We start from the raw sequence: 1,153,433 nt of genomic DNA on the forward strand, positions 1-1,153,433 counted from the left end.
GGTCCAACTCAGGGAGTCGAACGCCTTATCTATGTCGGCCAGAAGAGCTGCCGCTGGACGACCAAGTCTATGTACTCCCGTCTATGTACTCCCGCAATAGCTTTGTGAACTCACTTAATGTTATGTCTGGTGGAGCGTTGTGGCATGAAGCTCCACTGATCGAGGTGAATGAGATCTTGGATGCATGAACGAAGGCGATCCGCCTGGACCTTCCCCAGGAGCTTAGGCTCAAAATTGAGCAACGAGATAGGGCGGTACGAAGCCGGGTCGTCAGGAGGGGGGTCAGGCTTGAGGAACACCACAATCTCAGCATGTCGCCAGTCCGTGGGTAGGATACGCAGTTCTAAAGCCTAATGCAGTGCCTCGAGCAGATGTGGACCTAACGTCGTGATATGTAGAAGCAGGAAATCGCTGGAAAAGCCATTCGGACCTGCGGCCTTGCCGGGGTGAATGCTCGATAAAGCCCTCTTAGTTCGTCTACCATTATAGGGCTATCCAGCAAGTCTTGTATTTGATCGGAGAGTTTACAGGGAGGAATATCCAATAAAAATGAATCTATAAGAGACTCCAATATAAGCACCCATATGTTGGTAGAGAGTGGAGTAAAATGATGCAAAAGCCTGCACCACCGTCTCTGGGGAAGTGCAGAGCATACCGTGCAGGACCCGTAAGAGGGGTACTTGAATAGGGGTTGACCTAGCCTGGCATAGCTGATGAAACATTTTGCTGGACTTATCGCCCCATTGGTAGATCCTATGCTGAGCCGCAAGCCACGCTTCCTTGGCCTCGTCAGTGAGGAGCTGATGGATTTGTTGTTGAGTAAGTAGGAGATTGCGCAGAGAGCTTGGGTCTGACCCTTCTAATACTTGCGCCTCTAACTGGCTTTGACGCTCTTCCAGCTCAAGTATCGGAGTCAGGCATCAACGTTTCTAGCTGGTGCGGAAGCTTATATTGACTCCCCTAATCGACGGCTTGGGGACCTCCCACAGTACTATACGCGATGGGGATGAGTCTAGATTAAACTGAAGATTTTACGTAGTGTCGTGTCGTAGAGTCTCCTGATATTGGACGTCACGGAGAAGCCACGGTGATATTCGCCACCTGCATGGGGCCCGCTGAACCTGCAAGCGTAACTTAATCTAAACGGGTGAATGGTCGGAGAGACCCCTTGGTAGGATGGAAGTATGCGATAGTCTGTGCACAAAGCTGTGTGGAAGAAATATGTAGTCTAACCATGATAGTGTATTGTGTACGGCCGATGCATAAGAGAACCCCGATGTCGTAGGGTGAAAAGTACGCCATGTATCTGACCATCCCAATGTGTGCGCCAGAATATTCAGCTTGGATGTGGAAGAGGGTTTGTCAGGTCTCACTGCGCACCACCTATCTTGCAGAGCCATCACAACGTTCAAGTCGCCACACAGGATTGTCAACCAATCGGGGAGGTCATCCCAAAGCTGTGTAATTTTATTCACAAATGTTTGTCCCAGGAGAGGGGCATAAATGCTCCCAAACGTTATCCGTTTCCCTGCAACTGTGCCGGAGACTACTGTGAATCGCCCACCAGGATCTAGCCAATGTATGGAGATGTGGATCGGCACGTGGCGATGTATTAGGACCGCTGTGCCCCGGGCGCCCCGTGTAAACCCTGAATGACACACCGTGGCAAAGCCGAATCTACTAAGGCATGGAGTTTTATTGTCCAAGAGGTGTGTCTCTTGAAGCAGCAATATATATCTGTGTCATTTCGTTTTGCTTAACGGAGTACTGCCCCACGCTTGATTTTATTCAGAAGGCCTCGTACATTCCACGATATTATGTTCAGTTCTCCCAGCAGAGAGTTATGTGTTTGTTGTGTCATCAACCCACTCCATAGTCTATATCTGCATGTACAATACTGTCGGCATGGGACGAATCTGTGTGCTCGGTGTTCAAAACCGTGCTAACAAAAAAAAACAAAAAAAACACCAACCCTCCCCAATACTTCCAGAAACAAGGAGTACCTGTTGCGTTAAAGACATTACTCGGGCCTCAAACGTGAAGCCCAAAGCAGCCCCACCAACAGAGGCCACCCATCCCAACATTATACAACATAACACCTAATGTACAGGGGTGTGGACTGTCATCCCCTAGAGACTGTGTGTGGGACCCCAGTTACTGTATTTTCAACCCCAGCAAGGAGGGCCAATAGCCGTATTGCTTGACTATGTGTCCGTCTGAGCCAGGATCACTCGGTTGTCTCGGCCTGAGCGTGGGCCCTGCAGTTGGAGCGAGATCTTTGCCGCCGTCTCGATTTGCCTCTATTCTGTCGACTTCTGTGCGAGCCCTGCGAGGAGTCAGAATCCAACGGAGGCGGCAAGTGTGGTTTGAGATGCGCTCTTCAATCAGTCCATGCAAATACCTCCACGGGAAAATCAAAGAAGAACGATTTAGAGTCAAAGATTACCTTCATTCTGGCGGGATATAGCAACATATAGGACAAATTAAGTTCTCTAACTCTGCGCTTCGCAAGCAAAAAAGGATTGGCTTTGTTGCTGTACAAGTCTAGTATAGTCAGGGAATACCATGATTGGTGAGAATTGAAAAGCATTTGGTCTTTATGTGTCCTGGCTTATCTAAGTATGGCATCTCGATCCACATAATTAAGAAGTCGAACAATCACAGGTCTCGATCGTTCTCCCGTTGGTGGTTTCTTGGTCAAGGCTCGGTGGGCTCTTTCAATCACGAAGCAGGTGGACATAGCTTCGGGTGGCAATAAGGATTTAAGCCATCCAGTGAGAAAATCGTCCATTGACGTGCCTTAACACCCCTCCGGAAAACCTACTAGGCGTATGTTGTTGCACCTTGCCCTACCTTCGGCATCTTCAACCCGTGAAGCCAGTTCCTGGGTCACGACTGAGTTTGCTGACCTTCTTCTGGAGGGTCGTCACTGTGTCTTCCACTGTGGAGATTCGGATTTCAGCCTCCTTGCGGTGGTCCTGACGCAGGAAGGATACCTTGGAGCCGAGCTCATCAATCTGGGCCTCAAGTGTGGTCCGCAATTGATTAATCGCCGCCAGCAGGGTGGCTTTATCAGGGGATGGACCTCCAGCACTCTCGGTTCCTGGGCCCGTAGTGGTGTAGTTATCCAGTGTGCTTTGCTTGTAAGCGGCTGTATCCGGCTTGTCTTTACCCATTGTGGAAAGGAGATGCAGGCTGATTAAAGGAGGGGGGGGGGAGAAAACATCCAGGAAGGATAGTCTTGAGTTCTCTCTTGCCGTGTTGCTGATTCGTGTCCCCAGGGACCATCCCCTGACCCGGTAGCCGCCCCCGACTGTAAGCACAGAGAGTCAGTATGAAGGGCTCTGCCTCGCCGCACCCAGTGCCGGGTCGTCCCCTATGACTAATTGAATGCCATGGCAGAACTATCTGGCAGTGCTTTCCATACCCATGTGGCCTGATTCACCACACCTCTCCAGAGCCCCAGCGAGCCCCCGCGCTGCTATGTAGAGGCGTGAAACGGAGGGTAGTGGGCCCCCGCGCCGGAGGAGTGTTCCAAAATGGGGCCGGGTTACCTTCCAGGGCGCCTCAATGTTTTCAGGAATGCCAGCCTGGTATGTGGCCAGCGTGCCCGCAAAGCAGCCCCTTCACCACAGGGTAACCTGCCCCGGGGCTCCGCCTTCAAGGAAGGGGGCTGGGAGGGGAAGAAGACGCCCCCCATAGTAAACAATTTTAAGAAAAATCACACAGAGCATACACTTGTAAAGCAATGTGTTCTAAAGCTTTATCCTTGTAACCACAGAGGCAACGTGTAAAAAACTCCCGGAGCCTGTAGAAAGATATGGGTTAGAGTTCTTTATTAAGTTTTGCCAACACAGGCTCCGACAGAAACTTGGAGCGTAACTGACGTGGCTGCTGCAAGGTCATCAGCTATCAACTGTCAACTTGGACGGTTGGCAGCTGGTGACAGATCAGACGGAACGGTGTCCGCGCAGGGACACATAGGCGCAATGCAGTAACGGTGTCCTCGCAGGGACAGAAGCATGTCAATCACAACACATCCCCCCTTTAGAGGAGAGAGAAATGAAAGGGAGAGAGAGAGAGAGAGAGAGAGAGAGAGAGACAGAGAAAGAGAGAGCAATGAAAATGGGGTTACCGAACACAATGCATACAGTAACAATTACTCACAAATGAAAGTTTAACTGGTGGTACCATGAGCCTTCCGGCCCGGCTCCTGCTGATAGGCAAAGGAGCGTCATGTAAAGGTATAGAAGGCAACTGTCTTCTAACTCTACCTGGCGTACCTAGGTCTTGTGGACTGTGAACTGGTTCAGAAGTAGGCTGCGTGATATTGCTGTGAGCCATGGCGTGGGGTTTAGGAAACTCATAGTCAGAATCAAAGTCTGATGCGCTATGGTGTGTTACGCTATGTTTGATGTTTTCGGGACACTCACTTGTATGTTCAGTGGGCAAGGTAACTTTTGGGTTCCCAGTGGGTTTTCTGTAAGCAAAGAGGGCGGAGAAGTGCCACACCCTACCATCGCTCAACAGTGCGGAATTGCAGTACACCTTACGCACTGATAGGGGTGAGGTGTATCTGTCTTGGCCCTTCCCTATGTGACCACTTCTTTTGACCTTGACAGTGTCCCCAATCTTTAGCTCCACTTGTTTACACCTGTGCTTGTTGTCGTATTTTTCTTTGCAATTTGTCTGTGCACGCACTAGCCTTTCTCTGACAAGATGGGAGGACCAGTGTACTCTCTTGGATGCCTTGACCCAACCCACATTGTCCTTGGTCAAAGGAGTCCTTCCCTGCATGAGCTTGAATGGGCTGTGTCCTGTGGTTTCGCAGGGTGTGATGCGGTAAGCCCACAGTGTTTTTAGTGTCTCCAGTTTCCAGCTTAGGCTGTTGCTATTAGCTATCTGGACAATTCCTTTGATTACTCTGTTGAATCGTTCAACAGCACCATTGCCCGCTGGGTGATAAACTGATGTGGTTTTGTGTACTATTTGGTGCCTTTGTATGTAACTCTTGAATGTTTCAGACATGAATTGTGCCCCGTTGTCACTGACAACTTGTTTGGGAAGACCCTCCCGTGCAAACACTTCATCAAGGAACTTGATTACACTATGCGTCTGGCGTTTTCACAAAAAGTTCAGGCCATTTAGTGTAATGATCAATGATGACTAATACATACCACTGTTCTAGATTCTCAGGTATGGGACCCATAATGTCCACACCTATTCTCTCCCATGGCATAGTTGGGCATGGGATAGGGTGCAAGGGGGGTCTGAATGTTACCTGTGTCTTATCTGAGTTAATGCAGAGTGTGCAATTCCTGACCATTCTCTCCACCTCTAAGCTAATACCTGGCCACCAGTCATTGTTTTTGACCCTTTTTTTCATTTTTGCAATACCTAAATGTCCTTCATGACACAAACTTAGTATCCTCATTCTGAGGCTTTTGGGGGGTACCACCCTACCACTCCTTAATAAAAATCCATTCTCGATTGACAATTCGTCTTTCACCTCCCAGTAGTGTCGTAGAGGTTCTGGTAATTGGCCTTTGCATGTCCATCCCTCTTTTATCATTTTTAAAACTTGACTTAAAATGCTGTCTTTGTTTTGCTCCGTGAGCCATTCTTCATTTGATATGCCTTTGAACTGTTCTAGTACATTGGCTATGCTTGTCTCCTCTGTTTCTGAGATGAGGTCCTTGTCTGTTGTTCCGACAGGCATCCTGCTCAAAAAGTCTGCCACTACATTCCTCACCCCCGGAATGTATTGAATGTTGTACTGAAAATCAAAAAACGCACGGATAGCCTGGCCAATCTGGGTGACGCATTGTACAACCCCTTTGTAGTAAACACCTTGGTAAGGGGCTTGTGATCTGTGCATATCGTGACATTACTGCCCCAAACAAACTGCCTGAAATGTTCTAAGGCCCACACGCACGCTAGTGCTTCACGCTCAATGACTGAGAATTTCTCCTCAGCAGGGGTAAGCGAACGTGAAGCAAAAGCTATGGTGTATTCCACACCCTTGGTATCTTTTTGTGTGAGTACAGCGCCCAAACCCTTTGCGCTTGCGTCTGTAGTAACAAAGTTGCTTAGTGATGGATCGAAACCTTGAAGAGGTAAGGCAGCGCACATTTCGTTCTTGAGGGTTAGAAAGGTTTTGTCGCACTCTTCCGTCCATTCAAACTTGTTCCGAAGTTTGAGCAGTTGTCTTAAATCATATGTTTTATGTGAAAAGTTTCTAATGAACTTAGCGTAGAATTCCAACATTCCCAGGAAGGACCGCAACTCATCCTTGTTTTTTGGAACCGGAGAGTCAGTTATGGCTTGGAGGAATTCTCTTTTCGGGCTGATGCCGTCACCAGTTATCTTGTGTCCCAGATAGTTGACTGAGTTGCTTGCAAACTTGCACTTAAGGTGCTCAGCAGTTAAACCCTTTTCATCCAAGATCTCCAACACCTGTTTGACCTTGTCATCATGGTCTTTCCTAGTCTTTCCCATCACAAGGATGTCGTGGAAAAGTAGCATGCCTGAAATTCCGTTAAAGATGTGGTGCATCAGCCTCTGCAACATCGCGGCTGCCGATGCCAGACTGAATGGTACTCTAGTAAATCGGAAACACCCGAAAGGTGTTACGAAAGTGGTTAGCTTTTTGCTTTCGCGATGCAAAGGCACCTGGTGGTAGGCTGACTTCAAGTCGATTGTTGAAAACCACTTTATGCCTTTGGTGATTGCTAACATTTCACTTATCTTTGGAAGGGGGAATTGTTCCACCACAATGTTGTTGTTGAGGTCCCGTAGGTCCACACATAATCTCAATTTTCCATTTGGTCGTTTCACGACTACCAGAGGGGCGAACCACTCAGAAGCATCCACTCTTTCTATTATTCCGTCTGCTAAGAGTTTTTCAAGTTAAGTTTTTACCTCATCTCTTACGGCGAATGGAAGATTCCTGGCTTTGTGTACGACTGGAGTTGTTATTGGTTTGACCTTGATTTTATGCTGGTATCCTTTTAGGATCTCCACTTTTCCACTAAATACTTTTGGAAATTTGTCTAGTACAGATTTTGCATAGTCTTCATCACCTGCTATGCTTAATACAGGGTCTGCCTTGCTAGGGTCCAGGATTATTCCAAGATTGCCTTGGTCCATCCACCCTAGTACAGATGGTCCCACTTTGGAAACGTAAAGTTTACCGTCAGACTCACGGCCTTTGAATACAAAATTAAGTTCCCTGTATCCGCACACATCGATTGGTTCACCAGTGAACGACAAGATTATGATGTCTGCCTTTTCAAGTTGCTCACCTATGATGGATTTGAACTTCTCCTCTCACACCTTTCTGTTGACAATTGTATATGGTGAGCCTGAATCTGCAACTATGTTGATATCTACACCTCCAATTGTCATGCTGCAGATAGGTTTTCTAGTTTTTGTTGTACATGAAGAACCAACACTGTCAACTTGCTCTTCTTCAATGTTTAGTATAAACATGTTGATATCGTCTTCATCAGACATGTCTTGGATATCTGCTTCAACTGCTTCCACCATCTTTACAGAACGTGAGTTACGTCTTCTGCATGCTTTTGAAAAATGACCAATCACACCACAATGTGTACACTTCACATTGCGTGCTGGACATTTCGCGTCATTAGCCATATGATATGTGCTCCCACACCTGTAACAACACCCCCAGTTGCTTGTCTGGCCTTTGTTAGGTGTAGGTTTAGGATTTTGTTTGTTCCAGGTTCGTCTTGGATTGTGCCTCTGCTCTGTCACTTTATTAACTGTGTCATCCTCTTTTTTTTCTTTACTCTCATTCAAAACTGCCTTTGCACAACGGCCTGTGAGCTCGGCTTTTCTTGCGATATCAATGATGTTTTGTAGGGGGTATTCACCCTTGGCCCATAAATTGTCCTGGATGTCCGAGTTGGAACCCTGCATGACAATTTGGTCTCTTATAAATTCGTCGTGCAGATCATCAAAACGACAGTTGATGGCTAGATTTTTTAGTGCGGAGACAAAGTCGTCAATGGATTCATCCTTACCTTGTTTTCTATGAAAGAATTTATATCTGTCCACGCCAACACAAACTGTTGGTTTGTAATATCCATTAAGGTCTTCTATAGCATTGGTAAAGATATCACCCTCATTCTCTGCTCATATTTTCTTATTTATTGCATTATATACTTTAATTCCTCCTGCGCCCAAACAATGCTTCAGCATTTTGTATTTTTTTTCTTCTTTCACCTCTTCATCCTCTACTAATGTAGAGATGTAATTTATAAAATCTTCTCTCCATTCCTCCCATTTTAATGAAGGTTCACTGCCTGCTCGTAAGAATGTTTCAGGTGGGGACAGGTTCCATACATAACCTGATGCCATGCTGGGTATTGTGTCCTTTCCAATGCGTATTTGTTGTTCTTTTTTTTATGTAGTCTATGCGGCATAAGGCTTTACTTCTACAATCACTACGGTAGACTGCCTGCCCTGTCAAAGTTTTTGTTAGAATGTAATCGGGTAAATGGAATGTGCTTCAAAGTGTTCCTGACAATTTCTCAACGTGCACAATTATCCGATTTTTTTTTTATTGCAGATTTATGCTTTTTTTTGTTTATACTCAGCGCTTTAATTATTTTGTGCCTTCCCATTTCATTTTAACCCTTGTATTACCTTTATTTTCCGTTTTCAGCATGTTTTTCTTTTTGATGAAGCCGCAGGACGCTGGTTTCCATTTCAGTCTCCGTTGTTTATTTTTTTTAAATGGCGCCGATGAGTGTGCGTCTTGCGTCACATAAATAAGCTAGACCTTGAATTTTAATCTTCCAAGAAGTATCCTTGTACCAGCGTAAGTACGTGTGCGCTTACGTCGTGTAGCTACAGCTGACTGTTACGTTGAGGACAGCTGGCGGTTGCTCCCGATATTTTGACTGCAAATGACGGTTGAACTGTCAATCTTCATTTTTTTTGTGATCTGTTCAGATCCGTGACAGATTCCTACTTAAGATTTTTTAGATGCGAAAATTAAGTTAACAGGCAAGTTGAAGGCTAAATTGCCCTGCATGTGCTCTTATAGTGCACGTAATTTAAAAATCAATCAATCAATACATTTATAGAGCGCGCTACTCACCCATGAGGGTCTCAAGGTGCTGGAGGGAGGGGGGATCTGCTACTGCTCTAATAGCCAGGTCTTGAGGTGTTTCCTGAAGGTGAGATGGTCCTGGGTCAGTCGTAGGTGTGTGGGGAGGGAGTTCCATGTCTTGGCGGCTAGGTAGGAGAACGATCTCCCTCCGGTGGTGGTTCTGCGAATCCGTGGGACGGTGGCGAGGGCGAGGCTGGCGGAGCGGAGCTGGCGGGACGGAGTGTAGAACGTGAGGCGATTGTTGAGGTATTCGGGGCCCATGTCGTGGAGCGCTTTGTGTGCGTGGGTGAGGAGCCTGAACGTGATCCTTTTGCGGACGGGGAGACAGTGCAGGTTCCTCAGGTGGGCAGATATGTGGCCGTGGCGTGGGATGTCGAGGATGAGTCGTGCGGAGGCGTTCTGTATGCGCTGAAGTCGTTTCTGAAGTTTGGTTGTGGTTCCTGCGTATAGGGCGTTCCCGTAGTCCAGTCGGCTGGTGACGAGGGCCTGGGTGACCGTCTTTCTGGTTTCGGTGGGGATCCACCGGAAGATTTTCCGGAGCATGCGCAGGGTGTTGAAGCATGAGGATGAGATGGCGTTGACTTGTTTGGTCATTGTGAGGGAGGAGTCCAGGATGAATCCCAGGTTGCGTGCGTGGTCCGTGGGTGTCGGTGCGGCGCCCAGCGCTGTGGGCCACCAGGTGTCATCCCAGGCGGATGGGGATTGACCGAGGAGGGGGACTTCCGTCTTGTCTGAGTTCAGTTTCAGACGACTGAGTTTCATCCATTCCGCGACGTCTTTCATTCCTTCCTGGAGGTTGATTTTCAGTTGAGTATCAGCTGGGTGTCGTCGGCGTAGGAGATGATGTTGAGGTTGTGTTTGCGTGCGATGGCGGCGAGGGGGCTCATGTAGATATTGAAGAGGGTTGGGCTGAGCGAGGAGCCTTGTGGTATGCCGCAGATGATCTCGGTGGCCGCGGAAGGGAGGGAGGCGGACTCTCTGGGTTCTGTCGGAGAGGAATGAGGTGATCCAGTCCAGGGCTTTTCCTTGGATCCCAGCATTGTGGAGGTGGGTTATTAGGGTGCGGTGGCAGACGGTATAAAAGTCGGCTGAGAGGTCTAGGAGGATGAGAGCGGTTGTTTCCCCGTTGTCCAGCAGGGTCCTGATGTCGTCGGTGGCTGCGATGAGGGCGGTCTCGGTGTTGTGGTTGGCTCGAAATCCGGATTGGGATCGGTCGAGGGAGTTGTTTGCCTCGAGGAATGCAGTCAGCTGTTTATTGACGATCTTCTCGATGACTTTTGCCGGAAAGGGAAGAAGAGAGATGGGGCGGAAGTTCTTGAGGTCTTTTGGGTTCGCTGTGGGTTTCTTCAGAAGGGCGTTGATCTCTGCGTGCTTCCAGCTCTCTGGGAAGGTGGCTGACGTGAGGGAGTTGTTTATGACGTTCTGGAGGTGGGGTGCGATGATGGTGTCGGCTTTGTTGAAGATGTGGTGAGGGCAAGGGTCAGAGGGGGAGCCTGAGTGGATGGTGTTCATGATGTGGGTGGTGTCTTCAGTGCTGACGGGAGTCCAGGTGCTGAGGGTGGTGGTGGGGGGGCGTTGATTTGGTGGCTGGAGGCGGAGTCTGGGTGCCGAAGCTGTCGTGTATATCGGCGATCTTGCGGTGGAAGAACGTGGCCAGGGAGTTGCAGAGGTCTTGCGACGGTGTGATGTCGTTGCTGCTGGCGCTGGGGTTGGTGAGCTCTTTTACGATGCTGAAGAGTTCCTTGCTGTTGTGGGTGTTGTTGTCCAGCCGCTCTTTGAACGATGCCCTTTTGGTGGTGCGGATCAGCTGGTGGTGTTCGCGAGTGGCGCTCTTGAGAGCTGTCACGTTTTCTGTCGTCCGTTCGTGGCGCCAGATTTTCTCAAGAGTTCGGCAGGATTTCTTTGATTCTTTGAGGTCGTTGGTGAACCATGTGGTTTTCCTGTTGCCGGCCTTGCCTGGAGGGTTCTTCAGGGGAGCAAGGGCGTCGGCGCAGTTGTTGATCCACTGTGCGAGATTGTGGGTTTGCTTTGTTGGTGTCAGAGGTGTCGGTTGGTGGGTTCTGGCTCAGTGATGTAGTTAGCTAGTCGCTGGTGACTTTGCTCCAGCATCTGCGGGGGATCTGTTGCGGGCGGTGGTGGGATGTAGTCTTAGTGAAGGTGAAATGGATGCAGCTGTGGTCGGTCCAGTGTAGTCCGGTGGAGTGGCTGAAGGTGACGTGGTTGCTGGCGGAGAAGATGGGGTCGAGCGTGTGGCCAGCGTAGTGGCTGGGGGTGTTCAACAGTTGCTTGAGTCCGAGGTTGGCGAGGTTGTCGAGCAGGGTGGTGGTGTTGTTGTCGTTCTTGTTCTCCAGGTGGAAGTTCAGGTCCCCTAGGAGGGTGTATTCTGATGAGGCGAGGGCATGTGGGCTGATGAAGTCGGCGATGGTTTCACTGAATTGTGTGCGCGGGCCCGGGGGTCTGTAGATGAGGGTTCTTCTGAGGGTGGTCTTGGGGTCGGTGTGGATCTGGAAATGTAGGTGTTCGGCGGTGGTGAGGGTGTCTTCGGTGATGGTTGTGACGCTGATAGTGTTCCTGTAGATGATGGCGATTCCTCCTCCGGTTTGGTTGACGCGGTCCTTGCGGGTGATCTTGTAGCCGTCCGGAAATGCTACGGCGATGTCGGGGGCTGAGGAGGCGTTCATCCATGTTTCGGTGAGGAAGGCAACGTCCGGTGCCGTTGTATCGAGGAGGTCCCAGAGCTCGACGGCGTGCTTGTGGATGGAGCGGGTGTTGAGTAGGATGCACTTGAGGTGGTTGTTGTTGTGGCTTGGTCCGGGGGGCCGGGTGCAGGTACGGAGGCAGGTGAGTTTGCAGGCTGGGCAGGTGAAGGGTCCGTGGGTGCGCTTCGGGGTAGCTCGGTAGCAGGCAGGTGCTCGTCCGGTGTAGAGTGCGTTGAGGGTGGTGGTGTCGTATCTCAGTCGGGTTTCCTGGATTTGGCATGGGCCAGGGGTTCTGGCGCTGGGCGTGGTCCAGGCGCGGACGGGCGCAGAGGAGCAGCTGGGAGGCAGGAGTGGGGCAGCGAATGGGAAATCAGCGGGGCGGGGCCGCAGGGACGCAGCGGCGGGAAGAGGCGGTGAGACAGAAGGCAAACGGGGGCAGGGGTGTCACAAAAGGGCACAAAAGTACTCAACAGTAATGGCAATGTGGGAAAATAAAGGAATAAAGGTTAGGACAAAGGCAACAGGTTAAGAAAAATGACGGAGTCAGGCAGGCACAGAAAACAAGCAGGAACAGTCAGACCAGCGCAATGGCAGCGGGACAGCGGCACAGGGAGGACCGTGTGGGGGCTGAGAATCCTTTTTCGCTCTTTTCTTTCTCAATTTTTTTCATATATTTAATTTCACGCACACAGCACTGCTTCACTGACTGACCTTGCCGACGTCTGTATGAGTAAAACTAGGATTCTTTTTCTTTACTTCAAATATTATTTCCTTCTTCAAAATTCTTCCTTCTGTTCACTATTATTTTTTTTATGCTTTACTTTGCCATTTTTAATCTTTTGTAATGATGATTGTCGTCTTCTTTTCCATAATGCAGCTTTAATCGGTGGGTTCTTGTGTTGGGGCGCGTCGCCACTTTGTAAAGAACTCCCAGGGGCTGTAGAAAGATATGGGTTAGAGTTCTTTATTAAGTTTTGCCAACACAGGCTCCGACAGAAACTTGGAGCGTAACTGACGCGGCTGCTGCAAGGTCATCAGCTGTCAACTGTCAAACTAGGACGGTTGGCAGCTGGTGACAGATCAGACAGAACGGTGTCCGCGCAGGGACACATAGGCGCAATGCAGTAACGGTGTCCTCGCAGGGACAGAAGCATGTCAATCACAACACAACGATATCTAAGTGGGTGACACTTCTTGTTCCACAGGCCTTCAAACTGAGGAATCAGTATAAAAAGAAGGCGAAAGCGCAAGTACTTATGTTTACAAACTTGATTTAAACTGCAAGACAAATACTTCTGAGATATACCCAATGAAGTAAGAGAGGTAGAATCTGAGTGCTTGTAAGCCTGTAGGCGGGCTAAATCTATTTGCCTTGAGATGACCTTCAGGGTCTGCTTAAAAATACCTTTCCGTGTCAACTGTGGCATTCTTGAATGCTTCAGTAAGAAAGGTAGATTATTCTGAATTATAGCGTTACTGATACCTGCAATGCACAGACTTTAATTGGAGGTGCATGACAGGTGCATCACGTTACATATTTGATGGATGTTACAGAGAATCTTCCTTAGCATTAATGCAGTCGCATACATAGTTTATAACTGCTTCTATATGTTTTAACATTAATTCGATTAAAGCAAACTCCAACCAAATTTTACAGTGAGGGGTTGAAGTGAGGAGGCCAAGCAATAACTTAATTTTATTAATCTAAAGTGTTGCCAGCTCAGCTTTTCATTTATACTTAAAAATCATAGAAGCATGCAAAAGAGATTTCAGAAATAAATAGGTTTCCTTGATACCCATTTTTCATTACATATATCACCATATGAATTGGTCTATACTCAGTTCATAACGAAAAACCATTTTACTGTGCAGCTCAGTTGTTGCTCTGGGTACCTAGGGTGCTTGGAGAACCTACTAACCCTATATATCCCCACTTCCTGAAAGGTCTTGCAGATGTAATGGTATATTGCTATTGTAAATCGGGCATTGTGACAAAAAGTAACAGATTAAAACGTTCTCACAAATTGTGTGTTTTTTCCTACTCGTTCACAATATTTCTTTATTTCAACAGTTAATTTCTTTGGGAAATCCTTGAGGGATCTACACATATGCTGAATTCAGAATGTTGTCTATTTTTCAGACATCTATAGCTTTCCTGGATCACCCATGGGTTTCACACTAGTTTCGACCGAAAACTGTCCGTCAGTCAAAGAAAAGTGTATTTAAACCGATGGTCTTTAAACAACACAATTACACATATAAACACCTTATATTCGACCACGAACTGGAAGTAGGTTGAAAACACACCAAAAAAAGGAAAATTACTAACCTATTTGAGAAGTACCAACGGTATGGAAAAAATAGGTTATTTGATTCAGCTCGACATGTTCCTGAAAAGTTGAAAAAATAAATGATGACTAGCACATCAAACCGTTCGTTGATGCAATTTGTAGGGGTGAAAAAACAAATACTTTTATCTGGAACACTTTAAAAAATAAACAGTGTTTGCATTTTAACTGCAGGTTATCTGGAGCACTTTTTTTTTTACCAATCGACAAACCCTGGGTACTTTTAGAAGCCCAAGGATGTCAGAGTAAAAAAGAATCCAAATTTGGCGTGGATACCTACGTGGATAAAGAATAAAGTACCCCAAACAAAAAAGGGCGTGGTGGGGGTAGAGGTGAGCAGTAAAGGATCATAAGGCTTCATTTTTGGCTGATAGTATTGTTCTGGGGCTGTCACGTAGTATTCCAAATGACAAACTACCCCCCCCCCCCCTCTCTTCCTTTCAAGTTGAGAAATGCAGAGGGAATTCTAAGAGGAACTTACTCCACTTTCCTAACTAGTAAAACCAATACCTCTAATTGGGTGTAGTATATTGAACCTTTTGACGGCCTTTAATATGCAAACTGATCTCAGTCAGTTTTTCTAGTTACCATAAAGAAATTAAACACACAGGAGTTATGTTTACCCTTTGGAACGCTCGTCGCCATATTGGAATAGGTCCAATTTCTTTCCAACAGGAGTAGGCGAGTAAAAGCGCACGCTGATAATTTGATGATTTTTTCACCGAGACTTGTTGTGTGCGTTTTGTTTTGCGTTTTTTACGAATACTAAGTTGTCTAAATGTTGAACTGAGTTCGTACATGTTTTTTTAAAAATATTTAGCTACAATCGTTGCCGTTATCATTGGAATGAAACGTGGTTTCATGGCTTTTTGTGACAGATGTATTCCTTAGAATCGGAGACGGTCTGTGCGTGCCAACCAGATATGTCCTCCTTCAAAATTTAGCATGATACATTCGCTCTTGAAGGAGGGAGGAGGCGCTCTCGTACAACGACACGGGAAATAGCTTTTATTGGTTGAGACATAAACGTCACTCCGTAGTAAACCAATGAGGAAGCACAGCAGTGGGCTGTTAAAATCATCGGCGGGCGGGAAGTCTGTCGCATTTCGCGCTCAAGTTCTACGGAGATTGTTGTGTCTGTCATTTGAGTGTCGGCGCAGTGTTCCTGACAACATGGTGCGAACTAAGGCGGATAGTGTCAGTAATACCGGTAGCTACCGCAAAGGTAAGCTCCTTTGTTACTTTTAGGAGAGCTCTGGAACATTCTCCCCTCTCGGATGGCGGAGTATTGCTAAGTTAACTTGTGGTGGTGAGATTATAGGTTTTATAAAAAGTGTGACGCTTAGCGGGTGTTATTGTATCTTTCTCGATACATATAACATGTATCTTACCTAAGGTGTGAGTGGTACTTTGCCTGCCTCCCACCCCCCCAAAAAGTAGGTAGAAAATTCAGTAAGGTTATAACATATACCTGGGAAGTCTTTTCCGTGCAGAGTAGGTTCTGTCGCCGATTAGCATTTTTGCCGACCGAGGTAAATGATATGGGGAGATGGGGTACTATAATGTAACCGGGTATCATGGTGTATGACGAGATCGGACTAGCTTATATGGTACTAAGGCAGCGCCCGATGGGCTGGTCTGAAACTTTTTGTGGGTTTGTTTCATGATCTTTGGGGCGGGTTTTACTGTTGATTTCACTAATAATAAAGCAAACTGTGCTTGCAGTAAGCTCAAGTTCATGTATCAAGGGGTGTGTGTTTTGCTGTCTAATTCCAGATTACTTTTATTTTGGTGATCAAGCGTAGTTCTTTCCCAGCCCGACCCATATCCGGCTCCTCGCCAGTTATACACAGTTGCTAACACCTCTGCCGCTATCCCAGAAAGGCTGTAGAGGTGGGTTTTTATTTTCTGCCGTGGTAGACAACTGTGGCTACTGTAATTCGACAAACTATGCTGCAGTGGGTCCGACTGTACACCCCGACACCGAATTTATCACCTGGCGTTAGCGTCTGACATACAAGAGTCCCTCTACAAATTGGACAGGAGGGGCTGCTAGCTTGCTTCTCTGCCGTAACGCACGCAAGGCCAATGGTGCAGCAGTGGCATCGAGGCCAAGGGAATTGCAATAACTTCTATATTTGATTACTCCATCCGTAAATAAGGAGAGCATTTTCATTGTTTTTTACTTGCATTACACGTCACAATTGTGTAAACTGTCACTTTTTCCGGAAAACGAGCCTTTTCTAAGCAGGAATTATGACTTTGGAATAGTAGTATATCATGGGTCAATATGTCTTGCAACCGTAGTTTACTTTCCTTTAGCCCAAGCTTTCTCAACTCTTGTGGTGGTTGTTTCGTGGGCTTGGTTCTCAATGGCTGGGCGTTTTTAATGAAATATGTAAAGCTGCCTCCCTTTGCTCCCGCCCTCTGCACGTCCTTTTAAAGGGCGGGCAGAACTCTGTTTGGCGGGACCTCTGCCCGCCAATTCCACACAGGCCTTGAGCGCCATCCCGCCTCCCTGATGATCGCTCATTCACCTCGTTTGTACATCCTCTGAGTATTAAGTACTTTTTACACAGCCCATCTCGGCGAATGGTATTGAGTAATACTACTGATTTTTAAAATGCTTCTCATTTATTGCAACTCTTCTATTCCATAGAATTAAGCTTGCGCTCCAATATACTCTTGTACGCCGTAGCTGGGTGATTAACTTGTGTGCTCTTTACTCAGCTGTTGCTGCTCGAGCTCCACGGAAGTCGCTGGGTGCTAGCAGCGGTTCTCCCGGCAACTCGTCGACCTCTCCGACCTCAAAGAAGGGTAAGTTCGCCACAAACTGTTAAATTGAAATGTTAAGGCCCTGGGGAATAAAATTGCATTAACGGCACCAGAATATAAAGTTGAATGAAAGTGTTCTCTTCGGCTTGCTATGGTTAAGTAAATGTAGCAGCATATAACTTTAACATACTTAATTGGTGCCACAGACGTTACTGGTAAGCCGATCAAAAGGGATATCCTTTGGCACAAATAATGAGCTTGCAGTAAGATCTAATATAGTGAGTAATCTTACCATGCATATCCTAGTTCAAACCCAGTTGTTTCATTCATTCATCTCAAACTAAGGAGGATTGTATTGCGTGCCAACGGGAACACAAAGCAACACAGTTATAAACTAATAAAAATCTGGTTTGATACATTTATTAATTCTACACAATACATTAAAAACGCAAAATTAGTTTAGTACAGACAGTAAATAGACACAAATCAATAAAAATGAGCAACTTAAGTTCATCGCAATCAATTAAAAACAAACAATTTAAAAAAAAAAACGAACAAATGAGTCACTAGCTAAGACAAACACAATATGTCATCAAAAGTATAACACATCTGTCAAAACCCTATGTGGGACGTAGAACCTGGTACTTTTGTGCTTAGTACTCATTGACTGTCGTCCGGTGAACAGATTAGTGTAACAAGGTAAGCGTCGACGCGTTTCGATGGCTTGATTATATTTCCATCTTTCTCAAGACCAAATTCATGACTCTCATTTCATGTATTAAAGAGCACCCGAGAATTTAGCTTATCATCCGTACCGCGCCATTTCTACCAGGGACGGTTTTCTACCAAACCCTAATTATAAGAGGGACCAAATATATCGACAACTCTATTAAGAAGCTACACAAAATCCATGATAAGAGGACAAAGAATAGCTTCTAAATCGCGCACACCCTTTTCCAAGGTTGGCCAATACATATTATTACAGTCCTTACAAGCAGATTGGACAACGAAAAATGAGTTTTAAGTAACCAGAACACTGCATTTTTTGGAAAAAGTATTAACTGGAAAAAGTAGTTCAATGTTATGGAAGAATATTCCTAGGACCTTGCAGACCACTGTCAAGATTCTTCCAAACAGTTAGTGTAAACCACTGACTAATTACATCGATGGTAGCCCGCCTATATTTTTAAAAAGGTACAGACTTTTTATTGTGCTAAATTCTCAGGTGCTCTTTAATACATGAAATGAGAGTCATGAATTTGGTCTTGAGCAAGATGGAAATATAATCAAGCCATCGAAACGCGTCGACACTTACCTTGTTACACTAATCTGTTCACCGGGACGACAGTCAACAAGTACTAAGCACAAAAGTACCAGGTTCTACGTCCCACATAGGGTTTTGACAGATGTGTTATACTTTTGATGACCTAGTGTTTGTCTTAGCTAGTGACTCTCCTTTGTTTTTTTTTTTTGTTTTTTTAAATTGTTTGTTTTTAATTGATTGCGATGAACTTAAGTTGCTCATTTTTATTGTGATTTATTATTGATTCGTGTCTATTTACTGTCTGTACTAAACAAATTTTGCGTTTTTAATGTATTGTGTAGAATTAATAAATGTATCAATCAAACCAGATTTTTATTAGTTTAGAACTGTGTTTCTTTGTGTTCCTGTTGGCACGCAATACAATCCTCCTTCGTTTGAGATGAATGAATGAAACAACTGGGTTTGAACTAGGATATGCATGGTAAGATTACTCACTATATTAGATCTTACTGCAAGCTCATTATTTGTTCCAAAGGATATCCCTTTTGATTCACTTTATAGTGCCCTACTCCTTTGGTCTAGAATGGGCCCCTCTTTTCCTAGATAATGTTACTGGTGAGCCGCCTTCCTTCAGTTAGTGTAATGTGAATGCAACATTCCCGTCCTTAGTCTTGACCGTCAGCACAGCTCACTTAGTTTAACATAATATTATGGGCTACAGCTTGATCGTCTGTGTTGGAGGCTCCTGGGTTTGCTGAGGTTTTTTTTTCCACCCACTCCTGTTTTTGTCCTTGGTGCTGGGCAGTACTTTATACTTTAAGAAGGATTTAAGTCATGCATTTTGTTCAGTGATAAGAGTTTAGAGCAGCTGTCAGTTAGTCGGCGAACTTCACCTAGTCCATGCATGTTCTTTGTGCTGCCATGCCTATATGTGTCATTTGATAAATGAAGGGGAGATACCAGGCCTATTCCGTGTGGAGCTATTTTGTTTCTCTATAGGACAATGTAATCTATTGCTGCTGACCATTTTGCACATTCCAGGAGCTTTATAACTCACAACTGGTTTGTTAGCTTGACTTGCTGCCAGGGTAAGGCCTGTTCCCATGTCTGGTTGCTTAATACAATATTTGAAGTGTCAAGAAACCAGTATTGCTCCTTCTGTTTTTGACACTGGGTGTGAGAAGTTTGCCTGATGTATGATGTCACTAGTTCTAGTGTACACCTTATATCAGTCCAAATACCCTTATGGTGATTGGTTGTAAAGTCAACCCTATAGACCAGCTATCCTAGTGGTAGCATGGACAAGAGCAGTCTTAGGCTAAACTCTGAATGGCATGTGAAGCCAGCTGTGATACCATATATAATCCCTTGAATACCAAATGAAAGGACACCACAACAGATATATATATATATATATATATATATATATATATATTAAAGTGTATTTATTCTAATCAAACCCTCAGCACTCTTTATGAGATTAGAGGTAAGTACAACAGTCTTATTTAAGCATACATTAAGTAATACAGTTAGGCCCTAGGGGCCACGCAAACCATATACTAAGTAAGTGGTTTAAGGACCACTGTCACGGAAATAGGATAGGCCTAGGGAATCGCTGGGGCTACACTACACTAGCAACAGTTAGGAAGTGGGAGGCCCACGGGATTCAGGTGCAGAGTGGAAACACTCACGCGTAATGCGTAAAAGTCGATAGAAATAGTAGTTGTTAGCAATTAACAGTTTAAGGACACTTCTGAAGCAGCTAGAGAGTCGAGACTCTGAAACTAGACCCTAGGATAGTCACTACCCTTGTGAGCACCGAAGTACCCAAGTTACCTAGCCCACAGGCTGCGGGTGCATAGGTGTAAACTTGCGTCGGGTTTCGTCGTGGACTTCTATGGATGCCTGAAGGAAAGTTGCTGACAGGCAGTCAGTGAAGAGTGTCCGGTGGATCCCAAGGCTGGGATCAAGAAGAGAGGAGACCTGCAAGCAGAAGGGACAGAGTCAAGGTCACTAGCCAGTGACCACGTGGAACCAGGAAGGAACCAGGCGATGTCGTGAAGATTGCAGGTGAAGGTGAAGCTTGTCGCTGCAGCCACGAGGACCAGGGAACGTCGGACGACCAGGAGGCGAGCTGTCCCACGAAGGCTCTTGCTGTCGGCGGCGTCGAAGTTGGACTAGGACTCACCAAGCCTTGGCAAGCGGAACCCACGAAGAACGGACGACTTGCTTCTGGTGCAGACCAGGGAGGTCTGGGGTGCTTCTCTTTTGCAAGGAAGCGGGAGCCAGTCTGGAGGAGCCAAACCAGCGGTGAAGATTTCTGGATGCGTCGTCACAAAGGCCACTAGCCAACGGGCAAGCAACCGGACAGACGCGGCAAGCAGGAAAATGCAGAAGGGCCCCACGCAGGACTCGTGGAGTGTGGGGGCTGATCTTTGGTGCAGATTGGGGTTGGGGCTTCTCAATCCCCGGTGCACAACTTCGAGGGTGCCTCAGAAGCTGCGCTTGAAGATACTAGCCACTTTTCCCCAGGTAGCCGGTCCCACGTCTCTCGTCGCCTCCACGGATCTCAGCTCGGCTGTGGATCATGGTCTGAGAAGTCTGGAAGTCAAGGCTCTGGTCGGGCTCTGCAGTCGGTCCCTCGTAGAACTTCAGCAAAGCAAAGGGTAGTCTCTTGATTGTGCCTGTTTGCACAGGGTAGCCACTCCTTGGCCACAAGGGAGATTTTTCAGTCTTCTTCTTTCGTCGAAGGTCCAGAGTTTCTGTTCAAGTTGCAGGTTCAGGATAATCTAATCTCCTGGGGCCCAGCTACCACTCTTATACTAATCTGGGGGCTGGGTTACCTGCTAGGTCACGCCTTATGGGTGGGACCTGGGAGGGGGTGGTTACACCCCCTTCCCTTTGTCCAGTTTCGCGCCAGGACTGGGGCTGGAGTGCCCCAGCACTGGTTTGAACTGGACTATGCATGGGACACCTTGTGTGCCCCAGGCAGTGTCTCATTCCTTTCAGCCCTCCCTGCCTCAATACACTAAAGTCTGTCTGGGGAGGTGCTAGCACCTCCCCAAGCAGGAAACCTACTGTCCAAGCCTCACTTGCCGTCATCACTCCCAGCAGCAGGAGGTCAGACTTGTGTCTGTGGCAGCAGCATCCATTTTGTGATGCTGAGGCTTTGGTTAGAGTTAAACAGCAAAGTAGGGTTTTAACATGTCTCTCCCTCTAGAAGGGGGGGAATAATATCCTCATCACCAGAAATGGTATGGGGGTATTATTCCACAGTGTTAGACACCTTACACGACATGTTTTGATAAAGCCAAACCATAGTTACCATAACCGTTTAAGATTATAAGGTTCTTTAAGAGTATATGGTAGGCTATATCATAGAACAGCTATAAGGACATGGTTCCGAAAGCTGCAGACAGGCTCAGCTCATGCTAGAGCACCATCTCACATGTTACCAAGCACTCTGCCTCCAGGATTGTTAAGGCCTGCCATAGGAGTGGCTGATGGGTACACATGTGTCTATTTTAAGGGTAGATATGGGTATACTATATCTAAGCAAGGGGTGATTACACGACCTTGCCCCAGCTGAGTCATCAGCCAGTTGTGTCTGATTGGAAGGCCAGACCAGGGGTGGCATAATACATGCTGCAGCCCTTGGGAGGCCTAGGGTACATCTATGCCCTGGGTACCTAGGGTACACTGTACAGGGTCCAATAAGGTGATCCTTACCAATTGGGAATGTACCTAGGGTACATGGAGTACATTTTAAAGAGAGAGCAGACAGCCTGAGACCCTGAATGGCAGGATCTCAGGCCAACTAAGTCGAAAAACCAGCTAGACACTAGGCAAAAAAGTTGGGGGTAACCATAGTCAGATATCCACCTTCCTACACTGGGCACCAGTTGTCTCGTGTCTCCAGTATACTTTGGCTGGATATGTGTAGTAGGGAGGAACATTTTAAGGTACTTGAGCAATGGCTCTAGCTGTTGCTTTTGGCAAATGGGTCGCAGCATTGTCACTTTCCTCTAGCTATTGTGCTTGAGTAGTTTTGGTCTGTGACACTGCTTCCGGTTCATTTCTGTTTAGACGCCCTTTTGTTGCATATTGTGCTTGTTACTGTTTTAGTTATCTAGATGCAGCGAGTGTCACTTCCTCTGCTGATACCTTGAGACAGTGGCTCCAACTGTCTAGACCAGCTACCTAATTTTTTTTATTAATGTAAATGACTCAACTGCAGGGTCATGGCACTTGAAATTATCCAACCTATGGTGACATATTGTGAAGTGTATTAGTGGAGCTTGTATTCTTCTCCCCCACACCCCCTGTATTGATTTTGACAGAACTAACCCACGTCACGATTTGTAATTGGGGTAACCTACCCAATCAAACTAGGGGTAAGGCTCCTGCCTGCAGCAGCTAGTGTCCTCTCCACAGGATTTATATTGTGCCCTGTGTTTACAACTCGGGTAAGTATTCTCGTCCCACCATTTCTATTCTTTTACCCTGGAGGCCCAGGCATTCAGCAAGGCAGGTGGCCAGAAGTGCATTATACAGAGGAGTGATTGCTAGTCACCCCTTGTCAATAGCCCCTAAAACTCAGTAGAGCAGGGTTCTGTTCGATCCTGCCCCCACATAGTCCTTACCACCACCACCTCAATGCTTTGTACGCCAGAAACTGCCTCTAATGCCCCCCCCCCCCCCACCTGCTGTGGGGAGTCCATTGTGCTTCCTTGACAGCTTTCTTAAATGTGCCCAGAGCTGCACCATCCGAGTAGGGCACCGAAGGCATTCCCTTGTGTACATATTCGCATCAGCAATGCCTTCCTAGCCAAGCATAATAGAGCTTGTATTTGGGGAACCCTCTGCCACCTTGATCCAACTGATGTAACTGGTATTGCAGTGCCTTCCTCCACCGGCCATGACCCCAAGTCTGTCGGTACTCCCTCTAGGTCGCTTAGTGTGAACCTGATTAATCGGTAGTGCCCCAAAGTAATACACAAGTTTGGGTAGTACCAACATCTTGGTTATCACTATCTGCGACTAAGGGGGGGCCTACCAAAACTGCACCAACTGCAAAATGGTGCTTGCATCCACAGTAGTTACCCTGCACAAGTTCACGAGCTTAATGTAAAAATTCACTTGCATGTATTTGATCGTATTGCAGTTCCGCTCCATAACTGTCAATCAGTCCCTGCCTCTCCCCCCCCCCCCCCCGGTCGGAGCGGAAACAAACCTATTTTGGCTTTAAGCTTGAGGCCAAAGATCTTCCTGAGATCTGAGTATGGCCAGCACGCCAAGCATCGTCCCACATCACAAAGTTAAAGGGAAGTATTTTCCGCATACGAGGAGACTGTCCCAGTTGCTTCACTGGGTACTCTCCATTCAGAGCCAGTGTCCTAAGGACTGCATGGGGTTCAAGGACCAATGGAAATATTAAGGAAGAGAGCGGGCACCCTTGTCTTGTACCCCTCTGGCACCCTTAAAGAAGACACCATGTAAGCAACACTCCAAGAAAGCCAGCTGGTTCACTCCCACCCATTACTACCAGACGTCTTGAAAAGATGGAGGAACAATACCCCAGAAACCCACACAACCTTCAAATCTGCCGTCCGCGCACACAACCTTCTCCTCAAAACCAAGAAGAAAATGTCAGTCCAAGGCTGAATCTTTGCCAGTGCACATGACCCCAAGAAATCTGCCATCATCAATGAGTTTACCAGGCTCAACAAAGACCAGACGTCCCACCCTTCCAAGACCTCTGCAACATACTCTGCAGTCTTCCACCACCGGATCCGGCAGATCTGCAACTGCTTAGACACCCAAGACCATGCTCACCCCAACAGGTTGTGCTCCACTCACCACACTACACACTCTAGCATCCACTCTTGAGCCCTATTGGCTCCCTGCCTGTACCACATCTTCCATAGAGCAGCCGCCTCCCCCAACTTAACTGCTTCATCAAAACCGCTATCTTCCCCAACTCATGGAAACACGCCAAATTCAATCACCTGCTGAAGAAGTTGTCTGCATTCCTCAGGAACTTCAGACACCTGCCTCCTCCCCTTTCCAGCTCAGGTCATCGAAAAGGGCTCCAGCTCAACTCTGACGACACCCAAGTAGTCATCTTGGGACCATCCCCCTCAGCCTGGGACAACTCCCCTTCTCCCCTCCCTTCTTAGTGCCTTGAGTAGCTGCGCTATACAAACTCCTGATTGACCCTGGCTGATATGGAATTGTGATTATGGACCCTCCACATGCAGGAGCTATATCCAAAGTCTGATCATTGGGCCAAATCCCATGTGCTTGAGCACCACGCCCAGGATTGGCCATACTACTGTATCAAACTCTTTCTTGATGTGTTATCACATCATAACCAGTGGGATGACTGTCCGAGTGCATTCCATGATCGAAATCCGGCTCCTTATATTATGGAATGTGTTCCTTCCCCGGATAAACCTGAATGTACAAGTGCTCCCACCACTTGAGTGAACAGATTGGCCGGTGTTTGCCACCACCTTGCAGTCCATATTGAGTGATGATATAGGATGGTATGTCCAATTGGTCACGATCCAGCTTGGGCAAAACTCTCGGTGCCTCATGCGGGGTAAAAACCCGCAGTCTTGGCCTCAAACCTTTTAGCAGTTTCGGCGCTAGATGCGCCTAGTGATTTAACATTTTACAGGGAGACCATCAGTCCCGGGCATCTTGTTGTGAGCCAAATGGTCCATCACCACATACACCTCTGCTACACCGAGCAGCTCATCAATGACCCTCCTCTTTAGAGGGTCTAAGTGCTGGAGGAAGGATCACATCCAAGTAGGAGTTCAATCCCAGACCGCCCTCCGCAGCCGTATAGAGGTTAGTATAGAAGTCAGCAAGCACTGCAATAATAGAAGCCTCTGATGTGGTCAAGACCCCTGCAACCTCACCACACCTTGGAAACGGGCTGGGGAATATAGGAATCGTTGGAGATTACGGTCTAACGTCATAGGGGTGATGTCCGACATTTCTTCCCCGTCCGCTCAGCATCATCCACCTACTAATCAAGAGCGCTGTGGGGAGGCCCCGGTGATTGGAACCAAGCCACCTCTTCCTTTCTATAGTCTGGGAAGTTGCTGCGGTAAGTTACTTGAATCGCCCCATTCTATCCTATTAGCCACCTTATGCTTGGTCCTTCAGAAATGTCTCACCACAGCCTCAACCAACCGGGAATGGCTTTTTTCAAAACTCCTGAAAGGTGTTTTGCAGCGTGAACCTTTCTGGATTCACTAGGCTGTGCATTATTCCGCGATCTGGTGGTTGGGTCTGGATTCGTAGTCTTTCTTTTGTTATTTTTGTTTTTGTTTTTTGTAGCCGAGGTGGGCGTCTACGTCCCACCATTTGGTGCACCTCTCGTGACGACGGCGTGCTTCCTGCGGAAGTCCCACCTTTGGGGCGCCATCTTCAGATTCTTTTTTCCGCTGTAGGGTCTGGATCGTCAACGAGAAGCTCGAGTTTGAACGAAGAAAAAAGAGCACGAGTTTCGTCAAAGGAAAATAAAGCAAAGACCACAGAGGAAGAACCTCAATCTTCGACGTCCAACGGAGAATGCGCACTCAGGAACTCTGAGCGCAGGAATGGACAAAATCGCTTTTAAATTCTGCCGTAACTGCCACCACAAATGCGCGCAGAAGGGCCAACATCCGGTCTGCAACCGTTGCCTGCCTATCGACTACGAGAGCAAGGACTGCAACACCTGCTCCGCCTTCACGTCAAAGACCCTGCGGGTGAGAGAGAGGCAGAGGAGAGCCAACTTCAACATGGAAGGCTAAGGCCTCGTCTCTGTATGACCTGGGCCTCTCCACCGACTAAGACCACATCGCCGAGGGACTTGATGACTTCACGGTCGCAGAGACCGATCAGAAAACGTCTGATAAGGTAGGAGAGACGTCGAGCACAAAACCCCCGAAAGGGCCCCGAAAACCATACACTGACTCAAAAAAAAACAGAGACTAAGTCCTCGAAAGGAACACCGGCGCCGAAAATTTCGACTACCGCGAGTGGATCCAAGGACGATCGGCCCACCTGGGATCCTTCGAGAAGGATTCCCAGGTGCCGAAGACCGCCAAAAAACAAGGTTTGTCGAAACAGGCCCACGAGGTGGTGCGTTGGACTTCGAAAGTCAAGGCCGCGTCGATGCAAGCTCCGTCAAGACCAATGCTCGATGCCAGACATGCCTCCGAAATGGAGAAGATAAAGAGGAGGCGGAGATGGAGAGCATCCTTCAGAGGAAGAAGGAGTTCGATGAAGAGATTCACAATCCCAACGAAACCGGCAACTGTTCTCGTCGAAGTCTAGGAGCAGGAAGAGTTCGATGCCGAAGATCAGTCGAAAGCTCCAGAAGAAGGGGAAGAAGATCTCTATTATGAGGGAGAGGAGAAGGAGCAGTCTATCTACGGCTCTGCACCGTCTACGACGCAAGAGCTGGAATGGCAGGACCTCTACGCTGAAGAGCCCGTAGAGACATCCTTCGAAGCCTTCACCGCCAGATGTTGTTGGGACGTACAACATGGTCGTCAAAAGCACGGCTGCAGCTTTTGGCGTGAAACTAGAGGAGGAGAAACCGAAAGCAGATTTTCTACTCGAAACACTGCTACCCATCCAAACTAGGAGCCAGTTCCTCCCCATGCTCCAAAGTGTGATGAACCAAGGGAAAGAGGTGTTCAAGGACCCAGCAACATGCCGATCCATCACGCCCAGAACAGAAAAGAAATTCAAACTCTCCTCACAGGACCCTCCATATATCAAGGGATCTGTCACTGCTGACTGCATTATTGCATCCACGGTCAGGAAAAGGGCCAATGTCCCGGCGACCTCGGGCCAACTCCTGACAAGGAGAGCAGAAGGATGGACCCCACTGGAAGGAAAATAGAGGAACGCCGCAATGCACTGGCGCATGGCGAACTCTAATGCGCTACTGAACAGGCACCAGTACCAACATTGGGACGAGATGGCGGACGGCGGACCTAATCCAACATCTTCCCGAACAATACCAACAAAGGGCTTCCCATCTAGGGGAAGAATATAGCTAACTCATGCCTTAAGACGGCATTGGACGGGGCAGAGACATCAAGCAGACTGATGGCGATCGAAATAACTGAAAGGAGGCAGGGCTGGAATTTCAGGATTCAAACGAGGTCCAGAATAATGTACTGAATACCCCTTTCAACGGAGCAACACTGTTTGGGGCACCGGTGGATGAGAAGCTCACTTAACTCAAAAAAGAGAATGAGACGGCAAGGTCCATGGGGGCCCTGCAATTCAGGGGGATGCGAAGAGGTACCCCGACTCGGAGACCTTACGGAAGGGGAGGTAACCAGCTGGGGAACGTCACATCAAAGTTTCCAGCAAGGCGAGAGCCACGGCCAACCGGGGCAGCAGAAACAAAACTGGCAGTACCAGCCTAGAGGCCAGTCCTTTCACGGTAGGGGGAACGGACGAGGACAAAGAAGAAGAGGGGGGAGACCAACCCACCTCAAAGTGACTTCGCACGGAGAAGATTGCTCACCCACAATATACCTCCGAGGGTGGAGCACAAAAAGAACAAAATGGAGGGGGTACACAAACCAAACTCCTACAAGCATGCAACACCAGTAGGCGGAAGACTGAGGCTTTTCCTTCGGGAATGGCAAAAAATAACTACAGACAAATGGATACTCAACATCATTCAGTACGGATACTGCATAGAGTTGGAAAGGAGCCCTCCAAACAGAAGACGAAAAATAAGGGAACACTCCAGACAGGAGCTAGCACAACTCGCAGAGGAGGCACTACAGCTGCTCCAAAAGGAGGCCGTAGTACCAGTACCTTTCAAGGAGAGGAACAAAGGAGTGTACTCTAACTACTGGTACCGGCTTGGAGCCTCAACATATTACTTATGGAACTTATGAAGGCGCCCTTTGAGCCCATTCACAAGGCCTCCCTTCTAATGCTAACAATGAAGACCGCCTTTCTGGTGGCAATAACCTCACTGCGCAGAGTAAGCGAGCTGCTAACGCTTCAAGAGCCCTACATCCAGATATACAAGGACAGTCGTAATGACAACGGACCCACACTTCATGCCAAAGGTGGTGTCAGCATTCCATATAAATCAGACCATTCAAATACCAAGTTTCTTTCAGAACCCAGCAACCAGCGCAGAAAGGTCACTGCACACTCTAGACGCTAGAAGGGCGGTGATGCACTACATCGAGAGAACCAAAGAACACAGGAAAACCAAGCAGTTTTTTGTGTCCCTCACAACGAGCTTCCTGGGTACACCAGTGACAAAAGGCACCATCGCACGATGGATTGCACTAACAATACAATTCTGCCACAAACAGGCGGGGCAAGAACTATCGGAGGGGCCACGGGCCCACTCAAGAAGGGAGCAACAATTGCCTTTCTGGCAAATACACCCATTCAAGACATATGCCTGGCGGCAACATGGGCTTCGGTGCACACGTTCACCAAGCACTACTGCGTGGATATACAGATGCACAAGTAGGACAGAAGGTGCTCCAACATGTATTCAACGCTCATCTTCCATCCAGCCGCCACAGAGCTAAGAAACCGCTACAAAATCTGTGCACAGCGTAGTGAATCCAGAAAGATTCACGCTGCAAAACAGTTTCTTACCTGTCGGTGTAGTTTTGCAGCTTGAAGATCTTTCTGGATTCACTAGCGAACCCACCCACCTCCGCCAGGAAGATGAGGCAGTAGAAAAAGGTGGAAGGACAAAGACTGAAATAACAAGTTAATACTGAAAGGATATATAAAAGGGAAAATTACTAAAACGCCTAGGGTTAAAAAGAGAAAGGAAGGGGGGGAAAAACCCGAAGATGGCGCCCCAAAGGTGGGACTTCTGCAGGAAGAACGCCGACGTCACGAGAGGTACACCAAATGGTGGGACGTCTACGCCCACCTGGGCTACAAAAAAAGACTACGAATCCGGACCCAACCACCAGATCGCTGAATAATGCACAGCATAGTGAATCCAGAAAGATCTTCAAGCTGCAAAACTACACACAGGTAAACTATTAGTTTTACGCAATGAACTGACTTAAACTCTTGACATTGCAAATCCGCAGCAAATGACACTGGTTGCCATGTTGAATGAATTGGACTTACCGATCGACTCTACTTCAGACCTCTCAGGCAGTGGAAGTCATCTAATCAACATAAAAAAAAAATTCCATGTAGATATCCTAGCAAAATGGGCTTGAGTTGTCGTCAGCAAAAAAACACTTCAGCTTAATTCAACGGTGTCCTCTGGTGTGATTATGCATGAATTTGAGGCCTGATCAACATGGAGACTGTATCCTGCTTAATACTTGGAGGGGCAGTTTTCTAGGAACAGATGGCAACTCCTCAAGTGGGGTAGCAATGATTTGCTGTTTTTGTTCAAAAGTGTCAATACACCTACATGTAGAAACCTCCCAGAAAGAAGTTTCACTGGCCATAGTGCTACCGTGCTTCCTAAATCTCCAGTGCATGTACAAAGTAATCTTTGACCATTTACAACTCCAGTTTGGAATCTGCGCCCTTCCCACCCCCTACACACAACATGGCGGATCCCCGTGTTCAGGCAAACTGGCAGCAACATCCCCCTACAACGAAGGAGCGGTGTGATCAGTAGAATGCAAATACCGGCCGACTATAACGAAGAATCTCATGCCTCCATTTCTAACAAAAGCATCCGGGGGGGGGGCCATACATCATCCACGCAATACACCTTTATACCACTCTACACCTTTATCCCCTTTTTTGTTTTTTTTAAAATTCTTCCCCCCCCCCCCCGCCCCCCCCATTCTCTCTTCCCTTGCCTGCTTTTTTTTTTTCTTGTGTCTAGTTTTTGCTACTCTCGTAACACACACCTTCGCTCCTGCAACTCGGATAACTTCTAACTATGCTGTGGAACAATGTTCGTTCTTCATGTAAAGCGCTCTGATAACCTCCGGGTCCAGCCCGCGCTATATAAAACTTTTAAGAATTAAATCTGCAGGTATGCAGCTTGTTAGATTACCATTGTTTAAAATTTTCAATATGGCCAGTCTACAAGCTGCTCCTGTCCAGGTTGTTGAATAATTTAAGCATGCAGTTGTGATAACTTGGCTCGTCCACTGCTGATATTCGGACGTCTGCCACTGAAGTCTCATCAGAGGTGCGGTGTCCAGCAGTATTGACCTGTCAAGTGTTTTCAGCTCTTTCAGTTTCTAGTCATCTAAGTAGTCCATACTTTGATTCCCTGTCTGTAGGGCTCACTTTTTTCATTCCAAGCCTCTGTTTTATGCTTAATATTTGCTGATCAATAGAACAAATAGTGTGTGGTTTGCTCTTCGCAATAACCTTTTGAAGACTGGACTCCACAACTACACTGCTAAATCAATGGAAGTCTTTGTTCACATCACCTGAGCTTCAGGTCCACATTATAAAGACTACCATAACTTGTCGCCCCTCCCTGCTCTGTAAAGTTAATTTCTTTCTCCGAATTGGACTTAAGAACTGATCTATAAGGATTGGAGGAAATGTCTGTAGAGTACAGCGGACGATGCTGAATTTGACTGCAAAATCCACAAACCAGGCTCCCCACTTCCTGTGTTTGTGCATCCCTTCAGCTTGCTGTCTCATGCTTATGGTATTGAGCTAAATCTGATACTCCACTTTATCTGAGGTGGGTTAAAGATCCCTTTAAGTCTAACGCGTACTGGTTGCTCTAATAAGGCAGTCTTAACCCTTTGCTGTCTGCTGGTTATTTAGATTGGTTCAAAACCACCTTTTGTGCCTGCAATTTTGTGACGCTGATTACAAGCCCCTTCCATTTTAGCCAGTTTAAATTGGCAGGATTATTTGGTGTGCTGTGTTGTAATTAAGTTTAACTTGGCCCCTTAAACATTTCTGTAGGTATCTTCCAATGCCCATTCTCCTTGCTAGAAACATTTCTTCCTGACCGATTTCTTGTAGCAATGAAAGTAAGTCAGGGTTTATGACCCCTTATATGTTGCAACTGAGCATGATTTTTTGAGCAAGTAGAGGAACAGAGTATGCAGGAGTGGCATTTGACCTTTTATTTCCCACCCAAATGTCTTTGGAGACCTATCAATTGTGTAGTTTGGTGGCCAATCATCATCAAATCTATCCTAAGGCAGTGAGATGAGAATATTTGTCGCACCTGGGGTCTGTGTTAAATGCTTTTTATTGCAATAATTTTCAAAATGTAGCGGTGTCATGCTCATTTATCAGACTTTGTTCCAGACCTCATAGGTTTGCACCTTTTAGTCTACTCCCCTGCTCACCTTGCTTTCTGATATTTATGAACCTAAGCTTTCTGTTTGCCAGTATCCTTATCTCGTTTCTGCAGGGTACAGAAAGGCCTACATGTTTGGTTTACTTTGAGAAGCAGTTACTTGGATTTACAAATTACCAATGGAACTTAATAGTACAAGATGCCCCAGAGAGTTTCTAACATAACCGTTTATTCTTTCAGCTGAGAGCAAATATGCTGGCGGTAATCCAGTGTGCGTGCGACCAATACCCACATGGCAGAAAGGAATTGGTGACTTTTTTGGTGGCCCACCCATGATCAGACCGGAAAAGGAGAACCTTCAACCCTCAGATGATGAAGCAGGTGAAAGTGGGTCTGGGAAGGCAAAATCCAAGAAAAAAAAACATGTGAACTCTGATGATGAATGTGCAGAACCAAGTGGCTCCAGCAAAGCGGTCAAATCTAAGAAAAAGAGTAAGCCATCAGATGATGGTGCAGGAGGCAGTGGCTCTGGCAAAACTGAAAAATCCAAGAGGAAGAAGCGCAGTACCACAGATGAAGGTGCAGGGGGAAGCGGAGCTGGCAAGGCACCCAAGTCTAAGAAAAAACAATTGCCTTTGGATGATGAAGGTGCAGGAGGAAGTGGATCTGGGCAGGCGTCTAAATCAAAGAACTGTGTGGTCTCGGACGATGATGATGATGAGGAAGGTGAAGTGGGAGAAGCCAGCAGACCAAAGAAAAAGAACCGCGTGTCATCGGATGATGAGGGAGCAGGCGGTAGTGGCTCGAGCAAATCAAAGAACCACACTGTTTCAGACGATGAGGGAGCAGGAGAAGGTGACTCCACGGCACAACGCAAGTAAGTTTCCATTGCTGATTGTGAGGATTTTTTTAAACCAATGGTAGATCGTTAATGCAACTTGGCGGCAAAACTGGAATATTACACAACTACTTAGTTGCTTGAGCTATCCATGCCTAATTCTATCTAACTGCACTATTGGTAATGTGCTATTTGATGTCTTAAAGTTAACCGGGCCATACTAATACTGCTGCCAAACTTGCATGGCCCACCTTGGGGGGGGGGGGGGCATGCGTTCTTTGGCTTTAGCTACATCATTAGACTGCCTGCTCTGTGGCAGATTTGCTCCTGTTGCATGTTTGTTGGTTTTTATATTGCTCTTTACTGCTGTAAAGCTACTGCCAAGCAGTTGTGTTGTGAGTTGGAGATGATAGGGAAACTTCGGCACTTCCTGGTGCATCTTGCCAAGCAGCGGAACCACAGGATAAAGGTGCAGCGGGTTTGATAATGAGTAGCGATGCAAATAAGGGTCAGATGTGGGTGCAATACAGGGAAGTGCTGCAACCAGCAAAGGTAATACAGTGCAACCAGTATAATGTAGGTTGCATATTTTATAAGCTTATAAACGCCATAAAATCTATGTAAATTACTGCACACAGATTCTACATACCATCGTAGAGCGCATACATTTCTTAAATCTGTAGTATTAAAAATAGTTTTGTCGTTTTGGTATAGGTGGTATTTTGTGTAGATGACATACGTAAAATGCTTGCCTCATGGGAAAAGGCCTACATCGAAACCAGCCCATCTCCTTGGTTGCCAGTTAGTGCTGTGCAGTTAATCTTGCGTAGCAGCAATTAAAATGCTAGTTATTGATGATTTTCAGCTGTAGATAATCTAATTTCTTCTACCCTACAGGTCTCGTCCACTCTCCCCTGAACCATCGGATGATGAAGGTGCCGATAAGGGAGACGATTGAGTAAATCTAATATCAACATTTACTTGCTGGTTTTGTTGGTCAGGTCCTGAATTCTTGAAATGTACATTTGTATATAACTTTTTTAAGTTCACGCCATTCAAACTTTGTACAGTTTATCCAGTTTATAACATGAAATAAAAATGTATATACGGTTGTGGCTTATTCTATAATTGCAAATAAAACCATACATTTTTCATCCACGGTTTTATTACTATAAGAGTGTCAATGTTGCATGCTTTGTCAGGGTGCAGGTTTTCATTTTTGTTTATTCTTGTTGCCGGCTTTCTAATGGGTAAAGCAACTAAGGAAAACTTGCTTTAATGGTGCATCATTTAAAGGCACTTCCAAATTGCATTTTCAAATCCTTTTTTTGCGAAATAGTTTTTATTGGTATAGACATATCACCACAGTTGCCTGTGTAGTAAAATTAACAAGGATACAACCTAGACTATCCACAACATGGGATTTAACATTAAGGTCCGTCACTTGAGATGAGCAATAATGTAAAAATCAACATGCCAGGGAAATAACTCCAAATATCATTTACCTTGTAGCCAGTTCGTAGATGGGTCCAAAGGTAGGAATCTCACATGGCTCTTTCCCAAAAACAGCGAACAACCCTCTATCTTGCAGTCTCTCCCCCCCCCCCTCCCTCCTGTAGGAATCTCAAACAATATAGTAGTATGGCAGCCCTCCCATGTTGCCTTGCGGCCACTGCTCGTCCCCGGTGGTTATTGTTGGTGGCAGGGGAGGGGGGGGGATCAGTAACACAGACTAGAAACCCGGGTATTTTCTCATAAGTCACCCCAAAAAACCAGCTAGATCTCCCATGTAACGGTCCGAAACATCCCCGTGCTCTGGTCCCCCTGGAAGTCAGCCAGTATGGTGCCCAACACCCATGCATAATCAATGGGTCTCCTACATGGTGCGCCTCGCGAAGCAATCCCTTCCCATGTCTCCTATTCCAATACGTCCACTCTCCAGCCCTCTAATCTGGGACCCTCTGCATGCTTCCAGTGCATTGTAATTATGTTTGGCGAGCACTAAAGCTAAGTCAGTCAACTGAGTGGTGACTTCTGTGTTTAGTGGGTCGAGGGTAGCGACAAAGGATAAATCTGGGCTTGAGTCGGAGCACGAGTCGTAGCTTTTTCCAAAAGGCACACTTCAGTCCACTTGAAGGTCAACCAAGGGCACCTCCAGATCATGTGGAGGATAACCTTTGTGACCAGGCAGCACAGGGAATCTGTTGGGGTTGGTGGAATATAGATCAGCTTCAGATGTGTGTGTATATATATATATATATATTGCGCAAGGGGAGAAATGCGTCCTCTAGCAGCGCGTTGTGTAACCTTGAGACCAGTTGGGAGGTGTCAGAGAAGAAGCAGCAACTAGCGCCTGCCCCATACTCTGTGCACTGCTGCGGACCAGGTACCCTACAGCAGAAACACCTGCTGAGATGTCACACTGCAGACAAATCAGCAAATGGCCAACACACACAAAACTGACCCACAGCTTCTGAGTCTAGCAGGTGTCCCTCCTTCACACTGTAGTTAGTACCTGCAAGGGGGGGGATCTGAAGACTAGGGGGCTATATCTGCCTAATGCTGAGAACCCTCATCCAACCGGTTCTGAATACTGTCGGGCTAGGTCTACACATATGGGTGGCCTGCCTTGGTTTGAGTATAAGGGTCCATAGCTGCTGCAAACTGGGGTGCTCTGGCATCCTTCTTATCCCTGGGTTTCCCTCGCTGGAAACTAGCCCATACACCACTGCAGGTGCATTGCCAAATAATAAACCCGTGGCAAACATCTCCATGTCTGTCGCCTGCGGCAGTTAAGGCAAACTGATTCGCTGCGGTTCCATATTCCATGTGAGATCAAGAAGAATGGAATCTAGTTCTCTGAACGTAGCATGCAGTCACTAGTAGCAGTACTGCAAAAAAAATACTAGAGGTGGGGCAGCACCATCTCTGCCATGGCTATTCGGCCCTACATCATGAGGGGCAAGGTCTTTCAAAAACACTAGTTCATATATTGCCCTCTAAGAGGTCTGGGAGAGTTCAATAGATCCAGACCCTGCGATACTGCACCACCGTCTGCTCCCAACTCATGTCACCCACGCCTGGTGGTTCCCTCCTCACTGATCAGGACTAGACTGGTCTTAAGCCAGTTCACTGGGAGGCCAGACACCTCCCCAAATACAGCGAGTAAATGTGTCGCCCTCAGCCTTCGTGCAGGTAAAGCCCCATATCGTTGGTATAGAGGAAGCTGGCAGGCCCCTGCCTTCTGAATGCCTGTGGATCCATTGACAGCAAAAGGGACAGCGGGCATCCCTGACTGGTGCCCTACACTGACCATGTGCTACCAGTACTGGTTCTGGCAACTGTGCCGCGTACAATCAAAAAGGTCTAGTAGACAAAACTGCCCCAGTCCCATCTGAATCACGACGGCATGGAGGAAGCTCCAATGCAGGCTAATGCCTTTTCTATGTCCATGAATACTCCACAGAACGGGAGCGACATATTCCCCCCCCCCCCCCATCCATGTCGGATGCACAGCCTTAATTTCCGATGCATTTCACAAACGCCAACAACTTCATCATTTTATTTTTTCATTCTCAAATTTATGATTTCTTTATTTTTTTTTTCTCACAAGAGAGGCGCTTACATCATCACTGGATTCTAAATGGTGCAGAAATGCTAATCCAAGCCTTATCCTGCATCATGAAAGTATGCGTAAGTTTTATTCAGACATCAATCTTGTTTACCCAATGCATTTTGGGCCTAATATCCGGCCCTTCGGGGGTTTATTAATCTATAATCGCAAAACACACTGATTAGACTGTTTAACCCAGTCCCACTCATTAATGCACATAACCACCCCTGATGTTCCCCCAAATCAACGTTTTCCTGAAGAAGAAAAACGTAGCTTAATGCTACCCCTTTTGAATGGATACCTCAACTTTCTGTTACTAATCCAAAACTACCTTTCTCCCCTCGTGCTTCTCATCAAGTGCAACCTCTGTGTTCATTACATTCCCCCCCCACCTTACAAACATTCGCTCGATTTCCGTGATGCAAACTTCCTGACTACTTTATCATGTTTATAGATTAATAAACCCCTGACGAATATCCCAAAATGCATTGGGTAAACAAGATTGTTGTCTGGATAAAACGTACGTATACTTTCATGATGCAGGATAAGGCTTGGATTAGTATTTCTGTTCCATTTACAATCCAGTGATGTAAGCGCCTCTTGTCATTGGCGAGAAAAAAATATCAACCAATGATACATTTTGGTGAATAATGAAAAAATAAAAAAACTTTGAGACCAATGAAGTAGTTGTTGGCATTTGTGAAATGCAACGGAAAAGAAGGCTGTGCATCCGACATGGGGTGATACGTCGCTCCTGTTCTGTGGAGTATTCATAACAGCGAGGCTTTGGGCTGACCACGTTTTCCGGGTAGTACGCGGAAGAAGAGAACAACAAAGACCCTTAAACGATTTTAAAAGGTGTGCACTTTGTCACTTTCGCAGTGAAATATATTTTCTATGTCCATGAGCATGTAGCCAGCGCACACACCAGTTGTACCTCACAGGGCACTTTCTGTAATCTGGTCCCAGGTCATTAAATGGATAACTAAGGCGAACTGTAGCAGTGACCTAAAAATTCATTGATCTTCCTCAAAGCTGTGAACCGCGAGCTAGAATTATACCTTGTGTCGGCGGCCTTACTGGTACCCGCCTGTATTGAAGCTTCCATGCGCTGACTTGCAAATTAATAATTAAAAGGGTGCTTTTAAGACTAGCCATATCCAACATCAGTCCCCAACTTAGTATTGTAAAACATTCTGTTCTCCACAAATGTATTTTGGTAACTACAAGAAACTTCATTTATTGTCCTTACTTAACTTGCAGTGTTTTATTCGGTGTTTTGGGTAAGGGTATTGAATACCTGAACTTCCTCTAGCAGACCTGCCAAATAAAAAGCACAGAACTCTCCAAGAGGCCCTTCTGCGCCCACTCTATCAAACCACCTTCTCCCAAAAAAGAAACCTTGCTGAGAGACTGGTGCTGATGTCCTGAGGTGTTTTAACACCTCTTAATGGGTATCAACTGATTAGAGCTTGGAAAGACACAACCTGGAAAGAGCCACTCTTTGCGGTGGCTTCCAGCTCATGTTCCCTTTCACTGTGTGGTAGTGGCTCCTCTCGAGATATTGTGATGCAAGGTGGCACCGTGAGAGTTAGTTGGTCTGCTCTTGGATAGGACACAAGTAAATGTTTTCTTATTTTAAAGTTATAAACTATTGTCTAATGGGTTCACAAGATTAATATTATAAGCTCCAGTGATAGCAAAAATACAAACTGAGGCAAGAGTTGCGTGACAAGTGCCTCATTTAACACTTGGAAGAAACCACGCTACCCCATTAACTCCTTGTGGTGTTGAAGAAAAAACCAGCAATTGCCAATCTACTATCTTTGCAAGAAAGTTAGATACTTGACCGTTTTCGAAAGACAACTAGACTTACTATAAAGAGCAGAGCGCAAAATATATAGGGCCAGATGTACATGGGTTTGTGATTACCCAATAGCTAGTTTTGCAATTTGTTATTAGGTAATCGCAGACCGCTATGTGCTACACTGTGTTTTACACTGCGATTCCCAGTGCTTTTCAAATAGACCTACCTCATTAATTTGTGGCCCATTGGAAATTGCTAAAATCACAGGGATGGTGGCTGTTGTGGTCTGCAGACCACCAAATCTGTAAATGCTTTTACAAAAAGCAATGCTTTTTAAAATGCAGCCAGTTTTCCTTAAAGGAAAATGGAATGTGTTTGAAAGTTGTTTTTACTGCTTGCTCTTTAAAAGGTTTTTACAACCAATCAAAAAGGGGATGGGTTCCTTGAGGACCCGTTACTATCTGCAAATAGGTTACCACCTACTTTAAGTAGGTGGTAAAATGTGAATATTTTGTGGATGCATTTCGGTCGCAGAACACATCACTGAGTCGCTATTAGGAAGGGGCCCCATTAATATGCCCCTTCCTAATACTGAATCACTGACCCATTTTGCGTTTCAGTAATAGGTTATTGAATCGCAAAATAGGGTTGGGTTCCTAGGAAAATGCTTTTTCTGGTCACAAGTGGCCCAGTTGTGTGAATCTGGCAGTTTGTGACCTTAAAATGTTTTTAAAAGAAAACCTGCTTCTGGTCTAGTTTTGTTTGAAGGGCCACCATTCTTTGTAATTGATCCAGCCTATCCGTATTTAGTGCAAGTGGGCTTCAAACGATATGAGAACGCTCCATTTTCTAAAATGAGTCCAACAGCACAAATATTGATATTTTTGGCCCATAATGTCACAAAAACGACACCATATCACAAAAAGCACTATCTGCGGACGAAGATATAAATTCCTGCTGAATTTGATTTAATTCCATTCAGCCGTTTTTGTTGTAGCCCTGTACCTGGTGGGCTAGTTGGCCCCCAGGGACCATCAGGACTCAAGGGGAATTAATCCCCCAATTTAAAACGTGCCAGGGGGGCGCGTTTGCACAGTGGTGAAGGGAGGGACCGGGGCCTAACATAGAAAGTGTGCATACGCACCCCCTGGCACATTGTAGATTGGGGGATTAAGTCCAATTCAATCCTGAGGGTCCATGGGGGCGAACTAGCCCACCAGGTACTTCCAGTATGTGCCAGGGAGCTGCGTTGCAGAGAGGTGCTGAGGCCACGCCCCTTTTTACACCTCTGCAATGCAGCTCTGTGGCACTTACTGGAGGTAGCTGGTGGGCTAGTTGGCCCCCAGGGACCCTCAGGACTCAAGGGGATTTAATCCCCCAATTTACAACGCTCTAGGGGGTGCGTTTGCACAGTGGTGCAGGGAGGGGGTGTGGCCTGATGTGACAAGTGTGCAAACGCACCCTGTGGCACGTTTAAAGTTGGGGCATTAAGTCCCCATGAATCCTGAGGGTCCCTGGGGGCCAACTAGCCCACCAGGTACCTCCAGTAAGAGCCAGGGAGCTGCGTTGCAAAGAGGTGGTCCAAGGCCATGCCCCCTTTTACACCACTCTGCAATGCAGCTCTGTGGCACTTACTGGAGGTCGCTGGTGGGCTAGTTGGCCCCCAGGGACCCTCAGGACTCAAGGGGATTTAATCCCCCAATTAACAACGCTCTAGGGGGTGCGTTTGCACAGTGGTGCAGGGAAGGGGCGTGGCCTGATGTGACAAGTGTGCAAATGCGCCCCGCGGCGTGTTTTAAGTTGGGGGTTTAAGTCACCTTGAATCCTGAGGGTCCAGGGGGCCAACTAGCCCACTAGGCACGTCCAGTAAGCGCCACAGAGTTGTGTTGCAGAGAGGTGTGAAAAGGGGTGTGGCCCCAGACCGCCTCTCTGCAATGCAGCTCTATAGCGCTTACTGGAGGTACCACCAGGGGGCGTGGTTTCACAGTGGTGAAGGGAGGGGGCGGGGCCTGATGTGGCATGTGTGTACTTATGCCATCAGTCCGCCAAAACCCAAGCACTTATAAATTCACCATGCACTCTTTAGAGCACTCTAATCATCCAGTTACTACCCATGCACTAACTCATGTACTGCTACAATACCCTGAGCAGTACCCATGCAGTCCAGCCATCGCCCTGTCACTACCCATGCACTCCTCCAATCACCCAGCCAGCACCATGTACTTATCCAATTACTCCACCAAAACCCAAGCACTTATAAATTCCCCATGCATTTTCCTTGCAGTACTCTAATCTTCCAGTCAGTACCCATGTGCTCATGCAATGACCCAAGCACTAACTCATGGCAAATACAAGAAGGTCATGCTAATCACAGGGGTACCCCAACGCATAGTGTTTCCTAGTGTGTGTAGGTGTTTTCACTGTATTCTAAGTGTCTTTTAGCATAGCATTGGCTCCGGTCCTGGTTAGTCAGTCAGTTACCACCAGTACTCATCAGTGAAAAGTTGGAATGACCCAGGCACTAACACATGCACTGTTACAATCCCCTGTGCACTGTCCATGCAGACCTCTAACCACCTACACAGTACTGATTCACTCCAATTACCCAGGTTGTCCCCATGCAGTCCAGAAATCACTCTGTCACTACCCATGCACTCCTCAAATCACCCATCCAGCATCATGTACTTATCCAACCACTCCGCCAAAACCCAGGCAGTTATAAAATCACCGTGCACTGTCCTTGCAGCACTATAATCATCCAGTCACTACCCATGTACTCATGCAATGACCCAGGCACTAACACATGCACTGCTACAATACCCTGAGCAGTACCCGTGCAGTCCAGCTATCTCCCTGTCACTACCCATGCACTCCTCCAATCACCCAGCACTATGTACTTATCCAATCACTCCGCCAAAACCCAAGCACTTATAAATTCACCATGCACTGTCCTTGCATCCACTCAGTACCCATGTACTCATGCAATGACCCAAGCACTAACTCATGGCAAATACAAAGAAGGTCATGCTAATCACAGGGGTACCCCAACGCATAGTGTTTCCTAGTGTATGTAGGTGTTTTCACTGTATTCTAAGTGTCTTTTAGCATAGCACTGGCTCCGGTCCTGGTTAGTCAGTCAGTTACCACCAGTACTCATCAGTGAAAAGTTGGGGGCACAGGAGGGCTTTCTGCTCCTCTGTTGGTTCTTTCTGCACATCTCTTGCTACTTCCTGCACTTTTGTTTGTCTTTCTGGACTTCTGTTGACTCTTTCAGCATTTGTCTTCTTTCTGCGCTTTTCTTCCTCTTTCTTCACATGTCCTACCTTTGTAGGCATAGTTAGAAATTAGCATTTAAAAAACAATTGAAATTCACTGAAAAAAACATAGGTTTCAGGTACGTTATAGTTAGAAATTTGCATTTCAAAAACCTTAGGTTTCAGGGACGTTCTAGTTAGTTGGACATTTCACTCGTACAAAACCAAAGAAATTCCCCTGTTAGTTCAGCTAACTATAACTCGCGCCCCCGCAATGCACTGCTGATGACATCACATTACATCATTCATGACATGGTCAGTGGCATCACTGATGACCTCTCAAATGACATCACTTCAAAATCTGATACATCTCCTCACACTCTAATATAACCTTCGATACACCCACTGTAAAATAGAGACTACCATTTTTTTAAACCATCGAAACACCAATACCAGTTACTACATATGCACTCACTGATTCCTAGGTCTACACACACCCACTCATTCACCCATACAATCACTCGTACATAGTCCCTCATCAATTCAACTCTATCATATGCACTCGTACACCTATACAGACACTCACCCACCGCCACTCATCCATAGTTACTCACACACCTAGTCAGTCATGCAAAGAATCAATCACACTCCCATTTCCTCACCTATTCAGTTGTACACAGAACACCTCACTTATTCAAACATATACTAACACATACTTACTCTCTTATACAGTCACTGATACCAGTACACACTCATCCATACAGCCACTCACACAATCACTGACTCGCGTATAGTCATTTATATACTCCAACTCTCACATACACTGCCTTTTACAAAGGACATGTACCACTGAGACATCCAATCTCTCACTAACACAACTATACACACACTCACCCACCCATACAGCTGTTTCCACATGCACTCTTGAGCCAATACACCCAGTGAATCAACCACTCACACATCTATGCACAGTCACACACCTCCCATCCACCTACAAACACACTCAGTCTCCCATACAAATACTCAGGCAACCAATCAATAACCCATATAGACAATCATGTAGCTACTGACCAACACATGCAGCAGCTTACACAACAGACCTACTGATACACATTCAGACAGTTTAGTCACTAACCCATGCATTCAGTAACACATTTAATCACTCACTTAAACAATCAGTCACGCACCTACTAAATCCTTCATCTAGACGCTTATACACCCACTCATTCTTCAATACATCGTGGCATATTTATAAAACCTATTTAAACTTTACAGAAATACACAGATGCCAGGTACAAGAAAGAAAGCAGAACCTGTCCCGAGAGGGGAGGGGGCTCCATGTACGGATCCTTAAGAGTCAAAGGCTTTCTTCAAGAGTTTTGCGTTCTTTGCCTTTTTGAAGATGGAAACTTTTCTCATTACTATTTTTTCTGTATGTCAGGATCTTGATCAGATTAGTGGTATTTGATCTGAGCAGGAAACAGGGTGTAGGTATGCAACATAATACTGTGAACAAAGAGCTATAAAGCAAAAGACACACAATTGATCGATGGAATACAGAACAAATCAAAACCTTCACCTCCAGTCAAGAAATCTGGGTTAAATCCATAATTTATTTGCTCACCATGCCACCCCAGTTTAGACCTGGCCATATGCAACTCAGTCTTGCCCCTGTGCCTCATGGGAACAGTTCAGCCCGAACTGCCAAGCCAGGTCCTCCCTGGACCGGAAACGAGCATCCTAGGACCGGTTTCGTGGTTTCACCCCTCATCAGCTAGGATAGCTTGAATCCAGTGGCACAGTGAGCCCTGGACCCACGTCTGGGCATACCTGGTGCACTTAGGGCGAGAAAGCAAAAGACACACAATTGGTGGATGGAATGGTAGTTGTCAGGGTATTCCCAGACGTGGGTCCCTTGCTCACTTTGCCACTGGATTCAAGCTTGCCTGGCTGATGAGGGGTGTTACCCCGTAACCGGTCTCAGTATGCTTGTTTCCGGTACAAGGAAGATCTGGCTTGGCAGTTTGGGCTGGACCATGAGGCACAGGGTCAAGACTGATTTGCATATAGCTGTGTCTGAACTGTGGTGGTGAAGTGAACTAAAGAACGATGATGGATTCAACCCAGATATGTGACTGGGGGTGAGTGTTTCAAAAGTTTCAGCACTCCGTCCATCATTTCCTTGTGTTTGCTTTGAACAAAAAGCCATGGCAATTGGCTTAGGGTGGGGTTAATGTGATCTTGTTTTTCTAATTCACGTAAATTTGTGCTGCTTGGATCTGAATCCTTTAGGGGGGGGGGGTTTAATTTCATTCGTTTCTACCCCCAAGTCACCATAAGTTGCACTTAAAACACACCGTTTTTACTCGGTAGAGGCCGTCGTAGTGACGTCGTCCACCAGATGTGACGTCGACGGAGTGCATATAAGCTCTCCCCTGACGCACTAATACCAGATTCTTCCTCCGGCCATTTTTCGGCCTACTGTGACAATTTAGTGGACAGAATAAATGTTTGCGTGCGCAACAACCAGATTCACAAAGTTTTTATAGAGTTTTAGGATTTGTTCGGTGCTTCTGGGGTGACGTATCGGTCCCTATACGTCATGTAATATAATCAAGAGTAGCACATTCAAATTTGAGTGTGTCCCCCTGGGCACTCGGGAAGAAGAAAAACGTTTACAATTCTTCATATGTTTTGGCAATTTTATTCATTGCTTTGTTTAGACCAATAAAGTTTTCAACGTTGTCAATTCATTGTTTTTCCTTAACCCCTTCGACGCTCATGACGGAACGGTTCCGTCATGAGCGTCGGTTGAGCTGTGCTCATGACGGAACCGTTCCGTCATGACCACTCCTGCGCAGGTAACGGTCAGCACAGCGGGGGAATCCGCCCCGCATGGAAGGGGTTAAAGTATATACATCTTTTCATGACATCAATGTTTGTTTGTAATCCAATGCATTTCGGGTTACTGCGAACACTTCGTCAGGGACAAACCTGTAAACGCAATCAGAGATGAGGAGGCTTAAAAAAAATGTTTTGGAGTCGTGTAACAATCTATTCACAGTATTTGCATTTAAACATGTCGTACTTCAAATTCTGTCTAGGGGAGAAAAAGTATGCCTCGATTGATTCTGGTACACATGCTTGTCAGATCAGCATTTACGGGGATTTGTGTGTTTATTTCCTGCCGTGACGCTGGCTGTAAAAGTTAAAATGGCTGTTTGACATGGTTTTAACTATGAATGTATTTGATAGAGTTTTACGGTAAAAAAATGACCGGTTGAGAATAGTTTTACAGAAAACGGTGCGTGAACGTTTTAATGTCATGATGACATTTGGAGAATTAAGTGTAAGGTACTTACATTTGGTGTCCGTGATTTCAATAGTTCAAGCGTCTGGTCGCTATCTTTCGGTATAGCATGTTATGTGGTTTTATAAATGACGGACTCATTGAGTGTGTGGAAACTAAAGAGGGATTCTAACGAATCATACGCGTAAGCGGACTGACAGCCATGTTGGAGCGGTACGCAAAACATTGGGGGATCGTGTGTTTTATGGTGAACATAATTATTCGTGTATTCAAGTGAATTTATTTACTCGTATAAAAGCACTTGTTAGTAACGATGCTGTTTAAGAACATGTGTTATAAATGTTGGTGTTAGTTAGGTGGCCATCTTGAACTGGTATGAATAACCTGTAGGTCGTACTGTAATGAATATGATGTTATTAACAATGCTGTTTAAAGAACACGTGTTTGCATGGGTTGAACCTAACATATAATTGTTAGTGTTGGTTAGGTGGCCATCTTGGAATGGTGTGAATAGCCTATAACTAATTATATATACTAATCAAAGGTCATACTGTAAAAAAATTATACATGCATGGTTATAGAGTAAAAATACACAATCAAAAATATTCAGCGATGATGTTAATTTAACAATGGGAACTCAATAATAAATTTCAGTGATGAAAGATTTCAGAAATAAAAAATTTCATGGTAATCTTTATAGATAACATTGATATTCGATTCGGTCATTAAGTCCATGTGGCTTGAGGGAGTCCATTTTCTTGATCCAGTAGTTTTCTCGTTGCAATAGAAATTTGGTGTTATCTCTTCCTTCTTTTTTCATTATAATTTCCAAGATTTGGTATTTCAGTTGACTGATGTTGTGAGAATAATCTGTGAAATGTGCTGCTATGCTAGATTTGACGTGAGTACGGATGTTTGATTTGTGTTCGTTTAATCGAGTCTTGATTTTCCGTTCAGTCTTGCCTATGTAGACTAGGCCGCATGGGCATTTGAGTAGGTATATCACATTCATTGTGTCACAGGTGGCTGTGACTTGTAGTTTAATGTTGTAACCTTTCCGTGGATGTGTAGTAGAAGGTCCTCGAATGATGCTGTTACAATTGTTACAGTTGTGACATGGTAAGGTGCCTTTGTGTGTTGTTTTTATCCTTTCGTCTTTGATTTTTAGAATTTCACCCAAGTTTTTATTTCTTGTGAATGCGAATGTTGGAAATTCATCGAATATATGATTGAAGTCTTCTTCTTGTCTTAGGATTGGCCAATGTTGTTTGATAATTTTTTTGAATTTGTTGCTTCCCGTGGAGTACTTGGATACAAGAACATTCTGTTTATTGGTACTCTGAATGGATTTTTGTAGCAACTGGTTTCGTGTCTTTTGTTGGGAACGGGTAATAGCTTGTTTGATGATATTAGGGTATCCTCTTTGTTCAAAACGTTGTCATTTCTTGTATCCTTTGGTTAGCTAGTAGTGGTGATGAGACAATACGTTTAACTCGAAGTATTTGTGAATATGGCAGGTGATTCTTAAGAGCTTCTTAATGAAAGCTGTTGTAGTGTAACATATTGTTACGGTCGGTTGGTTTCCGATGTAGATCTGTGTGTAGTGTGTTGTTGATTTTAGTAATTGTTACATCCAGGTATGAGATGGTTTTCTCTTGAATTTCATATGAAAATTGTATTCTCTCATTAATAGCTTAGAGGTCGTTAAGAGCTTGTATTAGTGTGTCCTTGGGTCCATTCCAAAGGATAAAGATGTCGTCTATGTAACGCACGAACATTTTGTTGTGTGTGTTCCAAGGAACTTTAGATATGTTATGCTCTTCTTCGAATTTCGCCATGAACAAATTGGCATAGGCTGGTGCGGCACAATTGCCCATAGATGTACCGGTCGTTTGTAAGAACCAGTCTTGTTTCCATTTAAAGTAGCTTTGAAATAAGGGAAAGTGCAACAGTTTCATTAGAAAGAGTTGCATGTCATGGTTGATGTCAGAATGTGTCAATGCGTGTTCGATGGCTTCTATTCCTAAGTTGTGTGGAATTGACGTATATAATGTTTTTACGTCAGTACATAGGAATGTTGATTCATGAGGTTCAATCTGCGTTTGGTTTATTAATAAGAGAAATTCCGTGGTATCCTTAATATATGTTCTCATTTTGGCTACGCTGGGTTGTAAATATTTGTCTAAGAATTGTCCTATGGGTTCATGTAGGCTCCCTTTTGTTGACACAATTGGTCTGAATGGAGGTTTATGCACATCTTTGTGGACTTTGGGTACCATGTATAATGTTGGACTTTTTGGATTGTTCTGTATAAGGAATTTTTTTTGTTTTGTCATTGATGATCCCATCATGGTGTGCTTCGTTAACAATTGTAGTCAGCAGATTCAAGAATGACTGAATCCGTTTACAGGTTTGTCCCTGACGAAGGGTTCGCAGTAACCCGAAATGCATTGGATTACAAACAAACATTGATGTCATGAAAAGATGTATATACTTTAAGGAAAAACAATGAATTGACAACGTTGAAAACTTTATTGGTCTAAACAAAGCAATGAATAAAATTGCCAAAACATATGAAGAATTGTAAACGTTTTTCTTCTTCCTGAATTTAGTGGACAGAACAGTGTGCCATCTACCTCTGTTAGGTATCAAACCTTGTGGGTCCTGTGGTTGGCAAATGCCTGCCACTGACCCACACACTGTATGTGGTGCCTGGGGAGCACAATGACTCCGAGCAGTGCGGCTCCTGTCAACTAGCAGTGCGGCTTTCGCAACCTTCCAAGACTTCCTGTTGACCTCTGTCTCCACAGCCTGATCGCAGGCCCGCTCCACACTCCATCGACATCCCGAGGTAAGTACAGACACTAGCGGTTGAAGTCTAGGCATTTCCTGACTTCACCGCGTAAAGCCTCTTCGGTTGAGGAGTCGATACACAAGTCAACGCCTTGCCTCCCTACTTTCCTTGGAGTCGGTGACTCTGACCAAGATGCAAGAATATTATAATTTTCTTCATGCTATGTTTGGATCTTCACCTTCCCCTGAAGAGCCTTTGGGTTCAAAGAAGCCACAATATTGCTAATTCTGAAGCCTGAAAAGTGCTAAAAAAATTGTGACTACAAGATTTATACTAAGATCTTGGCAGACAGATTAAATGGGATGATGGCTGAGCTAATAAATGACTATCAAAAAGGTTTCATTCGGGGAAGATTTTTGAAAGATCTGACCTTTACATTGGTTGACGCAATAGATCTTGCGACCACTTACAATCTTCCTCTTGCCCTGGTGGCCTTGGACGCTACCAAGGCCTTTGACCGTGTAAACTGGGTCTATCTGATAGAGGTAGCTGACTCCATGAATTTAGGTACACATTTTTGTAATGCTCTTGCTGGTCTCTATAAAAGCTCCAGAAGCCAGGATTTTAGTTAATGGTTCTTTAACTCAACCTGTAATAATATCTAGAGGAACTAGGCAGGGTTGTCCTCTGTCGCCTCTGCTTTTTAACCTTTATATAGAGCCATTGGCAAGAAAGATCACAGAGGACCCCGACATTTTACCTTTTAGTTTCTCTGGTTGGGAAAAGAAACTAGGGCTCTATGCGGACGATATCGTGAGTTTAACAACAAATACTTCGACAACTTGGCCCCGTTTGATGGCTCTAACGACAGACTTTGGGAAGGTCTCAGGTTACGAGGTCAACAGTGGTAAGTCTGAAATTATGTCTTGGACCATCGAGGGGGTAACTGGCAAGGACGAAATCAGGTATCTGGGCGTCATGATATCTCATGACATTAATAAAATAGCAAAACTCAACTGTGATAAAGCCCGAAAGGAGATTATAAAACTTTTGAAAACCTGGTCTCATCTCCAGCTATCACTTTACGGAGGAAGTAATTTAGTCAAAATGGTAATTCTCCCAAAGCTTCCCTTCCTCTTTGACGTTATTCCTTTGCCTTTTAAGACGGATTGGATCAAAAAGCTACAAGGTGACCTAGGTTCTTTTATATGGGCGAGTAAAGGACCAAGAATAGCTTGGAATAAGCTGAGGAGAAGGATTGAGAAAGGAGGCTTAGCCTTGCCGGATTTACTTTTTTATTCATGGTCGTTTCGATTAAAAAATGGGTAGTGTCTTTTTAACTCCCCAAGTCCCTCTATGACAGGAGGCCTGTGGTTCACAATAGCGAATCTTGAGCAAGGAGTAAAGAGGGTTTTCTCTTCAAATATGCTGACCCAAATTTTGTTTTAAAAGGTCAGGTTGAAGATCTTAAGCGGGCTAGCTCCTTTCTGGGATAGTCCTGGCTCCCATGAGTGGACGAAAGGCATTCTCGCTAAACCATTGTTAGAGGGGGGGCCTCACACAATGGGACCAGATAATTAGCGAAGGTGAGCTTATTTCCTGGGAGAGTTGTAGCCAATTAACAAACTTCGCCTATCTAGGTTTAAATACGCTCAAATGCGAAGTTGGTTCTATGACCCACTAACCAAGATAGGTGAACAAAATGATTTGGAGTTTAAGCTGAAGCAACAGCCAAGCCAAAAGAAGGAGTTAGCGACCAGCTACTGGCGGAAATCGGGGATGGAGATTTTACACTTCCTGTGGAACTATGGGGAAAATACTTGCCGGAATCTTCACTGGAAAAATACTGGCATGGATCTATGTCTATGCTTTTTAAATCGGTTAAGCCTGCACACCTGAGGAGAAATCATCTTCTTTCCATCCATAGGGCATATTGGTCACCCTTGAAACTCAAAATTTGGGAGAGGAGGTGAAGTCCACTGCCCGAAGTGCGGTAACATGAAAGCAGACGACGTCCATATGTTTGTTGAATGTATAAAATTGCAAGCTTTCTGGAGCGAAGTATGTAGGGCGCTGTCTCAAATGCTTAAGCTGCATGTTAAGGTAAGCATTTTACTTGTTATCTTCGGTCAGTTGGAGCCTGAAGTTAAACCTACCAAAGATCAGGCAAGGCTTATCTTTTACATTGCATTGTTAGCGCGTCGGGAGATCTGTAAGTTATGGGTGTCCCCCCTTCTCCCCTAGTTTGGACAATTTGTTGGTTTCGATTAAATACATAGCCACCCTAGATAGGATGAGTACTAGAGATGTTAACTTTTGGCTTTCCTTCTTTGAATGGTGTGATGTTTTAAATGACAACAGAAGCGATTCAGCGGTCCTATGATTACGCCTTATCAGCCTCATCAGGTATTTGGGTTTAGGTCCTTGTTGTCTTGTCTGTCGGTTGGAAAGTGAGAGGGAGGTGACAGACAAATGGACTGAAGGGTAAATGAAGTCCGAGTCCAAGGGCCATCAGAAACCTCGATCTCCCTCTCTACTCGTACCTACCCGTACTGCTGGAAAGCACAGGAGCACAGGCATCCAGATGCCCATTATGTGCAAGTAGAAGAACGCCATTGTTTTTTCTTTCCACTATTAGAGGCTTATGAGGACAAAAAAGAAAAAAAAAGGTTCCATGGGCATTCTAAAAAAAAGCAAAATGTTCTTCAGCCACGACTTCCTATCCTCTCAAATGTAATGGAGTCTGCATCTGCTGTGTTTAGAAGAACATTAACCCGACAAGCTCCCTGCAACAGGTAATCCTACCAAATCTAATGTATTTGGACAAGTGGAACATTCAGTTCTCTTCTAATATACTTTGAAGTTATTACGGCTTACAAAAAGGGCCCTTCCTATGGTACTATTTTATCTGTAACAGTGATTAAAAGATCTTGGGAAGCATTACAAGTTTTTGCCTTCAATTATTAAAGCAGGAAAAGTATCTCTTCCATTGTATCTAAATATGTTTACTCACTTTTAGGCCATTTATGTTTTTTGCTGTATCTTAGCTGGAAAGCAACTTTTCTGGTAGTGATTACCTCATGATGTGTATGTAGTTTTTTTTATTCAAAAAGAGTGGTCGTGGGGGCGTGGCCAAGATGGCGGTCAGATGAGACGTGCATTCGGGTCTCTCCGACTCTGCCAAAGAGATAGCAGCAGGTAGCACAGTCCTGCCGTATCCACAGCGCCAGGAAGTAACACTGGAGAGGTGGCGGAGAGTCCCTCCCCCCGCTGCCGGGAGGGCCTGTCCGTGATCATGGACACCCTGGGGTGTTTCCCAGTGCTGAGGCCCATCGAACGAGTAGCTACGTGGCAGCCGGGCTGAGGAGGGCCGGCAGGGACCTGCCCTACATGCTGCAGGGTGGTTTCTGCCTGGAGAGGACCCTGTGCTGTGCTGGAGGTCGGGCCGGCACCCGTGCCCTGAGGCAGCTGAAGGGGTGGCGCAGAGGGCTTGGAAACGCTCAGAAGATGGCAGCGGGACAGCCGGCGGACCTGGCTGCCTGCGACAAGGCCCTTCGAAAGGCTGCAGCGCTGACATAATTCTATTTCGACGGGGAGGATGAGGACATGGAGGCATTGAGTTCTCCCCAACGCATCACGCAAGTGGCACAGAGTTAGGCGGGGGGCCCCCACGAGTATGAGACAGCAGAGGCTAGACGGCCCGGGTGCGGCCTAGCTCTCGAGTAGGCCCCTGCTGTGTAGATTGTGAGGACAGGCTGCGACCAGTGTCACCAGTGGGGGCCAGGCCCTGGGGGGCCCATGAGGTTTTAGTGTGGGGGGTTGCTCCCACGGGGCCCCTGGAGCCACCTGCGCACCCTGAGGTGAGTGCACTGGCCCTGGAGTGGGGAAGGAGGACTGCTTGAGGCCACCAGCTAAAAGAGAGAGGAAACTTCCTGCCCTGCATGAACACCGCCGCGTCCTCCTTCTGCTTGCTGGCCTGGTGGCAGACAGGGGTGGCCTGCGCAGGACTTCCTCAAGTGACTGACGCCTGGCTGGTTGCTGCCCTGTCCCTGGGGGGCCGCTCCTGGGGTGCCAGGCCGCCTGGGCCCAGTGCCTGAGAGTTGTATGTGAGGAGCTGGCTCTATTACTGGATGCAAGTGGACTTGGGGCGCTGTGGTGCAGGGGACCCGGAAGTGTGAGGATGCACCTTTGTCTTGATGCAGAGCGGCCACCATCGAGACCGGGGGCCCACAGGGAGAGCTTGCCTTCTGCACATTTGCTGGAGGCACCGGACTGCCTGGGGAACGCTGATGGGGGGCTGGTCGCCTAGCCATGGGGTTACGCCTCGAATGCTCCTAGCCTGAATGGTGCGCTGTCCTAGGGGTCGTTTGAGCTTCCTGCGCAGGATCTCGTGATCATCTGGACACATCCTATTGTTAATGCCCGTGAGGGGTGCTTGTCCAGCCTGTACATTCCTGCACTGGGTGGGGGCTCTGAGGCTGGAGATTTGCAGGCTCTGGCGCCCCAGAGTTGGTTGGGCTGACTGGTGACCCTAATCATAAGAAGGACTAGTTCCTGAGGGACATGTTTACCAAATCTATAGCGGTGGGGGTGCCCTCCAAGTCCCCCATGTCTGATGCGTACCCCCAAGGAGAGGCTAAGGATATGGATGGGCTGGCCACAAAAGATATTATGGCATCTCTGTTCTCTTCCCTGCGTGACGACCTGCAATCTATGAAGGCTCATCTCTCTGTGGACTTGAAGGCGATGCGTCGAAATTTGGAGGAGGTGGGCGACAGGGTGGCTGAGCTGGAGGACCGCGAATCTGGGAGAGATGAGGAACAGGAGATGATGCAGCAAGAGATCATCTGGCTGAAGGAACAGCACGTCGAGCTGCAGGCACACGCGGAGGACTTCGAAAACTGGTCCTGCCGGAACAACATTCGAATCAGAGGTGTGCCGGCCCAAGCAGTGGGAGAGGATCTGAGGGGGCTACATGGTGGTGCTGTTCAGCCACATCCTTGGGTCCCCCGACGGAACAGACATCCAGATTGATTGGGTGCATAGAGTTGGCTTGCCTAGCTCAGAAAACTCCTCTCCTGCGGACATACTTGTGTTCGGGCACGACTTTCAGCTTAAGGAGTCGATCCTTCGCCAGGCCAGGGCGGTCCATCCTGTACAGTTCAGTGGCCTTGCTCCTGTGTTGTATCAGGACTTATCTGTGATTACCCTACAAAAGCGAAGAGATTTCCGCCCTGTTACGGCGCTCCTCAGAGAGAAAGGGATATCGTACTCATGGGGGCACCCTTTTTGTCTCATCTTTTATGATGAGGGCAGACCTGTCAACTGCGGTCCCTTAAGGAGGCTCTTGAGGTTGTGGGTCTCAAGGAAGAGGAGGCTGTGGCGGGTAGGTCTGACTCCTGGTCATTTAAGGTCATAGCCAGCATCGCTGGCATAAGAAACGATCCTCCGGGAGACACAAGCCCGACACAGCCACCATGGTCAAAGAAAGACAGGCGGTGCTCACCACTCTTGCTGTCTTGCCATTGCTACCGTAGACTCCCTGAAACCGCAGTAGAATGTCAGGTGGGAGGGTACAGGGCATTCAGGGTCTGGGTCACGCCATCTGTGCAGTCATCCTCTTTTCACCCCCTCCCTTGGGAGCTGTGTCCCCCATTGGGGGAGGTCTCGACTCAACCAGCCAACGTCCCGTACTTGTTTTCTCACTGTGCTGGACTAATGTCACCACCAATGTTCCCTCTAATTATTCTTACTTGTGTGCAGCAACAGAATGTTTGTGTGCACCTATTTCTAGCTTGTGAGCGCAGCCGAGTGATGAGATGTGCAACTAGAAAAATCGACTAGCTACCACTGGAAGGTTGATAAGCATCGGCAATATCAATAGGTGTGGTTTATATATAAAATGCCTCCTTAGTCGTTGATGAGTTTAGGTACAGAATAAGTTATCATACATGCATTCTGTTACTCATTTTTGCACGAATGCATCTATTCATCAGAGTCACTTTTATATTCACTCATTTACAAAACTCCAATAAAGTGCATGCACAAACTCATCAACATATGCAATAAATTAAAAGAATAAAAACAGAAAAAAAGAGAACGTATTATCACCTAAAAATGACAGACATATACTTGCAGTAACAAAACTAAATAAAGCAGCAGGTGGTAGCCTTGCAATGGTACTGTACACTGTGTGTTGTTTTACAGTTGCATTTCATTGTCACGTTTAGAACCAACATGTGAGATCTAATGTAACAAATTACTTCTGCAGGCTTTAACAAGGTGTAATAACAATCCACTCTTTAAGGTCTATTGGCTTTAACAGGTGTGTTTCATAATAAATAAATCAGGCCTGCAGCCTATGTCACAACATTTCACAAGAGCTAGATCAGACCTATGGCATATGAAATAACTTGTCCCAATGAAACAGTCAGGTCCATAGCATTTGTCATTGGCTCATCACTGTAATAGAGGCAGGGTAACTGCACTGTGCATATACTTTACTACAAGCCAACCATTAGTAAAATTGCTAATATATACAAAATTAAAGTTATCTAGAAAATAACTTCCCCTACCCCCCAGAGAGCCTAACAAGGATTATTTCAGTACAAATCTTCTATTCCCACAGTTTATTCACGTCGCCAATACCAAAACCCTTGCCTACTACAGTATTCTGTGAAATTCCATGTAAATACTATAACAATCCCCAGTATAGGCCTATTGGCTTAGACAAATTATTTCACAAGAACCAAGCTAGGCCTACTGCCTTTGTCATATCTTTATATAATAAATTGATCAGACGTTTGGCATCGGACATAACTTTTCCCAGTTTATGAATCCGGTCTATAGTCATGTTGGTTGGCTTGCTTCACATCATAACCGGTACAGTGCGCAAAAGCTTATAATCAGTGTGCATAAAGTTATAGAATTACAAATGTGATTAAAACTTCTGATTCTCTCTCACAGTAGTCAATTTCATTAGAATTCAAAAAGACCATTGCAAAGGGTTCTGATACTTGGAGTTTTCCTAAGCATTTGCAGACTATAAGCAGGGCCACAGGAATTATGCGATTTTACGGTTGCAACATTTTCTGCATATTTATGGATTTTCCGCATTTGCCACATAATCCATCATCTGCTGCATTATCTGCAGAGTTTAGCAAAAAAAATTATTTCTAGCACAAACAGATAATAAGTTACTAAAATTGCGGCGACACAAGTTGTCACACAGCAGAGGGCCCTGTGCAAAGGTTGTCTGGCCCTCTTCTGTTGTTTATTACTGTATTTGGGAGTTGAACTTGTACTGATAAGGTGATCCCTTTTTAAGACAGCATTAACCTGTGCACAAATACCAAAATAAGGATGCAATACCATCACAAAATGTGCTGCATTGTGCAGCATAATTTGCCTTCTATTGCAGCATAATTTAGTCCACCCTAACACAAAATTTGGTCTTCCCTGACCACAATTCCAGAGGCCCGGACTATATGGTAATAGTAATGTGGTACTCCTCTCTGTAACCAAGGATTAATTTTACTGATTATTTTTTAAGCTATGAAAATCTGCAACAGTGAAAATCCGACGAGTTTTAAATCACATATTAAGTTAGGAGCTACCAGATGGTACCGTGCAGACTTGGTACCTGGCGCCACTGCACCTGCCGCACGATTTCTATCTATCTCACCCTCTAAAACAAGAGAGGTTTAAGCATTGAAAATACACAGGCCTGTCAGCTAGTGAGTTTTAAAACTATCAGCGTCCAAAACTGATGGCTTTCCTTTAGTTATGATGTTTCAGCCTCTGGGATATTACTGGTGGCTGTCACCTGAATGGTGAATGTGTGCCCCAACTTCCTGAGTATGTTAATTTTGACTGCCAGAATTCCCAATGCATCCTTCAGATTGGTATATTGGGCTACAGTGTGTACTATGATTGCTTTCCTGCCGCTTCTGGACTGCCCTTCACTGAAGGTGTTTACCTGTGGGGGATTTCCCTGACTTGATTGCAGCCGGCGCTCGCGTCTCAACTAGATCAGCCAATACGCGTTGATGAGGTGGTCGCGGCTGAAGCCCACATTGGCGCCAGGGCCGGACACGTTTTCGGCTCAATTTTAGAAACCTTTCTGTCAGGAGCTAGCTCCCCTTCTTACTTAACTCTTTAATTGTTTCCTCGTCTTGGGCGCTTTAATGGACTCAATAATGGAGGCGTCCATATCCGTGATACTTAAACCATTCTGGAGACTGTGGGTCAATCGGCCTTTCTCAACATTGACGCCAAACTCTTCGCCGGGATCTGGCTTCCCGTCTAAACCTAGTCATGCCGGGGCTGGTCGATCCTGACCAAGCAGGCTTTTATCTCACAAGACAAAGCGGAGATAACACTAAAAGGCTATTGCGCCTCCTTGATATCATTCGAGAACCACACAAAAAAGAGGTGTTTTTCCTCTCCGTCGTGCAGAGCAGGCGTTTGACCACGTCCACTGGCCCGACATGCTTGAAACTCTCCACCACTTTGGCTTCGTGGACACCTTCATCAAGTGGAACTACTGTATCTATAGCACCCCCATAGCCTCTGTCCAAGTCAATGGGACGTCTTCTGCTATGTTTCCAATAGCGCGTGGTACCTGCCAGTGATGCCTTCTCTTGCCACTACTTTCTGTGCACTACATAGAGCCGATGGCACAGCGAATTAGAGACAGCCTGCAAATTTCTGGCATCCGTTTCAGCACTGACACTCACACCATCAGCCTTTATGCTGATGAGGTCATCCTCTCGCTAACGGACCCGATGACGTTCTTACCACCCCTCCTTGACAAGCTGTGACTATTCGGAGAAGTCTTGGGATTTAAAGTCAACCTTGAAAAGTCTCGATTTACCTTGGTTTGGACGATGGAAGCCGTACTTTATCTGGGTATCCAGCTCGCTTCTACTATAGCAAAGATGTTAGCGGCGAACTATAGGACCCTCCTTGACCAGACAGATAAGTCGCTCTCCTCTTGGAGCCTGTTGTGGTTGTCCTCGGTGGGACGCATAGCCGCTGTTAAAATGATGGTACTTCTGCGTATTTTCTATATCTTCCAGACCTTACTGCTGACTCCTTCGCCCTCTATGCTGCGATCCTTGCAAATTGCTATAAATGAATTTGTTTGGGTTGGGAAAGGACAGCAACTTAATTATAAACAGCTCTCACAGCCCAAGGGGGAGGAGGTTTAGGGCTCCGCTTGATCATGCAGTATTTCCAAGTCACGCAACTCCACTTTCTTGTTGAATGGAATAGACCTTTCTCCGAAAAGCACTCGTCCTTCATGGACCAGATGGTCGCTGACGTAAATATCTGGCGGGAAGCATGGCTGTCTTGAAAAACACAGAGCTTGGGGGCTGTACTCCTCACCGGTGACGGCTACGATGTTGAAAGTATGGGACTACGTTACCCTCTGGCATGGCTTAACGATGTTTCCTTCCTCGATGTCACCGATTGTTGATAATCTTGACTTTCCCACTGGCTGCGGCTTGGTGGTGTTCAGCTGCTGGCGGGAGTAAGGGTGAACACAGGTGGGCTCCCTCTTCGACCCCCTCGGGGATTATCCCCTTCAGCCAACTTCGACAGGACTACTCATCCCCGCGTCTGATGTGTTTTACTATCTGCAGCTGCGGCACTAGTGAGCTCTCCAGGTTAGAAGTCAGCGGCTTCCCGCCCCTTTACTGTTTTCGAGAAATGGCTGGTCAGTAAGGAAGGAGATATTCGCCATATCTCTGAACTCTATGCTCTGCTTTCCGCGTGTAAAGCCAAAGACCAGTTACGCTGGAGGGAGGAATTGGGGTGCTCATTTTCCTTGAAAGAATGGTGTGATATCTGGTATTAGGTACACCATACAGCACACAACATGGCTGGTACGGAGGCGGCCTACAAAATAGCTTTCTACTGGTATCTCACACCAGCACGTATTCACAGATGAAGCCAGGGTCGATGAGAGAAATGATGGAGGGGCTGTGGGCAGACAGGCTCTCTTCTCCATCTCCTGTGGCATTGCCCCAAACAATCTAGATTCTGAGAGCAGGTCATAGATGACATCGATTTAGCGTTTGACAACACGCTTCCCCACGTACACTCTACTTGGGCTGCTGAACCCTCTGACCTTCCCGTTGCATTCGCTATGGGGTCGCCAGATGGCCTTAGCGCTAAATGCTGCGCTGAGTGATCCTCACGCACCGGGGATCTGAGAGCATCCCGAACCATACTTCCTGAGAACATAAGCTCTGGCATACCTTAGCAATAGAGCGACTATCTCTCATAGTGGAGGGCAGAGCAGCAGCCTACCCTGATCTTTGGTCCCCTTCATCCGAATTCTCTCTATAGAATTTAAGGAGTGACTTGCCCCAAATATCTGCAGATCTTATACTTGCTCCCCCCGCGAAACGCTTTGGTGGCATAAACTCTCCTAATAATATGAGTCACCTGGCAGTGGTCCATAAGGGACACAACTCTATAGGGCGTGCAGAGACTATTTGATTCTGGTGCTGAGTAGGGGGGGTTTATGTTCTCTTGCTTTCCTTATTTGTTTATTGCAAAATGGTCCCTGCATCACTGCCGGCATTTGGGTTGTGGGCATGCCGCTGTGTACTACCAGCTCTCTATTGTGCTCTATGCCGGCCTCTGGTTGTAGGCAGAAAAGATATGTTATGTCAGTGGTGGACCACAATAAAGAGAATTGTTCCACAAAAAAAGAGTGGTCATGAGAACTCATCGAGATTTCCTACAAACAAGAATATTTATTAAGTTGTTTTATTTAAAAATCCCTTTTCTCTAACAGAGACAGCATTACACACACTACAAGTAAGGACAAAAGGGGAAAAAAAACAATGTACATAAGTCATGGCACTGTCTGGACAGGTCTTGTCTGTATTAAAGAATTGATTTCCAGGTGGAATGTGTCTCGCTAAGCTTTTTGCTATCAGAAAGCTTACTAAATGTTACCTGGTCATACCCGACTGCTACACTCAAGCACTTTGGCCTTGGTGTTAGATTTTGCTTGTGGGTCCTCAGCAGTTATGGCCACCCAGCTGCATCAGTCAGAGTGAATGGTTATCCTTCGACCACACACGGTAGAGACACACGCCAGGGATGTCCACTCTCGCATCTACTATCCGCGTTATATATGGAACCTCTGGCTCAGAGAATGGGGGAGAGGAACACACCATCAGTCTCTGTGCTGACAAGGTTCTGGTGGCTCCGCACAACCCATCTGTCTCACTCCTGGCTTTTGTTGGTGAATTAGACATATTTTCCCAAGCAGCAGTATTCCAAGTAAATGTCGACAAATCCCTGACACTTAGCCTATCCCTCTCAACATCTACTCTGGAAGACTTGACACACAGATTCCTATACAATTGGCACCTACATCTATCCTGTACCTAAGGATTCAATTAACTGCCAAGGCCCAGTCCGCTGCTGCTCTCAACAATAAGAATTTGACACACCAGATAAAATCAGATTTGAATAGATGGAGGCCCCCGCCTCTCCTGGATCTGCCTAATCGCAGCTGTAAAGAGGTCGATCCTACCCAAAATTCTGTTCCTTTTTCAGGTTCTCCCTTTGGAGCCCCCAACTGGAACAATCCAGTCCCTCCAACTTCAAATAAACTGCTTTGTGTGGGCTGATGGTGGCCCTCAAATGCGGAGAGACCATAGCTACTGATTGCCAAATGGAGGGGATCTGGGCATTCCAAACCTTTCACGCTACTACCAGGCAGCCCAGCTTAGGTTCCTTCTGGAGTGGTTCAGTGAAGAGTCTGAATAGCACTGGCTTTTTATGAACAGAGCGATGGGGAGACAATACCAATGCAGGATTACTTTCCTCCATAGAACCTCGAATCCCAAGAGCCTTTGCTCTTTTCCTATCACTAGAACTTCTCTAGAGGCTTGTGACAGAGTGGCTGAGACTGCCTTACCCTGTTTTCCTCATCTTTGACACCCATTGCTGGTAACCCAGATTTCACGCCAGGTTTGAATTTCAAAGATTTCCAACTGTGGTGCCCGACAGGACGCCGCTCCATTAGCCATTTATTCGACATGAAAGGCCAGATACCCTTTGATTACCTAAGTTCTGACTACGCCATACCTGAATTGGAGTGGTTACACTATTTCCAAATCAGACATTGGGTGATGCATCCTTCAATCCACCCTAACGCTCACTGCCCCCTTACCCCCTTACCCCCTTTAAGAAATAGCTACTTTTCAAAATGACAAACACTCGCCTTATAACGGAACTTTATAGCCTCCTTCACTACACAGCCTAAACCTGACAGCCAGAAATGATGGGAGACAGAATTGGGCTGTTTGCTGTCACTGAAGGAATGGGGGGCATATACAAGTGCACCTGACACACCCCGTAACATAACAAGCATTGAAACCGCAACCAAGAATGCTACATACTGGTATCTTACACCTACCCATCTATACAGAGGCAATTCCGCTCGACATGCGGATTGCTGGCGTAACTGTGGCTCCCCAGGCACACTGTTACATCTCCCATGGGAGTGCCCAAAACTCACTTCCTACAGGACACAACTGCTGGACGACATTGATCTAATTTTGATACACAACTCCCTCATTTCCCAGCTTATTTCATAATAGGATTACCCAACGCACTCATGTTCCCTCTTAAGTCCAGGCGGGGAAGACAAATTGGGCTGGCTCTAGGGGCAGCACTGCAGAATATTTTGTCACACTGGGGTACAGAGCAGCTACCTACTTATCACGGGTGGTTACATCGACTTTGGTACATCATGAGGATGGAACACCTGACTCTCTGGCTCTTGGCTCAGGGCGCTTCGTTTCCTGAATTGTGGTGCCCGCATGACTCAACACAAGGAAGCGCCGTTTGAATTGATGCTCTTACATCCAAGATGCTGCAGGATCATCCCTTTCTCATAAGCCACAAGGTTCCTTTTGGGGAAGTGGTTGTTTGGTGCTTGTTTTTTTTTGATAAGCAAATTTTTATTTTTGCAAATAAACATTCAAAAATATATGGACAACCGTCCAAGCGAACTGGCATCAAAAGATATTGGATACAGTCAGTGACCTTCATCAGCACAACCTCCCGCCCCCTCCCCGACCACTTCACTCCCCCCACCCGCATTGACACCCTTAAATTATACCCCCCAGCCACTTCCCCCACACTCTGCGAAACGTCTTGGGGCTGCCCCGTGCCGAATACATTGTGCGCTCCTGCGTTGCGCACCAGTCCACCCCCCTCCTCCACGTAGCACATATGGGGGGTCAGGCCGCTTCCAGGCGGCAGCAATATCTCGCGTCACTACCACCAAAGCTGTAGTGAGGAAAGCTTTCTCATGACGGGAACCGTCCAGACCGTCCGTTATCCCCAGCAGAGCCATTCTGGGATCATGAGGAACCTCCCACCCCAGGATTTCAGTCAGTTCAGCCTCAATCTCGCCCCAGTAGGTTCCCGGGCACGGGCAGGTCCACACCATGTGGAAGAAGTCCGCCGGGTCCGCCCCACAACGTGCGCATGAAGCGTCTGGAGAGAGACCCGCACGGTGAAGGCGCTCCGGGGTCAGATAGGCAGTGTGCAAGTAGTACAGTTGGATGAGCCGCAGCCTGGCCGAGGAGGTGATCAATCTAGGTGCCATAAGGGCGTCCCTCCAGTCGGCCTCATCCAGGGGCCCCACCCAGGCCTCCCAGCGCACCTTCGTGACCTCGCAGTCCATTGGGGTGTTATTGACCAGGGCCCGGTAAATACGGGAGATACCCCCCTACCCAGAAACCCCATCATCACCTGCGCCTCTGGCGGGCTATGGTCAGGGATCCGCGAATCCAGCGGGACGTGGGACCGAACCGCGTGGCGCAGCTGAAGATATTTGTAAAACTGTGAGGGGCACAACGAGAAGCGAGCCTGAAGCTCCCGGAAGGAGCACATACGACTCCCCCACCACAAATCGCCTAAGCAGGAGATCCCAAGGAGGTCCCACGCCCGAAAGCCCTCCAGGCCCGTGACCTCCTGCAGCCAGGTGCCATGCCAGAGTGGTGTAACGCGGGTCAGTTTCCCCGACCACCGGGTATGCCGTAGAGCCGCACGCCAGGCCAAAAAGGGGGCCCGTACAACATCCGGAAGCGACCGAGGAAGCCGCGCCCCGTAGAGCCTATTTTGAATAGAAGGGAACCCCAGTATCTGTACCTCCAGCCTGTAGGCCGGGTCGCCCCAGCCGCCCGAGAACCAGTCATGGACCACCAGGAGCCGAGTCGCAAGGTAGTATAAGTAGAGGTCGGTCATACTCATACCTCCATCATGTGATGGAATCCGGCACAGGCCGAGGGCCAGACGGGCCCTACCGCCACCCCATAGGAACTTGGTCGCCATACTGTCCAAGTCCCGGAACCACGGACGAGGGAAAGAGCAGGGCGTGTTTTGCAGCATGTACAGGAATTTGGGAAGGATCATCTTCTTATAGGCAGCAATCCTCCCCAACGGATTCAATGGGAGCGATTGCCATCTCGCCAGGTCAGATCTGGCCTTGTTGACCACAGGAGCCACATTAAAGGGCCCAGCAGAGCTCCGGTAGAAGGGTGACCCAGATACCCAGGGACTTAAAAGATAGCCTCCGGAGGGGAATATCGGACTGCCAGTCGAAGCAATCTCTAGCCGGGTGCAGCGGAACTAAGACCGATTTCCTGGGGTTGAGACGGAGACCCGACGCCCGACCAAACCGGCGAAGAATCCCACGCACAATAGGACCAGAAGTAGCGGGGTCGGAGAGGTAAAGGAGGACATCGTTGGCATATAGAGCTATTTTATCGGGGACCATGCCCGGCTAGTCCCATCCACGAAGCGCCGGGTCTGAGCGGACCAGGACAGCCAAAGGTTCCATTGCCAAGGCAAAGAGGAGGGGCGACAGCGGGCAGCCCTGACGTGTCCCTCTCCCGATAGAAAACGGGCGAGAGAGAGCCCCATTCACCAACACCCTGGCCCGTGGAGCCGCGTACAAGATCCGAACCATGGCGCGGAATTGAGGACCGAACGCCATCCTCTCCAACACCTCGTCCAGGTAGGCCCACCCCACCGAGTCAAAGGCTTTTTCGAAGTCGACCAACAACAAAGCCAGATACGGAGATAGGCGCTCTCGGTGAGCCATGGCGAGATGCAGGCGCCGCAAGCAGTGTAGAGTTCCCCGGTTCGGCATAAACCCACACTGATCCGGGTGGATCAGCGAGTCGAGGTAAGGACGCAGCCGCTGCGCCAGGATGGTGGCGTATATTTTGATTTCAGTGTTAATAAGAGATATCGGTCGGTAGTCCGAGCAGGACCGCGACGGAGGCTGCGTCTTAGGGAGAAAGACTATCGTAGCCGTGTCCGTCTCCGGAGGGAACGAACCCCCCTCTATCACCTCTGCATAACGGCCCAAAAGCTGTGGAGCGATGGTCTCACGGTAGTGGGCATAGTACTCCTGTGGGAAGCCGTCCGGACCCGGGGTTTTCCCGGGAGCCAGGTGGCTGATGGCGTCGTCAATTTCTTGTAGGGTCACGGGCAAGTCGAGGGTCTCCCTAGCCTCACGCCCCAAGCACTGCAGCTCCGCACCACCTGTTCCCAACAGCTCCCCAAGGGGGATCCCGGGCTCCCGAGCACGGTACAGCGTGGAATAATAGTCGGCAAAGGATTGGGCGGAGGCCGTGTGAATCTCACCGGAGGGGCCCGCAATCGCGTGGATAATCCTGCTGGACCTGGGGTATGTGGCCAACCGGTGGAGAAGAGCACCGTTCTTGTCTCCCCAATCATACACCCGCGCCACCGAAGAGCGCCATAAAGTTTTCGCCGCCTCCATGGAGTGCAAGCGAATTTCGTCCCGTAGAAAGGCCAGTCGTCGCGCCCGCCCGGCGTCATCCAAAGTCTCCGGGTCCCGCTCAAGCTCCAGGGCCTGCGCCTCACACTCCGTAAGCCGCTGGAGATGCTTCCGGCGCTGCTGCTGCACAAGACCTTTAGCCGCTCCCCTAATAGTCGCCTTCCCAGCCTCCCAGAGGACGGCCGCGGAGGAGACTGATCCCACATTATGGCGGTAGTAATTAGAGATCTCGGTTCCAACCGACTTCCGGAAGTCCTTATCCTGGAGGAACCATGCGTTCAGGTGCCACACAGGGCGGGCGGAGAAGGGAGGTGGGCCGAGGGCCAGAAGCAGTGGAGAGTGGTCCGAGAGGCCCCTGGGAAGAATGCGGGCATCTTGTACCCCCGCGCATTCAGTGGATGGGACAAAGATTAAATCAATCCGGGCGTGCGAGTGGTGCGCCGCCGAGGTGTGGGTGTACTGGCGGGCCTGCGGGTGCCAGACCCTCCACACATCACAAACCCTGGGCCTCGGCCCAGCCCGATAGTAGCTTCGAGCGGGTAGCCTTGGCAAGGGAGACCGGGCCCGTCGCATCCACACTAGGCGTATACACCGCGTTGAAATCCCCCCAAGACAAGCGCGGCCGCCGGGAGCGTGGGAAGCAAGTGTGCAGTGTAGGAGAGGACGGGCTGCAACTGGGACGGGGCCGCATACAATGAGACAAAGGACAGGGGACGCCCCTCAAGGGCCCCAGAAACCGCAACCGCCGTGCCCTGGGAGTCGGAGTGCACCTGGGCAAGAACGAAGGGAAAAGTCCGCCGAAGCAGGATAGCCACTCCCCGGGAACCCCTAACGAAGCCGGAGTGCCACACCCTATCATGCCCTTAACGAGCAAGAAAGGGACAGTTGTTGCCAAGAAGGTGGGTCTCCTGCAAAAGAAGGACATCAATCCCCTGACGCTGAGCGTATTTAAGGACTGCCATGCGCTTGAAGCGGTCCAGAAGACCGTTGACATTCCAAGACAGAATGCGCATGGCGGCCTTGGGAATGTTAGTGTCAGCCATCACCCCAGGTCGGAGCGTCTAGTGTACGCAGAGGAGGGACGCCCCCGGAGCGTGATCCCAGCAGGGAGACCGGGGGGGGGGACGCAGGCGCAGGGGCTCCCCAAGGGGAGAGACCCCGGGAAAGCAGGCCAGCGGGAAGGTCAAGAACGCAATGATGCCATAGAACGAAAACACGGAGAAGGATCTCTCCAACCAACAGAATCCTCCATAGGAGAAAGAAACAACCCCAAAACCACCCCAACCCCCCACCCCCCACCCTATACTTCGAGAACGGAAGCATCTGTCGCCCTAACTGTGAAGAACAATGACCAAGCTAAAACGCTCGGGCTTGAGCACCTAGTGGACCCCCAAGTAACCGGATAATGACCAAGTCCCCCGCCCTGGCCGAGAGCTATCTCTGAAATGGAGCACAGAAGTCCAAATACTAACATTGGCGGCCCGGTAAACCATCCCTAGTCCCCCAACAATCAAATAAACCACCTGCAGCAAGAGCGAGTCAAATAACTGGACTGCAAGAGAGGTCCGAGGTGTCCACTTGTCCAGCAGGCGGGGCCACAGAGCCCGACCGCCCCGGGGATCCAGCCCGGCAGTCCGCAGCCACAGGGCTGGCAGGGGCGACCGAAGAGGCAGGGGAAGCTCCAGAGGCCCGACGCGGCCGTCCCATGGAACGTGTGACCACCACCTCTCCTTCCGCATGGCCTTGGGGCACGGTGCGCGTCCGACGACGGGTCCTGGATGGCCTGGATGTAGTTGGTCCCCTGCGACTACTTGGTGGTGAGCCCCCTCCAGGTCAAAGCAGCGGATGTTCCTCCGTCAGCCAAGTCCAAGCGGCCCGGGGTGTCTCAAAGAAGATGGCCTTGTGCTGAAAGATGACCCGAAGGCGGGCCGGGAACTGCAGCTGGTATTGGAGACCCAGGGACCGCATCTTCGTTTTCACCTCCTCGTAGGATCGCCGCTGCTCCAGTACCTCCCGAGTGTAATCCGGGAAGACCATGATTTTGAAAGTGGAGAGAGTCGGCACACCTGGCCTCGCGGAGAATGGCATCCCTGTCTCTGAAGTTAAGGATCTTAAGAATGAAGGGGCGGGGGGGTGCCCCCGGAGGCCTCGGGGCCAAGGAGCGGTGGGCCCTCTCAACAACAAACCAGGCAGAGAGGCTGTCCGCCGGCATCCAGGAGCGGAACCAGCCCTCCAAAAAGTCATCGGCCCGACTCAGCCCCCTCCAGGAACCCCACCAAGCGGAGGTTACTGCGACGCGCCCGGTTTTCCGCATCCTCGGCCCAGTGGATGGTGAGCTCTCGAACCTGATCCTGCAGCTGACGGATGTCGTCCTCCGCTGTCGAGATTCACGATTCGGCCTCCGAAATGCGGGCAGTAGCATTGCGCAAGTCCTGGCGGAGAAGGGCAACGTCCACCTTGACCTCACCTACCATGCCGTACAGGGAGGAACGGGACGCATGAATGGCCTGCAAGATCGCCGCTAGATCCGTGGCAGGGGCCGCCGCCGCCTCCCCAGTCGAGCCAGGCCCCTTGTCCGAGGTCGTGAATTGGTCAATTCTGGTTTGGGTGGCCGCCGGCGCCGGCTTGGAGGCCCTGTCCTGCCCATGATGGCCTCACGCAGTCCATGGGGGGCAACCGCACCCACCGGTGGGCCCCGCAGAGGATCCCGACAAGCCCAGGGGGACCGAGGGTCAGGGCGGCAGGAGGAGGAACGGGTGGATAGAGTGTCCACTCACCCGGGTGGCCGGCAGATCCAGGCCCCGCAAGTCACCTCCTGGGGCGCTGCCCGAAATGAAAGCCGAGCCCTCTCCAGGGACCGCCGCCGCTCCGCGGCCCGTCGGGGTCCAAGGTGATACGCCGCCACCTCACTCCGCCCGCAGCCGATGCGGTCACCGCCCGCAGGGCTCCGTACTTCTCTACTCCACACCAGCGAGTCAGCACTGCAGGGCGGGCCCACGGGGCGAGGATGGAGGGGGGGAGAGATGAGGGAGCCGGGCCCCTCGACCGCCGAACGCGGCCTGACACTCAGGGACGGCCCCAGGCCCCACAACGCCTCCTCACGGATCCAGACGTGCGCTCCTGGAGGGGCTGCAGCAATTGGGGGGGGGTGGAGGGGGGGAAGGTAGCCAAGGGATCGCCGACTTCCCCCCTGGAGCCACCACAGGAGCCCCTGCACCGCCTCCACGGCGCTGCCGTCCGCGCCGATGCCGCCTCCACCTGGCGTCAAGCCGCCCCACAGAAGCAGCTCCACTCCCCAACCGGCAAGCAGGATCTGTAGAGCGCAGGCCAGTATCGAGGGGGGGGGGAAGGCTGCTCCCCCCGTGCCCCCGGAGGCACAGGGCCTGGATACCTCATGGGCGCCGCGGGCTCCAGCAGTCCTCGCCGCCGGACCTCGCTCCAGGCGCTCCGCGTCCACGCCCCGGGCCCGCTTCAATCACGGCTGGCGGCGCCCGGGGAGGACCGGAACGCTTCAAAGTCTTCCCCCAGGCTGCGGGGCTGCTCCACTTCGCAATGCGCCCCTCTGCTCCCGGTCAGGGCGTCTAGGAGCGGACCAGTTAGAAGAAGAAGGGGCCGGGCGCTCGGAGCCGCTCCGTTAGGCGGCCATGTTGGTCCAGCGCCCCCAGCCTGTTTGTCGGTGCTTGTTAAATATACTTATATATGTATTATATCTTGAGGGCTGACTGCCCATATCTTGCAGATTGTTGATTTTTTAAAACAATAAAAGATTTGAAGCATAACATGAGATACATGTTTTAAAGTGCTCTAGGGGAGTTCATTCATATATTTGATTACGGTGATGTTTACTCATAATGTAGAACTAGAATTACAATGAACATTTTCTTCTTTGTTCCCGGGATTAATAATTTTTATGTATGGCCACAGACAGCTTTTGCTGTTGCAAGATCTCATGACATCAATTCTTCCTAATGTACAATAAGAAATACGGAGAGCATGGTCGTTGGGTTAGCCCCCTTCAGCCATTGTCTTTCATGTGTTTTTCATGAGCTCCCAAGACATGGTTACATTGTCCTTTTTGTGTTTCCATTTGTTTTTGGTCATATGGCATCAAGATCATCAGATGCAACATGATTTGCAGCTTGTAATTAAAATCCAACATATATTAAATCCAACATATATTCGTTGATGTATTTACTTTGTAGTTACAATCAGGCACGCAACTTCTATAGGGCTAAAAAGCCCTCCCGCCCCCGTCGTATCTCAACCTGGGCTGCTGCAGCTTGAGCTGCTGTTGGCTCGACTGGTCAGTGTCGGAGTCTTATCTCCGGCACTCCCGAGTTTTTCACAAGTCTTTAAAGACCATTTGCATATTTACATACCCTTGAAAACTGGTTACCGAGGCTTAGTATTTTTCTGGTTCCAGTACCCCCTGGGCACCCTCACTCAGCCTATTCCTTATATTTGTAGTTTACATTTACTGCCATAGTGTGAGAATGCATTTAATGAAAAGGAAGATAAAGTAGGGTTGCCAGAAGAAAATGCCATCCATGTGTTGTTTAAAGTGCCTGCAAAGACCTCCTCTTTACACTAAATAGGGTTATAAATAAAAAAAGTATGTATTCATTTGTAATGTGACTTTTCTGTCTTTGTTCCCTTTAATTATCAGTCACGGATCATTCAGGCAGCCCTAGAACACAATTAAAAGTGCTTTCTATTTATATTTGCTGTTCGAAGTATACACAGATAAGTGCTGAAAATACGGCTTTAGGTAACTGCTTATTTTTGTACCGTCTGGGACATCAAAATAATGAGCTGGCCACCCTAATCCATAAGACTGGAAGTTTGTTGCAGGGTCAGCACATTATTTATTTCCTCCACCCTCGATTCCTTATTAATGTCATAATAGCAATAGTTTAACTTATATCTGAAATCCTACGCTGCTGTCAATAACATGCTGAGTTACTTCAAGTGTCTGGGAATGCACCACTCCTCATTCTCGCCCTTCACTTTCACGCTCACCCTGCACTCACGGCGATCACAATGCACTCACAAAGCACTTGCATTGTTCACCCTGTACCTCACTTGCAGTCTCACGAGCACACTACTCACTCTGCACTCATGTACTCACCTGTCCCCCTCACTGCTCAATCTGCAATCTCACTTAAACAAGCCCAACACTAACCATGCATTCATTCATCCCACTCTGCACTTAGATCCGCACCCAAATTCATATGCTCACCCCACTCACCCTACAGTCACTTCTCTTACCCTGCTCTCACACTGTTGCATCGCTCACCGTGCACTCACATGGGCACACCTGCCACCCAAACAGAGCAGAGGGTTAATGTGCCTGCTACAAAGAAAGTGTACCATGCAGATCACGGAACTGAGTGTGAGTAATATTTGATTAGCGCTATAAAAAATGAAACTTTTGTCAGAAAGGTGCTATAGAGAGATGAGGTGAATTGTTGATGAGTGGTAGTGAGGGAATTGATGGAGAAGGAGGAAATGGGTGAGGGGCGCCAAAAACGATGTTGACTGTGTGTAACCAGTGCTAAGGCCAGTCGTGGCTGGGAGTGATAGCACCCACCTCCCCTCCCCCCCCCCCCCCCCCGAAGTTCGAGTCTACAATGAGTTTACAATCATGACAACATGTTGATTTTGATGTTCCAAAAATAATGTTATGATTCTGGACATAGGCATAGCTATAAGCAGGAAGTTACAGTTAAACTCCCCTTTAGAGCAAATGTATTCCAAGATGATCAAACACAGAATCGATTCCAAGATGGATATGAAACATCAACGCCATTCCAGGACGTCTCTATCTAAGTCCTGCTCGTTCCAGCTTCTTCTAGTCTTCTCAGCTCTAGTCCAGTCCTCCCAGATCAGTCTCCAGCCTTCTCCAGTCCTACCAGTGCTGTTCCAATCCTGCTAGCTTCAGCTTGCCCCAGTTCTGCTGTTAACCCTGATTCTAAAACGTTAGTCTTACAAGAACTGTTCGACTATTGGGACCCAGCACTTTGGAGGTGTTTCGTGTCTTTCAGCTTTTTGCTACTCATATTGTCAGGCACTACTCACCAGAGAGTATTCTCTCTGCAAGTCATGTCACACCTGAAACAGAGAGTGTGCAAAGTGGAATGGCTCCTTCTTTCCTCAGAGCTTCTGAGAAAGAGACGAACAACTGACCCCTATGTCCAGCACTTGACAAGTAAAGACATGCAAGCATACAATTTCTTAAAGAAGCATTGAAAGTATAGGAAGTTTGACAAAATATTGATTATGCAACAATATGCTGGGCACACTTTATGAGTTCACCCCTTACAAGACAAATTCAACTTCTGACTCCTTTTCATACCCATTTTCTTTGAGGATACAGCTTAACACTGCAAATTTTCTCAGTTCTGCATAAGGGCGCTACTTCATCTTGTAGCCCAAAATGTTGTTTCATTATGAGAATTTTTGCTAGGTGAATTGAATGCAACATACACAAAACCGTTCGACTTTTAGCAAAAACCTCCATTAAAAAAATCCAGACTGCCGAATTTCCCTTGTGAGTTGTTGGATGGTTTTATTTCGGAAGAGTAAGGGCGTGGCAATTCTGCAGTACACCACTAGATGTCCTCAAAGTCTAATTTGTGTTCTTATCGATATTTTCCAGAAGGCTTCATTTCTTTTGCTTTTATTAGGTTTGGCTTGACATCCTGGCTGCCATGTGCCATTATGTCATTTTTTATTTCTGTTCACTCAGTTATCGATGACTCTCTCTTTACGTGAAGTTTTGAGAGATAAACGTCTATTGTGCAAAATATGAACAGGGTTAACGTACCCAATACAGAAACACTATAAACATCGCAACATGGGAAAATATAGGTCGAAGCAGCTGACTTGGTACATTATCAGTCGTAGTTTTCGTTCGATGCCTAAATCACACTCTGTGTGAGGCGGGCTCCTAAAGCCCAACCCTTCAGGGATCCGCGGGGGCATTAATCTGAAGACAAATGATTGATTATCTGTGAGATATTGAAGACTTTGGGCCTACGTAGAACATCTTCGGGAGCGGAGTTTTATATAGCACGACTCGACTCGAAAGTATTAGAGCGACTTACGTGAGCACCAGTTACATCACCCAAGGACACAGTCATACTTTTTTAGGCACCGGGAGAGTGAGTGATTTGCTCAGAATCACAGGATGTCGAACCGACGCCGGGACTCGAACAGGGTGTCCCAGTTCCAAAACTGGCAGATCTATCTGTAACGCCACACCCTATCTAACGGTTATAGGGTCCGACAGAACACCAACAGACATGTATCAAAGATACTTAACTCAATGTACACCTACCTGGGCAGGGTGTTTTCCCAAAATGTGTGCACCATTTGTGCGCCATTAATGCAATAAAGCTTCAGCACACCTTGGGGGATTAAACAATTTTTATATAACCTCAGGCAGGAGACACATTACACTTTTAAATATATAGGCTTTTGGGACCTCGCCAGCCTCTTCCTCAGGCATGAATCGATCAGTTTTGCCAAAACATTCAATTACGCCAGAAGAAGGAAGATAAAATAAGCATTGGCATAGCCAATAGGTCCCGCCTTTGGTACCTTATAAGTATTTATTTATGCAGCACAATATCATTGGTACAACAGCATCAACTGTTGCATGGCTAAATACTTATAAGGTCCCAAAGGCGAGACCTATTGGCTATGCCAATGCATGTTTTGTTATGGGGGGGCATAAATAACAGGAGGGTGAAGGTCAGTCAGTCAGTCAGTTAGTGAGAGTGAGTGAGTGAGAGAGTCAGTCAGTGAGAGAGTGAGAGAGTCAGTTAGTCAGTTAGTGAGAGTGAGCGAGTCAGTCAGTGAGAGAGTGAGAGTCAGTCAGTCAGTGAGAGTCAGTGAGAGAGTGAGAGTCAGTGAGAGAGTCAGTCAGTGAGAGTGAGAGAGTCAGTCAGTGAGAGTGAAGGAGTTGAGAGAGTGAGTCAGTTAGTCAGTGAGTGAAAGAGAGTGAGTCAGTGGGATTGTCAGTCAGTGACAGTGAGTCAGTCTTTTAGCGAGAGTCAGTCTTTTAGCAAGAGTCAGTCAGTGAGAGAGAGTCAGTGAGAGAGAGTCAATCAGTGAGAGTCAATCAGAGAGAGTCAATCAGAGAGAGTCAATCAGTCAGTGAGAGTGAGTCAGTCAGTCAGTGAGAGAGAGTCAGTCAGTGAGAGTGAGTGAGTCAGTCAGTGAGAGAGTGGAAGAGTCAGTAAGTTAGTGAGAGAGAGTTAGTCAGTCAGTGAGAGTGAGAGTCTGTCAGTGAAAGTGAGTCAGTCAGTAAGAGAGAGTGGGAGAGTCAGTCAGTGAGAGAGAGTCAGTCAGTGAGAGTCTATCAGTGAGAGTCTGTCAGTGAGAGTGCCAGTCAGAGTGAGTCAGTCAGTGAGAGAGTCAGTCAGTGAGAGAGAGTCAATCAGTGAGAGAGAGTCAATCAGTCAGTGAGAGTCAGTCAGTCAGTGAGAGACAGTGGGAGAGTTAGTCAGTGAGACAGTGTGAGAGTCTGTCAGTGAGAGTGAGTGAGTCAGTCAGTCATTGAGAGTCAGTCAGTCAATCAGTGAGAGAGAGTGGGTGAGTCTGTCAGTGAGAGTCTGTCAGTGAGAGTGAGTCAGTGAGCGTGAGTCAGTGAGAGTGAGTCAGTCAGTCAGTGAGAGTGAGTGAGTCAGTCAGCTAGTGAGAGAGAGTGGAAGAGTCAGTCAGTCAGTGAGAGAGAGTGGAAGAGTCAGTCAGTCAGTGAGAGAGAGTGAGCCAGTCAGTGACAGTCTGTCAGTGAGAGTGAGTCCGTCAGTGAGAGAGAGTGGGAGAGTCAGTCAGTGAGAGTCTGTCAGTGAGAGTGAGTCAGTGAGAGTGAGTCAGTGAGAGAGTCAGAGTCTGTCAGTGAGAGTGAGTCAGTCAGAGTGAGTCAGTCAATGAGAGAGTCAGTCAGTGAGAGAGAGTGGGAGAGTCAGTCAGTGAGAGCCTGTCAGTGAGAGTCTGTCAGTGAGAGTGAGTCAGAGAGAGTGAGTCAGAGAGAGTGAGTCAGAGAGTGAGTTGGAGACAGTGAGTCAGAGAGAGTGAGTCAGTGAGAGTCTGTCAGTAAGAGTCTGTCAGTCAGTGAGAGTGAGTGAGTCAGTGAGAGTCTGTTAGTGAGAGTGAGTGAGTCAGTCAGTCAGTGAGAGTGAGTCAGTCAGTGAGAGAGAGTGAGGGAGTTAGTGGGAGAGTCTGTCAGTGAGAGTGAGAGAGTCAGTGAGAGTCTGTTAGTGAGAGTGAGTCAGTCAGTCAGTGAGAGTGAGTGAGGGAGTCAGTGAGAGTCTGTCAGTGAGAGGGAGTGAGTCAGTGAGACTGAGTCAGTCAGTGAGAGTCTGTCAGTCAGTCAGTGAGTCAGTGAGAGTGAGTCAGTTAGTCAGTGAGAGAGATTCTGTCAGTCAGTGAGAGAGAGTGTCAGTCAGTGAGAGTGAGTCAGTCAGTCAGTCAGTGAGAGAGAGTGGGAGAGTCTGTCAGTGAGAGTCTGTCAGTGAGAGTCTGTCAGTGAGAGTGAGTCAGTCAGTGAGAGTCTGTCAGTGAGAGTCAGTCAGTCAGTCAGTGAGAGAGTGGGAGAGTCTGTCAGTGAGAGTCTGTCAGTGAGAGTGAGTCAGTCAGTGAGAGTCTGTCAGTGAGAGTCAGTCAGTCAGTCAGTGAGAGAGTGGGAGAGTCAGTCAGTGAGAGAGTCTGTCAGTGAGAGTGAGTCAGTCAGTGAGAGTCTGTTAGTGAGAGTGAGTCAGCCAGTGAGAGTCTGTCAGTGAGAGTGAGTGAGTCATTGAGAGTGAGTCAGTCAGTGAGAGTGAGTCTGTCAGTCAGTGAGAGTGAGTCAGTCAGTGAGTGAGAGAGAGTGGGAGAATCTGTCAGTGAGAGTCTGCCAGTGAGAGTGAGCGAGTCAGTCAGTCAGTGAGAGAGTGGGTGTGAGAAGTTGGCCTGGTATATGCTGTTCACTAGTTAAAGGGGACACCTTGCACCCGTACAATTCGACTCTTATGGTAGTAGGTTTAAGACAACCTTTAAAGAAAGCTATCCTAGTGGTAGCTGTGGAGAGCAGCCTTCAGGCTAAGTCTTTAGAGGAATGTAAAGCAGCTTGTTTTACCTTAGAATCTCTTGAATCACTAAATGAAAGGACACCACACAGGTATATATATCAAATATATATGTATTTATTACTAACAACTCTCTGCTAATCTCTTTATGAGATTAGAAGTCAGTAACATATGCACAAATCAACATTTCACAATAAGTTAAGCACAAATATGGCTGGGGCCCTAGGGGCGTACCAGACCATATACTAAAAAAAATACTTAGAGATAACGACTTGCAAGGGGACAAGGCCTAGGGCCTTCAGAAGCGCTGGGGCCTCATGAAACCACCCAAGGCAGGTAAGTAAAGGACCCACGGGAGACGCATGCAGTGTGAGAACACAGCCGCGAATCCCTATTGACTTCAATGGAGCAAGTTGCGATTGGAAATTTAGAGTTTAAGGATACTTCGGGAGAGTCTACAAGCAAGTCACTTACAGGGTAAGTAGTTCTAGAGCCAGTACCCATAGGAGCACCGTAGTGCTGGAGTTACCTTACCCAGGGAAGCCGGGTGCATAGGTGTCTTTTGGGGTCGGGTCGCCGCGTCATTTTCAATGGGAGCCAAAGAAGACTTGCTGCTTGTGACGACAGGAGAAGTGTCTGGTGGAATCCAAGCCTGGATTCAGAAGAAGGAAGACCTGAAAGCAGAGGGGACAGTGTTCAAAGTCACTTGGCAGTGACCCGGGGCAAGGAAGATGGATGCCCACCGTCGTCGGGTGATTTCAGGTGATCCACGGGTGTCTTGACTCTTCGGCCACGAGGTCCAGGAGGTGTCGACGACAACCAGGAGCTAGATTCAGCGTGTCCCATGAAGTCTGCAGCTTACTGCGGTGTTGGTGACCAGATTGGAGCCAACAAGCCTTGGTAACAGCAAGTCTTGTGGAAAGGATAAAAAGTCAGCTGTGCAGACCAGCAAGGTCTGAGGGACTCACCCAGCAAGGGTAAGTCAGGACAGGCCTGGAGCAATCAGGGGAGCACTTTGGAACTGTAGAAAAGTCTCCGGTGGACCCACAAGCCAACCAGCAAGGGATCGCGAAGACGCCTCGGGAGGATTCACTCAACAGGGGCCCACGGTCACTCGGGAAGGGGTAGGCCTCTGATATTCTAAGGGATTTCTGCTGGAGGCTTGGACCACACGTGGTCCAATGCACAAGTTCGTAGAACATCGTGAAGGGGTTGCACTCGAAAATAGTGCCCAGGGGTTGCGGTTCCTCGTCACTTGTGGGGTCCACTTGCCTCAGCATCGCTGGGGACTCACGATGGCCTTAGAGAAGTTAGGAAATCCTCTTCCTGGCCTTCAGGGACTTCGGACTCCGGCGGGAGCGGGAAGGTTTGCGACCCTTGATTGTAAGATTGGGTGCCTGCCAAGTAGGGGAGTCACTCCTTGACTCCAAGGGAGATTCTTCCATCTTCCAGAGGTAATGGAACATCGAAGGTCCAGGATTCGTCTTCAGAGCGTCGTCCAGGGGTATCTAGTTTGCAATGGCAAGGGTTCCCTAACTTACACTGAAAGGAAGGAAGGGACTAGCTTTATGACCCCACCGATGGGAGGGTCAGGGGAGTGGGTGGCCACACCCACTTCCCTTTGTCCAGTTTTGCGCCAGAGCAGGGGCAGGTAGCCCCTGAGCCGGTTTGAACTGGTGTATGCACAGAGGAGCCTACTGCTCCCCCAGTGTAGGACTTCAAAGCACTCTAGGAGTGCACCCACCCAGCCCCAATACACTAAACCCTGTCTGGGAGGTGGTCACACCTCCCTGTGACAGGATAACTATTGTTGGGCTTCCTCCACTGCGAGTTTCGGTCATCAGCAGGAGGGCAGCCCATTGTCTGTGACTGGTGGCATCCATTTTGTGATGCCAGGGCTCTGCAGGATTCTACCATGTTTCAACAGTAGGTACATGTCTATCCCTCTAAAAGGGTGGGATCATACTCCCACACCAGTTACTGGTGTGGAGGTATGATTCCAAAGCGTTTGACACCAAACACGACATGTTTTGATGCAGCCATTCCAAAGTTAGCATTTACCGCGAGGTTATAATGCACTTAAGAGTATATGGTTTGACCGCATTCACAAACACCCCCAGAGAATGGACTCTGAGAGCTGCAGAGGGGCCCTGCTCAGGCAGAGGCACCCCCTCACATGGAAACCAAGCACCCTGCCCTCAGGATTGATGGGGCCTGCCTTAGGGGTAACTGATAGGTTTAAATGTGTGTGCAGGAGAGAGATAGTGAACCTATATCTCAGTGAGGAGTGCTAGCACCACCTCACCCAGGCTGCAGTAGCAGGCCTGTGGTGTCAGATTTAGTCTGCTTCCAAGGGATGGCATAATACATGCTTCAGCCCCTGGTAGGCCTGTGAAGTACCTATGCCCTTGGTACCTAAGGTACCATATACTAGGGACCCATAAGCCACCACAGTATCCAATCACTAGTGCACCTAATATGCACTCCATGTTGTTTAGAGAGAACAGAGAGGCTGGGGTCCTGATTAGCAGGGTCCCAGCCAGACTATAGCCAGAAACCAGTGTAAACATCAGAACAAAAGTGGGGGCAACATAAGAGGCAGATCCTACTCTCCTACAGTTGGAGAGTCAGTCAGTGAGAGAGTCTGTCAGTGAGAGTGAGTCAGTCAGTGAGAGTCTGTCAGTGAGAGTCAGTCAGTCAGTCAGTGAAAGTGAGTGAGTCAGTCAGTGAGAGAGTGGGAGAGTCAGTGAGAGAGTGAGAGTGTCTGTCAGTGAGAGTCGGTCAGTGAGAGTGAGTCTGTGAGAGTGAGTCAGTGAGAGTGAGTGAGTCAGTCAGTGAGACTGAGTGAGTCAGTCAGTGAGAGTGAGTGAGTGGGAGAGTCAGTAAGTGAGAGTGAGTGGGAGAGTCAGTCAGTGAGTGAGTGGGAGAGTCTGTCAGTGATAGTCTGTCAGTGAGAGTTTGACAGTGAGAGTGAGTCAGTCAATGAGAGTCTGTCAGTGAGAGAGTGGGAGTCAGTGAGAGAGTCTGTCAGTGAGAGTGAGTCAGTCAGTGAGAGTCTGTTAGTGAGAGTGAGTGAGTGAGAGTGGGTCAGTGAGAGTGAGTCAGTCAGTCAGTCAGTGAGACTGAGTGTCAGTCAGTCAGTGAGAGTGAGTGAGTCAGTCAGTGAGTGAGAGTGAGTGGGAGAGTCAGTGAGTGAGAGTCTGTCAGTGAGAGTCTTTCAGTGAGAGTCTGTCAGTCAGTGAGAGTGAGTGAGTCAGTCAGTTAGTGAGAGAGAGTTTTGAGAGTCAGTTAGTGAGAGAGTATGAGAGTCAGTGAAAGTCTTTCAGTGAGAGTGAGTCAGTCTGTCAGTGAGAGAGTCTGTCATGAGAGTGAGTCAGTCAGTCTGAGTCTGTTAGTGAGAGTGAGTCAGCAGTCAGTGAGAGTGAGTCAGTAAGTGAGAGAGAGTGCGAGTCAGTGAGAGTGAGTGAGTCATTGAGAGTGAGTCTGTAAGTCAGTGAGAGTGAGTCAGTGAGTGAGAGAGAGTGGGAGAATCTGTCAGTGAGAGTCTGTCAGTCAGTGAGAGTCTGCCAGTGAGAGTGAGTGAGTCAGTGAGTGAGAGAGTGGGTCCGTCAGTCAGTGGGAGAGAGAGTCAGTAAGAGTTTGTCAGTGACAGTGAGTGAGTCAGTGAGAGTGAGTCAGTCAGTTAGAGTGAGTGAGAGTGAGTCTGTCAGTCAGTGAAAGTGAGTCTGTCAGCCAGTGAGAGTGAGTCAGTGAGTGAGAGAGAGTGGGCGAGTCTGTCAGTGAGAGTCTGTCAGTCAGTGAGAGTCTGTCAGTGAGAGTGAGTCAGTCAGTGAGAGTCTGTCAGTGAGAGTGAGTGAGTGAGTCAGTCAGTGAGAGAGTGGGAGAGTCAGTCAGTGAGAGAGTCTGTCAGTGAGAGTGAGCCAGTCAGTGAGAGTCTGTCAGTGAGAGTGAGTGAGTCAGTCAGTGAGAGTGAGTGAGTCAGTCAGTGAGAGAGTGGGAGAGTCAGTGAGAGAGTGAGAGTGTCTGTCAGTGAGAGTGAGTCAGTGAGTCAGTGAGAGTAAGTCAGTAAGAGTGAGTCAGTCAGTCAGTGAGACTGAGTGAGTCAGTGAGTCAGTGAGTGTGAGTGAGTGGGAGAGTCAGTGAGTGAGAGTGAGTGGGAGAGTCTGTCAGTGATAGTCTGTCAGTGAGAGTGAGTCAGTCAGTCAGTGAGAGAGAGTGGGTCAGTCAGTCAGTGAGAGAGAGTGAGAGAGTCAGTGAGAGTCTGTCAGTGAGAGTGAGTCAGTCAGTGAGAGTGAGTGAGTGGGAGAGTCAGTGAGTGAGAGTGAGTGGGAGAGTCTGTCAGTGATAGTCTGTCAGTGAGAGTGAGTCAGTCAGTCAGTGAGAGAGAGTGGGTCAGTCAGTGAGAGAGAGTCAGTCAGTGAGAGTGAGTCAGTCAGTGAGTGAGAGTGAGTCTGTCAGTCAGTGAGCGTGAGTCTGTCAGTCAGTGAGAGTGAGTGAGTCAGTGAGAGAGAGTGGGAGAGTCTGTCAGTGAGAGTCTGTCAGTCAGTGAGTCAGTGAGAGTGAGTCAGTCAGTGAGAGAGATTCTGTCAGTCAGTGAGAGAGAGCCTGTCAGTCAGTGATAGTGGGAGAGTCTGTCAGTGAAAGTCTGTCAGTCAGTGAGAGTCTGTCAGTGAGAGTGAGTCAGTCAGTGAGAGTCTGTTAGTGAGAGTGAGTCAGTCAGTGAGAGTGAGTCAGTCGGTCAGTGGGAGAATGTCAGTGAGAGTCTGTCAATGAGAGTCTGTCAGTGAGAGTGAGTGAGTGAGTGTGAGTCAGTCAGTCAGTGAGACTGAGTGAGTCAGTCAGTCAGTGAGACTGAGTGAGTCAGTCAGTCAGTGAGAGTGAGTGAGTCAGTGAGAGTGAGTGGGAGAGTCAGTGAGTGAGAGTGAGAGTCTGTCAGTGAGAGTCTTTCAGTGAGAGTCTGTCAGTGAGAGTGAGTCAGTCAGTTAGTGTGAGAGAATTTTGAGAGTCAGTTAGTGAGAGAGTGTGAGAGTCAGTGAGAGTCTTTCAGTGAGAGTGAGTCAGTGAGAGTCTGTCAGAGTGAGTCAGAAAGTCTGTCAGTGAGAGTCTGTCAGTGAGAGTCTGTCAGTGAGAGACTGTCAGTGAGAGTGAGTCAGTCAGTGAGAGTGAGTCAGTCAGTGAGAGTGAGTCAGTCAGTGAGAGTGAGTCTGTCAGTGAGAGAGAGTCTGTCAGTGAGAGAGTGGGAGTCAGTCAGTGAGAGAGTCTGTCAGTGAAAGTGAGTCAGTCAGTGAGAGTCTGTTAGTGAGAGTGAGTGAGTCAGTGAGAGAGTCAGTCAGTGAGAGAGTGTCAGTGAGAGTCTGTCAGTGAGAGTGAGTCAGTGAGAGTGAGTGAGTCAGTCAGTGAGACTGAGTGAGTCAGTGAGTGAGTGAGTCAGTGAGTGAGTGAGAGTGAGTGGGAGAGTCAGTCAGTGAGTGAGAATCTGTCAGTGAGAGTCTTTCAGTGAGAGTCTGTCAGTAAGAGTGAGTCAGTCAGTTAGTGAGAGAGAGTTTTGAGAGTCAGTGAGAGAGTGTGGGAGTCAGTCAGTGAGAGTCTTTCAGTGAGAGTGAGTCAGTGAGAGTCTGTCAGAGTGAGTGAGTCAGTCTGTCAGTGAGTCTGTCAGTGAGAGTGAGTCAGTGAGAGTGAGTCAGTGAGTGAGAGAGAGTGGGAGAGTCTGTCAGTGAAAGTAAGTGAGAGTGAGAGAGTCAGTGTTAGTGAGAGAGTCAGTGTGAGTGTGTGAGTGAGAGTGTGAGTGAATGAGATTGTGAGTGTGACTGAGAATGTCAGTGAGAGTGTCAGTGAGTGTGAGAGAGTCAGAGTCTGTGAGAGTGTCAGTGAGAGTGTGAAAGAGTGAGAGTCTGTGAGAGTGTCAGTGAAAGTGTGATAGTCAGTAAGAGTGAGTCAGCCATTAATGCAAGGCATTTGCAGGTAGGGTGAGTACTCTAAAGCTCTGCTTTCATTGATTGTGACAATGGTTCGAATATAAAACCAGTACATGTTTGCAGAGTTTAACGATTTGTGGCTATTCCTAATGCTCTGAGGATACTACATTATTATAAGCAAATAAATACGTGCAGAACAAATAAAAGAAACAATTAAAGTGAAGACTTGAATCCGCATGTTCTGAAAACCTGTAATATCCCATCTTTCAAAAGAGCACAAGCAGCAGCTGTTTTAAAGCACTTGTGCTTGTGCTGGTCATTGCTACTTTATATTAATCGATTTAATTTTAAAGAAATTCAATTAAGATAGAGAGACAGCACATCGGGTAAGGATTACAACGCACCTGAGAAAACACGTTAAACTCTTATCTTCTCAAGCCCGTGGTGCGTGCGTGCGCGCGCATCCGCGCTGACTTCACATTTTCAAGCACTACACTCGTGTTTGTGGCGCGCCGCTGCGCACTCCCGCAATGTGTATTCCACCACAAGCACGAGTGCAGTGCTTGAAAAAGTGAAGAACGACGGCTAAAGGCCCCCCTACGCAGTGCATGTGCGCTGCGTAGGCGAGACCTAAAAGTGTCAAAGCGCAGGAGTGGAGCATGTTTTTGAAGTTCTTAAGGAATGCAAAATATTAACATAAGAAAATTATCAGCTTTCACAAACAGTGTAGACGAATTCCCTAGTAGGAAGTTACTACCTAAAGGTGTTTTATGACTACAAAATATGTTTGTAAGCTGTGATTCTCATTTCTTGCATAAATGGGTATGTTAAAGAGAATAAAAACTGCTATAATGTGGCACAATCTATTGCCTGGGTGCCAAAGATTCATAAGAGTACTTGCAGGAAACCAAAAGCTCTGTTCACATGTGTGACCAATGGGAAAGGGTGGGATTGATGCCTGTGAATGACAGACAGCTGCCTTCATGCAGGGATGGAGACTCCGACACCCGAAACCATGAAACTAAAAGCGTCACTGCACTACAGTAAATACCACCATATACCGCAATGGCAATGAAGGGCTTTAGAAAGGTAAGCCCTGCATCCTACATCACAGTTCAGAAAGTTGTTTTACTGCCTGGCTTCTGTCTACTGCTTCAGAACGAGGTAGGGTAGGAAGCCTGGGACAGGCAGCCCAGACTTAAATATATCGATTTGTTTAGAGATACAATCTTATCTCTAAACAAATCGATCTATTTAATATTTGTGCAGAAATGTGTAGAAATTTTAGTGAGGTGCAGCCCCAGAACCCTAATGGAGAAACCGCCCCTCTACAGCTGTTAATTCCAGATCTTTCAGAGAAAAAGTGATGTATTTGGCACATAATCATTTACTGGGAGGGCATTTTTGACAGTAGAAAACAGAGAAAGCCATCCTGGAACACTTCAATTCACCAGGGATATATAATCATATCAAGAAGTATTGTAGGTAATTTGTCATGCGTTAAAAGATGAGTTGAAAGCACCCTCCATGGGCCCCTTTATATCCTTTGCCCATCAGCTCAGCGGCTTAGCTTCCAATATTGCAATTGCACCTTTTTTTTCTAATATGCACTTACCAGAACTGTAATTGCTGTTTTTTAAAATTATAATTGCTGGATATCAAATTGTGCTGTTGTTAACTGCATCTCGCTACTATCGGCATAGCTACTTGCAGATTGGCTAAACGGGGACCAAGCAAAGGCCTTGTTGGGACGCAGGCATTGGAAGGTGATTTTTCCCCAAGTCCATTTGAAGAGAAACACAGCGTGGATGCACAGCAGGCGTGCATAAGGTGCACCAAAGGCAAGCCCGTCTGCGCATATCCGCATCCAGCCGGGAAGGGAGCCAGCCACCATGACCAAAAAATCAGCTATTTTTCGGATGAGCTACAGAAACAACAATTATCCCCTTCACTCACTATATCCCTAAGAAAATTAGATTTATTAAATATCCACGATACCAACCCCACTACTTGCAATCACACCACACCTCTGCCACCCTCAGTCTTAATAGCTCCATAACCACAATCTACAAGCCAAATACTACCCAGCGTTTGGTGACTTATCTTAACACGCTTTCTGTTTAAACACCAGTCTGAAATATTCTGTTTATTAGACACAGAGGCACCTAATCTGCTATTATTAACTGAGACTTGACTTACAGATGAGTCATACTCTTGTCAGCTCTCCCTGATGATTATTACATCTTACAAACTAACAGGGCAGCAGGGAAGCTGGGTGGTGGCGTTGCAGCAATAATTAAGAGAAATCTTAAATTTATCAAGCTGACGCCACTAAACCTTCTGTTAGTGGAGAATTTAGTAATCAAACTAGAATCTTCCACTTCATCTCTGACATACATCCTCTTGTATAGACCTCCAAATGATATGCAACATTTCTCTCAGTCTCTAGCAGAATCAATCTCACCCTTATTAATTGACCAAGCCAATATATTATTAATTGGTGATCTAAACTATTGGGCCAATCAGGAAGTAGGTGGGTAACAAGCAGCTGACGTTACGTAAACACATAGTAACCTAAACCAGGAACAGCAGGTATATCAGCCTACGCATATCAAAGGCCATACCCTGGATCAAATTTGGACTACCTAAGTACCCTTGAAGAACTTAAGCATTGACCCCTGCGTCTGGTCTTACCACTATTTGATCTCCTTTACATTATCAGTCCTCATTTCTCATAAATCTTTGACTGGTCCTGGGATTCTATCTAGGACAGAGGTCTTCAAACGTTTTTGCTTTGAGCCCCCCCTAAGCAAAATGTTTTGAGGTCGGGCCCCCCTCCAAAACTTTACAGCAAGGATTGGGAGAGCAGGACGGACATGACTGCGTGCAGAAGGCGTAGCTTATGAGATCATTTCAGGAGTACTTTTTCTATAGTTCATAAACCACACTAAATTTGAGACTTATAAAACAGCAAATGCATCAAACAAAAACATGTATTGTCCCAAAAACTGCTTCCCAGAATTGGGTTTGTTTGTGAGCCCCTCACACCCTTAGACCCTAATGCAACTACACCTACTGTACTAATGATAACTGCAGTCCTGAGTAGCAGGCTATCTCCTCTGCATATTTCACCTCGTCCCCATCATGTCTGACCATCACTCCAATCTTGAAACAGGCTCTCTGTCCTGTTAAAAAAAAGAGCTCCCATGTTGTATCCCTTTCTTCTGCGAGGGTGCCCTTGGTCGTAATACTAGAAAGGAAAACAATCTCCCATGTCCCTTTTTTAAAGGTAGACAGTCATAACGGTGATGCAGTGGGCTCCTCAAACCCCTGGGCCCCAGCCCTGCTGCATCTGCTTCATTAATGATAACCAACAGTGGCCACTTACACACCTGGCAACAGTACCTGCTGCACTGATGAACGGCCCTTTAAAAAAAAAAAAAGGAAAAGGCCACTTATAATGTTGCCTTCTTTGGGGGGTATCGCTCTGAAGAAGCTTTCTCTGGCCATTTGTAAATATAAACATTAGTCTCCATCAGTGCTCTCTATTCTGGGCCATCTATTTGACAACATCCATGAATCTCACTCCTTTTCTCTTTCTCCTGGACCATTACTCTGAGGCCCCAGGGGTCGCGAGGATTAGGACTCTGCATCTGAATGCAACCCAGCTGGCCTTCTAACTGCCTCCCCATGGACATAGCCATCACAATAAAAACTGTCCCTGAACAGTTAATGCTGACTTTGAGGTGCCTCTGCCTGAAAGTGAAGGATGTGGGGGTAGTGCAGAAAGTTAGAGAAGAAACCAGCCTTCTTACCAGCCTTAATTGATTGAGTCACTTAAAGCCATGGTCACCAGAATTATGAGTTTCTGCGGCAGCAGCGTTTTCCACATAATTATGAGTTTACCGCATTTGCTACATAATCCATCATCTACTGTGAAATCTGCAGAATTTAGCCAAAAAAATTGATTCCAGCTCAAATGGAACAAAAGTTACTTAAAACATGACAGTGTTTAGGAGCAGTGGAAAGCCTTCTGCAAAGATTGAATGGTAATCTTGTAGCGCCTTATTGCTGTATTTGGGTGTTAAACTGGTACTAATGAGGTGAAATATTGCTCCTAACAGCATAACCATGAGTTAAAATGTCAAAATAACGAAGTAATGCTAACCACGAAATGTGCTGCATTGTGCCGCATAATTTATCTTTTCTTGCTGCATAATTTATTCAACCATGCCACATAATGTGGTCCTCTCCTGCTGAATAATTCCAGTAGCTCTGCTTAAAACTTCATGGTGGCAAATATATATTCTGTTTGAGATGTAATGTTGGGGTGTTAGCTGAGTTCTGGAATAACGGAGACACATAAAAATGTCTGCATTACTCATTACTAAAAACTATATTTTGTAAAAACTTGTTTTATCTCAAACACTGCATCAATTTGCAGCACCCTTGTTTAAACTATGTGAAATACTGTTTTAAAATACTGACTTACATATTTACAGTGCTTTCTTCCACAGACTGTGGCCTCATAGTACTATAAACAGGGGCACTGGAATTATGTGTCAGGAGATGGCCAAATTATGCAGCAGGGTTAACAACATTTTGCAGCAAGCAAAGGCGAATTATGCTAAATAATGCTGAACATTTTGTGATAGCATTACTGAATTATTTTGCCGTTTTTACACTTGTTAACACTGTCCTGGCATATTTCCATTCAAAAGTACCAGTTTAATTCCCACATATAGCAATAATGCACTTAAATTACTGTGAATACACATAACGAAGACTTTGTTTTTAGCAACATCTTTGACCCTGCCAGCACACCCAGTGACCTCTGACCCCAAGGCACACCAATCACAGTTTTGACTTCAAGGGCACTGAGTAAATGAAGACAGTCTGGAAATGCAGCTTCCAGGCCATCTGCATATACATGTGTTTGTAGAGGCATTTGCACCCCCTGGGAACCCATCCACGCCCCCCAGGGGGGCGCGCCCCACAGTTTGAAGACCTCTGATCTAGGAACTGGTCCCAAGCTAACTTGATGTCCCTTGGATATAGATAAATACGAGGAAGCAAAAGCAGGAAGGCTTGTGGAGGCAAGCAATGTACATGCACCCCTTTGCAAAACTAAACGGACTAGACGCCATGACGCCAGCAAATGGTTTTCAGATGATTTAAAAATAGCTAAACTGGAACTCTGGTGCTCTGAACGGAACTGGCACCATTTTTATTCTCCTGATCTCAAAAACATCTCGTCAACTTAAAGAATATAAACAGTCGATCAGGCTAGCTAAAGCTATTTTATTCACTAGTACGATCTTAAATGTCCCCAACAAATCTAAAGAGATTTTAAAAAATGTTTCTGACCTCTCAAACCCAGAGTCAGACTACCTATCACGTCCTCTCAAAATCTTTGTGACTCTCACAATTCTTTTTTCATTAATACGATTATAACCATTAAAAAGAGTATTGCCGGGGCGTGGCCAGCCAAGATGGCTAAGTGGACATGATCCACTACGGCTCCGCCATTGCTAACAGCAAACGTTAAGGCAAATTACGGTGATTCAACCCGAACCCCACCCAGAAGTCCACCACAGGGTGCAGACGGGGCCAGGGGGGGCCCAAAAAGCTCAGATGGTCATGCAAGCTGCAGATTTATAGCTAATTCGAAAGCACTTTGCCTGAGGCAAGATGGCGCCTGGACATGGAGGTAGGTAAGCCAAAGAGACAGCGGCATGAGGGGGGTCCCCATATGGACAACCGCACACCGGGGTACATCCCAGACACTGCCTGGAGCCGGCTGTGAAAAGCGGAGCTGGTGGGAGAGTCGTAAATGGCGGGCCAAGATTATGGCTAGTGCTGCCCCTTATGCCGGGAGGCAGCGTTGCCGAGCTGCGACCGCTGCGTTTCCCGGCTCTCTGGCAAGTGATCACATCTTGAGGGAAGGGGAGTGACAGGGCTTACATGGGGAGGAGTCGGAATAAACTGTGAAAGCATCGGCAAAGCCTAGCTGCCCATCGACATTACATGCCTGACGCTGTCATGGCGGTGCGGGGCCTCAACAGCTCTAGAAAGGGCCCTGCCGGGAGCAACAGTAACATTTCAGGGCAGGATCCCCCCCACAGTGGATTCCAGTGATAGACCACCTCCTCTTCCCGATCCTTCTGGGCTCCAGATGCCTGACCCTTAAATGGAGGATCCCAGGGACAAGATCCAAGGCCTGCCTCTGGCATGAGACTTTTGATCGACACTGCTGGCGATGGTATGGATACCTGACACACACAGTGGACTCTGCTTGGGCTGGTGGGGATCAGTTTTGCAGTGTAAGGCTGGTGGAGATAAGGGCACAACTCAAGCAAGTGAGGACTTACCCTATACTGAACTGCTCTGGGATGGTTTGCAGGCAACCCCATAAGCCCGAGATTGTCTCACGTATAAAAGTTAATATATAAAACAACAATGAAACTGTGAATGACCACTTCACGATCCCACGCGAGGATGATACTGCAGAGAATCGCGCACCGACTCCCATATCTACCATATCTCTGGCACCCAAGGACAAACCCGCCTTAATGCCTCTGAAGAAACAGCAACACAACAGATTATCCAGTTAATTCTCTCAAGCAGGAACACATGAGCACACAGCGAACCCTCCTTACGAAGGAGGACTGTTAGATTTGGGGGTCTCTAGTTGTAAAGCATTTGTGACCACACTTTTCTCATGCTCAAACTGCATTCTCTTTTCTTCCAGGGCCAATATCCTAATTTCCAATTGCCCATTCATTTTGGCCAGCTCCAACTCATGCATCCTATTTCTGTCCCTGTCCTCCAGCTCCTCTGGGTACAGGCTTTTGGCAGAAACACTGCCACCTGCTGGGGAAATTGCTCTCCTTCCCCTTGGACCTGATGGCCCCTCCAGCTGCCCATCTGCATTCTCATCCCCTTCCTCAGTCTCAGGGGTCTTCCTTGCTTCTACCCAGGCCCTCAGCGCCTTGTAGAACTCATCCCTCCTGGTGAGTCCGGTAATTAGAACTTTAAATTTCTTGCAGAAGTGATTCAGCTGTCTCACATTGTAGCATTCCAGTTTCTCCTCTTCCCAATCAAAATGAACAGATGCTATAGATGCTGCTTTCTCCATGATGGTTAAACTTGCCAAAAATAGAAAAACCCAGGAAAAAGAAATCTACCAAAAGTATGTGGTCGCGTTTTGGTCTGCACTCACTAGTAGTGTTCACCAATCACTGTACATGAGTCACAAATGCAAGTCCAGAATCCTCACCGCTGAACAGCAATGTTAGATTTGGGGGTCTCTAGTTGGCAGAGGTAGGTACCTTTGACAAATAGGGACCCTTGCGTCTAGTCAGGGTAAGGGGGTACACTCCTAAAAAAAACCCTGCTCACCCCCTTGGTAGCTTGGCATGAGCAGACAGGCTTATCTCAGAGGCAGTGTGTAAAGCATTTGTGACCACATACAGTAATCAAGTGACAACACTACAGATGGAGAGAAAACATGCAGAGAAAACAATCACACACCTGACTCCCTAAGATGGCTAGTCCTTGAGGCACACCCTGGGATCACACATAAGGCTCTGTACAAGATTGAACAGAGATGGGTACACCGTCTTAGGGCAGATTCTGAAGGACTCAATGATCATATTCCATGGGCGACACTCAATAACAGATAGATTACCCTCCATTCCCTGTGCGCTAGTACACCCCTGTACACATAAGTCGCATGCTGTGACTATCTTTCTATCGCCCCTGTTGGCAATTTTAGCTTCTCCTTCCATGCAGCCTTACTTTTTGGAGGTTCTCCTTAATTTTTAATTTTTTATCTGTAACCTTCTCTCATCGGGGTATAATTACCATTGATCATTAGCCATTACTCTTTGCATATTAAGATTAACTACATCTTAAGATGGCCGCCGTCTTTGACATACCATTCTCCCAGCTCTACGCCGGAGGCTCTGACTCCGCACACACCTCCCGGAAGCCGACCAGACTCCGCCCACACTGGTTAGCATTTCAGTAAGGGACCTAAACCAGTGCTGTCCTTCCCGGTTCAAGCGGCGCCTTGGGTAGGTTAACGGCCAGTCCCGGCAGCACCTAACACGTAAGTGTAACGACTTTGTTTACGTGTCCTCTGATTTGCGGTAGTTGTTGGCAGCTGGATGTGTGTGCACCCGTGATTGACGGACACGGCGGTTGCTGCAATTAGAGTACCGTAAGTGTTCGCGAGTGACTATGATTACGCTGTGGTCTTTCCCTCCCTCTTGAGGCTTCTACTTTTGGCGGCCACAGCAGGTTGCACCAGCTCGGTGTCAGTCGCATCTTCCGCGTACTTTGTTTGACCTTTAACGGGTGACAGGGTTCCGCTGATTTGCTGCTTTGCATCCATTATACACCACCACCCGATGTGTGGGCTTCTTGGGTGCAGAGATAGCGTACCGGCCATTCCCAGGACACCCTTGTGAGGTCCGGCGATTTGGTGGTTCTGCATGTGTACTTTCCATATCTCACCAGCTGGGATCTTACTATGCTGCTGCTGAAGGTTGAGTGCACCATTGCCTCACTTTGACATTCGCTGGTCCCTGAGGTTCACTCTAGCGCTCAACCACGGCTCTGTGTCACCGCGCATTTATCTCTCCTGTCATGGCCGCACTACGGGTGACATTTCTTCATTTGTACTTGACCGCGTGTTGGGATAGTAGCCCTGTTCCTTACTCCTTCTACTCATTCCCTGTTTCCCACACAGGACACCAGAATCTTGGTGTCCGGGCAGCGCAGCGAACACGGATAGAAGCAGGGATATACACTCTAATAGGTGAGTGCCCTGTTACTCCAAGGTGTTAATACCAGTTCTATTCTGTAGCTACCATTATTTGTCCAGTATTCTGATTTTTAATGGTTCTTGGTTTTAACCTCACCCCCACGTATAGTTTTTACTATACTTTTTTGCTCAATTACCCACACTTGACCACATCTGGCATAGTCTATTATTAATTTCCCCCCCAGGAAGAGAGACTTTGTTTGTAATCTACGTTCGGATTACCATACTTCTGTCTTGGTTACCTTATTTTTCTCTTTTTTTAGGTTCCCAATTGATACATGGCGAGACCTTTTTCCCACATCATAGGTGGTAGGTAATATATGCATCCACCACACTGTGTAGATAGTTAAACACTTTTAATAGGTCCTGAAGAATTGCCAAGGATCACTAGGACCGCTAGGCATTAAACATGTTGACCTCCACAGAAGAGCATAGCTAAGCCGAACCTTCACGTCAGCTAGCTGCCACTCTGTTTTTGTTTTTAATCAAGTGGATAGCCATCCTTAATAAAGTTTCATTTTTGGATTATCCAACTTGTTTTAATCACCAACACTTACCCACATCTACACCACTAGACCCCACACACACACTTCACCATACGGCCAGGAACAGAAGATCTCCGATAAAGAGCCCCTTTAAGGGTGCCCGTCGGGAATTGCAGCGCCGTCCCGACGAGGAGCAGGTCCATATGATGAAGCATGACACCTAGCTTGCTTGGTGTGTGAGGACCCTAGTTCCGACTAGAGGAATTCCCTTCCTCCTCCTTACGGTCTCCTTGTCACCTACACCCTCTCTCTTCCTTCCACCTGAGGAACTGCATACTCTTCATTTTTTCAACACTACAGATGGACACCACACAAGTTGTATATCAAAAATAAGTATTCCTTATATAGATTTACCACAAGACCACAAACGACAAAAATCCACAATACTGTACTTAAAATGGCAGAATTAGCATAGTTCTCTTTAGGTGTTAAAATGCGACACTTTGAGTCAATGTACCTTTGAATGCATAACACTATACAACAAAAGTGTTGCAGGGAAGGTGATGTGTCGGTTCCTGACACGCAGGAACGGTGATGCGTCGGTTTCGTACTGCGCTTCCGTGACGATGCGGCCCGCAACGCCGTGATGTGATGAAGATCCGGTGCAATGTAACAAAGATGGCGTCTTCTTGATGCGACACGATGCGTGCATGCCCGACGGCCGTGCGTCGACTCAACGATTCTTCTGAGCCGCGACAGGCCCTGCGACACGCTTCTCCGATGATGCGAGACGTCTCGACTCGATGCGACAGCTGCAGCGGCGACACCCTTGTTCAGTGATGCGACGACAGTGGCTATGGCGGCGACACTCTTCTTTGATGATGCGAGATGCTTCGGTTCGACGTGACAGCTGCAGCGGCGACACCCTTGTTTAGTGATGCGATGACAGCGGTTGTGGTGGCGGCACGCTTCTCCAGTGGTGCGAGGCTCTTCGGCTTGATGCGACAACTGTAGTGGGGACACCCTTGTTCAGTGATGCGACGACAGTGGCTGCGGCGGCGGCACGCTTCTCCGGTGATGCGAGACACTTCGGCACAATGCGACAGCTACAGAGGCGACACCCTTGTTCAGTGATGCGACGACACCGGCTGCGGCGGCGACACGCTTCTTCGATGTTGCGAGACATTTCTTTATGATGCGATGCGACAGCTACAGCGGCAACTCCCTTGTTCAGTGATGGGACGGCACCAGACTGCACACAGGCTCTGCACTGGCAATCCTTAAACACACTTTTACAGGCTGCTTATGTGGGTGGCACAACCAGTACTGCAAGCCCACCAGCAGCATTTGGATTACCAGCCCTATGCACTCCTGGTGCACTGTACTAGGGTCTGAGAGGTAAACCAAACCAGCCAATCATGGAATCACTAATTCATACATCAATTTACAATAGGGAGCACTTGCACTGTGGTACTGTACAGCAGTGGTACAGTGCCCAAAGCATCTAACACCAGCAAAAATACATGAGGCAACAGCAAAAAATAGAAGGGAGACCCACGCCAAGGCGCCAGGTCTAACAAGGACCTACTCGCGTCACTGCAGGATTTCAACAAGGAGCTTCGGAGGGAACTGAAAACGGATCTGACCTCTTGGCTGGAGACGCTACAAGCAAATCTACATAGCAAACTTACTGTACTTCAACAGGATGTGGGCTCTGTTGGTGCATGAGCCCTGGAACTCGAAACCAAGTCTGCTGAATTAGAGCAACAAACTGGGCATCTGGAAAAGTCGATGGGCGTACTCCGCCAACAGCTACAAGCGGCAATCCTCAAATGTGAAGACATGGAAAATATATTGCGGCACGAAAATGTTCGTATATGAGGCCTGGAGGAAGGGATTGAAGGCCCAGACCTAGAGGCCTTTGAGAAGGGTTTATTTATAGAGCTCCTTGGTGGCCCTACGCCCAAAGTGAAGATTTACAGGGCTCATCGTGTGGGACCACTGACTTGGGTGAGAGGGGAAGGCCCCGGGATGTTCTAGCCCAGTTACATGCCTTTAAGACTAAACTAAAGAAGCCATCCTTTTAGCAGCCCTGAAGGTAGAGACAGTCACTTTTCAAGGAGCTTCTTGCACACTCTTTCAAGAAATTGCCCCGGCGACACTATGAAGGCGAAAGCAGTTTTGCCCAGTCACCGACAAACTGCGGAGCAAACACATTAAGTATCGATGGACATACCCGGTTGGTCTGGCCTTTGAGTTTAACAACAAATCCCAACATGTCACTGGCTTAGCCGAGGCCTTGTCACTCTTGGACATTCCAAATCCAAGCATATCTTCCACTGAAGAACTCCCGGGCACCTCCGCGGGCTAAACTCGCGAACCCCAAAACTCAGGGCAGTGGCTCTCTCGGCATCGCCCACAGCAAACTAAGAAAAAATAACAGATGACTGCCTATACTGGTCTTATAGCGGTGGGCCGCTGGAGTTGGCGCACTATAAAAAGTTAATACTATCAGCCTGAGGAAGGGGGACCAACTAGTGCCGGGCTGAATACAGTGATTGTCGGATAACCACGGAGAATGAGTAGAACTATCGAGATGCCTGGTGGATCAATTGGTAACACATACTTATAATCCTAGGTCTGATCACTTCATTGTTATTACTTACCTTAACCTCGTCTGCTATCAAGAGACATGGATAGCAGTGTTAGAAGGACTCGCCTGTCATGCTTAAGAATTATACCCAACATGAACAGGTTTGGGGATTAAAAGTTGTAATAGTTATATATTTGCGATCTTTTCTTTCTTTTCAGAGAATGGACAGTATGTTGTGGTTGTGGGGAAGGGTCAGGGATGTAGATATGTGGGGGAGACCGGAGGCTTGCCAGGTCAGGGGGACGTTGCGCACTGCCCCATATGTGTTCGGACGGCAGAAGACTAAGGGAGAAGCTAGATGAAGTAATAGGATTTTACTGTAACTATGGTGATCACTACACTTACTTTGAATGTTAAGGGCCTCAATTCGCCGGCCGAGCACTACAAATTGTGGAAATATTTATCAAACCAATGTCACGATGTGGTAGCTATTTAGGAGAAAAATCTAAAAATAGATGAAGACCATAAATTGAAACACAAAAGTTACCCCATGATATTTAAGTCCTCAATTTCCTCTAAACATAATGGCGTAGCCCTCCTATTCCATTTCTCATTACTTAATATTAGTCTTTTGGTTCACTCTATGAAAAACTTGAAAGTTAACATTTTTAACTATGCTGAAAATATGCAACTCCTCCTCACGAATGATAATATCCCTAATTCCAAATTGCATTTTCAGGACACCATGCTGTTCACCTGGGATTGGATGTACAGCAACCACCTGAAACTAAACTCTGATAAAACAGAGATAGTAGTCACCAAAAATTGGGTCGACCTCTGGAGTCACTCCTTTTGGCCCAATGAGATGGGCTCCCTCCACATCTCCTAAGAAGGCGGCAAGAAGTGTTGGCTTCATTACTGATGAGGAGCTGTGTTTAAAACAGCATATCAGGTCAGTGATATTATCCTGCTTCTTCCAACTTTGCAGAATTAAGAAGATTAGGAAATTCCCTACTACTGACACTTTGATCCAAGTCATATTTGCCTTAGTCAGGTCAAGAATTGACTACACCAACTCCCTCTATCTGAAACTTCCCAAACATCTTACACAAAGGCTCCAGTTGATTCAAAACCAGGCTGCTCGGCTGAGTTATCAACTTCCCAAACATTGTCATATCTCTCAAGTGACAAGAAATCATCATTGACTCCCTGTTGCACAGAGATCTATGTTGAAATTATGTTGCACTATTTTTAAGGCTTTGCACATGAATAGTCCAACTTTCATCAAATCTCAGATCCATAAGTATTCCTTTGTGCCAGCCCAATAATACTCAAATAACAAAGCTCATGATTGAAATATTCTCCAGAGTAGGGTTTCCAAAAGAGATCTTAATCAGCCAGGGGAGCCCGTTTACTTCAAAATGAATGGCTCAGATTTGGCAACAACTACGTATGCACCAGATTAGGACGGCAGCATATCACCCACAAACTGATGGCCTGGTTGAACAAAATAATGGCGATGGGAAAAAGGAAATGTGATTTGATGCTATGTGTAGCCTTATTTGCTATATGATACAAAGAGCAAAGGAGTAAGGGATTCTCTCAGTTTGAATTGTTGTTCAGCCAAAAACACGCACCCTGCTTGATATGGCCAAGGAGGCCTGGGAACAGGAAAAAGATGAATCTAAAATCTTTTAGAATATGTAAACTAATTAGAAACAAGATCACAAGAGATTAGAGAAATAGTTAGGAACAATTTAGAGAAGAGTCAACAAGGACAGAAAGCCCTTTACGATAAAAAGGCCAATTTTCCCCGGGGGATTATGACTTGCTAATATTCCCAAATACGGAAAATAGCTCTTAAATCAGTGGCAACAACCTTTTAAAATACTGGAGAAGGTGACTTCCGTCACATATAAGTTATAGATTAATCAAGTGAAAAAAGACATTCAGATATATCATGTGAATCTCCTGAAGAAGATGGAAGGCCCCATCCACGCTTTATGTGGCAGTGCATACTGATCAGTGAAGAAAAGGTACCCAAATTTGATCCCAATCTCGGTGAAGATAAATCACAGGATCTCCTGCATTGTCTTCAAACATGCCCAGATATATTTTCATTGACTCTGGGGTGCACTCATGACATTCGATCACTACAGGGCCCGGAAAATGTGTCCATTTAAAACCATGTAGAGTCCCAGAAGCTAAATGGGCAGCAATAGAGGAGGAGGTACAAGACGTGCAACAACTAGAAGTAATAGGACCCTCAGTAAGCAAATGGAATTCACCAGTGGTATTAGTTCCAAAACCAGATGGGTCCATACGTTTCTGTATAGACTTTAAAGAAGTCAATAAGATATCTAAATGTGACACGTATTCCATTCCTCGAAACGACAAAATGATTGAATGCTTGGGACAGGCCCAATTCGTAAGTGAGTTAGATTTGTGTAAAGGGTATTGGCAAATCCCATTAAACAAGGAAGGCAGAAATAAAAAAGCATTTTGAACCCCGGGTGGCCTCAATCAATTTACAGTACTACCTTTCGGATTAGGCAGCGCCCAGCCACATTCTAAAGATTGATGAATACTGTGCTTAAAAAGCGCAAGAGGTATGCTGCTGAATATATTAGCAGCATCACAATACACTGTCAGTCTTGGAAAAAACACACATCCCATCTAGAAGTGGTGCTAAAGACTATAAGAGACGTGGGTCCGAAGGTCAATCCAAAGAAAAGTCAATTGGCAGGAAGACAAGTGAAATACTTGAGGTACCTGTCTGGTAAGGGAGTCATTCATCCTCAAGTAGTAAAGGGTATATCTATACCAAAAGTTCCACTTCCAAAGACCAAAAAGAGACTTCCAAGCCTTTTCATGTTTAGCAAGGCACTACTGACAATTTATATCCTTCTTCCTCCATTGGGGCACTCCCTTAACCTACCTCTTAACCAAAAGCCCAGGAGCTGACAATGAATTAGGGCAACCATCCCCTGCACCCATGAAAGCATTTGAAAAACTGAAAGAGATACTATCCTCCGATCTGATCCTACACCACCCCTGATTTTTTGGAAACATTAATTCTACAGACTGATGGTTCCGGGGTGGGCTTAGGAGCAGTATTATCCCAATTAGACGATGATGGGAACAAAAAGCCTATTCTATATATTAGCCGTATTTTATTTCCTAGGGAGTGCAATTATGCGATTGTAGAAAAGAAAGGCTTAGCCATATAATGAGCCATAAAAAGTATTCGGTATTACTTATTACCCTCTCAAGTGGATGGCTAAAAAAATAAAGTCAACAATTCCAGGATATTAAGATGGTTCCTGTCCTTGCAACCCTTTAGGTTTAAAGTATGTCATAGGAAAGGAAAGGAACAGACAAAAGCAGATTATCTCTCTAGAAATCTGCAAGAAGTATTTCTTCCTAGGAAGAAAGTAAGGGACAGGAGATGTGAAGACGGGGTGGGAGCAGCCCTAAAATACTTACCTTATGGGAATGAGGAGAGTCCGACGACACTAACACCCACACAGCATTAAGGGCCATATGTAGGTAGCTAAATACCGGTCGGTAACAGCTGAAATTCGGTAAATATCCCGTTACCGACCGGTATTTAGTCAATTGAGATGTAGGAGGCCAAAAAGAAGGTTTCGGTAAATATGAATCGGTAAATACCGGTTCATATTTACTGAATTCTAATTTACCGATTCATATTTACCGAATACATATTTTCCGATTTGGTAAATATGAAGTGGTAAAACGAGAAAAGAGATGTAGGTAAATTCGGTATTTAAGAAATCCATGAAATTCGGTATTTAAGAGTCGGTAATTAACACAGATTGAAAGCAGGTGGTAATCAGCAACAGTGCATATAAGCAATCCCAAAATGCAACAGCGTGGACACCATGGCTGCTCTGTATGTGATTGCAAGGCGGCTACGTCTACAGGCAGCAGGTCTGAGGATTTGGAGACGGGAGGAACGCATTTACAGACAGCGCATCACACTCTTTCAACAGACTGAGGCTGAGATACATGAAAGGTACAGGCTACACCCACAAACCATCATGGACCTGATAAGGGACCTGCACCCACTCCTGGACCAGCCAACAACAAGGGTGCATGCCATACCACCACATGTGCAGGTTCTCTGTAGCCTACATCTACTTGCATCTGGCAGTTACCAGGGGGTGATAGCTGCGGTAGGCGGGGTATCCCAGAGTTGCCTGGCCCGTTTCTTCAGGAAGTTCCTGGATGCCATGATGCAGAGAATGCAACACTACATCAGCTTCCCAAACACACAGGCTGAACTGCAGAAAACCAAGACAGACTTTTACCAGATGGCACAGTTCCCGCATGTCATAGGCTGTATTGATGGCACACACATTCCAATCTGCCCACCAGCAGCCACTGAGCACATCTATAGGAACAGAAAGTCCACCCACTCCATAAATGTGCAGGTAATCTGCGATGCAGGCAACATAATCACTGATATCGTGGCTAAGTTTCCTGGGAGCACCCACGACTCCTACATCCTCCAGAACAGTGGGATCTACACACGCCTGGTTGCCGGAGAATTTGGAGAAGGATACCTGCTAGGTAATACACTGTGACGCTCCCTAATACTGATTGCAAATGATTGTATATTGAGGCACGTGACTAATGCTACTCTCTTACTCACCTAGGCGATAGTGCATATGCCGTGCGGTCATTCATCCTCACTCCCTACCTACACCCATCAACCCTGAGTGAAAGACGATATATTGTGGCACATGAATCAACACGCAACGTTGTGGAGCGCACGTTTGGACTATTGAAAAGCAGGTTCCGCTGCCTCCACAAAAGCAGAGGCGCACGCCAGTACACACCCATCATCTGCTGCAAGATCATTGCCACTTGTGCAATGCTGCACAACCTTGCCACGAAGAGAGGTACAGAGGTGGAAATAACTGAGTGTGAGGACAATGATGATGAGTCTGCACAGCCAGAGCCCAACGCAGCAGGAGTGGCAACAGCAACAGATGGGAGAGAGAGACGGGATCTGCACAGTCAGAGCCCAACGCAGCAGGAGTGGCAACAGCAACAGATGGGAGAGAGAGACGGGCAGAGATCACATGCAACTATTTCTGATTAAGTAAGGGGACACAGCCAGTAGTTGGATGCCATGACGTAGTTTAATCATGTGGCACTACGCCACAACACAAAGGAAAACCTGTCCCATCAATAATGTGCAATTACTATTTGTGAGTCAAGGGTTACTTCACCCAATTGTCTCATGCTATTGTGTGCAGCATTAGTGTCTGCGCCCACGCACTCCAGTGCGGGATGCAATTGAGTGTGCGTCCTCACTGGCTGTGGGACCAGTGCCAGCCCCATGCCGCCTGCTGCTCCTCCGTGTGTCTGGGACAGGGGGGGTAATGCTGCTCCTGCTTGTGGTTTCTTCGCTGTCCCCAGCATCCACAGCACCAGTTGTGGCAGACTGGCTGGTGAGCAGCACTTCTAGTGCACTGGTGACCCTCACCATCCCCCTTGACACGTCAGTGCTGCAGTGTACAAGGCCCTCCTGCATTGCCACCGAGCGCCTGCAGAGCAGCGAAGTGGCAGTTGCCAGCCGGTTCACTGCCCGTGTGTGAGGGTCTCTCCTCTGATGTTCCTGGCACCGTGCTGCCATGTCCTCATCAAGCTTCGAGCACAGCAGCATGACGGACTGGGACATGTCCCGCATGCCTGCAGCCATCTCACCCATTCCCTCAGCCATAGCGCTGATGCCCCTGTCAATATTTACAAAAGTATCATTGAGGCCCCGCATTTGGCGCTGCACCGACATCATTGCCTTTGCTTGCAGGCGCTGTATTTTGACCATGGTGGCCTCAAGCCCTGAGAAGACGCCATGGCTCTCACCTTGTGGAGGTGGACTTTGCACCCGAGCCTTGCGGCGACGTCTGGCACCTATGTGTGCTCCCTCAGAGGCGGAGGGCACACTGGCATGGCTAACATCCAGGGGCACAGTGGACGTTTCCGCCCCCCTCGAGTCTTCAGATGAGGACTCCGATACATCCAACCTGGCAGCAGCACGCCTCCTCGACCTGGGCAATGCAGGTGGTGATGATGGCGGTGACTCCAGCAGGAGTGGCGATGCTGGCTGGGGTGGTGAGGCTGGCTGTGGTGGTGAGGCTGGCTGTGGTGCTGATCCCTGGCCAGAACTTGTGGTGGCCTTCTCAGAGCTGTCCTTCCGGTGTGCCCTCTCTCCCTTCTCATGTGCAGTTCTGCGCAAAGTATCGCCTGTGGACAGAAATGCAACATCAGCTAAGTGTACCTGAAGCACAGCATTGCTAGCATCACAATACATTTCTGAAACACTCTCTCATTGTCCTCTGCCTGCTTCTCGCTAATGTGTGTAACATGCCTTGTTGTTCTGTGCTATTCGTCTCATGTTTGGGGTTTCAGGGACTACATCTCCCATCATGCATTGCTAGAATGCACTAACACCTGTACTGGAGTGGGATTCTCATTGCCCATTTGGGGAGTTGGGATAGGGGTAGGGGGGCCACATTGCTGTGCATGCGTCTTACCTTGTTTGGTGGCGGCTCTGGCAGAGCTGTCTACATCCCAAATGCCCACGACACTCTCGGGCTCAATTGTCGTCTCCACCAGCTCCTCAAGTTCTGTCAGGGCAGGTGCCCTGTTCCTTCCCCCTCCTGTCCGGCTGGCCTCTTTCTGCAGTTCCCCCATCTTCCTCTTTGTGACGATACGTAGGTCGTACCACCGCTTCTTCAGCACGTCTATGTCCCGGGGGGTCACTCCAATTGCATTGACCTGCGCCTGGATTCCCAGCCAGATCTTCCTTTTCTCCGACTCAGGCACTTGCAGGGACTGCTTCCCAAACAGCTTCTGGTGCTGCTTGACCACCTCCTCCACTAGTACCTGCAGTTCCTTTGGGCTCAATTTTTGTTTTCTCCTCCTTTCCCCTCCATCTCTCTCTGTCTCCTGGCTGGACATTGTCAGTTACAGCTTCACAATCAGGCACTGGCTCCCTTGCTCTGCTCTGCACTACCAGCCTCTCCAGAGTCTGTTGATTGTGTGCACCTGCCTGGGTGTGGCCACTTCCTGGTTGGGTGGGGTTGGCCTTGCACAGGATTGGCTGATTCATCAAGTGATGTATATTTGAATTACCGATTCGGTAAACTCCGATTCGGTATTTACCGAATCGGTAAATACCACCTCGGTATTTACCGATTCGGTAAATACCGATTCATGATTCCGGCCGGTATTGTGGATTCGGTATTCATTTACCGAATTTTACCGAATCGGTAAATTTTACCGAATGTTTACCTACATACTATTTACCGATTCATAAATACCGATTCGGTAAAATTCGGTATTTATGAATCGGTAAATAGTATGTTACCTACATATGGCCCTTAGAGAGAAAACAACACACTTAGGAAGGGGGAGGAGACCTGGGATCAATGAAGAGTAGAGTGGGATGTAAGAAAGAACACAGAAATAAACCAGTGAGGGGGCAGAGACAGAAGGAGCAAAGAAAATTAATTAAGGACTCTGGTCAACAGGGATGAAGCGGGGTTTAAGAGTAAGAAGGAGAAGATGATAAGGAAGGAAGAGGAGGAGAGGCACGGTAAGACGAGCAAAGACACCACAATGGGGAGAAGTATACGAAGGAGGAGTTGGAGGATACCACTGCCGCTGCCGAGGAGGCCCAGTGAGAAGACCGACACTCTGAGACGCCAAGCCAGCCCAATGACGACCAGCTGAAGTCAAAGGAGAAAACTTGGAGCAAAGCAGAGGAAGACACGTGAAATAAGGACTGGTTGGTGCCACAGTCAACGCGAAACTCCCACCACAACAAGGGAGAAGAAAGAAACATGCAGAAACACTGACCCGGGTGTTCTTTATTGATGAAAGGGTGTTTGTGGCATACGACCGGTGGACTCGGGAACCGAAGAAATCGATTTCAACTAAAGAAATGTTGGGCCCTTACACAAAGACAACATCCGAGTGATACCTGTTTCACAACTTTTATCTACCATCTTTGTTTTCCTTTTTTTTCTTTTTCGTTTATTCTGTTTGGCTTCTGACTGATTATTGTATTATCAGCTCATTAAAGTAATCATTCGCAAATCAGTAAAGCTTTGGAAGTGGTATTTCTGCCCATCTCTCCACAGAGAGGAATGAGGGGACTTCTTATAGAGAAAGTTATTTGAAATAATGTCTCATAGTGGGCAGTCCAGTGAAACGGTATCGGGCCACTGCTTTGAATTGAGTTGATGACAACAAATATGGGGTCATGTAGATTGGTCAGCCGAATTGGTGGGTTAATTATTCAGTAAATGCTGCTTGAGGGTGTGACTAAATCATTTAAGGTCTAAAGGCCACATCCTCTACGCAGTCAGGCCATAGATTATAATCTCTTAGTACCACCAGGTTTTGTTTTTGGAGTAGCAAAGCGGACAATTTTTCTACTAAGGGTAAAATGTTTGACGCTGACTTGCTGAGGAGCTAGGACAGCGGTTTGCGACAACAAATGCAACTTTTCCATTGCCTACTGAGCATTTATACTTCCATGTCTCATTGGCTTGTGGCACCCAGTGTCAAAGGCTGGTCTTGTGTTTGAAAAATTGGTTTTTTACCTTGCTTGGATCCAAGATAAGACCTTTGGCTTAAATTTGTCTGTTTCATCTCCAGCTGGATGAGAAATTAAAACAAGACCCAGACCAAACAGTTAAGTAACTAGTTATGTCAATTTCCATAGGGAAACGTTTGTAACAGATAAAAAAAAATACTCTGGCTGCAGGAACTCAAATCAATCAGGAACAAAGACGGTAGAGAATATTAGCCTCACAGGAACCATCTAGAACAAGCAATAAAGCAGCAACACTGTGACGCACTGAGCAGTATTCAGTGTTGCCACAAATAGTAAGGTTTCACAGGAAGCATGCCATGACCCAGAAGATTGTCAGACATCTCAGAATGGGAACATAATTCAGTGAAATAAGTGAATCATCATTATTCCAATTGAAATTCTATGGATCTGGATTTGGCTCTTGCCTTGTCTTCCTGAGATGTGGAACGCACCCCAAAAACTCAGTGGCTGGCCATTGTGATGCTCCGTTGCAGATTAGCAAGATGCGCTGATGTGATCCTCTAGCTCTGGTCTAGACTGCTGCAACCCTCCACAGCTGACAGAGACGCCAATCAGGAGTCGGCTCTGCAGCGTCGAACAAGTCTTCCTGATACCGCAGCCAGGAGACACCTCCCAGATCACAGTTAAGGAAAGTACTTACAGCCAGTTTATGTTTTACACTAATTCATAGAAGATTATTTCCAGCCTTCCCGCAACCTTCTGTGATCGATCCTTCCTACGAATTTTGAAGCGGGCAGGACTAGTATGTCAATAATTGGGCTTCTGGCTTTTTCTAGCCATGCTTCAGTTATAAAGAAAAGGTCTACCTTGAAATTCATAGGAAGGTCAGTCATTTGATGATGGTGCTTATGGGCAAACCTTGGATTACATAATAGGGCTTTGAGGTGGTTGTTGTTCTTAGCCAGTAAGTAGGCATAAGAGACTTTGTGCAATGGGATTGGATGGTACAAATTCACATTTTTAACATGTGAAAGATGTTGTTACTTAGATCTATCTTAGTAGATAGTCTTCCCATAAAGCAGACAATAGGAACTAGCATGCTAATTGACCACCAAAAGCATTTTGGCACATTGTTTGGTATATGAAATGCTATATAAATGCATCTTAAATACAATGTAATACAATCTCCAGGACAGTCTGGAACTGGGTGACAGTTTGATGAAAGCAACTTTGTAGCGATCCACACCCACTCCCTCGACTGAGAAAATATAACCAAGGAATTTGATTCTCTTTCAAACGCTCACAGTTGTCTTTGTTGAGCATGAGGCCTTGTTGGGAAGGTTCTCATCAGTGGCTGATGATGTTTATGACATTTTTGGCACGAATGTAGAAAAATTCATGCTTCCACCCACCCTGGCAACAAGGCCAGTAGTGAACTAAGAGGCAATGCAGGTATGTGCACCCTCTGGGCTGCCTAGGTTGCTATTATACAGAAACAGTATAGTTTATTAAGCCTTTCCGTGCTCATGACGGAACCACTCCGTCATGAGCCACGGGTGCCGTGTGCTCATGACGGAGTGGTTCCGTCATGCTGCGGCCGTTGGCGGCCGCTCCGCCCACGCGGCGCTAATTCCCCGCCTGTGCGGGCGATTAGCGCAGTGGGCAGAGACGTGACGGAACCACTTCGTCATGAGCACAGCTCACCCGTGACTCGTGACGGAGTGGTTCCGTCACGAGCACAGCTGCACCGCAACTGCCCCCAAACCCCCCCAGCGCCGCGGCGGAATTCCTGCCGCGGCGAAGGGGTTAAATCAAACACAGAAGGTTTTGCACACACAAATCCTGAAGGCTTGTATTTGGAGGTCCTCTTGTATGTGATAATTAAGTAAAAGAAGGGAAAATTAAATATAACAATTCCCAGGATCACACAGTTTGATCAGGTGGGGAAGCTAGGATTGGTCCAGATTTTCTGGTTTCACATTGTGCAATTCAGCCACTAGATGCACATGCCTCGCCTCCCCTACACCCACCTCATCTCTCCCTACCCCCGCGACAGCCACCCTCCTGGCTTCAATGCGGTCCTCGGTCACATCTCAGACCAAACTTTTTGGCCCTTGGGAAAATGTTTGTGAGTACCCATGCTCTAAAGTGTGCATGCAAATTCCAACCATGGTACATCAGACCATACCATACCATATCATTAAGGGAATAAATGATGTTGCTATGAAATTGGAACTACCTCTTACCTTACGAATCCATCCCGCCCATCACGTCTCACTGTTGAAACCTTCCACCCCTGGAACCCAAGGTCCCTCGAAACCGCTGGCTAAATGAATGAATGATGAACCTGAATTTGAAGTGGAGGCTACTCTGGATTCCAAAAGAATACATTGTAAATTGCATTATTTGATTCATTGGAAAGGTTATGGGCCTGAAGACTGTACTTGGGAGTCCGCCGGCCACGGTCACGCCCCTTGCCTACTGCAGTGCTTCCACTGCCGATAGCCAGACAAACCCAAATCGCCAGAGAGCAATAATGGAGGGGTACTGTAACGCCTGCACACAAGCGGACAGGAGTGACGTATGCGGCAGGGGCGGAGCACTCGGTCCATAAGACGCGTGCTCTACCACAGAAAGCTGCATGCCGTTCTAGTTGTTTTCTGCCTCAGCTTCCTGACGTTGCCCCATTTACCGCACTTACTAGTGGTCATCGTGTTCTCCAGAAGCATTCCTCGTCGCATCAGGCCCTCCTGCAAAACGTTTTTCCCTCATCCTCTAACGCGGATCTCTTTGTATTTTCCCTGTAACTGGGAAGAATCTGTTGTCGGGCATGATCTGCAATTTACGACAGGAAGGAAAGACACCATTTAAGCCGGAAATGAGCTTACCTAGTAACGCGCTTTGAGCTCTTGACGTGGAGAAGTGTGGCTCACTGGTTAGAGTAAGCAGACCTGGAAGCAGAGATCAGCCCCGGACCAGGGTTCAATTCCCGGCTCGGCTGGGTCTTGAGTCCATAAATTGTCCATGGACTCGATAATTCTCGCTCCAGTGCATACTCGATTCATGGGTTCACACTCTGCGACTCTGGGCAATAGCTTGCTTAATCTCCACAATGGCCCCTCGCGGTGGGATGCCTGGCTTTCACCTTGTGGATGCCCTGCTGGGGTATCTCACAGGGGAATACCACGACGGGTTCCCTAAGCAAGCGCTTAGAGACCGGTTGGTGATTTGCGCTATATAAATATCTGTACATTTACATTTTACATTTACATTTACATTCTAAAGACCTTAACTCTTATGCACTTATCTGATAGTGTTCTGCTCTGCAGTGTTTTCATTTTGGTTTAAAGCCCTCCTGTGTTTGTTCAGTCTGGGGAATAACAGAGAATGCAGTTAACATTATTTGGGATACAGTGTGAAGCATGTGCAGTACTGCATATATTTAATTTGTGTTTGCCTGCATCATATAGAGATGTCCGGATCCCTTACTAATGATTACCTATATGTATAGAGCATGATTTTAATGCGTTCTGGCTTGTAGGTATTATTTGTTCTTTAGTCATGCTATTCTGGAGCGCTGCTTCCTCGCAAGAAACCTGATGAGACATTACTAGAGGCATTGTAGATGGGACTCCATGATATATACTCATTTGCAATTGTAACCCAGTACCGTATTGAATTGCCTTTGACCAATGTTCCTCTTGTAGTCATAGATGTGCTACAAGTGCCATTTCTCGTTCCACTTCACGTTATATGGGAAAAGGGGTATTAACAGGTACACACATATTGACAACTCTGAACTCTCTAAAACGGACGGGGCTAAGGGGTTGCATTAGGTGTCTTAAGTTATTCATGTACTTCTGGTTTTGTCCGTAAGGAGAGACGCCTAGACGGACCCTAGACAGACACTTTCCAGTAGCGCAGTCTTCTGAGGATGTCACCTTTCTTTTCTTCTCCCTTCCCATTTTCCCCATTGGTCGGGTTTTGGTTTTGACTTAGTTGGGCCACCCTGTTCGTTTGAGAAGTGTGGGCCTTACGTTGTGACCTCTGTTTTACTCTTACAGAAAACCCAGGTGAGATTCCTGACACCTACCTTCTCCTGAGGAGCAGTCACTCTAGTCTACTGCTGCTGCCTCTTTTTGGCTGCCTAGCCTCCAACTACATCCTTGTGTATGGTCTACAATATGGAAGGTGTCGCGAGCCAACCCGGGATCTCTCCAGGGTATCTGTTACGCTGCTGTGCCAACTCCTCAGATTGTCAGACTTTGGTCCTGGCGGCTGGCAGTTCCTAGGGCTGATACCTGGCATTAGAACTTATTGATGGCGAATGTATTTGCTGAATACCGGAGTGATGGAGTGTAGCCTTCACAGATAACATTTGCACCATTCCCCTTGCAGGCCACACCAATTTTGATTGAGTTTTTTTAGCAAGCGTATCGTGTTTTGTATCTGAATTTCTTATACTATACCACCTTCTGCACTAGAAACTTTGGTATTTTTGAGTGACTTCAAGGCTTCTACCATAAACTATTAAAATATACTAACTTGACAAATGTGGGTTACTTTTCTGAGCAAAACTCCTAGCTTTTACCATTAAGTTAGGAGCATTTACTTGAGTTCTGTTAAGGCACTTGGGGCAACGTACATGACCGTTAGGTTTTGGAACTCGGAAATTGCGATTTTCAGCACTGACTTTCTATATTTCTGAATACGCTGGTCTAATAAACTATGACAAGGCTATGCCGGCTCATAGAGTCCTTTTATTTGTCCCCGCTAATTCTGCATTTTCATTATCTTTCGTGTATATTTGCTACTCCTTATTTTGGTACCTATTTAACCTGGGGGCATCCTCTCATGGTAAAAGTTCTATGGCTATGATGTCCTATGTTTTCATTCTCAAAAGACTGGGAATAACTGCTATTAAATTTAGAATACTGCCTTTATTAATAATATTATATTTTCCTCCTTCGAACATGTAAATGTTATCTAAAGTGTGTGTAGTTTGCAGAGCTAGGATTGTGTAATAGAATCTTCTACTGCTTCAGGTAAAGTTAGATGAGGTTTGGAGCAACATTTTTCTAGAGCACCAACATTTGACAGCAAAACTTTCTACCCCAAGTTACTCTAGTATATAATCAGCAGCTTTTGTCCGTAGTCTAGGGGACAAGTTAACCCCTTCGGTGCTCATGACAGAACGGTTCCGTCATGAGCCACGGTTGAGCTGTGCTCATGACGGAACCGTTCCGTCATGACCACGCCCGCGCAAGAAACCGTCAGCACAGCGGCGGAATTTGCGCAGCATGGAAGGGGTTAAATTATTACTGCATACGACGTTTATTCATTTCCAAATAAACATTTGGAGATGTCAAGCATCAGATCACGTTGTACAAACATGTTGTCTGTGTCTATTTGGGGCTGGTTCGGTCGGTGCGTTGCTTTACGACATTTGAGGTTCGACATTTGTTATGTTCGAGCATCACCTAAGTCTATTAAGTATTTTATAAGCTTTGTATATGCAATGGTTTTAATTAATCAAGCATAATAAATTGGTTTGACTTGATTTGTTCTGACACTTTTGACACAGTACAAGCAAGATAAGAAGATGTAAAACCTAATTCTATGTCAGGACAGGAGGCTCCGATTATGCTTTCTCATTTCTTTACTAGAAATGCGCAGCAGCCAATAAAAACACAGTATAAGAAAAAAAAAACTACAATACCCATAAACACCAGGGTATGACGTATAACCATAGAGTCCACAGTATATAAGGTATTATGGCAAGTACAACATCCTCTTTCTTTGCTGCTCCGCAGCCAGTTAAGTGCTTATTTTCGTTTTCAATGCATTTATTGTGAATTGTGTACAGCTTTGCTAATATTGCTCTTCGCTGCCAGGGTTTCATGTTTGTAGCGCGCATTGTTGTTCAATTGCCATGGTTACGCAGTTTTTTCTGCCCGCGCTGTTGTTTTCATCTTCGCTCGCCGCGCGTGTCTTTTAATGTGCGGGGAGCGTGTGGTTCACCTCCCGTTGCCGGGCGCCTTGCGCCCGCGTCTCGAGTTGTGGAGAGGGAGACAGGGGCTCGGAGACTCGCGCTTGTGCTGCGAGTGCTCCGTCTTTTGAAATACTGGGCGGCCGTTACCGCGCATGCGCGGCGGCCATATTTGTTGATTACAACAGGTGTTTCTCGCCTGTCAGAGCGGTCGCTACGCGCCGAGAGCCCACTGCCTCAGTATTTCCCCCTTTTTACGGCCATTTTGCTATTCTACAACGTTTGGGCTGTATAATTATGCATAGGCATTGCCTAGAGTGCTAGTTTTTTGTTTACAGCAAGCCCTCCCTCCACATTTGAATTTTGTTTACTTAAAGTGTTCAGATTTATCTACACTTCGGCTTGCTGTGGGGTTTTTTCACTCCCCCCTGCATTATGCCTTTGGCCACTATTGATTTAATTGTTTATTGTGGGCATTGAATACTGTTACACTTTGTGTCAGCATGGAAGAATATTATGACGAGGATGGTTATTATTATGAGGAGGATCCTTCTGGCTCTTTGGAGCATGACTTGGTGGAAGCTCTAGATCAAGGGGTGCAGCACTCCGTGAATAAGGCGCTTGTGCGCGCAATCAATCCTTTGAAGCGACATTTGTCTCTGTATGCACAGCAGCAGGGTTGGTCACCGTCCCGTGCGTCAAAGTCCCCTGTCAATCTTCATAAGTCTGATTTTCAGCGGTTGGCTAAGACACTGTCTTCGGACACGGCCTCTATTAAAGGGTCGGCTGGGACCTCTTTTTCATCCTCCCATGATCCTGATGCTGATGATGCACATTCCTCCTCGTCTGAATTTGAACCACCTCCTCGGAAAAGGGCTCGCAAAGAGCATTTTGTTGACGCTCCTTCCACTCCTCCCATTCTTACATTTGAACCTTCAGAGATTATGCATCCCCATTCCACTTCTTGGCTACCTTCACCAGCGGTGGCGGATTATGTCCAATCCCACATTCGCCAACCTTTTCCTCAGGATGCCCGAGCACGCATGAGATCTGAATGTCCCCGTCCTGATCTGGCAGATCATTTAGCCGACACTCCGGAGGTTGACCCTACCATGGTCACCTACCTGAAGAAGTACGCAAGAGACCCCAAAAAAGGTTTGGATCGATCTTGGCGCTCCTGCCAGGATAAATTATTAGATTTATTGGGCCCACTCACAAAAATGTTGGATTTGGGTGTTCTGGCTAAAGAATCATCGGCTCTTGTTAACCCGGATGAACTCATTCAATGGGCTCAGAGAGCCATATGTCAATTGGGTAATGCCAATTGTGCGCTTTCATGCGAAAGACGCCGCTCCATCCTTCTCCGCCTGGACCCCAGGCTAGCGGAGCTCTCCTCTTCTGAGGCCGGTCCCTTGGCTCAGGGGCTCTTATTTGGTCAACCATTCCTCAAAGAACTTTCCAGTTTTGTGGCCACTTTCAGTGGCCTTGACAAAGCCCAGGCCTCGCTGCGGCGGGCGTTTCGGCCGGTTTTTGCAAAGGCCGGGCGTCTTAGGGGACGTTCGTTCGGCCGCGGATCCCAGCAAAATTCTCAACGAGGATTTCAGTCCCACAGTGGCGGTGGACAGGATTCCGGCTTCACCACCCGTTCAAACTTCTATCCCTCCCGCAAGGGAAGGGGACAATTCCGGAAGGGTCGCTTCGGAGGACAGCAAGGAGGTCATCACGACTCCAATACTTCAGGTGAGACTGATTCCTTTTTCCGATGTGGTTTTGGGGGGAAGGCTCCAGTTTTTTCTCCACAATTGGCAACTAATCTCCAGCGATGCTTGGATTCTCGAAACTGTTCAGGGCTACAAAATAGAATTTTATCAGCCCATGCCTCAACCTCTCCTTCCTACCCCGTTGATCTTTTCTCTTCGGGATCGGGAGATCATCTCATCAGAGATCGTCTCTCTTCTTGCGAAAGGGGCTATTCTTCAAACTACGCGCCATCCCAGAGGGTTTGTGAGTTCGGTGTTTCTAGTTCTGAAACGAGGGGGCGGTTCCCGACTGGTCCTCAATCTAAAGGAGTTCAACGGCGGAGTGTTTTACCGACATTTCAAGATGGAGGGGATCCATCTTTTGCGAGATCTTCTCCGAGCGGGAGATTGGATGGTTCATCTCGATCTCAAAGACGCCTATCTGTCAGTCCCAATCTTCAAGCCACATCGGCGGTTTCTTCAGTTCCAGTGGCAAGGGAACTGGTTCGAATACCAGGTCCTTCCGTTCGGCCTCTCGTCGGCTCCGTGGTGCTTCACGAAACTTCTGAAGCCAGTGGTGGAACACTTACGCGCTCGGGGTCTCCGCATGATTGTCTATCTGGACGACATTCTGATCATGGCGGATTGTCCTCACAAATTGATCCTGCATCTCGATTGGACGATCGATCTTCTCCAATCCTTAGGGTTTCTTGTGAACCCTCAGAAATCTGTCCTCCTTCCTTCTCAGGTGATGGAGTTTCTAGGTTTCCAGGTCAATTCTCTGACCTGTCAACTTCTGTTGCCCTCTCAGAAGATTCGTTATATCAAACGGGAGTTGGTATCGATTATCTCCAAACGGATTGTGTCATTGAGGTCTATAGCTCGTGTAGTCGGTCTATTAGCGTCCTTAATTCAGGCGATTTTTCCAGGTCCTCTGCATTACAGGGCATTACAACGGTTGAAGATCCATCATCTTCAGCAGGGTCTTCGCTATTCAGATCAGATTCCTCTGTCAGACGAGGCGAGATGCGAGATGCAGTGGTGGCTGGACCACATGGAGGCCTGGAATGGTCGAGCCCTGTTCGGTTCTTCTCCGGAGATAGTGATCGAGTCAGATGCCAGCCGGTGGGGCTGGGGAGCCCGGTGCGGTCCTATTTCAACGGGGGGTCGTTGGTCCCCGCAGGAGTTGTCTCTTCACATCAATTGTCTGGAACTCCTGGCGGGATCTTTTGCGATTCGTTGCTTCACGCCTCTTCAGGCCAATTGTTGCATTCTTCTCCGCATGGACAATGTGTCCGCGGTTCGTTATGTCAACAAGTTGGGCGGCACGAGGTCCAAGCTTTTAGCGGAGATCGCCAAAGATTTTTGGCATTATTGTCTGCAAAGGAAGATCACTGTTATTGCAGAATATCTTCCAGGCCGCAACAATCTGATTGCGGATTGGCATTCACGTCACCTTCGGGATTTTAGCGACTGGAGACTTCATCCTCGCATCTTTCGTTCCCTCAGTCGGTTTTGGGGGCAGAGTCACATCGATCTCTTTGCCTCTCGCCTCAACGCGAAACTTCCCCGATTCTTCAGTTGGAGACCGGATCCGGAGGCTCTGGCCACGGACGCATTTCTCCAGACCTGGCCTGCCCTGCTGTGCTATGCTTTTCCTCCGTTCATGATGATTCCGAGAGTCCTGGCTCGAACAAAGCGATTTCAGTCAGAGCTGATTCTGATTGCTCCTCTGTGGAGGGCTCAGGCTTGGTTCCCAGTTCTTCTGGAAATGTGTTGTGCGGTGCCGATCCTTCTTCCCCAGAAGTGGAATCTGTTCCTGGACCCTCTCGGGAATCCGCATCCCCTAATCCAGTCAGGCTCTCTCCGTCTTCTGGCTTGGTGACTTTCGGGGACCGTTGGTCGGTCCCAGGCCTTTCAAGCGACGCTTGCAAATTTATCAGTGAATCTTGGGCACCCAACACTCACAAACGCTACGCAGGTTCTTGGAAACGATGGTGTGATTGGTGTGTTCAACGGGAAGCTGATCCCGCTACAGCGGATGTCTCTCTAATTATTAATTTTTTAGCGTCTCTTGCCTCTTCAGGCTTAGCTTATCGGACTGTTAACAACTTCCGTTCTGCCATTTCGGCAGGCCATACTCCTCTTGAAGGTAAACCTGCTGGTGAACACCCTTTGATTACTAAATTGCTCAAGGGTATTCGCCTGACGACTCCCCCTTGTCCTAAATACACTTCTTTATGGGATGTCTCCATTGTCTTGAATTTTTTGGACGCCTGGCCTTCCAACTCCTTGCTTTCCCGCAAACAGTTGTCAGCCAAACTGACCATGTTACTATGCCTTGTCTCTTGCAGACAGGTCTCTGATGTTCGGGCCTTAGATTTGGCTGGTCGTTGTTTTACTCCTGGGGGTGTCACTTTTCGAATTTCTCGTCGTACCAAGACGAATACTTCATTGATATCCTATCCTTCTTTTCCTCTCCGTCCCAACCTTTGTGTGGTCCAATGTGTCAAGGATTATGAGGTAAGTACTGCTTCTTTACATTCTGATTTACAGGGTCAACTGTTGATTGCTTTGCAGAAACCCTTTCGTCCTGTTACCCCAGCTACTTTAGCTCGTTGGGTGCGCTGGCTTATGTCGGAAGCCGGCATTGATGTGTCTATTTTTGGGGCTCATTCAGCACGAGGAGCTATGGCTTCTAAAGCTTTTTCCTTGGGTGTGACTTTGTCTGACATTATGAAGGCCGCAGATTGGTCTTCTGATTCCATGTTTAAGGCTTTTTATTATAAACCTATTGATCATGTTGCCTCAGTAGTGGTGGATAAGCTTTGAACAAGCATAATCGGAGCCTCCTGTCCTGACATAGAATTAAAAATTTGCTAACATTCGTGACAAGAATTTTCAATTCTATTAAGGACAAGGAGGCAAGGATTATCCCACCCATTATGTTTCTTCTGATGTATTAATTTGCATTTATACGGATGTTTGCATATGTATTATCTATCTTCTGCTGTTATATTGCTCTCTGATATTTTTTCCCCCCCTTGTTACATTTTATTATATTGGATGTATTTTACGGCAGTCTGTCTCTTTTCAGGTTCTGACCCGAAGTGACAATCTTACTGCATCTTTTGGTTTCATCTGCATCCGATGGCTTGTGGCTACCAGAGTCCTGTCGCCTTCCAGTGCTGTGCATTTTGCCTTACGGACTCCTGCGGCTTCTGATGGTGGTCCCTCCTGTTGGTCGTCGTGACTCTTCATCTGTTTCCTTCTATTTGAACTGTTCTCCTCACCAAAGAAAGAGGATGTTGTACTTGCCATAATACCTTATATACTGTGGACTCTATGGTTATACGTCATACCCTGGTGTTTATGGGTATTGTAGTTATTTTTTTTCTTATACTGTGTTTTTATTGGCTGCTGAGCATTTCTAGTAAAGAAATGAGAAAGCATAATCCTCGCCTCCTTGTCCTTAATAGAATTGAAAATTCTTGTCACGAATGTTAGCAAATTTTTAAGTCCCCACCAGTGCAATCCAACCCTCTAATCTCAAGGCCAGGCTCTCTTAGGGTCTCTGGTGAGGCCTGTGTACCAAAGTACCCACGAAAGTCCATTAATGCTGATAGAGCCATTTGATTCATCCAGCTAACCCAAGCATCAATTGATTTTGCTGCACAGGGTAGATGGCGCAATACTCATTTTTTTACAGTTCATGCATGTACTAGAAAATATTTTCATTGACACTGCAGCCCTGGTCACATGAGGTTTCGACCACTGAATAGATGTGAGCCCCAGAAACGAATACAGGGCTCTCCTTAGCACGTATTGTTTTGTTGCGGGGGGGGGGGGGAGGGGGGGAGGGGTAGGGAGGGCGGGAGAGGAGTGTAAAAATAGAATGTATGTGTTTTTTTTCGATGGTGGAGGATGGGCCTCTTATCAATAATCACAATGAGCCCTAATTATGGTCCTGCTTTGTTTCTCTTTTTTTTCCTATACTTTTTCAATAACCCGTTTTCTAACACAGGCTCGTGCTCTCTTATTTGTGAATTCTCTCCTCCCTCACCCCCCTTCTAGTATGCCTACCCCCCTCTCTAGATCCATTATTCCCCTCTAAAGTCGACTGGGGGATGTCTATCGGAAAATCAGAGAGTCCATCACTAAATATTTTATGTACCAAAACTTTGTCACATTGTAGGCTTTTTAAAAACTGTAACTGATTCCAATTTCGGCCATCCATCATTACCTTTAAGCTGCCTGGTAAAGTGCTCTGTTTGTCTATTATGAAAGCACAGAAACAGTGTGAGCTTCAGGAGCCAAGTTAAACTTGTCTTTCTGGAATATATCAATATTATCTAACTTGTTATCAATAGTTCATTATTTTTGTAGCAGTTTCTGTAACAAACCCACGTGTATGTTCAACTCCACTGACAGGTATTGAAGGGCCTCTGTAGTCATTTTTAATAAAGGAAGTCATTGACTCAAGAGTACTAATGACTGAGTCTTGTCCTTCCTCTACTGTAGTTCTTTTGCTTAGGTTTTGAGGCCAATTCGAGAAGAATAGACCCTCTTTCTAAGTAGGCAGCTGTAAAACATTGTTATGACCAAACTACAGGGCTTATTGCAAGATCAAAAGGCTCTAAGTTAAAACCTGGCGCCAATGAACTTCCCAAGAATAAAGTATTTGTCAGACACTAGAGCACCTCCTCAGTGGCGCTGGAACTGGGGGTGCTGCTGCACCCTCATAAACCCTCTGTGGAGCACAGATAGAAAATGATCGGTTAGAGGCATGCGTAGGGACATCATTGAACACACTGCTGCTATTTCTCTTAAACAGAGAGCAGTGTTTACTATTCCTTTCACTTTCTGCATGCTTAGGGTAACCTGTAATTTTAACTAGTGGCAGTCTTGCTGGGATATAGGTGAAGGGAAGTGCCATAGCATCCCAGAGGTTTGCTAACACATACATGAATAAAGATGTTGTTGCTTGACAACGTCAATTACAAATATCTCAATCTGTATGTATTAGGATAGTAAGAACAATCACGGCACTTAAATCAAGTGATGGCAGTAGGCAGCACCCCCTCGCTAATAAGTGCTCCAGCACCCCTGCACCTCCTGGGCATCCACTTTACGCCCATTGGTCTGAGACAATTCGGTGTTTTTTACATGTACATTTTGTTTTCTTTTTGCATTTGTGACACTACTTCTAAATGTACTTGTTTTCTGCTGTTATGCTTCCGAAAGGAAGGGATGTCTCGGATAAATATCAGGTAAAATGGAAATAAGATTTTAAATAAGGCTTCCAGTTTGCCTTTTTTTTTTAACAACAGATTTTATTGATTTTTTGTAGTACTAGATGGGCCACGCCCGGCAAATAACGTACATTTGAGAGGCAGATTGTAAAAGCGTTAGGTACTGAAACGTGTACACCCTAGAGGTCTGCGGAACATCGGACCGAAAACAGCCCCCATCCTCCTCCCCCAACCACGCACCATACACACCATAAAATACATGACATAAACACCTTGAATGAGGTTCCGTCCACATCTGTGTAACTCTATCACATTAAACTGGCGAGTCATTCACTACTAGCCGTTCGAGTGGGTCCCGGTGTACCAGCTGCGTTAAGAGGGACAAGTCAATGCCTCGGTATTTGGCCCACCTGGCCCAGATCTTCCCGTGCTTCTGTGGACAGCCTCTTGCCTGAAACACAGCAATTTCAGCAGACATGCATCCATCCATGGCCTTTTTCCAATTCGCAATACAGGGGGGATGTAGCCTTCCAGTGCTGTGCAATGTCTCGCTTAGCCAATGTGAGGCCCAAGAACAGAAAGTGTATTTTATATCTGTTCCCCCCAATATCATCCTTGCTGTGTAGGAGTGTCAATCTAGGGTCTGCTGTAATGTCCCATGCTAATACCCGCCCCATACAAGACAAAACACCCTACCAGAAGTTTTGCAGTGCCCCGCAACTCCACACAGTATGGAGAAACGACCCTTCTTTCGAGTCACAGTGGTTTTGGTGTGTGTAGTGAGGGTTTGATAGATGTGCCGGATTTTGTGGGCCCCCAGATCCCCCATCAACAACCGACCCTCCAACGGGTGAAACTCGGTTAAAGACGTGAAATGCCGTATCAGGGGGGACAGAGCATGACGGAGCTGTAGGTACCTATGGAACTGTGATTTGTGAAGGTCGAAATCCTTCTGCAACTGCTGGAAGGACTTAAGCGTGGGCCCCTACATTATATCTCCAAGCGTGGATATCCCTATATCGTCCCACCTATGAAACCCCGCTAATGTCGATACAGGCCGAAGGTGTGATCCCTGCCAGAGGGGAGTAGCACTGGTCAGCATGTCCCACCAACCCATAGACCGGGCCACCCGCCTCCATATCTGGATAACCGTCCGACAGGCCGGGGGAAGTGCCTCCAATGACGAGCAGCTGTACAAGAGGTGGAGCAGCAGGGTATGCCCCATGAAGAGCCTCTCCACCGCATAGGCCGGGTCTACCTGAGAACCATACCACCATTCATTGATCACCAGGAGGTGGGAAGCCCAATAATACGCCCGAACCCACGACGGGAGGATAGGATACGGGTAATTCTGCAGCCGATAAAGCAAGCGTGGCAAAGACCCCATTCCAGTTTGCCATTTTTACTGATTTATACAGATAAATAGAGACAGAAAACAATCTATTTCCTGCCTGTATTTCTTTTTAAAAAGCAGAAAAATACAGAAAATCGAGCTTCTTGTAAATGACTCTTCTTGTTGTCCTTCATGAATTCCAGACCAAATGCTAAGCGCATAGACTCTATGGGGATTTAAAAACAGGATCAGATTCCCTTAAATATAAGCATATGTTAACATATATGTGTATATAATGCTAATATTGACCTGTCGGTGTAGTGTTTTGTTATATCTGACTGCTTAATTTCCTAAAACTTGACAGGCATCAAGGTATGAGTACATGTTCATCAGTTAAATAAATGTGGAAATATACAATCTTACTACTCCTTTTATTCTCAAAACATAAAATAAATATGAATAAATACCAATAAAATGGCCAGAAAATGAATTTGGATAAATACAGACGGAAATGTTAAAAAAATAAATACCATAAAATCGGGAGCCGTAATTTTAAATTACGAGCATGAATTCAATTTATTGTTGTGATTAGGTTCACCCTCTCTTCCATTTCCTAATGTGTTCCTATTTTTGGAGGGGATAATGTTTTGCTAACTCATCCCGATATGGCCTGTTCTTTGCAGCCATGTTGGACAGATGCTTTCAACATTTTTGTACTAGGGCAGCGGTCCTTAAGCTGTGGTTCAAGGACCCCGGGGGATTCACAACACCTACTCAAGGGGTCTGTTACTGTGTAGAACATTTAATAATATTAACAGATTAAATAAGTGTATATAAATAAAGAAGATAAAGAAGCAAAATGTAGAACTGGAATTTTTAAAACATTCTATAAATATGAAGGAGTTTAAAAGTGTAGGCCAAAAATTCAGTTGGTATCCTCAGATAGATTTGTGGAAGCGGTGAAGTTCTTTAAATAGAATATAGCGTGAATGATAGGTGGCCTCAATTGAATTTAGAAAAGCACCAACCTTCCGTTAATGTTTTTTTTTATATTTGTTTAATAATTAAATAAAATATATTTAATCTTTCGTGTATTTGTTTGATGGATGCTTATTTCTGTACTGTTTTGTGGTTCAAATCAAAGAAATTGCTCAGGCCAGGGTCCCCGACTTCCATAAATGATTCATTGGGGGTGTTCGGATTCCAGTATGATTCAATGGGGGGCCCCCAGATTACAGTAATGATTAAGTGGGGTTCACAGAATTCAAAATGGTAGAAAGAGGCATTGCCGAGGTTCAAAAAGTCTCCCCAGACAAATACTGGAATGAAGGATTCTTTGTCCTTTGGCCCCTAGGCTTGAATCAGTTACCCAGAAAGGAAGATTTGTTTCACTTCAACCCTTGGACAAAATGAACTATACCACTTACAGGATAATTAGCAATTAACTGCTTTAATATGAGTGTGGTTTAAGGGAGACACATGCAACGGCTCGGGTCTTTTCCCTTGCCAGTCGGCATCTCAGCACGTTAGCTTGAGGCTGATGTGTCACTGATGCTCTGTGGTGGGGTCTGCGCAGATGAAGGATTAGGGGGATTGGCCCAGGGCGCCGTCAATCAAGCTGAAGTCGAACAGACATTTCCTATCAGGATTTGCCCAAGACTGTACCCGGTAGAGAACGCTAATCTTTCCATGAACCCCTACCTCAGGTCTACGAGACCACGACTGGGAGAAGGAGCGAGGAGAAGACAGGGAAGGGAGGATAGAAACAGGCACAGGACACGGCGGCTCCCTTTCTGTACTTTCAGCCTGACGCCAATTGCCTCCCTCACCGGTCTCTTGTGCTTGTACTAATGACAAACCACAGTGACGTAATCAATGCATAATATATTGCCAATGAACTGGTAAGTAAAGTTTCTATGCACCTTACCAGCCTTCGTAGTTGTAAATGTAGTAAGAACTGTCCAGGAAGACCTAGAATCCAACCCATCATCTCTACAACTGGAGAGTCAAGACAATCACAACACTCAGAAGCTAAATTGTAAGTACCAATGCGAGGGGAACCGGAGAAAAAAAATAGAGTGAAGTATGGACAAACCACAAAAGCCTCGAGATTCTCTATTGATTGCTTCTTATACTGCCTTCACCTGCATCAGCCCGGGAGACACAGTGCATCACCCGGAAGTGTATTACTGAAACCTAGCTCCATGTCAGTCAAACTATAAACACAATACTAGGCCCCACCAACCAGTGTTCCAAAGCTTTCATGAACGATGGTGTTTTGTAAAGCAGGAAAGTAGGATCAGCGTTCCTCCCTTATAATGTGGTTTGTTCTTAAATGCGATTGTGTCTTGTGACCTGTATGTCTGACTACCCACCCCTCACCCTGTAAAGTGCTATTGTATTGATGCAGCGTGGAATGCAAAATCCCTCCCTCCGTCACAGACCGCAAATCATATAGACACACTCATTCACTACTTTCGCTGGTGGGACCATAACACCAACATTCATTCCCTATTGGCCTGTGTTTCTAAGGAGGTGATTATTCCATTCGCTGTAAATGGAAGGAAATACCTGTTTGTCTCCAATGAGCGATAGATCCACCTAACCTTCTCTCCCTCATTAAGACCTGAACATCACCTTTAGTTTTCCTTCCATGGATAGGCCATGGATCTGCTAGTTGCAGGTTTGTGTATTTTCTAATTCTATAATTACTTTACATCAATACATTCTATTGAAATAAACAACTCGACACAATTCTATAATTCATAAATCGAATTTATATAAATAATGCAAGCAACTTCATTAATTAATTTAGCAGTTGATCATCATATTTACCTATTCTGGCTAAATGTCGTCCTCTAAGTCAAATTTAGATCTTTTGTCTCTCAATGCCCATGGAAAGCAATTATTCAGTTCATCAGGAACATGGGCATCTGATCAGTTCGTCAAAGATTCAGGGAAACAGCTGTCCTGCAGTCTCACCGTCCTCTCCGTCAGCATAACGTCAGGAAATCGAAAAGCGCGCTGAACACCTCTATTCTATCATAATTTATAGTAAAATCACATTCCAAAAGTATCGAATATTATTTTAGAATGTCTCTGATTGGTCAGTCAAATTTGTTCAGCAGGGTTCTCACACGGTAAATGTCTCTTTAGATGTAGTTCATAATTTTTCCGGTCCAAAGTATCTTTTTATTGTTTCTTTCAGGGAAGCTGGCTTGCTGCCCAGAACGTCCTTGAGGGGCACAGTCGAGTTAGGGTCGCGTAGAGGCCACTGTTGCTAGCGGCGACGCATGCGCACTTCACCCAGAGACTTTCGTAATGGAGTCAATTCATCAGCTAGGGATGTCAGCCATTTTGTGGCCACTCCAAATGGTCAACTTAAGCAAAGAAACCCAAAAACGTAATTAATACATAGAAATGACTAATAAAATGTTATTCCCTCGCTAATACCCATATGTGTGTGTATTTATCTAGCCAAAAGCAACACTCAATGCGGTTTATACTTACTAAATAAAGCACGAATCACAATTACATCACCAAAGCAACATATATCATGCAATGTTCTAATTATCTAACATTAGTATGCGTACGAAATTTAGTTTACGTCATTAATTAGGCCATGCAGATGCAAATCCCATGTGTATTTCGGTCATTAATAAGGTTGATTAGTTATTTCCACATCACTCCAAACCATTAGTACAATTATAATTAATTAATCTAATTAATAAAACGACATGCAAAATGGGGTGGGTATACAAAATTTTGCATAACCCGCTCCAGCAGTATGTGGTGCAAAATGTCAGTTCTGGTGCTGCTGGAACTCTATATGTTCAGACACACATCCAAACCCTTGATACATCTGGCCCTTGGTGTTATAATACTTCCATGAGAAATACTGATATCGTAAGAGTTGCTTTTTTAATCCTGGTGCAGTGGTTCTAGAGGTCGGAATGGCAGATAACACTGTAATACTGCTTAGTTTCCCCCTTCCAAACTGTGCAAACCTATATATTGTGTTTTTACCTTGCGTTTTTGCCAGGGTTTAGCGGCAGACCTTTGTGCACGATGAGACACTGGGCCTGTGTGATGGGTTGGCAAAGGCTGTATTCCTGATCAGAAGGTGGGAAATAGTTGGCAAAGGGATGCCCCCCAGAGTAGCAATCCACCTTACACAACTACATTGATCACTGGGTCAACAGAACATATCAGACATTCCTTGTACCCTCACTCCCACAACACGGCGCCAAAGTCATCAGGATTCACCTTAACAATATGTTACACAACACAACCTGCAAAGTAGAATAACTGTTCACGCAGCTCTCAACTTGTCACCTATCGTGGATGGCATGTGTTCTGTACGTCTCAGACCCACAAACTTCTCTTCAGTACCAGTTTAAACCCTGTGGGGGCCTGTAGGCAGTCAAAATTGTGCCCCCCCCCTTGCAAATGATCTCCTAATGCCCAATGCACCAGATTTCTTTACAAACTGACAGCTGTCAAAAAGATGAGCTTTAAGAGACCAACTGTTATGTGAATCTGATGCCTCTGGTTTATGTACTTTAAGTTGTTAATGGCTACATTACATTAATACAGCATTTTCTCTATAGAGTCTTTAATGTTAAGTTTTTGTTTCTTTCAGTTGATTGTTTTCTATCTTTTGGAAACAATATTTAAGAACACTTGATTGTAATTTTCTTTCACGATCAAATCAATATTATGTTGATTTGTTGTCTTGGAGCCCCTAAAAGGAGTGAGGCTCATAAACCAGTGCCTGCTTTCAGGGGCGGCCTTAGGCATGTGCAAGCTGTGCACCTGCACAGGGCCGCCAAACCCCAGGGACCGCCTGGCCACGAGGAATCGGATACAATACATATTTGTGGCGGCCCCTGGCAGGGATTTGGCGGCCTCCGGCTTCCACTAACTTCCGGGACCCCCTACCTACGCTCCCTGCACAGGGCCACCATGAGTCTAGAGCCGCCCCTGCTGCTTTGCCTATTTGGTAATCCAGAACAGCGTCTCTTCTTCAGCGGCCTAGGCTGCCTTGCGCTGTGTGCGCTCCACACTTCGGGTGCACTTCTCTTACTGAACATTAGCACTGGACCTGCGTGCCTGCTGACAGTTTTATAGCCGGGAGAAGAGTGCAGCACTGCGGGATCATGCATAAAACAACACAATGCTAATCTTAAAAAATATGACATCAGGTTAGAAGTTATGTTGTAAATGGAGGGTTTAAAATATGTGCGGAAAAGGAAACGCATATAATTTTTTGGGTGGTACTAAAGAGATCCCTTCCTGAAATCCCACCCATCATGCTGTTATGCTATGTTATGTAATGTGTTTTTTTATAGCTCACTATTCACCTGGAAGGGGTATCCTTGCGCTGAAAGCAGGAGCTGCATAGGTTGATCCAGGGCTGTCGATTCAGTTTCTTGCTGAATTCAGGAACTGAGCAGGTGGCTTTGATATGCAGAGGCATGTCGATCCAGGATTTAGGAGCGAGGTAGGAGAAGGAACGGATCTGGTACTGAGTATGCGGGGTGCGTGGCTCTGCAAGTAGAAGTCTGGATAAGCGGAGATATCTGGTAGGGTTTTGGAGGTTTATGTGGCTATTGAAGTACGTGAGGCCAATGTTCTGTATTGTGCTTGTTTGTGGATTGGGAACCACAGGAGCTCTTTGAGTTGTGGAGGGAGTTGAGTACGGGGTGGGATGTTGAGGGTGAACCTGCCCCAGAGTTTGTATTGTGTGGAATCTTCTGGTCAGCTGATCATTGATTCTGGCATAGAGTGCGTTGCCATTTTCCAGCTTGCTGGTGAGGAGGGTTTGTGTGATGGTTCGGCAAGTGTTTTTGGGGAGCTATTTGAAGATCCTTTTGAGCATCTTGAGTGTGCGGAAGCAAGAGATAGAGACTGCATTCACTTGGCTGAGGTTCTTTGTATGTGTTGCTGGGAAGGGTGTGGGTCAGAGTTTGGCAGGACACAAGGTGGAGTCCCAGAGCAAGGTGTTGTTGCTGAAGATTACTACTTCTGTCTTGTCTGTGGTGAGCTTCGGGGAGTTGGCTTCCATCCATCTTGCAACCTTGGTCATGCAGGCGAAGAAACTGGTCTGGATGTTCGGCGTCTTGTCAGAGAGGGAGAGTATGAACTGGGTGTCATCAGTGTAGGATATGATGTTGAGTCCGTGGGTGCAGATACATAGCTGCCAAGTTTCAGGGTACTTATGTGTGACATTTCCATGGTTTCAATGCACTTATGAGTGACATTGAATTGCCAAATGTGTAACGCTTAGAAGGATTTTTTCTTGCAAGTAAAACCAAGCAATGAAGTGCTTTGAAAGTGATGAATATCAAATATGACAAACTTTTAAGCAATGAGAAGTTCTAAAAATATATTGAAACTATTCTGAAATTGAAGGTCCCTAACGTACAGCCTCTTTCTAACATGACCATACTGCAAAAAAGAATTGTGGCACCATTATTCATCGCAATTAAGACACACCATGAGGAAATTTACAGGGGCCTGTGAAGCCAAATACTTAGCTTGACAAGACAACAATCATAGATAAACTCTCTGCAGTAGGCAGCAGGCAAGAGACCAGTGCATCCGAAAATATAATGAAATTAAGAAAAACATGTCTCTTGCTGTCAGTATAATATACCTAAAACTGGAAGGGAGCATGGGCGTCAATTCACCAAAATGTCTGGGGTAGCGGAAGTGACATCACACACCATTTGACCCTTACTTTGACTCACATACACATGCCTATGCATACACACACATTCATACACTCTCTCTCAGATAAACACACTCACCCTGCAAGCACGCTTACAATAAACATTCAAAAGCATTTTTTACTTTCCTTAGGTGCCAGATAGGGGTATATTCCAGCAAATTATACACCATTTTTTATTAGAGTAATGGTGAATAATGTTATTCACCATTTATGTATTAAAAAAAAGTGACATAAAAACAGGAAAATGAGCTCCAGCCAATGTCCATTAGGACGACTTGCCCCTGTGTTGCAGCTATTGATTTTGCCACCTCTGAGTACAGGGGTCCCAAAGGCAGTGTCAGGTGTCACAAGAGGCAAGCCAGGGTTGCAACTGCACCCCCTAAATGATGTCCTTCGAATGGCAGATGAATATGTTAATGTGCATGCTGCAGAGATGAGTGACCTCCAGTACAGAGAGAGTGCATGATTTACCTGACTAGACTGTGGCAGCAGAAGTGCCTAGGGCGTACTTCTGCTAGGATAAGCATCTTCCTGAAGAGGTGAAGGCTGAATAGTAGCGGACAGTCCAGTTGTGAGCTGTCAGAGAGCGCACCTGGTCTGCCAGTCAGACTGGAGAGGAAAGTTAAAATCTCCTGAAGAGATTTGCCCTATATAATACAAAGCTGGCGACTAACTCTATGTTAATGACTCAGATGATCAGGAAGAAGAATTGAGTATTAAATTGCATCAGATGATTCTCCAAAGTAAGCATGAACAAGCTATATCTCTCTATACTAGCTTAAATCCTAAAAGGGCAACCCTAAGCCAAGAAGCATTTATTAAAGTTGAAATCAGAAAGGTGTCAGCTGTCGGAGTCTTCAGTAGTAGGCACTCCAACCATGGGTCAGGTAGCATAAAGCCACGCAAGCAGAAGCATAGATCTGTTCTTAGTGAAATCCTAAGATGACTCTCCTGTACCTCACTATGTTCAGCATAAAATATCAATTGCATTCAGGATAGATAATCCCATGTGATCCTTGCTAGTGAATTTCCATGGTTCTGACACAACTGGATACTTGCACCACCTCTCCCACATCGATAAGTTGCAATTTCGTTTGTCCTCGGTCATTCGTCTCTTCTCAATTAGAACTCACCTCCTTGCTCGATACCGCACTTCTCTTTGCCAACTTCGTCTTCTCATACCTTGCTATCTAATTAAAACAAAACCCTTCTATGCTTACTAATGGTGCTTTGTGCATACCTGCAGTGGAAACAAAATACAAGCAAATGCACTCTAGTCAATAACAGTCACAGGGTTACAGAATATGTGCACATTTCTACACACACAATAAATGCAGCATCTCAATACATGTATAAATTGTAAAGAATTACGAAGATGTCATTCTAACTGCACCTGCATGGAAATATTTCTTGTTACACGTACAAATGTTCAAACATAAGTTTACACATACACATTCTAATTTATTAACTTCACAATGGGACACATTTTGTTAACTTCTCCTGCCACATTAGTAAATACATGTTATATAGACCTTTATTAATCATGTTCTATACACAAATTCTTCAGGTGGAGTTTTTTAAATATGCAATACTCTATTTTCCTTAGTAACATTAAGCACACAGAATATATTTGAGTGCTGACTAATCATGACTATGATGCACTCCCACGGTATCTCAGATGGGATCAAGATTAAACTACTCTAATTCACCCTCTGGTGGTGAATCAATCTTATCTCTTGACTTTAGAAGATTAACCAAGTTAAACCTTTGTTGTGGCAATTGCTGGTCTCTTGAACTCCTCCAAACGCTACATTTCATTTTAATATTCATTCTGTTTCCTTTCTAGCTTTAAGTCTTGCTTTTTTTGAGAGACCCCCTTTCTTCGCATTGTATCTCCTGTACACCTTCACACCCGCAATCAAGATTACTGCCCAAAGAGCAATCATCAACGACGTTCTCAAAATAGAACCAACTATACCACTTCCCAAATCTGCAAACCATCTACCTACAACAATGAATACATGTCCTACTGAATCCCAAACACCATCTAATACTAATCTACTCACTTAATTATGTAAATCAGTAATATTCTTTATGAACTTCTATAGGTCCTTACTTTTGTCTTGGACGTAAGTGCAACTCTGTCGGACTTTCAATATCTGACAGACTCCGCCCTCTTTCGTGAGCAGAATGTCTAACGTAAGACGGTTCTGCAAAACCATAGATCGAATACCAATTATCTCAATAATTACAAGCAATAAAGCTCCAGCTGTATTAGTAGACAACTTAACTGCAGTGGAAAGTTATCTAATCTTAATGTCATTCAATATCACCCCTACATTTGGAATTATTGTGCCAAAGATACCTCCCGTGATCTCTCCAGCAGTGGCACTTCGTTTGCACCTAGATTTCACCTCCCAAACAGGATGATCAAAATCCTCCACATGATATATCTTCGGAAACACTACTCCTACATTACATGTGCCATACCATTTGTTCAGCAACTTAAAATAAGCATTATTGCAACAAATAAAATAAACTCCAGGAATCATACGGTCTGTTCCATCTAGAAATAACTTCCAAGATCCTTGAACTTCAAAAGTATGATCACACTCACTTTGCCCTACAGGAATACTATTGTATTCATTCTTCTTATTGCGTATACATAATTTCCCTTGGTGTTGCCAATCTAATGTCAATAGTCCACTGTTCCCTTCAGCTTGATGATCTACCTCTTCCTGTGACCAACTGGTAACACAAACACCTTTAGCTGCGCTAGTCTTTACTGCTCTATACCTATCCTCTATCTGCTCCAGGAATGTATTTTCAATGTCAGTAAGGATGCAAGCCAAGTTATACCTATGTGCGCAAGCAGTGTCTAATATGTTAATTGTGGCAAAATATCTACTAACAGTTTCTGAAACCTGAGCATAGGAATTTCGGTTCAAATGTTTGAACAGCGGGACTTCTAAAAAGACAATCAAAATTAGAGTAGTAATACTGAAAATGACCATGACCATAGAAAATACTCAACAGTAAGCTACATGTAATGCCATATGTCAATGATATGTGATGGTATGTGATGCCCTCAGCCACAGTAGAAGGTAACTGCATACAAAAATAACAGTCCCTTGCGTCCATTGTATTAACGTACTCATAAAGCAGATTGCAGATTAGCACAAGCATTTAATGTGCAATCTCCTCTAGATAAATCAGTATGTAGATTCTGCCCCTCTAATTAATATAACCCTCCACCTACTTTCTGTGATGGTTTCTGTGCAGATGTATGGCTCTCTTCTTTGACCTTTGTTGAACTCAAACTTAATTCTACAATAAGCGCTATTAAAGCTAGTACTAAAATTATTAATATTGTGCCTATTAAATACCTACTTCTACAACTAGTATTATTTGTTGCCACACTATTTAGATTCAGACCAAGTGGGGAGAGAAATAGTAATAGAATCTTCTCTGTCAGTCTCCACCTGTGCAAATTGAAAAACAGTCTTTAATTGTGCTCACTTTATTTACAAAATATATACAATTTTTCTGAGGCTTTCCTATCCCTACTTAGTGTTCTTCTAAATGTGAACCCCAATTTTATTCTTCTTCCACTTGGAACTAGGTATTCTTCATTTAAGCACTCAACAAAGTTCATTTATCATCTCTCATAATGTGAGGACCATGTTCATTAATAAGCGTCTCAAAGATCATTGTTCTCAGTCCATCAACAAGCACAAGAGACTCTTCTGGATTGGGGGCGTGGCTAGCGAGCCACAATGGCGGACGCGACTCTGTAGTCGACTTATCCTGTAGTCGGCGATCCTGAGGTGCTGCCTTCGTCACTAATACCGGCGGCAAGGTGCTGTGAGGCGGCGGGGGTGCCGGTGGAGTCCCGGAGAGCCGCGGTGACGGAAATCGGGCTGCGGAGCATTGGGGACACCCGAGCCGGAGGGCAGCGAGGCTCTCCCCCGGAGAATTGGCCGGAGATAGCCGCGGAGCGGCGGCAACTGCTGAGTGGGGAAGAGCGGCTTGTAGGGGCGATCTCCCCCCGGCTACGAAAGCCGCGGCGTGGAGGTGGTGGAGAAAGCTGCGGGCGCACTGGCACTGCGGTGCTGGAGGCGCCGGAAAGCGCCCTGTGATGAACTGCCGCTGATGGGGGCGCCCCAGTGCCGGTGGGCGTGAGGACCAGGCCCTGGAGGCGGTACATTTGGGCACTGTGACCGGTGGAGGGGATCGGCGATCTACGCCCGCTGGGGGCTGCAAAAATTCACGCACTTGCGGACTGCCGGCAACCAGACACATTGGACTGGCGCTGGGGGCAGAGGGGAGACGTGAGACCCGAGTGGCGGCAGCCATATTGGGACCTGCCCGCTGAGACTGCGCACCACACGGCGCCACAGCCTGGGAAGCTTCGGAGGCGACTGCATCGTGGCGGGAGAGGCGGTGGACAGCCCCCTTCGCCACGCGAGAAGGAACAGGTGAGAGTGGCCCCCTGCGGGTGCCCGGCGCTGCCAGCTAAGTGCGGTGAGGACAGTGGGGCTGAGAGGGGAGCATGTGGACCTCTGACACCGTGGGACACATAATGAGGTGGGCCCGTCGCCACTGCGCTTCAGACTGAAGGAGAGAGTCGGCGGGGAGCGCTGGGGAGCGGCCGCTGTTGTCCCGGGGCGCCGCCGTGGGCGCTGGGCCTGCGAAGGGAACTGTTGGTTGTGCTGCGGCGAGAAGTTGGGGGACCGGCGCCTGCGGTGAAGTGAAGTCGGCGGAGGGCGAGGGTACACCTGGAGATCCGCCCTGTGGGGGGGCGCCAGTGCCCCTGCCTGAGGAGACCCTGCCTGGCCGCTGCTAGCCGCCCCGGGAGGTAATTGCCTTCTGCGTACTGAGGTGCGCTGCCTTGCCTGGCTCCCACTGGGTGCGATACCGCGACTGCAGGCCAGGGGGACTGGACCGTGGTCCCTGAACGAGGAAGCGGTGCCGGGGGGCACACGAGGGGTCGGGCCACCTTCTGGAACCTGTTGCGGACTCCACTGACGAACTCTGCCTGCGGCTGGACGAGTGTGGCAAATCCTGTGCCGATAGACCTGGTGGGCCTTCCCTGGGGGCGCTGGCCGGACGGGTGCCGGCTGCGGTCTGGCGGCGGCTGTCCTGGAGCGGTTGGTGAGAGGACGTCACGGGTGCAACTAGTCTTCCGGCGATTGGTGGCGGATGCCCACGGCGCAGCAACTAGTGATGGGCCGCATGCGCGCCAGGCTGCAGCAGGGCCCACAGCAGGCACCGACTCCTGATCGCGCCCGCCATCACGAGGGGATGGAGGAGGGTCCGACATCGTCCGCGGCGCTGGCGGCCAAGATGGACTCTGTGCTGGCCGCAGTGGAGAGAATAGGGACAACCTTGGAGCACACTAGGACGTCACTGGAGAATCGCATTGATAAGGTCACCTCGGACTTCACGCTCCTTCATGCAGACCACCGCAGATTGGCGGACACGGTTGCCGCCCAGGGACAGGCGCTGACGGAGCTGCAGCCGGTCGCTCGCAGTCACGCTGCTGCTCTACAAGACATGTTGGATCGTATCCACGCCTTAGAAGACAGGGCGGAGGATGCAGAAGGGCGCTCCCGCCGCAATAATGTCCGCGCCGTGGGCCTGCCGGAGGGAGAAGAAGGGCGAAACCCGGAGCAATACGTGGAGGACTGGCTGCGTGCAGTCATGCCGCCTGGGAAGCTGTAGACCCACTTCGCGGTGGAAAGAGCTCATTGTGTGCCTGCCCAAAGGCCGCCACCGGGAGCCCGGCCACGCCCATTCCTGTTCAAGCTGCTGAACTATAGAGACCGGGACGCCATCCTCAGAGAGATCCGTAACATGAATGGTCTTTCGGTGAGCGACAGTCAAGTGATGCTTTTCCCGGATTACACCGCGCTGGTGCAGCGCCGCAGAAATAATTACATGGCAGTGAAACGCCAGCTTCGCGAGCTGGCGCTGCCGTACTCGCTGCTGTTCCCTGCTAAGTTGCGTGTGGTTGATAAAGGAAAGACTCACTATTTTGACTCCCCAGCGGAGGTCTGGAACTGTCTAGAGGAGAAGGGACTATGGACTGGGCAGAGGCCGGCTGACCCGGGCGACGAAGCCCGCCCCAGTAGAGGAGACAGGCGTCGTAAACGACGTAGAACAACACGCGAAATGCCGGCGCGGTCAGTAGCTCCAACGCCGGAGAAAATGCGACAAGAGCGTCGGAATGTGCTGCAGGCGGTCATGACACTGGCCAGTCCGAGTCAGATGGACTCATCGGACCAGGAGGTGCGGCCCGAGGTGCTAGTGAGCGGGTCAACGTCTCCGACGACATCCCTCTCTGAAGCTTTCGGTGGGCCGGTGGTTACCCCACAGACTGCGGATGGTATCCTGGACTGAGAGATGGCCTGAGGACTATCGCTTGTGCAAGTATCTTGAGGTTGTGTAACGCCCTGAACGTCTCAGGATCGTTTAACAGACACGATAATGAGAACGCAACCACTTGTGAAGGTTTAGTTATTTTAATGAAGGCAAAAATAATACAAGGAATAAACAAAGGTTATAGTCACTGGAATCCTCCAGGCTAAGTACGTTACCAGCCCACAGCACGGATGGTCCTAACCGTCCTCTGCATATACGCCGATCCCGGCGTATGCCAACAGAGGGCAGAAATGAAATGGCCGACAATGCCAATCGGTAGGCTGCGAGGGGCACGAAGAGTGTTGGGGAGAATCGAGGAGTCAGGGAAACACCCAGCCGGGGTCTCTACCTGAAGGGAGCAGCCGCTCAACCTCTTCCTCAGACTGCACCGGGACGCGGAGTCACCTCCTGGTGATGCGTCACCGATACCCCAATCACAAGCAAAGAAGACTGAACCGAGAGCAGCCGCTCGATCGATCCTGTGGACTTCCGAGTCTGTAACGCGGCAAACACCTCCTGGTGTGCGTTACAGCTGGCAGTCCCTGTATCTCTGGTCGGGCTGGGAGTTATGACTCCAACCAGCAAAAGCGCACTGCGCTTTGACTCAGCCGAGTCAAAAAGCGAAGCTCAATGGTTATCCGGTAGAGCTTCCGGGTCCTTCACAGGTGACGATGGGGCAAGACACGGCCCAGGGAGTAACGACTCGACCTACCTCCGTTCTTGCCTTACTGGAGCACCACTCCGGAACACTGCTCTTCACTAAGCAGGTACGTCGGTGTAAACACAATATCCGACAGCGTTGTACCTCCCGGTTCCTCCCTTTATAGGGCGTGTTTTCCTTGAGTTATGTAACAGCTCTCCTGTTTACATAAGGGCGTGTTTTCCTTGAGTTATGTAACAGCTCTCCTGTTTACATAAGGGCGTGTTTTCCTTGAGTTATGTAACAGCTCTCCTGTTTACATAACCTCTCAACCGCTAAGCATCCTGGGAGATGTAGTCCGTTTTCGCTGGTTACCGTTTTCCTCCCCTCGCATGACAGGAATTCTTGACAGTACATCCTCCCTCTCAGCGGCTCCCCACGGGTCCAGCGCTGGCAGGAAAACGCCGATGGAACAAGGAGACCAAGCGCGGAGCATGAACCCCTTCAGCCGGTTCCCATGACTGCTCCTCCGGGCCATAGCCTTTCCACGCAACCAGGTACCACAGCTTCCCCCTGCGCCATTTGGACGCCCGTATGCCCGACACTTCATACTCCACCTCCGACTCCACGCATACCGGCCTAGGTGTCCCAGACGGCTTGGAGGGTGCTGGTTTGAGCAATGATACATGAAAGACAGGGTGTATCCGCAATGACTGGGGCAAGCACACCTTCACGTTCACGGGACCCATACACTTGGTAATTCGATAGGGGCCCATGTACTTGGGATGGAACACACTGTTCTTTCGAAACCTCATGTTTCTTGTGGATATCCAGACGTAGTCTCCAGTGCGGTACAGTGGCCCGGGCCTTCTCTTCCTGTCTGCCGCAGCCTTGTATCTTCTCTTGGCCTCTATTAGGACAGCCCTTGAGCGCATCAACGTGTCTTTTATGTGTGCCACCTCCGACTCCACGCATACCGGCCTAGGTGTCCCAGACGGCTTGGAGGGTGCTGGTTTGAGCAATGATACATGAAAGACAGGGTGTATCCGCAATGACTGGGGCAAGCACACCTTCACGTTCACGGGACCCATACACTTGGTAATTCGATAGGGGCCCATGTACTTGGGATGGAACACACTGTTCTTTCGAAACCTCATGTTTCTTGTGGATATCCAGACGTAGTCTCCAGTGCGGTACAGTGGCCCGGGCCTTCTCTTCCTGTCTGCCGCAGCCTTGTATCTTCTCTTGGCCTCTATTAGGACAGCCCTTGAGCGCATCAACGTGTCTTTTATGTGTGCCACCCTTTCCGCTGTGGCGGGAATCCTGTCCTCTCTGAACGGATGTAGAAATGGCAAGAACCTGGGATGTTGGCCATAGTTGCTATAGAACGGAGATGACTGTGTGGAGCTGTGAGTGGCGTTGTTATAGGCTATCTCTGCAACCCATAGCAAGTCGACCCATTCTTCCCTGCCCTGGTCCACAAAACATCGCAGATACTGTTTGAGCGTTTGGTTCAGGCGCTCGGTTTGGCCGTCCGTTTGAGGGTGGTAGCTGGTGGACAGGGCGGTCTTAACATGCAGCGCAGTGCACCAAGTCTTCCAGAATTGCGCAGTAAACTGCGACCCCCGGTCCGACACGATCACCCCAGGTAATCCATGCAGTCGTACCACATTCTTTAGGAGTAGTGACGCCAATTCCCCGGCCGTAGGGACTCTCTTGCAGGGGATGAAGTGCCCCATTCTCGTCAAGTAATCCACCACCACCAGTATTGCCGTCATCCCCTGGTCTACCGGTAGGCCCACCACGAAGTCCAGTGATATGCTATCCCATGGTCTATCCGGGGTCGGAAGTGGATGTAAGAGCCCTTGGGTTCGGCCATGGTCGGCCTTCATGGTAGCACACGTAGGACACTCCTGTCCCCACCTCCTGACATCCACTCTCATGGTTGGCCACCAGAAATGCCGTCCCATGCTAGCCACCGTTTTTTCAAAGCCCAAATGACCTGCGCATGGAGAGTCATGGCACCAGATGAATGCTTGTTTCCTTAGCCTAGGCGTGGGTATCAATAGGCACCTGCCCTTCAGGGGTATCCCGTCCTTCAGCTGCCATTCTCTGTGACTGAGGAGCCACCTCCGCCATGCGAATGACCTGATCCCTCTCTTTATTCCCCTCAGGAAAGTATCCGGTTGGATAACCCCCAATACCATCCTCGGGGAAATGATGGAATGCTCGGTCGCAGGCAATGGTTCCTTAACTGCAGATTGACGGGACAGGGCGTCCGCCTTCCGGTTTTCCGTCCCCGGCCGATATGTGATGCGGAAGTTGAACCCCGCAAAGAAGATCATCCACCGCAGCTGTCTGGGAGAAAGGTGTCTTGTGGCCGTCATGAACTGTAGGTTCCGATGGTCCGTGTACACCGATACCACATGTCTTGCCCCCATCAACCAATGCCTCCATTCGGTGAAGGCGTCCTTGATTGCGAGAAGCTCCTTCTCCGCAATATGGTAGTTGCGTTCGGCGTCGTTGAGTTTGCGGGACATGTACGCAACGGGATGAAGCACCCCTGTGTCGTGGTTGCGTTGGGACAAGATAGCCCCCAGCGCCACATCCGATGCGTCCGCTTCCACCACGTAGGGGAGATCCGGATCGGGGTGAGCCAACACCGGCGCCTTACCAAAGGCGCTTTTCAGGGCCTCAAAGGCTTTGTTCGCTTCAGGGGACCAGACAAACTCCTTGGACTTCCTCAGTAGCTGTGTGATTGGGGCCACCAATCCTGAAAATCCATCTATAAACCGCCTGTAAAAGTTGGCGAAGCCAATGAAACTTTGGACGTCCTTCACGCTTTGGGGCACCGGCCATTCTTTCACCGCCTTGATCTTTCGTTCTGCCATCTCCTGTCCCTCTGGACTCAGCATCACTCCGAGGAATTCCACGGATGTGACGTGGAAGTCACACTTGCTGAGTTTACAAAACAGCATGTTTTCCCTCAGCTTTTGGAGCACAGCTTTGACGTGGTGTACGTGCTCCTCCACACTGGACGAATAGATGAGGATGTCGTCGATATATACGACCACGTAGATATCCAACTCCTCTCTGAATACCTCATTCAAAAAGTACTGAAAGGCTGCCGGGGCGTTGCACAGACCGAACGGCATGATGAGGTACTCAAAAAGGCCGAACCTGGTCTTAAAGGCGGTCTTCCACTCGTCTCCGTCCCTCATGCGCACCAGATGGTATGCCCCTTTCAAATCCTACTTGGTGTAGATACGAGCTTTCTTGACCTGTTCCAGAAGTACACTGATGAGAGGCAAGGGGTACCGATTCTTTACGGTTATCGCATTCAATGCCCTAAAGTCTACACAGGCTCTCAGCTCCCCATTAGCCTTCGGGATGAAGAAGAGTGGCGAGGCGGCCGGAGACTTGGACGGGCGGATGAATCCTAGCTTGAGGAGTTTATCCAGGTACCCCCGGAGATGCACGTTTTCAGGCTCCGTCAGGGCATACAGCCTGCCGCTGGGAACGCTGGCCCCTGGCACCAGGTCGATCTGGCAGTCAAACTGTCTATGTGGTGGTAGCACTTCCGCCTTCACCTCATCAAATACATCCTCAAAACTGTGATAAGCCTGGGGGAGAGCCACATCTTTTTCTGCCGCTGTAGCCACCGTCTGACTCCCGCTCTCATCTGCGTCAAGGGATTCCGTTCTTATTCCACAATGCAGGATGCAATACGGTGACGTCAGTTCGATGCGATGTGTTGGCCAATCCACAGAGGGGTTGTGTTTCTGTAGCCACGGCAATCCCAATATGACGCCATATTGGGGCGCTCGGATGATGTTAAAATCGATTTGTTCCAAATGGTTCCTCCCACATCTCATCGGAAGGACCCCCGTGTGCTGCCCGATGGGCCCCGTCACCAATCGCCTTCCGTCTACAGCATAGACGTCTTCGGGTACAGCTTTGGGAAGAAGCACTAGCCCTAGCCTGCATGCCTCGTTGTGGTCCATAAACATGCCAGTGGCCCCTGAATCCACCATGGCCACAACGGGTATCCACTGGTCATGCACTCCCACGTGCACCGTGAGAAACAGGTGTCGTTGTCCCTTAGAGACCGAGTTGGAAAGTGAAGGGATGGATGAGTGACTCCGAGATGCCCCTTCTTTGGTCTGGGAGTCCTCTAGTTTTCCGCCGGTACGTCCACCACGGCTGTTACCGACCGGTTGGCCCTATAACGTGACGTCTTCGGTTTGGCAGGGCATTCACGTACGTAGTGGCCTTTTTTGCCACAATATAGGCACAATCCTTGTTTACTGCGTGACTCTTTCTCCGTGGCTGTGAGGCTCGCTCGTATTGCGCCGATGTCCATGGGTTCTCCCTTGGATGCGGTGGAAGTTTCAGGACTTCCCACTGTCACATAGGATGGAAGGGAGTTTCCTTTTCTCCCATGATCCCCCTTTCTTTCACTTAGCCTATGTTCCAGCCGTAATACCAGGTTGATAAGGCCCTCACATGTCTTGGGTTGTGGGTCAATATGAGCCACGGCGTCCTTGAGCTCATCGCACAGCCCGTGATGGAAGAGCGCCTTCTGTTTAGCAACAGGCCACTTGGTTTCCGCAACCAGCCTTCGGAACGCGTTGAGATACTGCACCAGGTCGTTGGATCCCTGTCTCAACTCAAGCATTTCACGGTCCGCCGTGTACGAGTCAGCCCTTCTGTCGAAGACTTTCAGGAATTCCTCGCGAAAAGCACCCCAATCACATAAGATGGGGTCGTCCCTGCTCACCAGAGGTACGGCCCATTGTGCCGCGTTTCCAGCCAAATAGGATATAAGGAAAGCCACACGAGCCTGACTCGTGGGGAACGCCCTTGGTTTGCACGATAAATGTAGCGCCACTTGTGTGAGGAATACCTGCACTGTGTTAGGATCCCCACTGTACCTCTCTGGTGTTGCCAAGGGGACGGCTACCGGCATTTCCACTACTACCGCAGGGGTCTGGTTCGTGAGGGAGGTGCTGGGCGTGAGCGGGTCCAATTGGATAGCATCCAGTCTGGCTTTTACATCGGCTGTTTCTTGCCTGGAGGCAGCCAATTCGATTTGCACGGTCGCTAAAGCAGCCAGCACATCATCAAGTGTTGCCATGTCTGTTATCGACCGGGAGACAGTTAGTGTTATTAAGGTCGGATATTTTGTAACGCCCTGAACGTCTCAGGATCGTTTAACAGACACGATAATGAGAACGCAACCACTTGTGAAGGTTTAGTTATTTTAATGAAGGCAAAAATAATACAAGGAATAAACAAAGGTTATAGTCACTGGAATCCTCCAGGCTAAGTACGTTACCAGCCCACAGCACGGATGGTCCTAACCGTCCTCTGCATATACGCCGATCCCGGCGTATGCCAACAGAGGGCAGAAATGAAATGGCCGACAATGCCAATCGGTAGGCTGCGAGGGGCACGAAGAGTGTTGGGGAGAATCGAGGAGTCAGGGAAACACCCAGCCGGGGTCTCTACCTGAAGGGAGCAGCCGCTCAACCTCTTCCTCAGACTGCACCGGGACGCGGAGTCACCTCCTGATGATGCGTCACCGATACCCCAATCACAAGCAAAGAAGACTGAACCGAGAGCAGCCGCTCGATCGATCCTGTGGACTTCCGATTCTGTAACGCGGCAAACACCTCCTGGTGTGCGTTACAGCTGGCAGTCCCTGTATCTCTGGTCGGGCTGGGAGTTACGACTCCAACCAGCAAAAGCGCACTGCGCTTTGACTCAGCCGAGTCAAAAAGCGAAGCTCAATGGTTATCCGGTAGAGCTTCCGGGTCCTTCACAGGTGACGATGGGGCAAGACACGGCCCAGGGAGTAACGACTCGACCTACCTCCGTTCTTGCCTTACTGGAGCACCACTCCGGAACACTGCTCTTCACTAAGCAGGTACGTTGGTGTAAACACAATATCCGACAGCGTTGTACCTCCCGGTTCCTCCCTTTATAGGGCGTGTTTTCCTTGAGTTATGTAACAGCTCTCCTGTTTACATAAGGGCGTGTTTTCCTTGAGTTATGTAACAGCTCTCCTGTTTACATAAGGGCGTGTTTTCCTTGAGTTATGTAACAGCTCTCCTGTTTACATAAGGGCGTGTTTTCCTTGAGTTATGTAACAGCTCTCCTGTTTACATAAGGGCGTGTTTTCCTTGAGTTATGTAACAGCTCTCCTGTTTACATAACCTCTCAACCGCTAAGCATCCTGGGAGATGTAGTCCGTTTTCGCTGGTTACCGTTTTCCTCCCCTCGCATGACAGGAATTCTTGACAGGTTGCCCGATGTCCATGGGGGGGTGGAGGGAGAGCCTGGGCCCTGGAACTAGCCTAGTGGTCCTACCGACCTGGGAGGGGGAACTGTTGTGGTCACAGCCGCTCGTTCAGGATGGGTCTTCCCAAGGGGGAACAGTTGATGGGGGTGGTTCCCGGGGGACGCTTGTCTGCGCCACACTAGTCGCACCGCTCACCACTGGGTAACACTCCTTAGTGGCACACCACACTTGGATGGCACACGGGGACAACGGCGGCGAGCATTCATCCACACGCCACTTCCCCCAGGTCACACCCTGAGCTAGTTTTCACCTGCGTAGGGTTACGTAAGTTTGGACGGACACACTTGTGCGATTCGCCCCAGCCGTTAAATACTTGTTATTGTTATGTTGATATTGTTACCTCAGATCACAGCTCCCTTCCTTCACTGCAGCGCAAACTGGCTGCCACCAACCCCGAGCCCGGTCCCCCCCAACACAACACAGCTGCGCCATGACACGTGTTAACATTATTACGTGGAACATATGGGGTATGCACACTCCCACGCGGAGGTACTCCGTTTTCGCCTACTTACAGCGACACTCAGCCGGCATCGCACTATTACAGGAGACGCACATGACACAGTCCGAGTTAGAGAAGTTGCGACGGCGCTGGAGAGGCCAGGTGTATGGCACGGTGTACTCGGCACATGCCAGGGGCACCCTTGTGTGGGTCAGAGCGGGCGTCCCGTTTGTTAGCGAAGACGTGTCTGTGGACACTGAGGGTAGGTACACATTGGTAAGGGGAACACTGAATGGCCAATCTGTGTTACTGGCTTCGATCTATGCCCCGAACGTTGACCAAATACCCTTCCTCGCACGTCTGTCGCTGGCAGTGACGCCGTACGCCGGACTCCCCTGGCTGATTGGAGGGGACTTTAACTCTGTCTTAGATGTGCATCTGGACAGGTCGTTCCCTCCGCGCGGTGCGGCGGCCGCTGCCTCCACGGCCCGAGCGTTGGTCGACTGGCTCTCACAATGGGGGGTACTGGATATTTGGCGTACTCGGTGCCCCATAGATCGAATCTATTCCTATTATTCACCTACGCATGACCTACATGTGCGGTTGGATAGGATAGTGGGATCCCCGGCGCTGCTGCCGCTGGTAGAGAGCGCAGAATATTTGGGGCGCACACACTCTGATCATAACCCCCTGAGGCTCCGACTTAGCTGGGAAGCGGGTCGTCCTCCCATACCCACGTGGCGACTCCAGCCTACGGCGCTGGAAGATCCGGACTTCCGCTCTTCAGTGGAAAACGCGCTCCTCTCCTATTACGAACTCAATGAGGGCACAGCGAGCGACGCGCGGGTGGAATGGGATGCGCTTAAAGTAGTGATTCGCGGTCATTGTTTAGGGACCACATGGAATATGCGGAGGCAGATAGCGGGGTCGCTCACCCGTCTCAAATCCCGGCTGCTGCAACATGAGCGGGAGGGGGAGGGGGGCGGTGCACGAGCACAACTGTTGGCAGAACTGCGCGCCGATCATGCTGAGCTCCTGGAGCGCCTGAGGTGTCTGAATTATGCGGCACACACGGCCCGCACGCACGCATTGGCTGACAGGGCAGGTCGGCTACTCGCCTGGCTCTTGAAACAGGAGACCACCCGAGCCCCAGTCGCGGCGATACGTACGCCGGAGGGAGAGGTTATGTGCACCCACCGGGACATTCATAGGGTCATGACAGACCATTATGCACAACTGTACAGTGCGCGAGGACACTGCTCGGGGGATGATCTCGAGCGGTTTATTGGACAGGCACAACTGCCTAGTAAATATTGTTATATATTTAAGTGCTATACGCTATATCAAACTCAGATTGAATAATATACAAAAAGAATATCAAATGAAGAAATAAAAGTATTTTTCTAATCAAGGTTTTTGTCTATATGATTAGCACTTTAGTGGTTACATTTCATGATTTACATTGTATATATATTATTTTGTATATTTATCCACTTGTTTTAGTTCTTTACCTACATGGTCATTTTCCCTACGTATAGCAAGTTTATTAGTTGTAGGGGTCCCCTTTTTTCCAAAGAGCAACTGCCTACGGTCACTGCAGAACAATTGGAGGCCCTCAACTGTCCTCTTACATTGGAAGAGATAGGAGACGCCATATCCTCAATGGCATCTGGAAAAACTCCGGGCCCCGACGGGCTGCCTACGGAGTTCTATAAAGCCTATCGTGAACATCTGGTGCCGCACCTCCTCAAGGTATATAGGACGGCGGCTGAGGCAGGAGCACTACCTCCCTCGATGAGTGAGGCCTATTTGGTGTCTCTACCCAAGCCTGACAGGGACCCTACGGACCTAGGCTCTTACCGCCCGCTGGCGCTCCTTAACACGGACTGTAAGATCCTAGCTAAGCTACTAGCGGAGCGTTTGGCGCCAGTGGGTGCACACTTAGTCCACACAGACCAGAATGGGTTTGTGCCAAAGCGCAGTACGTCCTTGAACCTGAGGAGATTTTTTAGGGTGGCGGCAGACAGTACACGGGAGTGGCCCAGGGCAGGCTGCCTGATACTAGATCTGGAAAAGGCATTTGATTGCCTGGAATGGCGGGATCTTTCGGCACTTCTGCTGAGATTCGACCTTGGCTTGGGGTTCCTACAACTGGTGGGTCTCCTCTATAAAGATCCTAAGGTGCGGGTGCGACTGGGGCCGTATATATCCAACGCCATACCGATCTGCAGGGGAACCCGACAGGGATGCCCACTGTCGCCGCTCCTGTTCGCTCTGGCGATGGAGCCCCTGGCAGCGGCTCTACGAGAGCGGACGGAGGCTGGCATACCATTAGGGGACGCTGTACATCAAGTGTCACTTTATGCAGACGACCTGTTGGTGTATATACGGAACGTCGACGACATTCCATCTCAGCTGGCCCACATCCTGCGTGATTTTACTGCTCTTTCGGGGCTCCGGGTGAACGCCAGCAAATCTTACCTTTACGCTTTCGACGAGGGGCGGCAGGACCCTGGATATGTCTTAAATGGCACCAGAGTGCAGTGGAGGGGTGACACCTTCCGATACTTAGGACTCCACATTTACCGTCAACCGGCGGACCGAATAGATGGTAATCTGGGCAGGGCCTTCACGGCCATTAAATCCTAAGTACGCTTCTGGAACACGCTTCCGCTTACGGTCACGGGCAGAGTGGCACTGTCCAAAATGGTAATTCTCCCGCGGCTCTTATACTATTTCGCTAACCTACCTTTTTACATCCCAGCGGCCTTCTTGGCCAAGCTGTCGCAACTCCTTAGGGACTTCATCTGGAGGAATAGCCGACACAGGATGTCCCTTAAGAAACTATACCTCCCTACGGACCAGGGAGGGTTGGCTGTACCCTGTTTTGAGCATTATTACCTAGCAGCCCAATTGCAGTGGATAGCACGCTGGTTCGCGGATAGGGGTCGCGAGGACACTGCGTCCATGGGCCCACCATACACACTTGAGCAATTGTTGGTGCTCTTCCACCCGGCCTCCAGAAGTGCAATCCCAGCCCCGCTCCTCCTTGCGGTGGCGTACCGATGTTTCCGCAGAAACCTATTCCTTACTCGGCACGTGCTCCCGTACGCGCTAGCGTTGCCATTGGAAGGCACCCCCAGTGGAGTGGGACCGCTTACCTCCCTTGCGCTCACACAGTGGCGAGAGGCAGACATTCAGACCCTAGGAGATCTGTACCGAGACGGAGAGCTCCTTTCGTGCGACTTGCTGGTGGAGGAGGGGGGACTACCGCCCGGACAGTTCCTGACCTATCACTCCTTAGTTAGGACTTTGGTTGCTCGGTGGGGGGACATAGCCGTGGAGCCCGGCCAGCACCTTACTATACAGTACTTGCACGTCTTGGGAAGGGGCCGCCGTCTGATTAGGTGGTTTGCGGCATCGTTGAGGACGCACACGGCGATTACCCTAGAGCCGCTTAGGCACAAATGGGACGCGGACCTGGGGAGGCAGTTGACAGATAAAGATTGGGAACGCATACTGAAAGGCCCGGTGCGCATCCCTAGAAACATGCGCCTCCGACAGATACAATTATTCGTTATCCATAGGGCATATCTTACTCCCGCGGTTCTTAACAGTTACTACCGTCACGCGGACGCAAGGTGTCCTAGATGCGCTGAACCGGGGGCCGACCTCATACATATGCTGTGGGGCTGCCGCAAATTGCACTCCTACTGGCGTGCAGTTCATGACTCCCTGCATACTATAACGGGAAGGGATATATCATTTGACTGGGTGGTCTACCTACTGCACAGGACGCACACAACTAAGGAGACGTCTAGGTTTCTGGATTTAGGGCTCACGGTCGCAAAGCGCCTCATAACCAGGAGGTGGAAGGCACAGGACCCGCCCCATCCGCGGGCATGGGGGCGCTCACTTGCTGCATGGGCCGGAGCGGAGGGAACTGCCATTAGACGGGAGGAGACACTGGGGTTGAGGAAGACGCCCATAGCCCTGTAGTGGGAAGAGCTACTTCAGGTGCTCAGGCATGCTGAGGAGGGGGATGGGAGGGATGAGCAGGTGGGGGGGAGTCGACAACACGACGGGCACCAGGAGATCTGTCGGAGTGACCTCGTAGGGTTCCACACACAACTCGCACCTACATTGAACGAGGGGGGAATACGCACCTGAACACACGATTATGTGCCGCAGTTTCCTCACTACATGCAATCGGGGGAGAGGGGGACTACACGGGGGCAGGGACAGCGATAGGAGCAGTGGAGCTGGTCTACTTTTGAGGTGGTCGAGGTTTTCTATGTTTGTTTCCTTATTGTTTTTGGACAGTAGCTGTGGATTCGGCTGCGGGACTCACCGGGATATCCTGACGAGCCCACGCGGGGGAATGCACATATCAATGTTTGAGATTTATGCCTCATTAGGGGTTCAACGCAGCTGGGTGGAGTTCTTCATGCTGTGACCTAACTATGTACCTTTTATGTGCGCTACGCCCTGCTGTTATACTCAGGGAGCTCGTATGTTAATGTACCGAATTTCTGTACTGGTGTTTGGAAAAACTAATAAAAACAGATGTTAAAAAAAAAGAGACTCTTCTGGATTCAGATAGGGAAATTCAGTCTCATTCAGTACTGAGTTCCTCAAAGTACACAGTCTGGTCGGTAAGGAAGTGCAAATGTAAAGAGATAGTTCAAATCAAGTTCTGTATGTTTCAGAAGAATTTCCACTGTTATTCCAGAAGTCACCCTCGTTGTCATTAGTAGCAAGATAAGTCCACTCAGGAGAAGAGTACCTCCAACAGGGCACCCAATATAATTAAATCAATTAGGGGTTTGTATAGTGTGGCTACTGACCCGTGAGGGTCTCAAGCGCTGGGGGGAGGTTCAGTTGAAGAGCCAGGTCTTGAGAGCCTTCCTGAATTGGGTCAACAACGCGGATTGCCCGAGGTGGAGGGGCATGGTGTTCCAGATCTTGGCGATGAGGTAGGAGAAGCATCTTCCTCCCCTTCTGGTCTTGTAGATCTGTGGGAGGGAGGCCAGGGCAAGTTGGGCATAGCGAAGTTGTCTGGCGGGTGTGTGAAACGTGATGCGGTGGTTCAGATATTCTGGCCCTGCGTCATGGAGAGCTTTGTAGGCATGTGTGAGGAGCTTGAAGGTGATTCTCTTGTTAATTGGGAGCCAGTGGAGTTGTTGGAGGTGTTGTGTTATGTGGCTGCGGTGGGGGATGTCGAGGACCAGTCTGGCTGTGGCATTTTGGACGTTCTGTAGTTTCCTGAGCTGTTTCTGGGAGACACTGGTGTAGAGTGCATTTCCATTGTCGAGTCTGCTGATGATAAGTGCATGGGTGACCGTCTTTCTGGATTCTGTGGGGGATCCATCCGAATGTCTTTCGCAGCAGGCGAAGCGTGTGGAAGCAGGGGAGGGTACTGAGTTGACGTGGCAGTTCATTGAGCGTGAAGAGTGCAGCATGATGCTGAGGTTGCGTGCATGCTCTGTGGGGGGTTGATCTTTTAGATCTTCTGAGATTTGATCCTTCACCTTCGTCTTCAATCAGCTCTGACTCACCAGAGACCTACGATATGAGTGCAAGATCTTTCAGAGGATAACTTCAACCTTCTCCTCTCTTTATTCTTTGGCCAGCTTTCTTCCACCACCACAAGTGATGCCACAGCACTAGTTCATTCTTTGGGATCAGAATCTGTTTCATTCACCGGCACAGCATCAGCTTCTTCGAGTTCAGATTCTGCTTCAGAATCATCGAGAACCCTTTCAGATCGTTCAAGTGCTGTCTCAGGCTGTGTCTGGTCGGCCACAGCTTGGATGACCTCTACCCAGATCTCTACCCATGGCCTTTTGACCAATGCTGGTGTCTCTGCTGGGAGAGGTGCTGTTTCTTGTTCAAGGGTACACGGGACTATATGATTTTGGGACATATGAACCCGATTAGGAATACCACCACACTTCACAGGAATCATAGTGACCAAATTCACCTGGTGTGGACCATGCCAACGAGGCTCGAGATAGTTCTTGCTCCCATGTTTGTTCCCCACTACCCAGTCACCAGGACTAAGGTCATGGCACTGCTACTGATGTGGCAGTGCTGTTGCCACTTCAACCTGGTGAGACACAGAATGAACCACGTCAGCCAATCCTTTACAGTAATCGAGCACCAAGTCGTCAGTGATGTTTACAAACACATTTGCAGGCACAGCAGGTAATCACATCGCGCTCAAATGATTATCTCATGAGGCGACAGTCCTGTTCTTTGATCTGGGACACTGCTAAAACTCACCAGCCCCAAAGGCAAAGTATCATGCCATTTCAGAGATGTCAAAGCTTTAGCAAGTGTGGATTTCAAAGTGCCTTTGACTTGTTCCACAATACCTGAAGCTTCTGGCTTATAACTGCAATATAATCTCTGCTCCACTTATAAAGCTGCACATAGCATTCTCAGGACCTCATTATTAAAATTAGTTCCTTGGTTTGACTCTAAAGAGTTCCCTTAATAACAGGTTAGCTACAGTGATGCTATCACATCTCCTAGTCGGGTAGGCTTCCACCCAACATGAAAAGACTCATACCACTACTAAAATGTACCTCAATCCATTGCATACTGGTATCTCAACAAAATCCAGTTGCATTCTGTTAAAAGAACCTCCAGATCTCCCTGTGGGACTCATTGCTGACAAATCACACATTGGTAACACAATGCCTCAGTATTACTCGAAATTTCAGGTTAAACCAAGTCTGTCCAAACAATCTCACCATGGTATACATTCCTACATGCATTGACCCATGATAGTACCTCGTCAATGGTGGCAACAAACTATTAGGCAGTATTGGTCTTCCATCTCCTGAACCTCAAATGTCATCTCGTTTTACACATCCTGCTCTGATCCAGCCTTGCTAACTTCCTCTTGCAACCTCTTCACTTTCTCCCATGTGTCAGCAATTGTCATCAAAAGGTTGAAATTGGTTTAATCTGTTCCCTCATTTGTGTATTAACATTGAAAGTAAAAACATTTAGTGCACAGTAACGTGCAACTTTGTTGGCATAGCGATTTCCAATTATCACAAAATCGTTTCCTTTACAATTGGCAGAGCGCTTAACAACAGCAACTTGTGCCAACATCTGCAGAGCCTCTATCAGTTTTCTCACATTTCCTCCATTGCGGATCGGGGACCCTGATGAGGTCATAAATCCTGTCTGAGACCATAACTGTCTGAAGCTGTGAACTACACCTAACCCATACTGACTATTAGTGAATGGTTTAATGTTTAGCTGGTCAGAAACACAGCATCGCCTGGTAAGAATGGTCAATTCTGCCACCTCCTTGAAGCCAGGCAGCTTCCACCACTCCCGTAACATTACAGACATCATAAGCAGCCCCCAGGTTTCCCTCATTGTCCCTGAGATAAAAGCCATCCACAAAAAGGTTGTAATCAGATTCAGCCAATGGCTTGCAGAAATGTCGAGACGGGGCTTGGTGCATAGTTCAGTGACATCAAGACAGTCATGCTCTACTTTGATCTCATCCACATCACAATCGGGTAAATGAAGCAACGTAGCAGGGTTTGGGACCGAACATCTTTTCAGGATAACTTTCTCAGCTGCCAAAATAGTCTGTTCATACCTTGTGAGCCTGCTATTGGTTAGGTATTGAGTACGAGTTAGAGTCAACAACATATCAAGTGAGTGGGGTTAGTAGACAGTCAAAGGCTGACCCATTACAATGCTCTAGCTCCTCTCTATGCTGACACCTGTTGCAGCAACAGATTTGAGACATCCAGGCAACAACGATGCTACTGGATCCAGAGTAGCTGAAAAAAAGGCTGCTGATCCACGAACACTTCCATGATTCTGTGTCAAAACTGAGAGCGCACAACCATCTTGTTCACTGCAAAAGAGCGAAAATGCTTTGTTGTAATCTGGCATTCCCAATGCGGGAGCATGACAAAGGCTTTCTCTCGGCTCCAGGAATGCGTTCAAACAATCACTGTCCCAGGGCAACGGATCGGACACGTCTTTATGTGCCATCCTGTGAAGAGGCTTGGCCATTAGGGAAAAGTTGTGTATCCACTGGTGACAGTAGCCCACCATTTCCAGAAATATTCTGACTTCTTTCTGCGTGTTAGGTAGATTAATTTGCATGATCGCCGAAATTCTTTCTTGTGACACCTTTCTCGCACCTTTAACAACGTGATGTCCTGAGTAGAGGACTTCTGTCATACAGTACTATAACTTGCTTAGGGACACATTATGTCCATTCTCAGCCAAATGGTTCAGTAGGACAATTATATCAGTTTTATTGGCATCCCGAGTGTTATGCAATCAAAAGGTCATCAATACACTGGATTGAGACAGAATTATAGGGCATGAACAGAGACTCCAGATTCTTCTTCGAAATTTGGTTGAAAACGGCACCACCTTGGAACGCGATTCCCCAGCCGGAAAGTGAACAAGAATTGACTTTCCTCATGGAGGGCAACTTAAAAGAAGGCCTGAAAAAGATCAATGACAGTGAACCATTCAGCCTCACATTAAATCTTAAACAATATAATTGATGGATGCGGTACCACGAGGCAAAAAGGAACCACTATGTTATTTATATTCCGAGATCCTACACTGTTAGGTCCTTACCGCTCTGCTTCTGCAAGCCCATAATGTATGCGTTAAATGTACTCCCAAGGATCTCCTTCAAAATGCCTGGCTCAGTAATAGTCTCAATCACAGGGGTAATTACAGCAACGGTCTTGGGTGTCAGGTTATACTGTGAGGTTTTCGGGTATTCAGCATTTGGCTTAACTTGGGTACAAACTGGCTCAACCCCTCGTATGAGTCCAATGTCCTTTCCAGAAAAACCCCAAACTAGGTCTCTCACTGTATCTCTGAGATCTAATGGTAAGTCTTCCACTGTCAACATGGGGAACAGTGAGACACCCACGTTCTAGCTTGCCAGTTCAAAGGCAATGTCCTCATCATTCGTCTGAAGCTCAGTACCTATCAGTGTAGAATAGATGGGGCAATATAAACTGCACAGCAAATCACTTCCTAACAGGGACACAGGACTAGAATCGCCCACCACAAATTGATGATTATAATCTCCAAATATCCTTGTCTTAACACGCACATCTTCAGTAAGGGGGTTTGACAATCGTTGATTTGCAACTACTACAACTTGGATTGTTTTTCCCGAGAGGGGTAGGTTCGGAACCTCAGCTGTCCTGACAGTAGAGCTGGAAGCACCAGTGTCAATTAGGAAAGTGACATTGTGGCCATTTACATCAGCATCAACGTACAGTCCACTCTGGTCTACCTCTAAGACTGCTCTAAGTGTACAGCCTTCCTCCTCCTTCAGACACTGTCATAAGTACTGATCAGAGCCATACTCATTAGATGTGTCAAATACAGGAAACTGTAGGTACCGACCATTCTAAAGGGACATATTCCGATTTCCATTCATGTCTATGTTCTGATTAAATCGAGCACTATTTACAGCTTGCTTTGGCATCAGGTGCTGTGGTATTTGCATCATAAGATCTTGAAAACCTGCTGAATTTTTACCCTGGGTTTGATTAAACCCTCGATTCTGTTCTCGATTTGCAGGACTATAGCAAAATTCACGCTCCCAGTGCCCTAACTTGTTACAATAGTGACATGGGTTCGACTTCTGCAAAGTGGCAAGATCAACTCCAATCTTGGGATCTACTAGAAGACCTCTTCCTTGTCCCTGAAATCTTCCACTTTGTTGCATTGGAGTCCCAGACTCCTTGCATAGGGGCAGTATTCCCCACATAAGGCTGTCCCTGACCCCTTTGAGCAACCTTCATCTGTGCTACCATCAACTTCTCCAACTACTTTTTGTGCTTCATCTCAATTTCATCACAACAATACTTTGCGTAAGGCAGAATTTTATCAACAGACTTATCCCGCCAACAAATCAAATGTTGTTGTATCATCATACTAATTTCAGGTCTCAGCCCAGTCACAAGTCAGGACACAAACTGTCCCATATCCTTGGGTTTTAGGGTGTCCATCCCACTTTACTGTTTGAAAGCCTGCAACAACCTTCCATAAAATGCATGAATTGTCTCATTAGGTTCATGAGTCATCCTGTCAAGCTTTACCCAATCAATATCCTGCAGTGGCACTTTAGCTTTTAATGAAGTAATCACCTGCTCCTACTCCTTCATCACTACAGGTGATGGATCATATGTCACTGGATCTCTCTAAGGCTCACCTTCGGGCCATTCTATAGCTATTATACATGCTGACCACAAATCACTGGAGACTACAATTTCGAACAACATATTCAGATCAATCCACAATACATTCGAAATTTTCACAAATCTATCAACCTGTTTGTACCACTCTACAGGCTTTTCCCTCCTGCTCTGGTAATCATTAGTAAAAGCCACCAGATCACCTCTTCTCCGAGGTACATGCACATAACCTCCACACAGTGCATCCTGCAAAGGGAAAGTCTTGACACCCATTCCCATTTCTCTCAAAGGAGGAGGTTCTCCTGTTGTTCTATTAGAACCCTTTCTTCTCGCCCATCTTTTTTCCCATTTGTATAATGTGCTTCAAATCCGAATGTTCAGAATTAACTCTTGAATTTGGGTCTTCAGTCTTTGTAATCTCAGATAGATTCTCTATGTCCTGATCGCTAAATGCAAGTCTATGATTTCTCAGTAAAACCTTTGTTCGTTCTATGTCAACATCATATCACTGAGCCAAATCCGATAATTTTTCATGAGCCTTTCTCGCTCTCCTAGTGACATCTTTGCTAATGAATAACAATTCTTTCTATTGGTAGGTATCTATTTGCTTAAGCTCCAAACTCCCTGTTATCATTTCAATCAATTCAGTTTTCAATGTAACTACTTTTATCAGATATACATGTACAGCCAATATTATAGTTCCCTGACTCACCCCTGCACTCTGATTTTCATTTGAGTCATTATTATTATGCTCCTTCAACCATTGCTCTAGATCCTGGACATCAAATAGATGTTGACTCTCAGAAGTCCCTTTTTGTGTAGTGCTGTCTTGGGGCATTCTATTTTGTACATTTGGGAGAGTTTCACATACAGGGAATCCATACCTGCCAGTCCAGAAAAAGACCTTAAAAGTCTGAATCCATACTGTGCTACAGAAGGAACTGCCCTCGCAGCACACTGTGAGCATGCATTCATTGGGACCAACGGAACAAATTGCATCCTCTGGTTATCTGCTCCTCTTTCTGATACCCTCGCTTCTGTAGAATCAGGCTCGCTCTGACTTTCATCCCCAACAGGACTAGGATCGTACATAGTGACTACAAGTCCAATAGTAACCAGTACTGTAAGAGCATCCGATCATTTCGAAGCAAAATTAGTGGTACAATTTTGGACCAGGGACTCCCTCTCCCATATTTCCTCCTGCTATAGTCTGTGTCATTCCAGTTGATATAACCCCAACAACACCAGGGCTAGAAGAAACCGGTGGTGAAACACCTCCAGAACTACTATTAAACTCACATTTCCTCTACTGCCCATGTGCCTCTGTGCTTATATGGGAGTGGACGTTCAGCTAAAAGTCTATCCAAATGGCTGTCACCTGCATCAATGCACTGTCTGCATGTCCTTCTCCTTTTTCTATTACTTTCTGCTTCTCTCAGCATGTTTTCCTTGCTTGTTATGGCAGGGTGTAATCTCGCTCCCTCAATCATGTCTACTCTCCACCTCTCCTGTTGGTCATCCCATCTCGCAACTGTACGCACCGCTTTCTTCATTCACCCTTGATCTTTGTCTCTTTGTTTTACATGCACAGCATGTTCCCATGTATTAAACCCTTCAAACCGTGTAGACCCGCCGTGATGGATTAATTGCAAACAATATCCCTCTCAAATGGTCAATTATTCTCAAATTGAAAGTACAGTAGTGTGGAAACATTAATGCACCTTCTTTCTCTGTGACCTTGTGCCAATTCTTAAGCCAAATAATAGTATGGAGCTCTACTTTCATTGCCAAATAATGAGCCGGCATATCCTCCAGTGCCGCTTCATCGCCAATCCTAATAGGCACACTTACATCTCCTCGTATCGTATCTCTTATTGCTTTAAAGATCTCAGTTTTCAATCATTTATTTCAACAATTTCAACTCAAATCCAAATTAAACAAGTTTTAAGTTCCACGGCAAAACGATCGCTAATAACAGCACAGCATCCAACAGACAATTTCAACCAATCCCAGTGCTGGGTTACACCAACCAACCTATCCCAACGCGGCACACTCTGACATGACTCTCACTCCTTGCAGCAGTTCACTCTCCTTCACAATCTTTCCCACACTCTCCATTTGTTCACATTCTGTTTATACTAAACCAACAACTAAAATTGTCCGCTCCGCTAAAAGAGTTGATAGACTCAATCACCCAAAGAACACACATTCACAGATGAAACCGCTCCCAGCTGGGAATCACTTAAATCGTTATAGCTTTTTCGCCAAAAGGTTCACCACACTAATCACGAATATATCTTGCATAGGAAAGTTCTCAGTCTCAATTGGGCTGTCGACAACATCTCACGCAAAACCCCACAAAATCTTAGCAGATAATTACAACATGGTGTCTTCTGCACCTTTATTATATATCCTGGGATTTTAGGTAACTTCGGACCAGATAACAACTTCGGCAACTTCTTCAACTTCGACAACTTAGCACCACATTCACACAACTCTCACAACATCTCTGCCAGATAGCACACAATCAATATTATAACACAAGCTAAGCATAATCCTCATGCACGCATCCCTAACTATACTCTCTCCGCCGTAACTCTTTCAATGCACACCACTGGAACTCTGTCTATTCTCCACATCTCGATTCTGGACTAGGGCCACTGGGGTTGTGTTCCAGACTAGGTTCTAACTCTCTTTACTTCAAGAGTTAACTATCCAACAATACTACCAGTTTGAGTGGAGCTCAGGCCCACTGTCAGGGACCTGGTCTCTAGGACTCTTAACAACACAGGATCAGAACAACGCTTAGTTCCCAATGCCCCTCTCAAAACATACCTGCTTGGTTTAGTAATCCTTCCCAAGTAAGTACCAAGGGGGGAAAGGGGATTGGGAATAGTAAAGAGAAGAGACTGTCCAACTGGTATTCTGCCTGCTCTGCTGGGTCTTCTTCTTTCTTTGCAGAAAACAAATTACAGTTCTAAATATCATATTATAACCTTTATTATGCAGTTAACATAAGATAACTTATCTTACCAGGAATACCTAGAAACTAAGCCTCTCTTCTTTATTCTTCTCTATGTAAGTTGAAAGTGTTGACAACAGGAGATGCTATTAACTTGATTCATTCTCTCTTGCAGGATGAGACTGGTCGCCTCCAATGCCGTACTCTTAACACTGAGAAAGACAAGGTAAGTGTGGAATTGTATTGCGATGGACTTGCGGTTATTGGGCTCCCCCTTGTGTTTTGCTTTAACTCACTTGAATTCATTCTCCCGGGACTTTGGATAACACCCTGAGTATTGTATTCAATTATTAACCTCTTTGAACTAAAACTGTTACCTGAGATTTACTAAGAACATTTAGTTGTATACTTAGGATTCTTATTAGCAACCTAATAACTAACCTTCTTTAACGAGACTGTAATTGCATCATGTCTGCAGTTTAATACGACGTGAGGAGCAATTCCTGCCCGCATCAATTTGCTGACGACTCTCTGACTAGAAATCACTTCTTATTTGTAATGCGCAGGTGAAACCCAAAACAAGTTTTTTGGGAATGCGCAACTATAAACACTACTCGCCCAGACTGTCAAGGCTGAGACGATACTCTCTGACGTTATGCGCCTGAATAACTAAATCTGCTTTCAGGCATTTTCAACTTAAATACACTAACCTTGGAGTTGGGGTTGACACCGGAACCGCCGAGGCTAAAGTGCAGAGCCGTCACAACTACCCTAACAGACTGACACGACGGAGATGAGCAGGTAAGCTGTCACTCAGGTTGAATCTCTGGTGAAGTGCGCCGTGGAATGTTGGTGCGCGCTTCACCACACCTGGGAGTTCTAGAGCAGACTAGACCGCTAAACAGTGGACTCGCTGGTGGCCATGTTGGAAATCCAGCGCCGCCAACTAAAGCCATAGCGGGACCCCAAGTTTCGTCGGTGGGGTTGGGTGCAGAGACAACAGCTACAGTAGGGTCGTGAGGAGGAAACCTCTTGTGAACCCTGACACACACTCAAACATTTATCTCCAGATTGATGATCTTTATAGCTGCATGAGAAGTAGAGGGAGAAAACTATCACTTGTTAACATCTCAATACAGTGTAACCAAGTGGTCACACAATAACCCACGCGACTACTTATCTGAGTTTAGTAAGGTTTAATTATACATTTTGAAACAAATCAATATAAACCGATCTCAACAAATATTATATAGAAATACAGGTAGACCAAGATAAGTCCAAATCTCCTAAAGAGATTTGTTCTAAATAATACAAAGCAGACGACTAATTCTATGATGACGATACAGATGATCAGGAAAAAGAATAGAGTTTTAAATTGCATCAGCTGATTCTCCAAAGTAAGCACCGGCATGCTATCTCTCCCCACACTACCTTAAAAGGCAACCCTAATCCAAAAAGCATTTATTAAAGGTGAAATCAGAAAGGTGTCAGCTGTCCGAGTCTTTAGAAGAAGACACCATTGACAGTTGTCACGGATCAGGGGTGAGCGGGCTTAGGGAAGAGAAGGGGTAACCGCATCGCTCTTCGGTGTCCCTTGTTGTTGTCCCTCCGCTCTGGCTGGAACAGGAAGCAACCAGACTCCCCTAAGCATTGAAGCGTTGTGATTGTTCTGAGCACCGACCAGGGAATTGGAGCATGGGCATGTTCTCCACCCAGGCTGTAATGCAGCCTGGGTGGAGAATATGCAAAGTGTGCGTCACTGTTTGGCCGGCCCGAGACTGCCGGCCAAACTTCCATGCACACTGTGACGGGGCTGGGGATGTGGCAGAGAGGGACTCACCTGTTTGGCCCTGTTGGTCAAAAGACCCCACTGTACCCCTTTGTGTCCTCACACAGGCTGACGAGGTACCTGATAACCTCAAGGACTGGACTGCCTACCCGTCACGAGCCCGGATGCCTGAAGAGGGACACGGCGCCTTTAAGAGAGGAATCCCGTGGAACGAGACTCCTCCCCTGCATGACGTTTCCTGCGGCGGGACTTCAAAGGTGAGCCGCATCAGGAAGTTGACGGACGGCGTTTCTTCGGAGTTGGAGTACGAGTTGGAGTGGAGGAGAAGAGCGGCGGTGAGAGAGGAGGATTACGGGAGATCGGAGGAGAGCGTACCAGACTGGCGAAAGGAGTGGAGACCGGAGCAGACGGAAGGACCACGAGCGGACATCGAAGAAGCTGCAGGAGTTGCACCCGACAAGCCAGGAGGCCAACGATCCGGCGAATCGCCCTGCCACGTTCCCGGGGGAGGAGCGTGGCTGGAGCAGGTACGGGGGAAAGTCGCAGGCTGGGTGGGGAAGGGAAAATCCCTGTAAAACCGTCACAGCTAAAATCCGACCGGCCTCACTCCTGTCGTAGCACCTCGAGCACTAGAGCACTTATCAGCCCCCTTGTTTCACGGTGTCCCTCACTCCTGGCCCCTTCATTCGCGGAAGCGAGGCAGCACGCCTAATACTTGCTTTCCTTTTTCCTTCTGTTCGGAATAACGGTGACGAGAGACCAGACCGAACCGAGAGCCTTGACTGGGACGACGAGTCCGAAGCCCGCAGACGACGTACGGCGATATCCTTCCTGTCTACCTCAGACCAACAACAGTTCCTGGTGTAATTAAGACTGTGTACCATCTAACAAATAAATCTACGTCTGTCAGACTTCAACCGCCTTGTGTGACGTCTCTGTGCCCCGAACCCACTACACTGGTGTCAGAAGTGGGATCCCCACCATCTGAATGGGAAAGATGGACGCCCTCATCCAGCACCTGGTCCAGGGGCAGGAGAAACTGGAGTGGGCCATTCAAAGACAGATGACGTCGGCCCAGGCGGACAGAGAGGTGTTTCAGACCACGATTAATGCCCAGTTGGAGCACCTACAGAAAGCCGGCGCTGTTCCGCCCCTCACGATACCCGTAGAACAGCGTCCTCATGCTGTCCCGAACCCGTCAGGGATCGCCCTGCAAAAATATCTTCCTGGGGATGACCCCGACGTGTATTTGATGAACTTCGAGAGAGCCGCCAGGGCGCTGGGGTGGCCTGAGGAAAAGTGGCCGTTCTTTTTGGCCCCCCTACTAACCGGAGACGCCCAGTTCGCATATCAGGTGGCTAACCCGACAGGAACTGTACCATACTACACAGTGAAGGAAATCATCCTTGATCACCTGGGCCTGGACGGGGAAGCATATAGAGTACGTTTCCGCAAAGCACAGGGCTTGCCAGGGGAGAATCCCAAGACCCTGTTTTTCCGACTCAAGATGGCAGCCGACAAATGGCTGAAGCCCATGACGAGCTCAAAGGAAGAGGTAATGACGAAGATATACCTCGAACAGTTCATGGAAGCATTGCCATATGCCACCCAGAGGTGGCTGAGACAACACTCCGGACTGACACCGGAACAAGCCATAGAAATGGCCACCAACTACTCCAGAGCCCAGCCCAGAGTCGCCGGATGGGAGGGCGAGAAGGGACACAAAGGGGGGAATCTCGGAAAAGGGGACAAGAGACCGAAGGGCATCCCCGAGCCCCTTAGGCCCAGACCGATGCGCGTAGAGGGACCCCCGGTCAGAGGGCCCCAGTGTTTTGAATGCGGAGAATGGGGGCATATAGCCAGACTTTGTCCCCGGAAACGCAACGCAGAGGAACCGATGAAGGTCGGATATTTGCCCAAGTCCATACTATATTCAGCGGAGATGGGGAGCTCCTTTTATGTGAGTTTACGAGTAAACGGTAGGGATGTCAGGGCATTGCTTGATTCTGGCTGTCGCCAATCGGTGGTACAAAGACATTTGGTATTGCCCAATCAGTATATACCCGGGGCTGTAGTACACATCCGCTGTGTACATGGGGATGTGAGGCCCTACCCTCTGGCTCAAGTCACTCTCCATCCCCGGGACATAAAACCCTGTACCGTAAAAGTAGGGGTGGTGGAATCCTTGCCCGAAGAAATGTTACTAGGGGTAGACAACCCGGAGTTTCTGTCCTTATTTACGGGGTCCAGTCGGGTGCCACCTCTAAGAAAAGGGGAAGTTAGTACAGCCCTCATGTCTCCCGAACCCTGGGTCCTGGACCGTAGTTTTAGATTTGCACAGGCCAACGACACCACCCTTTTTAATGCCTGGGAAAGCGCCCATATGTCCGACACCCAGGCGACTAAACAGTATCCATGTTTTCTCATTAAAAACGGGCTCTTATACAGGGAGGGAGCAGAAGGGGCTACTCCTCAGTTATTGGTTCCCGTCTCCTTTAGGGAGCAAGTCCTCTTCTTTGCCCATGCACACCTGACCGCCGGCCATAGTGGGAAAGAAAAGACCACGGACAGCATAACCCATTTCTTTTACTGGCCGGGCGTGTACAAGGATGTATACAACTACTGCATGAGATGCGAGACGTGCCAGAGGAAGAACACACATCGTCCTCCTGCAGCCCCTCTCCATCCGTTACCCTCCATCGGCACGCCTTTTGAAAGGGTCGGAATGGACCTGATCGGACCCTTGCCGAAAACAGCGAAGGGGCACGTGTACGCGCTGGTAATAGTGGACTATGCTACCAGATTCATAGAAGCCTTTCCGCTACGAACCCCGACTACGGTACAAATATCGGAGAAATTCGTGGAGTTGTTCGCCAGGGTGGGGTTCCCGAAAGAGATCCTCACCGACCAAGGCGCCCCCTTCACCTCTAAGCTTATGAAAGAGGTCTGCAAGACGCTGGACATACACCAGTTACGAACCTCCGTATACCACCCACAAACAGACGGCCTCGTGGAGAGGTATAATCAGAGTCTAAAGAACACGCTGAAAAAGATGCTCACCTCGGAGGGCCGTGAATGGGACCGGCTGTTACCCCTCGCACTATATGTCCTGAGAGCACAAAAGCAGAGTAGCCTGGGCTTCTCGGCATTTGAGCTCTTATACGGACGACAACCCAGATCTCTGCTGGAGATCACAAAAGATGTATGGGAATCGGAGGGAGAAGAAGAACAAAGGACGCTCCTGGACTACACACAGCAACTCAGATCCAAGTTAGAGAAGTTGAGGGCTCTCGCCTGTTCTAACCTGGAACTACAGCAGTCCCGACAGAAGAAGTATTACGATCGCGGAACCAAGCTCCGTAAACTACAGAAAGGGGACTGGGCCCTGCTACTCCTACCCGGGATAGCCAACAAACAAAAAAACGAGTGGACAGGACCCTATGAGATATTGGAAACGATCGGAGACACGACCTACCGGCTACGAGTGTCCCCTACCAAAACCCAAACATATCATGTGAACTTGCTGAAGAAATGGATTGGTCCGCCCCCTAAAACCGCACAGCTTCTCATACCGACGAGCCATAGCCCGACAAACAAGATCGATGAGTTAGTCGTGAACGAAGGTTTAACCCCACAACAGAAGAAGGAGCTCAGAGATGCATTGCTACCATATAGAGACATCTTTTCGGACCTCCCTGGTAGAACTACGCTGGTAGAACACACTATCGAGACCCATCCTGGGAAAAGAGTAAAACAACGACCCTACCGGATCCCTGCTGCACGACGGGAAGCCATCCGCAACGAGGTACACGAGATGCTGAAGTTAGGAGTGATCCAGCCATCAATGAGTGATTGGGCTTCGCCCATCGTGATGGTCCCAAAGCCGGACGGGTCCAGGCGCTTTTGCATGGATTTCCGCGCCTTAAATGCCATCTCGGCGTTTGACGCCTACCCGATCCCGCGAGTAGACGAGCTCATCGAGAAACTCGGAGACGCGATATATATCACCACGCTTGACCTAACAAAGGGGTATTGGCAGGTGCCCCTTCGGAAGGAGGACAGGAAGAAAACAGCGTTCATCACGGAAGAGGGACTATTTGAGTTCACTGTTCTTCCGTTCGGACTGCATGGGGCACCTGCCACATTCCAGAGACTGATGAACACCCTACTCCGACCCTACAAATCCTTCTGTTCCGCATATCTGGACGACATTGTCATTCACAGTACGCACTGGGAGGGACACTTACAGCACGTCCAGACCATCTTGGCGGCACTAAAGAAAGCAGGACTACACGTCAATGCGAAGAAGTCTCGAGCCGCTTTTCATCGAGTGAAGTACCTGGGGTTTGTGTTGGGGGAGGGTACCATAACACCCCAGACGGAGAAGGTTAGGGCCATTGAGGGTACCCCCTTCCCCCACTCACGGAGGGATCTAAGAGCATTCCTAGGACTGATCGGTTATTACCGACGGTTTATCCCTGACTTTTCCAATTTGGCCGCCCCCTTGACCGATTTGCTTAAGAAATCGGCCAAAACCCGCGACCTCATACACCCCTCCCCCGCAGCCGATAGGGCCTTTGCAGACTTGAAAAAAGCCATAACGTCCCAGCCGGTGTTAGCCTCCCCTGATTTTAACAAACCCTTCATTCTGGCCACGGATGCTTCAGACGTGGGGATAGGGGCTGTCTTGTCTCAGGTGGGGTCGGACGGGTTGGAACATCCTGTGCTATTTGTCAGCAGAAAGCTCTTTCCCAGGGAGATGAAATACCCCACGGTGGAACGAGAGTGTCTGGCCATCAAGTGGGCTGTCGATAAATTGCAGTACTACCTTGAAGGCACTTCCTTCGTACTATACACAGATCATGCCCCGTTACGTTGGATGTATCAAAATCGGAGCCTCAATCCCAGGATATTGCGCTGGTTCCTTTCCCTCCAGCCTTATTCATTCACAGTGCAGCATAGGAAAGGTCGGGACAATGGGAATGCGGACTTTGTCTCTCGTGTCTTCCCTCTCCCCGAACGGGAGACGCAAGGGGGGGAGGTATGTGACGGGGCTGGGGATGTGGCAGAGAGGGACTCACCTGTTTGGCCCTGTTGGTCAAAAGACCCCACTGTACCCCTTTGTGTCCTCACACAGGCTGACGAGGTACCTGATAACCTCAAGGACTGGACTGCCTACCCGTCACGAGCCCGGATGCCTGAAGAGGGACACGGCGCCTTTAAGAGAGGAATCCCGTGGAACGAGACTCCTCCCCTGCATGACGTTTCCTGCGGCGGGACTTCAAAGGTGAGCCGCATCAGGAAGTTGACGGACGGCGTTTCCTCGGAGTTGGAGTACGAGTTGGAGTGGAGGAGAAGAGCGGCGGTGAGAGAGGAGGATTACGGGAGATCGGAGGAGAGCGTACCAGACTGGCGAAAGGAGTGGAGACCGGAGCAGACGGAAGGACCACGAGCGGACATCGAAGAAGCTGCAGGAGTTGCACCCGACAAGCCAGGAGGCCAACGATCCGGCGAATCGCCCTGCCACGTTCCCGGGGGAGGAGCGTGGCTGGAGCAGGTACGGGGGAAAGTCGCAGGCTGGGTGGGGAAGGGAAAATCCCTGTAAAACCGTCACAGCTAAAATCCGACCGGCCTCACTCCTGTCGTAGCACCTCGAGCACTAGAGCACTTATCAGCCCCCTTGTTTCACGGTGTCCCTCACTCCTGGCCCCTTCATTCGCGGAAGCGAGGCAGCACGCCTAATACTTGCTTTCCTTTTTCCTTCTGTTCGGAATAACGGTGACGAGAGACCAGACCGAACCGAGAGCCTTGACTGGGACGACGAGTCCGAAGCCCGCAGACGACGTACGGCGATATCCTTCCTGTCTACCTCAGACCAACAACAGTTCCTGGTGTAATTAAGACTGTGTACCATCTAACAAATAAATCTACGTCTGTCAGACTTCAACCGCCTTGTGTGACGTCTCTGTGCCCCGAACCCACTACACACACTTTACAGAGTGCCCACCACTCCTCCTCCTCCTCTGAGAGCAATGCAGACCGGTTCCGCATAGCTGCTGCGGCGGGAACAAATAAAATGATAATAACGAGTTATTATCATTTTATTTTTCCTTTATTTCCACTGCTGAAAGCAGTGGGGAAACGCTCCTCCGCCTTAGCGGAAGAGCCACCACTGGAAGGCACTCCAACCATGGGTCAGGTAGCATAAAGCTACACTAGTAGAAGCATAGAAATGCTCTTTGTGAAATCCTAAAATGACTCTCCCTATCCCTCACTACGTTCAGCATAAAATATCAATGACATTCAGGGTAGATAATCCTAAGTGATTCTTGCTAGTATATTTCCATGGTTCCGGCACAACTGGATACTTGCACCACCATTCCCACATCATTAAGTTGCAACTTCGTTCGTCCTTGGTCATTCCTCTTCTCCTCTATGAGAACTTGCCTTCGTCTTGTTACCACACTTCTCCTTGCCAACTTCGTCTTCTCATACCTTGCTATCTAATGTAAACAATACCCTTCTATGCTAACTTATAAGGCTTTGTCCATACCTGCAGTGGAAACAAAATACAAGCAAATGCATTCTGCATTGAAGGTTAAATACAAATTATCTGTTAGATTTCTAATGTGAGCATGAACTGAACTAGAGTGTCGAGGCCCTCTCTAGTCAACTTTAACAGTGTACAGGGTTACAGAATACGTGCACATTTCTACACACACAATAAATGCTGCTTCTTAATACATATATAAATTGTAAAGAATTACAATGATGTCATTCTAAATGCACCTCCATGGAAATAATTCTTTTTACACGTACAAATGTTCAAACATAAGTTTACACATACACATTCTAATTTATTAACCTCACAATGGGACACATTTTGTTAACTCTGCCTGTCACATTAATATATATATATATATATCAAATAGACCTTTATTTATCATGTTCTAAACACAAATTCTTCAGGGAGAGTACATTAAATATGCAATACTCAATTCTCTTTAGTAACACTAATCACACAGAATATATTCGAGTACTGACTACTCATGATTATTTATGATGCATTCCTACATTATCTCAGATGAGATCAAGATTACACTTCTGCACCTCTTATATATGAAATAATCCATCTTTCTCAAAACCACTGTCCAAGCTTTTCTTACAAACATATATTAATGCCAATGCTGCTTGAAATATCCAGATATTACTTATTCCTTCAAATGAACAGAGGAGAGCCTATGTTTCATCAGCCCATGATTCATAGTAGTTGTGCTGGAATCCTGCAATATGATTGTGCATAAATATGGTCCCCACCGCTCTTATGGTTTTCATGAAAGTTACCATTGGGGGGAGCAGCAATCTCCAGAACACGCACTCAATTTTATGAGTGCACTCCACAAATGCGCTCAGGCAAGTGATACACTTGTGTTTCAGCAGGAATTATCAGGACAGTGTGGGTGCAAGGTGTGGTTCTCAAGTTTTCCTTTTCGCCGACTCTTCTACATTTATCATGTCTCAACACTCTCCTTTCACCTCTGATCACTGTGAACCAAGGAGCTCCAAGGAAGGAGGGAGGTGCTGAGGCTCTGTCAAATTACATCTAAAGAAAGTAAGTGTGTGTGTCTTGATGAGCATCCTTTACAACACAGGGCTGTAGTGTCTTGTGAGTTAACGATGACAGGACTCTTTTAGCTCCTGATGGACTCTTGACTTAAGTGTTTGGGTGTGATGAATAGAGTTTATGTTTAGAACATTGGGTTCGCAGTTACATGCAATGGAATAAAGACGTGTAATATCAAGCTCCGTATGTGGCATATTTATTACGAGTATACAGGCTGGGGAGGATGCTACAACTGGCGACGACATAGGAGATATGTAACCCAAAGAGCAACAGTGCTCTACCAGGGAGTTTCCGTGGTCCAGCAAACTGCTCGTGCTTGCCACATGTGCCTCAGTTGAAGTGAAGATCGATGTTTGGAGTCAAAGTGGCCAGGGCCGGCTTTAACACTGGTGGCGCCCTGTGCAACAATATTTGTTGGCGCCCTCGCCCCCCATTGCCACCTCTAACACGGATTCCTTCACTAGTGCCCTTCAACAGTGCCCCTCAAGTCTCCATAACCACTGTCTCTCAGATTTATTTCGTTTTATAGCACCACTCATACCAGTGTAAGGTGTCAGAGCACTTTACATCACACACACAATGGACAGAGACAATCATGTGTGTAAATCAGAGTTTAGGAAATGTTACATCAGACAGGACTACAAGGTGTAGTGTAGGAGTGACATGTCATCAATACTGGTAGGCAATATAGCTTAAGAGTCCTTATTCTGGAAAAGCACAAATTCAGAATTTAAAATGTGACAACATTGTTAGGGGTTCACTTTAATAATAAGAATTGTTTTCTGCCCAAATGAATCCTTTTGGGAAGATTAGCATAATGAAAGACTCGGCAAAAAAACATATAGCTCTAACATATAAGGCCACAAAAGAGGTACTGTGCCACCATGCAACACAGAGCCATAACACATACAGAACGTTAACATTAAAGGCAGCAACCACCAGGTACAGAGAAACACTAAAAGCAGCGACAGACAAGGGCGAGAAAGTACTAGCAGCGAAAGAGCCAAATACAAAAATATGAGTTGAGACATTATTGTAGTACTTACCAAAAGCTTTGTAATGAGTTATCATACCACTGCTGTGCACACCGTGACTTAAGTAGAATACCCAGGTTGTGATTATAGAGCTGCTGATCCCTGAAGCAGACACCAACGAAAGTGCCGGGTGCGTGCCACACAACTCGAAAGTCCTTCAAAAATTAAAAAGCTCCAATGGCCACGTGAAAAGAAGCTCTACCCATTCTGATTGGCCATAATGACCCTGAAGCAAGCACGTCACAAGGACTTACCGATGAGATGAATAGTGCAAGTCCAGGTGGGCAGTATAGACTCTCAACTTCAGTAAGTTCCACAACTGGTTATAGAGCCACCACCTTCCTAAATCTACTGCCTCCATTTGGCACTGCTATAAAGCAGAATATTGGTGACACATGGACTTCCTGTATAGAAGCATTTGAGGATTTCATTGATGCACTGTAAGAAACAAACAACAAGATTGTCAAATACCTTAAGAATCTTATCAGTGAGGTAATAAAGAAATAACCGCGACCTGATGAAGTCACATACCATCAAATCAAAGAAGTATTATATCTCAAGTTTAATCCAATGCCGAATGTTGATTACAAAAGATATATTTTCAGTCAGGAATAACAGAAAGCTATTGAAACAATCCACAAATTTGTTGAGAGACTTAATGCCCTCATCAAACTATGTAAGTTTAATTAATTCAATGATGAAGAAGTTATATGTCTAAGAGTTATTGACGGATGCTTGTCATATTGATTCAGACAACAAATGCTGAGAGAAACCCTTAGTCTGGTGCCAGTTCTCCTGGCTGCCATCGCTGAGGAATGTGCTGATCGACAAACTGCTGACAATGAGGCCATAGGTGCACAGAATGAGTCAGTCATGAACATGAAAAGTAAGCAGAAACACAAATCTGAAGGACACAAAGTAATGTCTCTAATGAAAAGAAACTGTGCTTTAGATGTGTATTTTTGTTCCCACATGAAGGTAAATGTACCTTCATTGGACAAGTATGCAAAGCTGTGGGAAGGACAACCATTTTGTTATGGTTTGCAAGGTGAAGGAAAAGCTAAGTGCTCATGACGAGAAGAGAAAATGGACGCCCGAATGTTCCAAACATACCCAAAAGGCCAAGCAACAACACCAGCTGAGGCAAACGGACACCAAACAAAGTTGATAGTCGTCTAAATTGTTGTCTAAGAGTTCTTCAGTTTCCTTGTCAAGTGACAGTGAGAAAGACTAAGGTGCGATGACGATGTTTATCTCATAAAAACTTGAGCATGTCGGACTGGCGACATGAGTCAAAGAATAGTTGACGAGTAAACTCACAAAAGTCATCCAAATATTGTCTAAAAATTACACTGAAAGTAAAGGGTTGCTCCATACCTTTATTATCGACAGTGGTGCATCAATAAACATTATGCCTGAGGAGAAATACGATGAACTGTCTCCATTGCCCCATCCCACACCAATAAAAGACTAAAGTGTATACCTGGGCTGCATCAATGCCACTAAAGAGTCGTAGCAACCATGAAACACAAAAGGACAAAAGCAAAGGCGTCCTTTCATGTACTTCAAGGTACTGTGTCAATTGCCTGTTTACTCAGTCTCAATACTGATGCTGAAATGGGACTGATATCTGTGAGCTACAACATGAATACTCGTCACGAAATAGTAAGTCAGTTTACGTTGTTGTTCCATGGATTGGGAAAACTTAAGACCATGAAAGTGCAACTGCATATCAATTAGGACGTTTGCCCTGTTACTCAAAGACATAGAGGAATTGCATTTCATCTACAAGAAGCTGTTGAGAAAGAGCTTGAGATATTGCTAAACCATGTTATAATTGAGCGATCTACTGGTCTAACTCTGTGGTTTCCGCCCATAGTGGTAGTGCCCAAAAAGACAGTGAGGGAGCGGTACTCATTTGTGTTGGTATGTGTCAAGCCAACAAGGCAATTGAAAGAGAATGACATTCCGGTCTGCACATTGCTGACATGATCACATAGCTAAATGGTGCCAAAGTCTTCTCTTGCCTTAATCATAACAAAGGGTATCATCAATTGGAACTCAAAGAAAATTGCAGCTACATTCCCACCTTGTCTACTCATACTGGTTTGTTCATATATAAACGGCTAAGTTTTGGTGTGTCATCAGCTGCCGAACTTTTTGAAGATGTCATTCGACGTATCATACAACCTGTCATGAATGCCTTCAATTATAGTGATGACATATTAGTTTTCAGAGCCACACAATACACGAAAAAGCTCTTACACAAGTATATCATTTACTTGCTAATGCAGTTTTAACTTTGAATGCTGAGAATTGTGAGTTCTACAAAACTCAAGTTTTTTGGCCATATAACTTCTGATGGGGGCATGATGTCGGATTCTGCTAAAGCACAAGCTTTGTCAGCCACCAATCCCCCACAAGATGTTACCATGTAACGTTCACTCCTTGGCGTGGCCAGTTTCTGTTCCAGATACATACATGATTTTGCCACAGCAAGTGCTCCCTTAAGAGACTTAACAAAAAGAAATGATTCATTTTACTGGTAAGACGAATGTGAACAAAGTTTTAAGAAAATCAAGCATGCAATTGAGAACTCCACTGAAGTGGCCTACTTTGATCCATAGCTCCATACTGAGGTTGTTGTTGATGCAAGCCTGAATGGGATGGGCACGATCCTTGCCCAACACAATGGACACCCGAATGCTTGAAGGCATAGTGTGGCATATGGAAGCAGACATTGGTCACAAACTGAATGCTCCTATTCACAACCTGAGAAAGAAGGTTTAGCAGTGGTGTGGGCTTGTGAAAATTTCCATGTATGGAAAACCTTTCACTCTAGTAATGGATCATCAAGCATTGCTTACCATCTTTGGCAAACCAAAAGCCAAGATGTCCCTTAGAATTGAACGTTGGGGTTTGTGACTACAAGAATATGAATACACTATTGTGCACCGACCAAGGAAAGATTTAAACACTGTTGACTATTTTTCAGGAGTGTCAGTACAGTGCCATGGTAACCCTTCCAAAGTGGCCAAAGCCTGTATTAACTTCATCGTAAGGTCCAACGCACCTGCCACTATTTCATTAGAACAAACCACTGCTGCCATGAGCAAAGATAGTGACATTTTGATGCTAAAATACATTATTGCACCTCAATCCTGGAAACAGCACATTCAACCTCTCATACATATCAATGAATATCAAAAGCTAAAAATTTGAAAAATGAACTGTCCATTACTCAAAAAGGTATTGTTTTACAAGGTTCAAGAACTGTCTTGCTGAAGATTCTACAACAGACACACAATTGATTGACGGAATGCAGAACAAATTAAAACATTCACCCCCAGGCAAGAGATCGGGGTTAAATACCTCATTCTTTTCCTCACCATGCCACCCCAGTTTAGACCTGGCCATATGCAAATCAGTCTTGACCCTGTGCCTCATGGGAACAGTCCAGCCCGAACTGCCAAGCCAGGTCCTCCCTTGGACCGGAAACAAGCATCCTAGGACCGGTTTCGGGGTTTCACCCCTCTTCAGCCAGGATAGCTTGATTCCAGTGGCACAGTGAGCCCAGGACCCACGTCTGGGCATACCTGGTGCACTTAGGATGAGAAAGCAAAAGACACACAATTGATTGACGGAATGCAGAACAAATCAAAACATTCACCCCCAGTCAAGAGATCTGGGTTAAATCCATCATTCTTTTGCTCACCATGCCACCCCAGTTTAGACCTGGCCATATGCAAATCAGTCCTGACCCTGTGCCTCATGGGAACAGTCCAACCCGAACTGCCAAGTTAGGTCCTCCCTGGACCGGAAACAAGCATCCTAAGACCTGTTTCGGGGTTTCACCCCTCTTCAGCCTGGTCTAAACTGGGGTGGCATGGTGAGCAAAAGAATGATGAATTTAACTCAGATCTCTCGACTGGGGGTGAATGTTTTGTGCTGCATTCCGTCCATCAATTGTGTGTCTGAAGATTCTATAATAAAAAGTAATTGATGTGGCCCATGAAGGACATCATGGAATTGTTACCACTAAATGAGCTCTCCAGGATCGAGTTTGGTTTCCTTATCTTGATGAGAGAGTTGTAAGAGAGATGAAGGCCAGTCATTTGTGCAAGTATTATCATCGAAAACTAATCAACAAGCCTTCAATATGTCTGATTTATCAAAACATATATAGGAGAAAATCCCTGTTTATTTCTTTAGTCCTCTTGACAATGGACATCACCTGATGGTGGTCAGCGATGAATACTCCCATTTTCCATTGGTAGAATATCTCTAATTGACCAATCAAGAAAGAGTAATCGAGAGGTGAGATGGCATTTTTGCAACATAGGTTGCTCCTTCAATTCTAAAGTCTTGACAATGGCCCACCCTTCAACAGTTGAGAATTCAGACACTTTCTTAAACATATCGATGTGAAGCATAAGAAAAGCACACCTCTTTGGTGACAAGAAAAATGGCTTTTTCAAACGCTTTATGAGCACTCTTAAAAAGACCGTCCAGCGAGCAACATTGGAGAAGCCTGGTCTGAAGTCTGCTCTCCATGGTGCACTTTGAGCTTACCTGTCGACTCCTCAGTAAACAACAGGTGAAAATCCTGCCACCCTGATGTTTGGGAGAGCCAAGACAACCAAGTTACCACAATGAACCATAGAAGATCTACTACAGATGGTGAACTTCGTCAAACAAACTTGCACTGTAAGGAAAAGATGAAAGCGTTGATGTGCCAAATATATCCCTTTCAATAAAAGTGATCAAGTATTGGTGCAACAACAAAGAAAACGCAAATCCGAGGCTCCCTTTCAAAGGTGTGACTAGTAAAGGACACCTGGTGACTGCTCATTGTCCTGCAAAGTCCATTAAGCGAGATTCTTTGCACTTTAGGCATTTGTCTCATCATTTGCCAGTACCTAATATCAGCGATGAGACTAGTTAGATTGAAACTGTAGAGAGCCCCTTGACTGCGCCTTTCCGTATATCATCAGTGATGTCATTTGAGATGTCATCAGTGATGTCATCAGTGATGTAATATGTGACGTCATCAGCAGTGCATTGCGGGGGTGCGAGTTATAGTTAGCTGAACTAACTATAACAGGGGAATTTCTAGGGTTTTGCACGAGGGAAATGTCCAGCTAACTATAACATCCCTGAAACCTATGGTTTTTTCAGGGAATTTCTAAGGTTTTTTAAATGCCAATTCCTAACTATAACGCCCCTGAAACCTTTGGTTTTTTCAGTGAATTTCAAAGGTTTTTTAAATGCCAATTCCTAACTGTAACGTGCATGAAACCAAAGGTTTTTTAAATGCTAATTCCTATCTATAACTTATCTCTGAAGATATCATGTTTAATGATTTTGATTGGATTTCTATATTTTTCAAATTCAATATGTCAATTTCATTGATTACATTTTTTTTAAATACTTTTTTATCACCATTTTACTTCACTTATTTTTTCAATTAATTCTTTTAAAAATTAAAAAATATTATTTGAACTTAATGGGTTTTTCAAACATATTTTTTTATATTTTTCATAATATATTTTTTTAACTATATGTGCAAAACTTTATTTAATATATATTTTTTTCAATGTTTTTGGATCCGCGCACCCTATGCGCACCGTTCTCGATCCCTACGTGATAGCATCCGCGCATGGTACGAGTTGGGTACGTGTATAGTGCGCGATCGCAATGCAACCGGTACGCGACTCCCAGCCTATACGCGACACGTTCGATGTACGTAACGCGACGTTTACGCGCTTCCGCGACGCGTCATCTGCGTCTATGACGCGGTAGGTGCGCGGATCCCGCGAAATATTTAACATTTAAAAAATCATATATATATATGTATTTCATGTGTATATTAATTGAAGACAAACTCTAAACTAGTCTTAAAACTAATATATTTTTACATCTAATCCTATATTTCTTTTTAATTCAATTTCGCGGATGCGCACTGGGTGCGTGCTGCGTACGCGCAGGGTGCGCGGAGCCCATGTGACCTGCAAAAAAAGAAATTTGATTGGTTCATTACACTTCCTATTCTAACTATTGAACGACCCCACCCATTTCAATCATTCTTCTTTGACCTTCTTTAGAACACCATCTCTTTGGAGAGAAGAAGATTTTTTAGACTAAGTTTACACTTAGCTCTAACTTTTTTCAACCAAAAATGGCTTCAGGGCAGCAGGCATCACCTGCGTCACCTCATACTTCTGAGGATGAATTTTTGCCGGAGGCACCACTCAAAAAACTTTTTTCTTCAGTGGTGTGGAAATTTTGTACTTTTCCCGAGGGGCAGAATAAGACCAATGCCACCTTGGTCACGTGCAAGATGTGCAAAAGAGTCCTATCGAGAGGGGATCCTAACAAGAAATACTCTTGCGGCACGGCAAGTATGATGAAGCAAATGAGGACCCTTCATTCAAACAATCTTGCACGAGAAGAGTGCCGACGGATGAGAAACACTCCTGCGCCACCCACCTCATCGCAGCCGAGCACATCAAGAGTGCATCCATCAGCCCAAACCTTGGACATCCGTCCTCAATTTCAATTTTTAAAAGTGCTCTGCACTAAGTGCAATGCGACTTTGTGCTATGGTGAGCAGTCGATCGATCTGATCTGCCGCCGCCAAGAAAGTCACATTTGCTAGTTTTTTTTTTTTTTATTGTTCCTTGAAGTTCATTGTTTGGTTTCTCCTGTTTTGTTTTGTTTTTGGGTTTTTTTTGCAGAAAAACCCAAAAAATTAAAAAATTGTACAGAAATCCCCCCAAAAATTATAAAAGAAGAAAAAAAAAAAGTTCTTGTAAGAACTAACTTTCCTGGTTAAAAAAAAGAGCTACATTTCTTTGTTAGTGTTAGTTTAGATGAATGTATGTGTAGTATGTAAATGACTGAATGAATGCATTAGTAGCGTATGGTGAATGTTTAAGTGCAGAACTATGAGGAAGTGCTGCAGCATCACACAGTAACCTCTTTAACTGCAGTGTGCTGTAGTACTTCCGAAGCACAGGGATGCAACATATGTACATGAATATGTTGCAAAGCTATGCTTCTCTCTGCACGGCTGCTTAAACTGCAGCCATGTGGTGACACAGGCAACCTTGCACCATACTGCAGACCTCATAATAGTGCACTGTGGTGGCAATGACCTAGGCACTTTGACTGGGGTAGGTCTAGAAATGCTTATGAAGGACACCTTTGCAGAACTGATTTCACTTTTCACTAAAACTGCCTTTGTGTATTCTAACATATGCCAAAGGCAAAAATGGAACTGGTCCGATCATTTTTGTCCACAGATTGAGAAAGCTAGGAAACATGTGAATAAATCTGTTTCTGCTTTTCTCCGAGACTACAGAATGGGGTCCATTTACAATAACAATCTGCGCTTTCATATGCAAGAGATGTATAGGAGAGATGGAGTACACTTTACTGATGAAGGAAACAGAGTCTTCCTCAACAACTTTAGACTCTGTATAGGTACTTATTTATAAGTACCAAAAACTCAGAATGAACACAACGGCTCTTTTTAGAGCCACTCAAGAACAAAACAGTTAAGCTTAATCTTTATCTCCCAACAATTGAATTTTTTTTTACTTGGATCCGCAAACCCACCGCGAGAGAATCCGTGCATCCAACGCTATAGGATGCGCGCACCATGCGCGCATTTCGCCGTTTTTCTTTTTTTTTAAAAGGGGGGCCCCAGGGGGTCCTTCTGGGACCCCCTAAGCACCTCTAGAGGGTCAGAGTATTTCCACTCTGCCCCCTTTATATGTTTTACACACTTTTTCCCCTTGCTTCTTCAGCCTCGCTTCTACCGAGGCAGAAAATGGCCGCCAACAGTTCCTGGTTTCGAATGTAGAGAAACACTCGACAGCCAATTAGCATTCAGTGCGCGATCGGGAGGGTGCGTGCATGGTTCGGGGAGGGTGCGCGTACGGTGCGTGTACGGTCTACGGATCCTCCGCTGCCATAGATATTTATGTACTTTTAACTCTAATTTTCTCAGGAACTATTGAACGGATTCACACCATATATGCAAAAGGCACGAGTCTGAACTGAGGACTACTTCTTTGCCAAATTTGGTGTCATTCCGTTCAGCGGTTCGGGCTGTAGCTGCGACAACAGATCCTATGGGAAATTGCATGGGGAAAACGCGTTTTGGGACCCCCCTTTTTTCTCGGCCCCCGCTTGACGAATCACCACAGAACTTTCAGGGTAGGAGCGGAGCGGAGCTGGCCAAAAGTTTGGAAAATTTCGCGAGGATTCATCAACCGGCGCCAGACTTATTGGGAATAGAATGTTGCGGATTTCCTATGGAAAATAGGTCCTAACTACCGACCGCCAGTAGATAATATTTATATATATATATATATATATATATATGTATAAAAATTCGTAGATATAATTTCATTTTATAATTGTAATTTTACAATTTGTGTGTGTAATCCATTTCACAGACTTGGAAATTGGTTTCATCTTATTATAAGACTAGATTGTATTGAGAAATAGATGGACTATTCCTACAAAATGATGAAATGATGAATAGTATATTGCACTTCATGTTGTCCATTATTAACTGCACTGTCATTTTAAAATGTTGGTGGTATAAATAGAACAAAATGGCATCAAGCATTTGTTGTGAAAAAGACCGCTGAGAAGGTCGAGACGCGTTATCTAAAGCCACAATAAAAGCCGATTACAAGCGAGGCTGAGCGTGTTGGAACCTGTTGTTGAAATATATATATATAGAAGGAGGAGCAATAAAGACCATTGCCACCATTTCCAGGGTTCGTGTTTCTCTGTTCGCCTAAATGGAAGTTCGGCAAATTCGTGTGGTTTTTGTATTTGTATATGTATATATATATGTATATATATATATATATATATATATATATATATATATATATATATATATATATATATATTCACTGAAAAAACCATGGGTTTCACACACGTTATAGTTAGGAATTAGCATTTAAAAAACCTTAGAAATTCACTGAAAAAACCATGGGTTTCACACACGTTATAGTTAGGAATTAGCATTTAAAAAACCTTAGAAATTCAGTGAAAAAACCATAGGTTTCACACATGTTATAGTTAGCTGGACATTTTACTCGTAAAAAACCAATGAAATTGCCCCGTTATAGTTAGTTCAGCTAACTATAACTCGCGCGCCCGCAATGCACTGCTGATGACGTCACATATTACATCACTCATGACATGGTCAGTGACATCACTCATGACATCACTGATGACATCTCAAATGACATCACTGATGACATCACTGATGACATCATCCAGTGAATGTGTGTTTTTCTGAAAATTAAATATGTTTTATATATGTATATCTCAAGGTCGATGGAAGAATAAATGGGTATATAAGTGTCTAAATGGATGATTTGTTTTTGAAAAATTGATTGTGTAACTGACTGATTAAGTGTATCTCTCACTTTGTGTATAAGTGGCTGCATGGGTTGGTGAGTAGCTACATGGGTGTCTATATAGGTTATTAGTTGTTTTTTTGAGTATCAGTCTGAGTGTCTGTATGGTACGGTGGGGGGTATTACGTAGTGCATAGATGCGTGAATGAGTGACTCACTGTTTGTATGTGTTGAAGACAGTATGTGTGCAGGACTGTATGGGTGGATGAGTGTGTGTATGGGTGTGTTAGTGAGTGAATGACTGTCTCAATAGTGTCTTCAGGAGTAACTACATATGTTTTAAACTAGTATATGTGACTATTGGTGTATATATGTGAGTATATGTGAGAGGGAGAGATTGAAAGAGTTCCTGTATGAATAAGTATGTGTTTCTGTAAGTGATTGTTTAAAAGACTAAGTATGTGTAAGTTTCCGTAGAAGTAAGTATGGTGGTGTGTGTATTACTGTATATGCAAGTAAATGTATGTTTTATTCTTTATTAGCATGAGTGACTATGTGTGTGAGTAACTCTATGGATGAGTGGCATTGTGTAACAGGATGTATAGATGTATGAGTACATATGATGAGTGAGTACATGTATGAGTGACTGTATAGGACTGTTGGTGAATGAGTGGATGTGTATGTGGATCTTAGAATTACTGAAGAGGTTGTTGTAACTGGTATTGGTATGTCCATTGTTTTGAAATTTTTAGTCTCTATTTTTGAATGTGTGTATCAAAGCTTATATTAAGGTGAGAGGAGGTCTGCCACTCTATCACAAGGATGATGTCATCAGTGATGTCATCAGTGATGTCATTTGAGATGTCATCAGTGATGTCATGAGTGATGTCACTGACCATGTCATGAGTGATGTAATATGTGACGTCATCAGCAGTGCATTGCGGGCGCGCGAGTTATAGTTAGCTGAACTAACTATAACGGGGCAATTTCATTGGTTTTTTACGAGTAAAATGTCCAGCTAACTATAACATGTGTGAAACCTATGGTTTTTTCACTGAATTTCTAAGGTTTTTTAAATGCTAATTCCTAACTATAACGTGTGTGAAACCCATGGTTTTTTCAGTGAATTTCTAAGGTTTTTTAAATGCTAATTCCTAACTATAACGTGTGTGAAACCCATGGTTTTTTCAGTGAATTTGCAAGGTTTTTTAAATGCTAATTCCTAACTATAACGTGTGTGAAACCCATGGTTTTTTCAGTGAATTTGCAAGGTTTTTTAAATGCTATTTTTTTTTTTTATTCTTCATTTTTTTCAAACATATTTTTAATTTAATTTTCTTATCTTTTATAAAGACTATGCTTAAATTTTTAAAATCCTTAAATATTTTTTTTATATATATTTTTTAAAATAAACATGTAAAATTTATTTCCAGATTTTTTTTTTTTTTTTTTTTTTTTTTTTATAGTACGCGTACCGTAAGCTCACGGTAAGCGTACGGTTTACGCAACGTCCGTAATCTATCTACGCTGCTTGCGTATAGTTACGTACTTTGCGTAGCCGCGCGTACTGCGCGTGGGACGCGTGCGCGCTTACGCAACACGCGCACGTTACGCGGAAGTGCCGGGGAGTGACTGTTATGCGCATGCGCGCAAGCGCGTGTCTTTTTTACGCGCACGCGTACTTTTTGCCGTAAGCGCACCGTAAGCGTACCGTAAGCGTACGGTAGGTCATGTGATCATGAAACACAACTTTTGATTGGTTGAAAGTACTTTCAGTTCTAGAACTCTCCTACACCACACCCATTCCCCTCATTTCTGCTTGTGATCCCTTGGGAGAAGGAGCTGGTTTGTCTTTGGGATACGATGGCAGAACAGCAGAGCTCTTCTGAGAGTGAGGCTAGCACCAGCAGCACTGTCTTGAGGCAGAGAGCGAGGAAAGTAAAGCCTTCTTATGTTTGGGATTATTTTACTTTTCCAGAAGGCCAGCAAAAGGTGAATGCACCCTTAGTTACTTGCAAGCTGTGTCAGCGTGTACTTTCTAGAGGTAATCCTAACAGGAAGTATTCCTTTGGGAATCACACCATGAAGAGACACCTCCAGGATGTACACAGAAGGACACATGGTCATCTTTTTGGAGGTAACTCTTCAGAAAGACGAGCCAGTACATCCACAGCAGCTCAGCCTGGACCATCACCTGCAGGGCAGACTCCTTCTTCTGCAGGTCAGGTGAGCCCTTCATCTGTGGGGGGAGAATCTCCTTTTGCTGGCCCTCTGGAAATTAACCCTCGGTTTGCGAGGGTTGAAGTACGGTGCGCCACTTGTCACGATCTAATTACTTATAGGGAGACCAGTGTTTCCCTGGTGAACAGTAAAATAGATCAGCACACTTGTCGTACCGTCTAATATTCCCAATCTTTCTTTCCTCTGTCCCTGCATGAACACAACGGTTCTTTTAAGAGCCAACCTTATCTTTCATCTTTTTTTTACATGTTTTTAAAAACTTGTTTTTTTTTTTTTTTACCGTACGCGTACGGTAAGCGTACCTTTTTTTTTATTTTTAAAAAAAAACACTAAAAATCATTTATCACATTAGAAGGTCCTTGAGAGACTACAATTATTATTATTGACTTACCATACTCACTCAAAAAAATATTTATTCATTTGTTTTTTTTAAAAATAGTTTTTAAAATGGTTGTAGTTTCCGAAAATTTTCTATATCGATCTGAAAAAAAAGAAACAAGTATTAATATTTTTAAACCATTTTATAATACAGTACACATATTTACATTTTTTACCAAAAAATATTTTTGCCTTATTTTTGCTGTTTTCAGAATATATTGCATTTCACTATAAATTGTGAAAGCAATTGCATTCATCATTTTACAGCGGGCAAAAAAAAATAACAATCTCAAAGATTGTATTAAAAAAGCCCAGAATCTCTTCTCACTTAAACTTATCATTACAGAAATGCATATTATTCTAAAAAAATATCATCTAAAAACAATACTTTTTTCTTTAAAATACCGTCTGATATGTTTGTTTCAGAAGTATAATCACAAAATTATATCTCAAATAACTCCAAAATACATCTGATTTTATTTCCTTTAGGCCAAATAGTATTTTTTTTTTTTTCCTGGAATAAATTTCCAAGGGAAAACCATTAAAATTCTAAAGTTTAATCTGTCCAGATCTCACCAATTCTCTGTAACATTTTGGTTCACGAAAATTTTTTGAATAATTTATTTAGTCCACAATAGAATTGCTTACTTTTCCACATGGCCAAATAGTAATTTTTTAAATCATTCTTGAAAAAATTTCCAATGGCAGTCCAATAGCATTCCAAAATTTAAAATGTGCAGAAGTTACCGATTATCTCTAAATTATTGGTTTTTCAAAATTGCATTAAAAATTAAAAAAGTCCACATTACAATTGGTTATCTTTCCTTTAGGCCAAATGATAATTTTAAAAATCTTTTTTCTACAAAATTGCAATGGTAATCCAGTAAAATGGTTAAATTATTTTGTCCAGATCTTGCCAAATCTCTCTAAAATTTAGGTTTCAGGAAGATTAGATAGGAATTTGCTAAATCAAAAGGCAAACGTTGTTTGAAAATCAATTGGGAATCATTACACAGTGTCCAGCCTTTTTCACATTTTAGATAAACTGTGTAATGTCCAGAAGTAACAGTAGGTCCATCATGGAAAATTATTGCAACAGTTACAAAAGTTTTTCCTGAAATTGATAATTGCTGTCCTGTAAACTTCTTTATTAAAGTATCCAATTTTGATCCATCAGCTCTACATCGTTGCATCATTAAAATTACATACTGTCCGTATTCCCTTAAAATTAATGTTGATAACATGTCAGAATTACACTCACCACATTTCATGCTATGATTAGCATCTTTAACTAATTTTGCAAAAGTGACTGTTTTACTCTCTGGCAATGTCAAATAAATAAACCTTTCATTATCAACAATAGAGCCACATATATTATAACAATTATCACAACTATGTTCCCATTTATAAGAGAGACCAAAAAAAATGTCAATGGGAACTCCTTCTTCTTCCACTACCTGAAGAAAATACATCAAAAATTCGTGTGCATCTTGCTGTTCATTTTGAGAAAACTGTGTTCGTCCTGAACATACATCTAAAAGTTTTCTAATATCAGTAGCACTTTCTATTTGAGTTTTATCTTTACTCAGCTTTTGAAAAAGGAGACTGAGCTCTGAACAGAATCTTTTTCCCTGATTTACTATTATCTGCTCTTGCAAACTTTCCAGATAAAATGCAACATTCAGCACTACATTAGCGTAGCAGTTGACACCAGAGCTATTTTCAAAATGACATCCTACAACCTGTTCTTCATTGTCCTTTTTCTTTTTGTTTGCAATTACATCACTCCTCTTTTTTTTCCTCTTCTCTACATCCTCATTACAGATATTCTCATTTCTCCTTTTACGAGAAACTACACGTTTCTCCAACACAGGATACTGACCTAAATGAGGAGCATAGCTTCTTCTTAATCTATTATACTCCTTTACACAGTTTGTATCAGCACTAACTTTTGAGTCATCAAAGTCTATCATGAATAAACCTGATAATGTTTTGACTCGTGACAAAGCTACATATGCCATACCTTCTTTGAACACAGTTGAACCAATGTTCACAAATGCACAATCTACAGTCAATCCTTGAGACTTGTGGATAGTTACAGCATATGCTAGTGAAAACGGAAACTGCTTCCTACGTACATATAAGTCTTTCACAAGCATGAAACGAACTGAACAACGACAAATGTCTTTAACTTCCTCTATCTGATCAAATTTTATTTTTAAACATTCAATTCCATCTTTTTTCTGATAATTAATAAAACCCACAACTCTTCCCATCGCTCCATTCACTAAGCCTTTCTCAACATCCAAATTTCTCCTTAAAAACACTCTACAGTTCATGCAAACATATAGATTTTTTTCTAATCCTGCTGTTTTGGAGATGTTCTTCTCTAGTGAGTCCAATTTATTTTTCAGTTTGCCTGTTACTGTGACAGTAATTCTTCCATCCTCAATTTTGTCCACTGCTTCCAATTTCCTGATGTCTTCCTTTTCCAATTTCAAAAGCTCCTCATTAAATATTGAGCATTCACGTAGAGTTGGCATTAAACAGATGACACTTTTGTTTTCTGCAATATTCTTGTATATTTTCTCTGCAACTATTTCTTCCTTTGGAAATAAATTATGTAGCAGCCGACTCTGTAATGCTTTTTTCCCAACTTCTGTGAGTAGTCCAATCCTGATATCTTTCAGAATACTTCCATATTCTTCATCGTTTGCTTGCCTCATATTAGTTGTAAGTTCCTTGTACTCAAAGAAGGACCAAATATTTGTATTTCCAATGCTTCCCAATGACTTCTTCGTGTCTTCATGTGTCACAGTATTAAACACTGGTTGTCCTTTAACTGGAGTAAGTTGCAAAAGATCCCCAAAAACTATGACGTGTTTTCCACCAAATAACACGTCATAGTCTGTCTTCAAAATTTGCTGCATTCTTAAATGCACAAAGGCAAGCATTAAGTTTGATACCATGCTCACCTCATCAATAATGAGAACTTGCATCTTCTTCAATACTCGTGAAACTTCCAAGGATGCTTCTCCAGTTAGCTTGTTGAATTGTATTTTGTTCTCATGCTCCACTGGTAACATTAGCAAACGATGTAAGGTGATTCCTTTTATGTTATATGCTGCTAACCCAGTTGGAGCAGTAACCACACAAGACAAAGTAGAATCCGTTTTTTGCTTTAGGTAGCTTCTGATGACTTTAATTAGGAAACTTTTTCCAGTGCCAGCTTGTCCGCTTACATACATCCTGATTGGATGAAATGATGTGCATGAGCACTCTTTTTTGATATGTAGAAATCCGTGATCAATTTTGTTTTTGATCTCTTCATAAATTTGTTGCTGCTCTTGATTCAGTTGTCTTTCCAAATTTTCTAAGTCTATAAATTCTTCTTGAGCTTGATTCATAGCCGTTTCCACTTCATTCATGGCTATTGATGCTTCATTTTCAACGATTGGTTGTCCTAGGGGATCTTGACTGTGTGTTCCTGAACTTTGGCTGTCCTGAGAACTGTCTCTAGCTATTTCTGCTGCAATTGTAGTTTCCTGTTCAATTTCTTCATTTAACATTTGCAGATAAGTTGAGAATGTACTGCATTGTATGCTGTCTTTGCAAGCATTAAAAGAATCTTCATAGCTCTGGAATTCTCCCAGTAGTTCATCCTCTGTACGCCATGGTTTAAACAACTGTAAAAGAGCCAAGTAGTAAAATTCTTTCTTGTCGGTAGTGTCGCAACTCAGCTTCCGGTGATTTATCAAACTTCCTTTGGTTTGCTTCACCAAACATCCTTCTTCACCAACAACTTTATATTTTCCACTGTTGATGTCTTCTGCAGCTTTCCGTGAATAAATGTAGTTCTGTAACACTTCATAGAGACACATGTTCTCCAGATGATGACTTCTCTTGGGATAATATGTGTCCAACATGTTTGTTTTCAATATGTCTGTACTTTCTGGGTCATTCTCAGCCAAATATTCAATTTCTCCAACAGATTTCAGTACCCGATTTCTCATTGCTGCAAGGCCTAAACTTGCCCAAATTATTCTTCTTGACTTCGAGTAGAGACTTGCAGAAGATAACCTATCTGAACATTCGTAGGATCCAATTTCTCGATGCGATAACATCTTCAAACTGAAACTGTACAGCTTCTTACTGACAGTCTTCTCGTGAGAAATCTCTTCCCACATTTCCTTCAATTCTGTTTTTTCTGATTTCGTAATGTAAGACGTTACATATCGAGCAACAGCAATGGAATTGTCAGCAACATACTGTATATCCATGTTAGCGTTCCACATGGATAAAATGACTGGGTTGTAGTCATTTATATTTTTTGATTCTTCTTTTCTTTTAAGGTTGTAGGTATTCTTAGGTGATTTTCTTGTGATAGTATGTCTCACAGCTGACATAAAACTGTTGACTCTTCCATTTGTAAGAACAGGTCTAGGAAATCCAAATCGACATTTAGTGTAGTATTTTTCTTTGCTCTTGTATTTCCGTCGACAGTATTTTCCACACCGATGACTTTGGAAACGTAGAACTTGCTCCTTTAACTTGTTCTCTTCTGTGCTTTTAGGTATAGCACATGTTGCATATTCTTCAATGTAAGATAACACTGCTTCATCAGTATCAGTTCCAAACTTTGGGGCATCCTTGATCCACAGCAGCATATGAATATGAGGAGCACCTCTTGCCTGGTACTCTTTTCTCCAAAAGAAATCCACTACTTCTCCAAGAGGTGGATTTTTTTTATTGCAGATGAAGGACATCATAGCCTCAAATCTATGATTGAAATATCTGCAAACATTAACCGGATCCAATGAGCACAGTTCTCCTGCTGTCTTGTATTCGATGTTTTTAATGTTTGAATTGGCCTCTCGTAGAAAATCCAGTAAATCATCCCAAGCGTACTCGGCACAGCTTAGGGTAAGGAACCATGTTGGTGTTCCTAAATTGCGTAACATGCATTTTAGTTCACCATGGCGTCGGTACCAATATTCATTTGTCCCACGCTGACAAGCCATCAGATTGATCAGTTGTGTTTCCAAATGATCATCTCGGTGCTGCACTTTCTCCATAAAATCCTTAGCAGACACATTTTGTAAATGTACTCCACTTTTTAAAATGTGATTTACTGCATAAGACAGTGCAGACAAGTCGCTTTCAAATAAAAGATGGAACAAATAAGGAATACTTTGTCGAAATCTGGGATCTTCAGCATATAGTCTTGTAGTTCGATACTCTGAAGCTGGAATCTGTTCTGGACGTTCATCGTATCGTCCTCCTTTTCCTTTAGGAAACAGCTGGGGAAAACATCGAGCTTCCAAGCTCTCCTCCCATACACTCACGGGATTTCCTTTTGCTTTCTTCATCTGAAAGAGATCAATATTGTCTCCCATAACTTCTTTCGAATGGAGAGGATGTATGCTAAAATGTTCATAAATTTCTTCTTCCTTTGACTTGTCCACTTTTTCAATTTGTCCAGTTGGTGTTTCTGTGTCTCCTTTTAAATCTTCTTCTTCTTCTTCTTCTTCTATATAAATTGATTCATACCATTTGTTATTTTTTTTCAAATACAAATTTGCTCTTTGTACTTTCCGCACATCTACCAGCTCCTGCCAAATCTTCTTATTCTTTGTAGGTACACCATTAACCAGAATAATTAATGGTTCAGTTTCCAAAGTATCCGCATCAATAGTTTCCATATTTTTTTTCAAATCCAAGGGCAAATACACCACTCTACCTTTTAAACCTCTCAGTAAATCTGAAGGAGGTAATTTACCAGTTTTGGGCTCCATACGTACTATGGTCTGGAACGGATGAACACATTGAATGAGTATAGACTCATATGTATTTAATTCAGAAAGTTCAGCAGGAATAGCATCCAATTCTAAATTATTATGTACAGCTCTGGTCGGCATTCTATTTTCCTCTAACTTGTTGTAGCAGTATTTACAAATACTCTGATCTTCACCCAATTCAAAACAATTTTCAAGAAATATATATGTGGCAAAATCCATCCACTTATAATTATCTTCATTTTCACTCTTTCTGTAGAGATCAACATTCCTAGTTTGTTTTCTATAATGAGTTCTGCGGCAACAAATACAAGTAACATTTGGTCTTTCATTAGAGATTATTGCAAATTTTGTTATGTGATCATTAAATGTCTTACTTACACAAGGTTCTACATTCTCTTCCACTTCTGCCTCATTTACTGTGTCCTTCTCTGCACTGTTTTGTTCAGGACCAAAGTAACAAAACTGAATTTCATCAACAACCTTCTCTACATCTGATACCGTTCCTCGGAACAGAGCCCTATTCAATTCATTTAACTTTATTGCTGGACTTTTGGCAAAATACAACCGTCTCACAAACTTTCTCATTTCAGTATGATGAACAGCCAGCATCCTAAAATGATGGAAAACACTATTGCACACTTTTCTAGATAGACAAGCAAGAGAATGACCCTGCAAACCAGTATTCTCTCTCACTCTGCATGGATCCAGACTTTGAAGCACCTTAATCTTTTGTTTTACACTTTTTTTACTATATTCTCTTAGAAACTCTCGAAATCTGTCAATAGATTCCTGACGCACAGTGCAAATACTACTACAATTCCAAGTGTACACTGGGGCTTTAGGACGTCTCCCCATTGCCTCATCTGCCATCACTTGTACCTCATCTCTTGGAACCATTATCTCCTTCTCCATTATGCAACCATTTTTTACTTCGTATGAACGACCTCTGGTGTCAACTGCATGCAGCAAACTATTACTTTGAAAATAGCTCTCTTCATTAAAAAAAGGTTCACTACTTGAACTATGCATCCACTTTCCTAAAAACACTTTACAAAAGTTTGTTCTGTTCACTACTCTTTTGCTTTTGCTTTGTGATTTCAGTACATTAACCATTTTATCTAATGTACGCATCCTATTCAAAATTAATATGAATAGTTTCCTTTTTAATTCTAATGCTTTTGCTGCAATGGCTTCAATTTCTTTTTTTCTCTTGTAATATTTAGCCTTTTGCTTATATTTCTTTATATCCTTTATCAAATTGGACATAACTCTTCTCTGAAACATTTTTCTACGTATCTCTTTAAATGCTGTTTTTCTGTTTATGTTAAACTTTTCAATTGCAGAAGGTATATTTGCATTAACTAAATTCTCATTTTTTTGCTGTTCTCTATGTTTTGTTACATTTTTCCGAGAACAGACATTTTGTACATTTTTCTTTGTTTTGAATATTTTGTTTAGAAATTGTTTTTTTTGCTTACCAGAAGATTTTTTCTTTTTCCCATCATCAGCATCTTCTACTAACTTTGGTCCTCCAGTTGTCTTCAAATATAGTTTTTTTTTTAGCGTTTTTTGAACTCGAGATTTTGTAGGCATCTTAAATTTTGTTCACTGTTCTTCAGTAATACCTGAAAAAAACTAAAAAAAAAATCCTTTATTGTATTTAAATATATTACTACATTTCTTTTCACAATAGTCACAAAACGAAATTTCTTTGCCAATTTGAATGCACACAAACTGCTCTTTTTTTTGGGCAAGTGAAAATCTCTTTTACAAACTGTCACATTATGAAACCAAGCTGTTTTTTCAGACCACCACCGTGTGTATTCTCTGTGACTGCCTACACTCCAGCAGGGGCAACCAGCCTTAGTGATGCTGAATGTATTTGCATTACAGACTTAAACCTGAAAACCCCACTCGCTTCTAATTACTGTGCATGACTATACATGGCAAGCACATGGGTGTGTGCTAAGCCTCTGCTTCTTCCCCCAAAAATTCGCTCCCCCTTTCCATCTACTGCAACTGTGAAATCACCAGAGCAAGACGCAATAAATCTCTGCCTATAATTCTTCTATGCACACAGAGTCATGTTTTCACATTAGTGCCAAAACGAAATTTCTTTGCCAATTTGAAAGCACACTTACTGCTCTTTTTTTTTCGGGCCAAGTGAAAATCTCTTTTTACAATTTGAAATCACTTTTACAGACTGACACATTCTGAAACCTTTTTTTTAAATTTATTTAAATGCACATGTCCAAGCTGTTTTTTTTTCAGACCACCACCGTGTGTATTCTCTGTGACTGCCTACACTCCAGCAGGGGCAACCAGCCTTAGTGATGCTGAATGTATTTGCATTACAGACTTAAACCTGAAAACCCCACTCGCTTCTAATTACTGTGCATGACTATACATGGCAAGCACATGGGTGTGTGCTAAGCCTCTGCTTCTTCCCCCAAAAATTCGCTCCCCCTTTCCATCTACTGCAACTGTGAAATCACCAGAGCAAGACGCAATAAATCTCTGCCTATAATTCTTCTATGCACACAGAGTCATGTTTTCACATTAGTGCCAAAACGAAATTTCTTTGCCAATTTGAAAGCACACTTACTGCTCTTTTTTTTTCGGGCCAAGTGAAAATCTCTTTTAACAATTTGAAATCACTTTTACAGACTGACACATTCTGAAACCTTTTTTTTAAATTTATTTAAATGCACATGTCCAAGCTGTTTTTTTTTCAGACCACCACCGTGTGTATTCTCTGTGACTGCCTACACTCCAGCAGGGGCAACCAGCCTTAGTGATGCTGAATGTATTTGCATTACAGACTTAAACCTGAAAACCCCACTCGCTTCTAATTACTGTGCATGACTATACATGGCAAGCACATGGGTGTGTGCTAAGCCTCTGCTTCTTCCACCAAAAATTCGCTCCCCCTTTCCATCTACTGCAACTGTGAAATCACCAGAGCAAGACGCAATAAATCTCTGCCTATAATTCTTCTATGCACACAGAGTCATGTTTTCACATTAGTGCCAAAACGAAATTTCTTTGCCAATTTTAAAGCACACTTACTGCTCTTTTTTTTTCGGGCCAAGTGAAAATCTCTTTTTACAATTTGAAATCACTTTTACAGACTGACACATTCTGAAACCTTTTTTTAAAATTTATTTAAATGCACATGTCCAAGCTGTTTTTTTTTCAGACCACCACCGTGTGTATTCTCTGTGACTGCCTACACTCCAGCAGGGGCAACCAGCCTTAGTGATGCTGAATGTATTTGCATTACAGACTTAAACCTGAAAACCCCACTCGCTTCTAATTACTGTGCATGACTATACATGGCAAGCACATGGGTGTGTGCTAAGCCTCTGCTTCTTCCACCAAAAATTCGCTCCCCCTTTCCATCTACTGCAACTGTGAAATCACCAGAGCAAGACGCAATAAATCTCTGCCTATAATTCTTCTATGCACACAGAGTCATGTTTTCACATTAGTGCCAAAACGAAATTTCTTTGCCAATTTGAAAGCACACTTACTGCTCTTTTTTTTTCGGGCCAAGTGAAAATCTCTTTTTACAATTTGAAATCACTTTTACAGACTGACACATTCTGAAACCTTTTTTTTAAATTTATTTAAATGCACATGTCCAAGCTGTTTTTTTTCCAGACCACCACCGTGTGTATTCTCTGTGACTGCCTACACTCCAGCAGGGGCAACCAGCCTTAGTGATGCTGAATGTATTTGCATTACAGACTTAAACCTGAAAACCCCACTCGCTTCTAATTACTGTGCATGACTATACATGGCAAGCACATGGGTGTGTGCTAAGCCTCTGCTTCTTCCACCAAAAATTCGCTCCCCCTTTCCATCTACTGCAACTGTGAAATCACCAGAGCAAGACGCAATAAATCTCTGCCTATAATTCTTCTATGCACAGAGTCATGTTTTCACATTAGTGCCAAAACGAAATTTCTTTGCCAATTTGAAAGCACACTTACTGCTCTTTTTTTTTCGGGCCAAGTGAAAATCTCTTTTTACAATTTGAAATCACTTTTACAGACTGACACATTCTGAAACCTTTTTTTTAAATTTATTTAAATGCACATTTCCAAGCTGTTTTTTTTTCAGACCACCACCGTGTGTATTCTCTGTGACTGCCTACACTCCAGCAGGGGCAACCAGCCTTAGTGATGCTGAATGTATTTGCATTACAGACTTAAACCTGAAAACCCCACTGGCTTGTAAATACTGTGCATGACTATACACGGCAAGGACATGGGTGTGTGCTAAGCCTCTGCTTCTTCCCCCAAAAATTCGCTCCTCTTTTCCATCTACTGCAACTGTGAAATCACCAGAGCAAGACGCAATAAATCTCTGCCTATAATTCTTCTATGCACACAGAGTCATGTTTTCACATTAGTGCCAAAACGAAATTTCTTTGCCAATTTGAAAGCACACTTACTGCTCTTTTTTTTTCGGGCCAAGTGAAAATCTCTTTTTACAATTTGAAATCACTTTTACAGACTGACACATTCTGAAACCTTTTTTTTAATTTTATTTAAATGCACATTTCCAAGCTGTTTTTTTTTCAGACCACCACCATGTGTATTCTCTGTGACTGCCTACACTCCAGCAGGGGCAACCAGCCTTAGTGATGCTGAATGTATTTGCATTACAGACTTAAACCTGAAAACCCCACTAGCTTGTAAATACTGTGCATGACTATACACGGCAAAGACATGGGTGTGTGCTAAGCCTCTGCTTCTTCCCCCAAAAATTCGCTCCCCCTTTCCATCTACTGCAACTGTGAAATCACCAGAGCAAGACGCAATAAATCTCTGCCTATAATTCTTCTATGCACACAGAGTCATGTTTTCACATTAGTGCCAAAACGAAATTTCTTTGCCAATTTGAAAGCACACTTACTGCTCTTTTTTTTTCGGGCCAAGTGAAAATCTCTTTTTACAATTTGAAATCACTTTTACAGACTGACACATTCTGAAACCTTTTTTTTAAATTTATTTAAATGCACATGTCCAAGCTGTTTTTTTTTCAGACCACCACCGTGTGTATTCTCTGTGACTGCCTACACTCCAGCAGGGGCAACCAGCCTTAGTGATGCTGAATGTATTTGCATTACAGACTTAAACCTGAAAACCCCACTCGCTTCTAATTACTGTGCATGACTATACATGGCAAGCACATGGGTGTGTGCTAAGCCTCTGCTTCTTCCCTCAAAAATTCGCTCCTCTTTTCCATCTACTGCAACTGTGAAATCACCAGAGCAAGACGCAATAAATCTCTGCCTATAATTCTTCTATGCACACAGAGTCATGTTTTCACATTAGTGCCAAAACGAAATTTCTTTGCCAATTTGAAAGCACACTTACTGCTCTTTTTTTTCGGGCCAAGTGAAAATCTCTTTTTACAATTTGAAATCACTTTTACAGACTGACACATTCTGAAACCTTTTTTTTAAATTTATTTAAATGCACATGTCCAAGCTGTTTTTTTTTCAGACCACCACCGTGTGTATTCTCTGTGACTGCCTACACTCCAGCAGGGGCAACCAGCCTTAGTGATGCTGAATGTATTTGCATTACAGACTTAAACCTGAAAACCCCACTCGCTTCTAATTACTGTGCATGACTATACATGGCAAGCACATGGGTGTGTGCTAAGCCTCTGCTTCTTCCCCCAAAAATTCGCTCCCCCTTTCCATCTACTGCAACTGTGAAATCACCAGAGCAAGACGCAATAAATCTCTGCCTATAATTCTTCCATGCACACAGAGTCATGTTTTCACATTAGTGCCAAAACGAAATTTCTTTGCCAATTTGAAAGCACACTTACTGCTCTTTTTTTTTCGGGCCAAGTGAAAATCTCTTTTTACAATTTGAAATCACTTTTACAGACTGACACATTCTGAAACCTTTTTTTAAAATTTATTTAAATGCACATGTCCAAGCTGGTTTTTTTTCAGACCACCACCGTGTGTATTCTCTGTGACTGCCTACACTCCAGCAGGGGCAACCAGCCTTAGTGATGCTGAATGTATTTGCATTACAGACTTAAACCTGAAAACCCCACTCGCTTCTAATTACTGTGCATGACTATACATGGCAAACACATGGGTGTGTGCTAAGCCTCTGCTTCTTCCCCCAAAAATTCGCTCCTCTTTTCCATCTACTGCAACTGTGAAATCACCAGAGCAAGACGCAATAAATCTCTGCCTATAATTCTTCTATGCACACAGAGTCATGTTTTCACATTAGTGCCAAAACGAAATTTCTTTGCCAATTTGAAAGCACACTTACTGCTCTTTTTTTTTCGGGCCAAGTGAAAATCACTTTTACAGACTGACACATTATGAAACCACCATGTGTAACTACAACAAAAACAATTCCCATTTCTATTATTCATTTCTTAAGTTACCACATACATCCCCTCTCAAACTGTAAACTCACCTTTAAAATTAGTTAGTTGTGAAAGAAATGTGACACTCAAACAGCAGAATATCAGAGCCAGGATCTCTGTTGTGTTCACCTCTCTCCTCTCAGCAGAACCAGATAATGGCAAACTTTCCCTCTATTTTTCCACACATATACATGTAAGTTTCAAATCTCAGTGCTTCCCCCTTTTTTTCAAATGTAATGACACATTTCTATTGGTTGAAAACCAACCCTTTTCCAAAAGTACCCTGCCCCCAACTTGACTTCTGCCTAGTACCCTTCCCCCAACTTGACTTCTGCCTGCTACCATAGCAACAGCTCATGGAACACTGCTGTGTGCAGTTAGGTCAGAAGTTCGACACACAATGTTTCAATTCCACAGAGCAAGAGTGCTTGACTTTTCAAACCTAACAGCAAATCCATAGTACTGTTCTTTGGTTACACATTTTTTTGTACCAATACAAAACATGCTTGTATTAATTTTCACATACAGCCTAGTTTTTTTTCTAGAATGGTATGAAACAGCCAATCAGTTCTTTTTGTTTTGTAAAAAATATGTATGCCTCCATTTCCAAACTGTCTTTCTTTTCATATTGCCATTCTACTGAAAGACACCTCCTGAGTGCATCCAGTTCTCCTTTGAAGATGTTCACAGTGTGGATTGTAGGGCACAGCTATGTCTTCTGGAGTGAAAAGTTTGCAGAGAAAACAGATATGGTGAGAGACCTTGCTTTGCCAAATGTAGACATTAAATGGATTGGTCAGAGAGGGTTAAAGTGGCACCAATTGATGCCATTGGTGAAATCCTTCATTCAAATCCAACACCCTGACCTCATAATAGTGCACTGTGGTGGCAATGACCTAGGCACTTTGACTGGGGTAGGTCTGGAAATGCTTATGAAGGACACCTTTGCACAACTGTTTACACTTTTCCCTAAAACTGCCTTTGTGTTTTCCAACATATGCCAAAGGCAAAAATGGAACTGGTCCAATCATTTCTGTCCACAGATTGACAAAGCAAGAAAGCACGTCAACAAATCTGTTTCTGCTTTCCTCCGTGACTATGGTATGGGTGCCATTTACCACAACAACTTGCGTTACGACATGCAAGACATTTATAGAGGAGATGGTGTGCACTTCAATGATGAAGGGAACAGAGTCTTCCTCTTGAACCTTAGACTCTGCATCGGTACTTACTTGTAGGTACCACTAAAAAAATGACTCCATAAACACAACAGCTCTTTTTAGAGCTCCCTAATTTCTAAACTCTTAAATCTGCTTTTCATTTATTTATTTTTATTTTTTTTACCGTACGCTTACCGTAAGCTTACCGTACGCGTACCCCGTGATTTTTTTTAAAATCAATAAATGTTTTCTTTGTACTTTTCTGTCCTTCTTTGACCCCCTTACAATTGTTAGGGGGTCTGTAACTCTCCTCATTGCCCCCTTTCCTTGTTTTCACTCTTTTTTTTCAGAGTGAAATACACAAAATGGCGGCCGCCGCTTCCTGGTTTCGGCCGATTCGAATGTTTACTAAGATCTAAGAGCCAATCAGAATCGCGCTCGCGCACGCCACCGTACGCTTACCGTAAGCGTACGGTAAGCGTACCGTAAGCGGGCTCAGATATATCTATTGATTTAAAGGCTATTTTCTCAGAATCTACTGAACAGATTTACACCAAACCTACAAAAGGCACTTCCTTGACCTAGGGACTACCTCTCTGCCAAATTTTGAGTAATTCTGTTCAGCCGTTCAGGCTGTAGCTCGTTCTAAAGGTCCTATGGAAAAATGCATGGGAAAAACGTGTTTTGGGACCCCCCTTTTATCTCAGCCCCCGCTTGACGGATCCCCCCGAGACTTTCAGGGTAGGAGCGGAGCGTAGCGCCCCACCTATTTTGAGAAATTCGCGAGGATTCGTCGACCGGCGCCAAAGTTATTCAAAATAGAATGTTGAGGTTTTCCTATGGAAACGTGGTCCTAACTATAACTACCTACTGGCGACCGCCAGTAGTGTGTGTGTGTGTGTGTGTGTGTGTGTGTGTGTGTGTGTGTGTGTGTGTGTGTGTGTGTGTGTGTGTGTGTGTGTGTGTGTGTGTGTGTGTGTGTGTGTGTGTGTGTGTGTGTGTGTGTGTGTGTGTGTGTGTGTGTGTGTGTGTGTGTGTGTGTGTGTGTGTGTGTGTGTGTGTGTGTGTGTGTGTGTGTGTGTGTGTGTGTGTGTGTGTGTGTGTGTGTGTGTGTGTGTGTGTGTGTGTGTGTGGGTTTGTGTTACTATCCTTGTGGGGACTTGGGTGTGATAACACACTCACGCTGTGGGGACTTGATCACACTGTGGGGACCTGAACCCAGGTCCCCACAAGGCAATGTCTTCTAAATGATAAAAAACGGTGTCAGGAACATCTGTGCCAATTTTTACAACTTTTAAAAAAATTGCCTTGTGGGGACCTGTGTTTCATCAAGTGTGTTTATATTTCTGCTCAGCTCTGCCTCTGTAGGCAGGAGGCGGTACTGCAGTCTTAAACACACTTTGCATTTAAACACACTTTGCTGACTAGAAACAAACACTAGCAGCAGAAAGGACAGACATTTGAAAGGAAAAGCTGCATAACCTTGTGTTTATCCAAATATTTCACATGCAAATTAACCTTTTCTTTATTTATTAAAATTAAACTTTATTTACATGAAGTATTAAATTTAGATTTTTGTGTCTTAATATTGTTAGTGGTTTTATAAATATTGCTAAAAGCAATTTGGATCAGTTTCCAATCCCACAATAATTTACTATTGTCGGTAGATTCTTAACTGTAATTAAAGAATGATGGTGCACTGCGATACAATATAAAATGGTTTTATCATTTTTGGCAAATAACTTAAAGCCATCAATGCTTATTGTTACATTTTAATGCTTGTACAAGGAATTCAGAGTTTTCATGTTGCTTTGCCTTTGTTTACATATTAGTATGCTATCCATTATTGAATAGGTTCTTTTAGATGATAGCTTGATGGGAAACAGCCTTTACAACATTGCCTGTACCACGAAGCCAAAACCATACATACCTTTACCATGCAGGTACATTTTTGTTGCTTAACCATGCCTCCCTTTATCGCGCATTTTTATATATATATATATATATATATATATATATATATACACATATATATATATATGGGTAATGAGTGGGCAGTGGTAAAGGGTGTAATGGTGTTTACAGGATATAGGGGTGAGAAGTGGTAGAGGGCAGGAAGGGTCATTTTATAGCTTATGGGGTGGGTAGTGCTAAAGGGTGGTGAAGGTAATTTCAGGGTTTAGGAGTAGGTACTGGTAAGGGTAGACTTTAGGGATTATATATATATACTCTCATATCTATGTGAATATATATATATATATACATACATATATGTGCATTTGTTTAAGGCAGTACCACCTGGTGTGTCCGGGGCAGAGTTTAGCAACAAAAAAAAAACACACATAATGAAACACAGGTCCTCATAAGACAATTTTTTAAAAAGTTGTATAAATTGGCACACATGCTTCTGGAGTCATTCATGTATTGTGTAGAAGACATTACCTTCTTGAAGATTCGTCAAACTGTGCCAAAGTTATTAGAAAAACAAAATATGCTTCATCTATGGGAAAAGTTGGTCCTCACAGGTTTGGTGTTTGAACAGCTTGTAGTCCCCAAGGGATTATTTGTGGTCTGATAGAGATTATGGCTGGGATATAGAGTGGTCATATTGAAGTCCTCCCAGGGAAGATGGGGGACCAAATTCAAAACCCAGGTTGGTGTGAGATTATATTGAGGTGCACAACAATCATGTGAGGTAATCACTGGGATATTGTGTGATCACACTGAAGCCTTTATAGGGATAGTCCACTTTTGTAACGAAGTCCTCATAGTGATAGTGTGCGATCATAGTGACAGCCTCACAGACATAGTGCATGTACATACCGAAACCTTAACATGGATGTTGGGGGTTCATACCAACATCTTCTCAGGGCTGAGGCATGATCATATTGATGTCTCCGATGTATGGCATGTAATCATATGGAAATGTCCACATGGATGCAGGGATGGTGGGTGATCTTACTGGAGGACTCACAGGATGTGCTGTAATGGCCAGAGCTGCCCATTTTGAATCTGGGGAACCAGGTTTGAGTCTCAGCATCAGCTCAACATCCTGTGATTCTGGGGAAATAACTTAATCTTCCTGTGCCTACCAAAATATGAATGTGTCCTTGTGTAATGTAACTGCTGCTCATGTAAAGTGCTCCAATACCTTCGGGGCGAGTTTGCGCAATATAATGCTACAAAAAAAAACTGAACTGCTAACATGGTTCTTTGTTGTCCTCTTGAATTCCCGTGGAGATAGTGTGTGATTGTATTAAGGTCCAAAAAGGAACAATGTGTGAATGTATTGACGTTGTCACTGGGTTGTTGTGTGATTATATTGAAGTCTGCACACGCAAGGTTAATGTATTGAAGCCTGAACAGTGGTGGTGTGTCATAGAAAAAAGCCAGAATGAAGGTGTGTAATCATATTGATGATCTCGGGAGCATGGTGTCTGATTATACTTAGACTTTCTCAGGCGTCTGTGTTGTTATCTTCAAGTACCCACAGAGCTGCTGTGTGATAATATTGACGTCCTCAAATGGATGGTATGTGATTATATAGAAATCCCCACAGGAATGCTGTGTGATCAAACTTAAGCTTTCCATGGATGCTTTGTCATCATACTGTCCCCATAGAGATGCCATTTGATTATATCTAAGTCCCCACAGGGATGGTGTGTGATCATATTGAAGTCCCCACAGGGATGGTGTGTGATCATATCGAAGTCCCCACAGGGATGGTGTGTGATCATATCAAAGTCCCCACAGGGAAGGTGTGTGATTATATCGAAGTCCCCACAGGGATGGTGTGTGATCATATCAAAGTCCCCACATGGATGGTGTGTGATCATATTGAAGTCCCCACAGGGATGGTGTGTGATCATATCAAAGTCCCCACATGGATGGTGTGTGATCATATTGAAGTCCCCACATGGATGGTGTGTGATCATATTAAAGTCCCCACATAGATGGTGTGTGATCATATTGAAGTCCCCACATGGATGGTGTATGATCATATAGAAGTTCCCACAGGGATGGTGTGTGATCAAACTGAAACCTATCCAGGGATTACATGGTTATATTGAAGCCCCCCAGAGCTGGTGTGTGATCATATTGAAATCTTCAGAGGATTTTGTGTTATAGTAATAACGTCCTCACAGGGATGGTGTATCTTCATACTGAAGTGCCTGCAGTATTCTATGTTATCATTTTTGAATTCCCACAGGAAGAGGTGTGGCACCGCGGCCAGGGCGACTGACTCTGGAATCTGGGGATCACGGTTCAATCCCCAGATTAGCCCATCACCATGTGACTCTGGGCAATAGCTTGCTTAATCTTCCAGAGGGCCCCCAGCGCCTAGAGACCCTTACGTGTGATTGTTCGCACATTACAAATGTGGATATTATTATAGTGTGTGATCATATTAAGGCCTAAACAGGGACAATGTGTGAATATATTGAATATATTGATGTTGTCACTAGGATGTTGTGTCCTCTCAGAGATAGTGAATGATTATATAGAAGTCCCCACAGAGATGGAGTGCGATCATATTGAAGCCCCCACAGGAAGAGTGTGTGATCATTTTAAGGTCCAAGCAGGGACAAGGTGAGCATATATTGATGTTGTCACTTGGATATTGTGTAATCATATTGACGTTTTCGCAGGCATGGTGTGTTAGTGTATTGAGGTCTGCACAGTGGTGGTGTTTCACAGTGATTGCCCGTAGGGATGATGTGTAATCATATGGAAGCTATCACAGACATGGTGTCCAATTATACTGAGTTCTTTGCAGAGTTCTGTTTTACCATCTTGAAGTCCCAACACAGATTGTGTGTGATCATTTTGAAGTCCTCACAGGGATAGTGTATAATCATATACAGATCCCCACAGAGATGGTGTGTGACAATTTAGATGCCCCGCCACAGGGATAGTGTCTGATCATATTAAGGTCCAAGCAGGGGTAAGGTGGGAATAGATTGATGTTGCCACTTGTATGTGTGATAATATTGAAGTCCTCACAGGCATGGTGTTTTATTGTATTGAAGTCTGCTCAGTGGTGATGTGTCATAGTAAATGCCCCATAGTGATGATTTGCAATCATATTGACTCTCTCAGGGGCATGTTGTCTGATTATATTAAGGTCTTCTCAGGGTTCTGTGTGATCATCTTGAAGTCACCACAAAGATGGCATATGATCATATTGAAGTCCCCACAGAGATGGTGTGTGATCATATAGAAGTCCTCACAGGGATGGTGTGTGATCATATTGAAGTCCCCACAGAAATGGTGTGTGATCATATTGAAGTCCCCACAGAGATGGTGTGTGATCATATTGAAGTCCCCACAGAGATAGTACGTGATCACACTAAAACTTGTATGGGGTGACATGGTCATTTTGATGTACCCACAAGGATGCTGTGCAATCATATTGAAGTTAGGTCTGGAAGTAATTTTAATTATGCTGGAGTAATCTGAGTAATTTTGGTAAATCCGCATTACACTTTGACATGGAATTAGCAATAATAATGCATTTACATCTGCAAGGATGATGAAGAGTAATTTGGGGGGAAAATAACAAGTGTGAGTGGTTGCTTGAACTGCTGGTTATATTGTGTTGCATATAGCATTATTTTCTTACCACATAAAGCATTCCTGTGTCCATTTTGGATGCAAGTGTTTATTTTGTGCTTACAAACTCATGCTAGATACCATCAGTAAGTTGGTGGAAAATCCCACCCCAAATCCACATTTAGCGAGCAGCTGTTCTATCATGCTGATCATGTTCTGTTGCAATTAGTGCTATTTCGTAGTGCAATAGCATCCTCGCATCCATTTTGGAAGTGAATGGGCATTTTATTTCTCAGAAAATAGCACCAATTGGAAAAGTACTCTTCTCGCGTAATTCTGCATAATAGTGCTGAATTTTAGAAACCTGCACAGGGATGACATGGTTGTATTGATGCCCCCACAAGGATGGTGTGTGATCATATTGAAGTCCTGAGAGGGTTTTGTGGTACAGTAATGATGTTTTCACATGGGTTGCACATATTTATATTGAAGTGCCTACATGATTATATGTTATCATTTTAAATTCCTCACAGTGATAGTGTACTATCATATTTAGGCCCAAACAGGGACGAGATATAAATGTATTGACATTGTCACTTGCATGTTGTGTAATCATATTGAAGTCTTCACAAGTATGGCTATTATTGTGTTCAAATCTGCACAGTGATAGTGTGTCAAAGTAAAAACCACCTAAATAATGATGTGTAATCATACTGAAGTTAGCACAGACATGCTGTCCGATGATACAGAGATCCAGTCAGGGTTCTGTGTTATCATATTGAAGTCCCCACAGAGACTGTGTGTAATCATATAAGAGTCCCCTTAGGGATGGTGTGTGATCATATTAAGGTCCAAGCAAGGACAATATGTGAATTTATTGATGTTGTCACTTGAATGTTGTGTCATCATATAGAAGTTACGCCTGGAAATGTTTTTAATTACACCACAGTAATCTGAGTAATTTTGGTAAATCCTCATTACTCTTGATGTGGAATTACAGATCATAATGTAATTATACTTGCTTGCGCAATTAAGAGTAATTTGGGGGGAAAATCCTACCACAAGAGCACATTTAGCAAGCGTGAGCGGGTGCTCATGATGCTAGATATGTTATGTAGCATTTCGAGCTATTTTCCTTTTAAAAATAAATATATACATATATATTGCATTTTACATGACGTTGGTGTGATTTGCAATACATTATTTTAACTCTGTGTCAGGAGAAGGAAGTCAGAAATCATGCAATCGATTGTGGTCCCATATCCCCTGGATATATGTACATTGGGGTCCCCCGCCCTCAAAGGCACCTCCCGACTCCTGGGTAAGACCAGGTGCTAGGCCTAACAGGGATATAGTATTTGTCAATAATGGGCCAGTGACACAAGTTTTGATCCCTTGGTTATCCTGTCTACTAACAGTACAGCAAAAGGTACAGTGTATTCACATCTTAACATAAACCGTTTCAATCAACAATAAAGAGACAAGGTAATACAAGGAAAAGAATAAAACAAAGAAAATATACCCGTCCTCCCAACCCCCTTGTGTGAGTGTCTGTATGGTTGTGACTCAGTTCACTACTCTATCTCCAATGGCTATTTTGCTCCTCATTGAAGGTCACGCTATAGATGGAGAGTGTACTGCTTGTTGCCACCTGAGGATAGTCCCTGGGTGGTGCCCACACCTAGATATCTGATTGTCCTGCTAAGGGTTATGATCAGGGGCACTATAGTGCTAAGAAACTAGTGCTAAATACCAGGAGTAAGTTGGGGGAAAATCCAGCCCCAAGTGCACATTTAGCGAGCAGCTGTTCACGCTCACTATTCATGTTCTGTTGTATTTAGAGCTATTTCTTAGTGCTAAATGCAATCCTTACATACTTTTTGGATGTGAGGGGGCATTTTTGCGCTAAGAAAAAACTGACAAATGCAGAATTACTCTTATCAGGTATTTCCACATAATTTCACAGAACTTCTTGGTAATGCTGCTTAATTACGCTACACAGAATTACGCAAGATATGTGTGTGATCATATTAAGGCACAAACAGAGACGAGGTGTGAATATATTGATGTTGTCACTTGGATGTTGTGTGATCATGTTGAAGTCCTCGCAGGCATGGTTCGTTATTGTATTGAAGTCTGTACAGTGGTGGTGAGTCAGAGTGAATACCGCATAGTGATGAATTGTAATCATATTGAAGCTTTCATTGGCATAGTGTCTGATTATAATAAGATCCTTTCTGGGTTCTGTGTTATCGTCTTAAAGTCCCCACAGAGACAGTGTGTGATCATATTTAAGTCCTCACAGTGATAGTGTATGATCATATTGAATCCTTGATGTGAATGTTGTGGGTTCATGCTAAAATCTCCACAGGTTTGAGTTTTGATCGTATTGAAGTCCTCAAATGTATGATGTGTGGTCATATTGAATTCCTTAGAGGATTTTGTGTTATCATAATGATATTCTCTCAAAGATGGTGTGCTACCATAAAGAAGCACTCACATGCATGGAGTATGGTCATATTGAAGAACCCTCTGTTATCATCTTGAATTTCCCACAGGGATAGCGTGTGATCAAATTAAGGCCCAAACAGAGATGAGTTGTGAATATAATGACGTTGTCTGTGGGATATTGCAGGATCATATTGTAGTCCTCATAGGCATGTGTGTTATTGTTTTGAAGTCCGTACGGGGGTATGTCGTAGTAAAAAACCCCATGATGATTAATTGTATTCATATTGAAGCTATCACAGACATGGTTTCTGGTTATACTGAGACAATCTCAGGGTTCTGTGCTATCATCTTGAAGTTCCCACAGAGATGGTGTGTGATCATATACAAGTATCCACAGGGGCGGTGTGGGATGATATTGAAGTACTCATTCACAGTTATAGTGTATGTTAATATAGAGGTCTGCACAGGGATGGTGGGTGATTATATAGAAACCCCCACAGGGATAGTGTGTAATCATATTAAGGTCCAAGCAAGGACAAAGTGTGAATATATTAATTTTGTCACATGGATGTTGTGTAACGATATTGAAGTTACCCCTGGAAATAATTTTAATTACGTCGGTGTAGTCCGAGTAATTTTGCCAAATCTGCATTACTCTTTGGCGCGGTAATTTCGATAAACCTTTCATAATTAAAAGTAATTTGTTTTTTGTTTTGTTGAAACGAACCATTATTGATAAGGGTTATTTCAGCAAAACAAAAAATCAATGGCCCTGACTTGGTGGAAGTTCTCTTTTGTTTCATGTTCAGTATAGGTTGACTGGCCACGTAGTGAATGGGCCATTGGTCAAAGGTTTCCAGTTTACAAATGTTTACCATATAGTCTTCTAAATTGCACCTGCTGAGAGCTTGTTCAAATAGTGGGAAACCTGCATTCACCTGTTATGTTCTTTAGGTAGACTGTGATTCAGCAATACGTACGAAGTGACAGTACTGTTTCATGATTTATGATCCACAAAAACACAGTGTGAGTAAAATTTCACTCAACTTATACCATGGAATAAATGTTGAAAGAGATAGTAAAAAAAAAGTCAAGGAAAAATAACCACACTGGATGTCAACACACATACATATGTTTGAATGAGATGCAGTGCTACTTCCTGGGCTTAATTCCTAAAATCCTCAGTGCAGGCTGAAGGCTAAATATTTAAGTCCCAAAGCAATAAATCCAGAAGGAGGTAAACATCTAATCCCAGGAGCTGGGGCCTACATAATGCTAGTTGCATTTTGTTGACTTGCGGTGGAATATTTACAATAAAGTGGTGAAGTGTGTTCCAAGAAGGCTAACAGCACACTTCGTCACTCTAAAAACGCAGGGCTGCACCATATTCACAAGAATATGGTACAGCCCTGCGTTTCCCCCTGCACTAACATTAGCTGCCTAGTGCCAACTCAGGCACCCTTGCACCATAGTGCAAGGGTGCCTGTGTTGAGGGGAAGATGTTTATGTGCAGGAAAGTCTCCCTTCATGCACATAAACAATCATTAAATGCCGTTTTGTAACTTCTATGTGTGCTGCTTAATGCGGCACACATAGAAGTTGCAAAACTGCATTTTAAAAAAAAATTATTACTTATGTGCAGGAAGGGGGATCTTCCTGCACATAAACAATCATAGTCAGCTCGCTATTTCTGTGTGTGCTGCACAAGGCAGTGTGCTGCACAAGGCAGCACACATGGAAACAGCAAAAACTAGAAGAAATAAATAATTTCTCCTCGTTTCGCCTGTTTAAGCCCAGGTTTTCCCTGGTCTTTACTTTGGCTCTGCCTCCTATTTAGGCTGCCCTTGTAAATAGGGGGCAGCGTCAAAATCAATTACTGTTGCAGTGGAATATCCACAGCAACACCCATTGCCCTCCCCTTTCACGCTAAATACAGCATGAAAGGGTGCCTTATTTATAAGGCGCGGCCCGTATGACCATCACAGTGTCACTGAAAGTGACGTTGTGGTAGCAATAGGGGCTTGCAAATATGCCCCGCAGAGTCAGAAGTAGAGTAGAGGTATATAACCAAAGAAGTCAGTTTGCATCTCGAGGAGAGAAAATCAGGATACCAGGCAACGATGGGGTGCTGGCTTCCTCAGCCCTCATAAATACCTAGCTGAGGACTAATGGTCAATGCTGTGAGCAACTGAAGAAAACAATGCATTGAAACTCAGGGAAATTGCACTACAATCTTGAATTATTTCTCAAACTGTTATGTGCTGGTGCCTTTACTCTCGATGTTTGAGGGTCATAGACTAAAGGATTTATTTGTACAATCAAATTTGTTTAGTTTGTGTTTCCTTTGTAAGTGACACTTACAAAAAGATTATATATGTTTAAAAAATACTGGAGTTATATTGTGCATAGCCCATCTGGCAGTATACTTGTACGAGCACTTTTAAGCACTTTTAAACGTTACATATCCGTTGAGCTACAAAATACAGCAAAATTAGCTCTTTGCAGTTTACAATCATGCCTTCTGGTCATTCATGGAGTACATATGAAATGTAGACTGTGGCATGCATGTCGTTTTCATTGTACTAAAAAATGAAACTTCCTTGATAGTTTAAGTAAATTCTGTGCCGTTATTATTTCAGATATTGCTCACAGGTCTCCGCCTTTCCTAATCTTTCTTCCCCTTGTAATTCCAAATGCAAATAAAATTTGGTTTGAAGGGCTGGGGGAGGTTCCTGTAATTCTGTACTTTGTAAGGCTCAGCGCCTTGAATGTGACCTCTGCCTTCCAGGCTGAAAAGTTAAACACAAAAGTCCCAATATGTATATGTTAACACCTTAGTGACTGCTACTCAAAGTGTTTCCCTAGAAACCTTTGTGTTGTTAATACAGCTTACTCAACCTGTCCCAGACTGGTGGACGTTTGCTTTCTTTACTGTACCCTTGCTTGCAGTCTCATGTTACATGTTGTGCCCCCTTGGAATTGCACCATGGTGCATGGACTGTGTGGCATGCACGACATGGTGCATGCCACACTGTGCACACATGTGCTGGAGCCTAACATATCCACTGCTGACACCGCTGCCGCACTGCACGCCCACCCTAGATCTAACTCGGAATCCGGCAGGTGGATTCATCATGGTCTTGGCGGTCTTCCTGGGACCCCGCAGTGGTGGTCCTATAAGAAGACCGCCAAACTCTTAATAAGGCCCGTAGCAGTGGAAATGTTGAATTGATATATTCTCTGACGAGGTTTGGTGGAGCTTTGCCAGAGATCTGGGCCCCAGATTTACAACTCTTTGTACTGTATTGCGCAAACGATAAAAAAATGTGCAGTGCCATATCTATAGAGTCATACGTCAGTGATGTCACTGGGTGCACATTTCAAAAACTATGTTTTGCTCTATTCTAAGCACTGCAATATGGCTAAAATGTAACAGGTGTCAGTGTGAGAACTATATTCAAGGTATATCCTCCAGAACAAATGTTATCATCTTGACACACACGCTGTGTTAATCCATGTAAAATTTATGATTTCATTCAAAGCACACATTATACTTAGACATATCACTGGATTTTCCCATAGCTCCTTGTTTGAGCTTGGCTTCTACTGGTTTAAGGAGCTGATGCAGGTCTGGGCCTGTCTACTTTAGAAGATCTGGATTTGCGTTAATCAAAGGCATCAACCCAGAGGGTTGATACTTCACAATACAAAGTGATTTTAGCATTGCGCAAACAATTCTCTGCAATCAAATACTATCAAATGCTTTCATTGCTCATAGTTATTAGAAATATTGTTAATGCAGATCCAATGTCAAATACAGTAAGAAAATGTGTTTATTATGTGAAATATGTGTGCCACAGCATCTCCATCCCAATGGATGGTGACTGCATTGAACATGGTCTATTCTTTGCTGTGCTGGTTTATCTACTACTCACCTATGCTGCTTTTGCGTACATGCACAAGTCCATGCTCTGCGGTACATGCAGTGTTCCTCCTTGGTGGAGAGCAGCAACTCTCATCTAGCCTACTCTATCCCACATCTGGCCTACGCCTGAAGGACACTAATAAGGGGTTTTCAAAATTCACATAATTTGGTTTTCCGTAATTACACAAAATGCTAATTTAACATTTTGGGCTATAATTTAATATGAAATGCATCCTCACTGCAGCAGATTTTGGTTTGAGAATGTGTAGGAAGTTGGCTCAATGGTTGAGGGGGTGAGAACTCAACTAAAGCAACAACTACAATCCTTGTCAGAGTGAATCACAAAAGTCACTAAATGAACCTGTGCTTAAACCTCTAGTAGCTTGGCACAAAAGCAGTTAGGATAAACTTAAAGGCATTGTGTTAAGTATTTATGCAGCATTAAACAGTAATACATTGAAAACAAAACACAAGAAGAAAACCAAATGAGAAAATTGAGTAGAATTTAATAATTAATTTGACAATAAAACAAATTAAATCCAAGCAGTAGAACCAGAGCAATGATTTTTTTAAACATTTAGGTGAAAATAGCGCCAAGAAGCAGAAAGCCCTATCTGTGGGTATCCGGTCGCACTAGACTGGGACAAAGTCACAAGTTGAGGCTGACTGTGATAGAGCGCAGGCTGGATACAGGCAACAGGTTAGTCCTGCTGAACAAGTTACCTTCTCAAAGTCTGGTACGCAGAGTTCGAAACCTCAGGATTTCACCGGAGGAGCACAACCCATGCCAGCAAAGGGTTGAAAACCCGGTGAAGCTCCTCTTGGGGCTTAGGAACTCCCTCCAGCAGAGACCAGCAAAGCTCGGGCAGGTATAGTTGCAGGCACAGCCAGTTGTAGAAGGTCAGATGGGCAGTTGCAGGGAGACCTCTGGAGCATGTGGTGTTCCTGTAGGACAGAACAAGATGACATCCAACTGACCCTTGAAGTCATTCAGGTCTTCCTGGGAACAAGTAGATGGCCATCTCTCTTTCAAGCAGCAAGGCAGGACTGAAACTGCAGGGCAGTCCTCTGAGAAACAAGGCAAGTCTCAAGTATCAGGGCAGTCCTCTGGTAGGCAGAGGGCAGCGCTGTGAGAAGCCAGGCCGGCCTCAAACAGCAGGGCAGTCCTTTGAAGTACAAGGCAGTCCTTTTGAATCCTTCCATAGGTCCTGGAGTGACTGAATAGTTGGTCTTAGGGTCCAATATTTATACATGGTGCCAGCCTTCGAAGTGGCAGAAACTTCTAGGCACTTCTACGTATGCTTTCTGGAAACTTCCTCCCTTCCCCTGCCCAGGGTCCAACAGATCTTGGGTGATAAAAAATTGTTGTAAAGTTCTTTGTTAGTGTGCTGAAGGCAGCCCCTTTGAAATGTAATTGGAACAGGTAAGAGCTGCACCTCACACATCCTAGCAGATGGCCCTGTAGTGTAGTTCCTATATCCCCGATAGGCTCTGCACATTGGAATAACATACACTATAGATTTGACATAGGACTAAGGTCAGTATGTCTCTTTCGAGTATATTAAACTTAATTACTTGTGTGTGCCAGCTAAATCAGAGGTCACTAGAAACTTCTCGAATATACAAGAAGGGATTAGTCTCTGACAACCGCATAAACACGACAACTTTGTTTCCTTTTAGAATCGGAACAGTCTCAGAATCGTGGAAACAATAGATAACAGTTTCACTCAGTCAATCGTGCATGCTTTGTTTCTACAGAGTTGCACAGAAATAGAGAGACGGGCATTTCAATAAAAGGGTTTATTGAACAGTCTTATTTCTCATGCAAGAGATATGAATTGCTACAATCATAAGACAGACTGCAAAGTACAATATGTACGAGGTTAGCAGTAAGATAAAATAATACTGCAATAGCATGGTTTGTAGCTATGACATATATTAATCAAAATACATACATAATTAACATAAGCTAAAATGTGATACTCATCTGATGCTTCTAAATTGTTCTACGCCAGTGTACCTAACCTAAGTGCAGTACGAGGTTGAAGTATGTGCCATTTCTAAAGTATAGCTAGCTATATTTTAGTTTAGCCAAGAGTTGCCAAAAGTTTCTCTAAGTTCTAGTCAGCTCCATACCTTAGAATGAGAGAGGTTGGAATCTCTTTTCTGAACTCGATAGTCTAACCCCCCGCAAGGGAAGTCGGAGAGCACTGGAGCTGGATTCTCTGCAAGGAGGATGGCAGCGTCAGGTCAGTGCATCAGGCTGGATCTCGATCTCCTTCCGAACTTGCCGTGGCGAACTGCTTAGTCTGGGTTGGATCAAATCCTCTGGGAACCGCAATTTGCCAGGGCAAGTGCTGGTATATTTATACCTTGAAGGTGTCTAGGAATGCCAGTATTGATGTAAAAGTCGGGCAGAGGAACATCATGAATGAACCCCTAAGGAATAGATGTTCATGCATACTTAATGAGTTCTTGGAGAAATCAATATTCAAGCCGAGGGAAATTCCTAATGGCTTAAGGGTCTGGTTTTCCAAGAATTTGTTGTGACTTGGATGGACGGATGTAGGTGGCCATGCCTGTATTTGGTTTGTACGGACAATGTCTAAATAAGGGCCAGATTTCTATGTCCAAATAAGGGCAATGTGAATTGTACCTATATAAGGGCATAAATCGGGAAACCTATATACGGAATCTAAATCTGCTCACAACAGCCCATGATGCTCAAACCTAGTCCCCCTTTGTGTTGCTGTTTGGGAGGAACATACAAAAGCCAACAGCTATGTTATTCACAGTCATGTGACTCAGGACAGAGGCTGCAAGCACCAAATGGTTAGACAAGACAATGCCAACTTTCTAAAAGTGCCATTTTCTGAATTGTAACTTAAAATCAGACGTACCATTGAAGAGGATTTTAAATTACAATTTGTTCGAGGTCAAACAAGATATTTCTACCTATTCCCAATCAACAGTTAGTACTTATTAAATGTAATAAGGTAACATAATGTTATCCTACATGAGAGGCACGCCTCACTGTAGTGAAAAAACTGAATTCAGGAGGTTTTTACTTCCACGCCATATAAAACTTAAACGTACAAGTCCAATTCTTTTAATACAATGCACCCTGCCCTATGGGTGATTAGGGCCTAACTTAGGGGAGACTTATGCATTAAAAAAGGAGGTTTAGGCCTGGCAAAATATTCATTTTGCCAAGTCAAATAGGCAGTTTAATATTACACATATGGCTGCAATGGCAGACATGCAACATGTTTTAAAGGGCTAATTATGTAGGTGGATAGTAGGTGCTGCAGGCCCACTAGTAGCATTTAATTTACAGGCACTGGGAACATGTAGTACAGCTTTACTAGGGGCTTACAGGTAAATTATATGTGCCCATTGGGTGTACACAATTTTACCATGAATAAAGGAGTGAGCACAAGCACATTAGCACTGTTAGTAGTGGTAAAGTGCACAGAGTCCAAAGGTCACCAAAAACAAAACTCAGAACACAGGAGGGGTAAAGGCAAAATGTTTCTGTGTGACCCTGCTGGGAGGTCAAAATCCAACAGGATACATTTCAACAAAAGCAAACTGCTCAATTTGTGTTAATTTGTATACAGCGATCGGTGTGTAATTATGCGAAGTGGCATAAAGGTGTAATTACGGGAATTTCGCATAACAAGAGTAACATGAAAGTCATGAAATTCAAAGAATTATGCCAGCATAATGTTAATTCTATGCATGTCTAGCACTAAGTTGCATATGTGCACTATGTGTGCATGCACACAGGTCAGCTAGAGTCGTCGTAGTGTTAGCCAAGCATAGAAACTGGTAGGAACTGATGCAGAGCTATTAATGTGACAACATATACTGACTCTGGATCAACTGGCAGGTGTCATTAGTAGTAGGGATCGGCAGGGGCTGAGACTTTGTATACCAATGTAACTTTTGCTTAATAAAAAACAGTAAGAACAACCAGTTATGTTGTTACTTAAATACTCTGCAGTTTTACATCCCTGGCCTCAATGAAACATAAGTGGAACTGTTAACTCCATCACAGTGAATAAACAAAAAACCCTAAATACTGAGAGCTCTCTCACACCTATCACAGACTAGCTGTCACACTGTACCAGAAGCACTTGCACCAATGAATGAATGGATAGATAAGTAGAGGCATAAGTAAAATGGTGAATGATCGAGTGCATGGATGATGAGCGTTTGAGTGCATGAAGGAATGAATGGAAACATCCAAGTCTGAACCATTGGTTTGTATACCGCTGTTTGGTCTTTGTATGCTTGATGATCAATTCCATGCACAACCCTTGTTTTATGGAAATTATAATGTGCTTGGTTCCACCTTCTTTAGGAGTGAGCAAAGCTTTTTTATCCTGCAAAGACTTGCAAAGTTTCTGACTGCTGCTGTCCAAGACGTTTGCAATTTGGCCTACAGACTAATATTCACTTTGCGACCCATAGACAGAAATACCTGACCACTTTTGAAGGTGTTTGTTTTGTGGATTACACCCATGCTGCTTCTAGATGCCCTGCTGGGTGCATATTGATTACTTTTGGTACATTCAACCCTTCGGTTCCTGTGGATAATGCCTATGCCACCTTTAGGAGACCCCCACATAGGACTGTTGTTAGATGTTACATCGCAAGCCTTCTCATTGGATCATGCTACTCTTGCTCCCTACAAAGAGACTGACTACCAGAGTAACTTGTAATCCAACAGCAACTGAAGCTAAACATGTCCCACTCATATACTAGCTACATCTATCTCATTGCCTTATCAGCCTCTGCCAAACCAGTTACTACTTGACCTCTTTGAGAATTATAAAAGATATCTTCAATCTCCTTACCTCTACTCTACCTTTCCACCATTCTGCTGTGCATTTACCTCCCCCATGTCCCTAAACTCTCACTAAAATCTCAGGTTTTCCTTTCTCTTCTGTCTTAAATACTTCTTCATCTGAACTACCACAAGAATCAATTAAACATTTTTGACTTGCCATTAATCTCGAAATGAGAGCTATCCTTTTTGACCAAAACCTGGTTAAACAATTGTTTACTAGTACTGCATGAGATAGTCACACTTAAATTTCAAATACTGACACTAAACCACAAGAGGAGGAACAGCTGTTGGTTTCCAATAATCATTGCAAACTAGTCTTGAAGATATCATCATGTCACATTGTGAATGACTCCATTCTGCTTCACACCCTCATGCACCTTCTTGCTTGCATTGCTGAATACCAAAAGATCACTGCCAAACAACCCTCCTTGGTAACCTGGATATCTGGTTTGACCACATTTTCTCCCATACCATAAATTAGCATGGCAAGCCGGGAGGCTCTTAACATTATTAAGTTCATCAATGGACCCATACACACATTTGACCACATTCTGTATGCACTATTCTTCCCATCTGGCCTCATCACAAAGCTAGGACACCTAACGATCATCTGGAGCAACCACTATCTCATCTCTCAAGGTTCCCACAAGATCAAGCAATACACAATAATGACCTCAGCCATCTACAGATAGTGAACAGGTTTAATATCTCTGCACCTGACTCATCTCTCGGGAGTCTCACCTTCCAACTAAATAACAGAAATGAATCAGCTTCACAAATTGCTCTCAAAAGCTTTTGACAAATGTGTTCCTCTTTTAATATCCACATAGAAACCATATTCATGAGAACAACTAGCACAACAAAAAGATAAAATGAAAACAGAAATCACTTCATCTCAAGTAAAATTTATGAAATCCATCATCTCTGTGATAAAGCCCTTCTTCGGTGTTTTAACAGGTTCTACATATCCTATATTAGGAAAGCGAAAATAACAAGCCTGGGAAAAACACTGAGCATTGCCGTGAGGGGAGCGGCCTTTCAGAACTCCGGTCCCCAGCAGCCAGTGGGGCTGCGACGCTTCTCCCTGCACCCGGAGGCGCGATAAAGTTGCTGGCGGGCTCCCGCAGCATTGGAAGCCTGGGAAAAACACTGAGCATTCCCGTGAGGGGAATGGGTGTCCAGAACCCAAGTCACCAGCAGTCAGTAGGGCTGCGACGCTTCTCTCTGCACCCGGAGGTGCGATAAAGTTGCCGCCGGGCTCCCGCAGCACGGGATGCACGTGGGCGGCCTGGGCAAAGTGTGTTGTAGTACTATTGTTGAGGCTTGATTGTTTAATTGGTCTCATGGGGAAAAGGAAAGGGACTGAGATTGGGCTGTGTGGTGCTACTAGGAAAAGATCTAAAAACGGCCACAGTCACTTGTACAGGGAACTGGGTGTGAAGGGAGAGAAGGGGGGCCAGGAGAGGAAATCCTCGGCCGCATTGAAAACATTGTTGCCGACTGTGAAGAGTTGCTAACTTCACCTGCACAAATTCCTGTTACCCCCACTATTGATACCAACAACACCAAGTCCCCCTGTCCCCAAAACTCCACCGGACCTACCGCTATAGGGTATGGGAACATCCCCAACCTATTTAAGCAAGAAAAATTAAAATGTCCCCAGCTGCAGATGTGCGCAATAGTCACACCTCAAGCTTCCCGTATGCCCAAAGGGAAGCGAGTCTCTCCGATAGCGCTACACTAGATGAGCTCCCTTTGAGTAATCGTTATGCCCTCCTTGCTGACAAGCCACCCATCACCAATGTGCATACAGACACGGATCACACCCACTCAATTAATAATGACTTAAGTACAAACTCATTGCAGGGAGCAAGGGAAGTTGATAACGGCTCCATACCCTCTAACCTTGATCTTCAGAGGGAGATTATAGCCTTAAGAAGTAGCGTCGAGGCATTAACCTCCTTGGTATCCAAACTATCAGCAGATAGACGGAAGCAATAGACTACACTTACTGCCGCCATCACTACAATTATCTGCATTATCCAATCATGCTGGCTCAAAGACGGAGCTTCCAATGCCCCTTGTGAAGCAACCTGATTGTAATGCTTTATCTTTGCATTCTGACTACCAACCCACTCACAGCACCAGAGAAACCAAAAGTACATTTCTAGAGTAACGTAGGTCAAATGTTGATCATGGTAGGAAAAGTACAGGCCTGCCACAGACCCAAGGTGGGCATGGGCTAATGATAAGGCCAGCCTTGCTGAGCATGGCCACATGTTGCAATAGGGTGTCCCTACCTCGCCAGCCTTCTCTATTATCTCATTGCAGGCAAAACAATCTGTTCTCTCTACCAATTTACATGACCAATGTTCCTAAAGTAGACCTAAATTGTATTAAGTACGAGAATGTTGAATCTTTAAAAAACAAAGCCAGCCATTGGTTGAGGCATACCGGGGAGTGCAGATCAGTAATTAGAGATGACATTGTATCTGCCAAAAGGTGCTTCTCAAATCATGGTACAGTTGATGCAATAGAGCTAATCTTAGCTTCTGAGCACCTGGTACATGATCTAATTGCCCTAGAGGCTAGATCTTTCCCAATTCCATCCACAAAAATTAGGCTGAGATTAAGCATCCCCTCAATACCAGACCAAGCCGAAAATGCACGCCAGATTCTTGGGGATTCTCCTATCTCATCCCTATTGCAGAATGACTGACTAATCTCAGTCCCCACCAAGGATCCTTTGAGTAATACTACTATAGGCCCTATGAACACCACTGACCCAGTATACTCTTATCTTGATGAATCTCCCAGCGAGCCAGTGAGTACGTTACCTTTCTTACAGATGGCCCAAGATTCCGACCCACTATTAGTGTCAAGTGATTGTATCCGGGCCAGCGGCCCGGATACAAAAGTTGATTGCCAAGCATCGCCTAAATCGAATGTCTCAATTCCTTTTCAGGCTCCCATTCCTAAAGGTAATGAGCAAATGCTGAGAATTATTTCATGGAATGTGGCGGGTATAAGGGGGAAGCTTGATTGCCCGCATTGGCTGGAGTTTATCTCTCAAACTGAGATATGTACTCTCCAAGAAACCTGGAGTTTGACCCCTACATTCATTCTAAGGTTTAAATCTTTTCATAGACCAGCAATACAATCCAAACATGGCCGGTCTTCAGGAGGGCTACTTACATTTGTAAACATTACACTAAATTACGAAGCAAAAGAGTTGGTTATCAATAGCCCGGATATTCTTGAAATTAGGTTAACCAATGGCAAGGGTAAGACGGCCGATATATATAACGTATATGCTAGGAGCACTAGAGGTGGTAGTTCTCCAACCCTCCAGGTCCTGGGTAATTTATTGGAAGCCAGGCATGAAAGTCATCCACTAATAGTCGGTGGTGACTTCAACGTAACATTTGAGCCACTAGACTGGGATGAGGCCAATGACGTGAATGAGGAGGACAAAGTCTGGAGGGTACCTCCCCTGGAGCTTACTCTGATTAAAAAATGCTCGCAAGCTGCTCTCCAGTTGAATGCGATATCTCTAGAATATAGGTTAAGGGCCACTAACAGTAGAACCATCTCAGACAAAGGAGGAGGAATGACCTTCACTGGACCAAATGGGTCAAGTAGGATTGACTACCTACTGGTGGATTTGACACTTTGGCCCTTGGTACAGGACATGGCCATAGTCCCGTCCTGTGATAGTGATCACAACCCCCTTATTCTGTCTTTTTTTTTTTTGTAAATTCTTTTTATTAAACCAATTCGACTGAGATACATCAATTAAATCTTAGCAGGCGACTAACTGTTATTGTTTCGGCAACAATTTCTCATTACAATATATTGTACAAGCAATGTTTCTTTGCGGCTAGGGGGTTCCACAAGCCTCATCTTCCGCCTGCTGGCTGGGTGGGGAACACAAATCCCCTCTATAATGGTTCCAGGCTCCCCACACCCTGCTCCACTTCCCGGGACATCCCCTGGCAATAAACACCAACTTTTCCCTAAACATGCACCAATCTAAATCCTCCTTCCACCTTTCCAAAAGGGGCGGCTGGACTGCACCCCACAATTGCACGATGTTTCTCTTAGCAATCATGAATGCCAGTGTAGCCCACTGCTTAGTGCATGCGTTGAGGTCAGTCGGCTCCCAGACATTCAGCAAGCACCGTCGCGCCTCTGGCTGCATCTCAACCCCTAATACTGCACGCATGGTACGATGTATGTCCCTCCAATACGCCTCGATCCGCTGACAGCTCCACAGTATGTGCATGAAGGTTCCAGTGTCCCTGCACCCCCGTTTACACTCTCCACTCTCCGCCCGCCCCATGTGCATCAGCCCGGGGCCCGTTACATAAGTCCTATGCAATATTTTTAGCTGCACTAATCTAAGCCTGGCTTGCGCTGCCACCACCCTCGGGGAGGAGACCGCTTCTTGCCAGTCTTTATCGTCCAATGCCAGGCCTTCACTGTTCCACTTGCTCTTAAGGAGCTGCAGGGGGTCCTCCATATTGTTGATTAACTTCCTGTAAATAAGGGAGATAGTCTTCTCTGGGATGTGCCCGTCCAACACCCTGGTCTCTAGCGGGGAAGCCTCTGGCAGTGTATCATCCCTAGGGACCTGCGCCAGCAACGCATGACGAATCTGGTATTCTGTCTTTTGATAACCTCTGGGGAGACACCGGGAGTGAGCCCCCAATATCATTAAGCACAAAGTCTCTAATCCCCACAAATAATAAGCGCCAACTTAAATGCCCTGTGGTTTTGGCAGACGAATCTAAGGCCGAATCGATTAAGGATGCCTTAACTGAGCATTTAGCGACTCTCATATCAGCGACCACGGATTCGCCTATACAGAGCAGTTGTAGTATCCTCCATAGGGAATTTTTTGATCGCCTGCCCTGCTTTTTTCATGCCCCTATTAACAGGACCTGGATATCACAGGGAAGGCTTCTGGGAAAACACGCATGGTTTAATAAAGAGTGTAGGGCCCTGAGAGGGAGACTGACTGTTGCTATTAGGAATAGAGATCCAGCTAGTATTTGTAAAGCCAGGAAGGAATATAAATAGGTGCAGGGAAAACCCAAAAAATAATGGGATAAAAGGAGATGGGAAGACCTAGGGGAGGCCATTGGGCATCCTGACAGTTGGATGTTTTGGTGCCTTGTGTCTAAAAGCAACTTCGAACTTACACCTCCCTTGGCAAACAACGTTACGGCCGTAGAATGGCATAAACATTTTAGTGAGGTATACTCCAGTGGTAACACTATTGACAGTTCCCAGATGCTCCACAATATAGGTGTTCCAACATGTACCCTTACATTTACTAGGGAGGAGATAATGCACTCTTTAGATGCTATTATCCCTGCAAAAGCCCTCAGACTCGATGGCATCCCTGGCGACCTTTTTTCGTGTTGATAGGGGCAACTGGGCAACCTGTTTCATGAAACTGGCCAATGATATTGCTGGCGGGGGGAGTATTCCGGACACATGGAAGGGGGCGGAAGTAGTACCCATTTTTAAGAGAGGGGACAGGTCGTAGCCCACCAACTACCGTCCAATTAGCCTGATAGATTGTGCCCAGAAGGTCTTCTGCCGCTCGCTCCTAGCTAAAATCGAGACCTCGATGGATGAGAACGACATTCTCTCTCCTCTCCAGGCGGGCTTTCGGCAGAAAACCTACATCATCGATCAGGCGTTTCGCCTTGTTTTTCTGTATTTGAAGGTAGTCGTGCTGGGTAAAGGCAGCTTATCTCTTGCCTTTAGAGATGTAAAACAGCTTTCTACCTAGTCCCCAGGGATCTACTTTGGCAAGTCCTTCCGGACATGGGAATGCCTTTGGAAATTCTAGAACCACTGATCAATCTACATAAGGAAAATGTTGCCTGCGTGAGGTGGGGAAATCAGGGGCAAACCACTGAGCCATTTAAGGTCCGACAGGGGGTACGCCAAGGTGTGTCTTGGCCCCCACTCTCCCTATATGTAAATCAGGTGGCCGACCTCTTGTGTTCCATTCCGGCCGACGCCCCCTCCCTGGCAAATCATAAAATAGCCACAATATTGTTTGCGGACGATACCCTTTTGGTGTTCAAAACACCCATGGGCCTACAAAAACTTCTAAATCATTTAAGGCCTTTTCTGATTTGAGGGGTCTGGTCATCAATGCTACTAAAACTAAGTTGATGATGCTAAATCCCCATAAATCCTTTAAAGGTAACTTGGTCTTAGACAATGTTCCGCTTGAGAGGATTGGTTCTTTTGAGTACCTGGGAATCAAGTTGTCCAAGGGAATGGCTTGGAAGACACTCTTAGAGAAGGCGTCCCTGAAATTTTCCCAGTTAACTGGGGCTTTGCGGCGGGAGCACTGTCTTTCTCATACCAAATCTGTAGCCCCTCCCCTCAAGTTGTACAGTTGTGAGGTAGTGAGTAGTGTGCCTTATGGGGCATAACTGTGGGGTTCAATAAATGTAAACACTCTTTCAATAGTGGAAAACAAGTTCCTCAGGAGCTTGGTATCACTTCACCAAAGCACTCCTCTTCTCCCCTTGAAACTTGACCTGGATGTCAAGTCTATTAATGACCAGGCGAGTCTATGCCCACTGCTCTTTCGGCATAGATTGGTCACTGCCCCTGAGCTGGCCCACTATGCCGCTGCTTTTACCGAAGTTTCTGTTCTGGACAAAAACCATAAAATTGGGTGGATTACACACATAGACACCATCTGGGCAGGCATAGGTGTGCCTAAGGAGCTTAATGGTCTCCCACCCACATACTCTAGGGACCAATTAAAATCTCAGGGCCTTATTTATGAGGCCTTGCGACAGTTTTGCGGTCCCGTTGCGTCACTTTTCGTGATGCATCGGCAGCGTAAAACATGCCTCCCGGTGCACCCTATTTACAAAGTGCCGCATCTAAGCAGATGCATCACTTTGTAATTCCCTGCGCTACATTATACCTGCATCAGGTATAATGTATGCAGGGGGGCGTTCCCACGTAAGTAAGCCTCGTAGAAGTGACGCAGTGAATTCTACGAGAGTTCACTGCGTCACTTCTAGGGTGCAAATGAATCAAAAAATAACGTCTGCTTCACAGCAGGCGTAAGACTGACGCAGGTCCTTTCACCTGGCGCTTGCCCCATGTGAAAGGACACATTGATGGAGTTGCGTCACTTTTGTGGCACACTCCAGCAATGCTTCACTTTTGCGCCTGCAGATACGTCAGAAATACTGACGTATCTGTAACTCCTTGCGACATGATGCGTCATACAGCAAATATGACGCATCCATCATGTCGCAGGGAGGGCGCACTGAGAAGTGACGCATCGCTGCTTTCACGCAGCGATGCGTCACTTCTAATAAAAGAGGCCCTTAGTATTGGGCATGGGTAGAACAGAAGAAGTTCCTGAAAATTCGTCATGGCTGTTTAACTGGTGTTTTTACTGATATGAAATCCATCAGCCGGCTAGAATGCTATCTTGATTTTATTAAGGTGCCGGCAGACAGGAAATTGTATACTCAGTTCAGACATGGCAGTCTACCCATTAATGTCTTCACTAATTCCTGGCTGACAAATAAAGCACAGCCTAAGGGCTGTCCCTCCTGTTCATGCCCTTACGAAACAATAGGCCACGTCCTTTTTGCTTGTGCTGCCTATGCCAGACCTAGAAGGAATTGGCTAGCTCCGTTATGTAGACAACTTGGGACACACAGCCACAAAGATGCCCTACGTATTTTAAAGTCAGATGCGAGACCACTCTATGCTTGTGCAATTGCAAAATTTTGGGGCCAGCTTTGGGCTATTAGAAGGAGGGCTTTAACTATTTCCCCGACTAGCATGAATAAAACAAACTGAAATCATATCAGATCAGTCCAGATGGGTGTGTTTCTTACACCCGTACATCGTCCTTGTAAATAATTGGTTTTTATGTCATTATTTTAAGCTTTTTATACCTTTTTTTGGTCACTCTGGGCATGGGTTTTTAAAAATGGCTGATGCTGCTTTATCGGGCCGTATACACCAGCTATCGAGATATAAACAATATTTATTAATGCATTAGCACTTTAGCTTGGGTCCCGATAGGTAGAATCATTTAATAATGAGATCTGTCTAGTCTTGATCTTTTTCTGTGCTTGTACAGTTGTATTAAGAATTTGTTAATTCTTATTTTTCTTTTTTCATTTTTAAGAGTTTATATATGGAGCATTTTATAGTACCCTTTACCCTGAATATTATTAACCAAGATTCACGTGTTTATTTATTTTATGGTACTGTAATACCGAAATAAAGACTTGATGATGATGAACATATTGCTTTAATCAGTTCTCCAATGCCAAACAACCTTCAAAGGAACATCCGAGGAGCCTAAAAGAATTCCACAGTTCTGAGTGCAACACCACAAGGATTACCTAATTGGATGGTTTCTATGATTTCTTTGCAGCTAAACTTGGTGCCAGAGGACAGCTACAGGGGCATCACCTCTGGATAAGAACACTAGCCACCAAGTCCACCAGGACCTATAATCTGAATACATCAAATGATAGACACTGGTCTTTCGCCTCCTCAAAACAACTCCCAGCCTCTAAATCCTATGATCAAATGGTGGCTCCGCAGGCTCACAGTCAAAAAAGCTTTGAAGGACAACTTAACTTCAACCGTTACCACAATCCAAGCGATAACTATTGTCAACAACTTCCTATCTTATCCCAACTTCCTCTCAGCCTTTAAGGTATCATACATAGAAAACCTCATAAGAATAATGTTCTAGATGCATAAAACATGAAATGTAATGCTTTGTTCTTAGGTAAACTGATGAAAAGAGCATTGCTCACTCAGATCTGAAACGTATTGCAAGAAAAAAGTACATTTTAGATCAATAATTTAGATTTCACACTTGGAGAGGCACAAACTCTACTCTGATTTCCATTTGAGAGAATGTGAAAACCTCTATGGACAGCAACAGAGTTGCTGCATTTCTACTGCTGGTTCTGACTGCTTCTTTTGACACAGTTCTACATTGCTCCATCTTGGTGAAACTAGGGGAACTTAGCGTCAATGGAAGTATTTGTGAGGGAATCTAGTTATACCTTTCCAATAGATCCAGAATAACCTTGGTGCCCACATAACTAAATTTCAACATTAATGATGCTGTTCTTCAAGAATCAGTCATCTCATCACTGCTCTTCAAAGCCTACCTAAGCCCTGTACCTACATGAGTCCCTTAACCTAACATTCTACAACTGTGCTAACCACATGCAGGTAATCATAAAGTTGGGAAGCCAGAGGGATCTGGACACCTCAAGTCTAAACCACTGCCTCCAAATCACTGACCAAGGGATGCTGAGAATTCACCTTAAACTTACCTTGTCCAAAATCGATATCATAACATGCAGCGATTGGAAGAACTACTGGCCTACAAGTATCTGAAGTCAGGAACAGGGTGCCGCAACTCTGATGTTGACAGAAGTGAGAAACGTTGGAGTTACTCACAAGCTCCTGGCTACTATCTCACTTTTTCTTTCTTCTCTTGACAATGCAATGGACTGTAGTCCAGGGCCTTGTCCTTTCTGCTCCTAAGACTCCAACAAATCCATCTTCATGACCACTTCACCTATTCTCCGTGCTAACTTCCAATTACCAGATGCTCTGGTTTTAAGACTTAACTGCATTACCTGTAGGGCCATTTATAGAAACAGACCATCAAAAATTAGAACTACCAGGGGAATCAAGAATCCAACACCCCAATAATTCCTCATTTTGCCTGATTTCAGAAGGTAAGGACCCCGGTTGAAAAATCTAGCTCTGTGGAGTTACTGCAGAACCTATATTTCCAATAGGGATCAGCAGCTTCAATTACAGGTCCCATTAGAATTAACGAGGTTACCCTTAATGAGGGCCTCAGTGTACTTTCTCTTGGTTTTGCTTCACTGCATGCCAAGGCACAGTAAAAATAGTCATGATAAAAACACAACTGTGGTTCTCATGCATGGCACAGCACACACACTTGCATGACGTAGCATGCTATCCCTCTTAAAGTGCACTTTGGTACTGCATCAGTGGATTGAAGCACTATTTAAATGTGACTATAACATATCACCAAAAACATCCAGTCACACACATTCAATTCCCATGAAGCCCAAATATTCTTCATATAATCAGTTATGTCAAAGCCTCTTTTGATACCACTCCTGCTTTTCAAGTCCCCCGAGCATGCCCTCCATTGATTCTGGTTTTCTTTGAAAACTGTCTTATGGTGGGAAAGGACAAGATGAGCATGAAGTGAGACTTACAGTGTGTCTCCTCTACATGGGCTTTTCAGCACCAGCACCCACCCGGCTTAATCTCAACCCCCTTCTCCAACTGGTTTTAGATGGAAATAGGGGGTGACTGCAGTGGCCAGGTTTGCAGTGCAGAATTACCACGGAGTTGGAATTCCGGGCTAAGAAACCTTGGAACGAGGTGTTGACTGACTGAGCAAGATTGCAGACAGCAATTGAGAGAAACTGGACAGCTGCAATGAGGAGAAGCAGGGCCTCCAGCTTGATTGGGGGACCCAACAGAGCAGTGGAGGTCCAGTGTAGAGAGCAGAGGCATAGCTAGTGTGTCATGGGCCCTAATGCAAGGAAGGAAATGAGCCCAGTGACTGTTGTATGAACTGTGAAATACAGTAGTAACAAGGGCTCAGTGGGCCCCTCAGGGATCTGGGCCCAGAGCAACCTCACCTGCAGCACCAATGAAAGCTACACCCCTGGTAAGGAGTCCCTTTGCCCAAATATGGTGGCAGTTCATGGTGAATAATGCTGAGGGGGCCTTTGTGGGAGTGGTAGAGCTGAACATTGGCAAGCAGCTCAAGTCCCATAAGAAAGGGTTTAGGCTGCTCCCCTATTTGGAATCCTGATGGAGACAACATGGATGCCTGCAGCCCGGCACAGAGGACCTGCTTAAATGCGCATTTAGGAGTAGTTATTGTTAGATGTTCATGTGGAGGGAGTATTTTCCACAAGTAAGAATTTGAGATGGAAGAGAGGAATAGTGTAAGTTAGGAGAAAACTGAAACCAGAGGGGGCTGATGGATCTAAATCTGAGTGTAATCTTGAATGTAAGAGGGTACTATAACCAGCATAAATGTTGTGATACTTTCATCATAAGAAAACATGTAGGACATACATTTCCAAAAATAAAATATATTTTTTTGTAATTGATTTGTTTTGTATCCCTAATGGCCTGAAAGTAAAATGTACTATGTCATTGATGTTCATTAGTTCCCTTGATGAACATTGGTTTCTCCCATAGGAGACAGTGCAGCAGGCCTATTGTGACTATTTCACAGAGAGGGCTAAGCATCAATGGGAATACAATGCCTTCCTTACTGCAGTAGCCAGATTGAAGTCCAGTGATCAGCTCCAGCTTCAGCTCAGTTAACTTGCAGGTTTGTGCCCAGGCCAGACTTCAGGCCAAGACTAGTGCAGATTGGAAATGAATGCCCAACTGAAACAGCAAGCCTTTACCTGAGACTGCAGACTTGAGCCAGCCTAAGAATGTTTGCCTGTGTTCCCAAGTCAGATCTCATGCCTGTGCCCAGCTCCAACTACAGGTATGTGCCTAAATACGACTGCAGTGCTGTGCTCCCTTGGCAGCAGCAAGTCTGCAGTTTAAGACATAGAGTTGTAGTCTCATTTGGGCACAGGACTGCTGTGAGATCTGGGCATAGGGGTCCAACCGCAGATGGGCAGAGGCCTGCATTTGGAGATAGGCACCTGCAGTGAGATCTTTGTACAAGATTGCAGTCTCATCTAGGCACTTTTGCAGTTTCCGTTGGTGTAGTGCAAGGCTCAGACAGCAATTGTGCCAAGTTCATGCCTCGGCAAAAAGAAAAACACAACACTGAACTGGCTACTCGTACCCTGAATGGGATAAATTGAGAATTTAATTATGAGAGTCAGCAAGACTGGGTCATTCCAGGTAACAAGGTGTGCATGTCACCAAACGTAGCCTCTTACTGAAATCCTGAGTTATAGACATGTTAATTACAAGAGATCAAGGGCCAGATGTACGACCATTCATTTTTGGGAGTCGCAAATTGTGTCAATTTGCAACTCGCAAAAATGAATGTACAACTGTGTCTCAGTCACTGTTTGCGATTCACAATGGGTTCGCAAATTGCATGCCTCATTAATATTCATGAGTCTGTCACAATTTGCGACCCCACTGGGAATGGCTCACACTCATTGGTATGGTGGCCTGCTGGGGTCAGCAGACTACTAAGTCTGTGACTGCTTTTTTAATAAAGCAGGTTTTTTTTTCAAATGCAGCCCGTTTTCCTTAAAGGAAAATGGGATGCATTTAAAAAAAGAAAAATTAAACTATTCAGTTTTATTTTTTAAGGCAGGCAGTGGTTCCTGGGACCACTGCCTGCTCTTAAAAATATGTACGCACCCATTCACAAAGGGGAAGGTGTCCCTTGGCGACCTCTTTCTCTTTGCGAGTTGCTTACCACCCTTTTAAAAAGGGTGGTAAACTGTGAGTGTTTTGCGACCTCAAATGCGGTCGCAAAACAATCTTATATGGGTAATGGACTCGCTATTAGGAAGGGACGCCCCTTCCTAATAGCAAGTCACTAACCATATTTTGTGAATCGCCAATAGATTAGCGTGTCGCAAAATATGGTTTGTACATGGGGTGACCTATTTTGCGGTCGCAAACGGGCGAAATTCCCGTTTGCGACCGCAAAAAATGGTCGTACATCTGCCCCTAAGTCACCAAAATTGCAGGCGCTCAACTTGTTTTTTGTAATTTTTGGCATTAAGATGCTTACAGCCATACATTAGCAAATGGAAAAGCTAAACAGCAGAATATAAAGAATGGAGTCCGGAATGTTAGAGATTCCAGTTTTTTAGGGTTAAAGGTCCTAGTTAGCTAGTAGGCTTGCTAGAAATCAGCGCACAGAAACCATGTTTGCATCACGTAATGGAGCATATTTTTAGTCAAACATTTTACAGACAAACTTCAAATTACTGAAAAATCACAGGCACATCACAAGCCCTGTGTGTTTTTCAGAAATATCCAGTGGCTAATGCAGGTGTAGAGATGGTATTATTTAACTTAAAAAAACTTTCACATATTTCAAATGTGACATTTTGCATTTTTTCTATCGATGTGCTCGGTATTATTTCCCTAAAAACTGATTAATGTCTATTTTTAGGGTGAGCTTGTTAGAAATGCTCCTAATCACGGGTCTGAGAATCAAAGCCCTCTTTCCCTTTGGCTGCAAACCTGAGAAGATTTCGAAGGTGCCCCATCTTCAGAGGCGCCCATCCCCCTCCTGCAGATATGCCAGGCGAGGGCTTCTTTTGTCTTGCGTGCGGCCGAGGAGCAGGTGTGAATGGGCGATTGCCCAGGCAACTCACTCTGCATGAAAACAAAAAGTCGCTTCCAGCCCCACGCCCAGGTGTCTGCAAGTGGACTGCAGTAACGTTTCAATAAACATTCACCCTGACAAAAGCACCGCATACAGGGAATGTCCTGCATTGAAGAATAAACGTTATCAGAGCTGTATCCCTTCACCATCCTTTCTTTTATGTAAGAAAGCGCAACTTGCAGAGGTGTCCTAAGAAAGGAATTATATTGCATTTTCAAAGTCAAAGTCAAAACGTATTTCTAAAAGCAGTGAAAATATCAATAACATGGTCTTAAATGCTTGTTCGTACACTAATGCTGACTGCATGCCAATGTGCGTTTTTGGAGCTTGATCTTTCCAATTAAATGTTGGCATCTTTCACGAAAGAACTCTTCACAACAGCACTACACGAGCAGCATTTCTTTTGGGAAAATACTTTCAGTGGGCTGGTCTTTACATTTCTAATGGTGTTCTGCCACAGATTTAATCACCTATATTCAGGGCCATCAGAATGATATGATTTTTGGCACGCGGCGTTTTCCGCTATTATTTAAGGATTTTCAACATTTGTGACATCACAATTCATCTGCTGCATAAGAGGCAGATTTTAACAAAAACATTTGTTTCTAGCTCAAGTGGCTTAAAAATTACGAAAACTCAGAGATGCATGTTGCCACGCAGTGGAGGGCCCTTCACAAAGATCAATTAAACTGAAACTGATGAGATTAAACCTTTGTCAGTAATAAAGTGCAAACATGAGAAAATAAAGTTATACTGTCCCAAAATGTGCTGCATTATGCAGTAGAATTTGACTTTTCTTGCCACATAATTTAGTCAACCCTGCTGGATAATTTGGTTCCCCCGCCTCATAATTCCAGTGGCCCTGCCTATGACGTGCTGGAAGGGATCTATGCACGTCTCCATAGGCAACTTAAACCATGAGCTACTTCATTTCATTAGATTTTAGGTCACTATGCACCTGGATGTTTGTTGTACATGTAACTCGGGCTATTGTTTACAAACATACATATTGGTAATTAGGGGGAAATATTTTTGAAAGGTTTCCAATATGATTTTGAATCAAGATTTGGAATTCTAAAAGGCATGACAAGAATACAAATAAGATGCATCAAACAATGCACATCTTTTAAATTGTGTTATATCTCTGAAACTGTTAAATAATCCTATGCATTTCAATTACTTGTATGTGGTATTCAGCATAGAAATAGTCCAATTGTATTTAACAAAGTTCCGGATACAATGTAAAATGGTGCCCCAGTCATCAGACTAACGTTCTCAGATATCCAGATTTTATGTGATGTCTATGTTACAATATGGGCAACCCTTAAATTCACTTCAAAGATTACTGTAGACTTGACCATAGCCATGCCAGCATGAGCCAGGGCTGTCCACTTGCCACTTTCATTTAAATATATACATAAGTGACCTTGCTAAGCCGGGTGGTTGTTCAAGAGGCCCTTCAAAGTTGAGGAGCAAGCATATCTCATTCCTGCATTAAGCTGACCATTTGGTACTTCTTGAAAGTACAATAGTGGGTCTGCAAAGCTAGGAGATGGCAATTAAGGTATGACCTCGATGCGCGGAGGCAGGATCCTCCTCCGTAGTCCCTGTTAGATACAAGGAAAGTGTTGTTCACAAACTTCAGCGAGACACTGAGGACTCTTCATCTTTTTGTTACTGCTCCGGGTGGAGCTTACAAACAGACTCTAGTGCCTGTGACAGTGGGCTGTGGCGGGGTCCCACTGATGGATATTGGGCATGTTACAGGCGTCCATACTCAGCTCACTGTCCTGGGTCATAAGCCTGTTTGCTGAGTGACAGTGACACCACCAGGCTTCATCTGTGAGGACCTCCTGAGGTATTTCCTTCATTAACTGCAGGTTCACCCTCCCCTCTGTGCAGGGACTTCGCATCGTTCAGCCTTCAGGCACTACCAGCTAATACGAAACAATGCCTGGACATGCAGACTCCCTTATGCCTGAATTCCACTTGTTTGACCTCCTCACAATAATATGCAGAGCGGTAAGCCCTCCAGAGACAGATCTGTCATGTCCCTATGGTCCATGCCTTCCTCAGCGAACATGTCTACTAAGTGGGAAACATCAACACAACCCCCGGGAACTCTACGACCCATCCAATCACCCAGGACTATATGGGCACATTCTTAAATTACATTAGGCATTAAATTGGCTCCCTTAAAGTGGATTTCAAAAGCTACATGCTGGACTTCCTAAGAGACATCACAGAGGTGAGCACATGGGTGGACTACCTCGAGCGTACCATGGATAAATGCTCTGGTGCCGCATAATTGCTTTGGAAGACCAACAGATCGAACTCCAGGCTAAGCAGGAAGATTTCGAGAACTGCAGCTGCAGGAATAACATATGCATCCGGGAAGTCCCTCGGGATGCGGAAGGGGAGGACATCATGGCCTTCACAAGAGACTTACTCCAGACCATTCGCGGAAGTTTGGAAGACCCCTGATCCTAGATGAAGCCCATCGTACTGTGGCTATTGCAGGTCACCCGGACACAACCCCGACATTCTAACCCGAGTTTTTTCAGGAAAAAGAGACTATCCTTAAAGTGGTTCAGGGTAAGGGTGACCTGGTCTTTTGCGGTCACACCCTACAAATCTTTCAGGACCTCTCTTCAGTGATGCTTAAGAAGTGGAGGGACTTCAACCCTGTCACAGAGAAACTGTGGGAACAAGGCCTCAAATAGCAATGGACTCACCCCTTTTGTTTCCTCTTCCAGTGGATAGGCAAACAACAGCTGATGCACACCCCCTACCGAAGACAAATGCATGCTGGCCTTGCCCGAGGGGTCCTCAGACCGGGAATCCTCACTTGCTGCTCTGGAGGATAAGGGTGGATGGTGCCTGACTTTGAGCACAGGTGGCATGTGCGTTCTTCACCATCTTGGTACTTGCAGAACATGATGCCGAAATCCACCCAGCCCTTTGTGAGTGATTCTTGACTGCCTTTGGGGCTGTTTGCACAGAACTTCCATCTTCTGCTGGAACCCACAGCATTTCTCAATCTGAAAAGTGCTGTGTTAGTGCTGTCTTTATGCTCACAATAATCAGTAGGCATAGACAATATACTCAGCAGTTTCTATGAACCGTGATCAATTTTACGTGTGCATTGTTTTATATATATAGCTTTGGAAAAGAACCTTTGGTCGAAATGCGTCAGTAAAATAAAGAATTTATTTGGACTAACCTGGAGTGCGGGCTATCCTTGCGGCGCAGCGGATATATATATATACAACCTTCGGTCGATTTTTCTTTTCCTCGGCAAGCAGACGCGGACCCGATTTTTAGTGCTTACAATAGCTGTTTAATGTCAGCCATTATGCGTTTCGGTCCAAGAAGGACCTTGATCACATGACAACGCCATCAGAGGTGACAGACCATTAAAAATGCTACAATTTTGCACGTGACTGCTAGTGCATAATAGACATAGAAAACAAGTTAAACATATTCTCATGGGTTTTCAGTGTCGCTCATGCTTTTGTTTCAATTAACAAATGTATGAATACTAATAATCACAGGATCAAATGCCTATTGACAACGAATATTAAAATTGTCACAATTTAATGTTTGAAGGTTAAAAAGTATTATTATATAAATAAATAAATAACCTTGAATATAATAAGACACTAAAATATTTAAAATGTCCTAATAGATCATCTAAAAACGTTTTTAAATGTTGTAAAAACATTAGTAAATATTGTGATCTAAAAACAATTTGTTTTTTTATAATCATTTTATTCCGTTGGCTCATATATGGGTATTCATATGATGTAAACAATTTCAGGATTAATCCAAATTAGATTTGTTTATTGGGAGCGAAATTCTACTGGCATGAGTGCAAGGATCAAAAGTTCCTAATTAACAGTATATAACCCTAAATAACAAAAAGTGCTATGTGCTGATTTTGAATAGATTAACCTGTTGTCCAATTGGTCTATAAATAAAAATAAAAAAAACCCTTAAGTGTAAAATATTAAAGTGCATAAAGTGTAGTGTGTTAAAAAACCATTATGTTAACTGGTTTTAAGTGACACAGCAGCATATATTTACATCAAAAATTATGTATATCCCCTAAATTTAACTATCAAGATTTATGTACTTTAAAACACTTGTAACTTGATTGGGGGACGATGTAAATTTAAAGTTCAGTGGACTAGAACGATTTACATCGAAAGTTGGAATATAATGTAATTAGTACCATTTGGTAAAAGGACGCGCAGAGTTCTGGGAATATAAAAGATCATTTTTATAAACAGGTATACAGGTCTTCTGTATTATTAAGACCTCCCGGAGATTTACTGTCCATATTGAGAATATAACGAGTTTCAAGTCTTCTTAGCCAGTATTCCCTGTCTCCCCCTCGTTTGGTTTTGGGTATGGCATTTATCACAAAATATGAAAAGTCTTTTAAATTGTTGTTGTGGACTTCTGAGAAGTGCCTGACGACCGGATAAGTGGGGTCATTATTATTGATTTCCCTAATGTGTTGCAAGATTCTTTTGTTAACTGGTAATTTGGTACTGCCTATGTATTTTAATGGACATGTACATTCGAGAACATATATAGCGAATTCTGTTTTGCAGTCCAAAGGTTTATTGATTTTTATCTCTTGTTTACCGAAGGCAGTACAATAACTTTTTTTGTTAATGCCATATTGGCACGCTTTGCACACTTTGCATTTAGTAAATCCATTGGGAACCGCTAACCAGTTGGCATAGTTGGATGATTCAGGGCTACTGGAGACTAAACTATTATACATTGAAGGTGCCCGTTTATAGGTAATGCTAGGTTTAGTAGGTAGTTCATGACCTATGATGGGATCATTTTTGACAAGAGCCCAATTTTTATAAACAATTTTTTTGATAGTTTTTTCTTGGGCACTGTAGGTAGTGATGAGTCTTAACTCATCAGGACTGGACTTTTCAGTCTGTATCACATTTCTTGATTTTTTGGACACTAATAGTTCTTTCCTGACTAGATCTTGAGTTTTGTTGATTGCTTCTTGTATTATTTTTAGGGGGTATCCTCTAGCTAAAAATCTGCTTTTACTTTGCCGTTGATCTTGTACCAGACCTTTTTCATTGCTGCAGATTCTTTTCAAACACAGCATTTCTCCATAAGGAATGCTGTGTACAAGATGCCGTGGGTGAAAACTGGAAAATTGCAATACCACATTACCCGCAGTTTCTTTTCTGTAAAGCTTAGTTTCCAGTTTCCAGTTGGTAATATAGATCTCAATATCAAGGAAATTGATTTTTTGATTGCTTATGGCAGCAGTAAAATTTAGATTAATTTCATTTTGATTAATCATGGTGACCAAACTCATAGCTGACTCTTCTGATCCATCCCACACGATAAATAAATCATCTATATATCTATAATACATTTTCACATGATCATCAAACTGTCTTCGGTGTGTGTGTATATATATATATATATATATATATATATATATATATATATATATATATCCAGACGAAAGCTGCACCAACAATTGAGGCACCACACATGTGCGTCTTCAACCTTTTTATTTCGGCAAGTTGCAGGGAAATCAGGCTCAGCATCACAGCGTAAGTTACCAAACATGTTTCGGGCTTCCTTCGCCCTTGCTCACTGGTATTCCTCGGGAGGAACAGCACAAAAGTTTCCCGCCGCATTTGCAGCATTTGATAGTGTAGTCCCGCCCTGTGGGCGTGCCTCGCAACGGCATGCTGGTCTCGGTAGTTTTGGGCTGATTCTCATCACTCGTGGATATCGCTGTGTCTCCCAAACGTTTCTTAAACCCCAAGTGGGTAACTGAAAATGTCAAGTCTGGGTCCCTGCTCCTGATCTTGCCAAAAATGGTCACGCCATTCCATTATGCACCAATACAATCAAAGCGCACTGGAGCTGCTCGTCCGCAGCGGGGTGTCTCGCGACCTGGGCAAGGCCGCTAATATATCCAGACGAAAGCTGCACCAACAATTGAGGCACCACACATGTGCGTCTTCAACCTTTTTATTTCGGCAAGTTGCAGGGAAATCAGGCTCAGCATCACAGCGTAAGTTACCAAACATGTTTCGGGCTTCCTTCGCCCTTGCTCACTGGTATTCCTCGGGAGGCACAGCACAAAAGTTTCCCGCCGCATTTGCAGCATTTGATAGTGTAGTTCCGCCCTGTGGGCGTGCCTCGCAACGGCATGCTGGTCTCGGTAGTTTTGGGCTGATTCTCATCACTCGTGGATATCGCTGTGTCTCCCAAACGTTTCTTAAACCCCAAGTGGGTAACTGAAAATGTCAAGTCTGGGTCCCTGCTCGTGATCTTACCAAAAATGGTCACGCCATTCCATTATGCGCCAATACAATCAAAGCGCACTGGAGCTGCTCGTCCGCAGCGGGGTGTCTCGCGACCTGGGCAAGGCCGCTAATATATCCAGACGAAAGCTGCACCAACAATTGAGGCACCACACATGTGCGTCTTCAACCTTTTTATTTCGGCAAGTTGCAGGGAAATCAGGCTCAGCATCACAGCGTAAGTTACCAAACATGTTTCGGGCTTCCTTCGCCCTTGCTCACTGGTATTCCTCGGGAGGCACAGCACAAAAGTTTCCCGCCGCATTTGCAGCATTTGATAGTGTAGTCCCGCCCTGTGGGCGTGCCTCGCAACGGCATGCTGGTCTCGGTAGTTTTGGGCTGATTCTCATCACTCGTGGATATCGCTGTGTCTCCCAAACGTTTCTTAAACCCCAAGTGGGTAACTGAAAATGTCAAGTCTGGGTCCCTGCTCGTGATCTTGCCAAAAATGGTCACGCCATTCCATTATGCGCCAATACAATCAAAGCGCACTGGAGCAGCTCGTCCGCAGCGGGGTGTCTCGCGACCTGGGCAAGGCCGCTAATATATCCAGACGAAAGCTGCACCAACAATTGAGGCACCACACATGTGCGTCTTCAACCTTTTTATTTCGGCAAGTTGCAGGGAAATCAGGCTCAGCATCACAGCGTAAGTTACCAAACATGTTTCGGGCTTCCTTCGCCCTTGCTCACTGGTATTCCTCGGGAGGCACAGCACAAAAGTTTCCCGCCGCATTTGCAGCATTTGATAGTGTAGTCCCGCCCTGTGGGCGTGCCTCGCAACGGCATGCTGGTCTCTGTAGTTTTGGGCTGATTCTCATCACTCGTGGATATCGCTGTGTCTCCCAAACGTTTCTTAAACCCCAAGTGGGTAACTGAAAATGTCAAGTCTGGGTCCCTATATATATATAATTTAAAAAAAAAACAGCAACAAATAAATAATTTAATCAGAATTAAAATACAAGTAGGAAAAAGCGTTACACTTAAAAGGGGTTACGTTTACTCTTCCCACTCCAATGTAAAAAAAATCTAGGAAAGTGTTGGACTTAGGGGCAGTTAAACATACCATTCCTATGCCAATCTACATAGCAGTAGGGAAGGTGTTGGGCTTTGGAGGGGTTAGATTTACTATTCCCACCCATTTCCAAGCAACACTAGGAAAGGCGTTGGATTTTGGCAGGGTTAGATTTATTATTCCCACTCCAACACAAAAAAATTAGAGGAAATGTTGAATTTTTGAGAGTTCAGATTTACTATTCCCACTTGAACATAAAAAATATTAGGGGAAGTATTGAATTTCAGAGAGGGTATTCCCACTCCAATGTAAGCAATAGTAGGAAAAGTTGCTGACAATGCAGCAGGACTTTAGAGGGGTTAGATTTACTATTTCAACTGCAATGTTAGCAACAGTAAGAAAAGTGTTGGACTTCAAAAGGTTACATATACCAATCTAATATACAAATCTAACACAGAATAACTTAAAAAAAAATTAAAATACCTAAAATTATTTAAAACATGTTTAAACTTAAAAATATATAATATATACATTTAAAAAAGTACATTTTCATTTAAAAATTAAATACATAAATATAAATTAAAGTTACCTACCTCCGTACTACAAAAAAAGAAGCATAAACCCCCAAAATTGAAATGACTTTATAACTAGAACAAGCGAACTGATTAAATGAAACAAATACAATTAAAAACAATGATAAATATAAAATATAGTTTATAGATCTTATTAAAAACAATTAACTACTAAATAAAATAAAATAAAAAACCATCTATATTCGGACAAACTTTGACCATAAAAGCTGAGAATAAAAACATTTATATTTTTAATAACATAAATAACACATAGAAACAACATAGGAAATTGAGATGACTTTATAACTAGAACAATAGAACTAATTAAATGAAACAAATACATTTAAAAACAATGATAAATATAAAATATAGTTTATAGATCTTATTAAAAACACTAATCAATTAATTACTAAATAAAATATAATCAAAAACCATCTATATTTTGTCAAACGTTGACCATAAAAGCACAGAATAAAAACATTTACATCTTTAATACCATGAATAACACATAGAAACAACGTAGAAACATAGTTTATCATTAAAGTGCATAGGTTCTTCTCAATTTGATAGCAGCAATGATATAACTAAGAGCAGCAGTGCAAACATCAAATGATGGTAGACTTCGCAAATAAAGCAACCTCTCTTCATAAGAGTTAAAGTGCCTCTTCAGAAGAACGGGAATTAAGAAGCGCAGTCTAGAAGAGTCATATAAGGTACAGAAAAACATCAAATGTACGGTGGATTGGGCAGTAACAGAGTCACAAGAGCAACATGAGAGAGAGTCAAACCAGGAATCCTCTAATGGGAAAGCCAATAGGAAGTGAACTGTATTTATCCACAACCTAGTGAGATAAAATCTATGCTCTGAATTTGTTATTCATTTTAGGTAAGGCTCCATATCAGAGGATGTAGAAATCAGCATATATCTTGTGACTGAGGGCATATCAAGGGACTTTTCTAGTCAAATTCCCTTTTTAAAACGATTCACAGCTCCCTTTGACTTTCATTTTAAGGTTGGGACTAATACTTTACGGTGAATCAAAAAGATGACTGTACCCCATGCTGTAAAAGGTGTTTCATACATAACCCTGCCATGGGATAGCAGTCTTGTTATCTAGTTTTAAACAATCTATCAACACGTTCCTTGAAAAGTTGGCCTTTGGGGAGCTCCATAGCTTTAACCACAATAATAGTGGTGCCATGGAAATCTTATCCCCCATTGACCCTATTCCCAATTCCAGGTGTGCAATGAGACGCAAAGAATTTCTGGGAATGGCCAGAAACATGCACAAGAACCTATTCTCGACTACTTGAAATTTCATGCAGGGAGCAATATCTTAATGGAGACTTGAACATTGCTATAACTACACACTATCTTTGTAGGGACTTGAACATCACTATAACCACACACTATCCTTATAGGGACTTGAACATCGACTTGAAAATCACTATAATCACACACTATCTTTCCAGGGACTTGAACATACTTACCTTCACAAACCATTCCTATAATCATCCATTATCTCTATGGGGATGTAGAGAGCATTACCTTCACACACCATCTTTTAAGAACTTGAATATCCCCATAATCACACAGTATATCTGTTGAGAACACAACAACAATCACTCTCTAGGTGGAGGCTTCAGTATGCCTACAATCACACACTGTCTTTGGACTTGAGCATCAATATTTTTAAGCACTGTGTGGGGACTCTAACATTAACTTAACACATTATCGCTCTGGGTGTGTGAACATGATTACATGCACACACTATTTTGTGGGACTTGAGCACACCTATAATCACACACTATGTATGTGGAGGTTTGAACATGCCAATGTAAAGACTAAGAGCCTGATTTACAAACTGCACTTTGTAGTATGTTTTGTAGTACTATAATAGTACTACGAAACATACTACAATGTGCTATTCACAAACTGCACTTTTGTAGTAATTTACACTTTTGTAATAATTCACTACTTCCAATATTTTCTATAGGATGGTGTTACAGTACAAGTGATTGGTGTTGAGTAGTGCTCAACCTTTTATAAAAGTGCAGGTTTTTTCAGAGGTGTAATATACTACAAATTTGAAGTTTGCAAATACTGAAAACGTACTCAAAGTGTAAACTTACTCAAAAGTATAAATTACCTTTGTGACTCAGGCCCATTATCTCTGGAAATGAACATCATTATCTCCACAAGCAATCTGCATGGGGACTTGAAAATCCCAATAATGATCCTCTTTCTATGTGGGGTCTTCACTATCATTCTAATCCCTCATTATCTTTGTAGGAACTTGAATATCACCAACATTGCACATTGTGTTTGTAGGTCGTAAACAGTGCTATAATCCTACACCATTACTGTGGGGACTTCAACATCACTGTGATCACACACATTCTTTATGGGGACTGAACATTACTATACTTTCATACTATCTCTGTGGGGATTGAAAAACACTATGATCACACACCAACTTTGTGGGGACTTGAACATCACTATGATCACACACCAACTTTGTGGGGACTTGAACATCACTATGATCACACACTATCCTTGTGGGGACTTGAACTTCACTATAATCACTCAATATCTTTGAGGGGACTTGAACATAATTATGTTCACATACCATCTCTGTGGGGACTTGAACATTACTACAATCACACACTATCTGTTTGGACTTGAACATCTTTATCTTCACACTGTGTAAGTGGAGACTTGAACATTATCTTTACATTCTAGTTCAGTGGGGAATTTAACTCAATTGTCATCACACTCTATCTTCACACTCTGTGTCTACGGCGACTTAAAAATCCCAATATTCACTCATTAAAAATCATTATATTCACACTATCTGTGTGGAGCCTTAAACAATAACTTTATACATTATCTCAACAGGTCTTGAAAACATGTATCTTCACATACTATCCTATCTCTGTTGTCTCTGTGGGGACATTAACATTGCTATAATCATGCATATCTTTGTGGGGACTTTGAGATAATTACCTTCCAATGTCATGTCTGTAAGTAATTGAACATTTCTATAACCACATACTATCTGTGTTGATCTGACTATCATTATCTTCACACTCTACCTCTGTTCGTACTTCCATCACAGTTGTAGACATCATCTCTGTAAATACTCTGGTGCCTCTGTGATCACATACCATCTCTGTGAACGTCATTACACACCATTCCTATACAGCCATCGCATACCAATTCTGTTGGTATCTTCACACACCATTTGTATGCAGACATTAACATTCCATTCCTAGAGAGATATGCTATAGTATTTACTTTGACAAAAATGTAATTACCTAATGAAACTCTTGAATCCACTCAGCCTTTGAGCACTAAGCAATGGATTAAACACAGTTTTAAGTGCCTTTCTGTGAGTATGGTATGTCATATTTTGACATATTTTAGAATAATCTACTGATTCTAAACCTGTTGTTCGGGGACTCTCTAAAGGTCTGCAACACTTTCTCAGGAGGTCCGCAACTGTTTTAAAAATTAAATAATATTATCAAATTAGCAAAATACATACATAAAAAGCAACATTTTTAAAATTCATTGTAAAATTGAAGGAACTAAAAAAAATTGGGGGCTATAGCGGAAGTAAGTATACCGATTTCAGTTTTTCGGAGCTGTGCAAATATAGTAAAAGGAATCTTGTATGGATGATTGATGTTCTCAAATGAAGCTTTGGTATACACCAACCAAAATAGGAAGCAGTTGAAGCACACAAACAAAATAATATGCTAGCATCCTATATATTGCTTTGTCTTTTAGAAAATTACTGCATTTTGAAACTCTCCAACCTTCAAATTAAAATTACAGCTTTGATTTTTGCCTGCTTTTGTTTATGAATGTAATAAAATATTTAATACATTTTTAATTTTGATTGATATAAACTTGTTTCTGTATTTTTGTTTTTAATATCAAGTCATAGAAATTGCTTCGATGGGGGTCCCTTGAATTCAGTAGTGATTCAATGGTAGTCTACAAAATACAAAAGGTTAAGGACCACTGGCATAGTCCACCTTTTGTGTCTCCTATAAATACATCAATTCAAATGTGAAGGGATTATTATGTTATTTATATGTATTATTGATAAAATGAACATTTAGGCATGCACCTTTGACTGTATTGAATCAGAAATGATGATTATGAAGCAGGTCCCCACAAGGATGGTAGCACATGTTTAAGTCCCCACAAGGATAGTTCTGTGCGCGTGATTAAATAACAATATATTTGTAAATTTGAAGCAGGATCATGAATCATGAATTTTTTCTTAACATTTTTCTGCCATTGCTATATTTACAAAACATTGGGAAAGGTTAGTCCCCACAAGGCAGGTATTCACACATAGTCCCCACAAGGATGGTAACACGTGTATGTGTGTGTGTGTGTGTGTGTGTGTGTGTGTGTGTGTGTGTGTGTGTGTGTGTGTGTGTGTGTGTGTGTGTGTGTGTGTGTGTGTGTGTGTGTGTGTGTGTGTGTGTGTGTGTATATATATATATATATATATATATATACCAAGCTAAGAAAAGAGTCCTAGAGCATCTACGTGCTATAAAAAAACATGACATTCAATATCCTGTAGCCCGTCACTTCTTTAACATACATGAGCAAAATGAAAAACTTTTATCCTATGTTGTTATAGATGCAATTGCACGACACGAAAGAGGAGGTGACAGAGAGCGCCATTTAAGATGCCTGGAATCAAGGTATATAATTGACTTTGACACCGTGATGCCCGAAGGACTCAATTCGTGCGAAGAAATGGCTGTACATTTGTAAAAACTACGAGTTGACATGTTTTCTGTAAAAAGAAGTAGAGATTTTGTTAGAAATGTACAAATCTCTGTATAAGTTTCTTGATGTATTCAGTACTATTTCAGTATGTGGGATTTAGCCATTGCAGTTTAATTAATTGATGTTGAGTTGGATTTCTTTATTTCCCAAAATGCAAGGACCGTGGTTATGGGCTGATTCTTGATAAATGACCAGGATAATTGGCATTATGTTAGTTTGATAGACCAGAAATAATAAGTGTTTGTTAGTCAAACTTTATTTATGGATATTAATTATAATGTAATCTTGGCCCACTTGGGCGAGACTGGCAGTCATTGACTAGTAAAATGCGGAGGGCAGATCTATAACCCACTTGGGTTCATAATTTTCAACGATCTGAGAACTAAGCTATGAAGTCAATGACTAATCAATGGTCTTTTTCATCTCGTGCAGTTGATGTTACCAATGCTTTATTGCAACAGCATACATAGTCGGATCGTATTCTGATCTTACATTTCAATTAGATTGTCTGAATTGCAACCCACTGGGGTCTATATAGTCCTGTGATGACCATCAATTGTACAGTTACAAATGTTGAGCTGGTTACGATACTTAGAATCAACAATGCTTTATTGATTAATACAAATGGAGGGTTTGCATGCGTGCCGATATTAGTGCACACATAATTTTGAACGCAATGATGTCCTAACGCACAATGTCGAGATATGGTACTACAGTAAATAAGTGTAACCGAGTATTTATGACTTGTGCCTCTTGATAAATGGTTTCCCTTGAATTTGTAAATTGCAAATTATAGTACAATACAACATGCCAAAATGGCGCCTATATTTGCAAAAGAGATCCCATACAACCTTTTCAGTCCTTCCTCAATGTTATTGGTTGAGGCATGATGTAAATACGGGAAAGTAAGATGTCCGCCATACCGTGAAAAAGCTGTCAAGCGAAACGCGTTGGTGAGGCGCTACCTTGCCCATTAAATCCTTTCAACAAAGACTCCTGTGTGTCCTGGATTGCTTTTGTAATAGCAAAAGTTGGTGTCTGATATGTTATATATATATATATATATATATATATATATATATATAAGCTCCACAATTCCCTTGTTTTGTAGAAGGAAAGACGGCACTCACGGGACTTCGTTACAGCAATGGTTTATTTGTTAAACCGAAAACAGACGCGTTTCAGAATAGATCCTTCATCAGTGTTTACAGTACGCGCTGTGAGGCGCCATTTTAAAACATCAAGTCAATTGTCATCGAAACAGACAAGGGCTGGCAACACGCCATATTGCGAGCGCCATCTTGGAGAGGTTGTTATTACATTGCCTACTATGTCACAAACAGTCAATATATCTTATAAAACAAAGAATATTCATTGAAAATTCATCACAAATTCATTTGGTCATATATTGTTGCTGTCATAGTGATCATACATCCAATTATAATCTCGCCGTGTATCGGCCACTTGCAACCTGTTATCCCAGGTTGCAAATCTCCCACGTCAGTTATTATTATAGCCGTGTATTGGCTAATGCTGCGAATGTCAATTTCATGATTTCAGTCAATGACAGTGTTTCAAATCCCAAAAGAAAAATATTTGTTTAAACAAAGATTATTCTATGAACAAAAGTTTCATTTCATTAGTCAATAGGTGGCATTAATTGCCCAGATGAACCGTTAACTCTTCTCCACCATTTAATCCATTAGGGGATTTTGATTGGAGATCTATAATGTATCGAGATTCCAATCTTCTCAATTTCAATACTCTATCTCCTCCCCTGATGTCAAATGGTACACAATCGATGCTAAAGTATTGCAACAGATCCCTGTCGCTTTTATGTTTAAGGGCAAAGTGGCGTGCTACAGGATAGTTAAAATCTTTTTTTGTGATCGCACGCATATGTTCCAGCACTCTTAGTTTCACGCAGTGTATGGTACTCCCTAAAAAAAATACATCTTTCAAACGCAAATCAACGTTCAATCCTATAATGCCAAGAGACAGTATTGACATTTTTAATGATCAAGTTATTAATGAAATTAAAAAACTGAATTATAAGTTGATGCAAAGCAATTCGAAATGGCACCCCAAGGATAGGCAGGTCAAAAAAGTATTGACAAAAATACAAAGCAACAAAAATGTGATTGTCAGGAGTGCAGACAAAGGAGGTAATATTGTTTTATGGGACAGAAAACAATATATGAAGGAAGCATTATCCCACCTAAATGATAGAACCTGCTACAAAACCAGCAATTGGGGTGCAGTGAAAACAATCCAAAATGACTTCTATGGCAAATTATTGGCTTGGAAATGCGCAGGAACTCTAACTATGGATGAATATAAATTCATCCACAAAGATAATCCTACGATACCCAACATCTATTTCATCCCTAAAATACACAAAGATGCCAAGAACCCCCCGGGTCGACCAATCATCTTGGCCCAAAACAGTTTGTTGGAGAATGCCAGCCAATACATAGACTTCTTTCTTCAGGAACCAGTACAATCATTACCCACATATATAAGAGACACTAGCAACTTTCTGCAAAAAATCAACAATTTCGAATGGCAGAAAAGTTATCTATTAATGACTTTGGACATAGTGTCCTTATATACGAGTATAAGGCATATTGATGGCATAAGAGCTTTGGAGCATTTTTTAGGGAAAGGGAAACCAAGACTTTCTGCACATAGCATGATGATAAGTGATTTAACAAAATTTTGTCTGCATAACAACATTTTCTTATTTGATAAAACTGTCTACCAGCAGACACGAGGCGTGGCGATGGGGGCCAGCTTCTCTCCCAGCTATGCATGTCTTCACATGGGCTGGTGGGAGGAGCTGGTCCTCGGCGTGACGCACCGTTCGGTGGTGGAAAAACATGTCAAACTGTTACACAGATACATAGATGACATTTTTCTTGTTTGGGATGGACCGTTACAGGATGCTCATAATTTTGTCAATAGCCTTAATATGAATGAAATCAACTTAAGCTTTACGGCAACAATTGACAATCATAACATAAATATTTTGGATGTTGAGGTTTATGTGAAAGATGGCAAATTGGAAACAAAGCTTTTCAGAAAATTGACGGCAGGGAATTCATTATTACATTCGTCGAGTTTTCATCCACGACATTTGATTAACAGCATCCCCTACGGGGAAATGCTAAGAATCAAACGTATCTGTAGTAGCATGTCTGATTTGCAAAAGGCACAAGAAGATTGTAAAAAAAGATTTCTAGACAGAGGCTATAACATAAAAACCTCAGATCTGGCCATTGCAAAAACAATGAAAATGGAAAGGGAGCCACTCCTGGTTACTAAACCTAAAAAGGATTCTACTAATGAATTGCGATTAATTACCACCTATAATTTACAACACAAAACCATTAGAAATATAATGCAGCACAACTGGCCAATAGTGTTAGATGATCCAATATTAGGATCACTGCTGCCAAAAAGCTTAGGGCTAACTTTCAGAAGAGCTCCTTCTGTGAGCAATAGTCTAGTTACAAGCAGCCCTGAGGTAACAGAATCTGTAAATTGGCTCTCTCAGAGAAAAGGTTTTGTGACCTGCAAAAACTGCAAAGCATGCATTCACGGTACTAGCAGAAATACTTACAAAACTCCATTCAGTGAGAAAGAGGTGGAAATAAAGCAAGCTCTACACTGTAAATCGGATTATGCCGTATATGTTTTAGAGTGCACCTGCAATCTTAAATATGTAGGTAGCACAAAACTTCCGGCTAACAAAAGAATCCTACAGCATCTTAGAGCTATTATTAATAAGGACCCCTCTTACCCAGTCGCCAGACATTTTCAGGAAAAACATAATAGCGACCCCAAATACCTGTCATATTATCTGATTGATGCAGTACCTAAAAACAGAAGAGGAGGGGACAGAGAAAATACATTACGCAAACTTGAAACCCGGTATATTTTAAATCTAGACAGTAAGATACCGGGAGGTCTCAACGCTACTGAGGACCTTTATACCTGTATTTAAACGGGTCAATTCTTTTAATACCAACTTTTGTGCAATATACTTTGCCTATAAATTATAAAGCTATGAGATCTCGGCAACAATTATTTTCAGTTCCCCTCATACACATATTCATATATATATATATATATATATATATATATATATATATATATATATATATATATATATATATATATATATATATATATATATATATATATATATATATATATATATATATATATATATATATATATATATATATATATATATATATATATATATATATATAGTTTTTAGTCAGATTGAGTTTGTAACTCATATGTTACCATGACAGATTCAGCTATTTACTGTCGCTTGATGCCCCCTTGTTTTGATCAAATTTTAAATTACAAAAATTCTTTTCTTTTGTCTATTTTAGTATATTTATCAAGCACGTGGTGTTACACTACACTTTATTACCAGCATTAATTAATGGTCAAGCAACATCCATCTGTATTACGTTTCCCCTATTTTATAAGTTATTTTAACTTATAACAATGTCTTTATGCATTTATGCGATTATGTTTTAAAGATGTCAGATTTTAACATCGAAACGTAATTTTCAGATTAGTATGATAGAGCTTTGTTTTAATATGACATTTTAGAGCTATATTGAGCACATTTAAATTTTATGCACAGTGATGCGATTATTTATTAATGTGTTTTTAATGCTTTATAATTGAATGATATTAGACATTTATGTTTTTAATAATATCTAACCTGGAACTAGATTGATTTATACTATGTCCAGTGAAAAAAGCAAAGCACACATACACTCTTACATTTTTAGTATTTTTACTTGTAATTAATTAGGAGTATTTCGTTGCTTTCCATGTTGTTTTTTGCACTTTGCACTTTTGACACTATAAAATGGCGGTTGAAGCCTAGAAGCGTTGTCATGTGATCAAGGTCCAGGAGGGACCGAAACGCGTCATGGCCGACTAAGCAAAAAATAAATTAACCTGCACTGAATCGTGGTCCGTGCCTGCTTTTGTATCTCGGAGACTGGGGAGCGGAGTAAGCAGCATAATTGCATATATATATATATATATATCACCTACTGGCAGTCGCCAGTAGGTAGTTATAGTTAGGACCTATTTTCCATACGAAATCCGCAACATTCTATTTGGAATAACGTTGGCGCCGATTGACGAATCTTCGCAAAGTTTTCTGAACTTTTGGCCAGCTCCGGTCCTCTCCTATCCTGAAACTTTCACGGTGATTCGTCAAGCGGGGGCCGAGAAAAAAGGGGGGTCCCAAAACGCATTTTCACCATGCATTTTCCCATAGGACCTGTTGACGCAGCTACAGCCCGAACTGCTGAACGGAATTACACCAAATTTGGCAAAGAGGTAGTCCTCAGTTCAGATTCGTGCCGTTTGCTTAAATGGTGTAAATCCGTTCAGTAGTTCCTGAGAAAATTAGAGTTAAAAAGATAGATATATCTGGGCGGAGCCTAACCACACATCTCATCGTGAGATCTGATTGGCTGTCAGTACTTCATCCAAGAAGTGTTGGCAGCCATCTTGGGACCAATATACATGATAGCACCTCATTAAAAAGCATTGCAGTTAATAGAAGGTTTTAAGACTTTAGTTACATTATAAATCATTTGTTGATGGTACCATACTCATTTTAGGAATTGTGGTGTGTTCTAAGGTGATGTTACCATGTGAAAAAGCCTTCTGCTGTGATATCATGAATCATGTTTGAGAGAAAACTATTTTCTCATGCTTTTCCCACAGAGGTTTGGAAGGTGATCTATAAGCTAAACTGAGAGCATATTTTCTGTAAATTCACATTATCTTTCTCAGTCATGTGAGAATGAAGTCTGACATTCTTAGTAAAACATGTACATCCAACAAGGGCAGAGACTGTCAGTTGATTCCTTTGTGTTCTACTGCAGCTTCCCAGAGTGTTCTAAAGAACAACTAGAGCGCTAACAGTCTTACTTATGACAAACGTATTGCACACCTGAAGCCATCTTGATTGGAATAAAGTGGTAACTCTTAAAACATTTAATTTAAAAAGGAACAAAATGAGGGGGTTCATTTTGCCATAGAAAGTATGATTAGTGCTGTAGAAAGAAAAATTAGGGCACATTGTGAGTGACGTCTCAAATCCTCTTCTATTTCATTAAACAATTCTAACATGCAGACTGAAACATGCACTTTCAATACCAGCAGTAGACTTCCCTGGTGAGCAGTAGCTTTACTACAGTGATCTAATAAGCAACTAGAGTGCTAACATTCTGAATTTATGGCAAATGTGTGACACATCTGAAAGCCTTCTTGATGGAATCAAAGTAAAAAACTGAAAGTATTTCCTACTGAGGAGACTGCAGTAAATGAGGAAATTAGGAAACTTCATAACAAATAAATCTCCCAAGATGGCCACCAGAGACAAAAGAGCCCAAATGTAGCCCAAATATCACCCAGATGTAGCCCAAGTATAGCCCAATGACAGAATGTCCCAGAGTGTTCTTAAGAACAACTAGAGCGCTTACTGTATTACTTATGACAAAAGTATGGCACACCTGAAGCCATCTTGATTGGAATAAACTGGTAACACGTAAAACATTTAATTAAAAAAGGAACACAATGAGGGGGTTCATTTTGCCATAGAAATTATGATTAGTGCTGAAGAAAGAAAAATTAGGACACATTTTGAGTGACTTCTCAAATCCTCTTCTATTTCATTAAAAAATTCTAACATGCAGACTGAAACATGCACTTTTAATACCAGCAGCAGACTTCCGTGGTGAGCAGTAGCTTTACTACAGTGATCTAATGAGCAACTAGAGTGCTAACATTCAGAACTTATGGCAAATGTGTGACATATCTGAATACCTTCTTGATGGAATCAAAGTAAAAAATTGAAAGCATTTCCTATTGAGGAGACTGCAGTAAATGAGGAAATTAGGAAACTTCATAACAAATAAATGTAACGCCCTGAACGTCTCAGGATCGTTTAACAGACACGACAATGAGGACGCAACCACTTGTGAAGGGTTAGTTCTTTTAATGAAGGCAAATAAAATACAAAGAACAAACAAAAGTTATAGTCGCTGGAATCCTCCAGGCTAAGTACGTTACCAGCCCACAGCACGGATGGTCCTAACCGTCCTCTGCATATACGCCGATCCCGGCGTATGCCAACAGAGGGCAGAAATGGAATGGCCGACAATGCCAATCGGTAGGCTGTGAGGGGCACGAAGAGTGTTGGGGAGAATCGAGGAGTCAGGGAAACACCCAGCCGGGGTCTCTACCTGAAGGGAGCAGCCGCTCAACCTCTTCCTCAGACTGCACCGGGACGCGGAGTCACCTCCTGGTGATGCGTCACCGATACCCCAATCACAAGCAAGAAGACTGAACCGAGAGCAGCCGCTCGATCGATCCTGTGGACTTCCGAGTCTGTAACGCGGCAAACACCTCCTGGTGTGCGTTACAGCTGGCAGTCCCTGTGTCTCTGGTCGGGCTGGGAGTTACGACTCCAACCAGCAAAAGCGCCACTGCGCTTGGACTCAGCCGAGTCAAAAAGCGAAGCTCAATGGTTGACCGGTAGAGCTTCCGGGTCCTTCACAGGTGACGATGGGGCAAGACACGGCCCAGGGAGTAACGACTCGACCTACCTCCGTTCTTGCCTTACTGGAGCACCACTCCGGAACACTGCTCTTCACGAAGCAGGTACGTCGGTGTAAACACAATATCCGACAGCCTTGTACCTCCCGGTTCCTCCCTTTATAGGGCGTGTTTTCCTTGAGTTATGTAACAGCTCTCCTGTTTACATAAGGGCGTGTTTCCCTTGAGTTATGTAACAGCTCTCCTGTTTACATAAGGGCGTGTTTCCCTTGAGTTATGTAACAGCTCTCCTGTTTACATAAGGCCGTGTTTCCCTTGAGTTATGTAACAGCTCTCCTGTTTACATAAGGGCGTGTTTCCCTTGTATGACAGGAATTCTTGACAGTACATCCTCCCTCTCAGCGGCTCCCCACGGGTCCAGCGCTGGCAGGAAAACGCCGATGGAACAAGGAGACCAAGCGCGGAGCATGAACCCCTTCAGCCGGTTCCCATGAATGCTCCTCCGGGCCATAGCCTTTCCACGCAACCAGGTACCACAGCTTGCCCCTGCGCCATTTGGACGCCCGTATGCCCGACACTTCATACTCCACCTCCGACTCCACGCATACCGGCCTAGGTGTCCCAGACGGCTTGGAGGGTGCTGGTTTGAGCAATGATACATGAAAGACAGGGTGTATCCGCAATGACTGGGGCAAGCACACCTTCACGTTCATGGGACCCATACACTTGGTAATTCGATAGGGGCCCATGTACTTGGGATGGAACACACTGTTCTTTCGAAACCTCATGTTTCTTGTGGATATCCAGACGTAGTCTCCAGTGCGGTACAGTGGCCCGGGCCTTCTCTTCCTATCTGCCGCAGCCTTGTATCTTCTCTTGGCCTCTATTAGGACAGCCCTTGAGCGCATCAACGTGTCTTTTATGTGTGCCACCCTGTCCGCTGTGGCGGGAATCCTGTCCTCTCTGAACGGATGTAGAAATGGCAAGAACCTGGGATGTTGGCCATAGTTGCTATAGAACGGAGATGACTGTGTGGAGCTGTGAGTGGCGTTGTTATAGGCTATCTCTGCAACCCATAGCAAGTCGACCCATTCTTCCCTGCCCTGGTCCACAAAACATCGCAGATACTGTTTGAGCGTTTGGTTCAGGCGCTCGGTTTGGCCGTCCGTTTGAGGGTGGTAGCTGGTGGACAGGGCGGTCTTAACATGCAGCGCAGTGCACCAAGTCTTCCAGAATTGCGCAGTAAACTGCGACCCCCGGTCCGACACGATCACCCCAGGTAATCCATGCAGTCGTACCACATTCTTTAGGAGTAGTGACGCCAATTCCCCGGCCGTAGGGACTCTCTTGCAGGGGATGAAGTGCCCCATTTTCGTCAAGTAATCCACCACCACCAGTATTGCCGTCATCCCCTGGTCTACCGGTAGGCCCACCACGAAGTCCAGTGATATGCTATCCCATGGTCTATCCGGGGTCGGAAGTGGATGTAAGAGCCCTTGGGTTCGGCCATGGTCGGCCTTCATGGTAGCACACGTAGGACACTCCTGTCCCCACCTCCTGACATCCACTCTCATGGTTGGCCACCAGAAATGCCGTCCCATGCTAGCCACCGTTTTTTCAAAGCCCAAATGACCTGCGCATGGAGAGTCATGGCACCAGATGAATGCTTGTTTCCTTAGCCTAGGCGTGGGTATCAATAGGCACCTGCCCTTCAGGGGTATCCCGTCCTTCAGCTGCCATTCTCTGTGACTGAGGAGCCACCTCCGCCATGCGAATGACCTGATCCCTCTCTTTATTCCCCTCAGGAAAGTATCCGGTTGGATAACCCCCAATACCATCCTCGGGGAAATGATGGAACGCTCGGTTGCAGGCAATGGTTCCTTAACTGCAGATTGACGGGACAGGGCGTCCGCCTTCCGGTTTTCCGTCCCCGGCCGATATGTGATGCGGAAGTTGAACCCCGCAAAGAAGATCATCCACCGCAGCTGCCTGGGAGAAAGGTGTCTAGTGGCCGTCATGAACTGTAGGTTCCGATGGTCCGTGTACACTGATACCACATGTCTTGCCCCCATCAACCAATGCCTCCATTCGGTGAAGGCGTCCTTGATTGCGAGAAGCTCCTTCTCCGCAATATGGTAGTTGCGTTCGGCGTCGTTGAGTTTGCGGGACATGTACGCAACGGGATGAAGCACCCCTGTGTCGTGGTTGCGTTGGGACAAGATAGCCCCCAGCGCCACATCCGACGCGTCCGCTTCCACCACGTAGGGGAGATCCGGATCGGGGTGAGCCAACACCGGCGCCTTACCAAAGGCGCTTTTCAGGGCCTCAAAGGCTTTGTTCGCTTCAGGGGACCAGACAAACTCCTTGGACTTCCTCAGTAGCTGTGTGATTGGGGCCACCACTCCTGAAAATCCATCTATAAACCGCCTGTAAAAGTTGGCGAAGCCAATGAAACTTTGGACGTCCTTCACGCTTTGGGGCACCGGCCATTCTTTCACCGCCTTGATCTTTCGTTCTGCCATCTCCTGTCCCTCTGGACTCAGCATCACTCCGAGGAATTCCACGGATGTGACGTGGAAGTCACACTTGCTGAGTTTACAAAACAGCTTTTTTTCCCTCAGCTTTTGGAGCACAGCTTTGACGTGGTGTACGTGCTCCTCCACACTGGACGAATAGATGAGGATGTCGTCGATATATACGACCACGTAGATATCCAACTCCTCTCTGAATACCTCATTCAAAAAGTACTGAAAGGCTGCCGGGGCGTTGCACAGACCGAACGGCATGACGAGGTACTCAAAAAGGCCGAACCTGGTCTTAAAGGCGGTCTTCCACTCGTCTCCGTCCCTCATGCGCACCAGATGGTATGCCCCTTTCAAATCCAACTTGGTGTAGATACGAGCTTTCTTGACCTGTTCCAGAAGTACACTGATGAGAGGCAAGGGGTACCGATTTTTTATGGTTATCGCATTCAATGCCCTAAAGTCCACACAGGCTCTCAGCTCCCCATTAGCCTTCGGGATGAAGAAGAGTGGCGAGGCGGCCGGAGACTTGGACGGGCGGATGAATCCTAGCTTGAGGAGTTTATCCAGGTACCCCCGGAGATGCACGTTTTCAGGCTCCATCAGGGCATACAGCCTGCCGCTGGGAACGCTGGCCCCTGGCACCAGGTCGATCTGGCAGTCAAACTGTCTATGTGGTGGTAGCACTTCCGCCTTCACCTCATCAAATACATCCTCAAAACTGTGATAAGCCTGGGGGAGAGCCACATCTTTTTCTGCCGCTGTAGCCACCGTCTGACTCCCGCTCTCATCTGCGTCAAGGGATTCCGTTCTTATTCCACAATGCAGGATGCAATACGGTGACGTCATTTCGATGCGATGTGTTGGCCAATCCACAAAGGGGTTGTGTTTCTGTAGCCACGGCAATCCCAATATGACGCCATATTGGGGCGCTCGGATGATGTTAAAATCGATTTGTTCCAAATGGTTCCTCCCATATCTCATCGGAAGGACCCCCGTGTGCTGTCCGATGGGCCCCGTCACCAATCGCCTTCCGTCTACCGCATAGACGTCTTCGGGTACTGCTTTGGGAAGAAGCACTAGCCCTAGCCTGCATGCCTCGTTGTGGTCCATAAACATGCCAGTGGCCCCTGAATCCACCATGGCCACAACGGGTATCCACTGGTCATGCACTCCCACGTGCACCGTGATAAACAGGTGTCGTTGTCCCTTAGTGACCGAGTTGGAAAGTGAAGGGATGGATGAGTGACTCCGAGATGCCCCTTCTCTGGTCTTGGAGTCCTCTAGTTTTCCGCCGGTATGTCCACCACGGCTGTTACCGACCGGTTGGCCCGATAACGTGACGTCTTCGGTTTGGCAGGGCATTCACGTACGTAGTGGCCTTTTTTGCCACAATATAGGCACAATCCTTGTTTACGGCGTGACTCTTTCTCCGTGGCTGTGAGGCTCGCTCGTATTGCGCTGATGTCCATGGGTTCTCCCTTGGATGCGGTGGAAGTTTCAGGACTTCCCACCGTCACATAGGATGGAAGGGATTTTCCTTTTCTCCCATGATCCCCCTTTCTTTCACTTAGCCTATGTTCCAGCCGTAATACCAGGTTGATAAGGCCCTCACATGTCTTGGGTTGAGGGTCAATATGAGCCACGGCGTCCTTGAGCTCATCGCACAGCCCTTGATGGAAGAGCGCCGTCTGTTTAGCAACAGGCCACTTGGTTTCCGCAACCAGCCTTCGGAACGCGTTGAGATACTGCACCAGGTCGTTGGATCCCTGTCTCAACTCAAGCATTTCACGGTCCGCCGTGTACGAGTCAGCCCTTCTGTCGAATACCTTCAGGAATTCCTCGCGAAAAGCACCCCAATCACATAAGAGGGGGTCGTCCCTGCTCACCAGAGGTACGGCCCATTGTGCCGCGTTTCCAGCCAAATAGGATATAAGGAAAGCCACACGAGCCTGACTCGTGGGGAACGCCTTTGGTTTGCACGATAAATGTAGCGCCACTTGTGTGAGGAATACCTGCACTGTGTTAGGATCCCCACTGTACCTCTCTGGTGTTGCCAAGGGGATGGCTACCGGCATTTCCACTACTACCGCAGGGGTCTGGTTCGTGAGGGAGGTGCTGGGCGTGAGCGGGTCCAATTGGATAGCATCCAGTCTGGCTTTTACATCGGCTGTTTCTTGCCTAGAGGCAGCCACTTCAACTTGCATGGCCGCTAAAGCAGCCAGCACATCATCAAGTGTTGCCATGTCTGTTATCGACCGGGAGACAGTTAGTGTTATTAAGGTCGGATATTTTGTAACGCCCTGAACGTCTCAGGATCGTTTAACAGACACGACAATGAGGACGCAACCACTTGTGAAGGGTTAGTTCTTTTAATGAAGGCAAATAAAATACAAAGAACAAACAAAAGTTATAGTCACTGGAATCCTCCAGGCTAAGTACGTTACCAGCCCACAGCACGGATGGTCCTAACCGTCCTCTGCATATACGCCGATCCCGGCGTATGCCAACAGAGGGCAGAAATGAAATGGCCGACAATGCCAATCGGTAGGCTGTGAGGGGCACGAAGAGTGTTGGGGAGAATCGAGGAGTCAGGGAAACACCCAGCCGGGGTCTCTACCTGAAGGGAGCAGCCGCTCAACCTCTTCCTCAGACTGCACCGGGACGCGGAGTCACCTCCTGGTGATGCGTCACCGATACCCCAATCACAAGCAAGAAGACTGAACCGAGAGCAGCCGCTCGATCGATCCTGTGGACTTCCGAGTCTGTAACGCGGCAAACACCTCCTGGTGTGCGTTACAGCTGGCAGTCCCTGTGTCTCTGGTCGGGCTGGGAGTTACGACTCCAACCAGCAAAAGCGCCACTGCGCTTGGACTCAGCCGAGTCAAAAAGCGAAGCTCAATGGTTGACCGGTAGAGCTTCCGGGTCCTTCACAGGTGACGATGGGGCAAGACACGGCCCAGGGAGTAACGACTCGACCTACCTCCGTTCTTGCCTTACTGGAGCACCACTCCGGAACACTGCTCTTCACGAAGCAGGTACGTCGGTGTAAACACAATATCCGACAGCCTTGTACCTCCCGGTTCCTCCCTTTATAGGGCGTGTTTTCCTTGAGTTATGTAACAGCTCTCCTGTTTACATAAGGGCGTGTTTCCCTTGAGTTATGTAACAGCTCTCCTGTTTACATAAGGGCGTGTTTCCCTTGAGTTATGTAACAGCTCTCCTGTTTACATAAGGGCGTGTTTCCCTTGAGTTATTTAACAGCTCTCCTGTTTACATAAGGGCGTGTTTCCCTTGTATGACAGGAATTCTTGACAATAAATCTCCCAAGATGGCCACCAGAGACAAAAGAGCCCAAATGCAGCACAAATATCACCCCGATGTAGCCCACATGTAGCTCAATGACAGAAGTGTGCAAAACACTTATTTTTTGTGTATTTGCAGTTTTATATAGTGCAGACTTGTCAGGTATTGGAGTGCTTTATATGAGCATTGGTTACATCACACAAGATCAAATTCATTTTGGTTGTAGACATGGGGAGATTAAGTGATTTGACCAGAATCACAGAATGTTGAGCTGAAGCAGAAACCGCAACCTGGTTCCCCAGTTGCAAAGTCTGCAGCTCTTGAAGTAACACCACATCCTCTCCCCTAAGTGCAACATTTAATCAAGTGGTCAACTGGATAAAAAAACATAAAGATTACAAATAATTTAAAAGTTCTTTGTCGCTATTTAAAAACTCAGAAAATATGTCCTCATTTTCGTTTTTAGAGCACTAACCATAGTTTTGATGCAAATAAGACCCTCTCATATATGTAATTTTTAAAGGAAATGCTCTAGGTATTACAGTTTTGATTACATCAAGATGACGTCAGGCGTTCCACACTTTTGTAATAAATATAGAATGTTAGCAATCTAGTTGTTCATTGGGATACTGTTGAGAAGCAGAGGCCAGGGGCACGGGCTCTGAAAATTGAAGGCAGGTAGGAGAGTGCAGAGGCAACAATTTGACCACACTGGGCAGGCAGGAAGGGCAGTGGCAGCACCACAGACTATGGAGGGCAGTGGAAAGGGGGGCAGGGGCAACAAACCAACAATACAGGACTGGCAAGAGAGGCTGTGGCAATATAATAGACCATTGTGGGCAGAACGAAGAGGCAGTGGTAGTACAACCATACATGCCAACAGACCCGTCTCAGCCAGGAAACGTCCAATGTATTTAAGCTCAAATGGGCTTTATTTGATCTGTCTCCTGTCTACAATCTCCTCTTTTTCAATGTAACTCAAAGGGGAAAATCAATTCCCAAGTTTTTTTTCAAAATCTCCCTCTTACCAAGTTCAAAATGTTCGCAAGTATGGTACATTGGATCATGGTAAGCAGGAGGAATTGGGGTAGGGACATGGACTCAGATAACAGAGGACAGGAGGGACATTGAGAGGTGCACCAAACTGACCCTACAGGGCAGGCATCAGGGTTTGCAGCAGCACAATACACCACACAGGGCATGCGGGTCGGGAGTGCAGCACAACAATCCATAGAAAGCAATAGGGAGGGGACAGGACCATGCACATGGACAACAGAGAACAGAGGGGAAAGAGGCAATGGTAGCTAGCTGACCATAATGGACAGACAGGAGAGAAAGCTGCAGCATAACAGACCATAAAGGGCAGGAGGGACGGATCAGGGGCATTACAATGGAACAGACAAGCCAGGAGGGAGGGAATAGGGGGTCTGCACATGGAAACAGAGGGCTGGGGGCAAGGGGGCAGGGCAGGAGCATCAAGATGACCATGGAGGTCAGGCAGGATGGGCACTAGAAACAAGACACACCATGGAGAGCAACAGTGAGACTATGATGGCATACACACAGACCATGGAGGGAAGGTGGGAGGGGGTCAGGGGCAGCTAGCTGACCACACAGGGAAGGTGGGAGGGGCCATGGCAGCACAGAAGACCATGCATGGCAAGCGAGAGGGTTAGTGGCAGCCAAATGGCTATGATAGGCAAGAAGGAGGGTGTAGGGGCATGCACAAAGGACCATGGAGGATAGAAGGGAGGGTCAGGACCTGGGCACAGACAAGAGAGTTCAGGGGAAGGGGCCTCACAACAGACCGCGTGGGGCAGGCAGGAGGAGCAGTTGCAGCACAACAGACCAGGGAGGGCAGAAGGGTGTGGCAGTAAAATGGACCATGGAGGACAGGAGGAAGGGGATAGAGGCATGGCATGTGGGCAGGCAGGGTAGAGGTGGCAGGGACAGGTTACAGTCATCTGACAATGCTAGGCAGGTGGGGGGGTGGCAACTCAACAGAACACTCAGAGTAGATAGGAGTGGCAGGTCCATGGAACATGGTGGGCAAAAAGGATGGAGCAGGGGCATGCACAAAGACATCGGAGAGCAGGGGGAAGGAGAAAAGGGGCAGCAAGCTAAGCACAGAGGCTAGGCAGGAGGTCAATGATGGGCCATAGAATTGGGCAATGGAGGGCAGGAGGAGTGGACTGGTACATCATGCTAAATGGAGGGCAGTGGCAGCAAATCAGACCGTGCATGGCAGGAGGGAGAAGGCTAGTCCATGGATTCAGACAACATAGGATAGGGAGGAGGTGGATGGGGCAGCAAGCTAACTGTTCTGAGAAGTTGGGTATTAGGAACTTTATTGATTTTAAAATGTGTGTCTGTGCGAACTACTTAAAATATGAATAAGTATGCAGCATAATCTCACTTTTATTCAGGAAGAAGAGGACGTTTTCGACTGTGACTCCGGGCTCACTTGGCAGAAACACCCCCTGACCCTCCACCCCCCATCGCAAAATGTAATGCCCGTGAAAAGGGTAGGTGGACGCAGTGTTATATAGAACATAGTCCTGAGAGCACGATTGAAAATGAAAACTAGATGTAGTATATGGTATACACTATGCACCAAAAAGTGTGATATAAGATGAACCGGGGTGTGAAATATAATATGCAATACATTGTGCGCAATGACAGATTCTTTGGAGAGCACGAGATAGCACAGGGACTAGCGCGAGCTATGCGATATGCGCCTTGGAGTGTAATATGCACAGGGCAGTGTTGTGTAACCTAACTAGTCTCTAAAGTTGTAATATAAAATATTACATGGGGAGTGTAACGTTGCATATGCACTGTGACAAAGATATGGATCCCAGATTGTAATATGTATGGCATAGCGCTGTGCGTTATAACATAGGCATCGAGGAAGGCACGTTAGATGGGGCAATATAACCCATGCGAAGGCAAGTGTGGCATGACATATTCACGGGGTGGTGTTACAGTGCACATGGGCTAGAGAGTGTCATAGCATACACACTAGCTAGTGGAATACAACACAGAGGTGTGTGGCACTCGGCGGGCACTGGTGGGTGTAACACAGCATTGGGCTCAGCCAGGAGCACGCTGTGACTCTCAAGTGAGGTTTGTCTCCTTTCCAGAGAGTAAAATAAAAAGTATTACACTTCCGGCGGTGGATGTGTGTTTTATTAACCGTGAGGGGGGTTTCTTGCATAGTTTGGTCGAATTTTTGTTGACTCCCCTTTGAATGGCTTGGTGTGCGTGTGTATTAAATGTGCCCGTCAATAGCTACCCTTGTTTGTATAAATAAACGACAAGGGTGTCTACTTGGAGAGTACCCACAGGCGGGGGTGCCGGGATTAGGCACGGTAGGGCGTCAGACACGTCAGAGCTTCACTAGCGGTGTAAATACATTCCACGTGGATTCATTGTATGCTTAGTCGCCTTTTAATGAATATCACACACATCGTCATGGTGATAGGTACATACGGTTTGTCCAGGTCTTTCTATAAATATATATTTTTTGAAAATAATAAAACACAAAAGCCAGCCCCGGGGGATGGGGTCCCCGGGGCCATAAGTGGCCTGAGGAGGGGGGCAACGCAGTCCCCCTCCTAAAGAATGAAGAAAAAAAAGGCCATGACCAGGGGGTTGGGGTCCCCGGGGCCAATTAAGGCCTTGGGAGGGGGGCCACGCGACCCCCTTCCTTTTTTTTTTTTTTCAACAAAAAAAATGAGGGTGCAGGCCCTGGGGTATGGGGTCCCCAGGGCCAATAAATTAGAAAAAGAAGGGGGGGGCACACAGCCCTCCTTCTTAAAAAAATAAAATAAATAAATGACCGGCATCGCGCCGGAGGCCACGCCCCCTCCTTGCAGCACTCTGCAAACGCGCCCCCTGGCCAGTTATAAGTTGGGGAATTAATTCCCCTTCAATACTGAGGGTCCCTGAGGGCCAACTAGCCCAACAGGCATCTCCAGTATGCGCCAGGGAGCTGCGTTGCAGACAGGTGTTCTGAGGCCACGCCCCTTTTTACACCTCTATGCAACGCAGCTCTGTGGCGCTTACTGGAGGTACCTAGTGGGCTACTTTGACCCTAGGGACCCTTAGGATTCGAGGGGACTTAATCTCTCAACTTAGAACGGCCACAGGGCGTGTTTACACAGTGGGCAAGGGAGGGGACGGGGCCTGAGGTGACGTGTGCAAACACGCCCTGTGGCGCGTTTTAAGAGCTAGTTTTAATCCCCTGCCCTATTATATACTAGGGGCTTACAGAGGAGGTCATGCTAATCACAGGGGGGGCCCAATGCATAGTGTTCCCTAGTGTATGTAGGTGTTTTCACTGTATTCTGAGTGTCTTTTAACATAGCACTGGCTCTAGGACAGGTTAGTCAGACTCAGTTACCACCAGTATCCGTCTGAAAAAGTTGAGGGTATAGGATGATTTTGCAACAAGGCTTCTTTCTGCTCTTCTGTTTGTTCTTTCTGCACGTTATCCTTCCTCCTGCACCTTTTTTTGTCTTTGAGGACTTCTGTTGCTTCTTTCTGCATTTCTTTTTTTTCTTTCTGTGCGTTTTTTCTTCTTTCTTCACATGTCCTATCTCTGTAGGCATAGTTAGAAATTAGCATTTAAAAAAACGTTGAAATTCACTGAAAAAAACATAGGTATGACCATTGTTTTGAAAATTTTAGTTTCTATTTTTGAATGTGTGTATCAAAGGTTATATTAGGGGGAGAGGAGGTCTGGCACTCTATCACAAGGATGATATCATCAGTGATGTCATCATGTCATTTGAGATGTCATGAGTGATGTCACTGACCATGTCATGAGTGATGTAAAATATGACGTCATCAGCAATGCATTGCGGGTGCGCTAGTTATAGTTAGCTGAACTAACTATAACGGGGGAATTTCAATGGTTTTGTACAAGTGAAAAGTCCAGCTAACTATAACGCCCCTGATACCTATGGTTTTTTTCCAGCGAATTTTTAAATGCTAATTCCTAACTATAACGTGCCTGAAACCTATGTTTTTTTCAGTGAATATATATATATATATATTATCTACTGGCGGTCGCCAGTAGATAGTTATAGTTAGGACCATGTTTCCATAGGAAATCTGAAAATTCTATTTTGAATAACTTTGGTGCCGGTTGACGAATCCTCGCGAAATTTTCAAAACTAATGGGGCGCTCCGCTCAGCTCCTACCCTGAAAGTCTCGGGTGATTCGCCAAGGGGGGCTGAGAAAAAAGGGGGGTCCCAAAACGCGTTTTCCCCATGCATTTTTCCATAGGACCTTTAGTCGAAGGTACAGCCCGAACGGCTGAACAGAATTACTTGAAATTTGGCAGAGAGGTAGTCCTCAGGTCAGGGAAGTGCCTTTTGCAGTCTGGTGTCAATCTGTGCAGTATTTCCTGAGAAAATAGCATTTAAAAGCATATAAATATCTATACGCGCGCACCGTGCGCGAGCGAAATTCTGATTGGTTGATAGATGTCAGTAAAGATTCGAATCGGTCGAAATCAGGAAGTGTCGGCCGCCATTTTGTCTGTCGCACTGAAAAGGAAGGTGGAAAAAAGGTGGAAAACGTGAAAAGGGGGCAGGGAAGAGAGTTCCTGACCCCCTAGCGTTTGTCAGGGGGTCACAGAAGGACCCCCAAGGGTGAAAAAAACATTTTATTATTTTCGAAAAAAATTGCGGAGTGCGCGCACGGTGCGCCCAAAGCGCGCGCACGGTGCGCGCACGGTGAAAAAACTTGAAAATTAATAAATACATAACTTAGCATTTAAAAAACCGTACAAATTCACTTAAAATACCATAGGTTTCACACAAGTTATAGTTAGGAATTACCATTTAAAAAATCTTGCAAATTCACTTAAAAAACCATAGGTTTCACACAGGTTATAGTTAGGTGGACATTTCACTCGTAAAAAACCAATGAAATTCCCCCGTTATAGTTAGTTCAGATAACTATAACTCGCGCGACCGCCACTCTATCACAAGGATGATATCATCAGTGATGTCATGAGTGATGCCATTGACCATGTTATGAGTGAGGTAATGTGTGACGTCATGAGCAGTGGATTGCGGGCGTGCGAGTTATAGTTATCTGAACTAACTATAACGGGGGAATTTCATTGGTTTTTTATGAGTGAAATGTCCACCTAACTATAACCTGTGTGAAACCTATGGTTTTTTAAGTGAATATATATATATAAATATATATATATATATATATATATATATATATATATATATATCCGTAGATTTTTATTTATTTATGGTTCAGTTCTATTTATTGTCATTCCAAACAGTGGAAATTTCAATAACACAGACATCTTGAAGCCTCTCGAGGTCGCTCATCAAGTCATGCAGATCTTGGCATTCAAGTATCTTAACAAACAACTCCCATCCCCAAGCCCTCTCCCTCCCCCACCCATCCTCACTCACTTTGTATCATCTGCTAAGTGTAAGACAACAAAATTTTGTAGCTAACAGATGTTTAGTCAAGTTTTCAAGTCCGTCTCCGGCAGTCGTAGGAGGCAGAGATATTTAGGGCAAGTCAATTCAGTGTGAGAGCAAAGACAAATGGGGGTGCCATAAATCTGTGAAGGATGCACCATGGTTGGTAAGCGTTTTTATCCATGCCTAGGATATGCCATAGCCGGTGAAGCCATCTGGTATGGGTGGGTATCTGCGGTGTACCCCAATGTGAGATGATATTCTATAAAGCTGCCCTTAGCGCCAGGCCATTTTGTTTCCCCATCTGGATTTTAGAGGGTATGTTAGAGGGTTAGATAGGCCTAAGATTGCATAGGAGGGGAACCTTGGCATTAGGATGCAGGTCGATATTGTCAATCGCTTGTGTCCAGTATAGGAGTAGCCGCAGGTAGTCCCAGAGTATCTCTACCAAAGAGGGATGAGGATCTGGATATTCTGATGGATTCAGACACACGTGACACCAAACCCACTCTTGAGACCTTCCCCCCTCTGTCTCTGGAAACTCTGCTAACCTTGCTGTCCTCCGTCAAGAGTGGCTCTCCTAGGGACCCAGTGCCTCCAAATATTTTTTAAAAAGTAGTGTCCACCCTAGCTCCTAACGTACTGAACCTGATCAATGTATCGCTAGACACAGGAACGGTCCCCCCCGAGCTGGAAAAAAGCCATGATCAAGGCTCTACTTAAAAAACCAAACCTAGATCCAGCCGAACTAGGAAATTACCGTCCAATATCCCTTCTACCCGGAATAAGTAAAGTGACTGAAAAGTTTGTTAATCAGATACTCTCATATTTTTGCGAAACACATCATCTGCTTCACTCCTCCCAAACAGGGTTCCGTCTCCATCAGAGTACTGAAACGGCCCTGCTAGCAGTTATAGAGGAAAGCAGAAAAATTATTGACTCCGGAGGTTCCACAGCCATTATTCTCCTCGACCTAAGCGCAGCATTTGACACAGTGAACCACATGACCCTAATTCATCGTCTGAGAAATATCGGAGTCACTGGCACTGTGCTTCAATGGCTGCGCTCCTTCTTAGAAGGAAGAACCTTTCAGGTTTTTGAGTAGAATGTTTTATCCGAACCTGCCACCTTAACTAGTGGGGTCCCGCAGGGCTCCTCACTTAGCCCGACCCTCTTTAACGTGTATATGTCCCCACTAGCAGCCATCGTAGCCCCCTCAGGAATCCGCATCGTGACCTATGCGGACGATACGCAACTGGTGGTTGCATTCAACCAGACGGACCCTAACTCCAACAGTCTCCTCACCTGCCTAGAAGACATTTCAAAATAGATGGATATATCCCAGCTCAAGCTAAACGGTGGAAAAACAGAGATTATGGTGTTGGGTAACCCCTGCAGCTTCCAACCCCACCAAATGTGGCCATCCAGTATAGGCCCTCCTCCCACCCCCAAGACCGAGATCAAGAGCCTGGGCATCTGGCTGGACCAGGGCCTGAATTTCAGGACACAGGCCAGGAAGACAGCAGCAACCTGCTTTGGCCTGCTTAGAATGGCCCGAAAAATCCTCCCTCTTCTTCTCCCACCATCAAAAAAGGTATTGATACAATCCCTCATACTTTCCAGGCTGGACTACGGGAACACACTTTATCTGGGCTCCTCTTCATCAGTAATTTCCAAACTTCAGCAAGTCCAGAACAGCGCAGCCAGATTATTAACAGGGACATCCAACAGACAATCAGCTAAACCATCAATTCGCTCCCTCCACTGGCTCCCCGTGCAAGAACGCATCAAATTCAAAACTCTGTGCATTTCTCATAAAACACTGTCAGGGATAGGCCCACCCATCAACTCAGCCTTGATCCTCCCCTATAAAGCTAATAGGAAACTTCGATCAGATAAATTGCGTCTTGCTGAGGTACCCAGAATAAGAAGGGCCAGAAGCGGCAGACGGCTGTTTTCCTACAACGCCTCCAAGCTCTGGAACTCCCTCCCACTCCATCTACGCTTGAATTCCAATTATCAGACCTTTCGCAAACAACTCAAGACTCTGCTGTTTCCCTAGTCCGTCCCCTTTCCATGATGGTCTATAGTGCTGGGACACTCCCGGGTAGCCATGCGCTCTACAAATGTAGATAGACCAAGATCCCCTGTGCCCCATAGCTCCTCCAGCAGTCCACACTCTGTTCCGGGTTAGCTTTACGAAGACGTACAAGGGTATAATACTAGTATGTAACCACTTTAGTGAATGTTTCGGTGAGAGGTACATTACCAGCTGTATGCCAGGCTCGGAAATATATCTCCTCCCATTCTTGAGCGGTAAACTGCCTCCCTAAGTCCCTTTCCCAGCGGCTTTGTACATACGTCTATTACGTTGGTTCAAGAACACATATACCTCGGATATGAGTCGCCTCCTCGAAGTTTTAGTGATCAACCATCTCTCATATGGGGTGAGGTGTCGCTGTGCATTAGACCTGTTGTGCAGGTGTAGTAACCAATGGCAGAGTTGCATATAGTGTAGGCATTCAGTTTCAGAGAGGCCGAAGTCTGTGCATATTCATCAAACATGTGTCCCTAGAGCAGCAGTCAGACTGCCGCCACCTTGCAAACGACCCTGGGCCCACACCTGGTGTGAAGTCCGGGTTATCCAGCAGTGGAGATATGGATGAGGGGAAGGAAGTCAGTCCACACAGAACACTAGTCCGGTTCCAGGTCTCCATCATCACCTGTGTGATGGGGGCTAGATATTCGCTCCGAGGTCTATGCATCTTCTTTAGGAAGGTTACTTTTCAAAGTGATGTGCCCACCACCGCCCTGTCCTGAAATAGCCAAAGCTTCTCGGACTTAGTTCAGTTCTACTCCACTAGGTAGCGCAATTGTGCTGCCTGATAGTATAACAGAAGGTCTGAAATGCCCAACCCTCCAGCCCTGGGGAGAAGAAAGCTTGGTTCCTTCTTCATGCTTGTTTTTTTCCAAGCCAATTGTACTGTAGAAATTCCGCCTACAGTTTAAGCATCATACCCTTCAGCGGGGTCAATGGGAGTGTTTGGAAAAGATATAGTATCTTTGGCAGAACGATGCCCAGCCAGGAAATCTGGTGATGTTTCCAGCAGGCTAGGTCGCTTCGGACCTGCTAGTATTAAGATTGATAGTTAAGAGAGTAAGTTTGGGGATGAGGGCTACAGAGGTGGTCAGCATCGTGGCCGGTATCGACTCACGAGCGGTGAATGAGTTGTATAGCCACATGAGAACAGGAACGATGCTAGGACAGAAAGTCTCGTAGAAAACAGATGGGTAACCATCCAGGCCTGGGGTCTTTGCAAGTTTCAGACAGGAAATAGCTGAAATAACTTCCTCTAGGCATATCTCACTTTCCAGCGACTCTGCCTGATCCGGGGTAAGAGGGGACGTGCGCGCAAACTGAAGATACCGGGCGCTGTCTGCAGGATCAAGGTGTTGGCTAGAACAGAGGTGTACGTAGAAATCCCTAAAGGTGTCTGCTATGGTTCTGTCCTCTGTGACAAGTTCTCTGCCCAGTGTACATATGGAGGATACCACTAGAGCTTGTTGCTGAGCGTGTAACTTATTAGTTAGATGTCAGCCCCACTTGTCCCCACCAACATAAAAAGTGTGGCGCAGGCGAAGGGCAGTGTATTCCATCTGGTCTAAAACTATGCCCGCAAGTTGGGAGTGGAGAGCCGACAGTTGGCGCCAGACCCTTGAGGCGTCTGTGTGCTGGTGTATGCGTTCTAGCTCTTTGACTTGATTGGTGAGGTTCATCCTATTGTCAGCTTATGAAATCACAATGAATTCCCCCCTAACCACTTTTTGAGGGCCTCCCACAATGTAGCGATGGGAATGTCGGGGTTATCGTTAACTGCAAGGTACTCAGCTATAGCTCGTTGGACATGCGTCACCACCTCAGGACGTTGTAACATTGTTTCTCTTAGTCTCCACAGTCGAGTGGGGTGCTCCAGTGGGAGGAGAACCAACGAGAGTATCACCGCAACATGATTGGTGAGCGTTGCTATATTTCTGTCTCCGTGGTGAATTTGTGTATGTCATTCGTGCCTAGTAGGTAGTCCAATCTAGCATATGTTTTATGCGCATTGGAAAAAAATAGCGTTTGCGTGTGTCAGTGTAGGAAAGGGGGTTTCTGTTGCAGTAACCCCTCCACTTTTTGCCAGACTACTGATGCATTTTGACTTGATGTGCCCTGGGTCCCTGCCAATCAGGTTCTCGGGGCCTGTGTTCTTTCCCAAAACTAACCCAATTGGCATCTCTAGCCACAGGACAGCCCTGGCAAATGGTACCACAGGTACCCAGGACACTGTGACCAGGGAAGACCTCTAAAGGCTGTAACAATTATTGTGCCACCCTTAGAGGCCCTGTACTGTAGTGTAGTTCCTATTTCCCTTATAGGCTCTGTGCATTGGAATAATATACACTATAGTTTTCGCATAGGACTAAGGTCAGTATGCTCCTATCGAGTACATTAAACTTAATTACTTGTGTGTGCCAGCTAACTCAGAGGTCATTAGAAACTTCTTGAATGAACAAGAAGGGATTCGTTTCTGACAACCGCATAAACATGACAACTTTGTTTCCCTTAGATTCGGAACGCGTCTCAGAATCGTGGAAACAATAGATAACAGTTTCACTCAGTCAATCGTGCATGCTTAGTTTCTCCAGAGTTACACAGAAATAGAAAGACAGGTGTTTCAATAAAAGGGTTTATTTAACAGACTTGTTTCTCGTGTAAGAGATATGAGCTGTTACAATCATTAGACAGTAAGCAAGATATAATACGCACAGCTTAAGCAGTAAGAAGAAATAATACTGCAATCGCATTGTCTTTTAGCTATGACATATAATCATATATACATACATAAATAACACGTGCTAAAACGTGAATACTCGTCTGATACGTCTAAAATAGTCCTACCCCGGTGTACCTAACCTAAGTGTACTGCGAGGTAAAAGTAGGTGCTGTTTTCTATAGTATGGTATATACTACGTTTAGTATGCCAAGAGTCCCTCTAGGTTCTAGTCGGCTCCATACCTTTAGAATGAGCGAGGTTGGAATCACTATCCGGGTCTCAAACTCTAAAACCCCGCGTAGGGAGTCAGAACACTGGAAGCTGGATTCTCTGCGAGCAGGGATGACAGCGGCCAGGATCTGGTCTCTTCCGAACTTGCCGTGGCGAACCGTGCAGTCAAGTCGTGCTGAGTCGTGCCGTGGTTTGCCATGGTAAGGGAAGGTATATTTATACCTGGAAGGTGCTTAGGAATGCTAGCATTGACGTAAAGTCAGGCAGAGGAAGACATCATGAATGAATCCCTAAGGAATAGTAGTTCATGCATAATAGATGAGTTCTTGGAGAAATCAATAATCCTAGCTAGGGAAAGTCCCGTTTGGCTTAAGGGTCTGGTTTCTAAGAACTTGTTGTGACGTGGGATGGATGGATGTAGGTGACCATGCCTGTATTTGGTTAGCATGGCTAATGCCTAAATAAGGACTGGGATTCTGTGCCTAAAAAAGGGCAAAGCGAATTGTGCCTATATAAGGACATGATTCAGGGAAACCTATATACGGGTATCTAAATCGAAACACAACACCCACTCCATTGACGAATGATCGATATTACTAAATGCTAAACATGTTAAACACATAAAATTGAGTATCGCATGTTCCCTCAAAACATTTGTAAAAGCATACTAAAAGATGTTGTTGTTAAAAGTGTGCTACACATGAAATGCAAAGGTGCTGTACATATTAAAGCAATGTTTCATTCTAAGCATATATTTACAGTAAATGCTAAGAGAATGAACAGAAATATATATACACATATGTAAATGAAATGGACCAGTTTTACAGAAAGGAAAAAACATTCCAGAGCCATTTCACAACATGATTACATAAATGTGGAAAAAGGTGACAATTTGTCTGAGAAGTCTGTTCTCTATGAATAGTTCTGCTGTAAGCAGAGCTTTTAGCCATAAAAGAAAAAAGTCAATATTCACAAAAGTGCGATCTTTAGGAAAGTTCCACATTTAGTCTTTATGTTTTGACAAAATGAAGGCCAAATTCATAGATTTTATGGTACACTGTGAGCCAAATCAAAAGTTATTTGAAGATGCTGGGGAAAACATGAAATCCTCTAATCCTGTAGACAAAAAGTCGTCTATTGTTGTCGGTGATAGGTCGATAACCTTGTTTAGGAGGCTAACTGCACATAGATGTGATGCATCGTCAGTAGCAGTGTTCGTTGATACCTGTGTGCCTGTTGATCCATCTCGTACCTCAGCAGTAGCATGTTGCGTCTGTGAGATCTCAATGAATGCCGTCATCAGGATCGGTAGCCTCTGGGGATAACACAGAGCATGGGCCGTTATCGGGTCCAGCAGAGTATCGATATCCGTTGGCACGACTGATGGGAGTGTTAGACAGATGTCTAGCACGCATTCTTCACCGCAAAGCAGGCAGCGTAGAACAGGTAAGATGCAATCTTGCCAGATTGGTCTGACCGACAGAAACCATGTGGTATTTAGTTCTCGTAGACGAGGTAAAGCCAATAGTTGCACTATGCGCTCACGACACTTCCTTTCCAGGAGAGCATTCTCCAAGGTGCTGGGAGTGATGCTGGTGGATTGGCTTGCCATAGAGTAGCAGAAGGAATAAAAATAGGATTCCTGCAACGAGTGCTTGAATTAGCGGCAGACCACCAAACACCGAGTGCATGAAGTTTGGAATGATTCCAAGGACTGCTAGAAAAGGTGTTAACAGTCCCGAACATACGGTCTTAAATACATGCACAATACCGCTCGTATAAGACATGTTTAAGATACGTCCCAACATTTCTGTGAAATGTGTAGGGCAATTTGTCCTTAACAGAGCCTGTATCTCAGCCGAAGTCCTTGCAACTTGTACATCATCGATTTCTTTGGCCGAGGTCAGAGGCACAGTTTGTTGTAAAAGAATGGTTTTTATTCTGCTTAAAGTATCAATACGTATAGAAGAGATGTTCAGTGAAGGTCATAAAGGCAACTCCCTGACTGTGTCTATTTGGGGGAACAAGACTTGCATACAGCAAGTGACCCTGGAAGTAACCGTTACTAGATATGGGATACCTGGCAACATGCCACAACAGCTGTGATCATTCAACATGAGGTAACTCCCATTTGAAAGTCCAAACGTTGGATTAATCACAGCGGCTGGTGAACCTTGCAGGTGGCAGGATAAATTTACAGTGGAACCGCTATAAGCCCCGTGTAAACTAATATCCCGACATATGAGTGAACCGCTCAGTGCATTTTCACAGTGTGTACCACTAATAAACACTTCACGCCCCCCACTCCAACATCTGTGTGTATGAGGTAAATCCCAGGATATCCTGATGTATTCTTTACCCAACCTTTCATATTTGCCTACTGGCATGTGTTTAAGGCAATACTGAAAATGGAAAGTTGTAACAGGCAGAGCTATTTTGCCATGTATGATCCATTCTGTAGCTGGTCTTTCTGCTACCGTAAATGGCAATTTTTCCAGTTTTTCAATGCTCAGCACTGTATACTTCGCTCCCCTTAGTGCCAGCTCGATCTGTTTTTCAGGGAGATTGTAATCAGAAAACAGAAAAGACGTGTTGATGAAACGCCAAGGCACATAGCCTGTACGCAAGTTTTGTAGCGTCCAGCCTAATGACAGAATAGAATTGTTTTGTTCACATTTTTAAAGTAAAACATTTCTGGATTGGATATATTGTACCCTGAAAATATGGAAACTTAATTTCAAACGTTTTAGAGCTACGCCTTGGTGGTGTAGGACAATGTTCCCATTGGTTATACATAAATACATTTCTAGGTGTTGCAGATTTATGAAAGAAATGATGACCATAGTGGTTGTAACAAAAAGCTGTTCATAGTCTGTTGAACCCTCTAAGTATTCATGGTTGAAGAATGCAGCAGATATTTCTAGATCAGACATCATGTTATTAACAGTCTCAAAGTCCCAATCATCAGAATAGGTACTAGAGGTAATAAAGTCACTTAATGATACCTTGAATAAGTGTGGAATCTTCAAAAGTTCAGACGGACCGAATCTATCATAATCCGTTTTGTCCCAAACTATACCATCCAGTATAGGAACGGCTGTAATGTTCACTGCTGACAAGTCTCTCGCTTCACGATGGGATGATTTGTGTGGTTTCAAAAGTAAGTTCACATTTTTACTTCCTGTGTCCAAATGAATATATTTTCCATCTATCAACACGCTCAGAGTTATTACTAAAGCTAGCCAAAGTAGAAAGAAAAATATTCCAGAAATAATCCATAGTTCAATCCATGGTGAAACCAGATAAGTCTTTTTCACGTGTTGAAAAAAGTCTTGTGCTTGTTCTTTGAAAATTCTTTTCACTGGCATCGTTTCAGGCTCGCTGGGATCCTCAGAAAACGTATCAAAGTTAATGAAATAGCCAGAAGCAGTTCTGTCAATGGTTGAAATTGCATCAGGATTTGTTGAAATCGCTGGAACCAGTGGATCACTTGCTACGTTGGTATAGATCGGTGTATCAGGACGAACTGTTATTTGGGTTTCAAGAGGTATGAGTTCCATAGCATTGTTGCTTAGTCCTTCATTTCTTACTGTTGGATTCTCAATGGTGATGAGTCTTTCAGTTTGACCCTCTTGGATAATAGCTAGAGTAGTACGTCTGCTACTTGGTTGGAGTCCACATGGCCTACTGCTTAATATCGGCCACATAGTGTGGTTTGATGAGGTCGTTGGACACAAATCTTTTCTCCTTTTTACCAGCAAGGGGCAGCAGAAGTACTGTTCTTGATCCGTGGATTGCTAGGACAGGTACTGGTTGTCTGTAAGAAGACCCAAATTCCTTCTTGTCCGCAATCTTTTCTCTGACTAGATCCCCATGCTTTGGGATCCAGACAGGCCTTGCTGGGACAGCTGGATTATCCCACGTGGTGGCTGGCTTCAGGAACACGTTGCTTTGTTTTGATCTTAGTTCATTTAAGTCCTGTAAAACAGCCAAACGATCTTTGATATCAAATGGTTTATTTTCCACCACTGTGCCTTTACATTCAAGATCAGGAACCCACATTCTTGTCCCAAATAGGACCTCATATCGAGTGACCCCCCCCCCAGAGAACCTCTTGGCAAATTGTTTAATGAGCGTTGGACCCCATAAAGATGTTTAACCCACCCATCACCCGAACCTAATACCTTAGTTGTTATAGACCGCTTTATTTCCCATTTTTTTCTTTACACAACCGAATTTCCCTCAGGATGGAATGGAGAGGAGTATCGCAATGCAACGCCCAAACTGGCCATGGCTTCATTGTAGGCTCGAGAGCTAAACGCAGGGCCCTGGTCAGAATGTAGTGTGCCAATTGCGTATGTGCCGATAAAGACCCACAAATCTTTTATAACAGTTCGAGCGTCAGCCGACGTGCTGAGGCCACATCCATAGGAACCTTGAGCACGAATCTACTGCGACCATGATATATTTATAGTTACCATCCCTTTGCAAGGGACCGCAGTGATCCAGGTAAACACAAGCTAATGGTTTCTCTGAAATTAACAGGGGTGTCTGCGCAGGACGTTTCACTGTAGAGACTTTCATCTTCTGGCATATTTCACATTCCAAAACATAGTTTTTGGTCTGTTTCCTAATGCCGGGCCACCAATATCTCTGTTTTAATAATGATATTGTGGCGATAAAACCTGCATGGGCAGAGGCTATCCCTTCATGTGCTGCTAGGATTAGTCCAATCTATGTTCCTTCCATGTTTGGAATTACCCTATCCCCCACTCCAGGGTTTTGAGCAAACGGAACGTTGTTCGCATCAATTATATACGGGTATTTGAGTGGAAACTTTTTAGGTAACGCTGCACAATTTCCTTTGCTTGAAGCATTGACAGCCAACAATATCTCACTGTCTATTTTCGTTTTTGAACGAGTGATCGCAGCTATGGAAGACGTTTGCAAAGCCCCCTTTGCGGCTTCGTCAGCCAATGAATTCCCTGCAACGTGAACGCCCTCACGTTGGTGACTCAGCGTGTGTATCGCGTGAGTGTTTTGTAGTCCGTTTCGCAACTGAATTACTTGTTCCCAAAGCGTTGTATGCTTGATTGTGCCACCTTTTGCATCTTTGAAACCATTTTGAAGCCAATTCTGTAAATATTTATCTGTATGATTGTACACAGTAAAAACAATCACACACTATAAGTGTGGGGAATTTGCGATCTGTATTTTCAAGTGCTAATTTGAATGCTTGTAGCTCAGCTCGCTGAGCTGTACAATCTCCTAGAGTTGTGTTTTAGTGACCATCGGTCGGAATTTACCATTGCGCATACAACCTTTAACGATCCCGCAGGCTACACTGCAAGCTTGGTTACCCCCCGTAGCGGGTTGTACTGATCCGTCAGTATAAATTATAAATTCATACTGGTCAAGAGGGAGAATCTCAATAGGCAGAGCACATTCGTGTTCGTATTGCAGGAATGCTTGTGTTTTTAAATAAGGCTCAAAAAAATATTCAACATCTGTTGCAGCAAGAGAATTAACCCATTGTATCCATCTTGGATGTAAAGCTTTTGCATTTGGAATGCTCGCTTTTGTAACCGCCTCTAAGGCTGGTACCGGAGTTACGACAATAATGCGTTTCCCCTGAGCTAGAGCTCTTTCTTTTGATACAGCGGTTTGAACTGCTGTAAGAATGTTTTCTGCTGAAGTGAAGCGCATTTCCGCTTGTGTATACAAATGTGATTTGTATGCAATTGGTACTTTTTCACCTTCTTTATTAGTCAAGTTGGTGAATCCGCATTGACGCAAACTTTTTCGGATCACTAAATTGCGTGTATTTACGCGTGTTTGTAAGTGATTTGTTGCTAACAAGTCAGCTTGTAGTGAACGCAGGATTTCTGTGTTCCTGCGCCCAATCTTTGATTTTGAAATCAGGTTTGATTAGTTTGTAGAGAGGTTTAACCCTTTCTGCGTAATTTAGAATGTAAGTTCTTCCAAAATTCAGGAAACCTAGAATCGACTGTAAATTTTTCTGCGTTTTTGGAGGTTGGAGCAGCGCACACTTTTCTAAAAAGTTAGCTGCCAGGCTTTTGCCTTCACTTGAAAGTTCATATCCTAGGAAAAGGACATTGAGATGGGCAATTCTTGATTTTTTTAAGTAGAATTTATAGCCCTCAGAGGTGAAGCCCAATATAATGGTGTTCACCCTGTTCAAGTGCCTATCCAGGTCATCGTCTGTCAGATTGATATCATCGACATATGACAATGCCTCGTCATCAAACATTTGTAGTAACTCTGTTACTCTTGCTGAGAAGAACCCCGGGCTGTTCTTGAACCCTTGTGGGAGTCGACAGAAGTGACGCTGAGTCCCCATTATTGAGAAAGCTGTCAAATACCTACTTTCAGGTGCTATGTTTTGACAAAAGAAACTATTGGAAATATCCAATGTGGTTTTATATTTTTTACGCACAATGTTATTCATTAATGCTGTACTGTGTGCAATTTGCACGGCAAATGTTTTAGAACAAGTATTCAGGTGTCTGTAATCCAAAACTAGACGATATGTGTTGTCTGGTTTGGAAACAGGAAACAAAGGATTGTTCATTGATGAGGTGCATGTTTCAATCACCTATTGGTATTCAAGTTGATCTAAGATCTCCCTGACCTATTTTTTAGCTTCTTGCTTAATTGGGTACTGCCTTTGAGCAATAGGTTGACATTTTAATTGGATTTTATGGTGAGGTGAGTCCTCATCCCATCCTACATGATTTTTGTATAATGCTGGGGCCTGGGCTACTGCCCATTTCCTGGCATAAGTATATTTTAAATGTATAGGAACATGGTTGGAGAAGGCTGGCATAATGATGTCCTCGCCATGTGGGCACTCCCTGACAAATTCTGGTGGCGGGCTGATTGTGGGCATTTGTGAGAGTATTCCTTTTAATTGCAGCGCATGACGGGCGCTGTGATTAACAGGAATACTTTCACAAATGCCCACATAATTCACATGCAACATCCATGTACATAGCTGCCAAGGTGTCAGATTGCTGTGTGTTACATATTCCTAATTTTAGTGTATTTATGAGTGAAATTTCAACGACAATGAGTGTCACTTTTTTGCGAGCAAAATCAAGCAATGATGACCAGGGAAACCTATAAATATCAGAAATTACACTCGTGTGCGCAACAAGAAACTCCTTAAGGTCTAGAAACCGCTGTAATCTAATCAACTTGCAAAACAAATATCTAACAATGATATTAAAACTTCAACTTCGACCTGCAGCAGGAACATTCCTAATGTTAATTTTTTACACTTACCAAGTCTCTTAGTCACAGTGCTGCAGCTGGGAATATGGAGCCATGGGCCTTCGTTGTCTCTTGGAGTCCATCACCCTGCTTGGCTGCATACAGCTGCTGACATTTGGGATACATTCTCACGTGGTGACGACGGTGAGAGGTGCTGCTAAGTCGCGAGAGCCCTGCTTGTGCCTTTTAAAGACACTCAGTACCTCCTCTCAGACTCACACTGACCGGACACAGCCCATGGGGACCCCCCACGACTGGGGCTGGGCAAGAAGCAAGTGTCATGGTCAGGAGGTGACTGGTCGAACACTGGCTCCTCCTGTTTATTTAATTCTGCACAGGGGCACAAATGGCAATTAACTCTTGGGGTCCGGGCGGGCAGGAAACTGAGATAAAAATAACTCCGAATATTTTTTGCAGTGCCTGCCTGGGGCTTCATGTTTACTTTTTGGACTGATATGCACTAGTAATTCTATCCGAAGTACCTCGAGTGAGCTTGCAGTACGGTCTGCACATTGGCAAAACGGTCTCTTTTATTTTTTTCAGTTCTTTATTGCAGTTCTTTATGGTTATGGGTGGGTTGAGGCTAGGTGTCACCAGCCTAGGGAGACTTTCGTTAGAGTTTTTACTAATAAAAGCCTGGGAGTTCCAGGCCTAGGGGCTATAAATAGTGCTGCTTAGGCCCTCGCATGTCGAAGCAGGTTTCAAATAGTCCCGTGAGCTTAAACAGGATCAAACTCATCACAAAGGCCCAAAGAGGCTCTGGAAAGACGCAAACTAATGTCTCGTTGGCACTTTGAGAGCACATGCCTGTAAATTCTGTTCTTGTTTTCTCTAAACGATGTCATTGGAATGCTCCAGACACATAGGATGACATGAGGTTAGTGTCCCTTCACCAAGGCCAGTAAATGCTCAAAAGCAGGTGGGTACATTACCACTGAACGGCGAGCTTAGTTGTGAGAGGCTGAATACTAAAATATACAATTCTCTGACAGTCTTCATTTTTTGTGTCACACACTTAACGACTGCAGCATGTTTCCTATACTCCAGGAATAAAAAGACATAAAAAAGAAAACTGTCAGGTCTGAAAATTCCCCAGCCAACCCACATAGGTCAAAGCTAGCCAGGACACTGTATTATTTCAAAACATGTCTTCAGCAGTTCGGCCCGGTCGGCGCACCGACACCTACGCAGCCAGTGGCACAGATCACACAAGCAGGCTGTCACAGAGCTACACCAGGCTCTGCTGACTGGAACGCCGTTGTGTCACTATTAAAAGTAATTTGTTGGACCGGCATCACAGTCTCAGTCATGATCGGAGCGGCCCAAAACAAGATTAGTACTACAACTAGTAAATCTGTTGCGCAACTCGTTCGTTGCTGAAAAGCCGTAAAGACTGACTGCAGAACTTCAGCTGCATTAGAGGTAGCTGACGAGCGCGCGTTAAATGATTTTATAATTTACAAAAGCCCTTTTTTATTAGTAGAAGTAGCAGAGTGAGAGCTAGCTCACTGCAGCCACTGACTCACTTTACTTACTTCAGAAACGCCGGCCGCCCGGGCGCGATTAAGATTCTCGGGCTCAGCAGCAGCTGCACAATGGTGTACTCTGGGCCGCCGAGGTCGATGGGTTGGGTCATTTTTCATGTAAAATTTACCGAGGTGCCACTGGCTGCAGCCTCCCACAATTTAATCCCCAGAACTGCAGCCCCTCGCTCGCACCGCCGTTCTCTCTGGATGTGATGTAAGTCATCATTTAATGCGGTGCCGCGCGAATCGTATTGTTACATTGTACCAGCTAGACCTGCAAAGCAGCTCAACCAGCCCCCAAGCCTGCCGGGAGCAGCGCGCATGGAGCAGCGCACATGGCATGCTCCACTCCAGCTTTAGTTTCAGTCCGAATTATTAGTGCATGATTAGGAGCCAGCGCTAGGATTATAAGCCAACAGGCCCTATACTTATGCATGACTTTGCATTTCAGTGCGGTGATGCGGACCACCACACTGAAATGCGTTAGTCTAATGCCTGATGCGTGATACTTAGCAGGCCTGCATGTAAATCCAGATGACCCACACTGAATGCAGAAAAAGCTCAAAACCAATTTCTTCAAAAAGCACTATATACTCACTTCATCAAACTTGTAAGTGAATTAACGTCATTCAATTCACAGAGCCAGATAGAGTTATAGCACCAACATTCAAGATAAGAGGAAGCGGAGGGTAATGTGTGAAATGAAGGTTTGTTAAATGGTTCCAGAATGACACGTAGGAGTAAACACCATGTTACAGCGGCACACGTAGAAGAATCAGAGAGCTGCATAAATTGTCAGCTATGCATTTCTCTAAAAGCTTCATGTGTTGTACATCCGAAAGACATTGCTTTTCCTTCATCCCCTCGGTTGTTTTATTTAAAAGTTCAAAAGACATAAATAATAAGTTTGTGCTTTTATTGCCATATGATTCATAAGAAAAAGCCAGAAGTAATCATTCCACAAGATTAGAACCAATACCCCCTTACATTTAAATGATTTACGCCCAAAGCCGTCATCTGGTAGTAAAAGAGAGATGGCTGTGGGCCCCTCATGCCCTTGGGCTTAGGGGCCATTAACTTTAAACCTTTCCCTAGCCAGGCCTTTCCAGGTGTCGCCTATAGACAGCCTTTAGCTGTTGTCGAAGATGTATTATGGACACAGGGGAAGGCAAAAAGCAAACTAAAATACCCCCCCCCCATTCGATCGGTACCTCAAATGCCATCAGGAGAGTGAATCTTGTAAGGTCTGTCCTCCCTAGAAGAGGTCCTTTCATCCCTCCTATCTATTAATCTCTCCACCCTTTAAGCCTTTCATCCAGTGTCCATTTCACCTGTCTATTCATGCTCCCATCCGTCTTTCTTTTCATCTAATCCATCTATCCTTCCTTTACCATTCCATCCATCTATCCATCCATCCATCCATCATTTCACCCACCTTTTATCAATCACCCATCCTTTCACCCTTCCATCCAGGTTTCCATCCATCTATCCAAACATTCATCCTTCAATCCATTCTTACGTGCACCCACCCATGGAAATATAACTTACTCTTCCATCTCTCAAACCTTGCACCTTTGTATCCATCCTTTTATTGACCTCTCCTTCTTGTCTCAGTTTCTTCCTTCTTTTCATATTTCCTATATTTCATTCTTCCTTTCTGCCCTCTCTTTCTCTTTTCCTCTATTTTCCTCATTCTTTCTCCATCTGTTATGGTTTCTACCCCGCATTTAGAAAAGAAATGCAGCAAGTTTTTATATAGTGCGAACTCAACCCAAAAGTATTGGAGCGCTTCACATGATTTATTATTATATATTTGTTTGTATGCATGGGGAGATTGATTGATTTGCCCATAATCACAGGATGTTAGGCTGACCTGAGACTAAAAACCCATCTCCTAAATCGACAGCTCGAGCATTAAGCCACAACCCCAACCACAAGAGCGGAAGTATTTTCAATATTATATACAACTTGATGCAAAAAACAACCATTGACAAAGCCAATAGTCTTGGCTTCTTGTAGGTGTAATGTTACTTGTATTATATATCTGAATGCAATGACAGAAGCAGCAAAATATCAGTAGGGTGGCACACTATGCGATGCACATATTTTTTGCGTAATTGCTTTTAAGCCACACCCTTAATTGCATCGGTAACGCCCCTTTGAAAGATCCCCGAGTATTTTCATCCAACTCAAAGCCCTGGTCTACACGCGCGGTCAGGTTCTTGGCGCACATAGCCTTGGCTGCAGCACACAGAGAACTTACTCTGCCACACACAGAGGAAAATAATTAGAGGGAACATTGGTCCTAACCCCTTGAAAGTTTTTCCCAAAAGAGTGCTTTCACTTTTCTTGGTATGTCTCCCTCCATCCGGAGTGTTATTTCATATAACTTTTGTGGGGAACTAACCCTGGTGTTTACAGTTTCAACTCTTATGTACTCATTCAAGTCCACTGTCTCCAGAAGTTCTTTCAGGTTCTGGCGAGCTATTGTTACTTCTGCTGCACTGTGCAGCATTGTCTGAGCCCATTCTCCGTTCTTGAGTTGTGTCCTCAGGATTTTCGGCATGTCTGATCTTCAGACCTGCTACCTTTTTCTTGGTGAATTGAGGTTTTTGTTTGTTTTTCTGAACGTGTTGATCATCTCTGGACTTCACGCGTTCTTCTTTGTGATCTGACCGTCCTCTTCTTTCGGATGTCTGTGAAGATGTCTGAAAGGTACGAGAGGAGCGTGTATCAGTATCTTGATACCTGTCAGGTTTTTTCAATTGATCCCTATTCCTGAGGTTATACCTCTTATCAGAGTGCTCCTTTTGAGGAGACCTACCTCATGATTGAGAACGTTTCTCTTTTGAATGTTGTTTTTTGTTTTCCCACTTCTTTTTAGAAGATGTAGGATTGTGTTTAATAGAGTCTTTTTCAGGACCCTCAGACAGTTGTGGTTTAACTGTGTCATACTATTAATTCTTTTTTTTTTTTTTGCAGAGTTTTATATAGCACGAACTTGACCCGAATCCAATCAGGTATCAGAGCGCTTTCCATAGCACCAGTTACGTTACATGAGGACACACATTCATTTATTGTTGGAAACAGGGAGATTAAGTGATTTGCCCAGAATCACAGGATGTTCAGCGTCATTACCGAGACTCAAACCCAGTTCCCCAGGTCCGAGGTCCAGCGCCCTAGCCGTTAGGCCAACTCCTCTCCTTGTAAATGATTAAGTAATTCCTTATCTGACATTGCCTCAATGTCAGGATGAGATATGTAGCCGGCTAAAATCGGCCATGTTGCTCCTGGTCTACCTAGTGGACCGAGCCTGGTAATGTGATTGTAATGTTTTAGGGCGCCTTTAAACCAGAACTGATGCTCCTGGTACGTGAGTGGAATTTCAACATCCTCGAAAGGAATGTATTCCTCAGGTGGTTCATCTTCTTTGAAGAAGTGAAACATTTTTGTAACTGGATTTGATTCTGGGAATGTAATCCACGAATAGAATACCTCTGTCTGAAAAGATTCATGTGCCTCTATCACAAAAACTGCTCTACCACCTCTTGGTGTTAGGCCATGTTTTATACGTTTTAGAGTGATGACTCTCCTTAAATTTGGATGGATGTTGAGAACACCCTCATCGGTTTCATTTAAACCTGTAGTATTTAAACTTGTTGCGGCTTGGTCAAACGCAGTCTCTGTATCAGACATTTTGTTTAATGAAAAATGTAGAACAAGTTTCAAGGAAACAAAGATAAGGTGCACAAACTTTTGGAACACAATATCCTTCAACGTTGAACAAACAAAACAGCTAATACATAGGATTCTCGTCCTACTCAGCTATGGCGGATATTATCCCTACCCACTCCAGACGTCTTATGGAGATTTATGTGTAGGGGTCTCTGAGAAAAGCATGACTGAGTTACTTCAGTATCTAGTGTTGAATTAATGCCTTACCAAACCGTTGGGTGCCATGTAGTGTAGTTCCTATTTGCCTTATAGGCTCTGCGCATTGGAATAATATAAACTATAGTTTTCGTATAGGACTAAGGTCAGTATGCTCCTATCGAGTACATTAAACTTAATTACCTGTGTGTGCCATCTAACTCTGAGGTCACTAGAAACTTCTCGAATTAACAACAAGGGATTAGTTTCTGACAACCGCATAAACATGACAACTTTGTTTCCCTTAGAATCTGAACGCGTCTCAGAATTGTGGAAACAATAGATAACAGTTTCACTCAGTCAATCGTGCATGCTTAGTTTCTTCAGAGTTACACAGAAATAGAAAGACAGGCATTTCAACAAAAGGGTTTATTGAACAGTCTTGTTTCTCTTGTAAGAGATATGAGCTGTTACAATCATTAGACAGTAAGCAAGATATAAGACGCACAGCGTAAGCAGTAAGAAGAAATAATACTGCAATAGCATTGTCTTTTAGCTATGACATATAATTATATATACATACATAAATAACACATGCTAAAACGTGAATATTCGTCTGATGCTTCTAAAATAGTCCTACCCCGGTGTACCTAACCTAAGCTTAGTGCGAGGTAAAAGTAGGTGCTGTTTTCTATAGTATGGTATATACTAAGTTTAGTATGCCAAGAGTCCCTCTAGGTTCTAGTCGGCTCCATACATTTAGAATGAGCGAGGTTGGAATCTCTATCCGGATCTCAAACTCTAACACCCCCCGAAGGGAGTCAGAACACTGCGAACACTGGAAGCTGGATTCTCTGCGAGCAGGGATGACAGCGTCTGGTCAGTGCTTCAGGCCGGGATCTGGTCTCTTCCGAACTTGCTGTGGCGAACCGTGCAGTCAAGTCGTGCTGAGTCGTGCCGTCGTTTTCCATGGTAAGGGAAGGTATATTTATATCTGGAAGGTGCTTAGGAATGCTAGCATTGACGTAAAGTCAGGCAGAGGAAGACGTCATGGATGAACCCCTAAGGAATAGTAGTTCATGCCTAATAGATGAGTTCTTGGAGAAATCAATAATCCTAGCTAGGGAAAGTCACGTTTGGCTTAAGAGTCTGGTTTCTAAGAACTCGTTGTGACGTGGGATGGACGGATGTAGGTGACCATGCCTGTATTTGGTTAGCATGGCTAATGCCTAAATAAGGACTGGGATTCTATACCTAAATAAGGGCATAGCGAATTGTGCCTATATAAGGACATGATTCAGGGAAACCTATATACAGGTATCTAAATCGAAACACAACAGTACCTTTACACACACACACACACACACTGTCTTTGCAGGCTTCGTGTTTTGCTGCAAAACAAAGTGAAGAGTTCGACATGGCACACATCTCTGTGTGCCATGCCTACAATCCACAGCCCTGGCATCGGTCAGTCACCCCTCTAGCTGGGTGCACTATACCAGTGGTGAGGGTACAGGTGCATGAGCCCTGTGTCCCTACAGTGTCTAAGTCCATTCTTAGACATTGTAAGTGCAGTGCTGCCATTAAGAGTATGTGGTGCTGTGAGGTTGTCATTATAAACTCCACAGCACCATAATGGCTACACTGAACACTGAGATGCTTGGCATCAAACTTCTCAGCACATTAAACCCACCCTGATGCCAGAGTGGGATTTCATGAAAAATGCACACAGAGGGCATCTTCCTACCACTAGTGTTTAGGCTGAGTGGCTGCTTTCAGCTATCACCAACAGATATGTTTCTGGACCCGTGGGTCGAAAGCCTGCTGCTCTCTGGGTCCTGAAATAATGCACATCCTGGGATGAGGTGCCAATCCTCCTCCCCCAGGATGGGCAGGGTTCACAAAGGGGAAGCTTCAAAGGCTGGCTGCCTTTGTGAGCTTTCCCAGGCCACTTGCTGCTCTCATCAACTAGTCCCCACTGTTTCTGATCCTCACTTTGGGCGGGAGAACCGGCAGGAAAAACAAGTGAAGAAGAGAGGTGTGCCCAACTCTGCCAACTCCACTCCTCAGGTAGGGCAGGCGAGCTGAAGCGCAACTCTCAGTCCACGCCATCTTGAAGATGGGAGGACTCAGCCAACCAGGTACAGGCTCCTGTCCCCCTCCCACTGGAGGGTGGAATAATTGGGGGTGTACTCACCCCAGGGAAGGGACCTATTGGTCCCCCTAAATCTAGTATTGAGGGGCACCCCTGAACCTTGCTTCCTCAGACAAGAACCTACAACAAGAAAAGAAGACGGACCGAACAGCCATGCCGAAGAGGAAGACAAGAGGAAGACGCCCACTGACTTGGCACCAGCCCTACCGGCCTGTCTCCACCTCGAACCTGCTCCTGCGAAATCCCAGTGTGTCCTGCAGCCAGCAACCTCTAAAACCCCGGAGGACCTGCCTGCCTTCAAGCACAAAGACTGTGTCTCCCGTGAACACTAGATTTGTTCACCTGCAACCTCTGGCTCCGGCTGGACACCACAAATCTGCCCCACTCTGAACCCGCCGTCCACGGCCCGAGCTCGAGTGGGCAAACACCACGAGGAGGCCACCTCAGCGATCCTGCCTCGAGATCCAGTGACCCATGACCTGGCTCAAGCCTCCAGCCGACGCCTGCATTCTAAATCCAGAAGGCCCACCTAACTGTGACCAGGAGCTGGTAAGAAGATCCAACCCCAAAAGGCACCTCTGTACCCGACGCCCCATGGCCTTGTGTGCCCAAACCAATGGTGCCTAACCAACCCCTAACTTCCCAACTTACCTTCCGAAGTGGTGGTCGCACCCAGAAGACCTTCATCTCCCTGCCTGCAGCTCTTTTACAAACCGGAGGTTTTCCATTGTAACCAACTTCCGACGTCGAAACAGCACCCTGCACCCGGCTGCTCTAGTGCCACTGAGGGTGCACCATTGGTGCTAATCTGTTTCCCCATTTGCCCTGAGCTAAAGTCCAGGAGCTTAGCTCCCACAGCCGAGTGGCCTGCTAGCGGGCAGCCACCAACCGGAGGCCCCCTAACCCCCAATGGATAACATTGGGCCTCAGCACTCTGCACCCGGCCGCCCTAGTGCAGCTGAGGGGGTAATGAGAGTGCATCGTTGACCCTGGGGGAACCCTTGTTCTAACCCCAGAACCTCAACTCAAAAGACTGATAATTTAGCTGGTAACCGTTAACTTCATTTCTCTCCATAGGAATCTATTGACTATTTTTCTCTGAAAAATTTTCTAAGTGTGGAGTTGATTTGTATGGATACCAAAAAAGTAACAACTGTGCAAAACTATTTTTACTTACCTTTTTCTAGGAAATATCCCAATGTGATATCTAGACATATCACACTGATTAGAAAAAGTAATCTTAAAAGTAACATAAAAGTAACTTACCGCGTCGGGGGCAGAGCTTGGGAACATGGCGGCCTGCTAGGTAGCTGCTCTCCGCTAACCCTCCCAACATGAACTCCCACCGATTATGAAGGCCCTTTGATGGATCGACATAGGAGCAGGCTCCAGTTCTATGTGCTTTGTTGTTGGCGCCAGGTTCTCTTCCGCCCGTCTCCTCGTGTTCGCTGCCATTCCCTACGGTTGTTTACCTCACTGCTGTTGTTGCGGTGAGGTTGTGAGGCTCGCGCACCGTGCGCATACCGCCTGTGCATACCTGTTGGATACCAGTCTGCATGCCTCGTGAGGCCCAGGTCAGTGTCAGTGTCTGTTCCGGATCCTTACCGGCGGTGCCCCTGTGTGCGGCCATTCAGGCGGCGTGTTGGTGCTCACGTCCTTTCTGGCGTTTTTGGCTTGCCTGGATGTGCGTGGGATCTGGCTTGGCATTTTTTAGGGCTGCCGGTGCGCTCGGGGAGTCCCGGGCAGCATGCTGTGACCTATCTCAACCCACTGAGCTGACCCTTTGCTCCTGGGTCGGCTCAGGCAGAGTCAGCACACGTTGTTTCCTGGAGAGATCCCAGTGTGTTGGCTGGATCTCAGTGGAGTCGTGTCCCCTGCCTCTGGGGACCCAGGAAAAAGGCCCATCGATAGCCTGCCCAGCCAAGGACTTAAATCAGGTAAAGAGTGATGATTTGAGGCATGCTACAGATTTTAGGTTTATGGAGCTAGTATTTCCACATTGCAGGGGGAAAAACAGATTCCTAAGAGGAGTGAACTAACAGTACAACATAAGGCACTCTCTTCTCTTCCCACTAACTCCATTCCTGACAGTGAAGCACTTGTAGATAAAAGGTACAAATTGAGATCCAGCACTTTTTTTTGGAAGGGAACCTGCCCCCCAACGAGATATACAGCCCAGACAACCCTCGGGGGTCTCGTTGAGTAAACAGAAAAACAGAAATCTGCTAGCAAAGACAGGGAAGGTTACCCCTTTAAAGCAAAGAAAGAAAGACTGCCCCAGTACCTACGAAGCTGACCCCCTCACTCAGATCTTGCTTTAAATTAAATCCTCAGGGTGTTATGGAACCCATAAAGCAGGCAGTAACCTTGCCAGGAGGATCTCCATCACTAAACCCATCCATTCCTACTTCAAATAGATTTTCAGCCCTTAGTGACCTGGTTCCAGCACCTGGAGTTAGTGGATTGAAGGAAGGAAACCTGATAGCAAATACACTCTTAGAGGCGGCTCCTAAGGTCACTCCAGGCTTGGACCCAATACAAGGGATGTTGAGCCAGTTGTCACTAGAGATCAAGGAGCATTTTTCAACTTCAGAAATTGACCCCAAAAAAATCCAAGTAACATGTAGCAGTTTAGAGGAAAATCTTTCAGTATTAGCACATCGTATGGATGAACTGAAGAACAAAGTAGGAGAGCTGAGGTTAGACGTGAAAGGTAATACCCAAGAAGTGGCCAGGCTTAAGGAAAGGGAGAGGGATCTATCGGACAGACTGGGGAGGCTTGAAAACAACTCTAGAAGAAATCATATCAGGATTCTCGATCTAAGAGAAGGACTGGAAGGGGACAAAATTAAAACCTTTGTCATAGACATCTTGACTAAAGCTTTCCCACACATTGCTTCCGCGTCTGCATGAGAAGCTGAGAGTCAACGGGTACACAGGGACCCTTTTCAACTCAACCCTGGACGGAAGAAGCCTAGGAAAATCTTGGTATATAGTCAATCATTTCTTCTTAAGGAACAACTACTGGGGGCAGCCCTTAAACATAAGAGTATCCAGGTACAAGATGTATAATTCAGAATAAGGTCACACATCTCACGTGTAACAGAGGATAGAAGGTGGGAGCTGGGCAAGCGGATTGACACTCTGAAAGAATTAGGCGCCCAAGTGCAGTTAAGGTTTCCTGCCTTCCTGAAAGTGATGTGGGCTGATAAGATGGATAATTTTTCCGATTTCCAGAGGAAGTGGACAGTTTTCTGGCACACAATAAACCTCCAGCTAGCAAAGGCATTTAATTTATGTATGGAGAGAGTTCAGTGTTTGTTGCATGGAATTTTTTTTTTTTGAGGGGTTAGCGGATCGCGGTTCAAATTGGCAATTGCCAATAGGTAGTCAGGGAGGGTTCCCATAGGTGAGGTGGAAGGAAAGTGGGGGGTTGCACGTGCATGGGTGGGGAACATTGGGAAAAAAGGAAAGAAAATTGTAAAAGGGTCCTTATTTTATATAACCATTTTCTGTAGATGGAGTTTGGCATGGAAACATGATGGGGTTAGATCTGGTCTCGGAGGAGCGGACCGTCTAGAAATTTTATGTTGGAATGAGAATGGCCTGAGAGTCAAAAGAAGACAGCGACTGGTCCTTCAATATTTGAAGGACAGTCCAGCCAGGATTCTCATGCTTCAGGAGAATCATCTGTTACGGTCAGAATGTAAGGCATTGTTTGATAAGCAAAGATGGGTAGATAAGATTGTAGCCTCGGATCAACAATGCTGTTCTAAAGGAGTTGTTATAATTTTTTTAATGAATTCTGGGGTAGAGCTTATTAAATATCAAGCAGATGAGAGAGGGCGCTGGGTAATAGCTGAGGTTAGGAATCACGTTACTTCTTATACGTTGGCCAACTACTATGGTCCCAACGAAGACGATATTACCCCTTTGAATAATCTCTGCCTCTCCCTGGCTGATTTTGAAGGTCCCCATATATTTGGTGGGGATTTTAATGTCCTTCTAAATAATAAAATTGATAGATCTTCCCCCCGGACACAAATTGCAGCACCACGGGTTACAGCTCATCTTCTTGCAATGCTATGCAATTTCAACATCTGTGATGTTTGGCGGAAGAAAAAGGGTGACGCCAGGGATTATTCCTTTCATAACAAGAAAAACGGCCACTGCTCGAGGATTGATTATGTTTTTATAGAACTCTCGGAAGTAGGGAAACTAAGGGTAATAGAGTACTTACCCATCCATCTTTCTGACCATGGTGCAATAGCCTCGAGTACAGAACTCCCCTCAAAGCCTCCACCGAGGAGATGGACCCTGAATAAGAGACTTCTCCTACAAGCACTCATTCTAGATATGATAAAGAGGGAAACAGCTATTTTCTTTGAGCATAACTCGGATTCTGCCCCTCGACACATAGTATGGGACTCTTTCAAGGTCTGGCTGAGAGGGATTTTAAAGGGTGCCGCTGCTGGCTGGGTTAGATCTGAAAAAAGGGCTATTGCTGATTAGGAGGAGCAATTAACGTCAGCTGAAGCAGTTAGGCAGGCTTCTGGCACTGAAAAAGGAAGCTTACTGGGGAAGGTCAAAGATTTGCAGCAGAAATGTAGGCTTAAAACCGAAGAGATCATGCTGCAGAAGTGGGAAGTAAGTAAAATGAGGGACTTCGACCAGGGAGAGAATTGTGGTAAACTACTTGCTATGAAGAGCAGAATTGATAGATCCTGCAACTATATTAGTAAGAGTAAAGTGGGTAGCCAGTTCGTGGAGGACAGAGGTGATATTGAACAGGCATTTGCTGAATTCTTCCAGGACTTTTACCGGGAGGATTTATTGGTGGATGAAGACACCTTAGACCAATGGCTTGTGGGGAAACAGCTTCCAAAGCTGAACTCAGATAGCCAAAAATTGCTCACCCAAGATATAACAGGGAACAAAATCCTCACTGACTTTAATAAAGCTAAGAAAGGGAAAGCTGCAGTGCCGGATGCGATTCCTAATGAGATTTATGCTTTACTGACAGACGAAATTAGAAACTATTGAAATTCTGAGAGGCACCTCTCCTTTACCAGACTCACGGAGTGAGGCTGTCATTTCACTAATTCTGAAGCCCGGGAAGGATCCAACCCAGTGCCAGTCTTATCAGACAATATCATTATTAAACTGCGATTGCAAGATCATCGCTGGGATACTGAATGTCCGTCTTTGTAAGATCGTAGGGCCGATAATACATGAAGATGAAAAGGGCTTCCTTCCGGGGAGGCTGATGCTGGATCTTGTTTATACTTTAATTGGCTCGATAGATCTGGCAACAGCACAGGGCGTTCCACACTCAATCATCACCATAGACGCAGCAAAAGCCTTCGATAGAGTAAACTGGCTTTACTTGAGTAGAGTCCTGAAGGCTTTTGGTTTTGGTGAGATCTTTAGGGAGGTCTTTAGGAAAATCTATAAAGCTCCCCGGGCTCAGATTGTGGTTAATGGTAACCTCACTGCTTCAGTTTCAATAAAGCGTGGTACAAGACAGGGGTGCCCATTGTCTCCCATTCTTTTTGATTTGTACATTGAGCCTTTGGCCCAAAGTTTAAGGCAGAATAAAAAGATCCTCCCCTTAGTTGTAAATGGCTTTATGAGGAAGCTAGCCCTGTATGCCGATGACTAGATCATATCATCATCCAATGTCAATCATACTTTATCTGAGTTATTTATTGAAGTACAGGCTCTTGGGAAATTGTCCGGCTATGAGGTCAATGACGATAAGACAGAAGTCTTGGCCTGGAACATCGCAGCTCAGGGGGTGAAGCTCTCTAAGGAGATAAGATATCTTGGAGTAACCATAACTCAGGACCTCAGAGAAACTCCTAAAATAAACTTGGAGAGAATCTCCAAGAAGGTGGATGTACTACTGAAAAGATGGCAGAATCTCCCGTTAACTCACTTTGGGCGGGTTAATTTGATTAAAATGTGTGTTCTCCCCAAGTATGCCTACCTATTTAATAATATCCCATTGGAGTTTGATAAAGGCCGTTTACTTAAAATACAGAGCAAGATCTCTTCTTTTATAAGGGCGGGTAAAGGGATTAGGCTGTCCTGGAAGAAACTAAGACGTAAACTTTGACATGGCGGTATGGGCTTACCTGATCTCCAGTTGTACTGTTGGGCATACCAATTAAAGAATTGTAGGATGTTATGTCTTAGGCCAGATAGTACTCTGATTGACAGCATGTTTAAAGCTATGTTGTCGGACTCTTCCAAGGAGGGTTTTAGGTATAAATTCAGCGCTCCCAAATTCTTTTAAAAAGTTCGACTGAAGATCTTACATGCGGCGGCCAAGCTATGGTTTGACTGTCGTTCCTGTTTGGGTTTGTCTTACTACAGTAAATGGCCCCAGTATGGGACTCCCCAGAAACACCAGAGTGTCTTTTGGACGCTTTAGTTCAGCCACTAAAGGATGCGGGTGTTGCACGCTGGATGGATATTGTGGACGGTAACAAATGCCTATCATGGGATATCTGGAGGAATCTAACTAGCGGTACACTTTCCAGATTTAAATACTATCAAATTTCAACATGGTGTAAGAGCCAACAGTGGTACTCCCCGGAGGACAATTTAATGGAGGACGAGCTGCAAGATCAGAACCCAAAAAGGAAAGAAGTAGCACAGTGGTACAATCATCTCCTTGATGCAGCAGACAGAAAGCTGGAATATCCTTATTTGGTCTGGGTGAAATACTTGCCGAACAAGGAGCTGAAAAACGTATGGCAAGTATCTTTGGAAATGCTTTACCCGTTGATCAAATCTGCTGCACTAAGGAAAACCACTTTTTTACGCTTCACAGGATATACTAGACCCCACTTAAACTTTCCAAAATAAAGGGCAGTGGAGAAGCAAAGTGTATGAGATGTGGTGCTCAGAAGGCAGATGACATCCACATGTTCGCTTCCTGCCCCCTGATACCGGAGTTCTGGGGCAATGTGGGTAAGACCTTGTCAGACATCCTGGGTAAAGAAGTGGAGGTAAGCCCTTCTGAAATTTTGTTTGGCGTTGCCTGATGGGGTGGAAGGCCTTTCAGGGATGCAGAACAAATTTGTGTTTTATTTGATCCTCTTGGCAAGGAGGGAGATTTGTAAGAATTGGTGCTAGGTGGCACCTCCTACATGGAGAGGTTGTTAGAACTATAGAGAAAGAACTGCGCTTGGGCGATTTTGGAATCTCTTAGGTCCTGATTAGAAGGGAATGGTTGCACTAATGTGTCCAATGATTATACCTCTTGGTCAGATCATGATGTATTGTGCGGGTTGGCTCTCGCGAGAACATCAGCTGAGACCGGGCCCCAAGTTACGAGCAGCAGGGATGGATTAGACCGCGAGGTTGCTTATGCTCTGGAGATTATACGAGGCCTTAAAAAATCATTTAGAAAAATAAGTCACTTATCTGTAATTTTCATTAGAAAGTATATGTATGGCATTTCACAGTATTGCATTACCAGTAATTCAAACTGTAACCATTTTAAAGTACATTTACAATTGCATTTCAAACTGTATATTTACTGTAAAGAATTTATCAACTTACCTATGCCGGGCTTGCTTGGTTATAGAAAATAAAATAACTAAAAGAATATTTTTAAACAAAAACAATTGGTCTGAAGTTCAGTCTTTGAGTGGGTGATTTCATTTGCTGACTGAGTGTGTACAACAAATGTTTAACACTGTCCTCTGATACCGCCTTACTACTCAACCACACTACCACAAATAGAGAGTAAGGTTCTATCTAACTTTACCTCTGCCTACCTTTGCGGTTCCACTGGACTCTGTGCACACTATACCTCACTTTGGTATAGTATATACAGAGCACTTCCTACAGTCAGTGAAAGTCCCTCCATAAGTCTCGGAGTCCCAAGTCTCTCAGTCACCCATGTCCTCCTTCCGATAGTGCCCCCGCCTGGCCGTGTCTCTGTGTTGACCTGTCTAAGATATTGTTGAATACCAGGTTGAGGTCTCCCCCAAGCAGGTCCCTCCTCTCAGCAGTAGACATTACCTCCGCCAGTGCAGTGTGTAAGAAGGCCTCCTGCCCTTCATTCAGAGCATAGATAGAGCCCACCACCATGGGCTGACCCCCAGCGTAAATTGGTAAGTGAGAAGCCTGCCGCTCATTTTGTCCCCCTTTTGTCCCCCTCTCATTTTGAAGGAGCGCGCTACCAGTATGGCCACTTCTGCTGTCTTAGTAGAAGCAAAGGCGAAAAACTGGTAGGCAAGGTGCGTGACCTGAGGTGGTGACAGTCCTTCGAGAGAAGATGAGTCTCCTGAAGTAGACATGTCAGCCCTAGTTTTCTAAGTACGACAACACCGCCCTGCATTTTACTGGGTTGTTAAGCCCCACACATTGAGAGTAAGGACCTTAAGTATCATGGTTGGCATTGGATCGGTCTACAATAATAGTGGCTATATAATACGGTAGTCTGCTTAATCCAAGGAGACCACTAGCTGATGTTGCTGTCCCTATAAATGTTGTGTGGTCATCCTGTTGTGTTCGCTGTGTAGGAGAGAGTAAGCCCCAACAAAAAAAAAATGTTTAAAGGAAGAAAAAACTATTACTAATACTGGAACATCAACTTACATTCAGTCTCACAGTCTTGCAGTTCTGCGAGGTTAACAATAAGGGTCCAGAAGCTATCTCCGCTGTGTCCGGGTGGGCCGTTTCCCCTCTTGGACCGCGCCTGCACCAGCTAGATCACCGTTCCCCCGGGTGGAGGGAGAGGGAATCCGACAACCTCCCCTCCTTGGGCAAGTCCAGAGCCTGGACCTGACATACCTCCGCCAATGATCTCAATTGTAAATGTTTCCCTTCCAGGCGAAAAACAATGTGGAAAGGGTGTCCTCAAGAATAGGCCACCCCCTTGCTTCATATGTGCATAGTGACAGGTCGAAACTCTCTCTGTTTCTGCAGTGTGATTGCCGCCAAGTCCTAGTAGAGTGTAGGGGTCTGGCCTCTAAAGTTGATGGGGTGCTTCTCCTGGGCTTTACCAAATATTTCTTCCTTGACTTGGAAGTCATGAACACATTCTACAATGTCCACTGGTGGAGACGTATTTGAGCGTGGTGTTCCAACACAGTGTACTCGGTCGATCTTTATTTCGGTTTCCGAGGGTGCCCCCAGGACATGGCTGAAGAGGCTCCGAATGTAGCTAAAGAGGTCCTCCCCCTCCACTTTAGTAGTTAGGCCTCGTATTCAGATGTTATTCCGGCGGGATCTGTTCTTGAGATCCTCTGTATGACCCTGTAAGTCTATATCTTGCTCACAGATGCAGATGATCTTCTGCTGGAGGGATTGAAGCTCCTTCTCCCAGCCATCCCCCTATTCCTCCAGAGTCACAACGCGGTCCCTGAAAGAGTCCACATTCCTCCTAATTTCTTTGATGTCCTGGGAGCTGTCTCTTTTGACAGCTTGTAAATTGTCTCTCAATGACGTGAACTGGGATTCCAAGAAAGAGCGCTTCACTGACTTCTCCACTGCGCCTTTGTCCTGGCACTGCAGAGTATCCGAGGAGGAAGGGCGGTCACCAGAAAGTCCACCGGAGGATTGGGAGAGCATCTCTTTGAGGGAGCGGTCCTTTTTGGCGCAACTGGTCGCCATTGTCAGCAGCTCGTGTCACAGGTCTCCTCCAATGCTGTCACTCCGAGGGCCTAAACCAAACCGTCACTGCCCAGAGAGTCCAATAAGATAATATTCGAGGTGGAACAGGGGCCGACAATCCTGGTTGGGCCCCCCTCTGGTTGTTCTCTTAGGCAGACACTCGCTGGTAAATTCAGTGTCCGCACCAGACAGGAAAGGTCCCCAGCACACTGTTCATGGTATTCCATCCAAAGAGTTCCTTGTCCTTGATAAAGGAAGTATTCCAATAAGAGAGGTTTAGGTGAACATTATCCCATCCTGAGGGCGGGGGGACCTGACAGTCATCGCTGTCCACTTGCGTGGTCCCTGGACCCCAGACCCCAGCTTGTGCAGGGGTTTCCTTTCAGTTGTGCGGGATGCTTCTGATGGGGGGAGGTCGGTATTCTGAGTGTATCGCCAAAGGCTGCTGAAAAGGCCTCCTACCCCCCCCCCCCATTGGACAGAGGCCGACATAGTTCACTGCCCCCGGTGATGTGTCAACAACAGACAGAAGGGCCTCTCCGCTGGCCCACGGTGGGGTCACACCAGCTGGTCCCCACCGCCGCTCTGCAGTGACAGCCTCCGTTAGTTATAATCCCCAGGATCGGACGTCAGACCTCAGTTACAGACTATGCAGGAAACACGGGAGTAGGGCCCTCCCAACTGCGAATGCTCCCCGCTTGGGCTCAGCTACTCACTGCAGTCACCTCACAAAAGGTCTGGGCCCACACCGCGTCTCCAGCCACGGGATGCTCCTAGACCGGCGCGGTCAGCTCCAAAGGGTGGGACGGACGTCAAAGCAGTTACCAGGGCACCCCGGGTTCCCCCCCATCCACCTAGCCTTGATCAATCCCTCGCAGCAGCTGAAAGGGTACCATGATTCAGTTGTTCTCCTGCTCCTGGAGGTGAGGTAGGCCACTAGCGGCGAGCGGGACAACCATCAGGGTAACACAGCATCTGCCTCATGTGGCGACTCCTAGAGGGTCGGCCAGGTGACGCAGCATCGCCAGTGGTGGGTCTCACCCCAGCCATGGTTGTGGTTGGAGTTGTCGCTGTCAGCCTCTGCGTGTGTGCATGGGGAGCCGGGGTGCAGCGGCAGTTGCAAGCAACCCTCCGAACCTGTCCTGCTCCTTTAGCCATTATGCAGTGCTGCATCTGCCATCTTGTTGCACCCTCCTCTCTTGAGCCCGGGCCCTTGCTGTGGACCTCAGTTTATGTTGGCGAGCTTTCTGACCTGGCACTAGGTGCACTGCTGTCCGCACCTCACCAGGCACTTGTCGGGGTTCTCAATTTGGCAATTGGAACTGTGGATATGGCTTAGGCCGGCAGTGGGTACGGGGAGACAGAGAGACATGTCCTATTCGTCTGCCATCTTGGCCACGCCCCTTATTTTTTAAATAACAAGGATGGAGTTGTAGTGTCTTGTGAGTTAGCGATGACGGGACCATTTTGGTTCCTGATGGTCACAGTAGAACTATGATGTAAGTGTTCGGATAAGGTGAAATGAGTTAATTTTAAGAACGTTGAGTTCGCAGTTACAAGCTGAGGAATAAAGACGTGTAATACCAAGCTCCGTGTGTGGCATATTCATTAATGAGTACCCAGGCTGGGGGAGGACGCTACAAGGCGAGCACAGCACTCCCTGCACTGCTATTAATACAGCTCTGACGGTCGCGGTCAAGTCCCAGCTTGTGCCTAGGCCCTACTCAGAGGGCTCAGGTGGTGTCAAGGCGGTAATAATGCGTGACAATGCATTTTAGTGCGGTGATGCAAACCACCTCACTTAAATACGTTAGTCTAAACCCTGATGCGTGGTACTTGCCAGGGCTGCGGATGATGCTTGTGAGTGGGATAATGTAGGCATAGAACAGGGTGGGGATGAGTGAACATCTTTGTGGAAGTCCACAGATGAGGTTGACAGCGTTCGAGGTGAAGTGGCCAGGTCAGTCAGGAAGGTGTGGTCTGTCAGGAAGGAGTAAGTATATAAGTAAGTTAGTAAGTAATAATTTATTGTTTGAGTAATACAAAACTTTACAATTTCCATTTAAAAAAAAAAAAGTAACAGCATAATTCATGATTAAAGATCAAAATAGCATATCCTAAAACATTCATTCATTGTATAAAAATAGTTGGTGCAGTAATCAGTAACGTATAATCAAGAGGGGGACAAGAGAGCTAGTTATTTTACGAGGTCCTGTTCTACTGCTCCCAATAAGTACATAGACAACCAGAAAAGAACAGTTCCTCCTCAAGGCTAGGGTAGTAAAATTTGCTACCGGCTTGCTGTTATTTGGTCACGGGAGGGAAATCTAAATTTCAGATCTTGTTGCCCTCACACACCTGGTAGGGTGTCATGCTTCATCATCGGGCGCTCCTCGTCGGACCGGCGCTGCAATGTCCGACGGGCCTGGAGGCATCTTTGGCGGAGATCTTCTGATCTGAGAACGCCGTATTGTGATGAATGTGAGTGGGAATATGGAAGTCAGTGATTACTGATTAGTGTGGGGACTAATAAGACTAAAATAGGCCCTGGCCCCTAAATAGTTTTAATTGGTTTTGTGTGGGGCTGGGACTAAATAAAACCAGGGGGGCTACTATGGAGATTCTAGGTATCTGGGTAGCCTTTAGTGTTTCGTGTCTGCTATGCTCTAGATCGAGCGACACTTCTTCAGGACCGTGGATAGATTCGTTAGTAAATAAACCTCGGATCTGATAACCGGGCAAGAGGATCTATCACAATTAGAAAAGTGTCCCTGATTCAGGGTCTTTACATATCGCCTCCACCTAAATAGATGGAGACAGAAACAAGAGGACAAAAAGCACACGTGCCATTAACAGCTCAATCAGGGGGTTAATATCCAATAGTAGAGCAATGGAGTCATATCAACCCCTCACAAAGGGCCAAAAAGGTCCCTTATTACATTGGACAAATTAGAGAAAGGTTAAAAACATGAACTAATATAAGACCAGACCAAAAACCCTCATTGAGATACAGTGTATATATATAAATATATATATATATATCTAAAGCAGGATAAGTCCATACGGGTGTACATATCACCAAGTTTAGGTGATTCATGAATGCTTACCTCAAAGTGGAGGGGTAGGAGGCTTCATAGGTGAAGGAGTAGCGACCGGACCTTTTGAACGGTCCCACTAAAAGGAAGCAGTAAAGGTAACAGTACAAGAGGTGGTAGTACCAGGAAGATGGCATATTCTTGAAGGTGTACGATACCACACGTAAGAACCAGTGAATGTGGCAAGGACTACATCATCATGCATGTGAAGACAAAAGCGCGGGTGGCGACGATTGCCAGAGTGGAGACACTCGTAATGATAATACTAGGGTGACGGTGTCCGCAGTTAATCAAAGTCGTGGGTGTGCCCGCGTGTGGTCGGAGATTGTATTATAATGAGGTGACATCCGATATCAGCCACGAGTACACGGTGCTAGAAAGGGATTATTCGTAATGATAGTACTTGGGTGACTGTACCCGCTATTAACCACAATAGGGAGTGTGCCCGCGTGTGGTCAGACTTTATTTTTTAATGAGGTAACACCCGAAAGCTGTCACGAGTCTACGAACCCAGGGTGGAGGTGTAGTGCAGACTGGACACACAGGAGAGACTACGTAAAAGGGACGGTGCTTGCGTATTCAGAGTGAGTGTGAGAAATCAAATGCGAGGTAAAAGTACCACGCGACCATCAAGTGGTGGCTCCCAAAAGATTACATAGTTAGGACTGGGCTGCAATGTAGGATCCTAACCGGAGTACGGGACGGGATAGCCGTATCCGAGGCAAGGGGCCCAGACCCAGTTGAGAGTTCGAACGGGGGTGAGCAAAACTACATCGTAAGTGTCAGACATATTCACGGGGGTCCAAGATGCGGACACATAGTAGGGTAGTGCAAAGGCGCATGCTGTATACACTTACCAACAAACTGCGTGGGTTTCGCCTCACTCGACAAACGCTCAGCTCCTCACCTGGATGTTGGCGTCTCCGCTCCCGGGGTCCTGTATTTGAATCAGGAAGCAGGGACGTAGTCGCGCGATAGTTCCACGGTGGGCAGCCATATTGTCCAAACCAGGAAGTGCCTGACTCTAACGTAATGGGTGATAGAGGGGATCGGCAAAGTGCAGCAGTGCAGGGGGGTGGAGGTTATTTGTCACACTAATAGAGGTACCGAGAAATTATAAATAAAAATGGAAAAGTGGTAACGTTCTGCTGAAACGCTACGTCTATGTAAAAGCTCCACAAGACAAGTTAATTGGCACGGGGGATTACGTGACAATGGAATATTGCATAACTCAAGTAAGAACCCAAGTGATCTAAAAGTATCACAAGTAAAATGTGAAACAGGCAGGGCTAAGTGGAGGACAAGGAGTTAATAAGATCTCCCAGGACAGGTTTTAAGGCTCATAACCATGAGTGCATCATAGGTGTCTGAAAATATGGTGGCAGTAGGGTCAGACTATGTATTGTATGTATGCTTGTGTACTCTGTATTAAGTTAGTTGAGACCCTTTTCTTGAGTAGACAAACGAAAAATCCATCTTTGTTCCGTTTCGAATAGTTTTTTTGCGGACCATGAGATGTTACTTTCAATCACAGTCCAGTGTAATTTGTTCGCTCCGTGTGGGTGCATGAGGTAGTGTGTGCTCATTTTTGTAGTTGACCTTCCACAACGGATGTTGCTGCGGTGTTCCATAATCCTTGTTTTTACCGGTCGTGTAGTCATGCCTATGTATTTCAATTTGCATGGGCATGTAATGAGATACACACAGTTGTTAGAGTTACAGTTCGTGTGACTTCTTTGTGTCCATACTTTTCCTGTCTCCAGGGCGAGTTCCTTAGTAGCCTTTGTAAATTCACACACCCCACATTGCCCACAGGGGTAATGACCCCTTACTGGATTAGTGTCCCACAGCGTCCCTTGTTTGGTTGTTTTCATTGCCTTAGGGCGAATGTGTACCAAGATGTCGCGTAAGTTGCTAGTACGTTTGTTGGCAAACCTGGGTATAGGTATAGATAGACAGACTTCCCGTGGCCAGGGTCTTCCAGTTCTTTTTGATAATTTTCTGTATGACATTAGATTCTGATGTGAAGGTTGTGACACACGTGGAGAAGTGTGGCTCAATGGTTAGAGCGGCAGACCCTGATGCAGAGGTCTAGCCCGGGACCAGGGTTCAATTCCCTGCCTCGGCGGGTCTTGGGCTCAAAAATTCCACGGACCTGATAATTCTCGCCTCGGTACCATTCCAATCATGGAGTCCCACTCTGCAACTCTGGGCAATAGCTTGCTTAATCTCCACAACGGCCCCCACAACGCTAAGGATGCCTGGCCTCCACCTTGGGGGTGCCCAGGAGTGGACACCTCACAGGGAAAGCCAGGATGGGTTCCACAGCGGTATTCGTACAAGCGCCTTGAGACCCTTGCGGGTGAGTACTGCGCTATACAAGTATCAATTTACATTTACATTTACACGTCAGGATGCCTTCCGTTTCCTTTATTTTAGGTTCTAGAAGGGATTCTCGGTTATTATTGAGTGCTCTTTTGTTGGACCTTTGTATAATGGAAATAGGATAGTTCCGTGCTCTGAGGTTGTTGCTCAGGGTAAAGGTATGAGTTGACAGACGGCCTTCATGAAGGGTTATTGTAAGATCAAGGAAATGGATCTCAGTGGAGGGGATGGACCGGGTGAATTTCAGATATGGGTCCAAGGTGTTAACCCAAGAGAAGAATCTGTTGCACGTCTTAATATCTCCTTTCCACAGGATGAGGATGTCATCTATGTATGTGGAGGCCGTCTGTCAACTCATACCTTCACAAAACCAACTGACCGTAACAGTCTACTCCTCTACGAGAGCCACCACCCAAAAGCCTTGAGGGATAACTTGCCCTTCGGACAATTTCTGCGCCTTCGTAGAAACTGCGAAAAGACTACCGACTATAAAAAAGAAGCAGCTACCCTGAGCAACAACCTCAGAGCACGGAACTATCCTATTTCCATTATACAAAGGTCCAACAAAAGAGCACTCAATAATAACCGAGAATCCCTTCTAGAACCTAAAATAAAGGAAACGGAAGGCATCCTGACGTGTGTCACAACCTTTACATCAGAATCTAATGCCATACAGAAAATTATCAAAAAGAACTGGAAGACCCTGACCACGGGAAGTCTATCTATACCTATACCCAGGTTTGCCAACAAACGTACTAGCAACTTACGCGACATCTTGGTACACGCTCGCCCTAAGGCAATGAAAACAACCAAACAAGGGACACTAATCCAGTAAGGGGTCATTACCCCTGTGGGCAATGTGGGGTGTGTGAATTTACAAAGGCTACTAAGGAACTCGCCCTGGAGACAGGAAAAGTATGGACACAAAGAAGTCACACGAACTGTAACTCTAACAACTGTGTGTATCTCATTACATGCCCATGCAAATTGAGATACATAGGCATGACTACACGACCGGTAAAAACAAGGATTATGGAACACCGCAGCAACATCCGTTGTGGAAGGTCAACTACAAAAATGAGCACACACTACCTCATGCACCCACACAGAGCGAACGAATTACACTGGACTGTGATTGAAAGCAACAACTCATGGTCCGCAAAAAAACTATTCGAAACGGAACAAAGATGGATTTTTCGTTTGTCTACTCAAGAAAAGGGTCTCAACGACGCGGTCCCCTGGACTGAACTAACTTAATACAGAGTACACACGCATACATACAATACATAGTCTGACCCTACTGCCACCATACTTTCAGACACCTATGATGCACTCATGGTTATGAGCCTTAAAACCTGTCCTGGGAGATCTTATTAACTCCTTGTCCTCCACTTAGCCCTGCCTGTTTCACATTTTACTTGTGATACTTTTAGATCACTTGGGTTCTTACTTGAGTTATGCAATATTCCATTGTCACGTAATCCCCCCGTGCCAATTAACTTGTCTTGTGGAGCTTTTACATAGACGTAGCGTTTCAGCAGAGCGTTACCACTTTTCCATTTTTATTTATAATTTCTCGGTACCTCTATTAGTGTGACAAATAACCTCCACCCCCCCTGCACTGCTTCAGGTGGGTCGTCCACCCTCGACATCCACTTTGCCGATCCCCTCTATCACCCATTACGTTAGAGTCAGGCACTTCCTGGTTTGGACAATATGGCTGCCCACCGTGGAACTATCGCGCGACTACGTCCCTGCTTCCTGATTCAAATACAGGACCCCGGGAGCGGAGACACCAACATCCAGGTGAGGAGCTGAGCGTTTGTCGAGTGAGTCGAAACCCACGCAGTTTGTTGGTAAGTGTATACAGCATGCGCCTTTGCACTACCCTACTATGTGTCCGCATCTTGGACCCCCGTGAATATGTCTGACACTTACGATGTAGTTTTGCTCACCCCCGTTCGAACTCTCAACCAGGTCTGGGCCCCTTGCCTCGGATACGGCTATCCCATCCCGTACACCGGTTAGGATCCTACATTGCAGCCCAGTCCTAACTATGTAATCTTTTGGGAGCCACCACTTGATGGTCGCGTGGTACTTTTACCTCGCATTTGATTTCTCACACTCACTCTGGATACGCAGGCACCGTCCCTTTTACGTAGTCTCTCCCGTGTGTCCAGTCTGCACTACACCTCCACCCTGGGTTCGTAGACTCGTGACAGCTTTCGGGTGTTACCTCATTAAAAAATAAAGTCCGACCACACGCGGGCACACTCCCTATTGTGGTTAATAGCGGGTACAGTCACCCGAGTACTATCATTACGAATAATCCCTTTCTAGCACCGTGTACTCGTGGCTGATATCGGATGTCACCTCATTATAATACAATCTCCGACCACACGCGGGCACACCCACGACTTTGATTAACTGCGGACACCGTCACCCTAGTATTATCATTACGAGTGTCTCCACTCTGGCAATCGTCGCCACCCGCGCTTTTGTCTTCACATGCATGATGATGTAGTCCTTGCCACATTCACTGGTTCTTACGTGTGGTATCATACTCCTTCAAGAATATGCCATCTTCCTGGTACTACCACCTCTTGTACTGTTACCTTTACTGCTTCATTTTAGTGGGACCGTTCAAAAGGTCCGGTGGCTACTCCTTCACCTATGAAGCCTCCTACCCCTCCACTTTGAGGTAAGCATTCATGAATCACCTAAACTTGGTGATATGTACACCCATATGGACTTATCCTGCTTTAGATATATATATATTTATATATATACACTGTATCTCAATGAGGGTTTTTGGTCTGGTCTCATATTAGTTCATGTTTTTAACCTTTCTCTAATTTGTCCAATGTAATAAGGGACCTTTTTGGCCCTTTGTGAGGGGTTGATATGACTCCATTGCTCTACTATTGGATATTAACCCCCTGATTGAGCTGTTAATGGCACGTGTGCTTTTTGTCCTCTTGTTTCTGTCTCCATCTATTTAGGTGGAGGCGATATGTAAAGACCCTGAATCAGGGACACTTTTCTAATTGTGATAGATCCTCTTGCCCGGTTATCAGATCCGAGGTTTATTTACTAACAAATCTATCCACGGTCCTGAAGAAGTGTCGCTCGATCTAGAGCATAGCAGACACGAAACATGTTGACTCTGTCAACTAAAGGCTACCCAGATACCTAGAATCTCCATAGTAGCCTCCCTGGTTTTATTTAGTCCCAGCCCCACACAAAACCAATTAAAACTATTTAGGGGCCAGGGCCTATTTTAGTCTTATTAGTCCCCACACTAATCAGTAATCACTGACTTCCATATTCCCACTCACATTCATCACAATACGGCGTTCTCAGATCAGAAGATCTCCGCCAAAGATGCCACCAGGCCCGTCGGACATTGCAGCGCCGGTCCGACGAGGAGCGCCCGATGATGAAGCATGACACCCTACCAGGTGTGTGAGGGCAACAAGATCTGAAATTTAGATTTCCCTCCCGTGACCAAATAACAGCAAGCCGGTAGCAAATTTTACTACCCTAGCCTTGAGGAGGAACTGTTCTTTTCTGGTCGCAGTAATCAGTAAAACAGTCTTTTGGTCATTCTTTGTACAGACGACTGTCCAAGAGTTTTACTTATACTGTTGCTTAAGGTGCCTAAAAAAGAATAAACAAGGGGATAAGGATTACGGAGACTAGGAAAAGTCAATATTTGAGTCTCTGTTAGGGGACAACAATGCAGTGTTCGGTTGCTTTAAAAAAAGCAGCAGTGGTGTGATACTGATGTGTGTTGTTCTCCAGCATCTGTCTTCTGGATAGAGGTTGAGCTGGATAAATGATATTCACTGAGAGGTGGGACTATCGGAGTTTTTTGATCGCGGTAATAAGGATTACTGATCACTTGATGCAAGAGCTTTTTCTCCTGCCGCTTCCATAAACCGTACAAAGCGACACAACAACTGTACATCTCCACCTCCAAGGCATGCCTTCACTGCTTGTCTGCATGTTTTTATCCCCCTGCTTAAGAAGATGGGCTTGTCGCGGACACGATGGCAAAGGTCGTGGGCTCACTGGTCCCGCTTAAACCCAGGTGGTTACTACTAATGATCTAGGGGACCACTGACTGGTCCAGATATAATGAGATCTGGCTGGCACTGGCAGCCGGGGTGGCAAAAAGAAACATAGCCAGTGGCTGGGGGGCGCAGGCTCCTCCGCAGCGGGACCAGTGGTTGCGTGACCTAGATTGGTGCCAGAGAGATGAGGAGACTATTTAGAAGAGTAGAGGTTGCACTAAGAAATGGAAGACGGTTTGGGGGGCGTGGCAGAAATATAGGGCGATGGGGGGTGGGTTGGGACCTGGTTTTTAACAGTTGAATGCCCAGCTTGTGTCTATGCCAGCCTTACATTGTACTATGAAATGTTATTCTACCACATGCTATATGAACACTGTCCTGTTATGTCTGATAATATGAGCACAGTTAATAAAAAAAGATTTAAAAAAAAAAGAAGATGGGCTTCAGTAGCTGCCACCATTTAACTTGTAGTACTCTGCAGATGCACAATAAGTGTAATACACGCTCATTGACTTCCACGCATAAGCGGCATGTAGTCTGAGCCGGAGATTGTTTCCAGGGGGGAAGATACAGCAGAGATGGTAGAATGCCCATTCGATAATGAAGGTATTTTTCTTTCTTTCTCCTGTTGAATCCCGCACCTAGATAAGGTTGCAGAGCAGACTTAACATAGCTATGCACAACGAACCATCCAGGGGACCTTTCTGTGAGTGATGCCTTGTCTTCTACTAGGGATAGTCTTTTCACAGACTTGTTTACTAGTTGTTTGAAACATTAATGGGTCTCTGAGGCTGCCCAGAGATCCTCGAGGCCCAAATGGTCTATTGATGCTGTCAGGTAGCTCATAGCTGGGGATTCCTTCTTTAAGTGGATTTCCTTCCATAGATGGGAGTTCAGTGTTCCTCCTTCGGCCTTTTTAATCTTATGCCAGCACTTGACATAGGCTCCTTTGCGGGAAAATTCTTGGCTCTGTAGGCCGAATTCCAGCCTTATTTGGGTTGGCGAGGCGTACTTGGGTAGATTGAAAATCATCCTAGCCGCTCTTGAGACAGTTCTGTCTAAAATAGCCACGTCTCTTCCCCTCAGGCCCCCGCTCCCATAAGTTATAGCTGGAATGAACTTTACTTGCCAGATTTGTAGCAGTGGGATAAGGCTTGGGCCGGCAGTATTTTGTTTAATGGATTTTAAAGCTGCTGCAATCGCTCCCAGGTACTTATATTCTTCAACTTCTTCTATTGTTGTGTTGGCAAATTACCAGAGATAATTAGAAGTTGTCTTTTTTGGATATAATCACATTACCTTTGTTTTATCATAGTTGATGGTTAGACCGTTGGCTCTGAGTGTCTACTGGTTGTGTTTAGTAGGTGTTGAAGACCAATGGGAGTTCGGCTAGTCAGTACGAGGTCATCTGCATACAGCAGGTTGGAAAGAGGGAGCCTTCCCATCCTTGGTGCATGTAAATTACAAATGTCCAGTTCTTTCGATATGTTAGCCATATACAAGTTGAAGAGCATTGGGGCCAGCACACACCCCTGTTTAAGCTCCATGGTTGTTGGAATTTTTCTGGACAGGAAGTTTCCATCTCCTAGCTTTACTTGGACTCACGTCTTGGTGTGTAGAAGTAATAACTGGTTTAAAAGAGAAAATGGTATTTTCTTTTCCTCAAATTTATGCCAAAGTTTGTTCCTGTCAATTTTTTCGAATGCTGATGAGTAGTCGATAAAGCAAAAAAAGAGAGTGCATTTTGCTGATTTGGCCCCATCTGCTAGTAGGAACAGGGCAAGTATATTCTTTGTTGTTCCCGTGCCTCTGCAAAAACGCATTTGATTGATGGGGATATTTGATTTTTCTTTAGCCCAAGCGGTGAGGTCATCCAGTAGGAGGCCAGCATATTAGTTGGCCTCAATGTCAATTAAAGCTACAAGCCTGTAGCTATTTGCTATGTTCTTGTCCCCTTTCTTGTATATTGGGGATATAATAGACCCTCTCCAGGAGTCCGGGATATTGTCTCCTTCTGAGATATGTACGAACAGCAGTAGTAATGCAAGGGACCAGTAGCATCTGTGGGATCCCGTTAGGGCCCGGTGCGCCCTCCAGCTTGCATTTGGCTATCCTGTCCTTAATCTGAAGAGTTGTAAATGAAAGATGATCATTTACCACTGGGACAGATGGATCAGAAAAGGTTGCCTCAGAGATGTTGCGGGAGCTCTGCTTCACTGGTGAATTAAAATGAAGCAGCAGGTGTGAGGCCCAAGCTTCCTCTGTCAGATGTGATTTAACTCTTTATACGTTCTGGTTGTTTAGACTGTTTATTGTTCGCCAGAATCTTGCGCTACTGTTCGACTTTGAATCGTGCAGTGATCTAGCCCACAGATTTTCGTCTGATACACTTTTCGCCTGCCAGATTGCTTTTTTTCTTTTTTGATTTTATTGCGTTAGCTCCTTTGAATAATGGGATCTTGTCCTGTATGCCGAAGTCTGCGTGGTGTTCTATTTATTGCTTTCTTGAGCTTTCGCAGGTTGGAAATTTGGAGATCAAAAAGTGGTTCTCTTGATGGTCATATGAACCATTGGACGTTAGAGCTGAACGAGCGCTTGCTGTGTGCTTTTCTCCTAGTGTTTTGATGAATGATTCCCAGTGCGTTATCACATCTGTGTCAGTCTCTTCCCGATTTTTCTCATAGTGACTTTGCTGAAGCCAGCAGTTCTTCTGGATGGTTGGTTTTGCATTTGATCCTCTTGAAGATGTCGGTGTGTATGGACTCTTGATCCTCAACAGGCTGATCTAATGATGGTCTTGATATTCTTATAGATGTTTCCTGTGGCAGATTGTCACTTTGATCCTGAGTCCCTACCTGGAAGCCTGCAATCTTGCTGAACAGTGGTAAAGTTACAAAGGTATAATCTATTAGCGTACTTGCGGCTGCACTGTAAAAATTTTGCCCCGTGGGGCTGATCTCCCGGGAAGCGCCCATTTAGTGCCACAAAGCTTAGATGTTCCAGTTCCTTTACAAAGTTCATAGCAAGTGCTGTTTGTTGCTTTTTGTTACTCTGCTCCTGACACAGAATGTTCCAGGCCGTATATTGGTCCTCCAGAAGTTTGTCCCTCTTTTGTGGCCCAAGTAGGTGTATGTTGAAATCACCTGTCAACAGTAGGTTGGACGTTGATTCTTCAGAGAGTATTCTGGTTATTTCTGATCCCACCATTTTAACTCCTTTGATTTTTTCACGCAGATGTATGTAAATGTTTAGGAGTAATATTTGTTGTTTGGTGTTGCCATCCTTTATATTCACTCTGAGTCAGTCAGTCAGTCAATAACTTTATTCGATATATAAAATATCATAAAAGTATAAAACATTATAAAAATAATGTTTAAAATAAGAAACCCCGGCAGCAGCGGGGTTCCCATATATACAAGGAGAAATTTTAACAATGTCTAGAATGACATAATTCGTAAGCCCCAGAAAAGGGATATTCTACAATGAGTACAGTATAGAAAAAGGACAAATGCAACAACAGTAGACGACTTTTAAATAGGGCTGGGGACTGGGGCATAGGCAAGGGACGTTGGAACTCAGCTCAATAGCTAACACTTCTTAAGTAGCCTCTGTCTGATCCTCCAGCCCCCCCACCCAAGAACTTAGCAGTCCCACAGATGACACTGGGGACTGTCGTCTCATAGGTTAGGATGCGCAAGGCCACCCTATACGACCTACAGCCCAGATTTATGCATACAGGTTTCAGCCATCTAGATCTGACCTGGCTGTAGAACCGACAAGCAAAAAGAAAATGGGCGATGGATTCCGTAGGGGAGGCACAACCTGGGCAGCCCTTAACAGCACCCTGCTCACCACTCCACCCTGTCTGGAACTCGTGTATTGGTAGAGTACCATATCTCAGCTTGAGGTAAAGAGACCTATCGCTTGGGGACTCGATCAGGTCCAAAAAGGCCTCCAATCTAGGCATAGGTTTAATGCCTAGGAATTTCTCACTGAGGATGCCTCTCTGGAACCTCAAGGTAACAGCATTGATCCAGTCCCAATAGATTTTTTTTACGATGGCTTTAGGGGGGGGCTCTGGTTCTCCCAGTACTCGCCTAAACCTAGCTCTACCACCAGTTTGTATAGATTGGATACCCAAGAGATCTTAAAACGAGCTCCAAGTTGGAGTATGTCCTTCAGAGCAGATGCATACTGGCCTAGATCCGGGGACCTTCTGAGCCTGACCCAGTATAATAAAGGGCGCAGTCTTGCCACGTCACTTATGGGGTATCTACCAAGGTCGCTGCGGAGGGGAACTAGGGGAGTGGACTGGGGGAGTGAGACTATGTCTCTGAAAAACTTGTTTTCCGATTTAGTCAGATCTGTGACATTGTCAAATCCCCAAAGTTCCGCACCGTAGAGGGATGCTGATAGAGCCTTCCCCTGGTAGACCTCAATTTCTGCAGCAATTGGGCGGCTGTATGACAGCCTCTGGTGTCTCGCTATGGCTCCCGCTGTTCGTTTATGACACAGGAGCATTTTAGACAGATGAGGGGCCCAATTCAGCTTGTTATTAACCCGCACCCCAAGATAGTCAAAGGCTGTCACCAGCTCCAGATTAGAGTTATCCACCCTGATATTATTCCTGAAGCTTTTGGAAGGGGACATAGCCATTAACTTAGTCTTAGATGTATTGATTTTCAGGCCCCTAGTATTGCAAAAGTCAGTGAAGCGAGTCAAAGGTTTTTGGAGGCCCATAGGGCTCTTGGAGATCAGCAGCGTGTCGTCTGCAAACAGCAGGGAGGGTGTTTTTTCCCCACTCAGGGTTGGCGCATCGACCCCGTCAACCCTCAAATAGTCTGCCACCCCATTTATAAAGAGGGAGAACAGGGTCGGCGCCAAAACACAGCCCTGTCGGACCCCTCTCCCTACTGCTATTCTCTCGGTCATCTGTCCCTGGTGGCCCCACCTTACTCTTGCAAAATTACCTTCGTGGAGCCATTTGAGGAGGTCCAGGATTAGGGAAGGGATACCAAGGTCAGCCAGAACTTGCCACAACTTTGAGCGAGGTACCAAATCAAAAGCTATCTTGAGATCGATGAAAGCCAGGTAGAGGCTGCCCTTTTCGATGGTTACAGATTTCCAATATATAGTACAGAATCGGAAGACCTGGTCGATTGTACCAACCCCTTGCCTAAAACCTGCCTGAAGATGGGACAGGATACCAGCTTCATCAATCCAGGCCCTGATCCTGGTTAAGAGAACCCTGCCGACCACTTTTTAAATCACATCAATCAAACTGATTGGTCTGTAGTTGGCAGGGTCCTCTCTATCTCCTTTTTTGTAAATGGCCACCACCTCTGCCCCTTTCCAGGAATCTGGTACAGGGTGACCAATTACGATGCTATTCAGGGTTTGTAGGATGAAATCAGCCCAAGGTTCTCTGTCATGGAGAAGAAGGTCTCCAGGGAGGCCATCAGGTCCAGCTGCCTTACCCGGAGCTATCATTTTTATTGCCGAGTAGATCTCACTGAGACTAAACTCGCCACCCCCCCCCCCCCCCCGGGGAGACTACGAGCTCACGGGCTGGACCAACAGAGGAGAATCTTCCGGAAATGAATATAGACCGGAAAAATGATCAAACCACTGGCGCCCAGTTATATGGTTCAGAATTGGATCAGCCCCACCCCTCGCACTAATGTTTATAAGGTCCCAAAACAAGGTCTGGTCTTTGCGTCGTACTGCAGATTTTAAGTCCTGCCAATGATCTTCCCAGAGTCTCTTAGCTTTTTTTTATAGAACTGTAATATGATTTTCGAGCACAAACAATGGAGGGCTGATCCCTTGATTTTAAAGCCCTAGCAAGTTCCTGCCTCCTTGCCCTACAGTCACCCGAAAACCACAAGTTTTCCATGTTTGGTCGGGGTGGCTTGCGTTCCCCGTTTGGGTTTATTTAAAAAAACTTCCCCACCTTTTCGATTGTATCAAGATATATCTCTTCAAAGCCTCTAGATGGCGGGACATCAGGAGGGCTGGCCATGACAACCTCCAACAAGCCAGTACTTTCCACCACGATGTTTTTAATCCTGGCCAAATCTATCTCACGCTTGGCAACTCTAGACCATTTGAGTCGTCTATTGCAGTTGGATGGAACGACCTCTCTGGACCAGTATAACTGGACTCCAGTGGGCGCAATAGACGTAGTAGACATTTCGCGCTTGAGTTGCATGGTTAGTGGGTTGTGGTCGCTCTCCTGCCTGGACATGACTTCCATGTCAATGAGATCCTGCCACAGCTCAACATCCAGCAAGATGTAGTCTATGCGCGAAGGGACCCTAGTTCTAATAAACGTGGGTGCTCCCCTGATGTCAGAGCGGGATCTGCCATTTGTCGCCCTTAGATTAAACTCCAGGGTTAGGGCAGTGATTTGGACAGCCCTTTGTCCATTTTTTAAGTGGCGAAAGACCAAGTGGAGGGATACCTCGCTTGTGATCAACCCCCTCCGTATCCAAAATGTCATCATCACCAAGGGGCTCAAAGGTGCAGTTGAGGTCACCAGCTACTACAACACCTGAGGTGGTGGAGAGAGCTGAAAGTAGGGACTAAAGGAGTGACAGCGTGGGACTTTCTTGCGCACCTGACGAACCTCTGGCATATATGTTGAAGATTTCTAGGGCAGGAAGGAATTCAGACCCACCAGCTGATAGATGGAGAATATCATGGGACAGGTTGGCATTATGCTTAACTATCCAGTTCAGCTCTATATTCACCCAAATTAGGAGCCCCCCCGATGGGCGCCCTCTGGGGGAGCTAATTGCCGGAACAAAATAAGTTGTGTACCCAGATCTGTGAATGGGTTCCAGGCACCAGGTTTTCTGGAGAAGGATAATGTCGAATTTACTGATGAAATCATTCCACACAGGATCGGTGAGATTCCTTTTTAAGCCGGCAATATTCCAGGATAAAAACTGGATAACTCTTGGGGAGTGCGAGATGGATGAGGAGACAACCGCTCCATCCCTACTTATTGTGGACCCCCTAATTTGCCCCCCCCCCTATAGCCACACTTGAGCTAGCATAAACAGCTGGGCTATCCCCAATAGGGTCCAGAGGGAGGGCAAAAAACTGCCCTGTGCCCTCTAATAAAGGACTTTCAGGAGTAGATAGAAGGGTATTTACATGGGGCCTGGATAGTCAGTCCACCTGTCTTAGGCCTGAGTCCACCTGGTCGCTATACTGGGACCAGACCAAGGAGCTACGAATTTGAATGGAGGAGTGTGCGGGTGGTGAAGTCCTGTGTTCCAGCAATATTAGATTTTCTGCTAGGGCTAAATCTCTAAGCTCGATTTCCACGCAATCCAATGATGAATCCACTCTAGATAGCCGCCGCACCCTCAATATATCATCTCTGATGATTGATCTGCAGCCTCTAGTGTGCCTCACCCTATGGATGACTTTATTATGCAATGACTCACTTCTTTCGAATTCACCTGGATTGGTCATTTTCGGTACATGTGTCATATAAACCAAAGGCCTTGCTTGGGGCTTGGTAATACCTAGGACCCTCGGCCGCCAAGAATGGAAAGGGGCCGTGCTCGCCCCTAGTGAATGAAGAGATTGCGTTGCTACCTGTCCTAGCCTGGGAGTGAATATTTGGCACCCTATTAGTCACCAAATTTCACGTAACGTCAGCAAAGGACCTAATAGTGGAGAGTGGCTTGGTATTACCCTCTCCTGGGGCCAGCTGAAGACCTGACGGGGGTTGGATGGGTGGGTGGCACCCTATCAGGTGGTGAGCTGGGTTCGTCAAGGTTCGGATCAAGAGCGGAAAACCTGTTGGAACATAAAACAGAATTATGTGGGGACTCAGGAGTGTGTAGATCTAGAAAAGTGGCCTGCTCAGTTGACATGGTCTGTACTACGGTAACTAGGGGCTCAACAGGGGTCTTTGGTGGAGAGGTGGGTAGGCCATGCGCGTTCGAATTCTGCTGTGAATTAGAGAACATCGAGGGAATCACCTTTTTAGGATTTTTAGGAATGGTCTTTGCCACTTTGCAACCCCCTTGCAAATTGGCATCCAAACTCCCGCTCCCAAGCGTCACCTCACAATCATTGACAATTTCCTCAATTCTAGACAATACACAATTCATGGCAGAGTGGGTAGTATTTTTAGCCTTTTTCCCTCGTTTGCTGCTGGCCTCCCTCTGTGCTCTTCCTCTTGCCCATCCTGAAGAGCCCAAGCTCCTGCACAGAAACTGAAAACAAGTTCCAAAGAAACAGTAGGCCAATTGCAGTCCAAAGATAGGGAACGTCTCTGTATGCACAGTCTAATTGGCGGTAATATATTCAAGCGTTTTTAAAGCAGGTCACAGTACCTTGGAGCTTGTTGCACTTTTCAGGGGGGTGGCCCTGCCCGGCCTCCACCGGCTCCTAACGGCCACAAACGGCCCGCCCTTTGCCCGGGCTTAGCCCGGCGTCCGCCCGCGCTCGTCCCGCGTTGCGGGAGGCGCTAGGCACTGAAATAGGATCCCCGGTAACAGGGGGCGGGGGCCTCCACTGGTCGTGCTGCCCCTCAGGCTCCTGGGGTGAGTAGTTTCAAGCGCTGTCACCCACGCTGAGCCCTGTTTGCTTTCTCTTTCTCTGCCGTTTTTCTGCTCTTATTACTTCTTGCTTCTCTTGAGTCTCTTGCATCTGCACTGAGCTGGTGGTTCTTGGGGCCCCTTCTCTTCTTGTTCCTGAAGCTGGCATGGGAGACCAAGCAGTGGGTTATGCAGTGAGTAATACAGCGAGCTTGCAAGCTGCCTCCTTAGTCCTTCGAGACTCCTTGGGCTGGCCGTCCGTTTATGCTTTCCTTCTCGCCGCCTTTCCACTGTTTTACCTCGCACTCCGAGCCCCCACAAAACCTGCTGAATTCAGGATGCAGAATGGGTGCAGGCAGATGGGCGGATGGGTGGGTGGGGGCAGGCTGGCTTGTAAGCTGTGACCGCTGAGGCCTCCCGGTGATGTCTTCCTGGAGCTGCGGCAAACCAAAGCGGCAAAATAAAACCAGGACCGGAACCGGCTCCCTTGTGGTATCTCCACTGTCTCCTCTATCCCCTCTGTCTCATACACGTTGCCACAGCGTGAGCTCCGTGGCTTAAGCTGGACATGGGGCTTGCGGGCTCCAAAAGGTCCCAGGGGGGTAGCCGGGGGTCTGGCGATGTCTAAAAGCACCGAGCACACTACTACTGCTACTGCTGTTCGGAGCTCACTGCTGCTCACTCTCGTGCTCACTCTCGCGCTTCTGCGGCTCTCTGCTGCTCTCTGCTGGCCATTACCGGAAACACACTGGAAGGAAATGACCGGAGTGCTTTAATTGCATTTGTAGAAGTTGTGATAGTGTCAACATCTTTGGTTGCTGATATGTTCATTATTGAGGAGTAAATTGTTAGACCGCCTTTTAGGTGCCCAAATTTAGATCCTTTTACTGCTGGAGTGAGGTGGGTTTTAAAAGCAAGTAGATGGAAGGGTTCTTATAGCCATGTCTCTTGTAGTAGGATGAGGTTGAAGCTTTGCAAGTAGTCCAGAAGGTCTCTATCCAATGTTTTATTACCCAACCCATTTAGAATCCAAGAGCAGATTTGTAGGTGATGATCGCCTGAATGGTAGTTGTTTTATTTTGAGTCAATTGCCTTCACTTTGCTGATTTATTGTTCTTGCTAGCCAGGTCCAATCTTCCAATCTAATTGTTCGGTCCTGGTCTTTTCATTCTGTTGGTCGTGCGTCCGTGCTGCGGGCGCCTTTATGCACAGATTGTGGCTGCATGCCTGTTGATGCGGTGAATGGATTTGCTTGCTGTCTTTTGTTTGGTAACAGTGGATCCAGGTAGCCCGGCTTTTGATGGAGGAGTATTTGTATTCCCCATGCCTTTAGTTGAGGCTCTTCGTCCAGAATCCTTCTCGCTGTTTCCTCTGTGGACCAGGTTGTCTTTGTTACTTCTCTACTAGAGAGATCCTTGAGGTTTTTAAATTCTATTCTTTCAAGATTGTGTGCGCTTATATCCACCAAGCTCCTGAATGCTTGAATTAATGGAGGATGTTCCCTCTGTTGAGAATGTCTTCACACCCTCTAGACTTATATTTGGGTATAAACAGGATGGAGCAGTTTTTAAGTTGTGGCTGATTGGCAGTAGGGAGTTTTGCCTGGATGGTTGAATCTTCTTTAAGGTGGGGGTTGGAAACGTCCACTCGAGCTCTGGAGTCTGCCCTGGCCATGGTGATTGGTTTTCTTCAAGTGGCTGGCCTTGCATGTCTGTTCATGGTGGAAATAGCTGGAGTTCTGTTATTTGCGTTCTTCACGCTTTCTTCTGATGCTTTTATAGATGGCTCCGGTAAATCGTCCACTGCCCTATCCAGTATGGGGACTGGACCCCCTGAGATTCAGGTAGCCAAGTGGCTTGCTTTCTTTTATCCTTCTGGAGAAGGTGATTCCATAATTTTACTGGCAGCTTGGCATTTTGTTCCGAATCTTGCGCAACCTGTTTGGAAGTATTCCATTACGTTCTTCTTCTTTTTTCTTCCTTTTTTCCTCTGCTTGCGACTATGTTTTGGATTCTCGTTTCTCACAGTGTGGGACTGCTCGGAGGGTTCTATTTCAAATTTTGTTGGTGAAGATTCCTCCGGATGGAGATGATAACTGTGGTCTAGGTCCCTATTTTGTTCTATAGTATTGTGGCATTCATTGTATCCTTCAGCTCCGGCTCCCTCACTTATTCGATCAGCTGCTTTTTAGGAAAAGCTTGTCAGTCTGGTGTTTGAGTGGTTAGGTTTCCGTGTTTCATTGTGAGAAACGTTTTGGGGGCCTTCTTCCCATTCTTTGATGACCATATTCTCCTTGCTGCTGATTGATTCATTTGTAGGCCCGTTTAAATGAGCCTCTTGAGGTGTTGTGCTTTGACTTTTTGATATTTTCCTGATGTCTGCGTGGATGTCTCCCATTACCGCTAGAATGTTGGAAAGTTTGTCGACTATGGCGAAGCATGTACAGTGGGGTTGGGATAATTGCGTGTCTGCCTGAGCCCTTTTGATCAAATTATTCATGTCTGCTGTCAATATTTGGCACGTGGATGGCCACTGAGTTAAGAATGGATAATTGAACGTCCATCTTGTCTGAGTGATACGGCATTGACTTGATGGATAGCTGCATGGTGTCCAATAAAGATTTCCAGAGCTTTTCGGAGTCCAATCGATATGCACCTTTGGTGTGAATTTGGTGGACATGATTGGCCTTAGCCTGCCTGGAGCCAGAAGAGTAGGAGAGTTTGTGCTAATCTTGTTCATGAGTTATTTGGGTTAACTCGCCGGCTGTATCGTTGTTGGAATCCTCTATGGTTCCCATTTCTAAGACTCTAATATTGGCTTTTGAGCGGATAGGTGATTGATTGGGTTGTGTGTTAGGAGAACCAAGGGTGTCGGTGCTGTCAGTGCTGAAGAAATTGGTTATGGTTGGTGTATCCCCATGTGGTCCTCTATTGTCGTTGCTCCTTAAGCTCCTCGTCCCAATGGGGCAGATTCGGGTCACTGTGATTCCAGACCTGTCTCTGTGCTGGAGTTGCTTGGGTCCTTCAGGTTCCATGTCTTTTGGAACTGTGGCACTGGTTGAACGGATCGTTTCTGTTCCTCATTGTGAGTAACATCATTGTGTAATGACATGGGGCCATGGGCTGGGCTTGCTGGAGACTCTACGAGTAGCTCGTTGAGAGTTGTAAATGAGAGGGTTAAGCTGGAGGCAGTTGTTAGCGCTTTTTCAATTTTTTGAGTATTGTCTAGAGTATCGAGAGTCAAATTTGTTCTTCCTGGAAGAATTATGATGTTTGGTTCAAGGGGTTGACCTGAGCCAGGGTCAATCTGGTCAGAGAATGCACCTGCTAATGTTGTCTGATTAGCTACGGATGCTATTACCGTTATGGGTGCTTGGGTAGATCTGGTAGGTCTCCGTTTATTAGGTCAATGGTTTTCTCCTTGGAGACTAACCCCCCTTGTTGTCCTTCTGAACATGGAATGCTTATAGCTCTGGTCTTATTTTCTTCTTTATCTTGGTCTGGTGTGTCTGCCTTAAGGCATTAATGGTCTGATATCATTGGGCACAAGGGGGAGGGAAGATCGTTGAGACTTTCATTGCTTGTGCAGAAGGCTGCCCCAGCGTCCCTCTGGAATGCAAATTTTGTGTATATCTTCAGCTGGTAGCTACTTTTTGTGGTTCTTACGTTCTGTTCAGTGCCTACCGGGCCAACGTCTACCAGAGACAGGTGATGGTATGTGTTTTCTTCCCTCGTTGAATTCTCCTTGCTGACTGTTTCATTTAAGCCTTTGCTCCTTTTTTCCTTTTATTAATTATAGATGTTGCAGTCCGTCTCTCTCTGCCTGATCTCATCTCCTTGTAGCCCTTGTACACCTATGGTTCCCTATAGTTCCTTACAGTGCTTGAGGTTTTTTCATTAAGAGTTGCGCCTGATGTATTGATTGTGGTTGATTATAAGTTGGTTAAAGTTGCCCGTCTACTTTCTTCATCCTTTTTCCCGCTTGTTCTTTGTTGTTTTGCTTTTGCCCGTATGTATTTCCCTTTTCCATTTGCTTTTATTGTATTTTTTTTGCTGTTGGGTTGAGCAGAAGTGCGGACTGAGGAGGCAGAACAAGCTCAGGGTTGTCCTTTCCGTCCTGTGCTTCCCCCTCAGAAGTTCACCCGGGTTTTCGGGCTATTCGGGACTGTGTCCTTTAAGTGTAAGCTTTTTCAATATTCTATACAAGCCATAGTTGCTGCTTATTTGTCTTATGCTAACCACAGATTTTTAACGTACTGTTTTTAAGCCACGCCCTCAATTACATTGGCCACGCCCTTTTGAGAGACCCCCCCCCCTTCAGTTTTTTCATCCCAATTAAAGCCCTGAGTAGATCTAACAAAGTGCGGGTCTTTGGATATCAATTCAATTCAATTCAATTCATGAAGCTTTATTCGGTTCATAACATGTGATGACCATAAAAGCACACAGCAAAACACAGAGATACAAAGATACAGACTAAAAAGAAACACGTTTAAAAAATCATACTTTTCCTATAATAAATAGCTTTACAAATAAAACTTGCAGTATAAAAACATATATCAGGGGAATTCATATTAAAAAGCAACCTCATTGCATCTTCCATATTAAAAATACCATATTTTAAAAACATGGGTTTTAAAAATTTAATCCTTACATTCAAGAACAGAGTGCAAATAAGCATAAAGTGCATACTGCTTTGTTTGGAGTGTCCGTCGCACGGGCAAGGGCCAACAGGGTATCTTTTTTGTTGGGGGAAGGCCACCAAGACATGCACCATTCCTAGCCTTAATCTGGTTAGGACAAATCTATGCGCTGGGCGGGTTACCATGTTTAGGTACTGCTGAAAACCCTCATTTTCAGTGAATTTATTATATAGTTGAACAGTAATAGAGGGACCAGACTCAACTAAACGTTTTTGGGTTCTAGACAACAAAAAGGATTTTTTCATATCATGTTTGACTAGAACTCATGGGGAATAACAATCTAATAACAAGTTCAACCCAAAAATAGCCTGATAGCTCTCGACAACATACTTAAGCCAAGGGATTTTCATACAGTTATCTAATTTAAAACAGTCCTTGATAACAGGTTGGTTGAACTCAGTCTCTTCCTTAAGCCAAATTGCTTTGTAAAGTGACAGGGGTCTAAGGGAAACAAGGTCACTCAAATAGGCAGCCCCGACCTCTTTATGAATTAGCTCTGTTGAGGCAGAAGCGGGAAGATACATTAGTTTCTTGAGGAAGGTGTTTTCTTCCCTCTGAAGACAACCAACGTTAGAATAACCCCACAACCCTGCCCCATATAGGGCAATGGAGACACTTTTGGCCTTATATATCTCCATCATGTCTCTTATTCGTCTATCCCCTATTTTTGCGGCAAATTTAAATATGCCGTAGGAACTTGTGGCCATTTTAGTTCTTACATTTATTAAATCCTGGGCCCAGCTACCATCGTCCGAGAAAGTGACACCCAAATAGCAGAAATTTCTTACTTGCTGCACTTTCACTCCTTCTATAAAAAAGGTGTGGTTCTTACTGGGCTTAGGCCCGCAAATCATAATATGAGTTTTACTTTTATTTATCAATAGCTTCCTCTCCCCTATAAATTCGGAAAACCGATCCATCAGGCGTTGCAAACCAATAGGCGTCCGAGATTGGAGCACAGCATCATCCGCATAAAGCAGAACCGGCACACCTATCCCGGTAACCTGAGGAGCATCAGCCTTAACTGTTTTCAGGATGGTTTCCACCCCATTAATAAATAAAATTAACAACAAAGGGGCAAGGACACAGCCCTGTCTAATTCCCCGTTTCACACAAAAATTCGGGGTACACTCCCCATTGACCCCATATCGAACGCTTGCTTGCATCTTGTTATATAATCTAGCAAGGAAGAAAATAATTTCCTTAGGGGCGCCTAATTCTAACAAGACTGACCAGAGAAGCGGATGATTAACTAGATCAAAAGCGCTACTTAAATCGGCAAAGCAAAGATACAAATTGCCACGCATAGCCTTGGTATACTTGCCGATTAATAGTTCTAAGTTGAGGCACTGGTCCAAGGTCCCACGGCCCTTTCTAAAACCATATTGGGAGTTGGCAAGAATCCCATTCTCCTCTGCCCACGCTTCCAATCTAAACAGCAACACCCTGCTCATAATCTTCACCGATGAATCCAACAGGCTAATCGGTCGATAATTACAAGCTAAAGCCTTATCCCCCTTTTTATAGATAGGGACAATAATTGAGTCTCCCCATGTGGGCGGAATCAAAGTGGTTACCGCTGCATTGAGGACCAAAGTAAGTATTGGTCCCCAAATCCGTGGTTCGGCCTTATAGACATCAATAGGGACTCCGTCGGGCCCCTGGGCCTTTCCCCCCTTGCTAGCCTTAATACTGCATTCCACCTCACCGAGGGAGATGTCTAGTGGAAGCATGGGCCAATGCCTTTGCTCATTATCAGTCGAGACACTATCTTGAAAAATAGATGAGAAATGTGACACCCAGGCCTCACTTCCCACATGAGAAGAGAGTTGGGGAATTGTATCATCATGTAGGAAGGGGGAATTAATAGTAGACCAGAATAAGCGGCTGTCCAAAGTTTCTGCCGCCTGAGTTAAGTTATCCCAGGCTTCCTGCTGTAGTTCTTTTTTCCTTCTAGTTAGTGCCATTTTGTAATCATATCGTAAGAGTGTGACTAGATTCTTGTCCCTTGGGGTAAAGGCTAGCGCTTTTTTAAGTTGGGAAAAAAGGGCTGTACAAGCATGATCAAACCAACCCTTACCCTTACCTCTCATACCCGGCTTATTTCCCGTAAATATATTATTAATAATCAAATTGATATTAATAAAATTAGTCACAACGGAGATAGCTGAACACCCTGGTGTTAGAATGGTATTAATATCTTCCAAACTTTTAGATATGATTATAGGCACTACTACTGCAGATTTTTCCCCTTTCCACCTAAGCCTAGTTCCGTTAGCTCTATGCGGTTCAATATTAGCTATGGTTATTGGCGCTTTCTGGTCTCTGCAATTCCATGACTCAATTTGCATGGTAATGCAATTGTGATCACTCATGCTGGAAACATCCTTTATCATGATCGAACACTGGGGCATTAGACTAGATGAAACCAGAATATGATCAATGCTAGAACTAGCGTTCCTCCCAGTAAATGTAGGGATAAAATAACCACTAGCCTCTACATCAGGCCTCACCAGCTCTAAATCATAGGTTGCCATTATACTATTAATGGCCTCCCCATAGGTGTTATGTGGGAAATGAGGCGGATTTTCGCCACTATTGTTTTGTACCCCACAAGCCCAAGAGGAGGACAAACTGCATATTGTAGAATTAAAATCACCTAACCAAATAAGAGTAAGAATGCATTTTGCTTCTGCTACAAGCTTCATGAGGGTCCCATCAAGCTCAGCTATTACTTTGTGCCGGGAATTGTTAAAAATATTATTATAGAAATTTATTAAAAGCACTTTAGAACCTTCTGTTAGTCGCACCCAGAGAATTTGGGAATGGGTACCAACTGTTAGATGTTTAACAACCGTCAACTTAAGGTCTACTGATATAAGAAAAAGCAGTCCCCCCTTTGCTCTTCCATGTCTAGACTCAGTAGCATCCAAGCTATAGCATATATAACAATCAAAGCAAGGTTGAGCAGTACACCAGGATTCTTGAAGACAAAGAATATCATGTGATCTAATCAGGACCTCCCATCCCGGATTGTTTTCCTTAGAGGCCCAACCGGCTATATTCCAGCTAGCAATAGAGATACCCCTATGTGAGCAGTTATTAAGCTCATCTTGAACAGTATTGGGGATGTCTCCATCGCAGCATAGATCAATCACAGGCACACCCAAGCTGCTAGCTACATCATTAATCGATTCCAAATTACCCCCAATAACATTTGCTACTACTGATCCACTGTTAATAGTTCCCAGATTATCATTAAACTGGGGATCCTCATGAGCTAACTTAAACCCATCAGAATGTTTAGACAGACCGCTAGGAATAACGGTCGCCTGAGACCTGAATGTCTTCTGATGTCAGTCATTCTGATCTAAGGAGCTCAGGGATTGGTATCTATTCTGAACAGGGATTTCAAAAACTAACTCGTAATTGGGGGATAATAATCTATTTCTGTTTATGGTATGATTAGGAGGGGGGACTCTATCCCTGTTACTAGCATGGGGCGGCCTACTAAGATGGTTGTAAAAATAACCCAAAGGTCGTACAGTTATGTCAGTCTCATTCTGTGATATAGAGGCTGCTCTTAGCAGGACCGTCGCAACATGCTGAGGGTGTTGAAAATTAACAATAACACAATCCCCCCTACATGACTTCCTTGTGTTTCCTATCCAGCTAACCCTTCTTGTAGTTATAATTTGATCAAAGAACTTTACCGGGAACCCACAATGCTTATTTAGCCAGAAGGTTGTTTTATTTTTTAGTGAGTCCTGCGACTCTAAAGAGGTTCTAGTCCGGCCAAGATCTAAGCAGGGGACATTGGATAGGACAGCAACATAAGGTGCACACTCAGGTGGGAGGTCTACAGATCGGTTGTTGTTGGGTGCAGCTTCCCTAACTGGTATAGCAGTCATAACAGGCTCCTGCACAGTAGTGCTTGTATTACAAGCCTGTAGTTCACTCCGACTTGCCGGTGCAGGTACTACTTGGACCTGCTTTGTCCGACCACCTGCTCGTGTACCTAGTGTGGCTACTTGCACAGAACAGGCGCTTTTATTAGTCGGTTTTATGGCAGGTTCAGCTCTACTACCATCCTTCACTGAAGGCCCATGGTGTTCCATCTTAGTCATAAGCCTATCTAGGGCACTCCCCAATCTAGACACTTCGGCTGTAAGTTCATCTATTTTGGTGGTTAATGGCTTAACAATCAGCTCAAATTTACTCTCGATATTACCAACTAGTAGATTAAATTGCACGGTATTAATAGTAACTGAATTGTCCTTAGCCAAGGTCCCTTTTTCACAAACAAAGTTCTTGGATGCAGGTTCGGCTTTTCTTCTAGTAGAATTTCCTCCCCTGTTAGTTCCTCCCCTGTTCCTCTGTTAGTTACTTTTCTGCATGCCCTCACTGCATGCGGGGCCAACGGGCATTGCTGTGGGACAAGCTCCGGTACTACCAATAGATCTTCAATCAAGGCAGAAACCGCTGGGGGATCAGAAACTGCTACAGGTAGAACTTCGGAATCACAATGGGTGACCACGGACTCAACAGTGTCAGTTATTTCTTCTTCACGGGGTCCCAAGGACAGGGGCAGAGCAGGCAAATTATCTCGCCCTAAGGATTTTCTGCGGTCACTGTTTATCTTGCTTACAACTTTGACCAGATAGTTATCCATGGTTGACTTTTGTTTGGTCATAGTGGCATTAATTGGATTACACAACTACTGCGTAACAACAGGCTATGTGTTGCAGGGCTGTTAAACTGATATACGCCAATCCCCTGAAACTGGAGGCACACACAGCTCGCAGGAACTATCAAACAATGACAAAGTGCTTACTGGATTCTGGGAGCGACGACCAAAGGGGATGGCCCAGCCCGGCCTCAGAGGGCCACAGAGGGCCCGCCCTTTGCCCGGGCTTAGCCCGGCGCCGCCCGCGCGCGTCCTCGCGGGACGAGGGACCGAGCCCGCCTTTAAGCGCCTCCTGGCGCGGGATTGTGAGGCGTCCTGCCCCTAGGAATGCTGGGGGTTGTGGTCCGGTGGAGCAAAGCCCAGCCCCAGTAGAGCAGGAAACACCAAACAGCCAGCTGAGGACAAACAGCACACATGTCATATTCGTGCACTAATCGGATAGGGATGGAATGGGAGACAGTGTCAAAGGCTGAAAGGTTGAGGTATGTTTTCACTTGTGCTGAAAACAAAACTTGCCAAGCTGTAAGACTCACTCACCCAAATACAAAATCACAACGGCAAAGGCTCAATGGAAGCTCAGACACCATGGGGCCATTGGTGGTCCCCGATTGAATAAGCTTTTATAACTAAGCCATAAAAAAGTGCATCAGTTAGACAGACCAGCCATAAGGATATGTGGCCAGCGTGATTCTGACTACTGAAAATGTCCATGACCCAGTATATAAATAAATCAGCAATAATATTACACACAAATAGTCAGTCTGATTCCTTCCATACATAGATAATTCTCTAACCCGGTGCCAGATCTCTGTCAGCGGGATAAATAGTCTTAGTTAGTCCCTTTATATCATTTAACAAATTGGTACATTCTGAGAGTTGTAGTCTCCGTTTACTTAACAAACGCGCCTGGTGGAAATAGTTTCTAAAAAGGAAACACGGTCCTGGAACTACATTAGCTAGAACGTTTTTACATAAGTAACTACGGTCAGCCAACAAAAGTGCAGTGGCGCGATTATCGTCACTAAAGAAATTAAGGACAGGGTCTGGGGAAGGGGGTGGGGACCGACCGTGACGTCAAATGCAAATACTTCCGCATAGTAACTGCCCGACTAACGCGGTTGCTAAGGGAGGGGTTGAGCGCATTGAGCTATTCCGCGCTGACCCTAACCCGGAAGCAGTCACGCTGACCGTGGTCCCACCCGTCTCTTCTTTATCTGCTGCTAGAGGAGGGCGGCGCTCGTATTAGCGCTTCCGGTCCCCCTCCCTGCGGCGGCCAGAGGAGAGCGTAGAAGCGGATGGTGCGAGGCCTGAATACGGGGCGAGGCAGGAGAGGGGGACGGGATACAAGGGAAGAAGAAACTTAGAGGTGGCCCCCCAGGGTGCTAGAGCGTTCAGGAGGATCCTGGAGGAGGAGCACCGGCTGCCGAAGGGGGCCGTAGCCCCCAGGATTATCAGCCTCGAAGACAGCCAACAGCAACCACCACAAGGTACATTTCCTACACCTCACCGTCATTGTGACTATACCAGGCACCCATCTTCCCATTCACTGGTCACGTTGACAGCTGTTTTGCCACTAACTTTGACAGTTAATACCCTTCCGCAGGTTTCCCAGTACAGGCATTACCACATTTATTGCAACCAGTTTAATAGCATCAAGCTTTACGCCGATATCTGTTTACACCCTCACAAGGATATTAACGTACGTGCACCACCTTCCGCGTAGACTCGGGGTAAATGTACCGCCCTTTAGACAGCAGACTGTATACATTAGCTCTCACACAGCAGTATTAAGTTAATCAACCCACAAACAATAGTATGGACACCAACCCCCCAGGCACTACTATGAAGCTATCTGTTACCCACACTGAAATCCAGAGCCATCTGTCCCAACCGAAAATAGTGCCCTTACAAGACTGTGCACATCATTGATGCCATACGTCAACTTTGCGAACACACCAGCCCTTTACAACAGTCCTTTAAACATGCCAGATCCCCATACCACGAACACTTTAAGAATATAAGACTTTCACTTTTCTTCGGGCTGTGACGTCGTACTACGACATTCATCTGTTGCTGCTGGCATTTACTACACATTACTCATGCTCACCTGTACTCATTACGACCACCCATTTTATCTGATGAGGAACCCTTAATCTTCTCAAAGACCTTGATATTTTACCGATAACTTGTTTGGTCCGGTTTGTCATTTTCATATGCTCAGTTGCTCAAACCTGGGAAGAGATAACTTGTGGAGTAGTCATGAGTTTGTCATTGGTACTGCAAGAACGTTGGCTATCCCTACCAAACTTACTCTTTATGCCTTCACAATACTACAGCAGTCCAGGTACGTCCAACACCGTAAAGCAATTTGATTATGCTAATGGTCTCCTCTATAAAGTAAGAACCACTATCGTAAAGACCCTAATCGTTTGAACTGAAGGGATTCCTCCATCATGTCCAAGGCATTGCATACCCTTCATTAAATATACTTAATACCTGTCGCAGCAAAATGTATATAGTGTACCCTTACGATTGTTTAATCGGTAGATCCTTATTAATGACAATATATCCCTTCCAGAAAATGATGGACCCTACAAACCTCTTGTTAGAACACCTGGACCCTTCCAACTCCGAACTCTAATATCATTTGTTATTGATAGTAATGTCAAAGAGTTGGTTTGCAAAAAAACTGAATGTGTTGCTAATATATTAGGTATGGTTACCAATCCCGCTGACAAATGAGCACCAGAAACACGCCTCAAACGAACTTTCCTAGCCAAAATGTACCCGCTCACCCCCGCTTTAAAAACAAGAAGTACCGCACAGACGTGAATCAGTTCTTCACTTCATTAACACCGTAAACATCAGCATCAGTTCCTGTACCCCGGAAGAGAGTGCTAATATGCTGCTCCATCCGCCATACGACTTCCTTCCACACCCATAGCTCACTCCTCACCCTAGCAAAAGCCTCCCGGTTTCGCCCCAACACAACTTGCCCAGAGAAAGGCCTGTTTACTCCAATCGGACACAATCGTGTACTGCATCCAATCCAGACTCCACCAGGGACTGACGGCCCTCAACGACAGGCGGCCAGCAGCCCGGTCACAATTAATTACTCAGCCCCACTCGCTGCCGCCATCAGACCCAAAAGCACTCTGTACCCAGTGGAGGTTCTTCCTTGTGAACAGGGTGACACCCATCACTGGGAGTTGGAGGCAGTGGATTCAGTCACGCCCACGAATGGTTCACTCCCACAGATAGAACTATAGTTCCAGTGTGGACCCACATTGACTCCTTTTATTCATAAATTTGCTTCTTTTTACGTATTGATATGAGGCTTGTTTACCTCGCGCCCATTGTTATGTGCATATTCATGATCGACGTTGGATGACCAGGCAGTTTGCATACTTCCTTGTTTGTTACGGAAGGGCCTATTTGGAGATGTGGGCGTCTGCCCTGTTGTTTTGCTGAAGTAGGAGTCGTTATTTATTGGGGTTTGATGTTTTCGGGGTAAGCTTACAGTTCAATAAAGCTTGCACTGTCACTAGTTTAAGGAGCGGGGGCTGGGGTTTTGTTCTGGTTTCGCCTCCTTTGTTGTAAGGCCTGCAGATGCTGCTTTTCGTTCCGTTTGGTGGTGCGGCCGTTCATTGTCTTTTCCCGGGGGTGTGAAGGGGGCGAGGGGAGTTTCCTGTCCATTATTTCAAAACTGTGTTCTCTAATAGTTAGTTATTTTTTTATATATATATGTATCAACCTGCTGTGATTCACGGGAATCCCTCGTACTGTCAATTATTGTATGCCATAAGCAACGTTTTTTTTTTTATATATCAGCACTGCCCTGGTCATATGCAAACAGATGTGAAGCATTACAAAGAGCGATTTCTATTCAATGCTGACGTTTGGTGACCTCCATTTTAACGCACTTGGTGAAATCTAATCATAAAATCCCATGTGCGCTTTCAGGCATTTGCCTAAAAAATCCCTCGGTATGATTACAAGCTAGGAAAAGGACCGTGCATTGAATTTCACCCGCCTTTGTCCCATTCCAATTTACAAATGTGGTAGAAACGTCATTGTTTGAAGGGTGCTGAGAAAGGAACGACGTAATATACATTGCAAATAACACCCATAGCTGATTATCAAACCCTGTGCGTTGTTTTTTTTCTATAGACTCTTTTCTACAAGTATTTGTGTTTCAGCGACCTTGTTCTTTAATCCCTTTTGTGGCCGGGCGGGAACGGCGCTCCTTGTGGGCACGTCCCTGATCTTTAGGAGACGTGCCTGTGCTTAGGGAGTGGCCACCTTTGCTTTGCTTTTTCTTGTTAACGAGGGCTGCCTTGTTTGTATACTGACCGCGCTGCATGCAAGTCATCCCGTGGAGCTAGGAGAAAGTGTCCGCCCACCTGACACATCCTTTGCCGAAAGGGATACAAAACACAGGTCGCTTGCTTAAATTGGATTTTAGTGTTCGCTTTGCCTCTTGTGCTATGGAGGATATAATCCTGTTTTACTATGGGCTAGAGAAGCAAAAATGTACATGCTCATCCTTAAGAAACATCCATAATAGGCCCGTGTTACTGAATCCACGGAGTACACGTACAGTCCTGCATCACATGGGTAACCCACCCTCGGTGTCAGCCAGTTCTATATGAGAGAACCCCCGGCATGACTGCTATTATATCATCAGATCACAGTGTACTTTTAAGTAACTTTTGCCATGTCCACCTACTGTTGTTAGGGTCAATTAACGCATGTGTAGCACTGGTGTCTTTGTTTCAACACCATATTGCGAATGTTTTTCAAGATCTTTTAGTCTGAGCAGAAGAATGATGACACCCTTGGTCTAAAAACAGAGTGGTTTGTAGGTGACGATGAGGTGGTATGCTGGAACACATCAAGAATCCTACCCTGTATATAACCTTCGTGCCCCTGCACCAAATCAAAGTCGTGTCGCCGCCAGAATGGCCGCTGTGCCTTAGTATTCATTGCGGTACGTTACTCAGACAACCTGCTGATGTCAGGTGATGCTTCAGCAGTGTGACACACGCATGAGTCAGGGCGCTCTGTTTCTGTGTACAACAAACGCGAGCTGGCTCTGTTTTGTAGTCAGAAGAACACTCCTCAAGAACGTAAATACAGGCATGCTGTGCTGATTGCGACTTTTCAGGCCAAGTAGAAATTACTTAACCTGGCCTCCATATGTGTCCAGTGTGCTATGGGAGTACGATAGCTGAGGGGGCGAGTGTCTGTAGGAGATGTGTATAGATAATGGAGCATAGATTCACTTCCTAGCAGACTGGGTTCCGACTTTATTTACTCGAAGGTCCAGCGCAGGCAAGCTTTAAGTAACATTTGCAGTGTAGCTTCTTGAGGTGCAGTGTGATGTGGGTTCATCTGGGAAACTCGAGGACGTCAATAATGCAGGTTCTCATTGACAGTCACATGGTAGCTTGTGGCGATGAAGGGAGGTGATGCAGATCTCATGATGGAGGCCTAGGTCTGAGCATGCTATGCTGAGGTCTCGCAGTAGGTGAGATTACTCTTTCCTGCAAGAGTACTTCGTATTTATGTGAGTCGTTGCTCTCCTGGTTGGATCGCTGTCAAACGAGTGAAGAAAGCATACGGTCGCATTCCTGAGACTGTAGTGTGGCAACTTACCATGGTAGCATTTGTCAATTACCGCACGTAGAAACTGCATCATAGAGTGCTGTTAAGGTGTCTGCTGGGATGGGGTGCTCTAAAGTTATGACTCGCGTGTCAATCATAGACCCAACATGGCTGGATTAATGCCAGACTTTCAGGAGAAGCATATAAGTTGAATAGTACATACAGGTTGGTAATGCAAATGTAACTCATTTATATATTTAGTTATTTTGCAATCGTAGTAGGAGCCGAGAATAGCCACAATAAACTTTGATCGAATATCACACCAAAGAAGTCCTTTGTATTTAGGAATCAAACCAGATGCTTTACATAGTCCACTTTATAAAATTATTAGTTATTGACATTTCCACCAACCATAGTTAAGTGATGCGACAATTCAATTTGCAGTTCCTTCTCTGGAGTTTGGTTTTATTATGTGGTTGTTTTTTAGTATTCTCTCATACTACTGTGATCAGATTAATAAAATCCTCATTTAGACATCCACCCCTTGCTGCAATCGTGGGCTCGTGCAGAGGGAGCTGTAGTATCTAGCCTCTGGTCAGTTTCTGTAATATGATAATTCGATATTCTGATGTCCTGTTCCCCTTACTCTGGATCTGGGTTATCAAACGTCAGCCCAAGAGGCCAGGGTTCATGTCAGATTGTCAGGTTATCCCTGTGACGTGCAAGTAAAGTCAATAAAGCTGATATACATTCTCAGTGGTTTTCCTAAAATTCAGGTGCTTCTAGACCTACAATAGACATTCCTTTTAGAGTAACTGCTAGCCATTGGTATGTTTCTCTTGCCTGCGTGCGATTACTGTATAGGCATTTGCTCTTTTTTCTTTGGAAGGTGTTTGAGATGGCAATTGTACATTAGGTGTTCTAGCATGGCCATTTGGGCTAGGATTATTTTAATTTTTACGGCTTCCTTTTCCATTTCCTCCAGACTTGCATTTCCTTCCCTCTAGTGAGTGATGTCACTTTCTGGTGAGGCAACGTCTCTTCACCAGTCATCCTGGATGGGAAGTGACACTACCGTTTGGAGGATGGGCACCGTAGAAGTAAGGAAGTACTTGTTTTATAGAATAAGCTGAAAGAAAAACATTTGAAAGGAAGTCTGCCGCACTGTCACAAAAGTATGCCTAACATTTCCTAAAGGAAACAAAAAAAGAAAATGTAATAAATATTCATTGTTGACCTAGTTTGTAACATATGTACGTTTTTTAAATTAATTCAGTAAAGTTCCGTCCACCTGCATATAACGCTTTAACGCTGGTTCTCCTAGCATAATGTATTGTTTTTTACTTTAAATTCGACCTGATGTTGAATTTCCTTTTCCCATTACTCTCGATAAGATTCAGTTGTGTGATCTTTTGTGGTGCCCTTTTCTGTGTACTGAAATGCATGTAATAACAATATAGTAGCTCTTCACCATATACACCCTATACAGTATTACATTTCCACGGATTGTCGTTTTAGCTGAATAATGGTGTTTTGCACAGGGTTCTTAAAGCTAAAATCTGGGTACCCCTTCTGCTTCCAAATAGTGTTAGTTAATACAGCTGGACCGTCCCTATTGCAGCAAGACCAAGTCTTATTTGCATATAGCTGGGTCTAATTTGATGTGTTCTGGTGTGCCACAAACAATGTATTGGGATGTGGCTCTAGTAAATTGCTAGTGGCCAAGATTGATTCAAGCACTCAATGCGTCACTTTTTTGTAGTTTATATTGTGATGCCCTTAGTGTGTGTTTTGATTTGTTCTTCATTCGTCCATCATTTGTTCTTTTTGCATTTGTCCCCCTAAATAGGAAGGGGATGCTCAGGTGTGGTCCCCGTGCTCACTATGCCACCGGATTCAATCTAACCCGGCTGATAAGGGGTAATGCCCCGAAACCGGTCCCAAGATGGCTGTTTCTGGTCGAGGGACGACCTGGCCTGGCAGTTCGGGTTGGACTGTTCCCATAGGGAGTAGGGTCAAGACTTATTTGTATATGGCTGGGTCCAAACTGGAATGGCGAGCAAATAAATATGGATTTAACCCAGAACTGTGACAGTTTTATTTTGTTTTTTTCATAATGCCTCTGTTAGCTAATAATCAATAACTTTTAACATGTTGGTAATACTTTTTAACTTACCCACTCGCATAATTGACGTGTTTGGGCCATCTGTATATCTTTTTCTTTGCTACATGCTGTAATAACTCAAATACATCTTCTGTTGCTATATTTGAAGATAATTGTTTTTATAAATATGAAGTAAAACCAGATGAAAACGTTGGAAAATGCTTGTATCCCAAAAGCAGTTAGCTACCCCTGTTGCTGGACTACATAGGTTCTGCTTGTCTGCAGCACTGGAGCAGAATAGTATAAAAGTGGAATACTTTAACGTTTTTTGGTTAAGAATAGGTTTAGCTGGTGGCATGTGTAATAGAGTGCATACAAAGGCTGCACCTGGGATGCCTGCATCTAAGATGCATCTCCTGGAAACCATGTGGATGGACTGTGCATAGACCATAGAAAAGTTATATAGAATAGTGCCGTTTTCGGTTGGTCTAACTGTGTCTAAGTAGGGGATGGTCAACTGGAAGTTAAGACAACTGAGGTGTTGCTCGGCGCAAATGCCATCTCTTCGTTCTGTACCACCTAAACCCTTGTATTAACATTTACCTGTACAATTTCCAAGTGTTGGAGAAGGTTCAGCCCGAATGATGGCATTCTGTAGTTAAAATATTTGTCTCCCTGCTTAGGTAACATACATAAAAGCTCTGGTTCACGTCTGACGCACTCCATTCCTGTTATCACTGCAACTGCATGAGGTAGGATTAACAAGTGATTCAGCAGCGTTCTTGATCTATGATCATTAAGCCCCAAGATGTTAGATCTTAGATAATGTGAATTGTGGAATATCACAATGAATAAAAACATATCACCCATTCCAAATATACTGGACTTTTACTATTTCCTTGGCATTTGTATTCTCCTTCTCAAACTAGGAGAAAGGGCAGGATTAGGAATTTGTTGATCATTTTCTATCTCTTCTCCTCTGGGGAGCAGCCTAGAATTCAGACTTGACCTGCTAGGTCACAACCAGGCATGTGAGGTCGTTCCCCATCTATGACATGTTATCCATAAAGACTGAATGGGGGACGCGAAACATCTCTCACTTATTGCCGTGAGGGGAACGGCTGGCCTGGTACTTTGTTCTTTTTGCCTTACCTTCTACTGGTCACGACGAGCTGCCGCCAGACTTGCCTCTAATCTATCATTGCCGTGAGGGGAACGGCTTGCCTCAGGAACTACATCTCCCAGAGGTCTTTGCGCAAGGAGCGCTACTCGGCATTAGAGGGCGCTAGAGCCCTTTATAAGGACTACACGCATCCCGCTGCGCGAGACGCGCACGCCCGGGCGAAGCCCGGGCCAAGGGCGGGCCCGTCCGCGCCCCTCAGAGGCTGTTGGAGGTTGGGTTGGGTCATCCCTCTAACGCTCTTGGGGCCCTGATGGTTCCCCCTTAATCTGGTAACTACGAATTGGATTTGTCTTGTTATTTACTTTTGCTTGTTTGACCTGCCACCCTCTTGTCATTAATTTATGCAAAGTTTGTCACAATGAATAGGAGGGTGTACTAACAAGACGGTCCCGCTGTCAGGGAGGGGATAGCGGGCACCCTTGACCAATTTATTTTAAGAGCTTCCTCAGTATTGGAAAAGGAGATGGCCAACACGGAGCGTAGACTATCATTAGAATCTTTGCCGACCAAAAGATCTTCCCTTGGTTCTTTGGCCACTTCTTGCTCCCCTGCTCATGCTCCGTTACCTCCTATACAAACAGAGTCCATTGCCCCTTCTGGCATACTTCTCCAAAACTCAAGTTTGTTATCAGATATTACCTCTACTCCCTCTATCCCGGAGCAATTAGTGACTCGTAATATTAAGAAAAGAGTTCCTACCAGAGCCACTTCGGCTAGTAAATCTAAGTCCTCTAATGCTCTCCCTGATCCCATTGCTAAAAGGAAGAGGGGTGCTGGCCCTCAGAGACCTTCTGCAGCCAAACCTCCGAGGCTTAATACCCAAACCAATGATGTGAGTTCTATTACTGGCAATAGACAGGATTCTTCCACACTCCCCGACTCTAACGCTCCATTTTTCAGAGATTCTAGCCTTCGAGGCAGCGAAGACCTGTGGTATAGACTTGAAAATCTTATGTCCACTCTATTGTCTCCACTGACACATAGATTAAGATTAATAGAGGAAAAGCTGTCGCACCTCACCTCGACAGTCAGTAATGGGAACAGGGAGGTTTGTATTGTAGATTGTACAAAGCCCACCCCGGGACCCCCATCCAACACTACCATCTTCAGGTATAATAGTAACTCTCAAACTCAGCCAATAACAGACACTTTAAGACCATCAACTAGGGACTCAGATATCCGGGGTAAAGATTTAACGAGATTATCAATTTTGAATCATAAGTCCTCTTCGCCCCCTGGGAACTCAGCTGCCTTGTCCGACACACCGGGTGAATTTGCACAAACTTCTTTGGGCCCCTGTAAGGAATCCAACTTGCCCGTAGTTGATCTTAGTAATGGTCTATCCCATAATTGCAGAAGGGGGGCAAATAGTTTTTCCCAATCAAGGGCTGAATCCCCTCTACAAGTCCCTAAGGTTGGTAATAGAAGACTCCAAGGTTCTCGGTTGATTGATGGACCCTTTCATCTCCCTCCCGCGGCAGCACCCTTGTTTGTTATTTTGGCTAATGTCCCACAGTGTCAAAGCAGTAACCTCGAAACCACCGAGCAACTGATCTGTAAAACTAGACACTGGCTTAATTCCAAATTAAAGGGAGCAGGATTCTGGGATGAAAATATTCTTAACCATATGATTATGGTCAGACGAATTATGTGGGTTGGTCCCCTCAAGAAGGAAATGAAGGGCGACTGTGTGATAGTCAATTTTGACAACACTCAGTCTCCCAGTGTGATATTGGATGTTCTGGGTGGGTATGCAAGGCCAAGGGATAATTCAATTGTGGTCCTGCTGCTTGGGTTTTTTTACAGGAAAGATCCTTATCTTTCCTTTATCCAGAAACTCACTGTGGGACTCGGCCCACAGAGAGCAAGCCTGAGATCTGCCACCAGTTTATGGGAGGCCCCAGTACAAAACATGTTCACACCCCTATCGGACTTAGAGGCTTGCGACTGACAACCACAATGTGAGTTGGTCGTTCCGGATCTCATTGAGGAGCTCGGAAACGGCCATAATTCACAATCACTTCCTCTAGTTGGTCCACCTTCCGACCAAGGCTCCTTAATATTAAGAGCTCAATTGCCCCCTTTTGCAGTGGTTCCACAGGCCCCCATTGAGATTCTCCCTAGCGGAAGCCTATCTATGTTGTCTTGGAATATCGCTGGCTTGACTTCCAAACTTCCCTCTAACGATTGGTCGAATTTGGTAGACATCCACGACTTTATTGCGTTACAAGAAACATGGTCATTATCTATCATCCATCGACCGGGCTATCTGGCTTACGGGAAAGTGGCCACTACCAAAGGGAAAGGACGACCTAGTGGGGGTCTTTTAACATGGATGAGGCAGCATTCATCGTTTCAGATCAAGGAAATTACCTTGGATAACGATGATATTCTGGTTCTGAAAGTTAAGGATGGTGTGTTTGCATTTAACCTGATTAATATCTACTCGAGAGGTCAACCGGGGGGCAGATCTTCGCCAACCATTCAATATCTTTACACTTTCATCAATGGGTTAGCAAGCCCCAAATCGCTGGTTATAATGGGTGACTTTAATTGCACATTTGAGCCCCTGGGGTTTGAAGACGGTAAACTTAGCATTGAGGAGGATAGTAATTGGGGTGTTCCATCTTTATCCTTAGTTCCTATTAAAAAGTGGACTGAGGCCGCCCTTCAACTAAAAAGTTTCTCTTTGGGGTGTGGCCTGAGAGCTGTGAATGGGAGAACTCAATCAGACAGCAATGGTAGCAATACTTTCTTTAACGGGAAGAGTGGGAGCAGGATTGACTATATCCTTGTTACCCTGGGTCTATGGTCTACTGTGCAGGATATGGTCGTGATCACTAGACCAGAGAGTGATCACGAACCTCTATCCATGAGGTTAGTAACTAAGTCCACAGTAGGTACTGGCCCTCCAAGGGAAATGCGGGTCGGTGATATTGAGTTATCAAAGAATTGTCGACGACTAAAATGGGCTAAAGTAATTGACAACGAAGGCATCCAAAGTCTGCTTCGTAAGTCACTAGAAGATTCGCTCCGGACTCTATCAGCTTATAACTTTTTAGAAGATCCTCCTCCTTGTCTAAAGATGGAGCATGATGCACTTTTTGACAAACTGAAATCATTGCTCACCCTTAAAGAGAAGGCAAAAAATTCCATTTGTTCCAAATCAGCCAAATGGTACAATAAAGATTGTTCCGCAGCTTTCAAATCGCTCTCTCTAGCAATTAAATCTAATGATATCCAGGCTATTAAAGTAGCTAGGGTATCGTACAAAAGAGTTCTATCTAAGGCCAGAGAGCGCTTGGATAAAGAATGATGGGAGGAATTAACAAAAGCCTCAGAAGAGAAGAATTGGCTGAAATTTTGGTATTTAATAAAATGGGGAAGTGGGGTGTTTGAGTCTACCCCACTTAACAATGTTCCCCCAGATAAGTGAGTCTCTCACTATCAAGCCCAGTTCACCTGCTCTCTAACCCCTGTGTCTGATTTTACTGACATTGTATCTACGGAGGTTTTAACCTTCGGTTTGCAGAGATTGAAAAAGCTATTGATGCCGCGCCGGCAGGTCGGGCGCCAGGTCCGGATTGCATCCCCACGGATCTTATTAAATTTGATTAAAAAAACTGGGCCACTTATATTCTTTTTTTGATAAATGCTTTGGCTCGGGGTGCTCCCTTGCCTACTTCTTGGCTAGGTGCGGAAATTATACCTATTTTTAAAAAGGGAGACCGTTCCAGCCCATCCAACTACAGACCCATTAGCTTAATCTATTCACTCCAAAAAACCGTGGCCAGATCGTATTACTTAGGGTCAATGAATGGATTGACGAGTCTCAGGTATTGTCCACTTTTCAAGCTGGGTTTCGGTCCCACGTTAGTACAATTGACCAGGTTTTTAGATTTTCTATGATTTAATGGAAAACGGTCATTTTAACGGGGGGAAGAACCCTGTTTGCTGCCTTTGTAGATTTAAAATCTGCTTTTGACCTAGTTCCTTGTAGCAAGCTGTGGGACTCTCTCAAGGAGGCAGGTATGCCATTGGCGCTTTTATTGCTCATTGTCGAACTTCATACCTCTAACTATGCCCAAGTTATATGGGGACAACAGGGTGAGCTCACTGACAAAAATTTCTGTCAACAGGGGCGTAAGGCAGGGGTGTGTCTTAGCCCCGACCCTGTTTTCTCTGTTCATCAATAGGGTTATCTCTTATTTTGCTAACCTCCCAACTGATGCACCCTCATTGGATGGCTATAGGGTCCCACTCCTTATGTTTGCAGACAATACGTTCATATTGTCCAAGACTCAATCTGGTCTGCAACGGTCCTTAGACAGATTCCTGGACTTTTGTAATGACCATGATCTGGCCATAAACGTAGATAAGACTAAATATATGGTGATGCACAAAAGTAAAATAATTAAGTGTAAACTGTCAATGAATAATATTTCGTTGGAACAAATGGATACGTTTACATATCTGGGGATCACCATGGGCCATAGGCTGACCTGGAAGCAACAAGTTGATCTACTCGTCCTCAAACATAACCAATTAGCTGGGGCCTTACTAAAAGAACACAAAGCCTCACATACTAAACCGGTGGGACCTGCCATTGCACTCTATAATGGGAAAATAAGAGCCTCAATCATTTATGGGGCAGAGATATGGGGTTATGACAATCTTTACCACCTAGTATTAGCCCAAAATAAGTTTCTGCGCTCACTGACCAGTCTCCCTCAGTCCACATCTATTAAACCTCTTCTGTTAGATCTGGGTTGTAGGGCGTTCAATGACGAAGCTGGTTTTAGACCCTTTTCTTACTGGAGAAGATTGTGGACAACCCCAGAGCTACTCTCGTATGCAAATGCGATTTGGTACATTAAAGACCAAGATAAGTCTAGTAGAATAGCCTGGCTCCAATATATCAAGGGTGGCCTGTATGATATGGGATTGGGCCACCTTTGGTTAGACCCCAGGGGCAATCATTTCCCCAATAAACAGGACTTTAAAGCCCTATACTGGGAATCTAGGCTTGGGACAATAAGATCTGGGGTTAACAGCTTCTCCCTATCTGGTCTTTTAATGGACCATAAGTACATTAGTAGCTTTGAACCATACTGGAACTTTATTTCTAGACCTGAAGATCGTAAACTATTCCATCAATTTAGAGTGGGGTCTCTCCCACTTAAATCTTCTAGAAATAGATGGAAGGATGGTCACAACAGGTTTTGCCCCACATGTCCCACACAGGCAGAGACAATCATTCATGTCCTGTTTGTGTGTCCTGCCTATGCTTGCCCCAGGTCTACCTGGCTTAAGCCGATCTGTTTAAACCTAGGAACCAGATCATATAAGATAGCATTTCGTATCTTAAATACAAACACACGAGAGGACATAGTCATTGCGATGGCTAAATTTCTGAGCTGGTCTTGGGCTATACGCATATCAATTGTGAAGAAGGCAACCCTTCCAGCACCCTCTATTCTTGACATTTAATTGTATAATAGACCCAGTTGTGTTTTTTTCTCTGTCTAGTTTTATGATGTAAGGAAAGACTGCTATGTTGATTTAATTCTTTTTTTTTTTTTAGCAGAGTCTCAACGGGCTGGACCCAGTTATGTATTGCTCTCTTAGGATTTTAAAGATTTTGTATTTTTGTTTTTTCTACGAAATTTCATGTATTTGTTTTTGAATTTTGTTTTTTCTTTTATTGCTTCCATTTTAATCTTGTCATAGTGTTCTTTCATGATGTAACAATCGAATAAAGAATGATTGATTGATTGACTGAATGGGGTTTTCTTGCCAAACTATGTGGTAAAACCCTTACTGAACTGTTGTCATGTAGGAGACTGAGATGATTGGCTTAATTTTCTAAAGGATTCCAAGTGTAATAAAGGTTCTGTGTAGATGAACCCTCTTCATGTGTTCACATACCATCCCTCACACCTGATCTCCAAGTACATGTCTTGTGCTCAAATCGCCATTACTTTATCTCTTTGCAAAATAAAAAACACATATCTTTACTTTACTTGTAAATACTATACCTCCAAACTGTGAGGCATAGTGGTCAATGTGTTCTGTGCTGTGTACGTGAAAGTTTACAGTCAAACTTTTAAATCGAGACTTATTTTTTTATACCACCATAAGTCTTTGATTATTGACATAAAATATTTTTGTTCAAAAATACAATCTTAATTAACTCTTGTCGCAGAAAACCTTCATTTTTTTAATACATATTTTTAATTGCTTTTGTAGATAACCTATTTCAATGACCGTATACAGGAATCGCATTCTGATATACGTGCAGCAAACTTTAAGAAACATTTTACCCCTACACAATGTATCCATGTAATGCATCAAGAATTATCTACAAAATAAACTGGCAAAATATAGATCCACCCACAACCTCAACTCTTGATTTTTCTTAAGAACGATTACAATGAGAGAAACCCACTCAGAACTGTCTGTAGGCTCAATGATGCCTTCAGAACACAAGCATCCAAATGAGATTTTTACTTCTGACGCACACCTAAAGGAACCATGCAAACCTTGTGCTGAATAGGCACAGCTCCTTTTTTAAGTTTAATTTTGTGAGTAAAACCTTTAACCTGACCAACTTTGTTATGAAAACAGTTTGGTGTTAAGCTTCAATAGCATCCACACTAGATTTGTCAGCAGTCACAATTTTGATTTAAATTTCCCTTAATTGAATTGGACAATCCGTACCTGAATACAAAATGACACCCAACTTCCCCAGGTCATACCACCATACTATGTTTTTACTATCAATGGTAGCATAAATCTTTGTAACAACATTGCGCCCTTTAAATTCCAAATTCTCTTAAAAAAATATATTGATATTAAAATTATCGAATGCCTTGGGATTAGTATCAGTGTTTTTCAGCTTGACACCTACCCAATTTTCTTTTTAAAAAAATCAGAAAAAATGGTAATGGGTGAGCCTGGGTTAGACATAACTTCTAGAGCCACGTTCCCAATATGAACACCCAAAGGTGCTTTAAAAGGAACACCAACATTACTGACAGTGTGATCAAATGAAGAGTCATAAACAGTAATAAGTAAATTCTCTAAATCATGCTCGACATTAGATATGTTATTAACCGTGGTATTAAAACCTTTTTTAGGTTCTCTGCACACATTCTGAAAGTGACCATACTTGCCACATTTAATACATTTCATTCTTAAAGCGGGACAATCAGAACTATTAGCCAAATGTAATTTTGAGCCACACCTATAGCAGCTAGGTTTGGTATCTTTTGCTACTTCTGTTCTCATAGAACTTTTAACAGACTGTATAGCACAAACAGGAGAAGCAACTTTATTCTCTTCAGTTGTGATGGCTTTGGCAGATTGAATAGATCTTTCAATACATTTCGCTAAATCCAACACTAAAGCCAATGTAGGATTACGACAGGCTAATAGCCTCTCTTCTCTTGCACTTTTTTAGATTCACACTTGAAAACAAACTGATCTCTAATGCAGAAATCAACGTTGGCTCCAAACTCACAATTTGGAGCCAACACCCTAAGGACTGCAACATACTCCTCAATAGTCCCATCCGCATGTTTTCTTTTATGAAAAGTATGTCTTTCTATCATAACTTTAGGTTCATCTTCAAATTGTTTCTCCAATCTTGCTACTGGTGTAAGATTTTCAAAAAATGCTATGGCTGCTGTGCCCAGAAAACTAAATTGAATCGCTTTCTTCCTGTCAGGAGAAAACCCATTCCTATCTATACCTACAATATAATTTTCAAAAGTTTTAAACCATTTTTTTCACCGCAAGTTTGGTTTACCAGGAATCTATACGAAAATTGCAGGTTGATTATAGTATTGAGAAGTCGCCATGCTACAGTAATATAAGTAGGAAGAACAATAAAATAAACTGAATTAGCATATATGTGCAACTAAACGCCACTCCGGAATAAAAAAATGTCTACAGCCACAGTTCAAAAAGAAGCAAACAGCAGAAAACAGGGCATCAAATCTGCACATTACATAAGTACTTGCCAAAAGTGTGCATATCACTGTTGAAATAATATCCCAAGAAAATATATGTCAAAGTGTATGTGTCACTAACGCAGACACACCATCAAGAAACAGGCTAATGTAGCCGAGGAATTGTGCGCACCACTGTGATGCACAATAAAAATTGAGGACAGAATAAGATGCCCAGCCGAAACAGAATTCCTCTGAAATAGTGTGCGAATCACTGAAACGCACACACAGCCGCTCCGATGACTCCAGTGAATAACTTGAAGAAATGCACATGAAGCTGCGTCGATGACCTCAGTAACTTGAGGACTAGAACGCAAACAGCTCGTGTGTAAAATGAAGCACTTCCGTCAGCATCCAAAATGGCCGCCACGTAACGTGGTTTACGCGTGCTTTCTACAGTAAATAGATCACACGCACACCTCCCAGGACACGTTCGTCGAATTCTCAAGTCACTGAAACAATGCACAAAAAGTCAAGCGCTGGAACGGAATCTTCGCGTGCAGGAATCTTCAGTGCATGCAGGCATCCACGAGCGTACAAGGCCTCAACCGCCAAACGGTAATTAACCAATTTGTTCACAGTACCTTGAAAGCGATAGCACGTTAAGTCCAGAAAGTCAAAACTTGCTCCTTCAGTGTGCTATGGTCACTTCTAATAGAAATCCTCAGAAACCAAGTAAAAAAACGGCCTGCTGAGTGAAAATGAAATTGGCACAGTGAGTCAGCACTAGCCACTTGTCACCATTGTAAAGAAGCGAAGTAGTCGAAATATATATAAAATAAGATTATTTAATTGCTATAAAGTGACCCCCTGGTGCAAGAGCTAAAGGAGTCCAGCTCCAGCAAACTCCAACCGCTTCTCTCTTGAACTTCAACCAAAACTATTACATAAGTGAATTACAATTACTTCAGAGAATTCTGAATGACATAGATAAATTCCACATTACCTCACAACAGCCACGAAAGAGAAAGTTGTTGCAAGGTTAAATATTACACAAATTTAGTTGCACAAATAGAAGGGACAAAAGTACGAATTACCACACCTACACAATGTATCAAGAATTATCTACAAAATAAACTTTCAAAATATAGCTTAGCAACTGCGCAGGCCGAAGGGACAGCATAACAAACATTACAACTCCCCCACTCTTGTGACATCTTACCACAAAGATGAATTAGGATAGTGAAAACCATACTTCACTCCTTCACGTATTAAGAAGCAAGTCATCCAGGACCAACCCTTCTGCAGAGAGAGACTGTTCCCAGCTGGGGACCACCTAAGACCATTGCTGTAGACTTGAGAGTAATATGTCATACTACAGAATGTTGGGCCACCATACATATAATCAATAGTTTCATAAATAATACTCACAACATCACGGCGATCTAATGTCATTTTTAGAGTTTTTCTGTAAAATCTTTCAGGATTGTGTCCCAGTAAGCTGCCAGTAGTACCTCTCCTTTCCTTCTCAGGGAAACGTTATACATACAACCTGTATAGGCTCTTTCCCCCACCCTCATAGACGAAAACATATTTAACATATACATAATTTAAAAACACTTAAGTTCTGTTGCCAACCATCAGTTAATGTGGTTCTGTCATTCATCAATTCTTTATGTACTTGGTGAACAATATTCTTTTCCTTACTGGTTGACACAACTCTTAGTGGTCCAGTTCACTTCTCCACCTCCTCGGGTCAGACAGATCATATATAACTAGGGCACGAGTTGGGGGTAAACGTGGGTGGACGGTGTCCACCCACTTTTTTTCACAGGGTGAACGCCGTTCGTCCTGCCAAGAATTTGGGCCCCACTAATTAATGTCCTGAACTCGTCCCGGTGTACTTTCCAAACACCGGGACACTTTCAGAAGCGCCTGCACTTATCTGCTTTCCATCTCCAATAAGAAACAACGTGCAGGCGGGGACGGGGCTTTCTTATTAGGTCTCGCCTGAGCCAGCGCATGCCCTGCTCTGGCGAGACATTTAGTGAGTGGGCTTTTAAAAAGTCCGACCACAGCTTTTTGGGTGGCATAGAGCGTGCAGTTACGCGCACAATGACTAGCAGAGGCGCCATCTGGCTTTCCTCTCTCGTCATGGTGCGCGCACATCGCTCGCGATCACTTTCACTTTTGCCGCACACACCACTCGCAGGCTTACCTCCTGCTCCCCCTCTCAGTTAACAGTTGACTTTTGCGGCCGCGCTTGTGTTTTATCGGTTGTTTTTTTTAACTTTCGGCGCGCGCGTGCACCACTCGTGTGCTTGCCGCCATCGCCACCCCGACCCCTTTTGCTTGTTTATTCCTTGGTTTGTGGATCCCAGCCAGATATGAGGTGTGAAAACCTCCGAAGAAAATGTCATTTATGCCACAGGGAAAAATAATAAATATCAGAAACATATGCAAGAATATTTCTTATTTTGGCTGTTCGTTCTCGTTAAGTTAGCAGTGGGACTGTTGGTGTCTGCCTTAATGAGGAATCTTTGTGATAAAAGGCACGGTCTATGCTGCTCAGCCCTGCAGGAGGAGACTAATCTGTTTACGCCATGTCCAATCAGCCAGCTGCTTAATTGCCGTGCACGTGCGATTCACTAGATCAATGGCGCACATATCTCCTAAACGCAGATGGCCGCTGGTTAGCAGGAGTGCCCTTCAGGAAAACCGACGGGTGATACTAGAGGCCAGGGCAGCTGTGGCACGAACAGAATCACGAATAGTTTACAGTTTACAGTTTGCAAGGAAAACGTTTTTTGTTTGGGCGAACTGCATATATTTCTGTTTGCTTGAAGGAGTTTATTTTTCTTTTCAACAGATCTTTGGGAACCAACTGTAATACAAGCCTGTTGTTCATCCAGATCATTAGGGGGAGGTGCACCAGGTTTGTTTTTTAAAGCCAAAAACGAGATTTATTGTTAAGATAGAGCATAAAAGGGGAAGGTTTTAAGATTTATTTTCATCGTGCTCTTTTTTGTTTTTCGAATGCCCCTTAGCAATCCGTTACATGTACGCCGGGGCTGCATACATGACAGAGCAAAAACACTTTACAAAATGACTGTTTTTACAAATAAAATATCAACGCTTTGTTTAAGACACCTAAGGAACAAAGGGAATCCAACCCCTTCTTAAGAGTGATTGCCCTATGCGGATTTCTGAAAATGTTAGTAAATGTGGCGATGAGTGGTGTAACTAAAAATTGTGTCCCCCCCCCCCCCACTACCCACTCCCCGCCTTCCCTCAAGGGCTTTAAGTGGGCCGGGTACTGCACCGCAATTCTTAAAAGCAGGTGCCCAGACAGTCCCTATCGGGCTCTCCGTTGTTGCACTCGCTCAGAATGGGAAACAGAATCTTTATTCTGCAGCAGTTCGCTATTTTTTATGTTTAACTTTTAATTTTTGGAGAGTTCTATATTGCAAAACTCAAAGTGCTTTACATGAGCACCAATAAGGGCATATTCATTTATTTTTTTGGTAGGCACGGGCGAATAAGTGATCTGCCCAGAAATGCAGGATGTTGAGCCAACGCTGAGACTCAAACCCGCTTCCTCAGCTCCAAAGTTGGCAGCTGTAGCCATTACGCCACAACCTCTCGAGCAAGAACTAAAGCATTTTCAATGTTGTATACAACAAAGTCATAGTTGTATGCATGCATGTAGTATATTTATCTTATGCAACTAACAACCTTTGACAAAGCCAATAATCCTGGCTTGTTGTAGGTCCCACCCAGTTTTTCCATCCCACTTATAGCCCTGTCTCTCCCTATAATGTGATGAGAGGAGCCTGACTTTCCCATATCTTGCAGCACAGCTATTCTTAGACATTGAGCTGAATGGGGACCCCATGAAGGTTTTGGTGTCCTCTGAAGGGCTAAGGGACCCCCTTCATTGCAGGAGCTGCAGGGACCATTGTTAGGCCCCCAGTAGTAGGCTGAGCAGAATTACAGCGAGATTACAACTAGTATACAGTTTAAATAACAAGTTCTCTTCTATTTTGTGACATCACCTGAACTTATCAAATATATTCGATTGTAGTCCAGAAAACGAAGTCCCCTTAAGTAAAGGCAATTCTGGCACCTTATTGAAGCAGAGGCCATTTTACTGGAATAGATAAGCACTCGTCTGTGTAATTGCCAGGTCTCCTCTTTGACGAACAACATTTTATTTTTTCTTGAGGTCGAGCCGGGGCAGCGCATGCGCTGCTCTGCCTGCTGTATTCGAGTATGGACTTGAAGTCCTGCCTACTCTCCGCCCATATTTGTCATCGGCTTGTGTCATTGTCCTTTGTAAATGCTGACTTCTGATTCCTTATTAGGCTGCTTAGTCCCTCCTTAGTACCGCCTTCTCTTCATTTGTAACCTCCCATGCGGACTTGCCCTTTTACTTCTGTTGTTACACGGTAGGTCCTATTTATTCTGTAAGCACTATTTTATTTATTGAGTTTCTCCCACTGCAGGCACAACGTGCTTACCTGCACCATTCAGCATGCCATGCGCGCTTTCACTTTCCAAGCAGCTCGGAAAAATGGCGTCTGCTTCTTTGAAATGAAATAGCTCTCGCATTTACAAGAGTTTGAGATGCAGCAATTGTAAATGACAATGCCTTTAAATCATGTGTTAATTATCAAAACAGATAAACGGCATTGTCATTTACAATGCCAATAGCTTAAACTCTCACCGATGCAAGACCTATTGCATTGGAAAAACTTGGTAACACTGATTGGACATTGGTTGCACCTCATTAGCACCAGTTTAACACCCAAATATAGCAATAAAAAGCAAACAGGTGACCAGTACAGCTTTGCTATAGCTCTTCAATCCCTGGGGGTACAGTACCCAGGATAATGTGATGCATGGCTAAACACTTAAGAGGTCCAAAAGGCGATACCTATTGGCTATGCCAATGCTTGTTTAAGACTCCTACTGGGCCCATAACAAAGGCCGAATTTGAGGGGTCATCAGGCCTCCTTTTGTTCAGTCTCTTGGCTGGGAGCAGTCAGGAGCCTCATACCTAGATGCAAATGAAGCAGATGGGGAACAAAGGTTAGCACTTCACACATACTTAAAGGCAGCTTTTCACTTTGTTCAGTCCCTGTTTAGGCCATATGCATGCACTGTAAGAATATCAGATGTGTTGGTCTTTCCTGGTAGTTACACAAAGCAAATTGCATTTATATTGAGATTACTTCCCTGAGGAGGCTTTGAAATAATTTCAGTACCACTATTATTTCTTGTATAGCCCTACTCGTTCCAATGCAGGGTGTCTGAGCGCTTTACAGCAACACGTGCATATTACATGTACAATAAATATGTTTGTAAATGAATGCATAGGATGTTACATAAAACTGGGGTATTGCAAGTTGTAGAATTCCCAAATCATCTTCCATAGCTCACTGTGCTATTGTCCTCGAAATGCGCTCAAACGTACACATGCTATACCTCCCTTAACATATATGTGAGGGCTTTAGATCTGATGTCACTTCTTGTGATACCACTTCCTGTAAAGTCGTGGCTTGTGATGCCACTTTCAATGATGTCAATTCCTATGATGCCATGTGTGATGTCGCGCGCCCTGATGTCACCTGCATACTGCCAAACTAGGTCAGTGCCCCCACTTCTTTCTTTTTAGGACTTGTGCCCTGTTTATAACGTATGATCTACTTTAAATGTATACCTTCACTTATCTGAAAAAAGACTGCTCCTTAACCAGCAAATATGCAATACAATTCCCAGCACGTCTAATTTGAGAATTCTTATGGAATACCCACTTCTTTCTAACTGTGACGTCTGCATTGGAATTTTCTGATACAAGAGCCAGGAAAGTGGGAAGCCGTCGCAGTATTCCCCCCCTCCTCCCGCCACCCACACTGAACACCTGGGAGTAATCTTGTTACAATATTTGTCACTTTAATACCCTATGTAAGCACGAAGCTGCCTCCGATATGTAGTGAACTGTTTTGGGCACAATTGTTGGGTGCTTGGTGTGCAATGTCTGCTCTATAGAATTAGCCAAACCTTTATATACCAGGGTTAGACAACACTTTTTTTCATGCAAGCAAATATAAGAAGCTGCACTCTTGTATGTTGCAGGGCTTTTCTGGTAAAAGATGTATGCTATCCTGGCCTTAATGTAAAAAACATGATGAGCACTGACTTTCAAGTGTGTATGTTTAAGTCTTGGTTCCCATGGAACTAATATTCTAAATGGTGACACAAGCTAACTTGTGTGCTGGATTGCAATATTTCAGTGCCAGGGTGGCATTTGTTATTAACTAAAATAACACCAACACAGCTGAAAGGCATATTCCAGTTTCCACCCCAGGGAATTAAGTGTAGTGATGAGCACTGCAGGCCATCTAGCCATGCACAGAACAAGCCTGAAATGAAGGAGGAAGCAAAAATGATTAGAGTTGTCTGCCATTGGAGCGTTTGAAACTGAGGCATTTTTGCGTTCTGAGGTGCAGATACGAGACTTCACTGAAGCTTCCTCCACTTTTCATAGGAAATTGTTTGGGAGAAATGTATAAAAGCGCCCAAGAATTTGGGACGGGTTGACATGGAACCTTACTTGTATCCGACTGCAGGCCTGATTACTTTCTGATGTGTGTGAGGATGGTTACATCGCGCTACATAAAATAGGGAGATTACGAATAGCTCAGCCAGTTGGCCCTAACTCTTAAACATACACACTCTGAAAAGAGTACCTTTCATGTTGTACTGTAAGACCTGGCTTGCATGTAGGTTTTACCAGGAAAGCCCTGCCGTAGATGATGCTATAAAATGTCTCCTAATTGCTGAGTTCTAGTATCCTACTTACCCGGACCTGTCAAGCAAACCCAGCCTCCCCCGAGCATGGATCGCAACATATAGGTCTGTTCTTAGTTAGGCTACATTTTTCTGCTGGTTGTTAGTGGGGGCGGATTCAAGTCTGTGTTTGGAACCAATGTGGGCAGGCAATAGAATTTTTGTTTTCAGTACGCTATCAATGCTGAGAAACTGTTGCACCGAAATGAACATGAAACACTTATAATGCAAGATGCCAGTAGTGTCTTATGGTGAGGCAGGTCCACCCGACTGTGCATACAACAGTACAATTCAAGCAACCAGTTGCTAGAACTTCCGTTGCTATATGAATGATTTGAAATGTGACCGGCCCGAATAACTTAAAAAATATGTGACAGGAACAGGCGTACTTGGGTCAGCATCAAATAGATAATTTGCTATTGCAATAGATGCATCTTCATCCAAACACACAGGCCGTGTTTCCAATAAATGGAACCACCATAGTATTTTCTCTTCATACTTCTCGGGTATGCATGGAGTGGCTACTCGAACACATATGTCCTTAACTTTGAATTATACTTGGAAATAGCTGGCCGATATAGAACTATTGTCAAGATTGGCAATATTGGTGCAAAATACATAGGCTCCTGCAATCTCTTTATAAAAGCCTGTCTCTAATTTCCTTATTACAGATGACTTGAAATGTCTCTACTCATCTGTTAGAAAGACGTGATGCAGTGGCTCAATGGTAATACGTTATTGCAGTTGACTTCTGCTGCCATAATGCCTGCCGCCAGAATCAGTAGCCAAGTGGAAAAGCAGGTCACAGAGCATTATTAAAGCTTCACTTTAAACAACGAATCTGGAAACCGGCTTTTCTGTCTTCTAATCTGTTTGTTCTGAATGAACTGTAACCAGGAGAAAGGAGATATTTATAGGAACTGCTTTATGTTTTTACACACTTTGGGTAATTATAGGAAAGGGAGAATTTAAATTCGTGTTTCTTAAATCTTTATGCAACAAATATCTGCTTTTTAGTGTCTTTAATTTTACATTACAGATTCACCATGTCTGGAAATGTACTATCTTTTTCATATGAAAGATGGTCTCAAAGGATTAAAGTAGTTTATGGCAAGGGTGATGGTGAGACCATCCATTATAGGGAGTAAAGTCCCCCTGCCATTCATTATAAGGATGTTGTAAGCCATCTTGGAGTTACATGGCCTTATACGTTCCTGTATATGGTCACGGAACTCCTCTGTGACTTGCAATATCTTCATAATGTATGGCCAGGGCTACTTTATCCATATATCCATTGTTAATGAGTACGGCCTCCACACCAGCAGCCCTGCTAAGTACCACGCATCAGGTGTTAGACTTGCGCAGTTTAGTGTGGTTGTCACCGCACTAAAATGCGTAGTCGCGCATTAGCACCCCTTCCAACCACTTGCTTGCTGCCTGCAGCAGCTGGCCGGGAGGCTCGATGGACGATAAGGGTAAAAGCAAGAGGAGCACGTAGCAGCGCGGTGACTGTGTGCTTAATCTCTGTGAGCCTCGAGCCTCCAGAAAAGAAGTCTGTCTACCACTGCCAGTTGTTTTAAACATCCCATCTACTAGCGAAGGTACAACCCGAAACTGAAAAAAGAATTTTAAACCATGATTGTAATGCAACAACTAAATGCGACACATCTTTTATTAAGTGCACTGTGTAACCTGCAGCATTTGCACAATCTGTTCTGAGAGGTAGAAAGACCACTGTTGATATAAAATATGACCGGTGGTAATGTAATATAACTATGCTTCCACGAAAAACAAAGTATTTATTTCTGAACAGCATTTTGCATTCTTAAGAAACTAAGGTGTATTTTTTGCCTTGTGGTCGTTTTTTATGTTCATGTACTAAAATTCCATAATGGCTAACTAATAATACCACGGAATATTCTGCACTCTAATCTTTTTTTATTGCATAATGTGCAGCACAATTTACCTTTCGTTGACATGCTGTTTAATCAAGCCTGCCGCATATTTTTGTCTTCCGTTGTCATATAATCAACGGTCCTGAGTTCTTTGCCTAACTCCAGGCTGAATTGTAAATAAATGTCACTCAATATAGGCAGGAGACGAAAGTACTATTTTAGATATTCCCATCGATAGGCCAACTCTAATAGGGCCCACACCGAAGCTGCTAACACCATTAAGCAAGTCATGCAAGAAAAATAGGGTTTACAAATGCTTGCGTGCACAGCGCCCAGTCCTCTTAACAGTTCACTTTCTACTTGTTGGTGCAGTGACTGTAGATTTTGTCTCAACTACTAGTTATCAGCAGTCCTGGGTAATCAACACCAGGCTGCTTCGTGGACCACTGTCTCTGCACTCTCCAATCACCCTCACCTTAAAAAGCACCTCTACATTCCTGTGCAGGGGTTGCCGGCGTTTCCGGCTTGAAGCATTCGCTTAGATTGCACCTTCAGTAGGAAAATACTTAAAACCATTATAATATACTTGGGAATTAAAGCCAGAACAGTGAACACTCCAGCCACACTGTGGGAGTCCTATAAGGCATAGAAAGCGGGGAGAATATATCTTGATGGAGGCAGCAGCACTGCACACAGAATGTGAGTGCCTCAACAATTCAGAGGGGAAATTGGCGAGGTTATAAGATAGACAATATCTGATGTGATTTACTTTCACCATTATCTGAAATGAGCGATGCAGCCAGGGAGACAGGTAACCAACTTCACCCAGAGACTCGCAAAAGCCCCAAAAAACGGGTGACCACGATGGCTGTGGTGCACACTAATAACAGTGCTGAAAAGCAACTAGATACAGAAGACTCTAACTCGTATGTCCCAAGATAATCAGGTGACTTTCTACCCACCGAAACTCCTTAGGACCCTCCATGCGTACTATGCATCTTTGTAGGTCTATAGGAACAGCCACGCTAGAGCAAACTGCAACATACCTTGGTGGCTGCTATCCTTGCGTGGATAGTAGGGTCCCGTACGTGAAATATTGAATTCGCCTATCGCAAAAAAGGACCTAAAACAGGTCAATCAGTCTTTAGTGAATGGCAAAGCCCACTGCCCTATTTGAGGTTCTGTAGAGTTCAACAAATCACTTGGTTATTTTCTGACGCCTCACCTACTTCATGTCTATGAGGAGCCTTTGAAAATAGGTATCCACTCATCACTGTCCTGCCTAAGGCAGGTAAGCCTCTGCAACAATTAATCATTAAGGCCTCTCTCTCTTTTATATACTGACAAGATTGATAGCCAATAGACTTATCTGTCTGATTTTGAAACGTGTCCTCCTGGACTGGTCCAGTTGTAGAGGATTACCTGGTAGGAAAACTTTCCACAACACTCCCACAGTAATGACCATACTGAATGATTTAGTAGCCCCTGCCCCCCAAAAAGGAACAGCACTTTTTATGACACAGACAAGACCTTTGACTCCCCTGAGTGACCTTTAAGTCAAAAGTACTCAGATGCCTCGGATTAGGCAAAATATTACTTCAGATAATCAATCAGTTCATTTGTAGAGAGCACTACTCACCCAAGAGGGTCTCAAGACGCGGGGTGGGGGTGCTGCTACTGCTCGAACAGCCTGGTCTTGAGGAGTCTCCTGAAGGCCAGCAGGTCCTGGGTCTGATGTAGGCGGATGGGGAGGGTGTTCCAGGTTTTTGTGGCGAGGTGGGATAACGATCTGCCGTCGGCGAGCGCTCCACTGATGTGGGCGACGGTGGCGAGTGCGAGGTCAGTGGAGCAAAGCTGGCGGTTCGGGCGTAGAAGGTGTCGTTTGTTGAGGTACGCTGGTCCGGTGTTGTGCTTTGTGAGCGTGGGTGAGGAGCTTGAAGGTGATCCTCTTGTTGACGGTGAGCCAGTGCAGGTCTTTCAGGTGGGCTGTGATGTGGTTGTGACGGGGAATGTCGAGTGAGGTATGCGGAGGCGTTCTGTATGCGTTGTAGTAGTTTCTGGAGTTTGGCTGAGGTTTTTTTATTTTTCTTATTTTACAGAGTATTATATAGCGCAAACTTGACCCGAATCGGGTATCAGAGCACTTTACATAGCACCAGTTGCATTACATGAGGACACATTCATTTTTGTTAGGCACGGGGAGATTAAGTGATTTGCCCAGAATCACTGGATGTTCAGCGTCATTGCTGAGACTCAAACACAGTTCCCCAGATTCCAGGGTGACCGCCCTAGCCGTTAGGCCAACTCCTCTCCCATTTAACCATTCTCGATTCCCAACAATGAGCAAACTCGATTCTCAAGTACACCGCTAAACAATAGTGCCACTCTCCATGGCTGGACGAGTGGTGATTATCATGGCAATCGTTGTACTTGAACTATTGCATTTATTCCTCAATATTATCACGGCATTATTACCCAAAACTTTTTTTTTGAATATCAGATCAACACTCCTGCCTCTCATTTGGGCTGGGAAACAGTAACAAACACGTGGGGGGGTCGGTCTGTCGCTCTAATTTTAAAGTGTATCTTTTAAAACCGCTTTGTATTGTTAATCACCTTTTATCTCTCTTTGGCAATGGTTGGCTTTGTTGAAAGTGTGCTGTTCACTTAGAAATGTAATGAAGTTAAAAAGAAACAAAAAAGTACTTATTAGTGGCCTTTGGTGGAGGGTCTCGAGCCGCCTGATCCTTGAAGGATGCATTCCTCCTCCTGCCATCTTCCTGAGCGCCTGGAGACTGGTGGAGGAAGCAGTTGTCGTCTTCCATTTCTGGCTTCCCATGTTGGGTCTTTGATTTCACACATGCGACAGAGTGCTTCTCCTAATGCTGCGCTGCCTCTAGGATGCTCAGCGCCAGGATAACCTTAACAGATACACATGCTATAACACAAGCCACCTAGCCAAGTGTCATCTTTCAACTTGCGCTGCATACAAAGTAACTGCTACTTTAGCATTCTTCTAGTCTTAGCGCATTGATTTGCAGTTGCGTTTGTCTACTCTAATGCTTCATACCCCTGGACAAAGCTCTTTTACCGAACATAGAACACACACTATCCTATTATACCTTTCGAATCGGGAGTTAAAGCTTATTTGGATGCGTATGGGTTCTGTATGTGCACGCGATGGCCATTGATATGTCGGCACACTCTGCCTAGCATCCTTAGGGACCACGGGGCAATCCATCTTCTCTTGGCACTGCTGATACCCGCCGTATGCGGAAAACACCTCGATAAAATGCCGTGGCATTACAAACTAAATCTAATCTAGTATTCCCTGTCGCCTCACAACTGCGGGGGGACTGGCCGTTCTGAAGACACCAAAATGTGTGTTGTGACCCTGCGCCTAAAAAGTAAAACCTTAAACCGCGCGGCCGGTTTCAAATTGAACATTACCCGCAATGATCGTTGTGTGCAAAAAAAACAAATCTTCTAGATCTCGAGGAGATTGAAGCGCCTGTCATTGACTATAGTCTTTTTCTTTCTCACGACTTCATTATAAGGAATGCAACTGTACACGGCTGAAACTACCCTTTGCCCCCGTGTCACAGGACCGTGTCATTGGATGCTTTAGGTCCTGGTCTGCGGTTTGGGGTGACGCTAACACGTTCAATGTGCAGTCACCTGGGTGCGAATATGAAATGCTAAAACGAGGCGGCCGCTGGAAAGGTAACAAAGGCAAATGCCAGCCCTTCCGCTCGAGTCTTTGTGGCGCCGCTTGAGGCGGCCTCTCAGCCGTTCTTGGCTGTGTAATTGGTATGGTTTAATTCGTTTCCAACCGGTCCTGCACGCTTAGTTTAAATCCTGCTATCCTGTACCGAGCTGGTAACTGATCCTTGGCGCGGATGAATGAAGCTAGTAGTGAATGATGCTCCTATCTCAAGTCCTTCATTTGTGGCGGCAGCTGTCGAGCTCTCACTGCGCTTCTCTTTCGGTTTGCAGCGCATCCGGAGCAGGATGCGGTCATAGAGCTGCCAGACGGTAGCTTTCTGGCATCGAGCGAAGGGGCTGAGGAGGCCAGTGTGTTTGGACTGGAAAACGTCTGTGCTTCGTTGGACTGGTCTTAATCCTGTGCCTCTTCCTGCCGTTCGCGGTGGCATCGGCAGGGGCTGCTCCCCGGGCTGCTCCCCTGTTGCTTAAAGGCAGAACAAGAAAAATAAAATTGTTTTTAATCATCATTATATTTTTCAATGACTCGGCCGAGTTTGTTGGATATCTCCAGGCTATTCCTTGGAGAAATCTGCAGGGCTCAGGAGCAGAGAGGCTCCCAGTACCTGTTGGAGCGTGAAACCAACCCTCTCCGCCCAATCCCAGTGCTTGTCTCATGCCGGGAGTAATAGCATGAGAGAAGTGCTGGGATTGCGTGGAGAGCTGGGAGCCAGTGCTCATGGGAACTGCAGTGCCGGGAGCAGAAGGTAACAAATGTATTAGTTTATTTCTCCCCACACTGCTCCATCACGTAGAATGGGCAGCAACTGCGACTGGTGCCCTGTACTCCATTCAAAGGCAGAGGTCTTCTGACGTGGCTCTAAATTAATGTATGTGCTTCTGACATGGCTAGAAACTGGTTGGATGGTAATTCATCAAACGCATCCAGTGCCTTTGTATTGTAGATTCTGAAAGAGCTGCAGGACATCAGTGGCTTTTTAAATGTGCTGATAGCATGCCTTGTAGCACCTTTTAATTGCCTTTTAGTACACTCGGCAGCAGTTGTATTGGGCACAGCTGCATAGTGGTGGACAAACTGCTGAGATAAACACTTTTAGAAGAAAAATCTGCTGAAGTAGAATTGAAATGCCACCTTTGACAAAATGTCATATTATCCTCATCTGCATGAACATGTGCTAAACTCCAAACATGGTCTTTTGGCATTCCACATCCTACTGTAAGGCTAGTTCTGACAACTTTAAGCATTTTGTAATATATACATTGCTTCATCAGAGTGATACAAGGATTGCCCTCATCAAATTCCTGGAAAATTCATTGTCACCACTGGCATTTCTTGCTACCAGACCTAGCATTAGCACTGTGCGAAAATAGCATGCAAAGTTTTTATGACATGTCTAACCCAGATAGATTTTCTTACACCTGGTGCAACTATTCAGTCCACTGTCTGTCAAATCTTACATTTCAAGTTGGTTACTTTGGAGGGTCTCTGCTGCTGCAGACCAAGCATTAGGAGCTCACTGTGCCAACAGTTTAGGTTAAAGTATAAACAAAAGAGATATAAAAGCTATAGAGTTCTCAGAATACACCTGCAAAGCTTTGCTTCACCTTGGTCTGGCCACATCACCTAGGCCCTGAATGAGCTCCTCTTCACTCACTGATTTAAAAGTAAGCCTTGTACATCAACTACAGAGCATTTGGTGAGAGCCTGGTATGCAGTGTCAATAAAATAAAGGATGCCTGGTACCATCGGACAGAAAGACTTTGGAACTGCTGTTCTGATTCTCGTACTCTTGCATCTGAAGGGTGGTTGTGCTCTGATCCATGACCCTCCCAGACTCCACACTGGCACCACTTAGAATCATTCTACTCGCTGCAGCATGTCTCTTCCAGGGCCTGAAGATATATTAGCACATCATCCTCCTTCCTGGTGGAATTCCATTGTCTCCCCTTGCCAGCCCGCACCGCCTTCAAAACCTGCTGTATCATTTACAAAGCCATATGACCTGCTCCCCGCTTATCTTGCAGACAAGTTCGATATCTCTGTGACTCTTGGCACACCCACAGATTGGATAGCACCAGCCTGCAGACTAAGAAGTGTAAAAAAGAAAGGTAGCAGGCCTTTTCCATCTGTGCACCTAGGATTAGGAACAACATCCCCATATCCATCAGGATTGTCCCAACTGCTTCAATTTAGAAAAGAGTTGAAAACTCACCTCCTCAAACACTACATCACGATGCTCAAATAGCCAAAAAAACTGTCTACCTCTCCTATCACTTGTTGACTTTATGATTACCTTACATCCTACAGCACTCTGCTGCCTTTGGGCTAGGCTCCTGCTACAGCTATACCACATACCTAGGCTTTTCTGTTTTCAGTTTCTATTTTTGGTAAATTCTGGTGGGTTTTTTCCAGTGTTTTCAAGTGATTTCAATACCTTAAACTGTGGTTATCAGTGGTTAAACATTTTTGCGCCATTAGAAAGTGTTTTTCTGGTGTTTATGGAACGTTTCGCTTCTATTATTGCTTTCTGCACTGATAGCGCATGGTATATAGACACTGTTCGTACAGTGTATATGAGGTCCAAATATATTTTTACAAATCAAACTTATTGTAGTACACCATACAATACTTCAGTGAATCTTTGGGCATGCATGCTCACTCTTTCATTCCCATGTAAACTTTTATCTGTGAAAAGGCCCTTTCAGCATTGGCACTTGAGACCGGCAACGCCAAAACAGCCAGTACAATAATTGCTAACTCTGGCCACTATCCTAGCTTTCCATGCCAATACTGGTGCACCTAAAGATTGCGATTCTCTAGGACAGGTTCTGTAGAAAATGCATTAAACTGGGCGCATATGTCCTCAGAGTTATTGAAGCGGTCAAAAATGAAGCTGCACTTTTGGAAGTCTGGAGAAAATTCCCCTTTCCGCTAGAAAAGTGGGCTGATGTGTTAAGGGGTTTTACCCATTCTCTGTGGGTAAATTTGATTAAACATATTGGTAAAGATTCTTATGAAACCAGCTATTTTACTTATCAGTAAAATAATCAAACATTGCCAAAATATCAAATATGATTTTGATATTTTCTGATTCTCTACAGTTTATAAAATAAACAAGACCTAAAACATGCTTCTACACCCTGCATCTTTGGACCAAAGACAACAAAACTGAAAAAAGCAAAAGGAAGAAGAAACAATTTTTTTGTGACATCCGTAAACAACACCATACAAGCAGAATAATGTTAGCCCAGTCTTTCTTGCTGCTCCCTTGTATAAAACAGTTAAATTGTACTGGCCCCTTCAGGAAGAAATACAAACGACTATTTCACTCTCCTTTTACTTTCTTTGAATGGCATTTAGTTTTTGGTTGGGCAGGTGTTTTTTTAGTGTTTATATGTTTACACTGGTGAGGGCTATTTTCCTTTCAGTGGGGTTATATCAATTATAGGTTTTAACCTAAAACAGGATAGTCTACACCAGGGTTCCTCATAGTACGGCCCGCGGGCCGCTGGCGGCCCGCCCAGCCTTCATTGGTGGCCCGCGGACCTTGATCGATGACAGTACACTTCCTTGGAGGGAGTAAGCAGGAAAGATGGCCGCAGGAGCAAACGTTGTGAATACGTAGCGTATTCACGTTTCCTCCTGCGGCCATCGTCTCTGCTTACTGCTTGCATCTGATTGGCCTGCCTGCCTCTGACGTCACATGAAGCTCACGCCCTTTAAAAGTCAGCTGTAACTAGCGCTAGTTACAGCTGACTTGGACCTTTCGGTGAGCTTCCTGTGTCCCTCTTCACGACGTCCATCCTGCCCGCAGCCCCGGAGAACCTTCACAGCAGCGCCTGCACAGGTATGTTTATATTCTTTAATCGTTTGTGCGCGAGACCAGGGATACGAACGTGCTTTTTAATATAGCGAAGCCATGCGACCAGGAAAATTTGTCATGTATATTTTCCTACATTTAGCCCATATGGCTCCTGCGCGCAGCCTCCCCAAGTCCCTATAACTGTGAGCGCATGCCCCAGTGACGGCCTCTAAGCCTCCGAGTCTTCCCTCTCTTTCGGTCTCGCTCCTCAGTTAGGGAAAACCAAGACTTCAGGAAACCGGTATTACCTTCTCTTTCCTCCTTTCCTTTATTTGCTCCCCTGTGAAATGGATCCAAAAAAGAAAACATTTTTGCTGGAAACATCTTTTTCTGACACCAGTGCAGCCTCGGGGTGGAGAGGAATAAAACATTCCAAATGTCAAAAATAAATAACTAATTAAAGCAAGTCGGTGGTTGCAAGGTGGCCAGATTGATTTATTTACACCTAAACACATTAGCGCCATGTTACAGTGTTTGCCAGTGAAATGATACTTGTGTTTTCTCCCCTCTTTGAACAACATTGTTTTCCCTGTGTGGGAAAGTGCACCTTGCCTGGAGGTACTGAATGGGAATTGGAATTGGAAAACGAAATGTATACAGCGTCTGTGTGTTTACGAATGTGGTCTTTTTAAGCCATACCGCCTATGTTTTAAAAGTTTTTTTTTTTTTTTACTCTAGCTCCGCCCCCCACTGATCCCGCCCCCACAGACTCCATCCCTATCAGTGCGGCCCTTGGGCACTAACCACACTGTAATTTTGGCCCCTGACAGAAAGTTTGTGAGTACCCCTGGTCTACACATACCTATAGTTTCCAAAGTTAGTGCCACCAATGTGCCTTAATAAAGGGCCCGAGATCAGGTGCTTCCTGCATAATCTAACCTGCTCCTGAAACACATAGCTTAGCTTCCTTATTTAAAACAAAAGGCTCAGATGAAGACCTTGTTCATTTAACATTTTCCTGATCGCTCCGAGACCTCCTATCTGAAGGAGCATACCCTTCCTATGCACAGTTTTCTGAGGGACTAAGAAATGATCTCTTTTGTAGTTAGCGACACTAATTTTTTTTATCAAGTTTTTTAGGTTTTTCATTTTTTATACAAACAGAATAACATACATATTGGTACATGACTGTGAGTGATCACGTCTACAACAAGTGTGGCAAGTAAAAGAATAAAGAACTCCTAAAACGAAACAAATAAGATGTAACTGCTGCAAGCCTGGTCCTGGTTTGTAGTGTTCCCTGAGCGAGGGCATTTCTCATTGTGCTGATTTTGGAGATAGTACTTGGCAGTTTGTTCACCTCACGATGTGGTGGGAGGCAGGTGGGGGCTAGGAAGGGGCCGTGGGTCGGTGAAGCTGGGGTGGTCGTCAGTATGGAGTTTGGCTGTAGATTTGTGAGGTTGCATGAGTGTATGTGCCTAAGTTAGGCTAGTCACCTATTTTATGCAGTCCCTAAAGGAGAAAACCTATTGTAGCTTTCATGAGATATGCGCACCAGCTTGTTGGAAGTAGGAGCAAGACTAATTTGGGAACAAAGAGTTTGCGTATCAGGTTACTAGTTGCTCTCTTGTCAGTATGGCCCAATTAGAGGAGGCGGTGGCCGGCTAACCAGCGGGGATGCCTATTGGAGTGTCCCACCAGGTATTAGTGTTTAAAAGTCTGAGGCCCCATGGGCTTCCTGTTCCATAAGAGCAATGTGACTCTACACACTCCATTATTCCAAACGAGATCCCCTAACCTGTTATTCAGGGTGCGAAAAAGGCTCTTAGGTACATGGATTGGCGGGTCAGAGAAGGGCTAAAGCATTCTTCGAGTATCCCCATTTTGGGCAGTGTAACATGACCCTCCTTTCAGTGGAAGCGAGCTCTACAAAAGGGTCTGCACTAGGAGGGAGGATTCATCCTTCATCAGGTTCCCATCCAACATGTCTTTAATAGAATTATATATGTTAATGTCGAGGTAGCGGAAGGTGGAATTGCTCCATGCTACTGGGTGACCGCCTACTGTTTAGCATGGGACATATGAGGCTTCTAGGGAACAGGCACTGATTTGCTCAGTTGACTCGTAGCCCTGAAGCCAGTTTATTGGTGTTCAAGTTGTGCGCTGCTTTATTAACCCCTGCAACGATCTCCCTAAAGCAGATCAATACATAATCTGCATAGAGGGACACAATGTGTCACATCACCAGTCAGTATGCTCCATTCTCTTCTGGTGCAGGCAAACAGCCAGGGGCTCAATCGCCAGTGTGAAAACCAGGGGTAAGAGCGGACACCCCTGTCGCGTGCCCCTCTTTACAGAGAAAGGGACAGAAATTAGTTTTTCAATTTTGACTCTGGATGTCGGGTCCAAGTACCGGAGTTTAATTGGATGCAGCATCGTTCAGCCCATTCCCACCTTGTGGTGCACACCAAAAATGCAGTCCCAAATTATTGTATCCAAAGCTTTCTCCAAGTATAGTGTAGGCAAGTGGAATATGGCCACCTTGGCAGCGCCTCTTCCAGTAGGCTGTGTAGGCAAGGTATGTTCAGGGACGCAAGATAATCCTACCGGGTATAAAACTGTTCTGGACTGGATGGGCCAATTCTTGCATAGTGCACATTAACTGTATTGCCAGGACTTTGCTTAGAATCTTGTAGTCGCTGCCAAGCATCTCCAGCAGCCTGTATCGGTCACAGCCTCGTTTAGGAAGAGAAACCAGAAGAGGTTCCCACTTAGAGGGAGGTAGTAATACATCAGTGGGCGCAGTATTGTATAGCTCCGCTAGTGTCGGTGTCAGTAAGAGTGTTTTATAAAATTAAATTAGTAATCCATACGCGCTGGGAGTTTTACCTGTTGTAGAGTACCACACAGTTTTGTGGATCTCTTGCGCCTTGATTGGGCTTTCTAGTTTCTTAATCTGAGCAGCTGTCGGGGCAGGCATGATCACCTCATGTAGGAATCTGTAATGTGTGTTGGCGAGGCGGAATTCTGGGGTATTACTGGAGTCTGACTTATGGAAGACTGCTGCAACCATGATCATTAGTGACAAGCAATGTCTTTGACACCATAGGTCTTCTTGAACTTCCCACAGAGCTTAAAAGTAGGATGACAACATGCATGATACAGAACAGAAAATAAATTAAATACATGTCACCAAGGCCCGGCTGATCCACTTACCAGTGCAGTTTTCTAATGAGTAGCAAGTTTTTCTGCATTTGAAGGTAAAGGAGTTTGAATTTAAGTAAGAAATTGCCATTTATTGTGTAAACCCATCTGCCTAGAAATGGCCTTACTATTCTTTTCCGGTGGGCTTTAAACGTTGGGACAAACAGTAATGAAACATAATATGGTAGTCGAGTTATTTTAGAAGCCCAGACCGGTATTGTTCCTTTGTGCTGTTTGTCCTCTAACACAATTTGCCCCAATTTAGTGTAATACAATTTAGGGTTGAGTGCTGATTACAGCGACACCTATATTGTGGTTTCGCTATCTGACAAGCAGTGAGCCAATGGATGGATAAACTGTCTTAAATTGAATTCTCCTAAGACAGAAGTCATCCAGTTTGACAACAATGCCTCTTTCTGGTCCCCCGCTTGGTGACCAGACTAGCTAGGCACCCTACTGATGCCGGTCAAGAAGGTAAAAAACCTCTGCGTTCTGGTCAATGACATACTAGCATTTAAAGAGCAAGTTAATAAAGGTTTCTCTGCATCTTTCTTTTCTCTGTGCATTGTGAAGTAAATTGCTAAATTTTTACCATCAGACCTGCTAAAGACTATCGTTATTGCATTAATCTTCTCCAGAGTAGACTACTGTAATGGTTTGTATCAACATCTGCCTAAAAAAAATCTTTGAACAAATTGGAAATCTTGCAAAACTCAGCAGCCCGGGTGCTGTGGAAGGTCCCAAGATTTGGTTCGGCCTTACAAGCTGCTATTAGTAGACTTCATTGGGTATCCGTAAGGAAGCGCATAGTTTTCAAGGGCCTTTATACTTACTGCCTTTAAGGCACTTGACGGCCTATGTCCTGCCTATTTGAGGGATTGATTCAGATTGCTTCGAGCTAGCTCCGCCAGCAACCTGGTAGTTCCTTCAAGTAAACTGTCCTTGTGGGTAGGCAGGAGTTTTGTCATCTGCACCGTCCAAAATTGGAATGGTTTACCTCCAGAGCTAAAAGCTGCCACCTCTCTCTTAGGTTTTAGGAAAGCGTTGAAGACCGGGCTGTTTAGTCATGATTAGCTGAATCTGGTCAGCAACTCTCCTGTCACTGGTAGCGGCAAGACGCCTGCGTGTATATGTTGCGCTTTACAAATCAAAAAATCAAATACAGCAATGTTCTGATAAGTGTAGCTCGTGAGAAACCTTTTTCTCTCCGCATCCTACATTGTTGTTTGCATGTTCTCATTTTTTCTGTAAACACGGACCAGCGGTGTTGGATATAATTCTGTCTTTCACAGGAGTGTCCCCTTCTCTCTTCCTCTGGTGCCCAGCACTCTGACCAGGCCAGTTCTAGTCTATACCGAGCACACATCTAAGTTAGTTACTCACACCGCCTGCTCCATGTTTGTCGGCTACTGACCGGGTTAACCAGTGAACATGGCAAGCGGCAGCAGAACTGGATCGGTTGCACCCACCCATGGCCTACTGTACTGCTAGTGTTAGCGTCACCAGTGTGCACAGCAGCTAGCCTGTGCCCAGCCTACGGACACCAGCCAGATATAACCGCAAAGCACGTATGAGCCTCGCATCTGCGGCCGAGCCGCAGTGTGGGAACCAAAGAGAGGCTGCCACTGTTAGGGCCACGTCCTCTGATCACTGATCTCTCAGCTAACCATTTCCTTGACCAGACTGAGACAGCCTTACAGGAGCTAATTTTGAAGGCTGATTAGGTGAGATTGTGCAATACTGAGCCAATCGGTAATGGATTGCTTTTTGAAAACCTGAAATTTCGTGTTTATTGGGTGAAATAGTTACGAAACATTACAGACTTATAGAAGCTGGTTGTGTGAGCTAAATAGCTCAGTGAGCCGGGCATGTGGTGCAGAGATCGGTTTATGAGTTATTGTCAAAAATTTGAATGATGGAAGATGTTTAGAATGCACGTTACCAGTGGCTCTAATCATTAGTGTGGTTTTCATGGCTGCTAAAGTAACCTCTGTACCACTCTAGTTAACATACCCTGTGAGAATGCAAATCATTTTAGGTAATGTCCATAAATTGTTAAACCCTTCTTCCAACTTATTGTAGATTATTATAGCGTTACTGCTTTCAGCTTGAGTCAAGAGTTAACAAGACCTCAGTTACGATGAACGGGCTGTATCTGTACCCATAAACCTAGTCTGTTTCGATCCTCAATACTTCTTTCCAGTTAGGACAGTTTTTGTTTCACACACTCTCTCGCTTGCTCTCTCGCTTGCTCTCTCGCTTGCTCTCTCGCTTGCTCTCTCGCTTGCTCTCTCGCTTGCTCTCTCGCTTGCTCTCTCGCTTGCTCTCTCGCTTGCTCTCTCGCTTGCTCTCTCGCTTGCTCTCTCGCTTGCTCTCTCGCTTGCTCTCTCGCCTGCTCTCTCGCCTGCTCTCTCGCCTGCTCTCTCTCACCCGCCCTCTCTCGCGCCCTCTCGCCCTCTCTCTCGCCCTCTCGCCCTCTCTCTCGCCCTCGCTCTCTCGCCCTTGCCCTCGCTCTCTCGCCCTTGCCTTCGCTCTCTCGCCCTTGCCCTCGCTCTCTCGCCCTTGCCCTCGCTCTCTCGCCCTTGCCCTCGCTCTCTCGCCCTTGCCCTCGCTCTCTCGCCCTTGCCCCCTCGCTCTCTCGCCCTTGCCCCCTCGCTCTCTCGCCCTTGCCCCCTCGCTCTCTCGCCCTTGCCCCCTCGCTCTCTCGCCCTTGCCCCCTCGCTCTCGCCCTTGCCCCCTCGCTCTCTCGCCCTTGCCCCCTCGCTCTCTCGCCCTTGCCCCCTCGCTCTCTCGCCCTTGCCCCCTCGCTCTCTCGCCCTTGCCCCCTCGCTCTCTCGCCCTTGCCCCCTCGCTCTCTCGCCCTTGCCCCCTCGCTCTCTCGCCCTTGCCCCCTCGCTCTCTCGCCCTTGCCCCCTCGCTCTCTCGCCCTTGCCCCCTCGCTCTCTCGCCCTTGCCCCCTCGCTCTCTCGCCCTTGCCCCCTCGCTCTCTCGCCCTTGCCCCCTCGCTCTCTCGCCCTTGCCCCCTCGCTCTCTCGCCCTTGCCCCCTCGCTCTCTCTCGCCCTTGCCCCCTCGCTCTCTCTCGCCCTTGCCCCCTCGCTCTCTCTCGCCCTTGCCCCCTCGCTCTCTCTCGCCCTTGCCCCCTCGCTCTCTCTCGCCCTTGCCCCCTCGCTCTCTCTCGCCCTTGCCCCCTCGCTCTCTCTCGCCCTTGCCCCCTCGCTCTCTCTCGCCCTTGCCCCCTCGCTCTCTCTCGCCCTTGCCCCCTCGCTCTCTCTCGCCCTTGCCCCCTCGCTCTCTCTCGCCCTTGCCCCCTCGCTCTCTCTCGCCCTTGCCCCCTCGCTCTCTCTCGCCCTTGCCCCCTCGCTCTCTCTCGCCCTTGCCCCCTCGCTCTCTCTCGCCCTTGCCCCCTCGCTCTCTCTCGCCCTTGCCCCCTCGCTCTCTCTCGCCCTTGCCCCCTCGCTCTCTCTCGCCCTTGCCCCCTCGCTCTCTCTCGCCCTTGCCCCCTCGCTCTCTCTCGCCCTTGCCCCCTCGCTCTCTCTCGCCCTTGCCCCCTCGCTCTCTCTCGCCCTTGCCCCCTCGCTCTCTCTCGCCCTTGCCCCCTCGCTCTCTCTCGCCCTTGCCCCCTCGCTCTCTCTCGCCCTTGCCCCCTCGCTCTCTCTCGCCCTTGCCCCCTCGCTCTCTCTCGCCCTTGCCCCCTCGCTCTCTCTCGCCCTTGCCCCCTCGCTCTCTCTCGCCCTTGCCCCCTCGCTCTCTCTCGCCCTTGCCCCCTCGCTCTCTCTCGCCCTTGCCCCCTCGCTCTCTCTCGCCCTTGCCCCCTCGCTCTCTCTCGCCCTTGCCCCCTCGCTCTCTCTCGCCCTTGCCCCCTCGCTCTCTCTCGCCCTTGCCCCCTCGCTCTCTCTCTCTCTCTCTCTCGCCCTTGCCCCCTCGCTCTCTCTCTCTCTCTCTCTCGCCCTTGCCCCCTCGCTCTCTCTCTCTCTCTCTCTCTCGCCCTTGCCCTCTCTCGCTCTCTCTCTCTCTCTCTCTCTCGCCCTTGCCCTCTCTCGCTCTCTCTCTCTCTCTCTCTCGCCCTTGCCCTCTCTCTCTCTCTCTCTCTCTCTCTCTCTCGCCCTTGCCCTCTCTCTCTCTCTCTCTCTCTCTCTCTCTCTCTCTCTCGCCCTCGCCCTTGCCCTCTCTCTCTCTCTCTCTCTCTCTCTCTCTCTCTCTCTCTCTCTCTCTCTCGCCCTTGCCCTCTCTCTCTCTCTCTCTCTCTCTCTCTCTCTCTCTCTCTCTCTCTCTCTCGCCCTTGCCCTCTCTCTCTCTCTCTCTCTCTCTCTCGCCCTTGCCCGCTCTCTCTCTCGCCCTTGCCCTCGCTCTCTCGCCCTTGCCTTCGCTCTCTCGCCCTTGCCCTCGCTCTCTCGCCCTTGCCCTCGCTCTCTCGCCCTTGCCCTCGCTCTCTCGCCCTTGCCCTCGCTCTCTCGCCCTTGCCCCCTCGCTCTCTCGCCCTTGCCCCCTCGCTCTCTCGCCCTTGCCCCCTCGCTCTCTCGCCCTTGCCCCCTCGCTCTCTCGCCCTTGCCCCCTCGCTCTCGCCCTTGCCCCCTCGCTCTCTCGCCCTTGCCCCCTCGCTCTCTCGCCCTTGCCCCCTCGCTCTCTCGCCCTTGCCCCCTCGCTCTCTCGCCCTTGCCCCCTCGCTCTCTCGCCCTTGCCCCCTCGCTCTCTCGCCCTTGCCCCCTCGCTCTCTCGCCCTTGCCCCCTCGCTCTCTCGCCCTTGCCCCCTCGCTCTCTCGCCCTTGCCCCCTCGCTCTCTCGCCCTTGCCCCCTCGCTCTCTCGCCCTTGCCCCCTCGCTCTCTCGCCCTTGCCCCCTCGCTCTCTCGCCCTTGCCCCCTCGCTCTCTCTCGCCCTTGCCCCCTCGCTCTCTCTCGCCCTTGCCCCCTCGCTCTCTCTCGCCCTTGCCCCCTCGCTCTCTCTCGCCCTTGCCCCCTCGCTCTCTCTCGCCCTTGCCCCCTCGCTCTCTCTCGCCCTTGCCCCCTCGCTCTCTCTCGCCCTTGCCCCCTCGCTCTCTCTCGCCCTTGCCCCCTCGCTCTCTCTCGCCCTTGCCCCCTCGCTCTCTCTCGCCCTTGCCCCCTCGCTCTCTCTCGCCCTTGCCCCCTCGCTCTCTCTCGCCCTTGCCCCCTCGCTCTCTCTCGCCCTTGCCCCCTCGCTCTCTCTCGCCCTTGCCCCCTCGCTCTCTCTCGCCCTTGCCCCCTCGCTCTCTCTCGCCCTTGCCCCCTCGCTCTCTCTCGCCCTTGCCCCCTCGCTCTCTCTCGCCCTTGCCCCCTCGCTCTCTCTCGCCCTTGCCCCCTCGCTCTCTCTCGCCCTTGCCCCCTCGCTCTCTCTCGCCCTTGCCCCCTCGCTCTCTCTCGCCCTTGCCCCCTCGCTCTCTCTCGCCCTTGCCCCCTCGCTCTCTCTCGCCCTTGCCCCCTCGCTCTCTCTCGCCCTTGCCCCCTCGCTCTCTCTCGCCCTTGCCCCCTCGCTCTCTCTCGCCCTTGCCCCCTCGCTCTCTCTCGCCCTTGCCCCCTCGCTCTCTCTCGCCCTTGCCCCCTCGCTCTCTCTCGCCCTTGCCCCCTCGCTCTCTCTCGCCCTTGCCCCCTCGCTCTCTCTCGCCCTTGCCCCCTCGCTCTCTCTCGCCCTTGCCCCCTCGCTCTCTCTCGCCCTTGCCCCCTCGCTCTCTCTCGCCCTTGCCCCCTCGCTCTCTCTCGCCCTTGCCCCCTCGCTCTCTCTCGCCCTTGCCCCCTCGCTCTCTCTCTCTCTCTCTCTCGCCCTTGCCCCCTCGCTCTCTCTCTCTCTCTCTCTCGCCCTTGCCCCCTCGCTCTCTCTCTCTCTCGCCCTTGCCCTCTCTCGCTCTCTCTCTCTCTCTCTCTCTCGCCCTTGCCCTCTCTCGCTCTCTCTCTCTCTCTCTCTCGCCCTTGCCCTCTCTCTCTCTCTCTCTCTCTCTCTCTCTCGCCCTTGCCCTCTCTCGCTCTCTCTCTCTCTCTCTCTCTCTCTCTCTCGCCCTCGCCCTTGCCCTCTCTCTCTCTCTCTCTCTCTCTCTCTCTCTCTCTCTCTCTCTCTCTCTCGCCCTTGCCCTCTCTCTCTCTCTCTCTCTCTCTCTCTCTCTCTCTCTCTCTCTCTCTCGCCCTTGCCCTCTCTCTCTCTCTCTCTCTCTCTCTCGCCCTTGCCCGCTCTCTCTCTCGCCCATGCCCGCTCTCTCGCTCTCTCTCTCTCTCTCTCTCTCTCTCTCTCGCCCTTGCCCTCTCTCTCGCTCTCTCTCTCTCTCTCTCTCTCTCTCTCTCGCCCTTGCCCTCTCTCTCGCTCTCTCTCTCTCTCTCTCTCTCTCTCTCTCGCCCTTGCCCTCTCTCTCGCTCTCTCTCTCTCTCTCTCTCTCTCTCTCTCGCCCTTGCCCTCTCTCTCGCTCTCTCTCTCTCTCTCTCTCTCTCTCTCTCGCCCTTGCCCTCTCTCTCGCTCTCGCCCTTGCCCTCTCTCTCGCTCTCTCTCTCTCTCTCTCTCTCTCTCTCTCTCTCTCTCGCCCTTGCCCTCTCTCTCGCTCTCTCTCTCTCTCTCTCTCTCGCCCTTGCCCTCTCTCTCGCTCTCTCTCTCTCTCTCTCTCTCGCCCTTGCCCTCTCTCTCTCTCGCCCATGCCCGCTCTCTCGCTCTCTCTCTCTCTCTCTCTCTCGCCCTTGCCCTCTCTCTCTCTCGCCCATGCCCGCTCTCTCGCTCTCTCATGCGCACGCGTTCATGTTTCCCTAGAAAATAGTTTTTGGGTTTGCTGATAACTTTGACACTGTTGGGTGAATATTCCTTTTGGTTTTTTAAACAAACTTTATTGAAGTTTACAGGCCTGTATACACGTATTCTGCAATAGGTTCATAGTAAAATACATACAATGAGATGAGCAAGATCGCCATCCTGGATGACACTATTATAGTAACTAACCCATACATATGGTTGCCCTCCTTTTCCTGCACCCAGTGATCCCACTGTGCGAAAGTCGTTAGTGGTCAGTTCGGTACTGGCACTGACTGTGAACCAATTCTAACTCCTCAAAACTACCCCCCACCTTTCCCTCCCCCAGGCATGTCACTTAGTCAGCATTAGAGACTGGGTTGGGTCTATTGCACTTTAGTTTCATGAATGTGCCAAGAATAATACTTCAAGAACTATTCCGCTATGGAGGCGGGGTCGCCCTGCATACTACACATATTGCCTTCACCAGCCTCAGAGCATGGGGGTAGACTATCTAATCTACCACCTCGGGAACGGCAATCATGGGAGTGCCATCATCACTGTCCGGAATCTTTAGGAGCATCACCAAGGTTTCCCATGCCTTTGCCGCTTCCAGCGCTTTCTCACTTCTTGCTCTTTTCACCAATTGCAACCTAACTATTCCATCGCACTACGCCCAATTAATGAATTCCTTCTTCCATCTGGCTATGGTAGGTCACCTCTGTGCCTTCCAATGCATATTGATTTCTCACTTGGCCAACAAGAGGCCCATGTCTATGAATTTGCTACCAATCCTATTTTTAGTCGTGAGGGGGAACCAATGCAGCAGACAGGGCCCTATAGCTGGCTCCAACTCCCGATCTCAGTCAGTCAAGTCACTACATCAGACCAATAATTATCTAATTGCGATCAATCCCAAAACATATGGCGAAAATCCGCTCCTTCATTGACATGCTGCTGTGCGGGTGTCAAAGTATTTATTAGTTTTCGCTGGGGTGAGATAGGCTCTATGCAATATATAAAAGTGCACTAATTGAAATCGGGCATTCCTGGAGCTCTACCACGCCCTCTCCACAAGATCGGCCCAAGTCTTTTCCGGGATTTCCACCCCCATATCTTCCTGCCATTTAAGTCGTAGCTCATATAGGGACATCAACATTTCATATGTCTATATGGGCATGTGACCGCTTTAAAAGTTCCTGCCGCCGTCACTATGTATTGACACCCCAATGATGTCTGCGGTTCTATGAGGCCTCCTTTCCAATGTTTACGGAGAGCCGCAGTAAGTGGGGAGTGCAGTAGGAAGTCCCCCCTAAGTAAGTCATAGCGGTCCTGCAATTCGTGAAAGGGGAGCATAGTGCCATCTTCATATAGGTCCAATACAGTGGCCAGACCCTTCTCTTTCCAACTCGCCATTCCCCTCCAGGTACCTCTATGAGGTAGAGCCTCACACATGACCAGAGGGATGTGCGGTGCGTATGGAATCTCAATCCGTGCTAGTTTCAGACTCCTATTCCAACACTGCCTCACTACTTTGAGATCCCCTGGGAGATCTTTGGCTCGAACAGGCAATTTCAGGACAATTTGGGAGAAAACTCGGAGTGCCAAGACATTATCCCTCATGTCTCCGTTCCTCGGAGACGAGCTGCAACCATCTGCGTGAGCCACTGCAATTGAGCTGCCAGGTAATAGACCTCAAAATTGGGCACTGCTAGGCCCCCCTTTGATCGCGATCTCATTAGGATTCTCCACGCCACCCTCCTACCGGTACACCATAGAAAGACTGTGATCATGGTCTTAAGTTGATCAAAGAATCGCGCCGGTATCCAAACCGGTAAGGTCCCTAAGTAGTACAGCAGTCGTGGGAGAGTCACCATTTTAAGTAAAGCGACTCTTCCACCTACTGATAGAGAGAGCGCTCCCCAAAAATCGAAGCTGCCCTTCGTTCCCCGTATTGCCCTACCTATGTTGCCCTCCCAACAAGTCTCCCTGCGTTTGATATATTTGCGTCCCTAAATATGTCAGACATCTGAACTCCCATTTACCCCCGTCAGTTTCTTGCGGGCCATCTTTGTCACTAATGGTCGGGAAGAGACAGGACTTCGTCCAGTTTACCCGAAGCCCCGCCACCCTGCCAAGGTCACAGAGCAAATCCTACGCTCCACAGAGCGCTTCACCCGAGTTCGGCAGGAACATTAACAGGTTGTTCGCATAGAGGGCAATATGGTGACTCTTTCCATGTACCTGTAGGCCTTGATAATATTGACCTGTCCTAGCCTTAACCGCCAGTGGCTCCACTGCCAACGCAAATAGAAGGGGGGATAGTGGACATCCCTGCCGCGTTCCACGGTGTACCTCAGATGTCGGATATCAGCCCACCCGTTCTAACCCTCGCCGTGGAGTTTTTGTATAGTAGGGCCGTCCATGCTATGAATGCATCCCCAAGACCAAATGTATTCATCACCTGGAACAAGTAGTGCCATTCAAGACTGTCAAATGCCTTTTCAATGTCCACAGCAAAGACAGTGGCCATGTCCTTTGGATAGGAATCTGCCTCTAGGATCCGCAGTAAACGTTGAACATTAAAACCCGTATTCCTGGACAGGATGAACCCTGATTGATCTTTATGTACTAACGTCGTCATATAGGGAAGAAGACGAGTGGCTAAAATACGGCTCAGGATCCTATAATCTGTCTTAAGCATAGAAAGCGGGCGATAGGCGGTTCTGTCACAAGCCAGCTTCCCAGGTTTCAGCAACGGGTTAATAACAGCCTCCCGCGTCATTGCAGGGAGCTGTCCCAACTGTTTTGCATCATTCTATAGCTTGACTAATCTAGGGGCCAACTGCTCAGTGTACATAAGGTAAAATTCAATCGGTAACCCATCTGTCCCAGGTGTCTTGTTCCTAGCCATGTGCTCGATAGCACCTCTCACTTCCCCAAGTTCAGTATCGCGACCCAGCACCTCCGCCTGTTCCCTAGTTAGATATGGCAGGCTGTCTATGTGCAAGAATCTATCCATGTCGTCCTCTATCAGGGTCCTTTTACTTTTGTACAAAGCTGCATAATGCATAATACCCTGTAACTAGCCACTCCAAGCCGGGTTAGGCAACCACGCCAACAAAGCCCCCGATTTGCCTCTTTCTGCTTGGGCACGTGTGATGTATTTTTTGTAGTCAAAGCAGTGCAGTCATTCTATTTGTACTGCTACAGCCTCTTTTTTGCTTCCAGAAGCTCCTCTTGCTTGCTTGGCCTCTCAAGTCGGTCTCGCTTTACCTCCCTAAGGCGCTGATGTGCCTCCTGCACTTCCAGCAAGAGTACTTTGCGCACCCCGCCACGTCCGGGATACAGCGACCCCTAATAACTGTTTTAAAAGCGTCCCGTTCTACTAAAGAAGACGTCGCCGTACCAGCATTTTTTGGGAAATACTGAGCTATGGAGGTACCCACTGTTTCACGAAAGACTTGGATCTTCTAAAACTGCAGGACATAGGCGCCATGTAGGCATTTTAGGCCTTGTACGAGACCACTGCACTCGCAGTAGGAGAGTATTATGATCTGACCGTGTTCTGGTGAGGTATTCACTACTCTGCACTCCGGCGCGTACATCCAGTGAACATAAAATGGCATCTAGACGAACATAGAGTTCATGCAGCGCAGAGAAAAAAGAATAGTCCCAGATCCCAGGCTGTTGGGCCCTCCAAGAATCTACCAGGCCCCACCGTTCCTGCCAATTGCGTCTGGCTTGCGCTATATTATGAATGGGAGCAAAGGGTGAGAGCGATCTAGGACAATATCAGAAATGCAATTAAAATCCCCCCCCCAATCAGTACCGAGCCTGTGAGAGTTGGCGCCAGTTTCCCAGAAAGCTGTGACAGGAAGGCAGGTTGCTCCGTGTTAGGAGCATATATGTTTCCCAAAACGATGCCTTTGACATCTAGTGTCACAGTGACCACCACATACCTGCCTTCTGAGTCCGTAATTTGATGCGTGCATTTGAATGGCACCCCCACCCGCACCCAAATCAGTATTACCCTGGCAAATGCTGAGTAGTTAGTATAAAACGCTTGGCCTCGCCAGTGGCGCTGTAAGGCTGCTCCTTCCTGCGCCTGTATATGAGTCTCCTGAACCCCCCTGCGGAGTAAATATGCATGCATTTTATGGCGCCGCAACATTAAATGCATTCCCTGCACATTCCATGATATAATTTTAAGTCACTTGAGGTACCCAACTCTGCAGGTCAAAGAGTTTTCTAGTTAAATCATCCCTAGTGACTTGCCTGTTCCCAACAAACCCTTTAAGTAAACTAAACCCCCAACTCCCCAGGATAGTTACTGTAAAACTAGTACCCATCCAAACCATATTAGAATACACAAAATCCTCTGTCAATTACAGAGGCACAGGGGAGCGCAGCTGTTTCGAGGCGTCTCCTCTAACCATAGTGCTTCCGCCTTAAATGAAACAAATTAGCCCAGTGTTTATAACAGTCACTGAATGTCTAATTACCCTCCAAGCTTCATGGCCGCCCCATCACACCACATGAGTTCAAATAATATCATGGGCTGTATAAGGAGTTACCACTGGCATCTTCACACTGTCGCTATGGGAGGTGTCTGTATCGTTGTCTGCTGACTCTGGAAGAGCGGCCTCCTCCGATGAGTTAGGGCATCGACCCTGCCCCAGTGCCGCCACTGCTTGCAAAGCCTCAGCTCTCTCCTTTTTCGTCTGTGATGAGGTTTATTCAAGGTTCTCCTAAGGGATCGTCGTCTGGATCGCCTCGCGGGGTGCGCAGTTGGGCGTTCAGCAGTCCCAGGGCCCTGCGCCCCTGGCGTCTCACCTTTATAGGCCTCCAAGCGTCCCCGGGAGAATCAAAGTAGTGAGTGTTTCCCTCCAAGATAACATCCAGGCAAGCTGGAAACATCAAGGCATATTGGAGGCCCTCTTCTCTCAGTGTTTTCTTGACCTCCGAGTAGGAGGCCCGCTTCCTCTGCACCTCCATTGTGTAATCCCGGAAAAGGGTGACCTTGCTGTTGTCCACTGTCAAGGGGCCCCCAGCTCTCGCACTTTGCAGAAGGAGGTCCCTATCACGGAAGTAAAGCAGGCCGGCCACCACGAGTCTCTGAGGTCTCCTGGGGCAACGGTTTAGCAGGTACTCTATGAGCTCTCTCCAACGTATAGAAGGCGGACGAACCGTCAGGTGCTACCACAGTCTTGAACCAGTTCTCCAAGAAAGAGACCATATCGCTACCTTCTGTTCCCTCCGAAAGGCCTATGACCCTGACGTTGTTTCTTCGGTTGCGCCCTTTCGCATCTTCAGCCGTACGTTCTAAGAAGCACACCCTGTCCGTAAGGGCAGCCATCTGCTGCTCCAGTGTCTTTTGCACCGGTTCCAGTTCTGCTATGCTTAGTCCCTTTAACCCTCTCCGATAACTTATGTTCCTCTCGCAGTAGGCCATGGCCAACCGCAACAGTGCTGATGTCCTGATGGAGGGTAGCGTTCGTGTCCGCTAAGGCCTCTAGGATCTTAGCAAGTTGTTGCTGTACTGGGTCTTCCGCGGCAGTCTGCGACTGTTCCTGGGCACTCTCTTCTGGGACCTGGATTGCCCCGATCTGACGGCCCCTAGGCTTGCCCATGTTGACAGTGTTGCACTAGACCAAAGCGTTGCAATCACCACACAGTTGCCTCCAAGTCGCGGCCCAGCGTCACCTAGGTAGATCTTCACAGCGCACAAGTGCCCCACTAGTCGGGCTCCAAAGCCTCTCTCAAATGTTCGGCTCTGTCGAGAGGGCCCCGCCGTAATCCCTCAGACTGGTACAGGCATAAGCTCACCGCGAGACAGACTGCACAGTTCATGGGGGACACCACTATTCCTTCTGAGGCTCCACCATTCATGCCACGTGGCGCAGCGGTCGTCGCTCAGCCCGTCTGTTATTGAGGGTAGGCAACAATCAGAGGGCCCCCCACTACCTTCCAACAGCAATTGCTAGTCACTGGACCCAAGTTCCAATCACCCACCAGGGGTTAAATCACCTCTGCCCAAAGGCCCCAGGTCCGGCCGCTGCTGCTCGCTGCTCCAATCACCCCTGCGGTGCTCGTGGCGCCTTGTCAGACAGCCTCCTCCAGGTCTCCCATGCTGCTCTGCTCCCCCCCTAGGCAATCACTCAGATCAGGTGCCCGGGAGGTGGCACCGTATTCGCTTGGGTACACTGATCCGGTCTGGTAGCGTGTCACACGGCACTGGGCCTCGCTGCGCACCTCAGGCAGCCATAATTCGTCCTCCGGCTGGGTCCTGAACACGGCCTCTCAACTCCACCGTTAAGGGCGTGAGCCGGGGGGCCAAGCACGGGGGAGTTCATCCGCACTTCCCTGTATCCAGGCGGTACTTCAGGGTCCGTCTCAGCATGCCTCCAAGTTCACCCGCCCGAGAAGAGAGGGGGGCCCACCCAGCGGACCCCACTCACAGCCGGGTCTCGCTCTCTGCTGCAGCGCTGGCGTCTCAGGAGCCGATCGGAAGGGCCCTCGCCGCTGCTTATGCCTTCAAAGCGCTCACCTCCACGCAGACCTCCGGGGGGTGGGGGGGGAAGCAGTAGTCAGCCGCTTAATATGCACCTCCGCGGCGGTGGCAATTCTCCGGTTTCGCGATGCGTGTCTTCGCTGCCATTGCTACGGCCGTCGCTACGCACTTCAGACCGCCGGTCACAGCTCCCGGCCTCCGTCAGCAGAAGTCTGCAAAACTCACCCAGGCGTACCTCTGATCACTCCGGCCTCCCGGAGGGTTCCAGGAATATGGAAATCGGCCCCGGCTGTACAATTCTGAAGGATTAATTACAGGCTGATGCAGAGCTCTCGGCTCACGCGTCCGCCATTAGCCTTGGCCAAGCCACTCCCCCTGTTTGGTGAATATTCATGAAACGTTTTACAATAAAAGTTCATCCATCTCTGTTTCCTCCTGGAACATCTTGGTGAGATCTGTTAAATGAAGGGGGGGGGGGGCGGTTAGGTCCCAAACACTTTTCCCCATGTAGTTTCCCATAGGAATTTTAAACAGAGATACAGCCAAAATAGCAGAACAGAATTAGACCATATTTGGCAGAAAGCTAGATCGTGATTCAGAAACCGTGCTTATTGTGACATGATGTAACTCTGTTCAGTAGTTTATTTAAATATTTTTTTATCTAGGTTCAAAGTGTGTGTGTGTGTGTGTGTGTGTGTGTGTGTGTGTGTGTGTGTGTGTGTGTGTATGTATATATATATATATATTCACTGAAAAAACCATAGGTTTCACACAAGTTATAGTTAGCTGTACATTTCACTCGTAAAAAAACAATGAAATTCCACGTTATAGTTAGTGCAGGCAACTATAACTCACGCGACCGCAATCCTCTGCTAATGACATATGTGTCTTTATGAAAAAAAAATATTTGTAATATATGTATAGCTAAAATTTAATGGAAGAAGACATGGGCAAATAAGTGTCTAAATACAGTATTAGCATCAGCAGAGGATTGCGGTCGCGTGAGTTATAGTTGCCTGCACTAACTATAACGTGGAATTTCATTGGTTTTTTACGAGTGAAATGTACAGCTAACTATAACTTGTGTGAAACCTATGGTTTTTTCAGTGAATTTGCAAGGTTTTTTAAATGCTAATTCCTAACTATAACGTGTGTGAAACCTATGGTTTTTTCAGTGAATTTGTACGGTTTTTTAAATGCTAAGTTACTTTACGCCGTTCGTGCCGTGCGCGCCCACTTCACGCAGTTCGTTCCGTGCGCGCACGGTGCGCTTCGCGCACCGCGCGTCCACTTAACGCAGTTAGTGCCGTGCACGCACGGTGGGCACGCGGTGCGCTACGCGCACTGCGTGCCCACGTTACGCTGGATGGGCCATGTACGCACGATGCCCTTCGCGCCCCGTCCGCACACGGAGGACATATTATGCGCTTCGTTGTGAAATGTTTTCTATTAAATGTTTTCCTCCACCCCTCAGAGTGCGAGAGAGAAAATGGCGGCCGACACTTCCTGGTTTCGACCGATTCGAATGTTTACTAAGATCTAACAGCCAATCAGAATCGCGCTCGCGCTCGGCACCGTACGCGTACGGTAAGCTTACGGTGCGCGCTCTGAGCGCGCTTACAGATATATATATTGATTTAAATGCTATTTTCTCAGGAACTACTGAACAGATTTACACCAGACCTACAAAAGGCACTTCCTTGACCTGAGGACTACCTCTCTGCCAAATTACAAGTAATTCTGTTCAGCCGTTCGGGCTGTAGCTGTGTCTAAAGGTCCTATGGAAAAATGCATGGGGAAAACGCGTTTTGGGACCCCCCCTTTTTTCTCAGCCCCCGCTTGACGAATCCCCCCGAGACTTTCAGGGTAGGAGCGGAGCGTAGCGCCCCATTAGTTTTGAAAATTTCGCGAGGATTAATCGACCGGCGCCAAAGTTATTCCAAATAGAATGTTGCGGATTTCTTATGGAAACAGGGTCCTAACTATAACTACCTACTGGCGACCGCCAGTAGGTAATAAATATATATATATATATATATATATATGTGTGTATATGTGTATATATATGTATATATATGTGTATAATCAACACAGTACTACTGTGGACTGCCGCAAGCTCAAAATTCTCCATCTGTCTTTCTGACTGCAACATGGAGAGAAAGTTGTGGCTGCCTTTGTATTACTCTGACCATGTAGCTTTAAAAACAAAAGTGTAGCGGTACCCTGACCCAGTGGGGTCTGTGTCCCAGATAGACACCCCCTCCCCCGGGTCAAAATAATTTCCCCGCTGTGTGACTGTACCGCGGTAATACCGCATGACTCGGTATTCCCCTGTGTAATTTTACGACAGTACAGCGGCAGCATGAGGAAAAGCAGCAGGCCTTTGGACGCTGCAAGACCATAATCGGTTGGCCAGCAACAGGGTCTTGCCTGCCCGTGGCGAGTTGGGTGTGCAAGGCCTGGCTGCAGCAGCCCCCCCCATGCTGGTCAAGGCCTAGGAGCGTGTGGTGGGAGGGTGGATGCGCGTGGGTTGTGTGTAAGTAGGGCCTGGTCACATTCAACCCGATTCTGCACACGTAGTTGGGTTAACTTAAGTAACTATAACTTGCGCTCTTGCCATGCATTGCTTCACATATTACATCACTCACTATATGTTCTATAACATTATTGACTATTTCAATGAAACATCTGAAATTACATCATTGATGACAAAACTACATGGCGGGGGCTGCGAGTCATAGTTAAGCTAATGTGAATGTCCTTTTTTGTTTTTAGTTTTTTTTTTGCGTTTAACCTTGAGTAATAAGTGGGATAATTAGCAGTGCATGGCGAGGGCGTGATTCAACTTCTAAATTTCTATGGTTGTGTGTGAAATCTGAACCTAACTACAACGTCCTTGTAACATTTGTTTTTTTTTGTGCATTTCTAAGGTTTTAATTAATTCTAATTCCGAACTAAAACGATTTTAAAGCTATTTTTTAACTATAAAACTTACGTAACCCTTGTTTTTTTTTTTGTGTGACTTTCTAGGCTTCTTCAACTTAAAGGAATATTTAATTACCGTATGTTAATCTCACTTCTAGCAGTGCACGGCCTTCGCCCATCCGCGATGGCCCTGTGGGCAACTACCCAAAGGCAGTCAACCTGGGGAGGGGGGCACTCAGCCCCCCTCCCCGGGCCAATTTTGGCCTTGGGGGACTAAATCCCCAGGGGCCCGCCACATTTTGTTAGGAGATGGGGTATCTGTGCCCCCCTCCCTGGGCCATATTTGGCCCCAAGGACACTATCCCCCAGGGCCCACCACTTCATGTGGAAGGAGGCACGCAGTCCCTTTCCCTGGGCAGATTTCAGGCCTTGGGACCCCAACACCCAGGACCTGACCTTATTGTAAATGAGATGGAGTGGTACGCCGCCCCCCCCTACATCCCCCCCCTCCTCAGCCAATTTCTGACCCAGGTACCTCACCTTCTGGGGCCCGGCCATATTATAATGGGGAGGGAGTCATGCAGCCCCAGTCCCAGACCCAATATTGGCCTCGGGGATCCCATCCCCTGGGGCCTCTGCCCATAATAATGGTGGAGAGGGGGACATGCAGCCACCTTCCCTGAGCCGATTGCAGCCTTGGTGACCCCATCCCCCGGGGCTGGGCCAATGATTAATGGGGCAGGGGGCTACACAGCCCCCTCCCCGAGCTGATTTCGGCCCCATGGACCCCATCTACAGGGCCCAATAAAGCCCACCCAGGGCACCCACTGCATTATAGTTGGGGGCTGCAGGTGGATTCTCAGTGCACCTTTGGGCCCACCCACCTTCCCGCTTCCAGTGGAAGCTGGCATTGCTCCTGCCCACAGGGTCAGCTAAAAAATGTTGCTCACTTCGGATGGGAACAATTTTTTCATCTGTTTCTCTGCCCGCTTCACACCCCTTCCCTTCGTTTTTTTTAATGGCAGGGCCCTAGGGGTGGTAGCCCCGGGGCTGAAATTGGCCTGGGAGGAGGGCTGCTTGCCTACCTCCTACTTTTTATTAAGGCAGGGCCTAGGGTCTTTGGAGCCGAAAACGGCCTGGGAAGGGCGTGGCGGGGAGGGGTGCATGGCCTCCCCTGACCCTACATTTGGCACTCAAGCTATGGAACCCTCAGCCACGTGAGCTCAGATTCCTGGAAGCAGAAACAGGTTCCAGAAAAATCTGAAGACCTGGCTCTTTAATCAATACCATAAACCTCCTCTGGCTTCTGCTTCGGATCCTACCACCAGTGCTGGGAGGACCCTGGGCAGCTATGTGCTCTAGAAATCCCTAAACATAAACCACACTTTTTTTATTTTACACTGGATTTGCTGTAAAATGAAACAAACCAAACGCTTTTGAACCCCAGATGAAGTTCCTGTAGGACTCCGCCACCAGTTTGGGTATTCCTTCCCTGCCTCCTTATTTTCTTACTGTTTTTTCTCGGGACTCTGCTGAGTCAGAGTTTCAAGATGGCTGCCAACACTTCCTGGTTGAAGTGGTGCCAGACAGTTAGATCTCACCAAGAGACTTGTCGGATCTGCAAAGGATTTGCATCTCTAGATAATTTATAAATCTTTTTTCTTTAATAACTCCAGAACTAATGAACCGATTTATTCCAAATTACAAAAAACATGTTCTGAACCTAGATCTAGTTTTCTGCCAAATTTGGTGTAATTTCGTCCAGCGGTTCAGGCTGTAGTAGTGTCTAAAATTTCTGTGGGAAATTGCACGGGGGAAAATGCATTTTATTCCTCCCTTTTTCCCGGCCCCCGCTTTGTGAATCGCCCCAAAACTTTCCAGACAGATACTGAAGGGATAGATGTACTAGTTTTGTAATTGTTGTGTAAATTCTTCGAATGGCGCCAAAGTTATTAGCAAAGCAAAGAATGCTTTGTCTATGGAAAGTAGGTCCTAGCTATCATTGCCTACTGGTGACCGCCAGTAGATAGTTCTAGTTTAGCAACACATACATATATCTATCTTATGCCTATATGGCCAAACCGCAATATTATTATACATGACTGACCTATTCTATTATTTCTCGCCAGTAGATCTAAAACACACCATTGTTCAAAACTCCCTTCTACAGCACTATGTAGAACATTCTTATTCGAATAGTATGTTGTGTTAAGTCGGCTTGTATTATTATAGGCAGATTTCCCCATATCACTTGGACACCATGTTTTCCACACTGGATTTTTCAGTAACCTGTCTTTACTATCTGGTGTATCCATCCAATTAGTTCAATTGAAGGAGCCAATCACTTATAGCTTCCAGAAAGCATTATGTTGACGAATGAACACACATGCCTGCTCACATGGTGTCCTGACAAAAAGGAGCGAGGTCTCAACCCTATCACAGGTGAAGCTGCTGACATGGGTTCCTGCAGCACAGTTGTAAAATCAATTTACCTAAAGCATTGAGGTTTGTTCAATACATAAATTTCAACATCCTTTTTTTTTTTTTTTAAACGTAGCGACCTAGCTATCTACTATGTCGCTCATGTCTCTTTTCCCATATCTTCCTATCCCACTTACTTTAATCATCTAATGGAAGCATAGCGAATGTCAAAAGTAGGCGTCCAAGTAACTGCATATCAATTCATGTGTCTGATTTGCCCTGTCACTGCTGCTCACTGCCTCTGCTGTTGCTTGGATATACTCCTCCTCAAGTAATGGTTGCTAATGAAGTACAGCTCTTTTACTAGTTCTCGTTGCATTGTTAATTGCTTTTTATATGCAGCATAGAATATCTTTAGGCGTTTGCAATTTTTACCGCCAGTTTTGAAATGGTCTTTCTCTGCTTTTTTTAATAGATGAAATATAGGTTGTTTTGGGGCATACCCTTGCATTGCTTCTGCTAAAACATTTTTACTGTTCATTAAAATATTATAATGTGCTTCTTTATTTACTCCTCTTGCAGTCCTCGGGGCAATAGGATTGTCTTACTATGATTATTATTAAATTCTTGTATAGCGCATTGCTACCTGTAGGGTTTCCCAGCGCTTAGATGAAAGACTGAGGAGAAATGCTAGAATTAGCCAGGTTTGAGACTCCTCTGCATGAGGGGAATATTAAAATAATCACGTTTGAGGCGCCCTGCGGAAAGCCATTAAGAGAGGTGTAGCAGCGCAGGTATTCCGGGAGAGCATTCCACAATCTGGTCCAAGTGAGGAAAAAGAGCAACCCACTGGAACGTATGAATTGCATTGAGAAACCACAAGTCCCAACATGCACGTGAGAAACTCACCTGAGAAACCTTATTGGAAGGCAATAAAACTAATTAGCATGTGGGAGGAGGGAGTCTCAAAATACTGGTGCATAGTTTTCTGTCAAGCCTGTGAACATGGGCCGGGAGACCTGAAACTTGTCGGGCAGAATGATCATCTGAGCACCAATGCCAGGTCATGCTTTGCATAATAAAGAACTTTGAAGAGTTATCTTTATTAAGTGCGTCTTGGTTTTGGGAGAAAATTTGGGAGGAGGGGGGGCTCAAATAAGGCTGGAGTTCGGTCTCTCACAAGTCTTGGTCAGGCAAGGATCTTACATCATCTGCTGGCATAAGATCAGAAGCGCCACTACAAACACGCTAAATCATCTGCTGTGGCATGACATCCAGAACAGGGAATCCTCCCAAGCGAGAAGCTATCTTCAGACAGCCCTGGAAACCACCAGGCTCAAGGAACTCTGGGACACACAACTCTGCCATCTAACCTTTAAAAAACTGGTATGGAAATTCATAAAACAAATTTCCATGGTGGAGGACAAGCCAAACTTCGCAAATAGATCTCATGCCTGGATGACCTTGAACTCCTACAAATCCATTGCACCACAAACATTCTTTAATCAAGGCTACCCCTAAGCTATAAAAATGAATTTTCTAAGGCATAGATTGGGCTTCCTTCCGTGTGCTCAGCATCTTTCACCATGGCTGAGGGCAACAGCACAAAACATGTGCAGTCTGTGTAGCACCAAGCAAGGAGATATTTTACATCTAATTTGTTCATGCAAGGAATTGCATCAAGAACAGCTACACCGCCTAAAAGCACCCCTTCAGCAGAAAGGCATCCGCACCAGGAGGCAAGCGGTGCTGGCCTGCCTAAACCCGGAGAACACACAACTGAACTGTAGACTGGTAAAATACCTAATGCTAGATGAACAAAAAATGCCCAAAATGCCGAAACGTTAATATACTTTTTTTTTTTTTTTTCAAAAACCTTTATTGTTCCATCGAAGAGTACACCGCTATTCAGCCAACAACCCGGAGGCAGGCAGCTAGTATACGAGGCGGAACTCCGCCCAAGCATTTGAGATCGTACTTTCAAACGGCAATACAGCATTTTACTATGGAACAAACAAAACAGAACTAATAAAGAGCCCGAGTCGAAGGAAAGCAAACAGTAAATGATCGAAATGACATAATCATCTTCACGCTGCGCCCACAGCCCGCCCAAACAGAGCAAGCGACAGACAACCCCCTTCAGAGAACGAACCCCAAATCTCAGATCACTTATGCCAGGCGGATCTCCACTTACAGCACCCCACAGTCGAACTCCAACCTCTCCACGTCATTTAAGCCACGATCAGCCCGCTTGGTCATCTTCCAACGCTGTCGTACTAGCCAACCAGTCTACCAGTGGCTGCCAGATATCTACAGGCCGCGAGCGCTGCGGCAGCTGGTCCCAGTATGAGGTCAGCTGCTCCCTACAGTACACCGCCGATCTTATCCAGGCCTTCACGTTTGGCGGCATTGTCTTCTTCCAGTGTAGTGCTACCTGACGCTTAGCAAGTAATAATAAAATGGCCACAAGCCTACGTGAGGTCTTGGGCACATTTCTAACGAATCCCAATAGGGCCACAAGTGGGTCCGGCCCCAGTACCATCCCCACGATCTGCCCCACGGCATTGAAGACTGCAATCCAGAAGTCGCGTATGGGGCCACACACCCAGACAAGGTGATAGAACGCGGCATCCTGCGCACCGCATCTCCAACAGCACGCATCAGGCCGCAGACCCATCCTACACAATTGAGTGGGCGTCCGGTAGGTCCGGTGCAGATAGTTGAAGTGTACCAACCGCAGCCTATAATTAGGGGATAGGTTTTCAAGTTGGGAGCAACAGTACTCCCACTGCTTCTCGGTAATAGATATACCCGCTTCAAGTTCCCACGCGGATCTGGAGTCAGTGTGCGCAACCGGAGCCGTGCTTTGAGTAGCTCTATAGATCCGTGTGATTAGTTTGCGTGCGGAGGAGTTTGAGAGTACGTCCTCCAAGGCCGCAATCGTCGGCGGAGCCTCTGGAAACATAGGGTACCTGCCCTTGCAGGCGGACCGCAGTTGATAGTAGAGAAGAAGCTCCGAGGCCGTCGGTTCCGGCGCTGCCGCCATGTCCCGCACTGTGAGGAAGGTATCGTCCGGGTACAAGTCTCCCGCCACCTTCAGTCCGCAGGCCTGCGCCCGCCGCGCCACTGCCGCGTCCGTCAATGGCCCCAATAGTGGATTATCCGCGAGGGGCATACTCGGCGCATATAAGTCATCTACGCCTGCACGTTTGGCAATGCTTGACCAGGCCCAGCGTACCATCTCAACAGTGTCAATGTCGTCCCTGGAGCGTCTGTATCTCTGATATGCCGCTGCACGAAGGGGGCAGGGGGCCGCAACATCCATCTCGATGGCCACGTGCGGCTGGTAAGGGATCGGGTGCTGCCAGTAGTGCAGATATTGGGCCTGAGCACTGTACGCATATAGCTCCATGTCCGGGGCCGCGAGTCCCCCCTGACGGAAGGGAAGTGTGAGGAGGTTCCAGGCCACTCTGGGCTGCTTACCCGCCCAGACCAGTTCAATCAAGGCGGAGCGGAGCCGGCGAAAGAACGACTTAGTGAGTGGCACGGGGATGTTTACGAATAAGTAAAGAAACTTAGGAACGACCACCATTTTAGCAATTGCTATGCGGCCCATCAGAGATAGTGGCAGCGCTTTCCAGCGCTTCACTTTGCACTCCAGCCATTCCACGGCCACCCCAAAATTGGCCAGCCATATGTCCTGTATCGATCGGCTAAACCGTATGCCCAGGTATTTAATCTCATCAGTGACCCAGTCAATCGGGAATTCCGTGTGGCATTGACTCGTACCGTCCGTCAGCGGGAACATCGCCGACTTTGACCAGTTGATATCGATACCCGTGAGGCCGCTGTACCTTGTCACCTCACGCATCAGTGGGTCGAAGTTTTCCAATGGATTCATCATATATATGGTTATGTCGTCGGCGTACATAGAGACCAGCAGGCCACGCGACGTGAAGCCGATACTGCGATGAGTGTGGTGTTGGCGCAAACGAGCCGCCAGCGGCTCCGTCGCAATAGCGAACAGCAGTGGCGACAAGGGGCAGCCCTGCCGAGTGCCTCTTGTTATGGGGATCGGGGAAGACGTCTGACCATTAACCCGTACCCTAGCCGTCGGGTGATTATAGATTATTCCAATACGCCTGGCAAAGGAGGGGCTGAAACCCATGCGAGTGAATAGCGCCCGTAGGAATTTCCACTCTAGTGAGTCGAACGCCTTAGTGGCGTCAAGCAATGCGGCCGCGGCTTGTACCTTGGGATCCAAATAATGCAGGAGCCCAAACAGCACTCTTAGATTGTGGGAAGTGGACCGCCCCATCACAAAGCCCGACTGATCGGACAACGCTATCTGAGGCAGCATAAGTTTCAGGCGGTCAGCGAGTAGTTTCGCGTAGATTTTGGCGTCAAGATTAATTAGCGAGAGTGGGCGATATGAGTCCGGGGTAACAGGATTCTTGCCAGGTTTAAGCAGCGTAATGATGAGGGCCTCTCGCATCGAGGCAGGGAGGATGCCAACCTCCATCGCTTCCTCAAAAACATTATGCAAGCGAGGGACCAGTAGGTCTGCGTATTCCTTGTAGAAGGCTGCCGTCAGCCCGTCTGGGCCTGGTGCCTTGCTGAGCGGCATAGCGGCTATAACCGCTCGAATGTCCTCCTGCGTGAAGGGGAGGTCCATATATTGTCGGGCACTATTACTGAACCACGCAAGAGCTATGGTGTCCAGGTAATCACTAATAATAGTGTAGTCAGGGGACACCTTAGAGGTGTACAAGTCCTTATAGTAGTCTGGCATCACCGCCAGTATAGCCGGAGGATCTCGAATCACTGCACCCCCCGACTCCTGTATCTCAAGAATATGCTCCGACCCGCGTGGCGGGCGCAGCAGATTTGCTAGTGTTCGGCCAGCTCTATCACCCTCTCCGTAACGCCTGGCCTGAGAATCCCTGGACAAGAACCTGACCTCCCTCTCAGCCTCCTCTTGATACTCGGTCAGTTTCGTCCTGAAGTCTGCACTCGCACCACCAGACGGGGTTGCCACCATCGCAGCTTCAAGTCGAGCCAGTTCAGACTCCAACCTGCCGAGAGTAGCTCTAATGGAGCGTAAAACCCCAGTTTTTAGCGCCATACAGTGGCCTCTTGTCACAGCTTTACAGGCCTCCCAGAGCACGCCAGGTGAATCTACTGAGCCCTCGTTTAGTGCGAAGTATTCCTCCAGTTTTTCCCGCAAAGAGTGCTGGAAGACCTGGTCGCGCAGAGCCCGGGACGGGAATCTCCAACTAAACGGCTGAATGTACTGCGGCGGGGTGGATATCGTTAAGCAAACCGGGGCATGATCAGAGAGTGACCGCGGCAAGTGAGTCACCTCTAACACCGATGAGTGCAGATCTCTGGACAGCAGCCAGAAATCCAATCTGGACCAGGCAGCACGATGAGCCGTGATACACGTACCGGCGCGGGTCTCAGGGTGCAGTGTCCTCCAGGAGTCCACCAGCCCTGCCTCTTGTATAATATGGCCAAGCGCCTCCGACGCCCTAGGGTGATGTTCCCGAGTGGTGCCCTGCCTATCTGCAGCATCTGACAGTACCACATTATAGTCTCCTCCCCACAGTATCGCAGCAGGTCCACAGTTCCGCACCTTATGCCACAATCCCTCGTAGAAATCTGGATTATCGTCATTCGGGCCATAAACATTCACCAGAATCACTCTCGCGCCGCACAGCGAACCTACCAACAGAACAAACCTGCCCCCCACGTCCCTGATTTCCTCATGCGTCCTCCAGTGAAGCCCTTTTCTGATAAGTATCGCCACTCCTCTAGAGTAGTGAGCGTGAACTACCTCACCCCATCGGTTGTGTCTGAGCAGCTGCGCAGCATTGTCCGTCAGGTGCGTCTCCTGCAGAAGGCAAATGTCCGCACCCTTCCTAATCAGAAAGGCCTGTATCAGTCTCACTTTCCGCCTATCATTCATGCCCCGTACATTCCAGGTAATACACTTTATGCTATTCACCGCACCATGCGTGTTAACAGAGTTCGGGCAAGCCGCAAGCATACACCTACCCCCCAGTCACCCGGCCAAGTCACGCCAAATCTCGAAGCACGCATTTCCAATCCAGCGGGTCCCAATATATGAGGGCGGCAATGCCACAGCAATCTGCACGCCCGCCAACAGGGCAGGGAACCTCCACCAGGCACCAAGCAGGGAGATAGAACTCGAGCAGGCCACGGACCCGTTCCTCGCTGCATCGATTCCTGCAGCCCGTCCCTGTCAGACAGCACACATCCCACCCGGCCAGCTGGGCAGCCTGCCCGGTAAATACCAGTACACCTCTTGCTAGGTGACTGTCGACATGACAGCGCGCTGCGCACAACGTGCGATTCAATAGCAGTTTTCGCCACCTCCGACCCGGCTCTGAAACTTAAATAAAACACAACAAAAACCCCCAGCCCCAGCCAAACCCCTAACCCTCCCGCTCCAACCCCCCAATCAGGTTGTGCAATGAACTCCCTGGACCCCCTCCCAACTACAACAACTGTAACTACAGTCTCTAAATGTGAACAGTGAATGGGAATCATCCCTTGAGGTACGCAGGTTGGCCACCTACAGGCCCTGTACTTGTGACAGGGCGATCGAGCGCGAGACTAGTGTACCAGCTCAAGGACCATCCCCCCCCAATCCCGCAGCCCTGCTCAGCTCCCTCATAGCATCTGAAATTGGAACTCCAGGGAATTAAACATTCTCAATATGGCCCAGCACAGCGTAGACAGGCGACACCCAGCGATTTAACAAGATGCAAACAGGAGTAGTCATTCAACGTCACTTAGCCTGTCCCGCTGGTCCGGGTCAACTGCCGGCGTCTGAGCCTTTTGGTCCTTTAACAGTTGTTTGGCATATTTCATAGCCGCCTTAGCGTCAACAAAAAAGGATGGCTTACCGGGACCTTGGACCCGGAGTTTAGCAGGGTAGATGAGGGAGTATTTGGTGCCCGCCTGTTGAAAAAGTTTCTTCGCCGGCAAAAATTCCCTTCGAGCGGCTTGAACCTGCATCGTATAGTCCGGGTATAGTGCAATGTGGTTGCCCCTGTATTGCAAGTCCGATATGTCCCTTGCCATTCGTAAGATCACGTCCCGGTCCCTATAATTCAAGATTCGTGCAATAATAGGCCGGGGCGGTGCACCGGGTTTAGGCCTGGGCCCCAGTGATCTGTGAGCCCTCTCGACCAGGAACATCGGAGACAATCCCGACCCAAACAGATCCTTACACATTTGTTCAACAAAGAGCTCCATGCTGGTTATGTCCGTCGTTTCCGCCACACCCGTGATGCAGACGTTGTTGCGCCGCGAGCGCGCCTCCAAATCCTCATTTTTCTGCTGAATGAGTGTTAGAATCTTCTCCATGCCCCGAAGTTGGCCGGCAAGGCCGGTCTGATTTTCCTCCGTGTCGGCCACACGTGTTTCGAGCGATTCCACTCTCCCCTCTTGTTTGTCCATGCGGGACGTGATACCGTCCATGCGGGCAGCCAGCGCATCCATTTTGCCATCGATGCCATGTAAGCTTGTTTTCAGTTCCTGAAACATGGCCTTAATGTCCGCCTCCTGAGCACCACTCTGGTCCGCTCGAGAAGATTCGGCCTCACGGAGGTCTGGGTCTGGGTCCGGCGGCTTCTGCTTGGACTTGTCGAAAGTGATTTTCGGCTGCCGCGTGTCCGGTTTGCCCATGGCCACTCACCAGCCGTCACCCGGCGCCGCGAGTATGCCCTGGCGGCCGCGACCAGTTGCCGCCGGTCGCCGACCCTCAGCGTCTCACCGAGGGCAGCAGGGCGGTTAGTCCCAGTAGGTAGGCTGAATGGCTGGGCCTCCAATAGCGGGGCGCGCACCCTAAGCAGAGCAGGCGGGGAGAGTCACAGCGCAGGCCGCCGGAGCAGGACAACCTTAGTACAGCCGTGCACTGTCCCAGGTCAACGCTCCAACCTCACCACAGTATTGTCGGGGCATGTACGGCAGCCGACCTCGTCTCTACGATCGTCTCCCTGGAACCTTCGACCATGGGACTTCTGCTTCAGGCAAAATGGCCGCCACTGCGATCAGCCGCCCGGGGCCGTCGCCGTGCGCCGTCGTGCAATCCAGGGGCGGACGTTCGGCGGTCTTCCACACCAGCCGCCGCTTCCTCAGCTTCACTCCGACAGCCGTAGGGGGTGAGACCTTCGCCGGGGTGCGCGTTTCTTTGGGCGAGCGAACAGCCTCTGCCTCACCCCTCGGATAGGTTTCGGGCACTCCACACGCAAGGCCCCGGCTCTAGCGAATGGTGTAGGCCGCCACGACTCCGCGCCGCCCGCGGGCCGCTCTCCGTCCACAAGCCGCCGACGGGGTCAGAAAAGCCAGAGCACAGGGCGGACACCCAGGACTACCGTCTCGGGCGGGGAGGACCGAGCTCGCACCCCAGTTCAGCTAATAATTGAAGGATTTCTGTGCTCGATCGGCGGAGCTGCGGTTTCAGGCAGCCATTCCGCTCGGCAGCCAAGCCACGCCCCTTCCAACGTTAATATACTTAACATAAGGACGAAGCTCTGGTGTTGCTCGACGGCCTGCAGATGGGAATACATTTTTTCCTGACCACACCAAGGACGGACCACTAGCACTTTAGTAAATAAACTTGGAACAGGCACAAACAATTGAAGAACAGGCGCAATATGACACTGGTCTACGGATAAGTCTGGTAGGAGCCAATAAGCGATGACTGCACTTTACCTTGCGAACTGATGACTTTCATCATTGTCAGTACTGCTAACTCTGATTTTAAACTGTCCAGCACTTTTATATCTTGGGTTTTAACTGATTTTACTTGAAGATATCTCTCTCCCTATAACATATTGGTAAAAAAACGTGGCAATGGCTGATGAAAAAACACTGGATATTCGTTTTTTAAACTTTTCTTTTTTATTTCAACTTTTTTTAAGGCTTGTATTGCAATGGTTTTTGGTAACTATGCAAAAATAGTGTGTGTGTCTGTCACACTTCAATTTCCTTGGTAGGTTGTCTATTCCAAGACCAAACACCATGTGCATACGTGTTTGCCTTTCACGTGAACAGTATTATTAACTTTATTCTGTTCTATTTTTTTACTGTCTAAATAGAAGTCACGTTTACCACTTTTTGTTGTATTATACTATTATTTCGTCTTGATGTAAATCGCCCCGTCACACTCGGGCCTAGTGCGGGCTATAAAAAAACCTTTAAAAGGGTACATTATTCAGAGGTGCTCATTGGTCTGATTGAAATCTGAGTTTGTGCTGATTTAAGGCCGGTGCTTTTTTCCCTCTGCTTTTCCCAGTTGATATTAGTCTGTGTGACTGCCTTGCTACCCAGAACATATGAACCGTCCAGTTGGTGGGTTTCCGGTGATTCTGTGTGCGGTTTGTTTTTCGGTTCAACTGTCGGCGGCAGCGCTTGAAAGGGCGCACGGCCTCTAGACCCGAAAGTGGGCGGCAGAGCAACCTGACGCGCAGAGTGACAGCTGCAGCCTCGTGGGGCGGGGAGCAGGGGGCGGGCAATCTGGGAACGTGCAATCTGGGACGTTATCTTTTGTTAGGCTGCTACTAGCGTAGATACAAGCGAGGTCGAGACCGTCTAACTTATTCTTTCAAGGCCCTTCTCGATAGAGGTTTTCTTGGGATCAGATTCGATTTATAATCTGCCTTACTGAATTCACGAACTCGTTTTTCTGGAAACCCCTCGGGAACCGGTGGAAATGTTTTGTAAGCAGAATGTGCTTGACAGCAATGTTTTGTAAGTGGGCTTCAGTATTTCCAGCTTCCCTCCGCTACCCCCATCATTCAAAGTGAACGAATTCAATTTTAATTGTCATGGGTTCCTTTAGAGCTAGAAAAACGAACGTATTAAGAAATGCCTTGACTATCATAGCTGGTAACTTAGGCATTCGCCTTACTCTCTTGTCGGCAAGTGATTGTAATTTGTCATTTAAAAAAAAAAAATCAAGTGCCCAGAGGACAGATGAGGAAGGGCGTTTTATACCTCTTTAGTCAAACATATTAATTTATACTAAATTGTATTTTTATTGGGATGTATTTATAACCTTTTTGTATATTTACTTCGCGAGATAGTCTGTAGCGGATTTGCACATCTGAAAAAATGAATTTAAAGCCGAGTGGATTGTTTTAAATTGCATGTCAATTAAACGTAAGCAATCTTTAGATTGCCTTTGTTCTGCTGAAAAACTCCTGGTTGGCAAGTTCCTGAGCCGCAAAATCAAACCCTGAAATCTACCAGGCAGTATTAGGTCTCCTTTGACCTGCACCTGGTAAAGTTGTGATGTTGACTGAGGTAGGAGGTGTGTTGGGGCAAGGGACTCAAAGCAGCTCTAAGCATTCACGTTGATATTGGGTGCAGCGTGAGGTTTTAGGGTTTGAATGGTTTGCTTTGTTACCTCTATTCTAATAAAGTAATCATTTCAACATTTCTTTTCCTAGGATAGGAAGCCACTGCAGCACCCTAGTAAAACTCATGAATGAGGTGAGATTGTGTACTACTCTGGAGTGTGGATAATTTGAAATGTATATTTTAGTTTATTCAATTTTTCTGATACGTTGTGTCATTTTATGCAGTTTTTACGTGGTGTAGTGTTAACCATATCCTTGGCCACTTGGTCAATCTGTGTTCTCAGAGGACAGATTAAAGTCGATTTTTTTTGTCTGTCCAATTCGAGATGGAAAGACTCAAGTGTTGAACATCTGTTGGTCTGCAGAGTGACTTTTATCTTATATGCTACCCCATGAATGTAGGGGAACAGTAACAGAGTTTTTGTGAATTTCACGATGTTTGACATGTTATGTTAATGACATTTGTAAAGCCCCCACACACACCGGTCTGCTTCATGACACTGGGGTGGGAACGTTGGTGTGAGTGCTATAAGCACAGGTTTAGTTGTATACTTGGATGAAAAGCCAGATTTTTAACAGTTTCCTGAATCTTTGGTAACATGAGACCAATCTAAACTCTGGGATCAAAGAGTTTGATAGGTGCGATGACAGTCTGGTGCTGCCAGTCCTCTTCCTTTGAATTTTGGTACAGACAGATACTTTATATGTGCGGAGCGCAGAGTGCGTTTGGGGGGTGGCCTTCTGCATTTGGGCGCTAATGATAGTCAGACTTTTTTTGTTGAGTGTTTTCTGGATGATGCAGCCAGATTTTAATATTGTTCTTTGTGCCACCGGTAGCCAGCAGAGGTTTTTTTTTTTAATCAGGGGTGATGTGGCATTGCTTGGGCTGTCAATATATTAGTCAGGATGCCTGGTTCTGAGACAACTGATCTATGCATTGGTGCTTTTCCTGCTTTGTGTTGTGTAAGGTTCTGGGTCAGCCCGCCACTAAACCTATATCCTCTATGACAATGCTACCTGTACTTGTGGGAGTCTCTTTAAGTCTGTGTTTAGGCAGTTGGTTTTGAGCCCTCCCTTAAAACCTGTTCAGGTGTCCGTCTTTGTGCTAGGTCTGTGATACGTTATTTTCTTGCCTTGACTTGTTTTAGTTTACTCTTAGATTCTGGTGCTTCCAATGTCCCCTCTCCCCCCCCCCCATCTTTTTCCAGACACATTAAAGTTGAATCCAATTGCCCCCTCATCTGATTTCTTGTTCTTGAGTTACTTGTCTCGGTGTTCTTGAATCTTATCGTTCTACTAAACTGATGTCACTCTTAACGAATGTTCCTATATAGAATAAAGAGCTGACCTCAGAGTGCGTTACCTTTGGATTTTTGAATATATATATATATATATATATATATATATATATATATATTCACTGAAAAAACCAAAGGTTTCACACATGTTATAGTTAGCTGGACATTTCACTCGTAAAAAACCAATGAAATTCCCCCGTTATAGTTGGTGCAGGCAACTATAACTCACGCGACCGCAATCCTCTGCTGATGACGTCAGATATTACATCACTGTATTTAGACACTTATTTACCCATGTCTTCTTCCATTAATCTTTAGCTATACATATATTACAAATATTTCTTTTTTATAAAGACACATATGTCATCAGTGATGTAATATCTGACGTCATCAGCAGAGGATTGCGGTCGCGTGAGTTATAGTTGCCTGCAGTAACTATAACGGGGGAATTTCATTGGTTTTTTTACCAGTGAAATGTCCAGCTAACTATAACATGTGTGAAACCTTTGGTTTTTTAAGTGAATTTGCAAGGTTTTTTAAATGCTAATTCGTAACTATAACGTGTGTGAAACCTATGTTTTTTTCAGTGAATTTGTACGTTTTTTTAAATGCTAAGTTATTTATTTATTTTTCAGGTTTTTCACCGTGCGCGCACCGTGAAATGTTTTTTTTTTTTTTTTTAAATTCGCGAGGTGCGCGCACGGTGCGCTTCACGCACCGTGCGCGCTCTGTGGGCGCTCGGTGCGCTTCGCGCACCGAGCACCCACGGGTCGTAGTCCGTGCCGTGCGCGCTCAGTGCGCGCACCTCGCGATTTAAAAAAACCCAAAAAAAACAATTGTTTTTCTCTCCCTTGGGGGTCCTTCTTTGACCCCCTGACCAAGGCTAGGGGGTCAGGAACTGTCCACTCTGCCCCCTTTTCAAGTTCTCCTCCTTTTTTTCCAGCCCCTCAGCTTGCGAGAGACAAAATGGCGGCCGCCACTTCCTGGTTTCGACCGATTCATATGTTTACCGACATCTAACAACCAATCAGAATTGCGCTCGCGCCCGACAGGGTGCGCGCACAGTGCGCGCACGGTGCGCGCGTATAGATATTGATATGCTTTTAAATGCTATTTTCTCAGGAAATACTGAACAGATTTACACCAGACCTGCAAAAGGCACTTCCTTGACCTTATGGCTTCCTCTCTGCCAAATTTCAAGTAACTCTGTTCAGCCGTTCGGGCTGTAGCTGTGTCTAAAGGTCCTATAGAAAAATGCATGGGGAATACGCGTTTTGGGACCGCCCTTTTTCTCGGCCCCCGCTTGACGAATCACCCCGAGACTTTCAGGGTAGGAGCTGAGCGGAGCGCCCCATTAGTTTTGAAACTTTTGCGAGGATTCGTCAACCGGCGCCAAAGTTATTCAAAATAGAATTTTGAGATTTCCTATGGAAACTAGGTTGTAACTATAACTATCTACTGGCGACCGCCAGTAGATTATATATATATATATATATATATATATATATATATATATATATATATATATATATATATATATATATATATTCACTGAAAAACCATAGGTTTCACACACGTTATAGTTACGAATTAGCATTTAAAAAACCTTGCAAATTCACTTAAAAAACCATAGGTTTCACACATGTTCTAGTTAGCTGGACATTTCACTCGTAAAAAACCAATGAAATTCCCCCGTTATAGTTAGTGCAGGCAACTATAACTCACGCGACCGCAATCCTCTGCTGATGACGTCAGATATTACATCACTGTATTTAGACACTTATTTACCCATGTGTAATTCCATTAATCTTTAGCTATACATATATTACAAATATTTATTTTTCATAAAGACACATATGTCATCAGTCATGTAATATCTGACGTCCTCAGCAGAGGATTGCGGTCGCGTGAGTTATAGTTGCCTGCACTAACTATAATGGGGGAATTTCATTGGTTTGTTACGAGTGAAATGTCCAGCTAACTATAACGTGTGTAACCTATGGTTTTTTAAGTGAATTTGCAAGGTTTTTTAAATGCTAATTCGCAACTATAATGTGTGTGAAACCTATGGTTTTTTTCAGTGAATTTGTACGGTTTTTTAAATGCTAAGTTATGTATTTCTAAAAAAAAAATTTTTTCAGGTTTTTCGCCGTGCAAGCACCGTGCGCGCACGGTGCGCTTCATGCACCGTGCGCGCTCTGTGGGCACTCGGTGCGCTTCGCGCACCGAGCACCCACGGTTCGCAGTGCGTGCCGCGCCCGCGCAGTGCCTGCCGTGCGCGTGCAGTGCGCGCACCTCGCGATTAAAAAAAAAAAAAAATTGTTTTTTTCTCCCTCGGGGGTCCTTCTGTGACCCCCTGACCAAGGCTAGGGGGTCAGGAACTGTCCACTCTGCCCCCTTTTCAAGTTCTCCACCTTTTTTTTTCACCCCCTCAGACTGCGAGAGACAAAATGGCGGCCGACACTTCCTGGTTTCGACCGATTCGAATGTTTACCGACATCTAACAACCAATCAGAATTGCGCTCGCGCACGGCAGGGTTCGCGCACAGTGCGTGCACTGTGCGCGCGTATAGATATTGATATGCTTTTAAATGCTATTTTCTCAGGAAATACTGAACAGATTTACACCAGACCTGCAAAAGGCACTTCCTTGACCTTATGGCTACCTCTCTGCCAAATTTCACGTAATTCTGTTCAGCCGTTTGGGCTGTAGCTGCGACTAAAGGTCCTATGGAAAAATGCATGGGGAAAACGCGTTTTGGGACCCCCCCCTTTTTCTCGGCCCCCGCTTGATGAATCACCCCGAGACTTTCAGAGTAGGAGCTGAACGGAGCGCCCCATTTGTTTTGAAAATTTCGCGAGGATTCGTCAACCGGCGCCAAAGTTATTCAAAATAGAATTTTGAGATTTCCTATGGAAACTAGGTTGTAACTATAACTATCTACTGACGACCGCCAGTAGATTATATATATATATATATATATATATATATATATATATATATATATATATATATATATATATTATATATATTATCTCCATGTCAGAGTCCAAGGACCATACAGTGCAATGTCCAATTTGCTGTTATAATGAAAAGTTGCTGTGTTGAATTTGTATTTAAGTAGCGCTTACGACCCCTGACGAGGCGTTGAAATGCTTTTCGGTGAATAGAACACTACTCTGTAACCCAAAAAGGATTAGTGGTGAATTAGTATAGGGAAATATTAATGGATTTGAGCGCTGGACAGGCAAGCCTATTAGTTGCATTTTAAAGGAGGATGGAGTGATAGTAGAGGCAAGTCTAGAAAGTGTTTATTGGGAGAGCATAGGAGGTTTGAGATGAGATTTTTGTTATGGTGAAATGTTGTGAGAATCATTATATTGTGTGTAATTAAAGAGTATTGGAATGGGTGGCATTATGATATGTAATTGGTGTATACTGTAGTCTAAGGTTGGTGTTATGAGATACGATGTAGCTTGATGTGGTTTGAAGTGTTAGCACCAGTGGTATCATTGTCAGTATGTTGTAATTTATAGTTATACACAGTGGTTTTTGAGGTTGTGATGGTAATTGCTAACATCTACTTTGTAATGGAGTTGAATGGTGTAGTAAATGACATGTGGGTCTGGATGTACACTGGCATGTTATGAAGCTTTTAATTCTTTAAATAAAAAAATATATATATTTTTATTGGCCGCCTCAACAAGTATCAAATGTTATGAAGCTTTGTTGAAAAATATGGTCTGGTACCAAATTCGCTAATTGTTCTTTTAAAGGAATTGAACCAATCTTTATTTGCTAGAAACATAGAAGAAAAACTGTCCACAGAATGCATGAAGCATAGGAACTTGTCTCCATTGACTCACTTTACTTGTCACAGTATCCCATATCAAATGCTGCCTTTGTATACCATGAGTGCCACTTATTTGGTGTTGTCGTTTCCGTTTCCCGTGATTTGTTGTACAGTGGTGTAAAATAGTTTCTCCTGGTCTGATTGTGTTATTTGGTTGGGCATGGTTCCTTTGTGATTATTAGTATTGTGTTATGGTATGAAGCAGGGTGATAGGATGTGTTAAGTAATCATTTGGAAGGTAATGAAGCCCTCATCAGTACCCCATTCATGTGCATGTACAAGATTGGATGTAGCTCTGGCAGGTGTAATTGGGTGCTTGAAATACACCTGTCCTCAGTCTGTCTCATTGTCCACGTTGGTCCCCTTGTGTAAGGATATTGGGGTGCTAATAGTGATCTAAGTAAAAAGGCAGCTGCTTAAAAGGTAATTTGTGGTTTGGTCAAGTTAGGTTTCCTGGCGATTAAGTAATTGGCAAATTTTAGGTGTTTGGGCTGTCTGAAGAGTATATCCGCACTATGCTAAAGTTTCTAAGGGTTTCCTTGAATGCCACCAGGCATAGTCTCTTTGTTGGTAGGCTTGTGTTTCAGGCTGGCGACGATGGAGCTAAATCTGACGTTTCGTGAAGTCCTGACAGCACTGGAATAGTTTAAAAAAAATGCTGCACTCAGCGTTTTTCCTGTCTGGCTTTTAGAGGTGGAAAGGAGAGCTGAGAAAAATGAATGTTGACGAGTGAAGCAAGGAAGCCTGGGGCTTCCCTTCTGCCGCCTGTTAAGAAATAAGCACGTGCTGCCTGTTCCACGAGATGAGCATTGGATCTGCAGTGAGCCAGAGGCACCTAAAAACACATTTTTTAATTCTATGCATGCGTTTGCTTGTCGCTTTAAAAAGTTGTTGCTTAAGACCGTTCACCAAAACCTTTTTTTTTTTTCATGAAGAATACACTAAAATATCGTGTTTTTCTTCTGGGTTCGGCATGCTACTGCTTTATTCTGATTGCTGGTGAGGGAAGGCACGTTCTGTGTCAACCGGTGTTTTTTGGAAAGTCTCTTTTTATAGTTGTCGGCCGTGTGTGAACAATTCTTGTCGAGGGTCTACCGATTGGATTTCAGAAGCTTGGCATACCTTTGGGTGCGGATAAGTGGAGAGGCATTGGACTTAATCAATGTCGAAGTACAACCCACACACGCATTAACTCCACTTACTGTGAGCGTACAAATCCCCATTGCCAGCTATGACTTCATATGCAATGTATCTAGTATTCTATCACAAGCATGGCAATTCTATAAAGGTAAACCATTTTAACTTCTACGCTTTTATAGCTTTAATTTTAACAGTGCATTGTATAGTGACTTGGATCACGAAATTCAAATGTTTTACTTTGTGTATTGTTCAAAATACCTTAGCAGCAGTTCTCATTTTGTGTAAAACAAAGAAATTAACTAAAAATGAATAAAAACATTCAGGGGTCTCGAGGTTTTTTTAGGCGCCTCCCTCGTGCTCTGTCAAATGCTAGCTTTGCTCAATATCAAGGCTGCCTGCTGGCTCTGATACCAGCACTGTATATTTCCTGTCCTTTTCCCTTGCTCTTGTCTTTTTCATCCTAGCTGTCTCCTTTTGACTTAGTTTCCTTCCTTTTCCATGGCTCTGCACCCTTTTCAGAGTGTCTTTCTCGTTCGGGGCTGAGTCTGATGATGAAAAGTAAGTTTTGGACCCCAAAAAACAGTGTTTGTGCCCTCCATCGTCAATCACGGGCCCAAATTAAGCACTGCCCAAAAGGCATGGACTTCAAGACTACCTTAAACATGCACATGGGTAAAAACAATAACGGTTATTCTTAATTATTATTTACCTATTTGTGCCCCTTCTCTTGGAGTAGAACTGTCAATTTTCCTTAGGTTTTGAGCAAGTGCTATGTGTATAATAACTATGATGCATTATTTCGCCTATAATCAGGCGTTCATAAGCGACCTAGATCCGTGTTTGCTTTCAGCTCTATGCCTCGTTTCTGTTTAGTTCCTGTTTTTTTCTTGTTCTTCACGCCTTGCGTTGTGTGGAAACAGACTGTTGGAGCTGTAACTTCCTCTTGGCTCAGTCTGTGGTATTAAATCAGCTTCTTTCCCTCCCTTGCTGAAGGTCCAGGAATGTTATGTCTGTGCAGTTTAGTTTGCCAATGTTGTTAAACGCACACGTGTTCGGTTTGTCAGGAGCGCTTCAGGCGTGTGCCAACCACAACTGCAGGATCCGGAAGCTGTTTAGTTTTAACTCGTTGTTCGTTCTACTTTATTTCTGTGGCACGTGCTAGTATGCTAGAATGATACAGAAAAACGTCGAGAAACTATTAAGTCAGGATTTGGGATGGATTTTTGTCAACTATAAACGTTACTACCAAGAATACTTTCGCACAAGATGGAGGAATTTGCGGAAGGGCAGCTGGTCGAAAGCACAAAATCACAGAAACAAGTTTAACACAGAATTATGAGCAGTACAGTGGTGGATGTGGGAGTAGTACATGGCTTTTCATTTTTTTTCTTAAGAAGGTTTTCACGTCAGCACCCCCAAAGAAAAGTTGCTTTAGAGTTGTTTGTTTCAGTGCACCTCCCTCTTGCTTCTGGAAGTACACGGTAACTTGGCTGGTGATGGACACTAAGCTGCATGAAAGACTGCTTTGGGTGATGCCAACCTTGATTTCCCATAATGAAGTTTGTGGATGACCAGGGCTTTAACTACTAGTTTTGTGATGCCTGAGGATGAAAGATTTACATTTTCTTACCACCCTTAATTGATATTTCGTTTTATTTACAGTGCTCTTGAGGTGATCGTCCGTTTGGCACTTATTATCCATACCAACATCAGTAATTTAGCCTTTTTTATTACATTGGGTAGATTTCCAGAAGGAAGAGGAACTTTGGCCAACTCTGTATCAGGGATTATCTTTAGATGGAGATAGAAGCAGAACTATAATTAACAAAAAAGAGAGAGAGGGTTTTATATATAGCAAAGGGAATACTCCTAGTCCCCTTAAGGTATTCGTATCAAACAAAATAAGGTGTCTACCCTGAAGACCTAAAATGTCCATGTGGTATAGAGGAGGACACACAAAAGGAAAAAGGAGAAAAGTTTTCTTTTTCTAAAAAGACCTCTCATTCACCAACCTAGTTGGTGACATGCTTCATCATTGGGGCCCCACCCGAATAGCCAAATGTCCTTAGCTTGCAAACAAAGGTATTAAAGGGTAATATTGATGATCTTCCCTTAAATTATAGTTCCAACCAGGGGGTGAGATTAAAATGGAGTAACATAAACCCTGTTGAATTTGAAGAGAATATTATACGATCTAATTTTGACAAGGTCATGATATGTTTGTCCGATGTTCCTAGGTCGGAAGAGGTCATACAGAGCTTTGAAGATATCTGTAAAGATGTGGCTAGTAATTTGACTAGGACCATGAAGAGGAGAGAACAGTATGTAAAATGGTTTAATGCCGCTAGCTCTAAGGCCCAAAAAGATCTAAAAAAAAGCCCTGCCTTTGGTCCCTCGTGCCGGGGATTTAAATTAGGAAAGCTAGACAAACCTACAAATTAGCAATTGGGAAGAGAAAAGACGAGTTAAGAAGCCTCGCATGGGATGACCTGGAGAGAGCTAGTGCTCTCAAGGATTCTAGAGGCTTCTGGAAAGTCATAAATCGTCCCATTTTCACAAATGTGGTTAGGAATATGGAATCGCTAATAACTGAAGACGCATGGGTAGTTCATTTTACGAACATTTTTAATCCTAAGGGTGTTTCATTGCATGACCAAAAAAAAGATATAGCCATCCACCTCGCCACTGCGAATAAACTGAGTCTGTCCATTACGATTGGTGAGGTTGAAGATGCATTACTGAAGGGTATTGCTGCAAAAGCACCAGGGCCCGACGGCGCCCCGTTAGACATGTTCAAAGGTAATCCCCAAATATGGGCGCCGCTGTTGGCGAATATTTTTAAATCATTGATAGTGGGCCGCATACCTGACTCATGGAAAGAAGCTGTGGTGGTTCCAATATACAAGAAGGGCAGTAAGAATGATCCAATTTGCTGTAGGCCTATTTCCCTAATTGACGCCTCATGCAAAGTCATGGGGAGGGTGATTCTCGCCCGCCTTGAGCTCTGGGCTAATGAGGCCGGCCTGATATCCCACTCACAATACGGCTTTAGAAAGGGTATGGGTATGAACGAACAATGCCTCAACCTATCCCTAGTTATGGGTAAGTACATGAAGGTCAAGAGAGGATCGAACCACTTGGCCTTCATGCACTTATCCAGTGAATTCGACACAGTTAACGGGGGAAGCTGCTTTTACTTATGGAAAAGATGGGTTTTGAGGAGGCACTTATTACCCTTTTGCGTAGGATGCATTAATCTACCTCAGTTTCTATACGCTATGGATCGGGTGGAGAAAAATCTAGATCTATTGCATCCACAGAGGGTGTAAGACAGGGATGCATTTTGGCCCCCTTTTTTTATTCCTATTATACACAAACGGGGTGGAGAGATTTTTAACAGAGCAGCACTTGGATTATCAGACTGTAGGAGATAACGTGGTTCCCTTGTTATCTTGCGCGGATGACACCGTACTGCTGACATTAACGGGTAATAGCCTCCAAAAAGATCGCATTTACTGATTTTATGACGGATTTGGATCTCAAGGTTAATTTTAATAAGTCTTTTATTATGGTCTGTGGTCCTAAAAACACAAAAACAAGAACATTTGTGGTAAATGGTAGAACAATTGAAAAGGTCCCTTTTTTTACATATTTAGGGAATGTTTTTAATAGTAAATTAAATTGGGACAGTACGATTGCGACTAGGGCCAAAAAGACGAGTAGAACTATAGAGGGCCTGTTTTTCTGTGCGTGCAAATTAGGTCAAAAGCCAGTGGCAGAAATACTTGTCTTATATAAATCAAAATGCCGGTCAATTACGACTTATGGGGCGGGAATTTGGGGGAAGTCAAAAAACCAGCCAATTACAAATTTTGGAAAACCGATTTACAAAAAGATTGCTGATGGTTCCCATTAGCTCTCCCTCCAAATGTTGTCATTCTGAGCTGGGATTGGATTCGCTTGGATAGATTTAAATTGGCACCCTTGATTCTATGGGGGAAAAGTGTGGTCCTCGGAAGAACTATCATTTACCAGAGCAATCGTAAGGGATTGTTTAAGTTTAGGAAATGCATCGTCTATTCCTTGGCTTTGCTATGTTAAAAATGCCCTAAGCAAGATTGGCTTAGGAAATTATTTTGAAAATCCTGATGGCATACCAACTAACAATAAAATAATGATTAAAAATGCCTATTATAACAAGTTAGTTTCATCTTGACTGCTCGATGAGACCCCATCCCATGGTTTGCCAAATATCCAACAATTCTACTTATCCTTTAGTACCCATATACATTCCTGCTTCCTTTCGAGGAGGTTCCGTCTCTGCACATTGCACTTTCTTGTGGCTTTTCCCAATCAGGTGAGCTGGTGTAAGAGACTGACTCCCTGTCCTTGTGATAACTTAGCCGAACAAAGAACAATGCACCTTATGCTGTTTTGCACTATATATAAAGATATAAGGGCTCGTTTTATTAGGCCAATCCTGAGGGAAATTGCCCCTTGTTCATATCAGGAAGGTTTTAACTATTTACGTTCTTTGTCCAATACCGTCCCATGTTGCGCTGTGCTAAATTTTACTAGAACTGTTTTGCGAATCAGGAAAAGATATGAAATGTGATAAGCAAACTGTGAAATAGGGCCTTATGCAATTTTTATTAACTATTTATTATTACACCCATGGATTGATACAAAGAAAATGGTAGTTTATGGAAAACCCTGTGATGAAATTTTATGTTGTTTTGGGCATATTTGGTATGTGTAATATGGATTAATTTTAAGTACAGTTTTATTATTGTAACCATGTACTTTTATGTTTTATAAGAATCGAATAAAGTTTTTCAAACGAAACGACAGAGTGAATTTAAAAATTCTTAATTTACCTCCCTCTGTGTAGTGCAATTATACTTAAACTTCTGTTTTGGCACTGTGTGATCCCTTAGATTTATGTTCTCGTTTTCCCTAGCTGTGCTAAAGATACTAAAAGGCAAAGCCCTCCACCACCTCCCCCTTTCTACAATCTAAAGGCAAAAAAAAAATCCCTAAGCCGAGTGTTTAATAGACTGCTTAACCTGTTTTGTGGTTTGAAATTGTTAGTAAAGTGTATGTAGCACTCGATTTTGACTGAGGTTTTTTTGTAAGTGCACGAAAAGCATTATTTACTAGTATTATATTTGGGCCTTACTTGCAGAGTTGCACAGGACCTGCAAAGTGTGTATTTTTTCTTTCTGCATCCAAGGAAATTCTGAGCTCACGAACAGCTGTCTCTTCTACAACCCCTCCGTCCTGCATACCAGTTTCTGCTTTGCTGATTGGCCCACTTGGCACCTGACCAGGCCTTTGCCATCTCCTAACACCTTCCATAACCCCTTAAGTTTGAGGTCACATGTTCAAAATAGGTTTCTTATTGGTTGTTGCATCCCTGTTCTGATTGGTGGCTAGGGTTTGCATTGGACCGAAGGCTTAGGGTTCCGATTGGCAAGGGTTCCCATTGGTAAAAGGTCACCTGATCATAAGGGCTATTCAACCTTTGGGGTCAGGGCATTTTAGCCCAGGCGTCGAAGCCAAGGGTGGAGAGGACAAGGGCAGTTGTCTGTTTGGGTCGGGCCTAGGGTGAGAGATGCTGCCCTTTTTAGGCCGCTAACTGTCTGGTTGCGAAAAGACTTTGTGTGGGTATTATGAAAGTTTCCCTGGGAATGCATTCCACCTATTGCTTACCTTTGGCTTTGTGGTTTGTAGCTCACATTTTCTGGGTTTGTTTGTCTGTCCAGCATGTCGTCTTCCCTCCAGTGGAGCAAGGCTTGTTCTTAAGTGTTCCTTTTCTTCCACGAGTCCTTCGCTTTCTGTAACTAGACCTTTGAATCTTGTTCTTTTCTTTACACATTTGCTGTGCATTCAAAGACAGAGGTCAAATGTCAGGCTCTGTCTTCCAGGGAGCTTGATGATTACTTTTCTTTCTCGGACTTCAAAGCGAGAGGATTTATTTGACAAACTTTCCGGTTAGAGGGAAAGAAACATTTTTTCCTAGCACACAACAAAAAGCAAATGTCTGTAAATAAACTGCATAATTTTCAGAATATATAAGAATTAGTGAAGCACTTCTTTTTGGGAATTTGAAAGTGTGGTGGAAACAATTATTTTAATACAATCAAAACAAATCCGTACACTATGTAATGCCATTTATACACCATTTGTGCGCTGTATAGTTTGAACAGTAAAACTGTATGTGCTGATTAATAGTATTTTAAATTGAAAACGTGCTCTGTAATGGCAGTGCGCTAAGACCATGCATACTCCACTCTACGCCCTTCCATGACACACTACGGCCCGGCGTTCCTCTTTACGCCCCGATGTTCCCCTCTACTCTGACACACGTATTCCACCAAAACCCCTCACACATACACCTTCCACCCTCAACAAACATACACAACATAACATGCCCCTGTTCACAATCTGATCTGTTACACAAAGCTACACTACAAAAACAACTGCACAGCTCGCCACCTCACTCTCAATCACTATCCCCACCACCTGCACACAGACCAACAAAATGCCTTCTCAGCATGTTGGACGAGGATAAGGATGAATATATACTACTTGTATTCCAGTACAGTTAGCATCACCAATAGCCTACCTGCTACAAGCCCAAAGGATACTACTCGCCCTTTCAGAAATCAAGTCTACGTAACCACCAAAATACAATCTCTAAACTGCCTAAGAATAAATGCGCGATCCCTTTCTAAAAACAAGCACTGCATCTACGACCTACTCAGAGACACAACCTGACTTCCTTTTTATAGCCGAATCATGGTTGTTGGATGGCATGGCTCCAGTATTGCACAAAGCTGTTCCTCCAGGCTATCAAACTCTCACACATAATCGCATAGGCAAAAGAAGAGGCGGTCTAGCTGTTGTAATCAAAGAAACTATAAATCTCACCAAAGCTGGAGATACTAGATTTCCATACAAGGTTGTGAGGCCCCTATCACCAGATGTAATCTTACATCAACTTTCTCCTACAATTTCTTTCTTTACAGAACATCGCCTAGCAATGGAACATTCCCAGACACATTTCTAGACACCGTTCCAGACCTTCTGGCACTGCACTCCAACATATGTGACCTAAACATATGGTTTGATAAACTTAAAATGCCCATCTCTGAACTATCATCACTAACTTAGACAGACTGAACCTATATCAGATCATTCCCAAACTCACAGACCTCACTAGACACATTCTGGATGTTGGCAACCACTTTCCAAAGGATTACTCCAGTCATGTCATCAGAGAACCATCGGCTAGCTTTCCAACACAAAAAACACACCACTCCACATTAAGGCCAGTTTATCAGCAAGCACATATTGACCTTGGAACAAACTGAATTTTGAGGACCAAGAAACACAACGAACATCCAACACAGATCTGCACACAATAAACGCGGTAGAAAAACTCAGAGTGGCCATTGGAAGCCTTTGGCATTTTAATTCCACTAAAAACAACTGAACTTACCAAAACAAAACCAGCACCTTGGGTGAATGAAGAACTAAAAAAGTAAAGCAACAAATTGCAAAGCTGCAACATGCCTAGCTCCAAACAAACACCTGAGGCAAACTTAGTCCACACAAACCAAACCGAATATAAAACTAGTCTATAAAAAAACTACTATTCAAACAGAATTCAAAAGTCAAAATGTACAAATAAAGAATGTTATAAAATTCTCAGTTTCATAAACCTAAATGGACAAAACCTAACCATCCTACTTCCCAAGAATTTACTGACAAATCATTACACAACCAAAGCAGATATGTTGGATTCCTATTCAAGCCAAAAGAAAACCACCAGCGCTTTCCCAACAACCCCCAAGGGTTGGTTAACTCTTGCTCTGTATTTCTAAAGACAGCTATCAAACTGATTTAATGAATCTTGTCAAAGCAAGCAGGCCCGCCGACTTGCCATCTGACCCTTGGCCACCACAACTTTGCAAGAACATCCTTTTAACAAACTCTGCTGCCTTCCTAGTCAGAACAATCCTCAATCGTTCCTTGACATCATGAGTTTTCCCAAAGACTTAAAAAAAAAAAAAACATATGCCCGTAACAAAGTCTCTAAGTTCCTACTACATCTTGCGTAGGCCCAGATTCCATCTTGGTTCATGGAGACCACCATCCTCCCTAACTTATACAATGAAGCTGCCGTATTCCATGATTTATGCAGAATCAGCGTTTATTCTTAGTACAGTGTGTGGTACTGTGAATAACAAAATAAGTGTTGTTGCTGGTTCCACGGTGCCATTAATTCCTTTATGGGGTTCTTATTAACCCAAAAGCAATGCTTGTTTGTCAGTAACACATTGAATAGTGTCTTGGTGGGCTACAATATCTTGTTTTTCACATTCATCACTGGTGCATTAAACCAAGTTTACCCGTGTCACGTGTGGGTGGGTAAGCACACCTTGTAGCTGTTATGCCAAAGTCATAACTTAAGCAACTAAAGACCTATTTCAAAAGGACTAATCCTCAGCAAACTAATAGAAAGAACCACACATACCCAGATGTCTCAATTTATTGAATATAACTCTATACTTTGACTTCCAAACGTGATTCCATCCAGGAAGAGGCACAGAATCTGCCCTAATCACCATCTGAGATAACCTTAAAAACAAAGTTTACTGGTTCGCTGCACTACTTTTGTACCTTTCAGTTCCCTTGGACACAGTTGATCATGACACTCTAATACAAAGTCTGTGAAGCTGGCATAGAGCGGACTGTGCTCAACTGGATCACGTCCTACATTCAAAGCAGAACAAGTGTCATCCATAGTTTTCCTTTCCCATCCAAACCCTACATCATAAAAGCAGGGATCCCTCAAGGCTCTCATCCATGCCTTTCACCCTCTACATGAAGTTCTTACCAGTAATGATCAATGAATTCCAGCTCACCTACTGTAACTATGCAGATGACATACAAATGCTTCTTAAACTGGAAAGCCCCAAAGACATTGTAAAGTCAAAAATCTTCAGTTGCCTCTGAGGCACTGATCAGTGGATTACATGGAGCCATCTCAAATTGAATGCATTCAAAACTGAAATACTCACCTGTGGGGATTGGAAAAAACGACTCACTTTCAATCTGGCCTGCATTACTATGAAAACTTTGTGACACATCTTCCTCCACCTAGGCTTTCCACACAATGTGCAAGCAGTTCTCTCTAGTGTGGTAAATATTTAGTTACCGGTACTATTTTTTATGCGGTAAAATCTATCAAGAATAACTCATTAAATATAAGAGGCAGAATCCGTGGTATTAGAGGTTTTTTAAAAGGCTTTATTCTTATAAAAAGGGAGACAATTCGAATTGTGGGCCTTCTATTCCATCACCACGAAAGTTCAGGAAGGAAGGAACCTATATTATTGACAGCTAAGCGGTTTTATAGAAAATGTATTACAGTGAAACAGATGCAAGAGGCGTGATAGCTGATAACTCAGATAAACTGTACATACGTAACTAAACATGGGTGTAACTAAAATACGTCATTTAAACATGATGTTACAAGTGGGTGGATCCATAAAAGAATCCTGCAATGTCAGCAGAGATATGTGGCAGAGATGCGCGCGCAGCTGCATGACGTGTGATCGACGTGCAACTAGAGGGTGAAGGAGACTTGACATTTTAGCTCTACATGTGGAGACAGAAGTCTGGGGTTATGTCAACCTAATTCCAAATCATATCTAATATCCTATGTTTAAAGAACTGTGTTATCCAAAAGGAAAGGTCTCTTAGGATAGAATCTTATTCTATACTGACTATACTGACTGTTAGTGCGTGTACAAGCGTCTAAGTGTCTACACTAGATGCGAGGGGGTAGGAATATTCCATGGTAACGGGGCTATGAATTACTGGCATGGGGGCAGCGAAGCCTGGCCCTTTGCACGGTAGCTGGAAGAATGTTTACCTAAACTACTAGACAGGAATGCATCGGATGAGGAGCGAAGGAGATGGTCTCGAAGGTGAAATACAGTTTTTGGCAGGCAATATGGTGGATCAGGCACCGTTAGCCGCGCAGGGAGTAGGACAAAGTTCATGGTCACGGATGCAGGCTCAGACTGGAGCTTTCAGAGGCAGAAGGCAGGAAAAGGCTGGATGACAGAATTCGGGCCTACTCGCCTGAATCTGTGAGATGTGGAAAGTGAACCACATAAAGTTGGTGGCCTTTCATACTTTAGGAATGGAATATCTGACCCGTTCATGGCGAATCTGAAAGAGGACATGTTGACGGTGGACGCACATATATTTGCGTCTTCAGAACTGGAGCAGGAGGGAACATACATGTACTTATAGCATGCACATGGAGCCGTTGGGGTCTACGATAGGGGACATAACTGACCACAAAATTCATATTTCCTCATTAGTACTGTCTAAACTTGCTTACGACAATGGCCTCTACCTTGAATCCCCTCTATCAACTATGAAAAGACTACAATAAAATCAAAACGCTGCTGTCAGTCTACTCCTACATCTAAAGCCACAAGTCCACATCTCCTCGTGTGATAAGCCTTACATTGTTTACTGTTTGCCAGAAGATCTGTTTTCAAGCTGTTTTATATCACCCACAAAGCAATACTTGGAGCAGGATTACTTCTTCTGGAAAACAAATCACAAAATAAATACAACAAAGAAACCTCTGCTCCATATTGGCGCCCTGCCTCAAAATCCCAGCATACCAGAGACAACCATGAGTGGAACACCTTTCTCTGTCAAGCACCCAAACTATGAAATTCATTACACCCAAACATAAGATCCACAGATAACCATCTCGTCTTCGGAATATTACTCGAGCTTCTTCTTCCCTACATGGCCAACATATTCAAAATACAAATGTAGAGCAGTAGTTTGCACAAGACACCAATGGTGCATTAAGTGTGTTTGTAAACATGCTCTTTGATTATATGTATTTCTTTGTACAAATGCACATATTACTGACAAAAATATATGCTTTCTTGTTTGCTTAATAAATGTACAAATGTATATATTTATGATTAAAATATATCCACAGTATTGCTTAAAATGTATATAGGTCATTATATGGTTATGTATGTATATGTGTGTGTGTGTGTGTGTATATATATATATATTCACTGAAAAAACCATGGGTTTCACACACGTTATAGTTAGGAATTAGCATTTAAAAAACCTTAGAAATTCACTGAAAAAACCATAGGTTTCACACACGTTATAGTTAGGAATTAGCATTTAAAAAACCTTAGAAATTCAGTGAAAAAACCATAGGTTTCACACATGTTATAGTTAGCTGGACATTTTACTCGTAAAAAACCAATGAAATTGCCCCGTTATAGTTAGTTCAGCTAACTATAACTCGCGCGCCCGCAATGCACTGCTGATGACGTCACATATTACATCACTCATGACATGGTCAGTGACATCACTCATGACATCACTGATGACATCTCAAATGACATCACTGATGACATCACTGATGACATCATCCAGTGAATGTGTGTTTTTCTGAAAATTAAATATGTTTTATATATGTATATCTCAAGGTCGATGGAAGAATAAATGGGTATATAAGTGTCTAAATGGATGATTTGTTTTTGAAAAATTGATTGTGTAACTGACTGATTAAGTGTATCTCTCACTTTGTGTATAAGTGGCTGCATGGGTTGGTGAGTAGCTACATGGGTGTCTATATAGGTTATTAGTTGTTTTTTTGAGTATCAGTCTGAGTGTCTGTATGGTACGGTGGGGGGTATTACGTAGTGCATAGATGCATGAATGAGTGACTCACTGTTTGTATGTGTTGAAGACAGCATGTGTGCAGGACTGTATGGGTGGATGAGTGTGTGTATGGGTGTGTTAGTGAGTGAATGACTGTCTCAATAGTGTCTTCAGGAGTAACTACATATGTTTTAAACTAGTATATGTGACTATTGGTGTATATATGTGAGTATATGTGAGAGGGAGAGATTGAAAGAGTTCCTGTATGAATAAGTATGTGTTTCTATAAGTGATTGTTTAAAAGACTAAGTATGTGTAAGTTTCCGTAGAAGTAAGTATGGTGGTGTGTGTATTACTGTATATGCAAGTAAATGTATGTTTTATTCTTTATTAGCATGAGTGACTATGTGTGTGAGTAACTCTATGGATGAGTGGCATTGTGTAACAGGATGTATAGATGTATGAGTACATATGATGAGTGAGTACATGTATGAGTGACTGTATAGGACTGTTGGTGAATGAGTGGATGTGTATGTGGATCTTAGAATTACTGAAGAGGTTGTTGTAACTGGTATTGGTATGTCCATTGTTTTGAAATTTTTAGTCTCTATTTTTGAATGTGTGTATCAAAGCTTATATTAAGGTGAGAGGAGGTCTGCCACTCTATCACAAGGATGATGTCATCAGTGATGTCATCAGTGATGTCATTTGAGATGTCATCAGTGATGTCATGAGTGATGTCACTGACCATGTCATGAGTGATGTAATATGTGACGTCATCAGCAGTGCATTGCGGGCGCGCGAGTTATAGTTAGCTGAACTAACTATAACGGGGCAATTTCATTGGTTTTTTACGAGTAAAATGTCCAGCTAACTATAACATGTGTGAAACCTATGGTTTTTTCACTGAATTTCTAAGGTTTTTTAAATGCTAATTCCTAACTATAACGTGTGTGAAACCTATGGTTTTTTCAGTGAATTTCTAAGGTTTTTTAAATGCTAATTCCTAACTATAACGTGTGTGAAACCCATGGTTTTTTCAGTGAATTTGCAAGGTTTTTTAAATGCTAATTCCTAACTATAACGTGTGTGAAACCCATGGTTTTTTCAGTGAATTTGCAAGGTTTTTTAAATGCTATTTTTTTTTTTATTCTTCATTTTTTTCAAACATATTTTTAATTTAATTTTCTTATCTTTTATAAAGACTATGCTTAAATTTTTAAAATCCTTAAATATTTTTTTTATATATATTTTTTAAAATAAACATGTAAAATTTATTTCCAGATTTTTTTTTTTTTTTTTATAGTACGCGTACCGTAAGCTCACGGTAAGCGTACGGTTTACGCAACGTCCGTAATCTATCTACGCTGCTTGCGTATAGTTACGTACTTTGCGTAGCCGCGCGTACTGCGCGTGGGACGCGTGCGCGCTTACGCAACACGCGCACGTTACGCGGAAGTGCCGGGGAGTGACTGTTATGCGCATGCGCGCAAGCGCGTGTCTTTTTTACGCGCACGCGTACTTTTTGCCGTAAGCGTACCGTAAGCGTACCGTAAGCGTTCGGTAGGTCATGTGATCTTGAAACACAACTTTTGATTGGTTGAAACTACTTTCAGTTCTAGAACTCTCCTACACCACACCCATTCCCCTCATTTCTGCTTGTGATCCCTTGGGAGAAGGAGCTGGTTTGTCTTTGGGATACGATGGCAGAACAGCAGAGCTCTTCTGAGAGTGAGGCTAGCACCAGCAGCACTGTCTTGAGGCAGAGAGCGAGGAAAGTAAAGCCTTCTTATGTTTGGGATTATTTTACTTTTCCAGAAGGCCAGCAAAAGGTGAATGCACCCTTAGTTACTTGCAAGCTGTGTCAGCGTGTACTTTCTAGAGGTAATCCTAACAGGAAGTATTCCTTTGGGAATCACACCATGAAGAGACACCTCCAGGATGTACACAGAAGGACACATGGTCATCTTTTTGGAGGTAACTCTTCAGAAAGACGAGCCAGTACATCCACAGCAGCTCAGCCTGGACCATCACCTGCAGGGCAGACTCCTTCTTCTGCAGGTCAGGTGAGCCCTTCATCTGTGGGGGGAGAATCTCCTTTTGCTGGCCCTCTGGAAATTAACCCTCGGTTTGCGAGGGTTGAAGTACGGTGCGCCACTTGTCACGATCTAATTACTTATAGGGAGACCAGTGTTTCCCTGGTGAACAGTAAAATAGATCAGCACACTTGTCGTACCGTCTAATATTCCCAATCTTTCTTTCCTCTGTCCCTGCATGAACACAACGGTTCTTTTAAGAGCCAACCTTATCTTTCATCTTTTTTTTACATATGTTTTTAAAAACTTTTTTTTATTTTTTTTTACCGTACGCGTACGGTAAGCGTACCTTTTTTTTATTTTTTAAAAAAAACACTAAAAATCATTTATCACATTAGAAGGTCCTTGAGAGACTACAATTATTATTATTGACTTACCATACTCACTCAAAAAAATATTTATTCATTTGTTTTTTTTAAAAATAGTTTTTAAAATGAAAATCTCTTTTTACAATTTGAAATCACTTTTACAGACTGACACATTCTGAAACCTTTTTTTTAAATTTATTTAAATGCACATGTCCAAGCTGTTTTTTTTTCAGACCACCACCGTGTGTATTCTCTGTGACTGCCTACACTCCAGCAGGGGCAACCAGCCTTAGTGATGCTGAATGTATTTGCATTACAGACTTAAACCTGAAAACCCCACTGGCTTGTAAATACTGTGCATGACTATACACGGCAAGGACATGGGTGTGTGCTAAGCCTCTGCTTCTTCCCCCAAAAATTCGCTCCCCCTTTCCATCTACTGCAACTGTGAAATCACCAGAGCAAGACGCAATAAATCTCTGCCTATAATTCTTCTATGCACACAGTCATGTTTTCACATTAGTGCCAAAACGAAATTTCTTTGCCAATTTGAAAGCACACTTACTGCTCTTTTTTTTTCGGGCCAAGTGAAAATCTCTTTTTACAATTTGAAATCACTTTTACAGACTGACACATTCTGAAACCTTTTTTTTAAATGTATTTAAATGCACATGTCCAAGCTGTTTTTTTTTCAGACCACCACCGTGTGTATTCTCTGTGACTGCCTACACTCCAGCAGGGGCAACCAGCCTTAGTGATGCTGAATGTATTTGCATTACAGACTTAAACCTGAAAACCCCACTCGCTTCTAATTACTGTGCATGACTATACATGGCAAGCACATGGGTGTGTGCTAAGCCTCTGCTTCTTCCCCCAAAAATTCGCTCCTCTTTTCCATCTACTGCAACTGTGAAATCACCAGAGCAAGACGCAATAAATCTCTGCCTATAATTCTTCTATGCACACAGTCATGTTTTCACATTAGTGCCAAAACGAAATTTCTTTGCCAATTTGAAAGCACACTTACTGCTCTTTTTTTTTCGGGCCAAGTGAAAATCACTTTTACAGACTGACACATTATGAAACCACCATGTGTAACTACAACAAAAACAATTCCCATTTCTATTATTCATTTCTTAAGTTACCACATACATCCCCTCTCAAACTGTAAACTCACCTTTAAAATTAGTTAGTTGTGAAAGAAATGTGACACTCAAACAGCAGATTATCAGAGCCAGGATCTCTGTTGTGTTCACCTCTCTCCTCTCAGCAGAACCAGATAATGGCAAACTTTCCCTCTATTTTTCCACACATATACATGTAAGTTTCAAATCTCAGTGCTTCCCCCTTTTTTTCAAATGTAATGACACATTTCTATTGGTTGAAAACCAACCCTTTTCCAAAAGTACCCTGCCCCCAACTTGACTTCTGCCTAGTACCCTTCCCCCAACTTGACTTCTGCCTGCTACCATAGCAACAGCTCATGGAACACTGCTGTGTGCAGTTAGGTCAGAAGTTCGACACACAATGTTTCAATTCCACAGAGCAAGAGTGCTTGACTTTTCAAACCTAACAGCAAATCCATAGTACTGTTCTTTGGTTACACATTTTTTTGTACCAATACAAAACATGCTTGTATTAATTTTCACATACAGCCTAGTTTTTTTTCTAGAATGGTATGAAACAGCCAATCAGTTCTTTTTGTTTTGTAAAAAATATGTATGCCTCCATTTCCAAACTGTCTTTCTTTTCATATTGCCATTCTACTGAAAGACACCTCCTGAGTGCATCCAGTTCTCCTTTGAAGATGTTCACAGTGTGGATTGTAGGGCACAGCTATGTCTTCTGGAGTGAAAAGTTTGCAGAGAAAACAGATATGGTGAGAGACCTTGCTTTGCCAAATGTAGACATTAAATGGATTGGTCAGAGAGGGTTAAAGTGGCACCAATTGATGCCATTGGTGAAATCCTTCATTCAAATCCAACACCCTGACCTCATAATAGTGCACTGTGGTGGCAATGACCTAGGCACTTTGACTGGGGTAGGTCTGGAAATGCTTATGAAGGACACCTTTGCACAACTGTTTACACTTTTCCCTAAAACTGCCTTTGTGTTTTCCAACATATGCCAAAGGCAAAAATGGAACTGGTCCAATCATTTCTGTCCACAGATTGACAAAGCAAGAAAGCACGTCAACAAATCTGTTTCTGCTTTCCTCCGTGACTATGGTATGGGTGCCATTTACCACAACAACTTGCGTTACGACATGCAAGACATTTATAGAGGAGATGGTGTGCACTTCAATGATGAAGGGAACAGAGTCTTCCTCTTGAACCTTAGACTCTGCATCGGTACTTACTTGTAGGTACCACTAAAAAAATGACTCCATAAACACAACAGCTCTTTTTAGAGCTCCCTAATTTCTAAACTCTTAAATCTGCTTTTCATTTATTTATTTTTATTTTTTTTACCGTACGCTTACCGTAAGCTTACCGTACGCGTACCCCGTGATTTTTTTAAAAATCAATAAATGTTTTTTTTGTACTTTTCTGTCCTTCTTTGACCCCCTTACAATTGTTAGGGGGTCTGTAACTCTCCTCATTGCCCCCTTTCCTTGTTTTCACTCTTTTTTTTCAGAGTGAAATACACAAAATGGCGGCCGCCGCTTCCTGGTTTCGGCCGATTCGAATGTTTACTAAGATCTAAGAGCCAATCAGAATCGCGCTCGCGCACGCCACCGTACGCTTACCGTAAGCGTACGGTAAGCGTACCGTAAGCGGGCTCAGATATATATATTGATTTAAAGGCTATTTTCTCAGAATCTACTGAACAGATTTACACCAAACCTACAAAAGGCACTTCCTTGACCTAGGGACTACCTCTCTGCCAAATTTTGAGTAATTCTGTTCAGCCGTTCGGGCTGTAGCTCGTTCTAAAGGTCCTATGGAAAAATGCATGGGAAAAACGCGTTTTGGGACCCCCCTTTTATCTCAGCCCCCGCTTGACGGATCCCCCCGAGACTTTCAGGGTAGGAGCGGAGCGTAGCGCCCCACCTATTTTGAGAAATTCGCGAGGATTCGTCGACCGGCGCCAAAGTTATTCAAAATAGAATGTTGCGGATTTCCTATGGAAACGTGGTCCTAACTATAACTACCTACTGGCGACCGCCAGTAGGTAATATATATATATATATATATATAATCTACTGGCGGTCGCCAGTAGATAGTTATAGTTAGGACCGTGTTTCCATAGGAAATCCGCAACATTCTATTTTGAATAACTTTGGCTCCGATTAACGAATCCTCGTCAAATTCTCAAAATAGGTGGGGCGCTCCGCTCCTTCCCTGAAAGTCTCGGGGGGGATTCGTCAAGCGGGGGCTGAGAAAAAGGGGGGGTCCCAAAACGCGTTTTCCCCATGCATTTTTCCATAGGACCTTTAGTCCGAGCTACAGCCCGAACGGCTGAACAGAATTACTTGACATTTGGCAGAGAGGTAGCCCTCAGGTCAGGGATGTGCCTTTTGAAGGTCTCGTGTAAATCTGTTCAGTATTTCCTGAGAAAATAGCATTTAAATCAATATATATATCTATAGGCGCGCTCCGAGCGCGTACCGTAAGCTTACCATACGCGCACGCCGCCGTGCGCGATTCTGATTGGTTGTTAGATCTTAGTAAACATTCGAATCGGTCGAAACCAGGAAGTGTCGGCCGCCATTTTGTCTCGCAGTCTGAGGGGGTGAAAAACAAAGGTGGATAACGTGTAAAGGGGGCAGGCTGGACAGTTCCTGACCCCCTAGCCTTGGTCAGGGGGTCCCAGAAGGACCCCCAAGGGCAAAAATGTATTTTACATTTTTTATGAAAAATCGCGGTAGAAATGGAAAAATCACGCTAACTACGTAACGTGGGCGCTCGGTGCGCGCAGCGCACGCTGAAAAACCGTAAAATAAATAAATACATAACTTAGCATTTAAAAAAACCGTACAAATTCACTGAAAAAACCATAGGTTTCACACACGTTATAGTTAGGAATTAGCATTTAAAAAAACCTTACAAATTCACTTAAAAAGCCATAGGTTTCACACATGTTATAGTTAGCTGGGCATTTCACTCGTGAAAAACCAATGAAATTCCCCCGTTATAGTTAGTGCAGGCAACTATAACTCACGTGACCGCAATCCTCTGCTGATGACGTCAGATATTACATCACTGATGACATGTGTTTTTCTGAAAAAAAAATATTTGTAATATATGTATAGCTAACAATTAATGGAAGACGACATGGGTAAATAAGTGTCTAAATACAGTATTAGCATCAACAGAGGATTGCGGTCGCGTGAGTTATAGTTGCCTGCACTAACTATAACGGGGGAATTTCATTGGTTGTTCACGAGTGAAATGCCCAGATAACTATAACATGTGTGAAACCTATGGTTTTTTAAGTGATATATATATATATATATATATAATATATAGTATTTGACTACATACTTATGGGTCTCTATTATGAGCACCCATATTACAATATAAACATGATTATACAGAAAGTATGTTTAAATGTTAACTATTCAATACAAAGTACTTACAAAATCATAAAAATAATATAAAATACAAATACTAATGGAAAAAACCCGAAATAAAATGTGTATGCATCTCTATATTTACTAGAGAAATGAAAAAATATATAGATTAAAAAAATATTATACATATAGGTATTGCTTTATCATTTAATAGCATATAAGGTGATGAGTGTCTATGCGCTTATTTTCCTATTATAACACATTTCAATATGATTATAGCAATTATATCCATAAGTGCTTTACTATTGAAATATTGGGGGACAAATGCATTTTAAAAAACTATTAACATTAAAAAAAACTTCATTTACAGCAGAAACTGAAAGGCTGCGTTTGTACATATTTATACATGCATGTACATATAGGTCTTTACCTAGAGTAATTTTATATCTCCTGATTATGTTGCATATGCACATCATATTAAAATCTCTATATATGTATACCTCCTATTGTAGTTATGTAGCTACATATTTGTATGTTTTCCTCCCACTACAGGGAAAGTTATCTAATCTCCCCAAACCTCCTCAAGCAAACACTGACTCATCCTGTTCCTCTTTCATCCCCTACCTCCACCATCCCAAGCCTCCTTTACTAATATGAAGACCCAAATCCTTTCTAAACTCTTCCCTCTATCCATCCTTTATCATATACATCCAACTAACCGACTCGCATGTCTAACACTCCCACCACTCCCAATAACAGTTTTTATTTCCCTCTACTAATCCACCTTCGGTTCTTGAGTAGCATACTACTCACCGAAAAGCGCTTCAGGGGTAGAACGCACTATATAAATACAATTTACAATCTCTTCTTCACTGATTGAAGTTTTTCTTGGTCTGTTTCTGTAATAAATGGCCCAGTACTCTTCTTTCGTATTTAGAGAGGGTGGAGTGTTTGCCTTTCATACAACTTTCTTTCGTTCTTGTTGTTCAACTTTTCAAAGTACTATTTGTGTTGAGCGCTTGGTGTGTTTTTATTTTTGAGAGATGCCATTAATTCCATGGATAAAGATATGGTCTCATGGTAATTGTCCCCTGGTACGCAGTCCATGGTGCTTTGTCAGATATGGGAGATGATCTCAGAACACAGTGTCTCAACTGTGTTGATCTCTCTGGTCCAAAGTTCCTCATTAATTGGTTGACCAATGTATAGTTGATGAAAAATTAAATCAGTAGGTCATTTGAGCATTCGATGTCTAATGGTTGCTGGACACTAATAGACCTATGTCTTCTAGGGCAAGAGCTATAATGTATCACCTTTCATATAGATACGTTTGAAGGAGAGTTCTTCAGGGTTGTTTATGGTAAGGATTTTTTTTCAGGCACGCAGTTATGGAGTTCAAATGTTTTTTAGTATTGGGCATCCCCTTACTTTGCAACTTAAGATCCTTCTTAACGCTTCCAGTAATATAGGCTAGACACTGAATCTGTCTTTTTGTTTTTATTGCAAGAGTTTCTTCTGTCTTGTTTTTCAAGAATACTATTCAGTAGTCATAAATGAATCTAGGATTTGAGATGTTCCGTTAAGTATTGTAGAGAGTAAAAACTGGTGGGCGCACCCTGTGGGTGGTATGTGAAGAGGATTGGAGCTAGAACAGTTGATTGAATGGCTTTCTTATCCCCCTTTCCCGGTTTCGTATTCATTGGCTGGCTTCTCTATTTTTGTTTTCTCCCACCTCTGCAGAATTTCTTCTTTACTGTTCTCTGATTGGGTTACTAGTGTCCCTCCATTGCTTGCATTCAGGTAACATGTTTTCCCTTTTCTTCTAGCTCCATAGGCATGGGTTATGTTTTCTGGCTCTCTTACATGTGCTGTCACCCTCAGTTTCTCCCCCTCCTGCTCTTTGTTGCTCTTCTCCGCTAGTGTTTCAAAAAAAAAAATCGCTACTCCCCACCTCCCTTGACATTGCTGTTGCACCTCCTGTTTGGCAAAGAAGCATTTTTCTTCTTTTGACCAATACAGAAAAATAGTGGCTATAAAGAATTAGTAAAGCCAATACTTTTGCATTGCTTTTAAAAGGAGACAGATTGGATATGGCAGTGCTTATGTTGTCATGACAGAATTGGTTTATGAAGACTACCAGTGATGGCCTTGGTCAAGCTTTAAATATTAATCTGCCAGAGAGATTTAGTTGTAGAGCTATGCAGCAATTGATGAGGATCTTGCCAGACGTGCTTTCACAAGGATGCTGCCGGAAGGCACAGGAGGTGGTTGCTGAACTTCCATTGTCTCTGTTCCACTGACATGAATGGGTCTGGTCCTTGCGCAGTATTGTAGAGCTTGGAGCTTAGTAAAGCAAAATGGAATGGTATGTCCTGAATCCTCCTTCGCATCTTTTCTTACCAGCAAGGGGTGCTTCTGACAACCCCACTTACTCTTTGAAAGAAGCGGCAGTTTTGAGTTTATAATCATAACTCTAATACTGCACTTGGAGATCATACAAGTGGCATGTTTTTGGTGCATTTGTGGTGTAGGACATATAATGGCTGAGAGCTTTAAAGTGGAACAATCCTTCATGTGCTGTTTCAGTGCTCTTGAACATGGGCGGCAGGGAAGCACAGTTAAAAACTGGTAAAGAATAGATTGAGGAATGCTGAAATTTCAAGTTATTTAAAAGTCAGGCTGAAAGCCAGATTTAGATGCTTCTCCCAGAGAGTGGATGGCCCTGGTATCTGTGACAGGAAACATTTCAGCCAGGACGTTGTTTGAAGATGGTGTCCACCAAATGGGTTCCTAGAAATTGAATGAAACATGCTGAAGGTTAACTAATAGTCATTCTACTTATTCACTGGTGCTTAAAGACAAGAACATCTAAAAAAAACAACAACCTCTAATTGATGAAGCACCTTATACCATGCATTTTGCTTAAGTGAAAACCTTTGGGGGCCTTTGAATACTGGTCGTAGTGAGGATGCTGTTGGTAGGACAGTATTTCCAATTTGGGTCTTTGGGTGAGAAACTAAAAAGAGGTAATGTTTGACTCTAGGAAGCAAAATGTAAGTTGTTCAACTATAACCTCCGCCTGACTGTAGGCAGTGCTACGATCCAGTTAGGGATTGACTTTAGGAACAGTATCGAATTGGAAGTAGCCATCTAGGCTGATTTAAAGCTCCTGCAAAATACAACAGCAATGTCGCTAACCACCCTAAGGGAGTGTGATCGTATTTCTTCCACACTGTGTTCCCTCTATTCGTTCCTCGCCTGGAAAATGGTGCTGTTTAAGCTTCTCAATTGTTTATCATGTTGCTTAATCATCATCTCAGTGAGCTTATGGTGTCCAAGGTCTTCTGGCACAAACCTTTCATGTATACTTTATTGGTAACCGAGGGATTCTGTTGGCAGTCACAAGGCACTGGAATATTCTCCTCTTGACCTTTGTTCTGAACCTTCTTCAAAATTTTAGTTTTAAAGACTAGGCGACTTGACTTGTGGTTTCTGTAGATCTCTTCAATTGTGTGTTGATGCTGCAGCATATGGGCACATAATAAATAACAGCATCATGTTTAAAAATTACCAATGATCCCTACAACATACTCCGTACCTTGTTGATTAGCAGCTGTTTTTAGGATTTTTATGGCTTTGGGTCACATCTCCCCCACACACTCATCTACTTAATGCTTGAATCTTAGTAATGATAGAATTGTTTTAGATTTCGTGTCTAAGGCTCCACCACACCTATCAGTTCACTTTGCTAGGAGATTTCTACTAGATATGTGAAAAACCTGCTTGTCCCACAGGTCATGGTGCCAATACTATTAACTTCTGCATGAGAACCCATTTCCCTTGGAGGAAGGAGGACTGCGCCGGACACCAAACCATTACAAGATGTGCATGTTTTGCTTTCCTTCTAGGTTCTATATCCAATGTCGGAAACAATACGTTCCTGCTCCAGGCCTCTGGTACTGGACTGTCATGCCCTTTACGAAGCAGATGAGCAGAGCACTTCTAGGGATACTTTTGCACTATAGTCTTCCAAGTTTGCAAAGTCAAGGTCATTACATACAAGATGAAGCAACATTGGCAAGCCACGCTTGATAGGGGAAGGCTATGTGATTGTTTTAATTTAATCCAATTTATATTCAAGTTTGAGGGGTTATGTTAGCAATGTTATCACTGTTTGGGGCATTGGTTTGACCTTGTAGTGCTGTTCCTGAATCCATTTCAAGTACGTTTCTTTAATTAGTCAGGGTTTATATACACATTTAGTATCTATTTAATGTGTTTTTGTCTAATTTGTTTTCCTTTTCTACCTGCAAGTATTCCATTAGAGTCCAGACTTTGCCTGCTATTAAAAGCTGAGTAAGAGTCCTTTTGACCTCTCCTTCCTTTTTGTGCAGGAATGTGCTTAGCTAAATTTGGTGGTGGATCTGACTTGGTCCTTGCTAACCATAGTCTAACTGCTTCATGCCACAGATTCTCATATGGATGATCCCTGAACCATGGGAGATTTCTGATGGTATTTTAAAGGCTGCTTCAAGTAAGATGTTCTATATATCCAATAGTATGAACATTATCCCTTTCAGATCTATCATATGTACATGTGTTAGTATTAAATGTGAAAAGTTTGAACTCCTCTGTGCTTGAAGCCTACCTCAAATCACTCCAAAGCAGCCATGGCATGGAAATGTTCCTCGAACGGTTGCCAACCAAATTAAGTAGCAACATTTTCATTTGCAATAGCAGAACAGTGACATTGTGTGAAGTAACCACAATTGTACGGATTCCGCAAATAGGGGTCACCAAGGCGTTCGATGACCACAGGTCAGAACTTCTCCAGCTGCTAGATTTGCTGAGAAATTGCCTTATTTGTTGCGTTAATCCCACCGTCACTTAAAGTTCTTGATTCCCTCACCTCCACTTAATTTAAAGCACTTCTGTATGCCTCACCTAAAGTCAAATGAACTTAGCATGCGATCTGTATTTGGTCCCTGGTTTTTCTCAGAGCCGGGTTTGCCTCTAGCAATGAGTCTTATAACTTTTTTTTTACCCTGGACAACAGTAATTTGCTCTGCCAAACTGAGTGGCACTATTGCCTTTTTTGACATGCGTTCTCATGATCAGCCTAGTTCATTTAGTTGATCCTTCCTGTAAGACTGCATTCTTTAAATTAAACTGCAGTGGGCACATGGGTTTTAAATGGAACCCTATATATGCAGTTTACAAATCTTACTTTGTGGCAAACTCGCGTAATTGACCACCACAGAAGAGGGGCAACTAAATGGGGGTGGATGAAGCCAAAGATAATTGTGCAGTTTAATCATAAATGATTAATTTTGCCAACTGGTTGTTGGCCGAAATAAAAACATTAAGACTTTCTACGAATAGAATGGTGGGTTGTGTATATTGTAATAACAAAGTGTTCTGCCCTTCTGTACTGCTTCCGTAGCAGTTCCTTGTAGAGAACTGTCTGACAATTTGAACTTGGAGGAATCATGCTTGTTTCGACCTGAACGTTATGTAGCGTAGATAACATGCATGAACATTTTGATGTTTTTTGCATGCATGTGAATTATTTAAATATGTTTAATTTAAGTATGACATGCAAAAAACATCATCACAATATGGAGTCTTGTCTCCTATTACATGCTCCCACTGCCCTTTCTGTCATATTTCAGCTTCTTAGTGCCTGCATTAAAAAAACGTTCCATGCAAAGCTCCCAACTGCTCTTTGAAGACAGGCCTCTGCCAAAAGTGCTACAATATAAAAACATTTAAAAATGTTCATGCACATTAACTGCTTAACAAAGAATCACACGCTTGTTTTGTGCTGAAGCTGGGTTTAAAACTTGCTCTCCAGGTTCTATTGTTAGAAACCTAACCGCAAAACTGTAACTAAACTGATGTAGTTTGACATCCACCACAGACTAAGTGCGCTGCACATATACGTGCTCCTACCTTGATTCCCTTCTTCCATGCTAATGAGAATTGTGGCAGGCATTCAACGAGAAGGTGATAGTTGAAGGAGCAATGCGACTGCTTAACACAACAAAGGCCTGCCATTTCTAAGGAAACTTAAAGGGGAAGTTCCAGTCTGTGCATATTGTGAACTAAAAGCCTCCCAATACAAAAGTCCAGTATAGTTTAATCATTTTTTTTTCAATGAAATTGTTTGTTTTAACCAATTGGAGAAAACGAACTGTTGTAACGTTCTATCACTTTTGCTACTTTCGGCCACATTTCAAGTTGGCAAAACGCATTAGCAAAGCATAGTATTTCAGTGTTGTGCCGGAATGATTTTGAGATTTTGTAGCGATTGCCATTTAGTGCTGAAAATACATGTTGGATGTACCGTTCCTTTTAAGGCAAACACAGATTCAACCCATGCCAGTCCATTTCCTGTTGCCTTCTGTTGGCATCCAGAATTCTGATCCTTTCACACTGCCCAAGTTGTTGACCTTCCCTGCTCAGTAAAGTGTGCCTTTTTCACTGACGTTTGTTACTTTATTTGTTTACACCTAATGTGGATGGATGATCTGGGTGGGCTTTATGCAACATTTCCCAAATGTGTTGAGGATTTGTTAATCTTCCCTGGAGAATATATTGAGCTTCTGGAACCTGGAGGTGCTCATGCGAACAAACTGGTGGATAGAGAGCAGGAGAACCAATAAAGGTTATTGCCAGTAAATCTCCTTTGTACTTTCACAGTGTGGAGAAGGGTAAAAATGGCTTGCGCTGCTGTGCAGCATAAAAAAAAAGAAAAAGACCATAGATCGTACATAGTCAAAACATATTGGCTTTGCCAATGCATAGTTAATGCAAACGCCTGTAAAGCATTGTTGAAAAAAAATATATACTGGAAAAAACAAACCAATCTTAAGCAATCTTTAAACTGTACATTGATTTCAATTTTTCCATCTTTATAAACTACTTATTTTATTTGTAAAATACTTCTCAATCTGCAACCTCATGTAAAAAGAATGTCAGTGTTAATTTGAAAGAAAGAATTTGCCATAGCCTAATTTACTTACCACAGAACGTGGAACTGAAACAAATGGTAGAACCACTTGGTGTTCAGCAGTAGCTCAGGAAGCAGGCATATGAGTCCTTTTCAGTCATTCTAATTCTACCGTCTGCCTGGGCTTTAATGCAACATTTGAAATGCAATAGCTAAAAGAAAATTAAAAAAAACCCTGCCCAGTCTGTTCTTTAGTCAAACCTTGGCAAATATCTTCTTTTTGTGACGAGTTGAGGATGAGGAGCGACCCTGAGGGTGCAAATGTTGGGGATGTGATGGGGAAGCAGTGCATGGGGTTCAAAGAAGTAACACATGCACTCCGTTGGAGTGCGCAAAGAAAAAGAAAAATGTAGTTCCCTGATGCTAGCTGTGGAAGGATACAAGTCCTCTATTCAACAGGACTGTTGAGAAGCCATGCTCCAGGAGATTGAAGACGAGCAAAGAGGATGGAAAACCATTGAATAAGAAGCCAGCTGATCAGGGCAAATAAATAATGAGCACTGGTCTGACCCAGAGCTTATTCTTAAGCATTGGTAATGTACATAATTGTCTTCAACAACAAATAGATGTATGCAGTTTGTAGGCGAGAGCAAAAAATGATAAAGCGCCAGAACTGCGTAAAATTGGTAAAGACCGAGCTAATGGTCTGCTGGCTAGAAGCCTGCAACTTGGATTGGAATGAACACACTGCTGGGTCGAAAGAGATGGTTGAACGACAGTGAATATCTTGCTGACTGGAAAAGCCTTGTTTGCCGATTTATTTTGCTCCAAATTTTGATTTTTCGAATAGTTTTTTTGTGCCTAGATGTGAAGATCTGTCTTGTATCTGCACTGCGGTTGCTCATCCATTCACCGCTATAAGATGCACCACCAAATATCATTTTGTCTCGCTCATACATAAAATACATTTGGATGCTTTTATTGCACAAAATGTAGAAATAATCTTCTATAATCCATGAAAATTACACTATAATGACAGCTTCTTCAGAGCTTCGCCATAATCTGTTCAGTTCCTAAGATCTGTTGAGAGCTGAAGCTAAGCAGCAACATTCAAATTGGAAGCCGGGCCCATTGTTAGGTGAATATTGCAGGAGAGGCTTCAAACATCTCTAGGCTTGGTCATTGTTCAATTAGAATTCTATTTGTGAAAGCTAATATCTGAGCATTCGTAATAGTCATGGTGCCTTCATAATCCGCATGACCACAGTGCATGGTTTAATTAACAGTGTCTGTTCAGGACTACTGAAAATTCTAAATGCAATAAAGGCTTATTGTGTGCTCTGCCTTGCTCACAGTAGCTTCAGCAGTTGTTTTTGTAGCAACCTGTATATCTTTTGTCTAAATGAGTTATTCCTCACCTTTTTGTTTTTTCTTCTAAAGGTAGTCGTACAATATAGTCCAGTATTTCGCTTGCTGTATTACATAGTGCTTTCACTTCTTAAAAGCACTGTTTTCGTGCATATTGGACTGAAATAAACAAGTTATGTAAACAAAATACTTATCGGTTAACTCGGGTAATTTGTTCCTGTATTACTATCTGTAGATTCTGATGACATTCACAAACCATTCAGCCATAGGCCTTGTGGATTCTCTCCAGAACCCCTTGATGGTGCTATAGGACCATATAGACCCCCATAACCATTGTCTCTTCATATATGCTTATTAACTGTCAAACACGCACTTTTTTAAGGAGTGTTGTGGTTAAGTACTTAGGATACAGCAAAACCATTAATATTCCTTTAACTTAAACTGCAAGAACCTTATGAACCTAAAAACCACTGAAATGTGCAACTTGGGGATGCACTCATAACTTGCTCCCAGTGCGCAGCTTAAAACCCGTCAGTCCATAGATGACATCACAAATTATATCAGTGACCTCACTAGTGATATTACATATCTCCTCACAATTAACATCGGTGTAATCTCTGCAAATCTTTGCGTGTGTTTTGTGTTCGCCAATGTTATGTGCTGTCCTTTAATGTTATCACATCGTCTCATCTTTGGCTAGGTCCTGCATCCATCCCCTTAGCCTATTGCAGTGCACAGCAGAGGTTGAGCATATGGCCTGGCCCTGCAGACAGCTATTGTGGGCTGCTCAACCCCCAATAACCATAGTGGGATGTAAATTTGTATCGAGTTTAGTCCAGTAGAGAATTGAAAAGTAGAGTTGACAGACTGCTCGATACAGAAGTACCAGTTTCTAGTTTCATAACAGATTTTCTTTAAACTAGAGCAGAGTCAAAATGAAATGTCCTTGCCTTGAGACATTCTATTCTGTATCCGGGTTTTCTTGGTACAGTTACACTACCATATATAGCACTGTTAATGAGGATTTCATTAGTGAGATTTGATGTAATCAGATATGGTATTTGAGTTTTAATTTGTGATGCGAGACCATGACCACTCATTTGGGGTGATCTATAGATGTGTTGGTAACCTTGCTTATAAAACACTGATTCCGTTTATTTTGAGTTGTTTCTTATGATAGACAAGGGCCACTGTACACTTGCTTTGGCTCATCTCTGTTTTTTTTCAAGGCAAGTGTGGTTTGGTTGAAGTCTTTATCAAAGTAGAATAATCGTAGTTGTTGCATTATGTATGTGATTCTTCTATGCATTAGTGGTCAGTCTTGTCATATTGGTCCTCTCAAGTACATAGTCTGTCTTATGTTTGTTCTCTTTGAGAGACTTAAAAAAGCTCTGTGGCAGGAATACCACAACAAAACACATCTGTGTGCTAATTGGATATTTAGGTCTCCTCACTGGACCTTATTCACAAGACTCATCCAGACTTTGATCTTATTTGAAAATATGTAAAGAACTTGAATTGTAGTAGTAGACTGTCCTAATTCTAACTGAGGTACAGTAGCTGTAGAATGGTCTTTGAGACTGACCTTTGTCATGTTGGTTTTTCTGTTCTTGCCCTAGAATATGGCGTGCCAGTGCTTCTTACTCTTAATTTTACATATGTTTAATCTTGTGTTTAATGGTCCTGCGTCTGGTAAGCTCTAGTCAAAGTAATGTTTATTTAGACCATCGGTCCTTAAACAATAGAAATAATGGAACATTTCCTTCTTTCCATAATACAATATTATCATATGTACGCAGTACCATAATAAATACTTATTTCCTTTCCTAATCTATCCTGTTATCCTAAAATTAATTTAATAAAATCTTGGTTTTATATACACTAAACTTTTTTAGCCTCAGACCTAAATCTCCCCAGTGCACATGCAATATCCAAATAGATCATTTCCATTAGCAATTCTGCTGCCTGTGCATGGTTCTTTATACCATATTTTATAAATACTGGTCGTAAAAACAATTTCCGTGTATCAAGGACCTTAAGACAATCTAACAATATGTGCAAAATAACGCATTTCATATCTAAACTACATGTGCAATTTCCTTCAGGATCCATCATAACCTCTTTTATCCAGGTATTCAGATAACTAGGGTTAATTCCTATTCGTAGTCTTAAAATTTCATTCCGCAAATAGTGGTTGGGTAGTATATCTATATACAGGAACTGTTGATTAGATTTCCAAGATGTAATCCAAAAAAACACAGATTTCCTCCCCTCCAGGCATCTGTAATCCTGGTCTCGTGACATTTCCTTGCCCAGCACCTTCAACTCTCGTCTTGCGATGTCAGTTGCAAGTCCTGTGGATTCAGTTTAACTCCTAGTTTCCCGCATACTGTCTCTATCATTTTCTTAAACCTCAGTGCCCATTTCAATTCACTCTGCAAGACTTCCCTTTTGCACCATTCTGTTTTTTGCTCCTCCCCATTTCCCAGGCATTTCCAAAATCGTATTAATGCCATACTTACCATTACCTCCCAAGATACCATTCCTGTTTCAATTCTTACTGCCTGTATCATAGATCTAGGTAGGGATAATATTTTTTTAATACATTTTCCCTCTTCAATATCCCATCTCCTTTTACCACTCCTGTATGTACTTCAGCTCCATATTGGAACTGAGGTGGTATCTTGCCAATATATGCATTTAAGACCAGTTTATCTGACTTTTCTCCATACTTCTTATTAAACTTTTTCAACCCACTATCTGAGGCCAGGGCTTGTATCTTTAACGTATTCAGATGAGTTTCCCATTTTAGGGATCTTTCAAACCATATCCCCAAGTATTTTTACTCATTCACTTCTTTCTCTTTAGTAGAGCCCAAAAACTAACTAAATTTCCTCCTTTTCTTGCCAAAGCTTAAGACCTTTGTTTTATCTAAATTCACAACAAATTTTTTCTGATTGCAGTATTTGTTAAACAGCATCGGCTTCCTCTGCAGACCCATCTCTGTTCGATCTAAAATTACCAGATCGTCTGTATAGAGTAGGCAATCAATGTGTTTGCCATCTAATTTAGGGCTAGCACCCCGCACCTTCTTTAGTATGGTTGGAAAATCAGCCGTGAACAAAGAGAAAAGCAAGGGGGCCAAGATACACCCTTGTATTAGCCCATTTTCTGTTGGTATTTTCACTGACCGTGTCCTCTCTTAATCCAAGATAACCTGCGCCCAATTATTCATATGGAGCTCTTGTATAATGACCAGAAGATCCTTGGGCATGTTAATCGCTATCAACATCTCCCACAACAGATTAGAGTCAACCAGCTCAAACGCTGCCCCAAAATCGATACGCTGTAGTCCATTTTCCAGTGCCTTTATTTCTGTGAATTTCAGGCTCATCGTCCTTTTGAAGAAAGTCCCTAATCTCTTGTCCTGAAGTCGGGTTTTTTCCACTACCCTGATAAATGGAAAAAATGGATATTTCTGTCTTTCTTGTTCATGGTCCCAGTACTTGTCTCTGAAACCCACTAAGTTCCTCAAAATGGCCGAGGTGCGACTGTCAAAGTCTGGTGTCATCCATATATCATGAACCATAATCAAGGTGAAGGAGTTGTTGCCTTAATCGTTGTTCTCCCACCTGCACTGCTTGCTCCACCACAACACCAGCAATGTACGCGTCAGTGCAGCTGTTAATTGCCCACCCTTCAGTTATGGGCTAGGGCTGAAAGTGAGAATTCATTGAGACTGCGCAATTAAGTTATTTCCCATTTGCGTGTGGGTGTTAGCATGTGGGTATTAGCGCATATTCTCACATCACTCAACACAAGCGAACACACACCCAATGATCATGGTGGCGTCATGTCCCTGATATTAATGAGATAATGCTGCCATTAACTACTGCTCACCTGCAAATCTAAGCATTTTGCTTGTCAGTGGTAACCTAGCACTAAACTCCAAATACAAATAATTCTAGATGAGTGACAGTGAATTCTGGTGATTTTTCTGTCCGGGCAGGTCTGACTGACCACATACAGACAGCAACAGTGAAGTTCGAGTTGATGTCACTCACAAATTATAGCCTCCTAATTCACCTCATAGGCGTGCTGTCTTTTATGTTTCTTGTGGATGTCTTCAGTAGGGTCTCTCTCTACAAGTTATTGCTAATCTAGTTGTAGAATCTAGCTACTTTTTTAGGTCGAGCCTCGCGGCAGCGCACATGTGCTGCTCGCTTTGCGAGGCATGCTATATTGGGGTATGCACTGGAAGCCCTGCCCACTCTCGGCCCATATTTGTTGTTGGCTTGTGCCGTTGTCCTTTGTAAATGCTGGCTTCTGACTCTTAAATAAGCTTGTTAGTCCCTCCTTGGTACCGCCTTGTCTGCATGTGTTACCTCCCATAAAGACTGGACCTTTTACTGGTGGGGTTATAAGGTCTGCTTTATAAGTTGGTGAGCGCTATTTTCATTCATGCTGTAACCCTAGTCCACCCACGACATCGCTTCTTTAATGCTTTTCACTTATTCCACCCTTGACCTCCCATCACCTGCCCGCTTTTATATTCTAGTATTTATTTAATTTACAGCGTGGTCTGCTTCAACTATTGCGGCCACGCTTATTTCTTTTACGGCGTGGTCCACTTTCAAGCGGCCACACGCCTTTGAGAGACTCCCCAGTTATTTCATCCTACTGAAAGACCTGGTTATGTATGTACATGCTTGCGTGTACATTTACTGTTTCGATCACATTAGTTACAGAAATACAGTTAAAGGTACATATTTGAAACTAAAAAAATCCAGGATCATTCCCTCCAGATCATGGTTCTCCTCCGACATCAATGATGAAAGAAGACAGCTAAGAACCGCTGAAAGAATTTGGAGGAATAATCCCTCCGCCCTCCATCATGATAAACTCCAAGTAGCACGCAGGAAGTACAAAAAACACATTAAGAACCAAAAGACGGCTTTCTTCTGCTCTGCTCTAGATTCCGCTAAAAACCGTCCCAAGGAGCTCTTCAATATCATCCGGAATCAAACCTCTAATCCTACACCCTCCTCAACACCGGCATCCAAAGAACAATGCGACAACTTCGCCATCTTTTTCAACGACAAAATCGCCAAGATTGATCTCTCACTCGGCTCAAATCTCCTCCCCTCCACAAGATCAATTCTAACAAAACTCTTGTCGGCTCCTCCGTGAACCACCCTAAACACTGGTCCTTCTTCACTCCCATCCAGGAAGCAGAGATAATCAAACTAATCTCCAATACTAAACACTCATCCTACGCCCTGGATCTGCTACCTCATCACCTGACCAAAGACATGAAGCTCGTCCTAGCCCCACTATGGTCCAGGATCATTACCAGCTCACTGAGCTCTGGAATCGTACCTGACTGCCTCAAAGTTGGCCAAGTCACGCCACTGCTGACAAAACCAGGGCTAGACACTGAGGATCTGAATAACTTCAGACCTGTATCGAACCTACCTCTTTTGTCCAAGATCTTGGTAAGATGTGTACTCCCCCAGTTGACCCAACATTTGGATGACATCAATCTCCTTGATCCCCATCAATCTGGCTTTAGAAAAGGCTGCAGTACCGAATCCGCAATCCTCAATGTCCTAGACGATCTACTCAAATCCCTTGACTCAGATCAATGCTGCCTTCTCATCCTCCTAGATCTATCGGCCGCATTTGACACAGTTGACCACAAACTGCTTATCAACAGCCGGTCTTCAGGAGACGTTCCTCCACTGGTTCACTTCCTTTCTCCACAACCGCCCACAAAGAATTAAAATTAAAAACTTCGAGTCCGACCTCCACCCCGTCATCAGGAGAGTTCCTCAGAGGTCAGTGCTCTCCCCGCAGCTTTTCAACATTTACATTGAACCCCTAACCACTCTACTCAGGAAATCCAACATCCCCTTTCACTTATATGCAGACGACACGCAGCTTTATCTGGAAACCACTTCAATTGATGACATCCAAAGACTTAACACAACGCTCATGGAGGTTCAACACTGGCTCACAAGTAATCACCTGAAAATCAAGAGAAAACGGAAATATTCCTCATCTCCAACAAAGACAAAAAAAAACAAATCGAAGAATGGCTCAAAGCAATTGACGCCCTCAATGGTAACCTCACCTTAGCGGATTCAGTAAAATCCCTTGATCACCCTTGACCCGAAACTGGACATGAGACACATTTCAAGAACCGCTAAAAGTGCCTTTCCCAACCGGAAACTACTACATAAAATAAAACCCTTCCTTCCACCCAAGGACCTTCAACACGCCCCACAAGCACTAGTGCTCTCCAGAATAGACTATGGGATTGCGACCCTGACCGGGACAGCAAAATCTCTCCTTGCCCCCCTGAGGACAACCTTCAATGCAGCTGCCAGAATGGTTACGGGTACTAAGAAATTCGAACACATCTCTCCTACTCTCCAAGAACTTAAATGGCTCCCAGTTGAGTTGCGAGCCAGCTTTAGAACCGCCTGCATCACGCACAAAGCGCTACATACAGGCAAACCGGAATACCTGGCTGCCAAACTTAAAAGGGCCGGCCAGGCCAGAAACCTCAAGAGCTCCAACTCTTTACTACTCATCCCGCCAAAAACTTGCAAGCAGAAAATCGCAGCCAAATCATTGTCTGGAAACGCACCGAAAATCTGGAACTCCATCCCCCCCCCCCCCCCACATCAGAACAACCCCCTTGTTTACAAAATTCAAGACACTACTCAAAGCCCTCTTCCTTGACCGCTCTCGAACAAACCGATGGAGCATAGGAAGTTCCTCAGCCAACGCCCCACCCTACCTTAATGTGGGACCGATGTCACTGTCACGGATCATGAAAACTTTCTTTGTACAAACCAATTGAACAATGAATACGCTGTGATGATAGTCTGGTTTATATTGCATCCCACTCCCCTTTGCTTATGTACCTGTTCCCCACCCTGCGCGTTCCCTCTTGCTCTACCTATTACCTCTGCTGTCTATTCGCTCATAATTGTATATGCTGTAAAGCGCTCCGATACCCCCGGGTCCAGCCAGTGCTATATAAAACTCCCAAATAAATAAATATTTTCAGTTAATCAACTGACGTCTTTCTTCCAGCATCCTAACACACCATAGCAGTACCGAGTACATGGTACACATTTCGCTTATGCCCATTTTAGTGTCTGTCATGAACAAGGATTAATGGCGAAAGAGCGGACTGTGTTTACCGACAAACATCTGAATTTTGAAAGAGTGCACAGCTGCCGCGCACCCTGAGAAAGACCACTTTTCACCGGAAGCAGCTCAAATAACAAACAATCCCTTAGGCCTGGCATGATGACCTAACATTATTTGGAAAAATACTTTCAGGAAGGGACCATCTTACTTTCTTTTACTTCATTCCAATTCTATCCATGTTTGAGGTAAGCGGAGAGCGTCAGCCTTCTTCATTTCGTCCTAATTCTCCTTTTATCTGACGCCAGGCAACCTTTAACTAGTCAAGAGCCCGGAGTCTGAAAGCATGTTCCATGCATTTTTTTTATTTACGCCTATCCATCAGCACTAATAGTTCTAACACTGCGTTGCTGAAACTTAGATTTTGTTAACATCCGTAGCGTAGTGCAGGACAGCCTGCTCGCAGCTGCTGGTTGCCAAGCAGTCAGATGTCACTTCTATGGGTAGGTAGAAATGCTTGTTGTACAATGCAATAGGTCTTGCATTTACACGAGTTTCAGCTATTGGCATTGTAAATGACCATGCCTTTTATGTTTTGGTTTTTAAAACATAAATAAAAGGCATTGTCATTTACAATGCCAATATCTTAGTCAAATGTGAGACCTTTTGCATTGCAAATGCTTGTTTTCCCTTTTTCTGGTAAAGTCATGTTCAGGTTTGAGGGTAATGTTAAATTGTTTAGTTTCTTCCATTGTCTGTGGCTCTTGTAGTGCTTTGACTTTTCTGTTGATGTGCTTTTTTTAACTAGACAGTTTAAGTTGAAAATATGACTTGGTGATGATTCCAGATTATGGTGGAGTTTCCCGTTATCTTGGCATGTCCTAGAGAGGTGAATATCGCATCCAGTGTGTGTGCTGTTGTGTGTGTAAGTTGATGCAGTTTTAGGGCCATAGAGTTTGATGTGATGGATCTTTCTTGTATTAGTAAGGACAGGAAAAACAAATGTTGTGATTTAGTGTGATCTCCATCACAACATTAATAAAAACATTCCTTGTCTGGAGGGAATGAGCAGGACAAGTGGTGAAATCTTCAATATCTGTTTTTATTTATTTATTTTCTACACAACTGAAAGACCACCTCATGTTTCTCTTAGGTGTTCATCCTATTCTGTAGCCTTCTGTAATCGGGCTAGTAAACGATATGGGTGGAAGAGGCTTTACCCCATAGGACAGTCAGTGAGCAGTATTAGGGAGCTGCTGCTTGCAGTATTCTCTTCATGTTGTATTTTGTCATGTGTGTGCTGCACATTATATGAGGGGGACTGCTGCTTTAACGTTGTCCTCATTGTCATAGGTAGCGTTGTCGTAAGTAGTGTAAACCGCATCACTGCGTCTGTCACATCTGTTTCAGACTCATTCTTATGACAGTTATTGGAATCTCCCACAAATCTGTAGACTGGAGTGCAGGTTATATCTTCAAATTCTCTCCTGGACCTTGGAATGTGTTTACTGCTGAGCTATGCATCCTCCCAGGATCCCACCCTTGCTTGGTAAGTTAGGTAGTTGAAACTTACCAAGCACTTACAAAGAGCTTACAGCCTGTTCATTACTTACCATTGGTTGGTTTTATGACACTCATTCGCATACTTCTCATTTGATGGCTTTCCTTGTATCCATTGTGTGATTTGGAGCATAGTCTTTGTCCTCTTGACTGGCTGGTTTGTGTACTTCCTGTTTAACTGTTATCTAACAATTTATTTCTTGTTAGCTAAGCACTCCATGTGTTTTCCAACCTATCCTTCTGTTTCTCTCCCCCCTACAAAATACTGCGCCATCTTTGTTCTTTCTAGCAGCTTCTCGCGCTCTCTCCTGTGTACTTTACTCATCCCCCAGTGCTTTGTGTTGCTGCCTCACTTGTGTGCTTCTTCCCCTACCCCGTGTTACTTTCTCCCTCATGTGCTCCATCTGCCGCATATTGCTCTGTCATGTGCTTCATCTGCCCCATACTTTCTCTCCAAAGTGCCCCCTCCCACTCTTACTTCCAACACTATACCCCACACGCTCCTCCATTGCCCACCCATTTCTGCTGTTCTTTTTTAAAATGTATATTGTAAAAAAAGTTTATATTTTGCTGAGGGCCAGACAAGAAATCGCTGCTAGCCCTCAACAAAAGCACTTTAGCTCAATTAAATTTTTTTTTTTTTAAATTGACGGATCTAGGTTGCACCCGCCATCTTAGATAGGTCAATGAAAAAGATCTTCGATTGGTCAATGAAAAAGAAAATGCCACATGCTTCTTTCTGTAATTGCACTAGTGTAATGACCTATGTTTGTGTGTACAGAATGTCACTGCCAATAGTGTTTCAGTGCCTTTTTCTAGATCGAACCTACCAGGTAGCAAAAGATCTATTGTATTCCTCCAGTGGGTTTATTTGATGGCTTGCGCTTCTTGTTTTTTTTCCACTCATTGAACATAGCCTCTTTACAATCCTTTTGAATGACTGACTTGTGTCCTTCCACTTCCAACAATTGAGGAACTACTTTTTGCTTTTTCAATCGGCACTTCCTGAGTGCATGTGTTTGCTAGCTCACTCCTTGTGCTGCTTCAATCCTCAAACAGACCCTCTCGACGTGTTGCTTGCTACACCTCCCAGTCTGTTAATGCTCAGCAATAGGTACATTTTGCTGGGGCATGGATGAAAAGCATACTTTAAAGGTTGTTTTTGTTAGAGTTCGCCTGCACAGCACTTTCTCTGTACTTGCAAAATCTTTATAAATAAAAAAATCTTAAGAGGCTTACAGCTAACCCATTACTTACCATTTGATGGCTTTCTTGTCACTCATTTCCTTGCTTTACATTGGTTTCTGTGTGCAATTTCCTGTCTGTTTCCTGTCTCCCTTCATGTGTTTGTATTTTCTCTGGAGCATGAACCAAGTACCTCTTCAATTTGATTTGTTCATCTGCAACTTTCGTTGATGGACCTACTTTTTTTTCTTTAACGAAACTGCGTTAAGTTTCTGCCACATTGCCACCGACATAGCTGCACTGAGCTGAGGAGATCTCAAACAGAAGCTGTATTAACATGGATCTTACAACGTTCTGCAGATCTTTCTGTACCGTCCTCCTCGGTCTCATCACCTTCCTTCTCTGGCTGCCCCTGCCCTTCACCAGCACAGACAGCAGACCACGTCCTCTAAGCCCACTGCACTGGCAAAGTTATCTACCATGGGCTGTACTTCATGTTTCCGACTGTGAAAGCCCCCAATACCGTCCCTTCTAAGGTCCTCTTGCAAAATGCAAAGAAATGTGAAGAGGCATTGGCACAGCCAATACGTTTGACCTATGCAAGTTCTATTGGCTTTGTCAGTTTTTTTTTTGTTCCACTTGTTGCAGGGCAGCCCGAGTTGTTGTGTAACATGGCTTAGAGAAAAAAAAAGTGTTATGACGTGGCTACTATACAACATGTAAAAACATTTTTTTTTTTTTACAAAGATCTTGTTTAGACATATCAATTATTTGCCAGTTCTTGTATTAATTTTGTTTTTGAGTATTAAGGGAAAAATGACTTTTGATCATGTGCTTAAGTGCTTTTCTATTGTCTTTTTTTCTGTTTGTACATGAAAGTGTCAGCATAAACTGTTCTAACAGGAGTATGGCTTGTGTCGGATTAGCAAACTTTTGATGTAGTGATAACGTGACCACCGCAGGTAGTCGGTTGTGTGCGTGCAGATCTCAAGTTAAAGTTGATTGCACAGAGGCATTTGTGCAAGTGAGGACATTGTTTAATAGACGGCAAACCATTTGCCTTTCCTCAGGGACTCGAGTGTCTTGTTGTTGTGAATAAATGTGCAGGTGAACTATGAGAAACGAGGTGTACATCTGAGAAGGATCCAAGCGGCTGAGGTGGCTCTGGTCAGTAAGCAAGCCATAGAAGGCAGCTATTTTAAATTGCTCAGAGTCCCCTTAATTGGTAATGTTAGCCAAAGGAATTGCGTGATATTGAGATGCTGAACTTTGAAAGATGGTGAGGTAATGTAAATTGATACATGATTTGTTCGTGTGTTTCCTTAAACTTCCGTTGAAGGGCTATTATGTCCACAGGGCATGACAGTTGGCTACGATATGCAGGCTCTTGGCACTGGGTGTATCCTAATGTCCCCACCTGCCCCTCTGCTTGATCCCATGGAATTCTTTCCCCTGTTGGCAGTATTCAGCTGTGCACTGCAGGCTTCATGTACTAGGCATTACCTTTAGCCACACCTGCTCCTAATACCAGTGCCAAAACACCTGCACTCGCTATCCGTTGAGCACAACACATGCTACTATACGCAGCGGGCTATGGGCATGGACATTGACCACAACCTATGTGCAGTGCCAATGCAAGCAGTGCCCTCTGCCATCAGAGCATGTGTTGTAGCCAGACTTTGTATACTGTGCCCTTACCAGGAATACCCACTGGGCTTGGAGTTCAGGCATACATTTTAATGTTCGCACTTTTAAAGAATTCTCTGTAGGAATTTCAGAGGAAAATTGCAGCGTTTGTGACTAAAAGTTTGCATTCATTTTTCCAGTCTTTACCCAATCCTTCAAGCTCCAACACGTGGATATATTTGGGTTTTCAAGTGTTTTTTGTATTTTTTATGAGGAACCACACAAGACTCGACCCCAAATATACCTTTTTCAGGTTTCGCCTGAGAGCGCGCATTCACTGTCTGCAAAATCTTTTGTTTGCAAAAAACCTTAGAACGTGCTGAGAGGCCACCCATTACTTACCTGGCTTCAACATCACAGTTTCCTTGCTTCTTCTTGGTCAATGCCTTGTGTTTGCTTCCTACTTTCTCCTGGAGCTTTGGCGTGTCCTGCCGTGGCGCATGCACTAAGAAACTGGTCCCTTGCTGCGGCTAGTGTCCTTCTACTGTCTGCAGGTCCTGCAGGTATTTTTTTTTAATTACTTTTTTACATGCACTGAATTAAGACTGCTTGTTTCCATTCCCTCCCTCCCTCCCACCGTCTGTACCTTACCAAGCTCCCACTCTGTTGTGTTGTGCTCCCTACCTCCTTCATCCCACACACCTCCGTCATGTTGATTGCCTCCCGGCCCTCCTCCTGTTACCGGTTGTGATGCTGCCCCTCTGAACAGTTTCCCTCCGGTTCCCCCAGCCCTTCAGTCCAGCGCACAAAACATTATACAAAACCAAATAGCTTGCTTGGATGTAAGTGCCATTCGACTTTGTTTAATGTTTATTAGACATATTCCACAGCACCGCCAGCTGTTGTGCATAATGGCTTAAAGAGAGAAAAAAAGTGCAGTGGAGCGGTAAATGCTGGTCATGTCACAACTTTTTTTCCTTTACTTTAAACCATGTTGCATAGCATGTGCAACAGGTCTAAATAAAAAACTCTGTTAAAGTCAATAGATCGTACATTGGCGAAACCTCTTGGCTTTGCCAGTGCTTGTTTCATCTCCCCCATTCTCCATATTGTGTGAAAACACAAGCATTGACAAAGGCTTTCATGGCGTTGGGGCAAGGGCTATCTGGTGCGCTCACTCAGCTGGTGTCCCGGAGGCCAATAAATCTGCTCCCTGGGCTATTGCAGAGGAGCACATGGCTGGATCCTGTGAAAGTGAATTGGGTATTGGGAAGCGGTTCCCTGTACATTCTGTCACTTCATTATTCTTTTTAAATTCCGTTCAGTGGTACTTCAGTGAATAGGTTTCGTTTGAGCGAACATAAGATATGTTTGCTTTTCTTTGTGTATTTATTTTTTATAGTTTAATTCTTTTATTGCACACTGCAAAAAGGAAAATTCACAGAAGCCGGGCCACATTGTCCAACAGCAATACTGAGCAGTGCATTTTTAAGCCAAAAGCAACATAAAAGGAGAAAAGAGCAAATACAATCCCACCCACCTCCCTAAGAAGCAGAAAAGAAAGAAAGAGGAATACCTGAAAAGAGCCACCCCCCACCCTTCCCGGTCCATATTAACGAAGTAGCGCCGTACCAAGCGGATCAGTAGTCCTGCAGGCGTGCCAGCCTATGCAGGGATGTTTGGCGACGTAAGGCGTAACATGCGAAGATACCTCGGGCTGTAAAGCTGCCGTAATTCTTGCGCGAGAAGTGAGAGGAACGGCTGCCACAAGTCGCTGAAGGAGGAATCTTTCCCAGCTAGTGTGAGAAATTTTTTCCATACCTAGTACGTGCCATATTCGTTGGTACCATCCGGAGTGTGCAGGTATGCGGGTGGTTCTCCAGTGAATTCATATATTCTGAACTGCTGTGCCCAGTGCTATAGCTATCTGCTTCTCACGCCTAGATTTCAGTGGGTAAGTGAGTGGATTAGGCACCTCCAGGAAGACATAAGCGGGGAACCGAGGAATTTCAGTGTTGAGGTGTTTGTCCACGTCATCAAGAATGTGCTTCCAATAGACCTGAAGATATTGGCAATCCCATAATAAATGGACCAGTGTGCCTCTCTTCCCACAACCCCGCCAGCAGTCAGGACTTTGCGGTGGGTCAGTTTGGTGGAGCCTCACCCGGGTGTAATACCAGCGATAAACCAACTTGGTGAGGGTCTCAGTGAGGCCTATCTGTGTTGCGGTATGGTGCGCTCGGTAGCAAGCACCCTCCCATTCTACAGAACTAAGGGAACGATCCAGGTCTCCCTCCCAGCCCGCGTGAGCCGCATGGTAAGTATGGGTATATCTGGACAGAAGCATCTTATAAAGGTCTGAAATTAACTTCTTCTCGGAAGTCAGCGTAATGAGCAACCGTTAGAATGTGGTAAGGAGTCTAGTGGCCTGGGATCGGTTGTCAGGATGCATAGCCCAGTGTCGGACTTGTAAGTAGTGCACGCGTTTGGATTCCGGTAGGCTGTAGTCTGCCCGAAGCTGCGGGAAGGTGATGTCACCCTTGGCAAACAAAAGACCTAGTGCTCGACAACCGGCTTCCCGCCACCGGCGGTAGGGTTGATGGCCCATCTCTGGGCCAAAGTCAGGATTGTCCACTAATGATGTGAGTGGGGATGGGAAAGTTGTTCCGGTCCCAAACTGTGAGAAGTGAGCGAGTCACTTCAGAGGCGTAGAGATTGGGAGGGCGGTGAGTCTTCGATAGGAAGGGTATTTTCATGAGTGACGTGCCGGCTACGGCTCGATCTTGGAAGAGCCAATGTTTTTCAGACTCAGCCCGGCTCCACTCTACCAAGTATCGGAGCTGAGTGGCGTAGAAATAAAGCGTGAGATCTGGGATTCCTAGGCCCCCTTCGTGGGGTGGGAGAAATCCAACCGTCCATTTGAGTCGCAGTTTGCGCCCTTGCCAGATAAAATGGGAAAGCTCCGACTGCACCCTATGAAGCCAACTGGTTGGGGGCGGCAGGGGAAGCGTCTGAAATAAGTAGAGAATTTTGGGGAGCATTGTCTTCTTAATAGCTGCCACTCGCCCCAGCCAAGAGATCTGATGATGTTTCCACCTCTGCAACTCAGTGCGAATGTAGGAGAGAAGAAGGGAGTAGTTAGAGGTACGCATGGCCTGTAGGGTCGGGGCCAGTTGTACACCCAGGTAGGGGAACGGTATCTGCGGACAATTGCAGGGGATGACAAGCTTGCAGGGCCTCCATCTCGTGGGGCGGCAGGGAAAGATTCATCGCTATGGATTTGGACAGGTTAACCTTCAACCCTGAGGCGCCGGCAAAGACATCTAGTTGCTCCCCAGCGTCTGCTCAGGGGTTTTCTAGGGTGATGAGCACGTCGTCGGCATAGAGGCTAATGGTGTGCGTGTCTCCCCCGAAGCGGATGCCCATAATCTGAGGGCTGTCTCTAACCCTCTGAGCCAGAGGCTCCATATAGAGCGCGAAGAGCAAGGGTGACAAAGGGCATCCCTGCCGCGTGCCTCTGTTGATAGGGAATGGGGTGGAGGTGTGCCCGTTGATCTGTACTGTGGTGGTGGGGGATCTGTAACAGTTAAAAATATGCGTCTGCATCTTTTCCCCAATGCCAAAACGGACCAGCGTTCGTTCGAGATAGGCCAGTGGACCCTATTGAAGGCCTTCTCTGCGTCTATGGCAAGGAACATATATTTCCCAGGGGTGCGAGAGGCCTTCTCTATGAGGTGCGTGACGCGTTTTGCATTGTCGCTGGTCTGTCGCTGCGGGATAAACCCTGCCTGGTCGGGATCCACTATTCCCTGCATGTAGGGGGCAAGCCTGGAAGCCAAGATGCCAGTATAAAGTTTCAGGTCTACATTTAAGATGGGAGATTGGCCTATATGACCCACGCTCTGACTTGTCCTTTCCTGGCTTAGGGAGAACGGCAAGCACCGCTTTTAGCATGGAGGCTGGAATCGATCCAGTCGTTGCAAATGAATTAAAAAGCCGGGTGAGCAAGGGGGCAAGGGTCGTGCAAAACTGCTTATAGAAGGCAGCGGTATAGCCATCGGGGCCGGGGGATTTTCCCAATTTCAACCGGGAGATGGCCGTGATAACCTCCTCCAGTCTGATATCCCTCTCTATATGGGATGCTTGATCTGGTGTCAAGGCGGGGAAGACGGGCCTGATCGAGATATTCCTCAATGTCAGTTCCATCAAGCGGTTGTGCATCATAAAGTTGAGCATAGAAATTACGTAAAGTCTCGGCAATAGCCGTGTTCTTCGAATGCAATTCTCCTGCGTCATCTGGGATTACCCGGACACCCTCATGCAGTCGCACCGCTGGGAGTGTGTTTGATAGGAGGCAGCCACATTTGTCTCCTCCCATGTAGAAAGTGTCGGAGCTGCATTGCTGCATATTTTGCCTTGTCACGATCAATGGCTGTTAATTGTGCTCGGGCAGCCGTCGGCTGCATCCATATGCAGGGTGCCCCGGTGCGCAGGTGCATCTGCTCCAATTTCCTTACCTTCTGGGTCAAATCATCTTTGTTTTGCGGTCCGCATTGTCTGCGGATGAAATGGCGATGACCTCACCCCGAAGAACTGCTTTGAGAGCCTCCCAGCACGTGGAAAGGGCAGTATCTGGGTTATCGTTATGTGCAAGGAAGTCTTTTAGGGCATTCTGTAGCTTGGCCACTGTGTCAGGTCTGTGCAGTAGAGTATCTTGGAAGCGCCAATGCCGAACCGGGCGTTGGAGGTGTGGGAGGGCTAGAACAACTTCCATCGTGGCATGATCAGAGAGGGCAGCCGTCAGAATGTCCGTTGAGAGCAGGGCGTCGCGCAGTGCCTTAGACCCCAGGAAATAATCTAACCTAGCATAAGTTTTGTGGGCGTTGGAGTAGTATGAGAAAGCTTGTGACCGGGGATGTTGGTGTCTCCAGAGGTCTGTGAGGTCTAGTTCACTGAGTCTGGTGAGACCTGTGGGGGAAAGGGCACCTACCTGACTCGTACGCTGCGCTGACCTATCTAACTCGTTGTCGAACACCAGGTTGAGATTCCCCCCCCCCACCCCCCCTCAAGATATTACGGTTGTGCGTTGCCATAACCTCAGTAAGGGCTTTGTGCAGAAAATGTTCCTGACCTTCATTAGGTGCATAAATGTATCCCACATGTATTTTTTTTTAAATTTATTTTTGAAGTTTTATATAGCGCGAACAAGACTTTTGCGAGTAACAGAGCGCTTAACAGGTTATAGGTGCAGTTCTGAAAGTCATAAAGATTAAGCTATACATAGGGACAAACTAAAGAGTAACAAACAGTCACCAAACATAATATAAAACATGGCCCCCCACAAGGAATTGATAAGTGAGCAGTCTGCCCTTTAACGCCACCCCTTTCTGTAGCACCTTCCCTTGGAAAGTCCCGGAGACCAAGATCACTACCCCAGCCGTCTTGGTAAGCTTGGAGGAGAAGAATTGAGTCGGGAATGCACGGGACCTAAGACGGTGGCAGTCCTTAGCGAGAAGGTGCGTCTCCTGAAGAAGGCAGATAGCCGCCTTTGTACTCTCTAAATCGGAGAGGAGAGTTCTGCGTTTGATGGGATTATTAAGACCTCTCGCATTGAGCGTGAGTATCTTAATAGAGGCCCCCCGCATCTAGTGGCCGAAGATGGGTTGATGCCAAGCAGGAGCAGCAAGACTGCATGGACCCCACAACGCCAGTGCAGGTGGTAATAGATTGTGGCACTCCTCGGACCGGGCCCCCCTTCCCCAAAAGAACAGACGGCGGAAATGAGCGGAGAGGAGGACAAAGCAAGAACCCACAAATGATAAGTCCAAGAAACTAAGGCACAACAGGTGCCAGAGAGAATCTTAAGTTCAGTCATTAGTCTGTCATCCAAGGATGACCAATGAAGAAGTCTATGGGGGTGTGAAGTGGCCGATGGGGAACCCCAACCTCCTCTCCCCCAACCTGGACAGCGGCAAACCACATAAAGGATATAGCATAATGGCCAGACTCAGTCACTTCATGTCTTTGCCAGGGCGCCCGGCAGTGCCTCCAGGACAGCTTGCTGCTCGTGCTTGACCACTTGCGAATTCGGGTGCCCCGCCGTCGTCTACGCTGCGGTCTCCATTTTGGCTGATCGTCGGTGGGGCCGGGATCTGTGCGTTCGTCGTCCTCCGAGTCCTCTGGAAGAGAGATCCCCAGTAACTTGCTGGCCTCAGACAGGGAACGGAGCTGGAATAGTTTCCCCTCGTGGCGGAAGACGAGGCGGAATGGATGTCCCCAGGAATAGGTTATGTTGCGCTGGCGCAGAGCCTCTGTGATGGGCCAGAATGTCCTGCGTTTCTGGAGCGTAATGGCAGCTAAGTCTTGGTACAGGCCCGGTGCTTGGTTGCGGAAGGTAATCGGATGAAGCGACCTAGCTTTTCCGTAGGATCTCTTCCTTCATGCGGAAGTCCTGGACGCAGACCAGGATTTCTGCCAGGGGCGCCAACACCCTGTGTGCTCTATCCAGTTTCAGATCGGAGTCCGGCGGGCTGCCCAAGATGTGATTGAAGAGGGCACGTTCATATCCAAAAATGTCTCCGGCTTCCTCATCCGTGCCCACCCCTCGGATGCGTATGTTATTATTTTTTTTTTTAAACAGTGCTTTACAGTTAAACATTGGCATGGCAACAGTTCAGCACTCCAATTATAAAAGTCAGACCTGTTGGCTTTGCCAATACTTTAAAAAAAAAATGTTTTTAATCTTTTGCGTATATTAAACAGCACCAGCAAAATATACTGCTTTTTACCATTGTTGTTCAGCATCATCAAAAAGCATTGTAAAGCTAGGAAGTCCCACAGGTGAGACCTACTTGCTTTGCCAGTGCTTGTTTTTGTTGTCTGTAGACAAGAGACTCGGAAATGGTGCAGCAAAGCAAACAAGGAAACCACAATATAAGGATTCTGCTAGGGGCTGGACCATCAGCCTGAGAACGTAAAACGGACGCTACAAGTGGTGGCTCCGATCTGTGGCATGACTTCACAATATGCCAAAAATGCCCTGCCTTGGTGTCATCCATTGCAGGGGCCGGGCACCATGAATAACACAGCACACCAGTGGTTGTAACGTGTCACTTTTCAAAAAATTTCCAAACTAAGAGTAGATCGCCTTATGTCCTCCGGTATTTCATGTGGTCAATTAGTATTGGAGGTTGGTGTTTGAAGAGGAGAGAAGATGCTTTACTACTGCTGGTAATCTCACTAGATGGGTTGATATGGTTGGGCTCTGAACCCTTTAACATTGAGGTGCCTTCATTGAATAAGTGCATTTTGTTTGGTTGCTAGTCCTACTTCGCCTACTCTTTAGCATGCATTGATGCTCAAGAAACACTCCTAATAATGACAATTCCTTGTTTTCACCTCCCCCACCTACTGTCTCAACCTATCCTTCCTTACAGCTGTACTGATAGGTTTTACATGGGATATTGTGCTAACTTTCTCTTTTGTCCAACCTCAGGCTGGCATTTCTCAGTTGAGATGTAAATTGTGTGACCCTGCGCTAGTTTGCAAATTCTCTTCAGTCGTTTGCTGTATGAGGTTTTTACCTTGTTCTTTGATTTTTCCTCAAATGTTTTAATGTATTTTGTTAGACGGCCCACTCAGTTACAGATGTAGTACCAGCCAGGTAAACAATTTTGTATAGTGCTTTTTGTGAGTGATGCGGCATCTTCCACACTGTAGAAATGTATTTTGGTTACCTAACCGAGGACAAAGCTATCTAGAAACGAGCAGGGTTCTTGGTCATTCTGAGGTTTGTACCCAATTTGAACTACTGTCCTCCCCTACTGTGACTACTTCCGAGTCCAGCAGATCACTGAATAGGGGGAGTAGAGCACTTTCCTCTAAGAACTTATCCGCAAATTCCTAGACTAGATCCTTCCCTGTGCCTTCTTTTAGCTGCAATTGCAACTTTCAAACAATACTAGGCCAACTAACTTTAGAGTAGTTTCTCAGCATGTCTCCTTTGTCATCATGCCCTTATCCAGAATTTCTCACCAGATGAACATGAAACCTTTTCCCAAAAAAAGCCCCTTCTTAGAAAGACAGTAGTTCAGCTTGGAAGTCTCTCAGCTCGTCAAAATTATACATCTAAGTTTTTTTTACCATGTTTTTAACTAAACTGTCAACTTGAGAAACCCACAGAGCCGATCTATCAAGTACTTGCAGTAAAAAAAGTCTTACTTGTCAAACAGTACGTGTTCTGTGGCTTTCCTAAAGTAATTTGTAGCCGTGGAAATCTATGTACTGTGAGGCGAGGTCTTGGTGTTTGTCATTTAGCCAGTCTTACCAGAAGAACCACATTTTTTGTCATTGCTTTCTGTTCTCCAGCAGTCACAAACTAACTGAAAACACATTTTTGCTTGACCCTTTTCGAAGAGCCTTGTGCCTTCGAGTTTCTCAGCCTGAGAAGAAAGATGAATGACCCCTAAGCTTCAGGCCTCCTTCAATGTCCAAAGCCTCAGTCCATCTTCTTGAGTCCTAGAGTTAGCTTCTGGCATGTCAAGACACTTCTGAAGAAGACTTGCTTAATGTCACAGGTTAAGCCTTGAATTACTGCCAGAGGAATAACCAGTTTGATGCCTTTACCTCACCTGTGAATGTTTTCATTAAGTGGAGAGAGCATTGTGCTGTAGGTTTGTCTGCCCCTCAAAAAAAGAAAAAATAATCTTCCCTGGGGCCTATTAGAATGAGAAATATGACAGGGGGCTTAATCTATTTCGCAATATTTATTATCTCATAACACTATTCAACATCTGTAAAATACAGCTACCAAGAGACCACACCTATGCATGGGTCACATACAACAACATTTACAAACACCAGCATTCCAAACAAAGCCTTAAAAACAAGCTACGAGAGGCCTAAGCAGTGTTCCTTTTATGATATTTTCGGGAGGAACATTAATGTTTTTCATAAGTCAACCCTCCTTAGACAAAGTTGACATTATTATAGTTGTAATTCTCTAGGACCATCATCTGACAAAACCATAATGTGGGTCATAATCTTCTACTACAATGGTGCTTGTCAAATAATATGTACAAACCTTTTAGTTAGTCGCAGATGCTTCAAAAATAAACAAAGAAAAACATCAGTCCGATTTACACAAACCCCCATATGAGAAAAAAAAATTAAGGTCGATATCTGTTTACGTTAGCTTAATAAAGGGATGTGGCAAAATGAAGGAAGACAGACCTTCAACCTAAACAAGCACTGATAAAGGTCCCTTTGTGTCAGTAACCGCACACCCTTAAATTAACAGCAAACATGTCTGCCCTTGGACTTGTGACCCTGATAACAGTCTTGTGTTCAGCTGGTAAGCTGGAAAATAAGCGGGACCCAACATATCCTCGTAACAAGTTTGAATAATCTTCCAAGATCCCGCTCTTCATTGCCATTCGAATGATAGACTACACAAAGATAATATAACCCCACGCTTCCATTCATTCACAAAATGTATATTGAAATTATATGGCCAGTTCTTCACTGCGGTTGTCAAGGCCACTACAATTCCTCTGCTGCCTGAAGACACTGGATCTAACTTCTCATGGAGAGTACTGCATTATTTTCTAAATATTGTCAGCACAGAGCATGAATACTCTCTGGAAAAGCCATAATGTGCAGATACCAGACCAAGTCTTTTAGATGCTCATTGTACTCCTTGTTTCTTCCGAGCTGCTCAAATGTTGGTTTTACGTGCATCAGAGAGCAGACAGGAGCTGTAATGCTGATCAGTTCAAAATATTATCCAATGACAATCCCGGGAGGAGAGCACAAAATAGGAGTCTGGAAAGTGTTTCCTTGTTTATGCTGGGAAATTATCTAACCCACTCTTATTCGACAGCTGTCTGACATTAGCTGGCTTTGGATGCAATCCTTATTCAGGTGTTTGGCCATCGTGTCTGCCTTAGAAAACCGAGCGGTGAAAGGAACCAGAATGCTTTCAGAGGAGGAGCAGCAGAGGAGAAAGGCCCGGTCATATTTTAGCTGTTATGCGGCTTTATGGGCCCAGTGACAGTCTCTGGATAATGAGTCTCAGTGTATGGGGGTCAGGGTATGCCATAGTATTATGGACGGCATCTCCACAGTGTGACTGCTGTGAGACTACCCCCTAAACTGTGTAACGCTGCACAGACCACAGCATTAATTTCTGTTTTTACCCCAATTTAGATGACAATTTGGGACCTTTGATGTGGGAGTGTGTTAGACCTGTCAGCCCTTTGGGTGGTCCCTCCTCATCATTATTTATTTTGTCCCACTTTTGCCTCAAACCCTGTTTGAATTTTTCCTTTTTGGGAACCACCAGACTTTTTAGTGTTGCTGCAGATTCAGGGAGCCATTTTATCTACCCCTGAAACTTCTGTCTGAGGGCCTGGAGCACAAAATGGTGGCCACCTGTGACATCACCAGCATCCACTGGAACCTACCAGCACCTTCCAGAACATTCCAGAACCCTGTGACAGTTGGAGGCGGTTTGGAATGTTGGGGAGTTAAGCGAGAGAGTTGGCAGTTGGAGCTGGCAGTTGGCACCTGACTGGTGAAGAGAGAGCAGCACAACAGTGAAGGAGGAAGGAGTGAAGCAGCAGGGGTGGAAACTTGTGCCTGGAGTGGGGTCCATAAACCCACCCTTGATACTTGTCCCTACTGATGGATCCCAGCCTGTAGCCCTGTGTGGGAAGAAGCCAGAAAAACTCATCCTAAGGACCTGGACAGCAGGAACAGGCCTTAGAAGCAGAAATCAGCAAGATCCTGACCTGGAAACTGGTTTCCCTGGAGTCCGGCGTCGAGTAGCCTAAGACCTGGAGCCCGAGGTGGAGAAGCGGCGCTGACTGAAGTAGCAGACGTCGTACCCGGAGCCGCCTGAGGTCGTGAGAGGGCGCCGACGGAGGTCGTGAGGAATACCAGAGGTCGAGGAGGAAGTGAACCGAGGTCGAGTAAGCGGCGTCATCGGAGGAGTGAAGTCCGCCCTCCGGAGTCGTCGGGGACCGAGGTAGAAGTGTACCGGAGGTCGGGAGTGAGGATCGCACTCCGGAGTCGCCCGGAACCTGAGAGGAGGAGCACCGGAGGTCGGGGGTGAGGATCGCACCCCGGAGTCGCCGGAAGTCGACATCGAGGCCAGGCCGGCCGACGTCATCGGAGCCGAGAGCGCCATCGGACCGGAGCCGCCCGAAGTCGACATCGAGTAGAGACTGCCCGACGCCGTCGAATCGGAGGTCGAGATCGAACCGAGGCCGCCGACATCGGACCGGAACCGCCTACCGGCGTCGTCTAGAACTGACATTGTGCCGAGGCCGCCGAGACCGAACCGGAACCGCCTCACGGCATCGACACGACTCCAGCGGCGTCGGAACATCAGAAAAAGGGCAGTAAGTGGAGTAGAGGGCGCCTAAGGCCCTGTGGAGACCTGAGAGACTGCTCTAAGGGGCTAAGGAGGTGCTGGAACCAACCTGACTGTGCCAGGGGTGAATTGGGACTAACCTAGAGAGGTTGTGTGGAGAGAGAAAGCCAGGGCACTGGTATTCCCCCCTTGATCTACCTCAGTTTAGGCCTCAGCCTTGTCCCAGCCAGGGAGTAGAACCCCTTAAGCCTTCCACAACCCTACAAGCTGTGCCTGGGCCAAATCAGCCCTTAGGAATTGAAAAGTGATCTGATTACATGAGTGCTGCTGTATACTTTTAATTATCTATTGGGGGCACTGTATTTATTGTGGTTAACCTATTTATTGCTTCACTATATTTATTGGTCCACAGGACTTGTTGGTGTACAATATTTATTGGTTCAGTATTTATTGCCTCAGAATATTTAATTGCCTGTATTACCTGCACTTATATTTATGTCCCTTGTATTTATGATCATCCCTATTTATTGAATCTCCAGACAGTATTTATTTGACCTGCACTATTTAAATTTGTATATTGTGATTGTCTTATTTATTTTCCCAATCAGCAACTAAGAGAAAAAGATAAAGATATTTTCATAATTTTTACGGTGTAGTCGTTTTTGGAACGGATGCACGCATGGTTATTGTATGGGTATATTGTATGCTTAGCACGGTGCCTGTTTCCTGACCACTCGAGCCAAGCTACCACAGTGTGTTCGGGGAGTCCACCACCACCCTGCGGAGTGGGAGTGGGCTGTTTCCAACATAAATTGGTGTTCAGTGGTGGGATAGAGCTGTGCCTACGTATACTCAACAATAACTGTGGGTAGTCCATAGGCCTACACCGGGAGTTTTCTCAAAGCGGCCTTCCTAATTGTGGGTTTTTGTTTTTTCCAAATTTACTCTGGTGGTGGGAGGAGGTCTTATTAAAGGTACCCCCCTGCATTGTTACTGCACAAAACCTGTCCTCTAACCTGAGTGGGCAAGATGGAGTTTGTACTAGAAAATCTAGAAACGTACACTGTGGCCCAACTCAGGGAGTTTTGCCAGCGGGAGGGGGTGTACTGTCCCCCAGGAGCAAAGAAGGGTGCACTCCAAACCAGCTTAAGGGCTTGGGGGGAGGCACGCCGAGAAAGCAAGGCTGAGGAGGAGGACAGGGATAGAGAGCCTGACCCCGAGGGGGCTGAGATGTACCAACCTGAGGTGGGGAACCTGTCAGCAGGGCCCAGAACCATTTCTAGGAAGGGCAGCAGTGCCTCTAGCGGTGGCTTGTCTGAAGTGGAGCTAACGGACTGGAGGGAGAAAAGACAGCTCACATGGGACTTAGCAAGGCTGGAAAAGGAGAAGGAGGAGCAGAGGATGGCCCATGAATTACGACTGAAAGAAATAGATCTTCAGATCTTGAGAATCGGGGCACAACCTGTTCCTAATGGTGGCAGCCAAACCCAAGAGATCACCAGGGAACCTAAACCATACCTGCCAAAGGACATAGTAGCTAGCTATGGGGTGGGTGATGATATCGCCAAGTGGCTAGCAGCCTATGAGGTCTCGTTGAGGGCCCATGGGGTTCCAGAGAAGTACTGGGGAGGGGGATTGTATAAGTACATGCCTCCAGCTGGTAGGGATGCTTTATTGGCCCTCGAAGAGGATGAGCAAACCCACTACCCCACCATGAAACTGGCGCTCATCAGAAAGTTTGGACTAACACCTGAAAAGTACAGACAGAAGTTCAGGGGTAGTCACAAGCTGGGCACGCAGAATTGGGTGGACTTCCTGGACTATGCGAAGAAGGCACTGGAAGGTTGGATTCAGGGCAGTGAAGTGAGGAACTACGAGGGGTTGTTTGACCTAGTACTGAAGGGACACCTGCTCGAGAAATGTTTCCCTGAACTGCGGCAACACCTGGTGGATAGCAAGCTGACCAGTCCCCGGAAGCTTGCTGAGGAGGCGGACATTTGGGCTAGTACCCGGGTGTCCACAAGGGGGACTGGAGGGGATACTCAAAAGGCCGGACAGGGCGCCCCCCAGAAGAAAGAGGGAGGGGAAAAGAAAAAGGAGTTCTCCAAAGGCCCCCAAAATAACTTCCAAGGGAAGGGAACAGGATTCACCCCTAGGGCTAACCCGCCCAGAAACCCTAATCCTGGCCAGAGTCAGCAGCCAAGGGTTGTCCATTGCTATGAGTGCGGTGGCGTTGGACACTATAAAGGAGATCCGAAGTGCTTGAAACGACCACCCCCTCCCACTGGAGGAAAGACCCCCGGAGTAGCTAGTGTAGTGCTCGGGGAGGAGATGCCCTTAACTAAGGGAAGGGAGTGGGCGGGTGTCACTTTAGTGTCCCTGGGAGAACGGGAGATGGTTCCTAAGATCCAGGTGCCCGCAAATACCGCAAAGTATGGGCAATGGGTCACCATCAACGGCCAAAGAGGGGAGGCTCTGAGAGACACAGGAGCCAGTATGACTATGGTGCGTAGCCAACTGGTGTCTCCAGAGCAGGTAATTCCCGATGTACTCCACCCAGCCGCGATGGCTGACGGTAGAACAGGCCACTATCCCGTGGCCGAGGTTCCCTTTGAATGGGAAGGGGTTGCAGGTTCACTTCGAGTTGCCGTAAGCCCTGCCGTGCCAGTCGATTGTCTGCTAGGGAATGACATGGAGCACAACGCTTGGAAGGAGGTGGAATACCGGACTCACACCGAGATGCTGGGTACACCTGATTGGGCCTGTGTTAGCACAAGGTCCGCGACTACCCGAAGAGGGAGTTCATTTCGGCTGGAGCCTGGAACAAAGGCCCAGCCAGCTGCCAGTCAAGGGAAGAACCGAGGACAGGAGGAGCCTGCCTCGGCGTCTCCACCCCGTAGGACGGATAGGCCACCGGAGGTGGTGGACCAGGAGTCTGCGGAGGGGGACGTTACCAACCTGGAGGACCTACCTATCCCGGCCGAGTGGCACGTGGAGGGAGGCCCGTCCAGGGAGGAATTCTGCCAGGGCCAGAGGGAGTGCCCTACCCTTGAGGGGCTGAGGCGACAGGCCGAAGCCCAGGCAGCAGGGAACGTTGAAGGGAACTACAGTGTTTACTGGGAGGATGGCCTCCTCTACAGTGAACCCAAGGCACCCCTACATGGATCGTCACGAGCCTTGGTAGTTCCTCAACGTTATCGAGCCTTCCTTCTGGAGTTGGCTCACGAGATACCATTGGCAGGACACCTGGGGCAAGACAAGACCTTCGCCCGTCTTGTCCCACACTTTTATTGGCCTCAGATGAAAGTGTCGTCCGATACCTACTGCCGGACATGTGTGTCTTGCCAAGCCAGTGGGAAAACAGGGGTGAAGCTGAAAGCTCCCCTGGAACCACTTCCTGTCGTTAGCACCCCCTTTGAAAGGGTGGGCATCGACATTGTGGGTCCGTTAGATCCGCCAACATCAGCTGGTCACAGGTTTATCCTGGTCCTGGTGGATCATGCCACACGGTACCCAGAGGCAATACCTCTGAGGACCATAACAGCACCTGTTGTGGCTAGGGCCCTGATGGGAATCTTTACCCGAGTGGGTTTTCCCAAGGAAGTTGTGTCCGACAGGGGGACCAACTTCATGTCAGCGTATATGCGGGCAATGTGGAAGGAGTGTGGAGTGACATACCGGTTCACAACTCCTTACCACCCCCAGACCAATGGTCTGGTGGAGAGGTTTAATAAAACCTTGAAGGGCATGATCAGAAGTCTGCCTGAAAGCCTGCGGAGGAAATGGGACGTCCTCCTACCCTGTTTACTTTTTTCCTACAGGGAAGTGCCACAGAAGGGAGTGGGCTTCAGCCCCTTCGAGCTTCTGTATGGGCACCCTGTACGTGGACCTCTTAACCTGGTGAGAGACGGATGGGAAAGAACTCCCAGAAAGCTTCCCCAGGATGTGGTGAGCTACATGCTGGCCTTCCGGAGCCAAATGGCTAAGTTGTGGAAGCAAGCTTCTGACAACTTGGAAGCCAGCCAAGCAGTAATGAAGGCGTGGTATGACCACAACGCTCACCCGGTGGAGTTGGAGCCTGGCCAGAAGGTGTGGGTGATCGAACCAGGAGAGCTTAGTGCCCTCCAGGATCGCTGGTCAGGACCCTTTGAGGTGTTGGAGAAGAAGGGTAAGGCTACCTACTTGGTGGACCTGAAGACCCCTCGCCAGCCCCTGCGGGTGCTGCATGCCAACCGCCTCAAACCCCACCACGAGAGGCCCGAAGTCATCTTGATGATGGTGACTGACGGAGGAGAGGACGTGGAAAGCGAGCCTCTCCCTGATCTGTTTGCGTCTCAAGAGAAGGATGGGTCGGTGGAGGGAGTGATTCTCTCCCCATCTCGAACTCCTGAACAGCAGGAGGACTGTCGCCAGGTCCTGGGGCAGTACTCTTCGTTGTTCTCCCTTGTCCCGGGTAGGACTCACCTGTGCGTCCATGACGTGGACACAGGAGACAGCCCACCTGTGAAGTCCAAGATCTACCGGATGTCAGACAAGGTGAAGGCCAGCATTCATAGTGAAGTCACTAAGATGCTGGAGCTAGGAGTGATTGAACCTTCTAGCAGCCCCTGGTCTAGTCCGGTGGTGTTAGTACCGAAAGCTGCACCACCGGGTGCCCAACCAGAACTGAGGTTCTGTGTGGACTATCGGGGACTGAATTCAGTGACCAAAACTGATGCTCATCCGATCCCTAGGGCGGATGAATTGATTGACCGGCTGGGAGCTGCCCAATATCTAAGTACCTTTGACCTTACTTCAGGGTACTGGCAGATCTCGTTGACTGATGGAGCAAGGGAAAGGTCAGCCTTCTCCACGCCCAATGGCCACTACCAGTTCTGTGTGATGCCCTTTGGGCTCAAGAACGCACCTGCCACGTTTCAGCGCCTGGTAAACCAGATCCTCACCGGAATGGAGAGTTTCTCTGCTGCTTATCTGGATGACATAGCCGTCTTCAGTAACAGCTGGGAGGATCACTTGCGTCACCTGCAAGCTGTTCTCCAGGCCCTGAGACAAGCTGGATTGACGATCAAGGCCAGCAAGTGCCAGATCGGGCAGGGGTCGGTAGTGTACCTTGGACACTTGGTGGGTAGGGGAGCGGTGCAACCCCTCCAGGCGAAGATCGAGGCCATCATGGCCTGGGAACCCCCCAAGACACAGACTGAGGTCCGAGCATTTCTGGGCCTCACGGGATATTACCGCCGCTTCGTGAAGGGGTACGGTACCATCGTAGCCCCCCTCACGGAGCTCACGTCCAAGAAACAACCTCGACGGGTAGTCTGGACGGAGGCTTGTCAGCAAGCCTTTGAGAGATTGAAGAAAGCCATGTGCGAGGCCCCGGTCTTAAGGGCCCCAGACTTTTCCAAGGAGTTCATTGTCCAGACAGATGCATCAGAACATGGCATTGGGGCAGTGTTATCGCAACTCAACGAAGAGGGTCTGGATCAACCCGTGGTCTTCCTATCCCGGAGACTACTTCCCAGGGAACAGAAGTGGAGTGCAATAGAGCGTGAAGCCTTTGCAGTGGTATGGGCTCTGAAGAAGTTGCGGCCATACCTGTTTGGCTCGCACTTCCTGGTTCAGACCGACCACAGACCCCTTCGTTGGCTGATGCAAATGAAGGGGGAGAATCCCAAGTTGTTGAGGTGGTCTATTTCCCTACAGGGAATGGACTTTCAGGTGGAACATCGGCCTGGAGTGGACCACGCCAATGCAGACGGTCTCTCGGTATTTCCGCCTTAGTGATGAGAACTCCCAAGGGGTTGGGTAGCTCTCCCCACTTTCAGCTGGGGGGGACGCGTGTTAGACCTGTCAGCCCTTTGGGTGGTCCCTCCTCATCATTATTTATTTTGTCCCACTTTTGCCTCAAACCCTGTTTGAATTTTTCCTTTTTGGGAACCACCAGACTTTTTAGTGTTGCTGCAGATTCAGGGAGCCATTTTATCTACCCCTGAAACTTCTGTCTGAGGGCCTGGAGCACAAAATGGTGGCCACCTGTGACATCACCAGCATCCACTGGAACCTACCAGCACCTTCCAGAACATTCCAGAACCCTGTGACAGTTGGAGGCGGTTTGGAATGTTGGGGAGTTAAGAGAGAGAGTTGGCAGTTGGAGCTGGCAGTTGGCACCTGACTGGTGAAGAGAGAGCAGCACAACAGTGAAGGAGGAAGGAGTGAAGCAGCAGGGGTGGAAACTTGTGCCTGGAGTGGGGTCCATAAACCCACCCTTGATACTTGTCCCTACTGATGGATCCCAGCCTGTAGCCCTGTGTGGGAAGAAGCCAGAAAAACTCATCCTAAGGACCTGGACAGCAGGAACAGGCCTTAGAAGCAGAAAGCAGCAAGATCCTGACCTGGAAACTGGTTTCCCTGGAGTCCGGCGTCGAGTAGCCTAAGACCTGGAGCCCGAGGTGGAGAAGCGGCGCTGACTGAAGTAGCAGACGTCGTACCCGGAGCCGCCTGAGGTCGTGAGAGGGCGCCGACGGAGGTCGTGAGGAATACCAGAGGTCGAGGAGGAAGTGAACCGAGGTCGAGTGAGCGGCGTCATCGGAGGAGTGAAGTCCGCCCTCCGGAGTCGTCGGGGACCGAGGTAGAAGTGTACCGGAGGTCGGGAGTGAGGATCGCACTCCGGAGTCGCCCGGAACCTGAGAGGAGGAGCACCGGAGGTCGGGGGGGAGGATCGCACCCCGGAGTCGCCGGAAGTCGACATCGAGGCCAGGCCGGCCGACGTCATCGGAGCCGAGAGCGCCATCGGACCGGAGCCGCCCGAAGTCGACATCGAGTAGAGACTGCCCGACGCCGTCGAATCGGAGGTCGAGATCGAACCGAGGCCGCCGACATCGGACCGGAACCGCCTACCGGCGTCGTCTAGAACTGACATTGTGCCGAGGCCGCCGAGACCGAACCGGAACCGCCTCACGGCATCGACACGACTCCAGCGGCGTCGGAACATCAGAAAAAGGGCAGTAAGTGGAGTAGAGGGCGCCTAAGGCCCTGTGGAGACCTGAGAGACTGCTCTAAGGGGCTAGGGAGGTGCTGGAACCAACCTGACTGTGCCAGGGGTGAATTGGGACTAACCTAGAGAGGTTGTGTGGAGAGAGAAAGCCAGGGCACTGGTATTCCCCCCTTGATCTACCTCAGTTTAGGCCTCAGCCTTGTCCCAGCCAGGGAGTAGAACCCCTTAAGCCTTCCACAACCCTACAAGCTGTGCCTGGGCCAAATCAGCCCTTAGGAATTGAAAAGTGATCTGATTACATGAGTGCTGCTGTATACTTTTAATTATCTATTGGGGGCACTGTATTTATTGTGGTTAACCTATTTATTGCTTCACTATATTTATTGGTCCACAGGACTTGTTGGTGTACAATATTTATTGGTTCAGTATTTATTGCCTCAGAATATTTAATTGCCTGTATTACCTGCACTTATATTTATGTCCCTTGTATTTATGATCATCCCTATTTATTGAATCTCCAGACAGTATTTATTTGACCTGCACTATTTAAATTTGTATATTGTGATTGTCTTATTTATTTTCCCAATCAGCAACTAAGAGAAAAAGATAAAGAAAGATATTTTCATAATTTTTACGGTGTAGAGTCGTTTTTGGAACGGATGCACGCATGGTTATTGTATGGGTATATTGTATGCTTAGCACGGTGCCTGTTTCCTGACCACTCGAGCCAAGCTACCACAGTGTGTTCGGGGAGTCCACCACCACCCTGCGGAGTGGGAGTGGGCTGTTTCCAACAGAGTGAGAGTACGTTGGAGTCAGTAGCATATTCTAGTGTCTGCCTGTAAAAGTATTAAAACAGTCAGTAGTGTATATGACCCTAATTTTTTTATGGCTGCACGGCAAGTGTGCATGGGATTTTATCGTTTTTTTAGGTCTCGTCTAGGCAGCGCTTGCGCTGTCTCTTCGAGACATGTATTCAGGATATGTGCATAAAGCTCTGCCTACTTCTCACCCATCTTATTAATTGGCTCATGTCCCTGTCCTTTGTAAATGGTGGCTTTTCATTGGTCATTAGGCTTTGTAGTCCCTCCTTAGTACCTCCCTGTCTCTTTTTGTAATCTCCCATGAGGACATCCCTATTACATGTGTTACACCCTCAATTTTAATTACAGCCTCAAGGCACTATTTTCTTAAAGCCTTCAGACAGGACACTCACTTGGTCCTAAACAAGGTTGGCAGTGGTTCCTTTACTCGCAAGCACATCTCACATTTATATTAGACCTTCTATAAATGAGTACAACCTAATCCGAAATTAATGTAATAATTCTTTTGCCACATTTCAAAGCTACTAATTGTATATATTGAATGTACTGTGATACTGTCTTGCATGCAATGCATTATGGGTAGGGTAGATTACCCATATCTTCAAAGTTTGATGCTCACTAGGGATCTCTAGGCGCAGCTTCCGGTACTGCACCTACACATCTCCCATTTATATTAGACTGTCTAAAAATATCCCTTCATCGGCTCCACATAGAGTACAACTTAATCGGAATTAATATAATAATTGTTTTGTCACATTTCAAAGCTATTAATTGTATATATGGACATAGCTTATTTGAATGTACTCGTCCCCCCTGTCAGTGCGCAGTTTCTGGTTCAGATACATCAATCGTCACCTTCCACAATACCATATTTATTTGTCAGTTGTTGGTAACAAACTTGCCAACAAGTGCGTAAGCTATCCCATTGAGCTTTTACCTGTGAAGGTAAAAGGTTACGTTAGTCAAATACATACAGTAAATAACTACATTTCAGATGGATACTTCTGCCTGTGGATTCCTCTCCTTCTGAATACCCCCTGCACCAGTATTCCACGGAAATTCTTTCCTAGCTCTCCCACGTCGACGTCATAATGCCACGGCTCCGCTCGTGACTCCGCATGACGTCACCGGAGCCATAAGAGGACCTCGTTGGTGTGCTGACGTCAGTTTCCTTTTTTCCGCGCCGTCGACACGCAACGGTTTTTCTAGGGACTCTCCATTTTCTATAGAGAACTTTGCATCACTGGAGGATTTCCAATGGCTACTTCTAGGAAGACTGGGTTTAAGCCCTGCAGAGAGTGCGGTGGTCACATGTCAATCACTGACCCGCATGATGATAACCTTTGGTGCTTATCGTTGGATCACGACGTCGATGAATGCCAAAGCTGCAGGAAAATGAAAATGATTTACTATATTTAAAGAAGAAATCTTCTATTAGCTTCTCGTTTGCTTCTTTTGGCCAGGATTGCGTTTTCGCTTTTTTTTCACAGTTAACACATCCAGGTTTGAGAAAAGAAATTTTAAGGGTTCGGGTGGGATGTTATCTTATCTATTCATCCCACCTATATACGACTGGGGTGCAGAACAGTAGTGGTCTTTGTCCCTGCCCTTTGAAAGCTAAATGTACTAGCACGCAAATTCTTATGGACTGCGTTTTCTATCTTGCAAATCGGATCAAGTTTTTAAGACCTTTGTTTTTTAAATATGATGTTCCTCATTGGAACAAAGCGGTGGAGTTATTGTCTGAGATGCGATATTTAGATGTGACAGTTGGGATTGCTTGGTTTTTACGATCTGTTAAACAGAATTTTAAAAATGTAATGGGGGTGGGGCGGCGAGGAGGGGTGTTCATTTAAAGGTTTTAACTGTAAAGTGTGCTTTTTTTAGAATGTTTTATGGACAATTGATTAAATAAAGTTGTTTTTGAACCTGAACCAAAAGCCATTAAGGAGCACGAGGCTAAGCAATTTATGGCCAGAGCCAAATAGGAGAAGAGGGGTCATAAAAAAGCGACTTCGTCATCTTCTCATACTTCGAAATCGAAAAAACATAAACCTAAGAGGAGACCTGGCTCTTGGCGCTGTTTGTCGAAGGTCAGGACTTCGAGGTCGCCTTCTCCAGCTATGCGACTTCGAAGAAAGGACTTTGTTTCTCCTTCTCCGACTCAATCTCCATGGGTGATGCCGGTTCCATCTCCGGCTCGAAGTCGCTGGCGTCGAAGGGCTCTTCATCGCATGAAGGTTCTCCGGCTCCTGCTATGTCTCAGACGCCCAAGGAGTCGTCTCCAAGCCGTGTGGCTTCACCTGTGCGGTCACCGTTCCCGGCTCCTCAGGCTCCAGTTCAGCCTCCAGTGGTTCCTCTTCAGGAAGGTACAGATCCATATTCACCTTTTCCTGTTCCTGGATCAGACCCAACGCATTTTCTTAATGCGATGTTTGGCATGTTTGCCAGGGCCTTTACTCCATCTGTTGCACCTTCGGGCCCTGTGGATCCTTTGGCCTTTATCTTGGGTGTTAATCACCACTATCCTCAAGCACCCTTTGTGCCATTCTTGCCGTCGACTCCGGCTTGGCATTTCCCGGCACCGAGGTCTTCCACTCCGGCTCTGCGGAATCCAACGGCTGTCGAGTCGGCGCCGCCTCTAATTCGATCGACGCCGAGGTTTCAAGTTGAGGCTCCTCTATTGATGCTGTTGATGTACTCACTGGCGCCGCGCTTGGCGCCGCCGACGCAGATTCTTAAACAGCGCTCTAGGAGAGAGGTGCAGAGACTCCTTGAGGGTGAGGAATATGCACAGGATCAGGAGGAAGGAGAAATTGTTGTCTGTGGATGAGTTTGAGGGCTTACAGGAGGCCAGTGGGTTGGCTACTTCTCCTGAATATGATCTTTCTTCCCCGAAGGCTGGAGTTTTACAAGACATTGCTCCTTATCACGTAATCAGGAAGGCAGCTGAATTGCTTGATCTGCAACTTCCCTCAGCGTAGGTAAAATCTAATATCCTAACGAAGGTTCTTAATCCTTCTTCAACCTCTGAACCGCTGCTACCTTTTAATGAGGCCTTAACGGAGCCGATAATGGAAGTTTGGCGGAAGCCCTTGTCTGCTCCTGCAGTTTCTCGTTCCATCTCAAGAAGGTACAGGCCTGTTCCTGGGGATCCAGCTTTTCCATCACCAGAAAGCTTGGTGGTCCAGGCTTCTTGTTCAAAGCAGTCTTCTGGTTCTTTCCCTACCATACCTGGTGATAGGGATTCTAAAAAGCTGGAGCAGGCAGCAAAGAAGGTGTTCTCTTCTGTTAGTATGGCTCTGAAGTCCACTAATGCAACCTGTCTTCTTGGGAGGTATATCCATGCTCTGATGGACTCAGTCAAGCAGCTAGCTCCAAAGTTGCCGGAAGAGGATCGAAATAATTTCTTGGAGGCCCTTTCCGATTCTCAGGCTGTGGCCCGTCAGGTCATACAATTGGGTCTGGACACTACTGACTCTGTGGCTCATGTGATTGGGTCTTCTGTGGCGACAAGAAGACAGGCTTGGCTTAGATCGTCTGGATTTTCACCTGATTTTCAAGCGACTCTGCTGGATTTGCCCTTTGATGGGTTAAGACTATTTGGTTCAAAGGCTGACTCTGCCTTGCAACGTTTTAAGGAAAGCGGGGCTACTGCAAGGTCTCTGTGCCTCCAGGTGAAGTCCAGGGGATACGGCTACAAGCGGTATAGTGGTTTTGGAAGAGCTGCTTCCTTTCGTGGCCGCCAGCAGTCTCAAGACCAGCAGCAGGAGAATCCTTTGTACAAATCGTACAGAGGGAAGAATAAAGGGCGTCTTAGGGGAGCCTCTCGGTCTGCAGGATGCGTATTTTCATCTTTCCATCCTGAAGTCGCATCGGAAGTATCTCCGGTTCACAGTAGCATCGCAACACTATCAGTTTGGGGTTCCTCCGTTTGGTCTCACTTCCGTGCCTAGAGTCTTTACGAAGGTGATGGCGGTGGTAGCGGCACATCTCAGAAGGTCAGGGGTTCCTGTTTTCCCCTACCTGGACGACTGGCTGTTGAAAGCAGAGCCTCCGGAGTTGGTGTTGTGCAACTTGCATGCAACAACACAACTGTTGTTCAACTTGGGTTTCTCGATAAATGTACCCAAATTTCACCTGGTGACTTATCAGCGCAGCCTGTTCATGAGGGCAATACTGGACACTTCTGTGTGTTGAGCATACCCGCCTCCACAGAGGATTCTCGACATACAGGAAATGATTCCTTTATTTCACGATGGAGCGGTTGTTCCTGTCCTGAAGGTTCTACGTCTGCTCGATCTGTTCTCTTCCTGCATACTGTTGGTCAGTCATGCGCGCTGGCACATGAGGGCACTCCAGTGATGCCTCTGCAGGCAGTGGTATCAACACAATGGAGATCTGGGGAGATGGTCAGGATCTCCAGAGAAGCTGCAGCGGAGTTGACTTGGTGGGGTGCGAAGGGCAACTTGTCTCAAGGAAAGCCCTTTCAGCTTCCTCCACCTGTGGCCACAGTGATCACGGAAGCCTCCACTCTAGGGTGGGTTGCTCATCTGGGGATCTGGAGGTCAAAGGTCTTTGGTCTCCAGAGGAAAGGTTACTTCACATCAACCTTTTGGAATTACGGCTCTGGTCCTGGGCTCAGAACCATCAGATTTGTGTGTTTGCAAATCATCTGGCCGGTGTGCTGAATGTTCATGCGGACAGTCTGTCGGAATTACTCGGCCGATCACGAGTGGCGGCTTCATCCGGAGGTGGTCCATCACATCTTCCAGATGTGGGGGTCTCCTCGGTTGCACCTGTTCGTCTCCCACGAGAACGCGCACTGCCCGTTGCTTTGCAGTCTCCAGTATCCGATGCAGGGAGCGCTGGGAGACTCGTTTCAATTGGATTGGAGCTTACAACTCCTTTACGTGTTTCCTCCCATACCCTTGATTCCTCGGGTTCTGAGGAAGATTCGCCAAGACCGGGCCCAAGTCATATTGATCGCTTCGGATTGGCCAAGAAGGGTGTTGTATACAGAACTTCTTCACCTCTCATCGCACCCTCTGCTCCGTCTCCCTCTCAGGGCAGAACTCCTCTCGCAGTCGGAGGGGCAGGTTCTACACCCCCACCTCCAGAGCCTGCAACTTCATGCCTGGAGTTTAACGGGGCAACCTGAGTTCCTTCTCTCTCCCACCGGATGTGGTAGATGTTATTTTATCGTCCAGGCGACACTCCACCAAGTCTGTTTACTCATCGATATGGTCTAGATTCGCTAAATGGTGTGGAGAGAGATCCATTGATCCTTTAAAGGCCCACTTGTCGGATGTTCTTTGGTTTTCGCTGTCCTTGGCCCAGCAGGGTTGTGCTGTGGCCACTGTTTAGGGCTATTTGTCGGCTCTCCTTTGTTTGCCAGATCGTCCGTCTTTATTTAAGTCCCACATTGTCATGAGGTTCATTAAGGGCCTTACAAATAAGTTTTCTCCCACTCCTTTCATTATGCCTCAGTGGGATTTGAATCTCGTTCTTCCCTTTTTAATGAGTTCTCCATTTAAGCCTCTTCATACTTTTCCTTTGAGGCTTCTTTCTTTTAAAACGGTTTTCTTGATTGCCATTACCTCGGCCAGGAGGGTAAGTGAGCTTCAGGCTCTTAGTTCGAAGCCTCCGTTCTTGACCATTCATGCAGACAAGTTGGTTTTAAGGACCAGGGATGCTTTCCTTCCCAAGGTGGTTACTCCTTTCCATATGGGACAGTCCATTACTTTACCCACCTTTTTATCCTCCCTCTCACCCTTCCAAGGAGGAGGAGAGACTTCATCGTTTAGACCCTAAGAGAGCTATCGGCTTTTATTTGGACAGAACAAGTGATCTGAGACTGGATGATCAGCTCTTTGTAGGCTATATTCGGAAGATGAAAGGCAAGGCTGTGCACAAGCGGATCCTCTCCAGGTGGATTATCTTGTGCATCAAGATTTGCTACGCCTTGGCGAAGAAGGACCCGCCTGAAGGTATCGGAGCTCATTTCACTAGAGCTAAATCTTTTTCTTCTTCTGCTTTGGCTAGAGGTGTTCCTGTAATTGATATTTGTGAAGCAGCAACTTGGGCCTTCCTCCATACTTTTGCAAATAATTACAGCTTGGATTCGGAGGTTAGGAGGGATGGCCATTTTGTTCATTCTGTTTTGCAAGATATTTTGGTCTAGTCGGGTGAACACCCTCCTCCGGGTGAGGTACGGCTTTGGGATTCTATTCAGAAGGTGACCAATCCACAGGCAGAAGTATCCATCGGAATAACAAGTTACTTACCTTCCGTAATGCTTTTTCTGGTGGATACAATATCTGCCTGTGTATTCCTCACGGTCCCGCCCTCCTCATCGTTGTCCACCTGTTTCTACCAAGAAGATGCTCTAACTGTTTATCATGTGTTTTTTAAATATGACTTTGTCATGCTTATGTTTTAGTAGTGGGAAATGCTTGATCTGTTGCTATTTCTCCATGCCTTTTTTGGTTATGCATTTGTGTGTATGTATGTGTGTATGTATATGTGTGTATATATATATATAGAAGGAGGCGGCAAGGGTTAATCATCAAACTGACTTAACATCTGCATCTGAGGGAAGTTCAGCAGCAGAAAGTGGATCAGAAATCGAAAATCCGAACATAGCCAAAGCAAGTACATCGCGTAGGCACTCCCTCACAGACGAAGTTGATTTTTTATGCATGGAACGGCTGCAATCTCTCAGACCAAGAAAACAACAAACCGGGGAGAATCAAGAACAATCAAAAACAAAAAACGGAGAGAGAGGAGAAAAGCCCAGAGAAGAAGGATCATACAAAAAGTATCCAAAGAAACAACAGAGGAAATACTGGAAGAAATAAATCCCAGTACTGCTGATGCTTCCAGTGATATGACAATCATCAATTTAACTGATATGATTCTGAATAAAGCTGAATTACAATTACTAGCTTTGGGCCTCTCCTATTGCCCGGAAAGTACGTTTAATTACTCCAAGTCTAGAGTTGACATCTACAAAAGTGTCAGGAAACTAAAATTGAAAAAATACCATGCACAGGTGAAGAAAAAGAATGTAGCAACTGACACAACGTCAGGCAACAAGGAGGGTCTGACCCAAATAACAGACAGCGAATCCAATACCATACCCAATTCTGAATCATTGATTGACACACTCTTCGAATTAGCATGTGAAGGAACTCCAGCAGGTGAATCTCATGAAACCTTTTCTAATAACACTCTGGCATCGACAAGCACAACAAGGGAGACTCCCTTCAAACCACCTTCCTCGTTTTATCCTCTGATGTTGAAAGACACCATTGATATATTTCAGGAAAAAGTGATTACTGAATTAAAAGCCCTAAATAGAACAACATATAATGGGCCAAGACGCAGCAAAAAGAATGTACAAGAATTACAATATCATTCCCTGATAACAAGAATTAAAAATGACAAGGAAATAGTCGTGCGTGGTGCTGACAAAGGAGGCAATGTGGTACTTTGGAAAAGAGAGGAATACGTTAAAGAAGCCATGAGACATCTAGAAGACAAGTCGTGTTATGGAAACAGCAACAGAGTGGCCTGGAACGCGACGCAAACTTCTTTCCGTATTACCTTGATGGCATGGCGAGAAAAGGGCTTGTTAACTTCAGACGAATACAAATACTTGTGGAAATCCAATCCAACAATCCCGATTCTTTACTTCATACCGAAAGTGCACAAAGACAAAACCAATCCTCCTGGCCGACCTATAATATCTGCCCGGAACAGCATCTTTGAAAACACTTCTGTATATGTTGACTATTTCCTACAAGATCATGTTCAAAATCTAAGGTCATATATTAAAGACACTGGTGACTTTCTTTCCAAAATCAAGAACTTTAAATGGAGCAATGAATACTTCTTAATTACCCTTGACGTGACGTCACTGTATACCTCTATCAGACACAATGATGGACTACGAGCCATGAAATACTATCTAGCGAAGAAGGGATCACAATATGAGGAACACAACAAAATGCTTGTCAATATGGTTGAACTGTGTCTCATGAACAACATTTTTATGTTTCAGAACACCATGTACCAACAACTGAGAGGCGTAGCGATGGGGGCCAGCTTCTCCCCCAGCTATGCATGTTTACACATGGGCTGGTGGGAGGAGCAGGTCCTCATGGTGAAACACTCTGAAACATTTGAACGCAACATCAAATGCTGGCTGAGATTCATTGATGATTTGTTTCTGGTTTGGCAAGGCACTGAGGAGGGAGCTTTGGAATTTATTGAATCACTCAATAGTAATGACCTCAATCTCCACTTCACATCCAACACTAGCAAGACCAATATAGTCTTTTTAGATGTAGAAGTATATGTTGAAGCAGGCAAATTAGAAACTAGACTTCACAGGAAAGCCACGGCGGGAAACACCATCCTACATGCAAGTAGCGCGCACCCAAGTCACCTTATACAGAGCATCCCTTATGGTGAGCTCTTACGCATTAAGCGCATTTGCAGCCATCCAGAAGCTTTGAAAGTGGCGCAACAGGAATGTATCAATAGATTTAAGGCCAGAGGATACAACAAAAAATGCCTAGACAAAGCTCTCACCAAGGTTAACCTCCCCAACAACAATAAGACACCGGCCACTAAGACACGGCCCAGGGTCCTTGACAAGTGTGTTGATGATTTCAGATTCATCTTGGACTACAATCAGCACCACATGTCAGTTAGAAAAATCATCAACAAACATTGGCACTTTGTCAAGCAGGACCCTATCATAGGCACCATGGTACCAAAAAAACCATCATTGACTTACCGTAAAGGGATTTCCATGAGGGATTCTCTTGTTGACAATGACCCATGCGGAATCTCAGCCAAGGGATCTTGGTTGGCCCAACGATTAGGCTTTTTTAAATGTAAGACCTGTAAGGCCTGCCAGCATGGAGTTTCCACAATGAGCTATTCCACTCCTTTTGGCGGTCCAAACAAAGTCATTACCAAAGCCCTGAACTGCAAGACAGATTATGTAGTTTATGTCTTAGAGTGTCCCTGTAATTTAAGGTACATAGGTAGTACTATACTACCAGGCCATAAAAGGGTACTTCAACATTTACGTGCTATTAAGAATAAAGATCAAGCATACCCGGTAGCACGGCATTTCCATGAAAAGCATGAAGGCAACCCCAAAGACCTCAAATATTTTTTCATCGATTCTGTAACTAGAAACAAAAGAGGGGGTGACAGGGAAAAATCTCTGAGATTATTGGAAATGCACTACATCTTAAATCTGGATAGCAAACATCCAAATGGACTCCATAGCTCGGAAGAATTACATGCGAGTCTTTAATGAGGTCTTCTATCCATAATTTATACATTTCCTGAATATTTTAGCCTTCTTGCCGTCCTATCCAACTACAGTTGCTTAGATTTTCAATATCACTCTAAGACACAATCTTTTATTAACAGTCACAACCATGAGGGTATTGTGGTAAAGACATATTTTATGTTCAATCACAGTCATAAGTGAAAGGCTTATTGATGCCCCCTTTTGTAAGATCTACCTCTCCCTTTCTCTCAATCACATTAGTTTTTATCACGGTGTTTTTAGGTATTTTTTAGCACTCAATCAAATATAAAAGTTTTTTTACATGTACTTATATCTTATTTTAAGTATATGTTTTTAAGTAAAAAAGCAAAAAAGAAAAAATAGATCTCAACACTATGGGTATCAAGTCTTGCACTATTATATGTCATCTAGTAGGTGGGCTTTAACAGTGGTTCAACAAACTTACAAATTAAAATATACGCTCATATTGAGCTGTTGGGCCAGTTAACTTAATTTAACTTATTGTAACTCATTTAGCTATCAGTCCACGGATTGGTGAGACTACAGGTGATTCAACATTGTACACACGAGAATATGGTCAATTGATGGTTTTAAAATATTATGATATTTTTAATATTTAATATTTAATATTTAAGGATTGATATTTATTGTGTATTTTTATATGTGTCTTTTATAAGCTATATTTATGCACAGTTTATATATATTTTTAACTTTTTCTAACTATCTCAATTGTGATTCGTGTTACGCAAATATATTTATTTTGATATTTATGCACATAATGGAAATCCCACTAAATGATGGCTCTAATATTGGAGAAACAATATGCTGCACTGGCTACAATAATTTTATCTCATCAAATTTTGATCAACTTGAGCGTAAATATTATCTTTTGTTATTGCATGTTATTTTATTTTTATCTTTCATCCAATAATATTAATTTTTTTCTGGATTTCCATGTTAAAAAATTGGACCGAGTTTCTTCAATGAATACTGTGAATAGTTTGCGTTGAACATTACAGGATTTATCCTGAGATTAATGTAATAGTCTAAACAACAACGTTATACTTCACATTTGTGTTGATTAAAGAGTCACAGGAAACGAAATATACATGGAAAACCACTGTTAAAACACTGCCCAATCGGATGACGTGATGTTAAATGTAATTTTCCTTTAAATACCGCATGTCATTGGTTAAACTGCGTCATGTGATCAAGTCCCCCAGGAGGGATGAAACGCGTTATGGCTGCCTGGTTTGTTTTGGTTTGGTAAATAAACCGATATTTGAAAAGAATCCGTGGTCCGTGCTCCCTTCTGCTCAGCTGGTCAGACACGAGAGAGGAGAGTGCTCTGCTGATATATATATATATATATATATATATATATATATATATATATATATATATATATATATATATTCGCATCAACAAATACCTCCTTCCGTACTCGAATGGACCCTGGGGGAGTGGCGTACATGCCGGCGGAGATGAACCGGCTGTTCAATAATTGTAGTTACTCTGTTGCAGTAAGTACGCTCTCAGGAATCAAAGGAACCAGAAATGGTTTCAGAAAAACTGCTGTTTATTCAAACACAACTCGTTTCGCCGTCTGGCTTGGTCACGTGTTAGTGACAACACTGGAAATGCCCGCATATATACCACATTGAACATAGAAAGAGGACATCGTGGGAAAGATGATAATAATAATATTCCTCGCAGGTTCTTAACGTGAGACAAAAACAATGTCATATGCATATTAAATTCCAACAACTATGCATATTCAATCAAAATGACATCTGATTATAAAAGGAAATTGTCAACTCGTGCAATGTTGTTGAGTACTAAACAGTAACGTAGGACTACAAATCACAGATAAAATATGCTGTTTACGGCAATGCTCAATGTCACCCCTTAATAAAGTTGTTTTGCCTTCAATTCACGTCTGCCTAGAATGTATGACCGTGCACTGCGAGTAACTGCTGAAAAAGTCTCTCAGATCTAGCGCGTTCCACCAAAGGATAATCCTTCGTTCTGATGCGCACGGAAATTACGTATAACCTCTACTATCAAAGAGAAAGACTGCAGGATCAACCTGTATGCTAATGACAAGTGTCACGTGTCACTGTTATAACATCCAATTATCACGATGTCCACCCAACAGAGCCCTGTTGGCAAGTGCCTCAAATATCCAGTTAGTCTGCTTATGTGGCTAGCCAGGGACCCATAAAATATCCCACAAATGACGTGTGTCATATTATATGCGGTCTGATTTATAAACAGTGTGTCGTGCTCGTTAGCCAAATAATAAAATGTGAATGAGAAAAAAATATAATAAAGTGCATGTGAACACTATTTAAATAACAGAGACATCAGATTCCGTGAACATACGCGGATGCTCCTCATGATGGTGGAATACTGTTTGATGAACAATATTTTTTTGTTCAATGGCGCCCTCTTAAGACAGGTAAACGGGACGGCGATGGGATCGTGCTTTGCTCCCAGCTTCGCCAACCTTTTCATGGGAAGCTGGGAGAACATACGTTCCCACCCATCCCTACAACAGGATTGGAAACTGGTGTCGGTGTGGCTTCGCTACATCGACGACCTGTTCATCATATGGAAGGGCTCTGCTGAAGAAGCACAAGAGTTTATTAACAAACTCAATAACTATAAACTCAATATCTTCCTCAGTGGGACAATCAGTAAAACACAGGCGGAATATATGGATGTCAAACTGGAAATCATTGACAACCGAGTACACATCCCTGTATCGCAAAAAGACAGCGGGCAACAGTGTCCTTCATGCCCTCAGCAGCCACCCAGAAACTCTCAAGTGGAGTATCCCTTTTGGGGAGCTGCTGAGGGCAAGAAGGAACTGCAACACTGAGGAGGCATACAAGCTGGAAAGCCAGAATATTACAACTAGGTTCAGAGAAAGAGGGTACCCCAATTGGGTATTAAAGAAGGCACTGGCCAGAGCAGCAGGAACAGAAAGGGCCCAGACCATCTCTGACATACTTCCTACAGCCAACACAGAGGAGGAAACCACGAGAATGATTATGACTTTTGGGTCAGACTCTAAGATCATCAAGAGAATTATCACACACAACTGGGGTATCCTCAAAAATGATTCTGTGATTGGAGGCAGTATGCCAGACAGACCCAGTATTACATACCGCAGGAATAAGAACATCAGGGATTTGCTCGTCCATAGTGACGTCACCATATACCCACCCACAAACATACAAGGACTTGAGGGGTTTTATCCGTGCGGCCACTGCAGGGCTTGCAACAACAGTGTATCACAAAAAAAAGTATCGTATAATGGGATAAATAAAAACATCACCCAATTCCTGTCATGCAGCTCCGTGTATGTCATATATGCCATCGAATGCACTTGCAAAACTGTGGTATATTGGCAGCACCACCTGCATGGCCAAAAAACGCATACTGGAGCACTGCAGAGCCATCACCAATTATGACCAGAAATACCCCGTGGCACGACACTTTAGGGAGAGATACTGTTCTAACACCAAAGAACTACGTTTCATCCTCCTAGAACAGGTAGAGAAAAACCCCAGAGGGGGTAACAGAGTTTTAAAGTTGAGACAAAGAGAATCAAAACTTATTATCGATTTTCAGACCAAGACCCCGGGTGGGCTAAATCAGGAAGAATTGTCCGTACATCTCAAGGAATGAATTGCATATTATAATTCTATGATTACTCTGTTGCTGCTCTTTTGGTATTACATACATATATACATCCTCTCATTTCATGTCTGTATTGATATAGTGTTTGTAATTTGTACATAAGAAGCATACACTGTTGCTGCTTAGATTGACCTAATTCTAATTGGTGGTTTTATGTTTCAATTACAGGAAAGGAAGAACGGGGTCTAGACATTTGATGTCAACCCACACGATCCCTACAAATTTCCTCCCCTTCACTTTGTTTCGTCCTTCTTCCTGCAGCAATATCAGTGGCATTATTGCACTTTGTTTATTATTATATTTTTTTCTCATTCACATTTTATTATTTGGCTAACGAGCACGACACACTGTTTATAAATCAGACCGCATATAATATGACACACGTCATTTGTGGGATATTTTATGGGTCCCTGGCTAGCCACATAAGCAGACTAACTGGATATTTGAGGCACTTGCCAACAGGGCTCTGTTGGGTGGACATCGTGATAATTGGATGTTATAACAGTGACACGTGACACTTGTCATTAGCATACAGGTTGATCCTGCAGTCTTTCTCTTTGACAGTAGAGGTTATACCGCAATCCTCTGCTGATGACGTCCGATATTACATCACTGTATTTAGACACTTATTTACCCATGTCTTCTTCCATTAATTTTTAGCTATACATATATTACAAATATTTTTTTTTTCAGAAAGACACATATGTCATCAGTGATGTAATATCTGACGTCATCAGCAGAGGATTGCGGTCGCGTGAGTTATAGTTGCCTGCACCAACTATAACGGGGGAATTTCAATGGTTTTTCACGAGTGAAATGTCCAGCTAACTATAACGTGTGAAACCTATGGTTTTTTAAGTGAATTTGCAAGGTTTTTTAAATGCTAATTCCTAACTATAAGGTGTGTAAAACCTATGGTTTTTTCAGTGAATTTGTACGGTTTTTTAAATGCTAAGTTATGTATTTTTTTTTTTTTAAGTTTTTTCACCGTGCGCGTACTGTACGAACACGGTGCGCTTCGCGCACCGTGCGCGCGCTGTGGGGGCTTGGTGAGCTTCGCGCACCCAGCGCCCACGATGCGTTGTTCGTGCCGTGCGCGTACGGTGCGCGCACCCCGTGATTTTTCGCAAAAAAAATATTATTTTTTTTACCCTTGGGGGTCCTTCAGTGACCCCCTGACAAAGGCTAGGGGGTCAGGACCTGTCCATCCTGCCCCCTTCTCACGTTTTCCCCCTTTGTTTTTCATTGCCTCAGACTGCGAGAGACAAAATGGCGGCCGAAACTTCCTGATTTCGACCGATTCGAATGTTTACTGACATCTAACAACCAATCAGAATTGCGCTTATATATATATATATATATATATATATATATATATATATATATATATATATATATATATATATATATATATGCTTTTAACTGCAATTTTCTCAGGAACTAATGAACAGATTTACACCAGACCTGCAAAAGGCACATCCCTGAACTGAGGACTACCTCTCTGCCAAATTTCAAGTAATTCTGTTCAGCCGTTCGGGCTGTAACTTGGACTAAAGGTCCTATGGAAAAATGCATGGGGAAAACGGGTTTTGGGACCCCCCCTTTTTCTCAGCCCCCGCTTGACGAATCCCCCCCGAGACTTTCAGGGAAGGAGCGGAGCGCCCCATCTATTTTGAAAATTTCGCGAGGATTCGTCAATCGGCGCCAAAGTTATTCCAAATAGAATGTTGCGGATTTCCTATGGAAACACGGTCCTAACTATAACTATCTACTGGCGACCGCCAGTAGATAATTTAGTATACTATGTATACATGTGAAAATGTCAGTCCGCCCATTTGCCTCTGTGGCATGGAAAAAATGGGTGGAACTGACTTCAGCACGCCTCTTATCGCTCCGGTGACGTCATGCGGAGTCTCGATCGGAGCCGTGGCATTATGACGTCCTCGTTGATGTGGGAGAGCTAGGAAAGCATTTCTGCGGAATGCTACCGCAGGGGGTATTCAGAAGGTGAGGAATCCACAGGCAGATATTGTATCCACCAGAAAAAGCGTTACCAAAGGTAAGTAACTTGTTCTTCTCCACCTTTCTTCATCTGGCTTCCCCTCCCCCCCTGTCGTCAACCGTTCCTGGGTTGAAGGAAAAAGGACTAAAACAGGTTAGTATCCCCTCCAGGGTCCCAACCCCCCCCCCCCCCCCCCCCCCGCAAGGGTAAAAGGAACCACTTTGGGTCCTCCGTCGTCTTCATCTTATCCATCCAGTGCTGCGTAGTCGTGCAGGAGGCTGTGGATCATCTTATGGCACGCCAGGGTAAATGTCTCCTTCCCTACTACCAGGCGGATCTGGAAAACAGAAGAACATCTTTAAAACAGCACAGGTGCTTTCAGCAGTTCTGGAGGTCACTCAGTGTGTGTGTCCCTGGGAACAAACCATACATCAGAGACCACAGTGATGCAGGGCGTAAGTATCCGGGCCCTAAGCTCTGTACCTAAGGCCTTCAGCAGGTCCCGTGTGTATGTGGGCACTCCCAGAAGAGATGGTATGTCGTCTCGTCCGCAATGCACCCTCTTGGCCAGGACTTGTATCGGTTGAGTCCTCTTGCGCTCACAGGAAGTCCTGCTTGGATGGCCATCCATGCAGTGTCTTTGTGCTGATTAGTCAGGCTCTTGGATGCGACGTTTCCACACACATGGTCCGCTGTGGCAGAGAGAAGGGCACCGATTGGTTAGCTGATGTCCTTTGCTCACATCTGGTGTTGGACAAGCTTCGGGGTCCATGTGGCGGGGCGGCAGCCTCCAGCCCAAACTCCTGCATGAACTTCTCCACTTCCCTGTAGAACCACAGGGTCTCAGAGTTGTACGGGACGGAGTTCACTCCACGTTGGCAACAGGAAGAATCGTGCCATCAGAAAGCAGACTTGGCTCTTGTCTTTGGTCTTCAGGGTGCTCCTCACGCAGTGGCACATGAAGATTCCCCTCAGGATGGTGGCAATGTCTGGCACTCCCTTGTCGTGGGTCTTGAAAATAGTGCTCTCTTAACCATGTCCATCTTTGAGCGCCAGATGAAGTAGAAGATTATTCTTGTAATGGCCCTGGCCATGCGGGACTGCACAGTCAACACCTGGGCGACGTATTGGAGCACTGCGAGGTTGGTGTTCCGCAGGACCAAAGACTTCCCTTTGATTATCCGCTTCCGGAGGCTCCAAAGTTCCAGCTTCTGCCTGGTCAACACCAGTCTCCTTTCCCATGTCTTCTCCGGTGCACGTTCTCTGCCGAACCAGACTCCCAAGGATCTTCAGGAAGTCCTCCTTGATGGGGAATGGCAGTGGGTCTTGGGTGGGGGTCCAGTGTCCGAAGAGTAGTGTTTCCGACTTGGCGCTGTTTATCTTCGCTCCTGACGCCTTTCCAAACTCGATACAAGTCCTCTCCAGTTCTTACAGATGGTCCGTCCGCGCAGAAGAGTGAGACATCATCCATGTAGGAGGAACACTTCACTTCGCCCTTTCCGTTGCTTTCTGAGGCTATGACTCCTCCGATGTTCTGTTCTGTCTGATGCGTTCGGCGAGGAGTTCAATCAAGCAGATGAACAGAAGAGGGGAGAGCGGACAGCCTTGCCTGACAGCACTGCGAAGGGGTTGGTTTTCCTGCCGTTAACCAACACCCTGCTAGAGAGATCTCTGTGCATTGTGGTCACCACGTCACAGAAGAAGCCTCCCAGCCTCAGTGCTCTAAGTGTCTGGTCCATGAACTCATGAGAAACGCGGTTGAAGGCCTTTTCCTGATCCAGGCTGACTAAGGCCATCCGAACCTTGTGGCTCTTGATGTTCTCGATCGTGTCCCCCACCAGGGCCAGGCTGTACGCGACTTGCTGACAAGGTATCTCACAAGTCTGGTATGGGTAGACCATCTATTACCTTCTTTAGGTGGTTGGCCATCACCTTCGTGAGAATTTTGTAGTCTGCATTGAGGAGAGAGATTGGCCTCCAGTTCTTGAGGTCTTCTCTCTCTCCCTTCGTCTTGTACAAAATTGTTATCATACCCTCTCACAGGAATTGCAGCATACTGCCCTTGCCCACCATTTCATCATAGAGGTCCAGCAAAGCCGGCCCAATCAGGTCCCACAGTTCGACATAAAGTTCCACTGGGAGACCGTAATTTCCATGTGTCTTGCCTCTCTTTGAGGTCGTAGCGGCCAAGTGCAGCTCTTCCAGAGTGAAGGGCGCGTTCAGGCCCTCTCGCTCTCTCTCTCTTCCGGACCCAGTGACTTGGAAATGCCCTCCAGGATACTATACTCCTGGGCTCTCTGACTACTTCAGTGAGTAAAGCTCACCATTAAAGCCGGTTACGACTCATTACTTACTCTTTCTCACCTTGGAGGTTGCCCTCCGAGTTCCGAAGCTCTACCAGAGTTGTGCGGGCTGAGTGAATTTTCTTGAAGGAGTTGCATTTCTCGTCCTTCTTGAGGTTCTCATTTTTTTTAAAAAAATGTTTAAAACAAATTTCATTTGTCAAGCGGCACATATACTGCAGGGCCCTGTACCCCAGGGACATCCGTACAATCGGAACATATATCATTGACTGACATTTTGCAGAGTAGTCCTCAAGAAAAATGAACGGTAGTACAATCAAGATCTAACACCCCTCCTCTCAACCCTCCATCCCCCCCCCCCCCGCTGATCGCACTGTACACCCACTCTAAACAGAACCATTCCAATATTAGAATACAAATACCCAACAAGTTCCACCATCCACCCCTCTCCCTGAATTCTCCCCTACGAACCCAATCTTATAAACACGGGTCTCATTCAATCGGAACCGGGTCTAGGAGCAATCCCCGATAGTCTGCCCACCTTTTCCATATTTTAAAGTGTTTTAAGGGGCACCCCCTGGCAAATAAGATGGGTTTCTCTAGGCCCATCCACAAGTCTAGGCCATTCTTCCATGCGGTCAATGCAGGGGGCCTCGGTGCCTTCCACGCCCTCGCTATGTCTCTTTTGGCTAATGTAAGACCCAACAACCACAAGTGGCATTTATAGACGTTGCCGCCTTTCCCCTCCATAACGTGTAAGAGTGCTAGTTTCGGCGAGCGGGGAAGATCCCATCCCAGCACCTTCGACAAACCATTGCAAACCCCCCCTCCAGAAACGATCGAAGGAGAAACACTGCCAAACCGTGTGTATTAATGTACCTTCCTCCCGCTCACAGCGTAGACACACAGGGGAGGCAATCGACCCCACCTTCCATAAACGCATACGGGTGTAATAGACCCTATGCAGGTATTTAAACTGCACCAGGCACAAGCGCACCGCTATGGCTGCTCCTCGCCGGGCAGCTAGGGCCTCCACCCAATCCTCTTCCTCCAAGGGGCCTACATCCCCCTCCCAATCCTCCCAGAGTTTCTGTAGCGTGGAGGAGCAGTGGATAACCAGGGTTTGATATATCCTGGAGATCTTACGGTCTAGGAGTTCTCCCATAAAAACGTTGGCCTCCAGGGGACTAAACTCAGCCAGGGACTCCAATCCCACCAGGGTGGGTAGCAGGGCATGTCGCAATTGCAGGTACTTGAAGAACTGGAACCTTGGCATATGAAATTCTGCCTGAAGGTCCTGGAAGGATTTCAATACTGGACCCCTCATGACATCGCCCAGGGCCGATATCCCTATCTGATCTCAGCCCCGAAAACCCCGCAAGGCCGCTAGTTGTGGGAGCCGTCTATTATCCCAGAGGGGAGTCTCCCGCGTTCGTGTATTCCACCACCCCATCCTACGCAACGCCTGCTCCGGAACACAACCCTTGTTACCGAGGGCAATGAGGCCCACAGCGATGCAAAGTAGAAAACCCTGTGTAGCGAGTGATCTCCCAGGAGCCGCCTTTCCACTACGTATGCCGGGTCCTTCCGATCACCATACCACCATTCATTCAATACAAGCAAATGAGACGCCTGATAGTATGACAGGATATCTGATGACGCCAGTCCCCCACAGCAGGTAGATAAAAAGCACGTCCGCAGGGCCACGTGTACCTTGCCCCCGTCCCACAAGAACTGCCCAAGAGCTGCGTTTACCTGCCTAAACCAGCGAGGAGGAATCGGATATGGGTGGGTCTGTAACTGATAAAAAAAGGCGAGGGAGCGCGACCATCTTAAATATGGCCGATCTACCATAGTCAGTGGCATGCGGGGACCAGGTCTTAATATCTGCACGTACTTGCTCCCACACCGGTACCAGGTTGCGCTCCCAAGCAACTGCAGGCTCATGTGTTGTGAATATCCCCAAATATTTCCGTCCTCTCGCCGCCAGCTGGATTGACTATGCCCAAGCGCCTAAAACTTCCCGACTTCCGAGCATCCACAACGTAGACTTGCGGGGATTCATATAAAGTCCAGAATTCTCCCCAAAAATTTGCATTATGCGCAGAAGTCGTGGCCCCATTCTGTCCACATTTGTGAGGAAAAAGAGGACGTCATCCGCATATAATGCAATCCTGTCCGACAACCACTGAGCCCATTCAAAGTGCGGAGATTTTTTTATTGTTTTGCTGAGCTTTGCGTTGCGCGACTACGCAAATTCCGCCCACCCCTAATTATGGGTAGAGTGAATTTGCCATATTTTCAAAGTTTATGATGCTCACTTGCGGTGCTGCACTTAGACATGCAGTGCTGGTGGCTTGCTCACTAGGGAGCTCTAGGAGCAGCTTGCAGTACTGCACTGAGACATACAGTGCTGGTTCCTGGCTCACTAGGGAGCTCTAGGAACAGCTTGCCGTACTGCACTGAGACGTACAGTGCTGGTTCCTGGCTCATTATGCAATCATTTGCAATGCACTAGGTCTCGCATTACTAAAAGTATGAGCTATTGGCGTTTAATTATTATTTGCAAGGCCAATACCTCAAACTGTCATCAATGTGCGACTTATTGCATTGCAAATGCTTGTTTCTTTTGGGGGTTGGAAATGGCGAGAGAGAGGTGTATAAAGGAGATGTTATTTTTTTCACTCACGTCGGTAGCTTTTTGTCACAAAGGCAGCTCGTTATTCATCACATAGAACTAGCTCAGGTGTGCGAGTACTCCTATTAAAAAAAAAAAAAAATCCTGTGCTAGCAAACGTAGTTACACACACTTTCTCAAATGCCAGTTCTCCTGTAGAATTCCTTCATGCTATCAATACCTTAATTTACATAGTACCACCTCACCCACTTAAGGCTTTCAGACAGCTTTGAAAAATTGCGACTAAAGAAAAAGACTTGGTGCAATAAGATGACATTTGAACTGCAATAGCAGGAAGCTATACTTTTTAATAAAAGCCTTTCGGAAAGTGCTTAAAGAATACTAAATTGACTTGTGGGGGTGAAACATTGCTATTGCTGATGTGCTCTCCCCTAGCCATGGAGGATTCACACCTCGTAGTAACAGTATTCTTCTCACTGTACCAACTGAGGCCTCCAAGTATAACTGGATAGCTTTGCACGGTGGACGATGTTGTGATCTTAGACCAGAGGACTCTTTGCTTGAGTAACATGGTTTCTCCTTTTTTTAGGTCTCACTGAGTCAGCGCCCATGCGATGCTCGGAGAGACTTTAGTAGGTGAGTTTTCAAAGTGCTGCTGGCTGGCGACAAGCTTGCGTTCGCGCGAGCGTGCATGCACCAACCGCCAGCCTTCAGCGCCATCCGTCTTTCCTCTTGCTTGCTCCCTGCCTCTGCCCCTCCCCCTGCCTTCGCGCTTAGACTATTCTGAGCAATAATTTAGCAAACCAGCAGTCGTATCTCAACAGCAGAGTCACTCTTCAATGAACCTGCATTGGCACAATTTAATGTCATTCTTCTCAATGGTGCAGCGCTGGAACGTATTACCAATAATGTCAGTCTTTAATAAACCAATTTGACGACCTTTTAAAAATAGTTCTTTAAAGAACAGGTACATAGGCATGGCGATTATGTCTTTAATGGACCAGTACGGCCATTTATCAAGAATAGCACACTATAATTGTACAGTAATGGCACATGAAAGATCCATATATCCTTGACTAGTGAGTACACACATTTCCGGCGCTGTAGATCATGATAATCGGTATTCGTGGCTTAAACCAACCCGCTTTACATAAAAAATAGGTTTGTTATAGCAATCCAGGAAAATGTAGTTCAGATCGAAGGTCTCTGGCGCTGTAGCCACAGGGAAAAATGCTGCTGCATGTACGGAATATTAGGAATGTGTGATATGCCGCTAGTGAGAGACCGCTACATAACATGGTAATTCCGTTTCAAGAACAGTCAGTAAATTAGAGAAATGCTCACAAAAAGGTTGGTACCACCGAATCAAAATACGTATGTTTTACATGCATCAAATGAAAATTAAAAAATCACATAGCCTTGGTCTGTAACAGTCCGTTTCACAACATACCTCTATCTCTACGAACAATGATCCAAATAAAAGATCAAGGTTGTGAACAAAATCCTAATACTGTATGTGCACTGCCTCCCTGTGAGGAATCAAATCCTGACCGCCAGCCCCTCCCCCATCGTGACCCAGGGTCAGGCTCTTACCGGCATCACTTTGGGACCACCCCAACCACACAACCACCTACCCACCTGCCCCCCCCCCCCAACCCCCCGCATCCCCCACCCAACCCCCCCACACCCACCCCCCTATTAAGTTCCCGCTAGGGCTGGAGCCAAGTTTTTACGAAGACCCGTTTTTACCTTGGCAGGAAGGGAGGGAGGCGCTTTATACGAAGGCAGAGCTCCATTGTCCAAAGACACAAAGCTTGGTGGAGTGTATTATATTTTCCCTGGGATTTGTTCTAATCCTTTAACAGTGTATCCTCGGTCTGTAAAACCACCGCTTTTTACTAATCCACCCGAAGTGGCAAGTAAATCCCCATTGTTTATGGGGAGTTTTTACTAAGGACAAATGCCACTAATTATGTTTAAAAATAAATAAATGCATGGCTAGCTGCAATAAGGGAATGCCAACCTATGCAATATCTGGTGTTCACGTTGGCTCCAGCGGCAGTGTTTACGCACTATCTGGACGTGCATGGTGTGTTCCTGCACTGGGATGGTATGAAGGACGATGGCAATTTACATTCTTTTTTTGGTTGGAATATATGGCTGACAGCCTGCTGACACTGCCCTTTTCATGTGTTCCAACATAGCTGCAATTTTGGTACCAGGAGGGAGCAATGACCTTAGTGCTGCACGCGCCTTCCCGATGTTGTCTCTTGTGCTTCCCCCGTGGCATTGTACATAAGAACTGGTTTTATCCATCAGCTTAGAACTACTATTTTATCATTTCTAGTTGGCGGAAAGCTGAGCTGGTCCAGCTGGGATTCAAACACAAGACTGCAGATTCTGTTAAGATCCTAACTGAGCGCCTACTTCAGAGTTGCCTGAACCAGTAACCTTACCAGATGACTTGTTTCAAAAACTTTATATCCAGCCTCAGGAGCGCATGGCGATGCCAGATATTTTATTGTGGGGATATTTATATAGAGCCACAAAGCCAAGACACGAGAGGGGTGATTATTTCATTCTTACCCTTAGTACTGCAAAGTGAGGGCTCCCCCGGACCTCAGTCGAGTATCAACACAAGAATTCTTGCAAACCTTTTCTTCAATACCCTGAGTGGCATCTGCTTATTTCACTATTACCAGCCTCAAGACGATGGTCACCGATGCTGTTAATAGGATGACGTGCGTCTTCCTAGCCGCGGCTTTAGTTAATAAGATTCTACCTGATCCCTTTCTCTGGACTGCGGACAACCGCAGTCGGTTTATTAGTGGCGCGGTCCCGAGAAAAGCATTAAACCGGTGTAAGCAACCCTAATTCATTGGCTGCAGACAAAGATTGAAGTCCTGTCTTATTGAGTCACTGTAATGAGTTGCTGTACCCCAGCTTGATCGACACCCCCCCTGGTCCCTGGTAGTCTTGTGACCAGGGGCGTATCATCAGCCTTGCAGCCGGAGCAGGGGTCGTTACCTTGCTTGTATTGGGGCCCATGGTATCGTTGCTGCGCCAAAGCGTATAATTTTAGTGTCCTGCCAGCAGAGCCCGAAGGCAGTACTACTATAAAACGTTTATATTCTAACCTCAATTGGCCCGAGGAAGCAGGGCATTTAACGCCGAGCACCCCCCACGTCCCAGTCCTCCACTTGCTACATTTTTTTTAATTGGATCAAACAATTAAATTAACGGCCTAATTTTTAAAACTTATTAGGTAAAAAGCCGAGTGTTTACTCCGGGGTCCAATTCTAAATGCATGATTGTTTCCAGTACTAAATGTTGTGGCACAGTGCCTAGGAGCATGTATGTACCGATTATAGTTTGTGCCGCCCCCTTGAACTGGGATGGCTGAGGACGCCTCAGCCCATCGATCCCTGAAAGCAGCTTACAGTCCCAAGCCCTCCAGTGCCCTTCAGTGCTGTCCTGCTATGCTGTGCGGCGGTAACCGCTGCATCTCCTCAGTAGTAGGACGTCCTCTGAGGCCGTACAACTCTGAGCTCGTTTCACTGTAGAAATGAGTCTTCGGAATCCTTTGCAGATGGAAGAAGGGAGGTCGTTTTCTTACTGCACATACAGTGCCCCGTGTACCTTTTCTTTAAATTAAATGTTTGTAAGAATTAAAACATTATTTAGCACGTATAGGGCCAGCAGCTTGTTTACGTACTTTGGAACTTACCAGAAAGCTCTAATAACTTAAGCATGTACTAGAAGGTATGCATGCATGTTTGTACATAATTTATTTGGTGTAAACCTAGCCAAAAGGCAGCAGAGCGTTGTACAAGTCAAAGACGAGCATAAAGTGGGTTGTGGACGTTTCATGCATTTTGATGTAGTTTTTAAAACGAAGGCAGGTTATTTCAATGCAAATCGAATTTTCTGTAGTTTTTCTTCCGTTTCACTTGCTCTCTTTACTACTCTAGCTGTTTAGTGGTTATGATGCTGACTTTACAAATGCTTACTGCGCTGCTCTGCCTGGTTTTTCATGAATCAGCCCCAGACTTGCAGCCACGGGAGGGGAGTCTCAGCTCTATCCCAGCCTATCTACTCTAGTGTGTTCTTACTTTATATTTGGAAGACTCATCTGTCTTTCAACGTTTCTCAGTTTTTCTTTTTCACTGTCCATACTCTCCTTGTTTATTCCTGTCGCTCACTCCACTCAATGTCTCTCGTGTCTATATCGACTTTTCTCTCTTCCGTCTCCTCCTCAAAACTTACTTTTTCGTGGGCCGTTTCTTTCTTTTAGTTTCTCAAGACCTTCATTTTCTTTTACGGTTTCACTCGTTCTTAGTCCCTCCTCCCCATTTAGTTCTCGCTTAACTCTTTATTCTCTGGTTCTATTGAACTTCGTTCGCTCGTCAGGGTAGGCTACAATGGTCAAAGTACAGCTAATAAAAAAATAGTATTAATAATTTGTGGCCTTTCTTCTTGGATAGCACAGTTTTCAGGAATAAACATACAAGCAACTGGATTGATATGTTTTGGACGTTTCTTGCTTGATGACAGGAAATCACAACCCGGGACAGGTGTCTGTTTTCTTGATGCTAAACAATTACACTGGGAACTTTTGTTTCGTTCTCGGACAACTTCTCAAATGTTTCTCAGCTACACTGCACTTTGGACAAGGCCGAGGGCAATCCCCTCAACACTGGGGCCCAAAGTCCTTTCCAGCTGCTTGTCCCCACTAGAAAGTGTAAAGGCTCCCTAAGGCTTACTTTGGATTATTTCTCCTGAGCTGGGCAGTGGTTGGAAAGACCTGGTTAGCAATGTTAACATGGCCTAGCATGTTGGCTATATTCAGTGCCTTTAGAATTATGTAGCAGTGGAGGACAAAATCGGGGAGTACGGTTCATTCTGATGGAACCAGTAGGCGAATGAGCATGTTGGAGTGCTACTTAGAGGCGCATGAATGTTTTTCTTAAAAGGAGCACATGTGAATGAATCTCAACAGAGATGGAAAGCTCCACCTTTTTCTGGGTGAAAAATATTTGAAAAATAACTATGCCATTTATAAAGGTTGTAAAAATGAAATTCCTTATGCAATTCTGAGATACCTAAAAATGCTTCTTTTCCTGCAGTATTCAGCATTTTTTAATTTTCTTTTTTAAAACTATGCTTAGCAAACGAGAATTGGTAAAAACCAATAGAAAGGCACCCGAATTATACAGGCCAGACCTATTGGCTTTGCCAATCCTTGTTACACTTCTTAGTCTGCAGTCTGAAGGTGTCCTGACTGTGAGTGTGCAGAGACCCACCAGACATGGTGAGCTTTTCTGCAAGATAAGCGGAGGTGATGGTCGTGATGGCTTTGTAAAGGATTCAGCTGGTTTTGAACATGATGCAGGCTGGCAAGCAGAGCCAATGATGTTCCATAAGTATGGGGGGGTGATGTGCTCATATTTCATCAGACCTTGGATGAGATTTGCTTCAGTGTGTAGGTTGTCCTTAAAAGGTAGTTAAAGGAGAGAGCGAGGATAGTGTGGGGGTACGTACCTATCCCCAAACATAAGCTATAAACAAACGGCGTGGACCGACCTATTTGAGAGTGGAGAAAGAAGAGGAAGAAGGCTGACTTTCCTGTACTCAGATTTACAGAAGTGCCTGAAAACCATTAGGTTTTTTAAAAAAACCCTCACCCACCAACCTAGTTGGTGGCATGCTTCATCATTGGGGTAGCCGAGTGCCATCCGGTTGTGCTACGATGCCTGATTACAGCGGTGCTGGTGTTGTGCAATATGTGAGGGAAGTAGTGCAAGTTAAAAATTATCTCTGGGAATCCTTGCCAAATGGTTTATTGTTAGCGGCCCAGGATAAAGTTATAAACGAAAGACAACGTTGGAGAAAAATGATCCTTGTTGTCACTTTAGAAGGTCTACATGTTTCAGCCCCTTTAAAAAAAATGAAGGGCTTTCTTTAGGACCGTGTGAGAAGAGTGAATGTGGCAAAATTACGCCACGTGTAAGGTGATATTTCAACACACTCGCTAAGGTGTGTTGTAATGGGGGTGGTGTGTGTATACTTGCGGACCCACTGATAAAAACTTGTAAGGAAAAAGAAAGACTAAAGACAAAACCCACAACATGAATACAGCATAAAATGTAATCTTTTCTTAGCAATATTCATGTGCCACTGTGATTGTCTTGGTGAGTGGGCATGGGGGTAAGTCGGTCAATAATATGGACAGGACGAATTGCCGGTCGTGCATGCCCTTCCAGTATTATGCTCCCTTATTGTGCAGGGGTTACCGGGTATAGCGTATTAGAGGCATGCTACTACATATATTTGTATATGTAATAATGGACAACAGTGTTACACTGGCTACGTGTTGCTGGTAGCTTTATCAGGACCCGGGAAGAGCGCCCATCTGTAGTCACACACTATAGGTGAGAAGGGTGGAAGGAGAGTTAGCATGAAAATACTTGTAAGGTCTCGGTAGTATTCGGGACTGCTCCGCTTGAAGTGATGCCTGAGCATGCTGTATTTAAAAGGAAAAACCTTACTTCGTCAAGATAGGACACCCGCCTGTGGCACCTGTTCCGGTCTCCGCTTGGTCCTCGGTGTTACTGGACGCACTCGGAAGCCGGGTTGAAGTACCGGTACCGGCCGGTCATCGGAAACGCGTCATCGTGTGAGAGAGCACGAGACGTGATAAGACTAGACTGTTTCTATGTGGGTGCATGCTGCGCACGCGTGCAAAAGAAAAACTGCACGAGACGTCTAGACCGTCTCAGTAAGGGTAGCTGCTGCGTATGCGTGCAAAGAACCTATACTCTGTGTGAAAGGTGCATATTAGTGGCCCCCAATACTCCAGATTGGTGCTGTGTTGATGTAGAGCTGGTGTATCTAATGTAAGACTGGGATCTGTATTGAGGGTGTGTAGCAATAGAGACAAGTATATTCTGAAAATTAAATGCATGGGGCCTCCCAAATATCGTAGGCCGTTTCCCTTGCGGTTACTGCAGTGTCTGTCACCTAACAGAACCCACCACAAATTTACAATTAGAGCCAGGCAAGACATGGCACATCAGAAAACACACCAATTGCAATACAACTAATGCCATCTACCGCATTATTTTCCCCTGCGGGCTTGTATACATCGGCATGACCAGCCGCAAAATCAAGACCTGAATATGCGAACATCCTAGCACCATCCGATGTAAGAGAAACCCGACACACATCACCAATCATTTCTTAGAAATTGGACACACTACCAATGACATGCGATGGGTAATGATCGTCACGCTAGACACTAAACTACCCAACCTACAGAACCGCCTGCTGGAGAAGAAACAGCGATGGTTTTACCGCTTGTCTACCCACCTCATAGGCCTAAACGACAATATCCCCTGGAACTCTCTCAACAAATCTCCCAATCTTTGATGCCACTGAGATCAATACCAGCCTGCCTACTGGCAACACATACCCTTTCTGGGAAGAGTGTAAAAACGCCACCCATGTTACTCAGAACTGGGCATGTCACTACATAACAAGGGAGAAAACACATTTGTCAAACCTATGGCACTCGCAGGACCAACTTGCCATCATATTGACTTACAGAATATACTGGTGTATCTATTGCTACACACCCCCAATACAGATCCCAGTCTTACATTAGACACACCAGCTCCACATCAACACACAGAGGCTCTGCACGTCAAGACTTTAGTTTTTAAGGATTTTGTCTTTTGTTTCTCAAGTAACAGCTGTAAAAACACAGCTATCGTAGAGGTTAAAAGTGTACGTGACAGTGAGTATACCTCTGGTGCCACTGCACCTGCTGTCCCAATGGAAGACAAACCCTTGAAAACTTAGAACACTATGGCTATGAGATGAATATGTAGGTGGGTGAATTAATGAAGTAGTGTATGTTTAATGGGTTTGTGTGTGGCACAGTGGCAGTGCAGTGTTCGTCCAGAAATAACTATGCTTGTAAATATTGCTGCATTGTCATCCTGCTGGAGAGGAATACTGAGATTAGGTGGTGGGGGAAGTGGGGGTGGGTAGGTGTGCACCAAAGAAGATAATGGTGGTGATGTACAAGAGCATAGGCACCAAGGAGGATCTTTATCCTTACATTTGCCCCTTGTGATTTAAATGCACAGCAAATGTGACCAGATCAGAACAAGATTTAGAGGCCTGTTTACCGAAAGTGCGATCTCGGAAGGATTCAATCGATAAGGTTTGGGCAAGGGAAGGGACTAACTCAAGCTGGACAGCCTAAAGCAAATACAGCCAGCAAATGGAATCAGTGAAATGTGAGTTACAAAGCCAATGGTAAGCAATGTGTGGCCTGCATTCCCAGGGAAACTTTATGAATGTCCGCAAGATGTCTACCGCAAAAAAGACAGCTGTGCTGTCTATTAGGCTTCAACCTAAATATGATCCTTCCCCTTTGCTCCATTTGTAAGCCATACACTGCGCCAATCAAGCATCCATATGCCTAGTATTACATGTGTGCTACAGGGGAATGAGAAGGAAGAAACAAGCTGAGAAAAGTTATAGTCTAGATGGCTACAAAATGAGCGGGAAATCTCTACATGCCACTTACCATCAAATATTTCACCAAGTCACTAGCCTCTTTTGCCATTGTCACCCTGCTCTTCACATCACTGGACTATGGCCTGGGAAGGCTATAAGGGGCCTTGCTTATTGTGTACACGTGTGACCACACTGTCCTGGGCACTCCATGGTCTAAGATAGCACCTACCCGCCGGTGTATTGTACTGGCATCAATGCATGCTGTCAGATCAAACATGCCATGTTTAGAAAGTTAATGTCAATTGTCCTTTCTCATACTGTTGTATTGCATTGTCTGTTGTAAAACGCTCTGAATCCATTCTTAGAGATGGACATGCATTGTTTATAATCCCTGATTAATCATAATGCATCCATCATTCCTTGGTGGGTATCTACCAGGGGACGCATGCAAGTTAATGTAAGTGGAACAAAGTGAAGCAATGTGATGGCAAGAGTATTTCGGTAAAATACATCTGAACAGTCTGTTTGGGTCAATGAAGTGAATTGTTGCATTGCTTAGTGCTAGAAGGAAGAATGGTGGAAAGAGAAACCATGTTTACTTCTGGTTTATCAAAGTAACATCTAAAACGAAGTATCTGTTAAAAATTGGGGGAAGGAAGGTGTTCATATCAGAGGGTTTTTCTTATAACGCAGAGCTCTCCTTATACCCCACTCTCCCCCCACGCCCCCCCCCCATGAAAGGACACTATATCTTGGGTGAAGGTGTCCGATGGATTTTGAGGGAGAGAGTTCAACTTTACATTAGCTAGCATTCGGTGGTGCCGTCTGTGAAAGGGGATCCAGCTTAGTTTGTCGCTGTACAAGTGAAACCGTCACAAAATAACCAGTTTTGTATCCTCGTGCCAGATGCCAAGGATGGTGTGGCCATGTGGTGTGAGCAGGACAGATGAACATTTGGTGAAGCTCTGTGTACTTTGAACGACAGCTTTAGTGAACTCAAGACCTGTATTTAGCACTTATCTGTGTTGTGCAAAACATTTTTGCATGGAATGCTCTCTTGTGGGAATCCTTTGTAGCTTTTCACTGAGTGTGTACGAGAGCGGTTCCTGAGAGGAGGATTCCTGGCGTGCAATGCGAGACAGGAAGAAAAACCTAACTTGGTCGGCGGCCTCATTGCAGCCGCGAGGAACAGCCGCGAGGAAAAGCCCCGAGTCTTGGGAGCGTGTGCTGCCGAGTGAGGGGGCCTCGTAACCGGAATCACCTCTGAGCCAGCGCGCTCTGACAGCAGCGCACTTGAATTCCTAGAGGTAACATCCCATCGGGGCACTAACTCGATTGGTCCAGCCCTCCCCCCGCTTGTTTTCAGCGCGAGTTGAGCTACCAGGAGTAGGCAGTCTGCATCATGTCAGATCGAAATCCCTGTGTTATTGGATAAATGCTCTTTATCTGGAGCCCAGAACCTTTTAAGCACCTGAATAATTCATCAGCCTCCCCGGCAGAATGCGGCAGAGGTTGGCCTTTGTTGGCGACGCAGGCTCTGCTCTGAGCCACGGCGACGCCCAGAAGCTGAGCGCGGCGCTGTTTCACAGTAGAGTTGTGCATCTTCCTCTCTTTACTCCCTTAAAGCTTCCGTTATGCCCATGCTAGTTTTGTTTTTATCGTTTGTCAGGCCGTGGCAGTATACGACGCAAGCCATTGACGCGTGTCCAGTGGCTAGCAAGGTCGCCGTGGGCCCTTGCAGGACGACGTTTCATAAGAGACCCTAAGCGTAAGCGTGGCAGTCGGTTCCTCGGCCCCTTTGCCCCGATTTCACTGCACCTGCTGCACCATTGATGGCTACTTCGCTGTGTGTGTATATAGGAAATATTAGGAGTATTTATCAAACAAAAATCGCAAGCCACGTTCATGAGTGTTAGCCAAATGACATCATTTCAGTTCACATTTCATTACTACTGAAACCTCGAAGACGAACATTGACTGGTTTTCGTGATTTTTATGCACTCCTTTCGACACGAGTATATTGGGAGTACTAGCAACTCCATCCAGAGGTATAGTGCCGTGCGATGGGGTTCTAGGCGCTCTCGCATATATGCAAAGAGTCTAAGGGTCAGTCCTGCACTGCACGAGTGTAAATTACAAGCCCGACTGCCCTACCAAATATCTTTTAATGAAATGCAGCGGCGTTTTCTGCTATATTTGGACTAATAACACTGCCAATTGTGTGGACATAGGCTTTTCAATTCCTTGGGTACCTTAAACTGCTTTTTAGTCATCTTTTTCTCCAGTCTCTTATTTTAAACTGATTCTCAGCAGCCACCAAACTTTACTTTGCTTGGAAATCCTACATAGTGATTTCGGTGATGGAACTATAAATATGAAAAGCAAATAGTTCGAGGAGCCCTACCTGCTCTTACTCACCAGTCTTAGCTAGTTTGAATTCCTTTCCTGAAAGAATACTAGGACAGCTCCTTTTTATAATTTTTTAGGGAGAATACTGTAGGTGAAAATGCTCGGCAGCTGAGACAAGATGACCTGGAGGTAGGTGACGTTGCTTTGTATAGGTTTTTAGTTTCTCTTATCTACTTTATGCTCCTACTTAAACTTCCACTCCATTGCCTACTAGTAGATCGAGAGTAAAAGAGGAGCACGTCTATTTTCATGTCTTTCCTTTTCCCTTTTTTATCCCCGTTTTTCTTGTGCTTCTGTCAGCAAACGTTGGAATGGGCCATATTCCCGTTCTGTGGTACTGTCTGCCTACCTAAACGTCAGGTCTGATACAACACTTGAATATTCAGCGCTGCTCTTTTTCTCTGAGGCGTTCAGGCAGTTGTTTGGCCAGTTGGCTCGTTTGACATTGTGAGAATTTATGGAGCAGTTGTTCCTCTTTAGAATTCCACACTAGCAGCTGTTAGACATATTGGGAAGTCGGATCACAGCTGTTACTCCGATATGATTTTTTTTTTTCTGTCCTCATTTTGCAAGGTATCTTACTGGGTTAGACTCTAGTCTCGCTAGATCTTACCGGAGGAAACCAGACCAAAGACCATAGAGTGAGACCGGAAGAGTGGCTACCCACAAGTATACTACTGTTTCCAGTTCCATCTCCTTTACAAACTAGGCCTGCCGGAGGATAGGAGATAATATGGCCAACATAGTAGATGGCATAATCATAGGACTCACGTTTCTTTCTCTCTCCATTTTATCAACGGAGCCCACACTTTCTCTCTGCTTTTTAGATCGCATGCCATGTCTGATTCGCTTATGTAAATAATACTCCTAAGACAATCTGGGAAGGTCGGTGGATTCTCAGATTTCCATAACCTGCAAATTTCACGCCTAGCCAACAGCACTACATAAAACAAAAATTTTGATTTAACCGCCGTAATTTGTGCTCTTTGGTCCAAGCTTAACCCCCAAAAAATTATACATGGGCTTACTTTAAATTGTGTCCCAATGGTTTCTCCCAATAAATCACTGTGCCCATGATGAAAAGTATGGGACTCTCAAAGTTTTTCGCACATACATCCACATATGTAGTTCTGACTTCAGAATCTTGAACCTCACCTTTTAAAAAAAACTTGGGGTCGCTATATTTAAAAAGAAAATAAGTATGACCTTGTGAAACATCGATCAGCAGTGCATCAAAAAGAGCGCCTAACATTGATTTATCAGTTTTATGAGATACACAGAGAGAGAGAGAGAGACACAGAGAGAGAGAGAGACACAGAGAGAGACACAGAGAGAGAGAGAGACACACAGAGAGAGAGACACACAGAGAGAGAGACACACAGAGAGAGAGAGACACAGAGAGAGAGAGACACAGAGAGAGAGAGAGACCTTAGCCCTCTAAAGATTTCAAACCAATCTGACAGCCTCCCATTTATCAGTATCTTGGCTTTAGGACCACAATACAAATTCTGCACCGCCCATATCATATTCTTTGGGAAACCAAAACTTCGCAAAGCCTCCCACAGGTATGGCCAGTGTACCTGATCGAAAGCTTTAGCTGCATCGACTGCCACTACGGTCAAGGGTGATTTCTAGGCCTCCGCCATATCTATAGCTCCCAATAACTGAAAGGTCAATTCGTTTAGTTGCCTCCCTGGTGTAAAACCTCTTTGATTGGGGTGGATAACCTCATGTATTGCCTTAGCTACCAGAGACGCAATCATTTCAGAAAAGATCTTGTAGTCTGTATTTAATAAGGATATCGGCCTATATGGATCTATCGTCCGTGGATCCTTATTTGATTTCAGAATCAAGGTGACTGTGGCCTCTGACCAAGATTCAGGGACCTTCTTCCCACCCATATATATCTCGTTAAATAAAACTTGTAAGGCAGCAATTAGTGTCTATGATACAAAGAAACTTCCACCGGAAGACCATCTGGTCCAGCTGCCTTGCCCTTAACCATTTTATTGCACTGAGCTCTTATCTCCCTCTCCTTAATCTCTCCTTCTAGGGCTTTCAGTTTCTCAGTAGTTAGCCGTGGGAGTATTGTCAACTCAAGCCACTCCTTTGTCATCTTGACTGGGTAAAATATCATCTTTATATAAATCATTCATAAAACTACTGGCCTCCCTACAGATATTGGAATAAACATTAAGTAGGTCGTCTGATTCTCTACTAATCAGCTCCTGGATAGTGTTCCTTGCCCTATCTGCCTTCGCCTTCCAGTCTAATAGAGATCCACACTTCTCTCCATAGGCAAAATGCTCGAGTTTACTCGCTTTCCACTTGTCAAGTGATCTTTTGTCATCTTTGCCCAGGATGCGGCTTGTAGCCCCTCTAACTCTTTGCTTAGGGCATGTACTCTATTTGGGTCCTCCATAGATGCCTTCTGTAGCTCTCCTTCTTTATTCTTAATCTCTTTAATTATATTCTCTCTTTCTTGTTTCTCTGCCCGACTTTTCCCTACCATGATAGATTTTAGGGTTCCCCTTAAATATGCTTTAAAAGCATCCCACACTATATTTCCTTCTGCTGAGCCCTGGTTAACTATAAAGTAGCTCTTAGATTTTTCCCTCAAATCTCCAACTACTTTCTCTTCTAAGAGAATCGCCTTATCTAGAGTCCACCTTCTATTCTCCCCTTTCTAGTAATGCCTTAATGATAATACCACAGCCGAGTAATCAGACACTATTGCTGGGATATGGGTCACGTCTATCCCCTCTCCACATAACTCCTGGTCAAATAAGAAATAATCTATACGGGAGTGGTTTCTATATTTTTTACTATAGAAAGTGAACTCTCTCATATCCTTTTTCTTGATTCGCCATTAGTCAACTAAATTAAGTTCTTTCATAATGCTTATCAGTCTGGAAAAAGTTTTCGGAGGGTTAGTATATTTTACTTTCGAGGTCTTATCCAATCCTTTATTTAGAACTAAATTAAAATCTTCTAGTATGATGGGGGCTGTTGTCTCCAATAAACAGGACTCCAATTTATCCAGGGAATCTGGCTTATCAGTATTTGGCCCATAGTATACAGCACACACCAGGGGCCTACCTTGAACTAAAAGAGTTGCCACTAGCCACCTACCCGAAAAGTCTGATTCATAATGAAATAATCTTATTTCATAATTGCTCTTGATAATTATGGCGACTCCCCTGGTGCTCCCTCTCTGGTCGGAACAAACCACCTCCTGCACCCATCTAAGTTTTCCAAAACACTGCTTACACTCAGCTCTTTCCAGGTGAGTCTCTTGTAATAATTTTGTTTGAGCCTCACTGTCCATGACCCGTGACACTTTCTTTCTGGATCTTAACCCGTTTACATTCCAAGTTAATAAGTTGACTTCTTTTGCCTTATCTGTACTCATTCTATAGGGTTGAATCATCTAATATAGATCTTAAGCCCCCCTAGTATTAGGCCTAACTGGTTCCCCCAGAAAAAGTCGAGAACAAAATTGATGAGGACAATTTTTATTTTTCTCCCACTGCACCCCACACCCAGTGCCCCTCTTCACCCCCCTCCACCCTAGGAAACCCCCTTTCTACCTTTTGGGCGATGCAATCCGCCCTTCGTGAGTCCCCATCCCACAAAGGAGAGGGAAGGAGGAAGCAGACAAGAAAAACGAAAATCAGACTATCTACATCACCTTAAGACTAATACTGTACCCCGGGAGGTAGTCTCTCATCTATCCATTTGCTGTATGAAAACATCCACTTCCTCTGGGTCACTAATATTATACATTTTATTCCGCCACAATATTTTCAACATAGCTGGAAATTTCAGTTGTACCTGAGCTCTCTTCTCTCGTAGCTTGCTCATCTTTTAGCCCAATTCCCACTGCCTCTGGGCCGTCCTCTTACCTAGGTCTGATCTTATCTCATACGAAAAGCCCTCATGCTTTAAGGTGCCCTCCTTCAGTGCCCGTCCTAATACCAGCTCTTTCACTGTGAAATTCAAGAAGTTGATTAAAATCTTTCTCAGTTTTCCTGTCTGGGTGTAATCTAAAGGGATCTCTATGTGCCCTCAGGGTCTCTTTCTCCCAATCGATATCTGATCTATCTGTCACGATTTCCCTCAAAAGACCGCATATGAAAGTCTTGACGTCTCCCTTCTCTGCCCCCTCCGGGATTTTAAGGAACCTCAAATTATTACGGCGAGATTGATTCCAGTCTTTCCATGTCCTCTTGAAGCACTCTGTTTGGTTTCTTTAATGATTCGATATCTTTAGAGTTTTCCGAGACCGTAGCGGACAATGTTTTAACTTCCTCTTCCAAGATACTGGTACGCTGTGCAATATCAAGTTTTTCCTCTAGTACTTCGCACTTGTGTATCCCCTTTTGATCAGACTCAGATATTTTAAACTTCTCAAAAATGCCTTGCCTTAAATGCAAAAACAGCTTTTCCATGGAATTTTCACCTCCCCCGCCTCCAAAACCGGTTAAGCTCTCATCACTATTCTCCCCATGCTGAGTTTACCATCTTTCCTATTTTTCTGTTACTTTGCGAGGGTTCTACGCTTACATGTGGAGAGATAGGTGGGCTAAAGCTGAGACCCGGGTTAGGTCTAGTAGTGAGGCTAGGGCACAGGCTGAGGCCAGGGCTAAAACCTGAACTAGGATTAACTATCACCCTATCGTTTTTAACTTGCCGCCCGTCATCGCTCAGGGCTAGTACGGCTAATACAGTAAACTAATTCTCCACAGGAAGAGGGGCTGGTTGCGACTGCTTCATAAGCTTATTCCCCTTCATTTGTGAACTTTCAACATGTTCCATTCCATTATTTTGAAATACGACCTTAGGAAAGGTTTCACAGGAACTCGCACTTCCTTTTGACCACAACGCCGAGGTTTTCCTCCACCTTTTAAAGCTTTCTTTTTGGGTGAGGCTGCAGTAACTGCAGATACCTGCTCTTTGGGCTCCCCCTTACCCCCCCCCACTCCCCTTTTCACTCTTTGCCTTTCCACTCTTTGCCTTTTTTTTTTGACCTCAGCTGGTACCGGCTCCTCACTCGTGTCTCAAATTCAGTTGATGTGTTCTCCGCAACCTTTTGCACCGAACACAGCTCACCTAAAGATTTTGATACAGTGGGGTTATTTTCTTCCCCTTTACCCGTACCTCGGGCCACACAAACTGCACCTTTTTTACTCTCGCCCCTTAAATCATGACCTGTTCCTATAACATTCAGGGGAAACGCCTTCATCGACCTTGGTGCCTTCCGAGGCCCCCCCCCCGTACCTGTGGGCTCTTCATCTTCTCCCTCTTGCTCCCAACAACCTGCCAACTTTGAAAGTTTACTTGCGTGCTTCTGAGCATGGATATTTGCCGGGCTTTGTTGCCGCTCTTCGCTGTGCTCCCAGCACCGGCTCGCGTCCTGATCTTCCTGACCTTCCTCCATCGACCCGGAAGCCTACTGCCACAATCACCGTTCTAGTTTTCCGTAAGAACCCAGCAGCTCACTGCCAGACCCCATGTCACGTTTCCACTGCTGGACCCATGTGTTCCGGGTCTTAGGAGCTCAGGTACATAATAGCACAAAATATTTTTTTTTTTAATAATTCGCTATATTGCTATGCCTGATAATAGTAACTGCACATCATTTCTCAATTCCTTGCCTCCTCTCCTCACTCCGTTCGGGGAACTCCCACGACTGGCGTCAGCCCGCCACCATCTTTCCCTGATGGCCGTTCCGCATAAGCACAGGTAAGAATTCTTTCTAGCACCTTCCTAGACTCTGCAGTTAGGCCTGCTTGGTGGAGCCTCCAGCTCACCTGGTTTAGCTGGTACCTTGATGCCCTTTAAGAACTTATGAGGTGTGGACCTATTTCTTGGCTCTGTAGAGCTAGATAGTAGAAGCTATGTGCTAGCACGACTGCAATCAATGTCTGTATATTGAAAATAAACTGCTGTTTGTTTCTTGGCCACCACATCTTTGATTGTTAACATCTTGAGTCTAATCAATTTTTTAATAATCCCATGAGGTGTTTGAAAGTTGTGGTAATATGGCTTGATGTTCTTTCTCCTCATAGCTTCTTTTTAAAGATCCTTTGCCTACTCCTGCACTAACCCACAGAACATTCTTGCAGAGCAGTTTTTTTCAGGTTACTAATGGTCTTGATTAAGTTTCAGGGACACAGTGGTCATGCACACCACCTGTGACTCCTAGCACGGACTCCTGTCTCCGGCTGCAAAGAGAAGCACCAGGAACAGAGGAAACAAGATATTTTCCTCTTCCAAAAAGGCAGCTTTTGGATTTAAACAGCAGTTGGTCCAGGCTGCTCTTGGTGGGGATAGACCACAGTTGAAACTTTAAACAATTTCAATTTGTCTCATAAGTTAAGGGGTTTGCTATGGTGGTCTAGCAAAGTATATTCAAGGACCCTAGGCCCAAGAGTCCACCAGGAAGGAACACACTTCACATGCAGACTCACTGGACAGTACAATTAAGTGCTGGGACGAATGTCAGCAGTCTGTGCCCGTCTTCCTGTGAGTTTGGACGGAATGTATGAATGAGGTATTTCTAGAGTGCACGGCTACCTTGGTGGAGTTGTCCCGTCGCTAGCGGAAAGCTCACGTGTGAGTCGAGTAGGCCAGCAGTTACTGCCCGAAGAGCCAGGGCTTTAAAGCTCTATGGAATTCTGTTTCTGATTCCAGTAAACGCAGATGGAGTGGGAGGGAGTTCCAGAGGTTAGATGACTGCACCACGAGTGATCTGCCGCCCAGTCTTGCTTTGCGGTATTTCAAGAGTCGCTGAGTTGACTGGTACAGCTGCCGCCTTTTTTAGAAGTACCCTGGTCCCAAGCTTCTCGTGGCCCTAAATACAAGCGTTAGTGATATAGATTCAATCCTCCTGGATATAGGAAGCCAATGAAGTTGCTTCAAATGTGGAGAGATGTGGCGCAAAGGTACCTGCCTGATTAGCCTTGCCTTGTGTTTTGGATTAGTTGAGCCTGTGCAGTAACTATGCAGGTAGCCCCAAGTATAGGCTGTTTGCATTGTCCAATGAGGACGCGACTAACGCATGGACTACCGTCTTTCGATGGACTTCCGATAGGAAGTGTATACATTGCCAAATAGCCTTCATCTTCCAAAAACAGGTGGACAAGAAATGCCGTATCTGGGCAGAAAAGGACAGCTCTTTGTCCAGCCTGATTCCAAGATCCCTGGCAGCCTCTGAGAAGGGGTGGAGGTGGATTCAATTCCGACGGCCACCATAGACTGGGCGGAGGCTGAAAAACAAGACCTCAGTTTTCTCAGCGTTTAGTGTATGGCAGTTCTTATGCATTCAACCTAGTATGTCTTTTAGGAATGCCTTAAAATTGAGTAATGCCTCCTTTAAAGGCCAACACCATTTGTCTTGTCCGCATAGGACAGTACTTTCACGCCCCAGGCTTCAATCTGCGTAGTCAGAGGGGCGAGGTAGATATTGAGGAGCAACAGGCTAAGTGCCGACACCTGCAGTACCCCACACCTCAGTGGTTTCGATGAAGGGACACATTGTTGGGAGCGATTCTCCAAAAAAGATCAAAACCAGGATAGTAGTGAACCACACACTCCATCCTGGTGGAGTCTGTGGAGTAAGATAGTGTGAAACCATATCAAAGGCTGCCGATAAGTCCAGCAGCACCAGCATAGCCGAGGTGCCTTGATCCATAGACTAAAAGTAACAACAAAAGTACCAATACTGATACACTTTTACTCCACTTTTTTATGTGGGGACATTTTGAAAGGAAACCAAAATGAACAAGGACCTTTTGTTTAGTCGATTTAATCAATCTATTTTAAACGTTTTGTTTTCAATTTACCATATACTTATGGTGTATTTCCACGATTTACATAAAACAAATAACAAAAATTAGTAACTGTACATATATAGACTTATTTACACATTGCACCACAATCATATCCACATTCACTCCCATACCACACTGGACAGTCCAGAAACAAACATACTCTCTAATAATACAATCAAAATTCACTCTAAAGACACAAATTCGAATAGGGCCATAGGGAAGTGTTATACTCGGTAGAAAACAACACAGAAATTACAAGTGGTTCTTTGAGTCCTTTAGGCCAAAAGTTTAGGGTTGACGCGTTTCAAGCCCCTTCTACTACTGGTGCTCTCATCAGGACCTGGGAGCTGTGATTGAAGTTCACTAGTGTGTCCACCAGACCTCTTGTTGTCTGAGATGTGCAGAAGTGTTGGGGCGGAATTAGTCTTAGATCGGGGAGCTTTGGAAGGAAACAAATCTTCTCGTATGTTCCGTTTTATTTGTTCCGTCGTGATTAGATCACTGTGTTCGTTGCTTCTCACTCGTCAAACTCGGAGGAAATGAACTTCCGTGAAGCTGTGGTCTGATGATAATGAGCGGGAGTCAAAAGACCTGCTTCCAAACCACAGGAAAGATACCAGTCTCAAGGGAGGTGTTCCAGGTCTTGTTGAGTATCGGATTTAACCAGTATGCCAGTGAACTAAAAAGGTGGGCAGGACAAGGGTTTCCTGGAGATTTGCATTTCAGTAGTTCAGCTAATGTTTCCTCAAGGGGAAGTTGGGCAAAAACTGACAATGCGGTGTTCGAGTCTGAGAGCGACAGGGTGGTGGGGGGGCTACTCTACACAGGAAAATGTGGAGCGGAGGGTTTAACTCTTTTCCTAGATGCTTGCTTTAGGGGTGCTATCGTCTCGAGGCATCCGCTACCCATTCGTTGAACGCAACGGAGTCCTTATCTGGGTCGCCTGTCAGCTGTGGCCGCTACTTTGAAAGTGCCCGCCCCAGAGACTCTGCTGTAGCTTTTCGCCAATCCATTATTTTTTTTTTGACAGTGGGCCAACGTTCTGAGGGTCCGGCCTCTAGGCTAAAGGTGAATGGTACTAGCAAGTGGTCAGACCAGGTCAGGCAAAGGGGGAATGCCTAATCTGAGATTCGTAGTGTTCGAGAAAATCAGATGCAGCATGTGGTCCTGCACTATGGGTGGGTGCAGAGACCAGTTGTTTGAGGTTAAGGCCATCCAGAGTTTCCAAGAACTAGGACGGACCTGAGGAAGTTGCTCTGGAACTTGTTCAGTCTGAGATTCACATTTCATTGGTTAGGTTTATAGCTTGTTTTTGCTGATGCTCATCTGAATGCAGGAAAATTGATTATATGCAGTGCCTTTGTGTATTCTGCTACCATGTCCCTGACTAATTTATATCCCGTTGCTCTATTGGGGGCAAGGTGGTCTCCTCTGTCTTTCTCCTCTGTCTTAATGCTACAGTTTCTCCTTGTCTTGCGCTTTGAGTAGATGCAGTGATATCCTGCTCATTGAGTTCCGATATCCTTTACATGATCTCATTCTTTAATAGCCGTTAGCTGGAGTCTTTCAGAGCATGAATAACGTTCTGCCCTTGCACTTATAAGATTAATTTCAAGAACATGGCTTAATTTGTTTCGGCTGTTGTGACCTGAAGTGGTGGTCATACTTACTGGCGAGTGAGTTACGAGGCTTTTCTTCCAGAAATTATTTCTTCCCTTTCGCGCTCTTCATTGAGGTCTGTTCTCGGACGTCACTGTAGACGACTAATCCATCCGAAGACCATGTTCACAGCCATCAGTGTAGACACCTTCTTTCCCTTGCACTACCTAACTGATTGCTCCTTCCTATATGTCAACAACATTGTACATTGAAAACTGCTTAAACTTCCTTTATCTTATTCTATTAATATATTGTTTGAATGCCATCCAAAGAGCCATTAAATGGTATTAATTCACCATGCTTAGTTTTTTTTAAATGTTAGGCACAAAATATTAACCCCTTCGCCACGGCGCGAATTCCGCCGCGGCGCTGGGGGTGTTTTCGGTGAGCGCGGCGCCGCTGTGCTCATGACAGAACCACGCCGTCATGAGTCACGGGCGAGCTATGCTCATGACGGAGGGGTTCCGTCATGAGCAGGGAAGGGGTTAAGGTCATTGTTTACCTTTTCATTACGGCTATTTTTGACAACAAGGCATTTTCCATCAGCATAGAGTCCGTTTTCATGACATCTGCCTCAGGTGAAACTAGCAGTTTAATAAAGTGACACGGATTAGAAAAAATAAGCACTTATGCTGCGATCCCAGAAGCAGTGCTTTTGGAATGAAGGATGGTCACACTTTTTTAATTTTATTTTTTAAACAAAAGTATAATCCTGCTAAACTTGGCTTGAATGGCAGGTACATTAAATCCAGGCCGAGCTGTAGGACTTCCATGTATGTTGAATAAGGCACTCAGACTACTTTAATAGATTACCCGCCCGGTTATTACTATCATCATTGGATTCTGTTTCCCAAGCTGTAGCTCCGCAAAGCCGTTTAAACTATCTTTTTCATATATGGCCTTGACAGTTATTTATGTGATAAAGTACAACAAGCCCTATATTTATTGCACTTTACCAAGCAGTTCTGTGGCCGAAAATGGAAGCATGAAGCCAAAGGCAGATTACATTTCTAATGTCATGGAATTCTGAGGTGACTTGCAGTATCCGTGAAACATACTGCAGGAGGTTTTTTATGCCTTATAATACATTCTCACACCAACACCCTTCCAGCACACCACTTAAATCCTTGGTTTCTTGCTCTTTCATATGACACAGAATGAGTGCTGTCCTAGATTAAACACAGTCTAATCTGAAACTAAACATTTCAAAAGGCACGTAGGACATTGTTGCAAAAAGATATTCGAATCAGTTTAATGTAAGTCATATTAAAAGTGCCTAGGCTCATAATGTGTAGAAAAAGGCAGATACTTTATTTTTCATGTAATGACCTTTAATATGAAAAAATAAACATGTTGCCATACTTTTCTTCTTCCTGCTCTCCACTGGTTGTTTTAGGAAAACGGACCATAAGAAGGAATTTATAGTTAAGTTTTGATTGTGGTGTGTAATCTGCAATTTTGTTCTGTAACCTCCTTTTTCACATTGATTTCGGACTCTGGCATAAGTATTATGTCACAACTGTCAAGATTTCTTTCGCGTTGCAAAAAAAAATCAGCAAATACGAGCATCTTTTCTGTCTAGCATTGTTCATGAAGACCAAAGTAAACTTATCCCCCGTTGATAGTTTAACTAGTTATGGTAATCACATTTTAATGATCGTAAAATTGAGAATACAGAGGAGGGCCTTGTGACATATCTCGCCAAAGCCTTCCTCTCGATTTTATAGGTGTGTATTTAGATTGTTTTAAGAAATCTAAGGAATGGGATAAACTTAGTTAAACTGTTACAACCGATTGATAAACTAACTAAATTTAAAGCCCAGCAGTTTTGTGCACCTCTCTCCACTGAACTTTGTACTTTCTGAGGAACCCCTGGCTAATCCCATGTGGAAGCATGCTTCATTATGCATGATTAAATGGGCTTTCGATAAAGTATCACTTATATCCTACTGTCGCTGCATCACTTATCCCTGGACCATGCTGGGAGTCAACAAGCAGCATTCAGGTTTAACCCATCCCGCGTTCTTCCTAGTTCTAGTAACCAATTTAGTGGTGTATGAAATGCCATGTTTGTGTTATTTTAAAGTGGTACGATTTCCCAGTCTCTATTAGTGCAGCCAGGTGTTCAGGGTTCAGCTTTTCGCTGGGTCTGAGGCAACACCATCCTTCCTGTTTTCCAGATAGAGACCTATGGGACCCCCCCCCCCTTATATCGCTCAGTTTTGATGCCCATTGGAACAGGGGTGAAGGTTGTACACTGATTGCAGTTGGCCTAACCTCACTGCCAGCCTTGCTCCTTCGGTGCCAGACCGCTCATCTAAGTCATTGGAATTCTGAGCTTTGCCAATTTAAACAGAGCAGTGAGCTTCCTAGACTCTGCGGGAACTTAAGATACAAATCAGAGGACTGATTGCAGTAGATGTCTGTGTGGAATCTTGTCATCCCAGCCACTTTTCCTAAAATTCAAATATCCCGAGTATTGATAGGCTAGACAGAAAAGGTCTGCTTTAGGCTGTTTATATCTGCGACAATCTAGGTAGTGTCAGAATTAATTATATTCAGTAAGATTAGTGTATAATATTGGAAGTTCAGAATTTTAAAATCAGTTTGTGCCTGGAGTGTATCGACGTGGACTAGTTTGTGCAAGTAGTAATGCCAGATTTCCTCTTGCATTTAAAATCCCAGTTTCGCCTCACAGAACTTATGGAGGGGTGTACCTTAACCACACAAACCTCTGCAAATAACCTATATAGGCTTGAGAACCATCAGTTGCCGCTACTAGAAGTGATGAGTTGAGTCAGTAGTTTAAGCTAGTGCTTCAGGTAAGCAGTGGGCATTACAGGTGAGTGAGCAGGCTCAGGGTAATGGGACTCTGGGGACTAAGGTGTGTTGGTGGCTTCGGGTATTAGGCAGGTTTTGGGCTTCTTCTAAAGGGTCTTCAGATGAACGTTGTGTGTTGCAGCTACAGGTGAGTAGTGAGGCGTCCGGTGAAACTACAAGTTATCTTTGGTAACACCTTTTCTGGTAGAATCTCTAACCTCAGATTCCTCACCTTGTGAATTAACCTTTCACCAGACTGGATCAAGAAACTTTAAATTAATTGCTGTGCATGTAGGTAGGTGGTATCATGTGGCTCCACATCTGAAAGAAACCGTTAGTTATAGATACCTTACCTTAGAATTACCCCAGGCGTCAGACTGGAGCTGAAAAGTTTTTCGTCAGCAGTACCCCTGCGCGTCGGAAGGTGGCGCCGGTCGACTCCGCGTTCATCGTGGTCGCCGGGATGACGTCGCAGTAGCTACATAGACGCTGCCCTCGTGCGCTGACATCAGTTTTTTATTTTTCTGCGCCAGGCAGCACAGATCCAGAGAGAGTGGTACCTCCAGCCACTTTTTGTCGACACCGTTTTCGAGTGTTCGACTCCTGGTGCGCGCCAGGGATGCCCAGCTTCAAGGCTTGCGGTTCCTGTAGCCGATGTGTGCCTGTTTTGCCTGGAGCGCGACCATGACCCCAAGTCGTGCTCCGACTGCCAGACCATGAATCCAAAGTCTTTGAGGGAGCAGTCCCGAAAGCTTCTCGAGGCCCGGCAGTCGGCTCCATGCCATGCAAGGTCTCGGTCGCTTGGGAGGTCAAGGGACCGGTTGTGGAGTCGTCACTCTTCTTCCAAGTCTTCGTACTCTGGGTCAGGTAAGTCGAAGCACTAGAAGAAGTCGTAGAAGCATCGTCTCTCTTCGACTTCTCCCCATCCATCGGCCGATGCGACGAGGGATAGGGTGGTGCCCCTCCCATGGTTCTGCGTGCAGCACGCGAAGGGTGGACTCCGGGTTTCCCTCCCTTCCTGGGACCTGGAGCAACCCCTGCCCAGCTTCGCCAATTTTACGAAGCGATGCATGCCATCTCGTAACTTCCTGACGGAAAGGGGCCAAGTGATTCTCTGACCTGCGATGGACTGATGGTGGTAGTGAGGGGTAGTCTCGAAGGGGAGGGAGTAGCCCCTTCAGACTATCTGCAAAACCTGCCTGTCTGACGTGATGGTGTACCAGTGAGGGGGGTAATGGCGGATCCTGCCGCCCACTGACAACTGGTGACCCTGAAAGGGTGGACTAGGAAGGCTTGGAGGCTGCTGCAGAGGGGGCACTAGTGGACTGGCCTGCCCGCTGGCCCCCAGACCCACAGCGTTTGGTTCCATGTCCCCGGCCGCGCAGAGGCTTGGTAGCTTGCGCCGGCCTGTGGTGTTGGCCTACTTGTTCCCAGATTGCAGTGAGCAGAGTCCAGGAAGTGGTAAGGAGGCAGACTAGTGTGGTCTCTTTCCTAAAAAAGTTTTTTCTAAAACGATTTCCCCTACCTGTTATTGCATCATCTTATTTTTTCTCTTGAAATTTTTTTACCTGCCTTTGCCTGTTTGTTCCAGTTTAAAATTGTAGTTTTAACCTGCCAGTGATTGCATAATTTATCCCATGTTTTTGTGTTTAAACTTGTGGTTTTTCCTGCCCGTGACTGCTTCCATTTAACCTGTTGAATTGTGGGATTTGCAGTCCAAACTCTGTAGTTTTTCCCTCTCATTCCCCATGACTATCGGTTTTTCCCTCCAAATGTCTCCTTTGCTCTGTGCTAAGACCTGTATGTTAAGCAGTGCACCACCAATCCTTTTTGGGTTCCAGAGTAGCCTGCTACTCACCAACAAAGCGTTTCAGCACCTCATCGAGGTTACAAGCGCTATATAAATGCAAACCTTTCTCACCCCTCCCCAACCCTTCTTAATCCAAATAACTGACTAACATATCCACCACTCATATTACTTTATATTTCACTACACTAATTTTCAACACTAATCCATTATGGGTTCCGGAATAGCATGCTACTCGCCAGAAAAGCGCTTCAACACCCGATCAGGGGTAACAGGCGCTATATGAATGCAAACCTTTCTCTCCCTTCTATCCCTCCGCTATCCTTCTCCTCCAAATAACTAATATCCACCACTCAAATTACTTTCATATTTCACCATACTAATTCACCACTAATCCTTTATGGGTTTCCGGAGTAGCGTGCTACTTGCCAAAAAAAAGCGCTTTAACACCCCATCAGGGGTAAGAAGCGCTATATAAATGCAAATCTTTTTTCCTCTTCTGTCTTTCTGCTATACTTACGAATCCAAATAACTGACTAACATATCCAACACTTAAAATTTACTTGCATGTTTCACTATACTAACTCAACACTAATCCTCTATGGGTCCCGGAGTAGCGTGCTACTCGCCGAAAAGCATTTTGATGCCTTGTCAGGGGTAGTAAGCGTTATACAAATGCTATTACAATACAAATGCAATTACAAAAGTAGATGGTTTATCAGGAAATGCCATGTATGCAGCTTCCATTGCATATTGTAGTCTGTGATGTGCACGTGTGTGTAGCACCAGGTTAGTCTGATTCACTTTAAAGTAATTTAGTGTTATGAATATGTCCTCTTCAAATAGGTGACCTATGCACGCCATCCTTGCTTTGCCACTGTATCTCTGGCAATCTTATTTCCTTTGTTGTTGGAAGCATGGGATTTTGGAGCAAAGAGAAGTATAGCAAATACAATCTCATCTGGCTTTTCCTCCTACTAGCCTACCACCACATCATATTTGTATATCTAGCAGTTGGTATCAGAGAGGTCTGTTTAAGTTAGTTTTATCGCTATTTGTGTTTGTGATGTTCCCAACTTTACCTGATCATGTGCAACTACTAAATGAGGTATATGGCAGTTTGGTGAAAGCCAGAACCTTCAAAATATAATCTCTCAAAGCGAGGGACTGTGAAATTCCTCTTGAAGTATGGATGGACAAGTATCTCCTAACTCAGCCCTGGCTGCTTCTTAACCTAGACTTGTTGGAAAAGAAAGGCCTGTAGTTTGAAGGCCAGGGGCGTAGTTTAAGGGAGGTATTTGAGGTGTTACACCCCCTAATGTATTTTCAGATCAATAGTTGGGTACAGGTGCTTTAAGTCTGGTATGGTGAGGTGTCAGTCAATGCATGCAAAAATCCCAGGTGAAATTCGACAAACAAAACCACACACACTATCACTCATCTCGGTTTTGAAAGCCCTAATTTTTTTTTTTCTACAAAACATTGTGTTTTTCACTTAGTACTCGTACCATTCTGCATTGCACTCCTTACTCACTGCCTCTTAATCCTCTCTCATGCCCCCTGCTTGTGGTATAATGTATTTTAACATTATATGCCAGCGTGATTGTCGGGAAATCAGAAGCTCACAGCCCTCCAGACTTACTGATCAAGCTACGCCCCTGAAGAAGGCCTTGTTCAGCGAAACGGGAAGAAGTATAAGAATTTGGGGTTTGTATAATCTGTATGATAGGTACCCTACCTGCCAGGGAAAGAGGAAGCGTGATCCATTTCTACTTAATCCATCTCTATATCCGTTTCGAATTCTCTTTTGTGACTGACTTTCTCACTGTGCACATATATTCCCAGATACTCCACAAACTCATTGCACCATCGTAGCAAGCAAGTACTCGGTGTCAGTTTGCGTTGTGCTCACTATGAGCAGGAATATTCCCAGCAGAGGTAGGTTGGACCTGGGTTTTTAATAGACAAAAATGTCATCTGCATACAAAGAAAAGTGAATCTGTTTTATTGGGAAGAAGACACCTCTGTGCGAGTGAAACTCAGGCAGTCTGCACATTAGTGGCTTTACTATTGCAGCTAAGCAAAACGGAGAAAGGGGGCTAACTTGGGACGTGCCCCTCTATATTGGAAATGAATCTTCATGCACGGATCTTTTCAACGTGGTCTGCATGTATCAACTGGATGAGACTAATTATGTACTTGCCCAGCATCGTTCTATTTTGCCCCGTTGGAGTCAGACCTTCTGTGCGTCTAACAGTATAGAGACTGCCTCTAGCTCTGCTCATGGTGCAGACTAATGTATTTCCTGTCAATCATTTTCCAGTTATTTGGAAAGTTTTACCGGTCTCCTACAGGTCACATTGTGCAGCTGGGCCTTCCCGAATGTGTGCTGTTTTGTTTAACTGTGATGTGTATAGTTGAGCTTTGACACATCCTCTTGATCATTAGCAGTAGTCTCTCAGCATTGCTCATGCTGGCCGTTTCAGCCTGGCCTCAATCTATCCACTGTAGCAGCCTTAATGAGGGTGGAGGGCACCTTGTATGATAGGTTACCCAGCGTTGCAGGGCCCATACTTCAGGTGCACCCCTGGCAATCCACTGTTTTAAGATGCAAGCCGGACAACTCTCTTGCATGCAAGGTCTCCCCTCATCTTGCTACCTGTGCATGATGAGTCACCCCGCCATGTCTTCCATCCGGCGTCCCGGGAAATAATGCCAAGGCCCCAGGCTCTCCACAGATCCGCGGCGCCCTTCAGTCTAGCTGCGGCATCCCGACAATCCATTATTCCCCTCTATTGAGTCTTAACTCTGGTGCCTGGGCTGGATTACAATGTGTTGTCTTCGGCATACCGTTCCCAGAACATTCCTGGTGTGATGGTGCAGATAAAGAACCTATTGGTGTGGATTATTAGACGTGTAGCTGCCCTATCAGGTAACCATTTAGTTGGATGCCACACCACATCCCTAGTTTCTAAAGTGTACTGCAAGGGTCTGTCTGGTTTACCCGCTTTGTAATGGCCTCCCTCTGTAGTTGGTGGTGCCAGCTTTAAAAAGCAGCATGTATAGGTGTTCATGTAACTACTACTTTATGTGGTGTTAATGCCAAACACAACTGTCACAATCTCTTAAAACTGTTGTGTATTGCACAGTATTTAGTGAGCTTACTTTCTTTCTAGGGAGAGTAGTTGTGATGGTTTTGGTTTCTTTTCTTTCTCATTTGTATAGTGTTGCAGAGCTTCCAATGTTTGTTTGCGTTCTTCATTTTGTATGCCACGCCTCTGTACATAAATTGTGGTTTCACTGGCTGAACAGATGGTGATCATCTCTGGAATTCATCAAAGCGTTCTGCCCGCTGGTTAATACTAACTGGCATATGTACAAAGGCCACTTAAAAAAAAAAAAATACATTGTAGGTGAATTGAATTCTAGTGCATTAAGTACCACTCTTAAATGTAATATATTAATATTCTTGTAAATTTCCATATAGTTTTAAATTTCTTATTAAACCCAGCGAATGAACATTGTGTATGTCCTTTTTAGTAGCAAGCCTTTCATATGAAAGGGATCAACAGGACACTCAGACTGAAATAAATTAGAATTTCAAATTCAACATTTCCGTAATTTAAAACGAGTGCTGGGATTGAGTGTTGAGCTTGGCTGCTACATGATGCACTATTTAGAGACACCTGCTGCTTTGACAGATGCATCCTTCGTGTGACACGTCTGGGCGCTTGGCAGGGAAGGCCTGTGTTCTGGAAAAGCCTGCAGCGAGGAAGAGCTGGCACTTATCCCATAGTGATCACAGTACAGAATGCCTTCCACCTGCGTCATGTTGGAGCTTGTCACTAGTGATCATCTGGGAATACGGTCTGGGCTTCTGAGGGTTCAAACATGACTAGGTCTCTTGTCTTTTATTACTTTGGTTTATAATGTGCCTATCTGATCAAGTGCCTTAAGTTTTTTATATGGTGTTTACATTATCAGAAAAAGCTCTGTACTTTTTATACATGTTTAGGGGGTGCTTGTTTAGGCATGCCTTGTACTTCCTTCCCACAGATAAATGTTACATTTTTATAGTTGTTCAATGAATATTAAAACGAAAGTTGAATCCCTATTCTTCCCGTGGAGAACATGTTGTATTTTATAGTGTAAAAGATTCTTGTTAAAGGTCGCTTGAAGTGGTCTCCTCATTCGACTTGTAGTTCTCTGTGGTCTTGTATCCCTCTTTAAAAGCAAATGAGTTAGTCAGGTGACATTGCCTGAACCTGCTTTAATTACCAGTTATTGGTAGTCTAGGTTTGGCCTTTAGGATCCTGCCACTTTCCATTTCACCTATTATGCAGTCATATTTGGTATGTAGCTGACTGTGAACATAGGACTATTGCTCTTCATGACCGAGTACGTTTTCCACATCATATCAATAATTTGAGACCTATTTATTTTGAATATACGTATTTGGGCTCGGAGATCCTATTGTCATGGGTGATTTTAATTGCGGAATGGATTATAATATTGATTCCACTAATTGCCAAGCAACAGCCTTGATGATTAGAACTCAAGCTTCAATTCCTGAAGCTGCATGAATTAGTGGACGCTTGGAGGACATTACTACCTGTAACTCCGGGGTATACTTATTATTTTTCTCCCCATAGGCAGTATTCTCAAATCGAAATGATATTTGTCAAGAAACAGATGTTAGAAGGGGCGAAGATAGATATCTGCCCTAAGGTTACCTCTGAACATAATGCTGTCATACTGACCATGGCGAAAAGTAGGGGAAACGCGCCGCCTGTTCATATTCCCGTTTTTTTTCTCGTGGATTTGGAATAACAGGAATATTTAAAACACTCACTGATAGAATTCATATGCATTAATAGGGGTACGTCTACTATGGCTACTGTGTTCGATTGTATGAAGGTCCTTATAAGGGGGATTGATACTTTAGTTTATTATTAAACAAAATAGACATAGGCAATTTGAAGTGGCCCAATGCCAGCAGAACTGCACAAACTTAGAACTGCAGCATGCACAGGCAATTGTACTTAAAGATGCTGGGGCACAGACCATAATTTGAGGCTAAATGAGACCCGGCAAATACTTAATAGAGGGATAAATGAGAAGATGGCTGGCAGTTATCAGAAACCTAGAACATTCCAGTACGAGTACGGTGGGTGAGTTGGTCACCTCCTTTCCCATCAGATTTCCGACAAAAAAGCCAGCTCAGCTATCAGGTGCATCGTGGGGGATGATGGTTGGGAATATACTTATTCACAGCAGGTTGCAAAACAATTTGCTTTCTTTTATCAAGGGGTATATAATAGGTCGGATAATAGTAATAGACCACTTTTTGCTGTCTATCTCCGGGAGAGTGGGATGCCCAGATTAGATCCCTTTCAGGGCCTCTGTTTACAAGGAGATTGAGAAAACCATTATTGCGCTACCATCTGGGAAAGCAGCAGGAGAGGATATAATTCCCCTTGAATTTGATAAAGGCTTAAAGGAAATTTTAGCCCCAGAATTTAGAGATTTGGTAACATATATCAATAACGGGGTAGATGTACCTGCCTCATGGGGGGTTGCTAATATAGTAGTCTTCCCTAAAAAGACAACCCACAGGAGGAAAGGAGCTCCTACCTACCAATGTCTTTGATAAATGCAGCCGCTAAAGTTTTTTCCAAAATACTAGCTATGCGTCTTGCCCCCCTTAGTCTCAGAGCAGTTGCATGGTTTTGTCCTGGGCAGACACACTACGGCTCATACCAACACTGCACTTTTACTATTTGATGTTGCTAAAAAAACTTTAAACCCAGATTGGAATGATGTTTGACACAGAGAAAGCCTTCTGTAGGGTTACATGGGAATCACTATTGTTGACTATGGGATGTTATGGATAGAGGGCAGATTTATAGCAATGGTGCAGGCATTATATAAGAACGTGACCTCGAAAGTATTGTGGGGGGGGGTAAATCCTCCTCTCTATTCTCAATACACAGGGACAGGCGTCAGGGGTGCCCTCTCTCCTCTCTGCTGTTCGCTCTTTATATCGAACCCTATCTCAGGCTTTTAAAGTTAAATAAGGGTATACAGCCAGTAAGAATGAACGGCATAGAGCTTAAAATAACAGCATATGCTGATGATATTGCAGTATTTGTTACTAACCCAAGTGAGTCTGTCAAACTTACAACTACGGAGGCTGAGCGATTTGGAGAGTCTTTTGGTTATAAATTAAACTTATTGAAAACTCGGATAGTTCTCAACTTCAATCCACCAACCCTGATGAGTGGAGTTACTGACACTGCCACACGCCTCCGCATACAGCTGAATAGCCAAGTGGAAGGATAATTAGGCGAAATTGTGATCTCCTTTTTAAAGAATAGTTATAACTAAAATGCGGCAATGGCATCGGCTCACATTAAGCATCTTGGGAGGATTTAACATCGTTAAAATTAATTTATTATTTGTTTCTTTATTTGTTCCGAGCTATACCACTCGCCCCTGACTACTTTTTTGAACGGCTTCAAGGTGCCATTTGTAGTTCCTTATGGGGTTATAGGAAGGCTAGACGAGCTATCCACCTCCATGAAGTTACCTGATATACAAGGGGAATTTAAGCATCCTGATTTTAAGTTATATTTTTGGGCTTCATTTATTGGTCGGATTCAAAGCTTACTGACTAGACATAAGCCCGGATCGACTGCATTTTGCTACCAACTCGCACTTGGGCATGAAATTAGGTACTTGTTACATAAACTATTAGACCCAAATTAAGCGTGTCAGGTTTAAGGTGGTTAGAGACGCTATCCGAATATGGTGGGAAATATGCACTAAATGCTCCAGTCCATCATCAGTACACTTTTACACTCCATTATGGGGCAACCCGTCATTACCAGACACATTTCATGATACCACGGGGCAGTCCTGGGGCGTATGAGTTTACATAACACGTAAGACAACTGTATGACATACACGAGATCCAAACTTTCTCTTGTCTCCAAGAGACATATGGGTTGTGACAAACTGCCAATTTTTCAAGTATTTGCAGATCCGGGATTATTTCGTAGACAGATGTGAATATAATAGTAACAATAGAATACCTAAGATTTTAACACACCTGTATCATCCAACTATGGAGATATGTTGTACAAAGATGAGCACAGTGTATCGATTGTTTATGGGAGATGCCTTGGATGATGGCGTGCAGATGGCAGCAAGGTGGTCTCAGCGGCTCTTGATTACAGTCATTGCTACTGAAATACAGAACGCTCTTGCAACACTAGATCAGGCATCAATCTCTGATAACCTTAAGCTGCCGCAGTTTAGAACAGTATGCATGGTTTACCATACGCCAGAGCGTATCTCTAAGTGGATAGTATCTGGGACATCAAAGCCAGTATACTACTCTAAATGCTGCCTTTTGGCATCAGATATAGTTCAGATGTTAGCTGATTCCCCTGTACTTACAGAATTTTGGGATAATATATTCCAGTTGGTCTCGGTTCAGCTTGGCTCTGAAGTTTCTTTTAATAGTAAAGAAATCTTATTGGGTTATAAGACCGGGTTGGATAATAGCCTTAGCTTTTTGTTCTCAATTATAATAGTCTGCACGATTATGTATTGCCACCTAGAATAACATGATTTTAGACCCTGCTTTGCAAACTTACGAAGGCGAAATGGAAGTCGCTAAGGCTAGCGGACATCTATATAGAAAAAGTAGAAAAGATCTGGTCTCACCTACATTGGTCTTAGGCTGTATATGATGACATTGAAAGGGGTTTTAACCCAGCTTTGTTATAAATAATTGTAAAGCTGATTATTGTATACTTTGCTCGCCTATAATTTTGTATCAACTAATGTTTTTGCTTCCTGTTGGTTTTATGTACTTGACGTTGTTTCTTAATGTATGTTAACATTGCAGATTTTTTTTCTCACAAAGATGGTTTCGACTCCCTTCAAAGGGGAAGAAAACCTAATAAAAAATGTAAACAAAGAAGGAAATACGTATTTGGGGTGAAGGAGGAAGAATTGGAGGACTCCATTGATGTGCTGTTAATGGGCTGCTCAGTAAAGGAGACCAATGCCAGTATTAGTGTAGTGTTGTGCAACATCTACTGAGTTATTGAATCTGCTCTCGAAGGTATAACTTATTGCTTTCGAAAATAACAGGTTGAATTGAGTGGTCAACAGTGTTTCTGAATGGATTTCTAGGCTCATGATTTTGTGCTCATTCAAATCTGTTTTTTAGGTCTCGCCTAGCAAACGCAGCGCATGCGTTGCTTCGCCTTGGTGTGAGACTCTATTGTCGCTTTGGGGCGCAAAGGGAGACAAACCATGTGCGCGCACGGACAGGCGATGTGCGCACGCATGGCGTCTCCTCTCCCACCGCGCGCTTGATTCAGCTCCTTCATGCGCCCGGACAAGAGATGTGCACGCGTTTGCTGTGTGGGCACGGCGCTTCAGAGCACTTTCACTTTCTTTACGAACTTTCTTTACGGCGTTTCCTAGGTCAGCACTTGTTTTTCTTCACGGTCGGTGGATACGCGCTCAGGCTCCATGCTGTGCAGAAAAACATCAATGTGGGCATGATATTGTGAAAGAGTACATAAAGCTGGCGCGAGCGCTTCTAAAAACGACCATTTTTGTCACCTATTGGTCAGAGCATGGAGAATAGAGCGCGTGAAACATCACACTGCTGCGCATCTCCTTTTGTGTAAGTTGCTTGAAATAGTGACCTGGGGTTGTCACTACCACAGGCACTTCCGTATTTATTTTCATACTTTAAAACTGTTGGTTCTGCTCGCATTCACGAGGAAGTGTCGTGGTTTAAGGATCTTGCTGTACATCACACAGAGACGTAACTTGCAGTGTTGGCAGCTTCGCACGAGGGTCATACTTGATTCCCGGGGGTGAGTGACCACATCTATGCATAATACAACCCAGTTTTGTTTCTAGAAACTAACAAAGTCTGTGAATGAGTGAATAAATGATTGATGGGTACTTTCATATCCCACCATCAACTCTCCGGTGTTTTCGAGTGTGGAAGCATGCTTTTCGTCTCGCCTATTGAGCTGTCTCGCCTATTGAGCTGTCTCGCCTATTGAGCTGTCTCGCCTATTGAGCTGTCTCGCCTATTGAGCTGTCTCGCCTATTGAGCTGTCTCGCCTATTGAGCTGTCTCGCCTATTGAGCTGTCTCGCCTATTGAGCTGTCTCGCCTATTGAGCTGTCTCGCCTATTGAGCTGTCTCGCCTATTGAGCTGTCTCGCCTATTGAGCTGTCTCGCCTATTGAGCTGTCTCGCCTATTGAGCTGTCTCGCCTATTGAGCTGTCTCGCCTATTGAGCTGTCTCGCCTATTGAGCTGTCTCGCCTATTGAGCTGTCTCGCCTTTTGAGCTGTCTCGCCTTTTGAGCTGTCTCGCCTTTTGAGCTGTCTCGCCTTTTGAGCTGTCTCGCCTTTTGAGCTGTCTCGCCTTTTGAGCTGTCTCGCCTTTTGAGCTGTCTCGCCTTTTGAGTTGTCTGCGCATTGCTCAACAGCAGCATTCTTCTACTGAATCCAAGGCTCAGAACCTGGGGGAAGCTGTGGAGCCAGGCTCCAGTCCGGCAGGAGGCACAAACATCCTGTGATTCTGGGCAAATCACCTCCTCCTCCCGTACCTAAAAAAGGCGAATGTGTCCGTGTAATGCAACTGGTGCTCATGTGAAGCGATCCGATACCTTGTGTATTTGAACCTACGTATTTGGAGTAACTTATAACAAATAGCGCGGCAGCTTGAGCCAGAGCGAAGAAAACCATGAAAAGCGATGCTGTGTCTTCATGCCAAGTGCAGTGTTTTTTTTGTTTTTTTTTTTTGTTTTTTTTTTTTATTGGCAAGTGGTTTTGTGTTAGTTTGGCCGAAAGTAGTCTGCTGGCTTCTACTTACACTCTTAAAGTGATAGAGCGACTACTCTGCACATTGAAAGTTAGGGAGTTGTAGTGATTAGATCAGAATTATAGGATCCGTGGCTGAAGTACTAAACCCCAGGTCATAAGCCGGTCCCAAGGTTGATTTCCAGCCCCCCCCCCTCCTCCCAGTACTCCTTTACATGTCGTGGGCTCTCTCTCGGCTCCTCATTAACACCCTTCTGTCTTTCCCCTCTGCTTGTTTATTTAAATCGCATTACCAGAGGTCAAACCTGCAAATGTTACTACATTACACCCACAGTGAGCACCATACACCTCAGCAAGGACTGCAGCTTTGTTATTAAAGAGACTTCGATGCTCACAGATCCCTCGATGTTAGACTCTGGGACCAAGAAACACATTTGCAGTGCAATAGGTCTCCCATTTGCGAGAGTTTGAGTTATTGGCATTGTAAATGACATTGCCGTTTATTTATGTTTTGAAAACCTGCAAGCGGTGCTTAAACATGCACTTTGTACTTAGAATTGTTGCTTACGAGAAGTCTGGCAGTAACTGTACCTCTTTTACTGCCCTCCTTGCTTCTCGTAAACGATTAAAAGTACAGAGTGCGTGTTTAGGCACCGCTCGCAGGTTTTCAAAACATAAATAAAAGGCTCTGTCATTTACAATGCCAATAGCTCAAACTCTCGCACATGCGAGACCTATTGCATTGCAAATGCTTGTTACTATAATGCTTCTGAAGGTCTAAGATTAAGATTTTTGGAATATAACTCTGCTAACCTCCAAAACTTTTCTCTGACCAAAACATACCTCTTCTGCATGCCGAAGGGGACATTCAGACTGTATAATGCTTCTGACAGTGTTGCCTTTACAAATCATCCTTTGTTGCGTCAAACTTTGGAGAATGTGAGGCAGGTTAAAGGGCACTGGCACATTGATTGCCGTGGTGGAATAGTGTAGGTGGTTTCATTTGTGTTCTGGTACATAATTAGCCTGGGGATGAATACTAGACTCTTGACCTGGGTCATATTTTGAAGGTTGTTCTTTAGGGTTGATTCTCCAAAACTACATCTAAAATTGAAACTGGCAGGTTGCTTTGGGTGGCTATTCGGGTCTACCTCTGAGGCTCATGTTAATTTTAGTATTTTGTTTTATAATGTGCACAATTAGTTCTCAATGTGGTGGTGCTCAGCACTACTGGGAAGTGTGAAATAGCAAGTTGCCTAATTTTTTACCCAAAATATCTACACAATCATCTTCAAGAGATGTGATGATCATTTCTGATCAACATATGTTAGGCCACAGTGCACCGTTGTTTGTCTTGAACTTTGAGCTGTTGACATTTATTTTAAAACTGGTTCATTCCTAGGGGGACTTTTAAATGCCCAATAAACTCATGACTTGTTGCATTGGGTGCACATACAGCCGGTGCACTGTCCACAATATTGTGTCTTTGTTATAGTAAGGTATTTATGACTCTTACAGTCGCACGTTAAGGTAGTGTGGCATTGGGAAGCCTTATAGACTGCACCCATTGAAAGGGAACATACTTTGAAGAAAAAAAAAAACTTTCATAACACTTTTCCACACATCGGCAAGAGTTAGGTCTTTGCAAGAGTCGGATGTAGTCATTCCAAAGCCGCAAACGACCAATCACTGTAGTACGTATTAGACCTACAGTCTTACTTAACAAACAACAAGCTTCATATGAAGGTACTGGCCAGAGGACTGGCAGGAGTGCTGCTGGGGTTATGGTTCATGAAGGACTGACAGATGTTTGACAATATATGGAGGGTAGCTCATCCTGTCGGTCTGAGAAGAAAATATAGATGGCCCTAGTAGCCCTCGACACAGAAAAGGCCTTTGACTGAGCGAGTTGGCCATTATTGTGTGAAACAACCAGGATATTTGATCTCACTGAGAAAACATTTATAAAAACTGTTATGGCATTCTACTGCATCCCAGGGTCAGCTTCCTAGTAAATTGGTCGATTTTATTTTCATGTTAACTCAACAGATGACCTATCCCTCTGTCTGCACTTTTTGTATTGGCTGTCAAGCCTTTAGCGATGTCTATGAAATGAGGCAAACTGAGCAAAAAAGTAGATTTTGGAGGGTGGGGGGTGGTGGACACCAAATATCTCAATTTGAGAACAGCACAATGTTTGTAAAACGCATGCACGCCCTGCATTCCGTGTGAGAATTCCTCATAGAATTTAAAGAGGCATCAGGCTATAAATCAACATGTACAAATTTGTGATACTTGGGTAAGGAATAAAAGTAGGTCTTGAAATTGTCCAATCCTTATAAAGTAGCTAAAAAAGCGATGCGACATGTGTGAGTGACTGTCACCCCTCCCTCTCCACAAATTTGCAAACTTTGATGCTGATATGCTACTTCTTGTCTCAGAAATAAAAACGAATCCGAATAGTTAGAAACGCTTATACAATTCCTGGCTGAGCTGAATCACAGCTATAAAATTGAGTATTTCTATACGCCTTGCATGCCCTCTCATAAAGGATCAAGAATTGTCTACTACTATTTAGAGGCCCTTGTCTTTGTATGTCAAGACAAACCCTCCCTGACTCTTTGCAAAACGAATTAGGTCTATGAAGCGAGAAAAGGGTCAAAGGTTCCCTGATGTAGACCCTTAAAAAGCAGACCAGCTGAGAATTTTAGGCGATTGACATTTAAGAGATTTAAAAACTGATCCATTATAGCCAAGGTATTAGCAGGCAAAACCTAATGGGATGTAATATGGAAACCAAAATTAAACCGGCCTCAAATATTATATTGTAGTCCGATCACTAGCACTCTGCTGGATGGTTGGGACTCGGTGGCCATTAAACTAAAGTTGACAACATAAAAGTCGTCACACATGCCTGTGCATTTTAATCAACTGTTTACACCTGTATGGAACAAAATAGTATTGGCGGCGACTATAGGCTCCTGGGAGACATGTAGGAGGGAAGTAAAATGAGTGTTTGAAAATGAGTTTCAGGTACAAACAACTGAGACTTTGGGTGCTCCATGCAGCAAGCTAGAAACAACCATGCAGGAAACCCAATTGTAGAAAGTGATCAAGTTATTAACCTGTGCTTTGAGAAATATATGTTCGAGGCATATGAGCTGCAGATCACACACTTAGCATAGATCGCCATCTGGTGTTGGGCCTGGATGTTTGCACTTGTGTTTGTCCTGGAAAAGTCTTTGGAAGTCACGGGATAGGTGACTCCTCCTTTGGACTATAGTGCGCATGGGCATCGGCTCCATCCTCAGATTGTTTTGTTTCCGCCATCGGGCTCGGATGTGTTTGTCGCGCTCCAGTTCGGAACAGTTACTGATTCCACTTTCGACGCGCAATCCTTCGTCCTTTCGACGGTATTGTCTTGATTGCGAACCCTAATTGTCGCGCATCTCTTCAAATCGAAGTCCTCGATTCTGACCATCGGCTAAGGACTTCGGGCCTTACTTGACCTTGGCTTCTGGCTCATGGAAAGGACGCCGTTCAAGAAGTGTCCTCAATGTGGGTCGAAGTTTCCCCACACCGATCTGCATGAGGTGTGCAACCTCTGCTTTTCACCAGAGCACGAGGCCAGAGACTGTCCAGCTTGTGGCTCTTTCCGCTCCAAGAAGACCATTCGGGACTGACGCGCGTGAAGAACCATGGCTCGCTCGTCGATATCAATCCCCGATGGCATCTTCCAAGAGGGCGTTGACGTGCCGGAGCGAGAGCGGGTTGAAGAAGGCCTAGTCAGCGCCTCAGAAGCCGATGAGTCCAACGTCTAAAATCATTCCGGCGCAGCGGGTCGTAAGTAAGAACGCCGACCCCCTCCCTGCACCATCGAAAAAGGCTTCGGTCACACCTTCGGGCCCAGGTGCACACCGAGAGACTGCTTCCCATGCCCCGCCCTCGGACCCGGCAAAGAAGCCTACTAAGCCTTCAGGCAGCTCGGGCTCCAGTCTGCCTGCCGTCGGTAACTAAACCCAATCACCGGCACTGAAGAAGAAAAGGCCCTCCTCCTCCCTGCCGACAGCTGCTTCCACATCCAAGCACACGACACCAAAACCCACAAGCACCGACTCGTCGACACCGAAAAGACATTCTGAGCTGAACAAAAAACCACTCCCGAAGGGTGCGGATTTGGAGCCAAGGAAAGTCTTGGAACCGAAAAAACAAGTTCCACAGGCCACAGAGACTGTAAAAACCTCACGGTTCCAAACCAAAACAACACAGAACCACTACAGAGTCGGTGCCGAAGAAGCCTATGGAACCGAAACGATCGGCACCGAAAGACCAACCCCCAGCAGAAGAGGTGTTCACACCAGTCCCTGCTCAAAAGACTTTAATAAGGGATCCTAAAACTGGTCAATTGACTCTTAGTTCTAGAAAAAGATCACAAGATGCGCCTGCACCGGCTCCGCCACCTAAAAAGAGGGTCATTACCACATCTCCTCTAAGAGTCCCTTTTCCAACTCCTCCTCCACGACCACCTCCTCCTCCACGACCACCTCCTCCTCCACCTCCCCCACCACACCGTTCTCCTACACCATCTCCTACACCAGTAGACGATGATGACACCTTGGATGACATAGGGGAGGGTCCGGGCGATGTGCCGCTAGGGGATCCTAGTCCACCTTCTTCCCCAGACCCCTGGGATGATTATAACACGCCAGATGTCCCTAATGTTCCACAGGATGACATCTACCCCTCCAAGCCTTCCCCTCCGGAGGACACCATGGGCTTTAATCAGCTCGTCCACAGAGCTGCCCAGTACCACAGGGTTGCCTTACATACAGACCCCATAGAGCAGGATTTCCTAATGGATACATTGGACACCACTCAGAGATCCACCTCAATACTTCCTATGCTTAAAGGGGTTAATAAGCATGCACCTGAAGTCTTTAAAGATCCTGTTACGGCTCGAGTTATTAACCCCAGGATCGAGAAAAAATATGAAGCTGCCCCTGCTGACCCAGCTTACATTAAAGGCCCAGTACCCTTAGACTCCCTAGTAGTTTCCAATGCTAGAAAAAGGGCCAATTCTCAGACATCAGGTGAAGCTCCACCACCCAACAAGGAGTCTAAACTCTTGGACGCCTCTGGCAAAAGAACAGCCTCACAGGCGGCTAACATATGCCGCATCGCCAACACTCAGGCGCTGTTAGCCAGGTATGATTGGGCGCACATTATGATGAACTAGAGTCCATAATGCTGCACCTCCCAGATAAATATAAAAACAGGGCCAATAAACTCATACAGAAGGGTAAGCTTATCACCAACACCTCCACCCGTTGCGCTCTCAATGTGGCAGACTCCACCTCCAGAGCAGTAAACACAAGTGTCCTTTTGCGTAGGCATGCCTGGCTACGCATCTCGGGTTTTAAACCTGAAGTTCAAAGTTCCATCCTCAACCAGCCATTTGATCAGGAGCACCTATTTGGCCCAAGTGTAGATTCAACCCTTGAAAAGATTAAAAGGATACGGACACAGCTAAATCAATGGGAGCTTTGCAGTTGCAAGCTCCCAGACGTTCCTTTCGTCGCTCACCTTACAAGGGCACCCCCAGAGGCTACTCCTCAGACAACCCCTCCACCTCTTACAAGGCTCCCGCCCAGTCTACGTTTACCAGAGGTTACCAGAGAGTAGGCTACAGAGGCAACAATAACAAAGGCAGAGGCAAGACCAACAACACCCGCTCTGCCTCCACCCCTACCCAATGACTTTCCTTCTCTTCCCCCAGACCATTCCACTCTGGTCGGGGAAGACTACAACAGTTCCTGCCTGTCTGGACCAACATCACTACAGACAGGTGGGTGCGACAAATAGTTCAATCAGGTTACTGTCTGGACCTTACTTCTGTCCCCACACATACCATCCAAACAACGCCTAATGTCGTCAGAACACTTTTCTCTGCTAAAGCAGGAGGTGATCTCCCTCCTACAAAAGGGTGCAATAGAACCAGTTCCCCTGCACCAACAAAAAACAGGAGTTTACTCCCTGTATTTTCTCATACCAAAGAAGGACGGCTCTCACAGGCCTAATTCAGACCTCTAAACCTGTACATACAATCGCACCACTTTCACATGGTTACACTCCAGCAGGTCCTTCCTCTTCTTTCACAAGGCGAATTCCTTGCTACACTAGATCTCAAGGACGCCTATTCCCATTCACGCAGCTCACAGGAAATATTTAAGATTTGTAGTGGACGGTCAACACTATCAATTCAAAGTACTACCTTTCGGAGTCACAACAGCACCACGGGTATTCCCCAAGTGCCTAGCGGTAGTGGCAGCCCACTTAAGAAGACAACACATTCACGTCTTCCCATATCTGGACGACTGGCTCATGAAAGCCAGCTCATACAGTCAGTGTGTACATCACACTCGCACCACTATCCAACTACTCCACAACTTGGGGTTCACAGTAAACTATGCAAAGTCTCACTTACAACCGTCCCACATACAACAATACCTCGGTGCCACAATAGACACCTCAAAAGCATTAGCCCGTCCCATGCCGGCCAGGATAACACGCATGCAAGCTCTCATAACCAAATTTCATCCTCAACACTCTCTCTCCCAGCACGAGTGTTCATGCAGCTAATAGGGATGATGGCCTATTGCATGCTTATAGTACCTCATGCAAGACTCCAGATGCGTCCTCTCCAAGAGTGCTTAGCACGCCAATGGAACCAGGCTCAAGGTCAGCTAACAGATCTGGTGTTGGTAGACGGTCGCACTCCTCGATCTCTGCAATGGTGGAACACCAAGAACCTTTCCAAAGGGCGACCGTTTCTAGAGCCAGTTCCACAGATAGTCATGACAGTGGACGCATGGCTCTCCGGCTGGGGGGGCGCACCTATTACATCACACCATGCAAGGCAGGTGGACTCCTCAACAAAAGTTACTCCACATCAACCACCTGGAGCTACTATACATTTTCCTAGCCTTAAAGGCTTTCCAAAAACAAATATCAGGCAAAGCTGTCGTTGTCCGCACAGACAACATGACAGCCATGTACTACATACAGAAACAAGGCGGGACACACTCTCTGCAGCTCTCTCAACTGGCACAGAGCATATGGAGATGGGCTATACCCCAGAACATCTTTCTCCTGGCTCAACATGTCCCAGGAGTCCAACACCATAGCCGATCTGTTAAGCCGTCCAATGCAACAGATTCACGAGTGGGAACTTCATCCACAAGTTCTTCAGCCATTCTTTCAGATGTGGGGGCAACCAGAGATAGACCTCTTCGCCACGCATGAAAACGCCAAATGCCCAAGATTCGCCGCCAGGTTTCCACACCCATTGTCCAAAGGCAATGCGATATGGATGAATTGGTGAGGCAGATTTGCGTACGCTTTTCCACCTCTCCCACTCATTCCAATGGTGGTGCGCAAACTACAGCAACATGCACTCACTCTCATCCTAGTTGCTCCAACTTGGGCCAGACAACCATGGTACACCACATTACTGTAACTGTCTGTAGTTCCGCACCAAAAACTACACCTCTCCCCACACCACCTAACCCAGAACCGTGGAGAGATCAGACACCCGGATCCAGCTCTGCTCAACAATGTGATCTGGCTCCTGAGGTCTTACAATTTGGTTACCTTAACCTTCCCCCTGAATGCATGCATGTCATTAAAGAAGCTAGACGTCCCACCACTAAAGCCTGGTATGCAGCCAAGTGGAAGTGATTTGTAATATACTGTCATACCAACATCAATCCCCTAGACGTGTCTATCCAACACATCATAGGTTACCTACTACATCTCCAAAGGTGCAACTTAGCCTACACATCTATTAGGCTGCACCTCGCTGACATAGCAGCCTATTTACAAAATAGACAACACCTATCACTTTTCAGAGTGCCTGCCATCAAAGCCTTTATGAAAGACCTCAAAAGGATAATTCCCCCCAGGGTACCACCCTCACCTTTGTGGAATCAAAACATTGTTCTCACAAGACTAATGGGTCCTCCCTTTGAACCTCTACATAAATGTGATCTCCAATTTCTAACATGGAAAGTTGCTTTCCTAGTAGCTATCACTTCTCTTAGAGTTGGTGAACTGCAAGCTTTAACTATTCAGGAACCTTTCCTACAAATCCATCACAATAAGGTTGTTCTCATAACCAATCTAAAATTCCTCCCTAAAGTCATTTCTCCTTTCCACCTCAATCAGTTGCAAGTGCTCTTCTCACAGCCACAGACAATCGCAGAAAGAGCTCTTCATACCCTAGATGTCAAAAGAGCATTGCTTTATTACATTGAAAGGACACAACCTTTTCGTAAGACCAAACAACTTTGTGTCATTCTCACCACCACACAAAGGCAACCCCATATCAAAGTCTGAGATAGCTAGATGGATTGTTAAATGCATACAAATTTGCTATCACAAAGCAAAACTTACTTTCTGTTCCTCCTAAAGCCCACTCTACACGAAAGATAGGGGCTTCAATGGCATTTTTAGGAAACATTCCCTTAGATGACATCTGCAAAGCAGCTACATGGTATACTCCGCACACATTCACAAAACACTATTCTGTGGATGTGCAAACAAACAACAAGATAGTGTGGGCCAGGCTGTACTCAAAACACTATTTCAAACTACTGCAACAGGTACTGGTGGTCGCCGCTAGGGATGGGTACTGCTATACAATCTATGCTGTGTGTGATCTGCAGCTCATATGCCTCGAACGGAAAATGCTACTTACCAGTATGCATCTGTTCTTGGCATGTAGAGCTGCAGATCCACACACGCCCACCCGCCTCCCCGGCTACCTTTATCTATTCCAGTACTATCTTATTTAGATACAGCATACACTGGCATCTTTCTGTTTCTTACAAAACTCCATCATTTCCCTGCTGGCGAAAAACAATCTGAGGATGGAGCCGATGCCCATGCGCACTATAGTTCAAAGGAGGAGACACCTATCCCGTGACTTCCAAAGACTTTTCCAGGACAAAAACAAGTGCAAACATCCGGGCCCAACACCAGATGGCAATCTATGCTAAGTGTGTGGATCTGCAGCTCTACATGCCAAGAACAGATGCATACTGGTAAGTAGCATTTTCCATACACAATACCTACTATTAGCAACCCCATTAAATAAGGTGATAGTGGAGTCCTGGGTCCTACTAGGAAAAAGTATTAGTAAGTGAGATACATATAGAAGCATGGGGTTTTGTGGAATGATATCAGTAGACATAACAAATACATCTAACATGATGTCCACATTGAAAGTGATGTCTGGATAGTGCCTGACCACAGCCAGACTACATGCAGTGTTTTTAGGAATGGCCACCTGCTATTGTGAGCAGAGAAAGGCACCTTACTGGAAAGGCGTTCTTGCAGCCATAAGTGAACTTGTGATACCTGATCACAGACGCTGCCAGAAGGATGGGGCAAAGGCGGTAGGGAGTGAATGGAGAGTGATGTTTCAACTTTTAACACGAGCCAAGGTGATTCTTGAGAGCTACTGGAAAAAGAAAATAGATCCTTCCCTACAGTTGTAGTTGAGGCAAAAATATGGGACAGCGTGACCTTGGAACAAACCTCAAACAATAATGAAGGCTAAAGATGACTTATCTGCTTGGTTACAGGTGTTGAGCTATATGGGTGAAAACAATAGGCATCCTGCATGTCTTCCAAAACTCAAGCACTCCACTTGTGTGTCTGAACAAACACCTTTGGGCCACTTATTCCTTAAGCTGGAAAAGAAAGGAAGGCAATAGAGAAAGTACATAGTTACCATAAAACTACAACCTGTGCAAAATACACCCACTGGAAGGGAGGAGATGGAAATCGACCTGAAGGGGTGTAGGGGAAAGGAAGAGTATGGGTTAAGCGAATTTACTAGGTACAAAAAAGCTGTACAAATCATTATTGAATGCGTTGATGAAGACATGAATACACTCCATATACTATCAATTGTGAACTATTAATAGTTTAACGTATGCCATATATACTTCATATTTTGTCTTCCATTTTTTGACTGCCTTCAACCTAGCAGTCAAAAAACGCAGTTAACTCAGCAAAAGTTCAAAGGGAAAAATGGTATTATCTTACTTTCCCCAACAGGATAAGGCAGCCTTTTCAGATTGAGCCTAGAGGCATGTGCTGCTCTGAGAGGTATGCTGTAATCCCTCTGGGCAGTTTGAACACACCCACCACGCAGCCACCGCTTTTCATTGGTTGCTCGGTCTGCCTTTATAAATTCCATAGTTTTCGTATGTGACTAGAGCACATTTGTACTTTTGATATGGACCATATGTTTTATTACGCACACTACTTTTTCTTTTGCTTCTGCTTGTTTTGTATTTTCCTGTGTCACTTTGCTTCCGCCCCCTCCCTTTGTCCTTGTTCACTTTGTTCTCACCACCTTCCCGCTGTAGTTTGTTGTCTTTCTTCCTGCCCCTTCCGTTGTCTGTATTACCTTTGTTGTCAACGCCTCCCATTGTCCACGTTGTCTTTGTTCACGTCCTCCTCCTGCCATACTTTCTGTTGTCTTTTGTCCCGCCCCTTCATGTTGTCTGTTTCGTTTCTTCCCGCCCCTCCCGTTGTCCGGTATGCCTTTCTGCCCGCTCCCCTCCCTTTGTCCGTGTTGTCTTTCTTCCTGCCTCCCTCCTGGGCTCACCCGTGACCTGCACAGCCGTAACTACCTGGGGAAGTGGTGCAACATCTGCACTGGACAGGTGCAGGGTGAGTCGTGCTTTTACAGAGGTTATCATGTAGGGCTACTAGTCTACTCTATATGGACCAGCGGTGCCTTATTTTGACCATTTCCAATTAAAATGCATTACTTCGAAGTGCATCTCCCACAATCTTACTCACAGTTAAAGTCTGAAAGGGGTTATTTTCTTTAAAAACGCTCAGTCATGTAGGTGAACTTTGCAATTCTTGTGCCGCACATGCCTCTGTGTAAGAACCATACTCCACTCTACACAGCAAAGAGAGCGGGCTGGTCAGCTCGGCTCATCTGTGAGCATTGCGCGCAGTATGATTTTTGTATCTCCCACATACTTTGGTTTGTCTCCTTGTGACCATCTCATGGTCTTCTATGTTGTGATCCTCTGCGGGGTACTCATTTGTATGCTTTTCACACACAGTACCCTCTGCCACGTCACGGAAGCAGCTGTTTGCTGCACTTGTTTTTTTGTAGGCATGGATAGAGCTAACACCGAGACTAGAACCCGGTTCGCCAGTTCCAAAGCCAGCAGCTCTGGATGCTATGCTGCATGTTTGTGTTTCCCGGTCTAAATGATCCGAGATCCCAGAACACAGACCAAATTCCAGATCCTGGATAAGCTACTCTGTCATGGCACCCTGTGGGCTCTGAGTATGGTGAGTAATGGTGGAGCTCACATCATGCACAACTGTCTGCATATTTATTTGTTTGCGGTTTTTACACAGCAAGTTCGTACCAACAATGCAGTTTTGCCCATCTTTGCTCATGACTTTTTTGTTGTTTTTCTTTCGAGGGTACACAGGCAGCCATCATCCAGCAGTCCAAAGGGGAGTGTGTCCCCTTGATGGAGGGGCTGAATTAATCTGTTCATTAGGGCTGGGCAGTACAGTAGGGAAGCTGGTCCCAGAAGAACAATTCTAAATAGCACACACACTTTAAAATGAATAAGCATTAATACGATAGTATTCCATAACTTTAGGTTCAACGTTATTAATCACATTGAACGGATGCTCCTACATCAACAAAAAATATAAAAATGTGTACCAAACAAGTGCCCCATGCAAAAAGGGGGAGAAAGGGGGAAGGTAATGTGAATCAAGTGAGGGTTGAAGGAGTGAAAAAGGAAGGGTAGTGACACTAAATCCATCCCACCATTATTTACAGTAAAACTGGCTTTTCTCAGCCTCACAGTTTAACAAATAACAAATACATAGCCATTTGTTTGTAATCGCACAGTCGAAAATCACAGTTGATCCACATTACCTTCTCCCTTTCTCCCCCTTTTTGCGTGGGGCACTTGTTTGTTACAAATTTGTATAATTTCTGTTGATATATGAGCATCTGTTCAATGCGATTAAATAATGTTGAACCTAAGGTTATGGAATATTATCGTATTAATGCTTATTCATTTTTAAGTGTGTGTGCTATTTAGAATTGTTCTACTGGGACCAGCTTCCCTACTGTACTGCTTTATACCCAGGTCCCAGTGGCTTATTTGGGTCTACCCTTTCTCTATAACTACATTGGTCCTGGGTGGCAGGTATTGTGGATGTGGACGCTTCCTGTGAATACACTAGCATTGTTGAGGTGAGGAGGCTACCTCAAATCTTAAACTGCCCCCTGGTAGTTGAGCACAGTTCACCTACTCCATAGTCTGTATTTAATTCTAGTTCTCTTAGTTAAATCAGGGGACTTTGTGTCATCAAGGAGGCAGTGTTCTTCTTCAGGGCTTTTGTTTAACACTCTAAAGTATTCTGGAACTTGTAATCTAGCTGCACTTCCCTTACTACTACTGTGGCATGGAGTGATAAGGAGCTCCATATCAACGCCTTGTCAGGGGTAGTAAGCGCTATATACATTTAACACTTTCTAACAGTTTATTAGGAAAGTTATTAACTTTAGCCAAATTTAAATAGTGAAATGATGCTTCAAAGAAATTGTACCTAATATTTCACTGTAGTTTAGCAAAACCTTTTTTTTCCTAGTTGCATTTATTTATGAAAATTTATTTTTAAAGCAAAGAATCCTCAATCTTCCTTCCAAGCTTTTGCATATATTTGCATCTAAACAGAGCATCCTGGAAGCATTATTTTCATATTCAACTTTGCAAACGTGTGCACACTTTTTTTTTTTTAATACTGGAACCACTGTCTGTAGTGCAGTTGGAATTTACAACACTTCCTTGGAGCCCTCACCCTAATAATGAAGGATGTGTATTAAGGCCCTACAAGTTCGAACAGCATTAACCTATGGGCACAAATATTACCTTAACTACTGATCCATATTGTGGTACTATAATCTGGCAGCCAAAGGGTTTGTGCTGCAGGTGGTTGGGCCTACTTGTCTCGAGGACAAAATAAACATGAAAACTTGTCCTTGACCCTGAACAATGTCCTGGGCTTCAGGCTCAAGTAATCCCACACCCCTGCATCATGTATTCATGTATCAGACTGCACCACCCAGTGTGCAGTAATTATATAGCTCTTCAATTTATGGTGGCACAGCACCAAGGATAATGTACTGCACGGCTAAACACTTATAAGGTCCCAAAGGCGAGACCTATTGGCTATGCCAATGCTTATTTGTACCTATGCTGCAGTGGATCTGAGCTTCATTTCCTGTTCTCCTGCGATGCCAGTTCGTTATAGGGGTGAAGACCAATCACAAAATCTATGGCAACCTAAGTTAGAGATGTGCTTACAAAATAATTGAATAACATGGGTGAAAAGTTGTTGCTTATAGAAGTTGCAGCATTAACATTAATGTAAAACTTGACGTATTATTTTTATTTTATTGAGAAGTTTTATATAGCGCTGGCCAGACCCGTGGGTATCGGAGTGCTTTACAACATTAAAAAAAAATAATAATAATTTTGCAGGATAATACAATAGGTCATGGTATATAGTATTGTTTCTGAGGTCCCTGCGTGCTGTGCAACATTGAGGTATGGAAGATCTGAGAAACCTCAGTGGGTGCACAAGGTCTTGGGTTGAACCTCTTTCAAGGAGGGAATGAGGAGGAGGGGAGCGGGGAAGAGGTAGATTTGAGTATATCAGTGTCAAGATACTACAGAGTGCAGGCTTGTGACCATTGGCGGCTGTTACCGGTTCGGGAAGGCACGATTGAGAAAGAGGTCTTTTAGGAGTTTCTTGAATTTGACAAAGGAAGGTAGTCCTGATGTCGATTGGGATCGAGTGCCAGATTTTGGGCGCGTTTCCAGCAAAGGATCGTGCGTCGGTTTTTTGTTTGCGTGTTTTCATGGGGATGAGAAGGGTGTTAGAGCTCCTGAGGTTACTTGTCTGACCAGCTCTCTTGAGTTTTGAGGCTAGGTAGTCTGGTTTCCGTGTGCAGGGCTTTGTGCGTGAAGCAAGCAGTTCTGAAAAATGCGTAAAAAATGTAAACATTTCCACAAAACTACAACCTCTGCTGAGGGTGAAATCCATTTCATAAGCCTATTAAGGTCCGTTCGAATGGACATTTCGTTGTGAAAGTTGAAAGGCCATCACGTGGCTTGTTTGGTGGTTGTTTGAGTTGAATCTCACTTTATCCGCAGAGGAACGTAATGTGAATAGAATCCTGCATAATTGTCGACACTCATCCCCAGCGGCATGCTGGTGCTGTGTAAAGTTAATTGGAAGCCACTTATCCTCCTCTCCAGAATTAGTGGGCAATCTCTGCCGCCCCCTCCTGCTATCATAGCTGGATTGCCTGGAAGGGGAAGCTCGGTACAAGATGTGAACAATAAAGAACATCCTGCGTTCGAGTGGGTAGTCGCTGGAAAGCTTGCACATCCCAGAAACTGATCTGCTGCACATTAAAGGTAATCACTTTCACAACTCCCTTGGCACAGAATAATGAACAACTTTTATTAGCCTCCTATTTAATCAATCTTGGAGGGAAGTTTGCTTTACGGAATAAAATATTAACGTACCTTTGGTGGAGAAATATATTACTCCTCAAAATTGCCTATTTTTTGGGTGGGATCGTTTGGGAGATATTCCGCTGAGAGTACTCCGTTTGTGAGTACGTGAACTTTTGAAAAGCATGATCGATGAGATATATATTGTGGGTTTCATTTGGGGGTATAGAGTTTATTAAAATGTCTACTTGCCCAATGACACTATGCTTCGGAAGTCTACTTTTCCTATAAATCTACTTTTGCCATAGTGTTTTCGTATTAGGGCCTTGATAAGACCCACTCACATTATGGCGTGGTCTCTATTCCAGCAAGGCTGTGATTATGCCCCATCTCTGATTATACCAAACTTTCACTATACCAGAGATCTTTTTCTGTCAGATCTAGCAAATATTGCATTCTTCGACTAGGCAAGGCCCCTCTTTATGTTGGAGATCAGTTTATGCCAGCTTTGTGATAACAGTATGGCTCTGAATATGCCTGGACTTCAATTATACAAGAGTTATGGTTATCGCAGAGTTCTGTATATCAGTAGCCTTATGATGCCATTGCCCGTTTCGTAGCTGAGTTTCAAGAGTAAACCTATATTTTATTGCTTAGACTTATTATTTAGTCGATCATATAAAATGTTATGTAATTAAACTCCGTTTATAATTGTGCTAATAATCAAATAAATCACTCGCAATCTGATCTTATCGATGAGAACACGCCACAATGTGTTATCGTGGCCAGATCACTCCAAATTACTGCACCTCAGTTCTCTTGTTTATCCAAATTGTAAGGTTATAGCAAGTGCTATATCAGTGGATGGGCATTTAAATTTTATAACTAGACGAAGTCTGCAAGGTGGTGTCACAATCAAAATTTTAAGTTCCTTATTCTTTTCACATGTGAGTTTGTTTTTACATGTGCAAAAGATGGTTCTGCACTTATAAAAGAATGTATTCACACACACATGATGATCGCAAATGTACTTCAGGAATACTGTCTTCCAGGCCTGGAATGTAATTTGATTTTATACATGCCCCAAAAACGTACTCGTGGGTATTTATAAACATGACCACTTAAAAAGCAGATGTAAAACCTTTAACAGGATCAGAAGAAAAAACCCCTGAAGAGGATGGTGGTGTAGGGGAAGAGGTGTTTCCTCGCAGAAAATAATACTTTCTATTTGCAGAGGAAAATATAGTAAGTGCATTTTCTTCTGCTTGACAGATTTTACCGGAGTAGATGTACATAACGTTTGCTGGGATTATGCGTGGTAAATGTGACCGTCAGATATTTCCAGGCACCGCTCTGGAAGCGTTTTTAAATTCCTGAAAGTTCTAAACCGGTGTCTGCAACCTCGCCATATATCCCGCTGTGTAAGGAGATTGTTAGACATTCTTCTAATCCACTCAATAAAATAAGAGGAGACTGGCATGGTGGTTGCAATATTTGAAAGCTGAATGCACAGCTTAAGCGCACTTCAGAGTTTTAATTTTCATCTTGGAGCTGAGGGCTTTGCTGCATCCCGTCCGCCTTATTACAAGTGCATTAAGAAACAAGCATTGGCATAGCCAATAGGTCTCGCCTTCGGGACCTTATAAGTGTTTAGCCATGCAACAGTTGCATAACTAAATACTTATAAGGTCCCAAAAGCGAGACCTATTGGCTATGCAAAGCGGCCGCGAAACTAATTGCAGTAAAGCGCGCGCACCCGCGCACATCCACTGTAGCTCTAGGCTGGCCTGGTTGCACTTTTTGGAGCCCTCTCAATAAGTCTCGCCAGACTAGCGCATGCGCTGGGTCAGGCAAGACCTAAAAATGCACAGGATTTCAGTCATATCAGTGTACCAACCCGCGAAACCCAATGTCAGGCCTTGAGTCTTATGGGAGAGGGAGACTGAACTTTACTCCAAGAGAACGCAATCCCAATTAATTATATGCTGAGCCCATACATCTGTACCCCTTATGGATTTCTTACTAAAACCAACCACACCACCACTAAACCAATACAGTTTGTGTCACTTTGTTAACCTGGTCTCACTCTCCCACAGCCCTCAAACCACTGGACAGAATGTCAAGCATCAGTTCAATCCATGCAAGACCAAGGCTATGCTTCACTCAACAGGATTTTTTACTGTTTTTTTGAGAGAACAAGTTTTGGTGCTCTGAAACGCCCTCAGTTATGCCTTCTTAGTAATAGTGCTGCAAGGTAACAAAACACTTCCATGCTACCTGATTTAATTTGAAGAATCAAGAACTTGTTTAGTACCGCGCAGCTGTCTTTCTTGTATACTTTGTTGTTGACTGAGCTTGGATGCAGTCATTTTGACATGGTGTGCCAGATCAGCCTTCTAATTCACAGTCAAGCAATATGTTGCTTGCTAGCCATTAGGATCATAGTCTTACTTTTTTGCTGCCCATTGCAACCTACTTTAGCAACCCCCTACATCTCTGAACATTATCTGCGCAGCAGAATCCATAGGGACATCTACACGATAATTACTGGTGTCTTGTGGTCTAAGTCTCGGTTTCTAAGCTCAAGAAAACCCCATGATGCAAAGGGGAGGATACCAGTAGGGGAATTGCATTCCAAGTAAGCTGTTGAAATATTATTTTTAATACATAAGTTCAACCCAACCTCCTCCATTGCTCATCTCGACACCTGCCTATCCTAGTATGACTGGACCACAACCTATGAATAATTGACCATAAACAATTGCATGGAAGCAGCCATGTTTCTTCTAATAATTGCAACCTGCATCAAGACTATTTTCATAACTGTTGAGATGGAAGGGACTCCAAGTAATACTGACATTCAGTTTTGTTTGCCTAACCATAGAGGAAGGAGAGAAAGATTGAATTATTCCACATTAATACCTTGCCTAAACCTTTAGAAGCAGGCGATTTCTGTAATGGGAACCACACCTAAAATAGACAGTACAAAAAGGGTAACGTGAAAGCAAACATTAATATGAGACATACTTAAAATCCCATGTATGTGCTAGTATATGCCTCAATAACAACTGTAAAAAACCTAGACTAATGGCAATATCAACTGAGTAAATTGGCGCTTGGGATATTTCATAAGATGCTGAATACTAGTCTAAGAGTCAACAGTAAATACACGGCTAATAACAGTGGGAAACAGTGAAGACCTGCTCACAGAAAACATAGTGGGGAGGGAAGAACACATCATTGACTTTTCCTTCAATTTCACTTGTTTGGGAAGGTCACAACTTCAGTGAAAAATACCGGTTGGCCTAGAAATCTCATGTGTTGGCATATTTCGCATTTACTAACCGCCTTATGAAAATTGATCAGTAGCTGCTTCTCAGGTCTCTTGACAATCAAAATTTACAACCATTATCCCAGGATCCTCATTCGACCATATGTTGGACCTTCTCTCCTCCCCGTAGTGCTCTTACAATTGATGTTGTTCATTGTGTCCCAAAAGTAGCCTTCCAACTTCAAGCTTCTTGAAACTGATCCCAATTCCCTCCAGATTATTTACCCTTCCAGCCGATCAAAAATTGGAACTAAGAATTATAATTATAAACTTCTCACAGGAGTCCCTCAAACCCATAACACCTGATGCTTCTCAGGGATACATCTTCAAGCAGATTCCTCATCTTACAAATTATCCTTCTTGGCTTCAGAATGGTCTGGAAAGCTTTTTCCCCTCAGTAGCTCTCAAGTGCTGCCAGGTGCTGCCACGTGGCTCCAGCTGCAGCTCTGTCTCAGACATTATGACACCAGAATATATTAGATGCAAACTGGTACATTGGTATCCATTCCTGTTGTAAAGTGCCACATGGACGCATGTCCTGAGTGCTGTCTCGTTGTCTTGTTGCAGGGATTCTGCTCAAGACAGAACTATGCTTGGGACCATAGAACTTCAGAAGCAGGGACTGAGTCGCCGTACCCCTTAGTTACCATTAGCCAGAATAAGACTACCTATAGTATCTCACTTGCCCTCCTAACCATATCCAGAGCGACCAGTGAGTTGTCACCCCACAACACAACACTCCCGACCCTCTCCGGGATCATAACAGGACACCCCCTTTCACTCTAGTCCACAATTAAATATAACGTAGACACAAAAGGAAGTTTGAAATGTTTATTTCTATCGTACTCTAGAATGCAGTATTAGTGCCACAATCCTAAAACAAATGCCTAACAAAAATGCAGTCGGCATAGTCGGTAAACCATATATTATGCAAAGCCCTGTCATATAATAAGACGGGCTAGCCTATCCTCGGCCCCTTCCACTTAAGCGGAATGATTATGTAACAAAGAACTGTAGGATTAGTAGCGGACCCCGTACCTTAGCATGCACAGGTGGACGTTCTACATCTAGGGTATCCTCTCAAAGTATTTTTCTCGATCTGTTACATCACTGTGCATGCATATATGACAAGGCTTATATTCTCACAAACAGCTACACTCATGTGGTGTGTCTAGGTGTTAGTGCCTGACCAAAACAAAATAACAAGATACATTGCTGTTTGACCTTGTCTGCTGTGTTCAGACTAAATCCCAGGAAAGAACAGAAGCCAAAAACAGCTACAATTTCTGCGTGAAAGTACAATGTGGCACAAAAATAAGCATGTTTATATAGTAAAGTGTGCAAAGCAAATGCGGCCTTTAATGTGCACATTTGAGCTAACATGGAGAAAAGCTACACTGGGCCATGCGCTAAACACATGACTATCTCATTGGTAAATTCCTCAGCATTAGACAATGACTAGATCAAATGTCTCTTCCAAAAATTTGAAGTTTCAAATGTTTCAATACATCCCTTTCTTATTCATATGCCAAGTGCATATGGTAACTTGGGTTGGAGCACAATGCTGCGGCCTACAATTCTTGTGCCTACATGCATCCAATGGCCAACATGGAACAGGAGGCCAAGTTTTCTGACTAAAGCCTGGTAGATAAACTCCTGAGCAAAGTACTTCATCCACATTCAAGTCACCTGTGATGGAAGTCTTCTTTTGCCTTGAGGTCTTGCTCTTGGGACAGTTCTGAGTCGCACTGCTGTTCAACAATGCTGAACTCTTGCTATTCGTCAAAGATGATCTCAACAATAAAAAGGGTGAAGCCAATGTTGTGTGGTCCTTTTACTGACCCTTTGCTGATCGAAGCATTCTGGCTTGTTGGAGTGGATCAGTTATGGATGGCTACTGCAAGGGGGAGCAAGTTCCTGTGACTTAGTGACCTCGGAGTCTCTGCCCCGGATGCCATACCTCCACAGACTCCAGAAATGCAACCCTCGAAGCTGTCTACACGACTCTAAAAAACGTCTGTCGGAAGATATTCGTGTTACGAGGGAAAGTTTAGGCAGACTTGAATGATGTCAGGGCTCCGATTTGCCCAGCTGGAGATTTTTGTTTTCAACCTTAATGCTCTTGTTCGTGTCTGATAAGGCTTATTCTACAGAGGATGGTGATTTGAAGGCTGGTAACCTTATTTTCAGTTTTAACACTGATGCTGGTTTATTTCTGAATTTATAAAACAGGCGTAACCTGGACATGGCCCCTTTTCATTCAGCCCCTGTTTGGTGCTGATCTGGATGTCAGTAACGCTGCTGCCCGCAAAGCAGGCCAAGAAAGGAAAGTATTACACGTATGGCAAAGGAAACGGTCAAGGCAAATTTTAACAGTAAACCATTACATGAACCTCTTCCTGGGTCCAAAGATTCGCCTGCTTGGAGATATTCACGTGCAAGAAGCTTTTGTATAGGGGGAAATTGAGAGACACTGGTTGGAGATGGAATGGCGTGAATCACTGAATACACCCTTCTAGCACTGCATGGTGCCAGCACGGCACACTTTTTGCCTTTCACTCAGAGTTCCCAATTTGTAGAGGTGTCCTATTCTCATTCCATTTTTGCCTATTTCAGTATTGTTCCCAAAATCCTTTGTGAACATAAGCCCAAATTGCCCATTCGAAATACTGACCATTTAACTGTGGTGACTAGATGTTTGCAGGGCTCTTAAACATTTTTTTTTTTTAATCATTTTAAGTTGTACACACAACTCATGATACTCTGTTATCAGAGGAAATCTACAATATCGAAAGGAACAAAATTGGAAGAAGTATCCATTCTGGGTGAGAATGCATTTACCAGTAATATCACATGCTACAAAGCCTACGGGTCATAATAGAAAGACAAAAAGGAATAAAAATATGGGAGGAACCAGGATATATAAGTATCATAATGGGCATGTTTGTATCCGTAGCACACATGCCCCTTGGAATCTAGAGAACATACATTATTGTATAGTAGGTTTGCTTATTGATTCTAGCTGTTCTTGCTGCATCAAATAGTCATGTAGTGGTTGGCATATATATTTGGACCGAGTGGAGGGTGGCTGTAATGAAGAATACATTTCGCTGGTGGCGCTAGAGAAGGAAAGGCTGGTTATCCATCCCTTAACTATCGGACAATGCCTGCTGCCCTAATTCAGATTAATTTCTTGCTTCGCCAACAGTAGTACCAATGTGGTAAACCTGCGAACCCCTTTAGGCACATCCGGACATATCCCAACAGTGCCAGGAGCGGGTTGGGGGATAGGTTTTTTTCCCCCCAGCTTTCATTAATGATGGGTCCCGCTCTCTGTCCAGAATCCCCCTGTCTGGGTGCATGTCCATGCAAGGTGTGCAAAGGCGGCATCATCAAGGTGGCATTTAGGACAGCAAGAAGACCTGGTAGTGTCCGGTTTAGCCGAGGAGTGATGTGTAGTGTAAGCACACATAAGAAAGCTTGTGTCTGTGATTGATAGAAACCAGTTTCCTTTACTGACAGCAGTAGTACCAAACCTGATCTGACATGGGCCGATGCAGATCTTGCTCCCTGTGTTCCTGATGATACAGTCCTGAATTGAGGAGGGCCAGGCTGGTATGAAAGAGCTTGGTAACCAGATGCCCTCCCATCAAAGTTATCTATCGGTACAGTCATTGGGGCGATAGCTGCAGTGGCAAGTGGATAAGAGGGGGTCTGTCCATGCTACGCACTGTGCATGCTCCGCAGGACTAAATGGTCCATACTGGTGGTCGCCACAAAACGTACATCAGCAGCATGGGAAAGTACGTGGCCATCTGGAAAGAGATCCCTGTATGTACTCAGTACCTGTCACACAAGGGTGTTTTTAACAAGGGTTTGCAATGCCCGAGGCAACCATGGGTTATCCACTATGGGTAAGAAGGTAGTGTATAGCAGCTCACCATCTAAGACTCTAAGGAGCTTACTCCATGCCCAGTTAGTGGTAGAAAGGGTAAGATATCGTTGGGATCATAAGGGATCCCTTGCAGGAGGATGGTGCACAGCAGCACTCCCTCTGCTTGGTCTGGCTCAGGCCTGTCGTAGAGTAGAGGGGCATCGCTGTGGTACCAGTGATGGGCATATTGGCACTGCACATGTGGCACGCTGAACCCTTCCCACTCAGAGGAGTACCAAAGTAACCCACCACACTCTGGGCCTATGACCCGCCCAGAACAGTTGTCGGAGCAGACTCCGTAGTGTGGCAAAGAAGGCATTGGTTAGGGGCTAGGGACATTGAGAAAAAGATATATACCAAACTGGGGAAAACCACCATCTTGAAAATGGCGACACGACCAGCCAGTGATAGCGGGAGGCATATCCAGCCCTTAGTCTGTCGTTAATCTGTCCACTGCTGAGCCATAGTTTATTTGGAGTACTTGCTCCTCATCCCTATGGATGTGAATACCCAAATATTTGACGGAATTCATGCACCACTGCAGTGGAAATTCGCTCGTCATACGTGAGTGGGAATAGTTCTGACTTCAAGTTTATTTGTAGGCCAGAGGGGAGTCCTTGACGCAAAAACTCATGCACAATGGGAGCTAAATTATCTGCCGGGTGGCTGAGAAAAAGTAAAACCTTGTCAGCGTATAGTGACAGGAGCAGCGGACCAGTGTGAAACTGCAGGCCAGTTTGGAGATGAGCCTGCCAGAAGCGGGTGGGAGTAAGGGAACTAATGAAACACCTCCCGGAATAATACCAGAAGAGGGCATTATCCCTTGAAAAAAGGGAAAAACAAGTGGCAATTAATGCCTGAAATCAGCATTGAATGTCACAGACAACTGGACATGGTAACAACCCTAAGACATTCCTGGCTTCGGGTGTCCGGATTCCTGCATGAGGTGCAAGCCACCATTATTAACACACCCTTTATCGGAGAGTACCTATTGAAAAACAACAATGGAATTCCAAAGGCCACGGGTGTACTGCAATTCCGCAGGCACCAACGAAGAGGAGCAATTCCATGAGAAGACCAACAGAAAGGAGTAACCCCCAAAGCTCCACACCACAATTCTCCTGCCAGCAGAAAGTAACACCACAAACAGCACTGCAGCAGTGACAGTTTTCCACAGCCAGACCTAAAGCACAGCATGTGAATACAGAAAGTTCTTCAAGCTTCTAAACCACTCCAACAGGTAAGTAACAATTTCACTATCCCATACTCTGTGCAAGCACAAAAACTTGTAATTCGCTATTTCAGGCTATGCACATGAGAAATCCCCTATGGCTCCTTCAGGCACTGTAACATGAATACAATTGAACAATCCTAGATACCTATTGCTCCCTAGCACAAGTTAAGTCTGACAATGGTGCAAGGAAGTGTTCGAGGCATATGAGCTGCAGATCACACACTGAGGATAAGATCGCCATCTGGTGTTGGGCTCGGATGATTGCAGGTTGTTGTTGTCTTCGGAGAAGCCTTTGGTCACGAGGTTGGTGACTCCTCCCCTGGACAACAGTGCGCATGGGCATCCACTCCATCGGCAGATTGTTTTTTTCCGCCATTGGGTTCGGATGAACTTTTTTCCGCTCCAGCAGAAAACTTCCAGCAATCGATTTAACTCTTTGATTTGTATTCCATCGACGTCGACATCAACTCGGACCGGTTCCGGAAGCGGCTGATGGACAGGACACCCTTCAAAAAATGCCCCCAGTGTGGAGCGAAGTTCCCCCACAGTGACCACCACGAGGTTTGCAACCTCTGCCTGTCGCCGGAACACAACGAGTCCACCTGTCCAGCTTGTTCCGCTTTCCGTTCGAAGAAGACCCTCCGGGACCGAAGAGCTCGACGCCATATTATGGCCAAACCAGCTCCAGAACCGGAGGACATCTTTGCTCAAGATGTTCCCGAAGACGACACCGAAGATCTCGAGATCGTGTCCGAAGCCGACGATTCCGATAACCTCATCACTCCAGGGCAGCGTGTGAGTACCACCCCCCCTGCCCCTGCCCCATCCAAAAAAGCAGTGGTCAAGACTCCGCCAGTTGGGCCCAGTCGCGACCGGAAATCCTCTTCAGAAGCCCCGCCCTCGGGCCCGGCTCCGAAGACATCTAAGCCTGTGGGTGGCTCGGGCTCGAGCAAACCTCACCTAATTGTGCCTTTAACACCCTCGGCACCCAAACACTCATTGTTGGCACCGAAACAGGCTCCAAGACCGAAATCTCCTTCGGCACAGAAACGTTCCTCGGCACCGAAGTCTCCACCGGCACCGAAACGTTCTTCAACATCGATGCCTAAAAGTCCATCGGCACCGAAAACTCATTCGGCACCGAAACCTCAATCGGCACCGAAACCTCAGTCGGCACCGAAAAATCAGTCGGCACCGAAAAATCAGTCGGCACCGAAAAATCAGTCGGCACCGAAAAATCAGTCGGCACCGAAAAATCAGTCGGCACCGAAAAATCAGTCGGCACCGAAAAATCAGTCGGCACCGAAAAATCAGTCGGCACCGAAAAATCAGTCGGCACCGAAAAATCAGTCGGCACCGAAAAATCAGTCGGCACCGAAAAATCAGTCGGCACCGAAAAATCAGTCGGCACCGAAAAATCAGTCGGCACCGAAAAATCAGTCGGCACCGAAAAATCAGTCGGCACCGAAAAATCAGTCGGCACCGAAAAATCAGTCGGCACCGAAAAATCAGTCGGCACCGAAAAATCAGTCGGCACCGAAAAATCAGTCGGCACCGAAAAATCAGTCGGCACCGAAAAATCAGTCGGCACCGAAAAATCCATCGGACCCGAAAAAATCATCGGAGCCGAAAACTGCGTCCCCGCCGAAACAAGCTCATAAAGACCCGAAGCGGACGTCACAGACACCACCTTCGGAGCCAGATGATCTTTTTCGACCAGATCCTACTCAGAAGCGGATCTACATCAATCCTAAAACGGGACATGTGACTGCCATCCCATATAAAAAGCGGAAGCTGGACACTACACCTCCCCCAGCTCCCATACGGAAAAAGGACTGTGCTACTTCACCACTTCGTCCTTCCTCTCCTGTTTTACCTCCTAACCCGTCCCCCCCTCCTCCTCCTGCTTCTCCTTTACCTTTACCTTTACCTTTACCATCTCCCTATCATTCACCTCCTCCACAGGATGATAATGATGACTTAGGGGGAGGGGCGGACCCTGATTTATTTGATGATCCTGCTGATCCAAACGACCCTTTTACGTTCCCAGACCCAGCACCCATGGATGACTGGTCTTATCCTATACCTGACATGCCTGACCCCACTACCTACCCTTCCAAGCCCTCCCCTCCTGATGACCACCTAGGGTACGGCCAACTTATAAATAGGGCAGCAACGTTCCACGGCGTTACAATGCACACAGACGCCATTGAAGAGGACTTCCTCCTTGATACCTTTGAGCAGTCACAAAAGACTGTCCACATACTGCCCATGATCAAAGGGGTTATAAAGCATGCTACTGAAGTCTTTAAGGACCCTGTTCGAGCTAGGGTGCTCAACCCACGCATCGAAAAAAAGTACCGACCAGCCCCGCAAGACCCTGCATACATTAAGGCCCAGCTCCCTTTAGACTCCCTAGTCGTATCAAATGCCAGGAAGCGCGCTAACTCTCAGGCAACTGGAGAAACGCCTCCCCCAGACAAGGAGTCTAAGCTTTTAGAAGCCTCGGGCAAACGGGTCGCCGCGCAGGCGGCTAACCATTGGCGTATTGCGAATACCCAGGCCCTGTTAGCCAGGTATGATAGAGCGCATTATGACCAACTTGAGGACCTTATGCAGCATCTGCCTGAACCTTTTAAGTCCCAGGCCTCTGACCTCATCCAAGAAGGCAAATTAATATCTAATGCCTCCATTAAATGCGCCTTAGATGCAGCAGACACTGCTTCTAGAGCGGTCAATACTGGCGTCTTACTCAGACGACATGCCTGGCTCCGTATTTCCGGTTTTAAACCGGAGGTTCAAACCGCAATTCTTGCTCAACCTTTCAACCAAGAGCAGCTATTTGGCCCTGCAGTGGATACTGCATTAGAAAAAATGAAAAAGGATAATGAAACTGCCAAGTCTATGGGAGCACTGCAGTCTCAACAGAACCGGGGTTCCTTTCGTCGCTCCTTTTATAGAGGAGGCTCCAAAAACACATCAACTGAGACCACGTCCACCTTTAAAAATTCTGGACAAACATCCCCCAACAGAGGTTACTTCCGGGGAGGTTATAGGGGAAACAATAACAAAGGTCGAGGACGGGGCAATAACAACAACACCCGCACCTCACCAGCCACCAAACAGTGACTTGCCACCACTCCCCCCAGACCATTCCACTCCGGTCGGGGGACGACTCCAACAATTCCTGCCTGTCTGGACTTCCATCACCACAGACAGGTGGGTAAGACAAATTATCCAGTCTGGCTACTGCCTCGAACTCATACAATCCCCCCCAAACATACCGCCCAAACAACGTCCAATGTCCTCGCATCATCTCTCTCTCCTCAAACAAGAAGTTCAATCCCGGTTACAAAAACATGCGATAGAACCAGTTCCCCTTCAACATCAGGGAAAAGGGGTATATTCTCTATACTTCCTCATTCCCAAAAAGGACAAAACACTAAGGCCCATACTGGATCTCAGACTACTAAACCAGTATATACATTCGGATCATTTTCACATGACCACTCTCCAACAAGTCCTCCCACTTTTACAACAGGGAGACTTCCTCGCCACATTGGACCTCAAGGACGCATACTTTCACATCCCTATGCATCCCGCTCACAGAAAATATCTACGATTTGTGGTAGATGGGCAACACTATCAATTTACAGTTCTCCCATTCGGAGTAACAACAGCACCCAGAGTGTTCACCAAGTGCCTAGCAGTCGTGGCAGCGCATCTCAGAAGACAACAGATCCATGTCTTCCCCTATCTGGACGATTGGCTCATAAAAGCCAATACATACCAAAAATGCGTTCTCCACACTCATCGCACGATTCAAACTCTCCACGATTTGGGATTCACTATCAACTACCCCAAATCCCACCTACAACCTTCCCACTTACATCAGTATCTAGGAGCAACCATAGATACATCCAAAGCCATTGCCTATCCCAGCACAGCCAGGATAGCCAGTATACAAAATCTCATCTCTCAATTTCAAACTCATCCATCTCTTCCAGCAAGAGTGTTCATGCAGCTCCTAGGCATGATGGCGTCGTGCATCTCCATAGTCCCACACGCACGACTTCAAATGCGTCCCTTACAAGAATGCTTAGCACAACAGTGGAACCAAGCTCACGGACAACTTACCGATCTGGTGTTGGTGGACAGTCGCTCACTTCGATCACTGAAATGGTGGAACACCATCAACCTGTCCAAAGGGAGACCGTTCTTAGAGCCTCTTCCACAAGTTGTGCTAACTACAGACGCATCTCTCACGGGGTGGGGAGCCCACCTCCTCCACCATACCACTCAGGGCAGATGGACCAGCCAACAAAAACTGCTCCACATCAACCACCTGGAACTCTTAGCAGTGTTCCTAGCACTAAAATCCTTTCAAATTCACCTAAAGAACAAAACTGTCCTCATACGCACAGACAACATGACGACAATGTATTATATACAGAAACAGGGAGGGACACACTCTCTCCAACTGTCCCAACTGGCACAGCAAATCTGGAGATGGGCAATTCCCCAAAACATCTACCTGTTAGCAGAACATCTCCCAGGGATCCACAATCAAGTGGCCGACCTCCTAAGTCGCCACACACAACAGATCCACGAATGGGAACTACACCCCAAAGTTCTACTCCCCTTCTTCCAAAAGTGGGGACAACCAGACATAGACCTGTTCGCCACCGCCGAAAACACAAAATGCCCAACCTTCGCCGCCAGGTTTCCACACCCACAGTCGAAGGGCAATGCCCTATGGATGAACTGGTCAGGCAGATTTGCGTACGCCTTTCCGCCTCTCCCACTAGTTCCATTTGTGGTACGCAAACTGAAACAACAGTCACTAACACTAATACTAGTGGCTCCCACTTGGGCACGTCAACCGTGGTTCACCACACTTCTGGAACTATCTTTAGTTCCACATCAAAAGCTACGCCTCTCCCCGGATCTATTAACCCAGAACCATGGAGAAATCAGACACCCAGATCCTCAAACACTGAACCTAGCGATCTGGCTCCTGAGGTCCTAGAGTTCGGTTACCTCAATCTCCCTCCAGACTGTATGAATATCATAAAAGAAGCCAGACGACCTACTACTAGAGCGTGTTATGCCGCTAAATGGAAACGATTTGCCATCTACTGCGCTAATAATGACATACACCCATTGGATGCTTCCATCCAAAACATCATTTGCTATTTACTACACTTGCAAAGATGCAACCTAGCGTATTCCTCTATACGATTACACCTAGCAGCCTTGGCAGCCTACTTGCAAAATAGGCAACACCTGTCCCTTTTTAAGGTACCAGCCATCAAAGCGTTTATGGAAGGTCTCAAAAGGATTCTTCCCCCAAGATTGCCACCTGCCCCAGTGTGGAATCTCAATGTGGTTCTAACAAGACTCATGGGCCCCCCATTTGAACCTATGCACAAATGTGAATTGCAATTCCTAACATGGAAGGTAGCCTTCCTTATCGCAATCACTTCCCTGCGCAGAGTAAGTGAAATACAAGCCCTTACACTTGAAGAACCTTTCTTACAACTACACCGTAACAAAGTGGTTCTTAGGACAAACCCTAAATTTCTTCCAAAAGTGATTTCCCCTTTCCACCTTAACCAATCAGTAGAACTACCGGTCTTTTTCCCAAATCCAGACTCGGTAGCTGAAAGGGCCCTACATACCTTAGATGTTAAAAGAGCTTTGCTTTATTACATCGACAGAACAAAACGTTTTAGAAAGACAAAACAACTCTTTGTTGCTTTCGCGCCACCACACAAAGGCAACCCGATCTCCAAATCAGGAATAGCCAGGTGGATAGTTAAATGCATCCAAATATGCTACCTCAAGGCTAAACGTACACTCACAGTTCCCCCTAGGGCGCACTCCACGCGTAAAATAGGGGCTTCTATGGCCTTCTTAGGCAATATTCCCTTAGAAGACATTTGCAAGGCAGCCACATGGTCTACCACGCATACCTTCACTAAACACTATTGTGTTGACGTACAGGCCAAACAACAGGCCTCCGTGGGCCAGGCTGTCCTAAAAACTTTATTTCAAACTGCTGCAACGGATACAGGCGACCACCGCTAAGGGGAGCACTGCTATATAATCTATCCTCAGTGTGTGATCTGCAGCTCATATGCCTCGAACGGAATATGCTACTTACCAGTATGCATCTGTTCTTGGCATGTAGAGCTGCAGAGTCACACACGCCCGCCCGCCTCCCCGGGACCTGTATCTGTTCCAGCATCCGTCTTACTTAGACATTACACATGGACATCCTTTCTTTCTTTTCTATATACTCCATCTTTTCCCAACATGGCGAAAAACAATCTGCCGATGGAGTGGATGCCCATGCGCACTGTTGTCCAGGGGAGGAGTCACCAACCTCGTGACCAAAGGCTTCTCCGAAGACAACAACAACCTGCAATCATCCGAGCCCAACACCAGATGGCGATCTTATCCTCAGTGTGTGACTCTGCAGCTCTACATGCCAAGAACAGATGCATACTGGTAAGTAGCATATTCCATCCTGCTACAATGTAAATTTCTGCTACTGATGGACCTGTATTATGAATTCAATCTAGTGTAGGGAACTAAGCAGTTATTTTTTTGTAAAACCCCCCCCCCCCCACAAGAGCAAGCTCCTAAAGTAAGTGACTCCGCACATCAACCGTCCAACACACCACCAGTGGAAGGCAGCGTTAGGGGACTCTCTTTAGGAATGGAGGAAAGTCATGTCAGACAAATGGATACTCAACATCAGCCAGCACAGCTATTGCATAGAACTTATGAAAATGTCTCTAGGCGTAAAGCAAATGAAAAGATCACACACACGAAGAAAGAAATGTTGTATCTGCAACACTAAATGGAAGAGCTCCTGCAAAAACAGGCCTCCAACGAATGTCAGCAGGGGAAGTCATCCACTTGTTTTCTGGTACAAAAGCCAGACTCATCACTGTCTAATTCTGGATCTTTGCTTCCTAAACAAATTCTTAAAGACTCTAAAATTCAAAACACCACTTGAGGTGGTCATCCCGCAGTAGCGGGATTAGAATTATTTGTCAGCAGTATACCTAAAAGATGCTTATTGGCATGTTTCCTTGAACCACGAACACCAAAATGTTCCTATGCTACGTCGTGAACGAAGTTCCTTATCATTTCAGGGTGCTCCCTTTCAGCATCAAATTAGCACCAATTTTGCTTACAAAATGCTGAGCAGCTTACTTGAGAAGGATGTGCAGATGAGCTGTAGAGGAGACTGCTTCCAAAAAAAGTGGGTCTCTAAGGCAAGATGCTGTCACTGTGTGCCACTTGAGGGCAGGGCCTCACTATCTTACACTGTTGAGCTGATATGGTGGCCATCAAGCAAAATGTAGTTTTTTCCACCCCCCAAGTCGAATGCAGCCTATTTTGTTGCTGATTTTGATGCACTTTCTTCATGCTTAATCCTCAAGTGAGTGTATATAGCTCTACTTTTTTTTTTAAACTGCCCACAGTTGTGATTTATGCATCCGATTGTGCCTAACTTACTTCTCATCCATATCTCTCAAAATTCTCAGATTTGACCTCTGTGACACTGGTCCTTGTTGCTTTTCTCAAGGGTTGTTACAGGATGACATTAAACCGTGCAGTACCACAGACGACCTCTTACGTCTGGAAAGCTGAATATCTCGACCTTCCACTAAGGTGGTTCTCCTTACTACGATTACGCTTCTTCCAGTCATTCTGCCTCCACCTCAAAGTCTCTACCTGTTCACTATTGCCTATCACCCCACATTTAGGACGCTTCAGTTATTTCTAATCTGTTCTTGAAAACTGCCCATGGGAGCTAGGGGAGGAAAGGTTGGAGTTCGGGAAGACGCTCGTGTAGTGAGGGCAAAAACTGAGCAGGAAAGTATGGGCTGCAGTGCAGTATCTGTCCTGAGAAATAAACCGACTTGATAGGCTTGATATGTTAGGATCTCAGTAAAATAATACCTCTTCTGTATTGTCCCCTCCTTCCAACTTGTATGCATAATGTATTGTTTTGGGCCTTTTTGACTTTTATTTTGTAAATGTTCTCTGTTTAATTAACATTTGCATGAAAATGTGATTTGTCCAAATGTATGAAAGCATTTTGTTAAATGACTACATTAAGCACATGCAGTATAATTCCATGAGTGCAGTACTTTGTGTTTTTATTTTTTTACATTGCATGGCTAGGTTTTGTTAGCAAGTTTAAATTGTGCCCAAGGTCTTAATGAATCTTCATATGTTAACACAAATGGCGAGTTTCGGTAGGGAGTTGAACATGACAGCCGCGTGTAGCCTCTGTTTATGACTGTATGGTGGTCGGACACCCCACACTTGCAGGCATCCAGGTTGGGCACTAGCTCCGCTTGTTACTCTATCTTCTACATAGAGCTTGAATACTTGGCAGGATTTCCAGGGTGGTTCTTTTTTAGTCGCAAAAGGCCAACTCTTCCAGCAGAGAAGCTTCCTATTTTATGATATTAATGTTGCGTTTTAAGTTGAGCACCTAGTAAAGTGACATTTCAAGGTATGCATTTGGTTTCACCTTTAGTAAGATCGTACATGTTCACCTCTTATTCATGCTATGAATTTCGTGGTTGTCCTTGATCATGTGTTTATATCGTCGTGAAAAGGAGGTACCCCGTTTATCCCCCTCCCACTTAAAAATTACATCTCAGCCTTGAATGTCCCAGCATAATACTGTAACACTGCAAGAACAAGTGAATTCTTTAATGACCTATATTTTGACCAGATGGTCATGGCGATTAAGGTTCACTTCCACTGGTTATGTCCGAGATTTCATACTGCGTTTTGTAGTGGAGAAAGCACCTGCCGGGCTGTAGGGCCCTTATAATGTAATTGCTTAGCCAGAAACCAAGGATTGCAAGGGGATACTTGTGTGCTTTTTTTTTTTTAGCATTTGATGAAAAGTAGTGAGTTACGCATGTGAAATTGCTGTTGCTTAAACAATCAGTACCTAATGAAATCAGTAAAGCAAACCTGTTCTGAAGAATTTGTTTGAGTTCAACTTGGAGTACCTCGCGGCCATAATTCTCAGCTTTATGTACTTGACTGCCCCAAGTAGTACCCGCACAAGAAAAAAATTACATTTGGTGACAATACTGTCATTTTTTTCTGGTCTCCCTCAAATTGTTCACTTCTCACACGAGTTCACTTCCCACTAGTTTTTACCCGAAGTCATGACATTAATGCATTGCATTAATTGCAGCATGTTTATGTTGCAGGTGGTGTACATCTACTCCTCCATGGACATCTGACTGGTCAGAGCCTCATATCCAAAGGATGCCAAAGATGACTTCCAGCTGGTAAAGTCCTTTTGTTTCTACCTTGTATTTCTGAATAAAGCTGAGCCGTCACTGGTCGTCACCCATTGCCTGCCAGTATCAGACATGCAGATGCTTCCCATCACTGTCTTTACCAAAGTTTCACCTCAGCGTGAAGTTTCAGAGGTAACTTCAGAGAACCTCTGCGTTGATAGTGTCCTGTGTGCAGATGGTACATTTGCTCGGAATGTGATTGCACAGACAGTTCTGTCAGTGCTGGAACTAGTAAAGCAACAACTAGTCCTTGCTGTTGCTCATCACTTACTCTCTGAGGAAAAGGAATGATCTACAATTACCTCTTTTTTAAAGTCTTTGTCAACTTTATTTTACTGCATGTGAAGTGGCCCATGTGGTGGACTCCCTCGGAGCATAGTTGGCACCCTTCACATATTAAGTTTGCTCTCTAGAGCAAATCTAGGAGGAATGGAGCGCTTTACAGAGGAACAATTATTGTAGCTGTTGCAGCTTGCCCATGAGGTGCTGCGTATAGGCTAACATTTTGTCTGCACATCCCTGTGTACAGTTTAAAGTAGATTTCTGAAATACTGATGGGATGTGGAGATGAGATATGTATTTGTTACTGTTCGGCAGTTTTATACATTAAACTTATTTTAATTTTGCTTGTGCAATTTAATTCATGGTGAGACAAAGTGACTTGTCCAGTGTCACATCGTTTTTGTTAAGTGCTAAAGCTGACATTAGAGCCCTGGTCTCCGAGATAGTTAGGATGAACCAGTACTACTTAATTGCTTATGGATATTTAAAAAGAAAATGCTGGCTTGCTGTGGACAAAGCCAATCACATCAACTTTTTAAAACTAAGGATGATTTTGTCATTTGAATAATTGTTTTACAAGTAGAAGTGTTTGGATCTACACTGATTACAAACACTGTGATCATTATTTTTTTAATCAACAAAGGAAATAGCACTTGTTCACCACGACTCATGCAAGCTCACAATTTTGTGCTCTGAAGTTAGCCCTTTGGATTGATAATGACAATGCCTCCCTGCTGGTGCAGTTGGATTTAACCTCACTATTTTAGAACTGCCATTTTTAGAAAGGAGACATTTCTCTGCACTTACTGCTCTATGTGCCTGGCAACCTGTCAAATACACGTCTGGGTGACAGCTACATTTGTGCATTCCCTCTGGACAGCCACAACACAGGACACACAACTGCATCAGCATTCATCTGCATTCTGATGGGTGTTGCAGGGCTGGGAGGGATGGGTAGACACTCCACTTGAATAGGTATTGACTGCCCTGCCTACACACAGTACTTCTAACCCCCCACAAATAGCGTGGTAGTCAGGACTGGGTCAAAAGGGATCCTTGTGCACTTCAAAGGGCTCCTTTGAAGTCACCCCCTACATCATAAACACTTTTCGGTATAAGTACTGGAGCTCTGACGCCCCTAAAATGAGACACCGCATGGGACTTGTAAACACACTGCTGCCTCTACATGTGCACATTACCAGAAGGACTGCTGTGCTGCCAGGAGGGACTGCCAGTTTGCTAACCGCTTTGCTTTGTTAGCTTGCTGCGTGCTGTGCTCCAGGAGGGGCTGCCTCTCTGTGACCTGCCTTGTGTACTGGCCTGCTGCCTGCTACCTCTTTGCTGTGTTAACTACTTGGGTCCTCCAAGTGCTTGTTGGCTTGCCTCCTGTTTACGAAGTCTCAGCCATAAAATTCACCTGACCGCCAGATAGTGTCTCTTTTTTTTTTTTTTTTGAAAAACGTTTTTATTGGCATTTATACGGAAAGACATACACAGGCACAGGTGGTAACGCCATCAGCACAGAGATTTACATAGCAAGCGCGCTCAGTCGTAGCCTTCTGGACCTCACAGTCTTGTGGGCACCCAGGCCACCCAGCCCTATCCTGAGTAGGGCCACCGGTGTGTGTTCCCGGGAGCAGCCATTGTGCGTGTCCTACCGGAGCGCGGCCTGATCTCTGCGCCGCAGGGGCGCCGCGCAGTGTGTTTGGACCCTTGTGCGTAGTGTCGCGAAGGCGAGAGAAATGCAGCCAGTGGATAACTATGAACGAACTGGGGGCAAGGAACCAGGGGGTTGGGAAGGGTGCACTATGTCGGCTATCAGGAATGCTTGTAGCTATGCGCTCGAGAGCTGGACCAGCGTGAGAGAGCAAGGACAGAAAAGGGGGGGGGGGAGCCAGGGGGGGGCGGACGCCGGGAGGGGGGAGCGCGCCGGGGGGGCCGGGGCACCAGCCGCAGCCTATGAGGGGTCCGGTGGCAGAGCATGCGGCACCTGCCACTGCGAGGCCCCGGGCGTTTGGACTGCCCGCGCCGCTCCCCGGGAGGGCTCTGCGGTCGCTGGCGCCCCCAGGGGATCTATCGGTTGAGTACTCGCTGCAGCCGCTGTTTCCTGCGTGAAGGAGTGCAATAACATGGCCCAGGGCATGGAGATCGGGTGTTTGCGCATCCCTCGGGCCTCCTCCGTTCTAAGTGCGGTTTCCTCCGCCTTGCCCCATTTCTTGACCGCCCCCACCCATGCCGCCGCCGGGGGCCCCCCCGGCGACTTCCAGTGCATACCGATGCATCGCTTAGCAAGGAGCAACATTAAGAAAGCGAACCTCCGTTCCACTTTCTGCGACTTGTGACGGTCATGAATCCCCAGCGCACACGCCTCCCATGTGTCAAGGTCTCGGAACCCCGTGACCACTTGTTGGGCAGTGTGAATTGTGTGCCAGTAACTGTGTAGTGTCGGACAGTCCCAGAACATGTGCTTGAACGAGGCCGCGGGCTCCAGACATCTAGGGCAGCAGAACGCCCCGTCAGGGTAATATTTCTGCAGCTTTTCAGGTGTTAGGTACGCCCGGTGCAGAACATGCAGCTGTATATTTTTAAAACGGTAATTGCGGGACACTTTTTTGGTGTATTCGAGGGCCCTAGCCCACTCCCTGTCGTGTAGGGGCCGCTGGAAATCATCCTCCCAGTGGTCCCGGAGGGTCGCTAACGTAGGACTCCGCAGGGCTCTCACCGCTTTGTATATCCACGTGACGAGATGGCGGCCGGGACCCATCTGCAGTATCGCGTGAATGACCGGGTGTGTGGGGGGCTCCGCCTCCATCCTTCCCCACTGCCTGTGGCAGTCCGTGAGAAGCTGCCGGTGCCGGAGGAACTGTCCCCTGGGCAGCTCGAAGTCTCCCGCCAGCGCCTCGAAGGATTGCAAACTGTCACCGGAGAACAGCATTCCCACCTCCGTTATCCCATGTGCCGTCCACGCCCGCAACATTTGTTCCGTGTAGTATGCCCGGCCCCTAGGGAGCCCCACCAACGGCAGCAGCGGGGAGTACAGGGGGGTGTCCCGGTGAAGGCGATGAACTCGCGCCAAGCAGGCGCGCGCCGTCATGACCTGAAGGGGCCGGGATACTGGCGGTGCTGCACCCGGCAGCAGCATGCGGTGGACGGCCGGGGTCGGGATCCGCCCCGCTTCCGTGATCAACTCCTCCTGAGCTCGGCCCGCCGTCCAACGCGACACCCACTGCAATTGGGCGGCAAGGAAATACGCCTCGAACGAGGGAGCCGCTAACCCGCCCTGATCCAGGGGCAGTTGCAGTTTCGCCAGGGCTATCCGCCGGCGACCGCTGCCCCAAATAAGGGTCCCGAGCAGAGTATCCAGCTCCCGGAACAGGGATCGCGGAGGAACCACCGGAAGATTGGAGAAGAGGTACAGCAGGCGCGGGACCAGGATCATTTTAGCCACGGCTATCCTTCCCGGCACTGCCAGGTGGAGACCCTTCCAGAAATGGACCTGGGAGCGGATGGTGCCCATCAGCGCACGGTAATTCCCCTCATATATATCCTGCGGTGTGTGGTACAGCTTAACTCCGAGGTAGCGGACCGCCTGGGGACTCCACGAGACTTCAACGTCTCCCATTCGTATCGGTCCCTGGGGCACAGCCTGTGTCAAGGGGTAGACAGTGGACTTGGCCCAGTTCACCCTGAGGCCCGTCACCTCTGCAAAGTCATGCAGGATACGCGATATCGGGGTCAAATCAATCGTGATGTCCCGGACGTATATGAGTACGTCATCGGCGTACATCGATACTGCATGGGTAGAATTGCCGATCGGGATGCCCCATTCCCCGCTCTCCTCGCGCAGCATGATCGCCAGCGGCTCCATCGCCAAGGCGAAGAGGAGGGGAGAGAGGGGACACCCCTGTCTGGTCCCGCGCTGGATCGGGAAGGAGGCCGAAATGAGAGGGCCTATGCGCGCTCTGGAGCTGGGCAAGGAGTAACTGAGCCGGGTGTAAGCTAACAGTTTGGGTCCAACGCCCATGCGCAGGAGGACCTGAAACAGGTAGGCCCAGGAAAGCGTGTCAAACGCTTTTTCAAGGTCAAGCACCAGACACGCCGCCCGGGGGAACCGCTCCCGCACCTGGTCCTGCACATGGAACAACCGCCGTATGTTAGAAGAGGTGTGTCTGCCGGGCACGAATCCACACTGATCCGGGTGAACCAGCCGTGGGAGGACCGTGGCGTACCTGTCAGCCAGGGCCTTCCCAAAGATTTTGTAATCCGCCGACAACAGAGTGATAGGTCGGTAGGAGCCTAGCTGGTGCGGGTCCCTATCTGGCTTAAGGAGGGACACTATGACGGACTCGCGCATGGAACGAGGCAGGACTCCCGCGTCTACAGCCGCTCGGAGCTGCAACTCAAGTTGCGGGACCAACTGTGTCGCGAACGTCTGGTAAAAGTCTAGGGGGAAGCCATCGAGGCCGGGGGCCTTATGGGTGGCTAATGCCTTCATGGCGTGGCGAAGTTCGGCCGCCCTGATAGGGCGATCGAGGTCCTGGCGCGTATCGCGATCAATGCGGGGGAGCCGAATACGGTCCAGGAAGGCCGCCGGGGTCGCAGCCGACGCCACGAGACAGGGGCTTGTGTATAAGCGCATGTAGTGCTCTTGGAAGGCCTGAAGTATCTGCCCCTGCGAATGCACCAGGGTGCTCCGGACGTCATGGATGGCCGTGATGGTCGGGAGGCGCGCGTCCTGTCTTATGAGCCACGCCAGCAGGGCACCCGCCCTGTCGCCCTCTGTGTGGGCCCTAGCAGCGTAGGCCGCGAAATTAAACCGGCGCATGCTTGCCAACGCCTCGGCGTATGCAGTCTCGGCGCTAGCCTGCGCGGCCGGCGTGAACCTGGCCGGATCCGTCTCTTTAGTGAGTGCGGCCAGTGCCTCCTCTGTCCGCAGAATGTCGCCCTCGAGGACCCGCCGGACCCCCGTAATATGTCGGATGCAATTGCCACGCATCACAACCTTAAAGGCATCCCACTCCGACGCTCGGGTACTAGCTGTGCCGGCGTTCTCCCGGAAATAATGACCGATGTGGTCCGCCAAGGTCTGGCGGAAGACCGGGTCTTCAAGGCTGTCCCGAGGTAAGCGCCACGTGGGGACAGGGGGATGTGGCGGGCGCCACTGCAGCGTGATTGTGTGGGCGTCATGGTCCGATATAGTTCTACCCAGGTAGTCAGCGTCCAGAACGGTGGAAAGGACGGCGGGGGAACAGAGGAAACAGTCCAAGCGCACTCTGAGGTTGTGCGGACGGGAGTAAAAGGAGTATAGCTTAGTGGTGGGGTTCCGAGCCCGCCAAGCATCCGCCAAGGACCAATGGTGCAGCCAGGCCGTGAACCGTTTGGCTTGTGTGACGATGGGGGAAGCGGGGGGGGGCGGATGGGAGCGATCCAAGGTGGTGTCTTGCACGCAATTATAATCGCCCCCCAGGATCCACGGCACCTGCGCGTATGCGCTTAAGGGGGTGGATAGCGCGTCCCAAAATTTGGACTGGTCCACGTTCGGCCCATAAATGCTTCCCAGTAAGAGCGTCTGGCCGTCTAATCGACCAAGTAAGAGGACATAACGACCCTCCGGATCTATTACGTGCGATATCTCCTGAAAAGGAACCCCCGGTCGCACCCATATGAGGGCACCGCGGGCGAATGCAGAGTAAGTCGTAGCATACAAAGTCCCACGCCAACGCCTGCGCAGTTTCGCCACCTCCCCCGCCGCAAGGTGGGTCTCCTGCAGGAGCGCAATGTGTGCCTGGTGCCGCTTGATGTATGCGTATGCAGAGTATCGCTTGCGCGCCGTGTGCATGCCTCGCACGTTCAGTGTGAGGAGTGTGATTTTACCGGCTTGTGCCATCAGTGCATGTGGCTAACGCGCTTCGCAGGGCCGGTCAGTTGGGACCCCCAGAGGCCCCCCGGCGCCCATCCCCGCGCCCCCCCCCGTGGGTCCCGCCCTGCATCGTGGGAGCGCAGCAGTGCATGGGAATGGACATAGTGCAAAAGGTGTACGTGAGGAGGGAGAGGTAAACTATGGTGAGGCGAACGGAACTTGCCCCAACTTGGAGGACCTATCGCCAAGCGCGGTACGTCCAAACTGACTCCCGGGTTGTATGGGAGCATGAACCTAGTAGGAAGGGGGGAGTTCGGCGGCGCCTGCAGCGGGCTCTACGGGTGGGCTGTGTACGATATCTAGGATGAGCCACTTGGGGAATATGGGCGCTGCTGAGGAGGGATAGTTCCCAGGGCGGCGGGGAGAGCGCTACTAGCGCCGGGCCAATAGTAACAGGAAGCGGGGGAAACGGTGGCCCAGGTTGCGAATGTGTGTCCCCTTGTCCATAGTCACTCATATCAGATCGTCGGCCGTTTGCGGGGTGACTGAAGGCAGGGCCCCGGAGTCAATCCCGGACTGTGTCGCCTCACTGTCCTCTTCCTCCTCTGATGTGAAGACATGGGGGGCCCGCTCCAGGTCCGTCGCCGGGGAGGCCGGACGTAGGCCCTCCACCGCTTTGATGGCCTGTCGCCTTTCCAGGACGATCTGCTCCAAGTCCGGTGACCCCAAGGTGCGCGACGGCCCCCCGGGGGTACCCTGGCGGCCCCGTCTACGCGAGCGCTGCCTCCTCCGGCCCCCCGCAGGCGCTCGCTGTTCATTAGGGCGCCCGTTCCTCCGGGCCCCCGTACAGTTCTGGTCCGCCCAGTCGTGTGCCTCCTCCGGCGTTATAAAAAGTGAGTGACCCCGCCATGGATGATCTTCAGCCGGGCTGGGAATAGGAGAGAGTACTGTATGTTTTCTGCTCTAAGGCGCCGTTTCACCTCCAGGAAGGACGCCCGCTGGCGCTGGACTGCCCGTGAGTAGTCGGGGAAGATCATAACCGTGTTGTTTTCAATGCGTAAGGGGCCCGCCTGTCGGGCTGCTGGCAGTACGGCATCCCGGTCCCTGAAGTGGAGGAATTTGGCCAGCAGCGGGCGAGGTGGGGCTCCCGGCTGCGGCCTGCGAGCTGGCACGCGGTGCGCCCGCTCGACAGAGAAGTAGGCCGTTCGGTCCTCGCCCGAGGTGAACGACTTAGTCCAAGCTTCCACGTACTCCACCGCATCTGCCCGTTCAATTCCCTCCGGCAGCCCAATGACGCGGATGTTGCAGCGTCGAGACCGCCCCTCCAGGTCGTCAACACGCTCCTCCATGGCGGACATGCGACTCAACAAGGTACGCATCGAGTCCTGGTGGGTGTCCACCATAGGCTGGAGGTCGGCGACCGCTTTGGCGTTGTCCGTGACTTTATCCGCCAGCTTACGGTGATCGTCGCGGAGAAGATTGACGTCCGTAGTGAGGGTGCCCAGCTGCTGCTCCAGCGAGAGTCGCGACTGTTCGATCGCCGCCAGGACCTGATCCAACTTGATCGACAAGGACGGGTCCGCGACCAACCCTGCGGCCGCCGGGGCCCCTCCCCGAGTACCGGACGGGCCCCCCGACGCCGCTCCGGATGCTGGCACCACCGCCCTGGACTTGCCCATGATGGCGACTGGCGAGGCTATCGTAGGCGCGGATCAGGCGCGAAATCCAGGCTAGTTGAGACCGGGGCCAGTCCCGGTGCTCCGTCGTCACCCCCCCGCCGGGCCTCTTCGCTGGCGGAGCAGGTGTCACCCCTGGCGCAGACTCCCGTCGTCCTGCCCCCGCGGCCTGCGCCTTCCACTGCGCGTCCTTCAGACCAGGCCCGGGGCCTCCTCCAGACCAGTAGTGCGCCGTCCAGGTGACCAGGCCACCGTCGGTGCCTCACAAGTCCCACGCCTGTTGCCCCGCACCTCAGGTCGATCCCAGGGGAGCGTCGCCGGTGGATCGAAGTCCGGGCAGCACCTCCGGGTCCCAGGGGCCGACGCGCACCCCACAGTCGCTCTGCTTCGCCGCTCCACTCACTCCGCCGGGCCGCCACTCACCGCCATCTTGAAGTCAGGCAGACGCTCTCGTTGGTGATATCCGAGGCTCCTTTCCCGCAGAAGTCGTCCCCCCTGGGGGGTCGCCGCCTCCAGCTCCGCACACCGCCGGCACCTTCGTCTTGGGGCCTGGTCCGCGGGGGCCGCCCACACCCGCGGTGGACCGTAATGGCGGCGCTCCTCTCCAGCCGGTGTCAGCGGCCGTGCCGCTCCCCCGCCAAACTGCTCCTCCACACCGTGCCCAGCTCCGTCACTCCGGGCGAACCTCGCCTGAGGTAGCCAGCTGGTGTCCCCGTTCTGGGATCGCTGGCCGTCAGTAGCCGCGGCGGAGCCGGTTGGGCGCCATTTTGCGGTCGGCTCCTCCACGCTCGGGCAGCTCCCGCTGCGATCGCCGGCCCCCGGGAGCCGATCCGCTACCGGAACCTCAGCGCCGAACTCTCCACGCCGCCGGGCAACTATAGGAACACATGGGTCGCCCCCAGGCTCCACGGGAACAGGCGAGGTGAAAGCCCGATCCCGGAGCCTCAGCAAGACGCGTCCGTCTCGGTGGCCATCTTAGCCACGCCCCCCGCCAGATAGTGTCTCTACAGTGGTTGAGAGTTCTTCTCTGACCTGCATCTACTGACTACGAGGACTCATCGATCAGTTTTGCCAGCCAGCAGCTGAACTCTTGCCGATTGAATTGCTGTCACTCTCATAGTGGCTGCTGCGCCTTTCAGCATGGCTCCACTACAACATGTTGCCCTAGTAACAAGGGGTGTGTCCCGAAGTATGAGGCTCATCAACCATCTCTGCACACTCGAGCCTCATGCCAGGTTATCTCCAGCATCTCTGATGGGACTTGCAAAGGCACAGGTAGACAAAGGAACAGGGGGGCTTTCTGACAGGGGACATGAAACTTCAGACGCAACATCACACAGACTTTGACTCCAGGAAAAGAAAAAAGTGCACAATACTAGGAAACAAAAAAATTGAATCAGTGATGGCATGCTTCTATTAAAGGCTAGAAATTAGAAACACTAGTTCCCCGAAACACTGCACTACACAGACTCTGGCTAGCGCCAACCTACCTTGTTTGGAAGGCTACAAAATCCCCCATCTATACATTATTTTTTTTCTTTGATTTTCAACAAACCATCATACAGTTATACAGGATTGCTTTTGACTTTGGCAGGTTCTTAGAAAAGAGATATCAAGTATATGAATAGTCAAGCTGACAAAATACATGTTCAATCATCCACATAAGTTCTTAACATTTGTCAGACAATAACAATATGGTCAAAGAATTCAAAATCCTTTTTCAAAGAAAAAACTGTTAAATTAACACAACTTAAAAGAAAATAGAGAAGCGTTTGAGAGAGTATCTGTCTGTGCCATGTTGTATAGTTAATCTGCTGACATCATTAGTATGTGTGTGATACTGGAAATTTAAGTGCGTCTGCGTGAGCCAGTTCAGGTCAATTGGAGTAGTTTAAACCCCTACTCTGCACAATAATGCATTATATATTAGACAGTTTTGTAAAGGATACATAAGCGCCTAAATATCTTACAATAACAACTCTCCCTCATGCGTGTGTCATCAAAGCTTATTCAATTGGGATATGTAGAGCACTTCTAATCAGCTGTGAGGGTATCCAGATGCTAGGTTCTTGCTGGGGTCAGTCGAAGAGCCATTTCTTGAGTCCCTTTCTGAATTCCGTGAGCGAGTGAGCTGTTTGGAGGTGGAGGAGATCATTTCCGGACTTGGTGGGGTCGTAGAAGGATCTTCCTCCACTGTGGCTTCGGCAGATGCAGGAGGTGTGGGTGAGGGAGGCGGAGCATAGGTGTTTGGAGGGTTTGCGAAGGTTCATGCGTTGGTTGATGTATGCAGGTCTTTGGTCATGGAGGGCTTTGTAGGAATGTGTCAGCATTTTGAATTCGCATCTTTTCTGGATGGGGAGACAGTGAAGGTTCCTGAAGTGGGGGTGCTGTAGGTTCTCTGGGGAGGTTGAGGAGGAGTCGGGCAGCTGAGCTCTGTATCATCTAGAGTCTCTTCAGGAGTGGGGATTCTTGTATAAAGTGCACTACAGTTTCCTGCCGGCTGGTGATTAGGGCTTGAGTGATAGTTTTTCTGGTGTCGGCAGTGAGCCATTTTAAGATCTTTCGGAGCATGCGAAGTGTGGAAGCAGTTGGAGGAAACTGCATTGATTTGGCTATTGCTGGTGACTTTGCTGTCCATGATGATGCCACAGTTGTTGGCGTGGTCTGTCGGTGAGGGTCCAAGTTCGGAAGGCTGCCAGGTGTTGTTCCTGAAGATCAATACTTCCGTCTTGTCTGTGTTGAGCTCCAGTCAGTTTGTATTCATCCACTCTGACTGTCGTCATGCAGTTGTGGAAGTTAGTCCGTGTGGTGGAGGGGTCTTCTGAGAGCAGGAGCATGAGTTAGGTGTCATCTGTTTAGGATATGATGTTGATCCAGTGGGTTCTGACAATGTTGGCCAGGGGCGTCGTGTATGTGTTGTACCGTGTGGGGCTTAGGGAGGATCCATGAGGAACGCCGCAGATGATGCTCATGGGTTTCGAGGTGAAGGGAGTTAGGTGGATTCTCTGGGTTCGTCCTGTGAGGAAGGATGCGATCCATTTGTGGGTCTCTCCATGAATCCCGATGTGGCGGAGTGTATTGAGGAGTGTGGTGGGATTAGGTGTGGAATGCTGCTGAGAGGTTAAGGGCTGCTCTTTCTCCCTAGTCAAGGATGATTCTGATGTCATCTGTGGCAGCAATTTTGGCAGTCTCTGTGCTGTGGTGGGCGCATAATCTATTGGGAGATGTCCAGCAGGCTGTTTCTGTCCAAATGTTCGGCGAGTTGATAGCTTTCTCAATGACTTTTGCGGGGAAGGGGAGTAGAGAGATGGGGCGGTAGTTCTTGAGTTTCTAATGGTAGGCGGATGGTTTCCTGAAGAGGGGAGTCTGCCCTATGCATGTTTCTATCCTTCTGGGAAGACTGCCATGGTGATGGATAAGTTGAGAATGGAGGTGAGTTTGCAGCTGATTTCCTTGCTCCCGAGGTTGAAGTCTTGTTGGGGGCAGGGGCCTGTGGGTGCTCTGGAGTGGATGGAGTTTGATTGCTTCGGTACTCTGAGTGATGAACTGTTCCCATATCAAAATGATCTGTGCTGTAGTCCCAAGTTCTCACATCCCACATGCATGTCTCTCTCTACTTGGGCAACACCTGCATTCCATCCCATGGCAATCTTGCATTTGGCTAAACTCGATGCAAAATCAAGGAATTTAAGTCTGTTTATTCTTACCAGCTCTATGCAATTTACACAGAGAACAGAGCTTGGGAGTCACTGGTAGACCCACACCTATAAGGTAAATATTAACAAGAAGACCTGTGTACAAAAATGCAGTATTATCCCACAGTTCCAGACCATTCGATAAAAATTAGCTTGAGAGGCCCCCAGCGCAAACAAACCGCAGCAGCACCATGGTATATCCTGGCAATTCTGGCTGGAGCAGAATTGGTTGGATGCAAATATCTTGCGTGTATTTGAGTTGCTATTAAATATCTTTATGTATTCTAACATACATGCTTAGTCTGCATGCGATATTCCTTTGTGGAGATTAGTTTGCCTTTGCTGCTTAAACTTTGTAATAATTAAATTAAAGGCCGGTAGTAGCATGGGGTTAAGCATAGACGGGGCTCTCCTTTACTCCTATGATTCAGAAGTTACATAAATACATCATTTTATGGACACTCAGCAGCCCCCAGATCGCTTTAGTGGAACTTCAAATGTAAAATTCCCAGTCAACCAAATCCCTCTGGCAGCTCTTTGAAGGAACAAAGCGACCCATCCGTATACAGCTCTCGGACAGTCTTTTCATCTAAGCCTCTAGCCTCACTCTCACTGTAGTGAAAGACTCCATCCCTCAGCCTCAGGAGAATCTATAAGGGTAACAGGGAATAGTATTGTCTTCAGAATCTTTGAGGCCCTGGGCCAAACATACTTTGGGGCCCCCATTCAGAACAACCTTGAATTGTATTGCCTATTTTCTGCCAATTCAAGTCTGCATGAAGGAAGCAGTGTATGATGAATGCCAAAGTGAGATTGCGTGATAGAAAGATCACATAATCAGGGGGCCCCAGGGAAGGTATGGGCCCTGGGCAATTGCCCACTTTGCCCATGCCTTAAAACGTCTCTGCCCGGGGAGTATGTTATCTGCGAGCCCATGCGGTGCAAGTATTTTTTCCAGCACCATCTGGCCACATGCAGGGCACGAGGATACTTTGAGATCATCTTCAGCTAACCCATCAACAGTTCCACAGTGGACTGCCCCTGGAAGCAATAGCACATTTTGAAAGACTCTGTACACACAGCCTCATCTATCCGACACATGGGCCATAGCGGCTACTCCGAGAGGTAAGCTTCATAATTGGGTGTGCCCATGTAACCTGCAGCCAGTGGGCGAATAACCTTTGTCAGAGCCAACCCATGCCTATCACAGCCCCATATCTGTGTACCGAATAGTGAGTGCAGTTTTCTATAAAACTCAACCAGAATCTGGGCGGGAGTGGTGGGGTTACTGCAAAATAGTAAAACATCCGAGGCGGTACCAACATTTTCGCTATCTCGAATTAGCCCATCAGTGAAAGCTCTAGTCCTGTTGGTCATGGCATCAATTGCCTTACCGCCGATAAGGCACTTCCCAGCTTACCTCGTGAATCATTGCTAGTTATCACAATATATACAGACTTCCAAGAGCTTAAACAAATCAGGCTATCACTGAAGTTCACAACCCAGCTTAGTCTGTCCATCCAAAGGAGGTTCGCGCCATAAGGGAAAAAGGTTTTCACTTCCCCAATTCCTTTTTCAAGCCAGAGACTTGCGCAAAATCTGTCAGCACCCACATAATTTCTGGCATGCATATAGGGTAGGGATGCCTATGAACAACAATGCATTGTCTGCATAGAGGGAGATAAAATATGCCTCTCATTGAGGTGTCTTGAGCTTTAGTGTGCAGCCTAATGGTTAAAGGCTCCATTGCCATTGAAAATAACACCAGATATAAACCCACCCCTGCCTTTTGCTTCTGTAGACTAGGCACCGTTCAGATACTATCCAGCAAGTAGGACCCTGCAATAGTGGCAACGTGTACAAGAGACTGATCTAATTCAAAGTTCCTTCACTTTAACCCAAACCTTGAGTTGAGAGGGCCACAGGACAGTATTAAATGCCTTTTCACCATTTAGTACCAAGTCGATCGCATGATGGAGGCGGCAAAGATTTAATTGGGTATTTAACCCAGGAATAAACCTGTTCTGATCAAAGTGCACCGCTGCCCAATCAAACGCACCGATCTATTTGCCAATACTATCCCAAGTATCTTATTTTCTACAATAAGCAACGAGATTGGACTATACTAATGGCTCTTAATGCTACATTTTTATTTGAAGGTTGGAGCTTTTCAAAATGTAGTTTTATTTCTGAAAGGCAAAGTGATACGCAAGTCTTTTTTGCTAAGGGTGTATGCTCTTTTTCACCGCATACCAGTGTTGCTTCAGTTGAGCCCATTAATTAACTATACTAGATTCTGCCTGCTGTCTTTGCACTGCTCCTATGAGAATCCAGGTAAGAATATGAAGTTATTTTAGCTTCCATTTTCCAATTTCTTCTTCACATTTTAAAACTTTTAACCCTCAACGTTCGCTTAATATTAATATGTACTTTGCTAATCTGCTAACATTAGGTAACTTTCTAAACCGTTGCGGGAACTCTGAGTAGGTGTTGCGGAACACAGGTCAAGAACCACTGGTCTATATGATTTCATATCCAGTAGATCCTTCAATAACGACACAGCAAGGAGTCCCTTGTGGACAGCACCAACAAGCCTTTACCAAAGACTTCCTTGGCAGTTTTGCTTTGTATTTAGCAAAGAATTTGAATAATCGTTCATCTAATCCAAGTGTTTTACCCAAAAGCCAAATGGCGTATAGCTTTCTCAAACTCCTTCGTAGAAAGCGACTTTCTAAGCTCCACCGCCTGCTCGTATGATAGTTTCAGCAAGGAAATCAGTTCCAGGTGCTTGCCCGCTTTTGTTAAATCCACTGGGGATGGCAAGGAATGGAGCCCTTAGGGCAATAAGCAGAGTTGATTTGTTTCTGATTATGAACTTGGTTTTCCTTGACTCTGATTGTATAGCACATAGTGACTTCCGATTAATATATTGCCTGATCAGCCATGCCAACAGTCTACCGGATCTATCACCCTCATGATGACTCTTGACGCATGCACTCTATAATCCATTCTTAGTATTCACACCAGGTCTGCTTATTTTACCTGTCTGTCCACAACAGTGCCATAGCTAACACAGGTTAGGTGGAGGGCTCATCCAAATCCCACTGTGAAACACCACAGAGACAATCTACTTACTTGTTTGACATCCACATGTCAAGTTTGGGATTGTGTGCATGCCTCCTCCTAGCGAGACAAACCTGTAAGGATAACGCCTTCCAAACCACTCGCTATACTACTTAAAACCTCCATAACATAATTTGAGACATACATGATGGCAGCATCATTACCACAGAAACTACTATGGTATTCACTGGGTCCCGCAGCAATACACTTTAATGCTTGCATTTCTTAAATGTACTTGCGTACCCTGAGCTGATCTTCACCGAGACTCTCAGCGGGTAAATGAATATTGATGGTACTTAAGGACCACCAGGCTTGTGTAGTACATTCTCCTGCCTAGTGTATGTTGTTGACTTTATTAATTTCAGCCTGGTTGATGGGCTGCAAATCATACAGTGCGTCACCCGAAATGGACGAAATCTCAAAATCCCTGGTGATTTACCCAAACAGTGTTTTGTCCTCTTCTCCATCTGTAACCATTCAGCATGTTTACATGTTTGAGCAGGAGAAGCCAGGACTGTCTAGCAGTTGGATACGGTGTCATTTTGCTAAATACAGGCTAGGTCCATGACTGCCAGTATGAACTTCAAGAGAGTGAGGGGGCGGTCTTGCAAGTTCTGAGACCCAGCAGTAATTAAAACTGGACTGGCCTTTATTCATATACTTAAGGCAAATAAATGATGACATTCTTAGCAATTACTGTAACAAGCATTTACAATGCAATAGGTCTCGAAATAGCTAGATTTTGAACTTTGGCATTGTAAATAGCAATGCATATTATAATATTAAAAGGCATTGTCATTTACAATACCAATAGGTCAAAGTTTGGCAAAAGCGAGACCTATTGTATTTCAGAGCGCGGTGTCCGTGAAGCGGGTGCCGCCCTCACCATTCAAGTTTAAAAAAATTGTAAGAAAGCGCGTTGTCCCAGAAGCAGACACTGCATTCATCTTAAAAGTGATTAAAAGGTTTTTTTAAAACAGCTACTCCATTCGACCAGGAGTGCTGTGGAGGCAGGGGACAGCCACTTTTAAAGTTAGAGCGGCATAGCACTCCATACGAAAAGTGGCCGCCACTGCAAATATAAGAAGCTGCCGCCATTGTCCCCATTAGTCAAATAAAATAGTGCTCACTGACTTATAACGCAGACCGTGTTACAAGTCAAGAAAAAGATCCAGTCGTTATGGGAGATAACAAATGTAGACAAGGCGGTACCAAGAACTAACAAGCCAATTTACGAATCAGAAGCCAGCATTTATGAAGGATAATTACACAAGCCAATAACAGGTATAGGTGGAGAGTGGGCGAGGCTTCAAGTGCATTCTCCAATACAGCATGCCTCGCAGAGCAGCACAGCCGTGCTGCCTCTAGGCTCAACCTAATAAACCTATAAGGAGATCCATGTTGGCAATGCAGCCACTGTTTAAATTTCACGTGTTTTACTTTCTTACTTTCTCTGAGTGTCTGCTTTTTTCCAGACGATGTACTAATCAGGTTTTTTCATGCAGCAGTGACTTGTTTGGTGCATTCGGTGAACAGGGTCGTAATGAGGTGTCTCAGTGAGTTCTAGTTGTGAGTGTTCATGACGAAGCACCTTTATGGGTCTGAGGCACAAGGTATTGGGAGTTCCTTACAGTAACTGACGCTGTCCTTAAGATCAGCATCCAATGGTTGGCCTCTCTGTATAGCTCCCACAGTAATGTTCACATATGTGCTAATTTTGATCCCGTGGAGATGTGTTTGAATGAGGAAAACAGCTGTTGAAACATTGACAGTGCCAGACGAAAAGAAAATGCTGTGCTTAAGGGAGGATGGTGATGTGGAGGAGATGACAAGAAGCCCTTGAAAAGTCAGTGATGAAGAGAAAGTAGAGGACACGTGGCGTGAGCTATGCAGATTAAATTAAATGAAATCCAGTATTTGTTAAGCGCGAACAATTACCCAAGGGTGTCTAGGCGCTGGGGGCCGTCGGGATGATTAAGCGAGCTATTGCCTAGAGTCGGGAAACGGCCACTACAACGCGGCCGTTTCAACGCTTGACCTTAACCACTCATGCATAACAACGCATGCGTGGTTACCACGTATAGCCTTTACCACGCATTCCTTTACTACGAGATACGTAGTAAAGGAATGTGTAATAAAGGCTTAAACGTAAAAAAAGGGGGCTGGGGGGGGGTCTCCCTCCCACCCCCCCCCCAAGAAAAAATAAAGCGTGTTAAAAAAAGGGGGTTTGGGGGGTATCCCCCCCAAAAATTCACCTGTTTCTGTAGGCAATCGGCGTCGTTAAGAGGAAACTGAAAGACATTTCCACTTCCTCTTTACGACGTGCGACGCACCACCGAAGAGCCTGAAGAAAAGAGGACGTGGAGAGGTAAGGGGGATTTAATTCAAAAATAATAAAGGAATGAGAGAGTGATGTAGTGCAGGGGATATTTAATAGAAGGGTTTGTGGGTTGGGGCAGAAGGTCGCACAAGGGTACAGGGAAGGGGTGATATATATACTTTTTTTAAAAAGAGAGCAGGAGGGGGGAGGGCACAGAGGAGCAGTGAAAGGAATAAGGGTAGGGATCAGAACACCTATACCAAGAAAATGCCATTACCACGCATCGTTTTACAATGTAAAGGTATGCGTGGTAAAAGACATTTTCGTGGTAAAGGTTATGCGTAGCAATGGCATTCGCGTTGTAACGCATGCATTGTAAAGGCATAGGTTGCCACGGAATGCGTTGTTACGTCATACAACCCTTAGAGTCACATGGTGCTGGGCTAACCTGCCGCCGGGAGTTTAGAAACATTTGGGGATAATTAGTGGCTAGCAGAGTGGAACTCCGGATTGCCATGCGAAGGTAAGAGCGGCAGTGACAGACATTCCGAAGACCAATGATCAACCCTTTTACAGAGCTTGGAAATGTTTAATTATCGGTCTCTTATTTTCAGGGTTGGGATGTTTTCGGTTCAAATTATGAAAAAAATCATTGTTTTACTCCTTTATCGGATACTACTAAGTCTGGCTTGTTTTAGGCGAATACGCGTTGTTGCTATACATCCGGGTGCAATAACCGAAAATTCAGATTCGCGGAAAGCCTGGTTAGTTGGCGCGTTGTCAAGGACAAGATTCTATGACGCTTTAGGTCGCTCCCTTCTTTTCATAGGCCACACCTCTGTGGCCGGGTCCCAAAGTACACACCTCTATGACCATGTTCTTGTTAGGGACCTCGACCACCTTTTTAAACAGCCTAAAGCATTGCCGGCATGAGTCTGATGACAAAGTATGAGGCGCGTGGGCCCAATCCCTGTGTGTAGTTATTGCGACCTTTAGCAGTACAAAGCTTCCTAGTATTGCACGAGCTATAAATAGCCTCGCGGGCTTCCCCCTCCGACTGAACTGATTGATGCCGGCGGCGCGGGCTCAGCCCACGGTGATTCCTGCGCGCTGCGCCGCCCCGCCCTCCTTCTGCTCGAGGCAGGACCCTTTCCTCCCCACCCCAAGGTTTCCCTCCGGGCTCTCTCCGCCCCTTGCAAAGGATACAGAACAATGGGCAGAAAACGGCGAGGCCACCGCTCGCGCACGCAGGCAGCCGTTTCCTCTCAGCTACGATTAAGTGGACGTGTTCTTTGACGGTTGAGTTTTTGGGGGTTACTGGCTTCACGGTTTATCTTTTATGTTCTTGTAGCCCTCGACCGATAATTCACTGCATCGAATGCCAAGAATTGGCCCCTGTGCCAAACAAATACATTTTTATTTAATACCGTCCGCCAGCTGGGCATTTCTCAGTAATGTATAACTAACAATTCGTTCAAACGTCATATGTCGAAGGCCAGTTGATTCAACAGGCACATGAACATGACAGGTGCGACAAAGAAAGGGAGTGAGGCGGACGTTTTCCGCAGATGGAAAATGTTCTGCGCGGTTACTTACACGGATGACAACTCGGTGCGTTCCTCTTATTCGGCGTGGAGACGGAGTGCCACACTAAATGTAACTCAGATATGAGTCGCCCCGACATTCCTCTGGAATATTTCAATTTTACAAAACTTATTTACAACATAGTCGTTTTTTGGGCACAGGGCAGTTTCGCACGCAGGCTTTAGTCGGTGGGGGAAGTTGAGCGCTATTGAAACTGCTGTCAGGGAATGTCCACCGAGCCTGCGTGCCCACGGCGTGATGATGAGTGGCCGTTGCTCTGAAGACCCCCGGTCCTAAAACCACCAGTCCGTGTGGTTACGAACTTGGTGAGTTATCTTCTCCCGCAGTGCAAAGCCACACTGATCTTGGTATATAGTGGAATACTGTGGGGCACATAGAGAGCGGAAGCCTTGTTAATGAGAGCGCTATTTCTAGGCGCTGCGCAGCGGCAACACTATTGATAATAAGGTTCTGCGCAAATCTCTATAGTACAATACTATAATAGTCGAGTAAGGTGCCCAGGCCAGTTTTGGAGGACAATTAATATGTTCATAGACCACTTAAGTCCAGTCGACTGTTGGAAATCCGACCCCTGGCATTCAGACCCATTTATCATGGTAAATGCAGCATAAGCTGCTCATTTGACTATAAAGCGTGTAAACTCGGAAACCCTGCCAGAGTGACCTGCGTTTTGGCTGGGGCTGCGGTTATTGCCCTCCTCCCTTACCGCAGGCTTTGTTGGTGCTCCCTCGCTGGGTCCAGGCTCGCCGCCGCCGCCATTTCACCCCGCGGCCCGGAGCGATGAAAACTACATATCCCAAGTGCCCCGGCGCCCCTTGACGACACGTACGCGCCCGGAGGCGCATAAGACACTTGCTTTCTCCGCGTCGCGGGGCGGGCGCCGGGCTAAGCCCGGGCAAAGGGCGGGCCCTCTGTAGCCCTCAGGAGCCGAAGGAGGCCGGGCCGGGCTCACCCCCTTGACTTGTAATCGTTCTGACTGAGCATGGTTGTTTGTAATTGCGGTGATTTCCATTAGAAGTGTAACGATTTACTGTTTTTAAGCTAGAGATCATTGTGACCTTCGTTGTTAAGTGGTCGTCTTATTAATTATACTATCATGAATGAGTCCTCTAAAAAAGGTACCCTTGATGGGTATTTACTGAAAGTTAACTCTGGTTTAGATCGGGAGGCTACTCTTGCAGAACTTAGGGCTAGGCGTCGCTGCTCTGTTGAGCACATTAAAAACATGTCCTTGATTATAGCCTCTCCTTCTGAAGCCATCTCCCCAGACATGAGTGCCCCTTCTCCCCTAGAGTCTTTTCAACTCTTGGGTAATGACGACTCTCCAATTCCTTCCAGTAATTCAATCATGAGGGATTCATGTAATGACTTGTCCCTAACTGCTTTTCCTTCTCCTATTGATATAACTAATGTCCCGACTGTATCAAATGGGCTGTTAGCACAAGTTATCGAGCCGCTATCTCACAATGACATTGCATCTAGGCAACCTACATTGTCAGGTCCATTGCCCAGGAAAAGGAGGAAGATAGATTCTGAGTCACGTAAAAACAAAAACATATCCAGTTGTAACTCTACTTCAGCTCTTCCTGAAAAAGATCTTGATGACAGTGGTGAGGGTTTGATAATTTGGAGGAAGCTTGGCGCTCGAGCGTGTACGTGGTTAGTCAAGTGAACAAAAATGAACGGTGCCACTAGGTCAGGGGTGACAAACCCAATGAAATTACCCCTGCAATGCGTAGGTCAAGACCTACAACAAAAACTGAAAATGAGATCCTGTGCACACGTATGGGTAATTGGCTGGTCCTGTATGTATTCAGTAAATGCCAGAAAGAGTCGGACAATTTCTTTGTAATGGATAAACACTGGTCGACATCAGGTGTGTTGCGTGCAACAATTCCTTTAATGAAAAGTTTCAGTGCAATATACAAAAGAAAATTGATCAGCCGACACGTGTTTCGTCATAACGTGTAGCTGTTGTGACTCATCAGGGCTGTACGGGAGTAAAAGTGTGTATCAAAAAGGACCTCGATACGAAGTCACTCGAGGAAAAGGACCCGCTGAGGAGACGGCGGGAACTAGGGTCGCACGGATGACGCTAAAATAGCAGGATCGGTTGAAGAGCGAACTCGGGTACGGGAACAGCTCGTGATTCCAGGGAGTCTGGAATCACGAGCTGTTCCCGTACCCGAGTTCGCTCTTCAACCGATCCTGCTATTTTAGCGTCATCCGTGCGACCCTAGTTCCCGCCGTCTCCTCAGCGGGTCCTTTTCCTCGAGTGACTTCGTATCGAGGTCCTTTTTGATACACACTTTTACTCCCGTACAGCCCTGATGAGTCACAACAGCTACACGTTGTGACGAAACACGTGTCGGCTGATCAATTTTCTTTTGTATATTGCACTGAAACTTTTCATTAAAGGAATTGTTGCACGCAACACACCTGATGTCGACCAGTGTTTATCCATTACAAAGAAATTGTCCGACTCTTTCTGGCATTTACTGAATACATACAGGACCAGCCAATTACCCATACGTGTGCACAGGATCTCATTTTCTGAAAAAGATCTTACTCCCTGCATTGTCAATGCATCTTTTCGCGGTAGCACTGCATCCCGTTCTACTCAAGATACAATTGCTGTGGACTTATTGGATAAAATTGACAAACTATTAAAATCACTTATGCTGCCAATTGTCGAGAGTTTAAAGACCATCGAAAGAAGGTTCGAGAAAGTAGAAACTCTAATGGGTAGTAAGAGGGACTTAATTATGAGTACAGCAGATCCCCCATTAGCGCTTCCTAATGTTTCAGCTTCTGTCACACCATCTTCTACTTTACCATCATATGAGATAGTTTCTCAACCTGACATGAGTACAAATGAGGAAAGGAATAGTTACGCAGGTAGAACTATCAATTCTAAATCAAATTATCCAACTAAGGACAGGAATAGCACAGTAGAAAATATTCCAAAGCACGGGGGTCTACCGTCTGATAGAATAGGTCATAATTTGGATCCCTCGGCTAAGATATGTGGTCCTTTTTCTATTAATTTACCACCAGAAGCTGTTCCTCTTGCAGTTGTGCTCGCGGGGGTTCCCACATTAAAAACGGACGCTACCGAAGGGTATCTACAATTAAAAAACAAGGTCATTCATTGGCTAGGTCTAAATCGTCCTCTCCCTTCGTATATCAACGGGGAAATTTTACATGTAAGGCGTTTACCTTGGTTGGGCAATATACCAAAAAACATAAATGGGGATGTCATCTTAATTAATTTTAGGGACTCTAGAGCTGTCAGCCATATTTTAAAATGGAACACAAATCATAGGAGGTCTCTTATCACCACGTGGGAATTAACCTACTTTTTCCCAAGAACCAGGCCAGTCTTTACCTCCAATTTGGGGGTTTCACCTCATATTCAACCTACTCCTTCGATTCAGTTGAGAAATCGATATGAGGTTTTAGAAAACCTAGAGGACGTAGACTGACTCAATAACTACAAGGCCACGACAGTGCCATCTGATGAGCCATTGACTGACCCATCTATTCTTCCCAACGAGCCAAGGAATGTACCATTGGCAGTAGGAGTAGAGCATTGCTCCAATCAACTTATTGACCCTGATCCTCCAACACCAGTTAACGACCTGGCTAACATTCAGGAATTAACGGGGAATCTATTCTCATGGAATATTGCAGGGTTGACCTCCAAACTGGAATCTGTGGAGTGGATGTGTTTTGTTAATAAATTTGACCTATGCTTATTCCAGGAGACGTGGTCATGTGAACCCCGTTTCGCACAGGGATATCCGAATTATTTTGTCCCTGCGTTAAAAGGACTTAGGGGTAGACCCATGGGGGGCCTAACAATTTGGGCTCGCCAATCTCTAAAGTTGGCCATTAAGGTTGTTGACACTAAGAATCTGGACATTCAACTAATTAGATTGGATTCAGATAAATTGGGAAGTTTAGACATCTATAATGTTTACGTTCGGAGCAAGAGGGGAGGGAGGTCTGAGGTACTAGAAGCCCTGGTCAGTCTTATTGACACACAATCGTTGAATAATAGTATTGTCATTGCGGGAGATTTTAATAGCACATTTGAACCCCTGATAAGCGATGACGATTTATTTGGCGACGAGGAGGATCGACAATGGGGTGTCCCTAAACTAGAGCTTCCTCCCATTGTGCGCTGGACTGCTGATGTTATCGGCCTAAATGCCCTATGCTATGAAAAGGGACTAAGAGCCCTAAATGGCAGGACTAGTGGAGACAGGAATGGGACAAGTACATTTGACAATGGCCGACATAACAGTAGAATTGATTATGTGTTATGTAGTTTAAAATTATGGCCATTGATATGTGATATGAAGGTTGTAGGGAGGATCGAGAGTGATCACAACCCCTTGTGCTCAACTCATAAATGGTGGTCTCATACCAACTCGTCCATAGGTTCTCCTGTGTCCGTACCTCCCCGGACTGTTCCCACTAATGATATGCGGAGATTAAGATGGGAAAAGGTAGCAATTAACCATCAGGCTATTGCTGATATCAATAGCCATGTTGATACAGCTATATTAGCCATAGAGCACTGTAATACACTTAGCACTGGCTCTGACAAGGTAGGACTACATAATTTCCTTTTTGGCACAATCAAGGAATATTTCCTTAAACCTGTGAAAAATAAAGGTGACAGAGCCCCAAAGCTTGCTAAGTGGTATAATGAAGAATGTAGGGAATCAAGATTTGCTCTGGGTAAAGCTATTAAGGGGGGGCAAATAACTTTAATCCAAGTTGCCAGGAAGAACTATAAAAATAGTATACTCAAGGCTAAAAAAGCTTGGGACGAACATCACTGGACCGAGCTAAAGGCAGCTAGTGATAGAAGGGATTCTTGGCTGTTCTGGCACATTGTTAGATGGGGAAAATCAGGAGGCCCTGAGTCCCCTCATAACAATGTCCCTGAAGCAGAATGGATAAAAAAATTTAAAAATCAGTATGCCGCACCAAATAATGCAAACCTGCCCGAGGTAATTAGTGTAGATTTTCCAAAAGTAAACCTCTTTGATCTTGGTGAAATTATGATGGCCCTTAACACGGTTGCTTGTGGACGTGCCCCCGGTCTTGATGGAGTGCCAGCCGATCTATTTGTAAATGATAAGGAGCGCTGGTGTTTGTATATCAATCACCTTATTAATGCTATTGCTCTGGGTGCAGCAGTTCCAAAATCCTGGCAGGGTGCAGTAATCATCCCTGTGTTTAAGAAGGGCGATCGATCCCTGCCAGGTAACTACAGGCCTATAAGCCTCATAGATACCATTCAAAAGGTTGTGGGACGTGTGATCGTCAATAGGCTCCTGGATTGGGCGGAAGAGACCAATGCCCTTTCAACATTCCAGGCTGGCTTTCGACGATCCACAAGTACGGTGGACCAGGTCTTTCGTTTTACCTTGCTACAATGGAGGACGGTTGTGCTCGGTAAAGGAAGCTTGTATGCGGCCTTTGTCGATCTGCGGGCTGCTTTTGATCTTGTCCCCCGATCTAAGTTATGGACGGTCCTCCAGAAGCAGGGACTTCCTAGTGATTTACTATCTATGATAATGAGGCTTCACAAATCTAATTATGCCAGAATCCAGTGGGGGGGGGGGATTAGGTTCGGTAACCTCGGACTTCCCTGTCGAGAGGGGTGTCCGGCAGGGTTGTTCGATGGCTCCAGTTCTTTTACACTTTATATTAATGATGTTGTTGCACGCATGACTTCTGCACAAGTGGATGCTCCCTCTTTAGCTGGGATTAAAATCCCTATTTTAATGTTTGCTGATGACACGCTCATCCTATCTAAAACCCCTAGTGGATTGCAGCGTGCTCGGTCTATCTTTGATCAATTTTGTGGCGAGTATGGCCTAGAGGTAAACGCCGCCAAAACTAAGCTTATGATTTTTAACCCTCATCGTAGTTTCAAATCAAAAATTATCTTAAATGATCGACCGCTAGAGGTAGTGAACACCTTTACTTATTTGGGCATGTACATATCTAGTGCGAAGAGCTGGCGGCATCATATTGAAATCGCCACAATTAAACACAGGCAACTGGCCGGTGCCATCAGCACAGAGCATAGAAAATCCCTGACTAAACCTGTAAAACCAGTTCTACAGGTTTACCAAGCAAAAGCTCTGGGATCTGTACTTTATGGCGCCGAGCTGTGGGGTTTCGAGAAGATGGCTGCTCTTCAAACCTCAGAGAATAAATTTTTTAGGGCCATAACAGGCGTCCCCAAAAGCACTCCATTGCTGCCCCTTAAGTATGACTTGGGCAGAAGAGCCATTTTAGATTTGGCACAACTTCGTCCAATTCTGTATTGGCGCAGGTTATGGTCAACCCCTGCGCTTTCTCACTATGCCGGAGGTTTTTTAGACATCATAAGAACCGATGTCCATCACAAAATTGGATGGTTAAAATCGCTTAGGATGTCCCTGTCTGAGCTCGGTTTGAGCTCACTCGGGGATGATCCGGTAAGTTCTACTTTTCCATCTAAAAGTACTTAAAAGATTATCTACTGGGAGATGGTCGCCCGCCGGCATTGGAGCAGCTCCAGTGCTGGCACTATGACCGGAGAGTTCCTAGAGGCCAAGATGTATCCCTATCTTGAACCATATTGGGATATTATAACAAAGCCCAGAGACAGGAAACTCCTTTTTCAACTGAGAGCAGGTGCACTTCCCCTCAAATTTCTGACATCCAAGTGGGAAGTGGGTTCCTGTGATGGCTGTCCTGTTTGTGGTACTAACAAAGAAACTATCGGACATTTTTTATTTGCTTGCAAACTCTATGCGGCACCAAGGCGTACATGGCTGTCTCCGATGTGCAAAAATCTAGGAACAACTAGCAGTACTGTAGCTTTGTGCATCATATGCACCAGTACATTGACCTGGATTTCTGTAGCCACTGCAAAATATTTAGGATGGGCGTGGACGATCAGACAGAGACTGCTAGTCGCTTGACTATTCTCTTGACTCAGGAGAGACTGCTAGTCTTCTGACTATTCTCTCCTATGTTACTTTTCTGTATTTTATTCCTCGTACTTTGTTTTTAAATTTATCTCTATTTTATTCTTTCCTTGTTTTTAAATAAACAACATCCACTGTCAATAGTGCGGAATGTCTTACCTAGGGTTTTTAATACATCAGAAATTTGTTGAAGCAAACAAATATCATCTATTGTTAATACACCATAATGCTTTACTTACGGTCGTTATTAAGTCAGAACTTGTTTATGTATGCTTTGTATCGATCCCTCGTTTGAATTTAATCCTCTTTTTAACTTATTGTATGAAATTGATTACTGTAATTGTATTTTGCTTTTATGAATGATATTCGAATAAAGCATACTTTGAACTTGACTATAAAGTCCCCATTGAACATTTCTCTAGTAATTGACAGTGAGCATGCAAAACCCATGTAGAGCTCAGTCCCCTTCCAGGTATTTATAACGTTTTGCGCAAAATTGTATGATTCTTAGGTGCTGGCCACAATAAATGAGGCTAGAAATTGCACATGAATCGTAAATGCTTCAAACTGAGAACCTACTGTTTCAGAAACATAAATCCCATATGTTTCGTGTTCTTGGCCTCCAACTTCCCTTCTTCTGTTAACTTCATGTACTCCCACGTCTCAGTCCCATGCATCATATTGGTTTCTTGCTCCTACAGCAGTTTAAATCACCATTTTTAAATCATAGCTGATGCACTTAATTTTTCCTATAGGATAATCTTGCCTTCTGATATTTCTCCCAACTGGTTCCTCACCTCACGAATATTCTGCAGACACCAGGCTCAATCTGGAAATATTTCCACAGTGAAGGCTGTCCAGTGAGTTGGAGGCCAAAGCCATCACTCTTCCTTCCTTCAGGTAAGTCATTGTGCAGGGAAGGCCCCCATTTGGGATCTTCCCGCCAAAAAAGCAAGAAACGAAATAGGAGGTAGTCCTCTTCCTCCTCAAGGAAATTGTCTGACTCCTAGGTCCATTTTGAGACTATGCTTCTCCCTCATTACGGTCACTACTTCATCACCATAATCGATTCCAGTTATGAACAAGATGACGCAGAAGAAGTTCCTATTTCCATCTGTTGTCCCATCTCAGGTGAAGGCCTTTTGCCACGTAAAACATTTCATTTGTTTCATGTTGTATTGTTACCCTCGGATTAATAGGGCCAAGTGCCTGCTGTGGCGATTGCAGTGATTTCAGCCCCAGTACCACCTGACTATGCCCCTTCAGAGACTCCACCATAGCCCTGTTTCTGAAGAAGCTCCAGTCTGCTACGTAGTGGACCTTTCTATAATCAGAAGTCCCTACAGTGCGGGGAGAGGTTTGGACGTCGGCGAAGATGGCGGCGTGAGCCTTCATCTCCTCCCATGGTGTAGCTCAAGCCTGTATTTTTACCCGTGTTCCGCGGGGACCGATGCCTTCCTTGGTGAAAATATAGTGGCAGAATGTATGGGGAAATCATTGGTGCCGTTTGAGGAGATTGAGCCTCCAGAAGGGTGCTACCCACAATAGCACAGCCCGGCCTCGCATTTGAATACATCTGACCGCTTCGAGGCCGTAGCTCTGCTGGGACTGAAAAAGTGAGCTGGAACGAGTTAAAGAATGACCGGAATCAACCCCATATGAATGGCGGGGCAACGCAAGACAACTACTGAGCTGACGGATACTAAAGAAAACTCATACACCGGCAGGAACTCTACTACTCCATTATTCCTCAAGCAAAGCTGCGCGCGCTCACGCCTAAAATGGTGATCTCACAATAGTTAGGTGTGCCTCTACAGCCCACATATGCGCACAAAAGCCAAACCAGGGTTTGGGCTCCAATCAGTAAGGCTGAGCCTCAATTAAACAGAAAACAGGAATGCCAGTACTGATACCTATTCAAAAATTTCAAAGACAACACATTGAAACCAAACAACGTTGTCACTAGACCTCTTTTTCCGTCTGAATTAATCTAAGTTTATTTATCCACATCACATTTCAATGGATTTTAAGATCAAAGTTTTTTAGAACATTAAAACCTTTTTCAACACCACACATGTCCCAAGCACCAATTCAAATACACATCTCTTTACCATTCAACAAATCACTTACATTACACTTGTCTCCATTCATTCCTCATACTTTAGTCAACCTCCGACAAATCATTGTCACCAAGCAATCCAGCAGCAAAACAACCAATACAACTACACTCCAACAACAATCCTTAGATAATCACAGACTAAATACTTTTCATTACAGGCCAAAGAAATACAACTCAAACAGTGTGGGTATGTATATGTGTGTATATATATATATATTCAAGCAAAATGAACACAAGGTCAAAACATTCTTATCGCCAAACCAAAAAAACAGGTCTACGCGTTTCGAACCCCCTCGAATACCAGGGTTCTCCTCAGCTGCAAAAAAAAAAAAAGAGAACTTTCTTGTGGTCCTATTACAATCAGCCGACAGTCTCTCTCTTTTCTCTATGCCTCTCCAGACGCCATCAGCTTACCTTAATTAACCGCTAGATCTGCCGATCTAGTACTTTGCTGGTAACATGGCTCTGAAAACAAACAACAATTGTCCATAAGTGACACTCTATATGTAACTGGGTTAAATGTCATTGACATTAAAAAGAGCTCATCTTACTTTCGGTGTGGTGGTCAAACGCTCTCAAAGAGAGTTTGAATCTGTTTGTTTACTCAATTTCAGGAACGCTTTCCTGAAAAAGTAGAAACAAACATACATTAATCCCTTCGCTGCTAGGCCTTTTCCCCTCCTGTGCTAAGCCTTTTTTGGACTATTTGGGGTAGTGCGCGCTTAGGCCCCTGTAACTTTTTAACCACATTAGGTATCCACGCCAAATTTGCGTCCTTTTCTTCCAACATCATGGGGATTCTAAAGGTACCCAGGGAATGTGGATTCTCCTAGAGGGTTCCCAGAAATTAGTCCAAATAAAGCAACATTTTGTTTTTTTTGTGAAAAATGGGAAAAACTGGCTGCAAATAAGAGTCTGGGTTTTTCTCTGCAAATGGTATCAAAAAAGGGTTTGTGGGGCTGAAATCACCATTTGTCCAGCTTTTAGGGAATGACAGAATTTTGTCAGAAAACCAACATTGTTTACAGTTTTGGCATTTTTCTGGGACATACCCTATTTTTGCTATTTTTTGTGCTTTCAACCTCCTTCCAGTTAATGGTAGAAATGGGTACAAAAGTAATAACGGCTCCTGGAAAGCTATACATTTTTGAAAAGTAGACAAAATTCTGAATTCAGCAAGGGGTCATTTGTGTAGATCCATCAAGGTTTCTTTATAGAAACTACCAGTTAAATATAGGAAAAATTAAAAATTAGTTGAAAAAAGCAGCCTTTTGTGTCAACGTTTTCACCTGTAACTTCTAATTATGACATCTCTTTGAAAGCAATGTACCGTTACATCCGGTGGACCTTCCTGGTTGTGGGGATATATAGGACTTGTAGGTTCACCAAGAGCCCAACGAACCCAGAGTAAAAAACTGAGCAGCATTTTGTAATGGTTTTTTATTATGATCCGGGTATATAGCAATTATTGTGGGAAAATGTATACATGGAAAAATCGGTATGAAAGACACCTATGTATTTCTGAAATGGGAACAAATTACAGAGTTTAGAAACAGTGCATATTTTCGAAATTGGGAATACTCATACTAGCATTAGAATTAATGGTCATTTTTCAAAATGACTTTATGTAAAAAAAAAAATGTCTTTCATTTGGAAGGGAGAAATGCATAAAAAATCAATAGGTAATAACAGTTGCTTTACAAATCTGAACTACCCTAAGTCTCCCGATAAAAATGGTACCTCACTTGTGTGGGTAGGCATAGTGCCCACGACAGGAAGTGGCTCAAAACCTAACGTGAATACACCACATTTTCACAATGAAAATGTACAAATTTTTTGCGAAGAGTCTAGCTGTAGTTTTTGAACCCTAGCTCTGCCGGCACCTTGGGAAACCTAGCAAACCTAGACATTTTTGAAAACTAGACACCCAGGGGAATCCAGGATGGGGTGACTTGACTGCCTCCCACCATGATCTGTTACCCTGAATCCCTTGCAAACCTAAAAAATTGACAAAAAAAACAAATTTTCTCGACATTTCTGTGGTGGAAAGTTCTGGAATCTACGTAGATCCACAAATTTCCACCCATCCCGCGTTCCCCAAAGTCCTACGAGAAAGATGGTACCTCACTTGTGCGGGTCTGCCTAGTGCCCGCGACAGAAAACGGCGCAAAACGCAACGTGGTCACACCTCAATTTTGCAGTGAAAAATGACCCTTTTTAGGTCTCAGCTAGCGAAGGCTGCGCTTGCGCAGTCTCGCTCGTGAGATATAATGACTTGCAGAAGAGGGGCTTGAACCCGCCCCTCTTCTCCCCTCTTCTCCATTGGCTGGCCTCTTGAATGCTGGCCAGCCATTGGAGAAGAGGTTCGTCACTCCGAACAGGCCCAGTCCTTTTCGGATTCGGGGGCGTGTTTTTTGCAACTTTTCTAATTATCTCCTCCAGCCAGTGGCAAGAGGAGAACACGCTCCCGAATCCGAAATCGCTGCTGCCTTTCTCCGTGGCATTTCTGCTTCGCCTCGGAGAAAGGCGGTGGTGTGCTCGTCCTCTCCCCCTGCTCTCGGGCAATCCTTGTGCTGCCACACGTCGGACCCTGCGTGCAACCCTGCTCACCTCTGGTGCTGATCTTGCTGAAGATGTCCCTATCGAGTGGTAAGACTGTTCTTATCTTCTTCACCCCACCGACATCTTCACTCGGCGCTGATCACACCACGCTTCCCGCACCTCTAGCATGCTTTTCAACCCTCAGCATTAGTGCGTGCCTCTACTTTTTGTGAACTCGCTTCCTATGCCTCAGGCAGTGCTCTGCCACTGTTTACGACTGTTGTGGTTTCCGCTGGCATATACGCTACTTTTTTCGTCCGTGGGTGGTCTTTCTTGTGCCCTTTTTTCGCAGAAAACCTTCCTCTGCTACGTGTACATGGGGTGACATTTTTCCAGCGTATGGTCTTTCATCTCTTTTTTAACTCCGTGTTCTCCTAGCCTTTGCAGTCTTTTTTCTAATGCCAATAGCGTCCCTTTGTGTATGTAGTATTTCTTCTCTTCCTCTGTACTCTGGCAGTTTCTATGTACGTTCATCGTTCCTACCTCCGTTGACAGGGTAGCGTCACTTCCGGGTATGCTGAGTTTGCCGGCGCCATTTTGTGTAAGAAGCGGTGGTGCTGTTGAGTCCTCCCGGAGGTTTTAGGTCACAACCGAGGCCCAAGGCTCCGGACAGTAGAATGCCTGCCTCACCCCTCCGAGTGGCCGTGGTTTGCTCCAGTAACCAGAATCGGAGCATGGAGGCCCACAACATCCTCAGGTAAAGGAGAAAGGCAAAACCACCCTTTGGAACATAACATCGGATACTATGGACTTCACAGTCTCACGGGTAGGGACTCGAAACTTAATCAGCCACCGTCGGGGAAGTGGTGTCTTTTTCTGGGCATGGCATCATCGAGTACTGGCCGATATAATTTTTTTTCTATGGGGTACTGTGACGTTGAGCCCATGGTAGTATTTGTTTCCTTTTTTCCGAAGTAGGACACGTAGCATTATCGGTTAAGGGGAAGCTTTAACATCTAGCATTATTTTTTAACAGGGTTACACGTCTATCTCTTGAGAAAGGAACGTCGTTGGGTACCGGCATGTAAAGGGGACACGGGCTTTCCCCAGCAGACGAGGAACACTATAGGGGCGCCTCAACAACTTATTGTATTGGTGAGGCGGGCATAATATCCTTTAGTATGGACCGAGGAACAATATGCCGTGATCCCAAGGGTGTGGCCCCTCTGTAGTGCGACGGAATATTAGACTTTTTAGGTATGGTGAGAGGAAAATATTCCTTACAGTTAAAAGGGACACTGCAAGAGGGAGGAATCTCTGATTGGTATAGCGCCCCAAACGTCCCCCCTTCAAAGCGTTAGGTACAGAGCATGTAGACAGAGGAGGGTGTTTGTGTACGTACAAAGTACTTTCACTTAGATTGTCGTGTCTGTGCACTTGTTTATATTTAGCTTTTAGAACTGTGAGCCAATGATGAAGCTTCGAGTTTTGGTCTTTTTTAGTTTGAAAAATTAGAAACGACAGAGGATTTGCTCCAGATTGGTTTCTTCACTTCAATTGAGCAGTTTTTTTTCTTTTTTTTGATATATAGCACAGGTTCCTATTGAAAACAAGCAGCGGCAAAGCCTGTAGGTCTCTCCTTTATCATGAGTGTCAAGCTGTTGACTTTGCCAATGCTTGTTTGTACAGCACGGTTTTAAATAAATTTTAAACAAAACTTTTCAAAATATTGGAGGAGAAACATGTATGTACTTTAAGCTATCTCAAAACAACATTTGAATTCAATATTTTCAGTTTTTATAAACATCAAGGTTTAATTTTCAAATACTCTTCATACAGGAAACTCTGACTAGAACTTCTGAATTAAAAAAAAAAGCCTGTTGCAGGTGATCCAGCTTAAAAATAGTACAAATAGCTTGTTGCAGGTGCTTAAAAGAACATAATAGCTGGGTTAGGCCTTATATAAAAAGTTTCAGAATGTCAAATAAAATGCTTGCAAAGCATTAATTTATTTCCCCAGAATCCAAAACTGGAATAAAATATGTTCCAAACATTTGGAGCTCTGCAGCAGCTCAGGAATTAGATTTATGGGCCTCTATGAAAAATAGAACTCTCCTTTCAGTCCTGCTAAATACACTAAATACAAAGACCCTCAACAGATGCTGGATGAAGTCGACTGTAGCATAGAAGAGAGAACAATACATCTGAAGCGGGCATGCGTTATCGTCTGTGTGAATTATAGGGAGTGTGTATTCCAGTTCCTAGGTGATTTCTGATGTGCTAGAGTTTTAAGTGGAATTTGTTACAGTTTCTAGGTGTTTTCTGATCCTTCTGAGTACTATGGGGAGAGTGTCCAGATTCTACAAGTTTTTGTACCTTCCGCCTTCTAAGTGGAGTGCTTTCTAATTTCACAGTGCTTTCTGGTCTGTCTGATTTCTAATGGAACTGTGTTCCAGTTTCTAGGTGGTTTCTTCTCTGCCTCAGTTTTGCAGAGTAGTATATTTGTTTCTAGGTGCTTTCTAATCTTCCCAAGTTTTAAGTGCAGGTTCTTCCAGTTTCTAGGTGCTTTCAGATGGGCCGGGGTACTAAGGGGGGATGTGTTCCAGCTTCCAGATGCTCTATGATCTGTCTGAAATCTAAGGGGAGTGTCTGACATGTTCCAGATGTCTTTCTCCTCTTGTGGATGGTAAACAAAATAATGTCATGAGCAATGCCAATAGCTCTAACTTGAACAATGCCGAGACCATTGCATGGTAAATGCTTGTTTGGCAAAGTGACTAGCTGTAGTTTTTTAACCCTAGCTCTGCCGGCACGTAGGGAAAGCTAGCAAACCTATATATCTTTGAAAACTAGACACCCAGGGGAATCCAGGATGGGGTGACTTGAGTGCCTCCCACCAGGGTCTGTTACCCAGAATCCCTTGCAAACCTAAACAAAACACATTTTCCCCACATTTCTGTGATGGAAAGTTCTGGAATCTGCGTGGATCCACAAATTTCCACCCACCCCGCGTTCCCCAAAGTCCTACGAGAAAAATGGTACCTCACTTGTGCGAGTCGGCCTAGTGCCTGCGACAGGAAACGGCGCAAAACGCAACGTGGTCACACCTCAATTTTGCGGTGAAAAATGACCCTTTTTTGGCAAAGTGACTAGCTGTAGTTTTTTAACCCTAGCTCTGCCGGCACCTAGGGAAACCTAGCAAACCCACACATTTCTGAAAACTAGACACCGGCGGCTTCCAAGAAGGTATGGCTTGCGTGGATCCCCCAACGTTTCCTTACCCAGAATCCCTTGCAAACCTCAATTCTAGCTGAAAAAAAATCACTTTTTTCACACATTTTGGTATGGGAAGGTTGTGGCATTACCGGGCTCACACAAATTTACCACCACCCAGCGTTCCCCCAGGTCTCCCGATAAACATGGTGCCTCACTTGTGTGGGAGGCCCAAGTACCCGCGGCAGGCAAGGGCTCAAAACGTTGTGAGGCAAAATCAACATTGCCTATCAAAAAATGTTTTGGGCCCTTGCCTGTCGCGGGTACTTGGGCCTCCCACACAAGTGAGGCACCATTTTTACCGGGAGACCTGGGGGAACACTGGGTCGTGGTAAATTTGTGCGAGCCCGGTGATGCCACAACTTTCCGACAGCAAAATGTGTGAAAAAAGTGATTTTTTTTCAGCTAAAATTGAGGTTTGCAGGGGATTCTGGGTAAGGAAACGTTGGGGGATCCATGCAAGCCATACCTCCCTGGAAGCCCCCGGGTGTCAAGTCTTCAGAAATTTATGGGTTTGGTAGGTTTCCCTAGATGGCCGCCGAGCACCGGGCCACAAACCCAAGTGACCCCCCTTGCAAAACCAGGTGGTTTTGCGATAGGCCATTTTGATGTCGCCTCACTACGTTTTGGGCCCTTGCCTGTCGCGGGTACTTGGGCCTCCCACACAAGTGAGGCACCATTTTTACCGGGAGACCTGGGGGAACGCTGAGTGGTGGTAAATTTGTGTGAGCCTGGTGATGCCACAACTTTCCCACAGCAAAATGTGTGAAAAAAGTGATTTTTTTTTTTTTCAGCTAAAATTGAGGTTTGCAGGGGATTCTGGGTAAGGCAACGTTGGGGGATCCATGCAAACCATACCTCCCTGGAAGCCCCCGGGTGTTTAGTTTTCAGAAATGTATGGGTTTGGTAGGTTTCCCTAGATGGCCGCCAAGCACCGGGCCAAAAACCCAAGTGACCCCCCCCCCCCCTCCCCCCCTTTGCAAAACCAGGTGGTTTTGCGATAGGCCATTTTGATGTCGCCTCACTACGTTTTGGGCCCTTGCCTGTCGCGGGTACTTGGGCATCCCACACAAGTGAGGCACCATTTTAACCGGGAGACCTGGGGGAACGCTGGGTGGTGGTAAATTTGTGTGAGCCCGGCGATGCCACAACTTTCCAACACAAAAATATGTGAAAGTGTTTTTTCAGCTAAAATTGAGGTTTGCAGGGGATTCTGGGTAAGGAAACGTTGGGGGATCCACGCAAGCCATACCTCCCTGGAAGCCCCAGGGTGTCTAGGTTTCAGAAATGTGTGGGTGTGGTAGGTTTCCCTATGTAACGGCTGCGCTAGTGCCCTAAATCCACAGGTAGGCATATTGCTAAAAACAACTCTGTGCCTAGTTGACTTTCTGCCACCCGGGGGGTGGGGCATCGGGGGGAGGGGGTTGCCCCGATATGCCCCCAAGGGGGGCAGAAACACTGTGGCTATTTTTTGGGGGGTGGGGGCATTGGTATGCCCATTCTGGGAAGCCCCCACCCCCACACATAAAAAAGCCAGCATAATCGTTGGCGTCCAGTGGGCTTTTTGCCCCCCAAGGGGGGCAGAATGAGGGCTACTGCCCCTATCTGCCCCCCCCCGGGGGGGGGGCAGAAAGTCCACTAGATGACAGGGATTTTTTTGGGCAAATTTTAATTAGGGTGGGGGCTGTTCAAAACGGGCATGCCAATGCCCCCACCCTAATTAAAATATGCCTAAAAAAATCCCTGGCGTCTAGTGGGCGTTTTGCCCCCCGGAGGGGCAGATTGGGGACTACTGCCCCATCTGTCCCCCGGGGGGCAGGAAGGCTGTAATTTTTGCGGGGAGGGGGTGGGGGCATGGCCGTGGCCGTTTTGGGCAACCCCCACCCTAATTAAAATTTCCCCCAAAAACTCCCTGGCGTCTAGTGGGCTTTTTGCCCCCCCCCCCCCCTGGTGGGGCCGATTGGGGGCTGATGCCCCCATCTGCCCCCCAGGGGAGGCAGAAAGTCCACTAGGCGCCAGAGTTTTTGGGGTAAATTTTAATTAGGGTGGGGGTTGCCCAAAACGGGCATGCCAATGCCCCCACCCTAATTAAAATTTGCCCCGAAAATCTCTGGCGTCTAGTAGGGTTTTTGCCCCCCGGGGGGGGCAGATTGGGGGCAACTGCCCCATCTGCCCCCAGGGGGGCAGGAAGGCTGTAATTTTTGTGGTGGTGGGGGCATGGACATGCCCTTTTTGGGACCCCCCACCCTAATACAAATTTGCCCCCAAAAAATCCCTGGCGTCTAGTGGGCTTTTTGCCCCCCCGGTGGGGCAGATTGGCGGCTAAAGCCCCCATCTGCCCCCAGGGGGGAGCAGAAAGTCCATTAGATGCCAGGGAGGTTTTTGGGCAAATTTTTATTAGGTTGGGGGCTGCCCAAAACGGGCATGCCAATGTCCCCACCCTAATTAAAATTTGCCTAAAAAATCCCTGGCGTCTAGAGGGCTTTTTGCCCCCCTGGGGGGGTCAGATTGGGGGCTACTGCCCCATCTGCCCCACAGGGGACCAGGAAGGCTGTTATCTTTGCGGGGGAGGGGGGTGGGGGTATGGGCATGCTCGTTTTGGGAGCCCCCACCCTCATTCAAATTTGCCCCCCAAAAACTCCCTGGCCTCTATTGGGCTTTTTGCCCCCCTGGCATGGCAGATTGGGAGCTAATGCCCCCATTTGCCTCCAGGGGGGGCAGAAAGTCCACTAGACGCCAAGGAGTTTTTGGGCAAATTTTAATTGGGTTGGGGGCTGCCCAAAACAGGCATGCCAATGCCCCCACCCTAATTCAAAAAATCCATGGCCTCTAGTGGGCTTTTTGCCCCCCCCCCACCCCCCTGGGGGGCAGATTTGGGGCTACTGCCCCATCTGCCCCCCAGGGGGTAGGAAGGCTGTTATTTTTGGGGAGGAGGGGGTGGGGGCATGGGTATGCCAGTTTTGGGAATTCAAATTTGCCCCCCAAAAAACCTGGCATCTAGTGGGCTTTGTGTTTCCCCCCCCCCCCCCACCCCCCCGGCAGGGCAGATTGGCGGCTAATGGCCCCATCTGGCAGAAGGTCCACTAGACGCCAGGGAGTTTTTTGGACAAATTTTAATTAGGGTGACGGCTGCCCAAAACGGGCATGCCAATGCCCCCCACCCTAATTAAAATTTGCCCAAAAAATCTCTGGCGTCTAGTGGGCTTTTTGCCCCTCCGGGGTTCAGATTGGGGGCTACTGCCCATCTGCCCCCCAAGGGGGGCAGGAAGCCTGTTATTTTTGCGGGTGGGGGCATGGGCACGCCCGTTTTGGAAGCCCCCACCCTAATTCACATTTGCCCCCCAAAAATCCCTGGTGTCTTGTGGGCTTTTTGCCCCCCCGGCTGGGCAGATTGGGGGCTAATGCCCCCATCTGCCCACCAGGGGGGGGGGCAGAAAGTCCACAAGACACCAGGGAGTTTTTTGGGCAAATTTGAATTAGGGTGGGGGCTGCCCAAAACGGGCATGCCAATGCCCCCACCCTAATTAAAATTTGCCTAAAAAATCCCTGGCGTATAGTGGGCTTTCTGCCCCCCGGGCGCAGATTTGGGGCTAATGCCCCCCAAGGGGGGCAGAAAGGCTGTACATTATGCGGGGTGGGGGCATGGACATGCCCTTCATGGGCAGCCCCCACCCTAATAAATTATTGGCGCAAAGTAAATTTCCCTGGTGTCTAGTGGGCTTTTTGCCTAAAGACTAAATGACTCTAAAAATATTTGGCGGGAGCAAAAGCCCTTGCCTAAGGGGCCGCTCCCCCCTCCCTGGTGTCTAGTGGGTGGATCCCTGCTTGGGGATCGCCCTCCTGGGGCGATCCCCAAGCAGGGGTCCACTGGGGGGGGGGGTACCATTGGAAAGGGGAGATTCTCCCCTTTCCAATGATAACTCTCCCGTCTTTCTACGTGCCCGGGGGGCTGAGATAGCCCCCTCAGCACATACAAAGTGAAACTGAAATGAGCCTAAAGGCTCATTTAAGTTTTGGTTTCTGTGCAATGAAGACAGCGCGACGTGCGCGCTGATCTTCATTGCACAGAAACCAGGGAGGGGGCCTCGGGAGCTGGGGAAGCTCTTCCCCAGCTCCCAAGGTCAAAGGGATTAAATAGAAATCCCTCTGCTGTCTGCAGCAGAGGGATTTCGTGCCCCTGGCCTCATGACGGAATGGTTCCGTCATGAGCACAGGGGCACCGATGCTCATGACGGAACCATTCCGTCATGAGCATCGAAGGGGTTAATCAAACGCTCTGGTGTAGGGCTATATGGTGCCGGGTGTCTATAAAATACCGGGTTGAACTTAATTAAGATTTCGAAGGGGGGAACTTGGTGACACCGCTCTGGCGCTCTACTCTTTTTTTTTTTTTTTTTTTTTTTTTTTTTTTTCCCCCAGTTTTTTTTCTTTCTGAAACAACAAATCGCGACCTAAGTTGTACCCACAGCAATTAGAAAACATCGGACGGGAGAAAACTCCCAAAGTATGTAAGGGCAAGGACTTCGATGGCATACCTTCCAGCGCAAATTGCGGGCGTTTGGTGCTCCAGGATGTCCTTTGTTGCTTCGGACCGCAGGCTGTAGTGTGGATCCGTTATGGGGCCGGAAGCTTGTTCTTTGTAGTTCGCTATGTTTCCGGTTGGGCGTATGGCATTGTGGGAAATGTAGTTAAACCCTAGGCGTTTTAAATTTTACTTGAGACGACCAGTTAACCATATGAATTCAAAAGGGGCACAATATTTGCTTAATGGGATATTAAGTACGTACATGTTATTCAAGCATATATGGAACCCAATCGTTTATTAAAAAACGGGCTGATGAATACGCAAAATGTTAAAAGGCCATTTCCCCGTCTCAATTGTAAAATGAAAATGGGCTCAATCAAAAGGGCTTATTAGGATGCCTCTATAATGTCTTTGGCCTGGAGTTAGAATTCTATATTGGAGCCCAATTAGTAATAAAATCGAAGCTAAAAGTAGCTTCTGAATAGATAAGACTCCATGTTTATAATCCCTGCTTGTCCAAATGGTATTTTATAGTTTCTGCTACTAACATTTCTTGTTAAACAGATGCGGCGGGTAGAAAAATCTCATCCGCTGAAACAAGTATTGAATTGGCCAGTTTTTAGGGATGCCAAGTACAGGTAGATGTCTATAGTGCCTCAGCCTAATTTATAAATCTCCGAAAGTTCATTTAACCTGTCAATCGCCGTATTAAATTTCACAATCAACATTGCCTCTCTGCGGGACAGTTTTAGCTCCAAGTCGCCACCCCTGTCATCTTGTTCTACCTTGGAAATTACTGTCTATTTTAGATCTTTTTCAGAGTGTGTATTTTGTTTCCAATGAGTCACCAATGGAGCTGTTTGGAAGTTTTTCCGTATCCTTGATTTGTGCTGGGAGATGCTGAATCTCACCTCTTGATTTGTTTTGCCTGTATATAACTTGTTACACGGGCACAGTATTCCATAAATCACATTCCTTGATTTGCAATTGGTGAATGATTCATGTTTCCAATGGATTGAATTGTGTGAACAATGAACCTTCTTTGGTGGTTTCACAACATATACATGTTCCCCATTTATGATGGCCAGAGACGGGGGAGGGGGGGAGGCCTAAATAATCTGTTAACGAGTTTTGTTTCATTTGCGGTACAGCTGCTCTGACCACTTGATTGGAGATACTCCTTTCTTAAACGCAAAAAGGGGTGTTGACATTAGAGATTGATCCAGGTTTTTGACTAAATGCCATTTTTGATGGATAACTTTCTTAAGACGGTTAGAATTAGGGCAGAATGTTGTTGTTTAAATGATACATACCCAGGTTCTGAGGGACACAGCGTTGCCCCATTATTGTCTAATCGTTTTCTGCACATATGTGCATAGCACGACTAGCCGGAGTATTGCTTTAATTCACATTAAATCGACGCACAATAGCGGTGGTTTATTTGTGTCTGCCACAACATTCGCGGCATTATCTCCGAGCACAGAAGGCTGGGTGTGGCTGCTTGTAACGTTGAAAAGGCGCTGAAACTGAAGCGCGATTAGCGACAGGCAACAAGTGGCAATCTGAGCGATAGGCAGCAAGTGGCGCATCTGAGTACTTGAGCGCTAACTTTCGCCAACGCCTATGCAGTTCACTATGTGCCCACACGAAATGGCGGGAAAATCGGCACAGCTGTAAAATTGATCAGCACGAGGGGCGAAAGGCGCATTTGAGGGAAAACCAATAACCTGCATCCAATAGGAGTTAATAGTACGCTGCCCAAATGTTCTTGTACTAATAAATGTCAAATAGTTGAGTTAAGGAGAACCCTGTGATGCATCTTGATGCCTGACTTCAAAATGGCTGCTGCCATAGGAAATAAACCTAGCCTCAAGCTTGCCTGACTGTAAGATGGCTGCTACAATAGTCAGTTCTTCGCATATCTAGACCAGACCTGCTTCAAGCCTGTGCTGCTGGGCCTTGCTGCTGAGCCGTTCCACCCTGATACCGCGGATCTTATGGTCTTCTGATCCTCTGGCCTTGCATATTATAAACAGGCCTAAAAAAACTAATAATAAAACAGCCGATAGCCTACACTCCACAGGCTAGTCTACAAGCAGACCAAGCTAAGTAGTTAGGCGAACCAGTCTACAGACCTGCATGCACACAAGCTACAAGCCACAAACTACAAGCTAGGCCGCAAACCAGCCTAAGTAGTTAGGGCAATCAGGACAATCAAGATAAACGCCATGGCCAACTAGACAATGTGTACTACGCGAACCAGGTGCTCTGCATAGGAAACACGATCAACGCCAAAATGGGCGACATTATCTCCCTCAGGGATGTCTCCAGTGAGGGATCGACCACCCCCAACTCTGGCGGCCGCAGCACCACTGACAGAGTCCGCAGTCGTGGCCATAACAGTGTATTTATCCAGGTTGTTCTTCTGTGTAGAACTAAGTCCCTTGTTCCTCACCATGACATCAGGGGTCCCAATGGTGTCCGGCAGCGAACAAGTGCCAGGACTGACTCCGTTCACCGTTGCCCCTCACAGCGCCACCAAGGGTTGCCCACCAGACCCCACCAAGTGGGCTCCTATGCGCCGTACTCCAGCTCTCTTATTACCGTGTGTCTCCATCTGCTCCGTCCCTCAATAGTGGCTGCAGTCTGGCAGACTGTCGATCCTGCATTGGGACTAGCACTTACAGACCACACACAATCGTTGTTAAGGGCAGTTCAAAGTCCCGCCCAACAGGGCCCCAGCAGGTCACCCCTAAGCCCGGCCGACAGCAAGAAGAGAGATGCAGCCTGACCATTCGCTCTCTCCTTGGAATGATCCCCATAGGCGTCTCCAAGGCAGAGCTGGTCTATGGGGCCCCCTTCATCCCTCCCAGGGCCCCCAGGCTGTAGCAGGTGGAGCAGCTGGTCCCACACTCCTACCAGTTCCGACCCGATCACCTATACTTCTCAAGATATAGCAGTGAGGGAAAGGAGCCTCCCCTCAGACAGCATCCGCGCTGGGCCATCCCCAGGGCCTGCCATGCGTCCCAGTTGGAGGCCACAGATGACACAGTTGGGGTTGATACCACCCCCCCACCAGTCCACTCCTCGCCCCCACCGGTGCAGCCCCGCCTGCCGCTGGACTAGAGGATCAGGTACTTGAGAGTCCTGCAGGCAGCTTCCGTGACGATGTTCCCGGGGCTCTTACTTTGGTTGCGGCAGACCCCATCGTGGCATGGGACAGGTGCTGCCCAAAGCCTTCGCAGCTACAACTCTGTCTCCAGGATATTGTAGCTCTACCTCTGGCAGCGTCCAGGATCATCCATTGTCTTCATGCCAGAAGGAGTGGGGGTGGGGGGGCACCGTATCTCAGGCCGCTGCATGTTAGTTTTCAAAGTCTGCCATCTTGAACGGGTCTCGTGGGCGCAGAGTCAAACACAGATTGTTCATCTACAGTACACTCATCAGCTGTAGAGCCCTGTCCGAAGGCTAGCGACCTACCAATGTCTGGAGCCTGTAGATTTGCCTGGCGCAGTTTCAATTGAATGCGGATGTAGGGGGATTAGTCGCTCATCTATTGTGGAGCATTTCTGGACCCGTGCAAGTTCGCTCAGCTGTTTAGCCCTGTGAACGCCGATCTTGTTTTGCTGAATACTTTGCTCTTTGCACATTCTTAGTACTGTAGGAACGTAATCAAATGAGAACGCTGATGCCATTCTTTTAAAATAATCTTTTGGGGTGATGTGATGTTGTAACTCGATTTTTTTTATATTTTAATTTGAAGTTGGAAGCACAGGGTAACTGGGGGAATCGAACTGTGATCGAGGGAACCAGGAAGTGGGAATTTTCATTTGTTTGAGATCCGCCATCTTGGTTAAGGCGCGGTCTAGCTCTCGAATCACGGAGGAAATAAAACGGGACGCTGCGCTAGCGTGCCGCTGGCACGCCTAAGGCAAGCCCGTCCGTGCCTCGGACGCGACTGACTATCTTGGAATCTGCAGCAGGGGTAAGATGTCTATTAGCGCAAACAACTCACGTATTAGTTATAATAGTAGAGATCTTAAAGATCTGAATATCTGTGCGAAATGTTGCCCCCACTGTCTCTCGGTGGGCTCTATGAAAGCATGGAGCTGTGAAACATGCCAGTGGACCTTCCCCCGACCACCGTTGATGTATCCTTTCCGGGTGAACATGTGCTTGATCAGCCTATGTCTATCAATCAGCGAGTTAACAATGATTTAAAGCTGATGCTTTTGAATACCCGCTCTATGAAACGGCACGAATATCAAATTATCGACCTTCTTTCTGAATCTAAGCCTGATGTGCTGTTTCTTACAGAAACATGGCTTCATGAAGGGTCTAATCCCACTATTGCCAATGCCATCCAACCCAATTATCTTATCGTAAGGAATGATCGTGTTGGGGGACGAGGTGGAGGAGTGGCGATTATTCATAAAAATACGCTCACCTGTACTACCCTTCCTAATTTTACCTTGGAGAATGCTGAAAGCCTGAGTTTCCTTTTAAAAATATCTCCCCATCATTCTATTGCAGGGGCTTTAGTCTATCGACCTCCTGGTCAGGCTAAAAGCTTCCTGGAAGGTTTAAACTTTGCTATTGCCCCTCTGGTCGCTAAATATGAACAGTGCTTAATCCTGGGTGATTTTAACATCCATATGGATTTCTCATAATTTGGACTCGATGAAACTGTACGAATCATTAAATATGTTACATTTTTCTCCCTCTGTTACTCATCCCACCCAGCAAAAGGGACACATATTAGACCAAGTTTTTTCAACTGAATTAATTGAAATGGCCTCACCTCTTCCCCCTGGTGTGGTCAGATCATCACTTATGAACTTTTAGCATTAAGGAAACATCGGCCCAATCTTCTAAGCTTTATGCAGAACGGTCTAACAGTTTTAGGTCTTTTAAATCAATGACCCCGGCAGCTGTAGGAGTTTTCCTGGAGGCACACCCTTTTTCTTTTATGGATAGTCTCACACTTGATGTATCTTCCCTAGAAAGCTGGCTTGAAACTTGTGTTAACATTGCCCCTCTCAAAACCCGGGTAGCTAACCGAGGCAGACCATCCGCTCCTTGGTTCACGGAAGATCTCAGGAAGAGTAGGAGCTTCTGTAAATGTTTAGAAAGGAAATGGAGACAGGATTATGATACACGGGCCAAGCAAACATATAAGACATCACTAAAAGCTTACTACAATAAAGTTCGCCTGGGAAAAATGAATTTTCTCACCGAAAAAATTGAGAAAGCAGGAAATAAAAGTGAAGTACTCTTTAAAGTTGTTAAAGATTTTACGGCCCCTTGTGCCATAAAAAAATCCTTTTACTCCGACGAAAGAATGGACTGAGAGCATTGCTCAATTTTTTTGCACCAAAATCTCCTCTTTACAGGCCACTTTCGTAGCGGCTGGTCCTGACCTTCATGGGAATTTGGATAGGCTTTTCCTACAGTCACCTCCGTTTGCGACCTGCCTAGTACAAATTCCAGCACTCTTGCTAGAAAAATCCTTACACCTTCGCTCTCTTAAGTCAGGCTCTCCTGTGGATCCTTGTCCGGCAAAGATACTGGCCTCGATAGCAGAGGTAATCAACCCGGCAGTTAATCGGGTGCTGAACCTTTCATTATCTAAAGGGACAGTACCGGATAGCTGGAAATATGGGAAAATTCTTCCTCTTTTAAAAAAAACCCTCTGCCGATCCTTGGACAGCAGGTAATTACAGACCCATTTCACTGCTCCCTGCCCTATCCAAGACCCTGGAGAAATATGTAAACCAGGTTCTCGGGGAGTTTGTAGAATCCAACAGCATCCTTCACTCTAGCCAATCAGGCTTCCGTGCTAACTATAGCACCGAGACGGCTCTCCTCGAGATATCGGAGTCCATAAAAGTCACCTTGGACAAAGGTGGGAAAGCAGTATTGGTATTGCTTGATCTATCTGCGGCTTTCGATAACGTACCCCATGACCTTCTTGATCGTCTTTGGAGGTGCGGTATTGGTGGCAATGCCCTACAATGGTTCCGGTCCTAGCTTACCAATCGCCAGCAGACATTCTGGTCCCCCCCCCTTTTGAGACCCCCATTCAATCAATGAATGTGGGAGTTCCCCAGGGATCCATCTTGAGCCCCACATTGTTTAATGTGTATGTGGCTCCCCTGGCATTGTTAGTTGAACCTTTTGGTGCTAGAATCGTCTCTTATGCCGATGATACGCAACTACTGTTCACATGTGCCAAGGGCGAAGCTTTGGATGGGAAGATGATTAACCTAAGCCTCTCGGCGGTATTTAACTGGTTTAATGTAAACCAGCTACGATGTAACTCTGAAAAATCAGAAATGATTTTTTTCGGCTGTTCACCGGACGATGAATGGCGTGAATGGTGGCAATCTAATATGTCTCCCCCAACTGTCCTGGCCACTAAGGTCAAGAACTTGGGTCAAATTGGACAATAATCTTTCTATGAATGCCCAGGTTCAATCGGTGGTGGGCACTTGTTTCGGTCTGTTAAGGATGATGCGAAATTTCTTACCGTTACTCTCTATATCCCACAGGAAGATAGTCATGCAAGCCTTAATACTATCTCTGCTAGACTATGTGAATGTCCTATACTTAGGCCTCCCTGAGTATTTGTTTAATCGGCTTCAGGTCGCTCAGAATGCTGCTGCCCGAGCGATTTTTCTAGCTGACAGTCGTACTCATACGACCCTTCTTCTTAGAACACTTCACTGGCTTCCAGTGCGTAAGAGGGTATCTTTTAAGGCACTGGTATTGGCCTTTAAGGCCTTTCATAACGTCGGTGCTCCTTATTTGAGGGTTAGATGCCAGCAGTATGAACCCGTACGTAATCTACGGTCCTCATCCTCCTGTCTGCTACTTACCCCAAGGTTCTATCGTGCCCGGTTGGGAGGTCGTTCCTTTCAGGTACTGGCGTCTGCACTCTGGAATAATCTACCAATTGAGCTGCGCCGGGAAAATGATCTCCTGCGCTTTCGCCACAAACTAAATACGCTGCTGTTCTTATGACCGGCGATCTAGGTTTTTGATTGCTGAGGGTTCTTGTTGCGGGTTCTCTATGTCAGCGCCGGGACACTCTCGGGAGTAGCCATGCGCTCTATAAATACCCAGTAACATTAACATTAACTTGCATCACTTTCACAAACAACTACAGCAATGCGTCACTTTTGCAAAAAGAAAACGCCAATTATGTGGTGTATTGCTCTACATTTTGTGATATTATTATATTATTATTTTCTTTTTTTTCAGAATGTTGACACTACCTTAGCAAAGATTTCACCTAATTAGTACCTCTTCAAGACCCAAACGCAACATAAATCTCCTGAAAGATGACCAGTCAACCTTTTCGGAGAGCCTCTGCTGTGGGCAACGTGGTGCTGCTTTCTTAGTACATTTTGATTAGTTTGAGCTAGAATCAAAACATTTCCTACAATCTGCTAGTTATGTAGCAGATGATTATATGGCAAATATATGAATCTAGAAATATGCAGAAAATGCTGAGGCTGTAGAATTGCGTAATTCCACAGCCTCTGACTAAAGTAGACCATAAATGGCCCCCATATTACACAGTTTGGTTTTCAAGGCGCTGGTCTGTGGGTGGCATCTCAGAAGTGTTCCCCTGCATAGTTTTTGGTCCTGAAGAGTGGCATCACAATTTGAGATTTAGATAGGCCGCAGCCTACAACAATAGTTAATTTACAATTATTTTTAAATGTGGGGGAAAACTAAAAATAGTTTTTGAAAAAGCCCTCATAGGAGAGAGGATGTGGTCTTACGACTAGAGTTGTCAATCAGGATGCTGGTGATCCGCGTTCCTGTCTCTGCGTGGACGCTCAACATTCTGCAATTCTGGGAAAATCACTTAATCTCCCCAAGCCTAACAAAAAATGAATGTGTCAATCTGTAACGCAGCTGATGCTCATGTAAAGTACTCTGATACCTTTGGGTCAAGTTCACGCTGTATAAAACTCTGAGGGGGGGGGGGGTGGAGTGGGGAGGGGATGTGTCTGATATGTCAACATATAAAGGAAGCAAAGTCAATAGGTCTGGCGCTGGCCTTTTGGCTTCAGCAATTCGTTTATTGTGTCATGGTTTCCAAAACTTTATTTTTGGGGAAGCTGCTGGGTCCTCCTCAATCTGGAAAAAAACAACAAAGCACACTTTATCATAGTAGTTTGTGGCACTGAAGAGAACTACCTTGTGTATGGGTGTGCTCTTAATCAAAGTGCAGCATGCCATTACCTACAGTGAATCAGTTAATTCCTTAAGTGGGTTGACCGAGGGCTGGAGGGGTGTGGAAGAAAAATGTGATTGACAAAACACCAAACTAATAGATGAACTCTGGCTGAGAACCTCTAAAAGCAACCATGTTATACATGTAATTTTGGGAAAATCACAAGTTCTCAGCCAACATCAGACTATAAAAGCCAATCATTCCACATTGATTGCCAGTCTCTTGCCTTTGCTAAAGGTTTTTAAAAACAAATAATAGTTTGGTAAATTTTGGACAGCTTGATTTGTGGGTGAGAAGATAAAAAGATCGATAGAGAGGCTTGCAATGACGGATAGCGGTTTGTATAACAAGATAGTTTAGCATAGAGGGATGGATAGATAAATTGTGTTGATTAGATAGATACATATATAAATAGACTGTTGCATAAATAGATGGATAGCTAGACGTAGGGATGCATGCATTGAATGCTGCATAAATAAAGACAGTTGCGTATATAGATTAAAAATGGATAGAGATGGTTGCATAGCTAGCTAAAGAGAATTGCATTTATGGAGATGGTTCGATAGACACACATGGATAGATGGATAGATTTGCTACAAAATATAGAGCTGCAGAGAAAGATGGATAAGGTTGCAAAGAAAGATGTAGATAGAGGGGTATGTAAAGATAGAAACTGACACAGGCAAAAAGAGAGACTGACAGGTAGCTAGACAGGATGGTAGATACATATACAGATAGTTGCATAGATATAGAACAGCAAATTAAAATAAACAGCACAACTTCCGTTATTAAAATAGGTACCTGTCTGTACAGGCACGACTTACAAAATCACTGAAAGCAAATTAGAAAGTCATGCAAGCAGAACATAGACTAAATTGGTTTATACGTATAACTGTAGTGTACAATTAAAATGCAAACCAGCAAGTAGTACAGTTGTAAGAGTAATTAATTGCATGCATACTATAATGAGGACAACATTATAAGAAACTGTTTAAAATTGACACAATCTGGTATGTTGTGAAATAGCAGTCAGATAAACAAAGGCCCATCAAAAAAAAAATTCAACTGGATTAGAACAGACAAGTTGATAAAGCTGGAATGTGCTCTGTGCTCACATGAAGAGCTGGTAGAAAATGTCCTGACGGCAAGCAAGTTGGCGCCGTAATTTGCCTCGACGTCTACCGAGACCAATGCTGTTTTTGGGCAGAAAACTTCTTTTCAGACCTCCCACATCCTCTAGAGGTTGACAAAAGAGCCCTGGTGGAAAACTGACCTTCCCCTCGCTCTGGCTGTGTTTGCTGGTGCTGTATCTCTTCCATCCAATGAAGGTGAATCTTCTCCCTTTCACGTAAAATGTGTCGTGAAATTCCTGCAACACGAGAATGTGGTAGACAGGTGATACAGACCTTGTTAGGGTCTGTTTACTGTTTACGCCTTCTTCCTCTCACATCTTGGGCAATTATCAAACAATGAAGGCATTTTATTTGATTAAACACCTAACTTTTCTGTTAGAAAACAGAAAAGGCAGGGAAAATAAGACGTTGAATAAAGGTGTAGTCACCGATTTCTAGAGAGAATTTTGAGAGAGCATTGAGAACAGTTAGCTGGTTCCATACAATTACAAGAGAAACACCATTGTGGAGGGGCTCGTGGTTTAAAGAAATTGGCAAACTGAGGGTTCGTATTGTGGGATCTCGACGGTCTGAGATCTCTTGAAACACAAAGTTCAAACCCTTGACTACCTTTCGAGTAGAATACAATCTGCACATGTCCCAATTTCTTAAGTATCTCCAACTGGAAAAAGCCTGTTTGGCTGAAGGACTGGTAAATGTAAGGGGGCATGGTAGTGCCACTGGGTCTTGTTAGGGGATAGAGGGAGTCTCAGGGTCAAATTAAAAAAAGATTTTTTTTTTTGTGATTCCATGGATTTGCGGCAATGCCCAGTTTGACCTCCTAGTGAATTGCAATGGATCTGTGGATCTGCTAGGCTACAAAAAATGTTTTAAAAGGGATTTTGTTGCCCAAACCCACGCTGCGCATAGCCAAAGGCATGGTGTGTGTGGTAATCTACCTCCTACTTTACATAAAAAAGCATAGAAGTTCATTGAAACAACCAAAGATGCAAGTGACGTTATAGTTGGGAATTACAATATCTTTTTTTTAAAATTTTAATTCACCTTTAAAAAATCTAATTCATTGAAAAACAAAGTTTAAATGGACATCATAGTTAGATGAAAATGTCAATTAAAACATAATGTTGACACTAATAAAACCAGTGAAATTCACCAGTTATCTCAAGTAATTATAACTACTACTCTAAAGTAACTTTAACTTGAAAAAAATAGTTACTTAATATCATTTATTTTCAGTGTTAAAGAGTATCTCCCATAAGTCATTGAGTTTATGTAGCTTTGCCCTTTTTATAAACTGTTTGTGTTCCTTATTGGTTTTTTAGGTCTTGCCTGACCCAGTGCTTGCGCTGGTCTGGCGAGACTTAAAGTAAGTGCTTTAAAAAATGCTACCGCCGGCTACAGCTTGCAGTGCATGTGCGTGGGCGCGCGTTTGAGCAGAGGCGCCATATGGCATTCCTCATGCTCATTAAGCGCATCGCGCGATCACTTTCACTTTTGCGTCGCAAACCTTTGTAGGTCTGGTTTACACCATATTTGTGAAGCCCTGCGTTTACATGTTGGCATATAATATCCAGAACTATCAGCTTTGCCAGTGCTTGTTTCTAGCGATGCTAGAATCGCTTATTGATATTAGATTTGCTCAGTTACACGCATCTTTAAAAGTGAGCTTCCACTGAAAATGCAGCTATCTTTCATTTAAAATATTCAGGAGTGGTAAGATTTGTCAAGTATGTACTGTAGAGAGAATGATGCATGCAGAAATGCTAATCTCTCGACTAAGGGTTTTGTTTTATTTACATGTCGGCACCATCAAGTAACAAAAATTCGTACTGCAGCCTGAAAGTACAATTCAGTCGAATAAACAGACGTTTAATTCCTCTGTAGCTTAAATTTCACGCCCCTTCTATAATGGCAAGCAGATTTCTCGAACAAGCTGCCAATGCACAACATGCGTGCACGGAGATTGGCTGCATAATCTTCCCCACTTCCCCCATCCATCTTGGTCTAACCAGGCCTGCCAACCTGAGAAACGTTTTCACTGCGGGAGATGGAGGGATTTGGACAAGGGTATTTCTTTTAGCTCACTCACTTCACTACCCAAACAGCCTGGGTGGGGACATGGAAGGGGCACGGCAAAGGAGATGGGTGGAGCTTAGTGCCCGTTGTTACCCAGGAAGCTTACCCTGCCCCTTTATGCATTTTATATAGCGCAAACTTTACCCAGAGGTTTCAGAGTCCTTACAATAACAAAACACAAAACAAAGGCCTCTGAGCTGCCTCTACTACTCTGAAAAGGATTCGGAACCCATCATGAACAAGGCGAGCGCAGAGCCTGCAACAAACGAGCTGCAGAGCACACCTACTATATGCTTACGTTTCCATACGTAAGCAAACTATTGAAATCGTGGATACCAGTTGAATGCTAGGCCTGCCAGGTACTCTTGAGAAGTATCGTGTGGCCTAAATGCAAATTGCTGACACAATGGGTAATCAAGAATACCCTCTCTATAAGGACTGCGTCAAAGTAAAAAAAAAACAGCTTGATGTTACCGCCTTGTCACCAGACTCGGGCCCTCAAGGGAACACACAAAGACACTCCGCATGACGGTTAGAATGATAAAATATTTATTGTCTCTGCTAAAAGTCACACACTGTCTAAAAAAAAGTTCACAATGTGTATTGTGGCATGCCATGAGGACCAATCATATGCTGGTACAGGGAGTAAAATCCACACCTAAGTCGGGTAGCATAATGCCAGCATGCCTTTACAAAGCACAATATTGTGCAACGTAAACAAAAGCAAGCATTAACTTCAAGAGACCGTTGTTTTTAGCACAATAATATGAAGTGACTGCTTGTTCCCTTGTTACAAACACCATGATCACGAGACCAAGACCCTGAGTGACAATGACGGTTATCCTTGAGGTACCATTTTGCAGTGGAAGTAACAACAAACAGGACCCCAGGACTGAACTGTGAATATCGGGGGCTGTATTACGCATGATAGCGCCGGCGCTAGTTGTTGATGTGCGCCAGAATATGCGCCCGATCGCACTATGAAGGATCGGTTTATAATGGGCAGTGATGTTGGCGCAGACTTCGAGCTCTGTTTGTGTGTTTGCGTCTGTGCGCATATTGTATTAGCTCACAGACGCAAACGCACATAAACACAAACCTATTCTGGCGCACATTGACAACTAGCGCCGGCAACGTCATGCGTAATACGGCCCCAGGAGCGCTGAATCTCAGGTGAAGTTATATCGAAGCAAGCTACAAAACCAAAAGCTTTCATGGCTGCTAGGTTTTAGGATAGCAAGGAATCCTCGCTGGCACCAAAGAGAACCACCGCTTGCTTCAGTTGCCAGCAGGGCTCTTGGATAACTAGTCCGAAGACCTTTTTATGTTGGACTAAGTTCAAAAGGTCTCCACAGCCAACCGTTTAAATGATTGCACTGCTTGGAATCTTTCCTGCCCATATTGTAATGATGTTTCCCCATTTGCTTGCATTTTGTGGATTCCATTTCACATAAGTTTACCAGTACTCTGCTGTTAGAGGGCTCGCACCCACAGTTATTTCAATGCACCTCTACTGGAGCCTACGGCAGAGGATCTTTCCATGCTCTGTAAATGCCAGCATAGTTCGATAAAAGCGCTTCCTTGGGGAACGGACCATCTACGCAGTTAGAAAGGAAAGCCTCATGGTTGAGCACCAATTTAACAAAGACATTTGAAACCCGAAGAGTTTGTGTTGATCCTTCAAGCTCTCGCTCGCCCATAAATGGTTACAAAGAGGATATCATCCAATGTGACATGCTGGTAGTGATTCATGAACCTCAACATTTTACTTCTGTTTGATAAGTCAAGAAGACCTTGCAAATTATAGAGGAGGGTAACGGTATGATAATTTTGGTCCTCTTCACTCATCTACCCATGTACTGCCCCCTACTCTTCTTTATTATCATTAAGGATGCTGACTTGAAGCATTAAGTCCTGGCATGGCTAGATCTGGAGATAGGGTTTCTCTTGTTCCATGCAACTCCCTGGTACCACATTTCCCCAGAGCAAACTTTTGCTATGGTTAGGTTTGACAAGTCATATCTTTCAGGTTGAGTATTTGGTAGGCCTGATATTTATTTATATCTATCATGTGGGTTTAGCTCAAATATTTTTGCACCTGTTAACATTGTCCTCATTGTCGGTGACCTTATCCAGTTCTGGGACCAGTCTTGGCTCATTTACTTTGCATTTATATGTAAATAGCTTTACTTGTTTTGGCCTTGGCGCATAGGGAGATAAAGTGATTTGCCCAGAATCACAGGATGTTGAGCCTACGAGGAGGCTCGAACCTGGCCCCCTCCGCTCCAAAGTTGGCTGCTTTGGCAGTTATGCCACACCTTCTCCTTTGTTATATCGACTTTAAAAAAAGAAAAAAAAACTTGTACGATGATTAAAAAATGTTAAGGGTATGTGGGCATGCCAGTGGGGGATAATGTACTGCATTGCTAAACACTTATAAGGTCCCAAAGGCGAGACCTATTGGCTATGCCAATGCTTGTTTTTTAATGCGGTTTTATTGAGAGAATAACCAGAGGTTACAGGGCATCAGCAGAACTTTACAATAAGTTGTTTCCTCAGAGCAGGCAAACAGTCGTGCGTCTTATTGATCATTTTCCGCACATTTATACAGCTATGTACTACAGTAATGTGTGCCAGCAATTTGAGCCATGTAGCTCCAAAGTAAAGACCTAAAAGGAGGAAAGAGAGCGAAAAAGGAAAGAAGACAAGAGCAAAAAGGTGAGAAGGAGAAAGAGGAGAGGATGCTAGCCTCTCAGTGGAGGCAGCATCGTTCCCCAGATGCTGGTTGTTTAGTTAGTGCACAGGTTGTGAAAGTCCGGCTCAATGCATTCACTCAGTGTTGAGGCGGGTCCACGTGGGCCAGCAGGTTAGTGCAGAGGTAACCCTGCAGTGGTTCCCATGTGTCTCTAGGTCGAGAATGCATGGGCTTGAGTGCCCAATAGTTAGTAAGCTGGCCTTGACAGAATGTTGTCACCTAACCAATCAGTCAGGCGGGGATAGTGCCTCCTGCCCCAGCACATGGCTATCAGTCTTTTGGCAAGTAACAGGAGCAGAGCTGCTAGCCTCCGGTGAGGGGCTAGGACATGTTGCAGAAAGCCTAAGAGCGCTATAAGAGGGGAACGCTCGAGCCTATACTCAAGCATTTCATCTAGAGCATCAAAGATATATGTCCAGAAACCTGTAATCGCCGGGCAAGACCAGGACAAGTGCAAAAAATCCGACGCCGGTAGCGTGCGCACCTTTTATCATCCCTCAGACCTACTCTATGCAGCCATGTGGAAATTCTATAGAGACTGAGGATCTTAAAATGCAGCAGCCGCAATTTGTAGTTGGGGGACAGATCTTTGGCTTGCATGCAGCAGTGGGCTCATTGTGCATCTTCTATGGGGTCCCCAACAGCTCCTCCTAGCTGCTACGAGCAGCTGGTACACAGATTGGCGCTGCGTGCCTGCATACTAGCGAGTGATTAATTTATGCGGCGATGGGTTGGTTAAAAATTACTCCTGTACCTGAAATGTGGGGGGTGCGACGGGAAAGTGTTGTATCTTGCCCTCAGCTTTGCACGGAGCTGGAAGTTCGTCATTTTGTCGAGGAGGACACATTCCTCTGCCGCTAGAGCATCTACCATGTCAACAAAAATCCCGTCAGGGAACACGTCCCCCCATAGTGCGGATGCCCAGCCTGTCGAGTCTTCTGCAATCTCCTGAGTCTTCGTCAAATGGCGAATCTGATGGTGCAGCCGGGGAATAAAGGGAGCATACATCTCCTACTGCGCAGTTCTCTCCAAGCCCAAAGTGTGCAGCCAAAAGTGTCCACCACCACCGCGCGTGATCTAGACTGCGGCTTATACAATACACAGCAGTGTGGGAATGGTGCGGTCGCGCTCGGTGCAACTTGCGCCATGAACGGGTGGAGAAAATCCAGTGGTAGCTGAACTGGGCCTGGGCACAATTATAATAAAGCTCCATATCGAGTGCTCCCTGTCCTCCCTGCTTGAAGAACAGAGTGAGGATCTCCCACAAAATCCTGGGCTGCTTACCCGCACAGGCAAGCGTAATTAGGTTGGAGTGCAGAGGTGAGAGGGAGTGGGAGATTAAAGAATACATACAAGAACTTGGGGAGCACCACCATCTTGGCAATAGCCAAGCACCCGCAGAGGGAAAGCGGGAGCGAGATCCAGCGTCCAATCCGGCTCTCGAGCCAGTGCATAAGTCTCCCGTAGTCGCACTGCCACAGCTCATCGGTCCTTTGGCTCAGCCAGATCCCAAGGTACTTCACTGAACTAAGAGCCCAACTCGGGGGGTATTCTGACTGGAACCTGTCCGTGGCTGCCATAAGCGGGAAGATGATCGATTTCCCCCAATTGACAGTTACCCCGGAGAAAGCCGAATCGTATAATTTCTCTAAGGGGTCTAAATTGACTGCAGGGTGCTTGACGTATAGGGTAACGTCGTCCGTGTCAAGGGACACAAGCATCACCCTGGACACAAACACTAGGCTGCAATAGGCATGGTGCTACTGCAGCCAGGCTGCCAGTGGCTCCAGAAAAAGAGAGGAGACAGCGGGCACCCCTGCTGGGTGCCCCGAGATACAGGGAAGAAGGGTGACACAAGGCGCGCTGATGGAGAGGAGTATAGGAGGGCGATCAATTTCAAGAATTTAGCACTGAGACCAAGCCGGCTCAGGAGAGCGTACATATATGGCCACTCTAGAGTGCCGAAAGCCTTAGTGGCATCAAGCAAAACGACAGGCATCGCGGGGTCGATCTCCTGCACAGTGGCAAAAAAGGTGCGAAGGTTGTGAAGTGGCTCGTCTGGGGATGAAACCGCACTGATTGGGTCATAGAACTAAGGGGATAAGATGGAGCAAACACCCTGCAATGAGCTTCGCCAGAATTTTATCGTCTAGGTTAATCATTGACAATGTAGGAATCACATATGAGTGGTCCATTGTCTGATTTCAAAATAGTGACTATTAGGGCCTGCCTGTGTGTGGGAGGAAGATCCCCTCGGTCCAGGGATGCATCATACATGTTGATGAGATGGGGTGCAAACAGAGAAGCATATTCTTTGTAGAACGCAGCCGTAAGGCCGCTTAGGTCTGGGGCTTTATCTCGAGGGAGGGTACGGATCACCCCGATTACTTCCTTCGCAAAGAAGGGTTCGTCTAGGTAGCGCGATGGCCACAACGAACACTGAGGTATGCGAAAAGACTTGTCAGCAGAAATCCAGTATATCAATTTAAAGTCCCTTCAACTCCTATGGTACAGCACTTTATACCGTCGTGATGAACAGTACTCTGCATCATTGAAGAGAATTCATGAGGTGGAAGCATAAAAAACATAACATTCTAGTGGTGGCATCCTAATATTTGCAATGTTCCAGCCTAGATGACCATCAGGTCTCTGTGTTCAGTACTCTAAATCTCAACCATGCAATTAACCTGCACGCTTCTCCAAGATTACCGTGCACATGAATGATTGGTGTAGGAGAAGAACACTGATGCTCCTCTATAGCATCATTGAGACGGGGCTTTGTATTTGGCAGATGGAATTGGCGTGTCCCCATGCTTACCTCACAGGAGCATCAGAGGAGCAAAAGATGTGCAGAAATATAAGATATAGACAAGAGGTCACCTCTGCAAGATAGGAGGGGGGTGGGCGTACACTGCCTCACACTCCAGCACTCAGTTTACCGCATCATGATAAATGCAGTGCATGATAACACTTTCTTCGGTGTCAGGATTTAGTTTTTCACCCTTGTTGGTGCAGCCTGTGCTGTGTATCTCAAGACATGTGTTTCAGGATAATTGTCCTTCAGTAGAAAGCAACACTTTTTTTGGGGGTGCTGGAGATGCTACCCAAAGTCTTCTCATGTCTCAGTACCACTCGCCGAAGGACAATTATCCTGAAACACGTGTCTAGAGATACACAGCACTGGCTACACCAACAAGGGTGAAAATCTAAAGCCTGACACCGAAGAAAGTGTGATCATGCACTGCATTTATTATGATGTATCGGGGCAAACTGAGTGCTGGAGTGTGAAGCAGTGTGCGCCCACCCCCCCACCTCAGCAAGATAGATTATCGTCCTTGTGGGGAAAGTTGAAAAAAAACCACCCTTATTGTAAATGAGACCTAAACAAGTCAGACAAGTTGGTTGGCTCCACATCATTTACTGCTTTTCCTATGAGAATTGCATACACAGTCTGTGGAGCATTCTCAAGGTACCTCACAAGCAACAGCAGTCCGAGGTTAGCCCCCACTACACTTTTCATCCTATGGCAACCAGGGAAAACCACGCACACATGCCAATTTGTTTATAAATGTAGTCTTCTATTAAATCGCCAGAATCATCCCTCTCAAGGTTACGGGACAGCTGAGCAAAACTGCGCAAGGTGTCATTCTCCCCCGGGTACTATGGAAAATGGTTGCTCTTAAGAAGCCATGTATGATCTTTATAAGATTTATTTTTTTTGTTCCCCCTCTAACAAAGTTGCATGTAAGTGAGCAAGTATCATTTACCTTGCTCTATCTTATTCACAATCGCTTGTTTACAAACTTAACATTTTATCCATCCTTTTGCTGTGTATCTCTTCACTTTGTTTTTAGGTCTAGCCTGGGCAGCGCATGCGCTGCTCTGCGGCATGCTGAATTAGAGTATGGACTTGAAGCTCCGCCCCCTCATAGTTTTCATTGGCTTGCGTCATTGTCCTTTATATATGCTGGCTTCTAATTCATTAATAGGCTGGTTAGTCCCTCTTTAGTACTCCCATGAGAACTGGCCCCTTTACTTCTGTTGTTACACGCTGTCTTCTTAAGTCTATAGCACTATTTTCTTTAATGAGTTTCTCCTACTGCAGGCACGACTCATGCTTTTCTGCAACATTCAGCGTGCCATGCGGGCTTTCATTTTCCAAGCAGCCCGAGACAATGGCGGCCCCTTCTTTGAAGTGAAATAGCTCTCGCATTTACTAGAGTTTGAGCTATTGGCATTGTATATGACACAGCCTTTTGTTTGAGTTAATTATCAAAACATAAATAAAAGGCATTGTCATTTACGATAACAATAGCTTAAACTCTTGAAAATGCGAGGCCTATTGCGTTGCAAATGCTTGTTGTCTTCAATTTGGGGTTGAAATGCGTTGGCAGCCTGACCAGAAATACTGAACTTTATAACAAAAGGAGAAACAGACGACCTTGTGGCTTCCAAAAGTAGAATTGAGAATGAGATTCGACTAGGGGGTCTCCAACCTTTTCAGTAGTAAGAGCTACATGTGTTCAATGGAAATCATTCAGAGCTATTAATATTATTAGTGCCATTCACATCAGAAAAGATTATATTAGCTGCCACCCTATGCAAGATTACCAGCCATGATCACCTCCGTGCAGGATTGCCAGCAGTAATGTAAAAAAGGCTTTGTCAATTTGGAATGCCTCTAAAAGAGTAATACATAATTCAGCCACGACTGCATTGCCCCTGGCATCAAGGTAATATTAGTAATGAATCTCTCAGTGCTGCATGATTATCAATTATCAGTGTAAAATATATTTTGTAAATTAAGGGCTTTTTAAATTACACACATTTTCATCTTTGTTTAGTTATATGTATATTCATTCATCCAACCAAAAGCTTGCATTTCAGTAGGCTGGGTTGCACACAGGAGAGCTACTCATAGGTAGCTGGAGAGCTACCAGTAACTCGCAAGCTACTTTTTGGAGAAGCGTGGATTAGACCCTTTTCCTTCTTCAGTCTCCATTCCATTCCTCCAGAGTTCGTTGTTTCTTTCTGAACACAACAAATAAGTACCAAAAAACTGCACGTTATATGTAGTGGTGTGCTCAATTCGCGTTATTTCCAGTTGTCTAAATACATGATATTTTTGGGAAATTAAGTGAAATTACATAAACCACGAACCCGGCATTTAGCATTATTTTATTTTTTTGTGGAAAATGCATTCACATAACAATGCATTTTGTGCGAAAAGTAGCACTAAATCACATGTAACGCAAATAGCAGCCACTTGTGTTCTGTTTTGTTTGTTCTTGTGCTCCTGCAATATGATTCTAATTACAGTGGACGGAAATTTCGCAAAGTAGTGTAATGGCATATTTTTGGGCATTTTGCATAATAAGCACTATGCAAAGCACTGGAAATTACTCAAAATTGCGCCAGTGTACATAGAGAAAAACTCCAGCACAGTCTTAGTGATATATGCGCAGTTACTCAATTTTGAGCATCCTCATCAATGGTTGCAGTCACCTTTGCACCAATTAATATGAAGTCAAATATCACTGATGTTTATACGAAAATAAAATTGCCTTAACTCCACTTTATTGGGCACAGATTCAGAAAGGGGATGAATTTTTGTAAAATATTTAAATTCAATTTAATTGTGTTGGAGATTCATAGGCCTGTAACGCCGCACTGGCACTGTTCTAAAGAAAAGCTAAATGGGATTCTTGTGCTTGGTATAATTTTTTATGGGTTCAACCTGACTTGACTTTTAAGGTGCCGGACTTTATTAACCTTAAACAAAACAAATGAGTTTAGAACCGTGCAGTTTTGAAACAGCTTTGTGCTCTTAAAGTGAGGGTGTGTTATATATTTTTTGCATTTGATTGTTTGATACACATGAAATGTTTGCTTTTATAAGTTTCGTTGTCATTTTCAAAGCCAAAAAGCTAGTTCTTAACCTGATTCATTGATTATGTTCAATCAACCTTAAGAAATTGATGGGTTGTTGTGAGGGGTGGCAGTCTGATAAATCTTTCGGGCATTATTGTAACAGAAACACGGTGTGTGCATTCTGGGCTGAAGCTAATGTGTTTAGTAATTTAGTTTTGGCAGCATACGTTTGTGCCCTGAGTTTGCTTCTGAAACTTCGTGTTAGCATACCCTAGTTACTGCTCTGTACACAGCCAGATGAATGCATAGGTATGTCGATGGATCTCCTGTTAACAGCCTACCAGTAATGGTAGATTTCTGTGTAGTCCCCCTTGGAGATTTCAGACTAAAATAGGACGATTTAAAAAAACAAATTGTTTGAGTGGTCAAGTTCACTGTTTATCTCAAATGTTCACCTCTCCCCTGTTCCTGGAAAACGTAATTTTTATTATTTGATATTTTAATTCCGTGCAAGGAATGGTAGATCCACCTAGCGATCTACAGAAAGGTCATATGGAGAACATGCCCCTACAGTCATTAGCTGCTGAATCCACAAATGCCAGACAAATATACATTAATCTGTTTCTCTTACACGTTATCATCTTTTCACCAAGAAGGCTATACTTTTACCCAATGAATTGTACTACCTTCAACACTATTCAGAGCTTCATTTGCACTCTGTTACCTTCCATATATTTAATTACCTCTGCAAATATGCATACAGGGGACATATTCATCTAGATATTTCTCCCAGACCCATTAACAGATAAGAGCCTACGCTCATTGCTTGGTATGCAGCACTTTTTCCAGTCAATGACAACACATGAGAAGTTAATGTTGTCAAATGTACCCGCTGATTCTATTCTAACTCAACCACTGAACACCCAAGAGGGATGGTTTTGTGTGTTTGTATGCATGATTTGTTATTCCCTTACCTGAACCAAATCGAGGCTCCCTCTAAAGTGCTGGTGTTCGGTAGGGCTCATCTTTTGCTAAGCAAAACCATAACCAATTAGTTTTACTTACTGTGAAATGCCCTATCCTGCTCGGGCACCACTTCCTCTCCGCCCCCACACCAGAGATCATGGAACAATTTGCAGCATTTACAAGATCATGTCAGGTCTGATGCTATCCCACTCAATGGAGGGTTGATTGAGGTTGAGCCAGGCTTGAAACAGTGCGTGGATGTTTCCAGGTTAATGTGCAGTGGAAACCTCGCAGATTCATGTTCCGTGTAGGTGAGGTTCCTGTTTTTTTTTTTTTTAACCGCTAGGTTATGTTACTGCCAGCAAATTTTCAGTGGAATATATTTACTTAACATTCAAAGCAGTGTGCATTTAATTGCTCGAGTCAAGAAACAAGCCTCCCCCTGCGCTTAGGAGGAGCTTCATTGAAAGGCAGAGGAAGTGGGATCTCCTCTATCGGATAACGCCACTTTTATGGTTCCTGAAATTAATCTCTGGTGGCTCCTGCCGGGAAGCTGGAGCAGGCACTTGAAACTTTAGCTGTGTGGAATGTTTTTTCTGTAGATCGATGAAAGGCGGACTCGGATCTTGAAGAGAGCTGGTAATTAACCCAGTAACGTGTTCACCTCTACATATGTAGGAGCATTTTGTCTGTTTGTGTTCGGTTCTCAAGGCTGCTGTGACCTTGCACCTGCTGCTTGTTGCCTGACCTGCCTTGTTTTTAGCAGGTCACAAGCTTGCCTATAGATCAGTCTGTCTACATTTTCGGAGCAGCCTCCACTAGTCACTCCACTTACCTCATACACTGTGTACACAGGCCTGTATCAAAGAACGCTGTATTTTTCTTTTGGAACTCGGGTTTTGCATGCGTCTGTATGCCGCCTTAAGACACGTACGAGGGAGTTTGTACCATCACATTTTCTTGGGAGTCCTAAAAACATTTGTTTTACTATTTACTCCTGCCTTAAAGCTGCCTGTTTCATTTACATTGATTACTTTCTAGCCTAGTTCTGTTTTTGCACCACTAAGTAAAAATGTATCTTAACAATTGAAAGAGCTGGTATGGTAGGCTACCCTAAGTACCCCTTTTACTTTCACTGAGGCAAAGCGAGCCCGAGACATCTTGCACCGTTGCAGCTTGTGAAACACACAAGGCATTGCCACCCGTAAGCTTATACTAAGGTGTTTAGCTTCCATTTGGTGGAGCAGGTGCGGTGGCATTGTGCCCACAGTCCTGAAGGGCCACTGAATACTGATTATTGCTGTATTTTAGAATTTGTACAGTTACCTAGGGATCCATTTTCTTTCTTTCACAAGGGCCCATGACCATGGCTACCCTACTGTGTATAGTTTTCGTGGGATGCCACAACAATGACCGTCTAAACGGACAGTGTGAATGTGTCTTTACCCTCAATTATCTGGTGTACAATGGATGAGTCACTGCCTTCGAGTGGGAGTTTTTTTTCTTACAGTAGCCTTTCTATGTTTCTAATGTCATGCACTTTAAACTTAAATATATATATATTGTTAACTTAAGGCTGATCATTGATGGACTTGTGTTACCTCGTCGTTCACATGCCTGATATATTCCGCAAACTGCACACGCTATGCTGTTTTAGGGTTGATTTTGCATAGTCACTTAAGATTGTTTGTCAAAGCATTTACTTTGTGTCTTGTGTGCATATTGCATAGACCATGTTTAGGCCCTCCTGGATCATCCTTTGTTTTTAGGTCTCGCCTGGTGTTGGAGCACGCATGCGCCTCTCGCCTGCGAGAGATATTGTATATAAAACATTTCTAAAAGGGACTGTAAGCCCCGCGCCTCATTTCAATTGGGTAGCGTCAGCGTTTATGGTAAACGCTGGCTTCCCATTGGAAAGGAGAGAGTTTGGTTGCCGCCCTGTCCGTTTTTTGGATGGCACCTCTGGACACCATTGCCTGCTTCACGGCTGTCGTGAAGACTATTCTTATCTGCTTGTTTATTTAACAAGCAGATAAGAGAAGTCTTCACGACAGCTGTGAAGCAGGCACAGAGCACAGAGGCGCACGGGGTCACGGGGAGGACAGGGGGATCCCTGCACACTGTGTTTTTCTGCCGAGGCAGCAGCGTGTGGGTTCTCTGTGAAACGTGATTTTTTTAAATCTCTTTGCTTGTTCTAAGTCTTTCTGTTCATAATAGAAACGCAAAGCTGCATGCACCGGTAGAAAATCAAGACTTGGTGCACTAGTCACACCTCACATGGGGGACAATCTGACATCTCTGTGAGGAATGAGTCAGCTGCTTCCATTTACCAGCTTGTGAACGGACAGCATTTTATTTTCACACAATCTCTAGGCTCCCGTTTAATCACATCAAGCCCCCGCCCGGGCTGGGTACTAAAAAACCACATGCTACGGTAACGGGACAGATATGACGGTCAATCACAGCGCACGTTACCTTGTTCATCCCATGGTTCCTACCACGGGAGGAGGAGGCGGCGCACAACAGCAACCCTCTGTGACTGTCTGTGATAAGGTTCTGTGTGCAGACACAGCAGTTTAGTGTGCGCTGTCGCCTCTCCTTCTACGCGTGTCCGCAGGGCCTCCACCCTCGATACCAATGGGATTTTCCGTATGACTAGTTAATGGGGCAAAAACAGAGCTGGACCGTCTGACATGCAGCTGAACTAGTTGAGGGCTGCCCGGAACCGCCTTCTCGAACTCATCATCTTTCCCTTGCCTCCTATTGCGCGCAGTGTTAAAGCCAGGCCCTTGACGCATCTCTATTTTTTTTTTTGTTTAAAATATTTTTATTGCAGGAATCCGTAAATCGTTACATAACCGGCCAACATTATATATCACGCCCGATCAATGAGACGCAACCCTCCGTTCCCCCACCGTAAGTTACTTACACAGCCATTCAGCCCACAACCCTAGGGTCGGGCGGCGAAATTCAATGGGGGCTCAGGAGGATGTCGAAGCTGGCCCGGAGAACCCGCTGTCCGTCATCTGCTTTTCCAAACAAACCCATAAACCCAAAATAACACCCCACTCTTGAAACACCCCAAACCCAGGTAAACCCTCCCCCTCCCCCCGCCATCAGCGCGCGGCACCAACCGCCACAGGATCTCCAAAAGGACCCACGGGGAAAGCAATAGATCTGAAAAGTGCAATCGTCTATCGGGACTCAGGGCGAGCCTCTTCCTCCAGCTCAGAGTCGCTGGGGGCGCCATAATCCCTAAGGGCCTGCACCAACATCTCCCATTCCAGCGCTGCCTCCTGTGCCTTCTCATTACGCTGCCTCCAGGCTAGCTGGTATCTGAGCGTACTCTCCCCCGCCGCCCACTTCAAAAATTCGCTGCGCCACCGGCTTCCCGTCGGACCAGCTCGTGCCTTCCAGTTCCTGGTCACCTCCCGTTTAGCAAGGAGTAGCCCCAGATCAATGAACTTGCTAGAAATTTTATTTTTGGGGGTATGAGGGAACCAGTGCAGGAGACCCACCGCCGCGTCAAGCGATAAAGATCTCCCCGTCGTCCCCTCCAGGGTCTTCCCCACTTCCTCCCAATAGGATGACAATCCCGTGCAGGCCCACAGCATATGGAGGAGGTCCGCCTCCTGGGCCGGGCACCTGGGGCATTCCGCCGAAGTCGTACCAAAATATCGCCTGATTTTCACCGGCGTCAAATAGGCTCTATGGAGCACGTAGTAGTGGACCAATTGAAAGCGGGCGTGGCGTGTGCCCTTCCAGGCCCTACGCACTAGCTGGGCCCAGGTCGTCTCCGGGATCTCCCTGCCAATGTCCTCCTCCCAGCGGTTTCTCAAAGTGGTGAGGGGAGCCATCCCCTCATTGATCAGTCTGCCGTAAAGGCAAGTGACCGCCTTCACCGTGCCCGCAGACATCATCACGTATTGGCATACTGGGGATAAAGGAGGTTCCTCCTGCCCGCGTCTCCAGTGCGCCTGGATCGCTCGAACAAGGGCCGAGTGCAGCAAAAAGTCGCCGCGGGGAATCCCGAAGCGCTCGATGAGCTCCTGGAAGGGCAAGAGCGACCCGTCCTCGTATAGATCCCCGATTAGCTGCAAACCGGCGTCCTCCCAGGTCGCCAGCCGCGACCAATCACCCCCATGGGGCAGAGCCGTTAGCATCCCCAGCGGTATTTCGGGCGCGTACGGTGTTCGCAGGTGGCCCCGGGCGTGAGCTCGGTTCCAGCACAGGCGGATAGTCCGCTCCTCCATTGACAAGTCCTGCAAGGCCAACCGTTGTCTCATCGCTATGAAGGAGAGAACATGCCTGGCCATGCCCGTTCCCCTCTTTTCTTCGGGGCCCCGGAACTCCCGGGCGATCTCCTGGGTGAAGGCCTGGAGCTGCGCCGCTAAATAATACTTTTCGAAGTCCGGCACCGCAAGCCCACCCTCCTCCTTCGGCCTCAGTAGGGTCTTGAGGGCCACCCGCCGGCGGCCCGAACCCCAAAGGAATCCGACAATCATGGATCGTAAAAGTCGAAACGTGGTCGGTGGGACCCAGATCGGTAGTGTCCGGAAATAATATAGCAACCGGGGGAGCGCCACCATTTTAAGCAAAGCAATCCTCCCAGCCACCGAGAGCGGTAGCGTGGCCCAAAAGCCCATACTGCCTCGAAGTGCTCGAATGCCCCGGGCAATGTTCCCATCCAGGAGGCCAGATGGTTCATGATAGACATACACCCCTAGATACTTAAAGCAGTCGGGTTCCCATCTAATCTCCCTACTCAGAGTAGGGGTAGGGGTGCCCCTGCGGACCGGGAAAAGACAGGTCTTAGTCCAATTCACTCGGAGGCCCGAGACCTCCCCAAACTCCGTGAGCGCCGTCGCAGCCCCATGTAGGGCATCTAGTGGGTCTTCTAGGAAGAGCAACAGGTCGTCTGCATACAGTGAGATGTAATGCGGGCCCGAAGGAGTCCACAGGCCCGTGTAATGGGCTCCCGACCGGAGATGCAGCGCAAGAGGTTCCACCGCCAGCGCAAAGAGCAGTGGGGATAACGAGCATCCCTGCCTCGTGCCTCGTTCCACCGGATATTGTGAGGAAATCAGCGGTCCCGCCCGAACCCTGGCTGACGCCGAGGCGTACAGAACCCTGGTCCACCTGATGAAGCCCTCCCCGAGGCCGAACCTCCGCAACACAGTACAAAGGTAGTCCCATTCCAGGCTATCAAAAGCCTTCTCTAAATCCACTGAGAGGACAACCGGGCACGGGGCGTCCACAAGCGGTTCCCCTAGCAAGCGGAACAACCGGCGAATATTCATGGTCGTGTTACGCCTGGGGATAAAGCCAGCCTGGTCCTCATGTACCAAGGAGCTCATGTGGCCGAGCAGCCTCGAGGCCAGGATGCTGCTCAATATTTTATAATCCACCGTCAGCATCGATAAGGGACGGTACGACCCCGGATCGGAGGAATCCCTTCCAGGCTTGAGGAGCGGGACCACCAATGCCTCACACATCGAGCCTGGGAGACGCCCGAGCCTCCTCGCCTCCCTGTATACTACCAACAATCTAGGGGCTAGGAGATCGGCATAGGCCGCATAGAACTCCACAGGAAGACCGTCCAGGCCCGGGGTCTTATTTCTCGCCATCTTTTTGATGGCGCTACGGATCTCTCCCAATTCTATGTCGGACCCCAAGGCTTTCGCCACGTCCCGCTCCATTGTTCGGATCTCTAAAGGCCGCAAATAGTTATCGAGCAGGTCAGGGTCTCGGACCGAGCGACTGCGGTATAAGCGCTCGTAATATTGCCGGTAGCAGCTCAGAATCGCAGGCTGGGTGTACACCTGGGTTCCGTCTGCCCTGCGCATGGACGTCGTCAGTGAGGACTGCCGCGTAGGGTTGGCCAGCCATGCCAACAGCGCGCTCGACCTATCCCCCTCTGCGATGGACCGAACCGTATAGGCCTTATAGTCAAAACAGCGGAGCCGTTCGACCGCCGCCGCCGCCGCCTCCTTCGCCTCCGCCGTGCGCGCCTGCAATTCGGGGCGCCCGGGGCGGCGTAACTCCAACTCGCGGAGTTTTCGATCCGCTGCCTCTAGGTCGGCGAGGATACTTCGCCTCACGCCGACCTGTTTAGAAATGCAGTACCCCCTCACCACCACCTTAAAAGCGTCCCACTCTAGCGCTCTCGAGCTCGCGGTGCCACGGTTGGACGCAAAGTACTCTGAAATCGTATCACCTAGGTCCGCCTTGAAGACACTGTCCTCAAGGATCTCGGGCCGTAATTTCCAGGTGGGCACCGCCGGCACCCCGGGAAACCAGCCAAGGTCCAACAGGAGGGGGTTATGGTCAGAAATGGTTCTGGTCAAATATTCAGACCGGACCGCTGCTGAAACCAGTTCGGGCGAGCCAAGAAAACCGTCCAGTCGAACGTGCAATTCATGGAGGCTCGAGAAGTAGGAGTAATCCCTGGTTGTGGGGTGTTGCGCCCTCCAAATATCCGTTAGACCCCAGTGAGTCTGCCAGTCCCGACGATCCCTAGCCAAGCGACGAACCGGAGAATCGGGGAGGGGTGGATGCGAGCGGTCAATATCTACATCCACTACTGAGTTGAAATCTCCACCGAGCAGGAGGGGTCCGGAGAGGCAATGGGCCAACGAGCCCGATAACCTGGAAAGGAAGGCAGTCTGGTCTACATTAGGAGCATACACACAGCAAACGTTTAGGTCTCTCCCTCCCAAAGTCCCCGAAATAGCCACATAACGCCCCTCTGGATCTATCACTGTGTTCGTGACCTGGAAGGGAACCCCAGCCCTAACCCAGATCAGCGCCCCTCTGGCATACGCAGAGTACGAAGTGCAAAAGACCTGCCCCCTCCACCTACGCTGTAAGGCCGCCCCTTCCGCCTTGTTCAGATGAGTCTCCTGCAGCAGCGCCATTTGTATTCCCCTACGCACTAAGTAAGCGTGGACCTTGTGGCGCCTGGACATAGTGTGAAGCCCCCGTACGTTCCAAGTAACACATTTCAGATTAGCTACCTCAGCCATTGTCCCATATTGTTCTCGCAAAGTCTCCCCATCCGGGTCCCAACAATAACAGGACATCGATCCTCACAGCACTGATGGCGGCCATTTTCCCCAACCATAACTTAACAACCCAAATATGAATCAACTCCCCATCCACCCTCCCCAGAACAGGACCCAAATAGCACCATCTAGTTCCCATCCAAACCATATTCTCCAACTATACCCTACTAATCCTACAGTCGCCACCGCAGGAAGGCCTTAAGGGCCAGGTGCAGGCCGGGCGGAGGCAGTGGGCCCTCGACGCTCAGGCCACCAGGACTAACCGAAGCCCAAAACAGTGTCACAAATAAACCCCCTCGGGGCAAATCCAGGGCACCCCACCCTCCCTACCCTGGTAGTCAGCATCTCTGATCGACACCCGCCACCCCCTCGCCGGGCCCCCACCCAAAGTGAAGAAGCTCACCCCGTTACCCCTGTCCATCCAGAAGGTCCTCCGCCGATTGCGGTGTGATCACCGGCGTATGGTCACTGTCAGGCACGGATTCCTCGGAGTCCGTTGGACCCTCCTCGTCCTCAGGGACCGCTTCCTCCGCAATGGCAGCGTCCCGTGAACCAGACAGCACTGATAACACCTCTAGTACTCCCTTCCGCTCCGTCGATGTCTCTACAGTTGAGGGACCCCCCGAGCGGCCACGGCGACCCCGAATCCTCCTGGATCTCCGTCTCTGCTCCGGCTCCGCCACCTGTCGAGGCGAAGAGCCGGATCCACCTTTCCCCGCTCTATATAGTTCGAGCCAGTGACAAACATCCTCTGGGGTATCGAAGAACTGAGTTTTGTCATCGACAATTATGCGGAGCCTCGTAGGATAGAAGAGCGAGTATTGGATACCCTCGCTCCGGAGCTCGCGCTTGACCGCCAGGAAGGAAAACCGTCTGCGTTGAGTTTCATAGGTGTAATCCGGGAAGATGTTCACCTGGCTGTTCGCCACTTTAAATGGCCCATTATGTCTGGCGACATTGAGGATGAAGTCTCTGTCCCTGAAGTGCAATAATCGCGCCACCACCGGTCGTGGGGCACGTCCCTGCTGCGGTGGCCTCGCCGGGACCCGATGGGCCCGCTCCAGGGTGTAGAAGGAGGATAGACCCTCCGGGGCCACCGTGTCTCGGAGCCAGGCCTCCAGATATGCCACCATGTCGCAATCCTCAATCTTTTCTGGCAGGCCCACCACGCGGATGTTGTTCCTCCTGTTACGGCCTTCCGCGTCCTCCGCCCTCTGCTCCAGGACCGTAATCCGGGATAAGGCATCCTTCATATCCACGGCCAAGGTCCGCTGTGCCGGCTCCAAGGTTTTCACCGAGCCCTCCACTTCCTTGACCCGGTCCGAAAGTTTGCTGTGGTCCGCTCTAAGGAGACCCAGGCTCGTCGCTACCTGGGCAATGTCCTGCTGGAGGGCCGAGCGCGTGGTCGCTATTGCCTCTAGGACTCGGTCAAATTGCTGCTGCAGTGGTGCACCGCCGGCATCCTCGGGGCCCCCGCGTTCCTCCTTGTCCTGGGTCTCCGAGTCCGAGACAGCTGGGGCAGTCCCCTTGGCTCCTCTAGGTTTCCCCATGTCGCCGGCCGCTCTCCGTGCAGGTCTCGGAGCGGGCGCCTCCGAGTTCAGGCCCCGGCTATGACTCCCTCGGGTGCTAGGCCTCAGGTCGAATGCCGGAGATCCCCGTCTCCAGGGCCCGTTGGATCGTCTCAACCTTGGCTCACGCCACCAACACGGCGTCCGGGGGGCCCTTGACGCATCTCTAATGGGTCTTGTAGTTCATCTGTCTTCAGACACCAGCAGGGAGGCAAGGGCACAACTACAGTCCCCGGCGTGCACTGGAGCAGCGCGTGACTCACCAAAATAAACCGGTGCTCAGGGAAGTAGCGCCTTTCCCTCCCACAGCACATTCCTGGTACAGTGAGTAACCAGGGACAGCTCGTGCTCTTCCGCTTCCAAGACCGGACAAGCAGATGACACTCTGCTGTCCCTCCATCTCGTGGGCGGGAGTACTAAGCTTAGGCAAAAGGCGGACTGTGCTAAACACCAGTTTCAGTTATCGCAAAGGCATGGTGCTTGCCAATGACGTGCACCACGTGTTCCTGTGATAAGTGTACACAGTTGTCCCTGTGCATATGTGTCGCAGCGTATCCCTGTGTGTTCAGAAGTATTGTACCTGTGTCTTCCGGCTGTAGATACAGCATGCTACGTCATCCAGTGCACGTCCTTCTGTTATAAATAATCACATATGTGTTTCGTTCTGTATCCCTGTTGTGGATGCTGTGTGTACATGTTTCGCACATTGCCTGTAGTATGTTACTCCCCTCCCCGTGTGCGTATACATCAATATTTGACTTCTGTGACGCATACTGCGTGTTTCTGTCATAGCTACTGTACCACTGTGTGCCTTACCTGTTGTATGCCTGCTACGCTCTGTTGTGTTACATACCGTGCCTTCTGTGTGCTACAGTCACCTACGTAGTGTACCCTTGTGATGCCCGCCGTGGACGTATGTTATATAGTGACATAGTGGTTACAGGCAGTAGTCTGCTCCTGTCCCAGATATAATACACCTTTGTTATGCAGTCTGTTTTGTTGTGTGGCACACAGGTGCTATCCGTTGTCTGTGACTCTCCCAGACATAGTGTAATTTTATGACGTATGCTGTGTCCTGGTGTTACACACAGCGCCTCCGTGTGCTACCCGCTGTCTGTGACTCTCGCAGACATAGTGTCTTTGTGACACGTGCTGCGTCCTTGTGTTACACGCATTCTCTCCATGCTGTGTCTTCCCGTCACAAATATAGTGCATCCCTGTGGCCTTCAATTGCCCCGGTCAGATATATTGTGTCCCTGTTCTACCTGTAATGCGCTGTTGTCACAGATAGTGTACCCATCCCCCGTTTCTGGTGTGCTCGCGTCATAGTGAGTGTATCCCAGGGCCACTAAGTGCGTGCCCTGTGCTGCCTGCCACAGTGGCTGACCGTGGCGCATACAGCTCCTACGGATGCGCTGTATCCCAGCAAACTTTGATGAATCGAAATTCACAACTGAGGCTGTTAAGTTCGCGCTTTATAAAACCCCAAGGATAAATAAAAAAATTGCCATTTACAATGTGAATAGCACCAACAAATACAAGACCTATTGCAAAGTACAAAACATTGCCATTTACAATGCCAATAGCTCCAGCTCCAACAAATGCGAGACCTATTGCATTTTCAATACTTGTTTTGTCTAGTGTTTGGCCTTTTGCATCCATTCTTTGTGTTTGAAGTTTGAGTGTTGTGTCCTGATGCTTTGGCCTCTGGTTGCATGGCATGTTTTTCTTGAGCGTGTGTGAGAAACGTTTTCTCTGCCTTTATCCATGCTGTACATGTGTAAATTGGGAACATTTTTCACTATACAAAAGCCAGACATATTAGCTTGGTCCGTGCATAGCTGCGATTGGGATGGTAGATGTGTCTGGCGGACTTTGTGTGGGTAAACTACCTCAGCACTAATTTGTGATGTAGTTTTCTAAGTATTACACTCCGGGGTAACTAAGCCTTTTGGGTTGGTAATTGTTGAACCGCACGGGTGCTTGACACTCGTCTTTGTCACACTTGATTGCCTTTTGAGAATGAGGCCAGCTATGGGGTCTCTAATATGTCTACGCCCCCAGTTTGTATTCCACTTGCTATCAACTAAGGTCTACTTAGCTTGATTGCTGGGCAGACCCTCTAGTTTATTCTGACCCATTCCTTGAGTTGTGCAGCCCCTTAAAATTGCCGTAGAGTGAGCTACATTTTGCAGGCTCTCAAGCTGACTGATCTAAAGTCACACAATAGCCAATCTTTGTAGTGAGGCCAACAGGGTGAGTAGCAGGAAGCAGAGTGTCTTCAATGCTGCGCTCTGCCTACGCTGTGTTTACTGTTTTTGATAAAAAGATTTCCTTCTCACAAGTAACCCTGGGCGTAGTACGCGAAGTAGCACTTCGCGAAGCTACGCAAAGTGCAGTTCGCACTACGCGAGCTACGCGTAGCACTTCGCGAACTGCGTAGTACCTTGTGCGCACTGTGCCAGATGTCGTTTTCAATGATTGCACAGTGCGGACAAGCAACCGGCACTGTGCAATCATTGAAAATGGCATCTTGCACAGTGCGAGCTGTAGTTTTCTGCTGCTCGAGTAGATTTTTACTCGAGCGGCAGCTTTCTCAACGCGAACTGGTAGTTTCTCATCGCGAGCGGTCGCGAGCATACGCGACCACTCGCAATGAGAAACCTGACCTCCTCGCGTTGGGAATCTCGCCGGGAGGTTTATTTTCCATGCTCGCGATCGCCAACTTGATGTTGCTGATCGCGAACAAGGATAAAGTCTCGCCGGGATGTCATTTTGCTTGCTCGCGGTCGCCAACTTGACGTTGAGGACCACAAGCAAGCAAAAAATGACCGCAGCACTACGCAACACTACGCTACGCGTGTTCGCACTGTGCTACGTGCAGTTCGCGTAGTGCGAAGTAGCGCAAACTTCGCAAAATACGCGAGCATAGTGCTTTGCCCAGGCTTACTCACAAGGCAGAAGTAGTGGTGGAAATATCGAGACTTCGGTTTCTGTAAATCATTATGGGAATATTGCAAAAAGTGTGTGTAGCCCCGTGAATGGGCCCTAAACTGTTTGGCACGTGTCACTGCCTTCGAGTTCAGTGTTGTTGAATCAGCACATCTTTCACCTGTGACTATGGCTGTCTTACCCACTCTATGCTGGATGTAAAGCAGTGTGTGATGATTAGCTCGGCACGAATTTGTGCTTCCACGTTCAGTAAGTGCATGCAGTGCTTTCAAAAGCTATTAAGTCCAATGTGGTAGTATGAAATAACACCTTACAAGAACTATGGACTGTGATGGAATCCTGATACTTGGAGATTCAATTAGTACTGCCTTCTGAATTGCCTAGTACCCTGAATGAGGCTAAGACTATGGCACACTAAATGTCTTGCGGGTGCATTTATCTTTAACTTTGTGATTCTTCTTGCTTCATTGATGTTTAACAAAGGACCTAGTGTCTGCCTCACTTGCTCCAGGGGATTCGCTTCTGCTGTTTGCTGGCAAGATCTTGGATGCCCGATCAGTTGATTTCTATTCTGGCAGATGTGGTCTTTGGGGTATATCTACATGATTCTCTCTTTGCTGTTGGAATGAGGATTCCAGCACTGTGACGTCATTGGGCAGCAAAAGAGCCATAGGTTACCTTTCATGCTTCCATTTCATTGCATGCTCATTAGAGGTATCACTGGACACCAGGACATGCTTCAATGTGAACCGTTAGATAAAGGCAAGTGATTCCTCGTCAACAAGTGAGCATGCCTTTAACAAGGTCAGACCACACCTGTACCGCAAGAGAAAGACTTATTGCCCCGCTTCACTGGCACTGTTCCCAATACCCTTTCCTCATGAATAACTGTCTGCTGCTGTGTCGCATTTCAGTGCATTCTACGAATCTTGGCTATTTGTGAAGTTGTGCTTGCCAGTCCAGCAACTGTGATCGCTGATCTTGGATATGTGCTGCTCTGTGCAAATTTCCCCCTCGACCCGGCACCCCTACATGCAGACCGAGGTTTTCTGTTATTTTATTGTATACATTGCCATCCTTCAGTCGGATTTGTCGTTTTTGTAGTTTAATAGCGTGACTGTGTACTCTAATTCTGTACTTTGGGTCAGCCCACATTCTTCCTTTCTACATTCTTCCTTTCTGCCGCAGGGTGGTTGTTGGTTGGGCTGGAGTAGGAAATCTACCATGCCCTCCTCAGAGTCCAGTCTTGTACATGACTCTTGCAGTGATGTCACAATCCACAGGTTTGTCATGGCCCAGGAGAGTCTGCGCGTACCTTAGGAAGTCTGACGAGGAGGATATGAGCTTGACTGAGAAGAGGGAGTGCTGTTGTACCATGAGCCCCCCAGTCCTGTGAAAAGGAATGCTAATCAGACAACAGCGGTTAGCTTACACTTTGCATGTAGGCTGTAGAGTCATTCTAACCCCTTGCCCGCTAGGTAAGCATTGCACAGTGTTATTTCGGGATTGTGTGCACCAATTATTACTTTCTACTTTCTATTTTCTAGTGGCACTAGACACTTTGATTGAAATATTTGGTCAAAAGGAAATAGTCCAAATACAAACATGCCCAAAAAACTCCTTGAATTCCTCAGCCCTCTCATTTCCTGTTTGTTCTTCCTCCATCACATACTGACATTCCCAGTCCCTTACCTCTTCTGTACCCAGTAATGCAAACTACAGAACTGTCTACTTTAGCTGCGCTTCTCTGCTGCTTTTGAGCCATGAGTGTACTTTGAAATTACTCATAATAATCAAATACCCATCTCGTGTGTGGGTGAAGCAAGGAGAAGAGGGAAAGGAGCCGTCTCTATGCTAGCATTATTAATATTTCCCCCCACACTAGCTTCATTGTGTGCACAGAAAAGACAAGGGTAGCTGCTCGTCTAAAGTCTGGAGTATTGAATACCTTCAGGAAAAAGGCCCTAAACTCCTCATTCTTATACGTTACATTCAAAACAGTCTGATAAATATCGCCCAAACTCTGGTCTAGTCTAGCAAATGGGGACATTTATAAACCTCCTGTTTAAAACGAGTTGGTAATCTGATATAAATCTTACAAATACATTTTTTTTATTTTAGCTTTAACAGGGCTTCACCCCTACACCTGCTATCAGTGATTCACATTCTATTAAGCAGGGGATACCTATCCAATTGCTGCTACTGTTGATGTTAATGAGCCTCTATGCAGTTGATGTCCCACAGCATGTGATTTGAAGCATGTTGGTTGGCTGAGGTTTGATGGCTGAGACTGATATTTTGTTAAGCAATAAAGACTGCATGGGAAGGGTTTTGCTTCAGTAACATGGTGCAAAGTTCTGTTTGTGATTATTTTCTGGAAAGAGAGATACGTAGTTTGTGGTTGTACTACATTCATGGTGCAGTGCAGACGAATACAACTTTGTTTTCTTCATCGTACAGTGGGATGAGGTAGGTTTTGTTGCATCTAAATGGCTGGACTTCTTAAAGGCGTTCTTGATTTGTGGTTTTCAGCCTGGTATTTATCGGATGCATTTGCTTTTTCACCATTATGTATTTTTGTAAAAATAAATATGAGATGAATTCAGTCTGTTCCTTCGGTGTTCTCCAAATGTACTTGCTAAGAGTGATAGATGTAGTCTTCCATTGCTGACCTTCAGGCTCTCATTAAAAAAATTGCCTCTCATAATGCTTTATTCAACTCCTCTTCCCTTCATTGCTGGTTTTGCTATATTAACAAAGTTACATATGTATTTGTTTTGGATTTTATTGACTTATGTTTTTTTATTCCTTTCACTGTAGGTTACAAGAGATCCTCTCAGGAGTGCCTCTATGGACCTAGGGAGGTTTCAACATGGTGGAGAAAATGAACATGTGGGTCTGGTTTTAACAGCCGGTCAGACATTTCTATGACTGCTGCTGAGCATTTCACAGCGATCCTTTGGGATATTTATCAGAAACACTTTAATTTTCTTCTAGTCCCTCGTTGAAGGAGGGAGACTTTAAGTAAAAGACTCTGCCATTATTTGGGCAGAGCGGTTGTGCTGTTGGATCATGGACCATAGTAACAGGGATAAGGATGAACGGCCGCGGACAACAAAAGCAGTGCCCTCACGGAGTGGCCATAGCACTCGGCCATCCAGCTCCACGACATCTTCCGGTGTTCTTATGGTGGGACCCAACTTCAGGGTTGGCAAGAAGATAGGATGTGGGAACTTCGGAGAGCTGCGACTAGGTAACAAGAGCATGGCAGTATGAGTGCATGGGATTTAATCCTGCGGCCAGAACATAATTATACTGTTTTTTTGGTTTCTTGTGGAGAGAATCTAGGATAAGCAAGCGTATAAGGTTTCTCTTATAACATGGTGCGGGGAGTGGATAAATCTTCCTTCTTGTGGTTTCATTGATTTACAGAATTTGCAGGTGTGATAGCACAAATATACACATCATGCTATGCAGTTTCTTCGATCTTTCATTGCTTTGCCACTCTCTGCACCCAGAAAACCATACCTACAGTTTCTATGGTGCACCTTTCATTAATAATTTTTATTTTATCTTGTTGTCAGTCTGCTGATCCCAAACGGTTAATGTGGGTTATCTCTTTGTATCCTTAAAATGTATAGCATAATCACACTTCCTGAGTGAGACATGGTGTTGGATGGAGTGTCTAACGTGAAGACATCTGCTTGTAATGTTATAAGAAACTATTTCTCATTATTTTCTTTGAGCCTGGTCACCAAGATGTGCGGAAAGACAATATTTTATTTTGAAGGACTACTGTGCTACTTAGACTGATTATTAGTAATCACTGCTAATTGTCTGCTTTTTCAAGTGAAAGTTGAGTTACTTTGTCTTCTTCCAAATTGATTTTTTCTGATTGATGCTTCTAACCACAGATTGCTCACCTTGAGCATTTCCCCAGGTGCAAACTGGATCCAGATGATTTTTTCGGTATAGCTCCAACATGCCAGCAAGTGGCGGCATGCAGCTTCACGTAGGCTCCACTCAACACTGAAAGGGATGGCTGGAGTCGCCTATTGGCACTACCCAAGCAGAGAAGTTACAAGGATGCCAGGGTGTGTCCCTTGGTCTCACTCCCAATCCCCTATCTAGGAGCTGATTCCGATGCACCCCGAATTTCAAGGTTTATTGATGACGCCACACAGATCGAGGCATTTATAAGAATGTCATGCTCCACATCTTTGGCATCCTACCAGCTCACTTCTGTTAATACTGACGATAGGCTCAGCTCCATTCTCTGTCTATAATGAGGATTTGATTGTCTATAGTATAGTATACTTATGTAGTTGATCAGTATTTGATCTAATTTTATCAAGGCACCGCTAGGCCGTATGTTATTGAAGGTATTAGTTTAGCCTAAATACCAGATATCGTAGGAACTATGGCACCAGCTCCATATTGGCTTGCAAAATGTTTGACACCCCTGCTATATATCTGTATTTGATGGCATGTTTAGTAATATGTTGAGTCCAGTTTGAATCTTCTTGTAATTCAACATGATGATACAAATAATTCTTTACGGTCTATTTTGTGTTAATCAACCAATTATAGCTCAGGTGTGAATTACCGAAGCTCATAATTTTAGTTCTGTCACAGTAAACATTCAAATTGTTAAGGTTATAGAATTTTAGGCATTGAAGACCTAATGGGATCTTTGAGAATAACACCAGGCTATATGCCTTTGGCAAAAATCATTGCATGGCCAAGTTTCAGAACGTGTCCATTATTACTATTATTTAGAGTTTCCTGAAGAACAGCAACATAAACGGGGGGGAAAAAAGCTGGGCTAGTGTGCATTCTTGTTTTAGTTCATTAGATGTTTGAATTCTGGGTGTCAGACCTCTTCCATCGCTCAATTTAACTTTGGTGTATAAATGCATGTAAGTTGTATGAAAGCTTCATCTATTCCACAGCTAGCCAATTTATACCAACATTTTTTACGGTCAACCATGTCGAGTGTTGGAATAATCTATGAAGCAAGCATAAAGTTTTCGTGTCTTTTTTGTTTAAACGTTATTAGCAAGACAGTAGCTGGCAACAATATTGTCCATGGTTGAACAACCAGCTCTAAAACCTATTTGGTGGAATTAAATGTATTTTCCTGTTGCTTATTCTGCTACTTATTTATGTAACAGTTTCAAGAAGATATTGTTCATCGTAGCCAACAGAGTTATCATGCAATAGCTGTTGGTTTCCAATTTCAACCCTCGTTTATAAATCAGTTGAATGATAGAGCCTTTCCAAGATTCCTTAACTATGTGTGTATGAAGAATGGTGTTCAATACAGCAGTCAAAAGGACAGCCCAGCACGTTTTACTTTTTTTATGATGCTGGTCAAAATGTAATTTGGGTCAGAGGCACAGTGTTTTTGCCTCTGTGATTATACCTCTAATTACTTCCAAAATGGTGCCATGAATCTTCTTTGTATACTTTTCTTTTTGTGACTTTGAGCACTAGGGCCATACAGTTGAAGTATTTGTTATTTATGTGATATTCCCCTTCACATTATGCTTTTGACTGCCAGATTCTCAGACCGAAACGTAACCAAGTTCTTACTATAGATAGATTCCTAAAGTTCAGTTCATAGATGCAGTTATTGTTGTAGCTGTCTCACAAATAATTGATCTCTTTAAGTCCTCTTTTTAGTGAGTGTATCTCTTGGTATAAGATTTGACTATTGAGCAATCATAATGCCTTTCTTAATTTTTGTTATGTTCGCTTTGTTTTGGATAGGCCGGTTTTAGCAGGGTTAAGATTCATCTCTCATGTTTGGACTCCTGTAAGCAGTAGAGAGGAAAACAAAAGCTGTTTTGCAAAAGAGGGTCCAATTCGTACACCCGAAGTTTAGAATTAATATTGTACATATAGTTGATATATTTGATTTAATAAAGGGCTATTCCCATAGATCATCAATTTTGACAGGAAGCTTACAATTTGAATTAACTGTTTTTATAGAGCTCAGTGTAAGGTTTGCATTATCTGAGTGTTTCCTGGGGCAAAATTCTTTGTGCATCCGTTTTAAGGTAATTATTTATTATTATTATTTTTATTTATATGGCGCACGAATCATCCCCAAGGGGATCTCTCGGCGCCTGGGCGCAGGCTTCTGCAGCGAAATGTATCCGTTAAATAGCCAGGTTTTTAAGTGCTTCTTAAAAATAGTTAACGAGGGGCAGGAGCGCAGTTCTAGAGGCAATGAATGCCAATGTTTCGGAGCCAGATAGGAAAAGGCAAGGCCCCCTATCTTTACTTTTTCTATTTTCGGCACTAAGAGAAGCTTTCTGCTGCTAGACCTTAAGAGTCGCGATGGTATGTACCATTCCAGATTTTTCAAGAGGTATTGAGGTCCCTGTCCATGGAGTGCCTTGAATACTAAGCACAGAAGTTTAAAAAGTGCCCTTTTTCTAATGGGCAGCCAATGAAGCTCTTTTAGTAGTGGCAAGGATGCCGTCCGCGGGGGTTTGTTTAAGGCTAAGCGGGCGGCCGTGTTTTGCACGACTTGTAGCCTGGAAAGTGGGTCTTTCCTTGACCCCACCAGGAGGGCATTCCCATAATCCAGTCTGCTTACCAGAAGGGCCTGGATCAGAGCCCTTCTGGCGGAGATAGGAATCCACGGGAAGACCTTCCTTAACATGCGCATTAGTCCGAAACATTTACCCAAGAGGGTTTTGATCTGTTCTTCCATGGATAGATTGTTATCCATTAAGATACCTAGGTTTGTTACCCCTTTTTTGGGGAGGGGAGCTGTTCCTAATTCCTCTGGCCACCACTCATCTGTCCAAATCTCTGCTTCTTTGCCAAACAATAAGATCTCCGATATGTTGGAATTCAGCTGCTGATAGTTGTTTTTCATCCATTTGGAGATTTTCATCATGCAGCTCTTAAATCTGTCTCTGGTCACCATGGGGTCCTTCTCTATGGGAATAATCACCTGAGTGTCATCAGCATAGGAGATGGTTTGGAACCCACAAGATTTTATAATGGTGGCCAGGGACGACACATAGATATTGAACAGGGTGGGGCTTAAAATAGAGCCCTGAGGAACCCCCTTATCCACCGCCGAGGTCTGCGAGACAAATGAATCCAGTTGAACACATTGCGATCTATCCGATGATAAACTCTGCAGCCACTCTAATGCCCTTCCAGTGACACCACTCTCTCGCAGTCTATCCAACAGGCTTCTGTGAGAGATGGTGTCAAAGGCTGCTGACAGATCAAGAAGGACCAGTACCACCGAGGTCTCTTCGTCCAGCAGCATTCTGATGGTGTCAGTTAGTTGTGGTTCATGATCACTTGCCTTTCTTTTCCCAGTCATAAAATCTTGAACTTTAGCAAAGTCAATAATATGTATGAGCGTGTAGTCAATAGTTTTACTTTCGCTCCTCATGTTAAATGTAGCTTGAGTTGGATGGTCTGCTGAGAACCTCCCATTTAAAATGCGAAACATGAGATCATAAATGAAGGTTATAATCTGTTAGTTGAGTTGTAGTTGAGTTGTTAGTTGAGTTACTTGAGTGGATAAGCACTTTATTTTGGGAATGTGATAAAAGGCATCTTTCACATCAGGGCTCGAAAAATCTCACATTGTCGAGGACAAGCTATTTTTAGGGGCTACTGCCTTTTCTGGTGAATTGAAAATCCTCTTCTCTTTAGTCACAGAATAAAAAGTAAATGTAGGAAGGCATCTGACTTTTTGACCTCTGTCTCTGAAAGCAGAGCAAATGTGACGAGATCAGATTTAAGGCATCTTTATTGCTCACAAAATGAAAAAGCAATAAAAATGCCTTTAAATCTTATCTTGTCACATTTGCTGGCTTTTAGATACAAATCAAAAGTCAGTTTGTCTTCCTACATTTAGTTTTCTTTCTGTGACTAAAGTTAAGATTTTGTAAAGTACTGTGAGAACTGAACTGTAGAAAGGCTGTAAAATGTTAGGCTTTTTTCAAATACAACACTGAAATAGCTAAGTGAACTATTCAGTCATTTCATACATATTTCGCTAGTTATGGAGACCCATTTTTGTAATTCTGTGGTGAAAAAGAAATATTTTTATAGGATCAAAGCAAATAAGAACAATTTAGTTGGTGATGTGCAAATTTTAAATGTTGGCTGAAACCCAATTTCCAAACATTGTTTGTGCTGTTATCAGTAAAACTACATGTTCGTGGGAAAGTTTTGTGGGCATTTCAATGGAAAATATGCTGCCTATAAATGACAGTGCACTACCACATCATGCTTTGGTAATATATTTATGAAAAGTGAGTTTTCAAACATGAACTGGGAATTATTACTGCTCCTGCCCAGATGATAATGCTATTAGTAAACTAAGGCAAGCCAGGGATCATGTGTACCCTATATATTGTCTTGATTCTTGTTATACAGAAAGCAAACATTTAAATAAAGAGTTTTTGTATTGCTGAAATTGTGAACTTGCATATTTGAAGGTGCTCTCTTATGTGATAATAAGGAAAAAGGCAGCTCCATAAGACTAAATATTTGCCTAGAATCACTCAATTTGTGACCAGTTCACATGCCAAGTATATTACAGTTAGGTTGAGTAAATTATTAAAGTTACTAGACCTGAATCTCTAGTAACATTTTATGATTTTTCGAGCCCTGCACATTATCAAAAGCAGATGCTTGTAAAAGATTAACCCTGAAGTCACCAGTGATGATTAGTGGTGCATGAGATGTTTTTGATTAGTCTTTTGAGGGTTTTTAGTACAGGAGGGAATCTCATTTGATCCTTCAATAGTTGAGGCGCGATGTAAATGCGGAGTATCAACAGTTTGGATTTGTCTGGCAACTCAATAAGAATAGTTAATACATGTGTAGTTTTAGAACTTTCTTCAGTTTTTTTTGTATTGAGAGTAAGCCAACCCCTTCTGTTCTTGACATAAATGAATTCATAAACTTCATAATTAGAAATTCAGCTAAAGTCCCTTCTCCAGGTTTCATGAAGGCAAATAATTTGGTACAAGGCAAAAAAATGTATCCAATCAAGTCCACTGCATTTAAGTTTGCAATACAGGCATCTATATTCCATTAAGATCTGAAATGCATGCTGTATCTTATAGTTAGGACTTGCCCTATTAGGAATTTTTTATTTCTTTGTTATAATTGTTACTACTATGATGGAATAGTAGGTCTTTATTAGCTTCTTGGCCGAAAATGGCTGTTTTACTGATAGATTTGAAGTTCAGTTATTCATATAAAGTTTTACGTTGTCAAATTGAATCAGGAGTCAGGGCCTTTACAGTTTCTTAGTGATATACCTTTTTTTGTTCAAATTTATTTATATGTGTACTTGGTTACTTTGGTATCCAAGGATAATATTCCTGGTTTCTATCCCATATTGTAATAATTCATGTACTCAGTTCCATATATATTTGGGCTATGCATCTAAGGACCAGGTGGTATGCGTAAATATTTTGCTTGTTTCACGGTTCTCAATAAACATAACTGTTGAGTTCAATTGATTTTAAAGTTTTAAAGTCAGTGAATTCCTGGAACAGCTTGGTGATATTTTGCATGTTTAAGATATCATTACAACCTTGACAAGGGCACAAAGTCAAATTCAAGAGAGAGATTTTGAGTGTATGTAATGACTCATTGAATAGTTGACAGATCTGGGTTTTCATGGTGTAGTGAGTTGGCAATCTCTCATGAACGTAGAAGTTTGTCCGTCACAAAGTTAGTTGCCTCAGGTGCAAAGTTTTGCGTGCTTTGATTGTAGAGATGAGAGGTGATCCTGTGTGGACCAACTGTGAGTGATGACGAATTGTCAGTGGATTTGTCTGACAGATCTGGCAATGTTTTCCTAATAGTTAAATACATTGTGCAATGTTTTTTAGGGTAGCAATGTATCATAAGCTTTGAAGAATTGCTGGTCCTGCCTAATTTAGGTGTATTATTTACCCCCATCGTATGAATTAAACTCTGTAGCTGCTACCATCGTTAAGGTAGGATATGTTTCTTCCAAAATATTTTTTTTTCTTGAAATTTGTTTGTTTCTTTATTATCAAAAATAGGAAAATGTTTGTGTTTTGAAGTGCTCTCAGACGAGGTCGGTTTGCTTATTGGCAATTTTTTTTCCTGTTTAATTTACTTAGTTTCTTTAGTTTCCTTTTACTTATATACTATTGAAAGCCTTCTATTGGTTCCAGGTTGTTCGTATTTGTGTTTCCTGCCATTACCATAGATGAAGAGTCAGTAATGTTGGATGATAAATTTGATGTGTCTAAGGTGACACTGCTCCTCAGTGTTTAAATTGGGTTAAATAAGGGGTGCTGGAGGGACTGTCTTTAGGTTTGGTTCAACTACAGATAAAGTTGGAGTAAAATCTGAATTCGAAAAATTAAAAGAAGTTAAGATGACATTCGCAGAGAAGCCTGGCTGTTTGTGACTGTCCTTAGACCTTTGTTTGTTGTAATCCTTACTTTTAGGAAGCTCCCTACTACACTGACTGAGGTTAATAAAATAATCAATGCGAAGATTATTTTGGATTTTATTTTCTACTTGGACATGAATATTTGTTGAAGTCATATTTTGCTTAGGATCATTCTGTTGCAATGGGTTTTGGGATGGGAACTTGATTGTTTATTAGGACTGTTTAATTACATAATGCTTTTGAGATCTTGGGTAAGTTGCTTCTTATTGCCCTCATTGCTGCTAGAACAAGGTAAGTGAGAGGCGTATCCTGTGTGTTTAATTGAGCAGAGGGTCAGGCAGTTTATTAAGTGTTGTCAAGTTTCTTGTTGTGTTGTCAATAGCTGTTCCAGGAATTTTGAACATTATCAAATCCAGCTCTTTTAAGAATGATTAATCTCAAAGGTATCATGCAGAATGGATGGTGTAGACTTTACATCAATTTCCTCCCTGCGATATATTGACTCAGTCATTTTTACTTTCTACTTGTTGCTCTTCTAACGTTGCCATAAATGTAGACACAGCTACAGTGGTGTTAATCTGTGCAGTATTTGTCATCAAGTTCTTGTTTGGTATAACAAAAGTGGAGCCAGATTTTGTATAGGCTCAGTAATGTGAGTAGTATCATTGGTAACTGAAGCTGATTGAAGACAGTCCAAACAGCATTTTTGTTAAAGTTTTGTTTACTTTTGTCCATTAGAGATGTTGAATTGACTGGAGGGTTATAAAGAGAGGTAGTTGCAGCCCTGCTTTCACGCTAGCAAATGTTCAGTGATTGTAGAGCTGTGCAACTAGAGGACTTGATCATACAGTTTCTATATTATCCATGTGGTCAGTGTTTCGGGATCGGGTAAGCATAGTTGTATGGAGGCAGCATAGTGTGTTTTGGTTAATTGCTTGATTATGAAAAAAGGGCAATAGTGATTCTCCAAATAGTATGCCAAGAGAATCTGAATTTCATTAAAGACATGGAGGCTACCATTATGCATTATTCCCTTAATGCCACTCTACGCAGCACTTGAAAGAACATTATGTAATAAAACAATAGCAATCTAGAATAGTACATCCATACATTATGAGTAGTCTATGCAGTGAACAATCTTCCTCTTTAAAACGCAAAGCTTGTTCATTCCTTTCTTGTTAAACGATAAGTGAGCAATGGTGTAACTTCTTACAGCAACTGTGTAATTTGTTACAGGAACTGTGCCATTAAACATTATCTGAAAAGACTAAGAATTGTTAGTCTCAATCTAAACAAAGCTTTCAATAAAACTTTAAAATGCAAAGAAAATCACTAACGCACACAAATTTATCAATTTCTAAATACTTTCTTTACCAATTTTCTTTTCTTTACATTTAAACAAGAAAAAATCTCACCAGATTAGAATGGGAGGGGGAAATAATGTTAGCCTCCGTGTCTTTAATGAAATTTAGATTCTCTTGGCATTTTATTTGGAGAATCGCTATTTCATTACAAAACCGGAGACTACCATTATCCATGTTGGTAGCCCTTTAATACCTTATCAGACATGTGTTCAGCTGGCATTGACCCAATCTGTTCTCATAATATCTTCCAGACTTCCACCTCTCCAGAGGTTTGAGTAGCCAAAGAGAATGAGCGTGAACATTTTGCAAATTAACACCAGTCTGCTGCATGGAACATTTTCCCCCCATCTTGTGATAGAAACTGTGGTAACTCTTTAAAAGATTTCAGAAATGAAAGCAAAAATTGGTCAACACCATCGGGTCGAAAATCTCATTTGTGAATCGTCTTCTCTCATGCAGTCAACTACATACATTTCTATGTCGGGACCGGAGGTGAGGATTATGCTATTCTTTCTCCACTTTATTGAATAGCAGCCATTCAAAGTCAAGTAAACAAACTACTATTCCCATGAAACATCGGGAATAACACAAGTAAAAAATGATAGTGTCCATGGGCAGAAAGTCCCTTTTTCATGCACCAATCACTGGGCTCTACGGTGTTGACAGTGCTGTCACTGTCCATTCCCCCTCTTTCTTCACTGCTTGCAGCCAGATAAGTCCTGTTTTACCTCACTCTGACTTATGCTTTTTGTGACGGGTTATACTTATTGTGACTGTTTCCATACATTTGGTGGTTATTAGTGCTGTCTTTCACGCGCGTTCTTGTGCCTGCTTGGACTGGGATTTGCTTGTTTTTTTTTTTCCTCAGGCACTTATTCGGCATCGCGCGCCGGCTGTGGCTTTCGCGTGCTTCGCCTTAATTGCTCTGTATTTGATGCAGCATTTGTGGTTCCTTTTTAAGAGTCAGCCGCTACTCTGCTAACTCGCGTTCGTCCGTGGGAGTGGTTTTCTCTCCTTAACGGCTGCGCCACGGTGCAGCTTGTGGCGTACTCCGGCCGCTAGAGGTCGACTTGTGTCCTCGGCTCGGTGGGTGTTCCTGGGATTCCGCGCTGCAATCTCGGATCGCACCGCCGCGCCTGAGCCTGCCTTTACAGCTCTTGTTGTCTGTTTCTGCCATTGGGCAGCTTCTTTGTTATTTACGCCCCCTTTGAACACCCACTGGGTCAGTCCTGTCGTTACACAGCGAGTTTGGAGATTTTATTCCGCCTGGGGGTCCGTATTTCTAGGCCTTGTAACTCTCTTCCCAGAGTCTGTACTGCAGGTAAAACCTGCTGGGGCCCTTAAGGCATGCTGCCCTTCATATCTTTGGCACCAGGGCTGTTTGGGTCCCAGGGCTTGGCCCTTCTAACGCGAGCACTGCTCGCAACAAGTGTAGGCTGTCACCCAGCCCCCCTTAGCCTGAGGTAATCCCTCTCTTTATTTTACCCCACTTACCTGAGTTGTCAGTCTCCTGGTCCTAATGGACTCCTACCAGCACAATACTTACCACGATGACCAGTGGGAGGAGGACCCACTAACGGCACTTCAGTGGGATGATTACTTTTATGATGCGGTAGACGCATCCATCTATAAAGCGGTGGAGCAGGCTATAGTGCCTCTAGAGGAACACCTCTCCCGCGGGATTGAACAGGCCTGCGATAAGCTGACCAGGGACGCTCAGGCCATCCTGGCCTCCCCGCCACTCAGTGGACCTCCCGCTGATCCTCAGCCCCCTCCAGCCAAGTGGCTCAAAGAGGCGGGGGTTGATGTGGACGCCTTTGACCACCTTAAACAGGCTTTTCTGGCAAGAAATGCTCCTCCAGTGTCACCCACTACCCCGGGGGATAATGCTACAGGGGATGATGATGCCGCTGGTCCGTCTCGTCCCTGGCGTCCTGCACGCCCTGCGCCTGATCCAGCTTCTCCGAACATCTGCGCAGACATGTTGGACCCGATGATATCTTGCACCGCAGGCCGTCTGAGAAGGTCGCCCAATAGGTCCCCAGCCGCATCCGCCGGCCGTTAGAGGCTACAGCTCGCAGCTGTCTCAGAGCGGAGTGCACGCGCCCCTCTTCGTAAGAAAAAGTAGCGGCCACTCCTGAAATTGACCCTCGCATGGTGACATTTTTACAGAAGTTCGTGAAAGACCCTAAAAAGGGTATTGACAGATCTTGGCGTGCTTGCCAAGACAAGCTTTTAGACGCCCTAGGCCCCATTACAAAACTTCTTGATATGGCAGAGGAAGCCAAGTCATCTGGATCCCTCATATCCATGGAAAACCTCTCTGCTTGGGCCCAACGCGTTGTGGTGTTCCTTGGCAATGCCAATTGTGCAATTTCGACGGAACGGCGCAGGTGCCTGTTAATTAAAGTAGACCCCAAACTTGGGCACCTGGCCGACTCCGAAGCTGGTCCCTTTGCCAAGGGCGGCCTTTTCGGAGAGCCGTTTATGAAAGAGCTTGGGCATTTTGTGAACACGTTTATGTCCTTAGACGGGGCCAGTCTTCCATTAGGAAGGTGTTTTGCCCTCTCGTTTTCCGATGGGCTGGACGAGGTAGGGGCCGCTGGTCCGGCCGGCCAAATCAACAAGCCGGGCAGTATCAGGATCAGGCCAGGTTCGGTAATTTCTACCCGACAAGAGGACGTCGTGGGAATAACAGAGGTGGTGGCGCCTCCAGCTCGTCCGGTGAGTGTTCTCCCTTCTTCCCTTCTAAAAGTGGGGCGCCGTCTTGCGCATTTTTTCCAGGCCTGGACTTCTGTCACGGGGGACGTCTGGGTTCTGTAAACTGTTCGAGGTTTTCACATAGTTTCACTGGGAACCCTCGCAACCGGTTCCGCTGCATCCCCTCTCCTTCTCGTCGGCAGGCGCCGCGTTGGTCGACCAGGATGTCCGGTCCCTCCTGGACAAGGGCGCCATCGTGGAGACCTCTCTTCACCCCAGAGGTTTTGTCAGCAATATCTTTTTAGTGGACAAAATGGACGGGGGCCAGAGGCCCGTCATCAACCTGCGCGAGTTCAACGAGTGGCTGGTTTACCACCAGTTCAAGATGGAGGGGATCCATCTTCTTCGCGACCTTCTCAGGCCCAACAACTGGATGGCGCGTCTCGATCTCAACGACGCCTACTTTTCTATACCCATAATTCCCCCTTATCTGCGGTTTCTACAGTTCCCTTGGTGGGACAGAATGTATGACTTTGACACTCCCCTTCGGCCTGTCCTCCGCCCCTTGGTGCTTCGCCAAGGTCCTCCATCCAGTGATCGAACGTCGGGTATGAGGCTTATCGTCTACCTGGACGACATTCTGCTGATGGCTTTATGCCTCGACACTCGAACTCGTCCGCTTCAGATGGCGGTCGACCTACTTCAGAGCCTGGGCTTCGTAATCAACGAAGCGAAGTCCACCCTCGTCCCAGCTCAGAAGGTGGTTTTCGATCGATTCTGTGGAAGCTACTCTCAGCCTCCTGTCTCCGGAAAATGACGAAGATCCGTCACGAGATCCGGGGAACTCTCGTTCAACCCCAGCGACCCTTGACCCTGCTAGGTAGGTCGCACCCTCCCCCCCCCCCCCCCCCCCGCACCGCACCACCTGTGTGTCCTTGCCCCAGCTGTCGCTGCTGAGGAATTTCGATGCCCTCCTCCACCCGCAGGCTACCACCTGCGCCTCATCCCTGGTGGCCAGTGATAGGCCGTAGGTTTGTATCACCTTCTCTATCTTATTGCATTGCCTTTATTCTTTTTTGGTGTCAGTGACTGCTCTTGTCTGTCTTCCCCCGGTGCCTGTACTTGGTCTGTGCCCTCTTTTTCCTTCTGTTTCCCTCGCTGTCCCTGTGTTTCTCTGCCCGTTTTTGCCTTCTGTTCCCTTCGTTGCCCTGTAATTTTGTGCCCGCTTTTGCCTTCTGCTCCCTTTGTCGCTCCCGCCACTGCGTCCCCGCCTTCTTGACCGCACATTCGCTGATCCTGCCCTGCCTCCCGCCTCACAGCTGCTCCTCCCGACCACCTCCCCATATATATGGCGGCCGCGCCTAAGGCAAGCCCGCCTGCGCCCGTCCGTGCCTGGACCACGCCCAGCGCCAGAACCCCTGGTCCCCGCGCCCGTCTCGATGACTACCGCCGCTACGATGCCAGCACACTCCACGCTCTCAACTCCGGACGGACCCACACCTGCTTCAAAGCCGCCCCAAAACGCACACAAGGTCCCTTCACCTGCTGGAACTGCAGCTATACCAGCCTCACGAGCCGCCGAACTTCCCGCCAAGAAAGGCCACAATCCCCTCCGATGCATTCTACTGAACACCCTCTCCGCACGCTAACATGCTGTCGAGCTCTGGGACCTGCTCGACACTTCATCCCCGGACGTCGCCTTCCTGACAGAGACCTGGATGAACAACTCCTCCACACCCGACATCACCATTGCCATCCCAGATGGTTACAAGATCACCCGCAGAGACTGCCCCAACGGGACGGAGGAGGAATCGTTATCGTCCACAACAGCATCAGGGTCTCGACCAGCACCGAAGACACTCTCAGCACCCCGAACACATGCATTTCCAGATCCACACAGACCCCAACTCCACCCTCAGAGGCACCCTCGTCTACAGACCCCCCGGACCCCGACTCCAGTTAAGTGACTCCATCACCGACTTCATCAGCTTGCACGCCCTGACTTCCACCGACTACATCCTCCAGGGCCAACGTGAGCCTCGATTTACACCATCAAGACCATGAGCACAATCCACTCCGACTCCCCGTCAGACCCTTTCCCGCACCACATCTTCAACAAAGCCAGCAGCTCCATCGCACCCCATCTGCGCAACGTCATCAATCTCTCCCTCGAGACCGCGACCTTCCCGGAGAGCTGGATACACGCCGAGATCAACGCCCTACTCAAAAAACCCAAGGCGGTACCAAGAGACCTCAAGAACTTCCGGCCCATCTCTCTGCTTCCGTTCCCGGCCAAGGTCATCGAGAAGATAGTCAACAGACAGCTAACCCGATACCTTGAAGAAAACAGAATTCTGAACCCTTCCCAGTCAGGGTTCCGCAGCAACCACTGCACCGAGACTGCCCTCATCGGCGCCACCGACTACATCAGGACCCTGCTGGACAGCGGTGAGACCGCGGCCCTCATCCTCCTGGACCTCTCCGCCGCCTTCGAAACAGTCTGCCACCGCACAAAACGCGCACGCCTCCACGCCGTGGGGATCCGAGACAAGGCTATGGAATGGATCACCTCCTTCCTCTTCGCCAAAAACTAGAGGGTCCGCCTCCCCCCACATCCCCCCCATTCTGATCCAAAGCTTCTGAGATCATCTGAGGTGTACCCCAGGGCTCTTCCCTCAGCCCGACACTGTTCAACATCTACATGGCCCGTTCGCAAACGTCACCCGACAGCACGACCTCAACATAATCTCCTACGCCGACGACACTCAACTGATCCTGTCCCTCACTAAGGACCCCATCACCGCCAAATCCAACCTTCACGAAGGAATGAAGGCTGTCGCCGACTGTATGAAGATCAGCTGACTGAAGCTGAACATGGACAAGATGGAGGTCCTCATCCTCTGCTCCAACCCTTCAGACTGGGACGACTCCTGGTGGCCGACGGCACTGGGGGCAGCCCCGACACCCACCGACCACGCATGCAACCTGGGAATCATCCTCGACTCAGCGCTCTCCATGACCAAGCAAATCAACGCCGTCTCCTCCTCCTGCTTCAACACCCTCCGCATGATCCGCAAGATCTGCAGGTGGATCCCGACAGACACAAGAACAGTCACCCAGACCCTCGTCAGCAGCAGACTCGACTACGGAAATGCCCTCTACGTGGGAGCACGGACCAAGCTCATCAAATGACTGCAACTCATCCAAAACGCCTCTCCACGACTAATCCTCAACGTACCAAGCCCCAGCCACATCACTCCCCACATTAGAAACCTGCACTGGCTCCCCGTCAACAAGAGGATATCCTTCAAGCTCCTCATCCACGCACACAAGGCACTCCACAAGACCCGCCCAGCCTATCTCAACAGACGACTTTCCTTCTACATCTCCAACCGCCAGCTCCGCTCCGCCGACCTCGCACTCTCCACCGTCCCTTGCATCCGGAGAACAACCGCCTGCGGAAGATCCAGGTGTTGGTGGCGAGGTGGGAGAAGGAACACCCTCCCACTGAGCCTACGACAGACCCAAGACCTGCTGACCTTCAGGAGGCTACTCAAGACCTGGCTGTTTGACCAGTAGCGGCCTCCCGGCCACCCTCCCAGCGCCTTGAGACCCTCACGGGTATGTAGTGCGCTCTACAAATGATTTATTGATTGAGCTGTCCCTCAGGCAGCTGGCCCGGCTCGTGGGTCTCTTCTCTGCCTCGATCCAAGCGATCTTCCCGGGCCCGCTCCACTACAGAGCCCTCCAGCGTCTCAAGTCCCACCATCTGCCTAAGGGCCTAGCCAGAAGGTGACCCTCTTGGTGGAGGCCAGGGAGGAACTCCAGTGGTGGCTAACTAATATGGAGGCATGGAATGGGCGAGCAATCTTCGGTTCCGCGCCTGATATAGTTATCGAGTCAGACGCCAGCAGATCCGGCTGGGGCGTGCGGTGTGGTGAGTTCACTACAGGAGGTGTGTGGTCTCCACAAGACCAACAGTTACACATCAACTGTCTAGAACTGTTGGCAGGATCGTTCGCGATCCAGTGCTGGACCAAGGACTCTGTCCGCTCCTGTGTCCTTCTCAAGATGGACAACATTTCGGCGGTCCGATACATCAACCACTTCGGGGGGCACGCGATCGAGAGCACACTCGGACTTGGCAGCGAACTTCTGGCAATACTGCCTGGACCATCACATTTCCGTGACAGTGGAATACCTGCTGGGTCAGGACAACCAGGTGGCCGACTTCCACTCCTGTCATTTTCACGATGTGAGTCTTGGTAAACTGCACCTGGGTGTCTTCGTGGATCTCCAGAATTTCTGGGGTCCGTTTTCAGTGGACTTGTTTGCTTCCCGTCTGGACCACCAACTTCCTTGATTCTTCAGTTGGTGGCCGGATCCCCTGGCAGCGCGTACGGACTCATTCCTCCAAGACTGGCAGAACGAAACTGGGTATGCCTTTCCCCCGTTCGCCATGTTAACAAGAGTCTCGGCCCAGGTTCGGCGCCAGAGAGCAGACGTGGTTCTCATCTTGCCAATCTGGGGGTCTCAAGTTTGGTTTCCAGTTCTTATGGAACTTTCTTGGGATTCTCCAATCCCACTCCCCCGTTTTCCAACCCTTCTTCTCAGTCCTGACAAGGTTCCTCACCCGTTAATCGAGCAGGGCTGTTTGTCCCCGATGGCGTGGCGAATTACAGGGGACGATGAGCGGTCCCAGGCCTTTCGGAAGCAGCTGAGGCGTTCATGTCCAAGGCCTGGGCTGATACTACCGTAAAGCGATACTGCTCTACCTGGTGAAGGTGGTATCGCTGGTGTGTGCGACGTGTCTCAATCCCGTGGTAACGGATGTGACCTCTATTCTAAATTTTCTGGCCTCCCTGGCGGAGGAAGGCTTGGCCTACAGAACTCTTAATACCTTCCGGTCTGCCATCTCAGCAGGTCATACTATGGTGGATGGCTCTCATGTGGGCGAACACCCTTTGGTTTGTCGGCTCCTTCGAGGGATACGTCTCTTTGCCTCCCGAGCCTCGGTACTCACAGCTCAGGGACGTCAACCAGGTTCTGAACTTACTTCTATCCTGGCAGCCGAACAGATTCCTCTCTAGGAAAGAGTTTTCGGCAAAGCTGGCTATGCTTCTTTGCCTTGTATCCTGCAGACGAGTTTCAGATGTTATAGCACTGGATGTCTCCAGCAGGATCTTCTCCCCCACGGGGGTTACCTTTACGATTCGAAGACGTACTAAGAGTCCATCTCGTACCCGGCTTTCCAGGACTCTCCAAAGCTGTGCGTGGTATCTTGCCTCAAGGCATATAAGGAAATGTCGGAGGAGTTCCGTCCCCCAGGAGAACAGTTACTCATTGCGCTCAAGAAACCCCATAAGGCGGTTTCCTCACCCACCATTACCCGCTGGGTAAGGTGGGTGATGCAAGAGGCTGGAATTGACGTCAGGATCTTCGGCGCCCACTCAGCAAGAGGGGCAATGACCTCAAAAGCTTTTACCTTGGGAGCTCGTCTGGAGGACATTCTGAATGCAGCAGATTGGTCCTCAGACTCCACCTTTAAACGGTTTTATTTCAAGCCAGTTATTGACATGGCTCATTTGGTGGTGAGCAAGCTTTAAACAAGCATAATCCTCGCCTCCGGTCCAGACATAGAATGAAAAATTTCCTAGCGATCGTAACAGAAAGTTTCAATTCTATTAAGGACTCTGAGGCGAGGATTATCCCACCAAGGGTACACTGTTCTCTGTAGTACCTTTCCCTCCCTCGTACTGGGGTAAGTAAGATGTTTCTTGCGTGTCTACCTCAATGATTGCAGTTCATGCATGTATATTTTGGTGCTGTTTTCCCTGCAGGCTAAACCTTAGCCATTGCTGTCGCTTACCTTCTATTTTGCTTTGCAGGGGAGTCTGGTAAACCAGATTCGTGATGCCTCCTGGCTGACCTTCAGCCATGAAAGAGGGGAAATGGACAGTGACGGAGGACTATCAACACCCTGGAGCCCTGCGATTGGTTCACGAGAAGGGGACTTTCTGCCCATGGAGACACTATCATTTTTACTTGTTATTCCCGATGTTTCATGGGAATAATAGTTTGTTTACTTGACTTTGAATGGCTGCTGTTCAACAAAGTGGAGAAAGAATAGCCTAATCCTCGCCTCAGAGTCCTTAATAGAATTGAAACAGTCCGTTACGACAGCTAGGAAATTTTTCATTCTTGCAGAATCAACTCTTGGATAAAATTATCCCGAAGGGGTCATAGTGTTGCAGGGATTCTGCACATACACAGAACTATGCACAGGAACCCAGGACGTGTTTTGTGGTGTACAAAAAACATGCCTCAGTGCCCAGAACCCCTATCCGGCTAGGTATAGTATCCCATTCGTTCTCCGTACTACAGCGGAGCTACCAATGATTGGATATCCTAGAACATGTGACTCAGGGCCTCTGAGTTTGTGGGAACAAGACACTTTCGTTTAGATACGTCATACCTGTTCAGAATGTGAGTAACCAGAGACACTGTATAGTTTAAAATGTTTATTTCAACTAACATGCTCTGTAATGCAGTAAACGTGCTAATATTAGCAAAGAAATGCATAAAAACAATATAATCAGCATTGTTACAATTCCATATAATACGAACAAGGATAGCATATAATGACAGTGGATTAAGCCATGTAGCGCTTTACCACCCTCCTCGTGCTACAAGCTATGTTTATTAGATCAGTGGAAGACCTCTGGGCTTGGACAGGTCAACCCCCTACCTCAAGTCTTGGATGATAGGATTTACATCTCCAGACAAGCACAGCTCTTCCTCTGGAAAGGTTTGCTCCAAGTGTTGTTAACTTGCATCCTGTGCAATATTAAAAACACCCAGAAAGTCAGAAGCGCAGCTGTGTTCCATGTTATGACTATGTGTGTGGGACGGACCAAAGCCGATTAACCAGTGGAGTTGTTTTCTGGCCTTGAACACGAAGTACAGACGAGAACTCAGAGCACAACAGAAATAGTGAAAGGCAGACAGTTCCCATGTGAAGCAGCACAAGCTAAAGTGTTTATGGGAACCAAGGCATGTAGTGTCATGTGCATAAGCAGCAAGATGGCGGTGATGCAACGCACAAACTAATGCTAACTTAGTAATGCACGCTGGCGCCACTTAACCCTCACGACAATAGCTCATGTAACTTACCTCCAATGTATAAATATCTGATGCTCTACTACAAGAGGTCAGACATAAAATAGAGGCTAGTTTCATAGTAAATTTTTTCTTATCTAAATATCTTTTATCTGGCCATCTAGTAAATAAGGACAAGAACCACCTTAACATTCCACAGGGTTTCATATCTTGGTCTAGGACTTCTTCTTAATCTGATGCTCTAATGGAGCTCTATAACTATGGCCCCTTACAAACGGGTTTACCAGGAAGATATCTACTTCAATAATCAATTCAATTAGCTTTATTGCGGTTGAATTTACCATAAAAGCACATATAAAAAATGAACAGACAGTCCGTTTCATAAATGCAGTTACACAATATTACATGGTTGTTAAGACATTTGTTCCTTTAAAAATTTAAATAGTTGCAAAAATTTAAAAATTGTCATAACAATATTATTCCTAAAAAAAGATCAAATATTTCTACTCTCTTAAATTCATTTTGCATAGTCTTGAGTTAAAGTAGCATTATTGATCAAGTTCCTTCGTGCAATCCACATTGAATGTAAAAATTTAGCTACTGTGCAGACGATTACTGGGTTGGTATCTGTTTTTAATATCCTAAAAAAGGCCAAATAATGTTTTATGCCCAGATTCTTGCACAACTGAATTATCCATATCTTCCTAGTATAGGCGTAAGCTGGGCAAAATAGGATGACATGAACCGGGGTTTCATCCTCAGTGAGGCAACCAGGGCAGGGGCGTACAGCTCCCCCCTTCCACCTATCAGAAATGTAAAGAAATGGCAATGTGCCATATCTAAACTGTAGATAAAGCTTCTTAGCTAGTGTTGGTTGAATTGAATCAATCGCAGACTCAAAGCTATAAAAGGATTTTACATCCAGAAAAATATCGGTTAAGCTTGAGGATTTTACTGAGCGAAAAAGATTCCTTAGGTTATTTTCCTTGACCGCACTAGTCACAATTTTCTTCGAAATAGCTGGGCAGGAGACTTCAGGATTAGACCAGAGTTCCTCAAAGCCATTCGATATAAGTGACTGTTTTACGAAAGCTAGCCAAGGAATCCTTCCAGAACCAATAGAAGCCATGACAACTTTGAGCTCCTCCTTATAGCTCACCAACTCAGGTATGCTCCAGAGACGCTTCCAATAAAGTAACGGTCGAACGGCAATAGCGTCTGCAATTGGACAAACATTAAGATCGAGTCTTAATGGGAGTGCTTTTTGGGAGGTCCAGTAGTTGTCTTAGAAAGTTATTTTCAGTTATAGATAGGTTGCTTGTTAATGTGTGACCCCAAAGTTCTGCCCCATAGAGAGATGAGGCCCTAGCTTTCACTTTAAAAATTTCAAGCGGGGCACTGACTATTTTAAGGGTACAACTCTTCTGTACTTTAAGAATTCCCCCTGCTGCTTGGGTTAGTCTTAAATTGGACTTGGCCACTTGAGGACCCCAACCCATTTTATCATTTAGAGTCACACCCAAATATTTAAAGGTTGAAACCCTTTCAAGGGGTCTGCCATCCATCATTGGATGAGGGCAGTTAACAGTTTTTGCATTAAAAACCATGTACTTAGTCTTATTTATGTTAACCACCAGATTTCTTTTTGAACAAAAGTTGGAGAATTGATCTAACACGCGCTGCATCCCCATTGGAGATTTTGAAAGCAGAAGGGTGTCATCCGCAAACATTAAGGCAGGGATTTTTCGGGCACCCAATTTGGGGAGTCTATATCTTTTTTGGCCATGAGATCTTCGATAAGCCCGTTGTGAAAAAGGGAAAATAGAGTTGGAGCAAGGACACAGCCCTGCCTGACACCTTTCTCAATCGGGAAGGCTCCAGTTAACTGGCCTTGTTTACCGAAGCGTACTCTTGCAAAGGTGCCAGCATGTAAGATTTTGAGCTGGTGGCATAAAAATAGGGTGGAACCCCCATTGATAATAAAATGGACCATAATTGTTTTCTATCCACCATGTCGAAAGCAGATTTTAAATCGACAAAAGTAAGATAAAGACTACCCCCTTCCAGGGTCACATGCTTCCAGTATATCACTTGTAACCGGAATAGTTGATCAATTGTTGAGATTTTCGCCCTAAATCCCGCCTGGAGCGGCGTCAAGATGTTATTATCACTAGACCAGCTCTCCAGGCGTTGTAACAATACCCTGGCATAGATTTTTTGTGTAACATCAATAAGGCTAATCGGCCTATAATTAGAGGGTTGGACCGGGGAACCCTTCTTATATATTGGGATAATCTCCGCCCCAAGCCAAGTGCTAGGCAAAGGTAACCCCTGCAGAATTGCATTGAATAAAACCAGAAGATAAGGGGCCCAAACTGTTAGTTCTTCTCTGAATAAATCACCTGGGATGCGATCAAGCCCCGGAGCTTTATTGGGCTGGATCCTGAGTATTGCCATCTTTACTTCCTCCAGTGAAAATATTTGCACTGGCCATATGGGGTTCAGAGCCAAAGGGCTCTGCGGGGCCTCCCGAGTGCAGGAGGGAGAGAGAGAGTAGAGATCTTTAAAATAAAAGGACCAAGCTTCCTCTGAAATATTGGGGATGATTGCAGATCCTCCTTCTGGATTCCCAGTATGGACAAGGTTCCAAAAGGACCTTGCATCCTTTGCCGCGAGGGCAGATGAGATGGCGGCCCAACGGTCAACCTCCCATTCTGATTCAGCATTTTTTAGCAATTTCTTGTATGCTTGTCTATCCTGAATAATGCACTGTCTATTGCCTTGGCTTATAGCCAGTAATAGTGCAGATTTGGCGTCCCTACATCCTCTGTTGAACCAGGGGTTATCACCAAGACGTGGTTTGGTTTTAATAGGACCTGCTTTGTAAAAGGTATCCTTTAATAAAGAAACCATCTCACTGTGGATATCAGTGATTGCAGTCATATCAATGGTAGTAGGGTCGCTAAAGGCATGATTAGTCTTTTCGAGAAGGGGGACTACGTTTCTATATAAGTTTGACATTATTTCCACAGAAGATTTTGCGGCTGCCCATCGAATTCTTCTCCCACCTTGTTCTAGTCTTAGATCACATCTGGGTGAACTGGTTATAGCACTCTCCCCACAGGTTAGTTGGAAATCCAACTCAGTTATCAAAGGGTTGTGATCACTTTCGGAGCGCCGACAGACGGTAAAATCTAGGATGTTTGACCAGGATGTCAGGCTCACCAAAAAGTAATCTATGACTGATGTATGCCCCAGGCCATTGTAAGTATAATAAGCAGGGGTGTCGCTATTAAAGCGACCATTACAGGCTCTGAGGGAAAATGTGAGGGTGAGGGAGGTCAGTTGTAGAACTGAGGCTGACCAATTTTTAGCAGGGTAGGCAATAGGGGGAGGAACTGACCAAATTTCATCCTCAGCCTTGGTCATTGTAGGGACCCCATGTAATGGTTCGAAATGACAATTGAAGTCGCCTCCAATCAACAACACTACATCGCCCCCCAATTTATGCAGTAAGGCAGTTAACATATCCAGGGTGTCAGAGGTTCCACCAAGTTTTACTGGCCGCGAATAAATATTAATCCAGGCCAGCTTGGGTGTTCTCTTATGAGACATCAGGATACACGTGAGATCAGGGCTGTTTGTCACTATTCTTTTCAACGTGAATCCAAGATGGATGCCTATCCAGGTACACAACCCCCCTGACGGTCGGCCTCTTACACCTTTTACTGCATGTTCTGCAAAAGTTACATACCCTGCTCTATGGGTGGGACCTGTCGCCCATGTTTCCTGAAATAAACAAATCCCATGGGAATCCACAAAAGTATACCAATCCGGGATATCTAGATTAGATACAAGGCCTGCTATGTTCCATGATAAAATTTTTAGGGACCCTTTTGTATTTGGCAGCTTAGTTTCCACACTGCCCTCATGACGGGAGCCAGCACAGCCATGAGACCCAGAACCAAGTGGATTAAAATCCGCCTGTACACTAGTAAACTGAGATTGAGGCACCAACGTACAATTAGCAATCATAGAGGATGATCGATCATCCCTAAACTCCCCGTCTATTGTGAGCAGATTCTCTTTGGCCATCACACCAACCTCTGTAGGTGGCATAGAGTTGGATCCAGCTTTTACCACCTCCGGATGCTTATTTCTAGTAGTTGTCAAAACTTCATCCTTTTTGTAAGCATCAATTTGGTAGGGCAGAGGACAACAAGACGACACAGGAAGTCAATCAACTTGATCGAGCAAGCTGTATCGATTGTATAACGGGATACCCATCATTTCCCCCCTAGGTTGACTACCCCTACTTCTAGGTACAAGGTGCCAAGAGTCCTCTTGCTGTGACCTCAAATCAAACCTCCCGTAATCGGGAGGAGAATAAATATGAACTGTTGGATAAAAATAGTCTAACCTCCATGATTTAATCATTGTATTAGAGCTTGACTGTTGCCAACTGCATATATGGTCAACTGCCCTGTAGTCCTCAAAATTAATAATTACACAATCTCCTCCCACATTTTTAGATCTGGAACCTACCCACCTCACTCTTCTGACATACAAAATTTTACTATAAATAGATCTAGGCAGAGATCTATGAGTATTCAACCAGTGCACAGTCTTGTTCCTAAGTTACTCATATGATTCTGATTTGTTACTCGGTAATTCCGGGACCTCCGTTAGAACAACATATGGGGCACAATCCGGAGGTAAATTGATGCATGGTAGAGCTTGAGAGTTAATATTTCCAGCAACATACTCCTTCCCTGGAATAACAGAGTTTGGTGGGGATACCGTTAACAAGGGTTGGGTGGGATGTACCTTGTCCACAGGATTAAGGCTATTGTTAGAGTCAATAATAAGAGAGCCCAAAATTGACCCCTGTATGTTGGACATTAAAGGTTGATCTTTTGCAATGATGTCGGTTTGTGGGTGTAAGGCATTGGTCGGAAGGACTAGGGCTTTAACTTGGGTTTGAATAGCAAGTAGATCTTTTCTAAGGCCCATATTTTCCACAAGTAAAGCCTCCATTTTCCCAAGTCTGGCATCTAAATATTGCAACTTTTGCTCCACAGGCTGGATAAGAGAAGATAGAACCAGACTCAGTTTTTCCACTAATGAATCTAAATCCAGGGAGCATGAATTTACAAGTAGTGTACCATTCTCAACAGGAGTGTCTGTTAGGGTCTCTGGGGAACAAGACTCCAAAGATACCGTGGACCGGGGAGGCGATTTAGTCGTGATTTTAGGATGTTTCGGTTTTTTTCCCCGTGACGAAGTAACAGCCTTCGTCTTCTTTGGAATGGCACCCTCCTTAGGTCTTGACTCCTTGTCATTATTTAGACTCAACTCAATTGGGGCCGTAGTTAAATTAGTAAACTGTCCACATGGTGGTTGCGTGAGGTCATCAACCCGGGCGTCTGTACTGGTCCCAGTGTTCAATGAGGTTGATGGATAGTCCTCAATAGCTAAATTTAATTGAGTGGGAACAGGCAAACTAGCATGAGCAATAATACCCAAAGAGGATCTTCTTAAGAAGACCGGGTCTTGGGACAAACGGCGCTGTGTCATTTCAATTTCGTGCTCCAATACCGACGATGCCCTTGTTATAAATTGGTCGAGTGTCCCAGCTACCATCCCAACAGGTGTGGCTTTCGCGGCCCTTCTAGCAGCCATTTGTAAGGGGTGCTGACAGTTAATGAAGAAGGTACGGGTACTTACTTTGAGGTGCGGTTGATAGAGGGGTGGCCCAGCCCAGCCTCCTCCGGCCTCGGACGGCCGTAGATGGCCCGCCCTCTGCCTGGGCTCCGCCCGGCGCTGCCCGCGCGAGTCCCGCGACGCGGAGGCAGCGGAGATCTTTTAAGCGCCTCCTGGCGCGAACACGGCGTCAGCGGGTCCGCTGGCGCACAGGATGCTGGGTAGTGTAGCCTGACCCTGTCCCCACACTGCGGCCGCTGGTGGAGATGGCGGCAGCGGGGGACTGCAGCACAACGAGGTAGGAAGCACTGGTGTGGGCAGCAAGTAAATCCTTCAGGGAGCGAGCAATTTTGACGCAGGAACCCGCTCCGTCGAGGCAGCGGAGATCTTTTAAGCGCCTCCTGGCGCGAACACGGCGTCAGCGGGTCCGCTGGCGCACAGGATGCTGGGTAGTGTAGTCCGACCCTGACCCTGTCCCCACACTGCGGCTGCTGGTGGAGATGGCGGCGGGGGACTGCAGCACAACGAGGTAGGAAGCACTGGTGTGGGCAGCAAGTAATTCCTTCAGGGAGCGAGCAATTTTGACGCAGGAACCCCAATAATAGGACCTTCTACAACATCCATGCTCCTTTTCATGCACCACGGTAACCACATTCTTATTTATTCACCTTCATTTTGTGAGTTGCAGAGTCCCTGTGCCCAAGATTGCTGTGAATCAAGGACCAGGCGGTGGTAAGAAGGCAGAATTTGCGCAGTCATTTTCCTGAAATTTAAAAGGGATTTTCCCCTACCCGTGATTGCATCATTTGTCACTTGTTTGGTTTAAAAATGTGACGTTTTACTTGCCCGTGACGGTGTCATTTTACGTGATGCATTGTGAACTTTGCAGTCTAAAATCTGTTGTATTTGCAAAATTGCCCGTGGCTACCTGATTTTCGCTCCTAGTTTGTCACTTGATCTGTGCTCAGACCTGTGTTTTAAGCACTCCAACCCCAGGTCCCATTTTGTCTTAGCAAGTGAATGAAACCAGATTAACCCACCTCCCCCACCGCTCTCCACCTTTAGAACCAAAGATATTATACATAAGGGACAGATCAAAGGGTGCTCTGAGACCGTAGTAATCTGCTCTCAGTTGTTTAAACTGTGTTTGGAAAGGGATTGTATCACTCGTTTTTTGGCTAGGTGAGTGAGTTTTTATAAGTGTTGAAGAACACAGTATTGTTGAAGGGCAATGTTTTCAGGCCTTTACCTGCAGAGCTCCAGCGTGTGGATTGAGCCCGTCTCCTAGAAGATTCCGAATGGAGGAGCAGCTTCCAGCCCCCTGGCCATCAAACATTGCCTGAAGTCGCAGGCACTTTATATAGGCTGCTATTGGGTGCCACATGTGTGCACTGATTGGTGGCTGTATCTAATCTTTCTATTGGATTAGGGTTAGTATTCAGTTTGGTTGAGTATTTGAGTGTGGTGATTGGTTGCTGGGCCAGTGATTCTTTTGATGTAGGGCTTAGGGATCTGATTGGTGGATAGGTTTAGGGTTTCTGATTTGTTTCTGGGGCTAGGCTTTCTATTGGACGAAGGGCTTAAGGTTTCAAGTATTATTGGCTGCTGGAACCAGGGTTTGGACTAGGGCTGGGACTAGCCTTTTTATTGGACATAGTGCTTGGAGTTTCATGCCTGATTGGCTGCTGGGACTAGGACTGTGCTTGGCTATTAGAAGTTGCTGTGCTATTAGTTCTAGGGCTAGGGTTCCTATTGCCTGAAGGGGGTCACCTGATTACTAGGGCTATTTAAGATTACGGCTCAGGGTGTCTCAGCCAGGGCATCGAGGTTAAGGACGGAGAGGATCAGGGCATTTGCCTGTTTGAGCCTGTTTGAGATTGGTTGGGACTAGGGCCAGAAATTCTGCTCAATTTTACATGCACCAGCACTCACCCTAACCCATCCACAACCAGAGTAACACACACACACACACCACATGTACTCTGCTCATTTACTACAAAACCGTTACATTATCTCCAAAGCACGTTCTCCAAACCATCTTCTAACACATACTCGATCGCGCTCTTAAAACAGACAACACATCTACAACCTTCTCAGGGACACAAAACCTGACATACTATTCATAACTGAATCCTGTTTGGGAGATATGGCTCCAGTCCTGCATGAAGCCGTTCCTCTAGGCTATCACCCTAAATCGTATAGGCAAAAGAGGAGGTGGCCTAGCTGTTGTGTTCAGGCAAACATTACATATCTCTAAATCTGATGATATCTCCATACTAGAATGTGAGGCTCTTTTCACCAGATGATGTCCCACACCATCTTTCTGCTGTAACTTCCTGCACCTTTACAGACCTCCACCTTCCAATACAACATTCCCAGACATGCTTCTAGACACAATTTCAAACTTGGCAAACACTATACTCCAACCTATGCATTCTGGTGAACTCAACATTTGGTTTGACAGACCCAATTTGCCACATCCAAAAACAATTATTGCTGGCCTAGACGCACTGAGTCAGCATCAGATTGTCCACAAACCCACACACATTGCTAGACACATCCTAGATGTACTTTTTTCTAGTACAGAACTAGTTGCCTTTCAAACAATGACTCAAGTGACATGGTCAAACCACCATTTGCTTGCTTTCCAACACAAAACACAGAGCAACGCACCTAAAAAAAACCTTGCGTGCATCCACCTATCGACCGTGGAACAAACTCAATTTGGAACATTTAGAAACGCAACTAACATCCAATACTGATCTAGACAAAATAAATTCTGTTCAAAAACTGGCTGCAAGAAGCTTTTGATATCCTAATATCACTAAAAACAACACAACAGAACAAAAGAAAAGAGGCACCTTGGAGAAATACAGAGCTAAAAGAGATAAAATAACAAATTAGAAAACTGCAACGTGCCTGGCTCAAAACAAACTGCAATCAAGGCAAACTTTGCCTACAGAAACTTACCAGATTATAAAAGTAGGCTACTAAAAAAGCTAAGAAAAGGTACTATTCATACAGAATTCAAAATGCTAAATGTGCAAATAAAGAATTCTATACAATTACCTAAAATGAGCTTATCTTGTTACTTAAGATTTCACGCACAAACTGGCAAAACCTTAAACGGCTGAAGCAGACACGTTGGATACATGTTTAAAACAAAGACAAAGCACCAGCACGATCCTTTTCCAAAACAACAATCCAAGAATACTCTAATCCAGCCTTTCTGTTCCTTCCAACACATTTCACATGATGAATTTATGGTCCTTGTCAAAGCAAGCAGGCCTGCCGGCAGCCCTTCTGTACCTTGTCCCTCGCAAACCATCAAGGGAATTCTTCTAGCAACCTCTGCTGCCACACCACGCCAGTAAGAAGAATCAACGATTTTTACCGGAATTTTTCCAGAAAAACTCAGTCATCCATACAGCCATCACTTAAGAAAACAAACCTTGACCTGCTGAACCGTGACTACTACAGACAGATTGCAAATGGACCTTTTCTAGGCAAAGTTATAGAAAGAGCAGCATTACCCAGATGTCGCAAGTCATTGAAGATAATGCCATACTTTCAGACTTCCAAAAGGGGTTCCGCCCAGGAAGAGGCACAGAATCTGCTCTTGTTGACATCTGGGATGACCTTATGAACACATTTGACCGCAATGGGGTTGCTGCACTACTTCTCTTGGACTGCTCGGCTGTCTTTAACACCGCATAAAGGGGACTGCTCTAGACTGGACCACATACTAGCTTCACATCAGAACTAGTGTCATTCATGCCCTCCTTTCTCGTCTAAACCGTACTTGGGAAAAGCAGGTGTCCCTCAAGGCTCTTATCATCTCGCCCATGCTTTTCAACATCTGCATCAAGTCATTACCGGCACTGATCAATCAATTTCACCTCACGTGTTATAACTGTGCAGATGACATGAAAACACTCCAACTTGAATGCCCAAAAAACATTGGAAACTAACCAATTTTCAGTTGTATCAGAGCTGTGGATCAATGGATAACGTGGAGCCATCTCAAACTGAATGCTTCCAAAACAGAAATACTCGTGTGGTGATTGAAAAAAATTATGAATCGCTCGCCGCTTGGCCAGATGATTTGGGAACACCGCCTAAAGTATCAAAGGAAGAAAGAAACCTCGGAATGACCATGGACTCAAAGATATCAATGAATGCTCAAGTGGACAAACTAGCAAGATCAAGGTTTGTTACTATGAAAAGTCTGCGACAAATCTTCCCCATATGAGATTTCCATGCAGGGTACAGGCTATCATCTCTCTTCGTCTGTCCAAACTCAGTTATGCCAATAGCCTCTACCACTGATCACCTTTAACGACTATGAAAAGACTGCAACGTATTCAGAACTCGGTTGCCAGACTACTGTTACATATAAAGCTGCAAGACCACATCTCCCATGCCTTGAAAGCCCTGAATGGGTTACCAGTTGGCAGAAGATCCAAGTTCAATATTGCTTTGTATCACCCACAAAGCCATACATGGAACAGGACCTCTCTTCATCAGGAATAAAATCCCCAAACACATTCAACAAAGGAAGCTCTGCTCTAGAGTGGCACCTGGCCTCAAAATGCCAACCTACAAGAAACGAGCATTTACAATGCAATGGTCTCGGCATTGTTAAAGTTAGAGCTATTGGCATTGCTCATGACATTATTTTTGTTTGTTTTTGTTTTTAAAACATTTAAAGAAACGCCATTGTTATTTGGCTCCATATAGCTCTAACTTTAACAATGCCGAGACCATTGCATTGTAAATGCTTGTTTTTTCTCTTTGTTTTGTGGTGCATGTCGTTTTGCTTATCGCATTATTCCGCCGGACTTCAAGTACCAGAATGCCAAGTAGCAAGACGGGACTGGCTGAGCAGCTCACAGCTGACCTAGGACAGCCAGGGATCCCTTCCTTCCCTCAGAAGCGCCTTGCGATCTGCACGTGAACTCACCTTTGGCTCCTGACAAACCTTCGGCCTCGCTCTGGCTCCTCCCCCTGCAGGTGCGCTGTTTGCTGGGTCCAACAGGCAGAATGTTCCCACAATAATGAAGGTTGGAAGGAGTTGATGCTACTTGTGACGGAGGCGGCGGCTGGACGGGGTAAGCGAGCAGAAACTTAAAATGTTTATCCTCACTCCACGCCAACAACGAAATTGTTGTTGGAGAGAGTGAGTGTCCTGTGGTGCAATGTTTTGGTTCCATCTAACTTGAGCTCGCGCTGCGTGGGCAGCTGAGCTACTCGGAGTTCTGTCCGTCATTTTTTTTTGCTGGGGCAGCCTGTGGCTTTCCTGGCACTGACTGAAATGCAAATTAGGGAGCTAGCCTGCCTGTCATGGTTTCCATAGAAAACTGGTCAATGAAAACGGGCTTCCTTTCTTAGGCACTCTCTTTTGTGGAATTCTTTATCAGCGCCGTTTGTTTGAAGCACGCTTTCAATTAGCATGTACATGCTCTACCTTAAAATGTACTTTCACCCTCGTTTTGGAAGCGTGTGCCCCCTTATGTCAGTTTTGTGCCCCCCTTTTTTTGGGCGACTCGTGATTTTAGACCCATTCTCGCACCTGCCGTACGGAGCTCACTGACTGCGCTAATGTTTTTGTTTGAAATGCTGCTTCCTTTCTTTGATGGGCTCTTTTCATGAAGTGGCGCACCTGCCATAAAGGTCTGAGCAGGCTTTATAGAAATACTTTGTTTTGCTAAAGCGCTTTACACCATATAGCTGCGCTCTATAAATAAGAGGTTTGTATTTATTACCCTACGTATAGTGTTCAGTTTCTCTACCTGGGGAGGGTGGACGGATGAGTTGTCTTGCCAGGATTCAAACTCGTGTCTCTCAGAATACCCCATGTGTCAGTGGAGAGTGTAGAGCCGAGCTGTGTGACCCTGAGAGAGGCGGCCGGCTGCGTTGGCGGAGCTGAACGCTGCGGGTGCGGGCGGCTCCTGTAACTTGAGCTCACGGCTTCACACGTGGTGCGGGCCCCGGCCGCGAGTGCAGGGGGAGAGACTCGCACCTTGCTGACCCTTGGAGCGGCTGTGGTGAGAAGTACGGGAGAAGTATGCCGTGTTGGCCGCGAGTGCAGGGGAAGAGACTCGCACCTTGCTGACCCTCGGAGCGGCTGTGGTGAGAAGTATGGGAGAAGTATGCCGCGTTGAACGGGGCCGAAGATCAGGAAACCAGGAGTTGAATCCTCCAAGGAACGAACACGGGAGCCGACAGCAGGGTGAGAGGACGCCATTAACACTACCGCCTTTCTCCGAGGCGAAGCAGAAATGCCTCGGAGAAAGGCAGCGGCGGTTTCGGTTTCGGATTCGGGGGCGTGTTTTCCTTTCTCTCCTCTTGCCATTGGCTGGAGGAGAGAAAAACACGCCCCCGAATCCGAAAAGGACGGGGCCTGTTCGGAGTGACAAACCTCTTCTCCAATGGCTGGCCAGCATTTAAGAGGCCAGCCAATGGAGAAGAGGGGCGGGTTCAAGCCCCTCTTCTCCAAGTCATTAAATCTCGCGAGCGAGACTGCGCAAGCGCAGCCTTCACTAGCCGAGACCTAAAAAACCATGGTGGCACATCTGTCTCTGTTAAAGCTGCCAAACTATGGAACTCAGTACCCCCCCAACATACGATCTACAGATAACCACCTTATCTTAAGAAAACTACTCAAGAATTGACTTATCCCGACATACCCCCAAACGCAAACAGAAATATTCAGCATATCCCTCTGTATATAAGCATTTATGTGGACTATAGATCTATACCTATATGTGTATTGCTATGTATAAAAGTGTATAATTGTTTTTAAAAATATAGATATTGTAAGTTCTGCTGAACAAATGTACATATTACTGATAGTTACCTTATTCTATGTATAACATGTATATAAGTGACTGCATGAATAAGTAAATATTTTTTCATAGCGGTGTTCAATTGTTTTACTATTGAATTGCAAAAATAAAAAAACAAAAAATTAAAGGACAACACTTGAAAGCCAGAGTTTATTAAATGCATCTTTAATCTACATATCCTACCTTCCAAATGCATATATATACTTTCCTTGTACTTATGTATCTATATATGTATTGCTTTTCTTCTAATTCCGCATATCCAATGCACTATCCTATTTCTCACCCTATACCTCTATCAATATATCCTCCACCACCACGGTCTCATTCCTCCCAGGCCTCTTGCCACTACTATAATCCCCAGGATAACCCTTTCTAGACTTTTCCCTCCTCTGCCCCTCCTTGCATCTCATACTTTTTACTATTCAGATCTTCCAAACAGGCCTTACTAAACCCTTACCCTCTGACTCTTCCACTTCCCCTTTACTCACCCCAGGCCCCCTCCTACTGCGAAGAACTCCTAAAAAAAGAAGAAAAAAAAAGATTCTAGACCCTTCCCTCTTCTATTCATCCTTCCCTCTTCTATCCCCCACTTTTCAATCCTAAAAACAGAATAACATGTCCACCTCTCAAATAATGTCATATTTCCCCTATACTAACTTTCCTCCACCTCCCTTTTAATCATCTCAAACCCCCTCCTATGGCTATAATAAAAAAGAAAAAATCTAGACCCTTCCCTCTTTTATCCCTCCACTATTCCTATTCCTTAACATGTCCAACACTCAAATTAATTGTATATTTTCCTATTCTAAATCCCACCAATCCGGTTCGTGTTCCGGAGTAACGTGCTACTCACCGAAAAGCCCTTTAATACCTCATCAGGTGTAGCAAGCGCTATATAAATGCATGCATTTTCCCACTTCTATCCCTCCACTATCCTTCTCAATCCAAATAAGAGACTAACCTATCCACCACTCAAATTACTTTCATATTTCACTATAATAATTCACCACTAATCCTTTATGGGTTTGGGAGTAGCATGCTACTCGCCGAAAAAAGCGATTTGCCTCGTCGGGGGTAGTAAGTGCCATGTAAATGAAATTACATTACAATATATCGGTAACAACTTCCTGGACCCTGATATCTGGGAAGATCTCCTGATACTTTACATTTAAGATAGTTCACGTCCCGAACTGTACCAGAGGACATTCATCTCCATCTAAGTCTTTCAACAGACCCTCCGTAGCAGGAAGAACAAAAGTGGAATGTCACAAGCGAATTACAAAAATCATTGAAAACCACGCTTGGGAAGTCCATAACCGGGTTATCCGCATAAATGAGCAACTCTTTTCTCACTTTCTGAAGGACTCTCTAAGTTATTGTGAACGGTGGAAATGCCTAACTGTTCTTTCCATCCCAACTCTAAATGAATGCATACACCGGTAGGGCTCCAGGATCTTGCATCCAACCGTAATACTTGTTTAGATAAAATGTCAGTGTGCTTGCGCAAAGGTCTACCTTCAGAGTTCCCCGAAACCGAGCGAATTCCCTGAAACAATCCTTGTTCAGTTTTCACTCGCTGTAATCCCTCAAAATTATTGAATTCCAGTCCGCAGATGCATTCACCTTTCCAGGCAATTACTCTGCCCATACACAATCTGATTTTGAGTTCTAAGGCAAAATATACAAGGTTTCTTAGCTAAATCTGAAAGATCCATGGATCATGAGCCTCCTAAGCGATTTATATAAGCCACCACACCAACATAGACCATTCACAATAATACTGCTCTGCCTTGTAAACAAAATCTGAAACAGAGTTAAAGACCTTCTGTTAATTCCAAATAGTTTAAATGATGAGATCTTCCTGAGTTTGACCATAATATACAATTTTTCACCCATCACGTGCACCCCAACCAGTGAAACTCACATCCAGTTCCAGAATGAACTCTGGTGAACATCTACAGATCGCCATGCTATTATACCAAGCACCTAAATTCTCTAACCACCAAACCAGTTCGACATAGGCCTCCTGGTACTAGAGATCTTGTCTCACTACCATACACCTCCCCAACAGGCCCTTGCCTTATTCTTTGCAAAGCACAATAGTGTCACGAACCACAAAATATTGCCTGAATTGAAGTGAAGAGGACTGTAGACTTAGTAGCCTTGCAAGCTCTCCTCAAGTTGTAGCCTCAAGCAGAACTATGTTGACTGTACCTATTGTGAACCCTAAAAACCTCTAGAGAGTGTGAGGGGATGAGGATAGATTTCTCTGTTAACTATGAAACCAAGACTTACCTGAAGGCTTTTGTACAATAATTGAGATTGTCACTTGAACATAAACAGAATATGGTCTGATTAAGAAAACCATGTGCAGGCCCCTTTCTCTTCCTCATAACGTTGGTGAAGCATGGTGTTGAAGGAAGGCTAAATGAAAGTGAACAAAATGAGTAAAGTCCATTCAGCCTAGTGAACTGAAAATGAGGTTGCTAATCCTTTGCCATGGGGATCGTAAAAATAGGCATCCTTCAGATATTGCTTACCATGCCTCTTACAATATGAATCCCTTCTATGTTTTAGTTGTCTGTTGACCAGGAATCGGTTCAGATCTATTATGTTTAAAACCGATCCACTTCCCCTGTCATTTTTCCCTATTTGGAAGAATGTACTTACGAATGCTCTTCTTACTTTGCACAGTCCTTAGATTTTACCTCCTTGTGTCCTACTTTTTGTTTATCTTCATTCAAAGCCACCTCCTTTGGAGGAGTGTACTGAAAAGAGGGGGTTTGGGAGAAATCTAATCTGAATCCTCGGACGGTTTCATAAAACAAATGAATCCTGTGTAATGGTTTCCTACAATTGGGTAAAATGAGTCGACCACCCACTCTTCCCTGAGAATAATAATGAGAAAACCGGGTTTTCACCATGTCTTTGCGATAACAAACTCTTTAGGGTTCTCTTCCTCAGCTAAATCTCCCAACTCAAGGGCCACTCTGCGCTTTTGACCTTTAGTCCTGCGTTCGCGTTCTCCAGGAGGAAAACAATTGCATGCAGGCACCAGCCTCCAAGTCTAATAGAAGCCCCTAAAATATGCCTCTTCAGACCTATAAATGGTACTTGTCAAAGGGGCGACAACATCAAGGGGGCGATCTTGACATTTGTTGAGGAATCTCTCAAGACCCTTCCTAGGGTCACTGCCAATTAGGTGTGTGTTAGGCGTACTTGTCATGGATTACTGGCCTAGAACATTCGGCCTTGAGGATAGTACTTTCTTTCTCTAGTGGAAATCTGATCGACCTCTCAATGCGTTTGCCTACATGTTCAACTGGCCAACTTTCAGCGCTTCTGGGATGTTTAATATTGCAGGGAGACAATGGATTCCTGATTCCTGAAGTCGTCTTTGGAGGTAGAAGGAACTTGGGCTTGATCCTCACTGAAGAGGTTATCTCCACCAACATCCCTTTGGAGTTAGAGTACATACTCCTCAAATAGCTTATCGTCTCTCTGGAGCTCCTTCTCCTCATACTCAGTTTCTTGAGTGTCCATGTCTTGTGTGTCACTCGGGACACATTTCACCATTGTATCCATGTCTTGCGTGTCGCTCAAGTCACCCATCTCCAATGCGCCGCTTTGGGCACCTCCTTTTTTTTTTTTTTGCCGCATAGGACACCATTCCCTTTTGAGGTGCTTGCGCCTCCTTCTATATACCCTTTCTCAATATGAGTGGTATTCCTTCTTTCATACCTTCTTTATCCCCACAATCGGAAACTCTCCTCATTAACTATCCCACCTGGGATCTCAAGAGATGCCCTGTCCTTCTCAGGCATACTGTGAATAAGGCATATGCTTATATGTGGTCCTTCTCTGACATATAAAAAATAAGGCGCATGTTTATAAACATTTTTAATAAAAAAGTTGCCTAAAGTTATAAGGTAAACCTAAATGAATAAACTCTCCAACATAGAAAGGGGTTTTAACCCCAGTAATTTGGCTTTAATGAATATCTATTCACCATATTTAATCACCAATTTATTCTTTGGAAGTAAAAAGATTAATGCCCTACTGAAACAAAGTTTCAGGATGTCTCCTGCGATGCTGCCAGACGATTAGCTGCTTTCCCGATGGCTGAAAGATATGATTTAAAGTCACGTTTTTGTGTTTTCCAAGCTTTTCATGTTAGTGTTGTGTATGCGCTGTATGTAGTAAGGTGACATATATCGGTCTATATGAGTAATTACACAAATGACCATTTCTCTAGTCTAGCACTTACTAATAAGTACTTCTTACCATCTAAAGGAACCATTTGAGCAACCTTAGAATAAAGAAAGATTAAGGAAAAAAACTGTACGTTACTACTCTAAGGCTTCTAGTTTGCATGGAGCTCTTTCACACTGGTTTATAACTCACTGAGCTGTATTACAAGAATTATAACTTATGACCCACAGGTAAAACACATCTCTGCAGCAAAGGTTTCAGGCCACTGAGCTGACTACATAAAATACAAATCTTTGATCTGCATCTTGCACCTTGTGCTTAGTAATGGGCTCATTAATGCTATGTTATGTAACATAACACCAAAATGTCTGGGAATATAAACACCAAAACGACTTGGAATAAATGGGAAGATGTTTCCATAGATTGGAAACCAAAGTAATATTAAACGAACATGCAGTAACTATCAAAAGCTTGTTAAGAGAGAAATACTTATCTGAGTGAGTAGCAGCATTTAAGATAGGACTGTTGTTCAGTGTATTGACTAATCATACGGTGTAGATGTTCTATTCTAGATTGCTTTTGCTTTATGATGTAATGGTCTTAAAAGTCGTGCGTGGAGTAGCATTAAAGGACTAATGCATAATGGTGGCCTCCTGGCTTGTATTGAAGTTGTATGACCGAAGAGCGTAGAAAGCTAAGTTTTCCTATTTTCCCCTTTCTTTAACTATAAGAAATCAATTGGCTCAGGTAAGTATAAATAAAGCAAACACAAGGAGATGATGGATGGAGCGCTGAAACTTTTCACTCACCCCAAATCACAGATCTGGGTTCAATCCATCATCGTTGTTTAGCTCACTTCGCCACCTCAGTAATACCCAGTTATATGCAAATCAGTCTTGACCCTGTGCCTCATGGGAACAGTCCAGCCCTAACTGCCAAACCCGGTCTTCACTGAACCGGAAACCAGCATCCTGGTACCGGTTTCGGGGTAACACCCCATACCATATCAGCCAAGCTAGCTTGAATACAGTGGCAAAGTGAGCAAGGGTCCCACATCTGGGCATTTTATCCCATCTGCATGTCTATTAATTTTGCAGTCAAAACAGAAAAAACAAACTCTCTGCAGCTGGAGAGGTTGCCTGCAGTATTGCTCAAATAGTGGATTGCTCAAATAGTGGATGATACATGCTGATGTCAAGTTGTTGCCCAGTATTCGAGGTTCAGCTTATAATACTTTCAGAAACCCTACTCAAATATCACAACAGGGGTCCCACTCTGGTAATTGGCTTAGCAATGTGTGAAGCGGGAAAACATTGAATTAGTACTAGATGATGATTAGTCTGGGCAGTGTCCTTATTGGGGCAGTTGTGAATTTGACATGCGAAACAACTACAATATGATAAATTCACTTTCTTAAATCAAGTCATTTGCTTCCTGAAAGAAGCAGTCGTCAAATGTATCACCATGTGACTGTCACCGTGTCAGGCAAAGCATCGAGCAGCAGGACCAGTGCACTGGGAGCAGTTATAACAGACTGATCTACAATTCACCAACTTTAGTAACCTGATGCTCTTCATCAAACAGACTGCTTTCAGTTTTAATCTATCGGGCCTGCTGTCTCTACCTTAATTTTGCCTCGAGCAATTAAATTAGTTATCTCCTTCGCCAGCCGTCATTCCAGATTTGTGCAGAAATTCTGTTCATTCTGTTGTCTTCCTTGCTCAGATCTCAAATTTCTGTATTTCTGCTTCCATGCCAACTAGTTCTTCCGTTATTGTCTTACCCACTGCACAAAAACACAACCCATTGCACCAAAACACAACCCTGGCATAGAGAAACATATTTCCCTGCACAGTCTCCGGGGGAGTGGTATTTCTGACGACAAGATTATGCGCTGAGCCTCGAATAGTGTGCAACATCCGGGTGCCAATAATATTCCAGCAAATGCCGGATGGGCTCTGCTGCACTAGATGTGTAGGGGCCTCTCAACTGCTGATTGATGGTTGGCACTTTGTTGGTAGAGAGATGCTGTACTTCTTGTTTTCATTTCTCTGTATTTCCATCTCTAAAGATACTATGTTTCGAAGCTTCACTGAGTAGGAAACTTCATCTCATCACAGATGCCTCACAAATACTTCTGCACATCTTTTTCATGGTGTGTAGTTTTGTGTGGGACATGCTCACTCAAGGCATTACAGTCTGCCATTGCCAGCTCCTGATAACATTTTGAAAAGAAGCAGTCAGATCGTTAAGATTGAGAAATTGTGAGACTTGACCGGCTGGAACTCACAAGCCGTAACATGGGCATAGGCATTAATGCGCCATGCACTGACTGTCTGACTCTGAACGGTCTGCATAACATGTGCCTAATTGGGGAATAACTGGAGCAGAAGCCTACCTAGAAATCAAGAAATTATCAAAAAGATACAGGAGGAGCCATGCATTTTGCAGTGTAAAGAGGGGCCATTCTACAAACGTATGCTAAGAAAACTGCCATCTATGAAGCTTGCAAAAGAAGAATCGTTCAAGGGAGTTGTTGCATGGATATCCATTACGACCGGTCAGGATCCATGCCATACTTTCATGATAACCAATGACTTAGCAAATGAGCTATGAAATTACTTGCATATTCATTTATGTGATGTGTTGAGCATGAAAATCTGGAATGAATTTGGCTCTACTGGACCTATGTTGTACACCAATCCTAGCTGGGCTGTTTAAACCTCTGTTTTTAATAACCATGTTGTACACGTTGTCATACCTGATTAGTGAGAGTGTTTGAATATGAACAAGATCATTTTAGCTTTTGGTCTTTGAACTGCATTTTCAGCTCTGATATTTTAATTTATTACATTTTAATCTGGGTGGTGATATTCCTCAATTGACACTCTCCACAGTTCCCTCTGTAGTATTCTTGCTGTTGTGGTGGGATGGCAAACAAACATTTGCAATGCAATAGGTCTCGCATTTGCGAGGGTTTCAGCTATTGGCATTGTAAGTGACATTGTCTTTTAATTATGTGCATGTTTTTAAAACAGACAAATTAAAAGCATTGTCATTTACAATGCCAATATCTCAAACTTTCAAAAATGTGAGACCCATTGCATGGCAAATGCTTGTTCTATATACGATCGCACACACCTCCTACCTGAGACTAATTACGGAATTAGGGAGCGCTCTGTACGGCCTTAAACACCCCCATACATCAGATCATCCTTCTGCCAGGACGAATGAGGAAGAGGTAGGTAAAGTCGCCGGGGGCCAATGGATGACAAGTGAGTTACCAACTTGGAGAGACACTGTCTCTCTTATTGCGCTATGTGCTTCACTAGGCAATGTAGATCTTACTGCCACACACCATAATGCAGGTCCTAACTACATGGGACGGAACGTTATTTTACCCAACGCGACCCGCCCTCATCCGCTCACGACTGTGATGAGCTAATTGACAATTGTATTCCAGTCACATAAATATGGCGCAGTCCACACAGACTTTATGAAAATAGTTTGTCACCGTAATGTAATGCTTGTCAGCTAACAAAGAGCACCTATGTGGTCACACATGAAATTACACCTCGGTGCGGATCCATTGTAAAGCACTATTCGCTCGTCAATCTGCGAATCAGAGCACAATTACATGAATGTAGCCTGCCGCTGTGCACGGCAGACGCCCTCTCTGATGCAAAGTGAGGTGGTGTTGGGTTACACTTCACCACAACTGTCAATTCCGCAATAAGCCGGACTCGCATAGAAGTCTATCGGAACTCAAACATTGACTCAAACATGCCCGTCTGCCGGTGCATCATCACCCTAGCCAGCCAAGCGCAGATTGGGAGAGGAGAAAACAAGTTTCATAAACGCATAGCTAAGCGAGTGCCATATATCACTTTATCAAACATGTCTGTGTCAGCTCGCCGGCTTTTTTTTCTCGTGCGAGAGTCCATTTCACAATTTCCGCCTATCATCATCACACACACTCAAAAATAAATTTTTATGTACACACACACACACACGAATACATATACATGCACATATAAATATAAGTAAAGTGAGCGTGGTGTCCCTAGCGGGCGCCGCGCTCATTAATGTAGTGATAAAGTACGATTAACAGCGCATAGCGCTGCAGCATTGCGGTTCGCGGCCGAATGACAAAAAGAAAGTGCCTACCAACTAATTGAAGGAGACTGTATAACGCTGCAATTAAACAATCCAGTCCGGATGGGCCGTCCCAAAAAGAGACAGGGCGGTAACAAAGAAGCCTAATTTTCAATCGGAAGTCAGCGTTTACCATAGACGAAGACACCAGCCAATGAAAAAAAGGAGCGGGGCTTCAACCCCACTTCTAAAACCTGCCCTACTAAAATATGCCTCGCAGGGCGAGCAGCGCATGTGTGCTGCAACGCTATGTCTGCGAGACCTAAAAATGGTTGGCCAAATCATTACTCTCACTTGGGTTCTGCCGAAACTATTTCATTGTTCTAAGACGGTATTGTTACTCAGTGACCAAGAACAACCGGATATGAACTTTCGAAAGTACATGGAAGATTGTATGGAAGGAAGAAACTTTCTAGGAAGTGGGCAGCTGCTCCTACAGTGCTTTCTTTGGGTAAGTTCTAGCAGGCCTTAATGCCTCCTCATTGTACGGAATACAACTGACTTTGGAAAAGGTTGCTCTGAAATTCAAGGTGCCAGAAGCTTTCTTCATAGTAGGCGTCCTGTTCTTGTTTTCGCCAGGAGATGCTTAATGCCCTTGCGGAAGAGGTTTGTGCTCAGAACCAGTGATTATAAAGCAGCTTAAATGAGTCCAGAGATTTAGTTCTTGAGTTTTATTATTCCATCTCAGCATGCTCCTTGTGAGTGGATCTTAGGGAGCAGTCAGAAGGATCCTTGGGCGAAGGGTCTGAGAGCGAGTTGTTCAATGGCCACTCCTGCCAATGAGGAACAGGCTGCAAGTAAAGCCTGAGAGCTGCCAGTTCTTTCTGTGGTCTTTCCTGGGGGGATCTTTAAGTGCTCTAGTCTGTCCCATCCAGTAGTTGTACACCCCTACTGAAGTCCATATCTATTTCCGTTATGAATAAATATCCCATTCCTGTGATGATCAGTCACCACGGTTTCATAGCACAATCTTAGATAAATTGAGGGACAGAATATAAATTCCGCTCAATTCTAATGGATGAATTATTTTTCAGAACTTGGTATTAAATGACCTTTTGACAGAAATTAGGATCTGTCCCTTGAAAATCATGACAGCAGCAACCAATTTGAAGACAGTTTGTTTATTTCTTCTCCCAATGTTTGCTATACCTAACCTTGTTGCTGCTATCTGGTGGGCCTGCAGTTCACAAGCACGATTACCTGCAGGGTCAACTCAGACTTTCATCCATTTAGTGTGATAAATTCAGTATCATTAAATTGGTAAGAGTAAACCTGTTATTGACAGTGCGTAGGCGTAGAAACAGTAATACTGTGGTATAAAGCTCTGTATAAAACCAAGTTATTGTTTGTAGCAGCAGCATCAGTGGTAGTAGTATACTGTTGGTACTTGCAACAATTTGCGGCAACTGTCTCGTACATTATTGCTACATATCATAAAATCAATGCTGTAATCAATACTGAAGAGTGTACATCTTTAAAAGTGTCTTCTGGCGGGCCTCAGTGGTGCGGTAGCGAAATCTCACATAGGGGTCTCTGAACCCCCCTTTCAGTGTTATATTCCACAACCATAAAGACGAGTATGAGAATTTAAGACCAGACCATTGACACATCTCTGAGGATCACTCCTGCCTCTCATCTTGGAAAAGAGACCCAGCTGCACTGAGAACTATCCGATGACGATTTTTTTTTTTTTCTCAGCACAGGCGGCAAGAAAATGGCTGCTGCGAATCTGCAGTCATTGGCGTTGTTTAGTCCTTTGCACTGACTGAGCTTTACATTAGAAAGAATAGCATTTACTTCAGTAACACCTCAAGGTGAGGTAAAGATACACATTTCTGCTCTAACAATATTAAAAACCAGGGATTGGAGAATATGTTGTCCTTACACAGGATTGTCAAAGACACAAAATACTTGGCCATAGTTTCGGCAGGATAGCAATAATAATTGGGACTTTTACTCGCGTTGCTAATTATGGCATTTAAGAGAATTTAAAATACAACTATAGTAAAAATATTTTACAACTGTAATAGCAATACAACGGAGCTTCTCGACGTTCCAACACAGGCCACAATTATGAGTTTGAAGCTCCCCAATATGGGCACACATCAAATACTGTAAACATCGTTTTTGTATAATTCTATGACACCTAGGCCACATATATCCCTCTTGTTCACGGAGGTCCTGGAATCCCACAATGCCTTTGTGCCAGCTTACAATGCATGCGATGGTGCATAATTCATTATAGTATATTGTACCCTATACCATTTGTACACCAATTACATAAACTCGTGGCAGCTGGATAGTACACGGTACAAATATGTGAGGGGTGTTGCTTGAAGCACGAGTTGCAACCATATTTGTTTCATATCTGCACCGTAAATTAACACTCTTAGTTTGTCATTAGGAACAAAAAAACAGCTGGACCAAAGTGCCATTAACGTGACATACACTAAACATCAAACAGAAGGACCATTGATCGATATTGTAATAAAAAAGACATTGACTGATTTTTTTAAAAATTCTTTCAGAAATGATGTCTTGACTTCCTTAAAGAGTCTCTGAAAGATATTCCATTCTTAGGTAAAGACGCACTCCTTTCATTATCAGAATTCTGGAATCTTCTTTGTGATTCATATTGTCCTTATGTGGCCTTAATGGTATCCAGAAAGAAAAACGTAGTGGGCTATTTTTTCGTTGATCAAGACTGCACAGCATTTGAAATCAGCACAATGTTTAAAACCTTCTTATGATTACATTTTTTCTTCTTTAGTCACATTGCCCAGAAACTGATGTCTACCCAGTGTTCCAAACGGTAAAGTGCACAATTCCCTGAAATACACAAATAAAAGTCTGGCATTTGTAGTTTCAAACCTGGGTCATTTAATTGTACAGTGACATACGAGGCATGCAAGAAAACCCATTTTTTGTCTGAAGTTGTTTTTATTGGCCATTGCAATGCTTATAACCCAGTTAGTGCATATGAGCTGCCATAGCTGATTTCTGCATTGACAAATAGTGCCCGGGACATTCTTAACCGTGCTGCAATCAGTGACAGTTCCCCAAAGCCCTTTAGATCATGTATCTGATAGCTCATTTGCAGATTTACCAACTGATGTTCACCCTCAAGTCACTGCATTTTTTTCATTTCTTGGCTGTCAGGACAAGTGCACAATTGGCATTTCTTCACCATGTTTTCTAGTTACAGGGATTACTTTCTTCACCATGCTTTCTAATTACAGGGATAACCGCCAACAGCCATTTTAGTTTATGGATATTTGTTTTTCATGTCTCTCAAGACGTCCTTCAGAGTTTCAGCATTCAGAAACCATGGTTGTCTGGTTATTACCTGCACAGAAATGGGCAAACAGAAATAACTAACTTCTGGAAGAGTGTTTGCAGTGCCACACTCAGTACAATACCTTTGTTTGAGTTTATCTTCGTCTTCCTAAGACCTTGTGCTCTGAACTATTTATAACAAATGCCAAAGGCACAACATCAGTTTGCGGATAGCTGTAGTTGTCTAGCTGTGACTTGGGAATCGCAGGCCAAGAGGGTATAGCCAGAGGTGTCGCCATAACTCTTCTTTAAGTCCAGAAGAGTACATCTGTCAGAATGTGCGAGTGATGTTCAAAACAGGTAACAGTTAAAATAGAGGAAAAGAATACCCTTTAAAAAAGCCTTTTTAAGATCTGCTCCAATGGTGAGCGAGGTTAGTTGAATTATGGCTCACTCGTGGTGTTTCCTGTTAATGAGCAAACAGCTGGAAATGTGAAGCTTACATGTTGTGGTAACAGATATTTAAGAAGAGAGTAGAGGACTTCTAACCATATTGTAAGACACATAACGTAGACCACTGTACAATGTGAGCATACGATTGCCAAATAGCCAATAATGGGTACAAACCAGGAGTGTTTAAATTACTCCTAAATTAAGATTATTGTGATGGAAAGCTATAGCTTTTATTGAAGCTAAAAGTTGAGTTGTCTATGCCTCCACCATATTAAACACCAAGAGCGCTGTCAGTAAACATCAAGCAACAAGCATTGGCCGCGTGGCCGTAAAAGTAATGCAGCCGTGAAAGTGATCGCGGGGACGTGCTCTGTGGTGGGGGAGGGGCGGCGCGCTGTAAGGGTGCCGCGAGGGAAGCCAGATGGCCAGCACAAGTGTGTGGTCGGACTTTTAAAAGCCCACTTACTAAAAGTCTCGCCAGTGCAGAGCATGCGCTGGCTCAGGCGAGACCTAAAAATGAAGTCTCCACAGTATTGCTTAGCACTGACAGCCTTGGGACATTCGCATATCAGAGTGCAGGAGCAACGATATTTCATGGGGCAACTTAGGGCACCATAGATCAGTGCCTTGCTTTTCTCATAAAACCGCATCAGCTGTGCTTCAATCAAGTTGGGCAAACACTGACCTGGAGACCAGTGCACTTTCATCTGTCAATGTTTGTGGATCTAACCACATGCCATGCTCCTAACGAAAGACACAGTTAATTGTGATAGCCAGCGACTGTACTTTCACATTTTGGAATGCAGTGTGGCACGAGGGAGAGCGGATGCGCACCTCACTTCCCAGCACCTCTTTCTATACAGCTTCTTTTTCAAAGAAAAAGCGACAAACTGCCACTTACACTTACATCACCAGGGCAAACATGCAAAATTGATGGGTTGACATGCACTTACAGTATCTTTCTTTTTTTTCTGTCCGACCTAGCATTCACTTGATCGAAAACTCTGCTGCACTCAGGGCCCCCGCTTCCTGCTATTGTATGGTTCTCCAGTGTGTGCATTGGTGTTATCGGATTTGTAAGGGACAAAATGTGCTTGCAAAGGAGTTTTTGGTAATAAAATGTTGTCTTGAGCAGTGATCCCTTCCACAGCCAGTCACTCTCAAAGACACTTGGGCTCTTGGGGCACTTCAATACTGTAAACAGTCAAGGCCTGGATTCATTTAAAGTACCACAGTGGGAGACAATAAAGAGAGGGTAGGAGTTTGGGGGGGAGGGAGGGAGAGAAGCGAGTGGTTGATCAAAGGCGAGTGTTCGGCTAATAGATCAGGAGATAAAGGCCCCTTTTGTTGAAACCCACCCCTAGCAGTAAGGGGCAGTGTGACAGATGTGAATGTAGCCTTACAGCTAGAGCTGCCGACTTTAGAGATTGGGAACCTGGGTCAAGCATCGGCATCGGTTCAACATCCTGTGATTCTGGACTAAACACTTTATCTCCCGTGCCTACCAAACATGAATGTGTCCTTGTATAATGTAACTGGTGGTCATTTAAAGTGTCCCAGTACCTTCCAGTCGAGTTTGGGCTTTGTAAACCTGCAAAATATATATTTTTTAAAACATCCTCCTTGCCTGAGAGCACTAAAGTTCCACAGCTCTGTCTGTTGTCTGTGATTTAATTTCTAGTCGTCCATTGAACAAAATAGTGCTGCCAAGTGCCAGCATCATGCGTAAGCCGAACGCATTTGTATGCAAATCCCCGCATCACCGCATTAAAAACAATTCTCACGCATTACACAGCTGCCAAGGTTTAGATTGCTATGTGTGAAATTTTCGTAATTTTAGTGTAATTAGGTGTGACATTTTAGCAACTATGACTTTCTTGTGATCACAATCATGCAATGAAAATGAGGGAAACATATATCTGAAATTATACTCATTTGAGCAATCGGAAACTAAGAAGATTTTGAAACTGCTGTAAAGCATGAGAAACGGAAGGGTATTAACCTAGTGCCCTTGTAACCTAAAACCGTAAAACAAATAACATGATATAAAAACTTCAACTTTACACTTACTAAGTTTCTGAGTCACAGTGCTGCAGCTGGGCATATAAAGACTGCTGGTCATGGGTCCCTGAGCCTCTTGGAACCTGTCACCCTCTTTGGCTGCTGACCTCTGCTGGAAATCAGGATACGGTGAGACAAGCTGCAAAGTGGCAGTGCTGTCTTGAGAGCTGTACTTGTGCCTTTTAAAGACTCTGAGCCCCTGATCAGAGTCTCACGCCAACCAGATAGAACCCCTGTGGACCCCCCATGACGGGCTGAGCAGCCAGCAAGTGTTGGTCAGGAGGTGACAGGCCGAACACCGGTATCCTCCTATAATTATTCAACTTGGCGCAAGGGCAGCGATTATTTCTTGGAGGCTGGGCAGACAGGAAATTGAGATTTAAAACAGGTGTGTGTCAAAGGAGGTAAGTACCTTGACACTAATGTACATGAACGAGCGCCACCACCGTATGGACCAGAGCTGATCCATGATGACTGCTCCCGCCACGGTCCGTTAAGGATTCATGCTGCATTCTCATAATGCATAGCTGCAGGCACTCTCTTGCAGGCAGCATGATAGGAACTTGTATATCTTACTGGCACTGCAGCGCACAAGTGGTGAAATAGCTATAGCAGCAGGACTTGCTGCTATCAAACTGCTCATAATTACAGACAACCCGGTTCCGCCTTCAAGTCCCCTGTCTCGGCTGCGCAGCCATTGGGCAAATCCTTGCAGTCATTCTCCTGAAGGTGTCTCGTGATTCAGAATGCTGTGGGTGAATGTATCTGGCGCAGCTGAGCCAGCCCCCAATGTAGACGGCGCTGACAGCTTTGATCAGTGTGCTAATTATTATACTGCAGTCCTCCAGGCTTGACAGCAGAGGACAGGAGGCACTTTAATACGTAATGATTATATTTGATAGGGTGATTTGCCTACAAATGCGTTAGGCTACCGCATGATGCATGGCAATTGGCAGGACTGGCATTATAGCCAGTATATATATACATACATATATATGTATTGACCTACTTCTTTTGACAAACCCAGCAGACGTGACTACGCCCGCTAGGCCCTCTGCTTGGTTTTAATCCTGACCCAAGGACGCATGAATAAATTGTATTGCGTAATTTAGAGCCAGTTTTAGATTTCACATTTCCCATTCGCGTTCTGCTGTTCCCCCACCACTGCGTGCTCATTAGTAAGGTATTTATTATACCTCTGAGAACATCCCTCAGCCCCTCCCTCTAGTGAGGGGGTCTTGGGCCCACACCATGACTAGGCATCACGGTGTGAGTAGGGTCCATATGAAGAAACATGCCACCTCTGGTGGGTGAGGGAATTCGTCCTCAAATGGGAATACTCCGCATACTCTATGTACATCCTTCTTGCTTCCACTGTTTCTCTTTTTAATAGATCCAGGTGTTTATTTTGTGGTTTAAGTATTTGAGAGGTAGCTCCTGCTGGTCCCTAAATCTCCCTCGGCCCTCTGTGTCTTGATGTAGACTAAATCATTACTGCATGCAATATGCTAACATGGATGGAAGCAGAGTATAAACGAGACTGTCAAATTAGTGGTGGCAGAAAAGAGACTCTATAATCTGTCTACATGGATCTTCATGGTTTGCAAGTAAACCATCTTGGCAGACAGCTGAGGAGGAATTCTAGCATTATTACAGTGCAAATCTTCTATACCCATGGGTTGCCAAAGAGGTAACAAGCACCAATAGCCTTGCCTACTATGGGACTCCGATATTCCATGCAACAAAATGCCCATCTGTGGGATTCCATACAGAGTAATCACAAGCTACCCATAAATGGCTGTTGACTTGAATATATGCTTCTCATAATCCATGTGGAAGGCCTGCTGCCTTTAGCGTACATTTTAATTATAAACAATCAGGCTTATAATGTTTATCGTGGACACGTCATTATAACCAACTCAGATCTACTGTACTGGGCATAATTTTTCAACAAGGCAACCATCAGGCATACAGTCATAAAAGTAGTAATTGATGCAAAATTGCAGATGGCAAAGAAAAATACTAACTAGGATTATTGTAGTGATTATCTTCTATCCTCAGTTTGTTTGGGTGGATCACCAACACCAAAACCATTGACCACTATGTTAATCTGTGAGGTTCCATGAAGCAGATACCTGCCTACAGGCTGTAGCACAGAATAATCATAATCCATCCTTAAAAGCCTGTGGTCTTTGACACATGCTTTTTACAATAAGTAGGTCAGATCTGCTGGGTTTGTCATAGTGTTCTGTAATAAACAGAGCAAACCTATGAAATCTGGCTTGACTTTACCCAGTAAACTGATGAAACCTGCACTCTTTACCATTTGGCTTGACACTTTACCCACCACCGACCTATTCAAGTGCGCATAAACTGGCAACAACCAGGCACACCGTTATAAAATTAGACTTGTACAACTGTAGAGGTACTTCTTAACAGGGCCTTTCCAGAATCATCACTGTGAAAACCCCCAGGGTTTGTCTGAATGGGTGGCCAATACTAAAACCATTACCTACTACGATGTAATGAGATTAAATGCAACAAACTGCCTGCCTATAGCGTGTAACACAGTGTGATGATAACCTGCTGTTACAAGCTTGCTGGCTTTAACAAGTGCTTTTCACAATAAATAAGCTAGGCCAACTGCCTTTGCCATTACTTTTCTTAATAAGCAGACCCGCTTAATGGCACCAATCCATCAGGGGTTTATAAAGCACACTTCTCACCCATGAATGTCTCGAAGGGCCTGGGGGGAGGGGGGGGGGGGTGCGGGAATCTCCGTGGTCATCCGAAGAGCCAGGTCATGAGGTCCTTTCTGAATAGGTGCAGTGTAGGGTTTCGTTTAATGCTGAGGGGGAGTTTGTTACAGGTCTTTGCTGCAATGTAGGAGAAGGCTCTGCCACCCGTTCTGGCCCTGTGGATGCAGGGGACTGTGGCTAGGGCTAGGTCAGCAGAGCGGAGATTTCTCTTGGGGGCGTGGAAGGAGTTTTTTTTTTTTAGGTATTGGGGTCTGGTGTTATGGAGGGCTTTGTAGGAGTGTGTGAGCAATTTGAAGGTTATTCTTTTTTCAATGGGAGCCAGTATAGGTCACGGAGGTGCTGGGAGATGTGAGCCTGTCGTGGAATGCCGAGGATGAGTCGGGCTGCGGGGGGCCGGACGGAGGGTGTTGAAGCGTGTGGAGGATACGGCGTTGATCTGGCGGTTAATGGTGAGTGAGTCGAGTATGATGCCGAGTTTCCGAGTGTGGTCCATAGGGGTGGCTGGGTGGGTTTCCGAGGGTGGGTGGCCACCAGGTGTTGTCCCATGAGGAGGGTGTAGACCCTAGGATGAGGAGTTCCTGATGGCATCAGACATGACGTTTCCCAGCGCACCAGTCAGGCCTATAGTTTACCATATCTCACTCAGGTGTACAGTTTTGAGCATTAGCTTTTCCACAGGTCAAACATCAGGCGCCATAAACATAAACGCCTATATACCGAGGCGGTAGACTATTGCAGTTGACTAAGCAAAATGCTCTCCGAAAAAGGATTTTCCCACGGCGAACCAAACACCAAAACCCTTGCCTACTGTGGTAGTCTCTGAGATTCCAAGTAAAACAATACCTACCTGTAGACCGTAATGTAGAGTAATATGAATCAAAACTTAAAAGCCTGTTGACCTTAGCATATGCTTTTCACATTAAATACATCATGCCTAGTTCTTTTTTCAAACTATTTCATAGTAAACAGATCAGGCCTATAGCCATGGTCATTGGCTTGCCACCATAACCAACTCTGTTGTGCTGTAGCAAATGTAAGCTTTGCTACAAGCCAAAAAGTGATGTACAGCTAGTCTTTTTAATAGAAGCACACAAATTCAGCCAAATGAATCCTGTATTTAGGGGAACCAACACGTGGGGGAGCCTCAGACTTTGAAAGCTTTTTTTGTCAGGCAACAGCTGCACTGTCAAGCCTGACCAAAAAATCAATGCAGATTAGTGTGGCCCTGACCATCCCATACTGCTCTCAACCACAAAACGGCACACTGAATGTTTAAGCAAATGTTGGAAGGAGACATGCTTGATTTGCAATAGATTTACCAGGACTGCCCACCACCTATCTGTTCTTCTGCCACTGACAAAAACAAACAAGATAAATTATAAAACAATTTAACAGTGTTTGAATGCTGTGTGTGCCCCCGTAAGTTCGAGCACAGGCTGCTGGATAAACAAACCAAATAACCGGAAGCACTTTTTTTCTGTGGAAGCTCACAACTCCTGTTTTTTTCCCTTTCTTCACAACATAGTTTATTGTTGACAGCTGATACAGATCTGGTTCCGCCAGGGGCGCCAGAAACACTCAGAAATAATTAATAATACTGATATCCATATTTTTATCATTACATTTACACCATTTTTGGTATATGAATGCTTGAATACAACTTTTTAACACAAACGAACGTGCCATGTGAAGCTTACAGAAGAAATAAAGAAATCTGAGATGCACACGTCTAGGCCCTCCAATATGAAGAAGATTATGCTCAAGATCTAGGTCCCAATATAAAACAGTCTTATCGGCAGTCCCTCAACAGCAGAAACTGGAGGAGTAGGTTCTAGGTAAAGCCCTCTATAGTCTGCCCACCTCTTCCATATTTTAGGATGTTTCTGGGGGCATCCTCTCGACTTAAAAAACGATATTTCAAGACCCATAGAAAAACTAGGCCCTTTTTAGGTCTAGCCTGGCGATAGCGGCGCATGCGTTGCTGTCACCATACGAGTGCCTTTTGCGATTGATTCTTTGAAAGCTTCACATGCATGCGTATGGATGGACAAAGATGGCTGCTCTCGCCATTCATCCAAACCTAACAACATACGCGTACGTACGGACAGTGGACAGTCCGACGCCATCTTCTGGCAATAGCTTTCTATTGTCATGGCAACCAAGCTTCTTATCAGAAGCTTCGTCACGCTGCCTTGTTTTACTACCACAGATTCCAGGCTGGCTTCAGCGGCCCGGCGCCGCACTGGGGGGGGCACCAAAGGACTTACAGCGTGAGGCTCAGCACCCCCCCTCCACTCCCCCCCCCCCCCCCTCCATACCCCCTATCCCCCCCCCCCCCTGCAGCGGCAGCACCGGGGGCACCCAGGAGAGGACCCGCCGCATGAACCCGCTCGGCCCCGGCCTGCAGCTCCGCCAGCACGTCCAGCTCTGGCCCGGCGTGCCGCTGCACCAGCAGGCGCCCACAGCCAAGTGGAGCAAGTAATCCGCAGCAGCCCCCAGCAAGTGCACCAGAAACACCAGCTGCAGGGATAAGCAGGAGTAAAGGTGCTTAGGTTCTCCTACGTGGTTCAGCAGCACCAGGGCCAGGCCGGCTTCAGCGGGCTGGCGCCGCTCTGGGGAGGGCACCAGAGGTCTTACAGCGTGGATCCCAGCAGCTGCCACCGCAGCGGCGGCACCAGGGGCACCCAAAAGAGGACCCGCCGCATGAGCCCGCTCGGCCCCGGCCTGCAGCTCTGCCAGCACGTCCAGCTGTACCAGCAGGCGCCTACAGTCAAGTGCAGCAAGTGACCTGCAGCAGCCCCCAGCAGCAAGTGCACCAGAAACACTAGCTGCAGGGGTAAGCAGGAGTAAAGGTGCTGCTGCTTCATGTACAGTAGTACCACAATGCTAATGACATGTAGATGTTTACTTTATACACGCAATATTTAGCTCATCAAGTAATGTTAAATAGTGTGCCAAGTGTAGCCAGCATAGTGCAATACACAGAATGGAAATACACCGCTCACGCCTGGTATTGCACGAGAATAATATATTGCACATAATGTGACACATGAAATATATTCCATAAGAGGTGCACTCGTAGAGCGCATGTTTACCCGAGGAGTGTCTTGATGCTACTCAGATTACGATAGTATTGTTACCCACCTCAGTGTTGCTCGTTTAATGTAGTCTTCAGACGGATGAAAGGTTAAATAGATCCACCAGGTTTTAAACCGGTACACACAAAATACAACATATAAAGCTAAATAATTAAATAACCTGTCAGTAACACACTCAAGTAATGTCATGCACATGCAGCTTTGCATAACTCACTTCCACTAATAGATTTGTAATACATAACACACTCTGTAATACCAATACAACTCACTCCAAGAAATACACATGCATGCATTGTAAAGTGTCACACTCGCTCCCAGTAACACTCCTACTGAAATGCACACACTGTTACCAGTGCATCCCTAACCATGCACAGACTTTAAAGAACGCTTTGTATGACATAACCTTCTAGTGACACTTATGTCATGAAATGCGCATACTGTAATATAACGTCATAGTCTCATTTATACGCATGCTCCAATGCACACTTTGAACCTCCTGGACTATAATTAAGGGTACTGGCATTATGCAATTAATTTTCGTTTTTGGCATAGTTATGGATTTGCCGCAATTGCCACATAATCCATCATTTGCTGCATAATCTGCAGATTTTAACAAAAAAATGTGTTTCTACCTCACACAGTTCAAAAGTTTCTAAAAACGCAGCAACATGTGTTGCCAGGAAGTGGAAGGAACTTTATAGAGGTTGGCTGGTCATCTTTCTGTTGTTTATTGCTATATTTGCAGGGCCGGACTGAGAACACAAAGCAGTCCTGGAAATGTTATCACACTTGGAGGGGTGGTGAGGGGGGGTGATGGTGCAAGTGTGAAGCACTGCTACGTGGGTAAACCAGCCCCCAGCACTGCTGCCTTTTCAGTGCAAAACCAGCCTCCAGTAACATCTGGCCCCCACAGCTCCAAAACCGGCCCCCATCGTTCCAGCCTCCCAGGGAAACACACGATGCACACTATGGCCAGTCCAGCCCTGTATATTTGGGCATTAAACTGGTACTACCGAGGTGCAATCTATGTCCAGACAGTGTTACAAATGTAATAGCAAGCATTAAAAATGCAATAGGTCTCGCATTTGATTAAGTTAAGGCTATTTGCTTTGCTAATGGTATTGTATAGCAAAGCAAATGGCTTTAACTTAATTAAAGGTGAGACCTATTGCATTTGCTTGTTACATATTGCGACAGAAGACAGGGACTCATCCTTCCATGCCCTAGCAACAACTTCTGGCCAACCAAAACATACACCTGGCTGCTAACATGTGTGCAAACTAAAGCCCCTCTCTTTCATGCACTTGAAAGCTTTTTATAGGTTGATCACATTACCTCTTGGGACTGATCTGCTGTCAAGCCAGAGCCAGAAAATAATGTTTAAAATGTTTCCGGTCTGAGAACCTGTCCACTAAGTGATGGTGTTAATGTCTTTCCTGACCTCGGTGTTTATACTGGTGATCTTTCGGTGAAAAGTCGCTGGTTTTATCAGCAGTATGCACTTCTAGATCTACCTGCTAGATGACTTTCATCATTTTTTTTGTCAGTTATTTACGGAACAACAGTCTCAGTCTCGAATTGCACAAGTTAAATGTATTGAATAAGGAAGCACAACGGTCCATAAATACACATAACATTTGCCATTTGAGTACTCTGTCAAATGTGGCAATCTACAGCATTTTGTAGGCAAGTAGAAAAAGTAAGGCATTTGTTTAACAAGTACTGTCGTAGCAGCAATGCCATTAATAGTCAGCAGGTGATGGACAGAAGCATTGCGAGGAGAGTAAATTGGTGGAATAGAATAATTCAGTAAGGTCGACCCAGTTGTAGCATTATCACAGTAGCAAGGCATAGCACAACTTCTTATGTTATGTTAGTGGTCCACATATGCACCTTAAGCAATCTCTAGGACTATGCAGACTTAGCGAGGTTCAACAACACCCTCATGCCACCTTTAGACCATGAAGTACTCCCAACGCAGACCTTGATTACCAGTGTCCGAGTCCAGGCAATACCAATCTAGTTTGTACCATTGGGCTGTAGCCCGTCCTTCATTGCCACACTCCATGCTTCATAAAACAGTGTCCACTTAAAAATACTGAATGATCTGGCCCACCACCATGGTTGGCCAATGTGAATCACAACTCATTCGTGCAGATAAGAAGGAGCCACTACTCATTGCCATTGACAAGCAACCTTCTTTTCAGGTCATCTATGTTCCTTTCTAGAGTATACCCATGCATTGGTCTGCTTTTGGGTTTCTACAGTTTCACTCATCCAAGCTATCAGCAATCTAGAATTTCGACAGGTCACTCCACCGCGTAAGTTTAAAAACTCAGACCAGATATTCCAGAATGTTGCACTTACTGTTTGCTGGCAACGGATTGCAACTGATTTAGGGCACAATCCTGGCATAGCGGTTTGTATTTCCCTGTGAAGTCATGACCAAATGCAACCGTTTGACAAAATATACCGCTGCCATCATATTAGAAGTGTAGCTCATCACCTGTGCTTTTTTTTTTTTGTTTAATTTAATTTTATTGAATTTTATCGTTTCAGAAAACACAGTTTAGTGATACAGGTCATGTATATAGATTTACACACGCATTAATTTTACAGCTTACAATGTACCGCGAAGCTTTCAGAGGCCTTACAGGTTAGACTCGGTATACACAAAACAGCAATGTTTGTTACATGCATCATACTGGTCCGATTTCCCATCTGTAGTGGCTCTCGTATTGGGGCGTGACCTGGTGGATGGCCCCTACCTGGAGTTGCTACTTTGTTCCCTCATCAGCATCACTGTATTGTGACATGTAATGTAAGGTGCCTGTGTTTCCGTGATCACCTGTGCTTCTTATGCATTCGATGCTGCCATGTCTATTTCAGAGACTCACTAGACAAACGAATCTACTTGATCATTCTTCGTTTTACTGAGAGAGTTTATTTATGAAGTCCCATAATTGATTTCATGACACTGGGTGATTTTAACATAACCTTCCAAAATGGAGGACGGCTGAGGAGTAGATGGAGTCTTTTAATGCAGGATCTGCACTACAATGCCTGCTCTCTGTAATTATATGTACATGGTCATTTCATCTAATAATTTTCTTCCATTATCATCCTAGTAAAAGTACTTTGTCATGTGACTAAAACTTTTTACTTGTATGCATAATTTTTGGGTATTTATGTATCGGTGTCTACCTGGTTTGTATTTCTTTCTCTCCAAATACAATAAAATATTTGAACACAAAAAAAATTGCACTTCGCCGAACACATTGCAGCAAAGCGCAGGTCCGACAAGCACCAGCAAACCAAAAATAAAGTTCCTTGCGAACATGAATCACAAGGGAGATAACCCTTGTGATTCATGTTCGCAAGGAACTTTATTTATGGTTTGTATAACTTAAAAGAATTCACTAGAGAATGTTTCCACATATGTTGGAAAATGTCATTGTATTGTCGTTGGATTTATATAGCGCTGCATATGACTCATTTTGTTCAAGAATTGTTAGACTCGGTGGATCCTAGGCTCCGCCCTACTTACTGTTACACGAACAGTGCTTTCACGATTCCTCACTATTTACATTTTATTTACTGCCGCAGTATTATCGATTCATATTCTTTCACTGCCATCTAGTGTTGAGTTTGGACTTTTTAAGTTGTCTTTGTCAGTCTTTTCATCCATTATTTGAATGACTTGTCACTACATCACCCTGAAGCCTACCGTGCACTCAAACACGGACTCCACCTTAGATAATTGTTTTCCACAGATTTTGTCTGGAAATGTATGTCTGTTATGCTGTTTTATTGGGTTCAGCAGTTCACTTCAGCGACAACCTATGCAGATGCAGTATCTGGACCTCACTCATGAGCAGACGGAGAATAGTCTCAAAGTCAGTGTAGTTGGTACTGATTCTGGTCGTAAGAGTGCGTCGGTCTTTGCAAATATTTCTTTTAAATGTTTCCCTGGTATACCTGGAAAGACCTGCATTCAGTGAGTCTGCAATCTTTCTCTAGGGATCATGAATACTTATGGTAGGAAACATTATGCTACTATAAAACGAATATTAAGGAAATAAGAGCACTGGGCTCAATACACCATGATAGTGAGGTAGGATGCTATTAAAGCTTTGCAGAAGAGTCCAGGCCTTGTATTGAATTTACAAATTGACATCAACCAAAACCTGCAAGATAGCCAGTAGGATCAACTCTCTGGCAAATCTCATGAAACCGTATTGATGCCTTACATATTGAGGAAGCTGTGTATTTGTAACCATGGCCTGTTAAACATATCCAACCATACCAGTATGAGTAATTGACCCTCAGTTGATTTGAATGGCGACCCCCAAAAGGAGTATGGCAAGATTATGCCTCAAAAAGATAACTGCCTCAGCACTGTGGCTCGACCTTAAATATAATGGACCTTAAAGAGGCCCGAAGAGAATCTTGAAGTTGACCCAGAAGTGACTTTTAGGGGCAAGATATTGCCATATAAATGACACAGCTCATGTAATGTCGAAGTAAGAGCACGTGGACCAACATCGATCAGAAGTACACCAAAGAACTAATTGCATCTACTCCAGAACTGGCTATACGTTTGCTAACTTAATTTCCACACTGTTTCTATGCTTATTTAATAATAAAATGTAATCCAAAAGTCATAAACGCTAACGCTGAAAGGAAGCTTTGTCTCTTGAATTATTTCTGATATCATTTCTGATAGCCCTATAGATTTTCCTTTCTTACCCTGAATCAGCAGCTGAAGTTGAGAGGACCTAGACATTGAGTGTGTGACTATAGCAAGAGGTTACACACCTCAAGAGGCACCAATTATAGAATTAATCTTGAGTTTAGTAGTCTGGGTCCTAAGGGTCAGATGACTAGGCAGCCTCGACCACCTGGGCAGCACCACACCACAGTAAGCCATTCAGAAGTGATGTTGCCCAGGATGTCATAAGAAACAGAAATTGGCTCTTCACCAGTTGCCATGGATCAGCACCTTATGCACATATTCCTGCGTGTTGAAAAGGCTTTCTGTCAAGTGTGTGTATGATTAAGAATAATGTATAAGTAATGTCTGGTGAAGTGAGGACAACCATGTGATGCTGGTAAAAAGGTTGCATTATAGCCTGTCTACAGAATTATTCAATAAATTGATTGCCAAGGCCCCTCACAGTGAGCTCAAAGCTTTTTGATACTATTTTTCCTTTTGTGACTGGCGATTTCTATCATAAAATGTGTAAAAGAAGTGATATATACCCTATGGCTCAATATTTGTATGTCAAAACCAAGGCCTTTGTTCTGTTAATTTGATCAGAATGACTTTACTTTGCATAGTCATGGTTCTCGCTCTTGCTGCCATGCAGGTAATGTGTGAAAAAAGTGGCAGTCAGATCTAGGTTGCTTTCTACGATTGTAAAGCTTTGGTTTGGGTACAGGTTCCTCAAACATATTGTCTTCACTTGTTTTCAATATTCTGGTGAGGAAGTTCTGGATTGTCTTCACTAGTTTGCATTTCAGATGGACTCTTAAATTCTTTTAACAGTACCACTGTATCAGAAGGGACCTGCCCAGATTAACATTTTCCTGGTTGTGTTTTTCTCTGATTGTAGTTTTCTATCAAACGATCTTCTAATTTTCAGTAGTATTCGTTCTTAATACCTTAACTGCTGTCCCCACCCCTTCCGCTCAGTGCTAAGCCCTTTTTGGGCTATTTCAGGTAGTTTGTGCTTGGACCTCCATAACTTTATGTCCACATAAGGCACCTACGCCAACATTGCGTCCTTCTTGTCTAACATCCTGGGGATTCTAAAGGTACCCAGGGTTTGTAGATTCCCTTTGTGGGGAGCGATAAAATAGCCCAAATAAAGCTAAATGTTGAGTTTTTGTTGGTAAAAATGGGGGAAAAAGTGCTCTGGATAAGTGTTGGTATTTTTTCAATAGAAATGATATCAACAAAAGGTTTGCTGTGCTAAAATCACCAGCTTTTAGTAATACGCAGAGATGAATCCAAAAACCAAATCTTTTACCACATTTTCGGTATGTATCAAAGACGTAGCCCTTTTTTCCTATTTTTTTGTGTGCTTTCAACCTACTTCCAGTTTGTAGTGGAAACCAGTGTAAAAACCATGGATGTTACAGCAAAGCTATACATTTCTGAAAAGTAGACAAAATTCCGAATTTCGGCAAGTGGTCATATGTGTAGATCCCGCAAGGCTTTCCATAAGAACCCAACTACTGAATTAAAGCATGATTGAAAACGAGTAGGAAAAACAACCATTTGTGATGTTTTTATCTGTAACCTTTTGTCATGATGGTCGATTTACAAAAGCACTGTACCACTACGTTTGCTAGACCCGGTTAGTTGTGGGAATATATAGGGTTTGTAGATTCTCAAAGAACCAGAGGTATACAGATTGTACTCTTATCGACCCCCTGGCATTGCTGGCTGCTTCCCTAATCTGCTACGTGACTGGATCTTGCCTAGAGCCCTATGATATTCCCATTTTCTGCTTTTAGGCGACTGTAACATACATTTGGATAACTTGGATGGGAGTGACACACGTGACTTCTTGAAGGTAATACATGTCACCCAGCTTCAGCAATAGGTTACTGCCCCGACTCATCGCGGGGACACACGCTTGATGTAATCTGTTCCAGTCCTCCTTTGCTGGTGGCACCCCCCCTTGCAAGTAACCTGGTCTGATCATTATTTGATCCCTTTTTCTTGGTATACTACCAGGGGGACTTATTCATCTAGGCCACGGGGGACTGACTTGGGCAAGGCGATTTACAAAATAGAACCAGCTGCCTTTTATCAAGCATTGGCTGATTGTCACCCTCATCTATCTGTGGATTTTGGTCTTGCTCTCTCTCAATTCAATAGTTGGCTTGAGAAGGTGGTGACTGACCTCACTCCCCAAGCGAGACTTAAAGCCCGTAACAGGCCATTGTCTAATCCATGGTTCTCACCTGAGCTGAAAATCCAGAAAAAACACTGCAAAAAATTGGAAAGGAAGTTGAGGCAGGATTACAGCACAGAGACCAACTACTTTGAAAGCAGCTCAAAAATCATACTATGCTGCGATCATTCTAGCAACGCACCCATATTACCCTGACCGTGTTTCCCGGTCTGGCAATAATGTTAAAGAACTGTTTAACATTGTGAAGAACTATGTGACTCCTTAAGCTATGAGCAACGCCCATGCTGCTTTTTCCGCTTGGTGTGAAGAGCTTTCTCAGTTTTTCATCAATAAAGTTAGGGCTCTCCAACTGTCATTTGGTAGCCAGGACACCCAGGTTTCCTCTGAGCTCCCTGACCGATGTATCCCTTCTCCTGTTAAAGTCACCTTCTCCACCTTAGAAGCCATATCATTAATGGACTCCCTGGGAGCTTTGTCCTCCCTTAAATCGGGTTCCCCCAGCGACCCTGCCCTGCCAAACTCATGGCCAGTGCGGCTGTAGCTATTAACCCTCTTCTTAATCAGCTGATTAACGCCTCTCTGACACTGGCCTATGTCCCCACTGAGTGGAAACAGGCATTGCTTATCCCTCTGATCAAAAAGCCGACATTGGATCCTAACCTCCCAACTAGCTAACACCCTATTTCTTTGCTTCCTTCTATTGCCAAAGTATGCGAAAAAATGGTCAACAAGCAGCTGACTGTCTTTATCGAACAGCATGGCCTCCTTCATCTGGCCCAATCCGGTTTTAGGGCCGCCTATAGCACAGAGTCTGCTCTGGTGGAAATCACAGAAGCCATTTGTGAGACTGGATGTGGGGGGCAGGGCAGTTTTGGTCCTCTTGGACCTCTCCGACGCTTTTGATACTGTCCCCCATTCACTTCTCCTGGCCTGCCTCAAGGAATTAGGCATTTTTGGTGCTGCAGGTGAATGGCTGAAATCCTTATTAGAAAGTAGAACCCAACAAGTGTGGATCCCTCCCTTCATGTCTACTTCCCAAGTTCTCTTGACAGGGGTGCCCCAGGGGTCGGTACTCAGCCCACTCTTGTTCAACTTGTATTTAACTCCTCTTATTCAGATGGCAAAAGAACTAGGAGCTAAGGTTGTTGCTTACGCCGACGATACCAAACTCCTGTTCACGTGGAAAAAATCGGAGTCATCCACTACTCATGTTAAAACCTGTTTAGCTGCACTGTTTAACTGGCTGACACATGCTCAGCTGAAATGCAATGAAGATAAAACGGAAATTTTGTTCTCTGGAGAATTTCCTCCTCCTGTTTAGCACACCTTCCGGCCTGATGAATCTCCCAGGCTCCCTCCTTCGGGACTCCATGTTAAAAACCTCGGGATCTGGTTTGATGAAAAGCTAAATTTTTGTAATCAAATTAATAAACTGACTGGTACTTGCGTCGGCATTTTGAAACTTCTTAGGAAATTTCTGCCCCTAACAGCTAAGGAAATGGTTGTTCGAGCTCTTCTTGGCTCCCGCATTGATTATGCAAATGCACTGTACATGGGTCTTCCTGCCTATCTTATTGATAAACTTCAGGTGGTCCAAAATGCTGCTGCTCGTCTGCTTCTTGACCTCCCCAGATGCACCACCGTCAGGCAACACCTGCGCAACCTGCACTGGTTACCAGTGAAGGCAAGGGTCTCGTATAAAGCCATGGCAACTATTCATGCCGCACTCTATGACCCCCTCTACCTCAGGAAGCACTTTCAGTTCTACTCCCCCAGCAGACACCTGCCTTCCTCTAACATGCTACTTGCTTCTGTCCCCAGATTCCGCTTGAAGAGAAAGGGCGGTAGCTCTTTGGCCTACTTGTCGGCCATGGCTTGGAACTCGCTCCCTCTTGATCTGCGCAGTCTGCAGAATTCTACCCAATTTAGGAAGAAACTTAAAACCTTCCTATTTCAATGATGTGTTTTTTTTATCAGCTTTTTTATTTTTGTTCTTTCCCTCTGCTGTCTCTTGGGCTCTCGCCGGGACACTCTTGAGTAGCTGTGCGCGTTACAAAATCATACACATAAACAACATAAACATAAACTGAGCCAACAGAGCTGAACTATACAATGGTTTTTCATTGTGTACAGAGTATAGACCAATTTGTATGCTGAAATATGTAGAGTGAAAAAGGTCTCGGGTTAACCTGTGTTTTTCTGAAATGGGCACAAGATGTGGAATCTAGAAGCAGTGGTTATTCGTACATCTCTGTATTTTTTGGTTCGTGTATAAGCATATGATTTAGAGTTTTTCAAAATGTTGTCTTGCTCAAGCACTGGCTTACATTTGGAAGGCACAAACGCAGCAAAATGTAGATTCTCAGAGGTTGCACTGCATTGCATAGAGAATTGTGATTTTATTAAAGACAAGGAGGCTAGCATTGTGCATTAAACCTTTATTGCCACTTCCAGCAGCAACCTTAAAAGTATTCCAAAACAGAACTTAACAACCCAACAATAGAATAGAATACTCAGTCCATCAGAAGCTCCTTGTCAGCCATGTCCTTCCTCTTTTTGTTCTGACTTCTCCTTTCTTATCCCTTGAAACGAAGTCTCAGCTCATATTTCCTAAAGAAATAACAATGCAACCAATCACTAGTAATCAAGTAAACCATCCATTTTAATCACTAAGACCTAGACAAATTGTACCTACTAAAAAGTTATACTAAAACTTTTTTTTTCTTCAACAAACTTACCAACTTGCTACATCCATAATGCTAGCCTCCTTGTCTTGAATAAAATCACGATTCTCTTTGCAGTGCAACCTCTGAGAATCTACATTTGATGCAAGACAGGAGGCTAGCATTATGCATGTTCAAAGCTTTGCAGCACTCCGTTGGAAACCATCATTATAAACTTTATTCGACAATTGAGTCATCAAAGTAGATCTATAAAATACATCAGTCACTCATAAATACATCAATTGCATCCCAATATTCTTCAAAATCAGGTGCATTTTTAAATTAAAAAAACCGACCCGTAAGATTTGTAGAAAGCTTTTCCTTCATAGATGCATAATGCACCATTTCCCAATATCTTGCTTCCATAATCTTTTGTGATGGGAAACTTGCATTTTGGGGATTATTCCACAATTCAGACATTCCCATATTCCCTAAAAGTGATCTGATCTCCCTCAGCCATTTTATTTTATGGAAGGGGTCGTTATTGATATCCATAAGGCCCGGAGCATAATGCATCAATTCCTCCGTAGTCCATATTCTACACCAGTATAACAGTGGGCGCAATTTTACTAAGTCTTTGACCCCTTTTTTCCCTAGATCCCATAATAAAGGAATTAAAGGGGTACCTTGCGAGACACCTGTCAACTTGCGTAGAAACTCATTTCCCACCTTGGTCAACCGAGTTGTGTTTTCAAAGCCCCAGAGTTCGGCTCCATATAAGGCCGAACTCAATACCTTCATCCCATAGATCTCCAGAGCTGGGCGAATAGGTTTTGTTTGTGAGCTTTTGAATTTCTGCAGTAGACAGCCACCTTGTTGCTGGTGCTTTAAAACAGCCATATCAATATGACGATTCCAGCACATGCCCCTTTGCAAAGTTACCCCCAGGTAGGTAAAAGCATCCACCTGTTCTAGGGGACAATTATCCATAACTATATTGCCTATAAAGGATCTATGTTCATTAAACGCCATGAATTCGGTTTTGGCTGTATTTATTTCCAGCCCATGCCGGCGACAAAAATCCTCGAAACGCAACACAGCTTTCTGCAGGCCACTGGGAGCCTTAGAAATGATTAAGGTATCGTCCGCAAACATGAGGACAGGGATGCGAATGCCATCCAGCGCCGGAGCATCCGTGGGGCACAGAGAGAGGTAATCCACCACCCCATTAACAAAGAGTGAGAACAGGGTGGGCGCCATTACGCACCCCTGCCGCACTCCTTGTTCAACGGGGAAGGCTTCAGTAACCTCCCCCTGTAGCCCCCACCGCACCCGTGCAAAAGTGTTCTCATGCAAGCGGACGATCACAGTCAATAGCTCTGGAGCCATCCCAAGGTCTTTCAGGACCTGCCATAATTTGGCCCGTAGAACTAGGTCAAAAGCTGCTCTCAGATCCACAAACACTGCATATAAGGACCTCTTCCCCAGGACCACAGATCGCCAATACAGGTTTACCAATCGAAAAACTTGATCTATTGTGCTAGTTTTCTTACGAAAACCTGCCTGTAATGGACTCAAGATGTTGTTTTCATCATTCCTGCCCATAATTTTTTGAAGTCAATCAGGCGAATAGGCCTGTAATTGACTGCAACGGACTTATCCCCCTTTTTATAGACTGGCACGATTTCTGCCCCCTTCCAGAAAGGAGGAATGACCCCGCCCTGGGCTATTACATTAGCCAATAAAACTATATACTTCCGCCACATTTGCTTATCATTTAAGAAAACGTCTGCGGGGATACAGTCCAGTCCTGGAGCCCGTTCCTCAGTAACAGCCTCAAGAGCCCTATCCACATCTTCCAAGCTAAAAGTAGCATCTTTATAAAACGTGTTTGGAATGGTGTCTCCACACTCATACCTTCTATCACATGCATATTGTGGTTTGAAAAATTCAAGCCACTGATGATGGGCTACATTATTCTGTACACGTTCAGGACACCCTCCCCTGTCCCATTTAAATATATCCCAAAATAATTTTGGGTTCTTAGCTTTACAAACTTCTTTCAACTCCTGCCACTTACATCTGTCCCATTCTTTCTTTGCCTCCTTCTGAGCCTCCCTATACAGCTTCCTCGCCTCTCTTACCTGAGTAGAGTCCCGTTGTTTTATTGCAATGCCCAGATTCGATCTGGTTTGCTTACAAACCGCATTATACCAACTTTCTTCCTTCTTATTTTTCATTTTTCCCCGACCCGGTTTACAAAAGTGGGCCTTGAGTTTATCAAAAAGTGTACCATGTACCTGAATGGTACTAAGCTGAAATTAGGGGGTTGGCTCGTGGGGTCCAGGAGTAGCAATACCTTAGCTACTTCTTCCCTAATTAAAAGCAAGGTCTCAGGATGCTCAACGACCCTGCTCCACTTTAAATGGCGCTCATCATTTGCTAGGACTACTTCTGGAGCTATGCTCTCACCGGTGGCCGTTCCTAATCTATCTACTGCCAATTCAAAAGAAGAGGTAAGTGGGTTATGGTCACTCTCTAAGCGCATGATAACAGCCATGTCCCTTAGGCAATGCCATATTCTTAAATGGACAAGCATGTAATCTATCCGGCTAGCCCTACAGCCATTATCATACGTATTGCTACCCCGCCTATCTGAATGTGTGTGTCCATTAGCAGCTCTCAAATGGTTCCCCAAGCAAAAACCCTTAAGTTGGATAGCTCCTTCGGTCCATTTTTTTATTGGAACCAGATCAAGCTGAGGAACACCCCATCTCGAGTCTTCCTCCTCTGATATATTTTGCTCCTCGTAACCCAGGGGTTCAAATGTAACATTAAAGTCCCCTGCAATGAGCGGCAGTGTGTTAGCTGGTAAAGCCTCAATTAAATCTCCCAAAGCAGAAACTACCGTCAATTTCTTCCCTCCCGGGAGGCCTCTAGTATACACATTGTAAATGTCTAAGTTACCACCTGATGGTAAGCAGAGCCTCACCGCCAATATGTCTTTGTTGAGAATCAGTAGTTGACGTATTTGGCAACCTAGTTTCTGTTTAACCCAAATAACTAATCCTCCCATCGGTCGCCCCCTTTCCTTTCTATCCGCTGGCACACAAGTTCACATACCCCTCACGAAAAGCAGGTTCCACCAACCACGTCTCTTGGAAGAGACAGATATCGTATATGTCTATGAAAGAAGCCCAGTCATCCATCTTCAGTTTTGACCCCAATCCCGCCACATTCCAGGAAACCAATAACAAGGGGGGAGAGCCAGTAGATCTCCTAAGAGGTTTTTCAGTATTAACATTACCCCTAAAACATTCCATACATTCGTTAGCAAATAGAGGGGGCTCTAATACATCGTAATCCTGGACTAAGCGGGTAACATTCTCTAATCTACCTTGATCGACGTCAACTGTTAAGGATATAACTTCAAATGTAGGGTCAACATTCTCCTTCATGTTATGTAGGCGGTTCTCAGGGGTTGGAGACTGACGTCAATCACAATCCTCCAGTCCCGACAATACCTCAAATCTATTAAAGTTGTGGAAGCCCATAACGTTATTCCTATTCCAGTTCCCTCTAGTTGGCATCAACTTCCTGGGCGGAGGGACGGTTACTGGATAAAAATAACTCAGAGGCAATGACTGTATCCCAGTGTTTGTGTCTTCATAGAGCCATTTGCATATGTGTTCGGTAACCCTTCTGTCTCTAAAATTAATAATTATACAATCACCATATTTGGACTTGCTCCGTACCCCTACCCAATCTACTCTTCTTACAAACAATATTTCTGCAGATACATTGGGGGGAAGCGGGCGATTTGTATTAAGCCAGAAAGTACATTTGTTCGTAAGATCCATGTATGTCTCTCCCTTCCCCTGGGCCAGTTGTGGGACCCCCACAAGAACTACCACATACGGGGTAGACTCTTGGGGAAGGTCAATTCGAGGTAGACTTTCTGGGGGGTATGTTGGTAGAGGAATAGTAGTAGCCCTCCCCAGTTGTACCTGGGTTGCAATTCGTGGCATTTCCACAGCTTCCACTACTTCACCAGAGCGGGGAGGGTTAGAATTAGGACCGGAAGGCCTATTAATTGGTAACAATACAGGGGCATGTTCCCTAGCAATAATATTATCTTTTATACCTTCCTGTACATTACTTGAAATTTCAACTACTCCTATATTCTCATCTACAGTCTTGTCAATACAGTTAGCTCCATTTGCCCGCAAAGCTCCCCGCAATTGGCCCGATGCAACTGCAAGTTCTAAGCAAACAGGCCTACTTTCGATAACATCCAGTCTATCATATATCGGGAGGCAAGTTTTTTTAAAACTAGCCTCTAACTTACTCCAAAAGATAGGCCCTGCTTCATCTATCAATACATCTACTGCCGAACTCGATGCATCCCTGTCCGCATCAATACCGACAGTAGCTGGACATTTAATAGGGCTACTTGAAGGGATTGGGGCCAGAACACCATTAGTTTTCATGATTTTTACTTTCCTACCTTTTGTTTGTGCCCCACTCCACTTCCTTTTATGTGTCTTACTTGCTACTTGATAATTCTCCCCGACCTTATTACTGTAGGCAGATCTAGTCCTAACACAGGGAGGCGGCGATAATATTCCAGAGTTACTAATACTCAAGGGGGAAGTAGTGATAAGGGTATTAGACACCTGCAAATTAGCCCGACATCCTTCAACATTTAAGGAAGGATTCTCCTCCCTTACCCCAGAATTTAATACATTATCATTCACAGACATCAGGGGAAATGTGGGGGAACTAGCCTGGGATATTCTTCCCAGGGACGATCTTTTGTTAAGTGCGATGTCCAATGATAGTCTTTTTTCTGCAAGTTCAATTTCCTGGGCCAGCACAGACGAAGCTCTAACAAGAAACCGGTCCAGAGTACCCACGGTTAGGCTTCCCGAAATTGATTTCCTAGCAAGGTTAGGCATGTTTTAGTCCCATATCACTATATCACAATTGCACTAACCTTGAGCAGATGTTAATAGGGTGGCCCGCCCCGTTCTCTCCGTTCTCGAACGGGCTCAAACGGGGCCTGCCCTCGGCCTGGGCTTCGCCCGGCGCCCGCCCGTGTCCCGCGATGCGTGAACGGGGCGTGGTTATATACGTAAAGCAGGTGGGAGGGAGCTCAGCGGGAAGAGGCACCAGCTATGAAGAAAACTGAGGCTGCTGGTCCTCGCAGTCCCGGCGGAATGAAGGCAAATCCAGAGGGTCAAAGTCCACACAACCAGCTACTGCGAACGGCACCCGTTGGAAACATGTTCAGTTGGTCTAAAATAAAATTTCCTGAAAAAATCCGCATTACTCCAATCTTCCACTTTCAAAATTTCTTCCAATCTTGCACCATTCAAATAAGCCTTACTAACCATAGCACTTCTGACAGAATGTGCTTTAAAATTTTAAAGTCACTCCTGCTTCCTTCCTAACCGGTTTCACCCATCTTGCAATCGTTGCAGAAGAAACCCCTTTAAAGGGTTTAGCATACAAAGTCAAAGTTGAGCCAATCCATGACACCTGTTCTCTTCCACCCAAGTATCAAATACAATGCAGAGCTCTGTAACCCAGAAGACTTCTGCCACAGTGTATAAAGCTGAATAATTGCCTTGACTTTTAGATTATACATTGTCGGAAAAAACCAAAAGAACAGAATCGATACAAGCCCCCCCCCCCCCCGTCGCTCTATTTCGTCACTACGTCTCAAGCACCACTCCCAACACCCACTCCTTCAAATAAAGTTGAACAGTGTGTGCTTGGTCCCGCATTCCAGAGGCCTGACTGGTTATCCTGGGATCGAGACATCGATAGGGGGTACTGGCTCCAGGTAGAGACCTCGATAGTCCGCCCATCGCTTCAAGATCTTTGGTTGTTTTTGCGGGCATCCCCAGGCTTTAAAAATTGTTCTGATACTGCTTTTGGAGGTCTTGGAAGGATTTCAGGACTGTACCGCACATCACATCTCCCAGGGTAGACTGATGTTGTCTCACCCGCAAAATAACGGTAAAACAGCCAGTTGTGGCAGCCGTCCATTATGCCACTGTGGGGTTTGCCTCGTCAATTTGTCCCACCACCCCATTTTACGGAGATCCTGTTTCCACACCTGGAATACCACCCATGTGGCCGGCGGTAGAGAGATACGCAGGAGTGCCGAATACAAAATAGTGTGTAAAGTGGAGGTCCGTTGTATTGACGCTCCACTGCATAAGCGGGGTCTAACGTTTCCCCATACTGCCATTCATTCAATATCAGCAGGTGCAAAGCCATATAGTATGATGGAACATCCGATGTAGCCAACCCCCACAGTACGTCGATTGAAAGCAGGTTAGCAATGCTACTCTGGATGCCCCTCCCGCCCACAGAAACTGACCCAATGCCACATTAACCTGACGAAACCAGGTCGGGAGGACTGGATATGGATAATTCTGCAATTGGTAGAGCAGCTGCGGCAACAAGACCATCTTAAAGATGACCGACCTGCCATAGATGTAGAGGGACATGTGCGACCAAACCTTCAACTCTAGTTTCATATTCTTGCAAACATTTAACACAATTTTGGATTTTGATCAAAACTTGGGTAGAAAACAGATTCTAACATTGTTGTTGTCCTTGTGCAAATTTCAAAATGAACCCCATCAGGTTTAAAATATTCTACTTACCACCAAAGCCTTTACATCAGACACTCTTTTAATTGAGATTAAGCATAATAAAGTTGCTAATTTCCAAGAAAGCTTTTTCAAAGACCAATATATATTCCCTGGCCAAGATTCCAAAAGATTTAACACCAGGTTAACATCCCAAACAGTCTCGTACCTAGAAACCGGGGGTCTCCTTAACCGAATACCTTACAAATCAAAGGACTCCTAGCAATAGATACACCATTAACCAGGGAATGACCGGCTGCAATTGCCGACCTATAACAATTTACTGTTCTGTACATAAGACCTTTTCGAAAAAGTTCCGCCAAGAAATACGCTATCTTCACTTCATCAACTTCCACGGGATCCAAATCCCTTGCCATGCACCAACAGAACAAGACATTCCAAGCACTTGTGTGTCTCTTATGTGTTCCTGGCACCTATGATTCATTGAGCAACTCTGAAGCTGTTCCGGAAAGATCCTTGAATCTTCCAGCGTTCCTGAAATTCTCCAAACTAGAAGGTTTAGCGAATTCTCCTCTACCAAAGGATGATCTACTCCTTCCACCCCTACTAATAGACCCTTGCAACACAAAATCAAATAAGGAACCTCCACCACTATTTCCAGAATAGAAGGGAACCAAGCTTGCGATGTCCAAAAAGGAGTCAATAACACCAACTGACATTCCTGCCTCCTCACTTAGACCAGCACTCTGTATTATCGCAAACGGAGGGAAGGCATAACCCCTCCTTCCCTACCAGTCCTGGGTAAAGGCATCCACTGCTAACACACCCGGATCCAATCTCCAGCTGTAATAATCTTCCAGCTGATGTGTCAGTCTGAATGCAAACAGATCTATTTGCAGAGGACCCATGCGTTCCTAGATCATCTGAAACACATCCTTGTTTAACATCCAATCGCTGAAATCTATCAAATTCCTTGAATTCCAGTCAGCTATCCAATTCTCTTTTCCTGGCAAATACTGAGCAACCAAATTAGTCTTGTGTTCCAGGCAAAACTCCGACATTGCCTTCCGTTTATATAAGTCACAGCTGTTGTATTGTCCATCCTCAACAAAACTGAAGTCCCTTGAAAATTAGATCTGAAACTCTGTAAATCAAAATAACCTACTCTCATCTCTAAACAATTGATGTGATCCTCTCGGTCTCTCAAATTCCAGACACCACCTGTCTCCTGATCTGAACAGAACGCTCCCCAACCTAGGTTGCTCGCGTCTGTTTCCATAACATAATCCAGTTTTGTTCCAAATATCGCCCTTCCATTCCACGCCTGTAAATTGTCCAACCACCGCTCAAATTCTTTTCGAGCTTCCAGAGAAATCTCCACCATGACTCCATACCAGCGCCACTTTGAGAGCTCCAATCTTTTCATTCTCTGCAAAGCCCTGTAATGGAGAGAACCTGGAAAGCACTGCTTGTATAGAAGATAATAGGCCCTTGCTATTGCCCTCACTCTGACTGAACCTTTTTTTCAAAACAAACCTTGCCTCTTTCATTATCTTCACAATCTTTTTTTCTGGTAAAAGTGTCCATTCACTGTGTCTACCACAAATCCCAAAAATTCCAGATTCTGACTTGGATTCAAAATTGATTTGTCTATATTTATTGCGAAACCCAAAGATTCCAATAAGTTCCTCGCCATGTCCCTCTGAAAAACAAGATGATCCTTGCATTGATTCATAATCAAGATGTCGTCCAGATAAATCAAGACGAACACCCCTTTCTCGAACAAAACCTACAACCGCTCCCATAACCTTGGTGAGACACCAAGGGCCTGAGGCTAATCCAAAAGGAAGACACAGAAACAAACAACTGACCTCTCAAACGGAATTGGAAAAACTTCTGACTTTCTACCACAATTTGAACTGAGAAATAATAAGAGGGGTGTGTGCAGTTTGGAGGTAATTTACCCTCCCTTCCCTTCCCCCCCGGGAGCAGGGGCAAAAAAACTGATTGTCACCTTTTTTGGGGTGGGGGCAATGCCATGCACATGGTGGTCATTTCTGCCCCGGTTGGAAGTGGGGTATATCAGGGTTAATCATTCCCACACCTCTGGAAGACTGTTTCCTTGCTCCCCCATATCCCTGGGGCCTAGAGGGTGGATCTCTGTTGGCGATCACTCTCTTGTGGTGATCCCCAAGCAGAGAACCACTGGGTAGAGGTACCATTGGAAAGGGGAGATTCTCCCCTTTCCAGTGATACCTCTCCCAAAACAATCATTACTTGGGAGGGGAGAGATGAGATATGACCCCCCCCCCCCCCTCCCTCCCAGCACTGATGCAGTGAATGTAAAACCAACCCATCGGCTTCTTACTTTCATTTTTCTGTGATGAAGCCCGCGTGCCCTGCACTCTGAGTGTCATTACAAAATAATTAAAGCTCTGGTTGGTTGGGAAGCTCTTTCTGAGCAACTAGAGATTAAAATAAAGGACTCCTTCTGAGGCAGAGCACCAGAGGCCTTTTTTTTATCCCCCCCCCCCACCCCCCCACAGTGTCAGCCGTGGCTTGAAGACGCACTAAAGGGTTTAATCTTGAGGTTAATTGTTTTCGAATTGTGTATTCAAAAGGGGGGTTTTGAGAGGGAACTTCTAACAAAGAATAGTTATTGATTTTTTTTTTTTAACCTGCTGTTTGGCGCAGGCATTCTACTTCACCTTTTTAAATACAGATGAGGGAACCACGCTCAGTCTCTTAGGGTCTTTTTTGGTGCCTACAATGCCCTGTTCATTTTAACATTTTTGGAATTCAACATCAGCAAAGGGTTGACTACCTACTTTTCCAAAAATGCGTCTTAATGATGTCTTGAGGACAAGCTTGTCTTTATCTGCGTTGGTAGAAGCAATCTGTTCAATCGATAGAGCTGTTGGTGTGCTGGACCTCATAATGAAGTTGAGATACTCTTCAGCCGCTTTGATGTTGAACTGTGGCAATGCAGCGGCACTCATGAAAAGTAATCTGCAGGGTTTTGGTCTTTCCCCGACTTGTATATCATGACAGTCTTACTCTTGTAGTCGCAAGCCTCGCTTCTTAATATAAGGGGCATCCTTGCTTTCGGGGTTGCAAAAAAAGTGAGCAAAGCCTGGTGGTCAGTGATGACCGCTAAACAGTTTCCATATAGGCCCACGCTAAAGCCAGACTCTCCTTTTCCAGCTGAAAATAGGAATGTTCTGTTTCAGACAGGCTTCTACTGGCATAGGGCACAGTGTCTCTCTAAGCATTAGGATGGTCATTTTGTTTGAACAAGAATTGCCCTCAGTCCCACTGAGCCCACATCTACTGTGATCTCAATATGTAACTTGGGGTAAAAAATGTGCCAAATTAGGTGCATTTTTAATCGCATGTTTTATTTCCTTGAAACTTTGATCGCATTCAGGAGACCACTGGAATGGGACATTCAGCTTTAAGTCTCTCAATGGGACACTAGCAAAGTCACAAATGTATCTTGAGCTATAACTGGCCATGCCAAAGGAGGATCGCAGCATGGTTACATCCTTTGGGTGGGGGGCCAAGTGGAGTACAGTGCTTGCCACTTGTTCAGGTCAGGAGTCATTCCCCCATCAGAGAATACATGCCCAAAGAACTTCAGTTTGGTCTTGTTAAACTCGCACTTTGCTGCATTCAAAGTGAGACCTGCATCAGCATGCAATTGGTACACTTGTGCAAGAGCCTTGTGTGGAATGCAAGAAAAGTAATCTGAGATGAAGTTGTATCCAAAAGGTAGATTTATTCTTCAGTAATATCAGGACAGGAACATTAGAGGATAAGTTGTAGTAGTATCAGCCGATGTATCCGCCCCACCGGGAGCAGAATCCCTGCCACTCAGCCCACAAACAGCAACTGACAATTCCACTCAAACATACACACAAGGAACATTCTGTGACATTACTTACACTGGCTGAGCAGCAGAATACAGAGAAAAGACTAGACAGATGAGAGCAGGATACCACACCTTGTTTTGTTCCTTTTGTATTGTGTGTACCAGTATGTCATCACTGTAATTGAACACATGTGTAACAGGTTGAATTAATGGGGCAAATAACATCCTGAAATATCGCAACGGAGACTCAAACTCAGTTTTTGGTATCTGAACAAACCAACATGGGTTCAAAAATTACTAATGTTTCTACAGTTCTCTGCAAGCTCTAGTTGATGGTATCCTTTGTTCAGATCAAGATGGGAGAAAATTTAGGCTCTGTTCAGCTGCATAATAATGTCTGCTATGTGGGGACCAGGATGTCTTTTGTGCATATCAACAAAAATGCGCACACTCCTTTTTTAGCGCCAAGACTATGGGCGAAGCCCACAGTGTAGGACTGGTGGCACGTTCAATGATGCCATGTTTCAACAGTGTTTCTAGTTCTTTCTCAGTGGCTTCTTGCAATTGAAGTGATTCTGCGGTGCCGTTGGGCAACCGGACGAATGTCCTCATTAATATGAAGTTGCACTTTCTTTTTCGTGAGTGTTCCTAGACCATGAAACGATTGGAACTGAGTCACAATTTCAGACTGAGCATGGATGTTTTAGTTGAGAGATCACAATCCTGTATCAGCAGCCGTGGCAAATCTAAGCAGGCATGCACTCAAAGTTCCCTGAAGCACATTAATCAGCACTTGCACTGACATAGTTTTGTGTCTCATGGTTGAAATAAATGACCGTTGACTCTATAGCAGTTTAGAAGTAGCGTGGCACAGGAGATTAGCTGTTAAACTTCTATGCTCGTATGATATTAATTGACGCACCACTGTCTATATTGAAGGTTATGGGGCAACAGTTCACCTTTAATGTAATTTTTGCATAGTGTCCAAATGAATTTTGTTGGTGCTTGTGTTTTTTGACTTTTTTTTTTAAATTCTTTTTTATTGATCAAATAGACTCATGTATTGGAATGCATTAATTTGTGTTTTTTTTACTTTTGATATTCTTTGCAAGCAGCTAGTCCTACAAGTTCCTTGATAGATTTAAATCAACGCATATCCATCTTCCTCACTGGTGCTTGATAATGACGTTGAAGAGCCTTTATATGACAAACTTGTCGATCCACTTTGCTTGGTTTCTACTATCGTAACTGATGTCACCTTTTGGCCTTGTGGATGTGGCGAGGATGTTTCTGGAACCTTCTGACGTCCCATTTTCTCTTCTCGTTCTGACTCATTTGGTTTCTCTTTCAATTTGCAGACCATTATGCAATGGTTGCTGCAAAGAAAACCACTTCATATCTGTCCTATGGCTGGACATTTACCTTTATGGGGAAATGAAAGTCCACATCGGGAAATTAACTTTTGCTTCTTTGGAGACATTGACTTATGTACATCTGTTTTGCGATTTTGCGTGTTTTTCGTGATCAACGCTGATTCATTACGTGCCGTTCCTACGTGGTGCTGTGTGGTCTCTCTTCCGACAGTCTTACAAGCATGTCTCATGCGGATTTCTTAAATGCGCTCCTCTGCAGGGATTTCAACTTCAATAGACATGTATGGGCTGAAAGCGGGCTTTAACTCCACGTAAGCCAACTGCAGACTGCTTTGCATCAATTTGGGGTGCACCTTGCACACACAATAATAATAATACTGCCATTTATTAAACACGAACATCTACCTCCTAGGAGGTGTCCCGGCGCTATAGCGACAGGTGATCAAGGAGCGATTAAATTAAACCAGGATGAAAAGCCAGGATTTGACTGCCTTCCTAAATAGTATTTCAGAAGAAATCTGACGTAGGGAGTTGGGGAGGGAATGCCACAATGTAGATGCCCCAAACATAAATGATCTGCCACCCAGCCAGGTTTTCTTCACACAAGGGGTGCAGAGTAAATTCTTGGAGCAGGATCTCAAAACACGTGAATGCGTGTAAACACCCAACCTCTGTTTCAGATATGCAGGGCATGATTCGTGAAATGCCTGGAATGCTAGAGTCAAGGCCTTGAATTTAATTCTCTTGGCTACTGGTAGCCAGTGAAGTTCTCTAATATGCGGAGAGATGTGTTGCCGACAAGGAACATGTTTGATTAATCTCGCTGCCGCATTTTGGACCATCTGGAGTTTCTTTAAGAGGTAGGCCGGTAAGCCAGTGTAAAGGCCTTCGCGTAGTCCAGGCGGACAGTAACTGTAGCGTGGATTACGGTCCTGCGGCAGCTCTCTGGCAGCAGATGTATACATTTCCGCAGGTTTCTCAGGCTGCGGAAGCAGGTGGCTGTGACCTGCTGAATTTGGGCTGAGAAGGATAGATCAACCTGCCATTTTACGCCCAGATTTTTTGCCTGGCCCGCTGGTACAGGTGGCGGGCCAATTTCCTCAAGCCACCAAAGGGCAACCGCCGGTGGCTGTGATTTGCCAAAAAACATCACCTCAGTTTTGTCGGCATTCAATTTTAAGTTTGTTGTTCATCCAGCTTGCCATGTCTTTAAAGCAGCCTTTGAAGCACTTAAGAGTCTTTGGTCTGATCCTTGAATGGGAAGACCAGCTGAGTGTTGTCGGCGTAGGAGATCGCCTTCACTCCCCAGTTGGCTATCAGAGTAAATAAAGGGGCCAAATATATATTAAATAGGAGCGGGCTCAGGGCCGACCCATGTGGCACCCCGCACCACAGAGGCTTGCGTGAGGATTGGTGCGGTTGTAAGGCCACCCTTTCAGTGCGCCGGTAGAGGAAGGACTTTAGCCAGGCCAGAGCGGAGCCATTAACCCCGCTGGGCAAAAGGCGTTGAGTCAGTATAGCGTGGTCCACAGTATCGAATGCTGCAGACAGATCCAGAAACACACGAGCATAGCTGATGCTCCTGAGTCCAATGCCATTCTGACTGAATCAGCTACCTCTAATAATGCAGTCTCTGTACTGAACCCTGCTCGAAAACCGGTTTGGGTATCGTGCAGGATATTGTTATTTTCAATAAAGTTGGTCAATTGCCGCTGCACTACCTTTTCCAGCATTTTTGCAGGGGCAGGTAACGGAGAGATAGGGCTGTAATTGTTCAGTACCCTGAATCCATGTTTGGTTTCTTTTTTAGGGGGAGTAGAATGGCATGCTTCCATAAGTCAGAAAAAATGCCAGAGGAAAGAGAAGCATTCCAGATTGTAGACAGCACATAGCTCGTGGGATTAGCCAACTCTTTCCACAGTTTAGCGGGGCATGGATCTTCCGGCGAGCCAGACTTGCATCCCTGGATCATTACCACTGCTTCCCTCTGAGATATGGGGGCAAAGGCAAAGAAGAGAGACAGGGGTGTATGCTTAACTGCCACGTCTGATTGAGACGTAGTAGTGGTGGCTAAAAAGAGTTATAGACGTTGGTGATTTTATCATTCAAGAATATTGAGATTCTCTCGCACAGTGCCATTGATGACTGGGCATCAATGACCAGCTCGCGGGGTTTGAGGAAGGAGTTGACCACCTTAAGATAGCCTTTCCCGGTTTATCGGAAGAGTCAATACACTTGGCAAAATGACCTCTTTTTTTCTCCTTCATGAGTTTGTGCATAACCTTCAAGGATTTCTTGTATATCATTTTGGCAGAGGTGTCATAATCCGCCCTCCAGAGTCATTCCAAGCGCTTGCACTTGCTTTTCATAGCCCTAAGAGGCTCCCAGAACCATGGGGCTGAGGGAGTTATCCTCATAGATCTTGTAGCTCTAGCTGGTGCCAAAGACTCTACTGCAGTGGTAATCCAGTTATGCAGGGCCAGAGTGCCTAAATTAGGGTCAAGACATAGGGTCGGTTGGCTAGCTTATAAAATCGGGCTTAAGCGTGCAGCTGTCAACTTCTTCCAATTCCTCTTTAAGAAGTATCAGGTACTCTCCGATACGTCGTATTTGGCCAGATTAAAAGAAAAAGGGATGAGGAAATGGTCTGACCAAACCACTTGGTTTGGCTCTTCAGTTTTCATGGACGAGATATTGGAGAATATCAGGTCAAGGGTTTGCCCTGCTTTGTGGGTAGGGAATTTCACAAGTTGGGGCAGATTCGCACCTTCCATCAAGGAGACCATCTGCATTGCTGGGCCACAAGTGGGGTCATTTACGTGCAAATTAAAATCCCCTAATACCGGAAAATTAGAGGATAGACGGGATTTCTGTGCAATGAAGTTGCATAGTTCCAGGTGTATATCGGGTGGACAATCAGGAGGCCTATATACCAGCAGTCCTGAGAAGGAGGTTGTGGGGCCAGTCCAGATGCAAAAATTATGACCCTTAACCATGCCCATGTGCCCTAATACTGAGGAGGCTATGTCCCAGGAGTCTTTAAATATGATCGCTACTCCGCCTCCCCTTTTGTCTCCCGCCCTATTAGCACAGCATAGTTTAAACCCAAAAGGCAAAGCTAATGCCACTGTCGCAAGGATATCATCCTCAGCCAAGTTTCAGTAAGAAACAAGACCTCCAACTCATTTCCAGCCAATAGTAGCCACAGATCCTCAGCATGTTTAGATAAGGATATGCAGTTTATAAGGCAAGCCTTGATCTGATCAGGCGGCACACTCTGCACCTTTTTGCCCTCCCTTAGGTCTGTAGCTACTAGCGTCCAGTTGCTTTCTGTACACGCGCTGCGTGGAGTAGCTGTCATTAAGTCACATCCATGAGGCTTGGGACAAGTTTTAACATTGAGGGCCAGAAGATCAGCTCTAGACCATTGTGTTACCGTATAATTTTGAAAAAGGGCAGCCTGGTTGGCGCTGGCAGCGATCCGGCTGCGGACGGGCGCAGACGGGCTTGCCTTTGGTGCGCCGGCTGCGCGCCGTGCTGGCATCCTGTTTGAATAACCCCCCGGTAGTGGAAGTGAGAAAAAAACAGGGCGGAGCAACGTCCCTCCACTGAAACAGCACAAGCTGCGGTGGAACGGGGACCGGCGTCGGGAAATGTGCAAATAAGCAGAAGCAGTAGGTAGCAACTTTAAAAGATTTGGCAGTATTAAAAGCACATAAAATACATTAGCAGCAGCACAGAAACGTGGTTAGTTTAAAATCAAAGTGGTGATTTTGCCAAACGGCGCGCTGTCACCTGTCGCACCTAAGCAGTTTGCTGTACCATTGCAAACTCTCAGGGAGAGCAGCCTGGTTTCTTTGGGGCACGTATCCCTTGTCGCCAGTTTTAGCATGTTCACAACCCAGGGAACATTATAATGAACACGCGGAGTTTTATAACAGACTTCTTTATTCCTCGGCATACAACCACACACTGTAGGAATTGTCATTACTTTTTATAGTTACACCTTAACCCCTTCCGGCAAATTACGTGATTCCTGTTTAGAGTCCGCCCAGAACTGCAAGTGTCTAGCACTCATAATATTAAACACTGCCGAAAGGAGCCCTTAATAGCACAACTGCCACCAGCCTGTGCTACACACAAGCGGCCTGTCTAACCACATACTATAAAGTGTTTGATATGCCTGTCCCCTCCATCAACAATTCCGTGAGCTCTGCACAGTCAACCAATCCTGCTAGTAGTTTCTCGCAGTTGCTGCTGTCGGCCATCCACCAGGTAGCATGTTGAATAGCAGCAGCCAAATAATAAAACTCACGCCGCGTCACCTCCAGGCCGCCTTCCTCATAACTCTAAACCAAGTTGACCTGAACCTCCCTAGTGCGCTTAGCTGCCCAAAAAAGTGAGGTGAGTAAGGAATCCACTTGTTTGAACTGACTTGAGAGCAAAGAGCTCAGGAAGTTCTGAATGGCATACAGACTTCGCGACAGGAGCACCATCTTAGCAGTAATCCTTTGACAACGGCAATGTGTTTAAAAAGGACACTGACGAACGTAGCGAGTTCATCACCCTCCTGATATTGAACTGCAACCGATTTTCTTTCGTGTGCTCTACCATCACACACAGATAGCAGAAGTGTCCAGTTCCCACCACAGCCCAATGTCAGGCAGACTGTACTCTGTAATGTTCCTACCAGTGCTGCCAGAAAGAACAGTAATGGCCTCTCATGATCATACTCAACATTATTAAACTGCATAAAAGACTAATAGCAAATTGTCAGGTTGACACAAATTCTCATAACCGTAAAGTGCCTCCTGATTCTGAAAGCAGCTTGGTACCATGTAAATAGATAGAATGAGCGTTAAAAATGCTGTTGTATTCTATTTTGTACTTGTTACTTACATCTGCATATTGAGCCGCCCTCTCTCACACACCCACCAGTATATGTATGTCTATTTCTTCAAGATTGTGGCTTGAGTGTCTGGTGCAAGATAAGGCATTTTATTAGTTATTTTTGATTTGTTGTTACCCAGCAAACAGAAGAGGAGAGAGGTATTGTTCCAAAGGGACTGCTCTAATTACTTTTCATGCTAGTATATATTCTAGCTATAGAGTAGTTTGCCGAGAAAATATCATATTCGTCCCTCCATTTTTTAGGTCTCGCCTGACCCAGCGCTTGGGCTGGTCTGGCGAGACTTTAAGTAAGGGCTTCAAAAAATGCTACCGCCGGCCACAGCTTGCAGTGCATGTGCGTGGGCGCGCGCTTGAGCAGAGGCGCCATATGCTGTGATTACTGCTGTGCGCGCACCACTCGCGCACATGCACTGCAAGCTGTGGCCGGCGGTAGCATTTTTTCCCCACTATCACTTTCACTTTGGCCCCGCAGTTAACTTCCTTGTTTCCTTAACCTTCCATTTTATACAGCGCTGCCCTCTGCTGCACCTCATCCTTTCATACCTATGTGCCCTCCTTTTCCCTGCACTGCAGCCTCTCTCCTTATCATTCCTGTACCCCAATAACTTCACCCCCACCCCCTTCATTTTGTTCCTTCTAGAGTCCCTGCCTTTCATATCTGTCTCACTCTATATCATAGCCCGAAACAATTCACATGCACCATTCACTACCTCTTCGGTGCACTGTCCTTTGCACGTGCCATGCAGCACCCCCAGACATTTACTCCAGTACATCTACTCCTCTAAACATGTCTGCCTATGCACCATCTCCCTCCCATGACACCTTCTGTCCCCAACACATTTCTTCTTCAGTAACCCACATCTTAGGCTCTACCCCTTTACAACTCTCTGTACAGCTTAGTTTATATACCCTTTCTTTGACTTTTCTACAACCTACATATTTCCCTACACTGCTTCACCTTCCAGCCCACTGCCCGTTTCCGTATCTACAACCCTTCTCCATACGATGCCGTCTTTGCCATCACCTCGCCTACACATGACCCATGTATAGTGTCAACCCCTACTCATGGTTAGCTCTTCTACTCACCCTCTACAACGGCACACTCAATCTTTTTTTTTTTTTTTGTTTAGTGCAGATTTATATAGCGCGAACTCGACCTGAAGGAAGCGCTTTACATGAGCACCAGTTACGTTATGTCCTTTATATTGCCCCGCTACACCCTTCTCCTTCCTTTCTCAGCATTGTCTCGTCTACATATTCTCTTTCTCTCCCCCCTTTCATTGCATAGATCTTTTTGCAGCCTCTCCTGCACATTTCCCATTCTTTAACCCTCTTATCCTACAGGCTTCCCCTTGTAAACATTCTCCGCCTGTTCCACAGCGTTCATGGCAAGCTCTGCCCTCTTCTCTGACAGCTGAGGCCGCTCCCTCTGGCTCGCGAGTCTGTGGGGAGGCCCTGGGGTGTCAAGGGCCAGCCCACACGGCCTTACTGACTGGAAGCCTATCACACAGCTTTTCTGTACGCCCCCGAACGCCTGGAACGCTTTGCCAGCTAGCCCGAGGGCAATCACTGATTACGATGCTTCCAGAAAGTCCCCGTAAAACCCATCTATTCACTTCCCTGTTTTGTAAGGTTAGCGGGTGAATTATGTCACAATTCCGGTCTATTTTTAGCGCCAAGAGAAGGCTGGTTGGTAACATAGTACTGATACATCTTCGTACCTGTAAAGTACCACACAACGCACACGTATCCTCTCCGACTAACGCGGAGAAGCACACTTACAGGCTAACACACTTGACACACCGAGGCTTCAACATGAACATATGCACACAATCGCACTGGCACATTTCCTTACGCATGCACATACTAACAGCAACACACACACCAATTTATAAACACATACCGACCCATGAATACATACATTGACTAGCAGATTGAGATACACACACTAATGAGCATATACACGTACAAGCGGACACCAACTTACATGCAATCAAAAAATAACACCCATAGCACAATTCTGCACACACAATGACCAACATTGACATGCATGCACTAAGGCAAACGCACACAAACATTGACGCGCACACAACCTAGAGCTGATATAGACTGGCAACGTGTGTTCATCTACAAACTGACACATGGGACAAAACCAATACGCACGCACTGCCAAAAAGAAAGACAACTACCCACAGGCATACAGACATTCATACATGTACAAAAGCCATAAGACAACCGCAGACACCAGCAAGAACATGCTCTACTTAAAGTGAATCAAATTGCTTGAAGGTCAGATCTGCACGAAAAAAGGACCGCCAACCAGCAGAGCAACTAGACAAACCTTTTTTGAGGAATGGGGAGCTCAGCTAACCAGCAGTGTAACAAAGGCCCCCCTGCAAAGTACATGGAGGGGGCTCCCCCCACTCAGGGCTGACTGAGCTATGAATTGGCAAGAAAGAGGCATGTAAAAACTGAATGCACGGGCTTAGAAATGTACTGTTTTTTTCGTCAATCTTTCCTTACTCTCTAAAAGTAGTATAGAAATTCTCATTAGTATAGACTTCACCAGCCACCGTGTTGTTTTTAATCCTGAGTTTTCACAACCATGCACACACAACCATGCACACACAACCATGCACACACAACCATGCACACACAACCACGCACACACAACCACGCACACACAACCACGCACACACAACCACAACCACACACACAACCACAACCACACACACAACCACAACTACACACACAACCACAACTACACACACAACCACAACTACACACACAACCACACAAACCACCACAACCACACACACAACCACACCCACACACACAACCACACCCACACACAACCACACCCACACGCACCCCCACACACAAAACCACAAACAAACACAACCACTCACCACCACACACAGCCACAGCCACATGCAACCACACACCACACCCACACACCACACCCACACACCACATGCACACAACCACACACGCGCACAACCACACACGCGCACAGACGCACGCACAGCCGCACGCGCACACAACCGTGCACGCACAACCGCACGCGCGCACACAACCGTGCACGCACAACCGCACACGCACGACCGCACACACATGACCGCACACGCACGCACAACCGCACACGCACGCACAACCGCACACACACGCACAACCGCACACATACGCACAACCGCACACGCATGCACAACCGCACACAACCACACACACACACAACCACAAACTGTTTTTGGGCTGTCAGCATAAATACGCGGTCACCAAGCACGGTGAACACCTCGGGAAAGTTTGGGAAGTCACCCCCAACTTTGAAACCCCTTGCTGTTGCAGAGTGTGTGCTGTACACATGGCAATACCTTGACACAGCGGACTGTTGCAAGGAATGCTTTGAGCTTCGGAGGCTGACAGACCTCAGTCTGTGCATTAGTTCACACCGTCTTGGCGCTGCATGAAAACAGGGTGCCCACTATCCAGCATGAAGTGAGACGTTGTGATCGGGGCTGGAGATACTATTTAGCAATCTGCTTAGAACATTGTGTTTCATTTATGGCATTAAACATAGAGGAGCACTGGCAACGCTGATAAAATGGATTTCATTTTGAGTAGTGACTAAAACTTTAAAAAAGCCTGCAGTACTGAAACAAGCATTGGCAATGCAATAGGTCTCGCATTTGCAAAAGTTTAAGCTATTGGCATTGTTCATGACAATGCCTTTTTTTATCTATTTTATAAAACAAACACATAAATAAATGCCATTATCATTTACAATGCCAATAGCTAGTGTTGCATTATTATTAGCAATGCCAACTGCTCACACTTTTATAATGCGAGACCTATTGCATTGCAAATGCTTGTGTTGAGTAAAGTAATGACTGAGACAATAAGGGGAACCCATCACTGTTTGTTTCGTGTAAACCCGCTTACTCCCAGTTTAACAGAACAGCCAGTTGTCAAAATAGACAAGGTCCGGTACTACCGCTACAGTACAAAATCTACAAGAGACACCCTGCTAATTGCTCCATACACAAGTCCAAAGTAGACCTTCTGCAACTTGCTGAATTACCCATCTCCCTCAAAGCCGCATCATAGGAAAATTTCTGCTCCACCACTACTTTTCTTTCTTGCTTACTTTCTCACTCGTTTATTGAATATCCAGCCTCCGATCAAAAATACACATGAAGTATTAATAACCATCGAGAGACACTCCTGGAAACACAACAGAAGGAAACTACCTACTCACCTGTGTGACAACCTTTACACCGTCGTCCAACAGAATTCAGAAGATCATAAGGAGACACTGGTCCATTCTGAAACTCTCAACATTCCAAACCCGAGATTTCAAACGGACGCAGAATCTGAGAGATCTCCTTATTCACATGCGACCACAATCCCGAAGACCAAACAACCTACCCTCTGGGGGGGACTACCATCAATAAAGGGACACTACCCATGTGGGAGCTATGCGGTATACACTGAGACCATCTGACTAACACTATTAACATACTAACTAGATAACGATGATTTAGGCTCTTATTTTATATTTATATAAAAAAATGCATGACCACATTAGGATACCATGACTGTATGTGGCAAATTCAGTTAGCACAGAAACAAGAACTCCAATCAGGCCGATAAAGTGACCCGCCCTTCAAAGATTATCTTACTAAAAAGATCCACATACCAATCGTATCATGAGGATTGAGAACCTAAATTAAATTAACCAATGTATGACTACATCTGGATGCCGTATGATGTATGTGACTAATTCAGTGTACACTAAAACAGACACTTCAATATGGCCGCCACGGAGTGACCTGCCCTACGGAGCGACAAGCACACCGGCATCGACCCCTAACACAGGACCCACTTCTGGATCACGGGCCGGATCCAACATGCTGCACCTGCAACGTGAAATCACATATACTCCCTCCCGCACGACCAACACTGGACGTCCAGGAAGGCTGGGAGAGGGGTAGGTTGCACGCGATATACCATGCATGAGACTGTAAGTGTTGCAGCTTCACAGAAGACTTGAGCGGGACGTGAGTGCTCTATGAATAATAGAACAAACAACGCCACCACTCTACGTTTTCTTTTCCAGAAAAAATACGTAGTAGCCATGCGGTCCTCTGCTTTGACCCAAGGCACACTTTGGCCTAATAATGGGGCATTGCAGCACCGGCCTAAGGATCATGGGTACTGGACCTTCATCTTGCTCCAAGTCTCTCCCGCTACGCGATTTATGATGTATTAACCACACCCACATTAATGATGATGCTATTAGACAGAAACATTATATCTTGTCTGTTGCAGAAACCTGGTTTCTCCACCATTAATACATTCCGTCCGGGTGGGACTCCTCTGTTTTATCAAGTCTTTATTGAAATAACCCAAACTTCTGCCAATGAGATAGGTGTGCCAAACTCTGCTCCCTGCTAGAGACCACCATAATTCATATTTCTACCACAAGTGTGTGATTGAAGGCTCTGCGGTTAGCTTATTGATAACCAGCTTGACTATTTTCTGCATCTACACCATCCTCTGACTACAGCCAGCCATTACTTTAGCTACACTCGAACAGTTGTACCATTGTTACACACCTACTGCAAGTGATGTTTTTGAAACCTGCATGGAGTGGTTCTCTTGTAAACCTTTTCTCTTCAGACCAAAAGTCCACTGATTTTGATTCTGTACTGGTAGTCCATTGCACAGCGCAGTGTTGGCACCTCTGTATGTGCCTCAAAGCAAAGGTCTGCATTAAATAATGAGGGAGAACTTTGTCAAGGTTTTTATTCTGACAAAGATCAGAGTCCAGGACTGTGTCCATGTTTTTTATTAAGTGATGTATTTAAGTGATCCATGTGCTGCTGGTGGCAGCATTTGAGGACTCATTTGTTACTTGAAAAGGGACCAAAAAATAGGGGGGACTCCTTGGGAGAAATGAACATAGAGTTCTCTAAAACTGGATAAGAAAAACCGTAATTGGAATAGTCAAAAATTAAAACTAAATATATAGTTGAAAATCAAATAAACTGAATCAATACAGCCGATAAATATAATGTACATACTAATAATCAACCCTGGATTAAGTGCGAAGAGGGAGTAGCTATCCCTGCCCAATGTACCTTAACTACTGGGCTTGGGAATAAATATTGCCCTGGCAGTGGCTTGTCTGGGTGGCGGAATGGCCACTGAAAAAAAAAAATACTAAGTTTCCTTGACAGAAGGGAAACAATTGTGGACTACTCCCTCTAAAGTTATCCTGCGGGCAACGTAGCCATCCACCTTCTCCTCAAAAGAAGGGCATTTAGTGATAAATATGTTATGGGACCTCCGAGTGTGAGTGTTTTTTTTTTTTTTATACTTTCGCAGTCTGCAACTATGGTTTCCAAGCCCTGTGTGATTTAGGTTTAGGCCTTTGACATTTATAGTGCGTGTCAGATTGGCAACTGAAAATAAGTGAAGACATGCAAGCATTCTGATAAAGATGTACTCGGAAAATGTGTGTAGCATAACAAGACTTCTATTTCTAATAATACAATTATTATCGTAATTGCTATACTTAAAACTGATTTACTAATACACCATTTGAATCTAACCGGTTTCTTCAGTAGATGAAAAAAATGTGCAAAGATATTATTAATAATGACGCATCATACATCAATGCAGGTTTATATCGATATCTTGTGCATGCATCTGAAAAATTGTAGCGTTTGTTCTGGTAGGACTCCTAATACTGCTTTAATATGTAAAAATATTTTGCTTTTATAAAGGATATAATGCTAACAAAAAATATTTATTGTCTAAATGAGACGAAAAAAGTTAAATAAACCTAGTATCCAATGTAAATTATTTCCCCTGATCTGTCATAATTTTGACACTACATTACCAGCCAGAGAAATTTACAAGTAGGCGAGCCGACCCTTAGGGAATCGTTTAATGGCGAAGCCTTTCTTCAGATCAAATAAAACACTGAATAAATTGGTGGTTATATATAACCATGAGTCATTCCCCCTGCAGAAAACGTCCTATAGTGGAAAAGCAACGCTTCCGTGCCCCTCTATGCCATGTTTTCTCACCTGGCTTAGCGGAATTTGTCATTACTATAAAGGCTTATTCTTATGTGACCGTCTACTTAGTGAATTGATAAATCACAATCATATTGACATTGATATTACAATGTCTCCTTTAGTCTGTTGCCTGTGTTCTCATCAGCAGTTTGACTGGCACCAGCACAGAGATGGCTCTCTATGGAACACTCCAGCAGAGGGTCATTGTTGTATCGGGCTCCCTTCCTTGTGACACCACCATGGAGTTGCTGGCCTCACCTTTTGACTTGTTGTTGTAAGGGCAGGGCTGCAGGCTGTAGGTATCTTCATCCTCTTTGTCTCTCACTCTAATCACTACTTTTGTGTTTGCTACTCTATTGGGTGAAGCACTCCTATTCAAACAATCTAGTAACAGATCACTAATTACATACAATTAAAAAAAAAAATGAAGGTGCATCGTCCAGTATTTAACGGTCTTGTCACTGGTTCACTGCAAGGAATCACACCAACCACATCAAACCTCAGTTTTCCAGCTTGCCTTCTTTATAGATGTTGAACAAAAAATCTGTGAAAACAAGTAAGCCCCACCAGCACGTTTTGTTCCTCACTGGAACTTCAACAGAGATATGCTTCCATCGAAAGGAATGAATTCACTGTTCAGTTCCACTATCTTCAATATTGCTGCTTACGGGATTTGTCCATTTATATATTATGTTCTTAAGACGCTGAAGTACATACCATAATATATAGTGTGTCTGATTAATTTCTGTACCTCATCATGATACACAGAACAGACGAGTCGGCACTTTTATGTGTCTTCAACTACATTTTAGATGCTTGTGTTGGGAGGATGAGATGTTGATTTGTTTTCGCACATGGCTTGTTCCTAGCAGCCTGGGTGTATGCCCAGGCTGGGTGTGGGGGGTAGCACAGTCCATTGTTAAGTTATGTACATTATAGGAGTCCAAAGTGTTTTGCATGGTATTTTTTGCCTGCTGATTATCTCTAATGAAAGTAACTATTGCACATAACTTGTTGATACCTGTGTGTTTATTTCTTTTCCCTACTGTGACCATAAAAGACAAAATATATATGTGGGTGAAAATGAAATGGGGTTTGATCTTAATTCATCTGTATGGAAAATGTTAACTTTTCTGTTTAATGAATAGGTAGTATATACAGTGGTGTACCTTACATACATTGTTTTAACAAGCAGGTCTTTGTGTCCTTTAAATATTGCATTGGGATGCTTTTTGTGTACCATGCTTTGAGGTTTAATTCGCTAATCCAGTTATTTAATTTACGGAATTATCTACGCGCTGCATTGAGTGAGATCGTGGAAGCTCGTGTCATTTAGTTTTGTGGCATTTGTTAGTTTGTTTTATTTCATCCTCTTCAAGTGCCAGGACACGTGCACAGAATCTGCCTTATAAGACATGTTGTAACATTACTCTTCTACTTCACATTCACATTCATACAACCTGCTATCACGAAATGAACTTTCTTCCACTTATTCTAATATTTTACATTAAACTTTCACTTGTCCTTGGAATTCACTTGAGTTTTCATTCACTTGTGCTTAGGTTACACTATGAAACTTCATACACTTGTCGTTAAGGTTTACAAAATGTAGCTTTTGTTCTGTTTTGCCTAGAGTTCCCATAATATGATTGAATGCACTATAGTATTTAGGGTTATCTCAATGTGCTTTCATTCACTTGTCCTCTGAATTCACAGGATGAGCCGTTATTTACTTGTACATTGCATGCACAAGCAGATCTTTCGTTCACATTCATGAGTTGAGCTTTAATTCGTTAGGCTTCACACAATGATTTTTTTGTTTTTGTTTTCACTTGTGCTTAGTATTCTCTTGCGTTTGCTTTCGCTTCTTTTTCACATGACATTTCCTTCAATGGAGTTTATGATTCACACGAGGAACCTTCAGTCACACGTCCTTAGGGTTTATAGAATGAGCATCATTCACTTGTGCTTAGGGTTTAACCAATAAGCATATGTTCACATTTTCTTAGACTTGAACGTTTTCTTTCCCGTCTGCTTCATTTAAGTGATAAATGCAGTTTGTCTTCGGTAGAAGGCAGACACTATTCTACTAAGTTTTTCTTTTTATGTTTCCTCAGGTAAAAACCTTTACACCAATGAATATGTTGCGATCAAACTGGTAAGGCTTTCCTTTAACTGCTTTTTGTAAACCCACTGTTGATGTAACCCTGCTATGGAAGTTAGCAGTTAGTTCAACGTGAAGAACGTATGTCTGCCATTGTATAAGTTTGTTGCTAATTTATGACTTATTTTTCCAAAAGAATTAATAAAAATTAGCCAGAATCAGGGTACTGGTAACTGTTTTGTGCTTTGACACGTGTTATTTCTGTCGTGTCATTAGTATAGATCACCCAACTGACCACCACCTTACTGACCTTAGGCCAGCCAGTCTTGTCCCCTGAATTGTATCGGCCAGATGACTTCTAATTACCTCAGTTATCCAGTATTGCATCTTTCATAGATTCACATGCTTGAATCATTCCTGCTCTCGTGGTCGGAGTCTCATGGTAAGAATATATATATATATCTCATAGCAGTAATTAATATCATAATATGCAATCCTGCACTGCACAGTCACTGCAGTAGCCCATCAATGTCCTTTTGTAAAAAAGAACCAAAGTTGAAACACTGCCAATCGGGCCCAGCACCCTGTTGAACACTCCACAGAGAGACAAGTCCCTCATTTTCTACCGCTCGTCGTTATGACAGGGAGTCTCCCTAAGCTCTGCTCAGTTTTTTTTCTTCATTTGGATTTCTGACAGTACATGATGTCTGATTCTTCTAAAAAATGACTATTCAGAACTTGTGGGTCATGTGGGAAGAAAAGGCTACATTTTGAAGACCCCCACAAGGAATGTATTTATTGCCTGTACCCGCTTCACAAGGTAAAGGACTGTAGAATCTGCAGGACTTTTTCCTCCAAGAACTTAAAAGATAAGGAAGGCAGATTGCTTATCTGGTTAGTAAGTGACTACCTAAACAAGCAAGGAGACACGCTCCCACATCCTATCGCAGGAAGCGCAGGAAATCTGGAAATGGGTTCTCTCATCTCTATCAAAGTGGAACATCTCCCAGAGGTGGAGAACAGTCTGGTGGATACTTTAAACTGGACTTCCAACTCTTGCCAGGAATGAGAGCTAGATCAGAAGGTTCTCAATTCCATCTTCCAGATGTGGGGCAAGCCCAACTCTGATCTCTTCTTCTCTGTAATGAACCGGAAATGAAAATTCTTCGCCAGCTGGGAACCAGAAAAAGGATCATGGGGAAACGCCTTTCTAATAAGGTGAACAGGGATCTTTGCCTACGCATTTCCTCCCTTACTGTTTATACCAAAGCTTCTGATTAAACTGAAAAGCGAGCCATGCTGTGTGATTATCATTGCTCCACATTGGCCACGCCAGCATTGGTTCAGAGCTTCTCTTGCTCTCAGAATGCAGCTCTTATCGCCTTCCAGTATTATCGACACTGATCACAATGAGCAGGGGCCAGATTCTCCATCCACCTCCAGCACCACTGCAACTACATGCGTGGTTACTGAACACACTGAGTTTGAAGACTTAGACCTACCGCAAGACTGTAGAGACATCCTTTCTATAGCAAGGGCACAGTCCACTATTAATACTTAGAGTCTCAAATGGAAACGTTTCTGTTCATGCTGCCTTCGTAACAGTAGGGAGAGGAGTTGGCTTAACGGCTAGGGATGTCGACCTCCAATCTGGGGAACTGGGTTTGAGTCTCGGCAATGACGCTGAGCATCCTGTGATTCTGGGCAAATCACTTAATCTCCCCGTACCTTACAAAAATGAATGTGTCCTCATGTAATGCAACTGGTGCTATGTAAAGCGCTCTGGTACCTGATTCGGGTCAAGTTCGCGCTATATAAAACTCTGTAAAAAAATTAAATAAATGAATAAAAGTGTGCACCCACTTTAGTTTTCTACAGGTAAAATGTTGCCTTATTTGCTCTCCCTAGCTAAAGCCGGCCTTATGGTTACCTCTATTAAGGTACATCTTGCTGCTATTTCTACTAACAGACGTTCCTCTGGAGGTTTATCTCTTTGTTCATGTCGACTGTTAAAACAGTTCATGAAAGACTTTTCATGGCGTACTTTCCTGAAAGAGGTCCTCCTCCGGAATGGGGACTTAATTTAGTTTTGGCACAGCTTATGAAACAACCCTTTGAGCCTATACACAGAGCTGAGCTCATACATTTCCTGGAAAGTTGTTTTATTTGTGGCTGTTACTTCTGCAAGGAGAGTCTGCGAAATTCAAGCCTTCACGGTTAAAGAGCCTTACCTTCGCTTTACTAATGACTATGTTCTCCTTAGAACAAATCCAGTATTTATTCCAAAGGTACAGTCAGCTTTCCTCCTTAATGAGCCAGTTATTTTATGAACATTCTTTCAAAGCCCTAATTCCCCGGCTGAAAAGGCACTTCATTCATTGGAAATAAAAAGATGCCTCCAGTTTTGTCTATCACATACTATGGGCAACCGGAGATCTGATCAACTGTTTGTTTTCAATGGTGCACAAAAGCCAGGTACTGCAGTGACTAAAGTATCGATTGCAAGGTGGATTAAAGCTGCTATTCACTTTTACCATCCTGAAACAGTCAGGCTGCTTTCTTTCAATCCTAAGGCTCATTCCACGAGGGCATTGGCATCCTCAGCGGCGCTTTTTTGTTGGAGTGCCTTTGGATAAAATTTGCTGTGCCGCAACATGGAAGAATGTGCATACATTTACGCGGCATTACTGCTTGGATTTGGCTACGGATGCAGAAGCAGTGGTAGGACAAGCAGTCTTACGTAATCTTTTCCAATAAGGTAAACCTCTGTTTTGGAGGTGATTGTTTATTAATTTAGCTTAGAATGTTTTTGTTATGTTTGCATTCTCTTTATGCATATATGCTTGTATTTTATATTGTCATCTATATGAAGTGGATATGTACAAATGTATCTATTTATGAAGATATCTATTAGCCATTTATATGGTACCCACCATCATCAAAGATTATATTTGTATAACTGCTGACAATTCTGATTCAAGAATATGGATCTATGAAAGATCCAATACTAGATAAGCAACAAGTAACTTGCCTGTAACTTCAGTTATCCAGTATTAGTATCTTTTATAGATTCACATGCGACCCACCCTCCTCCCCGAGAGGCCTTCGCTTATTATTTCACTCTTGTCACTTGTGCTAGAAAATCCGAGGGACTTGCCTCTCTGTGGAGTGTTCTGGAGGGTGCTAGTGCCGGATTGGCTGTGTTTCAACCTTGGTTCTTTTTTACAGAAGGACATGGATGGGCTTCTGCGGTGAGTGTGCGGTGCATTATTGCATATTATGATATGTATTACCTCAATGATATATATTTTCTTACTGTGAGACTCCCACCTCGACAGCGGGGATGATTCAAGCATGCATCTCTATGAAAGATACTAATACTGAATAACTGGAGTTAGAGGCAAGTAACTCCTTTTCTTGTTCATTGCTCTTTTGGCGAGTGTCAGTGACACACCTACACTGGATGTGTGTTTTTACTGCTTATGACCTCAGTACTTCAGACCATTCACTTTTTTGCTACTGATGTCAACTGTCAGAGCTGCCAAGAGCCTTCTGCCCTGTATTCTAGCTAATAACTATAAGCATATAATATAATATAAAATAGAATAGAATGCTCAGTGATGTTGGTTAAGAGCAAAGGCTTGGTTGACATTTACACACTTGACCGCTGTGCCTGCACATTATGGGTGCCAAATGTCAACGTTCTTAACAACGTTCTCCTACCATGGCCATATTCATTTCTACTGCTGTTTGTTCCTCTTAACTCTGATGCTCCCCAACAACTCATTTTCTTAAACTATCTGTTAAAACACGAGCTCTCTACCAGCTCTTTTCATAGGCCTACCATCAGCCTCTGGTGGACAATTCCCTCCTTTCTTGAACACTGACCTTAATTCCAGTAGCCTGAACTCTTTCTACTCCTCTTACACGGATTCTCTTGCTAACATGATGAAACACCACCATTGCTTACAAATACATGTGAATGTCCCTGCCCATAACCAGGGCCACTGGAATTATGTAGGCTATGCAGCAGGGTTGAGTAAATTATTCGGCAAGAAATGTCCCATTATGCAGCACATTTTGTTGTAGCATTGCATCATTTATTTAGTCATTTATAAACTTGTTTACACTGTCTGGCCATTAGTTGTACCTTATCAATACCAGTTAAACACCCAAATATAGCAAGCTACAGGAAGATGACCAGTCAACCTTTGCAAAGTGCATTTTAACTAACTTTTGAACTATTTGAGATAAACAGTTGTTTTGTTAAAATTTGCAGATTATGACCCTGCCTATACTAAATTCTCGCCACTGTAGACTGATCATTGCAATGTTAGCCACCTAATGTTTTGGATCTTGCACCCTGACACTGTCTTTCTATATGGCTATGCACAGACCCTTATGCTGCATTGAGAAAAAACAACACTTTCTCAAAGAAGAGGTGTGGTGCAGCGGCCAGTGTGCCTGAGTCCGGACCACGGGGTTCACGGTTTGATCCCCGGTGCCGGCGGCAGGTTAGCCCAGCACCATGTGAATCTTCCCGAGGGCCCCCAGCGCTGGGACACCTCTCTGGAGGTAACTGTGCGCTTTACAAATGCTGGTATTTCATTTATTTCATAAACTTTGCTGGTTCTAAAATAGAAAGACCACTTTTTCTCTTGAGTAGGGCATTTTTAGCTAACCTTTTCCATCACTTTGCGGATTTCTAACCACAATTGGTGGCTAGTGTGCAACGTAGTTTGTGATTCCTGTTCTTTGAGTTAGGTGATGGTTGTGGGTTACTGGGTGGTATTCTTAAGGGTTGGTCCTTTATCTCTGGTGTTCCTGGACAGCAAATTCTGTTGCATTGGAAAGACATATGTAAGTGAATACCTTTAGGCAGTGGGCTGTCCTGAAACATGAATATGAACATTTAATGATCATTCCTAACACCCAGTAGTCTAGTACAAAATCAGATACAGCATGACTCATTAAATAAGTCAAATAACTGAATGACTATCACTTATTAGGATGAAAGGTATCTATTTATAAATAAAACCGAAGAGCATTTAAAATTATGATCTACAGAAAAAAAACATTGCTAGGAACAGCTACCAGCTATATCCGTACCAGGATACCATTCTGGTCACAGTGCGCTCCATAAATAACCTCATACAAATATAAATACATCTGCCGTTGAGGTACGTATTTTAGTACAACCTTTGTTTGACATGGGATCTTGTGGCCAGTGTTATTGTAGTGAGTAAAGTTTGGGTGTTCTCACCTTTAGTTTTACTAGATTTTTAGGACCATCCAGTCAGTGACACAAAGGAGCCTGACCATTAAAAAAAATATAGAGGGCGATCTGCTGCCTTATTTCTAGATGGTCCTGTGAGCTTGGTGTGACAAATCAGTGGGTTTGAACCTGTGTAGGTTAGTCTCCTACATGGGTGTGTTTGGCATCAGATAATTTACAGATATCTGTCAAGAAACCTGAGATGAAATCAGGAATACGTCAATCTGTTATTAAATAGTCCCGCCCCAACCCCCATGCGCTAGATGCCAACTTTCCCCTGATGCTGGGCAATACCCGAAATGCACTGGGGCCATGTTTCTGAACATTTAGATTGAGTGGAATGTGTCAACTAATAGTCAAAGCAATAAAGGATTTTTATTGGAGAAATACTGAAAGCATTTACATGTTTTTAAGTTTAGTATGTGCTTTAAATGTACAGCCATTAGACAAAATCACTGCTGTGGTACAAGAGAATTTCCCTCTAAGGAAATGCGCGCGCAAGTAACATGGACTTAAATATGCATATCCTCCTAAATATTTAGAGAGCCAGTTTAAATGCTTCCAGAGTGCATAAGCTTACAGAAAGGCATGCTGAGCATAAGCAAACAAAGGCATGCTGAGCATAGGCAAACAGAAAGGCATGCTGAGCATAGGCAAACAGAAAGGCATGCTGAGCATAGGCAAACAGAAAGGCATGCTGAGCATAGGCAAACAGAAAGGCATGCTGAGCATAGGCAAACAGAAAGGCATGCTGAGCATAGGCAAACAGAAAGGCATGCTGAGCATAGGCAAACAGAAAGGCATGCTGAGCATAGGCAAACAGAAAGGCATGCTGAGCATAAGCAAACAGAAAGGCATGCTAAGCATAAGCAAACAAAGGCAAGCTGATTTTAGTAGGGTTAAGGTAGACCTGGGCAACCCTACCAGCATAACATTTTCTGCATCAAATGGTACAGTGCTAGTGTACAAACGAGTTTTAAAAAGTAGGCGCTAAAAAGGGTTAGCATGATGAAGCAGCCAAAGTTTAAATTAAACATTGAGAAAAATGTCAAATCTAGCAAAGTTCATTATGAACTCTCAATGAGATACTGTCAAAGGATAAACCCTCCTTTCATTGGCTAAACGTCCTATCCAATTAAATTAACTAAATCTCAGCAATAGATTTACTTGTGTCCATATTATTTATAGATACTTTAAATAAAAAAAAAAACAATTTGTGATTAAAAAATCTCATTGTGATTTCACTTATTACTTTATCTGCATGCATTTGAGGTTAGACCACTTTATCTTAAGGTGAAATGTGAAACGTCTAATTATTCTGAGAATTTAGTTTCAGTGGATTACTGCAACAATACACGTTAAATCAGTCATAAAGCATATGCCGACATAAAAGAAAAAAAGCTACACCTGTACCATTTTATATACAACAGCAATCCTAAGTAATGTCCTTTCATCTTTGTAACTGAAGTACAAGTAATCATAAGAATTTCATTTTATAGCGTTCTAGGTGGTATTAAAAGTAGCACCAATGAGTAGTCTTACCCATACCCTGCTCACACAAACTACGTTTTTTGTGTTTTTAGATGTCCGAGTAAGGTAAATTTTCACAAAGCTATATTTACTTTTTTTTTTTTTTTTTTTTTTTTTTGCAGGAACCAATCAAGTCCAGAGCCCCTCAACTTCATTTAGAGTACAGGTTTTACAAACAACTGGGAAACACAGGTAAACGTTCATTTTTGCATGTATTTTTTTAATCCTAAATTGACCAGAAATTGCAGATATGTTTTTGTAGATATTGTTTTCTCGCTTTGCTGTTGGTGTCACCCCTTTGGCAGACATTTTCATGCTTCAATCTTAATCGGTCCCTGAGTGCATGCATCTTCTATGGATCCCCTGTTCTCTTCTCAGCTATTTTGTTCTTATTGGCCTTATTTACAGAGTATTTTCTGTGAGTAGTTGCCGTATACCTGGCTTAGGTGTATCTTACTCTTGAATTTCCTAGAGTTTCACGCATCTTAATTGAAAAAAACATTGTGAATTGGGCCTAATATGTCAGTTTCTATGTTTCATGTGTCTCTCCTCCCTACCTCTTAGCCTGGTGCTGATGCTGATTTTGTTAGGGCCTACTTTTTCTGGTGTGTGAGATATGGTATAGCGCTTGAGTTGATCACCTTGTAAATGGCCCTTCATGTGTTAAACTGATGCGGATAGGCAGAGGGAACCAATGGAGTTCTCTTGCTGGGGACTAACTTAGCCATACTTCTTGACACCTTTAATCAGTCCCATTGCAGTTTGGAAACACTCTTTCAAGTTGATCAATTGTGTATCAGGTATGCCACCAAGCGAGCCTCCACTGATAATGGATTGAACAAGTCTTCGAACAGTTGTTCTAAAGTCCAGTTATGGTTAAAAGACCTCCACTTTTCAAAGCGGGGTTAGTTCATGTCAAATGGTTTTGTCTTTTATTTGATATAATGTCTAAAGGTGGGAGTTGCTGTCTATATGAAACTTCAGCAACATGGTGCTGTTGAGGAACCATTGGCTGAAAACTTCGAGGAGATTCAGTGTTGAAGGCCGGCCTGCACTTGTTGCTTCCTGTCAATGCTGAGGAGTACAAATTCTGTATTTGTTCAGTTGAGCTGGAGGTAAGCTTTTGCCTATTGTGCTTAAATTATGATGAAGCACTTTCAAATACTGAATGTCTACCCTAGAGGAGGCCATCCATTCGTGCAGTGTGTTATCTACATCCTGCAGGGATATGATGATGTCAGTTGGTAGGATTTGAAACTGCTGCATGCAGAACATGGGGATACCACAGGATATCGGGATGGGCTAAGAACTTGATGGTCTCATTTGTAAGAGTTTGGGGCAGAATGTCATTTGGTGCCAAACACCATCAAAGGCCATCCTGGGGCTGAGGATGTAAAGGACCACATGTTCGAGCGAGCTTAGAGGCCAAGGGATATGAGGAGCTCTGAGATGAATGGTAGATATTTCTGTCCTGTATTGTAGGCCGAACCCAGAGATGCTTGGAGGATGCTGCTCTTGGGCTTTTCTTTTAGCTGGTCATTGATGGATTTTGTATGATCTTTACTAAGAATAATTGGTAGATGATGAAACAGTAATTTGCAGATAGCCAGGGCATCCACCACAATTTACCAGTCAACATTTTCGTTTTTGCATGCCTATGTTTTTTACATGCTCTAAACTAGTACTCATCTCATTATCCTTTGAAAGGATGGAAGGCTGAGTTAAATGTCTGTTTCTGTAACTGTAATCTCAAGCACATACACATATGGTGCTTAAGTCACTGAGCTTTATCAAGATATATATAGTAAGTTCAATTCTATGTACTAACACATAAGGAGCTAGACAGTATTACAGCCAAACCCAGTAAAAAAGAATGCACACTCTTATGAATGTCATAGGAACAATGGAGAGGTGATGCTATTTTCTATGACTTTATTTGATGGTACCGTTCTTTGCCTATGATAATTGCACCCCCTTCTCTCCAATGGGACTCTGCTTATTTATTTTTAGAATTTGTGCCGTAATGAACAATGTTCTAGTTTAGCTTTTGCAAAACAAATGTACACAAAGCATTATTCTCGTCTGTGCCACTAGAGACCAAAATGTGTGTGGGGCGGAGGAGAGGTGGTAAATTGTGCGGCTACATTGTAGATCCCGTTTGCGACCTCTGTGATAAGTACTTCCTTGAACATCAAAATGCCTGATACCTGCCCTGGCAAAGTGCTTTGCCTCAGGTTTTCATCCTTTCAATTATATTTGCATGTATCTCGTGTTTATATCTTACCTGTATTCCATTATGTTCTTGAAAAACAACTATGCACAAAACATTGCCTTTTCCAGTGAAAACACAGGATGAGATCAGCCTTGTGGCTACATTGTGACTGGGTAACTGAAAATTTAGGTACAAGGCCCTGTTTTCTCACTTTGTCTAACTGTGTGATCTTAGGCAAACCTTTATACCTTCTAATTCCTATGGTTCAGTATCAATACCTGCATATTACCATCTTTATATTTACCAGTATTCCATTGGCTTGTCTTCTGTTTTCTGGACTATTACTTGTGAGATAATTACTGAGTTCAGCAAATGGACTTTGCCTAATTTTTGATAGCAAATATAAACCAACCTGTTGGCAGAACTCTGGTAAAAGTCCTTAAGCCAATAGCAACCCATTTTTATTTGTCCTGTGGTGTCTTCAATGCCACATATAGTTTTTAAGTTCTAGTAACGCCACTCCCATTTATGCTAGAAAGATCTAGGACTGAGCTTTATGCCTCAGTCTCATCACCTTTTGACTAAAAACCGTAAAATCTGTATGAGGCGGTTCTCTCTTTGGCGCATTTTCAAAAATTCAAGCCCTTGTGACACCAATCAATATTGAGTTGTGTGTAACACTTTTGGAAATGTGTCTATACAAACGTAGCGCACAGTCCTAGCTGCTCAGCCTCCAATAGTACAAAAATATAAGAAGGCTTGAGCAAACACTAGTAATTTCTTTTTGCACTTGGCTCTAATGTTTTTGGTCTAGAACCAAAAATATTTAAGTAAAATTTTGCTTTTAACCAGCCTCTTCCACTAACTGTAGGACATTTCAGTAATGCTGACTTGGTTGATACCTAGTGCATATTATTACAGTAAGATATATGCACATTCAACTTGAAAAACATATACCCCTTCACTGTTAGCAATCTTTTTGTAACAGTGAAAATCAGATCCCTGTTACGAGGATTTTCACCATTTCACCTGTTGATAGTTATTACCTAAATGTTGCTCCCCGGGCTTTGCCCTACTCCTCTTTTTTTAGTTTACTTCTCTGGCTTGATAGTGACTTTTGACATTGCTGGTTAAGTTAAGTGAAAGAGGGTGGAAGACCAGATGACTGATAGGTGACTATATCGCAAGAGATTGAAAGTATAGGAGAAGAAAGGTAGAAATACTGTTGCAGCAGAAAGACAAATGAGCTAGGCAGAGATGTAAGATAAAGATAAAAATGTGAGCTGGCCAGAAAGAAAAAGTCAAAAAGAGAAAGTGGTAGGTAGAGAGATAGTTAAGGTCGATTAGTAGTAATAGGTTAAGAAATTAACTTTGGAGTGAGGGGTGGGGGTTGGGGTAAACCGATGAGTGACTTAAGAGGTGTGGGAAAAGGTAGAGTTGGGGCTAGAGGTGGAGGTGGACAAGTAGTGTTGGGGTAGCAAGAGAAATTTAGAGAGATGTAAGGTATAGAGCGAGTGGTAATTATGAGAGAAGGTAAAAAATATAAGTGAATTATAGAAAGACAGGCCAGGTAAAGCAGTTAGAACAAAGGGATTCAGGTATGAAGAGAGGTGGTGTACAGAAAGAGTAGAGAGACTGAGGTGAGTTACAGTAGAAGAGATTGATACAGAAGGAAATATAGACGGTGAGGTAGTTGGAGAAAGGTTGAGACAGATGAGGTAGAGATGCATAAGAGAGGTAGTGAGAGAGCACGAGATAAAGTAAAGATGGAGGTGCTGATAAGGAGGAAGTAATGACAGAAAAAAGCTATAGTGAGAGAGTGAACAAATAAAAGGAAAGGCAGAGGTTAGGTTGAGCTAAAAAGAGGACAGGGCTGTTGGATAGTCCATGTAACAATTAAATGAGGTGAATTGATAGGTTAGGTAGACAGAAATGAGGTAATTGAGTGATGTAGAGGGAAATATGTTAGAGTTGGGGTAGAATGGCATGGTAGAGAGAGGGCTGATATGTTGACTGAATTAGGTGAGATGTAGAGAGATGGCGAGAGAGAGCGGTGAGGTGAAAGGAGCTTGAGGGGGTGATATAGCTGAAGAACTGCTAAAGCTAGGTGAGATTGAGGCAGAGCAGTGAGGTGCAGTTAGAGTGATGGGGCTAGAATGTTGAATTGTGATGGGTGGTAGAGAGAGGTGCAGAGGTTGGCTTGAAGTGTGGTAGAGAGATGAGTTTGTGAAAGAGTAAAACAGAGGAGGGTAGAGAAGGTAACTGAGAGAAGTGAGGTAAACCTAGGGTGGGTAGAGACAGTTGAGATAAAGGGCAGAGATTTGGAATATAGTAGAAAGAGTGATAAAGAAAAAAGGTGAGGTCGAATAGGTGTGAAGTAAGGAGAAAGACCGGATGAAAGATTAAAAGCGCCATTGCTCAGCTGCCTAATTTAGAGAAAAAAAAGGTTTTTGTGCACACCTGCAAGACTTATAACTGACCCGTTCACTTTGCAAGGAAGACCCCTTGGTAGCGAGTGTGCTATGGGCTCTAATGCAAGCATGGAAAATGTCAACCCCTTACTTCTATGATACGAAAAACATGTATAATTGGGATGCAGTCCCTCACAGCTCTGGGCTTCTGTGCCACTGCACCTGTTGCACCATTGATTGTCCTACCCCTGTAGTATCTGTGTTATATGTAAGAACATTAGATAGTGGATTTCGAAAATATTTGCTTGATGAAGCTTTGACTAGGTAGGGGGGCTTACCTTTTACAAAACAAAATCTTCCTGGTGAAAAAATGTATGCCAACAGATCACTGTGGGGCAGGAGGTGACCATTTTTTCAACTTTGGTCATACATAATGACATTCATTTAACACAGTCAAACTCATATATAAAGCCACAGTTGCCGAAGCATGAACTGCACCAAAGTTCCTTTTCAATGCAGTGGCATGACCTGTCACTCCTTTATCAAGTGTGTGCTGTCTAGTTGTGGTAAAGTGCATCACTCTTCCTCCTCCTTTCCCTCTTTTCTTGCCTTTTTCCCCTCTTGTTCTAGTTCAAAGGCTGATGATATAAAATTAACTGCTGGTACTGGCAGTTGAAATTCAGCCCCCCTCCGGCACCCCCCACCCTAGCGTCTTTACCTACCTTTTGCTCAGCTGACGTGTATCCTTCCACTACTCATTTTTAGAGAACTACTGTTTTCTTTTTACGGTAAAGCGTTTCGTTAGGGTGCTTGTATATTTTTGCTATCTCTGTAGTTTTTTGCTATCTCCGTTGTCTGCTCTTCCCCTGCCAAATACCAGCACGCATCCCACCTCAGTGTTGCTCTCTCCCTCGTTTGCTGCTTGCTTTTTAGATCGAGCCTAGCGCAGCGCGCATGCGCTGCTCTAGGAAAACTGCCTCTTGGAATCACTGGACTTTTCACACGCTCAGGCGTGTGGTTTTTTTTTTAAAGTATTTTTTCTATTGGGCTTTGCGTGCATCTTTGTAAAAAGACAGCACGCAATTGGGCAAAGGCGGGTGCAAGTCCCACCTTTCCCAGGAAATGTATCTGCCCACGGCCTACGGCTTGCGGTTACGAGCAGCGGCGCGTAGTGTGCCATCTGTTATGTGTCAGATTGCATACGGCTGCGTGCACACCACTCACAGGGCGCTGCAGCTGCATTCCTTTTATTAGGAGGGGGAGGGGTTGCTTTCTTCGATGTTTTCACCCTTTTTCACTTGTAAGAAAGTCTTTTCTGCGTGCCTCGCCGGCCAGAATGCAACCTCCCCCCATGTTTCCACCGAAACTACCTGATAACAGCCTTTGCTTGTCGTCAAGTTAGCCGCTTTGTCTCACTTCCCACCCCTCTCTCTTTCCTGCCGCCCCCTCCTTCGCCTGCCTGTGCGTGACAACTTCAGACGATGAGTCGTGCTCTTGGAAACTTGAAACGGTAGTCCAAATAATGACACAGAAAATGTACGATAAACACACCTAAAGTCCGACCCCTTCCAAGAAGCTGCTCTCCGGGTATTGTCTAAAAAAAGCACGATAAATTACATTCTTCATAAACAAGTCCCGGGCAGCGGGGTGGAGCGGACCATGGCTGAGGGGTATATCTCCTACGCGTGCTTGCAAGAGGGCTTTGTTGTGGCGCTGGCACGCGCTGAGCCTGAAGGAGACGGAGGCACAAGCTGTTGCAGAGATGATGAAATGCGAGCAGGGAGCTTATTTACCAAGTAGGTGTGGGACTGACAATCTGTACCGCCACCAGTGCTGGAAACAGCGTTTGTCAGATTAGAGCAACCCCTGTTTACCAGCCAGATGATTAGGAGAGGCCCCACGTCATGTATAAGCAGATCTGCCTGTGAGCCAGGGTTCAAGGGCTGCCAGCACCTTTAGGGAGAAGGGATATGCCCCCTACTGGCGGTGGCAATATTAAAAGTCTATTAATTTCGTTAATTAAAACCATTACATGATATAAGAACACAGTATTAGTCAATACACAATCAGTTAAAATCCGGTGGCAATGTTGGCCTTTTTGCCCCAGTTTGTTTACACGATCAACGCTCTTTGGGAAACTAGTTATGTGCTCACGTCAAAGACAATTGTTGCCCTTTTTATAATGCCGACTGACATTAAAAATGGATCAAAGGGAAACAAATAGGTGCAGAAAGTTTGGTAAGGTTTAATTACATTTCTAGGTGCCTATTACACAAGGACAGGGGTGGGGGGGCGTGTTTTCTATTTTGTCTGCCATACATTACGTGAGGTGTGAGAAACTGACTAACCCCCACTTGTCCTTTACCCAAGGGAGAGGACCTCGCGCCTCATTCCTTTTTCCACAGCTATGAACCAGATCATTGCCCAGACACAGATACTGCAAATGTCTTACATCACTTACTCGCACAAGAAGAATGCTGTTTAGTAGCTATAGAAACCAGGAAATCTGAATTCTTTCTAGTTTAACCAGTAGACCAAATTGTGTGATCTTGGGAAAATTACATTTTCTCTCGATTTATTTTCCAATTTGCACCAACATTCGGGGGAACTTGCAAAGAGGGTAAGTGTCAGGGTTACGTGCCACTGCAGCAGTCGCATAGAGGCAGTTTAGCGTGTTCTAACGATCTAAATACTTCTCCTCACGCGATGTATTGTATACCGGTGAAATCCAGATTCTTTTTATTTCAATTCCCTTATAAAGACATATGGTGGCTTTTGACATGGCTTAGACGTTGATAATGTTTTCATTTGTTTAATCACCTAACAAATGAAACGCCAATAGGCCCTGTTACACAACGTCGGATATTTGATGTAATGCGATTGCAGTCCACATATGTTCAGTGTTCACTGTGATGCCTCGGCACATGACTCACAGAAACAGCGTTTTCATAAGACTCCACATTATCAGGCAATGTTTTGATTTATTCTGGCACAGCCCTCTCCCCACCAAACACACCCACCCCTATTTTATGTATCTGCACAAATAGGTCGAGCCTAGCGGAGGCAAAAAAACATACTTCTTGGCGCTCCTCCGAGGTGTGTGGTGCTATATTATTTAAGGCTCGCAGTGTGTGGGCATGCCAGTGGGGGATATAATGTACTGCATTGCTAAACACAAGGTCCCAAAGGCGAGACCCAATGGCTATGCCAATGCTTGTTCTTTGTGCTTCTGCCCTTAAACTCCCCTGACCCATGCTTGAATTGTTCTCTCCTATGCTTTTCTCCTCTGCAACTGTGTTGCTCTCTCGCGTTGGCTCTTTTCTCTCTTGTATGATTCGACTCCCATCCCCAGGACGCTCTGTTTTTCTTTCCATTTTGTGCTTCTACTCCTGTGTGGCTCTCTGCCTTGTGTGCCACTTTAACCTTCCTCCCCCCACACTTTACCCCCGTCTCCCCCAAGTCCCCACTGGACTGTGTTTTATTTGAGTGATTATTTTTATCTGCCAACTTGTAGCTGTTTATTTTTTAGGTCAAGCCTAGAGCAGCGCGCATTCGCTGCTTGCTCGACTTTTAGTAATGGGCTTTAGAAAGCTCACCACATGCTTGTGCGTGTGCTTTCGTTTGTCCCCCAGGCTATTGGGCTTCGCGTGTGTCTTTCTAAGAAAGACAGCACGCAATTGGGCAAAGGCGGGTGCATGTCCCGCCTTTGCTCCGCCCACGGCCTATTGCTTGCGGTTACCCGCACAGGCCACATCAGATTCGGGCGCGATAATTGAAAACAGATCACTCGCTGTGCCGCTCGCGCACAACTCGCGAGCTTGTTTCTCTAAAGATGTACTATTTTGTCATTCTTGAACTTATGTGAATATATTGGGTAATATTTGGTAATTTTTAACCCTCTGTAGCACATACGTTTATTGTAAAGCGCACTAGGACCTTTAGATAATGTTGCCGGTATAAAATATCTACTGGCGGTCGCCAGTAGATAGTTATAGTTAGGACCGAGTTCCCATCGGAAATCTGAAAATTCTATTTTGAATAACTTTGGCGCCGGTTGACGAATCCTCGCGAAATTTTCAAAACTAATGGGGCGCTCCGCTCAGCTCCTACCCTGAAAGTCTCGGGGTGATTTGTCAAGCGGGGGCTGAGAAAAAAGGGGGGATCCCAAAACACGTTTTCCCCATGCATTTTCCCATAGGACCTTTAGTCGAAGGTACAGCCCGAACGGCTGAACAGAATTACTTGAAATTTGGCAAAGAGGTAGTCCTCAGGTCAGGGATGTGCCTTTTGCATATATGGTGTCAATCTGTTCAGTAGTTTCTGAGAAAATTGCAGTTAAAAGTACATAAATATCTATATGCGCGCACGGTGCCGTGCGCGAGCGTAATTCTGATTGGTGGTTAGATGTCAGTCAACATTCGAATCGGTCGAAATCGGGAAGTGTCGGATGCCATTTTGTGTGTGGCAGTGAAAAACAAAGGTGGAGAACATGAAAAGGGGGCAGGGTAGAGAGTTCCTGACCCCCTAGCCTTTGTCAGGGGGTCCCTGAAGGACCCCGAAGGGTGAAAAAAACCTTTTATTTCTTTTTCAAAAAATCGCGGGGTGCGCGCACGGTGAAAAAAAGAAAAACATATTAAACGAGCCAATCTATAACTATATACATAGGTAGTTTATTGTAAAATAAATATATAAAAAATATGATACATACATAAATTAGCATTTAAAAAACCTTACAAATTCACTAAAAAAACCATAGGTTTCACACACGTTATAGTTTGGAATTAGCATTTTAAAAACCTTGCAAATTCACTGAAGACTCCATAGGAAACCCACATCCGGCAATACAGTTCTTCATGCACAGAGCCACCATCCGCCACATTTAATCAACAGCATCCCCTTTGAGGAGATGCTGCGAATTCGCAGAATCTGTAGCTCAGACAGGGAATGCACACAGGCACAATATGAGTGTAGAGAGAGATTCCTGGACAGGGGATATTCAAGAGATATTTTGGATAAAGCTATGACCAAAGCTAACAAAATGCAGAGGTCGGACGCACGGAGGTATAAAGCCACTACAGATATTGGCCAAGATCAGCCTACACGACTGAAACTAACGTATAACACACAGCATAAAACATTACGTAAGACCATTAACAAGAGTTGGCCCTTAGTGTGTAACGACCCAGTTCTAGGAAAAGGATTGACCAAGTCCCCTAGTATCGCGTTCAGAAAAGCACGTTCTATGAGTATTTCTCTAGTCAAGAGCAGCCCAGAGATCAGATCTACTAAAACATGGCTCGACAACAGGAAGGGATTAATCAAATGTGCCTCTTGCAAAACCTGCAAATACGGTATCAACACACACCTATACCAAACGCCATTTCAGCCCAACCCAGTTAAAATCACAAAAGCGCTTAACTGCAAGACCGAATATGCGGTATATGTGCTGGAGTGCTCCTGTGGTCTGCGTTAAGTTGGGAGCACGAAACTGCAGGTTCACAAACGAGTGCTCCAGCACATTAGAGCCATCAATAACAGCGATGCCGCTTACCCGGTGGCGAGCGAGTGTCATTAGAATAATTTCTCTCATCTCAAATATTTTGTTATAGATATGGTTTTGCCACTGAGAAGGGGTGGCAACCGGGATCAACTATTGAGACGAATGGAAACAAGATATATATTAGAACTAGACAGTAAGGCACCCCAGGGGTTAAATGCGAGTGAGGACTTTTTTACCTGTCTTTAAGAGTGAGCTGCCACTTGCAGTTAGTACAGTTCAGATGCACTGCCGCCTCCTGAAAAGGTAGATAATAGAACTGATGATTTTAAAACTATGTGAATTTTTTAAAACTTTTTTTTATATTTACATATCCATTCACGGCTGTGATTTGGTGTAATATAAATGAAAGCGTAATTTGCACATAACACAACGCACTTTCTTTTCCCACAAGAGGATTATTGGGCCCACTTGGGCGGACAATTTTGAATTTTCTTTGCATTATATATGTCCTTTACGGTGCAATAACCTGATCATTAACATCCTAAGTTGTTAGCAGTATCAATCGGTATTTAGGCCTGAATTGAGCTGCGAATGATGGAGCTATGTATGTAACAACTTTAGCCATGTACTCTGATAGTCATGATTGGATATGCAAATATGCTGCTAATTCTATCGGATTTACTGGTTTTACTGTTATAATATTTTAGCTTATGGTTTTAGCATTTTTATCAGATTTTACTAATGCTATAATTTTTTACTCATGAATATTATATATTTATTGGGTTTAGCGCTCTTTGCACTATGATACTTATCATTGTACTGTTGCGTTAAGTTTTGCACTAGCATTGGGATACATTGCACTTGTAGGACAATATGTTGTCTATTTCCATTAATTCTTGTGGGAGTGTCTTAACACATACTTTTGAGCACTAGCACTTTAAAAAGGTGAAAAAACTATCCGTTGGCGTATCATGTGATCAAGGCCTCTGCAAGGCTGAAACGCGTAATGGCGATGGTGCAGGGCGTTTGAAAATAAACTTCGAACATGCACTGAATTTTGGGTCTATCTTTGTCTTTGGAAATGCTGTATGCTGTTGGTGACGAAGGAATGAAGAGATATATATATATATATATATATATATATATATCTATCCTACTGGCGGTCGCCAGTAGGTAGTTATAGTTAGGACCGTGTTTCCATAGGAAATCTCAAAATTCTATTTTGAATAACTTTGGCACCGGTTGACGAATCCTCGCAAAATTTTCAAAACTAATGGGGCGCTACGCTCCGCTCCTACCCTGAAAGTCTCGGGGTGATTCGTCAAGCGGGGGCTGAGAAAAAAGGGGGGTCCCAAAACGCGTTTTCCCCATGCATTTTTCCATAGGACCTTTAGACACAGCTACAGCCCGAACGGCTGAACAGAGTTACTTGAAATTTGGCAGAGAGGTAGTCTACAGGTCAAGGATGTGCCTTTTGTAGGTTTGGTGTAAATCTGTTCAGTATTTCCTAAGAAAATAGCATTTAAATCAATATATATATCTGTAAGCGCGCTCCGAGCGCGCACCGTAAGCTTACCGTACGCGTACGGTGCCGTGCGCGAGCGCGATTCTGATTGGCTGTTAGATCTTAGTAAACATTCGAATCGGTCGAAACCAGGAAGTGTCGGCCGCCATTTTCTCTCTCGCACTCTGAGGGGGGGGAGGAAAAACAAAGTTGGATAACATGAAAAGGGACAGGCTAGACTGCTCCTGACCCCCTAGCCTTGGTCAGGGTGTCCCAGGAGGACCCCCAAGGCCAAAAATGAAATTTGATGTTTTTTTTTAAAAAACGCCGAATGCGCTCACCGTACGCGTACAGCAAAAAATAAATTATAAAAAAACAAACTCCACATATTCCCCCCCCCCCCCCCGAGTGCATAAGGTGCCCGCAGGACACCTTTTGTGCACGGCTTATGCAACAGATGAACATTTAATAGATAACCTTTCACAACGAAGCGCATAATATGTCCTCCTTGTGCGGACGGTGCGCGAAGCGCATCGTGCGTACATGGCCCATCCAGCGTAACGTGGGCACACGCGCACCGCGTGCCCACCGTTCGTGCACGGCACTAACTGCGTTAAGTGGGCGCGCGGTGCGCGAAGCGCACCGCGTGCTCACTGTGCGCGCATGGTGCGCGAAGCGCACCGCGTGCTCACTGTGCGCGCATGGTGCGCGAAGCGCACCATGCGCGCACGGAACGAACTGTGTGAAGTGGGCGCGCACGGCACGAATGGCGTAAAGTAACTTAGCATTTAAAAAAACGTACAAATTCACTGAAAAACCCATAGGTTTCACACACGTTATAGTTAGGAATTAGCATTTAAAAAACCTTGCAAATTCACTGAAAAAACCATAGGTTTCACACAAGTTATAGTTAGCTGTACATTTCACTCGTAAAAAACCAATGAAATTCCACGTTATAGTTAGTGCAGGCAACTATAACTCACGCGACCGGAATCCTCTGCTGATGCTAATACTGTATTTAGACACTTATTTGCCCAGGTCTTCTTCCATTAAATTTTAGCAATACATATATTACAAATATATTTTTATCATAAAGACACATATGTCATCAGCAGAGGATTGCGGTCGCGTGAGTTATAGTTGCCTGCACTAACTATAACTTGGAATTTCATTGGTTTTTTACGAGTGAATATATATATATATATATATATATATATATATATATATATATATATATATATATATATATAATCTTATCTACTGGCAGTCGCCAGTAGATAGTTATAGTTGGGACCTATTTTCTATAGGAAATCCGCAACATTCTATTCCCAATTAGTCTGGCGCTGTTTGACGAATCTTCGCGAACTTTTCCAAACTTTTGGCCAGCTCCGCTCCGACCCTGAAAGTTTTGTGGTGAGTCGTCAAGCGGGGGCCAAGAAAAAAGGGGGGTCCCAAAACGCGTTTCCCATAGGATCTGTTGTCGCAGCTACAGCCCGAACTGCTGAACGGAATCGCACCAAATTTGGCAAAGAGGTAGTCCTCAGTTCAGACTTGTGCCTTTTGCATAAATGGTGTGAATCTGTTCAGTAGTTCCTGAGAAAATTAGGGTAAAGAAGTTGGTGATATCGATGGCCGGGGAGGATCCGCGTACCCTACCCGCACCGTAAGCGCACCCTCCCCGAACCGAGCGCGCACCCTGATGATCACTCGCTAAATGCTAATTGGCTGTCTACCTTCGAAACCAGGAACTGTTGGTGGCCATTTTCTGCCTCGGTAGAAGCGAGGCTGAAGAAGCAAGGGGAATAAGTGTGTAAAACATATAAAGGGGGCAGAGTGGAAATACTCTAACCCTCTAGATCTGCTTAGGGGGTCCTTCTCCCCCTTTAAAAAAAAAAAACGGCGAAATGCGCACAGGTGCGCGCATCCTATCACGTTGGGTGCACGGATTCTCTCGTGTTGGGTGAGCGGTTCCTAACGCGTTGGGTGTGCGGGGAAAAAAATTGACATTTTTGGGAGATAAACCTCAAGCTTAAGTGTTTTGTTCTTGAGTGGCTCTAAAAAGAGCCGTTGTGTTCATTGAGAGTTTTTGGTACTTATAAGTAAGTACCTATACAGAGTCTTAAGTTGTGGAGGAAGACTGTTTCCTTAATCAGCAAAGTGTACTATGAAAGCGCAGATTGTTATTGTAAATGGACCCCATTCTATAGCCTCGGAGAAGAGCAGAAACAGATTTATTCACATGTTTCCTAGCTTTCTCAATTTCTGGACAAAAATGATTGGACCAGTTCCATTTCTGCCTTTGGCATATGTTAGAATACACAAAGTCAGTTTTGGGGAAAAGTGAAATCAGTTCTGCAAAGGTGTCCTTTATGAGCATTTCCAGACCTACCCCAGTCAAGGTGCCTAGGTCATTGCCACCACAGTGCACTATTATGAGGTCAGGGTGTTGGATATGCATGAAGGATTTCACCAATGGCATCAATTGGTGCCACTTTAACCCTCTCTGTCCAATCCATTTAATGTCTACATTTGGCAAACCTAGGTCTTTGTGAATGCCTTTGTTTTCTGCATACCTGTGGCTCCAGAAAATATAGCTGTGTCCCACAATCCACACTCTAAGCATCTTGAAAGGAGGTCTGGATGCACTCAGATGGTCTCTGTAATTGAAATGGCAGTTTGGAAAGTAAGATTTTTCTAAAATGGTGGCTAAGATGCAGTTTTAAAAAAAGACAAGAAATCATTGGTTGTTTGACAACCTTCTACGCTGAAAGGTAGGGTGTATATTTCTGTTTTTTAAACGCACGATTCTTATTGGTTAACAAAAACTGATTGTAAGGAACATTATATATGATAAGCTGATATGTTGAAAAGTCAAGCACACTTGTTGTCTTGATTAGCAACATTGTGTGCTGAACTTGTGACCTGTGTGCTCAGTACAGTGTTCCATGACCTGTTTCTATGGTAACAGGCAGAAGGCAGATTGGGGGAAGGGTTCAGATTTGTCATTTGGAAAGGGTCGAAATGTTTAACCAATAGAAATGTGTTTGCTTTTGAATTTATGTGGGAAGGAATGTGATTTGATGATTACATGTATATGTGTGGAAAATGAGAGGGAAACTTTGCCATTCTTTGATTTTGCTGAGAGTTGCACGGTGCAGAGATTCGGTATAAGAAAATCTGGTGTGTGACTGATATCTGGTGTGTGACTGATATACTTATTAATCTACAAAGCAACTTGAAAGGCGAGTTATTTAATTGTGAGGGGATGTATGTAGACTATTTTGTTTTTAATCTGACTAATGTATATCTCCTGCTAAAGTGTAGGGAGTACTTTTTTTTTGTCTACAATCTTATTGACAGTGTGTGCATGTAGAAACCATTCTGTGATAAGCATTTGTTTTTCATGTGTTTGCAGACAGATAACTGTGCTGTTTTTATATTTTGGTAGAATTAGAAACCAGTCATTGTTTATGAATTTGTGAAATGAGTTATGTTTCTACACTAAAATGTAGTACTCCTTCTAGATGAATAAATGTGTTTTGGTATAGTGCAAGGGATAGTGTTGTTTGTCTAGAATCACACTGAGTGTCTGTGTGCATTTGGGAACCACTGTGAGAGAAGCATTTTGTAACATCGTGTATTTGCTGACAGATAACTCTTTTAAAACCTGTCTTAAGTTTCAGTAGCATTAGAAGGCAGTTTTTGCTTATGCTTTGATTAAATGAGTCAGGCTTTGACACAAAAGTGCAGTCCTGAAATATGTAGATTGTGTGCAGTTCCCTTAACACTTCCACAGTAGTGAATGAGTTTTGGTAAACTCCAAGGGATAGTGGTTGTTGTCTAGAATCACACTGTGAGTCTGTGTGCATTTGTGTAACCACTTTGAAAGAAGCATTTGAGTAGTTCATTTCTTTGAATATGCATAACTGCTTAAAAAATTTCCTGTTCTCAAATTTAGGTAGAATTAAAAGGTAGTCATTCCTTATGTATTCACCGAGGAACTGTCCTTGCAATACTGTAAACTTTCAGTTAATATTCAAGTAGTAATGGAGTGAGGCAGGCCTTTGCACATGCATTGATTCAAATGCTTATCTACTATGCATGCAGTTCTCTAACCATCTACATAGTTCTCTTTCATACCTTTAATTCCACAGTCAGTATCCATACGCTTCAAACACCCTGTCACTCCCCATGTACTCCTCTAGTGACCCGTTCAGCACCATGTACTAATCCATTCACTGCGCAAAAACCCAAACACTTATAAATTCTCCCATGCACTCTCTTTGCAGTACTGTAATCATTCAGTCAGTGTCTAAGTACTCATGGTGTGACCAGGCCTTTCAACATGGACTGCTTTAAACCCTATACAGTATGCATACAGGCTTCTACTCACCTACACACTTCTTTAATTAACTAGTCAGTATCTATATATTTCAATAAACATCTTGTCAGTCATCTTGCACTCATCAAGTGACTGATTCAGTACCATGTACTATTCTCTTCACTGCGCCAGAACTGAAAATGTAAACGTTTTACTCAGGCACTGTCCTAGCAGTAGTCTGATGATTTAGTTAGTTTCCAAGTCCTCATGTTGTGAACCATGCATTACCACATAGACTGCTTCAAATGTCTGTGCAGTATGCATGCAGTCTTCTAACATACTATACACTTGTCTTTAACAGCTTCAATTCCCCAGTCAGTATCCATGAACTTTCAGCAAACATTCTGTCACTCCCCTTGCACTGTTCCAGTGACCCATTCAGCATCATGTAGTAATGCATTCAGTGCGCCAAAACTGAAACACTTATAAATTCACCCAGGCACTCTTCTTGCAATAGTATAATCATTCAGTCAGTACCCAAGTACTAATGGAGTGAGACATAGATTGATTTAAACGTGTTTCCACTATGCATGGAGGCCTCTAACTACCAACACAATTGTCTTTCACACCTTCAATTCCCCAGTCAGTATATATACACTCCAGTTAATATTCAAGTAGTAATGGAGTGAGGCAGGCCTTTGCACATGCATAGATTCAAATGCTTATCTACTATGCATGCAGTTCTCTAACCATCTACATAGTTCCCTTTCATACTTTTAATTCCACAGTCCGTATCCATACACTTCAAGCAAACACCCTGTCACTCCACTTGCACTTCTCTAGTGACCCATTCAGTACCATATACTAATCCATTCACTGCGCCAAAACCCAAACACTTATAAATTCACCCATGCACTCTCCTTGCAGTACTGTAATCATTCAGTCACTACCCAAGTACTCATTCAGCGACCCAGGCCTTAGCACATGGACTGCTTCAAACGCCTATCCACTATGCATGCAGTCCTCTAACCACCTACACACTTGTGTTTCACACCATCAATTCCCCAGTCAGTATTCATACACTTCTAGCAAACACCCTGTCACTCACCCAGTGTGTCTCCTTATAGTTACTGTAATCATTCAGTCAGTTAGCATGTAGTCTTTTAGTGAGGTAGGCTTTAGGGCATGAACTGCTTCAAAGTAGTATGCACTATGCATGTAGTGTTTTAACCATTGTCACACTTGTGCTTCAGGGCTATAGTTTTTATATAAAATGTGTTTCTACAGTAATAGAATAGTATAAATTCGAAAGTTATTAATATACATTTATTTGTGATTCTTTTTTTACAGATACTGTTTTTCAACGTTAAAATAGAGAAATCATGCCAGAAAGAAAACGAAAAGAACAGAGACAGGAGGATTACTTGAAGAAACCTCAACCACAAGTATTGAATGTACAAGATAATGTGGCTAAAAGGAAAAAATCTTCTGGTAAGATCACAAAGCAATTTATTAAAAATGTTTGTAGGACCAAACAATGTACATAATGCTGGAACTACTGAGAATTTTTCAAGTAAGAAAAATATTCAAAATAAGAGGAAAAGCAAAAAAGCAAATGGTCAGTCAAAGGAGATAAAGTATGGTAAAAGAAGGCAAAATCAGTATAAGGAATTATGCAAAAAAATATTTTATGAGAGAGTAGTGCATAATTTGCTGAAAGATGTGAAGAAATATAAAAGGAGCTTTATTTTATAAAAAGAAGCATATTGAAAACATTGTAGAAAAGGCTTTTGAAGTAAAAAGGAAACTATTCGTTTTAGTATTAAACAGAATTCGATCACTAGATAAACCAATCCATGTAATTAAGGCCAAAAAGTAGGAGGAAAATTGTTATTAATAAAATAAAATGTTGTGATGTTTTATTGGGAGAATGGAAACACAGTTCTAGTTCAGAGCCTTTTTTTAACGAAGAGTTATTCACTGAGCGAAAAATTATTGTATGCAGTTGACACCAGTGGTAGGGGTTATGAGGTTAGCGACGGTTGTCCAATTGAGAAAGAGAAAATGGTTGAAAGAAATGCAGAAGAAGTGATAGCTGATGAAGTTTTAGGGAGACGTGCTAAAAACCCTGTGTACACTTGGGATTGCAGTAGTATTTGCAGTGTACGACAGGAATCTATTGAAAAATTATGTAGTTTTTTACGAGCCTATACTAAAGTGTAAAACAAAAGATTAAGCTGTTGCAAGAACTAGACCCTTGCAGAGTGAGAAAACCTACTGGTTTGCAAGGTCATTCTCTGTCTTGTCTTTCTAGGAAAGTTTGTCAAAGTGTTTTTCACCATTTCAGAATGCTGGCAGTACATCATACTCAAATGTGGAAGTTAGTGAGAAGGTTGTATTATGCAAAAAGTCCAGCAGTTAAGTTAGTTGAACAGTGCTCTTTTGCGTGGGTCAGTATCAGATGTGAAGCAAGTCTGTGATGATATTGAGTTTTGTTACTTTGGTCCTTAGCAAGAGTGAAGAAACTGACACATTAGTAGAACAAAATGTTGAAGACAATGTACAGCCCGTAATTACAGAAAGATTTATGGATGAAATCACAAAGTTTAAGGTAATTTCAGGTGAAAGACCAAATGTTTCTTGTATTTGTTGTCGGCGAAGTCACTATAAAAATCACACTAGTGGTGTCAATCTGTATTTAAAAAGTGAAATAGAGGATAATGATAAGTGGATGGAATTTGCAACTTATTTGTTGGCAGAAGATTGTTTTGATTTGGGATCTGAGCAGCGTGTTTGCAAATATTGTTATAACAAATTAGATGAGAATAAAATGCCTGCTAGAGCTGTTCATAATAATCTAGAGTTGGTTGCTATTCCACCAGAGCTGATATATTTAAATACGTATGAGTCTATTCTCATACAATGTGTTCACCCGTTTCAAGCTATTGTTCGTATGGAGCCCAAAACAGGTAAATTACCTCCATCAGAGTTGCAAAGAGGGTTGAAAGGAAGAGTTGTGTATTTACCGTTAGATTTAAGGAAAAATATTGAAACTATTGGTGTAGACCATGCAGAAAATGAGCCACTAGTCATTCTAGTTAATGGTGTTCCTACTAAGAATAAGAAAATTTGGCAAGAGTTAGTGGATGTGAGAAAAGTTCAAAAGGCATCATTGTATCTGTTAAAAAATGAGTACTATAGAAATGTGTTTGTAGGAGATGAAGAAATAGATTTAGCAGAAGATACTGAAACATTAAGTGGACAAATAGAAAAAGTGGACATGTCCAGATGTGAAGAAATCTATGAACATTACAGTGTACATCCACTTCATTCCAAAGAGGTGATGGGGAATACAATTGAGTTGTTTCAAATGAAAAAAGCAACAGGAAGTCCCATGAGTGTATGTTATGTTATATTACAAAAATTTATAAAGCGCACGTATACCCGGGGGTGTCCTGGCGCTGGACATAACCGTGACACGCTACAACCTTGCCCCTAATGTTGAAAGAGCCAAGTTTTTAGTTGTTTCCTAAAAATCGTCAAGGAGCTGGCATTCCTGAGAGAAAAGGGAAGGGTGTTCCACAGTTTAGACGCTCTGTAAAAGAAACTGCGTCCACCCCAGTGGGCCTTAAAGATTCTTGGAACAGCAAGTAATCGAGCTCCAGTGGACCGCAGCTGTCTGGTGGGACAATACCAAGAAAAGTGATCCTGCAGAAAAGACGGACCAATGCCATGCAAGGCTTTAAAAACAATACAATATGGGAAGAGAGCTTGGAAGCTCATTGTTTCCCGCAGTTGTTTCCAACAGGAAAAGGTGGACGATATGATGAATGTCCTGTGCAGATTCCTGCATCTGAATATCGGACAACAAGATTATATACAGAAGATCCAAGATTTCGACAATGTATCCCTTATATGTTTCTTCTTCTGTTTGAAAGTGACTTGTCTGGACTTTCATATGCAGTAAATCACATTTTAAAAACTGGAATACATCTTCAAAATGTAACTGCAAAGGATTTTATGGATTAAGTGCATCAGAGAGATGATCATTTAGAATCTGAGTTGATTAAACAGATGGCATGTCAGCGTGGGACAAATGAATATTGGTACCGTCGACATGGAGAACTGAAATGTATGCTACGGAACTTGGGAACTCCTACATGGTTTGTTACACTAAGCTGTGCTGAGTATGCTTGGGATGATTTACTTGAATTTCTTAGAGGCAAATTCCAATATAAAAAATATTGAATACAAGACACCTGGAGAATTGTGCTCTTTGGATCATGTCAATGTATGCAGATATTGCTATCATAGATTTGAAGCTGTCTTTCATCTGCAATAAAAAGAATCCTCCTCTTGGAGAAGTTGTGGATTTCTTTCGGAGAAAGGAGTATCTAGCAAGAGGTGCTCCTCACATACATATGTTGCTATGGATCAAGGACGCCCCCAAATTTGGAACAGATTCAGATGAAACTGTTTTGTCTTTCATTGAAGATTATGCTACATGTGCTCTTCCCAATAGCAGAGAAGATAAAAACTTAAAAGAACAAGTCTTACGATTTCAAAGCCACAGGTGTGGAAAATACTGTCGACGAAAGTACAAGTCAAAGGATAAGTTCTATACCAAATGTCGTTTTGGATTTCCACGTCCTGTATTATCCAAAGGAAGAGTGAACAGTTTTATGTCCGCTATGCGACATACCATCACAAGAAAGTCTCCAAAAAACACCTACAACTTAATAAGAGGGGAAGAATCGGAATACATAAATAACTACAATCCAGTTATTTTATCCATGTGGAACGCTAACATTGATGTTCAGTATGTTGCGGACATTGCTGTTGCTCGATATGTAACGTCTTACATTACTAAATCAGAACAGACTGAATTGAAAGAAATGTGGGAAGAGATTTCTCACGAGAATACTCCAAGTAAGAAATTATACAGTTTCAGTTTGAAGATGTTATCGCATCGTGAAATTGGAGCATATGAATGTGCAGATCGGTTATCATCTGCAAGTCTATATTCCAAAAGTAGAAGAATCATTTGGGTGAGTCTAGGTCTTGCAGGAATGCGAAATCGGGTACTAAAATCTGTTCAAGAAATTGAATATTTAGCAGAAAATGAACCAGAAAGTACAGATATTTTGAAAACGAATATGTTGGACACATACTACCCAAATAGAAGTCATCATCTTGAGAACATGTGTCTCTATGAAGTGCTGCAAAACTACACTTTTAAACTGAATACTACAGAGAACATCAACGATGGAAAATATGCAGTGATTGGTTCCGAAGGACGTCTGGTGAAACAAAGGAAAGGAAATTTAATTAATCACAGGAAACTGAGTTGCGACACTGCTGACAAAAGGGAATTTTACTATTTAGCCCTTTTGCAAATTTTCAAACCATGGCGTTCAGAACTGGACTCACTTGGAGATTTTCCCAGCTATGAAGATTCATTTAATGCTTCTAAAGATAGCATACAATGCAGTGCTTTCGCAAATTATGTCAAAATGTTGAATGATGAAATTGATCAAGAAGCTACAATTGCAGCTGAGATTGCTAGAGACAGTTCTCAAGACAGTCAAAGTTCTTCTGCACTGAGTCAAGATCCACTAGGACAACCAATTGTTGAAAATGAAGCAGCGGTTGCAATGAATGAGGTGGAAACAGCAATGTATCAAGCTCAAGAAGATGCAATACAGTTAGGAAACTTGGAAGAACAACTAAATGTTGAACAGAAACAAATATATCAGCAAGGGAAAGAGCAGATTGACCATGGATTACTTCATGAAAAGAGAGGGTGCTCATGCACATCATTTCAACCTCTCCAAATGTATGTGAGTGGTCAAGCTGGAACAGGACAAAAAAGTTTCTTAATTAAAGTAATTGCAAGTTATCTGCAGAAAACAACTGATTCGCATTTGTCTTATGTGGTCACTGCTCCAACTGGGTTGGCAGCACATAACATTAAAGGAATTATTTTACATCGTTTACTAATGCTGCCAGTGGAGCATGAGAACAAATTGGAATACCACAAGCTATCTAGAGAAGCTTGTTGTGAAGTTTCAAGAGTCCTGAAGAAAATGAAACTTCTCAATATTGATGAGGTGAGCATGGTCTCAAACTTGATGCTTGCCTTTGTGCATTTAAGAATGCAGCAAATTCTTAAAACAGAGTATGACGTGTTATTTGGAGGAAAACACGTCATAGTTTTTGGAGATCTACTGCAACTGACTCCGGTAAAAGGACAACCGGTATTTAAAACACTAGCCCATGAAGATACCATAAAGTCTCTTGGCAGTGTTGGTAATGTGAACATTTGGACTCATTTTGAATACAAAGAACTGACAACAAATATGCGACCGGCAAATGATGCTGAATATGGAAGTATTCTTCAAGATATAAGAATTAGAATTCTTTCAAAACAAGGCAAACAAGCTTTGGAGAGTAGATTACTTTGCAATGTCTTTCCAAATGAAAATGCAGTTCCTGCAAAAGTGTATGTGGAAATTGCTAAAAATAAATCAGTGATTTGCTTAATGCCAACACTGCGCGAGTGTTCCATATTCAACGAAGAACTATTGAAACTGGAAATTGAAGAAATTGTAAAAATGGAAGCCATCGATAAAATACAGCATGAAGGAATCACTATTTTGACGGGAAAGTTGAGATCAAAACTGGATTGTTTAGGAAAAAAAATATCAAACTGCTGGTTTAGAAAAGACACTATGCGTGTTAACTGTCGGGTAATTTTAAGGTGTAATTTGGATGTAGAGAGAGGTTTAGTTAATGGTGCAATGGGTAAAGTGGTGGATTTTGTGAATTATCAGAAAAAAGAAGGAATTGAATTTTTAAAAATTAAATTTAATCAGTTTGATGAAGTTAAAGAAATTGGTCGTTGTTCAATTCGTTTTTTGCTTGTTTAAGATTTATATGTCCGTAGGAAACAATTTCCATTTTCTCTGGCATACGCAGTGATTATTCACAAAACTCAAGGATTAAGTATAGACAGTGCATTGGTGAACATTGGATCTACCGTATTTAAAGAGGGTATGGCATATGTTGCTTTGTCGCGAGTCAGGACATTTTCTGGTTTGTTTTTGATTGATTTTGATGAGACGAAGGTTACTGCAGATGCAAACTGTGTAAAAGAGTATAATAGGTTAAGAAGGGTGTATGCCCCAAATTTAGGTCAATATCCTGTATTTGAAAAGCGTGTGGTTGGTGGAAAAAGAAGGTTAGAGAATATCTGTTCTGAAGGTGTCAAGAAGGGAAAAGAACAAGATAATGTTGTGATTGCAGGTAAAAAGAAATTGGACACTGTTGAAGAGATTGTTGGTTATCAGTTTGAAAATAGTTCTGGTGTCAACTGCTATGCTAATGTAGTGGTCAATGTTGTTTTTTATCTGGAAGGTTTGCGAGAACAAATTATGCAGAATCGGGAAAAAAGATTTTGTTCTCTGTTGCATTCTGTTTAAGAAAAATTTACAACAGATACAAGTAAAATACAATCTGTTTCAGATGTTTGTAGTCTTTTGGATGTGTGTTCTGGTTCTACAGAATTTTCACAAAATATCCAACAAGATGCTCAGGAATTATAAAATATAAAATAGAAATAGAAATTATTTTTGGCCTTTCTTACAAATGGGAACATTATTGTGAAAATTGCATGTATACCTGTAGCACCAATGTAGACACTGAGAGATTTCTGTATTTAACATTACCAAACTGTAAATCAGCGTCTTTCAATAAATTAGTTAAAGGTGCAAATCAAAACATGGAGTGTAGTCAATGTAAATCAGAAATGTTATCCACATTATTCTTAACAAAATATGGAAAATACATAATTTTAATGATGCAACGTTGTACAGCTGACAGAAGAAAATTGGATACTTTAATAAAGCAATTTGTAGCAGCACAACTATCAATATCAGGAAGGACTTTTGTAGCAATTGCAATAATTTTCCATGATGGTCCTTCCACCACATCTAGACATTACACTGCCTATCTAAAATGTGACAAAGGCTGGACACTTTGTAATGATTCCCAGTTGGTTTTTAAACAACGTTTGCCTAGGGAATTACAAAATTCCTACCTAATATTTTTAAAGTAAAAGTTTTAAGAAGATAATTCATTCTCTGTGGAATTTATTATTATAATTTAATAGGACTACCATTGGACAATTTACATAAAGGAGTGCAAAAATACCATTTGGCCTCAAGGAAAGGTATATTTTTGAATTATGGACTTTTTGGTGGTCATTGATTCGGTGAATATTTTAAAGCGCCAATATTTACAGTTTTTATAAGTTAAAGTTATAAAATGTAAGCCGTAAGCATTTCATATATGTGTGATTTGTATTTTCTGGTATTTTACTGAGAATAGCATGTTGTTTTTTTAACAATCTTTCTGATTGTTTTTTTTTTTTTTTTTTTGCCCGCTGTTAAGTGACGAGTACGATTGAAATCACTATTTCTAGTGAAATTCAAAATATTCTGAGAACAGCAAAAAAGGCAAAAAAATTACTTTGTGGAAATGATGCTGTTGTAAAAAATTTATTATTACATGTTATAATTTTTTTTTTTGTTTTCTTTCACAGATCTAAATTTTAAAATAAGCAATTTATATCAATTTAGATTGCAATGAAAATCTGAAAAAAATTTATACCATTTTTTATTCATCCAACAAGAAATCGCTTCAGCTCGAGCCGCTTGTTGTTTTTTTTTATTCCTATTACTGTGAAGGTAAGTTTAACTAAGTCTCAATATGTAGAATGAGTAGTTCTGCAAGAAGCTACAAAGTTGAAACCCGTTTCTAAAAACACTCTGTTTATACCTATGTAGTTTTGAAATCTGACCATAATCAGATATCATGTGAACTGCAAAAAAAGAGATTTGAGGGGTTCATAATATTTCCCATTGTACCTATTGAAGGACCGCAATCATTTCAATCATTCTTCTTTGAACATCTTTGCAGACAAAACTCTGTGCTTACCTTCTATCATTCGCAAGGAATTTTAAATCCGGAAATATGTCCTTTTTTGTAACATAGTTATTGCGCAAGACATTCTTTCATATTTACAAAGAGAGGAAAACGCACTCTGTGCACTTTTTTCTACTCCATTTAAATACAACCTCATCATGCACACTACTTTGCGCTGAAAGGGTGTTCTATAAGTGTTGTTGTGCATGATTGCACTGAATACTCATAGAACAAGACACATCCCTAGATTTATCAGAAATCATAAATCTCGATGTGTGTGAATGCTGCACCATTCTAAAATTGGTGTAGGAAAGCACAACAAGGAGAATTGTTTTCATTTCTCCACATTTTTATATCTTCAATGCATGCTAAAATGTTCAGCATACATTGAAGGAGAAAAATGCATTTTCTCATTGTTTTTGTGCAGGAAGGTGTGTCTTCCTGCAGAAAAACAAACAGCACATGACACAGATATCCTTGCACTGTGGTGCAAGGGTGCCTGTGTCACCACATGGTTGCAGTTTAAGCAGCCGTGCAGAGAGAAGCATAGATTTGCAACATATTTACGTACATATGTTGCATCCCTGTGCTTCGGAAGTACTACAGCACACTGCAGTTAAAGAGGTTACTGTGTGATGCTGCAGCACTTCCTCATAGTTCTGCACTTATACATTCACCATATGCTACTAATGTATTCATTCAATTATGTACTACACATACATTCATCTAGACTTTCACACACTAACAAAGAAATGTAGCTCTTTTTGTAAACCAGGAAAGTTAGTTCTTAGAAGAAGTTTTTTTTCTTCTTAATTCTTTTATATTTTTATTTGGTTTTTCCAACAATTTTGTGATTTTATTTATTTATTTATTTATTGTGGATTTTCTGGGGGAAAAAACCCAGGAGGAACAAAACAATGAACTTCAGGGAACAAAAAAAATAAAACTAGCAATGGTGACTTTCATGCCGGCGGCAGATCAGATCGATCGACTGCTCCCCGTAGCACTAAGTCGCATTGCACTTTTAAAAATTGAAATTGAGGACGGAAGTCCAAGTTTTGGGCTGATAGATGCACTCTTGAAGTGCTCGGCTGCGATGAGGTGTAAGGCGCAGGAGTGTCTCTCATCCGTCGGCATTCTTCTTGTGCAAGATTGTTAGGATGAAGGGTCCTTAGGTGCTTCATCATACTAGCCGTACAAAAGGGGGTGGTGATGGACGGAGCATGAGAACCAATCAAACACTCACACCCAGTCAACAGATCTGAGTTTGATCCATCACCGTTCTTTAGCCCACTCTGCCACCCCAGTTCAGACATGGCCATCTGCAAATCAGTCTGACCCTGTGCCTCATGGGAACAGTCCAGCCCGAACTGCCAAGCCATGCCTTCCCTGGACCGGAAACAAGCTACCTAGGACCGGTTCCTGGCATTTCAGCCGTCTTCAGCCAGGCTTGCTTGAGTCCAGTGGCAAAGTGAGCAAGGGACTCATGTCTGAGCATACCCTGCCAACTTATGGCGAACAAAGCGGTACAAAAGGGGGTGGTGATGGACGGAGCATGAGAACCAATCAAACACTCACACCCAGTCAACAGATCTGGGTTTGATCCATCACCGTTCTTTAGCCCACTCTGCCACCCCAGTTCAGACATGGCCATCTGCAAATCAGTCTGACCCTGTGCCTCATGGGAAGAGTCCAGCCCGAACTGCCAAGCCATGCCTTCCCTGGACCGGAAACAAGCTACCTAGGACCGGTTCCTGGCATTTCAGCCGTCTTCAGCCAGGCTTGCTTGAGTCCAGTGGCAAAGTGAGCAAGGGACTCATGTCTGAGCATACCCTGCCAACTTATGGCGAACAAAGCGGTACAAAAGGGGGTGGTGATGGACGGAGCATGAGAACCAATCAAACACTCACACCCAGTCAACAGATCTGGGTTTGATCCATCACCGTTCTTTAGCCCACTCTGCCACCCCAGTTCAGACATGGCCATCTGCAAATCAGTCTGACCCTGTGCCTCATGGGAACAGTCCAGCCCGAACTGCCAAGCCATGCCTTCCCTGGACCGGAAACAAGCTACCTAGGACCGGTTCCTGGCATTTCAGCCGTCTTCAGCCAGGCTTGCTTGAGTCCAGTGGCAAAGTGAGCAAGGGACTCATGTCTGAGCATACCCTGCCAACTTATGGCGAACAAAGCGGTACAAAAGGGGGTGGTGATGGACGGAGCATGAGAACCAATCAAACACTCACACCCAGTCAACAGATCTGGGTTTGATCCATCACCATTCTTTAGCCCACTCTGCCACCCCAGTTCAGACATGGCCATCTGCAAATCAGTCTGACCCTGTGCCTCATGGGAACAGTCCAGCCCGAACTGCCAAGCCATGCCTTCCCTGGACCGGAAACAAGCTACCTAGGACCGGTTCCTGGCATTTCAGCCGTCTTCAGCCAGGCTTGCTTGAGTCCAGTGGCAAAGTGAGCAAGGGACTCATGTCTGAGCATACCCTGCCAACTTATGGCGAACAAAGCGGTACAAAAGGGGGTGGTGATGGACGGAGCATGAGAACCAATCAAACACTCACACCCAGTCAACAGATCTGGGTTTGATCCATCACCGTTCTTTAGCCCACTCTGCCACCCCAGTTCAGACATGGCCATCTGCAAATCAGTCTGACCCTGTGCCTCATGGGAACAGTCCAGCCCGAACTGCCAAGCCATGCCTTCCCTGGACCGGAAACAAGCTACCTAGGACCATCATACTAGCCGTCCCGCACGAGTATTTCTTGTTAGGATCCCCTCGAGACAGCACTCTTTTGCAAATCTTGCACGTGACCAAGGTGGCATTGGTCTTCGTTTGCCCCTCGGGAAAAGTAAAACATTTCCACACCACTGAAGAAAAACGTGGTGTGCGTGCTGGCTCCTCCAAAAATTCATCCTCAGATGTATGAGGAGATGCAGGTGATGCTTGCTGCCCTGAAGCCATTTTTAGGAGAAAAAAGTTAGAGCTAAGTGTAAACTTAGTCTAAAAAATCTTCTTCTCTGCAAAGAGATGCTCCTCCAAAGGAGATGAAAGAAGAATGATTGAATTGAGTGGGGTCTTTCAATAGTTAGAACAGGAAGTGTAATGAACCAATTAAATCTTTTTTTGCAGGTCACATGGGATCTGCGCACCCTGCGCTTACGCAGCACGCACCCAGCACGCATCTGCGAAATTGAATTAAAAAGAAATATAGGATTAGATGTAAAAATATATTACTTTTAAGACTAGTTTAGAGTTTGTCTTCAATTAATATTCACATGAAATACATATATGTTTTTTTAAATGTTAAATATTTCGCGAGATCCGCGCACCTACCGCGTCATAGACGCACATGACGCATCGCGGAAGCGCGTAAACGTCGCGTTACGTACATCGAACGTGTCACGTATAGGCTGGGAGTCGCGTACCAGTCGCATTGCGATCGCGCACTAATCACGTACCCAACTCATACCATGAGCGGATGCTATCGCGTAGGGATCGAGAACGGTGCGCGGATCTAAAAAACATGGAAAGAAAATATATAAAATAACGTTTTGAACATATAGTTAAAAAAATATTTTTTAAAATATAAAAAAAAGTTTGAAAAACCCAATAAAAACAAATATTTTTTAATTTTGAAAAGATTTAATCCCTTCGCTGCGGCGCGAATTCCGCCGCAGCGCTGGGGTGGTTTGGGAGGGTTGACGGCGCCGCTGTGCTTATGACGGAACCACGGCGTCATGAGTGAGCTATGCTCATGACGGCGTGGTTCCGTCATGACTCCACCCACTGCGCTAATCGCCCGCACAGGCGGGGAATTAGCGCTGCGTGGGAGGAGCGCCCACCAACGGCCGCAGCATGACGGAACCACTCCGTCATGAGCACAGCGCACCCGTGGCTCATGACGGAGTGGTTCCGTCATGAGCGGAGAACGGGTTAAATGAAAAATAGTTTAAAAAAAATAGTGTTTAAAAAGAATTTAAAAAAAACATAATTAATGAAATTGACACACTGAAATTGAAAAATATAGAAATCCAATGAAAATCATTAAACATGATATCTTTAGAGATACGTTATAGATCGGAATTAGCATTTAAAAAACCTTTGAAATTCACTGAAAAAACCATAGGTTTCTGCACGTTATAGTTGGGAATTGGCATTTAAAAAACCTTTGAAATTCACTGAAAAAACCAAAGGTTTCAGGGGCGTTATAGTTAGGAATTGGCATTTAAAAAACCTTAGAAATTCACTGAAAAAACCATAGGTTTCAGGAGCGTTATAGTTAGCTGGACATTTCCCTCGTACAAATCCCTAGAAATTCCCCCGTTAGTTCAGCTAACTATAACTCGCGCCCCCGCAATGCACTGCTGATGACGTCACATATTACATCACTCATGACTTGGTCAGTGACATCACTGATGACATCTGAAATGACATCACTGATGACTTCGTCCAGTGAGTGTGTTTCTGTAAATTTTAAATATGTTTTATATATATATATATATATATATATATATATATATATATATATATATATATATATATATATATATATATATATGGAAAAACCGATGGAAGAATGAGTGGGTGTATAAGTGTGTGAATGGATGATTTAGTAGGTACGTGACTGACTCCATCAGTGAGTCATTAAACGTATCTTACTGCAGACTAGTGACTAAACTGTGTGAATGTCTATCTGTCCGTGTATAAGGGGCTGCATGGTTTTGTGAATAGCTATGAGTGTCTCTATGGGTTATTGATTGGTTGCCTGAGTGTTTGTGTGGGTGGGGTGTGTGTGACTGTGCATACATGTGTGAGTGGGTGATTCTATGGGTGCATGGTTTTAAGAGTGCATCTGTGATGGAGTGTATGGTTGGGTGAGTGTATGTATGGGTGTATTAGGGATTGAATGTATATCTCAGTGGTACATGTGTGACTAACTATATATGTGAAAGGCAGTATATATGTGTGTAAGAGTATATAAGTGGGTATATGTGAGAGTGTGATTGTGAGAGTGGCTGTATGGATGAGTGTGTGCTTGTATCAGTGATTGTATAAGAGCGTAAGAATGTGGTACTATTTTTATGAGTAAGTGAACCTGTGTGTGTGTATAACTGCATAGGTGAGTTAATGGGAGTGTGATTAATTATTTGCATGACTGACTAGGTGTGAGAGTGGCTGTATGGATGATTGGTGGTGTGTGAGTGTCTATGTAGGTGTATAATGCATATGATAGTCCTGTACTGAGTGACTGTAAGTATGAGTGACTGTACAGGTGAGTGAATGGATGTGTGTGTACTGTAGATCTAAGAGTCAATGAGTGGGTATGTAGGTATTGGTATTGGAGTATCTATGGTTTTGAGAATGGACGTCTGAAATTTTGATTGAGTATATCAAAGGGTGTGAGAAGATGCACTAATTTATCACATGGATGACGTCATCAGTGATGTAATTTCAGATGTCATCAGTGATGTCATCAGTGATGTCACTGGCCATGTCATGAGTGATGTAATATGTGACGTCATCAGCAGTGCATTGCGGGGGCGTGAGTTATAGTTAGCTGAACTAACTATAACGGGGGAATTTCTAGGGTTTTGTACGAGGGAAATGTCCAGCTAACTATAACGCCCCTGAAACCTATGTTTTTTTTCAGTGAATGCAATGCGTTGATGTTGTATCTCGCTCACTAAATAAGAGACCGAGTGTCCAGATTTTACCTTGGAGTGCTGGATGTTTATTTCTAAAAAAGGAATGCACCTATAATTGGATATATAGATATATATATATATATATATATATATATGACATCCTCCTGCTACGAGAGGGTTCCTCGTTAAGAAATTCCCACTCATCCCGCAGAGCTCGTGCGTATGTATTCACACACAGCGCCGTCCTTACACAGCTCGAGTTACAGCGCTATTAATGATACGTAGCAGGGCATTTTCCCGTCATGAAACAATTGGCAGCGACGAGTATTGCTTCACAGTCAGTTCCGAGGACCTTTGTAACTTCGCTTCACCTGGGAGTGGGCGGGGCCGGACTAGTGGTCCTGCTGAAGGTAGGGGGAGGGGCCGATCCGAACCAGTGGACCGGCTGACTGCAGTGGGCGGGAGGCACCGGCTGCGATGGAGCCCTGCCCCGTCAGTAGTAGAGGCCACCTGCCCGCAGCCCTTCACTCTGCTCCGGGGCTCCTCTCCTAGTCACCAGTGTGTAAAGCGCCTTCTTCTCACCCCTGGCAACTGACACCGCACACCTCAGGATTACCGGCTACTCCACCAACATGCGGGTCAAGCTGCCTGTGATCTGCGCCGTCCTGGAGGACATCACCATCATTCTCTTCACCATCTTCGTGCGCTACGACCACAAGACTGACTCCCGGGCGTGGCACAAGCACACCAAGAACCTTAGCGCCTCGACATCGAGAACGACTTCTACTACCGCTATCCGAGTGAGTGGCGCCGACCTGTAGGGAGAGGGCACTGGGAAGGGGCGGGTGCGGAGTAGTAATTGAGATTACAGTTGTAGAACCAGAAAACTTCAATCCTGACTTCTACATGGGACTGTGATGTGTGATCCTGGGCAGATTGCTCGAGGATCTCCGTGTTCACTGGCTCCCTTATCTGCTACAAGTCTGGCGGGGAGCCTGTGTGAAATGCCGGACCTGCACGTGCAGTGTGTGATCTAGCGTTCACAATTCCCGCTAGTAAGCGAGAAAGGAAGGTAGGACTATTTCTACTGCACACGAAAAAGTGCACAATGCTAGGAACAAGTGATCCCAAGTTGCTCAAGGCTAGGCTACACGGCAGCCAGCGCAGAGTTATTTTCACCCTGTTGGTAATGTTAATGATTGAAAGTCCATTTCTTTACCGACACACACTGGATGCGCACGTGGCATGTTGCATTATCTTGGCGCGCGGGGCTCTGTTGCACAAGGGATATTCTGTGCTATCCGTAGAAGGTATCTGAGCACGTCTGTCATGGTGACGCATCTGCACATGTCTCATCCGTCACAGCTCTAGGGGGGGCCTGGGCGTGTCTCCTCGTTCACACCTGAGAAGGGATCTGTGTGACCCTCCTCTGTCGCACCTGTAGAGTGATCTCTGAGCATGTCTCTTGAGTGAATCACCTGTGCATGTTTTCAGACACAGCTGTAGGGGGACCTGTGAATGACTGTTCATTCCCACCTGAAGGGGGACCCGAGCCTGTCACTTTAGTCACATACGTACATGGACCTTTACATGTCTCATCAGACACACCTGCAGAGGGACCTGTGCATTTGTCTTCAGTGCCACCTGTACAGGGACCTCTGCATGCCTCCTCAGTGACCTCTGCAAAGGAGCATGTATAGGCCTCTTTGATCACAGTTTCCTCAGTGACGCCTACAAATAATTTTGTGTATGTCTCTTTGACCACATATGTAGGGAGACCTGTGCATGTCTCTTCAGTCTAACTCCTATACTGGGACCTGTGCATATCTCTTAAGTCACACCTGCAGATGAACATGTGTATGTCTCTTTAATCACACATGTAGAGAGACTTGTGCATGGCTTCTCAGTCAATTCAAAAAACTTTATTTCGACAATTAAGTCATAAAAGTAACATACATTAGCCGTCAATAACAACATGAGTTAAAACAATATCAGTTTTCAGCAAAGAATCAGGACGGAGGTTACACTAATCACAATTTAAAATAGACAATATTAAGACTTATATATACATTCAGCTAGACACATTTCATATCTAGATATCAGTGTTTTGTGCTCGTCATCATAAATCTGTCGGGCAACAAGGTATCATAGTCAAGATATCTATATATATAATAATGAATGAGTGAATAAAAAAAATGAATATAAGAATTAAATGATTACATTTGGGTGCCTATTCATTAAATACTTTCGTAAGGTTCTGCCTGGACCGTATTATCCAAGCCCACTTTATAAATTTAGCCATTGCTATTGCAATAATCGGGCTTGGGTCTGTACACAAAATTCTTAATGCCTCCTCGTGCTTTCTGGTGCCTATAAACCGACAAACGGGTAACACCCATTTTCTACGTGGAAGCACGTAAAGGGGACAAAAGAACAAAAAGTGACTCAAGGATTCGGGCATATCTCTACAATTGGGACATTTGTCCGTTGATCCTTTTGTCCATTTTGATGTAAATATACGAATGGGAAGGGTACCTATCCTGAACTGGAAATAGAATTTACGATCGGATGGAATTTCGATCAATCCCCAGTATAGTTCAAGTCTAGGGTAGGCCTTAAATTCTAGAAATCTGGCTGTTAGTTGCGATGTACTCCCTTTGGAAGCTACTTCCATAGCGGTCATTTCCCAGTACACGTTTTTCAAATTTTCTTTTGAAGGGAAGACCGCATTTTGGGGGTCATCCCATAACTTATTCAATCCTAGTCTATAGAGTAATAATTTGATAGACCTCAGCCAGTCTATTTTACGAGAGATATCTTTCTCCATTATTTCCTTTAAGCCCAGGGCATAGTGTTTAAGCTCCTCTGTCGACCAGACCCTACGCCAATACAACAATGGCCGCAAATTAGCGGTATCTTGTAAGGTTTTCAAACCAAGGTCCCAAAAAAGAGGTAATAAAGGAGTGCTTTGAGGCACGCCAACAACTTTTCGAATAAACGCACTCTCCATAACATTCAGACGTTTTGGATTATTGCCATACCCCCATAATTCTGACCCATATAGAGATGAGCTTCGGACCTTCATTGAATAGATTTCAAGGAGTGGGCCTATTGGCTGTGTTTTTGAGGATTTAAATCTCTTCAGGAGGATGCCTGCCTGTTGCTGGAACTTCAAGATGGATAAATCTAAATGGCTTTTCCAATACATGTTCTTCTGCAACGTGACTCCTAAGTAAGTAAATGCATCGACCTGCTCCAAGGGCGAGCCGTTCAAAGAGATTACACCATTAAAGGGTTTGTAAGATCTACACGGGTTAGGGCCATTGAGAACCATAAACTTGGTCTTGGAAACGTTTATTTCCAGTCCACGCAGCAAGCAAAACTCTTCGAAGCGTCGGAGGGTGAGCTGCAGGCCACTCGGAGTTTTAGAAATCAGCAACGTATCGTCGGCGAACATGAGGACTGGGATTCGAGTACCAACCATAGCCGGTGCATCCGAGGGGACCCGGGCGAGGAACTCGGCTACCCCGTTCACGAAGAGCGAGAACAGGGTCCGTGCCAAAACACATCCCTGCCGGACTCCCCGCTCCACGGGGAAGCACTCCGTTACCTCACCCTGACGACCCCATCGGACCCGAGCAAAATTGTCCTCATGTAGGCGGACGATTAGTGCCAGCAACTCTGGTGCCATCCCCATCCCCTCCAATACCTGCCAGAGCTTGCTACGTGGAACCAAATCAAAGGCCGCCCGCAGATCGACAAACACGGCATACAAAACCCCTCTTTCTAAGACCACCATCCTCCAGTAGAGGACAATGAACCTAAAGATCTGATCTATGGTGCTGGTTTTTGGGCGAAAACCAGCCTGGAGGGGACTTAGAACGTTGCTAGCCTCCATCCAGGTCTGGATCCTGCCCAGGACCAGACGTCCCATGATTTTTTGCATAGCATCAATCAAACTAATGGGTCTGTAGTTGCTGGCCAAAGATTTGTCCCCTTTCTTATATATCGGGACAATCTCAGCACCTTTCCAAGAATGGGGGATCGGCATTCCCTGCGCTATTGCATTAGCTAAGTGTGTAATGTATGAACTCCATCTTTGTCTGTCATGCAGGAATAGATCGGCCGGAATACAATCCATGCCAGGAGCACGACCCTGGGTGACCATGTCAAGTGCGATGCCAACCTCCTCTGTACTGAACACAGGACTGTTGTAGAACAACCTCTCCTGGAGATACGTACTAACGTCCACATCACCTTTTGAGTATTGCGGCTTAAAATTTTTTACCCAGGAACTCTGGGGAACGTAGTTATGGGGGCGGTCAGTAATTTCGCCCTTCTTCCATTTAAAGATGTTCCAGAATTTTTTCTGGGTTTTATCTGTACATGCTGCTTTTAAGTCTTGCCACTCACACTCCTCCCATTCCTTTTTTGCTTTCCATTGGGCCTTTCTATAGAAACTACGGGCTATTTTGACCTTAGTTGGTTCTTTTGTTTTAAGTGCAAGTCCCAGATTTCTACGGGCTTGTTTACAGGAGGCATTATACCAATCCTCCTGTTTACTTCTCGCAGCTTGTTTTCCCAAGAAAGGCCTACAGAAACAGGATTTGAGTTTGGCAAATAGTTTTTCATGTATATTACCAAAAGCGGCTAAGGGATGACTATTATGACCCACCGCCCTTATAGACATCAGAGCCTCTTCGACATAGATCTCAATGCTGTCTATAAGATCAGGGTGCTCTACTACATTATTCCACTTAAGGTGGCGTTCATCATTTGTTAGAGCATCAGCTGGACCTATCATTTCTGCAACTCGGTCCCTATTGTATCTCGTCTCAAAATTAAAACTAGCAACTAGTGGATTATGGTCGCTTTCGATCCGCATCTTAACCTCCATATCCACGAGGGTATGCCACATCTCCAGGTGGACCAAGATATAATCTATATTACTTGCCCTGATACCATTTTTGAACGTCTTGGTACATGTCCTATCAGATGCGGTTCTGCCATTGGCCGCCCTCAATTGGTTGCCTAGGCAGAACCCTTTCATGTACAGAGCTGCCTCAGTCCACTTACTCACTATCTTTGTCTCGAGCTGTGGGACACCCCATCTTAGGTCCTCTTCCTCAGTTAAAAGCATATCTTGAGGCCCTAATGGCTCAAAAGTCGTGTTAAAATCTCCGGCAATCAATGGGAGCACATCATCAGGACTGGATTCCGCTAGAGTGCTCAACACTGATATCACCTCAGATTTTTTTCCGCCTGGTAAGCCCCTAGCATATACATTGTATATATCGATCTTGAATTTTAGCGGGCAAGTCAACCTAATACCTAGAATATCGTCATTCTGGGTTAAAATAGGTTGGATATTACACTCCAAGCTTTGTTTAACCCAGATGACCAGGCCTCCTACTGGCCGACCCTTAGGCCTTTTTCCCGCTGGGACAAAAAAATTCAAGTAGCCCAACATGAATACAGGCTCTAGCGTCCATGTCTCCTGAAAAAGACAGATATCATGCTTGCAAATGAAGTCTACCCAGGCTGGGGACGATAGTTTTGATCCCACGCCCGCCACATTCCAAGATAAAAACGATACATGCCCCATTAGTCTAGTTTCCACTGCAATACTCCCAAAGACTGATATTTGGGAAGGAACTACATCTGGTAAAGAGCATGGTAGATCCTTGATACTTGGGGTTTCCATTTGATGCACTACTTGTTGGTCTCGATCCATGTCCCCAATAGGATTTATTTGAGCAGGGAGCATGTCAACCATACCTTCACCCACAGTTCTAGGCTGTTCTCGTTTCTTTAGGCCTTCTTCTGTTTCGAAAGCTACATAAGACTCTACTTAATTATCCCCTGCCAATAGAACTGTATATAACATGTCGCAATTAGAATGTCCTCTGGCACTAGTCAGTCAGTCACAATCCGCTAGCCCAGATAGTACATCAAATCTATTGATAGATCTTATATCCTCAAGGGTACTACCTTTTAACAAGGGATCTCCAGGTATAAGCCCACCTAAGGGCAGAGACCAGGGTGCATAGAAATAAGACAGTGGCATTGTGTTTTTTAGGGATAGATGGTCATTCTGCGGCCAAGAGCAGATGTGTTCCACACAACGCCTGTCTCTAAAATTAATGACTATACAATCCCCCTTTAGCATTTTAGGTCTCTTACCCACCCAATTTACTCTTCTAGCGAATAAAATTTCCGCACACATATGGGGCGGTAGTGGTCGCTTAACGTTTAACCAGAATGTACATTTATTCTTTAGGTCCCAATAAGATTCCCTTGATCCATTCTCCAACGGTGGGACCCCTGTTAAGATCACCACGTAAGGAGCTGCTTCGGGTGGGAGGTGTAGATCAATTAAGCCAGGCGAGGACTGCACTGAGGTTTGGGCAGATGGGGGCTGCTTATCTTTACTGACACTACCTACCCCACCTCTATTGGTTTCGACTCGGGTGGGAAGATGATCATCTCTAACCCGACTTTCAACAACTAAGGGGGGATGGGGTTCCTGGGGAGTAGGAAGATTATTTTTCGCAGTGCCGCTTGTTGATTTGTTAGTAGTGGTAATAGTCTCAGTAGATAGACCCATAACACTAAGACACTCTTTTTGCTGACCCTGGGCCAGTCTGCCACCCCGTGGTTGAGCCGAGGCAAGTGACAGTTCCATGCATACAAGCCTACTTTCAATAGAGCCCAACCTTTTATAAATCGGGTCACATAATTTTTTAACTGTACTTTCCAATTTACTCCAAAATGACGGTGTATCAATTGCTTCCATACATGTTGACCCCGAAGATGGTGTTTGATTTGGCCTTACATCAGAGGTTTTAGGGCATGGGGCTAAGTTCTTCTTTGCAGCAGAGACAGGGACGGGGGCTTAACTTTACATTCTTGCCAGCGGCTGTCTTTTGGTTTCCACTGCGATTTTTTTTTTTTTTCAGGGTAGGGGCTAATTGTTGATGGGCGGAAACCACTTTTACATTACTGGCTGAACGAGTCTTAATACTTGACAAAGGCTTGGTCGTTAAGACCACATTATCATTTTGCTCCTCGATCAGCAAGGATGTAGAGCCCAGAGAATCTGACCTGACTGGTTGGCAGCATGGTGGCGATCTTACGTTGGCCACGTTTCCCAAGGAGGACCTCTTGTCACACAAAATGTCTAAAGATAATCTTTTCTCTGTTAATTCAATGTCTTTGGCAAGCGCTGACTGTACTCGCACCAGGAAGTTATCTAAAGTTCCCATTAGTGCGCCCCCTGTAGATTGCATAGTAATGCCGTCCCTTTTGGCCATTTTATCCTTTACTTGATATATATACTGATAACCTCGGTCAGCAGATATCCCGCTGACTTGCAGGCAATTGACCGCAGCCTATATACTATAACAAGGCAAATAAATTTAGTCAATGGATGTTAGTAGAGGGTCCCGTTCCGTTCTCAAACGATCTCGGACGGGCTCAGACGGGCCCGCCCTTGGCCCGGGCTTGGCCCCGGACTGCGCCCCGCACGCGTCCCGCTATCGCGAGAACGGGTAAAAGTTATATAGGCCGGGGGAGGAGCGGGAAGAGGAACCAGGTGCAGGTGATCAGGAATGAAGGATGCACCCTGGTCCTCGCAGTCCCGTAAATAGATGTTCAAAGTTAAAAGCCCCGTGCCTTTTAAAATAGATGCGTGTTGTGCTCACCAGCGTCCGTTTTCAAAGAGAGTTCAAGCCCATCCGGTGTCTGTGGCAAAGTCCTGCGCCTACGAGCGGCACCCGCGAAGCGGGGGCCGCGAAGCGTGAAGTACTGGTGGGGGAGGAGCGGGAAGAGGAACCAGGTGCAGGTGATCAGGAATGAAGGATGCACCCTGGTCCTCGCAGTCCCGTAAATAGATGTTCAAAGTTAAAAGCCCCGTGCCTTTTAAAATAGATGCGTGTTGTGCTCACCAGCGTCCGTTTTCAAAGAGAGTTCAAGCCCATCCGGTGTCTGTGGCAAAGTCCTGCGCCTACGAGCGGCACACCTGCAGAGGAACTAGTTGGTCTCCTCAGTCACGTGTGTAGAGGTACTTGTGCATGTCTCAAGTCATATATGTAGTGGGCCCTTTGCATGTTTTCCAAAGCACACCACTTCTGGCCCATCAAAACATGTACTTCTGGCTCCCAACATGTGGGCGGTGCCAAAGCCCCTCTCTAGTGATACTCACTTAATTGTCTGGCGGCATCTGCATTGTCAAGTTAGACCATAATTAAAACAAATAATGGAAATGCCGAAAGGTCTGGCTTATAAATGCACTATCAAGGCAGACCTCAAAATCCATGTAGGTCATTAAGATACATGGATGTGTAGGTCTGGCTTGACAGTACAACTGTCACCTGACCTTTTAACCTGCACCAATATTATTTTACAGCTCTTTGCTTCCAAACAAATAGATATCTATTCCCATTATATTTACTTGTAATGCTTCATATTACCATTCAACATCCATTTAAAGCCAAACATACTGGCATTACAAATTCTTGTTTTATATTTTGTGCTCTTTGTCCTTAAGCCTTCATTACCTTTTTTCCACAAAACGTTACCAGGCTACAATAGTGTAATTCTTTTCCCACATACTGAGGATACTAAAGGTAATCAGAGTTTGTGATTTTTTTTTTTTGCAATTTTCTATGGGGTAGTCATTCAGTTTTCACCTGATTGTAGTTTGTGGGGTGGAAGACATGAAACACATGGGTGAACCCAAAAAGCTGAGCTTTTTTTAAAAAGTAACCAAAATCATGAATTCCGCAATTGGTTATTTTTATGTAGTTCTCTCACAGATTACCCAAAGAGACTAATCACTGAAATCATACCTTAATTAAGGTAGGAAAAAATAGAAATAAGTGACGATGTTTTCATCTATAATTTTTCTCCCCAGTGGCGATTTTACAAATGCAACATACTGATGCTTCCATCAGACTGTTCTAGTCGCAGGGATATATTGTTCGTTGGTTGTGCAAAATACATGACACCTTGAGTCATTAACATATCTGCTGCCCATAATTATTTTTCAATATCAAATCTCATGAATAAAAAATGTGTATGGAGGTAAGCCATGCATTACTGAAATGTGCCTAAGAATCTGCCTATGGGAGTAGAGGTTATATGCTCAATTCTGAATTTGAGGTTACCACTATCATCGTGATTTTGAGGGTTGTTTGTAAAATGTGTTCTTTCCTCCACACTGACTTACATTTGGAAGCCAAAATGGATTGAAATATAAAAGATAATAACACATTTCTACTAGTTTGTGCTTCCACACTTCTCTTTATTAAAATGATAGTAACCAAAAGACCAGAAAGTACCAAAATGTAACATGGAGAAAAATGGTTTTTACTTGGCTTTTCAGTCTCTGGCGGACTGGGTAGCTGCGGTATATGGTCCCAGTGTCAACTGGGTACCCTGGGACACTTACCAGCCCCAGACATTTCTGAAAAGTAGACACACTGGGAGTACAGGGCCGTGTAGCTTCTCTGGATCCAATTTTCTTACCCAGAATGCCCAGCCAACATGTTCCTCACATTTTTTTAGAGGGGAAAAGTTCTGCAATCTGTAGGGATTCCCAAAAGTCTTATGGCCCCGCATTCATTGCTTCTCCCAAATAAAACAATCCCATAATTCTGTGGATGAGGATATCACCTGAGCTTAAACTGGTCAAAACGTTGACTACGTGATGTCGATGTGCTTGCATTGTATAGCACGAACTTGACCTGCAACCGAATCGGGTATCAGAGCGCTTTACAGAGCACCAGTTACGTTACATGAGGACACTCATTCATTTTTGTTAGGCACAGGGAGATTAAGTGATTTGCCCAGAATCACAGGATGTTCAGCATCCTTACCGAGACTCGAACCCAGTTCCCCAGGTCCGAGGTCGAACGCCCTAGCCATTAGGCCAACTCCTCTCCCACTTGGTTACAGTTTTGTTCTGCACACCGTTGGGAATGCAGGTTAGTAACCCTTTGATTGCTGGCTGGAAGTGACCTTAATTAGGTGCACATTGCACAGACTTGGACTGGGCACCTGATTGTGGAGGAAAAAAAACACTGCACGCAGTGAGCTCCGACCATTTGTGGTGAAGGGGCCTCTCGAGCATCTGTGGTCTCTTTTGCGATACCGAGTTCCGGGGGTGTGCAAGGGGTTGGTGTCTCCAGAATACTACTTAGGATTGCAGATTGGGGGTAGGTTCATCAGTATGGGCGGAGCCTGAGGGGGAAGGTTTTGTGGAGCAGAAAGACTGTATGGCTCTAGCGGTGGAGGGTGTGGCCCAATGCCTAGAAGATAGATTTAGAGACCTTTCTGCCCTGCCACTGAGGGCAGAAACAATGTTCAATGCCATGCTCGGTTACAGGCAGCAGTTGCCCATGCCTAGACTACCTCTCCCACCACTATACAAAACGTGGTCTAGTGGGCTAGGAGAGATGTCTGCTTGGAGATTGCCCTCCTATGGCGATTCCCCCAAACAGGGATCTATAGAGAGGTATAGTTTTAAAGGGGGCATTCTCGCTTCCCTGAAGTACTTCTCTACGGTGATCTGTGCTTGGGGCAACACAGATATATCAACCCTCATTTCATCTCTAAGTTAGATGATGTATTATTGCTCTGCCTTCACGTTTTGGGTGCATACAATAGTTTGGCTTGACCATTCTGATAGTGATTAAACAATTCAAAGTGATGCATATATCATACTTTTGCACCGTACATTGATTTTTTTTCATGAATATGTTGTTGCACGAACATCACTCTCCGCTTTAAAATAAATTTTCCTCTTGTTTCAGCGGACGGCCTCCCCCAGGTTTTCTATTTTGGTCCATGTGGGAAGTACAATGCCATGGTGCTAGAGTTGCTTGGCCCAAGCTTGGAAGATTTGTTTGACCTCTGTGACAGAACGTTTACCTTGAAGACTGTGTTAATGATAGCCATCCAACTGGTGAGTAAGGACTTCCCGGTGCTCCCATGACCATATCTCTTCATACCAGGTTTGACAACTCTGCATTATACAAGTTTCTAGCGAAGTCGTCATTACATAGAGAGCATGATCAGGGCATTTGAATATCTCAAAGAACTGGGCACTATCCTCTTTCATGGTTGACCAATATGTAGCCTGCTACTCTAGGCTTTGGAGTGGAAAATGGAGTGTTCTGTCAAAAAGGCTATCCCCTAGTTAAAATTATGAAGCAGCTGTATTGATAAAATCTGCAACACTTTTCGTTCATAATAAGTTGCTTGACTAGTAGAATTTTCAGTCCGTTCTGTACTGTGTTAAGCTTGCCTTCAATTGTTTTTTGGCAACGGCATATCTCAGTGTAACCTTTAATATGGAATCCTTTTCGTTTGTAGACACTGTACATGTTGCTGTTCTTAGTGCAGACTGCAACAGAATGGTATTTCTGTCTGTCATTCTTCAGATATAAATGATATAGTTTGAAAGCCCCAGGAATGTATTAAATCCTTAGTGTGGGGTACCCTACGTTTGTAGGTTCTAAACATATGGTACTTTCAAGTCTAGCTCCTCTTTTACTAGCATCTGTGGAATGGAACCACTGCGTGTGTTGCACTGAGCTTGTGAACAAATCTAAAGGCACTTTATCACATGACTATGCAAAGCCACCAGGGAGCACATTGGCATCCACTGATGCATTTTCAGCAGGTTTGGGAGGAGGGCTTGGCAAGACCCCTTCATGACACTGAATGGTCAAGAGCGCTTGATTCCCCCATGTCACCTACAGGAACACACAAATATTAATTACATGATCCTCCGTAGGGCTTATCACATGCCTTCTCGGCTAAATTGCATGTTCCCCACAGCCAACCATACCTGCTCCAGATGTCACACCCAGGCGGCCAACTTCAAGAATATGCTCGGGTCCTGCCCTAGCATAGCTGGCTTCTGGCACTCCGCACAAATCACACTGCCCACCATTACATACCTTACAAGATTAAGCTCCTGGGAAGCCACAGCCCTAGGCATTTTCCCCAGAAAAAAACCCACAAGGTGTAGGTATGCTTTGCCAACCTTAATCTTAAATTGGCTAAGCATTGGCGGGCACAAACACCTCCGACCCACCCCCAATGGCACCGGTCACTTCTCTGCTGGGGAGAGGCAGAAAGCTCCACATTACCCTAAGAGGAGGCCCCGCGAATTCAAAAACGCCGCAGACTGAGACACCATGTTAACACTATTAAAGGATCTCACTGATGAGAACCCCGCCTCTCTAGCCCGTCTTGCCCTCAAGCCCCCGGGTCAACTGCTGATTTATAAAGGTCCTTACTCCTGACCGGCCATGCAGATCCCCCACCCCTCCCTCCACACACTCCCGATGGACCCCTTCAGGTAGCTCCCTTAACCCCCCTTCGTCCCCTAGAAGGGACTAAGGTGTACTTTGTGCCACCCGGCCCACACATCTCCTAATCCACCTACTCGCCTGTCGCAGGGCACACTCGTGCCTTCCCTTTGTTGCCCCTCCACGTTAAAGTTCGTCCTACCCTTTCGGCTCCCCTGCCGATTGATGAAGGCTTCACACATCTGTTGCTTCCTAACGCATCCCATGCTAGCAGGTCACTCAACATTATTAAAGCAGTAGTGTTGCACACCGCGAGCACACACAGCTCAATAGTACACTCCTTATTGCTCAAATGAAGTTGTTGTACTATCCCTTCGTGACAAAGAATATATTTTTTTCTGACTCTTGTTTCCCTGTGCCGACTGTCAAACAATTGAATGCTACTACGCTGCGTTATCTTTATCAATATTGCAACATGACTCAAATATTTACCTTGTCTTCTGTTACGCTATATCTACCAGTGATGTAAAGCACAATTTCAATTAAAATTGTTTGGAACAAAAAAAAATCAGTACTCCTCACAGTGAGAGTCAAGACTCCTGTGCAAATGCAGTTTTCTTTCTGTTTTTTTTTTGTTGTTTTTTTTTTTAAATCTTCAGGGAATCATTTTTTCCTGTAGAGGTAGAGAAAGCTCTTCATCAACACTGCTTCCAAATCTGGGGCTGATCCGTTTCCCTTCCCATCATGGAAGAGTAGTTCAGCCTTTGGAGTAAATCTTAATATTTCCACTGTGAAACTTGGATAGGGAGGAGTTTGACAATGCTCAGACTTGTTGGTGTGTTTTTCACACTTCAAAAGCGAGCCATTCCCAATTTCCATCTCCTGAGTGAATTTTTTCTTTTACTTTACAGTGGATTTCACCACTATTGTGGCAGAGAAATATGTTGTAATAAAAGCATATACATCTGCCATGAATACCTTTTATGAATTCTTAGCAGACTTAAAAAGATATAAGAATAGTGCACCCTATTTCCTTTAATATACTGTTATCAAAGATTCATTAATTAAAACATTGACGTACTATTAAATGTAATTTGGAATTAATAGTTTTATTTATGTAATTAGTAAAGTGTACAGCAGCAACCATTCTAACATTCTAACACACAGAAAATAGTAGAAAAGGGAATAGGCACGGAAGATCAAGCGAACAGACAAAAGGTACTTCTAAAGTACTGTACAGAAGCCTTAAGTAAGGGTGCACAGGTGGAAAGGAAGAGCATCCCAGATTTAGGGAGGACCCATTACTTGGAAGGATCTGCACTATAAGCCTTCCTATGGAACGGAATAGTCATGAAAATGTGAGATGCAAATCACAGCATGTGGGCAGGCACATGTTGCTCAATCAAGTCAAGAGATATGTGGGACAGGAGTGGTGGACAGCCAGTTTTGCAAGACCCAACCACTTATGTTAAATTATTTTATTGATGGGGAACCAATGATGAACTGAGCAGGGCTGTTGGTTTTTATGTTTCAGGAATTAATTTTAATCCAGACTAGTGAAAAGCACCCCGTTAAACTCTGTTATACGAGGTAGCAGCAAGAAAGAGTGGGCTAATATTATTTTCCTTTAGGTTTGTTGTTTAGGGATGTTACAAAAATTCTGTTTCCTCTTGCTTTCCTTTTTTCAGTTTTGTGGTCTTTGGTCTAAAGATGCAGGGTTTAGAAGCATGTTTTAGGTCTTCATTAGTTATTTTATAAACTGGAGAACCAGGAAATATCAAAATCATATTTGATGTTTTGGCTAAGTTTGATTCTTTCACTGATTGGTAAAATAGCTGGTTTCATAAGAATCTTTCCCAGCATGTACCATCACATTTACCCACTGACGGAGAATGGGTGAAACCCTTTGATACATCAGCCATGTTTTCTAGTAAGTCAGTATTGATAGTAGGTGATTTGTCAAACACCCCTGGCTTTAAACATTCAATTCAATTTGTAGTGACAGATGTATGTGAAAAGAGTGCCGTCACCAAGCATCTGGTATAGTGGTGAAAACATGATACAAGACGTTTAGAAAAGATAGAGCGCAGTGTCACTTGGAATGCTTATGCAAAAAATTCTTCCAAAGTTAAGTAAAGATTGGAGTGGTATTGTTTGTATTTCGAGTGATCCAAGTATATGAAAAGGTTGTGTGATGACCTGTCAAAATTGATACCTAAGGTGAAGTGCTCCCCTGTGCGAGGCGAGATCCTTGCCACTTGCTGGATGGTATGCTGAAAGCATCTTTACATTCTTCAGATTTAATGAAGAATGGTACTGACTTTGTAGTCCATTCTGGGTCACTGTTTTGTTGTGCGTGGGAACTAAAAGGCAAATATTTCTCATTTTGTGCTTTGTGCTGCATCAAAGTCATCTCAACTGTGTCATTTAGCCAGTGGCTCTCAGTCCTAGAGGCCGTGAAAGCTATATTTTCCATGTGGCAACGGTTTACAGAATTTTGGCTTAGCGATGATGCGAAAGGCAAGAAATGTGAGGATCTTCGGTTGCATATTGATAGTGATGTGAAAGGTTCTCTACTGCGTTCTTAGATTTTTACAGGAAAACATGACTGCTGTAGTCTTAATAAAAAGGCTAGAGTCTGAAAACACCCTTGTCTACCAAGTGTTCAGCATAATTGGTGTAGATGTAAAACATCTCCTTGAGAGTAGGCTGGGCGACACTTTTAGTAACTTTGGCACGGCAACATGTTCCATGTTAGAATGCTTGCCAGTTGGTAAGTAAAGAAATGTTGAGGAGCAGTAGAGAATCTTCGTTTACAATGCATGACAAATGGCTTGCAATGATTCATAGAAATGTCCCTTCACCAACCATGGCATTTGAAGTCAATGAAGCCTCAGTGTGGTACTCTGCATAATTACTAGATCCCTTCCGTAAAGGGAATTTTCACCCGACTTTGAAAAGTACTGCTTCAGTTTTGACCGCCTAGATAAGTCTGAGGGCATATGCGCCAAGTTCAACACATGTTGCAGAACCTTTCCCAGAGAATCTCAATCTTCAGGTGCACCAGTATCGGTAAAAAATATTTGGACCTCATATACTCTGTGCGTACATTGTCTATATACCATGTACTATCAGTGCAGAGAGTAAGCAATAATAAAAGCAAAATGTTCCATAATCACCGGAAAAACACTTTGTTTTTAAAGGCACAAAAATGTGTAACCACTAATAATCACTAATTTTTTAAGTATTGAAATCAATGAAAAAAAACTACCAGAATTTACCTAAAATAGAAACTGAAAACAGGAAAGCCTAGTAGGTAATCCAACTCATAGCTACCAGTTCAAGTGTTCTGATATTCCATAGTAGACTGGCGAGGGCTTTCTTTAAAAATGCTTATGCTCTGGTGATTGTCAAAAGGGAGCTATCTAGATGTGCAAAGTTATTTCCAATGCAGTTAAAAGCTGTTGATGATTGGATCATATTTCCAGGAAGTGCTTTTCAAACTAGTATACTCCTTTGGCCATAATCTCTAAAAGCGCTTACCTTTTTTTCTCCTACTACAAGCAGCTGTTTCTCCGCCAGTCTGGAAAGTAGTTTCTATTGGAGTTGGAGTGTCAATGTTATAGTTGTGAAGCCGTGATTTGGACAAAGAGCTTGCTATTATTAGTGGAGGCTCTAAAATGACTTAATGTGATTGTGCAGGAGTTGGACAATATGTCACAGGATGTAGTCAAATCTTTCTGAACTGCTAAGGCAATCTGGGCTACAATGTTGTCTGGTGGGGTATACACAAAGGCTTAGCAGAGCACTTTGGCAGTGTCTAAAACCATATTTACAGTAAAAGGACAGTACGTTATAGACAGTAAACTGTCACCTCTCTATATAATGATCCATCAAATTGTTACTGTTTTTATGTTCTTCACAGTAACCATGGGAAATTGAGTTTCCTTGTTGAATACAAGTTCCCATAACTGAAGTAAAATCATTACATTCTAATATTGTGTATGCCTTGTGAAAGATATTTACATTAAGGGTGTAAGAATGAATATTTTTGTATGTATGATAAAAACCATTCATTGAAAATAACATTGGTTTCAAGTAATTCCAGCTGTTTGGTATCAATAGCTGAATTATTGATTTGCTTCACAGGAGTTATTAGTAAACCAAACAAATTCCTTTTGACCTGTATTTACATGTGTTTTGGCTCCCGCTAATTGGATTTGTAAGATAAACTTCATGTTCCTTATGTCTGGTACAAATTATGATGAGTTTTCACAAAACCCCTTCCAAACAGAAAATCCTCAGTTGACAAAGTTACGCTGTTCTCCATCAACCTACTCACTTTGGCTGCCCAAAATGCAGCCTGTTGGGCTCACAGTAGACCTCATTCTTACTCCAGGAAGTGTCTGCTTCTCTAGTCTATCTTGAAAATATCCTAACCAACTGATAATTATCTACTATATGGAGATTCTCAGCAATTGGTATGTAGTGACAACTGATCAAGTGAAAATAGTTGGAAATCAAATCATTCCCATCCATCAAATATTTATGGCAATTGTTTCACCTTTTGTGGGAGTTGAGAAATGCCTGAGAGGGAGAAGACTTCTAGATTTTCAAACTGCTCACTTCAAAGTTGGAAGTCTTTTTGTCCATGGATTATTGCCTGGTGTTATGAGGGTTAAGCTGTAAGAGAGGTTATGAACTAGTCTGTAGACATTTGTTTTAATTAGGACCTGCTCTTTTTTTGTAGATTTCCCGGATGGAGTATGTGCATTCGAAGAACCTCATCTACCGTGATGTCAAGCCAGAAAACTTCCTGATTGGCCGGCAAGGCAACAAGAAGGAACATGTTATTCACATCATAGACTTTGGACTGGCTAAGGAGTACATCGACCCTGAAACCAAAAAACACATCCCTTATAGGGAGCATAAGAGCCTGACGGGGACAGCAAGATACATGTCTATCAACACCCACTTGGGCAAAGGTGGGCTTATTGTGCACTCTGGAAGGGAAGGGTGCATCTGCTCATTCTCTGGCAGAACGGGGTAAAATGGAATCTATTCTAGAGATCAGCATCCACTAGGAGTGGGAGATTGGCTTATCATGCTAGCCATCTTTTCCCTGTATGTGCTGGTGTTGATCCATTCACAGAAATCTCTACTTCACACTGGTTTGTTTAGAACACAATAAAAAAAAAAAAAAGTGAAAAGCAGTGAATTTTGCAGGTGCTATATTACTTTAATATTGCTTCTCTGAACATATCTAAAGGCTTCCTCATTTGGCTCCATCTAGGATGTGATTTGTTATATGCTTCTGCATCAACCCAGGTATCGGTAGAGGTATTATACATGAGCCACAAATTTAGGAACCTGAATCCCCTTTCACTTTCTTGACGCCCTGTATTCTGAACGGATGACAGGTATGCACTTTCATTACTATGCAACATTAACCTTAGGGGAGCACAGAGCAAGATTGGCAGAAGACAGAAACATGTGTTTATATACTTAATCAGACACTCACACTTACTGCTTCTGCTCTGTTTCTAGCTGATTTTGAGCACTGGGAGGCACGGGGGACCCCATATACTGCTCTCATCAAGCATACATGTCATGTTTTCAGATTATTCCCTAGTGCGGTTGAACCAAGGTTTTTGGTGGATCTTTGGTTTAAGTTGGAAGCAGATGCTAATAGTTCTCTGCAGTTTTGTTGCTCTGTACTGTTTGGAACGTTAACCTGAAGAGTAACTATGATGTCAATTGTGTTGTATTTCCAATTAAAGAAACCATAAACATCTAGGAATAATACCACCATACGATAGCAAATTAACTTTTAAATAATCAATATCATGAAACTTCATCTATCATTAATATTCGGATACTGTTTTGGAATTGTATACTATCTAAGGAAGTGTATTTTTCCGAAGTCCCTAATGAAGTAACAAAGTGCACTTCATATTTTTTAGCAGTTTCACAAAAATTACAACGTGAGAAGTATAGTTCCCCGCTCTATTTCCAGTATCCCAAAAAGAAATTTAACAAAATGTATACATTTATTGGAATCACTTTAAGATGCCTTTCTGCCCTTCTCCTCTGCCCCATCCTGTCTTCAGGTGTAGACCTTGTGTGGCAGAAGTTTGAGCTATAATGCTCATCGCGTTAACGCAATTGCTAGAAGTGTTCCCTTATTTTCATGGGAGTGTGGCCCCATACAAATGAGAAAACACTGCCTTTACTTTAACTCCATGTTACCGATGCAAAGTAAAGAATGAGTTAGGTGAAGTTAGGTGTGTCACAGTAAGTGCACCACCCAACGGTGTCCTTTGGAAAGGGGTGTGCCTGGGAGCCCCTATGTATCCACCTGTAGCCGGGTGCGGTAACTCACTCCCAACAGTCTTCTTTGGGATGACTTTCCTCTTTTTTTTTTTTTTTTTTTTTTTTAGAAATGTCAATTCTCCTGTGAAAGGAGCCATGCTTTCAAACCAATGCTCTGTCTTCATCTAATGTGCTTTTCTAAGTGCAGCCTCAAACTGTCAGAATTGGCGCCTGCTCTGAGAACAGATTTGTTTGCGTGTAATCGGGGATGCACTGTCCCAGTCTGCAGAGGGCGCACCCAAATAACGGTACGCAGTGTCGCAAATAAGGACAGTGCATACAATATGTATTCCGGGCCCTTTACTTCGTAAACAACTTAAATTTAGCTTTTATATCAAAATATTCCACAGTCTCAAACGCAAACCCAGATTGCGGCAGCACAGAACATTTCACAGGTCCAGGACTTCATCAAGTTCCCATAGTATCCTGGTAGATGTTATTCACTCTTGATACAGCAGTAAAAACCTTTATTACAGAAGTCTGCAGTCTGCCTCGTATTTTTATATTTCTCATATTTTAGCATCCTTCTGGCTCTCAAAATTGTAACTTTTTTTGTAAATGCTCATTGTCTTTGGTTTTCTTGGGACTTTCATTCTAGGTCTCCCAATTACGGTGTGTTCTTTGCCTCCCATTGTTGCTTTTTTCCTCCTGACTAACTTTCATACTACCTCTTTACACACTGTCATTTCTGTCATACTGTTCTGCCTTGCAAGGTTCCGCCTGATATTTTGTTTTCCTTTCTCACCCACACATACTCCACTTTATCTGTCACACTGTGAGATCATGGTTATAATTGTTGTCATCTTACTGCCTGATGCATCAATTTTTCTTTCTCACCTTAGCACCCTATATTGTACACTGTCACCTTCTCTCCTTGGTTGCAAACTGTTTTACTGCACCCTTCACAGTACTTAATCTCACGCTTTTGTGATGTTCGCAATACACATGTGTGATGATCTCACGCACTCACTGGTGCGATGATGCTTAGCTAAACAGAGCCTGCAGCTGAAGCAGTATATGCTGCATGTAGTTGGAAGGAGTGAATTTCTCTGTTGTAAGTAACTGCTTTGTACTGCTAATGTAGTTTCATCTCCCAGCAATCTCCTGTAATCTTCAATAACAGTGTGTTTGAATTCTGCTTTGGAACAGTTGACAGCAGCTAAGCTGAGTCTCAGAATTATTCCTTAATGGATTTTCATTGTTCAAGGTGGATATCTGGGTTCATAAATTGTTTCCTCCTATACTGCATTCACAAAAGATGTACTTTTGTTTGACATAGCTATTCTCCTGTTGGGTATGAATTTCTCCAACCATAAGTCATATGTAGCCTGTTTTGTCCATGAACATTTTATACTCTCGTCCCTTGTTGTTTTCACCAAACACAGACTCAAAAAGCATGTTCCTTAAGTGAAGGCTAAGATCAAGGAGGTTATCACTCGCAATGTTTTAAGTTTGAGCCCTGGGGCCTCAGTATTCGCTGCACCACTCTATCAAGATAAAATGCTTATAAATAATAAGGATAATAATGGAGCACTGTCATTTGAGAAATATGAATGTTTGAGTACATGGCAGGTTGAATTGGTGGCAACTGCTTATTTGAAGATTATACATAAACCAGTGGAAATAGAATTTGTATAAAAACATTGACACATTTTATTAGTTTTCTAAAATTTCAGGTTTTCTTAATTGAGGAATCTTTTTCACTGCATTAATATTTGTTACAAGGGTGGGCCATCCTCTCCCCCGCCTAACTTGTTCTTCTAATTAATTTCTATGCCGCTCCCCAATTGTTTCTTCTTTGAACGTTTGGCCTTCCCACCCAGTCCTCTCCTCTCCTCTCCCTGCTGTGCAGTATGACATGACAAACTCAATATTTTCTTCCTCTTGCTGTTTTTATGGTTGTCTTTTGCAGCACAAACATAGACTCTTGTGTGAAGACAACATTCAAAGATTCGTGCCTAGTACAGTAGTTACCATTCTGATGTTGTTTTCAGGTTACATTTCTATTTGATATGTCTCCGGGTGTAACCCACTTAACAAAATCATAAAAGTCTGAGTCCAAATGTCTTTCTTCCAAAATTCTAGTCTCATCGTAGACCTCCTGAACCAATCATAATTCAGTTATTGATCAGCTTATATTTAATAGGTCATCATTATTTCCATTTTAGCCACAAAGCTGACACGTGGGTTGCGGAATACAAACCCTTGATCAAGGCTTAGAATTTATTTTGAAATATGTTTTTGATTATTTTAGTGCACCTCGATTGTTTCTGTCCTTAACTGTGTCCATTTTTTATCACTCCTGTTATAGCAACTTGCTCATGTTAAATCTATTCCAACACTACGGAAAAGATGTAACATGAGCATGCTGCAATCAGTGATCTGCCTTCTCATGTGGAGCTTGAAGAATAATGACAAATGTTAATCAAAAAAACAAAAAGGATCCTGTTAATAAGAATAGAAGCGATTGAGGTGCATTAAAATAATCAATTCCATATTTTATAATAAGGTTTAAGCATTGCTAAAGTGGAACATTCTGCAAAATAGAATGGGAATCACGATGAACCTTGAGATGTAACAATCCGATCAATGATCTTTAACGGGTGATATCTGTATAGAGAAGAGAATAGAACTATCCAAAGAAAAGAGTTGTATTTTTTCATCTTTATGATTTATTTTATTAGATGTGTTGCATCCAGAGACCTATCAAATTGGAATGAATTAGTATGTTGTTGGATGATATTTTGTTGGTAATCGCTTGACTGCAACTTGATTTGGACAAGCACGATTCCTTTCAAAGCCATGTGTGCAATGTCACTTTGTAGAGGCTAGATAGGTGCTGTCTTCATACTATTAAATTACAAGACTTCAGTTAGAATTTTAAAAGATTCTACACAGCTATGAGCTATATCCCGAACATTGAAATGCTTTCTTTTGACAACTGGAAAGCAAAGAGGGGAAGACGTGTATTCTGATTGTGAGCTCCTCCTCATCCAGTTAGTTTGGAGTTACTGTAGACTCTGAGTTGTCCTCAGCAAGTGCATTTAGTGGAATGCCAGTTTATGCTCATCAAAAGCTAATATTTTAACTTAATAGTGGTTCCCTCTTCTCATGAGCTGACTTTAGTGGATCTAAAACCCCAGGCTAGGTTCAGGCTCTATAATTAGCAATTTCAAGCCAGTTTTCACTTTTGAGTAAGGCAATGCAAGAATATACCGTCCATCTGACTTTCAAGCACTGGGAGCAAACTAAATTATATATAGTACTTCTGACTAGTACAAACTGCTGTATATCTGAACCTAATTATTGGGTCAAGAGTAAATTCTTCCAAATGCTCTTATGATACTGGTTCCTGTATGTTAGATAGTAAACAAGACTAGTAGTGCATTCTAGACCTAATGGATTCATGGGACAAAATGCAAATAATTGGGTCCTTCCAAATGCTGAGAAATCGGTAACTAAGTTTTCCATGCATCCTGTTTTCAAGCCAGTTTTCACTTTTGAGTAAGGCAATGCAAGAATAGACCGTCCATCTGACTTTCAAGCACTGGGAACAAACTAAATTATATATGGTACTTCTGACTAGTACAAACTGCTGTATATCTGAACCTAATTATTGGGTCAAGAGTAAATTCTTCCAAATGCTCTTATGATACTGGTTCCTGTATGTTAGATAGTAAACAAGACTAGTAGTGCATTCTAGACCTAATGGATTCATGGGACAAAATGCAAATAATTGGGTCCTTCCAAATGCTGAGAAATCGGTAACTAAGTTTTCCATGCATCCTGTTTTTCATTACTAGCAATCGGGTAGCTTTCTCGCAATCGCTGTAGCCTTCTTGGGATATAGGAGTTTTGATTTTCCTCCTTGGATAAACTGCTTATGTGGGAGTAGGGATGCCCTTAGAGAACTATTGAGATTTATCGGCAGTAGTGATCTTACTCCACATAGATCACTTTCCATCACAGCATTCCTTTTCTGAATGTTTGTAACCACTATACTCTGTATTGGCATTATCTCAGCAGACTGCCCTAGAAGATTAACTGTCAGTGTTTAAAGAAGGAAACCTAAAGACAGTGATGTTCGTGCATGTGATTTCCTACAGGGATAGTTGTGGACGTAATAGCTGATGAAGTATGCGATTCTGAAAGGCAAAGGTTCATTGTCACCATAATTACATCATCCTACAATCGCTTGAGGTAATTTCTATGTAGAATATATGGGCCCTCAAGTGCCATATAAATTTGACAATATACACCTGCAGCTCAACTTTTCTTTTAATCCTCCTGCATTCCTTGTTTCCAGTGGTTGGTGGCTGGGCAACACTAGTCTACAATGACCTCCCATTTAGCCCTTCTGAAGGTGATAACCAAATCTCCGGGAGGTTTGAAAGCTATAAACCATTAACAGTGGACACATAATACCGGTGGTGGTGTATCTAGGCTTCTGTTCTCCAGTAAGGTTTATCCCTAAATTTGCAACTGTTTCATCATGTTTATCAAGCTGTAAGCCATAAAGAAATCTTTTGTCACCACTCTCAAAGCACACTGGAATAAATCCGAAAACCTCCTAAACTAGATTACAATTTTCATGATTTAAGGTTAATCAACCAAGAAGCAGTGACCACCTGGAAACTAAATGTAATATCATTCTTTTCATATTTTTCCACTACTTCAATGACATTTTCACTATTACTGGTGTTGCACTGTTGGAGGCTCAACAATTGACATGCCTCGTCTGTTGAGCAGGACTAGGTTGCACTTAAGATCAGTTTTCTCTTTCTAGCTACATTGATATTTTTAGGTTACTTTTCTGGGTATGAAACAGAAGTAATATATAGGTAACAGTGGTAAGGCACAACGCAAGATTTAAATAATTACTTATGCAGGCGAGGGCAGTGAGTCACATTTAATACAGAAATAGATGCATTTTCCTTTTAGGTTTAGAAAGTGAACAGGATCCACACATAGTACACAAGTAGACTGTAGTAGGATACCATGCTATTAACAGAATGATCATTGTTTAAGGATGATTTATAAAGTGGTTAGTGAGGTGGGAGTTCAGGGGAAGGGTGTGCTAAAAGAGTGTATTCAAAGAATTGCAAACGGGTACATTGATGCGGTAGTGTGTGTACATGTTGGATAATGAGTGTAGGGACAAGGTAACTGAGAGTGGAAGTCATGAATGGATTTGCAGACCAAAATGAGGAACAATTAAATGGGCTCATGGTACTTTGTTAGCCATCATACTTGAAGTTGGTATATGGAGGACTGTACCTGAGATTTTCGATGGAGTAGTAAGAGTGAACACACTAGAAAGCTGCTAATGTACTCCGTACTTTGCTTGTGAGCAGTGCATTTGAGGATTTGGGAAAATGCTGAGAGATCTGTTTAACAGTTCTTTAAGGTGCCACAATGTCACAGTGCAATCTGACTAGTCTCATGAAGTGCCAAAAATCTATCTGTAAACCTAGTGTACTTACTGGAATGAAATTTCCCCTGTTCAATATTTTGGCAACCTCCTTGTCAATCAACAGCCAGCTTCAACACTGTTTTCTTGATGACTTTGTTGAATTTTATATGGTTAGGTGCTTTCTTTATTGCAGAGTTCATAATGATCCAGAGTCTAAGTACTAGTGCTTTATGCCTCTGCTTCTCCTTCTTGAACCATTCTTTTTTAATACAATTAAAGATGAATGATCAGAGGGTTATGGTCCTGTATTGGTAGCTTTCCAATTAACATAATTAGTTGTGCTTTTGCACTGTGCCCTTTGTACATTTGTTTTCAACAGAGTGATCTCAAGGTAGCTTTAACATTGTCTTGTGTTTGGTACTTAAGGCATAATCTGGCAACCTAATTGTGCACTTCTTGCAATCTGAGTTATGCCTTAATTGCTTGTCAAACTGTTGCTGTATCATGGGGTTCCAAATTCTAAAGGTTTTGTGGTACTGCATTCCATATTGTCTGCCTATGCTACAAGACATCCCATAAAAAAATAAGTAAAAGAAAGTTATTCCTGCGTCTAGGATTATCCATGTTTTTGTTTACTCTCCGAGCTGGGGCTGGAGTCAAAACCACGCTAAGGGGACATTGAAATTAAATAAATTCAGTTGGAGGCCCCACTCAAGCATTTGGTAATCTTTAATCTCCCAAACCATTTCCCAGACTGCTGAAAATGTGTTGTCTGCATACTTTAGAAAATTTGAATATAGGTGTTCACACTGATGGTGACACATCATAACATTTAGGCAGTGTGCTTTTTGTAGGGCTGTGGTAGTATGCTAAATTAGGAAGGAGAGTAAATAGAGATACAATACTAAGTATTTTGTATGGGCGAATCATTAGGCTGAAAGAGCAAAAAAAGGACTCAAAAGTGGTCGTCAGTAAAGAGTTATGCTATGTGTCAGAGGAGTAAACAATGTGGGTAAAAGCGTTGCAAAGTTACCATAATGCTGGGTTGGAAGTGGAGCTAGACCAGTTTGAGGATCCAGAATAGAAAAGTTCACTTCCCAGCCAAAATCATATTGTATATTTAGCCACAAGTGCAAAAAGGCCAAGCAGTTCAAGACCCCATCCCACCACTTGAAGTCCAGCAAAGGTGCAGGGGTTTCATGGTAAAGGTCTCATTCCCTACTTTGTTTCTGAACTGAGCCCAAATTAGTCCAAGCGCACTAGAGTTTCCCCAGACTGTCATCAATGCCACAGCGAAAAGTGGCCTTCAAAGAGTCCGTGCTGTGGATTTTTGTTGCAATTTAGACCGCCTCTAGTGCACCTTGGGCCCTCAAGTCCCCATTCGGACATCCAGAAGTGGTCCTACCCCACAGACCTGCTATCAGGCTCCTACAGACTACGGTGCTGACTTCTACTTTGACGTCCAGGTTCAAGCTGGATCCCTCCGTGCTGACTCCGCCTGTGCCACTCTGTGATGGGTCCCGATGTCGACATGCTCCAGGCATGTTTTGTGCTTTGAAATCATGATAGCACAACCACTGGTTAAAGAGTCAAATCCCCATCCTAGACCTCTGCCACTTTGTCAGTAGAGGATTCGCTCTCTTTTTGGTTAAGATTTGGACATCGTGCGGGATGCTTTATATCTTGCCTTACCAGATGCCAATGTGCTACACTTCAGACATTAAGCTTGATTATCCACTTGTGCTATTGTCAGAGGAAAGTGCTTCAATTGTTGTGATGGTTCAGAGGGCAGTTGAAACACTAAAACTTGAGTTGCCCACAATTAAGAAGAAAATAAATGTTAATTGAAATTCTTCAACCCTAGGCAGCTTCATCTTAGCCAGTGGTTCTTAGCCTATGGTCCGTTGTCCCCTGGGTGGGGTCTGAGAAGTCTACTTGGGTGGGGCCACGACTTAGAAAATTAAATAGTAATAACAGAATAAGAAAGTGTATGTAATATTGTAGGCTAAAAATTAAGTTACTATCCGCAATTCAAGTGCATCAAACAGGATTCATTAAGGATGAGTGGCCTCCATTAAATTTAGAAAAGCTCTAATCTTCCCATTAAATTCCTTTTTTTATTTATTAGATTTTTTTATATTTTTGTTTTTTCTTAAGTATTGTTTTACAGTTCAAATGATCGAAAATACATACGCTGAGGTTCCCACCTTCCATTAATGACTCAGTAGTGGGGGGGGGGAGGTGTCCCCAAATTCCAATAATGATTCAGTGAGGGTCCCCAGGTTCTAGTAGTGAATAAGTGGGTCCACAGAAGTCAAAGGGTCAAGAACCACGGATGTAAGCCATTACTGCTGTTTAATGAAGCCCTTCCAGATGCGTGCCTGGCTACCTGATCCAAACCATGCTCATTACAGACTGTCAGTCGACCTGTGGCTCTGCGGCATAGATCCCCTGGATAGGGAAACTGAAAAACCTGATGCTTGTACAAAGAAAATGTTTTCCTCAGGTTGCCCAGTTCTTGCATCTGTCAGTGCAATCTCTGTTTGGAAGGTACACCCACACCATAAGGGATGTAGCCGGCAACATCTTACTGGACACCTATGAGGGCCCATCAGGTCTTTTTGGTCTAAACAATACATGATGGTCAGGATGCAGCCAAGTGTTTGCTCCGAACTGGCCTGGATACTACACACTACATCTGCAGATCTATTGCCATCTGTGTCGTGCAGAAGGCCTGCCTGAATGAGATTAGCTGGGTTTTCTGAAGATCTACAGGTTGCCCTAATGGACATGTCCTTTGACGACTCTAGGCCTCTAACCTATTTGGGGTCTCAGCCTGCTGAATGCCTTTCAAAGGAAGGACAAGTTCAAAATGCACTTTCTTGCTTGGAAGCTAATCCAGGGGGCTAGCCTGGAGGCAAATCAGCTTTCCCTACATGTAGTACAGTAGACTGTCCAGTCCTTTCAAGGCCATGGATGTGGCATTGTCGGACAAAGCACATAGCAGCAGTGAAAGGTTTTCCAGTTCCTCGACCCTTGCTAAGTTTATCCTCGGCAGCTCATACCAGACCAGTAGCAGGCAGGATTCAATATTTCTTCTCTGCTGGAGATACATTACGTCAGATAAATGGGTCTTATAGATCATTGTGCGAGGTCATGGCCTGCCCTTTATTTCCTGCCCACCCCATCTTCCTCCCATTGAAGAACAAATTTCGGAGGAGTACTTCACAATCCTAGTGCAAGTGGTAAAACTTTTACTCTCTCAGGTGGCCAATAAACAGGTACTGAACTTCAAGGGATGCTATCTTGCTTACTCCTCATCCCGTAAAAGAGAATTGGGGACAGAGCTATCGTGGATCTTTGCCCGTTAAATACCTCCTGTGCAAAGGCAAATACAAGAGGCGTCAATTCTGTCTGCTCTAGATCCAGGAGACTGGATCCCTGGACTAGAAGAACTCTTACTTTCACATACCCAACTGCAGTCTCACAGGCATGATATGTAGTTGAAGGTGGGCTAGGAACATTTCCAATTTATGTGCTTCCCTTCGGTCATTTCGCAGCCTCTTAGCGGTTCTCAAAAGTGATGATGGTGGTCTCTGCCCATCTTCAGGTATTGGGGATACATGTACTCCACTAACCTCCTTTACTGACTTCTAAAAATTGGCTTTCTGCAGTCATAGACCACCTCCAGACGGCAGCTGTACTCCTGACACCATTGAGTTTCATCATCAAGGACCAGAATTACCACCTGAACCCCATGCAGACAATCCCCTTCCTAGGGGCAGTCCTGTATACAATGAATGGAGTTCAAAACATTTCCACCGTAGCAGAGAGTCCAAAATATTCAAGATGGATCTGAATTATTTGTAATTACTCTCTAGTCTCTTCAAGAATGGCCCTGTGGCTTCTTGATAGCCGGTCTTCATTCCGTACCCCAGGTGGTGTATGTAGTCCCTGCAGTAGAACCTCAGATTCCAGTAGAATTTCAGACTCGATTAAGGTCTCGGAAGAGACTTGTCTGGGTCTGCATAGTGGCCGATGAGTGACAGCTTGACCTTCGACAGCCCACTCTCCCTTCACTGCCCAGAGTTCACAGTGCAGACAGGATGTGCCACTGCTGGGGTGGGAGAGGTGTAGAGCTTGTCCATATGTCTTCTAGAGCCTCAGACAATCCATCAGAGGGTGTTGGGTGTATGTCCTCTTGTACACCCTTACCACCATGTCGTTCTGCAACAGGAAGGGTGTAGTGTTTTCCTGGATCATTTGCAGACAGGCTTTACGCCTTGGGGAGGTGACTGGACCAGCAAACCTACTTCTTATTAGCCAACCACCTAGCAGGATCCTTGAACTCCACAGCAGATGAACTGAAAAGATATATCTGGTGGACTGTGAATGGCTTCTACATCCTGAGGTGATGCAGGTTATCTTCAACCGGTGAGGTTCACCCTAGCTAGATCTGTTTGTCACAGTTCAACTCACAGTGTCAAATATTTAGCACAGTTTTCTCCAAGGTATTCCTTAGGTGACTCATTCTGGCTAGAATGGAACGAAGAACTCTTGTACGAGTTTCGATCACTACATCTCCTGGCTAGAGTCCTTAGGAAGATGAGACTAACCGGGCCAAGCCACCTAATGTGTCCCAGCTGGTCCAGGAGGGTCAGGTACCCAAATCTCCTGAATGTTTGACCTGTCACAGCAACAAGGCAGGATCCTCCATCTGGGTCTCCACAATCTACACCTCAATGCATGGAGCTTGAGCAGTGTGTTTCACATGCCGGCCCAGGTGTTTGATGTTATCTTTATTGCTAGTATCTCATCCATATAGTCGATGTGCATTGGGACAAATTTGTGGCCTGGTGCAGTGCCCGAAACACCAACCCTTTAAAAGCTAAACTTTAAGAGGTTCTTTTTTTTTTCTTTTAATCAACCCAGCAAGGACTTGCTTTGGGAACAGTCAAATGTTATTTGTCTGTGTTGATTTTTAAGTCTCTGGTTGCAATATATTCTGTAAAAGGCTTGACTGATATTTACCCCAAACCGCCTTTCATGGTTTAGTACCACATAGCTGTCCATCTGGAGTTGTGCGTTTTTGACCCGGCATATTGTGTGATTGGAGGGTTTTTGTATAGGAAGAAGGCTAGTGTTTTGGCGCATTCAGTGAAGATGAGACAGTTCAGCTACGATTGTAGTACGGTTGAGCAGTTGGCTGGAAATATTAGTGCTAATTTAGTGTTTGAAGGATTTAATTTAAGGTAGTGATGAAGCATCCAGGATTAGATTTATTTTTCCAAGGGTCTGCATGCAAAGAAGACAATATCTTCTGGGGATATTACTTTCATGTATTAGCGGTATCATCTGTGTAAAAATGGTAGGAAATATTGAAATTATTTTTAGAAGTCGTACAAGTGATTTTCCACTACTAAATTAGAAGGTGTTTTAAAGAGTATAGTGCCTCTGGGAACACCTTGCTCAATTGAGACAGGATAGAATAAGAGTTTGCACTTTTTTCAGTTTTTTGACCGGTTATTAAGATATGAGGAACAATTTTAAGTTTTTCCCTTTTTACATTCTCAGTCGAGGATTTTCTGGATAGTAGACTGTGTCATATGCCTTCACCCGAATGGAGACATATTTGGGCTAATATAGAATTTTTAAAAATAGAAGTGTATTACATTTTAGAATAAACATTGGGAAAGCACAATCGAATCAAAGAACTGTATTTGGTACATAAGAATATGACCAATAATGCACATAAAATAATATACCAATTGTGCAAGTTAAAAACCCATCCGAGGTTAGAAAAAGACAATGACATGCCGCTAAAAAAATTAGGAGAGCTACAATACAGAAAAATAACACCAAAGCTGAATGAGCCTGAGCTACGCATACTAATGGTGACTGCCGCCAGTTGTCCTACAAACCTTAATGCTTTCCTTGTCTTTTTATTACATAGACAAGGGAGGATGCAATTGCAAAGCTAGTCTTTATATCATGCATTTCCATCAGGTATTGGTACGCTATTTTAGAAGTGTGCAAACCTTCATCTGAAAAGAGTTGCCTTAGTTACTTTTTTCTACCTTCATATTGACATTTACAGAAGATAGTTACATGCAGTGTGGATTGGGTTGTCACATTATCACAGGGAGATTTGAAATCATTATGTGCCCACTTGGTGCCCATTGGAAATGCTCCCAGGCGATGCAGGATGGAAAAACTGAATCTTGGCAGTAAGAAGCTATGAAGTGAATTGTGAACCCAGTTCTGAAGTCCCTGGTGGTTAAGGTAGGCTATGTATAGCGTAACTGTCGAAGTCTTTTCCCCAATTTTAGTGGCTTGCCCACATTTTTCCATGATTATTTGCTTCAGAGCATTTTGTGGGAACCGTACTATGTCCCTGGGTGTTTCCCACAAATGCATTTCATTATTTCCAATGATTAGCAGGGACGTTTTGATCTCCGAGAGCCACGGTATCTTATACACTTGGTTCTAACAACATACAATCCCTAATGATGTCTTGGGTTAGTTTGGCTACACTTTTAGACCAGATTGAATGCTAAAGCAGTAGAGGTCTCACTGCTATGGTTGCGGCTGTAGGCAGAGTTCAAGATGGATGAGGGTACTGAAAGTTGAATTTGTGACTGCAATCTTCCTTATTAGGAATCTTCTTGTTTTTTTGCAAGGTGTAATCCCATGGGCCCCATATATTGCAGTCGAGACTGACTTGGCATTATATAATTTTAACATATCTGGTATGCGTTTGTACCCAAGCCTGGTGGCAAATCTAAAAATTGGCTTGTTATTCCTGACCATGTCAGTTGCACAAAATTCCCTTTGTGTTTTCCATTCCCCGTTTTCTGAAAACCTAAGGGCCAGGTAGCTAAAGTGCTTCATGTTTGTGATCTTTTCTTTAATTTGTGGTTCACCAAGTTAAACTCACTACTTGGGTCCATCAAACTCATATACAGGTTTCCAGACCAGGCTTTTAGATATTTGCCAATTAAAAGTTTTAAATTAGGACACTGTTCCACAGTTCCTAAAACCATACAGTGCACTGGAAAGGATGTTATTGACCTCTACCCATTCCTCTAATCCTTCCAACAAATTCTGCCCAGTAGTTTGGCTGAGGAATTCAGCAGTGAGATAGGTCTGTAGCATTTAAGGTCCTGTTTTGAGCTTTTTTTTTAAATATTAGAATTATGGACTCAGATCAGGTGGATTGCACACACCCCTTCCTGGCTGCATTGCAGACCCGTGTAAGCAAGGGCACCCATAGGTCCGGAAAGTACTTGTGTACACTTATGGGTACTCAAACATTGACCAGGGGCCTTTACCTGCGCTGATTTAGCTAGTGCCGTCTGGACTTCCTCTGTATTGAATGGAATTTCAGAGTGGATAGTGTTGGGTAAAGGACCGTCCTTCTGATTAACTCATGGGTGGGTGCAAAGATTGAGGTGAAGTGATCCACCCAGAAATCTGCCATTATTATGGACCTGTGTCAAAGCCAATAGGTTTCGCCTTCGGGACCTAGTGATGTTGCCAGTTCTAGTAATGATGTACAGCCTTCTTTTTCTTTTTTTTTTCTTTTTTTTTAAATATCTTTATTTACATATTCAATTTTTGCAGAGTTAAAGGATAACAGCAAATATATTTGTGATGAAGGACAGTAAAGTACATTATATATGACAAAATGGAAATAGAAAAGAGTATGGCCTTTTCATTGTTGAAGCATATCTACTGAGCCGGATATCTATTCTGTTTGTCCAGCCGATATTCCAAAGTAAACATCCGCGCCCAAGCATGACAACAATTCAAAAAGATGATGCAAAACCAGATATACATTTATATTATAACAAAGTAACAAAGCCATTCTCTACTTGTCTCTCCTGGGTCGGTGTATGTATAGAGCATATGTTTCAAACACAGTATTTCCATGCCTCTTCCGTCGTCTTATTTAGGTCTCACGGATCTTTCCCAGTCGATGTTCATGCCCCCCACTACACATTGATGTATTGTCTATGGCCCCTTTCCCCTAGGTAGACCAGGACCTCATCCTGAACCCACTGTACAGCCTTCTTGATACTGTTCATCATGCCTATTAAAAAAGGGAAAAAAAGCCATATCTAGCCAGTGGCGTCTTTTTTTAGGCCCATGCACGCACCCATAAAACTAGTGCTTTTTTTGGTTGGACATAATACAGAGGGGAGAAGCAAGAGATGGTGAGTGCTAAACGACAGAGGCACGGGTGGGTGAAGGAACACAGAGGGCTCAGGCTAGACACCTGAAAGGGAGAGCAAACAGAGTAATGTGGGGGGGAAGGAAGCAAACTAGAGACTGCAACGTTGAAGAGGGGAAAGAAGCATGGGGTCGCAAAAACAACAAAGGGTGAGATGAACACAGGGAAATGCTTGGGGAGTGACTGTAGTAGAGGGGGACACAAATATGGGAACAATACACATGTAGAGTGCTTAGACAAAAAGAAACATGTAGCACCTGTTAACAGAGCAGTAGAAGGACACAAGTAATGGGTCAATGCTGCATAGACGACAAATGCACGAAGAGAAGCCCACACCTGATAACAAATTAGAAGCAAGTAAATGAAAGCGCCAATGAGGCTGACCAATCGTAATGGGCAGGCTCAAAACCCATTGTAAAGTAACAAATATTTTACAACAAACGCATGCAGTGTCGGAGGCAAGACCTAAAAAGCATTGGCTGCTTACATGTAAAACTGGATACTAGTATAGCTCCTCTTAGGAAGAGCCCTAAACCACCATGCATTAAACTTTGCATTTAGTGTCATCCAGCATAGTCATGTACCCTTACTGCTGTTTCTCCCTATGTTCCAATAATGTTCATTCTATTTTGTGTGCTTTGGATCCTCATACTTCTTGTAGACGTGTTAGCAGCCTAATGACAGGTCTGTGCTATACATTTATCATAAATAACTATTCCTCGTTACCTTTCAGAACAAAGTCGGCGGGATGACCTGGAGGCGCTGGGCCATATGTTCATGTATTTTCTCAGAGGCAGCCTTCCATGGCAAGGATTGAAGGTACCAACTTTGCGTGAAATTTATTTTGTTCCAATAATGAGTTGTAACCCTGGTTACAGTCTATCGTTTGCATTTGCTGTAAGGTTTCTGCATGCATTGTAGTGTTTGCAATTAAACTTTGTACTTAGAAATTAATGTGCCATATTGAAGTATAATGGACACACTGTGTATGCTGAACTCTGTAAATATGTTGGTTATTCTTAGGTTGGGTCTTGAAGCTGTAATTTATCACCTACCAAGTTGTACCAAAGTAGCGTCTACCTAGACAAACAAACATCTCAATTGAGCAAAAATTGATAACCTCAAAAGCGTCAAGGACAGTTTTATATTTTGTTTAATCCTTTTTTTTTTTATTTTACCATATTACAGATATAATAAACACCATACATACATTTCAGCAAATTCATAGAATTCCTTAGCCACATCTATACACAACAAAATTCAATGCGTTTTACCCATATACTTGTAGTACAACTTTACTCAACTGCCTAGGGCTAAATAAGGCCTGCCTTCCACATAGTGATGGGTTCCCATATTTTTAACCCCAGCTGCCTTTTTCTTTTTCCTTTTCTTTCATATATGGACTTTTCTAGATTGTATGCTTGCAGAAGATTGGATAACCATGTATGCCAGGCTGGGGGGTTCTTATCCAACCATGCTCTGGCTATCATAAGTCTGAAAACTGCCATAGCTACAAACATGAATTCCCTTTGCGGTACGTCACAGTCTGGGCTTATCCCCATTAAGATCCACAATGGCGTAAGTGTAAGATGTATGCCTAGAGATAAATTCATGAATCCCTCTATATCTTTTATCAAGGTATACAGCTGAGGGCAAGTTGCGAAAATATGTACAATATCCGCTCCCACCGTATTACAGCGGCAGCAAGAAGTCCCTGTGTTACCCCCCCACTTAAGGATTCTAGCAGGAGTGTAATACAATGAATATAGGGTTTTATAGTGTTGTGATTGTAGGGGAGCCGAGCATAAGATTGTGTAACCCAGTTCTAGTGACTCCGAAAACCACTGTTCTTTCCCGCCTATAGCTACAGCCCATTTTTTGCTATATTTCTCAATGTCGTCTGATTTCCTCTTTATCAAAATTGCATACAAACTCCTGATTGAACAGTCGCCTGATGTCTTAATTTTCTCTAGGATTTCATTCCCTATAAACCCAGCGGGTCCCCCCTTTTTATTCTTCAAAAAGCTTCTTACTTGAAGATACTTAAAAAACCCCTGTCTGTTAATACCAAATTTATTTAATAAGTCTGTGAACTGCAACACTCCCTCGGAGTCCATGATATCACCCATCTGGGCTATACCTTTATCTGCCCATTCCGCCATTGTCCTATCCGCAAAGATTTCCGCTGGAAAAGACCTATTCTTGTACAGTTTAGTATATCTATTACATCTTCCCAAACCAGCATTTTTAAGGAAAGCCTTCCATACCTTCATAGCCCCAATGATAGTCTTAAACCGTGTTCTTTTATAATACCCAAACTCGGTACAGTTCAAAAAACAGTTTTCCGAGTCATCCCCGAGCACGGTGGCATAGATTTTTGTTGAATTCAATGTAATTCTTAAATTAGATCCACCCCCTCCGATTAGACCTTGAATATATTGCAGAGTTGCTGCCCAATAATATAACCTAAAATCTGGTGCACCCCACCCGCCCCTCTCTCTAGGAAGTGAAATAAACCTATACGCCCTACGGGTCTTCCCTTGTGCCCAAATGAATCTGTTTAGTGTTGCCTCCAGTGCGTTAAACCATGTGGCGGGGAAAGACAGGGGGATAGATCTAAAAAAGTAAAGAAACCTAGGCAGGATTAACATTTTAATAATATTAGTACAACCCACCAGGGATAGGTGTAAATTGTGCAGTCTTCCCAGATCCAGTTTTACCTTATTGAACAGCGGTGTCATATTCCTCTCTACCAGTTTATCTAAATCTGCTGTAATTATTATCCCAAGATATACCGCAGAGCCAACCACCCGTGCGTCCATACAATTAGAATATCTATTCTCGACTATTTGAGTCTTTGGTCTGTTCAATCTGTAGCCTGATATTTGTCCAAAAGTTTGTGCGGTCGCTTCCACTTCCTTAATTGCCAGAGTCGGGTTGGGTGTCAAAATGGCCACATCATCAGCGTATGCCAGCGTTTTAACCACAACGGTATTGCACTTCATAGGAGAGATGCACTGATTGTCTTCCAGCCTTCTTAATAAAGGATCTAAGTATAAGGCAAAAAGAAGGGGTGAGAGGGGGCACCCCTGTCTAGTACCCCTAGTGATTTTAACCGAGAGTGAACTTCCCCTGTTGACTTTTATTTTAGCTGCTGGACCTTTGTATAATGTTTGGATAGCTGTTAAATATCCTACACCTATACCGCACCATTTTAAAACTGACCACAAATACCTCCAGGAAACCCGATCAAACGCCTTCTCTGCATCTAAAAAAAGAGCTGCCATCGGGTCTCCTAGAGTACCCGCTGCATCAAATGCTGTGATTACCTGTCTCACATGACAGGTAGTTCCCTTCCCTGGAATAAAGCCATGTTGTACTGGGCTTACCAGAGTTTCGATAATGCCAGCCAATCTGTTTGCCAACATTTTTGAATAAATTTTAACATCCGAGTTCATTAATGTTATTGGCCTATACGAGCCTGGCAATGATGCGGGCTTCCCTTTTTTTAAAATCACTATAATGTCTGCCCCTCCCCATGATTCCGGGCTTTCGTCCCCTTTCTGTGCCTGTACCATAATATCAAACATGTCCTTTTGCAGCACCGTTTGAAAGACTTTATAGAATTCCACGGGGATCTGGTCCGGTCCAGCTGCCTTACCGGAGGGTAGTTTAGACAGTGCTATACTGAATTCTTCCCTTTGGAAGGGGGCTTCTAACATAACTTTGGCTTCTTCTGTTAGTACGGGAGGAGGAGTGCCATCTAGATAGGCCTCTATCTCATTTGACCAATCTCCTGGGTCAGCGGTATAAAGTTCCAGGTAGAATTGCCTAAAAACCTCCCTCACTTTATCGGGTTCCGTTAAAATGACACCTTGGCTGTTAGTGATCTCCTTGATCTCTGTAGTAGCTAGTTTCTGCCTAGCCCGGACAGCTAAGATATGGCCCACCCTTTCACTTAGTTCATAAGCATTTTCTTTCCTAGTAAGGAAATCCTCAGCAGCTTTCCTGGCAATAGATTCTGTAATTTCAGCACGGAGTATAGAAATTTTTAACAAATACTGCTCTATTGGACGGTGATTCTGTATATCAAGGGCCATCAGTTCTTCCTCCTTAAGTAATCTGTTTAAGGCTTCTTCGGTCTTATGTCTCTCCTTTTTGTTTCTTGCTAAGACATAACTCAAGGTCTCGCCCCTAACCCCAGCCTTAAACGCATCCCATACGACCCCTGGAGGTGCTGTTCCTCGATTCACATCCCAAAAGCTCCTGATCCAAGTATCCATAAACTCCCGATATACCTCGTCTTTTAATAATTTCCTTTCAAAAGTCCATTGGGTGACCTTTTTTTGCATAGTCCCTATACTCACTGTTAAAACCAGGGGATTGTGGTCTGAAAGAGCACGGGGGTATTTATCAATCCGCGAGCCTTGTATCATGGATCTCGAAATTAGAAAATAATCAAGCCTAACCAAGACTTTATGGGGAGCTGAATAGAATGTACTACCATCTAGGTGTGGATGTAGTTCAATCCATGGATCTTCCAGAGAATTATGGTAAACCATATCTGAAAGAGCCCTGTATGTCTTCTTCTTCCTACCATTATACTGCCCGCCTGGTTTCAGAAATGAACTAGAGTAATCATGAATATTAAAGTCACCACAGCAGACAATTGGCTCTGGCCACTGTGCCAGCTCTATATCCAGATATTGAAAAATATCAGGATCATCCTCTGTTGAGCCATATATACTAACTAACGTAAAGTTTGTTCCCTTGAAGGTTATTTCCGTTATAACCCAGCGACCCCACTGATCTTCCTGTTTCCTTCTGACAGTGCCCCCCCCTTTTCTCCCAAGTATTGCAACCCCTCTCGTTCTTGTACTTTGGTTAGAGTGAGCCAATAGTGATAAGCCCAGTTGCTCCAATAGATAAACCCGCGAGCCTTCTATATGCGTTTCCTGGAGGCAAACAAAGTCTAAACGGAGTGACTTTAGCAGGGCTGCAACTCTAACCCTCTTATTGGGGTCATTAAGCCCACAGACGTTCATTGTAGCGATTCTACAAGCCATGTCTTAAAACATGTAACCAACTAAGAAAAAATAGCAAAAAAGGAAAAGAGTTGTGAACAATTCAATAGATTCTATGAGTTTGCTGTGCTTATTTATTATACTGTTCTGAACTGATTTATAAAAACCACATTCGTGCTTATTTTCACCCCCCCCCCAGTTCCCCCCTAACCCACCCCACCCTCCCCAAACCCCACCCAGTCTGCCCTCCCTACCCCCCCCCTCCCCTTGTACAGGCAAATAGGTCAGCTATGACCTATGTGTGACTGCTTTTAAGCTGCAGTTGTCGCCTCCCTCTCCAAATAACAAAAAAGAAATAAAAAATCCCAATTTGCCAAATTCCTAGCGTTTTATCAATTAATCCGGCCTCTCTCTCACCCCCCATTCTAGCTTTTTAACTCCTCTAGAAATTGGTTAGCCTTAATTTCCGAAAAAAAGATCCTTGTGTGACCCTTTGTGATTACTTTCAATCTAGCAGGGAATAAGAGGTAAGCTTCTGAGCCTAGTTTTTGAAATGGAGCAATTAGCTGTCTTAGCTTCCATCTCCTCTCCACTGTCACATGGCAGAAGTCGGGTCGAGCAAAGAATGTAGCCCCATTAAAAGATCTCTTGGAGTCCGGCCGGGCCCCATCAATTATCTCCTGCCTCAACAAATAGTTCCCTACATACACTAACATAGCCCTGGGCAAGCTCCCTTGTCCATCAGGCCCTTTCTTCCTTTGTGTAAAAGGGAATCTATGAGCACGCTGCACTTCTAGCTCCCATTGCCACTGAGCCTCAGGAAAAGCCCCTCTCAACAGCTTGATTACAAACCCTCTCGGGTCTTGCCCTTCCAACCCTTCCGCCAGTCCCAAAAGTCTAACATTATTCCGTCGTTGGCGGTTTTCAAAGTCTTCCAGCTTCCACTGCAAGTCTTCCACCACTTTCTCTTGCGTGGTTTTAGCTGACCGCCAATCAGCCATGTCGTCTTCTAGCTTCCCAGTCCTTTCTTCCACCAGCGCTACTCTATCCGCTACTTCTTCATACAATTTATTCATTTTTTTAAGGGAAGATTGTATCTTTTTATTGTCTTGCCTGGTCCTTCGACTCACCACCCTTGCCTCCTCCTGCATTTGTTTCAGGGTACTGAGTATCAGATCTAATGGTGTCTGCTGTTTTCCTTCTGCGCCTGCACCCTGGGTATCTTCCAAACTTGGAGTGGCTGAGTAATCCCATAATAGATTTTTGTTCGTACTTGATGGGGATTTCTGCTGCCTTAGCTTAACCCGTTTTTTCTGTGTAGACTCCCCTTCTGCCATAGAAGATTCAGTGTCCGAGCCTCCAGATAAGCTGCCATCACTGAATTCCGTCGACTCAGAGTCTTCGTTCAATGAAAAAAAACGATCCCCCTCTGGTGAGCCTGGCCCCCTATTATCAAGGCACTTAGGATGGGTGACTGTGGGGTGTTGATTTTGAGCGGAACTCGCCCCCTCTCTTTCATGAGGCAGTGAGAGATTAGAGGCAGACAACCCTGCTTCTAACTGCAGCAAAGCGTCCAACATCTCAGTGTTGTCAGTGCCCCTTGCGTGATCAGTATGTTCCTCTGTCTCTGCTCCCCTCTCGCCCTTCTTTGTTGAACCCTTCAAGCTCACCTGACTCTTTCGATTGTGCTCGCCGGTCAGCTCTGTTTCCTCCACTCGAGGCTGAGCGAGCAGTTTCTCCGCCTGACTTTCCAGCGAGGTTGAGTGTTGCTTGGCAACCACGCTAACAACGTTGCTGGCGGCCTCGCGGGGCTCGGGAGCGTCCGTTTCCCGGTTTGGATCAGATCTCGTCGAGGATATACTCCCTACGGAGCTGCCGGTGAAGAGTTCAGCCAGCGTCGATTGACGAAGAAGAACGGTGTCTTTTACAGTAAGATTTCTTGACGCGGCATCTTTAGAGCTGCCTAACTCTCGCTGCACGTCCCGTTGAAGCATTCCATCATCTATCGTGTCAGGGGTTAAGTTGCTTTGTTCGAAGGTCTTCCTCTCTGTTTTTCTTCCCCGGGTAGATTGAGGGCACAGCTTCTTGGTGAGCGAAGGGGGTATTTGGGGGTCGCTCGCGGCGATGTCCTTCTTACTCGATTTAGGCGCGCGATTTAATATCCTTGAGCTGCTGCCAGCCTGTTCCTGTCGTGGTGGGCGCACAGGCATCTTATATGGTAGCAGCAACCCTCTGAGTAGATGATAGAGGGATCTCAGGCTGCAGGTTAACGATTGCTCAAGAGTGGACCAGTATTCAGGCAGAGTTTTTAACCGAGTCTGTGCCCCCACACCAGTAGTAGTCCAAATTTCCAGCTTCAGAGGAGGTAACTTCATAGTTTATGGCATCATTCCTGGTCCGTATGGAGAGGGATTGTAGGCGACTGCTCTCTACAGCCCGTCAGCGGCCATCTTGCCTCGACAGTTTTATATTTTGACTGGTATATCAAATCCAGCCCTTGTTTATAGAGTTGAATCCTAGCCATCTTTGTATAGATACGTCTCAAACCTCTTTTTTTCTTTAATTACCTACTACTTATTACACTCTTAAAGACCAAGAATGTAATTGGACTTATTGGGTTTAGCACCTTCCCCATCAACACAATGTAGAATGAGCAGCACCCTCCTCTTCTGGGTTAATGATGTAGTTCTTTTTCAGTTCTCTGTTTACTTTTTTTCTCGCTTTCATACAAGAGCTTAGATTCCATAAATTAAGCTGATGTATTGTTTTGTAAAGCACTACCTACATGCCAGATCATTTATTGCTAATCATGTGGTTGTTTCTGTTGTAAAAGGCACCTGATGCAGAGTATTGGAAACTGAGGCACCCAAATCACTGCATGGTTCTTTGCAGTGGCCCTTATTATCCATAAACCATGCAGTGGCCCTTATTATCCATAAACCAATCTGTCTCTTTAAAAAAAATTGCAGATTCTCTGCACTTTTTCTAAATACTAGATAGCGTCTCCAGGGTAAATTTTATTTGCATGCATTGAAGTGATAGCATGCCTCTGCCTTTAGTAAGCGGCATATATCGGTCAATTGCTGGTTCTTTAGTTCTTCTTTTCCTGGTGAGCACAGCAGTTGCAGCTTTCTCCACTAACGCATTTGCAAGTCTGTTCGCCTGAGTAGGGGGAGGTTGCTACCTTAATAATTTATTTACTGTTCATTTGTGGTTGGTAAAGGGTCACTGAGATGGTTTGACATTGCAAATTCATGTTTAAACTTCTGGACTTCCATCACAAGATTCAGCACAAGTCTCTTAAAATGTTTTATATTTAATATTTTAATGACGATCTAGCACAAACACCAAGCTAAATTGTAAGTAAGAGCTTTAAATAAGTGCTAGGATGGTGCCCTTCCCTCCACCCTCATGTATAATGAATTTAATTAAATATTCTTGCTATATGAAATGTAGTGCTACCACAAAGAAAACTAGTACCTTTCAGAAATTGCCAGTGCAACTCAATCTTTTTGGAGTTGTATGAAAATGTTATAAGCTACGTGTGAAATCCTGCATCAATGGAGTTCAGATTCCCACAACATTCCCCACTTCAGACATTTGCTGGTATTCACAACTGAGTGACCAACCTTAACATTGTTTTTTTTTAAATTGTTTATGCATTGAATTTTGTGTTGCTTTGAAATGGCTTGTTTCCAAGACAAACAAATGTTACCTTCCACTGATTGTGAAGAAGTATATTTTTTTGTGCCCGACAGGCTGACACGTTAAAAGAACGATATCAGAAGATAGGTGATACAAAAAGGAATACTCCTGTTGAAGTTCTTTGTGAGAACTTTCCAGGTAAGAAAAAAACAGGTCTACATAGCATCTTCATTCTGTACCATTAAGTTCAGTTTAAGGGGTGCAAGTAAGGCATCAAGACGGTTACCATTTTTATCTACATTTGTTAACTGGATGAATAAAATAGAATCCATCCTCTGAGTTGTCGTTTTATCTAAATAGCACCTAACATTTAAGTAAAATTTTGAAATGTTAAACATCAAAGTCCATGTTGTTCCCTGAGAAATTATATTTGGACATCTTGCAAACGAAGCAACAACCACGGATTAAACAGTTGTCTGATGTTAGTACTTCTCATCTATTTTTTCCAATTGACCCTTTGATTCCAGTTGGCAGAAATCACATTAATATTTTTCATCGGGCGGTGTTGATTTAACTCTTTCGCTGCTAGGCCATCCCCACCCCCTGTGCTAAGCCTTTTTTGTTTAGCTATTTGGGGTAGTTGGTGATTAGGCCACTGTAACGTTTTGTGCACATAAAGTAAGTATCCACGCCAAATTAGCGTACTTTTCTTCCAACATCATGGGGATTTTAACGGTCGCCAGGGTTTGTGGATTCGCCTGGAGGGGACCCAGAAATTAGCCAAAATACAGCTAATTATTGTTTTTGGGAAAATGGGGAAAAAGTGCTGCAGAAGAAAGCGTCTGTTTTTTCCCTGCAAATGGTATCTACACAGTTTTGGCATTTTACTGGGACATAGCCTAGTTTTGCTACTTTTTGTGCTTTCAACCTCTTTTCAGTTAGTGGTAGAAATGGGTGTGAAAGCAATAATGGATACCGGAAAGCTTTATATTTCTGAAAAGTAGACAAGTCTGAATTCAGCAAGAGGTCATTTGTGTAGATCTGTCAATGTTTTTTTCATAAAAGCTAAAAAAATATTGAAAATGTTTTGAAAAAGAAAAAGCCATTTGTCAACGTTTTCCACTGTAACTACATCTAAGTATGACAGATTTTTAAAGCAATATACTGTTACATCCGCTTGACCCTTCTGTTTGTGGGGGATATATAGGACATGTAGCTTCACCAAGAACCAAAGGAACCCAGAGACAATAACTGAGCTGCGTGTTGCAAAGGTTTTTCATTGTGTACCGGGTATATAGCAATATATTTGGTAAAATATAAAGAGTGGAAAAATAGGACACCTATGTATTTCCGAAATGGGAACAAAATATAGAGTTTATAAGCAGTAGTTATTTGCACATCTCCGAAATTGTGTACACCCATACTAGCATGTGAATTATAGGACATTTTTTAAAGTGACTTCTTTTTTTTACACATTCTTACATTTGCAAGGCAGAAATGCATAGACAGTCAATAGGTAATAACATTTGCTCTACAATTCTGTATTCCCCAAAGTCTCCCGATAAAAATGGTACTTCACTTGTGTGGGTAGGCCTAGTGCCCGCGTCAGGACACCGACCAAAACGCAACGTGGAGACCACATTTTTACAGTAAAAAGTGACCCTTTTTTTGCTAAGTGCCTTGCTGTGGATTTTGAACCCTAGCTCTGGTGGCATTCAGGTAAATCCGGCAAACCTATGCATTTTTGAAAGCTAGACACCCAGGGGATGGGGTGACTTGTGTGGCTGTCACCAGGTTCTTTTCCCCAGAATCCCTTGCAAATCTCAAACTTTGCAAAAAACAAAAGAAATTCCTCACATTTCTTTGATGGAAAGTTCTGGAATCTGTGTGGATCCACAAACTTCCAACCACCCCGCATTCTCCAACGTCTCCTGATTGAAATGTTACCTCACTTGTGTCCGTGGGCCAAGTACCCGCGGCAGGGAATGGCCCAAAAAGTGTTGTTTAAATATTATAATTACCTAATGCACAACGACCTGGTTTTGCAAGGGGGGCATCTGGGTTTTTAGCCCGGGCTCGGCGGCCATGGAAAACCTACCAAACCCATACATTTCTGAAAACTAGACATCCTAGGAAGTTCAGGGAGGTATGCCCTGCGTGGATCCCCCAACGTTTTCCTACCCAGAATTCCTTGCATACCGCATATTTAGCTGGAGAAATCTCAACTTCCACATATTTTTTTGTGGGATCACCATACAGGCACAAATGTCCTACCACACGGCGTTCCCTTTTAGTCTCCCAAGTAAAATGATACCTCACTTGTGTGGGTGGGCCAAGGGCCTGTGACTGGAAAGGGCCAAAAACATAGGGATTAAGGGAATAGCACAACAAATTCTAAGCGACACATTTTTAAAACAATAAGTTTTTAGACACTGAAAATGTTGAGATCAGCATCATTGTCACTACTTGTTTATTACTGGTGTTGCTAATGCCACCAGACCTATGCCAATTCTTATCAATACAATTACGTTGTGAAAAAAACATACTTGTTTAGCCAATTCTGCATTGGACAGCCACACAAGTGAGGTATCATTTCGCTCGGGAGACCAAGGGGAACGCTGAGTGGTAGGATAATTGTGCCGGCACAGTGATCCCACACACAACTATCGAAAAAGTGATTTTTTTTTTTTAGTCTAAATTTGAGGTTTGCAGGAGATTCTGGGTAGGAAAAGTTGGGGGATCCACGCATGTCTAGTTTTCAGAAATGTGTGGGTTTGGTAGGTTACGCAGGGGACCCCATTGAAAAAACCAGGTCGTTTTTTGATAGATAGGTGGGCACCTGTGTTTTTGGTCCCGGATTTGCAGACATCTTGTGAAACCTAAAAAAACCAGACATTTCTGAAAACTAGACACCCGTGGGAGTCCAGGGAGTTGTGGCTTGCATTGATCCCACTACAATTTCCTTACAAGAATTCGCTGAAAATCTCAAATTTATCTAAAGTCAAATTTTCCTCTAATACCTGTGTGGGAAAGTTGTGAGATCATCGCACTGCACAAATTTCCTACCAGTCTCCCGATAAAAATGATAGCTTACTTGTGTGGGTGCGCCAATTGCCTATGACATGGAAGGGCCATAAACGTGTAGATATTGAGGGGGCCCCGAAGTGGGTCCAAAAGGGCAGTTTATATGTTTTTAGGCTGACACTACTTTGGACACCCACACAAGTGAGGTATCATTTTTCTCTGGAGACCGAGGGAAATGCTGGGTAGTAGGAAACTATTTCTGCGCAGTGATCCTACAACATACCCACAGAGAAATATGAGGAAAATGTGACTTTGTAAATAAATTTGAGGTTTGCGGGGATTCTGGGTGAGAACGCTGGGGGATCCATGCAAGCCACACCGCTAGCCAAGAGTAGGTACACGCACACCACCATCCACGTACAGGCGCCATCCACACACACCGCCAACCAAGCGCCATCCACACACACACCGCCAACCAAGCGCCATTAATACACACCGCCAACCAAGCGCCATCCACGCACACCACCAGCCAAATGCTATCAGTGCACACAGTCAGCCAAGCAATATCCACGCATACCGCCAGCCAAGTGCCACTCATGCCCTCCGCTAGCCAAGCGCCACCCCCACACACCACCAGCCAAGTAAGGCTGGACTAGGAACAGCAACCAGCCCTGGCAAATTGCTGCTCGACCGGCCCTGGGAGGGGGTGGGGCGTGCTAGTAAAAAGCACCATTCCCGCTATTGTTATTGGGGCCCGATATAGCAGCACTGCTGCAAAACCGCCCCCCAGTGACAAAACTGCCCCACACGGCTTGAAAACCCGCCCACATCCCTTTTGCCCATCGGGGAAACGCCCGGTGCCTGTTATGACCATTCTAGCCCTGCAGCCAAGCGCCATCCATGCACACAGCCAGCCAAGTACCAGTCCACGTACACGGTCAATCAAGTGCCACTCCACGCACACCACCAGGCAAGCGCCAATCTACACACAGTCATCAAGCGCAAGTCCACCCACACCATTAGCCAAGTGCAGGTCCACACACACGGCCGGCAAAATGCCAGCCAAAGGTCAGTACACGCAGACAGTCCCTGGTTTCTAGTGTTTTTCTGCCCCCAGTTGGGTGCAGATGAGGATAAAAATATCACTAAAACAGACAAAATGTGTGCCTAAAAAAAGAGAGCGACCCTTGCCTATGGTGATCCTCGCTGGCATGCCCATAAACATATCGCTGGTGCCTAGCGGGCTTTCTGACCCCCACGGAGGCAGATAGGGAGGGATCCACTAGGGAGGGGTACCATTGGAAAGGAGAAATAATTCTCCCCCTTTCCAATGATACCTCTCCTGTGTCTCTACCTGCTGGGGGTGGCTGAGATAGAAGGTGAAACTGAAATGACGTCAGCGCGACATGCATGCTGATCGTCATTTCAGGGAAACCACAGGAACAACCTCAGGAGCTGGGGAAGCTCTTGTCACGGGGTGGAGTCACCTAGTCTGCAAACATCAAAGTGGCCAGCAGAGTTAATTTCAGTTGGAATCTTACACTCCAAGCAGTCAAACTGGTAACGCCGGGGATATGGGTTCTTTTCCTCCAAAGCCCATACAGTTTTACCTAATGCTATTGGAAAGAACAGTGACTGCAGGGGAAGAAGCTGAAGTGTCGCCACTCTCCTACAAGCCAAAACGGCTTCCTCAGGTGATTTGAGGCTAGCAAGGAAATTAAACCTCATTTCTCGAGTTGAGATGGAAATGTAAGCAGAGCAGCTATTGGCAACAAATCAGAAATTCAAGTTGCAGAGGAGGATTGCACTGAGAGAGTAATGATGCAGAAGACTGTTTTTGTATACAAACCCTGCTCACTGCATTTTTATAAAATGTAGATGGAATGGGCATGGGGGGGGGGGGGGGGGGTTGTGCAAGCAATTTCAGACAAGGAATAACTGAAGAACAGGACTCTTCCATAACTGATTCTGGTAATGTGTGTTAAAACAACAGCAAAGCCTATGAAGTTACAAAGTGAGTGGGGCAAGAAGGAGCTTGTGCTAAGAGAGAGGGGCAGCTGCATTTCACACAGAACTTGCATCGTAGCCCTAAATTCTTACTAAAAGGGGCTCAGGAGACCACATTTTTGGGCCATGTTACTAAGGGGATGGGCTTAAAGCCGGCAAGCACAAGCGTCAAACCGTATGTGCCCCCAAGATAATAGAGAGGCCAATGCCAAAAGCAGCTACAGGCATCTGAATGTGTACGTCACAAAGACAATATTGAAGGAATAGAGTCGACTATTTGGTAACAGATGATATTGTAACCCATCCTGGCAGCTAAAAATACATAAAAGATGTATTAGGCCCAGAAGAATCTGGCTGAGTGTAATTTGGAGACATCTGATAGACTTCTAGCTGCATATTCCTTACCTTTGAAATTTCCCAGGCGTTGGGCTGGAGCCGGAAACATTTGCTGAGCAATACACCTTGTGCGTGACAGCTGGTGGCTCCATGTGGCTCCGCGTGACGTCTGTAGCGTCTATTATGACGTCGTGCTGCCTATATAGGTGCCACCCAGGCTCGCAGATGTCAGTTCTTTTCGCGCCAGTTAAGGGCCGATCCGGGAAGATCTACCCCTCTGCCGCTTTTTGGTATGCTTTTTCTTGACTTTTGTCGAAATTTTGGTGTGTGTATGTGTGTGTGTGATGTCTTTGAGGAAGACCTGTTTCAAACCATGCGGGATTTGTTCCCGCATGATGTCTGTTGTCGATCCCCACCGCGTATGTTTTAATGTCTCGATACAAAGTCGTGTTCAGACTGTCGGGGATGGCTCTGAAGACCTTAAGGCAGCAAGTGATGAAGTTACTCCCGACCCGGCAGTCGACATAGTTGAGTGAGACTCCGAGGAGGTCATGGTCCCGTTCAAAGAGGAGGAGGTTGCAGTACAGCTCCCAGGGCCCTAAGTCGTCCTCCTCCCATTCAAGGTTCGCAGGACACTCGGGAATAGGCACAAGAAGTTGTCGTCCAAATGGACTTCGTCTTCACCTCAACTGGCTTCCGTTGTCGAGAGGGTTAAGGAGCACCAACGCTCTAGGCACGGTTCCGCCGAGCTAGTGCCACTCGACTTTTCGCGCTCCCCTTCCTTTCCGGGAGCCAGAGCGACTCCCACTCCAAAGAATTTTACAAGGCTATGCGCCACGTAGTTTAGCAGAACGACACAGCTGGAGAGCCTACTGGCCCCGCAGGGACGGAAGGGGGCCCTGTGGGTTTTATGCCGGTTGGGCCTCCGGGATCCGGATCTGGTTCGAAGCCGGTCGTGCCTACGCGACCTTCCTCGACGTCGACGATACCAGTCAGTTGCGCAAGCCCCATTACCATCCCTGACGACAAAGAGCCGGATTGGCATCGATCGACGCCGATTCAGATGTTGACATAGCCCAGAAGTTCTATGTTGTTGCCTGAGCGCTTTGCAGACATGGTAGGGTCAGGAGAGGAATGGGAGGGATCTGGGTACCCTCTTGAGAATTAGGATGTCTCTGAGGAGAATTTGGACTGGTATGGGGTACTTGGGGTGGCCAGTGGTCTGGATACTTCCCCAGATACTGGAATGCTTTCACCTCTTACGGTGGCTGCAGAGGAGGGAGCGTCCTATGCCATGGTGGTAAAGTGGGGCAGCTGAGGTTCTCGGACTGGAGCTGCTCTGTGTAAGTCAGGACTAATCTCCTGACTGAGGTGCTTCAACCTGGGGCTTCCACTTCCGAACCCCTGTTGCCCTTTATTGAGGCACTTACAGACGTCCTTCTAGGAACTTAGTCTAAACCTAGCACAGGTGCTCCTGTGAATAGGACGATTGCACGCAGCCATCGCCCAGCTCGGGGCAACCCAAATTTGCTCAGCCAACACCCCACCCCTGATAGTTTGGTGGTGCAGGCCTCTACGTCCCAAGGCACATTCCCTTCCGCCCCTCCAGATAGGGAATCCAAGAGGTTGGATTCACTTGGGAAGATGTTTTCTTCCTCCTGCCTTGCATTGCGCTTTGTGAATGCATGCTTATTGGGCCGTTTCTCCCATTCCCTTTAGGGGACAGTTGCGCAAGTGCTGCCACAAGTCACAAGGGAGGCCCGGGCTGTGCTCTCCCAAGCTGTCAAAGATGGGAGGGATGCAGCAAAATTCGCCATACGGTGTGGGTTAGGGTGAGCGATTTGCCGGGCAGATCGATTTCAACGACGGTGGACCTGAGACCCCACGCCTGGCTTAGAACCACTGGCTTCTCTGGTTATGTCCAAGCTAATTTGATGGACATGCTTTTTGCTGGAACCTGCCTTTATGGGGAAAAGGCAGACTCTGACCTATTCAGATTTAAGGACTCTCGTGCTACAGCCAGATCCTTGGGCCTTTCCTCCCCTCTCGTGGCTAGTCTTCCTTTTGCCACTTTTGTGGCAGCGGAAGGGGTTTCCAGCTGTCAGCCCTACCCCAGCCACCATCCCGCACAGACTGCCCAAGCCATGCGTGGTTGTAGAAGCGGTGAATTCCGATCTCTGAATGGAGGCTAGAAGTCGTCTAACACACTGCCCCCAGCAGCCGCAGCCTCCAAGCACTCCTAGGCTGATTCTGTGGGACCACACTACTCCAGTTGGTGTGAGAATTTGGTATTATCTCCCCAACTGGAGATCCATAACATCAAACACGCAAAATAGCGTATGCGGGCTCTGCAGTGGGACTTGAAGTTCCAGTGTGACTGCATCGGGGAAATCTTACAGATATGATTCAGATCTAGGAAGGAACTGCAAAAGATCTGCAGTGGTGGTTGACGAACCGCGATTGGGTCAACGGCAGACCCCTCTCCCTTCCCCAACCAGATTTCAGTCGTCACAGATGTGTCACTTCTGGGATGGGGTGGCCATCTGGGAGCGGTGGAGATCAGGGGACCCTGGTCTCCAGCGGAGTCGGAGCTCCACATAAATTTGTTGGATCTCCGAGCGATTCAGTTGGCATTGAAAGCATTTCTTCCCTCTGCCAAGGGGAAGCTAGTGCAGGTGTTCACAGACAACACCATCGCCATGTGGTACTGCAACAAGCAGGGTGGGGTGGAGTTGTGGACCCTTTTTTGAGAGGCTCTGTGTCTATGGACATGGCTGAAACAGCAGGACGTAACCCTGGTGGTTCAACACCTGCCAGGCTCTCTGAACGCCAGGGCGGACAAACTCAGCCGTCTATGCCTAGCGGATCATGAGTGGCGTCTCCAGTCGAAGGTGGCACAAGGTCTCTTTCAGCAGTGGGGAGAACCTTGGTTAGATTTGTTCGCCTCTGAAAAGAACGCGCAGTGTCAGCAATACTGCGCACTGGACTTTCCAAGGCGGCTACCGCTGGGCGACGCCATTTGTCGTGAGTGGAGCTCCAGCCTGTTGTATGTCTTTCTGTCCATACCACTCCTACCCAGGGTTTTGAAGAGAATCAGGAGCGACCGGGTCGAAGTCATTATTGTGGCTCCGGACTAGGCAAGGAGAGTCTTGCAGAGCTTCTGAGAATGTGTCGGTCCTCCGATCAGGCTGCCCCTTCGGGAGCATCTTCTGTCGCAGCAGCAGGGGAGGGTTCTCCACCTGAACCGGTCAACTCTACGCCTCCATGAGTGATGATTGAGCGGCGACTGTTGATAGCCTTTGATCTTCCTCCCGAAGTCTGTAACGTTATTTTAGCGGCCAGGCGGCCCTCTGCTAAGAAGGTATACGCCTGCTGTTGCAGAAATGTGTAGTATTATACTGTACAGAAAGGTCCATTGACCCTCTTTCTGCTTCTCTTTCTACAGTCCTTTTATTCATTCTAACCCTTGCCTAGCAGGGCTCTGCCTTGGGAACTCTCAAGGGTTACCTTTCTGCTCTGTTTTTTTGTGGCTGCCAGAACCGCTCTCTCTCTTAAAGTCTCCTATTGTAAATGCATTTCTAAAAGGGCTGGCTAACTTGTGTCTACCTACGCCCTTTGTCATGCTGCAGTCGGACCGTGATTGTCTGCACACATTCTGGTAAGCTCTTTATATGGGTCTGAAAACAAAGCACTGGAAAGACCTCATCTATCTTACTGATTCTTGCAGGGATGCTGCGGGTTACAAGGGAATAGGAATAAAGCTAAAAGCCAGGAGCCTATAGGATTTGCAGACTCTTAATTCAGGAAGCTACTGTAGGGGTGGGCCTGGGAAACAGATGGAGGAGCAGGAGTAGTTAAGATAACTGAAGAAACAAAAGGGTGGCGGTAGAAAAGCACTATGGAGATTGGAAGAGACAGACCGGTGGAAGGAGCAGGAAAAGAAAAAAAAAACATTCCTTGGACAAGTCTATAAAAGATATTGCTTTCATCTGTGGCTATTATCATGCTGTACTTTGTAAAATACACAAAAGAACCCGAACATGTGGCCAATAACCTAAAATGTTTAAAGCTTAAACAATAAGAACAAGCAGCAGCGAACTTTTGAGGAATCTGAATCCTTTTGCTCCTGATGTCCAGTCTCTCCAGGAGACTCTTATAAAGAGAAGGCAAGATTTGAAAAACGTTAACATATCGGAGTATTTCTCACGCAGTTCATTCATATAGTGCGATGACTACTTTGGTACTCATCACTCTATGTAATAAATGGTGGGGCTCACTGACCGAAGGCAGACACAGCAGGGATGTTGGCCATTGCTCAAGTCCAGGTAGATGAAATTACATTTATTGTATGTAGTATATATTCCTTGAATATTGATGACCCAAGTTTTTTTTGTATAAATTATTAATTGAATTGGCCATTGGGGAAGCCCCACATATTGCATATGGTGACTGGTTGTATGTTAGACACTATTCTTGACACCATGATTGCCTTTTTCATCCTCAAAGTATGGAGAGCAAAGGACAGTAGCTACAAAATGGTTGGTACTTTAGAGCTAGCAGTCACATTGAGAAGGGACAGACGGTTCTTTTTTTTCCTGTCCTCACGCACTATTCACAGATGGATCTAATGTTAGTCTCCTTATAGTCCTGTAACTGGTATTTGCTGACTATTCTGCGGACATTTAACTCGGATCATTCAGCAGTATTGTTTGAAAAACAGATAGCACCCTAGGTTGCCTTTCCCTAGCTATTTGCTTTATCTGGAGGATTTTAGGAAATACTTTAAACACGCTGTAAGTACAAATGAATTGGCCATTAACAATTCTGCTTTCATAAAACATCTGCAAACTGACTAGTTGATTATATTTACAAGAAAGCAGAAATAAGAATTGCTTATAGATAGATTCAATCCTTGTGAATTTTCTGTGCCACTCAAGTGTACCATTCATTGCTCCTTTTTCTAAGACATTTTGGGAGAAATTGCCAGATCTTCAAATCTGGGCATAAAAAGGGAACAAATGGATAGGGACACATACTTCCAACTACATTTAAGTAGCTCACCAGAAGAGACTCAAGACTTATTCGCCCTGTTTGTTTAAGGGTGCTACAATATGGGACTGTTATTGATTTCTCTATTGCTCCTGTGAGGAAATTAAAATGAGACCATTAGATGACTGCCTTTGGTGTACTTTGGGAAACAATATTTTCAGTATATTGAAGTTAATTACTTTCTGTGACATTCAGTGAAGTCCTAGGGCAATTTATTTTTTGGGGAGTAGCTGAGATCTCCATAGTACTATACGTGCTTTTAGTTTATATAAGTTCAATTGTTGGAGTATGTAAGAAGAAAGGCCTGTTGTGATTCTGCCACTAGTGGAGAGGGATTAATGTAGTCTGAAATTTAGATCTACTGGTAGCGAAATATATGAAGCTTGTTTAAACCGCGTCTTGTACTGCCATGCATGCAATACGAATTGAGGGCGAACCAAAGTAAGTGATATTATTCATATAATAACATTTTTGGTAATAAGGATGACAAATGTTTTATTACATCCTTTTATAATGCCCTTTTATCAGTGGTTCAAGAAAACGTAGACCAGTAACATAATCAGACTGTTGGGGTCTTAACAGATGTAGATTTGGTTATATATTTCCACTCCCAAACATGTGATTAAGAGGAATTATGCAAAGTGCATCTTTCACATATGCAGGGCTTATTGCGGTTTAGAAATAACTTGGTCATGACATTTCAAAAACGAATGTATATAAATGCGCTCACTGCTTCATATAAAAAGAGGTAGTTGGTATTACTTAAATGAGAGATGGCCGTTTCTAGGCAGAAATCTAAATGTGGTAATGACCCCACTAAGTACTTTCAGATCTTAGTACAGCTAAGAAAAATCAATCACTCAATGGTGTCCTGCCACAGATGGCATGCTTGGTGCTTTACATTTATTCCGATCCTGTATCTTAGGGTTCAAATGATTAATTTGATTAATTCAGGGGATGTACTGTCTGGGCATATATGAAAGGGGCCTCGAAAGCGGACCCCTGAAAGTAGGTTTCTTTCTCTGAAGATTTATTTTGTCAACTGGTAAGAGATGTGGACGTAATGGTTGTATTTGTGGTGAAGATAGTTGCTTGCAGATATTGGTTGAAATTATGTTGAAGTCCTGTTTGCGCACCTTTATAGTGCCGTCCACCTTAGGGTGGTAATGACCGTGGCATTGGCTTATCACAGATCCTCCCTGATTTCAACTTTTATGTAGACCTGTTGATATGCAATGTCCCTATAGGAAAGTCATTTTTGTCTTTTGTAACTTTTATGAAAATGTTTAGTGTGATAATTATAAACAGTTATGCATTGATAAACACCAAGTTGCTGTGTTGACCTGCAGAGTTATACAATAAAAAAGTTTGTGATTGGTTGAAATGTGTGATTGGCCTCATATAACTTGTCACCCGTATATATTTAAATTACATTTAGAATTTGAGAGCTGTCATTTTTATTTTTATCAAGATTGTTCTAAACATATTTTTTTCTAATCTGACACTTCGAGATGCGTTCTATGTTAACAATTCTTTTCCTTGTCATTAACAGAGGAGATGGCCACATACCTAAGATACGTCCGCCGGTTAGACTTCTTTGAGAAACCAGATTATGAATATTTGCGTACACTGTTCACGGAGCTGTTTGACAGAAAAGGATTCACATTCGATTACGCCTACGACTGGATTGGCAGGCCAATTGTAAGTCCTAGTGTGCAGATGGGCTATTCTTGGTTCATTGTTAATTTTCTGCCTTATATTGTAATATGCATGCAGATAATGACTTAGATCTGGGGTAGCTAAGTGTTTGAGATTGCTTGTGAAATTCATAACTCCTTTCTGAGTGTTGTGAACAACTAGAAACCTCCACTTCAAACATCTCAGTGGTGACGGGTGGGAGAATCTGAAAAGCAAGTACTGTAGGACCAAAAGCAAGTACTATAGGACTTCCCTCTTAGTCTGTGTGTGAGACGGCCATTATGTAACATAACCATGCTAACCAGGTCAGTGGAACCACATACTGCAATGGCATTTTGTGAATGACAATCATTGTAATGTAACATTGATGATAAAATATTCCGTATGTATTTCGCAATGTGTTCCCTTTCTGAAGAGCTTTACTCTTTTGACTCTCAAAGTGGTTTACTTTGGTTGCCTTAAAAGTGGATTGTTGTTCTCAAAGTACATCCAGTTCATTTTAAAGTTGGGAATGCCCACACCTTAAAATCCTGGGAAAATTACTTTATGATTTTATTTAATTATTTACTAGGAAGTGTAAACTGATTTTTATTTTTTATTTTATGGTAGTGTAGGTTGCTGTAAAATGGAGATTTACAACCGTACACCAGTTTCAAACTACTTGTCAATGATGACTGTGGAGTTTATATTGATATGTTAGAATTGCAGTTTTGATCAGCAGCTCTGTGTGAAATTAGTTTGAAATCTTTGGACCACCATTTTTTTAAGAGGGTGTATATTACAGAATGTCCAGCTACACTGATCTCCATGATTGATTACTTTGTGAGCATGGCTCTAGAGGACAATTGATTTTCTTGTTGGAGGGAAAAGCAACAGGCCTGCACCTTGCAACCTCTTCTAGCGTGGGAGCCTACAGGCTTGATAAATTGCTGTTACAGTTTGTCGTCTGGTCGCTCCTCCCATTTCAAAACAGTGTCTGCAGGTGAGTACATGGAACCTATTGAATGTCTGAAATGTTTAGAACTCAGTTTTGATGTCACGTTTTAGGGTCATTTCTGTTAAGATAGTTTGTGATAAGACAATAACTTAGTCATTAGCTAATGTTGAACATTTGTGCTTGCTGTACCAACCCACACTTTTACCTTGAGTGAATGTCAAGTTAGTATTTCTTAAATTAAACTCCTATAGTTGAAGAGGTACATAATTACTCAACACTGTGTTTTTTCCCTCTGCAGCCTACTCCAGTGGGCTCAGCTCATATAGACTCTGGGACATCTGCAATAACAAGAGAAAGCCATGCGCATAGGGAAAGGCCCCAACAGCAAACCACCCGAAACCAGGTGAGTCCTGCTATTGACAATGCATTCCATTTAGGCCCCCCTTATTTTGCAAAATAAAAAAAATATTTTGTGTACTTGAGAATCAGAGGTTCAAAATAAATGTGCAGTTTCTTTCCAGCTTTTCCAACGTGCAATGCCTGCAGCTTTATAATTTACAGGTAACCTCTCTAAATTGCTTAACTGGTACACATTTGCAGGGTGATTCTGTGGTGCTGTTACAGATGTACCTTTTTAGGTCTCGCCTGGCTATCGCGTAAGCGATCGCTCAGCGAGACTCTAGTAAGGGGCTCCCAAAAGTGGATTGCATGGCGAGCACGCGCACAATCACGTGCATCGTGCCGCCATGCAATCCGTTTGGCATCGTACTTCAAAGATGTGCACGCTCACGGCGCCCGGACAGCCCATGTGCACGTGCACGGCGTCTCTTAACTTTCGAGCGCTCCCAGTCTCACCACGGACAGCACATCAAGGAGCTGGTCGCGCTCATCACGGCCCTGCAGCCATATGCGCGTCACCCCTCGAGCCTCTATTCTGCAGCGTGATGCCCCTGTAAAACCCGTCTCACCGCCCAGATCGCCGGACAGCCCATGTGTACGTGCACGTCGTCTCTGAACTTTCGAGCGCTCCCAGTCCCACCACGGACAGCACATCAAGGAGCTGGTCGCACTCATCACGGCCCTGCAGCCATATGCACGTCACCCCTCGAGCCTCTATTCTGCAGCGTGATACCCCTGTAAAACCCGTCTCACCGCCCAGATCGTCTGTCCCAGCCTGTTTCTTCTCGAGGGCCGAGCGTCTCTGCCCTTCTCTGGTGCGACGCCGTCCTTTCGCAGTGGTGAGTGATCCACACTTCTCCCTGCCGACAGGACTATGACTCCGGCGCCATCTCCATGCCTCCTCCCTGGGTCCTGCCGCATTTCCGTCACCGATCCAGTCCTTTGTCCAAGTGCGAGTTGTGCGGTGGCACATCATTCCTTTTCCTGTCGCTTTTAGGAGGGGGTGGGGGGGTGGTTCTGCCTGCCTGGGCCTGATGACCCACTTTTTATCTCCTTTCGCGTTTGCCCTGGTCTTCCCCCTTTCGAGCGGGCTAATTCAAAATCGTGCGGGGAGGAGCTTCCCTGTTCCGGCCGACTTTTTGCCCAGGCTCCTAATGGCTCCATCTTCGGCTTCCCCGCCGGGTTCTGACACATAGGTCGTTCTGCTCAGTAGTAGTGCAGTGACTTCCACGCATCCTGTGACAGAAGCCATAACATTTTTACTGAAGTTGTGTGTCTCTAGCTGTGTCTGTGTGTGCTCACATGATACCCTTATCTGTTCAGCATTTTAAATGCAACAAGGTCGGATTTATTTTCTAGGCTCGGAAGTATTAGGTGATTTGTTGCCCAGAATCACAGGATGTTGAGCCGCCTCCAGGACTCGAGCTTCCTACCCCAGTTCCAAAGTCCACTGCTCTGGCCTTTAAGCCATACCAGAAGTGCCCCATCGAACAGTCTGCAGTAAGAACGTGTGCACGTTTCCTGACACTACTCTCTGTGGGGGCTAAACTTTTAATCATGTCTGCTATTCAGTACGGGACAGTGCACAGCTCAGTCCGCCTTGCAGCTTTTTCCCATTTTTGACGTGCTTCATTTGAATGTGGGGAGAGATTGGTGAATTGAAGAGCCCTGCTAGGCAGCTGCATCTGTTCTTTCGGGTCTGAAGTAGATTTAAAGGCTGCTCTTCGTTATCAGGTTAAACTAGGAAGAGCTTTCACAGAGTGGGTCCGTTTGAAGAGCCCTTGAAGAACTCTGCTCTCATTGAAGCACTTTAGGTCTTTCTTTGGTGTACAGTACTAATGCCAGTTTCAGTGTACCTTACCCTTCACGATTCCATCACAGAGTCAGGAATAGTCAGGCATTCCTTTCATGTGACTTATTTGTGATGAGCTGGAAGCAGTAATTCCACCAGGCTGCTGTGTGGCTCTGCTTCTTTCGAATCCGAGCATTCTGTAGTAGGGGATCTCTGTGTATAGTCCTAATCTAGTGAATAGTCCCGCCATGTGCGCGGACCCGCCCCATAGGCTGCCATTATGTGGCTTGGAACAGGATACTGTGCCTTTAAGAAAACTTTCCAGTTTTCCAGAACTTTCCCCAGTATCCCAGAATGCCCGGCAGGTCCCATTTACTTTCAGTTCTTTTTTCCGGCTCCTGCTAGCAGGACCCTGGAGCATTGAGCTCTCCCTTTTTCAAGGTTTTCATTGAGATTTTGGCAATTTTTGTCACTTTTTCTTGTGTTTAGTAGCTGGTACTGTCAACATGCCTGGCTTGTTCGACAAGTGCCCGGAATGTGGTCGAAAGAAGGCTAAAACTGACCCACACGAGGTGTGCATAGCTTGCCTTCCCCAGTCCCACGTGCCTGAAAGCTGTACCATCTGCCACTTGCCAGGACCCTGAGGGACAGGATGAAGAGCAGGCTTCAAGCTCTGGAGGAGCGAAGACTGAAGGCACCAGGTGGGTCTGGAGGGGCTGATTTGGCCCATACTGAGGCCTCTGGGGGGCTCCCCAGGGGCAGGAAGACCAGTAAGCGCTCCCGCTCCCCGTCGACGTCGAGGGCGTCGACGGCGACGTCGAGGAGGATGACCACCGTCTGTTCGCCGTCTCCCCAGGGCTCTGGGGAGAAGCGGCGTCGACGATCGCCGTCGAGGGACCTGAATAGGCCGCCGTCGACTACATCGGCGTCGTCGGCGACGACGCCGTCTTCGGCTTCGTCCAGCGGTCGACGTCGAGTGAAGACCCGGCGTCGGCGTTCGGCGTCGAGGGATCGCAGCTCGCCGTCGATGAAGAGAAGGAGATCGCCGTCGAGGCGGAGGTCGCCGTCGAGGCGGAGGTCGCCGTCGAGGCGGAGGTCGCCGTCGAGGCGGAGGTCGCCGTCGAGGCGGAGGTCGCCGTCGAGGCGGAGGTCGCCGTCGAGGCGGAGGTCGCCGTCGAGGCGGAGGTCGCCGCCGAGGCACAGGTCGACGTCGGGGAGAAGATCGACGTCGAGGAAGAGAGAGTCGCCGGGATCGGTGTACTCGGTGGTGTATACCCCGCCTCGGATGCCTCCGTCGCCTCCTCCTCTCCCACCTCCGCCACCGCCTCCTCCGCGGCCGCGGACTCTGTCTCCGCCACCCCAGCCTCTGTTGCTGCCAAGCACTCCTGCGGGACCGCCGCCGGTCCCCCCGAGGTTGGTTTCCCTTCCACGGTACCCGACTCCGCCGCAGGGGACCCCGAAGCCACGACGCCCACGGTCGCCTGGACCAGCGAGACCGGCGGACAGGCCTAAGCCGAAGAGGTCGCGCTCCCGCTCTCACAGGAGGCGACTATCGCGGAGCCGAGGGCGATCCTCGTCAGACTCTAGACGACGCCGCAGGAGGTATAGGTCCAGGTCGCGCTCCTCGGACAGGGACCTTTCCCCGACGCTGTCGGACTCCCCGGGGACTAGGGTGTCGCCGGTGGACGACTTGGTCTCGTTCCAGGAGGTGCTGTTGCGAGGGGCTGCGAAGCTGAATATCACGGTGACGGTTCCAACACCCACGACGTCCGTGATATTTGAGACGCTTCATAAAAGACACTTGTCTCGCCCCCTCCTGCCTCTCGTGCCTGGACTGGTGGAACCAGCCTTGGAACTGTTCCTCACTCCCGCAACAGCGAAGGCCGCTCCGTCCAGGCTCATGAAGAAATATAGGGCCCCGGAGTCGGATCCGTCCTTCTTGAGAGGGGACCCGAAGCCGGATTCGGTTATCGTGACGGCGGCGAGAAAACAACATGCGACCGCCCCGGCCTCCACGGTGCCACCGGACAAGGAAAGCCGCTGGCTGGACTCTGCGGGCAGGAAGGTGTGTGGTACCGCCGCCACCACGATGAAGGCGGCGAGTGCAGGGGCGTTGTTGGGCCGTTACGACTGGGCCCTGTGGGAATCCCTGCAGCAATATGCGGACCTCCTGCCACGAGACAAGAAGGAGGACTTCTTGGAGACGGTGCGCGAAGGCATGCTGGTTTCTAACCAAACGATCAGCGCAGCGGCGGATGTATCGCTATTGGCCGCCCACGCCTACTGTCATGGCGTCCACCAGCGGCGCCATTCCTGGTTGCGCCTGACGTCCCTCAAGCCGGAGGCGCAGCAGAGAGTGGCCAACCTGCCCTTCTCGGGGGAAACCCTGTTCGGGAAGCATGCGGACGATGAAATGGCCCGCATGAAGGCTGAAGCGGAAACCCTGACGGCCGTCGGGTTAGAGAAGGCCGAGAAAAAGAAACGACCGTTCCAGAGGAGGTTCGGGTCGTCGGGCCGAGGGCGTGGGCAGGGCTCGGGACAGCAGCAGCCACAACAGCAGCAGTTCCGCAAGCCCTTCCAGAAGCGCCAGAGGGGTAGAGGAGGCCAGCAGGCTACTACCACAAACAAGGGCCCGGCCGGGTCTCGGCCCTGAGCTGTTACTTCCCCCTCAACCGTTACCCACTCCAGTGGGGGGAAGCATTCAATTTTTTCCGGCAGAGTGGAGAAAAATTACTCAGGACAAGTGGGTGCTGAATATTGTTTGCAATGGATACAGTCTTCGGTTCATCAGCCCGCCTCCAGCGATTCCGCCGGTCAGCTCTCGCTTCCAGCTGAGGGAGCTCCAGGCGGAGGCAGACATCTTGTTGAGAAAAAAGGCGGTAGAAGAAGTACCTTTGTCTCAAAGGGGAAGAGGTCTGTACTCTCGGTTCTTCCTCGTTCGCAAGAAGGACAAGAACGAGTTCAGGCCCATTCTGGATTTGCGACAAGCAAACAAGTGGATTCGCAGAGAGAAGTTTCGCATGCTATCGTTGCACCAGATTTACCCTCAGCTGCAACGGGGAGACTGGCTCTGTGCCATAGATCTACAGGATGCGTACTTCCATGTGCCCATAGCACGGAAGCACAGGAAGTTCCTGCGATTCCAAGTCGGCGCCAATCACTATCAATACACAGTACTGCCATTCGGGCTAAAGTCTGCTCCCAGGACTTTTTCGAAGTGCATGGCGGTGGTGGCGGCACACCTGCGGAGGAACAAGGTGTTTGTCTACCCGTATCTGGACGATTGGCTGATCAAGGCGTCATCCTTCGAGGAAGCGCAAGAACACTTCCGATGGACGTGCGAGCTCTTGAACAAGCTGGGGTTACACGTCAACATGTCCAAATCGGTCCCGTCTCCGGTACAGTGCATACAGTACCTGGGGGCCTCCATAGATACGCGGTCAGCAAGCGTGTCTCCTTCGGAGGAGAGACTGTTATCACTCCTTCGGAAGGCTCAGGACCTCAGGACTGCTCCATCGACGACTGTGAGGAAGGTGTCGTCTCTACTGGGATCGATGGCCTCCTGTATCTTCCTCACTCCGCACGCACGTCTACACATGCGACCACTGCAGGAGTGCTTGGAGGATCAGTGGGATCAGAGGACAGGCTCTTGGGACAACAAGATCCGACTGCCTCTACATGCTCGTCAGTCTCTGAAGTGGTGGTGTTCGGCGGAAAACCTCCTCCAGGGGGTTCCCTTCCACAAGGACATTCCCACGACGAATGTGGTGACGGATGCTTCTCTCCAGGGCTGGGGTGCGCATTCCGGGGACCTGCAGATTCAAGGGAAGTGGTCTCCTTTGGAATCGACGTACCACATCAATTTCCTGGAACTCAGAGCTGTCTTCCTGGCACTGAAGGCTTTCCTTCCGTCCTTCCAGACCAACTCGCTGCTGATACAGACGGACAATACAACCACGATGTATTACCTCAACAAGCAGGGGGGGACGAGATCGCGCACTCTGTCGCAGGAGGCGCAGGCGATCTGGCGCTGGCTGCTGGCCCGAGGACTGACTATTACGGCCACGCATCTGCCAGGGGTGCAGAATGCTCAGGCGGACGCCTTGAGCAGGCTGATTAAGGAAAACCACGAATGGGTCATAAACGACGAAGTACTAGGAGAAGTCTTCGCAAGGTGGGGGACTCCAGACGTAGATCTGTTCGCCACCGCCGAAAACAGCAAATGCCGAGACTTCGCATCCAGGTACTACCAGCGGGGGACGCTGGGGAATGCGCTATGGATCGATTGGTCGAACAGCTTTCTGTACGCTTTTCCACCCATTCCCCTGATTCCGGCGGTGCTCATCAAGCTGTCCCAGTCCAGGGCGCGGATGATCCTGATCGCCCCGGAGTGGCCCAGGCAGTGGTGGTTCACGGACCTTCTTCACCGGTCTCTCCTTCCTCACATGCGGTTGCCGTGCAGGCCGGACCTTCTCACGAAGTTCGGGGGGCGGATGGTGCACCCCAACCTCTCGTCTTTGAGTTTGGCGGCATGGCTCCTGAAATAGTGCAATATGGTCATCTGAATCTACCAGACGATTGTATGGACATTCTGAAGGATTCTAAGCGACCTTCCACTAGGACATCCTATGCTTACAAGTGGAAGAGGTTCTGTATCTGGTGTAAGTCCAAGAACTTTGATCCGACAACATGTAAGGAAGATGTCATCCTTCCATACCTTTTGCATCTGGCGCAGTCTGGCCTTAATTTCCATTCCATTAAGGTTCATCTGGCTGCTTTGACTGCTTACAGGAAGTGCCCTTCACAGATGTCCTTCTTTCAGATTCCTGTGGTCAAGGATTTTTTGGAAGGCTTGAAGAAGGTGTTCCCTCCTGTCAGACTTCCCTCGCCTTCTTGGGACTTGAATGTGGTGCTGTCCAGACTGATGAGAGAGCCTTTTGAACCTATTCACAAGGCTTCATTGCAGCACCTATCCTGGAAGGCGGCGTTCCTAGTGGCCATTACATCGGCCCGCAGGGTGAGTGAACTTCAGGCATTATGTTGTCAAGAACCTTATACTGTGTTTCATGCTGCTAAGGTTGTGATGCGTACTCACCCTAAGTTCCTTCCTAAGGTTATCTCTGACTTTCATGTCAATCAGAACATAACTTTACCTACGTTCTTTCAGAATCCCTCTTCACCAGCGGAAAGGGCTCTCCATTCCCTGGATGTCCGAAGGGTGTTGAAATTTTATCTGGATAAGACCAAGGATATTCGTAGGTCTGACCAATTGTTTGTTCATTATGGCTCAGTCAGGACTGGTCTTGCGACCTCTAAGCAGTCCATCTCTCGGTGGATTGTGTCCTGCATACAGTTGTGTTATCAAAAGGCTAATAAGACCTTAGGGGGTAAACCTAAGGCTCATTCCACCAGGGGCAAAGCTGCCACGACGGCTTTGCTGCGTAATGTTCCGATTGCGGAAATCTGTAAGGCGACCACTTGGAAGTCGGTCCATACCTTTGCTGCGCATTACTGTCTGGACACGGATGCCAGGGCAGATGCTCAGGTTGGGCAGGCTTCGCTGTGAAATTTGTTCGCACAGTAGTGGTAGTGTCTTGTGTGTTCTCCACCGCTTTTGTTGTGTGGGGATGGGCTTGCCATTCTATTCACTAGATTATGACTATACACAGAGATCCCCTACTACAGAAGGAGTAGTTTCTTTTCTGTAACTCCAGTTCTGTAGTAGGGGTATCTCTGTTATAGTCATAAGCGCCCGCCCTCCTCCCCGGTGGAGAGATACTTATTCATATGTAGAATGCTACAGGTCTGGCGTGCTACGCCTTCAAAAAGAACTGAAAGTAAATGGGACCTGCCGGGCATTCTGGGATACTGGGGAAAGTTCTGGAAAACTGGAAAGTTTTCTTAAAGGCACAGTATCCTGTTCCAAGCCACATAATGGCAGCCTATGGGGCGGGTCCGCGCACATGGCGGGACTATTCACTAGATTGACTATAACAGAGATACCCCTACTACAGAACTGGAGTTACAGAAAAGAAACTACTCCTTACTGATTTCTGCCCCCTCCTTTTCATGTGTCACCTGAGCTTCAAAATGTCAATGTTCCATCTCATATTTAAAGGGAGAGCAAAGTCTCAAATATATTTGCATGCGGTACTTTTGATTATCCCGTTTCCATTATAAATGAGGGACTGGAAGTGTCTGAATGCGAAGAAAACGACAGCTGGTAAAGCTGCTCACCCTGAGCCTGCAGCAACGTGTGATCTTTGCTTTACATCAGGCTTCTTGTTCGCCTGTTTATGATGAAGTGTCTTTCAAACGCTACCGTCAGTACTGGCAACCAAAACTACACTACCACTTGCAGAATCTGCATTTGTATCACTGCCAGCACCGCATCATCAATCCACACTACTACCCCTTACTAACACACTACCACCCTCCGCATTGTACCACTGCCAGCACCGCACCATCAGTCCACACTACAACGCCTTACTGATGCACTACCACCCTCCGAGTTGTACCACTGCCAGCACCGCACCATCAATCCTTACTACTACCTCTTAGTGACACATTACCACCCTCCGCGTTGTACCACTGCCAGCACCGCACCATCAATCCTTACTACTACCCCTTACTGATGCACTACCACCCTCTGCGTTGTACCACTGCCAGCACCGCACCATCAATCCACACTACTACCCCTTACTGATGCACTACCACCCTCCAAGTTGTACCACTGTCAGCACCGCACCATCAATCCTTACTACTACCCCTTACTGATGCACTACCAGCCTCTGCGTTGTACCACTGCCAGCACCGCAGCATCAATCCACACTACTACCCCTTACTAACGCACTACCACCCTCCGCATTTTACCACTGCCAGCATCGCACCATCAATCCACACTACTACCCCTTACTGATGCACTACCACCCTCCGCATTGTGCCACTGCCAGCACCGCACATTCAATCCACACTACAACTCCTTACTGATGCACTACCACCCTCTGCATTGTACCACTGCCAGCACTGCACCATCAATCGTTACTACTACCCCTTAGTGACACATTACCACCCTCTGCATTGTACCACTGCCAGCACCGCACCATCAATCCACACTACTACCCCTTACTGACACACTACCACCTTCTGCTTTGTACCACTGCCAGCACCGCACCATCAATCCCCACTACTACCCCTTACTGACACACTACCACCTTCCGCTTTGTACCACTGCCAGGACCGCACCATCAATCCACACTACTACCTCTTACTGACGCACTACCACCTTCCGCTTTGTACCACTGCCAGCACCGTACCATCAATTCACACTACTACCCCTTACTGATGTACTATCATCCTCCGCGTTGTACCACTGCCAGTACCGCAGCATCAATCCTTACTACTACCCCTTACTAACGCACTACCACCCTCCGCATTTTACCACTGCCAGCATCGCACCATCAATCCACACTACTACCCCTTACTGATGCACTACCACCCTCCACATTGTACCACTGCCAGCACTGCACATTCAATCCACACTACTACTCCTTACTGATGCACTACCACCCTCTGCATTGTACCACTGCCAGCACCGCACCATCAATCCTTACTACTACCACCCCTTAGTGACACATTACCACCCTCTGCGTTGTACCACTGCCAGCACCGCACCATCAATCCACACTACTACCCCTTACTGATGCACTACCACCCTCCGAGTTGTAACACTGCCAGCACCGCACCATCAATCCACACTACTATCCCTTACTGACACACTACCACCTTCTGCTTTGTACCACTGCCAGCACCGCACCATCAATCCCCACTACTACCCCTTACTGACACACTGCCACCTTCCGCTTTGTACCACTGCCAGAACCACACCATCAATCCACACTACTACCCCTTACTGACGCACTACCACCTTCCGCTTTGTACCACTGCCAGCACCGCACCATCAATCCACACTACTACCCCTTACTAACGCACTACCACCCTCCGCGTTGTACCAATACCTTTTGGGATAGCCACTCCCTCTAAGCACTGCACCTACACAAACTGTCTAGGACCAATCTGCCTTTCCACCACAAAAGTTCCTACTGATTTTGTCAATGTTTATTACATTTTCGGTCTGCTGGTGAAGCGCTGCAGGAGTGGGGTATCATAAGGTGGGAAGGTGAAGTGTGTTCCTGTTGCAGGAAGGAGTAAAGCTGCAGGGGTTTGGACATGTAATGTGACAGGGTGCAGTACCACCAGTAGCATCCTAGGGGGCTCATTCACCGTGACCCTGGTGTACATGACACTTATTCACCCACTTGCCTATGCACAGGTACACACAGCCATCCGTCCGCTTACTTATCCAAACACATAGGCAAGAAGACACATAATCCCAGCCAACAAACATTGGCAGAGCCAGCAGATCTGGTGTTGGCAGCCAGCATTTCTGTAATTCTAGTTTTGCCGTAGTTTTTGCAAAACTTTATTCTCCACTTTTGCTTATACTTATAACCAATAACAGTATTCCATAACTGCTTAGTCGATCATCATATTTACAAATTAGTGCCACAACCCTAGGAAGAGTGGCTCAGCAATTCCAGAATACATTTATTGGTGAAGGGAGAGGCAGATAGTTTAAAACACAACTCTACTTCTGTCCAATAAATCATGTGTATTGCAGGTAAAAACCGAAGGAGCTTTCCCCTGTAAGTTCAATATTCAGGCTAACCACTGACTGTGTGTTTGAGTTATTTTTATTCACCTTATTTTATATTGATAGCCTAATAATTTGTCATAGATCCTACTGGACCTAAATTAGACTCCTCAGCTTTAGTGTCATTTATCTCTCCATCCTACTTTTAAAGCGCACAGCCTGGCATCATGGTCCTGCCTATCTATAGCTGCTGTCGCACCCTGTCTCACAGCTCAACAAGCATTTGCAATGCAAAAGGTCTTGCGTTTGCAAACATTTGAGCTATTGCCATTGTAAATGACAATGCCTTTTATTTATGTGTTTTGAAAACATGCAAACAGTGCGCAAACATGCACTTTGTACTTATAGTCCTTGCTTACGACTTGCAAAGCTGGCAGTAACTGTGCATCTTTTACTGCCAACCTTGCTTCTCATAAGTAAGGACTATAAGTACAAAGTGCGTGTTTACGCACCGTTTGCAAGTGTTCAAAACACATAAATAAAAGGCATTGTAATTTACAATGCCGATAGCTCAAACGCGAGACCTATTGCATTGCAAATCCTTATTTATCAAACCTTTTCAGGTAGCAAGCGAATGTAAAACCAACCTAGCTTTTGAGAAGTACTATACCTAATAAATATTTTTTTTTTAGTTTCACATTTGACATGGATGAAAGTAAAGAAAATAGTTGTATTGCTACACTGTTATCATATTGAACAGTGGCCCCTATACTCGAGAAGACTTCATAGCATCCTGATAGACCAGAGAATTAAGTTGCATGGTGTGCTGAGCACATAACAGAAATGTTCCCAGGTTTGCAGGTCCTAATAATTGCATTCCTGTTGACATATCATGTACTCTGGTTCTAAGGCAGCTATTTAGGGCAGCAGGAGTTTGGATAAGTACCGTGGAACAAATCCAGTAGAAGTACATTATTTTGTGTTGCATAAAATGGGACTGACATTTTAGGTCATTGATGTGGAATCATTCCTCATTGCATTTGAGACCAGGTCCTGAAGAAGGAATCCTACTTTCCTTTTAAGTATTGTCTACACGATAGGGTCCAACTCCTGACTTTAGAAGGCTTTATAACTGTACTATATCTGCTTCATCATAAAAGATTTCTTCTCATACCTAAGTCAGTGAAGTGCAGCCACTGAATTTGCCTTCATTCGAGGTGTCCCACCAGCCACCCCTTCTCTTTATGGTTTTAGGTTACAGTATCCTAAACTGATACTTAGTCGTTTCTGAGTTTACCTTCTAGAGAGTCTATAAGTCTGAAATGGTATCTTTTCCGCCTCTTCCTCAAAACACTAAAAAAAGGTGTCTTTATATCCAGTGATTCCTGGTCAAAGTAAAGGGGGGTTGGGATTCCCGGGCAACGGCCCGAAGTTTTTAATGATTTGATGCCGGCAACATTTCCTGGCCCACAAGGTTGCTTTGGTACCTTCCAGACGTAATGTAGACTGCTCACCCACACCACTGTAGCCCCTCCTGGCGCATGGCGTCGCTACTCCGCCTTTCACGAATCCTGGCATGCTTGTCATACAGCCACTTCATTTGTGGCCCCCTCTGGCTTACAGGGGTCACCACACCAAGACTGTGTGGGCTCAGCACCCTCCGCACAGCACGCAATACTTGCCTCAGTCTCCTGGCATACGGGGGCCACCGAAAAGAGACCTGCACACAGGCTACGGCCTGATCAGTGCGCAGCTGAAATCTCGCACATGGAGTACTCACAGTTGGGCTTCCCCACTGGACCTTCCTCCCTCCAACGCTTTCCCAATCCTCACAGATCACACTGGTCTTGGCAAGCGCTGGTGCTCCAGGGCAGGTGGTCTTGCTTTCCCTGAGTGATGTCCCCTCACCCAGTAGGGAGGCTAGCAGGCCTTGGCCCCCAGTCCTGGTCACAGGCAGAAGTGTTGCAGAGCTTCCCCCTCCTCACACAGGCTGTCTGACTGCTTGGCAGGTGACTATTTTTTGCGTACTCACCGTCCACTTCTTCTAGTTCTTTTCTATACACCAAATATTATTTAGTGTCTGAGTCTTTGAAGCTTTATGGTAGGTGTTCTTCTTTTGAAGTGAACACTGCTCTCTTTTTAACATGAAAGATGTCTGTTACAGCATGCAAGACTCCGAAGCAGATTGTCCCACAGCACTCATGGGGCTTACCAGAGTTCATACTTGGATGTCAGGCACGGTGATTTGTACATCCAAATGTTAATCACAGACCCCCAGCCCTACTGTTTATGACTTTTATCAGTCCAATATTTCTTCCTGAGATGTGTCCATGCCCCTTTGTAAAGGGAGTCTCTTCCTCTGTGTGTCCGTGTCCGTGTCCGTGTCCGTCCCCGTCCCCACTCAGCTCACTGGAGTGCAGCAATAACATGTTTATCTGGGGGATTCCTCTTCTCCTCATGTCTTCACCAGGCAGGCCTGGGCTTCCCTATATAGAGCCCAGGACCCTCCATATAATGTACCATTGTAGACACACCCACTTAGTGTACATTCACAACACTCTTACTGTCCAGCACTAGTACCTCCATGCATCTTACCATTACATATACACATGTTTCTGATAGAGACTACTAACCGCAGATTCCTTCATGTAGAATTATCCCCAGGCGTGAGACTGTATCCGGAAACTTTTTTGCCACAGCATCCCTGCGCGCTGGGGGCGGGGCGACATCACGCGACTCCGCCCAGGCATCGTACGTGACGTCAGCGAGGTCACATAAGACCCGCCCCGGCGCGCCTACGTCAGAGTTTTTTCCTTTTCCGCATGCAACGCGGATCCGATCCTTGCTACGGGCCTGTTAGGGCCCCCTTTTTCTTCCATTTCTTTTTGGTGGAACAGTGTGCGAATGCCTTCGGGCTTTAAATCTTACACGTTTTGTGGGCGTCTTATGTCGGCGACGAACCCTCGCCTCATTTGTATGTGGTGTTTGGGGGAGGATCACGGCACCACAGATTGTGCGGCGTGCCAACTGTTGAAGCCAAAGTCGCAGCAGGAGCGCCGGATGAAACTTCTCTCGGCGTGTCTCTCCAGGTCGACGTCCTCCCTGCGGTCTGCTTCGGTGGACGGCTTCAGATTCGGCCGTGGTCGTCGTCCTTCTCCAATGTCAAGTGAGCGGCGCTCCCGGGTGGGTAAGTGTCGCAGTTTGTCCCCAGGGGCTGGTTTCCGGCCTCCCAGGGGCATGGACTCTCCGCGGGTGATGCGTGTCATCCTATCCACGTATCCCGGTGTTGGGGCGTCATGATTCCAAATGAAGACATACGCGGCGGCTTTACAGGCCTCGCTGGCGTCTCCTCCTCCTTCCCCCTCCTGGGGCGTCTGCGGATCCCTCGCCCTGCGCAGGGCCCTCCGCGACGCTTCCAGTGGCTCCGGCGCCGACTGGTTCGGATCCAGGCTTGCAGGATGTGGTGCTGTTGGGGTGCGGCTCCCCTGAGGCACCTCCTTCAGGCCACGGCTTATCTGCCTCGCCGCAAACTCCCGCGGGGGCCCCTGTCGTGTCACGGGAGGTCACCGGGGCTCGGGTCGCATCCCTGAGTGCCCCTCGGTCCTTTGACAAGGTGGTCCTGTCTAAGGCCGAGGTGACGCCGCTACGGCAGCAGCTGGACTGTGCGGAGCCACAGGTGTCGGTGGCCCCTCCTCGTCTCGCTCCGGGTCGAGGCCGAGGGAGGACCTCTCGTCCCTCTCTGGGCCCCCCTCGTCTCTCCCCACAGGCGGCTGCCTCGTCGGAGGTTGGATCGTCCCTGGCGCCGCCACATGGGTTGCCGAGCGATCTTCGCCTCCTTCTGGGCCGCGGCTGGCGGGGGCTTCGTGCCACTCCCCAGGCCCGTCTCGTTCCCCCACGCAGGTGGCTGCCTCGGCGGGAGTCTGGTCGGCGTCATTCCGGCGCCGCCCCGGGGCCGGTGCGGCTCCAGCTCTACTCCGGTCTCCGGTGCGAGATGACTTGGAGGTACCTTGTCCGGTGACACCAGCTGGTGCCGACGTCCTGCCTCGAGCAGCGGACTCTACGGCTCCGCGCAGGGGTCGTACCGCGGATTCGTCTTCGGGTGCTCCTTCTTCTCCGGAGGCAGGCTGTATATTGGGGTCGTCCTCCCCGGAGACTGGTCGCCGTGTGGTGTCTTTTTCACCGGCATCGAAGGGCGGCTTCCTGCCCTTCCTGAGGCAGAGGTGTTCGTCGGAAGAGTGGCAGCTGCCTCATTCTTCGGCTCCTTCTGATTTCCAGGTCTGGCCCTTGCCCGTCCCGCTTGGCCTCGGGGACGGCCGCCTTAGTTTGCAGCCGTTGCCCACGGAGGAGCTGCTTTCTCCACCGCGGGGCCCTACGGAGGCGGGTGCGGCCTTCGCTCACGCGGTTTCCACGGCTGTGGGCATCCTGCGCATGGGTGACCCGGTGGCTCACTTTCCGGTGGACCATCTATTGGAGGTCCTCCACCATAGCTCTGGTGGGAGGGAAATCTTACTTTCCTTTGAAGATTCGCTCCTTTCTTCCTTGACGGGGGCTTGGAGACGGCCTGCCTCAGGGGACTCTGTGCCTCAGCATCTTCTGCACCGGCATCTCCCAGCGCCGCATGACCCGGCGTGTCTTTCCCTTCACCCCTCAGCCGCTAGCCCACTTTTGCCGACTGCTTTTCCCTCCCTGCTGCCACTGTTGACTCCGCCGTCCCGAGAGGCCCGCTGGCTGGACTCTTGGGGACGCAACGTGTTCGCCTCGACCAGTCCGGCCCTGCGGGCCCTTAACACCTTGTGTGTGCTGGCTAGGGCTTCCTCCTCTTTGTGGGACTCGGCTGAGTCTCTGGGATCTGCAGCGTCCCAGGAGTCTGGTCAGGTGGACTTACGGCATCATGCATTGGATGGCTGGGAGCTTGCGGCGTTTATTCTCCGCTCCGGACATCTCAGAGGTGCCGGGCCATGGCTTCCTCAGTCGCTCTCCGTCGCCATGCTTGGCTTCGGGACAGGGTATTCCCTGAGAATATTCGGAAGCGACTCATCGACCTTCAGTTTGATGGCAGCCTGTTGTTCCATGCCCCGGCTGACTCCGCCATCCAAAGGCTCTTGGCAGGGCTCTGTCCTCCTCCGCCCTATCCTCCTCCGTCCCCTCCTCAGTGAGTTCTGAGTTGGGTTGATTCTGGGCCTTCTTAGGCCGGCTGTTCTAGCTGTGTAGTGTTTTCTGGCCGTTTACGTCCTTCCTTGGGACTTTGGCATTGTTGGCTGCTGGACGGCCCTTGTGTTGATTGGGTTCTGCAGGAGTTGTTGCGCAGACTTGGCCCTGAGATTGGGCTTTCTGCTTTGCTTGGGCTGCTTGTCAAGCCTTCAGCGGGGGTGTTTTTTTCCCTGTGGCTTTTTTTGTTTTTTCCTTTGCTGCGGAAGTTCTTCCAAAGAGGGTTCCCATATCTTGGGATTTAACGTACCCTATGTGGGGTAGTGGTAGCTGTAATATGGCTAGTGCTCTGCTAGAGGGTTCTGGTCGCCTTCGGGTGCCTGTTCTCCATGGCGTTTAGGTAGGTTGCTTTTGCTTCCTGAGGTCGTGGGCGCGGCCACTCGTAGTGGTGGCCCGGGCATCTCCTTCTCTCCCTGCTCCTGTCCTGAGGTCTGGGATGATCCTGTGTTCTCCCTTGCCAGGCGTCGCCTACTCGGCCTTCCTGGGGCCTCGGGCTGGTCTTCTTGCTTCTGGCTTTGACTGCCGGCGCTGTTCTGGCTAGCAGGCTGCTCTCCATCTGGAGTGGATTCGCCTTTTTTTCCCTAGTTTCCTTGGGCCCTCTATGCTTCTTCTTTTTCTTCCGCTTTTCCTGTCTTGGCATTGGGCGGAAGCTATGTTGCCTTGTGGGGGAGTGGGGTGCTTCGGCCTCTGTCCTTGCCCTTGGTTCCTCTGCTGTGAGTGTGAACGGGCCTCTTCAACCTTCTTTCCCTCCTCCATGCCCTTGGGGACGGTGGGGTTCTGCTTGTGGGAGTCCCTTGGCCTGGCAGGGGCGATGTTCATCCTGGTCCACAGATCTGGTCCCCTGTGGGGCTCTCTGTTCTGCATTGGCTGGTGGGGTCCTTTCGCAGACCCTCCTTCCCAGGGGGTATTGCTAGGGTATCTATTCTACGTTAAGGAATCTGCGGCTAGTAGTCTCTATCAGATGTACGAGTTACTTACCTTCGGTAACGATGTATCTGGTAGAGACGATTCTAGCCGCAGATTCCTTCACGACCCGCCCTTCCTCCTCTATTCTGCGAGGTCCCTTGGGTTGGTCTTCGGTACTCACCTCCCGGTGGGGGGGCTGTATCTCCTGTGTGTGCCTTCCTTGTTCTTGACGGGCGACTCCGTCTGGGGGCGGTGTATTCCTCCTTTAGCTCTTTGCAGGTTGGGGTTCCGGTGCTCCGGTGCCCTGCTGCTCTGGCTACTCCAGGTTGGTGGGGGGGGATTGCTTTCTATCCCTGTCCTCCCTCCCCGCCCTGCCTTCCATTGCTATCCTCTGATTAAGGGTCATCTGGCCAGGTATTGCCCCTGTCCCTTGTGGGTGGTTGCCCTCTAGGTTGGGGTGGCTTGGAAGTTTGTTGTCCCGGTCTGTCCTGGGCCTGGTCCCATTCCTTGCTCAGGATGAGGGGGGGGGGGAAAGGCTTACTACGTGGGCCATGCGTTTACGCATGTTCTTTGCCTCCGGGGCACAGGGATGGGAGGCTGTCTGTGCTGGCGGGGTGACTGCGCAGGTTTCTGCTTGTTCTTCTTCTTCTTTCTTCTTTCCCTGCCCTTGGTTGCTGCGGTGTTGGCACTACTCTGGTGGTGTTGTTAGTCACCGTTTCTTTCCAATTTTTCTGCTCTTCGCACACACTTCCCATGCTTCCACAGTTTATCTGGTGGTTCCGCATTGTGGTGCGGAAAAGTTCTCCGAAGAAAACTGACGGCGCGCCGGGGCGGGTCTTATGTGACCTCGCTGACGTCACGTACGCGGACGACGCCTGGGCGGAGTCGCTTGATGTCGCCCCGCCCCCGGCGCGCAGGGATGCTGTGGCAAAAAAGTTTCCGGATTCAGTCTCACGCCTGGGGATAATTCCACGTGAAAATCTGCGGCTAGAATCGTCTCTACCAGATAACATCGTTACCGAAGGTAAGTAACTCGTACATTCAGTGCATCTACTGTTTTTGTGCACTGTTCAGCACTGAAACTTTTCCATCTTTAACCAGGATGTTATTTACAAACACACGTACTGCCAGCAAACACATAAATCAGTGCAGAGCCACTACGTAGCTCTTCAAATCTACCTGATTCACGCCAAGGGTGAGTTAGGCAAATAGCATCAGAACGCTTTAAAAAAAAAAAAAAGCAAAGGTGAGTGAGCCTGTAGGCCTCACTCCAGTGACAGGGTAAAAATGTTCCTGCACTATTATTGATCACTACATAGTATGCTGCCACCACTGCGCTAGGGCTGCTTAGCTACTGGTGAAGGTGGTACCACTATGAGGGCAATGCTTTGGACGCCACTCTTGATCCAACAAGACTACAATTCATGGGACAGGCCTATGTAATGGTGCACATGCTTGATCTGTGTAAGCCTGTGACAAAAAAATCAACCTTCGGGATCCAGACAACAGTACAGTTGGGCAGGGGTACACGTCTTTACAATGCGGAGGACTTTTCCGTCCCAACAATTCCCTTGCGTAGCTTGCACTTACATACAATTATTGTAACTCAGGTATTCTTTCATTATATCAACAACTCTTCTGTATCAGCTCCTTGGGTGATTCACCAGTACAGGAATCTCAGAATATTGTGACACCATGTGCGAGGAAGGGAACATATTCCATGTTCAGTAAGGGTATTGACCTGTTACTGTGGTTTGGAAGTAAACTCCTTGGCTTCACCTAATAGGCACAGAGCTGAATGCCATATACTGACTTGTAACGATTGTAAATTCTACATATATTGCCATTTGCATTTAAGGTTTGTGGTGTTCTCTTGTCCTCTGTTTTAGCAAGAGTTTTGGTTTCTTCTCAATCTTGACACGCTTAACTTTTAATGCTAAAAAGGTAAGATGTGCGAGTGTCAAAGTACTTTTCTTCCACGTCGTTACTTGCTGCTATCTTGTTCAGCGTTTTAGTTTTTCAAATGCAGATAATGGTATGGTTAAAAGATGTTTACTCCACAGCCAATGGACTTTATATTGTGCATTAATTAAAGCAACCTAGTAGCTTTCCAGTCCCGTTTCTTTAAATTGACTTTAATTTTTACGCTGGGGACCCCTATTACTTACAGCTGCATAAACATCCTTGTTCACATTCTCAATTGATGTCTTCTCCACAATTTTATCTTCATAGGGATTCCATGTCTTTGTCATGGAACTCCTATAACTCACTAACTTGTTCACATGATAATTGGTATTGTTGTTGAAGCATTTGCAAATCACAAACAAAGGGTGACTTAAAATAAAGGCATTACATTGTGATAAAAAGAAACATTAAGAAAATGTCATGAGTCAAGAGGAAGAGTTTAAACAAAAAAGCTATGGACGTGCAGTTCAAATTCAAGGCAGTATAGTAGATAACATCCTTGGGTAAGAAATAAGGCCTATGTTGCCTTTCTTTTTGTGTTTTGGAGTGGGCTTGGGAAATATGGCCATGACTGAAAGATACTGCAACGAAGTGGTGCCAAGTAATATGTGATCAGTTTTTGAGAAGCGCTTTGTAGGGACCATACACAAACCACGTCAAAAACAGGTCAGACCAACTCTGCTTTGAAGGAGAAAGTACAGGGAATTGGAAAATTACCTTTACGTAGAAAGCTGGTACGCAAGTTAAGATGAGCCCTAATTATGAATTTTCCTTCTTGCTCAAAAGCTTACTGTTCAACTGATTATAGCTTTAGGACTTGGTTGACGCCACTATATCTCTTATTGTGAGCGAGGTAGAACTTGCTCACAGGTAGCAGTGAATCACCAGTTCAGATTTGGCAATGTACAGTGATGGGCTGCATTGCACGCTCAGAACTCTTGCTGGGCAGAGATGGCTTTTCATAGCCTGGTTGAAAATCTTAGTATGCCGGATGGAATTTACATCCTTTACTACACCTGTACTACCCTGATTCTTGTTATATATTCACAATTTGGAACTCTTAATACATTAATTTACTACCTGATTGGACATGTCCGTATTCTGCATTTCCCTTGGACCCTCCACTTTGACTATGCAGGACATTAAATCCATCATGCTTCCTCACTGGAAACAGCACACACCTCAGTTGGCCATGGGCTTTTCATTTTGCACTTGTAGTGCACCATTAGTTCTGCAGTAATTTCACTACACTGGATGTGCCATGCTTTACTCTGAGAGCTCACAAAATTAGTTATAGATACAGCCGCTGCTCTGGAATCATTGCACTTGGATTTGCAATGTATCCGGTGCTATAATTAATTTAATATAATATCGGATTACAAAGAAAATTCCAAAAAGTTTGCAACACATTATTAAAATCACTTTTTATAATATATTTAACAAGTAAAGTCGCTTGAAGTGCCAAAACCCAGATAGAGGTGCAGCTTAACTCCATACATAAAGTCTCCAAAGTGGGAGTTTTGTCTGATATTCAAAAACGGTCTCAGCAGACCCTCATGACAGAAAACCATAAGGGGACGCCTTATATCAGAGCCAGAGCAAACCTTTAGCCATTTAAGCTTTTTTGAGTTTTAAAATAGTATAAAGGTATTGGGGACATATTCTCACAAGGGTGATAGGATGCTGGCATATTTTTTTCTTATTGATGGCCATGAGAAGTCATAAGGAGTTAGTATGAAATGAGGCCCACATTTGGCAGTCGTTAAGTTACTGCGTATAATTGTATACCGCTATGTGCGAATGGCCATTGATGGTCTTCCTGAAGGTCATCTCTGGGATTTTTTTTTTTTTTTTTTAGATGTTTTCTTTGTATACAGTAGTAGCATTTAAGTTAAGCATGTGTGGTAAGCCCGTGTGTCTTTGCTCGAAGATCAATTTTTGCAGTGTGAACCTATCCTATATTCGTATGCTGTAGATATAGCCTGCCACCTAGTGTTTGGTTTTGTTAAAAATCAACTGCCCACGCATGTTTTTTAATTTGGTGTGTCTGAAACCAGATTAAGCTAGAAACTCCTTTGTGCTTGCCAGCTCACAAACTATTTTCCACGCAATGGAAGATACGGAGTGCTTGCTGCGTTGCTGAGAAATTCATGCAACTAAGGAACACCAAAGGGAGAGTTAGTATGAAGAAATGTTAAATGAGGCAGGATTGCAGAGTTTTTTTTAGAGGGTTAGATATCTTTCCTCCTGCTATAAACACTTTTTAATGGCGGAAGAAGGAACATGTATTTGCCTCTGCTCACTGTAAATCTCACTCAGCACAGGCCTAACTTCGGTGGATCCATTGTAGTACATTCTGTGAAAAGCTCAGTGACTAAGAAATGTGTTAAAGTTCCATTCTTCAGTGTTAGTCCGTCTTTTCATGTTTTCATAGTTTTTTTCTGTAAGTAATACAGAGGAATATGAATGAGTAGAAGACTGCTATTCAAAAGGCAAGTTCTTTGGTTGCTCCCGTATTAAGCATCTGGATACTAGCAGCCAAAGTTGTACACAATTCAGTGCATTGCTAAAGTCTATGAAAGTGCAATATAAAGTTTTCCACAGGGTAGCGCTGGATTAGTCTATAAAGCTAGGGCCATGCCTTTGTTAATTGAAAACTCATTTCTAAATCCAGCTTGAAAAAGTGAAATAATCAATCCAAGTAGTTAAATCCCCCAAATTAGTTCACACAAAATCTTTGCCATGGTGCCTGGCATGGAGAGTAAGCGGTAATTAGTACTGTCAGATTACTTTTCCTCTAAAATATGAAAGCTATTTCTGAATTGCACCATCTCTCTGGGACATGATCAGTTTCCAAAATATGAGATGAGTAAGGGTGCCTAACCGTTGACATTAATTATCGAAAGATCTTGGCTCCAAACATCTGGACCCATAGCATTAGACAGTTTCCACTTTTGATTGCGTTAGAAATGGTCGAAACTGCAAGTATTGCAATAGTGATACCATCCTAAATCACTTGTACTAGATACATTAAGGTGTCCCTTAAAGAGATCTGAGATGCATACTAATCTCATTTCCCCAAAGGGATTTTTGCTGGCCTGTTTTTTTTTTCTCTAAATACTTTTTTAGTGTGCACTTCTTTGATGTAATACCTTTTGCTATAAGCTTTGGGGCTTTCTTTCCTAAACTGAGCCTTCCTCAACAAGGCATATTTTGTATTGAGGTTAATTGTCATATCTGCCCCCTTATTGAACCTTGGGTAACACCTTCTGGCCCCCAGCAATTGTCAGGTTTGTAGTCTTCACATAAAGCGTACTTTATTTGCTCGTTCGACATAGAAGACTTAGTCAAACTAGTAGTGGGAATTAATCATTGACAATTCCATTCAATTTACTTCTATAAATGGACTTTTGGTTAGAAGAATGGATATATACTAAACAAGTGTTCATGTTGTCCTGCTCCCAGGAGCTGCTAACAGTGGCCATCCAATGTAACTGGGGTGCCAAAAGAAAATTTAATTTGGTTAATGGTCACCTTTAGGACTGACCAATAATGAAAATAGAGGTAACTGATGAAAAAGCTCCCTATATAAAAGTAAGATCTAAAAATTGTTGCCCAGCTGATGTGAGTGAAATGTGTGGGTTTTTTGGTAAGAATGCACTCCTCAATCAAATAAAAGTTAATTTTCTTGGAAATAGTGATTTTGGAATACCTCAACATAAATTACTGGATATTGGCAGATGAAGCATTGTAAATGAACCCTGGATCTACCAATAAAGAAAGTGTCGAGGTTACAGGGCAACATATTACTCTGAATGAAATGATGCTTAGTTTGAAAACAAACACTGACTTTCAATTTGAATGAAATAACGGACATTTGCTTCTCTGGATGTAGGGAGGCTGGTCTGGCAAACGCTATCCACTTTTTAGGGAGTAAATAAACAGAATGGTTGTCAACCTGCTATCCCATCTATGTTGCAGTAATCAAGTCACTACTAGGACTAGCTGTGGTGCTACATGTAGCCAAACAATAAAATGATAAGCCCAATACTTTCATCTAAAAGTATGCCATGTCACTTGGAACTTTAAACGGAAAGCCTTTGTATAAAGCTCTCCAAAACGGAGTTCCTTTGCTTTTGCCGTAATCCTGCTGCCGGATCCCTGACTTTATTGGACGTTTGCCCAGCACCTATAGTGTGCAGCATATATATGCTTAAATGTAGACTAACTTACCCTCTAATTTTAGGACTCTGATCTCTATGGCGTCATCTTATCAGGACATATTGATGGCTATGTGCACTAGGTATGAACCCACTTTGCCTGTTTATCTACTGGGTCCTACATTGCCAGCTGTTTATCTTGATATGTGCCTTCATCCAAAGTGCAATGAGGCTAACAAAGGGGAGCTTGTAACACTTTACAAAACTCCCCAAAAAGATATTGGGAATTTGCGGAGTGAATCCTTTCCCTTTTAGATCTTGCTAAGAGCTGTTCCTGAATCCCTCGCTTGCTCTGGTCATAGAACCAAATATGAATTCGAAAAGTAAGATTGTTTCAGTCTTACTTTCCCATTCTGCATAGGTGCATGTTTATAATCAACTAAGGCAGTTTCCAGTTCAAAACAAATAATTGAAAGTTAGTGACTGTCTTTTGGGAATAGTATTCTCTGTTATCAATGTTCCTTCTGCTTAGCCTTGTTCAGGCACGCATGGATGACAATTTAAAATTGTGCCTGTAATCCTACCTTTTTGCTGAAAGTCGGGAAGGCAGTTTAGGCTAGGCGGACTGAGATTTTCTGTGGACTAGAATGTCCCTCAAATACTGAACTTTTGGAGTCCAACTGAATGCTCTTACAATTCCATTGTTCATTTTGTCCTCAAGATTCACATTTATTGGTTGAGCTCTGTCTGATGTTGGTTGACTCCTTGTTTCGCATTCTGAGATGCTTAAATGCTTTCTGAAAGTGTGGTACATAATTGGCCATGTGTGCTAAACCTTGCACGATGTCCAGTCACCTGTCTGTATACCAGTAAAGGAATAATTATTCATTTAGTTTGTAAATCTACATTGCGGCCTGCATTACTAAATTCTGAGCAACTAAAATTGAACTGCCACACACAGAAATATTTTAATATGGGTAATAGATCTTCTGTGAAACAAGAAATGTGACAAACTTCCTCTTTGATTTTTGTACGGAAATGAATGTGCTATGACTCATTAGAAGTGTGTTTCTGCACATGCCAGTGAGGGTTAATGTAAAATTTCTAGGCTGCCATATATAACGTAAACATGTTTTATCTGCTAGGTTGTAGGAACACACAATAAGACAGTGTTGCATTCCGAATGAGTCCTTAAGCTGCATATTCGAGCTATTGTGGAAGAGCTGTGTTACATGATTCCTGGAAAAACTCCTTAGTCATTAGTACCCCCAGAGCCTAGTAAAATTGTGACTGCTTGGACATGTACTTTCTGTTAAACCTTCCGCTGGTAACCACGTTTCTGTCAAATTCTCCCATTGTTCGTTGATTTCTGAAAGGGATTGGTTTTGAAAATCTTTAATCGGACACTGTCTTGAAACATACAGTTCACAATACGGTAGTAAACTGCTCTTCCCCTTATTGGTCCTCAGCTGCCCAGTTCACAAACTAACTGGCTCATTACAGGTATTAATGATGACAAAATTCATGATTAATATATTGCCCCGGAAGCCACCATCTGAGGTAGAGAGAAATAACTGGTGAGCATGTGCTCATTTATCTAATGCGTGGGATTGGCGTAGCTCTTTCTGAAAAACATATTTTTTACCGTTAATACTAATTGTTGTGTGGGGCGTCAACTATGTTTGATTACACCGAGTCCACAAGATATTTGTAATAATAAGTAATACTCACAATCTCTGCCTCAAATAATTTAAAACATAAATGCAGTTGTGCCATATATTTTCAAATAAGCTTTTCTGTCTCTCTCCTGACACTCGGTCAGGGCAAATGTACACCAATTGCTTGAAAGGTTTCCTGTGTGCATGATTTGCCCATAAAAACTGAACCTCTGTCAAGCTACAAAAACTACAGAAGAAAATGTCACTTTGTGTAAATGTTGACCAAGACTTCTAAAATAGATATGCAAGTATGGTTGAAATCTGCAAACCAATGTTTTTCAAGAGGAAACGTCCACATCTGCATAAATCAGCCCTTCAACCAGTACACCTTCTACAAGCGTGCAGTGAAATACCTTGTGCAAGGAGAAATCTTTTCGCAAAGTCCGAATAACATACTGGTCCTCTCCTCACAAACATAATCGTGTGGCACAGTTCATCAATGTCCTTTGGAAGACCCATTTGCTAGAGGATATTCTTTTTTCAAGGATTACTCGCAAGGAGAGATCCTGGTTATACATGGGTCATTGTAACAAATGAGACCTTTGCTGGCAGACCGATCTCTCTAGGGGCTTTACTTCAAGAAATGTACCCCTGTTAGTTTTCGATTCTATTTCATTCAGAGGTTCTTCTGGCAAACTCAGTAGTTCGCAAGTGTTGTCTTGTGTGAGTGAGACTTGGCAAATCAATTTTCTAGTATTTTTTCCAAGGACAGTCATATGGTAGCGGTATATTGTAGGCAGTAGCAATCCATTGGGAACATCTTTAGCTAGGACTACTGTTTGTCCACGATTCATTGTGAAAGAGCAAGGCTTTTGCTGCAAGTTGTCTTTGGTGTATGTCCACTATAAAAGGGCATGAACGTTCAATGAAATGACTGCTCACTTGTTTGAGGCTCACTGGTTGTGAAATGCAATGTATATTTGTAGAGCTTATTACAAATAGAATTGGTATACCTTCTCCCTTCCGCACCATCACATCCTTGAACACATGACTATTAATTCCAGTCACTGAAGTGTTTATCTATAGTTTTATTGCACAATTGAAACCTGTTGTAATGGTAAAGAATACAGATGTTTTATGCGATACTAAGAGGACCCTCGCCAAAGCGTAATGGGTACTAAAGCTGTCTTAGAGTTGTAGCTTTGAAATATTGATTGCAATGGAGACTAGAGTAATTTTTCGGTTCTGCTTTCCTCCTTGCAGATTCTGCTGTTTAGGCCGCAGCGAGGTTCAGGATTTGATAATTCACGACGTAGCCGAGTTTATTAAGAAAGATAAAGTGCCAGTGTCCCGCTTCCCCCCACTTCAGCTTTTGAACAGTCCAAGCAGCACACAGCGCAGCCAACTCCAGTGCCTTCTTGGAGTGGCACCTTGTAAGGGCATAAAGGTGTCATGACTCCAGATATAGACGTTTAGATAGGGCCGCGGCCTGCCTCCTGACCCCACTGCATGGGGCTGTGCGGGAGAACCAGTGCAAGGGGAGAATGCGGACTGGAACACTGCTTTTAGAGCTGCCTCTATTTTACCAAGTGCTGAATCTGGCTGCTGCTTTCGTTGAATGTTTCTCCTGATCTCAACATTAAAAGCAATCATTAGTGTAGATTGGCTCGTTCTTTTTTTCCTATTTCCTTTTTGCTTTTGATGGGAGAACTGTGCTGATTGCGATTAGACTGTCTGCTTTTCCTCGTTAATCTTGTTTGATTGCTATGCAGTCCTCTTCTTGCCCAACCTGTGCTAAATTAGTTTCACATTTTTAGAATTAAAACTCCTATTGGGCAGAAGAGAGTAAGGGCATGCACTTTTGATGTGCAGTGCCAGCCACTCTTAAGAGGTGTTCCAGTCGCTAACCTGTACCCTGTCGGAAGGTGAACTGGAGTGGACAGGCCATTTCGTTGTTGGGCCGCCCGTTGAGCAGAAGGCAATCCGAAGCTTGCATTGGGGTCTGGCCAAATGACTTATCTGGGTCTTGCCTACACTGGTTGACCAGTTATATTATATTAAATAGGAACAACGGCATACCAGTTGTCCACAGTGAAACAAAAATAAATACCGTATGAGTGTTTAGTGATGTTGTATTTGTGAAGCCCCATTTAAGTGCCAGCATGCAATCTCTCTGGTAGGAGATTTCCCTTACGCTTGACGTACACAAGACAAAGTAGCCTGGCTGTAGTGAACGTAGGTAGGGACTGCTCAGAGTGTGCTAGCCTACTTTAAGGTGTACTAACCACTGTGGCCTTCCACTCACTCGTGTCCTCTCCTACTGCAGGCATGTAAGACCACTTGGACCACCACGCTCGGTCTCATTTCTATGTACACGGATCTTCTGCTTCAAGGCCTGGCTGGCTCTGTTCCGTCATGGCATGCTCCTTTCTGATAAGTTACTGTTAGTGTGACAGTTGACCCCAGCAAAAGGTGGCTCATCTTCTACAGTGCATGTGCACACATTAAAAAAAATACACAGACAGCCAATGTTAGTAGCGTATAGGTACCTTGAAAGCTGCAGGTTTCTGCAGTGATGCTTGAAAGCACAAGGCAGAAAACACAGTTTATATTGGCGTTCTTCACAGGTTGTTTCCTTATCATGGTAGGTCATAGTGCAGTGAAGTGCAAATGGCTTCTGAGTAGGAAAATGCTGAAAGCATCCTCTACTTGGTTAAGTATCTTTGTGCTGAAACACCCTAAAAAGTCTTCTCCTATACTTGAACATAACAAATATCAAAAAAATATTTGTAGATAGCAACAATAAAAAGAAAGTTATTCAGAAATAAATAAAGTTTTGGAGCAAATGGAATAGAAAAGATAATAGAAGAAAAGAGGAAAGGTTCTTCTAGAGCGGTTTAATTCTTATAATTGAAAAAAAAAAAAGGAAAATATCAAAACGTAAGGATGTGTATAGAATGTTAAATTAGTAATAGTGAAATATAGCGATAATCCAGTGAATCGGGACGAGACCTGGTGTGTATTTGGCAACCTCTGCATTTTCAGTTAGTTTAAGAGGCGAGTGTGGAAAAGTGTCAGATGCGCTACTGACCATATCAATTATATGATTAAAACACAGCCCTTTCCACCACGTGTTAAGACAGTTCTAATGGACACTCATAACAGTAGGTTTTTTTCATCTTTTGAATATCCCCAATCTGGACCCGGATAACTTAAACATCAGTGTTACAGTATGCCAACAGGTTGTGTCTCGTAGCTCTGTGTTGGCTCTGTACCAGCTTGGAAGTGACTAGTGGAGCCTGCATTGAATGGCCATATTACATGCTGATGTCCATTTCTTTTTTTTTCCCACACTTTCCAATGCTGGTCCGGAGCTCAAATGCCAGTTTTTGTCAATCTGACAGTTTCCAAAACTACAGTGTGCATGGCAACAATATCCCTTCCAAACACTTCAGGTTTTAAACTATGGCAAGACTGCAAAAAGAACATATTCGGCCTGGACCTGAAGTTTCATGGGTGCCTGGGATCCTGCCATGCCTAAGTCGTGCAGCAAATGTACCTCCTCTACCCGAAGGTGATCTGCAACCGGGAGGCGAAGGTCAAAATCACCGAAAAGGTTTAAGTCGAAGCACAAGTCTCGCACTGCCCCAAGTTGTGAGCCCAGTCTCAGTTCCAGTCATGAGGCTGTTCCTGCAAATAATCCACTTGCTCCTTGTTCTCGACCACATCCTGCCACTCCATAGAGAAGGCGCTAGAGTGTCGGGATGAACATTGCACTGCTTTGAAGTCCCCTATTCAACAGATTCTGCAGTTGGTCCTAGTGCATTAAGATTTCTGCAGGCTGTTCACCTCACAGCAGATGGCAATCCTTAAGCAAACAGCTGCTATTAAGGAGGCCATGTTGCAAATCTTTGTTGCGATTTGACTCCCTCTGGTGTGCCTTCAGACACCATAGGGCTGCAAGGGACCCCATCCAGTCTGATTGCTGCCTGTGATTCCCCTGCTCCCTGACTGCATCAGTTCCCTTGGAATCTGTTATTGGACCCGTACTGACTCCAGTACACACTTCCACATTGTTCCAAGATCCTTGCTAATTCACGTTGCACTGATGTGAACACCACCCCCATCATCGCCAGTAGAAGGTCCATTGCTAAAGTCCATGTCGGAACAGTCTTTGGCATGAGCTAGACTGATGTCCCACTTTAAAATCTCAAAAGCTGAATTAGTTGTTATTCTACCTTACTCCAATCGGACACCTTTACCATGAAACAAAAATCCGCTTAACCTCCATACTCTTTTTGGCTCTGATTTTTACCCTATGCATGAAACACATAGGTTGTCCAAGGACAATGGTGAAAAGGAGGAGGGGAATGGGCTACACTCCCTCACTATACTGATGATGCACTGTACCTGGATTTACAAAATGCCAGTGAGGTAGACACGTCTACTGAAATGGAGCTCAACAGAAGAAAGTGCCTTTATTGAAGTGGTTATTCAGAGGCTACTGTGGTGCTGGATTTGCAATTGCCCTTCATTGAGACAAAAACAAATGTGACATATTCTCATGGGAGGGCAAACATATTATGGATTGGAATGCGGCACATGCGATTGCCAGTTGCTGAGATGAATTTAGCCATTCCATCCATCACCTTGTTGTTTTTGCATTTGCCACCCATAGTGTACCGGGCATGCCCAGACATGGGTCCCGGGCTCACTGTGCCACTAGAACCAAGCTGTACCTGGCTAAAGAGCCCCAACTAGGGCAAAACAGGTCCTAGGTTGCTTGTATTCCAGTTGAGGGAGGGCCTTACCTGGCAGGCAGTTCAGGTTGGACTATTCCCATAAGGAGAAGGGTCAAGACTGATTTGCATATGGCTGGGTCCAAGCTGACGCGGCATGGTGGACAAAAAAAACGATGGATTGGGATGCGGCCCGAGTGATTGCCAGTGACTCACATTAATTCAAGCATTCCATCCATCACCTTTTTGTGGTAGCATTTGCTGTCCTAAGTGCGCCAGATATGCCGAGACTCTGATCCTGGGCTCACTGTGCCACTGGAATCAAGCTATACCTGGCAGAAGAGCCGTAACTGGAGCGAAACCAGTCCTCGGTTGCTTGTGTTCCGGTTCAGGGAGGACCTGGCCTGGTAGTTCTGGCTGGAGTGTCCCATGAAGAGCATAGTCAAGACTGATTTGCATATGGCTGGGTCCAAACCTAGGTGGCATGGTGGGCAAAAAAAAGGTAGATTTGGATGTGGCCTGAATGATTGCCAGTGGTTCAGATTAATCCAAGCATTCCATCTATCACCTTGGTTCTGAAATATTCTCCAACCAGAACTAATGGCATTTGAGCCCTTTCTGCCAGTAGCTTGGCAACCTAGAACTGCGCCCACCAACCCAGACTTTATACCAAGCATCCTATGCCTTGAGCCTCATTGTACAGGCTTCCACAATCAAGGTCAATCCTAATTCTTTCCCTGACATTCATCCAAGAAGGTAATCCAAGCTCCCTGACACATTCAGTAGAAGAAAGATTTCTTCTGCAAGCTTGGCATTTAGGTCCATAATGGTGGCATTCAAGGCTTTTCCCCCTACTCAGCGAGTCAAATATTCACGATTGATCCTGATGGTTCAGGATCTGTCCCTGGTCTTAATGAGGATAACTATGAGGCTACTTAGTCTCCAGGCCTCTTGACTCCTCCTTTTCCGTATGCCAGTTGGCACCTGATGGCCCTTCTTTAGAACCTCCTGTCCCAGTGGCCGTCAGGGCCAGCTCTCAAACACCATTATGATCTCACCGAAGACCTCAAGATATGCAGTGGTGCTTATGGGTGCCACCCTGACCCTCAACAGCCCACACTCCCTCGTCAACCTAGTGCTCACAGTGGTGAGATATGCGTCACCTTTGGATTAGTGGTGCCACTTAGGGGAAGGTGAGATTGTAGCCTCTGGTGTCCCGTGGATATCAATCTGTTGGAGCTGCGGTTGATCTACTTGGCCCTAAAAGTCTTCCTCCCATCTATCAGTATGAGGCTGCTCAAGCTTCCCAGGGACAACACAACCACCTTGAGGTTCTGCTAAAAGCAGAAAGAGTGTGGTCCTGGACCCTGTGACAAGAGGCTCCACACCTCTACTAGTAGCTGCACCAACAGAACATCTCTCTGGTCGCTAACCACCGTGCAGGATCCCTGAGTGCCAAAGTAAAGGAACTGAACAGGCGTCATCTCACTGCTCATGAGTGGAGTTTCCATCCCAACGTGGTGCAGGGTGTCTTCGGTTATTGAGGTAGTCTAGGAATTTGCTTGGAATCAATTTTCAACTGTGATGAAACAAGGGACTCCTGTACACATTCCCACTAGTCACACTCCTACCTCTGATACTAAAGAACAGGAATCCCTGGGGCCAAGTCATCTTGATTGCCCCAGAGTGCTCCAGAAGAGCGTGGTATCTAGAGCATCATCAGTGCCTGAGCATTTGCCTTCTGCTGGGGCAGTACTTCAGGAGTACCTCTTCCACAGCAACAGCAAGGAGTCCTGCATCTGAATCGCCACAACATACACCTCTGCAATTGAATAGTGGCAGTTACATTTACCAACCAAGGTGGTGGATGTCATCGTTGCTACCAGACACCATTCTATGAAGTCCATCTAGGTGGGGGCTTGGATAAATTAGTTGCCTGATGAGGGGTCCGGACTACCGGCCAAACTTTCTGATGTCCATTTATTTATCCTTTTGTTGGCCCACCACAGCCCTGCAGCGGTAAAGTGAAAGGTTACTAGTCTGTCCTCTCGTTCCATCTGTGTTTACTGGACCAACCATCCTAGTTTAACTCGCCAGTTTTTATGCGTTTTATGAAAGGTTTGACTCGTATGTTTCCTCCAAAATTATTTGTAATGCTTCAGTGGGACCTCAAACTAGTTTGGACATTCCTGATGTGCATGCATTGTGAGCCTATGCAGAGCAGAGGCTCTTGATGTTGAAAACAGTATTTATTATCACCATCACGTCAGCATGCAGAGTAAGTGAATTTCAGGCACTGCTGGTCAACCACACTAGCCTGTCTTCTTTCCAGACAAGTTGGTGCTAATAACTAGGTTGGCCATCCTTCTTGAATCATGTCACCCTACCTTGTTGGTCAGTTGATCACTCTTCTATCATTCTTTACTCCACTTCACTCTTCGAAAGAGGAAGAGAGGCTCCGTCGCCTTGATCAAAAAAGGGCGATAATCTATTATAGGGACTGTAAGAATGATACTCTGAGTATCAGCTCTTAATTGGGATCTCAGATGCAAAGAAAAGCAAGGCAGTGCAGAAGAAGACCCTGTCAAGGTGGATAATTGTCTACATAAAGTTAATGCACTGGCTAAAAAGCAGCCCCCTGAAGATGTATCTGAGAGCCCATTTCATCAGAACCAAGGCTGCTTCAGTGGCATTGACATGAGGCTTACCTGTTTTTCATGTCTGCTAGACTGACCCATGGGTGGTGTTACAAACGTTCATGAGGCACTAATACCTTGACAAGCTGTTATGGCAGTGGGGACACTTTGCCCGTTCGCCTCGGCAGGATTTAGTGACACTTTACAGACTCTCCTTCGTTGGAAGCTACCCCTTTGGTATTTATTAAAAGTATCTATCAGAAGAACATGCTGTTTACTTTCGGTAATGCTCTTTCTGTTGGATATTTTAACTGTAGATTCCACACTGCCCTCCCACCTTCCCATTCTGTAGAGGGACCTCTCTAACATTAGCATGCTGTTACCAATAGTTTCGTACACGGAGTCTGAGATCATGGAAAGAGACAAAAGACTGACGTCATCACATTGGGGTTTTGCTTATATGTGGCTCTGATCCGTCACTTCTGGGGTGGTATGGAGATACGCAGAGCTACACAATATCACCTGCTGACATGCAGGAGCACTGTTTTCCAGATACAGTGTGGCACGTGGGAATATTCAAAGGGGGAGGAATCTGCATTTAATGACATAAAAACTATAAACAGGGTTACCGAAGGTAAGTAACTTGTTCTTTAGAACTGTAGTTCCACATATGTTTTATCAGATGACAGGCTGCTGCAACATATGTATCTGCAAGCTTCTCCTTAAGGGGTAGGTAATACCAATCAATTAAACTGCCCAGTAAATATTATGAAGTGAAAGTTGAACATCAGTATATATTTCATTTAGGTTTCTCCAAACTTGCGACCATAACGGTTACCATTGGCACATTTTAAAAGCATTACGGAGTTACACTCTAAGAAGAACAAGCCCAGCATCATTGTAAAATTTTTAAAATTAATTCTGTTCAAAAGCAATGGGGGTAAACTGTTGCCTGTTTCAAAGGAGTAGGGTTTTTGTGAAATGTGATGCTTCAGTGATTGAACTTACTTTCATCTATGTAGCTTCCCAGATCTGAATAGATCACAAAACATTCTAATTTAATTAAAGATCATTTAATAGAGAGTAGCTCTTTGAAGCGTCAGGAGGGAGATTAAGTTATACTTTCGGGAGATTTTGAAAATATTGATGGGATGAGTTTGAATTAGATGATTCCAATTACATAAAGCAGCAATCGGTTTATATTGGATGGAAATGGAATCGGGAAGATTACATTTCTGCTGTGATTGAAAAGAAAACCACTCTCCTTCTGCAATTAAATAAGGCATAGTATGAATATCTTTAATACCATGTCTTCCAAAAATTGTTTTGCCATAATCCTTTATCAGTTCATTAAACTAAATTGGCATAATACGTTTCTCCTCGTATAAAAACACATCAGATAATAGAATTTAAAATTATGTACATTTTGCAAAAATGGAGAGATAAATAGATTGAGGTTTCTATGAGATAATAAAGTTCTCTAATAGGAAATTGTATAGTATGTGCCATCTCTATTTAAACCAAAATGTTACATTCCAAGACATAATTTTCAGTCTGATGGTGTCAGATCCAACTCTGAACATTTTACACCTCCCAGCACTCCCGTGGGCAATTTCAAAGTAGATACTCTGAACTTTTTAGAATTCCACAAATGCCTTTATAGTAGGACATCAATTGACTTAAAACTTTATCCGCAGTCTAAAGAGAGTAACTTAAATTTCCCATTAGATGTTCTAGACATAGAAGAAAAGTACTAATTAGAACAGTAGGGCCAGGAACAGCCTCTGGTGTATAGAAGTGCTTGAGCTTAAACCGTTAACAATATATGAATGAGAAATCTGAATATTACGTTTGCAATCTTAAATAGGTTTCATATTTAGCCAGTAACTTTGCCATCTTATTATGACCACCAAAATATTTAGCTTGTAATATGAAAAGCCAGTCACTAGCATTTTTAGTTGAATATTTATTCAAATCTGTCTTTCCTTAACTAAATGATCTTGGTTACCACATGCCTAAAAAGTATAGAATTTGTTAAAAAGATGTAATTTCTTTTTCGAAATGCAATTAACTATAAAATCTCTAGAAGCTGCTTGATATGCACCTCAAGTAGTAAAGATATCATTAAGATTTGTTTAAAACATTTTTTGCTCTGAATTGACAACATAGTGAGAAGTGGACATCTTTGAGAAGTGAAATGTTAAATCTTCATTTTCATGACACCTCTAAAAGGAAGAAGGAAAGAATCTGAAATTGCTGGTGCATGATCAGACAAGGCTCAAATCAATTTCAGAATGTAGTCAATGAGTCAAATATTTACTATAAAAAATCCAATGTTAACTTGAAATAGTCCTGCACCATTGAGTAAAAGGCAAATTATTGTGCACCTGCCTTAGTGTAATCTCAATCTGATGATTTTTGGGAGATAATTCTTTGCAAACGTTCTGCATCTTGTCCAATAAAAATTTACATTCATACATACGATATAAAAAAACATTTGGAGCTTTGTTGCAATCGCACCTAAATAATATAGTTGAAACAAGAATAGAGTTTGCTATCAGACCAGATATTAGTACCATAATAATTAAAAACAAAGATGGAAAATGGATGATATGTAAATGCAATAAAGTAACTTTGGCCCTTTTTTCTACAAAGTAATTATATTTTCCCAGGCAATATGCTTTTTGTAAATTGGATTGACTAAATAGGGGAAGTCAAATTATATGAAACATTTTCACCTTCTACTCCCTCTGGGACCCCATAAATTCGAAGTCTGCAGTTTATATTCTCCGAGTACTTAGCATGAGCTTTTAAATTGGCAGTCACTTTCTCCATTTCCAATACTTTTTGGGCAACATCCTTTGCATCAATAATCCTTCTCTCAGCTTCAGACATTCTTTAATCCGTCCTAGACTGTAGATAACAAGGTCTTGTAATCTTGTGGTGATTTCCTCCATAAATGGTTTCAAAGATCCAATATCTTCAAGAAGCACCTCTAATGTCAAGGCTGTAGATGATTTAAGTAGTGATACAGGGCAGTTTTTAATCCTTGGTTTTCAGAGGAAATGTTTATTGTGAGATCCTTCTTTGGGATAAATGTTCCAGGAAAAAACTGCTTCGAAGACACCGGATCCATTTTTTGAAGTTCAGTAGATGCAGCATTCATTATATGCAGATAAAGCAATTGGAAGAGGACTGAGGTTTTGATTTCTTGTTTTTCTCTATACTGTGTGCTTGAAATTGAACTCTTCCAATACAGTGTTAGAAAGCATATACCCCATAATCCACAGCCAGGACTTGAAATCCTCCTCAGGAGGCTTTGGGTTCCTACCAGCAATGAAGGTTAGATTCTGATGAAAAGGTGATGAGTGCAGTAACTTTCACACTTAGGGCATGCATATAAGCACACTGTTGAAGAGTACGTTTTGAGTGCTGATGCATGAAATGGTAGATCCGATGTTACAAAATGACTGCCTTAAAGAGGTTTTAATGATTAAAAGCTAAGATGAAAATAAATTAAAGGCTCCTTCCTTCAGAATGTATGTTGGAGCTCAATATCTTCAGGGAGAATTGCAGAAACTAAATATATCACCTTCCAGGCTAGCAGAGTTGTTTCTTACCTCTGAGGTGCACAACCAAATTCAAAATAGTGGCACACAGTATCCATGTCCACAGAATCTTCTGCCCACTCCAAGCTACCCTCCACCAATACATTGAAATTTTTTGGGGAAAAAGGGGACGGATCCTGATCACAATTCTCACTGCTTCCTTGTGTTCAGTCAGACATTCATCATGAGGTTTAATGTGCTTTCAACATAAAATGGTCTTTGATTGCTTAGCATCGTGCATGTCACTAACTGCATACATCTTGAGATCTTCTGAGAGGACACACTGGAGATGGCATGTATGGAAATACCACGTAATTTAGGGGACGTAGGCATTTGGAGACAATATTGCCTGAATTGTGTTGGTGTATGCAGGTTGTGGAGACCAGCACTCATATTTGCGGGCCAGGGCTTATTTCTTACAATCTGCATGTAGATGTTTTCATTAGGTTCATAGCCCACTTTGATATTTTACTAGGATGTTATCTTGTGACTGTAAACTTACACAATGATCTTTGCAATAAATACTCTAACCTCCAGTGGAATCTTAATATGGGACAAATGTCTGACCTGTAAATTACATTTTGTGCTCTGAAGCAAGCCCTTTATAACTATAATTAGTTTAGTAGGAATCAACCCTGTGACTATAAACTTTAAACACAGATCTTGCCTTTAACTTTTTTACCCATCTGAGCTATTTTACTAGCATTGTATACAGTGTGTGGATTTAATTCATCTGTGCAGTGACACTCCTTAACAACCTAAGCTAAGCCATCTTTAAATGTGGCCTGCCTGTGATTGCTAAAGCCAGACTACAGTTTTGTTGCATTTAATTTGGATGAACCCATCTGCCTACCAAACAATTACTCAAATCATACGCACTTGTTCCCATCACTTTAAAGTGTGCATGCACCCTAATTCTGTTTTTCGATTTTGAGGAGTATGCCTCTGGATTCCAGAAGATTTGCCACTGTTTAAAATATAGTTAATCACCTAAGCCAGAGAGGCCCTTATGAGCTATTCAAATCTTGAAAGAAATGTAAGTAAATAATAGCCGATAAATGTTCCTCAAGAAGAAGGATGCCAGCATTGGGCAAAAAAATAGCAGAACCTTTTTGTATCCAGATTATGGTGAAGACAGAACCCATCTTAAATTTCACATTCATGTCCTTGCTCTGTGTAGGAGGTTGGGACCCACATTGTAGATCTAAATTATTCCCTCCACCCCTACCAGGGGTATTTTTGTTAATAACCTCAGACTATAAGTAGTCTGCTTTTCACATTACATGCTATTTCATGTAATGTTCTGCTTTCCTAGCAGGTAAAAGAACTAACATTCTTCAGTAACTTGAAAGACAGTTACCTTCCACCACGTTCATTAATGGTCTATAAAATATATAAATGAGTTTACATTTATGAAGCAGATAACTCAAAACTGTTTTGACACTATTTGGAACAGCAACAATATAACTTGGTTGCTCTTTAATGTGCCAAGGCAATGAATTTCAAAGCATAGCTGAGACATTCTATATGTACTCAAACGGGATTTCAGAATTTTGGATTTTGAGAAAGGAAGTGGAGTGCTGTAAAAGGGACAGAAGGAGTAAACATGTTCATTGTCAGAAAAGTAGGGTTTGTTTTATTATCCTTGGGTACAAGTTTTTGAGCATGGAGCGCTTAGCTAATGTATCCTAGGAAGATGGTTAGGAACTAGTGACCTCCATTGTAGGCCCAGAAGTGAACCAGCAGCTTGCAGCTGATCAAGCAGGACAAAAAAGAAAGATAAATGCAATTGAGTAGTCCAAGCAAGAAACAATAATAGTTTGGACTACAACAAAGCAATAGGTGAAAGGAAGCAGAGGCCAAATGTTTTTTTCGGCATCCTCAGAAGCATCCGGTCCCAGAAACGTCACTAATTTGATTGGTCAAGGAAAGAGGTTGGAGAGGTTGGTCAAAGGCGACACCTAGGTTATGAACAGTGGAATACTGGCATGAGGACTAACTTTATCCCCATAGCAGACCAGCTTCATGATCAAAAACTCGTCTAGTGACTAATTTTTAGTGACTAATTTGAGTTGATTGTAGCTTTTTCTCCTTTCTCCTAATTTTAGAAGACAAATCTGTTAATTGGACATGTTAGTGTCCTATTTAGTGCCTAATCCTAGACTAAGTTGGGGATCATCTGCATGTCATTTGAGTAGAAGAGTGTATGAGGGAGGCTAATGGCATAACATAACAAGCATTGGAAATGCAATAGGTCTTGCATTTCCATGAGCTTAATTTATTGGCGCTGTAAATGATAATGTATACCTATGTGTTATGGAGTGTATATGTGTTGGCGAGGGAGGGAAGTGGAGGTAAGGGGGTGTCTAGAACATGAATCCTGAAGAGTGAATGAAAAAAACATTGGTTGTTTAATTGTAGGTGCGAGGGTGTGAGCTTTCCATTTAAGAGGAGGAAGCCAGGAGTCTGAACAAATCAGCTTGCTGTGATCCTGGGTGTTAAGAGTCCAAGTGCAAAGAGCCCTAGGTTCACACCTCCCCTTGGGCAGGGAATAATTGTACTTAAAACGATAACACACAGAACACATAAGGGAAGCAGAGACTAGGCCTCTGATACATAAACCACAGAGTTTCTTGGTGCATTTCCTGCTTACCCCAGAGGCGTGCACGCAGACAGACTTCAGCACTAGGGTGGGACGCACGTATTCAAATGTGCGTGTTCATACATACCTAGAGTCCATATCCCCAGGTGACTCCAGCCAATGGCTTGCAGAAACATCACCTTCAACTGAGAAGGCTTCTAGGACAAGACCTTAATTTTATTACCGTGGAAATGGGATCGAAAATCATCTCCTAATGCAGTGTCAAAAAAAGCTATACTGCAATGCTTCTGGTAAAGAAATAGGTTTGATTTAGTGGAAATCTGCCTCCATCCAAAGAGACGAAGAGGAAAACGTACCTTAGAGGGGTGCAATAAAACCAGCCATAGAGAATGAGAATGAAATGGTAGCCATTCAAGTGCTGGTGAAGCCGAATCCCCTGGGAAAGTAGGCGAGCCACAAAAGGAGCTAGCATATTTTTTAACACCATCGGAGATTATATTACTGCAAAGGTGACGGGTAGGGTTGTTTCCAAAACTCGAGGCAAAACCACAATCCAACTTGAGGGGGAGTGACGAAATGGAGAAAACAGGCTTGCACCCACACAGCCTTAAGACTGTACACCACTGCTGTCGTACCCCAGTTGAGCTTTATTGCCAAGTCCACACCTAAACCTGAGTTGCAGGGCATAGTGAGAACGTTAATGAAATATTCAGTAAACCCGAAAGAGGGACAACAGGAACAAGAACATACATACAGGTATTTGCAATGCCCATCTGTTGGGACAGCAAAATAATATTATAGTACGGGCTCCTGAGTTTTAAAAGTATTTTTTGTTATGGTTGCAAGAGTCCGATCTCTGGGATGATACAGCTTTGTGGAGACGTGACCACGGTAATCTTTCATTTGTCATAAAAATCTAAAATGATGAGTTAGCCTGACTAAAATAAGCTGACATTTTATTTTAGAGAAACTTAAAAATGACAAAATGCATTCTTCCCAAAAATATATTTTCATGGAAAAGATAAAGGTGGTAATGAGAGAAGGACGGCAGCACAGGGAAAGGCATACGCTGCTCACAGAAAGAACCAGGAATCTTTTACCTTTTACTCAAGGCGGCGTGTCAGGAATGAAGAAGAGTCTATGCATCCAGCTGCAGTCACCATTCCTGTTATGTAGAGGATATGGCTTCACGGCTGGAGTTGCCTACTTTGTAGCTGAGGGACCCGGTTCGAGTCTCGGCAGCAACTCCATGTTCAGTGATTCTGGGCGAATCGCAACTTATTGTTTTAAAAAAGGCAATTACTGAAATATTTGAGTGTGAGTTGATAATGAATTCCCTTATCTGAACCAGAACTTAAAATGCCTACATCTGCTTAAAGAAGCACCTCAGTGGATGAAAGACCATATGGTGTAAGAGCAAGAGCTGCCGCCTTTAGAGCTAAGTGACAGGGTTCGAGTCTCTACGTCTACTTAACATTTGAGTCATGGCGAATCGCTTGATTTGCCGTGTCAAATGTAAACAAGTAGTTTAAGTGGCGCTCATATAAAAGCACTCCAATACTATAAGCCACTTTAAAAAGTAAAGTGTTTGTGGGAGTGGCAAGCTCTGTACAAGCAGCGAGGAAAGCGTGGCCCGATCACAGAACAATGACACACTGCAAAGAAGCTGAGAGAGGCGGAAGCTGGTCTTCTTTGAACAGCGTGGGAGGTTACGTGAACTGTGAGCGGCGAGGAGAGATCAGAAAAAACAAAGTAGTGCACTAAAGTCAAACAGGGTCAATAATGAGAGGATCCATGTAGCAGGGGCAATCTCCAGGGCGGAACAAAAAGCCCAAAGGTGGGACAAATGAAAGCTATTTACCAACGAAAAGAAAGGCAGATGAAAGAACCAATGGTAAAGCTGGGTATGTTTAAAAGCCCATAGGCTGAATACCACAGGTCTCTAAGTGAGACCTAAAATGAGATAAAGCGGGGCTAAAAGAAGCACCCAAATGAGCAGTTGAAAAGAGGATCAAAATGGGTGAAAAGTGATAGCTTGAACGCAACATGAGAATACAAAAGTATGTCAGGCCAGGGGCTTGTCTCTAGCAAAGTCACAAAATTAGCACAGAATGGGATACAGCGTTTAAAGTCTAAGAAAATTATGGTGTCATTTCAGTTGTATACAAAGAAACATCTCTGAATTGATATCTTTATATTATATGTATTATACACTTACTAGCACACAGTAACGGGCCCCTTTGTGTGGTTATGATTACGGGAAATTTTTGAGCAGTCCCATGTAAATAAGTTAAAAGGGAAGGAGGTATAAAAAGATGTTTTATTTTAACTCGTGTATGACATTTTGCTCACAACTGCAGTGATAGCCACTAACTGGCCAACTTGGCCTGAATATTGACCTTTAATCAGAAAGCACTCTTTTCTTGGTTTGGTTTAAATCTGTTTGAAGTTTTTAAGAATTTGTAATTAAAGTAGGTGCTGGATGAGCTTAAGTGTTAAAACACATGTATATATTGTTAGTTAAATTTGCGGAGTCAGTCATTGACAATTTTTTTTTTTACGTAATTCGTTAAAATGAGAGATTAAAAAAAAAATTCACCAGCTTAAAAATCATGATTAAGACACAATTGTGGATTATGCATCATTGGGAAAATAATCCACAGTTAAGGGAGGCACTATTAGTAGAGTACCACCAGAGGTTTCACTCTTGGTCCTGGATCTTAGTGAGCTTGGTTCTGAGGCTTACTGGCCTCCTGCATCCTGCTCATCAACTATGCCAAGCGAGATGAGTGGGCTCTCCAGTGGAATCTGCACCATAGGAACCTGTCTTGATTCCATATAGGTTTTGGATGAAACTGCACAAGATTTGCAGTGGTGGCTGTTCAACCAAAACTGGACAAGTGGAAAACACTTCTCCCTTCCCCACCCAGAGCTGACTGGTGAAGAATGTGTCACTGCTGGGCAAGGTCATCCGGGAAAGGTGGAGATAAGAGGACTCTGGTCTTCAGCAGAAACCCAACTCCACCTCGATCTGTTGGAGTTGCAGACCATTTGCCTGGCTTTGAGACCTTTCTACCATCCCTCAATGTAAGGCTTATGCAGGTTCACAAGGACAACACCACCACTGTGTAGTACGCAAAACAAGCAGAGCAAAGTGAAGTCTTGGGCCCTGTGCCACAATGTTCCATGCCTCTAGAGTTGGCTGGGGCTTCAAGGCATCTCCCTGGTCATAAATCACCTGACTAGGTCGGCTGGCAGTATCTGATGGATCATGAATGCTAGTTAAACCACAAGATAGTATTAGGCATCTTCCAACAATGGGAAAAAACCTGGCTAGATCTTCTCTCCACTGCTGAAAACATGCAGTGTCAAAAAGTTTGCACACTAGAGGGTTCTCTAGGAGATGCATTTCAGCTAAAATGGAGCACAGGAGTCCTGTATACCTTTACGCCTCTGCCTCAAGTTCTAAAGAATGTTAGAAATCACAGAGCCCAAGTCATCCTAGTAGCTGCTCCAGAATCTGCCAGTTTATTGTGGTACCTAGAACTTAAGGGCATGAGCATTTGTTACTGCTTGGTGCGAATATTCTGTTGCAGCAGAAATGCAGGGTTCTGCATCTGAGGCTGCACCATCTACACCTCTACACGTGGAGATTGATCGGTGGCAGTTGATTGCATTGTGAGGTTGTGAATGTTATTCTTTCAGTGCAGCATCAGTTTACAGAGTCCACTTAAACCGAACTCTGGGACAAATTTGTGGCCTGGTGTGCAGTCTGCAACACAGACCCGTTACATGCCAAAAATGTTTTGTTTGATTTGTCTTTGGTCTTGCAAGGGCTTGCAGTGAGAACCATTAAGTGTTATTTGTCTGCCCCTTTAGGCCTTTTTGCATTTACAGGTCCAACTAACCTTGTTTAAATAGTCTTTTTTGATGAAGTTTATGAAAGCTTTGACATGATCCCTCCCAAAGCGTTTGTAATGTCATCTCCCATCTCCTGTTTCCCACCAAAGTCCTGGAGAAGGCCATCAACCTTCACCTCTCAAATCTGGAAACTGCTGGACCTCTCCCAATCTGGTTTCAGAGCCAACCACAGCCCCGATGGCCGCAACAGACTACTTCCGAGCCCTACTCGATAGATGAGAATTAGCCGCCCTCATTCTCCAGGACTTCTCCGCAGCTTTCGTCACAATCTCCCACCACACAGTCATGGATCAACTCCACCAGATTTGAATCACAGACGATGCGCTCAGATGGATGGCATCCTTCATCACGGTACGCACCCAGATTGTCCGCCTCCCTCCCTTCATCTTGCAACCCAAGGTTACCATCTGTGTACCCCTCAGCCCAACCTTCTTCAACATCTACATCACACCACTTGCAGACATCGTCAGATCGCTCAACATCAACATTATCTCGTAAGCCAACACACAGCTCGTTCTCTCACTCTCAGCAGAACCACTCAGACAAAGACCAACTTCCACAACTGCATGAAGAATGTGGCAACATAGATGAAAGACAACTGCCTGAAACTCAACACGGACAAAACTGAAGTTTAAATCTTTAAGCACACCACCCTTTGGAACAATTCCTTTTGGCCAGCCGAGCTCAGACTCCGCCCCCGAACCGTCCCCCGTCCCCCAGGCCCGGAAAACCACGCCCACAACCCCGGCATCATCCTAGACTGCAAACTCTCCATAAAGTGTCAGGTCAGTGCCGTCTCCTCGGCCTGCTTCCATAGGATCCACATGCTCCACAAAATCTACAGATGGCTCTTCATCAGCACAAGGAAAACTGTGATGCAGGCCCTCAACACCAGCTGGCTTGACTACGACAGCGCACTCTAGGCTGGCACCACCACTGAACTCCTGCTAAGACTCCAAACCATCAGAATGCAGCAGCCAGACTGATCCTCAACCTACCCAAGAGGACACACATCACCCAGCACCTAAAGGATCTCCACCGACTCCCCATCCAGAAGAGATGCCATTTCAAGCTCTTGACCCACACCTACAAAGCCCTCCACAACCAAGGACCAGCCTACATGAACCATCGCCTTATGTTCCACCAACCTACCAAAAACCTCTGCTCCGCACAACTCTCCTTCGCTCAGATATTACGTATCCGCCCCAGCTGCATGATTGATCGATGCCACAGCAGGACCAAAATTTGGTGGTAACTTTTCTCGTGTATTTACTCCGAGCAGATGCACAGCTGCCAGTTGCCTCTTTTGACTCTAAAGGCTATGTTCCTCATAGCCATCACTGCAGCTCATTGTGAGAGTGAATTCCAGGCTATTTTGGTGCAACTGCACTAACTTCCTTTTTCCTGGACTAATTGGTGCTGAGAACCACAGTGGGCTTTTTGACGATAGTCATTAATACTTTTCACTTTGGGCAATCGATCAGCCTCCTGGCGTTCTTTGCCCTGCTTCCTTTCTGAGGAGGAGAGACTTCTTCAACCCAACAACCCCAAAAGAGATTTACGTTTTTATATTGATCACATCAAAGACCAGATGGGTGATCAGCTTTTTCTGGGGTTCTCTGTGGAAAAGAAAGGAAAGAACTTAGGATGGGCAGTCCATCAGCTTTTTCAGCGTCTTCTTTTTGTGAGGTTCTCTGTAGGAAGAAAAGTACTTAGTCAGGATGGATAGTCATTCGCATTAAGGTCTACTATGCATTGACCAAAAAGCAGCCTTTGGAGGACTGAGAACCCATTCCACCAGGGCCAAGGCTGCCACCCCTGCATTGGGATTCGGTCCGTTCATTTCTGCAGGGCTTTGTTCAGAGACCACTCTACAGACACGCCGCCTTGGGAGATATTGCTTTGGTATCCTCTTAAAGGTGAGCAATCTGCGGTTCGAAGTATCCTTCAGAAGAACGAGTTACAATGCTATGGTAACGCTATGTAACCACAGATTCCTCTCTGCCCTCCCCGCCTCCCTGTTATGTAGAGTGGTCTCTTTTTGCCATCTAAAAAGGTCCCATGTTATAATTGTGCTCACTGGTATTTCCAGTTGTTTTGTGCTCAGCATCTGCAGAAGGTGAAAAACTGACATTGTTCAGGAATGGTGCTTTCATATGGCTGAACATAGTCCATGCAGAGCAGTATGCCTCCACTTAGCGGCACACAGGAGCTCTGCTGTCAAGAGCCTCCAGCTCCAATCTAGTGCTAGGGGATATTCTAAAGGTGAGGTATCTGTGGTTAGATAGTTATCCACCAGAAAGGGCGTTACTGGCATATGATACATGTTCTTCTGCCTAACCGGTTACATGTTACAATGCATTTCCTGAGGAAAGCAACTTGATAATAATCAGGATGCCTTTTAGTATGATTTGATCTCTCTGCACAGACGTAACCCCTTGCATTGTGGTGTTTAAATACCTTTTTTTAATAGAATTACTACACATGAAAAGAGCATGGTGTAAACCATATGTGCAGACACACAATGTGTAATATGCTCTCTTTTTTAAAGAGGGGAGGGGCAGCATGATCCAACCAGTGAACTGTGTAAATATATATATATATATATGTTTCCAAAAGTTTGTTGTGAGTTCACCGCTTTCCTCCCTCGCGACGCCGGTGCCAGCAACGGTCACAACTCCGCCTCAAATGTTTTACACCAGGATATGATCCGAGTATTCTCCGAAATAAATCCAGCGGCACACCAAGGACAACACAATACGCCTTTATTGTGTCACAAAAACAGAACTACGCGTTTCGGCGAAGCCTTTGTCAAAGGCTTCGCCGAAACGCGTAGTTCTGTTTAAATGCATACATACATTCAGACCATTTTCACATGGTAACTCTCCAACAAGTTCTCCCACTCCTCTGCCAGAACGACTTTCTCACCACACTGGACTTGAAAGACGCATACTTTCATATTCCAATACACCCTTCTCACAGAAAGTCCCTCAGATTTGTAGTGGACGGCCAACATTATCAGTTCAAGGTTCTCCCCTTCGGGGTCACAACCGCACCAAGAGTGTTTACCAAATGCCTAGCAGTAGTGGCGGCACACCTCAGAAGACAACACATTCACGTCTTCCCTTACTTGGACGACTGGCTAATAAAAGCCACGTCCTACAACCAATATGTGCAACATACAAACACTACCATCCAACTACTTCACCAGCTAGGTTTCACGGTGAACCACCAAAAGTCCCAGCTGACACCGTCTCACACAAAGCAATACCTCGGTGCCACTATAGACACCTCGAAAGCTATAGCCTATCCCAATTCAGCCAGAATCACAAGCATACAAGCCTTGCGTCAAAGATTCATTCCTCAGCACTCTCTCCCAGCAAGAGGGTTTATGAAGCTAATAGGGATGATGGCATCTTGCATCTTCATAGTGCCTTATGCAAGACTCCACATGCGTCTACTCCAAGAGTGCCTAGCACGCCAGTGGAACCAGGCCCAGGGGCAACTGACGGATCTGGTGTTGGTGGACGGTCGCACCCATCGCTCTCTGCAGTGGTGGAACACCACAAATCTTTCCAAAGGGCGACCGTTCCTGGACCCGGTTCCTCAGGTAATTCTAACAACGGACGCAACGCTCTCCGGTTGGGGAGCGCATCTATTACACCTCACAGTGCAAGGTATATGGACGCCACAACAAAAATTACTCCACATAAACCATCTGGAGTTATTGGCGATCTTTCTAGCCCTGAAATAATTTCAGAAACAAATCTTAGCCAAAGCAGTCCTCATTCGCACACACAATATGACTGCAATGTACTACATTCAAAAACAGGGGGGGGACACACTCTCCACAGCTCTCTCGGTTAGCACAGAGCATATGGAGATGGGCAATCCCGCAAAAAGTCTTTCTCCTGGCACAACACGTCCCAGGGATACAAAACACCATGGCAGATCTGCTCAGCAGACAAACGCAGCAAATGCACGAATGGGAACTGCATCCACAAGTTCTTCACCCATTCTTTCACAAGTGGGGGCATCCTCAGATAGACCTCTTCGCCACCCACGAAAACAAAAAATGCCCAAGCTTCGCCGCCAGATACCCACACCCATTGTCCAAAGGCAATGCGATATGGATGAACTGGTCAGGCAAATTTGCATACGCCTTTCCACCTCTCCCGCTAATTCCATTAGTGGTAAGGAAGCTACAACAGCACTCCCTCACACTCATTCTGGTAGCTCCAACATGGGCCAGGCAGCCGTGGTACACCACACTACTACAGCTCTCAGTGGTACCACACCAAAAACTACACCTGTCCCCATGCCTCCTAACCCAGAACCATGGAGAAATCAGGCACCCGGACCCAGCTCAGCTCAACCTTGCGATCTGGCTCCTGAAATCTTAGAATTTGGATACCTTAACCTTCCCCCTGATTGCATGAACATTATCAGGGAAGCCAGACGTCCTACCACTCGAGCATGCTATGTCACAAAGTGAAAAAGATTTGTTGTTTACTGCCGTAACAATGCAATCAACCCTTTAGATGTATCCATACAGCACATCATATGCTACCTGCTCCATCTACAAAGGTGTAACCTGGCATACTCATCCATCCGTTTACACCTAGCAGCAATTGCTGCTTACCTGCAAAACAGACAGCATTTATCACTTTTCAGAGTGCCTGCTATTAAAGCTTTCATGGAAGGCCTTAAAAGAGTAATTCCGCCCAGAGCACCACCCTCACCTGTGTGGAATCTAAACGTAGTTCTTACAAGGCTGATGGGACCGCCTTTCGAACCAATGCATAAATGTGAGCTACAGTTCCTTACTTGGAAAACAGCTTTTCTCGTAGCTATCACTTCCCTTAGAAGGGTTAGTGAAATACAAGCGTTCACTACACAAGAACCCTTTCTACAGATACATCACAATAAGGTGATACTTCGCACAAATCCAAAATTTCTGCCCAAGGTCATTTCCCCCTTCCATCTCAATCAATCGGTGGAATTACCGTTTTTTTTCTCGCATCCTCAATCTGTTGCAGAAAGGGCTCTACATACACTTGATGTTAAAAGGGCTTTACTTTACTATATACAAAGAACGCAATCTTTTAGAAAGACTAAACAGTTTTGTCTCGTTCTCTCCACCACATAAAGGCAACCCCATCTCAAAATCAGGGATAGCTAGGTGGATTGTAAAGTGCATACAAATTTGCTATCACAAAGCAAAAAGAACATTATCTGTTCCACCTAGAGCCCACTCTACAAGAAAGATAGGGGCTTCTATGGCGTTTCTAGGGAACATACCCTTAGATGACATCTGCAAAGCAGCCACATGGTCAACACCGCACACCTTCACAAAACATTACTGTGTAGACGTGCACGCCAAACAACAAGCTAGTGTGGGCCAGGCTGTATCAAAGACACTGTTTCAAACCACTGCAACGGATACCGGTGGTCGCCGCTAGGGTTGGGTACTGCTATATAATCTATGCACAGTGTATAATCTGCAGCTCATATGCCTCGAACGGAATATGATACTTACCAGTATGCATCTGTTCTTGGCATGTAGAGCTGCAGATCTATACACGCCTCCCCGGCTACCTGTATCCGTTCCAGTCTATCTTTTTTTTTTTTTTTTTTTTTTTTTTTTTTTAAACCTTTATTAACAGTTCTATCAAGAACAAGTACGGGCCTACAACCCCCCGGGGCCGGCCGCTAAGCAATCAGAGCAAAAAACAGGCAAGTGTAAACACAGGCAGCACTTCGGGGAGCAGAATCGTAATGCTACTACCGTGAGCAAAGTAGGTAGGGCACCAGGAGAAAAAGGTTTTCATTTTATAATGAAACAAGGCAGAAGGATCAGGTGCCAAACAATTTTCAAACAGCAATTACAGATATGCAGAGTAATAAACGTAAGCGATTTACAGCAATCCATTAGGTCAATGGCGCAAACACAAGAACATCAGGATGGGGAAAAATATCATAAGCAGTTGCGCCTGCAGTCCTACGCCAGAACTCCCGGAGAGCGCTCCGGAAATTGCGGTACACACTGAGCGGCAACGAGTCATAGCAAAGGAGGTGTATCACGCTGATCCCAGAAAAGAAAAACAAAAAGAATCAGAGAAGAAAAAGGAGGCCATGGAAAAAGAGATAAAAGACTAAAGAATCCCCTCCCCCAACCCCCCGCCCTGCACCTCTGCAGATGAGTACGGCCCCCCCCCCAGCAGTGTGCCTGTCGCCCTGGAACCAGACCCGAAATATAGGAGAATAGGGAAAAAGAAGTAGGAAAAGAACCCCACCAGACGGGGGGGGTAGAGAAAGTATTAAGAAACTGGAGGAGGGCCTTCAGAACATACTCCCGGCTTCTCCCTCCCGCACGGTAAGTTTCCCCCAAAGTGAACAATAAGCGGCACAAAATCTGTCTTCTCAAAGAAAAATGGGGAGCATTATGCACCTATTATGCTGTTAGCTATGCCAGGAGAGCACGCCACCCCTGAGCCCGCCCGTCCACTAGATGACCACCCCTGAAGGATCAGCCTCATCCCTGACCACTCTTTGGGAGTCTGCCCATGCCTACCCCTCGACCCAGCACCATATCCGATGTTCCAAGGTAGAGGATTGTCCAAAAACGTCCGAGAAGCGACGCACACAGGTGGGGTGGAAGTCCCTGAGCATCAACACAGTCCGCAGCGTGGAGAAACAGGCTTCCCAGTGCTGCACAAGGATATGCACTGCACTCCAGGTCCAGGAAGGCAGAAGCAGCCAAAGCAGACAATAGTTGCTGGAGTTGTCTCTGGGTCGCAGGAGGGCACGTACGGGACGAGGCTACCACATCCCACTCGGGTCTAGTGCCTCCGGGGCAGATCAGGTCCTCAGCTGGACGAACACACTGTAGTATACTGGCCGGAGTGTCCAGCTGTGCACTAACCTCAGGGGTGGCCGCCAAAGTGTCCTCCTGTGCGCAGTGTGGGTAGTCCCTGTGTACGTGCGGACAGGCGGGCCGCCACTGCCCCAACGCCGACGCCACACCGTCGAGCTTACTCCCCAAGACCCCGACACCATGAATCAAGGAGGAGTGAAGAGCACCAAGGGCCTCGAGGAGGTCGCCGTACCCCAGCACAGCTCTCTGCGATCGCGCCGCCACACTCCCGAAAGTCGCAGTCTCACAATCCCGCTGCGGCCCAGCGGACAGGATGGTAGGCTTCATTGCAACAAGATGGCCGCCAAGTATGCCCGACCCTTACCGGGGCCGGGACCCTGGGACAAGCGTCTCGATGTCCACGTCGCTGGTGACCGGGTTCCGGGGGCAGGCGAAAAGTTATCCGTTGCGTGGTCGCGGGCAACAGTCGTCCCCACTACGGACCAGCTCCCGTAAAAATTCTGGGGCGGCCCGCAATGATCAGGGCAGGATACGGGCGGCGGCCGGGCAGCTCACCATCAAAGGCAGGGGCAGCCACCGGAGGGTCTGAGAATTGCACCCCCGGGCATGCACTCGGTCCGCTACGCATGACAGTAGAGACGACCACGACGAAATGTAGGCCGAGTTTGGCACCGCTCCGGTGGACCGACTCCACCCAGTCACAACAGGCCGCTGTTGTTGAACTGCCACCCGGCCACGGCGTCCACTCGAGGCCCCGGCTCCAGGGCCGCACAGGCCGCAAAGTTCAAATGCACATTTCTCCGGCGATACCGCAGCCAGAAACCTCGGAGTCATACAGTCGGGTGCCTCTCTCCTTCAGAAACACGACCGCGTAGCACAGGTTAAGGATCTCGTGCAGGATATCCGTGCGGGATGCGGAGGTTCACGGAGCCGGGAGTCTACGCTGCCGTCCCGGTCGCCATCTTGGCTCCTCCCCCAAGAAGAAAACCGTTCCAGTCTATCTTATTTAGATACAACACACATGGGTTTCTTTACTATTATCACTACGCTCCATCTTTTCCCTGCTGGCGAAAACAATCTGAGGATGGAGCCGAAGCCCATGCGCAGTACGGACCGAAGGAGGAGTCACCAAACTCGTGACTTCCAAACACTGTCCAAGAAGAAAAACAAACTGCAAACATCCGGGCCCAACACCAGATGGCGATCTATGCACAGTGTATAGATCTGCAGCTCTACATGCCAAGAACAGATGCATACTGGTAAGTAGCATATTCCTTCTCAAGGTGGAGAAAAGGTGAGGAAGAAGCGTGAGCTTCTAAACGCATCGGGACTTTCAACTCAATAGCTGTGGTGTGCTGCTCTCCTAATAAAGAAGATTTGAAACCTGCTACCTCGTGGAGTGCATCTCTAAGATCCGAGGCACCATGGGATTCATGTTTTACGCGGCGGCCTCAGCCGCTGGAGACGCATCATCCGCTGGGAATGAGATAGCGGGTCTGCATGGCTGCCATCAGACAGCCTGTTTGCAGCGTGAGGGAGCCGCAGACTAGAGCTAAACACCACGCTTGTAGCCCACCGGAGGGCTGTGAATATTTTAAAGGCAACAAAAACTTAGTGTACGGACTCCACTGAGGGAGAAATAATCAACTGCAACTACCAGCATGCTGTTCACCAGGAAGCGCATGCGCAATGGATAAATAATGGCTGCAGGCTCTCGTCACTTTTTACATTGCCGTCCCATGAGGAAGAAGCGTGAGCTTCGAAACGCGTTGGACTTTCAACTCAATAGCTGTGGTGTGCAGCTCTCCTAATAAGGAAGGTTTGAAACCTGCTACCTCGTGGAGTGCATCTCTAAGATCCGAGGCACCTTGGGAATTATGTTTCTGATGGATACATCTGCTGGTGGATTCCTCACCTTGTGAATATCCCCTGCGCAAGCATTCCACAGAACTTTTCTTTCCCAGCACTCCACGTCGACGTGGGAGACGTCATAATGCATCGGCTCCGCTCGCGACTCTGTACGACGTCACCGGAGCCATAAGAAGCCCACGTCGGCGTGATGACGTCAGTTCCCTTTTTTCCGCGCCGTGGACGCGCAACGGTTTTTTCCAGTGCTCTCTAAGCTACTTTGTAGTTTGACCGTGTTACTGTTGAAAATTTGGTATGTCTTCGACGAGGAAGTCGGGCTTTAAGCCCTGTAGGGAGTGTGGAGGTCTGATGTCCATGACTGATCCACATCAGGACTGCTTGTGGTGCCTTTCTTCGGACCACGATATGGAAGACTGTGCCTGCTGTAGGAGGATGAATCCTAAAGCACTGAAGGAGAGGAAGACTAAACTCTTTATGAAGAAGATCGGTGAGGAGAAGAGAGGAAGAAAGAAGTCGAGGCGGGAGTCGTCGACTTCAAGGTCGTCGAAGTCGAAGAAGCATCATAAAAAGAGAAAGCATTCTTCTCGACGTCGGTCCTCAAAGAGCAGGAAATCGAGGTCGACTTCGCCCCGTCGGCACCGAAGCAAGGACTTGTCACCTTCTCCTTCGAAGTCTCCGAAAGGATCTCCTTCGCCGAAGCGGGCTCCAGCGCATTCTTCGGCGCAGTCCCCGGCGCAGTCACCGGCTCCGTCAAAGGCGTCGACTCCGGTTCGAGTGGAGTCGGAGGTCTCTATGGATGAGCAGGAACAGGAAGAGCCTGCTCCGGTGCCTGATGAATCTGCGGCTCCGGTGGAAGACACTGCGGAGCCGACGCCGGAGACTCCACAAAGGGATACAGAGTCTGTTCCTTAACCGCAATTCCCGGCTCCAGGTACCGATTCATCACATTTTCTGAATGCCATGTATGGTATATTTAATAGGGCGGCCTTCCCATCCGGAGCACCAACTGGTCTTGTGGGTCCAATGGCATATACGCTAGGTGTGCCGCAGCATTATGCTCAGGCCCCCTTTTTACCCTTTATGCCGATGGCGCCTTCGTGGCAGTTTCCGGCGCCGATTGGGGATCCGTCGAGGCTTCGGATGGATCATCCTGGTTCGGAGCCTTCTTCGACACCGTTGCCGACGCCGTCGGCGCCGCGTCCGGCGCCGCCGACTCCTGTGGCTTCGCCGACTCCGGTACCTCTGGCTCCACCGACGCCGCGTACAACGTCGACTGCTCCCCGGATTCGATCAAGAAGGGAGGCCCAGAGGGTATTGGAGGAAGGAAGGTATAGAGCAGAGGTGGAAGAAGGTGAAGTCGACTCTTCTTCGGATGAGTTTGAGGGAATAGAAGAAGCAAGTGGTTTGGACACGACCCCAGAGTGGGAGCATACTTCTGCAAGATCTTCTCCTCCACAGGAATTGGCACCCTACCATGTGGTGATTAAGAAATCCGCAGAATTGTTAGATCTGCAGCTACCCTCTGTGGAGTACAAGTCTAACTTGCTTACGGAGGTGTTGCACTCTCCAACGTCAACTTCGGAGCCTTTGTTGCCTTTTAATGAGGCCATCTTGGAACCGGTGTTGGAGGTGTGGAGGAAACATCTTTCTTCTCCGGCGGTTTCCAGGCAGGTGGCAAGAAGGTACAGGGTTGCTCCTGGGGATCCTGATTTTTTGTCTACACATCCATCTCCGGAGAGCCTGGTTGTGCAGGCTTCTTGTTCGAAACATGCTTCGGGTGCATTCCCTCAGTCTTCAGCAGATACAGAGTCCGAGAAAGTTGATCAGGCGGCTAAAAAGTGCTTCTCTTCAGGAAGTATGGCACTGAAGTCATCTAATGCCACATGTCTGCTGGGGCGTTATTTATATGCTTTGATGGACTCTATTAAATCTTTAGCCCCTAAATTGCCTGAGGGTGATAAGTCGTCCTTCTTGGAGGTAGTTGCGGACACTCGGGCAGCTGCCAGGCAGGTGATCCAGTCAGGGCTGGATACGGCGGACTCGGTGGCAAGAATTATGGGGTCATCCATAGCCGCGAGGAGACGGGCGTGGCTCCGTTCCTCTGGATTCTCGGCGGATGTTCAGGCCACATTGGTGGATCTGCCATTTGATGGACAGAAACTGTTTGGGGAGAAGGCAGACTCTGCCCTTCAACGATTTAAGGACAGCAGATTGACAGCAAAGTCCTTGGGTCTGCAGGCACCTTCTAGGGGTTCAGCTTTTCGGAAGTTTAGGGGTTTCGGAAGATCATCCTTTCGCTCCTTCCGACAGCCTCAGCAGCAGCAGCAGCAACAACAGAATCCCCTCTATAGGTCCTATAGAGGGAAGCAGAGGGGTCGGAGAGGTTCTGGTTGCAACCCCTCTTCTTCGTCCTCCTCCTCTGCTCCCAATGAGGCTTCAGGGAAGCAGCCCTAGATCCCCCATCCCGGATCATGTAAGTCCTGTGGGGGGTCGGGTGTCCTACTTTCTACGGGGTTGGAAATCTATTACAACAGATCTTTGGGTTTTGAACCTCGTAGAGACTGGGTACGCCCTTCCCTTTCGGGAGTTTCCTCCCCCTTACCCTCCTTGCCAAGGTTATTGATCGGAAGATCATCTGCTTCTCCTGCAGAAAGAGGTTTTAGCCTTGCTTCAGAAGGGTGCAATAGAGGTGGTTCCGGAGCAGGAAAGGGGTCAGGGGTGCTACTCCCGGTATTTTCTGATTCCCAAAAAGGACGGCAGGTTGCGTCCGATTCTGGACCTCAGAATCTTGAACTTTTACCTGAAACAGGAGAAATTCAAGATGCTGACCCTTGCGCAGGTTCTTCAAGCCTTGCAGCAAGGAGACTGGATGGTGTCGCTCGACTTGCAGGATGCATACTTTCATGTCCCAATCCTGAAGTCGCACAGGAAGTATCTCCATTTTACGGTTGGGTCGCAACATTACCAGTTTGCGGTCCTTCCGTTTGGTCTTACTACCGCACCTCGAGTCTTCACAAAGGTGATGGCAGTGGTGGCTGCTCATCTCAGGAGGTCGGGGATTCCGGTTTTTCCCTACCTGGACGACTGGCTTCTGAAGGCAGAATCCCCACAGATGGTGCAACATCATCTGCAGGTAACATCTCAGCTGTTATTCGACTTGGGTTTCTCGATCAATGTGCCCAAATCTCACCTGGTGCCCTCTCAACGCAGCCTGTTCATAGGGGCGGTACTGGACACTACTGTGTGTCTGGCATTCCCTCCTCCTCAAAGGATTCTCGACATTCAGGAAATGGTCCCTTTATTCCACAATGGAGCGGTTGTTCCGGTTCTGAAGGTCCTTCGCCAGCTCGGTCTGTTCGCCTCCTGCATTCTGTTGGTCAACCATGCACGCTGGCACATGAGGGCGCTCCAGTGGTGCTTCCGCAGACAGTGGTATCAGCACAATGGAGATCTCAGGGAGTCGATCAGGATCTCCGGAGAAGCTGCAGCGGATCTATCTTGGTGGAGCGTGGAGGGCAATCTGTCCCAAGGAAAGCCCTTTCATCTGACTCCGTCGGTGGCCATAGTGATTACGGATGCATCCACTCTAGGGTGGGGTGCTCATCTGGGGGATCTGGAGATCAAGGTTCGTTGGTCTCCAGAGGAGAGGTTGCTTCACATCAACCTTCTGGAATTACGGGCGATTCGTTTGGCACTCAAGGCTTTCCTCCCTTCCCTTCGCGGTCAGTCTGTTCAAGTCCTGACGGACAACACTACCGCGATGTGGTATGTCATCAAGCAGGGAGGAGTGGGGTCGCGTTGTCTCTGCAGAGAGGCTCTGCGTCTATGGTCCTTGGCTCAGGACCATCGGATTTGTCTGGTGGCAAATCATCTGGCCGGGGTGCTGAACGTGCGTGCGGACAGTCTCAGTTGGCAGTTCTCCGCCGACCACGAGTGGAGGCTCCATCCGGAGGTAGTTCGTCATGTCTTTCAGACGTGGGGGACCCCTCGGGTGGACCTGTTTGCCACCCGCGAGAACGCGCACTGTCAGTCGTTTTGCAGTCTCCAGTTTCCGATGCAGGGGGCGTTGGGGGACGGGTTTCAGTTGAGTTGGGGTTCACAACTCCTTTACGCGTTTCCTCCCATACCCTTGATTCCTCGGGTTCTGAGGAAGATTCGCCAAGACCGGGCCCAAGTCATTTTGGTCGCCTCGGACTGGCCAAGAAGGGTGTGGTACACAGATCTTCTCCACCTCTCCTCGTGCCCTCCGCTCCGTCTCCCTCTGAGGGCAGACCTCCTTTCGCAGTCGGAGGGGCAGGTTCTACACCCCCACCTCCAGAGCTTACACCTTCATGCCTGGAGATTGAACGGGGCAACCCGAGTTCTTTCTCTCTCCCACCTGATGTGGTGGACGTTATTTTATCGGCCAGGCGACACTCCACCAAGTCCATTTACTCCTACAGGTTGTCCAAGTTTGTTAAATGGTGTGGAGAGAGATCCATTGACCCTTTAAAAGCACATCTTTCTGAGGTGCTCCAGTTTGTCCTTTCCTTGGCTCAGCAGGGCTGTGCTGTGGCCACGGTCAAGGGCAATCTTTCGGCCTTATCGGCCTTTCTATGTCTACCTGATCAACCGTCATTATTTAAATCTCCGATTGTACTGAGGTTTATCAAGGGCCTTACGAACATGTTTCCTCCCACTCCTTTTGTAATTCCTCCGTGGGACCTTAATCTTGTTTTAACCTTTCTAATGGGGTCCCCATTTGAGCCTCTACATAGCTGTCCTTTGAGGCTGTTGTCCTTTAAGGTGGTCTTTCTTGTAGCCATAACCTCGGCAAGGAGGGTGAGTGAGCTCCAAGCTCTTAGTTCTAACCCCCCTTTTCTTACATTACATGCTGAAAGGATGGTACTCAGGACCAGGGCTGGTTTCCTGCCAAAAGTTGTTACTCCGTTCCATTTCGGGCAGTCTGTTACTCTCCCTGTTTTTTTTTTATCCTCCTCCACATCCTTCCAAAGAGGAGGAAAGACTCCATCGCCTGGACCCGAAGAGGGCTGTGAGTTTCTATCTGGACAGAACTAAAGACTTTCGTCTGGATGATCAACTCTTCATTGGCTACGTTGGTCATTCCAATGGTAAAGCGGTGCACAAGCGCACGCTATCGAGATGGATCATCCTTACCATCAAGATCTGCTACGCCCTGGCCAGTAAGACTCCTCCTGAGGGCATTAGAGCTCATTCGACTAGGGCTAAGTCTTCTACAACTGCTTTGGCCCGGGGTGTTTCTGTGGCAGATATTTGTAAGGCCGCGACTTGGGCCTCCCTCCATACTTTCGCAAAGCATTATTGCTTGGACTCAGAGATGAGGAGGGAGGGCCACTTCGCACGCTCTGTGTTGCAAGACTTTCTGGTATAAGAAGGTGAACACCCTCCTCCGGGAGTGGGGACTGCTGTGGAATCTATTCACAAGGTGAGGAATCCACCGGCAGATGTATCCATCAGAAGAACAAGTTACTTACCTTCGGTAACGCTTTTTCTGGTGGATACAGTATCTGCCTGTGGATTCCTCACTGGCCCACCCGCCTCCCCGTTGTCCACCTTTGTATACCACGAAATAGGTCTTGTTTGAAATGTTTGTATATTTTCTTGTACATTTGTAGGAAATGCTTGTTTATTTAGCATTCCTTTTCTTTGTATGCTATGTATATGTGTTGGTATACTGTATACTGTGTATACTTGGAGTTGTCGTTGGTTCGCCTGTTCGCCTCGAAGGCTCGGAAAAAATGGGTGGAACTGACGTCATCACGCCGACGTGGGCTTCTTATGGCTCCGGTGACGTCGTACGGAGTCGCGAGCGGAGCCGATGCATTATGACGTCGCCCACGTCGACGTGGAGTGCTGGGAAAGAAAAGTTCCGTGGGATGCTGGCGCAGGGGATATTCACAAGGTGAGGAATCCACAGGCAGATACTGTATCCACCAGAAAAAGCGTTACCGAAGGTAAGTAACTTGTTCGTGTGTGTGTGTGTATGTGTGTATGTATGTGTATGTGTGTATATGTATGTGTGTGTGTGTGTATATGTGTATATATGTGTGTGTATATATATGTGTATGTATGTGTGTGTGTATATATATTCCTTTCACTTGCTGAGTGTGGAAGTCATCTAACCTTCTATTGGCTCCGAGATGGATACATTTTTCACAGGTCATATTGTGCCACATCTTCGAAATTGTAATGTGAGTCCGTATACTTCTGCACATAAGTGCATTCCTGAAAAGGGTTTTCTCTCCCCCTTGAAACTAGCAGGGGCTGCTTGTGCAGTGGTGGAATAATAACGGTACGATGAATGCATTGCTGAAAGGGTGCGCTTCAGATGCACGTTACTTGTATGTTTCCTAAGTTCTGCTTATTAATCACAGTGGTCCTCATCCAAGCTGTGCCCAGCTTATGTTTGTCAGTCACCATCTTGTCTACTGGTTTGCTCTAGATTTCTTTCAAATGTTGTTTATATATTTTTTAAATTGTACTAGTTAGATTTAGCATTGGTTTACTTTGTTTTCCCACAGTGTATATGAATTATGAATATATTACCCCCTCCCTATGATGGATATTCCGAAATGCGCTGGGCAAGAAATAAAAATGATCGGAGCTACTCATAGTAAGAACTTTATCAGTCAGTAAAGTTTGATATGACTGATGAAGGTCCACCCTACATAGACTGGAACACTAGATACCTATAATACTGGGTAACCCAGTGGTTTATGACTCGTTTACGTTACTGAATTTACATGTCCATTTCAAAACCCGACTAGTTGTTGTCAAGTCACTTGAGCATTGTTATATTTAACTTTGTATTGCATGTTTGTGAAGTTCCTTTGTAAAATACAGATTTGATTCCATTTGTAGGTACCCTTTATCACTTTGACCTCATTCACAAAAATGTTTAAATGAAATTCCACTAAAGTAAGCAATTAAATTTGTGAGAACAAAATCCCATTCTGACCTTAGTAATTAGCATCAGTTGTTTTTTACCATCGCAAGTGAGATTTGCTCACATGGAAATTGTTCCACTATGGAGGTTTTACTTTTTTGTGGCCACACCTTAAGCGTACCCCCAAAATAGTCATGCACCCTTTCTCGTTTGTGTTCTGCTCGCCTTCACTTAGCATTCAAGGAAATTGGCACGTGTCTGCTTGGAATCCACAAGCTGTCCTGATCAGTTCTGACAGGCCTGACCTCTATCTGCCCCTACAAAAGCCAAGAAAGACGAAGAGTAAGGAGGTAGTGATTCATGGGGAAGGATTTTGAATTTTAAGGAAATCTTTTGAAAACTCCGAGGCCATTTTGGCCTTTAATTGAGGTTATTGTGAGATTTCTTTCTGGCGACCTCCTGTTGACCAGCAAGACTTTCAACTGATCTTTCGTACCATGAACAGCATTGGAATCTTGAGTATGACTAATGTACTTGTTAGGTTTTCAAACCTATTTCCAGGCTCTGAGCTGCAGGTTCTCCATCCCACTGGGTTGCTTAGTTATGCACCAGGAGTCACACTGGCACTCATGCGGAAGACCAGACATGTAACAAAATACATATGTTATCCTCCCCCTTGATACCTCTGCTGCATTAACAGTCAACTGCACTAAGATTCAACTAACCCCAAACCCTACGGTTAGGCTGACATTGGCCAAAGGGCTCAATGTTGAAAAAAATTCAAATCTAGCTCCTGTTGCTGTCATTACATTTCAAAGCCTATTCCTCTAGCACGTCTTGGTTTACTTGGTATATCTTAGTTGGAAATAAAGTCGTATTTAGGGTTACAGCACTGAATATTCAGTTTGTGTGATGTTCATTTATTGTTGTGCTACATTTGCATCTGACCCTTAAAAAGTGCTAGAGAAAGCCTTGACTGCTTTACTTTGCTACAACTGGAGTGCCCATGGCATGTAACTTGGTTAGCCATTTGTACTGCATCACTATTGGTGTCATCAGTACCCATCAGCCATACTGCTCAGCAACCACAAACTGCCAGAGGACTCGCAGGTGCCTTCCTCCAAATAATTTGTCCTTGCTACAAGACCTTTCACTGCCATGTCTGTATCCGCGTAGTGTGCTTTGACTAACTGCCTCTTACTTCAGCACTTGAGCCTCTGTTAAGCTTAACAGAAGATGGCAGTTATCTGCATGAATGCTGCACAGCAATAGCCATCAAAATCTCTAGGCTTGCGCACCCCACCTTAATACATCTTGATTGCTATTAGGTGCTAGTCGGGTGAAGGCAATATTTACAAACGCTATTTTTGACTTTTTTCTTTGGTTGTGTCCGATTTGGCGCCATGACATGTATAAAATGCTCCTGCCACCCTAAAAATAGTTTTACTTTAACAAAGTAGAAAAGCCACTGTTTTCAAAGACTTGTCTGTCCTTCTATATCTCCTACACACAGCATGATCGGTTTGCTCGGATTTGCAGAGAGGTGAGGTTGTTAAAAATAATAAAATGTATTGGTCTTGTCATTTGGGCTGTGAGCTGGGCGTGCTTCTTAAAATATCTTTAAAGTAAATAACGTAGAGGCTGTCTGCTTTTATGATTTTCGTTGCTATTTTGTTTTTGCTTTGCTTGCTCTTAGCACTAACAGACTAATTTGTTTCCATTGCCCTGCTTGGCTCGCCTCCGCTTGCATCCATCCCTTGGCTCGCATGCTTCCCAATGCCTGAGCAGACCCTGGCAACGGACCGCCGAGGAGCGTGGGAGAACCAGCCCCGCCGGCAGAATAACGCCTCTTATCTGACATCTCACCTGGCTGCAGACCGGCACGGGGGATCAGTCCAGGTATTCTTCCGTCTTCCAGTCCTGTAATGGTATGGGAGAACAGGTCTGACTGAAGTTCTACAATTTATTGGATGGGGTTATGCTGTTGATGGCAAGAACGAATGGCGAGACCTAGGCTGTTCTAGCTGTAGGAAGTTGTCCGGTGACCATTCTCTTTGGAATCTAAATCAGAGTGCAGGCTGCCCTGATATTAGACTCTATAGAGGGTGCTTGAGAGTGTATATGGGGTACTCCTTTAAGGTTACCCAGCATTTTAAATCTGCATGTCTTAATTGAAACTTAATGCATGTTACTGGGATGACTTTTGAGAGGTTTCTCGAGTCTGGACTTTATTTCAATGACTAGGTCTAATCCATCTGAATTGTAAATCCGAAGAGAGACCTATGTGTGAGTGTTTGTTTTTTTTGAGGGGAAGGTGGTGGACAATGAGGGGTGAATTAGATAGCACTAATGGACCACTGCATTGGCTATGAATGGAAAAGACCATCTTATACCTGAACCTAGGGGTGCACTTTAAAAACAGAATTTAGGAGTGGGCAGTTGAATGTGTGCCTCATTTCTGTCAACGCAGTATTTTACCAAGTGCATATTCTTTGGTGTGCAATGCACAAGGCAGTATTTTTGTAATGGCTATCAAGCCTTACCTCATTACCATCCATGGCAGTGGGAATTGGAACACAGTAAACCTGCTTATTCGAGTTGGGCATTAATGGGACAGAAAATTAAGACCATTTGTAGTTAGTCAGAAAGTCCACTCTGTCACAGCTCAGCATGGTTATGTTATGGAGGACCCTGCTGGAATCGGGTGGGAGACACTGAATCTCTAGTGTTAATGTGCTGGCTGGCCCCCAACGGAATAGGTGGATCCAAATGAATGCAGTCCTAAGCTGCAATAAATGGCTTGGCTTGGATTTGACAGGTGGTGGGATCCATTCAAGCTCAGTGTTTTTCTGGAGGGAGAGAACCCCTGTGAGTTTAAATCTAAATAAGTGGTGATTTATATTCAAACTGTTTGAGAGGACTGACAAAGTGGCTACAATGAAAGTAACTCCTCCAAATATTATGAACCAAAATGAAGCTACCAAACTAATCAAATGCACTTGGATATCTCTCAAGATTGGCAATTCGAATGGAAATAAGGCCATGTACATACACTTGCTACTCAGAATACTTGCTTTCATTTCCTGAATGATTACTGAGGATGGACGTGAGATCAGTACAATGTGTCTGTTTGAATTCTAATTTGTTGCATTTCCTCTACTTTAAGAAAAGCCGACGCTGTTTGTTGCTTGTGTTGTGTGTATCATCACCAATGCTAAACGTCTTTTATGATTTAAAAAGTTAGCCTACACTGAATGTCTTATGCACTGCTTTGCCCTGGCCTGGCTCCGCCCTCTTTAATTCTGAAGAGTCAATGTATGTACTTGATGCTCAATTGTGATTGTTGACTGTCCTTTGCACCCTGTGATCATGTTTGAATTGAGCACTGAATAGTGCTGCACCTTTCTCTACAACACATCCCCCTAAATTAAACTCTCATGTGTCCATCTTGTAGCTGGTACAAGAAGTCAGTGAGTTAAGTGTTCGCCTGAGGTAGGCATTTCATATGCAGTCATGTCATGGAATCCTGACCGGGACAGATTGGCCCATCAAACGTAGAAAGTTGCTCAAATGAGTACCCTTAATTTGGGTATTATTAGTACATGGTATCTACGGTATCCTGAAACTGCAGAAGTGAGGAAGCAAGCACTATGTTGATTTTTAGGTAATTGAAGCTATTCACACGTAAACTCTCTCTCTGTTTCTGTTGAAGCTGAAAGCCCAATCTACAAGAGTACGTTGTTGTCATCAATGATTTGTAGAGCGGTCTCCACATTGATGCCTTATGACTGCAGCCAAGTAACCAACCAAGGATTTCCTAGCGTGGGCCTACTGCTGAGTTCGTAGAGATGGTTGTTCATCCAAGGATGATGGAGCTCATGATGTGCACATTATAATTTATGTTGTTCCATAAAATAAATACATGAAGCTTATACCTTGTTTTGTTGTATTGTTTAATATCAGACTGGTAAAGCAAAGATTTATAGCTCTATTGAACACTTTGGAAAAGGTTTTGCTTTTCCAGAGTGGTATAACACACTCTACTTATTCCCTCAAAGCACTTGTTTTCAATTTTTTTCTGTTTTGCATTTTTGCACTCTTAACCCACTACGACTTGCGCCTACAAATACTATTAAGATGAGTATCAATATATTATTGCTTTGTACATTGTAAATCTGCTGTAATCTTGGTCAGTCATCCACATTACACACCGTTTACATGTCTGCATCAGCCACATAATCCTCTCAGGCCACACTGTTCAAAGGCTGAAATCGGCTGAGGATAATGCAGACACCGCATTGCATAATTCCTGGAGTAATGAGTCCCAACATTCATTGTTTCAATAATTTATTTCCATAAACAGCATGGTAATTCACTATACCATTAGGGTTGTGGGCAGACCAAAAATAAGCAGGAACAACAAGGACTGAGACAATAGGGAATGGATAAACTTAGGTGTAAAATCTGAGTCTAAGGAGCTGTCCCATTTTTCTTCAACGTCGCCTGAACTCTATTGCATGTGTGTTCCTTTCCAGTGGGTGGGTATCGAACACATGCTTACATGTTTAGGTCTCGCCTGACCCAGCGCATGCGCTGGTCTGGTGAGACTTATTGAGAGGGCTCCAAAAAGTGCTACCAGGCCAGCCTAGAGCTACAGTGCATGTGCGCGGGCGCGCGTGCTGCGCTTTACCGCGAATACTTTCACTTTCGCTGCCGCTTTGATGTTTGATCGTGATCGATCGCGATCACTTTCACTTTTACGGGCGCTTTGCATAGCCAATAGGTCTCGCTTTTGGGACCTTATAAGTATTTAGTTATGCAACTGTTGCATGGCTAAACACTTATAAGGTCCCAAAGGTGAGACCTATTGGCTACGCCAATGCTTGTTTTTACATGCCATTCATCAAGTTAACTACATTCTGAGATTTCTGAAAACAGAGGACAGAAGAATTTTAGAAGCATAATCACCGTACCATAAGGGAAGACTTATTTTGTAAAAAAAAACAAAATTATGCATATAATTTTCGTCCGCATTTAACATTTGTCAATCTAATGAAGTTTCTATCCGTAAAGAACTATTGTTGGAGGTAAGTGTATGTAACTTGTTCTTTCTGTTCAGCTTAATTTCAGAGCACTCGTGTGCTAGTAGGGTTGAATACCTTCAGTCGTATGGTATGACGAGTCCCAATACACACACACACACTTTGTGGGATGCTATACTGATAGCTCTCTCTTTGTCAGTTGGCTTCCGGTATTCCATTAACTCCCAGCGTTTCTTGTTTTCACAGGTGGTGAGTTCAACCAATGGCGAGCTGAATCCTGACGACCAAACAGGGGGACACTCCAATGCACCAATCACTGCGCAGGCCGAGGTGGAGGTGGTGGAGGAAGCAAAGTATGTTCAGTGGAGCTTTAATGCCAGTACACTGATGCATGTTTTCAGTGGTACCTTGCATGTATGGTGTGCTGTCTTCATTTCTTGCAGTTATTTAATGCCTTCATCCATTCCATTTGCGTTTCACTACAGCTTCTGCATGTTGGTTTGTTTAGTAGTGCAGCCTGCGGTGCGATTGCAGATTTGTGGGCACTTGAAAGGACAGTGGGAGTTCACTCCTTACCTCTCCTGAAATTGTATTAAGGTGCAAGTATAGATCCCACCTGCGCAACTGTAACAGTGTTTGCCACCGTAAATGGGAAGGAAAATTAAGTAAGTCGGTTTTACAACTTCATTAATACTTACAACGAAGGGAGAGGTTTCTGAAGACATCTAGGTCTGTCACTATGCTGTTGCTTATAGCACCATAGAGATAGGTATACATCTAGCTCAGCAAGCACTTATTATTCAAAGCAGTGATGGGGAGATAAGTAATGCAGACATCTTCTGAGACTATGCTTTTAACTATTGGGAAGAAGGGTACATCTCTGTGATTGTGCCACTGATGGGGTTCATTTGTCCTTTTTTTTACACTCCTAATGCATGCAGCATTAGGTGATGTCTTGAGGGCTTTATGGTCCGCTTGTCTCATCATTCTTCACCCGCTACCAGTCAATGGGGGGGGGGAGATACCAGGATTCGGGGCTCCACCCAATATTCCTCCAATGTCATGTCACAAGAGCATCTTACGCTTCTAAAGCAAGAAGTTCTTTCATTGATGAAAAAAGGTGCAATAGAGCTTGTCCCTTTACCAATATCAAGGAACAGGAGTGTACTCCCTATAATTCCTGATTCCCAAAAAGGACGGCTCCCTCAGACCCAGATTAGACCTCCGAGAACTCAATCCATACATTCAGTTGGACCATTTTCACATGGTAACCCTGCAGCAAGTGCTTTCTCTCCTTCAACAAGGCGACTTTCTATCCACTCTGAATCTAAACGACGCTTATTTCTATATACCAATACGCCCTGCCCACCGCAAATACCTCCGGTTTGTGGTAGCAGGCCAACATTATCAATTCAAGGTCCTACCCTTCTCAGTCACTACTGCTCCCAGAGTTTTCACAAAATGCTTGGCAGTAGTCGCAGCCTACCTGAGAAGACAACAGGCTCACGTCTTCCCCCTACTTGGACAACTGTCTGGCTTATAAAGGCCAATTCACGCAACAGTTGCCTGCGATACACAGAGAAGACTGTGCAACTACTTCACCAGCTGGGGTTCACAATAAACCAGGCCAAATCCCATCTCCAACCCTCAGTGTCTCAAGACTATCTAGGAGCTACCATACACACTCAAAGCTGTAGCATATCCAACTCCAGCCAGACTCTGGACGTTTCAGAACGTACTATCTCAGTTCCAGCCTCAACACTCCCTACCAGCTCGAGTGTTCATGCAACTACTAGGAATGATGGTGTATTGCATTCTCATAGTTCCCTACGCAAGACTTCAGATGCGTCCCCTCCAGGAATGCTTAGCACGTCAGTGGAACCAGGCTCAGGGGCAGTTATCAGATCTAGTGTTGGTAGACAGCCGCACCCATCGCTCTCTGCAGTGGTGGAACACACAAAACCTTCAGCGACCTGGTCCCACAGACAGTGCTGTCGACATACTCATCACTAATAGGTTGGGGAGCACATCTTCAAAACCACACAATTCAAGGCATGTGGAGCCCCCAACAGCAGCTTCACACCAACCACCTCAATCTCCTAGCGATCTTTCTGGCTTTCAAAGCGTTTCAAGTTCAGTTAGTACGCAAAACCAAACTAATACGACAAAAAGACAACATGACAGCCATGTACTACATTCAACAACATGGGGGGGGGGGGGGACACACTCCCTCCAACTGTCCCAGCTAGCACAGGAAATCTGGAGATGGGCCATTCATCACAAGATCTACCTCCTGGCAGAACACCTCCCAGGAATGGAAAATCAGATGGCAGATCTGTTAAGTCGACAGACACAACAGATCCACGAATGGGTACTACGTCCTCCTCCCATTCTTCCAAATGTGGGGCTTCCCAAACATAGACCTGTTCGCCACGCATCCAAACGCAAAACGCCCAAACTTCGCGTCCAGGTATCCACACCCATTATCCAAAGGCAATGCACTATGGATGAATTTGTCAGGGATATTTGCTTACACTTTTCCGCCTCTCCCACTCATTCCATTAGTGGTTCAGAAACTCAAGCAAACGTCCCTCATGCTAATCTTGGTTGCTCCCACATGGGCACGTCAACCAAGAGCCATGGAGAGATAAGACACCCAGATCCCAGCCAGCTCAGGCTAGCGATCTGGCACCTGAAGTCTTAGAGTTTGGGTATCTCAATCTACCGTCAGACTGTATGAACATCATCAAGGAAGCTAGGCGTCCTACCACAAGAGCCTGCTATGCAGCCAAGTGGAAGCGGTTTGTGATTTACTGTAACAATCACATCAACCCGCTTGATGCTTCTGTACAAAACATTATATGCTATTTGTTACATCTACAACGGTCCAACCTACCATACACATCTATCCCCTTACATCTTGCTGCAATAGCTGCATACTTCCAAAATAGGCAGCATCTGTCTTTTTCGAGTACCTATCATTAAGGCATTTATGGAGGGACTCAAAAGTTATTCCACCGAGACGTCCACCTGCCCCAGTGTGAAATCTCAATATTGTTCTCACCTGACTAATGGGTCTACCTTTTGAACCATTGCCCAAATGTGAACTACAATTTCTTACATGGAAAGTGGCCTTTCTAGTTGCCATCACATCACTCAGACGAGTCAGTGAGATCCAGGCATTAACTATAGAAAACCCCTTTTTGCAAATGCACCAAAACAAGTTGTTCTTCGAACCAACCATAAATTCCTTTCTAAAGTCATTTCTTCCTTTCACATTAATCAATCGGTTGAGTTACCTGTTTTCTTCCCTCAACCAGATTCAGTGGCAGAACGTGCTGTACACACACTAGATGTCAAAGGAGCACTGCTGTATTACATTGAAAGGACAAAGCCTTTCCGTAACACCAATCAACTTTTTGTAGCCTTTGCTCCACCACAAAAGGGCAATGCCATATCAAAATCCGGTATTGCAAGGTGGATTGTTAAATGTATTCAAATATGCTATGCAAAGGCTAAAAACATTACCAGTTCCACCTAGAGCACACACTACATGTAAACTGGGGGCTTCTATTTCATTCCTAGAGAATATACCCATAGACATATGTAAAGCTGCAACATGGACTACCCCTCGCACATTCACAGAACATTACTCGGTGGATGTGTTGGCAGCATAACAAGCTAGAGTAGGCCAGGCAGTTTTCCATACACTATTTCAGACTACTGCAACAGCTACAGGTTAGCCATCGTTTTGGGAGATCACTGCTGTATACTCTTTGCAAAAGCATATGATCTACAGCACGTATGCCTCAAACGGAAAGTGCTACTTACCAGTATGCTTCTGTTCTTTGCATGTAGAGCTGTAGAATCATATGCGCCCACCCGCCTCCCCGGGTACCTATAACATTTGCAGTTACATCTTACTTTGATGCATACATTCATGGACATCTCCTTCTAACTACTCTTTCTGACTCCATTATCACTCGCTGCGGGAAAACAATTGATGGAGTCGATGCCGATGCGCATTATCACCTAAGGGAGGAGTCACCTACCTCGTGACTGGAAAGACTTCTTCGAAGAAAAACAAAGTGCAAACATCCGGGCCCAACACTAGATGGCGATCTATGCAAAAGCATACGATTCTACAGCTCTACATGCCAAGAACAGATGCATACTGGTAAGTAGCATTTTCCTTTGCTCCACGGCATCCATCAGAAGAGGAGCGATTCCATTGGCATGACCCAAAGAGCTTTGAGTTTCTACTTTGATTGTACTGAAGACAATTGTCGATTGTCCACTATTTTGGGGTTTCAGTGGGACCAAGAACAGCACAGCGATACAAAAGTGGTCTCTGCCCATGTGGGTATTCATTACAATAAGATCTCCTTTGTGCTGGTTTAAAAGGAACCCACAGAAGGCTTGCCGGCTCATTCCCCCATGGCCAAGAGTGGATATCTGACAGGCTGTTACACAGACATTGGTACACACATTCATAAAACACTAGTGTCTTGTCAGCCAGGCCAGAATGGAGGGCCATTTTGCCTGCTTGGTCCTGCAAGAATTCCTATCCTAGTCTTGAGTCGTCTCCCCAGGCTCTCCACCTCTTAGAGGTGCTTCTGCAGTACCTGTTGTAAAGGTGAGGAATCTGTGGTTAGAAATATCCATCAAAAGAACATGTTGCTTAAATTCAATAACGCTTCTTCTGGTGGATACTGCAGATTAATTATAGTTCTCTCTCATCCCCTTTTGGTGGAGCGGACTCCTGATCATCATAATAAGTTCCAAGTTAGATTTTGGCACACTTTCACCTATAATTTATTGAAAGTTCTTCACAGCCAATGGCGCTCAAAGAGTAAAACTGTTTTTTAGTGTGCTCCTATGCCGCTCTGTTATTTCCGGGTAGTCACCACATAGTCATAAAGCACTACCTACCGGCGTGTGAAGAGTAGGGCTGAAAACAAAATGTCTAAATACGGTCTGATAAATGTGAATATTCTAAATATGAGGAAACGGCGGTTAGATAGATCATCCTCCAGAAAGTGTTACCAAAAGTAAATTACTTTGTCTTCTGAAATGATTTATAAATATCTGAAGATAAAACAAACTTAAGCCATTATTGTTGGTATGTTAATCCTGTCACTCGTACACCTAACACCAGCAACTTTCAAGGAACAGTAATTAATTCCCATCCATTAGTTGATTGCTCTTGTCTTGACCTATCTTTACGCCTGTTCCTCTTATATTTCCCCCCCCCCCCCTTTACATATATTCAAGATAATAGGTATATTCATCTTCATTGTGAGAGGAAAAGTGAAATCATGTTTAAACTCTTCTGGAAAAAGGAATTATATTAAACCACATGGCAGGAATCTTTAACTTTGACAAATATACGTACAGAGGTGTGGCTTGTCCTAGTTATCTTGTGGTTAAATGTCTGCTGTACCTTGGAGCTCACAATTACTGTAATCAGATGTTAATTTCATAACACCATACATTTACACTTAGTGTCTCAATGTGTACATTTCTAGCCTAATGTCCAGCTCTTCTAAGCAGGTTGATTAAAAATGTGAAATAAAATGAAATGTATGAGTAATGAACACAGGACAAGAATGGATACCTGGCTGACTTTTTTTATATTCAAGAGCTGTTGCAACCTTATCCCTTCTTTCCTTAAATACTCAATAAAATATATGCCTTTTCCAGCTGCCATGCCATCGTGACCACTGCTTTCGTTTTTGGCTTGGGTTCTACTGGAATTCCTAAAATGTTCACTTTTAAAGTTTCTATTTCACTTGCCAGTTTGTCAGCGAAGTTCAACGGATGAGAGTTGTTTGAGAAGCTTGTGGTTCTGGGAAGAAATAATCCAAAAGGCTTATGCCTTTTTAGCTCTCCCCTTTCAACTCATGAGAAGTCTTTGTTTTTTATGGGGGAGGGGCATCATTCTACTAGCAAGGGACTGGAGGAGCAATAGTTTCCTATAGTCCAGGCCCTCTTTTCTTCAAAATGTCATCCTCACCCACTTGTGGCCTTTCATTGTTTCAGATCCTTCTTGCATGCAAGGTTGTCTGTCCTTGATTATTAGTGATTTAAGACTAAGCTTTTAGGCTCAATTGTAGTCCATGTGGACTAGATTCATGTAAGATTTTCATTATAACCAAGACAGTATAAATGGCTTTAATTTCTGATTGTGTATAAATTAATGGTGTAAATATTGTGAAAATCTGGTATGGGTCCAGCCCTAATCCACATAAATTGTACACCAAGCCTTACATTTTAGTTCTGCTCAGTTCTCCACTTCCCCCGTGTACATTTGATATTCAATAAGTGAGACATAGAGCATTGGTACCAAAGTCAATGAGAGCAGTTACAATATGTTGCATGTGGCTAGGCTAGTAGTGTTATTTAAAAAGAAGGCATGCAACATGGGTTCCATCTTCAGGAATACCTGTAGTTGCAAGGCAAAGGTTCATTATTTTTTTGCCACTGTTTTTAGAGTGAGATCTTATTTAGTTTATTTTAAAAGTAACCCGAAAGTGGTTTGGGTGCTAGAGGAAAGGAGAGATAAGATACTAGCTATTTAGAACAAAAGAAAAGGTTTGCCTCACTTCCAGTTGAATCTTTAGAAGCTCCTGGTGTGGTAACTGAAGGGCTGGAGAACCCTGGGTGGGAGCAAGTTAGTTTTCAATGGCCGGAGCAGAAGTGTCAACTAAGCTTCTGATCAGAGTTTTTCTTGGTTGAAGTGTCGAAGAACACAATAGGGGTAAGGTATTTAGTCCCAAAGCAAAGAAGATAGAAGCAACATTCCTGCGTCAAAGTTATGGTTTTCAAAAAAGTGGTATAATGATTGAGGCATGTTTCCTGAAAATCGTCTAAAATGAAGATTGTCAGATCCAAGATTATTCCATAACTTACTTGGTAAAGAATGTTTGCGTAAAAGAAAACAAGCTCAGCAGGAATCCATTCTAGTCGGGCATTACACAATCGATTTGTAGCTGTCAGTAATTAAATTATGACCAACTAACAAGGTTCTTTTGAACTCCTCATAACGCCCCTAAAAAATAAAGAACAAGGTAAGAGGAGGAACAACTCACTAACTGTGCACCTGCAAAAGCATTCAGCAATATCAAATGGTATTTGTTACAAAATACAACATTGATTTAAAAAAAGATGAGCCAAACAATATTTTGAATGACCCAATACATTTCTAAATCATTAAAAAGCCCATATATCATATGAAGGGTACACTACTGTAGAAGAGGTCCCCAAGTGAATCAGGTGATTAATAAGTGTGGCAGAAAAATCAAAAAGTAATACATTATAGCTCATATTTACCATTGCAAGAATATATATTTCATTTAAAGAACAATTGCGCAGATCTACATCAACATTTTGACACATCCAGAACCTAAGGCTATCTTCCTTGGGGCAAAGAAACTATCGCACAGTTTGCAAATTCTGTCTGTTGATGCACTTTGGAGCAATGGAATTAAGCAGACCACTATTGTACATGCGTGGAGGGCATGGGCCTCCTCTCTCAGGTATTTGCTTTCAGGATGTAACCAAAACCAGGGACATAATCCTTGGTTAATTTAGGATTGGTAAACTTGTTTTGTCCCAACTTACTCCCATCTGCAACTCATTATTTGCACTAAAAGCATAGAACGTATAGAAAAGCCTATCTAATGTTTGAAGCAAGGGCATCCTGATTTACATACCTCGTTGGCCATCAGCTGTCTCTTCTTGTTCCGTTGAGTCGAGTGAAGCATAAGGGGTCCACCTCCCGACGTCCCCGGCTCTGAATAGGGAAACAGAGTACCAGGGCAATCAGGCGAGGGAAAGGGATTTAGGATGGGGACAGCAGGGATAGGGATACCTGTAACATAACATAAGTATAACACAAATGACGGTAAACATAAGGCATCCTACTCTCATTCGGTCTCACTAGGTATGCCTCAACCATGTGTCTTCCCAAACACACTCAAGCGGTATTAACCATGCCTTAGAACCCAATGAGATACAACTGAGGGTTGGACCCCCTCCCACGCACTGTACAACAGTTAACACACTGTGCTACGTGAAAGCCCCACTTAAGTTCCCTGGAAAGCAAAAGTGAACCAAGGATGACTCTCTTCCAATAGACCTGAATCGAATCTACTCTAAGGGTCCTCGAGAGTGAATTCCAAATAATAGCGCGAGGAGCGCTGGGAGTAAAGTTAAAGTCACGCTCTCCCTTTGAACCTACACTCGTGGTCTTTTCCAACCACTGACTAGTGTCCCGTACAAAACAGCCCCCCCCCCTATTGTGATGAGCTACCTGACCGTTTGCAGTTCTGGGTAGGTCTCCGTCCTTCCCACTGTGCAGGTCCACAATCTTCCGTAGTGAGCGTCCGCTCCTACTTCCTCTTTGCTCCGAAGGCTGTACAACGCGGCAACGCTTGTCCCGCGTTCCGCGAACAGGGAGGGGCTCCGAAGGTGGTACAACGCGGCAACGCTTGTCCCGCGTTCCGCGAACAGGGAGGGTGCTCCACTCCCGAAAAACCGTCAACCGCGGTGACGCTTACGTCAGCGTCCCGCGAACCAAGGTTGGAGACTGAATCCTCAGCCTCTCGTATCCACTCGACTTAATCCTTTGCCCAGCGGGGCATTCAGGGTTTCCTTCCGTGCTCGTGTGAGCTTCGGCGTTTCCTTTCTTTCTGCTTGCGGTCACACACCAGCAAATCCAACCAGGCAGTATTACGCGCACCGATAGGTCCTCGGTGCCCGTATTTAGCAGCTGTGGCCACACCTCCTTTCCGCCGAGATCTCTGGGAGTTGTGGTCCCACTGCATGTTCAGTAGGCGCATTGGCTCAGCTCCTGACATCAGCTACTAATATGCTACATAATGATTCCATGAAGGTACAGTTCTGTTTCTTGAAGATGACTGCCACCAATGATAGCTACAAATGCAAAAAGAACAATTAATGGACAGAAGGCTGAACAATGTCTTGTATTCACCCCAGTACAGAGATCTGGGCCTAAACACATTGTTTTTTTGATTCCCATGCCATTCCAGTTTAATCCCAACCATATTCAAATCAGTCTTGACTCTGATCTCCATGTGAACAGTCCAGCCCGAACTGCCAGGCCAGGTCCTCCCTGGACTGCAAACAAGAATCCTAGGACCGGTTTCGGGGTATCACCCCTCAGCAGCCAGGCTAGCTTGACTCCAGTGGCATGGAGAGCACGGACCAACGTCTGAGCTTACCCGTCACACTCAGGGTGACAAATGCAAAAAGAACAATTGAGGGACATTTTTGGGCAGTTAAGGCTGGACTGTTCCTATGACGAACAGCGTCAAGACTGATTTGCATATGGCTGGGTCCAAACAGGGGTGGCGTGGTGAGCAAGAGTGATGGAATAAACCCAGATCTTTGTGACTGCGGGTGAATGTTTGCATTGTTCAGCATTCTGTCCATCATTTTGATCCTTTTGCTTTTGTCGCCCTAAGGGGGAAGGGTATGCCCAGACATGGGTCCTGTGCTCCCAGCGCCACTGGATTCAAGCTAGCCTGGCTGATATGGGGCGATGCCCCGAAACCGGTCCAAGGATGCTTGTTTCTCCAGTATTTGGGGTGTCTTTCACAGATTCACATGCTTGAATATTCCCCGTCGTTGAAGTGGGAGTCCCACGGTATATAAAAAGCAATAAGTGTCATGTATATACATAAACATACATAACCACATAATAGCATATACATATCCAAATAAACTTTATATACAATTCAGAAATAACATATCAAGTGAAAATACCATAGGATAGTATCGACACATAGGAAAGCATTGAGAAAAAGAATCACTTTACTGACATATCATTGTCGTTTTATAGTCCAAACTCCAGCCAATCAGGCGCAAGCACCCTCTAGAACCTTCTCGTCAGAGGCTCAGGCCCTCAGAATTTCTACCGCACGTCGTGTGAAGGGAGTCTCCCTGAGGTCTGCTCAGTTCTTTGCTCTGGTTTGAGTTTTCTCATCATGTCTTCAAGTAAGAAGTCTCTTTTCCGTCCCTGTTCATCTTGTGGGAAGTTAAGGCTCTTTTCTGAGGACCCTCATGACAAATGTATTTGTCTTTACCCTGACCATAAGGTGGCCAACTGTAAAATCTGTAGAACCTTCTCTCAAAAGACTTTGAAGGACAGGGAGGGTCGCCTTTTATTGTGGCTTCAAAAACTAAAGGATACGGATAACCCCCTTTCTGAGGTGGAGAGTGTACCCTCTATTCGAACAGGAGTCTCCTCCAAGCGTGGTAGTGTTCAGGACTTGCCGTCTCCCTTTCTGAAAAAGAAGAGACTTCATCTTGAGGAAGTGTCTACAGGCCAAGTCTGTTACCACGCCAGCGCCCCCGAGACTTGGCTCTCAGGCGTCTTTGACTCCGTCAGCGCATGTTTCCAGTCAAAAACGCGCAAAACCGTCGACGGGCCTGTCGACGGCCCCTCCGTCGACGAGATCTGCCACTTCATCAACCTCGTTGATGACGGTGTCCAGCAGATTTCCTCCGTCGTCAACGACTACTTCGTCGACGTCTTCACCGTCGACAGTGGTGTGTGTTTCCCTGAAGACTATTTCGTCGACGATCCCACTATCTTCTTCGTCGACGACTAGGAAGCTGGCGCTTCAGTCGACGTCTAAGGCTTCGTCGACGATAATGAAGAAGAAGAAGAAGTCCTCGCCGTCGACGGTCACAGCATCGTCGACGATGGCGTCGACGACAGCGGGCTCGTCGTCAACGGCAGTCTCGTCGGCACGGGCTTTGTCGTCGGCACCCTCGTCGACGGTATCGACGTCGACGGTGGCTTTGTCGACGACTAACTTAATCGACGGCGACTTCGTCGACGATACTCTCGACGACAGAGGTGTCAAATTTTGCAACAATGCCTTTGGTGCCAATGTCTACATCAGCGCCAGTATCTGTGGACACCTCCTTGTTGCAGCGTCGCCATGCTGCGCTGGACTCTGTTATGCTGCCACCGGTCATTCGACCATCTCATCAGCTATTCCCCACGGTTGCTGAGGAGGTATCGGACTCTGATGACAATGTTCAGTCCTCTTTTCGAGATGCTCGTAGTCCTTCTGAGCTTCACATAAAATGCCAAGATTTCGATGAAGATGATTATGCGCAGGACTATTACTGTCAAGAGCAACATCCCCCTGCACAAGTTCCCATGGCGCAGCTTCCGTTGTCGCTCATCTCCAACCTTCAATTCATGTTGGAAGATTATAATCGGCGCTTTCCAGCTTCCTCTCATAGCTCTCCACGTGAGACGCCATCTGCTGTTCCGTCTACCCCTGTGTTGCCCACAATGCCGACACCATCCGCACCTGCATTGGTTCCCCCTGCAACAGATGAGGTGGTGGACAATCTGGATACAGAGGAGGTAGAGCTTCATGATGACGACTCTATGGCGGACTGGGATGACTATCAAGTCAATTCGCCAGCATCACCTTCAACATTGCCAGTAAATTCACCACCTGTCGACAGATCAGGTTTCCATCAACTGATGGACAGGGCAGCTCAATGCTTTCACCTTCCCATGATGGTTAGGGAGGAGAACTGCTTTCTGTACGACTTCAAGTCCCAGCCGCAGAAGCAGGTACGAGCCGTGCCCATTATAGACTTTATTTGGAACGAGGGCATTAAACTGATGAAAACGCCTGTCCTCCCGCGACTGGAGAAAAAGTACAAGGCCCCTGACTCTTCCCCGGCTTGCTTAGTGTCTCAGCCTAAGCCAGACTCGGTGATCACCCAGGCGGCGCAACGTCGCTCCAAAAATCCATCGTCTCCGCTCTCGTCACCTCCGGATCGTGACGGCCGCCGCCTGGATGCCATTGGCAAAAAAGTTTTCAACCATGGCTTCAACAACAGTCCGGGCAGCAAACTCTTTTGCCATCCTCGGTCGTTACGATCGACAAATGTGGTCGGACATGGCGGCTTTGGTTAAGCTTATCCCGGAAGATTCTAGAGCGGAAGCTCTTAAGATCCTGCAAGAGAGTGAGAGGGCATCCTCCGAAATCCTCGACTGCTCCGTCGACATTGCCTCCACGGGTTTTCGTCAATTGGCTGGAGCGGCTGTTTTAAGACAACAGGGTTGGCTTCGTTCCACCTCGTTCCGTCAGGAGGTACAGGCCAAGATTCTGGAAATGCCGTATGACGGAGAATCTTTATTCGGCCAGCATGTGAAGGACGCTTTGCAAGCCATCAAGAAGGACACGGAGACTGCTCGCTCCCTCGGCACTCTCCAGTTCCGGAAGCAGCCCTATCAGGGTGTGCGCGGCCGCGGCACCTCCTCTTCTTTTCGTGGCTCCTCTTCCCAGTACCGCTCCTACAACCAAGGACAACAGCGTTATTCCTCACAGCCACAGCAGTCTTACAGACAGCAGTCTGGCAAATCTTTTTGAGGAAAGTCAAATTACAAGGGAAACTCTTCCAAAAAACAATGACTGGGTCCATCAAACGACCCCTCTTTCAAGTTTCCCCCTTTCTCCTGTTGGAGGACGAATCTCCCAGTTCTTTTCAACTTGGTCCTCAATCACTTCGGACCGCTGGGTTCTGGACATTATTTCAAGGGGCCATGCCCTAGAGTTTGTGAAGGTTCCCCCACACACCTCTCCATCCGGACCTCCTCCCGCTCACCTCAAAGAACTTTTCAATCAGATTCAGATAATGCTCAAAAAAGGGGCCATCAAAGTGGTTCCGAAATCACAAAAGGGATTGGGGTTCTATTCCCGTTTTTTCCTCATATTAAAGAAATCTGGGGAGTGGCGCCCCATCTTCGATCTAAGGTCGCTCAACAAATTTCTCAAGGACCAATCATTCCGCATGCTCGCGCTAAAGGACATCCTTCAATTCTTCTCTCAGGGCGATTTCATGACAACAATCGACCTTTAGGATGCTTATTTCCATGTGCCCATAATTCCACGCCACAGGAAGTACTTACGTTTTCGTGTGGGTCACAGGGATTTCCAATTCAAAGTCCTGCCCTTTGGCCTCCGCTCAGCTCCGCGGGTCTTCACAAAGATCCTGGCCCCGGTGGTGGCTCATTTGAGACTGACGGGCATACAAATATTCCCGTATTTGGACGATTGTCTCATCAAATCTCAATCCTTCCACCAAGCAGCCCTCGATACTCAGCGCTGTCTCAATCTGTTTCAGTCTCTGGGCTTGTCGATCAACTTGCAAAAGTCTCAGCTCACGCCAGCTCTGTGCAAGACCTTTCTCGGCGCGACCATCAATACGAGCACGGCTATGGCCTTTGCCTCTGCGGAACGTCAAGCACGAATTCGACAGCTTGCAAGCTCCATCGCAGCAAAACAGTCAGCTTCAGTCCGCACATTAAAGTCTTTTCTGGGGATGGCGTCCTCGTGTATCGCTTTGATCCCACATTGCAGACTGAGGAGTCGTACCATTCAGGAGGAATTGGAGAAGCAGTGGTGTCAGGTCTCCGGTTCCTTCAACGACCAGCTCGTGGTAACACCCCGCATGGCTCAGGCACTGCATTGGTGGACCCGTCCTTCCAACATCGCAGCAGGAACATCTTTTCTAACAATTCCAGAGCTCGTTCTTACCACGGACGCATCCATGGAAGGCTGGGGCGGACATTTTCAAGATTTATCCGTCAAGGGCAAGTGGACAATGGCTCAGGGTTTCTGGAACATCAACAGATTGGAGCTGATGGCCATTTTCTTGGCATTGAAATCCTTCCGCCTCCAGCTCCAGGGGGAGTCAGTCCTCATTCAGACTTACAACACCACCTGCATGCACTAACTCAACAAGCAGGGCGGGACAAGATCTCCGCTGCTTTCCCGTCTAGCTCAGAGGATTTGGAGGTGGGCCATAGTCCATCGGATTACGCTCCAGGCAGTCCATCTGCCCGGCATTTCCAATACTCTGGCGGATGCACTCAGTCGGTCAACATCATCGACCCACGGGTGGGAGTTGCATCAGCCGACTCTAGACTTCGTCTTCGGCCCTTGGGGTCGCCCGACTATCGACCTTTTTGCAACCCCTCAGAATACCAAATGCCAGTCCTACGCAAGCTGGTTTCCCCAGAAAGGGTCGTGCGGAAATGCCCTTTCAATAAATTGGTACAGGATATTTGCGTGTACTTTTCCGCCGATCCCTCTGATTCCTCGAGTGTTGCGGAAAATGCGGCAACAACCGTTTCAGATGCTCCTCATAGCTCCACGGTGGTCTCGGCAGGCATGGTTCTCGGATTTGCTCCTCCTCTCCCAATGCGAACCCATCCGCCTTCTCCCGAGGCCGGACCTTCTAACAATGAACGACGGACGGATATGCCATCCGAATCCCAGTTCACTCAGCTTGTCAGCTTGGAACCTTAGCACCTTGAATTTGCTCATTTGAACATTCCACCAGCCTGCAGGGAGGTGTTAGCTAAGGCAAGGGCGCCCTCCACAGTGAAAACTTATAAGCTAAAGTGGAAGCGATTTTGTCTTTGGTGTGCGTCCGTTCACATACATCCAGTGCACGCCTCCCCTGAACACATTCTGCCGTTCTTCCTGCAGTTAGCACAGTCTGGACTGTCACACTCTACCTTAAAGGTCTTTCTAGCGGCAATATCTCGCTTTCGGCAGGATGGTTCGTCCTCTCTCTATTCATCTAGAGTAATACAGCAATTTTTCAAGGGTCTCTTCTGAATGTTCCCGCCCATTCGGCATCCTCCACCCACGTGGCGTCTAAACATCGTATTGGCTCAGCTCATGAAGGCGCCCTTTGAGCCAAACCACTCGGCGGATTTCAAATTCTTAACATGGAAGGTGGCCCTCCTCCTTGCTCTGACTTCCTCCCGCAGAGTCAGTGACATTCACGCCTTTACAATACAACCTCCGTTTCTTCAATTCAGATCGGACTGCTTTATTCTCCGCACTAATCCGGCTTTCATGCCTAAAGTGCCATCCGATTTCCATCTCAATGAACCAGTAATCTTAAAAACCTTTTTCCCGCATCCGCAGTCTCCGGAGGAGCAGAGTTTACACTTTCTGGACTTAAAGAGATGTCTTAAGTTTTACATTAGCAGAACACAATCCTTTCGCCAGTCGGATCAGCTGTTTGTGGCCTACGGGCGCTCTTGTAAAGGACAGTCGGTTACCAAGCCCACGATTGCCCGTTGGGTTCTTCAGCAATATCCTTTTACCATCAAAGGGCTGGCAAGCCTCTTTCTTCTGGAGTAAGGGCTCATTCAACGAGAGCCATGTCATCTTCCACTGCCCTCATCGCTGGTGTACCCATCCATCAGATTTGCCGGGCAGCTACGTGGTCCAGCAGGCACACGTTCACGAAGCACTAATGCCTGGAATCGATTAATGAAGCGGACACGGCTGTCGGACAAGCAGTTCTAGGGAATCTGTTTAAATAAGGTGAGCCTCTGCTACTTCCCTCCTCCTTGGGAATTCTCAATTGCGTATTTAATACATTGTCATTGTATTTCATGCAATATTATTATGGCCTTGTCAGCCGGCTGCTGCTTACTGCTCACTATTCTATTCAAGCATGTGAATCTATGAAAGACACCCCAAATACTGAAGAACAAATGTTACCTGTAAACTGTGGTTCTCCAGTATTGGTGTCTTTCATAGATTTACATGCGACCCACCCTCCTCCCCTCAGAGGCTCTCTTCTCCTCTTTCGGCTCTTTTGTCACTCTCGTGCTACCAAAATCTGAGGGCCTGAGCCTCTGAGGAGAAGGTTCTAGAGGGTGCTTGCACCGGATTGGCTGGAGTTTGGACTATAAAACGACAATGATAGGTCAGTAAAGTGATTCTTTTTCTCAATGCTTTCCTATGTGTCAATACTATCCTATGGTATTTTCACTTGATATGTTATTTCTGAATTGTATATAAAGTTTATTTGGATATGTATATGCTATTATGTGGTTATGTATGTTTATGTATATACATGACACTTATTGCTTTTTATATACCGTGGGACTCCCACTTCGACGACGGGGAATATTCAAGCATGTGAATCTATGAAAGACACCAATACTGGAGAACCACAGTTTACAGGTAATTAACATTTGTTCTTCCGGCCCAGGAAGGACCTGGCTTGGCAGTTCGGGCTAGACTGTTCCCATGAGAAACAGGGTCAAGAGTGATTTGCATATGGCTGGGTCCAAACTAGGGTGGCGTGGTGAGCTAAAGAACGATGGATTAAACCCAGATCTTTTTGACTTGGGGTGAATGTTTGCATTGTTCAGCATTCCGTCCATCATTTGTTCCTTTTAACAATGATAGCTAGGCATTGATGAGGGTTATTAATGATGTGAGCAAGACTCTAAATTATCATGCTGGGTCTTAGTTTGCATACCCTAATAATTTAGTATGGTTTTTGTAAAGGATGAGAATTCCTTGATGACCCGTATGATGAAAGGTGAAATTGCATAGAGATGACGGACAAGTTTATGCTGCTTGTCTAGACTGGAGAAGGGCTGCAACCTGATAGTTATTTTTTATTTCTATCACTGTGATATTGCTTGCGATGAATAAGCAGCATCATATTTATTCTTGACTGAGATTGGAGAAGAGGGCTACAAAAAGGAAACCTGGGTCTGGTGAGAATGTGATGGAACGGAAAAAGGAGACCCTTACTACCCTAAATGTGGGGCTAAATACGCATACTCAGACTAGCACAACCCCTGTAACATTTATTTGTCGCTGGAACATAAAGAACAGAACTGCTCAGCCTGTGGCCTGTTCAAGAATAAAAAGACCTTGTGCTGCTGACGCGACCGACACCTAGCACATAACATGAAGATGGCGGAGGAAGCTGAATTCTCGGCAGATGAGGAGCAACACATACGGATTGATGATGAAGACCATGCTTCTGCAGAAGGTGGCGCCATCTTGTACTGCCCGCACTACATCGCCTCCGATGAGTCCAGCCAACATGAAGAGAACAACAAATCTGCGATGTAGACAGTGGATTCTGCACAAAGACAGGCGACATTTGGTTCGGGCCCAGGATGATGGAGACGAGTTAAGACTCTGACACCTCGCTTCCCTTCAGGCTCAACTAAGCCATTGGAGCTGACCAAGCGTATGGCGTGGATGCACACCTCATCAGAGCCGAGACATACATCGACTCCGAAAAAGGGCTCGGAGCAAAGTCACACTTCGACTCCGAAGCTGAAAAAAACAACTGAACACACCGCTTAAACTACGACCTCCTACACTCCGACAGAGCCTAGGAAGAAACAGACACACACAGCACCGAAGAAAGCTAGTATAGTAACCACCTCTAATACAGAGGGAAACTTATTTGAAGACCTACAAGAACTCGTGCACAATAAGCGCCTCCTTGTGGACAAACATTTGCTTGAGCAAGCCCATAAAACAAAGAGGTTATTGGCCTTCCAGAGCCTCTTCCCAAGAGGAAGAGTATGAAACATAAGGCGACAAGCCCAATGCCACTTGAGTTCACTCCATCTCCATAGCCTATGTCGCCATCATCCATACACTCCGCTGATGTAGACACAGGGAGCCCTAGTTCTTTTGCACATGACCGACTCACACGCAGACCCTCCCCAGAAGCCCAGATACTTGGGACGCTTCCGATTATCATATTGCCAGGTCCAGACATTGAACTTCCAATGCCAGTGAAAGCATCACCTCCAGTTCATACCTCTTCATACCACAGTTTTTCAGAGAGTGGATGAATATCACAAGGTACAAATTCATAATACAGAGAAGGAAACAGATTTTCTGGTTGAGACACTTTCGGAAACAGAGCGCTCTGTACAGTATCTACCTATGATGGGGACCCGGTCAAAGCTAGTCATTATGCTATGCATTGAGAGGAAGTACATACCTTCTAACACTGACCCACATTACATTGGGGAACACCCATCAGCTGACTCCCTAGTGGGGACTACTGCAAGGAAGAGGACAACTTCCCAAAGTATTGGGTACGCACCTCCTCCAGATAAAGTGAGAACATAGATGCAGCAGGCGAAGGATGCAGTGGTACAAGCCAGTCATTTTAACATAGCTAACTCTGTAGGATTACTATCTCAGTATGACTATCTGGGATGATGTGGAAGAGTTAACTCCATATCTCCCAGAACAATACATGAAGTGAGGGGAAGTCCTAGTATCAGAGGGTAGACAAATCTATAACACAGCCATGCTTGGATAGCGCTGTTAATGTTAGTGGTATTTGTAGAGCGCAACTGTTACCCGAAGGTGTCCTGGCGCTGTGTGAAGGCCTGCTGTGGGCTGGAGGAGTGTGAGAGTTTAGAAAAGCCATGTTTTTAATGCTTTCCTGAAGGCCATGAGATTGGACATTTTTCTCATGAACAACGGAAGAGAATTCCAGGATTTAGCCGCATTAACAACAAAGCTTCTGCCGCCCCAGTTGGCTTTTTTTACCATATGTACCCTCACTAGTTTTGCGTCCGAAGAGCGCAGTGCTCTGTTTGGTGTGTACCAGCAGAGATGTTGCTTTAGGAATTCAGGTCCGGTTCCTTGTAGAGCCTTAAAAATCAGACCGACTTCAATAGAGTCAGTTTCCTAACTGGCAACCAGTGGAGTTTTTTTATTTTGGCTGAGATAAACTCGTACTTTGTGTCATTAAGCAGCCTGGCCGCTGCGTTCTGCAAAATCTGTAGTTTATTCACCGATCCTTTGTGAATCGTGAGATAGAGGCTGTTGCAGTAGTCCAATCTGGACATAAGTGCAGTGACCACTGTTTCTTGTGCGTCTTTTGGAAGAAGTGGCATAATTTTTTTGCAAGATTTCAGGATATATGATGTTGATGATGTAACTGTGTTCACCTGGTCCCTGAAACTTAATTTATCATCTATCCAGACTCCAAGATATTTCGCCTTCTTAATTGGAGTCGGTAGGGGACCCATATCTTCAAGCCAGCATTTAGGAGTCCAGAAAGTAGGGTCGTTGCCAAACAACACTGCCTCAGTTTTCCCAGAGTTACGTTTCAGCCAGTTTTGAGCCATCCAACTCCCTACGGCTTGCATGCAGTCCCGCAACCTTGACGTCGCTGACACAGCTGCAAGAGGAGTACATTCTTCCATTCTCTAACATAGGTATGCCTGGCTCCGCATCTCAGGGTTCAAGCTAGAGGTGCAGCAACACCTCCTTAATGTCCCATTCGATGAAGAACTACTCTTCAGCCCAGAGGTGGACTCCCAGCTAGAAAACATTTAAAAAGACAGAGACCTCAAAATCCCTGGGAGCTTTGCAGTCCTCTACACCACGCCAGCAATCCTTCGTGGGGTATTGGGCAGAAGAGCTTCCAAAACCACCACCTCTGACAATCACACATACCAAAAGCAAACGCAGCAGTATCACCATCAAGCAGGCAACAGCTACTAAAGTGAAGGTTTTAAACCGAGGTAAAGGAATCCCGTAAAGGGAGTCTTCACCTCCAAGCAATGACTCACACTACATTCCCAAGTAAAAACAAGAAATCTCTTGATCGTGTGGAAATGGGTAGAAACTCTAAGGTTGAATAAAGGGAATAGGAATATGTGTTTTTATCTCTCCTAGCAGTCCCTTGATTGCACATAAATTGGCTAACTAAATTGACACACTGCAGTCATTATATACACAAATCGGTTAAAATGATTTCTTTACATTTATTTAATAAACACATACAATACATATATTTAAAAACTGTAATAATCCATGGTCCCTATTTTACTCTTAATAACATATTAAATCACAATATGCATTGCAACAAAGAAAGCTTCAAATTTATATTACACAATGACATAAACAAAATTTCTTACTAAAAAAAAGGTAAAAACAAGCATTCAAATATATTGCATCATTCTGTTATGAACCTGCATGACAGAGAGAATACAGAGAACAATAAAAAGACACTACACTTTGTCATTCAGTACACATCCACTTTTAACTATTTCAAGGATTATACACTTGTGGGATCTGACTCAAATTATCGCTACAAGTGAGTGCCCGGTGCTTTGGATTGTGTCAATTCCTGTGCGTCGACGCGTTTCGATAGGCTGTATTTATGCCACTATCTTTATCAAGACCAGTGATAGATTTTTCTCTCTTAGTTCACAAGTGGATAGAGGTTCCAGCTGAATATCTGCTTGTTGCTCTACTATATAGTAGGTGTCCACTAAAATAGACGGACAGTTCTCATGGAAAGCACACGATAAATTGTGGTCCTACATGGAATCTCAGTGTTCTGATCTTATCATTCATGCCGGTTGTAAGTTCTTGATATAATATGCTGTTTCTGTAGGATTGGCCCCACTGATGTTATCCTTCGTTTATACCTGATTGTAGTTGCTGATAAATATCCTGCATGTAGAGTGGCCTCTTGGTTCTTTAATTGGTCTCAAATTCTTAAAAAGGACCCGTAGTCGGTGGAGTGTCCTCGGGGTTGATAAATATCCTGCATGTAGAGTGGCCTCTTGGTTCTTTAATTGGTCTCAAATTCTTAAAAAGGACCCGTAGTCGGTGGAGTGTCCTCGGGGTTTCTCAAATGCCCTCACACACTGCAGGCTTTTGCGTCCATGCAGGAAGACTTCCGTGATGCGGTTTCTGAAACCGCATCACGGAAGTCTTCCTGCATGGACGCAAAAGCCTGCAGTGTGTGAGGGCATTTGAGAAACCCCGAGGACACTCCACCGACTACGGGTCCTTTTTAAGAATTTGAGACCAATTAAAGAACCAAGAGGCCACTCTACATGCAGGATATTTATCAGCAACTACAATCAGGTATAAACGAAGGATAACATCAGTGGGGCCAATCCTACAGAAACAGCATATTATATCAAGAACTTACAACCGGCATGAATGATAAGATCAGAACACTGAGATTCCATGTAGGACCACAATTTATCGTGTGCTTTCCATGAGAACTGTCCGTCTATTTTAGTGGACACCTACTATATAGTAGAGCAACAAGCAGATATTCAGCTGGAACCTCTATCCACTTGTGAACTAAGAGAGAAAAATCTATCACTGGTCTTGATAAAGATAGTGGCATAAATACAGCCTATCGAAACGCGTCGACGCACAGGAATTGACACAATCCAAAGCACCGGGCACTCACTTGTAGCGATAATTTGAGTCAGATCCCACAAGTGTATAATCCTTGAAATAGTTAAAAGTGGATGTGTACTGAATGACAAAGTGTAGTGTCTTTTTATTGTTCTCTGTATTCTCTCTGTCATGCAGGTTCATAACAGAATGATGCAATATATTTGAATGCTTGTTTTTACCTTTTTTTTAGTAAGAAATTTTGTTTATGTCATTGTGTAATATAAATTTGAAGCTTTCTTTGTTGCAATGCATATTGTGATTTAATATGTTATTAAGAGTAAAATAGGGACCATGGATTATTACAGTTTTTAAATATATGTATTGTATGTGTTTATTAAATAAATGTAAAGAAATCATTTTAACCGATTTGTGTATATAATGACTGCAGTGTGTCAATTTAGTTAGCCAATTTATGTGCAATCAAGGGACTGCTAGGAGAGATAAAAACACATATTCCTATTCCCTTTATTCAACCTTAGAGTTTCTACCCATTTCCACACGATCAAGAGATTTCTTGTTTTTACTTGGCAGAGTACCCTATTCCCTTGATCTTTACAAGGGGTCTCTCTCTTTTGACTATACTCACACTACATTCCCCCTGGCCGCCACACAACACCTGTTGGAGGAAGCCCATAGCAGTTTCACCACCTGTGGCCAGAGATAACATAAGACCAATGGGCACTATCCATCATTAGCAATGGATACTACCTAGAACTCCCCTCCCACCCAACAACCATTCCTCCTCGCAGACAAACCCTCAGCGCCTTCACCTTCTAAAGAAGAGGTGAAAGCTCTGTTATTTCTGATACTAGTACTGGAGCTACAACCTCTTAATCTTTACATTGTCAGGACGCTTTCACATGTTGGCACTACCAAATGTAATGCCACTGCTACAAGAAGGCAACATCATGAGTGCCCTCGATCTGAAAGACTCATACTTTCATATACTGATTCATCCGGCACATTGCCGGTAGCTCTTGTTTGTGGTAAGTGGTTGTCATTACCTGTTCAAAGTTCTGCCACTTGGAGTGACAACAGCCTGCGAGTCGTTACCAAAGTCTAGCTGTGTGTACAGCATTTTTAAAAGAGAAAAGATTCAGGTCTTCCCATACCTCGGCGATTGACTGATCAAGAGTTCAAACAAAGGTGCTTGCAAGATACACAGACCACCATCAACCTGTTACACGGATTGGGGTTCACAATAAATGTCAACGAATCCCATTTACAGCCTCTCCAAATACAACACTGTTTGAGAGCAATCCTAAGTTTGATCTATGCCACGGCATACCCCAATTCACAGAGGGGTTCCCAATCTCTAGAACCAACTGGCTTTTTTTAGCCACATAGTCTCCAGTTACAGGAGTATCTAGCATCTCAGTGCTCACAAGTGGGGGGCAATTTGGAGGATCTAGTGTTTATTTCACCGAAGATCCATCAATCTCTGAACTTGTGGGGCACGTACAACATCCTCAAAGGCAGACCTTTTATGGACCAGTACTGTAAGTGACAATCAACCACTGATGCATCACTCATCGGGTGGGGTGCTCACATGGAGGATATTAGTCCAGGGCCTTTGACCAAACAAAAACTCCACATCAATGTACTGGAGCGTACAACAATTCAGATTTCTCTTGAAATCCTTCCTTCCCAACATAATCTGAAAGAACGTTCTTCTCCAGACAGACAATATGACAGCTGTGTAGTACATACAAATAGGGAGGGACGCACTCACTACAGCTGTCCCAGATAGCTGACCATTTGGCACGTGGCCATTCAACATCGTATCCACCTTTTGGCATGGACTATTCAGTGGCGGACCTGCTAAGCACGATGCAGCAGCAATTTCACGAGTGGAGCTCCACCCCTATGACCGCCACTGTTACTTCCAGCGTTGAGGGACACTGGACGTAAATCGGGTTGCAACTGTAGAAAACACAAATGTCAGATCTTCCCCTCCAGGTACCAACATCCACAGTCCATGGGTAATGGTCTTTTGATAAAGTGGTCAATTTTTTACATATGCTTTTTCACCTCTCCCACTCATTCGTATCTGGTCAGAAAACTCAAACATCTCAAGATGAGTCTCATAACTCCCACCTGGGTGCATCAACCATGGTTCATGATGCTATTGAGTTGACCCTAGTGCCTCATGAGAAGCTCCCCAACATACTGGATCCGTGGAGTCAGACATCCAAATCTTAAACAACTCAACCTGGCAGGCTGGCTCCTGAAGACCTAGAGTTTGAATTTTGCAATTGCCTCCCAAATGTAAAGGAGGCAAGATGTCCAACCACAAGAGCTTGCTATGCAGCCAAGTTGAAGCGTGTTGTACATTATTATACAGCCCAACATGTAGATCAGAGATCTTTAAACTGTTGGGCACCCCCCCCCTGGTGGGCCATCGATGGGTTCCCACGCGGTTGCACATGCCTCTGGAAGTGTGGCCTTTTTTATTCACTGCATTTCCAGGCAGTCTTCATTTACACAGAGCCCTTGAAGTGAATTATAAAGAATGAGAACTGTAATCAGAGTGCTGTGGAGGTGAGGGTCAAAGAGGTGGCTAAAGAAAATTAAAAGAACAAAATAGTCTTCTCACTGTCTGTTAACTGAGTATAAAATAGCACACGAACAGCTTCATTTTGCTTGAAAAATGAATGCATTTTAAACTAACCAGTGATAAATGTACTCTTTTAGGTATGAAACTTCAGTTAGTAAATGCCATCGCTGCAGATCTCTGTGTGTTAAAGCTGAGCGACACATAATTGAACCCTAGTTGATGCATTGCAGAAAAAGTGGCCTTTGTATTTATAGTCTGGGGCACCGGAATTATGCGATTGTGCGGCCACGCAGTTTTTCCTCATAATTATAGATTTGCTGCATTTGCCACATAATCCATCATCTGCTGCATAATTTGCAGATTTTAAATTTAAAAAGTTTCTAGCTCAAACAATTCAAAACTTTTCTAAAAATGCAGCGACGCATGTTGCCACGCGGTGGAAGGCCCTATGAGGGTATCTGAAAGAGACAATTAGTTATAAATTCCTTACCTGTAGAATTACCCTAGGCGTCAGACTGGATCCAGAGAATTTTTTCATCCGCAGTAACCCTGCGTGATGAAAGGTGGCATCGGTCGGCTCCCTATTCGTTTCCAGCATCGTGGTCGCCGGGATGACTTTGCAGCAGCTACTTAGACGCTTCCCTCGCGCGCTGACATCAGTTCTTTCTTTTTCCGCGCCAGCACAGATTCGGAGAGAGCGGTACCTCCAGTCAGTTTTTGACTGACTTCTGTTGCGACTTTTGTCGACACGGTCTTTTGAGGCTTCGACTCCTGGTGCACGCAAGGATGTCCAGTCATCCTCTGCCCGGCGTCAAGGCTTGTTGCAAACTGATGTCTGTTACGGACCCGTGCCTGTGGTGTCTGGAGCGCGACCATGATCCCAAGTTGTGCTCAGACTGCCGGACCATGAATCCGAAGTCTTTGCGGGAGCAGTCCCATAAGCTTCTCGAGGCCCGGCAGTCCGCTCCGTGCCATTCGAGGTTCGGGTCGCGTGGAGGTCGAGGGACCTGTGGCGTAGTCACCACCACTCGTAATCGAAGTCTTCGCACTCCTCAGGTAAGTCAAAGAAGCATCGTCGCTCTTCGATTTCTCCCCGTCCGTCGGCCGATGCGTCGAGGGATGCAGACGGTGCCCGTCCCGCAGCTCTGCGTGTTGAGCCTGAAGGGTCGACTCAGAGTTTCCCTCCTTTTCCGGGAGACGCAGCGACTCCTGCCCAGGTTCGGAGTTTCTACGAAGTGATGCTTGCCATCTTTGGGCAGCCCGCATTCGCCCGTGTGCCTTTGGGCCCTGTGGACTCGGCTGGGGGCCCTGGGGCTTCAATACGGTGGCTCTGGCCCAGGCACCACAGGGTCCCCTTGGATCCAGGCCTGGATCCGGATAGGCGCCGGTCGACCGTGCAACACCTTCCCCGGCACCGATTTCAAAAGCACCATGTCTGCTTCCAACGCCGGTTGGGTCCCAAGCCGGCGTCGACCCCGGCCTCCACCCTGACTTGGACACAGAGTCAGACCGGCGTCAACCAACGCCAGATCCGGCGCGGAGCGGTACTTTTGTACTTTTGTTCGGCCCTGGTGTTTCCTACAGGCCAGATTGGCAACCAGCGGAAGGTGAAGAGGACTGGGAGGGGTCTGTAGATCCTTTGGCTGACCAGTTAGATGAACCAGACTGGACAGAGGAGTTGGGGACGCCGGTGGTCTGGATGCCTCCCCAGACCTTGCATGCTGTCTCCTCCTACCGTGGCTACGGAGGAGGGTTCTTCATACGCAGTGGTGTTGCGTAGGGCGGCTGAGGCCCTCAACCGACGTACGGTGGCGGTCAGGACAAATCTCCTGAGGTGCTTCAACCGGCAGCGGCCTCTTCGGAGCCCCTACTGCCTTTCAATGAAGCCCTTACTGACATCTTTTTGGGCACCTGGTCCAGGCCCACTGTGGATAGGATGATTGCCCAGTGCCACTGCCCAGCTCCGGGTGACCCCTCTTTCCTCTCCCAACACCCCACCCCTGACAGCTTGGTGGTCCAAGTCTCTACATCCAAAGGCACATTCCCTAACGCACAACCTGATAGGAATTCCAAAAAGCTGGACCATCTTGGGAAGATGTTTTCTTCTTCCAGCTTGGGACTGCGGTTGGTGAACACCGCATGTCTGTTGGGCCATTACAACTACTCTGTGTGGGATATGGTAGCGCAGGTGCTACCACAGTGCCCAGAGGAGGCCCGGGCTGTGCTTCCCCCTGCAGTCGGTGAGGGGAGAGACGCAGCCAAGTTCACCATAAGATGTGGACTGGACACCGCCGACTCACTAGGTAGGACTATTTCAACATCGATACCCCTTCGACGCTACGCCTGGCTGAGGTCGACTGTTTTTTCCGGGGATGTACAAGCTACCTTGCTGGACATGCCTTTTGATGGCCGTCTCCTGTTCTGCGACAAAGCGGACAATGCGCTAGAGCGCTTTAAGGACTCCTGGACTACGGCCAAGTTCTTGGGCCTCTCCACCCGCCCTGCGCTGTCTGCTTTTCGCCCCATTCGTGGCTACGGAAAGGGTGTTCTGCCACATCCCACCCAGGGCCACAGCCCGACGCAATCTGTCCAGCACCAGCGCAGCCAGGGACGTGGGACCCACCCTCTTGGGTCTGGGGGCCAGCGAGCAGGCCAGTCCACCAGCGCTCCTTCTGCAGCAGCCACCAAACCCTCCTAGTCTGACCTTTCAGGGCCACCAATCGCCAGTGGGCGGCAGGATTCACCATCACCTCCCTCACTGGCACACCATCACGTCGGACACGTGGGTTTTGCAGATAGTCCGAAGGGGCTACTCCCTCCTCTTCGCGACTACCCCTCCATCCATGCCACCTCAATACCATTGAATGGCGGAGGATCAGTTGGCCCTTCTCCAATAGGAAGTTTCGTCACTCTTAGCCAAGGGGGCTATCGAGCGAGCTCCTGCTCTAGAAGTAGGTCGTGGTTGCTATTCCCGCTGCTTTCTGGTGCCTAAGAAGGACAAAGGCCTGCGTCCTATCTTGGATCTCTGGAACGTCAACCGCTGTCTCCGAAAGGAGAAGTTCAAAATGTTGAAACTGGCTTGGGTCCTGTCTGCCCTCGAACCTGGAGACTGAATGGTAACGTTGGACTTGCAGGAAGGTTATTGTCACATCCCTGTCCTGCTGGCCCACCGGCGTTACCTGCGGTTCACGGTAGGCCACGAGCACTTTTAGTTTACTGCTCTCCGCTTTGGCCTTTCCAGCGCCCCTCAGGTGTTCTCGAAAGTGATGGCGGTGGTCGCAGATCATCTGAGCAGATCAGGGGTTCTAGTCTTCCCCTATCTCGATGACTCGCTGTTGAAGGCGTACTAGCCCCAGGTAGTCGTCTCTCACCTCCAGACTACGGCAGACCTCCTGCATTCACTGGGGTTCACTATCAACGTGCCAAAGTCACATCTGACTCCCTTTCAGAACCTCCTTTTCATCGGAGCGGTCTGGGCACGACAGTTTTGGCCTTATCCTCCCGAGCAGCGAGTCTGGGATATTCGATCTAGGATTCCGATCTTCCATCCTCAATCTCGGGTTTCAGTCAGAATGACCCTGAGGCTGCTGGGCCCCATGTCCTCTTGCATCCTGCTGGTAGATCATTCCAGGTGGCATATGCAGGCTTTGCAGTGGGACCTGCAGTTTCAGTGGGCACAACATCTGGGGAATCTGTCCGATTGCGTTCAGATTTCGGTGGGCACTGCATGACAATTGCAGTGGTGGCTAACGAACCAGGATTGTGTCAACGGCAGATCCCTCTCCCTTCCCCAAAAGTGGTGAAGGATGCATCACTTCTCGGTTGGGGTGGCCACATGGGGGGAGGCAGAGATCAGAGGCCTCTGGGCTCCACATGAACCTTCTGGAGCTCCGGGTGATCCGTCTTGCACTAGAAGCATTCCTTCCCTCTGTTCGGGGAAGAGTAGTGCAGGTGTTCACAGACAACACCACCGCTATGTGGTACTGCAACAAACCGGGTGGGGTTGTGGACCCTATGTCCAGAGGCTCTCCGTCTCTGGACATGGCTGGAACATCAGGGCATATCCCGGGTGGTTCAATAACTGTCAGGTTCACCGAACGCCAGGGCGGACAAACTCAGCCGCAGGTGCATGATGGATCACGAATGGCATCTTCACTCTCAGGTGGTGCATGGTCTGTTTCTGCAGTGGGCAGCGCATTGGTTAGATCTATTTGCCACCGAGGAGAATGCGCAATGTCAGCAATTCTGCGCGTTGGAATTTCCAAGGCGGCACTCGCTAGGCAACGCTTTTAGTCGCGAGTGGAGTTGCGGTCTTCTATATGCCTTTCCGCCTATACCACTTCTGCCCAGAATGCTTTCTTGTGGCTCCAGGTTGGGCACGAAGAGTCTGGTATCCCAAGCTGTTACACATGGCCATCGATCCTCCGATCAGACTTCCTCTTCGGGAGGATCTTCTGAAGCAGCAACAGGGGGACGGTCCTCCACCCAAACCTGTCCTGCCTCCACCTCCTTGCGTGGAGATAGAGCGGCGACAGTTGACAGCCTTCGACCTTCCTCCCGAAGTCTGTGATGTTATCTCTGCTTATAGGTGTCTCTCCACTAAGATGGTATACGCCTGCAGATGGAACCAATTTGTGGCATGGTGCTCAGCAAAGGCTGTGGATCCCCCTTATGCCCCACTCTCTCTGAGGTTTTCTTGTTCCTCCTTTCTTTGGCCCAGCAGGGCTCCGCTCTGGGCACTCTTAAGGGCTATCTCTCAACCATTTCAGCCTTCCTTATGCTTCCTGATCAGTCTTCTCTTTTCAAGTCCCCTGTTGTAAATCGCTTTCTTAAGGGCATTACTCCTCTTTTTCCTCCTGTTCCCTTCGTAATGCCTCAGTGGGACTTGAAATTGGTTCTTCATCATCTTATCTGCGCTCCCATTGATCCGCTTCATAACTGTCCTCTCAAAGTTCTCACTTTAAAGACTGCCTTTCTGGTTGCCATCACCTCTGCTCGCAGGGTGAGTGAGCTCCAAGCTCTCTTCAAAGCCTCCTTTTCTGATCGTTCATCTGGACAAGGTTGTCCTTCTAACTCGACCCTCTTTTCTTCCTAAAGTAGTTACTTTCCACATTGGTCAAACCATCACTTTGCCCACCTTCTTTCCGCCTCCGTATCCTTCTAAGAAGGAAGAGAGGCTCCACCGTCTGGATCCAAACGTGCGCTTTCATTTTATTTGTATCACACCAACCAATTCCGGGTGGATGACCAGCTCTTTGTTGGCTACATAGATACCAAAAAAGGTCCGGTCATGCACAAACTGACCATCTCTAGGTGGGGTCATTTTCTGCATTAAAGCTTGCTACTCTTTGGCAAAGAAGGATCCTCCAGTGAGATTGTGTGCCCATTCCAACAGGGCGACGGCAGCTACCACTGCTTTGGGACGGGGAGTCCCCCTGAATTACATTTTTCAGGCAGCTACGTGGGCATCTCTGCACACGTTCACAAAACACTACTGACTGGACAGCCAAGTCCAGAGAGACGGCTTTGGCCGTTCTGTTCTTCAGGACTTTCTGGTGTGAACTTGGTTTGCAGACCCACCTCCGGGGTTGGTATTGCTGGGTTACCTATTATACAGGTAAGGAATCAATAACTAATCGTCTCTTTCAGATGAACAAGTTACATACCTTCGGTAACAATACATCTGTAAGAGACATAGATTAGTTATAGTTTCCTTACCACTCCACCCATCCTCCCTGTTCTGCGAACTGACTTTTAGGGTCAGGGAATCCCTTTCAGGGCCCTAGTTTTGTGCACCAGTGGTCAGTGTCTTGCATGGCTCTGTGCTTCTGGCGTGGAATGTCGTGTAAAGGACTGACAGCGTGCGAGGGCAGCATCTAAGTAGCTGCCGTGACGTCATCCTGGTGACCACGACGCTGGCAACGAACGCGGACCCGACCGACTCCACATTTCGACTTGCAGGCGTACTGCTGATGAAAACATTTTCTGGATCCAGTCTGACGCCTGGGGGTAATTCTACAGGTAAGGAATCTCTAACTAATCTTTGTCTCTTACAGTTATATTGTTACCGAAGGTAAGTAACTTGTTTATTAAACTGGTACTTATGAGGGGAGATGTCAGGGCAATGTAAAAATGTAAAAAATAATGCAGTAATACTATATCAAAATGTTCCGTAATATGCAGCATAATTTGCCTTTTCTTGCAGCATAATTTAGTCATCCCTGTTGCATAATTTGTCCTGCTGCTGCATAATTTCAGAGGCCCTGTTTACAGTGCTACGCGGTGTCTGCCTGTGGCAGAAAGCACTATGAACAGATGAAACAGCACTGGGGCCCATGGGTCAGAGTGACCCACTGTATTACAATTATCACTTTAAAAAAGGGGCGTGGGAGCTTATTTTCCTTTCTAGCATTAGGATGGAGGACACTCTTGCAGAAAAAAGGGAGAAAATATGTGGGAGCTTTTTTTTCTGAAAGGGACAGAGGACCCGTTTCAAGATTGGAGTGATGGTCCGGCATCGTGGGGAAGGGGTGCAAGAAGCCTGAAGATAGCCTGCTTTTGAGGACTGCAGTTATCATTAGTGCAGCAAATGTAGTTGCATTGGGGTCCAGGAGTTTGAGGGGCTCACAACACCTCAATTATGGGCAGCAGTACTTTTGAGTCAACACTTGTTTTTGTTTGATTCATTTGCTGTTTTAGAAGTATCATGTTTAATGTGGTTTAAGAGCTGTAGAAAAAGTACACTTAAAAGTATCTCATAAACCCCTCCCCCTGTACTCAGCCGTGTCCCTTCCGCTCTCCCAATCCTTGTCATAACATTTTTGTGGGGGCTGACTTCAAAACATTTTGCATAAAGGGTTCGGAGCAAAAAAAGTTTGAAGACCTCTGATATAGAGCCTTGACTGCCAATAGTACAGCAGATAGTGTGCTACCTGCTACACCTTCAAAGGTCACGATTAGCTTACACTTGCATGCAACTGCACCTTGCAGCGATTGCGGCTTACCTGCAAAACCGAAAACATCCGTCACCTTATCGTATACAAGTCTTCAAAGCTTTTATGCAAGGGTTGGAAATAATAGTTACACCACCAGTACCTTTGTGGAAATTACATGTTGCTCTTACAAGACTAATGTCCACACCTTTTGAAACACTGCATTCATGTCCTCTGCAGTTCCTCTCTGGGAGGGTAGCTTTCCTTGTGGCTATAACTTCCCTAACGAGTTAGCGAAATTCATGCTCGAACTATAGAAAAGCCTTTCAGGTTTTCCAGGATAAGGTACGTCTTCATACAAATCCTAAATTTTTGCCTAAGGTTATCTCTCCCTTCCATTTGAATCAAACACTTACTTTTTTTGTTTCCTAAGCTTACCTCTGTGGCAGAAAGGACTCTTCATACACCAGATGTTAAAAGAAAACTCTTGTATTACATTGAAAACTGGACCTTTTAGAAAAATTTAACAGCTTGTTGCGGCTTTCTCAAATCCGATAAAAGGTTAAGCCATCTCTGAAGTAGGAATTGCTGGATGGATTGTGAAATGTATTCAAACTTAAGTAAAGGCCAAAAGAACATTACCTACTATAATATACGCACACACTACAAAGAAGGGTGCTTCAATAGATTTCTAAGGAAACATTCCCATAGCTGACATTTGTAAGGTCATTACTTGGTCAAAACCACACACATTCACAAAACTATTTGTAGATGTTCAGACCAGGCAGCAGTTTCTTGTGGGACAAACAATCTTGTCGACGCTAGTTCAAACATCTACACCATCTAATGCATAGAGCCATCGCTAGAGGAGCACTTCCTTACAGTCCATGCATAGCATGTACATCTGCAGCCAACACGTACTACAAATGGAGCATGTTACTTACATTATAAGCATCTATTTGTAGGATGTAGTGCTGCGGATTAACTTGCACCCTCCTGCCTCCCTCGCAGGGATGCAATGGTGTCAGAATTACACATATTAAACACTATGTATAGTGTTTAATATGTGTAATTTACTTTTTACACAGTATATAGTGACATTGAGGTAAAGATATTATTTTCCCTTTACTGCTAAATTTCAGAAGAATACTACAGAGCCTGGATGTGTTCCATTCCCCACAGGTAAAGACAACCTGTATGTAGAGAGACTGGCTGGGAGTCTATCAATATGAGTCACTATGATTAGTAACTTGTATGTAACTACTTGGCTGTGAGTGACTGGTTCATGTGGCAAGTTAGACTTTCTAATGCCCGGTCGTCCTAGTTCTGGTAAGTGTGGTGGGGCATTACGTTTTGGGGCATGACATCTGTGCAGAATTGGGACTAGAAAGCAATCTAAAATCGTCCATGCCTTAGGTTACCCTGTATACTAACAGATGTGCAGAGCATGTGTGCACAGCAAGCAGTGATGCGCTTCCATCTCACCTCTGTGTATTAATCTCTTTCTCTGTCTCTTCTCTTCACACATCTCTCTGTAGCTGCGTGAAAATGCTCAACTTGTGGTGAGTCCCCCTCTCTCCATTGCACACAAAAGGGAGTGGACCAACCTGGCCTGGGAATCCTCATATACCTCTACATGTGCCCTCTCCTGCCTTTCCCCAAACAAAAATGTTACAAAAGCTAAAATGAACAATGTGTAAAACACTTAAAACAAACAGGATCGCCAACTGTTAATGAGTGCTAAATTCAAATCAATTGCTATAATTGTAAAGAAATTCATATAATCTGTCCCTTTGGCCTGTAAAGCAGCAGTGCTAAACATTTTTCCTAGACAAGTTGACTTTGCTTTAAGAAACTATTTAATTTTGTAAAGGCATAGTCTGTTTGCTTTCAAAAGATGTACTATTTCATTTCTCGCCATGCCCTTGATGTTTTGGAGCATGACTTTTTGTAGATGATGCATTCACTGAACTCACCAGACTAATGTGAATGTTGTTTCCCCACAACAAATGTGTACATGTTATCAGCACCGAGCACGTAGCAGGGAACGCCTAAGGAAAGCGTAATATTTTTATTTTTCATCACAAATGAGAGTATAATGATATTAAAATAAGACATGCTTTAGTTATTTCCTTGTTTACGCCATTCACTGAGTTATGGTAAGATCACAACTCAAGTCAAATTCAACATTATGGGATCTTTATGGAATAACTGGAGATCTTTTTAATTATTATAGCATTGAGTGCCAAACCCTTCACAGGCAGATGACATTAATGGTGGAAGGAATGCTGGGGCAGGGAAGTTGGATGTATTCCTTAATGGGACTAACCCACTACCTTGTCTAAGTTATATTATCTGCTCATTGAGAAAGTATTCTCCCTGGCCTTTTATTTAGTTTTTTCCCTGTTTCAGTCCTGTTTTTTATCCTGAACATTTTTGTGCTTTACATTTTGGTATGCTTTTATTCAGTTTTCCTGCACTGGGATAATTTTTGTTAGCATCTTTTTGGAAGAGTCTTGGGACCTTTAGTTAAGCAGTCTCCTCAGAAGTAATGGATTCGTTTTTAAGTGCTTGAAATATGGTGGTGAAATGGCAAGCAGCCTAAAATTCCTCTGCTTAGCCTGTCTGCAAATAATCCAGAAAGATTGTATGGATTCAGACACCAGCTACATTATTTGGGAAGGAGAACACTTAATCATCCACTTAATGTTTGTCCCCCATCTTTTACCCCTGAGATCCTTTTGTTATACTTCCTTGGCACAGTCTGTAGTTGCCAGGTTCTAGTCTTAGTCACTGTTCAGAAGGTTCCTGATGTCAATACACTTATCAGAACCATTGTTGTAGCAACAAGGCCATCCTTGGAGATACTTGTCAATCAGATAAACATGTCAAGCACCTCTTGGACTTTTAAGAATTTAGCCTCTCTCCACGTGTAGTGTCTCCAGTAGGATTACAAACTTCTTGCTCCTCCCCCCAAAAATCTTCTGGTGCATATCTAAATCAACAGGCAGAGGCCCATAGTTAAATTAGGTTTTCTGATAGAGATTTCTTACTGCAGATTTCACACCTCTGAATATTCGCCAGGCGTCCGACTGTATCTGAAAAAGTAGCATCTCTGCGTGCTGGTAGGCAGCGTTTGGTGACTCCCAGTCAACGTTGTCCGCATTGGAAGTGACGTGTGAGGTCCCATTATAAGGGCCACCCTGGTGGGCTGGCCTAAGTTCCTTTCTTTCCACCCCAACAGTGTGGATTTGAAGAGCTACCGCGGTAATTTTTTTCTGACCACTTTTTAAAAAGTTTCATTTTTTTTTTTTTAGCCTTGCTCCCAATGCGTTATACACGTTTCCCAACAAATCTACTGGGATTAAACAGTGATGAATGATAGATAGATATGTCTGTGATCCACACTGGGTTTGCCTGTGGTACCATGGGTCAGGCCCAGACCGCTCGGCCTGCGCTGACTGCAAGTCCATGGATCTAAAGGTGATTCACGAGCGATGAAGCTTGTGGCGGTGCAGCAGAAGGTGGCTCCGTGCCAATCCCGGTCTTGAGGGAGACCTTGTGTCAGTACTGAGCCAATCCCGTGGACAATCGTCATCCCACTCCTATTTATCACCATCAATGTCTGTTAAGTCCAAGAAGCATAAGAAGTCATTGAAAAATTCTTTGATTTCTCCCATCAAGCTCCGTGCTTCAAGGCCCCGCTTCTGCACACCACTCACGAAGTGGGCAGCTAGGTTCTTTCCAAACAGCCTCAAGTTTGCCGAAGCTGGAGTGACTCCTACCAAACTCGGGGAGTTCTACAATGCCATACAATCCATCTTTGGGCACACCTTTAGGACTCATGGAGCTGAGAGGTGCCACTGCTGGAGTACAGTTGGCAGGTTTACCCTTGATGCCAGCTAGGCTCTCAGGATCTGCCCCCAGACTGACTCTACCACCGGCGCCGCCACCCTTCTTGGTGCCAGCTTACCAGACGCTGTCCCTAGTGCAATTGGCAAAGGAACCTATTCTCTTTTCTGACTCCGAGGCACCACCGCCGTCAAGACCATGTCACCCCGGACATGACCAGTCTTTTCAAGAAGTAGTGTTGGGAAGAGGGTTATGGCCAATTGGAGGATGAGCCCTACCAGAAGGAAACCTGGTACTAGAAACTGGGTGTTGCCAGTGACCTGGACACCTCCACAGACTGTCCTGGTTTCTCCTTTGGTCCCCGCCACTGAGGAGGGTGCATCTGACATGCGTAGCGGAGGTTCTTGATCTGCAGCGATCCTCGGAGGTCAAGTCTAGCATCTAAACAGAGGTACTTCAACTGGGAGTGAACTCTACGGAGCCCCTGCTCCCCTTTAATGAGGCCCTTATAGATGCTACCCTGGGGGCCTAAGCCAAACCTTGCACGGGGTTCCTGTGCACAGAATGATTGCTTGCTGTCATTGCCCCGCCCCTGAGGTCCCATCCTTCCTTTCCCAGCATCCCTTTCTCGAGGGCATGGTAGGGCCGGCCACGACAGCCACTGTAAACCCAAGCGTGTTCCTTACTGATGGCTAGAGCAGTCTATCTCGAAGCTGGGAAACCGGATTTGAGTCTCTGCAGGGATGTTAACATCCTGTGATTCTTGGCAAATCGTGTAATCACCATGTACCTAACAAAATGAATGTCCCATCTTTAACACAACTGGTGCTCATGTAAAGCGCTCTGATACATTCAGGTCAAGTTTGTGCTAAATAAAATTCTAGGGGAAAAAATAAACAAATAGGCTATCCAAGAGCCTGGATACCTTTGGGAAGCGGATCTTCTCAACCACCAGCTTGGTATTGTGGTCGGTGAACACTGCATGTCGTATTGGCTGATATACCCACTGATACGGGGCCCACACCCAGTGTATTGTCCAGTCCCCTGCTTTCTCAGACCTTCCCTTCCATGGTAGCCACTCTGAACATGGTGCAGTTTCACTCCTACCCTCCGCAGCAGCGAATCCAGGACATTTGGACTATCATCCCAATGGTTTGTCCCGTATTTTGGCAAGACTGACTCTGAGGAAGGTGGGTCTGTTGGCCTACTGCATACTTCTGATGAAGTACGCTCAATGAAATGGCATATGCGGGCTCTGCAGTGGGATCTAAAGTCCCAGTGGGTACAGCACCAGGGGAACTTCTCAAACCTGGTTCAGATTTCGGAAGAGACTACAAAACCACAGTTGGATCAGTGGCAGACCCCTCTCCCTTCCCCACCAGAGCTCACAGTGCCTCACTTCTGGGTAAAGTCTGCCACCTGCAGGAGGAGGAAATCGGAGTTTTCTGATCTCCGACAGAATCTCCGCTTCATTTAAATCTTCCTGGAGCTGAGGGCTATCTGCTTGGCATTGAAGGCCTTCCTCCCATCACTCAAGGGAAGGCTAATGTGGATGTTCAAAGACAACACCACCACCATGTGGTATTGCAGCAAGCATGGCACTGTGGTGTTGTGAACCATGTGCCAGAAGAACCTGCGCTTCTGGACTTGGCTCGAGCACCAGGACATTTTTATGGTCGTGCAGCACCTGACTGGATCTCTGAATGGCAGGACAAATACACTCTGTCATAAATGCCTTGTGGATGACGAAAAATCTGGGGGTGATGCAAGGTCTATTCCGAGAATGGGGAGAACCTTTGCTCGATAATTTTGCTTCCACAGAGGACATGCAGTATCGGTGCTTCTAAACATTGGAGCTTTCAAAGCCGCTCTCTCAGACCTGTTCAAATTAGACTGGAATCAGAGACTCGTGTACGCCTTTCCTCCAATACCACTTCTGCCCCGGGTCCTCAAATAGATCAGCACCAACCAGGGTATGAGAAATCCTAATGGCGCCAAATTGGTGAAGGAGGGTTTGGTATCCCGAACTCCTGAGCATAAGCATCTGTCCACCGATCAGACTGCCATTTCGGGAGGATCTCCTGTCACAGCAGCATGGCAGGGTTTTGCAGGCAAACCTGCACCTGCTCCTGCTCCACGTTCATGCGTGGAGTTTGAGTTGCAACAGTTGGATGCTTTTAATTTTCCTCCCTAGATCTGTGATGTCATAATGGCAGCTTAGCATCGCTCAGCAAAAACTCTAATTGCCTGCTGTTGGAATAAATTTATGGCTTGGTGTTCCTCCCGTAATGTTTATCCACTTTCTGCCTCCTTATCGAAGGTGCTGCTGTTTTTGTTGTCATTAGCCCGGCAAAGCCTTGCCTCTGGCACCGTTAAAGGGTATTTTTTGGAAATCTTGACTTTTTTGCGGTTACCAGATCTGCCCTCACGGCTCGTCACCTGTTGTGGTTCGTTTCTTTAAGGGCTTGCAACATTTGTACCCTCCTACCCCATTTGTTATGCCCCGATACGACCTCCATCTGTCAGTTCTGAGTTTGCATATGTGTTCTCCATTCGTGCCCCTGCATAACTGTCCTCTGCAGCTCCAGACCCTCAAGACCGGATTCTTGCTGGCCATTACTTCAGCCTGGAGGCTTTCGATGGATGGTACTCTGCATCAAAATCAGCTACACACTAGCTAAGAAGCAGCCTCATCATTCCACCCCTGCGTTGGCATGTTGAAAACCAGTCCTGGACATCTGCCTAGCTGCCAGATGGGTGGCACTCCACACATTACGAGGCACTTCTGCTGGACAGCAGGCCCATTTAGATGGGCATTTTGCTCGTTCCATCCTCCAGGGTTTTCTGGTTTGAGGCTGTTGCAAGTCCCACCTCTCGGGAGGTATTGCTCTGGTATCAATTCTAAGCTGAGGACTCTGCGGTTAGTAATCTCGGTTACCCTTTTTCTGGTAGAGATTTCTCACTGACTCACACCCCCCTGCTCTGCAATATTGGCACTTCACCCTAAACCCTCTTATGTGTCTGCATACTGGTTACACATCGTTTGGTCGTGACTGCGTTTTTAAAGCAGAAAGTTACGATTAAAACTGATGTCAGCATGCCAGAGTGGCACACATGAGCGCATCACATTTCACCTCCAACGTGGATGATGTTGACCAGGAGCCGCCTGGCACTGCCTACTGGCACACAGGGATACTGCTCAAAATTTTCAAAATCCAGTCTGACGCCTGGGGAATATACTAAGATGAGAAATCCGCAGTTAAAGTCTCTACCAGAAAAGGTGTTACTGAAGGTAAGAAACTTATTAATTTCCTTTAATACCTTAATCATTTTGTCCTAGAATCCTTACACTGTTATCATAGTTTTGAACCAACCTATTCTCCCCGGTATCCAATCCTGGAACCAGTTCTGTAGAGTTTAGCAGCTTTTGTAGGTCCGGTCAGGTTGAGAATATGTGGAAGATTTAACTTCCTGAGGTCTTCTGCTTGGATTGAGACATTGGTACATTTTTTTTTAATACCCTCTGCAGACTTCCAAAATAAAAATCTCCATTGCTCTGGGCCTTTCTGATCTGTCTGTGGCAAATTTACTTTCTTCAACATTGACCAGACCCTGCCAGCTCGGAAAAGAAATACGATCCCTAGAGGAGGGTTTGTGACTCCAGCGGACTCTGATTATTATCTGTAGTAAAAGTAAATCTTCATTACAGAGCTTCAATTTGCTGGATAAGGGAAGTAGAAACATGAGCTTCATATATAGTTGTTGTTGCTGCTGATAAGCTCTGAGAGACTAGTTGCACAACTCTTTTACGTACTAATGACTGCTCCTCTTGCTCTTAATTTGGAGACATTATACACTATCCTCCCTGTAGAATGTAGCTGCTAGAGGTTTCCAATCCTCCTGTTTCAGTAATTTAGGCCAAAGCCCTGCACCAAATAATTATATTTGCGTTTTTCATGATTACTCTCAGAAGTGCATGCAAATAAAAACAGATTGAAAAAGGAAACCGACACTTAGTAGGCACCGTTATTAAAGAAGATACCTCTTATAGGACGGTTTCCCATAAAATCCCATAGTGCACCTTCGAGTTAACCGGATTGTCAAGCTCCAAAGTCTTTGAAAATAAAATTACCAAACTACAAACAAACCTTTAAGTCACCTCAACATCGCCCAGCTTTGCCCTTCCTCCTGTTCCCATTGAACCCACCCCACCCATTTCACGGGCATTTTATTTTTATGCCTCCAAATGAAGAACAAAGCCTCTTTTTGTCGTGCAAATCAGGCTCACCACTAGACCCTTGCCCCCTCATATAATGAGACCAATAACGGAGATCATTGGCCCTGTCTATGAAAAACTGTTCAACAACTCTTCAAACAGGCTCAGTGTCCCAGATATGGAAAGAAACCAGTTATCATCCCGCTAATGAAAAAACTCTCAGCAGACAGTAAAGTCCTATATAACTTCAGACTCCTATCCTTCCTTCCAGCAGCCACAAAAATTCAGGATTCCATAGTAAACGAACAGCTCTCAGAATTTTTGGAATCCAACCATCTTCTGCACCCCTCCCAGTCGGGCCTCCCATAACAACACAACACAGAAACCTGGTTGCTGGAAGTTTGAGTCATTACAAGTGTCCTTGGATCACGGACACAATGCTGCACTGTCGACATTAGACCTGTCGGCCTTCAACACAATACCCCATGACATTCTCTTACAACGCTTATTTAACTATGGTGTCAGGGGAGTGGCCTCAAATTGGCTGACCTAGCTTCTCTCTGAGCGAGAGCAATTGATCTGGACTAAACCTCATTTCCTCAAGACCAAACCTCTAAAATGTTGGGTGCCCTAGGGCTCCTCACTCAGCCCAAAACTAATGTTTATATGTCTCCCCTGACCATTCTGGTAAAGTCTTACGGCATCACTATTGTCTCGTATGCCGACGACACCCAGTTGGTCATCTCCTATAAAGGCAACTCAGACATCTGCAAGGATTACTTCTCAAACTGCATGAAAGCACTCTTTGGTTAGCTCAAAGAAAGCCATGTACAAGGCAACCCATATAAAACAGAAATCATACTGTTAGGGTCTAATCCGGGTTGGGCCGGCACTTGGCCCAAAGATGGTCTTACCCCTCTTTGGCTCACTTTGGAGGCGAGAAACCTGGGAATCACATTCAACAATGTCCTTTCTTTTAAGACCCAGTACTACTAAGTTGCTATAAGCTATCAGGATCCTCAAAGCTCTTGGAACATTACTTCAGTTGGAAGCCTGCAAAACGGTAGTTCGAGTCACGATTCTCTCCCGACTGGACTATGCAAACGCCTTCTACCATGGTCTACCTGCATACCTAATCCTGCGACTGCAAGTGGTTCAGAACACAGCAGTGTCACCTTTTCAACTTGTGAAAAGGCTCCTCTCAGCTCACCCTTCCTTGTCACTCTGGCTGGCTCTGGGTCAGCAAAAGGATTACTTTTAGAGAACTTCCCCTAGCACACTGTGCCCTGCACAATGTTTGACCCAGTTAGTTGAACAAAAGAATCAGAGTATCAACCTAGCAGAATTATACATTCCAGCAAGGCTCACCCCATAGCAATCCCCTGCTTCAAAAAGTCCAGACGTAGTGGGGCTTCCTTCCTAGTATGCACTACCAAGATCTGGAACCACCTCCCCCTACAGCTCAGAAGCATAGCAACTGAATCTGCCTTCCGCAAAGCCCTACTTTTGTTGGCAGTGCTAGGATACTCAATTCTGAGTAGCTGTTTGTGCTATACAAATTCCGTCATTCATTCATAGTGGAATTATTAACCTCCCTCCCTACCAAGAGGTCAGACTACAGATATCCACGGTCGATAACATTGCCTTAGAAGTTCTGTAGCTCTGTGGAAGGCATCAACAGCAGTAAACGGCCAGTGACTCCAACTTCTACACTTGTGTCTTGTGCTGATGGTGGAAGAGTCTGAGGGTTCTTTTGATCTGCCATCAAAACTTTCTTCAACAAGGCACACTTCTGTCTAACCATGTTTATCCTCAGACGCTATGTGACTATTTTGTGTGCTAGGCATGTTGTGAATAGCGTCCTCGAAGATTTGGTTAAAAAAAGTACCATCTGGTGCAGAAGAAAATAATCCATGGTTCTATTGATGTGAGGTTTGTTAATACAGTTGTTAGAAACGAAAACAATATGCATTTTTTCTCAGCAGTTAACTCATGCTGTTTGAGGAGACTAACCTATTGCTATTCATTTACAAGATGTTTCCATATTCCTGCGTGTCTTGTACAAAGATCACATATTTGATTTTTAGCTGGGTCAAGGTCATTAAGGCACTTCTGTCCAAGGTAATGTACAATCTGAGGACCTGCTCATAATTAACAGAAGAGGCACCGTAGCTTTGTTGCGTGAAGATCTTGGACTTATCAAATTAAACTTTGAAGCTTCAAATCTGTAGCCATGGTGTCAAAGTGCTGCTGCTCAAATAATAAGTGAATTGGGGAAAATCAACTGCTAAAATCCTTCTTAGCATAATGGAAAAAGAATTTCATTGGAAGAGGTTCCTCTTCTCTTCTGCACAAATGTCCTAAATGACTGCAGAAATAGCATTTCAAGTATCTTAAGTAAGATTAATCTTTCTAATTTCTGGTTTAATCAGGGTAATTTGCAGAAATGCCTTTATGGCCACTGAAGATATGTCTTTGAGCTATAAGAAGACAAACTTAACATCTTTAAAACTGGAGTTTTAACTATAATGGTGGACATAGACAAAGTAGAATTAAGGGCATGCCTTTTTAGGAACATTGAACATGACAATCGTATCTGAGGTCCTGCATTAACTTGGAGTCAAGCAAGATGATCTGTCCGTATAAGGAGGAGGGTTGTTGCTGATCTGTCACAGAATGAGCATTCCATAGAAACCTGTTATATCTGGGAGTTTTGCTCGGAGATCTTCCCTACGAATAGCGAATCTGGGAAATCATTACTAACTCAGATCCTATCTGAGAACAGTTTAGATGTGATATTGACCTAGCTTTTTTGGAATATCAAGCTCTCCAGTTAAAAATACATTTTACAAGCATTTCTTCAAGATGGCCAGGTCTCTAATTTGAGTAGGCTTCAGCGAAGTATCTCCACCATAGAAATCTAGCTTTTATCATTTAATGAAGCCTCTACCCATGGGTACTAAGCTTTCTGGTTCTAAGTAACACCCTCTCTGGGCATACAACAACATTTGGAGCTCTGTTATTTGGAATACTGTAGACCAGAATCACAACGAGATCTTTATCTAGATTTTATTAAAATGCTGTAAATTTTCACCCAAACTTAACCGGATTTCTGAAGCAGAATAATTTGTAGGGACATCACAATTCATCAAGCTGTTTGTATTTATGCAATATTCATCCAAGCATCACCAAGCTGTAAATTTGCCTGATTTGAATCGGGCCATGCCGTGTCTTACCTTCAATATCAAGCTGGATTTCTGTGAGACTATTGAACAACACTACCAGGAGCACAGCTGTGCACATTGGGGTTACTTTGGAAGGTCACTCGACGTATGCATCTGTCTATATTCAATTAACACGCCAAACTCTTTAGTTTGGAATTTCACCACAAACCATGGTAGACAGCATCCTGAGATGTTTAAGTTGCCTAGATTGAAAAATACTCAGGCTGGCATCAGCTCATGCATACAGTCTGCTTTTGTTATTCTGTATTGCGACACAACCAACATCCGTTGTTTTGGAATGGAGCACCACCATGCACAGTATCAATCTTCCTCCTGGAAATAAGATTTAAGTTGTTGTTACTGCTGTTGCTTTTGCATGTGGTAAATGTGTATCAGGAATTTAATTGTGTACTATAAGCTTTTTTTCCACCATCCCGCACCACCTTTTGATTGCCCTGTGAGGTGTTTGAGATAGATCACCACCCGACGCTGTTCTGTGTTTAGGCACGGTTAAGAGAGAACTGTTATATAGGATACTACTGATCCTAGATGAGGTGTCATAAGAATGAACTTTCGGGAAAAAAGTCACCAGTCAAACAGAAAATAAGTGAACTCTTGCAGTCAGCTGTTAATGGATTGCATTTGAGGGTAGGTAACGACCGAAGACCATCAAAGTGGAAGGAACACACCTAACCATGTGAAGATTCAAAAGCTAAAGCTGACACCATCTCATATGCTAGTTATCTTTAGTAGCTTGCTCATAAATGTATGATCTGAATGGTCTACTTTCACTAGTGACATTGGTGGCTTAAAATGATCCCATAGATGTACAAGCTACATGCATAATATGGTTAAGAAAATGTAAATTACGCCATAGAAACATCTTATAAATTATCATCCATATCTTTCAGCCTTCAAATATCCAATTCACTCTTGTATCCTGTCCTTGGACATGCCTCCCATCATTGTTCCAAAGCTTCCAAATGACTGAATGGCCTTAAAATATTTTCCATTGTTTGTATAATTGTTTAATGGTACCCGCTTAAAAATTCTCTCCCAAGATTTTATTTTATTGCGGCAGATCACCTTTAATCCACTGAGTGTATAATAAACACAATCTATCTATAGTATTTGATAATTACCACTCTAAGATTCATGATTTAGAAGTACACGTTCTAGATCACAGCAGGATTTGCCCAATGGCCAGGACATGACCCTCCCATACCCTCTGTGTGTGTTGTTTCCAGTCTGCACTATTTCCTCTGTCATTGTCTGAAGCTCTTCTTTGTACATTGTTTGCATGAACCAAGACTGTTCTTACAGGTTTGACACAGGCCATTGTAATAATATTAATGACCCCTCCCCCCACCTGTCACCTTCTTGTCTCGGTTAAGAGCAATCAGACCTTCCTTTGTAAGTGGATTTCATACTCTTTTTATTGATGTGTGTGGGAGACTTGGGAGAAGATGCCGCCTTTCCCCCTTTTTGGAATAATGTGCATAGATAGTGAAGGGATTGGGTTAGTACAATGAACGGCTTTCTAGTTTAATTAGATGATCCAAATATGTGAAGTGACAGCACTGGTATGCCTCATTTCACTTTGTATGGCCTTAAACCCTCTACTCCTGTCACTGAACAATAAATGCAGTTCTTTAGTTGAGTCTTTGATTCTGTGGACGTTAGTGCATACCTGTCAGAGGAGAGTAGCCATGGGATTGATATCTCTTGGATCTGTGCTCCTAATTTAAGTCTTCTACTCTCTTCTTTTTGGATTGTGCAGTTGAATATGGTTTAGGACCTTTAGTCTGGGCCTTGCTCAATTTCAGTAACTCAGCAGATCGATGAAGGATCTATGGTGCTTCCATTTTTGGAACACCAATTCACAATGGGGCCCTGGTTGTAAGTCATCTGAGGTCATCCTTTTGTGTGTCCAATGTCTAATAGCGCCCCATTTGTCCACTACTCCATGACCTCATTTGCATGTGCCCACTTAAAGCCACAGCATTTGCCTATTTTAGAGCATGGAATAATTCTCCACCTTTCTTGTAGTGAGGTCCCCATAGTAAGTTTTGGGGCATTTTTGCTGATTTATCTGTAGTTAAACAGATTAACATTAACAGTGAAATTCAGACTTTGGTTTAATCGCTGTCAGAGTCATAAAAATAGGACTTTGGGCTTCTGAATTGCTTAATTACACCACCAAATGCCAATCTGTAAACTGTAGCAATGAGAACATGGTGGTAACGTCCTCGTGTGGCTTTGGCAGGGTGTCTTCACATGTACAACAATGTGACTTTTCACAATAGTGTTGGTGTTCTAGTTGGGTTATGGTTTTTCAAGTTATTTGGTCAGCAAAAGTACATTGATGTTACACTGTTAGATAGCAAGGGTTCCAGGGTGTGCTCGCTATGGGTAGCTTATGGTAGGTTTCTCTTCGGAGAGATACTGTTTTTTCCCAGCACTAAAATAGGAGGTTATTCCTATTATGGGGAAAAACTGTTAACAGACTGTTCCAATGACCGCATCTTCAATACAAAAGTCAGTACAGACATACATTAATAAAATTGCATACTTTTGTTGATGGAAATTTAAAGAATGAACGTGACTTGATGTTTCTTGTCTTATAGGTGCTGCTGTTTCTTTAAGAGGAAAAGGAAGAAGAATGCCCAGCGACACAAGTAGTCTGTGCCTCCTTAGACCTCCAGGGACTTTTGCAGTTCCCAGCTGCACCTTCGGACTCCTGCCATTTCTGACTTGAAGGGAGGAGGAAGGGGAATAGGTGGAATTCTAAACCAAAAAAACTAGTTTTAGAGTAAGGGGCAGACCATTGTGTTCAGTCCCCTGCCCCATAGAACCACCTCCCCATCCTTGTGTCTGGATCTGGTGATGATAGTTTGCCAGCTGACCTTTCTGGTGCATGATGGGCAGCTGTGGCCGATGTACCAGGTCTCTCCAGTCTCTTATCAGAGGTTTACGTTTGGAGGGGGTTTGGTTGAAATGTGTGGATGGAGAGTGAGGGCACTGGGCAGAAGGAACATCAATCGTTTCCTTTGCCACATTTCTTCTCCACCTAATTAGTTTTCTGTGCACTCTACTTTTCACACCCCACACGACAAAGAGAAAGGAGTTAAATGATTGCTCTGATCAGGCCTGGACAATCTACAAATCCTGGAAAGGCGTGAAAGATGGGACAGTGAAATCAACAAAGAGAGACTGGGAAACTTTGGAAGGGAAAAAGGAACGTTTGGACACAGACCGCCATTTACAAAAACCTACGTGTTGAATTTATTATGTAAAGTGTCTACACTGCTCAAAGACCCTGAAATGTTTGTCTACTCCATGCATACCTGCTCCTTAACTCCCACTGTGAGTCTGCATTTATGGTTGCCTTTGCTTTTTGCTTTACGAGAACAGATTTAGTTCAGTCTGTGTTTGATACGCTCACAACTACATTACAAGATGGGTGTGTCCTTGTCTGATGACATCATGACCTGAAGGGGCATGCATCAGTCTGTGTCTGAGAGACATGAAGTTGATGCCAGTGGCGGCTGCCATAATATTGAATTAGGGGGCAGGACAGGGGAATAATAATGAAATAAAAAACTTACCGGAGTATCAAGGGCAGCCTTGGTCCTCTTCTCCGGCTCTCTGAGTCTCAGCACGCACTGGGGCACAGACCTCCCACCCAATCCCAGTGCTGCTCTCATGCTATAAGAGCAGCGCTCGGATTGGTCTGAGCGGCGTGGTTTGCAGCTCAGACTGAGCCTAGACGCCTGTGACGTTTCTCCAACCAGGTGTCTTTGGCTGTCTCAGATTTCTTGGAACGCTCAAGTTGTCAGTTCCTTGCATTGAGTATAGCAGTGTAGAGTCTCATTCATCTTTTTATTTTTTTATTTAAACAGTTGCACTTGCATAACACACAAAGCTGTGAGAATGTCTAATCTACTGCACCAATCCGTTTCCATTTTTGTCTCCCTTTCTTTTAAAAAGCTCTTTTCTGATCAGGGGCATGTAGGACAGCAGCAGTGTTTCTTTACTCTAGGGCTTGCTTCAACTTGTAGATGAAAAGGCCATATTTAATCTTCTATTTTTGTACTTCTAGGGCCATCAACTATATTGGAGAAATGGGTTGCCGGCTGTCTTTTTTTTTTTTTTTTTTTGCCACTAATTGGCTGTCCACAATTGAAAACTGGTGGACAAGTCTGTCCAAGGTCTAGGCTGACCGACATATCACTGGATTTCTACTCCTTGAATATCTGGACTAATTTAAAGCCCAGATAACGTAGTTGCACTTTGTTTTTTTCGGTTTAACGTGGCAAGTATGTTATACCTGTTTTTTAGGCAATTTGATTGACATCACCTGTGTAATATTTTGATTGGCTGTGCGAAGCTTCACAGCCAATCACCTGCAGATAGTATTTTTTTTTTTTTATAGGGTTTCGAACTACTGTGATTGTTTGGGCAGAACAGGGTGAACATATTTCACTTTGTTTCTGGAAAATCTTGTCATTTCTTTGACCTAGAATTCTGTGATGCAGTGGATATCTGTAGGAAAGTGTTTGTATAGGAGGATTGTTATACCTTGTACTCCGTGCTGAAGCTAATGTTTAAAACCCCACTGAAGGACTCCAGAAAGAAATTGCAGGGTAGGCCAAAGGTGGACCCACATTCATCATAATTAGTAATCTAGCATTCAAAAGTTAATCTTTTTCCGGTTCTGAATGTTCCCTATGCTTTGACTCTCAGGGTTAGTGTAGCGATTGCTCAGCGAATGTGTGTGCTGTAAAATTGTATAGCGTGGGTATTCCTTATTTAATTCACTAACATTTTAATCACACTTGAGCGCTCTACAGTATTGCAGATTGTCATTCATCGGAAGGATTAGAAGTCTTGATGCAGTTGGTCAGAGAAACGTATTCAGTTAATGTGTGTTTCTAACCTAATCCAAAACAAAGGTTTCCCTGTGCTAAAGCTTGCAGAAACAGTCAATGTAACACACTGAAGCAAAGTTAAAGTTTCATCAGTCGTGCTGCTCAGTGAAGGAAGCACTCGGACTAAAAATGCTAATTATATTTTCAGGGATTTTAAAGACCTGAGGTGGGAGAGCTGATCTGGAGTGCAGTATCCAGAAAAGATTATTCTTTAGCTACAGACCACTGTGCTTGTTTCCTGTATTGGAAGTTGACATCTGAGATTCAAATCCTACAGGAGTCAGGATGATATGAATTATAGTGCTAAAGCGGTTTGGCATCCTTAATGCGTTTGTTAAAGGCCACATGCCACACACTTTCTAGCCTTGTATTTAATCTTGAAAACTCCTATCTATTTTCAGTGCTGGGGATCATTCTATCATGCGTGAGACTTAAATCACGTTCCTCTTCATCCTGCTGTCTAGTTGCAAAGGAGTATTGGAGCATGCTTTTGCACTCTGTAATAGCTCAGTATGATAGGTGTCCCAAGGAAGTGCCTGTGGGTTTATTCCCAGGGCCTATCTATTGGGTGGACCATATCCAGACTGAAAACAAAGCTGCTTTCAAAGGCTGACCTTCAAACGCATCTTTCATGGCAATTGATGTTTTCCTTCCTCTGTTCCCAGTTTAGAAAGCTTTTGCACGAATCTCAAGAAACATTTAATTCTTGCTCAGCAGAGGGGCTGAAATATTTTCCTCCACTACTGAATTAACACTCCTTTTTCATTGCTGGTCTCCTTGACCATAGCTATTCTGGTTTATTGTCAGGAACCATGAAAAAAGGATCTTTGCAATACCTTGTCCCATAGTTGGACATCAAAGCCTCTGTTGCAAATAAGCAAGATTCTTGAGCTACACTGAAGCCTGACACGGTTTATCCAAGACCTATCAGAAGCCACAATGTGTTTTTGGAGAGAAAGATGCAGTGATCATCCCTCACCTCCCAGACCCATGAATAAGCTCGCCAACCAAACCGTGTTCCTAATCCATCCATTTGAGGCTATTGGTTGAATGGTTAGGGATGTGGCACAAATATTTACAAGTGACTTCCCATTGACCAAGTGAGGAAGGAAATCTTTTTGCTTGCTAGATTATACGGTCTGTATTGAATGTCTCGGAGCATCTACACAAACCTCCTTAAATTCTACCATAAGAGTTCTTTGGTGAGCTGGCAAAAAAAAGAACATGCTTAGCCTGCTTTCAAAGGACATGCCACCTTGTTCCTAAGACGTATGCTAATTTTCAAGGTCTTCCCCTTTTCCAAAAACATTAGCCTTTCTTACTTCCAAAAGCAATGTCTTCCACATCTCGATTGATGTCTGCATTTCCCAGTCTCTGTTTAAAAGCTTAACATATGCATTTTCTTCCCTGGTCACTATCTGATGAACTCTCTCATAACCTGGTATATAGGACCATATTGTAGTTGAATTTTGCAGCCTTAGAAATGCACAATGTTTCTATTATAGATGTACTTTAGAGCTTGATGTTAGAACTCCAATTTCCTGCTTGTAGCCGATGATGTATGCCCGTAGTGGATGGTCCCTTCTCTCTGTCTACCTGTTTGACATGCGAGTGCCATTCAAGGAGGCCTATTTTTTTTGTTGTGCAGTAGTTGTGGTCATGCTGCCTCGTCTCTTCACATCCTTTCCTGTACTAAAATATACCTCAATCTTATTTTGAAAACATCTTATGATTAGGGTTAGCGCAACCAAACATAAGTCCATGACACAAGCAGTTGCTCTATTCACTCCCTGTCTGGATTGCAACCAATTTTTGGATTGCATTTTCATCACGACCAGCCATGTCTGGTGTATTTTTCCTCTGTCTTGTCCTTTTTCTTCCCGCTGCCTCTGACACATTGTTTTAAACCAAGATGTCCATCTTGCTTCATAGCATGACAAAACAGGATTCCAAACAGTGCATTAAATAAACTATTTTGATTTGATTTAGAGTAATTAAAAATTATTTTTGACTTAAAGTACAGGAAACCATCCTTTGGAGGGGCTTGCTAGAAGGCATGGAAAACACCAAGCTTTAAAGAGCAGTTCGAACTTTGTGCCGGTTTGTCTTGAGAGCCAACTACTCAAATAAAATATCACTTGTTCTACTTTAGGAACTTGACCGTGATATCTTCTGACATCTAAATAATAGCAGTTTTGGTTAGAGAGGGCCTCCAAAATTCTCATCACGCTGTAAACTGGTCTTCAGTTTAAGAGCAGCATTTGTTCATTTTCCCCAGTAATAGTAGAAACCTGCTATTGTATCATATGGTGAAAGATGTCCAGTGTACTCTTTGGTTCATAGTGCTGTGATTGTTTCCAGAGCCCCACAAAAGTGCCTGAAAGAAAAAACCGAACAAACTGCAATCTATGTACTTTGCCTTCACATCCCATGTCCTCTTCTCCACACTCAGAGTGGGGATTGACTTGTATGCAGTTGATTGTCGAGGTATGAGTGTGTATATATTTTTTCTTGTTGTTGACCTGAATGTTTAAGTGAATGAATGTGGTCGGTTACAAACTTTCAGGAATCTTATCTGTATATAGAATTTGTTTTCAAGTGGGTCTTAATTAAACAAGACCCTTCAGGTAATTTCTGGGGTATTAAGCTATGGTCTCATTTTGTAACGGTTCTTCAGTGTATGGGGGGAGGGGGTTGCAGTCTCTCCTAAGCATGCTGGTAATGCTGGTTCCTACCAAGGCCTCTTGCACTAGTCAAATAGCCATATGTTGAACTCTGAAATAAGGGCAAATTCTAACTGTAAAATAATTAAGAAAAAAATGTTCTGTAAATTATATGTCGTTCTTGTGGAGATAGCTGTTCACTTCCTGTTCTCGTGTGCAACCCAGAGCAGCCAGTATAGTGAGATACATGGGCACGCTTATGGGTCAGCAGGCTCTTGCACTGTACAAGTAGCAAGGCTTCTTAATGAACATTGTTTGGCTGTAAAGATGGCTTCCTCATTGCTGCTTTCTGCGTCGTTGATGAATGTGGCAATATTTGTAAGAACTTTAAGAGTGGGTGAGTGAATTCATATTTTCTGTACAGACTTGAAATCTGGGTGTAAACCAATAGAATTGATTCTATGAAATTCTTTTGAGGTCATGAGGTCAGTGTACAGAAGGCGTGTGATTGTGTGTGTGTGTGTGTGTGTGTGTGTGTGTGTGTGTGTGTACATAACTGTTTCTATGTATGGAATATCTCCCACCACTGTGAACGCACTGCATTCAGAATACATGGGCCTCTGTGTTTAAGGTAGAATGCAAATCAGGCCACTCAATTCATGAGCACAGGATCTCTTCTTAATTTACATGTTAGAGCTGTGCAGGATTTTAGTAACGCTCAAATGAGTACTGAATGAGTCATTCTTACTTACCTGTGAGTCACCTTGGGATGCTATCAGCCAACATAATCTTCACTTACTCAAGAATCTTTCATCTAGCAGTTTATATCCAAACATTGAAGAAGAAAATGTGAGCAACATTGAAGAAGAAAATGTGAGCAAATCTATTGATTTGTCAGTGAATGCAACACTTTAACAGTACTGTCGCCTGCCTGTGAAAGTATTTGCTTCAGACTGTGACTCTCCAGGCCGCAGTGTGAAATGTACTTAATCCAGGCAGAAGGAGCTAGTTGATACAGTGCAGACCATACATAAAACATATTAGTGTAAAATATCAGCTGCCGTTTCAGGTATGCAGTAATTTCCTGCCCAAAAAGTTGGAGTCCATCACGAGACATGTGCTCTTTCCTCACCACCAAAACCACAGCGATAATGGGTAAAATAAGATGTGATCTATGTAGTAATTAAGCAAACCACGTTCCTCTAGGTTTCAAATTGGTGGATGTGCTTTCTTCAGTTTCAACCTCCTGCAGATGGAAGCTTTCTTTATTAATTGCTTTGTCGTGGGTGCAATTGTCAGTCGAAAGATTAAGTCGATAAAGCAGCAGTTGAGTGTAATTGTTCATGGTTAGGATTCATAGAGATGCATGGTTCACCAAGCATGCTGCAGAAATGTCTGTTTTTGGTAGTGGTGCTCATTAAATAGGGTTGCATCACAGATCCACTGCAGTTCTTACAAATTGAAGCATTTGGCTAAATGAGCCTTGACCGGATTTCTATAATAAACTCTGTATAGTACACTTTATGGATGAGCATGCTTATATGCTTGATGTGTATCTATGGCATCTCAAGCAGTGGACACCAGACGGCATCACATGTGTGCTTGATGACCACATTAAAGGGACTTTCTGGAAAGAGCTGTTCAGTTTACTTTTACTTGTTTTGAATGTAGAAATTTTTCTCTAGTTCAGTTATCCCTATTTCCTATGAGTTTCATATGACATCCAAATATTGATTGGCATGCGGAGGTCATGGTGGGATATATTTTATATATAGATCAAGCTTTCATTACATTGGTGTTCATTGCAAAAATAGATGTAGTGCTGCAAGCTTTGGTGCCCTTTCCATAAGAGGTGTGGATTCTTAACAGGAGCACTAGCCAAGAATGTATTTTTTTACCCTAGTGTACCCCCTCCCATTTTAGCACTCCCCCATACCTCCCCTCAGAAAAAGTTTGAACAATTTTTCGCCAGCCTTAGCGTGCATTTGATGACCTGCTGGTGTGTCTCCTTTTGCTGGATTCATGCCAGAATCTTTGTGAATGGAGTATCGTATGTTAGGTAATGTGGCCATCCATTTGAACCATAGAACTTCATAATTTGTTGGAAAGCTTTTTAGTCACTTTATCTTCTTTAAACCCAAAATGCAGGATGGTCTGGGAGGTTGGAGGCGTGGCTTCAAACCAGAAAAGTAAACATATGGAAAGCACTCCCATGAATATTTTGGTATTTCTTACTACCTTTTGCTTTTTCTGTTGAGTGCCTCCACTGTTGACATTGTAGTAGAGTTTCTTTGGTAGTATGTGCTCTGCTGGGAATGAAAAAAATGAACAATACGTTTTATTTAAGTATTTAAGGTCACAAGCCCTGGACGGTTGTTCTAGGGAAGAAACTTAATACCCAGTCTCTAAAAGCTGTTTAAGCTGTTGATTGTTGAAGGGGGTTTCCTTTGAGATCCCCACTCCTCAGTTTATTGCTGCAAGTGAGATTTCACATAAATTCCTGCCTCAAGTGCTTTTTATTGAACCCCAGCATGAGACGCAAATTGAAATGTGGCTTTGACAAAAGTGCACAGTAGGAGACATCCCTTAGTGACTATGAACATATTACAGTCCACTCTTGAAAGCGGAGTTTAGACCATTGCCATCTCAAATAAATGTTTTGTTAAATGTTTCCTTGGCACATTCATTTTCACTGGCTAGCCACCAAATTTCACACACAATGGAAATTCACAACATAAAATCTACTGTTGAAAGTGTTTATTGGCTCCCAGCCACTGTCACCAGAGCTAGGGAAACAAACCGCTTTGTGATCTGCTTTCAGCCAAAAGAAAAATGCATGCAAGGTGTTTTTCATTTTCTTGTCTAGATTATCCGCTGAGGTGTGATGTTGGCATATAGCTGATTTTACCGGACAGTGATCTCTTCTTCCATGTGCTTCTAGTGTTGAGAGCTTGGTAGTTATTAAGGAATTGTGCTTGCTTTATCTGCTATACAATTGAACAATGCTAGAAATTAGTGTGAGAAATAATGTCAATGAGGTCCACTGTTTGGCCTTAAAAATAGCAGGATGTTCTTGGGGCAAAATTAGATCTTGGCAATCTTTGTTGGATGCTATTTGTGGAACAACACTGTTAATTCATACAATACTCTGCAACATCACAGTTTTTCATAAAAATGTATATCCCCCTCAAAATGTGGACCCACAGGGTCTACGAACTACATCAGGAATTGTCAAATTTGAATCTTAGCAAAGTCAGAGGACTGGACATTGGATTATGGGAAGAGTCTTGTTTCTGCATGTAGGAGTTCTGCTCTTGTGCAGTGAAACTGGCCATGGTGCTCTACGAATATTGCTGCCTCCTCATCTTTGGCTGAATATTAAAATTGTGTCCTTCAAGGCCATATTTTTCTATTTTGTTTTTTTAAATCCCTGTTTCTAATGCCCGGTCTGGAGAGTTGTACAAATTTGTTTCCAAAAAGTGCGATTTGGCTCCGAACAGCTTCCAGTAGTATTTTAAGTCTGAACCATCACCCCAATCCCACCTTCACTGCACTCTGCCCAGACAAAACTGACCAAAAATTTGGAATGTAATTTGGAATGTAGGCTGTTTGAATACCCAAACTGTTGTTGCTTGCTTTGTGCTTGATGAAATCTGAAGTACACGTAGCAAAGCAAGTGAAATGAGGACTAACTACAATTGAACGTCAAATCAGGATGTCGGTTTTTTTTATTTTATTTTTTTACATTTTTTATTTTATTTTACTGTAACCCTGTCCCTGTTGGTTTTTTTTTCCCTACTGTTCTTATCCAAACATATTTTGGCATTTTTTTGTTACACATGGCAAAGAAACTGCTATTTGAATGCATTCTGGGCCAGTTTATACTGGAGAGGGTTACATTTCCATGCCTTGCAGGTAGGCTTACTAAGCTGTCTAGGATTTCTGGTTCATGGTCTGGGTTTATTGTCCCTACTCACACTGTGCATGCGCTTTCTGTATTACCCTGCCATAGTGTAGCTAGCCATCTGCATACTGTGAAGCAACAAAAAAATAGGTCTCAAAAGTGACACCAACGACCAGAGAAAGCAAATCCTTTTTCTTTATCGCTTATGTACCAGTTTGCTTTGGGGCATGTAGGGACTTTTTCATATAGAAAAACTGGTTTTAAACATTTATCTCAGATCATTAGAGAATGATGAATAGTGTATGATTTCAGAAAATTTACCCAATATAATTTATTGTCCATTCCTTTTCTTCACTGTATTCTTCAGGTCCTTGTGAAAAGGGGTAAAAAATGTGAAGTTTTTTTTTAAAATTCAAAGTGCATAAAATATATTGTTTTTTTTATCATTGAAATTGTGCAAAACATGAAATGCTTACTTCATTTTATTTGGCAAACTCGCTGTTTTATTCCCAGTCTCTCCTAGATGCTGGTTGGTGGTCTTAAAGTTCAGTTGTGATTATGAGGTCTGTATTATTTATTAACATAAAATGAATGTCCATTAAGTGTGTATTTGGTTCATTCAGAAATCCAAGGGCTTGTACATCATTGGGAAGAGACTCCTCAAAGGGCCCAGGGCCCGCTGCAGACAATAGCGTATGTTACTGCTGTTGGTCTTTATGCCTGGATACCACGCTTCCTGTGTTGCATCCAGGCGTACTTTCAAATGTGACATTGATTTGATGGCTTCCTCTCTTTATGGGGGAGTTTCCGTTTTCACCCTTCTTTTGTATATAAAATAAAGTCTTACCTTTATCACTTGGTCTCCTTATTAATTGGGTATGTTGGGAAAAGTGTTCAGCTGTCTGGTGTCTCGGAATGTCCTTTGACAGAAAATCAACTCCTACAGAAAACTGAGAATTGCAAGTAAATTCCGTTAATTTGACACAAGTGCAGGGGGCGTTTTTTTTGCTGGCCCTAATGCTACTGGTTAGTGTCCACAATACTTTATAGCCTCAATTTTTGCCTTTGGAATAGCGCTATACAAATTCTTGGTGAAGCTCAGACTTTATTCCCTGTCCCAGAGTTGCTGGAGCTGCTTGGAGGTTCGTCACAGTCCAAGTCGTCTGGTAAGTCCAAAAAGAAACACAAAATATGTAAGCAGGATTCCCCTTCCTCGCACCACTCTTTTGCCTGAGCTGGTGCAGGGGTGGAGCCAAACTTCTCGATCTCTCTCCTGAAGTCAGACGCCTGGTTCCGGCACAACCAGAGTTTCCAGGGCCAACAGCCACACCACATTAGATCAGAGTATCGCGCAGCCATGTTCTGGTTTTCGGATCCCTGCCAACTCACTCTAGTAAGCCTTTTGGCCCCAAGGAGCCAAGAGGCCACCCATCTGGAGGTCTTATGGTAGGTCAGCCCATGGCACTAGTTGAGCCCTTAGAGCCTGTCTTGATACCAGCTTCTGTCTCAACCCTGCTTCTGGCACTACAACTTATGCTAGCCCTGGCCACCTCCCATTTTGTGACACTCTGATAAGAACTATGACCTGGGTAATGAGTTTGCTCAGCACTACTAGGAGAATGATTGGTGTAAGGACTTATAGGGGGCTAGAGCCCTCAATACCTCCCTGGAAATGGGTCTCCTCTCACCCACTGGACCAGTTATGGAGGAATCCACTTCGTGAAATGTAGGGCGACCAAAGTACTGGACACACCAGCTCCCCACCTTGGAGGTCAAAACCAATGTTTTGACAGAGGTCCTTCACCCAGGGCAAACATCTTCTTAGCCTCTTCTACCATTTAATAAAGCACTGACTGAGACGTTAATGGGGGGCATGAGTAAATCTGTGTTTTGGCACTCCAGTCAATCCACAAGGTTGCCATACACCATTGCCCTGCTCCTGATACCCTCGCTTTTTTTTTTTTAGCAACACCTTTCACTTGAAAGCCTTGTGGTGCAGACCTCAACAAACCACTCTAATTCCAACATGTTTCCTACTTCTCCCTCAACAGAGAAACGAAGGGGGTAGAAACATTTGGCAAATATGCTTTATCTTTAACCAGTCGGAACCGCGGGTCTGTAAATGCCAGCTGTTTCTTGGAACGCTAGTCCTATAACCTGCGGTATTTAGTGCAAATGTGCTCCCTCATGTGCCCAGACATTCCTCCTCTCCTCATTTAGGCAATTTAAGATGGTTATGACATGGCCAAGTTAACAATTCTTTGTGGCTTGGATTCCATAGGGTGGGGCGTAGGCACCAGTGTTGCCATTTGACTCCCTGCATGGCTGCGCTCAGTTGGGTTCTAAGGCGATGTCCAGTCCTCCCTGATGGACATGCCCTTCAAGGGGACTTGCATGGTCAGGGACAAAGTTGACTCTGCTCTAGAGCACTTCCTACCCACCTTGCCAGCTGCAATAGTTATAATGCTGCTTTTGCGGATTTGGCTGAGGTTCCCCATATCACCAGCATGTCCTGCCTCCGTAAGGAACCCAACAGTTGCTCAGTCATGGCCGAGGGGGGCCACTGCCCCCTCCCCTTTCCCTGGTGTAGGTCACAATGGGCTGCCTAGACTATTGTCCCTCCGCACCTCTACAATCCCCCCCCCCCCCCTCCACCAAGTGCCTGTGGAAGGACTATCCATTCTGCAGCAGGAAGTGGAAGCTCTTTGGGCTAAAGGGGTTATCGACCGGGTACGTGTGCCAGAAGTGGGTCATGGTTGTTATTCTCACCCTTTTCTGGTGCCCAAGAAAAATTGAGGCCTTAGGCTATTTTAGACCTGCGACCTCTCAACTCCAAAAGATTGGGCATGGAGAGTTTGGTATTCAGTACTCCTTGGCTTGAGCATATGTTCTACGATCAACCTGCCTCTCTGAGAGGATCTGCTGTTGCAGCAACAGGGTACGGTACTGCTCCAAGGTCTTTGCGATCTCCATCTTCATGCTTTGAGATGGAGCGGCAACAGCTGAACATCTTTGACCTCCCTCTGACATTGTTGATCTCATTTTGAAGGCCAGGTGTCCCTTGATGAAAACTGTATACACCGGTCGTTGAAACAAACTCTTGCACAGCAAGGCTTTGCTTTGGGCAGAGGTAAGGGTTATCTTTTGGCCCTTTCGGCTTGCTAACAGCTGTCATATCAGCCCGCTTTGTTTCAGTCACCAGTTGTGATGTGATTTTTTTTTTTTTAAATGGCTACATCTGTTTTTCTGTTTCTCTTTGGCTGGGTCCTAACTGGGGTGGGATGGTGAGCAAAAGAACAATGGATTTAACCCAGATCTTTTGACTAGGGATGAGTGTCTGAAAAGTTTCAGCACTCCCTCCATCATCTTGTTGTGTTAGTTATGTCCCTTTGTAATGCCCCAATGGGAACCTAATCTGGTCCTCACCTATCTGATGTGCACGATGTTCAGTCTGCTTCACAGCTGCCCTTTATGGCTCCCTACTATTAAAATGATTAAGTCTGTTAATGGAATACATTTTCCTGCACCCATACAACACCAAAAGGGCCTTCTTTCTAGCGTTTTCAGTGTCAACGTGTTGGGAATCTTCTGAACAGAAAATGTTGCAACTAGTAGATAACCGAATCCTTTGCCTTTCCAACAGAAGAAATTCTGGAAGTTGTTACAAACTGTATAAGCGTGAAGAAATAGCAGGTACTTGCAAATGTCAGTGCCGAGCAAGGCCTGAATATCGAATATCATATACAGAATTCATAGTTTTATGTTGCTACAATAATACAATTTGAAACCATTGTTCCTGGCATGATAAAAATAGAAGAATGAGCAAATCTGTATATTGCCCTGTAAAGGTAGTGGATGAATTTTTGGAAGACAAAATCGCAGTGTGAACAATATCCACATCAGCATCTCCAACAGAATGTTGCATGGTACACCCATGTTCCCTTAGCTACCCGGCTAAGCGTAAAATGATTAGCTGTTTGTTTTTGTCATTTGACCAGACCCTATGTTTTTTGCCCAACAAACTGCATATTTTTATACGGGTCCGTAGATTGTATTTCAACAACCTCAGATATAACTGATCAAGACTTCTTTAGTATTGCACGTGGTAATTCAGACTTTTCAACCCTGCTTAACATACTGCGAGATTCAAATAATGCAGGAGGGAAAGCACAAAGCTCATAATGCATGATATCTGCAAGATTCATGTCACTGGAAGCAGCAACAGTCATCATTCGACTCTAGGTAACTACATGTCTTCCGAAAAGCTTCATGTTCTTCATTATTTGGACACCCTACTTTCAACTTCTTCGATTGCTGTTCTAAAGTTGAATATTCTTTGGAGATGTTTCTTCCGCTTCGAAGGTTTATACTGCAAGATTGGTGGTAAACGTAAGCTGCGGTAAGAAGTTTGGAAAGAAAATATTCAATACGGCCTCTTACTACAAACGACCATTCATCATCCCGACTTTCACAGCACCTTTTTATAGTTTCAGAGAAATCTTATGTCTTTATGTACTCATGTTCTGTTGTTGTACAAAACGTTCACGTGTTCCGCAAAACAGTCACACTGCAGAATTCCCCAGCAGCTATTTGAGCACTTCACTTTGCAATAGAGGCTGGATGTGCCCCTTGATTCTTAACTTCAATATGTTTCTCATCAGTAAACCTCTTCCGACATGAAACATAAACTGTTTCCAGAAGTTACAACAACATTACTTCCACAGTTTCGACTGGCAGTGTTTGATGCCCTCAGCTCCTTTTTCAGCATCGCAATCTTCTGTCCATCATCCAATCTCTTTACGAATAGGACACTGCTGTTCAAGGGTAGTCACGCCCTGTGAGGAAAGTTAAAATAAGTTAATTATCAAAGGTATAGCGACTAAGTATGCCAGTATATATATTTTTTTTAAAGTCACATATGTGTCACTAACACTCTAGTTAAACATCCTAATATGCCTTATTATATATTTACATGCTGCCATTTTTAAATGGTTTTTTCGCGGCTTTGCTATAACCCAAACAGTCCCTATTCCTGAGGAGAAACCCACTTACAAAGCTTCTGTTGCAATTTTGCCCACGGCTTACACCAGTTTGAATGGTCTAATGTGGAATGCTCTAAACAAGCCATTGAGGCTAGACCCCAGTCACCTGGAATTCACAATACTTTTAACAGCAGATTTGTTCAGACTGACATTTGACAAATGTCTAAACTTTATTGTAGTTAATGAATTCTGGATTGTCGCCTTGTATCACTTTTGGTTTAATTATACTACCTTGCCTGTCTCTTTCAATGTACCTCTAACCTTTACATTTAACTTAACTTCACATTACATGTATGCCACCGTAAGTAAGAAATCTGAGTATATGACACAGTTTTGCTAATTGATCTCAAATAGTCAAGTGCCTGCAGTATTAATACATGTTCTAATGATAATAAAGAGTGGGGCCAGAAACAAGCACTCTCCAGGACCACATAAAAGCAGTTCAGCCCCTGATCAAACCACCAAACCAAGATGGGATGAAAAAGAAAATTGGCAAATTGTAGACCGACAATCTGTCCAACCTCGCCACAGTAAAAGAACGAGAATACCAAAATCCAAACATTTCAAGAAACTGCTCCCAAATCTTTAATAGTACGTCATTACAAAGGGCAACTCCTAGAAATAAGGCAGTATGGGCTGCGAATCTGACATCAAAAGGAATGTCTGCAAAGCACTGCATTGTAACAAATTAACTTGCTATCTGTGCCCAACACCTCACCACCACGAAATACTACTCCAAAGAAGCAAACCTTGAAAGCATGGCTGGCGTTTCTAGAACCCTCACCATTCTGCCTTCTGTCGTCAAAAAGCAAAGTGGTGCCACAAACTGTCCCTGACCTGATACTACATTGCTGGGGTAGTGAAAGATGTAAGGTCACCCATGTTTGTAGCGATCATTGCCCTCCAGAAACCCAAGCAGTTATTAACTTAATGTAGGAACATAACAAGTGAATTTTGGTTCTCCAGCATTGCATATTTAATAGACACATGCTTGACTCATCCCTGTCGTCGAGCTGGGAGTCTCATGCAATAATTCAAAAACAGTGCAGTTCAAAACATAGCCTAATAAAGTGTCAAACACTGTCCCTTTTAGTAGCCTACTCATCTTATTGCAATAAAAGGCTTCCACTCAATCTAATAAGGTGAGAGCTGGATCACTACCACTCTCCCCTAAAGAGCACTTTAGCTCTGATTTCAATTGCATGCCATGTGAACCTTTCTGAACTCTGCTCAAATTCTTCAAAAATGTCTGCTTTTGGAAAATTATCTCTTCAGAATTCTCACTTACTGACCCTAGAACAACCTCTGCTTTATGGCTGGTTATATTCTAGGTGAACAGACCAGGTCTGATTCAACTCAAAAGCGTCTACTCAGACCTTGTAAATTCCACGGCAAGGTAATATGTCATCCTGAGGATCTGCACATATTGTTTCCAACCCAGAAGGCTAAAGATTGCAAGAATTTGCAAAACATTATATAATAAAACCCTGAGAGATAAAGAGGGTAGGCTCTTAGTATGGCTACAATTGTCAAAGGAAAAGTATGTCCCTTATTCAGGGAACAACACTTACTCAACTGTTAGGCCAAAGGAAGCTTCCAGCAGGGAGTATTTGATGTAGGAATGATCTGGCAAATCACCATCAGGGGGAAAAAAACACCAACCTGTAAGATTCCCAAGAGGGTTGACTAGAAACCCATTACAGACAGGAGTCCATCTTTTGACACTGCCTATAGTAATAATAAATCCTGGTTCTGATATGGCTGTCTGCACTAGCTATGTCTTAGAAGAAAATGTTTCAGTTTCTGTCAGCAGTGCCAACTGCATTGTCAACGATGACTCCGACTAGGAGTAACACATCAACTACAGTTGCTACAGTGTTGGCAAGAAAGGCATCCAGCTCATTGACGACAACCCTGTTGTCAATGACCTCGTTGACGATGACCACTCATTGTCTGACGACTGAATCACCTATGTTGCCACTGTTGAAGGATATATTTGCTGCAATAAAATAATCACACAACACTTTCCGAGATTTTTATAACAGAGGATGCTTCCTCAAGCAGTCTTGACTCTCCCATCTCAGAGACTTCTGGACATAGAAGAGTCTCAGGATAATGATACTTTAGGGCCGGCCTACCGTCCAACACAGCTTAAGCTGTCAAGATTATAATGAATATGAAAAGCCTGCACTGCAAACCAGAGCTAGTATAAGGGTGGACTAATTCATATTAACTTTTTTATGAGCACCTAGATATATGGCTATGATCCATACAAAAAGAATATTCAAACGCATACTGAACCGAAGATTCAGTCCTGTTTCCCTGGTTAAGGATTTACAGCATAAGATTCAAGATTATTATACTCATTTTCCAGTGCAACCAAGCACTGTTCCACCTCAACCTCATTCCAAGCTGCAACCATATTCCAAGGGCTGTGGAGTCTGACTATTTGCCGCAACAACTGTCTAGCCCTGCTTTTTAGTTTCATGTTTGCAATGTTTTACACTGTACACAGGCCATCCCACCCTTGACTGTTGAACGATCCGCTTTGTACATCATGCCAGCTTGACATTTTGTTTGTTGCTCTTTTTCCACGGTCCTGCTGTAATTTGGCCCTCAGATGAAGGGATTCTCTGAACTGCCTTGGGCCTTTTTCTGAAATTCATGAATGCTGGCTACAGAAACAACCATTTCATTATTTATTTATTTGAAAGTTTTATATAGCGTGGACAAGACTCTTGCGAGTATCAGAGCGCTTTACAAGCAGGAAGGAGGCAAAGTACAATATACATAGACAACAGACAGACAAAATCACAATGAATAGATATAGAGTTCAAGTGAATTTAGCCATGAGGATAGCTTTCACTTCTTTTTTGAAGGAAGAGGTGGAGGGGTTCATTCTTGTTTCACTGGGCAAAGCGTTCCATAACTTCGGAGCCATACCTGAGAAGGTACGGTTATAGGTTTTTTTCTTGGCAAAACGTTGAGGTTGAAGGAGAAGAGTTTTGGCACTCCTAGAGGCTCTGTTGCCCGCAGAGAGAACTAGTTTCTGTGCAAGGTATTGTGGAGTTTTGTGGTAGAGGGCCTTGTGTGTCATGCAGGCAATTTTTAGGTGAATTCTGGCTTCAAATGGAAGCCAGTCGATGGCTCTCAAGTCAGGTGAGATGTGAGCGTTTCTTTTAGAGCCTGTGATGAGTCTCGCAGCTGCATTGATCGTGGCTCTTAATGGTGCTGTTGAGGATCTTGGGAGGCCGCATAGCGTAACTGCTCCATACTCTACTCGGGGGATTACTAGGGCTTGAACTGCTTGTTTGAAATCATGTGCAGGCAGAAAGGGTTTCAGTTTTCTCAGGGTCTTTAGTTGGAAGTTCGCTCCCTTAGTTGCGGAGCTAATGTGTTTCTGCATCTTTAAGTTGCTGTCTAGCGTTATTCCCAGAGATTTCGCTGAGTCGACTATGTGCGTGTGTCCATTTAGGGCTGTTAGGTGTTTCATCCAGTCCCGGATAGTGTGGGTTTTGTTGGGGGGGGCGATTAACAGGAATTCCGTTTTGAGAGAGTTAAGTTTCAGATGGTTTTCTGCCAGCCATGTTTGGGTTTTTTGAAGTGTGGTGTTGAGCGATTTGATGTCCTCTAGTGAGTGTATCTTGATGTATATTTGTGTGTCGTCTGCGTACATGTGGAAGTGAATCTTGGTGAGGCGTAGAAGATCTGTGAGAGGTTCCATGAAGAGGTTGAATAAGGTGGGCGAGAGAGAGGAGCCTTGAGGTACTCCTAATGTGACTGGCATAGGGTTGGATAGGGATTGGTTGATCTTGAATCTTTTGGATCTGTTTTGGAGGAAGGATGTGAACCAGTTCAGAACCTTTCCAGAGATACCCATTCTGTGTTTTAAGAGGTCAAGTAGGTTGTCGTGTTTGACAGTGTCAAAAGCTGATGATAGGTCGAGTAGGATTAGAAGACAGGCTTCATTCTGGTCTAGGATTTTAATTGCGTCGTCTACAACATGAGCCATGGCTGATTCGGTGCTGTGACCTGCTCTGAAGCCAGATTGAAATTGGTTCAGCAAGTTGTATCGATCGATGTGACTGTTCAGTTGTACGTTAACACATTTTTCCAGGAGTTTGGCTAACATAGGTATATTAGATATCGGACGGTAGTTGTTGGGGTCCGAGGGGTCCGCCGTGGTTTTCTTAAGGATAGGTGAGACCTGACCGATTTTCAGGATGTCAGGGATGGAGCCTTGAAGGAGGGAAGTGTTAATGATCTTAGTACAACTGGGTAGTAGGAGAGGGATGAAGTCTTTAAGGTAGTTCGCAGGGAGCGGGTCCGTGAAGTGATTGGAGGGCTTCAGAGTGTTGAGTGTTTTTAATATGGAGTCTTCAGAGTAAGTGTCAAAATGGAGCCAGTTTGCATTGTTTTGGAGTTTAAATAATGGGCGGATATTAGTTAAATCACCATCCAGGGGGGTTGAGGGGCTCTTAGTCAGGTCCGATAAGGATTTCAGATCCTTGAGTAAGTCTGATTTGATGGATTCTGTCTTGGCTGTGAAGAAGGAGGCAAACTCCTCACAATTGGGTGGGGAGAGTGGGCTGGTGTTGATGGCATTAGGTAGGCTTTTAGTTTGTGATTTGATAAGGTCGAATAGCTTTTTGGGGCGGTTCTTGGCCAGGTCTAATTGAGATCTGAAGAAATCGTTTTTTGATTTTTTGATCTTTCTAAAATAGGCGTTTCTAGCTGTTCTCAGAGTTTGGAAGAGGTCCGTTGAGGGATTATCTCTCCATCGGCGTTCAATTAATCTGAGGGAGCGTCTGTCGTCATTTAGCCTCCCATCGTACCATGGTTTGGAATCTTTAGACGATGTTCTTTTCAATTGTAATGGGGCCATTTTGTCAAGCAGGGTGTTCATGGAGTGAAAATAGTGATTTGTCAGTCCTTGGACATCATTCATGTCTTCTGGGGGATGGAAGGGGTTTGCGTTATCTAAGGATGAGAGGTCAGATCCGATGTTTTTCAAGTTCTTCATATTTTCATCTAAAACGCTTATGAATGATCAATTTGTGGAATAAGTTGTGAATGCAACAAATGCAGTAGTCCAACAGTAACATTACCAGTTTGTCTGTGCATCCCGTGACACACTCCAGTTCAGGATTGTTCAATATTTTTGATTACTGTCTGGAAAGAGTTGCTGGAGTAGTACGCTGGTCCCTTCTCCGCTAAGGATCACTTTGATACATTTTTGCAGGATTCAAATGCAGCCCAGTTTTAGACATCCAAAACCATCTGTAAAGTGCAGGCTAAAGCCACCTTACCAACTTGAGCCAGGAAGTCACACAGACTGCAACCCATGTACCTCTCAGGTCCTACTTGGAGATGGTCTGCCTGTAGTAAAGATCAGTCTTCTGTGATTATTTTATTAGTGAGTTCCAGAGCTACTTTCCCCCATGGATGAATTATCTTAAGAAACCCACACTACGTGTTTAACAGACTTAATTAATGCCCTAATTTTCTTCTGATTACATAAATGGATGTTGATACGAAGAAAGAGCATAATGGTTGTAACTAAGCAGGGAATTAAACAGTATTTAAAAGGAATTGCAAAACATTGTAAGGTGTTTAGGTGGTAGTCAGTAAAGCATTAAATGACAAAACCATTCTTTGGCTATATTATAAGTTTAAAAAACAACCCTTCCTTTCTACCCTCGAGATAAGCCTGTCTTACCACCAAAGTGCCCATATTCATTTCCCAGATGGCCTCTAACACGCATACCTGATTCAGTAGGACAACATTTCTAATGAATATATGCAAGTACAAATCTATGCACATTGATAAAATAAAAAAGGTAGGCAAAGCCTCGTGCCTAATTTGATTATGCAGCATGTTAATTATCCCAAAGCAGAAAAGATTTGGCTACAGACAGCTATACAGGCAAACTGAAGCAGCTAGTTATTGCATTTCTCATATTTCATTTCACCCTGAAACTGAGCAAAATGAAAGGTGAGTCTTTCACATTTGCAGCTTCAAAGAGCGAATTTATAAGTGGACACAATGACATTTGACATGTCATACTTTGTAAGAAACCCAGTATGTTGGAACGAGGTTCACTGATACTCACCAACTCTAGGTTAAGTTGACGCCAAGGTGTAAATAATGATTAATGCTATAGAGCATGGCATTAAAAGTGGTGTTGGAGGTGTAGATGCAACAAATGGATTGGTTTCTCAAGAGACACTAGACATCGAGAACGGAGAGAGTGACAGTACCACAAACATTGGTTACAGCATGTGTCGGCACAAGTGATGATTCGAAAGATGTCAGTGGCAGCTCCTTCGCTAAGGCGGAGGAGCGTTGCTCCATTGCTTAAAAGGAAAAATAAAATGATAATAATATTATCGTATTATCATTTTATTTTCCTATTGGAGTCAGTTCAGGGCGGGGCTGGCAAGAGCAGGGGGAAGGAGTGGTTTTCAATCCCTAAGTGCACATGACTATTTGGCCGACCCTCTGGGGCCAGCCAAACAGTCATGCATACTTTGCATCTTCCCCACCAGGCTGTATTACACAGCCTAATGAGGAGCATGCAAAGCCTCCCAGTCCCTGTCTGAGCTCCAAACAATCACCACGCTGCATTGCAGCATTGTGATTGGCTCAGGGGACCCTGGGTCCTTCCTGCTAGCAGCTGGGACTGGAGACCGGAAGAAATAAGAGGACCGCGGAGAGGCGACAGCTGGCCGGCTGTACAGGTAATATTTTTTCCTTTTTTTTTTTCCCCCTCGAAGTTGTGTTGTAAAATGGAACAGCAGGTCATCAAAATGAGTCTGAAACGGAGTGTTGCAAAAGCGGTTATTTTTTAGAAGCAGAGTGGGTTGTTTGAAGAGCAAATCTTTCCACTGCAGAGTTTAATCGATCCTCTTTTTATGTAAGAATTGCAAAAAGCTTATTCAATTCATTGAGTCATATTAAAATTATTTGTAGAGTGCACATACACCAGTCAGTTTCTTGGTGCTAGAAATAGGAGTAGCCTAGGGCCTGGTGAGTTATTCGTATGCCTGAATAAGCAGCCATGTCTTAAGGAGTCTTCTGAATGTCAGAAGGTCTGTGCAGGATCTGATATCAAGGAGGATGGCGTTCCAAAAGTGGTGGGCTAGCTCCGCAGTTCTGCTGCCGCCTACTCTTCAGTTTGTAGGCGGTGTGACCAGGAGGTTCATGTGGGCAGAACGCGGGTGGGTTTGTGTCTCTAAATAAGATTGGAGGTTTATTTTGGGCAGGCACCATTCAAGGATTTACAAATAAGCCACCCAATTGTGCAGTGTTGTGTTATGGGAAGCCAACGTAGATGCTGTTATATTTCATATAGGTACCATAATATAGGCCCAGGTAACTTTGTTACCCTTCACCTATATTCTTCCCTACATTACACTTATAACGTTTTACAGGGACTGACCTTTTACCTAGATATGACAGTGCATTCAGAACGCAGGTTTTCCCTAGTTCGAAATCTCATACATTATGCATGAGGATTCTTGGAAGCACAGCGGGACTACCATCTCCTATATAATATCTGCGTATAAAGTTCATGCCCGGCGTCATTCCCAGGCCGACATAGTAAAACAGCGAGGTAGGACCCCTGGGGAGACCTATGGGTATATATACATCACATCTTGCTAAGATAGAGGAGACTATGACTTCCCAGCCGACACACTGACCAGAGACCCTGAGGTTCCTGCATGCAGACAATCCAGCTTGCAGTGGTCTAAAACATCCCTTGCGGGGTGTCCAACTAGAGACCAGGACAGGGTCCCACAGTCTCTCACTTGAGGTAATGGGGTTGACTTTATCCTAGAGGGGCTCTTCGCTTAACACATACCCACATGCTAGGTACATTTGGGTACATCTAGTTAGGGAGGCATCGTAGGAGTACGCATCTCTTTATTATCATGTATTTTATATACTTATATGTATTCATGATTACTGCAAGATGGTAGAGCTATACCATCCGTTTACTTTTGTAGTACTACTAATCATTTATATCTTTTACTGTCTAACGATTGTTGCAGCTCATCTATTTTACACTAGAATAACAACTGTTCAATAAATACTTATTGAAAAACGCCCTGCTGTTTATTCTGTGTATCTCTCTAAGACAGACTAAGTAGGCACGAGTGACTGAGCGAAAAGTAGTATATTGTTTCCACGGTCCTGAGGGATCAGGGTTGTCATGTTTGATGGTTGCCAAGAACTATACTCTCCTTGGTAAGAGGAGATTCTAGTGGCACTGTGAGCTAGCTGATACAAAAGGCCAACATACTCGTTGGGGGTGTTCAGAATCGGTCTGACACCAATCCTACAGCGTATTATGTCCGAACACGCAGATCCTGTATAGTTTTATATGAACTACACAACAATTCCTCATTAGAGGGGAAGCGTGTTGCCATCTTGGCTGATGGAAAATCAGTCTGGTGGCCTGATTCTGCACCATTGGCAGTCTTTTAACTAGATATATTGGCAGACCAAAATAGAGGGAGTTCACATAGTCTATGTGAGAAATGACCAAGGCCAGACAACCTCAACCAGTGCTTCCTCAGTGAAGTCTGATGATTGTTCTTATCTTCCGTAACTGGAAGAAACCGGTAGAAACTACTGTTCCAATCTGGGACTTCATGGTCAGGTCACAATTGACTGTAACCCTGAGGCCCTTTGCTGAGAGGGATGGAGTTGGGGGGGGAGGGGGGGGGTTAGAGGGACCGGGTGTAACCCAGCTCAGTTGTCCAGAAGTGTGAGCTCCAAGGGGTTCCGAGCACCACTTGTCCGGATCAGTTCAGTTTTATCCGAATTTAAGTTTCAATGGTTGCTGTTAATCTAATTGCAGATGTGCAGCATGGTGGATTGGAATTCAGAAATTGAATCAGACGTGTTGTGGATGGTAAATATTAGTTGCATATCATCTACATAATTAAATGTGCTCACATTTCTTTCTCTTACGGAAAGAATCAGAGGGAATGGATACAAGATTGAACAAATGGGGCAATAATGAAGAAACCTGTGGCACTCCGCAAGTTGACTTCACATTAGGTGCAGATAAGTAGGAGAGGCAGATCGACTGGGAGCAGTCCTCCAAGAAGGACGTTATCCAGCTGAGAGCCGAACCCTGAAGTCCTGCGTCCCTGACACGATTGACGAAGATTCTGTGGTTGACCGTGTCAAATGCCGCAAATACATCTAAAAGCACCAGAGATGGGTGCTCTTGTCTGCTTCCTTCCTTAGTTCGTCCAGCACAGTCAGTATTACTGCCTTAGTTGAATGAGAGGGACGAAAACCTGCTTGGTGGAGATCAAAGGATGGAGGCTGTTTGATGAATGAGCAGTGGCAGCTACCATGTGAGATTCCATTACCTTGGCCAGATATGGGAGCAGACATATGGGGCGGTAGTTCAATGGGATCACTGGGTCTGCCCCCGTTATTTTAAAAGGGGGAACTATGATGCTTTTTTTAAGGCTCTAAGAACACAGCCCTGTGTTAAAGATTTGTTCAGAAGAGAGAGGGCAGGGTCAGGGTTTGCAGTGAAAACTTCTCTTAAAATGTGCGGTGGACAGCTATCGACAAGGGATCCAGACTTGACTTTGGTCTGTCATATTAGTTTTCTGCCAATCCTACATCACAACTTTTTGCCGTATAAGGATAGAATGTAGTATTTCTACTTTTCACTATTTTCTGAACAGCCAATAGATATACATAACATTGGATTAATCCACAGCATGCAAGCATAATTTGCTCGAATCTCGTAGCTCCTATTGTTTAGCAAAGTATGATGGGAGGGGAAGAAGGAAGCTGGTCTTTTTTTGCTATCAAAGCCAAGGCTTCTATGGACCACAAGCACCATGGATGGTTATAGCCTTGCAAAGGAGTGATGTCTTAAAAGATTAGTACATGAAGATGTGCTAATGAAAGTAGGACTGCATCAGTTAAGCAGTAAAACTTTATAGGAAAATAACAAGCATCTTGTAAAAATGTTTCATGTGTTTGTCTACACCATCCAAGAGGTGTATTACTGGCAATCATAACAAGTATTGGCAAAGCCAATGGGTCTTGCCAATGCGGAAGCTATTGGCTTTGTCAGTGCTTTAACAATTTTGTACAGCTGTGCAGCATGTTTGAAAGTGAAGAAAACAAGCGCAGTCAGCGCTGACCGCGTCATCACACTTTTTTATTTTCATTACCTTCAGCCTTGCTGCTCAGCAGCCATACTCCTGTAAAACATGGCTAAATAAATATTGACAAAGCAATAGCTCGCCAATAGCTTGTGTGCAGATAAGGCCAATGCTCTTTTTAATGAATCTGCATATTGTGAATGGTTTAAATTAATTATCACTTTGAATAAATCTAAACTGAAGTGGTAGAAGCTTACCTGCATCAGGTGCTATTGCTAGAAGTCCCAGAATCTTGCCACCTTTGTAATACTTATCCATAAGGCGCTAGGCCTGCATTCAATTAAGCCAGTATGTGTTGCTTATATCTAAGCTTCTCTCGAGTCAGTGAGCAACAAGCAATGGTTGGGAGGTAAGAATGGGGCAACAGGGAAGGAAGGACGGAGGCATCAGGCAGCAGGGTCAGGGAGAAACATGGGGCAACAAGCGACAACAGGGGCAGAAAGTACGATGGCACCAAGCAACAAAGGGGAAGGGAGGAAAAATAAGTTCCTCAATCTGAGTGCGGCTAGCAGGAGGCCAATAAAGAAATGCCCATGCGAAGAGGCAAGTACATCAAGAAGTGAAAAAAACACACTAGCCAATGGAAAGCAAGATAATGAGAGACGATGAATTCAACCAATGGTAAGTAATGGGCTGGCCCTTTAGATTAATAACAAAAGATCGCGCACTAAACAGCGCATGTGCTGTCTGAGATGAGACCGAAAAACGAAACGCAGTGATAAACAATGAAATTGCTCCATGCAACATTCACATTTAATGTGGATCATTGTCAATCGAAAGAAAGGTTTGCTTTCTGTCTGTTCAATTCAGGAGATGGCTATAGAAAGCCTCTTTTTCGTTTTTAGAGATCATCTGTCTTGCAGTGAGACTGTAGGGAAGAAAGTTAGCAGTTTCCTTAGTTAAAGACCAAGGCACTTTGAGTGATTTCAGCATTTGTAGTAAACAACTTAATTGTGTCAGTGCACATATTTTAAAGAACTTGCACTTCATGGAAAAGATTTGCAGCAGAAGAGGTGATAGTATAGATGTGTTTAGATAAAGTTTGAATGAGTCTGTCAAGAACTTTAGAAGTACAACACCGGGCAGTGGTGGCAGGAATACTATGAGTGTCAACTCTACCCCCCAAGAAATGGAAGAGGTGGTCTGCAGGGCAGTCCATGGAGAAGTCTAGTGGGAATCAATTCCTGTCCTAGCACTCTCACTTTTCATAGCCACTTGTCAACAGCAGCTTTCTCTTCAGTGGTGGAATCGGAGTCCTTAATATTTGAAACATTTTCTCTCGCTTGGATGCTCTGCAACAAGTGCCACCTTGAGACAGGAGAGTACGTATAATGGACAACCCAATGTACCCTTGAGGGCTTGGGCAAGTATAGATGAATGGGTAAGAAGGTGCCTTCAAGGGGTTTATTTAATGAAAGTAGAAAACTTTTTGATATTAATCAATGGTAGGTTAGTGATATCCCTACAGTCTTAGTCGTTGTAATTTATATAGTTTTTAGAACAACTTAATTTCTCAAAATGTTCATTAGATAAATGAAAGCATATCAATGCAAATTAGTCTTAACTATGTTACGGAGGAGAGAAAAACTGAACAAAATGATCAGAAGAAAGGTGTGTATTAAAAATTCAATTTTATAATCAAAATTCAAAAGGGTACTTTACATAGCAGCAATTGATCATGAAGTGAAAGAAAATAATTGAATCATTCAAGTCTTCACATTGATAATTAGTCAAACACTTTTTCACAAAATCATAAACAGTTGGTTCATTGGAAAACAGTGTGAAGTCGACGTTTCGGTCTTTACAGTTTCTTTTATAAGACCATCCTCAGGACTAAATGATTTAAAATGATGACCCCTGGTAACAAGACAATAATGAAATAAAGTCACAAATAGTGAAACATCAAAGTAAAAAATTAACACCTTTAACAACAATGCTCTTCCTCCAAAAAGTATGTCTATAAATCTTCATTTTTTGTAACATTTCTGTACATACGATATGTTAAATGGATAATTTATTAATCAAGTTATGTAAATAACCAGTCAATGTTGTATTAAGTCAATCCATACTAAACAATTGTGCATTGGTTAACCATTCATTTATTGACGGAAGTTTCTATTCAATCATAGTTTATTTCGCGTTTCAAAATAATCGAATTAGTGACCATAAGGCATGATATTAAGGTCCTATATTTGGTTTAACACTAATTCTTGTGAGAGAGAAATAAAAAGAGTTTCTGTTCTTGTTACTCTTTTCAGTACGTTCTATGTATTTTTTTGTATCTTTTTTTAACCTCGTCTCGAGTCATTAAGGTATTTGCAATCTAATATGTAGGGAGGATAATATCACCTAAATTAGCACGGTTCATATCTGAAATCTATTTTAGTATCTGAATGGTGATCAATAATCAGCTACTGTGGCATTAGTCTAAGACAAGAGATGTAAACATCAATGGTTTTGCTACTTCATTTGTCACAAAGATACTGAGAGCGTTGTCTAAAAGTTCAGTTACCGCTGAAATATTCATGCTGAACATTACTTTGTATCGGGTATATTTAATTAACCATTATTAAAAGGAGAATATCCTTGGTGTCAATGATATGAAGATAGAACATACCTTGCATGGCATATTAATTTCTTTAGCCAATGGGAATAATCAAAGAGCCGTGTAGGCGAGTCTTTCGTTAGTTTTCGAACGAGGAATCAATCGTTTCTCATGTGAGTAACGTTGTGCGCAGTTTCAAGTGAATCTGTGAACTAATCGGTAAACTAAAATAAATTTATTGTGAAACGTTGGTATATTTCAGAGAATTTGAAGGGCGTTTTGAACATACCTTGTTTAAGAAAAATTCAATCGTCTCAGATTTCAATAAAGGTGTAGACGCTCTCAATTTAATCTAGAATATGAACATTCAAAAGGCAGTTGTAAATTCGTACTACCCCAATGACATACCATTTGGAAATATTCAGAGGGCGCTTTAAACATACCTGGCGTCTAGAACGGAAAGCGAAGCACGTCAAGTCTTGTACGCAGCGAGCGAAGCTATGCATTTGAGTGTTCGCGGTATTTAAAGAGATTGGCTGCGAAATAAAAAACGGACTGAGCAGTCCGAGAATTGCTTGTTGGGTGCCATCTTTAGATGGGAAAGTTGTTATATATATCATAGGGGATTGTTTCTTGGGCTAAGTGTTCAGCGGCCATCTTTGTAGGGAGTAGTGATGTCGGCTTAGGTGGCATATTATACAAGATTAGCTTTATTTATATAACAATTTAGATTGTTATTGATTGAATTAAACACAGCTAATAGTGGAAGGCTGTAAGATCGTTATTTACAGATATAATAACATATCAAAAGATGATCGCTCAAAATTTTAAATAAAGAAGCATATTGGTGCTGGAAATATTGTCGCCCTGTAATTCGTCATATTTCAAAATTGTGTATACACATTAAGATAGTTGTCAGAACATTTCTTGTTACAATGGAGTAAGAAAGCCAATTTATCTTAAATCATGATAATCTGCCTGTACAAATCTAAATTGTATAACAGTGTTTAAACTGGTACAGACATATGTGATTAACATTCGTTAAAATCCTTGCAGAACATCGATAATGTAGATGAAGATCATTGAGGAATTAGGCTAGGCAGGCTAAAGTGTGCCATTCAGTTGCCGAATTTAAACCATGACTTACAACATCAGTTAGACAGATTAGTTTGCCCTCTTTGATAGTTAATAAGTGGTCAACATTGGTCTGTCTTTTTGTTGGTTTAATTACTTCAAGTACCCACCAACGCATTTCCTTTTCAGAATGGCCCTGTTTACGGTAATGCTCTACCAGTGGAGCATTATCTGTAGAACATCTGATACGGGACTGATGTTGCAAAATTCTTTTTTTAACTGGTTGTATCGTTTTACCTATGTAATGCAGATTACAGGGGCATTGTATACAATACACCACATTGGGTGTATTGCAATTCGAAAAGGATTTGAGGTTGATGGTAATGTTGTTGATCATACATGTTTTGGTGGTTTGTGTGGTGTTACACGCCAAACACATGTTGCATTTGTAATGGCCAATGATCGGGGAAAGTTGGCGCATATTATCTATAAGATCTTTGTGATTGTCATCATAGGCTCGGACCAATCTATCTTGTAGATTGGTTCCTCTTTTGAAAGCAAACATTGGTTTTTGAAAAAATATTGGTATGCTTTTCAAAAGGTTCCAATGTTTATTTACAATTTTTTTAATTGCGTTTGAGTGGGTTCCAAATGTAGATACACATATTAATTGTGAATTGGTTGGTCGATCTTTAACACGCAGCAGTGTGTCTCGATCGTTGTACCATGCACGTTTCATGGATTTTTTCAGTAATTTAGATGGGTATCCACGAGCTTTGAGTTTCTCTTTAAGTTTCTTAGCCTCCAGAAAATAATCATCTCTGAAAGTACAATTTCTGCGTAAACGCAGGAATTGTCCGAAAGGCAAACCATCTTTTAATGCTTGAGGGTGATGGCTTTGGTAGTTTAGAAGAGTATTTCTAGAGGTAGGTTTGGTATAGAGAGTAGTATATAGATGATTGGATATATCATTTTTGATCGTGATGTCAAAATGTAATTCTGAGTTATCTGATTCCATGGAAAATTGTAAATGTGGACTTATGGAATTTATCCACTCATGGAATGTTTGGAGTTCTTCTTGTGTGCCATGCCAGATTAGGAAAACATCATCTATATATCTAAGCCATTTTCTGATGTTAATTTGAAAAGGGTTAGATGGGTGTAGGATGTATTCACTCTCGAATGTTGACACATAGATATTAGCAATATCTGGGGCATAAATTGCACCCATTGCTACTCCTTTCTGTTGCAAATAGAATGTGTTCTGGAAAAGGAAAAAATTTTCACACAGGGAAATACGTACACATTCTAGTATAAAATCGGTGGGCACAGGGTGTGGTCTAGGTCTTGTATCAAGAGTCATGAGGATCTGTAAAACTTCTTGTTGTGGGATATTAGTATACAAACTCTCTATATCCATAGAGACTAGAAGTTCGTTTTGAGGATCAAATTCTAAATTTTCAACTGTATTGATGACTGCCATTGTGTCTCTTATATAGGCCGGATGATTAATGGCAAAAGGTCTTATAAAGAAATCTGCGTACTGTGCAAGAGGTTTAAGTATGGAATTGCACCCCGAGACGATTGGACGTCCCGGGGGGTTGACCGGGTCTTTATGCATCTTAGGTAGTAGGTAGATGGCAGGTACTGTGGGTGTCTTGTTGATTAGGAATGCAGCTTCCTTTTCATTCAGCCAACCTCCATCAAAACCCTGTTTGCTTAGGTTTATAATCTCTTGGACTAGTCTGTTTGTTGGATTAGATGTTAATTTCCTGTAATGTGATGTATTGGATAATTGTTTAAGCAGTTCACTGTTATATTTATCTTTTTCCCAGAGAACTATTCCGCCTCCCTTATCCGCAGGTTTTATTAGGGCGTTAGGGAGCGATTGGAGGTTCTTAAGTGCTAGTTGTTTTTCTTTGGAAAAGTTGGATTTGTAACGTATATTGGTTTTAAAGAGATTCTCAATCTCTATGAGGATGGCATTTTCAAAAGTGGTAATTTCTTTTTTGACCATTGAGTTTATTGGGTAGAATGTCGATTTATTTCTTAAACCTGTAAACCCACTGGTATTATTTGGATCATTATTTGAGAAGAAGTCTTTTAATCTTATCTTGCGGAAGAATTTATACAGTTCAAGTTTCGTCTGAAACAAGTCATTTCTATATGTTGGAACGAAACTTAGACCTGCTGAAAGAACTGTAATTTCCTGTTCTGATAGAATATGTGAAGATAGATTGAAAATAGGAATCGTTTGATTCTCTTCTACCACTCGTAGTATTGATTGCGTGTCTGCCGGAAGCCCGGCGTGTATTGATTGCGATACCATCCTCGTCTTTGTGACCGTGGTCTCCGGGGTGGACCCGTGCTCCGACGGTCTTGTCCTAAAAAACCTTGTCGCGAGGTCGACGGTTGCTGTTCGTAATGTCTATAATTGGTATCGGTGGATTGATCACTTCCAGTATCCGAATTTGTATCGGAGAAGGTGATCCTTTTTCTTGTGCTCTGGTTGGAGCCTTGGGGCTTATAAAAATCTTTATTTAGGTAGGGATACGTTTTCTCTTTGTTGTATCGTTTGATGTCGTTCTGAAGTTTTTCAGTTTTTTTATGGGCATTAAATTCTTCAAATTCCTTTATAGTTTGTTGTACTTTTTCCGTCAATAAATGAATGGTTAACCAATGCACAATTGTTTAGTATGGATTGACTTAATACAACATTGACTGGTTATTTACATAACTTGATTAATAAATTATCCATTTAACATATCGTATGTACAGAAATGTTACAAAAAATGAAGATTTATAGACATATACTTTTTGGAGGAAGAGTATTGTTGTTAAAGGTGTTAATTTTTTACTTTGATGTTTCACTATTTGTGACTTTATTTCATTATTGTCTTGTTACCAGGGGTCATCATTTTAAATCATTTAGTCCTGAGGATGGTCTTATAAAAGAAACTGTAAAGACCGAAACGTCGACTTAACACTGTTTTCCAATGAACCAACTGTTTATGATTTTGTGAAAAAGTGTTTGACTAATTATCAATGTGAAGACTTGAATGATTCAATTATTTTCTTTCACTTCATGATCAATTGCTGCTATGTAAAGTACCCTTTTGAATTTTGATTATAAAATTGAATTTTTAATACACACCTTTCTTCTGATCATTTTGTTCAGTTTTTCTCTCCTCCGTAACATAGTTAAGACTAATTTGCATTGATATGCTTTCATTTATCTAATGAACATTTTGAGAAATTAAGTTGTTCTAAAAACTATATAAATTACAACGACTAAGACTGTAGGGATATCACTAAGCTACCATTGATTAATATCAAAAAGTTTTCTACTTTCATTAAATAAACCCCTTGAAGGCACCTTCTTACCCATTCATCTATACTTGCCCAAGCCCTCAATGGTACATTGGGTTGTCCATTATACGTACTCTACTTCTAGCGCAGACAATTGTCTGTTGTGGACCACCTGTGACAGTGGTTTTTGTTTGTTTTTTTGTTGAAAAATACTCATATAGATGTCTGAAGCAGAGACGTTATCATACTCAGATGATTACATTTTAAAAATTGCAGGAGGTCCCTCACTTTTGGGCAGTAGGGGTTCTATAACTCAACTCCCATATGAATCCGATCTGAATCAATTGGAACGTCTAAAAAAGAAATTAGTACGCACAGAATTACATGCTAAATTTCTAACTGATTGCCTAAACGCTAACATTATCCCTACGGGCTTACAAATTCGCAACATCCCCATCATTTTTACTGATGATGAAGAATTCAAGATAGGTTTTAGTTTTTCGGCCAACAAGTGCTCCCGCACTTGGATGGTCTTAAGCATTGAAACTGCCCTAAGACAACTTAAACTCTTGGCAAAGGAAATAGAAACTTTAGAAAAAAAGATATTGGGAGATTCTACAATAACAAATAGCAAATTCCTTTTAGAAAAAGTACAACAAACTATAAAGGAATTTGAAGAATTTAATGCCCATAAAAAAACTGAAAAACTTCAGAACGACATCAAACGATACAACAAAGAGAAAACGTATCCCTACCTAAATAAAGATTTTTATAAGCCCCAAGGCTCCAACCAGAGCACAAGAAAAAGGATCACCTTCTCCGATACAAATTCGGATACTGGAAGTGATCAATCCACCGATACCAATTATAGACATTACGAACAGCAACCGTCGACCTCGCGACAAGGTTTTTTAGGACAAGACCGTCGGAGCACGGGTCCACCCCGGAGACCACGGTCACAAAGACGAGGATGGTATCGCAATCAATACACGCCGGGCTTCCGGCAGACACGCAATCAATACTACGAGTGGTAGAAGAGAATCAAACGATTCCTATTTTCAATCTATCTTCACATATTCTATCAGAACAGGAAATTACAGTTCTTTCAGCAGGTCTAAGTTTCGTTCCAACATATAGAAATGACTTGTTTCAGACGAAACTTGAACTGTATAAATTCTTCCGCAAGATAAGATTAAAAGACTTCTTCTCAAATAATGATCCAAATAATACCAGTGGGTTTACAGGTTTAAGAAATAAATCGACATTCTACCCAATAAACTCAATGGTCAAAAAAGAAATTACCACTTTTGAAAATGCCATCCTCATAGAGATTGAGAATCTCTTTAAAACCAATATACGTTACAAATCCAACTTTTCCAAAGAAAAACTAGCACTTAAGAACCTCCAATCGCTCCCTAACGCCCTAATAAAACCTGCGGATAAGGGAGGCGGAATAGTTCTCTGGGAAAAAGATAAATATAACAGTGAACTGCTTAAACAATTATCCAATACATCACATTACAGGAAATTAACATCTAATCCAACAAACAGACTAGTCCAAGAGATTATAAACCTAAGCAAACAGGGTTTTGATGGAGGTTGGCTGAATGAAAAGGAAGCTGCATTCCTAATCAACAAGACACCCACAGTACCTGCCATCTACCTACTACCTAAGATGCATAAAGACCCGGTCAACCCCCCGGGACGTCCAATCGTCTCGGGGTGCAATTCCATACTTAAACCTCTTGCACAGTACGCAGATTTCTTTATAAGACCTTTTGCCATTAATCATCCGGCCTATATAAGAGACACAATGGCAGTCATCAATACAGTTGAAAATTTAGAATTTGATCCTCAAAACGAACTTCTAGTCTCTATGGATATAGAGAGTTTGTATACTAATATCCCACAACAAGAAGTTTTACAGATCCTCATGACTCTTCTTGATACAAGACCTAGACCACACCCTGTGCCCACCGATTTTATACTAGAATGTGTACGTATTTCCCTGTGTGAAAATGTTTTCCTTTTCCAGAACACATTCTATTTGCAACAGAAAGGAGTAGCAATGGGTGCAATTTATGCCCCAGATATTGCTAATATCTATGTGTCAACATTCGAGAGTGAATACATCCTACACCCATCTAACCCTTTTCAAATTAACATCAGAAAATGGCTTAGATATATAGATGATGTTTTCCTAATCTGGCATGGCACACAAGAAGAACTCCAAACATTCCATGAGTGGATAAATTCCATAAGTCCACATTTACAATTTTCCATGGAATCAGATAACTCAGAATTACATTTTCTTGACATCACGATCAAAAATGATATATCCAATCAACTATATACTACTCTCTATACCAAACCTACCTCTAGAAATACTCTTCTAAACTACCAAAGCCATCACCCTCAAGCATTAAAAGATGGTTTGCCTTTCGGACAATTCCTGCGTTTACGCAGAAATTGTACTTTCAGAGATGATTATTTTCTGGAGGCTAAGAAACTTAAAGAGAAACTCAAAGCTCGTGGATACCCATCTAAATTACTGAAAAAATCCATGAAACGTGCATGGTACAACGATCGAGACGCACTGCTGCGTGTTAAAGATCGACCAACCAATTCACAATTAATATGTGTATCTACATTTGGAACCCACTCAAACGCAATTAAAAAAATTGTAAATAAACATTGGAACCTTTTGAAAAGCATACCAATATTTTTTCAAAAACCAATGTTTGCTTTCAAAAGAGGAACCAATCTACAAGATAGATTGGTCCGAGCCTATGATGACAATCACAAAGATCTTATAGATAATATGCACCAACTTTCCCCGATCATTGGCCATTACAAATGCAACATGTGTTTGGCGTGTAACACCACACAAACCACCAAAACATGTATGATCAACAACATTACCATCAACCTCAAATCCTTTTCGAATTGCAATACACCCAATGTGGTGTATTGTATACAATGCCCCTGTAATCTGCATTACATAGGTAAAACGATACAACCAGTTAAAAAAAGAATTTTGCAACATCAGTCCCGTATCAGATGTTCTACAGATAATGCTCCACTGGTAGAGCATTACCGTAAACAGGGCCATTCTGAAAAGGAAATGCGTTGGTGGGTACTTGAAGTAATTAAACCAACAAAAAGACAGACCAATGTTGACCACTTATTAACTATCAAAGAGGGCAAACTAATCTGTCTAACTGATGTTGTAAGTCATGGTTTAAATTCGGCAACTGAATGGCACACTTTAGCCTGCCTAGCCTAATTCCTCAATGATCTTCATCTACATTATCGATGTTCTGCAAGGATTTTAACGAATGTTAATCACATATGTCTGTACCAGTTTAAACACTGTTATACAATTTAGATTTGTACAGGCAGATTATCATGATTTAAGATAAATTGGCTTTCTTACTCCATTGTAACAAGAAATGTTCTGACAACTATCTTAATGTGTATACACAATTTTGAAATATGACGAATTACAGGGCGACAATATTTCCAGCAGCAATATGCTTCTTTATTTAAAATTTTGAGCGATCATCTTTTGATATGTTATTATATCTGTAAATAACGATCTTACAGCCTTCCACTATTAGCTGTGTTTAATTCAATCAATAACAATCTAAATTGTTATATAAATAAAGCTAATCTTGTATAATATGCCACCTAAGCCGACATCACTACTCCCTACAAAGATGGCCGCTGAACACTTAGCCCAAGAAACAATCCCCTATGATATATATAACAACTTTCCCATCTAAAGATGGCACCCAACAAGCAATTCTCGGACTGCTCAGTCCGTTTTTTATTTCGCAGCCAATCTCTTTAAATACCGCGAACACTCAAATGCCTAGCTTCGCTCGCTGCGTACAAGACTTGACGTGCTTCGCTTTCCGTTCTAGACGCCAGGTATGTTTAAAGCGCCCTCTGAATATTTCCAAATGGTATGTCATTGGGGTAGTACGAATTTACAACTGCCTTTTGAATGTTTATATTCTAGATTAAATTGAGAGCGTCTACACCTTTATTGAAATCTGAGACGATTGAATTTTTCTTAAACAAGGTATGTTCAAAACGCCCTTCAAATTCTCTGAAATATACCAACGTTTCACAATAAATTTATTTTAGTTTACCGATTAGTTCACAGATTCACTTGAAACTGCGCACAACGTTACTCACATGAGAAACGATTGATTCCTCGTTCGAAAACTAACGAAAGACTCGCCTACACGGCTCTTTGATTATTCCCATTGGCTAAAGAAATTAATATGCCATGCAAGGTATGTTCTATCTTCATATCATTGACACCAAGGATATTCTCCTTTTAATAATGGTTAATTAAATATACCCGATACAAAGTAATGTTCAGCATGAATATTTCAGCGGTAACTGAACTTTTAGACAACGCTCTCAGTATCTTTGTGACAAATGAAGTAGCAAAACCATTGATGTTTACATCTCTTGTCTTAGACTAATGCCACAGTAGCTGATTATTGATCACCATTCAGATACTAAAATAGATTTCAGATATGAACCGTGCTAATTTAGGTGATATTATCCTCCCTACATATTAGATTGCAAATACCTTAATGACTCGAGACGAGGTTAAAAAAAGATACAAAAAAATACATAGAACGTACTGAAAAGAGTAACAAGAACAGAAACTCTTTTTATTTCTCTCTCACAAGAATTAGTGTTAAACCAAATATAGGACCTTAATATCATGCCTTATGGTCACTAATTCGATTATTTTGAAACGCGAAATAAACTATGATTGAATAGAAACTTCCGTCAATAAATGAATGGTTAACCAATGCACAATTGTTTAGTATGGATTGACTTAATACAACATTGACTGGTTATTTACATAACTTGATTAATAAATTATCCATTTAACATATCGTATGTACAGAAATGTTACAAAAAATGAAGATTTAGAGACATATACTTTTTGGAGGAAGAGTATTGTTGTTAAAGGTGTTAATTTTTTACTTTGATGTTTCACTATTTGTGACTTTATTTCATTATTGTCTTGTTACCAGGGGTCATCATTTTAAATCATTTAGTCCTGAGGATGGTCTTATAAAAGAAACTGTAAAGACCGAAACGTCGACTTCACACTGTTTTCCAATGAACCAACTGTTGATGATTTTGTGAAAAAGTGTTTGACTAATTATCAATGTGAAGACTTGAATGATTCAATTATTTTCTTTCACTTCATGATCAATTGCTGCTATGTAAAGTACCCTTTTGAATTTTGATTATAAAATTGAATTTTTAATACACACCTTTCTTCTGATCATTTTGTTCAGTTTTTCTCTCCTCCGTAACATAGTTAAGACTAATTTGCATTGATATGCTTTCATTTATCTAATGAACATTTTGAGAAATTAAGTTGTTCTAAAAACTATATAAATTACAACGACTAAGACTGTAGGGATATCACTAACCTACCATTGATTAATATCAAAAAGTTTTCTACTTTCATTAAATAAACCCCTTGAAGGCACCTTCTTACCCATTCACCTTGAGACAGGATCAGCGGAATACAATTTTGACTGCTGTTATTCCAGGGAGCTCGAGATCGGGGACATACATTGTCACAACAAAGAGCGTTCATATAGTGCTCTGCCACCTTGATTCAAGGCAAATTGTGTGCTCGCTGAGCCCTAAAGATATTGTGGTGATGTGACAACCCTGAGCTAAAACCCTAGCAGTCAAGACTTTCTCTAACATACCGTTGACTTGAAAGGCCACATAGTTCAATTCTCCACAGAAGGGGATAACACAAATAGCATATACAAACGCCTTAGCAATGAAAAGTAGGACCAGTCTGGAGCAAGAGTGGACCACAACAAATATATATTAATATTCTACAACAAAACGTATTTGTATAGCATGATTGCATTGGGCAAAATCACAAATCATACATAGGTTCAATATAGTTAGTCATTACAATATTGTTTTGATGTAGACTAACAAAATAAGCACTGAAGCTGCCAACACGTGTTTCACGGTATACGGAACCTCTTCCGGGCAAAAGGACTTCAAAGAAGATGTTTTAGCATTATAAACAAATGCACTCAAAACCAAGCATTGGCAAGTATAAACTCTTATAGAACGTATAATCTATTAAAGATTGTAAAGGACCTTCAAATATAAACACAAACTCAACGCTTATGATAAAACCACACTAAACTTGGTGTTCACCATAGAAGACATTGCAGCACGCAATATTAAGAGTCCGTCGCTATATTACCATAGTTGGTTTAAAGCACACACAAATAAAAATATTCTGATAGGCGCACCAATCTATTCCAAAAAAGTCAAAAAATGTATTTTCTGACTGCGTTCCCGCATCGAACCTCCTCACTGAGCAAAGGCATGCAAGTCTAGGTTCTTTTCAAGGGTGTTCTTGTTCCCATGTTTTTGTTTACCTACAGGTGACCGCCGAGACCAATTTGGGAGCAACACTCAACGGAAGCCTTACTTAAGAAAACTGTGATTACAAATACCATATTTGTAATTCAATCTACCTGTAGAGAGCACAGCCTTGAAAAAGCCATAGGCTTGCATGCCTTTACAGGGTGAAACACGTGTTGGCTATAACGTTCATAGCAATGAAATTTTGGAAGAATAAAAAAAACACTGAAACTGGCCCACACTTTTGCATGGACTGAATCCTTTCTTAAAATAATATACCTCAAACCATCTTTGCTAAGATAATCTTGGGAAGAACCAAATTACAATAAAATCTTTGCAAAACACTTATTTTCTCTTCGCATCAAGTTCTAATAAAGAGTTGTAGTTGACCCTACCCTCACGAGTGTCTCCAGATCCTCCACGCTAAAAGCAAGCATCCAAAAACGTGTAATGATTGAAAGCCCTGAGCGTGTCGCGCCTTTACGTTTGTTTCTACATCCTTAATGTAAACATCATGGCACTACCTTTCTCCATATGACATGGGCATGTTGAGCGATAGCACGAGATTGGAAGAAAGTGGTGGAGAGACTTGTAAGGGTGACTGGAGTACGTATACAATTGTCGGTCCGATACTGCCTACTCAGCATGATTCCCAAACGTAAGCAGGGCAAGATGCAGTATAGCTTTGTGAAACTAGGTCTCCTGCTTGCCAAAACATGTATAGCGATACGCTGGATATCCACTGCAGGGCCCACAATGGCTCAGGGACCTGCCTGAGTGGGCATTGGTGGAGACACTGCACCTAGAACATCTGCAAACTGACCAGAAGGTCAAAGAGGACCTTAGGGACTCTGTGGAACTGATGACCCAATTGACTGATGGTGCTGAAATATCGTTTGGAGATCAGCATCTAGGAGTTAGACAGGGACTAAAGATGAATTTACGATACTGAAGTGAATAATAAAATCTGTGTGGATGTGGCAGGAGTACAGCCGAAGGGGAATGAGGTGAGGTGAAACTTAAGTGTGTCTATACTTCTGTCAGCTCTGCATCCCATGAAACTCCAATTGAAGATGCCGGGTCCTATGGTGTGCATGGGAAAGTTTACTTGTACTTTATTGTATGTTCCTACAAAAGTTCAATACAAAATAATTTAAGAGCTATCATGCCCATTTGGACGTGATCCACAGAGGCTCCGCGTACCTCTACGTGGATTACTGCCCATCCACCTTGATCCACCATCTGCGATTGCCACCAGGATGGGCGCAATGTTGGTAGCATCCTAGAGGACTTTTGTACTGTGTTTAAGCGCTGGGGGTGCTGAGTTTCAAAGACTGGTGAACGAGTGAAGCACCTCCGTGGGAAATGGCAACCACGCTCAGTGACCCGCACTGAACCTCGAGCACAGAAACCACCTGCTGTCTGTGGAAGCAGTGACAGGATACCACTGTCCTCAGGGACCCGGATTTCATCCCGCTATCGACGTGCTGTAAAGCGGATCTCCGCTAACACACCCTGACGTGTGTGCTCTTCCCGCGTATGGCTGTGCAGCAGTGGTGGATGGAAACTGCCTTCCTTTTTTTTTTTTTTACAGAGAACCATGAGTTACTCACCGTCCACAGTTTGAAATATGGGACATTCCTCTGTGCCTTGCTTGTGCCGCACTCCTCTTGAGCACTTTGAGGTGTAGAAGAGATATCCAGCAGAGTGTGTGACTCCTTACACCAGATGCCTGACTTTAAGATGGCAGCGCTGGATCCCAGACAACAAGCTTTCTAGCCCTGTCGGCGGCAATGTGTGGAGAAGGGCCTAGATGCGCCAGGGATATGACTCCCTCTCTCATCTTGTTGATTCCTGGCGCCACAACTCGCTGACTGGTCTCTTGACGACGTGCTAGGAGACTCTGGGGCAAGCGGGCACAGACTATTTTGGAGGGGACTGGGAGTGACGCATAGGGGTTCCATAACTATCTCCTGGATCCTCTTGGTGACCTATGTATGTCTGAGGACCCCTAGATATTCACCTATGTACTACACTGAGAACTCCCTTTGGGATTTTCCAGGTGGGGCAGATGGGGTGGGAGTCACGCGTCGCCCCTTGATTACGCAACCTATTTACGACTATTTCAGTCACAGATATTGCAACGTGCATTGCACGTGGTACCTCTGAGGCTTCCGCCTGTTCCTATGTCACGAAGGAAGGTGCAGACCAATAGAGTTTCTAGCTATTTTTGGCCGGCGGAGCAGAGAGTGGTGAGTGATAAACCTTCAGTGAACAACACTATGGCCTTGACAAAAGAGGACCTCTTCTTATCCCTTCATGACTAAAAAAGAGCTGCGAGAAGAGCTTAAAGCAGATATTGCGGCCTCCGACTCCTTCAAAGTAGAAATCAACTCGCTGTTGGTTTCCCTCCAATCTGATGTGGACTCAGTGGGCTCCCGTGCTCAAGATCTTGAAAGGAAAATTCAAGACGTGAAACGACGAATGGCTCCAATGGAGGAGGATACAACGCTTTTCCGGACCCAGTTACAAGCTGCCCTCCTTAAATGTGTGGATTTAGAAAATAGTTTCCGGCGTGTTAACATCAAGGTCTCGAATAGGTAATCGAAGACTTGTATATGGAAACCATTATCATACGCCTCTTTTCCAACGTTCTGGGAGATGACCATCCAGAGGTAAAGCTTGAGCGAGTCCATAGGGTAGTCCCTCAAACCCATGGAGAAGGGAAGCTACCTAGGGATATCCTTGCTAAATTTATTTCTTTTAAGATTAAGGAAAGAGTTCTTCAAAAAGCCAGGAAACTCAGAGTGGTGGAATTTCAGGGCACTACCTGCTCCCTATTTCAAGATGTTACCCCAGCTATGCTAGCTTGCAGACTGCAGTTTCGCAGAGTTACCGAGATGCTGAAATCTAAACATATTAAATACAAACGGACATTCCCTTTTGGCATCTCTTTTGAATATAAAAATAAATACTATCATTTCACAGACTTCACGGAAGCAGCAGGCCTGTTAGGAATTGGTGGGGGGGAAATCACCAGAGACCGGTCAGGAACTCTGATGCCTCCGCAGCGGGACCCAGCGGTCAACAACCCACGAGGACTTGGCAAACTCCAAAGAAGGGGGGCAGGCAACTTAAGTAAAGAGAGCACTTTCTTCTTTATCCAGTTTAATAACTTTTACGGAGGCCCCGGTATTGGTGACTATTGTGAATGATATCTATCTTTCTTTTTGTTTATAGTTAGGCAAACATATGACCTTGCATGACCTGACGAATCATTAGGCGTATACTGGGGATGATTCTTTATCCGGACATTAGTGCATCACACTGCCTAACCACGAGGGGCACCCTCACTGTAAGTTTACTCTCCCCTCTTTGGATAACAGTTTTATTTAGCACATAGGTCATCTACTCTTGTTAAGCGGGGTGGTAAAGCAGATGTATGTCCTGCTCAGAGAAGATGAAACGACAAATCTGGAGGAAACTGGAATCTCGAGTTTGTGTTTTTTTTATTGTTTTGTTTTTTATTATACTCCTCGTATTTCATTCTGTCTTTGCATGGTGGGACAGATGGACATTGGACATTGGGTCGAAGCGGGAGGCATTGGGGATACCTTTTGGATTCCTGTGGAATGCTCGTTAAAATGGATAATGTAGGAGACAATCTTAACTACTGAACCTTGACACTTACATATTGGTCCTGTAATATTAAAGGGTTGAACTCTCTTAACAAAAGGCATCAACTATGGAGATTATTTGAAAGATCATCATATCGATGTACTGGCCATTCAGGAAACACACTTGAGAAGGGGCGATGACCAACGGTTGCGACATATCTTCAGCTGCTACCAAGCACAATGGTGTAGCTTTACTGTTCCGTTCATCCATCCATTTTCAACTGTAGGATAGCAAAAAGGATAAGAAAGGAAGATTTGTGATAGTCAAGGGTCTCCTCCATGGTTGTACTTGCACTATAGCCACAATGTATGCCCCTAATACTGACCTATCAACATTTTTACTTTCATTTCTCTCCTTACTGGGTGGCTTTGCGGAGGGTGACATATTATTAATGGGGGATTTTAATCTGATCTGGGACACTACTTTAGACACTACCCACTCCCAAAGATCATAAACTGGTATTTTCACTAAGGTGGCAAAATCCGCTGTTCACCAATTGGGGTATAAGCTATATGGAGAATGTTCAATCCTATTACACAAGACTATACCTTCTTTTTGCACTCCCATAGGTACTATTCTAGGTCCGAGATCTAGAGCATGGGAGACAATGTGTTTTTAAATCAAGAGGCACTAAACAGAGTGCCCGGATCCATTCTATAGTCGTATCAGATCATGTCCCATTGTTTGCGACTGACAAGTACTGACCCCCAACATTCATAGATGGTTCTTCCCTAATGCCCTCACATGGGACAGGCTCTTTCGTAACAGTTTATGTATAACAATAAACGTTTTTTCAGTTACATGACCCCAGTGACACCACCTATTCTAATACCTGGAAAACATTTAAGGCCGTCATACGAGGCAAATGTGTCTCGCTAATTTCCACTCTGTCAACAAAAGGCCACAAATAGACAGGCCCTGGAAAAGGAACTTCTTCTGGCTGAGGTGGCACATAAGGCAGATCATTCTCTTGCTTTACAGAGGAAGGTAGTAGCGCTGAAAGGGACACTTCAGGCAATCTATTTTTTTTTTTTTTTACTTTATTTGTAGTTTTAAACAATTATTTAAACAAGCAATGATACAGTGCCAGCAGGTTCAAAGGATCAATGACTATGAGAGGCATACAGTCCAAAATACAAATACGCAGATAGCTTCACCTGTGCAGTTGCGAAGTTTGGTCAATAACTCGGGCAGGAGTGAAAGGAAAGACAGGGGGAATAGATAAATAAGTAGTGAAACCCATCAAGACTCAGATCCCAGACGCGCAGTGCAGACAAACCCTGTCCATATCCCAATCCCCACCCTCTCCCGAAACTTCAAGGAGTCTATGCAATCGTCACCGGGCTAGAAAGCGCAGCCACACAACGAGTGGAGGCAGCAGCGCCAGTCACTCCTCGCCCACATGTCCAGCCGCACTCAGCGCAGGGGTGCCCTCTGCGGGATCATGCGTCAGGAGATATCCCACCAACGGTCCCCATATATCCCTGGGCCGTGAGGCCCGTGGCAAGAGTTCAGCATAGGTGGTACTCTGTTCTTGGCAAAATATCATGTCCGCCAGCCATTCCTTGAACTTCGGGGCCCGGCCCCTACCCCATCTGCAGGCCACTTTCCGTTTCGCTAGAAGCATTGCGATAGCAACATATTTTTTATAGGTCGGAAGTATGTGAGCCGTGTTCCCCAGGAGCGCAATTAGCGGGTCTCCCTCCAGCTGAGCCCCAATCATGTTCCCCAGAGCTGTAAACACCTGCTCCCAATAGTCGTGCACCGCGGCACAGCCCCAAGCAAGATGTAAGAACCCCGCTCCCGGCTGTCTGCATCTCTCACAGCGATCATTGTCAGCTAGCCTGAAGCGCAGCTTCCTAACCGGCGTGTAGTATATCTGATGCAAAAACTTAAAATGTATGACCCGGAACCGACTACTAGCCGATATCTGTGCCGTCTGGCGACAACAATATCGCCATTGCTCATCAGTGAGTTCGCTCCCCAACTCCTTCTCCCAGCGGCTCCGGGACGAGCTGTCCCCCCCCCCCTCCTCCCCCTCATCTCCCTCCCATATGGAGGTATATAGTCTGGACACCAAGTGCCCCCCATCCGTCGAGCCCAGAATCCGATGCAACGGCTCGAAACACTCTGGTTCAAGGGGAAAGGAAGGGAGTAGTGATCTCATCCCCTGCCGCAACCGCACGCACAGAAATACATCGAGCGGTGTGCTAACCGTTTCCTGCAAGAAGTGTTCGGTGGTGCGAAAGGTCCCCCCCTGGAAGAGGTCTCCCCAAGTGGCGACCCCCGCTCGGGTGCAAAGATCCTGAAATCCCTTCTCCTGCAGCAGTGTCAAGCCTGGGTGGTATGTGAGTGGCAGTCTGGGGGAATAGAGGAACGGGGCTCCCAAGAGTGCAGCCAAACGACGCCACGCCTCCACCGTGCTGGTGATTGTGGTGGGCGCCACAACTGGCATGTCCTTGTAGCCATGTATGAGGCCATTGAGGGGAATGGGGTCAGCCAACCAGGCCTCCACCGCAATCTGCGGCATGTATCGTGGTGGGCGCATCCAATAATAGGCGTAGTGTGCCTGAGCACATAAATAGTACAATTCGAGGTCCGGAACATCAAACCCTCCCTGAGCACACGGCCTGGTGAGGATGGACCATTTCAGACGCGACTGTTTGCCCCCCCACACCAGTCGTATGAGCTCCAAGCGCAGCGTGGCGAAGAACGCCCGCCCCGGGTAATAGGGTATGTTTAGAAATAGGTACAGAAACTGCGGAAGTATCTTCATTTTAATGAGTGACACGCGGCCCGCCATTGATAGGGGCAGCGCAATCCACCGCGTTGCATTGGTTCTGAGTCGTTCCACCGCAGTGCCATAGTTTGCCCTAATAGTCTCGTCCCGATTGCGGGCCACCCGGATCACAAGATATCTGAAGTCCTCCTGACACCACTCTAACGGGAAATCAAGTGAAAAGGGAGTCACCGCCGAAGTGAGCAGGAACACCATGGACTTTCCCCAGTTAATACCCACTCCAGAGAGCCTCCCGAACCGGATAAACTCCCGCAGTATGGGGTTAATATTGTTTAGCTGGTCCCTTGTATATAGTGTTATATCATCCGCGTGTAGCGATATCAATATCTGCCTCAGGCTACAGCGGAATGCCTTGTCATTGTGCACCTGTCGGAGTTTGGCAGCCAGCGGTTCCACAGCAAGCGCAAACAGCAGGGGCGACAGTGGGCACCCCTGGCGGGTACCCCTCGAGACCGGTATCTGGGAGGACACATGCCCATTGATAAGTATTCGAGCCATCGGCTGGGTATACAGCAATTGCAGCCAGGAGATATACAGCCGGGGGAAGCCCATCCGTCCAAGGACACCGAATAAATAGTCCCACTCCACTGAGTCAAATGCTTTTGTGGCATCCAGGAATACAGCAGCAAGTGGGAACTCCTGATCTACCATCTGCACCAGGGAAAATAGTGTCCGAAGGTTATGGGAGGTCGACCTCCCGGGTACAAACCCCGCCTGGTCCGGCAGGACAAGCTTGTCCATCAACAATGTAAGACGGTTCGCGAGCATCTTAGCCAGTATCTTGGCATCGCAATTAATTAGTGAGAGCGGCCTATAAGAGTCGCAGGAGTCGGGGGCCTTCCCGGGCTTTAGCAATGAGGTAACCATTGCCTCTCTCATCGATGGCGGCAATGTACCCACCTCCAGGGATTCCTCATACACCTCCCTGAGGACTGGCGCCATAATGTCAATGTAGCTTTTATAAAATTCAGCCGGCAGCCCATCTGAGCCCGGCGCCTTCCCATTTTGTAACTGCATAATCGCCTCACGCACCTCGTCAAGCTCAAACGGGTGACATAACAATTCCCGCTGCGCGTCCCCAAGCCATCCTAATGCTATATCTCCCAGAAAGTCATCCATCTCGAGCGTCCCCGACCTGTGGGATGTGTAGAGTGTGCGGTAGTGTTCAACAAAGGTATCAAGTATGACGAGCGAGTCCCGATGAACCGTTTGATCAGGGCTACGCACCTCTAGTATGTGGGTGCCAAAACGAGGAGGGCGCGTCGCTTCCGCGAGGGCCCTCCCAGGACGCTCTCCCTCACCATATCTGTGGGCCACCCAGTATTTCCCCCGAAATGTCAGTTCGCGCTGCGCTTCAGCCTCGTATTTGGTCAGTGTTTCCCGAAATGCACTATGTGCCGTCCCCATCTGCCCCTGGCCCATCTGACTTTCCAACTCCTTCAATTCCTTCTCCAGGCGGTGTAGAGTGCGCTGTATATCTTTAAGCACTCCACAGCTTTTAGAGAGGCAATATCCTCTTATTGTCACCTTAAAGGCCTCCCATATCACCTCTACGCTGCTGGCCGAACCTTTATTTCTCACAAAGAAGTCACGGATTTCCTCCTCGAGTTCCGCCTGAAACACTGCATCTAGCAGAGCCATGGGCTGTAATCTCCAGCGCAGCCTAGGAGCAGTATACCCCGGCATGACAAGCGACAGCCTCACCGGACAGTGGTCCAAATACGTTCTGGCCAAGTGCGTCGCCGTTTGGATACCGGAAACCAACCCTCTGGACACCAGACAATAGTCAATTCTCGCCCAACTGCCCGCGTGAGATGTGAAATGCGAGCCCTCCCTCCCCATTGGGTGCGAATATCGCCAACTATCGAGCAGCCCCTCCTCCTCAAGTATGGCAGACAATGCCTCCCTGGATTTAGTGTAGTGGTGCGACATGGGATGAGATCTATCCTGATCCGGCCGAAGGGCCACATTGAAGTCTCCCCCCCATATTATATGTGTGGATCTAATTGTCATTATTTTACCCCAGACGTCATTGAAAAAATCCGGGCTATCAGTATTTGGGCCGTAGCAGTTGGCTACCGTTATGGACTCCCCCCCCTCCCCCCCCCCCCCAGCCGACCCCATGTAATCACATAGCGACCCTGCCTGCGGGTCTGAGATCGCACCTACTAGTTCGTAGCGCAATTGTTTCTTAAAGAGGATTACCGTACCACGGGCATAGAAGGAGTAGGAGGAAAACAGGCGATGATCCGCCCATCTGCAGGCGAAGGTGCTATCCACTCTAGGGTCTAGGTGGGTCTCCTGCAATAGTGCCACATGGATCTGCTGTCTATCTAGGTACGCCAAGATCTTCCTGCGCTTCCTCGGGTCTCCCAAGCCCCGTACATTCCATGTCAGTATGTTAATCACGCTATCACCCTCCCGTGCCATGGATGCCACGAAATAAAGCTAGCTCTGCACACTGATACTTTGCACACCTCTGCCATTGCTCTGCAAAGATCACCTGCATTCGGAATACCTTTGAATTGACCACCCCCCTCCCACTGAAGCAGCCCCAACTTGCCAGAATCCCGATTCCCTCCCCCTCCCTCCCAAAGAACAGCAACTTCGGAAACGTCATGTTTAACCATGCTGAAAGAAACCAGAGGGTGTTACCCGTTGGGGGAATCTCTAGGCGGCGATCCGGGTCAACCCTTCCCCCAAAGCCCGCCAGTGTTGAGATAGACGAGCCCTGCGCGGGTTTAGGGGAGGTGCCCAGCGCAGCCCTGAATGTCATGCCCACTGGTGTGTTCCAGACGAAACCAGCACAGCAGTCGGGTAGCCAAATCAGACATTACAAAGTCCACAGCAACCCGCCACATCCACCCACCAACTCAGCCTACTGTCTCTCAGTTAGGTCACAGCCGGCAGTGATGTATATCAGTCTTGTGAGGCGGGCCGGCTCGAGGTGGACGGTGATCCTGAGCTGCCTCCTGAGCGCTTGAGGTGTTTTAGGAAGTCTTATGCTTGCTGTGGGTTGGTAAAGAAATTCTGCTTGCCTTGGTGGGTGACCCGAAGGCGTGCCGGGTATAGCAAGGCATAATCCACCTGCGCCTGTCGCAGCTTATTTTTGACCGCCATGAATTTACGCCTGTCCTCCTGAACTGCGGCTGTAAAGTCTGGATAGATAATGTGACCCCTTCATAGTGGAGCTGTTGATTGCTTCTGGCCACGCGAAGTATTGTGTCACGGTCTCTATAATTGAGGAGCCGGGCGATAATAGGGCGAGGCGTGCTCCCCGGTGGCGGGCGGGGGCCCAGGGTCCGATGAGCCCGCTCCACAATGAAGTGGGAGGAGAGTTGTTCCTTTCCGATGGTTGTAGTCAGCAGTCTCTCCATATAGTCCTCTAGTCGGCCAGTGTTCGTGGTCTCCGGTACCCCAAGAACGCGGATGTTATTACGGCGACTCCTCGCTTCTAAGTCTTCATTCTTGGCCGCAATCAGTTTTAGAAGCTTGTCCATTTGCGCGACCTGTGTGGAGACCTGGGTGGCAGTGTCCTCAGTATCCGAGATGCGGCACTCTGCCTCCCAGAGTCGATCTTTGTGATTGTCTAGTTTATGCACAATGGCATCCATTCGCGTAGACATGCCGTCCATTTTTTCTGCCATTGTGGCAAAGCCCTGTCTGACCTCCCGGAGAAGCGATGCCATCTCCCCCGTGCCCTCAGTGGGGCCAGCTGCCGGGTCCGGTTCAGCTGACATTGCTCTTTCATCTGGTGGGGTGCGGCCCGTCTTCTTTGCCTCGAAGGTGAGGCGAGACTGCTTGGCATCGGTCTTCCCCATCTTCTGCTGCAGTCGAGGGGGGCCACGAGACGGCGACAGTAGGTGCGGTCGCCCCTTCCCACCACGCCAGACCGTCCAAGCTGCAAATCAGCCCCTCCACACAGCTCTATTCATGGGCTCCCTGCGCCGGCAGATTTCCACTAGTGCCCTTCCCCACTTTCTCGGCAGTCAGGTGAGGCACAGGAGGGTCGCACCCAGTACCCCCTCGCACTTTGTGCATATGAGTTCAATATGTCACGCAAATTGTGGCAGTTAGTAAGGTACCCAGCCGCACTCCGCGCTTCCGCTGCCCGATGGCTTTGAATGTAGCCGCTCACAACCTGCTATGGGCAGCTCCCTGACGTTTGCGACTGTCCACGCTGGGAGTGTCACTCCAGGAGCAGCCCCCGCGAACACCGCGTCCGATTATGTAAACCCGTCCCTCCAAGGTGCAGGCAGGATGGGCCAGCGCGTGGGAAGAGCGCGGCACCCCAGCGCGAGCCGTAGTACGCAGCCCCCCCCGCCGTGCCAGGCCTGAATTGATATCTGGAGAATAGCGGGAGGGCCTCACCGGTTCCGCTACGGGGTAAGCAGTGTCCTCTGCGGGGCCTCCCACCAATGCGGCAGCCGTCTGCCGAGCGTCCGACAGCTTCTATCTGCGGGCCCCTCTCAGTCCGGCAGCTGGGCCTGCACTCACCCGGCCTCCTCGGTCTATCTCCGGTCGCGGTGTGCAGCGTGGGCTCCGCGGCTTCCCCGCCTTCCGGCAGTACTCTCTCTGGCGTCCGGGGCCCTCCAGGGGCATCCGGCGGTCCTCTCCTATCCGGAGCTGTTCACACCGCGTTCCCCGGCTCAGAGGCCTATGCTCCTCGCGGTCAGCCGCGGGCTCCCGTAGGCCGTCTGTCGGATCTCCTTCCTGCCGCGGCCCCACTGACACAGCTCCTCCGCGGCGATCCGAACCTTCCAAGCCGCTGAAAGTGGACACCAGGGTAGTGGGCTGGTTTAGGGCAGGCAGACCATTCCAGTCAGGTCGCTGCAGTCACCGTGGGCAGGATAATTATCGAATCTGTGCGCCGAGCGGCAGGAGCCTCACATACGTGCGGCCATCTAGCGCCCCCCACTTCAGGCAATCTATACTAATAATGCTGGGACTACACTCTTGCGCTTAAAAACATAAGGTTATGAATGTGGTAATAAGATAGGCCCCATGCTTGCTAAACAGCTGAGAATTAAACAGGAAAAGGACTATCTTAAACAAATTAAGGCTGAGGAGGGACTTGTACACATGACTGAGGAAGGAAAAACCCAGGCATTTCGAGACTTTTATAAATGATTGTACACTGCAGATTCACAAGTTTCAGAATCTCAATTGACGTTTTTAGAAGCGGTTTCATTACCATGGGTACTCCCGGAAATCAAGGGATGAAGTGCTGGCTGCTATAGACCTCTCAAACTGCATAAAGCTCCCGGTCCTGGTGGTCTTAACACCCACTTTTAAAAAATCTCTCCCCTCATTTGACTGACCTCTTTAATCATATAGCTGTATCTCGGGAGATGACTTCATTGATGAGCGAAGCAATGATCACGGTCATCCCTAAACCGGGGAAAGATCTGCAGCTCTGTTGGTCTTGTAGGCCTAAAGCATTGCTTCACCTGGATGCTAAATTATACACCAAGATACTAACTACTAGAATGGAGGAGATAATCCCTGAACTGATACACCCCGATCAGTTGAGATTTATTACGGGCTGTCAAGCGCAGAGGCGGTTTCTCCATAAGGGCTCAGGGGCCCTCTGAAATTCCTACACATTTACATAAAAACATATTAAATGGATCGATTTATTTAGAGATATGATCGTATCTCTAAATAAATTGATGTACTTAAGTCTGGGTTCGGGCTGTCCGTTTCAGGCTCCTTGCCCCACCTCGCTCTGAAGCAGGAGACGGAAGCCAGGCTTTCTGAACTATGATGCACGATGCAGAGCTTTCTGTTTTAAAGCCCTTCATTGCCATTGTGGTCTAGGGTTGTATGCAATAAGCGTCCCGGTTCCGGGCGTTGGAGACTTCATCCCTGCGTGATTTCATACGTCTGTCATTCAGAGGTGTAGACCCAACCCTTTCGTCATACGTGGGAGTGGTTGTAAGCATGTCTGATTTGGTGCCTTGCTCTCTGTAATGGTAAGTGTTTGCATGCTAATGTTGTTATATTTTGCTGAGAACCCCTCATCACGCTAACCTCCCCCACTGTGAAACTCCAGGCCCTCACTGCAGATCACTTGCCTCTTTAGAAGTGGAGCTGCTGTATTTGTTCCCCTACGAAATGGATCCAAATAAGGAGCAGCGTTCTTGTTCCCTTGCAAAATTGATCCAAATATGAGTCAAGCCCAAAGTGAGAGATATCTGCTCACTGTGGAATGTTAGGGGATGCTGAAGAGGAAAGAGAGGTGGGCTAAGATGTGCAGATGGACAATAAAAGTAGAGAAAAAGAGGATACATATCTAACATAAAGCACGCATAACTGAAGGCCAAAACTCCTTACACAGGCCTCAATGCTATTTAATTCAAAGACTTACTACTTCATAATTTAAACATTTCCAATTCTAATTATTTATAAAAAATCATTGTTGTTACTCATTTATCCTAAACAACTAACACCCATTGACAAAGCCAATCATACTGACAGGCTTTAGGTGTATGGCAGTTGTTGTGTCATTTATTTGGATAAAATTACATCTCGGCGAGAAACCAAAATACCGGTCAAGTGGGAAACGCAGAAATGTATTTAACATGTTCCTTTATAGAGAGCCCCCACTTTTTCATCCCTCTTAAAGACCTGTCTGCACATATTTCTATACGACTGGTGGCAGCCAGCATCTGTGGGTGCTTCTCAAAGTATGGTTAGAGCCTATTTTCCCAAAGTTAATGCTGCATGCAGTGCAAGACATACATTTTAAAGGGATAAAGTTGTCATGCTGTACAATTTACACATTACAGAAACTGTTGAATATATTAATGTAGGAAAATATGGGGCAGTTTTTAATGTTTAATATTTCGAGACTATACGTTTCCACTGTTCCCACAAAGCATTGCTTTATCGCTACATTAATTTGTTTTAAAATGCACCATTTGGCAATCACTTTTTTTCATTTCTTTCTCAGGAGAGGGAGTCATCCTAGACCCCAGGTTTGTCCAATGAACTTAAAAATATTGAACAGGGAGTCTTGCAGTGTCTTTTCCCAATTTCTCTTTATTTGTAGTCATAAGTGGCATGCGTACATCGGCCCAGCCAATGCGTTTCGTCCAACATGGACTTCCTCAGGGTTGGGTAAATCTTTAAAGGCAACTGGCATATTCTTCCTCTATTCCAATGCTATTATGCGCTGGGATTCCCCATAGCGTCCAAGTTTTCGTGTTCAAATCCGAATGCTGTTCCGTCTATCCGTGTAAAAACACGGATAAACGGAACGGCATTCAGATTCGAAACGTGGAACACTGCAGATCGGATTGGAAGGCAATCATCCTTTTATCACATGAGAACTTGGACGCTATGGGGATCCCAGTGCATGATAACCCGGAATATGCTCTATTAGGCCTACGGGATCCTTTATTGAAATGTCAGTCTGGGGGACCGTTCTATTTTATGACTCCGTCTGGGGGCTGCTAAAATGGCTATTGCGGCAGCCTGGAGGAAGCCTGATGTCCTGTCAATTTCCCAATGGCACACTAAACCCTGGCAAGCCCCGACAACTCATGGCTGATATATTGAATGATACTCGGGCTTTGATAATGTATGGGCTCTTTTAGTGTACTTTTTATCTAAGGTGCTCCCCCTTTTTTCCTGTCATCTCCTGTATTAGGGCATTTCACCTTTCCATATATAGTCATTCACGGGCAACCCCTCACCCCCCCATTCCCCCCCCCCATTTATTGTCTTTCTCGATCTCCGGTACTCCCGTACTCTGGATACGCCTTGCCCTAATATCACCATGCTCCTGCTTTACTTTTGATTACTGATACCACCATGCATACTTTGTTGCTATGTTCTTTTATTTGGTTGTTCTGTTGATTCTCATATGTTACAATTTCACTTAAAAAAGGAGTACTTTGTCTAATGGAGATGTGATGTTTTGCAATACTGCACAGTTATTTGTGTAAAATGGTTTAAGTGAACGCGCCCAATGTACTTATGATAATCTGTAACGGTCATTAGCACTCTCTTGATTTGGGCTTGTGCACTTATTGAATATGTACTGCGCAATGCAGAAACCCTGCTATCCCAATAAAAACAGATAGACCACAAAAAAACTAAAGTATCATGAGCAGCTGTCTTATGATGACAAAGCTGTCTACATTCATCTCTGTTAGACCTGAAGTTCAGTGCAGGATTCTAGATATTCCCTTCAATGGGAAATCATTGTTTGTTAAACATGTTGACAACATAGTGCAGACTATGAAGTTGGAAATGGATACTGCCAGGTTGCTAGGAGTCTTACAACAGGTAGCAGCCCTTTCCTGGTGCTCCTGAAAGAGGGCAGTATTCTTATAGTGGAGAATACCAATCTAACAGGTGCCAATTGTATCTAGCTCTACAATAGTCCTATTGACAATTGTATCTGCAGCAGCAATGTAGGACTCCACTTTCATCGGTCCATCAAAAACTAGCAACATGCTATAAGGGAAGAGGTCAGTCGAGAGTTCAAGAGCGCTCAAGATAAAACAGACTGCCATCAGGAATTGACCACAACCTCCATTTAAACATGAAGGCGTCTTCTGGTGGCTTTTTACAAATAATGGAAACCTATTACAACCAACCAGTAGGTCCTATATGTGTTGAGATTTGGTCATACTGTAGGATTCATTCAGAAACCACTGCCCACTCCCCCATGCAGAATGATGCACCAACTTCTCGGCCAAGCCAAAACTATTTCTATTTTACGCAAAGATGATATCGAAATGGTCGCTAAATTTCAGTGAAATGGAGGATTATATTCTCACTTTTTCCTCGTCAAGATGAAGTCAGGCAAGTGGAGACAGATTGTAGATTTGCTGCAATGAAATACCTCAAACTAATTTTTTGCATGGTGCACCTGCAGCAGATCTTTCAACTCTTGAAAGAGAATTCATTCATGACATCCTTAGACTTGCAGATGCTTATATCCTCTTCATCATATGCCCCAAACATATCTGTGCTTTGAGGTGGCCAGCTGTCATTATCAAGTCAAGGTTTTCCATTTTAAAATCATCCCCAAGAATATTATCAAACTGTATAGGTTCAGTGGCAGCCTTTATGAGGAGACAAGGCCACCAAGTATTTCCCTACTTACATGATTATCTGTTAAAGGGAAAATCCACACAATATACACGTTTGTCTCAATCTCTTCACAAGGTTGGGCTTCACCCTCAACAGGGAAAAAGTCCTCTCTCATTCCTTGCAGAAAACAATACAGTTTCTGGAGACAATCCTGGACTCCAGGCTGAGAAGGCCTTTCTATCAGAAGAACAGCATTCAAAAATACACAATCTGGCACAACAGCTACAAAACATACATTTAATTTCAGTGCACGGGTGGGGATATAGTGTAATTCAGCCGCTCCATGTATCTTAGGGAAGCACACTATAAAATCATGTATGATTGGTACTTGTACCCTCAGAAACTACACACGATTTGCCCGGGTTCATCTGATAGGTGCTGGTGGGGGTGGGGGTTGTTAGGCGATTTCAGACATATATGGTGGGACTGCCCAGTCATTAAACCTTTTTGGAAGGAGATCCTGTCCCAAATCAAACTTATCTTAGGCTATCCCATTCCCAGCTCCATTGAACAGGTTCTGTTGGGGGTCCGCGATCCACACTTGAGAAGACAGACGCAGGGTGATAAATCTGTGTTGTGGCTCTGCTTTGGGGCCGCCAAAATGGCAGTTGCTGCGGCTTGGAAGAAGCAAGAGGCCCCCTCTTTAACCCAATGGCATGCAAGATTGTGGAGGGCTTTGGAGCGTATGACTGATATAATAGAAGACACCAGGAAAGGTTTTGATTATATTTAGTCTCCATTGGTCAGCTACTTATCAGAGTGGCTTCCTTTGACGGCTTGCAATCCAAGGCTTAGGGCCCTTAACTTGTTCCTTATCTGATCACCTCCCATCGTAGGGATTAATGGAAAATGCGCCAAGCACCTGGGCAGAGGCTCCGACTCTCCAATCCTCACACTCATTTCTTTTTTCTCTTAATTTGCATCATGACGTCTTAGTTCTGTTTGTCTCCTTTTTTCCTTGGGTATAATTAAGTTTCTTTTTGATGTTACTCTCTAGGGTGGGTAGATTGTTACTTGAAAACATTGACAGGATTGCATCATGTTATGATGAAACTGTGTTATATATTGAAGTTTATTCGCCTCAGACCTGGTGGGCAAACTGTAACTTTCATGAGCGAACTGTACAGCTGGGCGGATGATATTTTCGATAAATGTTGCATATGTAATGCTATTGTCGCACTCTCTGAGAAATTCAATAAAAACATTTTGAAATAATTACAGTGCACCTATTCTAATGCTTCCTCTGCATGATGTCATCTTGTATCCATGTGTTCCTATTCTTTCAACTACGCTTGAGACTGTTTCAGGAAGAACTAGACAGCCAATGTGTACAAAGCACTGATTTATTCGACGACAGAATGGAAATCACACCATGAATGAAAAAGTACTTTCCTTGGTAGACTCAAAAAAAAGATAGCAATAGGTTTAGCTTTCCATCAAGAAACAGCTCATTTGGTAATGGCAAAAGATAAATCCATGGGGGTATGGGGTGTGCACCTGTAACACCTGGCCTACAGCGGTAAGTTGATGGAAGAGGATGTGAGCTTCCACATAAATATGCTGGACTTAAGAGCTGTGAAGTTAGGCCTTCAATGCTCCCTTTCATGAATAAGAGGTTCCTAAACATTCATAAGAATAGACAATACTGCTTCAGTGTTTTACATCAATAAGGAACAAAGTCACACCTTTTCTCAGCAGATGCAGGAGGCTCGTGGAACTGGGTAATTTATACATCAAGTAGCTCTCCCAGCCAAACACGTACCAGGAGAAGACCAGAAGTGGGTGGATACACTCAACAGATCCTCAAGGGAATGCACTAATGGGAAGTGACCAAAAAACATCTGGGCAAAGTGTTCCAAAACATGGGTAAGCCACAACTAGATCGCTTCACAACCACCATCAACTAAAAATGCTGTGTATACAAGTATACCATCAGGCATGTATTACCCAAGTCGTGGGGGAATGCTTTTTTTTAATGGTATGATCAGGAACCTTTTTGTCTATGCTTTTCCACAGTTTCCCAGCAAAATGAACATATTTGTTTGTCTGGTGCAAAAACCAGTCTTCATCCATTTGCAGCTTTACTACATCTAATTATGTTGTGCCATCTACATTTGACACAAGGAGGTTGTAGCACGTCACTATTAAGGTGCAGCTTCCAGTCATCTCTCACTCTAGATTACCAATGGGCCAACCTTTTCTCTGTACTAGTAGTCATCAAAGCACTATGATGCAGCAGTCATTCAAGCAGTTCTTCAACATCTGTTTGCATATGGTTAGGCTCTCTCTATTTACCAACCAGCCACTCTTTCTTTGCTGCATAATTATAAACAAGTTTACATGTATATCTACAAAAATATATAAATTAAAAAGTGGCTGCAGCCACTCTATAGTTAGGGTTATCATAGATGGAAATTCCTCAGATTTCTGTCCCTTTAGTAAAGTGGTAATAGGTAGGGATCTACTACATATTTGTATCTAAGGCTCTAACACTGAACACAACCAAATCGTGCTTAAAACAATATGGCTGTCTTTTCTTTCTCTATAAACAGCCATTACACAATTATATGCTGGCTTGTCATCGCCATGTACAACGGTATACTGCAAAGTTACCGCTGTATACCATAGCCTAAATTACAACTTAGGCCTAGCTGTATTATTCGATTGTGGTACCCAGTGTAGTTGAAGCTTTGTATAGGGAAAAATAGTATTTCTGACTATAATGAAGCTTTAACCTTTGGTGTTTTCATTGCATATAGTTATAACTATAAATTGTTTGTGTTCATTTGGTATACACTACTTATTTTGATTCAATTATGTGAATCCATGGAGAATCCAATCCAAGAAAGAAATCTTTTACTTGCCTGTAACAATAGTTCTCCAACATTGCTATGTCCATGTATGTAACAGATATTCGACTTGCAATCTATCTGATCTTGGAGTCTTACCTCCAGCCCATTCAGTGACTGTTTTTCAGATTTCTGGACTATCATTGGGGCTTCCAGTTCCTAGACTTGCTGACTTTCTAAGGAGCCCAGCCCTGCACTGTTCAGATATTCATCTAGTTTTCTATTTATGTCTATTATGGGCCCTGTTTGCAGGGAGGAGTAATAAACACTGAACATTCCATTGCTTTCTTGCTGGGAGTGTTGTGTAGTTCCTGAGTCATATTTGAAACTATCTGGGAACCTCTCCCTTCAGGCCTAATGAAGCAGGCTAGACGTCTCCTAGATTAATCGCCTCAGAATATCTTTTAGCCATATATGTTCTGTAATCTAGAGACCTGAAGCATTCAGCAATTAAGGTAATCTTTCCTTATGTGAGTTCATTTCTGATCTCTCTTCCACAGTGGGGACTGTTGTGTTTTCTAGTTCTTGTATGCCCCACAGGGTGTCGTATTACAGTTCCCCCTTATATTGCCTCCCACTGAACTAACACATCCAAAGTTGAGCTTTCATTATCCTCAAAATAATACTGTATTTCTTCCCTGAACATGGTCTCCAATGCCACACGTGCAGCTTCCACCTGGGTATGGCTTATAGTGTCACCCTCCCCCCTCTCCATGCCCCCCATCCTGCAGACTGTAATCAGAAACTGTCTTAGAGATTCTATTTGCCTCCTCGTGTGTTAACCCCTGGAACAGTAAATGTTATCTAGCCTTGTATGTAGTGCATGGACACCTGTGCATTGGGTAATGGGAACACTCCTTGGCAGCAGGATTGCATTCTTTGAGGAGTCGACAAAGCCCCAGCCAGCCACCCTTCTCCTCAGGACCCTGGTCACTTTTATCACTGGGGATCCTACCAGCAGAGGGTGAGGCTGATCTAGATTGATGCAAAAACCAAATGAAATGATGGACGGAGTGTTGAACATTGCAAGCACTCACCCCCAGTCAACTGATCTGGGTTTAATCCATCACCGTTCTTTAGCCCACTCTGCCACCCCAGTTCAGACATGGCCATATGCAAATCAGTCTGACCCTGTGCCTCATGGGAACAGTCCAGCCCGAACTGCCAAGCCATGTCTTCCCTGGACCGGAAACAAGCTTCCTAGGACCGGTTTCTGGCATTTCAGCCGTCTTCAGCCAGGCTTGCTTGAATCCAGTGGTAAAGTGAGCAAGGGACTCGCGTCTGAGCATACCCTGCCAATTTATGGCGAACAAAGCAAAAACCAAAGGAAATGATGGACGGAGTGTTGAACATTGCAAGCACTCACCCCCAGTCAACTGATCTGGGTTTAATCCATCACCGGGCACAGGGTCAGACTGCTTTGCATATGGCCATGTCTGAACTGGGGTGGCAGAGTGGGCTAAAGAACGGTGATGGATTAAACCCAGATTAGTTGACTGGGGGTGAGTGCTTGCAATGTTCAACACTCCATCCATCATTTCCTTTCGCTTTTGCTTTGATCTAGATTGATGTCACAAGTTATGTTAGCCTCCCACCCACCTCGGTTATTGCTGGAAGCAATCTGATCCATCTTAGGCACAAAAACACTTGCTAGTAGAAGGCCATCCTCCTCCAGTCTGCCCTGTATCAGCATGGCTATTTCCCGGTGCAGCCGCACATTAATGGAGCTAAATGTCATTCCAGGCCTGACCAAAATCACTGCTTCCATGGTATATGTCGAGTAGCCTGTAAAAAATAGCTAACCTTTCCAACACGACTTCAATTTCCTGCCCTTATCTTGTGTAAGGTGCATTTCCTGGGTAAGTGCTAAATGAGTCCCCTTACATTTCAGGTACATGTGAACTTTGTTCTTCTTGTTAGTAATTTTTAAGCCCTCCATTGTATGCCACAAAGACCTATTTATGTAAATATGCCATCTTGCTTTGGGTGTAATTATAGTGATAATGTGGATTGCCATCGGGCTCTCAGAACCAGTCGAAATGTCTGGTTAGCTGTGCATCTAAGGAGCCGCTTATCACTTCTGTCATGGCCAGTTGTTCCAGCCATACCTGCTCTAGATATGAATTTTAAAGGTGTGGAGTCATACCGGTCTCGCTTGGTTTTGCTCATCTTGTTTAAGCCTCATCTATAGGGTGGTCCCAGTTCAAATGCCTTGTTCATCAGTCGAGCTCCGAGCTTCCTGTGGTCAATGAAAAAAAGTGTTTTTTACCATCCATAACCACCTTAAGGCTTGCAGGAAACAGTAGTGTATATGTTGGGTCTGCCTTTGTCAATTGTTTTATCACCAGGAAGGAGGCACTATGTTGTTGTACAGCCAAGATGTAAATCAGGAAGAGCATGATCCTGCAGTTTTCCACTGTGAAATGTCCTGCCACCCTGGCTTTCTGGAGCAGAACATCTCTATCCCTGTTACATATGTGAACTACCATTTGTATTGGAGGGGTCCGTTTTATTGAGACTTTTTTTTGACTGAGAACTGCATACAAATTGGAGAGGCCCTGGAGTGCCACCTTCTGCTGCAACCAACTTATCATGAAGGTAACCATGTTCATCCCTCCTTGGTCTCTGGTAGGCCGGATTACTCTTATATTGTTGCTGCAGCAATGAGCTTCCACGTCCTCTGTCCTATATTTCAAATAGTGTACTCTCTTGGTCATCTCAGAACTTGTTTCTGCACATCTCCTGTGCCTGGAATCGGAGACCGGAGCGCAACACTAATTGGACTGAAAGGGCTTCCCCCACGCCCCCCTGTCGTGTGTGGCAGCCTGGGCTGAGACAGCTTCCCGGGCGCACGTACAGCCGCACCCGAGTACTTCACAGGTCTTCACACGCTTCTCCTCATTCTGCTTGACCTTGCACAGCAATTTGTGCAGGTGCTTTCTCAGCAAGCTCAAGTCTACCAGCACTGGATCAACCGATGCCTCACTGATCACCAGCTCGGGATTCCAGCCAACCACAGTACAAAAACGGTACAAAAGGGGGTGGTGATGGACGGAGCATCAGAACCAATCAAACACTCACACCCAGTCAACAGATCTGGGTTTGATCCATCACCGTTCTTTAGCCCACTCTGCCACCCCAGTTCAGACATGGCCATATGCAAATCAGTCTGACCCTGTGCCTCATGGGAACAGTCCAGCCCGAACTGCCAAGCCATGCCTTCCCTGGACCGGAAACGAGCTTCCTAGGACCGGTTTCTGGCATTTCAGCTGTCTTCAGCCAGGCTTGCTTGAATCCAGTGGCAAAGTGAGCAAGGGACTCACGTCTGAGCATACCCTGCCAACTTATGGCGAACAAAGCGGTACAAAAGGGGGTGGTGATTCACCACCCCCCTGAAGACGGCTGAAATGCCAGAAACCGGTCCTAGGAAGCTTGTTTCCAGTCCAGGGAAGGCATGGCTTGGCAGTTCGGGCTGGAATGTTCCCATGAGGCACAGGGTCAGACTTATTTGCATATGGCCATGTCTGAACTGGGGTGGCAGAGTGGGCTAAAGAACGGTGATGGATCAAACCCAGATCTGTTGACTGGGTGTGAGTGTTTGATTGGTTCTGATGCTCTGTCCATCATCACCCCCTTTTGTACCACAGTACAAAAACAGCACTCTTCGCCACTACAGATGACATACACATGATCCTTGACCAAGGAGGCAACTCTGTCTCCTGGACTTCTCTGCAGCATTTGACATGGTCTTACACCCCTTCCTCATCAGGCACCTGCATAAGATTGTCATTCAAGGACCCGATCTTACTTGAATCTGCTCCATCAAAACAGATGGAACACAAGCTGTCAGTTTGGCACCTTACTCCTCAGAAGCCCGTAAGCTCATCTGCGGAGTGCATACCCAATATCAGCCGCGCACACGACATCAACTTCTTCTCCTTTGAAGATGACGCGCAACTTATACTCTGTCTTGGATAAGACATACAACACAAACTTTAAGTTCAATGCCTTTATGACCCAATACGTTAACTGAATGAAATCCATGAGTTTCAAGCTCTACGCTGGCAAGACAGTATTCATCTTAAAAAGATTACCTCACCTTGGGACTCCAACTGGTGGTCAGCCAAACTAGAACCCACACACAACCCACGTTGGGAACCTCTGGATAATCATCACTAGCAAACTGGACATGACGGAAAATGTCAACGCCATCACTGCATCCTGCTTCCACACCCTGCAGAGGAAGATCTTCAAATGGCTCCCAAGCAACACTAGAAAAACTGTCACTTGTGCACTAGTCACCAGCAATTTGGACTATGGGAAAATCCTCTGCCCCAGAATCACCAAGCAACTACAAACCATCCAGATTTTGGCAGCCAGATTCATCCTCAACCTCCAACACAGAATTAACATCACAACACACCTCAGGGAACTACTCTGGCTCCAGATACGCAAACGTGCTAAACTCTTCACACACACATTCAAGGCACTACACAACTCATGCCCCACCTACCCGATAACTCATGTCTCCTTTCACCAACCACTTAGACACCGCCACTTTGCTGGCTCCTAATCGCACACATCCCACACATACACAGAACCTGATCAGAAGGACAGCCATTTTCTTACATCAATCCCAAAAGCATGGAATGATCTCCCAATCCACATCAGAGCCTCTTCCTCCTCTATTCTTGAATTTCACAAGAAGCTAAAGCTCATTACCAAACCTACCAAAGGCAGGACTAGGTGCACACCCCTGCTCATCGCCAGAATACCCTTGCTGGTAATAGTGCGCTTTACAAATATACATAACATAGCATTGAATTAATTTTAGTGTCAAATACTTTCCTGGTAGTTTTTATAGCTGCAAGTATCTTGAGATTATCCAGAGAGGTTTTATCTCTGGCAACCTCTACACTGAAGGTGGTGGCCAATTCTGGCACCCGGTGCACTTTGCCAGCTCTGCAGACTGAAACTCTTTACAGGACTCTGTTGATTGGTCATTTAGACTTGCCCATGCTTCCAGTTCGTCTTTATTGGCTATGTCGTCTTACAGAAATGTGACCATGTAACTCGACCAGCTATCACCAGCCTAGGATAATTCGTTTTTTAGTTGGCTTTTTAAATGTAAATCTGAATAGCTTTTTTTTTTTAAAATAAGGTTTTATTAAAGGTAAAGGCATGACACTACAAATTTCAATCATAATAATACTATTGACAGGACAAAAACATAAATCAATCATCCATGAAACGTATGAAAAAATGAAAAACACAATCATCATATAAAGAACATCTGGAGCAAAAGGGGAGGGATCCTTGCTTCAGATTTACTGCACGTTGTTCTTACTGGCATAGCACAAGACACATTGGAATGTGTTCGCTCGGGCATTTGCCGTGGTGATATGTTTGGTAGTGGAAGGGGACGCACTACACCAGAAATTCAACCAGTGTTATGAGCCAATCCGGTCTCTGCGCTCTCGGGGGCTACCTGTTGATTTGGAGGGTAGGCCTGGGAAGCATCAAGTGTTTGTTGTAAGTACGTGCGATATACGCACCATATAATATCTGACTAGCTCTGATGTCTATGAACTCTGGGAGTCACAGTAAAGCTCTGCACATTTATGGCCTCTCACCAGCTCCAGTGGACAGTCCTCTATAGGTCATGGTTTAGTATATTACTTTATTATTTTGTGTGTGTTCAGTGCATTTCATAAAGTCCAGGCTCTGACAAAAAAAGCGGCAGTGCACGTGCCATCTCCAGGGGAGTAAAACAGGCCACTGCAGACCGTGTGGCACGGAGGGCGGGGCAAAACCCTTCAGGGCCCTTCATGGACCCCGAGACCTTTAGGGGGGGCCCGAATCAGGCCAAGGCCAATCAATATCTGAAATATGGGAGACTCCGGGGCCCCTCATCAAATTTTGCTGGAAGCCTCATCATTTTGTGTTACGCCTCTGGCCGTTTCAATTACTTCGATAGAAGACATCCAACACTTACTATAGACCCTGTTGCCCCACCATCCAACAGTATGCAGTCACCTTTCCATAGCCCTTTGTAGGCTTGTCGTCTTATCCCCTGTCTGCAAAAGCTACGGTGTCACAGTGCTCCACCTGGCAATCTGCGCTCGTGTACACCATGTAGTGAGCCACTCGGACCCTCCCGTGGAAGTCCTCTCCAAGATATGCACCTTTCACTCCTTCTGGTCAGACGTGGCCTGGAGAGTGGACCACGTGTGGTCTTCTGCCCATACAGCAGAGTAGTGTGTGCTTCTTTACCTCCTGGACAGTACGGGCTTTATTCAGCAGGGACTTTGTTCTCATAGAAGGTTCCCTGCTACAGTGGTGATGAGGGTGTTTTCCCACACACCTTGCCTCCGCTCTTGGCAGACAGCCATGTCGCGCCCGATTGAACTCTGCCTGTGAGCCGCTGCCGTCCTGCCCCCGCACTCATGCAGCGGCTACTGCGCGAATCACACTGGGCCTGTGTGCCAGAAGATTGAGCCATCTCCTAGTGGGCCCCTGGAAGCCATGCACCTTGCCCAGCAGAGCGGTTTTGTCTCCTGGCCCTGTTGCAGCACCAACATCCATGGCGGAGTACCCGCGCCATGTCTTCGAGCCTGTTGCAGCCCGCCACACCTTGTGCAGAGGCCCAGCGCTGCTGGTCAGCGTGACCTGCATAGCTCCAGGATCCCAGCTGCATCCCCACCTCAGCCCTGATAGACTTACATCGAGGCACATTGATTGCCAAGGTTAATCACTGACTGGTGTGGTCCAGGCTGCACTCCTGCTCTGGCTGTGCCCAGCATGTCTGTGCACTGGACCCATACCTCCTCACTGCTTGAGAGCTTCAGAGTACTTCCCCACAAGAATGGCACAGCTGTAGTTGCATTGAGACTTTTGCCCAGGCATTAGTGTGCAGGTGACCACGCACCACAAACCCAGCAATGGCTGATGATGCAAATGCCGCGCCCCAAGTACAGCAGCAACAGGTACATTTTCACAGCAACATGCACTTGTGGGAGTCCCGCAGCCATTCAGCGAACTCGCTGATACTGCAACAGTGTTTTCTGATTGGAAAACTTGGATAGGGAGATTAGAGATCTACTTTGTTGCCACCCGAGAAACAGATTGGCCCACCAAGTGCTACTTCACTACGGTGGGTAAGAAATCTACAAATTGTTCAAACATCTCCCTGGCGCTGCAGTAAGAGTGCTCAACACACATTTTGATGTTCAACTAAACCCTGATATTCAGCAGGGCAAACTCCACCATGCCCACCAACGTAAGGGATAATTCATAGACCCATTCTATGGTCAGCACGTGCACTGCTAATGATCAACTAAAGGAGATATGGGTCCAGATAATCCAAGGGTGCTGTTACAAGACTCTTAGAGACCTCATCCTGAGGCAACCAAACTTCAGTCTGGATGATATCCTGATTTTAGAACGTTCCCACGACTTATCGGCTGCAAGGGCCAATGAGATGGACATTGCTATCACCCAGGCACCGGAAAAGATCCCCTCCATCAAAGTTGAGCGGGCCAATGCTGTTCGGACAAGATGAAAAGTGGACACGACCAAGCCACGTGCTCCTGTCTACGAAGCCTCACTGTAACTACTGTGGCCACAATGAACATTTCCTGGATGATTGCCCATTACAATGGCGCATGTGCTCCAACTGTGGCAAAACCATTATGCATCAGTGGGCCCATGAGGGGTCAGGGGGAGAGACAGCAGAGGAGGGAGAACACCATCCAAAGTGGTGCGACAACTATCCCATAAGTAACTAGAATTGCTAGGGACCGCCAGAAAATTGCAACAACAAAATCATCGGCTAGAAGATTCATTCCCTGACGATGACTATGAAGAAGTCTTCCTCATCTCGTTCACAAACTAACTGAAATAGCACCCAAAACCACAGCCCACATGTGTGCTCGAAATCACCAGTTCTGAAGAAAAAGCCTTCATCAACACATGTGCATTGATTAACGTAATGGGCGTCCAGCAGTACAAGTGCCTCCGGCCCAAACTGAAACTTATCCCATCACACCCCCAGATCTTTACAAATGGCAGACAGCCAGGCACGCAACACCCATTGGACTCACAGGGCTTCAGCCCCCCACCCCCCCCCGTCGCGTGTGGCAGCCCGGGCTGAGACAGCTTCCCGGCGCGCACACAGCCGCACCCGAGCACTTCACTGGTCATTAAAAGACCATTTGCATGTTAAAGAGGCCTCGCTGTTGTTTCACCCCTTCTAAGAGCCCCTGCAGCTCCACTCTGCCTATGGCCTAAAAGATTCAGCCCCCCCCCCGAAATTTTTTCTTAGCCCCCCCCCCCCCCCCCCCGAAATTTGGCTCTAGTTGCGCCTCTGGCAGACACTCCCTGCTGCCTCTGTTAGGGTGCACAGCTGTGCAGGTAAGGAAGTCACAAGAACATTTCATGTCGTGGGGGCGTGGCCTGCCTGGGTGCAATGTTGGGCGCTAGGCCCGCATGCTGTGTTGAATGATGGACATCAGACACATAGTTAGGGTAGTGGGTAAATGGCCACGAGCACGTGCGCTTGGCCCTTTTATTACCCGCGTCACCTGACACAGTGACGTCGGTGGTGGGTGGGTGTACAGTGTATGACAACAGGTTAGAACACTAGAACGTGTCCAATGCACGGACACTACATCCCTCCCAATTTTTAATGACAAAAACCCAAAGTCAAAATTCAACCTGTGGGAGAAAGAAAGATATACACAGATGTGATACAGTGACCAAACTTCTGTAGAGTCTCTTACACCTCCGCTGCTTGGGGTCACAGACGATGTTCTTCCTGTCGCGGAGACCACCAGTTTACTGTGGCACCAGCCATGGGTGCTCGATGGATCCAGTCTGTTGACGACTCTGCCTTGAAGTTGTCCTCACAGTCTTTTCTACACTTTAGTTCCATGGCGACAAACGCAGTCTGAGTTCTTGTGGATCACCGCTAGACGTTGCCGTTCATCTTTCAGTCCTGTCCTCTTCTTCATCTGTGGCGTGTGTTCTGTTTTGGCAAAAGACGGATTGTTTGCAAGACACCCCTCTCACCATGATGCCCCTCTCGCAGGTGGTCCCCTGCCACAGGATATCCTTGAGGCCCTCTTCATCAGATCTGTCCGGGGTTGAGTGTCCTGTATCATGTTACTCCCATGCCGATAAGTGCGGGTGCGGAGGAGACGACAAGTCTCACCTCAGATTCCACAGTCAGACCTGGAGGGTAGCTGTTGGCTCCTGTCTTCGCGCGTGATGTTTTCATCCTCCTGGGACCTTTGCTGAAGGGCGGCTGATGACCATCTCTCGTCGCGGGGATGCTCTCTCACTGGCATCCCTGAGGCCTTTGCCCCTGAGTCACCACGGCTGGCGTTGTCCTGTCCGTGTGACCCCAAAGGTGGATGTTCCGAACGGTCCGGCCTGCTCACCTCTGCAGATCCCAGGTGTGCTAAACGCATCGTCAAGCAGATGGTCTTCTCTCCGTGCCACGGGTGTTCTCAGGACTTGCTCTCCATGTTCTGGCACTTGTCGCCTTCCTTATCTTCGAGGTGTGAGTAGTCTTGCCACACTCCTCTCTCTTTCCTCGGTTCTTATCTCCGTGAGGGTGTCGAGTCACTCTGACTTCTTCTCGCAGTGGCAACTGTGCCACTCAGATCTCTTCTTTCTTCTTTGGCTTGTAGTGGCAAACGTGCCACTCCGATCTCTTCTTTCTTCTTTTGCTTGTAGTGGCCAACGTGCCACTAAGATCTCATTCTTCCTCTTTTCTTGTAATGGCGGACGTGCCACTCTGATATCTTCATCCCTTCGCTTCACGACCTACTCTGGACCGTTTCTGTTCTCCTTTTGGTCTGGCCAGGCTTCTCCATGCAGCGCACGCACTCTGCACGTGTTCCCCCTGGTCTTGTCCTCGTCCGAGGACACTCTCTCCATCTTCCTCAGCATTCCGAGTTAGGGTCATGACCTTCTCTTCGTCTTCTCCTTTTCACCAGCTACTTTGGTTGTTGAAGTTCGTGGGGCCATACTCTTGGTCCTCTTCATTCTTGAACTTCTCGGACCACTTGACGGTCCATTCTGCCGATCTCTGGCAGGATACCTTCGGTCTTTCCTCAGACCTCTTGTTCCGTAGTTTCACTGACCCGTGCGTCGGTCACCTCCTTTTGCAACCCCTGGTGGATTGGCTTCTGTGTGTTGACCACCTGGCTGGTCACTTGGTGTGATGTCCACTCTGACCCGTGCGTCGGTCACCTCCTCTTGCAACCCCTGGTGCGTTGGCTTTTGTGGTGCGACCATTTGGCTGGTCGGCTTGGCCTTTGTGGTGCGACCATTTGGCTGGCCGGCTTCACGAGGTGCGTCACGTCGTGTGACTACCTGTGTTCACGAGGTGCGTCACGTCGTGTGACTACCTGTGTTTGCTGCCTTGTCAGGCGCTGGTGCGTGCTAATCTTCGTACCGTCGTGGTACATCTTCAGTGTAGCGTTTCACCTTGTACCGTGTGATCTCTTGTTGTCGTGCACCCACTCTTTTCCTTCTGTCACTGTGGCAGCGCTTCAGACCGCGCCCTTTGGTTCCTTCCTTGGATGCACGTGCTGCGCACTTCCTTCTGATCCTCTTTTGAGACTTGCTGCCTGGTCGAGTCTCTTCAAACCTTGCCACCCAAGGCTGGTGCACTCTGGTGTCTTCACTCTCGCAGCGACTACCCCTGGCCAGTAGGCGTCACCGCACTCCACGCAACCTTGGCAGCAGGTTCTTTCCTGGAGGATTCCTCGTGTGCGCACCTGGTGTTCGCCACCTCAGCGTAGGCAGTTGCTCAGTCTGTCCACTTTGCTTCTTGTAAGCAGCCTGGTGCTGCCTCTCTGCGTGCATAATCTAGGTGCCACCATCAAACTTCCTTGTGTCCTTCCGACGGGCGTGACTCACACACAAGCTATTGTGTACTTCAGCGACCTGGAGCTGTGCACCCTCTTGGCGCCTTGGTCACTCTTTCCCCAGAATCAGCTGGATGCCTCAAAGCTATTGTGCATTTCCCCTGGCATCCACAGTGATACTCTTGTCACTTTTGCAGTTGTCTTCCTGGACCTACTTCGCCCTAGGCATTTTCATTCTGCCCTGGCAGTCATTGACGATTCCCTTGCAGGTTGCACAGTATTCCATTTAGTGGGTGTAGTACCGCCCTTTGGCCACCAGATGGCAGTGAAGCGCATAGCACCGTCAGCTTTGCCTTCCTGCTATTTCTCTCGGTGATTTCCTTTGCTTTGGAAACGATCACGCGTGGAGCAGAGGGAAGGAAGGCAGTCCAACTCCTGGTGAGTGCTTTTTTTTCGTTACTCACCCGGGCTGTGCAGGGGGCACCTCGCGCTTCACCGCGCCGCCGGCCATCCGCTGCCTGTGCTTTGCTCTCCCCGGTTCTGGGCGCTTTGGTGTGGCGCCTTGTAGGCTTAGCTTCTCTTCTGCCGGTGAAATGGATTGCCGGCCGACAGCAGGGCTTGTTCAGAGCTGCACACTGCGGTGAGTGTTTCGTTTTACTGGTGCACTGAGAGGGAGGGTGAAATGCAGGCTCTGACTGGGTCCTGGGGATGTGTTGTCACGGGTGGGCTCCGCTTTATTAACTTTCTGCTTCTTCCACCCCCGCGGCAGGTCTCCTAGCTTCGCGGACCGGGCGGGGGGGGGGGGTTTGCCGGTGACGCTCCACCGCCGCCTCATGCGGCGACAGACCTCTTCTCCGGGCAGGCCACGCTTGGTTCTCTTTCCTCGGATGCGGGGTGAGCTCCCGCTCGGCTGCTTGAACCCCCTGGGGCTCTTCTCACGCCCCGTGGGATATCGCGCGCAACGGGCACTCTGTGGCGGCCGATGCGGGTGGGCTCCGATTGGTCCGCTCCTCTCCTCCTTCACCGGGTACGTCGCGGCCGATGCGGGTGGGCTCCGATCGGTCCGCTCATTGTTCGGGGCGATCCCCCCACCCGGGTCACGGCAGCAAACGTGGGCACCCGACTTCCTCGCTTTTCCCTCCGGGGCGACTTGCACGCCCGCAGGTCTTCGGTGCGGGGTGGGCTCCTGGTCACCGCTCACGCCCGGGGCTCTTCGCACGCCCGGCGGGCGATCCGGCGCTGTTCTCGCCTGCTGGGGGGCGGAGGGGGGAGTCTCCACGCTAGCAGCTCTCTCCCCCCCTTCATATTGGCTGGGCTGCTGCACGCCAGGGCACAGCCCCCTCGTCGCTGATGCAATGTTGGGCGCTAGGCCCGCATGCTGTGTTGAATGATGGACACCAGACACATAGTTAGGGTAGTGGGTAAATGGCCACGAGCACGTGCGCTCGGCCCTTTTATTACCCGCGTCACCTGACACAGTGACGTCGGTGGTGGGTGGGTGTACAGTGTATGACAACAGGTTAGAACACTAGAACGTGTCCAATGCACGGACACTACACCTGGGGAGCATGGCTGATGCGTGAGCGAGGAGCTCCGCATCGGCCGATTAATTCTCCTGGTAAACGCGATGACTGGGGCCAGTTTCAGACGCCCTGCTGCTGCCTGATAGCCCGCGGAACGGAGGAGAGCAATTGGGCTGACTTTGAAGGATACCGGTGACGGGACCCGGGAACAGTGTTATCCGACCCGATCTAGTGAGCGGTGGCCGCACGTCAGGATGTCTGAGATGGCCTTGACGGTAATCCACACCCCGGCTTGAGAGCGCTGCGGAGGCCTGCGGTTTGGCTGAGGTGGGTCCATGGGGTCTCTGAAGATCGAAGAGCGAGCGCACCGCGATCGGTTGTGCCCGACGTTGCTGGACCACAGCTGATTGCGGTAGAGGTGCCGGCTGGGGAGAGTGCAGCGGAAGTGTGCCATTTTCGTGAAGAGGCCACACTGAGAGCCGGAGCCGGTCCAGAGGGCCCTCTGAGATGCCAGTGCCTGTGCTAAAGTGCCGGGAATTGCCGGACCTGCCGGGACAGTGGAGTGACCCCTGGGGCTCCGGAGTGCGCGCTGATTGCGGGGATGGCTGGAGGCCATCTGGGAAAAGTGAGTAGTGCGGTATGATACCGGAGGCGCTGCCGCCATCTTGGATGGGGACCTGTGGGACTCAAGCTGTGTCAAGCTGGGGTATTGGAAGATGCACTATTCGTGGGGGATGGTTTGGACCCAAATGCCTGAAACCAGTGGTGAATTGAAACGAGGTGACTGTTTGGCGGCCGGGGTGCCCGGCCTGGAACTGTGACTGGCAGCCTTGCACTGATCACCGTGCTGAGGGGCTGCACATGTGAGAAGAAGTCATTCCACTGCACGGTGCCCGTATCCATTGCAAAGACATAGCGCCTGACAGGATTCCTCTTTGCTGGTGAGCGCTGAGGGTGGGGGTGAGGGGTCAGAGCAACAGTGGTCCTGGCAGGTGGGCTGCTGCCAGTACACAGGATGAGGTGGCCCGTAGTGCATCACACTGGAATTGAGCCCACCCACGGCAAGATCAGATTTGCCCCTGCAGTATCCTGGAGTAATATCATGGGAAAACCTAGAGCCAGGACCGCCGGAGCCATGCCGGACCCCAAAGAGAGTACGACTGACCAATCGCAGCAGGGCCCGGAAGATCCAGTATGGCAACAGCTGAAAACAATCCTTGACGCTATTGCGGACTATAAATCCACCCCCATTCAAGACATCAGTACGGTGGTGGTTGGCTTGGGACTGCTGCGCGAGGAACACCAGAAACCCTCGACGAGGGTTCAGGACACCAAGGTCAATCTTGCCGAAATGATGCCAGTGCAGAAGGCAATGGACCAGCAGTTGAGTGCCCTGGCGGACAGAGTGAATGTGTTGGAACGCAGAGCGGAAGATGCAGAAGGGCGCAACCGGAGGAACAACTTTAGAGTGGTTGGGCTACTGGAGGAAACGGAAGGGGACGACATGGTGTCCTATCTTGAATTGGTTCCAGTCTGTGGTGGCCCCGGAGGGACTATCCACCTTCTACACATTGGAACAGGCCCATAGAGTTCCAGCTAGGCAGTTGGCCCCGGGAAGGCCTCCGAGGCCGGTGGTGGCCCGTCTTCTTCATTTCCGGGACAGAGACTTGCTGCTGCAGAGAGCAAGCGCTGATGGCCCTTTTACAGTGGGAAATAGGGCCCTCCGTGCCGTGGTGTTCATCTGCTCCATTGCCCTATTTCCGGATTATACTTTGGAGGTACAGCGGAGGCGAGCTTCCTACCTGGAGGTTAAGAAAGCACTTAGAGATGAGGGACTCCAGTACTCTCCGATGTTCCCAGCCCGCCTGCGGATAGCCCTTGAGAACACCGCTCATTATTTTGACTCTGCTGCGGACACGTGGGACTGGCTGGAAGGCTATAAGGGTGGGTTGACGGGTGGAGTGAACCAGGAGGGGCCGGGGCCGAAGTCCGGGACCCCCAGGACACGTCTCCCTCACGGATTGCGGAGAAGGGCCCAGAGGAAGCCATCCTCGGTGCAGGCAGAGAAGGAGCGAGCCACGGCGCTACAAGCGGTGGTGTCCCTATCGTAGAACCAGGGTCCACCCCCATCGGATGATGATGCTGGGTCTACTAAAGAGTCGGCCGCTATTGACTGGGACACGTCTCACAGTGTGAAGATGCATGTGGTAACACCTCAGAGTATTGATGACATAGTGTGATTTGTAATGGTAGGCTGTAATGATTGCGACACTCTAAGGGAAATTGGTAACACAGTGTTTGAGGGCCCTGGACTAGCTTTGTTTTAGTATGGCTGATGAGCTGGGACCTGGGCATGCATCCCTAGACAGCTGCGCTCACTTGTGCCTCTGAACTAGTCAGAGGATTATTTGTAGTTTAGTATGGTTTGGATGGGAGCTCGTTTGATAGTAACTGTCTTTGGGAAGGGGAATTGGGACTATTATTTTGAGGCCTTGGCATGGCACTTCTAGGAATTCACTAGGGTACTGGGTAAAGTTTTTGTCATGGGATCGTTGACTGATTTGAAGTGCATATCGTGGAATATCGGGGGCATGTACACTATAGAGCGTCGACACAAGATACATACTTACTTGGTGCGCAGGGGGTGCAAATTGCTTTCCTTCAGGAGATGCACGTCACAGGCCGTGAGGGCCTCGCCCTTCAGGGCGGGGGTCCCTTTCCAACTTGTGCGTCAGATTGTAGACCCAGAGGGGAGGTATGTGATGGTTGCGGGCAGGCTCAATGGCAGGGATGTTGTGCTGGGCAATGTATATTCGCCCAATGTGGACCAACCGGCTTTCTTTACTCTGTCTGGGTAGTTGACGCCCTTTTTGACTGGTACTGTGATGCTGGGTGGGGACTTTAACTCTGTTACTGACGTCCTCCTAGATAGGTCGCACCCACCTCTCCTCACTGCACCAATTCATATGATCTCTAAGACCAGGAGGGAGTGGCAGGATCGGTGGGGACAGATTGATCCGTGGTGGGTGCATCACCCGGGGATGCGCGATTATGCTTTCTTTTCAGCGCTGCATGAGCTTCATCTTCGGTTAGATGCTATACTGTGCTCTCCAGACTTACATGCTATAGTTAAACACAACGAATACCTCACCAGGACACTTTCAGATCATAATCGACTGTTTTTGGGTGTGTCATGGTCCCGGGCGCGCCCTGCAATCCCAGCTTGGCGGTTAAACCCCGAGCTCTTAGAGGATCAAGTCTTTCAGGAGTCGGTTAGGACTGGGGTAACCCAATATTTCCTAGAAAACACGGGCACGGCGTCCTCGACCTGTGTGGAGTGGGCTGCATTTAATGTAGTGGTGAGAGGTCTCTGCATTACCAACATGCTGGGGGTGTGCAAGACAATATTGCAGGATATAGAGAAAGCGAACAAGCATCTACGAGGGCAAGAACGAGACCGACCTGAGCAGCCTCATAGACAACTGGGCCTGTTAGAAGAAAGGGAAGAAGTAGCTGTGGGGGTTGAGAGGCTGCGCTGTTTTGATTATAAACAGTATATAGTGCGTGCTCATGCTGAGCATGATAAATCTGGCACTTTACTGGCTTGGTTAGCCAATCCAGCAAGGAGGGGGACGGTCATCCTGGAATTGCATAGCCCAACTGGATAACTTTGCTATACGCAGCAGGAGTTTAATGACAAATTCCACTTTTACTACAAGGACCTTTATCAGAGCAAGGTGACACTGAGCGGGGATGCTCTTGAGGAGTTTTTGGTAGCAGCTGATCTACCACAACTTGATAGGACACAGGCAGAATTACTAGGCCAGGACATTACCCTAGGAGAAGTTAGATGGGCGATTAAACATATAGCGTGCAAAAAGACCCCCAGAGTGGATGGCCTACTGATCGAGTTTTTTCTGAACTACGTTGATCTCTTGGCACCAAAATTAGTGGCTCTTTACAACGAGGCAAAGAGCGGGGGCAACTCCCAGTCACTTCTCGTGAGGCTATAATGATCCCATTGCTGAAACCGGGGAAGTTGCCCTCTGATAGAACTGCTTATCGCCCGCTGTCCATGCTGACCACTGATGTGCGGTGTTTGCTTAACATATTGGAGGCTGATACATATCCGAAGGCATCCGCTGCCATTTTTTCAGTGGAAAGGTTTAGACAGCTTGGAAATTGCCTTACTTGTTTCAATTCTTGCGCACTTTTGGTTTGGGTGATGATTTTGTGGCTTGGACGGCACTGTTGTACTGATACTCCACGGCTCGGGTCAAAAAGGGTGGTCTGATTTCGGAGGCGTGCGAGGAGAGCCGACGGACACGGCAGGGGTGCCCACTTCCCCTCTGTTATTCGCCCTGGCCATAGAACCGCTAGCGGCACAGGCCCGGTCGGGGAGGAGGTATTCGGGCCTTGGTGTGAACGGTATCACTCACTGTATCGCGTTATATGCTGATGACATTCTTATGTTTCTAGTGGACACGGATGCTGCCCTTGCTTACTCCACGATCTTGAGGTTGTGGCAGGGCTCAGGGTGAACTGGCCGAAGTCGTCTCTGTTCCCCATGACCCCAATCTACAGGGACCCCTTAAACACTGCTGAAATGCAATGGGAGTATAGTTGCTTGACGTACCTGGAGACCCATATTTATCACACACAGGCTAATTTACTAGAAGGCAACGTGGGCAGAGCTATTCGAGGCCTTCGGGGCAGCATGGAGTTTTGGGGGACCTTGCCGCTCTCAGTAGCGGGCCAAGTGGCTCTTCTTAAAATGGTAGCACTTCACAGGCTCTTGTATTATTTCCAAACTCTCCTCATTTGGATTCTGGCATCGATTTTTAAACAATTACAGATGATGGTCACGGGTTTTCACTGGGCTGCTGGCAGGCGACGGGTGGCCTTGCAGACTCTTGTGCGTCTGAGAGCGGAAGGGGGGTTGGCGGTACCTGATTTTGAGACCTACTGCTTGGCGGCTCAGCTGCAATGGCTTACCCAAGCAGTGGCACTGGAATATCGAGGAGTGGGTGCGCGGGAGGATGGACGGATACCTGGGCAAATATTGGCTCACATTATTTTACAGCTGCCACTGTGGCTCAAGACACTTCCTGCTGAATTGAGAACGTTCCGGCTTTGTTAGAACAGGAGTCAGAGGAGAGCGCAGATTGCGCGTCCCTACGCGCCTGAGATCCCTTTGACCATGTGTATGGCTTTACCGCATGGGGCAACTGAACGGCGTTGACTGATTGGGGAGAGAGGGGCTTTATTGCAATAGGGGACCTATACGAAGATAGTGCCCTGTTGCCTTTTGATAAATTGCGGGATCGGTACAATCTGCCCCGTGGGGACTATCTACTTCATTCGGCCCTTATCTCAGCCATTCAAAAACACTGGAAAGAGGGGCTCTCTGAGCCGCAGACCTCCATTATGCCAATATGTAGTTTTAGCGGCAGGAACCATTAAAGCAGTTACTTGTTTATACCGGCGAATGACGCACAAGAAGCTGACTCTGCTGTTGGAGCTAAAGCAGAAGTGGGAGGAGGACTGGGGCGTTGAGGTCCCTGAGAAGGTGTGGGCCGTGCTGGTTGAACGGGCGTGGAAAAGCACTAGGAATGCTCGCTTTCAGCTGGTGCACTTTTTTATTTTAAATAGGGCGTAACTTACCCCAGCGAAGATTCAGCAATATTTTAGCACGACCACCGCTCTCTGTCTGAGATGCCGCATGGAGGGTGCAGACTTCCGTCACAAGATGTGGGATTGTCCCCCGCTGGGAACATTTTGGGAGGCGGTAGTGGCGCTGTTATGTGAGGTTACGAAGAGAGAGATAGAGCCCACTGTAGGCCCATGCTTGCTACACTGGTTCCCTCATACCTCCAAGAACAAGATCAATAGCAAGTTCTTGGATCTAGCCTCCTGTTGGCCAAAAGGGATATAACCGCACATTGGAGGGCCAAGAGGGGTCCGAGCATTCAGAGATGGAGAACTGATTTCATTAAATGGGCGGAATGTGAGGGCACTATTGGACTACAAACTGCTAGCCGCACGTGCAGAGAGAAAGCTTTGGAGGCTGCAAGGGCTTGGGAAGCATTTGTGGTTTTACTAAAAGCTTCGGAGGCTGACTCGGAGGTGGAGTCTTCGACTAGCGATCTGGCTGTCTTGCCTTGACGGAGATAGGTCCCGCACCCACCTAATTGACCATGACATATCCCCAACTGTATTTGGCTTTATAGCTGTAGAATTTCCTGGTCTGTACTGTATAATGTATGTATGGCGAGCGTATGCACTGTACCCTTTGTTATAGTATTCTGATCAATGTGCCATGCCAGGGAGGAGAGGGGGGGCTAACAGGGTGGGGAGGGGTATTTGTTTTGTTTTATTTAAATTTGTGGCGCAGGTGCCTTTCTTATTGTCCTTCTTGATTCTGGTTTCCTATTATTGTCTGTCTCACAACCACACTGGGGCTGCTACGGAGATCTGCTTTGGTGAACTGCTGTGTAGTTTAATGTGGTCCACAAAGTTCTCGCCGGTTTATGGGAGTGGTCGGAGCATATTGTTCACGGATGGGCACCTGCAGAAATTTGTAATGTGAAAATGTCGAATTAATTTGGTTTAGAAACCAATAAAAAAAAGTTTTTAAAAAAACATTTCATGTCGTTGACAGGGAAGCCGACACCCTGTTGGGGAGCCACACAGCGGAAGATTTAGGGCTTGTGTCTTCCGCCTGGAATGGAAAAGTGTTCCAAGTTGATGAACTTTTGAACCAATCCCCTGAACTATTCAGCAGCCTGGGGTGCCTGAAGCTCTGTTGGTCAAGGTGCACATTGATTGCTCCGTCAAAGCCATGGTTCTCTGCCACTGCAGTGTACTATTCCACCTGAGGCCACTGGTAGAGCATGAGCTTGACAAGCTCGAAAAACAAGGAGTGATTGACAGTGTCAGGGCCAACGCCTTGGGTGTCCCTTATGGTCATAGCAGAAAAACCAAAACTGCCTCTGTATTGACATGTCTCCTAAATCGAGCCATCATGTGAGAACGGCCCATCACACTCACATTGGATGACATTACTGCTGACCTGAGATGGTTCTCGAAGCTAGACCTGAATGCCAGATATCACCAGTGTTGTAGGAAATGTAAAATATGATCAAACTACAGAAAATATACAACACGCAAAAAATTTAAAACATAAGCGCAACAACAAACACGAGTAGAAAACACAGCTGTTTGTGGTTGAAAACCAGTTTAGTCCCAAGTCTTGCACTGACAAGCAAGAGTAAGGTAAAAAGGTCACTAGTGGACACAATGAGATAAGTAACTTGCAAAGGGTTTCAGTTAAAGGCCAACTCGTGTTTAACAAGCATGAAAATATTTATGGGTTTAGAACACAAGATCACTGGCACACACTCCGTGCTTCCAAACAGATCGTAACCACATTAGACAATGGGTGCAGGAAAATTAAATTTGCTTAGAACACACGGAGGTGTTAGGTGCACAATGATGAAAACACACACACCATTTAAATGACATTTACAGCAAATCCACACGCGTTTATTAGCAGAAGAATCCTTTGTTGGTTAAGCATTGTTGGAAGTGCAATAAAGAATGTATAGAGTATTAAGTCATAGTTTGGTGTTATGGGGTCACAGGTCTTTGAGTTTTTTTCGTCTTCAATCTATAACCTGCAAGGCAATTATTTACTGTTCGTAATCCAGTATTGTGAAAGATGTATGTAAAAAGAGCTGCCCGTGAAGCAGCAATTTGAGAGAGACCAGCAGCTTGTCTGTGTAAGGAGGGTCTTTCTCCCCGTTGCGACAGTCAGTAAAGAGCTGCATTTGCATTGCCAAGAGGAGTCTGTGTCTTTTTTCCTTTTTGGAGGTTTTAAGTCGCCTTGCAACAGTTGGTGAGTCTTTTTGACCCCACCGGACTGCTGGCACCGAAAGACCCCCTACTGCATAGATCATTGCACACTTTTTGATGAGGTAAGCAGACACTGTGTTCCACTGAAGTTCTGCCTGTGCACAGGGTTGAAGAGGATCCGGGGACTGCCGTCTTTTAAAAGGTGAGGACAGAGCGGATTGTGACCCTTGTTTGTGTATTGACGTGTTTTTCTTGGCAATGCTAAATGCAGATGTAAATATAAGGTTATGAGAGGCATATGGGTACCTCATGCGAGATTGTGTAATGTGTACATGTGTTGCACAATAGTAAAGGCACCTACATAACTGTTTAACTTGATATCGCCAATACAACATTAGAAATGGTCAGTTTGGGTAAAATTGAAATTAGAAGGCTCCAATATGTGTTCCAAGGCTTGATACGGAGGGATCATTATAAACTAATGCTGTGACCCAAGCTACGCCATAGGACATGGGTAACTTTTAGAACAAATCATGTGGTACACTTGAAAATTACTAACAAAGGTAGGTATACAGTGATGTATAACTTCGCATGGTCTTGGCGTGAGAGCAAAAATGAAGAGATCATATACAAATTCTACAATTCAATTTTTCAATCTTTTATCAAACCTATAGATATATTCAGGAAAAGGTTGCTCCGAGTGGTGCATAGAAGAAAGTGATCATAGAAGTGCTCATGTGTAAGGTGATGAAGGGGAAGGTAAAAATAGCTCATTAAAATTAATTAAATCTTTCAATACAAGGGGCGTGGCCAAGCCGCGGGCTAAGATGGCCGCACGGCGTTGAAGCTCCGCCATCGACCCGGCGCAAACCCTGCTTTCCTCGCCCTCCTGATGCGGGCGCGGGACGCCAGACGCTGCCGCTGACCCTACTAAGACCCCGGAGTGCGCTGGGATGCAGAGCGGACCTCCCGGGCCACGGGGGCGCCCGGAGATGAGCACACCATCCTGAGGCCCAAGATGGCGGGCTGATCCGGGAGCGGGGGACTCGAGTGCGAGGAGGGCGGCTGGCCGAGAGACAGGTAACCGGGGGGCTCGGAGGGGGGGGCATTGAGCACCGGGGTGCTGGCTGGCGGGGGCCCGCTTCCTTCTCCCTACGCCGTTGCGGACCAGAGGACGACCGGGCGCACGGCTCTGGCCCTGCGCTCCGGCCGCGGCCTCGCTCGTTGTCTCCTCCCTGGGGCCCCGGACTAATCCGGTCGGGGAGCCTGGGAGGGGTGGCGGGACGGCCTGCTGGCGGTGGGGGGGGGGGCGGTTGGGGCCCTGCGCTGGGCCCGACGCCCGGGTTGTCTCTGCCTCCCCACTTGGGCCCTCTCGGGTTTTGCCATGTGCTCTGCGGCTGGTTATTGCGTTCCTCCCTTGCCCCTCCCGGCGGCGCCGAATCGTGGCTGCTGAACACATCGCGATGGCGCACTTGATGTTCCATTGGGGCCCTGCTGGCTACACGGAGTCGCGGCTCTTGCCTGCTGCGCAGTGAGGACGTGATCTGGGCCCACCATCATCAGTGCTCCTGACCAGATTGGCTAAGGATTAGCCGGACGCTCCATCGCACCATCGCCTCCCTTGCGCTCCACACGTCTGGCGGTTGTGAGAATGGGTCGCAAGGACCCCAAACAGAAAACGCTGCAATTCGAGAAACTGTCTGAGCAGCCCACGGATAACCCCCCAGACATGCCGGACCCGGCTGGTGGGGCGACTGGCGGCTCGACGACCCAGGCTCCGGCCCCGGACTGGCTACAGGAGATGCGTGCCGGCTTCAGGGCCCTGGATGGTCGCTTTGACGCCCTCAATAAGACGCTGGAAACTATGGGGGCCAAAATCCAGGCCCATGACAAGCGTTTGGGAGAGGCTGAGGCCCGGATCTCGGCAGTGGAGGATAAATCGGTACAGGAGATAAAAAGGGTGGACAGATTGGAGCGCATACTGAAGGAAGTGGCCAGCAAAAACGAAGATTTGGAATCGCGCAGTCGGCGAAACAATGTACGGATTATTGGGGTTCCGGAGTCCACGGCCACGGGCCGGCTGGATGTTTTCGTGGAACAACTGTTGGCTGATATCTTTGGGAGAGACTCCTTCACTCCTGGCTTCGTGGTGGAGCGTGCCCACCGCTCCCTGGGGCCGAGGCCTAACCCGGGGCTCCCGCCTCGCCCCCTGCTTGCCCGCATTATGAACTTCCGAGACCGTGACACGGCCTTGCGACTTGCCAGAGAGAAGGGCGAGATTACTTGGCAGGGTGCAAGACTCTCATTCTACCCAGACTTCACTGCCATGGTCCAGGAGGCCAGGCGTAAGTATGCGGGGGTGAAGGCGGCGCTCCGGAACCTGGGCCTTAAATATGGCATGCTCTATCCGGCCCGGCTCCGGGTCGAGGTTGATGGCCGAGCTCGGCTATTTGACAATCCCGCTGCGGTGCAGGAGTTTTGCCGTACCTACAAGCCGCGCAGGGGCCCGCCGGGGGGAGAGGAGGGTGGACGGTCTCCCCCTGGTAGTGGGTCTGCGGGCAGCCAGGACCTGTTCTCATCCTCCGGTGTCGGCTGAGACTGCGCCCGTTACTGAACTTTGCACTGTTTTGACTTTGGTTATTTGAGGACGTATTAACATTTGGAGTATATAGGTGCTGCAGCGCTGGGTTGATTGCGGATCGTTGTCACCCCCCTTTGGTTGAAACCGCTGGGATCGTTTTCTGTTACGATGCTCTACTTTTTGTTGTTTGGTTACACTGGGTATTCCTGCCTAGAGCTATGTTCTTCTTTTTTTCCAGAATTGGGATTGCCTCACGTTTGCGTGGTTTGGCTGGGCGGGGGGAGGGGGGTTGGGGTAAGCAATTTTGATTCTACTACTACGGCTATGTGTGAACGAACTTTATTGATACACAGTGACATTCCGATTTTGCTGCTCCCATCACTTGCTGACTGGCATCAATGGCCCACATAGGTTTGAATGAAGCTCCTCTCAATCTATCGTTAATGACTTGGAATGTCCGGGGCCTGAACAAACGGAGTAAATGCAAACCAGTACTGCATTACTTAAATCGGCATCAGGTGGACATTGCTTTTCTCCAAGAGACTCATCTGCATGGCCCCATGCCCTCCCGCTTTGCTGCTTCCTGGGGCGCTCACCGATACTTCGCTAATTATAGTAATTACGCCAGAGGCACTGCGGTGCTGATCCATAAGAGGGTCCCGTTTCAATGCCAAACGTTTCTAGGGGACAGGGAGGGGCGCTACTGTATTGTGCAGGGGGTCTTGATGGGCCATGTTGTTACTCTTGTCTGTGTGTATGCCCCCAACACTGATTCCCCGGATTTTTTCAATGCGCTTGCGGCCCAACTGGTAACCCTGGCACCGGCTGGCGTTTTGCTGGGCGGCGACCTAAACATGTTGCTGGATGTGGGGCTGGATAGCACCTCTGGGGCCACAGACTCTAAGCCTAGGGCAAGGCGCGCATTCCAGGACCTTTGCCGTCGATTCTTGTTGACGGATATGTGGCGCAGGCGACACCCAAACACTACTGACTACACACACTTTTCAGGGCAGCACAACACTTGGACCAGAATTGACTACTGGCTCCTCTCCCCGGGCCTGTCCCCTTGGTTCCGCGCGTTGAGGACGTTCCCGAGAACGTACTCGGACCACTCTCCAGTCCTGCTTGGCTTAGATGTTCCTCGACCTGAGGGGTTTGAGCGGCAGTGGCGCTTCCCTGGGAGGGCGCTGCTGGATGACCTTTTTGTGCACGAGGTTTCCGAGGCGATAGAGGACTACTTCACCATAAATACTGGCTCGGTGGACTCGTGGGCAGTGCTCTGGGATGGGTTCAAGGCATACATCAGAGGGGTCTGCATTGCCAAGCACGCGGGGGTCCTGAAAGTATTGCACGCCACAATAACACAACTGGAGACACAGCTAGACGCGCTAGACACTGAGGCGCAGCAGGCACCCGCGGACGAGGTATTTACCAGGCGCTTAGGACTGTTATCTGACTTCCGGGAGGCCGCGGACATGGAGATCCTGTATCTGGGGAAATACCAGGTTGCGCGTAGGTATGGAGAGGGGGACAGACCAGGGCGCACGCTAGCGCAGGCCTTGCGACCACCATACAGCAAGTCCCTGATCGCCGAGGTGCGGGGCACGGACGGGGAGCTCCGCACAATGCCCGCTGAGATCCGGGACGAGTTCCTGGCCTACTACACAGATCTATACACCACCAAGTTGGGTGACTCCGCGGCCGCGCGTGCGGCCTATTTATCGGAAATCGCTCTTGTGTTCCTGGATAAGGGCATGCAGGAGTTCATGGCGGAACCTATAACGGTTGCGGAGGTGCGGGGGGCGATCAAAGTGCTCCGGGGCTCTTCTGCCCCGGGCCTTGATGGCTTCTCCGCTGACTTCTACAAGGCTTTTTCGGATCTGCTGGCGCCCAAGCTAATAGAGGTGTATGCGGAGGCCTTGGAACGTGGCTCCCTCCCGTCAACTCTTAGTGAGGCGGTCATTGTGCTGCTCCCGAAGCCGAATAAGGACCCTACATTGTGTGGGTCGTACAGGCCCCTCTCCCTCTTAAATACTGACTATAAGATCTTGGCCAAAATAGTGGCTGTTAGACCTGTCAGCCCTTTGGGTGGTCCCTCCTCATCATTATTTATTTTGTCCCACTTTTGCCTCAAACCCTGTTTGAATTTTTCCTTTTTGGGAACCACCAGACTTTTTCGTGTTGCTACAGATTCAGGGAGCCATTTTAGCTAACCCTGAAACTTCTGTCTGAGGGCCTGGAGCACAAAATGGTGGCCACCTGTGACATCACCAGCATCCACTGGAACCTACCAGCACCTTCCAGAACATTCCAGGAGCTTCCAGAACCCTGTGACCGTTGGAGGCGGTTTAGAATGTTGGGAGGACAAGAGAGGCAGTTGGCAGTTGGAGCTGGCAGTTGGCACCTGACTGGTGAAGAGAGAGGAGCACAACAGTGAAGGAGGAAGGAGTGAAGCAGCAGGGGTGGAAACTTGTGCCTGGAGTGGGGTCCATAAACCCACCCTTGATACTTGTCCCTACTGATGGATCCCAGCCTATAGCCCTGGGTGGGAAGAAGACAGAAGAAACTTATCCTAAGGACCTGGACAGCAGGAACAGGCCTTAGAACCAAGAAAACAGCAAGATTCTGACCTGAGAACTGGTTTCCCTGGAGTCCGGCGTCGAGTAGCCTGACGACCTGGAGCCCGAGGTGGAGAAGCGGCGCTGACTGAAGTAGCAGACGTCGTACCCGGAGCCGCCAGAGGTCGTGAGAGGGCGCCGACGGAGGTCGTGAGGAATACCAGAGGTCGAGGAGGAAGTGAACCGAGGTCGAGCGAGCGGCGTCATCGGAGGAGTGAAGTCCGCCCTCCGGAGTCGTCGGAGACCGAGGTAGAGGAGCACCGGAGGTCGGGAGTGAGGATCGCACTCCGGAGTCGCCCGGAGCCTGTGAGGAGGAGCACCGGAGGTCGGGGGTGAGGATCGCACCCCGGAGTCGCCGGAAGTCGACATCGAGGCCAGGCCGGCCGACGTCATCGGAGCCGAGAGCGCCATCGGACCGGAGCCGCCCGAAGTCGACATCGTGAAGAGACTGCCCGACGCCGTCGAATCGGAGGTCGAGATCGAACCGAGGCCACCGACATCGGACCGGAACCGCCTGCCGGCGTCGTCAAAGAACTGACATTGTGCCGAGGCCGCCGAGACCGAACCGGAACCGCCTCACGGCGTCGACACGACTCCAGCGGCGTCGGAACATCAGAAAAAGGGCAGTAAGTGGAGTAGAGGGCGCCTAAGGCCCTGCGGAGACCTGAGAGACTGCTCTAAGGGGCTAGGGAGGTGCTGAAACCAACCTGACTGTGCAAGGGGTGAACTGGGACTAACCTAGAGAGGTTGTGTGGAGAAGGAAAGCCAGGGCATTGGTATTTCCCCCCTTTGATCTACCTCAGTTTAGGCCTCAGCCTTGTCCCAGCCAGGGAGTAGCCCCCCTCAAGCCTTCCACAACCCTACAAGCTGTGCCTGGGCCAAATCAGCCCTTAAGAATTGAAGTGTCATCTGATTACATGAGTGTTGCTGTATACTTTTAATTATTTATTGGGGGTACTGTATTTATTGAATTTTTACCTATTTATTGCTTCACTATATTTATAGGTCCACAGGACCTGATGGTGTACAATATTTATTGGTACAGTATTTATTGCCTCAAAGTATTTAATTGTCTGTATATATTGCACTTGTATTTATGCCCTGTTATTTATGATCACCCCTATTTATTTCATCAACCAGCCAATATTTATTTGACCTGCACTAATTGAAACTTGTATATTGTGATTGTCCTATTTATTTTTCCAATCAGCAACTAAGAGAAGAAGATAAAGAAAGAATATTTTCATAATTTTTACGGTGTAGAGTCGTTTTTGGAACGGATGCACGCATGGTTATTGTATGGGTATATGGTATGCTTAGCACTGTGCCTGTTTCCTGACCACTCGAGCCAAGCTACCACAGTGTGTTCGGGGAGTCCACCACCACCCTGCGGAGTGGGAGTGGGCTGTTTCCAACATAAATTGGTGTTCAGTGGTGGGATAGAGCTGTGCCTACATATACTCAACAATAACTGTGGGTAGTCCATAGGCCTACACCGGGAGTTTTCTCAAGAGCGGCCTTCCTAATTGTGGGTTTTTGTTTTTTCCAAATTTACTCTGGTGGTGGGAGGAGGTATTACTAAAGGTACCCCCCTGCATTGTTACTGCACAAAACCTGACCTCTAACCTGAGTGGGCAAGATGGAGTTTGTACTGGAAGATTTAGAAACGTACACTGTGGCCCAACTCAGGGAGTTTTGCCAGCGGGAAGGGGTGTACTGTCCCCCAGGAGCAAAGAAGGGTGCACTCCAAACCAGCTTAAGGGCTTGGGGGGAGGCACGCCGAGAAAGCAAGGCTGAGGAGGAAGACAGGGATGGAGAGCCTGACCCCGAGGGGGCTGAGATGTACCAACCTGAGGTGGGGAACCTGTCAGCAGGGCCCAGGACACTTTCTAGGAAGGGCAGCACTGTCTCTAGCGGGGGCTTATCCAGCGTGGAGTTAGCAGATCGGAGAGAGAAAAGACAGCTCACATGGGATTTAGCAAAGCTGGAGAAGGAGAAGGAGGAACAGAGGTTGGCTCATGAGACGGAGAAAGAGAGGATGGCTCATGAGATAAGGCTGAAAGAGATAGAGCTTCAGATCTTAAGAATTGGGGCACCAACTGTTCCTAATGGTGGCAGCAAAGACCAAGAAATCACCAGGGAATCCAAACCTTACCTGCCAAAGGACATAGTAGCTAGCTATGGGGCGGGTGACGACATCGCCAAGTGGCTAGCAGCCTATGAGGTCTCGTTGAGGGCCCATGGGGTTCCAGTGAAGTATTGGGGAGGAGGATTGTATAGGTACATGCCTCCAGCTGGTAGGGATGCTTTATTGGCCCTCGAAGAGGATGAGCAGACCCACTACCCCACCATGAAACTGGCGCTCATCAGAAAGTTTGGACTAACACCTGAAAAGTACAGACAGAAGTTCAGGGGTAGTCACAAGCTGGGCACACAGAATTGGGTGGACTTCCTGGACTATGCAAAGAAGGCACTGGAAGGTTGGATTCAGGGCAGTGAAGTAAGGAACTACGAGGAGCTGTTTGACCTAGTACTGAAGGAACACCTACTCGAGAAATGTTTCCCTGAACTGCGGCAACACCTGGTGGATAGCAAGCTGACCAGTCCCCGGAAGCTTGCTGAGGAGGCGGACATTTGGGCTAGTACCCGGGTGTCCACAAGGGGGACTGGAGGGGATACTCAAAAGGCCGGACAGGGCGCCCCCCAGAAGAAGGAAGGAGGGGAAAAGAAAAAGGAGTTCTCCAAAGGCCCCCAAAATAACTTCCAAGGGAAGGGAACAGGATTCACCTCTAAGGCTAACCCACCCAGAAACCCTAATCCTGGCCAGAGTCAGCAGCCAAGGGTTGTCCATTGCTATGAGTGCGGTGGCGTTGGACACTATAAAGGAGATCCGAAGTGTCAGAAACGATCACCCCCTCCCACTGGAGGAAAGCCCCCCGGAGTAGCTAGTGTAGTGCTCGGGGAGGAGATGCCCTTAACTAAGGGAAGGGAGTGGGCGGGTGTCACTTTAGTGTCCCTGGGAGAACGGGAGATGGTTCCTAAGATCCAGGTGCCCGCAAATACCGCAAAGTATGGGCAGTGGATCACCATCAACGGCCAAAGAGGGGAGGCTCTGAGAGACACAGGAGCCAGTATGACTATGGTGCGTAGCCAACTGGTGTCTCCAGAGCAGGTAATTCCCGATGTACTCCACCCAGCCGCGATGGCTGACGGCAGAACAGGTCACTATCCAGTGGCCGAGGTTCCCTTTGAATGGGGGGGGGTTGCAGGTTCACTTCGAGTTGCCGTAAGCCCTGCCGTGCCAGTCGATTGTCTGCTGGGCAATGACATGGAGCACAACGCTTGGAAGGAGGTGGAATACCGGACTCACACCGAGATGGTGGGTACACCTGACTGGGCCTGTGTTAGCACAAGGTCCGAGACTACCCGAAGAGGGAGCTCATTCCGGCTGGAGCCTGGAACAAAGGCCCAGCCAGCTGCCAGTCAAGGGAAGAACCGAGGACAGGAGGAGCCTGCCTCGGCGTCTCCACCCCGTAGGACGGATAGGCCACCGGAGGTGGTGGACCAGGAGTCTGCGGAGGGGGACGTTACCAACCTGGAGGACCTACCCATCCCGGCCGAGTGGCACGTGGAGGGAGGCCCGTCCAGGGAGGAATTCTGCCAGGGCCAGAGGGAGTGCCCTACCCTTGAGGGGCTGAGGCGACAGGCCGAAGCCCAGGCAGCAGGGAACGTTGAAGGGAACTACAGTGTTTACTGGGAGGATGGCCTCCTCTACAGTGAACCCAAGGCACCCCTACATGGATCGTCACGAGCCTTGGTAGTTCCTCAACGTTATCGAGCCTTCCTTTTAGAGTTGGCTCACGAGATCCCCTTGGCAGGACACCTGGGGCAAGACAAGACCTTCGCCCGTCTTGTCCCACACTTTTATTGGCCTCAGATGAAAGTGTCGTCCGATACCTACTGCCGGACATGTGTGTCTTGCCAAGCCAGTGGGAAAACAGGGGTGAAGCTGAAAGCTCCCCTGGAACCACTTCCTGTCGTTAGCACCCCCTTTGAAAGGGTGGGCATCGACATTGTGGGTCCATTAGATCCACCGACTACAGCTGGTCACAGGTTTATCCTGGTTCTGGTGGATCATGCCACACGGTACCCAGAGGCGATACCTCTGAGGACCATAACAGCACCTGTTGTGGCTAGGGCCCTGATGGGAATCTTTACCCGAGTGGGTTTTCCCAAGGAAGTTGTGTCCGACAGGGGGACCAACTTCATGTCAGCATATATGCGGGCAATGTGGAAGGAGTGTGGAGTGACATACCGGTTCACCACTCCTTACCACCCCCAGACAAATGGTCTGGTGGAAAGGTTTAACAAAACCTTAAAAGGCATGATCAGAAGTCTGCCTGAAAGCCTGCGGAGGAAATGGGACGTCCTCCTACCCTGTTTACTCTTTTCATACAGGGAAGTGCCACAGAAGGGAGTGGGCTTCAGCCCCTTCGAGCTTCTGTATGGGCACCCTGTACGTGGACCTCTTAACCTGGTGAGAGACGGATGGGAAAGAACTCCCAGAAAGCTTCCCCAGGATGTGGTGAGCTACATGCTGGCCTTCCGGAGCCAAATGGCTAAGTTGTGGAAGCAAGCTTCTGACAACTTGGAAGCCAGCCAAGCTGTAATGAAGGCGTGGTATGACCACAACGCTCACCCGGTGGAGTTGGAGCCTGGCCAGAAGGTGTGGGTGATCGAACCAGGAGAGCTTAGTGCCCTCCAGGATCGCTGGTCAGGACCCTTTGAGGTGTTGGAGAAGAAGGGTAAGGCTACCTACTTGGTGGACCTGAAGACCCCTCGTCAGCCCCTGCGGGTGCTGCATGCCAACCGCCTCAAACCCCACCACGAGAGGCCCGAAGTCATCTTGATGATGGTGACTGACGGAGGAGAGGACGTGGAAAGCGAGCCTCTCCCTGATCTGTTTGCGTCTCAGGAAAAGGATGGGTCGGTGGAGGGAGTGATTCTCTCCCCATCTCTAACTCCTGAACAGCAGGAGGACTGTCGCCAGGTCCTGGGGCAGTACTCTTCGTTGTTCTCCCTTGTCCCGGGTAGGACTCACCTGTGCGTCCATGACGTGGACACAGGAGACAGCCCACCTGTGAAGTCCAAGATCTACCGGATGTCAGACAAGGTGAAGGCCAGCATTCATAGTGAGGTCACTAAGATGCTGGAGCTAGGAGTGATTGAACCTTCTAGCAGCCCCTGGTCCAGTCCGGTGGTGTTAGTACCGAAAGCTGCACCACCGGGTGCCCAACCAGAACTGAGGTTCTGTGTGGACTACCGGGGACTGAATTCAGTGACAAAAACTGATGCTCATCCGATCCCTAGGGCGGATGAATTGATTGACCGGCTGGGAGCTGCCCAATATCTAAGTACCTTTGACCTTACTTCGGGGTACTGGCAGATCTCTTTGACTGATGGAGCAAGGGAAAGGTCAGCCTTCTCCACGCCCAATGGCCACTACCAGTTCTGTGTGATGCCCTTTGGGCTCAAGAACGCACCTGCCACGTTTCAGCGCCTGGTAAACCAGATCCTCACCGGAATGGAGAGTTTCTCTGCTGCTTATCTGGATGACATAGCCGTCTTCAGTAACAGCTGGGAGGATCACTTGCGTCACCTGCAAGCTGTTCTCCAGGCCCTGAGACAAGCTGGATTGACGATCAAGGCCAGCAAGTGCCAGATCGGGCAGGGGTCGGTAGTGTACCTTGGACACTTGGTGGGTAGGGGAACGGTGCAACCCCTCCAGGCGAAGATCGAGGCCATCATGGCCTGGGAACCCCCCAAGACACAGACTGAGGTCCGAGCATTTTTGGGCCTCACGGGATACTACCGCCGCTTCGTGAAGGGGTACGGTACCATCGTAACCCCCCTCACGGAGCTCACGTCCAAGAAACAACCTCGACGGGTAGTCTGGACGGAGGCTTGTCAGCAAGCCTTTGAGAGATTGAAGAAAGCCATGTGCGAGGCCCCGGTCTTAAGGGCCCCAGACTTTTCCAAGGAGTTCATTGTCCAGACAGATGCATCAGAACATGGCATTGGGGCAGTGTTATCGCAACTCAACGAAGAGGGGCTGGATCAACCCGTGGTCTTCCTATCCCGGAGACTACTTCCCAGGGAACAGAAGTGGAGTGCAATAGAGCGTGAAGCCTTTGCAGTGGTATGGGCTCTGAAGAAGTTGCGGCCATACCTGTTTGGCTCGCACTTCCTAGTTCAGACCGACCACAGACCCCTTCGTTGGCTGATGCAAATGAAGGGGGAGAATCCCAAGTTGTTGAGGTGGTCTATTTCCCTACAGGGGATGGACTTTCAGGTGGAACATCGGCCTGGAGTGGACCACGCCAATGCAGACGGTCTCTCAAGGTACTTCCGCCTTAGTGATGAGAACTCCCAAGGGGTTGGGTAGCTCTCCCCACTTTCAGCTGGGGGGGACGCGTGTTAGACCTGTCAGCCCTTTGGGTGGTCCCTCCTCATCATTATTTATTTTGTCCCACTTTTGCCTCAAACCCTGTTTGAATTTTTCCTTTTTGGGAACCACCAGACTTTTTCGTGTTGCTACAGATTCAGGGAGCCATTTTAGCTAACCCTGAAACTTCTGTCTGAGGGCCTGGAGCACAAAATGGTGGCCACCTGTGACATCACCAGCATCCACTGGAACCTACCAGCACCTTCCAGAACATTCCAGGAGCTTCCAGAACCCTGTGACCGTTGGAGGCGGTTTAGAATGTTGGGAGGACAAGAGAGGCAGTTGGCAGTTGGAGCTGGCAGTTGGCACCTGACTGGTGAAGAGAGAGGAGCACAACAGTGAAGGAGGAAGGAGTGAAGCAGCAGGGGTGGAAACTTGTGCCTGGAGTGGGGTCCATAAACCCACCCTTGATACTTGTCCCTACTGATGGATCCCAGCCTATAGCCCTGGGTGGGAAGAAGACAGAAGAAACTTATCCTAAGGACCTGGACAGCAGGAACAGGCCTTAGAACCAAGAAAACAGCAAGATTCTGACCTGAGAACTGGTTTCCCTGGAGTCCGGCGTCGAGTAGCCTGACGACCTGGAGCCCGAGGTGGAGAAGCGGCGCTGACTGAAGTAGCAGACGTCGTACCCGGAGCCGCCAGAGGTCGTGAGAGGGCGCCGACGGAGGTCGTGAGGAATACCAGAGGTCGAGGAGGAAGTGAACCGAGGTCGAGCGAGCGGCGTCATCGGAGGAGTGAAGTCCGCCCTCCGGAGTCGTCGGAGACCGAGGTAGAGGAGCACCGGAGGTCGGGAGTGAGGATCGCACTCCGGAGTCGCCCGGAGCCTGTGAGGAGGAGCACCGGAGGCCGGGGGTGAGGATCGCACCCCGGAGTCGCCGGAAGTCGACATCGAGGCCAGGCCGGCCGACGTCATCGGAGCCGAGAGCGCCATCGGACCGGAGCCGCCCGAAGTCGACATCGTGAAGAGACTGCCCGACGCCGTCGAATCGGAGGTCGAGATCGAACCGAGGCCACCGACATCGGACCGGAACCGCCTGCCGGCGTCGTCAAAGAACTGACATTGTGCCGAGGCCGCCGAGACCGAACCGGAACCGCCTCACGGCGTCGACACGACTCCAGCGGCGTCGGAACATCAGAAAAAGGGCAGTAAGTGGAGTAGAGGGCGCCTAAGGCCCTGCGGAGACCTGAGAGACTGCTCTAAGGGGCTAGGGAGGTGCTGAAACCAACCTGACTGTGCAAGGGGTGAACTGGGACTAACCTAGAGAGGTTGTGTGGAGAAGGAAAGCCAGGGCATTGGTATTTCCCCCCTTTGATCTACCTCAGTTTAGGCCTCAGCCTTGTCCCAGCCAGGGAGTAGCCCCCCTCAAGCCTTCCACAACCCTACAAGCTGTGCCTGGGCCAAATCAGCCCTTAAGAATTGAAGTGTCATCTGATTACATGAGTGTTGCTGTATACTTTTAATTATTTATTGGGGGTACTGTATTTATTGAATTTTTACCTATTTATTGCTTCACTATATTTATAGGTCCACAGGACCTGATGGTGTACAATATTTATTGGTACAGTATTTATTGCCTCAAAGTATTTAATTGTCTGTATATATTGCACTTGTATTTATGCCCTGTTATTTATGATCACCCCTATTTATTTCATCAACCAGCCAATATTTATTTGACCTGCACTAATTGAAACTTGTATATTGTGATTGTCCTATTTATTTTTCCAATCAGCAACTAAGAGAAGAAGATAAAGAAAGAATATTTTCATAATTTTTACGGTGTAGAGTCGTTTTTGGAACGGATGCACGCATGGTTATTGTATGGGTATATGGTATGCTTAGCACTGTGCCTGTTTCCTGACCACTCGAGCCAAGCTACCACAGTGTGTTCGGGGAGTCCACCACCACCCTGCGGAGTGGGAGTGGGCTGTTTCCAACAGTGGCCAACAGGCTTTCCCAGCTGATGGAATTCATTATATCGCCCGCACAGTCCGGCTTTGTCCCTCGCCGCTCTACGTCGCTTAATTTGCGAACGCTCTTCACGGTTCTGCACAGAATTAACCCGACCACTCCGGCTGCAGCGATCCTCCTAGACACCGAAAAAGCGTTCGATTCTTTGGAGTGGCCTTTCTTTCTTTCCGTCATGGAGCGCATGGGCATGCCCATGAACTTCCTGGCGACCGTCAGACTCCTTTATAGTCGCCCTACGGCCCGTTTACGTCTCAACGGCACGCTATCTCGCCCATTCTCACTCACGCGCGGTACGCGGCAGGGTTGCCCGCTTTCACCGCTCCTGTTCATTTTGGCTATGGACCCCCTGATTCGGCATTTCCAAGAGCGGCACCTCCACAGGGGTCTCCAGTTTCGGACGGGCCCATTGCTGGCCTCTCTTTATGCCGATGACACAATCCTGTATGTCAGGGAGCCGCAGGCCAACCTGGCCCCCTTGATACATGAGATCCTTCGTTTCGGTAGCCATTCGGGCCTGGGCATAAACTGGCATAAGTCCATCATCTTCCCACTGACTATCGGCACCTCCCCATGGCAATGTGAGTTCCCTCTTGAGTGGTGCTCAGACTCGGTGCGATACTTGGGCATACAAATACATTTGAACACGGACGAAATCATCCGCCTCAACTATAGCCGCGCGATTGCGCGGCTGGAGACTCAGGTGGATGGGTGGTTGCGGCTCCCGCTCTCTATGTCCGCCAGGATAGCTATTCTTAAAATGATAGTGCTCCCCAAATTCTTGTATCTTTTCAATAACATCCCTATCCCTCTGACCCGGGCCTTCTTCTCCACACTGCGGTCCCTCATGATTAGGCTGGTCTGGGGCGGGAAACACCCCCGGATCCGCTGGGCGACCCTCACACTCCCACAAGATCGTGGCGGCCTTGGAGTGCCGGATTTATATTTATACTATCTAGTCGCTCAGTGTGCACATGCCTATGCCTGGTATCACCCTGATGCTCGGATCCCATTCCTTCGCCCAGAGGCGGACTTTGTCCTCCCGGGTCGCCTGTCGACGGCGTTGCCCAAAGGTGTCCCCAGGGACCCAAAGGACATTCAAACCGTGTCTACCACCAGCTGGGCATGGAACAGGCTCTCGCGCTATTTGGCTCAGCCTCTGCTGTATTCGTCTTCCCTCCCGATACCCAACCCTGGGCTGTTACCTGGCACGGATGAGGCACTAGTGAGACGAACGTTGACGAAATTTGACCTCACCAGGATCGGGGACTTGTACCCGGGTGGGCACAGTTTCTCGGCGTCCGAGGACGCGCGATTAAGTGACGCTACATTCATGGACCGGTTCGTTCTTCGCCGGCTCTATTGCGCCGCCCGGGCGGAGATTCAGGGATTCCCCCTCGAGCCGGCCTCCCTTGAACCTCTCACCATCCTGATTGACGCCGATACGGGGGCACATATTGTTTCCAAGCTGTACAGGGCGTGCGCGGCGCGGGTCCCCTGTGCGGATGATCGTGCGCGGGAGGAGTGGGGGACAGACCTTGGTGGGCCTATCACGGACGAACAATGGACGGCATGTTGCAAGGTCACCGACACAGTGTCATTGAATAGCCGTCACAAACTCCTACATTATAAATTCCTACGCCGTTGGTATATGACCCCGGTTAGACTCCACGCCATTGATCCCGCGCGGCCGCACGCCTGCTGGAAATGCGCTGCACCACATGCCGATTTTGCACACATGGCCTGGACGTGTCCGAGACTGCAGACATTCTGGGCTCAGGTTCACAAGATCCTAGAAGAGATGCTAGGGCTTACACTCATTCCCACTCCTGAGGTCGCACTGTTGGGTTATACGGTCAATTTCCCAAAGAATGTCCGTAGGCTGGCCTCTCTAGGGCTTCTTCTGGCCAAGCGGGAGATAGCAAAGCACTGGGGGAGGAAGACAGCTCCCACGTCCAAGACATGGCTGACAGCCATGGCTTTCTGCAGCACGAATAGCGAGCTCTACTCTAGTCTCCTCCCAATGATAGCGCGTCCTAGGGACATCTGGGGCCCTTATAAAACATACATTGCAGGCTTGCCTGGCTCGACCCCGCCATCCCCGAATCCCGGAATAGCTCCCACTGGAGTGGGGTAGGTCGTACCAACCCACTATTACGAAGATGTAGGGGTCCTGCTGGGGTGTCGACGCGGGGATATTAAGCTCCTGGGGTCGGGTACTGTACACCGAGTGGCGTTTTCCCATGTTAGAAATGAGGGCAGGGGAGGGGGATGTCTTTAGTACCCTGGAGACAGCTCACGGGTCAGGGATCCCCCTGGTTCAGGTTCGGGCAGGTGTTGATGATGGATTGGTAGATGGGGTCTTGTTGTCGGTTGCATTCATGATGTGGTATTGTTTATTTCAGGACCGGAAATGTCACAATGCTGCTAGTGATTGGTCATTTGTGTATCGCACAGCCGCAAAATCTGTATTATTTGATTTGTCTAAATTCAATAAGAACTTTAAAAAAAAAAAAAAAAAAAAAAAAAATCTTTCAATACAAAACACTGGCTACCACATCTTTCCTGAGCCACTGTAGACAGCCTGTTTGAAAAAACACTTATTGTTTCAAAAATTCAAAGTCCATTAGTAAGATTCGGTGGTGATTAAATCCTGACACACCGCTCTTGAGGATCAACGTATTCAATCCAGGCTAAAATGAAGTTGTCGGCGTTTTGACCCAACTATTGCATAAGGTGATTTAACATCCTTGCATGTGGGTCTTCATCAGAACGGTGTCCAGAGTTTCTTTTAGAATCCAAGAAATACACCAAAACACTGCATGATAAGATGATCTGTGTGACTACATTCTGCACTCGCAGCAATGAGATTAAAAAAATCATAAATCGCCATTGGTCTCTGGTCGATGATGAGGTAGAAACCCCTGAGATACCTATGCAAGCTTTTAGAAAAGTGTAAACGATCACATAGTAATTTCACTATTAAGCAGACCCTAAAAAAATAATTTGCTGACCCAGTGAAATTTGCCCCAAATCAAGATCATTATAGATGCTTTTGACAATTCAGATGAACGTTTTTTCACAAAACAACCACTCTTACACACTCAAAGACCACACAAACAGCAATAGCTTAGATGTGGTGTATATAATCGTCTGCCTATGCAACTTTCTATACATGGGACAGACAAGGCAGAAAGTAAAAGCACAGATACTACAACACTGTAGTAGGATTAGATGCAATGTCCAGGGTGCACCACTGGTGGAGCATTTTAACACATTTGGGCACCCTGCTGAAAGCCAGAGGTGGTTGGTGATAGAGAAGGTCAGCATCAGTCCCAGGAGGGTAAACCTTGCCAACTTTCTCAGCCTATGCGAGTGCAAATGGATCCATTATCTTGACACAGTAACCAGGGGTTTAAATGAATAAGAAGAGATCTCCAGGCAGGTGTCAACCCTCAACAATGGTTGAACCTCTCTTCTAATTCCTTACACGTATGAGGAAGATACACACATAATGTACTCCGTAATTCAACATGTTTCTGCAATTATTTGTTATGCAAGCCCTTTTAATGGCCTATTGTGCACATTATGGGCCTTTATAGATATAGATATAGATATATATTTTATGAAATCCTCACTATTGTATTGCTTGAATGTATACTTAATTTTAAATTTGTCTGTATCACTCTATCCTCTTTTACTTTTTCTGCAATATTGTTCTCTGTATGGACCAGTTGTTAATTAAAGAGTTAGAATACATACAGTCTTCTCATGGACACGTTGCCAGTTTCATGCATACTTCGCTAGTATTCACACGGGCATTCAGCCCTGTTGCTCATTTGTTCTGGAACACCAACCAACGTAGTAGCCATGTTGCGAGTAGGCAAACATTTGCTTGAGGCATAAGTGTGCACGCTGCTGCCGCAACATCTGTCTCTTCTTCCCTGCAAGCCCGGACACATGGGCTGACAGTTTTGAGAGTTGTGGTTGGGATACACTGGGAGGTAAGCACTGATGCTTGATCGGTGGATATTTTTTTAGCATGATTGGCATTTGAAATTAGTCTAAGGAGACTGACAGTTCTATTTGGTTTATTTTTTCATGTTTTTTCAGAATGATTAATTTGTGCTTGATAATCAACCTGACACCCATGCTACAACTTAAAGTAATGGCAAGAGTGAGTATAGGACTTGAGAATAAGTTGTTGTACTTCACCTCTTCATATTTTTTAGCTCTAATTCAAGATACTAAGGATCTTAATTAAGGCAAGTATTGTTTCCCCAGACCAGCAGTTTGTGACCAATACAGGTTTGTATTTTTCCATGTACCCACCGAGTTTTAATATATGCACTGTGAGCGGAGTGTTCCCCATTGTTCATGCCATGACTTTTGCTAAATTATATGATTTCCTTTATTGAACACTTTATTTCTTTTATGTCACCAGATTCATTTGGACTCAACTGGATAAGTGGCATTAGGAGCTTTTGGGCCCAGTCATAGGATTACTGAGTGGGAGCCAGTCTCAACTTTCTGTACGTTAGTAAGGCTTTTTGCTTGGAGATGCATTTTTATGAGTTTTGAAATGCAAGACTAATGTAGTCATTTTGGTTTTAGGCTGCCCCTTTAGTTCTTCTTCACTGTCCTAATGAAGACCCCACATGCAAGGATGTTAAATCACCTTATGTAATAGTCGGTCGAAATGTCGACAACTTCCTTTTAGTCTAGGGAAGGGATACCATAAGGAGGGTAGTTAGGGAGCAAGTGTCTACCCCACAGCACAGAGATGCAGATGATGCAAGGTGGAGAGGGCTGTGGGTATAGCACGATGTCCAGTATCTCAAAGAAGAGAAGAGGACTTTAGAAGGACTGAATATAGTCTATCACCTTGTCAGAGAGAGAAAAGGAACATCATAGTTTCATCAGAAAGTGTTCAAAATGGCTATCATGACCTGAGAATAGGAGAGATGCCAGTTACTGAGAAGAGAGGGACATCACAATGGCTTTTCAGGGCAAAATCAGGGAGGTTTTGGGAGATTAACAGATCGGATAGTTAATACATAAGCTTGTGGATAGTGTGAGTGAAATGCTTCAAACCCCAAAAGCTAGGCACCCTACGTATGATATTGATATTTAAGAAAGACCCCTTATTGATTTAGACCACGCCAGAAGTGCAAACAGCTTGCCTAAACATATTGACACCAGAGAAAGAGAGCAGGATGTGCTTTCTAGAGGTAGGAAAACTCGAGTGACAGAACTTGAACAGATGATATTCCAAGGTATTCATGGCCAGCCAGATCCCAGAATAGGTTCCTGCGAGGCTGTGGGAGGATCGACAGTGCATGATAGACCAGTGCAGCAAATGTGTGTTCAATCAATTTTTCGCACTGCAGTTTTCACTCCTAGTGAGTTAGTCGCTGAAGGAGGGAACAGCTGGTACAATCTTGTGCCATATATAGATAATCTAGTAGATTGAACTGAGCAGTTAGCTTTACAAATTAGTCCATGGCCACAGTAGGGGTCCATTGACCCACGCAATATGGTGAATGCAGAGGATTGCATTCTGTATGGTGACGGAGAACCAGACTGGTATTATTCGTACACGAATAAATTTTGACAGTATGTCAGTGTTCAACCACTCCCTTACACAAAATGCCCCTGATATGCAAGGGACCTGGGGCACCACGTTATGTTCGCTGGCCACAGATGGACAAGGAAAATCTCAGAAAACATTTGCCACTGCTTACAAAGGGAGCAGGGAAATGGATTAGGGCATTTGAAAAGCAAACTACAGGTTTTACCCCTGCGTTAGGGGACATAAAGAATCTACCCAGTTATTTCACAGACACTATTTCAGAAGGCTGGCGTGAAAAATGTTACCCTCTCTGAGACTAGATGTGATGGGTTTCCATTTAATTTGGTTAGAACAGCAGTTTGGGATCAGCTGAGAAATGTATCCCGATAGGCCAGATATTTGATCCCTCATAACTCAGTCAATGCAGGCAAATAAGGATCCCGCTCTGTTTCTTAACATGATATAAGAATAATGGAGTCAGGAGGTAGGTCAGGATTGGGAAGTATCGGGAGGCAATGCAGTATTATTTTATAATGGAATTAAAAAACGGTTGCCCTCGGACATGCAGAACAGCCAAATAACATGCACTGGACAGAAATACAAGTGCACATAATATAATTTCATAAGAAAAAGCAGTAGAAAGAAAGGAATAAATAGAAGGTGACAGAGAAAGCAGCCGCCAAGTTAGTGCAGCAGAGGTTTGTAAAGAAAGAAGCAGTGGAAGGAGCGGTAGTGGCAACTGCCACTCAGTGACTGCAATGTCTGTGGGAACGGTCCCGGGGACCACTAAACAACAATACCCACAACAGCAGGACGATGTAAGGATACATGAAAGTAGTAGAGGAGGACGAGGAAGAGCAGGAAGAAGTAGGATGGTCCTAAAAGGAAGGATCAGGTATGTCATTATTGTCAGAGGTTTGAGCATTTTACTAGAGCCTGCAGAACAAAAAAGATGGGATGAACAAACTGGAAAGGCAGGAATTTATAATTACCAGGAAACACAGCAGTACAGCTACAACCAAAGCTGCGAATAATGTATGTGCCGCAGGCACCATCTCACACTACACAGCCACCAGGCACAGCAGGTGCCACCTCAGCAAAATTGCAAAATATCCCCAATGGTGACTTTACCTCAAAGTGGACCAGGAGGTGTAGTTGTGAGGGGAGGAAATCCTTTCAAGATGAATTCTGTAGGAGGATATGTACAATGAAAGTGAACAAAGAGTATTTATCTGTGTACAGTATTGAGTGATGCACAGGTCAGATGAGGCACCCACTGTGAGGGTAGCTATCAATGACAAAAGATCTGCATTCCTCATAGATACAGGAGCAACTAGGTCCTCTATCACAGAAGGAAACCTTCAGATTTCCAACAGACCAGTGGACACGCACTCCACGCCGGACGATCACACACCTGCTGCCTGGCCGCGCCGAAGCGCACCCAAGGACCCTTCTCCTGACGGAACTGCAGCTTCACTACCATCCGGCCCACCAACCCACCTACCAAAGAACCCAACCACCTCAGATGCATCCTTCTCAACACCTGCTCCGCACACAAACACGCTGTGGAACTCTGGGACCTACTGGACACCAACACCCCAGACGTCGCCTTCCTGACGGAGACCTTGCTGAACCACTCCTCGGCATCCGACATCGACATAGCCATCCCGGAAGGCTATAAGATCACCCACAGGGACCGCACCAATGGAGTAGGAGGAGGAATCCCCATCGTCCAAAGGAACACTCTCAAGGTCTCAACCAACACTGACTACACCCTCCGCACCGCCGAACACCTGCACTTCCAGATCCACACCGATCCCAACACCCACCCTCAGAGGAACCCTCATCTACAGACCCCCCGGACCACGAGCACAGTTCAGCGACTCCATCACCGACCTCGTCAGCACACACACCCTCGCCTCCACGGACTACATCCTCCTCGGGGACCTGAACTTCCCCCTCGAGAGCAACGACGACACCAACTCCTCCATCCTGATTGACAACCTCGCCAACTTTGGAGTCAGACAACTCGTCGCTACTCCCACCCACTCCGCCGGCCACACGCTTGACCCCATCTTCTCCGCAAGCGCCCACGTCTCCTTCAGCCACACCACCGAGCTCCACTGGACTGATCACCGCTGCATCCACTTCACCTTCCGGAAACCCACTACCGCACCCAACAGATGCCGCGCCGCTGCTGGAGCAAAGTCACCGAAGACCAGCTTTCCACCACCCTCGCCCGGAGCCCATCCGCATATCTGACTGACACCACCACGCAAACTCAGACAGTGGATCAACGACTGTGCCAACACCCTTGCCATGCTGAAGAAGCCCTCTAACACCCACACTAGCAAGAAAGCCAGCTGGTTCACCGAAGGCCTCCAAGCAAACCTGCCGAAAACTCGAAAAAAACTGGATCTGTGAACGAACACCGGAAAGCTACACAGCCCACAAAAACGCCACTCGCAGACACCACCACCTCATCAGATCCGCCAAAAGGACCTCCTTCAAAGACCGCCTAGACAACAACGCACACAACAGCAAAGAGCTCTTCAACATCGTGAAGGAACTCTCCAACCCCAGCTCCAACACCAACGACATCCCACCTTCATAAGACCTGTGCGACTCGCTGGCCACCTTCTTCCATCGCATGATCGCAGACATCCATGACAGCTTCAACGCCGTCACCACCCCGGCAACCACTGAGACCCCCGCTCCCACGACCACCACCCGCACCAACCGCCTAATCGCCTGGACCAACATCAACGATGACGACACCATCAAGATCATGAACACCGTCCACTCCGGATCCCCGTAAGACCCCTGCCCACACCACATCTTCAACAAAGCCAGCAGCACCATCGCACCCCATCTCCGGAAAACCATCAACATCTCTTTTGAGACAGTGACCTTCCCGGAGAGCTGGAAGCATGCAGAGCTCAACGCCTTACTCCAGAAACCCAAGGCGGACCCCAAGGACCTCAAGAACTTCCGACCCATCTCCCTGCTCCCGTTCCCAGCGAAGATCGAAAAGGCAGTCAACAAACAACTGACCAGCTTCCTCGAGGAGAACAGCATCCTGGACCTGTCCCAGCACGGGTTCCGCAGCAACCACAGCACCGAAACTGCCCTCATCGCCGCCACTGATGACATCGGGACCCTGCTAGACAACGGAGAAACCGCGGCCCGGAGGCCTGGATGTCTGATGCTGAAGTAATATTCCAAATAGAAGCTTTAGAAGTAACACCAACCTATGGCGCTCTGATAGCCACTGACCATAATCATGTTTTATGGGCATGTATAATCTTCATTGAGCCAGGAAAAATTGTTAGGGAGATATTGGATAAGCAACTATAATGATCCTAAGAAAATGGTTGCAGTTTTCCAAGATGACATTGTTATAAGTAAGGACGCCCACACCAGGTAGAGCTTTTGACTCTGTTAAAGAAGCAGATCTATCCCGGGTACCAGACACTTTGTGGACTAAGGGTCCCCATGAGGTCAGTCTTATTCATACAGCCACATCATTCTGAATTACATTAAAAGAAGAAGCTCTTTTACCCAGAATGAGGCAATATTCACTATCTAAAGAAGCAGATGAGGGCTTCGGCCCTACTATACAGACGTTGCTAGAGCAAGGAGTAACTTACCCTGGAGTGCCTCCTTGTAACACCCAGATTAACCCAGTCAAGAAATCTAAGGGTAATACTTGGCGTATGGTTCAAGACCTGCGCCCCCTAAACGACACCGTGGTACCAGAATATCCAATTGTTCATGAGCACTCCATCATTTTGACGAGTATTCTCCAGGATGCCATGTACTTTTCTGTATTGATTTGAAGTATGCCTCCTCTAGCATCCTTCAACATCCAGAAAAGCCACTATCTGTCAGCGTTCTTCTATCATAGGGCTCTGTATTTGTACCCTCAATTACCTCCAGGGTATTGTGAGTCTCCTAGTGAGTGTTTTAACAGAACGATAAAGAATGACTTGTCAAATTTTCAGTGCGTCAGCACATTGTTGCAATATGTTGATGACTTATTTATTTGTAATCCTAATGAGCAGTAGTGCAGAAAAGACACCATATCGTTTCCAGTAACTCTTGCCCAGAGAGGATACAAAGTGGAGAGAGAGAAAATTCAGTACTGTCAGGAAGAGGTCCATTATTTAGGCCAGTTCTTGTCAGCTTCTGGGCGACACGCAATAACCTGAAAGAGCAGAATCCATTGCCTATTGACTGAGGCAGTAACTGTCAAAAGAATGCAGAAGTTTCTGGGTCTCTGTAATCATGTAAGACAGTGGATCTTTGATTATAGCACATCAAAAGCGCCCTTGTTGGGTTCTCTCAAACGAGCAAAAGATAGGAATCACAACATAACATGGATACAGTGATGAGAGAGACTTTTCAGAAACTGAAAACTGAAATAACAAATGGCCTAGTTTTGGGAACTCCTGGCTAGTTCAGTGGTCAGGTGATCATAGCTGTCCTTACACATAAGTACCCTTTAGGACATAATCCCACTGAATACTTTAGTGGACTTCTGGATTTAGTGATGAAAGGACATTATCCTTGTGAGCAAGTTATCTCCACTGCAGCCTTTGCAATTCAGAAGAGCAGCCCCATTACTGTTACACCTTTGACGCTCTATGCAGAGCATGCAGTATTTGCTATTAAGACCACTCTGACTATACAGAGCATGTCCGGATATGAGGTGATACTGTCACTACCACCTCTGAAGGTTCTTAGTTGTCATACAGTGAATTCTGCCACATTCTTTGCTCATCCAGTATTAGACTCTGAGGCACATGACTGAGCAACCTATACTCTCAAAGAATCTAGTCAAGCAGCAGAGAATTCAATACCAGGCAGTATTGTCTATTTTTATGGTTCCTCTACCATTGACCAGGATACAGGAATTAGATACACAGGTGTAACAGTACCCCGAGCACAACACCATGATTCTTTTGACACGCTCTATATAGCAGAACAATTGACATTACCCGTGCATTATTATGCACAAACAGCAGAACTATTAGCATTACTAGCGGCTCTTAAGCTAGGCGCAGGAGAAGTCATTCCACTATATTCCGATTTAGCTTATGTGACAACCACTGTGCATTCCAGCATCATGAGACCTCGAGAGGTTTTCTCAAGTCTGACGGAAGTCCTGGTATGCATACGAACCTCTTAGATGCACTAATAGAGGCACTCACGTTATCAAAGGCAGTGGCAGTTGTGAAATGTGCAGAGCATACAAGTGGACAGGTTTTTGTGTCTCAGGGTAATGAACTAGCAGATTGAGGAGCTAAAGTTGCAGTTAGGTGCACATCCCCGCCTGTGTCCTTAGATTCACAGCATGTCCTTGTTTTGGTTGTTCAGACTGCCACACCGCCTGAGTCTAAATCCAAAGCAACTACTGACAATGACATGCCTCATTATGCTGAGACAGCGCGGTTACATCTGCGGGAATTGAAGGAAGCTGCTCCTCTACTTGAAAAAGATTTATGGGAAGATAGAGGATGCACCAAGTCAGGGGATGACCTAATGTATAGACCACTATCTACAGGTTGACCAGTGTTGCACTAGGCTGTACTTACGATAGCTCTTGATCAGCAACATTTACCAGCCCATGCCTCAAGAGATTATTTATCTATGCAAATACAACCAGACTGGGTTGTCCCCAATTTACACAACATAATTACTATGTATCTTCATAAATGCATTGTCTGTCAGCAATTTCCCCTAATCCCTCCCTAAAAGTGATAAATTCTACTATTCCATGACCATATGGTCCCTTTAAAGCCCTTCACATGGACTTTGTGGATATGATAGATAGGTGCAGTAACTACAGGTACCTCATAGTTGTGGTCTGACCTTTTTCTCAAAGGATTGAAGCATGACCATGCATCCATTGTGATGCTAAATCACCATCTATATTCCAAATTCATGAAGTAATCCCACATTGGGGAATTCCAGAAGGGATAAGATCTAACAATGACACTCATTTATGCATATCACAACACAGTTAGGGATTAAACATAAGTTGTGCTCGGTGTACCACCCACAAAGTAAAGGCATCATTGAGCACCTGAATGGCCTCTTGAAGAGTAAGATAAGTATGTTATGTGCTACATTGCACAACAAATGGTTGTACTCTCTACCAATAGCACTCTTTTCCCTTAGGAATGCACCCAGTTCTGACCATCATTTGACACCCCATTGAATAGTTACAGGGAGATCCATAAACACTCAAGTCCCTGCCACTAGAAGTAGTGTACAGGGAGAAAGCTCTGCAGGGATCCTAAATGATTATATGCAAATGTATCTGTGTGAACTATTGGAGTGTGCCAGATTCATCTCTAAACAGGTAACAAATGAGAAGGAGCAGCACACCACCACTGTGGTCGACATCCCAGCTGTGCATGTAGGAGATGCAGTATTTGTAAAGAATTTTGTTTGAAAGACAATTTCTTCGCATGGCAGGAAACCCTGGTTCCACCGCACCCATGTTAATCTAAACCTAGCATCTCACCAAACAACATGAACAATGTGAATGGAACAAGAGGGAGAAGAAAATTGTCATAATAAATGCTCCCCCCAGCTCAACTTTCAACTCGTTTTTTTTTTTTTTTTTAAAACAGCACAAAAGATATGCATTTTGTTTTTGCTTTTTTCTTTCTTGAATCTATCTTTTCTGTCCTTCAATACCAATGTACCCTTTAGTCCTAATATTTCATGTACAAAGAGAATTCTCTATTGATAATAATGTGACCCGTAATACCCATACTCATCTGTCAGATAATGTGATATCAGCATATGTCAGACATAAATTCAGAAAGCACTAATGAATTCTGTTTTGTGTGCTCCCTAATTCCTCATGCTACTGGATCAGATAGACAGCACTCCAGAAAATAAGAACCCCCCAAGTACAGCTCAATGTTTATTGCATCTCTGCTTGTATAGGTTTAAGGCCCAAATTCAATTGAAACGTCAAAGTAGTACGTTTCTAAGTTAATGCCACAAAATAAGACTAATTTGCAGACGTATTATGTATTCTCAGAGACAGGACATCAGGGATGAACTATTGCGTGTGAGGAACATGGGTCGTCCCATCACTGTAGATTAGATCCAGATGGTCCTAGATTTAGGATTTTTAGGAGTAACTCATTCTCCAAACGAGTGTAACAACTATTTTTTAAACCCCTTTCTTCCAGATTGTGTTTATAGGCCAGGATTTAAAGTCAACGAGTCAGTCTTTCCCTGTAGGGCTATGTCTTTATGGAATGGCACTAATGTTAGTCAGGATGCTATAGGGAAATGTACACATCTGGGATGAAAACATTTCATGTTACACTTGGATAGATACCACAATAAGTCATCAGACTAACTTCTGCTTTTTTATGTTTGAGGAAATGGCACTGTTAATGTAGGCCAGAATATTGGCTGTAAGACCACCATTCACAACGCTGACATGCAGGAGGGCACCTTCAGCCTCATGAATTTTAACTGCCAGTGCAGAGAACTGCTGTATGCCCAGTTGCCACCAAACTGAGGTGGAATCTGGTCCATTGTGACCTTGCACGCTCCGATTTTGGTAGTTCCTGAAATCAATATATCTGCTTTGCATGAGCACCCCATGAGCTGTCCAATGAACTTGCTACACCATAGCTGAAAGGAAGAGAACTGCAGAGTCCTATGGTACAAGCACTTAGAATGATCCCCATGAGTACCACCTGTTTAATGATGCTCAATTCTTCTATGAGGGCATCTTTCAATTTGTTCAGGATAAAGCAACAGCTCGATGGCTGCAAGTTACATAGTGGGAACTGCTTAAAGTTATTAACACTACAAATGACAGTTTAAAGGAAGAACTGTATGCCATACGAATGATGGTATCAGCATCATTATGTACTTGATCTTATGATGGCCATGCATGGAGGGGTATGCAACAAAATTGGAACAGCCTGTTGAACTTGTATTCCAGCAAATGATGCAAACAATGGAACTTTATCAGAGGCTATACAGATGCTGCATAATCTACAATAAAAAATGGTTATTGAAGGAGGTGCCCCAGATAGTTAGTTTAGTGGTTGGGTTTTATCACTGCCAACCTAGATGTTGGGAGCCTTGTCGCCAACAATTGTGGTCTTATTGCTAAGTTATTGTGTTATACAGTTAATCCTAGAATTTTGTAGAAGAATAGGTGCAAAGACCGGAGGGTTACTCCAGTTAGCACTCCATTGCAAGTAGTAGATTCCCAGGGCAACTTGTATCACCTGCTGACCAAGGTCTAGGTGAAGTAGAAGAGTTATAAACTAGAGGGGAGATTGTTGTAGGAAATGTAAAATGTGATCACACCACAGAAAATGTAAAATACACAGAAAATGTAAAACACAAGAACACTGCGCAACAGCAAACACCAGTGGAAAAAACACAACTGTATGTGGTAAAAACCAGTTTAGGGCAAAGTCTTGCGCTGACAAGAGTAAGGTGAAAAGGTTGCTTGTGGACACAAAGGGTTAAGTCACTTGACAGGGTTTCAGTTAAAGGCCAACTCGTGTTTAGCAAGCATAAAAATATTTATGGGTTTAGCACATGAGATCACTGACACGCACTTCGGGCTTCCAAACAGACTGTAACATGATTAGACAAAGGGTGCAGGAAAATGAAATTAGCTGAGAACACCTGGAGGTCTTAGGTACACAATTATAAAAGCACACACTCCATTAAAATTACATTTACTACAAATACATATTCATTCAGGAGCAGAAGAATGCTTTGTTAAGCATAGTTGGAAGTGCAATAAAGAATGTGGTGAGGATTAGGTCAGAGTTTGGGGTCATGAGGTCACAGGTCTTTTTGAGCTTTTCCGTCTTCAATCTATAACCTGCTAGGCAATTATCATTTACTGTTTGTAATAAAGTATTGTGAAAGATGTGGATAAAAAGAGCTGTCCATATAGTAGCAATTTGTGAGAGACCAGCAGCCTGCTAGGGTCTAAGGAGGGTCTTTCTCCTGTCACAACAGTCAGTAAAGAGTTGTCTTTGCATTGCCAAGAGAAGCCTGTCTTTTTTCATTTTTGAGGTTATACATCACTCTGAAACAACAGTCGCCTCTCTCGAAAGAGAGTGGGAACATAACGACCTTCTTCACTAATCTGGGACTATGGTGGTACAAACAGCGGAATTTTGGCATATCCTCAGCGGCAGAAGTATTTCAAGATGTGGTAAAGAAAACTCGGTCAGGGATACAGAGTGTCATGAACATGAGTGATGATATTCTCACGTACTCAGTGACTGCAGAAGAACACCATCAGCACTTACGAGCTACCCTGAAGTGCCTCTGGGAGCATGGAGTCACTCTAAACAAAGAGAAATGCTAATTTATTTCAGACATCCATTGAGTTCTTTGGCAACATCTTTAACAAGGAACGGGTAAAAGTTGACCCCCAAAAGTCACAGGCTCTCAAACAAGCCCCAGCATCGAACACTGTCTCCGAAGTGCACAGTTTCCTGGGCATGGTAACTTACAGTGGCAGATTCATTCCGAATCTGGCGACAATTGCTGAGCCGCTGAGAGCCCTTTCCCAAAGTTCATGCCGGCTGGACATGGGGCCAGAAAGAAGACGACACCTTCCAGAAAGTGAAAGAGGCCCTCCTGAACAAAGCCACCATGGCCTAGTTTGACCCCAAGAAGCAGACTGAGCTGCTTGTTGACGTGAGTCCCATAGGCCTGGGAGCCGTACTTACCCAGGAGGTAGAACCCGGAAGGTGGGCACTGCTGGCATTCACCAGCAAGGGTCTAACTCAAACTTAGATGTGCTATGCACAAATTGTGAGAGATGCCTTGGCAATCAAGTGGGCGTGTAGACATTTCCATTTACATCTGTGCTGAAGGCCATTCAGAGTGGTCACAGACCATCAACCACTTGTCCCACTTTTCCGAGGCTCGGCACCCCATCCTCCACCGTGAATCGAAAGATGGGCCATCCAGCTGCGGCACTACTGCATTGAAGTAGTCTACTGACGGGGCTCCAAAAACCCTGCGGACTTCCTCTCACGCCACCCGCCAAAAGTGGCTGAACAAGGATCCAGTATTACTGATGCCGTTGAGCATTATGTCAACATGATTTCCAAAATGTCTGACTAAAAGCACTTTGCCTCAACAAAATCAAAAAAGCCATGAAAGACGTTGCAGTACTTATGAGGGTGACAGATGCCATGCAGGGCGGCTCCTGACAGAACTTCCTGCAAGATGCTCGCGACTCAGGGTGCCAAGGCAAAGAAAGGCTGATCAAAATGTGGAGAGTGTGCGACAAATTTAGCGCCACTCAGGATAGCATCCTATTGCGGGGTAAACCGACTCGTGATCCCAGTGAGCCTACAACAATATGTGAAACTGTTGGCCCACGGAAGGCACCAAGGGACTGTGAAGATGAAGTCTAGCATGGGAAAAGTGTGGTTCCCTGACCTTGAAGCAGCAGTGGATGAGAAGGGGCGACAGTGTCTCTTGTTCCTCCGCAGAGGCTCTCAGGAACCCCTAGCACCCATCATCACAGGGGAACCCTGCACAGTCTAGTGGTCCAAAGTAAGCCTAGACTTTGGGAGTTTTCTGGATGGAAGAGTCACGTCGGTCCTAGTAGATAACTACTCCAAATACCCTATCGCCGAGGTGATCGACATGATGACCTTCGCTAATGTTTCACCAGTGCTGGAAAAGATTTTCTCAATGTTTGGTCTGCCAGATGAGAATGAAACTGATAACAGATCACCCTTTTAAGAGTTGGATTTCAAAGACGTAGGGCTACACCACCACTGTGTCACTCCGCAGTGGCCACAGGCAAACGTTGAGGCTGAAGGATTCATATGCACTTTGGACACTGCCTCAGGATTGCTGTGGTTGAAGGTGCAACCCCGAACTCAGCCTCCAGAGAATCCTCTGTGAATACTGCTGACCTCCTCATTGACCCACCCAATGAGCCCATTTGTCACTGATGTTCAATAGGCCCAGGAGTGACACCATCCTGGTGCACCAGGAGTGCACCCAGTCACCCTATGACCCTCAGAACTCAAGCCCAGCGCACTCAGAACAGCATGCGCATGAGCCAGAGACAGTGGTCAAAGAAACAGATGATTTTGCTGGGCTAAAAAAGTAATTATCAGAGACCGCAGGCCAGGGTGGAAATTCAGGACACCTTTTGAACCGAGGGTGTGGACAATACTTAGTTTTGACTGTAGTATGGTCATGGTAAAAAAAGGCAGTGAAACTATCTCAAGAAACATCTCATGGTTCAGGAGAGTAGACCTGCCCAGTCGACATTAATCCGCCGAAGAAGATGATAATGAAGCTGGGGGAAGTAACTAGCCTGAGGTTAGAGCCCCCGTAGGAACACCTCTGGTGACGAGACCCATCATCGCGCAAAAAACAACAGGGATGCTGAGGACGCTCGGAGCATTCGGCATGCAGACAGTACGCCGGACCGCTCACAACACCGGCAGTATGAATTTCAGCTTAATCCGCAATGGCTTAAAGACTTTGTGTGTCAAGTTCAACAATAACAGTTTCAAACTGAGTTGGAAAGGGATATAGTGAGCCACTAAGCGCCCTCCCGTGGAAGCCCTCACCCTGATATGCACCTTTCACATCCCCTAGCCAAGCATGGCCAGAGGCTTTAAAATAAAGGGTTGTGGACCGCACGTTGTCTTCTGCCCGTCCAATAGAGTAGTGTATGTGTGTGCTTCTTTACCTCCAGGGGAATTCACCCTATATTCAGCAGGGACCTCGTCCTCATTGAAGGGCCCCTGTGACCTTGCAGTTACTTATGGGACACCATCCCACTGGCAGACAAGTTAAACTGTCCTATTCTGGGATGAAGGTTGGGGGGGGTTAAACATGTGGAGCCCCCTTTTATAAACATTCCCTTAAATGTCCTCTGTGCTCACCTGTCGGCTCTTACTTGGGCCAGCAATTCTACTCAGGCTGTCTCTGCACCCCTACTCTTAGAATACTTTCACCAATTGCCTCCCTCTGTCACAGTGGCGGGCGTAAGCACTGTTCCAAGCATTTCAGAGTCTGGTGCTCATCACCAGCCCTCGGCATAAGACTGCACCTGCTTACTTCTCTCGGCTCCCACTTCAGTCTATGCAAGCAGTGAAGGCAGCTCCAGAGCTCTATCGCTGAAACGCTGCCATCTTGCTTACAGGCATTCTTCATCAGATATATTTGGTCGCAGGGATATTATGACGATTGGATGGATCTGAGTAAGCTGGCTAGAGCTCACCGGGTAAACATCCTAGTCCATAGCCACATCCCTTAGGTTGAAAGGTAAATAAGCAAGGCGCCAAATGGAGACCTCCGTGGTGCACCCCGTTTAATCATACAGAGACTATATCTGAATTCTTCAATTTATTCTGCTTCAAGATGGCCATTACAGTTTTGTCCCTTTGATAGTTATGGCTTCTAGTCAAATCAGTGCAAGTATATGGTCAATGGTATCAAAAGCTGCACTTGGGTCTTACAGGTCTGCAGCACCTACGCCTCTGCCATCTATTATTCAGAGCACATATCCAACCCGGATAGGTTGCAATGACTGATAAACCACCTTGTTTATTCATAAATACTCATAAAAAACACATACTTGACAATCTCTCTATCTGGAGCTAACAGACTTCATAACCTCTTGAGGTTTCATGGCAAATTATCACTCCACCAAAAAAAAAAAGAAAAACATGGATCCAATTTACTGGCTAATTATGTAATTTATCAAGGTCAAACCACACTGCTCTGGCAATGTATGCCATGGAACAGAACAACATGGTTATGGAACCACAGTGAAAGTGAGAGTTCTAAATGTAGTATTCATTATGGGCCTGATTACGATGTCGGTCAGAAAGCAACCGACCGACAGGGTAGATTTAAAGTCCGACCGCCGTATTACAATGATGGCAGTCACAGTTTCAACCATCCGGGGAATCTGACGTGGTTCCGAAGGGCTCAAGGAGCCCGTCGGCCAGTGGGGTGGCCTCCTAATCTCTTGAGGACGGCGTTTCCGCTGTCGAGATTATGATGTCGGTTTCCTGCAGCCTTTCCATGTCAGCCTTTCTGACTTGGAAAGGCTGTCGCAAAATGTGACTTTGGGGCCCCTAGCAGGTCCCCCGTGGCCCTCTGCTTAGGAGCCTGAGGGCCACCTGTGGTGCACCCCTGAAGATCCCAGCACTGCGTGGCAGTCACTGTGAGGTGCCTGCACAGATGGTCCAGGGATTTTTACAAACAACCATTTCTTAATGGGAGCTTGTGCTGTGGGCGGTTTCCGCCCACCGCACAAGCTGCCATAGAGAAATGGTAGTTTGTAAAAATCCCTGCACCATTTGCGGTTGCATCGTAATTAGGTGTGCAGAACCGCCGAACTATGGTTGGGTGGTTCTCCCACAGAAACTATGTCGGTCGGAGGCAACCCCAACTGACATCGTAATCAGGCTTGAAGTGTCTAGCAGCGGCTTAAAAGTGATGTCTCACCCCTTCTACTCTGATAACCAAGCCGCAGAGTGGGAATGTCATGCTCCTGACTGGACTGAATAGTGGACCGCTTCTACTGTAGATTTCATCCCCTAGGGGTGTGGAATTTAATAAAATACCTACTTGTACATGAGACATGTTGCTTCATAAATCCACTTGCTCCTTTGGTGCCTTGTAATGTGACAACACATTATGGCATCAAACTCATTACATAAGAGCTCTGATAATAGCCTCTCTGATTATGCCAGAGTTCATACAATAGTAGAGTTTGAATACTAGCGATTCCCTGATTTTGCCACCTTCCTGCAGATCTATGTACTGAGGCTGGAGATAGCAGTAAACAATAGTTCCCAATAGTGGAATGCCGTTGTGAGAATGTGCAAACCTACTAACTTTCATATTTTATAGAATTTTCATCAGCTCCTTGCTAATATATTCCCATTCAGAAAAAAGTTGGGAATTTACTCCTGGCAAGGGCAGAAGTAAAACTGCTTCGAGGACTGGGGAAAAAGTGGTTGGTGGGAATGTAAACTTGTTACCACTCAACAGATTTTCGCATCAGCAAATCTACACATGCCTATTTGCTCATCCTAAAATGCAGTTCGCAAATATTTTCTAGGAGCACAATTTACTGACTTAATTCGGTAAATTCTTGTGAATTCATGAAAGCCATAAATCTGCAGTAATACAAGGACATATATACTATGGGTGCACTTTTGTGATTTTCACCTATTTAGGGCTGGCATTAACCAAGACTTTTTGTTTTAATACAAATTCTATCCATCTCTATCTACCGGCTGGCTTCCCTGTGAATAACGATTATAAGGAACAAGGAGACCCTAAGAGTCAGAAGGGACCAAGGGTGTAAACATTATTATAAAGGAACAGTGGTCCCATTCAATTCGAGTAGATTAAAGTGCCACAATTAGTACAATGAAAAATTGGGTTTTATGTTTGAAAACAATGCAGAAATAACTAGAAAATTACAGTAAATAGTGAGAAAAGTAAAACAGTGAGTGAGTTGGTGGCAGGGTAATAGGAAATCAGCCGATTTCCGGTACCCAGGCAAGTGATTTAAGAGGTGACTTTTTGGTGCTCAAAGGTAATTTGTTAACAAAAAGTCAGTAAAACATTTCATACTCCGACATTTCAATTTGCAATACACTGGAGTTTAGAAATGGTTGTCTAACCATTTCTAAACTCCAGTGTATTGCAAATTGAAATCACTCACTCACTGTTTTACTTTTCTCACTATTTACTGTAATTTTCTAGTTATTTCTGCAATTCCCTGTGAATAACAGCATTCATCTCTTTCACAAGGAGCATATTGGCACGCAAAGTACTTTTGTTCGGTGCCAGGAACTACTGTGACAATGTGTGGTTTTCGAGACTCAAAATATTTTTGCTCTTGCCAGAGATAAAGATCAGGGCCCAGCAGCTCCCACAACAGTAAAGCTTTACAAAAAACATGTCAAAACAAGACACTCATTGACCCAACCAAAAGGCTGACCACCAATTTGGCTTTGGCAATGCTCATTTATTTTCAGGTTTCCTATAATTTTGTTAAAACTGGTTACACTGATTTTCCATTATGTGTATTTTTTGAAAATACTAGCATGCATCAATACATTTTACTAAATGATGTCTCAAAGAAAGGGTACCTAAAAATTGCAGTAGTTTAGCAAAATGTTTTTTTCCTACTTACATTTGTTTTCGGACCATTTTATTTTGAAAGCAAAGAATCATCACTCTTGCTTACATGCTTTTGCATCTATTTACATCAAATCAGAGAGCATCCTGGAAGCATTATATGTAGCTTTATATCGTTAAACTTTGCAAACGTGTGTACACATTTTTATACGGGACCCAATGTCAGTAGGGCAGCCTGAACTTAGAACATTTCCTTACAGTGTCACCTCAATAATAAAGGCTTTATATGAATGAACCATATACAAGTTCGAACAGCATTAACCTATGGACATGAACATTACCCCAACTGCCGACAATGCCCCTCCCTGATGTGGCACTGTAATCTAGCAGTTTGTGCTGCAGGATGTTGGGCCTGCTTGTACCAAGGACAAAATGAACATGACCACTTGTTGCCCGGGCCGCGGGCGTAGATGACTTGTGTGTGGGTGAAAAAACAGTGGAGCATGATATGGGAGAAGCGGCTAACTTTAAAACCTTGTAAATATTATTTTTTTAAATCTATGGCAATTAAAAGTACTTTGTTTTAGGGCAATTTTAATATACTTCGTCTTCGATTACTGTGGAGTAACAAAAACTTTGTGCACTTCTAACTGGGTGCATGCCCCCCTGGACTCCAGTTCCTTATGCAGTGGGGGATTGTGGTCGGGATACTGGGATTGCAGCACAGAAGCCGGAAGCAGGTGTCAACCAGTGGTGTAACGTGACATGATGCCCCCTCCCCCCTGCAGAATGTGATGAGAGGCCCCTGACTGTCCCATATCTCACAGATATACATGTGCCTTGGCTGGGTGGGGGCCTCTTGAAGGTTCGGGGGGCCCTTGAAGGATTGTGGGCCCCCATGTGCTGCAGTGGCCTTTGTTATGCCCCTGGGTGCCATTCTCAAATCACCCAGCTGCCCTGAGAGACTTTTTTGTTAATTAACATCCGTGTGCAAGGCTCCAGCAAGGTCCCAGCGTGATCAAGGCTCGAACAAAGAGAGGTCTGATCGGTCCTAAAGTGTGGCCTTTGTGCTGGGAACTGAAAGAAAGAGACCTCCGTCACCCCCAAACCCATCAGTTCACTGAATAAAGAGGTGAAGCCCCTCTCTCTCCCCCACCCCCCCTAGGGTGCCATATTCAAGCCTGATCTAAATGTGCACACAAGGCAGAGACTCGGGGCCCAAGTGCAGTTAAAAAACACACTGGAAGTCTCTGCAGCCAGATATGCGGCGGTCACATGTTGTTCTCTGGCTGGGGTCAGGTGGAGTGACGCCTGCGGTTAATAGTTACCGGTGATCTGACCACAATTGCTGTGAAAAGAGGGGGAGGCTGAGGGGTTGAGGACACAGGGCCAGTCCTAGAACCTGTGGGGCCCTGGGCAGAAATAGAAAGCCTTGCAGCGTCCTCAAGAATGCCTACGCGCTGACATCACCTGAAGTGACATCACTTAACCGCTAATCCTCTTTGCCAACATTGTCGTGCCTTTGCATGAAGAAACGTCGAAAGAAGGGACATCAGTAAAATTGATAACATAAATAAATAAGCACCATATTTGAAATCGATGTATTTTCTAGATCTCCATTAAGTAACTACATATTAGAGTAGTCCCTGTAGATGGTAAATCCACCTATGGAGTTCACAAAAAGTGATATCTTTGCTCCAATGTCTGCGGAGTAGTCTATGATTAGAATCTGAAGTTAGACAGAACACATGAAGGGTTCTAAGACGCCCACTGCACACTTGGGTATCCAGCGCAGAAGACTTATGTGCCAAAAAGATATGCAAGTAAACAGAACCTCATGAAAAGTGGCTCATCCCCCATGCCATTGTTAATGCTGCAGAGAAACATTGTTTCCAGCAGAGCTGTCCAGGTTCCCCTGTCCGTTCATGAGTAGCTCGCCCTGTACTATGTTTGTGTGCAAGGCAGGCTGGTCAGCAGACCGATCCCAAACCGAACAGGATTGGGTAGATACCGTGCAAGCTTGCAAAAATGAAGAATGGTAAATCTCTTTGGTCTCGAATTAACCAACTGGATCGAGATCCAATTGGCAATACAGGCAATAATGTCGCTGAAGAAACATGGGTGAGGCATATTGAATCTTTATATAAAAGCGAGGACGTAACTCCTCTCCCATCACACAAGGACCGCCGTACAGCCTCTTTATCCTCCTCTCCGATCAAATCAAAGCAAAAGTTGAGAAATGCAGAGGGAACGGCGCACCTGGCCCAAAAGGGCTTCCTGCAGCGATCTATAAACCAGACTCAATTCAATTTCTGTCTATCTGAGAAGTTAATTCCAGAATCATGGTGTGGCGCTATTTTCCAACCTATAAACCTGAAAGGCCTAGCTTGCTACTGGGCGAGCTGGAAGAATGAGCGGAAAGAGAAAAGTTCATTGCTTTCAATCAAACTGATTGCAGAGCTAAATGTCGTACCACAGGTAACTTAGTCGCGCTCTCAATGATTGCTGAGAAATATGTCAATAAAAACAGCTTTTTTATACCTGCTTTGTGGATTTCTCGTAAGCCTTCTATTATGTCAACCATAATCTCCTATGGCGCAAGCTGACCGGCTGGAACATCCCTGTAAAATTGTTTCATGCCATCCAACTTTTATACTTAAACAACAGGGAAAAGGTCAAACTTGGTTCTAATAATGGCTTGTCAACCAAAACAGAAGTCAAGAGGGGTCAGAAACAAGGGTGCCTTCTGGCCCCAGTGCTTTTCGATCTGTTTATATCGGCCTTAGGTGCATACGTTGAGGCAGCTAAGTCACATCCACCAAAGCTGGGACATTGTCAGGTGACCTCCTTACAGTATGCTGATTTTGTAGTTCTGATGAACTTGACTGGCATTGGGCTTCAGAGGCTATTGAACAATCTCCACACGTACTGGGCTAAAAACTAAGTGATGGTGAATCTCACAAAAATTGAGATTGTGGAGGTCGGAAGGAAGGTCAGGAAGAAAGGTAGCTGGTTGCTTGGTGGCCTGCTGGTCCCAAGAAGCCCTTGCTGTAACTATCTCGATATCTGGCTGCAGAATTGCCCGTCTTCGCGTTTGCATCTAAGCTCATTAAAGCCAAAGACGGCCTCCTTAATTGCCGCTTTTCAATCCTAACACTGCAAATTGCAAAAGCCAACTTTGGTGCCTCTTCGTGCTGTGCTAAAAGCCAAACTTATTCCAACAATTCGTTTTGCCCCAGTGGCTTTCCAGGAGAAGTTTGGGGCCTTTCTTGCTTCTGCACAAAGTAAGGCTTTTTGCAATATTTTTGAACTGCCGCCAAATGCTTTCCCAACGCAGTTGCAGCTGGGATTTGGTCTGCTAAACCAAGTGTTAGTGCAACACAGCTCCTAACTTAAGTACATGTCACTAGTAAGGCTGTCCGATCCGGTGTCACTGCGCTCGCAGAGATGGAAAGAAATTCAAATTGCCATACCCAAAAAAACCTGGATGCAGGCTTTTGATCTGGCCTTGAATGACCTGGAGACAAATGAAGTATAATGTAAATGTCAGGGTACTTATAGAGCGCACTGTCACCATACGGCCACCTTGCGGTGTCGCCTTTTTGCAGTTTCCTGGCGCTGATACTCATACCGCTGTGGAACCCCTCCTGGCTTTCCCTGTGAAGTGTACACTCCTGGGCACCCCCAGGGTGAAGCCAGGCACCCTTAGCGCTGTTGGGGCCGGTGTGGAGGCTAAGCAAGCTATTGCCCAGAGTTGCAGCATGGGGCCCATGATTAGAATAGGCACTGAGGCGAGAATAGACAGGTCCGAGGAAATTGAGCCCGAGCCCCGCCGAGGCGGGAATCGAACCCTGGTCCCTGGCCAGAACTCTGCTTCAGGGTCTGCCGCTCTAACCATTGAGCCACACTCCTCCAGTATGGGAATCTACACTCCTGCATGATCTCTTTAAAACCTCTCTAAACAAACAAATACAGAAGATCTCATGGAATAGGAATAAGAAAGACTTCAGTAAAACAAAGCCATGCATGGACAGTCATTGACTCTTACAAACAACCTCGCCAGAAATTATACTTAACTGTTTTAATTAGATTTTTTTCTAAATCAAGTTTCTTCAAGTGTGTTTCAGCCTGTGTCAAACTACCAATTGCCTGCCAAAATGTTCATGGACACCTCTGTGTTCTAAATGCAGGCTTTGTCATCAACATACGGAAAGTTTGCCTCATCATATCAATTTGCCCCAAGCTGTTGACTGAACGTAAGGCTTTGTTGCGTAACTTTTTAAATTGGAACACGCCAGCACACCTTACTTTTGTTTTTTCTAACGGGTGAATGACCCTGAGTGGTTGCAGCTTTCATAACATTTATTACAAAAGTGGTCAGGCTGCTGCCAGACCAAGGTTTAGATGCAACAGTGTGAAGGAAGCGATAGCCCTAGATTTCAATGATTTAAATTCCACCGTCGCATTTCATAGCGGCTTTGCACCGTTACCCCTGCACTTTGTTTTGGGTACCTTCAAATCGGCATTACAGGACATGATGTGGAACAATAAGGAACAAGAGCATATGAGGAGCCACTTTGAGGAAAAGTTTTGGTCTGACGTTGCTTAATATTTTTTGCACTTTATAGCGAACTTTGCACTAATTGGACAAAGAGGACACGTCATTGTCGGATAACATCTCATTTGCAGTATGAGGGAGGTTGAGTAAATGTTTTTAAGCCTGATGTCTTTTAATCCCATTTTTTGTCCACTTTAGCTAATTTTACCTTTTCACACCTCAACTTTATATTTGCCTTTATGCAAGAGGCAGTGTGAGACCATGGGTAACAGTGTGGTACAAGAGAATATTGGGCAATACTGCTAACCCTGAATGAGTTTACTCTTTCTCTGTTTCTCTTTTATGCTACTCGTGCACTTTTAGTATACCTTGCACTGTCACATTTGCACTATGTATCTGGTTTTATGGAAGAGGTAGTATAAGATGGGAAACAATGTGAAACATGAGAATACGGGGTGATACTGCTTCCCTGAAAGAGGTTACCGTTTTATATTTCCGTGAATGTTTTTAATCTATTGTTTTTTGATGTGCAAATTAAGGTTTTAATTAACGGAAATAAACTTGTCAATGTTGTTGTGTGCATTGTATGGTATGTAGTCCTGTTTTATCCTTACTAAATGAAGATTGTACATCCAAGGAAGCAAAGTAAAGACCTTGAATGAGCAATCTACTTGTACATGCACCCAAGAATCTTGGGAGCTGTCCTAGAGTTAAACACTTGTTTCAATGTCAGACTAGATGAGAAAAAAAACTCTGTTTATATTTTGTTTAATATAAAAACTGTGTTGTAACAAAGGAAGCCACATTGCCAGGTCATGTAAATTACAATTGTAGGTTTATTCTTTAAGATGTGTCTTTAGTTAAAGGTTATCAGAAAGAGGGTAGATTCCTAAGTAATGCCACACCAGGAGCAGCATCCTTGCTGCTCAGCCCATTAACTTCTACTGACACTCCCCCAAGCACAAACACTCTCAACATTGCAATGACCTCACACGCTGGCTGAGCAGCAGGGAGGAGAACATCAATGGGGAGAATGCATTATACTAAACAGTAGATTACAACACATCTCCCCATTATAGAGAGAATAGAAAATACTATCGAATGTAAGATGGTAAGATCCACAAACAATTCATCCCACACATTTACCAATACAAGTTTACAGATAACCCAAAACTTCTCTGCTCAACTATCAGGAAAAACTAACTACCAGTTCCCCTCCACAACACAATCCGGTCAAACAGAACCAGGGCTCCACCTACCCTCTACTGCAGTGGGGTGTAACACACGTACCCCCTTCGCAATTCAGTCAAACAGGACCTGGGTTTCTCCTACCCCCTACTGCATTGGGGTGTAACCCACAAACCCCCTACGCAATTCAGTCAAACAGGACCAGGGCTCCACCTACCCTCTAATGCATTGGGGTGTAACCCACTTACCCCTTCGCAATTCAGTCAAACAGAAGCTGGGTTTCACCTAACCACTACTGCATTGGGGAGTAACCCACGTACCCCCTTTGCAATTCAGTCAAATAGGACCAGGGTTTTACCTACCCTCTAATGCATTGGGGTGTAACCCACATACTCCCTTCACCATTCAATTAAGCAGGACCAGAACTTCACCTACTCTCTACTGCATTGGGGTGTAACCAATTACTCCCTGAAACATTGGGCTTAACACACTGCCCCCACATCCTTAACCCCTTAGAAGGATGGTCAAAACACGGTCTCACTCCAGGACCAAGGATACTCAAATCACAGTTACAAACACAGTCTCACTTCAGGCCCAGGATAACTCACACATTCCCCCTTCTGGATAAACATCAGGACCAGGAAGGATACTCAACACAACACCAACATATCACAACTGTATATAAGAATCTAGCATTAAACCACTGCAACTAGTGGGTACCTCTCACTTTATCACCCTTCTACATACAAGGAGGACCAGGGGCAACTCACACATGTATTAACTTAAGCATAGCACACAATATCCACACAGGCAGAAACTCAAAACAGCATTGACAAAAATATAACCATAACAGTTAATACAATGCTCTCAACTCTGGTGAGTGGTTTCTCACCTGAAACATACACATATTCTCCCTTTTGTGTATCCAATTCGTGTTTCAGCACGACAGTTTTGTATAATTCTGTCATGGTTAATCCTTTCCCTCTCTCTCTCTCCACTTCAAACTGTAGATACTATGTGCTTTAAATCCACTGTCATGACAACCCTCTTTATGCTTCAATGCAATACTCAGTACAACTTTGATAGATCACGATAACACACTTCATCTTCTTATATCACAAGACCACACGTGTTATCTTCTCCTTCAGCAACGCGTACAGTTGTGAACTTACATCTAATGCGTTCTGTAATCAGCTCCCTACTTTCCCTTCCTGCGCGTTCCAGCTTTCTGCTCAAGTGGGTCGGGAATATTGACAAATACGCTCTAGTGTTGTTCAGGCTCCAAAGGGCATGCGCACACTTCCTGGTTCTGTGCGATACCAATGGAGCTCCTGACACGATGCGCCACAATATAGAGAGAGGTACGCGTTAAAGTCTTCTGCCAAACGCTCCGCTTTCCAACATAGAACATGACAGGAAGACGTCACTCAGCTGCTCAAGCTGATCTTCTGACGCTTACTGCACTTAACATGTGCCTAAGGAGCAGCGCATAGCAGCCCACATGACTCACGAGCAGCAACGTATTCCTTTGAATAATAACACCAGCCAATTGACCACCAATTAATCCATTGAAACCCAGCACTTCTCAAACATACAATCATGTAAACCCTAAAACACCCATGATGCTAGCTGACAGTCAAAGTTACTCACTTGTGAAATCCCAGAACTGCTCCTTGCCAGCTGACCATGAATGTTGGTGTTATAACCTACTTGTTGGTTAATGCATCCTCCCTATTCTTGTTGTCTACCTTGCTGCTCAGCCAATGGTGATGTCATTAGAATGTTGGGTGTGTATGTGCTTGGAGAGATGTTAGTTGGAGCGGATGGGCTGGGCAGCAAGGAGGCTGCTATTTTTGGGGCATATTATGGATCTTACCATCATCCTGTAACTTATATTTGAACCTGGAACCTGATGAATAAACCTATAACTTGTTTTCTACACGACCTGTCTACGAGACATTCATTCAATTTAACAGTTGGTACATCACGTATACCAACACAAATGCTCCTCAGCCCTAGAGTGGCAAATTACAATCCTGCCGGCTCGCTCACCTCAAACACTGGTGGGGACTCCAGGGTGTTTCTCTTTCACCATACCAGTTCACTTGCTGCCGGCTGTAAACACCAAGCTCATTGGCACTAGTTTTATTTATTTATTTTGTTTTATTGAATGTTAATTTTTACAGTACAAGAATAATAAACAGTTCCGGCATATTTGATATTGCATAATACACGTTACACATGTCAACACAGTGCATAATATAATGGCCTGATCACAGTTTCAGAGTTCGAGGGCATTTCTAAAGGCACAGTTCATACAACATTTGTTAACAAATCAGGGTGAGCATTCAAATAGGCAGTAAGAGGTTCCCAAAAATTAGCGGGCTTAGATGCAGTCGGTAGCTCTTCTGAATATAATAAAAAATTGTCTTTACAGTAGATTGAGTCCATTATCCATTGCTTCACTGTGGGTGATTTTTTTTACTGTCCCAGTGCATCGCTACTCTCCATTTCGCCAGTAATAATGCTATGGCAGCTAACTTTTTCTTTGTAGATTTTAACGGTATCACATGGCATAACAGACATAATTGTGGCGTGCAGGGTAATGTACAGTTCAGAATTTCTCCCAACATAGTTACCACTTGATACCAATAAATCTGCACCGCCCACATTCCCAGGCTAAATGAATAAAATCAGCTTGATCGTACCCACATCTTTTACAGTTCGCGTTTCGACGAAGACCAAATTTGTACAATTTCAATGGTGTGTGGTAAGCTTGATGCAGGTACTTGTAATGAATAATGCGTAAGTTCCTGTTGGGAGTAGGTAGGGTAGTGAGTGCACAGCAAGATTACCAGTCTGCCTCGCTAATAGATTTGTCCAGCAGTAGGTTCCATTTTTCATGTGCCTTTACAGTGCTGGTGCCTATTTCAGATTGCATGGTTCTGTAAAGTTTCGCCACCATGTGGTTGTTGTTTGGGGTGGTGATGAGTAATTGCAGTGCGTCCAGTTTGGGGGGTTCATTTGGATAGGAGGGATATAACTTCTTTATGGCTTCTCTGAGTCTATGATAGGTGAATTTAAATAACATTGTCTGGTTATTGACATATGAGGTCATCTGGTGTGATGAATATCCCATTGATATAAAGATCACCGATCAGGGTGATGCCCACTTGTTCTAGTAGTTCCATACTCCCTTTGTCCTGATTAACTGATGAGGAGGGATGTTGCGCTAATCGCGTATTCGGTGCATAGAATGGGATCTTGTTTGCTAACTGACCGATTCGTAGCCAGGCGTCTACAGTGGTTTGTATTGGGTTAATCTCCTGCTTAGTCAGGTGTGGTCGTTTATGTGTCAAAATACTTGTTAATTTAATGGGGTTTGCATCACCGTCCTCCACCGCCAGATGTGGCATATATCAGATCGGGTGATACCAATAGTGGGCATATTGCGCCTGGGCACATAGGTAATATAAAAACAGGTCAGGGACCGCGAATCCTCCGGAAGTATACGGTAAGGTTAAAGTTTGTAATCGTATCCGCGCTTGTTTGCCCGCCCATATTAATTGTGTAATGAGGGCACACAACCTGTGAAATATTGGAGCCGGTGGGGTAATTGGGATATTCGTGAAAAGGTATAGGAGTTTGGGTAGGATTACCATTTTTACAAGTGATACTCGATCTGCTAGCGATAGGGGGAGTGTAATCCACCTATTTATTTGCGTCTCGATTTTATCTACGGCAGTGCCATAATTAGTTCCAAGTACTATTTCTTGTTCACGGGCGCTTTCACATTTTTCGAGGCACGCGTCAGGGATGTCCTCTATCGCCCCTTCTATTCATTCTTGCCATGGACCCCCTGATACGACACTTTTAGGAACGTCATCTCCATAGAGGACTGCAGTTTCGAACAGGTCCTCTTCTGGTTTCGTTATACGCTGACGATGCTATTCTTTATGTCAGAGAACCACAACTGAACCTAGCCCCCCTCATACGTGAAATTCTTTGCTTTGGACAACACTCTGGGTTGGGTATTAATTGGCACAAATCGATTATTTTTCCATTGACTAACAGCACGATCCCTTGGGAATGTGAGTTTCCGCTGGAATGGTGTTCGGATTCGGTCAGATATCTAGGTATTCAGATCCATTTAGATCAAGACCAGATTCTGCACCTTAATTACGGTGCAGCGGTGGCGAGACTGGAGTCCTAGGTGGAGAAATGGTTACGGCTCCCTAAATGATGATTTTACCTAAATTTTTATATCTTTTTAGTAAGATCCCCATACCCCTCACACACAGTTTTTTCCGAACACTGCGTTCTCATCTTCTCCGACTGGTGTGGGGAGGCGGGAATACCCGGGTAAGATGGAAGATACTCACATTACCGTACAATAGAGGAGGATTTGGGGTGCAAGATTTTTATTTATATTACTTAGTGGCACAGTGCAGTTATGCCTTTGCCTGGCATCTGCCAGACTCGAGGATCCCTTTCTTGCGCCCAGGGGCCGACTTTGTCCTTCCTGAGAAATTAGCTGCGGTTTTACCTAGGGGAGAACCCAGGAGTCCAGTAGACATTCAAACTGTGTCTACCACTAGCTGGGCCTGGAGTAGGCTGATCCGTTACACCGGCACAGCAGTTCTGTATTCCTTCGCCCTTCCGCTGCCGAATGCTTGTTGGCTCCCTATTACTGGAGAGAGGCTGGTGCAACGCACGCTTACTAAATTTGACATCAGCTCGGTTGGTGATTTGTACCCGGGTGGACATGTCTTCTCGGCTACAGAGGACGTCCGCTTCCAAGAAGCCACGTTCATGGACAAGTTTGTTCTCAAGAGACTACATTCGGCGCTAAGGGCCACGATCGATGGCTTTCCGGTGGAGCCCGTCTCCTTCAAACCACTACCGCTCCTGATAGAGAATAAAAGTGGTACACATATAATCTCCAAACTTTATAAGCTATGCATAGCACAGGTCTCCATCGTTGATGATAAACTAAGAGCAGAGTGGGAGGCAGATTTAGGGCACCCGATTTTGGACGACCAGTGGTCGGCCTGCTGCAAAGTTACAAAGGACATTTACTTAAATAGTAGACATAAATTATTACACTTTAAATTTCTTTGAAGAATATACATGACGCCTGCCAAATTGCATAAAATTGATCCCGATAGGCCACACACATGTAGAAAATGTGGCGCTCAGTACGCAGATTTTGCTCATTTAATCTGGACATGCCCGCACATACACTCCTACTGGGTACAGGTGCATAAAGTATTAGTGGACATTCTTGTGCTTCCTCTGGTCCTTATACCGAAAGTGGCGTTGATGGGCTACATTTTTTTTTGTTTAAATATCTTTATTACAATTTTCAATTTTCCTAATACAGCCAAGCTGAACAGTGTTACATTTTCCACTTTTTACTCCTGTTGTTTTTTCCCCTCTTTTCTTTATTCTGTAACAGAATCATTTTCGCTATGCCATTACTAATACTGTTCCGAGCATTTGCCATCTAACAACCATGGCACAGGTAGCGTCTGTGGTGTAAGAGTTAACATAAATGTACCGACTGGTGTGGAAGCCTGCATCTCATTCGGACTGTCACCTCCTATCAGGGGGGCAGGGTCCATCTACCTCTTATGTATCCCCATAATGACAATGAGCCATGTACCGCGACATCAGTTATTTTAGGGGTGCGTGACTCATACGTAATGCTGCTTTAAAATCACAATAAACGTTGGTGCATGGGCGATAAACAGTTACCATCTCAATGCAATACAAAGTTTCTTTACTTGCAACAATTAAACCACAACTAACGAAAGGAAAATAAATAAATAAAAAGAGAATGAGAGACATCAATTATCTAGCAGAACGTGTATGTACCGGGTTTTGCGCTTTCCGAGTAGGGTTGTGCCAAGAGTCATGTGTGCACAGCGGATATGAGATGCTCGTCCTGTGTTGTGTGTGGGCATACAGGCAGTGAAGTGTCGTGTATGTGGCGTTGATGGGCTACATGATCAAGTTTCCCAAACCAGTCAGAAAGCTTGCTTCTCTAGGCCTTCTCTTAGCAAAGCGGGAGATAGCATTACATTGGGGCAGCTCAGTTTCTCCCACGCTACAAAGCTCGTTGAATAGCTTAGCATGTTGCAATACACACAACGAAATCCACTCTTGCCTCATGCCCAGCACTTCCCGCCCTAAAAATATCTGGGGCCCATACAAGACATATCTGGATAATTTGCGCAACTCATCCCCCTCCCAATCTACTATGGGGATTGAACCAGCGGGTATAGGATAGATTAAATGGTATGTACCGGGACCAGCACAAAGAGGTTCTATATGTCATTGCTGATTTTTATTTAACCGCCCTTTTTTGTCCAAACAACTGGTACTGTTATGTGTGGAGCAGGATGCTGTCAGGGGTCGGGCTGGTCTCTGGATGTATTGACATGCACTGACAGGTCATTCCAGGATGCGACACGTTGTTTGCCAAACAGGGTTCTGTGTTGACCTGTATATTGGGGCCATGGCGGAAAATTCAAGATGACTATTTTCATGATGTTGTGAATGAAGGGAAATGATACGATAAGTATGATGTACCTACAAAAGATAATTCTATTTGGATTGTTCATATGCTTTTGTTTTAAGAAACATAATGAAAATAAAGTTATAAAAAAAATAAAAGTACTATTTCTTGCTCGCGGTGTAGCCATATACCCAAATATTTAATGGGGTCTGTTTGCCAAACTAACGGGAACTCCAGTGGCTGCGGTTTAGTGAGTTCAGTTAGTGGTAGTATGGCGGATTTGTTCCAATTGATCTGCAGGCCAGAGTGTCTACCAAATTTGATATATTCTCTGAGGATCGGTTCTAGATTTAGGCTCGGCTCTCGAACAGAGTGCCATATCGTCTGCATACATCGAGATTCCAACAGGACGGAGGTGAAACCTCAACGCAGTGTGGGCATATCGTTGACGGATTTTGCAGGCATGTGGTTCTATTGCAATGGAGAATAGTAGAGGTGATGAAGGGCAACCCTGCCTTGTACCTCTTTGGATATTTATAGCATCCGAAATGTGACCATTTACTCTTATACGTGCAATTGGTTTGGTATATAATAATTTAATCCAATTTAAAAGCATGGGTGGTAAACCTATTCTCTGCAAAATTGCAAACAAATATACCCATTCAATGGAGTCAAAGGCTTTGGCTGCATCCAGAAGAACCGCCGCCGCCTCTAACTTCTGATTTAATTGATGCAAGAGTTCGAAGATAGTGCGTAGGTTATGAGAGGATGATCAATTCGGTATAGAACCGTATTGATCCGGTAGGACTATTACTTGCATAAAAGGTTGTAGCCGCGTGGCAATGATCTCAGCCAGGATCTTAACATCAGTAATAATTAAGGAAAGTTGTCTATAGGATTCTTCACATTCTGGCTGTTTATCCGGTTTTAATAAAGCTATAATCGGTGCTTCTCGTAATATTGGGGGGAGAATCTGACTGTTATAGGCTTCGTCATACATTTCTACAATATAAGGGCTGATCAATTCTGAGTAGGCTTTATAAAATTCTGCGGTAAAGCCGTCAGGCCCAGGGGTTTTGCCATTAGGTAGAGACTTTATGGCAGTTTGCACCTCCTCCACTGTGATGGGTTGCGCTAGAAATTCTCGCTGACCATCTGTGAGCCATACAAGTGCTATGTCCTCTAGATAATCTAGAATTTCTTGTGTGTTTGCTGTATCGCGTGCAGAGTAGAGCTCACCATACGTGTCCATGAAGGTATTAAGTATGCCCTGGTTGTCATAGTGCGTTGTATTCTCACGATCTATCATTTTCAACACAATGTGCTGTTTGTGTTCCATGCGTATTTGTTGCGCCAGATAGTGACCTGGTCTCCCCCCTTCTCCCAGTTTACGAGCTTTGAACCGACGGGTGATGTATTACAGTTCAGCATCGGCAAGTTTATTATATTGGGTAACTTCATCCTTAAGTGTCCCTAGAATAGCTGCATTGTGGGTCATGTCGTATTCTGTTTCCAGGCGTTTTATCCGTGCTTCACTGTTACTCAGTTGTGTGCATATGTCTTTTAAAATACCAGCTGTTGTGCTAATGCACACACTGCGCACGTTCGCTTTAAACGCTTCCCACAAAGTGCCAGCGCTACCTACTGAATTTTTGTTGAGATGGAAGAAATCTTCTATGGCTCTGTGTATGGTCTCTTTATAGATAGGATCCAGCAGGGAGGTGGCGTTGAAGCGCCAGATAAACGGAGGGGGATTATATGTCGGGATGTTAAGAGTCAGAACTACAGGTTTATGGTCAGATAGTGTTTTTGGTAGGTGCTGTATGTCATGTGCCCACGTGCAAGCGGAGTCTGTAAGTAGCCAATAATCAAGTCTCGCCCAGCTGGCGTGTATGGTGGAGGAGTGTGTGCACTCTGGTATTCTCCAGATATCTTGCATGTGGAATTCTGTCATACCATTAAGGAGAACGGAAGCAGCGCGTTGATGGTGTTCAGTGGTTGCAGGAGGCCGATCGTATGTGTCATTAAGGATAACATTGAAGTCCCCTCCCCAAATCAGTTCCACAGGTGGGAGAGTTCTAAGAATGCACCATCAGTTAGTGAAGAAGGCTGGGTCGTCAATATTGGGACCATATACGTTGATGATTCCCATCTTAGAGCCTCGCAGGGCACCAATAACTATGACATACCGGCCTTGATCATAAGTGAGCGTTTGTTCGTGTACAAAATTTGTCCCCTCGTATCAATGTGATGAAGCCCCTGGCGTATGTTGAATAGGAGGAAGCTGCCACCCTCTCAGCCCATCTTGTCCCTAGCGAATCAGCTTTGATTTAGAGCAGATGGGTTTCTTGCAATAGAGCGATATTTATTTGATGCCTGTCTAAGTATGCAAGAACCTGCCTAATCTTGCGGGGGCTGTTAAGTTCCCTTACATTCCATGTAACTAATTTCGGTGGTGTGTCGTTTATCGTATTATGCATCGGGTGAGTAAAGTCGATTTTGGTGTATTGTAATAAAGTGCCCTGTCTGCTCTTAGAAGTGACTGCTTTTATGGCCTTGGAATACAGTATAATGTGGAGTGTTATGCGTATACGGCGTGTTGAGTGTTTGTTGATTGCCTGGATAAACTTAACATATATCCCAACTTTCCCCCCACCCACTTTAGCCTCCCAACCATGCCAATGACAAACCCTAACTTTAAATTCAAACGGTAACATAATTGTGATGGGGATTACCCATTAGGGGGCAGCTAGGTGCTCGGTATTCCATCCGCATGCAGATGGGAGGCCGGAGCGACAGAAGTATATACAGCTGCAGCAATTGGACAGTTGTTAATCAGTGGTATCATATTGGACCTTATTGGTGCAAAACATGTATCAGAAAATAACAGTTAACTCACAGATAGCGCGGCAAAGCAAGTGGGTGTAGTTTTCTCAGTACCTGCATCTGTTCTAAAGTCCAAGTCGGGGATAATAGAAAGCTGCATTCTGCTTTTATATTGTTTATAATGAACAGTGTTTTACCCGATGTCAGAGAGCAAATCTGGCACCAACCTCAGGGAGTCATTGCAGCAGTAAGTCGATGCAGGACTCCATCATGCCGTAGGGTTAATCGATTCCGCTTGTAGAGTGGAGCGTGTATCACGTGCAGATTTTTGCTTAACATGTTTGATGAATTCCTGCTCTGTGTGGGGTGTCGATAGGATGCGAGTTTTGCCTGCATGGGTGACACGAAGTCTGGCAGGATATAACATGGCATAGGGGATGCTCATGCCGTGTAGTTTCTTCTTCATCTGGCCAATTTCCTTGCGAGCAAGCTGGACAGAGGGTGAAATCTCACAGCCGTTGTATTCCAGGGGGTGTTTATCTTGGTCTAGTCGAAGTGCTGTATCCCGGTCGCGGTAGCTCAGAAATCGGGCTACTATAGGTCTCGGAGGGGCTCCCGGTGGTGGTTTCGGTGCAAGAGACCTGTGCGCTCTTTCTACAATAAGCATTGGTGAGAATTGTTCTGCTCCAAACAGATTCTTTAGCATTGTCTCTACAAAGTCCTCAAGTTTACCAGTATTGACGCTCTCCGGTACACCCGCGATGTGTAGATTGTTGCGATGCGATCTGGATTTGAGATCTTCACTCTTTGCTTGTATAACCTCTAGGAGTTTTGCTATGTCATCACATTTAGAAGTAGTTGCATGGGATTCATCTTCAACTGACGATATCCGCTGTTCAGTTTCCTCTAAGCGCTGACCAGGTTTGTCTATTCGGGCGGATATGTGATCCATTCTGATAGTAAGTGCATCTATCTTACCATCTATGGCCTGTAGACAGTGCTGGATGGCATTTAGGGCTGCTTCCATCTTGGCGTCTGAGCCTTGGTCTGTGTCCGGTTCCGCGTCGGCCATGGCGCCTGGGATCCGCAATGTTCATCGAGGCATGAATGGTAATTTAGTTTGCTGCTGGTCAGTCTTTCCCATTCTTAGTTGTTTACTCGCAGTCGGGGATCAGTGCACACGTGTCCGAGATAGCAAGGGAATGCAGAGCAATGACACGTATTAGATGGAGGAAATGTTCACGATAGCCGGTTGTATTTTTGGGGAAGTGCAGAACTCTTTAATATTGTTGCATTGTAGCTGCAGTGTCTGGTATAGCGCTTGGTGTATATGCAATTTTAAGGCACAGTCCTCAACAATCAGCCTCCTCGGGACGATATTCCATACAGCCCACTTCAGTCTTATCCGGCAACGTCCATGGTAAAAAAGAATCGGAACTTGCAGATTTCGGAACCAGTGTCTGTGTGTAATCGGCAGTTGCATACGTAGCCTGAGAGGTGGCGTGATAACGTCGGTATGACTGCGTTCCTGTACTGCTATTCAGCGCCCCCACCGCGATCTTGTGAGGGCGGGTGAGCGTCTGTGCAAGTTTGTTGTTTATAACAGTATGGTTGTGAGAGGGCGTCTCTAGCAAAGAGCACAGGCAAATCAGTGTGCTAGTGATTGCGAGGTACACAAGCGCTCCGTTCTGGGGCTTACATGGGGGTATATCGCTGGTCAGATTTCACAGCTGCTGCTCATGCCGCCATTTTAACTACCGGGTGGTAGGCTTCGCTATATGTTATATTAATGTTGAAGGCTGTGCGTTTACTGTGCACCCACGCTCCGTGTGGTTAGCGCTTGCTGAGGAGGAGGCCAGGAAGGGTTCTTACTTTAATCCGCTGCAGCTGTTCGTTACAGGTGCGGGTTTCTCCCGATCTTAGACATTGATTGCCGCCATTTTCTCGTCCTCGCTCATGAGTTTGCAGCAACGGGAGTATTCCCTGTTATCAGAGGCGTTATATGTGGTCAGTCTGATAACATCTTGTGCCGCTTTAGCTCCGATTTCGGAATCCGTATCGCGGAGGTCGTTATATGCGATATTTTCACAGATATTTAAGTTAGTTGCCACTCCGGCCGTCAGAGCATCGCTAGTGCGCGGCCATCTTGCAGCAGGCTCTCTAGTGCCCCCCTCATTGGCACTAGTTACACAATCCTAAGTCAAACCGATCCAAAATGCCTTTCATACGAGGGTTGCCTGCAGGCTGTTAGATGTAATGGACACTGGTGGGACTGGCAGGCGTTCCTCTTCTCTTCAAGCTTCTTTTCTTGTACTCTTCGTTTCTAAGTAGGTTACTCTTGAATTTCCTTCCTCAGTTTTTCTCAGTAAATCATCTTCTTACATTCACCTTCCACACGAAGGTTCTTTCTTCAATCGTAGCCAGTGTTACAATGAAAATGGATACTCGTAGGTTTATTTAGCTTAGTTACAGGTAACGCCCCACCAGGAGTAGCATCCTTGCTGCTCAGCCCATTCCTCCAACTGACCACATCCAAATACAAACACTCTTAGCATTCTACTGACCTCACACACTTGCTGGGCAGCAGGGAAGAGAACATCAATGGAGAGAATGCATTATACTGAACAGTAGATTTGAACAGACTGCTTAAGGCAAATGTGTGAGATTTCTTTCTACAAGACAAAACCACACATCATACAATATACAGAGGGTTCAGGTAACCGGTTAGTCCTGGCTCATTCAAAGCATAAACCAAGAACATTATTTTGAATCAAATGCAGATGTTGTAAGAATGTAAGTCAGTTGCATAACAGTCTCTTAGGGTGACGTTTTGCATCTGCCTTTCCAGTCCTGAATGCTGGCCACTGCCATTAGTACATCCGGAGTATCACTGTTGAACCCCACCCGAATTCCACTTATACATGGTTTTCAGTGCTTTCGCCAAGCTAGCCCTAAGTAGGTGTTACCATTACCAATGCCACTCTGCTCATATAACCAACTTCAGGAACATTAAAGGCTCAGTCAGTCCTTTTTGGTTTCAACCCATCACCAACAGTTATCTAAGTGTCATAACCAAACATGGAAAACAGTGATGCCCATAGATAACACTGTCATCTTTGACCAGTTTCATGCACCAAGTGGAAAAAATGCCTGTGAACTTCAAGGAGCTAAGAGTTTGTTGAAAAACTACAGAGAGCTAGTGTAGAAGTTTTGTGGTACACATAAAACCAGCACATTTTGCATGTTCTAATCCAATTCAATAAGTCACTTTAAGCCTGTGAGCTATTTCTTGTCATTCTTCAAGTTCTAAGCCTACCTGCTGGAAATGCTGTTGACATCTTTGGACTGGGCATCTTATTCTCCACCATTCTAATATCTATTTTCAAAATCTAGTAAGGCAGCTGAGAGAAGCCTTAAAACCATGGAAGGAGGCGCTGTTACCTGGGCCATGGCTTGCAATGCCCTGACCTACTCCCCACAAGTGTATACAAATGAAGGACATTCTCCCCAAACTTTGGACCTCATCCCAATGCCGCGAGGCCCCCAGGCATCAGGACAGATGATGCGGACACTGGATTCAGAGCATTGGAAGTGCCCTTACAACCGTGGCCCAGGGGAGAGGACATTGTACCCAAAGCCATTGCTGCAAGACTTAATTTGGTTGGATGAGAGGCAATATATAAAAAACAAACATTTAGGCACATGCGAATATGTAAACACAGGCAATTCCAAATAAACAAATTTTGGGATGTCTTTATTCTCTGTTGTGCTTCACAAGGTGTAAACAGCCAACGCGTTTCGCCCAAACATGGAAAACAATAAATTACGATTTTCAAGGCGGCATTCGCCGCATGTTGAAACCCCGTGCCTGGTCTGTTTTGCGACGTCAGTGGGCCTGGTCGATAGAAGCTGACGTCGCAAAACGGACCAGGCGCGGGGTTTCAACATGCGGTGAATGCCGCCTTGAAAATCGTAATTTGTTTTCCGGTCACTGGCAACTACCACGCCAGAAAGACTTGAACCCAATGTGGATTGTACATTGGATTGCCAGCTACACTTTCGTCTGGTCTTCTTTCTCGCTCTACCATGAGCTTACAGTAAAAGCATTAGGAGTCATCTCAAATTGTCCTTCGTGGATATAATGCGCTACCGGATTCGCCTTTCCCTACACATTATACTGCCCTGAAGAAGTCCATGTTTGGACGAAATGCGTTGGCTGTTTACACCTTGTGAAGCACAACAGAGAGTTTATTTGTAATTGTGTTTACATATTCGCATGTGCCTAAATGTTTGTTTTTTATATATTGCCTCTCATCCAACCAAATTAAGTCTAGTTATTTTTTGTGATCTACAAGTAGCAGATCACTTGAGGTGGGCAATAGGATATACCATTGTGACTAGTTTGGTGCTGCAGCCTCCTATGACCCAGCTGCTTCCTATCTCTTCTTTCCATTGCTGCTAGAGCCTAGCTCACCCTGTTGCAGCTCCTAGACCTAAATGTAGCCATACTCGCCCTTTCTTGTAGCTTCTGAAAAATTAACACCAGCCTCTGCACTTCGCTCCAATGCAATGGGTCCATGATGCAAGGCCCCCTGGAGTAGAAACAAAGGCCACCCTCCCTAGGAGTCCTCTGCCAGTGTGATGAGGCATAGTCCGCAGCCCGGCCTGCAATGCATATATCCCTTGTGTAAACCAGGATCTGGAAATGTGTCTTCATTTACAGGCTCTAAGTCCCCTCTGACCTTGAGCCCAACAGTGTTGCTATGGTATCCTGCTATGCTCCCAAAACAAGAGCACGGCTCTTTAAGAACAATATTTAGGCAACGTTTTGGACATGTGGCGCAGGGGGTGCAAGACAAGGTTTTATCGCCACTGAAAGAATATGTAACAAATAATGTAAAAATAAGCTGTAGCATTGTTTCAGGGCCAACTGCAGTGTAGTGGCACAGAGGCCATGGGCCCTGCTTAGGAGCTCTGCTCAACTCACAGCCTTGGGAAGTTTATCTTACCAGTCTACGCTGAACGTTCTGTGTCACTTAAGACACTGGGCCCTGTCAGGTCCTGGTGCTCTATAAACCTCTCCAAAGCTGCACTCTGGGTTCTTCTCAGTGCTGCATGCTAGTCAGAGGCACTGTGTTCTCATGTACCAGGTCCACCTTGGACCAGGTGTGTACACCAACACCTCTTGTACCACACATCAGAGCAGGACCTGGACCCTTGCCTGAGCTTCCAGTGTGTGTGGATGTCTAGGAGGAATCTACAAAGCCCAATTGTCACCCACCCCAGATATATGATCAGAGACAGGCACCAAATGGCTAATGTAAGAAAGTGGTGTCTTTACATTCTCTGGAGCATGGTTGTGTAAAGGCAGTGCTTTTCCATTCCCCCAATTTGTCACTTTTGTCTGACCTTTTGAGCCTATATGTCAGTAACATCGTTTTTTCTAGAAATTTGGAATACATAATTTGTATATCTACTTGTTTCAGATTCCCCTGACGAAGGGCTGTTTTTAGCCCGAAATGCATTAGGACTTATGAAGCTTCTGTTTGTTGTATGCTGAATACAAGCTATTTCATTTATGCATCGTTGGATTTTACTCATGAGGACTCTGAATTAAAACAGACCTTGACGTATCTGTTTCCTGAAAATTTGTTTGGACTTTTGGATACAGTGAAATACTGTTTGGTCTATTGTTGTGACATTTGTTTATATTGAGTACTGTTTCATCTATTTTTTTATTACTTTTTTACACCTTACTGGTGATACTGTTGTAGTGCACTGGGTCAACTTGGATACACTTCCAGGTATTCCGTTTTCTTTATTTGAATTAGGTGGCCCGCAGAGCCCCTTATCCGGTGCACACTCTACTATTATAAAAAGTCTTCGCTGTTTGTTTATCATTAATAAATGTTTGAACTAGTATACTGAGTGCATTTTGGCTGCATTTAATTATCATTGTTAGTTCAACTTTCTAAGAGTGGCATTTTCAAAAATTATGATTTAAAATCCGACTTCACCAAAAGTTAGGCTTTTAAATCTGGATTCTAGAGACACCAGCCTTTGGGGTTTTATCTTTTCCCAATTGGAAATGACACTTATAAAATGGAATAAGGTAACCCTTATGTTATCCTATGGGAGAGATAGGCCTTGCAGTAGTGAAAAAACGACTTTGGGAGTTTTTCACTACCAGGACAACATTTAAAAGTATATTTCCTGCATTTTACATACATTGCACCCTGTCCTCTGGGTTGTCCAGGGCCTACCACAGGGGGGACTTATATGTATAAAAAGGTAAGGTTTGGGCCTGGCAAAAGGTTTATTTTGCCAGGTCGACATGGCTGTGTGAAATGCACATACAGGCTCTGCAATGGCAGGCCTGAGACAAGGTTAAAGGGCTACTTGCATTTCATTTACAGGCCCTGGGTACGGGAGTGCCACTTTACTAGGGACTTATACGTAAATTAAATATGCTAATTCAGGTGTACCAATGCTACCATGTTTAGGGGAGAAAGCACAAGTACTTTAGCACTGATTAGGAGTGGTAAAGTGCACAGACTCCTGGTACCAGTAAAACGAGGTCACAAAAGTGGATGAGGAGGGGCGTCACGTGGCCAGCGGCATGGTCGATTAGCTGTGTTTGCCGGGGCTCCGCACGCCCGACTGTAATCCTGTGATTTACCCTGTCTTCTAGCCACACACTAAGCATCGTTCAGCAAACTGAGTGTGCCTCAACTCCTGGACCGAGGGGGGCGACTGCCTCCACGGCTGCTGTGGAGGCCTGTACGGTGGAAACCGAGCTCGCCGGGGAGACGAGTCCCGGCCCCCAAGATGGCCACCCAGACCCGATACTGAAGAAGATCTGGCTTGGGGTGCTCCTGCGGAGGCGGTGAGGGGGGCTGCCCACACATCCTACCGAGGCAGCGGCAGTGTCCAGGGATGGCTAACGCATACACATACTGTTCTATTTACTTTTTGTGGCATAGGCGTACCCGCCGTCGCCACTACATTTCCCACAGTCCTTTGGGGCAACTTGCTGGTGGGACGAGCGGTGTGCGACCTACTTTTCCTCAATTTAAACGGCTTCCTTAAGCCAACGGGCTGACGAGCCTCGAGTCTGCACCTGCGCGCCAGGAGAGGTACTTGACCTGCTTTTAATTACATTTGGCAGTCCACGCGGCACCCCTTTACACTGACCTGCTCCCTGCTGACGAGAGGCAACTACCTCGAAACACGTGTCCAGGGATGGCTAACGCATACACATACTGTTCTATTTACTTTTTGTGGCATAGGCGTACCCGCCGTCGCCACTACATTTCCCACAGTCCTTTGGGGCAACTTGCTGGTGGGACGAGCGGTGTGCGACCTACTTTTCCTCAATTTAAACGGCTTCCTTAAGCCAACGGGCTGACGAGCCTCGAGTCTGCACCTGCGCGCCAGGAGAGGTACTTGACCTGCTTTTAATTACATTTGGCAGTCCACGCGGCACCCCTTTACACTGACCTGCTCCCTGCTGACGAGAGGCAACTACCTCGAAACACGTGTCCAGGGATGGCTAACGCATACACATACTGTTCTATTTACTTTTTGTGGCATAGGCGTACCCGCCGTCGCCACTACATTTCCCACAGTCCTTTGGGGCAACTTGCTGGTGGGACGAGCGGTGTGCGACCTACTTTTCCTCAATTTAAACGGCTTCCTTAAGCCAACGGGCTGACGAGCCTCGAGTCTGCACCTGCGCGCCAGGAGAGGTACTTGACCTGCTTTTAATTACATTTGGCAGTCCACGCGGCACCCCTTTACACTGACCTGCTCCCTGCTGACGAGAGGCAACTACCTCGAAACACGTGTCCAGGGATGGCTAACGCATACACATACTGTTCTATTTACTTTTTGTGGCATAGGCGTACCCGCCGTCGCCACTACATTTCCCACAGTCCTTTGGGGCAACTTGCTGGTGGGACGAGCGGTGTGCGACCTACTTTTCCTCAATTTAAACGGCTTCCTTAAGCCAACGGGCTGACGAGCCTCGAGTCTGCACCTGCGCGCCAGGAGAGGTACTTGACCTGCTTTTAATTACATTTGGCAGTCCACGCGGCACCCCTTTACACTGACCTGCTCCCTGCTGACGAGAGGCAACTACCTCGAAACACGTGTCCAGGGATGGCTAACGCATACACATACTGTTCTATTTACTTTTTGTGGCATAGGCGTACCCGCCGTCGCCACTACATTTCCCACAGTCCTTTGGGGCAACTTGCTGGTGGGACGAGCGGTGTGCGACCTACTTTTCCTCAATTTAAACGGCTTCCTTAAGCCAACGGGCTGACGAGCCTCGAGTCTGCACCTGCGCGCCAGGAGAGGTACTTGACCTGCTTTTAATTACATTTGGCAGTCCACGCGGCACCCCTTTACACTGACCTGCTCCCTGCTGACGAGAGGCAACTACCTCGAAACACGTGTCCAGGGATGGCTAACGCATACACATACTGTTCTATTTACTTTTTGTGGCATAGGCGTACCCGCCGTCGCCACTACATTTCCCACAGTCCTTTGGGGCAACTTGCTGGTGGGACGAGCGGTGTGCGACCTACTTTTCCTCAATTTAAACGGCTTCCTTAAGCCAACGGGCTGACGAGCCTCGAGTCTGCACCTGCGCGCCAGGAGAGGTACTTGACCTGCTTTTAATTACATTTGGCAGTCCACGCGGCACCCCTTTACACTGACCTGCTCCCTGCTGACGAGAGGCAACTACCTCGAAACACGTGTCCAGGGATGGCTAACGCATACACATACTGTTCTATTTACTTTTTGTGGCATAGGCGTACCCGCCGTCGCCACTACATTTCCCACAGTCCTTTGGGGCAACTTGCTGGTGGGACGAGCGGTGTGCGACCTACTTTTCCTCAATTTAAACGGCTTCCTTAAGCCAACGGGCTGACGAGCCTCGAGTCTGCACCTGCGCGCCAGGAGAGGTACTTGACCTGCTTTTAATTACATTTGGCAGTCCACGCGGCACCCCTTTACACTGACCTGCTCCCTGCTGACGAGAGGCAACTACCTCGAAACACGTGTCCAGGGATGGCTAACGCATACACATACTGTTCTATTTACTTTTTGTGGCATAGGCGTACCCGCCGTCGCCACTACATTTCCCACAGTCCTTAGGGGCAACTTGCTGGTGGGACGAGCGGTGTGCGACCTACTTTTCCTCAATTTAAACGGCTTCCTTAAGCCAACGGGCTGACGAGCCTCGAGTCTGCACCTGCGCGCCAGGAGAGGTACTTGACCTGCTTTTAATTACATTTGGCAGTCCACGCGGCACCCCTTTACACTGACCTGCTCCCTGCTGACGAGAGGCAACTACCTCGAAACACGTGTCCAGGGATGGCTAACGCATACACATACTGTTCTATTTACTTTTTGTGGCATAGGCGTACCCGCCGTCGCCACTACATTTCCCACAGTCCTTTGGGGCAACTTGCTGGTGGGACGAGCGGTGTGCGACCTACTTTTTCTCCGATACTGAAGAAGATCTGGCTTGGGGTGCTCCTGCGGAGGCGGTGAGGGGGGCTGCCCACACATCCTACCGAGGCAGCGGCAGTGCCCAGAGAAGACATTCAGCCTCCGGTGACCAGCGGGGGTTGAACGCAGGTGTGGGAGTGCCCTGCCAGCACCGGTGAAGCTGAGGTGCCCGCTACCCCCGGCAGGTTGAAGTACAGCAATGCCACCGGCGACGTAGCGGGTGGAGAACTCCCCTGCCTGCACCCCGTGCCTTGCGGAGACCTGAGGCCTGCCCTGTGGCCCGGGGAGGCGAGAGCCACTGCTGACCCTTCCAGTGGGAGTATCGCAGCGCAGACCCGGCTCACTGAGGAGACTGAGGGCACGCCGATCCGAGGCTGCTGGCGGAGAGTGGATGCAGACACCGGTGTGGCCGCTTCCCGCCAAGATAAGTGGTGGGGTGCCTGCCGGCAATACTGCTGCGAGGAACTTCTCCTGCCCTCCCCTCCCCCCAGAGTGCGATATGGGGCCTGTCTGCTGCGGTGCTTCGATGAACTGGCTCCTGGCTACTGCCAGCGGCCCACATAAATAGTGGCGATTCCCCTTTGCTCTCGGCAGCACGACCGGGCCGCATTGGTAACTGGTGCAGGCATGACACTGCACCAAGTGCCGGGAAGCTGGAGTAGGAGTGGTGCCTGCCATAGGGGAGGGGCCGAGAGAGCCTTGCAGTGAGCCAGTGACCCATCTGACCCTGATCTATAGCACTTGCTGCTGCGTGAAACGGTGGAGAGAGCGGCTGTGGGCAGAGGCCCCCCCGGAGATGCAGCGCGAAGATCTCTACCCTGGGGACAGGGTCTCAGGGGTGCTGCATAACAGTATCCTGGTTCTGATCTCCTGGGGAACACGAACTGGCAGCTTGTGGGCGCCTCGAGTGGAATGGGCCGGGTGGGGGTGCCTGCTGTCCTCCACCTTCGCTGGGACGATATCTTCTGGCTTCACCACGCCAGATGTCAGTCTGAGCAGGAACACTGATAGAATGCAATCAGGGCGAGGTGACAGGGGGTCGGGGTCTCCGCAGGCCACAACAGAGGGAGGTCGCTGGCAAGTAAACCCCTGTTAAGTCTAAGATCCTGATATCGGTGACTTGTTGTCCCTGGCTGATAGGGGAAATCCATACATGCCAGACGGCCCTGTCTGAACCCTGATATGGCCGCAGAAGAGACTTTTTCGTTGTCCACCGCAGGGGGAAGACCTTTCTTAGAGGACCTCCACCACGTGCTACATTCAGTGGGGGTACGGCAAGCTAAATCTCCTGCACTGCCTCTCATAATCTACAAGTTGATTGCTCTCCTGTTGGCGACGCACGATTGGCGGCAAACTCTTACTGGACCACATAATGGCCAAAGACAAAGAACCCAAGATGCATAGGCAAGGAAAACTGGACAAGAACACAAAGGTACTCCAGACACCGGTGGAACCTGAGGGAGCGCAGGCGAGTGCCCCGGACAATGCAGCCATCCTCCTGGTGATCTATGCCTCAAGGGAGGCCATCAAAGGTAAAATGGCCGAGATACGAACGGAGGTGTCCCTCCTTGGACAGGATGTACGCAATATCGCAGAACGCGTCACCAAGCAGAGGCACAGATTTCAGAGGTGGAAGATGTGACACATAAGTTCACAGGCGACATTAAGGAGCTCCAGACCACCATGAGGGAGGTGCTGTGGAAGGTGGACGATGCGGAGAACAGAGCCCAGAGAAACAAGCTCCACTTTATTGGAATACCGGAAGCACATGAGAATAATGACCTAATCGCTTTTTTGAGGACTTGGCTGCGAGACACCCTCCCAGGAGCTACCTTTTCCACCTGCTTTCTCATTGAACGGGCGCACAGGATGCCAGCCACGAGCCTGGGGCTCCCCCGCGTCCACTAATCGCACGTTTCCTGAACTATCAAGTCCGAGGCATAATCCTGAGGGAAGCTCAGAGAGTGGGGGACCTCAAGCTAGCTAACACCAGAGATATGATATTCCCCAGCTACTTGAGAGAGATACAAAAGATGCAGAAGTCCTTTGATTCTGTGAAAGTTAAACTTTGTGCTGCATCCAGTAGATGCTTCTCTTCCCTGCTAAGCTCAAGGTAATCTTCCAAGGATTGACCCAGTTCTTCCAAACACCTGAGGACGCATGGGCATGGATTGAGGAGCACCCGAGGCCAGAGCTTGCTGGCATGACAAAGCAGTCCGGAAACTCGCAACCAAGAAGGGAGCCCAAGCCGCAGAAGCCAAAACTGAGGCGCCGACTTACTTTGAGGAATACGAAACGCCTGGGAACGGCGAGGCCTTGTTCCCCATATCGACAGAGAGAGAGAACCTCGGAAGAAGAGACAGAGGGGTCCCAAGACCCTAATAGAAGTCCGACCCGAGGGGACAGCACACATGAGGATCAGTCCGACCAGGACTCCCTGGTGGATACCGATGGAGACCACCCCCTGCTCCAGGCCATACACAGAGCGGAGGGAGAGGAGGTGACGGCCCCAGAATCGGTAACTGAAGATCAAATGCACCCAAACATATGTGGCAAATACATGTGAACCAGAGGCGTGGAGGGAGCATAAACCGGCATTACACCAACTGCAAGAAGGCCTCCTCCTCCTTGAACCTATTTGCATCCAAGAGGGGTTGTGTGAACCATCTACTTGGACCAGGACCATATCCTTTGTTCGGTTGTTTATTATCTAGAGACTGGGGGGGTGAAGGGAGGGTTCGACAGACTACTCAGTGGACACTTATGTCTGTTTTCATGTTGTAGGTTGGAGGGTTAGACATGGGACACGCCTGGATGTGGGGTGGGGGGTTTGGGGTGGGATGGGAGGGGAGTTTGGGGGTTTTCAATTCAAAGAGTTTTCATGGTTATTCACAGCAGGTTATATCCTATTGCAGAATCATCTACAACTGGATAGGGACGACACGGCTAGGGTACACTCCTCGTGTGAAGCATACAAACCACAAACGGGATGGTTGATATACCATATACAGTGCTGACATGGAATGTTAACGGCCTGGGAAGTAAGATTAAGAGGGGATTAGTGAACCGATATATTAAACGGCTTAAACCGGAAGTAGTCCTCCTACAAGAGACCCATCTCCGAGGTACCCGTTGTGCATTCTAAGGAAAAGGGGCATACACTACACTTGCGCATGCGGGACTCTCTCCCAGAGCCTGAGGAATAGCTGTCCTCATTAGTAAAACCTGACCCTTCCTCATAGTTAAAACATGGGTGGACCCTGGGGGGCATATACGCCGCGTTCCGAGGCGGGGGGGTCGGAGGGACTTCACACTGAGTAGTGTTTATGCCCCACCGCGCTTGCAATCCCAGACACTACATGCCGTGGCTCAGATACTGCTAGACTCAGGTCCCATCCAGTGGCGGGCACTCGGGCACCTACCCCACTGGCAGACTTTGTGCACTTATTAGGCCTCACTGAACTATGGCATCGCCACCATCCCTTTGACCGTAGTTACTCGTTTTTCTCAGGGGCTCATAAGACCATTTCCCAGCTTGACAACCTTTTTGCACCGCAAGGGGAAATCCAAGTAATTATAGACACAAATTATCTAGCAAGAGGTATCTCCGATCACTCCCCATTACAGTTGCAGGTTGGGGGTAGGGAGCATAAGCCCAAATCGGACTGGAGATTAGACACTTGGGAGCTACGTGATGAACAGGTAGCAGAGTCCGTTGCCGTAGAGACTAAATTATTTTTTCGAGACAATGAAGGGTCCGTATCCTCAGAGGCCACTCTCTGGGAGGCTTACAAGGCCGTGCTCAGGGGGACACTGCAAGATGTAATTGCCCGTAAGCATAGAGAGGAAACGTTGCAAATACGAGGCTTAGAGAGTAAATTGTTAGAACTAGAAAAAGAAATATCCCTAAATAACGAGGCGGAGAAGCTTAGACAATTGGAGATCACACATAGGGAATTCCGGGTCCTAGCGGAGGGAGAACCTCACACAAATTCTGGCCACTCACCACAGATTATATGAAACTGGGGACAGAGCGGGACGGCTGCTAGCATGGTTGAGCTGGAAAGACCGAGAAATAAACTAGGTAGATCAAATTAAAGAGGGGGGACACGACATACGATGGCACCCGCGAATGCCGATGCATTCGTGAAATATTATGCCAACCTATATTTGGCCTGCTCGACGACGGACTAGAGCAACATAGATGACTATCTCACTGGGATAGACATGCCCACTCTGCTAAGCAGAAGTCGTGGAAAACCCCGGGGTCGAACTGACTCCCAGGGGAATTCTTCAAACAAAACAGTAGTATTCTGGCCCCACGCCTCCTAAACCTGTTTCTAGTGGCAAAAGATGAGGGATCACTCCCCCCCCAGATCTCTGTCAAGCCACAGTTGTGGTCATACCAAAACCGGGTAAGCCCCCGGGGGAGCTGTGGCTCTTGCTGCCCAATTTCGCTCCTTAATGTCGAAACCAAGATATTGGCCTCTATATTAGCCACACGCCTTTTGACAGTCATAGCATCCCTGGTGCACAAGAACCAATCGGGCTGCATGCCCAAACGCTCTATGCTCTTCAATCTCCGTGAACTAGCAAACTGGCTAGACGCAATCCCCATCTGCTATTATCACTCGACGCCGAAAAGGCATTTGACACAGTACACTGGCCCTTTATGAGGCGGGTCCTCTTAAAATTGGGCTAGGGGCACAACTTCCGAGCGTGAGTCGATATCCTATACACTAATCCCAGGGCTAGAGTACGAGTGAATGGCATCAAATCGGCTGAGTTTCCCATCCGAAGGGGGACTAGGCAGTGGTGCCCGCTGCCCCCCTTGCTTTTTTCACTTGTTCTATAACCCCTTGCATGCCTGATTAGAACACACCCAGACCTCTCAGGGTTCTGGGACCCTCGCGGGTCAGCTGCCCGATGAACATATCTCACTCAACGCAGATGACATTTTGTTATATATAACTAACACGGATAAGACACTCCCAACTATTTTGACCATAACCGAAGAACACGGTAGGCAGGCGGGATATAAGATTAACTGTCGAAAGTCAGTCCTCTATCCAATAGCAGGCCACGTTGACATGTAGTCTATACCGGCATGTCTCCCGGTGGTGGTGGAAGGCTTTAAATATTTGGGACTCTACATCTCGGTAAATGTGGCAAGCTCCCTCTCCCATAACATTCAACGAGTATTAGCGGACTTCCGGAACAATGTGGTTTGATGGCGGCGCTTCCCCCTGACACTGCTCGGGAGGGCGGCTATGTTTAAAATAATCACCCTGCCCAAAATACATACTATAAAATACTGGAGGCAATCTTCAATACAATAAACTCCGAGTTGCGCACTTACAATACAACAGAGGAATTGCTCTTCCGAATGTCAGGGCATATTTTAGAGCGGGGCACCTAGTGGTTCTCAACTAATGGGGACATGTGCCGCAGGACCACTAGACATACGCCCTAGAGAGACTCCAATTTCACAAACGCTCACAACTTCACTACATTTATGGAGGCCAAGGGACTAGAAGCCTACTACCAGCAACGCATAGAGTGATTGAGGCATGGAGGGAGGCCGAACGAGAGATGCACTGGGACAAACGACTAACGAAATCCACACCACTATGGGAGGATAGACGTCTGCCTGAGCTTGCAAAACTGTAAGGATTTAAGAGATGGAACGCTATAGGCATTACTACCCTGGGAGACATAACGCGGCGGGCGCACTGATGACATTTGCATACCTGCAAACGGAATATATGTTGATGGATTTGCAGCACTACAAATATGTTCAATTCCAACATGCATGGCTGGCGCAGAAACCGGATATTGCGGAGCTCCCGGAATATGCCCCGTTAGAGGGTCGGCTATTACAGGAAATGATACAGGAGAAAGTAGTTTCCTGGAGCTACAAAACTCTAATAAATAATATGCCTGACAGGATAGGGACACTCCGGGGCAAGTGGGAAGACCTTCTAGGTCCACTAGAAGATATAGACTGAGAGATGGCCCTGATGCACCCCAGAGAGTTGGCGATTAAGCTCAGACTCCGATTAGTTCAGTTCAAAATCCTCCATAGGGTATACTATGACCGGGCAAAACTGCATGCGATGGGCAGGGCTGAGACGCCGGAGTGTCTGCGATGTAACACAGAAAGAGGCTCCTTCATCCATACGTTATGGGATTGCCAGCTAATATATCACTGCTGGACACGGATTGTGCAAGAACTAAACAATGTATTGCACGTACAAATCCTGATGGACCCCAAATATGTTCTGTTTGGCATCAACACAGATATTGACATTTCTAGATATGAACTTTTACTTATCAACCTGGGTCTTTTGGTGACCCGAGCCTCCCACACTGAAGGAGTGGCGGACTGGTATGGATATGTATGTGGGAGCTGAAAAAACTGCATATAAAGGGAGGGGATGCCTGCTGAAATTTCAGAAAATCTGGCAACCATGGCTGAGCTATTACAATCTAGAAATGGAAGAGGACGAGAGGGAGGCAATAGCCAACACCTGAAACGGGGCGGGGGGGGGGGGGGGTTCGCTCTTCTAAGTCCACACTTAACTAAGAGATCTGTGAGATATCCCATACAGGGGGAAATACCACCGGGTCGTGAGGGGGAATTGTACTCCTTCTAATTCTGTATCTTTATCATTTGTAAACCATGTCACCTGTAACAGATGGACGCTGACCGAGATGTATCTGCTGAAGTGTTTTGATGTTTTATTAAAAAACAATAAAAATATTGTTTGTAAATAAAAAAAAAAAAACAAATTGGATGAGGCAGGCAAAAAGTTGGGGGGAAGACCACCCTAAGGCTGTAAGGTCTAACAGTCCTTCCTTGAAACAAAAATCAACACAGTGACCATAGCCGTGAGCCTATTGAGGATAACTCACAAGAAACTTGCCAACAGGAATTTACATTGCAAGACCTACAACCTCAAAAAACTAAGTCGCAGAACAAGATGACACTGAAGGCGGTGCTCAGAGAAGCAATATGAGAGTGATGTGTTTGCTGGAGGGATGGTAGGGCCAGTAAATGTCTGAGTTCTTAGAAAAAGGGATTGGAGGCTTTGTGGCTTAACAAAAATTGTCCCCATTCTTCTCCAGCCAGAGGACTTCCAGGAGATTGGTTTGAAGACTCCCGCCAGGGGGCATATTTACAATGGCTTTATCACCGCTTTTTTGGCTTTTAAAGCTAAAAAAGCAGAGATAAAACGATCACCCTATTAACAAGAGGGTGCTAACGTGCATTAGCGCATGTTAGCACCCTTTTACCCAACGCCTCCCTTTGCATCTCTAATGAGATGCAAAGTGGGCGTCACTGGGCAGGACAACCTTGTAAATATCGCTGATGTTCACATTGCGTTATTTACAAGGCTGCCCCAGCCTTTTAGCACACGTTAGTTTTTGGAGAAAAACGCAGTTTTCTCCAAAATCTAACGTCTGCTAAAATGCAGACTTACCTATCCCTAACATTGGGGTGGATTATGCTGATACGACCCTTTGGGTCGTATCAGCAAGGTTATCGCCGTTTTGCAGGGAACATCGCTGGAAAACCAGCGATGTTCCCTGCAAAACGGCGATAACCTCGCTATCTCTGGAATCTTTATCGCCCTGGAGAAACGGGTTGTTAATAACGCGCTACCAGGGCGATAACTTCCAGAGATAGCCTGCGATAACAAAATTATCGCTAAGCACGGCCAGCGATAATTATCGCTGCCCGTTGATAATATGCCCCCAGGTTCTTTGCCGAGGCAAATTGTTGCTAAATAACTCCAATGCAAAAACTGTGACGAGATCCTGTGAGTCCTTTGATCACCTGGAACTGAACAATCCAAGGCTCTTGATTGTCCCAGACTATACCCTGGGGTGAGACACCAGAGACCTTCCTTCACTGAGGTAAAGCAAAACCTGAGATAAACACTCCTTGTTGTTCCTAGCCAACCTCTAGGTCATTAGCGGAAAAAAGTCATACTTTTTCATTGACCCGACGGTTCGCTAGGACTGGGCTAAGCAATAGGACAACAACAGATAAGCTGAGAAACCTGTGAAATGGGAAAAGCAGCTGAGATGACGCATTTCAGAAAGAAGGCTGATGTGTAGCTCAGTCGCCTTGCAGCACCTACTGAGGCTCAAAATGAAAGTTGCTCAGCCTGAGCAATAGCAGCAATGCGAAGCCCACGTGCACTGAGCAAACTGGCTCTACGATCTCCCAGATGTCTGAGTCACTTCCAGCTGTGACGCTGCAAACTGAAGATGACATTCTTTAACTTAACTCACATACACCTTGCAAGAACTAACCTGCACATGTACGTTGGACATGATTAAGTTGACATGATGTCCCCTAACATGCCAACCGCTCACCACCACTGTTACTCATAGCTACTGATTTCCATCATTGCCTTTCCTTATGCTAATTACTAAATGCATAAATTATTACTTTAGCTATATCAGGCATATTTCACTCTGTTTTCACCTGCACTTTCTGCTTAATGCAAGCCCCCCTGCCACCATACTTTAGAGATTTAAAATGCATGCACATGTGTAATATACATCCCGGGGTGCCGGGTATTGCTCTGCTTGACAAAGGCTGCACCTCTCTTCCACACAAGAACTAGTTTTTGGCTAACAGGAAGTTCAGATGGGAGGCCATTTGCCTCATACCCCACGTATTAAAGTTGATCATTCAATCAATCAACAGCATTTGCAAAGCACAACACTGTCATCCCTAAGGGTATCTGGGCGCTGTGTCTCAGTCGAAGAGCCAGCTCTTGAGTTGTAATTGCTGGTGCAAGCACGGGATGATAGAGTGACCAGATTCTATAATCACACAACATCACAACAGTAGCAGGCATTGTGCAACTTATGACTGGCAAACTGGATCGGGAAGTCTCACGAGTTGGTGCACTTTGACATACACTGCCATGACATCACAGACTAATCTCACCTCCTTCACCTGGAGCATCAGGGGAATGCGCACTGCACACAAGAGGTATGATATACTCGTACATCTAGCAGAGGGGGCATAACTGCCATTCTACATGAGTCCCACGTAATGGCGATCGAAGTGCGAAACTCCAGAAGCACTGGCAAGCAGGGACAGCTCTGTAGGGTGCCACCCAGTCTCTACGAACGTAAATGTACACACCGCACTCCTCGTGACCGGGCTCGGTCCGAGGGTATATAATAAATGGGCCAAGGTCGCACGTGACCTTACAGCCGAAGCAGCATAGAGTGTGGTTGTGTGTTTTCTGTTCACTGCTCCACGCCCGAGGCCATCCTTACACAGCCACGCAATACTGGCGACGAGGGGGTGTCTTCAGACCCCTGCTGTATCCCGCTCCTGTCCATGCACACTGCGGTCCGCCTACCTGCCTGCGGCCCGTTCTGAAACCTCACGCCGGTGTGGTGGCAGTGCGCGCGCCTTTCCCTGTGGCAGCTCCGACAGCGAGGATCGCCCTCCCATGGTGGCGGACTGCGGCGGCCTGCGGTGAGTGTATGCACCCCGCTCCGGTGTGCGCCCGCATCCAGCGCTTCACCCGGCCCTCTGGAGCGGGGCTGGAAATTGTCAGGAGGCCCTCTGTGCGCGACGAAGAGCGCGCGCGCACACACGCATCAGGAAGGACCGGCGGATCTGCCCCGCGTGACCCTGCAGGCCTCAAACGGAGTGAGCTGTGTCCCTGCTGTGCATGGTATGCAGACAGCGCTGCCCTGAGTGGAAAAAAAAAAAAGACTGCACTGAAGGCCCAAGGGGAGGCTCCCCTCAGCATAGCAGCAGGGGGATATCTGCTTCAGCTGCCAGGCAGAGTCTCAAGAGGGAATATCCAGGAGGGCACAACCAGGCTGCACCATAGAACACAAGTGGTCTCCATAGAGTGATACCAGGGAGCAGACATACAGAGGACAGCAACATTGGGGAGGAACCAGCTGCACAGGCCTCAGCCCCCACTAATCCTCACTCACATGCCTCAGTGACGTCTCTGCCGCCATTTAGCCAGCTAGCTGACCCCGCCACTGCAGCGCCACGATGGAAGCGATGGGTAGGGCATCTCAACCATTATTTCACCGGAACAAGCGAACGCGACGGCAAGGTGAAGCGCTCGCTCCTCATGCACTTTGGGGGTGACGAGCTGTACGAGTTGTTTGAAACTCTACCCAATACCGGCGAAGACGACGACTACGAGGCTGCCATTGCTGCTCTGAACAAATACTTCGACCCCCAGATGAACCCGGATTACGAGAGATTCAAATTGCGACAGGCCTGGCAGACGGTGGCGGAGACGATGGATATGTTCTACGACAGGCTTCGAAAGCTTGCGGCCACCTGCACGGGCATAGATCACAACGATGAGATCAGAGCGCAACTGATCTCGGGATGTAAATCGGTTGCCCTAAGGCGTCTCATCCTGCGGCAACCAGGCATCTCGCTAGATGAAATCATAATCCTGGCACGGTCGCATGAGCTCTCCGACAAGGGGTTGGAGGAGATGGAAGAAGTTAGACTACGAAACATGTCGCTCACAACAGCGCCGAAGCAGGTGCGCGTGAAGGAGGAATCTGTGGAAGCTATCCAAAGACGGCCGGCGGGAGCCCAGCGGCAGAGCGCAGTGACACGGCCCATCAGCAAGTGTGGGTACTGTGAGTTTGACCACGGAGAAAACGACAAATGCCCCACGAGAGGACAAGCATGCGCCAAGTGCGGAAAGACAAACCACTATGCCAGTGTGTGCCGAAGTCGAGGAGGAAGAGCACGGGGTAGTGCACCCAGAGGACGCCAGATGAGTCTGAGGCAACTCATGTTGGAAGACCAGGGAGTCGCCGATGCCCCGGTTGGAGCTACCGCCACGGCCTACTATGAAGACGACGACGATGCATTTGTCATTTCCTTCGCGGGACGACCAGGAAAGAAAAGGCGCCCACCCCCAATATGTCATGTCAGCGTCAGCGGATGTATCCTACAAGCTCTCATCGACACAGGAGCGTCGGTGAATGTAATAGACTCCAACCAGTTTGACAAGCTACGGCCCCATCCGTCTTTGGTTCCCAGCAAAGCCAGGATCTTCACGTATGGTGGCACCGAACCTCTCCCATTGAGAGGAATGATTGAAGTCTAGATCTCGAGCGGTGCTCACGCAATGACAACGACATTCCACGTAACGGAAGGAGGAACAGGCACGCTGATAAGCTGCCACACGGCGGAAGACCTGGAACTCATGTTCTTCGCCAAACAAATACACGAACACCATGCCGAAGACATTTTAAAAGAATTCCCCCAAACTCTTCACGGGGCTGGGCAAGCTCAAGAACTACCAAGTGAAGCTACATGTTGACAAAAGCGTTCAACCAAGCGCACTCCGACACTGGCGGATCCCACTCCACCTCTGCCTGCTGGTGGAGCAGGCGTTGCAGAACCTGGAAGACATGGGGGTGATTGAGAAAGTGTTGGGGCCCACCCCATGGGTGTGTCCCCCCCCTAGTGGTGGCGCCAAAGCCGAAACAACCTGGCGCCATCCGCTTGTGTGTGGTCATGCGGCTCCCCAACCTGGCCATTCGCAGGGAGCGGCACGTGACCCCGACGATGGATGACATTGTCGCTGATTTAAACGGGGCCCAGTGGTTCTCTAAACTTGATCTAAACTCCAGGTACCATCAGCTAGAGCTAGCTCCCGAAAGTAGATATATAACAACGTTTTCTACGCATGTGGGCCTGAGAAGATACACAAGACTCAGCTTTGGAGTGTCGTCCGCGGCGGAAGTCTTTCAGAACGTAATTCAAGAAACCCTGTCTGGCCTCGTCGGAGTAATCAACCTCAGCGACGATGTTCTAATATACTCCCAGAGCCTAGATGAACACCACGCTCGGCTGAGAGCCACGTTACAACGGCTGACAGACTGTGGTCTCACCCTACACAAAAAGAAGTGTGCCTTCTACCAAAGCTCTATAGACTTCTTCGGGTACGTGTTTTTGAGAGAAGGACTTCGAGTGGATCCCCGGAAGGTGGAGGCGATCAGGAACGAGCCAGTACTGCAGAATCCGACGGCAATCAGGAGCTTCCTGGGAATGGCGACGTACTGTGGGCGGTTCCTCCCGAATCTCGCCACGATCTCCAAACCGCTGAGACAACTGACGAAAGAAGGGGCGCCGTGGACCTGGACGTCTCGAGAGGAGGCTGCTTTTCAAGGGATCAAAAAGGCACTGTTGGACCAAATGACAATGGCGTACTTTCACCCGGGACGAAATACGGAGCTGGTCGTCGACGCAAGTCCGGTGGGACTCGGCGCTGTACTTCTGCAAGAGGCTCGGCCAGGAATCTACGTGCCCGTCGCATACGCCAGTAGTGCGCTGTCATCAACCGAGACCCGATATGCGCAGATTGAGTGCGAAGCCCTAGCAATCCGCTGGGCATGTCAGCATTTCCACCTTTACCTGTTTGGCCATTCCTTCAGGGTAGTAACGGACCATAAACCCCTCTTACCGTTGTTCAGCAGAGCCAACAGGTTAGCCCCGCCAAGGATCGAGCGGTGGGCAGTATAACTGCAGGCGTACTCCTTCCAGCTGGTATACCGCCCTGGGGCGGACAACCCCGCGGACTTCCTGTCGAGACATCCATCGCAAACTGAATACGGACGGACACCGGACGACAGCCAGAACATGGAAGCATTTGTGCATATGATCGAGGATGATGCTTGCCCGCGGGCAGTCAACAAAGAGGATCTGCGCGACGCCACGGATTTGGACCCCACACTACAGCGAGTCAAGGAAACCCTGGCCACCGGGAGATGGCATAGATTCCTCAACGGTGTGGCGAATCTCACGGAAGAGGAACAGAACGCCATGAGACAATTGTGGAAAGTGCGGCATGAACTCGGCATCGGGGAGTCTGGACTAGTGCTCCGGGGCCAGAACATCGTCGTCCCACAGAGGCTCCACAGTCGCATGGTAACGCTAGTACACCAAGGCCACCAAGCAGTTGCCAAGACAAAGGCTCGACTCAGGTCCAAAGTGTGGTTTCCGGGGATGGACAGGTTGGTTGATGACGAGGTACGGACCTGTCACCCCTGCGCCTTCACGGGGGCCGATCCGGCTCCCACACCAGTCATCACGGAAGAGCCATGCAGCATGCCCTGGACCAAAGTGAGCGTCGATTTCGGCAGTTTCCCCGACGGACGGCACACACTGGTGGTAATGGACTCGTGCACCAAGTTCCCGGTGATTGAGTTAGTGCTGTCCATGGCTTTCATACATGTCCAGCCTGCTCTCGAAAAGATCTTCGCAACCTTTGGGCTGCCGGAGGAGGTGAAATCCGATAACGGACCGCTGTTCCAAGGTCAGATTGGCGCAACCCCAGCACAAGACGTGACATCCTCCCGAGGTCAACGCTACCAGTTGAGGCCGAATCCGGCACCCAGTCAGAGGCTTAGAGACTATGCCTTTCAAGCGGCTGAGCACGTGAGAACGTCACCAGGGTGATGGCCAGAGACTTGATAAACATTCCCTCCTTCATTTCTTTCTTTAGTTCTTTCTATCTCTCGCTCTCTCTTCTTTCTTTCTTTCCTCTATATCTTTCTCACTGCCCCTCATCCCCCCTGACGCCTCCATGGCAACCAAAGGTTTGGAGGGATGTAGAGTGCCACCCGGCCTCTACGAACGTAAATGTACGCACCGCACCCCTCGTGACCGGGCTCGGTCCGAGGGTATATAATAAATGGGCCAAGGTCGCACGTGACCTTACGGCCGAAGCAGCATAGAGTGTGGTTGTGTGTTTTCTGTTCACTGCTCCACGCCCGAGGCCATCCTTACACAGCCACGCTACAAGCTCCTCTGTTAAGGCGGAGGAGCGTCGCCCCACTAACTAAATTGCCCCATATATGGAAAAATAAAATGGTACTAAAGTTCATTTATGGCCATTTTATTTTTCAAAATCCCCGTCCCGGGTGTCAATACGAGGGGGCAAGGAGGTGGCTTTCTGCTGCTGCCAATCAGGCAGCAGCAGAATGCCGCGATGGGAAGGGCACTTTAAGTTGAAAGCATGCGTGTATGTTTGGCCGGCCGTCTTGTGACGGCCAGCCAGACATACACATTTTAAACCTCTCTAACCCAGTTGAGAAAGCTGTGTTAGAGACAGCACAGGGCTCCAGTCTCTTCGGGAGCACCAAAGGAGGCCGCCCCCTCCAATCCTGGCGATTCTGTCATGCTGCATGATAGCAGCACAAGGATTAGTTACTTTCGTTTCTTGGGTCCAGCGTTGGAGCCTGACTGCCTGACCCGAGCGAGGAGGACTTTGTGCCAGAAATTTAAGTGTAATTATTTTTATAAACTTTTTTTATTTACTTTTATTTTGTCCCACCACCTTCCGTGTATGCCAGCCGCCACTGCTGGCAGGGGCAGATCTTCTTCATGAATTTCTTGGCTTAAGCTAGAGATGCCATTATTTGTGTACACGCACCATAATACCACACAAGGAAGGCTGTCACGTCCAGGTGGAAAGGGGCTTGGAGGGTGACCAGGTACTTCTGGGCAGTATATATGCCTGTAACACCGACCAAATTGGATTCCTAAACAAGGCCAGATCAGCTAGTTCTATCTGCAGTACTTCCCTGGATCCTTATGAATATCTTTCAGCCAGCAGACTGAATACAGAAGTATTTTCACCTGTAATAGCTGCTCCCCAGCGCCCCCAAGTGGTGCCACCCCGTCTAAGTCATGACTGACTGCCCCTGTTATGATCAGCAAAGGAAGAATACGAAAAAGAGTTGCAACCACTGCTTTAAATGGGCAGATACTGTTGGTACTGAGTACCTGCACTTCTTTCATTTGAAAGGGAGAGTACCTGCACTTCTTTCAGTTGAAAGGGAGAGAAGATGCACTTCTAAGCACTGCTACAATAATGGACGAGAGCCAGGCCTTCTGAGTATCAAACAGGTATTCTGGGGTAGTGAGTATCAGCACATCTATATATCCATTTAAAACTCAGGTTGCAAGTATTGCAATTCTTGAAATCCAAGCTAGACAAGGCAGTGATGGAGGTTAAGAAAAAGTCAGTAGACGAGGGCCCTAGAGGGCAATCAGTAAAAGCAAAGTTCCAACATCATTGTTTCCATTGAAAATAGGTGTACATTTTTTGCCAGTAAGTAGCTGAAGGGTGTGCATAATTGCTTGCCAATCCTGTTGGCTCCAAAATACAAAATGTCTCCAAACAATCAAAGACAAAAAACACACAACAGTCCATTTTTAAATCACACTTCACCATCAAAGCAGTTATGTGGCACTAATAAAAATATTTGTTGTTGCCCAACTCAGTGGTATTCTTTTGATCAACCTTGGGCGAATAAAAAGTCTGAGTGAACTGAATGGGCATTTAAACCAATGACTACACGGTTAAACAGGTACATATAAATACATTTGTAGATTTACATAGCACGGTTGGTCACCCGTGAGGGTATCCAGCTGCTGTTCATGGGCACGGGGAGATTAAGTGATTTGCTTAGGTTCACAGGGTGTTGAGCCGAAGCCGAGAGTCAAACCCGGATCCCCAGCTCCTGAGTCGGCAGCTCTGGCCACTGCGTCTAGTTTATACATTACCTCTTTGTCTGTCTTCCTTATTCCAGTTCTACAACATGAATAGTGCTTTGTTCAACAGACAAACCAAGGATTGTTACCTATGCTACAAACAGTAAAAACATTTTTAATAAATATACCTTGTCCGTAGGTATGCCCCTTTCCTTTCTTTAATTAGCAAACATCAAATACAATAATACAAGAAAAAATTACTTAGTGCTGTGTATGTCATACAAATTCATCATAACAAATACAAACTAAAACATTTTAGGAGTGTAACCAGGAATTAATGTCTGCATCCATTCTTTTATAGGAGCCCATATTCTTATATGTTTACTAAGACGTGGGCCATTTTGTTGCTGTGCTGCAGAGGTATGGGTTGGGAGAGGTGTTTCTGCATCTCATCAAGTTACTAAATACACGGCCAATGGCCAGGGTCAAGACAAGTCCATATGTATCGGAGCACGTCCCCATAAAACGCGGCACGAGGCAGGGCTGCCCGCTCTCCCCATTGTTATTTGCGCTGGCCATTGAACCATTGGCTGTGGCACTACGCACTACTCAAGATGAATGGGGAATCCCGCTGGGAGACGGCATACATGCGGTCTTATTATATGCAGATGACCTGCTGATATACCTCAGGGGTGTTGGGCGGTCATGTACAGTGATTGAGGTCACATTGCTTGAGTTTGCTTCAGTGTCAGGACTGAAAGTAGACCGGGAGAAGTCATGTCTTTATCCCTTTGCAGAATCTACCCCGGACCCACAGTTACTCATTAACGGTAAATCTGTGCATTGGCAACTGACAGCGTTCCGATACCTTGGGCTTCCTATCTATAGGGACTCGCGAGACCTCCTCAAGGGCAATTTGAGACGAGTCATCATGGAGGTGCGGGCGCAGCTGACCTTCTGGAAGACCTTACCGTTTGCGGTCATGAGTAGGATTGCGCTGCTAAAAATGGTGGTCCTGCCTCTCCTCCTTTATTATTTCACAAATCTACCCTTGTACCTTAGACCACCGTTTTTTAAAAGCCTGGAGTCAGACATGCGGCAGTTTATTTGGCACGGGATGCGTAGTAGAGTATCAATGGCTAAAATGTACCCGCCGACCACCCGGGGAGGGCTTTCGATACCTAACATGGAGCAATATTTTTTGGCGGCACAACTTCAGTGGGTGGAACGACGATACAGGAACACAGGCGCCTGGGCTCACTCAACCTCAGATTGTGACACTTTCATCCCAATAGGGCTGGTAGCGCACCCACACAACTATTGGTACGGGTGGTGTATCGGTGCAGTCTTCACATCAAACACCAAGTAGCACCATATGTGCCATCTCTTCCTATACAGGGCACGCCCGGAAGGCATCAGGCAGTCACCAGCATAGAACTTATTCGTTGGGAGGTAGCGGGCATACCAACATAGGGGATCTTTACAACGATGGGCAGCTCATCCCATTTGGGGAACCAGCCGAAAGCACAGGCCTGCCACAGGGTCAATTCCTATTGCAAGCTTTAGTGACACGTACACTATGAGCATTGTGGGGTGATGTAGCACAGGAGCCTGTCGCTCATCTCACTACACAATATTTACATGAACTGGGTTCAGGCCGCCTTCTTACCAAGTGGTTCACTGAATCCCTCAGAACCCACATGGCACCGAAGTTACTTAGGCTCTGTGCTCATTGGGATGTAGACTTGCAGGGGACCACCACGGAACGCGAATGGGAAGATATACTTAGGAGTCCCATAAGAGTCCCTCGAAATGCCAGATTTTGACTCATTCAATATTATATAACCCACAGAACCTATCTGAAGCTGGAACATATAAACAAATACTTTGATCGTGCGGACGCCTAATGCGCAAGGTTTGACGAAACAGGCGCAGATCTGCTCCATATGCTGTGGTCATGCACAGCCCTTCAAACATATTGGGGTACAGTTACTAGCTGCTTAACTCAGTGCACGGAACGAACCTTAGACTGCTCATGGGAACTGTGTATACTAGGACTGTAAGTAACATCCAGATGCATAGACTTCGGCCTCATTGTGGCCAAGCGCCTACTCACGCGTCGCTGGAAGTCTCCTATACCCCAGCAGCGAAAGCCTGGTATCAGTTCCTGGTGTGCTGGGCGCAGGCAGAAAGCATAGCGCTCCATCGCAAAGACGCGATGGGTCTGCATAAGCAACCAATAGCGGCAGAATGGGATGCGACATTATTAGATTTCCGCATGGCTTGGCGAGAGCGCTCGGAGGCAACGACGGACGCTCCCGAGACAGAAGACGGGTAGGCAATAGAAGGCACCATAAAGTGCAAGGAGAGGGGAGTGGAGACCAACATTCAACTAATAGCTCCTAGGCTTGCTTGCGGGCGTGACATTATCCATTTCCCCCCCGCTCCCATTATTCTCCCCAACCTCCCCATTCCTTTCCCCCTCCTCCCCACAACCCTTCCCTCTTCACCTGCCCCCCATTCCCCGGTATACATTCGGCCCCCATAACACCAGGAATAATCATGTGGATTACAAACTACGCACACTGGCAGGCATACGGGACTAAATCCATGCCATATAAAGACAGGACGGGTGGCTGGGTTAATACAATGAAGTGAAGGAACAACAGACGTGATGCTTGAGGTAATGTGCAGATATGCTGTAAAACTACTCAAAGGAAGGGAAAAATGTTATGTTTTATACAAGTTACATTGGTTATAGTTGATGTCTAACAATCACAACGCTACTCCAACTAATAGTACACTGGATCTGTAACAGGAGTTATCCACTGAGATGTATAACGCCATAATTGCATTGTCTATACAATGTTGATATGTAAATTATATTGAACTGCAATTGTACCAGATGTAACGAAAACTAACAAACTATATGAATAAGAATAAAAATAAATATAAACAAAAAAAATAGACGTGGATCATTTTGTATCGTGAACGTTTCGAACCCACATAGAATTATGAACTTCTACAACCATGCCGTGGGATCCAGGGGATCTTTTTGGAACCACACTAGCTCTTCCTAACCATGCAACATTAATGGCAATAAAATATATTCCTATCTTAGAAGGAGGCATCCAAGGTGAATGATCCAGTATAATCAATTTCACTTCCTAAACTATATTGGTTTTCATTAGGCAATTCAGTTTATAAAACACCAAAATCTAATAATTCTGGATAGAGCAACAGGTAACAAAAATGTGGGATATCTACAGCCGAGTTCTCTCTAAGCCCCCATTTATAAAATCGATGAGGAGCATAATATAGATTATTTAATAGCTGAAAATGGTATACTCTGATGCGGGACACATTAAGGATTGATTGAGGCAGCAAGTTGCTCTGCCTAAATTCATCTATTGTAACCTCACTATGAAGATGTCTTCAGCAGCACATATACTAAAAAAGGAACGATATTGAGAATATTAGCATGGCGCCTGCGCGAGGATGGCACGCAAATTCATGAAGCGTTCTATATTTTGAGGCGATAGGAGCAACCCAGACAAATATCGACTGATCGCTCTGCTTGACATTGAATCCAAGCACTATGCCAGTCTGATATTACAAGATCTCTGTGCATGGGCAAACAGCCTGGCGCTTATCTCCTGCAATCAAACAAGATTTCACGCAGGGCAGGGTACATCATCGAATCTAGCTGTCCTCGTGATGTGCATGGAAAAAGCCTTCAGACCAAAAACCACCCGGTATGGCAGGTTTATCGATTTTAAGGCTGCATTTGACAGGGTTTCCGAAGATCTACTCTGGTAGGAATTATCCAACGCTGGGATTCATAACACTTCATGAGAGCCATCCAAATATTGTGCTCTAAAACATGGCTTTGCATGAAGATAGGAGCCGCCACCAGGCTCTACCGGAAAATCTATGATATAGTTGGACTGCAGCAGGGGTGCTTTCTTGCCTCCCTGCTATTCAACATCTATTTACCAAGCTTGTCTAGCGACTTAGACATACTTAATGCCCATGCGCAAAACGCGGGGGCATGCTCTTACCCACATTTTGTATGCCAACATTCTGCTTGTAATTAGCATGACCCCGTGGGAGTGCAGCGACTCTTAGATGCCTTTTTTGCTTTTACATAGAGGAACACACTTGAAATCAACCCCACGAAATCCAGAGTTGTGACGTTGAGTAAGAAGAAACGATGGATTTAGGCCCAGATCTCTGTACTGGGGTGAATGTTTGACATTGTTCTGCATTCTGTCCATCAATTGTTATTTATTTTTTTAGGAGGGAGCTTAGCACACCAATGGAATGTGGCTCAAATGTGATACACAATATAACTGTCTCGAGGTAACATTCAATGCCAGGGGTACCTACCTTCATACAGCATATGGAGGCAAGGAAATGCATAGCCGCCTCCCTGACTGCAAGCTTCATCACGCTTTCAAGATCACTGATTGGCCCCATCAGAGGGCCATTGCAGAAGGGCATGGCTAACTAAATTTTAACCAACCTTCACATATGGCTGTGAAACAACACAGGGCAAAGTGTCCAGGAAGCTAGAACTGCACTCCACTTCATGCCACACAATGCTACTCCACACCACACAATGCCAAGCCACTCTACTCAGTACCACTACACTCCACCACAAAGAGCTACTCCCCTCCACACCACACAATACTGCTTCACTCCCCACCCCATACAATGCCATTCCACTCCACACTATGCCACTCCATTCCACTCCACACAATGCCACTCCACTCAAAGCCCTTTCACTCCACTCCACTTAATGCCACCACACTCCACTGTAATTGTATTTATATAGCATTTACTACCCCTGATGAGGTGTTCAAGTGCTTTGCGGCATGCCACTCCACTTCACACCACTCCTTGCCTCTGCACTCCACTCCATACAATGCAACTCCACACCACACAATGGCACTTCTCTCAGTGCCACTCCCCTCAGTACCACTCTACTCCACACAATGCCACTTCACTCTACGCCATACAATGCCACTCCACGTCACACAATGCCACTCCACCCAATGCCATACAATGCCACTCCACGCCACGCCACTACAGACAATAGATCCCACATAGGTGAGACCTATTGGCCTTGCCAATACTTGATTAAGAAGTCAAGAAAGGGCTTAGTGGCAGAACTTTGTGATATGATCAATTAAAATATTACAAACAGCCACACTCTACATAGGCTCCCGGACCTATGTGCTTACAAATAAGCAATAAATTCCCTATTTATTTAAAAAATATTGGAACTAATAGGATTGTCCATATTTGCCTATATTATATAATTCTTTATCACTTTGCAACCTCCAACAGTAGCCAAATGCCAAAGTACTGAAATATCAGGAATGAAAGCTTGGAGTGACTGAATACAAGAGTCTGACAGATGCAAATGAATTGATGCTGTTCATGTCAGTTCCTTCTATACCTCTGCCTCCACCCTTGAAATGTGTAGAAGCTTTTGGGGGAATTTATGGGTTATTGAGTGAACTGGAAGATGTCCGGTGTAACTGCTCTCGCTGGACTAACCTTTATTAATGACCTTGAATGCTGGATATTTTCACGGGAAGTAGTGATTTCGAATACCTGGGCACCATCATCCACAGAGAGGCCAAGCATGCCCTGCAAAGGTACCGTGATGTCAAAAGACACTGACAGCTGGAGCAGCTAAACCTCAGCCAGTGCCTAAAACTGGACTTGTTTAAAACGAGTTTACGCCTTCATTTATCATGCATTTTCCATTGCGTAGTTGTCATGGGCATTGCTGTATGTTTGCCACCCTGGCTTCTTGCTGACCATACTGCTCTGGAGCCCTTGTGCAAACCTCATGCAGGTTACAGAATTCAGCTGCCGTTCATGAAATACCTTCATAAACTCTCCAGTCTTCTCTATGCACATACTTGCTGCTATGCTCATGCTCTACCTGTCTGACTTTTGAGTTCTCAACACAAAAACTGCTTTAGCCTAGTTTAATGCAGAGCCTTTAGTCTTTGCCAACTACTGGACTGGTTCTCAAACTGGGATTCAGAACCTCTAAATTGGGAAGAGATGGAGAATGACTCCGTGAACGTTAAACAGGTCTCTGTGGGGCTATTTTTAATCCTTCGCCCCCTTGAGCAGACGTAAAGCTTAAAGTAACCAATTAGGAAGTGGCCAAGACTGCTGTTTGGCTAAATGAGTTGATTAAGTTATCAGGCAAGCGATTCCTTAAGTGATTTATCTGGAATGAAAAAAATACATTATCTCGAATGGTCACATCTGGTAAAAAGGTGGCCCAATTCGTTCCAATCGGTTTGCCCAGGACTATGGCTTTCCTAAAGCAGAGGTGTGTTTGAGGGTGGCCCTTGTGCTGGTGACCATTGAAAAACTCTAAAGAGGTTAATAGATAATCCAGGATAATGTAGTAAAAAGTTGAATAGATAAGCATTTCTCCTATTGGCTGGGTACAGGCTGAAATCATAGAGAATAGGCATATAGCAGAAGCTGTAAAAACAGTAGCCAAAGAAAGGAGTGAGTCAACTTCATGTATCTCACACAACTTAAAGTCCACAAACTGTTATACTCGACTTTGCTCAAAATAATGACATTTTTCTTACCACTTCTGACAATTGCTAGAGATTTATTCATTTATTTATTTAGCAACAGGAAAATAATTTTTCAATCAGAGATACACTCTTTTTGTATATCCATATTGAACTTGACAGACATGATAAAATACGCTATTATCTGGGTGTGACTGGCAACGACAACATACAGCATAAGCACAGTGCAAATAAGTATAATTATCGACTGACAGCGCTAGACTCTCGGACTTTTGGTCAATTGGGCAAAATCCACTATATATCCCCTGAGTCCAGACCTTCCCCTACGAGAGATAAGAGTTGGGCATTCCCGTATTGCTTAGCGCAACAGCGCTCCGCGATACCTTGGCGTCAGGCTCTATCATTACCCCACGGATCTGTTTTAGGGCAATCATCGTAGAGCTCTGGCGGGGGCCAAAACTCAAGTAAACTTTTGGAAGACCCCGCCTTTAGGTCCCATAGGTAGAGTCGCCTTGGCCAAAATGATCTTGGTACTGCAATTCCTCTACTACTTTGCCAACACCCCTGTTATTCCCCCACGCACCTCCTTTCAAGAACTGGACACCTCATTAAGTTCTCTTATATGGGTTAGCGGGCGCTGGAAAGTTGCCCTCACAAAATTGCAACTCCCGATAGATCAATGGGGATTAGGAGCGCCATCCTTTGAGGCCTATTTTCTTGCGGCACAACTCCAGTGGCTGTCCCTCTGAACTGCAGGGTGTCATTTGGCGGCGACTGCCTCGGTGGAAGGATCTATGCCAGTACAAGCCATGTGTTGCCTGCTCCTCCCAGGCACTCGCCCAACGTCGACACATTCAGTGCAGGTGAGGGTGGCACGAACATGTATGCTACTACTTCACCAAATTTCTGGCGGAACCCCCCTATATACTCCCTTATTCCCGCTGGCCGGCCGGCCCAGAAGCGAAGGATTTTACTCTGCTCGGGCAATGCAGGTTTGTAAGAGTCACTCAGTCCTGGAGGTGGGATCCCTGTTCGTGGAGGGTCAATTGCTACCATTTGACCAGCTCTCAGATGAGTCAGGCCTCCTGCCAGGGCAGTTCTTACTACACAGACAAATAGTTCTCAGCAGCCGCCGCCGCGTCTGGGATCTTTCTGAGGGGGAACCAGCAACATATCCAGTACTCCACACAATTCTTCACATGGGCCTGGGGCGACACTTAATTGCATGGCTTTACAAAGCATTCCGAGATCTCACCACCACCACGCTTATCCTGTTGTGACAGAAATGGGAGGAGGGCATAGGACGCCCGTTACATGACAAGGAGTGGGAGCATGCCCTGGAATACCCAAAGAAGGTGTCCTGGAATGCCAAGTTTAAAAATATACACCGAAGTTATTTCGTTAGTATGGAGAATGTTTCTCCATACTACATTGTGCCTACCTCACCCCGGTGCGGCTCCAACGCTTGTACCCAGACATACAATTTGTATGCCCAAGATGTCAATCCCCAGATGCGACATTCAAACACATGTTTTGGCTATGTCCCACACTACAGCCCTATTGGAATACAATACATGAGGCGCTGCAGGAACTAACAGCGCTTACTCGCATTAACACTTGGGAAGCCAGCAGTATAGTGGTCTTCCACAGATGTAAAACCCTCAAAGTCCTAACACGTTTCGTTTTCCTAGCCCTCCTGCTGGCGAAGAGAGGGATTACAATGCATTGGAGAACCCTAGAGGGACCCCAATTGGCAGCCTGGATAAGAGCAGTTGGAAAGTGGCGCAGCAGAGGAAGACACAATCAGGTGGGAAGAGGCACAGGGTGTGCGCAGGAAACACATCTCTACTGAATGGGCTACAATACTACACCAATTCCACCACCACACAGTCAACACTCAACAACCACCATCACTAACGACTGCACCAGAAAGCCCGAGTCATGATACACAGCCCGAGTCCCCCCAAACACTTATGCGGACTCAGTCACTTCCAGACTCCATTAAGATCCATGAACTTGCATCCCCCCCACGAGCATAGAGCACCACGTAAAGCGACCAAACTCAATTGAGCCACGCTCCTGGAGAACCCCATTCCCCTGCCCCACTCCCCCCTCATAAAGGCATATATCAACATAATCTCTCCTATTTTCAGACGGCCCTGGGAGTGGTTCTAGTCCATCCAGACCCGTTCATTCCAGGTTCTAATCCCCAGTTAGCCACGCAGGCTGGTAGTTCGAGGGACCAGACGCTTTTTCAAAAGAATACCGAAAACGCGTTGAGGCCCACCATGATACTGCACGACCGCAATAGGGTGTTCAATAACTGAACTTGTTACCTCAATATATTCCATCGCCCTTGAAAGGTCAGTGCAAATGTAATGTAGAATTGTATAGCTCAGGCCAACTGTTATATCTGCATTCATGTAAAGCAATGTGAAAATGCTCATAAAAATTGTTTTAAAAAAAAATAGACTGACAGCACTAGGTTCTAGATTGTATGCTACATGCAGATGTACAGCAGCGTAGGTGGTTATTTACTTTGTATTAATTAGGTGTTGTTTCCTTGCAGTTTTAAACCCCACAAGCGACTGTGAGCCCCATATGACAGATGGCAAGGCAGTCCAATGGAGTGGGCCTAGCTGGTAAAAGGGACGACAAGTGAAAGAGGCAGGAGGTGACTTAGATGTATTCAGAAGATTGTTATTAGCGGGTCAAAGGTTACCTGGTGGTGAGTAGTGTGGCACAGTGCCTGCATGATAGCTGGAGTCCAGGTTGTCAACTGATTTGTATATAGTATTATATATTCTGGAATTTGTGTATTAATGTTCTGTTTTTTGCCATTGGCCATTGTCAAGAATTCCTGTCATACAAGGGAAACACGCCCTTATGTAAACAGGAGAGCTGTTACATAACTCAAGGAAAACACGCCCTATAAAGGGAGGAACCGGGAGGTACAACGCTGTCGGATATTGTGTTCACACCGACGTACCTGCTTCGTGAAGAGCAGTGTTCCGGAGTGGTGCTCCAGTAAGGCAAGAACGGAGGTAGGTCGAGTCGTTACTCCCTGGGCCGTGTCTTGCCCCATCGTCACCTGTGAAGGACCCGGAAGCTCTACCGGTCAACCATTGAGCTTCGCTTTTTGACTCGGCTGAGTCCAAGCGCAGTGGCGCTTTTGCTGGTTGGAGTCGTAACTCCCAGCCCGACCAGAGACACAGGGACTGCCAGCTGTAACGCACACCAGGAGGTGTTTGCCGCGTTACAGACTCGGAAGTCCACAGGATCGATCGAGCGGCTGCTCTCGGTTCAGTCTTCTTGCTTGTGATTGGGGTATCGGTGACGCATCACCAGGAGGTGACTCCGCGTCCCGGTGCAGTCTGAGGAAGAGGTTGAGCGGCTGCTCCCTTCAGGTAGAGACCCCGGCTGGGTGTTTCCCTGACTCCTCGATTCTCCCCAACACTCTTCGTGCCCCTCACAGCCTACCGATTGGCATTGTCGGCCATTTCATTTCTGCCCTCTGTTGGCATACGCCGGGACCGGCGTATATGCAGAGGACGGTTAGGACCATCCGTGCTGTGGGCTGGTAACGTACTTAGCCTGGAGGATTCCAGTGACTATAACTTGTTTATTCTTTGTATTATATTTGCCTTCATTAAAACAACTAACCCTTCACTAGTGGTTGCGTCCTCATTGTCGTGTCTGTTAAACGATCCTGAGACGTTCAGGGCGTTACAAAATATCCGACCTTAATAACACTAACTGTCTCCCGGTCGATAACAGACATGGCAACACTTGATGATGTGCTGGCTGCTTTAGCGGCCATGCAAGTTGAAGTGGCTGCCTCTAGGCAAGAAACAGCCGATGTAAAAGCCAGACTGGATGCTATCCAATTGGACCCGCTCACGCCCAGCACCTCCCTCACGAATCAGACCCCTGCGGTAGTAGTGGAAATGCCGGTAGCCATCCCCTTGGCGACACCAGAGAGGTACAGTGGGGATCCTAACACAGTGCAGGTATTCCTCACACAAGTGGCGCTACATTTATCGTGCAAACCAAAGGCGTTCCCCACGAGTCAGGCTCGTGTGGCTTTCCTTATATCCTATTTGGCTGGAAACGCGGCACAATGGGCCGTACCTCTGGTGAGCAGGGACGACCCCCTCTTATGTGATTGGGGTGCTTTTCGCGAGGAATTCCTGAAGGTATTCGACAGAAGGGCTGACTCGTACACGGCGGACCGTGAAATGCTTGAGTTGAGACAGGGATCCAACGACCTGGTGCAGTATCTCAACGCGTTCCGAAGGCTGGTTGCGGAAACCAAGTGGCCTGTTGCTAAACAGACGGCGCTCTTCCATCAAGGGCTGTGCGATGAGCTCAAGGACGCCGTGGCTCATATTGACCCTCAACCCAAGACATGTGAGGGCCTTATCAACCTGGTATTACGGCAGGAACATAGGCTAAGTGAAAGAAAGGGGGATCATGGGAGAAAAGGAAAACCCCTTCCATCCTATGTGACGGTGGGAAGTCCTGAAACTTCCACCGCATCCAAGGGAGAACCCATGGACATCGGCGCAATACGAGCGAGCCTCACAGCCACGGAGAAAGAGTCACGCCGTAAACAAGGATTGTGCCTATATTGTGGCAAAAAAGGCCACTACGTACGTGAATGCCCTGCCAAACCGAAGACGCCACGTTATCGGGCCAACCGGTCGGTAACAGCCGTGGTGGACATACCGGCGGAAAACTAGAGGACTCCAAGACCAGAGAAGGGGCATCTCGGAGTCACTCATCCATCCCTTCACTTTCCAACTCGGTCACTAAGGGACAACGACACCTGTTTATCACGGTGCACGTGGGAGTGCATGACCAGTGGATACCCGTTGTGGCCATGGTGGATTCAGGGGCCACTGGCATGTTTATGGACCACAACGAGGCATGCAGGCTAGGGCTAGTGCTTCTTCCCAAAGCTGTACCCGAAGACGTCTATGCTGTAGACGGAAGGCGATTGGTGACGGGGCCCATCGGGCAGCACACGGGGGTCCTTCCGATGAGATATGGGTGGAACCATTTGGAACAAATCGATTTTAACATCATCCGAGCGCCCCAATATGGCGTCATATTGGGATTGCCGTGGCTACAGAAACACAACCCCTTTGTGGATTGGCCAACACATCGCATCGAAATGACGTCACCGTATTGCATCCTGCATTGTGGAATAAGAACGGAATCCCTTGACGCAGATGAGAGCGGGAGTCAGACGGTGGCTACAGCGGCAGAAAAAGATGTGGCTCTCCCCCAGGCTTATCACAGTTTTGAGGATGTATTTGATGAGGTGAAGGCGGAAGTGCTACCACCACATAGACAGTTTGACTGCCAGATCGACCTGGTGCCAGGGGCCAGCGTTCCCAGCGGCAGGCTGTATGCCCTGACGGAGCCTGAAAACGTGCATCTCCGGGGGTACCTGGATAAACTCCTCAAGCTAGGATTCATCCGCCCGTCCAAGTCTCCGGCCGCCTCGCCACTCTTCTTCATCCCGAAGGCTAATGGGGAGCTGAGAGCCTGTGTGGACTTTAGGGCATTGAATGCGATAACCATAAAAAATCGGTACCCCTTGCCTCTCATCAGTGTACTTCTGGAACAGGTCAAGAAAGCTCGTATCTACACCAAGTTGGATTTGAAAGGGGCATACCATCTGGTGCGCATGAGGGACGGAGACGAGTGGAAGACCGCCTTTAAGACCAGGTTCGGCCTTTTTGAGTACCTCGTCATGCCGTTCGGTCTGTGCAACGCCCCGGCAGCCTTTCAGTACTTTTTGAATGAGGTATTCAGAGAGGAGTTGGATATCTACGTGGTCGTATATATCGACGACATCCTCATCTATTCGTCCAGTGTGGAGGAGCACGTACACCACGTCAAAGCTGTGCTCCAAAAGCTGAGGGAAAACATGCTGTTTTGTAAACTCAGCAAGTGTGACTTCCACGTCACATCCGTGGAATTCCTCGGAGTGATGCTGAGTCCAGAGGGACAGGAGATGGCAGAACGAAAGATCAAGGCGGTGAAAGAATGGCCGGTGCCCCAAAGCGTGAAGGACGTCCAAAGTTTCATTGGCTTCGCCAACTTTTACAGGCGGTTCATAGATGGATTTTCAGGAGTGGTGGCCTCAATCACACAGCTACTGAGGAAGTCCAAGGAGTTTGTCTGGTCCCCTGAAGCGAACAAAGCCTTTGAGGCCCTGAAAAGCGCCTTTGGTAAGGCGCCGGTGTTGGCTCACCCCGATCCGGATCTCCCCTACGTGGTGGAAGCGGACGCGTCGGATGTGGCGCTGGGGGCTATCTTGTCCCAACGCAACCACGACACAGGGGTGCTTCATCCCGTTGCGTACATGTCCCGCAAACTCAACGACGCCGAACGCAACTACCATATTGCGGAGAAGGAGCTTCTCGCAATCAAGGACGCCTTCACCGAATGGAGGCATTGGTTGATGGGGGCAAGACATGTGGTATCGGTGTACACGGACCATCGGAACCTACAGTTCATGACTGCCACTAGACACCTTTCTCCCAGGCAGCTGCGGTGGATGATCTTCTTTGCGGGGTTCAACTTCCGCATCACATATCGGCCGGGGACGGAAAACCGAAAGGCGGACGCCCTGTCCCGTCAATCTGCAGTTAAGGAACCATTGCCTGCGACCGAGCGTTCCATCATTTCCCCGAGGATGGTATTGGGGGTTATCCAACCGGATACTTTCCTGAGGGGAATAAAGAGAGGGATCAGGTCATTCGCATGGCGGAGGTGGCTCCTCAGTCACAGAGAATGGCAGCTGAAGGACGGGATACCCCTGAAGGGCAGGTGCCTATTGATACCCACGCCTAGGCTAAGGAAACAAGCATTCATCTGGTGCCATGACTCCCCATGCGCAGGTCATTTGGGCTTTGAAAAAACGGTGGCTAGCATGGGACGGCATTTCTGGTGGCCAACCATGAGAGTGGATGTCAGGAGGTGGGGACAGGAGTGTCCTACGTGTGCTACCATGAAGGCCGACCATGGCCGAACCCAAGGGCTCTTACATCCACTTCCAACCCCGGATAGACCATGGGATAGCATATCACTGGACTTCGTGGTGGGCCTACCGGTAGACCAGGGGATGACGGCAATACTGGTGGTGGTGGATTACTTGACGAAAATGGGGCACTTCATCCCCTGCAAGAGAGTCCCTACGGCCGGGGAATTGGCGTCACTACTCCTAAAGAATGTGGTACGACTGAAAGGATTACCTGGGGTGATCGTGTCGGACCGGGGGTCGCAGTTTACTGCGCAATTCTGGAAGACTTGGTGCACTGCGCTGCATGTTAAGACCGCCCTGTCCACCAGCTACCACCCTCAAACGGACGGCCAAACCGAGCGCCTGAACCAAACGCTCAAACAGTATCTGCGATGTTTTGTGGACCAGGGCAGGGAAGAATGGGTCGACTTGCTATGGGTTGCAGAGATAGCCTATAACAACGCCACTCACAGCTCCACACAGTCATCTCCGTTCTATAGCAACTATGGCCAACATCCCAGGTTCTTGCCATTTCTACATCCGTTCAGAGAGGACAGGATTCCCGCCACAGCGGACAGGGTGGCACACATAAAAGACACATTGATGCGCTCAAGGGCTGTCCTAATAGAGGCCAAGAGAAGATACAAGGCTGCGGCAGATAGGAAGAGAAGGCCCGGGCCACTGTACCGCACTGGAGACTACGTCTGGATATCCACAAGAAACATGAGGTTTCGAAAGAACAGTGTGTTCCATCCCAAGTACATGGGCCCCTATCGAATTACCAAGTGTATGGGTCCCGTGAACGTGAAGGTGTGCTTGCCCCAGTCATTGCGGATACACCCTGTCTTTCATGTATCATTGCTCAAACCAGCACCCTCCAAGCCGTCTGGGACACCTCGGCCGGTATGCGTGGAGTCGGAGGTGGAGTATGAAGTGTCGGGCATACGGGCGTCCAAATGGCGCAGGGGGAAGCTGTGGTACCTGGTTGCGTGGAAAGGCTATGGCCCGGAGGAGCATTCATGGGAACCGGCTGAAGGGGTTCGTGCTCCGCGCTTGGTATCCTTGTTCCATCGGCGTTTTCCTGCCAGCGCTGGACCCGTGGGGAGCCGCTGAGAGGGAGGATGTACTGTCAAGAATTCCTGTCATACAAGGGAAACACGCCCTTATGTAAACAGGAGAGCTGTTACATAACTCAAGGAAAACACGCCCTATAAAGGGAGGAACCGGGAGGTACAACGCTGTCGGATATTGTGTTCACACCGACGTACCTGCTTCGTGAAGAGCAGTGTTCCGGAGTGGTGCTCCAGTAAGGCAAGAACGGAGGTAGGTCGAGTCGTTACTCCTTGGGCCGTGTCTTGCCCCATCGTCACCTGTGAAGGACCCGGAAGCTCTACCGGTCAACCATTGAGCTTCGCTTTTTGACTCGGCTGAGTCCAAGCGCAGTGGCGCTTTTACTGGTTGGAGTCGTAACTCCCAGCCCGACCAGAGACACAGGGACTGCCAGCTGTAACGCACACCAGGAGGTGTTTGCCGCGTTACAGACTCGGAAGTCCACAGGATCGATCGAGCGGCTGCTCTCGGTTCAGTCTTCTTGCTTGTGATTGGGGTATCGGTGACGCATCACCAGGAGGTGACTCCGCGTCCCGGTGCAGTCTGAGGAAGAGGTTGAGCGGCTGCTCCCTTCAGGTAGAGACCCCGGCTGGGTGTTTCCCTGACTCCTCGATTCTCCCCAACACTCTTCGTGCCCCTCACAGCCTACCGATTGGCATTGTCGGCCATTTCATTTCTGCCCTCTGTTGGCATACGCCGGGACCGGCGTATATGCAGAGGACGGTTAGGACCATCCGTGCTGTGGGCTGGTAACGTACTTAGCCTGGAGGATTCCAGTGACTATAACTTGTTTATTCTTTGTATTATATTTGCCTTCATTAAAACAACTAACCCTTCACTAGTGGTTGCGTCCTCATTGTCGTGTCTGTTAAACGATCCTGAGACGTTCAGGGCGTTACAGCCATGCTACTTGGAGGTGGTCGTTGGAGGTGGGGTGTGCCTAGGAGACTGAGTAAATATTCAAGCTGCAGAGTTCAAAACAAGTTCTAGGGGTCTGCAAGAGTACTTAGGCAGGCAGACCAGTAGACTACTGCGCTAATCCAGTTTGCATCAAACCAGCGATTTGGCAATCCTGAACGCAATCAGTGAGTGGCTTTACTTTTGCAGATTTGGAATTGTGTTGTTGTGACTATGTTGCTGATGTGAGCCTCCATTTTCATTGATGGGCTGAAGGTACACAGAGGTTTCCAGCTGGTTAGGCACATTTCACTGAGTCAGAGGAGAGGATTTAGAGTCGGCCATGGAGAGCAGTGGATATAGATGTCTGAGGGAAAGGAGTAGTTAGAGAGAGAGAAGGTAATCCAGGTGTGTGCTAGGCTGCTGAGTGAATGCAGGATAGGATGTTGTTGTCAACAGCACTGAAGCCAGCAGAAAGATCTAGGACTGAAGAGACAGTTGTGATGAACAGTAAAAAGGAAATGACACACCTGTGCCAAAGCCTTTTTCAATGGAAGAATTAGTCTGTAATCCTGTTTGTAGTGGGTCAGAGGATAAGCATAGTGAGCTTTTCTACTATTTTTGAGCAGAAGGGAAGTTGAGATATTGAGTGCTAATCTACTGGGAGGAGGGCTCCGGTGGTTTCTTTCCAGTAGAAGTGAACCCACTGTTGGTTTGAAACATGAAGAGAGAGAGTGATTGAAAGATGTAACAACTATGGGGCTGGCCATGTTCAAATCACAATTGCCTGCTCAGTTGCGTCAGCTGAAAGGATAGAGCTCTCTGATGACTAAGGTGAACGGGAAATAACAAAACGTTCTACAGGAGGAGCCAAAGCAAACACCAGAAAGAATCAGTGCACTGGCAGAGAGCCCTTGTCTTGAGGGCAATGAACACAATGCTGTCTTTGAGGTGCACCCTCCCAGCTTTAACTAGTTTGCTTAAAAAGATAAACAGTGTGAAGAGTGTACCTTTGTATACAATCGATTATCCGCTTTTGATCCTGTGAATCAGTTTATGGCGTGGTTCTCTATTTACTTGTTTATTTAACAACAAGAAAAGTAACAATCATATTGTCTATGTTTATAGGTATGCATTTACAACAGCAGCTTAATTCATAGGAGGAAAACTATTTCAATACAATAAAATAAATACTTTAAAAAAATCAAACTAATTGAAGCGAATGAGTTCATTTAATTTTGATCCCTTCTGAGAGCAATACAACACTCATAATGATGAGTATAGAAATATATATATATATATATTCACTGGAAAAACCATAGGTTTCAGGCACGTTAAAGATAGGAATTAGCATTTAAAAAAACATAGAAATTCACTGAAAAAAACATAGGTTTCAGGGGCGTTATAGTTAGCTGGACATTTCCCTCGTACAAAACCCTAGAAATTCCCCTGTTATAGTTAGTTCAGCTAACTATAACTCGCGCCCCCGCAATGCACTGCTGATGACGTCACATATTACATCACTCATGAAATGGTCAGTGACATCACTGATGACATCACTGATGACATCTCAAATGACATCACTGATGACATCACTGATGACGTCATCCATGTGATAAATTAGTGCATCTTCTCACACCCTAATATAACCTTTGATACACCGACTCAAAATTTCAAACGGCCATTTTGACAACCATAGATACTCCAATACCAATAACTACACACCCACTCATTGACTTTTAGGTCTACATACATGTCCACTCACTCACCTGTACAGTCACTCATACTTACAGTCACTTTTATACACCTATATAGACACTCACACACCGCCAATCATCCATTGAGGTACTGACACATCTAGTCAGTCATGCAAATAATTAATCACAGTCCAATTTACTCACCTATACACACTCAAGTTCACTTACTCATAAAAATACTAACAAATTCTGTGTCTTCCTGCAGAAAAACAAACAGCACATGACACAGATATCCTTGCACTATGGCGCATACAGCCACTCCCAAAATCACACACTCTCACATATAGATAGTTACATACTCTTACACACATATACACTGCGTTTCACATATGTAGTTACTGACACATGTACAACTGAGATATAAATTCAATCACTAACACACCCATACATACACTCACCTAACCATACAGTCCATCACAGATGCACTCTTAAAACCATGCACCCACTGAATCACCCACTCACACATCTAGTCACAGTCACACACACCCTACCCACACAAACACTCAGGCACCCATACAGATACTCAGACAACCAATCAATAACCCATATAGACACTCATATAGCTATTCACAAAACCATGCAGCCACTTATACACCAACACACAGACACATACAGACATTCACACAGTTTAGTCACTAGTCTGCAGTAAGATACATTTAATGACTCACTTATAGAGTCAGTTACGCACCTAGAAAATCATCCATTCACACACTTGTACACCCACTTATTTTTCAACAGGCCTTTCCCTATATATATTAAACATATTAAAACTGTTCAGAAACACATACTCAATGGATGATGTCATCAGTGATGTCATTTGAGATGTCATCAGTGATGTCACGGACCATGTCATGAGTGATGTAATATGTGACGTCATCAGCAGTGCATTGCGGGGGCGCATAGTTAGCTGAACTAACTATAACAGGGGAATTTCTAGGGTTTTGTACGAGGGAAATGTCCAGCTAACTATAACGCCCCTGAAACCTATGGTTTTTTCAGTGAATTTCTAAGATTTTTTAAATGCTAATTCCTAACTATAACGTGCCTGAAATCTATGGTTTTTTCAGTGAATTTCAAAGGTTTTTTAAATGCCAATTCCTAACTATAACGTGCATGAAACCTATGGGTTTTTCAGTGAATTTCAAAGGTTTTTTAAATGCTAATTCCTATCTATAACTTACCTCTAAAGATATCATGAAAAGCATTCTTTTTTAAAAGTAGAGTGCACATTAGTTTTGTGGAAAAGCATCCTTGTGATTGGTTAAGAAAAAGCAGTTTCAACATGGAGTACATATCATAGGATAAAATTTGCTCAGCTCAACCACACCTGCTACTTGCATTTGGAAGGCACTGTTCGAACTTAAAACAATTGTGAACTTTTAACCTGCACGTGTCGTTAAATGTTCAAGAAAATGTTGCCAAAAAATATCAATAAGTTTTAAAAAATTGATGAACTTTTAACCTGCACGTGTTGTAGAATGTTCTAGAAAGTGTGTTGATAGAATACGTTGCACTTCTGACTTCTATGTGTTGTTGAATATTAAAAAAACGGTTCATATGGAAAATTAAAAAGAAACCAATAGAGAAGTTTTGAAACCTAAAAGAATCAAGGAACTATTCTAATTTATTCTTTACATGTATTTATGTGTACAGCAACAAAATTATAGACACAACAGCACTAGGAAGAGGAAGAAGCGGGGAGGGGGGGAGATGGGCAGAATGGCACACATGTACAATTAACTACAACACACATATAGACTAACAATGGCCAAAATGAAACACACCAACAAGGAGCACAAGTCACACAACCCGCCAACATCACACCACTGAATGAGCATAGAAGTGAAAACCACGCTGCATTCATACAGGATGTGTACAAAGGCCAGTCGTTGGTGTTGTGGGATGTCTGCGACGTGGTCATCATGGATGAGATGCCCAGCATGTGGCACATGGTCGAGTTCACTGTGTGTTATGTTGCCAAATGGCTGCTCCTCCCTCCCACGAGCCCCCACAATTTTGTACGGTGCGCTGTTGTATCTCGTGCACTTGTACGGCACACCATTGTAATGCTTATTTGCGCATGTCCTGCTACATTCCAACTACACCATCACAGTGCCGTCTGGAGGTGGTGCATGCCACTTTGCAACATCGACTGTTGCGGCTCTTGTAGCAGGTCACACCAGAACACAGAGACACACTTAGCGCACTTCCTGTACACGGACGTGTCCGAGACACCCCGTTCCCCTTGCCGGATAGGCACACCCCTGCACTGACCTGTGAACCCCAGACCAGCACTCGCCAGTTGTGTATGCAGGAGGATGCGTGCGTAGCTACTCGTCCAGGCTCACTGCCAACGCTGAGGTGACAGCACACTGTGATGTTGCAGGGCTCGTGCCTATCATGCTAAGACAATAACCACAGGGACACACTTACTAAGATGTGGGTTTGGGGGGCATTGGCGGTCCTGGAGTTGTTGAGATGAGTCTTCTGGCCCTCATGGGTATCCCTGTATCATGCTCATTGACTCTATGGCACCTGTGGGTGTTCTGGTGTGGCTCTTGGCTGTGTTCCCTTTCATGGTGCAGGTAGTTGTCCTGCTTAACACCAGCAGAAAGCAGGTGTAAAATCCCTGGTGCTAACGAGTCTTATCGCCGGAATTTGTTTCGCATTGCAATTGGTGTGAAAGTTGTGATGTGATTTTTTTCGTGTGCAGAACAATATACGAACTGAGCAGTGTATCTCGTCAAGATCCAGCACCTGACGCACTATTCCCAATCAATATAAATACAATGAGATTTCTTAATAGATTTTGTGTGTACACTGTAAGTGCAGCCAATACCTCAGTGCAATTCAATACAGGATTTTAGTATTTAGAATAAATTGGAAAGGTGCACCTCGTGTCTTTTTGCACGAGAACGGCTAGTCTCCATTTCATTATCAGCACTTTAACGGAAGTAAAGTTGAGATAAATCTAACACACTATTCAGAAGTTGGGGCAAACTGCAGATATCACCAGTATTCCAGCGATAAGTGCCCCAAAATTTAACACCATGGTGGACTCCATCAAATAGCAGTAATAAGAACAAGAAAGAGTCACACAGCAGTTAAGAGAACAACCAAAAAAGTTATTTTCAAACTTTATTTTTTATAATCATAAATATGTAAACGATAAACTATTTTCAAACTTTATTTTTTTATTAACATATATATGAACGATAAACTAATAAACAAAATGTAACAACAATAATACAAAGCAACAAGGCGGAACACTCCTGTGGGGACCATGGATGTCGACGACAGACATGGAAAATCAAAAAGATTGTTAAAAAAAAACCAATATGGTATTCTCAACAAAATACCACAAGAAACAAATCACAGGTATATAAAATGCATACAGCTAACAAAATTTCTGCTACTTAGGTATCACCTTTTCAGGTGATGGGAGATGGGTAAATGAGCAATCCTGTGTTGGTCTGAAGATGACCAGAAATACAAATTGCATCTTCAGATTCGCCTCCAAATTGGGGGGTCGTAGAATCCGAGAGATGATTTCCATCTATAATTCAAGGTGCATGTCCTCTGCCCTGTATGGAGCAGGGATATGGGGATATAATCGTCAGATTGCCCTGTCCATCCAGCAAGAGGAAAATAAGTACCTGAAACGACTATTATGCCTCCCCGCTTCTGCCTCAAACGAGATTACCCACAGAGAGCTAGGCATAAATTATGTCACAGACTTGATTGCACTGCGTCCCTTGTCCCTATGGCGGTCCATATGGGCCAAAGAAGAAACCAGGTTTACCCAGGAAGTAATTTTGGACTGTATCAAACTTGATCGGCATTCGAAAATCCCCTGGCTAAAACACATTCACTCCTGGTATAAGATTCTCTTTGGTCAGGATATTTTTAAAGATATTTTATCAACATCGGTTTTAACAAAGCGTAACCTCAAAACCACCTACTTGGACCATGCAAAAGGGACCAGAATGAAGGAGTATGCAATGCAAAGTACGTTCAAATTATATTTGGAGTACAACCTTAGCACAAGACTCCCATCCTATCTTACATTTGTTAGCATTAATTCTCATCGCTTCGTTCTAGCACGCCTGAGGCTGGGAATAGCCCACCATTTGGTGGCTTTCCCAACCGTAAAAAAACCCGGGTTATGTCTGTGCCCATGCGATGGGAAATCTAAACAGAGCATCTGCCACTTTTTACTCTTTTGTAATTTTTATACTGGTTTTAGAAAGTTTTATTTGAAGCAACTATTTTTAGAATATAAGACATACAATATAAGAGCCGCAATACAATTGTTGTTTGATTTGGCTTCCCCGAATGTGTGCTATCGTGTGGCCACCTACATTTTAAAATGTATCTGGCACAGGAAATCAATTATTATATGATTCCCTCCTTTCGTTATCCCCGTTTTTCCGTTGGCTGTTACATTTTATGACTATTGGTGATTTACTGTCGAGTTACATTGTTTGTTGTGTATTTATCTTTGCACTGGCATTTGCACAAACCCTTATTATAAACAAACTGCTGCTAAAATGTCAAAACAGAATTAACTCCCCCCTTAACAACTACTGCTAAAATGTATTTAATGATCAAATTTAACTCTGTACACAAAGTGATATACTTTATTGATTTAACAATATTGGCATGGATAGTGATGTAATTTTAAATGTTTCATTATTTAACTTTCATAAATTTGAATCTTAACTGTCTTGATGTATGTTGCTATATGGTTGTACTTGTACAAACCGAATAAAGCATTTTTGATTTGATTTTTGATTTATAAGTGTAACTTACAAAAACTGTAAATGTTGCCGCTTTAAAATATTTACCGAATCTGAGGAATTTTTTTTGCAGAAGGCACAATGCCCACAACGTTTTTCTTCAGTGGTGAGGAAATCTTTTACTTTTCCCAAGGGGCAAACAAAGACCAATGCCACCTTGATCAAGTGCAAGATTTGCAAAAGAGTTCTCTCACGAGGGGACCCTAACAAGAAATACTCGTACGGCACGGCAAGTATGATGAAACACCTAAGGACCCTTCATCCGAACAATCTTGCACGAGAAGAGTGCAAACAATGAGAAACACTCCTATTCTGTATCTGTAAAAAAGAATCACAAATAAATGTATATTAATAACCTTCAAAATTATACTATTCCATTACTGTACAAACACATTTTATATAAATACTGACTATGAAACTAGAAACTATGTCCCTCAACCACAAGTGTGACGATGGTTAAAACACTACATGCATAGTGCATACTACTTTGAAGCAGTTCATGCCCTAAAGCCTACCTCACTAAAACTCTACATGCTAACTGACTAAATGATTAGAATACTATAAGGAGACACACTGGGTGAGTGACAGGGTGTTTGCTAGAAGAGTATGAATACTAACTAGGGAATTGAAGGTGTGAAACACAACTGTGTAGGTGATTAGAGGACTGCATCCATACTGCATAGGCATTTAAAGCAGTCCATGTGCTAAGGCCTGGCTCACTGCATGACTACTTGGGTACTGACTGAATGATTAGAGTACAGCAAGGAGAGTGCCTAGGTGAATTTATAAGTGCTAGGCTTTTCGCACAGGGAATGGATTAGTACTTGGTACTGAATGGGTCACTAGAGGAGTGCAAAGGCAGTGACAAGTACTGGACTGTATGGATACTGACTAGGAAATTGAAAGTGTGAAAGACAAGTGTCTAGGTGGTTAGAAGACTGCATTCATAATGCATAGGGGTTTGAAGCAGTCCATGTGCTAAGGCCTGGCTCAGTGCATGAATACTTAGGCACTGAGTGAATGATTAGAGTACTGCAAAGATAGTATCTTGGTGAATTTACAAGTGTTTGGGTTTTAGCACAGTGAATGGATTAGTACATGGTGCTGAATGGGTCACTAGAGGACTGCAAAGGGAGTGACAGGGTGTTTCCTGGAAGTGTATGGATACTGACTAGGGAATTGAAGGGGTGAAAGACAATTGTGTAGGTGGTTAGAGGACTGCATGCATAGTTGATAGGGGTTTGAAGCAGTCCATATACTAAGGTCTGGGTCACTGGATGAGTGCTTGGGTACTGACTGAATGATTAGAGTACTGCAAGGAGTGTGCCTGGGTGAATTTATTAGTGGTTGGGTTTTGGCGCAGTGAATGGATTAGTACATGATGCTGAATGGGTCACTAGAGGAGTGCAACGGGAGTGACAGGGTGTTTGCTGGAAGTGAATGGATACTGACTGGGGAATTGAAGGTGTGAAAGACAAGTGTGTAGGTGGTTAGAGGACTGCATGCATAGTGGATAGGGGTTTGAAGAAGTCCATGGGCTAAGACCTGGCTCAGTGCATGAATACTTAGGCAGTGACTGAATCATTAGAGTACTGGAAAGAGAGTGTCTTGGTGAATTTATAAGTGTTTGGGTTTTGGCACAGTGAATGGATTAATACATGCTGTTGAATGGGTCTCTAGAGGACTGCAAAGGAAGTGACAGGGTGTTTCCTGGAAGTGTATGGATACTGACTAGGGAATTGAAGGTGTAAAAGACAAGTATATAGTATGTTAGAACACTACATGCATACTGCATAGACATTTGAAGCAATCTATTTGGTACTTAGAAACTGACTAAATAATCAGTCTACTTCTAGGACAGTGCTTAGGTAAAACTTTTAAATTTTCAGTTCTGCCACAGTGAACAGAATAGTACATGGTACTGCACCTCAGTGTCAAACCCTGACTCATTTTATCAATGCATAAGCAAAGACTACCTTCTAATGCTACTAAAACTTGACATGTCAGGTTTTAAAAGAGTTATCTGCTAAAAAATACACGATGTTACCAAATGCTTCTCTCACAGTGATCCCAAATACACACTAACTCTCACAGTGTGATTCTAGACAAGCACCACTATCCCTAGGAGTTTACCAAAACTCATTCACTACAATGCAAGTGGTAAGGGAACTGCACACAATCTACATATTTCACAACTGCAATTTACTGTCAATGCCTGACTCATTTAATGAAAGCATAAGCCATAACTGTCTTCTAATGCTACTAAAACTTGACAACATGACATGTTTTAAAACAGTTATCTGTCAGCAAATACACAATGTTACCAAACACTTCTCTCACAGTGGTTCCCAAATGCACACAGACTCACAGTATGATTCTAGACAAACAACACTATCCCTAGCAGCTTACCAAAACTCATTCACTACAGTGGAAGTGGTAAGGGAACTGCACACAATCTACATATTTCACGACTGCACTTTAGTGTCAATGCCTGACTCATTTAATCAACGCATAAGCAATGACTAGCTTCTAATGCTACTAAACCTTGACAACATGACCGGTTTTAAAATAGTTATCTGTCAGCAAATACACGATGTTACCAAATGCTTCTCTCACAGTGGTTCCCAAATGCACACAGACTCACAGTGTGATACTAGACAACAACCACTATACCCAGGAGTTTACCAAAAATCATTCACTACTGTGGAAGTGGTAAGGGAACTGCACACAATCTTCATATTTCAGGACTGCACTTTTGTGTCAAAGTGTAACGTCCTGGCTTTCTCGGGGTTGGGACAAACAGACAACGGACCAGAGAAAGGGAGGTTAAGGAGGATTTAATAAACAGATAAACAACTACAGACAACAAAGAATACCGGTACTGGAATCACCAGTTAAAGTACGATACCCATTCACAGCTCTTCTAACCGTCCTCCGCATGCACACCGGTCCCGGTATGCTCCAACGGAGGGCACAGTGCTAAGCAGTGGCCGACAATGCCACTCGACCGCTGTGAAGGGTAGTTCCAAGGTTGTGGAATATACGGGGGGCACGTGGGAGTCACCCGGCCGGGCTCTCTACCACCTGGGAACAGCCGCTCTACCAGTTTCCCCCAGAGTACTGCCACAACACAAAGACGCTGGGAACACCTCCTAGTGTGCGTCTCTTGTATCCGGGTTTAAGTGATGATACCCAAGGTGGTGCAGAGAATGGATGGGAGCAGCCGCTCTACCTATCCCAGTTCTCCTACGAGTGTCGATGGCTAAGACGCAGAAACACCTCCTGGATAGCGTCTTAGCTCTAAGCGTGTGTTCACCCAAGTAACGAGGGTTGGGAGCTTCGGCTCGCACCAACCTCGATTTCTCCAAATTGTCAGGCCGTTGGGAGCTTCGGCTCTACCAACGGTACTTGTGCCCAATGACGTTGAATACGGCTCTCAGAACGGGACAGGACACGGGCAGGAAGCACACGCCAGCACCTCTCCTCCGCTCCTTAGAATGTTCCTTCCGCCGCTCCACTCTCCAACGGGTCCGTGTACCTCAACCAGGTACTCCGGCAAAGATCAGAATATCCGACGCCGAGTCCCAGTGATCTTCTCCTTAAGTAGTACTCTCGGCGTTGTATAACATGAAAACTAGGCGTTACCCTTGGTGTTATGTAACCAGAACTCTTGAGTTGCATAACATGCAAACTAGGCGTTACCCTTGGTGTTATGCAACCAGAACTCTTGAGTTCCATGAGGCAATTGTTGCCGGAGGGCATTCTGGGAGTTGTAGTCCGCTCTCCTCCAAGCGCACCAGGTTCACGGAAGTGGCATCGTGGGAGGGAATCCATGTGCGGGAGGGGATTCCTGACAGTACATCCCCCTCCCATCAGCGCCCCCCATCAGGACCAGCACAGGAAGGATATCGACGATGGAACGACGATACCAGACGAGGAGCGTGAACCCCCGCCGCAGGTTCCCATGACTGCTCCTCGGGTCCGTACCCCTTCCATGCCACCAGATACCATAGTTTGCCCCTGCGCCACTTGGAATCCAAGATACCAGCCACCTCGTACTCCACCTCCGAATCCACAGTCACCGACACCGGCGTACGAGGCCTCACCGCGTTCGCGGGTTTCAAGAGGGAAACGTGGAACACGGGATGGATCCGCAGGGACTGGGGCAGGCACACTTTCACGTTCATCGGGCTGATGCATCGAAGGATCCTATATGGGCCCATGAAGCGGGGATGGAACACGCTACTTTTCTTGAATCTCATGTGCCGTGTAGAGACCCAGACGTAATCTCCAGGTTTGTAGACCGGTCCAGGCCTTCTCCTCCTATCAGAAAAGGCTTTATACGTGGCTTTAGCCCCCTCCAGGGCAACTCGAGAACTCATCAAGGCCTCCTTGATGCGGGCCACCCTCTTGGCTGTTGTCGGCAATCTGTCTTCCCTGACCGGGTGCAGAAACGGCAAGAACCGGGGATGATGGCCGTAGTTACTATAAAAAGGGGAGGCCTTGGTGGAACAATGTGTGGCGTTGTTGTACGCGATTTCCGCGATCCAAAGTAGGTCCACCCACTCATCCTTCCCTTGCTCTACAAAACAACGTAGATATTGTTTGAGCGACTGGTTCAGGCGCTCCGTCTGGCCGTCCGTCTGCGGGTGATAACTCGTGGACATGGCAGACTTGACGTGTAACGCCGAACACCAAGTTTTCCAGAAGTGCGACGTGAACTGAGACCCCCTGTCCGACACGATCACGTTGGGTAGGCCATGTAGTCTCACTACATTCTTCAATAACAACGACGCCAGCTCTCCTGCCGAAGGTACCTGTTTGCAAGCGAGGAAGTGCCCCATCTTCGTGAGATAGTCCACCACCACCAGTATGGCCGTCTTTCCTTGATCCTTTGGTAGCCCGACAATGAAGTCCAAGGATATGTTTTCCCAGGGTTTGGTCGGTGTAGGAAGGGGTTGGAGGAGTCCTTGCGCTCTTCTGTGGTCCGATTTCATGGATGCGCAAACGGTACATGATGAACACCAATTCCGGACGTCTGTTCTCATGGCAGGCCACCAGAACTGCCGTCCTAGGCTCGCTACTGTCTTTTCGACACCCAGATGGCCGGCACAGGGAGACACGTGGCACCAGGTGAAGGCCTGTTTTCGAAGCCTAGGCGTGGGTAACAACATACATCGTCCTTTCACCGGAATCCCGTCCTTCATCTGCCACTCCTTGTGACTGTGAAGCCACCTCCGCCACATGAAGGTATGGGTCCCCTTCTGGACCCCCCTGAGGAACGTCTGTGGTTGAATCACCCCTATCACAACTCCTGGAGGGATGATGGAATGTTCGGCAACCGGCTGCGGATCCCTGGCATTCGATTGCCTCGAAAGCGCGTCCGCTTTCCTGTTCTCCGTACCGGGTCGGTATGTGATGTGGAAATTGAAACCGGAGAAAAAGATCATCCACCTCATTTGACGGGGAGATAAATGCCGCGCCGCCGTCAGAAACTGGAGGTTTCTGTGGTCCGTATACACTGTAACCACATGTCTGGCCCCCATTAACAAATGCCTCCACTCAGCAAATGCGTCCTTTATTGCGAGTAGTTCCTTCTCCGCAATATGGTAATTGCGTTCCGCGTCGTTCAATTTATGAGACATGTACGCCACAGGATGGAGCAAACCCGACACCTCATTCCTATGAGATAGAATGGCACCCAGCGCCACATCAGAGGCGTCCGCTTCTACCACATAGGGTAATTCCGGATTCGAGTGAGCTAGCACCGGGGCGGTGCTGAAGGCCTTCTTGAGGGCCACAAATGCTTTTTGTGCTTCCGGTCCCCACACGAACTCCTGAGACTTCCTTAGTAGTTGCGTGATCGGGGCAACCAAGCCAGAAAACCCCTCAATAAAACGCCTATAAAAGTTGGCGAAGCCTATGAAGCTCTGGACTTCCTTTACTCCTCGGGGCACCGGCCACTCCTCCACCGCTCTGATCTTGCGTTCCGCCATCTCCTGTCCGTTGGGGCTCAGCATCACCCCAAGGAATTCCACTGATGTGACGTGGAAGTCACATTTGCTGAGTTTGCAGTATAGCATGTTTTCCCTCAGTTTTTTGAGAACCGCGGATACGTGCTGTACGTGTTCTTCCTCTGAGTTGGAGTAGATGAGTATGTCGTCTATATAAACGACCATGTAGCTATCCAATACCTCCCAGAACACCTCATTGAGGAAGTATTGGAAGGCGGCAGGGGCGTTGCATAGTCCGAACGGCATGACGAGGTACTCAAAGAGCCCGAACCTGGTCTTAAAGGCGGTTTTCCATTCGTCGCCGTCCCTCATGCGCACTAGATGGTATGCCCCCTTGAGATCAAGCTTTGTGTATATTTGGGCCTTTTTTACCTGTTCCAGGAGAACGCTTATCAGAGGCAAGGGGTACCGGTTTTTTATGTTTATCGCGTTCAAGGCCCTAAAGTCCACGCAGGCCCTCAATTCGCCATTTGCTTTCGGGATGAAAAAGAGAGGCGATGCGGCAGGGGATTTCGACGGCCTGATGAACCCCAGCCCTAGTAACTTATCCAAATATCCCCGTAGATGTACATTTTCGGGTTCTGTGAGCGCATACAGTCTGCCGCTTGGAACGCTAGCCCCTGGAACCAGGTCGATTTGGCAGTCGAACGGTCTATGTGGAGGGAGCACCTCCGCTCGGATTTCATCAAAGACGTCCCCGAAACTGTGATACACTCTGGGCAGCTTTACTGCCTTTTCTGCTGCCGTGGCGACCGTGTGCCCTTCGCCTACCTCACCTACGTGGGGGTCCTGCCGCATGCCGCACCATTGTTCACAAAACGGGGAAGTCATCTCAATGTGATGCGTAGGCCAATCCACCGTTGGGTTATGTTTTTGGAGCCAGGGTAGACCCAATATGACCCCGTACTGCGGGGCTCTGATTATGCTAAAATCGATACGTTCGTTATGCAGTTTTCCGAACCTCACCGGTACTTCTCCTGTGTGCTGTCCGATAGGTCCGGTCACCAGACTTTTCCCATCCACTGCATACACCTCCTCTGGTATCTGTTTGGGAAGGAGAGTGAGACCCAGTCTCCGTGCTTCATTGTAGTCCATGAACATGCCCGTGGCTCCTGAATCAACCATGGCTACCACAGGTATCCACTGGTCCTGCACTCCTACGTGTAAGGAAATAAACAAATGTCTTCGCCCTTTTTGATTCGGGCTCAACATGGAAGGGATGTGGGTGTGACTCCAAGATGCCCCTTCCCTAGACCCGGAGTCCCTCAGTTTTCCGCCGGTGCGTCCACCACTGCTGTCACCGTTTTGTTCGCTCGGTATCGTGAGGTCTTTGGCTTGGCTGGACACTCGCGTACATAGTGCCCCTTTTTTCCGCAGTAAAGGCAAAGGCCTTGCTTGCGGCGTGATTCTTTTTCAGTGGCTGTAAGGCTCGCCCTTATAGCTCCTATGTCCATGGGTTCTGTCCTGGTGGAGGAGTTGGTCTCAGGGCCACCCATCGAAACATACGATGGCAGCGCTTTCCCTTTCCTCTTGTGATCGCCCTTTCTTTCGTTCAATCTATGGTCCAGCCGTAGCACCAGGTTGATCAAGCCCTCACATGTCTTGGGTTGGGGGTCGATTTGTGCTACCACATCTTTGAGCTCTTCGCTCAAGCCCTGGTGAAACAGCGCGGTTTGTTTGGCTATGGGCCACTTGGTTTCGGCCACTAACCGTCGAAAAGCATTAAGGTACTGCACCAGATCATTGTTGCCTTGCCTCAGCTCCAACATCTCTCGATCGGCAGTATACGAGTCCGCCCTTCGATCAAACACCTTCAAGAATTCCTCGCGGAAGGCTCCCCAATCACATAGGATAGGGTCGTCCCTGCTCACCAGTGGGACTGCCCATTGCGCCGCGTTCCCAGCAAGATACGAGATCAGAAAGGCCACTCTGGCTTGGCTGGTCGGAAAGGCCTTTGGTTTGCAGGACAGATGCAGTGCTACTTGAGTGAGGAATACCTGCACTGTGTTGGGGTCTCCGCTGTACCTCTCTGGTGTCGCCAAAGGAATGGCTACGGGCATCTCTACCACAACCGCAGGAGCCGTGGCCGTGTGAGAGGCACCCGCCTGTAGCGGATCGTTCTGCAGAGCGTCCAGTCTAGCCTTAACGTCTGCTGTTTCCTTTCTGGAAGCGGTGAGCTCGATTTGCATCGCGGCTAAGACGGCCAACACATCCTCAATCGTGGCCATGTCGTTCGCCCAACCAGGAGATAGTTATGGAAGAGGTCGGATATTATGTAACGTCCTGGCTTTCTCGGGGTTGGGACAAACAGACAACGGACCAGAGAAAGGGAGGTTAAGGAGGATTTAATAAACAGATAAACAACTACAGACAACAAAGAATACCGGTACTGGAATCACCAGTTAAAGTACGATACCCATTCACAGCTCTTCTAACCGTCCTCCGCATGCACACCGGTCCCGGTATGCTCCAACGGAGGGCACAGTGCTAAGCAGTGGCCGACAATGCCACTCGACCGCTGTGAAGGGTAGTTCCAAGGTTGTGGAATATACGGGGGGCACGTGGGAGTCACCCAGCCGGGCTCTCTACCACCTGGGAACAGCCGCTCTACCAGTTTCCCCCAGAGTACTGCCACAACACAAAGACGCTGGGAACACCTCCTAGTGTGCGTCTCTTGTATCCGGGTTTAAGTGATGATACCCAAGGTGGTGCAGAGAATGGATGGGAGCAGCCGCTCTACCTATCCCAGTTCTCCTACGAGTGTCGATGGCTAAGACGCAGAAACACCTCCTGGATAGCGTCTTAGCTCTAAGCGTGTGTTCACCCAAGTAACGAGGGTTGGGAGCTTCGGCTCGCACCAACCTCGATTTCTCCAAATTGTCAGGCCGTTGGGAGCTTCGGCTCTACCAACGGTACTTGTGCCCAATGACGTTGAATACGGCTCTCAGAACGGGACAGGACACGGGCAGGAAGCACACGCCAGCACCTCTCCTCCGCTCCTTAGAATGTTCCTTCCGCCGCTCCACTCTCCAACGGGTCCGTGTACCTCAACCAGGTACTCCGGCAAAGATCAGAATATCCGACGCCGAGTCCCAGTGATCTTCTCCTTAAGTAGTACTCTCGGTGTTGTATAACATGAAAACTAGGCGTTACCCTTGGTGTTATGTAACCAGAACTCTTGAGTTGCATAACATGCAAACTAGGCGTTACCCTTGGTGTTATGCAACCAGAACTCTTGAGTTGCATAACATGAAAACTAGGCGTTACCCTTGGTGTTATGTAACCAGAACTCTTGAGTTCCATGAGGCAATTGTTGCCGGAGGGCATTCTGGGAGTTGTAGTCCGCTCTCCTCCAAGCGCACCAGGTTCACGGAAGTGGCATCGTGGGAGGGAATCCATGTGCGGGAGGGGATTCCTGACACAAAGCCTGACTCATTTAATCAAAGCATAAGCAAAGACTGGCTTCTAATGCTACTAAAACTTGACAACATGACCGGTTTTAAAACAGTTATCTGTCAGCAAATACACAATGTTACCAAATGCTTCTCTCACAATCCTTACCCAAATGCACACAGACTCACAGTGTGATTTTAGACTAGCAACACTATCCTAGGAGTTTACCAAAACTCATTCACTAGTCTGGAAGAGTTAATGGTACTGCACACAATCTACATATTTAAGTACAGCACATCAGTGTCAAAGCATGACTCATTTAATCAACGCATAAGCAAAGACTGGATTCTAATGCTGCTAAAACTTCACAACATGACAGGTTTTAAAACAGTTATCTGTCAGCAAATACATGATGTTACCAAATGCTTCTCTCACAGTGATCCCAAATACACACTAACTCACAGTGTGATTCTAGACAAGCACCACTATCCCTAGGAGTTTACCAAAACTCATTCACTACAGTGCAAGTGGTAAGGGAACTGCACACAATCTACATATTTCACGACTGCAATGCCTGACTCATTTACTGAAAGCATAAGCCATAACTGTCTTCTAATGCTACTAAATCTTCACAACATGACAAGTTAAAACAGTTATCTGTCAGCAAATACACGATGTTACCAAATGCTTCTCTCACAGTGGTTCCCAAATGCACACAGACTCACTGTGTGATTCTAGACAAACAACACTATCCCTTGCACTATACCAAAACACATTTCTTCATCTAGAAGTAGTACTAAATTTTAGTATAGAAACATAACATAACTCATTTCACAAATTCATAAACAATGACTGGTTTCTAATTCTACCAAAATATAAAAACAACACAGTTATCTGTCTGCAAACACATGGAAAACACAAATGCTTATGACAGAATGGTTTCCACATGCACACACACTGTCAATAAGATGGTAGAGAAAAAAAGTACTCCCTACACTTTAGTAGGAGAAATACATTAGTCTGATTAAAATCAAAATAGTCTACATATATCCCCTCACAATTAAATAACTCATCTTTCAAGTTCTTTTGTAGATTAAGAAGTATATCAGTCACTCGCCATATTTTCTTTTACAGAATCTCTGCACTGTGCACCTCTCAGCAAAAACAAAGAATGGAAAAGTTTCCCTTTCATTTTCCACACATATACATGTAAACATCAAATCACAATCCTTCACACAAACTCAAAAGCAAACATACATTTCTATTGGTTAAACATTTCAACCCTTTCCAACTGAAATACATTTCAACCCTTCCCCCAATCTGCCTTCTGCCTGTTACCATAGAAACAGGTCATGGAACAATGCACTGAGCTCACAGGTTCAGCACACAATGTTACTAAACACGACAGGAAGTGTGCTTGACTTTTCAACATATCAGCTTATCATATATAATGTTCCTTACAATCTGTTTTTGTTAACCAATAAGAATCATACCTTTAAAAAACAGAAATATACACCCTACCTTTCAGTGTAGAAAGTAGTCATACAACCAATGATTTCTTGTCTTTTTTCAAAAAACTTTGCCGTGGATCCGCGCACCCAACGCGTGAGAATCCGTGCACCCAACGCGATAGGATGCATTTCGCCGTTTTTTTTTTTAAAAGGGGGCCCCAGGGGGTCCTTCTGGGACCCCTAAGCACCTCTAGAGGGTCAGAGTATTTCCACTCTGCCCCCTATATATGTTGGATGGGTAAAATACCATCCAAGCCAACCTGGAATGAATAAAAGCAACCCCTGACGCGTGTTTCACCATTGTTATAGCTCTTCAGAGAGGTTTAGCTTGGTCCAGGTCATTAATTAAGTAAATCCTCTTCTAAGTCATCAAAAGATGGAGCTATGACTATCCTGAGTCCCCTATGGACTCTTTTATTATCAATATATTTTTGCTGAATTGTGACATGCCATTTTCTGGACAATTCTTGCTTTTGTAGGTTTTCTAACTTTATGAATTTCTGTTCTAAACCTTCATTGCTACTGACATGTTTCTTTAGCTTCCATATGCTGGTTCCCCTTGTATTAAATAGATCCTGGGGTAATGTATCTGCATTGTCATTAAATGTATCCATGTTCGAGTACTGGCCTTGAAAAGGTGTGCTAACAACCACAAACATGTGAATTATTACAAATGGTAGCAGTGGTCCACAAATTTGCCGCACAATCATGTTGAAGTCCAGGTACTATGTCGCATATTGGGGTGAACATTGTTAAACATGCTGGTAGTTCAGAGGCAATGTGCTACCACCCTATCCAACATCCTGCTACCATAGGCGTGAAGCTTCTGGGTAATTATGGAGTTTATTACACTCTAACCATGCCGATCATATGGGCTGGGGATTATAATTACACCTTAGATGAGGGCCTGGATAGACATCCTGCCTGGTTACATGCATCCCTGATAAAAAGTCTCCTGGAGGCGATGATCAGGTTGATCTGTGTGGAAATATGACATAAATTGCACCCCAATAAATGAGAATACACCTGTTATTTACTGTTCCTTGGAACCTACATTAGATTGGAGCACTTTTTGGTAACCAGCGATCAAAGTAAAAGCAGCGCAATATCAATACAGTGGTACAACATTCAATAGAGCCAATGGGAGACTTTTAAGTGTGTGGTGCGGGGTGAATGTATTAGCAATGTATTTGGAATACAGCAACAACGTAAAAGCAAACAGTCACACAAGAAAACGTAGTGTCTAGATTACAAAGTAGGAAGCATCTGGATGCCGCTGCCAGAGTTGAATTGATATCTGCCAAGAAAACACTAAGGGGCATATTCACAAGGAGCTATCGCCGAGTCAACTGCACTTTATCGCAGCCAAAGTTGCGATAAATCTATCGCCCCATTCACAAGCTGGTGTTAACAGCCCACAGCACCAGTTTACCCGAGATAGCAGCTACAAAAAACATCGCCACAGAGGCCCCCCACAACTATCACTAATGAGATGCAGAGTGGGCGTTTCCGTGCCAAAAGCCGGCACAACATCACACCTCAACATTCTCAACGACCAGACAGAACAGCGATAAAAACACAAAACAGGCGATAAGGCGCGTGAGCACCAGGAAATCAACACCTGCTCTGACCTGGTGTAAAGTCGGACGGCAGCCTGCACAACAAAAGGGAGCACAGCCGAGGGCCACATCGGAAGGGCAACAGATGCCATGGAGCCACCCATCATGCGGCCCGGACACCCAAGAGGGCCACAACACCGACAGACACCACCCCAGGACCATAACCCACACCGGAACCCCCCTCCCCCCAGACGACCACAGACAGAGCGCAGACAAAGACAGCGGACCCCCAGGAAGCGTACCAGCAGCACAGACCCAACCTCTGACAATGTCACCGTCCACCACAGGCTGAAAGGGACAACCATCCCACGCATCCCGACCATCGTCGCCCAACAGGCCTACGACACCAACACAGCGGACAACCAACATCCCACCCCACACCAAGCTGCTGGCTTGGCTGCACCTTTGGCCTCTGGCACCCCCCAACCAACACCCGCCAGAGTTGGAGGAGTCTCACTGCCAGCCACATCCAAGTCCCTCACACATGTCCTGGACATCACCATCACCCTGGTACCCCTGTCCCCATACGTTCAACACAATGCACAGGTCCCGCTGGAGACCAAGCAAGGACCATACGCCATAGCAGGATGCACGCACGTGTTGGGGGCAAACCACAGCACACATGTCCCACCTGTGCCTCCTGGTGACACAGCACACAATCACCGAAATAGAAAGCACACGTCCCAACCCAATGTGCAGGCAACAACAGAACACCGTGGACCCTCCAACAATGTCGCCTTCAAACACACAGCCAGTGTGCATGATTCCTCCATCCTCCGACAGTCCATCAGCAACCAGTGTTCCCAGGATGGAACCAAGGGGAATGCACAGCCCCTTGGTAAGTTCCAAATGAACACTTCACTCACCTCAACTCCACAACCATGCAAATCACAACTCTGGCAATGTACACGTCACAAAATCACAACCAACATACACAAGAACATGCCCACCCACCAGACATGACAAAACAACTCACAATGGTTACCTGGCCAAGCCGTGAACATGAGCCATCAACGGCATGGCACCTCAGCCACACAACAGCGGAATGTGGGGAGAGATGGCACAAGGGAATGTATGAAGGATGCATGATTGGGAAAGTACACAATGCCAAGAGTGGCGGAGATGTGCTGGACAGACCGCAGTATGCAGCACACACCCATATCCATGGCGACATAACCCTCTGGTGAATGGAGTGTAGTGGACAGTGGACGCAACCATGTCACCACAGCCAGTGGGGGACCTCGCGGAAATCTTGCGTGTTACGCCCCCACTAAGCGTCACCGGAGTGGGATGGCCCATCGTACGTCACGCCAGCGTAGGGGTGTGAATAAGAAGCACGTAGCCCTGGGCGTGATTCTCTTCCGGAAAGCCCAACGTCTCTGCCAGGGCAGCACCTCTCACCCCGCCACGAGGCCGATGCCGTCCTCTAGAGCGGAGTTGCCTGCGACGCTGTGCGGCTGCAGGACCCTGGCACCCTGGACCACGAACCTGTCAGGCCCGCCCCTGCGCAGCCAGACCTCACTGATCGCCTGCCTACACCGGCGTGTGTCAAGGAGGGCCCACCACGTTCCGGAGCAAGCTCCAAACCCGAGTCCCGCGACCTTGGCAGCCTCCTCAAACCATCACCGCCTTCACGACACGGGCCCGCTTTAGTCCTTCTTCATTGACGTACTCTACTGCCACCTCAGGCCTACTCCTCGGCTCAGTAGGTCCCATGTGTGAAACTGTCCTGCGTCATGAATGGTAGTGACTCCAAATCCGGGCCAGCGGCAACAGCACCAGGCCCCACCCGATCAGTGAGGCATAGTTCCATATGGGCTTCTTGCGGCACGTGGTGCCACTAACCCTATTCAACACCAGTCGGCGACACCTGGTGCCACAATTCAACGCCAGCTGGCCACACGTGGTGCCACTAACCCTGTTCAACGCCAGCCGGTGACATCTGGTGCCACTAACCCTATTCAACGCCAGCCAGCGATACGTGGATGAGGGACCAGGACTACCCTGCGGACCAGTGGGTCCCACATCCAGCACCTAGGCGCAAATCACGAATGGCAGAGTCCACACCAGTGGTCGCACGGAGAGGAGTAAGAGGAAGATGCAGCTCAGTCCAAACGAAACCCGGGTCACATACATGGAGGTGTCCTAACACGTGGTGCCACTGAACCTGAACTACGCAGGCCGGTGGGGCCATCCAACCTATGCCAGTGACACTCGGTAAACGGACCGTGCTGACCGCTGTCTCAGGCCTACACCACGGTCAGGTAGGTCACACATTTGGAACTGAGTCTTGATTACACCATGGCAGTAAACACATTATTTAAGGCATAGGACAAGTCACTATACTCACTTTGATGTGGTGCCAACAAGTTTGTGCATGGCATCACACCCACACGTGTCTGTGGCCCTACGCGGACTACTGCCCTCGGCCTATGCTACGCACGAGTGGGTCACAGATTTAGAACTGAACATCGGTTATTCAAAAGGCAGAATACATGTCATCGCACGCACCGAGAAGCGCAAGAGGATGACGTGTTGCAGTCCGGAGGGAACAAGATCATCGTTAAGGAGGTGATCGATTACTACCGACAACTGCCCTTGTGTCACTAACTCTGTGCCTCGCCAGCCAACGTCACATGGCTGTGGGCCACTGCTGACCGCTGCCTCCGGCCTACACTGCGGTCCAGTAGGTCAAAAACTCTTCATTTTGCAATGGCTGAGTTCATAAAAGCGTACCGGCATCATCGCAGACAGCATCCCCTCTCAGTCCCGGTGCCACTAAGTCTGTTCCCCGACAATCATGGACACTCTCTGGTCGAACTTGGTGGCGTCTGAGTCAATGGACTAGGGGGCAGTTTTCATCCTCATGTAGCTGATACTGAATTGGTGGTGGCAACGAGGCTGTCACATTCCACTCCTCCATTTGATGCTTCTGGATAAAATCAAACCCTTCTGCGTCATGCCCTGGAGGACACCTTCCACTGTCCCCTGAAACTCTCCGTAACCTACACCTCGGACATTGATGGTGACCCGCTCAGGTCAGATGGCCCATCTGACTGCACCGCAAGTCACCATCCCGTGGCTGGGTGCCTGTGCCGGCCGCTGTGCATCCAGGGCCACTAACTCTGTACTTGTCAGGTCCGGGACCCCTTCTTCTGAGATATTGGATGGCCCCTGAAGCGTTGGCCTTGGTGTCATCAACGCCATTTCTCTGTGGCACTGTGCTGTACGCAGCCTCCGGGCCCAACAGCGTCCCACCAGGGCACACACACCAAATCGAGTCCTGACTGGGCCGGACGTGGCATCACCGCAGAAGGCACACGCCACCACCGCAAGGACCACCTTCAACAGCCATCTGCCATTGTCGACACGGTGGTCCTGACAGACGTACGGAGTTGCTCAGACCTGTCGTGGATGCCATCATCGGCCTGATGCCCTGTTCAGCACTCCAGGTGCCAGTGACTCAGTGCACCACAGGCCATTGTCCGTTACTGATTGAGTTTTGAGCTATGTCACCTCAAACAGTGTGGGGGCCCTGAGATGTTGATGGGGAAGATGATGCAGGTATGACACATCCCACTGCATCTGCATCAGGTATCTGTCGGAGGGACACAATCCGAGACTTTTTCTTCACATGGGCACGCTCATCTCTAGTGTCCCATCCCTAGTGCACTGCAACTCACGGACACTTGTGTTTGCATGTTGGCTTTCCTCTGGACTTTCTCCGGCTCCCTCCATGTTGCTCAGCGGTTGACTCTTTTATGCATGTGTTTTCTGTTTCCGTTGCACTGGTGTCTAATGTTCAATTAGTTGACAGCACCAGACATTCCGTGCGGAATGGCTTACACTCACCCCACACACATCCAGCACAGGCGTCACTGTACATGTGGCCCTGCCAAAAAAGGGGCCGGGCGCATATGCCCGTAGCCAGTTCAACATGATATCTGCGTGTGTCCCTGTGGTCTGCATGAGGCCCCTGGGGCCTACGCCATTACATTGTGCTGTGTACATCGGATGCAGACGTGTCACCGCAGGCAGCGGGTTGGAGCTTGGACATGTAGCTTTGTCGTCACCCACTCAATTCATAAGTGGAGTGGCCAGGGCCGTCGTAGGCAGAGCCAACATGGGTGTGTGACTGCTATTTGAGCACCCCTACCCGTGGTTCTGTACTGTGAATGTGCATCTGCATGTGTCTCTATGGCAGTGTGGGTCTCCTTAATGGGGTGTTGGTGGCCCCTGAAGGGTGATAGACGCCTACGTATGTGTTCTGGCTCGCATTTCATGGGTTCAGCCCCCACCCACACCTGTTGGGCCACCTCCTTTTGGCGTGCAGGAACATGGCATTGGGGTGCGATGTGTGGGTGGGTGAAGTGTCGTGAGCCAGCTGTGCTTGCGGGTGCTTACTGCTGTGTGGTCTGTGGCAGGCTCGGTTCTCATCTGAGTAGCTTGGCTTTCCGGGTCCTGGTGGGGGGTTGCGTAGGATATCCATGTGCTGTTGTAGGGCGTCGGTGTCGACGGTGTGGTGGTCCTCTCTGGCATCACTGATGTGTTGTATTCTGTGCTCTGTTGAATGTGTTGTGTTCCCCACTGCGATGTGAAGGGGAGGTGCGTATTGACTTTGTGTTGACATATATGTTGGCGCATTGTGCAGGTTTGAATGCAGACTGTATGGCAATGTACATTGTGACTGTTTGGGGGTGCTGGATTCTTCTGCGGGACAGTGTACATTTGGTCTGCATAAACGGATGTGAGGTTGTACGCGTACATTTCCATTTCAAAGTTTCCGGCTCCGTCAAGTGTAGTAGGCATGTTTCTGTGCATGTGCGGAGCCAGTTATGTCCTCTGTTCTGCAGTGTCGGCTATGCGCGTTGTTCCTCGTTGTCGTCAATGTGGGTGTGCTGTTGATGCTATGTGTGTGTACTGCAGTGTGCCAAGGGGAGCGGGACCATGGACCTGGGTGATTGTGGGTGTGCAGTGTGCTACACCTCGTTGTGCATTTATGCCATTGTGCCCACTCCCCCTGTCCCCCAGGTCCCTGTTGGATGCACTCCCTGTTGATGTTGTGTCGGTCCTCTCGAGCTGTGTCCATACTCCCTACTCCTTGCACCGTCTCCACACTGATGACTGTGGCCTGGGTTTCCGTCAGCTCCTCTGGTGGCGCTAGACTGCCACCTCCTGTCGCCGTTGCTGCCTTCCTGTTGGCAGCGGGTTTGTCCCTGGTTTAGGTAGTCACGACATGCCGGCACCTATTGGACTCCTGGATTGGCCTTCTCGGCGCTCCGACTGCAATCCAGGTGGTCTGCTAGTGGGTCAGTTGCTGGTAGTGTTCTGTCACCTCTGTGACGCTGGTCTTGTTTTCCTGCGATCTGCCCCCCCTGTCTTCCTCTCCCTCTTCTCCTTGGTCTTCCTAGACCCCATTGATCCTTGCTGGTAGTCTGTGGGGGTTGTGGGGTTCGAGTTGGCCCCTGCGCTGTGTCAGGGTGCATCCATGTTGCTACGCACTTTGGATTGTTTTTGGTGTATTTTTTGTGTGGTTTTTATGCTGCATTGTTCCGCCAGACGCGTGGGATTTGCCGGATTGTGGCTGGTTTTCGCTACTTTTTGTGCCGCGGTTGGCCTCATCGCATGATTTTTTGCGTTCGCGTATCGCATTTATGCGGCGTGGCGTTGATGTTCACGCGGAGATTTGGCGCGTTACCTGTTGACTATCGCATGCTACCGCCTTGTTGTGAATTCCACGTTGACACAGGGTTATTTTCCCGCGATAGGCTGCGATATTGAAAGTTACGTTACGCTACTCTTGCGGTAGTTATCACACGTTCTTGTGAATATACCCCTATGCGACAAATGGGACATATTAGATAGGTTTACAGTTGAAGACTATAGACAGAAGCTTCATAGAGACTTACCACACCACCTGATATTTTCACTTACAAAGCCTGATGTGATGGTACGCGGGTCTCCACCCAGGCTGCCATTAATGTAACTCTGCAACAATAGTTAGATCAATTGTATAAACGCCCACAGAGAGGATATGATGCTACCCTAGTGGCTATTTGAAAGGGTTTCCTTCCCAAGACTCACAAATAAACAATTAGAGTCAGAGTCTAGAGACAGAACTAACGAAAGTAGAACTACTGGTGGCGCTGAAAGATATACCACTAAATAAAACACCAGGCCTTGATGGTCCACCACCAGAATTTTACCAGACATTTGCACATTGCCTCTGAGGTAAGCCTGACTGCTCGTGCCAAGCTACCAAGGGGGTGAACAGGGGTTATCTTAACTGTGCGATCCCCTTACCCTGACTAGAGGGAAGGTCCCTACTTGGACAGGGTGTATTCTGACTGCCAACCAGAGACTCCATTTCTAACAGGAAGCCATTAGCACTCGCTTTGCAGAGGAATGGGGTAGGGAGGAGGACTAGAGAGTTAGGGTTGTGGGGGGCTAATGAGAGCTGGCACGGGAGCTCCTCAGGTTATTTGTATCCCCGTCCCCTCCATGGAACTGGGGTGTACGTTAGTCTCTGTTATTTATCCTTTGCCTCCCAGATATCAATTACTGCAATCAACTGGGAGAGTATGAACCCTTAACCGACTTTGAAATTGGAAAACCAGTTTCAAGTTCAGGTTTCAGCTCAACATCCTGTGAGTCTGGTAAAGTCACTTAATCTCCCCATGCCTACAAAAAGAATTTTAATAAAATGAATTTGTTATCATGTAATGTAATCTGGTGTTTGTGTGAAGCTCTCTAATGCCCTTAGGCTACGTTTGTGCTACATAAAAATGCAAAAATAAACCACTCACATCTCCCTTATCTGTCCCTCTCACTGAAAGTCAAACTGCCCACTAAATCTCATTTGCAGAGATTGTGGCACCTTCAGTCGCTCACACGTTTCTGAATATCGAACAGCCCTCTGGAGGCTTCCCCAGATGTAATGACATGCCTAACTTAGTGTTCTAAGTTGCATAGCCTGTGGTATTTCATGTTCTACATATTTAACACCTCAATTTTGTATTTTTACAGCAATCTAGTTTTTGTCTTCCTGCACTTCGTTTTGCACAGAGTGCCCATATCGACGGCGCACTCAGCAGTCTCTTGTTCTGGAACACAGAAAAAATTGAGTTTGTTGCATTTTTGCACTCTGTGCCTTGTTTGATGTGCCTAATGCACTAACAACAATTAGTCTTTCAATAGTGTGCACTGTAGTACTAAATTGGTTAGAGGCTTCTAAAACAAGTAAGGCAGAGGTGAATAGAAGTGTCTTGGTAGGTTTATTCCTGCCTCATCCACAGCTACAATCCAACTGCCCATTCCCCTTTCAAACCCATGGACACATTCCACTTTGGACCATTCTAAAACTCATATAGGAGCGTGAGTCATAGTGCAAGTCATAGTGATCAGGCATCTATATATATCTATATCTATCTATCTATCTATCTATCTATCTATCTATCTATCTATCTATCTATCTATCTATCTATCTATCTATCTATCTATCTATCTATCTATCTATCTATCTATCTATCTATCTATCTATCTACTTAAAAAACCATAGGTTTCACACACGTTATAGTTAGGAATTAGCATTTAAAAAACCTTGCAAATTCAGTGAAAAAACCATAGGCTTCACACATGTTATAGTTAGCTGGACATTTTACTGATAAAAAAACAATGAAATTCCCCCGTTATAGTTAGTGCAGGCAACTATAACTCACGCGACCGCAATCCTCTGCTGATGCTAATACTGTATTTAGACAATTATTTGCCCATGTCTTCTTCCATTAAATTTTAGCTATACATATATTACAAATATTTTTTTTTCATAAAGACACATATGTCATCAGCAGAGGATTGCGGTCGCGTGAGTTATAGTTGCCTGCACTAACTATAACCGGGGAATTTCATTGGTTTTTTATCAGTAAAATGTCCAGCTAACTATAACATGTGTGAAACCTATGGTTTTTTCACTGAATTTGCAAGGTTTTTTAAATGCTAATTCCTAACTATAACGTGTGTGAAACCTATGGTTTTTTCAGTGAATTTGTACGTTTTTTTAAATGCTAAGTTACTTTACGCCATTCGTGGCGTGCGCGCCAACTTAACGCAGTTCGTTCCGTGCGCGCACGGTGCGCTTAGCGCACCGTGCGCGCACAGTGAGCACGCGGTGCGCTTCGCACACCGCGCGCCCACTTTACGCAGTTAGTGCCGTGGATGGGCCATGTACGCACGATGCGCTTCGCGCACCGTGCGCACATGGAGGACACATTATGCGCTTCGTTGTGAAAGGTAAACTTTTAAGTTTCTCCTGATGTACATATGCCATGCGCAAATGGTACCCTGCGGGCACCATTTGCACACGGGGTGGGGTCAATGTGGCTAATTTTTTTTTTTAAACATTTTTTTTCCGGACGCGTACGGTAAGCGTAATCGGCGAGTTTTCGGAAAAAAATTAAAATGATTTTTTGGACTTAGGGGTTCTTTGGGGACACATTCATCAAGGCTGGGTGGTTAGGAGCTGTCTAAACAGTCCCTTTCCATGTTTTTTCCCTTTGTTTTTCCTCCCCCCCTCAGAGTGCGAGAGAGAAAATGGCGGCCGCCGCTTCCTGGTTTCGAACGATTCGAATGTTTACTAAGATCTAAGAGCCAATCAGAATCGCGCTCGCGCACGGCACCTTACGCGTACGGTAAGCTTACCGTAAGCGCACCGTAAGCTGGCTCAGATATATATATTGATTTAAATGCTATTTTCTCAGGAACTACTGAACAGATTTACACCAGACCTACAAAAGGCACTTCCTTGACCTGAGGACTACCTCTCTGCCAAATTTCAAGTAACTCTGTTCAGCCGTTCGGGCTGTAGCTGTGTCTAAAGGTCCTATGGAAAAATGCATGGGAAAAACGCGTTTTGGGACCCCCCTTTTATCTCAGCCCCCGCTTGACGAATCCCCCCGAGACTTCCAGGGTAGGAGCGGAGCGTAGCGCCCCACCTATTTTGAAAATTTCGCGAGGATTCGTCGACCGGCGCCAAAGTTATTCCAAATAGAATGTTGCGGATTTCCTATGGAAAATAGGGTCCTAACTATAACTATCTACTGGCGACCGCCAGTAGATAATATATATATATATATATATATGAGAACATTCATTTTCTTACATAGTTTCTGAGATACGAAGGTATTCTACAATATCTCCTTTGTTTTCCTCCTTCTGAGGAGTGCTTGCCAACAAATACTCGGTGCCCTTCTGTTCCTATGGAAGATTTTACCAGAGATCCCGCAGATCCTTCACAATTTAGAGAAAGGTTGTCGGGAAACTTATATTGAGAATTATAACCCTTCAATAAAATGACCCTGCTCGAATTCCAAATCCTACTATCTTCTCTTTTGAAGGCATTTCTGAATATTTTTACCATCTTTCTTTGCTCTGTGTATTTTGAACCGGCTGAACCCCCACAGGAACCTTTATTCTTATCCGATCACCTTCAACAACATCCATCTTTTTACAACATGTCTTGCATCAAAATCTTTCTTCCTTTTGAGCATTTTCTCATACTCCTTGTTCATCCAGTTATTGTTCACAGAAACATTCACCCAACCCTTGTTCCACTCCATCCACTCTGAAACCAACTTGGAATTGGGCTTCCTCTCTCTTAATAATTCAGAGGGAAACGTTCCAGTTGTCATGTAAGGAGAAACCCAATATGATACTAGGCCACTCTGTAGTCCCTTCTTTCAGTCAAGCCAATTACTTTTAGCCACCTGACACCCTTCTCTCAGAGTCCTGGTAAATCTCTCAACCATCCCATTGGTCTCGGGATGATACAAAGATGATCTCTTATGTATCACACCATGCAATGTTAGAAAATCTTCTACTGCACTAAAACAAAATTGCTCTCCATTGTCTGTTAATAAACTATTGGGAACTTCTTCCCTCCTAAAAAGACCTTCTAAAAACCTGATAACTGCTCCTGAGCTTATGCCTGACACACACAACTTTTGGCCATCTTGAGAACATATCTACAGCTACTAATAATTAAGGAGTAGCTCTCTTCTCCTTTAAGGGCCCCACCAGATCAAATGCTATGTCTTGCCATGGACCTCTTGGAAGCTCTCTACAAATCATGGGAACACATATAGGTTTGTGTATTTTATCACTTTCTCTGCACTCAATACATTCTCTGATTTTTCTTTCTCTCTCAATGTCTAAGCCTAGTCACCAAATACCAGCTCTGATCCTTTCCTCAGTTTTACTCATTTGCAAATGTCCTTCTCGGGCAATACTGATGACACAACTCTTCATGCTTGCTGGACCAACTGAACGATTTCCTCTAAAAAGCACCCCGTCAAGTACTGAAAGTTAATTTCTGACCATCCAAAATGGACATGTCAAACTATGCAACTTGTTCTATATAGGCCACCAAATTACCATACATGTAATGATCATTTTCATGGTATCATCCTTCTTCACCTCTGTCTTCCACTCTTCTTCACTGATAGCCCCATTCACCAACACGCAAACACACTCATCAGCCCATATGGTGTTCTTCAAAGCGTCCTCACCATCAGGACTTTCAGTGACCAACCTTGACAAGAAATCCGCAGTACAATTCCGTACACCAGGAATTTATTTGACATTAATTGTGTATTCTTGTAGTTCCACTATCCATTTCTGAATTCTAGCTGATATACTGTCCAATCCTTTTTTTTTTTAAATATTTCCTTCAGTCTTATGGTCGGTTACCACAGTGAAAGACCTTCCCTGAAGAAAATATTTGAATATTTTAATTGACCAACTCACAGCAAGGGCCTCTTTTTCAATTACAGAGAAATTGCGTTCAGTCCCTCTCAAAGCACGTGATGCCCAAGCAATTGTGTAGTTCTCTACACCCTCCTGTTGAAGAAGCACAGCCCCCAGACTTTTATTACTGGCATCAGTGACCTCTTTCGTAAGTCTATGAGCTGTAAACACATTTAGATTAGGTGCTTTCCACAGTTCAACTTTTATGGAAACAAATTCCTTTTGACAACCCTCACTCCACAGAAACTCCACCCCTTTCTTAGACAGACTTCTTATCTCCACAGTTTTACCAGACACATTTTTTAGAAACTTGCTGTAAAGCTCTGCCATTCCTCGAAAAGACATGAATTCCTCTTTGTTCGTCGGAGGACACATTTTACATATGGTATCCACCAATTCCGATTTTGGTTTGACTCCTTCAGGGGTAATAGTATGCCCCAAATATTTTTTCCATAAACTAGCACATCATCATCCTGGAAACACTGCACCCCTTCCAACTTTCCAAGTACCAATGTCATTAACCATTGAAATACAGAGGCCACTGGTGCAGGGCCAAACGGCATCCTTAGAAATTAGCCCATGGAAGTAATAAACACAGTCAGATCTAGAAAATCTGGATGTAATTTGATCTGATGGTAAGCAGATGCAAGATCTAACGTTTTTAAAAAAAATTGCATCACATACTGTAGACTTCATCTCTGAGATGTTCGGTAATGGAAATTTGCCCACTGTCACCTTATTATTCCATTCTCTTAGATCTACACATAATTCTATAGAACCTGAGGATTTTCTTGCCACTATTATAGTAGGTAGCCATTCTGATGCTTCTACATTAGTTATCACCCCCTCTCGCTCTAGCCTCTCTAATTCCTTACCTAAATCTAGTTGTACAATGTGTGGTATATTCCTGACCCCGGCTGAAATAGATATTGCAACCAGTTTCAGTGTGATGTAGTGCTGGTATTCTTTGACACACACTAGATTACCTGTAAAAACTTGAGGAAATTCCTTTGCAAAATCTGCATAACAATTTGTTATTTGTCTGACTCTCACCTGGGGTTGTGAATTATGATCTAATAACACATCCAGTTCTTTTTGATGTGGCCATCGCAAAATGTAATTTCCCTTCAATGCTACATTTACTTTGGCAGGTGTAATCCTCCCACCGTATTCAACAGTGCTGAGAAAAAAATCCTTGCATTTTAATCTCCTGCCCCCCATGCCCTTCCAGGTCTAATATCTATGCAGCATAGGTTGACTCCAGGATATTTCTCTTGAAACACATTGCTGGCTATAATGGTCAACCTTGAACACGAATCAAATAACACATTAATGTCAACATCATCTATTTTGATTTTGTCAGCATGGTTCAAAAGGGTATGCAGCAAAAGTTAGAGTACAGAAAGAAAATATTTGTTATTATTACACTGCTTAAGAGTAGAGGGTCAAGAGGTTTTGGAGACACTTTCGGAACTGAGTGCAGATGATGCAAGGAATTTTAATGAATGAGGTTTGTATAGAAAAGCTTGATCGTCATTACTTGCCTCATGTAAGTACATTAATGGAAAGACACCATATTGGAATGAGGGAGTAAGGTAACACAGAAACCGTGGAGGAATATGTAACCAGTTTGTGAAATTTGGCAGCCATGTGTACATTTGGCAGAGCAACAGAAGCAGTTCTTTAGATCAGTTGCAGGACTCCCACGCAGGTCCCAGGCACTCTGCCGGATATGCAACCAGAATGTCAACTCGACCTCCGATCACTGGGCTTCACTCCAGGCGAGCCAGTCAGCCATCCTGTTGGCATGTTGGGGCAGACTCTCGCTCGTCGCCAGTGAAATAAGTAAGTTAGACCTGCCCCATCCACAGCTACAATCCAGCTGTCCGTTTCCCTTTCAAACCCATAGACACATTCTGTGGCTCATAAAGGAGCACAGGTCAAAGTTATCACAGCTTTGTCAACCTAGGGGAGTCGCTGAATATCAGGGTCGAATTGGGAAGGGGGCAGTCGGGCATTGGGGAAAGGGACGGTGCCTCAGGGTCACCTATGAGCCATTTTTTGGGGTCTCAGTAAACCGCCCCACAGAGACTTACTGTCTTCCCCAGTCCCTGCCAGACCACTCTAATGCGGAGCCAGTATCATGGGCACTCGCCTGCCTTGCTATCAAACTGAGGCTGAAAGCCTGGTGTTGCTCTGGCCTTTAGACATTCTCAACTCAGCCCCCTGCCTCATGTGGCAACCCTGGTCCAGCAGCAGTGTCATTCCCAGCTGGGCCATCACTTCCAGGCCATGTTGGGCAGGAGTATACAGAGGCCTGTCGCCGGAAGGCTATACTCACCTAAGGCCCTAGAGCAAAAGCTGTGTGCTTTTCTTGATAGATCATCGCCTGAGGCTATAGTGGGCTGTGGACGGGGTGAGCAAGAGAAGTGGACTCGCTAGGGACCAGGCGTTATCACCTTGGTCCCATTGTCTTTTAGGCTTTGGTGTATGGTTTGCATAGGCCTCGCTATGAGACCACATTTCCCACAAGGAAAAAATACATAGGATGTAGCATTCTGGTCAGAGCTGCCGAAGTTGAAACTCGGGAAGTAGGTTCTAGTTCCGGCATCAGCTCAACATCCCATGTTTTTTTTTTTTAACTAATAACATCTTTTTATTTCAAAATACTTTTTTCTTTTTTTTCCAAAAACCTTTATTGATATATAGGAAATGGACAGGTCAGAGCGCCATGAAATCACATAGCAATGGGATGGCCCTACTGACCAACAGGGCAGTTCAGTTGTCACTTACACGGCCATTCAGCCGACATCCCGGAGGACCGGCGGCATTACAATAGAAACTTCACATACGATAGACCAGTCATGATTGCTTCCGAAGGCGATGGCTGTATTAGTCCCCAGTTCACACTACAGCCTGACGCGCTTAAATGGCATGCCTACCATTATCCACCATCGCCTACAAAAATGATATAGTTCCTGAGAATTTACGACCGTGTCACAACACCCACCCCCCCACCCCACCCACCGCACGCACGCCGTCTCCTCCTTTGTTTCATTGACATGCATACACATCCGCCGTCCTCACATCTAGCAGTGACCAACTATAGCGCCCCCCCGCATGCAGACCGTAAACAGCCCTGCAGCACTCGTTCACATCCCGCATGACCCCTTTTGGAGTGCGCCAGTCGTATCCGGGGGACCCCCCTCCATCCCCTCAACACACAAGCGTCCACCTGGCTGTTACGCCAACATCACACCCCATCATGCGTCCGTAGGGTCCTGGGCTGGTACCACGCCTCCCTCCGTCTCGCTGTGAGCAGTGGATTCATCGCTCTGCGTCTCCCCCTGACCAGCCGTGTCGGTAGTCCCGGCAGCCGAATATGTTCTATACAGCCCCCAGAAGTTCTTGGGGCGACCCTTCGGGGGCAGCAATTCACTATATGTCTCCGCCTGTGTGCTGCAGTACAGCATGTCTCTGGCCCAGCGTTTCTTAGTGGGAAGTGGCCCTCTCATCCAGCATGCCGCCACAACCCGCCGAGCCATCAACAGCGCCATGTCTCTCAAACGTCTCAGTGCGAGCGGAAGGGGCCTGGAATAACCCAGCAACGCAAGCGCTGGGTTGGGTTGTATCTCCGTTTCCAGTATCTAGCTCAGTTCCCGAAACACCGCCGCCCAAAACCGAGCGATACCCGGGCAGTGCCAGGCCATATGCATGAAGTCCGCCACTGGGAAATGGCAGTGCTCGCACTCCGCCGTTGGGCTAAGCCCATACCTGTGCAGTCTCTCAGGGGTATAATAGACCCGCCATGTCCGGTCCCAACAGGGCCGCCAGCGCGCTACGGATCCTGTGGAAGTGAAAGCGCTGGAGCAGAGTAGTCCCAGGCCGAGCTGAGACAAGCTGCTCCCAAGTCTTGACCACCCCGTCCCGAAACAGATCCACAACATCCCATGATTATGGTCAAATCACTTAATCTCCCTACCTAAAATACAAATGACTTTGATCTTATGCAATATAACTGGGGTTCGTGAAAATTGCTCAATTACCTCTGGGCCGAGTTCACACTATATAAATTACAAAAAAAATAATGATTCTGGCATGTGGGCCACTTTGTTTGGGCATGTCAGGGCCTATTTGCAATCTCAAGCCAATCCTTACTCAACATATGGAAACTGATAGCATGCTAGGGGTGCTAGACATTGAGAAATTGTTGTGACACTATGGGATGAGACCATATGTTTGACGTGTTACATTTGGTCTGAGTTTTCAATGATAGGTAATACACCCCTATATGGATCCTAGGGCCAGAGTGAAATCTTCAAAGGCTTCATAAAATTGGTCTACACTCAGCCAGCCTACACTGGTTCTACTCCTTTATAAATAATATATCATAAACAGTTTAGCTGTCTCCTTTTAAATCAAGTCCCAAAGACCTGCATTGTGGAGTCCCGCAGGGCTCTTCTTTGAGCCCTACACTGTTCAATATCTATTTGGCAAGACTAGATAATATTGTGAAAAAATAGGGTTTTAAGTCATCATGTATGCCAATGACACTCAACTTATCATCTCTATTGATGATAATTGTGATGAAACAAGGAACAATTTGGTTGAGAGCCTGTTGGCCTGTAGAAGGTAGCAGAGTGGTTGCATGCTCACTGTCAAACTAAATGCAGACAAATCTGAAATGTTATTGTTTGGAGGTGCTGAAAAACTTTAGAATGAGCTATTGTGGCCAACTAGGTTGGACCTGGGACCCACACCCAAAAAGGTGGTGAAAAGTTTGGGTTTTCATATTGATAACATACTGTCTCCACAAGAACGACAAGTAACCGGGGTTCTAGGGACCTGTTTCAGACTATTATGAATTCTCCAGAAACATTTCCGATGGATCCCAGTAGCTTGGAGAAGAAATACAATCCACGCTTTAATTCTGAGTAGAATTGACTATGGCAATGAATTATATGTTGGCATGGCTGATTATTTGTTCTCAAGGCTCCAAGCTGTTCAAACACAACCGCCAAACTAATTTGTAATGAAAGCAAATGCAGTTCAGCATCATTGGTTACTAGTCCGCAAACTAGACATTTTAAAGCTATTATGGCACACACACAGAGCACTTTATGGGAATAGCCCCATGCTGTTACTAAACAAAGTCAACTTCTATAAACCCAACCTGAATCTAAAATCAACCACTAAGGCCTTGATATCTTGTAAAAGAATAAAAAAATCATGGATGGGTGGAAGATCATTTAACTTTTTAGCTTTCACCCATTGGAAAAGGCTCCCTCAGGAGCTGCATATTCGATTTGTTGACATTCAGAAAAGAGTTGAAGACATGGCTGTGGTCTCTTTAGGTCTCTTTCTGAACCAGCAATTGACTCTGTCCGGAGCCGGGATCTCCCTTTGCGAATGAGTCATGTGTTCTATAATTTTCAAAATACAAATACAATACAAATCGGGCATTATGGTATCACCTGAGTGGGATGATGAGCACAAAACCCGTCAGGGGTGCCCCACCATTCTTCCTCCACTTCCTCTCCCTTTTACCTGGATCCTGTGCAAACCCCTGACATCTCTCTTCACCCCCCCATCAATCCAGGACTTCTGCTCAAACTATGGCAGGGGTCTTCAAACTGGGAGGCGGGCACCCCTAGAGGGGCCTCAGGTGATCCCGGATGGGGGCAGGCTCTGGCCAAATGAAGCATTACGTTGATTACAGTCCTTTGTTTTCAGCAGTATAAAATGAGAGGCAGTAAGCTGCTCTGTAATGGGCCAGCACTAACAACTTTTGTCATTTATATTCTGGCTGGGCGAAGGTGTCAAAAGGGAGGGACTCCAAATATTTTTCAAAACCCCCATTTCTAATAATTACACTGTGGATACTTTAACAAATTAGAAAGGCCTGCCTGACCAGAATAGTATGTTTGGCAATCATGTATTCGAATGTATTTGTTAAATGGTAATAGAACTTAACTGCAATGTTTAAATAAGTCTATACATACTTAAACATTGCCAGTTTAGTAGAATAATTGCGGGGGGCGGGGCATTAAAATGTTTGAAGACCACTGCCTTATGGCAATCTCTACCTTTCCCCTTCCCCTTGCACGAGCCTAGAAGAACCATACACTTTCTACAACTATCCTCTGGGTCAATCTTACTCATCGTAGTTGTTTCCGGCCCCCATACACTCACTTTACCTAGCATGCATGCCTTCTCCACCCCTTCCTCTTTTCTTCTCCCCCGATCTCCTGCCTTTTTGACTCTCTTCTAACCCCTCCCCTCATTCCATCCTCCCAACACAGCCCACACCCTTCTGTTTCTCAGTTAGAACTTAATACTTCTATTCTTTGCAATGTATGCCCAAATACGTTTCTTTCCACCACAGCTGCACCAACAATCACTACCAATCAACATCACTTGATAAGTCTCCCTCCACTCTATATTCCTACACCCCAGCACACCTTCTTCCCCCCTTGCTCTCCCTCTCAAATTGAACTAGCTACTGAACCCATCGAGCAGCTTAACATTCTGTGCCCAGGTATGATCTCCTTGGAAAATAAACTAGGATATCTCATCTCCTGTATCTCCCAGCTTGAAGCTACCATCTCTACCGAACTGCTAAAATATCTACTTTACCCAACACCCTACTGCCCCTGGCGAGCACTCACCTCCGAAACTCTTGAGGTCCCACGCCCCAAAAAAGCTGCACACAATCTGACCCCAACAGACATTTCCAATTAATTGGGTAGCTACTATACTTCTAACTCTAACCCCCACACCTTCTCCTCTCCAGCTAACGCTAATTATTGCACTATACCGACTATCTTCCTCGCCCAAACCAAACATCAGCCATTTTCAACCCAGGCACCAACATTCAGGAACATTATCCCTATCGCCCGTAAAAGACCTGACACCACCTTCACTAAAACATTCATATCAGAGTTGGGCCGTTTGCTTCACAACTGTAGATCTGCAAATAAACACAATCTAGAAGTTTCAGACATCATCAATCTTAACAATCTTGATCAACTTTTCCTCACTGAGACCTGATTCAATGACACCTCTCATACTGCTTTCGATCTTCTGCTCCCCACTGACTATTCCATTATCTGAAATGATAGAGAGGATAAAGTTGGGAGAGGCGTGCCAGTTATCTTCAGAAACTCCCTTCAATTCAAGGTTTTCCTAGCAGCTTTTTCCGCACCTTTGAATGCCTTTCTCTGGAGATTCAAGTACAGCACAGCTTCTCTTTCAGGTTTCATGCCATTTATCACCCACCTGCTGAGCACTCCGGCTTCACAGAGGAATTCACTGACTTTGCTAGTGACCAATACTCACAAAGGGACAAACAGATTTATCTTGGAGACTTTAATCTTCACTGGGGCATTTTGGAAGATTCAGCTGCCAACAGGCTGGCCACATTCTCTTAGGAAATTATCTTGTTCAACATAGCACAAAACCAACAGACTCTTGGGGCTCCATTCTTGACCTTGTTATCTCCAAAGTAGATATGCCAACTGCTATTGATCCTATACCAGTACACTGGTCTGACCACTTCCTCATTCCCTTGTCTCTGCACCTATCTCATTCTGTAACCCTTGGCCCACCTAATAAGACTACTACCTGGTTCCGTAACACCATAAACATTGACCTTGACAATCTGTTGAACACAGCTATGATATCACTTCCAGTCTTAGACCCTACCTCTGACATCAACATTCTTACGACCCAATGTCTCACCAGTCTTTCAGTCGTAATTGAAAATGTTGCTCCACTAAAAAAAATAAAAGGAAAAGGCCCACTCCTTCTGCACCATTGTTCAATTAAATCTCTCTATGAAGAAAGAAAGAACTTAAACTTGGAGAAACAATGGAGACAATCTCCTTCTACCATTAATCTCTCCAATCTTCGTTACGCAAGATCGCACTACCATAAACACATCTTCCATGAAATAGCGATGCATTCAGAAACCTCCTCGACTCCGCCAAGAACAGACCTAAGAAATCTATTTGACCTTATCAAAAGTACCAGCAGCTCTCCCTAAACCATCACATTTGATGACCCTCCCAAGAAAGCAGCAGAATTTGCACTGTTCTTCGATGAAAAAGTGAATTTGCTTGTGGATCAGGTCACTCATCCTAATCCCCTTGAGGACCGCAAATCCATAGTCTCATGACAGAACTTTGACCTCATCACCAAAGATGCCCTCCTCAAAAGCATTCTAGAAACAAAACCTTCTAACCATTTTATCGAGCCCATCCCTAGTGACACTGCCATTGACTTCTACACCTACACACTCTCCTACTGGACCAGTCTGGTAAACCTCTTCCTCAACCAAGGCTTCCTTCCTGTTGCTCTTAAAACAGGAGGGGTTACCCGACTTCTTAAGAAACCATCTGCTGATGAGAATGACCTCTACAATTTCCACCCTATCACCAACCTCCCTTTTCTTGCTAAAATGACTGAAAGTTGTGTAGCAAAGCAACTGTCCTAACATATCAAGGACAACAACCTTCTTGACGAATTCCATTCTAAAGCCTGCAGCACTGAAGCAGCACTGAAACAGCCCTGCTACAAGTATTCGACAATGCCTTGCGATTACTTGACTCTGGTGAGTCTTGTCTCCTGATCCTTCTTGACCTATCTGCAGCCTTTGACACTCTTAACTACAACACTCTTCTGAACAAATTAAAACAAAGAATGGGATTTGAAGGCATAGTGCTCAAATGTTTTGAATCATTTCTCTCGGGCAGATCTCAAATGATCAAAATAGCAAACTGTCTCTCTACATCAATGGCTGTTAGGGCAAGACGTCCCTCAAGGCTCGATCCTTGCGCCCACCCTGTTTAATCTATACATGTAACCGCTGGGAAATCTCCTACAAACATCCAGGATTCATTATCCCTTCTATGCTGATGACACTAAATCTACCTAAAGGTGTCTTCCGCACATGACATTTCAATCCTCAACACCACTCTCAACTCCATCCAAGACTGGATGTCAACTCATAAACTAATTCTGAATCCTTCCAAAACGGAATTCCTTCTTTTCTCTACCTCACTCTCTCCTCCTCCTGTTCAATCATGGATGGACAATCTGAACATACTTAACAACAAACCTATCATTGGTGACAGCGCAAAATCCCTAGGCATCACCCTAGACAAAACGCTCAACCTACATTCCCATATCAATACCTTTGCCAAGAATGCATGTTACCAACTGCACCTTCTCTGGGGGGTATGGTGTTTCTTTCCTTAGCAAGACCTAAACACTTTGATCCAATCATTAGTTCTCTCCAGATGGGACTACTGCAACTCTCTCCTTGCTGGCCTTCCCAAAACCCACCTTTTTACTCTAAAATCCATCTTCCATTCAGTGGCACATTTCGTTTATGGGGCCAAAAGAAATGATTACATCTCACCCATACTTTTTTCTCTTCGCTGGCTTCCCATCGAAGCTAGGTCAATTTACAAGACTGCCTGTAGACCCACAAAGCCTTGCACACTTCCAACCCTCGCTATCTGGCGAATAAACTCAAAATATCAGGCTGCTCTAGACTTTCATGCAATGCTGAAAACTTACTGCTCAAACAGCCTACTTTCAAAAGGAAAGATTTAGTGCTCAATCCTTCTTTAATTATTTATTTATTTTATTTATTTTGTGATTTTTATATAGCGCGGACTTTACCCGAAGGTGTCAGAGCGCTTCACAATAGGAACAGTACTGATACATGAGGAGAAAATTTACAAGTGAGCATGTTACAAAAGCAAACGTTACGTTATGTGAGGCAATAGTGACAATTGTGCAAGTATCAAGAGCAAACGAAATACAAGAGGTAGCAAACAATATGTTACAAAAGTGACATGTGTGCATGTTACAAAAGCATACAAAGTACAAGTAGAGGTATAATACTGCAATAAATAGCAGACACTCAAAACACAAAAACAAATGTTACGTTACATGAGGCAATGGTGGCAGTTGCGCATGTATCGAAAGCAAACAAAATACAAGAGGTAGCAAACGATACGCTACAAAAGGAAAGGTGACGTGTGCATGTTACAAAAGAGTACAAAGTACAAGTAGAGGTATAATACTGAACTAAATGGCAGACACTCAAACCACAAGAACACACTGGCGAGACACTTCTATAGGCATGGAGAACAGAATTTCCTATAATGGAAGGACTTCCTTCAGATAATAGAGAGGGCATGAATTAAATTTGGAAGTGTCTTTGAAGGAGGAGAACTTTGAGGTCAGTTTTGAAGGCCTGGGAAGAGGTGGTGGTCCGGAGCTGAGGCGGAAGTGAGTTCCAGATTCTCACTGCGTTGCCTGAAAAGGATTGGGCCATCGATCTTTCCTTCTTGAAAGTGGGAGGTTCAACCAATACATTTTCTGCATTACGTGATGTTCTAGAGCCTCCAGAGAGTTTCAGTTTATTCGCCAGGTAGCAAGGGGAGGAGGAGTGCAAGGCTTTGTGGGTGATACAGGCAGTCTTGTAGATAGATCTTGCCTCGATAGGAAGCCAACGGAGGGTGGATAAAATGGGTGTGATGTGGTCGCTTCTTTTGGCCCATATATGAAACGAGCTGCTGAATGGAGAACAGACTTAAGGGGGGACAGGTGGGATTTGGGGAGGCCAGTAAGAAGAGAATTGCACTAGTCCAATCTGGAGGGAACCAGTGATTGGACCAGGGTTTTAAGGTCTTGCTCCGGTAAGAAGCAACGAATCCCCCAAAGAAGGCGCAGATGGTATCGAGCTGACTTTGCAATGGAATTGATGTGGGAGAGTAGATTGAGTTTTTTGTCGAGCATGACACCAAGGGATTTTGCGCTGTCGACAATGATGGGTTTAGTGTTAAGTAGATTCATCTGATCCATCCATGATTGAACCGGGGGAGGAGAAAGTGAGGAGGAGAGGAGGAGGAATTCAGTTTTGGAGGGATTCAATCAATCAATCAATCAGTGACACTTGTAAAGCGCGCTACATACCCGTAGGGTCTCAAGGCGCTGGGGGGGGGGGAGAGGGGGGGTGCCGCTACTGCTCGAACAGCCAGGTCTTCAGCTTCTTCCTGAAGGAGAGGTGGTCTTGGGTCAGGCGCAGGTCGGTAGGGAGGGAGTTCCAGGTCTTGGCGGCCAGGTAGGAGAAGGACCTTCCTCCTGTAGTCGCTCTTCGGATGCGGGGGACGGCGGCGAGGGCGTGGTTGGCTGATCGGAGGTGGCGTTTGGGAGCGTGGAAGTTGACTCGGCTGTTGAGGTAGCTCGGGCCTTGGTCGTGTAGGGCTTTGTGTGCGTGGGTGAGGAGGCGGAAGGTGATTCTTTTGTTGACGGGGAGCCAGTGAAGGTCTCTCAGATGTCCGGAGATGTGGCTGGTTCGTGGGATGTCGAGGATGAGTCTGGCAGAGGCGTTCTGGATCCGCTGGAGTCTCTTTTGGAGCTTGGCGGTGGTACCGGCGTAGAGGGCGTTGCCGTAGTCCAGTCGGCTGGTGACGAGGGCCTGGGTGACGGTCTTCCTGGTCTCGGTGGGGATCCACCAGAAGATCTTCCGTAGCATGCGTAGGATGTTGAAGCACGCCGAGGAGACGTTGTTGACTTGCCTGGTCATGGAGAGGGAGGAGTCCAGGAGGAAGCCCAGGTTGCGTGCATGGTCTGTCGGTTTGGGTGCGGTGCCCAGGGCGGGAGGCCACCAGGAGTCGTCCCAGGCGGAGGGTGAGGAGCCCAGGATGAGGACCTCCGTCTTGTCCGAGTTCAGTTTCAGGCGGCTGGTCGTCATCCACTCGGCTACCTCTTTCATCCCTTCGTGCAGGTTGGATCTGGCGGCGGCGGGGTCGTTGGTCAGGGAGAGGATCAGTTGGGTGTCGTCGGCGTAGGAGATTATGCTGAGGTTGTGTTTGCGTACGATGGCCGCGAGGGGGCTCATGTAGACGTTGAAGAGGGTGGGGCTCAGAGATGATCCTTGAGGGACGCCGCAGGTGACTTCGGAGGCCTCTGACTTGTACGGTGGTAGGCGGACTCTCTGTGTTCTTCCGTCGAGGAAGGAGATGATCCAGTCCAGCGCCTTGTCCTGGATTCCGATGTTGCTGAGGCGCCGTACTAGGGTGCGGTGGCAGACCGTGTCGAATGCCGCAGAGAGGTCTAGGAGGATGAGGGCCGCTGTTTCTCCATTGTCCATCAGGGCTCGGATGTCATCGGTGGCGGCGATGAGGGCGGTCTCGGTGCTGTGATTGGCTCGGAAGCCGGACTGTGAGGGGTCGAGGGATCCGTTTGTCTCGAGGAAGGCGGCCATCTGCTTGTTGACGGTCTTCTCGATGACTTTGGCTGGAAACGGGAGGAGCGAGATGGGGCGGTAATTCTTGAGGTCGGTGGGGTCCGCTGTAGGTTTCTTTAGTAGGGCGCTGAGTTCGGCGTGCTTCCAGCTCTCAGGGAAGATGGTGGTGTCGAAGGAAGTGTTGATGATGTCTCGCAGGTGGGGTGCGATGACAGCGTCGGCCTTGTTGAAGACGTGGTGAGGGCAGGGGTCGGTCGGTGATCCGGAGTGGATGGAGTTCATCGTGCGGATGGTGTCTTCGGTGCTGATCGGGGTCCAGGCGTGGAGGGTGGTGGTGGGGGGTGGTTGTTCGGTCATGGTGTGCGTTGGTTGGTTGTTGAAGCTGTTATGTATGTCCGCGATCTTGTTGTGGAAGTATGAAGCGAGGGAGTTGCAGAGGTCTTGCGATGGGGTGATGTCGTTGTTTCCTGCGCTGGGGTTGGAAAGCTCTTTCACGATGTTGAAGAGTTCCTTGCAGTTGTGTGCGTTGTTGTCCAACCGGTCTTTGAATGCTGTTTTCTTGGCGGCGCGGATCAGCTGGTGGTGTTTCCGGGTGGCAAGTTTGAAGGAGGTCCTGTTGTCTGGTGTCGGTTCCCTTCTCCAGACTTTCTCGAGGGCTCGGCAGTTCTTCTTGGAGCTCTTGAGTTCGTCGGTGAACCATGGGGCCTTCTTGCTGCCGGGTCTGCTAGGCGGGGTCCTCAGTGGGGCGAGTTCGTCCGCGCAGTTGCTGATCCACTTCGTGAGGTTGTCGGCGGCTTGGCTGGGGTTCGCTGAGCTGGCAGGAGGGTGCTGGTTCAGGGAGGTGGCGAGCTGGTCTGCTGTGATCTTGTTCCAGCTTCTGCGGGCTGCCTGTTGCTGGTGTTGGTGGGTCGTCGTTCTCTTGAAGGTGAAGTGGACGCAGCTGTGGTCCGTCCATTGAAGCTCTGTGGCGTGGCTGAAGTCTATGTCTGTGCTGGATGAGAAGACTGCGTCGAGTGTGTGTCCGGCGAGGTGGGTGGGGGTGGACACCAGTTGCTTGAGTCCCAGGTTGGCGAGGTTGTCGAGCAGGGTGCTGGTGTTGCGGTCGTTGTTGTTCTCCAGATGGAAGTTGAGGTCTCCCAGGAGGATGTAGTCGGCGGAGGGGAGGGCATGCGGGCTGACGAAGTCGGAGATGTCCTCGCTGAATTGTGTGCGTGGTCCAGGGGGTCGGTAGATCAGGGTGCCTCTGAGGGTGGTGTTCGGGTTGGTGTGGATCTGGAAATGCAGGTGTTCGGCGCTGGTCAGGGTGTTGTCGGTGCTGGTCGTGAGACGGATGGTGTTCCTGTGGATGATGGCGATGCCTCCTCCCATCTGGTTGGCGTTTCGGTCCCTCCGGACGACCTTGTAGCCCTCTGGGATAGCGATGGCGATGTCGGGAGCTGAAGAGGCGTTCATCCAGGTCTCCGTGAGGAAGGCGACGTCAGGGGCTGTGGCGTCTAGAAGGTTCCAGAGTTCGATGGCGTGTCTGTGGACGGAGCGGGTGTTGAGCAGGATGCACTTGAGGTGGGTGCTGCTGGTGTTCGACTTGGTGGGTGCTGGTGCGAGGCTGGTCCGGATGCAGGTGAACTTGCAGGCGTGGCAGCTGAAAGGTCCGTGGGTACGTCGTGGAGTGGCTTGATGGCATTCTGGGAGTCGGCCGGTGTTGAGTGCGGTGAGGGTGGCGGCGGAGTACGTCAGGCGGGTCGGTCGGGATCTTCGTTGGCCAGGGGTCCTGGCGCTGGGCGCGGTCCGGTCACGGACGGGCGCAGACGGGCTTACCTTTGGCGCGCCTTCGGCGCACAATCGGCGCGCCCGCTGCGCGTGACCGCTGCGCGTTCGCCCGGTCGCCATATAAGGCGAAGTGCGCGGGTGGGCGGGGCAGCTGGGAGGCGGGAGCGGGGAGGGAACAGAAAGGAAAAAGGGGCGTGGTCAGCGGTGGTGGCGGGAAGCGGGGAGCGGGGAGGGAAGGCGGAGGGCGGCGAGGTAGGCGGGCAGACAGGCAGGAGAACCAAAGGGCTGAAACTGACTAGAAAAAAATACAGGCACAAAAGTCAGACAAAAGCTGCTAACACGGGAGGAAAATGCAGTTCAAACAAGCACAAATGCTAGACAAAACAAGCACAAAAGTCAGACAAAAGCTGCTAACACGGGAGGAAAATGCAGAAACTGACTAGAAGAAATACAGGCACAAAAGTCAGACAAAAGCTGCTAACACGGGAGGAAAATGCAGTTCAAACAAGCACAAATGCTAGACAAAACAAGCAAAAACAGACGCCAGCAGCGTCAGCCGGCAGCGAGGCAGGCAGCCAGGCAGAGGGCAAGGCGAGGGGGCACACACAGCAGCTGGTGGCCGTGCGGCGCGGGGGTATCCCACAAGTGATGATGTCCCACAAGTTGATGAGTTAACATCCAGTTTTGAATGGAGTCGAGAGTAGAGCTTAGGATGGAGAGATCGTGAGTGGAGGCCTCCTTTAGGTACATTTGAGTTTCGTCCACATAGAGATGATAATGGATCCCGGATATACTAAGGAGATTTCCCAATGGTTCTAAATAGATATTGAACAATGTGGGTGCAAGTATAGAGCCTTGAGGAACACCTTGACCGACCGCCAAAGGAGATGAAAGACTGTTCGCTATTTTGATCATTTGGGATCTATCAGAGAGGAAGGAGGCAAACCATTTAAGTACAGTGCCCTCCATGCCCATTCTCTGTTGAAGAGTGTTAAGGAGAGTGTTGTGATTGACAGTATCAAAGGCTGCAGAAAAGTCAAGGAGAATTAGAAGACAAGACTCCCCCAAATCGAGTATCTTCTCAGGCAATGCAGCTAGAATTTGGAACTCGCTACCTCCAATCCTCCGGACCACCACCTCTTTCCGGACTTTCAAAACATATCTTAAAAGTCTTCTCTTCCAAAGACACTTCCAGGAATAATTCTACCCAGTTCATGACGCTCACGGCTGCTTGGCATTCACATGAGCTCAACATTGTAAATATATATTTTATACCTGTATTAACCTAATTTTGCCATCTTTAATTTTTTATAATTCTTCACGTGTACCTTGTGTAACTGACTTGGTTCTATATAAAATTACATCAAATAAATAAATAAATAGTTGCCTCTGCTGTTCGAACTTGCATCAGAGACTTGATTGTGGGAGGTGCTGCATGAGTGGGGAATCATGAAATGGCAGCGTTACTTATCTATTTTGCTTTACTAATGTTTTAGACTCAATTTGGGGTAGAACTCCTTCAAACTGCCAGGGGGGAAATGATCCGAAATTACAGAAGCTCTGCTTGGGTGAGACCCATAGGCTAATTCTTCCGAAATGCCTTTGTCCTACTTTAGTCTCTACCCTCAGTCTGTGCCTGTGGTCTGACATGCTCCTCTCTGATTGGCTGGTATGTGGACTACCACAAACGTGGCGAGACAGAATCCGCCACAGGAATGAACGGGGAGCAGTTTAGCTACACGTCGAGAGGAGGTGGGCGTATATTTACTGACAAGAGGTTCGGAGGTCGGCTATTCCATTGCCACGGCGGGGGTATATTGTTTTAACAACATATTGGAAAGAGTGTTAAGCACTATTTGTTGCCTCGGTACACGTTTAAAATATGGCATATTTGCTTCTTCGTCACTTTTTACTTCGTCTTGCATCACGGAAAGTATCAGACAAAAGGCAATGCACCCCAAACCCCACTCTATGGTACAGCCAGGCCGATTCTGGTCACGTCACTTCCGGCTCTCGTTCCAGTACCTTTTATTCCCGGCAGCACCCGTAAGTCCTGGTTGATGCGGCCGGCCTTGGCAAAGAACATGAAGCTGCTCGTTGCTGCTGCGCTAGTCGCGGGGTCCATTATTTTCTTTCTCTCCGGCTTTTCCGAGGCCGAAGAGAAGAAGAAGGGACCGAAAGTTACCCACAAGGTGAGTTCGTGAGGGTAAGGTAAGTGTGAGGCGCGTGATTAAACAAGGGAAGGGCCCTTGACAGGGGGAAGTGGTGGCGAAAGGTACCAGGCTTGTAATGCATTTGTAAGGTCTGGCGGCGATTCTTGGTTGGTAGCGAGGTACCTACTGTTTTTTTTTTTGGGGGGGGGGGGAAGCTCTGTTGCGCGTGGTTGAATATTGACGGAACGAACAGTATGGTCAATGAATTGTGCACTTAACTCTTCAAGGTTCTACACCAGGCGCGCAACACCCATTGGACTCACAGGGCTTCAGCCCCCCCCGTCGTGTGTGGCAGCCCGGGATGAGACACCTTCCCGGGCAAAAAAGCAGCCGCACCCGAGCACTTCACAGGTCTTTAAAAGACCATTTGCATGGTAATGAGGCCTTGCTGTTGTTTCACCCCTTCTAAGAGCCCCTGCAGCTCCACTCTGCCTATTGCTAAAAGTTCAGCCCCCCCCGAAATTTTTGCTCAGCCCCCCCCCGAAATTTGGCTCTAGTTGCGCCTCTGTTCTACACTAAATCATTGTAACCAACTTGGAGTATTTGCAGACTCGGATTTCTATGTACCACCGCCACTCTACAAAGCCTTAACTTGCTGACCATGCTCGTTTAATTCTAATCAATTTAATAAAAGTATCCCAGTGAGCGTGTGTGAACACTATAGCCTGCATCGTCCAACTCGTGTAATAGGCTTCGTATAGCCGACCGCTTCCCCCGCCGCCACGTCGGTGAGATTTGGAGACCTCCCAATCGTAAGTCAGAACTATTGAGCGATGTCAAGGCCACTGTCCAAGTCTGTTCTCTCAAGAGACCCTAAAAACCTGTAATTGTGCGAGGCAGATTCCTCCACGTATAATCTTCCACCATTAGTGTAGATGGAGCATGGCGCTTGGTTACTCGGCCATAGTGACACGTGTCAGTTTCAAGCCCGTCTAGTCGATGCTTTTTCACCTGCAAGGGAATGCCTCTAGGGCAGATTGTGCAAGTTCTCCTTGTTGATTTTGTAATTTGTTCTGTGACCACTAATTTGTTATGATTTATTTTTCTGAGAATTGTGAAATAGAACTATACCCCGTTTGTTTTTATGTGAGCCCGAATCGTCCTCAGTTCTTGAACGGAACTGAGTATTGCAGTACTAAACGGAGCTCATTCTTTCCTTTTGCATTTGCCAAACAGCTCCCTTTTTAGGTCTCGGCTAGCGAAGGCTGCGCTTGCGCAGTCTCGCTCGCGAGATTTAATGTTTTTCAGAAGTGGTGCTTGAACCCGCTTCTTCTCTGTTGGCTGGCCTCTTAAATGCTGGTCAGCCATTGGCGAAGAGCTTTGTCTCTTGAAACAAGCCCTGTCTTTTTCAGATTCGGGGGTGTTTTTTCAAGTCTATCTTTTTTTTTTTTTACTCCCTGCCCCTTTTACACGTGGTGGGCGTGTTTTTTCTTTTTTTCTTTTCTTTTTTACATCGGTAGGTTTGGCCATTTTGTGCGCGGTCGGAGCGGGACGTGGGGTCGCCTCTTCCTTGCTGCAAGGCTGATTGATCTCTTAAAGCTCGGCGTTTCCTGGTGCTCGGCGTTGGCAATGGGGGAGCATTTTCACTTTCTGGATGGTAATGCAGGTGGCGGCCTGAACTGCCTGGGTCTGGCGCCTGATAGCAGAGGGAGGGGGGCTTGTTGCCAAGGGCTAACGTCTTCTGGGCCCCATGGCGCTGGCGGGCGTCTGCTTGGTGTCCTTGGTGTGTGCATCATTGGTGCCCACGTCCGGGGATTGGCACTTTCTGGATAATCTTTCACAGCTGCCAAGTTTACAGGTTACCCATGTGACATCATAATTTTCGTACGCGCATGTGTGACATTTCAATAGGTGATGAGTGGCGTTGAGTGACACTTTATCCCACCGATGAGCATTTAATGTCACCTATTTAGAAAGAATGCTTGACTTCACCTGTGTAGCTCGGACATGCTCCTCGCCGTGATGAGTCATAGAAAGAGAGCAGCCGTGTCTCCCACACAATGTTACAACCACTCACAATCTTACAAAATACAACTATACTCAACACGCGTCCGTAAATAAAGCCTGTCCCACTGAATTTCTCAGTGGTGCTTTCTGCTGTTCCCAGCACGGAATTTCTTTTATAAAAAATTACAAGATTCCAATGTAAACAACTTAAACTGTCTTGTCGGCGACCTGATGAAACTTCGATTAAAGTGCTGGAGACTGAGGCCTCGGGTCTAAAGTTGCCAGCCCTCTAAAGCTATGATAATTTGCCATGTGTTTTGTTCATACAAATCAAAGCTATTCCACGAATCCTGACCTCTTAAAATCTGTGGTTCACGGGCGGCAGAGAAGTAATAGGACTGTCTTTTCCTTACTTAGAGAAGAAAAATAGTGTCCGCCTCTGCTCTGCCGCTTCAGCTGCGCCCCCCCACACTTTCATTCTTCCCTCTTTCTGTCTAGTAGTTATTCTCTTACTGAAAACCTTGACTTCTTAGATGGGGTTCTCACTCTCTTTCCTCTACTTTATTTTATTTGCTCCCCTGTGAAATGGATCCAAAAAAGAAAATCATTTTTGCTGGAAATGTCGTATTTTAATTCTAAGGTGCAGCATCTGGAATTAAAGTTTAAAAATATGAAAAATAACTAAAAGTAAAACAGTGGTAGCAAACTGGCCAGATTGATTTTATTCACACCCAAACACATTAGTGCCACTTTTACAGAGTTTGCCAGTGAAGCGCTATTTTTTTCTTCTTGTCTTTGTTTTCCCGGGGCTTGCAACTAGTGCACTAATCCTGGAGGTAATGCAAAGTGTGGATTGGAAAACAAAATGTGTACTGCGGCTCTGCGTCCAGGGATGTGGTCTTTTTTCCATACTGCTAATGTTTTGTAAGGATATCAGCAATGGACATTGAAATGGGACCATTAAAGGCCCCTTTCAGGCAAAAGCACTCATTGATTTCTGAATAGTGAGTGTAAAAGCGTTAAGGTAACAATGTTGTTCCTGCTTGCATTTCACATGGTTTGCTAAATTCTGCATTCCCCCATGACTGTTTGCTTTTTCCAGGATGATGTTACTTTTTTTTTTTTGTAGGCCGCATATTGCTCTTGTCTATTGCGTCATTTAAATTGAGCCTCATCCAGGTGTTTATAGCCGGCAGCAATTGGGTTGTAGTTGAAGGCAGTGTGAGTTTTTCTCAGTGGGACAGTATGGTTTTCAGTGGGGGAGACTATGTTGCACTATGGCCAGAGCTGCTGAATTTGGAACTGGGGAACCAGGTTCAGCCTTAATAACCAGTCCACCAGACGACTCTCCTGAGAGAGCGCAATCCCATGCAAGACCTTAGAAGCGCTGGTGTCTTAGCACCAGCAGGTGGACCCTAGCACAGGCAAGTCTGGGTTAACCTTCAAGGTTTGTCCACCACAATCCATACCGAAGTTCACCTCCAGTCTTGCTAGCAGGCCTATGAAGCAGCACAGCCAAGAACAACAGTGACTGTCACTGAGGTCACAGGACCCTTGAGAAGGGCCAGCTCTAGGGCAGTGCAACCGGTGTGACCGGGCGCTGACTTTGGGTGGAGACATTATGTTTGCAAGTAAATTAAGGTTTTAAAAGTGCTTGCTGCCTCCTTCCTGGCCTCCAGCAATTTTTGGCAACAATAAAAATGTCATGACTCTGGTGTTTAATGTTCTTCCTAGAGAGATCGGAGTTTTGTCTAGTGGAAGTTTTGACTCCTGGAAAGGTAGCACATAGGGTTAATGTGCCTGCAGCAAAGAACATGTACCATGCAGATCACAAAGTGCAAATAATGTAAATCGGTCAGTGGGCTACTGAGTGTGTGTAGGTGGCTCTGTGGGTGTCTCTATTTGTGTGTGGGTTGCTCTGTGAGTGGCTCTATTTGTGTGGGGGGGCTTTGTGTATGGGTGCAAATGCAATAGGTCTCGCGTTTGAGAGTGATTAAGCTATGTTTTAAAAACATTCAAAAATAATGTCGTGAACAATGCCAATAGCTCTAACTTTAACAATGCCGAGACCATTGCATTGTAAATGCTTGTTTTGTATGCGAAGGACCTCGGTTCAGTGCATCTCCACGCCGTTTGTTTTCGGTATGGTACCTGAGTAACTCGCCCCATGAGTACCTTTTTGTGTTGGTTAGTAATAAAGCGTTTTACGTACAACGATGGGCACGACAAAATGATGGTAAACTAGATGCCGACATGGTGTTAGTAGTTAGCGAATATCACATATACTCATTTTGGACAGTTAAGCAGTGGAGAACTACTGAAATGTCATATGGTGGTGTGAGCTCCGCCGTACTTTGTTAATCTAAATAACTTTATTGGACAGCTGTTTTCGTTTAAGCAGCGCTACTCCATTAATAGCACAGCCTTCCATCGGTTGCTTTCAGTTTGTAGCCTCTGATACGCTAGCCTTTGAGAGTAGACCCCGTAATAATTACCCTGTACTAATCTCTTTCCACGCTATATAAAACCGCTTTGCCAGTGCAACAGTTAATATATTTACAGGGATTGAGTAGGCTGACGTATTCGACAGGTAATTTTGACACTCTTGCTAAGCCATTTTTAATCACTTTTTTGTTTCAGGTTTACTTTGACATGAAGGTTGGCGATGAAGCAGTTGGACGAATTGTCTTTGGGCTTTTTGGAAAGACCTGTCCGAAGACAGTTGAAAACTTTGTTGCCTTGGCAACTGGGGAGGTAAGGTCTGCCCTGTTGATGAACAGATACTGGCCTAGGCGTTTATGTAGTGCGTACAATTGCTGCTAAGATGCACGCTCATGCGGTGTCCAGCTCAGTATTAATGTCCTCTTCTGGGGATTCTTCTTTGTTAAAACTTAATAGAAACATGCACCCTGGAGCCTCGCACAGCACAATGTACATTTTCAATTCAGACAGGTATTGTGATGCTATTAGAAGGTTGTTTTCGCCTTATATGTTGTATCATGACTATTAATAGCTTTGAGGTCAGGCGCTAATGAATTTCGCCATGTACTTTGGTTACCTTGAAAAGAAAATCCTCCAGACCAGTATTGGAGTAATGTTTAACCAGGGGAGTGCAATATTGATTGCAGTCGATGTAAAGGTGTGAGATGTTTAGTTATGGATTTGTACTGCTAACACACATACCCGCGAGCAAGACTGTCACGTCTGCCTGTGTTATGCATGGCCATCTCAGAACTTTTGTAATACTGCATTCCTCAAAAGCCTCAGGCCGCCATTATTAGCTTCCTCAGTCACACACTGATTTTTTTTTTGTGGGGGTTGGTAAAATGCCCTCTCCTATGGACAGGCTGTGTAATGCGCTTTCTTAGAGGCTGTTCCATGAAGTGGTCCCGTAAGAGCAAATATCAAAACTGTTTGTATATTGTGTTTTTCTATAAGTTGTACCAGTCAAACTCGGGTGTGCTCCGCAGACGGGTACTGTGGTTGACTGCATAATGTAATTCCCATACTTGGCTCTTGTGCTACCACAGACATCAAATTCTGTCTGTGCATTCATTCATATGGTTTGCCCCTCTTGTTTTGAGGACAACTCCGCCCATACACCACTCTGTTGCACCCGGCCGCTGCGTACAAGACTCCAAAGAGTATATATAAGTTGTGGCTGGCTGCAAAACACCTCATCTATGGGTTACACCTCTGGCGCCGCTGTATGGACTAAAAAACTTAAACTGTAGGCAACAGAAGAGTGCATCTCCCAAGCGTATCGTCCTTGACAACTGCCTTCTTCCCATGCTCCATATTTATTGTGGTTTAAACTATATGATGCAGACCATTGTAGGTATTCCTTAAACAATAAAGTATTACCTCCTGCTTGTTCCAACGTGCCTCCTGTCACACACGAGTCTCGCACAGCATTACAGGCCCTCTTGCTGATAGCTGCCAAAACGTAGGTTTTGTTCTCTTCTGCGGCAACTACATTCAGCTCCTGGATACCCTCACGGGTGACTAGAAGCAATCTACCAATATACTGGCTTGATTGACATCCTGGTCCTGACCCCCTGCCTTCCACCCCAACTCGAACTTTTCTCTTTCGTTCTTCCATTCAGATAGTCCATCACTACCACTGCAGCTCAGAATGCCTCTTTCAATATGAAAGATCAGTCCATTCATCCTATTTGACCAAGCCAAAGCCGTCAAATTCATTATTCGGTAAACTTGATTAGTTCTGCAGGTTATATCATTTTTTTTATGGTTCTTGTTGGTAAAAACGATGACCCTTTATAATCCTTATTATAAGACTTCATACAGAGCAATGCCTTCACAAGGAGTCAGATTCATCTTATCCTTTTCTAGCGTTTTTCATAAAGTGTTCCTGTTCCTATCCTGTGTTGCCCACTCTGTGATGGGGGTGGGCGGGTGGGGGGGGGAAATCTCTATTCCATGTGGTAATGGTTGGTGTTTCTTGCGCTCGCCATGTTCTGGCAATGTTGTGCTTAGCAACTATCATTCCAAGCGTCGCCCAGGTTTTCTTTGCTATTTAGGTCTGTGGGTTTCCAGATATTTTATAGGCATAATATCATGTCTTGGGGTCTATCTCTGTTCCAGAGCACTACTTTAATACATTGGATCACTTCTGCCCAATACTTTCTAATGTGTACACATTCCCAGATGGTATGGATGAATGTACCCTCCTGACCACATCGTCTCCCACACTTGGCGTCGTCTCTGTAGCCCATTTTCACAAGTGCTGGACCTGATGGGTATATTCTGTGTAGTACTTTGAGTTGCACCATCCTGAATCTCGAAGAGATCGCAATTTCTCTTGGATGACGGGGCTTCCTGCTAGTCATAGTCCAAGTATTAGGGTATATCTTAATATCGTGCCCCATTTTATAAGGTATTACACTACTCTGGAATATTTTATTCCCAGATGCATGCTCACATCCTCCTTAACCTCTAGACCGAGTTGCTGTCTATTTAATAAAAAAAAGGCAAATCCAATGGTTTTATCCTAATGCCAAAACGTGTTAAAGGCAAATGCAGTTTTTTTTGCATTGCATGCACACACTTTTTATTAAAGTCTGCGCTTTTGATTTTGCCAGTGCTGGAGAATTAGCAAAAAATAGCTTTTGTACAGAACGTGCATAACAGATAAATATTCAAATGTGACTAACTGTATTTGAGTGCACTTTTTGAGATGTAAAGTAGTCCCACACCACATACTACTTGCATTCCAGTGGATGTACTTCTTGGAAGGTGGAATTAAATTGCACATGATACCACAAATGGGCCGTAGTCTGGGTGATGCTCCTGGATGGAGCTAAAGTTAAATCTGTTTTAAAGAATGTGGTATCAAATTTATTATTCACAATCCAAACACGACGGTGCCAGTGTTTGGCTGTGCAGTCCTAAAGAGCAGGCTTATCTTTGCTCTCAAGGTGTGTGTGTGTGTGTGTTTATTTCCATTTACACACAGAAAAAGGAGAACTCTGGGTAGTTCTCAAGTGTGTGTGTGTATATATCTATATATCTTGTCAAAAGCGCAGCGAGCCAAACAAAGGCATTTCAAGTTCATGGTTTATGATTAGGAAGCCCTGTGCAGCTTCGAAAAATGGCTCAATGAATCTCTACTTTTGAGGCTTGTATTACTGAACCATATTCTAACAATGAGTGTAGCTAGAAGAGGTTTTAAAAGCCCCCATGTACAAAGAATTCCCATAAACTAAAGGGATTTAATTGTAACCTGGGGTCTCCATTTTCTTAGTGGATGGGCAGGGGAGGCAAGATTTCTAAGATCCTGAAGCAGGATGTAGCAACCTTGGTGATCTGCCGGGCAATGGTAGTTTTGAAATTAAAAATGAAATTTGGATGTCTCACTTAACTGAAGGTTTAACAGGAGTCGGTGTGTGTGTGTGTGTGTATTTATTTTTTGCTCTCTTTGAAGTTCTGATACGGAATTGGTGATATTCACCATACTCACCCAGGCATTTAAATACGTTTTAGATGCAAGGGTAGAAGCTATTATACCAACCTTGATTTTTGGGTGGTATAATCGTTTTTTGTACACGGAACCGGGATACAGATTTTACAAACTAGCGAAATACATGTGAAGCTATATTGCTGTGTGGTCAGAGTAACGAGCTCCAAGGGATGTACCAGTGACTGGCTTGTCCCTCTTGGCCCACCCTTACTTTGCTCAAACCGTGTCCAAGTTACTTGTGAAGTTGATGGGGGGATAATACTATCTAACACCATCCACTCGTACTAACCTTTTGTTGAAAAACGTTTGTCATGTCTAGTTCTTAATTGTAACTATAGATCGTTTCGCCGTCAATCTGTGGTGATGACTTGTTTTAAATATAAAATGGCAATTTTAATTTGCATGAGTTACTGGCTGTCAATGGATCCTCTCACCCCCCATAAGTACATACGTTCTTCATTCCTTTACATACTTTTTTCTCTTCCAGAAAGGTTTCGGGTACAAGGGCAGCAAGTTTCATCGTGTGATAAAGGACTTCATGATTCAGGGAGGAGACTTTACCCGAGGAGATGGGACAGGAGGTGAGACTAGGGCAGCCTTTGTGTCGGCAAGTGTGACCTCTTGAAACAGTAGTGCAAGCAGCGGTTCCTGTGTAACTTGATGCTGATCATTGTTACATCCCGTTGCAGATGAGCAGTTCAGGTTTATTTTTGTAAATGCCCTTCTCTCTTTGAATGCAATGCCACCATCTCCCTGTACAGCTAATGCACCAAAACTCCACAGACTTATCTCATATCTGAAATATCCGTTCCACTGCGGACCAGAACGTTTGACTTTCTAATTTGACCTCCCCTTACCTACTTATGTGCTTTAAGAAGGTCGCATCCCTATTGCTTGAGTTTAGGGAAGGCTGTCCTAGTGAAGGACATTATACCCCTCAAGGAAATGGGGAGACATTTCATGAAGTTGACAGGTAGATGACGTCCTAGATCATGTGGTCCTGGTTGAAGGCTGCCATATGATTTAACAGATTGGAAACTGTAAGATCAACGTGCCTAGCTTGGGAGTTTTCCGAGCAACGCCCAGCTGTCCTCCATTAGTGGGGTTAGGGCAATTTAACTCCTATGAAGTAATCTTACAGTTCTGGGACCTTTGTTGCATGTAATTTGCTGGTCTACGCAAAAGGTGGGATAGGGGTATGTGGGTGGGGTGGGCGTGTCTTCATAGCAGACATGCGTCTTTCAATAAGCTTTTGATGCATGATCATATTCTCAGGTAGGGGGCTTTTTAATGTATTAATCATTGACCTTTGTTTATGATTTTGTCTGGTTTAAAAAAAATCTGTTTTATTGAGTTTAATAAAACAATAAATACGTAAGTATTTGGTGGTTTGAAAACCTCGTTATCTGACGTGATAGGTTATTAAAGAGAACCTCCAAAACCTGTACAATGGACATTTCTCTATTCAAGGAAAAACATACGATGGATTGGAACTAGATACAAATCTTCTCACTTTATAGAAGGAGCTTTACCTGATAAGTGACATGTCCATGTTTATCTAATAGCCTCTAACTGTAATTAGAAGTCTGCTTCATAGTTAAACGAGGGTCTATTACATAAATGAATAAAAACTGACCCTCGGGACTAATGAAGAAAGTAGGAAAGCTTGGTTAAGAAATGTGGACAACTAAGAATGAGCAGACCACAGAATAGCCACCATAATTAGTTACATGGTTGAATAAAGAGCAGGGACCAACAATGGACCACTTTTAATTTTCAGGCTAAGGGAACTTAAAAAAAAAAAAAAAATCTTATTAATTCAAAGTTCGTTTTTATTGGCATTTAAACCTCATAGAAACAATGTTACCATATATATATAATATATATATATATCAGCAACAGCGCAGTCCCCTGTTTTCCCAACATCCCGCGAGGTTTTGAGTCAATCCAAGCAGTTTCACATTGTGCTAACTTATCCGTACAGAATGCTAACATATAAAGCCAAACTTGGGTTTTCCTTTCCCTACCCCTCCCCCATATTCCCTCCGCAACTATAGTCCCAGTTGTCATGGGTTTTTGGTATGGTGAAAGTCATTAATCCTATATTTCTGGTGTACCTCGTACTGTACCCTCCTCCTCACACTTCCCCCTTATGTTTCCTGTTTCACTTGTGGGTTCATGAGTCTGTGTCCTGTTAACTCTTTCCCGCCCCCCCTCCGGATCTCCTGAGGCATCTGATACCATGTCGTCTTCAAGTTTTTCGTTTTTCCGAACCATCATTCACACCCTTTCCGCTGTTGCTCATTCACGCATCTCTTCCATTCCTCTACTCTTGTGTCTCTGGCGTAGCCATACTATTACAGTTCACCTCCTGCCTAACACCAGTCCCAGGGTAAAGAACCGCCCATTCAATTTTTTGTTTTTAGGAGTAGGTATCAAGCCAACGAGAATCTGTTGTACCCTTAGGGAGTACCCATCCTGTAGCTCTCTGAAGGTGTGCCAACACCGCGTCCCAGTAGGGACCCCGTTTAGAGCATGTCAAAATCATGTGGAGGAAATCCGCTGCCTGTGATCTACATCTGGGGCACTCATTCCACCCCCACACCCCTGGTCGGGTAAATTCTGTGCAGTCTGCTCGTGGTTAGGTACACTTGGTGAGTTCTGTTCTATTGCAAGAGTTTAAATCTTGTGTTGGAGTTGACGTTCTCACTCCCTCGTGCACCCTCTCCCATTCTTTCTGAGGGTTTTTCTGGCACCCATTAAGATTTCTTCAGTAGATATGAATTTGTTTCCAAGTTGATGGAAACTGCTATCTGAATCTTGTGAATGAATGTTGTGAATGAATGTTGTATCCAATATGTTGGTGGTTAGTGTGTGGTGTATCTTGGTGGGAATACAGTTGTGAGCATGCTGCTGACAGCTGTTTGGCGCCTGTTCTAGATCTGTTGTATTCAGAGTGGGCTGCCACTTGAATTTCAGTGGAACTTTTTTTCCTGCCACCTGTATCCTAACATAAAAAAATGCTTGGTGGTAGACCTGTTTTTTTTTTTGTTGTTTTTTTTCACATTCTTCTAGATATCCATTAGTACAAACCTACCCCAAGGCGCAGCCAAGTGAAATTACGAACAGAAGGGCATAATTGCAGCAGGTAGTGTCCAGTAGGTACTAAGTATGTGCTTACATCCCACTAGTCTCCCTTCCAGACCTCTCCTTATCCCTGTACTACTTAGTCCGTCTCTCGCCTGTAGCAAGACATTTGATCCAAAATGATAGCCAAACTCTATGTGCCAATTCATGTCCCAGACAATGCTGGTTGAACCTGTGAGGAGACGTGCGCGGTTTCTTGCTGAAATTAACTTAAAGCTACTAAAAACACGACTTTTGTGGCGCAACGGACACTTTGCACATGCTATCTGTCCATGTTCCAGTTGCTGACGGGTGTATTTGAGGGTCAAACTTATTCCACTGAGGAGTGCAGAGTTGTATTAATTTTCACAGTTGACGGACTGGAAAAGAGGCTTTTGACTGCGTAATGAAAAATCACTTCATAGGTATCTGTAATTTGCTCAGTGCAATTGGTTGCCCTTTCCTGTTAGGTATTTCCTTTAATTATTCGAGTGAATTCATGTTACACCAACATCTCTTCTCGGAGCAGCAGCTGTCAAGAGGGCATTAGAGTACTGAACAACCCCAAATATTTTACTTCTGACGGGTCTATGCCTCGAATGTTAGGGTGCCTCTTCCTGTGAGCTAATATGGAACGATGGCTATACCTGATAACCAGTCTAGTATTTGTTCTCTGTAGCTATAGCAATGTTTTACACCTACTACATTCTTCCTAATCTCTGTGTTTACTAATTAAGATTTGCTGGCCCTAGTTTTAAAACGGTCTCTGTATTGATACCATCTGTGTGTGTGTGTGTATATGTATCGCATCCCATCATACTCCTATTCCTCAAAGGTAATAAGCACTCAAAATAACTAATTTATTTGTCTTTGTTTAAAGATCTTGACTTGGAGTAACTGCATAGAGTTAAGGGGGATCAATAAAATAATCCCTTGAAGGGATCACCTGTGTGTCTGATACAATTTGTACCTTGGTTTCTTGTTGGAATGCACAGAGTTGCTGTCTAACTTATTGTCCTGTTGTGGTGCTTGCTGCCTTTGTGATCTGGTATAGTAGCAAATTGCACTTTACTTTACATCTCTTGCCAGGAAAAAGTATCTATGGTGACCGCTTCCCTGATGAGAACTTCAAGCTGAAGCACTATGGACCTGGATGGGTCAGCATGGCCAATGCCGGCAAGGATACAAATGGCTCACAGTTCTTCATAACCACCGTGAAGACGTCATGGTTGGATGGGAAACATGTCGTATTTGGAAAAATCATAGAGGGAATGGTAAGAACACAGCTGTTTTGACAGTATTTTAACGTCCGTCATGATAGTTTTTTCATTTGCTGCTGGGTATGATCTGTGATGCTACTTTAGACACACTTTGAGACTACTTGTGTTTTAACTTTTCTGACCTTTTTAGTAAAGAATTCTTTACTTTTCCATAAATGGTAATGAACTAGGGTGACCAACTGGCATCGGTGCAAATTCAGGACGGTGAGTGTAAAATTTCAGGATAAATTCAGAACGGGTCAAAATTCAGGACATAACTCCGGGACAAAAGGTACGTTTTATAGACACGTCCGAGGTTGCTGCGCAATCTTATATAAGTAAATAGACATCCACTTAAGTACAAGTCAAAATAAATTTAGATTAGGTTTCTGTATGCCCGCAGCTGGCTACCTTAGACGAATCAAAACTTGCATCTCGCTCCAGCTGGAACTTTTCTGCCTCCTAGGGAAATGCCCAGTCAGTCAAGCTTTGCTACCACATTCCAGTGGTGCCCCTCATCTTCACATAGACCGTCTCTCGTGTATTTAATTTCTTTTATAGTGTTACCTACATCCCAAGTATGTAGGGCAGGGTGTTGGGAGTGCGTTATATCACACACATTATATAGACCATGACTCGTATAAACGTGAAAGTCAATGTATAGGAAATGTTACTTAAGATAATAGGTGCTACAAGGTGTAATCATTCTTTCATCTATCATTCAGTTTTTCACCATTCATTCTGTCCTTTCATCTGTGTGCCCATCTATATCCAAACGTGTTCAACCATTTGCACACCTATCCCCCATGTATCCTTCCATCATTTCACTCGTCCATTCCTCCATCCACCCTTTCACTCCTCCATCTGTAGTCATCCATCCACACTTGCACGCATCCATTCACTCATCCATCCAGTCATTTACACGTTCACCCATCCAGCCATCCTTTCACTTGCTCATCTATCCATCCAGTCACTTATCCTTCCACCCATTCGCCCTTTCAGTCTTTCATCCTCCCTTTCTCTCTCATCCCCCTTTCACTTATCTATGCTTCCACTCACCTACTCATCCATTTATGAATCCATCCATTGACCCATTACTCATCCATCCTTTCACTAATCAATCCATTTGTTATTTCATCCATCCACCCTTTCACTCCTCTATCCATCCTTTTGTCCATCTACCCCGTTCACTCACTCATCAATCCTTACTGTAGTGTAGTTCCTTTTGTACCCTTCATGCAGGACCTGCGCCTTTGTGGATAACAAACTGTGGGTCTGGTGGTAGACTGACTCTGTACACCCCTGCCGAGTATGTTAGCCTGTCTTCGCATTAGCTAGCTCGCAGTGCCACTAGACTCTCCTATCCGAGATTAGTTTTTGGCAGTCTCAGAATACAACAAACCCCGATTCCTCAGACTCGTGTTAACCATATACTACTTTTCACCCAGTCACGCGTGCTTGCTTGTTTTGCTCTCCGAGAGATACACAGAAGAAACAGTCAGGCGTGTTTACAATAAGAATTTATTGTACCGGTCTCATGTAAAACAAATGTTACAACTGTAACACAGTAGCAGAGATATAGAACCAGCAGTACAGTGAATAAAAAGGAATAGTATTCTACTATTTTGCAATAGTCATGAACACATACATGCATGAATATAAAATGCATTTATACAATAAAGTGAGTACTCCTAGGATGCCTGACTAGATGTACCTAGCATGTGAGTAGGTGCTAATGAGCCTAATAGCCTAGAATCTAAGAGCCAAGAATCCTGCAAGGATTTAGTCAAGCCCCCATACCTGAATAAGTGTGGGTCTTCGTCCAGGACTTGAGTTGGACTCCCCGCAAGGGATGGTTAGACCACTGTCAGCTGGAGCGATGGCATGCCGAGGCCACAGCGTCTCTGGTCAGTGTGTCGGCCTTGAAGTCTGTTACCTCCTGACAGCAAGAGTTGCTGTAATTGTACAATTAATGTGCGTATGTTACCCATTGTTCAGTATGAGGATGACGTTAGGGATTAAACCTTTGTGCGTAGATAGATGTGAAGTAAGATCCCCTGCAGAGTGTACTCATAAATTATTCATATGTGCTAAGGATGACGTCTTAGCAATATCGATCGGGCAGAACCCACCCTCGTCATAGAAGTAGGTGAAAGGTTTAGTCATTATAGGGAGTCAGTCCCTATAAGGCATTCTGTCCTTATTTGGAATTATGTCCTTATAAGGCTCTTTCATATGAAATGCAGGGGAGATGATTTAGGGAAAGTACGATGTTCTCTAAGCCTATATTAGAGTACCGGTATGAAATGTAACATTACATCCACCCTTTCACTCCTCCATCCTTTCACTTATCAATTCATCAATCCTTTCAGTCTTCCATCCACTCACCCATCCACCTTTTTTTACCCATCCATCTACCTCAACGCCCATCCATCTATTTACCCTCATCCATCCTTCCACTCACTCATCCCTTCATTATCTATCCATTCACCCTTTCATTTATCCATTCACTAATCCATCCAGCCATTCACCCTCTCCTTCACTTATTTACTCCCCCCACCTTTTCACATTATGAGCTGAGCCTGTGTCTGCAAAGTTGCAGATAGACAAGGCCCATCAAGAACTTCACCCTCATTGTAGTTCCTAGAGCAAGGGGTGGGGAGGGTTCACTATGCCCCTGCACATAGGCAGTCTGAAAACTTGGCAGTCATGAGTCGTGCATGATGCACAGTGCCAGGACGTGAGGTGACTGACCTGGTGTTTCCAGGGCTTTAAGTGGGGTAAAAAAAAACTAAGGGGGTCTCTTCAAAGGGGTTGTTTGATGGATCTATGGGCGAGGCTCAAAACACCTAGGCTAAAAATCTGTGCTTAAAGTAGTGTTTCGCCCGACTGGTATTCGGTTTCTGTTATTGCATCCAGATATACAGCAAGTATCCTCACACCAACAAGAAGCCAGGACTATTGGCTTTGTCAGTGGTTATTAGTTGCTTTAAAAAAAAAAGCAGCAACCATGGCTTTGTTGAATATAATATTGAAAATGCGTTGGTTCTAAAATTGAGATAGGGACTATAACCCATTCTTTGTAACTTGTTTCACAGGCTTCTTTAAATAAACTGTTTTCTCACGTTGCAGCATGAACGTTTTACCTTTTATTAATCTAACAGAATGAATTTCCTGCTGTACTCTGAGGCAGGAGGAGGCCACCACATGCTTTAACAGCCCAGACCTCCACATTGTCATTCTGTATGTGGCACTTGGCCAGAATGACAATGGGTGGGGTGGGGCTGCTCTTGTGCTCGAGGGAGTTCCAGGGGGCTGAGGCTTCTTGCAGGGAGAAGTGCTGCTCCTTGCAATGGCCATAGTTATGGACAAAAGGTGTCTGTAAAAGGGATCCTAGCGGACGTGAGGTACAAATCGTAGCCAGTCCATGAAATTTACGGACGGTTGGTCACCCTATAATGAACGTGTGGATATGTGTAATTTTTCATTAGGTGTGATATCGAAACGAAAACCTAAACCACACTTTTGGTGGTGGAGAGAGTGATCTGCTTTTTTAGGTGTCGCCTGAGCCAGCGCTTTAGCGCTGCTCTCGCGAGAGCTATTGTAAAAGGGGGATTTGGAAGTGCAAACCAGTGCTTTCAGGCCGCCAACTACAGTGCATGTACGCCGGGCGCGCGCACCAGCCCGGTGCACCATTTGGCAGCCTGCGTGATCATTTCGCAGCCGCTTTGATGTTCTCAGTGAGCCGCGCGGCCACTGAACATCAAAGCTGCCGCGAAAGTGCACACCATTTGACACCCCCTCCCTTATCCCACTTCCTGCTTGTTATAAAGGTCGCCGCAATATGCCACCTCCTCATTAGACATACATTGCTATGCCAATTACAGCTTTGTTTTCGCTGCCTTCTTTCCCTAGGATGATGTGACGGCTTCTTGGAAAGTTAACTAGACAGGTTCACAATAGCGGTGACGATAAATGCATCCAACATAATATTTTACAACTCTGCTTCATATCAGCCATATCCCTATTCTGTAATGTAGGGAGCCGAGGAGCACCCTTGCCAAGTCAATACTGCCATCTAGAGGTCAGAAGTGTAAGACTGGCAAATGCTCCGATCCAGAAAACATTTAGCTGGTTTTACGAACTATGTCAAAACAGACTGAAAGATTCTAAAATATAGACTTAAATAAATATCGTCCAAAATGTTTGATGGGCTCATCTCTACATCAAACGCTTACCGCCAAATATATATATAAATATATCTTTAATGGTGCAAAATTACATACAGCCGTACAATCCAGAGTCACTTGACCCGATACTCTTGTTACACAAACTCAGTACAACGCTTGCCGCCAAATATGTTAAATTGAAATGTACGGAAGGATGAGATTTTAGCAAACTATACTTTCGAACCTACATATTCCCAAAAGAAGTCTTTTGTAATCCATGTTTCCACATATAATTGATCACTGAACCCCTGGGACTCCACTAAGATCTGCGGAGCTTTTCTGGACTCCGATTGAATCCTGAAAGCTAGAAACCATGCGTCAGTTACAAGTTAATTTTTTATATATGTTACAGAACTCCAAAGAGATCCACATAAAACATTAACCAAAATACATCTAGAGAATATAATCAATAGGTCCCTTAAAATGCTTTGAATACCTCGACAGCTTAAACTCTAGTACCATACAATTAATACAAATTAAAACAAGCATTTGCAATGCAATAGGTCTCACATTTACACGAGTTTAAGCTATTGGCATTGTAAATGACTGCCTCTTATTTATGTTAAAAAAATAAAAGGCATTGTAATTTGCAATGTCAATAGCTCAAACTCGCGTAAATGCGAGACCTATTGCATTGCAAATGCTTGTTACCATTAGCTGTGTCTGTTTCGTGAAGAGTGATCTGCTTTTTTCCTATTGGCTGTGTCTGTTTCCATTTTTATAAAGTGGAACCCATTTCAATACAGGATTCTTGCCTGGCTGAAGTGGAATAGGGGCTATGCCACTGAAAATAATTATAACATGTGTGGAAACTCTCCTTCCTTTCCTGATTTGAACTGATGCCATTTGAAGAAGTGTTAGAGTGAAACACTTAGGAGCCTAAAATACCGACAAATCTTAAGTGTGTACTCAATTAATCTCTTACAGGACATTGTGAAGAAGATCGAGACCACCAAGACAGATGGACGAGACAAGCCATTGAAAGATGTTGTTGTCGAAGACAGTGGTGTGATTGTGGTGGAGAAGCCCTTTGCAATTGCCAAAGAGTAACCAACCTGTTTCACTGTAGAAAAAAAAAGCTAAGAGGCTTTCTGGACAGACTGGGAGTCAGTTTGGCGTGTGGCTTTTTCTGCTCCCATCCACGCTCAGGCAGCCTTGATCTACCATTAGCCGGGCTTGATGGTCACAAATTAACACTTGTTTAATGACTGGCTTTGTAGTTTGACCGGCAACTGTAAAGCTTCTCTTGCCTGGAAAACCAAGGGTTACTTTGGCGTTTGACTGCGGAAAAAGGATGACCAGGAAAATCTAAGGTTGTTGCTGTAAGACATGCATCATTCCAACAATTTATATTGATTAAAAACCCACATCAGGCTTTTTATTTCTGGGTTGAAACAACGTAATCAATAAAACGTGAATGTGTTTCTTTTTATACTTATACTGGGCTCTGCGCTTTTTTTCGTTCAGTAGCTGGTGTCTTATGCATTTTATATGGATGTACAAAATGATTCCATGACTTGAGTCGGACTTTCTGACACCTGAAGTGGGATTTTATTTGTTCTCCTTTCATCACTTTGCTGCCAGATCGCATTCTTCTTTCTAGTATCATTCGGATCCACTAACATTGGCCCGAAGAGTCCATAGTTTGCCTTTCTCCCACCAGACGTACTACTGACTTCTGAAGGGACTCTCATATTTTGATGTCTGACAGTATTGGAGTGTGTGGATGTCCTGAAAGGGTGGTGGTCTTGAATGCCTGATTTACCACAATGGGTACGCTCAGAACATCTACTAAATCACATTGCTACATAACCACTTTGGGTTAGTGGGCAAACTGATCGAATGGAATGTGCCATTCCAGAGATTTCACCACAGTATATGTAACGATCTTTGGATGCCTCAGTTTTCATCAGGTGTCCATGAATCAAGCTTATGTGATTTTTTTTTTTTTTGTATTTGTTTTTGCATGTCTGCCAATTAAGTGACGCACCCATCACATACATATCCTCGAGTTTTGCCTCGTGTTTTGCTTTCATAGAAAAAAGTCTATTTCTCTTGCCATACAAGTGATTTGGGGTAATTGCAATACCAGGTTAAATTATTCCTGTTGGCTTTTGGAGACTGAGTGTTGGGCTGGTGGCCAGAATTTGTGTATTACTTGTATTGTTGTTCATAGTACTCTTATTAATAGTGTCATCACTATTAAACGGGGTAGTAGGACTAACAGTTTCTGATCATGTTAGTCAGTGTCTTTTATCTCCCAGGTGCTGTCAAGTAATTTCTTGCCTTTTACCAATTACCCAGGGAGCTTTTCTATTTTCACCCAGTAATAGCGTTGCTAGGCTTACCATATTTTTTAAAAAAAATTGTGGGCACCCCTTTGTTCTCTTAAGTAACCCTTTTCGCTGTCATTGACTGATTTAATATTCAGGCATCAGTTTGCTTCCATTGTACTCGGTTTTCCCAATCCTCTTCAGTGGCCATCTTTGCTACCATGAACCCAAGGAATCAGAGGATCAGTTTAGCTATAGGCAATCCTACCTTGTTTGGTCTACCTAACTTTGTATCGTGGAGCCAGAGGACCTGTTCCCACTAGGCTATGTTACTCCAATAAGTCTGTAGAATTTGACTGCTCTGCTCTGCCCAAACAGTGTGCGGAAAAGTCAATTCGCTCTCGTACTTTAGACGGGTGACTTTTTTTTTTTCTTACTCCATTTTAGTATGTCTATCTTGAGTTGAATAAGCGCCAATATAGTCGTCTTTAGGGTGCATAACAACCTCTTCTCAATTGCGATACTTTAAGCCTTCGGGGCCGATTACGATGTCATCAGGAAAGGCTCCGAACAAGATTCGGATTCTGAATCTAATTTGGGACCTATGTTCCTGAACGAATCTGTTACCTTTCCAGAAAGAGTACGATGCAAGGAAGCCGTCCGAATCGCTTCCGAACAGAATTCAGGCAGCCGGAGTCGTTCAGAGCCAAATGGTACAGCTCAACGGAGACCGTTTCCAAACGAGCGAGTAAGATTAGATTCAGACAGCCATACCAAATTGGTTTGGCCGAAACTGGTGTGGGAATCTGACTTCAGGGGCCTGTAGCAGGCTCCCTCTCACATGTAGGTCTCCGGATGGGGCCTGTAGGGGTACCCACCCCCCTCTTCCCAACCATGCACAGTGGCAGGCACCATGGGGTACCCGCCAGAGGGTGCAAGATTTTCCCCACCCATTTTTTCAGTCGGAGCCTGTGTTCTCGTTCAGGACACAGGCTCTTATTGAAGTCAATGGAATTCCAACCGAACAGTCATCAGCATCCGGACACATTGTAATCAGTTGGTAGGACTCCCTGAATGCAAATCGTTCGGAAAGCATTCCTAACCCGATTCAGTGGGAATGCTTTCCTGACAGCATTGTAATCTGCCCTCTTAGTTCTTTTTTCCAAGGATGTTCTAAGCTGTTGAATATGGTCATGCATATTATTCAAATATTTTTGTAAAGCAGAGGTTGCCCCTTTTAGTCATCTATTTTCTCAGAACTCTACTTATCAGGGGACTAAATACTGTTGATCCAGATCACACTAAGGAATACATGTTTATTACATGGTAGTATTTGTATTCCTGAGGAGGTACCAAATTGTACTAATCCTGTATTTTTGTAATGTCATCCTGCTTCCCCAAGCCTACCTTGTGATGTCTGAGATCTCACTCTGAATCCTTTCTGCCTTGTACCATCTTTCTGGAAGGCGCCTTACCCATGAGTGTTTCTTTGGTAATCTTTTCCATTTTTCCAACTCCGAACTGCGTTTACCCCAGCCCATTCTTGTAGTACCACCTCTGTTGCAGACTAGTCTTTTCACTCCACTTTATGCCCCCATAGTTAATGCAAATATTTAGCAACCCCCAAGTTAGCCTTTGGAAGGATAACCCATGCTCTGAAACGAGGGCATGCATACAGTCACGTCTTTGTAAAAGGTATCTGGGACTGCATGTGAGATGTTTAGTAGTGAGCCGTATTCCCAAGTATTTGAAACTGTAGTTACTAAGTACCCTTTTTCAGTGTCCCAGTAATTTATTTGGTGAATAGTGTATTTTGGCTAGTCAATACTGTACCTGAAATATTCTCAATTCTTGTCTGAGGTCAAATTGCTTGTCAAGTCCACTGCATCTAAAATATTATCTGCATAGAGTAATATTTTCTGTCTCCTTACTCAAAGCCACGAATGCTGGCTGTAGAACATGGCCAACAGTCCAGATGTTCTAAAGATACTCCGAGCTCCGTGAGAAAGTCAGCAGCTCTTCCTGCTACTCGTCCTCACTTCAAATTTAGATTTGAGAATCCCTATTAAACCCTCACCCCAGTTGTGGGCTTTATATCGAATAATTCAGTACAGATATTTCAGGTTAAACCTGAACCTTTCCAATACAATAATCTGTAACCAATATAATCAAATGATTTTATGGCATCTAAAGAGATGATTCGCTACGTTATGTCCAGCCAACCATTAAGACTGAGTAGATTGTATAGTGGACCTCTGTGGCATAAAGCCTGACTCGTCCTTTGGAACTGGTGTTGGAATAGCCCATTTGCTACCTTAGTTATCTTGTTAAGGAGCAAGGTTAGCTGTTGTCACAGCAGTCTGTATGTGGCATAATGATGGGTCCTTCTGTCTGGTTTTTGACGTTTAGTCGAACCATACTCTCTCTGGCACCGGACTGTATCGGGGACATTTTTCATGCTACAACTGTGATTTTCCAGTAGGTGATGCCATGAAGCGGTCATGACCTGGTTTTGCCTCTGAAAGTTACTACACAGGCACACATGGGCACCACTTGTGCGTGCGGATGTCAAATTCCTTTCTGTGCCTCTTCGACATGGATGTGCTGCTGAGGATCCCAGTTAGTCAGTTTTCAGACTTTCAAAATATATATACAACAGTGTGCAAATGGGGACAACGTATTCCCTGAAACCACTTGTTTTAACTGTTTCACCTGCAGGAAACTGGTATCATTCATGAGGATGCACAGGGTCTCCCTTTGGTGGCAGGGCTCTAAACTTGTGATGAGTTCTACATGATGGCTCCCAGGCTGTTTTGGAACTTGAAGCAAAGCTGAACCTCTCAAAGCACAAGAAGGGATGTAGGACGTGTTTAAAGTAAGGGGCCTGTTCCCTAATAAATTGAGGTCACTTACGTCCAAGTTGAAAGACCAGTTCCAGGCAAGCACAAAATATTGTAAGTAAGAATACGTAGCTTCCAGCAGCTCTCCCTGGCCATGCTGATTCTAACACGATTGGCGCTTGCTTCAGGATGCCAAAGCTCTTCCCTTGGTGTATGGGAGGACTTCCACCATGCCGTTAAATCCATGCCAGTACTACAAATGGCTGAAGGTTATCTTTCCTTCTAATTCTGACACTGCAGTGTGTGCAGCATGTTCTCTGATGAAGATTGGCAGGAGGAAAATGTGCGCTTTCCTCCACTGGGAAGGTGGAGGGTGGTAGGTTAAACGTTTTTCACAGTGATCATGCATGGAGCAGCAGAGGTGCTAAATGTCAATGTGTACTGTAGAAACTAAGCCATACAAGCTCCTCCCAGTAAGGTATCCCCTAGTGCTATTCCCATGGCTCTGCCAGACCGAGTCAAAGTATTCTTGACTCATTGGTGGGGATACAAAGCCTCTGCAATTTGTCTCAGAGTTAACTCGTTGCTGTTTTTCCTTTTGGGGGTGGGAGGTACATGCATTCTCTCTGGGATACCCAGAGTCCTATCTTACCCTCTTTACCATAGGAATTAATTTCCCCAGTTGGTGCACAATAAACTGGATGCTGCCAAGTATATTTTCTGGCCCAATTTAGACCCCATGGACCAATCTAAATACACCTGCATTGGTAGTCCAGCACCATGTCTGAATGTGTTCGACAGGTTTTTCTGGAGTCTTAAACATTCCTAACTGGTTTGATAGCTTCAGGCTCCTTGAATGAAGGCAGACTCTGCTTTGGGGTGTTTAAAGTATAGCTGTGCCCTTGTTTGCTTCCTAGGTTTCCTGTGTGAAATACCAGTTTTGAAAATGTAGGGGCTGTTCCAGAGGGAGCCCTTTGTTATTGTTCATTAGCCTACTCAGCCGTAGGGACACGTGCATGCTGTCTGCTTTGGACAGATGGCGAGAGCAGCCATCTTTGTCCATGCAAGCGCGTGCACGAGCCCACGGGGAGAATTGATTCCAAAAGGTCCTCTGGTGAGAGCAACGCATGCACTGCTTTCGCCAGGCGAGACTTAAAAAGAAGTAGGGGGGTCCTAACCTAGTTAGGCAGTATGCAAATGATGTCTCAACGTGTGACACCACACGTGGCATCACAGGAATTGACATCATAGGAAGTGGCATCACACCACAACTTTACAGGAAGTAACCTCAGATCTTAAGCCCTCACGTATATGTTTAGCAAGTTTTATCATGAGGACATTGGAGCGCAGTTCGAGTATACATGCAAACCCTCCTGATTTTAGGTAGAAGATTCACACTTGTAAGCTACACATAAAACAATGTTGCCTTTTGTCAGTGTAAACGCTTCCTTTACCCAATGATTGAACAAACTAACTCTACCGCCAGGCTACTCAACAAGGAATAATATTCCATGTTAAGCACATTTCCATGTAGATTTGATAGCTTTGGCTGCCTGCTCTCTCCTGAGGTGGTGAGAATATTCTCCTGTGCTAAGCATTCTTACTCCGCATTACCCACCTGAACTCATTTTTAGAAGATTGGGGCTCCTTTTTCACCAGCAGACCATGACCAAAAGCAAGAGAGCAAGACGGAAAGGGAAAAAAGGAGGGAGGTAAAAAAACCATGATATCAGAAAGCGAGATGAAAAAAAACCTGCAAGAATTAGCAATTTTAGGGTAGTGAAAGTAAAAGGTTATTGCAACCTTGGCATTCAGCAGTAGATTTGATTTATACATTTATAAAGAGCACAACTGCCAATGGGTGTCTAGGCGCCAGTAACGTGGTTCAGCAAGGTTCCAAGAAATGTGATTGCGAAGTTACTTGCTAAAGAGCCAGGTTTTTAATGCCCTCCTGAAGGCTAGCAGAGTTGGGCTGTTCTTTATGCCAAATGGAAGCATGTTCCAAGTTTTAACCGTACCTACCAGGAAACTTCTTCCACCCGAGCTCGCTTTTTTAAACCTGGGTGCTTGTAAGAGTTTGCAGTGAGCGGATCTTAAGTTTCTGGCTGGTAGATACCACTTCAATTGATTCTACAGGTAGTTGGGACCAAAACCATGCAGTGCCTTAAATGCTAGGCATTGGGATTTGAACTTGATCCTCTTGTCCACTGGTAGCCAGTGCAAGGTTCTCCATTTGTGAAACTGGCTGAAATTTTGGAATATCCAGCAACAGTCTAGCTGCTGCATTATGAAGTTGCTGTAATTTTTGAAGATGTCCTTGGATGCCTACATACAATGCATTACTGTAGTCCAATCTGGACAAGGCCAATGCTGTCATCAGAAGTCTTAATGTGTCCGAAGGAATGAAGGGGCGAACATTCCTGATCTTTAAAATAAAGAAGATTGATGAGGTGAGGGCACTAATCTGGTTTTTAAAAGTAAGCTCCCCATAAAAGACACAGCCTAGATTTTTTTGCCTTGTGCACAGGGGCTGGAAGGTCTACCAGACTTGATTGCCACCATCTTTGTGACCAAAAAGAGGTATCTGAGCCCAACAAGAGAACCTCAGTCATTTCACCATTCAATTTCAGGCAGTTGGAGCACATCCATTGATTGACCTTGGTCATAAAGTGATTAAACCGTTCAGCTGTCTCTTCTATGTTGCTGGAAACAGATACTACTAGCTGAGTATCATCAGCATAGGATACAACTGAGAAGCCAAGCTGCCTGATGAGTTTGGCCAGCGGGGAAACGTATAGATTAAACAGCAAAGGGCTTAAACTCTAGCCCTTCGGTACCCCGCAAGGGAAAGAAAACTGTTCGGAAGAGAAGGCTCCAACCGCTACAAATTCCTCCCGATCAGAGAGGAAGGATGTCAACAGAGTAAGGGCAGTGCCTCTGATTCCTAATTCTGAGAGCCTGTTGATTAGGGTTACATGGCTCACCGTGTCGAAGACTGCCGATCGATCTAATAAGATCAGTGCGGCCTTTCTCCCATTGTCCAGGATAAATCTCAGTTCTTCTGCTATAATCTGCGCAGTCTCCGTGCTATGTCCCTCCTGGAACCCATATTGAGAAGGGTCCAAACTTTCCGTGGCGGAGATAAATGTTGTAAATTTTATGTTAAGTATTTTCTCCAGCACCTATAGCTACTGGGGTTGGCTGGGACGAGGTCAGGCTTCTTCAGAAGTGGAAGAATTAAGGCTACTTTCCAGGCATCAGGAAAGATGCCTGAGTGGATGATTTTGTTAAAAACGACCCCCAGTTGCTCAATGACAATTTCTGGAACAAGGTGAAGTATTTGCGGAGGACATGGGTCGAGTGGTGCCCCAGATTTGGAGGTCTTAACTACTTGGATGATATGCTCAATGTAGGGGGAAGAAATGAAGTCAGCAGATTTGGTTGGGGGTTTGGGGCTCCACATTTGTTTTTACAAATTACACACTGCCCCCCCCCCCCCCCCCTCCCCCCCCATATGTCACCTCCACATTTAGCAGCAGATATCTCTCATGTTCTTATTGTTGGCATAGCTATAACTAGACAATCCTCACATTTACAAGCGCAACCTGACAGCTCAGCCTGGAATCCGTACCACCAGAATGCCACAAAAAGAATGGATCATACATTTCAAAGTAAAAGGTATTTGCTCCACAGCTATTAAGTGTAAGCTGCACAGTATCCAAGGATGAAAAGGAAATGGTGACAAAGGTAACTCACAAGAAAAAGGCACATGCAATTCCAGTTCCAACTAGCACGTTCAAGAAAATATTGGCCGCCTTAAGGAAAGATTACTAATTTGCATAGAAAAGCTACTCAAGTGGGGAGATGTAGGAACAGCGAGAGACACCATAAAACTAATGCCAGTAATCAGAATCTACACTAGACTAGGCTCACTAATAAGACTTCTGCATATTCTCGACATCTTACACTGCCAGCATGGTGCACCATAGACGGCCTACTTGTTTACAGTAACACTGACCTGTGGGCTCACCGGTTTACTGTAACCTCATCATGAGGGGGCCAGTGCTAGGTAAGCAAACTTGATCTTTGCTTTCATAGACAGCATAACTCTGAATACCATCAGTCACCCAAACCTAAGAGCATCATAACAACAAAGCTAACCTGTGTTATTGTGTTTTAATATAGTACACTGCAAACTTTGCAACATCGCTGCAGTAGGTAAGTGTGAGATGGGCTAAAAACAAAACCACCCATACCAGGGTATTCACTTGAAAAAATTTAACATGACCACATCCAGTGCTTGCGAATTTCCAGAGTTGCAAAAATACAACTTGTCTTCTTTTCATGGAAAACAGCTGTTCAATATTTAGTGATTGGAACTGGTAAATAAAGCACACAATTTCAAATGTTTGTAAATCATATTTTGTTGTAGTGTGACCGATTTTAGATATTTCAGCACAAAAAAAAAATATCTAGGTCATGGAGGAGCCCGCAGAATTATGTAAGGCAGTCCTTATTTGAAGAAAAAAGCACACATTTGCGGCATCTGCTCGTCACCCAAGTTTCTACCGAATCTGCCAAGAATTAAAGACAAAGCGTTGGCATTTGATATAAAACAGGAGGAATAAATATATGTCCATCTAATGGCTGAAATGAACAATGTGAAAGCAGAAATCCTGAGATCAATTCCGGCTTCACCAAATTCTGTGATCCTAGCCAAATTTCTCTCTTGTGTTTGATTTAATAGGCTGTAATGTTGCACCATGTATAATAAGAATCTAGGATGTGGTGAAAGGAGGAACCAAATAGGTTCACTGCTGGGAAGAGACATGTGATGAAAGTTTGACTTCAAGTTCCACCTACCTCCTTACACACATGGCGCTCTAAATAGGACACAACTAAAGAAATGCGAACATAGCGACCAAATGGGTCAGTATGTATGGCTTGTAGGAATATCGTGAATGGCAGTTTCACAATTCAATTCGAACAAATAGGATGTTAACGGGAACCTTGTGAGGTCCTAATGAAAGCCAACTAGCATTAATGTGATTGCTGAAACGTGTTGACCCAGGGCTACAGAGGACACTAATTTTCTTATTGCATCCCCACCTATTTTTAACATCAGGGTTCCCTTTGAAAATAAAATTAACCCTCACGACACCCTAGACTATTTTAAATCTAGAATCCCACCCAATAACCAAAGAGCTTCCTTGGCTACCAACGTTGTACCCACCCAGATACACTAGCTATCTGGAGGAGCACTCTATGATGAAGCATGCCACTTGGAATTCCAGTGGGTGAGAGCTCTTTTAATACCAAAGGGTGATAACTTTGAGCTGGTCGGGAGAGGTGTGCTAAGCACGGTAGAGGTTTATTCTTCCATGGTCATTTGTTAGGGATGGTGAGCAAATCCTTTATCACTTTTCAATCACTCCTTCTTGGGATATAGTAATAAGAATCTAAGCCACACGTATAATACATTTGACACTTGGCTTTCATGTGGCTTCTACTTGCCAGCCACGCTCGAACCTCGTGCACCAAGAATTAAAGATAAAACATTGACCTTTGATGTGAAATTGAAGATATAAAGAGATGTCCATTTAGTGGCTGAATTGCACAAAGCAAATGCAGAAAACCTGTGTGCTGTCCATGACCTCCGAATGCCAGGTAGGGGATACTGTGACGGTGCAATGCTCTGACGAGAAGAGAGCAGTTGCATTTTGCAATGCTTTGACCTGGAGGTGCTGTTTTCCTGTGTGCCCTGTCGCAAACCCTGTATGCCAAAAGGCAGGATGTTGTTAAATGAGAGGGCTGTCACCATGGAGCAGTGTGCAGCTTTGAAGGAGAAGCAAGCTTTTACTCACTTAGGAAGAGCAACGATTCAACTATCCAACAATCCAAGAGGACCCCAGACCTGCTGAATGATTCAGGGATGCTTACTACATAGGCGGAGGACTGTGTGGACGCCTGCATCCAGTCTTCTGCTCACCACCGGGCCGCAGTCGCGAGACCTGGCCCCCCGACTCTCCACTCCAGCAAAACCGGATAAGACTGAATACTGTACCGCCAATACTGGGCTTGCTCTGACTGACACGCTACAGCGCGGAGGCGCTTTTACTTTCTCAAAGCAATCATGGAACTTCTAAGACTTGAACTCACTAGAGGGCCCTAGCTGAAATGCTACCTCACATAAATGGGGAGTAACCTTGATTCTTTTACAGGGAAGTGGAACTCGAGAGCTGATCCAAGGAAAGCTAGTGTGCCTGCCTTTATAAGACTGCCTATATTATTTGCATACAAAATACACTGGTGTATGTATGGGAACGCCAATGCATGTAAAAACTACCTGATGCACGGTAACGCAAGGCAGCGTAATGAGCTGCCTTTCGTATTTTTATTTTTCCCAAAGCCAAGCCAAAATTTTCCAATGAGACTATTTCCTCTTTGTATGTGTGCTTCAGAATTCAGCAAACATGCACAGTGGAAATAACAAGGAGAAATGAATATATTTCGTCTTGCTACACCAGCCTCAGGTAAACTCACCAGTTTGGTGCCAATATTTGCAAGTCTTTGTAAATATGGTTTTCTGTCAAAATACATCGATAGATGCACAGGAACGCACTAGCACCACCCATGTAATGCCTACCTGACGTAAGGTAATGAAAGGCAGGGAAATGTGTGGTACTTAAAATCCCCAAAAAGATTTTGCGTCGGGGGAGTGCCAGAAAAGTGATCTAGCCTGACACAAAATCTGAGCCTCAACGTATACATTTTTTTTTTTTAAACTCTGCCACAAAGAAAGTGGGAACAAGATGAAAACTGACTAAATCTGTTCTAGTTAATTGGTTGGAAAGACTGTATTTTAAAATATCTCATGAGGTTCAGGCACCTGATACAGAGATCTATATGTTCCCAGTAAATCGGAGTGAATAATAATTGTAAGATAACACTGGAGGTTAATGTACTTGCTGGAAAGGTCTGTGTTTTGTCTAGCCTTAGTTTTGAGTCAAAGTAGCATAGAGGGTTAATGCAAAGCACATCATGTAACGTGCCAATGACAGATTTTATTTTATGTAGAAAGGTAAATGGGTTACTGCTTTGAACACAGCATTTGCATTGTAAACCTTCCAATATAGCACAGTGAGCTATGGAAGATGATATAGGACTACTACACCGTGTAATCCCCCGCAGTTTTATGTAACACATCCTGCACAATGATTTACAAATGCATGTGAGCTGATTTATGTAATATGTACATGTGATGTAAAGCACTCTCTCACTGCATTGGGAGGAGTTGCGCTATACAAGAAAAAATAGTGGTACTTGAATTATTTTCACACCGCCTCTGGGGCAGTAAACACTATCTAAATTATATTTTTTTTTGTGTAAATCTGGGAGAGACCAACACATCAGGCATTCTTACAGTGCATGCATATCTCGTAAACAGAGCCTGAACAAAGTAAAATGCTGCCTCTCCTAAGTATGTGTGAAGTGCTAAGAAGGTGTGAGCCTTTGTTTCATCTCTGCTGCATATGCTTCTAGGTGTGAGGCTCCTGACTGCTCCCAGCTAGGAGATTCGAACAAAAGGAGGCTTGATGACCCCTCAAATTCGGCCTTTGTTATGGGCCCAGGTGGAGTCTGAAATAAGAAAGCCCCATCCCATCCCCACCTGCACATTGTTGCTTATCGAAAGCAGACCACGTGCAGGTGCTGCTGAATGTGTCCCGGTGTTTGAAAATTACACTGGGACGAGTTTAGCACATTATTCAGTGGGGCCCAACTTCTTGGCAGGGTGGATGGCTTTCACCCTGGGAAAATAGTAGATGGACCCCGTCCACCCTCGTGTATCCCCAACTTGTGCGTGGATTGTCCGCCTACCATACAATGGGGTCTTCCACTGCATTAGGCTCATATTCGTGGGGTAAGGGTGTAAAAAAACAAAAAGTCACCAACACCCACAGGTTTAAACCATGTAAGGGACTATACTCAACAGACGTCTGTTATAGATCTTGATGATGTGTGTTTTTGGTGCTTTGGCTCAGGTCAAGATTTGAATTCATGTTTGGCGTGTGCCTAAATGAACAACAAAAGTAATCCATGAGGTGAAGCTTGCTGTTGCCGAGTTGAGGAAGTCAAAAACCCATTCTCGATCAAAGTCGAGGGTGCAGAAGCGCTCTCGAGGTCACTGTCGTGACTGGTCTTTGTCAAAGTCTGGTAAGTCAAAAAGGAGCCACAAAAAGCTTGCAAAAATCCAAACATGGATCTACTGTGTCTCATCACTCACACCATTCCGTCACATGCCAGACCTAACGCCTCCAGGCCTCGTAGTCTTCAATGCTGATTCTGTTAAGGATCCCTTCCAATTGGGTCGCAACACCGGAGAAGCTCCCAGGTTATATTATCTATGGACGGCGTGTGGCTTGGATGATCAAATTGGAGGATATCCTGAATCGAGCTCCCTGATTCCAAGCAGGAGCATCTGCAAGGAAGTGTTTCCGCCACCACTCCGCCTCTTGTTACTGGAACATCGGCTGGGGCCCCTGGAGACAGTGAGTCTGGGTGTTGGTGCCTGCTGTGGTGTATATCCTGGGCTAAGCTGTGGGGGACGGGGGAGCACATGCTGCTGCCTGTGGCCCTGGGGTGTGCTGACAGGGGGTTTCAGGGTTCTTCCGGGCAGGTGGGTGGGAACTGCAGCTACACTCTTGTTGGCTGGAGGCAGAGGTCCCCTCTGTGCCCCTCTGGGGGTTGGTCCCTGGGGCTGCACTTCACAGCTGGATTATGGACTGGTAAAGGTTCTGGAGCAACTTGCAGAGGCCCAGTGAAGAGGTATGTCTGTGACTGCAGGTGATCTGCAAGGCCCATACCATCTGTGCTGCAACTCTGAAGGAGACCTGGGTCTGTGTGGGAGCCTGATGGCAGCCTGGATGCTGACACACTACTGCTGGTTGGTGATTGGGGTTCTCTGTTCTGTCCTGCTGTAAACTGGGGGAGAATCTGGATCCAGATCTGACTGCTCGTGTCGCCAAGAATGACTTCTGCTCCCCACCCGAGTAAGAGGGTTAGTAAGGTTCCTCCCAACAAGCTGAGCTCGGACCCCTGAACAAGAAGGAGGGACTTGCTGGGAGGTGCCCATGTGCGCCTTTGTGGATGTTGTGCGCTGAGTCCTGGTGCTCAGCCGGAGAACCGGCTGTCTGCCTTTGGGTTTGGACCGGGGAGCTGATGACCTTTCCCTGCTGACCCCTTATTGGAAACTAAGATGTCGTCGCCCGAACATTCTGAAAAACAGTTATGGAGCACAACCGGCCTCCTACGTCCTTGTTCTGGACTAAAATAGACAGATTCACCGCCCCAATGTCTGACACAGTCAAATCTGTCAGAGATGGAGAAGCATCCCAGCGTGCCCCCGATCACGCGGACCCTAATGCTATCCACCAAGCAATTCAGGCATCACAAGCAGCACTGGAAACTAGGATAGGGGAAGTGGGTCTAGCCTTACTGAAACAAGACCTGCGCAGCGTGATGGGCAGAGTCTCTGGAGGCAATAGACGCAGTTCCGAGCTGAAAGATACTGCACATGAGCTCAAAGCCACGTGGTGCTCCTGTTGGTCTCCCCATGCAATCTGGAGGACCGTGTTAAGGATGCAGAAAACCGAGCTTGGAGAAGCAACCTGCACTTCATAGGATGTCAGGAGGGCTCAGAGGGTTTATCCCCAGAGACATTCTTTAAGCAATGTTCTTGAACAAGCTCATAAATTACTAGTGGCAAAACCACCACCAGGTGCACATCCTTGATTGCTAAAGTACAAGCATAGATATGCTATTCTCCGGGCAGCCAGGGATAAAGAGACACTTTTGTACCAATCCACAAAGACTATGATATATCCCAACTACCCCAGGCAGGTGCAGCAGAAGCGTGAATCTTTCTATGCAGTCAAACCGAGGCTGATGGACTTGAAACTACAATTTATATGTATGTTTCCTGCCAACCTCGGAGTCATTCGCGCATCCAAGACTTTCTTCTTTGACACACGAAGTGAGAATGGGGAAAGGAAAACCGGCCTCTGTGGGGCCAGCGACACTTGTATTGATAATCCCAACCCTTGCTCCTGGAGACTTAAAAGGGACAAAGGATCCAGAAGGGTTTGGCAGCTCCTATGGGATTGCCAGATTCTTTGGCATCGGACACAGACTCTGCGAGGGCCATGATTACCCTCAGCCATGGTGCACCAGCTAGCCTGTTAGTGGTCGATCTAGAACCTTGGTAATCGTCCTGTGTTCCAGAATGTATCACAAGCTCAGCTATGTGCGACCTGCAGCGGGTGACATGGAATGTCAATGGCCTGAACAATCATATTACCCAGGGTGGAGTCCTTGGCTTCACGGAACTCTCTGCACCGCCAGTTTTGATGTTACAAGAAACCCACTTACTCGACACCAGGTTCCCATTCCAGGCCTCATACAGCTATGACTGGATTTACTACGTGGGATACATGAGAGGCTCGAAGGGGGTCGCTATCATCCTACATAACCTCCCCATGGTGGTCTCCCATGTTGAGTGAGACCCACTTTGTAGGCAAGTTGCACTTGAAGGGGCGATAGAAGGGGCAAGCATACAGCTTGCTTAGAGTTTATGTACCCCCTCAACAATGGTTCTTAAGGCCCTAGTGCTCTAACTCCCAAATGAAATCACGATTATAGGTGAGGACTTCACCGCTGTGATGACCCCTCACGCAGACTCCTCCAGGGTCACAAGAGTTATTGCGGCAGGAGAAACTGGAATCTCTGGGTGGGCCTCAGGCTAAGAACTCTGCAGTGCCAAGCACGTCTGCAACCTGTTGAAACTTGAATACACTCCTACATCTGCAGCCCACAAAATTCGGCCACTTAATAACCTCTTCTTTTTACTTACCATGGACATCCTTTCCATGATGGTTGTGCACACCCTGCCGTGGGGGATCTAAGATTACTCGCCGGCCATGCCCCTGCTGTGGACCCAAGGGTGCCGGACCAACTGGGAAATTGCTTAATTTTTGTCACAAGAAAAAAAGGCATACCTAGACCTAAATGTTGGGTCGGTGGACCTGCCCAGCACCTTCTGGGAGGCTGGGAAGACATACATGTGTGGAATGGCTAAGACCCATTTTAAAGCCCGGGAACAGTAAAAACAACATCAGATATTCAAATTGGAGACCCCTGTTAGGAGATTTGAACAATCGGCTGGGACAGGAGTGACTGTCTGCGTGGAATGCCGCCTGGGTGTCCAGAGGGTGTCCTTGAGGTAACTCTGCAACAACAAGGTGCAACACAGCTGGATCACCTCTACTAGCCGAATATACAGGTAAAGAGACACATCTAGTAAATTGCTTTACCGGCTGGTCGCCACCAGAGTGATCCCTGCATTGTTGACTTCGCAGGGGATAAGGGGGACACTGCTGCAGATTATTACCATGCCCTGCATGCAAAAACGAAAAGACCTATTCGAGAAGCTGCCAGGCCATTGGTGGCGGACGTCCCCCTCCCAATTATTAAAGTGCTCGATAGAAAAGATCTCATTAGAAACTGGCGGAATTAGAGGAAACCCTCAAGGACTTGAATCCTGGCAAGATGCCGGGCTCAGATGGATTCCCAATCGAATACTAGCAGACATTTTGAAATTCTCTCTTATCACCCCTACTTTCTATGTATAATGTATTAATCGAGAGAGGTTGCTTCCCACACTGCCTTGATTTGTCCTAGATCGTGGTCCGACATAAATCTGGGCACAGATCAGTTGTGATGTGCATGTATGGGTGTTTGGGTGGGGGAAGGGTGTGGAGGACCACATGCAAGTGATGTTCTATTATTTCTGTCATGCCCAGATAATATTGTCACACAGCTCCTACACATGCTGGCCCTACATGGATAGGCTTCTGGCCTCCAAGTAAACTGGTCCAAGACTCTCCTGGTCCCTCTGACTAGAGGGCGGGAGGCTGTGGATTGGCAGGGCCAACTCCCTATTTGCTAACTCAGTTTCCAATACTTGGGTATTCACATATCAGTGCTCCCGCTCCTCGTATGGAATTTTAATCTTACAAAACGATGGCTCAGATTTATAAGAATAAAATAGGTCCCTAACAACAGTGATGGTTAATCACAGGCTTAAACCATGCTGGTGGTCAGAGAGCTACCAATTTGAGAAGACATTACAGTTAAACAGTATCATAAAGTTAACATTACAATTTTTTTTTTTTTAAAGAATTCAAAAAGATCAAAAACAAAAGGTCATATATTGGCATTAGGTATTTATTAAATACAATTATATATACAATATCATATAAAAACATTTCATTAAAAATACATCATTATGAGAAAACAGTTGTCGATGCAGCGTTTCGGTGAGTACGTGAATAAACACCTTCTTCAGGACAGTTTTCTAGATGGAAAAAGACATACAATTATTATTATATACATGTTGACATCACAATGCTAGTTAACAATCATCATTTCTTTTTACTCCTCAAAGTTTAACATTTAGTATACCCTACATAACCACCAGCACAGAAACTTCTATAAGCAATACAAACGAATAACATGTCAGAAAAAATAACAGCAGTTACTCTCCACATGAAAAGGAAATGGTAGCAACATACCTAACCACAGTGAAGATGATGTTAGAATTCAATTTGACTAACACATCTGGCGATTAAGATCATTACGATTTAAAATCTTGAAGAGAGAGAGGAATGTCGATCTCCTCTTTGATTAAAAACCTTGATATAAAATAAAAATAAACATTTTACCTTTCAAAAGCTCTCAAATAATTATTGCTGCAATATGTCATGCTTATTATTCAATAGAGCCAAATAGCATACCTTGTGATTCAAGGTATTCACTTTGCAGGTATGTATACTGTGCCACCGTTGGATAATAACGTATGGATACTGAAAAAAGCAAACATTCAGTGTTCAGTATCACTATTTGTATTATGCCCAGAGGTTACATATCTCCAAGGAAAAGAAACGTAGGGGCATATTATCAAGACAGGCGATAAAATTATCGCCGCTTTAGTGGCAGAAAACTGCCGCTAAAACAGCGATAATGGGCTTGATAATATGCTCTATGGAATTCCAATTGAAGCCCATGTTAAATGTGAAGGACGTTTAACATGGGCTTCAATTGGAATTCCTTAGACCATATTATCAAGCCCATTATCGCCATTTTAGCGGCAGTTTTCTGCCGCCAAAGCGGCGATAAGTTTATCGCCTTGCTTGATAATATGCCCCCAAAAGCTTACCGAAGAAATTGGAGCTAAAGAACGCCAACCGTTGTATGCTGATTGGAGTGCTCAGTTTAGGCTGATGTGCCAGGTTTTTAAAAATAATATCACGGATGAATTAATACACGTCCGCTTGGGCTGGCCCCTGATTTGCCACCTATAACAAAATATCACTTTATGATTACATTTAAAGTTTCTGTTTTCCATAGTCGGTTAACATCCAGACATATTCAATCATAACTCCTCTGATATTCTCAGTCCTTACTGTAATTATCATTAGACATACAGCAATTGTAGCAGCCTCTATTTCTATTTGGTGTCTCACATCATAGTCAATGAGCGCATTCCCGCACATCAAATACAATATGGGTCGGTGCGTCTAAATTTAGAACGGGCCCGGAGCCTCTCAAAAAGAGAATGTTGGCTACATAAACATTGGGCGAATAGATAGGCATTGGATAAACAAATGTTTAGTCTTCAGTATTGACACTAGAGTGCCGGACGTCTGCTTATTATGCCGGTATGGTTGTTACGGAAGAACCGCGACTACTTAGCCAGTGCCGTTTTCACATAGACCGCAGCGCTTGGACGACACTGCCATTACTAACGCAGTGATACCTCGGTTACTACTGCTATGTAGAATGTACCATTATTAAATGAAGCGGATATTTATCAAATTATACGACAGCGGGCTCGGCTGCTTCACCGGTGCCGTTGTCACTTTACCGCAGCGCATGGTAAATGCTGCCGCTCCTAACAAAATTCTAGTGCCCTGAAAATCGCTACGCAGAGTATACCATTCCTAGATTAGGGCACATACCTGTTAAAAGTGCCGCGGACTCCCTGCAACCAGTAAACAGCTTACGGGTCAGGATACATGAAAGTATTCCGACCGGAGCTGTTTTTAAATACGCCTCCCAATCAGCACGTGATCACTACGTCAGTATCACGTGGTATTGGCGAGGCGATCCCCTTTTTTTTGGGAGTTTGTTTTGTATTGTGTTGGGAAAACTTTATTGTTGCTACTTGGCATTCTCCTCATAATGGTGATGCGATATTACAGCAGCATCACAATATGTTTTGCAGTGTATAAACATATATACGGGAGAGAAGATTAATGGACCTTTATATTATATAGTGGCGATACTTTATTGATACTGCATATTTACCTCATAATTATAGCGTGACCGTCCACCAACATCGCGGTATCATTGCAATGAGTCTTTCTATTTATGCAAACAATGGCTTTTAAAATAAATTGAAAACTATAAAAAAAAATGTATAAAGATAAGAGTAGTCTTTTTATCGGTACGGTAAAAAAATTATTATTTATAATGACAGGAGAGTTATATATACTTAATAGTTATTTCCCTCTCACACATCAAAACTGCACTTGTGGGTTCATGAATCCACTGACTGATACAGTGATACATCTAGCAACCGTCCTAACTCATTGCGTATAAGGCCAGAACAGGAAGGAATGTTTCTACCAGGCATTATCTCATCCTTTTTTCTGTCTGTTCGGTCCCCGCATCGCAAGTGCGCCTAATAATATATGTGTAGTTACAGAGGTTGGCAAGAATTTTATTCAAATAAGTCTCTCCCAATCCTCTTTACTGTTGAGTCCCTTCCTAAAGGTGTTCAAACGAGACATATAGAATTGTTCACGTTTCTTTCTTTTGGAGGTGATGTCCCCCCCGAGGTTCATTTGAACCACCTCAAGGCCACACCACTTAAGATCATTGATCGTGTGGTGTTCTTTGCTCCAGTGTTCTACAAGAGGGGCATTTTTCTTGTTGGTTCTAATAGCTGACTTATGTTCACATATTCTTGTGCGAATTTCTCTCGGTGTCTCGCCCACGTATCCTAGGTGGCATGGGCACATTATCAGGTATACCAGATTTTTAGTTCGGCAGTCTATGAAATTACTGAATTTCAAAGTAAGTCCATTGTGAGATATCAAGGGGCCTTTTAAAATATTATCACAGTTAGTACATCCTCTGCATGCAAAAGTACCAGTTGGTAAGGGGGCATTGTTAATGCATGGTTGATTATTGGCCATAGTTTCTCTGTAGATATGTACCAGGCAGATTCCTTCCAGATTTATAAGATTCATGTTGCGCTGCGTTATGTGACTTTCATGCATCATGGATGCACCGTATTAACTATACGGCGCACCATGACGCAAAGGCAAGAGATGCATGCACCGGGTATGCCCAGACGTGGGCTCCGGGCTCACTTTGCCACTTGATTCAAGCCACCCTGGCTGATGATGGGTGAAACCCCGAAACCGGTCCTATGATGCTTGTTTCCGGTCCAGGGAGGACCTGGCTTGGTAGTTCGGGCTGGACTGTTCCCATGAGGCACAGGGTCAAGACTGATTTGCATATGGTCAGGTCTAAACTGGGGTGGCATGGTGAGCAAAATAATGATGGATTTAACCCAGACCTCTTGACTGGGAGTGAATGTTTTGATTTGTTCTGCATTCCATCCATCAATTGTGCGTCTTTTGCTTTCTCGCCCTAAGTGTGCCGGGTATGCCCAGACTTGGGTCCCGGGCTCAATGTGCCACTGGATTCAAGCTATCCTGGCTGATGAGAGGTGAAACCCCGAAACCTGTCCTAGGATGCTTGGTTCCTGTTCAGGGAGGACCTGGCTTGGCAGTGCGGGCTGGACTGTTCCCATGAGGCACAGGGTCATGACTAATTTGCATATGGTCAGGTCTAAACTGGTGTGGCATGGTGAGCAAAAGAATGATGGATTTAACCCAGACCTCTTGAATGGGAGTGAATGTTTTGATTTGTTCTGCATTCCGTCTATCAATTGTGCGTCTTTTGCTTTCTCGCTCTAATTGCGCCGGTTATGACCAGAAGTGGGTCCCGGGCTCACTGTGCCACTGGATACAAGCTATCCTGGCTGATATGGGGTGAAACCCTGAAACCTGTCCTAGGATGCTTGTTTCCGGTCCAGGAAGGACCTGGTTTGGCAGTTTGGGCTGGACTGTTCGCATGAGGCACAGGGTCAAGACTGAATTGCATATGGTCAGGTCTAAACTGGGGTGGCATGGTAAGTAAAAGAATGATGGAATTAACCCAGATCTTTTGACTGGGGGTGAATGTTTTGATTTGTTCTGCATTCCATCCATCAATTGTGTGTCTTTTGCTTTCTCGCCCTAAGTGCGCCGGGTATGCCCAGACGTGGGTCCCAGGCTCACTGAGCCACTTGATTCAAGTTATCCTCGCTGATGATGGTTGAAACTCCGAAACCGGTCCGAGGATGCTTGTTTCCGGTCCAGGGAGGACCTGGTTTGGCCGTTTGGGCTGAACTGTTCTTATGATGCACAGGATTAAGACTGATTTGCATATGGTCAGGTCTAAACTGGGGTGTCATGGTGAGCAAAAGAATGATGGATTTAACCCAGATCTCTTGACTGGGAGGTGAATGTTTTGATTTGATCTGCATTCCGTCCATCAATAGTGTGTCTTTTGCTTTCTCGCCCTAAGTGTGCCGGGTATGCCCAGAGGTGGGTCCCAGGCTCACTGTGCCACTTGATTCAAGTTATCCTCCCTGAAGAGGGGTGAAGCCCTGAAACCAGTCCTAGGATGCTTGTTTCTGGTCCAGGGAGGACCTGGTTTGGCAGTTCGGGCTGGACTGTTCCCATGAGGTACAGGGTGAAGACTGATTTGCTTATGGTCAGGTCTAAACTGGGGTGGCATGGTGAGCTAAAGAATGATGGATTTAACCCAGATCTCTTGACTGGGGGTAAATGTTTTGATTTGTTCTACATTACGTCCATCAATTGTGTGTCTATTGCTTTCTCGCCCTAAGTGTGCCGAGTATGCCCAGACGTGGGACCTGGGCTCACTGTGCCACTTGATTCAAGTTATCCTTGCTGATGATGGGTGAAGCCCCGAAACCGGCCCTAGGATGCTTGTATCCGGTCCAGGGGGGCCTGGTTTGGCCGTTTGGACTGTTCCCATGATGCACAGGGTCAAGACTGATTTGCATAGGGTCAGGTCTAAACTGGGGTGTCATGGTGAGCAAAAGAATGATGGATTTAACCCAGATCTCTTGACTGGGAGGTGAATGTTTTGATTTGTTCTGCATTCCGTCCATCAATTGTGTGTCTTTTGCTTTCTCGCCCTAAGTGCGCCGGGTATGCCCAGACGTGGTTCCCGGGCTCACTGTGCCAGTGGATTCACGCTTTCCTGGCTGATGAGGGGTGAGACCCCGAAACCAGTCCTAGGATGCTTGTTTCTGCTCTAAGGAGGACCTGGCTTGGCAGTTTCGGCTGGACTGCTTCCATGAGGCACAGGGTCAAGACTGATTTGCATATGGTCAGGTCTAAACTGGGGTGGCATGGTGAGCAAAGGAATTATGGATTAAACCCAGATCTCTTGACTGGGGGTGAATGTTTTGATGTGTACTGCATTCCGTCCATCAATTGTATGTCTTTTGCAAGTCAGCTTTGTGTCACACAGGAGTCCAGTGCATGAAGCAAACGTTTTAAAATGCTGCAAAACGTCAAACAATTGTTTGTACTACTCAATCACCATTTTGGAGGCATGGAAGATGAATCAGGCATGCAAGAGGGTACCATCCCAGAAGATCGGGAATGCCATGTAGACCAAAAGAAAGAGAAAAGTAAATTTCACAGAGGAGGAAAGCCACATTTTGATCACTGAGGTGACTTTGTTTATCACCTCAAAATTGCCATTAGCCAAGAAGGATGCTTTATGGCAAGCAATAGTGGATATGATCAGCTGTGTGGCACCAACTAGAAGGACTGTAGCTGAGTGTAAGAAAAGGTGGTATGTTCACAAACACAGGACAAAAGAGAAACTCGCCAGGAACTGAAAGACTGCAATGAGGACCGGAAGAGGAGCAGTTGTCCAGTAGGAGTCGACCCCATAGGAGGAGCAGGTGGCATCACTAATTTCAACTGAGTTGGTTGCTGGAGTCGAGGACATGGACATTGCGGACCGTGAAGACCACCCAAATGCACAAGGTGAGTTATAATATGATGCATGTAATATATATGTTTTATTTCCCAATATGAGTAGTTACAAACATACCCTAACATGTAAGCACACATCGGGCAACATTGTAAGTAACATAAATTACCCCATATAATCATATAGGTCAGGTAATGCCAAAGGTCCTGCAACTAACTGCAGAATTACCATCATGAATTAAGATGCGTGTATGTGTAGAGGTATACTGTAACACACAGGACAGATGTGAATTTCTCCATATCACCAAGTCATCTGTGAAGCTCACAAATCTGCCTTTAAACAAACACCATGGCCTAGGTACAACATTGGTATGTAATGTGGGCCCGCAAGCCAACTTTGAGTGATGTGCATTTTGAAAGGGAGTTTACAATAGTAAAAAACAATCAAATATACAGGCACAAAATCCAGATACAAGTTAACTGTGGTGCATTTGTGCTGTCTAGGTTCACATCTTCCACACATACACCATAGTGCAAGGGTACCTGGAGTGCAGGCTTGTTTGTCTGTGCAGGATTGTGTCATACTAAGATATGTGTTACACGTCCACAATGGCACAAATATGGCTGTGTTGTAAAGAACAAACATACTGGTTTCCAGGCCTAGGATTATAATGGTATGCCATTTTCATATATGGGAAAGGAGGGAATCTGGCCTCTCAATCGATATCTAAGACATAATCTTGAAGGAGAATCCCTATGCATCTTAAGGGCACAGTTACTAAATTTTTAGGCATCGCAGAGCAGTAAGAAAAGTTGCTGCACTGTTTTGCGTGAAAAGGAGAGAGCACATATGCTCTATATTTACAGAGATATGGAGTATTTCTGCTCTCTTCTTGCTCTTGTGCACTGTGTGCAGCCTAGCGCCAATGCAGGCACCCTTGCAAAATAGTGCTAGGGTTCCTGTGTTACAGGCAGGAGTGTTTTTGTGCAGGAACGGATACATTCCTGCTCAGATACAATCAATGTGTACTGCAGAATGCAGCACACGTGCAAAGAGGAAATAAAGATATTTTTCCTCATTATACTTCACTTGGGAAGGTGAACTATTGCTACTCGTTCCCAAGTTTACAAGTCTTTATAAATCTGGAAATGCACCAACATCCATGGGTGGATGCATGGGAACGCCCATGCTCCACCCATGGAGGGCCTGACAAGTTGAAATGTAACATAACTCAGTGCATGCAACTGCCTTGCATTGCATTTGTTTTACAAAAGCCACGGAAATCAGGGCTTGCGTGGCTTTTGTAGATATTAATGAATTTTTGCTTTGCCCTTGCATTGCCTTGAGTGACACAAGGACAACACAAAAGCTTTAGAACTATGGGCTTGCATGTACAACTACCCTCAATGTTGTGTAAAAAATTCCATCTCATAGAGGGCCATATGTAGGTAGGGACACATTTACCACTTCATAAATACCGAATTTTACCGATTCGGTATTTATGAAGTGGTAAATGATATGTAGGTAATTGGTCGGTAAATATTACCGAATCGGAATAATTCGGTAATTACCGAATCGGTATTTACCGATTCGGTAATGAGGCATACCTTCCCATTGATGGGAAGGTATGCCTCATTACCGAATCGGTAAATACCGATTTGGTAATGGGGGGAACACATGCAAGGGTGGCAGGGTGTCACATTGACACCCTGTTGCACCCCTGAAACGGCCATGTGTGCACATGTGGCACACATACATGCCCGAAGGGCATGTATGTCTGCCACATTGCACACTTGTAGGCGCTATGAAATGCATTTCACCATCCATACTTTATTTACCACCAACTATTAGTTGGTGGTAAATACCGACTCCAAACATCACCCACACACTCCCCCTACATCTCATTTCTGTATTCGGAATTTACCGAATCGGTAAAATTACCGAATCGGTAATTATTACCGATTCGGTAAATTCCGAATACAGAAATTGTCCCCCTACATACCAAAAGCCTAAATACCGGTCGGTAACGGTATAATTACCGAAAATCGGCCGTTACCGACCGGTATTTGGCTTCCTACATGAGGCCCTATATATCTTAAAATTGATTTACAAAATGAACGTGATTTGTAGTGCTGCAGTGTTGGGAAGTTGGGAAGACAGCTGTGATGGGAAAACACATTTTGTTCATAAATAGATTCCTGTTAATGTTAACATGTCTGAACTTAGAACTATGTAGTGATGTGTAAGCATAACTAATGTGAGTGTATTAACATGGTACATTGCTGCACTTGCATGCATATGAAACAAAGGCCTCTGTGCATACTGATGACTTTGGCCTAGAATACAATCTGCCCTTATTGCCATGTAGCGAAATATGCTCGTACTATTCCTGTCTATGAGGAAGTTAAATAAATGTATGTCATAATCTCAGTAAAAATCTCTACATCAAATACAACCTATGAAGAATGCTAACATATCTAACATCTTTTCCAGAAAAAATACCTTCTTCTCCTGAACAACAAACAGCCTTCCAAGAACAACAAACAGCCTGTCCAAGATAAGGAACCTGTTCTTGACTCCTCCCTGTCCCCCATGAATGAAGATACCTTCATCCAACTCCTGGACAGTAAAGACTGTTCTTCTCCCATCTTGGCAAGGAAAGATGTTGTTGGGTCTCCAACTGAACCAATCCAGACCGTTTCTCATACAGCTGTTCACCATATTGCTAGCGAGAAGTCTGATGACCTCCCAAGTCAGTTTTCAGAGGAGAGTAGTAGGGGTCGAGCAGCGTATGTGGAAGCAGTCAAGTTGGAGATGGAGACTTTATGGGGCACTCTAGAAGGAGTCGGTAGGAATTTCTGCTCCAGTAAGGGGATGACAGAGGCAGTATGAGACACCCATTCTTGGCTCCATGGAATTTGTTTCCTTTGCGGAGATTGCTGGTGTTATGATTCAGAGGAGCGATCAACATCAGCCTTCTACATCAAGCACCAGTGATGATGCACCACATCAAGCACCAGTGATGATGTCATCCAGCTAGGAGCCATCAATTCCTCCATCCACAGTTGCGCGTCTGTCCACAGCCAGCATGCCAGAGGTTTGATCTCCAGTGTGAACAGTAGGGGGGGAGAGCGGGCAAGCCCGTCAGGTGCCTCTGCCCAGAGGGAGTTCTCTGAAGAAGGCCCCATTCATCTTAACCCTAGCCTTGGGGTCTTTGTACAGTAGCCCCGCCCATGACAAGAACCTCCTACTGACTCCCATCTTTGGAGGATAGATATGAGGTAAGTCCATTCCACAGATGTGAATGCCTTCTCAGCATCGAATGAGAATAGTGTTGGTTACGGAATCTGGTTGCAACATGCCAGGCAGCCCCCCAGCCTGCAGAAGTTGTGCCTAGTTGCCCTTGCATGCAGCCCGACTGGGCGGAGGTTACCAGTGTATCAATCACCCGTAGGAGGTGATTAGCTAGGGCTTTTGCTAAGATTTGCATATCCATATTCAAAAGTGATGATATGGGCTGACAGGACCCACAGTCTTTTCTGGATTTCCCTTGCTTGTGAATTAGCACTATTGTTGCTCCACGGAGGTCTCGGGATAGAGTGCCCTTCCTCAGAGCTCTAGTGTTCATCGATCGGAGCGGGCCCGTGATGTGCGCTTTCGGGCACCTGGACAATTCCAGGGGAAAGTAGTTTGGCACCAGAGACTTTTCACTTTTCATTTGGCTGATTGCTTCGGCAGTTCCCTTTAGGACAGTTCTGTCTAGGGCGTCGCTCAGGTCTCTCCATAGAGTGGGCACTAGAACACCTGCCACAAAGTCAGTAAAGGTTCTTGGGTGAGCCCCCTCTTCTTCGAATGTGCCATGAAGGCTTGTGCTATGGCCTCCAGGGTCGTTGCCCTGGACCCCGCTTTCCCCTGGATTTCTGCTATCCATCTTTGGCAGGGGCGTAACACAGGCCCCCGCATCCCTCGTGGTGCGGGGGTCCCGAGCTGCAGGGGGCCCTCTCGGCACAGTACTTCTCCCTGAGCACTCTGGAATAAATCCGGAGCTGGCCCCTCTGTGTATATTGCAGGGGGCCCCCTTGAACTTTCGTTACGCCACTGATCTTTGGCTCTCCTCCTATCTAGTTAGCCATGACAAAAGCCTGCCTGCCTTATTCCCCCTTCATATAGCTTACCTCGCTTTGCCCGATAAATTGCCTGTACTTCTAGGTGAAGCAAGAACTCCTCCCTCCCTGTCTCAATCTGGCCTGCCAAACCCGAGGTAGGGTAATTTATCTGCCTCATACTGAGTCAACTGGGGCTGCGGTCTACTGGGGGCGGCGTGTTAGGTGTGGACCTTGGGGCAGCAGGAACCAGCCAGGTCAGCGGAGATGAGGATCGCTGCAGCTACATACACTGGGTGCGTGGAATAGAACAGATTGCAGGTCACATTTAGTGATGTGAAACAGAGTCTTCTCCAAATTTTAGGTATTAAATATGCTTTGTTATATCCAGCGAAACTGCGAGTCATCTCCGGCACTGAGACGCTGTTGTTTGCGATACCCAAAGAAGCGTGGTCCTGGCTGAAAACTAGAGAGGACCACCAACACGCACCCTCCTCTGAAAGCAGGGGAGACTGGCAAACTCCACAACTCTGGCAATGCTCTACTAGGAACAACAGGAGCATATGTGGCAAACCTAACAAGGCACAAGCAGGGGGACTGAGGCTCCTACAGTGATGATGGTACTCTTCATGACAAAGCACTGGTGTTGGAGATCTGGAGGAGTTGTGGGTGGTCCGAAGGTCACCCCAATGACTGTGGACCTATTTCAATCTACTTGAGTATAATAGATGTTTTTTAGGGCGAGCCTAGCAGCGCGCATGTGCTGCTCTGCGAGGCATGGTGTATTCAGTACATGGGCTTCAATCCGACCTATCGCTTGTCTTTGGTTGTTCCAGGTGCCTTACTAAATTCCTTACTTTGAATGGTAAATCGTGCTCATTTGTCCCTCCTTTTGGACTGTCGTTCCCTCCCATAGCGACCGGCCCAGTTACAGGACTCATCTAGCTTTTGTCTGTTTCAGTTCGTTTTGCGCACTCTTTTTTCCGATTGCCTGCTTCGTGCTCTGGAAATGTTGCAAAAGTGAGCAGCTGACCAGTGTTCCTGCTTTGCCCTCCCACCTACAGTTTCTGGCTAGCTCCCTTTCATCCAATCTTTTCGTTTTAAGCATTAATCATGTTTCCCTCGTTCGAAGCTCCGTTGGTCAGTTTCTGTAAACAGGGCTGTAAATCTTGTTCTTTATCTGGTCACAAATGTGGCAGCTGTGTCTCTGGCTAGTCACAGTGGTAATTCATCATTCTTAGTCCTCTAGCCAGTGCTGCTAGCGGCTTTTCTTGTCCCAGTGGTAATTCCTCATTCTTAATCCTCCAGACAGCGCTGCAGCTGCTTCTCTGGTCCCATGGTAATTCCTCATTCTTAGTCCTCTAGGCAGTACTGCAGCTGCATCTCTGTTCACAGTGGTAATTCCCCATCCTTAGTCCTCTAGGCAGTGCTGCAGCTGCTTCTCTTGTCCTAGTGGTATTTCCTCATTCTTAGACCTCTAGGCAGTACTGCACCTGCATCTCTGTTCCCAGTGTTAATTTTTCATTCTCAGTCCTCTAGCCAGTGCGCAGCTGCTTCTCTGGTCCCAGTGGTAAATCCTCATTCTAAGTCTTCTAGACAGTGATGCTAGCTGCTTCTTTGGTCCCACTAGTAATTCCTCATTCTACGTCCTCTAGGCAGTGCTGCTAGCTGCTATTCTGGTCCTGTCTGCAATTCCTTATTCTAAGTCCTCTAGGCAGTGCTGCAGCTGGTTCTCCGTTGCCAGTGGTAATTCCTCATTCTTAGGCCTCAAGGCAGTGCTGCGTCTTTGTTCCCAGTGGTAATTGCTCAATCGTAATCCTTTAGCCAGTGCTGCTAGCTGCTTTTCTGGTCCCAGTGGTAATTCCTCATTCTAAATCCTCTAGACAGTGCTGCTAGCTGCCTCTCTGGTACCATCGGTAATTCCTCATTCTAAGTTCTCGTCACAGTGCTGCTACCTGCTTCCCTGGTCTCATCGGTAATTCCTCATTCTAAGTCCTCTAGACAGTGCTTCGGCTGCTTCTCTGGTCCCAGTGGCAGTTTCTCATTCTAAGTGCTCTAGGTAGTGCTGCAGCTGTGTTTCTGAACATACATCCACTACACTCCAAACCAAACCACAAAGATAAAAGACTGCCATTTACAACACCGATAGCTGTAACTCTGACAAATGAGAGACCTATTGCATTGCAAATGCTTGTTACTTTTTTCCTTGTATCTGTCTGCTCTGGTGCATGCGGGTGAGAGGGGGCAAGAGGTGGGGATGGCTGAGGGATAATTGAAGTTTAATGCTAATAATATAATGCGAGGGGTGATTTCTCTAGTGTTATGTCAGTGGAGACCTGGATTGTGGGATCTTGGCAGTGCTGAACTTGGAACACTCTCATCACCGAATAGACTTTGTAATAGTTGCTCAATCATTGACAGCATTATGTGGCTGTGACCAATTGAGGGTACTGCTAGGGTGTGGAGTTCATTGAGGATTGTTCACAATGTTTTGTATTTTGGGGATGGGAGGGTTTCTTGTTTTACTGCTAGGTTCTCCTGCTGCTGTGCTTGACCCCTGACTTGTGTTTAGTGGCAAAGGCAGCTAACCACACCTTTTTTGTATGACTTTTTAGAGATTACACCATATTGCCTTGGAATGTGCGGGTATGGACAATTATAGTAAACGCCATAGAATCTTTTCATACATACGAACACATAGTATTCAGTTTGCGTGTCTCCAGGATACCCATTTAACGCGGGGGAGCTCATTTCGCTGTGTACACCCTGGAGGGATGTGGCACTGGGTACCACTTACTCAGCTTACGCCAGGGGAGTTCTACTCTGGGTGTTCCGTTTGTCCTAAACCACAGCTTAATAGACACAGAGGGGTGCCATGTTATTGCATATGGTACACTGGATGTTGAGCCCCTCACATTTGTGGTATTATACGCCCCTGTGGAACAACCCCTATTCTTCAGCTCTCTCACACTAGCCCTCCTACATTCACCGGTCACCTTCGTTCTGGTACGGAATTTAAATTGTGTTCCATACCTGGTGCTAGACAGATTCACTCCCCAAGTTCAAAGGGAACGCTCTCACACTAACACCAGGCAGATACCTCAATGGGCCCATGATATGCAATAACTGGCAATGCTTATTTCCACTCCACCACGAGTACTTTATTACTCTCCCATACACGTACCCCACACCAGGATAGATTTGGTCTATGGCAGAAGGGCACTGATGTCCGCTTGCACGAAAGTGGAGCATTTGGCTAGAACACTATCTGACCGTTGCCAATTGCCGGTGACCTTTCAATGGAGGAGACCTCACGTGGTTATACCTACTTGGTGGCTTCGGCCATGGGTGCTGGCAGACAAACTATTTTGAACTCATATGGGCAATCAAACTAATAGATATTTTACAGAGAATGAAGGGGTTCACTGTTAGAATATTGATGTAGAAAATATCGATGTAAAAAATATCGAGAAAAAAATGTAGACTACAAAAAATATCGACTTCCATACCTACACAGGTAAGTACAAAAACAGCAAATCAAAAATATTGATGTTAAAAATATAGATGTCAAAAATATCGATTTAAAAATACATATAAAATAATATATAATACATATATTAAATATTAATTGTGACAAAAGAAATTAAATTTAATATACATTTGACAAAATATTACAAATAAACTTAATTAAAAAAATAAACACACAAACATAATAATTGATACATATATATATATATATTTTGAAATAATTAATAATTAGCTCAAATTTTTTATTTATTTTATATATATATATATACATATATATATAATTAATTTAAAATATAAATAAATTCTACAATAAATTAAAACATTAAACTATAAAAAATATTTAAACTTAAATTGCCCAATACAATCAGTGCAACAGTAGGAAAAGTGTTGGATAGCCAAATAATTAAATTTACTATTCCAACTCCAGTGAGTGCAACAGTAGGGAAAGAGTTGGACAGCAGAGAGGTAAAAATTACTATTCCCACTTCAGAGAGTGAAACAGTAGTGAAAATGTTGGATAGCGGAGAGATACAAATTACTGTTCCAACTCCAGTGAGTGCAGCAGTAGGGAAAGTGCAGGATAGCGGAGAGGTAAAAACTACTATTCCAAATCCAGTGAGTGCAACAGTAGGGAAAGTGCTGGATAGTGGAGGGGTAAAAACTACTATTCTAAATCCAGCCGCATGCATCAGCGCCAGGCCTTGTGGCAGCAATGCCATGAGGATGGTCTTTATGGCATTGAGGGACCCAGCTAACTCTCGCTGGTGTGCATACGTGTCAGCTGCTGTTTCCGCACGCTTACGCTCCCTATCCTCAATGAGCCTCTGCATGAGTGTGACATGCGCCCATCAAAGGACAGAGAGGGAGAGAGAGAGGGAGAGAGAGAGGGAGGGGGGGAGAGAGAGAGAGGGAGGGGGGGAGAGGGAGAGAGAAAGAGAGAGGGAGAGAGAAAGGGAGAGGGAGAGAGGGAAAGAGTGGGAGAGAGGAAGAGAGAGGGAGAGAGAGGGAGAGAGGGAGGGAGAGTGCAAACACTGCGGACACAGGCCCCACTGCTCCCCTGCAGCCATCGGTGTGTCTCCAACCACGTGCCGGTACACACTGCAGTCCCCCGGGTCATACATCTGAAACAGTTGCCGGAGACATGAATGGCAGAGTCAATACAGTAGCACACGCCATCATCGCATGCCCGCCCCTGCGCACACAGGCTGCTGCACCACAGCCTCACCTGCCGCCCAGCAGAGACTGCCCGCCCCTGCACGACCAAGCCTCACCGTTCACCTTCCCCCACCGGCGTGTCTCCAAGAGGGCACACCACGTGCCAGGGGGGTCTCCTAGCCCGGGGCCCGCGACCATGGCACCCTCCACATCCTGCAGCCACGCACCGCGGGCCACAAGGTCACACACTTGATTCTGGGTCTTGAGTTCACAATGGCGGAGAACACATCAGTGCACAGGGCATCATCACAGGCTGCACACCCGCTCAGCCCAATATGTGCCACTAACTCTGTGAACTGCGTGGCAACGCCACATGGTGGGAGGCCCGCACTGCCCACTGGCTTAGGCCTACACTGCGGTCCAGCAGGGCTCACACCAATGCCACCATTCTGGACCGCCCGGATGGCACATCATCACAGGCTGCACACCCGCTCAGCACTGAAGGTGCCCCTACCTCAGTGCACCGAAAGACACCGTCCCGTGGCGGTGTGCCTGTGCCTGCCACAGTGCATCCGGTGCCACCAAGTCTGTGCACCGCTAGCCATGGACCCTTTATGATTGAGTTCCGTGGTGCAGATGCCGTCATGTCACCACCGGCAATGGGCAATGATATGTGGCAGGGTCCTAGGCCCTCATGCATAACGGATACCCACACGGAGACACCCATTTGGTGAGTGGAAATGGCTTCCAGCACATGCGCCAGGCCCTTTGTATTGGCAGGGTCACGTCCTGTGACGCCGGTGTCGAATGGGTGTGGTGTGGGTGTGAACCAGCCGTGAGGGAGTGACTGTGGCATGCGGACAACTAGACCTGTGAGCAGCAGATCCCTACAGGGAAGACCTGGGACAAGTAGCGTTGTGATCCCCCCCGTGAGCGTGAACGGAGTGTGCTGGCCTGGCGTATGCCAGTCCAGCGTAAAGGTGTGAACAATGACCCGGGGCTCTGGCCATGCTTCCGTTCTTGGCTGGACAAGGAAGTAACAAATGCGTGTGTTTCCCCTTTCTAGTGTCGGCGCCACCCGGCGCGCAATCGGCAATGTGTCACCCTGTGACCTAAGTCCCACAACATAAGCAACATAGACGTAAAGTGAAATCATTGACACTACTTGCATCCACACCTCCACACTTGCAAGACCATAGACATGACACTCCGTTGTGGAAATGAATGTTTAATGCACATTCAATGGAGTGTTGTAGCTGGAGCAGTACAGGGCCAAGCAAACCCCACCTTGCAGTGCTGGCCCGTGGATGGCCTGCCAGAGTCTTTCAGGGAATGACATGTACATCAGCAGTGGAGGAGTTCAGTCCGCACTCTGATAGCTGTGTCATTGGTGAGAAAACAGAATATGGCAGTCCACGTCGAGGTCCAAGGTGAGTGTTGCAGAGGGCATCGGGGGACAGTGGAAGGGGATGATGCTGAGGGCAGAACCAAGCAGAAACAGGCCATATGGCAGCCATGAATGCTACCGCTTCCTTCTAACCACGGGGGCAGATTCATCCGCATCTTTGTCCTCAGCTGTTGCATGTGCCTCACATGTGGGTGGTGGTGTTCTGTCTCCAGCACTGTGTGGCAGTGATACCACAGGGTCCGGAGGTGGAATGTCTGCCGCACTGTGTGGCATTGACACATCAGGGGCCGGAGATGTGGATTGAGTGGTAGCAGCAGCATGCATCAGCGCCAGGCCTTGTGGCAGCAATGCCATGAGGATGGTCTTTATGGCACTGAGGGACCCAGCTAACTCTCGCTGGTGTGCAGCCGTGTCAGCCGCTGTTTCAGCACGCTTACGCTCCCTATCCTCCATGAGCCTCTGCATGAGTCCCAACTCCCTGGCGAGCTCGCTGGAGCCACCATGAATGGCCAGTCGTTCTTGCCTCTGAACAGGACCCTGGCGATGTCAGACATGGTTCGTTGGAGAGCATGGAGCGGACTGTCGGTGTCTGTTAGGGACTGTGAATGGTCCCTGATGGAACTTAGACACCCACGTATGGCGTCTAGTTTGGCTGCCATGCGGTCGAACCCCACCTGCACCTGTTCGTCCAGCTTCTCCTGGCACCCCAACACAGGGAGTTGGAAGGCCATGTGTTCGTCGGGGGGGTCATGTGAGGCAGCCGTGGTGGTGGGTGCTGCCTGCTGTGTGTACTGTGCAGGGGGTGTGTTCTCCTCATAGCAGCTCGGCTGCCCTGCTCCTGGAAGTGGGCTGCGGAGGCTATCCACAAGCTGTTGGAGGGCGTCGGAGTCGAAGGTGTGGTTGTCCTTTTCGTCATCAGAGAAGAGAGGTTGGGACTTCTCTGCAGGAGGAGTTGAATTTCCCTCTGCAATATGAAGGGGAGATGCAGCATAACATTGTGTTCACATGTGTGTTGACGCATTGTACATGTTTACATGCAGACTGTATGACAGTGTACATTATTACTGTTTGTGGGGAGCTGCCTATGTGATGTGGGACTGTGGACATTTCGACAACTTCACGGATGTGTGTTTGTACTTGTACATTGTCAACTCACATTTCCCTGCGATGCCATATGTGATTGGCCAGTTACTGCACACAAGCGGGACCAGTTGTGTCTCCTGTTCTGTTGTGGACGTGTTGCGTATTGTGCCACATCGTTGTCAATGTTGATGTGCTCTGCATGTGATGTGTGTGCCGCTTTTTGGGGGAGTCGCCCCTGCAGCTCTGATTCGGCTGCCCCTGATCCCTTACATGCGGTGTGCCTTTGACGTCTGTGCTTCTACAGTGCTGGGATGTTGCATTCTTGGGTGCATTGTTATCTTGGTGTGAGTTTGGGGTCTGGGGCATGGTTTGTCTGAAGATGTGCTATGCTTACTTGTGCATGTGTGTGTTGTGGCCGTGACTCCTCAGGATCGTACGTTGCTCAGAATGGTCCACCTCTCGACACCACCATGGTCTGAAGATAGATCAACACAGACTCCATGGAGTGGTCCAGCGGGGGAAGGGAAGGAAGGGGACAGCAGGGAGGGAGACCTGGAAAGACAATAACAGTAAGATAAATCACCAGAGCATGTGTACCGTTCCTTCATATTCTACCCGTGTCCCACTGTAACTTCACCCCGCATTCTACCTGTAATACCTGTAAGGAAAGAAACACTGCCTCGTCTATTCTGCAAGGATACTGGCTGTTGCTCTCTCTAGAACTCAACCTAGTGGAAAAATACCATAGTCAGCAATCTGTGTCATAGCCTATAACATCAACCATGAGGTGTCACCCAGGCTCCTACCACATACCATGGAACAATCCTGAAGTGAATGACAGGGGGTGCGGAAGAGCGGTTCTCTGCTCCCTCTCAAAACCCCTGCTGCAGGACACATAAAGAGATCACATGATATTCACAAGTAGCACAGTACCAACAATAGTGGAGCATTTGCCGGGCCCCCATTCCCAATACGTCTTGGGTAGAGGCTGTATTCACATGCAGATAGAATCTAGAGTATATACACCATGTACTGGGGCGTTTATCCCTTTAACACCAAGGATAGTTCCCCTCTCTTTCCAGGGGTGAATTAGTTTTGTTCCTCACAATCACCATCCAAGAAAGATAAACGATAAAGGATCAGGACCGCCAATAATGCTTGGCAGTGAAAAAGCGGTGAACAATGGAACCATAAACGTTTTCCCTGCATGAACCGGAGCGGTTCGCCAACAGGGAAGAAATGAGTAGGGTTTCCCCTGCAAGAGCCGAAGGTGGCTCGCCAACAGGGAAAACGAGTAGAACAACTGTTTGTCTCACTTTCACCTTTTAGGGAGGATGAGGTGAGCACGCAATCCAGGTAACCCCATGGTCATAAGTTTATGTTTGGTAGAGGAATTACTGGGATCCGGGACCCGCTGTAGGCTTTTGCACCGCAAGGAACCAGCACTTGGTCCCACCAACGGAGCACTTGCAAAGCCAAGAGCGGACCCCCCCAGTCAGTCACACAGGAAGTTTGAGCACACGTACTGATTAAGGTAGGACTTGAAATGCGGTGCACACGGCACCCTTACCCGCCTCTAAATCTCAGCACGGCTCCTCAGGGATGAAGTAAGCGGCAGCGTTATGCTGCCCCGGAAGCCTTTTCAATACACGCCTCGGGCGCGTCTTGACGTCGTTACGTCAGCGTGCTGAGATTTCTGGGTAATGTAGTATGATTTGGCGCTTCACGGACGGTTACGTGTCCCTGCGTGCCTAGACAGTGTTCCTTGAGCCCCCCTCTGGTGATCCGCAACAGTACATCCCTCTCCCGATGAACACTGGCAAAGGCAGGGCTTCTCGAAAACCGTTTGTGGAACTGCCGGACATAACGAGGGGCATGTACTCCCGTTGCAGGTTCCCAAGAGTTTTCTTCGTCCCCGTATCCTTTCCAAGCTATCAGGTACCATAATCTGGTACGGTATATCTTGGAATCCAGGATACCCCTCACTTCATATTCCCGTTCCTCATTCACCAACACCGGAGGCAACCCTTTTTTGGCCGATGAATGAGCGGGTTTAAGTAAAGAGACATGAAAGGATGGATGAATCCTAAGCGAGGAGGGCAAAGCTACTCTGACTGCCACAATCAATCAATCAATCAATCATGGAATTTATAGCGCGCACTACTCACCCGGAAGGGTCTCAAGGCGCTTGGGGGAGGGGGTCTGCTACTGCTCGAACAGCCAGGTCTTGAGCTGTTTCCTGAAGGCGAAGTGGTCCTGGGTCAGCCGCAGGTGGACGGGCAGGGAGTTCCATGTCTTGGCCGCTAGGTAGGAGAAGGATCTTCCTCCGGCGGTGGCTCTCTGGATGCGAGGGACGACGGCGAGGGCGAGGTTTGCGGATCGTAGCTGTCGGGTGGGCGTGTAGAAAGTCAGGCGGTCGTTGAGGTACCTTGGGCCCAGGTCGTGGAGGGATTTGTGTGCGTGGGTGAGGAGTCTGAACGTGATCCTCTTGTTGACAGGGAGCCAGTGCAGGTCTCTCAGGTGGCTCGAGATGTGGCTGCGTCGGGGGGCGTCCAGGATGAGACGGGCGGAGGCGTTCTGGATACGCTGAAGTCTTTTCAGAAGCTTGGCTGTTGTGCCGGCGTAGAGGGTGTTTCCGTAGTCTAGTCTGCTGGTGACGAGGGCCTGGGTGACAGTCTTCCTGGTCTCGGTCGGGATCCATCTGAAGATCTTGCGGAGCATGCGGAGGTTGTGGAAGCAAGATGAGGAGACAGCGTTGACTTGTCTGGTCATCGATAGGGAGGAGTCCAGGATGACGCCCAGGTTGCGTGCGTGGTCCGTTGGCTTGGGTGCGGTGCCCAGGGCCGGGGGCCACCAGGAGTCGTCCCATGCGGAGGGCGACGGTCCCAGGATGAGGACTTCTGTCTTGTCCGTGTTCAACTTCAGGCGGCTGATGTTCATCCATTCGGCGACATCTTTCATCCCTTCGTGTAGGTCGGCTTTGGCGGTGTCGGGGTCTCTGGTGAGGGAGAGAATCAGCTGGGTGTCATCGGCGTAGGAAATGATGTTGAGGTTGTGTTGGCGTGCGATGGCAGCGAGGGGTTTCATGTAGATGTTGAAGAGAGTGGGGCTGAGCGACGATCCTTGCGGGACGCCGCAGATGACTTCGGTGGCCTCAGAGCGGAACGGAGGGAGGCGTACTCTCTGTGTTCTGCCGGAGAGGAATGAGATGATCCATTCCAGAGCAGTCCCCTGGATGCCGGTGTCATTGAGGCGTTGGACTAGGGTGCGGTGGCAGACAGTGTCAAATGCTGCGGAGAGGTCAAGGAGGATGAGTGCCGCTGTTTCACCTTTGTCGAGCAGGGCTCGGATGTCGTCGGTGGCTGCGATGAGGGCGGTCTCGGTACTGTGGTTGGCTCTGAATCCGGATTGCGATGGGTCGAGGGATCCGTTCGTCTCGAGGAAGGCGGCCAGCTGCTTGTTGACTACCTTCTCGATGACTTTGGCAGGGAATGGAAGGAGCGAGATTGGGCGGAAGTTCTTGAGGTCGGTCGGGTCCGCTGTTGGTTTTTTCAGTAGTGCGCTGAGCTCGGCGTGCTTCCAGCTCTCCGGGAAGGTGGCTGTGTCGAAGGAGGCGTTGAGGATGTCTCGGAGGTGAGGTGCGATGGTAGAGGCGGCCTTGTTGAAGACATGGTGGGGGCATGGGTCGGTCGGAGATCCGGAGTGGATGGTGTTCATCATGCGTGTCGTGTCTTCGGTGGCCACTTTGGTCCATGTCTGGAGGATAGCGGCGGGGTGTGTAGGTTCGGTCGATGGGTGCGGGGGTGGAGCGCCGAAACTGTTGTGGATGTCGGCGATCTTGCGGTGGAAGTACGAGGCGAGGGAGTCGCAGAGGTCCTGCGAGGGAGTGATGTCGTTGTTGCCGGCGCTGGGGTTGGAGAACTCCTTGACGATGTTGAAGAGCTCCTTGCTGTCATGGGCGTTCTTGTCCAGTCGTTCCTTCAAAGATTTCTTCTTGGTGGTGCGGATGAGCTGATGATGTCTGCGGGTGGCGAGTTTGAGGGCGGTCATGTTGTCGGTGGTCTTGTCGAGGCGCCAGGCCTTCTCGAGGGTGCGGCAGGCCTTCTTGGAGTCCTTGAGTTCGTCGGTGAACCAGGGGGCCTTCTTGCTTCTGGGCCTGGTGAGTGGGTTCTTCAGTGGGGCGAGGTCGTTGGCACAGGAGGTCAGCCATTGCGTGAGGTCGAGGGCTGCTGTGTTAGGGTCCGTTGTCCTGACCGGTGGGTTCTGGCTGAGGGAGGTGGTGAGCTGGTCGACGGTGATCTTGCTCCAGTTTCTGTGGATTTATGAGCCTCACCACCTTATATGGGCCTATGAATTTAGGATTAAATATACTGTATTTTTTTAACCGTATGTTCCTAGAAGACACCCATACATAATCCCCCAACTTATATACGGGCCCTACACGTCGGTGTCTATCTGCGTATGCTTTGTACACCCTTTTTGCCTTTCTCAACTCATCCTGTGTTTGTTTCAAGGTTTTTTGAATGTGTAGCACCCTCTGTTTCACTTCTGGCAAGGCCTCAGTTCTAACCGGGTGCAAAAAAGGTATGAATCTGGGGTGGAACCCATAAGAGCAGAAGAAAGGGGAATATTTGGTGGAGCTATGTGTAGCGCTGTTGTAAGCGATCTCTGCCAACCATAAACTGTCCACCCAGGCTTCGGTGGTGTTGTCCACATAGCACCGTAAATATTGTTTTAAGGTTTGGTTTACCCTCTCTGTTTGCCCATCGGTTTGAGGGTGAAAGTTCGTCGAAAGGTTAGGCGTTTTCCTGAGGGCTGTGCACCATGCCTTCCAAAACCTGGCCGTGAATTGGCGATCCCTATCCAAAACCACTACTTGTGGTAATCCATGTAGCCGCACCACGTGGACCAACAGCAGTTGACCCACCTGACTGGCTGTGGGCATGGCTTTACAGGCAATGATGTGTGCCATCTTTGAGAGGTAATCCATCACCACCAGAATCGTTGTATGTCCCTTATCCGGTGGCATGCCCACTATAAAGTCCAAGGAGATGCATTCCCACGGCTGTTCTGGAGTGGGTAAAGGCTGTAAGAGAACTGCTTGTTTGGTATGGGGGGTTTTCATTTGGTTACATGTTACACATTCCTTAACCCAGGTGCAGATATCTGTTCTAACAGTAGGCCACCAGAACTGGCGCAATATTCTCTCTGTGGTTTTTTCTACCCCGTTGTGACCAGCGCTGGGAACGGTATGACACCAGGTGAAAACCTGTTTTCGTAGAGGGTTGAGGGGGAGCAGCAATTGCTTTCCTCGTATCGGAAGACCGTCTTTTAGGATCCATTCTGGATGTTCTTTCAGCCACTTTTTCCAACCTTGTGTCTGTATGCTCTGTGCCACACTTTTAAGGAAGGGTTCCGTGATGGTGGCACATAATTACGTTTTCGGGATTGAGTATGGCTTTTTCTTCCTGTTTTTCCTGAGTCGGGTTATTCGTTTGCCGGGTTAAGGCGTCGGCCTTTTTATTGTCCTTACCAGGTCGATAAGTGACTATGAAGTTATATTCGGCAAAGAACAGGGTCCATCGTAGTTGTCGAGGGCATAGGTGGCGGGCAGCAATCATGAACTGTAGATTCCAGTGGTCCGTATATACGGTAACCACATGTCTGGCTCCTTGGAGTAAATGTCTCCACTCCTGGAAGGCATCCCTGATCGCCAGGAGCTCCTTTTCGGCTATCGTGTAGTTTCTCTCTGCTGGGTTAAGCTTTCTTGAATGGTATGCCACCGGGTGAAGTTGGCCTGTGGTGACATGGCGTTGCGACAGAACCGCTCCTACCGCATGTTCTGACGCATCCGCTTCCACGATGTATGGTTGGTCAGGATTCGCGTGCACCAAAACAGGAGCAGAGGTAAATGCGTCTTTCAATGCTTCAAACCCTTTTTGGGTTTCCTCGGTCCACAAAAAAGGGGCCTTCTTCTGTAATAACCGGGTGAGAGGATTTGCCAATGATGAAAACTGGCAGATAAATCGGCGATAAAAGTTGGTGAAACCTAAAAAGCACTGGATGTCTCGGACATTGACACGGACAGGCCATTCTTTTACCACTGCTATCTTCCTTTTTGCCATTTCTTGCCCCCGGGGTGTTAACATTACCCCCAGAAATTCCACCGTGGTGACTCGGAACTCACACTTGCTGATCTTGCAATAGAGATGGTGTTTCTGCAGAGTCTGTAAGATGGTACATACATGACCTGTATGGCTCTTGAAGGTGGGTGAGTATATCAGTATATCATCGATATACACAACGACGAAGTGGTCCAGATATTCGCGCAGCACATCGTTCAGGAAGAACTGAAATGCAGCCGGCGCATTGCATAATCCGAAGGGCATGACGAGGTACTCAAATAGGCCGTACCGCGTTTTGAAGGCTGTCTTTCACTGATCTCCCTCTCGCATGCGCACCAAATGATAGGCCCCCTTCAGATCTAACCGTGTATAAACGACTGCCTTTTTCACTTCCTCTAGTAAGACCGGGATCAAAGGTAAAGGATATCTATTCTTTACTGTAATGGCGTTGAGCGCCCTGAAGTCAATACAGACTCTCAGTTCACCGTTGGCCTTCGGGATAAAGAAGAGTGGGGAAGCCGCCGGAGACATAGAATTACGGATAAACCCTAATGCCAAATATTTATCCAGGTATGCTCGCAAGTGCGTGTTTTCTGGCTCCGTTAGGGCATATACCCGTCCTGTGGGAACAACTGCCCCTGGTATCAAATCAATCTGACAGTCATACTGTCGGTGGGGCGGAAGTATCTCTGCCTTCACGTCGTTAAATACTTCGGCATATTCTTGGTATTCCTGGGGTAACGTGATCGACTGTTCAGCTGCTGTGGCTATGTGATGCAGCGTTGCCATCACTTGAGACGGACTCCACGATGAGGAAACACAATGAGAAGCACAATAATCCGAAGTGAACCGTAAGGTTTTCTCCACCCAATCAATCCTGGGATTGTGTAATGTTAACCAGGGTAACCCCAAAATGATCCCGTACTGGGGGGCTTGTATCACACTAAAGGCAAGCCTTTCCAGATGGTCTGGGCCCTGGCGAAAGTCCATGACTTCTGTTTGGAGCCGGATTGGTCCTGTTTCCAAACATCTTCCATCCACCGCGAAGATAGCCTTCGGTGTATCCTTGGTTTACAGCACCAAGCCCAATTCGGCAGCTCGTTTTTGGTCTATGAAACATCCAGTCGCACCGGAATCCACCATGGCCGATACCCGACGCCACTCCCCTTGCACGAGCAGGCACAGATCAATAAAGAAGTGTTGTCTGGTGCCTGGGGTTTCACTTCTCAAAGAAGGGATATAAGCAGGGCTTGAGGAATACCCTTCATCCTTCCTCAAGCATTGTCGTTTCCCGATACCTCCTCTGAGGTAGAAGCCACTTGTTTGCGAGGGTACTTTGTCCTCAAGGAACACTCCTGGATGAAATGGCCTTTCTTCCCGCAGTAAATGCAAAGGCCGTTCTTGCGCCTATATTCCCTCTCTTCGAGGGTAAGGGAGGAACGGACCGTTCCTATCTCCATGGGCTCCGCTTTGGAAGCGACTGAGTGGTCAGAGGTCTTGGGGAGGTCTGGCCACCAGGACGGGTGGTCTCTTCGCTTGTTTACTCCTCGTCTTTCGCTGAGCCGATGATCCAGGCGGAGGACTAGACGTATCAAGTCCTCGCAGTTGGTGGGTTGAGGGTCAATCTGGGCCAAAACATCCTTCATCTCTTCTTTGAGGCCCCTATAAAAGATAGCAGCCTGTTTCTCCTCGGGCCATTCGGTCTCTGTAACCAGCCTACGGAAATCGTTCAAATAGGCTATGAGGTCCCGGTTCCCTTGACGTAGCTCCAACAGGTCTTTGTCGGCTGAGAGCGAGTCGGTTCGACGATTGAATGTTCTTGCAAAGTCTTTTATGAATGTATCCCAATCAGTGGAACTGCCCACTGCGCCGCGTCCCCCGCTAGATAAGAGATCAAGAAGTCAACCCTAGCATGATTGGTGCTGAAAGCCTTAGGTTTGCATGAAAAGTGTAAAAACACCTGAGTGAGGAAAACCTGCACCTTACTACTCTCTCCGTGAAATCGCTCAGGGGTGGCTAACGGGACAGGGGTAGGTATCTCTACCACCAGAGGGGGTGACTGGGAGGTCAGCGAAGCACCTATACTAAAGGGGTTTCTTTGCATCCTTTCTACTGTAGCTTGCAAGGCAGCGGTTTCTGCTCTATAAGCCGCTAATTCAGTCTGAACTATCTGCAGTGCTGCAACTACATCCTCTAAGGTGGCCATAGCGAAACGTATGACCGGGAGGGAGATTATTCTTGGGCCGCTTACTCTGTTGTGGCCGTGACTCCTCAGGATCGTACGTTGTTCAGAATGGTCCACCTCTCGACACCACCATGGTCTGAAGATAGATCAACACAGACTCCATGGAGTGGTCCAGCGGGGGAAGGGAAGGAAGGGGACAGCAGGGAGGGAGACCTGGAAAGACAATAACAGTAAGATAAATCACCAGAGCATGTGTACCGTTCCTTCCTATTCTACCCGGGTCCCACTGTAACTGCACCCCGCACTCTACCTGTAATACCTGTAAGGAAAGAAACACCGCCTCGTCTATTCTGCAAGGATACTGGCTGTTGCTCTCTCTAGAACTCAACCTAGTGGAAAAATACCATAGTCAGCAATCTGTGTCATAGCCTATAACATCAACCATGAGGCGTCACCCCGGCTCCTACCACATACCATGGAACAATCCTGAAGTGCGTGACAGGGGGTGCGGAAGAGCGGTACTCTGCTCCCTCTCAAAACCCCTGCTGCAGGACACATAAAGAGATCACATGATATTCACAAGTAGCACAGTACCAACAATAGTGGAGCATTTGCCGGGCCCCCATTCCCAATACGTCTTGGGTAGAGGCTGTATTCACATGCAGATAGAATCTAGAGTGTATACACCATGTACTGGGGCGTTTATCCCTTTAACACCAAGGATAGTTCCCCTCTCTTTCCAGGAGTGAATTAGTTTTGTTCCTCACAATCACCATCCAAGAGATAAACGATAAAGGATCAGGACCGCCAATAATGCTTGGCAGTGAAAAAGCGGTAAACAATGGAACCATAAACGTTTTCCCTGCATGAACTGTAGCGGTTCGCCAACAGGGAAGGAATGAGTAGGGTTTCCCCTGCAAGAGCCGAAGGTGGCTCGCCAACAGGGAAAACGAGTAGAACAACTGTTTGTCTCACTTTCACCTTTTAGGGAGGATGAGGTGAGCACGCAATCCAGGTAACCCCATGGTCATAAGTTTATGTCTGGTAGAGGAATTACTGGGACCCGGGACCCGCTGTAGGCTTTTGCACCGCAAGGAACCGGCACTTGGTTCCACCAACGGAGCACTTGCAAAGCCAAGAGCGGACCCCCCCAGACAGCCACACAGGAAGTTTGAGCGAACGTACTGATTAAGGTAGGACTTGAAACGCAGTGAACAAGGCACCCTTACCCACCTCTAGATCTCAGCACGGCTCTTCAGGGATGAAGTAAGCGGCAGCGTTATGCTGCCCCGGAAGCCTTTTTAATACATGCCTCGGGTGCGTCTTGACGTCATTACGTCAGCGCGCCGAGACTTCTGGGTAATGTAGTTTGATCTGGCGCTTCACGGACGGTTACGTGTCCCTGCGCGCTGAGACAGTGTTCCTCGAGCACCCCTCCGGTGATCCGCAACAGTGTGCCATTGTGGCCATCTCCCACCATTCCCCCAATCCCTGGTAGTTACTCACCCTGTTGCTGTTGTGTCCGGTCCTGTTGAGCAGTGTCCGGGCCCCCAACTCCTGCCACCGTCTCTCCACTGATGACTGTGGACACCATTTCCTCTATCTCGTCCAGCTCCTCCTGTGGCGCTGGACTCCCCCTTCCAGTCTGCATTGCTGCCTTCCGGTTGTTTGCGAGCTTCTGCTTGGTTTTGCGCTTGACATCATTTCAGCACCTATTGACCTCGTCCATTTTTCTCTTCAGCACTCCGACTGCATTCACCTTGTCCATGATGGTCTGCCATATTCCATTTTTAGTTGCCAGTGACACAGTGGAGGTGACGAACAGTAGTTGAAGGTGTTCTATCACCTCTGTTATCAGGATCCTGTTTTCCTGCGGACTGAACCTTTTCTTCCTACTCTTCTTCTACTTGCCCTTCCCTGACCCCGAAGTCCCAGGCTGGTCCTTCGGGGTGCTTGTGGAGATCTGGTTGTCCTCTGCACTTGCTCCGGCTTACTCCATTGTGCTTCGCTGTTGTTGGACTTTTGTATGTGTTTTTTTCCCCGTTTGTAGTGCATTTTCCCGCATGTCGCGTGGGGATTGCAGGCCTGTGGCTGGTTTTCACAGATTTTTGTATCGCGATTGGCGTCATTGCCGCTTTTATCGCATTGGTGTTTCGCATTTTTGCGGTGTTGCGTTGATTTTAACGCGTTGGTTTGACACATTGTCGTGGGACTATCGCATGGTGCCGCTGGTTTGGGCATACCACGTTGACACAGAGTTATTTTCCTGCGATTGACTGCGATGTGAAGAGTTGCATTATGCTA

General features: G+C 45.6%; 3 protein-coding genes and 1 non-coding gene across 8 annotated transcripts; all 4 read left to right on the plus strand.

Annotated features, from left to right (window-relative positions):
• The first annotated feature begins 15,248 nt into the window (after positions 1-15,248).
• PCLAF (PCNA clamp associated factor) lies at positions 15,249-33,481 on the plus strand. The gene is made up of 4 exons (XM_085643988.1): positions 15,249-15,411; positions 16,917-17,003; positions 31,730-32,366; positions 33,225-33,481. The coding sequence occupies exons 1-4, from the start codon at positions 15,360-15,362 to the stop codon at positions 33,283-33,285; spliced, it is 837 nt and encodes a 278-aa protein (XP_085500114.1). The 5' UTR covers positions 15,249-15,359; the 3' UTR covers positions 33,286-33,481.
• Positions 33,482-304,445: 270,964 nt separating this feature from the next.
• On the plus strand, positions 304,446-888,906 carry CSNK1G1 (casein kinase 1 gamma 1). Of its 5 annotated transcripts, XM_085643989.1 has the most exons (14): positions 304,447-304,767; positions 519,811-519,891; positions 593,377-593,809; positions 680,306-680,346; positions 687,220-687,289; positions 728,504-728,655; positions 734,760-734,994; positions 750,761-750,846; positions 758,810-758,894; positions 770,665-770,813; positions 772,046-772,150; positions 831,436-831,546; positions 834,936-835,042; positions 879,181-888,906. In XM_085643989.1, the coding sequence occupies exons 3-14, from the start codon at positions 593,629-593,631 to the stop codon at positions 879,233-879,235; spliced, it is 1,377 nt and encodes a 458-aa protein (XP_085500115.1). In that variant the 5' UTR covers positions 304,447-304,767; positions 519,811-519,891; positions 593,377-593,628; the 3' UTR covers positions 879,236-888,906. The 5 variants fall into 5 exon arrangements, with proteins under 5 accessions (XP_085500117.1, XP_085500119.1, XP_085500115.1 ...); XM_085643991.1 differs by lacking the exon at positions 831,436-831,546 and having other exon boundaries at positions 304,446-304,767; XM_085643990.1 differs by lacking the exon at positions 519,811-519,891.
• A 144,442-nt stretch (positions 888,907-1,033,348) lies between these two features.
• On the plus strand, positions 1,033,349-1,033,452 carry LOC146860152 (U6 spliceosomal RNA). Its single transcript, XR_014979351.1, has one exon. It is a non-coding gene; the product is annotated as a U6 spliceosomal RNA (small nuclear RNA).
• A 57,696-nt stretch (positions 1,033,453-1,091,148) lies between these two features.
• PPIB (peptidylprolyl isomerase B) lies at positions 1,091,149-1,109,657 on the plus strand. Its single transcript, XM_085643994.1, has 5 exons — positions 1,091,149-1,091,657; positions 1,096,266-1,096,379; positions 1,100,093-1,100,186; positions 1,103,821-1,104,005; positions 1,109,147-1,109,657. Exons 1-5 carry the CDS (start codon positions 1,091,526-1,091,528, stop codon positions 1,109,267-1,109,269), a joined length of 648 nt encoding a protein of 215 aa, XP_085500120.1. The 5' UTR covers positions 1,091,149-1,091,525; the 3' UTR covers positions 1,109,270-1,109,657.
• Positions 1,109,658-1,153,433: the final 43,776 nt, after the last annotated feature.

The sequence above is a fragment of the Triturus cristatus genome, chromosome 3_1 (genome assembly GCF_964204655.1).
Source record: "Triturus cristatus chromosome 3_1, aTriCri1.1, whole genome shotgun sequence".
NCBI classification, from domain to species: domain Eukaryota; kingdom Metazoa; phylum Chordata; class Amphibia; order Caudata; family Salamandridae; genus Triturus; species Triturus cristatus.

What these genes read in the sequence shown, in the direction of transcription:
- PCLAF (XM_085643988.1), top strand. Translation starts at nt 15,360, where the DNA reads ATGGTGCGAACTAAGGCGGATAGTGTCAGTAATACCGGTAGCTACCGC. An exon ending in CTCTCCGACCTCAAAGAAGG is followed by an intron (nt 17,004 to 31,729) that starts GTAAGTTCGCCA and finishes TTATTCTTTCAG; the next exon opens with CTGAGAGCAAATATGCTGGC. An exon ending in GACTCCACGGCACAACGCAA is followed by an intron (nt 32,367 to 33,224) that starts GTAAGTTTCCAT and finishes TCTACCCTACAG; the next exon opens with GTCTCGTCCACTCTCCCCTG.
- CSNK1G1 (XM_085643989.1), top strand. Translation starts at nt 593,629, where the DNA reads ATGGACCATAGTAACAGGGATAAGGATGAACGGCCGCGGACAACAAAA. An exon ending in CTTCGGAGAGCTGCGACTAG is followed by an intron (nt 593,810 to 680,305) that starts GTAACAAGAGCA and finishes ATGTTTCCTCAG; the next exon opens with GTAAAAACCTTTACACCAAT. An exon ending in CAAACAACTGGGAAACACAG is followed by an intron (nt 687,290 to 728,503) that starts GTAAACGTTCAT and finishes CTCTTGTTTCAG; the next exon opens with CGGACGGCCTCCCCCAGGTT.
- PPIB (XM_085643994.1), top strand. Translation starts at nt 1,091,526, where the DNA reads ATGCGGCCGGCCTTGGCAAAGAACATGAAGCTGCTCGTTGCTGCTGCG. An exon ending in CCGAGGAGATGGGACAGGAG is followed by an intron (nt 1,100,187 to 1,103,820) that starts GTGAGACTAGGG and finishes ATCTCTTGCCAG; the next exon opens with GAAAAAGTATCTATGGTGAC. An exon ending in GAAAAATCATAGAGGGAATG is followed by an intron (nt 1,104,006 to 1,109,146) that starts GTAAGAACACAG and finishes AATCTCTTACAG; the next exon opens with GACATTGTGAAGAAGATCGA.